Consider the following 1153433-nt stretch of genomic DNA (forward strand, 5'->3'; position numbering starts at 1 on the left):
ACTGGTTGCAGTTCGATACAAGGCGCAGATCGATCTGAGGCCCAGCCTCATCCACTAGGGGACGTGAGAGGCACTTGAGCAACCGCCCTATTGTCCTCACCACTCCCCATACGACTATCACCCTTTAGCCTAATGAAAAAGGACTTGGAAGGTCCAGGATTCCATTCGGACAAGGATGTGCGGCAGAAAGCTACGGAATTCCTCATGCAGCAGTACGCACTGTTTTACCACGATGATATCTTCACCCGGATGCGTCGCTTGGACGAGAGCCTCAATGATGACAGCAACTTTGCCTGATTCGCATACCGAATCTGGACTGTACTGCTTTCGAACACAAACTTTTTGATTACCCTTATATATCTGGATAAGAAACACGCTGCTTAACCTATTATTAACGTACATTTTGCAGTTGTTCAGAAGTGACAAATATTTGCATAACAGAGAAAATATTATTTTTGTTGTATGCCGCCTTCTTGGTATTGCAATTTGCAATGGCTAACAAAAGTATGTAGTGGATGAAACTGCCACGGTGTTATTTTCTAGCAACATGTGGGGGAAACTACTATGGAAAATTGTAAAGAGAAAATTAGGTGGACAAGACATCTATTAACAGATAACAATGCTCGCAAGAAGCTGGTGAAAATGCGACTACGTGTGTGAGAGCGACAGCCCTAGCAAAGCACGGGCCTGGTTTTGAATCATCTGTTTTTATGACAGTTATTACTGTATCTCTCTTCATTTACTCACCCCACATTATATTGTGAATACCCTTTTCGTGTTGCTGAAAGCGTCGAACGGACATTTGTGTTTGGGCTGACTACAGTGTCGCAGCAATTATGTCGCCGCGAACCAAGTAGAGTGATTACCAACGTAAAAGTGCCTCGTTACATATCCGTCACATGTAAGATACTCGATTTTGATCAGAGTCTATAAGTTTAGGAGTTCACAGTTTGAAATTTTTAATTTATAAAAAGGGCGGACAACAGTAAAGAGGCTTCAACATAGCCTCTAGAAACTACAGTGAAAATATTTTTGTAACTGTAGAATATTCAGAAAGATGCAGACGATACCGAGCGGTCTAAGGCGCTGCAGTCATGGACTGTCCTGCTGGTCCCGGTGGAAGTTCGAGTCCTCCTTCGGGCATGGGTGTGTGTGTTTGTCCTTACGATAATTTAGGTTAAGTAGTGTGTAAGCTTAGAGACTGATGACCTTAGTATTTAAGTCCCATAAGATTTCACACACATTTGAACACTTTTTGCAGACGATAACCACAACCACACTATAAAGAAAAAGTTATATCCACAACGTAAAATCAGTTTTATAGTTCCACATAGACATTTTGCTTAGGTCGAGATCAGTAACGTAAATTATTCGTTGTGCGGCTTACATGTTGGGATTGACCAGTACACGTTTATCAGGTAAATAGTTTATATTGCTAACATTCCGCGTGTACCAGATTAAACTTTAGAATCTGGATGACACCCGGAAACTTTTATGCATATGAAGGTTTGGATGTGGCTTAGTACCACATCCTGTCACTAACCAAGTAGGATATTCTCGCTAGATAGAGTAAATATAGCTACAGACCTCGAAAAGATTTCATAAATTGAAGAGGACATCTAAACTCCCCGTGACACTGACGGTTGGTCCATATTGAAGTGTTGAGTGTGGTTCAACAGGAATAGAATATTACAGTGAAGGATATTGTTAAAGCAAAATTCTGTCATTCCTATTTAGAGTTGAGTCCTAAAATACAAATCCACTGCTATTCGGTGTGTAGATCCCAGCACATAATCCTTCACCCAAACATTTCGTCATACATAAGAGTTGTACCGCTATCTTTTAGGGTCTGTGGATTTTTTTTTACCATATATATGAATCATCTGTGTGACAACGTTATTAGTTCTGAGGCTGTTCGCAAACTAGACAATGAAGACAGACATTGTCGTTAGGTAGTTGTGAAATACGTGACTTCTGGAAAACCATCATTCGATAGTGTAAACATTTACAGCTGACTTTCACATAAATAACTGTACTCTAATGAGTGTAACAGCAGTAGTTGCATGGGAAGACTCCATATCCTTTCATTACAATATCTTGACAGATCTTTTAAAATCCGAACTATTATACGAATCTACCTGTGGGGGAAGTTCGGCTCTAGAGATGTTTTATCTGAAGCTTCCCGTGGATTCTTGCCCCACGTAAAAGATTGTCAATGAAACAAATGCTCGATCAGTTGTTGAATGTGTTTTCATCTGCCATTGGTTTGAAGAGATATGGACGTCAACTGGTGTACTAATGTTATGTAGTATAACCGCCTCAGATTTAAATTAAGCCCGAACAGCTACATTTGATGGTGATCGTATATTACTATTGATTTCGGAGCTGCAGTGGCTTCATCAAACTGCTTGCAGACCAGAGAAATATATATCTGTAAGGTCACGAAACGCTATCACGTATAGTTTCATTTTAAGACGTAACATTATATCGTTCCATGATCGTACAGTGGGCAGCAAATTGGTTGTCGCGCTATGTGCCTGACGAAGAAGCCATCAGAGCTCTGAAATCGATCGTGATAAATGAACATCATCAGATACAGCAGTTTGGAATTACTGCAGTTTCAAAATAAATGGAATAAAGAATTAGTCTACACAACAATTCCAGTTGTTGATCATGTCTCAGGAACTCTCTCCCTATTTATTTAAAGGAAGAGATAGAGAAAAATTTAAAGAAGAACTAGGTCTTCGTCATGGGTATGCCGAGGCAAAGAGGATTGTCACAGTAGCGAGTAAAGAAATTCAACAGGAACTGCAATAAAAATGTATTGTGGATCGTGTAGAAATCCGTTCTCTGAGAGTCCACATTTCATTTCACGTCCAGAAACATTTTACTCTCTCGGTTACAGTTCACATAAAGATCAAGAGAGACTAGTTAGAGAAATTTGGGCTCCACATATGCGTATCGGTGATCACTCTTCCCGCGGATCGTCATCGATCAGAACTGAATGCGTGGTAAATAATTGTATGTTTTGTATCCTATCATACACCATAGACTGGCTTGCGAAGTACAAGAGGAAAAAAAGACAGAAAATTAGGGTTTAACGGCCGGTGGACGACGGGTTCATTAAAGGAGGAACGAGGTACGGACTGTGTGATGCCGGACTTCTACAAGCCAGCCATACATTTCTCCACAAGAGACCCAAAACTTCACCGCCCACCAGCGACACTGATGTTCAGTGGACACCCTCGCATTCCTGAACTTCACAACCGCTATTACTGCTTTTGCGATGAGGACACAAGGCGCAGTGGGGTGCTGATCGTCGCTTAGTAAAGTCTGACCGTTCTTCAATGAATCCTACGTTGCCCCACTAGATGAAGTTAACATTTTCTGTGCCAGAATATATATGGTGCTGGACATATAGGATAAAAACCAATTACAGTGGATTTTTAGCTGATAATTAACAAACTTTGGCGGATTAAGAGAGTAGGACGTAAGCCTATTGGGTTAACTCCCAGCATTATCATAGAATGAACAACCACTGGTGCCCCAGAAGGTGCAGAAGGGAGGAGAGTGAAAAAAATTGGCTGCTGATATCTGTATGCCCTTTTGTTAGTAAAGTTATAAACTTACTGAATGGGTCCACTTTCAAAGTAAATTATTTGTGAGTAAAACCGTTTATGTAGCATAACATATGTCGTTGTTTATGACGTCATTTCTGTTACTACCATCATTAGATCTGAATTAGTCTTTGTAAAACAAGATTTTGTGCCAGTATCGATAGACTGACAGTTGAGTAATTTACTACCAGCTGTTTACATCTCAAGAGAGAAGTTTGCGGCAGAGCTAGTGACATGATGTGTTGTACAAATATATACCATGCGCTGTTATTTTTGGAAATTTCATTTAGGCTAATTGTTTCAACGTTTCAGTAACGTCTCCTTGATTCTTCGGCACATTTAATGTCCTGAACATTCGGGTTGTATGTGTACCTAGTACTGGAACTATTGTAGTAACTGGATTCCGAGAAGTCTTTCAGTGTGTAATCTCCGCGAATGTAACAGCTACTGAATCTATGAATCTAGTATACTAAACACATTTTTCAAAAATAACAGCTTATAGTATATATTTTTACAATTTGTCCTGCCGCTCTGCTTCATTTTACATATTTGTATGACAAATTTAAGATTATCTGATGTCGTGGGACCTCATTCCAAGGTCATTCATTCAGAGGCACACAAGATGCTACGTACAAATTTCTTCCGATTAGTCGACGTACTCTGAGATTCCTGACATCAGCTCCTTGCTCTATTAAAAATACGATTTGAGAATGCAGTTGTTTATTTCAGTGTGGCTAGTTTTCTATTAGCCAGTGTTTCACTCATTTGCAATCTTAGCTCAACCATTTACAGGTAAAGAGCACAATCGTGAAATGGGGTGGATATTTTTGCTGTCAGAGTACTGTGTATTTAAGGCAGTTAGCTGTAAATGTCAAAGATATTTAGTGTGGATGAAATAATTAATTTCCTCTATATGTCTCAGAGAACGAAGGCTTTTTTCCTACTTGTAAGTGTGTAACTCCAGTGGCTACTCACAGGGGCTTAATGCATGTTGACCCCCAGGAGATGCCAGCACGTTAACGCAGTGTAAAACGTCACGACGCATTCGTAGGGTGGCGCTAAGCTACAAGAAGACGTGGTATCTTTAGAGTCATGCTCTGTAATGATACCACAGCACGATATGTGTATATGACTGTGTAAGTTAGATATCAGGAAGCAGTTCTGAGGGCGACCGAGGTAATGATGTTCTCGTGTGTGTGTCCGCATGCGACAATCTACCTTAGACGTGGCACCAGATCCGGCGACTGATTAACGCCAGCGTAGTGTGAGCGGAGATAATTGTTTCTGTCGGCACAGGAAATTGCCACCTGAGACGCTAATTCGGCCCGGGCTCGTATTACCTGTTCTCATATTAAGTGCTTCAATCTCCGCGACAGCTTGTGTGACGGTTTCAACTCTGCTCAACTCTCGTTAAGGCTTGCACGCTTGATTAACACAGAGGTGGGAATCTTGTTGGCAGCACTTTAACGCAGTGTCAAACGTCACGACGCATTCGTAGGGTGGCGCAAAAAATTGCGAATTGCTCTATATTGTGATGTTTGTATATAAACCACCTTCTGTGATTGCCATTGGGAGACTATATTCGCAAGCGTATTTTCTTCTAGTAAAGCGAGGAAGATTTGAGTTACAAACACCATAGACGTTTAAGGGGTTCGAAGAGCACTAGCGCAGTTCATTGTAATTGCAGAAGGAAATGGACGGTAAGTAACTATCCAATTATTAACCTATAGTATTTGGAAATCATTACGTTAGATCGTATACCGGTATTTAGATGGAAACCTGAATCTTAGTTTATATACAGCGTGATTCAGCTGCCCCTACCGCTGCAGTTTCATACAGCCAGCAAGGTTTTTTCCGGCCTTCAAAAATCAAGCACGAAACTTTCGTATTCTACCGCTCGCTCACTATGAATACGGTCTTTTCAGAAGGAAATGTAACACAATTAAATTTTGTACTGGGGTGCATTTCGGCTAGAAACCACGTCTTTCGGGTTATTGAAGAAAAACTTACAAAATTAACCTCAAAATACACCTCCTCCCTACAATCGTCCTCACCAGTAAAGACTTCATCCTGGAAGTTCGGTCCGCCCCCTATATCTGAGCGATCAGAGCGACGCAATGTCAATCCTAAGGGCCTGGGTTCGATTCCCAGCTGGGTCGGAGATTTTATACGTTCAGGGACTGGGTGTCGTGTTGTTTTAATAATCATCGTATCATCCCCATCGACGCGCAAGTCGCCGAAATGGCGTCAAATCGAAAGACTTGCACCGGGCGAACGGTCTACCTGAAGGGAGGATCTAGTCACATGACGACAACTGGACGTTCGTAGCATTTCCTCCCAACACTGTACAAAATTTCCGACTGCATGAACTAATCCCTAAATTTGATCTTTTTGCTCTTTATTGACTGGTTTTATTACACCACTGGCTTACTCGCGCACTTACAAATTGTAAAATAGGTGCTTGTGTAAATTTTACCTATCAGTTTTGTGAATGTTAACAACATAAAACAAACATTTACCTCGATGTATTCGTCGGAACTTCTGACTAAGAAATACTGTACTTGTAAGTGTGAATCTCACTTTCAACGTGATTAGTTTCAGTGCAACGTTTACAAAAGTAATTTTTCCTTCATTACATAAAGCGTTTTCTTTTCATTACTCTCAGGGACAAGTTTAAATTAGTGATGTTAACGAAATAGCAGACTTTACTGGTGGTGTAATTGCCCTATCACTAGAGTCAAAGAGAGGTTGAATGCTGGGAACAGTTAGTGCAGTGGAAGGGGCGAATGCCATGCAGAATATACTGTTGGCTGGTACGTTTGACGGTCCGTTTCGTCCGTTTCTCTTGACTAACTCGAAAACTGTGGTCTCCAACAAAACGTATCCAAACATAAAATGTAACTGCGTTACATGTTCAAGAAAAATGATCCTGTCCATTGTTTCTGTAGGACTAATCGTTTGCTCGTAACAGGCGAGAGAGTATGAAAATCTCGATCATTAGTTTTGAAGGACAGATACAACGTTGAGTGACGCATAAAACGACAGCGTTAGGGGGCAGCCGAATCACTCTATATATGTTAAAGACCGACTGTGAACGACACCGACGCTGCTAGGCAGAGCTGGGCTGCCATTGGTCTGGAGAGGCTTCAGCTCTTCGCCGAGTATTGGCTGCAACGTTGTGGTGAGTAGGTAGCAGGTGGTTGGCCAACCAACGTGCAGTTACAGTACGACGAAGATCAATGTCTGCAGTGAACTGGCAGTTTCTCAACACACTTTGATTCCCACCCAGCCCAGCAACGCCAGCAGGGCTCATGATTTTTGGTCGCATAGTGCAGCGCTATTCTGGAGCGAGAAGTACCGTCAAGGCACAGCTAATGGCTGTCTGACGACGGTAACTTTAACGGTACCGTCAACAGCCTGGGCCAGCGACAGATATGTACCATGCGTTGTAGATGAAGGAACACTTATCTCATTATAACGAGATTTAAGTCTATAGATAATGTAATATAAAGGCACACACGTCTGGTGCTAAGCAGTAATTATCTATTGCCAGTTCTGAAAGAGGCATTCATTTTATCTTAAGGTGACTGATAAGGAGTTCTGGTGTCAGGTTCTACATTTGTACTAGTTGTATTCAAGGTCACCCTCCACTCTCCCTCCTGCTCCAACTCTCCACCAGGAAATCACAGTAATTGTGCAAGGTCACCCAGGGGAAACCCTGTCATGCTCACAGACAGTAGGCAATTGGGCTACTAAGATTCAAAAGGACAAGAAGTAGCACGATACCACTAACATGGTCTTATATAAAACTGGTGAGAATCCCTCTCTCCGATCACTCAGCTACGGGAGCGTGTTAATAAGGCGGGAAACCCATCCACTCCTGCTTGGGCAAAAAAGATTCAAACTCTCCCTATCGCTCCTCATCTTTCATACACTCCTGGAAATTGAAATAAGAACACCGTGAATTCATTGTCCCAGGAAGGGGAAACTTTATTGACACATTCATGGGGTCAGATACATCACATGATCACACTGACAGAACCACAGGCACATAGACACGGGCAACAGAGCATGCACAATGTCGGCACTAGTACAGTGTATATCCACCTTTCGCAGCAATGCAGGCTGCTATTCTCCCATGGAGACGATCGTAGGGATGCTGGATGTAGTCCTGTGGAACGGCTTGCCATCCCATTTCCACCTGGCGCCTCAGTTGGACCAGCGTTCGTGCTGGACGTGCAGACCGCGTGAGACGACGCTTCATCCAGTCCCAAACATGCTCAATGGGGGACAGATCCGGAGATCTTGCTGGTCAGGGTAGTTGACTTACACCTTCTAGAGCACGTTGGGTGGCACGGGATACATGAGCACGTGCATTGTCCTGTTGGAACAGCAAGTTCCCTTGCCTGTCTAGGAATGGTAGAACGATGGGTTCGATGACGGTTTGGATGTACCGTGCACTATTCAGTGTCCCCTCGACGATCACCAGAGGTGTACGGCCAGTGAAGGAGATCGCTCCCCACACCATGATGCCGGGTGTTGGCCCTGTGTGCCTCGGTCGTATGCAGTCCTGATTGTGGCGCTCACCTGCACGGCGCCAAACACGCATACGACCATCATTGGCACCAAGGCAGAAGCGACTCCCATCGCTGAAGACGACACGTCTCCATTCGTCCCTCCATTCACGCCTGTCGCGACACCTCTGGAGGCGGGCTGCACGATGTTGGGGAGTGAGCGGAAGACGACTTAACGGTGTGCGGGACCGTAGCCCAGCTTCATGGAGACGGTTGCGAATGGTTCTCGCCGATACCCCAGGAGCAACAGTGTCCCTAATTTTCTAGGAACTGGCGGTGTGGTCCCCTACAGCACTGCGTAGGATCCTACGGTCTTGGCGTGCATCCGTGCGTCGCTGCGGTCCGGTCCCAGGTCGACGGGCACGTGCACCTTCCGCCGACCACTGGCGACAACATCGATGTACTGTGGAGACCTCACGCCCCACGTGTTGAGCAATTCGGCGGTACGTCCACCCGGCCTCCCGCATGCCCACTATACGCCCTCGCTCAAAGTCCGTCAACTGCACATACGGTTCACGTCCACGCTGTCGCGGCATGCTACCAGTGTTAAAGACTGCGATAGAGCTCCGTATACCACGGCAAACTGGCTGACACTGACGGCGGCGGTGCACAAATGCTGCGCAGCTAGCGCCATTCGACGGCCAACACCGCTGTGCCGTGCGTGTGATCATTGCTTGTACAGCCCTCTCGCAGTGTCCGGAGCAAGTATGGTGGGTCTGACACACCGGTGTCAATGTGTTCTTCTTTCCATTTCCAGGAGTGTAGTTATTTTGCTTTCATAGCGCTCTTCATTCGAGGTCTGTGCATCCTGAGGAGAGGTACAGCTAACGTGTAGAGAAATTACTATCGAAAATAATTCTGTTTAGGAGCGGGTTTGCAAATGATAATACTGACGTAACAAATTATCCAACTGTTTATTAATAACAATTTTTTGCAGTACAATTCGTCAACAGTAGTGTTTGATTTTTATTTATAATTTTTGTAGGGTTACGTAAAAAGCAATTTATTTTTTGATGAACAATAGTTTGGAAAGCTATTTCATTTAAATTCTTTCGTCAGTTTGTATACAAAGATACTTGTCTCTTATGAACAATACTTTGCAAAGTCATTTTTCTTGATGCCTTATATACATTTGTTTACTAAAAACGTTACTCTTTTTTGACGAACAATAATTTTTTGGATACGTTATATGCATTGCTTTATTTACAAAATTATCTTCATAGTTTTTCCTGATGACTTATGCACACTACTAATACGAGAGCATACACTAAAAGAAAAGAAGAAGTTAAACACGTTTCTATTTTATCTGTGTCAGATTCTACAAACATTTGTTAGTGTCTTATAGAATATTTACATTTTCATCAATTTCTTTATGGTAGGCTTCATCATTATTTATATTTTAATAATTTCTTTATCACTTTTCCATATATAACGTATGGGAGACGTAGACTAGCAGCAGCAAGTGATGAAAAACGATACGTACACACTAATATACTATACATGTTTTTGATCCACTTAAAGACAGGGGAGGGGGGGGGGTTACTTTAATCCATCGTCTGAGAGATATTGCCGGTAAAAAGGATCTAAACGATCTATTAATTTTCACAATCTAGAGGATGGGGATGAATTATCGGTAGAAGGTACTCTAAAAATGCAGCACTTCCAAGTACTTACAACACATCTAATGCCTTCGGCCATTATACTATCAAATCCGTCTCGTTCCCTAAAAATCTTCATGAACTTCGAATATTCGACCGGCAGAACTCTGATTATCACATTCGCTTTATGGCCTGGATGTTGATGATGACTGTAAACCAGAAGAAGAAGATGATGACTATGAGCACTCGTTTCAGAACGAAGTCAAGCATAAACCAGTTGGACGCCTCTACTGTTCATAATTAGGCGGTCAGTGCTCGAAACGCGTAGATTTGTTGTTACTGTCCAAGGGCGAGAAGCAACACTACATTTTGATGAAATGCGTATAAAAAAAGGTGCAAGGCACATTTGTAGCAGGTGCCTTATACCTTTTCTTAAGAAAGAGTATATAGACATTCACCTGACTGACCGCTCCACACATTGACCAGCACGTGCAGAAATGCCCACTGAGGATAAAAAGTTCTAAAATCTTAAGAACGGCACCGGCCAGGAGTAATGTTGCAGACGCTGACTTTAAATATCTCCTAGCTACTGTGGTGCTAGGTTGAGGGCGTACATTGATTTAAACACAGAAATGAGAGCTCCTGCAGCCTGTGATTTTCGAAAAATGTATATAAATTGACGAAAATCTCACTTTTCCGGAAAACAATGGAAAATGTTGGGGAATACCGCGAAATTAATCTAGTTTATGTTCTGGTTGTGCGTTATTGCATAATAGATTACATCGTCAGGCTGAATTTCAAGTGGGCCACCATCTTCAATCAAGGCTAGTCGCTGCGTGGATGGCTAAGGTTTCTCTGCAGTTCACGAAAGCTCTCGGTATGTTTAGTTGCGAACTCTCGAAACTCCACATGTACTGCTTTCATTACGAGTGAAACTTCGCTGGTCCGAAATTACTTCATATAAATACAGAACGATTAATCTACCGGGTGAAACCCTGCAATACATATGAAGCAATCAGGTACAGACCTGAAGCAAATGACAGAGCTGGATTTGCGATCAATAATCCTAACACCACAACACAAGAAATTTATCGGCTTGATGAAAGACGATGTGAACGGTTCACTTATTGTGGAGTTTGTGTGGCTACAGTGGGTGGGCTAAGGGTGTGCATCATGCGGCCTCAAAGTCTGTTTCGATAGAGGGAAACTGGAGATACTAGGTATAGCGTGTTGGCGCTTGTTCTCTTATCGTGCGCCGCCTTTCTATCATGAGTTCATGAGGTTCATATTACGCTGCTGCTGAAAATACGGCTGTCGCTTCATGACATCAAATGATTCATTGTGGGCACAGTATCAGGACCGTCCCGTAATAACACTGCTTACTGGTTGTGTGGTTGATTAATTCATTAAATTGTTGATATAAGTGCGAAATAGTAGGATAAGCCGCTTGCCATAGTTGTGTGCCAGCCGGTGTAGCCAAGTGGTTCTTCAGTCTGGAACCGAGCGACCGCTACGTCGCAGGTTCCAATGCTGCCTCGGGCATGGATGTGTGTGATGTCCTTAGGTTAGTTGGGTTTAACTAGTTCTAAGTTCTAGGGGACTGATGACCTCTGATGTTAAGTCCCATAGTGCTCAGAGCCATTTGAACCATAGTTGTGTATATAAGAATGAGAATAAGGTAATTATGTACACACAATGCTTGCTTGTAAAGACTGTATATGTACTGACAGAAAACCATCGGAACAACAAGAAGAAGTTATGCGACATAAACGCAAGTTCGTAGGCGTGTATCTACATCTGAACGATTATACCTGTACATGTTTCGCACCAGGTACACTAGAATCATGTCAGTATGAGGATGTAACTCAGTTTTGGTTTAAATGTACGTTGTAGTGCTCGTGAGCATTAGTTGCCTTTGAGCTTGGACGTAGGGAGTTGATGTCAGCCAAGAATACGTTTAAGGTGACAAAGACACAATCATCGACACCTCGGTTTCATCGAGGTCGTGTAATACAGGTGCGAAAAGCTGGATATTCCTTCTGCAGTACTACAAAAATGTGGCAGGATTTTAGCTGCAGTACATGATTGCTGGAAGTGAGAATGTGCAGTTGCAAGATGGCTGGGCTTCGGAAGTGCACAGAATAGCGTGTTCGGTGGATGGCTCTGGCGAAGCGTACTGCGTCTACAGCAACAATTTGAGCAGCAGCTGGATCTCCAGTGACACAACGAACTGTTAAAAATCGGTTGCTTTGAGGGCAGCTCAGAGGCCGACGCCCTATAGCGATTATACCACTGGCCAAAAGCCAACACAATTTCCGACTTCTATGCTGTCAATTGGAAGATTATTAGAGGGCGAGGTGGAGGTCGTGTTTTCTGATGAAAGCTGCTTCTGCCACGATACCTGTGACGAGCGTGTGTTGGCTATCAAGAGGCCAGTTGAGGGCCTGCAGCCAACCTCTGCGCATGGTAGACACATAGAATCTACACCTTGAGTTGTGGTCTGGAATCGCTTTTGTAGGACAACGGGAGCAGTCTCGCGGTTATCCCACGCTCACTGGCTGCAAATTTGTCCGCCAGTCAGGTGGTTCGACTTGTTGCCATGAGCAGAATTCCAGGGGGTGTTTTCCACAGAACAACGCTCACCGAAATACTATTGTTGTAACCTATCATGCTCTACGGATTGTCAACTTGTTGCCTGGGCCTGCTCGATCACCAGATCCGCATCCAACCGTGTGGATGTGAGACACCATCGCAGGACTACTGCAATGTCATCCACAAACAGCATTACGCGTCCCGATCAAGTGCAACAGGCATGGAATTCCAACCCAATAACTGACATCCGGCACCCGTACAACATAATACAGCGAGGGAGGTGACGCGGTAGTTAGCACAATGGACCAGCATTCTGGAGGGCGACGGTTCAGGCTCGCGTCAGGCCATCCTGATTCAGGTTTCCGTAAATCGCTTCAGGTAAATGCCGGGATGATACTTTTGAAAGAGCAAGGTTGATTTCTTTTCCCACCCTTCCATAACCCGAGCTTGTGTTCCGTCTGTAATGACCTAATAGTCGACGGGGCGCCAAACACTAGCCTCCTCCCTACAAAGCAATGCATTCATATTTGCATGCTTGCATTCAACACGGGCGGTTACATCTGCATGGTACCAGCATTTCACATTTGCAATGACGTATCTAGTACGTACATCAGCCTGTGATCTTGGAATGTTAAATATGTAACCTACACAAAACAATTCCCGAAATTTCATTGCTCTACATTAATTCTTGATTGGTGCTGCGACTTTTTTCCGTTAGAGTACATGTGTGTATGTGGGGCTTTCCTTGACCTATTGCTGCTAGTTTCTGAATTCCACTATTGTAAATAGAAAAGTGATCAGAAATAAATTACTGAAGTGTAATTAACGATCAATGCAATCTGAAAAGAAATGATTAAAATGTGAATGAACCGTCGCGGCTAGATCCGGTCGACCTTCGACCGCAAATCTTGATCCATGCTCTTTTCCGTGACTGGTGGAGAGAGTCCTGCAGTGACGTGTGCAGAATGGCATTGGGCTAAGTCAACGGTGAGGTCTTGCATGTGGAGTTGCTCGGCTAGTGATTGGTCCCTTGAGAGGTGTGGTAGCCTCTGTTGACGCTGTCTTCCTGGAGCGAGGCCACCCCATGTCCTGTATTTCAGCTGTACGGTTTCCTCTTGGCAGTCCCGTCGTGTGCGCACTCTGCGCGGGTCCTTGAGACTATGATCCTCCTGTTTTCTGCTAGCTACATTTATGCCCAAGTTAATTTATTGTGTTTCAGTAAGCAATATTTACTACTGCAAATTATATTGCCTTTCCCCTTAGAGACCACTTCGTCTTATTATTCAGCATTTTCACTGTTCCCCCTTTGGTTGAGAGCTGGAAAAGATTTCTGACCAATCGAGCTACAGTATGTCATGACGTTGAATGTAAGTAATCCAATTAACTAATGTACATGGATAGAACTGAGGTTTCTCTGTATGACCTTATACAACGGTCCATGATTCCCTGCGGTGATGGGGGGGGGAGGAGGGGAATGGGGGATTGATCTTATATTCAAGATCCCGTCACAAGAAGTCCTTACCAGTGATCTTGAGATAAAACCGTTATATTTTTCAAAACTGACATTAAATAGCTATTACTGTGCGCTGGAATTGTGTCCCTTTAAATCAAGTTACCTGTCCCTTTAAATTCCTCTAACTTGAAATAAGTAACAGTTTAAAAGTGCGCTACATATCCTCTGCCAGTAAAGTGCCACTATGGGCCGTTAGCTGATTCCTCTTGTTAGAATCTTTCTCCATCTCTACATCGTGCTTTAGCTTATCACATCATCAATTAACAGTCCATTAAGTTCGACTGTCACTGATGATGTTTCGTATCAACGTACCTTTCATGATCAGTAAACTTCTTGTTCATATTTGTAAGATTTAGGATCACACATACAAATCTTTTGCCCAGATTTAAAAATATTTGGTTTATAGTACAAGGATTTTTATATAAGTTTTGCTTAATACCAGTAACATTTGGTTCACAGCTTACAAGGCTGGCTCTAAACGTGCATTCTCGATGGGGTTACTCCTTTGCTCAGACTTGCTGCCCCGCATATATCATGGTGTCTGTTCAAGTTCCATCTCTAACGCATATCCTGGCTTCCTCTCAGAATTATTTACTACTATGTTCTTGTGATCTTCCACAAAGCTCGGTAACAATTCGAGTACGAAACCATTTTGACATTCTAACACTCCTTCCTACATTTTGTTTCTACCCTCACATCATCAATAAATTAAAAAGATACCAAAGCTTTTTCTTTCACCGTAGTCTTTATTTCACGGCTCGCTTTACAAATTCCTTTTCCCACTCAGATTTTTTTGGTACCTTGCACACTGTTCTCCATCACTTTACATACGGCATAAATGTGGTATGTTCTAATGAAAACACTTTGCTTTTTTCCGTAGCTGCTGGTCTCGAAAGTGGAAAAAAGGATATCTGAAAATACGACCATAAGCATATTAACAACGTTCACGTAAAAATTGACCACTATTCTTAAATTTCCCCTAACCAAAAATATGTATTGTTATATGCTGCAGGCCGCATGCACCAAAATTGGAACTTGCATGTCTGTTAAAGTTGCTACTACTATTTGTTGACTGTCACGCGAACGTAGACAGGAAACGAAACAAGTCCTTAGCGCGAACGTCGGCAACTGTTATCGGTTAGTGGTATAATTCCCTAATTATATAATTTTTCAGTTTTATTGATAACATCTGTTGATGTATTTGACCAATTATGATTTTTGAATCTAGGTAGATGATGCTATTAACATCAGCCAACATTGGAGTAGGAGAATCAGTATTATGTCACTTCTTAATAAACTCACTTCACATACAACGAATGTAAAGAGAACTTCATTTCAGTTACATGTAGTACTGATAAATTACGGGACACAAGAATCAAAACGAAAGGGAACGTCTTACGGCTACAGAAATAGAGTGAACGACATAGAATAATCACAAATATTAACTTACCAGGTATAAATGTTAGTACCTGTACCGGAGAGGTTGTTGTTGTTAGCAAAACTGAAGTAAGATAATTGTGGATATGCTGCAGGGAGAAGCACAACTTTTCAAAATGACAAGCCGTGTTGTTTTGAATACGATGGTTAATTGGAACATTTCAGCGTTATCTAAATTTCTGCCACTATTTGAGAGATACCTTACCATTTTGGAAAAACAAAAGAAGTTTTGGACTCGCGAGACTTGAGCACAGTACACAATTACTGCAACGTGAGACGCAGTCACCGGAATTACGATACAGAACCTTCGTAACCCTTTATTTATATTCAGTTAACCACAGAAGGCTTACTTTCAGATGTAAAAAATACAGCGGCTGACATATTACATGCACTGAAGAAATGGATCAAAGAAATTTTACGCTGTCGGCACCCATTCTCTGGCACCAATATTACGCACTGTCAAAGCAGCATTACCGTAAGACAGGCAGATATCACGGTACGGTCGTTGAAGTTCGACGTTTCCAAGTTTATCAACATATTCGCCTTTAAAACGCTATTGATGATCCATAATGGCGAATGTAATAAGAGTTTTAGGTTCTGATACATCAGAATTTGCTGATACGCCGGCGGAGGAAAGAGACACTGTATCAACCGAAAGCTCTTAAGTCACGTTACGGATTTAAAGGTGAAGTAAATGTGTGGTAACAAGCAGATCAGGATCAGAATTCCTCATAGTCTTACGAAAAGAAAAATGGAAAAACTTTATCGTCTCATAGTAATAAAAAATAAACCTTTAACTGAAAATAGTGTACGGCCGTCAGGTCAACATTGTTACATTAATCCAAAAACAAAATGACTTAACGTTTTCAATCACATATGCGGTACATTCAACATGCGGGAGTGTTATCACGTTCTAATACTTTCAGTTATGTTCTCTATGGTGGATTTAAATTGATTTTTAATGTGCGAGAAGAGGAACTTTCTCAGGAATCTCAATGTGGGACACTGTTTTCTTTTGGAGAGACTAGGTCTAGGCAATGCTTTTCACCTAGAAAACTGCCCGTTTAAGAACAAAAAGCTCCCAAATGTGGGAAGAGGTGTAACTTTATAATTAAAAACAGATCATAATGATCACTTTTCCCCAAAATATTTTAATTAGGTTTCGTAGAATAGCCTGTCTGGACAAGAAGAGAACAGCGGCGTTTGAAATGTGATGCTGCAGAACATTGGTAAAGATTAGACGGCTAAACCGAGTTACTAACGTGGAGGTGCAAGAACAGAAATGGCGAGACAAGAAATGTGAGGTACATCTTGACTAACCCAAGGGATCGGTGATTAGGAGACTTTTTGAGACAGCAAGGAATCGCCAGTTAGAGTAGGGTAAAACCGTAGAGGGAGACAATGCGATTTATATATCTCAGAACGATATAGGTTTCAGAGCCTTGCATGCGTCAGAGTAGCATGGAGAGCTGCATCAAACCAGTTTTTCGACTGAAGACAACGACAGCAATAACAAGAACAAAAACAACGTCAGGAATTATTTTCCCATTACCACTTTAAACTCAATTATCATAAACTACCTTTCTTCCTCGAATAGATCATACACTGGCGGAGAAAAAGTCGTAACACCATAAGCAGCTGTGCGACCTTGTCTGAAAGATGAAGGCTATTCAAATTTCGCGTCAGTCGCATGAGAGTGTCACTAGCTGCCACCACTATGAGGATGCAGATACACGCTATAACGGTCGTGAGCTTTACATACCTTTGCGATTGGACGTGGAGAGTTAATATCAGTCAAGAATGCCTTAAGGCGACGAACGCACCGTTATCAGCGCTTCACTGACTTTGACAGAGGTTATGTGACAATGGTACAAGAACCTGCAAGTTCCTACAGCGATACTGGATGTGCCTACTGCGATACTGCAGAGAGACTTGGCCAACGTACTTGATAGCTGGCAGTGGCGGACACGTGAATGTACTGTGGCAAAAAGACCTGGATCCGGACAGCCACGCGGCCCTATACAGAGGGGAGACCATGGTGTTAGGGGTATGGCTCTGGCGCACCGTACTGCTTCTGCAGAAGTAATTTGAGTAACAGTTGACACCACAGTGACACAACGGACTGTTGCAAATCGGTTACTTGAAGGACAGCTCCGAATCAAACGCTCTGTAGAGTACATTCCAGTGACCACAAATCGCCGTTATTTGCGACTTCAGTGGTGCCAAGTGAGAGTTCATTGGACACAGGATGGACTCCTGTTTCCTGAAGAAAGCTAGTTCTGCCTCGGTGCCGGTGATGGGTGTGTATTGGTTAGAAAGAGGACAGTTGAGGGCCTGCACCCAACCTGCCTGCGTGCTACACACACTCGACATACACCTGGGTTCAGGGTCTGGGGTGCGGTATCTTACGACTGCAGGATGACCCTCGTGGTTTCCCACGCACCTTGACAGAAAATTTGTACGTGAAAATGGTGATCTGATCGGTTGTGCTGTCATTCATGTACAATAGTCCAAGGAGTATTTTCGAACAGGAAAACACTGACAAGGAGAAGGGCAGTATGATAAGACATCTGTTGTAACATCAAGGAATGACTTCCATGGTACTGTAGAGGGCAAACACTGTTGAGAAAGGCAGAGATTGGAATATATCCAGAAAATAATTGAGGGCGTAGGTTGCAAGTGCTACTCTCGAGATAAAGAGGCTGTCGCAGGAGAAAGATTCGTTAAGGGCCACATCAGACCAGTCAGGAGACTGATGACTGAAAAAAAATACCAGAAGGAAACTCTCATACACATACCGCTGTTGTAATCCAACACCCTCTACATACCGTGGCCTGCTCGATCAGCTCATCAGACTCCATTCGAGACATTTGGGACAGCATTAGACGACAAATCCAGTGTCGTCCACAACCACCATTAACCGTCCCTGTATTGCCCGACAAGTGCAACAGGCATGGAACTCCATACCACAAACCGCCAACACAGTCTCTTAAGGGAAGACGGGAAGCAATTTTTATCCCTATTCTGCCAATGTTTTTTACCCTTTGAATAGGTACACTTTTCAAAACAACTACAAGTGATAAAACAATGAAACTTTTACTACTTACATATAAAAGATATGCCTCAATTAACAAGTAAAATGAACATAATACTTCTTATGGTTTTGAAGATTTTTTTAAATCTTTCACTAGTAAAATTTAACTTCTTTTGTACTTTAATTAATATAAAACAAATTTAATAAATTTCATCTTCCTAACCCCATTAGTTTATCAAATAATGGTGCCTGAAAGTAAAAAAATGTAGTTTTGAGAAAAATCCATTTAAAGTTTAATATTTCAATCCTAGTATAGTTATAGATGAGAATTACTTATCACTAATATTTTCCTGCACCATACTGCGCATCATCTGAATCATACTACTCATCTTTTCTTCTATTGGCCCCTCTTCTTTCCCGTCTGGCTTCTTTTGTGCATTTTAAATTAGGAATATCTGCAGTGAGGGTTCTGTATCTATTGGCACCAAGGATTTTGCAGTATTTCTACTAGATTTTAAGCCCAACAATTCCAAAACATCCAGTTTCCTAATTACACAATCACTGAAGCATAAAATAGCACCCTAAACACCAAGTCTGAAGGTTTTAAGCAGAACAAATACACTTTTCGGTTACCGTTTCCTAATGAGAGAATCCACACATTCATTTAAATTTTGGGTTTTTCCCACGAAGACATTTCTTCAACAAGCTATCTTTACAAAGGTCTCTAAATAAGGGTTTAATTTCATTCATTAGTGATGCAGATAAAGAATGTTTGGGGTCATATGTGGCACTTCTCCTGCACTTGCAGAAAGTGTCAGGATCATTCAGGCAAAGACTGTGCGTCAGGAAAACCACCATGTCTCACGAAAAAATTGTCGTATTTATATAAAACAAAAACTGTTTCACGCAGGAAAGACCAGGGATTTCAAATACGCTGAAATCTAAAAATCGAATTTTTGAAGCCCACCCTTAAATACATTACGTAAATAAACGAATTCCAGAAACCTCACTACTGTAATTTAATTCTTTATTTGTTTTTGGGGTTGCGACTTTTTTCCGTCAGTGCATTTTAAAACCGTAGAGATCTTGTATTAAACCTTTTTTTTATTTTCCGCATAGTACCTACGTCTGAGTTATGAGCCAACACCTCTTATCCAATGGCAGGGGAAAAGTCTTTTCTCCTGTCAGGCTGTGGAGTGGTCGACATGAATTGTAGAAGATTCTAGAGGCCGAATATTCACTTTGGCCACAGCGCCATTCTAGGCCGCAGCAGAGGGGGGTCCGTGAAAAGGAAGGAACCGACATTAGCGGCAGTGGGTTGGTGAGTGGGAGGGGAGTTAGCGAGGGGGAGGGGCGTTAACTGTGAAAAGGCGCCGCCGCCGGCCACACGTGGGAGCTGGCCACGTGTGCTGCGCTGCCGCAGTGTGCGCTCCCACGGCGAGCATCTGCTGTACCGTCACCACGTGACACTCTGACACGCGACGTGCAGGCGGAAAGGTCCAGCTGCAGTCACGTCAACATCTATACTTTCGAATCACTGTGAAGTGCGTAGCAGTGGGTATGTCTCATTGTACGAGTTATTAGCGCCTTTTCCCGTTCCATTCGCGTATGGAGCGCGGGAAGAACTATTGTTTAAATGCGTGTGTACGTGACAGAAGAAGTCGAGTTTTGTGTCGTCATTTAAGTGGATAATTGAAACTTCGTTAGTAGACTTTCTCGCGATCCTTTACGCCTGTCTTCAAGATTCTGCCAGTTCAATTCATCACGACTGCTGTGACACTCCCCCGTGAAATAAATATAGTATAGCGATTAGTGCTGATATCAATGCCGCATTTTATGTAAACAAAGACATGCACAACGTAAATGAATTTAAAAACCTATTACGACAATTCAACTTTATTTTTACGAACTGCAAACCCACAAGACGGTTTACTTGTCTCGACAACATACTTACAAATGTCAATAGAGAGTTAATGTCTTCAGATGTAGCTGCCTTCGATTTCTCGGACCATGACTCAGTTGGGTAAAACTAGGTAAAGATAGGACTAATATGGACTATAAGGAGTTTAAAAAACATAAAATAGTCATCACAAGACCAATAACGCAAGAAAAATTGTCATGGTCTCACTCAGTAATCATGACTGGTCACATATGTGTAACAATAATGGCCAGGGCTCTGCCAATACATTGTTCGATAGATTTTTCCATTCTTTCTTAAATATATTCGAGACCAACTGCCCTCAATACAAATGTAAAGTTAACCTTAAAAGTAATAGTAATACAAGTAGGGTTAAGAACCTATGGTATACCGCTCAACTATCCAATATGAAAAGGAGGTTGTTGTTGTACTGGGATTCTTACAGACTTCAGAAAAGTGACATAGCTAAACAAAGGTACTCAAGAGCACAAAAGGAATAAAAGTATGCTTTAATTGAGGCCAAAAGAAACAACATAACCTAGTCAGCATTGAGTCATCAAAAAATAAATGCAAAAAAGCATGGACTATAATAAATTCAGTGGTCAAAAGCAAGCAGAAATTTGAGGTTGACATTTCAGCAGATGAATTTAATAACTACTGTAAAAAATCTGTTAACCAAATTAGGGAAAGAATTGGGAGGCCCCAAGAAACTGTAGCTGATCTTATTAAATATTATAATGTAGACTACACCCTGAAAGATAAATTCCTTTTAACAGAGGTCACACCATATGTTGTTTTAACTATTGTAAATAATTTTAGGGCCTCTGATAATGAAGATCTATATGGTATTTCTTGCAATATGTTAAAAAAATAATTGGGCTTGTAGTATATCCTCTCACTAAATGTACAAACAGATGTCTAATTGAAGGAGTATTCCCAGATGTATTAAAATTATCCAGGGTAGTGCCCATTTACAAGAAAGGAGACAAAAACTGCCAATATCTCTGACACCTATTTTATCTAACGTTTTGGAATCTATCATCAACCCCCAATTGTGTGATTATCTGACAAACTAGTTGATTACGGAATCACAAGCAGTGAATTTTACAACATTTGCGAATCTTTCCTCAGCAACCGTAAACAAATTGTTCGTATTGGTAAACAGAGATCACAGCTAGCTGAAGTTAAGTGCAGTGTGCCACAAGGCGCAGTATTAGGACCTCTGCTATTTATCCTAATAACAAACGATCTACCATCTTACATAAATACTCACTCCATTCTCTATGCACATGAGATATGCTCCAAACTTTGGCAAATGACACATTATCACAAGCAACAGTCTGGTTTCTACCTAATGAGATCGTGCTTAATGAGAGTAAAACTCAAATGATTGTATTTAATTTAAGAGATCTGCCAGTAGCAGACTTCATAGATTGTGTTAAGTTCTTAGATATTGTTATAGATAGTAAATTGACTTGAGAGCCACATATTAAGTACATTAGTGTAAGGCTGTCTAGAGAGGTGTATTTGTTAAGGAATTAAAAAAAACCATGTACCTGCGACCTATGTAAGATCGGCCTACTTTGCTTCTTTTCAAAGCATTATATCTTATGGGCTTTTAATATAGGGCAATAGCTCACACATTCAGGATATTTTGGTACTTCAGAAAAAAGTAATTCAAATTATAACAAACAGTGATAAACCGGCCCACTGAAAACCACTGTTTATCAACTTAAAAATATTAACTGTTATAAACATGTATATTTACACTGCCCTACTGCATATAATGTGAAACTTATCAGAATACCAGCGTAGAAGAGATGTACGCTCTCATGGAACCAGAGATAGTAGCCATCTTGATATACCTTACTTCATATTATCCAAGTTACTGAACTGCTATGAAGTGGTGGGTATGAAGATGTTTAACAAACTGCCACTAGAATGGGTAGATGCTCCATTTGATTTATTTAAAGACAAATTATTCAGTTGGTTAGCAGCAAATCCATGCTACTCACTTCAGGAATTTTATGACTCTAAAATATCATAGTAGTACCGGTTTGGAGAGCACAGCATAATTTCTTTAACTGAGTAATTTATGATGCAATGCTTTTCATATTGTTTGATTTTCAGTATTGTATTATATGGAAAACCAATAGTGACATATTGATCTTCAACCCTTGTATATATGCTGTATAACTTGTATTTATGAAACTTTACTTTGTCAATTGCTGTAATAGCTAAACGACAACAAAATTTCATTCAGTTCAATTCAATTCAATCCTGTGACCGTTCGTACTGGCCTTCTCTATATACTCTCAATATGTCTCGCATACACACAATTAACAATCAACGATGTGTCGTATAAGTAATTTGTAAGCAATTTCCATTGTAGAGTGATGATATTTCCCTAGTGTTCTACTAATTAACGGAAGTCTGCTACCTATTTTACCCATGAATGAGTCTATGTCATCGTTCCATTTCAAGCTCGTACAAAGTGTCACATGTAGGTATTTGTATCAGTTTACCAATTCAAGTAATCAATCACAAATATTATATTCATAAGATACAATGTTTCATCGTTTCGTGGAGTGCATAGTTTTACATTTCTGATTTAAAACAAGTTGGTAATCTTATCAAGGTGTGGCTGAATATCTGTGTAGCTTTTTTGTGACTTTAGTTCAATGCACATAACTGCATCATCTGTGAAATGTCTGATGTTACTATTACTGTTGCACGATTATTAATGGGTAACATCAACATCAAGAACCGACCACACTTCCCTGGGTTACGCCAAAAGTTCTTTTTACATCTGTCGATGAATCTCCATTCACGATAACATGCTGTTTCCTCTCTACCAAAAAATCCTCGATATAGTCAAAAATTTCCTGAGATATTCCATATGATCAAACATTTTATAATAAGGTTAAGTGTAGTAGTGAGAGAAATGGTTTTCGTAAATCGAGCAATACTGAAACTACGTGACCGCCATGTCCCATGACTTCAGGATATCATTTGAGAAGAGGGCGAGTTAAGTTTAAACTCATATATGTTTTCTAAATCCGTGGTGGATGGCATCGAGGAGATAGTTCTATTCGAGATATCTCGTTATGTTTGTAATCGAAATGTGCTCTGAAATTCTGTAACAAAATGATGCCCAAGATACTGCAGGGTAGCTTCGTGCATCACTTATGCTACCCTTCTGGTAGACAGGTGTGATCTGCCCTTTCTTGTAACTGATGGGCACGGTTTTTTTGTTCGACTGTTGCATTATACGAATAGGTAACAGAGAGACCAACTGACCCGCAGATTCTGTTGTAAGGTGGCTATAATTCCGCACCCTACTAGCTCTCATCCACATACTTTGCCGTTACCTACAACCACAATTAGGTATCACGTGATAGGGTGTACATCGTATACATGAATATATACTGACATTGTAACGTATGCCTTGTAAATAATTGTTAAGGCTTATTTAATGAAAGGTGATTGGGTGTGTTTATTATCAGAACGGCATAATGAATGATTGCCTATACTAGTATAGGTTGAAACGCCAGTGGAGATGAAACGGCGGGCAGAACTCGAGGCTCACATAGGTGACGCTTCTACTAAATAACAGAAAGTATCTAGATGAACGCCGTGGCACCTGTGCTCTGTAGCAGGGTGACGGCCGACCGCTATTGTAGCAGGACCAGAGGGATAACCGGGAACTCTGCAAATATTGGACGTAGGTGAGAGGAACGAAGAAGCGGCTCCTCGGAAACCAAACAGGCTGGGTTATTTCCACGGATTTTTGCACAGAAGCGTACCATTAAACGAATATAGGTTTGTCCTCGCAAAATTTCCTCGCTGGACGACAAAAGACTAGAATATCGTTGGTCGACGTTAGGAAAAATCTGTAGAGAGTGAGAATATCCGATGATTCGTTTTCGGAACTCGATGGCGAGAAGCTGAGTCGTGCTGTGGATCCAGCAGTGGAGAGATGAGTCCTTCCTTTGTGAGCCCTTGTGTGTGACGGTCGCTCGGTATCAGCTTTCTTAGTACAGACAGACTTGCTGTCTTTGCTCTCAGGAGAGTTTATTGTTAGAACAGTTAAGTACAAATGGTTTAAATGGCACTGAGTACTATGGTACTTCACATCTGAAGTCATCAGTCCCCTAGAACATAAAACTACTTAAACCTAACTAACCTAAGGACATCACACACATCCATGCCCGAGGCAGGATTCGAACTTGCAGCCGTAGCGGTCGCGCGGATCCAGACTGAAGCGCCTGTTACTGTCCGCAAGATTATTAATGGGCAACATCAACATCAAGGACCGACCAAACTTCCCTGGGGTACGACGAAACTTATTTTTAAATCTGTCGATGAATCTCCATTCACGATAACATGCTGCATCCGGGCGGCAGAGCAGCTAGGCACTGTACTCTTGCGAACCTATAAGATTCTGGACTTCACCTCTGTGTAGGAAGTCGTCGTTTACGCAGCGTTTAGTAATTGAGAGCACTTCTTCTGCCTATACTTACGTTGAGACATCTGAACTCCGTCCTTGTGGCTGGGAGCTAGCGTTTCTCGTCTGTAGAACACGGAGAGTAGAAGGCTGACCTAGTGTTTGAATGAGTTTATTTGTGGCTGGAGTTCTCCCATAGTTGCAGACGAGTACGAGAACCATCACTCTGACGCACCGGAAGCAGTACATACGGTGATATCGCCAATTTCTTTAGCTTATTAGGGCTCACGTTAGTTTATTTCCACTGAGGTTGCACACCACCTTTGAAAGTAGTGTCATCTAGTGTTTGGTATGTAGATGATGTCAATCATATCCCGTTAGTGACATTAGACCGCACAGTTATAATAAGGGGGAAAGTTGGGTAACTGATTAATAATTTTAGTTAGGAAATATAGACAGTTGTACCTAATGAGAGATTTTAATCTAAGCCTATATATTGACAACAACGTTTATCATTTAGTAGCATTAGTTGCCGTCATCATTCATTTTTGTTTAAATTGTAATTTACATGTAAAAATGAGCATTAAGAGATCCTAAGACCTGCCACAGGGAGTAATCAGAAAAGGCAAATTTGTAAATTTAGCGTTTATTATTTTTCGTTTCGCCCATTCATTTTTACACCCGCCTGGAGTAGCATCATGGACTTCATGGAATTTGTTACTAATTCCATCGGAACCTGAGGCTAACTTCCGTTTTAAGGAATTCCGTGTTGCTCAACGCCTATGGTAGTAATGTCTATTTCATTGGTCTTTTCAGTGGTACGATGATTAAATTAGGGTGACACTCCTGGGTTTCCCTTTTAAAGGAACGTTTGAAAACAGCGATAAGCAATTCTGCTTTGTCTTTGCTACATTAAGTATTAGATCCTGTAACTCTGATGACAGTAACAGCCTTTACATACCACCAGAAATTCTGTGGGTCTTACAAAAGATTTTTATGCAGTATTCTGCTACATTTGTTACTAAAGGCTTCATGCATTGACGACTTGACAGCCAAATGCATTTCATTCTATTTCATAGCCCTATCCTTTGTTGTACACCTATTATGCAGTAGTCTCCGTTTGTTTAGAAGCTTCTTTATTTGGTTCAAATGGCTTTGAGCACTATGCGACTTAACTTCTGAGGTCACCAGTCACCTAGAACTTAGAACTAATCAAACCTAACTAACCTAAGGACATCACACACATCGATGACCCAGGCAGGATTCGAACCTGCGACCGTAGCGGTCACTCGGTTCCAGACTGCAGCGCCTCGAACCGCACGGCCAGCTTCTTTATAGCTACTGTATACAATGAAGAGACTTTCTCATCACGATGTGATGTAATGGGTAGACAACTATCAATTTAAACTTGAACCATTCTTTTGCTCCACATGTTCGTATCATGAGCTACAAGTTCCAACTTGCTCGATGAGATAGGACACAACGGTTTAATAGGGGCTAGTCTGCTGAACATATCACTCTTCCAGCTTGTTTTAGTTGCCCTTTACACTTCGGTATTCACTGTCGCTGCAGATGTCTCATGGCTACTGAATCCAGTTTCTCTGTGGACATCCTCAGATAGGTCAGATCTGTTAGTTCCTATTAGATTGAACATATTTAAACTGTGTGTGAGGTTCTAAACAATCTGTTCTACGCAATTTTCAGAGAACACATTCATTAATGTATCGCAAGATGTCTTGTCACGCCCACCACAAACAAAACTATATTATTATCCCAGTTGGCTGTTGGATGATCAACGTCTCCTCCTGTGCCTAGAGTATGATGAGAGAACATGTGTAGAAGGAAACAGAGATAGCCTATTATCATTTACGACTACCTTTTATACAGAGCCTTGCCCGAAGACACTTAGAACCTGCTCTAGTTTCAATCTCTCTGAGTCACTTATTTTAGTGATTACAAAATCGACTCACATTTACAAGGGACTTGGCAGCACGAGTCCAGTTAACAGTATGGCGTCGCAATCTCTGTGGCCTGGATGCCTGCACTGACTGATTCGGTTGGGAAGGGCGTTAAGAGGCCGTTGTACCTCTCGTGAGATAATCTGATAAAGAACTGTTGTAATCGTTCTTGATGTCCCGGACACTGGCACTGGGACGTACACTATGTGATAAAAAGTATCCGGTTACCTCCAAAAACATAGGTTTTACATATAAGATGCATTGTACTGCCACGTACTGCCAGGTACTCCATATCAGTGACCTCAGCAGTCATTAAATATCGTGAGAGAGAAGAATAGGGCGAACGGAGGATATCAAGGATTTCAAACATGGTCAGGTGACTGGATGTCACTTGTGTCATACGTCTGTACCCGAGATTTCCACACTCTTAAACATCCCTAGGTCCATTGTTTCCGATGTGATAATGAAGGGGAAACGTGAAGGGACACGTACAGCACGAGAGCGTAAAGGCCGACCTCGTCTGTTGACTGACAATTGAAGAGGGTCGTAATGTGTAATGGACAGATATTTCATAGCGTGTAGGCTTTCACGGCCGGCATCGTCAGTAGTTAAAACTTCCTGGCTGAGAGGCCGTGGTCGAACAGTAGAACTTCTTCTCCCTGACGTTTCGTTGCCAGCTGCGGACAACATCTTCCGAGGCGAGTCTACGACTGGCTACCAAGCCGCGGAGTTCCTGTATATATAGAGCGGGTAGAGGGCACCACCACTCGTCACGTGATGTCAACAGTAAAACTATCTCTGACTGGCGTCATTACTCTCGATCGAAGGTAATCGATTGTCACATCTTTGATGCAAGGTTGATCGCCATATTTTATCTAACTTCAAACCTTCTTCTTTCTTGTTAAAATTATTGTGGTGTTTAAAAATCTCTATCGCCTCTCTATACATACGTGCATGATAATGCGATGTCTTAGCTAGCACGCTTGTCTCGCTACATTTTATCTCATGGTCTCCGTCTTCGAAAACATGTTCTGCTACAGCTGACTTATCCGTGTGTCCCAATCGACAGTTCCTCTTGTGTTCAGTCAGGCGAGTATTGATACTTCTTGTAGTTGTTCCAATGTAAACTTTCCCACAACTACACGGAATTTTGTAAACACCCGGAGTAGCTAAAGGGTGTCGTGCATCCTTCGCTGATCTTAAACATTCACTAATCTTCTTAGTTGGTCTGTAGATTGTTTCAATTCTAAACTTGGCTAGCACTTTTCCGATACGGTCCGTAATATTATGGATGTAAGGAAGAAAAACTTTCCCTGCTGAAGGTTGTTGTTTTTGCATGTTTTCGGACATTTTCTTTCTTGGGTGGAGTGCACGATCTATCTCCTTATCAGTATATCCATTTTTCCGAAAAACTGTCCGCAAATGATTTAGTTAGATAAAATATGGCGATCAACCTTGCATCAAAGATGTGACAATCGATTACCTTCGATCGAGAGTAATGACGCCAGTCAGAGATAGTTTTACTGTTGACATCACGTGACGAGTGGTGGTGCCCTCTACCCGCTCTATGTATACAGGACCTCCGCGGCTTGGTAGCCAGTCGTAGACTCGCCTCGGAAGATGTTGTCCGCAGCTGGCAACGAAACGTCAGGGAGAAGAAGTTCTACTGTTCGACCATGGCCTCTCAGCCTGGAAGTTTTAACTACTGACTATGCCGGCCGTGAAAGCCTACACGCTATGATTCGACGCCTCTACGGGGAGGACATGTCGGTTATGGTACGACGATTGGAGAGTCTACGTAAGAAGAAGGCTCAGCAGCTGTGTTCGCTCACTTTCTTGCTACGTTGCCGTGACACCGGTACAGTTCCGAAGTTTCTGAAGGTGAGAAGATTGTTCCACTTAACGCAAGCTACCCGTATTTATGCACGCATGGAACTGGCATTTCTACGAGAACGGATCCATCAAACACGTCGGGGACTAGCGGTAACCAGCAGTCAATTATTAAATCTACATCTATTTATTAGTAATACGATGCAAGTTTGTGACTGGAATAAGGTGGATGGGCTAACATTTAGATCTATGGAACGTACTGCAGAAGTTTCCTCTAATAGGCAGAAGAAAAAGTTTGATAATCTACAGAGGAATAGACAGGAAACGCCGGTAATAGACAACTCCCGAACGGTTGTAAATTTGTCCGGAAAAGAATTATCGAGGGATGAAATTTCTGTTCTCTCGAAAGGAGGAAACCTTGCAATTACTCCAATGAAGGTTTCAACGGAAGATATTGTAGCTAATATAGAGGCGGGGATTCGGTTGCTACCATCACACACTGCGGATGAAGTTAGGATGGAGACAGCAAGGATATTACGTAAAGCTAAGCCACCTAGCAGTAATTTGTCCCAAGGAGAAAAGAAGGCATTACGGGAGATTAATGAGGACAGGAGTATTATTGTACTTTCCGCTGACAAGGGAAACGCAACAGTGTTGATGAAGAGTGAGGATTACCACAGGAAGATCGACGATCTTTTGGATCCTACCATTTACAGGAAGCTGAACAAAGATCCTACAACAAAAGTGTTGACAGCTACTAACCAACTGATAAAAAAGTCTTCTATTCCTGCAGCAGATAAAAAAGATCTTTGTAAAACGGAAACATTCCCTCCTAGATTATATGGGTTACGTAAGGTACATAAACCAAATGTCCCTCTTAGGCCGATTTTGAATGCTATAGGATCCCCTACTCAAGAGTTGGCTAGATATCTTGCCTCATAGCTACAACCGTTTATCGGAAAGACTGATCATCATATTAAGAACTCCATGCACTTCATCGAAAAACTGAAGGGGATTACTATACGCCCCAGTGATATCCTTGTTAGCTTTGATGTTGTATCTTTGTTTACTATGGTTCCGGTGAACGAAACTCTGGCTTACATATCTGACATATTTCCCACTGATATAGTAGCCTTGTTCCGGCACTGCCTATCTACGACTTATTTCCAGTATAATAATGAGTTCTATGAACAAATTGATGGAGTGGCTATGGGTAGCCCCCTAAGTCCTGTCGCTGCTAATATTTTTATGGAATTTTTTGAGCAACAGGCACTTCAGTCAGCCAGAAAAAGTCCTTTGAAGTGGTATCGGTATGTGGACGATACTTTTGTGATATGGAATGACGGAGAAGAGCAACTGAACGAATTTCTGAAGCATTTGAACAGCATTAATTCAAAAATTCAATTTACCATGGAGACAGAGAGTAATGGACAGATTAATTTTCTGGACGTTTCAGTAATTAAACGAGCAGATGGTACTCTTGGTCACAAAGTATACAGAAAAGATACGCATACCGACCGTTATCTTCATATGAGTTCAAATCATCATCCCAGGCAGAAGAGAGGTGTCATCAAAACACTGGTGGACAGGGCCAATAGAATTTGTGAGCCAGCGTATTTACAAGAGGAACTAAATCATTTGCGGACAGTTTTTCGGAAAAATGGATATACTGATAAGGAGATAGATCGTGCACTCCACCCAAGAAAGAAAATGTCCGAAAACAGGCAAAAACAACAACCTTCAGCAGGGAAAGTTTTTCTTCCTTACATCCATAATATTACGGACCGTATCGGAAAAGTGCTAGCCAAGTTTACAATTGAAACAATCTACAGACCAACTAAGAAGATTAGTGAATGTTTAAGATCGGCGAAGGATGCACGACACCCTTTAGCTACTCCGGGTGTTTACAAAATTCCGTGCAGTTGTGGGAAAGTTTACATTGGAACAACTAAAAGAAGTATCAATACTCGCCTGACTGAACACAAGAGGAACTGCCGATTGGGACACACGGATAAGTCAGCTGTAGCAGAACATGTTTTCGAAGACGGAGACCATGAGATAAAATTTAGCGAGACAAGCGTGCTAGCTAAGACATCGCATTATCATGCACGTATGTATAGAGAGGCGATAGAGATTTTTAAACACCACAATAATTTTAACAAGAAAGAAGAAGGTTTGAAGTTAGATAAAATATGGCGATCAACCTTGCATCAAAGATGTGACAATCGATTACCTTCGATCGAGAGTAATGACGCCAGTCAGAGATAGTTTTACTGTTGACATCACGTGACGAGTGGTGGTGCCCTCTACCCGCTCTATATATACAGGACCTCCGCGGCTTGGTAGCCAGTCGTAGACTCGCCTCGGAAGATGTTGTCTGCAGCTGGCAACGAAACGTCAGGGAGAAGAAGTTCTACTGTTCGACCACGGCCTCTCAGCCCGGAAGTTTTAACTACGGACAGATATTTATCCTGACCGTCACACAGGAATACCAAAATGCATCAGGATCCACTGCAAGTACTATGACAGTTAAAGGTGGGAGGTGAGAAAACTTGGATTTCATGGTCGAGCGGCTGCTCATAAGCCACACATCACGCCAGTAAATGCCAAACTACGACTCGCTTGTTGTAAGAAACGTAACAGTAGGACTATTGAACAGTGGAAAAACATTGTGTGGAGTGACGAATCTCGGTGCACGATGTGCCAATCCGATGGCAGGGTTTGGGTATGACGAATATGGTACACAAGGTGGCGATCCGATGGCAGGCTGCGGGCATGGCGAATGCCCGGTGAACGTCACCTGCCAGCATATGTAGTGCCAACACTACAATTCGGAAGCGGTGGTTTTATGGTGTGTCGTGTTTTCCATGGAGGGGGCTTTCTTGGCACTATCACAGCACAGGCTTACATTGATTTTTTAATCACCTTCTTGCTTCCCACTGTTGAAGAGCAATTTGGGGATAGCGACTGCAGCTGTCAACACTATCGAGCACCTGTTCCTCATATCGGCCTGTGACGGAGAGATTGGACAACGATGACAACTCTGCAATGGACTGGCCTGTCCCGATTCCTCACCTGAATCCAACAGAACACCTTTGGGATATTTTGAACCCCGATTGCGTGCCAGACATGACCAACCGAGGGCGATACATTTCCTCAGTGCAGCACTCCGTGAAGAATGGGCTGCCATTCCACAGTAAACCGTCCAGCACCTGTCTGAACGTAAGCCTGCGAGAGTGGAAGCTGTCATCATGTCTAAGGGTGGGCCAACACCCTACTGAACTACAACTGATGGACAGCGCCCAGAACATCAAAGTCATTTTCATCCAGGTGTCCGAATAGTTTTGATCACATAGTGAAGTTGACTTCCGAGCTGGCCGCACACATGTTCTATCAGAGATGGATCTGGGGATCTTGCTGTGCGCAGGAGTACCTCAAACCACGCAGGCAGTTCATGGTCACAAAAGCGCCATGTTGGTCTGTTGAGAAATGAGACCGCGATACTTTCGCTTGGGATGTACCGCAATAAGACTGGGGATGCCGAGCAGTACCGTTGTGCTACCAGAGTTGCTTCTATCATTACAAGCCGTTACCTGAAGGCATTCCAGACGGCCTCCCACACCATGACGCCAGGACAATCAAAGCTTTGTTCATTCAAAATTTTGGGAGAACGAGACTTCTCCTCAGAACACACAGACGACGTCATTCTGGGTCGTAAGGACCGTGACTCATCGCCGAAAACAATGCGGCGCCATTCATCCTCAATCGACGCGTCCCGGCCATAACAGCACTCCAAATACAGCCAATTTGTTGCAATGTTAACGGCATATTATGGACGGTAAGTTAATTCTACAGCCCAATTTCCGGTTGCTTCCAGTAAACGGTGCGGGATGGCACAGGATGTTGCTGGGAGTCCATTACTTAATCTCGGATGACAGCAATGGATGTGAGAACGTTAAGATGTACTGCAGGGCACTCCACCCTGGTGGTGAACAGGAGTGGGCGACCGAAATCTAGACGATGAGTTTGCCTGCGCTCACGTTCCCATGCAGTCCAACATCGGACCACCGGCACCCGTCATACCCGAATGACCCTCAATCTAGATACGGCGCGATTCAGCCGGATATCCAAATAGAGACCCACAATGGAGCACCCATCAAACTGCCTGGCTCACTCGAGTACGTGGCATCTCCGTTTTCTTGACAGTGATGAATCATCCGTCTCTGTTTAGCCCATTGCATACCTTACCTGATTAGGAAACAACACTAAAAATCAGCAACACTAATGTAGTCTGGTGGTCGGTACTGTAGCCAACCATGCCTCCCGGATCTTTCACTTTTTTGCCAGGCAGTGCAGTTGATGAATTGGTAGAGACTGGTATTATTGAAAGAAAATATTTCATTCAACACTTACTACATAAAGACTCGTAACCAATTCGTCGAAAAGTCGGAAGGTGAAAGATCGGGGCTGTAGGTTGGATGGGGAAGAACAGTCCAACGACGTTTTGTGGGCAGTTTTCTGGTACGCAGACTTCTGTGAGGTCTTGTGTTATCGTGGAGAAAGAGATTTTCGTTCGCATCTTTGTGGCAATGAATACGCTGAAGTTATTTCTCTAGTTTCCTGCAGGTAGTACAACAGTGTGCGGACAGCTGGCACCCCGGAAATCGGACACGTTGGCGCGACCTTCTTGCTAAGACGACAGAAAATTCATCCAACGACTCACCGAGCTTTTGTTCACTGTCAGATCTCTGTAGATATTCTTCAAGTGCCTATGAATATCTGCGATGCTCTGGTTTTCCACCAAAAGAAACTCAGTTACAGCTCTCTGCTTGTAACGTACTTCCGTCACAGACGTTATTTTGAGGGCTGTGTGTAGTGCCGCCACCTACTTGGACTTCATAAAATTGTAGGGGCTGAAGCGAGAATATTTCACGATGTTCCATAAGAAATTCAGCACTTTTCAACCGAAATTGGCCTAGAAAAAAAAGGTTGAATTACTAATCGAAAGCCCTGCATATATTGGATTTTAAATGACTGTGATACATTTCTTTCTAAGCGACAGAAAAAGCACTGTTCTTGCAACCATATAAACTGTAGTAAAGTTATTGACCAAAATCTATGTACCTAAATGGGCTTAAATGAGCAATGTATACTCTCGGATAATAGGCTATTTCGCATCAGGAGAGGTTTAATGTGCTAAAAAAACATACCTGATAGCCAGCGATCATCTGGCTGAAAACCGAGGAAAACTTCCACGAACATCAGCGACGGAAGATCATGAGAAATTGAAACTGTGCTCCTCTCAAAACAATGTTGCTTGAAGTAATCAAAAAGGAAAATGCGCCATTTTCGACGAGCACGCCGATCCCAAAAAGCCGTGCGATATTGCGATGAGCATAGGTGAGAGCTAGAACTCAGACGCGGCGAGACGCTATGCTTGGCCTCCCATACTCTGTGGCCGCCAACCACAACCGTTGGACGTGCTACAGCTTGCAATGCGTAAACACCCGAAAGAAGAAAATTACATTTCCTGCGTGTTCTCTAAGCTTTGTGCAGTGTACATAATATCTACAAACGATGTCCCACAAACCAAACAGTCTGATTCAGCTCTTACATGTCGAGCACATAACGAATGACTGAAACTCTTAACAGTGATCAACATCAGATAGTACGCTTTTTTCGTTGAAGCAAATGAAAGTGCAACGTGCTCGAGGCGTTTGAATGTGATAACTCCTTTACAACCGCTGAAAGCCTGTAATAACGACTGTGAAAGCGGCCCTAAGGTCAGTTCCGCTACTAATTTCGTCCCACTAGGAATTTAGAGTTGCCATTGTTGCTAGCATATATGTAACTGGGAGTACATGCGTGACCTCTGCCCATAGTATTCTTGAGAGTGTGGAGCACATGTAGCTTGCGCGTACGAAGGAATTCAACAGCGTGCAGTTCCTAGCGTTACCACCAATTTGCGTTCAAATAATGCGCTGAATTTCAATCGTGTATTGTGGTTTGGGTGTGTAATAGTTATTGTCAAGGATTTGTCCTATGTTACTGTAGCGGCCAATGTAATAAACCTGGGGATGTTCGTAATTACGTCCCCCATGCCGTTCCTATTTTCGTCCCAGGGACTAAATTATTAAATACAGACGTTGTTTGCTATGTATAAAGATTACTTTTCCTTCTTGATATGGAAACGGGAACGCAAGGGGACGGAAATGGATTCGTTGTAAGAAATGCCTCGTTTATTATCACGAAACATGCTATTTATCCGTACAGACAAGCTAATTGATATGGTACACGTCTGTAGAAAGCTGAACAAAATTTAAAATAGTATTCATTCACGACATTCGAATGATTGATAGTAGTGAAACTGCCTTGAAATGTTAGAAAGGAGGAATAAATTACACTTAAGATACAAAGGAATTATAGACTTGGCTGCGAGCGAACACTGATTGAAATCAGTGAGGGACGTGGAAAATTTATGCCGGACCGGAGGTCGAACCCGGTTCTCCTGCGTACTAGGCACATAAAGAAACTTGATACACATAAATTTCGTAATTTCTAGATTGAAAAGAAAACAATTTTTTTTCTCTATGAAGAACACAATGAGCGAAGGCTCCAGGACAAGGAAAAAAAAAAAAGTTATTCAGTTCCTTGACGATTAAAGACAAGGTGCAAAATATTTGCAAATAAAGGACGATATCTTGGAAGCCTCTGGCACTTCCAATAAGCGTTCACCATATACCGTCGAAAAACAAGGGGGTCGAGACTGTCGTCAGACCCAATTAGTTAATGGATGTAGTGTCCGAGGAACCGTACGAACGAATTAGCCTTTGTCCGAGGGAAGACGGAAAAATACGGACACAGAAGTAGTGCAACCGAGAAAGCAACTTCAGCTGATCCGGTAAGGAAAGCCAGTTGCCGGCGAATCCAGTGCCTGTGTTCTCGTTCGCAAGAGATAAGCTCGTGTTGTAATGCTTCAGGTTGATGACATGTGTCGCAAAGACCTATCAGATTAAGAACAATTCAGTGGAGGCGTTCGTTGATCATGATAAGACTGTCGATGAGGCAACTTCCGTCTGGAGGATAGAAGACTACAGTGAAACCATACTGTCTCCAGGATATCAATGGCGCGGGCGTGTCAGCTGTGGAGGGGAATGATTCTACTCCCCTCCGAGAAAGCAAATGTAGTGGTAAGGTGTTTCATCGATAAAATTTCGGCTCCCAGAAAACATACTATAATATAAAATTTACATACGAGGCGCGGTTTAAGTTGATCAGGCCTACAGCGGCTGGAGCAGCAGTCAGACTGGCCGGACGAAGACACGTAAATAAGCGAGACGTTATAAAATGTGTACCTCGAGTACATGTTAAAACGTTACGCTGAATAAACGGTACTGAAGCCTTCACTTTGGTATTGAGATCTCCCAACTCTTCAACGGGACGGGGCCTCGCTACTACTTCATCCCGAAGTCGAAAAATGTGACTTTTCTAAAGGAAAAGACCGGACAACTGCATCAATTTGCGCGCCATCATCGAGGGGAGCGGAAATATTTGTACAATATAGTACACTTTATTGAAAATGTAGGAATCTAAGATCCAGGCGTTCTTATTCATGAATTTTCCCTTGGATTCAATTCGTCACCTACATCCAACTGAGTGCAGCCGTTTTCATGGGGCAGAGACGCACTATAATACGCAACGACTTGTGGCTAGCAAGTCACTGTTGCCCAAGGAATGACAACGTGCTGAAAACCATGCAATGGTGTACATTTCTGTTCGTTAACGCGGGCCAGAAAGAGAACGAAAGGAATACAATGTGTCCTTGAGCAAGGGTACACCATCGATATGACGTAGCAATACCGTAACATCATCCGTATACGCTCGTTCCGAAAACTTTTCTGCTAATATCTCCCAGCCACATAACTGATCGGCAATATGGCGCAGCAGAGATTCTAAGGACAAAAAGCATCACGGGGACGTGGTTCCCCTGCGGTAAGCGCCGTCGGATGGTAACCTGCGGAGTAAGTTGTCCGTTCACTACGATAGGTGCGTGAAAACTAGTAACAAGATTGTATAATGCCCTGCACGCACTATGCATAAGATCGATCGCCTTGAGCACGTGCATCAAGAAACGGTGACGACCCGGTCAAATGCCTTCCTAAAATCAATAAAATGCAAGACAGAAGTCTCTGTACCCACGAAAGTCAGAATCGGGCGCCAACGGCAGAATTTTCTCTAACGGTATCGACAAACGGCTATTAATTGCACACGCGATAGTTTTGTAATCGAAAATAAGTAGTGCGAACGGCTGGACATCTTGTTATTTTCGGAATTAGAACGATTGTACCAATCTTGAAGGAGACAGAAATAAGCCCTTCCCCCTTCCCCTGCCCACGGACTACCCCATTTACCAGTGAAGTAATGGTATCACCTATAAAAGACCAAAAATTTACCCATCATTCCTTAGGAATACCGTCTAGTCCCGGCGATTTTTGCAATGGTGAACCAGCAATAAGGCTATATATCATCGCGAAGAAAGTCACTTAGAAATTCACCATTTAATGCAAGAGTAACCACTTAATCCAGGAGAGGAGTATACTCGTCGGTGACAGTCGTACCAGTAGCAGGGGCACCATAAATATCTGTAAAGTAATTGAAGATCGATGTGGAAATGTCACGTTGGGATGTCAGTAGGTGATTCAGAGACGTGATACGTGCTCTTTTGCAACGCGTCCGCAACCGGATAAGGTGATATAAAGACTTCGTTCGTCCTGTAGGAAGGAGCGAGATCTTGATCGTATCCAGAGTCCTTGAGTCCTTACATTTGTTGTCTCTTTAAATGAAAAAGCTTCGCCTTAACTTGGCGCACATCTATAATCCGCAAGGGAGTGCGTTTGCCACGTCACAAAGTTGTTGCAAGGCTGAATCATAAAATTCCTGGGACTGACGGAGGTCCCTAGCCCTTTCAGCGCAGTAGCGCAATAACGCTTTCCGGGAAAGGTAAGGCATGCCCTGAACACCATTCCATTAGAGAAGTATTTCGGTCCTGGGAACGCAAGCTACGGGCGCAAACGTTTCGAACAATAATTTCGAGGTAAGGATCCTTTAAGAAGTATGTGTTTAACATTCAGGGGAATCGATACATTCTTCGTGGTTGCGGCACATGATCTGAAGTTATAGCTACTAACAGTGATTAGTAAAACAAGTGGTGCCACGTCTACCGTAATAGCTGTTTACATAAAGAATCAACAGAGAAAAGCGATCGAGTTAGCTGCTGGAAGTACCCGTAAAAGGCTCACAAATGCGAAAGTGGGACAGTGACAAATAGTTCAAACGGCTCTGAGCACTATGGGACTTAACATCTGAGGTTATAAGTCCCCTAAAACTTAGAACTAATTAAACCAAACTAACATAAGGACATCACACAGAAATCCATGCCCGAGGCAGGATTCGAACCTGCGACCATAGCAGTCGCGCGGTTCCCGACTGAAGCGCCTAGAACCGCTCGGTCACCACGCCCGGCGGGACAGTGACACATCCACGCATTGCGTATTTGCGAAGAGTGCACACAATTACGTTGTTTCTTACTGAAATTAAGACAAGGTGCCTGTTCCATAAGACGCAAAACACAATTAAAATCTGCACCTAACAGAAGCTTCTGTGGAGCTTGTCTAATAAATTAATTACTTTCTCTTTACAAAAAGGCGCACGAGGGCCAGATCCTGAAGAAGCTTAAAGAAGAATTAGAGTAAGGTTACAGAAAGTGCAACATGTTTCTCGTCCGTTATCAGAAACTTCGAAACCTGTCTGTGGTAATCACTCTCTGTAAAATAACGCAGTACTAGCAGATAGGCAGGAGCCACATTAAATGAAATAGATAATCTGAGATTAGAAAAATGGTCAACGTCTGCACTTGAATCGTAAGGAAATTTTCATAACGCCCCAAGTCTACGCTCGGAACTAATTCTGTTCACATTCCAGGAGAGAAATGTATGGACCGGCATCTATGTATTACCATAACTATACTTCTAACTACTTGCAAGTGACATTAAAAAGTCACTTGCACGTAATTAGCAGTATAGTTTTGGTAATACATAGATGTAAGTGACTTTTAAAGTCATGTATGACAGTCCATGGCAGAGTCAATAGACGAATCTGAATGTAATTAAGTGGATCCCCACCCTCTGCCACCCTTTTTCTGCTTTTTTTCTGGTCAGTCATGAATTTGTAATGAACTCATCTGGGCGCCGCATGGATTTGTCAAAAATGAAATTGACAGTACCTGTGTGTTTGAAGTTCCTGGGAGCCGTGGACGACATCATGGCGCAAGACAACGCCGCGCCAGAACTGAATGACAAATACGAGCCGCCGAGAGACAAGCGACTACGTAACGTACAGGACGACCCACTTGACGCCGAGGACAAACAAGAAAGCTCTCGCTGAGCTAGAGGAGCGGAACGCCAAAATCTACTCGCCCGGCTTGCGAAGCAGGAATGACCACTGAGCCATGGGACACAGTGGATATTGCAATTACACAGACTATCCTTGCACGAATCCCGTCATACCCAAAAGATCAACTTACTAAATTAGTGCCCATTGCCCATTGTCGTCCTTACTCGCGGTATTTCGTCGATTCCCGTAAGAGTTCTAGCCAGGCGTGCGTTTGCACTGAAGAGACCATTGGCCATCTCGCTTAACTGTGTGTGTATATCGTGTCTGTATACACATTTAAATTAATTGAACTTTAGAGAATTTTTGTGGGGTGCGGAATTACGAACACTCTTTTTGTATTTTTCTTTTTACACTGTTAACAATTATGTTAAATACTGCCATTAGTGTGTTCCAGCAGTTTAATTGTAAACTGCCGTCATTTGGTGCATAAATTAAGAAACATATACACTACTGGCCATTAAAATTCCTACACCACGAAGATGACGTGCTACACACGCGAAATTTAACCGACATAGAGAAGATGATGTGATGTGCAGATGATAAGCTTTTCAGAGCATTCACACAAGGTTGGCGCCGGCGGTGACACCTGCAACGTTCTGACATGAGGAACGTTTCCAACCGATTTCTCATACACCAACAGCAGTTGACCGGCGTTGCCTGGTGAAACGTTGTTGTGATGCCAAGTGTAAGGAGGAGAAAGGCGTACTCTCACGTTTCACACTTTAAAAAGGTAAGATTGTAGCCTATAGCCATTTCGGTTCATCGTATCGCGACATTGCTGTTCGCATTGGTCGAGATCCAATGACTGTTAGCAGAACACGGAATCGGTGGGTTCAGGAGGGTAATACGAAACGCCGTGCTGGATCCCAACGGCCTCGTATCACTAGCAGTCGAGATGACAGGCATCTTATCCGCATGGCTGCAGCGGATCGTGCAGCCACGTCTCGATCCCTGACTCAACAGATGGGGACGTTTGCAAGACATCAACCATCTGCACGAACAGTTCGAAGACTCTTGCAGCAGCATGGAATATCAGCTCGGACACCATGGCTCCGGTTACCCTTGACACTGCATCACAGCAGGAGACCCTGCGATGGTTTACTCAACGACGAACCTGGGTGCACGAATGGCAAAACGACGTTTTCTCTAATGAATCCAGATTCTGTTTACAGCATCATGACGGTTGCAACCGTGATTGGCGACATCGCGATGAACGCACATTGGAAGCGTGTATTCGTCATCGCCATACTTACGTATCACCCGGCGTGATGCTATGGTGTTCCATTGGTTACGGGTATCGGTGACGTCTTCTTCGCATCGACGGCACCTTGAACAGTGGGCGTTACATTTCAGATGTGTTACGACCCGTGGCTCGACCCTTCATTCGATCCCTGCGAAACCCTACATTTCAGCAGGATAATGCACGACCGCATGTTGCAAGTCCTGTACGGGCCTTTCTGGACACAGAAAATGTTCGACTGCTGTCCTGGCCAGCAGATTCTCCAGGTCTCTCACCAATTAAAAACGTCTGGTCAATGGTGGCCGAGTAATTGGCTCGTCACAATACGCCAGTCCTTACTCTTGATGAACTGTGGTATCGTGTTGAAGATGCATGGGCAGCTGTACCTGTACACGCCTTCCAAGCTCTGTTTGACTCAATGCCCAGGCGTATCAAGGCCGTTATTACGCCAGAGGTGGTTGTTCTGAGTACTGCTTCCTCAGGATCTATGCACCAAAATTCGTGAACATGTCAGTTCTAGCAGAATATATTTGACCAATGAATACCCGTTTATCACCTGCATTTCTTCTTGATGTAGCCATTTTAATGGCCGGTAGTGTATATAAAAATATGAAGCTTTTTCGGTAAACTAATGTACCGAGGCGACCCAGTTTGAGTCCTCTATCTTATATCCCTTTGTCTACAATACAGTCACATGCCCAGTAAATGACTAAATGGAACAATAAAGAGTACTGTTCTAAATGGAAGTAACTGCTAGTAAATAAATTATTCTAGTGACAAAAATCATGACTTATCTCGCTCACCGATTCCAACATTAGACATTAGGCTGAACTAGCACCAAATACTTCACTAAACAGGGGACATGAAGGCTGATGGCCAGGACCCAAGTGGATCTCATGTCTCCTAATTTTATTTACAGTGTTATGACGTAGCTTAAAGTAAATGCTAATTAGACGTGCAAATGCACCATAATCAACATATCTCTGCTACAGCCGTCTTATTCCTCTTGTATGCTGTCAATCTTATATGTCTGCATTTCATACTGTATATTAGGACTATTGAATATCACCATAATATGTCACTTAAAGGACTGACATACCATGTTCATACCTGTAGTTCAGCAACTGCAGAATATTTCAATGAAGATATAATAATCAATAGTCAGCTCCAAAATTAATCCTTTATTTGGTTCACTTACACGGTTTCGAAAGCACAATCTCCCATCTTCAGATGTGAAATATCTCAAATCGTTTTTAAGCCAACGTTGTGACTTATGCACCCCATAAACCATAGACCTTTCCGTTGGTGGGGAGGCTTGCGTGCCTCAGCGATACAGATAGCTGTACCGAAGGTGCAACCACAACGGAGGGGTATCTGTTGAGAGGCCAGACAAACGTGTGGTTCCTGAAGAGGGGCAGCAGTCTTTTGAATAGTTGTAGAGGCACCAGTCTTGAGGATTGACTGATCTGGCCTTGTAACGTTAACCAAAGTGGCCTTGCTGTGCTGAAAGCAAGGGGAAGCTATAGTCGCAATTTTAACGGCGACATGCAGGTTTACTATATGGTTAAATGATGATGGCGTCCTCTTGGGTAAAATATTCCAGAGGTAAAACAGTCCCACGTTCAGATCTACGGGAGGGAACTTCTCAGGAGGACGTTGTTATCAGGAGAAAGAAAACTGGCGTTCTACGTATTGGAGCGTGGAATGTCAATGCTCTTAATTGGGCACGTAGGTTAGAAAATTTAAAGAGGGAAATGGATAGGTTTAAGTTAGATATAGTGGGAATTAGTGAAGTTCTGTGACAGGAGGAACAAGACACCTGGTCAGGTGAATACAGGGTAATAAACAAAAAATCAAATAGGGGTACTTCAGGAGTAGGTTTAACAATAAATAAAAAAATAGGAGTGCGGCTAAGCTACTACAAACAGAATAGTGAACGCATTGTTGTGGCCAAGACAGATACGAAGCCCTCGCCCACCACAGCAGTACACGTTTACATGTCAACTAGCTCCGTAGATGACGAAGAAATTGATGAAATGTATGATGAGATAAAAGAAATGATTCCGATTGTGAAAGGAGATGAAAAATTAACAGTCATGGGTGACAGAAATTCGATAATAAGAAAAGGAAGAGAAGGAAAAGCATTAGGTGAACAAGTAGTGGGTGAAACAGGACAATGTACTTGAGCACAATATTGTGGAAATGGAAGAGGACGTAGACGAAGATGAAATAGGAGATATGGAACTGCGTGAAGACGGAGCACTGAAAGACCTAAGTCGAAACAAGGCACCAAGAGTAGACAACATTCCATTAGAACTACTGATAACAATGGGAGAACCAACCTTGACAAAACTCTACCATCAGGTGTGCAAGGTGTATGAGGCAGGCGAAATACCCTCAAAATTTCAATAAGAATAAAATAATTCCAATCCCAATGAAATCAAGTGTTATTAGATGGGAAAATTACCAAATTACCAGTGTAATAAGTCATGGCTGCAAAATACTAGCTCGAATTCTTTATAGACGGATGGAAAAACTGGTAGAAGCCGACCTCGGTGAAGATCAGATTGGATTCCGTAGAGGTGTTAGAGCACGTGACGTAATACTGACCCTACAACTTGCCTCAGAAGAGAGATTAAGGAAAGGGAAACCTAGGTTTCTAGGATTTGTAGATTTAGAGAAAGCTTTTGATAATATTGAAAGAATACTCTCGTTCTAATTTTGAAGGTGGTAGTGGTCAACTACAAGGAGCGAAATCCTAATTACAATTTGTACAGAATGCAGATGTGGTTATAAGAGTCAAGGAGCATTAAAGGGAAGCAGTGCTTGGGAAGGGAGTGAGACAAGATTGTTGCTTATCTCCGATGTTATTCAATCTGTATATTGAGCAAACAGTAAAGGCAACAAAAGAAAAATTTGTAGTAGGATTTCAAATGCATGTAGAAGTAATAAAGAATTTGAGGTTTGCCGATAACATTATAATTCTGTCAGAGACAGCAAAGGACCTGGAAGCGCCGTTGAACGGAATGGACAGTGTTTTGAAAGGAGGATATAAGATGAACATCAACAAAAGCAAAACGAAGAGAATGGAATGTAGTCGAAATTTATCGAGTGATGCTGAGGAAATTACATAAGGAAATGAGACATTGAAAGTAGTAGATGAGTATTTCTATTTGAGCAGCAAAATAACTGACGATGGTCGAAGAAGAGAGGACATAAAATGTAGACTGGCAATGGCAAGGAAAGCGTTACTGAGGAAGACAAATTTGTTAACATCGAGTATAGATTTAAGTGTCAGGAAGTCCTTCCTAAAAGTATTTGTATGGAGTATAGCCATGTATGGAAGTGAAACATAGACGATGAATAGTTTAGACAAGAAGAGAACAGATGTTTTTGAAATGTGGTGCTACAGAAGAATGCTGAAGATTAGATGGGTATATCACATAACTATTGAGGGGGTGTTGAATAGAATTGGGGAGAAGAGGAGTTTGGGAGTCTGTGGCACAACTTCACTAGAAGAAGGGATCGGTTGGTAGGACATGTTCTGAGGCATCAAGAAATCGCCAGTTTAGTATTGGAAGGCACCGCGGAAGGTTAAAATCATAGAGGAAGACCAAGATATGAATACATAAGCAAATTCAGAACATGTAGGTTGCAGTAGATACTGGGAGATGAAGATGCTTGCACAGGTTAGAGTAGCATGGAGAACTGAATCAAACCAGTCTCTGGACAGAAGACCACAACTACAGTGTCCTATGGTTTAGAGTTAATAAAACAAAGTAACGTTTCAAAGAATGTGGTACGTATGATGAGTAGCAAAAACTTAAAAGTCTTATTTCACATCGTCAGTAGTAGTGAGAGACGGAAACCACCAAATCGATCCCTTTGATTCATATGGGCAGTCAGTTATTCAATAGTAGCATGTCTATTCGCCCTACAAATCTCTGCAGCCGTATTTCATACCTACCATCCCTTGAATAGCACCGTTTTCCCATGGACGGTATACTTTAGCCTTGGCGGCACGCGAACTATTTACGAACTTAGTCTTTTCGTAAATGCTTGTACCCGTGGCCCAAATACCAATGATCACGTTGGTAGCTGACCTTTCTGGCACGTACTATGTAAGATGTGAAGTTTAATTACTTTCAGAATGGAAGCGGAGCGAAGTGTGCGCCGATAAGAAAATTCCTGACAGATTAAAACTGTGTGCCATATCGAGACTCGAACTCGGGACATTTACCTTTCGCGGCAAGTGCTCTACCAACTCAGATACCCAAGCACGACTCACGCCCGCTCTTCACAGCTTCAATTCTGCCAGTATCTCGCCTCCTACCTTCCAAACTTCCCAGAGTACTTTATTCCAGGAGTGCTAGTTCTGCAAGGTACGCAGGAGAGCTTCTGTGAAGTTTGGATGGTAAGAGACGAAGTACTGGCAGAACTGAAGTTTTGAGGACGGGGCGTAAGTCCTGCTTGGGGAGCTCAGTTTTTAGAGCATCTGTCCACGAAACGCAAAGGTCCCGAGTTCGAGTCTCCGTCCGGTACACAGTTCTTATCTGCCAGGAAGTTTTAGTTGCTTGCCACTCTTCGCACGTTCGAGATGTCATCAGGTTTTATTGACTCTGTAGTTAAGGACACTACCGTCAGATTCTGAATTAGGCGTTGACTTTCCTATGATTTGAGCCTATTTCAGATCCGAAGATGATAGTTTATACAGTAGAATCCGGTAGAATGGACCAAATAATGGTTTCCTTGTGCAGCTGATGACAGACTTTTTAAATTTGTTGACATATCATTGAGTGTTACCCTGCTATCCACATTCTCCAGATTCTGTTTCACCTTCTGCGGAATGTGTACAGTTCACCAGACTATCAAAATGTCAGGTGCAATAATTTTTATTACTGTCTTTCAGATGAATGACGCAGGAAAACATTTTTTGTACCTGTGTCATATTTGGTGACAGTTCTACATTGCTATAATATAGTAACGAAATGATGCAACGCTTGTAAAAAAAAAGGATAATTGTTTATCCTAATGGTCTGATAGATACGCTGGGCGCCAATATACTTGATTGAATTCAACATCTCCTTCCTGCATCCTGTGGAGCAGTACTATAGATCTCTGCTGGGGGTAATTAGCCTCTCAGCAGTGGACGTTGTCGACGGCTGAGCAACACGGAGTCGGTAGCCGACTATACAGGATGTCACGAAGAAAAAAATGATTCAAATGGCTCTGAGCACTGTGGGACTTAACATCTGAGGTCATCAGTCCCCTAGAACTTAGAATTACGTAAACCGATTGAAGGTAATTTAAAGCTTTGTCCCCAGTGTGGTCCCTTATTGAATACGATGCTATCGCCAGATTACACACAGTTCATTCAGAATGCGTATTCTGTTCTTTATTGACATTCCTCAAATAAGGGACATGATGGACGGCTCTCTCTCAAAACCGTAACTGTACACCGTACAGTCACACTAATGTGGCCCAAGTCAATGGTCAGAATAGCAACCGCGCGGTGAGGCCGAGCGGTTCTAGGCACTTCAGTCTGGAACCGTGCGACAGCTACGGTCACAGGTTCGAATACTGTCTCGGGCATGAATGTGTGTGCTGTCCTTAGGTTGGTTAGGTTCAAGTAGTTCTAAGTTCTAGGGGACTGATGACCTCAGATAATACGTCCCATAGTGCTCACAGCCATCTGAAGAATTTTTAAGAATAGCCAAATTTTGCAGCGCGAAAAGTACACCAAGATAGTCAATGACATTTTGGAATATTTTTAAACTCAAGTAAAACTTTGTCCTTCGCGTTTTCTGATATTTTATTTGTTGGCAGCCGTTTCCGGGCCTTTTCTCAAACCATCTTCAGGCTTTTCATGTCGTGGCAGGTGGCAGCAAACGAAGAGAGATCTGTAAAAGCAAGGTTGTGCAGTGTCAACCTCACTTCTACGGATCTGGCTCCGCCTGCCGCAACCTGCAGCCATAAGGTCGGCGAAAAGCCTGAAGATGGTCTGAAGTAAGGGCTGTAACCGGTTGTTAAAAAATAAAAAAGATCTGGAAACGCGTTCGAGACTTTTTCTTATTTTTAGCATTTTATACCAATCGCTTTCGAAAATTTTTAATTCTGGAAGACATCGAAGAGGATATGGAGCCAAAAACATGGTTCAAATAGCTCTGAGAACTATGGGCTTTAAACATCTGAGGTCATCATTCCCCTTGAACTTAGAACTATCTAAACCTAACTAACCTAAGGACATCACGCACATCCATGCTCGAGGCAGGATTCGAACCTGGGAACATAGCTGTCGCGCGGTTCCACATTGAAGCGCCTAGAACCTCTCGGCCACAGCGGCCAGCTAATATGGAACCATGGAAACTCCAGTGCCTTAGCCAGGTGCGCCAGGCTTCTTGGTTCAGGGTTCATGGCGGGAACAGCCTGATAGAGGTATTCCACTGGATTTCCATTGTGTTTACATCCGCGGATTTGGTAGCCAAGGGAAGATATAATACTCATGCTGGTGCTCTGTGTACACTGAGAGCAGTGTGACTCGTTCCATTGCCCGGTTGGTGGATGCCACCGTCCCCAGGAAAAGCAAATAGACAACATTCCATTAGAACTACCGACGGCCTTGGGCGAACCAGTCCTCACAAAACTCTGCCGTCTGGTGAGTAAGATTTATGAGAGAGACTTCAAGAAGAATATAATAATTCCAATCACAAAGAAAACCGGTGTTGACAGATGTGAAAATTAACGAACTATCAGTTTAAAAACTCACAGCTGCAAAATACTAACGCGTATTCTGTACAGACGAGTGGAAAAACTGGAGCCGACCTCGGGGAACATCAGTTTGGATTCCATACAAATGTTGGAACACGTGAGGCAGTACTGACCTTACGACTTATTTTAGAAGAAAGATTAAGGAAAGACAAACCTACGTTTCTAGCATTTCTAGACTTAGGGAAAACTTTTGACAACGTTGACTAGAATACCCTCTTTCAAATTCTAAAGGTGGTAGGGTAAAATACAGGGAGCGAAAGGCTATTTACAATTTGTACAGAAACCAGATGGCAGTTATAAGAGTCGAGGGGCATGAAAGGGAAGCAGTGTTTGGGAAGGGAGTGAGACAGGGTTGTAGCCCCTCCCCAATGTTATTCAATCTGTATATTGAGCAAGCAGTAAAGGAAACAGAAGAAAAATTTGGAGTAGGTATTAAAATACATGGAGAAGAAATAAAAACTTCGAGGTTCGCCGATGACATTATAATTCTGTCATAGACAGCAAAGGACTTGGAAGAGCAGTTGAACGGAATCGACAGTGTCTTGAAAGATGGATACAAGATTAACATCAACAAAAGCAAAACGAGGATAATGGAATGTAGTCGAATGAAGTCAGGTGATGTTGAGTGAATTAGATTAGGAAATGAGACACTTAAAGTAGTAAAGGAGTTTTGCTATTTGGGGAGCAAAGTAACAGACGAGGAGTAGAGAGGATATAAAGTGTAGACTGGCATTGTCAAGGAAAGCGTTTCTGAAGAAGAGAAATTTGTTAACATCGCGTATAGATTTAAGTGTCAGGAAGTCGTTTCTGAAAGTACTTGTATGGAGTGTAGCCATGTATGGAAGTGTAACATGGAGGACAAATAGTTTGGACAAGAAGACAATAGAATCTTTTGAAATGTGGTGCTACAGAAGAATGCTGAAGATTAGATGGCAGATCACATAACTAATGAGGAGGTAGTGAATAGAATTGGGGAGGAGTTTGTGGCACACCTTGACAAGAAGAAGGGACCCGTTGGTAGGACATGTTCTGAAGCATCAAGAGATCACAAATTTAGCATTGGAGGGGAGCGTGGAGGGTAAAAATCGTAGAGGGAGACCAAGAGATGAATACACTAAGCAGATTCAGAAGAATGTAGATTGCAGTAAGTAATGGGAGATGAAGAAGCTTGCACAGAATAGAGTAGCATGGAGAGCTGCATCAAACCAGTCTCAGGACTGAAGACCACAACAACACCACTCTCTTCGTGTCAGAGTAGCGCCTAAAAACAATGACCTCAATTACTTGTTGCTATTATTGCAATCTTTGAACTCTACAATATCTGTCATGACTGTCACCACCTATGCGATGGAATATTTCATGAAGTCTTAACAGACGTTCTATCGTCCTATCCTTCCTTCCCATTGGGGTTTTGAATATATTCCTTTCCCTGTCGGTGCCGCAGAAAACTCATTTCTCGTCAGTCCACAGCGTCCTTTTCTAAGACCTCATTTCAAATGCTTCGATTATTTCATTTCAGATTTCTCCAGAAGTATAGTAGATTCAGAGAAGCGTCTTCCTCTCCTCTGACACAGACTTCTGTTGTGGTAGGATTCCCACTGTTCGGACCATTAGTTTGCTGCCACTTCCGTATATCTACTGGAGAGTCCCAATCTTCGATTCTAAGATTATCACCAACATAATTTCCACTGCTTCTCAATTTCTTCTTTCTTTTATTTACTCAGAACCCGCACTCAACAATTCCTACAATACTTCTTCACTTTCACAGACAACGGAATTTTATCTACCCTATCATTGAAGTGCCACTTCTGATTCATCCCGTTTCTGCTTCTTCTTGTTTTTTCGATGTATAGATTGGCCTTTATCTGTACCTGAGACGCTTTTATTGGAAATCAGTGGTAAGACCCTATGGGAGCAAACTCCTGAGGTAATCGGCGCCAAAGCTTACACATTAAGCAATCTAACTTAAACTAACTTACGCCAAAGACAACACACACACCCATGCCCGAGAGAGGACTCGAACCTCCCACATGGGGGAGCCGCACAGACCGTGAGAAGACGCCCCAGACAGCGCGGCTACCTCGCACGGCGAGACGCTTTAATCAGTAAAAAGAAGGAAGACTGGAGTTTAACTTCCAGTCGACAGCGAGGTCATTAGAGACGGAGCAAAAGATTAAACTGTGAGAGGATGTCGAAGGAAGTCGGCAGGGAACTTTTCAAAGGATCCACCTCTGCATTTTCGTGGAGCGATTTAGGGAAATCCCGAAATAGCTAAATCAGGATGGCCGTACACGGATTTCAACTGTCGCGCTCCCGAATGAGGATTCAGTGAGCTAATCATTGCGCTACCTGGCTGAGTCTTCTTAGTCAGACTACACCTGTAGTGTGTTCCATTCCTATTATTTCCTCTTGATTATTGTAAATATTCTGATTTACCCGTCTGTCCACATAGTGTGTAACTGCTTCTATGAAAATCTAAAACCTCTTGCAGCAGTTTACGAAGTATAAAATCATTGAGAAAACAGTCTACATCGCAATGGTACTTTATTAAAACGACCGTTTCGGTCTAGGCTTAGGCCATCTTCAGACTGCAGTTTCAGCGACCGAGGTTAACTGACTGTGTTACGCATCGTCAGCTACATCTGATGGTGCTGTCTGAAGATAGAGTGAGCTTAAGCCGAAACCGGCCATCGTGATCTAGATTCTTTTTATCACTGATTTTATACAGATTACCAGATCTCTCCTTCCCGAAAATTTTATCAAAATTTTACTCAGTCGTATATTTCTCTAGTCAGAACAATCCTAAGAAAATGTTGTTTCATTATCATGCGTGATTCTAATATTTTGTCTCTGCTGGTTTATTCTTTAAGAATGCCAAACTGATCTTTATCTACATTTCCTAAGTCTTACCCCATATTCTGCATATTTTTTTAAGTAGCCACTTTCATAATTTTTATGCGATATCGAATTTATCTCTCTTCGCAGACTTCTGTATTGAACGTAACACATTCTTACGAAAGTCCTGTGGTTTATTGTCATTCCCGTAGATTCTACACACAACTCTGAAAAATCGTTTTCCTGTCACTCCCTCCACAGACCTTCAAAATTTGATAGTAATATTATCAATCCATTCTGTCTTGTATGACTGCAAGTCATCCAAAGTTCCGTGAATCCCTGACTCTAATAATGGATTTCCTTTGTCTTCCAAATCAACACACACTTTATCTTCTATCACATTATCTCGTAGATCATCAATGTACTTTTTCCCCTCTCTCTGTCTCTCTCTTCTGTACCTCATGGTTCAAATGGCTCTGAGCACTATGGGACATAACATCTGAGGTCAACAGTTCCCTAGAACTTACAACTACTTAAACCTAACTAACCAAAGGACGTCACACACATCCATGCCCGAGGCAGGATTCGAACCTGGGACCGTAGTGGTCGCGCGGTTCCTGACTGAAGCGCCTAGAACCGTTCAGCCACACCGGCCGGCTGTACTTTACGGCAGACGTCCTTGTACACTGTTAAATTTGACAGTTTTGTTTTCATTCTCCGAAAGCTTCTTAGGGGCGTATCTGCATGATATGTACGACCACTTTCTTTTCGCTTTCTTCAGAAATGATGAGTAACCAGTTCGCTTTAACTTGCAGATTTTCTCTTCTTTCGTTCCAGTGGTCCAGTCCTCATTTTCACCTCAGCATACTCTCTGTTTGTATACCTACTATAGCTATCGCTCGTCACTGATGTCATAGAGGCAGGTTACACAGGCTTTATGTATCTCTCTTCTTACCAGTTTCTCTGTGTTGTTTGGAAATTCTTGTCAATGGGATCTATCCTACGAACAGTATCTCACAAGGTAAGCACGGGCGCCACAGCATGATTAGCTTGAGCGAAAGCGAACTGTACGTTTGCATATAATGCTAGCCTGATAAATTATATAAATTACACCCTGTTGCAAGACTTCAAGTAGAAGTTTTGTAGTATTATGACATGTTTCGAATACAGAAATAGATTTCGGAACATCTAACGAACACAAGCTTTGCCGCATTACATAAAGTTTCTGATTGCACATTGAGCAGAGCTTAGTAAACCGTATCGTGAGAATGTGAAGTTCAATTACTGCTCCCACTGTGCTGGTTTTGTTAATTCCAAGTAATCCCATCAGAAAAAAATTCCTACACAATACTAGAGTGTGGCTTTCACAGTGTCAGGCCCTCGCAAACATGTCTTACTGGAAGCACACGCGTCTTAGAGAATCCGACGATGACGATGGCAAAAATTTCTATGTTGGGCTACGTAGCTATCCGCTCAAAAACAGAGATTCTGTCTGTCCAACATATAACCATGTTCTGAGGTCGAACCTCTGCTAGCACCGACGCAGTGAGTTTTCCTCCAAACATGAAAACTGTTATACGAGGGCTGTTCAGAAAGTAAGTTACGATTGATCGCGAAATGAAAATCACAGTGAAAATCAGAAATGTTTCATTTGTAACAGTAAGCTACACCTTTCATCTACTTCTCTACGTAGTCGCCGTTCTGAGTCAGACATTCGTCGTAGCGTTGTACCAACTTTCCAATACCCTCATCGTAGAAGGCAGCCGCCAGTGCTTTCCGCCAATTCTCTACGCTGGCCTAAAGTTCGTTGTCTGTGCCAAAATGTTGTCTTCATAGCCAGCGGTTCGTTTGAGCAGAGATGAAACTCAGTGGGAGACAATTACAGGCTGTATTGTGGGTAACCAAACATTTCCAATTGATGCGATGCAGGAAAATCTTAATTGCCCTTCAGAATGTGGCTGAGAATTGTCTTGAAGAAGAAACCGCAAGACAGTTATGTAATATTGGTTGCATAACTTCAGAGGAAAATTCTCACGAGGCCCACGTACTTGGCGGGAGACACTATTTTCTATAACATCTTTACGCGCTCACTAAGAGCTCAGGAATGAAAAGAGCGACATAATTCTACCTAGAGTCATACTAGAGACACTGCCCAAAACATCTTTGCAAAGCTTTATCGGATTTTCATGGTCTTTTCCATTTCGCAACCGATCGGAACTTACTTTCTGGACAGCCCTCGTACCTTGTGACTCGGCACGCAATGTCTCGGACATGCTCACTTCAAACTCCTGCACTGCGCCAACTTGCTTCATTCGACCAGTGTAAAGTTTATAAAACGACCCCTTACTCAAATTTAGACAAGAATTACATTATGCTAATTATAATAGCTTTTCTTGGTTTTTTTCAGGCTAATCATTTTATCTTACAGTCTGTTCTATGTGTGCTGTACAGGAAGATAAACACTATCTGTGTCTATTTCAACCAGAAGAATGGCCAGTATATCAATCTATTAAAATCACATCATGCTAAGAAACATATCTGAACATTATTGTGATAATTAATAAGACACGTGATTCGAAGCAGATTTTTACGTACTTCTAAGTGGGAGATATTAAATTTTATGTATTTCGTAACATTTTAAAACTGCAGTCAGTTTTACTAATCTCTGATTCAACTGACTCTTAATTTTACCAATATACCAGTCTTAGGTATATAATACTTCTGTGTAGAAAGATAGGTAATGTGTTTGTCTATTTTGTGCTGTCGTCTTGCTTGGTGTACATGTCTGAATTCCGACGTTCGTCAAAATTGGATAATTACTTGCTACTAATTTGAGTTCTAGAGTATAAGACACTTAAACACTCACCGAGCTATTTGGGTCACATGAAGCAGTTTACAGTGGCTACTACCTAAAGCAATGTACGTCTCTGCAGCTAAATGGATGTAACAGTAGTTAAGCGGTTTTACATTTTCCATCGTACAGACTGCTGGAAAGTGCCGACGAGCTTATTTCAGATGCAAATAATATGTATCTTTAATTTCACCTAGCGTTATTAGATGGTATGCTGCGTTCAGTTTTCAGCCCTTTTAAAAGCTGCAACCTCCAACGGTCAAAGATGTCCATAGGATTTCCAAGGAACTTCCGTACAGTGCTCCTCGTCTTCCTCCCAGGAAGGTCCAACTTGGTACACAAATGTCAGGTACATTCCTCCAGTGCGTTAAACACCTTCTTTGGGTGCGTTGTGCAGTCCATTGACTGTGTTCCAACTCACGATATCCCTGATTTTGGCTGCACTCTGTATCGAAATAAGTTCTGATTGTGACATTCGCGTGCACACTTCAACAACCTTGCTGCCGTTGATTTGATATAGATTCTTATGAATTGCCATCGCTGAACATTCCATGTTAACTAATTCTTTGTCCTGCTTCCAAGTTCACAACGAATCTAACTCAAGTTATATCAGTTTCTGTGCTGTCAGCATTCCTCTAGCTCTATAACTTCATTTGTTGAATTTTGATTCACTACATCCAACCTCAGCCGTGGCATTTACGTTTTCAGATACGATACTTCGTACAACATTTGTCTTCTTTTCACGCGGTATTTTACGGAATATAGAAGGCGCCCTGTGCGGGAATCCTTTTAACGTCACAGTCGATGAGTTTTTTTTCAAGATCTGTTCACTGACGGGGATGGCATGCTAGACTCCAGAGTTTACTTTTGTAGACGAAGACACTAGCCATGAAAGACGAACACGCCTCTAATTTACTGAAAGGAAATTTGGTCACTAAGAATGAAATTAATTGCTAAAAGGTATGAAAAGCATTGGTGAGTGTTGCAGTAACTGACGATAAACGCAGGACGTCAGAAAGTGTAACATACTTTACAAAAACTGTTCAGTTGCTGAGAAACAACTGGAAACATTATGTACAGCAAGATACCTACGCTCAAATATTCCGACTGACCTGAAGTGGGAATACAACGTAGAACAAATTTTAGGAAAAGAAGATGCCAGGCCGACCGATATCCTCGGGAAGAATCTAACTAACCCACGAAAAAAGTGGCTTACAAAACACTTGTTTAAACGATTCTTCACTACTGCTGAAGCATCTGGGACCCTTACAACGTAGCATTAATAGAAGCGATATTGAAGATCGAGCGATGGAGGGCCCGTTCCGTCACAGGATCGTTTAGTCGACACGAATGTGTTAGGAAAGGTTCAGAAACTCCAATGGTAGATTGGTATCGGACCGCGCGGAAGTTGGATGCGCGCCGGAACAAACGGATCTTGAAGGGCGATAGAGGGCAGTGTCGCCGCAGCGTCGCACTCGCCAGGTGAGTGCGCCACTGTCTCGCCACTTGTGTACGGCCAAGTGTCCCTCGCAGCCGGCATACATAGTGCCGCTCATCGACAAATCAATTAGTCGTGTGCTTCGCCTGATAGCGTTCGTTACTATAGTACGTGATAAAAAGTATCCGGACACGCCCCAAAACATACGTTTTTAATATTAGGTGCAGTTTGCTGCCACATAGTGCCAGGTACTTCATATCAGTGACCTCAGTCGTCATTAGACGTGAGGGAGCACAGTGGGGCGCTCCTCAGAACTCACGGACATCATGCGTGGTCAGGTGACTGCGTGTCACTTGTGTCATACATCTATACGCGAGATTTTCACACTCCTAAACATCCCTAGGTCCACTGTTTCCGATGTGACAGTGAAGTGGAAACGGGAAGGGACAAGTACAGCACAAACGCGTACAGGGCGACCTCGTCTGTTGACTGACAGAGACCGTCGACAGTTGAAGAGGGTCGTAATGTGTAATAGGCAGAAAACTATCCAGACCATCTCACAGGAATTCCAGATTGAATCAGGATTCCTGCAAGTACTATGACAATTAGGTGGGAGGTGAGAAAAATTACATTTTATGGTCGAGCGGTTGCTGATAAACCACACATCACCCCAGTAAATGCCAAACGACGCCTCGCTTGCTGTTAGGAGCGTAAACATTGGACGACTGAACTGTACAAAAACGTTGTGTGGAGTGACGAATCACGGTACACAATATGGCGATTCGATGGCAGGGTGTGGATATGGCGAACGCCCGGTGAACGTCATCTGCCAGCGAGTGTAGTTCCAAAAGTAAAATTTAGAGGCAATGGTGTTATGGTATGGTCGTGTTTTTCATGGAGGGGGCTTGCGCCCCGTATGGTTTTACGCGGCATGTCCGAAGAAACAGACACCATATCCATGTAAGTATATAGTTTTGGCAATACAGGCCATGGGTCTTCCTCTTCTGTGCGGATGCACACATATTACCCGAACTCTTATGGGATTTGATAAGAATGCCTTCCACGAATAATGAGTGTTTTGGATAGGGACTCTACGAATGTAGTGTGAGGACGTATAGGATGCGAGGCGTGCGCGAGATAGTTCCTGCAGTCACATTATCCTCTGTGGTCTCGGTGGCTCAGATGGATAGAGCGTCTCCCATGTTAGCAGGAGATCCCGGGTTCGAGCCCCGGTTAGGGCACAACTTTTCACCTGTCCCCGTTGATATATATTAACGCCCGTTAGTAGCTGAAGGTATTAATGTATAATTATAATTTCTCTACATTATCAGCCTTTCCCTATAGCTTACCCCTATTTTTCTCGTAGTTTCTTACGTCTTGTACCACTTTCGGACACTTCTTCCAGGTCGACGAATCCTGTGAACGAGTTTTTATTTGTCTTTAGTTTAGCTTTCATTATCAACCACGTCAGACGTACCCGTCTGATGTCTTTATCTTCCCTAAAGCCAAACTGATTGTCGTCTAACATTTATTGAACTTTCTTTCTGATTTTCTGTACATTACTCTTGTCTGCTTCTTGGACGCATAAGTTTTAAGCTAATTGTGCGATAATTCTCCACTTCTCAGCTGTTGCTGCCTTCGGAATTTTATGAATGATGCTTTTCCGAAAGATTGATGTCATTCCGATGTAATTTTATCCATCCTATCTCCCTTATTTGATCTTAAGTCTTTTAAGGCCTCTTTTAAATTCTGAGTGTAGTGCTGCATTACCTCTCTCTTCGTTATCGACTCCTTTTTCTTGTTCAGTAGCGTCATCAGACTGGTAGGGGCCTTCTTCAATTTACTCTTTCTATCTGTGTCCTCTCTTTCCTCTGCATTTAATAGTGGAGATTCCACTGCACTATTAATGTTACCGGTCCTGCTTTTAATTTCACCGTAGATTGTCTTGATTTTTCTATACGCTGAGTCACTTCTACCGACAGCCGTTTCTTTTTCGATTTCTTCACACTTTTTAAGGGGCTGTTTAGCCTTAGCTTACCTGCTCTTCCGATTTCTTTCATTCCTAAGTGGCTTGTATTTCTGTGTTCCTGAATTTCCTTGAACATTTTCCCACTTCCTTCTCTCGTCGATCAGCTGAAGTATTTCTTCTGTTACCCGTGCTTTCTTCCCAGTTGCCTGTCTTGTACCTTCGTTTTTCGTCCCAGCCTATGTGACAGCTCTGATTAGAGACGTCCATGTCTATTCAGCTGATCTGCCTGTTGAGCTATTCATTATCGCAGTATCTATAGCCTCACCAAATTTCAAGGATGTCTCTTTTTTTCCTTATTATTTCCGTATCCCACTTCTCTGGGCAGTGACTCTTTCTGACTTGTCTCTTAAACTTCGGTCTATTCTTCATCATTAAACTGTGATCAGAATCTATATCCGATCCTGGGTATGCCTTACAATCCAGTATCTGATTTCCGAATTTCTGCCTGACCATAACGTAATGTAAATGAAATTTTCCCCTATCTCCTGGTCTCTACCAAGTATTCCTCGTCTTGTAATTTTTGAACAGAGCATTCTCTTTAACTAGCTGATATTTAAGGCAGAACTCAATTAGTATTTCTCCTCTGTTATTCCTTGTCCCACCCCCGTATTCTCCTGTAACCTTTAGTACTACTCCCTCTCCTACAACTTCATTCCAGTCCCCCATGACTATTAGATTTTCATCACCCTGTACTGAATAACCCCTTCAGTATTCCTGTATACTTTCTCTGTGTCTTCACCTTCTGCTTGTGACATTAGCATGTGTACCTGAACTGCTGTTGCAGGTGTTTGTTTGCTGTCGATTCTGCAGAGAATAACCCCTATCCTGCAGCATTCACAGGAACTCTCTCTTTCTCTTTATACGTTTATATTCATAATGAGCCCAGTAATAAGGAGACAGGGTCATCATCCCAATTTTGATATCAAGTTAAATGCAATTTAATTAACTTGATCAACTAAACACTCCCATCTCCAACCACCCCTGCCCCTGACCAAGTCCTCCTCCACCCCCGACGACGCCCACTCCCGCCCCCACCCCAGCCTGCACGTGGCTTCCAGCCCCCTCCCCCGTCCCCAGCCCTACTCTCCCCCGTCCTATCCTACTGGCGGGAATTTCGTATTTTGGCGTGAATTTAGAATTTTGGCGGCAATTCCGAATCTTCACTGCACAAATCGTTTGTCAGTGCAGAGGACATAATATTAACGGACATTGTTGATGGAAATTGCTTATAAAACGGGGTTAGGTGGTAGAAATCGGAAGAAACAACAATTCAAAGAACAGGAAATCGGAGAGTTATGCTCTGAGAAGAAAATAACCTGCATTTCGTAACACATGAATACTCTTGTTTAACTTTCGATCGCTAATCTCATATATTGTAATCACAAAGTCATTAAGATGCTCTGCGGTGCGCTGCTGGGCTCACTCATTACCGCCATTCGCCTCGCGTTAGAAAGGGGCCATTGTAGCTTCTGCACCACCGCCCCCCCCCCCCCCTTTCCCCTTCCACTGGCAACAGTTAGCAACAGACCCTCGCCGGCCCGGGCGCATTTACGATGGCCGCCTCACGGGACACTGCCGCCTCCTAGCCTGCTGCTGGCCTTTTGACATGAAAGGCGCCGCACCACGTCAGCTCTTACCTCTCAGGCGGACTAATGGCACAACCACGACACATGCTCCACTCATCCACGTGTCCGGCGGTCTACTGATGACCACTTGTCAGCCTCCATAACAGTCCCACCAGCCTTCAACTTCTACGCCACAGGAAGGTGGCAGCCAGCAGCTGGAAATCGGTGTACGATGCCAATCCTAAGGCGCTCTATGTTGGTCATTACCACGAACAATAGACTTGTTTTCGAAGGTTATCGTCTCCTCCCACAGCTCTGTCCTAAGGACAGGGATACGCAGCCGATAATCCTTACAGTATTGTGCCTCAGAACAAGGAGATTGTCGGCTGAATAAAAGATGAGGTGGATCGATTGCCGATTGTGGAGTCTGTGGGTCTAAGCCCCAAAAGTATGCATATCGTACAATAGATGGCGCCAACCAGAGGCAGGCTAAGGGAGTGCGATTTGTGGCATCATGTGCCCTCATTGTCGAAGACTCCTTGCAGTGCCTGTATGATGGCGTTCGTGGAGCTCCACCGCAACCTCCGCATTTGGTTCAGCAAACTAGTATTCTATCATGAGGTCACGAGGTGTTCACCGGGCAGCAATCTAAAGTTTTATTGTTATCTCATGACCATGAAAGAACCATTTGTGATGATGGTATCGAAACCCTCCAGTACTCACACTGTTTACTTGAAGCCCGAGAGGGGTTCGGGGACTCCAATGGTGTGAATGAGAGAGAGTGAATGAGTGAGAGCTTATACCTAATAGTATGGTTCTTTTGTCATCGTTTAAATATTGTATGTGTTATGTATGGCGTGCCTGCATGTGTTAGGGCCTAAATGTGGCTGTACGTAAGCTTGTGAGTGCGTCTGAGTGTGGATGTCCGTGTAAATACGTATGCCTGCGTAAAATGTTATTTTTCTGAAGAAGTATCATAATATCGAGGCACGACTATATAAGCCGTATGTGCTGGGAAGAAAAATATCAAAATAATTGGAAGAAAATTAAAATTGTGCAATATATATAGATATAAATAATTTAAAAAATAGAGCCAGAATCATCAAAAATGTTTGAAAAAATGTAAATGGAGGAAAAATTGTTTACCGTATTTCTCGCTTTTGCACTTAATGTGCGTGTGTGATTCTATGTGTTCATGTGCAAAGAAATTAGTTTTTAAGTTTCATCTACCGCTAGATATCCAAGTCATACCAGTTTTAAGGGTGAGTTCCATCGAGTTCACTTTAGTGCAGCTGTTTGGGATGAACATTTTAGGGCCATCCGCTTCATTGTATTATGAAATTATTTCAGCTGCTTCAAGTGGAAAACGTTTAGAGCTACCCTGTTCATAGTACAAATTAAGTTTTCAAAAATTGTTCAAATGGCTCTGAGCACTATGGGACTTAACTGCTGGGGTCATCAGTCGCTTAGAACTTAGAACTACTTAAACCTAACTAACCTAAGGACATCACACACAGTCATGCCCGCGGCAGGATTCGAACCTGCGTCTGTAGCGGTAGCGCAATTCCAGTCTGAAGCGCCTAGAACCGCTCGGCCACACCAGCTGGCAATGAAGTCTTCAGTTTGGGAGAAATTTCAAAAAATGTTCAAATGTGTGTGAAATCTTAGGGACTTAACTGCTAAGGTCATCAGTCCCCACGCTTACACACTACTTAACCTAAATTATCATAAGGACTAAGACAGACACCCATGCCGGAGGGAGGACTCGAACCTCCACCGGGATCAGCCGCACAGTCCATGACTGCAGCGCCTTAGACTGTTCGGCTAATCACGCACGGCGAGCCGGTCGGTGTGGCCGTGTTGAGGTCATGGCAGCGTCTAAAATTGTAGAAAACATGTCTTCTGCCTGTGAAGTATCGTTGTAATTCTACTGGGCGTTGCAAGTCACCGAATGGGTCGAAATAGTAGACGTACATTGTATTTTTTTAACATATGCTAGTCAGTGAGTTCCAGGTCCTCCTACTACATCCACATTCACTATTCAGCATTCTCCTGATTTCCTCATAGTCTTCGGTAATGTATTCCGCATAAGAACACATCGGAATCTTCGAATGTTGAATTACTTCGTAACAAACTTAAGTAGATCTATTTTTGTAAGCGTCCTGTCTGGTAGGAGTGCTAGGGGGCTTCTTTTTTGTTTATGAAGAGACCTAGTGTTTTCTTGTATGATCTCAACTATAGCCCTTATCCGATTACTGTTGCCTCTAGCATACGGTTATGTCTTCGTGCCTTCTGCAGTTGCTCCTGAGAGTTTTGTGCACTCTTGACTATCCAGGCAGTAGCCGCAGCACCCCCATCCAGTGATCCCATCGCTGAAAGACAGGCTAGGGCACGAATGAGGAAGTGAATAATTCCACCCGACGTCCTGGATATTGGTAGAGCCCTAGGCGGTTTAATCCAATTCTTTTTCTCCCTCCTTTCTGCTTCAGGGCGCTTTTAGCTGCATAGGACACTGTCAGGATACAGTTTTTCTTCGCCGTTTGGTTTTAATCTTCTTCGTTATTAGCACTCTACGTTCAACGCTAATAAATTGGCTGAACTTCTTCACACTCAAGCCCAACTTAACTATACCACGTATAGTTTTTTAATCTGCAAATGCTGCAATGCGTTGACCTATACAAATATCCCTTTGGGCACGTATTGCCTTAGCTTTATCAGCTAAAAATCGATCGGGTGTCTGAAGATCTTTATTTGCTGCGTAAGCGATGTCGTGTTCCATACACGCTTCAGCGAGTAGATTTATCCTTTTATCACCGCATGTCAATCCTTTATCAAGTTTTGTTCAAGGTCCACAGTAGATTGGTACTTTGTCGAGAATATCGCCTCCTCCTCTAATGCGTCTCCTATCACACATGTTATACTACTGAGGTGCCTGTGGTCTACACTCCCTGTTATATAACAAAACGTCAACGTCAACCCAGCTGTTTTGTGATGCCGGAAAACCGAGCCATTCAGTTAATGCTCTATTTTCTCGACACCTTCTTACCCTCTCTACGAGATACACATTTGATTCCAAATTCTTCTGTAACTCTCGTGTGTAAAAGCATCCTGCAATTTCAGTACCATTGCTCTCCTTTAAGAGGTTGTTCTAGGATTCATTTTCTGCACTTTCGAAACTCTGAATATCTAGGTTGGCCATTTTGGCTTGTATCACTTCTAAAATGCTGTCTTGTGTTTTGAAATTCGTACTAAATCACCTACGTTACATTGCTGTTTGCGCGGATCTAACATTTTAAAACGATTGCATACTGTATGTAGAAGTCTGTTATCACGAACATCGATTGGTTAGCGATGTTTGGTTCGATTGTACATTGCAATTATTTGCGGGAGGATATTGATCCACTTGTGTGAGCCACAAGGATTGAATGGCATCCACATTTGGGTTTTCACTGTTCTGTTCAGACGTTCCACGATACTCGCCTTCAGGTGGGTGAACGTCGAGTAGTGACTTATTCCACACCGCTCCATCCGTCTTGAAACATCTGTTGTACAACCCACATCCGCGATTGGTTTGAAGGTTGCCTAGGCTACGATTCGTCCTCGTCTGCAGCAATCCATCAAACACATGCACGACTTCCTTCAGTGTTTTTGCTTTCACAGGTAATTATCAGGAATATTTACAAAAAACATCGTTATTGTTGTTGCGGTCTTCAGTCCTGAGACTGGTTTGATGCAGCTCTCCATGCCACTGAATCCTGTGCAAGCCTCTTCATCCCCCAGTACCTACTGCAACCTACATCCTTTTGAATCTGCTTAGTGTGTTTATCTCTTGGTCTCCCTCTACGATTTTTACTCTCCACGCTGCCCTCCAATACTAAATTGGTGAGCCCATGATGCCTCAGAACATGTCCTACCAACCGATCCCTTCTTCTCGTCAAGTTGAGCCACAGACTTCTCTTCTCCCAATCCTATTCAGTACCTCCTCATTAGTTATGTGATCTACCAATTAATCTTCGGCAATCTTCTGTAGCACCACATTTCGAAAGCTTCTATTCTCTTCTTGCTCAAACTATTTATTGTCTATGTTTCACTTCCATACGTGGCTACACTCCATACGAATACTTTCAGAACTGACTTCTTGACACTTAAATCTTTACTCGATGTTAACAAATTTCTCTTCTTCAGAAACGCTTTCCTTGCCATTGCCAGTCTACGTTTTATATCCTCTCTACTTCGACCATCATCAGTAATTTTGCTGCCCAAATAGCAGAACTCCTTTACTACTTTAAGTGTCTCATTTCCTAATCTAATTCCCTCAGCATCACCAGACTTAACTCTACTTCATTCCATTATCCTCGTTTTGCTTTTGTTGATGTTCATCTTACATCCTCCTTTCAAGACGCTATCCATTCCATTCAACTGCTCTTCCAACTCCTTTGCTGTCTCTGACAGAATTACAATGTCATCGGCGAACCTCAAAGTTTTTATTTCTTCTCCAAGGATATTAATACCTACGCCAAATTTTTATTTTCTTTCCTTTACTGCTTGCTCAATATACAGATTGAATAACATCGGGGAGAGGCTACAACCCTGTCTTGCTCCCTTCCCAACAACTGCTTCCTTTTCATGTCCCTCGACTCTTGTAACTGCCATCTGGTTTCTGTAAAAATTGTAAATAGCCTTTCGCTCCCTGTATTCTACCCCTGCCACCTTTAGAATTCTACCAGTTTTTCCATTCGTCTGTAAAGAATTCGAGATATAATTTTGCAGCTTTGGCTTATTAAACTGATTGTTCGGTAATTTTCACATCTGTCAACACCTGCTTTCTTTGGGATTGGAATTATTATATTCTTCTTGAAGTCTGAGAGTATTTCACCTGTTTCATACATCTTGCTCACCAGATGGTAGAGTTTTGTCAGGACTTGTCCTCCCAAGGCCGTCAGTAGTTCTAATGGAATGTTGTCTACTCCGGGGGCCTTGTTTCGACTCAGGTCTTTCTGGGCTCTGTCAAACTCTTCACGCAGTATCGTACCTCCCATTTCATCTTCATCTACATCCTCTTCCATTTCCATAATATTGTCCTCAAGTACATCGCCCTTGTATAGACCCTCTATATACTCCTTCCACCTTTCTGCTTTTCCTTCTTTGCTTAGAACTGGGTTTCCATTTGAGCTCTTGATGATCATACAAGTGGTTCTCTTATCTCCAAAGGTCTCTTATTTCTCCTGTAGGCAGTATCTATCTTACCCCTAGTGAGATAAGCCTCTACATCCTTACATTTGTCCTCTAGGCATCCCTACTTAGCCATTTTGCACTTCCTGTCGATCTCATTTTTGAGACGTTTGTATTCCTTTTTGTCTGCTTCATTTACTGAATTTTTATATTTTCTCCTTTCATCAATTAAATTCAATATTTCTTCTGTTACCCAAGGATTTCTACTAGCTCTCGTCTTTTTACCTACTTGATCCTGTGCTGCCTTGACTACTTCATCCCACAAAGCTACCCATTATTCTTCTACTGTATTTCTTTCCCCCATTACTGCCAATTGTTCCTTTATGCTCTCCCTGAAACTCTGTACCAACCCTTGATCTTTCAGTTTATCCTGGTCCCATCTCCTTAACTTCACACCTTTTTGCAGTTTCTTCAGTTTTAATCTACAGGTCATAACCAATAGATTGTGGTCAGAGTCCACATCTGCCCCTGGAAATGTCTTGCAATTTAAAACCTGGTTCCTAAATCTCTGTCTTACCATTATGTAATCAATCGGATACCTTTTAGTATCTCCAGGGTTCTTCCATGTATACAACCTTCTTTCATGGTTGTTAAACCAAGTGTTAGCTATGATTAAGTTGTTGTCTGTGTAAAATTCTACCAGGCGGCTTCCTCTTTCATTTCTCTCCTCCAATCCATATTCACCTACTACATTTCCTTCTCTCCGTTTTCCTACTACCGAATTCCAGTCACACATGACTATTAAATTTTCATCACCCTTCACTATCTGAATAATTTCTTTTATTTCATCATACATTTCTTCAATTTCTTCGTCATCTGCAGAGCTAGTTGGCATATAAACTTGTACTACTGTAGTAGGTGTGGGCTTCGTATCTATCTTGGCCACAATAATGCGTTCACTATGCTGTTTGTAGTAGCTTACCCGCCTTCCTATTTTCCTATTCATTATTAAACCTACTCCTATATTTCCCTTATTTGATTGTGTGTTTATAAGTCACCTGAACAGAAGTCTTGTTCCTCCTGCCACCGAACTTCACTTTTTAAATTTTCTAACCTACCTGCCCGATTAAGTGATCTGACATTCCACGCTCCGATCCGTAGTACGCCAGTGTTCTTTCTCCTGATAACGATATCCTCTTGAGTAGTCCCCGCCAGGAGATCCGAATTTTACCTACGGAATATTTTGCCCAAGAGAACGCCATCATCATTTAATCATACAATAAAGCTGCATGCCCTCGGGAAAAATTACGGGCGTAGTTTCCCCTTGCTTTCAGCCGTTCGCAGTACCAGCACAGCAAGGCCGTTTTGGTTAGTGTTACAAGGCCAGGTCAGTCAATCATCCAGACTGTTGCCCTTGCAACTACTGAAAAGGCTGCTGCCCCTCTTCAGGAACCACACGTTTGTCTGGCCTCTCAACAGATACCCCTCGGTTATGGTTGCACCTACGGTAGGGCTATCTGTATCGCTGAGGCACGCAAGCCTCCCCACCAACGGCAAGGTCCATGGTTCATGGAGGGGAGGAGAGGAAAAAAAAACACACCAATCTCTACTAAAAATGTATTTGAACCCGTTATCCTCATGTTGACAAGATCCGCCTGCCACAGGTCGTCCTAACTTTTAATCAGAGCATATCTTCGAGGGTATGTTTTTCGTGCTGGTTTGTTGGTATTTGGGCTGAAACAGTGTTTTTTGACATACACATACGAGGAGCTGCAATAAAGTAATGAGACTGATTTTCTTGGCAAGATGTGGCAACCCTTCAGGCTTTCTTAGGCACAATATCTTTGATCTTGGTCTATAAGCTTCTTGTAGCCCAGGAGGCCCATTGATGCAACTGCCCATTCGTGAGTTGTGCTGTAATAAGTTAACACGTGTTTGTGTCTCTCGTCACGGAAATGGAACCGAATAATATTACGCAAAGGTATGTCATTTCTTTTTGCGTTAAATTGGGTGAAAAGGCGACGACAACTTACGGTAAGCGTTTGGAGAGGAGGTATGTCAAGAGCTCAAGTTTCTCGTTGGCATAAAAAGTTTAGTGAAGGTAGAACGAATGTTGAAGATGAAGACCGCAGTGGACGACCATCAACCTCACGGACGGATGTCAACTTGGCCAGGGTGCGTGAACTCGTACGATCTGATCTAAAATTATCTGTGAAAATGATTGCAGAAGAACTGAACATCAATCGAGAAACGGTTCGTCTAGTAATAACTGAAGATGTTGATATGAGAAAGATTTGTGCAGAAATGGGCCCCTAAAGTCTCACATCACAACAACGAGAAACACGGAAAAATGTGACAGCCGATCTGTTAGAGCTAACGGAAATCAATCCAGAATTGTTGAGCCGTGTTATCACTGGTGATGAAAGTTGTTTTTTTCAGTGCGATCCAGAGACGAAACGCAAATGTTCTCAACGGTGCTCAAAGGGATCACCCAGACCAAAAAAATCTCGCATGTCAAAGTCAAAAGTTAAATGAATGCTTGTGCGCTTCTTTGATTTCAAGGGAATTGTTCACAAAGAGTGGGGGCCTCCTGGACAAACAGATAACCAATATTAGTAGAATGAAATTTGAGAAAGACTTTGTAAAAGAGTTCTTCGTGTCCGTGCCAACATTGCTGATAATTGTATTCTGCATCACGATAATGCGCCAGTAGGATTTTTTTCTATTTCCAAGAGCCAAACGGTGGTCAAGGGTACCATTTTCAAACAACACAAGATATCCAAAAAGCTGTGACGAGGTTCTTGGAGGATAGTACAGAAAGTAAGTTCCAGAAACGTTGCCATCAATGTCAGAAGCGCTGGAAATGTGTGTGCAACCAGAAGGGAAATACTTTGAAGGAGACAACACTAAACTTGAGTAAAACGGTAAGCAACGTCTATCTATACATCATTCTCATTACTTAATTATCGCACCTCATCCATGCTCAAAGCGGACTCCATCCAGATGTGTTAGAAAGGACATTACAACATTTGTTTTGCCGCACTTGGATTGGCCTGCAGTTATCCCACGTATGTTGTTGGGAAGGAGTACGCCATTCTCCTTCTTCCAATCTTCTAGCATACCGTCAGTCTCCAGTCGCTTACATCAAAGTCTTGACGTTTCACCCACCCAGCAATGATACCTACTAAGTCACGTATTTGCGTGCAATGGCTTTTTATAGAAGATAATGAATACTCTGCCCTTTCTAGATACCGACTATTTCAGGTACTGGCGTGCAATTGGCGTTTACGGAGAACTTAGTTCAGTGACATAATACACTCCTGGAAATAGAAAAAAGAACACATTGACACTGGTGTGTCAGACCCACCATACTTGCTCCAGACACTGCGAGAGGGCTGTACAAGCAATGATCACACGCACGGCACAGGGGACACACCAGGAACCGCGGTGTTGGCCGACGAATGGCGCTAGCTTCGCGGCATTTGTGCACCGCCGCCGTCAGTGTCAGCCAGTTTGCCGTGGCATACGGAGCTCCATCGCAGTCTTTAACACTGGTAGCATGCCGCGACAGCGTGGACGTGAACCGTATGTGCAGTTGACGGACATTGAGCGAGGGCGTATAGTGGGCATGCGGGAGGGCGGGTGGACGTACCGCCGAATTGCTCAACACGTGGGGCGTGAGGTCTCCACAGTACATCGATGTTGTCGCCAGTGGTCGGCGGAAGGTGCACGTGCCCGTCGATCTGGGACCGGACGGCAGCGTCGCACGGATGCACGCCAAGACCGTAGGATCCTACGCAGTGCCGTAGGGGACGCACCGCCACTTCCCAGCAAATTAGGGACACTGTTGCTCCTGGGGTATCGGCGAGGACCATTCGCAACCGTCTCCATGCAGCTGGGCTATGGTCCCACACACCGTTAGGCCGTCTTCCGCTCACGCCCCAACATCGTGCAGCCCGCCTCCAGTGGTGTCGCGACAGGCGTGAATGGAGGGACGAATGGAGACGTGTTGTCTTCAGCAATGAGAGTTGCTTCTGCCTTGGTGCCAATGATGGTCGTATGCGTGTTTGGCGCCGTGCAGGTGAGCGCCACAATCAGGACTGCATACGACCGAGGCACACAGGGCCAACACCTGGCATCATGGTGTGGGGAGCGATCTCCTACACTGGCCGTACACCTCTGGTGGTCGTCGAGGGGACACTGAATAGTGCACGGTACATCCAAACCGTCATAGAACTCATCATTCTACCATTCCTAGACTGGCAAGGTAACTTGCTGTTCCAACAGGACAATGCACGTCCGCATGTATCCCGTGTCACCCAACGTGCTCTAGAAGGTGTAAGTCAACTACCCTGGCCAGCAAGATCTCCGGATCTGTCCCCCATTGAGCATGTTTGGGACTGGATGAAGCGTCGTCTCACGCGGTCTGCACGTCCAGCACGAACGCTGGTCCAACTGAGGCGCCAGGTGGAAATGGCATGACAAGCCGTTCCACAGGACTACATCCAGCACCTCTACGATCGTCTCCATGGGAGAATAGCAGCCTGCATTGCTGCGAAAGGTGGATATACACTGTACTAGTGCCGACATTGTGCATGCTCTGTTGCCTGTGTCTATGTGCCTGTGGTTCTGTCAGTGTGATCATGTGATGTATCTGACCCCAGGAATGTGTCAATAAAGTTTCCTCTTGCTGGGACAATGAATTCACGGTGTTCTTATTTCAATTTCCAGGAGTGTATTTTGCTGTTACTTGTTTGTAGGGAAAATACTGCGGCAGTAGCTTTCATACTTGCAAAGTAATAAGAGGTAAGATATAAAAAACACATACATGGTTACATACATTTTTTATTAATCATGCACAGGATAAACTACTACATTACATCAACTGGTTCTTTCATTATCTTAAGGCCAGTACAGAATATACAATGTAAGCAAGAATACAGCATGTATACCTCTCAGACGTATTGACAGTACGTTAGTGTCACCGGTGACATACTAAACACCAGTTAAAAGTCGTCTATAAGCACATTGTTCATATTTAGATACTCTACAATGTCTCTATACACATCTTTAACACAAGGCAGCCATCTGTTCAGTGTTTCCAACACAATGGTTAGCACCATCTGTAGATCGAAAAGGTTTTGAATGGCGGAGAGCACTAGATTAATGGATGTGCCACCTAATTTCACACAGAGTGCAGTGTCATTGTACACTGTTGTAATGGATAGAGTTAGAGCAGCACAGTAAATGTCCAGAGGAGGAAGGCTCGGGCGATACTGGGCGGTCAACTGCTACTTCATTTACGCTTTGCTAGATTGAGTTTATGCCATTCCACCTCCGTAAACGCATTTTAATACTTTTAGGTGCATTCTCGATTCTATCACAATACGCCGCTCTCTATCTGTGGTTGCTTCTATACGAGTAGGTAAGCGTTTCCAACAACTAGCGGCTACATTATTCACTGAAAAGAAGAGTACTGGCACACAGCGCTTAACTGGTGTCTTCTCACCCATTACATCCTCTCTTTGTCCGTGTAGTATCACTGGAATATTCTGCGATGGCGTATATGATGTAGGCCAGTACCAAACTGCGTCATGCTGACTAGGATCCCCAGTGCACTTCAGCCGACAATAACAGCTGACTGTTCTGCTCCACCAAGCTGAACAGGTACGCGACAGTATCCCAGAATGCTGCCGCTGTTGCGGGTCCCTACAGCCTGGGAAACGTGGCTGTTGCAGACCTCAACAGTCTGTAGGAAATCGCCTATGCTGATGGGGAAAGAAGAAAAACCGTTACAAGCGATGATACAACCACAAAGAACCTCACATCGCAGCATATACAGACATTAAGCAGTGGGTACTTACTCTTCCGCAGCGTATTCCAATTCTGTTGCTGCAGAGGCTGGGCAGCGCTGGACGATCTCGACTGGCGCTTCATTCTGAGTGACTGACTACAACTGGGGCTGCAAACTGCTGGGCCCACCTTATATCCCCGTTGTGATTGGATGCTGCTTTCCTATTTGGCTACTGCCAATTTCCAATGCCTATGGTGGCATAATTGTCAGGGGAGTGCAAATGTGCTTTCCTTCAAGAAGGACCTGGGTTCAGGTACCACAAAAGGTACCGATATTTTTTATTTCCCACCAATTCCCGGGTGGAGGGTGGGGTGGGACGTCATTACAGACCTGAGTCATAAAAGTTCCCACCAAAATTCGAAATTTCCACCAATAGGATTGGTTGGGATGAGGAGGGGAAGGGGCTAGGACCCATGTGCAGGGTAAGAAAAGCACGGTACGTACGCTAGGGTTGGGGTGGGCGTGGTCGGAGGCGACGTTGGGCGTCGTCGAGGTGGGTGGGTGATTAATTGATTAATTAATTTGCACATCAATTTTTAAATCAAAATTGAGGTGAGAACCCCATCTGGTTACTAATGAACCCTACACCAGTTAAACCATTTTCAGCCACTGCTGATCCTACCGTATACTCATCTGACCTGAGATCCTCGTCTTCCTTTCCCCCACTACATCTGGAATGTGCTTTAAGACTTTCCTATTCATATTCTGTTTCTTCTTTATCACGTTCAGACCTTTAGCATTCCACGTCCTGTGAAATGAAACATAAGCGATAAATAATCCGATGAAAATTCTAGCCTTAGTGAATGTGAGGAAGAACTACAGGAGATACTGAGTAGAATGAATGGTCTCATGAGCATTCACTCTTGATTTTGAGTACGCCGAAGAGTGAGGAAAGTATGAGGAGTAGCAGAAATGACACTAGCAATAAACTTCATATCAAAACAGAGAACCTGTGGTAGCCGAAGAGATGGAATTTTGCTAGCTTCGAAGCAAAATAACGCGGACGGAAAGAGAAGGACATAAAAGCTTACTAGCGCAGGCCAGGAGGGCAATTCTGTTATCAGACATTAGCCTCAATCGGAGAAACATGTTTCTGAGAATGCACATTTGAAATAGTGAATCGTATGATACTAATGGATTGTTGTAAAACGGAAAAAGGAAGTAAATCGAACAATTAAAATATGGTGCTGTAGAATGATGTATAAAAGTAGGCAAACTAATAATAAATAAGGAGGTTCTGCACAGAATTAGAGAGGAGAGGAACATGGTTAGCGGGTTCGATTCCCGGCGGAGTCAGGGATTTTCTCTGCCTCGTGATGGCTGGGTGTTGTTGTGTGATGTCCTTAGGTTGGTTAGGCTTAAGTAGTTCTAAGTTCTAGGGGACTGATGACCATAGATGTTAAGTCCCATACTGCTCAGAGCCATTTGAACAATTTTTTTGAGGAACATCCGGAAAACGTTCACAAAAAACCAGGGATAGTAGGATAGGACGTGTGTTAAGCCATCAAGGAACAATTTCCGTAGTACAAGACATGGCTGTAGCGCGTGAAAAACAACGGAGGTAAACAGTGATAGGTTTATTCATTTCTTTAGATAGGGCAACCACAGCTATGAGTAGTCTGGATCACTACCGGTTTTGTAGCATTAGAAGTCACATATTCAGGTGAATTAAAAAATTAGAGTGGAAATACTCGAAAACGGCCCGCATCTCGTGATCGTGCGGTAGCGTTCTCGCTTCCCACGCCCGGGTTCCCGGGTTCGATTCCCGGCGGGGTCAGGGATTTTCTCTGCCTCGTGATGGCTGGGTGTTGTGTGATGTCCTTAGGTTAGTTAGGTTTAAGTAGTTCTAAGTTCTAGCGGACTGATGACCTAAGGTGATAAGTCCCATAGTGCTCAGAGCCACTTTTTTGAACTCGAAAACGTTTTTCCCAGCATTTGTCATCTTGCTGAACCAAACACTGCAGAAAGGGGTATGCCATAGAATAAAACAGCCGGATTACAACATGGTAGATAATTCCGCTTCTACAATCTGTACGGTCATGCCCGCGCATCTTCGGCGCATGCGCCAGCCGTCCACAGACAAACTGTTTACTTCAAAGCCGTCAGTACAACAGAGCACGCGGTCACGTCCCCAGTTCGCAATACTGTATAGATCGGAAATATTAGAATTCGGCTGTTTCATTCTATGACATACGCTTTTCAGCCGTGGTTTTTTTCTGACAGACAATGAATGTTGGAGAATAGGGTTCCGAGATTTTCCGCTGTATATCACTAAAGTTTACCTGAAGATGTGGCTTTCAGTGCCACGAAACTGCTATTGATCCAATAATAGAGGACTAATTACAACTGGAGCGGTTTATTAAAAACCAAGATGAAAAACACAGCAGGTAATTGAGGACACTGGGCGGGTGTACTATTGTGAAACGATGTTAGGCACAGGAGAAGTAGTCGTGGTAGGTCGCATAAAAACTGTCAATATGGATTATGTAAAAAACGTATCATTACTGTAATACCTTCTGGTATTGGGGCTGACAACATATTGTAATCCTTCAACTACATTCTGTTTTGGATTTAAAATAGCACCTCTTGACGTCAGAAAATTTTTAATGCATTTCATGTGACAGGAATTTGTATTAAAAACGGGAGGCCTTCGTTTGAGGTACATAAGACTGATACAGTAGCGCACAAGCCAGACGTTTCATTCTCGGAAGATATGTGCGTAGCGAGATGCTTCATTAGCTGTGGATCACCCTTCAGACAGCAGTGGAGCTACTACCCACGTGGATCAAGTATATTACGAAACAAGACATGGAAAGGCGGGGGATTATCGGAGAGAAAGTGTCCACGAACATACATTAAGATATAAGTAAGCTCATTTACGACCGAGCTCCTAAATTACAAATGGAATTAGATTTTAAGACACGAGACGTGCAGAACACAACGCTCAGTAAGGAAAATGCCAGCGTAATTGACTAAGAGAACTTTCAGCAGAACTCATTGATGTTAAAAAGAAGACTGTATGCTTAATAGCTTAGCCGCCATGTACAGAATTAATTTAGAAACTAATATGCAGCTACATACTTTATGGTGTTGCGTTTTTTCGTAAGGGTCAATAAATGTATTTGGAAGCAACCCATATCAGAGACTCAAATAATAGTGGACTGAAAGGAATAGGACTGAAGAATTCACTCATGAATTTGGAATTGAAAAGTAAGACGACTCCGCAAACAGAGGTTAGAAGTTTTAAACGCAGAAATAGAAACTCTGGGAAATACGTTTTTGGGACCTCTGTTTTACCGGTATGCAATGGTGAACATGAAACTTACTGAAAAGCAATGGGAAGCTTAAGTTTTCAGTTGGACTGTATGATCGTAGAATCGATTCGAATGTTCTTTTGTTATTTTCAGATTGACAGTAAGTCGACCTCCACACAGGAAACCTCCTGCAGCGCAATCAGACACAATGCTTTATTACATTTGGTGAAATGTATTTGCGAATTTAACGCACTGCTTTTGCTCTGACACAGTAATTGTGAGCGAAGAAACATCTGATAAGCATTGAAAGAACTATTGCAGATGACTAAGGATTATTAAAAGTGTAGCGCTAAAAGGAATATATGTAACTGAAACGAACTTCAAGCTACAGAATAGATACATGACAATACAAAATGGCTGGGAATACATAAATTAACATAAACTTAATTATGGGAATTGAGAACCTCCCCTCCCCGCCTCCGCTTCCTCGACCAATAGCTTAGGTAAATATAACAACTTTCTTCTTTGTCTCACTGTGCGTACTGAGCCGCTAGTCCTTACAGTAAAAAAAGAAATATAATTTCTCTCTATTTTGCTCTAATTTCTCCAGAAAAGAACTGAAGCTTCGTGAATAAGTAAACAACAGCATTGTCCTTTGGTTCCTAGCAAATCATATAAGGGCAAATGGGAGAAGAACCAATTTTACAGTTCATCCATATCTACACAATTACAGTGCAATTCATCGAACCACATTCAGACTACTTCCGTACCATTCCACTCTCGAACATCGTGCTGGAAAAGAAAAGTTAATTATTTCCGTACAAGTTCAGCATTGTGATGACCATTTCTTCCTTTGAAACAATAAAACACTGTCATATTCACAGAACGAAGATGGTACATTTATGTTCAATGAAAAATCTCGCTGCAGCGAAAAACGCCTTTACTTTAATGATTTCCACTAGAACTCGATTATAACATACCTGACACTCTCTCGTCTATTTCATGTAATACAAAAAAAATCTGCTATTGTTTGGACTTTTCCAGTACTGACCGTCTATCCTATATGGTAATGATCCCCTACCTCACAGCAATACTGTAGCAGAGGACGGTCAAGTATAGTATGGCAGTCTCTTTACTGTGTAGGAAAGAAACTTCCCTACAAAATTATGAATGTGATTCTTCCAATTTAAATTGTTCTTAACTGTAATTCGTAAGCATTTACTTGAATTCAGAGACTTTAGATTTGGGTGGCATATCGTGTAAGCCACATTTAACGGATTCTATTTAGTACTCATGTGGATGGCCACACATTTTTCCTTTTTAAGAGTTAATTGCCAATTTCTGCATCTTAGAGATATCCTCCTAAGTCATTTTTCAACTGATTGTGATCATGTCATGACTTTACTAGAACGTAAATGACAGCATCACCTGCAAACAATCTTATAGGGATACTCAGATTGTCTCCTGAGTTATTGGTATAGATTAGTAACAGCAGAGGGCCTACAATATTTCCTTGGGGAATGATGGAGATTAGTTTTACTCCATGGTTTTCCGTCTGCGATCGCTGAAGTAATAGTTGAAAGGAAATTAAAGGAAATGAGACAGGAATAAGTGAAAAATATCGCATTTATTTAAGTTACCGACAAACTTCATACACTGCACAGTTTATTAATTGTTTCATAAATTAAGTAACGAATTTCATGTTACTTTCTTTCATTATTGCTTCTATTCAATAACTAACATCACTTCACAATATCAACAGTATAAAAGTTCTGACTACTCTTAACATTTTCTACACAAATGCACAACATAACACATGCTACTAATGTTTCTGTGAACATGGCACATGACTCTTCATATATAGTGGCCAAGTGACGTATCTTCCGATATGAAAATGAATTACTACACAAATAAAAGGTGGTAATCAGAGACGTGTGCCTTTCACTTTTTATCTACAACTTTTCTACGTCATTCTGTGCCAACAGACAGGTATTGTAACAAAACACGACCGTCATTACCATTAACATCACTTACATTCTTAGAAAAACAAACGATTCCATGTACTACAACTATGCATAAACAATCGACAGTGCTGGGTACTGCGAAACACTTATTACTCCCTGAGGTTTGTAAACATTTGCCGAGAAAGTTCGTGAAACCTATGCTGGATATGGACTTCAACCACAATTTCAGTTGCAGGTCATTTTGCCTGCAATATAGAAATGTCCGGGAAATTTCATTCGGCATGATTTACTAGCGTGCATCCACCACGAGTTCCAAATAAAGCAACTCATTGTGGTTCTTCTTGTCGTTAAATCGTCATTAAAATGACATCAATAAAAAATTACAGAATAACTGTCTTCCCGATTCAGTAACTGTGATAATGTAGGAGAGACCATACGAAATTAATAAGTAGTTTCCTCTTATTATGGCACAAGATGAACACATTGAAGAAATGGAAAAGATAAGCGTCTATAGGACATCATGCCAGATACTATCGAAAACCATTATTTGACTGTATGTGTGATCGGGTACAATTCCTTAATGCAACTAAATATTTCAAACAACTTTTTATAACAGTTAAAGCAACAGGATTTTGAAATGAATGCGCAACTTTAAAAACCCACCAAGAATCACTGAAAGTGATAAAAGACAGAATAAATTATATGAATACAATAACCTGGAAATTTAATAATTTATAGAAATGTTGTGAAGTTCAGGGTATTGCTACAGCACATTCGGAGATTTTAGCCTAATGAACGAGTAACTTAATTGTATCATTTATAACGAACCATAATGATGCATTGAGCATACCCGGTTCTCTCCAAAGATGTCCAATTACTAATTATATGAGAACCATGACGACATTCAATGACAACATTTTAACGCAGTGGCATTGACATTGTAAATAAAATAAGTGTGTCAAAAGACAATGGCAACCACTTCTCACTTACTAGCAGAACAGTGGAATCTGTTACGAGAAATAAAACTCCAGCATGTATTAACATTGTAATTCTTACAGTAGCTGTACTTATCTGCAGGATGATGCAGAAATTAATGAACATAATAAATGAAACAGCATCATAACTACATATCCTTTAATTAATATGCGGACGGAAAACCGCTTCTACACCGACACACAAAAACACTATGATATTACTATGCATCATACACGTTCATTTCCCACAAAATGTTGTAGAAATACTACTTACACAGCAATATTCCTGATACTTTATTCTTCTTCTGTGTAAGTGAAACAGGAACACCATTAACTGTAGGATCAGTTTCTGTTTTCGTGTATCAGTTTTGTCACATCATTGGCTAAACCATATGTTTTCAAAAGTTAAGCACCACAAACTTGCCTCGATTCTATTTGAAAGAATGTTCGCTCTCATACAGATTTATTATCGGCATCATGTTTTTATTGTTTTCTTTCACATCAGCCTCTGTTCAAACGCCACACACAGAACTAATCGCAAGTAACTGGTATACTAAGTTGTATGCATCTGTGATAATATTATACCGAGATTCCATTGTCAAGCCAACTGTCATGCAAGATTTTCACATCAAAGGTGTGAAGAAACTGCATAGTTAACAACGCCTAACACATCTAGCACCCTTTGGCAGAGAGATGTAATTGTCAATTTATAATGTCCAAGCCCTGAGTTTGCAATTACACATTTGGTACATTCTTTAAGCAGACAGTGCAATGATGAAAAGTTATGCCCGCACTGAGCGTACCAGATGAGTGATACTGGAAGATGCTCTCGAAACATAAGACTGAATTGGCAGCGGATACGAGAATACGTGATTCCGAAGCGGGGAAAGCTTTTACTAAAGGGCGGCGGAAATTAATATGTTTCATTTCTTGCACCGAGCAGAACTACTGCGGCATTTTATTGGTTAAAATTAACAATGCTGGCATAAAAAGAAAGTGTTTCAATAATTTAACATAATAATAGTAAGCGTTCAGTTAATTTTCTCCCTCTCAAGCGTTTAGTAAGACTTGAAAATTGAATAATACGGTTGACTGAAACTCAAGATTAGTTAAATGCGTCGCAAAAAAGTGAAAAGAGTTGAACCAACTACCGATTACAAAGAGGGAAATAATTTACTAAAAAAGTCGACGGGAAACCCGATTCCTATAGATGTTGTGTGACTGATGTCACTGATGTCACTGATCTAGGCTACTAAAATTAGCTGACAGCAAAATACTTGTAATCCAGTAAATCTCTTTGACTACCTTGCTGTAGAGTAAAGGAAACTGTATATATCCCTCACTTTTAATCAAACCAAAAAAATTTTGCCGTGTTTTATAAAAAAGTTATTACATTCGATTAGAAGGTTTACCACGATTTTACCAACGAAACTGTTGACTGTTATCTTGTAAGGGTTTCCAGCTATTAAATAATGCGGTGCTGTTTAGTGTCGCGCCAGATTATCGTCATTTTATGCTTCTATTAAGTTTTCTGATATAACAACATCCAGGGAGTTTACCTGTAAACCAGTGGAAGTCAGGAGGTCGGTCGCATTGGAAAGGACAGTTCCAGGCATTCAGCATTTAGTCTGAAGGTGTTAGGTATGAGATTCGCAATATTTGGCGTAATATGACTTGTCATTACGAATGATCTCTAACATACATAAAAATTCGCTTTGAGTGTTTCAGTTGAGCATCTAGGGATGGACAAGCCATCAAACGTGTTTGTTACATGTCAAAAAAACTACAGTAAAGAAGCTTACAGTAAAAAAGTACCAGGTTTCTCACAGTGACGTTGATGACATCGCTTAGACAGTAACTCACTTTCAAAAGTTCTTTGATCTGTGACAGGGACTGGTTTATAACCACTTGGCTTAATCAGACAGAGAATGTAAACTGTTTTGACTGTGGCAAATTAAAACTGTGTGCCGGATCGGCATTCGAATCCGGATCGTTTGTCTTTCGGCGACTGAGGTATCCAGGAGGGGACACATCGGTTTTTAGAACATTTATTGGAGAAAGGGAAAGGTTCCAGGTTCCAATACCCATTCAGCGATCAATTGCAGTCCACCAGGAAGTGTCTGTACACTAGTTCGGCTGCTCTTAACAGATTAAACAAAAACACGAAATCAGACATGAACCGCGCATTCTCTGAGCCCTCGCCGTTGGTAGAGTGTCATAACAGTTCCTTCATGTGAAGTGAACAACCCCTTCAGCTATCGGTTACACCACAGCAACCAACAAAATGTTATTCCCCACGGTCTCCACGGACGAGAGGTAAACTAAAAGCCAAATACAAATTTTGCAAACGCAGCCACAGTCTGCTGGGGACGCTGAACCATTGTAATTAATGTGCACAACGCAGATGCAGGTCGCTTATTGTTCGATATATATTTAGCAGTTTCGCTCATCAGATGCGGGAGCGCTCCAGCAACACCTTATAAATCAAAAACACAGCCCGATACCATCGTCAATTCAACATTTTCCTTTTAAGTTATAACGTTCTGTCAAAAAGGCAGTGCATATCGACGGATGCTCGCGTCCAGGAGCGAAATCGATAGTAAGAAATCGAGTAACACTCGTCTTCGGATGTGTTCTGTACATCAAATGTGAATTGCAGGGCAGCGAGACTATGAACAGAAGTCACGGAGCTGACGTGCGACGTTTCGGCAGTGAAACACGCATTTATCCGACACAAGTAGCCTAATCGTCTTTGCCTGAAGAGTGCACCGAGATTTAAAAATATTGCGCACTTCCTTGTACCTTCCCGAAAGTGTTGAGCAAATCAGCAAGCACAGTGGAGCAGAGCACAGCGGGGTTAAGAGTTGAGCGAGGTGTTGCCTATGCCGACGGCGCTGCCGGGCAGCTCGCCGCTCTGTATGGAGAAGTGGCGGTAGCTGATGTACTCCTGCGGCAGCTGCGGCTCGCGCTTCGCCTGCTGGCGCTGCTTCTTGATCTTGAGGTAGCCCAGCACCGAGACGAGCGCCACGAAGACGACGCAGCCCATGCAGGAGCCGACGATGAGGCCGAGGCGGCGCGTCAGCACGGAGCCGGCTCCGGCGCCGACGCCGCCCGCGCCCACGGCGCCGCCCCCGACGCCGCCGCCGACGCCCGGCAGCCCGGCGCCGCCCTCCGGCTCGGCCAGCGTGCGCACCTCGGTGCAGCGCGTGCTGGTGGACTCGCGCAACACCGGCAGCGCCGCCGCGTTGGACGAGCCGTTGCCGTTGCCGTTGCCGGCGGCGGCGGCGTCGCCCTCTGCCAGCGTGCCCGTCGCCGACACCTCGCCGTCCGCGCCCGGCGAGCCGGCAGCGCCCCACAGGTCCTCCGCGGACGACTGCCAGTCGCCGAGCGCTGCCACGCAGATGAGGTAGCGGGTGTCCGCCGTGAGGCGCACCAGCCGCGCAGACCTCGCGCCTCGGTCCAGCATCGTGCCGCGAACCTGCCGGCCCGGAAATGTGCCCAAATGAAAACGAACCACTCTCAACGGTGCAAACATATAAAATTACTACGAACATACGAGGTAGCCCGTACTTACGGGGGGTAGGACGTCAAAGGGACAGACTTTGAGCAGGAGAGGCAGCACAGGATATTTTAATTTTCATTGTCTATACTGTTACAAGCTAGAAACTCAGCTACCACCTCTTACTACGGCAACGGTGAACCATCCTTGTCCGTGTGAGAAAGTGTCGTTTATATCTAAATAAAAATTAAGGGAACATCCAAGAAATACACAAGGTCCATCGGCGAGCGCGTGGGCGGCAACACTCTTCACTGGAATGCGATTTTTCTTGTCTCCTGATATAGTAGTAAGTTCAATGTTTTCTATGGTCTTGTAGACCGTTGTGCGGGTGCGACGATACCTCCTATAGGGCATGATGGAGGCGTTCGATGCAGTTGCCTGTGCAGCAGCAAGACACAGACTGATCGTAGCGTGAGAGGGCGCTCGCTAATACACTGTGCGAGGACATTGACCTTAATGATTCAAATGGCTCTGAGAACTAAGGGATTTAACTTCTAAGGACATCAGTCCCCTAGAACGTAGAACTACTTAAACCTAACTAACCTAAGGACATCACACAAGTCCATTCCCGAGGCAGGATTAGAACCTGCGACCGTAGCGGTGGCGCGGTTCCAAACTGTAGCGCCTAGAACCGCTCGGCTGCCATGGCCGGCCATTGACCTTAGATAAGGACTTAGAGTTTTCGCAGTGGCCAGCGGAACGTTATCCCGGACGCGCACACTAGTAGATCTAGGTGTGCTGCACGTCCCCCCTGGCGCGCCGCCAACGCCAAGCGATAAGAGTGTTTACAAAACAGAACTGTTGCATCCTTGAGCCTCGGGTTCTAGATGTACCCTTGTCCGGTTAGTGGCTGACGCTACAGATCTTTATTTATGAAAATATAGAGTACACTCAGTACAGAAGAATGCTAAAAGTTAGATCGGTAGATCACATAACTAAGGTATTGAATAGAATTGGCGAGAAGAGGAATTTTGGGTACAACTTGACAAGAAGAAGGGACCGGTTGGTAGGACATGTTCTGATGCATCATGGGATCACAAATTTAGCACTGGAGGGCAGCGTGGAGGGTAAAAATCGTTGAGGGAGACCAAGAGACGAATACACAAATCAGATTCAGAAGGATGTAGGTTGCAGTAAGTACTGGGAGATGAAGAAGCTTGCACAGGATAGAGTAGCATGGAGAGCTGCGTCAAACCAGTCTCAGGACTGAAGACCACAACAACAACATACTTTTACAAATAAATTTATGAATTTTCCTGGCAGATTAAAACCCTGTGCCGGACCGAGGCTTGAACTCGAGACCTCTGCCTTTCGCTGGCAAGTGCTCTACCATCATCACCCAAGCATGACTCACTGCCAGGAAAGTTTCATAACAGCGCACACTCCGCTGCAGAGTGAAAATCTCATTCTGGAAACATTCCCCAGGCTATGCATAAACCATGTCTCCGCAATATCCTTTCTTCCAGGTGCGCTAGTTCTGCTAGGTTCGCAGGAGAGCTTCTGTGAAGTTTGGAAAGCAGGAGACGGGGTCCTGGAGGAAGAACAGATGTGAGGACGGGCGTGAGTCGTGCTTCGCTAGCTGAGATGGTAGAGCACTTGCCCGCGAAAGGCAAAGTTCCCGATTCCAAGTCTCGGTCCGGCAGTCAGTTTTAATCTGCCAGGAAAGTTTCCTAACAGCGCACACTGCGCTGCAGAGTAAAAATCTCATTGTGAAATTCATAAACCCTTGTGAGCCCGACCAGGAAGGTTTCAGACTTTAAACTCATAGCAGTGAAATTTTCAAAAACGTAGCAAAATACAATTCTCTTACATGTGAAATTTCATCATCCTTCCCCTTACTGTTGGCTGCATTGGTTGCTATAGGTACACTTTCCTTCATAATTAAGAGAGATCCTTCGATGAATTTTGCACAGCATACCAACCATACTTACAGCTGTATGAAAATCTAGAATTTTCCAACGCTATTAAGAGCTCTGGTAAAAATTGAATTAATTAATTAATTAATTAATTAATTAATTAATTAAATGTGAGTTCTTTCGGAGCATGAAGTTTAAAATGAAACAGCTCATTCATTTTTTCGTAAAGTAAACCAATTCTGGAGTGTCATAAACCAGTGAGTAGGCTTTGTATGCTGTGCAAAATTCATCAAAGGATCTCTCTTACTTATGAAGAAAAGTTTACCTATAGCAACAAATGTAGCCAATAGTAAGTGAAAAAAAGACGAAACTTCATACGTAAAACACATTTTATTTTGTTATGTTTTTCTGCTTCCACTGCTATGAGTGTGAAGCCTGAATCCTTCCGGGTCATGCTGACAAAGGTTTATGAATTTATTTGTAAGAGTACAGACAGTGGAAATTAAAATGTCGTGTGGTGCCTCTCCTGCTCCAAGTCGACCCGTTTCACGTCCTGCCCTTGTTAAGTACACTTTAGTCAAAGTACTTCACATAGCCTAAAACATGGCACAGCAAATGTGATGATGCATGCGCATAGCCAAAACGCTCACTATCTAACCAAAAGTATCTTTATGTCTGTTAGTGGACGTTAATTTTGCTTATGGCAGCGTTAATATTCTTTCAAGGCAGCGGTGAACAAGGCCGTTTGTTTGGAGGCTATGCCGTTCCTTTGGTTACGACGTCAATGCCATTTGAAAATTTTTTGAACTATTCAGGCTATTCTTTGTTGGTAATTTATTGTTGAATAAATGTGTGTAATTTATGTATGTAACACTGGGTTTGTGTCCACGCTTCTCTCACGACAGAACTGAGCGTTCTTTAGTACTTTGGCTAGTAGTACGACTATGCTCAAACCTAACCATCAAAAACATTTCCTTAACGTAGCACCACCTCCTCTGTACTTCACTTTTGGCATTAGACTTGATGATAGGTAAAGTGCTCCAGGAATTTGTCAAACCCAAACCCCTTCATCGCGGACTGCCTTAAGATATCTTGATTCTTGATTCAAAATCACTCTTTTCCAGTCATCCACTGTCCAGTGGCACTGCTTAGCACTGACTACAGAAAAATGTGGCTTATGAGGAACTCATAGACCATTTTAAAGCATTCTTTTTAACTGCACACTCATAATCGTTGTGCTAGATGGAATGCTGCTAACTTTTGCCAACTCACAAGTGATTCCTACCCCTGATTTCTTGTCATTTTTACAACGACACATCACAATGACTGACGTTTCCTGTTTGTGAGCACATGGGGTGTGCCTGCTCATAGTTTACCTCATCATTCACGTTTCCACTTCACAGCCACATCACCACCAGTGGCAGCTTTACAACGGTTTACAAGGCACTGGTGGATCCGTTACTCAGATTATATGCACTGAGCAGTCCACTCCCCATATCACTGAGAAATCCTGATCGGCCCATCTTTTTTACTGCTACTCTAGTGACAATGCAATGTGCCAGAGTCTGTGTTCTGTCTCGTGGAACACAACAGGGCTATGCTCGTCTGCCTTCCACCGTGGCTTTAATCATTAATGAAAATGGCGTTATTTTATATGTTAGAATAATAGTGCACATGTTTGGTTGATGTCTGTAACTCGTTATATCTTAAACTGTCTGTAGTGTGTGGATATATTCTGAAGATGCAAAACGTTATGACCACCTGCTTAATCGTATGTATGTCAGTCTTTGGAACGAAATACTGCACTGATTGTGTGTTAGATATCGACGCACAGGTCACGTAATTCGCGTAAATAATGGGCCACTGAGTTGGTAGGCAGTGATGGCACACGATAGCAACCCTCATGGGTTCCGTAGGATCTACATCAGGCCAATTTGGTTGTCGGGACATAAACGTGATGGAATCTTTTGCCATTTCTATTCATAGCAAATCTCAATTTTTACCGTGTGCACTTTTTTTTATTTTTGGTCATCAGTCTACTGACTGGTTCGATGCGGCCCGCCACGAATTCCTTTCCTGTGCTAACCTCTTCATCTCAGAGTAGCACTTGCAACCTACGTCCTCAATTATTTGCTTGACGTATTCCAATCTCTGTCTTCCTCTACCGTTTTTGCCCTCTACAGCTCCCTCTAGTACCATGGAAGTCATTCCCTCATGTCTTAGCAGATGTCCTATCAGCCTGTCCCTTCTCTTTATCAGTGTTTTCCACATATTCCTTTCCTCTCCAATTCTGCGTAGAACCTCCTCATTCCTTACCTTACCAGTCCACCTAATTTTCAACATTCGTCTATAGCACCACATCTCAAATGCTTCGATTCTCTTCTGTTCCGGTTTTCCCACAGTCCATGTTTCACTACCATACAATGCTGTACTCCAGACGTACATCCTAAGCAATTTCTTCCTCAAATTAAGGCCGGTATTTGATATTAGTAGACTTCTCTTGGCCAGAAATGCTTTTTTGCCATAGCGAGTCTGCTTTTGATGTCCTCCTTGCTCCGTCCGTCATTGGTTATTTTACAGCCTAGGTAGAAGAATTCATCTACTTCCTGACCATCAATCCTGATGTTAAGTTTCTCGCTTTTCGAATTTCTACTACTTCTCATTACCTTCGTCTTCCTCCGATTTACTCTCAAACCATACTGTGTAGTCATTAGACTGTTCATTCCGTTCAGCAGATCATTTAATTCTTCTTCACTTTCACTCAGGATAGCAATGTCATCAGCGAATCGTATAATTGATATCCTTTCACCTTGTATTTTAATTCAACTCCTGAACCTTTCTTTTATTTCCATCATTGCTTCCTGGATGTACAGATTGAAGAGTAGGGGCGAAAGGCTATAGCCTTGTCTTACACCCTTCTTAATACGAGCACTTCGTTCTTGATTGTCCCTCTTGGTTGTTGTACATATTGTATATGACTCGTCTGTCCCTATAGCTTACCCCTACTTTTTTTTCAGGATCTCGAACAGCTTGCACCATTTTACATTGTCGAACGCTTTTTCCACTTAAGATGATATTATGAGGGCAGAATGTGGTGATTCCGCAATTTCTCTTCGTGCCAAATTGTAATTTTTACCGTATGTTCTTGAGATGGTATTCTCGGAGAACGTAGAAACTATTTTCGATATCACTATCAGTTAACGAAATCAGAGATTAAAAGTTACCATATTTATGCAGAAAACGGCAAGAACCTGGATTTCAGCCATTTTGCACCATAGGCCTCAATTGTACATATAATCAACCACAGAAACTTTTAACTGCAAATTCTTTAGCCATCTGTCTAGAAACGCCATTTTCCAGTTTTCAAAAATCTTTATTCTTTATCAGGATAACCCAGGGAACGATGGTTTTCGGGTGTCAAAAGCGCCGGTGCGGAATTTCTATGATTTCTGTTCTTGGTACTCTGTTACACGTCTCTAGATATGGAGAACTTATTTCAAGCATTGATTAGCACATGGCGCATTGCTGAAGAAAGGTATACACAAGATCGTGAGTGAGCTGTTGCGATGTACTCCTCTACGTAGTTATAATGACAATGCGTACAGCTGACGTTTTCAGTTTTAAGGATATTGCTGAAACATTGTTGTCAATGTAAGATCTCCAAGTGTAATATGATGAGACTGTCTCATACTCATCCATCTCAAATAGCTACCTAAACTTCATACTCTGAAGTAGAAGAATTGAAAATTTCACAGTATCTAAATATAAAAACCTGGGCTGATATATGGCTTGCAGTACTTCATCTGAAAGGCAAGCCTTGTTTTTCAGTTGCTAAACAATGAGATATGTCGACAATGTTACCGGTTACCATTCATTTCACAACAGCACGGGGAGTCTTTATTGTATTATGATGTCGTACAAGTTAACATTTGTTATGTGGATCCGTATTCTATATATCATATGTAACGGAATCGGGGGAATTATGTTCCAACAATGATAGGCGTGGTTTTAAATTGAATTTTAAGGTTAGAAACTAGTCATACCCAAGAAACTGCACGCAACTGTGACAGAAACCTGAGTAAATTTTGATCTAATTCAAGTTTCTGGTGTCTTATCCAGCAAAATGTTGGAATGACATAAAAATTTCTTATTAGCACCTACAAGCAGTCAGATCCTTGGTAAGGCACCTAGAAAATTCTTAATAAATTATTTATTCTCTTATTCGTTACACTATTTTTTCAGTGATGAGGTGAGCAGCATAGTTTTTCGGTATCAAAACAGCTTCTCAATTTGTGGGATACAAACAATACTTACAAAAAATTAGACAGTATCTAAATATCCTCTCAATATTTAGCAAACAGATAACATTTACCAAAAAGATAATTTTCTCCTAATAAATGTGTGATTTGACTCTTGGAACTTTTAATATTTCTAGTCTTCAAGTACAATATTCATCAACATTTCCCAACATTTCCAATTGCTTATTGGGACATTATAGTTATCACTTTGAATAATGAAGAAAAGAAAGCCATGCTTCTCGAACAAAGATGGAACAGAGAAAAAGAAGTTCTAACTCAGATACTTAGAGACATCAAATTTTTTGAGATCATTACATTTATCTACAAATATATGGTTTCGCACACCATTTCATCTCATCTTTGAAACGTATGTACAAGAAGAAAATCGTTTGTTCATTAATGATAGTGCTACGAAACTGAAATATTTCATAGCTCTTGCGTAATGGAGGCAGTCCGACCTTTCAGCTATGGAAAATTTGTGAAATAATGTATTATGTTTGCGGCAGCAATTTTATATCTGACGGAAGTTCCTCGTCTCTAAACGCTGCGTCTTTCAAGGAGAACTCTTGGCAAATGTGTTGAAGTACTGCGAACGACTTGGAAGGGCAATTAAAAGAAAGAGTAAGCATTTTAATCCTCCCTGAGTGTGGACGAAAGCACTGATGTAAATGGTTTGATAACAAGTATCTATTCGAATGAAACAAAACGTTTACTGTTAACAGTAACTGTTAGGTATTTCCAAAACGCGTGTCGAAGGTTTAAGCCTCTATCAGCAGGTGGATTTAGATGTATTAGTATGACATAAATATATGAGTGTGGTGTGATAATTTTGATGTGACTTGGGGCACTGTCTAGTGGAGAAACTAAAGCACTGTTCCGTAACATGGTTTTGTGGAGGTTTGTGACTCAAAACTAAACGTTCATCTAAAGGTGAAAATGTACAAGTAAGATAGATTATCTTTAGTGGTCAAAGGTTGCTTTGACTAGCGTAACACATTACATGTAAACTGTCATATTTTGTAAACAAAGACGGTATTCGGAAACTAATAGGTGCAACGAACATATAGCAAAACGGAAACATTACCTCAGACTACAAAGACATCATAACGCATAATGATTTTTTAATATGTTTTAAGGAATTGTGGGCATCTTTGTTTGTGTTGCTCAATACTTGCGTTGGAACGAATATTTCGAGGGGCTTACAGAACCATTTTTAATTTCATACATTTTTACAAAAACTAAAATCTCCACAATCGTCTAAAACTTATTCCAAATCAATGGTGTTGTTACGAGGTTTGTCTACTTCGAAATAACATTTCTGTTTTGCTAGATATACTTTGCGCCTAATAGTTCTCAACGCCATCGATGTTCACAAAATATGACAGTTTACGTGTGATGTGTGACGATGGCGAAAGGAGCCTGTGACCACTGTAGACACTCTATTTTACTTGTTTATTTTCACCTATACATATACATTTAGATTTTAGTGAATATCCTCCACAAATCCACGTTCTGGGACTGTATTTTTGCTTCACCATTACACAGTGCCCCGATTTACCCCAACATCGTTACACAACACACACATATGTCATTCTAACGAGTGTAAATCCACCTGGTGATGGAGGTTTAAGCCTTCAAAATGCGCCATGGATATAAATAAAGACTGACTAGTAAGAGTGAGCTTGTTGTACCATTCGATATTAATAACAGTCACTGTAAAGCGTAAACTAAGATTTTCGCATTCAAACCATCTGTTCTTTGTCTGTTAATGTGTGTGTGTGTGTGTGTGTGTGTGTGTGTGTGTGTGTGTGTGTGTGTGTGTGTGTGCGAGCGTGCAATCATAAACAACAAATGTAAAAGAATTGCGTTTTCCAAAATCTAGAACCATCTTTGGATGACCAAATAATTAGTGAATTGCGGTTGAATCCGGTAGTGATATAGAAAGAAATCTTCCTATTCGTTTTTCTATGTTCCCAGATACGTTCACGAAATAAACAAACTCATTCCTGAGTGCACTTACATTTACAAAGCACCCAGTATTACAGGACATACTTCCATTAAATTGTCAAGGAATTTCCAGAACCTTTTATAAAACATGAATATGAATAAAAATGGTGTAGGTGTAGTAACATACGAACCATGTACACATTATGTAGTTCGTCTGCAGCTCTATCTACTACGCTTCGCTGAACTCTTATCTCATATGAATAGGTTTTAAATGCTATAATCGCCAATATGCTATTATCTGACATTTAGTTACAACAAATCGTGCCAAGAGTAATGCGTTTCTGATGAAGCTTCAGTGTGCCGTTGCCTTGAACTGGCATACTTCCGTAACAAATAACTTGTAAAACGAAAAATATTTAACCACCGATATGTCACTTCCCGTCCCTTACTACAACAAAACCTACCAATAACGATACGTTTTCGAGTTATCCTCAATGTGGTGGTGCTCTAAAACGGCAGATGTTAATAGGAGTTAAGTTATAATATGAACCCCACCAAATATGGGCTTCAACTGAAAACAGTTAAATCCCATATGGCGTCTCTCAATGTCTGTTTATGATTTAGAGAGAACGTTCTTGCCTCTTATTGGTTACGCGTTTCTTTGCACGATGCCGAAATATGCCAAAAATTATCACGTGGTAGGTGATTGAAAGTGAGTCACGATTCTCGTACAGCTCCAAGTCCACGTCAGCGTTAATGTCCCGTGAGAGGACGGCTTAAATCTATGGGCTGAAATAGCTATGTTTTCTTCACATGCGACCAGCGAGAAAGGTTCTCCAGCGACGCAGACCAGCTGCGCGCATATTGCGCCCTCACCGTGGCCATACTGTCCGCTGTGCCAGTAACCAAGCAAGTGAGCAGTTCGCGTTTGCAGCCTTGTCTTAAAGAGTTGGGAGTGTGTGAAGATATGAAGTGTACATAAGCGCGAGAACTACTGCAGAACTAGTTTAACAGCTCATTCATCAAAATTGCTGATAATAATTACTAACTGAAGAAAGGAAAAGAAAATTTAGGATATGTTACATGATGATGAGTTTGGTTTGGGATAGGTAAAGGAACCACAGAAGCAGTAGTGAGGTAGCACTTGATAAAGAAAGCTAGACTTTAAAAAATCGAGACAAATTCTTAGGGTTTGTCGTCCTGGATAGAACGTTCGATAACAGTGCAGGACGTTTGGAATTTTCAGAAAAATAGGTATAAACTATATAAGAATATAATATAATATATAATATGTAGAAGAACCAAGCGGGAACAACGAGAAAGAAAGACCAAGGTGGAAGTGCTCTGGTTAAGAAGCATGTAGAACAGCCGCGCAGTATATGATTCCCGCCTGATATTACATGCATGAATCAGAAAGGAGTCGACATGTTCACAAATTATCATCACCCACTACATTAACGTTAATTTATCGATGCAAGGAAGTGAAACACATATTTCTTTCTGTAACTGTCGATTTCTGTAGAGCTGGCATGTTTTAGACATCTGAGTTGAAACACACGGCTTTCTTTGCTTTGTCTGTGAGACGGGAACGTGATGTCGGCTTTCGGTGACCATTTCTCAGGTAAATTCCTTGTGTGAATAGGTACTATAGTCATTCTGGGCAGAAATGAGCACTCAAGAGCGCATTAGATTTCATCACATTCATTATCATTATGTATACCGAAGAAGGCCTTCAACAGATTCCTCGATTTAGCAGGACATTGCAAATATTGCTCTTTTTGGTGATACTAACTAGCATTCAATACAGCACTACAAAAATATATTTTAGCATTCGTTTGGCTCTCACTAGGATATAGATGGATAACTTAAATACAGGAAGCACACTTTTCGCTAAGTGATCTCCTCCACCTATTGGACAAGAACGATTCACTACTAACCCACATAGGTCAATTGGGTTGTATAGAAAGGATAAAGCACATTTTGTTTATGATGACATGTAAGCTTTCATAGCCGCATAAATAACAGATATAAACGTTTTGTAGGCTATTAAGCTATTGTCCAACTGAAGTTTATGGCAAACCTGACAGTATAAGAAATGGTCATGGCTGAAATTTGAACTACTTCCATGGCACTCGGGAGCCAGCCATACTACTGGGTGTCCGGACCCGTTCATAAAAGTAAAACTTAAGAAACGTTGTGTTCTGCTTATGGCAGGTCTTATCATGGGGGAAGCCTCGTCAGAGAAGTCCACCGTATGAGCGTCTAGACAAGTGCTTCTAGAGGTGGTTTCCCGTTGCCTTCTAGTGATGCAATGATAATGAGGACAACACAATACCCAGTCCTCGAGCGGAGAAAATCTAAAATCTCCGACCCAGCTGGAAATCGAATCCGGTCCGTTGGCGTGACAGACAGCTGACCACTCAGCTATCGGGCGGACATAAATGTAAAGAACAGTTGTAATTGTTAGTGTAGTAGAAGGAGTAACATAGCAGAACAAGTAACACCTTTTTTACGCTCCCTCTAAAAACACTCAGGAAATATGAACCGCGTCACTCGTAGCGCTGCAGACCTAGTGAAAATACCTTAATTCGTGATGTGGAGTGAGCGGCGGAAGGAAGTACGAGTCTGTAATAATATACATTCCTAGCTCACTGGCATAATTGGCGGTCTAGTAGGCAACTGCCTGGTAACAAGAACTGGATTGTTTATGCGTTAGTGCACATTCGTTCGCGTTACTCTGTTAATTAGCTTACAGTATAGAAAACACGAAGCGTTATCCTCCGAACCAAGAGACAGAGTAGTATATTTGAACTGAACTGCATTTAGAAAAGGATTTTAACGTGATGTATTGAGAAGTTCGTTAACCTAGACAGTCGTTCTTACACTCCAAAGTTCAGATCCCACATTCCTACTGGAATCTACAGTATCGCGATAACGTTTTATCCATGGACGCGCAATGCCTTCAGGAACGGCATACCGTGCCCCTGCCTCCGACGCCGTCAAGTTCTCTCTTTCCACAAGAGCAAAGCAATGACGAGCTCACGAAAGACTATTGACGGAGCATGAATCACATGACTCGACTAAAATGAATGTGGCGCAGATATTTGAGCTTGGGTGTTTTACAATGAATGGTACTTTTGCAAAACTAATTCGCTGCGACAAACTTTCAATCATTTACCGTATACTGTCAATGAAACAGTATGAATATTTCTCACGTATCACAACAAACAGATACAAAAGAGTTACGCTTTCTACTCCAAGGATGTCATTTTCCACCAGAAGTGACTCTGAATGATTTATAGCCGAAACTCCCGTTGTGTCGTCCGTGGGGAATTAGCTGCACATCATCGAAATGTGATTCATATAATACGATGGAGGTCTTCGTAGACATAATATGCATCTCTTATGGCAAAAAAAAGAAAAGAAAAGAAATTAACGTGGGTTCGAACGTGACACACATTACAGACGAAACCAGAACTTTGTTTATTCACGTACAGGATCCATTTACGAGCTTAAATCTACTCGGATAACATGCACTATGTCTATAGATAATACCAACATTTCTATTAGCAGGAAAAGATTTTTTGGCCTCTTGGAACACATCTGGAATACTGAGAACCACAGTTTCCGATAATGTTTACAGTCTGCATGTTCCCACGGCAAATAGAAAAACACAGTATGCTGACAGTAACGCCAGTACTATATCAGATTTCAACTCTGGCTGCGATTTCCACCGACCGATGTTTGTCTTGTCACAAGTAACTGCCTGCGGAAAACATTTTTAGATGTGGGCAGTGGCATCACTTCAGAACGCACAGTGGTCCTTTGCTTACCTAAGTGATATTTCATAGACTGATCGGCTACTGTATACACGCCCCTTTGTTCCACAGTGACAGATTGGGCATTCCCTTTTCCTTACGAGAACGATACCATGCAGCTTAAAATCTTTCTGTTTCGACTTCAAAATACTGTCGCGTTTGACAATGACGGTTGTCTATCTGTACATCATATGATAGTGCCTAATGGATGATGACATGATCTGACTCTTACAGAATTGAAATGTGAGGTTTCCTGATAACAACAGGTGTTCTTCTACATTCTGCTAGATTTAGTCGTTGCATTTCTCACCCTCAAAAGTTTACTTTGTGCTCCTGTATTCTTTTTTGGACCATTTTCCCAGTAATAACAATGTTCTGCTGGCCGGAAATTTACATTTATTTCTGCTTTCAGCCACCCTTATTGCTTTAGCCAGATGACGTTTCCCTTGGTGTGTTGGTTGCACAGAGTCTACTTATGTTCCCAAACGTAACACGATTATTATAAATGACTGAAACCGTTTCATAAATTCATTTTCGGTGATTGACATGTTGTCACAAATTCAAAAACTTTTTGCAAAAATATCAAAAAGTTCAGTACTGTTGGAGCCGCACTTCAGATTTCTTCCACAAGAGAGCAGCAGCGAGTTACTTATGCAAGATGGCGACAGGGGCCCAAAAACCGTAAGTTGTGCTTGAAATGCATTCACGTCAGTCTCCCGTTAACAATGCAACGACACTTTAGAATGGTGATCAACAAAGATCCGCCAACTGTCAACTCCATTCGACGATGGTATGCGCAACTTAAAGTTTGATAATGCCTTTGCAAGGTGAAATCGGCGGCTCGGCTTGCAGTGTTTGAAGAAATGGCTGTCCGCGTAGGGAACTTCCACACAAAGTCTTCAGAAGTCGACGAACCGATTGCAATTGGTACAAGCCCTGACTCCAAATGACAAATTCAGAGACCTTGAATTTTCGGTACAGTTGCAACAGACTGTGGAAGAGGATAAGTTTTGTGCGAAACTCATCTTCAGTGATAAAGGCTGCTTTTTTTTTGTGGATAGTACGGTGAACAAGCACAATTTCCAAATCTGGGGGATAGAGAATCGTCACGCTATCATGCAGCACATTTCACATTCACCAACTGTTAATGTATTCTGTGCAGTCTCACGATTTAGAGCTGATGGTCCCTTTGTTTCTGCGAAAACGCCAGTACAGGACACTTGTATCTGGCTCATGCCACAACTGGAAACCGAAAGAGCGGATTTCATCTACCAACTTCAAGGGAGAAAGGGAGGTTGAGATTAACGTTCCGTCGACATTGAGGTCATTAGAGATGGAGCACGAGCCCGAATTGTGTCAAGGAAGATATCGGCCGTTCCCTTGCAAAGGAATCTTGAGCAATTTAGAGAAATCACGGAAAACCTAAATCAAGATGGTCGGACGCGGTTGGGAGTCGTTGTTCTCCCGAATGCGAGTCCAGTGTGCTAACCGCAGCCCCACCTCGTTCAGTACCAACAGTATACTGTTCCACCCCACATCCAGCATAAGGTTCGTGAATTCTTAAACAAGAAACAGAGAAACTGATGGAGCGCTTGCGGCGGGATTATGACCACCCGATCTAACCCCATGCGATTTTGTGCGTGGAATTTGTGAAATACGCAGTGTTTTCTCCTCCTCTACCTAGAAACGTACTAGAACGGTGACATCGCATCTACAGTACTTTTAAGGAGATTGGTAGGGACATGCTGCGGGACATGTGTGAAGAAATGGATTATCGAGTTGATATCCTGGGCAAGAGAAGTTTGCTACTATCAATCATTGGCCATAATTTGAGAAATAAATTTCTCAGAATATACTTTTGGAGCATGTACCGTACGGTAGTGAAGCATGGACTACGAAAAAAAGTTTCAGATGTCGTGGTACAGCAGGCCGGGGTGGCCGAGTGGTTCTAGGCGCTACAGTCTGGAACTGCCTGGACCGCTACGGTCGCAGGTTCGAATCCTGCCTCGGGCATGGATGTGTGTGATGTCCTTAGGCTAGTAAGATTTAAGTAGTTCTAAGTTCTAGGGGACTGATGACCTCAGTAGTTAAGTCCCACAGTGCTCAGAGCCATTTGTACCATTTTTGTGGTGCTACAAAAAAAATGATGAAAATTCGATTGACTGATAAAATAAGAAATGAGGAGGTTCTCCGCAGAATCTCCGAGGAAAGGAACATATAGAAAACTCTGACAAGAAGGAGAGGCAGACTGATAGGATATCTCTTAAGATATCAGCGAATATCTTCCGTGGTACTAGAGGGAGCTACAGAGGGTAAAAACTGTAGAGGAGGACAGAGTTTGGGATACATGCAGCAAATTATTGATTACGTACGCTGCAAGTGCTAATCTGAGATTGAGAGCGCATGAGAGGAATAAGTGACTCGAGCACAGGAGAGGATTCGTGGAGAGCCGCAGCAAACTAGTCAGAAGGCAGGTAACTAAAAATAAATAAATAAATGCATAAAACCATATAAAAGCAGAAACAACAGGGAGCACATATGGAGTACTCGTAATAGTTTCTCTCTATGTGGAAAACTCTGTGGCAATATGTGTAACAATATAGTTACAGTTAATCTGTGAAATCGCTTCGATCTTTCACGGAAAAATGTATAAAGTTCTACATGCTGTTTTAATAAATAGAATATCTTAATTAGACACCCCAGGGCATATCCATTGATTTCTTGCTATCAGAATTTTGCTGTAGGTTGTGTGAAGCATGGCAGTAAGTTGGTACTACCAATTTCACAAAATTGTTCAAAAAACACTAGTGTGACAGATAATGAGGAGTGCGTTGAAACTTGGTCATAACGGGGACACTGATACACAGGATTACGAGCACTCACGTTCCTAACAGAGTTACGAAACTTAATGTATTTTTTACGTAAAACTCTCAAATCGTAATGGAAAATGGAAATGAAATCCCATGCTTATTGACAGAGCGTAGGTGAACTATGCGGGAGACCCGCATAGCAGCACTAGTCAAGATAGTAATGAAGTTGGTTTGCCGTTGCTTTCCTCCGACCGTGATGTCGATGAATGGCGATGATGATGAAGACGACACAACAACACCCAGTCATCTCGAGGCAAGTTAAAATCCCTGATTCCCCGGAGAGTCGAACCCGGGACTCCGTGCTCGAAAAGAAAGAACCTACCGCAAGACCACGAGCTGCGGACTCAAATCTTAATACTTAAGGAATCTGGGGGTTTAATCGGAGGTGTCGAAAGTATTTCTCTCCGCTTATCATCTGCCAATGGAATTTAATAAAATTCATGTCACCAACTACTCATAAGCGCCCAGCGCGATTACTGCTAGTCCACATACTGTATTTTCTACCTCTTTCACAAGTTATGTACTATTTACGAATAGAAAAATTGTCCTGTACATCGACAACATGGCATGTTTAAAATTAACTTTCTTGCTATGAAAATCCAGGAGACCCTACAGCGGTCACGAATAAGTGCAATGTCCAAGGAAAATCGGTATCAGCCCAAATATCTACTTCTAACATGAGAGTCGTCAAATTTCTTCATGCACATTTCGTCGAACTCATAAAGAGCTACACTATGTGGTTCAAATTATCCGGACACTTACAAAAAATACGTTTTTCATTGATGCATTGTGCTGCAACCTACCGCGAGGGACGGCCGCTGTGGACGAGCGGTTCAGTCCCGAAATGCGCTGCTGCTACGGTCGCAGGTTCGAATCCTACCTCGGGCATGGATGTGTGTGATGTCCTCAGGGTGGTTAGGATGAAGTAGTTCTAAGTCTAGCGGATTGATGACCTCAGATGTTAAGTCCCATAGTGCTTAGAGCCTACCGCCAGGTACTCCCTATCAGTGACTTTAGTAGTCACTGAGAGAGCAGGATGGGGCGCACCGCGGAACTCACGGACTTCGAACGTGGTCAGATGACTGGGTGTCAGTTGTGTCATACGACTGTATGCGAGACTTCCACACTCCTAAACATCCCTAGGTCGAGGGTTTCCGATGTGATAGTGAAGTGGACATGAGAAGGGACACGTACAGTAGGAAAGCGTACGTCTGTTGACTGACAGAGACCACCGACATTTGAATAGGGTCGTAATGTGTAATAGGCAGACATCTATCCAGACCATCACACAGGATGTCCAAACTGCACCAGGATCTACTGCTAGTACTATGACAGTCAGGCGGGAGGTGACAAAAATTGGATCTCATGGTCGAACAGATGCTCATAAGTCTCACTTCACGCCGATAAATGCCAAACGACGCCTCACTTCGTGTAAGGAGCGTAAACATTGGACGATTGATTAGTGGAAAAACGTTGTGTGGAGTGACGAATCTCGGTGCACCATGCGTGTGGCGATCCGATGGCAGGGCTTGGGTATGACGAACGCCCGATGAACGTCGTCACTGAAGAGCAATTCAGAGATGGTGATGAGCACCTGTTCATAATGGGCGGCCTGTGGTGGAGTGGTTGTACGACATAACTGGCCTGCACAGAGTCCTAATCTGAATCGTATACAACACCTTTGGAATGTTTTGGAACGCCGACTTCGTGCCAGGCCGCACCGACCGACATCGATTCCTCTAGTCAGTGGAGCACTCCGTCAAGAATGGGCTGCCTATCCCCAAGAAACTTTCTAGCACTTAAATGAACGTTTGCCTGCGAGAGTGGAAGCTGTCATCAAGGCTATGCTGGGTCAACACTATATTGAATTCCAAATTCCAGCTTTACTGATGGAAGGTGCCTCGAACTTATAAGTGATTTTTATCTAGGTGTCTGGATACTTTTGGTCACGTAGTGTATGTTGTTCCAAATTTGAAATTTGTTCAAGTCATATTCACCTCGTTCGTCCAGGAGTATTGATTAAATTTTTGTCTAGTAACTTTTATGCTAGTACGGGTAACTGTGGCTGAAGGAAAGGAAAAAGCCACGGTTTCAGAAAGATTCCAACGAGAACGTCAATGTCTCCTTGCGACCACTGACGCCAACTGTTTCTGTATACTATGACTCTGAAGCTGTGTCTATATGTTACTGTGACATACTGTTGTTGAGTCTGGAGGCCACAAACAATGCATCACCAAATATCTGAATAACTCAACGGTCACATATTTTATTTGAAAATATTGAGATTTTTTTTCGCATCGAAGATCATCCCATCGCCAAAATATAGCTGCACATCTTCAAGGGCAGAACCGCGTGACTGCTACGGTCGCAGGTTCGAATCCTGCCTTGGGTATGGATGTGTGCGATGTCCTTAGGTTAGTTAGGTTTAAGTAGTTCTAAGTTCTAGAGGACTGATGACCACAGATGTTATGTCCCATAGTGCTCAGAGCCATTTTTTTTCTTCAAGGGCCACACACAGGGAAATTAAGACAATAGGTGAATGCAGGTCTGTAGTGTACATGGTGACTCGAAAGTACTTTAATGTCACGGAATAATGTAGATAGACAAGTAATAGTTGTTGCAAATGCTTGAAATAGTACTGCGTTTTATAGAAACCAAGAAAATCACATAAAACGAGCAACACATGGTGCTTCATATGACTCAAAAGCAATAACATACCAACTGATCTTTAGATGATGTTCTTTATAAAAACTGCTTAACATGTCTACCGTCATTCATCATCAGTACCAGCAACTGAATGACAATGTTGCGAACAGTACTGTGCAGCATATCAGTAGGCATAATGAGAAATTGCCATCGGATGTTGTAGCATCGCTTATGAAGTCGGGCGATCTCGATAGATTTGCCAGTTCAGGTAATCCAGTGGGAGGCCAACCATGACAAAGTGGAGACTGAGCAAGCGATACTCACAACATGATGTGCGCGAGGTCTCTGACGCGTGAAGCAATTTGAGTTGCTACCCAGTAGATGTTTATCATCCAGGCTAGAGATGACGCGATTCTGTAACACATTTCTCACCCGTCACACTAACAGTTTGACCAGTAGCACCCCACATTTCCTCGAAGAAAAAGGGTCTGACATAACGACTTATGTTATAAATCCACCCCACACTCAAGTACAGATCTGTGTGCACCTGGCATTGGAACGTTTGCTTCTAAAAGTCCTGTGTCATATATTGATATTCACCACATAATCTACACACTGTTTAAGTAATGAGAAATGCAATATTGTGGCTTAAACCATTTTAACCATTATGCGTGAACATGGCCCCTGACTGAAACCAGTAGATGTTTGGGTCTAAAAGAAAAGCAGGTGCTTCTCAATGGCTTTCGAAACTAATATTCTAAACAAGCTTTTGTAATGGTTCCTCCAGCATACGTGTCACTTGTTCTATAAATTAATAATATGTGTGTGTTGGTGTATGTGTGTGTGCGTGTGTGTGTGTGTGTGTGTGTGTGTGTGTGTGAGAGAGAGAGAGAGAGAGAGAGAGAGAGAGAGAGAGAGAGAGAGGCTGTAACGCATTTATATGTAATTAATGCAATAATTTTTCACTTTTGTGATCTAACTTGCGACAACGATTGTTCACTAATGAATATGCCATTTAAGGCTTTTAAGCGCAAATGGCACTTCCAATATTATGTTAAAGTAGAAGTAACATAAAATGAAAATTGAGTAGGTGAAACAAAGCCAACATTCCTTCATTTTCATTACTTGCACTCAAAACCGCATTACATTAGAGTGTGACATCCAACACCTTTCCTGACTACACGTTACAGTGAGGAGACATAAGTCGTGAGATAGCGACATGCAGATGTAAAGATGGCGGCAGTATCGTGTACACGGGGTATAAAAGGCAGTGCATCGGCGGAACTGTCATTTGTACTCACGTGATTCCTGTGGAAAGGTTTCCGATTTGATTACGGCCGCCGACGGGAATTAACATATTATGAACATGGAATGGTAGTTGGAGCTAGACGCTTGGAAGATTCCATTTCGTAAGTCGTTAGGGATTTCAGTATTCTGAAAGCCACAGTGTCAAGAATGGGGCGGTAATGCAAAGTTTCAAGCATTAACTCTCATCACGGACACCTCAGTGGCCGACTGCCTTCGCGTAACGACTGAGAGCAGCGGCGTTCGCATAGAGTTGTCAGTACTAAAAGACAAGCAGCACAGCGTGACATAAACGCAGAAATCGATTTGGGACGTACTACGAACGTATCCGTTAGAACAGTGAGGATAAATATGGCGTTAATGGGCAGACGACCGATGCGAGTCCCTTTGCTAGCGCTAAGACATTGCCTCTAGCCCCTCTTCTTCGCTCATGACCATATCTGTTGGACCTTGCACGACTGGGAAAGCGTGTCCTGGTGATATAAGGCCGATTCAAGTTGGTAAGAGCTGATGGCGGGGTTCGAACGTGGTGCAGGCCCCAAGAAGCCATTGGCCCAAGTTGTCAATAAGGCACAGTGCAACTGGTGGTGGATCAATAATAGTGTGGGCTGTATTTACACCGAATGGACTGGGTTCTCTGGTCCAACCGAACCGATCATTGACTTGAAATGTTTATGTACGGGTCCTTGGAGATCTTTTACAGCCATTCTTGGACTTATGTTCCCAAACAACGATGGAATTTTTATGGCTGCGATTGTTCGCAGTTGGTCTGAATAAAAGTTTCAACTGTTCGAGCGAATGATTCGGCCGCCCAGATCACCCGACATGAATCCCATCCAACGTTTATAGGACATAATCGAGAGTACAGCTCGTGCAAAATTCCTGCGCCGACAACACTACCGCAATTATGGAAGGCTATATAGGCAGCCTGACTCAATAGATCTCCACGGAACTTACAACGGTTTGTTGAGTCCTTGCCTTGTCCAACTGCTGCACTACGCCGGAAAAGGAGGTCCGACTCGATATTAGGGGTTATTCAAATGGAAATTTGTGGTAAGGACTATGGGACCAAACGGCTGAGGTCATCGGTCGCTAGGCTTATACACTAATTAAACTAACTGACGTACGCTAAGGACAACACCTATACCCACGTCCGAGGGATGACTCAAACCTCCGACGGGGGGAGCCGAGCGAACTGTGCAAGACGCCCTAGACTGTACGGGTAACCCGCGAGGCTTAGGAGCTAGTCCACGACTTTTGTCACCTCACTGTATTTCTGCACTTGTGGCTTCGACTGAGGATATAAGGTAGATGTCGATGTTTCTAGCGTGTTCAGGGTTACAACAAAACGCTTTTTTGTTTGCGTCACTAATGACCGGACCCTGATGACCTCAATGTGAAAGACAGCGAAGGAAAAGTAGGTAAAAAACGGCCGTAGTGCTACCAACCATTGTTTGAGGGAATTCTTACACTCTTATTAAGGTTGGAGATAACAAGATATTTCCCAACCTATCCTCTTGACATGGCCCTACAAGAGATAATTTCCCTTCCTGCATCCTCAAATATATGGGACCTGTAAAGGTACGATGTTGACTACTGAGAGTAGAGCTGGTTATACGCTATGTCGAGATTCTGTTGCTATGGATGATTATGAAACTGAACGGAAACACTTAAGATCCATCCGCCATGTGTTCTGCGCAGAGACAGAGGTGGTTTTGGCGTCGCTACATTGTGCTCGCTATTTTTGCCCGCGTCATATGCACCAGCTGTCCTCTTGTTCTCTCTCTGTGCAAATGGCAACACTGAGTAATGCTGAACGCGTGGACACTTTTTCTGCTACAAATTCTCTGTCGGAAAAAATTTTGTGCTCGGAGCTCTACCACTCTCATTCGGTAATATTTGTTATGTTCCCATTATGTCAGCCATAATGAAATCTGCAACGGCAAAACAGCAATCACCACTCTTCCAATAATATAAAACTCAGCTCTAAACATTGAACGCATGGGCGTAAAGCACGCTGAAAATGGATGCGGCAAAATGACGCTATTTCCTGATGCGTCATGCTGTACTCCTCTGCCCTTGGATACGGTGCCTCCCCTACCACACACGGCATCACCTACAACCTTTCTATGAGTTTATGCCAGGAGTGATAATCCCGCCCTTTACAGAGTTTTCCACAATGAAAATCGTACCCGTTATTTCATAAAATATACGATATAGTACTACAATTCAGACGTCTTGCAATCAGTACGACCATAACTCTTTTCCCGATCGCTCAGCCAACAAATACACATCATTGTCTCCGATTTCTCTTCATTACTTCTTTTCTTTTAAAAAATATTTTGGAATTCACAATCTGGAAAAAGGATTCAAGTTTTCAGCTTCTACCGAACTAAAATTCGGCAAATCAAGATAAAATTTGTGGCTAAGGAATAGAATTCAGTTATACTAGGATACTGATTGAAAATCTTCGTACTAGATGTGATTACCTTAAACTGGTGTCTCAGTTTTCACGGGAGTATTTTTCAAAAGTATTCTACGATACACTGTATTTAACTGTTGCGAAAGTCATGGATTATGCCAAAGAATTTTATTTGCTACGTGTTTAATGAGACAATTGTCTTTTATTCATAATCTATTAGAACAGCTTGCTGAAGATAATTCGAGCCACAAGGCAAATTGATAACAATATCTTTCAGAACGCTACTATAGAAGTTGCTGAAATTATTACCTTAAAATTGTTTAAAGAGCAAAATTAGGAAACTACGAGAAAGGAATGATCCAGATTATTATTCGAGGATTCTGATTTACTGTATCTGTAGATATCGATAAATCACTCTGAGAAGATTTACCCGTCAATAGTTAGTGACTTCTTTCATATAACTTATCTACATGCGCTACTGGCATGATTCCAATGACACCAATATCTCCAGATAGATAAACTGCAACCTGCACATCTTTTATCCAGATATACCTTAAGCTTTCTAACGATACTAGACATACCGTAGGTTTCCCGTGGTTTCTCTGAATCGCTTATGGTATATTTCGTATTACTTTATCTAAGGAGAACATGGTCGATTTCTTTCACAATCCCATCGCATTAACAGCTAGTCCTTCGTCAGCAAAGACATCGTCGTCGACCTAGCCTATAAACATCTCCTTCCTCCTTTCCTTCCTCCCTTTATAAACATCATCATTATTAACGTTAGTTATTAATAAAATATTTGCATTAAGAATAGAATGCTGGTTACTTGTACGCAATACTACAGTTTCATCCAAGTCGCTCCATACACCGTCTAGCGCCTCACACACATTGTGAGAATCTGTTTCCATTCAAGGTCCTCTGTCTGCCATGAGTGATGTCTGATACTTGATTTGTGGAAATATTGAATAACTTAATGGCTGCCCGGAGATTGTAAACCAATTCCTCCAGAATGCGACTCGAAGGAGAAAAACGCACAACTTTCACCGACATAAAATTTCTTATAAGAGTACAGTAGATCCACTGGTTGTTGGGTCCGCTATTTGATGATACCCTGGGTGATCCGAAAGTCCGTTGACATTTGAAAATTCAAACTTCCCTGTTTGTTGGTTGGTTGTTTCAAATAGGGGAGGGGGTGGGGTGGATGATGGACCAAACTGGTTGGTCATCAGTTCTACTTCCCGGTATAATGTAGGTAGAGGGGTAAAAGTTGACATACACGCTTGAAGTGGCATGCGTTTTTATCGAAAAAAGAATACAAAATGACTAACAGATGGCGTTTTATATGATACAAAATAAAATAACAATTGATTTTCAGCGAAGAAAATGTTCTTTGTAACATTATGCTCAGCATGTCGGCTGTCATTCATCAACGATACCTGTAGTTGTGGGACAATGATGTGAACAACACTGTGCATCAGTTTTCTTTATCAGTACTTCCGGCATAAGAAGTCAGCCTCATACTGCCAACGGCCTTGTCAAAGAGCGCGGAGGAGCTGATAGAGGTTCAGGGCACTCTCTTGTCCTAGGGGTGGGAAATTTCCCCTAAAGGCAGAAGAATCAGCGATGATCAACGACATGAGGATGCAGACGGCAATGGAAACCACTGCATTAAAGACACGTAACGTGTATCCGCAGGACATGTGGCCTGTAGTTGAAGAAGTGTCATGATGATCTCTCCATTGGCAAATGATTACGGAATAGTCCCCCATTCGGATCTCCGGGAGGGGACGGCCAAGGGGGAGGTTACCATGAGAAAATGATTGAGTAATCAACGAAAAGATAATGTTCCTCGAGTCGGGTCGTGGAATGTCAGAAGCTTGAACGTGGTAGGGAAATTAGAAAATCTGAAAAGGGAAATGCAAAGACTGAATCTAGATATAGTAGGGGTCAGTGAAGTGAAGTGGAAGGGAGACAAGGATTTCTGGTCAGATGAGTATCGGGTAATACCAACAGCAACAGAAAATGGTATAACAGGTGTAGGATTCGTTATGAATAGGAAGGTAGGGCAGAGGGTGTGTTACTGTGAACAGTTCAGTGACCGGATTGTTCTAATCAGAATCGACAGCAGACCAACACCGACAACGATAGTTCAGGTATACATGCCGACGTCGCAAGCTGAAGTTGAACAGATAGAGAAAGTGTATGAGGGTATTGAAAGAGTAATGCAGTATGTAAAGGGGGCCGAAAATCTAATAGTCATGGGCGACTGGAATGCAGTTGTAGGGGAAGGAGTAGAAGAAAAGGTTACAGGAGAATATGGGCTTGGGACAAGGAATGAAAGAGGAGAAAGACTAATTGAGTTCTGTAACAAGTTTTAGCTAGTAATAGCGAATACCCTGTCAAGAATCACAAGAGGAGGAGGTATACTTGGAAAAGGCCGGGAGATGCGGGAACATTTCAATTAGATTACATCATGGTCAGACAGAGATTTCGAAATCAGATATTGGATTGTAAGGCGTACCCAGGAGCAGATATAGACTCAGATCACAATACAGTAGTGATGAAGACCAGGCTGAAGTTCAAGACATTCGTCCGGAAGAATCAATACGCAAAGAAGTGGGATACGGAAGTTCTAAGGAATGACGAGATACAGCAATAAGGAATAGCGCAGCAGGCAGCACAGTTGAAGAGGAATGGACATCTCTAAAATGAGCCATCACAGAAGTTGGGAAGGGAAACATAGGTACAAAGAAGGTAGCTGCGAAGAAACCTTGGGTAACAGAAGAAATACTTCAGTAGATTGATGAAAAAGGAAGTACAAACACGTTCCGGGAAAATCAGGAATACAGAAATACATGTCGCTGAGGAATGAAATAAATAGGAAATGCAGGGAAGCTAAGACGAAATGGCTGCAGGAAAAATGTGAATACATCGAAAAAGATATTATTGTCGTAAGGACAGACTCAGCATACAGGAAAGTCAAAACAACCTTTGGTGACATTAAAAGCAACGGTGGTAACATTAAGAGTGCAACGGGAATTCCACTGTTAAATGCCGAGGAGAGATCAGACAGGTGGAAGGAATACATTGAAAGCCTCTATGAAGGTGAAGATTTGTCTGATGTGATAGAAAAAGATACAGGAGTCGATTTAGAAGAGATAGGGGATCCAGTATTAAAATCGGAATTTAAAAGAGCTTTTTGAGGACTTACGCTCAAATAAGGCAGAAGGGATAGATAACATTCCATCTGAATTTCTAAAATGTTTGGGGGAAGTGGAAACAAAACGACTATTCACGTTGGTGTGTAGAATATATGAGTCTGGCGACATACCATCTGACTTTCGGAAAAGCATCATCCACACAATTCCGAAGACGGCAAGGGCTGACAAGTGCGAGAATTATTGCACAATCAGCTTAACAGCTCATGCATCGAAGCTGCTTACAAGAATAATATACAGAAGAATGGAAAAGAAAAATGAGAATGCACTAGGTGACGATCAGTTTGGCTTAAGGAAAAGTAAAGGCACGAGAGAGGCAATTCTGACGTTACGGGTAATAATGGAAGCAAGGCTGAAGAAAAATCAGGACACGTTCATAGGATTTGTCGAACTGGAAAAAGCGTTCGATAATATAAAATGGTGCAAGCTGTTCGAGATTCTGAAAAAAGTAGGGGTAAGCTATAGGGAGAGACGGGTCATATACAATATGTACAACAACCAAGAGGGAATAATAAGAGTGGACGATCAAGAACGAAGTGCTCGTATTAAGAAGGGAGTAAGACAAGGCTGTAGCCTTTCTATCAAACTCTTCAATCTGTACATCGAGGAAGCAATGATGGAAATAAAAGAAAGGTTCAGGAGTGGAATTACAATACAAGGTGAAAGGACATCAATGATACGATTCGCTGATGACATTGCTATCCTGAGTGAAAGTGAAGAAGAATTAACTGATCTGCTGAACGGAATGAACAGTCTAATGACTACACAGTATGGTTTGAGAGTAAATCGGAGAAAGACGAAGGTAATGAGAAGTAGTAGAAATGAGAACAGCGAGAAACTTAACATCAGGATTGATGGTCACGAAGTCAATGAAGTTAAGGAATTCTGCTACCTAGGCAGTAAAATGACCAATGACGGACGGAGCAAGGAGGACATCGAAAGCAGACTCGCTATGGAAAAAAAGGCATTTGTGGCCAAGAGAAGTCTACTAATATCAAATACCGGCCTTAATTTGAGGAAGAAATTTCTGAGGATGTACGTCTGGAGTACAGCATTGTATGATAGTGAAGCATGGACTGTGGGAAAACCGGAACAGAAGAGAATCGAAGCATTTGAGATGTGGTGCTATAGACGAATGTTGAAAATGCGGTCGACTGATAAGGTAAGGAATGAGGAGGTTCTACGCAGAATCGGAAAGGTAAGAAATATGTGGAAAACACTGATAAGGAGAAGGGACAGGATGATAGGACATCTGCTAAGACATGAGGGAATGACTTCCATGGTACTAGAGGGAACTGTTGAGGACAAAAACTGTAGAGGAAAACAGAGATTGGAATACGTCAAGCAAATAATTGAGGATGTAGGTTGCAAGTGCTACTCTGAGATGAAGAGGTTAGCATAGGAAAGGAATTCGTGGCGGGCCGCCTCAGACCAGTGAGAAATTTGCCGTCGGAAGCTATCTCGAAAGGTTGGACGATCGTGGCAGACACTTACCGTACAACAAATAATCTCACGGCTCTCGGTGAAGTGGGAGCTCAGTCAGCGATCCTCACCAAATGATGTGCGGAAGAAATCTTGGGGTGGAGCGCTAGCCTGCATAAAAGTCTTACTTCCCTGCCGGTGTTTATCAGCCAGGCTAGTTATGAACCCATTCTGTAACTTACCGGTGAAACTCGCTGCTTTCACGCTGACAGTTTGAAGAGTAAGACTCCTCATTTCCTCCAGGGAAAATGGTCCGATCACGACTGATGTGATAAAATGTACACCACACCGTGACTTCCGTCATGCAGTGGGGTTTTGTTTCACACTGCACTCGCTTCTACAAGTTGTTATAATCACATGGATGCGTATGTGTACAAACAGCAACAAGCGTTTATGTAATACGTTTTTCTTCGTAAGGTGCCCCACAGGTCTTAAATATCTATAGAAAGGCGTTTTTGTATGTCGTCAAGAGCTGCAGCTAGGAATCATGCAGTGTTCTCTCCAATAACAGTAGAAATTAAGGAAATGTTTAGTATACAAGGAATAACTCAATTGTATACTTGTATTTTACTACTGACGCCAGTAACTGTAGTGATACAGATTTTTGTACCGTACCGTTGAGGAACTGTATGCCTACGCGACGCATTGCGAAATATGACATTTCGTATATTGTACTTTAATATTAATGATTTTTCATACTAAAAATTAATTAATGCGGAAGTATAAAGTCTTTTCAAGCGTTTCCCTTTGTCGCAAGAACCCTGCGGAGATCGAGGGTGCGCTGACGGCTATTGTTCAGGCGCCGTGAGAAATTCAAGTCATCGGGTTCAAACGTCATCTGATCGACCGCCATCCACTTCAGTAATAAGCATGAGGCTGTTTGAAGTGGAACTAAAAAGTGTTTTTATGCGTCTGCCTTTGTTGCACGAACCCTGCGGGGGATCGAGTGAGCGCTGACGGCTATTGTTCAGGCGGTATGATAAATTGAAGTCACCGGATTCGAACTTAACCTGATCGACGGCCATGCACTTCAGGCGTAAGCAGAATCTCCTGCGGAAGTTATTAGTGAATGTCGTTAATGCAATCAGTTCTTCTTGTGTCCATGACACAGGCTACAACTAAATTCATGACGACCTCAGACAAAATTTTAATCCAAAATATTCACCTTTTTGCGCCTTATCTCGCCTTTACCAGACGAACTGGAATCTAAAGAAGTATTAGTGTACACGTGGCGGTGTGTTTTTATTTAAATCTGTGGCTCTGGATTGTATTATTTGGCGTTCAATTAAAAAAGTGGATAAGATTTTTAAGATAAACTGTTATAACTGAGTTTCACACATTTCCTGAAATACTTATTAGGAAATTTATCCTCATTTGGGTCCTTCATTGAGGTTTAAATCACTTGTTGACTTGCAGTGTATTTAAAATGAAAGTAGTGAATAACATGAGAAATTCCTTTTGGTAAAAGGTCAAAGAAAAGTCGAATTAAGTCAATTAATCACGGCGATCTGACAATAATAATTGCACTACGTATAAAAATAGTGTGTGACACAGTATGATATTTTATAATTGAGTATTTTTTGATAATGCCACAGTAGGAGTGACGCCATATAAGCTGTTGTAAGAGTTTAATTTGCTACATTTCGTACGAACTGATAATAAATAAAACTTTGTCTTCTTAGAAGCCTTTGAAGATAAATAAACGTGTCTCTACGTGTGTCGTTTATACCCGACAACCACATCCAAATAGGCTCATCACTGAAAACAAAACGCACTTCAGTCAGTGTCTTCATGAACGTTGGTTGGTTTGTTACATGTTCCGTAGAATATTTGATCAATTCTTTTATTAAAATTTTGTGTAACGAGTTATTTTACAGTATATGAGTACAAGTTTAGTGTTAAAATGAATGAATAAATTACTTTTTACTCCTACTCATGCAACTACACACTTAAAAATCCCGGCGAATATCATTAGCGCCTATATATATGTTATGGTGGAGCTATTAAACTGCCTCCTTGAAGAGGTAACTATACAGCGATTGCAGGTGAACACTACACATTATTCTTAATCCTCAATTTTGTGCAATCAATACTTTATTTCTAAGTATCGATCTATTCAAGAAATTATTCCGTGAGGCATTTCTGAGCAGAAATGTACAAAGTATTTCATGATGTTGATTAAACAGAGAGCAAAATAGCCGATCTCAGTTGTTTGAGAAGCTCAGTATTATGACTCCACCAGTTCAGGCTTTTATCAATATGTGCACAAAAAAAATTGGAAAATTCTGTTATATATACCCCTGGTCACGTGGCACATCCGTTGTTGGTGTGACTATTTGTTGTACAGAAATAATCACAATGTAATTCCACAAAATTAATGGAGAGTTCATTTTCAGAGAACCGTTTAATAATTCTTCGAGAACCATCGTGAACAATCCCTCCTGTCGCTTTCTCTCTAACGACATTTTTTTGTAAGACTAGTATCATCTATAAGAAGCACAAATTCTGCTCCTTTAAATTTAAGTGGAAAGTCTTTCACATATACAGTGTGTAACGAGTGTAAGTGTCGGTATTTCTGTATGTGGTGCCTTGATGTCTGCACAAATCAGTTTTCTGGTTGTATTTCTCTGTGTTGAACAGTTTTCGCACAAACACATCAAAACCTAACAACCTGATGTTTTTTGCACAGCTGTAACTTCACCACGAACTGGACTATGCCTGTCAGCCGTAGCTACACCACTAACTGGACTATGCCTGTCAGCATAGACTAACCTTTTTGCGTCCACACATCCACACTTCCACACTCAACCTGCTGTCCTGGGGGAAAAAGTATTGCTCTTCCAACATGCTCTTGGAGGTACTAACCAACCTAAAACCATATTACTCCTAATAGCTACTATTATTAGTCTGCAAATGAAGTACGTAGTGATTTAATGTTGATCATTACGCTGTCTTAAGTCACCAATAGAAGTACCTGTACTTATACCAGTTAAATCTTGTATCAGGAACAGGAGCGGACCAAAAATTGAATCATCTGGGATTTCTCACCAGCCAGTAAAATGTGCTACCTTCACGACATTTTCTTCATCAATTCCATAAAGCATAAGGTATTGTAAGAGTTTAATATGATATACAGAATTACATGCCTTCAAAAGATCACATAAATACCAACTTGTGATATTTTGTTACATAAATCTTGTAATAATTCTTGGGTGAATGCATACCACTCAGAAGACATTGTATGTAACTTGGTGCGTTCTAGGCGCGGAGTCCGGAACCGTGCGACTGTTACGGTCGCAGGTTCGAATCCTGCCTCAGGCATGGATGTGTGTGATGTCCTTAGGTTAGTTAGGTTTAAGTAGTTCTAAGTTCTAGGGGACTAATGACCACAGCAGTTGAGTCCCAGAGTGCTCAGAGCCATTTGAACCATTTGTAACTTGGTGCACGTACACACAACTGGCAGATATGAAAATGATTATAACTGCAATTCTTTGACAGGTGGAACGGCCACCACAACGCAGTTGTATGGTTCGTGTTTAGCGTTGTTACCACGAGTGGTTGGAATATACAACGTGATCAAAAAGTCAATATGAATTTGAAAAGTGAATAAATCACAGAATAATGTAGATAGAGGGGTACAAGTTCACACACATGCTTGGAATGACATAGCGTTTTATTAGAACCAAAAAAAAAATACAAAGGTTCAACAAATGTCCGACAGATGGCGCTTCATCTGATCAGAATAGCAATAATTAGCACAACAAAGTAAGACAAATAAAAGATGATGTTCTTTACAGGAAATGCTCAATATGTCCACCATCATTCCTCAACAATAGCTGTAGTCGAAGAATAATGTTGTAAACAACACGGTATAGCATGTCCGGAGTTATGGTGAGGCATTGGCGTCGGATGTTGTCTTTCAGCTACCCTACAGATGTCGGTCGATCTCGATACACTTGCGCCTTCAGGTAACCCCAAAGGACTGAGGTCGGGGGACCTGGGAGCCCAAGCACGACGAAAGTGGCGGCTGAGGAAGAGATCTTTCACGCGTTTAGCAATATGTTTTTTTTTTGTTTGGTCTAATAAAACCCCATGTCATTCCAAGCGTGTGTTTAAATTTTTACCTCTGTCTACATTATTCCGTGGTTTATTAAGTTGTCTAATTTATACAGACTTTTTGATCACCCGGTATAAGAGGATATAACAGCGTCAAACGTTGACTGATTACTGATGAACACGAAGATGCTGTGAGCTTGTATAAGACAGCATTATCTCTAGGACTTGAAAGAGGCTTCTGTTATTTCACTGAAAAAATACGGCAACCAGCCACTTTTTAATGCGTTTTTTTTATTTACGCCAATATGCATTTCGGGTTTGCACCCATCTTCAGCTGGCAAATTACATGGATCTTCAGTTACTACAGTAGTACAATCTCGACAGCAGTTTGGATGCTGCAAACCCGAAATGCATATTGGCGTAAATAAAAAAAACGCATTAAAAAGTGGCTGGTTGCCGTATTTTTTCAGTGAAATATCATTATCCACGGCCACGGAGCTCAACAGTCCAAATAAAATGGACAAATTGTTAGAGGCTTCTGTGTTTCAATGTGGCAAGCTGGTAGAATCGTGCAATACCCAGAGTTATGGTGTATACGAATGTGACAATGGCCCGATGTTCGACTACATGGGAACGTTAGGAGAGGCAAATTCGTCGTCAAGGTTTCAAAGGTCCATCTCCGGCCACCACAAGGGGGCATCGTCATATTGTGTACCAAGCATCATTAGTCGAGCAATCCTTCTGGAATCCAAACTGCGATACCCTAGATAAATCTGTTTCCCATTTCAGTGCACTCTTGAGCACATTAGCTTTTCGAATATTTTGCAAAGATATCTCAGTAATAAAACAGGTCCTTATTTAAGTCTTTCTTGGTTGAAGTAACCATATAGAGGTCCAACCTTATCAGGGAGCAGCATCTTACGTTTTGAAGTGATTGTAATGGAACGTTAAGTATTACAAGACTTGCTATCAACAGCTTTGGTTTTCTTTTAGTTGCTAGTACACTTCCGTGACCTGAGGCGTCGGTCTGGCATTCACACCTCCCCGAACACGTTCTACATCAGATCCAGAGCTCCGCTCTTCCCGCGGAACTCCGCATCACTTTACAGGGGCCCTGAATTTTTAAAGCTCCGTAGGCCTCCAGAGAGTACGAACCTGAGCCAGAAGTCGTAAATCACATTTCAGTGATCCGTCGGCCGCAGCGCCGAGAACCGATATCTCTGCCCGATGTGACGTCCGAGGTGAACCGGAGAAGGCAGTTTCTTGCTGACAGGCCTTCCGCTAACGACCCACCCGCAACGGAAGCGTTGGCCAGCCACGCGGCTGCGTCATGACCACCGGGGAATATGCTGCTTTTTAAGACTCTAAAACCCTGCTGTGTTGAAAATGCGCCGAGCAAATTTTAACCAAGATGACGGCTTTATTTTGGTCGCCATCAAATGGAGGTGCATTTCAAGTCCTTTTATGAGCAATGAAGAACAGCCACTGCTCTATGTGTATGTAAACTATACAACTATGTCCTCATCTGGGATTGTTAGCAATTCCCTCAGCGATTTTAATGCTATTAAGAGCGTCCCGAAATGGAGTCATATAAGATGAAATGTAGAATAAAGTGAGTCGGTTTATAATTCCAAAAGCAGGCACACTTGACATTTATCGATTACAGGAATGTAAACACGAATGTAAACAACAGTTTGAGTAAACTGTAGGTATTTTCATGTAAAATCCTAATATTTAGTAAAACAAATTGGGTTCACACAGGAGGGGTGGTTACCAGGTGCCCGATTGTAGCGCGCACACACAGGCACACACACACACACACACACAGACACACACAAGTTACGCACAAGATGAAAGAAATACCCTATATATATGGGGTATTTGTTTCAAACTGACGCTAGTAAATAACTCGAAAACGATGCATCGTACGAAAAAAAATACGTTCTAGGTGAAAAGTTAATATTAGTAAAGGGGGCATGTGTCTTTGCTACAGCTGGAAACTTCCTAACAACTCCTCCTTCTTGAGCGGTGTAAGTTTTGTATTTTCAAAAGAGAACATATTCGGATTCTGCGCCAGAGAATACATACGGTTTACTCAAACTATTGTCTCCATTCGTGGCAGATGGCGCTGTAATCGACAAATATCACGAGTATCTGACTTTGGAGTTAATAATTTATTCTACCTTTCGTTTACCATTCACATGCAAACCTTTGTGTTCTAAAGGTTGTTACTGGTGTTTAAACGTTACTTGAGTGTTGCGAATGTGATTGTGTAGTACTCATAATACGGCTGAGCATTTCTGGCAAATAAGATACTTGTATGGTAACCTAGTTTTTTCTTTCCTACAAGGTCAATTGTGAGGAGTCCCACACCATCGGAATGCTTGCTTTCGGTAGCCGCATCGAAACCCACCATCAGGTAATTGAATTCGGTGTGTGTCTCTGTCCAACCCTTGTAACTCTGGCAGTGACCGCTAAGTTTCCACCGGCGGAATAGAAACCACATCCACCGTTATTAAGTAAAATGTTCATGAAGCCATAGTGACCTGGGTACGTGCCATGAATAATCACCGAAATCAAGCACTGCAATGGTGAATCAGCCTCCCTATTAGTGAGAGGCAAGGAGACTCAAGGAAATCGGGAACCCCAATGGTGGGAGGCTAGGCTCTCACGAAAATGAAGCATCTCAGTGGGAACAGAAAACTATTACAAAAACGCCGTTGTACCTGGCTAACGTTAAACGTAGTTTCTAATCATAGAATGAAACGGCTAACGTATTGCACTGTACAATCAAATTTGCAACATTCAGGTAAGTTTGGAACATAAATATCAACCATTGGAACAAAAGGATTTAAATTTACATCGTAACTGAAATGTAGAATCAGTTGCATCGGTTCTAATTCCAAAAACAGACACAACTGATATTTGTTGATTACAGCGCCATACACTACTAATGGAAAATAATGGTTTGAGTAAACCACGGCTTCCCAACGTGTGGTCCGGGGACCCCTTAGGGGTCCACCGGCTCTTTCTAGTGGGTCCGCGGCCACCCTTCACCAAATCGTGTAAAATAATGAGTAAAATTACTGAATAAAAATGTGAAAATCAAATTCATCACTATTTTGTGTGTGTGTGTGAAAAAACATGTGTACTTTTACTTCAGGTCGTGTTCCCAAGCAGTTTTTGCAGTTCCTAAGTGGGAACGCATACACAGTTTAGTGGCGGAGAATGCGGCTTCTCTGATCAACTGTTCCGCAACAATACGGGGGTCATTTACGCGCCGGCTCAAGGCGCTTGATGCGCTGAAACCTTTTACGCATGCGCGGAGCGAACTTTGTCGACTAACCACAGCGCTCGCTAGCACGTAAGGGGCCACAGGCATAATTAAATGTTAAACTTGCTTTGTCAGTGCACTACCTATTTCATAAGTCGATTTTTGACCTTCAAGTTGTTTTCATTCATCTCTAAACCAAAGACTATTGACACTTCCGGGGGGGGGGGGGGGGGGGGGGCGTTTGGAACATGAAACTTGCATTAAGAAGCTTTCAGTTCCCATGGGTTTCGCTCTGAAATTTAAAGTTATTGTGCTCTTGACTTACTAGGGGTCCGCCATGGATTTTCGACTGAAGAAAGGTTGAGAATCCCTGGAGTAAACAGTACGTCTTTTTGCGTAGAATCCGAACATGCAATAAAATTGGGGGTTCCCATTTAAAATACAAAACTGACCCCGCCCACGCAGGTGGTGTCCAGGTGTAGCATAGACGGATCAGTAGAGGGTGCAACTTATTTATGACTCTTCCCAACGGAATCAGTGGCTGCGTCCAGGCCAGAGGAGGTGCTCATATAGAAACTGAGTCCTTTGTAAATTTTATCTAGGACACTTTTCTTGTACGATGAGTCCTTTTTCGAGATATGTAGTTGTCTCAAGTTATAACAAATACCCAGTATACACTATCTGCACTCTTCGAACAGTTTCTGCAATCATCAAAAGTTTGCATTATATTTTCACTTACCTATAAAAACTTACGATTACGTGATAGGGGATAGACAAAATAAAACGTGCTGCACTGCTAGCGCACCATACTTCTTTTTTCACATATGCAAAGGCCCTTGACGTAATTGATGATAATCTTCAAGCCTACAGCGTCGACTACTGTGCGTGTTCACGACCACGACAAACGCAGCAAAGCGTCACCAGAAAGGAAAGGGAATATCAGAGGCAACTTCTCCATCATGGACATACTGCATGATCCACTTTCAGTACTGGCATCGAGCACTGCTACCTAAATTCTAATGCTGAATGATTACTGTTGGACTCGGAGGTGCTGTGAGCTCATATAAGACTGCATTATCGGTAGGACTTGAAAGAGACCTCTGTGTTTCCATGTGACAGGCTGGACGAATCGTGCCATACTCAGAGTTATGGTGCATACGGATGTGACGATGGCACGATGTTCGACAACATGGGAACGTTAGGAGAGGCAAATTCGTCGTCAAGGTTTCCAAACGGCCACGTCCTGCCACCACAAGGGTGTATCGTGATATTGTGTACCAAGCATTTTACAACAAGTTCATATCTGCGCCTACCGCTCGATAACAAGTAACAGACTACCCGAAACTTGTAGTGTCGTACCACACACACAGCAGTAAGAGACTAACAACAACTGGACTAGGAAATTATTGTTTATCCTTAAGATGGCGTTAAAACTAGACAAGCGGCTGCGTTAGGTTCAAATGGCTCTGAGCACTGTGGGACTTAACAGCTGAGGTCATCAGTCCCCTAGAACTTAGAACTACTTAAACCTAAATAACTTAAGGATAACACACACATCCATGCCCGAGGCAGGATTCCAACCTGCGACCGTAGCGGTATCGCGGTTCCAGACAGACGCGCCTAGAACTGCACGGCCACACCGGCCGGCGACTGCGTTAGGAGTGGTGCAGTGATGGGAAGCATGACCTGTTGCTGAAAGGCTTCAGAATGCGTTAAGCGATGAATTCCCGCGTTAAGCGATGAATTCCAGTTGTGCACAACCCTAGATAGCAATCCTAGGTGTCTATGGTGGCCATGTGGGTAGATGTCAAAATCTTCCAATGTTCTGCAGAGGTGCAATAGTAGGCCTTCTGACGCCGTTGTGTGGGGCGCCATAGGGCATGACATCACTTCACGGATGATAGAACCCTGATGAAGCACTGGTATTTCATGGGCATTCTGCGCCTTATATGTTGCCTCTGATGCGACAGTATCGTGGTGCCATTTCACAACTGGACGATGAACTTCCACACACTGCGCTGGTATCTATGAACTGTGCGTGCTCAGCAAGCTCATGTGTGAGATCAGCTTGGATATCAACTCCATCCGAGGGCAAATATCCAGGGTATCAAAGCTAGTTACATCAGTTGTGGGCCACTTTGCATCAATAGAGGGTACAACAGCTTTATGACACTCTTTCCAACAGATTCAGTGGTTGCTTTCAGGCCAGAAGAGGTGTAGCTTCACACTGATACATGTGCTCATATATCAGCTCAGTCCATTGTTAATTTGGCTTAGTTTTGTAACCACTGAAACAACACCATAAGCCCTGTGAAGTTTCATTTTGTTTCCTCCGTCTCTCCAGAGTGCTTCACTTTCTAGTGAATATATCCTGGGACCACTCGGAACGTGTGCATAATAATTTATAAAATGAAGGCATGCCAGCATACGAGGTACGACACTATTCATTTATAGGGCAAAGCATTAGGCATTCATTGATTCTTTCTTCATATCAAAGTGAATAGAAGGTACGTACATGATAGAACAGGAGAAACCTCGTATGCTCAATCGAAAACTAGCCAGGGAACACACACACACACACACACACACACACACACACACACACACACACACACACAGCCTGCAGCGTAGTGTGGTGATCGGTGCCCGCTTACGAACATATTGCTTTGGCACAGTGCCCCAGACGACGTTTGCGTCGCACGTGGAACATGGAGTACGTTTCCGATTAGCAGCCATAAAAAAAAAAGAAAAAGAAAAATTGGAAGAACTGAGATCACATGACCTGAGTGGTATTTCAACAATCTTATGGCCTTGAAGTCTACTCCAAACAAATTCTCGTACTGTTCACGAGATGGGGACTAACAAACTGGTACGCTTGACCAGCGCACTTAACGGGGGAACGAGAAAGTCTTAAAGCTCCGAGAGTCCTCATCGTAAGAAAAGTTGAGCTTATACGTCTCACGAAAATCACTCACACTGAGTCTCACCGATAGTCTACTTTCCCACACTCTTCTCTTGAATGGAGCATGACTGGGGCAAATGATTGGGATACCAAAAGTAACCGTCACACACAGAAAAGTGGTTAGCAGAGTATAAATGTAGTGACTTATTCAGACGATGGTGGCTCATATGTCGAGCATCCAATGTCATTTCAAGAATTACTGTTTGTATAATGAAACCATGAATTTTTGATGCATGACAATAAAAAAAAGGTGTCGCGCTACAGATCTGTGTATTTGTCTGCAATAATACAAAGAGAGCACTACTGAATTCAGTGCCTGCAGTAATAAAGGGAGGTCTAGTTCTGCATGAATGTATTGCGCAACATTAAATAACCGTCGTTCTCACCTTTCTCTCTGTCAAAGGCAGACACAAACTGGAACTGTACCAAATCCTGTGAATGTAGCACGGAAACGTTGCACATGAAAGAATACCGTCTATGAAAGAAAAGATGTACAAAGAGGGACACGTTTCAAATGCAGTGACCTATTTTCGTACCGAAGAAATAACTCGATACAACCTCTCCCTTGTAACGTTAACTGCGCAGTTTGTGGACAACATAAAGCTCTTACATAGGACGCATCAAGTATATTATGAAGGGTCGTCATTGTTTAGAGTCGTGGGGAGGAAAAGATTCTCAACACAGCTCTGTAGCTGCACGCAAACGTTTTGTACTTCCCCATGGCCTTGGTGTTCGGAAACAGTGCCATTGGCGAAAGGTGTGTGACAAGCTTTTCTTCTTAACAAGCCTTGGCACAGCATTTCTGTTACATATGTCTGTTAAAACGTTCATTGTCACTGTTTTTATATTTGTGTCTACAAAAAATATTCTGTTGCAATCCCTGCTAGTTAACTTACCACGTACTAAAGTTTACTTGTAGGTCATACTGTCAGTAAAAATAAAAAAGCTAGGAGCATTAAGGAAACTAAACCAAAATTTTAAGTAATCTGATAAACATGCATAAGTAGTGAAGTTCATCGATTTTACTGCTCGTTGAGATCGGTGGCTGTGGGTTATATAAATTTAAGGAAATATAGTATATAGCCAATTTATATGTCTTTTTTATTTTATTTATATCCGTACTCGTTTTGCAGGTTCGAATCCTGCCTGGGGCATGGATGTGTGTGATGTCCTTAGTTTAGTTAGGTTTAAGTAGTTCTAAGTTCTAGTGGACTGATGACCTCAGAAGTTAGGACCCATAGTGCTCATAGCCATTTCGTACTCGTTTCGTCCTTTCGCCAGTCGTCAGTTGGTGTTATACATTTTTAGATCTTCAATAACACATCGTTAAAAACATTGACGGGCATATTGGACACCGCATCAGCCGCGTGCAAAACGACGGTGCTATTTATCTACTACACTTTGCAAGTTATATATTTAACATAGATTTCTCTTTAGATCCAATTTTTATTATTTCATTATTTCTATTGCTCCTGATTTTATAAGAGTTGCATAAAATATTTTTAGCAGTATCATGCAAAAAAATGACGCAGTGTCGGCCATGACACCGACTTTCAGTTTGTTTACATGTGGAAATTATCTGTGCACATAAAAATACATTTTACATAGAGGGAATGGGAGCACTGCTGAAGTCAGCTCGATGTATACATTAAATTTTTTTAATGAAGCTTACGAATGACTAAAACTTGGAACTGCTTAGTATGCAATGTACTAAGAGCGATGGATGGTTATTTATTTAGTTCGGTAGTGATTGGTTAACTCAACCATACGTCATACTACAATAACTATCAAATAACGACTACCCTTTAAATAACAAAGATTGCTTAGCTATGGGCAGCTGTCTCGCCAGTTTAGTTGCTGATGATATCATTACAACTTAGAATGTAAATTCTATAAAGATAGTCCCATATAAATAACAAATGAATACATTATACATAATAAGTTGATGGTACAGCAGAACAAAACGATGATCCGCAAAAGAAATTAACAAAACGCCCCAGAATTTCATCTTCACTGTCGAACAACACACAGTCGAAGGTTTAAATTACCAGTATCTCTCTATAAGTACCTCCAATAACATACACAAATTTCAAGTATTCAGGAAACCAACTCTGTCACAATCAACGAAATCTCATGGCACCCAGAGAAGCACAATACGGTTTCCTACAGTGTAATGATCGATAGAATCCACAATATCCCACTAGGAACAGCTGACGAAACTGGTGAACTAAACGCTATTAAAGTAAGTGCTTACGATAAACCCTACAGTCCAAAATTAATATGTGAGCTAAATATTACAAAAAACTCGCAAATCACCAATTTCAAAGACAATCCAACACTAATTAACACCATATCACAGTTCAAAGCAAAGTTTGTGATCATGCCACTTTTAGAAACACTGCCATACAAAGTATAAAAACTTTTCCCAGGAACAATTATCAGAATAACCTTCTTCAGAAATCACAAACTAAACGACAAAGCGATACATATTGTTAAAAATATACAGTAAGCCTAGCAGTCGATTAGGAATATACAGACCCAACTGGAGTTCATGTACAAAGACATACGTTGGCCAACCAGGTAGAAATTTTAATATGGACTCTCTTCACTTAAAGACTAAATGAATCCACATTTGACTTTCATGTATCTGAATATAAGCACGAAGTAACAGTCATGGCACACAACCTAAGAGTACTTTGTCTGGCCAATTAAGGAAAAGAGAATGAACTTACTCGAAGAAAATGAAATTTATTCTCACAGATGTGCATCTCCAAATGAGGTTCTCGTTCACCAAACACAATTACCAGATGAAATATTCCTAAAATAGTTCCACAATTTACTTGTACGGCCCGACAAACACAGTCCTGAAAAACGTAATATTAACAATAACGAAAAACTATGTATTTCTGAATCGTGCACATTTTCAGCCGATCCAATGTATAAAGTATTTGTGCAACATGTAAATCAGTCATTTGACCTGTATTCATTCGAAATATCACTCCAATTTATTGACTGTGTGTAAAAAAAAATAAAATAAAAAAGATAATATTAAGTGTTTCATATAAAATCTACTGCACATCTTTTTTCATATCCAATGTTGTTGTTGTTGTTGTGGTATTCAGACCAGACACTGGTTTGATGCAGTCATGTTCAATACAGTTTAGTTAAGCAGTCACTGCTGCACTTTCCTTTTTCTACTTGGTTCTAACTTAATACTCGATGAAGGTAATCCGTCATAACTTCTACAAGAATCTACTTTGTATGCCATATTTGTGAGTACGTTTGCGTTATAGTTCGCTACATGTGTGGACATTCCACTGTGCCGCACGTAGCATTTGCCCGGTAGGTCATATCGTCACTGTCGGTTAGACGAGTGTATTCGTTCAGTGGTGTGAAGCGCAATGTTTGTTCTCAGAATTTTTTGATGATCGGGGTAGTTTACGAGAACATAGACGTAATAGGAAAGGGGGCAGAAACTGTTTTGCTTTTTAGTTTGTAAGCGCCTAAGCGTGCTGCAGATTAAAAAAATAGTATCCAGACTCATCCTCAGAAGTGAGTCACTATACATCTATTTATATCATACACAAACACTCTCTCTCTCTCTCTCTCTCTCTATATATATATATATATATATATATATATATATATATATATATATATATATAGTCGAATTAAGTCGGGTGATTCTGAGGGAATTAGATTAGGAAATAAGACACTTAAAGTAGTAAAGGAGTTTTGCTATTTGGGGAGCAAAATAACTGATGAAGGTCGGAGTAGAGAGGATATAAAATGTAGACTGGCAATGGCAAGGAAAGCGTTTCTGAAGAAGAGAAATTAGTTAACATCGAGTATTGATTGATGCAAGTGTCAGGAAATCGTTTCTGAAAGTATTTTTATAGAGTGTACCCATGTATGGAAGTGAAACAGGGACGATAAATAGTTTGAACAAGAAGAGAATAGAAGCTTTTGAAATGTGGTGCTACAGAATAATGCTGAAGATTAGATGGGTAGATCACATAACTAATGAGGAGGTATTGAATAGGATTGGGGAGAAGAGTAAATTTGTGGCACAACTTGACTAGAAGAAGGGATCGGTTGGTAGGACATGTTCTGAGGCATCAACGGATCACCAATTTAATATTGGAGGGCAGCGTGGAATGTAAAAATCGTAGAGGGAGACCAAGAGATGAATACACTAAGCAGATTCAGAAGGATGTAGGTTGCAGTACCTACTGGGAGATGAAGAGGCTTGCACAGGATAGGGTGGCATGGAGAGCTGCATCAAACAAGTCTCAGGACTGAAGACCAAAACAATATATATATATATATATATATATATATATATATATATATATATATATATAGAGAGAGAGAGAGAGAGAGAGAGAGAGAGAGAGAGAGAGAAAGAGCCGCAGAGCCGCGTGGTATTAGCCGAGTGGTCATGGGCGCAGCAGTCATGGACTGTGCTGCTGGTCCTGGCGGAAGTTCGAGTCCTCCCTCGGGCATGGGTGTGTGTGTTTGTCCTTAGGATACTTTAGGTTAAGTAGTGTGTAGGCTTAGGGACTGATGACCTTAGCAGTTAAGTCCCATAAGATTTCACACAGATTTGAACATTTTTTGAAATTTCTCCCAAACTGAAGACTTCAATGCAAGCTGGTGTGGCCCAGCGGTTCTAGGCGCTTCAGACTGGAATTGCGTGACCGCTGCGGACGCAGGTTCGAATCCTGCCGCGGGAATGGCTGTGTGTGATGTCGTTAGGTTAGTTAGGTTTAAGTAGTTCTAAGTTCTAAGGGACTGATGACCCCAGCAGTTAACTCCCATAGTGCTCAGAGCCATTTGAACATAGCCAGAAGGAAAGTATGGGACAGAGATGTGGAAGGGAGGGAAGGAGTGATAGTGAAAAGGATTCGTCGGTGTGGGAAGGGAGCCGGGAGGGGGCGGAATGGAGGAAGTGAGAGAGAGAGAAATATTAACAGTGAACCTCAAACGCGAAGCCGACAGACCATTGTGCTGAAAACGTTGTGACCTGTACGTGACTAACAGGGCAGTAGGGGAGGCTACTGCGTACCGAGTGAGGTGCCTTTTAGCAGTTGACACCTGAGGAAACACACAGAACTGTAGCTCTTAAACTGCGGCTTGTCAGTCTACAATCGATGGTATTAATAGGTTAAGTCAAGGTGACGAATAATTCGACATATATAGTGGCTAATCAATAGTTTATGAGAGAATCCGAAAAAGAAACAGTCCATAAACAAAGGCTCTACCAAAGCATAACAGTTGCGCCCACGCGTTAGCAAAATGAACTTCCACAAAACAGGAAAGACGTAAAGATGTTGTGTAGCGGGCTACTTCGCTTACTAAGGAACTGCAGAAGTTACATAAAGAAAGTTGTAAATTTTCTGGCTTATTTTTGCCTTTCAAAGAAAAGTGATGTAAGACCCGTTTCCATTCGATATGTAATACTTTATAGCTGTATACTGTATATTTTTCAGATGTTTTCAATAATCGATACATTACGCCAGAGTGCTTCTGAGTACAGGCAATGTGATCTTTCGCTGCTAGTAGCATTGTCATCACTGTAGCGTTCTAAGAGACATCAGCTTTCGAGCTCGGCTGTTGGTTATGTTACTGAGAGGTATGGAAATAGCTTGAGAGCACAGAATAAAGATAAAGAGGATGTGAGTTTCAGAATTACTATTTGATAAATATTAATTTGAGAAGTGAAGATATCCAGGAACAGCTTGCTTGCGCGTAATTTATGATCTGTTTGGATATCTGAATTCTGTACTTTGGTTTTTCTTTACCGGTTTGAGTTTGCTAGAGTCATTCTTCAGACGTGACTAAGTAATGTTATCAGTTCACTTTGCTTGCACTCGGAAGTTTACCATAACTTCACCATCTCAGTAGTTAATCTCATGAGACTAATATTTGTTAATAATTATTAATTTTGTTTAGATCGTTGTACACTAAAGTTATAAAAGTCATGGGATAGCGATATCCACATATATAGATGGTGGTAATTTCAAGTGCACAGGGTATAAAAGGGGAATGTATAGGCGAAGCTGCCATTTGTGCTCAGATGAATCATTGGCAAAGGTTTCTGGCATTATTATGGGTAGAATATGGGAATTAACAGACTTCGAAGGCGGAATGGTAGTTGGAACTAGACACATGAGACACTCTATTTCGGAAATTGTATGGGAATTGAATGTTCCGTGACCCACACTGTCTAGAGTGTGCCGAAAATACATTTCAGGCTCTACTTCTCACCACGTATAACGACCGAGAACAGTGGCGTTTGCATATAGTTGTTAGTGCTAACAGCAACACTGGGAGAAATAAAGGGGGAAATCAACGTGGAACATAAGACGGACGTATCCCTTAGGACAGTCTGGCGAAATTTGCATTTATGGGCTCTGACACGCTAGTGCCGTTCCTAACAGCACGAAATCTACCGTAGTGTCTTTCCTGGGCTTGTGATCGTATTGGTTGGACTCTAGACAGCTGGAAAATCGTGGTCTGGTCATGTAAGTCCCGATTTCAGTTGGTAAGAGCTAATGGTAGTCTTCAAGTGTGGCACAGGCCCTGAAAGTACAATGTTTAGGTTTTTATATTGGTAACGCCACGTAGCGCTCTGTATGAAGATCACTGGCTGTGCTGTGTGCAGTCTGTGGCTGGTTGGCATTGTTGTAATACTCGCCATTGTAGTGTTGGGCAGCTGGATGTTAACAGCACATAGCGTTGCGGCAGGTGGAAGTGAGCCGCCAGCGGTGGTGGATGTGGGGAGAGAAAAAAGAATTCAGGGGGGTACACGCTTACTTTGTGTACCATGTGTGTGGCAAGCACAAGGAGCCCTAGCTAATATGGTATTTCCTTATACAGCTTTATACATTGGTACCATATTTCTCTAAAACAGAATTACACAGCTATGTGATCATTTAACTTAGAGACAAACATTTTTTTTATTACGTCAGTGACACATGCTTACGCAATTACACAGTTATATAATTTCACACATAAGAAATTGTATTTGTTCTGTACTTTGTGAAATGTTCATCATTTTTCGGAACCATTGTGATACTATGAGAGCTTTGAATGATGTATTTGGTATGGGATCATGATTTTTAAAGTATGTTTGAGGCAGATGACACTTTTGACATGAGCAGAGATTTTTTTTAGGTTTTATAATTATTGGAGGAAACTACGACGATTTTGAGAGTTGACTGAGGTGTTATGACGTTATTATTACGATGACTATGTGTATTACGCTGTTGCGGTATGTTTATGATCAATAAGCTGGTGCCATATGAGTTATTTGATGATGCTACGTATCTGTTATGATGAAATATTGAAGAAGTGTCGACGAATAAGGTAAGGAATAATGAGTAGTGGTTAGGGACTCTGGTTTGTAAAAAAGGTTGTTGGAAACCAAGCATCGTACTTTAAGAATTATGAAATGTATGTAAAAGCGTGAATGTATAACAATGCCGACGAAAATTTTTTGACACTATTATATCAATACGATTTTGTTTCTACAGACGTGTAACTCAAATTCTTGACCTATGAAATTTTTTATATGAGACTGCCACTGTAGCGGAAACTGGTATCGTAAATATTTCGGTAAGAAAGTTAAGTGACCACCTGCACGTAATGCGTCGTGGGCTCCCAGCCTGGCGACAGCCACCTGGAAACAAGCCATTAGTGTGTGCCTTTCAGAGGCACAAGGGAAAAAAAGAGCCAATTATCCTCGCTATTGACATTCCTTTGTAGAAAGCATCGCAAAAACGACACGCTCATTACTTGGAAAAGATACTTATTTACATCTGCATACCTGACACTGACAAGCGTCTTTTTACGAGAGTTGAGAGAATTTGTACTAACTTATGAAATGTCACATCACTATTGAATTATATTTTTATGCTTTACCTTTCATAGTTGCTTATCTCATTTGATATCTGGTTTCCAGCTGTGTTGCACCATTGGTTTTATAAAATAAAATTAAATGCATTTGCTAATGTGAACACTTTCTGTCAACAGATCTATTAAATAATCATTTTATGATCCACGTTCTTCGAAAAAGGAGCACTTCGAAAGGAAAGAACAATAAGAAGGGATTAATAACAGTCACTGCATACTTAATTTTCTTTTCAACTACTTGGTAATTTTTTGTAGAATTAGCTTTTGTGGTGCACCACTTTAATGACATAGACATTAAGATGTGAATATACATTTCCCTTATCTGCTCTGTTGTCTTTACTGTAATATTTTTTCTGCTTGAGCTTTGTCATGTTTAGATATAAGTTATTGCATTTGCTGCTGCTGTTTGCCAGGCATAGTGCTACTAAATTTCACTTTGTATTCCTCTGTTAAGCTAGTTTTATGACTGATTTATTTTTCTTGTTTGCTGCTCATTGCCTTATATTAGTTGTAATATTGCTGCTTGCTTTGACCACTTACATTTTTTTTATTGCCTTATATTAGTTGTTATATTGCTGCCTGCTTTGACAACTTCCATTTTCTTCATTGCTGTTTGTATTAATTGTTTTGTGCTGCTGCATTGCCTCGTCCCTTAGTTTAGCATCTGAGCTCAGTAGGTTTAAGTTAGCTTAAGAGGAGGAAGACTATATAAGAAACTAACTATGATGAATTGGAAGAATAGCATTGAGAAGCTATAAGAAAATGGTTTGGCCAAAAAACGTAGTGTAAAGTGGAGAAAAACTATTTTTGAAAGAGGATGTGAACAGAAAACAGAAAGCATGCTTGGATAGGATTTTTTTTTGGCTGGAGCAAATGTTGAAATAAGAGGGACAATCTATGGAATGAATTTTTGGGTTGGACTGCAGTACCAAATGTTACACTGAAAACAAACCCTGTCCTTTCCTTTTGTGTTATCCCACTATGTGTTTGTGTACCCTTGTGTATTTGTTTCCTTCCTGTCTCTGTGTACTGTTTGATAGAATTTTTTCTCTTCTAAAATTAAGCTACATTCACTATGATGAGGAATAATGTAATCCTGAAATATAATTTGCATTAATAACATGTTATATACTTCGTAAAGATGTTTACACATTATTTATTCAGTTTTTTTCTAATGCTCATTTGTGAAGTTGATGTTTCAAAAGTTAATCTGATCTTTTATGTATGTACTTATGTCATAATTTGTGTAACACTGATGTATTTGTTATTTCGATTCCTTTGTAAAACCTGCATTATTTCAAATGTTATCTGTACTATTATGTTCTTTAATGATATGTTTTGTACCTTTGTTATTGTATTCTCATGTTATAAATTTGTAATTGACACCAGTTGATCAAATTAAGTAACTTGTAAGTTACATTTCACTGCACATGCTTCTGTTGGTCGTAGTATAAGGACAATATGTGATAAGTAGGGACTGATAGTGTTTGCCCGTGTGCTAATAATTCAGCAAGGGACTGGATAACAGCATTGCTGGTTCTAAGGACAATTAAAAAAAAACCACTTTGTGAGTGCACAAGTGGTGGTTTATGGACTTGCTATATTCTCTGCAAGACTCTTCGATGGTGATTGTGCACCTGCACAGTCGCAACAGTTGGCTGCTAGCCAGCTCTACAAGGACTACATTGGATCTACACCTTTGATGATTCACCAATACCATTATTTCTACAAGGACTGCAGTGGGTCTGCACCTCTAGTGACCCACCAATATCGTAATCTCTACCAGGACTACAATGGGTCTACTCTGTGTTGACCTACCTACCAATATTCTTCAAAACTTCGACTGACTCTGCTGTGGGTTTGCTCTGTTGTGGCCCATTACCTGTCTGCATGTCCGGAGTCAGCACTGTCTTTCCGTTGGAAGGACAACACTAGTTCTTCAAGACTGCATGGAAATCCACTACTTCTGTGTGCATTTTCTTTTACTACTCAGACTTTGAGAACAACACTGCAATTTTACTTTGATGACTGATCAGGACTGTCTTTATGGACTGTGAGAAAATCTTAGCTTTTGACCAACATTGTATCGATAAGTTTGTGCATTTCATTTCCTTGTTATTGTAATTATGAAAGAAATTTTCAAATCTGTATTGGCCACTCACCAAACCAATTTGTAAAATTTTATGTGGGGAGCATGGGGGCTATGTAAGTAGGCTGTTTAGGTTTTTATATTGGTAACGCCACGTAGCGCTCTGTATGAAGATCACTGGCTGTGCTGTGTGCAGTCTGTGGCTGGATGGCATTGTTGTAATACTCGCCATTGTAGTGTTGGGCAGCTGGATGTTAACAGCGCATAGCGTTGCGGCAGTTGGAGGTGAGCCGCCAGCAGTGGTGGACGTGGGGAGAGAGATGGCGGAGTTTTGAAATTTGTAAGACTGGATGTCATGAACTACTATATATATTATGACTATTAAGGTAAATACATTGTTTGTTCTCTATTAAAATCTTTCATTCGCTAACTAAACCTATCAGTAGTTAGTGCCTTCCGTAGTTTGAATCTTTTATTTAGCTGGCAGTAGTGGTGCTCGCTGTATTGCAGTAGTTCGAGTAACAAAGATTTTTGGTGAGGTAAGAGATTTGTGAAAGGTATAGGTAAATGTTAGTCAGGGCCATTCTTTTGTAGGGATTTTTGAAAGTCAGATTGCGTTGCGCTAAAAAAATATTTTGTGTCAGTTTAAGCAGAGTCTTGTACAATTTTTCTAAGGGGACGTTTCAACCCCAAGAAGCTATTTACCCAAGTTGTCAACAATTCACTGCCCAAGTAAGTGTAGGCTCCATAATGGTGTAGGCTGTGTTTACATGGAATTGGCTGAGTCCTCTGGTCCAAGTAAAGCGATCATTCTCTGGAAATGGTTATATCCGGCTACTTGGAGACTATTTGCAGCCATTAATGCATTTCACGTTCCCAAAAAAAGTTGGAGGTTTTATGGATGGCAATGCTCCACGTCACCGGGCTACAACGTTCGCTATTGGTTTGAATAACAGCCTGTAAATTCATGCGAATGATTTGGCCACTAGGCCGCCCGACATGAGTATCATCGAACATGCGTGACACAGAATCGAGAGGTCACTTCCTGTACAAAATACTGTATCGATCACACTTTCGCAATTATGGACGGCTATAGTGGCAGAACGGCTCAGTATTTCTGTAGGGAACTTGATGAGATCCTGACACGTCGAGTTGCTGCACTACGTAGCGCAAAAGATGGTCCGACACGATATTAAGAGGTACCTCATGACGGTTCTTACCTCAAAGTATTTGACAAAAATGAGTTTTTCTTATAACAATACAGTTTCTTTTAAAAGTTAGGTTAATTTCAAATATTTAGCAGGTACAAGTTGCAACACCACCTCCTGACGAAAATTTATTTTATTATTGTGTGTGTCGCCGCATTTGACTGAGCGGATTGCAGTTGCACTCAAGCAGAGTTAAAGCTTAATGTTCTCAGAGTAGTCGCATGTCTTTGCATTACACCGTGCAAGATTTTCCTTCTCTTAGCTAGCTTGCAGCTGCACTGCATTTCTTTAATGTTCATCGCTTCGAATAGTGCCGAGTTTCCATTGTCATTGGACAATTGATACGATTATATTGTTTATTTAAGCTTGCTTTTTCAAAATTATTGCCAATTTCCAGTATGGTAAAGCTCCGTTCAGAATACATTCCTTATCAGACACTACAGAGCAGGGTTACATTAGCCAGGGTATTATCTAATGTTGGAAATTTCCTTTAGTCATAAACATACAGTGCATTTTCACAGAAACTGTTGATTATTTATTCTTCCAAAATTAGTTTAGTCAATTTATGTAATATTTTCTTTCTTTTAACGTCATGTTTTGGAACTGTAAGTCACGTATGGTGGCGTCACACACTGTATAACTGTTCACTGCACTGCACAATACAGTTTCACACGACAGCTTATTTAATACATTGTTTTATGTACATTAATTAACTTGGTGGTAAATTTATACTTTCAGATAGTTTTGACGACCGCTTTATCAGATAGCTTTTCTGTAAGTACACCACTTGCATTGTTCAGTGTTACACACATGAAGTCCCCTGACAACATTTTTGTCATTATTACCAAAACGCACCATTTTCTTCTACTTCTTCCGCTTTTTTTCTGTAGTAGTGGAGCACTGGAAGCTGCGACTCAAGAAAAACAAGAGAGTGATGTTCCTGGCTGCTAACAAATGAAAACACTCAAACCAGAGATATCGTTAGATGTGAGAAGAAATACGAAATGCCATATGAAATGTGTACAAGACATTGTATTATGATATCTAAATATCAGAAACTTTTATTTACTAGAAATGTGTATTAAATCACTACCAAGAAGTATTTACCAATAAATCAAAAGGCATGATGTGAAAAATCATCTCAGTTCTCATTCAGCGTAAGACGAGGAAACCAAAATAATACTTAATACTTGTTATTATTGCTGCCGCTACGTGACATCTACTCTTCTACGCTAAAGTATTTTTCCTCTTTGTAATTGTCTTCTGTTCTTCCAGATGTTGGTTCAAATGGCTCTGAGCTCTATGGGACTTAACTTCCGAGGTCATCCATCTCCTAGAACTTAGAACTACTTAAACGTAAGTAACCTAAGGACACCACACATCTCCATGCCCGAGGCAGGAGTCGAACCTGCGATCGTAGCGGTCGCGCGGTTCCAGGCTGTAGTGCCTAGAACCGCTCGGCCGCTCCGGCCGGCTCTTCCAGATGTTGAAAGTAATTTTGTTTGTAACGTCGCGCACCAGATGACGCTAATAATATTTATTTATTTTGTACATTGCAAATTTAGAGGATAGTTGTCTGATATTTTGAAACAGGTCGTGCATATTATATTCAATTAGTCATCTTTTTTGTAGGTTTGTTTCTTCTGTGTGCGACATTTGAGAAGGAATAAGTACTTTTTAGCATAACAAATCATTTGAGGTAGGAATATAGAGGACATTTTGTTGTTTTAAGGAGAATGCAAAGATATGACAGGACAGAGGACATGTTGTCGTGCCATCACCGATTGTGTCTGACGGTGAAAACCTCGGAAGGGTTTCTTCAAATCGTTGACGGACAGTCAGAAACAAAATAGATTATAGTTAGTAGTACAGTTATGCTGTTGATAAGCCTATGTGTTAACATTAGGCACCCATGTATAACACTGGGTGCTTTCTTGGCTAGATTGGCAGCGCCTTACACTGCATTTACTTTAGTACTCGCTATTGTTGACTATTATTTTATTATAATGCACAATTTGTGACTGTATTTTCGCATGTTATGTCGGATTCTTAATTCTGGGTTTGTTATTTATGGTTACATCTCATTTTCTTCCTCCTCCTCGTCCTCTTCAGTGTCATTGTTGCCCCAGTCACTGTGGGTGTCGCCGTTTACCTCCTACAGACTCTTGTTTTGTTACATGCTGGAGTGTCTGCAGGTACTCTTCATGTATTTTTTATGAAATATTGTCTGTTAATGCATTTCATTATGTCCATTGCTCTTGGTCTCTTATTGCTATGTGTATATGTATTTCTGTTTGTGTGTAGTTAAAATATAGTGTTTCTCTATTACCCGCTTATTGTCTGTAGAAGACCGTGTGTTCTTGAGAACCTTCTTACCACATGTGCATGTAGGTGTCTACCTCAGACTCACGAGATTTCAGTGCGTGGAATAAGGACCGTCCAATTAAGAACTGTATCACTCCACGGCAGGGATCGATATGCTTTACACTCAACCGCCCTCATATATCAGGAAGTCGAACAGTGTACGGCCGCTTTCATTTCCATCCCCCCCATCTTGCTATGTATCCAAAGGCCAATGTTTAAGGTGACCAATCGTCTGTATCGGTACACCAATTACTGTTTGAATCTTGCCTTATCATGTTATTTTTAATCAGAACTTTTTATCTCTTTATTTGATCGCTATACCTATCGGGCGTATTTCAAGCACGAGACGCAGTGCATCCACTGAGGTGGCGCCGAAGGATGCTGACAGCCAGAGTGCGATACACGCTGCCCTCGCCTGACTGATTCCTTCGTTGGTGACCAGGTTGAGTCTGTGCCCCCACTTGCTACCTGCGAAGCTAAGTACTGATTCGAAGATCGCACAATTGTGTCTGAATGACAGGTATACGTAGTGTGTACTGCTTGAAATTTAGCGTCACCAGTTTATGTTTCTAGCACTTTTTCTGCTTTGCCTGTTGTTAACCATATATGTTCGTGCAACCTTAATTTCTCATCTACGTGCACCCCAGGACAGTATTACCAGAGGAAGTAAAAATGTTAAGTTTATTTTGCAATTTCTCCCTGTACGGATTGGTAATACTGCTAATGTCCATTACTGAAGTACTGTCGCCTGCAACAATTCTATACAATGTGCCACTCTTACTCCCGAGTTAGTCATTGTATTATAGCAGACTGTGAAACATGACAGCTGCATAGTAAATCCGCACCAAGGAGGAAATTAGTTCAGTTATTACCTTTTTCTTTGCTGAAGATGTTAGAAGTGCAGAAATTATTCGTCGAATGTTAGCGCAGTCTGGTGACGGTTCTTTAGCGCGAAGAAAGATCAAGGAGTGAATAGAGGGCTTAAAACAGGGAAGAATTTCTCTGTGTGATGAGTAAGATCGGGCAGGCAATAGACGTCATCAACTGAAGACAGTTTGGGAGTCGTTGATGGAAAACAGACGAATCACAGTGGACGAAATCGCCAATACTTCACAGTCATCGTTTAGAGTATTCCATCTCACACGGCAGGCTAAATTTTCCCCGGAAGTGTTTGTGCAACATGAGTGCCGAATGAATTGTCAGTGCAGTATAAGGCGCAGAGGAAAGACATCCCTCGTAAACATTTGGCCAGCTATTATCGAGAGAGAGAGATGGATTTTTACAGCAAATCGTTACTATAGACGTAATGCAGGTACATTTTCATGAACTTGAAAGCAAGACTGCGAGCAAAGTTTGGAAATAGCCATCATCACAAAAAGTTAAAAAATTTGAATTCCAATCATTAGCTGGCAAGATTATCCTATTCTAGAACATGGGAGCCGTACATTTCACCCAATGAGGCGAAACAGTGAAGACTGAGAAATATTGTCATGTGTTCAGAACTAAATTGAAACATGCAATCAGATCCAAACGTCGCGAAGAACTGCGGAAAGGAGTCATCTTGTAGCAAGATAACGCTCGACCACATTCTGCGACACGAATGTCCGAAACAATAAAGGAGTTACGATTTGAACTGCTGGAACACACGCCATACAGTCCAGACCGGGCGTCAATAGATTTCCGTATGTTTGGACCTTTAAAGGAAGCGGTTACGGGATGAAGATTTGCAACCGATGCACAAGTGATTGATGCGGTGCAAAACTGGTTACAGGTGCAACCAAAGAACTTTTTTCTGACGGAATCAAAAAAACGTGAGAAACGCTTAAGGAAGTGCGTCGCACTGCGGGGAGGTTATGTAGAAAAATAATGTTGTTTAAGTTTTCTATCATTAGAATAAATATTGCCTTTCTCAAAAGTACCTTTAGTTTTTGTCTACCCCTCTTACATATGCTCGTTTGATGTTCGATGTTTGCGACGCCACTGAAAGCACCGTCCTCTGTCTTTTTAGTTTTAGAACTGAATATGGGCAGATTCTGCAGAAATCTATAGTAACAGTTGAATAACAACCTGGCCTAGACTGTTTTGTTGGTCTTCACCGACCGCCGTGTCATCCTGCTCCAGGGGTGTCACTGTATGCGAAATGGAGGTACGTGGAGTCAACATACCGCTCCTCCGGCCGTAGCAAGTTTTCGTGATCTGGAGCCGCTACTGTTCGGTCAGGTAGCGCCTCAGTTCGCATCACGAAACAGTGTGCACCCTGTTGCAGCCCCCCCACCAAGGGAAAATCCAGCGTATTACCTTGAGTCAAACCCAGGTCTCCACATGGCCGTCAGCCTCGCTGACGTTTCAGCTGCGGAGGTGGACAGAGTATGAAGTCATGCTCCTTCGTGAGACAGCATGGCGCCCTTCGGTAAGTTCATTTTATTTGTTTCTCGTGGACCGTCGTTCATCTGGAGTTAGAAGAACTACTCAAATAAGCGTCTTTTAACTTTCGACAGTAATGAAAGCTTGGACTAACAACTAAGAGCTACGCACATTGGTCTGCATAGTAGTACGGACAAACAATCTATTAAATGGTCCAATCTTCAAAGAGATGGTGCTGACAGTGCATCTATACGGCGATCGTAAACTCGCTAAATAGCCTTTTCCAAAGGTGTTTCACAGAGGAAGACTGCACTGTAGTTCCTTCTCTACACGGCCGCACACATGAGAAAATGGTACATATGGAGATGACAGAGGGATAAAAAAAATTAAAATCGCTCAAAAGAGGAAATGGCCGCTGCACCACATGGGATACCAGTTCGATTTTACACAGAGTACGCGAAGGAACTTGTCCCCCTTCTTGTAGCGGTGAACCGTAGGTCTCTAGAAGAGGGTAGCGTTCCAAAGGATTCGAAAACGGCACAGGTCATCCTCATTTTCAAAAAGGGACGTCGATCAGTTGTAGAATTTTGCAACACGTATTATGTTCGAGTATAATCACTTTTTCTGGAAACTAGAAATCTACTCTGTAGTAATCAGGACGGGTTTCGAAAAAGACGATTGTGTGAAGCGTAACTCGCGCTATTCATGCACGAGACTGAGAGGACCATAGGCACGGGTTCACAGGTAGATGCCGTGTTTATTGACTTCCGCAAGGCGTTCGATACAGTTCCCCACAGTCGTTTAATGAGCAAAGTAAGAGTATATGGAATATGTGACGTGTGATTGGATTGAAGAGTTTCTATATAAGAGAGAGCAGCATGTCATTCTCTTCCGAAGTAAGAATAATTTCAGGTGTGCCGCAGGGAAGAGTGGTAGGACTGTTGCTATTCACATTATATCTAAACGACTTTGTGGATAACATCGGAAGTTCACTGACGCTTTTTGCGGATGATGCTTTAGTATATCGAGACGGTGTAACAATGGAAAATTGTACTGAAATGCAGAAGGATCTGCAACGAATTGACGCATGGTGCAGGGAATGGCTATTGAATCTCGATGTAGACAAGTGTAATGTGCTGCTAATACACAGAATGATAGATCCTTTATCATTTAGCAATAATATAGCAGTTCAGTAACTGGAAGCAGTTAATTCCATAAATTATCTGGGAGTAGGCATTAGGAGTGATTTATATTGGGATGACCATACAAAATTAATCGTCGGTAAAGCAGATTCAAGACTGAGATTAATTGGAAGATGCCTAAGGAGATGCAATCCGAAAGCCGCGCGGGATTAGCCGAGCGGTCTTATGCGCTGCAGACATGGACTACGCGACTGATCCCGGCGGAGGTTCGAGTCCTTCCTCGGGGATGGGTGTGTGTGCTTGTCCTTAGGATAATTTTGGCTAAGTAGTGTGTAAGCTTAGGGAATGATGACCTTAGCATTTATGTCCCACAAGATTTCACACACATTAGAACATTTTTGCAATCCGAAAACAAAGGAAGTGGGTTACAATACACTTGTTCGCCTACTGCTTGAACACTGCTCACCGGTGTGGGATCCGTACCAGATATTGTTATAGAGAAGATCCAACGGAGAGCACCAGGTTTCGTTAAAGGATCGTTTAGTAATCGCGAAAGCGTTACCGAGATGATAGATAAACTCCAGTGGAAGACTCTGCAGGAGAGACGCACAGTAGCTCGGTACGGGCCTTTGTTGAAGTTTCGAGAACACACCTTCACCGAGGATTGAAGCAATATATTGCTCCCTTCTACGTATATCTCGCGAAGCGACCATGAGGATAAAATCAGAGATTTGAGAGCCCACACAGAGGCATACCGACAATCCTTTCCACGAACAATACGAGACAGCAATAGAAGGGAGAACCGATAGAGGTACTCAAAGGGTTCTTCGCCACACACCGTCAGGTGGTTTGCGGAGCATGGATGTAGATGTAGATGTAGATCTGACCACTGTCAAGTCATGATTAATCCACGTTTTTGTGTAGCGACCATCAAGGGCGCCCATACCCGAGGGCAAGAGTGGACCGCACCCTCCACCCACTGTCTGTCAGGGAAAGGGAAAAGTATAGCCAGGATTTTTTCTCCCAGGGAAATAATTAAAACGTCGGTAGGTTTTTAATAGTGTCGGAACTGCAACCTCTTCACGACTGCCTACAAGTCGTCATTCCTCCCTAAAATTTAAAATACTCCATACCCCTAGGTGTACTCCTGACCCGACAATATACCACATGGGCGGCTTTGGTGTCCATGGAACCCATGATAATACTGCTACAATTCTAATTTTGGTGAAATTTTACATGCATCTTTTGACGTATCGCGTTTGAGTGGTATTACACGATATGGCTACTGAAAATATCTGTACTCGCATGTATCTAACAAGTGCAATCTTTTTAGTAATTATTGTGATATAGAGGAAAAAAATACGGTGGTTTACAGATGAAAGAAGAACACATGAAATCCTATCAGACACATGAATCTGTATTTCCACATTCGTAGCTAGTATAACTCTACTCCTTGAACTTTGTCGTAAAGCATTTGCGCTAACTTATTTGTCAGTCAGTGGATACTAGTAAAGCTCCAACACCGTTTCTTTAAAGAACAGAACTAACATGTGTAGAAGGTCATATCTGTCGAACTGAGGAGTGAACAATGACATAATTTTACAGGTACATTCAGTAGTATGTGTGCATATTATCTTGCAAAACGTGTTGCAAATGAAGTTAGTAGTAATCAAGCAATAAATTCAGACGTCATTCCTCATACTACAGTTTTACTGCATGAAGTAGCGAATATGTATTAAGCAGTATGATGAAAGCAAAAAAGTTTAACGCAACAGGTATACCACTGAATGTATCTGCTAACTTACATCACTGTGTTCTGCGTAGTTCAGCGGATATGGCGTGATAAACATTAACATTAGTGATAAATTAGCTTTTACTTAAACTGGAGCGTAAATTACCAACATTATATTCATCCATTGTATATTCATCGACTCAGTGACAAATAACAAACTTCCAGCACAGTTTCAAATCTTTTCTAAACAGGTACTCTCCTACATCTTCAACGTAAAATATTTAACACATTAAATCGTTTTTAAAGTAATCAGATGTTTGTTATGTACAGGTACAAAGTGGAAACATTTTGAGCGACATTACAACCACCACTCCGGAAGTATAAACATCGAGACAGGAAACTATTAACGAAACTTACATCGGCTAGGGATCTTAATTTATAGCAGAATATCTGCACGTTGGGCGATAGTCAAGCGGACGGAGACGGGAGGCTGGCGGGAGAACGGGAAAGACACAAGCGTGGCAGGCAGGCCTGAGAGCTGAAGACAACAGCGCCCGTAAGCTACTCTGGAGACCCCAGGCGGGTGGACCGCGGCTTAGCGGGAGCCACGTGGACGAGAACAAGGCAAGACACAGGCGCTCGCTCACAAAACGCGTGGCGGCGGGTAGGTGGTTTTCCCAACGGCCGGAGCGGAAGCTTCTGGAACAGTCTGGAAGCTTCTAGAAGCTTCGGTCGCTTGCAAAAATGATATTGGTCGCCGCTCGGAAACGAACGCCTTCCAGCAACATGATTAGCCACAAACATTAAAAGGGTGAAGAAAAAAGAACAGGAGCTACGAAAAAGCGTAGTGACTGAGAAACACTTGTTCCTGGAACGTCGAGGAGAGAGGTTGGTCCTGGCGAGGTGTGGGATCTAGTTACTGGGACAAAGTACTTGTAGCAAGAGCCTGAGGATCGTCTGGTGTTCCACGGCAGCCGTGGAGGTGCCCACGAAAGCTTTTGGTGAAGTAGAATTTGTTATATCTCTGAGCCGAGAACCTTTGCAGCGACAAGCGTTAGATCACTGTAGTGGTCGTGCGAGGGAAGTAAAGTAAATTGCTGATCACGTGTCTTTTTCGTTCTATGCTGAGGCGTCTCGTTGCTAGTCGCGAGTGTAGTTCTAAATATAATTGCAATTGCCATAGCTGATTTCAGTATTCCGCACTTGAATTAACGACCGCGATTATATATCACAGGACAGTGCCAGACAGAGCGATTACCAAATGTGAATAGGCAGAACTATAATGTTGCTCGTACTGTGTAATCTTGAATAGAGTGAATTGCAGAAGAGTAAAGAATTTAACACTGCTGAGTGTATCATTTCATAGCTAGTACTTTCCTTTGTGATTTTATTATGTCCTTATTTGTGTATTTCATGTTTGCAACCACCTGGAGGAGGCAGTGATTGTAGGTCAGCACATCTGAACATTCTAGTGTATCTAAGGATATGGTTAGAAACTAATCAGATTTGCATACGACTAGTTAACGTCAAATACAGAGCAAAGGATAAGCTTACCCTTCTGGAGAGCGTATAAGTGTCAGGTCGATAAATTAGCGTTATAAAATCTGTTGTGCAAAATTTCACTTATACGTTCATTTCTCAGGCTTAACCATCAGCAGAAAAGAGCAAAACAGAAGCGGTAGCTTACACAGGGTGTTGGATTCTGTAAAGAATCAGGGATTTACTCGTATGTTGCTAACGCCAAACACACCGCATCAAATGAAAAAGTAAAATATTATACTCACAACAAAATCAGGAAATGAAAGTAATGGTCCTCAAAGCTACATAGCATAATCTACAAACTATTAGAACACATTACCATCAACAGTATTATCTACAGAACATTGGAATTAGATACACCTGAACAAGCCGTATTCCGAACAAAGAGAAACTGCTCAGACCAGGTTCTCTCTTAAAATACTGGCACTGAAAGTGGATTTAAAATGCAGCTAACTCATCCATAGCAGTTTTCGATTTAACAGCAATATGTTAACTTATTTCCAAGAACGGAACGTTGTGGACGACAAAGAAGAGAATATTCAAAGAGCTCAAACATTTGTTGCTGAACTCGACGCATGTATTATGACAAAAAACATCCAAATCGGCTATGCTGCTTTTTTATACACAGTGTCGTTTTGTGACATAACACAGTTTCAGAAGCCATAATGCGGCAATGGAGCCCCTTATCCCAAAACAAAGAAAAATGCTACGATCTGGATTATGGGACAATTCACGCATTATTTTCCCTAAAAATGTGTGATAAAGTGTATTTCCTGGAATATTTGAGGAATGAACACGATAAGGAACAAAAATGAAGAAATATAGCGACCTTCGCAAATTTCCTGAAAATAACACTACCATATAGTGATATCGGACTATAACTTCTTTGATCCACTTTTTCTGTTATGTAACCTTTTCATTTAATGTGAATTCATTGTCTGTTGTGATGTCTATAGTCCTTATTTACTTTTTTTTTTGCTTTATTTACTGGGATTGTGTTTAGTTATGTCACACTTTATTAGAAGACCTTTGACAGAAAAACAGACGTACGCAACTTGTCTCAAGAGTGTTTTGGACTTGACTGGTGAGGTGCAAATTCCGGTACACGCCCCTTTGTGTGTTGGTCTACTGAATGAAACTGCCTAATACTGGACCTGTAAAGCAGATAAAAGGGACTTCTACTTCGTTTATTTTAGGTACGTTTTATTTCCAAGCAGGATGTGAACTCCGGAGGGAACATTCACTTCGAGTGTCAGAGAGAATGTCTGCTGCCAATTTATATGCTTCCTCATTATATATTTCCGTCAGGATTCTTTTGATTTAGAAGACGATTATTTTGTTTGGCATAGAGGAACGTGTTTGACGAAGTGCTTCGATAACAATTATTATTTTCGTGCAGCGTTCAGTGAATCTCTTATTTTTCTATCTGACAACAAAGTAAAAAGACAGGCTTTAAATTCTTATGACCGACTGTCACTCCGACCATCTGCTAACAATTGTGTTTAGTCTAAGGTCATATTATTTTTAATTCAGAAGAACAGTACGTGAAGATATTCATATATAGATTTGAATTATGAATAAATACACTGTTCTTACTACACATCGCGCAGGTATCAGTTTTAAAAAGTGATTCACGAAACACCACATGGACTCTGAGGATCACCTACAATTTTATTTAACACCAGTTATTTCTTGATTGCTTTCTTTATTGCTTTAAAAATGAGAAGATTATGAATCACCTTTAGTCGGAACAACACCTTTACGTTCAACTAAAGAGTTGTAACTCGCCGACAAAGGCACCTTTAGAAGAGGACGAGGAAATTAGTGTTTAACGTCCAGTCGATAACGAGCACAAGCTCACGTCAAGAAAGGAAGGGGAAGGAAATCGGCGGGGCCCCTTCAAAGGAACCATCCGGAATTTGCCTGAAGCGATTTAGAGAAATCAAGGGAACCCTAAAAGGAACCTTTGTAGAGCGCAAGGAGGGCTATGAAGAGAGAAATGAGGCCCTAAAAAATAATAATAAATACAGAATTGTAAAGGAAAAAATGTGGCTATAGTCAGTTAAACTATGGACCGACGACTGGGAGACTAACTCTGCTTATGACACCAAGAATCAAGTGGGAAGTCTGTACTCCGTTTGTCAGGAAAATAGGAAAACTGTGTCCTCGAAATATCTTCGCAGTGACCAAAGCCTTTGTTCGACGTCAAAGTGCAATAACCACTCGCAGACGGTAGGTGGCAGCACCAGCAGTGAAAGGTATGTAAAAGCATGTTGGTGAAAGGGGGAGGGGGGATGAAGGAGCAGGGGCCCAACACTGCAGTTTCGTAATTCGGAAACGGAGCGATTTTATCTCACGACCCAAAGTGCATGATTATTTGCTTTCGGGACAATGGTGAACGTAATCATGGAACGACTAACTTTGTAAACTGTTCGCGTGCCACAATGGTTAAAATATATCGTGCTTGGCAAAATGGCTCCAAGGAAAGTGTGGTGCCCCAAGGGCCGTAAGTGACAGGGATGGACGACGGAGATGTGCACGTGTGAATAGACGTGCAACTGTTGAGCAACTCACCGCCCAGATAAACGAAGGGGCAACCAATGGTGTCTCCTCAACAATCCTCCGGCGAACGCTACTGCGCATGGGCCTCTTCAGTTTGCACTCATGGTGGCTGCTCTTCTTCGGCGACGAACGCAACTGGATGTAGACATAGGGTGACAGGTGTCCTTTGTGACAGGTGACCTTTTCAGAAGAATCACGTTTTATGCTCCATGCTCCATGCCGTTGGCGTGTATGGCGTGAAACGTATAAAATATGACACTCTACAACAGCCGTCGGAAAGGTCCATGCCGGAGGAGGAAGCGTTATGGTCAGACAAAAGCACAATGGACGTGCTCGACTTCACTACTGAATTTGGTATTGCAGTCTGCTGATGATGAAGATTTTGCTTCTGCAGTGCTATTTCCTCTGAAGCCGCATGTTTGCTGTTATCGGAATACATGAAGGGTTGAATAATTCAACGCTATAATTCAGGAAAACCTCATCAGTTACATCAAGTGGATCTGAACGATGTGACAGTGCAAAGGTAGGATTCAATTAGTGTAGGACCAACTACTAGACCTATATTTTTCTAATGAACCATAAATTTTGATGGATATGTCAACAACATCTTTCCAGGAAACTACGAAGAATCGCAAAGACGTACGTTGTTTCATAAATAAGACATTGTCCGAACATATCACCACCAGTATCTGTATGACGATATTAGTAGAACAGTTCCAATCAACGGAAACACCTCTTGAATTAGGTTTGGGAGCATTGCCCAGAATTACAGATGTATGCCGGTCCGGGATAAGAATCTGGACCTTTTCTTCATCGCAACAGTGCTCTAAGGGGCTGAGATTAGTTTTCGCCCTCTCTTCCCCCCTACTTAGCATGAAGCTTCCGTCAGCCAGTGTCTCCCTAATACTTTCCATAACTTCGAGAAGAATCTCCGCACTACAGTGTTATTTAGTGACCACTAGGGAACGGAAGCATATGCCATTGATGCTACAAACTGTGCACTTGTGAGGTACCACCAGATCCAATTGTTGAGGAGTGTCACGAGACCTAAAGCACTCGGAAAGAGCACCATCTGCTGAAGAGGTTTCCTCTCGCTGCTGCTGCAGCATTCGCAACTTATTATTTCATAATAGTGTGCACTCTACTGGCTGTATGACTAGTGCATGGCACCTGGGTAACACACATGATGCGCTGTTTCCATGGGACATGCAGTTATGTGACACAGGAAAAAATGAAGAAAACAAAACAAGGAAGAGCGAAGTAGGAAGAGAAGAAGAAGAAAAAGTAAATAAGTAGAAGTAGCAGAATTACAAAAAAAAGTAGAACAAGAAGAGTTGGGAAGAATTGGAGGGCATAAAAAGGGGTAGCAGCGGAGTTGTTTGAAAGGAAATCGGAAAGAAGTTATGACTTCACTGTGTAGAGCAACAGCTGCATCACACATTTCTCTGCCTTGTATGGAGACGCTTGTGCCTTGTTTTTGGCTGCTATAGTGCGCTTTAGTAGAATAGACTGCTCCACTCATCAATACAACCACTGTCAGTCTGGCATCTGTGGCAACCGAACTGTCCCTACCTCCTCTGCGTAAAGCATTGTGCGTGCCAGTTCTCAATGAGACGTTGAACTAGGAGACCACTATAATATTTAATTCACGAGCCTTATTATGTGCTATGAAGGTATTCGACACAGTAGGGCAAGGGAGAAAATAAAGACTCATAATACCTCACACTAGGTGCGAGGTATGCACTAACAAAGTATTGCATGTAAAAATATCGTTGATGCATGCAATGAAGCATAAACTCATCCGTTTTGCATTTTGCATTCTACAAATGTTCTACGTCTGCCTCTCTGGTCACACGACACACGTCCAGGTGATAGTTCAGTTCGTTCCACACCTTAGGTGGCAACATTTGTCATTATAGCAACGTTTATGCGTTTTCTGAGCCGTTCCAGTGATCCTGGCAGCAGGAGCATGTAAACACGATGCTTAATGTAACCCCAAAGGAAAAAGTCAAACAAGGAGAGAGGGCTAAGAGAACAGATCCAATACATCGTCATCACTACGCAATGCGGGAGGTAGTCGTTTAGGTAGTGATGAACATCGATGAACCAATGTGGAAATCATTCGCCTTGTTGGAACATGAAATTTTCAGAGTGGAAATAGCAGCAACATTCAGGTTACGAAGTACCTGTCACAGCTTTGTCACAGAAGAAAAACCGCCTAAACAGCTTCGTCTGTGACACTGCATAGGATACATTAACCGTTAGCGAGTCTCGTTCATGTTCTGGAATTCATGATGATTTTCCACATTTCCTTCGGCATTAACGCTGCACTTCGCCAAGAAATAAGCATCTCGCATGTTTCAACACACAAAACCTCTTAACTTTCATTGTTATCATTCTTGACGCCAATTGGTGGCAAAATGCAGACTCGTTAAGTTAATCGTTCTAATCATACAGCAATGATTCCACGTGTAATATTTTGGAAAATATAGATCTTTGAAGATAAGTGAATCAGTTGTAGTAGCCTCGTATTTCAAAAACCCTCCGTTTTCCAAACCACGAATCAAACTCAATACGATATGGAACTTTGGAAAAATCGATTGCTCCGCGAGTTATTTATCAGCCTAAAAAGGTGTCCGTGAATTCTATATTGCTTGAGATTTGGCTGGCACCGGTAAGTTTGAAATTCTGGACGAGAAAGTAGCACGCATTTTAAAAGAACATAGCTCTAGCCCTAATTAACATTGAGGTCATATTTTTGACATACTTGGAGATATTACAAATATCTATACTACACGAAAAATACAGGTTTTTACATGAGTTTGTAGGAAATAGAGACCTTAAAGTGATTTTATATCGCTGCAAACAGCAGGACGCTATGACGACTGCCTGCAGACAGCACTTGTTACCGCAAGAGTAACGTCTTGAGTCAATACGCGACATCTTTATTGTAGTAAGCTACTTTGCAGAACAGCCCGTAGAATTGGAGCCGTTGGCAGTGAAGGAGACAGCCAGTTGTGACTTAGCAAAGACTCATTCGCACCTGTCGCTATGCTAGCCGTGGGAAGCAGTATCTGTGTCACTTCGAACGATTGAATTTTAAAACCCTTAAGAATATAAATAAACTATATTAAATATTATTTAATATTGTTTGAAGCCGATTCATTGCCTTCTGTTATTCAAGAGAATATGGTACAAAAATTTCAGCCTTCAGTCTGTTATACCTACAACACCCCAAGCCGACACTTAGACTAAAAAACTCACATAGGAATAATAACAGTTTGTCCTTCAGTATCATTGGAAATCATTACAGGAATTCACAAAATGTCAGGTAAATTTATTTGGATTTTCACATTAGAAACGTTAAATACGGTACTTTTTATTTTCGTAATATAAAATCCAGAGAAGATTATTATTTAACGTAGAAATTCATTATTGAATATTGTACGAGATGACGTAACGATGTAGTGGGAAAGTTGTGTTGTCCCCACACGGCTGATGACGTATGTCTAAACGTACTTGCTTTCGTAACAAGACAGCCACAGTAGCGGTTTGCAGAGTAACAGTTTTCTAAATAAATTCCCAGATTAGTTTTCTTTTCGTTTGGTTTTGTTAAACATCATTTGAATATCTCCATATTGAAATGATGTGAATGCAACTGGGAATAGTGGTTGGCGTAAAACAGTTTTGGTGCGAGAATGAACTCGAACGATTGTTCTCATTGGTTGGTCATTCTGATCAACCAATCAGAGTTAAACAGTTCACACGCACTGCTAGATAGATATGCTGTGGTAGAAGCAACTTCCAGGGAGTCGCTGGGTAGCTATTGAACGAGCAGGTCCTGTTGAACATGTCCATCTGAATAATGTTTAAATGAAGAAGTTATTGGAGATTCGCGCCCAGATTGTGTTGCCGTAGAAGCAGTTGCATTTACAGAGAGTTTTGTGAAGTTCAGAAGTTCTAGAATTGCTTTGCTGGAAACAACTTTCGGCCTTTGTAAAATTAGGTGTGGCATGTTTCGTATCCGTATATGGAATATTTGGCGAGCAATTTCTTTAACATAAATCCACTGAAGAGGACTGAATGTGAAACTCAGTAGCGGAGTATTGACTGAAATCACATAATTCTTCGGGTTGTACTTAAGTACATTTCTGGCTGCCTTGCATGTGTACTGGGTTGCATGAACTGTGAACTGAGGACAGTGATGTTGTTCACTAATTACATGAGGGCTGATGGCATGTGGTTCTTTTGTTAACTGAAATGGAATAAAAGATTCGTTTCAGAATTTTGACATTTTACTGAGAGAACGAAGCAACCACTTTCGGCCCGAAAAGTATTATAATAGTTGAAAGGATAGCTTGCTATCAGAGTTTACGCGGACTTTGCAACATAAGTATTGACAGCGTTTTCTACAACGCTGCTTTTACGTTGTCAGCGCCGTACACACATATGCAGAGAAACGGGATCGTGATCTGCCGCTGTACTGAGGAAGGTGGAACTTTTGCAGTGAACGGTACGACGAACGAGCAAGCCAACAAACTTTTATAACACGCACCGCTGCACAAGGTCAAAAGTAACGTTAAAGACCAGACGCCAGGTAATTTAAGTCAGATCACAAAAGTATCACACCCTTTATGCCAAGAATAAAGATTACATACTACCTACTCAAAAATATTCTGACATCTATTAGTGGACATTAATATGGGTTGTGTTCACCCAACGCCTTTGTGACGGTCTCAACTCTTCTGAGGCGTTTTCAGGAGCTGTCCGAATATCTGTGGAAGAATGGCAACATTCTTCCTCAGCCGGCCGCGGTGGGCAAGCGGTTCTAGGTGCTTCAGTCCGGAACTGCGCGACTGCTACGGTCGCAGGTTCGAATCCTGCCTCGGGGATGGATGGATGTGATGTCCTTAGGTTAGTTAGGTTTAAGTAGTTCTAAGTTCTAGGGGACTGATGACGTTAGAAGTTAACTCCCATAGTGCTCAGAGCCATTTAAACCATTTGTCCTCTGTACCTTACTGTTGGCACTATGTGTGACAGAAGGAAACGCGTTCCAGGCATCTGCCAATTGCAAGCCTTTCCATCGTATTTCCTTGGTGCATAACGTGATACATTACATTACTCGTTTTCAGCATCCACTGACCAGTATCGTCGCTACATAAATGTGAGGAGGTGGACTACCTTTGTACACCATTCTTGTTCACTGCGTTCACATAGTCCTGGGCTAGGTGGCCTCAACGTAACACTTTGAAACTCAAGAGCGATCCCTTTTTCTGATTTCACACGATGTCTTACAGCCAACATTCGCAGTGTTCGACAACCCACGTCCTTATGCGTATGATATCTGCGTAGCCTGGGTTTCACTGTGGTCGTTCCTTCGCGTTTCCGCTTCACAATCACATCACCAATAGTCGACTTGGGCAGCTTTAGCAGTGTTGAAGTGCTGCTGATGGATTTCTTACTCAGGTGACATCCAGTGACTGTCCCACTGTAGAAGTCGCTGAGCTCTCATCGACCCATTCTGTTAGTACTTCTTATCTACTGACCACAGAATACTCCCTGCCTCCTTTTATACAAGAGGGCCCATCTCTCGTGACATATAGCGGCCAATTCTGCATTGCACAAGAGTGCTCTGATGCTTTTTGACAAGCTAGATAGATTTCGTTTCTTTTTCGGCAAGTTTTGACTTTCCAGTGATCTGAAAAGAAACTGTGCGTGATCTTCCCACATGTTTCAGAATCCCGCTTGGTGTGTACCCACTGCACTGCCATCTCTGTGTTACAGTGGTGACAGGAGTGTCCGAGACAACGTAGCTGTCAGGACGCTGTTCCGTATCTTTCGGCCGCTCTGCGATTCAGGTCGGTATGCGAAACATACCAAGCAGCCTTGTTTCTTGAGAGCCTCCATGTTCAGTACAGTCTATTGCCTTAACCACATTTTTGTATTTTTCATTCCTTTTCCTTTTTTATTTTTCGTTTATTTTATTTTTATTTTGAACCTGCGACCGTAGCGGTCTCGCGGTTCCTTATTGTAGCGCCTAGAACCGCACGGCCACTCTGGCCGGCGTGTTCAGAGCCATTTGAACCACTTTCTATATTGATCTGAACCGGCCGTTGTGACCGAGCGGTTCTAGCCGCTTCACTCTGGAACCGCACGACCGCTACGGTCGCACGTTCGAATTCTGCCTGGGGCATGGATGTGTGTGATATACTTAGGTTAGTTAGGTTTCAGTAGTTATAAGTTCTAGGGGACTTATGACTTCAGATATTAAGTCCCGTAGTGCTCAGAGCCATTTTAACCATTATACTGATCTGAAGAAACGAATAAACAAAGCGACGATGAATATTAAACGAGAAAGGGGTGAGGGGTAGTCTAGTATGTGTGTGTGTGTGTGTGTGTGTGTGTGTGTGTGTGTGTGTGTGTGTGTATAAGTATGCCGGCCGGAGTGGCCGAGCGGTTCTGGGTGCTACAGTCTGCGGTCGCAGGTTCGAAAGCTGCCTCGGGCATGGATGTGTGTGATGTCCTTAGGTTAGTTAGGTTTAAGTAGTTCTAAGTTCTAGGGGACTGATGACCTCAGATGTTAAGTCCCGTAGTGCTCAGAGCCATTTGAACCATTATATTGATCTGAAGAAACGAATAAACAAAGCGGCGACGAATATTAAACGAGAAAGGGGTGAAGTACGCTAGTCTCTCTCTCTCTCTCTTTCTGTGTGTGTGTGTGTGTGTGTGTGTGTGTGTGTGTGTGTCTTTGGGAGGGGTGGGGGGAGGTGGGAAGGGTGCCTTTACGCCACTTCACTTCACTTTAAATCTTTAAAGGGGAAGATCCATTGTGAAAGGAGCGAGTCTTTGTTGAAATAACGTGAAAAATCATAAAACACCACAGTTAAGGAGAATGAATAGCCGTTCTATATTGTTATTTTTCCTTTAATGTGGGAACGCAGAGACTGCCCCAGCTAATGGATGAGAGAGCACAAAGAGTTCTCGCTCGGATCAGTTTGCTTCTGAAAGGGCAGGGTCGGCCGCTCGGTTATACTGCACGGGAGCACGAGCGTGGCACATGGCTCCGTGCTGCCGCTGTTGCTGCGGGCACCTCGGCGCGAAACAAAGGACGGCGGCGCGGATGCGCGCGTCGACTGCAGCCTTTTGTGGTGCCGGCGCCGAGAGGCGGCGGCGGCAGTAGCTGCGGGCTGCCGGCTGCCACTTGCGCACAGGAGGGAGGAGGATTGCGGTTCCGGTGTCCGTGTTGCACCGTCGCTCGGTGTGTCGAAGAAAGGTGAGACAAAGTAATCGGCATCAGTCAGATATTCGGAAAAAAAATAAACAAACCGACTTATTTACAACATTTCGCGTCCCACAGCGTACTTTTAAGGCTTCCTCTTTTCTTTACCTGTCATCTACCTGTGATATTACACTTATTTTACTAGCAAAGTAAAGTGTATACTATGCCTCCCAGTTTTCTGTGTGACTCCGAGATCAGAAAGAGGTGGTATTGCATTTATGTTATCAGTAAATTAAAGTGAGTGGATACCGTGACTCCCAGTTTTCTGTGTGCCCGCACGATGACAAAGAAATGGGAAGTACGTGAAATTATTGCCTCTGCACAGGAGTAGTTTTGGCTCAATTTAATTTTAAAGTAGTACCTTCAAACAGTAATTTTTGGTGGCCGTCAAAAGGGCTGTCACCAGTAGAAGAGCTCTCGGTTTAGAAAAGAACGGCAGCAGTGAAGGGATACATTAATGGGACGTTGTTGCCGGTTGGGACCAGCTGGTTATGGCAGAATAACAAATCTGGAGAATTCCCTCAGAACTATGCTAAGCGTGAAGCGTTCAGTGAATTCGAAAGTAAAACTCTATGTACCGACTTGACATAAAATCCTAGGAAGTTCTGGCCTTACGTTAAATCAGTAAGTGGATCAAAACAGCATATCCAGAAACTCTGGGATAATAATGGCATTGAAACAGAGGATGACACACGTAAAGCTGAAATACTGAACACCTTTTTTTAAAGCTGTTTCACAGAGGAAGACCGCACTGCAGTTCCTTTTCTAAATCCTCCCACGAACGAAAACATGGCTTTCATCGAAATAAGTGTCCAAGGAATAGAGAAGCAACTGAAATCACTCAACAGAGGAAATTCAACTGGACCTGACGAGATACCAATTCGACTCTACACACAGAGTACGCGAAAGAACTTGCCCTCTTCTAACAGCCAGGTACCGCAAGTCTCTAGAGGAACAGAAGGTTCCAAACGATTGGAAAAGAGCACAGGTAGTTCCAGTTTTCAACAAGGGTCGTCGAGCATATGCGTAAAACTATAGGCCTATATCTCTGACATCGATCTGTTCTAGAACTTTAGAACATGTTTTTGCTCGCGTATCGTGTCATTTCTGGAAACCCAGAATCTACTTTGTAGAAATCAACATGGATTCTGGAAACAGCGATCGTGTGAGACCCAACTCGATTTATTTTTTCATGAGACCCAGAAAATATTAGATACAGGCTTGCAGGCAAATGCCATTTTCATTGACTTCCGGAAGGCGTTCGATACATTTTCGCAATGTCGCCTGACAAAGAAAGTAAAAGCCTACGGATTATCGGACCAGTTGTGTGACTGGATTGAAGAGTTTTTAGCAAAGAGAAAACAGCACGTTGTTGTCAATGGGGATACGTCTACAGACTTTTAAGTACCCTCTGGCGTGCCACAGGGGAGTGTTAAGGGACAATTGCTTGTCACAATATATATAAATGATCTAGTAGATAGTGTCGGAAGTTCCATGCGGCTTTTCGCGGATGATGCTGTAGTATACAGAGAAGTAGCAGCATTACAAAATTGCAGCGAAATGCAGGAAGATCTGCAGCAGATAGGCACTTGGTGCAGGGAGTAGCAACTGACCCGTAACATAGACAAATGTAATGTATTGCGAATACATAGAAAGAAGGACCCTTTATTGTATGATTATATGATAGCAGAACCAACACTGGTAGCAGTTACTTCTGTAAAATATCTGGGAGTATGCGTACGAAACGATTTGAAGTGGAATGATCATATCAAATTAATTGTTGGTAAGGCGGGTGCCAGGTTGAGATTCATTGGGAGAGTCCTTAGAAAATGTAGCCCATCAACAAAGGAGGTGGCTTACATAACACTCGTTCGACGTATACTGGTCATCTGTGTGGGATCCGTACCAGGTCGGGTTGACAAAGGAGATAGAGGATATCCGAAGAAGAGCGGCGAGTTTCGTCACAGGGTTATTTGGTAAGCTTGATAGCGTTACGGAGATGTTTAGCAAACTCAAGTGGCAGACTCTGCAAGAGAGGTGCTCCGCATCGCGGTGTAGCTTGCTGTCCAGGTATCGACAGGGTGCGGATCTGGATGAGGTATCGAATATATTGCTTCCCCCTACTTTTACCTCCCGAGGAGATCACGAATGTGAAATTAGAGAGATTCGAGCGCTCACGGAGGCTTTCCGGTAGTCGAACCATACGCGATTGGAACAGGAAAGGGACGTAATGACAGTGGCACGTAAGGTGGCCTCTGCCACTCACCGTTGGGTGACCTGCGGAGTATAAGTGTAGACGTACTCGCTGTTAAGACCCACAGCTTTCTGTACGAACAGCAGTTTAGGTGGCAGTAGAAAATAGTGCCTTGCCTGACAATCTGCTGTTTTTTACCAGGGACTTGGTTTTTAAATAGGACGCAGCAGAGTTGTCGCTTTTCTGGAGAAGTCAACACGTAGTGTCCGTAACGAGCAGAGAGGACATCTCTGACGACTGGCAGACGTCGTAAGCTCAATGCGGCGAAACGATACGGACCACAGGCTCGGTAACAAGTCCTCATTCCCACTCTTGCTCCTCATTCCTAGCGGTTCCTTCTCCCGAAGGTCTCCCAAGGGAACCATTAATTCCACCTCCGTCACCTTGTAAATTGAGGATGCAAAACATATCTCAATTATGGAGTCGGATTTGGGCATTTACCATCCTTATGATTGTGGTACAGCCCTTCTTGTCCCCTTACAGCCCCGTGACAAGTTTCGGTTAATCCGTATCCAAAGTGACTGCTTGATCCACGTCTGCAAAGCAGAATCGAGTCAGACGCTACGACGGCCGCACGTTGTGTCATTGCCTTCATTGGGTACCATTTTTCAGCGGAAGCGCTGGGCAGGCGAGGTGTAATACCACAATCGCACATATTTATAGATCTTTCAGCTTTCTTCTCGCTTTACAAGCACCGTTTCTTCAGCGATATGGTGTAGTGGTTAAGACACTAGGCTTTTATTAGGAAGAAATTGGTAGTATTAACTCCTTAGTACGTGTAAAGCTAAAACGCTAAACGTTTATCAGTTTTCCTTCGCATTGAAGATCTTGAGAAGATCTATTTCCAGTTGACGTTTCACAGTTCAATCCAAGGAGAGAGAAAAAAGCAACTGTTTTCAACCGCCTGACGATCGTTGGTCTCGCAGTAGGTGTGTCGTCTAAGGCTATGAAAGTAACGACCAAATTTTGTACCGGGCGTATTCGATACTCTTGTAAAATAAAATAAAGGTCGTGCGAGTAGGGCCTCCCGTCGGGTATACCGTTCGCCGATTTCAACTCTTTCGATTTGACGCCACGTCGGTGACTTGCACGTCGATGGGGATGAAATAATGGTGATGAGGACAACACAACACCCAGTCTCTGAGCGGAGAAAATCTCCGACCCAGCCGGGAATCAAACTCAGGCGCTTAGAATTGACATTCTGTCGCGCAGACCACTCAGCTACCGGGGGAGGACAATACTCTCGTAACAAACACTTGTTACAAAGCATTCATTACAACAGTGTTGCCAACGATCTGACGATCATTGGTCTCACAGTAGGTGTGTCGTCCAAGGCTTTGAAGTTGCGACTAAATTTTGTTCCGAATGTATTCGATACTCTCGGAACATATACTTGTTACAAAGCATTCGTTACACGCCAATTTCGTTACTGAGAGTCAGTACTGATGTAGCCGTGAAACAACTATTACTTTGCTAACCTGTCAAGTTTTCGGCATAAACATGCTCGTCAATACACCACTTGGTTGGCTTCTATTTACTGAACAGATTTTCCTCTTCCACATATTGCAGACGTAAAGTCCCTAAGCTGTACTACTACCATAAACGGTAAGAGCTGATGTCGCAAGAGTTGAACTCTTTGTCGTATAAAATAATCCGAAATTGTATCGCCACGTCACTGCCCCACGTACGCGACAACAGAGAGACACGGTAATTCTGCCCTACGACGGCCGGCCTCTGCAGAGAGCGAGGCAAGTACACGGTAATTATAAAGTCCATGAAATATTTCAGAAAATCTGTACACAGAACAAAGTAACGAATGCTTCAGTTGTGAAAGATTAACTTTTAAATTATTTTACAGTTTGTATATTCTATGTGTCCATCTTTCGGCACACGGCCCACATCTGATCCATAGCCATATTCTGCCCACACACGATCTAGCATACAGAAGCAACGGTAAGGACAGCTGTTGCGGAGCGGTGTCGCATGTCTTCAACGTTCTGTGGCAAAGGTGAAACGCAAACGCTGTCCTCGATGTAAAAATCGTCCGGCGGCTGCCGTGGCTAATAGAGTAACGACGAGTTAGCAGCCGCAGTTTTCAGAGACTGTCGATGGTTTTCCAAAGTAACATGCTAACATCAAGTTTTAAAAAAAAGATGCTTGAGAGTCTGTCTTTCATGTGCTGTATCATTCGTTACATTGATTTTAGCCACTTACCTTCATAGACTTTTGTATATACATTTCGTAGGTTTTACAATTTCCCTGCAATTGTGTTCCAGCCACTTGCCGGGTCTCTGTGAAAGCCACTGTTTAACACTTTGGGCTGTGAAAAAGCCAGCGATGTGCCTACCGAAGGAAACGGCGTATGATGCGAGGAAATCCGAGTGTTATGAATACTACCAATTCCTCGTTAATCGATCGCAAATTGTAACCAGAAAGGAAACACTGATATTGTTAAAACCTGTTTAGTACTCCGTACTTAGGAAAAGAAATACACTGCTGTACAGCTACACTATTGATGACAAACAACTGGAGACAGCGTCTGCCGTAAAACATCTAGGCGAAATTATCCAGAGCGACCTTAAGTGGAATGGCCATATAAAACAGATAGTGTGAAAAGCAGACAACAGACTCATAGGGATAGTCTTAAGGAAATGTAACTCATCCACGAAGGAAGTGGCTTATAAGGCGTTTGTTCGCCCTATTATTATTGTTCATCTACCTGGGATCCCTATCAGGTAGGACTGATAGAGGAGATAGAGAAGATCCAACGAAGAGCGGAGAATTTCATCACGGGATCGTTAGCTGGCGAGAAAGCATTACGGAGATGCTAAACAAACTCCACTGGCAGACGTTACAAGAGAGGTGTTGTGCACCACGAAGAGATTTACTATTGTAATTCCGGGACACCACATTTCAGAAGGAGTCAGAAAACATATTACTTCCACCCACACACATCTCACTTATTGACCACGAGGAGAAAATTCGAGAAATTAGAGCCAATACTTGGGCTCACAGACACTAATGCTTCCCAAGCACTATTCGCGAGTGGAACAGGGTTTGAGGGATCAGATAGTGGTACCGAAAATATCCTCCGCCACATACCATTACGTGGCTTGCGTAGTATGATGTTGATGTAGTTCGACGATATGCCAGTGGTACTTCTTCCTCATAGTCAGCCACCAGGCAGACGTATTTATACTTCTCAAGACCAGCCAGTCGAGATTGGATAGCTAAGTTATGTACGTTATGACGGCGACTTTGTGCCAGACAGTGCCGTCCCCATGGGCAGCTCGGCCCTGGACCCTCGATCTCTGCCTGACCTCCCAGGCACTTCTGAACCTTACGATCCGCGGACATCTCAAGTCTGCATCACCAGGATCCACCCATCTTTGCATGTTCCAGGGCTCATACTTAGCAAGCCCAGGCCCCAGCCCTCTGCCACTGGAGCCTGACGCAGCCTGCCGAAACGTCTTTTCAATAGCAGCTGCCAACACCACGGTCTGTTGGCTTGTGGGTCGGTTACTGGAGACATCATCAAAGGCCTGACGCTGCAGCGCTGGTACTCGGTAGACGCTACCAATGACGAAGCCAGTGTTGTAACCTCAGTGTCTTTGCACACTCGGTAAGGATCAACACTAGTAGGATCAAGGACTGACTGGACGTAAATGACAAACAATAAATTGCATTTATATCCACGAGCTGCTTTCGTCTGCTGCATCGACACCCACCTCCAGTAGACAATCACTAACTTACACCAAGCCACTAAGAAACCCATTATGGAACTCTGACTTGGCTACTGACGTTGCTCATAATCTAACCAGTGTATTTAATTTTTAGCATCCTCATTTATTATCAAATTACAAACATCTCGATTGTCTTTCCACATACGCAGCAGAGTGTCGCATTTATAATACACTGGATTCGTATTCAGTAGGACCCTTGTTCAAATCTCCATCCTCTCATCAAGATTTAAATTTTCTGTGGTACGTCTAAATCGCTTACGTCGAATGGCATGTTGGTTCCTTCAAAAAGACCCTGATTATTTCCTTTCCTGTCCTTTGGTAATTACTTGTGCTTTATAACCTCCATGTAGTAGGCAGGACTTTACATACTAATCTCACTGTCACTTTCCACGATGTGATAATTCGCTTTATTTAGGACGTTAGACTTCTTTTATGTGACAAGCATCCCAACTTAACAGTTTGCCACCTTAACAGTTTGCAGTCTTTTATCTTGCTAGTATGAATTTCATCAGTCATTGTATCCACAAAAAAAGTCGGGATATCAGTGCAGAACAGCAATGGCCACATTCAAATTAACTTGCCCAAGGCGTAATTATCTGGAGGGCTAGAGCAGAACCCTCATGTTTGATGGCATATGGAGCCCAGGTATTCATTCTGACAGTTCTCTATGAGAAATATAAACAAAACGTGCACTATGTTTATATTGAAGGACAGAAAAATTTCATTTTCATGTGTTCGTGAAAACCCCTTTGATTATGAAACAGTGGAACAAAGAAAAATGCATAATATAGAAATGTATAACACCAGTCTCTCGAATAGTTTCTGTATTCTGGGTGCAGCTGCACGATTTTGTAAACATCTCTATGGCAACGTCTCTTCAAAGCTCTATGGACGTCTACCGTTTCCGACTACAGCCGTTTGCGCTTCGCAGCTGAAAGATATCAAAACCGGTGACAGGTATCGGGAATTTCCGTAATTCTCCGAGTGTCTTATTGTAAAGAACAAATGTATTAAAACTTCATGACTAATGTAGCAAGTTTTCACACAACTCAGTCTTTATACCGTCATATCTCTTGAACTGTTATAGTTAGGTGGTTCTTACTCCCACAGTGATTGCTGATAACAGTAATGGATATGTGTACAAAGTTTGGTTAAAATCCTTCCAGTGGTTTAAGAGGAAGTTCGACAAGTACATACGCACTTGCGTAACAAACAAATATCGTCAGAACAGGCCATGAAGGCCCAAAGATACCGACGGGTGCCGTGTCATCCTCAGCCCTTAGGCGTCACCGAACGGGAAATGGAGGGGCGTGTGGTCAGCACATCGCTCTCCCTGCCGTTGTCAGTTTTCGTGACCGGCGCCGCTACTTCCCCATCAAGTAGCTCCTCAATTGGCCTCGCAAGATCTGAGTGCAACCCGCTTGCCAACAGCTCTCCACGGATCCGGACGGTGAGCCATCCTAGTGCTAGCCAAGCCCACCAGCGCTTAACTTCGGTTACCTTACGGGAATCGGCATTACCACTGCAGCAAGGTCGTTCGCTACGTACGTGTATCACTTTTTACAATATAGATAGATATCAAACTAGTAACAACAGAGTTAGTGCATTACCATTTGTCACACAGCTTTGAAAATATCATTGATACTTTCCATGTAACGGACAGAACTTCTGTTTCTGAATGTAGATATTCTGACAATTTTTGAAACAGTGGCTAATAAAGTGTAATTCACTTTTAGTTTAATATCGATTCCAAATTTTTCTCTTCATATTTGTGTTTGTGTTGAATGGTCAAGGGATGGAGAGAAGGTACTAGAATATGGCCTAATACCTTCGAATAGCAAGCACCTAGGGGATCTCTGACCTTTCAGACCTATATTATGCGTGATTCACCATCACGAGATTCACGAGTGTAAACGCCATGAGTTTGAAATGTAATCCAGGATATATTCGTAAGGTAAGGTGATCAAAAAATTTTGGCCTCCAATTATCTTGGGTAAAGACAAATGCTGACGGCGAAGATTTCTTCCCCCAAAACTATATGCGCGTGCTAACTCTGTTCAGAGCCCCACTGCAAAGCCACTTGCAAGCTACCTGAGCTACTTTTTCTTCGAAAACCGAAGTAAACTTTATCCATTTTCAACTGAAACTAAGGATGTCTTACTGAAGAAAAATCAAGGCACTTCTATATGATTTGTCGACACAAAAAAAGTGTTCGATAGTGTAAAATGACACAAGATGTGGGAAGCTGTGAGAAAAACCGCAGTTAACGATAGGACAAGGCCGGTAATTTGCAATATGCACAAGATCCTAGAGGTAACGATAAGAATGGAAGACCACGAACTTGGGTTAAAATGGAGTAGGACATGGATGTAGTCCTTCACCGTACTGTTCGGTCTTTACATTGCAGAAGCAGTGAGGGAAATAAGAGAATGATCCGAGAGTGGGACTGAAATTCGGGATGAAACTATATTAATAACATTCGCTGTAGACGTTGCTATCCTCAGTGAAGGTGAAGGAGAATAACAGGATTTCTTGAATGGAACGAACAGTCTAATTAGTACATAATATGAACGAAGAGTAAAGCGAAGAAAGCCAAAAGTATTACGAAATAGCAGAAATGAGAATAGTGAGACTTAACATCAAAACTGGTGATCAACGACGATGTTGAGGAATTCTGCTACCCTGGAAGCAAAATAATCAATGATGGACGAAGCGAGGAGGATACATAAGGAAGACTAGCATTGCCGAAAACGTTATTCCTGTCCAAGAGAAATTACTGTCCCAAACATCGGTCTTCATTTGAGGATAAATTGCTGAGATTGTACATTTGGAGTACAGAATTGTACGGTAGTGAAGCATGGTCTGTGGGAAAACCGTAACAAAAGAGAACAGAAGCATTGGAAACGTGGTGCTACAGTAGAATCATGAAAATTATGTGGGCTGAGGAGCTTCAGCGCAGAATCGGAGAGGAAGGAATATGTGGAAAATACAGGGAAGGAGAAGGGACCGGGTGATAGGACATCTGTTCAGACATTAGGGAATGACCTCCATGGTACTAGAGGGAGAATCAGAGGCTGGAAAGTGTAGAAGAAAACCGAGAATAGAATACATACCAGAAATAATTGAGGAAATAGGACGCAAATGCTTGTCTTAGATGTAGAAGCTGACACAGCAAAAGAATTTGTGGCAGGCTGCATCAAACCAGTTAGATGTTTGGAGACTTAAAAAACAGTATTGTTTTCTTAACCATATCTTTTCTTTCTGACGGATTTATAAGATGACACAACAGAAAAAAATATATAAAATTGAAACATTATCTGCTTCTCATTTTCTTCAGATTCATTATACTTCAAAATACAAAGAAAAGTTGAAGTATATACATTTAATTATTGTTTTTCTAAGAACGAAACACCGTAAATGTTGATTTAAATAATGGTGATACGAGATTATTTTGTTTATTCCTTTTCCATTTCCATTAGACTGATGAGTGTCTGATATGTAAACCCTCAAACTTCAGCTTGAGAGAAAATTTGTTGAAATGGCTCTAAGCACTATGCGATTTAACATCTGAGATCATCGGTCCCCTAGACTTAGAACTACTTAAACCTAACTACTTAAGGACATCACACACATCTATGACCGAAACAGGATTCGAATCTGCGACCGTCGGAGCAGCGTGGTTCCGGACTGAAGAGCCTAGAACCGCTGGGTCACAGCGGCCGGCGGCTTGAGAGAAGACAGTAATAACACTTCTCGACGGTATCTCGGTACTCGAAGTGCAGTCCCGTAATGAAGTGTTAACGATGAATTGAGAGATGGATCAAACGATCTTCCATGTCTGAAGTGAAGTGGTAAATACATAACATTCAAAGGGTTCTGCCACCTATAAGTAGATGCAGAGTTTGGCCTTCTGGGAATGACATAATTTCGGCTTTAAAATCTGCAACATTTGAGTTATATGTGGTGCGGTGCCGTTCATGAGCGCCAATTTCTTCTGTGGCCAGTTCCATGACGACTTACCGTTTGCGGAAATACCCGTGTGCTGCTGACTCAGTAACTTCATAGTGATCTCAGAGTTGGTTTGGCGTGAGACTGATCCTCTGTCTTTTCTGTTCCCGTAACTGCTGCATACCATATAGAGCACACAGAAATTGGATGCATCTTGTAACGCAAATTGTCCCAAATCATCGATCAGCCGTGTCACGGAAACTTACACAGGACTGGGTGGACCCGACGTTGTAGAGGCGCGTTTGCCGGCCGCTGCGGCAGATCGGTTCTAGGCTCTTCAGTCCAGAACACCGCGGCTGCTACGGTCCCAAGTTTGAATCCTGCCTCGGGCATTGATGTGTATGGTGTCCATAGGTTAGTTAGGTTTAAGTTGTTTAAGTCTAGGGGACTGATGACATCCGATGTTTAGTCGAATAGTGCTTAGAGCCAGATGAACCATTTTTTAGAAGAGCGTTGTAAACGTGCTGGCAACGAAAGCTGTTTGGCATATCCCACATTTCTTTCCATCGCCCCCAGTGCGCACCTACATCAGTGATGTCTATTCATCAGTGTTTAAAGGATTTAACAGAACCAAAATCACATTTGCCAGCAGTGATGTTACTGACTAGAGCTTCTCGCTGTTTTATAGAAATTTACCAATTTTATCATTCTCTCCTCGTAAGTATTTCTGTACTTACTCGGGGCGCCGCATGAACAAAATGAAATCTATGAGCGTCCTACAAATTTGATTCCCAACTCCAGTAGAGGACAAAGCTGGAAATGCATAGCAGAGGAGGCGCACGGCTGTTGCGAGGTTGCCGCGGCCGTCCCCGGTGATAAATGCGGCGTCCATTTATCTTCCGCTAAGTGGAAACCGATGTGCGGTGGATGCGAAGCAGTTGCCGCGCAATCCTGGTCTCACCTCGGAAACTGGGCGCTCAGCTCAGGGCTTAACTCAGACCTCTGTGTACAGTGCCAACAGCTGGCGCCAACAAGACCGCTCGTGAAACTGTGTGTCTGAGACAAAAGCGATGCCATTCAAGGAACTCGCTTTGTCTCAATGGAAAGTTAAACTTGCTTCATTATACATGGAGATCCTACTGGAATTTAACAAGCGTCGGGAGCCTGTCATTAACCTTTATGGACATAAATGGACATTGCTGAGGACGATTAACAACAACTAGGTTAGCAAATCTGCTTTATTCACCCCTAATGGGTGTGATTTGTTATAACTGGTGTGCAAAACTTAAATGCGACGGAAACTTTCTCATGATGTGCCACTGCCAAGAACCAAAACTCTATCGAACTTGGACCATAAATAGAACTGTTACAGTATAGAGCAGAAGGTAATTGTAAGCCATTCACAACGAGACGAATGGAAATGACACTGTCATACAAAGACATTAATTACACAGAACTCGGTGCGATTAATGATGGTCCTCTGGACATCCCAAAAGGCGCGACATATCTCATAAAAGGCTGTGTGAATACCAAAGATGGTAATGCATATTCTCAAATGTTCAACCATGTTGGCCACAAGGTTGATAAGGGGTTCTTTTTGTACGGAGTTCCATTCCTCCAATAGAGCGGCTGACAACTGCTCGATGGTCCTGAGTAGGAGCTTGTAATATACCACAAAATCGGTTTACTTTCCGATGCAAACGAAAACGTATGAGCTGCTTCAATTAAATCTTAAATTAACACGCAGTACCTCAAGAAAAAGAACTACCAAAGCACACAGATTGCTTGTTTCTCGACCGGCTGCGACTACCTGTTTAGCTGACTAACTCCAACAAGAGGTCACTAGCTTTCAAAACAAACGAACAAATGACTATCGGCACGCGCTACGGAGTTCTAAATTATTAGACATAGTTCCTACGTTTTCCTCCGTGTCTACAATACATTAACACGCAGAGGTTCAAAAGCCGTAGTGCCAAAGTGCTCAGGTGAGACTGAATAATTTGCTCCTGATTAGGAACTTGTAACATGCCGCAAAGGCGGTTTACTTCCCGACGCAAACGAAAAAGCGACAGCTATGTCTTCCAGATATTAAATGAACGCCCAGAATCTCAAGAAACTAAATTGCCAAAACACACAGATGAAGCTATAAGATTTACTCCTAGTTAGGAACTCGTAATATGGCATTTGTTAATATTTTCATTAAAAGCATTAAAAGAGAATGAAGTGAAACATTTGGAATTGAAATAAATTTTCAGGAACTGAAGGTAAGGCATACACGAGAACTGCGTTCGTAAAAACTGATTCTTCTATTATTTTGCAGTTGATGATTTACAAGTACTGGGTAATATTCATCTTAAAAGCAGTGAAACCTATTGTTCGCATGAACCTGCCGAGGGTTGTCCGAAATTCAAAATGAAACTAATGCAATTCGACGATCTACAACCATTAACTGCAATCCGTTTTCGGTAAGCTTTTTACACAGTCCCCGAGGACACTGTATAGTCTTTTTTTTTTTTTTTTTGGAAATTATAAACAATCGTAAATTTAATTTCGCCTTTCCATTTAACGCTTTTTTATGACGATATTAGTAAATTCAATACACTGAGCATGATTTTGGTTTATTGGCTTCTTATGTAACTAAAAAATAGAAAATTCAAAATTGTCCGTAAAGGGACTCAACCCCACAACCCGCGGAATAACATTCTATACTATTTTCGCTGCGCCGTCTGTTGTCTGACAACTCATGACACATGCTACCTGTGCCAAAAATGCTGCTTTCTTCTACATGCTTCTCCATCTGGAGCTCTATTTTCTGTCACTTCTTTTCTGGCCAAGCCCTACATATACTACAAATTTGGACTTCATCTGTGTTCAAGAGAAGGTGTGGTACCTTTGCAAGTCTTTAGAGCCCTGACTTAACACCGATACACAGATACTAACAACTCAAGAGGGATGGTCTCATTCAGAACCAAGGCTGACACATATCGCAACGCGGCGGTCATTTGTGCTCAGTAGTACTAAAGCAAGTGGCATGGGTGATACACCAGTACTCATATCTCCGTTTGGTTTCATGAACCCATTATGGCTCAATTCAGGAATGGTAGGATGGTCTTACTGAAGCTGCAGCTCGCCTGTGGGTTGCAGGCACGAAACTGGATAGCAGTAATCGAACATAACATTCCTGCCCCACTCGACTGTCATATGGAATGCATATTGGGGTCTCCATTTCGTTTCCTGCTGGGCTGGTAACCCACTTCTGCCAATTCGTTGGCGAGAATACGACTTTTCTTAAATAGTGTTCAGCTCCAATGTTTCGTAGATCTCTATACAGGGTGTTACAAAAAGGTACGGCCAAACTTTCAGGAAACATTCCTCACACAGAAAGAAAGAAAAGGTGTTATGTGGACATATGTCCGGAAACGCTTAATTTCCATGTTAGAGCTCATTTTAGTTTGTTCTTCCACCTAAGCTCAATGCAGCACGTTATCATGATTTCATACGGGATAGTCTACCTGCGCCGCTAGAACATGTGCCTTTACAAGTACGACACAACATGTGGTTCATGCACGATGGAGCTCCTGCTGATTTCAGTCGAAGTGTTCGTACGCTTCTCAAAACAGATTCGGTGACCGATGGATTGGTAGAGGCGGACAAATTCCGTGGCCCCCACGCTCTACTGACCTCACCCCTCTTGACTTTCATTTATTGGGGCATTTGAAAGCTCTTGTCTACGCAACCCCGGTACCAAATGTAGAGACTCTTCGTGCTCGTATTGTGGACGGCTGATACAATACGCCATTCTCCATGGCTGCATCAGCGCATCAGGGATTCCATGCGACGGAGGGTGGTTGCATGTATCCTCGCTAACGGAGGACATGTTGAACATTTCCTGTAACAAAGTCTTTGAAGTCACGCGGTACGTTCTGTTGCTGTGTGTTTCCATTCCTTGATTAATGTGATTTGAAGAGAAGTAAGCGTTTCCGAACACATGTCCACATAACATATTTTCTTTCTTTGTGTGTGAGGAATGTTTCCTGAAAGTTTGGCCGTACCTGTTTGCAACACCCTGTATATTCAGGGTGTTTCTAATTTTTATTACGCATTTTGAAGGAAGTGTTATTAGGATTTAACGGCCCGGCGACTAAGTCATCAGAGAAGGAGCACAAGGTCGGACTGGGGATTAGGAGAGGAAGAGAATTCTACCATTCCCTTGAAAATTATGATTTCAGCATTCACATTAAGTGATGTTTGCGAATCAAGGAAAATTAAATCTTGCCAACCGGACGTAGATTTGAAACTTATCCAAATGAATACGAACCCAGTGTCTTACCACTGAAGCACTAGCCAGCTTTCATATTTTGAGATATGTGTTACTTGTAGTGACACATATCGACTGGAGTGTAGTTTGTTCCTATGTCTTCTTGCCGATGAATGGTACTCACAAAAATGTAATTTGTATAAAACGAAAATTACACCATAAAAACCATTTCTAATATAAATGTGCAGACATTGAGCGTTGGTTTTATTTTATGTTATTGAGAATGTGGTTGGCTATTTCGACTGACGACGCGGCTCCAGAACGGGACGGCATTAGCGGTGAGTTTTTTTAGAAGAAGTAGAGGGTGTCCGGGAAGCAGAGATGAAAATTACAGTGCTATGGGGCATACAAAATTTAATGAAAATGTAAGTTTTTTCTTTATAGACACTTCAAGTAACTTTTTCCTATTTATCATTGAAAAATTATATCCTCCATACGACCACCCAAAGCCATAAGACAACGATCATTGCGTTCATTGAAGTTCGTTCACGTACACTTTACATTGCACAAATCACCACAAAAAAGTCACAAGGCGTAAGATCGCATGATCTGGCAGGCCATCGAGGCCATTCCTGACTGCCACCCAAGGAGATAATTTTTTGAGGAAGCTATTCATTCAGCAGAGCTGTCTTTCCACGGGATGTGTGTCGTTTCATACAGTCTTGTTGAAATCAAAAATAGCAATTTTCCTCAATACGAAGGAAAAACCAATCAGGTAGCATGTCTCGGTAATGGTCGCCGTTCAAATGAGGGCATCTCCCTCATCACTTTCAAAAAACCGGCCACTCACTTGTCTTGCCCAGAACCCTCACCACACAGCCATGCGTTGTGATTGCACCTCATCTTCCACAGTCACTCCTTGATTTTCGTTACCCCAATTTGTGCAATTCTGCTTATTGACGTACTCACTGATGTGGAAGTGTGCTTCATGTGAGAAATTTTTTTTGTGAAGTTATCGTTCTCCGCTTGTCAAGACCGCCAAGATCTGCAGACTTCAAATCTTCTGTAAATTGAATTTTGTACGCATGCATTTTGAGGTCTCTTCAAAGCATTTATGCAGTGAAGTTGGTGATAAATTCAGTTGCTGAGGACATTTGCGAACCGATGTTCTGGGGCTTACGGTGACACTGTCACTCACGGCAAAAATGTTTTCTTGTGTTGGAACATAGCGCCGTCATCCTGACAACAATGCTCACCAAACAAATACTAATCAGGCTACTAAAATGAAGGATCGCAGATAACAAACACGATAAAACAATGGCTGCCAACCGTCGTATGAGAAAATGGCGCGAAATTCAAATTTGTCCTTTCTTCCCGGACACCATTTATCTTCACGGATGCGGCACAAAGTGTCACAAGAACCCAAATCCTGCACAGGAGATACACAGATTTCCCAAGAACTGTTATATTAACATTACGTGTTAAAGTGGATGCTGGCCAAAACTTTTGATATTGACATTGATGTTGTATGTGGAAGCATTAACATATCCATTTAATATTGGTGAACTTTGTATCTAAAGTATAAGAAAATACATCGCATGTTAAGTTGTAACTTTATTACAAAAAATGTGATATAAATGAGACAACTTTTGAGGTTTAAAGGAGTCATTAAGGGTTTGGTGACAAAGTCAGTAAGATCACAAAGGGAAATGCACCGTCAAACGACCATGTAAATGAAAGATGTTAGACGGAATATAAAGGGACAGTAAACTAAAGGAGATATTCATAGTCTATTAATATATTTCGGATCGAGGAGAATGAGTAATTCGAGAGATAACTGTTCATTGCTTTGTTTTTTGAAAATTTAAACTTCGCAAGATATTGTGATATAGACCACATAGTGATTAAAAGCGAAGATTATTAAAAGAAAATGAACAAGGAAGAGTGCTGGAAGCGACCATATGGAAAGAAAAACTTGTTTTCACGAAGAGAAATGATAAAAATATTGGTTTGGTTTAATAACCAAAGAAATATCGAATCACAAAAAAGTAGCACATCGTTAAAAAATATAGCGTATAGTAAACTAAGGGCTGAAGCCAATTATAGCAATGAATTTCGTGTCGATGAGCTATAATTACAGACCATATTATCATAGCAAAGCAAGAAGAGTTTCAAAAGATGTCGAAACAGAAGAAAGACGGTGGTGGGCGACTATATGTAACGGGTGGCTGGCGACTACTCAGGAATTTCACGATAGACAGTAGGGCCCCTACTTCGTTGTTTTACCGAGGCTACCGGTGGCGAAGTGCAGCAATCAGTACAACGCGTCTTTTAGTACACCATGAACAACAGAATCTTCTTCTTTTGTTTTTCTACTTCGTTTCATACTGTGATGTAGAATGAATTTTGTTTTAAATACTGACTTTGTAGACATGCATCGCTAAACTGTCATCATTTGGGGAAATGTTGATTACGTAATGTTATTTGCACTGTGCACGAATAATGGTAGAGCATTGCAAGGAATTTTTGAAAAACTTAAGAAAATAGTTTAAAGCACACCAAGGGACGAGATTTACGTGATTAAATGTAGAAATTGGCGATTTAATGGGACCACAACATCAAAACTGAAAGAGGGCGGAGCCTTAGAGGAAACAAGCAATTCAAACGTTGTCAATGCAGTGTCACGCCAAGATGCAGCTCAGGAAAATTAAGGACTATAATAGCTACAGCAAACTGTGTAGGAAGGCGAAGCGTTTAACGAAGTAACTACAAAAATAAGACAAAGTATCACCTAAACAGGGATTTATATAAATAAAATAACAGATTTCAGACAATGACATAAAATTAAATGCTTTAGAACACTGTAAACATCCAAATGAAAAAGCTGTCTCCGTTTACACTATCACAGAGTCGGAGGGACGTATGAATTATTTAACTGAACAAAAAGTTTCGTGAAACACACAATAATTCATTACTACTACTCATTCCTCAAACGACCGAAATGAAACAAGCAGAATTCCAAACCTTTCGAAGGGATTAGAAAAAGACTAAAAAGATGAGACAAGAAATATTTGTAGTGAGTAATTTGTTTGAAACCTGGAACAAACTTAAATAAACAATTCCCAAAATTTAAAACAGAAGGGAATATACACTCAACCTATACAGGGTGAGTCACATAACATTACGGCTGGATATATTTAGTAAACCACATCAAATACTGACGAATCGACTCCACAGACCGAACTTGAGGAGAGGGGCTGGTGTAATTGGTTAATACAAACCATTAAAAAAGCACGGAAGTACGTTTTTTAACACAAACCTATATTTTTTAATGACACCCTGTTAGTTTTGTTAGCACATCTGAACATATAAAAAATACGTATCAAGTGCCGTTTGTTGCATTGTAAAATGTTAATTACGTCCGGAGATATTGTAACCTAAAGTTGACGCTTGAGTACAACTCCTCCACTGTTCGATCGTGTGTATCGGAGAGCACCGAATTACGTAGTGATCCAAAGGGAACGGTGATGGAACTTAGATACAGAAGAGACTGGAACAGCACATTACGTCCACATGCTAACACCTTTTTATTGGTCATTTTCACTGACGCACATGTACATTACCATGAGGGGTGAGGTACACGTACACACGTGGTTTCCGTTTTCAATTACGGAATGGAATAGAGTGTGTCCCGACATGTCAGGCCAATAGATGTTTAATGTGCTGGCCATCATTTGCTGCACACAATTGCAATCTCTGGCGTAATGAATGTCGTACACGCCGCAGTACATCTGGTGTAATGTCGCCGCAGGCCGCCAAAATATGTTGTTTCATATCCTCTGCGGTTGTAGGCACATCACGGTACACATTCTCCTTTAACTTACCCCACAGAAAGAAGTCCAGAGGTGTAAGATCAGGAGAACGAGCTGGCCAATTTATGCGTCCTATGAAACGCGCGTCGAATATCCTGTCAAGGGTCAGCCTAGTGTTAATTGCGGAATGTGCAGGTGCACCATCATGCTGATATCACATACGTCGACGCGTTTCCAGTGGGACACATTCTATTCCACTTCGTAATTGAAAACGGAAACCAAGCGTGTAGGTTTACCTCACCCCTCATGGTAATGTACATATGCATCAGTGAAAAAGGCCAATAAAAAGCTGTTAGCATGTGGACGTAATGTGCTGTTCCAGTCTCTTCTGTACCTAAGGTCCATCACCGTTCCCTTTGGATCCCTACGTAATTCGGTGCTCTCCGATACACACGATCGAACAGCGGAGGAGTGGTACTCAAGCGTCAACTTCAGGTTACAATATCTCCGGAAGTAATTAACATTTTACAATGCAACAAACGGCACTGTTTACGAATTTGTTTATACGTTGAGATGTGCTAACAAAAATAACGGGGTTCCATTTAAAAAACCGTAGGTTTATGTTAAAAAAACATACTTCCGTGCATTTTTTTATGGTTTGTATTAACCAATTACACTAGCCCCTCTCCTCATGTTCGGTCTGTGGAATCTATTCGTCAGTATTTGATGTCGTTTACGAAATATATCTAGCGGTAGCGTTAGGTGACACACCCTGTATTATAGGAGCATTTTCAAAGTCATTACCAAGGCGTTGAGACGACATTTTAAAAAGCTGACTTTCTTCTCTCTTATTTGGAAGGAGATATTGCCGAGTGGTGAAATCCACATTCGAAAGAATCAGTTTCTGGAACGACATTCAAGAAAAGTTTAACAAGAAATGTATGTCACTTCGCATGAAGAAATTAGCTCTCTAATTATTAGATCGTTATTGGTCGAACAGTACTTGGAGCAACTGTAAAAAGTATGCAGGATGGCACCCAACAAGTTCGAAGTGTTCAGACGACACCATAGCGGTAGGTCGCTTGCTAAAAGTGTTAATTAATGATTTACTTTACAAAGTGCGCTAAAAATTGTGTGGTTCTAGTAGATGCATCAACTGGAGAATATAAGAAACTACACAATACTGATACGGTGAGAAGACTAGTATCATGAAGTGAAACCACAGTATGAAACTATCTTCTATCAGCCGATTACTTTCATAGCTCTCGAAAAAGTAGTTGGTTAGTTTTATGCTGATTTATATATGGTAACTATACATTAGTTATTTAAGGAAGAGGCACTTGCACGCATTTCGCATTCGCCATAGGGAATGATGCTTGAAAATGCAGATCATACCCCCTGAGATCTTCCTTCCAAGAGAAGTTACTAAACAAAGAAACAACAATTTAGAAGTCTTATGACGCATAATGTAATTTTTTGGCGTAAGCAGCGTCACTATGACGAGGGAAGAAATGATGAAAGAAACGTCACAGAAGTTCATATGAACCAGTATTATGTGAGGAATCTGTGCCTGTACTAATAACAACACTGTAAAACAGTCAGTCGGTCTGTTTGTTTGCACAATCTAATAGCTCGGGGCAACATCTAGGTTTTATTTCATCAAAATCGGGTGAAAGAAAAAAAGATACCGGAACTTAAAATTTTACGAGTGAGCTAAGCTTTTTCGGTTGTTTATCTTAGTGTCGGCATAGTACACCAAAGAACCAATAGGTGACGCGGTTAGTTTTTTCTTCTGTGGCAGAAATATTTTCGGAATCTCAGTACAGAATGAAGTGCCGCTGTTTTATTTTTACGAATACAAGCTAACGCTGAATTCACTTGGCTATGATATACGGATTTACTGATTCACTTTGTGTATTCAGAAGTTGACAGAATTGCTTTGCATCTTCCGATAAGCGTTATTTGTACTTGACTTCTCGGATTGTAAAAACGAATTTATTGACACAGTGATTGTATAAAGGTTTCGTTTCCATGGATTGAGATACGGGATGATGAAAAGCAGCGGTTGACAATGGCCCTTCTTTAATCTGCGGTGCTAAGCTTGGGCTTATAGGCTGTCTAGGTTTAGTTCCCGTAGGGATTGCGTGGGAAAGATTGGACCAATTAAAGCGAGAACAGAGATGCTTAAAGAGGCATTCTCCACGCTGCTGCTATGATTGGAGCAATGAAAAATATTAACAGGAGATAAAATGAGAGGCACCTTCTTCATACACGTTCTAGCAGTGTGTGTGTATGTAGATGTAGAGGCGGGTCGTGAGCAGTGCCTGGATAGCCAGCGAAGTCACTGCCAATGGAAGGAAAGTTTTCGGGTTCCAGTCCCGATCAGACGCAAAGTTTATATCTACTGCGATGTTTCCGAACGATTCCCAGCCTGCTGAGGAGAGGAAAAACAGTTCAGGAAATCTTTCCAAATTTTCCAGAATTCCTAAGAATCTGGCTTCTGCTTTCTGGCAGTCACATTAAAAATTTACCAATTACTTTACAGACAGTTGGATACGCCTGTAAAAGTAATTCTGTTTCATTTTATAACGTATTATAACTTCCGTTACAAAACTTACCGGCTTTCAGCTATGAAAGCTTTTCGTTGTTATGAAACATATCAGTTTTCTTATGGCTGCATATTTGGACAGTCTAGATCTATGTTGGATCCATCGATTCTAAACTTCTGCCCTCTTGCAAATGAGATTCTTGAATACGTCGACGTCACATCGGAGCAGGTTGCCTTCATGTGCTTCGGCTTTCTCTAGTCGGTGAATTGCACCAGCGGTTGTCGTTCGGCCTGCAGAAAGTTCCCCGAGAGGTAGCGTAGTGGGCAGCGTGGCGTCGTAGCGGCTACAGTGCCAAGAGGACACGCCGCACGCTGGCGTCTCCTGCTTTCGAATGCTCTTTTTGAATATTTACCTGGTTTCCTGAGCAGTGTGATGTTTTACACGCTTACGTCAAGTGGACACTCAGTTGTGTAATTCCAGTACTATTACGGTTTCCGTGACATAACGAGGACATTTACTCTAGTCTTTCAACAGCATCACTGTGAGTTGACAGCCCTAATTTCGAACACATGTCAGTGTACGAACTACATTACGAGTTTTGTGTGAACTTTATATCCTTACAAAACAAGCAGTTCCTTGCTTAACTAAAAACTGCCAGTCACTCGAAACCTACCATCTGTTACAGTTACAGCCGGAGGTACGTAGGCGTTCTACCTCGTATCCCTCAACATGTTTACACCCTAGTCGAAGTGTATAATAATTGATTTCCGTATCTGTATTAAACTGAGTAGCTTCCACTCTTTTATCCAAAATGATATTTTGTTGATATGTAACTGGATTTTACAAAAAAATTTTCTATGATAACTGCATCAACTGCGAAATAATTGCGATAGAAATTATGGTATAAGATGACTGATTAACCTCTAACGTGTACAGTAATTGCTCCATTTTGAGGCACCGCATGTATTACTTCAGTGTCTGTAGATGACTTTATCCACGCTAATGTGCTGTATCTTCCATGTCAAAAAATTGTTATCCGGACGTGAATGCGACATGGAACCACAAAGGCATTTAAGTTCCTCAGGTTTCGACGTTGTATAGAAGCTCCGATCTACCCGGGCACCTCTATCTCTCGCATTAAGGCTATCTAGTATCATGAACCTGGAACGGATTTCTAATGATCAACGTTCCTGGAATCAACGTTGGAAAAGTTTGTTTTCGTTCCTGACTAGTCAATATGTTTGTAACACTATTATGTTGTGAGATTCAGGTAGAGAGAGATGTGAGTACTTACGACGGTAGTTCTGTGGATTAGTTAGAATGTTTTTTTGACAGGTGCGAGCTGACTCTTTTGCTGACAGTTGGGACCATTTCAGTTATCCAGAGATAATATTATCAAAAGTAGAGTTAATTTGCTGGTCAATTCTGCACTGAATTTGGTTCTTTGTCTCTAGAGCCTTACCAACATTTCGTCATTTATATTTCCTTTCTACACCAGTAATTGTGATTACTGCAGAGGTACGATATACAATGACGGGATCTTGCTTTCAAGTGTGTAGGAGCATTTGAAGATATAATTCAGTTTTTCGAAGTTAGACTTTCTCTTTTCTGTTTCGTTTTGACAAGTATCAAGAGGAGAAGTACAAACTGCGGTGCACTTGACCCAACATTACGTGCAGTATTCTGTCTTGATTTATTGAATTACCATTCGACTAGGTTAGAATAAGTGCTTTCAACATCATTGTAAATCAGCAATTGAGAATGTAGTTTATGGATAGACTTAACATGTTACCAATAGTTCCAGAGGTTTTGGGACTTAAGGCTTCAGATATGATGTTCGAGGCAACAGGTTTCAGTAAACATCTGTCTCTCTGCTTATATAATGTCTGTTTTGCATCAATTACCAATTACTCAAAAGGAGTGGTTTGGCTTTCTAATACTGTCTGTATACCAAGGGAGAGTGCCGATCTCCACTGAGACGATGTGTTTGCTGTTTATTTGTGGCTGAACATGTCAATCTGATTTACAAGCAAGTATTTCTCTCTTCCAATATTAGTTTCATACCATTACCGCAACAGACAATGGTATACGGATCTCTTTTGAGAGCAAGTTGCGATCATAATCGTGAAACGTCGGTAAACTGCATTCTCAATTGCTGATTTAAAGTGCTGTCGAAAGCAATTATTCAAACCTAGTCGACAGGTAATTCAATAAATCAAGACAGAATATTGGGCGTAACGTTAGGTCAAGTGCAACGCAGTTTGTACTTCTCCTGAATTCGCTGCCTGACAAAAAACACGCACTAAGAATGTGATTGTGAACCAGTACAAAATTTCTTCTACAATGGAGCCCCTCTACGTCAGCAATAAGTGACAACTCTTCCAGATAATTGTCTTTGGAACAGTCTGGACATTCTGCGCTAAGATCAGCGAACTGTGATGTTCTACTACCACTCCCTATCCATCACGCAACATGTGGTTTCTGGTGTACACAGTAAAGTATGAAAAGGGGAAACTGTCAATGTACTGTGTAGATGGTGAAACTAACCTTTATTGTCCGGAGCAGCAGAAATAGAACGTGGTGCTGGGGGTTATCCCGAAAGGATCACATGCTGGCGGTCCTGGAAAATTCCTAATGGCAAACGCTGATGATCGTTTTGCATCTAAACTTCTGAGCCTGTTTTCAAATTTTGGCATTTCATATATCTGCTCTCTTTTCTTTTTACCCTTATCTTGCTGTAATAGCCCTAAGACAGATCTCTTCTAAGTATGATACAGGCGTTTTCCACAAATAATCTACAGAATTTACGGTTTGACATGAATATGTCTACCCAATCTGTCCAGAAGGTCGTTACTAAGATCTATAAAGTAGATTTATTTTGTTTTCGCTCTTCCCAAATAGTTTGAATTTTGCTTCAAATATTACTTACTTTTAAGCCATTCTAAATATAGCGTGTAATATTGACCAGATTAAGAAAACAATAAAAAACCGTGCTTAGGAAGAATAGAAGCTTTATTGCCCAAGAGTATTTAGTAAGTGGTTACCATCAGAAGCATGATTCTAGAGCAATGTTCCATCAGTTTGCAAAATTCACCTGAGGAAAAGCCACATATAGGTGCCTGTTTATAGCAAAACTAATATTTTATACTTACGTGTTTTACGTTAGATAGCAGTTGCTAAAATTTTCCCGATGAAAGTAAATTTTTTAAAAAAATGGTTCAAATGGCTCTGAGCACAATGGGACTTAACTTCTGAGGTCATCAATCCCCTAGAACTTAGAACTACTTAAACCTAACTACCCTAAGGACATCACACACATCCATGCCCGATGCAGGATTCGAACCTGCGATCGTAGTGGTTGCGCGGTTCCAGACTGTAGCGCCCAGAACCGCTTGGCCACTCCAGCCGGCAAAGTAGATTACTACAAATGGTGTACTAATAAATATATGATACATAATGAATGATAATTGTGATGAATTAGATTTTCAGTAAGCAAAAAGTGTTTCCAAAGTCAACTGTGAATTCATTGTGATATATTCCGAAATTCTTTATGAAGTCTACAGTCTCATTTTTTCAGTGTTTTACACTCTACCAAATACAAATGTTTGAATTCTGATACATACGAACGTAACCCACTAAACATCTTACTTGTCATATGCGTTGTGATAGAGCTAAGGAATTAAATTCAATGTGTGACAAATAACCTAATTTTAAATGTTAGTACACAAAGGATTTGTTCATGCACCATTATAGAATCCTAACGTATTGTTACTAAATCAGAAGTAACTGCTGGAAACGCATTTCCTGATGATTTAAATGCGGGAGAAATAGAAAATTCGTATCAGACAGATAAGTAATTTAACAATTAACAAGATGTTGGTTCCTGTACACACTTTCCTAAATTAGCAACAAGTGACAAGGAGTGAATTAAGTCAAGGATAACGGGTACTGAAGTGAATACCACAGCTTCACCGTATTTTAACTAATCGGAATTACTTGAATTTTCCATTCAATTTACACAGTTAGTTAGCTTTAAGTACCGTTACAGTTAAGAACAAAATGGGGTTCGCTACTAGACTTCTTTAAATAACTATGAACGTGTTATGTCACTGCAAATTACAGCAGAGTACGTGAAGGTTACGTGGGGGAGTACCACACTTACTGCAACTACAGAATACCCATCACACGACTGTCAACTTAGAAATGTTTGCTTTGGTCACACACATTAACTGTCCGCAGACCGCAGTTGTACTACCATGGCCTCGAGATTCGCAAGCAGCAGACTTTACTATACGTGCAGATGTGAAGAGCTTGGTGGACGGGACGTAAACCATGGCTCTGTACAAGATCGGGTGTATGACATTACAGTGTGTCTTATAATTGTCGAGAACATTCCAAGAAGCTTAAATCAAGTTCTATAGTGCCTTCTCAGAAGATATATTTTCTGTTTGCCTGGCGATGGTAGGTCGGTAGAACAGCTACTGTCGGAACAATACGTAAGCAATAAAGAGACATTAATAACGGCAGGTGTAATTTCATTTTCTTCTATCACCTGACCGAAGTTCACTCAAGAAAATGTTTTTAACTTCCAATTATTTCTATATTCTCATCTAAGGTTCTTCGTTACTTCTTCTGTCTGATCCTTCAATGTTTTTCAAAGTAATACTTCCGTTAACGGTACATGTTATTACTGATAGGACTCAAAAATGTTTGAAAAATCAGTATTATTTCAGGCCTTTTCTACTAAAGAAACTGTATGCGTCAATACATGCAAAAAGACTTTATCAGAGTTTAGCTATAAAAGGTTACTCAGCGTAACGTTTTACGCGACTGACTTAAAAATATGAAAACTCTGACGTTAACGAAATTTAGAACAGTTAAGTCCAATGAAATGAAACGCAAACTACATTTGCGACGATTTTTAACTCATCTATAATCCGAAAACACGGCGGTGGACTTAAATAACATCTTCTGTTTATTTTCCCCTGGTAACTGCGTGTTAGTTTTTCAGATTACGACTCCGAGAGGATTAAAACTGACTTCTGTTTGCATAACGAAAGCTAGCTCAGTTCGTGGAGCAATGCGACACATGGAAATTCTGCCCGCACAGAGCCGACGCCGTCTAAATTTACTCCATCGGACTTTCACTGCTCGCTGAAGAAGGCTATAAAATAATTCGAACGTACAGAGGTGACATGCAGTATCGCTAGAAATAATACATCTATCTACTTCTTCTGTAAAAAAAAAAAAACAAAAACAAAAACAAAAAAAACTGCCTTTTCCTGCTGCTAGTTACTTTATTTATCCCATACACGTTTCGCCTTCTCCTGTTCTAAGGCCTCATCAGTGGGATCTATAACGATACAGTTTTGTTAGTTATAGATTATCAAACAGTCCATTTCGCGATTTTTTGTAAAAAAAAGTAATTACGTACGATTTGCTGATCTGCGTTTCCTCACATCTGGTCTGGAGGTCGACTGCCATGAGCATAGCGCCGAACGACTCCAACCACCCGATGTTATTATCAAGTGACGATGGAAGACTCGAAACCCACTCTGATACTTTCCTTAATTTCATACTCTACAATTTCTCTCCTTCACGGTACTCGCGATCCAACTGGAATATATGTTTCAATGAAGTCCCTAATTACTGATTAGCATCAGGAGTATTTTTATACTTTTCTACGACGTCTCTTATTCCGTTTAATAGTCGAGTGCATCTCTGAAAATAGTATTTTCATTTTACACTGTGACATTTCGGCAGTTACAAACTGTTTGCCGATTTCTGTACTTTATGCGCTGTGAGTGAAATGAAAGCACTCAACACCATGTGATCAACACAACACTCCCGGGGTGTATTAGAAACTCACAGATTTACTAGTCCTACCACAGACTTAATTTTAATATGTGGTTGTTGTTGTTGTTGTCTTCAGTCCTGAGACTGGTTTGATGCAGCTCTCCATGCTACTCTATCCTGTGCAAACTTCTTCATCTCCCAGTACCTACTGCAACCTACGTCCTTCTGAATCTGCTTAGTGTACTCATCTCTCGGTCTCCCTCTACGATTTTTACCCTCCACGCTGCCCTCCAATGCTAAATTTGTGATCCCTTGATGTCTCAAAACATGTCCTACCAACCGATCCCTTCTTCTAGTCAAGTTGTGCCACAAACTTCTCTTCTCCCCAATCCTATTCAATAGCTCCTCATCTTCAGCATTCATCTATAGCACCTCATTTCGAAAGCTTCTTGTCCAAACTTTTTATCGTCCATGTTCCACTTCCATACATGGCAACACTCAATGCAAGTACTTTCAGAAACGACTTCCTGACACTTAAATCTATACTCGATGTTAACAAATTTCTCTTCTTCAGAAACGCTTTTCTTGCCATTGCCAGTCTACATTTTATATCCTCTCTACTTCGACCATCATCAGTTATTTTACTTCCTAAGTAGCAAAACTCCTTTACTACTTTAAGTGTCTCATTTCCTATTCTAATTCCCTCACCATCACCCGATTTAATGACTACATTCCATTATCCTCGTTTTGCTTTTGTTGGTGTTCATCTTATATCCTACTTTCAAGACACTGTCCATTCCGTTCATCTGCTCTTCCAAGTCCTTTGCCGTCTCTGACAGAATTACAATGTCATCGGCGAACCTCAAAGTTTTTACTCCTTCTCCATGAATTTTAATACCTACTCCGAATTTTTCTTTTGTTTCCTTTACTGCTTGCTCAATATACAGATTGAATAACATCGGGGAGAGGTTACAATCCTGTCTCACTCCTTTCCCAACCACTGCTTCCCTTTCATGCCCCTCGACTCTTATGACTGCCATCTGGTTTCTGTACAAATTGTAAATAGCCTTTCGCTCCCTATATTTTACCCCTGCCACCTTTAGAATTTGAAAGAGAGTATTCCAGTCAACTTTGTCAAAAGCTTTCTCTAAGTCTACAAATGCTAGAAACGTAGGTTTGCCTTTTCTTTCTTCTAAGATAAGTCGTAAGGTCAGTATTGCCTCACGTGTTCCAATATTTCTACGGAATCCAAACCGATCCTCCCCGAGGTCCGCATCTACCAGTTTTTCCATTCGTCTGTAAAGAATTCGCGTTAGTATTTTGCAGCTGTGACTTATTAAACTGAAAGTTCGGTAATTTTCACATCTGTCAGCACCTGCTTTCTTTGGGATTGGAATTATTATATTCTTCTCGAAATCTGAGGGCATTTCGCCTGTCTCACACATCTTGCTCACCAGCTGGTAGAGTTTTGTCATGACTGGCTCTCCCAAGGCCGTCAGTAGTTCTAATGGAATGTTTTCTACTCCGGGGGCCTTGTTTCGACTCAGGGCTTTCAGTGCTCTGTCAAACTCTTCACGCAGTATAGAAACACTACTTCTCTCTATTATTCTATCTAATTTGCTTCAATTTCCCCTCAGAATAAGAAGGATGTGATTGGATAGTCTTTTTTTGTAGTGAGAACAGGATAATGTTTACGTCTGCTGCGAAAATCGTCCATGGCTGTGCTTAAAATAGGGTTTACAGTCTGTATTGACAAATTAATGCATGGTTTTGAGGCGATAAGCGTTTCAAAGATTCTCGAGCTTCTCGATTCTCGATTCGCTGTATGATCCAAACGATCCTTATATTAACGTTGGTATTTTGAGAATGGTTTACTTTTGAGCAGCATCATGTAAGCAACCGTCTTGCAGGAGTATGTATGCGTGTACATCGTCTTTTCTCGTACACTGGATATCCGAGAGATGCCCGTTCCAGTAAAGGGTACTGAAATAGTAACTCGTCGTCTCCCCAGTTCCATTTTTTAACCATTTCGCTCTTCCTGAGTTTAACAAACTTCACTGCACTGGTTCGGTGAATTGTTTGCTAAAAGTGATAAACTAATCCAGTGGATCATGGAGCACGCGTTAATGTTGCGTCATACTGCGCTTCGAGTTTCGCCGCTTAACGTAGAGTCGCCGAACCCACGAGTTTGCGTAGTTCGTCCTCTCGTGTTCTCGGAGCCGCTCTGACACGCGCTTGTTTATGGCCACGTCTAAACTTGCTGACCTCTTGATGGAGTTCTCTGATGTGAAGTCTGCGGAATACTTTAGCGTAGAGGGGTTGCGTCGAGCTGGAGGCAGTGCACTGATGTGGGCGGTTCTACAGAAGTCAGGGCACGAGGTAGTGAAAACAAAGGAAAAAGATTTTTTTAGAAACTACTTATAATAAAAGTGCACCTACTCACAGACATCCACTGTGGGCTGTAATTAGCGTATGTGTGCGAAACTAGATAGATATGTTAATTCTGTGACGTGGAACCGATTTCTAGCGTAAAATTAAACTTCCAGTTTTGGCAAACAGGTGCAAATCGGGCGCTGTATTCGTACACTTTTTGTATGACTGTATGACATCCATGCTGTCATTTGCCAAGCCATGACTTGACTGAACTGTGCCGAGCGGTCTAAGGCGCTGCAGTCATGGACTGTACGGCCGGTCCCGGAGGAGGTTCGAGTCCTCCCTAGGGCATGATCGTGTGTGTTTGTCCTTAGGATAATTTAGGTTAAGTAGTGTGTAAGCTTACTGACTGATGGCCTTAGCAGTTAAGTCCCATAAGATTTCACACACATTTGAACATTTTGACTGAACTGTATGGCTGTCGAGAAGAGAGACCATGCGCTGTAAGTGAAACTGGATTATGTAAATGACAGCACTTACAGTGCAGCATCGAGAGAGAATCACCGACTAAACGGTATGAGGAAAGGCTTGATGTCATTTCATGGTTCAAAGTAGATGATAATGAAATTATAAATCACTGGTGAAACTTGTGTGGTACCTTGAAGAGGAAGGCGTCCTATCCAAGTGGAAGTTACTGACGAGGTTGCTCTTGTTATAACTATCCATGCAGCAACTGCACTGGGTAGTGCTAATAGTCGTGCAGCGTCACAAGAATTGTTTGTCCCACTGTCAACGTTACGGAATAATTGCTGTCTGTTTTACAGTAGTACCCTTACAAGTTACAGGCGGTGCTGCAGCTGAAACCTCACTATCCGCAGCAATGTTCTGAATTTGCCCTTCGGTTTCTGGAACGGGTCGAAGTTGACGACATGTGCCCAGGAACATACTATGTAGTGATGAGGCACACTTTACATTACAGCATGCAGTGAATACACGGAACTGCAAAATTTGGGAGACTGTTAAACCACGTGCTGTGCGCGAAGAGCCATTGCACTCGCCGTACGTGAATCTTTGGTCTGCATTCACAAACTCCTTTTTTCTCGGTCCGCTCTTCTTTGAGAGGAAGATACCCAGAGGACTGGTCAGACATATTGTGACACCTACACGTTATCAAGATCTCCTTGTACAGCACTTCATTCCAGCTATGTGGAAACCACTGTTTGCATACAAGATGGGACCACACTTCATGTCGTTTTCCCTCTCTCAATGCAACTTTACTCAAATCTCCGGAGATTTTCAAGATGCATGTCCTGCAAGGTCTTCTGATCTGAATCCACATGACTTTTGGCTCTGGGGATATCTAGAAGACGGACCACGTCTTTCAGAATCCACTGGAAGTGGTGCGAAAAACTATCAATCACGTCGACTTACGTACGCAGCATCTTGTCGACATCTCCGCTGTTCACAGTGAACAAAATTTTGTAAGTGAGGATTAACAATAAAACCTACACTAGGCCTATCTTACCTGTTTGACCTTGTCTGGCCACATTCCTTTCCTAATTCATTACACACGGAAACATTTCTATACGTCCTTCTTGCTCTCACAGTGCAAGATTTGCACCTAGTGGGCACAACTGGAATTGATTTTTTTCCATCGTAAAGTAATTCCGCATCAAAGTATCAGCGTAAATGTCCGACTGGATTAGAATTTCTTTTGTTGATGACTACCAGTTTGGATCTGCTTAGGACACCTTCTTCAAGTTTGCACACCGTTTGCCGACAGTGTTACGAATGACATGCGTTAGCATTAGTATCACTGCTGAACATGTTCAGGTTGGCACAGTGGAGTGGAGTTTTTGAACAATGGTGCGAATGTAGTTGGTTTTGCGGCGCTCGTGCCACAATTGGCAAACTACATATTGTGGGTCCATACCTGACAATGATCTGCAGTGCGGATCCACACCAGTGGTCGTAAATAAAAGAAATTGTAGCCCAGACGACCTTCTTTCTTCATTTATCTATATACTTCCCTTTATTTCCAAATAAATCTTATCACTTCTAATCGTTCTGTTTAGCACATAATAGAGCTTGTAAGGTGTCAGGCAAATGTAACACCTTCCATGAAAACCCTGACATGATAAGCAAATCCAGTAGTATGTCACATAGCTCGGAATAAATCGTGACATTAAATTAACCAAAGTAATACGTGTAACGAGTGAGCAAATGGAATACTACAGACTAACACAAGACTGCCTAAATGCATGTCGTACCTTCCCACCGTGAGGCAGACGCAGTTCCGAGGGGAGAAACGAGAACAGAAGCCGAGAGCAGAACCGTGTTAAGCTAGAAGGCCCTACAATAAGGTACGGACTGGACACCCACGTCGCCAGCTAACCACTAGGGCTCACCATCCGAACGTTTTAGCGTGAGAGTTTTTCGCGTCTGTGTTACATCAAGGACCACCCCCAGCCCATGTTAAAAGCTAGAGCCCTCCAGAAAAATAGTATAGATCTTACGATAACACAAAAAGGGCCACTACCACGACCAAATTTTAGCGTGAGCCTTTTGGCGTGTCTGTTACATTAGGATCACTCCCCAACCCATGTTAAAAGATAGAGCCCTCCAGAAGAACAGTATAGATCTTACGATAACGCTAAAAGGACCACACCATCTGCAGGTTTTAGCGTGATACTTTTTAGCATCTCTGTTACGTTTCCAACTTTAAAAACATTGCCCCACCACGAAAAGTACAACGTTTCTCATTGGATAGACAGAATTTTTGTAGGCGGAGCTTAAGGTTAACATTGAGACCCTGATTGGTCAGATGAAAACACAGCCAGATAGGTCTTTTTTAAACCAACTTCAGTAAATTGTAGTAAGGAGAAGTTAGGTAAGAGTTGCTTCCGAGATGGCGAGGTGAGCAGAGCTGTGCTGCCCGCCGCTGCCCTGACGCTGCCTAAACACCGACAAGGTAATGAACGCACGCGATGCCGCAATTTTGAGAGCATAAGGCTTCACTCTGAACTGCAGAAGTCTCATCTGTTACACCCCCTTTTTACGTAATACTAGTGTCGATCGTTAATTAAAACTCATGGTGTTCACATTTGCCACTTGAAGAACAGATCTGAAACGTGATGATTTTTCTTTTGTATAGTTATTGAGAAGTCACATCAGCCACTGTAATTTACGACAAGTTAGATAAATAATTGAAGACAATTGAGGGTCACGATAGATCTTTTGATAGTTTTCTCTTTTGTGAAACTTAAATTAACCTAGATTATAGATGTGAAATGGCATAGGTCATCCTTCGATCGATTGTAGAACTTGGAAACCCATTCAGGGAATATTCGTTCACATTTTTGTTGAACGCAGTTGGTTTTTACCATCCTGTATTAAAACATTTCCTTTTGTTAATAGTGCAATTTATAAACGATGTTTTGTGAGTAGAATAAAAAGTCCAATGGTAATCTTAACTACTTTCTCTACGTTATTTTACCAGCTAACTAAAAATAGGAAAGCCTTGAACCCCTTCCACTAAATTTAGTTAGTATTAAGATTCCTTTGCAGGGAGTGAGTGGAGCTGACGCTGAGATCATTTAGTATTTATTTATTTATTTATTTATTTATTTATTTATTTATTTAACCTGGCAAGATTAGGGCCATCAGGCCCTCTCTTACATCTAACCAGGCATTCTACTTATTTTACAGTCATATGTTTCAGTAGGCATGTTAAACTACATCTAATACAAAAAGTGAGATAAACAATTAGAAAGGTACACCTCGAAAAATGCATTATTGAAGAGAAAGATTTAAGATAGGAGTGCTGGCAGCAGGGAGTATGAGGGAGACTCATGGTGAAGGGAGGAGAAGAATAGAGAGACATGATGAAACATAATTAAGGAAAATATAAAGGAAAAGGAGACTGCGTGGCTAATAGAGATAGATGAAGAGGAAGGCATCTCAGCAGCAAGATACGAGACGCTAGCTTTGCTATTTGACAGATGAGAGGATTGGCCTTGCACATTAATTTTGTGGAGAATTTTATGCGGATGATAGTAGGAAATGCTTCAACTTCTTCTTAAAAGCCACAGGAGATTGAATTTTCCTCAAGGTAAGGGGCAGTTTGTTCCAGAGGCGGACAGCGGCAACTGAGAAGGAGTTTGCAAAAGTTTTTGTTTTGTGAGTGGGCACAGTTAGGATACCAGATAAGAGTGACCTCGTGTTTCGATTATGATGGCATGACAGGTTTTTAATCTCTGAAGCTAGGTACTGGGGTGCTTGCGCGATGAGGAGTCGGTGAAGTAGACATAGAGTGTGGTAGTCACGCAGTTTGTCTGGCCGCAGCCACCCTAGCTCGGAGTATGAAGCACTAACATGATCATATCGGCGAATGTTGCAGGTGTAACGCACACAGGCATTCATGGTTAGCTCTAGCCGTCTTTTGTTTTCACTACTCATGCCTTGTTGAATCACATCACAATAGTGGAGGTTCGGTAGAACGAGTGCTTGCACGAGCTGGCGTTTCAAGTCCTGTGGGAATATGTTCCGAAACTTTTTGAGAGCATAGAGACAAGCAGACGTCTTTCGGCACACTGCGACTGTATTCTCCGCCCAGTTGAGATGCTCGTCCAAAGTTACACCCAAGTTCTTCACTGTTTTCTGATATGGTATTGGAGTACCTTCGAGCAGAATAGGAGGTAGCCGTTGGCGGAAATCTGAACTTATTAATTTCTGATGGGCTATTAAGATTACTTGCGTCTTTTTTGCATTTAATTTAAGCCCCAGATTTTTCGCCCATGTCACTACTGAAGACAGATCATCATTCATCAGAGCGATTGCAGTGTTTACGTCTTCAGGTCTGACGCTTAGGTAGAGCTGGAGGTCGTCGGCATAGAAATGATGTTTACAGGAGGACAAAACCGACGAAATATCGTTGACATATAAAGAAAACAAAAGTTGTCCTAAGACTGATCCTTGTGGCACTCCCGAAGAAACATGTTTCCAGGAAGATTTTTCATTTGCGCAGACAACACATTGTTGTCTGTCTTTTAAGTAGCTTTCAAACCATCTCATTGCACTATCAGAGAAATTAAGCTGTTGCATTTTTCTGAGTAATATGTCAAAGTTAACAGTGTCAAAAGCTTTGCTGAAGTCCAGTAGCGTCAATATTGTTGCCTTTCGATTGTCGATGGCATATTTCAGGTCATCAGTTACTTTAATTAGAGCAGTGTTTGTGCTGTGATGTTTACGGAAACCGGATTGAAATTTGTCATATAGACTGAATTCATGCAAGTGTTCAGTGATTTGGTAATGAACAATATATTCCAGTGCTTTGGAAACAGCAGGCAGTATGCTAATTGGTCGGTAATCAGTAGGCAGTTGCGGGTTTTCGACCTTAGGGATGGGTCGAATTATACTTCTTTTCCATGCAGTGGGGTATATTCCGTTCACGAGGGAAAAATTAAATATGTCAGTTAAGACAGGTACTAAGATATCGGCAACATTCTTAATCATGGCTATACCGATACTGTCGTTGCCTATTGCATCAGAAGAGATTCTCATTATTGCTTTTCTTGCCGTATTTGTTGTTACATGTTTTAGATGGAAGGTATCGTTGTTAGTTATCCTGTTTGGAGATTCTTGTGGACGGTAATTATCAGCCGTGCTGGTATTCAGAGGTGCAGAGAAGAATTCATTTAATTCGTTAGCTGACACATGAAAAGTAGTTTCCGATTTTGCCTTTCCGACCCCCAAGCTACGGAGATTCTTCCATAGAGTCGTGGGTGTCAGATCGCTGCATACAAGGGAGCGAGCGTGCCTGATTTTGGCATTGCGAATGCATTGTTTCACTCTGTTCCGTAGCTTTCTATATTCTTCAAAACTTTCGGGTTTCGGATCTGCCTTGAAACGCCTGTGGGCAGCATCCCTATTAGTCATCATTTGACGTAATTCAGCTGTCAGCCATGGAGCAGGAGATTTTCTTACACGGACTGTGCGCACAGGTGCATGTTTGTCATAGAGGGCAGTGAGTTTATCACCAAGTTCATTAATTTTGCCGTCGATTGTAGGTTCTCTGATTATTTGATGCCTTGAGATTTCTGAGCAATCGGCTGTTAGAGCGTCAAGGTCAATACGTTTCATGTTCCTACAAGTTATGTAACGCGATTTGATCCTTGGGGGCTGCACAGAGTAGGCCAGGAATATTACATCATGTGCTGAGAGGCCAGGGGCCGATGATTGACCAACATCTCTTACTTTGTCAGTCTGTTTCGTTGCTATCACGTCTATAAGAGTATGACTGTGCGCCGTATGGTGTGTAGGTTGCAATGGAAGAATGTTCATGCTATTGCAACTAAACAATCTTCTTAGGTTTATTGCGGAGGGAGTGTCTCTTAGCAGGTCTATGTTCAAGTCACCCATTACGATGACATGTTCGTATTGACACTGAAGTGAATGTAATTCCGACTGGAAGGAACTCATTGAGCTTATTTTTGGCGGCTTGTACACGACGCCAGTCAAGAATTTCCGACTTTGTATATTTATTTCAATGAACATGAATTCAGCCTCTTTTTCTTCAGCAGGATTTGACGTACATAAGACTTTCGCTTTGAGATCTGTTCGTATATATGCGCCGACCCCGCCACCTCGGTTTTTTGATCTGTCTCCCCTGGGAGATGAATAGATGCAGAGGATATGTGTGGTTTCAACCACGTTTCGGATAAGAGGATTACGTGGTAGTTTAGTTGGTGGAAGAGGAGGCTAAGTTCTTCGTAATGCGCAGGTAAAGACTGAATGTTGCAGTGAGCTGCTAAAACCTCGGACGCGTTCCGCTGAGCAGCCTGGAGTAGGGTGGCAGACTGGTTTGTCCCTTTGTTAGGCACTACCTGCCGCGAGGGGCACTGACCGGTGTTTCCGCCAAGTGACATATTACAGGGGTGTCCGAGATTTTGCGCGCCCTGTTTGTGACTCCGCGAGAGCCGAAAGAAAAGCGACTGCAAGAGATTTCCTGAGGTTGCGGGAGTATAGAAAATGGATTAGTGGTATTCGGTGCAGGGAGAATATGACCAAAATGGTGACAGCTGTGTGTCACTGAGTATCCTATGTCGTAAGAGGAAAAATGTAATTAGAGTATTTGAAACAGCTTAGGGTGGAAATAAGGGAAAGAGGAGTGATTTAAGAGGCCGATGCTGCCAGCAGAGAGAAGTAAGCTTAATATTTAATAGAGTATCGTAGGAAGCTAGAATTAAATTGAAATTTGCTAAAGTGATACTGATAGTGATTTTTGTTATGAACAATTTAAACCGAAGAGATGGTTGACTAATGAACTAAAGGAGAGACTAATAATTGCAATAGAACTATTACAGAATGGAAGAGAATAAACTGAGAAAATGAAAAAAGTATTAGCAGTAACTAAAACTAAGCAATGGCTACAGCTAAAGACACAAAAAAATAGTAAAAAGTTAATACAGTTACAAAAACAATTAGTTGAAGGTACAAATAATTAAAAAGTTAATACAGTTACAAGAACAATTAGTTGAAAGTACAAATAATTAAAAAGATAATACAATTACAAGACTATATCTGAGTATAGGACTGTTAAGATTTGCAAATGGTGTTAAGTTTGACTTTTGGCTCGAGTAGGTTCACTTAATACTATTTAGTTCTGTCATGTTTGTGACTGTCTTCTTTCCAGCTGCAGTCTTAATGATTACTCTGCCATCCAGAGTCCACACATTCTGAAGACCGAAATGGGATATGGCACTGTTTAAAATCTTTAGCCGCTCGTGTGTCAGATCTTCCCTTATTGTAATCCCTGTCCTTGCTAACTTCTTCTTCTGGGTAAAGATCTCAGCCCTTTTTCGGTACGACACAAATTTAATTATTATTGGACGAGGTTTGGTAGCACCTGGTAGTTTTCGTCCCACCCGGTGGCTCCTGTCAATGTCTGCCTTGGTCACTTCGACGCCTAATTTTTCACTCGCAACCTGTATAAGCAGGTTGTCCGTGTCTTCTTCTTTAGTTTCTGCTACTCCAAAAAGTCGTAGACTATTTCGCCTTTGGTACTGTTCTAGCTCGTCTGTGGCGGCAGATAGTTTCACTTCCAACTCTCGTGCCTTTTTCTCGTATTCAGACACAGACATTTTTAGTGCTGTAATTTCGGCAGTATTGGCCTCAACAGTTTCACGCATTTTGGCCAATACTGCTGCCGTTACAGTATCTGATATGGTGCCTGCTATCAGATCGAGATTGTTTTTATCGCGAAGCGCAGCGTTTACCTCAGAGCGAACCAGCTCCGCTATACCGGGAGCCGCGGCCGCACCTTCCGCCAGGAGCAGGCCCGCCGCACCTGCTGCTTCCCCGCTGCTGGACGCGCTGCTGTTGATTCTTCTGTTTACCATTTTCTCGCAGATATTGGCGGAGCACAGAAAAAAAATAGCACTACTACACAGAGCACTGTTGTTTACACGATTTCCACTTGTACTAGACAACACCACCTGCGAGAAACACCTTCGAATTCGACTAAATTTCGCGAGCCGAACTTAACACGTGTTACACTGCAGCCGCCATGAGTACACCTTGGTATATCATCGCTAGTTATCATCACTAGTCTCACTGAACTCTTCTGAATTCTACATGTCATGTGTGGTCTGGCGTCTCCTTACCAGCAACAGGTCCCAGGTTCAAACTAGTTAATTCCCTAAAACACACGCTCAGAGCGTCGTTGCGCGAAAGTGGTAGGGAGACACGATATAGAACAAACAGACACCACCATGAATGTTTAGCAGTTGTCCAATCGTTGAATACAACATGGGATATTAGCAGCGATGGCTAACAGCTAACCCCTCATTCCTTTTCCTTGGTCACTTACAGGTCATCAAATCCACTTATACTCCTCTTCACGGACAAAAAAAAGAAGAAATTGCACAGGGATCGGTTATGTGAGTAAGATACATGAGGTGAGAGAAACATGCAGTATGTACGGAAACTTATAACGATTAGACAATTGTGAGAGCAGGAGCATTGTCATGATGGAAAATCCAGTCCCCTATCTTCTACAGGTAGGGCGTTTTCTGTGTATAGCACGGTGTATTCTTGTCAGAACCAAACAGAAAATTTTAGTAACAGTCTGACCTAGTGAAGCCGCCCGGATAGCCGCGCTCGTCAGCACGTCGCTTTCGGGATTCTGGGTGGCGTACCGGCCCCGGACCGAATTCACCCCACGGATTATTGACTAGGCGTGCCGGCGAGCCTGGATGTGGTTATCTGACGGTTTCCCACATCTGACTACGTGGATACCGGGCTGGTACCTCCCCCCCCCCCCCTACAAACATCTCTAAAACGTTCTCAACACTTTGAGGTGGGAAAACGCTAGATGCTGTTACCGTCCGAAGGGGCAGGGAAGGGAGGGGGCGGCGGTGGGGCGGAAGAGTTGGCGACGTTTAGGGCATCTAGACACCGTCCAACACCAACACCAAATGGAGATTAACATGGTCCCGTCGGATCATGGGATGACTCCAAGGGGAGAAAGAGGTGTCGGTCATAGAAAAAGGAATTCTGAAAGCAGTATCCCCGTAAAAATGAGAGAAAGGGACAGATTTTTGAATTCGCTTGGCAAGATGTTTTGAGCGAGTCGTCAATGACGTCTTCCATTAGCCAGATTTTGTCTGATTTCCGAATGTTATGCCTCGCCTCGGTACGTTTAGAGCCGTCTTCCCAGATCACTGCATGCGTCCATTCGATGCTCTACTCACTGGTCATTCAGAATCCACGGCTAAAATTTCGCAGTGATCCGTCCTCTTTGCAAGTGTCCGGTTAGATTTCACCGAACCGTGTTTCAATATAATCCAGTCCGTCGTCGAAACAGAAGTTCACAAATTTTCTTTGCTTTTTTCACCGCTTGGAGTAATGACAGGCTTCCAGAACGAGATTTGTTTTACGGGAGTGCTTTTTCCTTAACTCGTGGTATGTCTTTGAGGTAAGCTTCTTTATAAAGACTTAAAAAGGCGCAAGGATTCTCTAACTAATAGACACATTTACTTTTTTCGCCCAAATTTCAAAAAAATTCATCCGTGTTCTTTTTCATTCAATAACGATTATTCGCTTCGTTAGAGATTTTCGGGAAGTATCGAGATTTTAAACTGCTTGGCTTCATATTTTGATGCTGACTGAAGCAACGGGTGTTCGGAGGTAGTCGATATACACTCCTGGAAATTGAAATAAGGACGCCGTGAATTCATTGTCCCAGGAAGGGGAAAATTTTATTGACACATTCCTGGGGTCAGATACATCACATGATCACACTGATCGAACCACAGGCACATAGACACAGGCAACAGAGCATGCACAATATCGGCACTAGTACAGTGCATATCCACCTTTCGCAGCAATGCAGGCTGCTATTCTCCCATGGAGACGATCGTAGAGATGCTGGATGTAGTCCTGTGGAACAGCTTGCCATGCCATTTCCACCAGGTGCCCCAGTTGGACCAGCGTTCGTGCTGGACGTGCAGACCGCATGAGACGACGCTTCATCCAGTCCCAAACATGCTCAATGGGGGACAGATCCGGAGATCTTGCTGGCCAGGGTAGTTGACTTACACCTTCTAGAGCACGTTGGGTGGCACGGGATATATGCGGACGTGCATTGTCCTGTTGGAACAGCAAATTCTCTTGCCGGTCTAGGAATGGTAGAACGATGGGTTCGATGACGGTTTTGATGTACCGTCCACTATTCAGTGTCCCCTCGACGATCACCAGAGGTGTACGGCCTGTGTAGGTGATCGCTCCCCACACCATGATGCCGGGTGTTGGCCCTGTGTGCCTCGGTCGTATGCAGTCCTGATTGTGGCGCTCACCTGCCAAACACGCATACGACCATCATTGGCACCAAGGCAGAAGCGACTCTCATCGCTGAAGACGACACGTCTCCATTCGTCCCTCCATTCACGCCTGTCGCGACACCACTGGAGGCGGGCTGCACGATATTGGGGCGTGCGCGGAAGACGGCCCAACGGTGTGCGGAACCGTAGCCCAGCTTCATGGAGACGGTTGCGAATGGTCCTCGCCGATACCCCAGGAGCAACAGTGTCCCTAATTTGCTGGAAAGTGGCGGTGCGGTCCCCTACGGCACTGCGTAGGATCCTACGGTCTTGGCGTGCATCCGTGCGTCGCTGCGGTCCGGTCCCAGGTCGACGGGCACGTGCACCTTCCGCCGACCACTGGCGACAACATCGATGTACTGTGGAGACCTCACGCCCCACGTGTTGAGCAATTCGGCGGTACGTCCACCCGGCCACCCGCATGCCTACTATACGCCCTCGCTCAAAGTCCGTCAACTGCACATACGGTTCACGTCCACGCTGTCGCGGCATGCTACCAGTGTTAAAGACTGCGGTTGAGCTCCGTATGCCACGGCAAACTGGCTGACACTGACGGCGGCAGTGCACAAATGCTGCGCAGCTAGCGCCATTCGACGGCCAACACCGCGGTTCCTGGTGTGTCCGCTGGGCCGTGCGTGTGATCATTGCTTGTACAGCCCTCTCACAGTGTCCGGAGCAAGTATGGTGGGTCTGACACACCGGTGTCAATGTGTTCTTTTTTCCATTTCCAGGAGTGTATTTTACTATTAGTAAAAACATGTGTGAGTACTAATAACTTGAACGCAGGAAGAATGTTGCCACTGCCTTGGTTGCAGTTCTTGTAAATAGTCGCTGTGACACAGCACTACTGTTACGAAGCCGTTCTCTAAACTGTACTACGCTACTAAGTTCTGTCCATTTCAAGAAATTCTTCCCAGTTAAAATACGTTACGGTTCAATAAAACTATTCATAATTAAGAATAAAGTTCAAAAGTCTTTCTGTGCTTCTACGTTATTGTTTCGTCTTGCGAGCTGCAACATTTTTCATTTTCTGTAATACCTTCCAGTCAACCGATCTTGTAATTACAGATTTTTTTGTAGCTAACAGCACAGGGGGCGAGGAACGGGGAAACTATACTATACCCAGTGTGTGTGTGTGTGTATCTATGTGTCGTTGGAGTTCAAGGGCGCTTACACGTATTAAAGGAAACCAATAATACAGCAGCCAGCACGCCCGGATAGCCGAGCGATCTAACGTGCTGCTTCCTGGGCGTAAAGGCATGCCGGTCCAGGGCATGAGTCCGCCTGGAGCATTAGTGTCGAGGTACGGTCACAGAGCACAGAAGGATATAGAGCGGCCTTCGGCCGGCGCGCCATGTGCCAGGTAACTCCGCCTCCCTGGGCACCTACCGGGCTGGGGCCTTGCGCTGCCGTTCCCGCCTGGGTACCGTCAATTCCTTCCTTTATGCGAACAGGTATCCAGTCTAGAGCTGTTCGATGTTCAGTCCAGTGTTGGGTGTATCGTCGGATACCAGTTGTTATTGTGTGAGATTTTGCTGTTGTGCGCGAATATTTTCCTGCATTCGAATGGGTATGCATGTGGCGTACGGTTGTAATAACCGTAGCAGCTCATTTGCTTAGCAGGAGTGTGGCAGATGCACTAAAATATTGTAAAATGAAAGGCATTCCAGGCTTCGAAGGCTGTGATAGAACTATAAAATTCGTAAATATTTTTAATGATTTATTTGTTGTACTAAATTCCAGAACTATTAGAGAAAAATATTTAAAACAAGCAATCAATGAAAATAATGAATTTGATGTTTGTCTAACTTTAGAGAGAGACCAGAAACTTACATTCTGCAACTAAAAGAAGAAAACGGCATATTAGTACTAAATGGTCCCCCAAAACTGGTTATATGGCTTTTCTGATATGCATCAACAGCATTTGCAGAATGTGTGTCAGACTTGTAAACGAGCAGAAGTTGCTGAAATATATACTCATGTATAAAATAAGTCAAGACCATTTGGAGAGATTGTTCTGCTATATCAGAAGGAGAGGAGGAACAACGACAACCCAAATGCTTACGAGTTTTGCCACTTGTTCAGGAAAATTATTGTGCGTAAGCAGTTGCATGAAAGTGATGTTAGCAGTGGAAATGTAATAGCACATGAGAAAATTGACTTTTTGGGTCTTGGAATTAGAACTAAATTAAGCAGTGAAGATAAAATAAATGTGTCTACGCCTAAATCAAGCTTGTTGGACGCAGAAGTTTCAAGGGGAAGTGATCAAGAAGATGAACCCTTCTTACCAATGGAGCCAGTTTTTTCCACGTTAAGTATGACTGTCTCCCCCATGAACCATGGAACTTGTCGTTGGTGGCGAGGCTTGCGTGTCTCAGCGATACAGATGGCCGTACCGTAGGTGCAACCACTACGGAGGGGTATCTGTTGAGAGGCAAGACAAACGTGTGGTTCCTGAAGAGGGGCAGCAGCTTTTTCAGTTGTTGCAGGTGCAACAGTCTGGATGATTGACTGATCTGGCCTTGTAACATTAACCAAAACGGCCTTGCTCTGCTGGTACTGCGAACGGCTGAAATCAAGGGGAAACTACAGCCGTAGTTTTTCCCGAGGGCATGCAGCTTTACTGTGTGGTTAAATCATGATGGCGTCCTCTTGGGTAAAATATTCTGGAGGTAAAATAGTCCCCCATTCGGATCACCGGGCGGGGACTACTCAAGAGGACGTCGTTATCAGGAGAAAGAAAACTGGTGTTCTACGGATCGGAGCGTATAATGTCTGATCCCTTAATCGGGCAGGTGGGTTAGAAAATTTAAAAAGGGAAATGGATAGGTTAAAGCTAGATATAGTGGGAATTAGTGAAGTTCGGTGGCAGGAGGGACAAGCCTTTTGGTCAGGTGGATACAGGGTTATAAATACAAAATCACATAGGGGTAATGCAGGAGTAGGTTTAACAATGAATAAAAAAATAGGAGTGCGGGTAAGCTACTACAAACAGCATAGTGAACGCATTATTGTGGCTAAGGTAGATACGAAGCCCATGCCTACCACAATAGTACAAGTTTATATGCCCACTAGCTCTGCTGATGATGAAGAAATTGATGAAACGTATGATGAGATAAAAGAAATTATTCAAGTAGTGAAGGGAGACGAAAATTTAATAGTCGTGGGTGACTGGAATTCGAGGGTAGGGAAGGGAGAGAGGGAAACATAATGGGTGAATATGGATTGGGGGAGAAAAAAGAAAGAGGAAGCTGTCTGGTAGAAGTTTGCACAGAGCATAACTTAATCATATCTAACACTAGGTTCAAGAATCATAAAAGAAGGTTGTATACATGGAAGAATCCTGCAGATACTAGAAGGTATCAGATAGATTATATAGTGGTAAGGCAGAGATTCAGGAACCAGGTTTTAAGTTGTAAGACATTTACAGGGGCAGATCTGGACTCTGACCACAATCTATTGGTTATGGACTGTAGATTAAAACTAAAGAAACTGCAAAAAGGTGGGAATTTAAGGAGATGGGACCTTGATAAACTGACTAAACCAGCGGTTGTACAGAGTTACAGGGAGAGCATAAGGGAACAATTGGCAGGAATGGGGAAAGAAATACAGTAGAAGAAGAATCGGTAGCTCTGAGGGATGAAGTAGTGAAGTCAGCGGAGGATAAAGTAGATAAAAGACGAGCGCTAGTAGAAATCCTCCGGTAACAGAAGAAATATTGAATTTAATTGATGAAAGGAGAAAATATAAAAACGCAGTAAATAAAGCAATAAAGCAATACAAACGTCTCAAATATGAGATGGACAGGAAGTGCAAAATGGCTAAGCAGGGATGGGTAGAGGACAAATGTAAGGACGTAGAGGCTTACCTCACTAGGGGCAAGATAGATACTGCCCACAGGAAAATTAAAGAGACCATTGCAGAAAAGAGAGCCACTTGTATGAATATCAAGACCTCAGATGGAAACCCAGTTCTTAGCAAAGAAGGGAAAGCAGAAAGGTGGAATGATATAGAGGGTCTATACAAGGGCGATGTACTTGAAGACGATATTGTGGAAAAGGAACAGGATGTAGATGAAGATGAAATTGGAGATATGATATTGCGTGAAGCGTTTGACAGAGCTCAGAAGGACCCGAGTCGAAACAAGGCCCCGGGAGTAGACAGCATTTCATTGGGACTACTGACGGCCTTGGGAGAGCAAGTCCTGACAAAACTCTACCATCGGGCGAGCAAAATGTATGAGAGAGGTGAAATATCCTCAGACTTCAAGAATAATATATTAATTCCAATCCCAAAGAAAGCAGGTGTTGACAGATGTGAAAATTACCGAATTGTCAGTTTAATAAGTCGCAGCTGCAAAATGCTAATGCGAATTCTGTACAGACGAATGGAAAAACTAGGAGAAGATCAGTTTGGATTCCGTAGAAATGTTGGAACACGTGAGGCAATACTCATCCTACGACTTATCTTAGAAAATAGATTAAGGTTAGGCAAACCTACGTTTTTAGCATTTGTAGACTTAGAGAAAGCTTTTGACAATGTTGACTGGAATACTCTCCTTCGAATTCTGAAGGTGGCAGCAGTAAAATGCAGGGAGCGATAGGCTATTTACAATTTGTACAGAAACCAGATGGCAGTTATAAGAGTCGAGTGCATGAAAGGGAAGCAGTGGTTGGGAAGGGAGGGAGTCAGGGTTATAGCCTCTCCCCGATGTTATTCAATGTGTATACTCAACAAGTAGTAAAGGAAACAAAAGAAAAATTCGGAGTAGGTATTAAAATCCATGGAGAAGAAATAAAAATTTTGAGGTTCGCCGATGACATTGTAATTCTGTCAGAGACAGCAGACGACTTGGAAGAGCAATTGAACGGAATGGACAATTTCTTCAAAGGAGAATATAAGATGAACAACAAAAGCAAAAGGATAATCGAATGTGGTCGAAGGTGATGCTGAGGGAATTATATTATGAAATGAGACACTTAAAAGTGGTAAAGGAGTTTTGCTATTTGGGGAGCAAAATAACTGATGATGGTCGAAGTAGAGAGGATACAAAATGTAGACCGGCTATGGCAAGGAAAGCGTTTCTGAAAAAGAGAAATTTGTTAACATCGAGTATAGATTTAAGTGTCAGGAAGTCGTTTCTGAAAGTATTTGTGTGGAGTGTTGCCATGTATGGAAGTGGAACATGGACGATAAAAAGTTTGGACAAGAAGCTTTCGAAATGAGGTGCTATAGAAGAATGCTGAAGATTAGATGGGTAGATCACATAACTAATGAGGAGGTATTGAATAGAATTGGGAAGAAGATGTGTTTGTGGCACAAGTTGAAAAGAAGAAGGGACCGGTTGGTAGGACATGTTCTGAGGCATCAAGGGATCACAAATTTAGCATTGGAGGGCAGCGTGGAGGGTAAAAATCGTAGAGGGAGACCAAGAGATGAATACACTAATCAGATTCTGAAGGATGTAGGTTGCAGTAAGTACTGGGAGATGAAGAAACTTACACAGGATAGAGTAGCATGGAGAGCTGCACCAAAACAGTCTCAGGACTGAACACCACAACAACAACAACAAATGTTTTACTAGCTGAGCCGTGCGTGGCTCGTGTTCGTGCCATTTCTTATTTTACATCTTGTTTTTTTATGGTATTGCCACCTCGTTATCTGAATTTTCAGTTACTGGTGTCGCCGAGTATCTGCCTTGCCTGCCCATGAGCGGCAGCAGCAGCGCTTATCGATATCAGCACTCCCGTATTATCTGTGCTGGGCTGCTATTACTTCCCGGTCGTCGTGTGTTGGGAGTTAGTTCGGACCTGGCAGTGTTTGAGTTATCACGTGGCACAACTTCAGTTTGGGCGTTGCAGCAGTGAGGTCCGGACCACCATGACTAGCCCGACGGTTGACGACACACATTGGAGTGGGGACGACTTTGGTTGGTCGTCGGTTAGTCGTCTTGCCGGACGACGTGTATTGACCGGCGATCGCTTATGGGCTGGCTGTGTGTGCCGACGCGTGATTCGTCCCTGTTATTCCACAGTCTCTGCCATTGGCATTGTCTTCTTCTTCGTGCAAGTGTTCGTGAAACTGTGTGTAGTTTGTGTGATTTCCACTGACAAGTTATTTTAAATGTTCTCGCTGTACTGGCTCTGAGCAGTCGGTTGGTTGGCGTGGAGCAGTGAGAAATTCTCGGCGGGGCGTAGTTTGGCCGGGGCCCACTGGCGGTCTCTACGCGACGTCGGAGAGTGTTACGCTGTTCCCTTTGCTACGAGGTCCGTGGTTCACCGACCCTGGACACGAAAGTTGAATTTTGATTTAACGTACCAGCAAGTCAAGACTGTTTACATTGTGCTTTCGTATGTCCATCCTTTTAGCAGGATGTCTCTGGGACGACGGCCGTTTACTATCTTGACAAAAAATATAAACAACTACAGGCGTCCTTATGATTTTATTTTATCTTGTCGCTACCAGTTTCGCCTGAATATGACGCGATGAAGCGTCAAAACTGGTAGCGACAAAATAAGATAAAATCATAAGGACGGCTGTAGGTGTTTTTATTTTTCGTCAAGATGTTCACATTGTGTCTTTTGTAGTTCGTTGTCGGCTGTTAGGATATTCCCGGGAACAACAACGTGGTTTTAAAGTTGGTGGAGTTTCCCTGTATTTGGTTATTTGAATTGAGACGTACCATCGGAATTTTCTGCCTTGTGGCCGTTAACGTTCCGGTTACCTGCCGTGGGCGTTGACGTATATTTCAGGCAGTGTAGTTTCCTCGTCGTGTTGTTGCTGGTCCAGCACGGTGTGTAATTTAACAGCTCCGTCTATGATTAGTTGTGGGCGCCAATATCTTCTACGTTGTTCCGTTGAACTCCCTGTTGTGTGCTGGTCGGGTGAAGTGGAAGTTATCTTGTCGGTGGCAGCACTGACTGTCAGTTGGTCGGGTTGTCGTCGGATCGTGAATGGTTGGCCCGACTGCCTGTCTCACCTAAGCGAGCCTTAGTGTTTGAATTACAGGCCAAGCCTCGAACATCTCGACGACCTTGTGTGTACTGCCTTTTTTAAAAAATATGTTCTTGTTGTTGGTACTTGTAGGGCTTCTAGCCGGTTTTGTGTTTTAAATTAGCGTTGTTTTACTCTTAAGGCCTTCAGCCTAGTTTAAAGCACTGTTTCACGTAAACCCTTTGGCACTAAATTTTTATTTTTTATTTTTAAGTCTTTGGCGTTCAGCCGATTTGAATTTACCTTGTTTACTTGAACCTATTGAATTTTTAAGCCTTCGGCCTTCAGCCGATTTAAATTTAAGTGATTTATTTCACCCTAACTAAAGAACTGTTTTATGATAAGACTTACCTTTAAATTTCTGATCATGCTTGCGTTTTAAGTTATTGGGCTTCAGCCGCTTTAAATAAAGTGGCTTTCAGCCTGTAATTAAATCTCAAAGATTAAAGCTGTGTGGTTAAAAAACTTTCTTGGGCTCCTATAATGTTTTGTGAAACAATAAAGTTGATTGTTCGAGTGTAACTGACAGCCCCTTATTTTGGCCCCTTTCCACGATTTATTCTACCTGTCCTGTCCTGTGGGTAAGCAGGGCATATCACTAGGTAAAATATCCCTTGGTTGCTAGTATTTGTTTACGTATGTGACATATGTTTCATTTCAACTTTTGCCTTTTGAATATGGAAATTGCACCAGATGGGACTCTAATACAGTCTCAAAGGGCAGAATATCTCCCGTGTTAGCAGTGAAACTGCGACTGTGAAGGAGAAGCCTAAAAAAGAAAAAAGCAGCAGGTGAAAACGGCTCGCGGGGAATTTGAGAAATTTCAAACTCATGGAGGGTATGGCAAAAGTTGTTATGAGATGCGACACAACAGGTAGGAGCCTGGGTACTCACTGCGTCGTCGCGGTCGAGCGCGTGGTAGGCGACGCGGTAGCCGAGCAGGCCCGAGTGCTCGCGGCTCTGCCACGAGACGAGCACGCTGAAGGGCTGGATGTCCTGGATGGCCAGCTTGAGCACCAGCGGCGTCGAGCAGAAGCGCGGCGGCTCCAGCTCCATGAAGACGAGCCCGCGCAGCTCGGGCGGCTGCTCGCAGCGCAGCGAGCGCGTCGTCACGCCCACCAGCTTCTGGTGGTCGCGCAGCCACTGCCACATCTCCTGCGACTCGCAGCCGCAGTGCAGCGGGTTCTCTGCGGGCAGACGCGGCGCAGGAGCGTGTAGCAGACAATTTGCAGCAATTCAGTCTTCAAGATTTTTTTTTTGTGGCCTTTAGAGTTAGTACTCCATTTGGCTATGGAGAACATACAGTGTAACTGTTATTGAACTATATGAAATAAAATCGTCATAACGTCTGAACGGTTTGCTTAGAACGTTCAAACTGCACGGTTGGCCGCGGGGCATGATGAAAACTAGTGTCCACATGTATCGTTTGGCTTAGCGACGAAGCCCACATTCATTTGGATGGGTTCGTCAATAAGCAAATTGCCACATTTGGGGGACTGAGAATCCGCATTTCCGGCCGAGAAGTTTGTTCACCCCCAACGGATGACTGGTAGGCAATGTTCAGTCATGGAACAATCAGTGCGATATTCCTTGATGGCACTCTGACTACCGATCGGTACGTGAAGGTATCAGAAGATTCCAGGTTCGAATCCTGGCAGGGTCGCCATATGAAACGTCCCCTTAGAATAATTATATAAGACTGGTCTATATGAAACGTCCCCTTTAGAAAAATTATACACGACTGTGCTTAAACTGACACACAATATTTTTAGCGCAACGCAATCTGACTTTCAATAATCCCTACAAAAGAATGGACCTGACTAACATTAACCTATACCTTTCACAAATCACTTACCTTACAAAAAAATCTTCGTTACTCGAACTACTGCAATACAGCGAGCACCACTACTGCCAGCTAAATAAAAAATTCAAACTACGGAAGGCACTAACTACTGATAGGTATAGTTAGCAAATGAAAGATTTTAATAGAGAACAAACAGTGTATTTACCTTAATAGTCAAAATATATATAATAGTTCACGACATCCAGTCTTACAAATTATAAAACTCCGCCATCTCTCTCCCCACGTCCACCACTGCTGGCGGCTCACCTCCAACTGCGCAACGTTACGCACGGTTAGCATCCAGCTGCCGCTGCCCACACTACAATGGCGAGTATTACGACAATGCCAGCCAGCCACAGACTGCACGCGGCACAGCCAGTGATTTTCATACACGTGGCGGCGGCGTTACCAATAAAAAAAACCTAAACAGCCTACTTAAAGTTTCACCTTCATTATCCAAAGTGACCTTGATTTCGACAAGATGTGGTTCGTACAAGACGGAGTACGATCCGATCGAAGCAGGAGAGTGTCTGATGTCCTGGAGGAGCACTCTGGAGACCGCATTCTGGCTCCACTGGCAGAGCCCTCGATTGGCCAGCATATTCTCCGGATCTGAACACATGCGACCTCCTTTTGTGTGGCGTTATTATAGACGAGGTGTACAGCTTTAATCCCGAAACCATTGGTGACCTGAAAACAGCCATTCAGGGGGTCATCGACAGCATCGATGTTCTGACTCTTTAGTGAGTCATGCAGAATATCGCTACTCGCCTGCGCTACATCACCCCCAATGATAGCAGACATATCGAACCAGTCATAACCTGAATCCTAATATCTGTAGTGACGTTTACATATCGAATAAAGTGTGTGTTAGCCGTAGTTTGTTAATAATTTACGTTTCTGACTCATATCGTTCAATAATTGCCAACCTATATCTCTATACAGAATACATAAATAAGTAAACGCATAATGAGATTTTCACTCTGCAGCGGAGTGTGCGCTGATATGAAACTTCATGGCAGATTAAAACTGTGTGCCCGACCGAGACTCGAACTCGGAACCTTTGCCTTTCGCAGGCAAGTGCTCTACCAACTGAGCTACCGAAGCACGACTCACGTCCGGTACTCACAGCTTTACTTCTGCCTGTATCCGTCTCCTACCTTCCAAACTTTACAGAAGCTCTTCTGCGAAACTTGCAGAACTAGCACTCCTGAAAGAAAGGATACTGCGGAGACATGGCTTAGCCACAGCCTGGGGGATGTTTCCAGAATGAGATTTTCACTCTGCAGCGGAGTAGAGCACTTGCCCGCGGAAGGCAAAGGTTCCGAGTTCGAGTCTCGGTCGGGCACACAGTTTTAATCTGCCAGGAAGTTTCAAGTAAATGCATGTTTACAGAACTCAGAGCTCAATCCGTCATTTCCTTCCACAGCTAATGTTTAATAAACAGAATGATAAGTAAACTCCAGATATTGATGTTACAATTCATACTAATTCTTAAGTTTAATAGTAAGTTATACAGATAAATGAAACTTTGGGTCCTACAGATTTTCTCCTACACTCGTAAAATAACTGACAATCGATTTATACAGGCGAATGTCTTTATAAATCAAAAGAACAGAAGCTGTTAGAGGGAGGAGGTAACCCGTATTCATCAAAGTAGTCATAAATTCCGATCGCTTATTGCCAAATTTGAAACACGAAAACAAGATGTAGTTTACACAGCTTCTGACTCGAATCACACCCACATGCGGATTAATCGTAAATATTGTTTGTAATACAAATGTATAGGAAAAGAGGCATGGCGGTGATGGTAAGTTCCCATGGGAGCTAACTGCTGAAATCATCGGTCCCTAGGTTTACACACTACTTAATGTAACACAAAGTAACTTACGCTAAGGACAGCACCCGCATCCATGACCTAGGGAGGACTTGAAACTGACGGGGTGAGCCGCGCGAACCATGGCAAGGCGCCCTAGTCTACGCTGCTACCCTGCGCGCCAAAAAAAAAAAAAAAAAAAAAATTGGTTCAAATGGCTCTGAGCACTATGGGACTTAACATCTGAGGTCCTCATTCCCCTAGAACTTAGAACTACTTAAACCTAACTAACCTAAGTACATCACACACAGCCGGCCGCGGTGGTCTCGCGGTTCTAGGCGCGCAGTCGGGAACCGTGCGACTGCTACGGTCGCAGTTTCGAATCCTGCCTCGGGCATGGATGTGTGTGATGTCCTTAGGTTAGTTAGGTTTAAGTAGTTCTAAGTTCTAGGGGACTGATGACCACAGCAGTTGAGTCCCATAGTGCTCAGAGCCATTTGAACATCACACACATCCATGTCAGAGGCAGGATTCGAACCTGCGACAGTAGCAGCCGCGTGGTTCCGGACTGAAGCGCCTAGAACCGCTCGGCCACAACGGCCGGCAGGAAAAAGAGGCATGTTTAAGGCGGAGTTGAATGACAGTGGATATCGTAGTTTGGACCAAATCTCAACCTTATAGTAATTTCAAGCTGTAATGCAACATAATATTCATCTTTTGTTTGTTGCAAGATATTGCACGCGTCTTGCAGTTGCTATTCTCTATAGTTTTTGACTTCAAGTAAGTAGCCTGCATCGAGAACAGTTCCTTTATATGGAGCTTGCTTCGCTAGGACATTAACTCCCTAATATACCGTATGCCAGCGTGGAATTGCACCCACATCAAAATTATTGTCTACCCTCTCTGTTTACCGCGAATATATTGAGCATCACATCCTATATATAACATTTGGTTGTTATGTTCCAACTCTGGTGTTGAATACTTTTAAGAACACACTGAGATTTGGGAATGATTAATTTTTTTTAAGAGGAAGTTTAAGATACAAACTTAATTTATTCCAAAATTGCCAGTGTCCGCCGTAAAACCTGAAGCACTTTTGGGCAGATTGTAGGCTTTACTGATTTTGATCTGAGGGCATAGAAAAGCACATTCGGTATACTCCTCCTGTGGAATTTTGGACCCATTAGTATATATACAGATATAACCAGGCCACAGACTTTCACTGAGGCAATTAAATGTCGAATTTACGTTAACATTCAGCAAGCTTGTCATATTATAAGGAACTTGGAAGCTGAGTCCAACAAGATCATATTCAAATAAAGGCAAATATGAGGAACATGACATATAACTTATGACAGGATGCCAAGAGTCAAAGATTGTGCACATGGACGAGCTTTTAATTCTTTTTCAGTAATTGATAAATGCAGTCTATACTCTTATAAGCAGGACTTTCCACGTGGGCTATTTCTTGAATGACAGACAGTATGTGACGTCTAACATGTAGGGTACCTTTCTTGTCTCCACTAAGAGAACGTTTGTAGGCATGGAACCATGAATACAAGGCCGGTACGAATGGCTCTGAACTTATGAGTAATTTGGAGAAGTAAATCTTAGTCGCATTGCGATACACCATACAACAACAGTCCAGACAACATCCAATAATCTATTGGTACATTGTGAGTTAAATACTTTGATGAACTACCCACCACACTTGGTATATCTTCGGTAGCCCTTATAATCTAGAAGGATAAGCTTCGGTTTTACATAGATATTTTTTATCCTCTGCAAGAATGGAAGAATTTTTTATGAACCGATTGGTAGCTCCTAAACTTTCATTGTAGGATCCTTTTGATGCCTTTATGTATAGAATAGCTATGCAGATTCATGTATAGGGAAGCTATAGAGATTCTGAAACACCACAGTAATTTTAACAGAAAAGAGGTAAGCTTGAAGCTGTACAAGATATGGCGGTCGATTTTACACCAATGATGTGATAATCCATTACCTTCAATCAAGAATAATGGAGTTAGTCAGAGATAGACTTACAGCCGGCCCCATGTGACGTATGTTGGTGCCCTCTATGTGCTCTCGCCGGGCAGCCAGTCATCGACTCACCTCGGAAGATGTTGCCCGTAGTTGGCAACGAAACGTCAGGAAGAAGTAGGTTTACAGATCGCCCACTCAGTCCGTAAGTTTTAACTAATGAAGACTCTGGCCGTGAAAGCCTACACGTTATGATTCCAGCAGGTCCTGTTTGATCCAATAATGATAAACAAGATGATATATGATTATGTTTCAGTGGTCACAATATCGAATCAAATTTACAGACAACTTACCAATGGCAGCCCATTTATCATTAGGATATTGCACCCATCGGGCCACGATGCATGCAGAGATTCGTTGTATTCTCTCATGACGCAAGCTGATCCACAACCATTATAACTGGTCTTTGGTATCCTAGATACTGGGACCGGGCCGGAACTGACGTCCGGGCCGGTCTCACAAATGTTCTACCAGGGACAGATGTGGAGATCTTGCTGGCCGTAAGAGTACCTCAGCATCACGCAGACAGTTCTTGGAGACACAAGGAATAGTGGATTGCCATTTTCCTGTTGAAAAATAGCGCCACGGTACTGTCATCTGAGAGTGTTGAGGATGCTGGATGTCCGCGGTGTAACGTTGTGGCGTTAGAGACCCTTCGATCACTACCAGCCCTGAGTTCATACCCTACCCTATAGTTCCCCACAACATGATGTCAGAAATAACGACGCTTAGCCGCTGCAAAACCCTGAAATAATGGGACCTGTGCCAAGGTCGCCGTCATCCTTGTCCCGGGGGAATGTAGAATCGCGATTGATTGCGGAACGCAGTGTGACAGCATTCATCAGCAGTGAACGCTTTTCGGTCACGGAACCACTCAAAACGCAGCCGTTTGTATCTTTGTGTTAACTGCAGCCTGCACGCCAAGCAGTAATTCCGTTTCCCGGCTGCAGCGCAGAATGTAGCATGGAGTCCATTACTTGTTCCCGAATGGCAGGTGCAGATGTCTAGGGGTTACGACATGCAAGTTGCACAGTGCGGCGATTCTCCCAAGTGGCCGTCAGACGTAATACACCAGAACATTGACGACATGTACACCCGCCGTCATATTCCCGAGCAGTCGAACATCGGACGACTGCCACATCCCAATGCATATCTCAAGTTTCGATCAGCCGGAAATATGAAGGGTCACAGTGAATCCCCTTTCAAACTATGTCCCTTGCTGGAAACGCTGCCTCATGCGGTTATTCGGCGTCTCCATGTCGCCCACAGTGATACATATAATCATCGCTGTTGGGACCCCTTGCATATCTTACCAACCCTGTCAACAATGCTAGACGCGGAACACACTAACGCGTTCTGGCGATCGTTCTGCCTGTCACGTAGAATTGCAACTCGAATCACTTACGTTTGAGCGGGTACCAGGTTACAGAGACATCCGATCATGTGTCCTTGTTGCTTCACTTTTCTTCGTCAAGAAGTGAATAACGATATTACTTTAATAAAAGAAAGGAACACTTCAGCAGGCTACATAAAATTTAAATGTGATATCATGTGAACTTCTAGGTCTATGGCCACGTGAGATCACACTAGGCTCCAGCATTTCTATGAAGGTGCGTCAACAATTCCTTTCAATACTGTAGACGTACTACACAACCTTAAATTCTTAAGAGCATTCACTGAAGTAAACTCTATAATTACAACACACAGTAAAAAAGGTTTTGCGTCACCTCGCTTCCGAGACTTCCGGAACCTATATAGAAAATTGGAATTGAGATCAACGTAAACATCATTACCGCCGTTTTTATTGATCATGAAACCATACATTACATGTTGTACCACCATTCAGCGACAACTTCAGAGGTGGTGGTCCAGATTGCTGCACACACCGGTACTTCTATTACCTAGTAGGACGTCCTCTAGCATTTGTGCATGCCTGTTTTCGTCGTGGCATACTGTACACAAGTTCAGCAAGGCACTGTGACTCCAGATTGTCCCACTACTCAACGGCGATTGGGCCTAGATACCTCACAGATATTGGCTGGTCACGTCGTCCATTAACAACACTTTTCAAACAATTCCAGGTATATCGATAGGGTTCAGGCCTGGGGAATATCCTGGCCACTCTACTTGAGCGATGTCGTTATCCTGAAGGAAGTCATTCACAAGATTTTCACGACGAGGGCGCGAATTGTCGTCCACGAAGACGAATGCCTCGCCAGTATGCTGCCGATATAGTTGCACTATCGGTCGGAGGATGGCATTCACGTATCGTACAATCGGCACCTTCCATGAACACCAGCGGCGTACGACGACCGGCCCCAAATAATGCCACCCCTAAGAACCAAAACAGGGAACCTCCATCTTGCTACACTCGTTGGACAGTGTGCCTCAGGCGTTCAGCCTGACTCGGTTGCCTCCAAACACGTCTCCGACGACTGTCTGGTTGAAGGCATATGCGACACTCATCGGTGAAGATAACGTGATGCCAACCCTGAGCCATCCAATCGGCATGTTTTTGGGTCCATCTGTACTGCGCTGCATAGTGTCGTGGCTGGAAAGATGGACCTCGCCGTGGACGTCGTGAGTGAAGTTGCGCATCAAGCACTTCTCGCACACAGTTTGCATTCTAACACGACGCCCTGTGTCTGCGCGAAAAGCATATTTCAACATATTGGCATTGCTATCGGGGTACCTCCGAGCTATATTCCGTAGGTAGCATCATCCACTGCATTAGTAATCCTTGGGCGTCCTAAGTGAGAGATGTCATTGACAGTTCCTGTCTCTCTGTACCTCCTCCATGTCCGAACAACATAACTTTGGTTCAGTCCGAGGCGCCTGGACACTTCCCTTGTTGAGAACACTTCCTGGCACAGAGTAACAATGCTGACGCGATCGATCCGTTGTTGGTTGGTTGTTTTTGGGGAAGGAGACCAGACAGCGAGGTCATTGGTCTCATCGGATTAGGGAAATACAGGGAAGGGTGTCGGCCGTGCCCTTTGAAAGGAACCATCCCGGCATTTACCTGGAGCGATTTAGGGAAATCACGGAAAAAATAAATCAGGATGGCCGGACGCGGGATTGAACCGTCTTGCTCCCAAATGCGAGTCCAGTGTGAACCGTTGTATTGACCGTCTAGGTATGGCTGAACTACAGGCAACACGAGTCGTGTACCTCCTAACTGGTGGAATGACGAACTGATTGGCTGTCGTACCCTCTTCATCTAATAGGCGCTGCCCATGCATGGTATTTTACATCTTTTTGGCGGATTTAGCGACATCTTTGGTCAAAGGGATTGTGAAAATGATTCTACATCCACAGTCAACGTCTGTCTTCAGACGATATGGGAACCGGGGTGGTGAAAAACTTTTTCTAATGTGTTTATTTGTGGTGTCTGTTCTTTAGTGGATTCAAAAGCAATTTTACTCTCTGTCCGTTCATCGTTAAAGAGAAAAAAACCCAGAGGACCTACCACGTATTTCGTAACGTCTGCACGTTATCGAGACCTCGTTGTATTGAATGTGATTCCCGCTATGGAATAGTGCAACTGTTCGTTTTCATGCAACATGAGGCAAAACATCACGTCGCTCACCCAGTGAAAGATATACTTAATGAATCCTTCCTCGAACTTGTTAACTCCAAAGTTGTTCCAAAGGTATGTACTGCAAGATAACCTTATCTGAAAACATGTGACTTTTGGTTCTGGAGATATCTAAAAGAATGCGTAACTGCCGCGAGGAGCTGTTGATCACGTCGCTTTACGGATGCAGTACCTCGTCGGTGTCTCTAGTGTTCTTATTGACCAAATTGTGTAACAGGCTGCTAAAAATAAAACTAACATTAAGCCTTTTTAACTTTTCTGACGTTTTCTGGCCATGTTCTTTTCGTAATGCTCTACATGTGGAAATATTTCTATTAGTTTTCTTGCATTTATAGCGCCAATATTTCACCTGGTGGCCAAAATTTGAACTAATGTTTACCAGCGTCAATTAGTTCGACATTGACACATTAGAATAACTACCGAGTTTCGTTGTCATACTATAATTACAGCCCACAGTGGTACTTTGTGAGTAGCTGCACTTTGATTATAGCCATTGTCAAACAGCAAAACAAATGCCGTCATCTTCTGCCAGCTTCAGATCTTTGTGTTCTCGCCTCATAATCACTTGGCCGGCAGTTGTGGCCGAGCGGTTTCAGGCGCTACAGTCTGGAATCGCGCGACCGCTACGGTCACAGGTTCGAATCCTGCCTCGGGCATAAATGTGTGTGATGTCCTTAGGTTAGTAAGGTTTAAGTAGTTCTACGTTCTAGGGGACTGATGACCTCTGTAGTTAAGTCCCATAGTGCTCAGAGCCATTTGAAACATTTTATAGTCACCTGACATAACGTCCTTTCTCCATGGGTTTCTACCAAGTTTCTCTTTCTTTCCTATCACTTGTCTCACGCTACCAGGGCCATAGCTCAAATTTACCTGACTGTGATTTATGTCTTCTACTCTACTTTACACAAGCGAATATTAACTGTATATTTCCTTCCACAGCTTTTGATGTTTCTACTATTCACCACATAACTATATACAGTTGTCGTTTATGTTAGACGTGACAACTCTGATACAACTGCTGGTAAACATTTCGGGATGTGATGTCGTGATCCAAGAAACTCTTTTCATCCCGACGTTTCGTCCAGGACTGCGCTGGTCATCTTCATCTTCAGAGGCGCTCCAGCTCTGAGTCTGGCCAACTGACTGGTCGGACGTCCGAGAGCGACATATATATACTATAGGAAAGGGGGGCGTGATTAAAGTAACACGTGATGAACAGAGATAATCCATGTCAAAGACAAAACTTAACTATGGATTGTCGTCATGTCAAAGATAAAGTTATCTAGCGATTCTGAAGAGTCACTGTCCACGTGTCACTAACTTTCATTGTCTCCTCTTTTCTATAAAAATTATCCTGATGCTTATAAATTTCAGTGGCCTCTCTGCATAGTCTTGGTTAATAATATGACGTTGTAGATGAAATTTCTGTTTCACAAAACTTCACTTCGTGGTTTCCTGACTGAAGACCATGCTCTGCTACAGCTGATTTCTCTATTGTTCCAAGTCGGCATATACTTTTGTGCTCTTTTAGCCGTGTATTTACGCTCCTCTTGCTAGTCGCAATATAAACTTTACCACACGTACACGGAATTTTGTGTATACCACATGTCGACAGAGGAGGACGTCTATCTTTCAAAGATAGGAGTACTCGACTGATTTTCTTTGTTGGTCTTCAGAGGTGCTCCACGTCTGAGTCTGTCCAACTGACTGGTCGGACGTCCATGTTTCTGTAAAATTTTACCGATCTCATTTGTTACTTTTTTTAAGAAAAAGGAGAGAAACTGTATTTTTCTGTCCTTGTGGTTCATCCTCGTCCTTCGTGCTTCTGTTCCTTGATCGCAAAATTCTCTTTACCTCTTTCCCTGAGTAGCCATTTTTCTCGAAGGCCTGCTTCAAAACTTTTATTTCAGTATCCAGGTCTTCCAATGTACATATCCGCTCAGCACTATCGACATGATTTTTAATGACAGCTCTCTTTTGTTTTGGATAGTTATAGGAGTTTTTATGCAAATACCACTCGGTACGTGTTACTTTCCGAAAATCTTTATGTTCCAAACTTCCGTCGGACCGTCCCAAAACTAAAACATCCAAGAGAGATATTCTATTATCATTTTTCATTTCCATGGTGAACTGGATTTTTGGATTAATTCTATTTAGATGATCACGGAATGCGTCCAAAGCCTTTGTACCATGGGACCAAATCACAAAAGTATCATCTGCAAACTGATAGCAGTGAGATGGTTTCTTAATTGCTTTGCCTAGGACAATTGTTCGAATTTCTCCTTATTGAAATTAGCGATCGCAGGACCTAATGGGTTACACACTGCTACACCGTCAAGTTGCTCATAAAATTCATCGTCCCACTGGAACTGACTCGATGTAATGCTATGTCTAAAAAGAGCAGTCGAATCTCCTGTGAAAATATCCGTTATGGAAATCATAACTTCGTTAACTGGAATCATAGTTAATAAAGACACTATACCAAAATTTACAGTAATAACTTCAGGAGCCAGAATTAGTCCTTCAAGTTTCTCAATAAAATGACGCGAGTCTTTTATATATGCGTCAGTTTCCCAATATATGGTTTTAAACGAGTTGCTAGATATCGCGCTATTTCGTACGTGGGAGAATTGATGGCATTACGTATGGGTCACAAAGTAAAACCTATTCTATGAATTTTGGGTACACCACACAGTCTAGAACATATAGCTTCACTCTTCAACAAAACTCTTTTACCTTCTTTTTGAGTAGAGGTAGATGACTTAATCATATTATTTTTTTTCCTCAGTAACCTGGCTATAGGGTCCATCGTAAGTTTTTGTACTGTCCTGAGGTTAAAAGACTAAAAATTTTGCTTCGATAGCCCTTTGTATTTACAACAACAGTAGTATTTCTTTTACTAGCAGGAATAACCAGTATCTTTTCATCTGCTTTTAAATTTTTGAGAGCCTTCCTCTCATCTTTTGTTAAATTAATTTCCAAAGGTTTACTGTAGCATAAGACACTGGTTGTTTAGATTCGAATTGCTTCTGCAGTTTCCTTGGGGAAATTTGGTATACCTGCTTCATATTATCAATAATATCTTCAACTGGTATTCTGTTATGTGTTATAGCGTAGTTTCCTCCTTTTGCAAGGACGGAAATGTCGTCTTGAGATAACACCCTCTCCGACTTGTTAACAACAGTATCAGACAGCGCCGTATTGCTTGCAACTGTTACATTAGTTTGTGACTTTCCGAACTTTTTTTTGTGTCTAGAGTATTCGTTTCCATCATAGCTTCCATAGATGTAAACGTAGGGTAATCTATTTTATTCCTACCTGTACTTTACATACAAGGAATAAATGCAGTTTCAGTAACGTACGGTCAACAGAATCGATCTCTCGTCTTGTGTAATGTATCCTTTCTCGGAGCAGTGCTCTTTCTGTACAATCATAAATCCGATGCACCCGAGCTGTCAGAAACATCCTCTTCAGCTTTAAAAAGTTCAGTATAGAAGACGAGTCTCTACAACGTAACAAGAAGGTTAAAATACAAATTAAATGTGATCTCATCTTTTGTAAAAATTCCACACGTCTGCCTGATTTCGAGAAATCCCCCCCCCCCTCCATAGATTCTTCTGATCATAGAATGAAGGCTTTCACGACCGGATGACATAACTGCTGGTAAACCAAGAAACCCTTCTGTTCCCGATGTTTCATCCAGGACTGCATTGGACATATTCAGAGGCGCTCCTCCGCTGTCTTGACGACTGACTGGTCGGACGTTCGAGAGCGACATATATACTGTAGGAAAGGGAGCGTGGTCGAAGTAACACGTGATGAGCAGAGATAATCCTTTTCAAAGATAAAACTTAACTATCGATTTTCGGCAACAGAAATTTTATCTACGACGTCAAATTATTATCCACGACTATGCAGAAATGCTATTGAAATTTTTAAAAGCATCAGGATAATTTTTATAGAAATGAAGAGGCAATGAAACTTAGTGACATATGGACAATAGCGCTGCAGAATCGATAGAAATTTTATCTTCGACAAGAAGACAATCGTTAGTTAAGTTTTATTTTTGACAAGGATTATCTCTGCTCTTCACGTGTTACTTCGACCACGCCCCCTTTCCCCCTTTCCTACAGTATATATGTCGCTCTCGGACGCTTGACCAGTCAGTCGGCAAGACTCACCCGAGGAGAGCCTCTGAAGATATCCAACGCAGTCCTGAACGAAAGGTCGGGAACAGAAGAGTTTCTTGGACAACGACCTCACACCCCGAAAGGTTTGACAGCAGTTATGTCATCCGATCGTGAAAGACTTCATTCTATAACCTGTGACACAATCAATGCAGTTTAGTCTTTACGGGTTTCATCCTGCATAAGGTCGCAGTGCGAGCGCGACTTTTCGGAGTGGCTGTTATTTCAGTTACCTACAAAAAAGAGGGCTGACAACAGATAAAACTGCTTTTGAGCCATTCTGCATTCAGTCCACAATTCACAGTCCTGTAACACTGAACAAAAACTCAAGCACTTTCTTTGTCAACGTCATGAATTAGCCGTCAATAATGGAGAAATCAAGTCATTGTCAAAAAATAAAAACACTTGGAGATTGAGATTTTCACTGTGCAGAGGAGTGTGCGCTGATATGAAACTTCCTGGCAGATTAAAACTGTGTGCCCGACCGAGAATCGAACTCGGGACCTTTGTCTTTCGCGGGCAAGTGCTCTACCATCCTTTTTTTTTTTTTTTTTAAATCTCATTTTGTTCGTTTTCGTTCTTTGTATCTGCTCTGGGCGGACGTCGAAAGACACCCGTTTCAGTTCGTTGTTGATCCATTAACTCAGTTTTTTTTATATCAGAGAGCAGCTAGCCCTCTGACCGAACACGCTGAGCTACCGTGCCGGCTAATAACATCGATGGTCATCATTCCCCTAGAACTTAGAACTACTTAAACCTAACTAACCTAAGAACATCACACAACACCCAGCCATCACGAGGCAGAGAAAATCCCTGACCCCACCGGGAATCGAACCCGAGCATCTGAGCTACCGAAACACGACTCAGCCCAGTACTCAGCGCTCTACTTTACAGGAGAGCTTCTGCGAAGTTTGGAAGGTAGGAGACGAGATACTGGCAGAAGTAAAGCTGTGAGTAGCGGGTGTGAGTCGTGCTTCGGTAGCTCAGATGGTAGAGCGCTTGCCCGCGATAGGCAAAGATCCCGAGTTCGTGTATCGGTCGGGCACACAGTCTTAATCTGCCAGGAAGTTTCAACTTGGAAGATGTTTAGAATTATTTAAGAACAAGTGACAATAAATTATTAACAAAATAATACTGGTGGGCAATATTTATGATTCTGCGGAAAGCAAACCATGTTGGTATTTTATTTATGTATATAGGTGGACAATACTGATGGTTGTTTGAACTTTATACACAATATTATTTCACAGCTAAAATGTAATCACTAATAATAATGTTACTGATGTCGTGATGTAATGGTGATGCTGGTGATATATGAAAATAGTCACGCCCATGACGGAGGAGTAATGAGAGTATGACTACGAAACGATTCGGAAACATAGATGGCGACTAAATTCAGTAGGTTGGAGAAAGTGGGAGGAGAGAAATGGGTAATGTCTGGTGGCGCCTGAGATTATTTTGGGGAAAAATGATTTATGTCAGGACGGATTTTACTGCTGGGAAGTGGAAATCGATTGAAATTCTGGCAGGAGGAGATGCATAAAGCTTTGAAGGTGCATGAAAGGATATAGCAGTTCAGCAGAGTACCTGTATTGTTGATTAGTGTTTGCAATGTTGGGAATGGGTACTTGGTTTCGCGATTGATGCATTTCTTCCGAATTAGGTGTAGTAAGAGAGGATTGTGAGGAAAGGGCTTGAGTTGGGATAGCCAGACGATTTCGGAAGGCGAGGCAGAGTGCATGTCTTTCCAGGATCTCAAGGCCTTTGTAGAATTTGGGACTTGGGGGGGGGGGAGTCAGAGATCGAGGCAGTGTGGTGTAGGTGAGGGTGGGATGGAAGAGGGACTTATAGATGAAGATAATCATAGGAGAACCCTGTTGTTTGCTTTAGACGGTTTCGAACTTCGAATACGATGATAATGAGGTGTGCAATCCAAGTTAGTTTTCTCTCGACTGTTAGTCCTAAATCACTTTGTGAGTCGGATGGGTGGGTTGCTTGTAGTTGGAAAGATGGAAATTTGGACGACGCTACCGCCGAGCGGCCGGCGTATCAAGTCCGTCTCCTTATATGCGGTGGATACCGGCAGCGGGCATTTCAGTCTCAAAACGGCCGACCCGCAACATTTTAACAACAGCTGATGTTTTACGTAGCTAGGAACTCGCGTCCGTCGTTCACCACGACTCTAAGTGACGCAAGATGATGCTCTTCCGTCTTATTGCTTCGAGGGCTCGATGCCAAACTGCGCTGAGAGCAAAACCTTATCTTGATACAGATTTGCCGACAGCCTTCTCGCTTGACTGGGACTGCATTATTAAGGAGACAGTTGTGATACGAACGTCGGCGAATGTTCTTAAACAGGATGAGGGTTTGCTCTCAGCGCAGCTTGGCAGCCAGCCTTCGAAGCAATAGGACCGGCCGGCCGTAGTGGACGACCGGTTCTAGGCGCTACAGTCTGGAACAGCGCGACTCCTACGGTCGCAGGTTCGAATCCTGCCTCGGGCATGTATGTGTGTGATGTCCTTAGGTTAGTTAAGTTTAAGTAGTTCTAAGATCTAGGGGACTGATGACGTCAGACGTTAAGACCCATAGTGCTCAGAGCCATTTGAACCTTAGAACGAGAGGGACAGCATTCTGCTGCCAGTAGAGTAGCGCTGAAAAAAAAAAAGGTTCAAATGGCTCTGAGCACTATGGGACTTAACTTCTGAGGTCATCAGTCCCCTAGAACTTAGAACTACTTAAACGTAACTAACCTAAGGACATCACACACACCCATGCCCGAGGCAGTACCTGCGACCGGACCGGTCGCGTGGTTCCAGACTGTAGCACCTAGAACCGATTGGCCACCCCGGCCGACGCAGCGCTGGAAGACGAAGGCGAGTTGCAAGCTACGTTAACAATTAGATGGGCAGGTATTAAACTGAGGTGGGGCGGACATCGTGAGATTTAAATGCTCGCCTCCGTAACGCACCTCGTATAAGACCTCACTGAGGACCTCTACACGCCCATTTGTGTAGGCTATGTGACATTGTGAGTATTATGGTTTTCTTTTAGTGGCATTTGTTCAGTGAGTGTTTGGAAATAAATAGATTCGAATATGTGTAAGAAATAGCAGGTTGTGCTGCTGTTGGCTATAGTGCTAACAAAGCTGAAACAAAACGGACTGGAGAAGGCTCCTCTCGCAATGCAAGGTTTCAAAGGTTTGGGCTGTCGTAATTCATTACAAAAGATGCTGTTAGTGTTGTAAATGCTGTAATACTATCTCGTCATTTCTAAGAAACTAATTTTCCTTTTAATCTGCTACTCTCCCTAAATTTAAAACCGAAGGAGTGCTTAAAACTGATGCTTTACATCGTGCAATTTGCCTTAAGTAGCGTGAGTCATACCACAGCGCATACAACAGAAGATGGGGCGGAATAATACATGTACTTCACCGTCCCCCACCCCCTCCCTCCCAGCACGATATTTTTCAAAAGCAATTTCACTTTTTTTAGTATTATATGCGAAAGAAGACACCGTTGAAAGAATATATCCAATCTTAAGTAATTGCAAAATGGCTTTGAGCACTATGGGACTTAACTGCTGAGGTCATCAGTCCCCTAGAACTTAGAACTACTTAAACCTAACTAACCTAAGGACATCACACACATCCATGCCCAAGGCAGGATTCAAACCGATGACCGTAGCTTTCGCGCGTTTGCAGACTGTAGGCCTAGAACCGCTCGGCCACCCTGGCCGGCAAGTAATAGCACATTCTGAAAGTTATTGTATAACATTAAATGCTTTACGGGATTTACTAAAGTGCCAGAAAATCAAATACTTGTATTATTCAATACAGAGACAATATTCCAATTTTAATGAAAGTGTTTAAGGCAATTCATGAATACTGTCTTTTTTTAAAAAAATGCAAATGAACGATGGTAAGAAAATATTTAATACAAAATGTATTACAGTTTTGACAGTAAAGAAATGTATTTGGATCACTATGTGATGAACTTCGTAAGACGAATTTACTTTATGCTCTTGGCAGCGTATTTAATTATCGCTTCTGACTCTGTGGCAAATTACATTTTTATTCCCAGTTTTCATAATTTTTCGTTTGTGTTTTCAATGTTTTTAAGGTTTGAAAAATAAATTTAATAATAGCGTGTGTTTAATATGCTATTTGTTTACATTTGCAGGATTTAGTTTGGAAAAATTAGGCAGCCTTATCTGCTAGTTAAAGGGCATTTGAAACGACAGTGTCAATATATCAGCTCAGTTATTTTAAACTTAAGACGGATACAAAATAAAAATTACTTTATATAGATCTTATTTTCGAATATAACCTTTCTCACTACCAATTTAGAGAATTATTTACTCGTTTCCAACATTCACTTTGAAAAAAACCTACAAAAAAGGACTATATTATGCGCTTTTAGAGCTTTGTGCTTCTTTCCATTTCATAGTTCTTTGAGGTTCTTTAATTCAACAGTACCTGTTTAAGAGCTGGAAAAAATGCAGAATGTAGCAGAAAGTATCGAACTGTAGAATAATACCGATACGAGTATCATTATTTCACAAAGAACAAAACCATCCCGCAAATAAACGCGTAAATACGCGGCCCACTTGTTGTAGCGCCCTTCCTTCAGTCGGTAGCAACTAAGACCGCTTGTTGACCAACTTTACTGTTTCTACAAATCTCGGTAAGCCAGAAAATGGAAGGAGAGCGTTAGGCTGGAAAAAACCGACGGGAAAGACCAATACCGAAGAACCGATGTTTTTCGATATTGGTATGACAGATTTTATTCGTTTTTTACTAGTAACAGACTTTTCACTAATAACAGACTTACTTTAGTAGCAGTGCAAATATTTTTGGTTTTTAAACAAAACTCTTTTTTATCGAGAAATGTTCACTTTTAAAATTTCCACTGATCTGAAATATTGCTTATAGTAGGAACTGGGAAACTGAATCAGCACTACTTTTATAACAACAGCAACAGTTAGAAACTAACGACAAACACATGACATAAGAATCGCTACTGTATTGCAGAAACAATGGTACACCTGTTGCCGCGTGTGGCATGGACGTACAAGGTGCGGCAGAACCGACTAAACAGTTTCTATCGATTACTGCTGGGGCTGTGGTGGGGGTAGGCAGTTGCACGTGCTCTGTCTTTGTTCAGCCGTTGACCCCATTTCAGTAACCAACATAGTCTGGACCGGTACACATCGTGGTTTTGTCCTTCGCACCTATTATGAAAACAACAGATCTGTGATTGCTACTCAACGAACTTCTCGGTGACAGTTCAACATTACACCTCTGCAACGCAAATTGGATGAGATTGTTGAAGAACATGGATTGGGGGACTTGTGGTTCCAACAAGATGGAGCTACTGCTCACACAGCTCGAATTTCACTTGATGTTTTGAGAGAAATGTTTCCTGGGCACCTCGTCTCTTTGGAGGAGGAACTTAGTGTTTAACGTCCCGTCGACCACGGGGTCATTAGAGACGGAGCCCAATCTCGGGTGAGGGAAGGAAATCGGCCGTGCCCTTTCAAAGGAACCATCCCGGCATTTGCCTGAAGCGATTTAGGGAAATCACGGAAAACCTAAATCAGTATGGCCGGAGACGGGATTGAACCGTCCTCCTCCCGAATGCGAGTCCAGTGTGCTAACCACTGAGCCACCTCGCTCGGTCTTCTCTTTGAGGGGGGATGTGGGGTTGCCTGAGCGGTCACCAGAATTCAGCATTTTTGGCTACTTTTTTGGGGGATATCTGGAGTAAAAAGTTTTCAAAAGTCGTTCTCAGACCCTACCAGATTTAAAAGAGCTGATTATTGACGAATTGAATGCCATACCCCGTTGTATACGTGAAACTACAGGGATCGTCTACAACAATGTATTGATACATCTTGATGACATTAGTTTGAAGACTAAATGAATGTGAAATCGTATATTGTACTAATTTAGAAAATAAAAACATTTTTCACTATACATCCAGATTTACTTTTTGTTGCTCCTTAAAACTGCTTAGTCGGTTCTGCTGCCGCACTTTGTACTTGTGCAAGTGCATAGTGCAAGGCCTGTGCGCCCCCCCCCCCCCCCCGGTCCCCCCTCGCTGGTCCATATGGTGGTGTCCGGTGTAGTCTTGGAACATAAGATGTATTGCACAATGAAACCATCGCTAGTTGGAGTTATTTTACGAAGAGCAGTGAAAAACATGTATTGCGCTCCAATTGGTTGAAAACATTAAAAACAGCAGAAGGCACAAGAAATTTGCAACACCATATGCCGAGAATCATCTAAAATATTTCTAGGAAGAAAGAGGAAATTTAATGGATATACCTATAACTTTAAGGTCGTGCTATAAACTTAGGATAAAAACTGAACTCTTATTTTTGGCTATACTTTAGGGTGAAATACTGATACCATCCAAAGGTGACAATGCAAGAAAGTGATCAACTTGCCATCTTTCGCTCTCGATGTCGCCGCGTCTGTCTCCTTCACCTTCGCAGTTTTTGCTGGTGAAACTGAGACCAATTTCTGCAGTAAACTCAACCCCATATTGATCACATCCACCAGAATTTTTCGATCATTGTTCGAAGTCTACGATTATTACTGGAAATAATAGCAACAAAGCAACCGAAATTTGGCTGTTTTGTTGTTGTTGTTGTGGTCTTCAGTCCTGAGATTGGTTTCATGCAGCTCTCCATGCTAATCTATCCTGTGCAAGCTTCTTCATCTCCCAGTACCAACAGCAACCTACATCCTTCTGAATCTGTTTAGTGTATCCTCTACGATTTTTACCCTCCACGCTGCCCTCCAGTACTAAATTGGTAATTCTTTGATGCCTCAGAATATGTCCTACCAGCCGATCCCTTCTTCTAGTCAAGTTGTGTCACAAATTTCTCTTCTCCCTCATTCTATTCAATACCTCTTCATTAGTTATGTGATCTACCTACCTAATATTCAGCATTCTTCTGTAGCATCACATTTCGAAAGCTTCTTATTCTCTTCTTGTCCAAACTACGTATCGTCCACGTTTCACTTCTATACATGGCTACATTCCATGCAAATATTTTCAGAAACGTCTTCCTAACACTTAAATCTATACCTGAGGTTAACAAATTTCTCTTCTTCAGAAACGCTTTCCTTGTCATTGCCAGTCTACATTTTTTATCCTCTCTGCTTCGACCATGATCAGTTATTTTGCTCCCCAAATAGCAAAACTCATTTACTACTTTAAGCGGTTCATTTCCTAATTTAATTCACTCAGCATCACCCGATTTAATTCGACTGCATTCCACCAAAAACCAATTGTATCAGCAATGACCGCCATGTCTAAGAGAGACTAGCTATTCCAAAAGGTCGTGTCACACTGCAATCTTATGCTGCAAAAAATAATAAATAACTAAATAAATAAATAAAAAACGAAAATTTTCTTAGGTTAACTTAACTATCGTGTTCAGGTGACATATAGACGATGAGTCAATAAGGACTCAACAACTTTGGAGTGATATAGAAATTCATTGAGGTAACTTACAGAATCGGTAGGTGTGTCATTTTGTAGCAGCCAGCCTCAAGTTTGAATCAAACAGTGCACCAGTACCCCTTTTCGTCAGTAGATGTGCCATTTTGTAGCAACAACGTCAATTTTGATTCACATCAGTACCCCACTCCGCCACCAGGAGCGCCAGCGTAGTGCACAATTTGTTCGCATGATCACCTCGTTCCTCGGACTTGACGCCAGTGGATTTATTTCTCTGGGCTTTCATTAAAGACCATGTGTATGGTCCTCTCCTAGCAAACAATTTAGCCGACCAGAAAAATCGTATCTATGCTGCCAGGGCGCAAGTTACGCCAGGTTCGCTACAACGAGTGTGGAAAGAAATTGACTACCGGTGGGATTTTTGCCGAACCACAAATAGTACTCACATCGAACTGGAGTTACACTTGACAATTTTATATAGAACTTGAATCTGTGTGCTCCAAAATGACATGTCTGCCGATTCTGCATGTTTTCTTAATAAAGTTGTGCAGAGTTCCAAATTTGTGAGGTAATTTTTGATGCACACTCTACCGTGGATGTACTGTAAAACATAAGGCTTGCTGGTACGACGTAAAAGAGTTTTTAATAGCCACAGTGTTGACAGGATTGCCATATAAATAATGAGAGAGAAAGACTCTAAGTTTCTGGAAGAGCCAGAATGTTATCGAGCAAAGCAGCAAGAGCAAGAGAAGTGCGTACCCTCGGTCCTGAGGCTGCGTATCTGCGTCTCGAGCGGGCGGAAGGCGCTGAGCGGCAGGTTCTCCAGGTAGTTGCGGCTCAGGTCGAGCAGGCGCAGCTTCTTGAGCGGCCGGAAGGCGTCGCTGGCCACGGCCGAGATCCAGTTGCCGTACAGGTGGAGCTCCGCCAGGTTGGCCAGGTGCCGGAACGTGTGCTTGCCCACGCGCGTCACCTGCCACAGAAGCATCGTCGTGTGGGTGTGTGTGACTCGCAATTCTGAGGCCGGGGAATTACCTTCTGCACAAAGAAGAAAATAAGTTGTCGTGGTACTTTGAGCAATACTGGTGCTTATTTAACGAATTATCAGTGGCTTTCTCTTCACGTAAGTACCGTTTAAAATAAAATGTAAAACAAAAACAATATCACAACTAATTAAACTATATGTTTCCAGAGATTTTTCCGAGTCTCAAAGACGTATGATGTGTAGACTGAAGGGAAAAATGAAGATTTCTATCAAGGCCAGGATTCGAACCCGGATCTCCAACTAACTAGGTAGATGTGCAAACCATTACGACAACATGGCACAGTGGCTTTGCACAAGTGCACAGGCAACCCTAACACGCCTCCCTCCTCAATCCAGTTTGCCAGTCAGGCCTCAGGCCACTTGGTTTTCCCTCTCAGCTTGAACGGCATTGCAAATGATCTCAACAGTACTGGAATGGCACCTCAGTATGGAACGTAGTGGGGGATCCTCCTTGAATCCCAGGTTCAGGTACTGTTATCATATGAAACTATATGGTTCCAGAGACCTTTCCCAGTCTCAAATATCTATGCAGATGTACAGTTTTCTTTAAATAAAGTACGTTTCCCTGCGTTTGAGGCAGGATGCCCCTTTTGATCGATGGTGAGGTGCTTTTAATACATGTGTGCATTCCCTTTACGTGGTTAAGCCAAGTATTAGACATATTTATGCGATCGGGAATGCTCAGTAGCAGCAAGGCTACATGTACATTTGACAATTAAGCATCAGCAAGGAGTATCAGTGATGAAATCATAGGAGGCAATGTTGTGCAACCTTAGTAGGGACAAGATCCGACTATTCGGGAGTATGATCTTACAATCTGAGACGGTGTTCCGAGACAAACTTCCGTCACAATGTCTGCAAACCTGGCGTCAGATCCGCCTAGCAACAGCGATCTGAATGGCCATTAGCTGAAAGTTTGCATATATAGGAAACGAGAGAAGTGTCCTTCATGGCAGAGGGAGAAAGTTGGGGTGGTCTCTGTTGTCATTCGGGAAGGCAGGGCGAGGTAGTCGCGAGGAGCCTCTCAAAACGCACAGTCGAGTAAACGGGGCGGCTCTAAAAGAATGGTCGCGAGCGAATATTTCAGCAGTTAAACAAGCTACAAAGTGAAGTTATTAGTTATCAGAACGCCACGTGTCGTGGGGTCTACGATTATGTAAAGTCAGAAAACGGTGTTAATGTGTGTAAAGGGTCGAATATAACGGGGTAGTCCAGAGCCGCCATATTGCAAACACTGATTCTATGACGGATGTGACAAAGCAATTTCTGCATTAAAACAAGTATTGTACAAACGTTGTTGACAATTAACAACTGCCATTCTTAAACACTCCTCTTCAGTAGGATCACCACTTACTTGAAATCTGGCGACTGAGCGTTACTACTGTGCGACGAGGGACTTACAGCAAGACACCAGGTTAGTGATACCAGCCAGAGAAGTACTTCCCTCTCGCTACAATGCCACAGAGGGTGTTGTACGCAGTTCTAATAGAGATGGACTGCCTCTACAACACTGTTCTCGTTTAGGGTGAAAACTAAAGGGGCTGAGGCGTGAAATGGTGTATGTTTGAGGAGGGAGGTGTGCTAGAGTAGCCCTTACAGTTGTGCAAAGCCACTGTGCAAGGGTGGTGTAGTGGTTAGCGCATCTCCGAGTGAGCAGGGAGGGTTCGAATGTTGCCTTTGCTGCAAATCTTCATTCGTCGCTTCAATATTAAGACAAATTTATGTTTTTATGAAAGCCTGTACTTTAATGTACTTTACAACGTAATTTCCACCCACGTTAATGCACTTATTGTATCGTATGACTCGCTTCTGAAATCGATGCTCACAGAAGTCACAATTTTTTATCAGTACTGTACTGATGTTTTGGTTCTATCATCTTCCTAGTAGAATTGTCCGGAAAGATGTTTCTTTCTCTACAACAAATGGTAGGTAAGGATTATACGGAGATCGACAAAATGGTTCCCCACCTTATTACTGAGATTGATAAAATGGTTCCCCACCCTATTCAGGGTTATACGGACACTGGTAGAACAGTTCCTCACCAAACAATAGGATGAGGTCCTGAGTACGATGAACGACATGTGCACAAGAATTGTGCAGCGATACGATTCCTCTACGGAGCAAGCACATGATTTTTCAGACCGGATCTGTTAGCTGGTACTTCAGTTTCTTTTATGTGCTCAGTTCCTCCATTCCTACGACTGTTATTTTGATTCCGGTGCAGTGCGAACTATCCATCTTGCTTCCATAGAGGCAATTTGGATTAAAAGCTTATTCCATTTCATTCTACACAAAACCTCTAGAGAAAAGTCATTGGATTGGCTAAACGATTGACATTCTGCAACTCAATCAGCATATGTGGAACCCAGTGTGTGCACAGTTTCCGATGGCGCAACCGTTCACGTCTTGAAACCTGAGGGATGGCAGAAAACAATGACAGAATCGTGTAGCGTATGTCTTCACAAATTCTTTTACTGACTTTTTGCTCCAGATTGCCAGTAATGAAGCACGTTTGTGTGGGCATCTTTCAACGCTCTACACGACTTTGTAACCATTCCATATGTTTCGCTAAGACGTTAGTTAATTTCGGTACCTTTCACGTCTCAAGCCTTTAGGGTAGTTGGTTCGTTATATGTTCCATAGATAATTTGAACGATTCTGTTTCTGTGTGAGAGAAAAGCACCAGAGGCATGCAGATAAAGCCGTCGAAGTCTATGGTAAACAATCTGACTAAAATCTGTAACCTAATGCTGCTCTTAAGTTCCCCATCGACACCATTGCGGAGATGCAGAAACTGGGCAGCTACGATTATTTAAGGAAAGTTAATTACGCTGGCGCTAGGATGTAGCACATGGTCGACATCGTCCACAATGTTGTACGCAAAGCTTCTCTCTTCTCTATAGCCACAAAATGACACTGTGATCCAAATTCAATTCCGGACACATGCATATCTCGGCAACAGCTGCAGCTGTCACTTGTCCGCAACCTCGTGTCCAGTGTTCGCGGCCACGCCCCTCATTGTTCATGCTCACCTGAAGAAGGGCTTATGATCACCCGAAACCGGCCGTGATTGAAACAATAAAGCTATTTAAAACTCAAGCGATTTGTTATTATCTGACTCCAGGATTCTCTGTTGCAGATGTTCTCTTCACCAAATTTTACGTCCGACGCAGTATCAACTATGATCCGCATCTAATTTTCCATTGATCCAGTAGTGTCTAATGCCAATCAGATGTGTATTAAGTACCATTATGGCCGGCCGGTGTGGCCAAGCGGTTCTAGGCGCTACAGTCTGGAACCGCGCGACCGCTACGGTCGCAGGTTCGAATCCTGCCTCGGACATGGATGTGTGTGGTGTCCTTAGTGTATTTAGGTTTAAGTAGTTCTAAGTTCTAGGGGACTGATGACCACAGCAGTTAAGTCCCATAGTGCTCAGAGCCATTTGAACCAAGTACCATTATGTTCCTCTATGACTCAGGTAAGTCAGCGTATACGTTATACACACAACACTTATGATAACTTCACCATTTATTAGGACAACCGTGTTTTAGTCCGCTTTGATGTTTATGTAACAGCCTCCCCACTAATTTGATAACCCGTGGGAATCATTATAAAACCGTATGTATATTTTTCATTTTATTTGTTTCAATTTTTTTCAGTATTTTTGTGATGTTATGTTTTGAATACGTGGTTTCAAATCGTTATGTAAATTAATAGTATTACTTTAAATTTTACTAGCATTCTCAGTGTACTTGTGTGTATAGTCTTGTGTGAATGGATGCTGCAGCTCCATAGGGAAAATGATATCTATGTAAAAATTTAACGATAGCGAGAGAGACAATTGATAAGTGACTTGGTTCAAGGAGGGACCCAACAGCGTTAAGATGTTGTGATAAGTTGAATTAGTGATAGAGAAGGCCATTATATTTAGTAAATAGAGGTGTTTCTGTATAGTATTGGCCGGAAGGTAATTCAAAAATGGTTCCAGTTGCTCTAAGCACTATGGAACTTAACATCTGAGGTCATCAGTCACCTAGATTTAGAACTACTTAAACCTAACGACACCACACACATCTATGCCCAAGGCAGGAATCGAACCTGCGACCGTGGCGGCAGCGCGTTTCCGGACTGAAGCGCCTAGAAGCACTCGGCCACAGCGGCCGGCTGGGAAGGTGAATTTTGGAAGATGATAATGTATAGATGTGAGGAATAACGATTGAAAGCGGGTCAGTGGAAATTTTGTCGACCTGTCACGAGCACTGTAGGAAAGTGTTGCTTAGTAGTGTTGAAAGAAAAAAAGGTTTGAGAGAACTCCGAGGTAGAAATTTTGAGACGGGGAATGCCATTGTTTGTGAGAGCACTTGAATCGAACTTCGAATATTCAAGAAGGCTGTTGCACTATTGTTGCTACAATTTGTTAGAACTTCAAAAGAAAAATTTGTTTTGGATCGACCCAGACGAAGAAGCGCAAGTTTACAAGACATCGTCAGAAAAAAGAAGCGATTCGACCAAGTATAGCTTGGAAAATCTTCGATGAAGACGTTGAAAGGGAGAAAAGACACTGAAAATATGTACAACTTCAGCAATCAACAGCAATCAGATTATGATGGCGCTGTTATTTCGTGACATATTCCATGCTTTCAACGAAACTAATTTCCGTGGTTTTTAAGACGAACAAGAGACTGTGAACTTCATTGCTCACGAGAGGAATTTGAATGATCGCATTCCGTACACCTAACTGTGCTTTGCTTTTTTTCAGATCTGAGCTTTAAACTATGTGAGAGACAAGTCATCTCGGTGATTAATTTTGAGGAGAGTAATTAAGTGACGATTTGCTGTTCAAATGCACACTTGAACAGTGGACGTCGTTAGAGGTAAAATTAACCAGACTTACAGTATGCTGCAACTTTTGGTAGCAGTTCAGAGCATTTATTTATAATGTGTTTTGCTACCGCCGGCCGCGGTGGTCTCGCGGTTCTAGGCGCGCAGTCCGGAACCGTGTGACTGCTACGGTCGCAGGTTCGAATCCTGCCTCGGGCATGGATGTGTGTGATGTCCTTAGGTTAGTTAGGTTTAAGTAGTTCTAAGTTCTAGGGGACTGATGGCCACAGCAGTTGAGTTCCATAGTGCTCAGAGCCATTTGAACCATTTTGTTTTGCTACCAAATGATGCACAAGGACAGCGTCAAAATTTAATTTCAAGAAGAGCAGTGTGTCGTCTCCATAGAATCATGTTACAATCATCACGAGGTAGGCTACACATGTGATTCAGTACTCAACAACCCTCCGTCATTTGTGTTACTGTGTCGTACAAAACAAACCTCTAGCTGAACACCATCTTACAGTGCCATACATATAAAGAAGAGTACCAATAATCCTTAAGATGATTACTAACATTATATAAAATTTATCTCGGTCCCAGAGAACTTTGCAGATAATATAAAGTAGCGGTGATGTGATAACATTGTAGTTTACGAAAGATATACTATCACTTTTCTTGACAGCTCCACACGGCAATTTATCAAAGCGTTTTTCGAAGTCTTATATACAACATTGAAGGCGATATTATTTACTTAAAGTTTCAACACAGTGACTGTAGTGAAACATAACGGTAGATTGCATCTAACCGATACAACCTTCAAATTGAGACTTCGTATCGAAGTGTTATTATTATTCTTCGCATTCGAGTACTAATTAGATCTATAAATCATTTACCTCCAGTTATGGTTCACAACGCTCTGCGTTACTCGCCCATACAATAATTAACATCTGGTCAATACGATCGATGTCAACTTTTACTACATGTATCTGTTCACAGAAGTCAGCAAAGTTATTCTCTTCACTTACTCTGTGCATGATCATTCAGGAAAACGAACTTGAGAAACTTGTCCATACTTCAACTTTTATTGAAGTACCCTTAATTGACAGCAGTTAGTACTACAGCAGTATCTATAATAATTTGTCATTTTTGTTTCTTTATGTGTTTCATTTTGTTCATTATTTTGTAAGTGTGACTGTGGGTGCCTCTCTGCGTCGTACTTATCATTTCCGTAGGGTGACAGAACAAAAGTGAGCTCTCAAGTATTACCAAAAGTAAATTAGTCCAGATTGGAAGCTTTCTGCATTACGTTAAATCTTACAAAAAGGGTGAGGCATCTCAGGTTACATTTAGTCAATAATCTGTTGTGTCCATGTTGTATACGCAATCATTACGTATTTACGACAATATAGTATACTCCACCTATCAGAGTTTAGCTGTGCCGCGTAGGGAGGATAGGTATTTATTTTGCTCATACCTGTTAATTATCGTAGAGCTTGCCAAGCATAGTCGACAAGGAGTAAGTTGATCCCTGACAGCTCGCAGCGCTGTTGCCAGATTTCAACTACGAAGCCCTAACGGCTTCAGGTGCAAATAGTAGTCGTCTAAAGAGCTGTAACAACACCGTGGCGTTGCCATAGAGACGCTTAGAAAACATCGTGACGTTACTTGTTTAAATAGGCCCTCGAAGCTGCCGCGCTCGGCCGCTGCCTGTGTCAGGGATCAACTTACACCCGCTCGACTTTAGTTACGAGATCACCTACCAGGTTTGATTCCATGTAGAAACAGATGTCCCTGCGACTGCCTTTACTTCAAGTAGAAAACGGTATAGCAGTTAGTCAGTCGTAAATAATGTTTACTAGAAATCCAAAATTCGGCCACTGTGTGGCCATAGTCAGGGAATAAAGGATATAACTAACCAGTTACTATAAGTAAATATGCATGGCTTATTGTATGCACAGCTGTATAAGTTAAAACGTGAATCAATGATAAATGTATACCAGGAAATGTAGCTTAAAACATTGAAATAGTTTATATATACAAGTAGTGCCTTCTGAACAATTCATGTCAAGGGTTGAGGTCACACTTAGATCATAGTTGACAGTTAAAGCGCAGCAGGTATGCATGTTACATTATTGTAACTCGTTTCCTGTATGTCTCATAGAGCTGAAGATAACCACTCAGTGAAAAAATCAGGATTTTCACTAAACAGCTTGCTGTATCCTTTACTACCTGTCTTAACCTACAGGGAAACAATCGTGGTGCTTAATCAGTCAGAAGGCAGCAAATTTAGGACTATTTAAATGCCGCTTCCCACACGACTTGTTGAGGGTGCACTAAGTGGTCTCGGGCTACATACCAAGAATTTTATGTCTGTAGCTTCGATAGTGCTTGAAATTGTGGTAACTATAGCTGCGAAAGGCAAAGGTCCCGAGTTCCAGTCTCAGTCGGTGCACACAGTTTTAATCTATCTGCCAGGAAGTTTCTTATCAGCGCACACTTACTCATTCTGGTAAGTAAAAGTTATTTACTTAAGTATTCCAGTACTAGTTATTTTGGAATCTTTCAGATTCCTTCAGTCACCCCTCTCTTGCTAGCCTCTGTCATCCATCCCACTGCAAATCCCAGCCGGCCATTGTGGCCGAGCGGTTCTAGGGGCTTCAGTCCGGAACCGGGCGACTGCTACTGTTGCAGGTCCGAATCCTGCGTCGGGCATGACCACTAACAGGAGAAATTTGAGCAATAGTCCTTGTATCACGATTAGCAAAATTTGTGATATCTTTAGATTAGTTAGGCCTAAGTAGTTCTAAGTTATAGGGGACTGCTGATCTTAGCTGTTAAGATCCACTGTGCTCAGAGACATTAGAACCATTTGCAAAACCCAGGGGTACCAATCGAATAGCATCCTGCATCTGTGTGAGGTCATGACATGCTGCCATCGAACTTCACGTCAGAGATCTGTAGCCCTACTTTTTCTGCGCACTCCTTGAGCACTTCGACCTGCCTGATTGCTGTGGTTTCTTTGTCTGCAAGTAGTGACTGATAATCCACGACGGAGCAACAGCCAACTTCCAGTTCATCCTCGGGTCGTTCTAGTCGCACTGGCTTCCAGTCCTCAACGACTCGGTTCATCACTAGGTAGAAGAGGAGTGGTAAGAGACCATCAACTTGACGCATGCTTGTCCTGATCTCAAAGGGGTTCAGAAATTTCCCCCATAAATTTCACTTTTGACGTGGTATTTGTCAGTGTCTTTCTGATCAGTCACAGTGTCTTGTCGTCCAAACCTTGTTCGTATAGGATGTTGAACAATGACTGGCGCTCAGTGGAGTCATACACTTTCTTAAAGACAACGATAGTGCATATGACTGTGAGACGTCCCCTTGGAAAAATTATACAAGACTGTGCTTAAACTGACACACAATATTTTTTAGCGCAACGCAATCTGACTTTTAAAAATCCCTACGAAAGAATGGCCCTGACTAACATTAACCTATACCTTTCACAAGTCACTTACCTCACCAAAAATCTTCGTTACTCGAACTACTGCAATACAGTGAGCGCCACTACTGCCAGCTAAATACAAGATTCAAACTACGGAAGGCACTAACTACTGATAGGTATAGTTAGCAAATGAAAGATTTTACTAGGGAACAAACAATGAATTTACCTTAATAGTCATCAAAAGTCAGAATGTATATAGAAATTCATCACATCCCGTCTTACAAATTTCAAAACTCCGCCATCTCTCTCCCCACATCCACCACTGCTGGCGGCTCACCTCCAACTGCGCATCGCTACGCGTTGTTAACATCCAGCCGCCCAACACTACAACGGCGAGTATTACAACAATGCCAACCAGCCACTGACTCCACACAGCACAGCCAGTGATTATTCATACAGAGCGCTATGTGGCGTTACCAATAAAAAATCCTAAACAGCCTACTTACAACTGTCGTATTTCTGAGGGCTTTGATTTTCAGCCTTTTTTATGAAATGGATAAATCAGTGCGCATTTCCAGTCATCTGGTAGCTTTTCTTATGTCCAGATGTCTGTGATATGTGTCAGTTCTCTAAGTTAGTTTGGTTTGAGGTTTTTCAGTAATCCGGCCCCTATTCCGTCTTAAGCAGATGTTTTTGGGTTCAAGGATGTTTCTGTGGACCTCCTCTTGTGTCGGGGGTAGTGAGTCTGTGTGCTTCTCTGTCGGTTATTCCTCCAGGCATCTCTGATTCGGTTCTGAGCAATACTGAGAAATACTGTGCCAGCACCTTGCAGTTATCCACTTTTTCAGTATGTGTGGATTCTTAATCCCTTGTTCACACAGAACTGCGAACTGCTCAGAGTTGCTATCTACACACATAAAAAAGTTTTGCATCACAGCAGTTCCCATAACTCCAAGATAGACGTTGACTGTGGATATTGTATCACAGACATAGTCCCTTTGACTGTTCAGAGATGTCACTAATTGAGCTCAAGATGTAAACAATTATGTATGAGCAGCGGCCATTAGACGGAGGGGGTCCCAGGAAGACGGTACAAGGCTCGCGTTGTCTGTAGTTCAACGAAGCCTAGACGGCCAATACCGCGGTTCTGTTACTTTATGCCAGGAAGGGTTCTCAACAAGGGAAGTGTCCTGGAGTGATCCAAAGCAATGTTGTTTGGAAATAGACGAGATACAGAGAGATAGTAACTGTCGTAGACATGCCTCGCTCAGGCCGCCCAAGAGCTACTACTGCAGTGGATGACCGCTACCTACGGGTTATAGCTCTGACGAATCCTTGCAGCAACGTCAAAATGTTTCATAATGCTTTTCGTGCAGCCACAGGACGCCATGTTAGTACGCAAACTGTGCACATTAGGCTGCATGACGCCAACTTCGCTTCCGACGTCCATGGCGAGGTCCATCTTTCCAACCACGACACCATACAGCGCGGTACAGATGGGCCCAACAATATGCCGAATCGACTGCTCAGGATTGGCATCACGTAATCTTCGCAGAGGCTTTCGAATGCGCCTTCAACCAGACAATCGTCGGAAACGAGTTTGGAGGCAACCCGGTCAGGATGAACGCCTTAGACTCATTGTCAGGGAGTGTAGCAAAGTGGAGGTTCCCTGCTGTTTTGGGGTGGCATTACGCGGGGCCGTCGTACGCCGCTGGTGGTCATGGAAGGCGCCGTAACGGCTGTGCGATACGTGAATGTCTTCCTCCGACAGATAGTGCAACCGTATCGGCAGCAGATTGGCGAGGCATTCGTCTTCATTGATGACAAATCGAAACCCCATCGTGCATGTCTTGTGAATGACGTCCTTCAGGATAACGACATCGCTTGACTAGAGTGGCCATAATGTTTTCCAGACATGAACCCGATCGAACATACCTGGGATACATTGGAAAGGGCTGTGTATGGACGACGTGACCCACCAACCACCCTGACGGATCTACGCTGAATCGCCGTTGAGGAGTGGGACAATCTTGCCTAACAGTGCCTTGATGAACCTATGGATAGTATGTCACGACGAATACAGGCATGCACCAATGCAAGAGGAAGTGCTACTGGATAATAGAGGTACGGACGTCTACAGCAATCTGGCCCACCACCTCTGAAGGTCTGGCTGTATGGTGGTACCACATGCAATGTGTGGTTTTCATGAGTAATAAAAAGGGCGTAAATGATGTTTATGTTGACCTCAATTCAATTTTCATTACAGGTTCAGGAAGTCTTGGAAGCGAGGTGACGAAAATTTTTTATTTGATGTGTATATTTCCAATCCACGTGGTTCCAGCTGCAGGCCCGGGTATACGGATATCCACAACGAATGTTTTGGCATTTGCCTTGTTGTTAGAGTTGAGTACCAGTGAGAACACTAAATTGACTATAAGGAATATCTGTAATTCTTGATTGGCTAAATCGATTTCGACAATTGTCCCACTCTCCATAGTCGTATGAAACAAGAAGCAATACACAAAAATATTACAGCATTACGTAAACATTTAACTGGACTACATAAATGAAAACTGGATGTACGTTCAACCGACGGCCTTGCCAGTGTGTAATAGGACGCTAGCTGCGTTCGCTGAATACATCGCTGACTTTTCATGCATCCTGGCCATCCCTGAAATAACGTCACCTGTTCACACGCCATTAACTGCGTGCTGTCTCGCATGTGAAGAGGCTGCATAATTAATTAATAATTTTTAAAAGAGCTTTAATAATTATTGGCAGAGTTTTAAAAATATAAAACACTCTTCTGTATTATTTCACCTCTGATTAATTTTAATCACGCATCCAAATTAAATTGCATTACGTTTTACTGTTTAAGTACTTCCACTGTCTTGTCCCGCACATACCTCTGTTGGGAGACGTGGGGAGATGCACGTTTCTATTACGCACTGACGAAGCCATGGAGTTACATGTTGTCGTTTTTAATTTATATTTTGCAGTTAAGTGTTTATTCACTACAGACAAATGCGTTTTTCTGTATTGTTTGTTGTTCCATAGGGCTACTGAAAATAACGTAGCTGTCGAAACCGATTTAGCAATACAATATGCATGTGACCATTGACAGACAGTCTATGTAGAGCACAACAAATACATTCCTAGTGTCTTATGATATACCCTTGCAATTTCAAAATTGACATATTGAAACTCGTCAACAGTACGAGTAATGGGATAGAAAATCTTTATTTTTGCCCATGCTGTCCGTAGCCGCTAAAGCTGTGAGGGCCGGGCGTGAGTCGTGCTTCGGTAGCTCAGATGGTAGGGCACTTGCCCGCGAAAGGGAAAGGTCCCGAGTTCGAGTCTCGGTCGGTGCACACAGTTTTAATCTGCCAGGAAGTTTCAACGTTTACTTAACTTCGTCGTGCTACTGCACTCCAGGAACATAACTAATAACAACTATCTTTCTTGAATACATATGACTCATTAACAAACATTTACTGGATTATAAAACAAGCATGGTAACAAATTCTGGTATTACGTGCTTAATACATGCACGAACTAGAGGCTGCGAACCTAGCGAGCTGAAGGCTATCCTAATCTGACTTCGCACACGACCTGTAGCTGACGTGGCCGGGGCGATTTGCACGTCTCTGTTCGTGCCATACGGCGGTGCTGCTAGCGCCAGCGACTTGAGATAGGTTGCAAATGCTGGACCACTACCGATTATCGCAGCCTCTAGCGTGGTTGACACCACAATTGAGTACCTCTGCACAGAATCAAGCATACTGAATTTAAACACAAAATATGGCAGGGCCAACGGAGCAACACATTTCAAATAACTAGGAGAGGTGGTCGAGCCGACTGGAGTGGGGACATTCATCCATAACACCAAGTTACTGAGGATGATGAGAGCGTTAAACAATTCACAGGATATTTACAACAAATGATGGCCCTCACCGCCGTCAACTTTCGTCACTAGAATGGTTTAATCAAACTTGTGGTGCTATACTCCTGCGAGACACAGATGCTACACACTAACGGCGACCTAGAGAAGATCTACACAGAGGTAAGAAAAATTATCAGGAAAATTATTGGACCAAAACTCACAGACGAAGGATTCAAGATTTCGTCCACAGATGCCACAGAGAATTTGTCCAGCTTCACAGAGGACATCAGAAAAAGGGGACTAAAATTTTACGGCCACATCTGCAGACTCCCACAGACCAGACTCACCAGCAGAATTCTCAGATACATACGGAGGCTCAAAACCACTACACATTGGATGGCACAAATCAAATTTGATCTGGAAAAAACACAGGTAAATTCAGCGGACATCAGCGACAAAAGTGTCCATAGCCACACATTTTGAGAGAAGACAGTACCTAAAGCCCAAAGGCTAAGTAGACCTAAGAAAGGAGGATGGCCTTTAGCGAACGAATGAAATAATACTGGAAGAACCGTAAGAACAAGTAGTCATAAATGCTTCACGTGGTCTGATAAAGGCTGTAACGTGTGTAATAAGTAATAATAATAATGATAATAGGTATTCAGAATGAGATTTTCACTCTGCAGCGCAGTGTGCGCTGATATGAAACTTCCTGGCAGATTAAAACTGTGTGCCGGACCGAGACTCGAACTCGGGACCTTTACCTTTAGCGGGCAAGTGCTCTACCATCCATTTTTTTCCAATATAATTTTGTTCGCTTTTGTTCGGGGCGGACGTCGTAAGAAATCCATTTGTGTTCGTTGTTGATCGATTGACACTTTTTTTTTATTATTACAGAGGGCGCGTAACCCTCTGACTGAACACGCTGAGCTACCGTGCCGGCTCGCCATCTGAGCTACCGAAGCACGACTCACGCCCGGTACTCACAGCTTTACTTATGCCAGTATCTCGTCTCCTACCGTCGAAACTTTACAGAAGTTCTTCTGCGAACCTTGCATTCCTGAAAGAAAGGATACTGCGGAGACATGGAGGAAGTAGAACTGTGAGTACCGGGCGTGAGTCGTGCTTCGGTAGCTCAGATGATTGAGCACTTGCCCGCGAAAGGCAAAGGTCCCGAGTTCGTGTCTTGGTCGGGCACACAGCTTTAATCTGCCAGGAAGTTTCAATAGTAGATATGTATGTATCTGTGTGTGCGTGTGTATTCCATGTTCCTTCTAAACCACTGAATCGATCTCAGCCAACCTTAGTACACATATCGCATCCCGTCTAGCAACAATCACTATCGGGATAAGAACCCTCTACCTGTCTGTTCAGGAGATATGACGTAATAAACAATGAGACAGGTTAAAAACTGCTGCATCATGTATAACGTTTAAAGTAATTACATCCGTGCTACTAACTGTATTCGCAATAAATATTGCATACGTCATCCTCAAATAGTGCTAAATGCACCTGCAAAATTATATCGTGGTACATCACGTACTGCAGGAGATGGTACGTAGTATGCACTGACATGCGTGAAGAACTGCCGCGTTGTGTATGATGTTTAAAAAGCTTTTCTGATAAATCTATTCGAAACACACTTTACAGAGAGTTTCCACATAAGCTGCTGAATGTATCTACATGAATATATTATTGTGCCAGACATCGTTCAAGAGATATGGGCTCATAAACACGCTGATCCGTGAAAAAATTATTCATCGTGCATGAAGTTTTAATACAGTTGTCCTTTACTACTGCTAATAGGCTTGACGCAGTGGCAACACATATTCTCGTCTGATCACCGAAGTTAAGCGTTGTCGGGCGCGGCTAGCACTCGGATGGGTCACCGTCCGTGTCTGCCGAGTACTGTTGCCAAGAACAGTGCACTCAGCCCTTGTGAGGCCAGTGTAGGAGCTACTTGATTGAGAAGTAACAGCACCGGTCACGAAAATTAACAACAGCTGGCTAGAAAGACGCTCCTGCAGTCGAATCAAGTTAAGGAAATACACTGAAAGCTGACAGCGCATTTGACAGCTTTCAAATGCAGAGTGCAGATGGCTATAGACTGAAAGAAATTCGAATTATACACTAATACCTTCAGCTGCTGACTGGCGTTGATATGTATCAACGGGGACAGGTGAAAATGTGTGCCCCAGTCGGGAATCAAAACCGGGATCTCCTGCTTACATGGCAGACGCTCTATCCATGTGACCCACCGACGGAACAGAGGATAGTAAGACTGCAGATATTATCTCGCTCACGCCTCTCGTGAGACACACATTCTTACCATGTATGACCACACACTACATTAGTAGTGTCCCACCCCAACACACTCATTACCCGTGGAAGACATTCTTACCAAGTCCCGTAAGATTTCGGGTAATATGTGTGCATCCGCACGGAAAAGGAAGGTCGTGGCTGGTATTGCCAGAACGCTATAGATATATGGATATGGTGTCTGTTCTTTCGGACATGTCCGAAAAAAAACGAAATTACAATTATATATTAATACCTTCTGCTGCTAACGGGTGTTGATATACATCAGCGGGGACAGATGAAAGTGTGTGCCCCGACCGGGACTCGATCCCGGGATATCCTGCTTACATGACAGACGCTCTATCCATCTGAGCCACCGAGGGCACAGAGGATAATGCAACCGCAGGGACTATCTCGCGCACGCCTCCCGCGACGCCCACATAATGTCCACACACTACATTCGTAGTGTCCCTACCCAACACACTCATTACTCGTGGAAGACACTCTTACCAAGTCCAGTAAGAGTTCGGGTAATATGTGCGTACCAGTACAGAAGTGGAAGGTCATGGCCGGTATTGCCAGAACGATATACTTTCATGAATATGGTGTCTGTTCTTTCGGACATGTCCGAATGAACAGACACCATATCCATATAAATAGACTGAAAGAATTGTCATCTATACAGCTATAGAGAGTCGTTACGGTAGAAACGTTTACAAAATCGCAATGTAGACACGCGAAGGATCTGTGTCCAGAAAACAAAAACTTTCCAGGGAATTACACTACAAACTCAGTTAAATTTTTGGTTTTGTTTGTAATAGTAGCAAAATATGTACCCGAGCAATGTCGGGTTCGTCAGTTAGTAATAAAATAAAAAGTATTTCTTTTCCTGGATGCATTTGTTACCAGTCACGTGTTACCGGGTAGTCCTACGACAGTTAAGTTTGCCATAGCGCTCCGTATAATCGTAGGTCTAGCTCATTCTCTTGAGAGTATCCTATGTACAATCTCACCTTTCTTTCGGGCGAAAGTGAAGTGTTTTTGGTTAAAGAGACAAGGGATACTGCTAGTTCAGTGCTACATTGGAAAAAATCAAGAAATTAATGAAGAGTTTTATTGTCAGGAATACCAAATTTGTAACTAGTGTATGTAAGAAGTAACAGAGTATTGGTAATTATCAACTAGATTCAGTCGAACCATGTTTATTTTAAGGAACAGAAACGAAAATTATGTTACCAAAAACTGAGATCACAAATTCAAATAACTTCCTGTAGAAAACTACCATATCCAGTGATTTATTGGAATTGCTTAATAATTAATTGAATGGGTACCTGATTGAAGGAGAGGTCGAGAATCTGGAGAGACTTGAGATCCTGCGGAAATTCCTCGAGCTCCTTCAACCTGTTGTGGGTGACGTTGAGGAGTCGCAGGTGGTGGAGGCCGGTGAGCCTCTCCTGTGGCAGTAGTTCCAACTCGTTGACGCCGAGGTCCAGCGACAGCAGATTCGAGAGGCTGCGGAAGGCGCCTGGCGAGATGCGCGACAGCCGGTTCTGGTCGAGGAACAGGTGCAGAAGCGTGGGGAACGCCTCGAAGTCCTTGCTGGTCACGATGGTCAGGTTGGTGCCGCTGATGTGCACCTCCTGCAGACTGTTGAAACGTTGTACCGAGGACAGGTCGTGGATGAGGGTCAGAGGATTACCTGTGAGGTTGAGCCAGCCCAGACTGGGCAGGTTCTGGTCGGACAGCGCCACCGTAGGTATCTGCCTGAAGCGGTTATACGACAGGTCGAGCCGGCGCAGCGAGGTCGACAAGTGGAAGAAGTTAGCCGGCAGCGCCGATAAGGAATTGAAGCTCATATCCACCTTCAGAAGGTGCGTGAAGTTCACCGAAGCAAATCCGGAAAGGGATGATACAGCATTATCCCTGAGGTCGATCTCCCGCAATCTGTTAAGAGCACTCAGTTTGCTCATATCTATACTCGTAAGAGAGTTCCCTGAAAGCACGAGCACTTCTATCGTAGAGATGTTCGATATGGCTGCGTACGGAACGTCTGGGAATGAATTGCGGTGTAGCCTGACTTCCCTCAACGTTTTCAAACCGGAGAATGTTTCGCGGCTAAGTTGTTTCAGACGGTTACCACTCATATCTATTCTAATAATGTCTTTATTTTTACTTAGAATATTCTTTGGTAGTCTGACTATTTGAGCATTATCTATCGCAAGAGTCTGTATAGATGGCAGTCCTTCCAGAGCGTTACTCTGTATATCACTAAAATTATTACCAGACACGTACAGTATTCGCAGCCCGGGAATATCTATCTGGCGGAGAGAACTCGCTTTCAGTCGGTTGTTTTGCAGGTTCAGTTCGTTCAAGTTATTGAGGCCTCTGAAAGCACCTTTCTCAATTTTTGTTACTGTACAGTTCTTAAGATTAAGTATTCGGATAGGAAGTCCCTCTTGAAAAATATCGTCATGGAGCACGGCGATACTGTTGGTGGATAAGTCGAGAACCCTAAGTTTCTTCAGCGATGTCAACGCCCTGGGATCGATTTGGAGAATGCCGTTACCAGACAAGTAAAGCTCTTCCAGTTCATGAAGTTCGGCGAATGTGTTGATGGTGATGTGCCTCAAGCTGTTGAGGCTCAAATCCAGGAACTTTAGTGCCTGCATCGGTTCGAAAGCCTTGTCCTCGATGTGCGATATGCTGTTATTAGTGAGATAGACCCTCTGTATCAGCATCAGATCCCGGAATATGGCGCGATCCACCCTGGTGAGACGATTGTGCCCTAGCCACATGATCTGAACACTGGACTGTCCGCGGAGAGAATCGTTGTGCAGGTCAACCAGCGTATTGGAATCGAGCTGTATGGATACGAGGGACGGTGACTCGTGTAAAAAGACGTCACCTAGCTGGGCCAACAGGTTGCCTTGCAGGTTGACGTGCTGGAGGCTCTGTAGACTGCGAAATGCTCCTGACTCGATATTTGTGATGAGGTTGTTTTGCAGATGGAGCTCCAACAGGGACGGAAGAGGGTCGAACACTCCTCTCGTAATTTCGACGATGCGGTTGCTGTGCAACCTCAGCTCCTTCAAGCTTTTCACGGTCTCGAAGGTACCCACTTCCAGCCCTGCTATGTTATTACTGTCGAGACTGAGGGACTGAAGACTCGTCACATTCCGCAGCAGATCCTTTGGAAATACTCGAATGAAGTTGGCGCTTAGGTGGAGCTGCACCAGATTGACTAGCGTATTGAGCGCTGACGCGTCAACTCGTCTAATGGCATTCTGCTGCAAGTAGATAACCGTCAGTTGCGAAGAAGCGGTGAATGCGTCGCTGGGAATTTCTAGTATGTTGTTCTCGGACAGAAACAGTTCCCTGAGTTCCGGCAGGTTGGCGAACACCCCACTGATGTAGTGTATGTGGTTGTGGCTAAGGTCTATAGTTCGCAGTTTCTTGTTCGCCTGGAACGTTACGGCGTCCAGAAAGACGATGTTGTTGTGGCTGAGGTCAATGGACTCAAGGTCAACGAGCGATACGAACGCCTCGGCGTGCACCGACTCGATGGCGTTGTAGTAGAGGGAGAGCGTCCGCACGGAGGGCAGCGGTCGGAAGCAGTCGGCGGGGATGAGCTCGAAGTTGTTGGAGCTCAGGTCGAGGAAGAGCAGCGCACCGAGTCGGGAGTAGCCGTCGTCCGGGATGGCGCCGATCTCGTTCCACGCCATCCGCAGCGAGCGCAGGTTCTCCAGTCGCCGCAGCGCCGGCATCGGGAACATCTGTCGTAAACAGGGAGGAAACTTGGTGTCATTTGCCAGACGTAGAATAGCCCTCATCATCTAGAATTCTTCCTTAGCGTTCTAGAGGTAGTACAAAGTGGGAAACATACAAACACTGTAGCCCTTGAAACACATTTCTTTCAGTAAATATAGTAACCGTTTAAAACCAGACACATTAGAACAAATCTATCTTGAGATTTCCTGTTGCACGAGTTAATTTCACAGGGTTCACTTTCTGATGTGTACGAAAATGAGGACTTTGAATGCAAGCTCTACTCTGAGATGAAGAGATTGGCGCAGGAAGTTAATTCGTAGCGTACCACACGAAACCTCTTACAAGACTCATAAAAGAAACAAAATGAAATTATCGTTAGCAGATAATACAGGAGATCTTAAAACAAAAATAGCTTTACCTTTTGTTGCTCTCGGTCAGTTGTACATTAAATGCGAACATTTTAGGTTAGGCTGTACCATGACTGTTGTTGATATTAAATGTAATGCTGTTGTTTAAACAATAATTGGTGTCTAAGCGTTTGTTTATACGAGGGGTAATAATTAAGCCTTAATTATCACCTCGAAAAGATGTTCTTAACACATTTTTGTCAATTTATTGGTAAGGGGTCCTGTTAGTATGGACAGGCGCATAATATGGACCACTTGGCGTTACTCGGGTTTGCTGCGAAATAGCGAACGCATGCCGTGCTAAGAATAAAGCCTAGTCATCTCACCGACATTTGCTAGAACTGGAGTAATGTAGCTGTTGGATTTGTGTATGGAGTAGCTTTTATTCGTCTTTACGTGTCGAATCTGGTGAACGGTGTAATTTTCTGCATCGGGTTATACTTTTAAAAGTAGAAAGTAGTACATCATACAAGAAATAATATTTAATTATTTTGAAGAAAGTATGTTTGTGCCATCAGCTGTACACTTCTATGTTTATTCTCTATCGGTTTCAATTATTACAATCATCTTCATAGGAAGAAAGCAGTGTACATCACTTGATCAAAAATACATCTTCTCCAAATATCACGCAATGAAATGTAGAACATACATAACTGTAATAATAGCTTGTCTTCACACAGTCCATATAAGCTTTCTGTGCCTTGGCACAATTATGGTAATGTACACTTGGTGGTAACTCCAGACTCAACAATTGACAAGTTATAACGTTAAAAGGTGCAGTTAAGTTTTTATGAACTGTGTTAAGAGAGACTATTAAGACAGTTATGCATGTTTTGCGTTTGGTTCGGTCATATTTTAAATGCGGACATTTTAGGTTAGAATTTACCGTGACCGTTATTGGCATTAAATGAAAACACAAGTTTACTGTTATCAGTCACCGCCTTATTTATTTCCACGACGCGTTTCAAAGGTTTAAACCTCAATCATCAGGCGGATTTACATTAGTTAATATGACATTTGTGTGTGTTTTGCAACGATTTTTTGGAGGGACTTGTGGCACTGCCTAGTGAAGAAACAAGACACTATTGGACGAAAATTTATTTTATATTCGTTCAAGTACACTGTTTTTCTCGTTTGTAGAAGGTTGTAATTGTCGAAGGCGGTAGAGAACACAGTTGTACGGCTGATGGTGCAGACTTCCTTCTTTCAAAATACCTAACAGCTGTAGACAGTCACATACGAAAAGTTCTGATATTTTAGTAGTCTAATGTAGACTTTATCAAAATATTGAAATTCCACCCAATCAAACCGGTTTACGTTTCGCCGTGTTTTAGTAGCAGTGTCGATCGAATAAGACTAAATTTCAAAAACTGTCCTACGAATTGACAGAACATTTTGAACTGCAGCGAAGATTTAACAGAGAAAAGAAATTTCTATCAAAACTTATAAAAAACAGGGTCCATAAATTTAATGTGTCGTGCCAGGTTCAATCTATCGCAGGTTGAAAGTTTTTTAACCTTTCATTCAGTCGATCACAGATCGAGTTTTTTTAACCTTGTATTGTCTTGTACTTCCGATATATAAAGAGATTAACTTCTATGTGAACAATAATATACCTCTTTTATTTGAAATTCTATTTTTTGCTTCATGGCCCATACTACCGAAAAAATTTAACTTCTACAATTGCAAGTCTTCGAAATCTTTTCTTGCTTGTTTTGCGTTAGTTAGAAAACATTTTTTTCATCGTTGACACTAAAGCAAATGTTCAAGCAAAGGTTTCAAGCTATTATATCATATTGAAAAACAAAAAACAAAGTTTTATACCAATTTTGTCCTATGTGATCCACATTCACCTCTCTTCCCCTACACGTCTGCAGTCCTGGACGCCTAGAAAGCCCCGCGACACAGTAATATAGCACGCCTATATGACAGCTAAAAACGTAGTGTATCCGGTTTATAAAGTGGAGCGTTGTTTGTTAATTTGTTTTCGGCAGCAGCGGAAATTGCAGCTGTGATAGACTGAATAATATGACTCATTTAGCCGTTTGGATTGGCGGGACACAGTTGCTACATTTCCACTGCTGCTGAAAGCGAATTACCACACGACATTCCTCTTTAAAAATGGGATGCCTCATTTTGTTTTGTCTCCTCTAGCGAAGTGCTACTGTACTATCGATCGGTGATCTCTGTATGTAGGAGGACTGCAGACGTGTATCTGCAAAAAATAAAAACAAATAAAATTAATTAAATACTTTTATGGTTTTCGATATTAAAATTAAATCAATGTGACTAACTCTGATGGGGACTGTACTGGCGTAAGCCTTCGCCAGCACTCCGGTCGGCACTGGGAAACATTGTACAGCAGTCGCTGAACTACGCGCGCCTATGACAAGAGAAGACCAAACCACGCCCCCAAGGCTAAGAGCCGATAAGGCCGCCTGGGCAGCGTACATATAGGCCGCCGCCGCCGACCTGGCTGTCTCTAGCCCTCAATCTCAGTACCTCAGTATGTTGCACCTCAGCACTTCGCACTGTGCTCTGGTCTTCCACGGCGATAGTCGTCACCTCGCACCTTAGCTAGCTGTGAGAGAACGTTGTGATATGGAGACGGACAAGATTCAAGAATTAAGACATGTTATTTGACTGCTGTTAACCACCCAACTACAGACTGGACATCACTGAAATAAGTACTCAACTGGTTCCCTTAATAAAGTGTATTTTAACCACGTTTAGATTATGAGTTGTAGTGAGAGGAAACTGGCGACCCACCCATCATATCAGCCAGGAACCACAAAACATTACAATATGGCACAGCCACAGCAAGAATGACATTCAGCTATCTCCTGTGACCAAAGATAGCTAATAGGCGGGAGGATGGCTGGGGGGTTGGGGAGGGGGTTGGGCTTAATCGTTATTCGTGTTGGCAGTAGTCATTGGATACATAGAAGTAAAAGTATGCCACATTAGTAATACCACGTTTGGCAAGGAGTTCTCCGTGGCGGGGTCAGAGGAAGTGTGGTCTTTTCACACTTAAGTGTTTCACTCGTTAGTTCAGTGCTCAAATGTTTTGTTTATTTTTCAACCAACGTGTTTCGTGTTCACCAATCAGTTCCATCAAATCGATATAATGTGATTATTTTACTTATGAGTTAGTTTTATATTCTTCGGAACTGATGTTTGTGAGCTGCAGAAAAAAGCGATAGCACTGTAAACATTAGTTTCTCGAAACGTAGCACATAGCATTTCCGTTTCTTTCAGCATTATCTGTAGGTCGTTTTCCTTTGCGTAGACTTCGATAAATCACCCTGTGTAATACTAGAATGTCAACACCACATATCCTTCGCCAAGTCCTTAAAAGTTAGTTGCAAAGCCGATCAAGCATGTCCAATTCTATCGTTTTAAGTTCTTCACATAGCCGCGAGTTTCTCAAGCTGTGAAAAGGTCGCGAATCGAACAGTGATCCAGAAAGTGTAGAATAAATATCTTTTCTCCTGTCGATGGTAATGAACTTGTTACGACTTCAGAGTACCGGTTTCGGTCGGCGATGGCCATCTTCAAATCTGTTTGAAACATGTCCTAATGTAATGGAGCCATCGTTGCATCGTCAAAAGACAAACTCAAAACAGTTGAGGAGATTCCTGTGGCTACGCAGATTTGGTCGTAATGTTGATAGTTAACAGAATTATTAAGGAAACGTAAGAAACGATTACGGCTATCCTGTGTTCTTGCACCGGCAGAGCATACGATTACATATATGGCAGTTGTAGCAAACGTAGTGACTTAGAAAGAAAGGTAGTGCCTGAGGAAACATGATGGGGTGTTAAACTATAGTCTTCCTGTGTTCATTAAAGTAGTACATTTTGCTGAGTAGGTTTTAATGATTTCTACCAAGAAATTCACAGCACGTGGAGCCATACATACAAAAGACTCTTTCAGTGTTCTGAACAATATAATGCTTTTGCAGTGAGCTATTCGACGATTTGACCTAAATCATAATATTTGAAGATCTGGGCTGTGGAAATGGGAACTAACACATAAAATCAATATCAGGGATGGCTAATTGTTACTTTAGACTTGTTGGAAGAGCTCTGGGAAACAATAAACTGTCTACTAAGAAATCACGTACCAGATGTTAGTGTGTTCAATTTTAAAGTGATGTACTTATCAAGTATCCATGACATCGGAAAAATCTCAGAAGCACTGCAAAAATCTAATTAGGTCAGTACAGTCCATAAGGCAGTGCACGAGAAATGCTGAGAGATTTTACCAGGAGTTTTGCTGGTTGCGAACTTGTTGGCTAAATTTAAAGAACCTGTACTCGACGAAGCCAGTGTTACTGTCGTGCTGTCCCTACAATATACTTTTTGTAGTGATTATCGGAATAGAAGACGTATACAATGATTTCTCTCGCAGATTTTGGGGATGGAATATGAAAGGAAACTGCCGAATATTGATACACACTCACAGTTGTGTACTTTATGGTGGTAGTGCCCGAGCGGTTCTAGGCACTTCAGTTTGGAACCGCGCGAAGGATACGGCCGCAGGTTCGAATCGTGCCTCGCGCATGGATGTGTGTGATGTCCTTAGGTTAGTTAGGTTTAAGTAGTTCTAAGTCTAGGGGACTGTTGACCTCAGATGTTAAGTCCCAAAGTTCTCAGAGCCAATTTATGGTGGCAAACTGAGTATATGCTTAGAAGAAGCTGTAGCTATAAATGAAGGTGTTGAAAGGGTACAGTACCGCCCGACATTGAAAATAGGTACAACATTCTTCGTTATTCTTGTCAGAACAAAATACTTTTTGTAGTAATAACTCAATTTCACTTAATACACCGAAGCTGGATACGAGTGTAGGGAAGAATGGAAATTTACCTGAGATTTGAGCGCCTGAAATGTGGCTGACCAATACGGTAGTAGCAAGGTGCTCCCCCACGTCGACAGAGGTGCGAGATAACCTGAAGAACGGCCATGTTTCAGCACTCTAGCTGTGAATCTTTTGTTGGTAAGACCTGTCTTACGTGTTCTCCGTAAAGACCAAAGTGTGGAGAGAATGGTATGCATGTGGAATACTTAAGAGTAGTTTGGAATAATAATTTCTCTATTTCAGGAACTTGGCTTGCATTGCACAGGAAGACGTGCATATATCCTCCAGAGTTCATAGTAGGAAAGAAAAGCTACGAAGTGGGGCAGTGTCGTGTGAAACTAGGATGAATTCTAATTGAAGTGGGAAAACTGAAAGTGATGTGATTACAACGTTGTGACTATTCCTTGTCTTGTATTCCATGTTGCCAGTGTGGTGTATTTCATGTAATTTAAGTATGTGTGGTTTGCATGGGAGAGTAGCAAGATAAGTTGAGAGGTAGTGGGTTATGCATGTTCCTTTTTTACCGCTCGGTCTGGAGGATATTTTCGTGATGATGGGTTTTAGAGTCGAAGTGTGAGATATAGGAAAAGATCCACCATCCTATACAGAAAGTGAACTGTAGTGTTAGATAATTACGAGACCATAAAATAGAGAATTACCAATGTAAAGCCATACCCACTGGGCGGAGTTTCTCATGTGTAATTGTTGTAGAAAATGTAATGGTGTGTTTAGGTTGTAGAATTTATCGGAATGAGAAAGACAGTGAAAAGGAAAAATTGGTGGCCTTTTCCTTCGAATAATATGTTGTCATGATATCCAGAATTTATAATGTGTGCGCCATTCATATTCAGTGAGATGGCCACTTGTTGATCAAAGCCGTTGGGTAAGAAAGAAAATGTGGTATTGCCAGTGCGTAGTGAACAGTCAGAGTTGTGTAAATTACTAATAGTCAGACGTGCGTTATCGGTTTCCGTTGCGTAATGTTCAAACAGGATAATAATTTTGTAACTTAATTGTGAGTACTAGAGCTCTTGTTACTCGATAAATAAGAGTGAATCCGCTCGCTTGGCTCGCTTGCAGGCCTGACGGCTTGATGCCACGTTATGAGCAAGGCATGTGGGTGCCTCTCAGTATAATCTTATTGGCTTCGAATTGTCGCATCTCAAGACTTACAATCATAGATTCGTTTCTGTTAGAACATTTCCCAGTATTAGCAGAAGTACATGAATAGCTCTGTCATAACATCTTTACCCACGTAATGCATGTCCCACTCTAGATCATCGTTTTAATTTTTCATGAAGTTCCAGCACCAGCAACGTAATTCATAAATGTGCAGCAGGTTCGTTGGCTGATAAATAGCGAGGTCATCGGTGATCCTTGGCATCGGATTAGGAAAGGAAGTTGGCTGTGCCTTTTCAAAGGAACCATCTGGCCATTTGTCTGAAGCGATGCAGGGAAATTACGGGATACCTAAATCAGCATGGCCAGACGTCGGTTAGAACCGTCGTCCTCCAGAATGCGAGTCCAGTGTGTTAACCACTGCGCCAACTCGAACGGTAACTGTTCAGCTAAAAATTAAACAACTGATCTGTAGAGCACTTGTAGGCGAAAGGCAAATGGTCCCTAGCTCGAGTCTCGGTCCGGCACACAGTTTTAATCTGCCTGGAGGCTTCAACTGACCTGTAGTTAGCATTTTGCGGTAAGCCACAAGAAGAATGTGCCATGCATCCAGCAGATAGAAAACATAACACTGGTACTTTTTCTCTGAATCTGAATAAGAATTGAAGCTTTGTGAAACTAGGTGGAATGAAATGAAAACCCCTTGATGTGGTTCTGGTAGTGCTTTTACCTCAAATACATCAGTTGCAGACCTTTCCAGATCTACAGAAATGCAAAATTTCTGAGGTTTACAATTCGTTTACCCCCATTGCAGGTTCAGTTCTTTAATACATTCTGAATACACCGTAAATAGTCACCTTGAGCTTGTTCTCGGCGAGGTCGAGCTCGGTGAGCGTGGCTTCGAGTCCGGCGAAAGCGTACTCGGAGATCTTCTCGACGACGTTGCCCTTGAGGTTGAGCTTGACGAGCGACAGCCCGTAGAAGGAGTAGCTGGTTAGGTCGGCCACTTCGTTGGCCTCGAGGTCGAGAGAGCGCAGGCGCGTCAGCCCGGACAGCGCCTTCTGCGGCACCTGCGCCAGCCGGCCCGAGATGACGCTCAGCGACTCCAGGGAGGCGCGCACCGCCGCCAGCGCGTCCTCGCCGATGTCGCGCAGCGCCGACTGCGAGATCTGCAGGTGCCGCACCGACGTGCCCGCCGGGAACAGCTCCGCCGTCAGCTGCAAGGCACACGTACGGCGCGCGCTATTCTCACTACATCAGCCACACCACCGGCTCACGGTTAACTGCAGACATTATTATGCTGATAACCAGCGAACCCGTCGAAGTTTCGCTATTCTTAAATGTGTATGAGAAATGAGACTACCCTAATCTCTTTCAATTCTCTCCCTACGCAAATTTCCTTTCACACCAATCACCCCCCACTCACTCTATTTGACACCTCTTTACCTTTCTATGACCCTGCGGTTTGTTTATCGTTATTGCAAATCAGATTCCATACACTAATTCTAATCATAACTTCCCTGTTCCCTGAGAAAATTGTCAACTACAAAAATACAGGGTGACAATTGGTTGGTTTGTGGGGGTTAAAGGGACCAGACTGCTACGGTCATCGGTCCCTTATTCCAAATACTAAAAACACCCACAGAGATTAAAAACGATCAACAGACGATAAGACAGACGACACAGAACAAGAGAAAGCAGACAAAGACCAGAGAAGATGAACTAAAATCACACAGAGGGAGACGGTGGTTGGCCGACGATACAAACAAAAAGGGAAAAGCCAACCGCCGAGAAACACATGGAAAAAAATCAGACAAATCGTAGGCCATAGGCCAGAATCTACACAAAAACACACACTTACATTAAGCGATAAAATCCCCCTGCCCGAATAAAACGCAAAACCAAGTCCACCATGGCAGAGTCATCTGATAACAGAGCAGAGAGCGTGTCAGGCAGCCCAAAAGTCTGCCTGAGCACGGTTAAAAGAGTGCACTCCGACAAAATATGGACCACCGTCAAGGACGCCCCACAAAGATAAAGAGGGGGATCCTCACGACACAGTAAATAACTGTGAGTCAGTCGGGTGTGGCCAATGCGGAGCCGACAAAGGACGACTGAGTCCCTGCGGTTAGCTCGCATGGATGACCGCCACACAGTCGTCGTCGCCTTGATAAGGTGGAGTTTGTTTGGCACGGGCAGGTTGCGCCAATCAGTGTCCCATAAACCGAAAACTTTGCGGCCTAATAGCGCTCGCAAATCAGTCGCCGGGAGGCCAATCTCCAGAGATGGTGCACTGGTGGCCTCTTTCGCCAGGCGGTCAACAGTTTCATTGCCAGGTATACCAACATGGCCTGGGGTTTCGCTACGGGCGAGAGTATGCAGGGACTCCTGGATAGCCAACACCAGACGAGAACGAGGGAAACACTGGTCGAGAGCTCGTAAACCGCTCAGGGAATCGGTACAGAACGAAGGACTCACCTGAGCAGGAGCGGATATACTCTAGGGCACGAAAGATGGCGACCAGCTCAGCAGTATAAACACTGCAGCCAGCCGGCAACGAACGTTGTTCAGAATGGTCCCCTAGAGTTAGTGCATAACCGACACGACCAGCAACCATCGATCCGTCGGTGTAGACAACGCCAGAGCCCTGATACGTGGCCAGGATGGAATAAAAGCGGCGTCGGAAGGCCTCCGGAGGGACTAAGTCCTTCGGGCATGTGCCAAGTCGAGCCGAAAGCAAGGGCGAGGCACACACCACGGGGGTGTACGCAGAGGGGTCCGGAAAGGAGGTGGAACATTGATATACCCAAGCCAGGAAATATGCTGTTTGACATGTACGGCGATCGGACAACCCAACCGAGGCAGACGTTCTGGCAGATGAACGACTGACTGCGTGAAGAGGACACGATAATTTGGATGCCCGGGCAAGCTAAAGACATGGGCAGCATAAGCAGCCAGTAATTGTTGGCGTCGTAACCGCAGTGGATGGACACCTGCCTCCACAAGTATGCTGTCCACAGGGCTGGTTCGGAAGGCACCAGTGGCAAGGCGTATCCCGCTCTGGAGGATTGGGTCCAGCACCCTAGACGCAGATGGGGAAGCTGAGCCATAAGCCAGACTCCCGCAGTCCAGACACAACTGGATTAACGCCTGGTAAAGCCGTAGGAGAGTAGATCGGTAGTCGCTCCACCTGATGTGGCGCAGGCATCGCAGAGCATTTAGATGCCGCCAACACGCCGGTTTAAGCTGCCGAATATGAGGCAGCCAAGTCAACCGGGCATCAAAAACCACCCCCAAAAACCTGTGTGACTCCACCACTGTAAGAAGCTGGCCGTCGAGATAAAGCCGCGGCTCCGGGTGAACAGTGCGTCGCCGGCAGAAATGCATAACGCAGGTCTAGGCTGCCGAAAACTGAAAACCATGCGCTACAGCCCAAGACTGCGCCTTGCGGATTGAGCCCTGTAGCTGAAGTTAAGCAGCTGCAATGCCAATACAGCGGTAGTAAAGGCAGAAGTCGTCAGCATACAGGGAAACGGAGACAGAATTTCCCACCTCCGCAGCGAGCCCGTTGTTGGCTATTAAAAAGAGACACTTAGAACAGAACCCTGTGTCACACCGTTCTCCTGGACTTGTGAGGAACTATACGAGGCCGCGACGTGCACGCGGAAGGTACTATACGATAGAAAATTGCGGATATAAATCGGCAGAGGGCCCGAAGACCCCATCCATTAAGCGTAGAAAGGATGTGATGACGCAATGTCGTATCATACGCCTTCCGCATGTCGAAAAAGACAGCGACCAGATGCTGACGGCGGGCAAAGCCAGTACGCATGGCCGACTCCAGGCTCACCAGATTGTCGGCGGCGGAGCGGCCTTTATGGAACCCACCCTGAGACGGAGCCAGAAGGCTCCGAGACTCCAGTACCCTATTCAAGCGCCGGCTCACCATCCGTTCAAGCAACTCGCAAAGAACGTTGGTGAGGCTAATGCGACGGTAGCTGTCCGCCTCTAAAGGGTCCTTCCCCGGTTTCAGAATGGGGACAACATGACTTTCCCGCCATGGCGACGGAAACTCACCCTCGACCCAAATGCGGTTCTAAAGGTCGAGGAGGCGTCGCTGGCAGTCCACTGAAAGGTGTTTCAGCATCTGAGAGTGGATGCTATCTGACCCAGGAGCAGTATCAGGACAAGCGAAATTCCCACTCACTCATTGTACAGTTCAGGATGGTGGGTGCGAAAAGAAAGACTCCGACATTCTATCCGCTCTTTAATGGAGCGGAAGCCAAGGGGTAGTTGGCAGAGGCGGAATTCTGGGCAAAGTGCTCTGCCAAGCGGTTAGTAATGACTTCGGAGTCAGTACAAACTGCTACATTCAGTGAGAGCGCAGGGACGCTGACAGGGGTCCGATAGCCATAGAGGCGCCGAATCTTGGCCCAGACCTGCGATGGAGTGACATGGAGGCCAATGGTGGACACATACCGCTCCCAGCACTCCTGCTTGCGTTGGCGGATAATGCGGCGGGCTCGCGCACGTAGCCGTTTGAAGGCGATAAGGTGTGTCATTGACGGATATAGCTTGTGATGCTGGAGCGCCCGCCGGCGAGGTTTAATCGCTTCAGCGATCTCAGGCGACCACCAAGGCACAGTCCGCCGCCGAGGGGACCCAGAAGAACGGGGAATGGCAGATTCGGCGGCAGTAATGACGCCGGTGGTGACCGATTGAACCACTGCATCAATGTCATCGTTAGAGAGAGGCTCAATAGCGGCAGTGGAGGAGAACAAGTCCCAGTCAGCCTTATTCAGAGCCCATCTGCTAGGGGACCCACAAGATTGACGCTGTGGCAGTGACGGAAAGATCGGAAAGTGGTCACTACCACACAGATCGTCATGCACTCTCCATTGGACAGACGGTAAGAGGCTAGGGCTACAGATCGAAAGGTCAATGGCGGAGTATGTGCCATGCGCCACACTGAAGTGTGTGAAGGCACCATCATTTAATATCGAGAGATCGAGCTGCGCCAATAAATGCTCAACGACGGCACCTCGACCTGTTGCCACTGACCCACCCCACAGATGGTTATGGACGATAAAGTCGCCCAGTAACAAGAAAGGCGGCGGCAATTGGGCTAGCAGAGCAGCCAGGACATGCTGCGCGACATCACCATCCGGTGGATGGTAAAGACTGCAGACGGTAACAGCCTGTGGCGTCCACACCCGAACAACGACAGCCTCTAAAAGTGTTTGGAGAGGGACAGACTCGCTGTGAAGAGAGTTCCGGACATATATGCAGACGCCACCATACACCCTTTCATAAGCTGCCCGGTTCTTATAATAACCCCAATAGCCACGGAGGGTGGGGGTTCACATTGCCGGAAACCAAGTTCCCTGCAAAGCAATGCAGAGGAAAGGGTGAAGGCTGATAAGTTGGCGGAGCTCAGCTAGATGGTGGAAGAAACCGCTGCAGTTCCACTGGAGGATGGTGTTGTCCATGGCTGAGAAAGGCGTGACGGGACTGGGAAGGCTGATTACGCTGCTGGGTCACCTGCTGCCTCCGATGGAGCACCTGTGCAAGTGCTATTCATTGAGTCTGAGGGACCGGCGAGATCGAGGTCCTCAGCGGACGCAAGAATCTCCACCTCATCCTCAGACGCAGAGCTTGTAGGTAGCGGTGGAGTAGGAGCCATCGCAGGTGCGTTGGTCTTACGAGGCGACCTGTGGCTTCTTCAGCCACTGGTTGGTGTCTGCTGTGCCGCTGGTAGGAACCTGGGAAGGGAGTGACCCAAGGGATCCCTTCCGAGTAAGAGAAGCCGAAGAAGACTTACGCTTCTCCGGCTTAGAAGTGGGGAGTTGTGTCCCCAGTGGTTTAGTGGGTGCTGCTCCCGAGGTAGATGGTGTGGGAGCAACAGCAAGAGAAGGGGCCCCCATCGTCAAGGGGGCAGGTGAGGTCCTCTGACGCTGAGAGCTGACTGTCGGTGGTGCAGCTAAAGGAGCTGGAGCAAGAGTGACAGTGGAGGCTTAAGATGACATCATGCCCACGGGATGTAGCCGTTCAAATTTCCGCTTAGCCTCTGTGTAAGTCAGTCGGTTCTTTCTGTAAGATCCTGCAGTCTGGCGAGCAAGGTGAATGAGGCTCTCGACAGTTGACACAGATGGGAGGCGGAGCACATGGAGTATCGGTATGAGATGGGCGTCCGCAATCTCGACTTGTGAGGCTGGAAGTACAGCGGGAAGACATATGGCCAAACTTCCAGCACTTAAAGCACCGCATCGGTGGAGGTATATAGCGCTTGACATCACAACGGTAGACCATCACCTTGACCTTCTCCGGTAATGTATCGCCCTCGAAGGCCAAGATGAAGGCACTGGTAGCAACCTGATTGTCCCTCGGATCCCGATTAACGCGCCGGACGAAATGAACACCTCTACTCTCTAAGTTGGCGCGCAGCTCGTCATCAGACTGCATAAGTAGGTCCCTATGGAAAATAACACCCTGGACCATATTTAAACTCTTATGCTGTGTGATGGTAACGTTAACATCCCCCAACTTGTCACAAGCAAGCAACCTGCGTGACTGGGCGGAGGATGCTGTTTTTATCAAAACTGACCCAGAGCGCATTTTAGACAAGCCCTCCACCTCCCCAAACTTGACCTCCAAATGCTATACAAAGAACTGAGGCTTCATGGATACAAAGGATTCCCAATCAGCTCTGATACAGACGAGATACCTGGGTGAATACATGTCACAATCATTCATTGCCTTTCGTTCCTCCCATGGTGTGGCCAGGGATGGGAACGATTTGGGGTCATAAACGGTAGCTTTAAAATGAGCCCTCGAACGCTTAGAGACTACTGGTGGCTGGCCACCAGCAAGAGATGATGTACCACGCTTCATTGCGGGACATCCGCCCTGATGCCACCTACTCCAACCAAGGGCCCTCCCCATGGGCGCCACCCAGCCACAGCAAGAGCCACCTGGCAGGATGGCTATTGCCGGGAGTCCTGATGCCACAGGGAGATGGGCATCTACTCCTTGGCATACATGGGGAGTAAACGGCGCAGGCATCAGCAGAGAGATCTGTATGTTGTCAGGGGGCTACAACCAACAGGGTACATGGCGGCCCCACCACAACGGACTGGCTACCGTGCTGGATCTTAGGTGCAAAAATGTATGAGGTCGTCGTCGCAGCGAAAAGCAACACTGCACAGTGCAGAGTGGTAATCGCACCCAGGTACGTATCCTCGCCCAAGAGATGGAAAACGAGCGGGACACCATTGCAACGACGAGAAAACCGGCTAAAGGTCTCAATGCACGGCAGATACAGTGCACCATGTAAGGCGCCCTTCGCCAATTGGCTCGCTCTTCGGAACAATTTAGAAAGATGGAGGTCAAACCCGAGAGGGGACCATCATATAAAGCCGAAAAGGTTGAGACTCCTTTTAGTCGCCTCTTACGACAGGCAGGAATACCGCGGGTTTATTCTTACCCCCGAACCCGCAGGGGGGAGGGTGACAATTACTGAAATATTGGAAATAATATTGTCATTACTTCTGAACGGTTTCCGGTCAGACGTTCAAACTGCAGGATAGGCAGCGAGGCATGGTGTGAATTAGCATGCGCCGGCCGAGGTGGCCGAGCGGTTCTAGGCGCTACAGTCTCGATTCGCGCGACCGCTACGTTTGCAGGTTCGAATCCTGCCTCGGGCATGGATATGTGTGATGTCCTTAGGTTAGTTAGGTTTAAGTACGTATGTTAGGTTTAAGTAGTTCTATGTTCTAGGGGACTGATGACCTCAGAATTTAAGTCCCGTAGTGCTCAGAGCGTTGAATTAGTATGCGCTGTAAGGTTTGGTCGAACAATGAAGCCCACGTTCATCTCTGCATGAGTTCCTCAGTTCGCAAAATTGGCGCATTTGTGGGACTGAGAATCCGCATTTCGCGATCGAGAAGTATCTTCACACTCAACCGGTGACATGGCTTAAAGTCATAAAATCAGCACTTGATAATGGCCTAAGGCCGAAATTGCAATATTGTAATAAAAATTTATAACAGTCACTGGCTTAAAGATGATGTCCTTCAAAAAGATGTCTTAAGACTGCGAATCCCAGCTACAACAAGTGCATGTGATGTGCAATATACAGTCACAGAATAACTGTTACGATATTCCTCGATGCCACGTTGACTACCGAGTGGTACATGAAAGTTTTGGAAGACGATTTCATCTCCATTATCGAAAGTAACCCTGATTTCGACAAGTTATGTTTCATGCAAGACAGAGTTCGACGAAATCGAAGGAGGAAGGTGTTTGATGTTCCGGAGGAACAATCTGGGGACCGCATCATGGCTCTGAAGTACACAGACACCACTGGCATGGTCCTCGATTGGCCCACATATTCTCCGGATCTGAACACATGCGTCTCCTTTTTGTGGGGCTATATTAAAGACAAGGTGTACAGCAATAGGCCCAAAACCATCGCTGAACTGAAATCAGCTGTTCAGGAGCTTACGACAGCATCGATGTTCCGACACTACAGTCGGTCATACACAACTTCGGTATTCGTCTGCGCCCCATCATGACAAATGATGGCAGGCATAACCTAAATCCTAATGCCTCTGGTGTCGTTTACATTTTGAACAAAGAGTAGTTTGTAACTAATTTACGTTTTCTTCATTTAGTTCCATAATTTTCACTCTGTAAGTGCCAATGTCCGTCCGAAAGTTTGTTATAGAAATTTGTAGAAATTTGAAGTAAATTGGTCGAGAAGATCTCAAGATTTTTCGTAAAAATATTTCCTCATTATATATTATAGATTCATTTAATATTTATAAATATTTAAAAAATTATAGCCCATGGTAATTCGAACTTTTACTACAGCAAAGCACAAAAAAGGATGTAAATTAGTAAAGGGTATATGTGATTTTTTGTAATAACGTTTCCCTTTTAAGAGGGTTGTACATGATCGTGACCGGGCCAAATATCTCATGAAATAAGCGTCAAACGAAAAAAGTACAAAGAACCAAACATGTCTAGCTTGAAGGGACAAACCAGGTGGCGCTATGGTTGGCCCGCTAGATGGTGCTGCCATAGGTCAAACGGATATCAACTGCGTTTTTCAAAATAAGAACCCATATTTTTTGTTACGTATTCGTGTAGTACGTAAAGATATATGCATGTTTTATTTGGACTACTTTTTCGCTTAGTGAAAGATGGCGCTGTAATAGTCACAAACATATTTTAGACGAACAGGTGGTAACAGGTAGGTATTTAAATTAAAATAGCGGGTAGTTCGCACATGCATTGACAATGCACTGACGCATGTTGACAGGCGTTGTCGGTGGATCACGATGTCAAATATCCATCAACTTTCTCCACAGAAAGAAATCTGGAGACATCAGCATACCTTGCAGCATTTAGATTGCCATCAATAAAATGGGGACCAGTTATCCTTCCTCCAACAATGCTGCGCCATTCATTAATCCACCAACGTCGCTTATGTTCCACTTGTCGCAGCCATCGTGGATTTACCCTTGCCCAATAGCGCATATTATGACGGTTTACGTTACCGCTGTTGGTGAATGACGCTTCGTTGCTAAATAGAACGTGTGCAAAAAATCTGTCATCGTCCCGTAATTTCAAATGATTCAAATGGCTCTGAGGACTGTGGGACGTAACATCTGTGGTCATCAGTCCGATAGAACTTAGAACTACTTAAACCTAACCAACCTAAGAACATCACACACATCCATACCCGAGGCAGGATTCGAACCTGCGACCGTAGCGGTCACGCGGTTCCAAACTGAGGCGCCTAGAACCGCACGGCCACACCTGCCGGCTCCCGTAATTTCTCTCTTGCCCAGTGGCAGAACTGTACACGACGTTCATAGTCGTCGCCATGCAACTCCTGGTGCATAGAAATATGGTACGGGTGCAATCGATGTTGATGTAGCATTCTCAACACCGACGTTTTTGAGGTTCCCGATTCTCGCGCAATTTGTCTGCTACTGATGTGCGGCTTAGCTGCGACAGCAGCTGAAACACCTACTTGGGCATCATCATTTGTTGCAGGTCGTGGTTGACGTTTCACATGTGGCTGAACACTTCTTCTTTCCTTAAATAACCTAACTATCCGGCGAACGGTCCGGACACTTGGATGATGTCCAGGATACCGAGCTGCATAGATAGAAAACGCCCGTTGGGCAATTTGATCACATTAGCCATACATGAACACGATATCGACCTTTTCCGCAATTGCTAAACGGTCCATTTGAACACGGGTAATGTATCACGGTGCAAATACAGTCCGCACTGACGGAATGTTACGTGATACCACGTACTTATATGTTTGCGACTATTACAGCGGCATCTACAACAAAGTGAAAAAAGTGGTCCAACTGAAATCTTCTTCTTCCTTTACGTACTACACGAATATGTAATAAAAATGTGGGTTCCTATTTTAAAAAAACGCAGTTGATATCCGTTTAACCTATGGCAGCGCCATCCAGCGGGCCAACCGTAGCGCCATCTGGTTTCCTCCTTCAAGCTGGACGAGTTTCGTTCTTTGTAGTTTTTTCGTTTGGTGCTTATTTCGTGAGATATTTGGCCCGGTGTCATAAATATTTCGCCTCTGCCTGTTGGAATATTCATTAAAGTATCATGTAAAAGCATGTTAAATACGTCTTTATATATTATACACATTAAAAAATAAACCTTGTATCTCTGTCCGAATGGTCATTAGAGTGTCGCATATATACGAGATCTTTTTGAGATTTTTGGTAATAAAATTTACTTTTTATGTCTTACACATATATTTATGTATTATTTTTTTCATTTAATTCCAAGCCATCGAAGAGCTTTCAGAGATTTAAGTTTTGCAACATACGAATATTCACGTTTTTATTCATATGTATTTCATAATGCCACACGAGCTTTGTTTTTATTTTCTGAAACGCATCACCAATGTGGGTTTTATTTACTAAACACTGTACATTCAAATGAGAGTTCTGTAATTTTCTGTCATACGCTGAGATGCCAAAAGTAACGGGATAGCTAAATGCGCGTGTACAGATTGCGGTAGTATGTATTGTGAGAGGGCAGTGCATTGGCGGAGTAGTCATTTAACTCATATGATTCATGCTAAAACGTTTCCGACCTATTATGGCCGTACGAAGGGAATTAACGGGCTTCTAACGCGGTGGAGCTAGACGCATGGGACACTCCAAAAATGGTTCAAGTGGCTCTGAGCACTATGGGAATTAACAGCGGAGGTCATCAGTCCCTTAGAACTTAGAACTACTTAAACGTAACTAAGCTAAGGACATCACACACATCCATGGCCGACGCAGGATTCGAACCTGCGACCGTAGCGGTCGCGCGGTTCCAGACTGAAGCGCCTAGAACCACTCGGCCACTCCAGCCGGTGGGACGTTCCATTCCGGAGATAGTGGTGGAGTTCGATATTCCGATATTTACAGTGTCAAGTGTGTGGCGAGAATACCATATTTCAGGCGCCACCTCTCACCAGAGCGATAGAGATCCCGACGGTCTCCTCTTAACAATTGAGAGCAGCGGCGTTTACGTAGAGCTGTCAGTGGTAACAGACTTCCTTCACCACTGAGAGTAGTGACGTTTGCATACAGTTGTCAGTTAGACAAACAACAGTGCGTGAATAGCCGCAGAAATCAATGTGGGACGTACGAAAAATTTATCCGCTAGGAACTGCGGCGAAATTTGGGATTAATGCGCTATGGCAGGTGACGTCCGATACGACTGCCTTTGCTAACCGCACAACATTGCCTACAACGCCTCTTCTGGGCTCGTGGCTTTATCGGTTGGAAAACTGTGGCCTGACAAGATGAACCCCGGTTTCATTTGCTAAATACTGATAGTAGGCTTAGAGTGTGGCAGCAAGGCACTGTTCAAGCTGATGGTGGCTCCGTAATAGTGTGGGCTGTGTTTACATGAAAAGGAATGCGTCCTCTAGTCCAACTCAACCGATCAATGACTGGAAATGATTATGTTCTTCCACATGGACACTATATACAGACATTCGTGGACTTCATGTTGCCAAACAATGATGGGATTTTTATGGATGACAATATGTCACTTCACCGGGCGATAATCGTTCGCAATTCGTTTGAGGAACATTGTGGACAGTTGGAGCGAAAGATTTGGCCACCCAGATCGCCCGACATGGAACGCTGATGATGAGATGTAATCGAGCCGGCCGGTGTGGCCGAGCAGTTCTAGGGACTTCAGTCTGGAAGAGCGCGACCGCTACTGTCGCAGGTTCGAATCCTGCCTCGGCCGTGGATGTGTGTGATGTCCTGAGGTTATTTAGGTTTAAGTAGTTCTAAGTTGTAGGTGACTTATGACCTGAGATGTTAAGCCCCCTAGTGCTCAGAGCCATTTGAACCATTTAGATGTAATCAAGAGGACAATTCGTGTATAAACTCCACCACACGCACCCTTTTGCAGTTGTGGACGGCTATACAGGCAGCATGGGTCGGTATTTTTACAGGGACTTCCAACGAGTTCTTCAGTCAGTTGCTGTAATGCGCCGGGCAAAAGGAATTTGTCACCTCAGATTAATTACAAAACAGTGTAGATTGCAAAACACGTGTATTATTACATGATAGTTTTAAGACCTTAAACCAAAGCTATGGTCAGTGGGCTGAGGATGTAGTTGGAACCGCTGAATGACGTTAGTCAACGATAGTCAACTGTATACGAGGGCTATCCACAAAGTACATTACGTTTTGGAAATAAAAATGAATAAAGTATTGGAATTTTTTTATTATATACAGATTAAAGCCACACTTAATTTATACTTTTCTAGTCCGCAGCTCGTGGTCGTGCGATAGCGTTCTCAATTCCCACGCCCGGGTTCCCGGGTTTGATTCCCGGCGGGGTCAGGGATTTTCTCTGCCTCGTGATGACTGGGTGTTGTGTGCTGTCCTTAAGTTAGTTAGGTTTTAGTAGTTCTAAGTTCTAGGGGGCTGATGACCACAGATGTTAAGTCCCATAGTGCTCAGAGCCACTACTTTTCTACATAGTTGCCATTTATATTAAGGCACTTATCGTAGCCATGGACGAGCTTGGAAATTCCTTCGTCGTAAAATTCGGCCGCCTGCGCTTTCAACCACGTGGTTACCTCTTCTTGAAGCTGTGCGTCGTCATCAAAACGCTGCATAGCCAACCACTTCTTCATTGCTGTGAATAAGTGGAAGTCGCTCGGTGCCAGGTCGGGACTGTACGGAGGATGAGGAAAAAACTCCCAGTTAAAAGATTCGAGAACTTCACGAGTGGAATTTGCCGTGTGGGCCCGGGCGATGTCGTGAATCAGCAAGATCTTTGAGCCCAACTTTCCCCTGCGGTTGTTTTGTATTGCTCTTATGAGGTTGTGCAGAGTTTTGTAATACATTTGAGAGTTTATTGTAGTACCTCTTTCCAGGAAATCCACAAAAATCACTCCTTTTCTGTCCCGAAAGAGGTAAGCACGTGGTTGAATGGGCAGGCGGCCTAATTTTACGATGAAGGAATTGTCAAGCTCGTCCATAGCTACGATAAGTGCCTTAATTTAAATGGCAACTATGTAGAAAAGTAGTATTTAAGTGTGGCTTTCATCTGTACATAATAAAAAAAAATTACCAATACTTTATTTATTTTTAATTCCAAAACGTGATGTACTTTGTGGATAGCCCTCGTAATTCGTAATTTTTGAACACAGAAAAATTTTCAAAATCGTACTGGATATCGGCGTCAGTGGTTATGTTTTTCAGAGGATTACTCCGGTTTTTTTTTTCTCTTGAGTATTATCGGAACACGTGGGATTTCTTCCTCCCGCCTCTTATTTATTTGCTCGGTGTAACTCAATTGCTGTGTATCTTACGAATGCGTCGAGCAAATTTTTATCTGTATTTCTTTTTTTCTTAAGTAGATATATTTTGCGTTTATATTTGGGGGGTTTGGATTTTGCGGAATTCACGATCACAACAACACCTTCGTTGTCGTTAAATGTCTTTCAATCTCGCGAAGCTGCTTCCGTTTAATTGCGAAATACGATTTTTGAAGGCCTTACTCAATGATCAAACAATGCATACCTAGCACAAAACTTGTAAAAATGATGAAGAACATATTAATAAGTCAATCGTATTAATAAGTTAATCACTAAGACGTAATGCCAAATCAAAAATTCATTTCTGGAAGTCACATTTAGGGCCGATACTAGGACGTAATGCGAAATCAAAAATTAATTTCCCAAATGTGCTATACGCCAACTTGCATGTCAGAAATTCTGCTATGTAGACGATGTAGCCATCGTAATTTATAGATTATCTGTTAACTTGGAAATGGCTCTGAGCACTATGGGACCTAACATCTATGGTCATCAGTCCCCTAGAACTTAGAACTACTTAAACCTAACTAACCTAAGGACATCACACATCACCCAGCCATCACGAGGCAGAGAAAATCCTTAACCCCGCCGGGAATCGAACCCAGGAATCGGGGCGTGGGAAGCGAGAACGCTACTACACGACCACGAGATGCGGGCTTTTAACTTGGAGAACAAATTGTTAAATATACCCAGAAACTGCATTCAGGAACACTACGTCTTCTTGGCTACAGCGAGAACAAGCAGCTTCGCAGAGTGGAAGAAATTTCAGGGCAAAACAGCCAGCAAAATCATCCCCATAGGACTCACAAGATTGGGCTATCGTATTGGACTGCTGTGGGAATGTGACTGCCAATCACAGGCCAATACGTCTTCACGTTCGCCCAAGCACTAGCCTTCATTTGAAAGCTGTGCCATGAATACCTGGACTCCGAAATCCGACTGCTACCAGAAGTAATTGCCGTGGGCCACTTCATAATGATGTCATAGGTGACTGTTGATATCGCAGGTTGGAACTACGAATACGTGGGCCACATTGCAATAGGTAACTCAGCGATTCTATGCTTCTGACAGAAACAGGTGATATGCCATACCATCCTCGGTATGAGGTAGACAGGACACAGACGTAGCTCACAAGTGACATGCCACAGCGCGTCACTTGGGCAAGAAATACTACCAACGGATGTTCAAAATGTCGCAACTGATAAGTCGTGGTACACTTTGCTGTTCGTCTACGGCAGTGTTCGAATAAGCCGAAACACAATTACTCAGCATCTCACTTGTCGTTACGACATGTTCAGCTACATGGTAGAGTTGTTTTCATATGATGCATGTTCAAACGGTTATGGAGTAGGTCTGTTGTAACGTCTAACAAGTTTTCTACAAGTTATCAATGTAACTGTCTATGGTCAGTCACGAATATCTTTTCTTTGCGTACAGCACCCTGCAGAAAGCTATCACTTCCCTAGTCCGGGTGATCAAAAAGTCAGTATAAATTTGAAAACTGAATAAATCACGGTCTAATGTATATAGAGAGGTACAAATTAACACACATGCTAGGAATGACATGGGGTTTTATTAGAACCAAAAAGATACAAACGTTGAAAAAATGTACGACAGATGGCGCTTCATCTGATCAGAATAGCAATAATTAGCATAACAAAGTAAGACAAAGCAAAAATGATGTTCTTTCCAGGATATGCTCTATACGTCCACCATCATTACTCAACAAGAGGTGTAGTCGAGGAACAATGTTGTGAACAGCGCTGTAAAGTATGTCTGGAGTTATGGTGAGGCACTGACGTTGATGCTGTCTTTCAGCATCCCTAGAGGTGTCGGTCGGTCAGGATACACTTGCGACTTCAGATAACCCCAAAGCCAATAATCGCAAGGACTGAGGTCTGGAGACCTGGGAGGCCAAGCATGACGAAAGTGGCAGCTGAGCACACCATAATCACCAAGCGACGCGCGCAAGAGATCTTTCACGCGTCTAGCAATATGGAGTGGAGCGCCAACCTGCATAAACATCGTACGTTCCAGCAGATGTTTATCAGCCACGTTGGGGATGATGCGATTCTGTAACATATCGGCGTAACTCTCACCAGTCACGGTAGCAGTTACAAAACCAGAATCACGCATTTACTTGAAGAAAAAGGGCCCGATAACGGCAGATGTGGTAAATCCAACCCATACCGTGACTTACTCGTCACGCAATTGAGTTTGCATGACAGTTCTAGGATTTTCGGTACCCCAAATTCTGCAGTTGTGGGCATTGACAGACATTCGGAACGTGAAATGAACTTCGTCGGTCCACAACACGTTACTCAACCAGTGGTCATCTTCCGCCATTTTTGAAACGACAACAGCGCAAATGCCCTCCGCTTCACAAAATCGCAAGGTAACAGTTCATGACGCCAATGGATTTTGTACGGATAGCATCGGAGGGTACGCCTAAGTGCCAACCAAATAATAGTGCCTGGAATGCCGGTGTGACGTGCGACTGCACGAGCGCTGACTTCCCCGTGCATAGACGACCCGCTACAGTCTGCATTTCTTCCTGAACTTTCTCTGCAGCATTACGCCTTGTGTTCGGTCGGCCACTACGGGGTCTCTCGTGTAAACAACCCTTGGCTCCGAACTTAGAAATCATTCAGGCCACAGCTGCATTTGTCAACGGACCTTTACCCGTTCGAATCCCCTTCCTATGGCGATAGGATCATAACGCTAAACTAGCATATTCCACATTGTGATAATACAGCTTCACGAAAAGCGCCATTTCAGGTAACGTCAACATGCTGCTACTGCTGGCGCATCTGATTCTCTCTCTCATTAGAACACGATTGTCATGCGGAGTCACTGACGTTTCGCTGTCCAGCGCCAACTGTCGGACATTTTGTGAACTTTTTTTTTGTTCTAATAAAACCCCACGTCATTCCAAACATGCGTGTCAATTTTTACCTCTCTATCTACATTATTCCGTAGTTTACTAAGTTTTCAAATTTATATTGACCTTTTGATCACCCGGTATATTTCAAGGGGCGAGGAATATTCATAAGGAATATTCATAAAATATGAAGGCACTATGACATGATGCATGATGTACCATATCACAGTATGGGCGATAGATTTTGGTCGGCATTTTACTTGCGAGCGCAGTAATGCAGACTCTCGTCAGGCGCGCCTCCGACGGGCAGCTGTGGGCGTGTCAGCGGTCCGCAAAGGCGACGTGACTGGACGGGGTGACAGCGACTGCGGCATGCTCTCCCGTCAAAATTCAAACGAGGCTGGCGTGATGTCGGTTCCATCGCCAACTAGCACGAAGACTTGATTTGTATTTTAATTTCACAATACACAGGAAGTGTGAATAAATCTGCATTCAGTCACAAATTTTTGTTTTTTTATTATATTACACGACACATATCGGACCGTTTGGTTCCATCTTCAGGTGCAAATCGTGTAATACATAACTTTCATTTGTTCTCGAGTGAGATGAAGTGACTATTATAAGAAAGTTAGGTATCAGATTTTGCATTTCGCAAAACAAGTGCTAAAAAATAGGTGATAAACAATGAAAAATTTACCGAACAAACAAGTAAAAACACTTGTAACCTTTTGAGGACAGCATACGCTACTTAATGCGTTCTGCAGTCGCACATCGCTTAAATCAAAGCGAAAATACGTTTATACGTTTTGAAAACTATTCACAGATAAAGTTTAACATGATGTGATCAAAGAAGTAGTTTACCACATAGTGTCAGAGAGGTGGTCAGAGATCTGAGTATAATGAGCTGTCATACGCAAGGAATAAATTTAAAATAAGTCTTTGAAGTTACTAAAATAACTATGACTGACGAAATCTGTCTGCACATCTAACACAGGCCGCGGTTTTATGATTTTTGTGGGCTGTATTTTGTGCTATTCCAACAGATTGAAGGTCTTACCATTTTATTAATTGTGTATTACTAGCAAATTGTTTTCTGGCATATTAAAAACGTATGTCGTTCCTACTATACGCTGTGCAACAGCTGATTTTTCAAAGTGGGCGAGTGTGAGAGCACTTGTTTGTTCTTGGAAACGAGTCTTTTAATTTCTGCCTGTTTTCCATACATAATAAGCAAGACACTGGGGCATGATACATTACGCACTCCACTGCTGTCTTTATGTTGTGGACTAACAAGTGTTCTAACTTATAATTAGTGGAAAATGTTACTGTTAGATTGATTTCTTTGAATAGGTTAACAGTGTTTTGTGACATGGTGCCTAGATATAAGACACTGGCAAATATTTCAGAAACTCACAAGTAATCATGAAGAGTAACTCAAAGCAGTTTATGGAGAGAGAAACCCTATAAACAGAATAAAGGTGAAACACGCAAGTAAACATAAAGAATACCCCAAAGCAGTTTATGATGAGAAGAACCTAGTAAACGGCGTAACCATGAAGGTAAATAATAAAAATGCCACGACTGTGAAATCTGACACAAGTAATTCTGCATTGACTATAAGCAAAGATGAATACATCACTAAGACACTGGCTTTCTTTCCTGAAAACAAAACAATAGAGCTGAAACAAGTTACAACAGTAAAATTCCAAAGCAGAATCTGAATATTGGTAAACAACTGCAACTTACTGTTCACAGAACAACAAGCAAAGACATGCACTCTAATGAATCATACATGCTCTGGGGCTGACAGCTCAACCTAAAACACGTGAACCATGTATTCCAGTGCGGCCTATAGTTAATACTAAAACTACACTTTCATTAAAATCTCTCAATTACTGAATGTAATTTTAAGGCAGTACTATACTTCTGATATGTCATAGTTAACAACTTAAATTAAAGATATAGAAATTCTTGCATATGCTAAGTTTGCTTCTTTTGATGTAAAATATGCAAACTGAAGAAACAATAAAAAAATTACAAACTTAACATAACATAATAATAACTTGTCAATTTCAGAAATATCAGTGGACACTGACTCATTACCACTAATAGTGGCACATGATTATTTTACCTTTAATGGGAATGTGTACAACGAGAAAGAGAGCCTTGCCATATGCAACACTGTATCACGTTTTTTGGCAGATACATTTCTCAATTATCAGGAAAACAATTTCTTTAAAAGAAACATTAGGCTCAAAAGTAAAATTGTATACTAGTGGATATATGTTGATATATTGCTGCTTTAAGATGGCACAGAAGAGGAGATTATGGAACTACTTTCATCATTCAGTTCATTCCCCAAAATATAAAATTCTCAGTATAATATGAAGACAAGAAAATCATATATTTCTCAATTCTCGGATAACTTATTTAAAAAAGAACATATCTTCAGCATATACATGAAACATACAACCACAGGCATAATTATTGATAACTCACCATATCATGCCACTGTGCGCAAAAAGGATGGCATTAGACCCATGGTACACAGAGCACATTCAGTTACTGAGTTGAATAAGAGGGGAACCGCCATGCGTCAGAAATGGACACAGTAATATATTGCCATAAACAGTGGCTACTCTGCCAGAACCATTGATGATTTAGACTCACAAAAATAAGACAACACGTTGCCACCCTAAGAAAGAAAAGAAAACATATGCAGCATCCCACACATTGGTCCCAGATCACAAAAATTTCTAATTATTAAACAACAATGTACCAACTGCAATCTCCACTAATAATAAACTAGGATACCTGATAATCGGCCACATAAAAGCAGACAAACACAAATTCAACAGCAGTGAAGTGTGTGAAGTGTCTCGTACCAGTTGTCCTGCCTACTGTCTTGGGAAAACTGGACGTAATTTCAAAATCTTTTTCCAAGAACGGACAAATGTTTCAGTATTGACCACAATGAAAAATTAGTTATTGTAGAATATGCTAAAACCAAAAAGACTATCGAAAGGGTAGAAAACAATTGTGGTACTACACAATGAAACCATTGGTAAGACCCTGAATCACTTACAACATCTGGAATTATATTTACACAATCAAAAAGCCTTTATCTATTTGAAATGAAAAGACAGACCTCGTTAGCCATAGTTATCTTAGCCGTTTGAAAGCCTTACTTTAAATTTATTCTTTACATATGCCACCTTCTTAATACTCAGATCTCTGACGATGGCTTTGACACTATGTGATAAACTTCATTTTCCATCGTATCATGTTAGTCGTGAAGCTATTATCAAGTAAAATACAATGAACAGCCAAAGAAACTGGTAAAAGTTCCTAATGACGAGTAGGGCCACCGCAAGCACGCAGAAGTGATACAACATGACGTCGCACGGACTCGACTATTGTCTGAAGTATTTCTAGAGGGAACTGACGCCATGAATCCTGCAGAGCTGTCCACAAATCCGTAAGAGTACGAGGGGGTGGAAACCTCTCCTGAACAGCACGTTACGAGGCATCCCAGACATGTGCTATAATGTTCATGTTGAGAGAGTTTGGTGGTCAGCAGAAGCGTTGAACCTCAGAAGTGTGTTCCTGGATCCACTCTGTAGCAATCCTTGACGTGAGGTGTGTCGCATTGTCCTGCTGGAATTTCCCAAGTCTGTCGGAAAGCACAACAATCTTTAATGGATGCAGGTAGTGAGACAGGATGCTTACGAACTGGCACGTATCAGAGTCGTTTCTAGATATGGCACAGGTCCCATATCACTTTAACTGCCACACACCCCATGCCATTACAGGGTCTATACCAGCCTGATTAGTCCCTTGCTGACTGCAGGATCATGGATTTATGAGGTTGTCTCCACACCCTTACACGTCCAGTGGCTCGATACAATTTGAAACGAGATTCGTCCGACCAGGCAACATATTACCAGTCAGCAACCGTCCAGTGTCGGTGTTGACGGATCCAGGAGAAGAGTAAAGCTTTGTGTCGTGCAGTCATCAAGGGTACACGAGTGGGCCTTCGGCTCCGAAAGACCATATCGATGATGTTTCGTTGAATGGTTCCTTCAGTGACACTTGCTGATGGCCCAGCATTGAAATCTGTAGCAATTTGCGGAAGGGTTGCACATCTGTCGCACTGAACGATTCTATTCAGTCGTCGCTGATCCCGTTATTACGGGAGTCCTTTTCCGGCCGCAGCAGTGTTCGAGACTAAGTTTTAGCAGATTCTTGACGTTCATGATACACTCGTGAAATGGTCGTACTGGAAAATCCCCACTTTATCGCTACCTCGGAGATGCTGTGCCCCAACGATCGTAGCCGACAATAACACCACGATCAAACTCGATTAAATTTTTATTACCTGCCATTATAGCAGCAGTAACCGATCTAACAATTGCCCCAGACACATGTTGCCGACCGCAGCGCCGTATTCTGCCTCTTTACGTGTCTCTCTATTTGAATTGGAATGTCTACACCAGTTTCTTTGGCGTTTCAGTGTATATGAAAGTAGCAAACATCACGTACCTTTGCAATATCATGTCAGTACCTGGAACAACTATCTCTCGGTAACATGAACGTATCTAAAAGTTGTATTTGAGTGAAACTTGGCTCACGGCAGCCGAGGGGCTCAGTGAGAAATGTCGCTGACTGGTATATTTTTTAAATAATCTACAAAAGCTGGAGAAGCCGGCATGACAAATATATTTGTTCCGCTTTTGTTGGTTATTAAATGGCTCTGAGCACTATTGGACTTAACTTCTGAGGTCATCAGTCCCCTAGAACTTAGAACTACTTAAACCTAACTAACCTAAGGACATCACACACATCCATGACCGAGGCAGGATTCGAACCTGCGACCGTAGAGGTCGCGGGGTTCTCGACTGGAGCGCCTAGAGCCGCTCGGCCACCTCGGCCGGCGATGATTATTAGCTGCCAAGTTTAGTACCCACTGAAGTTTGGATTAGCTTGTGTGATAACTTTCGCTGTGCAAAAAGTACAATTGCTTTCGCTCGGCAGCCGTTACGTTCCTGCTCCTAACAAAATAGCGAAAATTGGCTTTCCACGCGACTTTTAAATGTCTTCTCTCTTTCCTCCTATTATCAGTTTGATTTTATAGTATTTTCTATATCTCTCACCATAATATTTGGAACAAATCAGGTTTAAATTGGGTTATTAACGATATTACATAAATTACGAAGAAATGACAGTGTTACTATTTCATGTGTTACTTATTGATATTCTTGCTCAGATTTTGTAGATAGTTGCAATCTTTGAATCTATAATTTACAAGAGATTTGTTTCCATTTGAGATTTTTCCGATCTTTTAGGGTAAGCTAGTTGCAATCTTTGATTCCTTTATTTACGAGCGATTTTTATCTTTTTGTTACTTATCCAATCATTCATTATAATCCATTTGGCTACATGCATCTCTAGTTCAACTTGTGGATTTGAACTAATATCTTGTTTAATAAATATTATTTCTCTACAATACGAAGGGCAGTGACAAGCTTAATTCGTTTGCTGTTGTTTCATTAAAAATTTTATCGACTGTCGTCAGCGATTAATGTGTAGTCTGTTGCTGTGACTCATAGCTGGCTATGCCACTCTACTGTCACAGTGACGGCGGTAATTTTAGATTTAGATGGTTGCCTAAATTGCACTCGTCTTAGTGTTCTCTTTTCACAGATTTCTTTTTTTTATATATATTGACCGAACCGCATTCAAGGTATAACACGCAAAGCAGTCGACAGAACAGTCACACTCATTCCATACAGGTTGCTTTACACGCGAAGGGACACAATACATGCTATTAATTGTTTGAATACAAGAGATTGGGCAGTGGAAATCCAATAGTTTAATTGTATACTCTTAATGAAACCTACCAGGACTACGTATGCGGGTTCAGCATCTTCCTTTACCACAGCAGATACAGCTCCTGACCGACACACCAGTACACCCACAAGCATACTAAACGTGAATGGGGATATGACCTTTGTTCGATCAGTTAAACTAAACTGGAATGCAGTGATTAAGATTACTTCCACCATCTGAAAAGGTATTATTGTATAGATCAGAGATTACCAGCCATGCAATATGGTATGAATCATTACAGGAATCTTTACAGCTAGGTACTAGATACGCTAGGGTTTGCTGCAACATATATGTTGCAATTTCAGCAGAAGAAGACTGCAGGTGACCTCCAGTTCCTAACATTGTAGCTAAGTGGTAAATATTTGAGTATATTCGATGCCCGTACCTTCCACAAACAGTTTTCCTTTATGATATGAAACAGCAGTATCTGTGTTTGATAAGGTCAATTTCATGGTCCTTCGGGCAAGCATGTACGTTTGAAGTGCTGTGTACGACATTACACAAAAGAATAAGGAGATGTGGGCTACAGGGTGATGCGGCAACTGTCGTCGTAGAAAAGTAGGACAGGAGCAGAAATGACTTGCGAACGAGTTAGAACTAAGAAACTAAACTACTCCCTAACAGGCCATGAAGGCCCAACGGTACTGACCGGCTGCCGTGTCATACTCAGCTCATAGGTGTCACTGGATGCGGATATGAAGAGGCATGTGATCAGCACACCGCTCTCCCAGCCGTGTGTCACTGTCCGAGACCGGAGGCACTACTTTTCAATCAAGAAGCTCCTCACTTTGCCTCACAAGGGCCGAGTGCACCCCACTTGCCAACAGCGCTCGGTAGACCGGATGGTCACCCACCTAAGTGATAGCCTAGCCCGATAGCCCTTGACTTCGCTGATCTGACAGGAACCGGTTTTACCACTTCGTCAAGGGCATTGGAAAACAAGGTAGCAGAACCAACATAAAATTTGCCTAAGTTCTATTAATCAAAGAGAATTTTTTTTATTACAAATAGGCAGCAAGAAATAAAATTAAGTACAAGCAATAGCCACTAGAAAGAGACTCGCTGTACTGAGCATGAACGTAGGTGTTGTAGCGATGAGGCTCAAAGTGCCAGTGGGCTGAGTGGCTGCCACCGGCCATCCTGTATTGAGCCGAGTCCAGCAGTGTTGGAGGCATGGCTCAGTGGGCAGGCACCACTGGCTCCATCTGATCCCACGCGACTGGTTCGGCGTCTAACTGTGAAATGCCGGTTGAGTACTTTCGAAATGTGATACCACCCGAGGGAACATTTCATTGTACATCTTAAAAACTCAGGCAATGCTATTTAGTATTTATTCCCCAGTGCCAGTCCATATCGAGTCTCCATAAAATGTGTCATTCCTGGACAGGGATATACGTAATATATGAGTACGTGTTGTGACACACTAATGGCGACACATGGACTTTGGGGTTTGGACATGATTCGTGCATCGATAGCTGAAGCGGTTGAGGCAAACACTGGTGTAAAGCGGGAAATCTAGGTTCGAGTCTCGGTAAGGCATAAACTGTCATTGTATTCACTCCAATATGTAGTTGATGGTAGTTCTTATTCGTAATTGCGAATACATTTCTACGGTATTATATATCGATACCACCACATGGGTTTCAAAACAAGCAACGGAATTGAAAGTTTCTGTCGGACGCCAATAGCTGTCGTTAGGGATCCGGCGTACCCATCGGTTTACACCCATTGACTTCACCTTCAGCGGCTGTGGATCACGAACGCCCTCTGCCACCGCAATATGGCGAGGTCAGTGGCGGCCACTCAACCCATTCTCACGTGAAACCACTTCGTTATATCATACAACGCAAAGGCCGCCTATCCGTAGTTCTGACTCCATCGTTCATGCTTTAAAGCAGAGAGCTTCTTCCCTGTTGACACTCACAGCTGGATTCTCTTTCTTCCTATTTTTATTTGTAATGTGTCTTCTTACACTTGGAAAACTAGAAATTAAGTAAATCTTCTGTACTTTGTGTCAACATGTTTGCTGATTACTTGTACTCTTGCCCAGCTTTTCCACAGAGACAGTTGACACACCACACTGCAGCTCACCTCACCTTATCGTTGTATACAAAGTCGTATACAGCGTACCTGCCGATGAGTTGTCGTGCCTGCGTGTGGCAGTCCTCAGGTAGACTTCTTCCTGTTCTGAGATCGTAACACCCATTACTGTCAGGCAGTCGGCTTGCCCTCTTGTTATTCTAAGGAAGGCGTCCGGCAGAACCCAGTTGTACGCCGATTTGGCGTTGGAAACTGTGAATCCTAAAAGAGTCACTGATAGTTATCCCTCGCCAAGCCCTGAACGTCTGATGGATAAACTGGGTGCCAGTCATTACTTTTCCAAAATCGATTCGCGCGAGGCTTACTTGCAGATTCCTCTGGATGAGCAGTGGCAAGAGGTCTTTGTCATTAACAGTCATCTGGGTCTCTTTGAATTTTTGAAATTGTCGTTTGGCAGTGCTTCCGTACCTGCCGTATTTCAGCCCTCTGTCGAGCAGCTGGCAGGAAAAGTTCCTTTTCGGTGAGATTATTTACATCACACTGTCGTCTCAGGCCACAATTTTCAATAACACATCAGCAGTCTTCGCACTCTGTTTCAAGTGTTGTATGCTGTTGGTCTCTAATGTAACTGACTTGAGTACTTAGGACTTGTCTGTAATAGCCAAGGTGTTTACCCACTGCGATCACATTTGCTTGTTATGCGTGACCTTCCATCCCCAACAAGATGTTGACCCATTCCAATCACATGTGTTTGCTATCCGTGACCTTCCACCCCCAACAAAGTGTTCACATATTGCAATCACATTTACTTACTGTGACCTTCCACCACCAAAAAGGTGATAACCCATTGCGATCACATTTGCTTGCTATCCGTGACCTTCCACCACCACCAAGGTGCTGACCCATTGCAATCACATTTGCTTCCTACCTGTGAGCTTCCACCCCCAACACAACAGGTTGTTGACCCACTGCGATCACATTTGCTTGCTATCCGTGACTTTCAACCACCAACAAGGTGTTGACCCATTACAATCAAATACGCTTGCTATCCGTGACCTTCCACTCACACGTAATAGAGGGAGTAGCAGTCTGTGTTACCATAGTTCACGTAATACTTCCGATGTATTATTAACGCTGCTCAGATCACAGCTCCTTTGTACCGTTTGTGAAGGAAAAAAGTTCCTTTTGTTTGGTCGCAAGAGCGCAAATTTGTTTTCTAGAGGGTGAAAAATTTTTTCTCTACTAGAGACTGAGCCAAATCTTTGATCTTGGCTGTGGGTATCAGTGCTGTTTTGCCACATAATTTTTTTTCTTTTGGTAGGCCGACTGTATTTTTTTGGAAACTTTTGAACAAAGCTCAATGTAATTATTTGCAGATTCAAAAGAAGGCTCCCGCCATTGTCGGTGGTGTCTTTAAATTTCACAAGCACTTTTTTGGAAGAGAATTTTACTTGGTGACTGATCATAAATTTCTATAATCTTTGTTTAGCCTCTCAGTTAGTCCCAACTCGCACAACCTAGAAGCTGAACGGTGAGCTCATGTTTTGTCAAATTACCAACATGAGATTCTATAGCAGCCAACTTCTAAGCATGCTAACGGAGATGCTCTTTTTCGCCTCCTTGTTGGCGCAGATGTCGATTTCCACGATCCCTCTGCTTTCTGATGCTACACTGACTAACAAAACGCACATGCTTTGCATAGCTTCCGCTTGCTAACAGTAAAATTGACGAGACCGCAGCAGTGAATCCTGATTTGCAGGTTTTGTTGTAATCCGCACTGGTGGGCCATTGTCAGCTAAGCAGATCCGTATTTCTATGGTTCGCCGATATTTTAGAGGACGATCCGTCCTTGCAGTTCATCAAGGTATCATTCTGCGTCGCACACACATGTATAATGGGCAGTCACTAGTTGTGGATCCCTGTACTCTTGAGCGTGACGTGCTTCGTTCGCTACACCACGGTCAATGGGACGTCGTTGGTACCAAGCAGCTGGCGCAACGTCTCACTACAGCTGGCCACTCTGGTTGCGCAGAAAGAACAGTTGACTCCTCAGTGCCAAGTCCGTGCTGACCGTCAGACACCTCTGTCTGAGCAGTTCTTTGAACGGTTCAAACTTTAATCATCTTATGAACGTTTGCACTTGCATTTTGCGGGTCTTTGCTGGAATACACTTTGGCTCATCGTTGCTGAAGCTTTCACCAAATTTCTCTTCGTAGTTCCTATACACTCTACAACGGCTCTTTCCATAATCCATGCTTCGTAAATTTTTTGCCTCGAGGAATTTTCTGAAGTAATTGTAACTGACAACGGATCTCAGTTTGTAGCCATCAAGGCTAAACAGGTTTACACCGCCTCTGGCATCAACCACATCACGTGCGCATCGTTCCACCCACAATCCAGAGGCGAATCAGAGCTCGTTGCACTGACATTTATGCAACTGATGGACAAATCACGTGCCTCTCCCACATGGGGGCATGCAAGATCTGTTATACGAATCTTCCTATAACTCCCAGCCATCTCCGGCAAAGCTGTTACATGGACGGCGCCACCACACCGTGCTTCAGTTGCTGCACCCGCTATGGCAGGCGTCGCTGGCTCGACCCAAACAGACATTAATGATTCAGTCTTTTGCAGGTTGTATCGTGGACAGAGGCACTGGGAGCGAGGCATCATTATAATTTATGTGTTCTACGTTTATCCTGCTGAGACCAATAGGATTGTAGCAACGCCACCAGAATTCGTCCAAGTGGATTGCGTTGACCTGTCACAGAGTTTTTGCTTTCAGATTCACTACCGTCATGGACGCATCAGCCTTTGGTGCAACCGGCTCCCACGGTACTCTTGCCATCAATGGAGGTCCCAGAGCCATTGGAGGTCGACGCCGTTACGTGGTCGTCGTCATCGTGGTCTTCTTGGTCTCGACAGCCACCGTCGTCTGGGGATGGAGCTGTCTTCCCATTGGGTGACCCACCTACATCATCGCTTCCCTTTGCATCCGTCGAGATGCCTCCGTCTTCGTTTGCTCCGTCCCTGAATGCGGTTGCGTACCATCGTCCAGTTTTGAGGCTGTCTTTTCTTTCCTCAGGGTATATGCCAGTATGTAGGCGGAAGCTCGGAAACAGACTCAGTTGCGACGCCCGCCTCCTCATAGCCACCAGCATCCAGCCCTCCCATCTGTCGTCGTTCGCTCATCTGCACTACACGCCGACTGTGAGGAGGTGGTGAGGGGGAGATGTGATATCATGTATCGACAACGCACAACACGTGGGACTCGCAAGTTGCCGTATGACGCCACTAGCGTTCGTTTGGGACCCAGCGGACCCGATATTGCATGCATGCTGAGACATGGCTCCAGCGGCTGTGGACTGAGAGCGCACTCCGCCGCCGCAATATAAGCTGTCAGTTGCAGCCACTCAGTCCATTAGTGCCTCGTACACTTGGAGAAATACAAGTTAAGTAAATCTTCTGTTTGTTGCGTCAGCTTGTGAGCCAATTACTTCAGCTTCTGCCCAGCTTGTCTGCAATTGCTGTACCACTTTGCAGCCCACCTATCCTTACCATTGTGTTCAAATAATTATCTAGGGGCTGAAGCTCTTTTTTCCGTGTTTGCTTTAACAATAAGTATGTTTCTGGATGACGTCCGCCTTTAGCCAAACACAATTTCGTTTTTTTTCCCTAACATGTTTCACTGCAGTTTCAACATCATCAGTGGGCTTTTATTTTATGGACGTAGAAGATTAAGAGTATTCTTTACCGTTTGAATCTTTAGTTACGATTTAAAAAACTAATATTGACATGTATACAAACAGTGAAGAATATTCTTTATCTTCAATAGCAATAAATTAAAACCCCACTGACGATGCTACAATTGCAGTGGAACATGTTTGCGATAGAAAAAAAAACTGTGTTTTGCTAAAGGCGGACCCCACCCAAAAACATACGTATTGTGTATGAAGTTGTACACAACAGTTTCCTGTAGTTTTCCTTTAACTGTTTCTTCCTAAGCTGTGAGTTAACTTGATGTATCTGATATTTATAATGAGTTAACAAGGAAATGTGGCGGCACCAGCTATATGGGGTGCACTGTGTATAAGGGAAATAAGTGTTGAAGATCGGTAGAAGACAGATGCAGTACTTAGGAAAATATTTCTAAATGGGACTGGATATTCTTCGTTTTGCGGTTAAAATACTTTGAGTGTTGGTACGTGCAGGAAATACCAAATAGGTTTCGTAAGGATTACGTAGTCGTGAAAATACTTTTTCTTGAGTGGTATTTGCGTACGTCACTGCACTTACATTTTCGGTCAAGTTCCGTGTCTCAATGGATTTCCTACTAGATTTGTTAGAAAATGGAAGAACGACATTGACAACACTGCTTTGGAAAAAATATTTAAAAAGTAAGCAGATTTCTTCCCAAGTAACCTGCAGGCGACAAGCTGTCAAAACGGTATGAAAGCATAAAAAATTCGACTTGTAAAATTCAGTTATCCCGAGTAGCACAATTCTACTAGCGCATCGAAAGAAATTAAACAAAACAAAAATTTGATAATTTTTTAGGCCTAAGGTTAAAAAAAGAGCCATGAATTTCGCATGATATTTTACAGATATAAATCGAGACACACAGGAATTGACACACAGGTGTGAAAACTTTCCTGAATAAATAGATGCATCGTATTCTGCATATGGTGGAGTTTTAAAATACTCAAATTAAATGTAAAGCATGTCCGACAAAGGCTTACAAAACAGCAGTTCCAGCGACTCTTCAGTATTCCATAAGTCGTGGATCCTTATCAGGGATTTATGAAAGAGATTGCTCACAGTCAGTGTGCTCCCTGCCGCCGTTGGATAAGCAGCTGCAGCAGCAAGTCGTATAACCCTAGCTTACTTATTTGTTACATAGTTTAATTAATTTCTTTGCGTGTTTTTGGGTACTTGCATTGTTTAATTCGTATATTTCGGGCGTATTATAGTATTTGACAGTTGTAGCATCGCGCTTTAGTGTTTACTTCGTAGATTCTTATTTAAATTGCGTGTGAGTTTCGTATAGGAGGTGCAATTTCGAGTTTTAGTTACTGTAATCGTAAATTCAGCAGATTGTAGCGCAGTCGTTAGGCATTTGTACAGGTTAGTTGATACATTCTTTGCGTGTTCCGCTTGCGTTATCTAGGCACCGACTCGTGTTTCAGTAACTGTTGTTAAACATCGATTAGAATGGACAGGGACTGCGATTGCTGTGTTCGGATGAGGGCTGACTTGGCATCCCTTCGCTCACAGCTGCAATCGGCGCTGACTTCGGTCGCGCAGCTTGAGGCTGTTGCCAATGGGCACCACTGTGGGGAGCCGGACTCGGGTATCACGGGGATGTCAACCTCATCCCGTCTGTCCCCAGATCGGTCTGCCGCTGTGGTTGCCCCGGTTGCTGCCCGCAGTGGGGCTGAGCCCTCGCCTGTGGTTGATTGGGAGGTCGTTCCAAGGCGTGGCAGGCAGCGAAAGGCGTCCCCGGAAGCTGACCAGAAAGCCTCCCCGGTGCGTCTGACAAACCGGTTTCAGGCACTGTCTCTGGCTGAGCCAGATGCAGCTGCCTGCCCTGTTTCAGAGGATCATTCTCAGCCTTCAAGGTCCGGGCAATCGCAGAGGTTGGGCTTACTGGTAGTTGGGAGCTCCAATGTTAGGCGCGTAATGGGGCCCCTTAGGGATATGGCGGCTAAGGAGGGGAAGAAATCCAGTGTGCACTCGGTGTGCATTCCGGGAGGAGTCATTCCTGATGTGGAAAGGGTCCTTCCGGATGCCATGAAGAGCACAGGGTGCAGCCAGCTGCAGGTGGTGGCACATGTCGGCACTAATGACGTGTGTCGCTTTGGATCTGAGGAAATTCTCTCTGGATTCCAGCGGCTATCTGATTTGGTGAAGGCTGCCGGTCTTGCTTACGAGATGAAGGCAGAGCTCACCATCTGCAGCATCGTTGACAGAACCGACTGCGGACCTTTGGTGCAGAGCCGGGTGGAGGGTCTGAATCAGAGGCTCAGACGGTTTTGCGACCGTATTGGCTGCAGATTCCTTGACTTGCGCCATAGGGTGGTCGGGTTTCGGGTTCCGCTGAATAGGTCAGGAGTTCACTAAACTCAGCTGGCGGCTACACGGGTAGCGGAGGCTGTGTGGCGTGGACTGGGCGGTTTTTTAGGTTAGAAGGCCTCGGGAAAGTGCGGGATGGGCTGCAATGTCAAAGGGTGCTTGGCAATTACAGGACGTGCTTGGATCAAGGAACAGTCGGAATTATAGTTGTAAACTGTTGTAGTTGCGCTGGAAAAGTCCCTGAGCTTCAAGCGCTAATAGAAAGCACAGAAGCTGATATCGTTATAGGTACAGAAAGCTGGCTAAAGCCTGAAATAAGTTCTGCAGAAATTTTTACGAAGTCTCAGACGGTGTTCAGGAAAGATAGATTAGGCAGAATCGGTGGTGGAGTGTTGGTGTCTGTCAGTAGTGGTTTATCTTGTAGTGAAGTCGAAGTAGATACTCTGTGCGAATTGGTGTGGGTGGAGGTTATACTTAACAGCCGAATTAAGTTAATAATTGGCTCCTTCTACCGACCCCCAGACTCCGATGATACAGTTGCGGAACAGTTCAGAGAAAGTTTGAGTCTCGTAACAAATAAATACCCCACTCATACAGTTATAGTTGGTGGGGACTTCAACCTACCCTCGGTATGTTGGCAAAAATACTTGTTCAAAACCGGTGGTAGGCACAAAACGTCTTCCGAGATTGTCCTAAATGCATTCTCCGAAAATTATTTAGAGCAGTTAGTCCACGAACCCACGCGAATTGTAAATGGTTGCGAAAACACACTTGACCTCTTGGCCACAAACAATCCAGAGCTGATAGAGAGCATCATGACTGATACAGGGATTAGTGATCACAAGGTCATTGTAGCTAGGCTCAATACCATTTCTTCCAAATCCATCAGAAACAAACGCAAAATAATTTTATTTAAAAAAGCGGATAAAGTACCACTAGAAGCCTTCCTAAAAGACAATTTCCATTCCTTCCGAACTGACTATGCGAATGTAGACGAGATGTGGCTCAAATTCAAAGATATAGTAGCAACAGCAATTGAGATATTCATACCTCATAAATTGGTAAGAGATGGAACGGATCCCCCGTGGTACACAAAAAAGGTCCGAACGCTGTTGCAGAGGCAACGGAAAAAGCATGCGAAGTTCAGAAGAACGCGAAATCCTGAAGATGGGCTAAAATTTACAGACGCGCGAAATTTGGCACGTACTTCGATGCGAGATGCCTTTAATAGGTTCCACAACGAAACATTGTCTCGAAATTTGGTAGAAAATCCGAAGAAATTCTGGTCGTATGTAAAGTACACAAGCGGCAAGACGCAGTCAATACCTTCGCTGCGCAGTGCCAATGGTACTGTTATCGACGACTGCGCCGCTAAAGCGGAGTTATTGAACGCAGTTTTCCGAAATTCCTTCACCAGGGAAGACGAATGGAATATTCCAGAATTTGAAACACGAACATCTGCTAGCATGAGTTTCTTAGAAGTAGATACCTTAGGGGTTGCGAAGCAACTCAAATCGCTTGATACGGGCAAGTCTTCAGGTCCAGATTGTATACCGATTAGGTTCCTTTCAGATTACGCTGATACTATAGCTCCCTACTTAGCACTCATATACAACCGCTCGCTCACCGATAGATCTGTACCTACAGATTGGAAAATTGCGCAGGTCGCACCAGTGTTCAAGAAGGGTAGTAGGAGTAATCCATTTAACTACAGACCTATATCATTGACGTCGGTTTGCAGTAGGGTTTTGGAGCATATACTGTATTCAAACATTATGAATCACCTCGAAGGGAACGATCTATTGACACGTAATCAGCATGGCTTCAGAAAACATCGCTCTTGTGCAACGCAGCTAGCTCTTTATTCGCACGAAGTAATGGCCGCTATCGACAGGGGATCTCAAGTTGATTCCGTATTTCTAGATTTCCGGAAAGCTTTTGACACCGTTCCTCACAAGCGACTTCTAATCAAGCTGCGGAGCTATGGGGTATCGTCTCAGTTGTGCGACTGGATTCGTGATTTCCTGTCAGGAAGGTCGCAGTTCGTAGTAATAGACGGCAAATCATCGAGTAAAACTGAAGTGATATCAGGTGTTCCCCAGGGAAGCGTCCTGGGATCTCTACTGTTCCTGATCTATATAAATGACCTGGGTGACAATCTGAGCAGTTCTCTTAGGTTGTTCGCAGATGATGCTGTAATTTACCGTCTAGTAAGGTCATCCGAAGACCAGTATCAGCTGCAAAGCGATTTAGAAAAGATTGCTGTATGGTGTGTCAGGTGGCAGTTGACGCTAAATAACGAAAAGTGTGAGATGATCCACATGAGTTCCAAAAGAAATCCGTTGGAATTCGATTACTCGATAAATAGTACAATTCTCAAGGCTGTCAATTCAACTAAGTACCTGGGTGTTAAAATTACAAACAACTTCAGTTGGAAGGACCACATAGATAATATTGTCGGGAAGGCGAGCCAAAGGTTGCGTTTCATTGGCAGGACACTTAGAAGATGCAACAAGTCCACTAAAGAGACAGCTTACACTACACTCGTCCATCCTCTGTTAGAATATTGCTGCGCGGTGTGGGATCCTTACCAGGTGGGATTGACGGAGGACATCGAGAGGGTGCAAAGAAGGGCAGCTCGTTTTGTATTATCGCGTTATAGGGGAGAGAGTGTGGCAGATATGATACACGAGTTGGGATGGAAGTCATTACAGCATAGACGTTTTTCGTCGCGGCGAGACCTTTTTACGAAATTTCAGTCACCAACTTTCTCTTCCGAATGCGAAAATATTTTGTTGAGCCCAACCTACATAGGTAGGAATGATCATCAAAATAAAATAAGAGAAATCAGAGCTCGAACAGAAAGGTTTAGGTGTTCGTTTTTCCCGCTCGCTGTTCGGGAGTGGAATAGTAGAGAGATAGTATGATTGTGGTTCGATGAACCCTCTGCCAAGCACTTAAATGTGAATTGCAGAGTAGTCATGTAGATGTAGATGTAGATAATATAGCGAGGAGGGGCGAGCTTTGTCAGCGGCTAGTTCAGTATGCGCGAGAATGTAACTGGGATGCTCAACACACTTCTGCAGTAGATGCATTAAGAAAAGCCGTGCACATATATTAAAGAAATTATTCCGATAGCCTATATTCCAAAAAAGACTCGGGCCACCTATTAATTCTTCCGAAATGCATCTCCCGATATGACCAGGACGAGACAATAAGATAAATTAGATCTCATGCGAAAGTTCATGTTTAGTGGAAGAGTAAAGGGATGAAAACGGTAGTACCCTGCGACACACACCGTAAGATGCCTTAGACTGCGAGGTGCATTCAGTAAATTGTGCAACACATTTTTTCTGAAATCAGGTTGGTTTTATTCAGTATTTCTATACACCAGATTGCACGAAGCGCCAAAGAAACAGATACAGCTATGCCTATTCAAATGCAGAGATATGTAAACAGGCAGAATATGGTGCTGCGGTCGGTGATGTCTATAGAAGACAACAAGTGTCGCACAATTACTAGGTCTGCAAGTAGGCTGTTTAGGTTTTTGTATTGGTAACGCCACTTCGCGCTCTGTATGAAAATCACTGGCTGTGCAGTGTCCAGTCTGTGGCTGGTTTGCATTGTTGTCTGCCATTGTAGTGTTGGGCAGCTGGATGTTAACAGCACGTAGCATTGCGCAGTTGGATGTGAGCCGCCAGCAGTGGTAGATGGGGGGAGAAAGATGGTGGAATTTTGAAAGTGGACGATCTGGACGTGTCCAGCAGAAAGACTAAATTTGTAATATTGGATTCATGGACTGATATATATATATATATTATGACTTTTGAACACTATTAAGGTAAATACATTGTATGTTCTCTACCAAAATCTTTCTTTTGCTAATTGTGCCTATCAGTAGTTAGTGTCTTCAGTAGTTTGAATCTTTTATTTAGCTGGCAGTAGTGGCGCTCGCTGTATTGCAGTAGTTAGAGTAACCAAGATTTTTGTAAGTGATATGTGAAACGTTTAGGTTAATGTTAGTCGGGGCCATTCTTTTGTAGGGATTTTTGAGAATCAGATTGCGTTGCGCTAAAAATATTGTGTGTCAGTTTAAGCACTGTCATCTAGAATTGTTCAATGGGGACGTTTCAGATCGGTTACTGCAGCTACTATTGCAGGTTATCAAGATTATAGTGAGTCTGAACAAGGTGTTATAGTCGGTGCACGAGCGATGTGACACAGCCTGTTCGAGGTAGCGATGAAGGCGGGATTTTCCCATACGACCATTTCACGAGTGTACCGCTAATATCAGGAACCCGGTAGAACACCAAATCTCCGACACCGCTGCAGCAGGAAAAAGACCCTGAATGAACGGGACCAACGGTGGCCGAAGACAATCGTTCAACATGACGAAAGTGCAACTCTTCCACAAACTGCTTGGCCATCAACAAGGGTGAGAGTGCGAATCATTCAACGAAACATCATCGATATTGGCTTTCGGAGCCGAAGGCCCACTCGTGACTCTTGATGGCTGCACGACACAAGGCTTTATGCCTCAGCACCCACATTTCACTGTTTATGACTGGAAACATGTTGCCTGGTGGGAATAGTCCCGTTTCATATTGTATCGAGCGGATGGACGTGTACGGGTTTGTAGTCAACCTCATGAATCTGTGGATTCTGAGTGTCATAAGGGGACTCTTCGAGCTTGTAGTGGTTCTGTAATGGTGTGAGGCGTGCAGTTGGAGTGAAATCGGACCCCCGATACATACAACTTTGACACAAGCACAAAAGCATTCTGTCTCTTCACCTGCAGCCCTTCATATCCATTGTGCATTCCGATAGACTTGCGTGATTCCAGCAGAATAATGTGACACCTCACACTTCCATTATTGTTACAGAGTAGCTCCAGGAACACTCTTCTAAGTTTAAACATTTCCGCTGGCCACCAAACTCCCAAGACATAAATGTTACTGATTATATCTAGGATACCTTGCAACCTGTTGTTCAGAAGAGATCTCCACCCCGTCTTACTCTTATGAATTTACGGACAGCTCTGCAGCATTAACGGTGTCAATTTCCTCCAGTACTACTTCAGTCATTAGTCGAGTCCATATACATAGTTGGCAAAAATATAGCCCTACAAGATATTAGACAGGTGTACCTCTTTCTTTGGCTCTTCAGTGTACTCCCCAATCTTTTGGCTGCAGAATACTATTCTCGCTGTTCGATGGGACAGCCTTACGCCTTATACCCGCACCATAGAACTCTACAGGTCGAAGTCGTAGCCGACGTCTGCTGCTTTAATAACCTTCCTAACATCCACATACTGCTCCTCGCGGAGTTTACCTTGATTGAAGGAAACAGATGGAAGTCTGAACATGCGAAGTCTTGACTGTAGCGTGAAAGAGGAAGACCAGTGTAATGAAGTTTTGTGAGCTCCTCTCGTTTGTGCAGACTTGTGTGTGGCCTAGCATTACCACGGAGTAGGAAATTCGTTTGCAGTTTTCTGGCGAGAAACACGCTGACGTTGTTTCTTCAATTTTCTGGAGGTAGCACCATAAACTTCACATCTGATCGCTACACCGTGATGGAGGGCTAAAAACAGAATTACCACTTCGGAATCTCAGGAGACAATCGCATTGACTTTACCCGCTGAGGGTGCGGCTTTAAACTTTTTTATTTTCCGAAGAGACGTGGTGTGCCGCCGCTCCATGGACTGCCGTTTTGTTTCCCGTTTGAAGACATGAACACATGTTTCATCAGCTATGATGACGTTTTTGCAAAAAATTGTCACGATCAGCCTTAAGGAATTTCTCACAGATTGTCCTCCGTTGCTCTTTACGGTATTCTGTTAAGCGGAGAGAATCCGGGGGCGCATACTTTTGCGTATTTCAATTGGTGCAGAAGCTTACTGGAACTACCAACAGAGACGTTAAGTTTTGGAGTGTGGCGATAGTGTTCCCTTGATCACCTCGAGTGAGAATGCCCGCACGTTCCAAAATTGTGGACCGGCACGCGTGAAATCGGATAGGTTTGCTCGAAATTGCTGTGATTATGAAAGGCGCTCTGTGGTATCAACTTTCGATACCACACTTGCTAGGTGTTGCAGTTATCGCCGCGGTCCGTATTAGTATCGCTGGACCCGCAAGTCGCCGCTACGGCTTGTAACAAGTCTCTAGCGAGCGCTTGTCCACTCTTGCTCGGGTCGTCAAGTAGAAGAGTAGTATAGCCTTCAGCTGATAGGAAGCAACCTCCAACAAGGCGCTTAGTTAATGTATGGCCTATGGGATGCTTCTATAGCTCTCTGTTTGCAATTATATTCCTCCTGATTATGAAGACTCCTGTACCACCAGTTAAGTTCAACCTATTATTTTTACCAGCGACACCTAATGAGTTTAGTCATTGTAGATCCAGACCATACAGCCAGATCCTTATCGACTTCACTGACAAACCTGCTGTATAAGCAAAGAAGAGATTTGTATATATCTAGTTAGCACGGGCCACCAGTCATTCACATTGGCGACGATTCGTTCATCGTCATCCTAACACTCCCTACGACTGATCGTCCTTTCGCTCACTGCCAGGACTCTGTAGACATTCTGCAAGGGTCTAGAAATACCTGCAGTTCTCTTGTTTGACGTCAAAATAAATTCAGTGACAGCTTTCTGGTTGGTACCTTCGACCATAGATATAATAGACTGGTCCTGACGTCATTTTCGTGGCTCCAACATCTCTGGACTAGACACATGCCGGCCGCGGTGGTCTAGCGGTTCTAGGCGCTCAGTCCGGAACCGCGTGACTGCTACGGTCGCAAGTTCGAATCCTGCCTCGGGCATGGATGTTTGTGATGTCCTTAGGTTAGTTAGGTTTAAGTAGTTGTAAGTTCTTGGGGACTGATGATCACAGATGTTCAGTCCCATTGTGCTCAGAGCCATTTGAACCATTTTTTTTTCAAGTCACGTGAATGTTGGAAAAACATGGTTGTTTCGTGTTGCGCTTATGGCTGTACTCAGCGTTTTGTCGGGGAAAATGGCATTCCATTTCACGTGTAAGTGTTTCTATGATAGTGCAGATGCGTTTATTGAAATCTGCTGAAGTGACTTTTATATGTTTTTTTACACTTGAAATAAGAATCACGTAAATTAAAGTGTTGAAAATTATTCCTGTAAAGTCAGACTCATATTACATTTTGGAAAGTACCTGTGATAATTCGGTTACAGAAATAAGTATAAGTAGGCAGTTTGGATACTTGCGCTGAAACGGAAAAAACCTTAAGCCAACTGCACATACGTGCCTTTTAGTATATGCAAGTGAGATTACAATAAGGTAAGAGCACCTATAGTCGACACATGAAGAGAATTTTTTTCTACCTTCTAATACTATTAAATAAATGTAGGCCACAAAATTATTTTCATCTAAAATATCAATTTTTTTAAACTAATAGTTTGAACTTTTGAAAAATTAGTTGGAACTGAACCTTTGACGTGCATCTAAAATTGATACTCCAAAATGGACCTGCTCCTAAAGTTGACATAATTCCCATATCCCATTTTCTTTTATAAGTGACTAGAGCTGCAAACGCCGCGAAACCAATGTTTAAAGTTTTGACACAAGCCCACTCTTACTGTTTAAAAGAATTTTAACGACATTTTACTTTAATTGATAATTTATAGTAATTTCGTCCCGCTGCCCACCAGAGGGGCGTTCGATGTATTTGTTAGATTTTATAAATGGTACTGTGAACAAATCCAGGTCAAATGTAGTTCTGACATAATTCTTCGCAAATAAAAAAGTAATTTTTGTAGCGTTTGACTGTCAATTGAGAAATGCGGGGAAAATACGATATAAACATAGGATGGAAGACCGCTGATTTGAAACCCCGCCACGTTTTTCCAAGAGTCACGTGGTTTATGTTGGAGCGACAACAGCCCTAGAGCTTCTGCACAGCAAGGTCAGTCTACTAGTGTCTATGGTCCAAGGTTGGTACGCACTTGCAGTACAGATGCCATTTTGAAGGCTTCGTATAGCATCGCAATATATCGGATCTTCGTGAAACTATAGAGAGCGAAGAAGTATTATTCCTCGATGTCCCACAATATATTCTGCATATTTTCAACCAAAATTGGCCGAGAAAAAAAGTATTGCAGTACTTAATTGTAGATGTAAACTGTTCAAAGACACATGGTAGCGGAAACTACGAGGGCTATCCACAAAGTACATTACGTTTTAGTTTGTGTCCGTCAGGGGCGGGGCTAGCGCGGCCATCTTGGTGTGAAGGCATTCCGCAGCTCAGTCGGCATCCTGCCGTGGAAGTGAGAGGTTCGAGCTGTACTCCGTTGAGTTACTGGGACAGTTTGAAATGTCAGCGTTAATTGAAAATGCCGCGAAGTGTGAAGTGCGTGCTGTAATAAGGTCCCTGACTGCAAAAAACTGTACACCGACAGAAATCTGTCGGCAGCTTTGTATACTGTATGGGCACAACATGATCACTGAAGGTGGAGTGCGTCAATGGGTCATAAAATTTAAAAATGGCCGAACCAACGTTCACGACGAGGAGCGAAGTGGAAGATCCAGCATAGTGACTGCCGAAATTGTGGAAAAAGTCGATGCCGCGGTCTGTGACAATCGTAATTTCACAATAACGGAACTCACTATGAGTTTTCCACAAATTTCACGAAGTTTGTTGCACGAAATCACTACCGAAAAGCTTGGTTACCACAAACTTTGTGCAAGATGGATACCAAAAATCATGACAGATATTCACAAAAATCAGCAGCGTTAACGTTTCTGGACGCTTACGAGAAAGATGCCGACTCATTACTCGATCACATCGTTACTGGTGACGAAACATGGGTTAAGCATGTAAACTGCGAGACAAAATTGTAGTCAATGAAGTGGGGGCTCACAAATTCCCCTCAAAAGCCCAAGAAATGCATGCAGACAATGTCGGCAAGGAAGGTGATGGCGACTGTCTTTTGGGACAGAAAAGGTGTGATTTTTGTGGATTTCCTGGAAAGAGGCACTACGATAAACTCTCAAAGGTATTGCCAAACTCTGCACAACTTCAATCCGCAGCCCGTGGTCGTGCGGAAGCGTTCTCACTCCGCACGCCTGGGTTCCCGGGTTCGATTCCCGGCGGGGTCAGGGATTTTCTCTGCCTCGTGATGATTGTTTGTTGTGCGATGTCCTTAGGTTAGTTAGGTGTAAGTAGTTCTACGTTCTATGGGACTGATGACCATAGATGTTAAGTCCCATAGTGCTCAGAGCCTTTTGAACCATTTTTTTTGCACAACCTCAGAAGAGCAATACAAAAGAAGCGCAGGGGAAAGTTGGGCTCAAAGATCTTGCCGATTCACGAAAACGGCCGGGCCCACACGCCAAATGCCACTCATGAAGTTCTCGAATCCTTAAAGTGGGAGTTGTTTCCTCATCCGCCGTACAGGTCCGACCTGGCACCGAGCGACTTCCACTTATTCCCAGCAATGAAGAAGTGGTTTGCTATGCAGCGTTTTGATGACGACGCAGAGCTTCAAGAAGAGTTAACCACGTGGTTGAAGGCGCAGGCGGCCGAATTTTACGACGAAGGAATTTCTAAGCTCGTCCATCGCTACGATAAGTGCCTTAATTTAAATGGTAACTATGTAGAAAAGCAGTATTTAAGTGTGCCTTTCATTTGTATATAATAAAAAAATTTACAATACTTTATTTATTTTTAATTCCAAAACGTAATGTACTTTGTGGATAGCCCTCGTAATATCAAATGGAAAGTGAGTTCACTCACGGAAGTAACGGAGCGATCGAGGTCGTAGACGTTGAGCGACTGCACGGGGGCGGCGACGAGCGCGAGCACGTGGCGCAACGAGGTGGCGTTGGCGGCCGGGCACTCCAGGTACAGGCCGTCCTCGAAGTTGTAGCACGAGCAGGAGGAGGTGGCGGCGGCAGGCGGGCACAGCGGCGGCGGCGGCGTCTCCGCCCCCGCGCCGCCCCCGCCGCCGGCGGACAGCAGCGCCAGCGCCAGCGCCAGCGCCACCAGCGGGCGGCCCGCCGCCCCCGTCATCTCGCGGCCGCTGCCGCACAGCCGGCCGCCATCCCGCGCTGCCGGCCCCGACACCGCCTGCAACATCCCACAGTGCCGCTCGGGTCATTCTCTGCAGGTGCCGGTCCTAAGGATATGTTCCACATTCGAATCTTGGCACGGTTGTCAGAAATCGGATTTCCCGAGTGAAACGATGCTATCTTTCAAAATAACTACGCACTCTCCGACTCAGCGATGCAATGCAATATTAATTTCTGGCTGATTTCGTTGTGTAGGGGCTTGAATACGTAGTTGCCGCAATACAGGCCAAATACTCCTGAGTCTACTGTATACGATAAGAATACACACAGGAATCGAATGGTCGAAGGTTCTTATCACTCGAAAATTGCGAATTATGAAAGTAATATCAATTTATAAACGAAGGATTGCAATTAAATAACATCTGCGGGCACTATCTTAACCGCCTGCAACATCCCACAGTGCCGCTCGGGTCATTCTCTGCAGGTGCCGGTCCTAAGGATATGTTCCACATTCGAATCTTGGCACGGTTGTCAGAAATCGGATTTCCCGAGTGAAACGATGCTATCTTTCAAAATAACTACGCACCCTCCGACTCAGCAACGCAATATTAATTTCTGGCTGGTTTCGTTGTCTAGGGGCTGGGATACGTAGTTGCCGCAATACAGGCCAAATACTGCTGAGTCTACAGTATACGACAAGAATACACACAGGAATCGAATGGTCGAAGGTTTTTATCACTCGGGAATTGCGAATTATGAAAGTAATAAAAATTTATAAATCAAAGATTGTGTGTGGTGCGCACTGTAAGACCTTCGGTACACACACAATCAGATTATTTGACTTGTCGCTCTAACGAAGTAGGGGAGTGTCAACAATATGTCTTGTGGTCTTATCGTGGCGTGTTTATCCTCTGCCGTTAGGTCATATGATAGAAATGCGACTTGCGCGCAGAGTATCAGATTGAGGGTGACCAACTTTAAACAGAAATTGATTAAATTTCACACACATTTATTAAAATAATAACAACATAAAATCAATTAACTTGACTTTGGATGCTATTTACAATTGACAATCTGAAGTTCATTGGGGTCTTGGTACGTTAATCTTATTCTCACATATCTGTGATACTTGACAAAGTGTCTATACATTTCTCTTCCTGGCTATGTACAGGAATATGATAATCTTATTAGGCGCAGACTGAAACTTGACTATAGACTGGTACAGACTAATGCAGACTACTGCAGACTGATACAGACTGATGCAGACTGGTACAGACTAGTGCAGACAAACGAAGACTGACTAATCGGAGGTCTGTACACTCGTTATAATACCTCGAGGATTCAGGTATGACCTGCGAGGAGGAAAAGTTCTACGCTAGCAACAATCTCATTGGCTGCGTTACATATTAATACGCGGATCGGCAGAAGGAGAATTTGGTCCGTCTCTTAGGCAGCGCCATCTCGTAGTGCGGGGACGGACGAGGGCTGCACCTGCGCTGTTGTGCTTAGATGGGCGCGCTCTAGTGGGAAACTTGTGTATGCGCTGACTACGAGGAACTATGTACACAACAGATTGCAATTAAATAAAGTCTGCAGGTACAATCTTAACGACTTTAAATGATGAGTAAGATAGTAGAAGTACTTTTGAGAATGTGGTATATTTCTGTAAATCACTTATTGGGGACGATGGTCCAGCAGTTAAATAAAATATAAGTTGAATAACAGGGAAACAATAGATTCCTAACGCACATAATTAGTTATGAACAACAACACAACTCTTGAGATATTCACTTCTCAACACACACTATGTCTTCACTATAGAAGCCACGGAAATCTGACAAGTGCACAAGTCGGCACTCTGAAGTTTTTAAATCTGCCGCGACCCCTCGCAAAACTGCTCCACACTCCCCAAGTCTCTGCCGCGACCGACCGTCGCGCTGTACCGTCCACGTCCATCACTCACTCCCGTGTTCCGTGCCGCAACTTGCTTTCATCTCCCCATTCACGAGCGCTGTGATTGGCTTCAGCGCTCGCGCCACGACTTTAATCCATCGTACACTCACAAACAGATTTAAACACATACGAAATACTGGAGTTACATTTAAATAACTCAAAATTAAATAAATACTCCTACAGCTGGACCATAAACACGCTCTAACACACATTATTAAATACATAAACAATTAAATAAACACATGTCAAAATAAAATTAGCAAAAGGTGGCCCAGGAGCCTAATGTATCTGTGCTTTCTAACACACAGTATACGTTTAACCAATTTCTTCATGAATAGCATATATCGGATATTAACAACGACATGGATGAATCAATATATTTATAAGCACACTGATACCGTTTTTTCGTGTAACTGTGGAGTACTTATTGCCTGCGGGATCGATAGTAATCAGCCACTTTGACCCACAATAACTCATGTACTATTCACGGTACATGCCTGTAATTAATACCAATTTAGGTTTACACTAATAGTTTTCTAAAGACACAGCGATCGACAAAATCGGATGAAGCGTTTATATTTTGGAAACTCGTTGCTGGATGTTACTTGTAAAATTTAGTGTCCGACACTACACTTTAAATTAATAAAGATATAGAAAATCCGATTACACCATTACAATCGTAGTGCAAATAATAGTAGTGTATATGTTTATTTTTGAGGTATCATGGTTCATCTGGCTACTTTTAATTTCTATACGAACTGTGAAATGTCTGCCATTAAGGTTTCACAAAGTCCGCCATCATTGGCACTCCAGGCGTGTCTCCTTCACCGACACAAAACAACGTCCTCGTCACGGCGGAATTCCTAACCACGCGGCTGCACCATGCTCTGGGGCTACCCCTATAGTCCGGCTAACGTTCGCCACCACGTGTTTGCTGGCGGGCCCTGACTTTGACGAGATTCCTGAGCGGCCGCCCCAATTCCGAACATACAATACTTCCAGGGTGCCACAACTCGCCTGTTACCTCACAAGGAATTACGACTATACTGAAGTCACTGATAATGGAGCTTTTGTTTTAGTCTGTCTTGCTTGTCAGTTGCCACCCCCACAGGCAATGAGAGCTAGCAAGTTGTAAACTATAAGATATTGTAGAGAAATGCCTTTAATTCGCGTTACATTTAACCTTTGTCATCGATAACGTTGCCTTGCATAGGAGCCTGAAACGCTAAATGTGAAACACACCGTCTTCTGACATGACTCACTAAAACTAAACTCCACCCCAACAGGCCACGAAGCCTATCTGTACCGACCGGCTGCCATGTCATCTTCAGCTCACAGGCGTCGCTGGATGCGGATGTGGAGGGGCTTGTGGTCAGCACACTGATCTCCCGGCCGTATGTCAGTTTACGAGACAGGAGCCGCTGCTTCTCAATCAAGTAGCTCCCCAGTTTGCCTCACAAGGGCGACATGAGTCACTGGTTGCTGAAAAATATTGTGAAACTCAGTGCCGCCACTTTGAATCCGCAGTTCTGTCCTAGCTGCCTTACGTGAATTACTTATTTAGAAGGAACCTGTTTTTATATAGAAATAAAGTATGGAGAACTTAACGCTATATGCGCAGACCGCGTCTTCATTACGTTCCTTCAGTCCTTGAATTGCAGATCATACGAGAAAAACAATTTAAATGCCAAGTAACAGCATGCTTTTTCAGACAATTTATAGTACACTAAGCATTTCGGTTTTTATGGAAATGCAGTGGCTGGAGGCAATATATGTTCAGAGTAATAAAGGTAGACAAGGGAACCAGCAGCGTTATAATTCATTTCCGAAAATACCTAGTACAGTAACTGTTTGCTGAGTGCCACCAGATAAAATAAAAGGAAATGGTTCAAATGGCTCTGAGGGCTGTGGGACTTAACATCTGAGGTCATCAGAACTACTTAAACCTAACTAACGTAAAGACATCACATACATCCATGCCCGAGGCAGGATTCGAACCTCCGACCGTAGCAGTCGCGCGGTTCCTGGCTGAAGCGCCTAGAACCGCTCGGCCACATGGTCCGGCCCCAGGTACGACAGGCAATTACAATATCTATTATTTCTTCTGCTAAATAAGTACGGACGCTATAAATCTCTGCATCTAATACGTCTTCTCCTGCCACTAATAACACATTTTGTTTCAACATAGTAGCCCACAAGAAATGTATTGCGCTGGTGGATATGTAAAAATAATATTTAGCGAAAGTTAAACTTACTATTCAGATGATTAAGTTGGATGTACTGATTCCAATGAGATACATAGTTTTCATTGATCAACATTGATTAAAATTTCTGTCGAATTGAAAATTCTACGACAGCACATAATAGGAAAACATAGTGAGCTAACATGCGTATTTTGATAATATTATATATACCATGATGAAGATTAGGAACCTCACTTTACAATACCATATTTCATTTTACATGAAATAATTAACGATTCAATTTTTATGCAGTTTCCACGGCAGATTCTGCCTAATGTTTGTTGGATTCTGAACTCCGACACTGTGCGTTTGTTGCTCTAATTTTCCCGAGTCAGATGCCATTCCTCACAAAACAACTAAGCCGATAATTAAGGATTTTGATAATTTACCACAATGAAAAATTATTTTCAGGAGAGATGTCATCATCATATTTAGGGTGTTCGCAATGCAGAGGCGTAAGATGACTGTTCATTTATTTATAATTTTAACATTTTCCATAAACCGGATAACAGGTAAGTCCTACAGTCCATTCAAAAAATAAAATCTAATATCGCCGGCTTTCAAAACAATATTTAATTGGCGAGAGTATCAAATGTCTCTACGCCAGTCTTTAAATAGCCCACCACTCCCTACAACTGCCAGTCGGCGACCGGTGAGCAATGATGTAAAGTTATTATCGGGGTTAGTGTTGAAGTATATGGGGTCAAGTCTTGATGTTTACATATCCGTAAAATTGTGGACTCGTGTAGCTGCCGCTTTACTTATTTGTATCACTCACAGATAACTGCGTTACGTCTATGCATCTTCAAATATCAGGAGTGGTAGTAAACATGTAATATCTAAATTTGACTGTTTCAAGAAACATACTGATTAGAAACATACTGATTGTATATTTTAATGACGTTAACTTTCTACACGACGGTGTCTGTTATGAGCTATTACGACTGTGTCAATAATTGCACAGTGAAGTTTAAAATATATTTGGTCACCGAACTAAAAATGGTTTCTGATATTAGGAATGTGTGGATGAAGGAACAAGTGCGATTCCTATTACCTGTAAAAACTGTGTATTTTACTGTGGAAATGGCCACCAAATTTTCGAAGTCCATATAAAGTAAGAGAGGATCACTGAATTTTAACTACTGCTTGGCATACTTCAGTCGGCAATATCCTTCTTGAAGTCGGTCTCCGGGACGTTACCTCATAAAATTAAGATATGAGACTTCACGGAGTGTAGAATCGAGTGTTGTAAGAGATCAGGAGAACGCCGCAACAAATTTTGAATGTTAACATTTAAGTCCTGTCACGGCTGCCGTAAATGAGATCTCCTGCATGAAAAGGAATTTCGTACTGACGTCGATGTTACTACAAACGGAGAATGATCTTAGCCTTAGTCACAATTAGAATGGGGATTGATTGTGGTCTGTTAAAACAATTGGCGTTGGTTATTACTCAGTATGTCTTAAGGAAGGGATACTGAATAAAATAAGGAAAAATATCATATGTAAGGAGCTACACCCAGCATTATGGAATGACAGCATCTCCACAGTTACAAAGAAACGACTGTGAAAGAGTTTTGTGGAAAGTGCAGTGTCATTTCGTGCAGACGAATGGACACTTAATAAAGAAAGAAAGTGAACGAATGACTCGACAGGATAGAAGTGATGTACTGGAGAAGATTCTACAAGACAGTGATATTGAATGCAGCGAGGAAAGAAGACAGGGTAATGACGCAAACAGATTCATTTTCTACATCGGTTAGAAAATGAACAATTGCCGCGTGAAACAGAACTATATATCGACAAATTTCAGACGTTGTTTAGGAGTAATTTCTAAAATGGTATAAGGGACCCTCGGTGTTCGGTGACTCTAAGCGAGTAATAGTGTATTACTTGTGCATTTGCTACCTTAGTCTCTGTAAAAATACCTTCACAACAATGAGCAAGTCTGTAATACGTAATCAATAAAATGTGCAGCATGAATCACAGAGTAATGCAAAACCCCTCAGATGTAACAGTACGGCGGATCGGTTACTGCAGTCACTGCAGCAACGTTGCACCGTTCTTCCTTTGCATTCTGTGAACCACTTATCCAGATGCATAAAGGTCAACTCTTCAGGAGACTGATCCATACTATCGTGTACAACAGCTAACGTACAATAACATCGAAAAAATATTGAAAATGGTCACATCTGTACTACTGTATAAAGACGAGTCGCTGTTAAACGTTGTTACCAAATATATGGAAACGTAACACCACAATTATTTTCATATTTTTACACGATACTCTAATAAGCATTAGGACTGACATAGGCTACAAATTTTTCGATACACGTAATATATAAATATATACTTAGTATATAAACGGGCCACGTTTTTAGCAAACGACAAGTTTTCATGAATTATTTCAAATGTTTGCACGGTACTCTAATAACCTTATGGACGGACATAGGCTACAGTTTTTTTTAAAATATGTTTGCTACACAAATACTAATTTAAAATCTATAGTACAACACAAAGACAAGTCGACGATTAGCATTGTTACCAAGAATCACGATGAGTTCTAAATCGACTTACTTAAAATTTTTCATGATATTCTAAAAAAACGTTCTGATAGCTACATATTTTTAATATTTAAAGGGGGAACGTTTCTAGAAAAATTCTAGAAAAATTATTAAAACATTTACTTCAGGTTTCTGCTCGATACAGTAACGAAGATTCATATATAGAGAGAAAATGTTGTTAGCAAAAACTTCGAAAATTCCTTGACCGTCTTACTGCCAACTTTCAAACGACACTCTAATAAATATTCAGACGAACACAAGCAATATGGTGAACATTAATAAAACCGACAAACCGCATGGACGGTTTCCTCACAGGAAATGGAGGAGAAAAGGTGCTTTGAAGAGTCCGTAACTGCATCGTTTTCACGGTAGATGGCGCTGGCGAATGAAAATTCCGTATGGTTGGAAACTACTGCGGAACCTATATCGTCCGAAACTTTGTAATTCTACCTGTTTGCAACAGCAGGAGAGATCTCTGATACCATGTATACCAATAATCCCAATCAATTTACACATTTATTTTAAGCGACTTCAATTCCCAATCGAGGTTTCCATGGATGTAACAATAAATAAAGCTCAAGATCAACCAGCTGGGGTAGAGAAGATGGACAGAGAGGGGAGGGGGAAGAAATGGACGTAGAGAGAGGGAAGAAAGAGATGGAGGAAGAGAGGAAGGAGAATGACATGAAGAGAGGGGAGGGGAGGTAGAAGAAGATCACGACGTATATGCCATTCCCGTTGACACTTAGCAATTGCAGAGCACTGCCGGGCACACTAGTATTACATAAAATGGAGAATCGATGTCCTATGGTTCATTCAAATACTTCAAATCCATGTTTGTGTCAACTAACAATGTGTACTGGTATTTATTTTGTGGTATGTGTTTCGTTTCGTTGACTGAAAATGCCTTTAGTGATCTGCCAAACACGTATAGTAAAATAAACACATTTCGTAACTGCTTAGACGGAACTGAAGTAAATTACGTAATTTTACAGCAACTACTGGACCATGCACAAGAGTGAGGTCTTAAATTTATATTAAGAACTTAAAATTTTCGTACTTGGCTCATAATACTGGAATATGTTTTCAAACCACAAAATTGAAGGCGATTATGCGACTTCTTTAGTAAAAGAATTTCCCCATTAGAATTCGCTTTTAAGTAACAAAATAAATATCAGTGTGTTTTCTGAGCATTTGCTTGATAAAAAAAGTAGGTAAATATCAACATATGAAATACATTAATGTGATGTCTGTACTACAAGCTAAATTACAAGCTGTCTAACGCAAATATAATAGTAGAATAGCATATAATTTTACAAACTTGTTTGACTCTGTAATAATCGTTGATCTATGGAAGTCTAAGAAAATTTATTTTTTAATGCTGTATATTCAAATGAGAGGCTATTTCATTGAGTATATGTCGCATAAAATGCAACAGTTTTCAGATGCGAAGCAAATTTCTCGACAGAACATTACCACCCATTCTCATTAACACACACAAAAGAACAGCGACGACAGCAACAACAAACACGGCACCTTTGGTGTACCAAGTGATACAAAATAGTGATTAATAAATCTTAGTTTTCTGAAACTCTAATCCATGGGCATCCGAGTTTGCATACAAAGTTACTGGATTTCAGGAACATCTGTTACGCAAAGAACTAAGAGCACCAAAGGGTATTTGCCCCCGAGTACATTTTCTGATTGTGTCACTAAAATAGACACTGATTTAAATACACTGAAATGCAGCCACATGTTATACTATACGTCTGGTATAGAAGAAACCTATGACATATAGAAAGTGATAAAAGTTGAAAACAAATTATACCCTACATTACAATGGTACATCATTCCACAATTTTAAAGAACTGTACAAAATAGGCAATAGAAACAGACAAATGAATGAAAACACAAACACACGCACGTACACACAAAGAGTGAGAGACAGAAAGTAAATAAAGCTCAAATTAGTTGCCAGACCTAGTACAAAAACAGAAAAACCTCAACGAAGACCGAATACGGAACAGAAACAAACACTGAGATTTGTGATGTTCAAAAGAGTGAAAACTGTTAGGATATTTTCTTCAAAAATCATCTTGTTTGTGGTTTTTATGGGAGTTCAAAAAAGTTTCAAATGTGTGTGAAATCTTACGGGACTTAACTGCTAAGGCCATCAGTCCCTAAGCTTATACACACTACTTAAACTAAATTATCCTAAGGGCAAACACACACATAACCATGCCCGAGGGAGGACTCGAACCTCCGCCGGGAGCAGCCGCACAGTCCATGACTGCAGCGCCCAAGACCTCTCGGCTAATCCCGCTGGGAGTATTTCCACAACAGATGAGTATGAAAATGAAGATAGATCCTACAAAAACAGCTGTGGGTAATCTCGAAATAATGATGCAAATTATTTTTTATAAGAATATTACAGTCGGCTCTCAGCCGTGGCAGCGTGCGGACGGCCCCGCGCGCCGGCCCCGTGCTCCGCTGCAGGTTTGTTTACTTCCGCGTCGTAGCTTTAAGGCTTGTGTCCGTCCACCGCGAGCAACATGTCGAGCGCTTACCGCCGTGTGACCCTTAAAGTTTCCTTCCCAGCTGAACATGCGCGACCTCGTGCACATGAAGTTGAAACGTTCCTACGTGAAGAAGTTCGTTTAGATCCTAACCACGTTATCGGAATCCATTTTTCGATCACGAGTAGTGTCGTTCATATTAAAATGACAAACACCGAGGTGTGTGAAGATGTTATTCGCCGCCATACCAATGGACTTAAGTTCAAATACTCTGATGGTCACGTCGGAGCAGTAACACTTGAACTCGCAGAGTACGGTCAACGCACGATTAGGGTGTTTGAACTACCATTTGAAGTGCCGAAGGACGCAGTTGTCTCTGCGTTACAACCATGCGGTAACGTCACCGGTTACGTAGAGGAAAAATGGCAAACCTTCACGACCTACCATGTCCTTAATGGTGTGCGTCAGGTAAAAATTGAACTAAAAAAACATATACCAGCATACCTGACAATTGGCGATGTGCGAGCCATTGTCATGTACGACGGCCAACCCCGAACATGTGCGGGTTGTGGACAAGAAGGCCACGTCAGATCCGCCTGCATGCGACGCCGCCTGATCCAGACGCCGGTCGGCGATGAAGCGTCCCCAGCGGTGATCACTCAGATCCCTGTCACATATGCCAAGGTTGCGCAGGAAGGTAGCACCTCTACACAGGGTCTTCCTGCTCCGTTGACGTCGTCTGATCAGGCAGATGCAACCACTACTGAGATTCCTTCTGAGGTGCCACAGACGCCAGATCCTGACCTTCCACATCATCGCAGCACTGTGACTGAAAATTCTGCTGAGATGGACGTTGATCCGGGAGTGGTACCTACTTCTGCTTTCCTTCAGACTGGTCCGGAGTCAGACGAAGGCCACCCGCAGACTCGGAACGACCTGTTCGAAAACAAGGGTCGACACGAAAGAGAAAGAAACGTAGCCGTACACCCCCTGATGAATCCATTCTACGGATGGATGCCAGAGATGCAGAACCGAAGATGGACGATAAACCGCTCTATGATGTCCAAACGTCTGATGCGAACGACCCGCCACAGGCGACCACTGGCACCGACCACCCCTCCTTACTGGCGCCGTCGCCCCCACAAGTCGACGTTGAAGAAAGTCTATATGCTGAGCCGAAAAATACGTCTCCTCTCCACATGGATGATGTACACAGTCGGTACCCTACCGCAGTATCAGTCTCCTGGGCAGACGACGTGGAGATCGAAGAAACTGGGGTGGACGGTGCTGATGATGGGGCGCCCCCATCGGTTGCGCCCGCACCCGCAAACTCTCCACAACAGCAACCTCTTCAGCGGACCGGCAAGATCGACGACCTCTCGCTCCTGAAGAAGCAGCCCCACCTGTGCCTGTGGGACTCCAACACCAGCATTACCGTGTCGCAACGATTAACCTCGCGACCATTCGTGCCCCCCACAAACTAGCGCTGCTCCGCGATATGATTTATGATGCGGACATTGATATAGCGCTTTTTCAGGAAGTGCATGTCGCCGATTTTTCATCACCACATGGGTTCACGGCGCATCTTTCTCCGGCTTCGGACACCGGTAGTGGTGTTGCCATCATCTTACGAGAAGGTCTTCCTGCCGAAGATGTCCTATACCTCCCCAACGGCAGAGGTATGGCCCTTACTCTCTTTGGTGTACGCATCGTCAACATTTATGCGCCGTCGGGCTCCAGCTACCGTCGTGAACGCAATGCCTTCTTCGCGGATGAAGTTACACCCCTTTTTATGAGACCACACGATGACTGGGTCATGGGTGGAGACTTCAACTGCACCCAGCGACATCAGGATCAATTGCCGCGTCACTCACCATGCGCAGCTCTGGAAACAGTCGTGACGCGGCTACAATTTGTCAACACTTGCTGCTTTATATTGCAACACGTGGAGACATGTTCACGGTGATCGTTTGGGCTTTACGTACTACACTGCGCACTCCTCTAGCCGACTGGATCGCATCTACATCTCGCGATCCCTAATTCAACACACACGACAGGCTGAAATCTGGCCTGTTGCTTTCTCAGATCATGAGGCTTACTTCTGTGACGTTGTTCTCACAAGACAGGCAGTATGGCACGGACGTGGTTTATGGAAACTGAACACGGCACTTCTTAATTCACCTGACTGTCAACTTCTAATAGAAGACACTTGGATCACATGTAATAGACGCCGTCCCACGTATCCGTCTACCATATCCTGGTGGATCCAGTGTGCAAAACTTGCTCTTCGAAAAACTTTGATCCGTTATGGCAAAGATGTTGTCGCCTGGAGGAAGAGCACTATGGACTTTTACTACATGATCCTACGAAAATGCTCCACGATGCCAGCCTCCCCTGAGCGCCATACAAGGATAAACCATGCTAAGGCCCAAATCTCCAATCTCATGCGAAGGCATTTGGAAGGAGCGATAGTACGATCTCGTACTGCTGATCGCATGCCTCACGAACATCCATCTATGTACCATATCATCCAAGAACGCCAACATCGTCGCCGAAAATTTATTCCCATCCTAACAGACCAAGATGTGCGTCGCTACGTAACCCAATCTGCAATAGGGAATGTGCTTCACGCCCACTACCAGCAGCTCTAAGCCGCAATTCCACATTCCCCAGAGTTGATCGAGGAAGTCTCACAGCTCAACTACGGTGGTCTCCCAGGAGATGCGGCGATTGATTGGTGTCAGAGGTGACTGATGATGAAGTCCGCGATGCGATCCGAGCAGGAACCATCAATAGCTCCCCAGGACCCGACGGTCTTCTCCTCGAATTTTATCGCACCTTCCGTGATTTGTTAGAGTCCACCTTCACCTCCATATGTCGGGAACTGATGTCTCCGGAAGTACCTGTGCCGGACTCTTTCATGGATATGAAAATCTTCACTCGTCTTTTGGCGGCACGACTTAAAACCGTTGCCCGATATGTTGTGTCGCCAGACCAAGCATCTTTGGGAGGGGATAATAATATCCGCACGGCTTTATGCCGCTACAGGGATATGATCGCCGTTATCCAGGCACAACGCCTCTCTGGGGCAATTGTGTCTTTGGACTTTAGTCAAGCTTTTGATAGGGTTGACCATTCGTTCCTTGCGGCCGTTCTCCACCATATGGGTTTCTCAGTCGCCGTTATCACGGTAGTGATGCGCCTTCTGCGGGGTGCCTCTTCCAGGATTATGTACAATGGCAGACTCACTCCTCCGATAAAAATAGGTCGATCTGTACGTCAAGGTTGCCCTCTATCAGCGATTTTGTACGCCTTTTCCTTGGAATCCTTGCTATGTGGGCTCAGACAACGTTTGGTAGGGTTGTCCATAGATCGATACCGATTCTGTTGCACGGCCTATGCTGACGGTGTAGTCATCTGTTTAGGTAATGCCGACGAGGTTCGAGCTTTTTTGACGTGGGTAGCGACTTATGGTGAGGCGTCGGGTAGCTCTTTAAACGTACGTAAGTCACAAGTTATGTTCATTGGCACGGGACTCCCTGTGAAGTGAATTACACCTCTCACCACCGTTGATACGATTCGCTGTTTAGGAATAGACTTTTCATCTGATCTCCGGCGTTCAGCCGCCATCAACTGCAGACGCCTCCTTTTAATGATCAGAGCAGGTCTTACGTACCATCGCCTTCGATCCCTAGATATTCTCCAACGAGCTCGATATATCAATATATATATCGCATCCCGAGTTCCCCATGTAGCACAAGTTCTACCTTTCCCGCTTACTGTGGCACGTCGCATGTTGGCAGCGATGGCATCTTTCGTCAGCTCTGGGCTGTTGTTCAAAGTTAACTATGCAACCCTTACTCTTCCCCGTGAACGAGGTGGGACAGGTCTGTTTCACGTGCCGGATAGAGCTCGCGCCCTATTTGTCAGCTCCCAGATGACGGTATGGACACGATGCCCAACGATCCTCACTGGTCTCCTCCTGACGGCATATACGCCGGTCTCACTGTCAGCCCCAGTGATGATCTCGGACGTTCCGGTCCAGTTACATTATATACGATACTTCTTTCTTGAACTCAGTTATCTACGCCTTACCTTACCAAGACAGCTTTTACTCAAGACAAAGGCAGTATACAATGTCCTCCAATTAGGTCGTCCACCTAACCCGATTGAACAAAAGTTCCCCCAGGTAGACTGGCGTCATGTATGGCGCGCGGTTTTCGCCGTTACCTTGACACGAATGTTCAATCTGTCTGGTACCTAACTGTCAATGGTAAGCAAATCAATCAATCTCGCCTTCATCGTATCCACCTCGCCCAATCACCTCTCTGTTCCACGTGTGGAGTCCCAGACAATGATGAACATCGGTTTAATTGCGGACCGGCGGAGGAGGTTTGGCACTTGATTCGTCTTATTGTCGCTTTTCTAACGCGGGACATTCCGGATCGGATTACTCCCCTTTCATTATTATTTCCGGATCGTGAATATTTTCCTCAGACAAAGACAAATGCTGTGAATTGGATTCGTGGACATGCCATTCACTACCTATTTGGACAAACTGTAGACTCTGTACTCGATTTTTGGACATACCTCAATAATCGTCATTATGTCGTTGTTCGTCACCCAAAATACAGACAATTTTTCTCGAACTTCCTTGGGAGTGCTTTCCACGACCCGCCTCGCAGCTGGAATATGTTAAGCCAAGAGAGAAGAACGTTTCCTGTTTGAACCAATGAACGTTTCTGAACAATTGAACAGAACACATCAATTTCGAGAAGACGTGACTCAACATATTACCAGCGGGGCGCAGAAGGCCTCTGATCAATGACACAACAAAACTAAACAAAAACAAAAAAATAATAACATAACAATAAAAATAAAAATAAAATTCAGAAAAAAGAAGATTTTGTTTTGTTTGTAAAGATAGCCCTAACCTTGATTTCCTATATTTACCCTGGTAGATAGGCAGCTCTCTGGGTAGGTTTAGTCAGGAGCCAACGCCTGAAGTGGAACAGATTTTTTTTCTTTTTTTTACGATGAAAAGTGGCGGTGGCACTTGGTTCTTTTTTAGTTCCATTTTATAAAAGGGTTAACTAATGTAAAAAACTAAAAAAAAAACAAAAAAGAAAAAAAGAAAAATTTAAAAAAGGGGTAGCAAAAAAAGGTAAAAAATAAAAAAAGGGTAGCGTCTTTGATTCATAATCAAAACGTCTTCGGTTCCGGGTTCGATCCCCGCCACTGCCTAAATTTTGATAAATAATCAGCATTGGCGGCCGAAGACTTCCGGCATAAGAAGTCAGCCTCCTTCTGCCAACGGCCTTGTCAAAGAGGGCGGAGGAGCGGATAGAGGTTCAGGGCACTCTCTTGTCCTACGGGTGGGAAATTGCCCCTAAAGGCGGAAGAATCAGCAATGATCAACGACATGAGGATGCAGAAGGCAATGGAAACCAATGCATTAAAGACACGTAACGTGTATCCACAGGACATGTGGCCTGTAGTGTCATGATGATCTCTCAATTGGCCAAACATTCCGGAATAGTCCTCCATTCGGATCTAAGGGAGGGGACTGCCAAGGGGGACGTTACCATGAGAAAAAAATTGAATAATCAACGAAAGGATAATGTTCTACGAGTCGGGGCGTGGAATGTCAGAAGCTTGAACGTGGTAGGGAAACTAGAAAACCTGAAAAGGGAAATGCAAAGGCTCAATCTAGATATAGTAGGTGTCAGTGAAGTGAAGTGGAAGGAAGACAAGGATTTCTAGTCAGATAAGTATCGGGTAAAATCAACAGCAGCAGAAAATGGTATAACAGGTGTACGATTCGTTATGAATATGAAGGTAGAGCGGAGGGTCTGTTACTGTGAACAGTTCAGTGAACGGTTTGTTCTAATCAGAATCGACAGCAGACCAACACCGACAGTTCAGGTATACATGCCGACGTCTCAAGCTGAAGATGAACAGGTAGAGAAAGTGTATGAGGATAGTGAAAAGGGTAATGCAGTATGTAAAGGGGGACGAAAATCTAATAGTCATGGGCGACTGGATTGCAGTTGTAGGGGAAGGAGTAGAAAAAAAGGTTACAGGAGAACATGGGCTTGGGACAAGGAATGAAAGAGGAGAAAGACTAACTGAGTTCTGTAACAAGTTTCAGCTAGTAATAGCGAACACCCAGTTCAAGAATCACAAGAGGAGGAGATATACTTGGAAAAGGCCAGGAGATACGGGAAGATTTCAATTACATTACATCATGGTCAGACAGAGATTCCGAAATCAGATACTGGATTGTAAGGCGTACCCAGGAGCAGATATAGACTCAGATCACAATATAATAGTGATAAAGAGTAGGCTGAAGTTCAAGACATTAGTCAGGAAGAATCAATACGCAAAGAAGTGGGATACGGAAGTTCTAAGGAATGACGAGATACGTTTGAAGTTCTCTAACGCTATAGATACTGAAATAAGGAATAGCGCAGTAGGGAGCACAGTTGAAGAGGAATGAACATCTCTAAAAAGGGCCATCACAGAAGTTGGGAAGGAAGACATAGGTACAAAGAAGGTAGCTGCGAAGCAACCATGGGTAACATAAGAAATACTTCAGTTGATTGATGAAAAGAGGAAGTACAAACATGTTCCGGGAAAATCAGGAATACAGAAACACAGGTCGCTGAGGAATGAAATAAATAGGAAGTGCAGGGACGCTAAGACGAAATGACTGCAGGAAAAATGTGAAGACATCGAAAAAGATATGATTGTCGGAAGGACAGACTCAGCATACAGGAAAGTGACAACAACCTTTGGTGACATTAAAAGCTACGGTGGTAACATTAAGAGTGCAACGGGAATTCCACTGTTAAATGCAGAGGAGAGAGCAGATAGGTGGAAAGAATACATTGAAAGCCTCTACGAGGGTGAAGATTTGTCTGATGTGATAGAAGAAGAAACAGGAGTCGATTTAGAAGAGATTGGGGATCCAGTATTTGAATCGGAATTTAAAAGAGCCTTGGAGGACTTACGGTCACATAAGGCAGAAGGGATAGATAACATTCCATCAGAATTTCTAAAATCATTAGGGGAAGTGGCAACAAAACGACTATTCACGTTGGTGTGTGGAATATATGAGTCTGGCGACATACCATCTGGCTTTCGGAAAAGCATCATCCACACAATTCCGAAGACGGCAAGAGCTGACAAGTGCGAGAATTATCGCACAATCAGCTTAACAGCTCATGCATCGAAGCTGCTTACAAGAATAATATACAGAAGAATGGATAAGAAAATTGATAATGCGCTAGGTGACGATCAATTTGGCTTTAGGAAAAGTAAAGGCACGAGAGAGGCAATTCTGACGTTACGGCTAATAATGGAAGCAAGGCTACAGAAAAATCAAGACACGTTCATAGGATTTGTCGACCTGGAAAAAGCGTTCGACAATATAAAATGGTGCAAGCTGTTCGAGATTCTGAAAAAAGTTGGGATAAACTACAGGGAGAGACGGGTCATATACAATATGTACAACAACCAAGAGGGAATAATAAGAGTGGACGATCAAGAACGAAGTGCTCGTATTAAGAAGGGTGTAAGACAAGGCTGTAGCCTTTCGCCCCTACTCTTCAATCTGTACATCGAGGAAACAATGATGGAAATAAAAGAAAGATTCAGGAGTGGAATTAAAATACAAGGTGAAAGGATATCAATGATATGATTCGCTGATGACATTGCTATCCTCAGTGAAAGTCAAGAAGAATTAAATGATCTGCTGAACGGAATGAACAGTCTAATGAGTACACAGTATGGTTTGAGAGTAAATCGGAAAAAGACGAAGGTAATGAGAAGTAGTAGAAATGAGAACAGCGAGAAACTTAACACCAGAATTGATGGTCACGAAGTCAGTGAAGTTAAGGAATTCTGCTACCTAGGCAGTAAAATAACCAATGACGGACAGAGCAAGGAGGACATCAAAAGCAGACTCGCTATGGCAAAAAAGGCATTTCTGGCCAAGAGAAGTCTACTAATATCAAATACCGGCCTTAATTTGAGAAAGACATTTATGAGGGTGTACGTCTGGAGTACAGCATTGTATGGTAGTGAAACATGGACTGTGGGAAAACCGGAACAGAAGAGAATCGAAGCATTTGAGATGTGGTGCTTTAGACGAATGTTGAAAATTAGGTGGACTGATAAGGTAAGGAATGAGGAGGTTCTACGCAGAATCGGAGAGGAGAGGAATATGTGGAAAACACTGATAAGGAGAAGGGGCAGGATGATAGGACATCTGCTAAGACATGAGGGAATGACTTCCATGGTACTAGAGGGAGCTGTAGAGGGCAAAAACTGTAGAGGAAGACAGAGATTGGAATACGTCAAGCAAATAATTGAGGACGTAGGTTGCAAGTGCTACTCTGAGATGAAGAGGTTAGCACAGGAAAGGAATTCGTGGCGGGCCGCATCAAACCAGTCAGTAGCCTGATTAAAAAAAATGCAATATTAATGTTTACAGGGAAAATGATCAATTCGCCAATCAGATTCATAATGACAGCAATTCCTTGCAGATAGTAAGTTATGCAATAATGTAAAGAAGGTCCGACCGAACCTAACATTCTATAAAATAAGGTAATGACATAACATGTTTGTGGAACTAATTTCAAAATAATTGAATCGGTAGTTTTAGGAATGGAACGAGTCAAAAACTTCTTTTCTAGGAAAACACAAAAACTTTGTACCGTTGTGATGTTTTTATTTTTTCTTTACCAGACTGTTGTATGAGATTCCTTATGTTACCCGCTGTCTCAGGAACTTGAAAATATGGGTTGTCCTGATGGAGTAATCACGATGATAAAATCCGAGGATATGTTCCTTCTTCAATGTTATTATTAATTAGGCATTAAAACTTCTTATTACAACATCAGAAATAGTTACATTTTCTCAGATATTCATAATACGGCTTATACGGAAAACAGCTATACTTTTCACATATTTTGAAAGCATTATATATGATATTTACCCTAAAAAATCAATGCCGTCCTTCACTTTGGTCACATCAAAGCTCATCTTAAAATTGTCTTTAGTCATATGGGATGTATTTAACTATCTCGCTTACATCCTGGAGCTTCTTGTCCTGTATTGGAATTTTTCTATTATACGTTCTTTCTGTTGGAATGCGGGTACGTCTGAATTGTTCTTTTGCAGCAAGAAAGTGATTTTCACTACAACATCAATCAACAGTTACGCTTAAAGAACTTTAGGTAAGAAGTATTACAGCTGCCTACAGTTGCAAATCAGAAATTAGAATCTTCCCAAGAACTCTGTGAATTTTTTGTGTAATTCGGGCCACGGATTCTTGAAACCCAGGGTACTTTACACAGATATTTGAGTAACAATGAATCCAGTCATCACTGAAGATTGAATGAAATCAGTTTATTGTTGTGATGTTGAAATTCTGCCTCAGCTTCTGATTTTCCTTTTCACAGACCCTAAATTTAGTCTCAGTATCCATATTGTTTATTTTCAACAACAGCATGCAACATAATTCATGATGAAACGTAGGCCTACAACAAAAAGCAAGACATCACATTAAATACGTCAAACTAACAGGCTTTTAAACCATCTACGATAGCCATTATATCAATAACCATTATTTATTTACCTTTAATGTAGATTATCTAAACTCAGACGTACAACATTGATCACCAAACAGTACTACTAAACACTGCAAAAAAGAGGTTTTAAGCAACTGAACAGCAGATACGACCACCTGCGCTGCGGGTGAAAGATCTCCAAACTGGGATATGTTCCCTTCTTGAAATTAACTATACCAAACATCGCTGTTGAATGGGACTGAGTGTGCGAAGTGTGTTGTTTATCAAATTTTCGAGGCATTCTCAGACCTCTTCCAGTTTGACGTCGATAAATTTAAGTTTACGAGGGAAAAAAAATTTGATGTGCGTGTGTATGGGAAGTGTGTATCTGTAAAGCGGCACGAGTTCCAGCTCGCAAACGAGGCAAACGCTGTCGTCGGCTGGGCCGTTTCAACAGACGTGGCCTGCAGAGAGGAAGGACGGGCGCACAGTGGCATTGTAGCGCGGCTGGCGGGCATAGGGCGGCACTAGGCGGAGACAATTGGCCGCTTGCGTCATCGGGCGCACGCCCCAGTCAGAGCTGCCACGCCTCCGTAACGTAATTAGCTGCCGGCATTGAGGACGCGGCAAACAGGCGTCCCTGTTGCCTCGTCTTTGCCTCTCTGAGGCGGGTGTCAAGTCGGCGGTGCGGGCGGCAGCCAGATTATGTGCAGACGAGCAATACACCCCGTGCAGCTTTGCGTGCTGTCCCAACCTCAATTACACGCCTCACAGCAGAAAGAGTGTGCCTGTGTGTGTGTGTGCGTGCGTGAGTCTGTGTGTGCGTGAGAGAGAGATAGAGAGAGAGAGAGAGAGAGAGAGAGAGAGAGAGAGAGAGAGGGAGAGGGAGACAAAGGACAGGCAGTCAACGTGAATAGCTACTTTCTCCCACAGAGAGAGAATTTTGGTCCTTTTTAAACCTGATACTTGCTTACTTTTTTAGACTGTCTTAAGACTGGTAGACCTAGATAATGTGTTACACACTCTTTCATGTTTCTAAGATTTTGAAGTTCTCAAAAAAATAGATAGACACTGTCGGGATGGGAAAAGTCTATCGGTATTTGTTTGGTCTCGGTTATAACAAGTGTTTTTATTTTTACTGATAACCGAGTGAAAAGTCGAAATATCAGTTAGCCATAGCAGAATTGACAATTTTTTTCCTTTTTAAACACATCTTTTTTTTAGAAGATAGTAATTTTTATACTTGATTTGCATTGGTTTGAAATAATGCGCTGTCATGGAAAATTTGAAAAGCCATCTGTACTATGTTAATATCAACTCCGACAGAAACAAGTAACAAAGACGTGGCATAAGAATGGATATAGGCCTGCTGAGGCAATAACGTCCCTTTACCGTGCCTGGTATCTTAAGCTACGTGCGTACGTCTGATACGAAAGACTTATTACCCCCACCTGCTCTGTACGATAAATTCTTGCTGGCGTCGCAGGAATATCCATTATACTGCTGAATGGCACCAACCATAGTCTGTACACATTTCTACGTAGTGACGTAGCAAAGAAGTAAAATGCTTAATATGATTTAAAAATTATAGCTGTTTCTCATTGATAAGAATTAATAAGAGACGAAGGATATTATGGTAACAGTAATAAATTAAAAACTTAACAACTGTTCATTCATAGTATATAATATGCTGCTTGTTCCTACTTAATATACCTTTGTCTGGTTTTAGCCACTGAAAACGGGCAAATGAACACGAGAAATAGAGTTTTGAACTTCAGGTTTCACCCTTTAGCACCAACGATTCATAATGCCCCAACACTGTGAAAGGACTTTTGAGCAGAGCTGCAAAAGATATGAATCAATAGGAGAATATTTGTGGCATTATTCAACCGCGTATCACTTATCGAGAGCAACAGTGAACATTGGACGGACTAAGCTTTCTTTTATTTGCCTGTTCAATTTAATACTACCATTGTATGTGTCTTGAAACTGATAACGATTTTTCAGTCTTTGTTCGATTTCTATGTCTGTTACAGGAAGGAGTAGAAATAAGAAACTCGAAAACCTGTTATTTCAGGAAACGGTTCTTTTGGGCAGTTTTAACAGTCAAGTTAAAGTAGCGTGGAAGAAATGCAATACAACATAAAGCCGGTTGTATCAGACATAATAAAATGTCGAGAGACCGGTAGTTTAGACGGCATCATAATGAACAGCGAAAACTGACTAGGGTGCAACTCTACGATAACAGAAGTAAAAACATTGTAGTGAACATTCGTTCGCAAACCAGACATTTACGACGTAATTATGAGTGTGCTTTTACTAGTGGACACTAATTTTCAGTGTAAAATGTGGTTCTAGTTACTGCAGTTGTATCTAAAATGTACACCTTTCATCAAATCGCGGTCTCATTTGGCTCAAATCTGACGTGAAGCTACGTACTGTTCGTGAGTCAAAACATCAGCAAGGTGCAATTAATTTTTTGGCTGTAAAACGTGTTATTCTTTTCCTCCACAGGCTGTAGCTCTCTCTCTGTGTGACTTCAAATTAGTTATCAGCTTAACTCACTTTAATCTTAGTATGTCCTAGGACCAACAGTTTTCCGGCAAATATTCCCTTCTTTCTTCTTTATTTTATTTAGTACTTCGATACTTATTCCAGTACTTCACTATACATAAACTCCATTATTTGAATACTAAACAGTAGACTCTAATATCTGTTTTAATAAGGTTGTGTAGCAGATCACATTTAAAGTCATTTGTAGCGTGGCTTCTAATTCGTGATCCTTGTTTGATTGACATCCTTCCTCAACGTGTCTATTATATAATCGACTGTTTTCACTCTGTTAACTTTCCTGTATTCGGTCGTAAGATATTTCCATGAATTCTGTTTCCTCAAAGAGTACCTGTAGCCTTATCGTCGCGGTTGTTCCCTTGAATGTATTCGATGAATCGACACTACTATTCATGTTTATCTGAAATTGCTAGCTCACCAGTGAAATGAAGGTAATTAAATCGCATATTGCAGTGTGTGTGCAAGTATGAGTTATTTACTGATGCTGTTCTTTCACCCTTGGATTAAACTTTCTGGCACATACTTGATAAGAAAATGTGTAAATAAACTTCCCCATGTATCACTTCTGTTTTTATTTCTGAACTGTTAAATTCTTGACACACAGTCTCGCTATCGACTGAGGTCAGTTTGATGGTGGACGTTGATACCTATCCGAAATATTCCAATCTCTTGCGGGCATGCATCCAGGACAGCCTCCTTCAGGGTGTGCTGGTGCCAGAAATAAAACCACTTGACCGAATGCTGTGAAGTAAATGTGCTTGTTCCAGAGAAACACAAAACACATCGTCCAAGACGTAGTAGTAGCAGCTTTTATTTGAGTTAAAATTTATTTATCATGAGCAAAAGCGTTTTGGACCACAGCTAGAAATAGTTAACAAATTCATGCTTCAAAGTATTTAATATATTTCCGTTACTAAGAAACTCTTTTATTTTTCCTTTCCTTTATTCCCTATTAGTGACTCGTCATGTTTATTTATGGAGTTGGCAATCTGTGTGGTAGAGGATGATAGGATGACATTCCTGTTCCCACTTCCCTTCAAGACAATTATTAATTTGTAAATAACGTTTTAAACACGACGACGAAATAGATGGAAAATTCGTCATAAAATTAATGTTCAAGAATGTGGCTATATACTGATAAAGATTTATCTTTCAGATGGTAATTAGCCACAAATTATTTCGAATTTTTATTTGATTACTCGCCTTGACCGGTTTGAATGTTTTCGGGGTTGTTTTAATACAATTTTCCGTTGAATCGTCGTACCACTGTCCATTTGCGATTTCGTACTAATAGATGGCGACATATGATGTCGTGACATTAACGGACCACACATGAGAAAAAGACGAGTGAAGATAGATTTTTCTTGTCCGAACAAAGCGTATATTTAAAAAGAGTCATCAAATACCTTCTTCCGCTTGCTGGCACTCAGCTGTTATTAATTTACTATCAGATGCTGGGTGCCTCATATGCTTCTCTATGTCGTTTTGGAAGACATTTTGTGTAACGACCCTAGGATAAATTTTGACGTAGATCGGAGCAGAGTCCCATTCCCTCTGCAATTTAGCGGATGCCGATCAGCGTATCACAAAGCGTTGCCAGGGCTCTGGCGCAACGGCAATCGATTGCAGCCCCCCGCCGGCCCTTTCCCGTTCCACAGCTGCAGGTGCAGCGGCGGAATGAGTGCGCTTTACGCGGGACTTGGCCATGTGTGCATTGCGGTGCGGCGAGGCGGTGTTACTGTAATCACGGCTCTGTAGCAGCATGCAGATTCGTTGACAAACGTAGTAGTAAATACCTCGTCACAACAGGCACGCGCGATGTTCGAGACGTCACTCCAGATGAGGGCGCCGGTGTTTAGTTGCCAACTGCAGCATCAATAATTGGCACATGGAAAGGTGGTCGCCTCTTTTATTTATGTTAGTGACTGGAAACCCAAAATCGAACGTGTTCTTCATTTGGATAGGTAGCTAGGTTAGGCTACCAATCTACCTATCTTCAGGTCACAAATACACTACTGGTTATTAAAATTGCTACACCACGAAGATGACGTGCTACAGACGCGAAATTTAAACGACAGGAAGAAGATGCTGTGATATGCAAATGATTAGTTTTTAGAGCATTCACACGAAGTTGGCGCCGGTGGCGACACCTACAACGTGTTGACACGAGGAAATTACCCAACCGATTCCTCATACACAAACAGAAGTTGACCGGCGCTTCCTGGTGAAACGTTGTTTTGATGCCTCGTGTAAGGAGGAGCAATGTGTGCCATCACGTTTCCGACTTTAAGAAAGGTCGGATTGTAGCCTATCGGTATTGCGATTTATCGTATCGCGACATTGCTGCTCCCGTTGGTCGAGATCCAATGACTGTTAGCAGAATATGGAATCGGTGGGTTCAGCAGGGTAATACGAAACGCCGTGCCTGTCGACAGACAGGCATCTTATCCGCATGGCTGTAACGGATCGTGCAGCCATGTCTCGATCCCTGAGTCAACAGATGGGGACGTTTGCAAGTATAAAAAAAAAATGAAAAAAAAGGCTCTGAGCACTATGGAAATGGGACTTAACTGCTGTGGTCATCAGTCCCCTAGAACTTATAACTACTTAAAGCTAACTAACCTAAGGACATCACACACAATTCCCGAGGCAGGATTCGAACCTGCGACCGTAGCGGTCACGCGGTTCCCGACTGTAGTGCCTAGAACCGCACGGCCACTCCAACCGGTTGCAAGACAACAACCATCTGCACGAACAGTTCGTCGACGTTTGCAGTAGCATCGACTATCAGCTCGGAGACCATGGCTGCGGTTACTCTTGACGCTGCATCACAGACAGGAGCGCCTGCGATGGTGTACTCAACGACGAACCAGGGTGCACGAATGGCAAATCGTAATTTTTCCAGCTGAATCCAGGTTCTGTTCACAGCACCATGATGGTCGATTCTTGTGTGGCGACATCGCGGTGATCGCACATTGGAAGCGTGTATTCGTCATCGCCATACTGGGGTATCATCCGGCGTGATAGTATGTGGTGCCATTGGTTACACGTCTCTTGACAGAACTTTGAACAGTGGACGTTACATTTCAGATGTGTTACGACCCGTGGCTCTACCCTTTATTCGATCCCAGCGAAACCCTACATTGCGGCAGGATAATGCACGACCGTATGCTGCCGGTCCCGTACAGAAAATGTTCGACTGCTACCCTGGCCAGCACATTCTCCAGATCTCTCACCAACTGAAAACGTCTGGTTAATGGTGGCAGAACAACTGACTTGTCACAATACGCCAGTCACTACTCTCGATGAACTGTGGTATCGTGTTGAAGGAACATGGGCAGCTGTACCTGTACACGCCATCGAAGCTCTGACTCTATGCGCAGGTGTATCAAGGCCGTTATTACGGCCAGAGGTGGTTGTTCTGATTTCTCTAGAGCTATGCATCCAAATTGCGTGAAAATGTAATCACGTGTCAGTTCTAGTGTAATATATTTGTCCAATGAATACCCGTTTATCATCTGCATTTCTTCTTGGTGGAGCAATTTTAATGGCCACTAGTGTATTCTTCGTTAGTGTTGGTGCCATTACGACTTCAGACATCGTTAAAATCTTTCCTAAAATTACAACGTCCCATGAAATAATTGAAGTCAGCTTTCCATCGTTCGTGTCTAGTGTAATCAAGCGACTTCCATAAAACAAAGGCGTTATGTTTTTGCAACTTAGCAAACGACACAGTCCGTATTTACATCCCGTACCATCACAGTGCCTTTGTTTTATGACCATAGTTCAATTAAACTGGCCACTAATGATGGAAAGCTGTTTTCAGCTATTTCTTGTACGGGTGCTGTCATTTTAAGAAAGATGCAAACGATGAGTGAAGCCGTGATGGCACCAACACTAATCAAAAATGTTTTATGACCTGGAGATAGATAGATTGTTAGCAAAACTAGTAATCTATTCAAACAAAGAAAATTTCACATGCGGTCTTGACTTCCTGAGTTTTCAATCCCTAACATAAATAAAAAAAAATTCTCAACAGATCGCATATCTCCTGGTTGATCGAGTCAACAAACTTGATATAGCAGATTGTTATGAAACACTTCACAAATCGTTGTGGCAAGAGTTGTTCTAGCAGTCGCCAGGAGTTCGTGACATGAAAATATTACTGACGTCCTGTTGGTAATTTCTGTCCGAGTCCACTCAGTCCGCTGTTACAGAATGTGACGTATAAGGAATTTCGCCAACGTAAGCTCCATGGTCGTAGTAAGGAAACCCATAATCCCTAATGGGCCATGACTGTCTCCAATCAGACAGAAATTGTATAGTGCATGGGAGAGAGTAATTCGTACCAATAGTATCGGTTTAATTCCTACTGAGTTCGCATATTTTGTGAGGGAAATATGACTACCTATTACCCTCTATATGTTATTCTGATGAGCCCTATGGGAGATATGTGATGGTGGCAACGCAGTGACAACACTGTTACATGGTTGGACACAAAAATGAAAACACCGGGAAAAACGCATGCTTGAATACAAATGCATATGCTAGTCAAGCCTGCACTTCACGCTGTTGTAATTGAGCGTGTTCAGTATAGTTGTGGGTGTATTACGTCGGACCTAGGTGAATTCGGACATGGTGAAATTGTTTGGGCTCGTATGGTGGGTGTTTCCGTCACCAAGGAGCCTGAAATTTTTGTGTTTCAAGAGGCACCATACAGGGAAAAAATCCGCTAAATTACAAGGTGAACGAATGTGTGTACTGAGAGATCGTGACAGACGGTCAGTGAAAAGAATTGTGACAAAAATAAGAGAACAACAGCTGCAAAGTCGGTGCAGAACTGAATATCGCACTCGCGCCGAACAACACGAACGGTGCTCCATGAGCACGGAATAGAAGAGCTAGCTGGAACCTCAAAACCACTCATTAGTGATACAAATACTCGTAACAGGTAAACGGGGCGCTGAAGCTATATAACTGGACTTCGGAGCGAGTCATTTGGTCGGATAAGTCTTGTTGCCCACTTTTTCCAACTTCTTCCCGAGTTTGTGTTTCAGGAGTGCTATACGGCGGGGTTTCGCTGATGTTTTGGGCAGCCGTATGCTGGTATTCCGTGGGCACCATGGTTACACACAAGGTCGGATTACTGTCAAGGAGTATGAGCTCATTAGGCTGAGTAGGTCCATCCCATGGTACAATGTTTATTCCTCAATGGTGATGTGTGTTTCAAGACGACAGGACCCCGTTCACACCGTATGCAACGTTCAGGACTGTTCCTATGAGCACAGGAAAGAATTGTAATACGCACGCCGCTGCAAAAGTAACTAGATTTCAATATTACTGATCCCTCGTGGTTTACTTTGGATGGAAAGGGTTCATGATCGCTGTCTACCTCCATGACCGTTATGTGATGTCACTATTTTGCAGGGAGAATCGTATAAGATACCCATTAAAACCACACATGACCTGTGTTTCTGGACTCCGAGACGAGCTGAATTTCTTTTGAACCATCGGTTTTCCTAGACTGTATTAGACACTTTCTTTTCATATTTTTTATCGTCCCATACAGATTCTCTAAATTTTCCCCAATCCAGGAGACATGTCTGATTTCGTTCAAAGTCTGTTGCGAATCCTACTTCATAACGGCTCAAAACATTGAAACAATATGCAAGAATTAGTTACATTGGTGTCTCGTATATTTCCAACACAAACATTTTGCATTTTCCTGGAACCCTCCCAACAAATCGAAGTCGTTTTTGCCTTCCATAAGAAGTTTTACGAGGGGATTTCAATAAAAAATTCCACACTTTTTCTTCTGAAAGGCTTTCAAAACACCATACTATTTTGCACTCTTCTAGCTACAAAAAAAAAAATAGTGGATGGGTGTATCATCACTACCAACAGAGAGGTCCAGTTATCCAGCGGGGTGTTCGACTGCCATCCGTCGATCGCCTCTAATGAGAGTGCCAGCCCGTTACAACATTTCAGGAGTCACAGCTCTGTGCAGCCAGCCGGCGCTCGAAAGATCGGACAAGTTTACGCGCGCTTGTTGCGATCAAAACTGACGAATTACCCACGACTCACCATGCTTTTGTTCACAGCCAGATCTCCATAAATATTCTGCCGGCACCTATGATTATCTGGAATGACGTAGTTTTCCCCCTAAAGAAACTCAATTACTACTGTCTTGTTGGAACGCATTTTGAAGACTACGCAGGGCCTATAGCACTGCCACCTATAAGAACGCCATGAAAATATAGGGGCTGCAGAGGGAACATGCTACAGAAAATTCTGCATTTTTCGTACCGAAACTTCCCAAAAAAAAAGCTTGTTGCATTTCTTACTGATTGCTCCTCGTATGTCATCCTTCTCAGTATCATCTCTAAGTGCTAATACAACGCCACGCGCTCGAGTTTTCCCTAGTATTTGGGTCGTTGTATGTCATCGAGTTGTTTCTCTTTGGTATAACAAAATTTAAAAGAAAGCTGACATTCATTATACCAGGCAGAAATGTATTCCAGAACTTTCTGCCTACATCAATGGTCATTCCAAGTCAACGCTATCCTGTAAACAATATCATCAGTGAACCTTACCGTATTGATGACTCTATGCTCGATTATCCATATCCAGAACATCACATTTATGTTATGCTTTCTTCGGGTATACCTGATGTGACTTCGGTTTATGTAGAACTGATGATGATGATGTATGGTTTGTGGGGTGCTCAACTGCGAGGGCATCAGCGCCAGTAATAAGCCCCAATTTTTACACAGTCCACGTTTTTCACAATCCAACCTAGACGCTGTTACAAATGATGAAGGTGATGAAATGATGAGGACAAGACAAACGCCCAATCCGCGGGCAGAGAAAATCCCCAACCCGACCGGGAATCGAGCACGGGACCCCGTGATCCAAAGACAGCAACGCTAGCCGCTAGACCACGACCTGCGGACTTCTGTAGAACTATCGACTTCCACTATAAAGTTGACCCTCTTAGACTTTATTAGTCGAATATTAATCGAGCCCATCACACTGCGAAAATACTCCATATGTGTCTTGGTCAGCAGTCAATGAATATTCTTTGACATAGTGTCTTGATTTTGATTCTGCGTACCAGTTGCGGGGAAATGGAAAGTCCCAACATCACACTAGCGTTCTGCTTCTATTTATAAAACATTTATCAGGCCTCCCATTGGCAGAAATCCATTTTGCTGTTAAATACATTACCGTCTGGCGCTGCCATATGTGGCTTTCTGTTTCGCGGTTAATTTGAGATTTTTTTATGTTACAGTTTTAAGGCCAGGAATGTGGTTAAGGAACTCACGAGAACGTTTTTGTTATTCCTTCCATGACGTCGTCTGGTTAGGTAACCGTACGGAACCTTCTAAAATTGCAGTACACATATTTCTTGAAAACATTACATTCATTACATTTTCGACTGTATAGTTGATACGTGGTACTTATTGGAATTAAGGAAAACGTGGAAGCGGGGACCCGCCAACGGAAATTTCTTTTCACACTGCCTGTTTATTTAACTATATAAAACAATAGATTTTTTCAACAAAATGAACAAATTTGCAAAATTTTCTTAACCTTAAACCTGAAGTTGAATAAGCTTTTGCAAAAGAAATCTGAAGTGCTGTAGTGCGAAACAGCAAACAACACCATAATAATTAGGCCGGACCTGCAGCCCCCTCGTTATCAGGTGAAACAGCGGTGTGTACTACCGCGCTGAACCCTGTCTGTCTTATTAACTGTCCTCCTGCAACACATGAAAACTACATAAACACCATTGATAACAAGAGTGATTCAATTACTCAAAGCATATGACGTAACTTTTAATTTGAAAGCTGTATGTCGAAAGGTTTGGGGTTAAGACGAGCACCTGTGCGTAAGGCATAACAGATTAGGAAACAATACGAAAAAGATAAGGCTTACTTCGAAGCAATCGACCTTTAATTTCAGTCGGCAACCAAGGTGCGACTATATCAAAACACGGGTCTTTTGACAATATTATTTTGACTAAAGCCCTGGTGACAGTTGGCTATTGGCATTTTCGAAGTTAAACAGACCGTCTGTTGTTAAGACCGCTCTGAAAGAACATCTTAAATCATTACCTATGAACACTTATTACAAGAGAACTCACTCGGCGGAACCACAAGATCCAGCTAAAATACACCAATAATGACCCGCTATTCCAAACACAGCAACGAACAGATTACGACAACAGGTCGGGCAGACTATAACATTGACTGAGCAACGTAATAACAATCAAAAAATTGAACAGATTAACATCTACATCTAACCACAAGGTGCCTCTTTTGTTTAACGGTAACCTGTGCCTTGGTACAATTGCTCCGGCTGTACCTAAGATCAAGAGTTGATTCATTACAGCTGGCCGGGGTGGCCGAGCGGTTCTAGGCGCTACAGTCTGGAACCGCGCAACCGCTACGGTTGCAAGTTCGAATCCTGCCTCGGGCATGGATGTGTGTAATGTCCTTAGGTTAATCAGGTTAAAGTAGTTCTGAGAAAGATCTAGGGGACTGATGACCTCAGCAGTTAAGTCCCATAGCGCTCAGAGCCATTTGAACCATTTGATTCATTACATTAATGAAATAGGAAATGCAATATAATAGCAGGACAAATTTTCAGACGACAACTAGTGTCTCAGTACAATACTACTGCCTATATTTACGACCAAAGAGCCGACCGACTAAATTTCTGAAGGTCGGGTACAAACCAGAAAATAAGGAGGAAGGCAGACAATGATACAAATCACCACTAGGATTACAGAATGTTATTCCCCTTGATCAGCAAGCAGTTCCATGCATCCAGCCGTTACTTAGTGGTGTCGATGAAAGCCAGGTAGAAGAGGGCAGCCAGGCCATGAGCGGTCGTCCGACATGAATGTTGCCAACCAACCAACGGGATGTCGGCCTGCTGCTTGTAGCCGATGCTGACCCCAGTGAAGTACTCGGGTATCTTCGCTGTGCGCAGGCCCTCCTTGCGCAGCTCGTGGCTACCGCCTTTCGCACCTCGTGATCACTACTTGTTACAACACTACCGCCAATCCCCAAATATCGTGCCTCCCTCTCGGGCCACCGAATCTCGTATACATACAGGCAATCAAAGACCTTCTATGGACACTACCCACATATACCAATTCTTCCTCATAGATATTGGGGACGCAACAGGGATAGTCAATACTACATCTGAGCCAGTGGTGCCAAACGGGTCTACTCAATAGTCTGAAACATGACTATAGACTGGTACAAACTAACGCAGACTGGTGCAGACAAATGCAGACTGACTAATCGGAGGTCTGTACACTCTTTATAATACCTAGAGCGTTCAGGCATCACTGCGCAAGTATGTTCCGCGAGGAGAAAATGTTCTACGTTAGCAGCAAACTCATTGGCTGCGAGATACATTAATAGGCGGATCGGTGGAAGCCGCATTTGTTCCATCTCTAAGGCAGCGCCATCGCGTAGTGCGGAGATGGACGAGCGCTGCGCCTGCGCTGTTGTCCTTTGCGGGGCACGCTCTAGAGGGAAAGTTGTGTACGCGCTGACTACGCGGAAATATCTACACAACAGTATGACGATGTGACAGGGCCTGATGTCATTTGTATGAGAACGTGAGAGCAGGTTCCCGTCAACTACTTCTGATCACCACGGGGAAGCATCACCGTATTGCACTCCAGGCACATCGTAACCCTTTTACGTCTGCACCTGCCATCTGAGAGCAATAAACGGACTCCTTTCAACATTCTGCGCCACCCGGAACCATTTTTCGATTATTAGCAGCAGTAGAACTAGGGAATTACCGCCTCATGCCTAGGCTTCCAGTAACACTACAACAAGTGTTGCAGTTAGCCCCGCGTGGTAGCTCTCCGACGTCTTGTCACGGTCTGGGCGGCTCGCTCCCTTGGGCATCGGTGTGTGTGCCGTCCTTAGCGTAAGTTAGTTTAAGTTAGATTAAGTAGTGTGTTAGCTTATGGGTCGATTAACTCAGCAGTTTGGTCCCATAAGACCTTAACACTAATTTCCAATTTTTTGTTGCATTTAGGTTGGCATCATCACCGGGAATGCAGATGTTTGGCCTCGTATTGTTTTTAGCAGTGAACAGCTTTTCTGCTCTACCCTTGATAACCAGTGTCGAAGCGATATGAGGCAAAGTTTCAGTCTTCCAGTGCTTTGGAGAGGCATGGTGGAGCTGCTCATGCTGCCATAGTGCGGTAAGCGAACGGGAATGACTGAACGTTACAGCTGGCTGTACGGATATTTGGCGTCCTCACGTGTTACGCCTCATGTGAATGTACCATGGTGCCATTTTCCAACAGGACAATGCTTCCTCACACATGCCACATGCATCTGTGACTTGTGTGTGTGAATTTCCGATACTCCTGTCGCGAGCAAGACACCCAGGTCTGTCCCTAACAGAGCGTGTGCAGTATCAGCTAGGACGTCAATTCTATCCTAGTGCGAGCATCCTGGATGACAAGGAGTAGTCATGACAGTTGAGGCCACCATGCCTCAGCAGAGGACACAAAGGGTTCATTACACCTCTGTCAACCGAATCAGGGGGTCAATTAAAGCGAAAGTGGGGTGCTACATCATACTAATAAGAGGGCTAATACTGCCAAGTTGTTTGTAAATTTCTTTCGATATCGTAATCAAAGAAATAACATCATATGCTCTCTTAGCCAGTGAAGTTTCAATGCGTCAACACCTCTCCTTCTCGGCGATTGGTATATTTTTGTCGGCAGTGTGTTTATTTGCACACTTCTTCCAACTGGAAATAATTTACGTAGGTAAACTAGAAAAGAGAGGCGCCGAGAAAATTACAGTGTACTCAAAAAACCGAACAGTATCTGGTTTCTTTCATGAAATTTAAAAGAAAAACTTTATAACTTCTGAGACCATCGAGCGGCGTATTGCAATTTCCTACTGGGCATGCACTTTATCCAAAATGTGTACACCAAACTAAGTGCGACTCTGGAAAAAGAGAGCAGACATTCACTGAATATTGTATTGGAATGTCCAAGCTGCACACATGTAACCTCTACGTAGAGGAAATTATAAGCAAACACTACTAATGAACACACAGTCACTACAAAGATTTCGCTGAGATAACTGCATAAGAGCCCATCAAGCTGAACAGTAAAGTACGCAGAAGCTATAAGCACCATAGGTTGATTTAGCAATAGGAATACCTTTAGAATCACTCGTGTACTGTGAGGTATAAGCGGGGCAGACATATGTTTTTCTTCCAACAAGGGTTGATTAACAATTAAGATGTGCGTTGGAGCTTGTGTAACATCGGTACTGACCAAAGCGATAATTTGGAAAGACCGATTTGAGTTTCCAGTTTTCACGAACTATGTTTGATGGCTACATCTTCAAATTCTTATGGTTACTAGTATGGCTAATTACAATATAAAGCGTCAACGAGGAAGGGATTTTTATTTTGATTTTAATATTTTATTGATATTTAATGTCCCGTGTAAAGCATATTCAAGGGTTAGGTGTTGGCAGTGGTGTAACAGATCGCTTGTCATTCTATGGCAATAACTACACTCTGCCTACAGGTCTTGTAGACATCGACTTTGTAAATCACCGTAAGCGAGCACAATCAAGAGTACCACTGTTTGAGTAGAAATTGTTTATTTTGTAGTACTGCCTTGTTAATTTCGTGGATAGATAGTCTTATTGTAAAGTTAGATTCGACCATGTGCAGTTCGTGTAATTGTGTGTCCGTGTATCATGAATTAGCAGTTACTGATAATTAGGTTGATAAGGATAACGATGGAATGAAACAAGAGTGAAAGAAAATGAAATCCATCGTTTGTCAGCTGTTGCTGTTGCTGCTGGTTTTGTCTTGACCCTAAGGTGCTGACTATCGGCGCTTGCAGATTTGCATATGACAATGACTCGAACATCAAATTAACAATGTCATTCAACTCTACAACTAAACCATCGTTTGTTCCATCATCTTTCGGGCGTGCACTCGGGACAGCGACAATTCTTCTTGCGATATTTCGGTAAGAAACCTCCCAGCCATCTTCAAGGCGAGTCAGAGACTGAGTTCATAGCATTTGCGCGTGCTTATTTATACGGAGAGTCACGTGATACAAAGCTGCTGAGGACTGAAAGCGCATGCGTCAGAGATATCAAAGTCGCCACTACTGCGCTAGCCATAGATGTATATAGCAAAGATAAACATATAGGCGCAAAGTGCCAACAAAATAGTGCTGCTGCGAATCCACCGTGCTTGTAAATACATAATTAATCTCTAAAAGTGATAACATCTGTCGGAAGTGAAGATGCAGAAATTCTTTCCAAACGTAGGTGTGAAATAAGCGGTTTCCAAGCATTGTCAAGATGAAATCCTTCGTCACGGTTTAGTAGGTTGTCGGCTAGTTGTATTTCAACAGCTTCCTTAACAACTGAGTCCCAGAAAGATGAAGCAGTAGTTAAAATCTTAACATCCTTGTTAATCTTACGGTATGCAGACTCATCCAGTAAGTTGTGCATCTTCTCAATATAGACGTCTCTCTGAAGCAAAGCTGTGGCATTACCCTTGTCTGCAGGAAGGAGCAAAGACTGGGAATCATTTCGGAGATTACGGAGTGCAGCTCTCTCAGCTGAGGATAAGTTGCTTTTTTGTGGACGAGATCTTGTAAGAGTTCGGCACACTTCACGTCACTTCACAAGGTTGAGGGAGTGATATCTACAGCATTTCTCCCATACGTGGGTAACGTTCCTTCTAAAATCGCTAGAATCTTGAAGAAACATAAAATGGATGTGATATTCCGCCCACCAGCTAAGACTGCAGCCTCGTTAAGGATGATCTGCTCTTGCGAAAGGCGGGAGTTTATGAAATCCCTTGTGAGTGTGGCAAACGTTACATAGGGCAAACCACGCCCACTGTACAGGAATGATGCGTCGAACACCAGCGGTACACACGTCTTCTTCAGTCCAACAAATCAGCAGTTGCCGAACATTGAATTTCTACTGGCCATGCCATGGATTACAAAGATGTTAAGATTTTAACTACTGCTTCATGTTTCTGGGAGGTTTCTAGCCGAAATATCGCAAGAAGAATTGTCGCTGTCCCGAGTGCACGCCCGAAGAATCAAACTATCGTTTGTTCGTTGGCGTTCGATTAACTGATTACATAAACAACTGTTCTGTACCTATGTAAAATTCACATTGAGCAAAATCAATCACTCTGTTCAACCAAACATAAATTTATTGATAAAATTAAAATCTAAATTAGGAAACTACTGAAGGATAACTACACACGCGCTTCCATAACACACATAATAAGTATTAACAATTATTCCATCCTATGACTAACGTTAAATTATACACAAAATGTAACTGAATATTTGAATTGAATCGCCGGAACAGCAGACAACAGTCTGGAACCGCGCGACCACTTCGGTCGCCGGTTTGAATCCTGCCTCTGGCATGGATGTGTGTGATGTCCTTAGGTTAGTTACGTTTAAGTAGTTCTAAGTTCTAGGGACTGATGACTTGAGAAGTTAAGTCCCATAGTGCGCAGAGCCATTTGAACCATTTGAACAACTTCAATTTCCCGTTCACGTGTTAATGAAAACGTTTTAAATTTATTTCCTGAGTTGATATAGGAAAAGTTACATTTAACACATAAATTTTCCAAAACATTATTTCTTACATTGCAGATGTGCTAATTTGTTGCGCAAGTCTTCAGGCACTTATTATGATGGATACAATAAGTTTACAAATTACGTCATTGATAATAACTTCTTTCGAACCCATATGAACACAACTGGACATAGGAAAAGGAGCATTCCTTATGCTAGATTTTTATTACCTTCACATATTGACTTATTACAAGAGGCTGATATTGCTATACATTAAATTTAACACTTACAATAGGGCGTCTCGGCCTAGACTATGCACATGACTTAAAAAATACCATGGTTTCTTGGCAGCCTTATTGCGCCTGTACCTGCAAAACCCACAGCCAAAGAAAGTTGCCACACGGTTCACCGGACAGCACCAGTGCAACAACAGCAACCAACCACCACTTCGCTTTCACACTCTTCTCTTTCCGTTCTCACTAATGTTTGGCAGGAATGTCAATACAGCTTTTAATGTAGTTTGTATATCAAAATAGGGCATTAAATAATAAATCATTTGTGACATTTGTAGTCAATGGTAACAGTAATTAACATTGTGACTTGTGTGAAACTTTTTCTTTTGTGGAAATTCTTCTTCAAATATGAATTTAAGTACGTTTATACCTGATTTCCAACTTTCCGTCAGACAGTAACTTACAACACTACATCTCTGATAATAAGAAAAGCTGTATTATACTTCAGGCTCAACTACATATCTTCCCATGAGGAAGACAGCACAGTCTGACTGCAACCCAGCTCGTCCTTCTCAAGAAATTTGGGCCCGTGATGCACAGTAAGTCGTCCGCAAAGGAGTGCTACTACATCGCTTGACTGTTACGCTGGAAGGCCTCCTCCGGTCTCTCATTTGCATCTAAAAAAAGGCTTTCAGTGTTTCAATTGCTCTGCGGCAGTAGAAAAGCCGCAGGAAGGTGGCAATGGTCTCTGAAATCCCAGCAACTAGCGGTATCCCTTCCAACGTTTCTTTTCAGCTTCCGCTATTTCACGCAGTGTTGAACTCTGGAAGTAGCGCGAGTTGTTGGGCTTGTCTCATCCGGATTTGCATCGAAATGGCGAAAGGAGCGGGGTCCATCGTCTGGCTCGTTTCGCCTGCGCAGACCGTTTTTCATGACTCAGTTCACCGGTAGTAGCAGGTGCCCGCCGAATACTCGTTCCGCTTCCTGTTGTGACGCACGGGAAACTGTGTTCCGTTTCGACGGTAAGGAATAATACAGCTTACCGGTACGTCGAGTTACTGAAAGCCGATACAAAATCATATACTTGCCCCAAGAGTAGAAATGACGTTTCTATGCACAACTCATTTTGGTTTTAATGTTGTTCTTTCTTCTAATTTATAGCCTAGCATTTGTTGGCGATTCGCTGTCAGCTGAAGGATTATATCCAGCACAAGAAAAGTTACTAAAACGTAGCTACATACCTCATTAATTTATCGATACTGTATGCACTCGTTGGCAGGGCGTTATCCATGAGTCTTATTTGCTAAAAACAAATTAAATGAAATCTTATTTTCCTTCTGTCGATCACTGATTTTATAATGTCAGACCACTGTCGCTGAATGTATTACAGTGAAGTTACGCCTGGCTATTCTGTACTTGCGAGAAATTACCGGAAGTTGGGTGGCACTGACCGAAACGGGAAAGTGTGAGATTTTCTGTGAAATTCAGCTGCACAGTTCTGGGACTCGGACTTGGAAAGTTTTTTTTTAATTTTATTCATTTATTTAAGTATTTATTATACAGGAAGGCTCTGTCACATAAACTGCATAAACTTTCCCGGCGTAATAAGTCTTCAAAGTCTGTTTGGGTTTGCTGCCGAATACTAAAATCAACTCGGTCCAATATTTCGGCGATCCAACTGTTCGCCACCTTCAGGAGAACGCTGCTTCTGCTGCTGAGTCACACTGATTGCGTATTAAGTTGAAGCCAATATCTGCGAACAGTCGAACACAGTTATTGTGACGAATCGTGTCACAGGACATTGAGGTACTACAGAAACCAGTTTTGCTTCTCTTTTAAAATTGATCACAGAGACGGTAGTATAAGGGCACGGAGTACACACTACGAGCAGCAAGTGTGACTGCGACTATTCTAGCAAATTACAGAGGTAGGGGGCAAAGCCGAGATGATCGCCAACAAGCAAAGTAGAAGTCTTTGATGCAATATCAGCAATTTTCTCTTCGGTTGATGTCGGTGGAATTGCAGTTTAACATGGGCACTGATGACACTATCACTCACAAGCCTGGAGAACATGGGAGATCTGTCCCCGATACCCGATTTGTGCTGTAGTGATTTGCAGCCTACAATATGTATTGTGGATGGGAACTGTGTGCGATCAGAACCTATTTTTCTTTCAAGCGAGAGGTACTGCTTTGCTACATAATCCAGTATACTGTACACGACTTACTCAGGATCCAAAACTTCTCAAAAATAGTTGTCTGAAAAATTCTGATATTGAGACCATATCTTATTTTAAAACACAAGCTGAAAAACTGGAAGTTTAGGAGACTTTTTAAGTAATTATGAAAGCCACAATAAAGCTAAGAAATGCCAAGACAGAGTAGTTTAAAATCATGATAGTAGTAAGAAGGTGATGTTTTGTTTACCACATATATATATAAACTTGATAGTCAAGACACTAGAAGTAGAAAAGGAGAGAGTAGGCAAACCATGCCAGAAGATCAGCCGCAAAAGATTTGTTGATGACGTGACAATGCTTCGAGATAAAATAAAATTTGTCCAAAGAACATTATACAGACTTGAAGGTTGGGAAGAGTACGGAATGAAAATCAACCCAAAGGAAACTAAGGTGATGGGAGTACATGATGAAGAAGATATGAAACTGAAAATAACAGTCAAATTGAACAGGATCCACAGAATAGATATTTGCGGGGCATGGTAGGTGGCTATTGGACGAGTAACGGAGAAATTATATCAAGAATTGCAAAGGCAAATCAAGCTTCACAGAAACATAATTTTTTTTGTTCAGAAAATATGGCAAATTTGGGTTGGAGGTAAGAAGACGGTTGTTTAATTGCTTCGAGTGAAGTGCATTTCTATACATCTGTGAAAACTTGATGTTGAAGAAGAGAGAGAGAGAGACTGAGAGAGAGAGAGAGAGAGAGAGAGAGAGAGAGAGAGAGAGAGAGAGAGCGAGAGAGAGAACTGAAGCATTAAGCATTAGAGATGTTCATTTGGTGGAGAAGTACTCGAAAGGGCAAACCTGGTTAAGAAAAGGAAAGCAGAGTGGTTACTCTGGGATACCCCGCGTATATATCCCACTGGGGTACAAACTGCATGGAGTTAAAAGAGGAAGAGTCTAGACTACAAGACAATTGGCCCGGAACAGGCAGGATTACCTAGAGACAAGAATGGTGTCAGGAAATCACTAATTAAAAAAACACCTTTCGACGATGAATGAAAATTAGTGCTAGCCCGTCTATCGATTCAGAATTTCCTGCTTTGGTCGTGGCATATTCATTATCATGCTGGTTCAAAGTTTCTGACCGGTTTGGGTTTCCAGAATGAGATTTTCAGTCTGCAGCGGAGTGTGCGCTGATCAAACTTCCTGGGAGATTATAACTGTGTGCCAGACTGAGACTCGAATTCGGGACTTTTGCCTTTCGCGGGCAAGTGCTCTTCCAACTGAGCTACCCAAGCACAACTCACGCCCCGTCCTCACAGCTTTACTTCTGCCAGTAGCTCGTCTCCTACCTTCCAAATTTTACAGAAGCTCTTGCTTTACATCATTTCATGTCATTGCATCTTCATGATTTTTCGTTCTGACTCATTTATATCAGAGAGTCTTATTTAGTTGGTAAGACTGTAGACTGACCGACCAAAATTTTTTATTTAGTGGATAACAGAATGAAGCTTAACTGAATTCTGCACAAATGGTAGTGCAGGACTGGAAAGTGGGTTCTACTACACGAGAACGCCAAACCTCATGCTGTGGTATTAGTGCGAAGCGTACTGACATCATCTTCCGCCGTATGGCATGGTCTGGCCTCTTCAGGAATTTCTTGTTCTCTAGACTCATGCTTGTGTCCATAGTGCCACGCGGAATGGCCAGCAGTTTGAGGCGTCATGCCACGGATAGCACGGCCCCTCCCGCCGGAGGTTCGAGTCCTCCCTCGGGCATGGGGGTGTGTGTGTTGTTCTTAGGATAAATTAATATAAGTAGTGTGTTAGTCTAGGGATCGATGACCTAAGCAGTATGGTTCCTTAGGAATTTACATACATTTAAACATTTTTGAGCCCATAGTGAAAGACATCCGAGGTCCAAAGTTGTGTCACGTCACTGGCACCATCTATTTTAGAACCAACCACTGCCAACACTTACTGGCATCTTCCTAATCTTTACCGTAAGTACTGTGGACGGAGGACATTACTTTGAATGATGGTTTGAATCACTAAAGATTATTGACGTTTACGCAATGAATTGTAGCACTTCTCATATTTCTGTACCGAAAAGAATAAAAATGTAAATGTAGTTATGAAATAATATGACGAGTTAAGGATAAAACGAGCGGTTCTAGGCGCTACAGTCTGGAACCGCGCAACCGCTCCGGTCGCAGGTTCGAATCCTTCCTCACTCATGGATGTGTGTGATATCCTTAGGTTAGTTAGGTTTAAGTAGTTCTAAGGTTTAGGGGACTGATGACCTCAGATGTTAAGTCCCATCGTGCTCAGAACCATTTGAGCCATTTTTTAAGGGAAAAAATTAACTACCTCCTACAAGTCACATATACCGCCTGCAAGTGTTACCACCGTATTCATGGTACTGACTTCATTTGTAATGAAACTGCAGTTCATGTGGGAGAAGAAGTGGTATCTTAACAGATCCAAAAGATTGCTCTTTCACTCTAGGTAAATCGTCCCAGTGCAGTAATAGGCGAATATATGCTATTGACTAGGTATTGTTGTTGGGAGTGGATTGCTGCAATGCGTGCCTCGTACATTCACAATTTCACAAAGGATGGAAGGATTTTACGCTACTGATTTTGGTTAAAATGGCAAAACGCGATATCAGAGAGACGTGAAATGACAATGATAGACGATCTGTAGCGCACATGCAGCATAATCATTGTGTGTTACCAGAATATTTCCCATGACTTTCATAACAAGTACCTACTGTACATTGCTCGTAGACTTGGTCCCACACTCGATCACACTGTCTGTTAGAAAGACAAGCACTCCTAATTAGTCACCGCTAGTACAGATCACATTCGGGGGCATAGTTGGTGACAACCCGACGAGGCGCAAAGTGATTCGGCTCATTAACAGTTCTTATGTCTCAAAAGTTATTCTTAGATTGTTTTATCAAGCACATCCTAACGAATTCAACCAAGAGAAACTCTTCATCATTTTACAAAGCCTTACTTGACGCCTTATGTAATTAACGAGCAATATTGAAGCTGAAGGTTTTGGCGTGTAAGCAGTGCCCAGTCGCGAATCAGAGCGTAGCATGCTGCCCTGTTTCAATGTCAGGTAAAGGTCAGAATTAGGTACGGTCTACAAACGTACAATGGCAGATTTCTTCTGTGACCAGACAGAACTACTTTGGTCCAGATAAAACTGTGGGATCTTTGAAATCTCTGGGAGAAGGCTCACCATATTGGAACACATGAGGGTCAAGTTAACTTTTTACGTAAATGAATATTACTCAATTCTGACACTGGTTTTTGCCACAGGATTGCGTGATCAGTTACACCTGTTCGTGACTAGCAAAGCAATTTTAAAAACTATTCTTTTGCAGTAAAATGTACCGCACTTAAATGATAAAGTGCACCAGAAACTTTAACTGTCACTCCGACGCTGACTCCTTCAGATGAGGTCACGAATTCGGGAGAGCTCTTGCTAGCTCGGCACTATATTAACCTCAGAGTAGGGGGCTGCTACGCTGTGAGCAGAGGTGTTGTCTTTAGGCTCTGGCTCTGCGCACTATGGGACTTAACTTCTGAGGTCATCAATCCCCTGGAACTTAGAACTACTTAAACCTTACTAACCTAAGGACATCACACACATCCATGCCCGAGGCAGGATTAGAACCTACGACAGTAGCGGTCAGGCGGTTCCAGACTGTAGCGCCTAGAACCGCTCGGCAACACCGGCCGGCTGTCTTTAGGAGAGCCTTTCGCATATCGTTGGGAAATGCGGTGAATCCTCGCGAATGACTGGCGTATCAGTTCGCGTTGACAACTTGGTTCGGCAACGCGATCTCTGTACGATACCATGCTTTCCTTGGTCGCAAACACCGATCAATATGCTAGTCTGCCGCCAGCTGCCTGCTGTCACAAGTAAGATATTTATGATGTCAAAGCAGCCAAGGCAGAAATAACCCGATATATTACAACAGTCTTTATGATAGTTTTTACCCTACTACGTTGATGAAATATTTTACTGGAGCGGCAGAAGATAACCGCCGCTCAGTGCGAAATACCAGAGGGCTACGGGTGCTGTGTACGAGTAGGGTGTTGACTAGGCGTTCGCTGAGCCCATCTACATCAGAAGGGTGGCGTTGCGGCTGCAGCTGCCGCGGCTCTTAAAAACCCCTCACCACCCACAAGGCCGGGGCTTTTAGCCAGGCTCAAACACGGCGACCCCCGGAACTGCAGATGGAGCGAGCGAGCTCCGCTTTCTCGCATCTAAGCGCTCCCGCAGCTGTTTTCCGTGTCCCACCCGGAATTTGTATCGCCCCCACACGGTCGTTATCCTGGTACAAGGTAGGGTAACATTTATATTCATGGACATATCTCTGTATTTTTACACTGCACTGCATGAGTAACTGATAGATTGGTATCACATTGTGAGGAATCAGTATCGTTCGCGTACTTTCTTTATCTTTTCTTTTATAAGCGTTACCTTGCCGCCTCCCAAATGTCTGTGCTAACAAGCTATGTTCCCCCACACGAAATTCTTAAAACATTTTATTTATAACTTTATATCATTTACTTTTGTCATGTGTCATGGTATGTGGTTAACGTATTTCATCACCGTTATACGCGATTGGCGAAGCTAGTCTGAAAGGAACACTTTCGTGCAGCCTTTTGTCCGCAAAAACAGGAGTTTACACAGGAAGCATGGAGGACAATGTGTTACAGGATGAACAGAGGACAGTGTGCTAGCTCAATGAAATTCATCTAAATTAATATTCCAACTAAAAACAACACTCTCATGTCCCCAGAATATAGTATCTAGTGGACGTAGACCAGCGAAGCTAAAGAAAATGAATAATTTGAAAAGATCTATATGTATTTTTGCCAACTGTTAATGTAGACCGAAATAATGCAAGGAACCCAATTCCATGGTATGACTTTGGTGCAATCTGATAAAGAAGCCATCTGTACAACGCGATTATCTGTATAAATTATATATATCAAGTTGATGCAATTATTTTTTGCTTAAAGATGAGAGAATTAGTGCACTATATTTTCTCTGTGATCGATGCCTACAGCTGTACCTAAATATGTGAATTAGACAACACAAACATTGCTGAGGAGTAACCTAGTTGTCACAGGATGACATACTCGTTCTGGGCAATATTTTGTTTTGCTATTACAGTACACAGTGTAGAAAATTGTGTAGACATATAAGTAAATGTGAAGCTAAACATTATTTTCACTTCAAAGTAGAATGCACTTGTTTCATCATTCTCTTTCAGGCATAATTTCAAGAATCTGTAATAATATCCGCTAGGTACCTGCCAGAATGTAATCAGATAAAGACAGTAATACCTCGTGGCAGGGGACTACCTAGATATACAGTTATCTTTCCTTTCGAAGTGACAACTTTATTAGCAACCAAATAACAGAAAAGAGTTGATTACTTAAAAACGTATTCAATTACCTTTCCACATTTCATCCGAGTGGTACAGGATCGATTTAAAGCCAGTAGGTCTCTTCACTGGCACAGGAGGAAGGTACTTGATCTTTGGTACATTATTTTGCTGTTGTTGGCCATGTATCAAACAAAAATTAATTTATTCATGGACATACATTATTGTTGTTCGACCTTTGCTATTTGTACAGACGCATAAATTTGTATATGCCGTGTTACAACATTATAAGAAATAAAACAGACCCAGTGGCTACAATGAAAGGAAAGGAGCTGCCAGTGAACAGTTACTTGTCGAAAAAAATGGGATGTCAAATTTCTTTGTACTATGAATATCACTAAATTTATGTGGCAGGCTTCAAATTGCTCTATACTACGCTAAAGGTAGCTCGCAATGATCTGACAAATTTCATGATTGTGCTACGTTTTACTATTCTACTCATGGCGAGAAAAGTGAATATTAATACCAGTTTTGGATAAATAAAATCAAAAGCAACAATTCAACAGGAATTTCAACTGAATCGGTGTAGTACAACGTGCACATCGTCGTCATTAAATTGAGATCGTTACGTGACTTATGGACGAACCTTACACCGTTTCATTGATGCAAGGCTTCTAAGATAATACATGTTGGCAACGAAAACACATTTCTGTGCATCTGAATGCTAATTCTGTAGGTATTGCTTCTGTATGTAAATAGTCAAAGAAAATTAAGATAGCCTTCTGCAAAACAGATGGAGGTTTTGTTTGGAAGAGATATATGTATGTACGGTTACCATCTTACACGGAGGAATTTTTTTGTGCAGAGAACTGGATTTTAAAATTATTTTACTGGCTTTAAGAAAGGTTGGGGAAAACATATGTTACCACGTACACTGATGTAATTATGGAATGTGTACAAATACTAACCTACAGACGTCTACATTGAAAATTACACATTAAGCGGAGAGAGAATATTCGTACTGGAAAGCATATAGAAATATTTCTTTAATTTTTTCTTCCGTTCATAACGCTATATTTGCATCTAGTGATCAAAACTGGCCGGCCGCGGTGGCCGAGCGGTTCTAGGAGCTTCAGTCAGGAATCGCCCTACTGCTACGGTCGCTGGTTAGAATCCTGCCTCGGGCATGGATGTGTGGGATGCCCTAAGTTTAGTTAGGGTTAAGTAGTTCTAAGTTCTAGGGACTGATGACCTCAGATGTTAACTCCCATAGTGCTCAGAGCCATTTCGGCTACGCATTAACACATTACAATATCTACCAACCGTCGGTGTCATACAATAATTACAATCAATCCTGGATCTCTGTTAGGGATCTGCACTTTAAATATGACTACCTGGTACATTCCAGCAAACAAAAGGTACTTTTTGTGAAACTGAGTGCTTGTCTCTCAATTAAACCTCAGTAAAAATCAGTTTCCCAATGAGAGTAAAAGTTAAGTAAAATTTGTAACATTGTGAGATATGATTCATACTGTACCGTCCTCTGCTGTCTCCGCTTTGTTGTGCTATCTACAGCAATGAAGTATGGCTTTGGTACAAAATTTTATTCAACAACAGCCCTAAACATAATTGTTGTAGGGAACAGGACCTCAGAACTTCTTTCCGGTATTTTCTAGAATGGTTCAAATGGCTCTGAGCACTATGGGACTTAAAATCGATGGTCATCAGTCCCCTAGAACTTAGAACTACTTAAACCTAACTAACCTAAGGACATCACACAACACCCAGTTATCACGAGGCAGAGAAAATCCCTGACGCCGCTGGGAATCGAACCCGGCAACCCGGGCGTGGGTATTTTATGGAGTGAAGCCTGACTCAAGCTGAGCTTGTATAATTAACAAACAATTCTAAAACGAAGCTTCTAACACGAAACTGGGAAGCTGATTTGTAAAGGTTTTGCACTTACATTTGCTACACAGAAACTAACTGAGAGTGTAGAAATGGTTATCTAATAAGTATCTACTGTCTCTCATTTTTCAAAAGCACAGGATTATTACATAACAAGTACAATTCAAGATAGTTTCTTTTTTTTGTCCCCAGTCACATATTTATTTGTCGCAGAATTTTATTTTTCCGCTGTAGTTGTTCAGACTAACGTTCATACGGATCATTTATTATTCTTGATTCATTTCAGTTCAGTGAAATTCCTATAGTATTATTTCACAGTTCGGTTTCGACTTGTATTAATACAAGGAGATCACTGCAGTAAATTCACTTATTACATACTCGAACTCACCACTTGTACATGGTGGGCAAATAAAAGTGGCACCAAAGAGTGGATGTGAATGGACGGTAATGTGTGCATATAACCACACCTCGCGACGCGCACACCACTTGTTCGCCCGCCACGTGCCATCTTGGAGCTCATTTACACTGTCTTTACACTTGACACAGTTGCAATTAGATGTTCGCCTGGCTACGCCATAGCTGCCCACCTCAGTCACCTGATCTGTCAGTGTGCGACTACTTTGTGTGGGGAGCCCTCAAGTGTAAAGTACATAGCAACAGCCCTCGTAATCTTCAAGAAGTGTAGAAAAACATTTCGGATGACACTGCAGTAATTCCAGCAATAGAGCTTCCATGCCCTTTCAGCTACTTGCTGAGCAGGACCCAAAAGAGCCAAGAGATAAATGGTGGTCTCTTTCAATATCTGCTATAGTCTGGTTAATAATGAATTTCCTTTCCTCTGCTGTGTTTCTTTGTACCCACAAACTCTGTTCTCCGGGCCACTTTTTTACATTGTACCCACTCGTTGTGGGTACAATGTAGAAATTCAACCCTAAGTTTCTTTTCGTCGTTCAACTTTAAAGAAATTACACAGAATATAACGTCTTTCACATATAAACACATACAGTAGTGATCAAAACCAGCGTGAGAGAAGAGGAAAGTGTATGATATAAAATTCTTTCTTCACAGAGTTCGAGGGTTCATTAGTCGAGAAAAAAAGCACCTTGAGCAACAAATTACCTCGAAAAATATTGTAAATCATATTCGACTTAATTGTATTGCGAAACAGGTACCGCAGACCACACTAACGAGTTCCTATTCACTTTGTCCTGGGATTTCGTGTATCAACAACGTAATGTAACCCACAGAAAAGAATCCGCCTTCCGCACAACACAGACCATTGTGTTTTGATTTCCGAAGTACTGCTGCCAGTGTCGATATATAAACATAAGCAGTTTACAAACACACGCCTCAGACACGTTGCAAATGGAAGATATATAATCAACTGAAGAAATCAATTTCAGCAACTAGATCCTTAAAGTAACCACTTTATAATTACCTGTCATGAGTCTATATAGTTTGGACACATTGTATTCCACAAAATACGAATGTATACATACACTCATTAAGAACGATATTACAAATAGCTGCTGTACTAGAAATTGATGTCTTCCGTCGCCGCAGCTACCAGAATAGTTGGGGGTGTCATGTCGTCTGGCCCTCAATCGCCGTAGACGTGGAAGGATGTGCAGGAGGCGCAGTATGAGCGAATATCCTCGTTGGGTGACCGTGCGTGCCCATCACATGTGACTTTCCGGAGCCGTTTGGGCGCTGTATTTTTAACCCTGGAAATCCGGAGTATACACTGATAAGCCAAAACATAACGACCGCTGCGCCCCGCCATCTTGGACACTGCCTGGTGGCGTTGCAGGGACGTAACGACGTAAAAAAAATTTAAGCGGCGCGGACATTAAGCGGAGCCTGGGAACGAACATCTCTAAAACAGCGAAGGTGAACGAATGTTCAAGTGCCACTGTCTAGCGAAAGCAGTAGAAGGACAGTGAAACTACAACCAAACGCTAAATGGTTGGACGTCTACGACTCTTCACAGAACGTTGGGTACGGAGGCTTGTCTATCCTGTAATGTAGGATAGATAGTGGCCTGTACCATCTCTGCCGAAAGACCACAATGCTGGTGCACGCACGAGTGTTTCGGAGCACACTGTTCATCGTACGTTCTTGAATGTGGGGCTCAGCTGCAGACCACTCCAAGGTGTTCACATGTTGACACAATGACATCAACAGTTGCGATTGCAGTGGTCACCGAAGCATGGGATTCGACCGTCGATCAATGGAAACATGTCGACTCTTCGGATCAGTCACATTTTTGCTACGTTCGGTCATTGGTGGTCTCTACAAACACCGTCACTGAGGTGAATGGAGGCTCGAAATGTGCAGGCTGCCACGGACACAGAATTTTTTAGGTTTCCACGATGGAATGTCATCTTTCCACAGGGTCAATTTCTGGGAGCCAGAACTGTTCTACAGTCGATTGCGGAGCGTTATAGGGAACTCACGTTGATGTCTCGGATACCAGATTCACCCGATGCAAGTCCTATGTAACTCATCTGCGTCGCTATCGGGAGCCATTGTCGCGTACGTAATTCAGAAGCCCGTTATTTACACGAATCACGTGACCTGCGCGTAGACATCTAATACCACAAACTGTCTCCACAAACTTACAAAAAACTTAAACTGTTGGATCCGTGATAGTATTGGTGATGCATTTCGTTCCAAAGAGGGACAAACAAGCTATTAAGCAGGTGGTCACAATGTTTTGTCACCTCGTTGTATTGTGAGTACCTCGATCTGAAGAATATCACGTTCCCAGAGACAAGTGCCGTGCGCAACTAACTATCATAGAGAGGAGATAGTAGTAGAATATCGCAGATGTAATAGCTGATAGGCAGATCACTGCCCTACGAATTTTTTGCAAATACTGTTCAGGACAACGAAACCAGTGAACTTCAATATCATCATTTATAATCTCCATCCTACCGCTCTACAAGTCGTCTTCAGTCCACCGTAGTCGACAGAGCGTAGAGAATCGGTAGAGGAAACTGTCATTAAACTCTCAAGGTACGGAAAAAGGTCACGGTAGACATCAGTGCTCGCTAATCGCTGGTTATGAGTACGCTGAAAATCCAGTGGCACGATGCGTCCAAATCGCCAATAACAGGGCACCATTCGGGCAAGGGCATGAAGGTGTTCTAGTGTAGGAAGGGTTACGTAAGGTAAAATGGTGTCCAAAATGCGTTTACCATTGCCTCTCGTCAATGAACTATGCAGAACTTTACTGTTGGCCCACAGGTGACCTGTTCTTTCAGTAAGACAATGCACCATTCCATTGCTACCGAACTAACGGAGTGATTTGAGGGAATCTATGTACCCCTTACCTCCCCTCTCTCCACGAGGTTGCCAATCTTGTCTCAGTCATCGTTGACCTACATGTGTGGCCCTTTGACTAACCTTTGATACTTTCGTTGAATTTTGAGCAGTAACTGATGAGAATGGAATGCAACTCTGTCACATTCTATGACGGATACACTTTAAACACACGTAGAATACTTCTTGATGATTTTACTTTTTATAGAAGGGAAAATTGTAAAAGTGAAAGTGTCTGTAGATAGGAGTTGCACAGAATTCATTCTATCAATCACCACAAGATACTACTATTGATGTTTTCAACAAGAAAAGTCAACGCCCATGTAACTGGTCAAGGTCACATTTCATCTGACGCACTGCGCAGTTCACTGATCAGTAAATGTGTCGTTTTCCCAAGATCAATGACTTTTCATTGTTCAAAATTGTTTTGTTCCTATGCAAGTGTTGTTGAGAGGTTTCATGAGAAATATCCAGATAACGTAGCACGGAACAATTAGCAAAATGAAATTAACTGCACGTTACCGGGAATACGGATCAGTTGTAAAAGAACTCAAAACCACTTGCTGTCTGGAATGTTTCACTGTGTTCGCCTTCAAAAAGTCTGAGACTATTTGGTCTATGCCACATTTCATAGCCGGCCGCAGTGGTCTCGCGGTTCTAGGCACGCAGTCCGGAACCGTGCGACTGCTACGGTCGCAGGTTCGAATCCTGCCTCAGGCATGGGTGTGTGTGATGTCCTTAGTTCTAGGGGACTGATGACCACAGCAGTTGAGTCCCACACTGCTCAGAGCCATTTGAACCATTTGAACCACATTTCATACGTAGTACGCAGAAAGAGACGCGGAAGTTAAAATCATATTCGCAGTACACAGGAATCGAAGTCTTCGAATACATGTTCATGGAATCATTCACTTTAGTGAATATGTGAATACTCAAAACCTAAGTATAAGGGTCAACAGAAAATGCACGTTTATTATGAAAAAACCTTATACAGTTTGAAAATTGAGGTGTGGTGTGTCGTATCGAGCGATATGTACCAAGCTAAGGTTACACAGTTTATTTCACTAGTTAAGGCTGATGTACGTGGCTTTCCTATCACCCTGTATTGATTAGAGCAGCATTTTTATGGCACTACTGCCATTATACGTGTAGAGTTAATTTAGGAAGTACATTAAATCACTGAAATGTGAGGGAGCTAAAGTAATACTCCTTTTTGTGAGCTCGTGGCTCCTTTAGTGGTTTACAGTACTATTCAAAATTGCTTATTAGAGCTTTCGTCATTGATATAAAGTGTTGCCCTATAAAGATTGTTTTCATTAACAGATTTTTTCAAGAACCGATAAAAATTGCAGCAAAAGCAGTGCTTATTTAGTAACCGTACTAGTAACCAAAATGCATTTCCAAATTGGACTAATACACTTGCACGCTTTTGTATTCATTACATTATTTCAGTCTTTACTAAACGAAGTCCATTAACTTAACCACAATTTAGGTAACACATCCACGCCAACATTACTGAAACCTACAAGTAAACACGGCACGTTTAAAACTGAAGCCGTATATCTTGTGGCTCGACATTCCAATAACAAGTATCTGAACTAGGAATATTACTAGTCCATGCCCCTGCCATCAGGAATACTAAGTGGATGTCTTCATTTCTAAAGCAAATGCGTGCATTTCACTCTTTTTGCGTGTAAGGAAGGAGACGTGATACACTTGATTTATCTGCACTGCAGGACGTCCAAGAATAGCTTTTTCTACACGTTGTTTGTGAACCAACGATTATACGTAGATCTCGCTGTTTTTTATCATGTGAGACAATAATTAATGAAAATCATACTCTTGCAGTTTTATGCGCAGAAAATATTTTCATCATATATATAGGAGAATCAATAATGAAATTCTAAATGTACTAAGCCCACTTTTTGAGGAGAGCTGGAGAACTGAGATGATACCAACTGAATGGCAGTCAGCTTTAATCCATCCTCTACACACACAAAAGGGATGAAAAGAATGTCAATAACTATAGTGGCATCTCATTAGTATCTGCTCCATATAACATTCTCTCCAAAGTGATACAGAACAGAATAGAAGGTCACCTTGACCAAATGACTGGGGACTATCAAGCTGGTTCCCGAAAGGGCCTTTCTTGCGCAGAACAGATATTTAACCTGCAGAACATTATCAGGTACAATAAAACTGGAGGATATAACTACGTGGTCGTGTCTGCTGATTTTCATAATGCATATGACTCCATCGACCGCCTGGTATTAGTGAATGTTTGGGAAGAGTTTGGGGTGGATGATGCATCAAGACAGCTCGTCAAACAAACTCTAACACAGTGTCCAAAATAAAATTTATGGATGAGATATCAGAACCCTTAACAATCAGAACGGGCGTAAGACAAGGAGATGGACTATCCACACTCCTTTCAAACGGCGTCTTGGAAACGGTCATTCGAGAGTAGAGAAAGTTGTTAGCCTAAGAAGAAACAAATGAAGAGCTGTTCACACTTGGTCCTAAGAACAAAGGGGTGTACGTTGACTGCTTGGCCTTTGCGGATGACGTGGCCGTTTTTCCTAATAAAATAGAGTCAGTAGCCAATACGATCAATAGGCTTTCAGAAATTGCTGAAAAAGTTGAACTCCAGATCTCTATTCCTAAGACAAAATAAATGACGAACACCTGTGATGGACCTAAATGGATGATCACCAATCTGGGAGAACTTGGACGAGTTACGAATTTCAGGTATCTCGGTGAATTCATCCGGGAGAATGGATTAGAAGAAGAAACCATTAATGTCAGGATGAGGAAGCTCGATCAAGCACACCAACTGAAAGAGAATACCTGTAACAAAAAGTCTATGAGTATAAGGGGCAAGTTCCGACATTATAATACAGTTGTATAACCTAAGGGTTTATATGCGTCAGAGACTTTGACCATGAGTAGACCAGGTCAAGCTGAGCGGCTGGAAAAGTGAGAGCGTAGGATATTAAGGAAAATCCTAGGTAGAAGATGGGTTGATGAAGAATGGCGAATGAGAGCAAATGAGAACTTGTACAGCAAGACAGAACCTATCACTGCCTCCATTACGAAGAGGCGATTATTATTTTACGGTCACCTCATGAAGATGCACGGTGATCGTCTAACAAAAAGGACATGGAGTTTCATCCGATCTAAGAAAACAAGGCCAAGATGGTTCGATGAATGTGAAAAAGATCTAAGACAGAGAAGTTCCTGACAGGAACAAATTTAGAATATTGGTGAACAACTACCAAGATATTAAAATGACATCAACGTCCAAAAGACGGAGAGGACGAATATCTGAAGAGCATAAACAGGCACTTCTTGGTGGGGTCAGAAGATATTGGCAGAAAGTCAAAGCCGGAACAAGAACAAGACCTGGGCACTAGAGTGAAGCTGGTTGTTACCACGCACCCATAGAGACTCAGCTCGAAAAAAAAAAAAATCGTCATAGTCTCTGGTACATCGTAAGTTAGTTTACCAATTACTCCTCTGCAGCGTAGTTTCTGTGTTAACCGTTCTATGTAGGAGAATGGGTCTGTAGCAACAAGCAACAACTCCTTAATTATTATTTAACGTACCTCAAGTAGGAATGTTCTTAGCTTTGTAACAGTGCAATCATCTTCATCCTTGACATGTCATGTTGTATTGCATCAGCTAGGATAATAGTTATATATTTCAAGGAAGTTTACGCCACCGTTTTTCTCATACACAGATACATGCCACATTGGTAAATGAACTACGTCTTCTTAATGCAAGTTAATCCTTTAATACCATACAATACTGTGTACCATAGAGTCAGATCAGATAGTATGTTCGCAAAGTTGAAGGTAGAACAGGCCGTTTAAAACAGTGTGTGTCAGTTTTTGGTATTTATTTCTGATTTAAATACCTTTATTTATTTGAATTTCACACACAACTCCTAGTGGAACGAAAAGAAGAAGGTAACGTTTCAACATGTCGTCCGCTACTTGATACAGTAAGCGTAAGGAAAGGAGGGCCGAGAGTTTTGTGTGTGTGATAATGCGTTCCTTTATTTCGTCTGTAATACGCAGTTGTTTTGTAGGAAATGCGGCAACAACATTTCCAAAGAAAAAATGAGAACTTTCCAATTTATTCTCCCACCGTTTTTTTACAATTATTACTAGGTAGAGGGGTTTTGTGCGACCTTTATCCTGAGCTTCTCTGTACTAGAGTGCTGAAATCTTTCCCGTGCAACATTCGGCAACCTGCTGTGTGGGTCTACATTTATTTTTGCTCGTTCGCGGGACAGACCCCGCTGGTAGGGGAAATTAAACTAGCGCTAACGGCGAACGCTTAATTTTAACGTGGTACATCTAGAAATTCAGAGACAATCCAATATTTCTTTCCATTTTAATGAACTACATGCGCGTAAGGCGTGGATTACATAACGTAAATCTGGGGACAGACTTGGCTATAAACACCACGACAGACGTGCAGCACTGTCCGCCAATGACATCACTCTATTGAAGTCATTGATTCCAAAATAATTTTTCAAGACAATGCTACCTGTGTAAATCTGCAACGCTAAGCGTTTATATTAAACAAATGTGACCAAGTCCAATGTTTATCACAAAAGCTCCAAATTAATTTACATGTTGTTGTTGTTGTCTTCAGTCCTGAGACTGGTTTGATGCAGCTCTCCATGCTACTCTATCCTGTGCAAGCTGCTTCATCTCCCAGTACCTACTGCAACCTACATCCTTCTGAATCTGCTTAGTGTACTCATCTCTCGGTCTCCCTCTACGATTTTTACCCTCCACGCTGCCCTCCAATGCTAAATTTGTGATCCCTTGATGCCTCAAAACATGTCCTACCAACCGATCCCTTCTTCTAGTCAAGTTGTGCCACAAACTTCTCTTCTCCCCAATCCTATTCAATACCTCTTCATTAGTTACGTGATCTATCCACCTTATCTTCAGTATTCTTCTGTAGCACCACATTTCGAAAGCTTCTATTCTCTTCTTGTCCAAACTAGTAATCGTCCATGTTTCACTTCCATACATGGCTACACTCCAAACAAATACTTTCAGAAACGACTTCCTGATACATAAATCTATATTCGATGTTAACAAATTTCTCTTCTTCAGAAACGCTTTCCTTGCCATTGCCAGTCTACATTTTATATCCTCTCTACTTCGACCATCATCAGTTATTTTACTTCCTAAATAGCAAAACTCCTTTACTACTTTAAGTGTCTCATTTCCTAATCTAATTCCCTCAGCATCACCCGATTTAATTTGACTACATTCCATTATCCTTGTTTTGCTTTTGTTAATGTTCATCTTATATCCTCCTTTCAAGACACTGTCCATTCCGTTCAACTGCTCTTCCAAGTCCTTTGCCGTCTCTGACAGAATTACAATGTCATCGGCGAACCTCAAAGTTTTTACTTCGTCTCCATGAATTTTAATACCTACTCCAAATTTTTCTTTTGTTTCCTTTACTGCTTGCTCAATACACAGATTGAATAACATCGGGGAGAGGCTACAACCCTGTCTCACTCCTTTCCCAACCACTGCTTCCCTTTCATGCCCCTCGACTCTTATTACTGCCATCTGGTTTCTGTACAAATTATAAATAGCCTTTCGCTCCCTGTATTTTACCCCTGCCACCTTTAGAATTTGAAAAAGAGTATTCCAGTCAACATTGTCAAAAGCTTTCTCTAAGTCTACAAATGCTAGAAACGTAGGTTTGCCTTTTCTTAATCTTTCTTCTAAGATAAGTCGTAAGGTCAGTATTGCCTCACGTGTTCCAACATTTCGACGGAATCCAAACTGATCCTCCCCGAGGTCTGCATCTACCAGTTTTTCCATTCGTCTGTAAAGAATTCGCGTTAGTATTTTGCAGCCGTGGCTTATTAAACTGATAGTTCGGTAATTTTCACATCTGTCAGCACCTGCTTTCTTTGGGATTGGAATTATTATATTCTTCTTGAAGTCTGAGGGTATTTCGCCTGTCTCATACATCTTGCTCACCAGCTGGTAGAGTTTTGTCATGACTGGCTCTCCCAAGGCCGTCAGTAGTTCTAATGGAATGTTGTCTACTCCGGGGGCCTTGTTTCGACTCAGGTCTTTCAGTGCTCTGTCAAACTCTTCACGCAGTATCGTATCTCCCATTTCGTCTTCATCTACAACCTCTTCTATTTCCATAATATTGTCCTCAAGTACATCGCCCTTGTATAAACCTTCTATATACTCCTTCCACCTTTCTGCCTTCCCTTCTTTGCTTAGAACTGGGCTGCCATCTGAGCTCTTGATATTCATACACGTGGTTCTCTTCTGTCCAAAGGTCTCTTTAATTTTCCTGTAGGCAGTATCTATCTTACCCGTAGTGAGATAAGCTTCTACATCCTTACATTTGTCCTCTAGCCATCCCTGTTTAGCCATTTTGCACTTCCTGTCGATCTCATTTTTGAGACGTTTGTATTCCTTTTTGCCTGCTTCATTTACTGCATTTTTATATTTTCTCTTTTCATCAATTAAATTCAATATTTCTTCTGTTACCCAAGGATTTCTAGCAGCCCTCGTCTTTGTACCTACTTTATCCTCTGCTGCCTTCACTACTACATCCTTCAGAGCTACCCATTCTTCTTCTACTGTATTTCTTTCCCCTATTCCTGTCAATTGTTCCCTTATGCTCTCTCTGAAACTCTGTACAACCTCTGGTTCTTTCAGTTTATCCAGGTCCCATCTCCTTAATTTCTCACATTTTTGCAGTTTCTTCAGTTTTAATCTACAGGTCATAACCAATAGATTGTGGTCAGAGTCCACATCTGCCCCTGGAAATGTCTTACAACTTAAAACCTGGTTCCTAAATCTCTGTCTTACCATTATATAATCTATCTGATACCTTTTAGTATCTCCAGGGTTCTTCCACGTATACAACCTTCTTTCATGATTCTTAAACCAAGTGTTAGCTATGATTAAGTTGTGCTCTGTGCAAAATTCTACTAGGTGGCTTCCTCTTTCATTTCTTAGCCCCAATCCATATTCACCTACTATGTTTCCTTCTCTCCCTTTTCCTACACAAATTTACATAAGAATATTATATTACACATGTGTACTATTTTTCACTAACAGTCTTACTATACAGGGCTAGTCACCTAATGTTACCGCTGGATATATTTCGTAAACCACATCAAATACGGATGAACCGATTCCACAGACCGAACGTGAGGAGAGGGGCTAGTGTAATTGTTTCATACAAACCATAAAAAAATGCACGGAAGTATGTTTTTTAACACAAACCTACGCATTTTTAAATGGAACCACGTTAGTTTTTTTAGCACATCTGAACATATAAACAAATACGTAATCAGTGCCATTTGTTGCATTGTAAAATGTTAATTACATCCGGAGATATTGTAACCTAAAGTTGACGCTTGAGTTCACTTCTCGGCTGTTCGATCGTGTGTATCGGATATCACTGCAACATACATCGCGTTTCTACAAAATGATCTGCCAACGTTGCTCGAAAATGTCCCACTGGAAACGCGTCGACGTATCTCTTATCAGCATGATGGTGCACCTGCACATTCCGCAATTAACACTAGGCTGACCCTTGACAGGATGTTCGACGGGCGTTTCATAGGACGTGGAGGACGCACAAATTGGCCACCTGTTCTCCTGATCTTACACCTCTGGACTTCTATCTGTGGGGCACGTTAAAGGAGAATGTGTACCGTGATGTGCCTACAACCCCAGAGGGTATGAAACAACGCATTGTGGCAGCCTGTGACGACATTACACCAGAAGTGCTGCGGCGTGTACGACATTCATTACGCCAGAGATTTCAATTGTGTGCAGCAAATGATGGCCACCACATTGAACATCAATTGGCCTTACATGTCGGGACACACTCTATTCCACTCCGTAATAGAAAACGGAAACCAGGTGTGTACGTGTACCTCACCCCTCATGGTAATGTACATGTGCGTCAGTGAAAATGACCAATAAAAAGGTGTTAGCATGTGGACGTAATGTGCAGTTCCAGTCTCTTCTGTACCTAAGTTCCATCACCGTTCCCTTTGGATCACTACGTAATTCGGTGCTCTCCGATACACACGATCGAACAGCGGAGGAGTGGTTCTCAAGCGTCAAGGTTACAGTATCTCCGGATGTAATTAACACTTTACAATGGAAGAAAAGGCACTGATTAGGTATTTGTTTATACGTTCAGATGTGCTAACAAAACTAATGGGGTTCCATTTAAAAAAACGTAGGTTTGTGTTAAAAAACATACATCCGTTCATTTTTTCATGGTTTGTATTAACCAATTACATTAGCCCCTCTCCTGAAGTTCGGTCTGTGGAATCGATTCGTCAGTATTTGATGTGGTTTACGAAATATATCCAGCGGTAACGTTAGGTCACTCACCCTGTATAAAATATTACATCATATGAATAAACTAATTATGTAATCATTTTTATTCATTCATACTTTAAAGAGCCAATCTTGTCTGGAACATTTCTTGTAGACAGTACTCGCAGCTTTATTGTAATTAAAGGGATTCTTTTAGGAACACCAATATGCTGCCTCATGAATACAATGTTCCTTTATCACTATACTTAAAAACTAATAAGCCATTTCCGTTGTCTTGATATGTCCTATCTGAGCTATCAGTTATCACTTGGTTCTTCACACTCCTCTACAGTTGCCGTTTCTATGCCCGTCGTTGGACTGGTGACGTGTCTGTATATCTACATCTATATCTATGCTCTGCAAACCAATGCTGGAATGTACCACTAACGAGGAGACTTCAAACTGTAATTTACATTACTACGCCAAGGCTAAGTAACTGCTGCTGAATGCTGCATTGCACTTCATAGTGACACAATTCCATTACAGTGTGATCAACATAGTCACCAAGTCTCACTAAACAACGGTCGGAACACGAAGATAGAAATCCACTCTTTGGTCACGGACAAATTCGAGAACCGCGTGTGAATGACTTTATCACTGAAAAATATCTTCCCCTAAATAATCTTTCAACTTCCCGAATAGGACGTTTGCCGCCGGCCTAAGGCGCTGCAGTCATGGACTGTGGGGCTTGTCCCGGCGGAGATTTGAGTCGTCCCTCGGGCATGGGTTTGTGTGTGTTTGTCCTTAGGATAATTTAATTTAAGTAGTGTGTTAGCTTAGGGACTGATGACCTTAGCAGCTAAGTCCCATAAGGTTTCACACACATTTGAACATTTGGAATAGGTCGTTTATCACATGATGCACAATCTGTACTTAACGATCAGCGTCACCCACGTCTGCACCGCGTTTGGTCAAATTGTTGACACCATTTGACTACACCTGAACTAGACATTGGACTTGATGTCTATGTTATAGTGGAAGTGGAAGTTTCAGGGGAAGCGTACGATCACTGCTGATAGTGTACCTTTACTGGCACATTTAGTGAAAGTGGATTACTGATTCCAGTTCTGTCAAATAATACATATTGACCATGGATAGTGCACTATCACTAGTGAACGTATACCTTTCCTACCAAGAGGTAAGGAATGTGAACCAGGGCTGTGATAACGAAACAGTGGTACTTCGAATGTTGCATTTATCACCTGTAGTTCGAAACCATAGTCATATTACGTAAAATACATTTACTGCAGCAAGGACGTGCACCAGTCCACTTTGAGTTTGGCAACACATTTTTTATTTTGCAAGAGCATCTCACAGTCTGAAATTTTTGCCAGCAGTTGCATTTGAAGAATCCCTGGCCGCTTCCCATCGATTGAGACGTCGTCCTCAAGGCAACAGTTTTCTCTGTTGGAACTTTCTCCTCTGAGACTATTCTTAGAGAGCAAGTACTGAACTGGGACCCGAAAGAAAATGTTGTAGTTGTAGCCGCAGTGGCATATCGCATCATCCCTTCCATAATTATTTAAAAACGAACAATTTACTACCATGCTTGTATTTGGCTCAGCACACCATCTCTCGTCCAGATTCGGTATAAGCCAACGGCCGTTGTCTTGAGAACGGCATCCAAGATAGACCTAGCATTTCCTCTTCTCTATCGATGTCTGGAACTGGAACTCTTACAATACACCCTTTTTCATCTAAGCTTGTACGCCTCAGCTCTGTGTTTCTTAATAGCTCGAGTTGACTAGTGTAAATCACTCATTCAGTACCCTCTATTGTCAGCTATACTTTCGTTATCTCTGTTCTCAATCTCTGTTCCTGTTGGTATGTTATCCTCTTGCAAAGGGGATTTACTGCGATTATTATCGTACAACGTTTCAGTCCCTGTCTCACTGCTAACACTCACTTGATTACTTATATTTTCAAGGTCATCCTCAGAGTGAACTTTCTTCAATGCTTCAGGAGGTGAACTTGTTCAAGACTAACCATGTTTAGGAGGGCAGCCAAACATCGTTTCGTACGGAGATCTTTTAATTCCAAAATGTACAACGCTATTCTTCATTACCTGCACAAATGTTAACGCACGGCTCCCCTCAGCGGTGATGTGCACGTGCACCCATGCAGTTAGCGTATTTTCTGCATCTTTATTTGCTAGTTCTATGGTGCCTTGGCTCTGACTGTGTCTAGGTTTACGGTGGACAGTCTTCCAATTGGGCCATAGTTCAGTTAAGCTGCTCATTATTTTGTTAACGAACCCTCTACCATTGTCGGACTGCAATACTGACGCAATAATGTGCTACTGCGCACTTTCCCTAGACGAGTACAGTGACTGTTCACCTTTTTTGCAGTTTATGATAAGCTCTCACTGATTATTTTAGAGATGGTGTACAGCCACTAGGGAAGGTTTACCTTCCCTATCTTCCACTTCCACTGCAACACACACATCGCCAGAACTTCACTGTATTATGTTTTACCCCAAGAATCATACTGTCTCGGGTACTTGCACTTGGAGTGCGTTTCCAGCTGCTGAGCATTTCAGTCACTGTGGTGCAACCGTTCTCCTTCCGTAGCAGAACTGCGTCTGCATGAAACCCTGAAGATGTACTCTCTTGTGATAACGTGCCGCTGCTGTTACGTAAGGGTCTTAGCGTGAGACAATATGTGTCATTTATTTTCTCTCCCATTCGCGTATGGAAGACCAGGAAGACTGATTACTTGAATGCCCCTCTGCACGCTTGAGTAGTCTAATCCTGGCACTGGACCGCTGAGGGACCCATACATTTTTTGTTTACTCTCGTTCTGTGAAAGAAGTCTAAAACTGTTATTTCACGCTGTGGAACATAGGAGTTGATAGGGTAAATGCGGTGGGGGAATTGTCACATGGTACTCACATCACGTACTTGTTAATTAAGCCTCTGAATAAGGGAGACGACTGGTGTTACGGAACTCAGGTTGGTATTCGTGCTGTCACCCGGCATTAACACGGTTAATTTCGGATGCCACAGAGCCTGCGGGCGGATGGCGCTGCGTACAGATGTGGCTCCCACATCACACATGAGGGGGAGACTCCCTCCACCTCAGAACCGACAAATTCTTACTTACAGGTACTGCACGGAGAAAAACCGAGCGGGGTAGCACACTAGACTAGCATTAGGAAGAACAATCGTTGAAACCTGGGTCTGACCACCTTGATTTAAATTTTCTGTGATTTCACTAAATCGCTTAAGCCAAATGCCGGATAGTGACTTCGAAATGGCACGGCCGCTACTCCTTCATCCTTCCATTAATCTCCTCCTCATAGATGGAGAAAACTATTAGGTTGGCGCATGAGTTGGTAGTTTTTTTGGTTTCCATCATGGTACTCTGTTTGCTAATGGTTTGTTTATGGATTGTTATTTTTTACGTGTAGTCCACTGTTCCTATTTGAATTTGCATACTGTCATTTGGTCCTTTATAGATAGTGACTCGAGCTGTGGACGCTAGAAAATGTACTCCCAAGTGGAGACATCGAATATTTCCGATATCTTCTCCTGTTTAAGATCAGTGCAGGGGTGACAGTAGCTGAGACGGCCAGAAATATTTGCATCCTTTGAGGGGACATTTGTATTGCCCAGAAAGAAATTATTTTCTCGTTTAAAAGGGATCGTTTTAACATTAATGACCTACGAGATCTGAAAGAACTTCGGAGTTTGATGGTGATCGTTGAAATGCACTAATCCACAATGATCCGTGTTACTGGCAAACGAACAAAAATGAAGAGGCGGCCATGTATGCATCTCTGCTTGCTCGTTTTCAATTGACCCGCTAACAACACCGGCCATTCATATCCTGTATCGTTACTTGTGAAGGGAAATTTTGTCTGTATGCTAAGACACGGAAACGAAACGGATCGTTGAGCCCAAACAAAGCAGCAACTCCCCGTACAAAGACCTGCGCGCAGGCACAAAAAAAAGCAGTGTGTTTTGCTAAGAATTAGTTCAAAGAGGTCTTGCCATCACATTTGACGTTAACTGTCTTGAATTTAGAAAGTCTTGCAGACGAAGTGCAACAACTACTTTCAGGAACACTACTTCCACTGATGCTACTCCACGATACCGCACGCCTGCAATCTGCTAGACAATAAACAGTATGAAGTAATTGGTTGGGACGTCATTTGTGGCCAAATTTATTGTCCTGATGTTTTGCCTTCAGATTTTCACCTTTTCCACCCTCTATCGAACAAACATCAAGGAACTTTGCTCCTAACATGGCTCGACGAGTTCTTCGCCACAAAACCACGTGATTTCTACAGCTTCAGAATCGAAAAGTTACTCCAATTTTGGAAAACCATTGTAAATAATGGAGGATAATATGTTATTGATGACTGAAATATCTGTTATGTGCATCTGTTGTGCTTAACAAACTTGTGGAAACTGCTGCAATTTATGCACCAGTCCAATACGTGAGAATGACATTCATCACGACAAAATGTAATCGCATCTCAAATACTGCACAAGTACTCGAAGCACACTTCGGGAAAAGCAATGTGTCTGTCTGACCACGATCTGGGACGAAACAACGAAGGAAACGCTGCTTGCCTGCCTCTCTCTCTCTCTCTCTCTCTCTCTCTCTCTCTCTCTCTGTGTGTGTGTGTCCCACCCTCTCTCTCACGCTCTCTCTCTCTCTCTCTCTCTCTCTCTCTCTCTCTCTCGCACGCACACACACACACACACACACACACACACACACACACACACACACAAATCCTGCCTGTTCGTGTGTGTACTTTGATTAGTATGTGTGCGTAGTCTAAGGCTCGCGTATTCATGTGAAGCAATGGAAGCCATGGTGAATCTATGGTATGCTAAAGAGATATTGACTATTCATATCTTTCCATCCCGCATCTCCCACGTCCGTGCTTGTAAGCAAACTCGCTGGAGTTCATTGTAGTCTTCTCCTTCGTAGTCTGCTCCTATGTAGTCTGCACTGATCGCTTTCGAGCAATGTATGTTGCTTGAAACTGGCATCTAGTGGTCATGTAACCCTTTATTTCTGACTTACAGCGGGTGGACAAAAACATGCAAACGCCAAATATGCATCACATTACCATGCCTAATAATGTACAGGAAAACCACTGACTTTCAAAACAATCTGTTGTTATTTCGGGATGAATAAATAATGGTGCTGTATTGCTTTCAAGGGAATCTTATACCGTTCTTCCAGCAAAATAGAGGCAAGTCTAGGAAACGATGATGGAACTGGACAACAATCACGCTCCAGTCTCTCCGAAGTAGACAACAAAGGTCAAATGATATTGAGATTTGGCGATTGTGTGGGCCAGGGGAAATGTGACATTTCAACATAGTGCTCACAAAACCAGTCCTCGTCGATGCTAGCTGTGTGAACATTGGTCCTGTCGCCTTGGAACACAGAATCATCATTTTGCAAGAATTGGATGTACACGATTAGCCAAAACGATCCCATATTCACGAAACATAAGTTTTAATTTGAAGAAGAAATTTCAGATAATGTATATTTGTATCATAGCATTGTCTGGTAATGAATCATAGACAGCGGGAAAAGCAGAGCAGATAAAGAGTGATAGCACTTGAAATATGGTGCTACAGAAGAATATTGAATATCTGATGGCCTGATAAGATAATGTGGAGATTCTCCATAGAAGCGGCGCAGAAAGGAACATTTGGGAAACCTGAGAAGAAGAAGCGACAAGATGGTAGAACACATATTAAGACGTCAGGGAATAACCTCCATGGTACTAAAAGGAGTTGCAGAGGGTAAAAACTGTAAGGTAAGACCAATATTCCAATACATCTAACCAGTAACTGAGTTCGTCAGGTGCAAGATCTACTCTGACATGAACAGCTTAGAGCAGGAGAGAAATTTGTGGTGGGTTGCATCAAACCAGCCGTTATATATATATATGTGTGTGTGTGTGTGTGTGTGTGTGTGTGTATGTGTGTGTGTGTGTGTGTGTGTGTGTGTGTGTGTGTGTGTGTGTATGTGTGTGTTTGTGTGTTTTCCATATATCCTCCTAAACGACATGAACGATATAAATGAAACTTGGTTTAATGTCAGGCAGCTAGTAAATAAATAAATCCTTTGCTGTAATACGACCTCATTTAGAAACCACGGAACCCATGGAGTACAACAATGTGGCTGCCCAAATCATCATCGAACCCTCGTTATACTTCACTCTTGGGCCATAAGTTAGAAACAGTAGGAAACCAAACCCTACCAAACTTTCTTCCATAGCTCCATAATCCAGGTTTTAAGGATGAAGCACCACGTTTTCGTGTTACGTGCATTTGCATCGCTGATGAGTGTTTTGTAATTCCAGTTCACCCTTCAGTTCCCTGCTTATGGAGATCCCCTCAAGTTGTGATGGTGCTAACAGAATTCGTGAGTGCGACATTAATTTATGCGGCGACTTTTTCGGCTCAGTGTCCTGTCAAGATCACTCATTGCAATTTTATCCGCGTTGTGACGTAGCGGCTGATGTTTTCGCCCTCCTAGAATGCGACACACACGGAAGAACCAAAGAAACTGTTACAGGCAAGGGTATTCAAATACAGAGATATGTAAACAGGCAGCATACGGCGGTGCGATAGGTAAGGCCCATGTAAGACAACAAACATCTGGTGCAGTTGTTAGATCGGTTACTGCTGCTACAATGGCATGTTGTCAAGATTTAAGTGAGTTTGAACGTGGTGTTATAGTCGGCGCAGGAGCAACGGAAAACTTCGTCTCCGAGATAGAGGTGGAGATTTTCCAGTAAGACCATTCTACAAGTGTACCGTGAATATCAGGAATCCGGTAAGTCATCAAGCCTCCGACATCGCTGCCACCGGAGAAATATTCTGCATGAACGGAAACAATAACGACTTAAGAGAATCGTTGAACGTAACGGAAGTGCCACCCTTACACAAATTGCTGCAGATTTTAGTGCTATGCCTTCAAGCGTCAACGTGAGAAGTATTCAATGAAACATCATCGATATGGGCTTTCGGAGCCGAAGGACCACTCGTTTATTAAGTGGTTCAAATGGCTCTGAGCACTATGGGACTTGCCATCTGAGGTCATCAGTCCCCTAGAACATAGAACTGCTTAAACCTAACTAACCTAAGGACATCACACCCATCCATGCCCGAGGCAGGATTCGAACCTGCGACAGTAGCAGTCGCGCGGTTCCGGACTGAAGCGCCTAGAACCGCTCGGCCACCACGGCCGGCCCACTCGTTTACCCTTCATGACTGCACCAGCACAAAGTTTTACGCCTCGCCTGGGTCCGTCAACACTGACATTGGAATGTTGGTTACTGGAAATAAGTTGCCGGCTCGTAGAACGTTGTCCTTTCGTTAGTTATTAAATCTTTTTCTCATGGTCACCGCGCCATTGTCTTTCTGCTCCTGCAGATTATAATGGGAGCTACTCTGGAATCTTTTGCTAATGGATACGTCATCATGACACTTCCTCTCAATTACAGGCCACATGTCGTGTGTATACACATTATGTGTCTTTAATGCAGTGGTTTTCATTTACTTGTGCATCTCCCACCCCATAGAGTGCCACGAACCTCTGTCCGCTCCTTCGCCCCCTTTGACCAGGTCGTTGGCAGAGAGAAGTGACTTCCTATGGCGCCGGTGATGATTTTTATTCAAAATTTATGCCTTTGCAGGGTTCGAACGCGGGACCGAGGACGTTTTGTTTACCAGTCAATGACACTACACCTAGACAGGCCCATATTACGTTATATTCTGTCGACCTTAGCGCATCTAACTCTTTTGGCCTCCCATGAACTCTGCAGTTTCAATACTGCCGCTTCCGAAATAATTCAGCTCCCTCTATTGAATTCACACTCATTATTAATGGGGTGATCGCCAAATTATCGTCATATGGTGTACCTCAACAGGACACAAATATTTAAGTTTTGTCTTAAACAAGTCGCAGTTTGATGCTCTAAATTTGTTGAAGTCCGTTTTACTGCATTTTGAAGCTGCTCCTTTACTGTCATTACTACAAAAAGAATCCTGACCATTAAACTTCCTGTCAGATTAAAACTACGTTACGAAGCTGGACTCGATCTTGGAATGTTGCATTTATGCGCACTTTTACCGACTAAGTTATCGAGGCTAGACTCGCACTCACCATCTCACATTTTTATTAGGGACGTTCAATAGGTAATATGAGACATTTTTTCTGAAAGCAGTTGGGTTTAATTCAAGATTCCAATACACAATATTATTTACCACTCTTTAAGCTACTTTTTAACATAATATCTCTTCAATGTAACTTGCGCCACCTCAGTGGTATTGGCCTGTGTGCCCACACTATAACACTGTACTGGTCAACGTCAGAGACAACAGCCTGCTGCGTCAATAAGATCCGCACTATCTATAGACTGCTTTCCAATTAGTGCAACCTTCATTTCACCTGACAATTGGAAGTCGGAAGGTCGTATTCAGGGCTGTAGGTTGGATAAAGAAGAACAATCCAGTGAAGTTTTGTGAGTTACTCGTGGGTGTGCACGCTTGTGTGAGGCCTTGCATTGTCATGGAGAAGGAGAAGTTCTTTTGCAACTTTATACTGATGAACATGCTGAAGCCGTTTCTTCAGTTTGCGTTGGGTAGTACAACAAATTTCACAGTTATGATTGGAAAATGAGTGTGGACATCAAACATGATGACCTCTACAGGGTTACCGGTGGCCGTAGCCATGACTTTACTGGCGGGAGGGGCAGCTTTGATCCTTTTCAGCCGGCTGAGGTGGCCGAGCGGTTCTAGGCGCTGCATTCTGGAACCGCGCGACCGCTACGTCGCAGGTTCGAATCCTGCCTTGGGCATGGATGTGTGTGATGTCCTTAAGTTAGTTTGGTTTAAGTAGTTCTAGGGGAATGATGACCTCAAAAGTTGAGTCCCATAGTGCCCAGAGCCATTTGATCCTTTTCTTTGGAGGAGAAGTGGTGTAGCACCACTCCATTTGTGCTGGCATAAGCTGGAGCCAGCACTCCAGGCAGCAAAGAGGTTGGGACAAGATCGGTAATAGACGCTGGGGCATGTGAGCCTATCAGGAGAGTGGCCAAAGACAGACTCGTAAGAAAAGCGCCGCCATTGCCCTCTCCACTGTCAATATTTAGATAACCGCTGTGGAACGAACGACCCAGTCAGTCAGTCACCTAGTGAGTCTGTCGCAGGCGCAATCAGGGTCTGAGTCTCAGGCAACACATAGCGACCAGAGTAGTGTACATAGTACTTCACCAGCATTGAGGTTAAAGTGCAGTACTATGAAAGAGGTAGTACCACAACACCTGGACTATGTTAAGTTACGTAATTTCTTTTTCTTATAAACAAAGAACGCTGTTAATACATGCATGCAGTTCGTGTAGGATGCCTACTACCAGACAACATACTCTCCTTGTTTCCCAGAGCACGAACCAACACTGACAACGACACAACACAAAACCATGGACTGCCGTTTTGTTTCCGGTTCGAACTGATGGACCCATGTTTCATCGCCCAGTTATTTGATCGACAAATAATTTTCACAATCACCCTTGTAAAACGCAAGCAATCCTGCTCAGATTATCCTTGACTGCTTTTTACGCTGTTCTGTTAGGTGGTGTAGGACCCAGCGGGCACACACCTTTCAGTACCCAAACTGGTGTACGAGTGTGTCGGCACAACCGACAGAGGCATCGAGGTGACCAGCGAGGTGTTTCTGATCTGCCGATCACCTCGAATGAGTGCAGGAGTCACAACTGTGTGCGACCGGCCGACGTACTAGAGGTCAGACACGTCTGCTCGAGCTTATAGCGATGAAGAGAGTCGCCTCGCCCAACGACTTTTGTGCTTTTGTGTACTGGCAGGTATCCGTAGACATTCTGCAAGCGACTATAAATATCTTAAATGCTCTAGTTGTCCACGAAATGGAACTCTGCCTGGAATGCATCTCAGTTACAGACGCCATCTTGTGGTTTACGTATATCACCGCCAACTGCGAGAACTTCATGAAACAATAGAGCTGAAGCAGAATTAGTTCACGATATTCCGTAACAAATTCCGCACTTTTTCAAACGAAATTGGCAGAGAACAAAAAGTGTGGCATTACTTACCGAACGTGCTTCGTAATTAGACGAGCATCTCCCTCCTACTTTACGAACTTCATAGAATGTTTACTGCATACATTATTTCGAAAGCACTCTTTTAGGCAAGAGCATTCCCCACGATGGGTAACGTTCCAAATTCGAAGACCGGTCCGGAAAACAGTTTTAATCTGCTATGAAGATTCAAAACTTCGCATACTCTTATGTAGAGTGAAACATTATTTCTGGACATCTGACGATGAACTTGAGACAGCTGGGAGTGGTAGTGTGTTGAGTTATCCGGCGCAGCGGCTGCGGTGTCCCAGTAGCCTAACAACCAGCCAAACGTCGAGCGACACGAGATCTGGGAACGACTCGTGTGATGCATTATTGCCACTAATTAGGGTCGTAGCACAGTGCGGCAGCTGCCACAGAAACCCGGCCGTACGGAATGCCGGTAATTAGCTCGCGGTGAGAGTAGCACAGGACAAGGGGAGGCAGTGATGTTGCTGCGTAGGTCTTCGGACAAAAGTAACAGGGGCTAGACACGGTAATACGAACATTCACCTAACGTAACTGACGGCCAAAATGTAGTGTTGCCATTCGGTGTGAGACCCTAACCGTGCTGGATCTGAAGAGGAGAAACAGAATCTTAGAAATGCTGGTACAAGTTTCGTTACATTTTCGTTCAGTCACTGTGGGCTTTTGAATAATGTTCATCTAGCGCTACTATTTCTATACCGTTGGGCAAAACTGAAGTACGAAAGTGACACTGTCAAGTAACATAGCTCCATGAAACTTTGACCATATATAGAACTGCTATAGTCTAACAACGCAACTGAAAGAAATACATAAAGAGGCGAACAGAAATGACACTTTCATTCAAAGACTGTAATTATGCTAAATTCACCGCGATTTACACTGAGGTGACAAGTTATGGAATAGTGTTGTGTATATATGTATATCGATAGTGATAGTATAGCGTACACAAGGTATGAAAGGGAAGTGCATTGGTGGAACTGTCGTTTGTGGGTTCATGTGGAAAAGGTGTACGACGTGATTACAGCCGCACATCGGTAAATAACAGGCTATTTACACGGAAAGGTACTTGAAGCTAGACGCATGGAACATTAGGGAAATCAGTATTACAAGATCCACAGTGTCAAGAGTGTACCGAGAATACCAAATTTCAGACATTACCTCACACGACGGACAACGCAGTTGCAGTTAACGACCAAGAGCACCGGCGTTTCCGAAAGGTATCCGTGGTAACGGACAACAAATACTGCGTGAAATAACAACAAAAATCAATGTGCGACGTGCGAGGAACATTTCCGTTAGCACAGTGTGGCGAAATTTGGATGGGCTATGACAGCAGAAGACCGACGCAAGCGCCTGAAAAAGTGCACGACATAGCGTGCTGAGGCTCTCCTGGGCACATGATCACATCAGTTTGAACCTACATGCTTGAAAAACCGTGGCCTTGTCAAACGGGTCCCGATTTCTGTTTCTAAGAGCTGATGCTATGGTTCGAATGTTGCGCGCACCCCACGACGACATGGACCCAAGTTGTCAACAAGACTCTGTGCAAGCTGTTGGTGACTCCGTAGTGCTATGAGCTGTTCTTCCGTGCAACGGATTGGGTCCTTTGGTCCAATTGAACCGATCATTGACTGGAAATGTTTATCTTCGGCTACTTTGAGACCATTTGCAGCCATTCATGGTCTCCATTTTTCCAAGCATTTGACCGGGTCACAGTGATCGCGATTAGTCTCAAGAACGTTCTGGGCAGTTCGTGCGTATAATTTGGCCACCCAGATCTCTCAACCACATCGAAAATTTGTGCAGCACAATCGAAAGGTTAGTTTGTGCACAAAATTATTCATCGGGAACACTTTCGCAATTATGGACGGTTACAGAGGCAGCTTACCAAATATTCCTGCAGGGCATTTCCAGGGACTTGTTGAGTCCATACCCAGTCATGACGCTGTTACACGCCGGAAAGTAGGTGATGCGGCATGATATTAGAAGGTATCCCATGACGTTTGTTACATCAGTGTATGATTAATTCGTAGACGTTACAAAAAACGGGTACCGCTTCTTAAAAGGGTTTGTGATTACCAAGGACGGCAATGCATACTCCGCAGCGTGCTCAGATCTCGGGCACAAAGTTGGTGTTGCGGACATGTTGGACAACGTTTCCATTGCATTACATGTTCCTAACTCTCGCCATATGAGGGTACGCCAAGATGATCGGTTTGGTGGTCCAGTTGTTAGAGTGTGGGGAAGCATAAGGTCTCATGGGCGTATTGGCTTCCAGATCCTTGAACATCACACACCCACTCGTCAAACGTCAAACGTCAAACTTTATCGTGAAACTTCACTACATTTTTCATGGGTGCATTCTTCATCTACATGGATACTCTGCATTTAAGTGCCTTGCAGAGGGTTCATCGAACCAACTACAAAATTCTCTATTATTCCAATCTCGTATAGCGCGCGGAAAGAATGAAAACCTATATCTTTCCGTACAGGCTCAGATTTCCCTTATATTATTGTGGTGATCGTTTCTACCTATGAAGGTCGGTGTCAACAAAATATTTTCGCATTCGGAGGAGAAAGTTTGTGATTGGAATTTCGTAAGAAGAATCCGTCGCTACGAAAACGCCTTTCTTTTAATGATGTCCAGACCAAATCCTTATCATTTCTGTGACACTCTCTCCCATATTTCGCGATAATACAAAACGTGCGGCCCTTCTTTGACCTTTTTCGATGTACTCCGTCAGTCCTATCAGGTAAGGATCCCACAACGAGGGACGGACTAGCGTAATGTAGGCAGTCTCCTTAGGAGATCTGTTACAATTTCTAAGTGTCCTGCCAATAAAACGCAATCTTTGGTAGCCTTCCCCACAACATTTTCTATGTGTTCCTTCCGGTATAAGTTGTTCGTAATTGTAATTCCTATGTATTTAGTAGGATTTACGGCCTTTAGATTAGACTGATTTATCGTGTAACCGAAGTTCGACGGATTCCTTTTAGCTCTCATGTGGACGACCTCACACTTTTCGTTTTTTAGGGTCAACTGCCAGTTGATACTTTTTCTAAATATTTTTGCAGTTTGTTTTGATATTCTGATGAATTTATTAGTCGATAAACGACAGCGTCGTCTGCAAACAACCTAAGACTACATTGTCTCCCAAATCGTTTATACACATAAGGAACAGCAAAGGGCCCACTACGAATTGTGACCTCTCTGACACGGAGTCACATATCCAGTCACATAATTTAAACTATATTCCGTAACACGCAATTTCACAATAAGCCGCTTGTGTGGTGCAGTGTTAAATCTTTCTCGAAATCCAGAAATACGGTATGGTTCTGAAAGCGCTTGTCAGTGCCATTCAATACTTCATGCGAATAAAGAACTAGTTGTGTTTCACAAGAACGATGTTTTATAAACCATTGACCGTTTTCTTCGAAGTAATTAATAATTGCCGGCCGCTGTGACCGAGCGGTTCTAGGCGATTCAGCCCGGAACCGCATTGCTGCTATGGTCGCAGGTTCGAATCCTACCTCGGGCATGGATGTGTGTGATGTGATTACGTTAGTTAGGTTTAAGTAGTTCTAAGTCTTAGGGACTGATACCCTCAGATGTGAAGTCCCATAGTGCTTAGAGCCTTTGAACCATTTAATTAATAATTTGTGAATACAATATATGTTCCAAAGTCCTGCTCCATATCGATGTTAACGATATAGGCCAGTAATTAAGTGGATTACTCCTACTACCTTCTTTGAATGTTGGTGTGACCTATGCAACTTTCTAGTCTTTGGGTACGAATTTTACGTCGAGCGAACGGTTGTATATGATTGTCAAGTGTGGAGCTAATGCATCAGCATACTAAGAAAGGAACTTAATTATTATACAATCTGGACCAGAAGACTTGCTTTTATTGAGTGCTTTAAGATGCTTCACTACTCCGAGGATATTTAATTCTACGTTACTCACGTTGGCAAATGTTGTCGTTTCGAATTCTGGAATATTTACTTCGTCTTCTTTTGTGAAGGCATTTTGGACGGCTATGTTTAGAACTGTGTTTTGGCAGCATTGTCTGCGATAGTATCCCCATTTCTATAGCTCAGAGAAGGCATTGACTGTTTATTGCCACTAACATACACCATATGATCAAAATTATCCGGACACATGGCTTTAAATGACTTACAAATTCGTGGCTCCATCCATCGGTAATGCTCGAATTCAATACTGTGTTGACCCATCCTTAGCCTTGATGCCTCTCCTAGGCATAGTTCACAATCAGGTGCTGTAAGGTTCATTGGGGAATGGCAGCCAATTCTTCACGGAGTGCTGCATTGAGGAGCGGTATCGACGTCGGTACGTGAGGCCTGGCACGAAGTTGGCGTTCCCAAACAGACCAAAGGTGTACTATAGGATTCAGGTCAGGACTCTGCGCAGGCCAGTCCATTAAAGGAAAGTTACTGTCGTGAAACCACTCCGCCACATGGCGTGCATCATGAACAGGTGCTCGATCGTGTTGAAAGATGCAAGCGCCATCCCAGAATTGCTTTTCAACAGTGGGAAGCAAGAAGGTGCTTAAAACATCAATGTGGTTATGTGCTGTGACAGTGCCACGCTAAACAAGGGGTGCAAGCCCCCTCCGCGAAACACACGACCACATCATAACACCACCGCCTCCGAATTTTTCTGTTGCTACTACATAATGTGGCAGATAACATTCATCGGGCATTTGCTACACCCACATCCTGCCATCGGATCGCCACACTGCGTACCGTGATTCGTCACTCCACACAACATTCTTCCACTGTTCAATCGTCCAATGTTTACGCTCCTTACACCAAGCAAGGCGTCGTCTTGCATTTACCTGGATGATGATTGGCTTATGAGCAGCCGCTCGACCTTGATATCCAAGTTTTCTCACCTCTCACCTTAGTGTCATAGTAATTGCATTGGATCCTTATGCAGTTTGGAGTGCCCGTGTGATGGTCTGGATAGATGTCTACATTTTACACATTATGACCCTCTTCAAATGTAAGCGGTCTCTGTCAGTCAACAGACGTGGTCGGCATGTACGCTTTGGTGCTGTAAGTGTCTCTTCACGTTTCCATTTCACCATCACATTAGAAAAAGTCCACCTAGGGACGGTAAGGAGTGCGGAAACCTCGCATACAGACGTATGACACAAGTCACACCTAATGACCTGACCACGTCCGAAGCCGGTTAGTTCTGTGGAGCGCCCCAATCTGCTTTATCGCCGGCCGCGGTGGTCTCGCGATTTTAGGCGCGCAGTCCGGAACCGTGTGACTGCTAAGGTCGCAGGTTCGAATCCTGCCTCGGGCATGGATGTGTGTGATGTCCTTAGGCTACTTAGGTTTAAGTAGTTCTAAGTTCAAGGGGACTAATGACCACAGCAGTTGAGTCCCATAGTGCTCAGAGCCATTAGAACCATCTGCTTCATCACAATGTCTAATAACTAATGAGGTCGCTGATACGGAATACCTAGCAGTAGGTGGCAGCAAAATGTACCTAATATGAAAAACTTATGTTTTTGGTTGTGGCCGGATACTTTTGATAACATAGTGTACTTCACATACGACCAGAATCTCTGTGGATTTTCTGCCATGTTTCGAGACAAAGTTTGTTGTCGAAAGTGTTATAAGCATCTCTCATTGAAGTCCGCACTAAATTTCGAGCTTCTATAAAAGATCGCCAATCTTGGGGATTTTGCGTCTGTTTAAATTTGGCATGTTTGTTTCGTTGTTTCTGCAACAGTGTTCTGACTCGTTTTGTGTACCAAGGATGATCAGCTCTGTCGTTTGTTAATTTATTTGGTATAAACCTCTCAATTGCTGCCGATACTATTTCTCTGAATTCAAGTCACATCTAGTCTACACTTATATCATTAATTTGAAGGCGTGGCGATCGTCTCTCAGGAAGGCGTCACGTGAATTGTTATCTGCTTTTTTCAATAGGTATATTTTTCGTTTATTTTTCGAGGATTTGGGGGTTACAATATTCAATTTCGCCACGACAACCCTGTGTTCAATAATTCTTGATATTCGTTATTAACTCAGGATTATTTGTTGCTAAAAGGATCCAATTATTATTTCATTCTTGTTGCCAACAATGACCATGCACGTATTCACAGGAACTATCTACTTCAATTTCGCGACAAGGTAAATTATATCGAACATCAACGAACACGCCACCGCCAACGTATTCAGCTTATCCTTTCGGCTGAATTTATCACCGGCGTTAGCCAGCTTTCAGTGCCTGTAACGACTTGAGCATCAGTGCTTTCTATTAGTGCTTGATGTCTGATACTTTCCCAACACGGCTACGACAATTTACAACTGTTATACCGATGGTTCATGTATCGACCTTCTTCTTGTGTTTGGCCTGAACCCTTTGTGACTGAAGCCCTTCTTGTGTTTTCCCGAGAACCTCTAACCTAAAAAAAATTTTAAAAAAATCGCCCAGTCCACGCCACACAGCCCCTGCTACCCGTGTAGCCGGCTCCTGCGTATTGTGGACATGTGACATATTCTTCAGAACCCAGAACCCAACGACCCTTTGCTGCAAGTCGAGGAATTTGCAGCTTACACGGTCGAAGAACCATTTGAGCCTCTGATTCAGACCCACCACTCGGTTCTGTACCAGAGGTCCGCAATCGCTTCCTGTAAACTATGCTGCAACAATCTCACAAACAAGACTGGCAGCCTTTACCACTTCTGTTAGCCGTTAGAACCCAGAGAGAATCTCTTCGGAACCAAAGTGACACACATCATTGCTACCGGCGTGAGCCACCACCTGCAGTTCGCTGCACCCTGTCCTCTTCATGGCATCCGGAATTACCCGTTTCACATCTGGAATGACTCCACCCTGTATGCATACGGAGGGCACAATGGTTTTCTTTCCCTTCTTGGCAGTCATGTCCCTGAGGGGATCTATAACACGCCTAATGTTGGAGCTCCCAACTATCAATAATCCCACCCTCTGTGATTGTCCGGATCTTGCAGGATGAGACGTTTTCTCTGAAACAGGACAGACCCTTACTTCATTTTGGTTGGTGACAATACGTGACGTTATACAACAGCGCAAGTGCTGGAGCACCTGGAACAAGACGATATTTGGCTAAAGGATTTGTCGACCCTTCCCCCGACTTAAATCCGGTCGGGCACGTGTGAGATGTGCTGGAGAGACGCGTTCCAACACATATACATGCACAACGAGCATCCAAGAATTGTAAACCTTGGAGGAACCGATCGTCCTAACATATGAACTCCTTACTAAGATTGTGGACAGCAAGGGAGCAAGTTTCAGAGCATATATTGCCAACCTTGGTGACGGCACACCCTATCAAGAATTGTGCATTTCTTCGTGTAATATCCAGCGACCATCATTAATCGCGGTGCCTTCAGTCTCATTATTGTCTTTGAATAATTTTTTGTGCCTCTCATTCCGTATATCTTTTATTTGCCTTCTGCACTATACAGCAGCAATTCATTTTATTTACGTTCCAAGTTTCAAAAAATGGTTCAAATTCCTCTGAGCACTACGGCGCTTAACATCTGAGGTCATCAGTCCCCTAGAACTTAGAACTACTTAAGCCTAACTAACCGAAGGACATCACACACATCCATGCCTGAGGCAAGATTCGAACCTGCGACCGAAGCAGCCGCGCGGTTCCGGAATGAAGCGCCTAGAACCGCTTGGCCATCACGTCCGGCACGGCTATGTTCCCCTGTGGTGTTGTTACGATGGCTATGCACACGATGCTGGCAGGTTCTCTGCCGAAACTGCTGATCGCAGCTATTTTCTCTGCTTTGCTTCTCCATCTTCCGTCGTCGCAACCTCCCGTAGTGCAGTAGAAGGGGATTAGTTGATTAGATAACGTGCTACTCAAGCCTTTCTTGAAGTAGAGTCAGCAGTGTTGTCCAAAATCTGTTTCGCAACACAGTGTCTACTTGCCATCGAGTCTTCCGTTCGAAACATTTGCTCCAGTTAGTATCAGCCACATCGACACACAGTGGAGATCCCCAGATAGTAGGGTCTCCCGTACCTCCTTCACCACAGGCACGCTTGGCGTTCTGTCTTCTACCCGTTCGTTGTTAGTACGAACTATGACATTCCTCACCGTGGTAACTAGACTTCATCCGGCAACTTCCTGTCTGACGCTTTAACCAGCACTACATTGGTAAATGATGACCACTGATGTCAGGACAGGGTCTAGCTCCTCTACTAAACATAACGTTTTGTCTTCTAAAACAAGCAGTCGATTTTGGTAAGCATTTGTAGAAAGGAAGAAACTCATCTCTTGGATGAGGTTCCTCTCTCCTTGTAATACGTTGTCAGCAATCTTGTCCTGCTTCAGAATTGTTTACAGAGTTCATGACAGAATTCAGAAACTCTTTACTACACCATATTTTGCATTTAATGTATTCCGCAATGCACAGCCTGAACACCTTGCTTGTTTCCTGCGAAAATCGAACACTTTAATTTATTTGATTCTTTCGTTGTTGGGGCTATAATTCCGCTGCAACGCGGGGTCGACCTTGTTACTATTGATTTGGCAGTGTCAGATGCAGAGAAAGACCGCATACCGTTCCTACCAACACCCTGAATCCCCAGCAAGAAATTAGTGTACCCCAACTGTCTGCATCTATTGTATGCTATGGAAGCGTGCGAACGTTTTCAAATGTCTGCGAGTTGTGTAACTGAGGCGGAACGTGGGGACCATCCCGGTATTCACTTAGCGGGATGTGGAAAACCGCCTAAAACCACATCCAGGCTGGTTATCATACTGGCCCTCATCGTTAATCCGTTGGGCATATTCGATCCGGGGCTGGCGCATCTACCCGAGTCCAGGAAGCAGCGCATTAGCGTTCTCGGGTACCCTGCCGGGTCGTTTGCACTTCTTTGATACCGTGTTTGTAAGTGATTGACGTGCTGTAGTAAGTTGTGCATTGCTGAGTAAACGAAGCAGTCAGGTAGAAGTTGAATGGCAAAACAATTATGTACATAACCAACGAAACAGGGTTGGCGAGTGTTAGAGATCTGTTAACTGCACATTCTGGAATGTTTCGGGAGCGGTCTCTGATGGAAATGTCTTGTAGATATGGAGTGCAGTAAAACACATAGGGTTTTTTCGATTTATCGATATTTCCCATGGCAAGCTCAATTGATCGATAAATTCGAGTTAACAAGTGTTGACAGTACATGATAATATCGTCCAGTGGTAACAACTACAATGCCTACGGTGTGATGGCGCCCCACACGGCAGCCACAACCACTGTTCGGCCAAACCGCAGCTGGCCGTGTGCACTGCCACAGAGCGCAACATTGAAATGGCCAGGTTTCATATGAAACTGATTGCTGCTCAGAAGTGAATTTTTATTGGGCATAACATTAAGTGAAAATTGTTGCTGACGCCTCAGTTGCTTGACAAATTTAGAGAACATGGTACCCAGTGATTTAACCCAACTTTCATTATCTTGAAATGGACGGATAATATTAAACCACACACAGTTACCAGTTCAAACTGCCCAACGTTTTCCGATAAGTTTACGTGATTACACGTCCGTTTCTGTGCTTTACCAGCATATCGCAGATTGGATAGTATGTTGTAGATACTAGACGCTTCTCTGAAGCTTTTTCGAGGAGGTACCCCAGAATTATTCTATACTAAAATAACAAAAACTCTAAAATCTGAATGAGGTTTGTTAGAACGTGTATTTGAAATACACGCCTCTAGGAAATTGGGCTGATGACCCTAATCACTATGACCATTTGCTTAAAAGATTGTTTGTTCGTCTCTGGATCGAATTACATCACTGATTTGGAGTATCAGGGATCCGAAACTTTGTTAGGAAGTTTGTGGAGGTATATAGCATTAGATGTCGACACACAGGCCATGTAATTCACATAAATAACGGGGCGCTGATTTGTAAACTTCGAGAAGGCACCCGAAAGCGACCCGGATAGGTTCCATAGGATTTTCATTAAGCTGAGTTCCCTATAAGACTCTCAAAGTACCGTAGCACGGTTCTGGCTCCATGGCGCGGACAGTTACAGCGCTGAGAAACGACATCGGCATCTGGGAAGACACCGTTCACTTCGATGATGGCGCTTATGCAGACGATCAGCGGCATAATGTAGCAGAAATATGATTCACTCGAAGATCGGACAAGTTTTCTTTGATCGACGGTCTCGTGCCCATTGCAATCGTAACTGACGCTGTCATTGGGTCAACATGTGAACACTTAGGAGTGGTCTGCTGCGGAGCTGCAAGTTCAACAATGTACGTAACGGTGTCCACGGAAACACTTGTGCATGTATCAGAGTTGTTGCTCTTTAGACAGTGGTGTCACAGATCACCATCTATCATTCTTTACAAATGAGACAAGCCTCCGAGCCCCATGTTCTGTGAAGAGTCGTGGACGTCAGAACATTTAGCGCCTAGTGGTGGTTTCATTGCCCTTCTACCTCTTTCCGTGGATGCTCACGAAAGTAGCACGTGAACATTCGACCAGTTTTGCAGTGTTTAAGATACTCGCTCACAGACTCTGGTGTAATAATAACCTGCTCTTTGTCAGAGTAGCTTATCTCAATAGAATTCCCCATCTGCAGTAGATATTTCAGTTAGGCTGATCTCCCATACCTGTCTGCTACGGTTACATATTTCTGTTACCGTATCACGTGCCCGCAACACCACCACGTGGCATCCAATGTAGTCATGGACAGTGGACATAATGTTTTGGTTGATCGGTGTGTGTGCGTGTGTGTGTACGCTAATGTCCAAAATGAAAGCAACAAAGCACAATTTCCTCATCCTGTGTCTAATTCACGATATAATCATACAAAGCTCAAACATTATACCTGCACAATTCTGTCCTGCATGGAAGATGGTATTCAGGTCAACGGACAACCACGCTAACGATTACGGGTAGCCCCACATCCACAATCACGGTGTACACAGTCACAGACGATGCAGTATTGCACAGAGAAGACGCAGGGAAGGCTCTCTGCTGTGGAAGGCCATGGAAGAATGGAAGCAGGAGAGTCACAAACTGATGTCGCCCGATGGCTTAATGTGAATCGTTCTGTTGTTTTTCGGATGGGGCGAAACTGCATTCCGTGGACAAGGGCGTGGCAGCCCAAATATAGCATCAGAAAGAGAGAATCGTTGTTTGACCGTAAGCGCACAACGGTACCGTCTTAGTACTACACGGCAACCGGCATCTGACCTCGCAGCATCCACTGGATGTCTTGTATCGAGGTAAACGGTGTACGGAAGGCTTCTGCAGAGTGGCTTTTATTACAGGAAATCTGCTGTCTGTTTACCCCAAAGTGTCTTCCCAGAAGGGATCGTCTAGAGGGGACCTATCAACATGGCACCTGGACGGTCAAACAGTTGGCCAATGTTCTTTTCTCAAATGAATCCCGATTTGGTCTGGACAGTGATTCTCGACGAATTCGCATCTGGAGGGAACGTGGAACACGATTTCGGGACCCAACAATCGTGGAAAGATACTATTACGGTGATCCCTAATGGTTTGGGCAGGGATTATGTTGACCACTCTAACCCCCATGAAATTGTACAGTTCAACTGGCAAGGTTTAACTATTGTCAGGTATCGTGACGAGATCTTGGGACCTCATTTGTAGTTGTCACATTGTGCTGTGGGCTCAGAATGCGTATTGCTCGACCATAACACTCGATCCCATGGAAGACGTGTGGTTGAAGTTTCCTTCGAAATGGAAAATATTACATCCAGAGAGGGCATCTGGGATGCACTAGGGACACGGGATGCATGACGTCAGCATCCACCAACCACACAGAGACTTGCGGGCAGCGCTGCGGGGAGAATGGACGTTATTGCCTCAACATGAGATTGATAGCATTATTCACAGCATGCCTCATTGTTGTCAGGCCTGTACTGCTGCCAGAGATGGTCACATCCCGTACTGAGAGCATTAACCAGTTGTCGGACTGCTTGAGCAAATTCGGTAAGTTGGAAGAAACCGAAGAACATTTTTGTATACCGTTAAGCGTAATGCTACTTATGTGTGTTTATTGACGTAGTATGGAAATCACATCCGTTTCAAACTTCGACGTTCTCCAGCGCCCAAGCCTTACGATTCTGGATACGTGCTACTTCTAGAAACACAGTTGGTGTGCCTTCCCGTACAACAAAATAATTGTTGTCGGTGTTTCTTTGGCGTGTATAAAATCAGTAACTCTTGTCGGCTTTTCTCTGATGTGTATATAATTAGTTTGTTGTACGGGAAGACACACCAGTTGCCTTTCAAGAAGTACCACGTATCCGGAAACGTACGGCTTGGGCTTACCTCAATAAATCCACGTAAGTAGCATTACAAACGGCTTCGAACAACGTGCCTCCTACATCTATACAGAGCCTACATCAGCGGCGCTGAGCCTCGTACATGAGGCAATACGTGAGATTGTCTTTGAAGTATTTCTAGAGCAATAGATGTCTCCCACCGACTCTACAGGTGAACCATACACCATACTCTTCACACTACGCCAAAGGAAATAGTGGAGAGATGTCAGTTGTGGTGACCATGCTCGCATGGAATTGGTCCAACTCTACCAATACAACGTTATGGTTCCACACATCGACATCAAAGGGAGCTCCGTCTTGTTGCAGCCACATGTCCATCCGGACATTTAGAGGCCGTGCCTCCATAGGCTAGGCAAAACATCTCTAACAAAAGTTCTGTGGATCGGTCCTGATAGTCTGTTTTGCAGTAGATACAGCCCAGTAATATGGTCACCAATTATCCCGGCACAAACGGTAATGCTAACTCCGTATCGGAGATTTTGATTTAGGCGCTCAAGCGGATTTTCGTTCTACCAAAAACGAATGTGCCGCAAGGTTAATACGCCGTCTCTAGTATACATTCTTTCATCCACGAATAGCACCAGGCTCGGTCATTGTGGCTGCAGTATGGATTCTTGTAAATACCACTGCGGAAAGTGTTAGCCGTCGAAGTATGTCCTCCTCCTACCGTAATGCCTAGACTTTATGTGAATGGTATGGAAGGAGCGGGCGTTCATTGTCAACACGTCACTCGGCACTTTTACTCGTGTGCAGCTCCTGTGTCATCTGCCGAGTACTGGTGGCTGCCTCCAGTACGAAATTTGTCAGCACGTCCTCCTCAATCTGTTCGAGCATAACGCGGAGGAACCGCGTCACGTTTCGGCATCTACCAGCGGAAAAACGGTAGACTTGGGGCAGTATCAATAAGTATCAAGCACAAAGTGCTACTACTTTATTGTGCAATGAACATACTTCAGGGAGTAAATACCTACCTGCAATCTTCCGGCTTCTCAGAGGCGTCTCTCGACGTTCGCCAACATGGAATGAAGTGGTGTACGTCTGTTTGGAAAATTTTCCCCCATATAGTCTTGCAGAATTTCTTCCACTGCAATCCAATTTGCTGTATGCAAGCAACATGTTGTACATTTCCACTGGTATCAACAACGTAACTGCACTGCCAGACTACACAAGGTTCGCAGTACTACGCGCACAGTGACTGCGCAGAGGAATGTAGCGCATGCGCAGGGATGTTATTAGGCTCATGTCGTCCACCCACAGTGCAAAAGTGGCTAAAGGGTTGCATACCTTCAGTATCCACAAACCAAAACGAGTCGGAACACACCGTCGAAACCGGTCGTTCTCTGGCTTCGGCCTTCCCACACCACACATGTATACACGGTCCGACCTGTTAGCGGAGGATGGGGAACGAACTCGGCCGTGCCCCTTCAAAGGAACCATTCCGACATTTACCTGAAGCAATTTACGGAAATCACGGCAAATCTAATTCAGGATGGGTGGAGGCGGGCTAGAACTGTCATCCTTCGGAATGCGAGTCACGTGTGCTAACGCACTGGGATACCACGCTCTGTATGTATGTGGGTCATTCCAATTTTACGGACGTAGTAACATTTGCACAACAAGCGTTGAAACCTAAATATGAGCAACATTGCGAGATGGTTTTATTGCGCGAGCTGTGTTCATTTGTCACTTATCAAAGGAACAGAGAATACTACAGATGTAACAAAAACCTTCGATTTCGGGAAATGACTCGCAGTAGCCACAGCGAAAGAGAAACCATTATCACTAGTGACTTCACTTACTTCATTAGAAGTTTCCCGTCTCTTCACAGCCACAGATTTTCATTTACGAGATCTCTTTAAAGGGGAGGAACTATTGGCCTTTCAACTTAATTAACTTTCTCATAAAAGTGCTACAAAGACTAAATGCTCTCAGAGTAAAGACGTTAATGAAGTACTGCCGTGCAATATCCATTACGCTTGCTGGAAGGAAGGAACTACTGCGGTGCAGAAAGCTTTAGAGAAAATGTTGTAATTATCGAAGTATCGACATCACGTTGATGAGGAGGGATAAGCATAAAATTCAGTATCGAGCTTATTATCAGGAAATGGGAGCTTGGAAAAGTTTCTTTCGGATAGAATGTGCAATGTTTGGGAGTGAAAGGAGTGTGGCATACATTGGTACAGGTGCAGTGAGGGTTAGTGGATTTGGACGATTGAGGAAGCGATGGGATTTTAGTCTTCGACTTTACGAGATGTTAGGATTAACCAGAGAATACAAGATAAGGAAGGAATATAATAAGGTTGTAGGAGACATACTCTCAACAGTCACTTACCCGAAACGTGAAATATCCGGTATTCAGTCTACTAGAAGAGCTTACACCACGACAAAAGCCGCACGGAATACAGGAGTTGGGCAAAAGTGAGGAAACACCACGAAAAATTCATGCTTGAGGATTAATGGTGATGTTAGTCATGTCTCCGGGTGCACTGTTGTCGGTACCTGTGCTATGTCCTCAGTACGTTGAAAGCGTCAGTCGTGGTCAGAAGAGTGTTCAGTGTAACCGCAGGTGCATTATGTCGGATACAAGTAAATTCGAAAGTGGTGAAATTGTTGGTGCTCGGAAGGCACGTGTCTGTGAGCTCGCATCGTCCAAGACTGGTTTTGTGAGCACGAGGATGGATGGGCGCTTCACCCGAGCCAGCACAGTCACAATATGTCAATATTGTTGAGCCTTTGGGATCTACATTCGAGATGGGATGCCTGATCACTATTCACAGTCATCATCATTACCTGAAATTACCAGTACTTGGTAAGAAAAAGGGTACAACATTCCTTTGAAAACCATTCAGGATCTCTAATTAGCCGTTCTCAGACGACTGGAAGCATTTTGAATCACAACGATTTCCTTACACTCCATTAGGCACGATAATGTAAATTGTTTCATTTTATCTCATACTTGTCCCTCCCTGTGAACCGAAGACATCATGAAGTTTAGTAGCCAAAATACTTTGCTTCATAACGTAAACTACACAATAGCTGAAGACGGATAAAATAACTTAGAATAGGAAATTATATCAAAGTGTTTTCGACACACGAGTATTTACCACAGTGGTAATTTTTGAGATATGTATATTGATAAGGAAAGAAATAATAACTGCAATAATGAAAGATCTCTGGCTGAATTATAGTCGGAGAGACCGAATGTTGCTGTAAGACTTTGTGAAGTTGGTATGAGTTAAGTGTTTTGAGCGATGTCTGAGACTCCCCACGAGGACCGACGATGACGTCCGCGTACAGAGGTAGCCACTGTATAGTAGACGGCGACACAATGATGTCTTGCGGTAGTCAGTGGACGCAGCAGAAATCCACCGAAGTGGTAGTCGTTTATAAGTGTTCATCGAAGGACCTACCCATTCAACAAAGCTTTCCAAGCTCGAGACCTTCACCTAACGTCCTACAACGATCCGGCACATCTAATTAAAATAAGAAAATGAATTCGACAAATACTCGATCAAGCGTTAACTGGGACCATGTTACCTACGAATGTACACAAGTACTGTGCGGCTGAACACGAGCCCTGAGCCTTATGATCATCACTTGTACACTCAAGACCCTCATCAGCCCTACAGTTACCAACTAAAATGTAGATTCTCCTTCCATCTTCTTCGGCCTTGATCGACAGGCATCCCGCCTCGCTTTCCACATCAGCATTCCTTCTCATACTCTTACTCTGTACCACGTAATAAAATTCCCAGGCCTCTTCAAACACTTAAGCCAGCATTGTCGATCCTGTGTTACCGTAAACTTGATACCGAAGACGTATATCCCATCCAATAACAACGTGGTTTGCTGTTGCGCCTCTGTCAGTATAAAGGGTGTTACAAAAAGGTACGGCCAAACTTTCAGAAAACATTCCGCAATCACTTATAAAAAAAGGATGTTTGTGGACATGTGTCCGGAAACGCTTAATTTCCATGTTAGAGCTGAATTTAGTTTCGTCAGTATATACTGTACTTCCTTGATTCACCGTCATGATTTCATACGGGATACTCTACCTGTGCTGCTAGCACACGTGCCTTTACAAGTACGACACAACATGTGGTTCATGCACGATGAAGCTCCTGCACGTTTCAGTCGAAGTGTTCGTACGCTTCTCAGCAACAGATTCGGTGACCGATGGATTGGTAGAGGGGGACCAATTCCATGGCCTCCACGCTCTCCTGACCTCAACCCTCTTGACTCTCATTTATGGGGGCATTTGAAAGCTCTTGTCTACGCAACCCCGGTACCAAATGTAGAGACTCTTCGTGCTCGTATTGCGGACGGCTGTGATACAATATGCCATTCTGCAGGGCTGCATCAGCGCATCAGGGATTCCATGCGACGGAGGGTGGATGCATGTATCCTCGCTAACGGAGGACATTTTGAATATTTCATGTAACAAAGTGTTTAAAGTCACGCTGGTACGTTCTGTTGCTGTGTGTTTTCATTCCATGATTAATGTGATTTGAAGAGAAGTATAAAATGAGCTCTAACATGAAAAGTAAGCGTTTCCGGACACATGTCCACATAACACATTTTCTTTGTGTGTGAGGAATGTTTCCTGAAAGTTTGGCCGTACCTTTTTGTAACACCCTGTATAACACTTTTATCCTCTCTCCGGACATTCCATATACTTTCCCATTCCAAGTATAACAATATCGATCTCCCACATCATGATGTCATCTCTAAGATCTAAGAGATAAATCCAACATCCTATCCTCTGTAACCTACTCCACATATCTAATTAAAATCTTACTCATCAGTTGATTCCTACGTCTCAACTATCACTTCAATCCAATAAGTCCCCTCTCATCTTTTTATAGCACATTGTCTCCAAAATTGCCTAAGTAAATCTTTCTGATGTTCAGTTATCAGCAGCACACAATCATTTACATCGTCAAGGAGGACGTAAAGGCGAAACACCAACATTAGTTTGTGTATATCATCACTGATTGATCATTTTAAAACTTAGTTTTGTTCTCGTTTTATTCGTAAATGATGGAGTGATGAACGGAAACTCAGTCGCGAGCAGATGGCCTACAACCGGCCACACACATGCTATGTACTGGACCTTCTCACGTGCCTCCCGCTCAATGCGGGGTCCATATCAGCGTCACAGTCGCTCTTTATTTCTTAGCTCGTTTAAAACTACTAATACCATGATTCTTTTGTTTCAGTGAGCACCACTAGCGTAATAAAAATCTCAGGTAATTTATACGGAACATATTGGCGGTATTTTAATGAACTAACATAAAAATATTCATTACATCTCTTCACTGTAACAGTCATCGTGCTGTTTTCGTAAGTGTTACTTTCAAGAAATGAGAGGAAATTTAGGATGGGGTCAAACTGACCCTAGAGGTACTGAGTGCTAAAAGACGAACAATTTTTTATGTCTTCTAAATAAAAAACCGAAAAAACATCACTGGATACAATTGACACAGAAGGAGAGGGTGACATGCTTTGAAACTAATGGCTTTGAAGAAAAGAAGATATATAGTTTCAATGTCGTTACGGGATCACAGTGAGCAAGGCTGGCTAGAATGGTGAATAAATTGGTCGCCGGTCGGGACCTACTACTTTTACCACCTTTCATTTACCGTTTACAGAATATAGGGCACACAGCAGTTCTAGCGCTGCTTGAAACGTTATATTTGTCTCTTACACAAGGCAATAACTTTGAGACAGCAAAATTCTCTCTGTAAATAGCGGCATCAGACAGAATTCTCAAGTCTGACATTTAATTCATAGCTACAGCAGTATCAGAGGAAAAACATTAATGTTATGTGAACTGAATATCATTTTACTGAATTTATGGAAGCTGCCAGGGCTCGGATTTCGTGGATAGCAATACCAATTAAAATAATGTATGCAAAAATGCATCATTTCGCATGCGATACTGAGAGAGATAATTTGATTGGAAATATATGAGCACCTGTGAACAAATATAACAACGCAAATAAAGGAAAGGCTTTTGATCGACGAGTTTCCAGATGCAATTTAAAAGTCCATGAACCTCACTATTTTTTTCTGCATCTGGTTGCAACCAAATAATATCTTCTCAGTATTCAAATGAGCTAAGATGAGAATAATGAGGTGATTAATAGTTTTCAGGAATTAGTGATAATTCGTTTAAGACAAACACTAAGTCATCAATAAGTGTTGGAACGATATTTCACAGGTCCAGAGCTCTAGAACGATTGAAAGCGCGGATTTGTCTCATTTATTCGCCTGAAGCAAAATTCGTTAACATAGAATTTTAATCAGACCAGGTAATGAATCACCGATGGGAGGTGTCATGGGTGACTAGAGTCTTCTGCTTATTTAAAACCACTCGGATTTAATGTCACACATGTGGAACCACTGTGCTGCAGCAAACCTATAAGATACCTGAAGGTATTTCGTACTGTCCTGTAGTTTCCTGTATTTTTGTAACCAGCTAACAATGGTGGGCGGTCTGGATTCGTGAAGAAGCTACCAGACATAAATATCAATGCATTAAGGATTTCATAAGTTTCCATGGATCATTGTCATATCTGAGGGAACTAATATTGTTCCTCCTCCCTCACATTTTGATATTATTAAGGCGTTGCCGACGTCTTGATTATGAGAACGAGTGTTCTATCATGCCGTCCGCGCTTAACGCAGCTGCATGACGTCATCTCACAGTCATATTAAAGTAACAACAGCAATTGTTATTATGATACTAGCGAGCCGAGCAATACTTCACAATTACTAAATCTTTGTTTCACATGTCCTCTGTCCCCTCCATTGGTCCATCTCCTGCTGCGCGGTCTGAGGCGTCTTGTCACGGTCCGCGTGGCTCTTCCCCTGTCGGAGGTTCGAGTCCTCCCTCGGGTATGAGTGAGTGTGTCTCGTCGTCCTTAGCGTTAAGTTAGTTTAAGTAGAGAGTAAGCTTAGGGACCGATGACCTCAGCAGTTTGGTCCCATAAGACCTTACCATAAATTTCAAAAAAAATTATCGACCTCCTCTCCCCCTCTTCTTTATCACAGCTCAATTCGTCTCTCTATCCATCTCCTTAGACTTGGCCAATGTTTCTATGTTTCGATACAGTGTATCGATACGTGGAACTGTTTCAGTGTTTCGGAACGCCTGTGGTTCACTGTTTCGAAACAGTGGTGTTTCATTCCGCCCCCGTCTCGGATAAACGGACCAGATTCGGTCTTAAACCAGACACAGAAACTGTGTCGTTGTTTCAAAATAAGGCTGTTTCAGTCCTCCCGTGCTTGCAAAGGACTAATTGTATCGAAACAGTAATGTTTCATTCGGCTCTGTGTCACGTGAGATTCGAGCTCGGCACAGGTACTGAAACACAACATACCACTTTATGAAACAATTTCAAGAGTGTCGAAATCTTTTTGACAAGCAGTACCATGAAGCTTAAGATATCCGAAACTAAGCTTCGTTTCTAGCTGACTGTCCTATTCCGACCGAAATGGCGTAACATCTACTTTATAAACACAAACTAAACAATAAAACAACGCATAATATTCACATTCAAAATAAGAAATGTGTGAAAATCATTCAGTTAAATTACACTTTTTTGTAACATACGGTTCTCTATTCATGTACAGTAATCATATTAAGAAACGCAAGTAACACTGCAACATTTTCAATAAAAAAAGGTGTAGAGTGACATTTATTAGACATATACATATTTTTGATGTAAGTATAATTGCAAGCAATCTGTTTGACAAATCACTGATAGTGTAGTGGTGAACGGGAAGGGTTGGCAAGTATGGTGAATTTATAGTAATGGTTCAAAACACCTTGAAAGACAAAATTTTTTTCTGTTACATTTACTTATATATTCCAATCATTTGACGTTATTTGTGAGTCTATAGTCACTGTGCCTATTATCCACAATGATTCCCTTTGTCTGCATGGAAATTACAGGATGGGTATATTACTCATACTAATAGAATGTGGGAATCCCAGTAGCATATCCGTTGTTTTTGCAATTTGCTCCAACCTCCAGTTCAGTTCGTGCAGGTTCTTCTGTCTTCAGCTATGGCTGTCCTCAGCCAACTGAAAGGTATGAGTCACACGACACGAAAGCAGCGCATTTGCTGCAGGAAATACGAAACTGCCAAGACGCCTAAGGGATAGTTTCATACTTTCTGCGATATGATTAGCGCTCTCGAACCTCATTTGTGTTTATATGGACATACTTATACAGTAGACTTCATGATGACAAAATGTGTAGGTTTATTAGATTACAAAACACAAACTGTTCCACTGTTTCGAAACATTACATTGTACTATTTCATTTGTTTCGAAAGAGTTACGTGTTTCAGATTGCCCATTTCTACATCACCTCTGCCTCTCTCTGTCTCCATATCCGCCTTCCTCTTTCTTTGTCCTTTTCCTCCTCCCTCTCCAAGTCCTCCCTCCACACTCTGGTCATTTAATCTTTTCCCTTCACAATAACATTTGACTTAGTTACTATAGATTTTTTTGTGATATGTTACAGTACAGCATCACCAGTCACTTGCGGTCTGACGTGTGTTGGTGAGGTAGTAAATTTAACCACAGGGATATTGTGTATATGATTTATGTTTAAAATTTTGGGTAATGCGAAAAGAAGGTTGTATACATGGAAGAATCCTGGAGATACTAAAAGGTATCAGATAGATTATATAATGGTAAGACAGAGATTTAGCAACCAGGTTTTAAATTGTAGGACATTTCCAGGGGCAGATGTGGACTCTAAACACAATCTATTGGTTATGAACTTTAGATTAAAACTGAAGAAATTGCAAAAAGGTGGGAATTTAACGAGATGGGACCTGGATAAACTGACTAATCCAGAGGTTTAGACTACGAGTGCTGCAGCATATAATCGATGAGGGCATTCTACCTCAAGGACAACATGGATTCCGCCGACGAGTCTCGGCCAAGCGTGAACTCCTGCGATTATCAGAAGTCGTGGAACCTCAGGACAGGACAGAGTAGGACAGAATATTTTGAGGGTTCTCTTGCTACCAGTTTCTCGAGCATTCGCCTCTGCCCCCTATAAATTCTACACGCTGGGAATCGCCACGTGACATGTACGGCTGCTACACAGCTATCTACAAAGCCGCACGTTCCATGTTGGTGATCGCAGCTTAACAACACGTCAAATCCCGGCTTGCTCCGTGCTTGACCTGAAATTGTACATCTTGGGCACGTCAGACCTACTGCGGACCCCTCGGATGAACATGGCGTTATATCATGACACAGCGCTATTCCCAAAGGGTAGAGCTCTACGTCTGATGCGGCAACGGTTTCAAACCTCAATGAACCTTGAATGAATGGGCAAAGAAATGGACTTGAACTCGCAGAAGACCCAAGCAATCATTATCACTCTTCGATGCGTATCGGAAGGGAACGCCCACCGATTATACTGCGTTGCAGTCCAGTTCCACAGACAGCCAGATATCTAGGAGTCACGCTTGCCAGAAGTTTAACGTGGAGACAGTACATCGAAGAAATTCGATGCAAAGAGAATGAGAAATTTATATCCAGACCTCAAACCAGACTCGTCATTTCTTCCCAATTTGGGAATCACCGTCTATAAATGCCTCGTTCGTCCACTACTTGAATATGCAACAGTGGTCTGGGGTAATGCGCCAGCACCAGCATAAACACACTGCAATTTATAGAGAACAGGGCCCTTCAGGCAGCCTTACACCTTGGCAGAGACTATCTGAGCCGGCAAGTCAATGACTTAGCCAACGTACAACGGCTACAGGAACGCATCCGTGATACAGTAAGAGAATTGCACGGTCCCAGAATGAAAAAATTAAACCATTCTCATCTTGGGGTACAGGCTTCACTGGGGGCAATGTATAAGGTGGCCAGACGTACTGAGGTTGTGATCACGTCAATCGAAATCTGGAGGCATCAGTAACGCTGTTATAAATAGCAACGTATGATGTACCTGTTGAATAAGTAGAACAAAATCCCTTAACTGAAAAGTCAACCAAAACAAGTCGATTAGAAATACACAACACAACCGATCAAGGAGGAGGAGCGGCCAGCTCTGATACATAGAAAACAGGAACACAGGAGTCCTTCCGAAAAAGTGAAGGAGTGTTGGTTACAGTTAGTTGACGTCAACTCCGCGCCTCTCCTCGCCCTGTCCCAATTGTGGCAGCATATTGCTAAGATTACATTGTGAACAGCACGGGACTCTGGTTTTTGAACAATACTGCAGCATAGATGAAATGGTCACTTTGACAGTGTGGTAACGACAGCCCTATATTCCCGGCACTCAGTGTTTGCCATAATTTGATCACGTTCGTACACCTTGTGACGATGACAATCATAGCTATATATTTCATTTGCTTCTTTTTTGTGAACTTCAAGGACACAGATAAATCTCATGATGATTATTACGATTGAATCCAGTTTCTGACGGAAACAAATAATTGCTACCATAGATTGTAGTGGTTTTTATATCGTATTTTAGCGGTTGGGTGAGGCTGTTTGAACTTGATAACTCTTTTCTGTAGTGCTTTCCTTGATAAGTACGCATCCCAAGTGCTGTAGTTTACTTGTACAGAAGTGTTTTCACTGTTATGGAAATAAGATGAAGTCCACTTTAGTGAGAGCGACGTTAATGATTGAACGTTATCGAAGGCGACTAATATGTAACCTTTTACGCGTTATGACATCTGTGATGTTAGCGAAAGCTACAGTGTCGCTGCTAGGAGGGAACCCTTTCTTTTATTTTTATTTCTAGCCAATTGCAGTGAGTATAAGGGATTTCTTCGTCAATGTGACTGATTTGTTTTCAGAATAGGAACAGTTCACTTGGTGAACACAGTTCTTTCTTTCTTGTTACATTACAGGGCAGCTACGACGTAGAAGTTGCAATTTTTAGGCAAGACACATTAAAAGCTAAGGAAGTTCTTTTTTCAGGCATAAATCCCATACGCATGTTTGCACTCTCGATGTCAGGTTGCCCACCAGAGTTCCACCTCAGTATGCTAGGGTAGGCGCAAAACGTTATCGTACTTAGAGTTGTCTGTTCTCGTATAATTTGTGTTCTCGTGGTATGGTTGTGCCCAATGATATTTGTTTGCAAATAAGGCGTGCTCATCGCTTTAACGCACTTGCAGCACTTTGTTGATGATGATCATAATGGCAGGGCTCTTTCCGGTCTCGGCAGCTTAATCACTAGCACACCTACTGACAAATGAGAAGGCAAATATGGCTAACATGATGAGACATTAATAATATCCCCTAAAACAAATACGCATGCCCCAAAACGACCTCTCCCTCCCTCTTTCCCTCGCTCCCTCATTACAAGCCTTTAAGGCTTGCTTAGATTTTAAAACTTTAAATGTGTATGAGAGAGACACGGCAACTACAGAGGAAACCACAATAAGGTGAATATGGCTAGTTTACTATGAATATTTGCGACCTACCGACATAGTACGGCGCTATGTGTCAGAGGACAATGCCCTATTGTAGTTCAGTTCCGCCTTACGTCTTCCCATCTATGTGGCCGAAACTGAGTACAATACGCCCAGATATTTGCTTTCAGCTAGCCGAACGGCTTCAATACTACATTTTCATTTCACCATCAAAATTTTGCCCATACATATGAATTTTACTTTTTCTGCTTTACCTTTTCAACAATTCCGGGGAGGGGTGTGGGGAACAGGGCTATTGAATCTATCACTCATTTCACCGAGAAATTTCTTTAGCTTGAAATGGATTGTACCCATTCGGAACGAATATTTTAGTGTTTCATTACTCACATTAAATAATTTATATCTGTATATTTATATTTTGAGTTAATAGCTCCTGAAATTAAAGTCTATTGTATTCGTGACATGATTTGCGAATATACACAGAAATCAAAGTTAAGAGTGTGGGGCTAGCATTTAAACACATATCCCAAAGACGGTGAGCCCACAATTTCACGACAATGGAAACTGTCACAGTTCAGTTATGATATTTTGAAGGGCCGTACATTTATAAGTCGCAGCTTCAATGTAATTGTACACCTAATACATGAACTGTGAGTATTTCACGTCGCACATTGAGAAAAAACTTATACGAAAATACACTTGAGCTTTATCTAATTTATAAATTTATTTTGCTATTTTGGATTACACACATACATATCGGCGGAAGACGAGTACATTGGTAAAAGGTACCGTATCACCACTCAGCCTCTGAAACGATTTATACTAATAAGTATTACCGGTTCGAAACTAGTCATTTCTCGGCATACATTAAACTATAATGATTCGTAGTCATTTCACGTGTATCTCAGAAAGATAAAATCATTTACGGGCGGTAGAAAAGCGTATTTCAGGTACATTATGATGAACGGGATCGATTTCCATGAAAGAAGAGAAGGACAAATAAAAGATATATCTCTCCCGAACACATCCAGTCCCATTACGGAACCGTTCTGCCTCTCTCACACGTCCCATTTATTTGCTGATAAGCGAGCGAACGGTCCAATATTTTGATAGCGTGTCGCTTATTGTCTTCCCGTTGCTTATTACAAGCGTTATTATCGTCACCGAGCTACTCCAATTTCCCTCCTCTTTTATTTTTAACGCGTGGAGCGCGTGCTCTTTATCCGTTATCACGTGCTGCCCATCACACGTTACAGACACATCAGTGCCAGGGATGTATCCAATCGCGCAGTGACGTGAGCCTTGATTACATTCGAAGCAGCTGGTTGGTAGCCTACGAAGAGCACACGTGTGCGGACGTGAATGAGAAAGTGCCATTCGTATCATAAATCAGGAGAGCTCGGGGGAAAAAGAGTAGAAAAACGTAAAATAACATTGACTCTAATGCGAAACGCCCATTTCAACGCCATACTGTCCTTACCTTCATTTACGTCATTCCATATGACACCATCTCAGCTGTTTACTTGATTTTCTAGTCGCTTTTTGTTTATTAAAGATGTTCTACAGCCCTTCATATTCAAGACAATTAAAGATTTGTCCCAGAAAATGGAACACAGATTTCCTCTTTAGTACAAATAGCTAAAGAGTAGACCGCGGAAGCTATCAGGGAATGAACGATCATAGGGACAAGTCACCAGGATGAGCACAAGAGGCTTTTGAGTGGGAGGGTTAGCCCAGAAGCAACAACATCATTGACAGTTTGCGTGATGAAAATATATTTGTACAAGTTTAACAAGTTAGTGCATGGACCCAATGAAGCCAATTTTAGCTCTATGAAATAATCGAATGAAATGTTGACTGCACAGTAAGCAATTCGTAGTTAATGAAAATGCGTCACAACACTAAGACAGGTGTTAGTAAGATTTTCAGAAATTTTTAGATTTAAGAAAACAAGCACCTGACTGTTACTAAACTGTCTGTCTATAACAATTTATCTTTTCAAGAGTATTTAAGCTAAATCAGCAATTTTGGAAAATTGCGCGCCTGGCGCTTGCTAAACTATCTGTCAATAGCAGCTTACCTATTCAGAACAGTTTGAATAATAATTATAATTTTAGAAAAATACCTGCTGGGCGCCTACCAAACATCGTTAACAACTTTCCAATTAACAGTTGTAATTAAGAAACATGCGCCACAGCGCTCCCTACGTCTTTAACTGACAGCAGTTTAGGTTACAAAATATTTAAAATGAAAACTAGCCACGCCGCTCAACAAATGAGAAATTAAATATAAACATGCCAGTGCGAAGTAAACTCTGAATTAAATGTTAACAGCCATCAGAATAAAGCGAGATGTGTTTAAGAATATAAGATACATAGAATAAATTTATTATTTGCTTAACAGCTCCGGCCTCGAACCGTCAGCAGCCCGACAGATACGGCTTGGTCTTGTCTAACACATGTCAGATGCCTCTTTCTATCAACCTATCTGTCTCACATCGGTTTTCCGCAAGCTCTTGGAATCCATCCTTATCCGGCGCATCCATCACCACCTCCACCAAAACCACCTCCTCCCCATCACCCAATGAGGATTTCAACCTTTATTCTCTGCTGATGACCACCTCCTCCGCCTCACTTATCTCTTCCCCTCCAGTTTAACTCTAGTCGCTCCGCCATTTTTGTCTCCCTCGACATCGAAAAGGCCTAGGACCGTGTCTGGCATCCTGGTCTCCTGTTTCAACTCCAAACCTACGCCCTTCCTGTCAACTACATCCGCCTGATGGCCTCCTTCCTCTCCCGCCGCCCCTCCTATGTTACCATCCGTACTGCCAATTCCCACACCTTCTACCCCTCTGCAGGTGTGTCCCAGGGATCTGTCCTCTCCCCTATCCTCTACCTCCTTGTCACGGCAGATATGCCCCAACCTCCCCCCCCCCCCCCCCCCCAGTACACCTCTTGCAATATGCCGATGACACCACATTCTTTGCTCTCGCTCCTACCCTCCAACGGTCCCAACGCCATCTCCTGAATCACCATGACCTTTTTGCCACATGGTGTAACCAGTGGCTCCTGACAATCAATCCTTCCAAGACCCAGGCAATCATTGTAGGTCATACCACTCGCTCCATTCGGCTCCTGGATTCCTCCCTTACCATCTGCACCCGTCCTGTCCGCCTTTCCCCCACTCTCACCTACCGTGGCCTCACCATTGACCGTCACCTCAACTGGATCCCACATCTCCGCTCCATCCAACACAAAGCCCACAAGCACCTCCGACTCCTCAAATTCCTCTCTGGCCGGACATGGGGTTTGCACCCCTCTACCATCCTCCACACCTACAAATCCTTAATCTGTCCCATCCTCTGTTATACTTGTCCCACCTGGATATCTGCTCCCCCCCCCCCCCCCGTATAAGTCCCTTCAGATCCGTGAGAGTCATGCACTCCGCCTCGCCTTCCATATATGCCTCCCATCCCCCATGTGGATCCTCTATGAGCTCATTCCTTTCGCCCATCTGCTCCTCCTATTCCTCGAAAATATCCGCATACTCTACACCTGCAGCTGCCTTGATCCCTCTCACCCCCTGACTGCTCCTCGCCTCTCCTGTCCCCGCCCTCTGCCACGCCTTAACTTTTGTGTCCCTCCTACCCTCCATCTCTACACCCTTCATCTTCTATCCCAAGGTAGCTTCCATCAACTCCACCTCCCAGATGATGCCCTCTCTTCCTCCAACTATCCCTCCTATCAACTCTGATCCTCACCCCCCCTTCTTTCCTCTGTCCTTTCCCTTGGATTCCTCTTCCCCCGCCTTCCATCATGTTTTCTCCCCACCAAACCTCTCCCCACTTCCGTTCCCCCCTCCCTGAATCCTTTTGTATTCCCCTCCACTGCCTTCCCCACTCCCTGTCGTGTCTGCCCAGCACCCCCCAGCCCTCTTAAAGGTCCTCACCCTCCATCGCCTTCTTTCTCCCTGCCCCTTCGCTTTTCCCCTCCTTCCCCCTTTTTTTTTTTTTGCTTTTCCATCAACTGTCCCGTTTCCCCCCACCTACTTTCGGCTGTTGTATGTCACATCTGCGAAATTTTTAGTGCAGTGTTCCAGTGAATGTTCAATGTTGTTCGTCCTTATAGTGTTGCGAACAGAAACCATGCTGTGGCTGGGTGTGACTTTTATGTATTTTGCGAACAGAAACCACACTGTCGCCTTGACTTTTTATTGTCTGTCTATTATTTTAGCTGTCTGCTTCATACGTAGTTTATTAGCATCATCACCGCTTGGTTCTATGTTTTAAGTTCCACAATTTTTTATTCCTGCTACCATTTAAGTCTCCGATTTTATCGCCTGTTTTTATCATTTATTCTCTCCATCCTATTCAAACCAAGTCTGTTGGCCTAACAGCGGCATACTAAGCTGCTGCCAGCCCGGCCTCTTCGGGGGGAATCGAAATTCAATAAAGGAAAAAAAAATCTAACACCTGTAAGTCGATCGGTCGATAAGAGAGCGGCGCCAGACCCGTGGCAGCGGAAACCTGCCCTAAAGTCTCATCCGTTAAACTGGCGAGATGACGCCGACCGCGGATAGACTAAAGTACAGCACACTAAAATTCTAGATCAACAAATCGTTAAACACAAGAATGAACAATTTCAAGTGAGGAAAAAGTCTATTCCACTGAAGCGCAGTGAGAGATGTTTCTACATTGGTCCGCACTAACGGTGTCTATAAACATCAGTAGTGGCTTTGAATTTAAGGTTCAAGAAACTGGGAACTTACCCACCAGTCAGTCAATTAATACTGTTCTCGGAACATCAATAACAGACAACAAACTGAAAGTAGAATATTAGGATTATGAGGGCACTGCGATTTGTCCCACAGTCATGACTATATACCATTTTTTGAACATCACATTTTATATTGCTTCGGGACATTTCGTCTTACGTGACGACTTATCATGCCTCAACAAATGGTGGAGTTGTTGACCATAAGCTACACTAGAACTTCAAAGCAGCGCAGGACTCTGTCCTTTACATGTGAACAAGAATTAATATGAAACTTCCTAGCATATTAAAACTGTGTGCCGGACCGAGACTCCAACTCGGGACCTTTGCCTTTCTCGGGCAAGTGCTCTACCAACTGCCAGGAAGTTTCATATCAGCGCACACTCCGCTGCAGAGTGAAAATCTCATTGTGGGAACATCCCCTATGCTGTGGCTAAGCCATGTCTCCGCAAATCCTTTCTTTCAGGAGTGCCAGTTCTGCACGTTTCACAGGACAGCTTCTGTAAAGTTGGGAATGTAGGAGACAGGGTACTGGCAGAAGTAAAGCTGTAAGGACGGGGCATGAGCCGTGCTGGGGTAGCTCAGTTGGTAGAGCACTTGAGCGCGGAAGGCAAAAGTCCCGAGTTTGTGTCTCGGTCCGGCACACAGTTTTAATCTGCCACGAAGTTTCATACCAGCGCACCCTCCGCTGCAGAGTGAAAATCTCATTCTGGAAGAATTTATATGATGAAATGTGTCACCAGATTCATAAACTGCAATTGGGCACCTGGGTTCCACAGACGTCCAGGATGTAAATCGGCATCTTAAGGTTGTTGCTGCTCCCAACAGTGATATCACCGTCCAAAGACGACACACGCAGCATCCCCACCGACCACGGCACGGCCCCCCTAGTCGCCTCTCCACGCTCCACTAGCCGCAACCACTACAAGTTCCTAACCGGCTTACTTTTCACCGCGTGGCGCTCGGCTCCCCTCTATATCCCTCGGCCCGCTCGTTGCCGACGTACCACTCTCGACCTCTCTCGGACTTTCCTTACACCACAAACCTGCTAGTTCTGCGTGCCAGGATCGCGAACCAGCCCGCTAGGGATGTACCAAATCGAGCGCCATGGCTCTATCACTGAACTGTTCTGTAAATTTACTATCTTAAGGGATGTTAACTCACGGTGTCCAAGACTCTTGGCTTGCATCTGGTAAATTTGTGCTGTTAAATTAGAAGAATGCTGTTTGAGGTAATTCACTACCCTTTATTTCCAATAGACTGTGCACAGAGAGACCGCTGCATAAGCATTGCTGTAACCCACATGGGTTGCTACGTACCTGCATGCAAGCTCACGCTCAGATCAGAAGGGCAGCGGAATTTTACACTCATCCGTTTCTTGGTACAGGAGTGGCTGCGAACAGGAGTGAAACGGCGCTGGGGGCAAGCTGAGATTTTTTAGTTCTCTGCGACTGCAGGCACATACACTCCTGGAAATGGAAAAAAGAACACATTGACACCGGTGTGTCAGACCCACCATACTTGCTCCGGACACTGCGAGAGGGCTGTACATGCAATGATCACACGCACGGCACAGCGGACACACCAGGAACCGCAGTGTTGGCCGTCGAATGGCGCTAGTCGCGCAGCATTTGTGCACGGCCGCCGTCAGTGTCAGCCAGTTTGCCGTGGCATACGGAGCTCCATCGAAGTCTTTAACACTGGTAGCATGCCGCGACAGCGTGGACGTGAACCGTATGTGCAGTTGACGGACTTTGAGCGAGGGCGTATAGTGGGCATGCGGGAGGCCGGGTGGACGTACCGCCGAATTGCTCAACACGTGGGGCGTGAGGTCTCCACAGTACATCGATGTTGTCGCCAGTGGTCGGCAGAAGGTGCACGTACCCGTCGACCTGGGACCGGATCTCAGCGACGCACGGATGCACGCCAAGACCGTAGGATCCTACGCAGTGCCGTAGGGGACCGCATCGCCACTTCCCAGCAAATTAGGGACACTGTTGCTCCTGTGGTATCGGCAAGGACCATTCGCAACCGTCTCCATGAAGCTGGGCTACAGTCCAGCACACCGTTAGGCCGTCTTCCGCTCACGCACCAACATCGTGCAGCCCGTCTCCGGTGGTGTCGCAACAGGCGTGAATGGAGGGACGAATGGAGACGTGTCGTCTTCAGCGATGAGAGTCGCTTCTGCCTTGGTGCCAATGATGGTCGTATGGGTGTTTGGCGCCGAGCAGGTGAGCGCCACAGTCAGGACTGCATACGACCGAGGCACACGGGGCCAACACCCGGCATCATGATGTGGGGAGCGATCTCCTACACTGGCCGTACACCTCTGGTAATCGTCGAGGGGACACTGAATAGTGCACGGTACATCCAAACCGTCATCGAACCCATCGTTCTACCATTCCTAGACCGGCAAGGGAACTTGCTATTCCAACAGGACAATGCACGTCCGCATGTATCCCGTGCCACCCAACGTGCTCTAGAAGGTGTAAGTCAACTACCCTGGCCAGCAAGATCTCCGGATCTGTCCCCCATTGAGCATGTTTGGGACTGGATGAAGCGTCGTCTCACGCGGTCTGCACGTGCAGCACGAACGCTGGTCCAACTGAGGCGCCAGGTGGAAATGGCATGGCAAGCCGTTCCACAGGACTACATCCAGCATCTCTACGATCGTTTCCATGGGAGAATAGCAGCCTGCATTGCTGCGAAAGGTGGATATACACTGTACTAGTGCCGACATTGTGCATGCTCTGTTGCCTGTGTCTATGTGCCTGTGGTTCTGTCAGTGTGATCATGTGATGTATCTGACCCCAGGAATGTTTCAATAAAGTTTCTCCTTCCTGGGACAATGAATTCACGGTGTTCTTCTTTCAATTTCCAGGAGTGTAGATGTTAGGCTAAGGAGTTACATATGGCTGTGATAGGAAAATGAGGCTCTGGGATGGTTTACTACTCAGATTTTTATTGTTTATTGACGTGTTAGCAATTAACACGCAGAGGAACACGAACATAGATGAGGCTTACTATATTCACCAATCACTTAGCAAAATAAATGGTCTTCCGGCCAGAAACTGTATAATATTCTGGTACGTACAGTTACGTACAATATTACAGACAACGGTCCATGGAAGTGCCTGATTCTATTATTCTAAAGAACTTTAAGAGTCATGTACGGGTAATAATGACAATGACGTACAGAGAAAGCAACATGTTTGGAAATCCACGGTGGGAACAAATAACCCTAATCCAGGGTAAGCTTTGAAAGAACTTCTTAGCATATAAGATTAGTAAAGTTTAATGCCCGCCCTGTCTGTTGTAGTCTCGTTCATCCGAGACTGCTATCGCTGGAACTATCCAACTCGAAATCTACCTCGCTTGGTGTACGAGCGACTCTATATTCGGCACTTGGTGCGGTGACTGAATCCCTTTTTACCTCCGATTCGCAATCAGTGGGAGTGAAATCAGGAGTTTCTCAATGCGTTTAACCTCTTCAAGGACTTCCGAAAGCGGCTCACACTGGTTTGCAGGCAGTGTTCATACTTAGATGATCTTTTCTTTTTTCTGGCATCCTTTCATAATTCGGTAGATGCAGTATCAGCAAAATGAAGCGTAGGTCTAGGTGGTTAAAACAGGCTTTAGGCGACCTATTTTTTGACAGCTGCCGTTGATCAATTAACAGAAATAAAGTACTTAATACGCATGCAGAGCAACGACTGAACGCACGAGGCGAAAACCAATTATGGTAGAGCTACAACCGGTATTTTGTGAGCCCGGCGCCTCTGTGGAATGATCGTCAATACTGTAACAGCTCCTAATGCTACAGCCGTTGACCAGCATTGACTGTAAGCCAAGAATCGCAAGTAAGCTGCTTGCAGTGCGCTACGCAGTAGATGTACATCATAAGACGTACAGTCTTAATAAGTCTTTACAGTCTGCAATTGGACATCACGGTAGTTAATGCTATTCTATGAGTGTACAGATTTAATGATAGCACTTTGAGATCAACGTATCCTTAATCCAGTATTCGCTGTAATGAATAATAGTACCTCATTACAATAATAGCACCTCACTACAATAATAGTACCTCATTACATATGGAATCTCCTCTTTGTCATGCCGCCTCACACACTCTCCGTTTCGTATGGTCTTGAGACTCCAGTCCGCGCTTGTCCTCTGTCCCTAACAAACTAGTCATCGAGGGCACGTTAAAGATCAATTATCTTTTAACTAGATTCGTGTGGATTATATCATTTTCACTTTATATGGTCTACAAAGTAGGTAAAAATACATTTAATGAAAAACAGATTTTTTTTCCTCGTACAGGAAGTATAAGTCCTAACAATGAATTTGTCGTTCAGTATTTTTTACCGCATTTATATGAATTATCAGTTATCTGTTTTAGGGTCATTGTAACCGAAGTAATGAAAATCGTCCACGTCTGCTTAGTTCTTGTGTCTATTCCTTACAAAAATGACACCGAAACTCTTGCTCAAAAAGCTCTTCAATATACAACTGTACTATTTGAGGATTCTCGTGCACAATTTCTCTTTGGATTCATAGGTCCTTGGGTGCAAACGATATTAACCTGGGGCCGCTTAAGATACACAGATCAGAATAGACTTGCAGTTTGCCGTTTGCTGCAGTCTAACTACTGGTATCCTTTCACAAACGCTAAACAAAATAATTTCTCAACCATCTAAGTCATAATTTCTTGCTTCAGTAACTTGCGGTCACCAAGTATCCTAAATCTTTAAACACCGATACTACTGTAGAAGGTGGCCCGATTTTGAAAGTCAGCGGATGAAAGAAGACTCAACGTTAAACATGAAATTCAAAAGTGCTGCAATTAGTGTATCGATACACTTATAAATTTTAAGAACGAGTGTTTCTGAAAATAAAATATACCAAAACTCTACTACTTATTCAATGCTTGCAATGTGATCCATATTTCCTTCTTCAAGTTAGCATGGAAAAGGCGACGGTTGGCTGAGAAACTCTCACTAAATGAGTTTTCCAGTCATGTTTTGCAGGCATCGGTTTTGTAGTAACAGCATCAAATACGGGTACTTTTAAAGGTGGGTGTATTTTGGAGACAGAATGTTTGTATTTTCCACGCAGGCATCAGACATGGAATCATCCTCAGAAGCATTTTGAAGAGATGGACTGTTGAAACATAGATCCCATTATAGTACTCTAAGAAATACTTCAAAACTCTATGTGTGGAAACGATATTAAAAAATTTTAAACTCTTATTCAAGATATAGACGCCAGCGGACACTTACATCAAGCCCCGATTCTTTGATTTTGTTCGATAAACTTTAAAGGTAAGAGAAACCTATATAATCATCCCCGATTTCTATTGTCGAAGCATCATACTGTATAGTATCTCGGTGCTCAGGGAACTATTCATCTATGTACTGCTTCAAAATGATTATGTTCTCTGATCAATTTGTATTAACATCCGTAGAAGACAGTGCAATTTGTGATCTTTGTAACTTCCTTATCATTGTTTATATGACGGCTAATCATCTTATTTGCGTATCAGTATTCATTCAAAACTTTATAAATATCATGTTACAGTTCGTGATACCTCTTGTTTGGCCTTACGAGAAGTGGAAAACCATTTATGGTAACTGTCTCCTGTCACCTTGATCATCTTTGATCCTAATTTGTCTTCTGAATCAAACACGGAGATGGTCAAAGCACTGAATCATAAGAGATAACCATCAGACGAAATTATTTTTAAAAATTCAGTTGGAGTGGAACAAATTCCAGAAACTGTCAATGATACAAATGAATAGTTTAATTTTTGGTAAAATGATACTACGGTTTCACTAGATTTGACGTGAGTGACGAGCTACGAGTTAGAAATCCTTCAAAGCAGCATGAAAATAAATATATTAACATTCCCCGCACGTAATTCCTAAACGGTAAGCTGTCGAAGGAGTAAACTAATTAATTTATAAAAAATCAGAAATAAGGGCAGTTGTCATCTCAAGTTATATCTGGGGAATACCATTAGTTTTCAAGACATAAAAGAGACATTATAAAAAGAGAAAAATTTCTTAGAGCAAATGTTATTTTCTTGTTAATTTTGAGTCAGAATTGTTGTTCATAGGAGCTTTATAGATATTGGACATAAATTAGTAATTAACTTTAAACAGAATTTTCTGATCCATACTTTTAGTACAAAAAGTAAATAAAATTTGTATTTAGTTTTTCATTCCTTTTGTTTTTCATGTGTGTGGTTCCACGAGTACTCCTTCCTTTTTCCCCCTTGAGCCCAAAATACACTGATTTCAAGTGCTGTGGAACCAAATTGGGAATAATACCAAACAAACTCAACCTCAGAAAATAAGAGGTACCCTATTGATGCCTCAAGGTATGCAATTTAACGTTACAACTGTAGGCAATTACATTAGATAATTGTGATTGAAGGTAATGAAAAGCTTAATTTTTTATTCAGAAACATACACTACTAGCACATATACTAGTGAAAAATCTGGCCCGATTGTTATTAATCAGAGGACGAAAGAAGGCTCAAAGTTAAAAACGATATTTAAAACGCTGTAATTTATGTGTTGATCCACTTATAAATTTTACGTGTAAGTGTTTCTGAATATAAAATATACGAAAAATACACTACTCATATAATGCTTGCTGTTCTGGCAGGCTTACCAGCTTCTACAGGTTTTGTTTGAATACGTTTCAATGCAGTGGATAGTGAGTTTCCCAATTTAACCAGCTCCACAACTCCGAGTTTATGGGAGATAGTGCACACATATTTTTGATCCACAAGTGCGACGCTAAATTTATGTCTCATAAGGGAGCAACATAGACTTTTCACACTCTTTATTTCCCAATAAAGTTTCCTCCGCCGCCCGTAATCTTGTTTCGGCAAGTTTCCACTTTTCCACCCCTCGGGAGCAATAGCTTCCACCAAGTGCCATAAAAGACTCTGTTAGAGAGGCACTTGTCTTATGGACTGTTGCCACCAAGCATAACTTTCTTGTTGCGAGTGGGAAGGCAGATCAAAAGAACAGTGCATTACAGTAAACAATGATTCAAATCCGAAATATTCCCATTCGTTTTTAAGACTGGTCTTCTGTTGTCTCCATGAAACAACATACTGTTATTTGCTGTTACATGATTAGCCGCCGTTGCACGGTTGTTTATGTATGAAGAAGGTTTCGCTGAATTGTAATCGTTAATCGCGACGCTACGATGGTATAAATGTTTCACGGATTACCCAGCGTCTCCGAAAGCTACGCATTCGACTATAGTAATAGTCATTTTTTGTTATTGTTACATGTTCCTCTTCGCACCTCAACCCACTCATTACGTGAGAAATGTCATGACAGCCTTTTTTTCTGAAAATTTTCAGTTTCTCGACTGATTTGCTGCTGTATTCCTTCTTTACCTAAATTTTCATTTCTACTAACATTTAAATCTTCCAGTGACAGGTTCACTACTATTCAAAGGCGTAGTAGAAGTTCCACTAACCAGTTCCTCCTTCTGGAGAGGAACTTCATACAGTCCTGTTTCCTCACCAGTTCGTTCTAGTACTGCGTTTGGTGCATTCCCATCCATTGAATTTGTGACATTTTGTAGAGCTGGATTTTGGGTGAGGGGCGGGCAGGCGAGGGCTTAATTCATGAAGTATTTATAAGCACAGAAGTATTTTCAAATAAACAGAGTGACATCAAATAATGTTAGGCAAGTAACAAATCCAAAGTACTCTGCCTAGATCCAATTCTTGTGGAAAAATCAACATAATACAATAAATCACTATGGAAAAAGGCTTTGTAAGTAATCATTATACACGAGTATCTACGAGATGAGTCACGTAAGAGGTATCAACCCTTTTACGTCTTGGTGGGGTTCCAGGCTTCGAACCGAGGCTTTCGACAAATTATAATACGCTGAGAGGCTTTTACTCTGTTATGTGATAATCAGTCGTAACTGTTGTGGCGATTGAGATATTGAAGCACATGTGAATTTTAAATATAATGAAATACATTGTTAAACTGATCCGAAAGCGCCTGAAAAGATGATGACAATGATGTAATGCTTGTTAATATTGAGGCTGAAACTATTGGGAAAACTATCCGCAAAATGAACAAATATTGGAAGACAATGTGGCCAGAGTCAGTTATTGCGTTGTAAAAAATCTCCAAGGCAAGCGCTCATCTTAGGCTCGTTGACATATGCATCAAGTGAGGCCTACACTTCTAAGACAAAATCTTATTTGCTATACGACGTAGATAAAGAGCAGCTATGACTTACGTACATGGAAGTATGACGTGTGATAGGTTCTCGTGCACCAGGTGGGGCTCAGAAAACTATTTCAAATGTGTGTACACTTTCAGCTTTTTGTGGAAACAACTACAGTTTCGCAGGGCAACTTTCCACTTCAGTCCTCCCCGTTGCTATTTACCTGTCGAAGCTAAAACACAGAAGTTAGTTATTCATACTTCAGAGTAATAAACCGTCTTATTCAAGGGGAAAAGTTAACTATTGTATTAAATTCTTAGATTTAAAAAAATTGTTCTGTCGTTGCCGACGCGTGAATACTTGTTAAAGTAAACCATCTGCAGTCGAACAAATGTGTCCGGCTAGGCACTGTAATTGGACGGAATACAACTACAAAGTTTATTCAGAATGACTGACGACATGTCACCTACTAAATAGATACATTTCTTAACGAAATGTAGTTTTACACTTTACTGAAGTAAGTGCTCAGATTGTTTACATTCGACTGCAAGGCACATTTGCAATCAGATAGATGACCAGATGACTCTACATTATTTGAGATGTGATTACATGCTACGACAGTTCAATAGCGCATATCTTCTGGCGTAGCTGACGATTAATTATTGAATGTTTCTTTCACTGCATCCATAGAAAGAAATCCAGAGGAGTCAAGTCAATAGAACCGTACTGCCACTAAACAGCAGCATTCCGTCCTAACTAGAGGTCAGTATTTGGGTTGCAACATCGGAAGGCTTAGTTCGTCAGCCGCCTTGTAGGAACCACATACACTGTCGCTTATCCAGTGATGCATCTTCTACAAGAACAGGTGGAATGTTCGTAAGAAAAAGTGCATACATATTTCGATTTGACATTTATGGAGTAATTGAGGTCCCTCAAAGGAATTTCCTGTGATACCGCACCATGCGTGTATGCTACACGCTTCTCTCCTGACGGTGGCAGAGTGCATTTTCAGCAGCCCAGTAGCGCATGTAACGTAAATTTACATTACCGTGATTCGAAAACGTTGTTTCGTCGGTAAAGAGCAAAGTTTGGAAAAACGACGCGACTTCTCCCAATCGGTGTAGAGAAACAAAAAGAAATTCGGTACCGCTGTCGAAATCACGTCCTACAAGTGCCTGATGTAGCGACAGATAATAAGGGACGAATAACGCTACTCTGGCATTTACCATATTCCTTGCAAATGCGTCTCGTGCTACCATTCACCATATAAAACTGGCATCTCTCCTCATTGGTGTAGATGTCTGCAGGCAAGGAACGCTGAAGCAGGAATGACCTGCATATAGACGACAGAGTTTGTAATAGTTCTACTGTGCAGACAAGTAAACAGTCGAAGGGCCTGATACAAAGTCGCAGTCTGGCATGTGCGTGCTTACAACGCTATAACGTGTCTTCCAATTCTATAATATTACTCGGATTTTTTTCATAGTGTTTCAACTTCAAACCTAACAAGCGTTATACTATTGTACTTGTCTTTTCAAGCGCTATCAGATGCCGTTAAGAAAAGAATATCATTGTCTTTATAACACTTATACCTGCTTCACATACATATAATTCAAACAACTTTCCGCCCCAGTGACATACTTGCGGGCACCAATCAAGTCAATAAACATAAACAAAATATTCATACTCTAATCCATAGCGCGCTGCAATCGGGCAGTAATATAATCACAGTACAAATCATGAATAATGGCGTCGCAGAGTCTAACGCTACTCCCAAAGACATCCACCGGCAACATATACTGCTACGACCAGAAGTTTTGCCGGGGATACCTTGCCCATGAACCATGGACCTTGCCGTTGGTGGGGAGGCTTGCGTGCCTCAGCGATACAGATGGCCGTACCGTAGGTGCAACCACAACGGAGGGGTATCTGTTGAGAGGCCAGACAAACGTGTGGTTCCTGAAGAGGGGCAGCAGCCTTTTCAGTAGTTGCAGGGGCAACAGTCTGGATGATTGACTGATTTGGCCTTGCAACATTAACCAAAACGGCCTTGCTGTGCTGGTACTGCGAACGGCTGAAAGCAAGGGGAAACTACAGCCGTAATTTTTCCCGAGGACATGCAGCTTTACTGTATGATTAACTGATGATGGCATCCTTTTGGGTAAAATATTCCGGAGGTAAAATAGTCCCCCATTCGGATCTCCTGGCGGGGACTACTCAGGAGGATGTCGTTATCAGGAGAAAGAAAACTGGTGTTCTACGGATCGGAGCGTGGAATGTCAGATCCCTTAATCGGGCAGGTAGGTTAGAAAATTTAAAAAGGGAAATGGATAGGTTAAAGTTAGATATAGTGGGAATTAGTGAAGTTCAGTGGCAAAAGGAACAAGACTTCTGGTCAGGTGACTACAGGGTTATAAACACAAAATCAAATAGGGGTAATGCAGGAGTAGGTTTAATAATGAATAGGAAAATAGGAATGCGGGTAAGCTACTACAAACAGCATAGTGAACGCATTATTGTGGCCAAGATAGATACGAAGCCCACACCTACTACAGTAGTACAAGTTTATATGCCAAATAGCTCTGCAGATGATGAAGAAATTGAAGAAAAGTACGATGAAATAAAAGAAATTGTTCAGATAGTGAAGGGAGACGAAAATTTAATAGTAATGGGTGACTGGAATTCGAGTGTAGGAAAAGGGAGAGAAGGAAACATAGTAGGTGAATATGGATTGCGGCTAAGGAATGAAAGAGGAAGCCGCCTGGTAGAATTTTGCACGGAGCACAACTTAATCATAGCTAACACTTGGTTTAAGAATCATGAAAGAAGGTTGTATACGTGGAAGAACCCTGGAGATACTAAAAGGTATGAGATAGATTATATAATGGTAAGACAGAGATTTAGGAACCAGGTTTTAAGTTGTAAGACATTTCCAGGGGCAGATGTGGACTCGGACCACAATCTATTGGTTATGACCTGTAGATTAAAACTGAAGAAACTGCAAAAATGTGGGAAATTAAGGAGATGGGACCTGGATAAACTGAAAGAACCAGAGGTTGTACAGAGTTTCAGGAAGTGCATAAGGGGACAATTGACAGGAATAGGGGAAAGAAATACAGTAGAAGAAGAATGGGTAGCTCTGAGGGATGAAGTAGTGAAGGCAGCAGAGGATAAAGTAGGTAAAAAGACGAGGGCTGCTAGAAATCCTTGGGTAACAGAAGAAATATTGAATTTAATTGATGAAAGGAGAAGATATAAAAATGCAGTAAAAGAAGCAGGCAAAAAGGAATACAGACGTCTCAAAAATGAGATCGACAGGAAGTGCAAAATGGCTAAACAGGGATGGCTAGAGGACAAATGTAAGGATGTAGAAGCTTATCTCACTAGGGGTAAGATAGATACTGCCTACAGGAAAATTAAAGAGACCTTTGGAGATAAGAGAACCACATGTATGAATATCAAGAGCTCAGATGGCAACCCAGTTCTAAGCAAAGAAGGGAAGGCAGAAAAGTGGAAGGAGTATATAGAAGGTTTATACAAGTGTGATGTACTTGAGGACAATATTATGGAAATGGATGAGGATGTAGATGAAGACGAATTGGGAGATACGATACTATGTGATGAGTTTGACAGAGCACTGAAAGACCTGAGTCGAAACAAGGCCCCCAGAGTAGACAACATTCCATTAGAACTACTGACGGCCTTGGGAGAGCCAGTCATGACAAAACTCTACCAGCTGGTGAGCAAGATGTATGAGACAGGCGAAATACCCTCAGACTTCAAGAAGAATATAATAATTCCAATCCCAAAGAAAGCAGGTGCTGACAGATGTGAAAATTACCGAACTATCAGTTTAATAAGTCACAGCTGCAAAATACTAACTCGAATTGTTTACAGAAGAATGGAAAAACTGGTAGATGCGGACCTCGGGGAGGATCAGTTTGGATTCCGTCGAAATGTTGGAACACGTGAGGCAATACTGACCTTACGACTTATCTTAGAAGAAAGATTGTAGACTTAGAGAAAGCTTTTGACAAAGTTGACTGGAATACTGTCTTTCAAATTCTAAAGGTGGCAAGGGTAAAATATAGGGAGCGAAAGGCTATTTACAATTTGTACAGAAACCAGATGGCAGTCATAAGAGTCGAGGGGCATGAAAGGGAAGCAGTGGTTGGGAAAGGAGTGAGACAGGATTGTAACCTCTCCACGATGTTATTCAATCTGTATATTGTGCAAGCAGTAAAGGAAACAAAAGAAAAATTTGGAGTAGGTATTAAAATTCATGGAGAAGGAGTAAAAACTTTGAGGTTCGCCGATGACATTGTAATTCTGTCAGAGACGGCAAAGCACTTGGAAGAGCAGTTGAACGGAATGGACAGTGTCTTGAAAGGAGGATATAAGATGAACATCAACAAAAGCAAAACGAGGATATTGGAATGTAGTCAAATTAAATCGGGTGATGCTGAGGGAATTAGATTAGGAAATGAGACACTTAAAGTAGTAAAGGAGTTTTGCTATTTAGGAAGTAAAATAACTGATGATGATCGAAGTAGAGAGGATATAAAATGTAGACTGGCAATGGCAAGGAAAGCGTTTCTGAAGAAGAGAAATTTGTTAACATCGAATATAGATTTATGTATCAGGAAGTCGTTTCTGAAAGTATTTGTTTGGAGTGTAGCCATGTATGGAAGTGAAACATGGACGATTACTAGTTTGGACAAGAAGAGAATAGAAGCTTTCGAAATATGGTGCTACAGAAGAATACTGAAGATAAGGTGGATAGATCACGTAACTAATGAGGAAGTATTGAATAGGATTGGGGAGAAGAGAAGTTTGTGGCACAACTTGAGTAGAAGAAGGGATCGGTTGGTAGGACATGTTTTGAGGCATCAAGGGATCACAAATTTAGCGTTGGAGGGCAGCGTGGAGGGTAAAAATCGTAGAGAGAGACCGAGAGATGAGTACACTAAGTAGATTCAAAAGGATGTAGGTTGCAGTAGGTACTGGGAGATGAAGCAGCTTGCACAGGATAGAGTAGCATGGAGAGCTGCATCAAACCAGTCTCAGGACTGAAGACAACAAAACAAAACAACCTTGACTAAAACAACTACAGGAACATAACATGCGAAACTTACAGCAATGATCAGTGGTACACACTCCTTCAAACCGAATACAGATTTATTATTTATACAACAGCAGAACCTGCCATCAGCGTCGAGATCAGATACAATATGGAGGACCCTACTGTGCCCCAACGGCCATACTGTGTAATACCAGACAAATAACGAACACTTCATATTCAAAACCATTATACCAGCCACAGGTTGTGTTCACTATGCACAGCGCTCGCCTGATGATATAATCTCACAAGCAATTCCGCCACCCACCAACAAAGCGGCCACTAAGCGACACGGCTAATGCTCTGTGTATTCCAGAAATACCTAGAACACTCTTCTCCGCCAGCAGCGGTGGGCTCGCGGTTCTAGGCGCGCAGTTGGTCGCATGTTCGAATCATGCCTCAGCATGGATGTGTGTGATGTCCTTAGGTTAGTTAGGTTTAAGTAGTTCTAAGTTCTAGGGGACTAATGACCACAGCAGTTGAGTCCCATAGTGCTCAGAGCCATTTGCACCACTCTTCTCCGTATCGAGTTGTGGTGGTCTTCTCTGGCCACCGGAAAAGACACGTTAGCCCTCCAGGTAGGTGACGTCAATAACAGCTTGGCTACACCCTAACATTAACTTCAGAGTGCACAGGGTGGCTCATGAAGGCTGGGTGTTGTGTGATGTACTTAGGTTACTTACGTTTAAGTAGTTCTAAGTTCTAGGGGACTGATGACCATATATGTTTCTAAACATTTATGGTGGTGTCTGTTTGTTCTATGTCGTGTCTCCCTAACACTTTCGCGCAACGACGCTCTGAGCGTGTTTTTTAGGAAATTGACTAGTTTGAACCTGGGACCTGTTGCTGCTAAGGAGACGCAAGACCACACATGACACGTAGAATTCAGAAGAGTTCAGTGAGACTAGCGATGATATAATCAAATGATTATTTCAGCGTCAGCTCCACTGCACTCCCTGTAAAAGAATCTTAATACTAACTAAATTTAGTGGAAGGGGTTCAAGGCTTTCCTATGTTTAATTAGCTGGTAAAATAACGTCGAAAAAGCAGTTAAGTTTACCATTGGAAATTTTATTCTACTCACAAAAGGTTGTTTATAAATTTCACTATTGATAAAAAGAAGTGTTCTAATACAGGATGGTATAAACCAACTGCGTTCAACAAAAATGTGAACGAATATTCCCTGAATGGGTTTCCCAGTTCAACAATGGATCGAAGGATGACCTATGCCATATCACATCTATAATCTAGGTTTAAATTAAGTTTCACAAGGAGAAAACTATCAAAATGGTCTACAGTGACCCTCAATTATCTTTAATTACTTATTTAACTTGTCGTAAATTAGAGTGGATGATGTGGCTTCTCAGTAATTATATAACAGAGAAATCATCGCGTTTCAGATTTTTACTTCAAGTGGCAAATGTGAACACCATGAGATTTAATTGACGATTGACACTAGTATTACGCAAAAAATGGGGGTGTAACAGATGAAACTTCTGCAGTTCTGAGTGAAGCCTTATGCGCTCAAAAATGCGGCATTGCGTGCGTTCATTACCTTGTCGGTGTTTAGGCAGCTTCAGGGCGGCGGCGGCCGGCGCAGCAGCCATCCAGCACACCGTCTCGGAACTAACTATCCTAACTTCTCATTACTACAATTTACTGAAGTTGGTTCAAAAAAACTATCTGGCTGTGTTTTAATCTGACAAATCAGGGTCTTAATGTTAACTTAAGCTCCGCCTACAAAAATTCTGTCTATCCGATGAGAAACGTTATACTTTTCTTGGTGGGGTAATGTTTTTAAAGTTTGAAATGTAACAGACGCTAAAAAGTCTCACGCTAAAACCTACAGCTGGTGTGGTCCTTTTAGCGTTATCGTAAGATCTATACAGTTCTTCTGGAGGGCTCTATCTTTTAACATGGGCTGGGGGGTGGTCCTTGACGTAACAGAGACGCAAAAAAGTCTCACTATAAAACGTGCAGGTGGTAGTCTTAGCGATAGGCTAGCGACGTGGGTGTCCAGTCCGTCCCTTATCGTAGGGCCTTCTAGCTTAACACGGTTCTGCTTTCGGCTTCTGTTCTCGTTTCTCCCCTCAGAACTGCGTCGGTCTCATGGTGGGAACGTACGACATACATTTAGGCATTCTTGTGTTAGTCTGTGGTATTCCATTTGCTCACTCGTTACTAGTATTAATTTGGTTAATTTAATGTCACGATTTATTCGGAGCTATGTGACATACTACTGGATTTGCTTCTCATGTCAGGGTTTTCGTGGAAGGTGTAGGATTTGCCTGACACCTTACATATCCACCACCCTTCGAACTTAATTTTTTACTGAATTTAGGCAATGATTGAATCGTTGTCTAAGTCAATAAAAAAATTTCTAATTTCTCAATTTTGTTTTTTACTGTTCAGCCATATCATTCCGTTCTATGCTAGTTTGTATTATTAATTTATATTTTTATATTCTTCCACATTATAATTAAAAATGACAAGAGAAGAATATTTAATACTATTATTAATTTTTAATTATTTTCTTTCTTTATTTAAGTGTGAAGTTTGTTTTTTAAGAAGTTTGTTATCGAAAGTGACGAGTCTTAGACATCGATTTTCTTAGAAATATTGTTTTTATAAATGTAGTAATTAAGTAAAACCTATTCCTAACACATTTTCTAAATATCCTGTGCAAGTAAAAATGTTTTTGTTTCTAGACACTCATTTCAACATTGTTACACTAACAAATAAGAATTATTTCCAAGAATTGTTTTGACAAAGAAATATACATACACAAGTATTGAGATATTATCCTAATAAATGGTACAAATGTTTAAAAAAAGGGAAAACATGCAACAACATAATTTTTTATTCTTTGTTTTTATAAGGAGAAAATAAGTAAAATATTATTCTTTTATTTTTATGAGGAGAACATAAGTGGCATATTGTTTCTTTATATACTGTCCATTTCAGAACTAATGACTTGTTTTTATCGATAGTCTATTTTTTTCTTAAGTCCATAGTCAATGACTGCTATTTTGTAGTTTATTAGCTGTCTGCTGTGCTGAACTTATTTAGTTTTTCACACGTTTCTTTTGCACAATTCCTACATCACATAATTTGATTTCACACGTTCACACAATCCTATGAATGTTCAAGCATGATATTCGCGAATGTTTTGCATGAACGTGATGGACTTGAGCGAGATGGATGTGGACAAGTAGTTGATGTACAGCTTCGTTTGTCGTTCCTTATTGGCTTTGAAAGTGTGTGTTGCTGTTGTGAAGGTCCCATAATGGAATGGAGCTATGAGTGCAGAATCTCTTGGTTTACTGTCTTTGTATGTGTGAAAGTCATCGTTATGTGTCGCTGAATGCGGTCGTTTTTCATGGTAATACCTCGCAGACGACTAGTTTACAATAGGATAGAGATTTGGGAAGGTATGGCATCTATTCTTCACCCATCTTCTTTCTTGGCCTCAAGCTTGCGAATCTTCAACCTCTGTTCTTCCTGCTTTTTCCCTGTTTCTTACTTGCTTCTTGGTTGTTCTCTGGGCAGGATATAGAAATATTTATTGATAACTAGTCGCTTTGAAGTTCTCCTCCTAGTAACAGTTTGATAAATTGTTTGTGCGCGTCATTTTTACTTTGTGGAAGTTCTTCTTCAGTTTCGTGCATCAGCGTGATGTTTAATAGCAGCAGTGTGACTTTTACACATTTTTTGTTTTTTGCCAACAGTGGCTTACCCAAGCGGTCTTCTCGTCAGGCCGTTTTTTGCTCGTTCCGCTGAGACAGGGGCGCTCCGGGGTTTATGGGCGGCGAAAGTTGGGTGTCTGCTCGTCTGTCCGTGCACCAGTCACTTCTGATGTTCGGCGTCCCGTCGTTCGGCGTCCCGTCGCTGAAGGGCTCCGGCACTCTATGGTTCCGCTTGGCAGATATACAGCATCCCATTTCAGCTACAAGGGCCTTTGTTGGTCTCGCTGTCCTCGTGTGTTGCTAATTACACCCTTTTCTTTCTTGATACTTCTCGCGTTGCAACTTGTGGGTCGTTGCATCTCTTCCTTGCTGGAGTTTTTCAATGGTTCTTACAAAAAATTTTACTTATAATCATCTAACATATGTTTAGTAGGTACGTTGTCTCGCTCCGTTTAAAAAGCTTTACAAATTTCGTCGCCCTTTCCATGTGACAATTCTAAGATATTTGGAGTCTTAACGTCTACTCAGGAGTCCTCAAATTCGTTTTTTATTTTTGTGTAGTGTCATGGTGTATAGCATTTTAGTATTTCATGCTGTTAGACTATCTACGCTTTATCCCTTCAACTTAATCTGTGGTACTATTGGTGTTATTATTGAAACTACTTTCTTTTTCCCACCTTCCTCTCTCTTCATTCTTCTTTCTCCTGACGATCTTATCTGCAACATAATCTTGAAATATTGTGCTGATTATTTACCAGTAATAAAATTAATCTTCAAACATGTACTGAATGTGTTTAATACTGCCAGTCTTAGGTAAATGTACCTCTGCATTATCTCGTTAATTACCCTCTGATTCTCTTTTACTGTATTCCAAAATACCGTTAACTTCTTGCAACTTTTCGTCGATTTCTTTATGGACTTCTAACATGAGTTGAGGCGATTCCTTCTTTTGTGCATACCATTCTAATTCTTCATCCTCTTTATCATGCATTATTCTTTATTGTTTGTTTATAACTGGTATGTATTCTAATTTTAGCTTTTGCTGAAAGAGAAGTGCGACATTCCCGAATGTTACGCTACCTTTCCCCATATCTATTATCGCTCATCTCTCATTTAAAAAATCTGCAACTATAATCAAATCTACAGTTAGTTTAGGTATGATCATGAAGTTGGCTTCGATCTTTAGACCTTGGAACGAAAGAGTTAACCTTGTTTGTCTCGTAACTTCTGCAGCATTGTTTCTAATGGGACCTCTTACTTTAATCTTACGTGTTTTCAGAACTGGCAATTCCTCATTGGCATTACACTGCATGAATAAATTTTCTGAGATCGCAGTCAGTTGACTTCCGCTATCAATTACAATATTGACTGGGATATGCTTTACCATGGCTTTCACAATTGGTTGAATTTGAAAGGGTTGGTTCTTTTCTTCTTCTTCTTGCATCAACGAATCCTCCACTGAATCATACATGAGCCTTTTTAGGAATTTTCCTTGTGAATTCGAACTTTCTATAGGATAAGCTTCGACTGCTATTTCTCTCTCTTTTATTTCCTCTTCTCTATCTCTTCACTCATTTACGCTTTCTTCTACATCGTCTACTTTTTCCTCATCCTCTTCTATCTTCTCCTTCTTCGTCGCTACTTCCTCATAATCGCATCTAAATGCTCTAATTATCGATTCATAACTTCCTTCATTATATACGTTGGGTTGTGTGCCTACTTGTAACTTATTTTCCACTTCTGCGCATTATCCTCAATGAATTCCCTTTCCCTGGTTTCCATCTCAAATAGCTCTGCAATACTCATTACTTTGTCCTTTCCTCCTACATCCGTTGTGCATGCCTCTGGTAATTCATCATCCTCGTCAGTATTCTCCCAACTAATTTCGTCCCAACATGACATTGTTATTTTCTTGTCTTCGTTTTCATCTGGTCCCTGCGGATTTGTTTCTTCCTTCTTCTCTTCTCGTGATAAGAGTTTTACTTCTCTGTTCAAGGTGCTGCAGTTGTCCTGGGTCGGTGCGTCATTCTCTTTGGCATATGCATATAGCTGTCAATTCGAATGTTTATCGGGATTTGATAGTCTCACCTCCACCTCTCCTATCTGTATTCGCTTTTCTTGTTCAGCTTGTTGATAGTGGTTTCTTTGTTGATAATTTGTCGGTCTATTGGTTCTCCAGTACCCGTTCCAGTTGTCGTTATTCCCTCTGTAATAGTTGTTGCTGTTGCTGGGTGAATTATGGTTATCGCCATATTCTCTTCTAAATCCATAACCGGTTCTTTGTTGAAATCTATTGTCATGCTTTGTAATTATTGTTTCTTCGTACTGTGTCTTGTGGACTCCACTGCTTTTTCACGTGCACTTCGTCTTTTTCTTGAGTCATCTTCCGAAAATATGAACTCTAGTTCCCTTAGAATAGCTTTAAATGTTTCGACGTCATTGCCTCCGCAACCTACTAATGATTGCTGGTATTTCAATGGTAGCTTCATAGCGCATAATTTAATCAACTCTCCGTCACTGTATGGTACATCTAAGCATTGATATTTGTTTGCCATTACTACGAAAAATTTCACGGGACTCTTCTCTCCTGAATTTTCAAAATATGGGTTCTGTAATAATTCGTACTTCACTCTGTTCTGTGCTTCGCTGGACCAATATCGTGAGAGAAACTTCTCTCTGAAATCTTCGTACGATCGGTATGTCGCTGCAACGTTCTGCATGGTTTCTGCGACTGTTTCTGACATGTGTGCACATATAAAGTCTAATTTGTGTGCTAGCGTCCAGTGTTCTGGTAATCCTACTCGGAATTGATCAATAAAAGTTCGTGGATGTAATGAGTTTCCTTCTCGAAAGTGTTGAAATTTTCTGACTGTGAGGAAATGATCGTTGTCGTACTTCGTCATAGTTCCATGTAAAATTCGCGATTCATCGCCTCTTTTGTTTCTGATCATTTCTCCTGTCATTCTCTCCGGCCGTGGTAGCTCCATTGGATATTGTCCACTGTAACTTTCGCCTACCCTTGCGTTGTATCGTTGGAGTGATACGCAATAATTTTCTTCCATCGGTTGTGAATGTGTTGCTAAGTGCATTGCACTATACTCTTCGCGAGCTGGCTTTCCATTGTCATTTATTGGTTGGGTATCTTGTCTGGCTAACCTAGCTGTTTCATTGCACGATCCAAACTGTTTTGAAACATACATTTGTGGTTCCACATGTGTTTGTGATGACGTTTGTACATCAAGAACTTCGAAACGTGTTTGTTGCTGTGCAGGCTGTCTGATTTCACGTATGTTACTTTCCGCCTGTGATTGGAATCGCAATTGCGTAATATCTTCGTCAATTGCATGTTTTTCCGGTGCTGTTACAGATACGGATGTGGTTGCTGACTCTGTGCTTGTTTGATCCTGTTCACTACGCTCTTCAATGGTAGTCCTAAGGTAACAGACAGGCAAAAATCTCTCACGCTAAAACCTGCGGGTGGTAGTGGCCCTTTTTGTGTTATTGTGGGATCTATACTGTTTATCTGGAGGGCTCTAGGTTTTAACATGGGCTGGGGGGTGGTCCTTGGCGTAACAGAAACGCGAAAAAGTCTCACGCTAAAACGTGAGGGTGGTGGTCTTAGCGGTAGGCTGGCGACGTCGGTGTCCAGTCCGTCCTTTATCGTAGGGCCTTCTAGCTTAACACGGTTTTGCTCTCGGCTTCTGTTCTCGTTTCTCCCGTCAGAACTGCGTCGGTCTCACGGTGGGAAGGTACGACATGCATTTAGGCATTCTTGTGTTAGTCTGTGGTATTCCATTTACTCACTCATTGCCCGTATTACTTTGGTTAATTTAATGTCACGATTTATTCGGAGCTATGTGACATACTACTGGATTTTCTTATCATGTCAGGGTTTTCATGAAAGGTGTTGGATTTGCCTGACACCTTACATGTTAAGTCCAACAGTGCTCAGAGCCATTTGAACCATTTTTTTGACTGCACAGGCTGCCTGTTTACTTGGCACACCTTATACTCGTGGCTGGTCACCATCCGATTACCTACCAGTTCCCACTGTGGCTCATTGCAACAACTTAGTCCTGGCACTTCATATCTGACATGAGTCGGGCCAGTGCCACACACTAGGATCAGCGCCTCCCTATGACGGCTCACCCTCTAGGTGCCGCGGATTCTGGCACAGGTTGAAGCGGTCGGCACTTCAGGCCGAGCCCGCTTGCATCATCCGTTGAATCCTGCCTTGACGTCAAATATGTGGTTTCCAGGAAGCCTGCCTTCTCGGATCGCTAAACAACGTTCAAACAAATCGTATTGATGAGTTTTATTACCAAATGAACAATGACAATACTTAACTTTAGCAATAACATAGAAGTGTCACAAGCAAACTGCGACATGCAAATAAGAAATCTCTTCAGTATATACAATTGGTAAGTAGCTGGTCTTGAAGTGGTTATCTTAATGCTGCTGTAGAAGTGGGGCCACGACTAGTTGCGAGCGGTGCTCATGTTCTCTTCGTATAGAGGCCGCTACTGTCGCGTTGTCGTCCTAGAGAGGAATCGGTCATCGTGCAGTTGGCTGACGTCTTCTTCACAGCCCTTTCAACTCCCACGTTTCCGACTGGATTTCCGGAGCTTGACTTTACGCCATTAACACAACAATCATGGCTTTCACCCCAAAGCATGACCACCGAAGACGCACAACAGGTTGCTGCGGCGCTGACCTGCAGGAGATGTTGACAGTTCGAAGTGGAGCAGGTGAGTGACCTTTTGCGACTCACGCCAAGCCGCGAGCAGCTCGCCTCATAGCGGCGCCTCTCAGTCAAATTACGCGGCCAACCGCACCAAAACTAAAGTCGTCTGATGTGAGCTACCTCTGCCGTTGAATGGGCAGGAAGAACAACATGGCGTGAATTTCGTCCAAGCCACAACTTATAGCACCAATATTTAAGTCCTTTCAATTTATTCTTTTTTCCGATGCTGAATATTTCATTTCGGCAAAATGAGGCGTTGAGACATATATCTCTGATTTTTCTTGCCATGGTGCTGTGGACATCAGGTGTCGACGGCTCCACGCACTACTTCTATGTTGTGCGGGTTGCATAGACTCAGCCCCTACGATACAGAGGCTGTGGCACTTCCGAACGCTGTAACTCCGCTGCCAGACCAGCAGAGGATGAAACAGCTTTCCGGCCAGTCCAGTAAACAGCGGTCAAAGCGCCAGCAGTGGTTGCTGGTACCACGGACATTTTCTCTACGACAGCCACGTGACAGGGAGCAAGACCGAATGTATGCTGCGCCGAGGGTGGTTGTTAGGCCGGCGCGTAGGACCTGGAGAACGGGTTCGTTCAGAGCAAGCTTCCTGGTCCAGGCGGCGAATGCTTCCACAGTCAGAAGCTCACTCCATGGACGTCACTACGCTGCAATCGCCATCCGAGCCAGCCTCCTCGCTCTGGATCCTGCAGCGGGACCTCGCTAGAGAAGATACGGCTCCGACTACAAGACTTGATTATCAGATTCGTATACTTCTGTGACTGCCTGCAGTTGGGCGCCACTGGACGTCGAAAATTTTTCGCAGGAGCTTTGTCTCTATTCCATACCGGACTTTACTTTTCCGTTGGAGGGGTAAGATTTTCTGATGGACCTTGTCCTTATCCTAACTTCGAAGAACCGTAGTTGTGTCGAAAATGTGTTAAAGGCTAATGATCAAAGCTGTTCTCCATCTTTTAGTTCCAAGACGTGATATAGTAATTACCAGGCAGTGGGACTGTTTTTATGTTCTACTCGGAAGATTTCATTTGAATTTTCCTTTTCCAAAATGGTCCAGGAATTTAAAACATTGTTTTCTCCTTCCAAGGGTACAAGGACGTCTCTGTTTAACACTAGAAGCACCAGACATTACCGTACCCCTGGTTGTACCATGTGGGTCATTTTTTGACCCACAGTGGGAAACTATCATTTTATTGGTTTTTGGATGGTATTTCGGGTTTTGTCATGTAGACATTACATTCAAGAAGTCTCTAACGTGTAAAAAACTTATAAATTATTCGTTAAAATAAACAATACACGGTCAAAAGTAAATTTGTAGGAATAAATTTTACTTTCATTTTAAATTCCTTATGTAAAATAAAGAATTCCTCTGTCTTTCATAAAACTTCTTTAGAACAAATAAAATAATTTTACAACGTTTACTTTTATAAAAAAAATTGAAACAGAGTCAAAACACACAGTTTGACTATTATAGTAATTTTACTTTTACATTCATGGAAGATAAGTATGGTGTATTCGTAGAAATTTCTGAAATGTAACAGTTTTTCTTGCTTATTGAAATCAAGGGACAAAAATATAAGAACAATCAATATCAGTCTATAATTTTAAGTGTTTGGAAATATTTACGAACAAATACTTGGCAGTATTGCATAAACGAATTATAAATGGTTGCGAAAACATACTTGACCTCTTAGTCACAGACAATCCAGAGCTAATAGCGTCATGGATGATACAAGGAGTTGTGATCACAAGGTCGTTGTAGCTAGGCTCAATACCGTTTCTTCCAAATCCACCAGAAACAAACGACAAATAATTTTATTTAAAAAAGCGGATAAAATGTTACTAGAATCCTTCCTAAGAGACAATACCCATTCCTTCCGAACTGACTATGCAAATGTAGACGAGATGTTGCTCAAATTGAAAGATATAGTAGCAACAGCAATTGAGAGATTCATACCTCATAAATTGGTAAGAGATGGAACTGATCCCCCATGGCACCCAAAACAGGTCCGAACGCTGTTGCAAAAGCAACGGAAAAAGCATCGAAGTTCAGAAGAACGCAAAATCCCGAAGATTGGCTAAAATTTACAGACGCGCGAAATTTGGCACGAACATCAATGCGAAATGCCTTTAACAGGTTCCACAACGAAACATTGACTCGAAATTTGGTAGAAAATCCGAAGAGATTCTGGTCGTATGTAAAGTACACAAGCGACAAGACGCAGTCAATACCTGCGCTGCGCAGTGCGGATGGTACTGTTACCGACGACTTTGCCTCTAAATCGGAGTTATTGAACGCAGTTTTCCGAAGTTCCTTCATCAGAGAAAACGAATGGAATATTCCAGAATTTGAAACGAGAACAGCTGCTAGCATGAGTTTCTTAGATGGAGATACCTTAGGGGTTGCGAAGCAACTGAAATCGCTTGATACAGGCAAGTCTTCAGGTCCAGGTTGTATACCGATTGGGTTCCTTTCAGATTACGCTGATACAATAGCTCCCTACTTAGCAATAATATACAACAGTTCGCTTACCCATAGATGTGTACCTACAGATTGGAAAACTGCCTAGGTCGCACCAGTGTTTAAGAAGGTTAGTAGGAGTAATCCATCGAACTACAGACCTATATCATTGACGTCGGTTTGCAGTAGGTTTTTGGAGCATATACTGCATTCAAACATTATGAATCAGCTGGAAGAGAACGAACTTTTGATAGGTAATCAGCATGGTTTCAGAAAACATCGTTCTTGTGCAACGCAGCTAGCTCTTTACTCGCACGAAGTAATGGCCACTGTCGACAGGGGATCTCAAGTTGATTCCTTATTTCAAGAATTTCGGAAAGCTTTTGACACCGTTCCTCACAAGCGACTTCTAATCAAGCTGCGGGCCTATGGGGTATCGTCTCAGTTGTGTGACTGGATTCGTGACTTCCTGTCAGGAAGGTCGCAATTCGTAGTAATAGACGGTAAATCATCGATTAAAAATGAAGTGGTATCAGCTGTTCCCCAGGGAAGCATCCTGGGACCTCTGCTGTTCCTGATCTATATAAATGACCTGGGTGACAATCTGAGCAGTTCTCGTAGGCTGTTCGCAGATGATGCTGTAATATACCGTCTAGTCAGGCCATCTGAAGACCAGTATCAGTTGCAAAGCGATTTAGAAAAGACTGCTGTATGGTGTGGCAGGTAGCAGTTGACGCTAAATAACGAAAAGTGTGAGGTGATCCACATGAGTTCCAAAAGAAATCCGTTGGAATTCGATTGCTCGATAAATACTACAATTCTCAAGGCTGTTGAGTCAACTAAGTACCTGGGTGTTAAAATTACGAACAACTTTAGTTGGGAAGAGCACATAGATAATACTGTGGGGAAGGCGAGACAAAGGTTGTGCTTCATTGGCAGGATACTTAGAAGATGCAACAAGTCGACTAAAGAGACAGCTTACACTGCACTCGTTCGTCCTCTGTTAGAATATTGCCGCGGAGTGTGGGATCCTTACCAGGTGGGATTGACGAAGGACATCGAAAGGGCGCAAAAAAGAGCAGCTCGTTTTGTATTACCACCTAATAGGGGAGAGGGTGTGGTAGATATGATACGTGAGTTGGGATGGAAGTCATTAAAGCAAAGACTTTTTCGTCGCGGCGAGATCTATTTAGGAAATTTCAGTCACCAACTTTCTCTTCCGAATGTGATAATATTTTGTTGAGCCCAACCTACATTGCTAGGAATGATCGTCAAGATAAAATAAGAGGAATCAGAGCTCTAACAGAAAGTTTTAGGTGTTCGTTTTTCCCTCGCGCTGTTCGGGAGTGGAATGGTAGAGAGATAGTTTGATTGTGGTTCGATGAACCCTCTGCCAAGCACTTAAATGTGAATTGCAGAGTAATCATGTAGATGTAGATGTGGAAGCTGGGATGGATTCATGGTTCAGACAAGAGTTTGGCCATGGCAGCCTTTGCACACGTACTTGTTGCCCTTGAACCACACGTTTGATGTTTTATTCCCTCTTTATTGCTTACAGGAAACCAGAATTTTACAGACAATGCCTTCTATTTCCATGTCGGCCAGCACTGGTGCCGACCGCTTGATAGGGGAGACGGGCTCCGCTTTGCACTTCGTAGGGGGCAGCAAGTTCACCTGCTACTCTGAGAATGAATTCCCGCCGTGAATTCTTCTTTGAGGAACATAACTGGGAACATGTATGAGCATCTGTCATTGCAATGTCAAGAATATTGTAAAAGGCAATCACAGTATGTGAGGAGTCCACTTGTATGTGGAGACCGGTTTTGTAATATATTTCATGAAAAATTACATTAAGTGCTTATCACATGCAGAAGAGATCGTATCTTTCACACCACTGAACGTGAGATGTAGCGTGAGTGTCAGAATCAATCATAAGTAGGGCCTCCCGGAGAGCAGTAGCAAATGCCATTGCACTCTGTTAAAGATAGGATGTAAGTCTTCTGCTTCCACGTTCAACAATATTGACATATCTACAGTAATCTAATTCTTGGTGGCTTCACACAGCACACCCTAAAAATTGCCTGGTCCATCGTCTTTCCTTTACAGACAGCTACCTACAACTGTACGCCAAGCGCTTTCTTACTCCAACAAAGCAGTATCTTTGGCTCTGCGGTGGCGCACAGTCAGCGATCCGCATTATCTAGCATATCAGAGACATTCATCGTTTATATTATACTAGTTTCATTTTAATTTATTAATATTCTTAGCTTATTCTGGTGCCGTATACAAGTGTACCCCAGTAGACTTCTTTCAAGTCCATCGGTGGGTATCAGCTCGGAAACTTTTATGTCTTGCCATTCGGTCAGCAAAATCGACTCCACCCTTGGTTTCACCATAAAACGCCATAGTTTCTGGAAGTTTCTTCTCAGTATTGTCATTGACCTGACATCCAGCATGCATGTTACTCAGAATAAGGACATTCTTCCTTTTCCCCTTGGTAAACTGTGAGAAGATTGTCCCCTGACTTATACAAGTGGGTTGCATACATTGCGTCGTCTCCACTTCATGCCTCAGTAGACACCTCTTTGAGTGATCTCCGAAGAGTGCCAACTAAATTTGTTCCATTTTGTTGCAGCTCATTCGCCGGTTTCACGGAAGTGAAGAAAAGGTCAGCCGTGATTAAATTAGAAGGAAGATCAGCGTTGGCCGTAATATTGATGGTTTACTCATGGCATAATCGATTTTCAATCACATAGTTATCATCTTCAGTGCTGTCGTGTACACAGCACTGAAGATGATCACTATGTGGTTGAAAATCGGTTTTGCTATCAATAAACCATCTATATTATGCCCAACGCTGACCTTCCTTATAATTTAACATATATGGTCGTTGTGCAAACAGCACTCCATGGAGTCGCCAATCAATAGTCAGCCGTGATGTTACGACCAAAGTTGGCGAACAGCTGTGCTAGCTTCATCACGACATGGTGACCAAGACCCCGGCTTGGATCATGAGTTTCATGTTTTCCGCTGCATGGGAAACCATTCTGGATGTAGCGCATGTCAGCACCACACCAAAGCCAGTATTTTATGCCATATTTATCAAGCTTACTTGGCATATACTGTATGAATGGGCCCCTGCATTTCCAAGGATACAGCTACTCATCGTCAATCATTTTCTCGCCTGGCTTGTAGCAGGCAATGCAGTTGTCAATAAATAGATTCCATATTTTTGAAGCAAAGGCAAAATTTATCAGTTTCCCGGCGTTATCTCCTTCATGATGTAGAATCAAACCTCAGCTGACAGCATGTTTCTGCAAATCTGTTCCTTGACATCGTGCTTTGAAAAAAAGGAGGTCCCCACATATTGCTCCATTAGTCTTATGAAATATGCCCAGTGCCATATGTTCCACGACCGTAGAATAATCCAATTAAAGAATCTATTTCTTCCTGGTTTAGAGACCACTCATTAATTCCAAGTGTGCTGTGAGCCTTTTCCTGAGTGCCACTTATTTCTCAGTTTCAGTACTGGTTCGCTGACATACAGCCGCAACACAAGGAGTGCTGAGTCATCCGAAACATGTCGTTTTGGTTGTGCTTTTGCACACAGTATCTCTCACAACACATTCTGGGCACTACGCCTACCTGCTCTGTCGCGAGACTCAATCCGTGCCCACTTAATGCCATCAGAATTCTTCACTTCCTCGCTAGGGCGTGGGTACCGCAGAGCGCTTCTTCTTCTCGTCCAAGATGAGTTTCTGAACCACTACTGGCACCCACTGTACCGCGACCGTGTCCAGATCTCACCACTCTGTCAACTGCAACGCCTGCCACGCCATCGCCATCTTGCGAGTAGTCCACAACAACGTTATCACCCGCAGATTGAATCGTCTGTCAAAATTCGTTGTAATTAGTACCGATTTCATCTGGGAACTGACCCATAGCTCCTCCTCCCCGCCGTTCTCGTCCTTGTCGTAGGCCATTTTCTACATTGCACACACATTTGGCTTCTCGTCGTGATTGACAACCACGCCCTTGGGTAAAATCCATAAATTCGACACCTAAAGTATAGAACAAAGAAGGCCATAGAGTGGGCTGCGCGCTTATTGGTTCCAAAACTTAGGTAGAATGGTTGATGCTTACGTTGTGCAAGAGATAATCGTCGTCAGGTATTTCAGATTCTGTCTGCCATTCATTTGATGCCTCTGAATCATTTGACTCTGCAGTTTCCGATGAAACAAAATCGTCGCGCTCATCTGCGCCTGTCTCTGACGGATTCGTCACTCGAATGCGTCGGTGAAACCCTCTCCAGACAATCTCGGCATCCGAATACCGCATCGTCTTGCCATTGTAGCTTCAATGACGCCAAGATTGCTCAGTCGCTGCCACGAGGAACGCCTCACCCCACTGGGTATGACCAAAGACAAAGATACGCAGACAGGAAACTTCTGTAAGGGCGAAGCGCCTGACATCTGGTGTCGTGTCACGGAACCATTACCAGTGGCTCAGACAGGTGTGTGATTGTTGTTTGGCCTCCCAGTGTAACTTCTTACGTCTGCATATCGTCAGTCCACAAAAAATCGAAATCACGCTGATATAAGGTGCGGGTGATCACTACTTTTCTTGTTTTTATTTTGTCGTTCTTTTTAGCCTAAAGTGTCCTACTCAAATCACTCTTGAATAGCGTCGAGGTAATCCCACAAATTATGTCGTGTCTAAAGACAGGTGTTACTGATATCAAATAGTGTTAAACTGAGCATGGGTCAAAAATGACCCACATGGTACTAATGGTACAAGAGATATATTTTTCATAATTCTAGGTTATCTAGGGAGATAATATTTTGGTGAGTTGTACAACTCTATAAGAGTCACGCAAGGATTTGGTCCTGCACTGAATAGGGAGGGGGCTACAGCATTCGAAACACCCCCACGCGGAACTTCTAGTGTTAACCAGATGAGGCTTTTTTCTTTCTTTTTTTTTTTTTTTAATCATGATACCAAAGGTTTGACATTAATAATTTGAAATGTGTATCTCTATATTAAAATAAACCATGTTTGTTTTGTATTCTTGTGGTGTTTATTTGCGTACCGCTAGCGTCGGGCACATAACGTGTTCCATATTTCTGTATCAATATAAGAACTCATTTACTGACGAAAGCTTTCTTCGCTTCTGCTATTATACCGTGTTATCTTCCTTGTTTCGAGCGTCGTGTGTAATCTTACTTGTACGTATGGAAAATTCTTTCACTTGTACCACGACTACCATGTTTCTCAGCTTTTATTTAACTTTACATTGCTTGTTATTAGACTCGTCATTCTTAAATATATCCTTAATATCGCTAAGAACATAATTTTTGGTCAATTTAATTAGGGCTACGTATACAAAATCAGCAATCTCTATGTTTTCACCTGGCGCTGCAGTCCAATTGAGATTAGGAAATGATAACATTTTCTTCGAGTGAGTGCAAGGAGAGTAATGTGAGAGTCATTGCACTATCGAATTCGGCAAATATTCGCTTATCAAGTAGTTTTAAATTGCCTTAGTTGGTTACTTTAAGAAATATCCATTTGATGATTCTGCTGTCTTCTACAACGTTGTGGGATATTTTGGCATATTACAGTTTGGATTATGGCTTGTGCTAAGGCACTTCCTAGCCAGTAGAGAATGGCATGTTTATCGAAATTGATCATGGAATGAACTGGACATGTCGTTATATAGTATTCTAACATTTTAGTTGTATGATATTAATATTTTTGTTACTTTAACAAGCTTCCTATAGTCAGTTGCTTGAGCTGGCTATTAGCCCCATAATCTGCCAAAACGTTTGTACCAAATAATATCGCTCTCCTGTTGCAAGTCACCAAACTTGCCTGCCAACATTGGAATTGTTGTTTAAAGCACTGCACCGGAGAACCCACATACAGTTTCGATTTGGCACTCATTATACCGGACCCCTAATTTTGCCGTTCTCTCCAAACCACAGTCAGATTAAGACAATGAACGACTTCGGAAAATGAATGTTGATGGGCTTTCGTTACAGTCACTGGCATTTGAATCCTTTTGGCCCTCTCTTCTGTAGAATACAGCTAGCTGACGTTTGTAGCCATCTTATCTCCATATCTGGCATCTTGCCAAAGCTGATCACTTATGCAGTCTATGAAATATCATGAAGTACTGCCATATGAACACTAAAATGCTTTTCCATTAGGTAAGCATTCTAGACTTAATAAGGCAACCTAAATGCTCGTGATTGCTTACAAAGGACATCCCAGAAGGCACAAAGGAAGCTGCATACGTCGAGGAAAATACCAAGAAAAAGTCTGTAGCACCTCTTGCCAACAGATGTCTTACGTATCGTGCTTGATATACGTACCTAAAAGTGTAAACCTTATCGTTACAGTACAGCTATAACAAGTACATTGCCACAGTCACGAATAACGTTGCGAAGGTCCCTGATTGCTCGATGGATTTGTTCAGCGTAATTTACGTGCACTGAGCCACTGAATAGATATCTCAGTTCGGTAGCTCTTCAAGATTTTTGTAATACAGGGCATTTTATTTACATGAGACAGCTAAATATCTCGAAAAAGTCGCAGGTGAAAAGTTGATGTTTTGAAAGGTGACAGCTGTCTATGTTACAACTGGCCAACTCCAAACCGAACCTCGTGCATGGGTTTTGTATTTTCAAATGTGAACTCCCGCATTTTACTGCATATTCTGATTCTGCGACATAGTGTTTGATTCGTTGTTGCTGGTGCTGAAATCGGCAAGCATCAACTATGCCTGTTTATGCTTTTAAGAACCGATGCATTTGATTCTACATTCAATTTACGATATAAATGTCGCCGATATTGTTCTAGTGGTTGACATTTATGTTAGAAAAATACGATGTTGCAAATTTAAGTGTAGAGTACAAATAATGCGGCTATACATTGATATGTCTGGCAAATAAGCTACTGTTCCCGTGCGGGTTGGTTATGGTAAGTCCGGTACCATCGGAATACTTGATTTAGGTCGCCGCCCTTGAATCCTACCATCGAAAGCAAAGCACTCCGTCTTCAGGCCACAAGTGGCCCATGAGGACCATCCGACCGCCGTGTCATCCTCAGTGAGGATGTGGATAGGAGGGACGTGTGGTCAGCACACCGCTCTTCAATTGGCACCACAAGGCGGAGTGCACCCCGAAAAAAGGCAACAGCGCATGGCGGCTGAATAGTGATCCATCCAAGTGCCGGCCACGCCCGAAAGTTCTTAACTTCGGTGATCTCACGGGAACCAGTGTATCCACTGCGGCAAGGCCTACCATCGAGGTGACTGATTTTAGTGTGTATTTCCATCCAAGTGTCGTAACTTTTGCACAATCCTTCACTCGGCTACCAGTGGAATACAAACCACAACCACTGAAATAAGGTAAAATGAGCATGAAGTAATAGTGACTTGCTATGGACAGTTACTGACATCAAGCACCCGAACGATGACAGGCAATTTTTTAGGAATTTTGTGGTGAGACCCTATGGGACCAAGCTGCCGAGGTCATCGGTCCCTAAGCTTACACACTATTTAATCTCTCTTAAACTAACTTAGGCTGGTCTGCGGGAAACTGGATCGACGTATGGACGGACTGCAGGACATGTTGTGCACAGGGTATCAGTGGTGTGTCGCTGCTTTCAAATTTGGTGTATGGAACACTGTCACATATATAGACCAGGTTCTGGACATCAGCGTACCACAGAGAAACTCTGAGATTGAAGCTTTGTGGTAGTAGCAGTGGTCGACCAAACATCGTCTGGGGCAAAATCGTGCACATGTAGCACGTGATGTGTAACCAGAGACCAATGGAAACCGTCTTCTGGCAGCAGGACTACGAACAAGTGTGGATCACCTGCGTCTCTGGCCAGGCCACTAAACATGGGTACTCTAGTGTCATGAATAAGTTGAATACAGAGTGAAATGGCGCTTTGTTGTCTTCAGTAACGAGAGTAGGTTCTTTCTGTATGCTACTGATGAACGTACACGAGTAAGGGATGGATCTGGTGAGCTGCCTATTCCAGAGAGCATTCGCCCATGTCACGTCCCATACCAGGATCCATAGTGTGTGTGTGTGTGTGTGTGTGTGTGGGGGGGGGGGGGGGGGGAAGGACGGGGAAGGTTGTTTTCCCAATGTCACTGCCATTTCTTCTACATGCAGGTAATGTGGTTCTTCAGCAGAACTATGCACGACCGCATACAGTTGCTCCGAGGCTACTTGCTGCTAGTGGTGTACAGAAACAGCCCTGACCAGGAAGATCCCAAGACATCCCCACAAGAACTCCTGCCAGTCTAACTCGTAAGACATTATTATACGCGAAGCTATTCTTTTTCCAGAGCCTGCAAGAACCATTGCCAAATAGCAACAAGTAATGCAAGATGTTTAGGACAAGCGTGAATGACGAACTGTCATTTCACTTTTCAATAAAATACTGTGCTTGAGGGCCATGCATTTTTATCGGCAGTGTATATTGCGTATCAAAATAAGCATAGCTTGCCAATAAAACTGACTCCAATCCTACATGTTTGTTCTGATGTGCATGAACTTAGTGTGTACTGTGGAAGCAAAGCTTTTACTCCTTGGTCTGTGGCCGGCCAGTGTGGCCGAGCGGTTCTAGGCGCTTCAGTCTGGAACGGCGCGACCGCTACGGTCGCAGGTTCGAATCCTGCCTCGGACATGGATGTGTGTGATGTCCTTAGGTTATTTAGGTTTAAGTAGTTCTAAGTTCTAGGGGAGTGATGACCTCAGATGCTAAGATCCATAGTGCTCAGGGCCATTTGAACCATTTTTGAACCTTGATCTGTAGTATTTACGTCTTGAACATTAGCATCGTAGCCATAGTTGTTATTCAAAATGTTCAAATGTGTGTGAAATCTTATGGGACTTAACTGCTGAGGTCATCAGTTCCTAAGCTTACACACTACTTAACCTAAATTATCCTAACGAAAAGACACACACACTCAAGCCCGAGGGTGGATTCCAACCTCCGTCGGGACCAGCCGCACAGTCCATGACTGCAGCGCCTTAGACAGCTCGGATAATCCCGCGCGGCAATTGTTGTTATTGATGTCGTTATTTTCAGCTGCCTGTAAAGTATTCCACACGTCCGTTCATTTCTAAGATAACTACATTAATATAATTATTCGTTGAAATCTACGATTGTCTTTTGGCTCAATATTTACCATACGCAATGCTTAAAAAAATGGTTCAAATGGCCCTGAGCATTATGGGACTTAACATCTAAGGTCATCAGTCCCCTAGATCTTGGAACTACTTAAACCTAACCAACCTAAGGACATCACACAACACCCAGCCATCACGAGGCAGAGAAAATCCCAGATCCCGTCGAGAATCGAACCCGGGAACCCGTGCGTGGGAAGCGAGAACGCTACCGCACGACTACGAGATGCGGGCATACGCAATGTTAATGACTTTAGTGCGGTATGACAGATATGACAGAAATGACAGATGCCTTTCCGGGAGCAAACTTACATGCACACACACACACACACACACACACACACACAACGTAAATAATTGGCCATAAGTTTGTAATTCAACGTCAGCGGCTGCATGAAGTGTGCGAGAAAATGTGCCAGGGCGGCATGGCGCCTGTTGTGATGCAAATAACGACCTACTATGTTGGCTCTTCTGCTAGAGTAAAGCACGTACAGCTCGTTGTACTTAAAATAATTGTTAAAGCTTGGGAGCACTAATTAGTGGCCAGCTGGCAAAACACACACACACACACACACACACACACACACACACACACACACACACATTTAGAAGGTGTGTTTGCCTTTTTGCGGAGGTTTGTCCCTGTTTTATTCCAGCTGGACTGCAGGGTGTGCATTTAATTACGCAGTGAAAGTCGCCTTTCCATGGGAGGTGACTGCTGCAGTCGCACTCTGATGCTGTTGGAGTAAATGGGCTGTTAGGCAGCCAACTAGAATTGTGGGCGCGTTGATGTACGTCATTAGTCTTACTTGTAGCGAGTCTGCTGCAGCCGTTGTGGTCTATGGTTCGGTACCTCTGTCGCATTCTACTGGATGGGAGGTTGAAAATTCAATTTTACGGTGCTACCAACAATGTTAGTCCGCCTACACCCCGATAATAACTCGTACGAGCGACCGGTACGAAGCAGACAGAACTATGGAGCCACTGAGACGGATGGACTACACAAATACGCTGTCTAGGAAGGGGTCTCGCCTGCGATATATCGCGTTTGACTGAAGTTACTTTGTTACTTGCTTCGTCGTTCATACGTGGAAAACACGAAAGCTTTTGTCTGGTACTCTCTCGAAGGCATTTTGCGTGAGACAAAATTAGATTCAAATCCGAAGTTAGTTTTTTTAGTAAATGTTACCATGGATAATTTGTCGCACAGAAAGTTGAGTAAAAATATGTACATCTACATCTACATCCATACGTATAAGCAAACGAAACCTGTCGGTGTGGAGTGGAGTGTGCTTCTGCTTCGGCATTTTCTTTCCCTCCTTCACATTCCATTCATGAATGGTGCGTGAAAAGAATTACTGTGAGTTTCGCTCACTATTAGCTCTAATTCACCGGATTTTCTAGTTGTCATCATTTAGAGGCTTGCATGTAGGAGGAAGTAATATATTGCCTGACTCTTTCCGGACCACACTTCTTGGTAATTTCAACAGTAAACTCTTGTCAGCCATTGGTGTTTGTCGAGGATCTCCGTGATGATCTTGGCTGACTGAACATTACTATAACGAAACGCGACGTCCTCTGTTGAATTTTGTGAATCTCTATTACAACTGAATCTTGCAGGGTCGAGGAGTTATGAGAAATGCTGAGGAATCGGTCGAAAGTTTTGTAAGTTACTTTTTTCGTTGACGTTTAAATTTCCTTAAGATTCTTCCAAGCTGCACTGAAAAACAAATGTTTGCAACACAGTCGGTGTAGAAAATAGTACTTTCTGAAAAGATCGATGGAGAATAGGATTAAAAAATGCAGGGTGAGGCAGCGAAGACAAGACATCAAAAGTATATCTAGAATACACACTACTCGCCATTTCATTTGCTAAACCACGAAGATGTGCTACAGACGCGAAATTTAACCGACAAGAGGAAGATGCTGTGATATGCAAATGATTAGCTTTTCAGAGCACTCACACAAGGATGGCGCCGGTGGCGACACCTACAACGTGCTGACATGAGGAAAGTTTCCAACCGATTTATCATACACAAACAGCAGATGACTGGCGTTGCCTGGTGAAACGTTGTTGTGATGCCTCGTGTAAGGAGAAGAAATGCGTACCATCAGGTTTCCGACTTTGATCGCGACTGCAATTTATCGTATCGCAACACTGCTGCTCGCGTTGGTCGATATCCAATGACTGTTAGCAGGTTATGGAATCGGTGAGTTCAGGAAGGTAATAAGGAACGCCGTTCTAGATCCCAACAGCCTCGTATCACTAGCAGTGGAAATGACAGCATCTTAACCGCATGGCTGTAACGAATCGTGCAGCCACGTCTCGATCCCTGAGTCAACAGATGGGGACGTTTGCAAGACAACAACCATCTGCACGAACAGTACGACGACGTTTGCAGCAGCATGGACTATCAGCTCGGAGACCATGGCTGCAGTTACCTTTGACGCTGCATCACAGACAGGAGCGGCTGCGATGGTGTACTGAACGACGAACCTGGGTGCACGAATGGGAAAAGTATTTTTTTTTCGGATGAATCCAGGTTCTGTTTACAGCATCATGATGGTCGCATCCGTGTTTGGCGACATCGTGGTGAACGCACATTGGAAGCGTGTATTCGTCATCGCCATACTGGCGTATCACTAGGCGTGATGGTATGGGGTGCCACTGGTTACACGTCTCGGTCACCTCCTGTTCGCATTGACGGCACTTTGAACGCTGGATCATTCTATCCCTGCGAAACCCTACATTTCAGCAGGATAATGCACGACCTTATGTTGCAGGTCGTATATGGGCCTTTCTGGATACAGAAAATGTTCGACTGCTGCCCTAGACAGCACATTCTCCAGATCTCTCACCAAATGAAAAATGTCTGGTCAAGGTGGCCGAGCAACTGGCTCGTCACAATGCGCCAGTCACTACTCTTGATGAACTGTGATATCGTGTTGAAGCTGCATGGGCAGCTGTATTTTTCCACGCTATGGAAGCCCTGTTTGACCCAATGCCCAGTCGTATCAAAGCCGTTATTACGGCCAGAGGTGGTTGTTCTTGGTACTGATTTCTCAGGACCTATGCACCCAAACTGCGAGAAAATGTAATCACATGTCAGTTGTAGTATAATATATTTGTCCACTGAATACCTCGTTATCATCTGCATTTCTTCTTAGTGTAGCAGTTTTAATGGCCAGCAGTGTATATCAAAGTGCGATTTTCGCTAGGTGTTCTAGGTTGCAACGTATATGCACCCAACAAGTAACATAACGGTGTATGATCTTCATGGAAAATGGACTCGATAAGCAACCTGAGACATCAGTAATCTGAATCTAACCTGTATAACACTGTGTTCATACTGTATGAATGTCAGTTTCACTGTCAGTTTCACATATCGTTACATGAAAAACTTAGAACCGACATATGGATAAGCTATCTGACTGAAAAACGACAGGAATACTGAACCTATGACAAATAACACCTAAGCTACCCGACTGCGTTTCTGAACAAGTAATACAGTATCTTGCTTGTGCAACTGAATTTACTGGATTAGAGTACATGACATGTTGTGGTGTGTCAGTGTCACTGTTTTGGCCATAGGTTTTGCAGTAAAGTCTTTAAATGACATCCTTTTTCATGTGGTTTACAACAATTCGCAGCAGCAGGTGTTAAAGCTTATTGTTACTAAGAATGAATTTAATAAAAATGTGTTTGCATGAGTCTTGCTAGTTACTAAATATCTTGTAAGAGAGAATTTGATAAATTAAGTCTGTTTAAAACTTCTGAATTATCATAAACCATAATCATTAATGGACACTAACAATTCAAATCACATAGGTACCAATTATGGCTGAGTGCCAGATTAATAAACTATTACAGTTTCAAAGTTACATTAATGTTTAGTAACCACGGCATTTACTTAAAATTAGATGTGGAGAATATTAATTATTATTATTTGGAGGACAAGCAAAGCATGGGATTATTGCAAACAAGGACTAACAATCACGAGCCTAGCCCCGCAATTGCTTTTACGCTATGCTTGCGAATTTCGCCTAGAATTCCGTCTTCAAGCGTAGTTAAACCATGTTAAGTTCTCCTGACTATATGAATGAAATCAGTTGTTGAGTGTGGTAAGATACGCCCTCAGCGACGTGAGGGCACCATGAGACGTCTTCTGTCTCCAAACTCTCGACCGACACCACTACTTCCACTCTCGCAGACAGACCTCGTTTCACAACAATGCTTAGAATCGTGATCCTATGTTTCAAAATGGTTAAAATGGCTTTGAGCACTATGGGACTTAACATCTGAGGCCTTGCCAAGACGCTGCTGACATGGTTTCACTATCGGTCGGAGGATGGTATTCATGTATAGTACAGCCGTTCCATGACCACCAGCGGCGTATGTCGGCCCCACATAATGCCACCCCAAAAGAGCAGGAAATCTCCACCTTGCTGCACTCGCTGCACAGTTTGTCTAAGGCGTTCAGGCTGACCGGGCTACCTCCAAACGCGTCTCCGACGATTGTCTGGTCGAACGTATATGCGACACTCATCGGTGAACAGAACATGATGCCAATCCTTAGCGGTAAATTCGGAATGTGGTTGGGCCTATCTGCAACGAGCTGTATTGTGTTGTGGTTGCATAGATGGATCTCGCCATGAACGTCAGGAGTGAAACTGCACATTATGCAGCCTACTGCGCGCATTTGCTCCTGTTTACTCTTGATGGATTTGTGTAGGCCACAGAGTGTCTCATACTACATGTCACTGATAATGGTTTTTCTGTGCTCGAGGATTTCAACTAGTACTGGACCTTGGATGTCAGAAAAGATGGTAAGCATCACGTTGCCTGCTGAGGGCACAGCTTTTAATTTTTTAGGGGGAGGTAAGACGACCTCCTTTGGCTTCACAAAAAGCAATATTCAACATGGTGACGTTGCTGTCAGGGTTCCTCCGAGCCAGAATCCGTAGACAGATTTAATACACTGCAGTGCTAGCCCCTGGGAGGCCTGAGCGAGGCATATCATCAACAGTTCCTGTCCCTATGTGTCTACTCCACCTCCGAACAACATCGCTTTGGTTCACTCCCAGACGCCTGGACACTTCCCTCGTTGAGAGCCCTTCCTGGCGCAAAGTAACAATGCGGAGGCGATCGATCCGCAGTATTGACCGTCTAGGAGTCGTTGATTTACAGACAACACGAGCCATGTAACTCCTTGCACGTACAATGATTGGAAATGTACGGCTTTCGGACCCCTACCGTCTAACAGAAGCTTCTCGAGCGTGGTTGGTTCAAATGGCTCTGATCATTATGGGACTAAACTGCTGAGGTCATCAGTCCCATAGAACTTAGAACTACTTAAACCTAACTAACCTATGGACATCCAACATATCCATGCTCGAGGCTGGATTCGAACCTGCGACCGTAGCGGTTGCGCGGTTCCACACTTTAGCGCCTAGAACCGCTCGGCCACGCTGACCGGCTGTGGGTGGTTATTTACATATTTGGGCGGGTTTAGTGACCACTTTGAAAAGTCATAGCGACTGTGTCTATGGTACAACATCCACAGCCAATGTTTATCTTCAGGAGTTCTGGGAACCGGGGTAATGCTAAACGTTTTTTTATGCATGTATATAAAATTAATTAACAATAAAAGGACCGATACGAATATGAACATCAGGTCATTCCTTGATTGCGTACGAGAAAATCCTAACAGCAATGTAAAAACCCACCAAATGTATCATGTAGGATGTAAGATCCCGTTCGGATGTCGTACGAAGAGATCCTTTGAATCAACCATGATCACATGGGGTAAGTGGGGCCTAACTCAAAAAAACAGGTATGAATCAGAAAATGAATACCCAATGCCTGACTAACGTAACTTACTAACCAACTGAAAACGCCCTGACAAGGAACATAGGTTTAAGAACGTAAAATGAAAGCATGTCAATTTGTAAACCTCAGGAATAGCTTACCGTGTTAGTGCCTAGCCCGCTGCACGTCGTGGACACCCGGAAAGACCGTTCAACCGAATGTAGCGCGAACCGCAATCAGATGCCTCACACTATGTGATAAAAAGTATCCGGAAACCTGGCTGAAAACGACTTACAGGTTCGTGCTGCCCTCCATCGGTAATGCTGGAATTCAACACAGTGTTGACCCACCCTTAGCCTTGATGACAGCTTTCACTGTCACAGGCATACGATCAATCAGGTGCTGGATGGTTTTTTGGGGAATAGTAGCCCATTTTTCACCGAGTGCTGCACAGAGGAGAGATATCGATGTCGGTCGGTGAGGTCATGCACGAATTAGGCGTTCCAAAACATCCCAAAGGTGTTCTATAGAATTCGGGTGAGGACTATGTGCAGGGCAGTCCATTACAGGCATGCTATCGTCGAGTAACCACTCCACCACAGGTGGTGCATTATGAACAGGTGCTCGATCGAGTTGAAACATGCAAGCGCCATCCCCGAATCGCTCTTCAACTGTTGGAAGCAAGAAGGTGCTTAAAACATCAATGTAGGCCTGTGCTGTGATAGTGCCACGCAAAACAACAAGGTGTGCAAACCCCCTCCATGTAAAACGGTACCACCATAACACCACCGCCTCTGAATTTTATTGATGGCACTACATACGCTGGCAGATGACGTTCATGACGGTTACCGGGCATTCACCCCCCCCCCCCCCCCCCCCCCCCCCACCTGTGGCTGTCGTATTGCCGCATTGTGTAGTGTACCGTGATTCGTCACTCATCACGACGCTTTTCCACTGTTCAGTCGTCAAATGTTTACGCTCCTTACACCAAGCGAGGCGTTGTTTGGCATCTACCGGCGTGATGTGTGGCTTATGAGCAGCCGCTCGATCATGAAATCCAAGTTTTCTCACCTCCCGCCTATCATAGTACTTGCAGCAGATCCTGACGCAGTTTTGAATTCCAGTGTGATAGTCTGGATAGATGTCTGCCTATTACACATTACGACCCTGTTCAACTGTCAGCGGTCTCTGCCATTCAACAGAGGAGGCCAGCCTGTACGTCATTGTGCTGTACGTGTCCCTTCACGTTCCCACTTCACTATCACATCTGAAAACAGTGGACCTAGGGGTGTTTAGGAGAGTGGGAATCTAGTTTACAGACTATGACACACCTGACCAAGTCCGAAGTCCCTGAGTTCCGCGAAGCGTCCCATTCTGCTGTCTCACGACAAGTACTGAGGTCTCTGATATCGAGTACCTGGCAGTAGTTGGGAGCACAATGCACCTAAATTGAAAAACGTACGTTTTGGGGGTGTCCGGATACTGTTGGTCACTTAGTATATGTACGTCATAGAGTATCCGTCAGCGGAACTAATACAGTAATACGGTTTTAGTGCTATTTTGTAACGGGTGACGCTTGGGAGTGAGCGTTGGGGTGCGATCGTACTATTAGATACTTCTTCGGTGTTCCTCCCGCCCTCAGTAGCAGTTCTTGCCACTGTGTGACAACATTTATAATGAGCCATCTCGTTTGGCTTCGCGTGGTAGTCTGCTGACAGGTCTTGAGGAGCGTGCACGACATGTGGCGAGCTGGATAATTATGTGGTAAACTATGTTCAAAAATTGGCATTCTACGGTATTTATGCTTTCATTTTATTTTCTCAAGCCTATGCCACACGTTGTGCAGTTCGCAGTTGGTCCGTAGGTTACATTAGTATGGCTAAGAGTGTTTATTTGTTGATTGATTCCTTTTTTTTTCAGTCAGGCATTTTTCCCCGGTGTGTTACTATATGACTAAAAGAATCTTTTAATGCCTGACCGGCAAGGGATTTCGCATGCTACTTGATAAATTGGTTGTTTTTTTTACATGACTGGTACGATTTTCTCGTACAGAATCAGGGTATGAGCTGATGTTTTTCATTTTTATGGGCCCTTTAATGTTAATTAACTTAAAATAGTATCTGTCGTGCTTCCCCTTGTGTTTTGTAGGACATGAAGATGTGTGTAAGATTTTACCCAAGTAATGAATTTGCCAATAACAATTGGAGCACATTATTCATTACAAGGAAAATCTTGTATCATTCTCTGACAATTGCAGTGGCTCTCAGTATCACTGAGATTGGTGTATGGATTAAAGCTGGTAGCTAGTGTCTTGATGTGCAGGGGTGGGCAAAAATATGGAAACGCTGCGAACACAGTGCCTAACACAGTATAGGAAAACACGTTTGTACAGACCTTTTTAATGGTAATTTATTTTAATACCTATGAGATACGAAGGCACAGGCTCGTTGGGTGCGGTAAAAACATTTTTTTTGTATTCACTATGGGATTTAACATCTGAGGTCATCAGTCCCCTAGACGTAGAACTACTTAAACCTAACTAACGTCACATACAGCCATGCCAGAGGCAGGATTCGAACCTGTGAGCGTAGCAGCAGCGCGTTTCGGGACCCAAGCGCGTAGAACCACTAGGCCACAACAACACTTTGGGCGAAAGAAACAACACTGTAGCAGCCTCAATTTAGAAATCGTTATTCACGTGCGTTACAAAAGACCCATATTAGGGAAAAACATAAATGGTTATAGGATTGTTTCAATATGATTCATTTCTTTCGCTTTCATCTGACGGACGGGATTTTTCCCCACATGTGCATTATTGGACAGAAGGTTGAAGCGTAAGGTAGAACCATGTTCTATTTTTCTTTCCAGTGTGGCGCACCGCAGTGGGAGAATGGCACTAGGCGTAAGTAAGACGTCGTAACGAGCCGGAGGAACGAAGGCAGAGGCGGTTGAGGAAACGACGCAAGGAGGCCACCGAAAACGCCGCTTCAGCTGCTCCTCGTGGGCGGGAAGAAAGCAGGCCGTGCGATATTAGTTTATCGCGAGGGCCTCACCGCGTTCTTATCCGACGCCCACCCGAGCGAGGCGCGGCGCGCTATCCCTCCGCATCGCCGCCCACCGTCGTCACACCGCAATTTTATTCCGGAGGGATGGAGGTGAAGAGAGGGTGAGGGGGTGGGGGGGGGGGAGGGGGCGGGAAAGGTGGCAAAAATATGAGCGGCCGCGTCGTTTGCTCTGGCAGCAAATTGAGAGCGAGGGTCGCGATCCCGTGAGCTCGCCCGGTCGCCATCGCCTTGCCTCCCGTTCCTTACCTGGCCGGCAGATCCCCCCACATTCCCGCGAGCCACGTGTAATATTACTTTTCTGGGGATGGAGATAAATTGTCGGCCATATACCGCCGCTTACCGTGCGTCCTGAGACGGGGCAGGCAACGGCTCCGCGGGAACTGTTTCATTATTTATGGGGGGAACAGATTTAGTGGTCGTTATCCCGGCAGCGGCCGTTCCTCGTCCGGATGAAGCGGTAACCTGAGACGCAACGCGCCGAACGGCCGCCTGATGTAGAGCAGTTGTTAACTGAATTTAGGGCGCCGGCTGATCTGGCACTATTATAAAGTCTGCAGGAGCAAACAATAAAGTTGAGGAGGACGCAAAGTATACATCTAATTTTTTCTTAAATACTTAGTGAGCGTCTGCGTTGCATCTGTTGTTGTTTGTGATGCCTTAATCGAACGTCAGCGGTAACAGTGCGCTTGAATGAACCGCTGCTGATCTGATCTTCATTTACGGGTATATACAGGGAGTTGTTTCTTAAATTTGTCAGATACATTTTCCCCTGCGTTTCGATAAATATTTGCTATATCCTGTAGCTGTAGGCAGCCCAAACAAATGCCGTTCATTAGCGGCCCTCAGTGGCGACTGAAAGGGTCGGTTTGCTTCCCGTGACAAAGAAAGTGATTTTTAAAATAGGATTTTACGTGCCGGCTCTATAGAGCGGTCAGAAATTAGTCCATAACGGCATTATATATATTAACAGAGTCAATAAACACCAACACTAACAGGTACTTTAGCAGCGACTATGTAGCGCTACTACTCGGCAGTGGCAGTCCGCGCGTACAAGGGAGTTACTGTCCCTGTTATTATATATCCATAAAACGAATGCAGCATTAGACTAATTAGGAACCAATCTAGCGAAAGGACACGAAAAATTCCTCTTTGAAAGCCGTTTTGGGTCGCAATTAAAAACGCCAATGTTCGTTTGCACTGATTCCAGTTACAAAAGTCTTATGTCTGACGAAACATTAGAGACAGTGCTCCTAATGATCATAGGAGAGACACACAGAATATGTATTTATACAACTCGATACAATAACAAATAAACAACATACAGCAGCTAATTAACTTTGTGAGAATTTAAAAGCTTGGGTGAAAATGAAATACCACAGTTAAACAGAGATGAGAGAGTGGATAGATGCGCAGACAACGTTGTGGGCCTCTGCGAAAAAATGTGAAATTATTGTCCATAAAGGCATTGTTGCTCTGATCCTGAGGTGCCGGGGCTCCACAGTGCAGAGGGTTATATGTCTGCCACACTTACGTGCTCAACACAAAATGATTCAGATGGCTCTGAGAACTATGGGACTTAACATCTGAGTCATGAGTCCCCTAAAGCTTCAATTACTTAAACCTAACTAACTTAAGGACATCACACACATCCATGCCCGAGGTAGGATTCGAAACTGCGACCGTAGGGTTCGCGCGGTTCGAGACTGTAGCACCTAGAACCCCTCGGCCACTCAGGCCGGCTACATGTTTGGTATCTTGTTTCAAAACTGCGAGTCAACGGTTAAATAGTATAGAAGTAATCGGTCATATTGATTATTTATTGGTCCACTGATCTAATTTTTTGTTGGACGAAAGAAAATCGAATTCAAACCTTTTCCTTTACACCTGAGTCTATTTCTTCAAATTGTATCACAATTTAGGAAAATAATTTCTTAAAAAGAACGTGTGTTAACAATAGCTTATTTGATGCCCAAATAAGAAACAAATTATCTCTGCAAAAAATCTAACAAATCATATTACACAGTGGAATGCACTCTCATGTGCGCAAGAGCACTATAAATGATTACCTAAGCGAAGTTCACTTAGGGCACCTTGTTATGCTAATAAATGGTGGATACTAGTAATTGAACAGAAGACTGATACTGACTGGCTTTCCAAACTCAGTTCCGGTCACAAACGCAGACCCGATCCATGATCCAAATAAAACAATGAATAAGCAGTATAAGTTGCGGAATTTACCTCATTAATTGTGGTTTGCTAAGAGCAAAGGAGGACTAGCGCTAAAAAGGGGCTCTCTATCGATGCGACCACACGGCTGTGCATCTCTGCACCATCTCTTCTCAACTCGTGTTCCTCTCTGTTTCCAGAAAACCATGGCTAGAAGGGCAGGCTTCACAACTTCCGCCACAGTGACGATCAAGATATACTCTTATAGGAAGACTGCCAAAATTTCTCTACAGTCACTTTCAGTATGCCCATTAACCGGCTAGGGATTGGTACTCTGTATATGATGTCTAGCTACCTATTGGTTCCAAAGATTCACTGTTCAGGTTCTGTGGCATCATCCTGATGGTTAGATTCCAGATCTTCCCACAGTGGACATGACAGTGTCATGCATTTTTAGCTGCCGCCAGAAATACTCAGAGGACCTGCGGTTGTTCTGCTACAGCTTCCAAGTCCTGTGCCGCCTCGCTAACAACGGAAACTGGCCAGAGTGTGTCCCTAACACTTCCATGAACCAGCAGACGAGCAAGAGCACCTTGAACCGTCCCGTTATCACAGCACTGAGGCCACCCACATCCATCGCTGCACTCTTTTGGACCGGCCACAGCGCAGGGAAAATCACGAATCTTATTCTACAAGCCACTAACTGCGTATTTCTCTCCAGCACGGTTAAGAAAATTAAGCTGGTAATTTTATGTATGATCAAAAAGTGATTTGTGATGGTGCTGTCACAATAGAAACTGTCTGCTGGCGTGATAAAAAAAAGAAATGTGTGTGATATGGAGGATGTACTCGCGTATTAGGTTCACAATTTGAAAAAGACCTTTGAAGGGATGGATAAAATTGCTTCAGATATCTTAAAATTGTCAGGGAGGTGCTAACCAAACAGTTATACAACACTGGAGATAATACTGCATTTTCTGAGCACCATCTTTTCTGTTTTCGCCATATTTATTTCGAAGCATTGTTCGACGTACCAATCTTCCACATAGATTTTTCTTTGTTGTAGCTCTGCAATGTCCTTAAAGCCTATTTCAATATCAACTGAATAAGCGTATTATGTTACACCCTCCCTTAATTTCTTCCTCGGTTCAGTTCAGTTGGAGCATAGGCTCTGATAATGAGAGGTTGCCAGAAATCCTTATTGCGTCCCATCGCAGTATTGCACTCATGATTCGTGTCCATCTGTTGTTCTCGATAAGACCTTCATCTATCTTTTGTTTTTACTAGCTTTCTGCCTATACATTATTGATTAAAAAATCATACAATTCAACAGGTGTTTAAATACATAGGCCAACAGGAACATATTTCAATCGATAAAGTTCGCAATTTTAACACAGACCGGAGATTAATCATTGATGACGATTTGTATCATTGGAGGAGGGATGAGAACTTTGCCTAGCCACGTCAAGTTTTATTCTGCGGCATTCTGTAACTTCTTGTACGATCTTGCATAACATTTATATATACCAGAAGATGCAACTTAAAAGTTGCGGAAAGGGTTGTTTGGGTCTCTAATCGACTTAAATAACTACAGCTACAGCGGATTATTGGACTTTTAATTCAGTTTAGTATTTTAGTAGTTGTAACACCTCTATTTAAACACCTCTTGTGCCATATGAATTGTCTATCAATTATGTATAAACGTTTTAGCTGTGGCTGTCTCACGCTACAGTCTGGATCAGAGCGACGGCTACGGTCACAGTTTCGAGTCCTGCCTCGGGCACGGATGTGTGTGATTTCCTTAGGTTAGTTAGGTTTCATTAGTTCTAAGTTCTAGGGGACTAATGACCTCAGAAGTTAATTCGCATAGTGCTCAGAGCCATTTGAACCATTTGGTGGCTGTCTCACTTTTAAAAATTTCTGTTTATAAAGTCACAGGCTTTTGTGCCGTCAATAAGAATTATATAAAAATTCTATCCCTCTTCAAGGGCTCCCCATACGCTCTGTAACAACTTACATTGCACTCACACTTGATTTTTCTTACCTGAACCTCATTTGCCTTTCGGGGAGGTGTTTGTCGATTGCTTTTTTTTTTTTCTTTCCTTTCGCACACCAGTATGTACTTTGATGGTAAATTAACTTCATACATAAAGACAGAGGCGATTTTATGGGTACACTTTACCTTTTCATAAGATTTTTAATGATGGATTGCACAGAGCTAAAGTAGCTTTATCTTACTGCTCTGAGTCCCAATGGTTCAAACAAGTGCTGAAGAAACGAGTCATTATCTAAATGTGAATGGTAACGAAGAGAGTAAGAAACTAAACGTCGAGCATGTACTCGGCGTTCGGTGTTCAGCACCTCCCACCATCCGGTAATAAATGGTTGTTATATTAGTTTTTCGCTCGCTTCGCACGGGCTCCCACTGAAAACGAGGTGACAAATCGTGAAATGAGGTATTGGTGCAGGCTGAGGCTGCGTCGACGGGCATTTCCTGTCCGACAAGTGCGGGGTGTCTGGGCGTAGCGGGGCAGCGGACGTTCAGGGGCCGTGGGCCGCAGGCGGGAGAATAGCCATTTCCTGCAGCTGCAGGGCAGACTGGCCTGTGGGCGCACACACACACACACACACACACACACACACACACACAGGGAGAGGGAGACAGAGAGAGAGAGAGAGAGAGAGAGAGAGAGAGATAGAGCTGGAACGGGTGCGCGCGTCATTACTCGCTGCTGCCGGCTTTCTGATTTACGCCGGCCATTATTCGCTGCGTTTGCACAACAGCAGCGACCGCTCTGTGCCATGCCCGCTGGTCTGGTGCGGTCTTCGTGGCGACGCCCACCACTCACTGACCAGTGAGGAGCGAGGCCGCGTCCGCAGCAGCGAAATATTTCATACCTGTGGCGCGCCAATCTGCAGCGCCCTTGCACTTGCACGATCACGGTCGTGAACGAGAAAGGGCCTGGATGTGATAGTCTTCCAGGAGCCGACAATATGATACCACCGAAAGAGTTAGAAACGTTAGCAATCACAGGAGCAACACATTTACAGTCCAGTCATAAGTGGAAAACGACGTGAAAGGAAATGGAAATAATATGGGCTTGAGACGGAGCGAAATTTTTGTAAAATATTTGTCATACCCATTATTAATTATACAATTAAGAAATCTCTATTGGCAATGCGAATTGTGTCAGATATTGTGATATAAAAATGAAAAATCTGGCATACTGTGCTTACTTTCATTCCATAATGTCATATGGGATTATTTTTTGGGGCAAAACATCAAGCCAAGCCAAAGTTATCTGGGCACAAAAACGTGCAGTAAGAGTTATATGTGGTGTGAACTCAAGAACATCTTGCAGAAGCCTGTTTAGGGAACTAAGGATACTAACTACTGCTTCCCAATAAATTTATTCCTTAATGAAATTTGTCTTTAATATAACTCACATTTTCAAACCAATAGCTCAATTCATGGAATCAATACTAGAAATAAGAATGATCTTCACAAGGATTTAAAGTCACTTAGTCTTGTACAAAAAGGTGTGCATTATTCAGGAACACGCTTTTTCAATAACTTGCCAGCAGCCATAAAAAGCTTAACAACCAATGAAATTCAGTTTAAGAGAAGCCTAAGGGATTTATTGGTGGATAGCTCCTTCTACTCCACTGATGAATTTATCAGTAGAATTAACTGATTTTTATATATGACTTCAGCACAATTTTAGTGCAGTAATGTGGTCACTGTAAATAAGTGTGTGTGTGTGTGTAAGTACAATCTAACTTTTGCACCAGTTGAGTGCAGCAATGTGTTCATTGTAAATAAGTATTTAGTAGTTGTATTACACGTTTATTACCTTACAAATAAATGCAAAAACCTTTTATTTTAAATTCAGTGCATTAGTATTTGCAAAATGATTAAAAAATTTCGGCCCTGCCACTTGGGACCTGTGGAATGGTACATTATCTTATTTGATTGAGTTGTAAATATTTGTCATGTATTGTCGTTTTTCTGACGTGTTCTACATCCTGGAGGACCTCCTCGCTACGGATCAATTGGAGTGAAAGTAAATCTAATCTAATGTAACAGGAGCTACTCAAACAAGCACGTTAAGACCATTACTGATAAATCATAAGGATGACTTTACCGATATTCTTAGGTACGTGGGCAAAGCTCTCTTCGTCGATGACAACAACACCGTATTTTTGTACGGAAAGCGACTGAAATTCTCGGGAATATTTGAAAATTATAAAAGTAACCAGGCTCAATGAAAATCTGTTTTGTATGTTACGGATTGCAACCACATTCTTAAAGTGCATCTACCAATCCATTATGTTAAGGAAACATTTTTATTTTTCATGCTAACAGCACTGTTCAGGTTCATTGAACAAGAGCTTGTCTGACGTGGACGTAGCGAAAAATTGCAAAACACTGTAAACGATGCTTTATGTGAGGAAACTAAATATAAAACAAATTTCCCAACGTAATGAAAGCTATAAATGAAGAGGCACTTAAGGCATACCTCATAATTACATAGTGTATACTACACAATAAAGAATTGTGTGAACCACAAAACGTACAGGTTGGTAAGAAATATTAGGCTTGGTAAAAACAGTAAAATATAAAAGCTGTGTCATTACACTATATTCCTTCAGAGCATAATGTCTGTTACTCTTAAATTGTAAGATGAGTGTCTGCGACTCAAAAGTTGGTCTCCTTTAATCTTCCTGAGCTCAACACCTTCTTCATCATGGAAGCACACTGTGGTGTGCGTACCTTAAAACCTTCAGTACACACACCATCAGATTATTTGACTTGTCGCTCTAACTAAGTAGGCGAGTGTCAGCAATATGTCTCATGGTCTTATCGTGGCGTGTTTATCTTCTGCCATTAGGTCAGATGATAGAAGTGCCACTTGCACGCTTTGAGTAGCAGATTGAAGGTGACCAACTTTAAACAGAACATTTATTAAAATAATAACAAGCATAAAAATTACTCAACTTGGTTCTGGATGCTATTTACAATTGACAAACTGAGGTTCCTTTGCTATTGGTACGTTAATCTAATTCTCAAATATATCTCTGATACTTGACAAAGGTGTCTATACATTTATCTTCATGGCTATGTACAGGAATATGGTAATCTTACTAGGTGCACACTGAAACTTGACTATAGACTGATACAGACTGGTCCAGAAAAATGCAGACTGACTAATCGGAGGTCCGTACACTCATTATAATACCTGGTACGGTCATGTATCACTGCGTGAGTGTGATCCATGAGGAGAGAAGGTTCTACGTTAGCAGCAATCTCATTGGCTGCATTACATATTAATACGTGGATTGGCGGAAGCAGAATTTGGTCCATCTCTATGGCAGCGCCATCTCGTAGTGCAAAGGTGGATGAGCGCTGCGCCTGCGCTGTTCTGCTTAATGGGGAGCACTCTAGTGGGAAAGGTGTGTACGCGCTGATTACGCAGAACTATGTACACAACACACACTGACACTGAGAAAAAAAATCCAGCGAAGACACTGTGTGTGTAGTGAAGAGGCACTGATAACATTACAGTCCTACTGAAATATAAATATCTGCATAAAATGAGTGCAGGTAGTTCACTTGCAGGTAATTATACACCTGCATGATTATTAGCTGGAGTTATGTTTTATTGTTGTTTCCAGTTACTACCTCTAGTATCTTTGTAAAAGACACTGAGGTGACATAAGTCATGAGATACATCCTCTTATCGTGTCGGACCACCTTTTGCCGGCATAGTACATCAAATCGACGTGTCATGGACTCAACATGTCGTCGGAAGCACCCAGCAGAAATACTGAGCCCTGCTGTCTTTATAGCCATCCGTAATTGGGAAAGTGTTACCACTGCAGGATTTGTGCATGAAGTCACTTCTTGATTAAGTCCCATAACTGTTCGATGGGATCCATGTCAGATGATCTGGGAGGCCAAATCCTTCACTCGAATTACACAAATTGTTCTTCAAAGCAATCGCAAACAATCGTGGCCCGGTGGAATAAAACTGTGGTTTGGGAATATGAAGACTATGAATATGCTGCAAATGGTCTCCAAATAGCCTAACTTAACCATATACAGTCAATGATCGATCCAGTTGAACGAAGGCACCCAGTTCGTTCATTGCCAATACAGCCCACACCACTATGAAGCCACCAGCGGATTGTACAGAGCCTTGTTGACAACTTGGGTACATGGATTCGTTGGGTCTGCGCCACACTCGAACCTTACCATCAGCTGTTGCCAAATGAAATTAGGACTCATCTGGCGAGGCCACCGTATCCCGTCGCCTTGAGTCCAACCGATACGATCACAACCTAGAAGAGGCGCTGTGGACCATTTCGAGCTCTTACCAAAGGCTTCAGTCGTCTGCTCCCACAGCCCATTAAGGCCAAATTTTGCGCCTCTGTCCAAAACGATATGTTTCTGGGTTGTTTCACCCATTATTGCTTGTCTGTTAGCACTGATAAACGTATGCAGGCGATTTTTATAAATAAATAAACATTAGGTCTCATGTATAATATTAATTTTCTTTCGGTTCTTTTTATGATGAAAGATGTCGATCTTATTGTTATCATTTAGGATTTATGTTGTTTATTAAATGTATCTCTAACGAACTTGGATTATTCTGTTCTGATTTCATGTGTGTCTTAAAACGAATCCTAAAGTTCCTCTCAATTTGCCAGATGTACACCACATGACAATTGAAACACTCAGTTTTGTATATTTGTGATGTATTTACTAGTTCCATTGAGTGGATAGTGTGTTTTATAATAGTTTGAATAACTTTGTCGGTGCGGCACCCAATTTCGGTTTTTATGCTTTTAAAAGTTTGCATTAATTTGTTACGCAGTATGTCATCTTGGATGTCATCTCTTCAGTGGCTGAGGTTCATTGTTATTTATTTCTGTAACTTTCAGAATTTGTCATGTTTTTGTCCTACTGTATCAGCGATTCGTCCCAACCACACAGTTGTAGACGGTGCCAATACGCACCTTACGTCCTGGATAGACCCCAGACTCAGACTTGCTGGTTCAGCATTTCAACACATGGATATAAAGTAGCAAAGAGCGGCTTTAAAGCAGAACACACTCACACGTAGAGTTTGCTTACAATAATTCGTCGCCATGTCCATGAAATTCAGTTTTTGAACTTAGTTTCATGAGAGCTGCAACAAATAATTGACTTACTTGCTGTTTATACTACCACTGCAGTGGAGTTCAGGCTCATAAATATTAACAATGCGGTCCTCTGTCTGCCTCCTTTATTGATTTCAGCAAACAATACACCGTTTGCCGAATCAGAGCTCATTACACTCAGCCATATAATCAAACTTATTTGTTCCAATGGAAAGCTTACTGACGAAGCACTACCGGAGCAGCCAACACGCAGGGTACACACAATGTGATGAAAATCTGATTCAGTGCTTCGATAAGCAAACATCGATCATTATGTCCCTTTAACATAGAGATGAAGTTATTTTGTCCACGTAATACGACAATTAAGGTTGCGTTATTTTCTTGTTAGAGGAGGAAGAGGATATTAATGTTTTAGCGTCCCATCGACAACGAGGTCATTAGAGACGGTGCGCAGCTCGGGTGAAGGAAGGATGGGGAAGGAAATCGGCCGTGCCCTTTCAAAGGAACCATCCTGGCATTTGCCTGAAGCGATTTAGGGAAATCACGGAAAACCTAAATCAGGATGGCCGGAGACTTCTTGTTAGAGGGGTTGCTTATTGAAGGCCACAGTTATATACCACAATTGTATCAGGCTAAAGAATCTCTTTTGACTATGGATTTCACAGTAGCCCAAAATTAAACGGAAACATCTATTTACCGACAGAGCGTTATGTATAACTAGACTAACTGCAGAATTGTTACTGCAGACATGTCGGATGTCCTGCAAGGAATGTGCTCTGCCGAAAATAATTAGTTCACCCTTTTAGAGGTTTCTAATCCACCAAGCCTTATTGTTGCAACAGCGCACATGGAGTCCATGAAATGATTACATTTGTAGATCAATAGCACGAACTGTTCTGAGGTATTCGGTATCGAACCGTGCTGCAACACCCATATAAGAATGTTGCGTAACCTCCATGGGCGGAAGTGCAGGCGCTGACTCTGGCATCGACTCAACTGTACAGATGGTGATCACTGCCCTGCGCTATATTATGCCACACCTCTTCGACCTTTTCACACAGCAGAGTTGTTGGTTGACGAGTCGTACGAGCCACTTCGCATCTCAGCATATCTTCACACGTGCTCGATTGGAGACAAGTCCGTAGATCGTGCTGGCCAGGGAAGTTACAACGTGTGTTGCAGAGCACGCTGGATTACACTGGTAATGTGTGGAAGAGCATTATCCTGTTGTAACAAGACGTCATCTTCCTGTTGCAAGAATAGCACATGAATGGGTCCCCTCCAGGGACACCAATGGTGAACGAGAGTTGCAACATATCGCACACTAGACCCAAATCCCTAGGGTTGGATCATCTCCCTTGGCCATGGGTGTGAGTGTTGCCCTTAGCGTAAGTTAGTTTAAGTCCTGTGTAAGCCTAGGGACCGCTGATCTCAGCAGTTTGGTCACATGGAACTTACCACAAATTTACGATGTCCGATTAATACACTGTACGAGATGCTCATGCGATAACCGTTTGCTTGCCTGCCTTCCCACTGCTAATAACCTGTTCGCAAAAGCCATCTGCCACTGCTGCCCTTACAATAGGACGATCATGGCGGGAATCTATACTGCTTGGACGTCCAGAACGTAGTATACAGATGTGAGAGTGTTCACGTAACCACTGATACTAGTATCGTTGCACAATTGATGCAGTAAGTCCAACTTGTGGACCAGTTCTCCGAAAGGACCACCTTGCCACCTGGAAGGCCACAATTTGACCCCATTCAGACTCGCTCATTTGGCTGTAGGAAGCATGAGAGCATCTCCGTGGCATGTTTGCCTACTTGCTTCACACGTTTGCACAACACTGAACCTTCTGGCTGTGAGCTTTCAACATTTGAGAGTAAACACAGATGGCACTCTGATAGACGTGACACTACTCTGTCAGTTGGCAGACTACGCTGAAACCATTATCAGTACATCCACTATCCCGCAGGTGGCATATGCCATCGGATCAAAATCGACGTGTTCTTCTCAGGGGTATAATTATTTCTCCAGTAGTATAACTGATTATAGATAACGTACATTGTGATAAATTCACATGTTAGTCCTACATGTATTTCAATTCAGCTCAACTGCCATACAATAATGTGGGTATTCCGTAAAGACAAACGCAATACGATTTGAAATCGTTAACAGCAGCACTCTGAATAAGATAAAATCAAATACTAGCACATAAATGGGACCTATAAATTAGGCAAATATTTTAACACGTAAATATGCGTAAAGGCCCTACGCGTGCAGTAGTGATGGTAAATAATTCACACCTGGAAAATGTATGGCACAAATAACTGAAAAGCTCCAGTAAATACGGGTCCAAAGTCAACGGTTGTAGAAATACAACATATTTTTCGCTGCCGTTCATAACGTCTAGGAACACAAAATCTCTAAACGTTAAAGTATGTTAATGTAATGCTTCTAGGTTTGAGGCCGCATTGTCAACTATAAAATTCCGACGTTTCGGCGACTGCTACAAGTCGCCTTCCTCAGGGGGTACTGCTAACTGCTGAGCGAGCACTTGTTTGGTTGCTTATATACTATGGTGGTGTGCTGTCATTGGATATGAAGGTGAGGAGGAAGGGTATGAGGTGTTCTTTTATTGGTCACTGCATTGAGTGTTATCACTGGCTGCACTCCGCGACAGTATATAAGCAACCATATAAGTGCTCACTCAGCAGTTGGCCGTGCACCCTGAGGAAGGCGTCTTGTAACAGTCGCCGAAACGTCGGAATTTTATAGCTGACAATGCGACATCAAACCCAGAATAATTTTATTGATCGTGACAACAGTTGCTGAAGCCTACGTTTACAGTTGAATTAGGTGTTAAAAATGTTGCCCTTGAATCTGAATGTAACATTGAACTCGTCTCTGAAATGAGTTGTAAATCCTCTCAGGCAGTCTTGGAGAATTCTGTAAACACGGGAACGTTGCTTCAACCCGCGAGCGTAATTCCTCAAGAGAGTTGACCTTGGTAGCAAAGACCACTCTTCTGACGTGACACCCCCTCCCCCCCCCCCTCCATACACACACACACACAGAAATCCATAAGTTTTAAATCGGGAAACCTTGGAAGCCATGGCACAAGCCCCCCTCCAAGGAGATGGCGCCCTCGTAAATGATAATGTGCTGGAGCACTGTCATGCATGAACCACTTAGTCATGCGTTGGTTCAGTGGGGCATCATCATGTACCTCTGGAAATACAGTCCGCAGAAACCGCATGCACTGCTGTCCGGTTAGTCTCTGTGGTAAGAAGTGGGGTTCAGTTATGCGGTCTTTGGGCAGTCCTCTGCCCATATGTTCAACGAATAACGCAGCTGATGTGATGCGTGTGTTCCATTAGGATTGAAATCAGCTGGCCGCGGTGGTCTCGCGGTTCTAGGCGCGCAGTCCGGAACCGTGCGACTGCTACGGTCGCAGGTTCGAATCCTGCCTCGGGCATGGATGTGTGTGATGTCCTTAGGTTAGTTCTAGGGGACTAATGACCACAGCAGATGAGTCCCATAGTGCTCAGAGCCATTGATTGAAATCAGCCAAAATGTGACAGCTATGGTAGTTAAAAATACCATCATGGGTAAATTCAGCCTCATCCAAGAAAGGAATACGGCTTACGAAGAGGGGATTCAGGGTACAGTGTTGATGCGCTCATTGGCTGAAATTTTCTCTAGGAGGGAGGTCTGCATTGTTGAGGGCTTGCACTAGCTGTAGATGATATGGATAGTCTAAATCTACGTCTACGTGATTACTTCGCTATTCACAATCAAGTGCCTGGCAGAGGGTTCAATGAACCACCTTCAAGCCGTTTCTCTATCGTTCCACTCTCGAACGTCGCACAGAAAAAACAAGAACTTAAATTTTTCTGTGGGAGCCCTTATGTCTTTTATTTTATCGTGATGATCTTTTCTTCCCATGTAGCTGGGCGTCAACAGATTTTTTTCGCTAACGGAGGAGGAAACTGGGGACTGAAATTAAATGAGAAGATCCTGTCTCAAAAAAAAAAGACACCTGTGTTTTAGTGATTGCCACACCAATTCACGTATCACGTCTGTGGATCTGTCTCTCTTACTTCGCGAACATACGAAACGAGTTGCCCTTCTCTGAACTTTCTCGATGTTTTATTTCAGTCCCACCTGATGTGCAACCCACATCGGATAGCAATACTCCAGAGTAGAGCGGACAAGTGTGGTGTACACAGTCTCTTTAGTAGACCTGTGGCACCTTCCAAGTGTTCCGCCAATGAATCGTAGCCTTTGGTTTGCTCCACCCACAACGTTATCTTTCTGACCGTGCCAATTTGCGCTATTTGTAATTGTAATCCCTAAGTATTTAGTTTAATTTTCAGCTTTCAGATTTGTGTGACTTATCATATAATTAAAATTTAACGCATTCCTTTTAGTACTCATGTGAATAACTTCACGCTTTTCTTTGTTCAGGGACAATTTCCACTTTTTGCACCATAGAGACACCTTACATAAATCACTTTGAAATTGGATTGGATCATCTGATGACTTTACAAGACGGTAAATGACGGCATCATCTGCAAACAATCTAGGACGGCTACTGAGACTGTCTCCTATGTCGTTCACATAGACCAGGAACAATAGAAGGCCTATAACACTTCCTTGAGCATCGCCGTATATGGTCATACGTTAACACGGGGTCCGATGTGCACGCTTCAACCGCGGCATCACTGGATTCCAGGCATTTGGATGTTATCGCGTATTTTCGTATCACTGCTTCCTTAATTATAAATTCCCAGAAACTGTTAGTGCGAGTCATGTTGTATGTTTCGGCAACTTTTATGCGGTGTCGATTTTCTAAAGCATGCCCAGCTAATGTAGATTTCTTGGGATAGAGTAGAAGATAAAATCTCTCTTTCTCCTTCCTGTCTTGTTCCACAGAGCGTATTGTTTTTCCGACGTGAGACCGGCCACACTCGCATGGTATCTTGCATACCCCACGTGTTCTAAAACTTGCTGTCTCATTAACTGCTCTCAATAATTGACACATGTTTGTCGGAGGCCGGAAGACCGATTTGATCTTCTGTTTTTCAGCAGTCGGCTTAAGTTGCCCAACACGGCTGCCACAGAACGGCAACGAAGCAACTATCTTTCCGTATTCTTCGTCAGTGGTCTTGTTGTGAGTCTTTCTTTAAATCACTTCATTTATTTGATGTACTTTATAGCCCTTGCTCCTAAAGAAATTGCGTAGATGGCTCAGTTTATGGCGCTGTCATTTTTGCATGATGCACGGCATTAGCCCTCGTCACTCGGTACAAGCACACAGATGTTTAAACATAGGTGCAGTTTCAAAGAAAGTCGCGCAACCTAAGTTCGCTCCCCTAGACAGGATTTCCCGTATCAGGTTGAAAAGCCTAGCAACAAGAGTTTATGGACTATACTAACAATAAGCGCGTCTGTCTTTTCAAACACGCTCATCGCGCCATTGTGCATACGGCCACAGATACACAAAGGTCAGAGGTGATGTTCGGCGGAAAAAATGTTGTATTAATTGACGCTTGATCTATGCTGGGACATCGCTGCATTGTAGCGACGTCTTTGTTAGTTGATCAGGAAGGCGCCACGTTCTCTATTTCATCCACTTTGAAACAGCTACTGCTCAAAGTTCAAAAAACGAACTTTCACGTCCTCTCCCACACCGAGATCCGCAATGACGTAGCCAATGCCCAAGCAGTGCTCTGCTAACAAACAATTTATGGATTTGAAATTGGAATGTAAAAAGACTAATTGAGACACGCAATAAATATCAGTTGTTAAAAGCGAATATTCTATTGAAGTATCACAAGAAGAGGACATATAACTGGACAGGCCGGTAGATACGAGATTTCAGTTAGATTACGTCACGGTCAGGCAGAGATTCCGAAATCAAATATTGGATTGTAAGGCCTACCCAGGAACCGATATAGACTCAGACGGTGACTAGTTAGGAATAAACTGAAGTTTAAGATAGTAGTCAGGAAGAATCCATACGCAAATAAATGGGGTGCGTAAGTACTAAAGAACGAAGAGACACGCTGAGGCTAAATATACCGCAACAATCAACAGCTATGTACAAACTTGAGTTGAAGGGGAATGGAGTTCTCTAGAAACGGCCTTTACAGAAGTTGGAAACAAAATCGTTGACACACGGAAGGTAACTGAGAAGAAACTGTGGGTAACAGAAGAAATGCTTTAGTTCATCGATGAAAGAAGGTAGTACGAAAGTGTTCAGGAAAATTCAGGAATACAGAAATGCAAGTTATTAAGGAATAAAATAAACAGGAAGCGCAGTGAAGCTAAGTCGAAAAGATGAATGAACAATATCAAGAAATCTGAAATGATTGTCGGAAGGACTGACTCAGTATACAGAAAAGTCAAAACAACCTTCGGTGAAATCAAAAGCAGGGGTGATAATATTAAGAGTGCAGTGAGAAATCCACTCATAACTGCAGAGGAAAGAGCGGATAGGTGAAAAGAAAACATGTAAGCCCTCAACGAGGAAGAAGACTTTCTGATAACGTGATAGAAGAAAGAAAAGGAGTCGACATAGACAGAGGGGATCCAGTTGTAAAATCAGAATTAAAGAGAGTTTTGGACGACTTAAGATCAAATAAGGGGGAAAGGATAGCTAACACTTCATCGAAATTAATGAAATCATTATGTGAAGTGACAAGAAAACAACTGTTCACCTTGGTGTGTACAATGTGTTAATACCGGAAAAATACTAGTAAACATTTCGGAAAAACATCATCCAGTCATTCAGACAGTTACACCGATAAGAAGAGCCGCCAAGTGCGACAATCATCACACAATCAATTTAACAGCTCAGGCATCGATATTGCTGACAATAATGATATTCAGAGGAATGGATTTGTTACAGGACAATCAATTTGGCCTTAGGAAAGGTAAACGAACCAGAGAGCCAGTCCGCACGTTCCGGTTTATAATGGATGCGAAACTGATGTACAATCAAGACACGTTCATAGGATCGGTTGACATGGAAAAGCGTTCTACAGAGTAAAATGGGGCAAGATTATCGAAATCCTGAGAAGAATAGGTGTAAATTATAGGGAAAGACGGATGATATTCAGTATTTACAAGAGCCAAGAGGGAAGATTAAGACTAGAAGACCAAGAACAAAGTGCTCGAACTGAAGAACTGAAAGGGTGTAAGTCAGGAGTGAGGCCTTTCTCTTCTACTATTCAATGTGTACATCGAAGAAGCGATGACGCAAATAAAAATTCAAGTTGGAAGAATGTCAGTGATAAGATTCGCTGATAACATTGCTAACCTGAGTAAAAGTAAAGGTGAGTTTTACAGATTCTGCTGAATGTAATGAATAGTCTAATGAGTACACGATGTGAATTGAGAGTAAATCGAAGAAAGACGAAAGTAATACGTAGCAGCAGAAATTAGAACCACGACAAATTTTTCATAATAATTGGGGATCACGCAGCAGACGAAGTTAACGAATCCTGCTACCCAGGAAGCATAATAATCCGTAATAAACTGAGCAAGGACAACGTATAAAGCCGACTAACACTGGAATGTAGGACTTTTCTGGTCACAACGAGTTTGTTTCTATCAAACATTAGTTTTAATTTGAGAAAGACGTTTCAGAGAATGTTGTATTTCATATTAGTTGTATTATGCTTCCACCTACTGGCAGATACTCCATATTAGCTACCTCAGTAGTTATTAGACATAGTGAGAGAGCAGAATGGGGCGCTCCGCGCAACTCACAGTCATCGAACGTGGTCAGGTGGTCGGGTGTCACTTGTGTCACACGTCTGTACGTGAGATTTCTGCACTCCTAAACAGATGTTCCCAATGTGAAGTGGAAGCGTGAAGGACACGCACTCCACAAAAGCGTAAAGTCTGATCTCGTCTGTTGACTCATAGAGGCCGCTAACAGTTGAAGAGGGTCGTAACGTGTAATAGGCAGACATCTGTCCAGACCATCACACAGGAATTCCAAACTGCATCAGGACCCACTGCAAGTACTATGGCAGTTAGGCAGGAGGTCAGAAAACTAGGATTTCAAGGTCGAGCGGCTGCTCATAAGCCACATATCCCGCCAGCATATGCCAAAAGACACCTCGCTTGGTGTAAGAAGCGTTAACATTGGACGAATGAACAGTGGAAAAAAATTGTGTGGAGTGACGAATCACGGTACACAATGTCGCAGTCTGATGGTAAGTTATGGGTATGGCGAATGTCCGGTGAGCATTCTCTGCCAGCGTATGTAGTGCCAACAGTAAAATTCGGAGGCAGTGGTGTTTTGGTGTTGTGTTTTTCATGGAGGGGGCTTACACCCCTTCTTGTTTTGTGTGGCACAGGCCTACATTGAAATTTTAAGCACCTTCTTGCTTCCCACTGTTGAAAAGCAATTCAGAGATGCGATTGCATCTTTCAATATAATCGAGCACTTGTTCATAATTCATGGCCGGTGACGGAGTGGTTACACGACAATAAAATCCCTGTAATGGACTGGCTTGCGTAGAGTCATGACCTGAGTCCAGTAGTACACCTCTGGGATGTTTTGAAACGCCGAACTAGTGCCAGGTCTCACCGACCGACATCGATACCTCTCCTCCGTGCGGCGTCTGTGAGGAATGGTCTGCCATTCCCCATGAAACCTTCCAGCAACTGATTGAAAGTATTCCTGCGAGAGCGGAAGCAGTCATCAAGCCTAAAGGTGGGCCAACACCGTATTGAATTCCAGCATTACCGATGGAGGGTGCTACGAACTTGTAAGTCAGTTTCAGCCAGGTGTTCGTATACTTTTGATCTCATAATGTATGTATTCTTTCTTCTTATGTGCAATTTTAAACAAATATTGTATGCGCAACAAGGAGCCGATTTGTTTCCTTCCTCGCTGTCGGTTTGAAATGAAAACAGCAGAACAGTACTTCTGGCTTAATGGCTTATGTGTAGAACACTAGTACTGAGTCAGATCCGTCGTAATCTTTGTAATACCGTCCTTTCGCAGAATTAAACCATGCGAAGTACTGTCACTGAAGCTACCAATGAAGCAGTTGGAGAGGTCTTTCTCATACCCGTAAACCAGTTATCCCAATCGATTTGCCCATTTATTTAAAGAAATTCCGAAGTAAGGTTACGTTTGCTATAATAATTACAAGCATTAAGGCCATAGAGAGAGGGCACGAGAAGAAGGACGAAGAGGAGGCGGAAGAAATGGACAGAGAGGGGAAATGAGGAAAGAAAGAGGATGGTGGAGGAGATGGACAGGAAAGGACTTAATGGACCGAGGAACGGGGAAGGAGGAGATAGTCAGAAAGGGGGGAGAAGAGATCTGGATGTATATCCATTTTCCATCACCTATTCAGCAACATCGAAGCACTGTCGGGTTCACTAGTACTCCTGGATCCTAGCAAGTCCATATAACATTGTGGGCTCAGACCTTTCTTGGTATCTGCTCTGTAGGTTAGACGTTTGGGGATGTATCAGGATTCTCTCACAGCCATGTTTAAGAGGTCAGTGTTCTCTCGGAACCTCTGAGATACAACCTGTGGATAATGTTCATAGGGCCGAAAGCGGTCGTGGTATTTAAAATAAACATAAAAGGGTAACTAGGGCTGTCAAATTATTCCAACTCTACTTGGCAGAATATTCCTGTAGTCATCTACAGCACGCGTTGGTTTCACCTTTTCCGCTGCTCCTTTAACAGCCATATGACAACCTGGGCGTTGTCTGCTAGAAGGACTGCGGTATCGTTATATTTCCTCTGACAACGCAAATCTTCCCTCACTCTTTTTATAGGCGTTGTTTCTGGCCTTTGACGCTTATTGGAAGAAGAAATATCTTCCATCTGACCTCAACTGCTTAGGAGGTCTCGAAATATTTTTTTTTTTTTTTACTCTGTGCTGATGCTACAATAGGCGGGTGCTGCTGAGACACGGTGATTACTGACGGAACACAAGCTGGCACAGGACATTTCGTGTTTAAGATATCTCAGACTTACTGCAGCCCAGGCTTTGTGACAACAAGTGCATAAACCACGTTTACAACATAATTTTTTTCAGAATACAGTGATGTTGGAGATCAGCAACTAGTGATGATATGTTGTTGTTGTTGTTGTCTTCAGTCCTGAGACTGGTTTGATGCAGCTCTCCATGCTACTCTATCCTGTGCAAGCTGCTTCATCTCCCAGTACGTACTGCAACCTACATCCTTCTGAATCTGCTTAGTGTACTCATCTCTCGGTCTCCCTCTACGATTTTTACCCTCCACGCTGCCCTCCAACGCTAAATTTGTGATCCCTTGATGCCTCAAAACATGTCCTACCAACCGATCCCTTCTTCTAGTCAAGTTGTGCCACAAACTTCTCTTCTCCCCAATCCTATTCAATACCTCCTCATTAGTTACGTGCTCTATCCACCTTATCTTCAGTATTCTTCTGTAGCACCACATTTCGAAAGCTTCTATTCTCTTCTTGTCCAAACTAGTTATCGTCCATGTTTCACTTCCATACATGGCTACACTCCAAACAAACACTTTCAGAAACGACTTCCTGATACATAAATCTATATTCGATGTTAACAAATTTCTCTTCTTCAGAAACGCTTTCTTTGCCATTGCCAGTCTACATTTTATATCCTCTCTACTTCGACCATCATCAGTTATTTTACTTCCTAAATAGCAAAACTCCTTTACTACTTTAAGTGTCTCATTTCCTAATCTAATTCCCTCAGCATCACCCGATTTAATTTGACTACATTCCATTATCCTCGTTTTGCTTTTGTTAATGTTCATCTTATATCCTCCTTTCAAGACACTATCCATTCCGTTCAACTGATCTTCCAAGTCCTTTGCCGTCTCTGACAGAATTACAATGACATCGGCGAACCTCAAAGTTTTTACTTCGTCTCCATGAATTTTAATACCTACTTCAAATTTTTCTTTTGTTTCCTTTACTGCTTGCTCAATATACAGATTGAATAACATCGGGGAGAGGCTACAACCCTGTCTCACTCCTTTCCCAACCACTGCTTCCCTTTCATGCCCCTCGACTCTTACGACTGCCATCTGGTTTCTGTACAAATTATAAATAGCCTTTCGCTCCCTGTATTTTACCCCTGCCACCTTTAGAATTTGAAAAAGAGTATTCCAGTCAACATTGTCAAAAGCTTTCTCTAAGTCTACAAATGCTAGAAACGTAGGTTTGCCTTTTCTTAATCTTTCTTCTAAGATAAGTCGTAAGGTCAGTATTGCCTCACGTGTTCCAACATTTCGACGGAATCCAATCTGATCCTCCCCGAGGTCTGCATCTACCAGTTTTTCCATTCGTCTGTAAAGAATTCGCGTTAGTATTTTGCAGCCGTGGCTTATTAAACTGATAGTTCGGTAATTTTCACATCTGTCAGCACCTGCTTTCTTTGGGATTGGAATCATTATATTCTTCTTGAAGTCTGAGGGTATTTCGCCTGTCTCATACATCTTGCTCACCAGCTGGTAGAGTTTTGTCAGGACTGGTTGTCCCAAGGCCGTCAGTAGTTCTAATGGAATGTTGTCTACTCCGGGGGCCTTGTTTCGACTCAGGTCTTTCAGTGCTCTGTCAAACTCTTCACGCATTATCGTATCTCCCATTTCGTCTTCAACTACATCCTCTTCCATTTCCATAATATTGTCCTCAAGTACATCGCCCTTGTATAAACCTTCTATATACTCCTTCCACCTTTCTGCCTTCCCTTCTTTGCTTAGAACTGGGCTTCCATCTGAGCTCTTGATATTCATACACGTGGTTCTCTTCTCTCCAAAGGTCTCTTTAATTTTCTGTAGGCAGTATCTATCTTACCCCTAGCGAGATAAGCTTCTACATCCTTACATTTGTCCTCTAGCCATCCCTGTTTAGCCATTTTGCACTTCCTGTCGATCTCATTTTTGAGACGTTTGTATTCCTTTTTGCCTGCTGCATTTACTGCATTTTTATATTTTCTCCTTTCATCAATTAAATTCAATATTTCTTCTGTTACCCAAGGATTTCTAGCAGCCCTCGTCTTTGTACCTACTTTATCCTCTGCTGCCTTCACTACTACATCCCTCAGAGCTACCCATTCTTCTTCTACTGTATTTCTTTCCCCTATTCCTGTTAATTGTTCCCTTATGCTCTCCCTGAAACTCTTTACAACCTCTGGTTCTTTCAGTTTATCCAGGTCCCATCTCCTTAATTACCCACATTTTTGCAGTTTCTTCAGTTTTAATCTACAGGTCATAACCAATAGATTGTGGTCAGAGTCCACATCTGCCCCTGGAAATGTCTTACAACTTAAAACCTGGTTCCTAAATCTCTGTCTTACCATTATATAATCTATCTCATACCTTTTAGTATCTCCAGGGTTCTTCCACGTATACAACCTTCTTTCATGATTCTTAAACCAAGTGTTAGCTATGATTAAGTTGTGCTCTGTGCAAAATTCTACTAGGCGGCTTCCTCTTTCATTTCTTAGCCCCAATCCATATTCACCTACTATGTTTCCTTCTCTCCCTTTTCCTACACTCGAATTCCAGTCACCCATTACTATTAAATTTTCGTCTCCCTTCACTATCTGAATAATTTCTTTTATTTCATCGTACATTTCTTCAATTTCTTCATCATCTGCAGAGCTAGTTGGCATATAAACTTGTACTACTGTAGTAGGTGTGGGCTTCGTATCTATCTTGGCCACAATAATGCGTTCACTAGTGATGATATAGTATTGAGATATAAACTCTTCCCGTAATACAAATGCAACTACACGTAATAGCAAGGTTCGAAAATGTACAAAAATAGTAAAAAAGCGAAGATATCAAAACATGCAAGAAATGTACATACCAAACACAGTTAAATAAAGAAAAGGGGCAGCTGTAAATGACGTACATCAAGAAATGCGTATGGTATACCAGGCACAATAACCTTTCACTCGCACAGATAGTCACCAAATGAACCAGGGTCAGAATGTCAGATAACAAGCGCTATGGTTGATTGAGGGCACCTGGGGCTAGTACAATTCATGCAGCGCATCCGCCAGCATCATTAGGAAACTTAATAAGAGCTGTACATTAAGATTACCAAGTAAAGCTGAAAGACAGAAATTGTGTTAGATATGACAGGAACTGTTACAAACGTAAAAATTACTGGATATTAGAAAATTAACTCTAAGCTGCAGCAAACGTCACCGAACAATTTATGTTGTCAATAACGGCCGCAAAGAGCGTACGATTTGTACTCCCAATGTCAAATGGAGAAATTATCGAAGAAGAAAAAATAACCGTCTCTTGTTTCACTGATCTGTTCATTAAGTAATCGGTCATGGAAGCTCCGTGTATGTACGAAAATTTCTGGACCTTTGAATTTAAGCAACCAATCTCCTTAATGCTGAACAAGAACTTCCTATAAACAAGGATTGTAACCTATTTCAGTTGGCTGTAAGGAGTCCATATAAATTTGAAACGACACGATACTTCCGTTTATGCATTTGATAAATACGAGAGTACTACATGTCTACTTTAGAAAGCGAATAAAAAAAAATGGCTCTGAGCACTATGGGACTTAAAAGCTGTGGTCATCAGTCCCCTAGAACTTAGAACTACTTAAACCTAACTACCCTAAGGACATCACACATATCCATGGCCGAGGCAGGATTCGAACCTGCGACCGTAGCACTCGCGCGGTTCCGAACTGAGCGCCTAGAACCGCTAGACCACCGCGGCCGGCAGAAAGCGAATATAAACATGTCTGTCAAGTCAGTTGAATGTCTCCTTTTGTCCAAAATACAACTGCAAATTATGTAATTTCAAGTAATCCGAAATCCATCCATCATGCTAATAAATTGCGAAAGGTACATTGTAGAATACCAAGTTACTGAATGTAACTTGGAACAAAGAGCCTATACCTGTCGGGCTTCACACCGTACAGATTAACTGTCGCGTGAAATTTATTATCCCTTGTGTCCATCTCTTCTCATCCATGCTTTAAGCTTAGCCCAGAGAACTATTCTCGTAAAGTTCACGCGTGCTCCAATGCTCATTACCTCCAGTGAGTTAACGAGAAAAGTTAATGAAGGAGAACCACCTTTAGCATGTATCTCCCAAGCCGTAATTCGCTGCTGCTAAGAAACTCATTGCCATTGCCTGTTTAAGCCATATTTCCACGGAAACAGCTACATATAAGCTTCATTCTTTCTCTGGTACTTTTCTGTTTGGTCTGGCAGCCATAAACAACCAAGCTCAGAAGTGAAGTTAATAGAAAGTTCTCAAAAATATCACACACAACACTAATGGAGATGGTAGCTATTTTCATTAAAACTTAAGAAATTGACATGAATCTTACAAAGTTATTTCCAGAACGCACTAATTATTCAGGTTATTCTTCATACTGGTTTGTTGCCTGCTCATACATGGCTGACGGGGGAAAATAAGTTTAAGCTTTTAAGTCTCATCGGTTATGAAGTTGTTACGTACTGAGCTGAAATACAGACCGGGTAGCAATGAAAGAGGTTACAGAAAGCAACCTCTTCAAAGGATCAGCTCCGACATTCGCCTGAGACAAAATACAGAATCCACATAAACTTATACGAAGATGTCGAGCATTATTTGTATAACAATGATGAATTTTGAGCATGTCCCTAACAAAAGAGACAGTCAAACAACCCTTGTATTTAAATGTCAATTTCTTTTTAATCAACATTAAATTGTGACACCATATAGGGCACAAATAAACTGTTATCGTATTAACAGAGATAAAGAGTTTTGTTCTAGCAGAGGATTTTCGTAACAATATTACAAAAAAATATAACTCATTGCCGTACTCGTAGAAAGATTCTTCTTCATGTAACTGTATCGCCCATCACGCCTACCAACCTTTGAAAATCTTCTTGCTGTAAATCAGGTAACAAGTATTTTTTTAGTGACACGGGAAGCACATAATTGCTTATCAAACTATCAAGTGTTCGTGTTACGGACACTGGTTACCCATTTAATGAAATGACCTATGATCTTTTCAGCTTACAGGAAATGAACAAAGACCATGTAATTTGCATTAATTACCAACCGTCGTAAGTACCGAATGACCGAGCACAAAGTAGCATAGTGAACTATTTATTAACATCTTTTTTAATTAACATCTTTTTTAATTAACGCATGAATTACACTGTAACATCTCACGATATTGGGTTAAAGTATATTTATAATAACATATGAGCCCAAAGTCATAAGTTTCATTATCTATGATCAAGCTCTCGCACTCCATTCGAAACGTCTATGTGAAGCATAATTCTGAATTTCTCTTTCGTATGCCACAGAGGAAGAATATACTCTTGTAATATTTTTGTGTATGTTTCTTTCATAAGTTAATAAACAGCTAGTAGCACTGCGGTATACAGACCAACAAATATTACATTTTTATTATTATATGCAAAAGTTCTTTAATGGTCAAAATGATACCGAGCAAATACTAATCGCTTCAAATAGGTGTGTGCCAGATACAGCGCAGTGTAATGACATATGGATACCTAAAGTTGACAGCGTATTGCCTAAATGCGTCAGATCAATGTTTCAGTTTACAAAAGTGACAGCGTAGATGCATCTGTTTTATACAAATCTAGATATTAATGATCCAATTAATTACGGAAGCCGTAGCCTGCACGAAAAAATAGAATGTTCCGTATTTGGGTTTATTAAATAAATATTATTCTGAACCAGAATGCATTTCGTCAGTCTCCGTAACGTACGCTTAACTGAATATGTAAGTTAACTTATTGACAATACTGCTAAAGTTGCAGTAGGGCTATTCGTAAAGTAAGTACCTATCGGTCGCGAAATGGAAACTACAGGGAAAATTCGATTAATCTTTTCACAGATGTGTTGGGCAGTGTCCCTAGTATCTCCGTCGATGGCGTCAATTCGCACGTTTCAGTTCTGAGTGCCCAGTCTGCTCCAAAAAATGCATAGGAAATAGCGTCTCCCTGCAAGTAAGAGCTCCTGATGTCATGCTGCCCACATGACAAAACTGTCATTTGGTTCCTTGGTTGGTCGACCTGGGAGAGGGTATCAAACAATGAGGTCATCGGTCTCATCGGGTTAGGGAAGGATAGGGAAGGTAGTCGGCCGTACTCTTTCAAATGAACCATTCCAGAATTCGCCTAAAGCGATTTAGGGAAATCACGGAAGACCTAAATCAGGATGGCCGGATGCAGGTTTGAACCGTGGTCCTAATGAATGCGAGTCCATTGTGCTAACCACTGTGCCACCTAGACCGATTTTGTAAATTTGTGGTTAGCTCCTATGGGGACAAACTGCTAAGGTCATCGGTCACTAGGCTTACATAGTACTTAACGTAACTTAAGATAACTTAAGCTAAGGACAACCCACACACCCATGCCCGAGAGAGTACACGAAACCTTCGACAGGGGGAGCCGCTCGAATCGTGGCAAGGAGCCACAGATTGCGCGGCTACACTGCGCGGCATACGGTTTCTTCTTCATTACAATTTGAGCCTCAGTCTGGAGGGCAGTGACTATGCTCCAGCAGCGTTCTTCATGGGATGTGTTTGATCACCCACAATACAGTGCATAAATGGCTGCCCTTTAGTTTCGTCTCTGCTCCCATTAACCGCTGGTAATGAAGACAGCATTTTGGCAGAGACAACGAGCTCTAGACCAGCGTATAGAATTCATGAAAAGCGGACGCTGCTGCCTTCTTTGACGTGGCAGTTATAAGGTATAGCTAACTGTTGTAAATAACACATTTTTGATTTTCACAGTGGTTTCCATTTCGCGAACGATCGGATCTCACATTCCTAAAGGCTTTCGTATTTCCGTTTATCGGAATGAATAAGTATTGACACAGAGTGAAATTGTTCTACGGGTTTCGCGTAGAATAATTCAGATTTCAGACTGTAATTTTCGCTGTCTGATACACTCCGAATAAAACGGTAAAACTGAAACATAACTGACATTCCATCGGAGTGCTCGCAGCTAACATTGACCAAATAACTGCCATTATTGTAGTTTTTACCGCTATATTTCTGCCTACGTGCAAATAAGCTATAGATGTGTCCGAGTGAAGTTAACATACATAATTCAAAATAAGGTCATTCGTAAAATGATTAAACAATACGAAAAATTTTAAATCAGCAAACTACCTTGACGTTTACGTTCGATAAAATTAAGAAGAATCGATGAGCTATGGTTGCACTTTCATATTTAAACGCCTACACCACAACAGTTCTTTTCAAAATATAACGCTTGATAAAGCCTCGCCCGACAAGAAATATACAGAAAAACCTAAAGCAAATCAGAGATCGCGCAGTAACATAAAACAGAAGTCGAGTGTACCTCAACTCGTCCAGTACGATACTCTTCCTTAAGCTGCTTACGCAGGGACAGTGGTGGCAGATAGCCATCTTGCCTGGACAGTAGTTTATGATGACAGTAATAGCATCCAGTTAAACTTTCTAGTGACACCTAATAGATAGTTCGTGCGTGCACGTGGTAAGTGCAAGATTGTTCGAGGACGTATGAGAAGATGGAGGAAACTGATAAAGAGTGCATGGAGATGTTGGTGAGGTTGTGAGTGAAATTATACAATGTTTAAGTTAAGAGCTTCAAGAAATATTAACCAAACATAGGTCGTGCAGGATTAAATACTGGGTATGTCGTAGAGATAAGCTGGGAGCTTCGTCTACAGAACTTCTGGAACTTGCGGAAAAGAGAAGTTAAGAGTGGCCCTGTCTCTGTACATGATTAACATTTCTAAGAAGAGGAGCACATTCTCAGCAATACTGGAGCTTTGAAAGGAAATGAATGCAGAAATGTGCATGTATATTTTGAGGTTATCACGAATAACAATTGTGTCAACCATGACAACCTGAATCTCTCTTTTGTCACCACTGATTGAATCTGGTCCTAGTATGTCAGTCTAATTTTCAGGGGAAGGTCTGCTAACTGCGCTACAACATATTTCTCAAATAAGACAACTTTGTCGGGCTGAAATCTATTTAAAATTGACGGCGATTTTCGGCTATCTTCTATAACTTCACAACGACATTCTCAACTTTTACCAATATGTTTTTACACCAATGTTCTTATTGGATCTTGGAAGAGCAGGCAAGAGTGGCGATTGAGATGAGCCCTTGACTTTCTGTGCTATGCATTTGAGGTCAAATCCGTCGCATCACTGTTAACTGGGGTAGCTGGTGTAACGACTACCAATAATAAACCGCACTCATACCTCTCAAGGTTTGTGCTAATGTGTTTGTATGCATATGCAAATCTTAGTTTGTAACCAACGTTTCTTTTACAGATTCTTGAAACAACGGAGGAACGGGTAGAAAAAAAATTAAAAGAAAATGAAAGTATCGTTTATGCTGTGGTGCAATTGGTGGAAAGCATGTGGCCACAAAGCGTTCGTCTGGGAATTTCTCTCAGTTTTACAATTACAAAGGAGGCTACAGCTTTACACTTTTGGCATTGGTAGGTACTCATTGTAAAACACACATCTGAAAACTGCTTCGTAAACGAGGAAGAAACTGGCTGAGTAGTTCAGCAGTTAAGGACGAGTATTTTGGCAGACGAATGCTGTTGACATGTAATAAGTAGTAAATTCAATTGTACTTAAGCCATAGTTGGTTACTGACGATCTCTGTAAAATAAATTGTTCTGAATATATTACTCGTGTTATTATTCGCTGATCACACAGCTTGTTTAAACGTTAATAGCTGATAACGTTAAACAGAATGCAAAATATTTTGAAACACAATGGCTCGTAGTCGTAGTCGCCCGGTGTAGCCTTATTAAATCATAAATTTTACGAAGTGTTTCCTTTTGAAGTAATTATTATTATACTTTTCCCCTTATGATTACAAATACGTTTATTGCTTTTGTTTCTGTTTTAGTAAGTAATAGAAATTATAAGACCTGTTGTCTAGGAAGGTGGCAATTAATTGAATACCTGTTAACTGATTTACCTGGGCTCACACATAAAGATTGAAAATTAAACTTCCTAAATTCAATGTTGACCTCCTCGTGATGAATACATCTCTCAAGAAACAGTCGGCTCCAGTGAAAACCGGTAGCTTCGGTTCGCAGATGTCGTCAGTGCCCCCTCAGCTTGTCTTTGATGAACTCCCTTTCGAGAGTTCACCTTTGTACGTTGCCTTTATGTGGGCCCTCAAAAAGCACTTGACGGGAAGTGCGACATCCGGTCCCACTAAGTCATTTTTAACGTTCATCATAGAAGTATCGTTCTTCGCCTTGTTGGCGTAATCACAGTGACGTATGTTGTATAATAATTGATAGTTTACTAAAGTTTATAAAATTTTAACTATTTTTTTCTGCACTCCATTTTACAGCGCCATTTGCTTTTGACTGGGCTTCTACAGAGACTGAGGACACTTAGCAAAAGTACACACAACGATAGGTCCACACTCAACACCGTCCAGTGATCTACTTGAGCTCAGTATTTTATAAGTCACGTGCCACTAGATCACGTGACCGTGTTCCTGGCCCTTTGGCGTCCATTAAACTCAAACCTGTTTCAGTTTGCTGGCCTCTCGTAGCCTACTGGACGGTGAAGCGGAAGTACCCCTACACACGGGGACAATTGAGGTTAGCACTAATGGCGGCCACTACGTCCCCCCATGTAGGAGGCTGTAGAACTCGTGCTCTCTGCTACCGAATACTGTGATGATGATGATGTTTGGTTTGTGGGGCGCTCAACTGCTCGGCCATAACGTCAGTACAAAGTTGCAATTTTTACTCAGGCAAATTTTTAACCCAATCCAATCAAGCGACTGTCTTGAATGATGATGATGATGATGACAACACATACACCAAGACCCGGGGAAAGAAAATTCCCCAACCCGGTCGGTAATCGAACGCGGGACCACGGGATCCAGAGGCAGCAATGCTCGCCACTTCTTATATATATATATATACACTCCTGGAAATGGAAAAAAGATCACATTGACACCGGTGTGTCAGACCCACCATACTTGCTCCGGACACTGCGAGAGGGCTGTAGAAGCACGGCACAGCGGCCACACCAGGAACCGCGGTGTTGGCCGTCGAATGGCGCTAGCTGCGCAGCATTTGTGCACCGCCGACGTCAGTGTCAGCCAGTTTGCCGTGGCATACACTGGTAGCATGCCGCGACAGCGGGGACGTGAACCGTATGTGCAGTTGACGGACTTTGAGCGAGGGCGTATAGTGGGCATGCGGGAGGCCGGGTGGACGTACCGCCGAATTGCTCAACACGTGGGGCGTGAGGTCTCCACAGTACATCGATGTTGTCGCCAGTGGTCGGCGGAAGGTGCACGTGCCCGTCGACCTGGGACCGGACCGCAGCGACGCACGGATGCACGCCAAGACCGTAGGATCCTACGCAGTGCCGTAGGGGACCGCACCGCCACTTCCCAGCAAATTAGGGACACTGTTGCTCCTGGGGTATCGGCGAGGACCACTCGCAACCGTCTCCATGAAGCGGGGCTACGGTCCCGCACACCGTTAGGCCGTCTTCCGCTCACGCCCCAACATCGTGCTGCCCGCCTCCAGTGGTGTCGCGACAGGCGTGAATGTAGGGACGAATGGAGACGTGTCGTCTTCAGCGATGAGAGTCGCTTCTGCCTTGGTGCCAATGATGGTCGTATGCGTGTTTGGCGCCGTGCAGGTGAGCGCCACAATCAGGACTCCATCGACCGAGGCACACAGGGCCAACACTCGGCATCATGGTGTGGGGAGCGGTCTCCTACACTGGCCGTACGCCTCTGGTGATCGTCGAGGGGACACTGAATAGTGCACGGCACATCCAAACCGTCATCGAACCCATCGTTCTAACATTCCTAGACCGGCAAGGGAACTTGCTGTTCCAACAGGACAATGCACGTCCGCATGTATCCCGTGCCACCCAACGTGCTCTAGAAGGTGTAAGTCAACTACCCTGGCCAGCAAGATCTCCGGATCTGTCCCCCATTGAGCATGTTTGGGACTGGATGAAGCGTCGTCTCACGCGGTCTGCACGTCCAGCACGAACGCTGGTCCAACTGAGGCGCCAGGTGGAAATGGCATGGCAAGCCGTTCCACAGGACTACATCCAGCATCTCTACCATCGTCTCCATGGGAGAATAGCAGCCTGTATTGCTGCGAGAGGTGGATATACATTGTACTAGTGCCGACATTGTGCATGCTCTGTTGCCTGTGTGTATGTGCCTGTGGTTCTGTCAGTGTGATCATGTGATGTATCTGACCCCAGGAATGTGTCAATAAAGTTTCCCCTTTCTGGGACGATGAATTCACGGTGTTCTTATTTCAATTTCCAGGAGTATATATTCGTTGTGTTTGGTCGTTGTGGACGTCACATGACATCCGATAAAGTTCGTTTAGTTGATCCTTCCACTCAGTTTTTTATTACAGAGGCCAACCAGCTCTCTGACCGAACACGCTGAGCTACCGTGCCACTACACCACGAGCTGCAGGCTCCGAATACTGTGATACAGTTTTGCTATTACACTACTGGCCATTAAAATTGTTACACCAAGAAGAAATGCAGATGATAAACGGGTATTCATTGGACAAATACTAGACAACTACTAGAACTGATATGTGATTACATTTTCACGGTATTTGGGTGTATCGAGCTTGAGAAATCAGTACCCACAACAACCACATCTGGTCTTAATAACGGCCTTGATACGCCTGGGCATTGCGTCAAACAGAGCTCGGATGGTGTGTACAGGTACAGCTGCTCATGCAGCTTCAACACGTTACCACAGTTCATCAAGAGTACTAACTGGCGTATTGTGACGAGCCACTTGCACGGCCATCATTACCAGACGTTTTCAATTGGTGAGAGATCTGGAGAATGTGCTTGCCAGGGTAGCAGTCGAACACTTTGTGTATCCAGAATGTCCAGTACAGGACCTGCAAAGTGCGGTAGTGCATTATCCTGCTGAAATGTAAGGTTTCGCAGGGATCGAATGAAGGGTAGAGCCACGGGTCGTAACACATCTTGTAATATAACTTTCGCTGTTCAAAGTGCCCTCAACGCGAACAAGAGATGACCGAGACGTGTAAGCAATGGCACCCAATAACATCAAGCCGGGTGATACGCCAGTATGGCGATGACGAATACACGCTTCCAATGTGCGTTCAGCGCGATGTCGTGAAACACGAATGCGACCATCATGATGCTGTAAACAGAACCTGGATTCATCCGAAAAAATGACGTTTTGCCATTCGTGCACCAAGTTTCGTTGTTGGGTACACCATCGCAGACGCTCCTGTCTGTCATCCAGGGTCAAGGGTAACCGCAGCCATAGTCTCCGAAGTGATTGTCCATGCTGCTGCAAACGTCGTCGTACTGTTCATGCAGATGATTGTTGTCTTGCAAACGTCCCCATATGGTGACTCAGGGATCGAGCCGTGGCTGCACGATCCGTTACAGCCATGCGGATAAGATGCCTGTCATCTCGACTGCTAGTGATACGAGGCCGTTGGCGTCCAGCTCGGCGTTCCGTATTACCCTCCTAAACCCACCGATTCCATATTCTGCTAACAGTCTTTGGATCTCGACCAACGCTCGATAAACCGCAATCGCGATAGGCTACAATGCTACTTTTAACAAAGTTGGAAACATGATGGTACGCATTTCTCCTCCTTACACGTGGCATCACAACAACGTTTCACCAGGCAACGCCGGTCAACTGCTGTTTGTGTGTGATAATTCGGATGGAATATTTCCTCATGTCAGCACGTTGTAGGTGTCGCCGCCGGCGCCAGCCTTGTGTGAATGCTCTGAAAAGCTAATCATTTGCACATCACAGCTTCTTCTCCCTATCGGTTAAATTTCGCCTCTGTAGAACGTCATCTTCCTGGTGTAGTAATTTTAATGGCCAGTAGTGTAAGTTAACATGTGAGGAAAATTGCTGTTGACTTCAATTCAGCAATGAAGACAATAAGATGTGTCAGATCTGCTCCTTGTCATTACTTACAGCCTCTATTCCACACTGCGCCGCTAGATCTTGGAACACAAGAATGCCTCTCTCAAGGAAAATGAAAAGTTAGTCAAGATCTACCAGCACTTACAATGGACCGGTTAAAAGCAAGGCTGTTACCTTTCTTGCTAGCAGCATCGCTGCAGGCAGTGTATTTCAGCATCAGCAAGAAGTAATCAGAAACATGGAGTAATGTCGCTCATGAGGAATGTTAGTCTCTCATAAGACCTGCCACAAACCAGCCGGCATGAAATTAGTACGGCGTGCTTGGAAAACATTTAGCAGGACTCGTTTACGCCGTGGAATACGTGCAGAAAGTCTCCACCAATCGGAAAACGTTTTACGTTCTCAATGTGACTGTAGTAATGAACATTAGACCACCAAACACATTATAACAAGACGTACCAGACAAGTTTACCCTGGAAATGTGGAAGAGTTATTTTGAAGAGACAGAGGAAGCCCATCAAAGACTGAAAATTTGAATACAAATTTTGTTTAGTTCTCTTTATTTTGTGAAATTATGTAATTCGTGTTTCTTAGTTGCAATTTGTGTTGCCATATGGTAAATAGATAAATCGTTAAATCTAAGTTTGCTACGAAAAGAAAGCAGCGCTACTATGTTCTTTGCAAACATGCCGCGTTTCGAGTGTGAGTTGATTTGGACTGCCGCAAAGTCCGTCTCCACAGCCCATGTCATAGTCGCCCGTCGCTAGGCTACCGGCACGAACGTCTTGTTTACGCCTCGCAGCACAGTACGCTCAGGGAGTTGTATAAGTGATTCTGCCGTCTTAGCGGGCAATATTTTCGTAGAAATGTTGTGGATTATGGTTCAAATGGCTCTGAGCACTATGGGACTAAACTAATGGTTGAAATGGCTCTGAGCACTATGGGATTTAACATCTTAGGTCATCAGTCACATAGAACTACTTAAACCTAACTAACCTAAGGACATCACACACATCCATGCCCGAGGCAGGATTCGAACCCGCGACCGTAGCAGTCCCGCAGTTCCGGACTGAAGCGCCTAGAACCGCACGCCCATCATGGCCGGCGTGGGACTTAACATCTCTAGTCATCAGTCCCCTAGAACTTAGAACTACTTAAATCTAACTAAACTAAAGACACCACACACATCCATGCCCGAGGCAGGATTCAAACCTGCGGCCGTAGCAGTCCCGCGGTTCCGGACTGAAGCGCTTAGAACCGCAAGCCCATCATGGCCGGCGGGGGACTTAACATCTGTAGTCATCAGTCCCCTAACTAACCTAAGGACATCACACACATCCATGCCCGAGGCAGGATTCGAACCTGGGACCATAGCAGTCGCGCGGTTCCGGACTGAGCGCCTAGAACCGCTAGACCACCGCGGCCGGCGGAATGGATTATGCCCACGGAAAATGGACACTGAAGATCAGCTTTTCAACTGACCATGCTCGACCCAAAGCATTTGAAATCGAACGCTTTGTCAAATATTAAATGAAGATTGAGTGCGGCTATCTTGTTGGCGTTCACCTGTCAGAAACCGAGAATTACCAGGATCGTGTAAGTGACGCAAAGGACTAGGTCTCTTTAACTAACATCTTCTACCTTGCCCAACAGCATTTATTTTTATATTTTTTTGGGGGGTAATAACAGGTCGCCTTTGAGAAACAGTTAAGAAAATTGAAGTTTATTTGACATTGCAAAGATGATGGTGTTCTAAATGATAAATAATGCAGCCGTTCAATTACAAAAAAATGGCTCTGAGCACTATGGGACACAACTGCTGTGGTCATTAGTCCCCTAGAACTTAGAACTACTTAAACCTAACTAACCTAAGGACATCACACACATCGATGCCCGAGGCAGGATTCGAACCTGCGACCGTAGCAGTCGCACGGTTCCGGACTGCGCGCCTAGAACCGCGAGACCACCGCTTCCGGCGTTCAATTACAATAGTAATACTGTCAAACCTATAGAAGAAATAAGACCTGACCAATATTAGCCTTTTTAAATTTTTAAATTAAACAATTTTAATTAAATACACCAATTGAAATAACTAAAATAGTTCTAGATAAATCTTTTCAAAACACTAGGCAGTACGGCAAAAGATTAACAGCAAAGAACTTACAATAAATATAAAGCATGTTGGTTGTTGTTGTTGTGGTCTTCAGAATTAAAATGTCTCTGAGCACTATGGGACTTAATATCTGAGGTCATTAGTCCCCTGGACTTAGAACTCCTTAAGCCTAACTAACCTAAGGTCAACACTCATATCCATTGCTGAGGCAGCATTCGAACCTGCGTCCATAGTAGCAGCGCCGTTGCGGTCTGAAGCGCCTAGAACCGCTCGGTCACAACGGCTGTCTGTGGTCTTCAGTCCAGAGACTGGTTTGATGTGGCTCTCCATTCTACTGTATCCTGTGCAAGCTTCTTCATCTCTCAGTACCTACTGCAACCTACTTCCTTCTGAATCTGCTTAGTGTATTCATCTCTTGGTCTCGCTCTACGATTTTTACCCACCACTGTGCCCTCCAATACTAAACTGGTGATCCCTTGATGCCTCAGAACATGTCCTCCCAACCGATCCCTTCTTCTAGTCAAGTTGTGACACAAATTTCTCTTCTCCTCAATTCTATTCAGTACCTCCTCATTAGTTATGGTTACTATATGTATTAAATATTAAGTGGAAAACGTCTTGTGCGACGCCAGTTAATCAAAGTCCTATTGGCCGACAGAAAATTCTGTTTACATTGTGAGCTAGATACCATAAGATGCTCAACTCGAGCACAGACATTCAGGACGCGCGATGCCAAACAAATAGGAAGTTGGGCTGGGAGAAAGCCGTGCACACGGCTGCAAGTAAGCCGGACCCACGCGGAGATAATCCGGCTGCACGGAACGCTCTCCCAGCAACTTAGTAAGTGCTGTTAACTAACAAGAAAGATAAGTGACTGGATTATACTACAATTAAAGTTATGGTTTAACCATGATTGCACCTATAAACGTTTGCAATAAGTTCATACACGCTAGGAATTAAGCTTCACTAACAAAGAACTAAGGAAAGTAAGGTGTGAGTCCTTACAGACAGGAATATAATAAACAACTTGCTTGGGTCTTACCATTAATTATAGCTCACAGCATGATTAAAAGAGTTGAAAAATAGTGACACCGAAACTCATCGGCTTCCAAAACATCGTGAAAATAAATATTAAAACTCGAAAGAGCTGGTCGTCTTCCATAAGAATTTTGAAACCAGCATTTTTTTTTTAAAGAAAAGGAGAAGAAAGAAAGATAAAAAAGAAAACCAGATAAGGTGTACGGCCCTGAAACAACTGTGAGTGACAACTGGGCACATTACATAACCATAGCAACATTAACCAAGGGAAGTTTTTGGAAAGGGAACGCTGGTCGGCAGATTAAGGCAAAATGGTTCAAATGGCTCTAAGTACTATGAGACTTAACACCTGAAGTCATCAGTCCTCTAGAACGTAGAACTAATTAAACCTAACTAACCTAAGGACATCACACAGATCCATACCAGAGCCAGGATTCGAATCTGCGACCGTAGCGGTAGCGCGGTTCCAGACTGAAGCACCTAGAACCGCTCGGTCACTGCGGCCGGTGCAGATTAAGACAAGATACTTCAAAACCACACAGAGCGGAAACGGCAATACATTATCCCTAAAATGGCAGAGACAACAAAAACACGATACAAGGCTTGCATGATGACTCACTACAGACACTGAGCCGGGGCGGCTGATTTCACTATTGATTAACTTTTCCTGGCATCCCACTAGGGATGGAGGTTACTCCCCTGTGCGGTTTTCGGTCCCTCGCCTGGTTTTTCTAAAGCGTCCGGTGAAATCACGTCTATGAAGAGAGAGGACTCCGTAGAACGTGGCGCAGGCAGTAGGCTTGTAGTCATCGCACAGTGTGGAGCCGCGGCAGCGGCAGTGCTTGGAGTAATGGACAGGCGATGAGAATCGGCACGACGTCATTTGTAGGGTCGTCGTTCACTCTTCTTCGCCAGGACTGGGCAGAAGGCAAAGGTCTGTTTCGCCTGTGTTGTCAGCAACAAGTAGTTCAGCTCTGTGCACCGATTTCTCTCTGCGAAAACTGTTGGAACAGATATTCGTGTTTGTGAGCATAAACACGAATATCTGTTATATGAACATAAACACGAATATCTGCTCCAACAGTTCTCACAGGAGGAAATCGATGCACAGAGCTGAACTACTTGTTGTTGACAACATAGGCGAAATAGACCTTTGCCTTCTGCCCAGTCCTGGCGAAGAAGAGCCTGAGCCACGTTCTCCGGAGTCCTCTCTCTTCCTAGACGTGATTGCACCGGTCGATAGAAAAAAAAAAAAAAAAAAACAGGCGAGGGAGCGATAACCGCAGAGGGAAGTAACCTCCATCCCTGGTGGAATGCCATGTAAAAGTTAATTAATAGTGAAATGAGACGCCACGGCTCACTGTCTGTAGCGAGCAGTGTAGTGTACATGAAACTGATCAGTGAACAGGTATCTGAGAGAATTCTACGTGCAACTAGATGTAGTTCCAAATTTCGTTAGTCTTATGAACACATCGGTGACGTAACTGTGGTACATGCGGATTGTGGATCCGTGTATTTGAACCCTTTTCCAGGTGCCTTAAAATGTAAGAGTATCTGCATTCTGCCCGTGTGGTTAGGTGATTCGCCATACAGCTGAAAAGATGGTTGCCGGCCGGGGTGGCTAAGCGGTTCTGTGCGCTGCCGTCTCGAACCGCGCAACCGCCACAGGTCACAGGTTCGAATCCTGCCTCAGACGTGGATCTGTATGATGTCCTTAGCGTAGTTAGGTTTAAGTAGTTCTAAGTTGTACGAGAATGATGACCTCGGAAGTTATGTATCATAGTGCTCAGAGCCATTTAACCAATTAAAAATTTTGGTCCAATTCACTACATACCCGGTTCTCAATGATGTACGACATATTCGCATATAGCCAATATATATGCCGTCTCATTTATACAGGGTGGTCCATTGATCGTGACCGGGCCATATATCTCACGAAATAAGCGCCGAACGAAAAAACTACAAAGAACGAAACTTATATAGCTGGAAGGGGGAAACCAGATGGCGCTATGGCTGGCCCGCTAGATTGTGCTGCCATAGGTCAAACGGATATCAACTGCATTTCTTTCAATAGGAACCCCTTTTTCTTATTACGTTTCCATGTTACGTAAAGAAATGTGAATGTTTTAGTTGGACCACATTTTTGACTTTGTGTCAGATGACGCTGTAACGGTCACAAATATATGGCTCGCAATTTTAGACGAACAGTTGGTAAAAGGTAGGTTTTTTAAATTTAAATACAGAACGTAGGTACGTTTGAACATTTTATTTGTGATACAATGTAGTCCCTTGAAGTTTTCATTCCGTGGTAAATGTGGAGATATTTGGTACAAGAACAGCGCGTGTTTTACTAAATAACAACGAACATCAAGAAACGGATATTTCAAAACTGAATCTTCCACTTTGCAGCATGGCGAGTGCGCTATTGGAGAACTCATCGACAGATTATAAATTCATAGGACCGGACTGTGCCTCGAAAGTGAAGCCCCTACGTTTCATTAGAATTCATGCTGTCCGAAGCGCTAGACATGGAAAGCACAATATTCAGTAAATCTCTCCAACTTCCAAAAACAACGTCGAAGCTCAGCTCCACTCCAACCTTTGCTTGTTTTGCAATCGCCGGTTTACACACAGACGAGGTGCTTCTTGGAGTGTGCCATCAAGAGGAGAGGCGTCGGGGAGAGACGTCGATCCGTGTCTATTTCTACGGTGGGTTATGTCACGCACAAAAAAGGAAAGAATTACACGCAGTTTGAAAGCATGACAGTTAAAATCTCCATCCAGAAACTCTTTCCGTAGCGGAGCGTTTGGTTCATTGTTGAGTGCAGCTGGAAGGCGACTGTTAAGATCGACTGTCGCAACCGTTCTATGGCTGTATTTTGCACCGTAAATGTTTGTGTTCATGGTCAGGATTGGTTTAACGGCCAAGTGGCACAAGCCGACGCTAGGGGCGTTAAGCTTAAGAGACTGCAAGGGCTTCCAAGTACAAGTTCTGTACACTATGCCTGTCACATTCAGTAGCGAAAACTGACATGGGGGAGAATCTGCGCTTAAAATGCACACACAGAGCTGTCCGAACAAAAGCAGGTCCTTCATTCGGTTTTGAGGAATAACAGACCATTCTTCATCAGGTCAAATCAGAGGTAGTGATGTTGGTTGCTGGGGTCTGGGGTCTACAGCGAAATCGACTTTTTAACTCATCCCAAGGGTGTTCCGTTGGGTTCAGTTCAAGGTTCAGGACAGACTACTACCTTCCAGGAATGACTCACAGAAGTTGCTTTATGGCATGGTGCGCTGTAATGCTGATACAGCCAACGTCTGCAAACTGTTCCTGCACTGCGCACACTACACAAAGCTCTAAAATCTGTTCCTATCCATCGGTACTTAGTGTTTTATTAAGCGCTATAAAGTGACCACAACCTAATAACGAAAACACCTTAAATCATAACACCATCGCCTCCGTAGTTCCCTGTTGGGAATACACATGTTGGCAGGTGACGCTCCCCTGGAATTTGCCAAACCGAATGCCTTTCATCGGATTGCCACAGGGTGCGGTGCGATTTTTGCTCCCAGCCACACGTTTCCAGACATCCACTGCCTAATGAGGTCGCCTCACGTGTCGCTTCACACTGGCTGGAGGTATCTGTGGCTCATGAGAAGCTGCCTGACCACTGCACCTCATTCTCTTTACCTCCATATGCACAGTCATTGTGCTCACAGGACTGCTACTGGCACTATGGAGCTCATGAGGGATCCATTCCGCTGATATCATGTGATTTTAGTCTTGGCTTACCTTAACAGTCACATCGTCACAGTCGACTTGGAAGAGCTTTTAGAGTGGTTGAAATATCCCCTATTGCATTACTGGGCTAACATCTATTGACTGGTCTACGTTAGAAATCACTGAGCTCTCCTAACCGACCCATTCTGCTGCTTCTGCTTCTCTGCTGACATCTCAACACTCCCTGCCCCCTTTTATAATGGCGGCTCCACCTATTTTAACATCTAGTGGATAATTCAGCATCGCATAGACAGTCCGTATACATTGGATCAGATATCGCACCTAATTATTCATTGCACAGCTGAGATGCTTTTAGTCCCCTTTACCTCCACAACCAAGCCTCGCGCTGCTTCTCGTCAAACTACGAGTGACGTCCGGTCAATCACGTTCCATTTCAATTAGCAAAGCCGCAAAGACTTTAAAGAATGGCTAACGGAATTTTAGCGGTTACAAGCGGTTTCAGTTTTGCGGGAAGCCCATTTTTCCATCCTGCTGCATAGCCGCAAACAAATAAGACAGCATAATGATCTCAAATTTTCATTTGAAGAATGATTGACAGTTTGGGAATGTATTGTATTTTCGTTAATAAAATTTTTACTAGCTTTGTTGCTATAACCGCTTAGGTACGTTCCATTTCCTTCAAAACATACGTTTGATAACAGGGGCAACAATATGTTATTTATATAATTGTGTTTATCTTTGGGCATGAACCTATGTTTTTTTGTTCTTATGTAGTACACTAAGATTATAATGAGCCGTACCATATACCTTAGTGATTTCAGTTCTTTTCATTATTTTAAATGAATTAAATGATAATTGTATGGTAAAATAACGTTAAACGAGTAGCATGACAGTTGATTGTTATACTGCCACTAACAACCGTCACAATAACTTTGTCAAAAATATTCATTCAGTAACTCGAAAACTATTACTTGGTGAAATCTGACAGAGTCGTCTATGGAACCACTATCGACAGACGAAATTCTGATTATTTGATTTTCTCTTTATGAGACGTTGTGAGGGAACCGTGGTCACCTTTGACTGCTTCCGGACGTTATCAACCAATCAGCGCGTAATTAGAGGAGCCAGTGATGGCTGAAAACTACACCCTGTAATCAAAACTATCCGGACACCCAGAAAACCATACGCTTTTCATATTAGGTGCATTTTGCTGCCACCTACTGCCAGGTACTCCATATCAACGATCTCAGTAGTCATTACACATCGTGAGAGAGCAGAATGGGGCGCTTCGCGGAACTCAAGGCTACGAAGGTGGTCAGGTGCTCGGGTGTCATGTGTGTCATACGTCTGTACGCGAGATATCCACAATACTATACATCCCTATGTCCGCTGTTTCCGATGTGATAGAGAACTGGAAACGTGAAGAGACACGTACTGCAGAGAAGCGTACAGGCTAACCTAGTCTGTTGACCGACAGAGACAGCCGGCAGTTGAAAAGGCTCGTAATCTGTAATAAGCAGACATCTATCCAGACCATCACAGGAATTTCAAACTGCATCAGGACCCCCTGGAAGTAGTATAACAGTTAGGCGGGAGGTGAAGAAACTTGGACTTCGTGGATGAGAGGCTGCTGATAAGCCTCGCATCACGCCGGTAAATGTCAAACGACTTCTCGCTTGTTGTAAGGAGCATAAACATTGGAAGAGTCAACAGTGGAAAAACGTTGTGTGGAGAGACGAATCACAGTACACAATGTGGCGATCCGTTGGCAGGGTGTGGGTATGACGAATGCCCAGTGAACGCCATCTGCAAACGTGTGAGGTGGCATCAGTAAAATTCAGAGGCATGGTGTTATGGTGTGGTCGTGTTTTTCATGGCGGTGTCCAGATACTTTTAATCACACAGTGTAGGTCGTTGTGTTCGGTATTACTTAAAAGGTCATGCGTTTTTAAAACTTCCGAACTGCGCGTTTTTCACATGATTCTGAGGGGTACTGCTGGCAGTTCTTCAATCCTAATGTTTGACTATTGCAACTACAGAGAGCGGTCTTCAACCGCTATTCATAGTGACGGACAATTTGTTTGTCACCCCCAGTCTTAGTAGGAGCTTAGTGATGATTTTCGTATTCTCTCATGCTTGTCATTCATATCTGCGCTATTTGGATTGACCAGCCACAACATTATAACCACCTATCTAATATCCACCTTTGGTACTTGTAACAGTGACGACGCGTCGTGATGCAATGAGGCCTTGATAGATTGCTAGAGAGAGTTGTCGATACATCTGCACACACGAATCACGCAATACCATTAAATTCCGGTGAGACAGGCGATGTGTCGTGACGCCACGTTCAATCACATCCCACTTGTGTTCGATCTGGTTCAGGTCTAGCGAGCTGGGAAGCCAACATATCAAATCGAACTCGCCATTGCAGTCCTCGAACCACTCCGTTACACTCCTGGCCCTTTGACACAGCATTATGATGATGAAAAATGACACTGCCAACGAGAAACATGGTCGTCATGAATGTGTGAACGTGGCCTGTTAGCAGTGTACAATACTCCTTGGCCGTCATGCTGTCTTGCACGGTCTCCACTGGACCCATGGATAACCACGTCAAGGTCCCCCACAGCATAATAGAGCAGCCTACAGCCTGTCTCCGTCCGGCTGAACAGGTGTTACGGAGCTGTCCCGCTGGAAAGCGACGGATTCGCACCTCCTCGTCGACATGATGAAGAATGTATCGAGATTCATCACACTCTGAAGCGTTCTGCCACTGTGCCAATGCCCAATGCTATCTGTAATGAGGAGTGGCCGCTCAACTCCGTTCCCCAAGTGTAGAAGACACTCGCCACAGCACTCCTCGGACACCCATCAGGTCGTGCAGTTTCCTAAATCTCGTGCCGAGCTTGTGGGCCATCAAAATCTGCTCTCGGTCAAACTTAGACTGACTCTGCGCCTTCCCCCATTCTACACACGGACACCACGCTCACTAATACTACATGAAATTTGCGTCTGTAAGACAAGCAGTCATTTCACCCCAGATGACGTTGCTATCACATGTTGTTGTTGTTGTTGTTGTGGTCTTCAGTCCTCAGACTGGTTTGATGCAGCTCTCCATGCTACTCTATCCTGTGCAAGCTTCTTCATCTCCCAGTACCTACTGCAACCTACATCCTTCTGAATCTGCTTATAGTATTCATCTCTTGGTCTCCCTCTACGATTTTTACTCTTCACGCTGCCATCCAATACTAAATTGGTGATCCCTTGATGCCTCAGAATATGTCCTCCCTTTCTTCTAGTCTAGTTGTGCCACAAACTCCTCTCCTCCCCAATTCTATTCAATACCTCCTCATTACTTATGTGATCTACCCATCTAATCTTCGGCATTCTTCTGTAGCACCACATTTCGAAAGTTTCTATTCTCTTCTTGTCCAAACTATTTATCGTCCATGTTTCACTTCCATACATGGCTACACTCCATACAAATACTTTCAGAAATGAATTCCCGACACTTAAATCTATACTCGATGTTATCAAATTTCTCTTCTTCAGAAACGCTTTCTTTGTCATTGCCAATCTTCGTTTTATATCCTCTCTACTTCGACCATGATCAGTTATATTGCTCCCTAAATAGCAAAACTCCTTTACTACATTAAGTTTCTCATTTCCTAATTTAATTCCCTCACCATCACCGGACTCAATTCGACTACATTCCATTATCCTCGTTTTATTTTTGTTGATGTTCATCCTATATCCTCCTTTCAAGACACTGTCCATTCCGTTTAGCTGCTCTTCCAAGTCCTTTGCTGTCTCTGACAGAATTACAATGTCATCGGCGAACCTCAAAGTTTTTATTTCTTCTCCATGGATTTTAATACCTACTCCGAATTTTTCTTTTGTTTCCTTTACTGCTTGCTCAATATATAGATTGAATAGCAACGGGGAGAGGCTACAACCCTGTCTCACTCCCTTCCCAACCACTGCTTCGCTTTCATGTCCCTCGACCCTTATAACTGCCATCTGGTTTCTGTACAAATTTTAAATAGCCTTTCGCTCCCTGTATAGTACCCCTGCACCTTTAGAATTTGAAAGACAGTATTCCAGTCAATATTGTCAAAAGCTTTCTCTAAGTCTACAAATGCTAGAAACTTAGGTTTGCCTTTCCTTAATATTTGTTCTAAGATAAGTCGTAAGGTCAATATTGCCTCACATGTTGCAGTATTTCGACGGAATCCAAATTGATCTTACCCGAGGTCGGCTTCTACCAGTTTTTCCATTCGTCTGTAAAGAATTCGTGTTACTATTATGCAGCTGTAGCTTCTTAAACTTATTGTTCGGTAACTTTCACATCTGTCAACACCTGATTTCTTTGGGATTGCAATTATTATATTCTTCTTGAAGGCTGAGGATATTTCGCCTGTTTCATACATCTTGCCCACCAGATGGTAGAGTTTTGTCAGGACTGGCTCTCCTAAGGCCGTCAGTAGTTCCAATGGAATGTTGTCTATTCCGGCGGCTGGACGGGCTTATATCAGTAGTAGGTCGGTGGTCATTATGTTCCAGCTGATCTCCATATGTAGGTCTGAGCTTCTCATTTCAACTTAGGAAACTGATGGGTCACTAATTTGATTATAACAGGATATAGCTTCAATGAAGCAGGGTCTAATTATTCTGACTTTACTAGCAGTTCTACTGCACAAGAGAGCAGCCGACTTATAAGCACTCCTGTGTGTCGCAGTAAGTTAATGCTAAATCTGACGTCAATGCCCAGCTGAGATTTGAGATAAGTAGGAGGATACTGTTAGGCTTGTGCGAGTGGCGCCTGCGCTGCTGGAATTGGATGGAGGCTGTTTCTTTTGCGCGTCCGCGGACGCCAATTGGCCGTGGCAAGTTGCGCTGGCAGGCCCAGCAGGCACGGCGCCAAGCTGTGGAACTTGATGCCGCTTGCGCTTATCTCCGCGGTGGTTTTGGCTGCGGTTCCACAACGAGTGGGCGGAAAAACGAATGGAATATATTGCCAGCGAGATCGGGCTCGACGAGGGTCTCAAGCGGGGAAGAACCTCAATGGTAGCGGAAGCCGATGTGGTGGATTTTCCCAGTAGCTAAGTAGTTCTGGTGTCAAACGAACGGGAGTAATGCCCGTCCGTCGAACGACACAGTCTCGGGATACTGTTGCTAATTTCCCTGGCGTACAGTAGCCTTAGAATTAGCATACCATATTGTCAAAAGAGGTGGAGAACTGGAGTTATGTTCCTCTCCATTCACAAAAATCGAAACTTGGATTACATACCCAAAACTTCCTGCCTGTTCACAATCGCTTACAGAGGCGGTATTCGCATGTAGCTCATGATACAAGTGGTCGCAGACAGCGACCCGGCAGTCGTACTGTCTAGACTTTCAGGCAAAGGTAACTATTAGCCGTTTTGTCCTGTAACGTTATGATTATATGAACTTCATTCACAGCATTTTAAATAATACCTCACTCACTTAAAAAAAATGTCTATTTTCGGATAGTAGCAGAATACATTAACCGTCATTCGGCTATATTGAACAACATGCTACTTTTACCTATGAACGTGTTTGCAGCGTGCTAAAGTAATATTATATTTGCTTCTTTCTTGCAGCACAAGATAGCAGTGAGAGCCCTGTGTTTCGGCGGAGTACCGGTCACAGTCCTCCGTCCATCGCTCTCTTAGGCGATGCAGACCACTGCTCTTCCCGTCTCATTGCTTCAAAGGCTGGCTGTGATGCTTGCGTTGATGGCAAACAAGATTCAACGACTCTCATATTTCTACTGATTTCTGCTGATCCAAAATATAGAGCCCTGGTTCAGGACATTTATAATAAAGAGTAAAATGTTAATAAAGCTCATCGTTTCTTGAATGTATCCTCCTACTAAGCGACGTAGGCCGCTAAACAAATCAGTCAGGCAAACCGAAAACTTCAAAAGTGTTACAGTTACTCGTTTAAATTAATGCTAGTGACCATCTAACTCTTTTGCTATGCAGTACATTGAAGCCATTTAAATACGCCATTGTGCTTGTTGTCTCTCGAGAAATGAAGCGGTGTTTGTTTTCAGCTACGCCGCTAAGACAAAGTTGGGTTGGATTGTTTGGGGGAAGAGACCAAACAGAGAGGTCATCGGTCTCAACGGATTAGGGAAGGCCGGTGAAGGAAGTCGGCCGTGCCCTTTCAAAGACAGCATCCCGGCATTTGCCTGGAGCGATTTAGGGAAATCACGGAAAACCTAAATTAGGATGGCCGGACGCAGGATTGAACCGTCGTCCTCCCAAATTAAGACAAAGCAAGAGAGGCTTTCTCACATAGTGTGTCCCGGCATTTTCTCTATTTCTACAGTGTGGCATAGTCCTATGGAATATCTCGCCAAATTTTGTTTATCTATAGATCTAATTTTAAAGTACAAAATGTAACCATTTATAAAACAGACAATTCGAGATAATTTATACGTTCCATTCCCGAAATGGCTAGCAACTGTCACATATGTGTTCGTGAAGCTGTTGTAAGAACACGGAATATTGTTTAGAACAGTATTAATTCTACTGAAAAGAAGAGTACCCCGTTACCTGCTAGTCTTACAAACTATAATTTCACATTGTTCGTAATTTTAAAGCTATAATTGCACATTTTTGGTAATTTTAAGGTACAAAATCATAAACATTGCGAGTGTGGCTCCGTGAGAAAACAAAACACTTCTCTCTCTCTCTCTCCCCAAGTATCACACGCGCGCACACACACAAACAGAAGAAAAAGAAAATGCAACAACCAAATTATGTATAGGCACTAGGAGGACATTAACGAGCATGACTGCTTTTCTTGCATGTTTGTTTGCTACGAAAATATGAACAATAGTACCCCCGTTTTTCAATAGAACCCTACATATTTTATTCGCTAATCCAGTCGCTTTCCTCAAGACTTATTGGAAACGTATTACTGTGCGCCATTCACATACAAATGACGTTATTAACAATGTAACGCAAAACTAACCGTGGAACTACATATTAGCAAACAGTGCGGGTACGGGAGTAAGGTGACTTGTCCGCTTCCTGGAGTCGACAGTGAACAGATGCAAACACAACAGAAACGCAGACCGTTCGTTTAGTCAACAGTCTTCAGTTGAAAGTTCGTGCTAGTAAAATGTACTAAATATACTCCAACCAAAGGAAGATAAAAACGCTACTCATATATGGAGGTGTAGCATACCAAAACAGTAATCTCAATAAAGTATTCTTATTTGTAGTGTTGGTACAGTAAGTTCAGTACTGTAGTAGCCAGAATGAAATTTTGACCCTGCAGCGCAGTGTGGGTTGATATGAAAATCCCTCGCAGGTTAAAACCCTGTACCCGACCGAGACTCGTAATCGTGACCTTTGCCTTTTCTTGCGAATGCGCTGTAGACCGAGTAGACCGAGCTACCCAAGCACGACTCAGGACACATTCTTACAGCTCTACTTCCGCAAGTACCTCGTCTTCTACCTTCCAAAGGAGGCGAGGTACTGGTGAAAGTAAAGACGTGAGGATGTGTCCTGAGTCGTACATGGGTAGCTCGTCAATAGGACACTTGCTCGAAAAAGGCAAAGGTCCCGACTTCGAATCTCGGTCCGACACATGGTTTTAATCTATCAGGAAGTTTCTGTACTGCAGCACTTTTAAATAATATGTTGTGTGCACTAAAGGTAGTCCTTGATTAAAATCTACTTCATCACTACTTTTTATTTTAAAAGGGTGTCATTATGTACTCAGGCACACCAACTGTAGTGTGAGCGGTATCTCGATAGTTGACTGAATAAACAGAGTGCATTATCACTTTCGTTTCATTTGTTTACTGTCAGCTCCAGCAGGTGGACGAGTTTCCTTGCTCCTGGTATTTACATGTCTGTTAGTACAGGAATGCAGGAGAGTCGAAGTCAAGTTTGGGTGAAATTTTTACTTAGTCAGTTTTTGCGTGTTTTAGCAGGTCTTTAGGAGAGGAAGTGGATTACAGAATAAAAGATTTAGAGTAATATTTAAAAAAAGACATGGTCTAGAACGATGAAGTTACAAGAAGAGCAGTAACGCTGGTTAATGTCCCCCTGGTTGCTAAATAAAATTTTCTTGTTAATTCTTTGTTATACCTCTGGACAAAAATTCATTCAGAGTGGGGATGACAAACGAGAGACCCTGGCCACAACAAACGGGAGGCCCTGAATACACTCTACATCTACATCTACATGGATACTCTGCAAGTCACATTTAAGTGCATGGCAGAAGGTTCATCGAACCACCTTCCCAATAATTCTATACTATGTTGTAAAAGTCCAAAGCTTCTGATATACCTACCCAGGCGCTGTTTGCACTTGCTAAACTGAACAATTGTCTTAGAGCTTCTTGTCCTGATCGTAATCCATGCATAACATTATGGACCAGTGTGCACCGGCCGCACCGGCCGCCCTGGCGTGCATGCTACATGTACATTTACATCCATACTCCGCAGTCCACCATACGGTGCGTGGCGAAGGGTATCTCGTACCACAAGTAACACCTTCTCTCCCTGTTCCACTCCCAAAGAGAACGAGGGAAAAATGACTGCCTATATGCATCTGTACGAGCCCTAATCTCTCTTATCTTACCTTTGTGGTCTTTTTGCGAAATGTAAGTTGGCGGAAGTAAAACTGTACTGCAGTCAGCCTCAAATGCTGGTTCTCTAAATTGCCTCACTAGCGATTCACGAAGAGAACGCCTCCTTTCCTCTAGAGACTCCCACCGGACTTCCTGAAGCATTTCCGTAACACTCGCGTGATGATCAAACATACCAGTAACAAGTCTCGCAGCCCGCCTCCGATTTTCTTCTATGTCCTCCCTTAATGTGACCTGATATAGATCCCAAACACTCGAGCAGTACTCAAGAATAGGTGGTATTAGCGTTTTATAAGCGGCCTCCTTTACAGATGAACCACATCTTCCCAAAATTCTACCAATGAACCGAAGACGACTATCCGCCTTCCCCACAACTGCCATTACATGCTTGTCCCACTTCATATCGCTCTTCAAAGTTACACCCAAATATTTAATGGACGTCACTGCGCCAAGCGCTACACCACTAATGGAGTATTCAAACATTACAGGATTCTTTTTCCTATTCGTCTGCATTAATTTATATTTATCTATATTTATTTTATATTTACATTTATCTGCCATTAATTACACCAATCACACTTCCTGTCCAAGTCATCTTGTATCCTCCTACAGTCACTCAACGACAACACTTTTCCGTACACCACAGCATCATCAGTAAACAGCCGCACATTGCTACCAACCCTATCCAAAACATCATTTATGTACATAGAAAACAACAGTGAACCTACCACACTTCCTTGGGGCACTCCAGATGATACCCTCACCTCCGATGAACACTCACACCTTCCTGAATGTAAAATGTTACTTAAGCGGACGTTTATCGTGTTTCAAACGACAGGGCAGGTATTTTCTTGCCTATCACCATTCCTCAATGGGATTCAATCAAGGCAGAGTTCAAGACGAGTTATTATGCCGCTCATCCTTAGTGTAGATGTCCTAAGAGCCGTGGCGGCTATTGGCCTGGTTGTCAGCGACTGATGACTTTTACTCAGGCGGTCCCTGATGGACTAGGAGATAATTTATTGGTATTGAACCTTTTCCGATGAGACCTGGACCTGAATGCTGCTGAATGTGAGATCAGATACCTAAGAAGGCGAGGCCACCTGGCCAGCTGATTGGCTCGTCAGCGGAGCCACCCCCCGGTCCCCACCCAGCGACGTTCTAATTGCGAGCACCTCGTTAGCGCTCCACGGCTGATGGCTGTGATCTGCCGCTCCTCTCGCCGTGCCCGCGGCAGTCTTAATACCTTCGCGTCGGCGCCTCCAGCTGCTGCAAAGTAATTAATACCGAGGGGGCGGGACCAGCCCAGTCCAGGATCCCCCACTTCTGCAGACTCTGAGTCCCCTGTATTATGCAGCCAGCCTGGGCACTAGATATTTGCTGCTAGCAGCCTTGAGTTTCACTGGAGGTTGATTAACAGGTGAAAAGTTCGGAAGGAAGCTTCGCTCCTCGATACTTACACAGGCCCAAACTTCTCAAGCGTCTTTAGTATGCACTTAGGGCATTCTTAGCCAAAAGAGCAGTGACTCCTGCGGGATATAATGCCACACTATAACTCGCCACCAAAGTAGGCACGTCAACATCACATTACCTAATCACGTTGTTCTAAATATACGACAATTTAAAATGTTAATGAAAGTTACGAACACAATACAAGGAGCGATAAAAAAATTTCCCTAGTAAGGGCGCGCAGTACAGAATCGCTATGCCAATGAGGCAAAATCGCCATGAGATTTGTACATTCATCCCACCGGCGCACAAGGTTGAAGATACCCGTTTGGTAAAACATTGTGTCCACCTCCGTGAAGAAGACCGTAAGGGGAGAGATCAGGCCGGCCGGTGTGACCGAGCGGTTCTAAGCACTTCAGTCTGGAACCGCGCCACCTCTACGGTCGTAGGTTCGAATCCTGCCTCGCACATTGATGTGTGTGATGTCCTTAGGTCAATTAGGTTTAAGTAGTTCTAAGTTGTAGGGTACTGGTGACCTCAGATTTTATGTCCCATAGCGTTCAGAGCCATTTGAACTATTTGAAGAGACCAGGACCTTAGGACGGGTGCTCGAATGTCTCTCACTTGAGTTCGCATAACTTCTGCGTTACGACATCTGCGAATGGTGACATGAGTTCTCATGAAGTAGCAGCACCCCTTGTCACTCAGCTTTCCACGAAGGTGGTTGTCGACAGACTTGTTGCACCGTACACATTTTCCATACTCCGAACTCTATACCTGGTAGTAAAACTTTGAACATAGCTGCTAAGGTTCAGTGACCCTGTCAGAATTGTGTTAGAACAAATAAGCCCTCGGTCGCAAATATTAAGTCAAAATTGTTTAAAGCAGATAAATATGTAACTTCATCTTATTTTTATTAGTGCTTACGATATGCCTGAATCAGCTTCATTACAATTTCATGTGTCTAATTTTGAATGTAGAGTACCGTAATTGTTTCTGCGGCTACTAGATGGCGCTCGTACCAACTCAATGTTTACTTACGCACACTTTCTAACGTGGGCACCTCTGTTTTGTTGCAACCCGTGTTCACTAAGGTACGAGCAGCCCTTAGCGCCATCTTATTTACACTTTTCATGACGTCACATTTCCAGCTTAAGTCTTTTTTTTTTTTTTTTTTTTTTTTTTTTTTTTACAATGTGACTTGTAAGTACTGAATCTCTTTCCAATCAGTACACACTTTAGTTTATTAAGGTCTTATATACGTACTATGTTTTTAGAACAGTTTAATTCATACTAGCGTCGAAACCTTGTCAATTTTGACTTAATATTTGTGACCGAGGGCTTATTTGTTCTAATACCTAGTAGTGTTTGTCATTCGGCAGTCAAGAAACTAATAACATCACGTTAATCCTGTTTGGACGTATATAGAAACAACGTCGCCAAAGTTCACGTTTCCGCACTTAACGCATGGATGACGCAAATACATGAAACTCACACTAACGGCTTGCTTTCAGCTTTCATGTCGGTGCTTATGTATCCGCATCGGAGTTGCGCTACTTTGCACATATGCTGCAGTAAAGACCTCAAATGAAAACTTTTTTACCACTCCTTATACTACACCAATACTTTTGTCTAAATTATGCTGCACCATACGCCAAAAGGAAATTCCTTACTACTCATCACGAAACAAATATATGAAACAAGCACTTATAATACGAGTAAGCTACAAAAAGAATCCTAATTTCAGCCGGTAGAAAATATGGAACGGCTTATAAATGATTTATAAAAATTCTTGGAACATTCTCGAGGTATACCAATGCTTGCAGAGTATATTTATATGCGAACACTTAAAGTCTTTAAAAATGGAAAGCAAATGCTTTAGTAGGTGTTACATAACTTTGCGTATGTGAAGTCTGAGAATGAATTAACTGCAAGTGAAAGAAATGGTATTGGATTAGAAAATGAGACACTGGTTCATGAGTACTGCTACGTCTGGAACAAAATAACTTCAAATTAAAAGAAAATTGATTTTGAGTAAAATGACCATTTTCAGTTCTAATGGAAATTGAAGTGTTTTGAAGTCGATCCTGAAGGCATTTATCTGGAGTGTAGCCCTGGAAGGGAGTGAAACATTGGGCCATAAACAATACATCGAGACTACCTAGGTCTCTGAATTGGGGTCGAGCAGAAGATTACTGAAAATCAGGTGGGTAGATAGGATACGTAATGAAAAGATACTGCATCGAATTGGGGATACAACAAATTTATGCCACACAAGTGATAAATTGATAAGCACATCCTGAGACATCAATGAATGGCCAATTTGGCAATGAAGGGCAGTGGTTGGGCCTAACAATTGTAGAGGTAGACAAAGGCAATAGTAAGAAGGTTCAACTGGGTGCAGGTTGTAGTAGCCTGTAGGTAAAGAGGCTAGGTAGGATAGACTACCGGGGAGAGATGAACGAAACTTTCTTTCCGACTGAAGATGATAGCAACAAGAACGACGAGTAAGTCGGTGATTAAAAGTGTGCTGTCTGTGTTGTCGTAGATACTTCTATGGAGAAAGTTATTAATACAATTACGAAATACATGTTGGAAACATATGACGCGCAATTATTCCATCGTACCTAATGCCAACGTAATGTATTTCAATGAGATTCGATGCACAGCTGACCATGCGGGTTAGTCTTCCGACGGATGAAGTACATTTTTCCGGTAGCTCACTAAAGAGTGGTGAGATTATTCCATATCTTACAAAAATATTTCATTTGCAATGCTTTCGGTCTCCGCATGCATATAACCATAACCCTTCGTAGGGTTACGTAGTGACAAGGCAACCACAGAAAGACAATATACACTCCTGGAAATGGAAAAAAGAACACATTGACACTGGTGTGTCAGACACACCATACTTGCTCCGGCCACTGCGAGAGGGCTGTACAAGCAATGATCACACGCACGGCACAGCGCCGCGACAGCGTGAACGTGAACCATATGTCCAGTTGACGGACTTTGAGCGAGGGCGTATAGTGGGCATGCGGGAGGCCGGGTGGACGTACCGCCGAATTGCTCAACACGTGGGGCGTGAGGTCTCCGCAGTACATCGACGTTGTCGCCAGTGGTAGGCGGAAGGTGCACGTGCCCGTCGACCTGGGACCGGACCGCAGAGACGCACGGATGCACGCCAAGACCGTAGGATCCTACGCAGTGCCGTAGGGGACCGCACCGCCACTTCCCAGCAAATTAGGGACACTGTTGCTCCTGGGGTATCGGCGAGGACCATTCGCAACCGTCTCCATGAAGCTGGGCTACGGTCCCGCACACCGTTAGGCCGTCTTCCGCTCACGCCCCAACATCGTGCAGCCCGCCTCCAGTGGTGTCGCGACAGGCGTGAATGGAGGGACGAATGGAGACGTGTCGTCTTCAGCGATGAGAGTCGCTTCTGCCTTGGTGCCAATGATGGTCGTATGCGTGTTTGGCGCCGTGCAGGTGAGCGCCACAATCAGGACTGCATACGACCGAGGCACACAGGGCCAACACCCGGCATCATGGTGTGGGGAGCGATCTACTACACTCGCCGTACACCTCTGGTGATCGTCGATGGGACACTGAATAGTGCACGGTACATCCAAACCGTCATCGAGCCCATCGTTCTACCATTCCTAGACCGGCAAGGGAACTTGCTGTTCCAACAGGACAAAGCACGTCCGCATGTATCCCGTGCCACCCAACGCGCTCTAGAAGGTGTAAGTCAACTACCCTGGCCAGCAAGATCTCCGGATCTGTCCCCCATTGAGCATGTTCGGGACTGGATGAAGCGTCGTCTCACGCGGTCTGCACGTCCAGCACGAACGCTGGTCCAACTGAGGCGCCAGGTGGAAATGGCATGGCAAGCCGTTCCACAGGACTACATCCAGCATCTCTACCATCGTCTCCATGGGAGAATAGCAGCCTGCATTGCTGCGAAAGGTGGATATACACTGTACTAGTGCCGACATTGAGCATGCTCTGTTGCCTGTGTCTATGTGCCTGTGGTTCTGTCAGTGTGATCATGTGATGTATCTGACCCCAGGAATGTGTCAATAAAGTTTCCCCTTCCTGGGACAATGAATTCACGGTGTTCTTATTTCAATTTCCAGGAGTGTATAAACTGTAAGGACGCACGTGATTCTTATTACTAGGTAAAAAGGCACGCGTAACTGACGTTGCTCTTCATAATGGGATGGAAATTAAAGAATACACGTTCGTACGATGTGTCGACCTGAAAAAAGCGTTCGACAATGTAAAATGGTGCAACGTGTTCTGAATTCTGAGAAAAATGGAGGTACGCTAAAGGGAGAGACGGGTAATATACATTATGTATAAGAGCCGAGAGGACGATCAAGAATGAAATGCTCGGATTGAAAAGGATGTAAGACGGGGATGAAGTCTACCGCACGTGTTATTTAATCTTTACACCGAGGAAGGACTTATGGAAATAAAAGAAAAGTTCAGGAGAGGATTGGAAATTCAAGGTGAAAGGATATCAATGATGCAATTCGCTTATGACTTTGCAATCCTGAATGAAAGAGAAGAGGGATTACATGATCGGCTGATGATTACACAATAAGGATTGAGAGTAGATCAAAGAAAGGCGAAAGTAATGAGAACTAGCAGAAACGAGAACAGCGAGAAGTGTAACATCTGAATGGTAATCGCGAAGTAGACGTAGTGAAGCAATTATTGTACCTAGGTAGCAAAATTACCCGCCATGGTCATTGCAAGTAGTACATCAAAAACAGACTAGCACCGACAAAAAGAATATTCCTGGCCAAGAGAAGTCTACTAGTATCAAATAAAGGCCCTAATTTGAGGAAGAAATTTCTGAGATTGTACGTCTGGAGCACAGCAGTGTATGGTAACAAAACCTGAACTGTGGTAAAATCGGAACAGAAAAGAATTGAAATATCTGATGTGTGGTGCTACAGACTAATATTGAATATTGAGAGTTAGGTGGCCTGATAAGGTAAGGAATGAAGAGGTTCTGCGTATCGGAGAGGAAAGGGATACGTGGTAAACACTTGCAAGAAGAAAGGACAAAATGACAGGACATCAGTTAAGACATCAGGGAATAATTTCCATGGTAATAGAGAAATCTCTGGAGGGTAAATATTGTAGAGGATTACAGAGAGAGGAATACACCCAGGAAATAATTGAAAGGCTTATTTCAATAATGGTACAAGTCCATTACCTCCACTTTTCTGCCTATAATACTTCTGAAATTAATGATCCAAACAAACAGAAAGAAAGAAACTTCTCTAGCAAGAAGCCACATGCTTAAATATTTGTGGTATTTCAACTGCAGATTTTTCAGCGGTCATTTAACTTAAGAAATCTGTATCTCAAAATTGACTTGTACCATTATTGAAATAAGCCCTTCAATTGATGACGTAGGTCGCAAGTGCTACTCTGAGATGAAGAGGTTGGCTCAGGAGAGGAATTCGTGCGGAGCCGCATAAACAAGTCAAAAGACTGATGACAAAAAAAAGGACAAAAACAAATAGAGAAAGAGATCCGACCGTAGCAGGGACTGACTTTATCAAATGCGTGCTTGTAGGAAGCCACGTTTAAGTAGAGCGCTTTGCTACCAGAACGTGGAAGATGTGTTTGCCATGAGAAGGAAAAAGTAGCGAGCTAGCGAGATGCACATGAAAAATAGTGACCGTATGCGCGAACAAACCCCTGTTTCTCTTTCGGACGCTCTCGGCAATGCACCGGGGGAAAAGCTGAAGACGAATTATACCTAATGCGATTGTTCAAATTGTTCAAATGTGTGTTAAATCTTATGAGACTTAACTGCTAAGGTCATCAGTCCCTAAGCTTACACCTTACTTAACGTAAATTATCCTAAGGACAAACACACACACCCATGCCCGAGGGAGGACTCGAACCTCCGCCGGGACCAGCCGCACAGTCCATGACTGCAGCGCCTCAGAGCGCTCGGCTAATCCCGCGCGGCCCTAATGTGATTACAAGCAGAACAGTTACAGAACTTTGCAAATTACGTGTCACAAATGGTTCAAATAGCTCTGAGTACTTTGGGACTTAACAGCTGAGGTCATCAATCCCCTAGAAATACTTAAACCTAACTAACCTAAGGACATCACACACATCCATGCCCGAGGCGGGATTCTAACCTGCGGCCGTAGCGGTCACGCGGTTCCAGACTGAAGCGCCTAGAACGTCTCGGCCACTCCGGCCGGCTCACATATCACAATGACAACTTTCAGTACTGCTCTTTCTTTTGAATCGCACACATACTGCAAAGACCATTATATGACAAGTGATCCATCACTAAAAGCATCACAGTCTTTGGTGAAGAGAAACGCTTTGGCGAGAGGTAGGTCTTGCCAATGGGAACCGAGTGGGACCGCGTGTTCCGCTGCATAGAGACAGTTTAAACTGGGCAGAAGGCGTCTTGACCATCACGTCGGCATATTATGGGCGATGGTACTTGCATGGATGAGTAACATATTACATTTTCTTAAAGTCGAATTCTTTCTCAAATTATATATTGCAGATGTGTAGTGAGATTCGGACTCACATAATGATAGTTTGACTTAATACTATCTGCAGCATTTTCAGACCTTTAGAGTGCAGTTGCGCATTTACCTATGTTGAAGCTTAGAGTTTATTTTTCGGCAAGGTGGTCAGTTCTTAAGGTGCATGGTACAGAATCGGGTTGCCATTACATCTACATCTACATCTATAATGCACGACCGCGTGTTGCAGCTCCGGTACGGGCCATTCTGGATACAGAAAATATTCGACTGCTGCCCTGGCCAGCATATTCTAGAGATCTCTCAGCAATTGCAAACGTCTGGTCAATGGTGGCCGAGTAACTGGCTCGTCACAATACGCCAGTCACTACTCTTGATGAACTGTGGTATCGTGTTGAAGCTGCATGGGCAGCTGTACCTGTCCACGCAGTCCAAGCTCTATTTGATTCAATGCCCAGGCGTATCAAGGCCGTTATTACGACCAGAAGTGGTTGTTCTGGGTATGATTTCTGAGGATCTATGCACCCAAATTGGGTGAAAATGTAATCACATGTCAGTTCTAGTATAATATATTTGTCAAATGAATACCCGTTTATCATTTGCATTTCTTCTTCGTGTAGCAATTTTAATGGCCAGTAGTGTAGTTGGACGTCACATAATCGCACTCACCCTTTCCCAAGCTTTGCTCGGCGCTGCAGCCTTGGCCGTTCACTTCCCTTCGACAGCCCGCAGCGACCGTGTGTGCCCCCACAGTCCCCGGGCACTACTGCCGCGGCGGGCATTCCGTACACGTAAGCCGCGCGGCCGATGCTGCCTCTCGCAGCCGCGTGGGGTGACGACCGCCTCACGAGCCTAAACGCATTTGTTTCGACAGCGGCTCGCTGCGCCGCGCCCAGAGGAGCCCTGAGAGGGCGCCGCCGACCCGGGCGATTTATAGACCAAGTTGGGGCGGACGTTTCCAATTGGCAGGCGCATTTTTCGCATCGCGCCGTTTCTGGGCCCGCGTGCAGTGTTTGCCGACTGCTCGGCCCTATGATTTATCGGGCGGCTGAGGCGGAACCGGCACCAGCCCCGGCACCAGAAGCCTGGGCAGCGCTCTGCTCCGCTCTCATCTTTATGGATGACGGCCAGGCTGTCGGCCGGGGCGGCCTCTGCCCCCTCCCTAATGAATGGAGGCCCCGGATCAACACAGAGGTCCGGGGGCAGCGCTCCGTCTACCCACAGTGAGCGACCGATAGCGGGGAAAATCTGTGCTCGAAGTACTGGTGTAGGTACCGTAAAAAACCAAATGTACTCTGATTGTTCGTTGCCTCTCAGAGTTTGAGATCCTACCCTCTATCCTAGAGATTGTCACCCTTAATATTGTCGATTTAATAACTTATATATGAGAGGTAGCATCCAAAATTAACCCTTTTCTATTTCATTTCGTGATTGGTACAGCAACCAGTACGTGTGATATGATGAAACAGGCAGTCTTGGTAGCAGTGCTAAAATTTTCTTATTACTTCCCAATGATGCGTTTCAGCTTCATTTGGGCGTCTTCAGACTGGCTGAAATTTGGTAGGAATGAGTACTGGGGTACTGCGAACAAAAATAGCCCAGCAAGGTAAACGTCCCTCGTCGAAACTTAAAGAGAGTGTGCGGTGCCCTCATAACGGCATGTTGCGCAGTTTCGTGCGCCAGTGGCTGTGAGTGCATTGAAATACTGTTAGATCCCTCTGCAAGTATTCTACTTAAATCAAAGTGGCAAGTCTCTGAGTTGAATGTTTTAGCTAGATGTTGATTTCGAATTCTGCAGTTGCTGACGTAAAAGTGCAATGCGTTTGTCCAAATTTTTGTTTTTGTCTTGGGACAAGAGCATCACATGCAGGTCAGAAACACACTTGCAACAGATATAACTGCACAGAAAAGTAAGGGGTAGAAAATCAGAAACTTTTAATAAAACTCATTTCCATTGCCACAGAAAATATCAAGTTAGACATAGACAGAGGCTCAAGCAGAAAGTGTACCGTTATATCTAAAGACGGTCAGGAATTTGACACATTACAACACCTTATGCTGAGTGAGAAATATGCATTCAGAAGACAGAAGACCGCAACAGAAAACCAGGCGAGAGAGACAATCATATTCACTAGCTCATAAGACATGTAGCTAGAAATGGTACCTCTTCCACAACATGTCCGCAGCTCGTGGTCGTGTGGTAGCGTTCTCGCTTCCCGCGCCCGTGTTCCCGGGTTCGATTCCCGACGGGGTCAGGGATTTTCTCTGCCTCGTGAAGAGTGGGTGCTGTGTAATGTTCTTAGGTTAGTTAGGTTTAAGTAGATCTAAGTTCTAGGGGACTGATGACCATACATGTTGAGTCCCATAGTGCTCATAGCCATTTGAACCATTTTTTTCTTCCACCACAATACACAGTGAGTAACATACAGCAGTTGAGAAGCCGTGGTCAATATACATAATAATAAGGCCTCATGCGTCGATTAATGATTGAACTTTTCTAATACTGAAGATTAGATTATATTAGATTACATTAGATTTACTTTCATTCCAATTGATCCGTAGTGAGGAGGTCCTCCAGGGTGTAGAACATGTCAGAAAAACAACAATACTTGACAAATATTTACAACTCAAACAAATAAGCTAATGTACCATTCCACAGGTCTCAAGTGGAATGATCGTCGTTTTTTAATGAACATTATATGAAATAATCATTTTACAAATACTAATGTTGATCCGTAGTGAGGAGGTCCACCAGGATGTAGAACATGTCAGAAAAACAACAATACATGACAAATATTTACAACTCAAACAAATAAGCTAATGTACCATTCCACAGATCTCAAGTGGAATGATCGTCGTTTTTCAATCAACATTATATAAAATAATCATTTTACAAATACTAATGTACTGAATTTTAAATAAAAAAAGTTTTTAAAATTTATTTATAAGGAAATAAAATTGTAATATAACTACTACAATACTTCTTTACAATGAACACATTATTGCACTAAAACGGTGCAGAAATTAGATTGTACTTACACACACACACACACACACACACATACAAACAAACTGGTGTTGAAGTGCTTCACAGGTTCCCAGAAGCCATTCTGACGTCACACATAGGTGGCGTTCCTGCAACGTTTCAAAAACAAGAGAACTTCGAATGATGATGATGATTGTTGTCGTCGGGAGTGAACTGGCAGTAAACAACAAACTGTTAAGAAACTGAGGAGTCTGATTTTGCAAGATCCTACACAGACCGTCCACAATCCATGCAGAATGAAATAAGGAAGAATTATTATGTTTTAACGCCTCTTCGACAACGACGTCATTGGAGACCAAGCACAACCTCAGATTCTTTCAAGGATGGGGAAGGAAATCCGCCTTGCCGTGTCAAAAGAACCCTTACAGCATTTGCCTGGAGCTATTTAGGGAAAGCACTGAAAACACAAGCTTGGATAGCGTGCATGACATTCAACCGTTGTCCTCCTGAAGCAGAGTCTACTACGCTGAACACTGCACCACCTCGCTCTGTAACACCTTGGGAATAGGTTACACATACACGTACTCTGTTAGAACAGGGGAGGATTATGGCAAAGTTTGTGCCTCGTTCAAGATGATCAGCAGCAGTATTGTCGGAAAGTCTGCAGGAAATTTACACAACTGCTCCAAGACGGTCCAAAAGTTTCACTGATGACGAAGGTTGCCTATGCAGCATTGCAACTAAGGAGTAGTCGTCGATGTGCGAGAGTCCTCGTTCACCGCCGGCGAATGTCGACAGGTCCAGAATACTATTAAGTCCTTATTGATTTTTTGTTTATTGGTGAGATTATTCATAAAGAGCTTAGCCGTCCATAAATAATTGTATCACAATGTTTTATGAGTGTAGCAGAAAACGTCAAGAAACGAATGGTACTCTTACATGACAGTGCACAACTGCACTATTCTGGTGTCTCCTTTTTTTTCGGTGGGCACGATTTAAGCGGTAGTATACTCCCTTGGCAAACAGACAGTTACAGGATGCTTTCAAAAATAGATGACGCCTTGGATTAGGGTTGCACGCTTACGAGGAGGCTACGTTGAAGTGACGTTACCCAACAAAGGCGGGAAAATTTTAATTTATTGAGGAAACTTGTGGATACCACGAGAAATGTACGCTATAACGGAAACGCAGGTTGTACTGATGCAATTGGCCGCGAACGGCACCTGTACAATATCTTCAGTACCTTGCAAATGTGAGGCGTGATGGGGGAAGTGTTCTATGTAGTGGTGAGTGCGTTATGTCGGAACAAAGTGAACTCAAATGTAGGCAAATTCTTGAATTTCGCATGGTGGCTGCTTCTGCAACCAAAGTAACCAAAGTGTTCTGTGTTTCTACAGCTACCGTACCGAGGATTGGACCACATACAGGGAAAGCGGAAAAACATCGTCCACTTAGTCAAAACACGTACGGAAATGTATGTTATGTGATCCTGACGAACGGTAATTGGAGAGGAATGTGTCAAAGAGTAAGAGGACTATAGCTTCAAAATTCACTCATGAAACCTGCCTGCATAAAAACAACACAAAGAGCGATCCACTAGATGGGCACTGCAGAGCAAGATGTAATTCCAAAACAGCTCATCAGTGACGCAAAACCCGGTAACGGGAAAACGTGGTGCCGAATCCATAAAACCTGGGCTATGAAGCACTTGAAGAATAGCATTTGGTCAAAGTCGTCTTGTTTCGAAGCTTCCAACTTCTGGCATCTCAAGAGTTAAATATGTCGCGGGTTCGACGATGATTCTGACAGCCATATCGCGGTATTCCATGAGCTCATGGTTACTCTGCAACGTTGCATCACTGCCAAGGATTATGTGACCATTTTGGTTGATCAGGTCGATCCCATGGTTCAATGTACGTTCCCGAATGGTGATGCTGTGTTTCAAGATAGCAGGACCCAGTGTTCAAAGGGCTAGCAACGCCCGTGACTGGTTTTGTGAGCACGAGGATGAATGGTCGCACTTGCCGTCGTAATTAATACAGTCACCAGATCTTAATATTACTGAGGCTTTGTGACGCGCTTCCAAGAGAAGCGTTATCGATATCGAACTCCATCGTCGTTACCGAAACGTGCCAATATTTTTCTGTAAGAAAGGTATAAAATTCCTTCAAAAGTTATGCAGGACTTGTATTTATCCATTCCGGCCCGACTGGAAACTGCTTTGGGTGTCAACGGTTTCCTACTTCGTATTGGTCACGGTAGTGTGTTATGTTTCTGATGTTTCCTTATTTTTGTCCATCCTCTGTATACAGCGTTTCAATTAACTGCACGTTTATATCAAGGTGTTAATTACCCCCAAATTTCGTCACTCCCCTAGAATGTGCAATCATAATACACCGGAACCACCGAATAGGGCATTTCCACAAGGAAACTTCATATAGCTTTCAGAGACAAAAAGGGCCAGGGAATACTTCGTAGCGCCACTAACAATTCTCACTCTTCTCCTTTTGTACGATCCAAGTGCCTGGTCGGAAGGAGAGGTAGTTTATATATGTCGCTCCGGTTTGGCATCACATGCCAGAGTGGCATAGTAGATTAAAGAAGTTTCTTACACCTTACACCAGCAGAGAGCAATGAGCACCTTGAGTTTTCACTGGTTGAAACCTCAGCAACAATAGTGATATTTATAACCGATTTCACCAACAGAACTATATGCAATGATTATTTAGTATTACCTAGAGTTGCGTCTCTTATAGCTAATCATGTATTACGCTCTTACTAATAGTGTTATCTATACTAGATAGCAACCGACCTACAGATCGAGTAGCACGATGGTATGACTGAACATTCGAAGTCCGGTCTTACTGCTACAAGAGGTCTCTCTCCCTCTTGTACAGTTTCTGAAGTACGTGGCACAGGGGACTAAGCGATAGTATGAAGATCGGTTTTCGAGCCCAGAGCCATTTCTTCTGATTCAAGGTAATAATCACTACCCCCTGCAAGGTGAACTAGATGGACTTGTAGTCCTTTCACAAAGAAAACTAAATCCCTGATCACAATGAAGATCACAAAGGTTCTCCATTAAGGAATTATATAAGCCTGCATAAAGTATCCTCATTTTTCTTGTGGCATGAAAGTAGAGCAAAACTCATGTTACTAAAGGCAAACTGTTGTCTCTAACAAGGCGACATTGAGATTATCGTCGAAAGCGTTAATTTTAATCTGATGCGTCAACGTTTCCGAGGTATTTTTGTGTAGGAATGTCGGAGAAAACTTCTTCTCCAAAAAGATGGATTCTCTGCGTTACATGGCGCTTTTCTTTTTACAAAATATTTTGAGGGAAGCCTCGGAGCATTTAGGACGTAGCACATGGATTCTGACTCATACTTAACGATTTAATACATATGTAGGTGGACGATTTCATGAATCCACATTTCAACGGCACTGAATGTAACTATTTTAGCCCGCATCTCGTGGTCGTGCGGTAGCGTTCTCGCTTCCCAGGCCCGGGTTCCCGGATTCGATTCCCGGCGGGGTCAGGGATTTTCTCTGCTTCGTGACGGCTGGGTGTTGTGTGATGTCCTTAGGTTAGTTAGGTTTCACTAGTTATAAGTTCTAGGGAACTGATTACCATAGATGTTAAGTCCCATAGTGCTCAGAGCCATTTGAACTATTTTGAACTATTTTATCTTACTGCTGTTACTGCGAGGTAGAAAGGCTTCAGCGTTGACATTTGACTATCTATACTTTCTACTGAGCGCCCTGTAGGGTTTTGTTATCTTAGCTATACCTGCGAAGAAGTACTCTTGCTCCATCGACTTTCTGCGGTCTGACCTCACTCTCAGTTATATGATACCCTACTAACCACTCGTCGTATACCGCTGTGAATATGACGTCTTTTTCCAGACTCAAGCCAAACAGACAGTTTCCCGTAAGATAATTACACCAAGTAGCATACGTTCGTGCTCGTCGCACGAAGGGATGAACTGCCTGCTTCCTCCGTTACGATGCTCGTTTCCAGAGGTGTCTCAAGTTGCTCCGCTTCGTCGACGTTAACAGCCACTAACGCGGGTTTAATTACGGTAGTCCCTTGGGTAACGTCCTCGTTGTGTAACGTTGTTATAAGAAGCCCTCGCCAGCTTGTGACAAGGAAGATACAGCGTACTATTCGCTTCACAAAAACAATGAATTATATGTTACATAACACTTGCTTTGATACTCTTCATTAACCTATTGCCTGATGCTCTAACAAGAGAATACTCCGGAAATTTGTCGTTAAAAGTTTTAGCAAGTAAGTCCTGCTTTTAGCGATCTACAGCGGAGACAATGACGTACTCAGTTATTACATATGACGGTCGCAAAGCCTCAGGCTTCGCATTTATGCCGCGAGTTAAACTTTTTAGAGCTTTCTCGACATACTGAGTGCTCTTACAGGCGTGTAATCATGATACCAAAGCGACTTTCTAGTAAAATCAGGTAACATACTCCTACGATTGAAATTTCAAATACAGCGAAGTTCTATGGGACATAGGCTTCTTCTTGTTTGTTGGTTAGAAGTATTCCCACTGGTTTGATGCTACCCTCCAAACAGATTTAGGTAGTGCAGTGGTTAAGGAACTAAGTACCCGTTGTGTATTAGTGTGGTGCAAATCAACGGTAGATCATCAGGGTTAGGTTCTCTGTGATTTCTCTAATTCAAATGAATATTTCCTTTAAAAAGTAAGCAGTCAATTACTTTTGGTCTTGCACGTTCCCGTCTTGCGGTCCGTCTATAACAGTGGTACCTACCCCTGAAAGGTAGAATTAAATTTTATGAGGGACAAAAAGAAATGGGTTCAGTTGTGTTTCGTTCACGTTACTTAATTACTTTTTATACTTATTGCTGATATCACCATTTAACAAACCAGTAATACTGATTTCGTAAGTTACCAATAATTATATTTCTTATTCAAATACTAGCATAAACGTGTGACACGGTACAGTGGAAGTTGCAGCTTGTGGAACGAACGTATGCATCACACTTCCTCACATAGTCCAACCAGTACAAATATATTTTTTATCGGGCACCTACGTCTGTAAGACTAACGCATATACTGTACGTCACATATGCTTAAATATCTCCTCAAAATACCTACTCTCCGTTCTAGGTAGTACCTGCAGTAATCCAGAAGAAACGCTTCCTTATGCACTTTGCAAATGATAAAGTAATTGACAGCACAACACAACACTGGTTACGTAATGGCTAGTATCAGAGGTGATGAAAACGTTTTCGTTTGAGGGGGTTATTGCTGCGTATACGAAACGTAGGTCCACTTAGGTGCAAGTATACGAACACCGACATATAGACAAAAGATCAGTGCAGCATCCGTGCCTTTCCGACGTCCGTGCGGTAAATACTTAAATGTGAACTATGGCGCGTTACTACTAAATGGGTCCAAAGAGGATCGACCTGCTGTTTTTCTGTTTTTGGCTGCCGAAGGACAAAAATCCATAGACATCCATCTGAGAATGATAAATGTATGGAGCAGCTTATTTGTCGAATGGATAGTCAAGTTCCGTGCTGGTCGCGACTCCACACAAGACGCCGGTCGATCTGAGACTGCAGCCTCATCCAGATGGGAGACACTCGAGAGGACACCCTATTGTTCTGATCTTTACCCGCGCTATTATCATGCCTTGTGTCCCTTATAAAAGGCCTTCAGGTGCGCACTAATCGTGTCGGACGTGGCTGGGGATCTAGTAGTTACGGACTTTTTCACGCAGCAGAACGTGGTGTTTTACCAAAAGGATTTCTTCAACTCGGTGCGTCGGTAAGATGATTGCCTCAGTGACTGCGGCAATTTTGCATCAGTAGCACACCGATTCTCGACTGTACGGCCTTTGAACGGAAACATTTCGATCATCCCCGATACATTGCTCCAAGGCAAACATGGTATTATCGTTATTGCTGCTACTGTTAGTGGCAGTCATCAGACACAAAGCACCGAAAGCCTGAAATTTTCCAGTTTCTGGTCGGCGACTAAGTGATCTACGTACAGTAAGAATTGTGCACATTTTTTGACTTGGTTGATTTTAAACGGGGGCATAAGTTATTGGTGAAACAATTGCCAGTAGAGACAAGGGTGCTGCAGGGGATGAAATTGTTTCAAGAGGAGTCTGCCCTCATCTGTGTTTTCTAAGATGGAGTTGCATGTAGCACTGGCATTGCACTGAGAATTGCCCCATCATCATATAAAAAAAGGGTTGTTAGAAATAAGAAGTATCCAATGTCTCACGAATTCACAAAAAAAAAAAAAATCCCATCATATATCGTTATTTTGAAAGTAATGTGTTCAAAGAACATTCTTTTTCATTATAAAGTTTAGTCAGGCGCAAATGTCGATGAAGGCGATGAGAAGGGATCGGGTTGTAGCTAATATCTAATTACACTCAGGGGTACTGACCTCAGAACGGCTGGGAATCACTGCTCTACAATGATAATCACGGCACTTTAAATCCTAATCTTTTCTGCTCGCCGTTCAAGTATCGGTGACGGTCTCCAAAAACCTTTATTCCTAAGGAAATCTACTAGTATCGTCTACAGGTGGCCTCCCAGCTGAGTGTTTCAGTCCGTTGATTGTATTACTTAATATTCCATTCGGCTTACCTCAGAGCTTTCGTGGCATCGAGCGAAGTCTATTCCATTTCAGGATCTTGGACTTATGACATGAATCGCACTTATCACATCTGAGTTGAGTGTGAATACAGTAGGCGGCCACTGTGGCCGATCAGTTCTAGGCGCTACTGCGAAGGTCGCAGGTTCCAATCCTGCCTCGGATATGGATGTGTGTAATGTCTTTAGATTAGCTAGGTTTAAGTAGTTCTAAGTCTTTGGGAGTGAAGACCTCAGATGTTAAGTCCCATAGTGCTCAGAGCCATTTACCATTTTTTTTGTTGAGAATACAGTAACAGTAGCAACGGTGTGACGTCATAAGAAGGAGTGAAGTAATAACTGCATATCTTGTTGCCTGGCTACATCCCGGTTAATTACGCCTTCCGTAACCACTTGAATTCAGGCAAGCTGATGTAATAACAAATGGTGAGATTATCCTGTGGACTGTGCGTCAAAACTAATATTTTCGATTATTAATTATTACTAAATTAATGATGGCCAATGAGGCCGAGCGGTTCTAGGCGCTTCTGTCCGGAACCGCGAGCCTGCTACGATCGCAGGTTCGAATCCTGCCTCGGGCTTGGATGTGTATTATGTCCTTAGGTTAGTTATGTTTAAGTAGTTCTAAGCCTAGGGGACTGATGTTAAGTTCTATAGTGCTTAGAGCCATTTGATTTGAAGTAAATTAAAATTCAGATTTTTTTCTTAGCAATACGGGACAATTTATTAATATTGTGTTATCATTACGTAACCAAAACAATTTTATTATCAGTTTTCAGTAGATAACTAAATTACTAGAAAGAGCCGAATCACTTCGTGCGTCATGGGCTACGTTATGGATGAGCCGTTAGCGAATTGGTTTGATTCAAACAGTTCAGTTTCTGTCTCGGGGATGAAATACTCAGTGCCATGTCGGATATGATGTAGTGCGCGTCTCACATTGCTGTATGCCAGAAATGTAGATTATTACTGAACTTAGAGAAGTATAATGTGGATTGCCATATGTTGATATTGTTTGTTACTCGGACTAAAGGTGATACAGCGTTTTGTGTTTACTAATAAGAGTGACTAGCATATTTACGAGTGACCTTTGCCATTATCAGTTGCGCCTACAGAGATCAACACGAGCAGCTGGGTAGTAGGAGCGCGGCTTTTACTCCCCGCTACCGAGAACATAGCAGGAGGTGCTGGTTCAGGCTGAAACTCGTGTTTAATGTATCGTAGCTAATTGGCCGCTTACAAACAGTAAAAAACAAACAACAAAATTACCGCCTCCATATTAACGCACCATCATTACCCGCCAACGCAGCGGATGTGCCTAATTGCCTTGATGCGTAGGCCAGGTTTAACGTATTGCGCGCTAGATTATAAAATGAAGCGTTCTGAAATGGGTTTCATTTAGCGAACGCTTGTGCACCGCAGCTAATTGTCGTACATAAGTGAGGCCATGACCGCCCCCAATTAACGCTGAGCGTGCCTAGCCACACGCGCTCTCATTAAGCTGAATTATGAGCTAGCCGATGTCAGATATTTATGTCGAAAAAGCGGATGGCAACCGAGAGAAATCTCATAAAGCAGCACCATCCAGTTGCAAAATAATCCTCGCCTATATGTCTTAATGTATATGTAGAAACCGAAGTTTCATATTACGAAGTAAAATTTACTTAAGGAAAATGCTCAGTGGTGAGGAATGTCGCCCAGCCTTAGTATGGTTTTTAGGTGGTTTTCCGCTAGTTGAGTCAAGCAGTGAGCTCCTCGGCAAACTCCGTCTCATACGATATGATAAACACGAAACAAAGTTTACGCGATTCCCAGGCTAATGGCGCAGACGACATCGCACTCTTTAGGTTAACTGACGGCTATAATGACAAAAGGTCTATCAGGCCGTATTTTTAAAATAAAAAAGTAGTTCGAAATCCTGAAGTAGCATGTGTACGGGATGTTTGGAGAAGATTATGACACAACCTAACAACTCTGATTTTAACAGTAATATCAACGGATACTACTGCCTCCAGACTTTAAATTATTTTATGCTATTATAGATTGGTATCTGCTAATAAGCTGTGCATTCCATTAAGCAGACACCATTATTGCAGAATATCAAGGATGATTTCGTCACGGGAGAGCTACTACCGACCAAATTTTTGTCCTACGTCAGATAGTAGAAAGAAATTTGGGAGTTTTGCCAAGAACTAAACATGCTATTTGTCGACTTCACAAAAGCATATGACTGCATTCATCGAGAAAGTATACTGAGGTGTCTGGAAGAGTTCTATTTTTTCCAAAAAACTAATAAGCCTCACGAAGGCCTGAGTGATCGATAATACAGCAACGGTGAAAATTGAAAATAAGGTGTCTGAAACACTGAAAATAAAATCTGGGCTACGGCAGGACGATAGATTGTCACCCATTCTTTTCAATCTCGCATTAGCGAAGATAATGCGAGAGATGTCATCTAATGAACTCACAGGAGTCCAGACCGGGGATGTAAACATCAAGTCCCTCGACTATGCCGATGGTATATTGCTACTATCTTTGTCGCAAGAAGAATTAGGGGAAATGGCTGACATTCTGTAAAAACCATCAGCGAGGAAAATTGAACTTCAAAACAATCGCGACAAGAAGGAATACATGGTTCTACACCGTAGACATAATGACACTCAAGAACCACTTCCATCCTTACATACAACTGAAGATTCTTATGGTCAAGTCATATCTGGGCGCAGTATTCAGCGGTGAACCATCCAGTAAAATGGAAGTACATGCAAGGGTACAGGCAGGTAAATGCTGTTACGATGGCATTAATGCTCTCCTCAAAACCAGAAGTTTGTCAAGACATTTCAACATAAACATCTACAAAACACTCCTACAGCCAGTGGTACTATTCGTGTATGGATGTGCGACCTGGAAATCTGAAGACTGACGGTATGGCAGGATGGCAGAAAGGAGCCGAAGACAGTCTGAACTGGAGGCAATCTCTCAAAGCAGCGCGCGGTCCATTTGGCCTGATCGCGTAAAGTAAGTAATCTGTTATGTTATGAGCACGTTGGGAAGGACGTGTGATACCGAGAAAGCAACAGTTGTAATTCAGCCGAAAAATTAAATACATGTTTTGGAATTTTCAGATTCCGTGAGTGAAAACCTACTTCTTCGAAGATGTAAAGAGCGGTAGAGTGATTCCAAGAAAGGCAAAGGTCGTTTTCTAGTTCCGATCATCCTGAACTATTCACTATTTTCCGTCTAATGTGAGAGATTCATGACGTTGTAACAACTATCAGAGAGTATATAACCTGGACCGATAGCGCTTGTAGCAGTGTTCTAGCACCGAATAGTACTTTCGTTCACTTTGTGCTGAAAAGAGAGTTGGAGTCGTACACTCACCTGCTTTGCGAGATTCCGTCATGAAACTTAATATTCCATCAAAAGAAATTCGTTACGGGCTCTCTTATTATTCCCACAAGCTGTAGAATGAATAGATGTTGGCCATCAGTAAGGGGACATCATCACGATCGAAAACCACCATGAATCTGTCATATAAGTTTTCCTTGGTTCGTTCCAACGTCCATTATCATCTGGTAGACACAAATAATAATACATGTATATTGCCTGAAAAAAAAAATCACTCTCGAACATCTATATTCATACTGTCATATCACCAAAGTTAAGCGCTGTCGGGCTGGGCCAGCATTTGGATGGGTGACCGTCAGGTCTGGCGAGCGCTGTTGACAAGCGGAGTGCACTCAGTCCTTGTGAGGCAAACTGAGGAGCTACTTGACTGAGAAGTCGCGGCTCCAGTCTCATAAACTGACATAAGGCCGGGAGAGTGGTGTGCTGACCACATGCCCCTCCATATCAGCATCCAGTGACGCCAGTGGGCTGAGGATGACACGGCGGCTGGTCGGTACCCTTGGGCCTTCCAAGGTCTATTCGGACGGAGGAGTGTTAGTATTCCTTAATCTTGTGCATTCTCTACCCGAGTTGTTATTGCATCTATTTCTGCTGAAACCAACAAATAATTTTGAACGATAATCGTTCTGACTAAACGCGATTCCAAGCACAGAAAAACATATTACGTACTGTAAACTCTTTTTATGAACTTTGAAGAACAACAGACTACGCCAAAACAAAGTACTTCAGATAATAAACAGTGGTGTCTCCAGTGGACGTACGTCGGAGATGAATGACCTTTTGGCTGGACCCAAGATCACGAGACTGGCCACAAACGGCCATTTTCTGCTTGGCTGTGGCGATAATTAGGTGGAATCGAAGAGAACTCGCTTTACATTTTTTCTTAGCTGTCTAGTCCCTGACCAAGGCTGACAGAAACACCTCAACAGCTGAAACTACTACTCTGAACGTCGAAGATGGTTATGTCAACATTTTGCTGTAGTAACAATGTTCAGAAATAGAAAAAATAAGCTCTATGAATCAGGCAGTATTATTTTATTTCCTTATATTTCTCCGATTTGATACTTTTGATGTCACAAGATAAAGCTAGCAGCTCCCCACATTCCTTTTTTTATTTAAAGCAGGTCCCTTTCATGCAGCATCGCATCTCCATATACTTGTAGTTCACGATTTTCCACACCTTACATAACTGGTGGGCTTGACTAGCAGTTATACTCACCCTTTAACAGAGTAAGGCTCTGCGGCCAGAACCAATTAACATAAAAATTTTATAGGTATGATGCCGTGTCCATTTTAAAATATCTACCACTGGAAGAAATCTATTACAGAGGCTTCTTGTAGCTAGACCCATGGCAGAAAAGTAAGTTTTACCCAGAGATAATAATATTGCAATATGATGAGGCGCCATACCGAGAAAAACTTTTTCAGGTAATTCTACTTCCTCCGTTTGAAGAAAGAGGCCCAAAAACTGGCCAATCATTACTATCTGCTGATCAAGAAACAAAAAAAAAAAGTACTGCAAGGGCCATATTTTCTTACTAGTAAAATACGTACCCCCTATAATCATAATACTTTGGATGAATTCTTATATGGCACACTGTTATCGTTGATGTCAAACGTTGAAATAAAAACAAAACAAAAAAATGTGCACGTCTCAGTCTGGTACAGGAATGAGTATACTCGACCCCATTTCAATGGGTCATGGATCAGTGGCACTCCATATTTAAACAAAGACCACAACATTTGTCTGGCTGAAAATGACCGGTTTCCGACATACCTACTCTTAAAAAATCTTGACACCAACAATCGATCACAGGGTCTCTGTGCCAGGTGGAGAGGCCTAAACCACAACGTGAAGCAGGAAATATTGGCGGATATTCATTTTAGGAAAACTTACACTAGTGAGGAAATTTTTATTCCAAGTGACTCTCTCTCTTTGTGACTGAATGATTGCTGGGATACATATCGTTGCAAATTAATTGCTAGAGCTGAAGATGGTAAAATATAGAGAAGGATTTTACCTAGTATTCGTTCCCAGACGGTGTATTGGTACAACAGTGTGAAATCGGTGTCATCGAATGTCACGTAGAGACGTATCTCTTCTCATTCGTAGAAAGTTACAAACGTTAGTACCAGTGTTTCTTGAAACATGGACCAAATATGAAAAATCAGTAGGAGTCACAACTGTTTGTCTCATAATTTGTCTTATTGAGTGCTAAAAGTAGTTTAGCACTGTCCTTGAATGATGAATGGCCTGAAATGTGTGGTATCCACCACTATTAAATTACTGCACCGAGCAGCGGCTCGCCCCGTTGCATGAGACGCACTGCTCCGGGATCGGCGCACTGCTAACTTCGCAGCTCGCCTTCGCACGAGTGCGCTTCGAAACACAGCGACTGCCCACCCATGACACTTAGCGATTGGCCGCCCAGACTGTACAGCGACCGCAACCGCCGGATCCATTAATTGTGGAGCCTTATTTAATGCCGCCCCTGGCGCCTAATAGCCGGTTCTCATCGTGCTGTGTTTCTACTCCACAATTCGGAAGTGCTACGCTGCGATGGACCTGCTGTTAGAGGTTCATTCGGATGCGCTCCCGACTTAGAATTCTAATGCTATACTGCAACTTGGACTTCAACGATCGCTAGGCTTAGTATGTCAACGGACTTGTGATTTACGCCGAAACTCTGCATTTCACTTGCGCTTTCTGGACATTAGTACAACCACGATCAATTTATATAATTTTCGATAAAATGTTCATCTACAATTTAGCGATTGGTAAAAGAATTATTTACATCAGTGTTGCGTCAATGAAGCGTAGAATAGGGTTATTTCTAGTTACATCACACAAAAAAATAAATAGCAACTTATTCATTAGTAGGACGAGAACCAGAAGCTACTACTGAACACCCTACAACCATTTCTTCAAAGCTTACTGCAGACGCAGGCAACACCGCAAGGCCCAGCTTTTCCTTCCTTTGATGAGGGCTTAGAGTATTGGGACGGCTGCGAAACAAGATTACTGGAGCATTTCCAGACATTCAAAGTAACTGACGCCAGCCTCATGAAATTTCTCTTTTGTCATGTCAAAGATAACGAAATTTATCGGCTTCTGTACAAAGTGGCCACCTTATCTAAACCTCCAGAGCTCACCTTTCTCATATTCGCTGACTAAATATTAACCAGGAGAATGGCCATGCTATTTCCTCCCCGGTAGCATTTTAACAGTGCAAGAAACAGCCAAATCAGACTCATATAGAGTGGGCCGCAGAGTTGCAAGGTTTAGGGCGAAAACATGTTTTTACCCCCAAAAGCAAGGAGTCATATGCAGAAGAAATGATCAGGGACATGATCATCCGGGGCACTCCAGACAGGGATTTTCAGCAGGAGGCACTTCATATCGAAGACCCGTCATTAGACAAAGTTTTCTACTTAGAACAAAACTTCGAAGTGACCCGAGCAGCAGGCAAGAAACTGGAGTCGTGGAGAGAGCGCCAATAAACCTTTCGTAGAGGTGATAATTTGAGAGAAAATAGTTCAATTACAAGTACACACCGGCGCAGCCGTGAACATTCTAATTTATGGTACCTGTCCGAAACTTGGAGCTCCTCCTTTCGCAAGAAACGTAGATACGTCTAATGGCGTATAAGCAACATACCATGCCTGCAAGTGGTCAAGTCGAACTGTCAACGACATATCCTAATGTCACCTTCTTAGCCGTTAACAGTGAGTCCGCTGAAACTTGTTTTGACTTGACTCTTTTCAGAAATTTGGATTTTCAATAGACGGTTCTGTGAATTTGGTATTTGAAGATGTTCCGTCCTCGGACCTAGAGACACTTTGCCAGGATAATGAGTACCTATTCACTGCGGAACTCGGCACTACAAAGGATTTTGAAGCGCATATCACACTGAAACGCAATGCACGGCCTCGGTACTTTCTAGCACGCTCCGCTCCGTTAGCCACCGGGGAAAATCATGTACGCCGACTTTAAGGTAACTGTCAACGCCCAATCAGAGTTTGAGACACATCCTATTCCGAATCCGGAAGAATTACTGTCAGAATTAAAAAGTGGGAACTTTTCTAAAGTAGACTTAGAGGATGCATACATCCAACTTTCCTTTTATGCAGAATCTCAACAGTTTCTTACACTTAACACGCCTCGAGGACTTTGTCGTTTGAAACGTTTAATGTTTGGTATAGCAAGTGCTCACTACCATTTTTCAACGGTTTGTGGGAAAATTAGAATTCAGAGTGGATAGACTCATGAAGTATATAGACGGCATCGCTGTAATAGTGAGAACCACGGGGGAACACCTTCGCAATCTGAAATTTTTATTCAGCGTATTAATGGAGGTCGGACTAAAATACGTAAGTGAAAAAAGTTTTTTTTTCAGCTTGAGACTGAGCACCTCGTCCACATCACTTCCAGCTCGCGCATTCATCCTCCCAGACCAACAACGCTTATGCAACTTCGTTCCTTTCTGGTGATGATACCGTATTACCGAAAGTTCTTATCTGCGGTAGCAGACGAAACCATCTCCTTGTCATAGTTACGCAAAACAGAGGTGCCTTCCCAGTGGACAGAGCTTGTGAGCGCGCCTTCCACAGGTTGAAATCCCAGTTGTTGACGTCCCAGGGCGTCGCACCTTTCGATCCACCACAGCAGATAGTTATTGCAAAGGACGCATCTGAGACACGTGGTGGATCGGTCCTGACACATAGGGAGGCGGATGGCTCTGAGCACCCTGTGGCTTACGCACTGAAAACATTGGCTGACACACAATGCAGGTACCCGCTAATAGAAAAGAAGCGCTGTCTCTCATCTCCACACTAAAGAAATTCCACGCTGGTGTTTATAGCATAAAGTTTCACCTCGTCACAAACCGTAAACGGCTGATCTCCTTATTCAATCCAGGAGCGAAGATTCCAGGTAGTACTGTTCACAGTCTCCAGCGGTGCTTTGACTTTGGCGTGCTACCGGTATGAGAATCATTTACGCAAGACGACTAAGCATGCCAAGGCTGATGATGTCTCCCACCTTTCATGGGAACCCAATCCAGACTTCGAAAAAGAAGAAATTTTGTGTTTTCACATCGATGAAGAAGCAGAAGCTGCCGTAGATTATTTGCCCATTACCGGTTCCCGGGTCAGAGAAGCAGCTAGTAGGGACGAGGTACTACAACATGTCGGGAGTCACATACTTCACGGATGGCCCAAACAAGAATCTCCCAAGGCTTCCTTGGCATTCCGTCAGTTATTTAACGTCCGACATCAGCTCATGTTAATCTATGGAGTAGTGCTACTCGTTTTCGACGAGGGACACCTACGAATGGTCATTCCTTATTCTTCTCGTCAGCACGTCCTTCAACTATTGCGCCAAGTCACTGGGGGAATGGGGTTGTACTTTCACTTATTGGTCAGGCATGAACCAGGAGATGGAACGACTCATCCAAACATGGCCAACCTGCCAAAGCCAGCAGGCAGCCCCACGACATACATTTTCTTCTTGGCCACAATGTGTACGCCATTGGGAGGTGGTACACATTGATTTTGTTGGACTAGTGTTAAACCCAATACGAGGAACAGAAAACAAACATAGGATATTATATCTGTATGGTACATGCGCAATGTAATGGCATTTACCTAAACCATATCCAAACAATGAGGACACAAAAGGCAATACAAAAATAATTTTCTGATAACCTTTCAGCCTCTTCCATCCATCGCCAGCTGTAGTAAAATTCGAGGGAGCCAAATCGCGATTATCAATTCCCATGCATGCAGCTTCGGACGCACAGTAATTTTGACAAAATCGTAACATTTTCCTGACTTGCTCGCACAATCAACGCGCAGAGCACTGACTTTGAGGCAGGAAGCTGATCCAGATCCGTTTCGAATACGCGTGGAAGGTTATGACTTGGGATGGCGCGTCGTCCACCCTGAACGTGCTCGTTTAGTCAAAAGTAAACTTGTCCCCAATTTCCACCTCAGAAAATACGACACACAAGCTGTTAAAATACGGTCATATACAGAACAAAACTAAAGCAATTCCAATACTGGTAGCGCACTGTCTTAGAGAACTGACGGTTGCGGCGAAAGAGAGGGCATCCCAAAGAGTTTACTCACAGAAGACCCCGATGGTTACTGTGCTTTATTTTTGGGTGGACAAGGAAATTTAGGGCAATGGTAGTTCAAAATCAGCTGAAGATTTTCCAAAACACACAATAGATTTTCATTATATATACCTGTTTATAACGAAAGTCAACAGACTATATTTCATAATTAACGTCAAACAAACATATGCAGTCGTTCATATTTAGGATAGGGTTATTCTTAAGGAACATTCAAGGCTGCATACCTGCAGGTATATTATATTACAAAAATGTAGCATTGAGATGAATTTACTTTGATTGTAATAATAATAGACATGCAACTACACTCAGGTTTTCATGCGCAGTTTTCTTTCACATTTGAGCGTCTTCACTCTCTGTTTTTTATTTCTAGTGGATTCCACTGTCTTCTTCATATTTTCCTCTGCCCATCACTTTCTTTTCTGCTGGCACATCTCCTGGAAAAGTAGTAATATGCGCCATGTTTAAAGGAGTCGAGCTTTCGTGTGGTCGAAGAGAGGCACTCTAGCACTATCCAAAAGTAGGCACTATAAAACATAGGAAACATCGCTGAACATCGAAAACATATATTCAATTATAGCATTTAAGAATTACTCATCAGTTTTATTGAATACTATATATCACTACTACGAGGGCTATTCGGAAAGTAAGGAACGATAGGTCGCGAAATGAAAACCATAGTGAGAATCAAAACTTCTTTATCTGCAACAGTTAGCTACAACTCCCAGATACTTATCTTCACAGTCGCTGATCCTGCTTAGACGTTTGTTGTAGTGTTGTACCAACTTTCCAATACCATCGTTATAGAAGGCAACCGCCAGTACTTTCCGCCAATTCTCTATGCTGGACTATAACTCGTTGTCTGTTTCAAAATGTTGTCTACATAGCGAGCGGTTCTTGTGAGCAGAGATGATACTCAGAGCGAGACAATTACTGACTGTATTGCGAGTAACCAACATCTCTAATTTAAAACGATGCAGGGGCATCTTCATTGCCCTTGCACAATGCGGCTGAGAATTGTCTTTAAGAAGAAAACGCACGACAACTATGTAAAGTAAGATGCATAGCTTCAGGCGAAATTTCTCAGTAAGCCCTCATACTTGGCGGTAGACAGTATTGTTTTAGGTATATTTATGGGCTCCCTGTGTGCTCAGAACTATAAAGAATGACGTAACTCGATCGACGGGCTTACTAGAAACGATGCCCTACACACTTACGCAAAACTTTCACTGTGATTTACATTTCACGACCGATCTTTCCTTACTTTTCGAATAACCCTCGTGGATAACATTAAAGTATCGAAAGTCTCACCGTGCAGGTGTGGTGCTTACATTGTGTCTACAAAATCATCGCTGAACTACCGATACATGTAATGAATTATAGCAATTAAAGGCTACTCACAAGTTCTATTGAATACGATCCATCACTAATAGCCGGCCGAAGTTGCCGAGCGGCAGGTTCGAATCCTGCCTCGGGCATGCATGTGCGTGATGTCCTTAGATTAGTTAGGTGTAGGTAGTTTTAAGTTCTAGGGGACAGATGATATCAGAAGTTAAGTCACATAGTGCTTAGAGCCATTTGAACCATTTTTGAACATCACTAACAAACAACGCTAAAGTATCGAACGTCTCACCGTGCAGCTGTGTTGCTTACGTTGTCTCCACAAAATATTACATTCAAATGCACGATATTAAGAAAAAATCGACTGCGAATTCAAAACGCGATTAATGAACCTGACGACTAGCACAGCACTAAACCGACGGAAGCATAATGAATTCAGGCAGTTGCCGCATTGGCAACAGTCCAGGAGGCGAATGTCCACCTACCGATATTAGGGCACCGTTCGAAAATAGGGAAATTCACCCTTCTAGAGAGGATTAGCGCTATGAAGGAGGAGAAGAAGAAGAAGAAAAAGAAGAAGAATAACAACAACAAGATGATGAAGAAGATGATGATGATGACGATGACGAAGTAATATTTTATTGACACAAGTGATTGTCATCGTCATGTCGGGAGTTGACTGTGTACCTGTAATCTGTTTTTGTACTTTCCTTGTATTTAATACACGAAAACAGAGACTCCAACAAACTCAGACGTTACTTCTGAAAATGGTTCAAATGGCTCTGAGCACTATGGGACTCAACTGCTGTGATCATCAGTCCCCTAGAACTTAGAACTACTTCAACCTAACTAACCTATGGACATCACACACATACATGCCCGAGGCAGGATTCGAACCTGCGACCGTAGCAGTCGCACTGTTGTTATTTCTGAAGTTTATCGTATCGGCAAAAGCAATTTTTTTTTCGAAAACTTGTGCCGTCACGAGACGCTACACATCCATGGTGGATTAAAATTCTGCGAAATTATATGGCGACGCAATGGCTGTGCAATTGTCTCGCCCTGTGGGGGACCGGACTGCTGTCGGCAACGGCGCAGCGCCAGCGCTATCCAACGAGGACGGCACGCTGTTGAGTGCAAGACCGAATGTTATGGATCAGCCAAAGAGGGCGGAATAGGCAGGGGCTTGGGTAGTCGTTGTCACGTTTGCGGCAGACAGATTGAGTGTACGTTCCCAAAGGATGGAAGCATGGGACGTCTGGTGCTGTTTTGGTGTCCAGAAGTCTGTTTCTTGGTGTTTCTGGAGACCACGCACTGGGTCAGCACCTTAATTTTGGTGTAGGAGTTTTATATAATGCGGCCCCTGGGTGCAGAGAAATTTGTTAAGTATGGCTGACCTGCGGCCAATATTGTAATTACAAATCAGGCAGACATTAGTACTGTGTGGCGTATATTAGCATTCACTCTCTTTGTAAAAGTTGACTGTATGATAATTTGGCTGGTGTTAACTACACTACTGGTCATTAAAATTGCTACACCAAGAAGAACAACCACCTCTGGCCGTAATAACGGCCTTGATACGCCTGGGCATTGAGTCAGAGCTTGGATGGCGTGTACACGTACAGCTGAAATGTAGGGTTTCGCAGGGATCGAAGGAAGGGTAGAGCCACGGGTCGTAACACATCTGAAATGTAACGTCCGCTGTTGAAAGTACCGTCAGTGCGAACAAGAATTGACCGAGACGTATTACCAATGGCACCCCCTACCTTGACGCCGGGCGATACGCCGGTATGGCGATGACGAATACACGCTTCCAATGTGCGTTCACCGCAATGTGGCCTAACACGGATGCGACCATCATGATGCTGTAAACAAAACCTAGATACATCCGCTAAAATGACGTTTTGGCATTAGTGCATCCAGGTTCGTCGTTGAGTACACCATCGCAGGCGCTCCTGTCGGTGATGCAGCGTCAAGGGTAGCCGCAGCCATAGTCTCCGAGCTGATAGTCCATGCTGCGGCAAACGTCGTCGAACTGTTCGTGCAGAATGTTGTTGTCTTGCAAACGTCTCCATCTGTTGACTCAGGGATCGAGACGTGAATGCACGATTCATTATAGCCATGCGGATAAGATGCCTGTCATTTCGACTGCTAGTGATACGGCGCTGTTGGGATCCAGCACGGTGTTCCGTATTATCCTCATGAACCCACCGATTCCATATTCTGCTAACAGTCATTGGATCTCGACCAAGGCGAGCAGTAATGTCGCGATACGAGAAACCGCACTCGTGATAGGCTACAATCCACCATTGTAAAAGTCGGAAACGCGAGGGTACGCATTTCTCCTCCTTACACGAGGTATCACAACAACGTTTCACCAGGCAATGCCGGTCAACTGGTGTTTTTGTATGAGAAATCGGTTGGAAACTTTCCTCATGTCAGCACGTTTTAGGGGTCGCCACCGGCGACAACCTTATGTGAATGCTCTCCTAATCTTTTGCATATCATAGCATCTTCTTCCTGACGGTTAAATTTCGCGTCTGTAGCACGTCATCTTCATGGTGTAGCAATATTAATGGTCAGTAGTAAGTAATTGAACATATCTGGGTAAAGAGGTTAATATCACCTCCGAATCTTCATACAGCAGCATTCAACACCCAAATTGTATTTGTGATTAGTGAGGTTTGTGCTCCTGGGTAATTAAACTTCTCCAGATAAGTTAGGCTTAGTGACTGATTTCTTGTCATTGTGTAATTTAGCAGGCCCTGTGGGGACGTTTCAGTAGAGCAACTTTCATACGTATTTTGTCTCTGTTGGACTGTTTGATTTTATTGAGCACTCTGGTTCCATTTCCTTTGAGCTTACTAAGGATCTTGTTGCTCTTTTGTAACTGAGTTATTCCATGGCTTTGCCGACTGCAAATTAACTGGATCTGTTTTAATATTATGATTACTATCAAAAATGGTTCAAATGGCTCTGAGCACTATGGGAGTTAACATCTATGGTCATCAGTCCCCTAGAACTTAGAACTACTGAAACCTAACTAACCTAAGGACATCACACAATACCCAGCCACCACGAGGCAGAGAAAATCCCTGACCCCGCCGGGAATAGAACCCGGGATCCGGGGCGAGGGAAGCGAGAACGCTACCTCACGACCACGAGATGCGGGCGGTTATTATCACTAGTAGCTTTCTGGGCTTGTTCTACCACTTTGTATTTTAATTATTCTCATAATGGCTTTCGTTTATTCTCGTTATTCAGCATGACTTATTCCATTACTAAATAATTGTTTTTATTTGCTGCTTTGAATGGTAAGTTATGGGTTTCTTATGATGGTTCGAAATTAATTGTAAACTGAACAATCATGCATAGTCTTAAATAAAATGTTACAGTTTATGTCGTCTCATGGCTCAACTCATCACTACCACTTCTCTGGTGGTAGACCATGGTTAGGGCGTAGCAAGCTGTTTGTCATAAGAAGACTAATTTTTTAGGAATTTTCGAAGGCATTAAGCATATCTGTGATGGATTTTTAAGGATTCTTCGTGATTACCCTTCATTAAAGATCATAAAATAACCTCAGGCTTTTCATAACAACAATGAACGACAAGACCATATCAACACATCTGGTGAGGAAAATGAATTGAGTGGCCAATGAGATATGAAACAAGAATTTCGTGAATTAAACCTGTAGCATGGTGACTGTCAAAAACTGTAAACAATTTCAGTTATTCAGCAACCTTCATTGTACTCACCCTACACTAATAGCGATTAATAAAAGATACACAGGTGGGGACTATTTCTAGTGACATCACATCTTGTGCGCCTGATGACTAGCTGCTGAGCTGGCGTTTATTTACATTGTGGCTGAACTTGAGAACCAAGAATAGCATATGAAATGCTACGACTCCTGTAGCACTTGCTAGAGTATATAGTCGTATGGATGGGTATCGAATGTCTGTAAGGGAGATATTAAAACGCACCACCGAAGAACACTCGCCAGGAAGACCGTCAGAAGTAATGAGCTGAACATCTTTATGTGATAGAGGGTTCACAGTTAACCACATCACTTTTCCTGACGTCAAGAAAATTGACGTGGTTCACTGTGAGATACAGGAGAGACTGCCTACACAACTCTTGTCTTTGCTCTCGTGGAGCACTTTTGCACGATCTGCGATTATTCCTCATAGCATTAGCGGAGAACGTCGACAAAGTTCAAAGAGCAGCAAGTTTGGTATTATCACGAAATAGGGAAGAGAGTGTCACTGACGTAATACAGGATCTGGGTTGGACAGCGTTAAGGCAAATACGTTTTCCGTTGCAGATGAATCTTCTCACGAAATTTCAATCACTAGCTTTCTCCTCCAAAGGTGAGAAATATTACCACTGTAAAACTCGAGTAGTGTGTCGGATGATGAGGGCCTTACTGTGGTAAAATTCGTCTGGTGGAAATGAGGCAAAGAACTAATAACGTATACAGCACTCAACTGTCGTTGTTGCGTCGTACCCCCGACGTTATAAATGCTTGACGAATAGAACAAGGAGTCGCTATAATTGGTACGAAGCACTCTCTATCATACACTGTATTGTGTCTTAAGGAGTATATTGGGTGTCCTTAAACTTTAGGGTGTTTGAAGAGGGTACTAAGCTCTTTTAGGTAACGAACCAAGGTGCGAAAAGCAACAAGAGGTGCACTATGTGATCAAAAGTATCAATAAAACACCAAAAACATACGTTTTTTTTTTCATATTACGCGCATTGTGCTGCCACATACTGCAGGATACTCCATTTCAACGACCTCAGTAGTCGTTAGACATCGTGAGAGAGCAGAATGGGATGCTCCGCGCAACCCACGGACTTCGAACGTGGTCAGGTGATAAGGTGTCACTTTTGTCATACGTTTAAACGCAAGATTTCTACATTCCTAAACATCCCTAGCTCCTCGTTTTTCCGATGTGATAGTGAAGAGGAAACGTGAATGGACTCGTACAGCACAAACGTGTACAGGCGGACTTCGTCTATTGACTGACAGAGACCGCCGACAGTCGATGAGGGTCGTAATGTGTAACAGGCAAACATCTATCCAAACCACATCGCACGGGGAATTCCAAACTGCATCAGGCTATACTGTGAGTACTATGACCATTAGGCGGGAGGTGAGAAAGCTATGATTTCGTGGTGGAGCGGCTTCTCATAAGCAACACACGTGAGGGTAAATGCAAAACGGTGCCTGTTTTTGTGTAAGGAGCGTAAACATTGGACGACTGAATAATGGAAAAATGTTGTATGTAGTGACGAATCGGGGTACACAATCTGGTGATCCGATGGTAGCGTATGGGTATGGCGAATTCCCAGCAAACGTTTTCTGTCAGCGTGTGTAGAGCCAACAGTAAAATTCGGAGTAGGTGTTGCTATGTTGTGGTCGTGTTTTTCATGCAGGGGGCTTCCGCACCTTATTGGTTTTCGTGGCGCTATCGCAGCACAGGCCTACACCGATATTTGAAGCTCCTTCTTGGTTCCCAGTGTTGAAGAGCAATTCGGAGGTGGCCATTGGATTTTTAAACACGATCGAGCACCTGTTCACAATGCAAGGCCTGTGGCAGAGTGTTTACACGACAATAACATCCCTGGAATGGAATGGTCTACACAGAATCCTGACCTGAATCGTATATAACACCTATGGGATGTTTTGGAATGCCGACGTCGTGCCAGCCCTCACCGACCAACATCAATCCCTCTCCTCAGTGGAGCACTCCTTGAATAATGGGCTTCCATTCCCGAACAAGCCTTCCAGCACCTGACTGAACATATCCCTGCTAGAGTGGAAGCTGTCATCAAAGCTAAGGGTAGACCAATACCATATTGAATTCCAGCATTACCGATGGAGGTCTGCACGAACTTGTAAGTCACTTTTACCCCTGTGTCCGGATACTTTATATCAAATGGTGTATGTTCAAAATGTGACTCGAATTTTGTACTCGTATTTTTGTGTGTTGTTATTCCGATTAATGCGATTTTATGGTACTTAATTTACAAAGAGTTCTTTTAAGAGTTAGCCATTTTGGATATTTAGTCTGTTGTGAGTTTCGTGGAGATAATAGCGAGGGATGTGGCTCAGTGATTAGCACACTCGGCATGCATTGGAGAGGGTGACGGTTCAAACCCGCGTCCAGTCATCCACATATAGGTTTTCTGCTATTTCCCTCAATCGCTGCATGCCCGGACTGTTCCATTGAAAGGGCATGCTGATTTCCTTCCCCATCCTTCCCTAATACGAGCTCATCCTTTGTCTCTAATGACCTTCTTTCCTTCGAAGAGATTACATGTGCTTTTGTGGTAAAGACGATGATTTATTTTGTATAAAATAGTTAAGATAATTTGTACTAAATTTTGCTTTAAAAAGTGAGTAAAGTGCAGCGTAGTCTTAGAAACGTGAAGTATTACTTTTGGTCAGTCTTCTACGAGCAAAATGAGACCTTACGAGTGGTGAAGTCGTTTCGCAGAAGTCCAGAAATGTGTTGGAGGTGATGAGCACCCTGCACGCCACAGAACATCATCGAAAGGCAAAATCGTGGAAAAAGTGAAAGATATGGCAATGAACGATCGCCGAATAACAGTTAGGGACGTATCTGATGACGCTGACTTGTCAACTGGCTCATGATATGAAATGTTTTCGTACGATTTGTATATGAAACAGGTGTGAGAGCAAAATTTGTTCCAAAATTGTTGAATTAGGAACACGAACATCGGTGAATTCAGAGGGTCACGGGATGAAGGAGATCAACGGTAAAGAAAAACTGAAACGTGGTATGATAAACCGTGGAAAATGAGTTAGCACGTGCGACATTCAAACTAAGGCTCAATGCCCTAGTGGGTATCCTGGAACTCCAAACCCGAAAAGCAATCCGAAAAACCGCCTGGCTTTCTGGAGAAGCATTTCGTGTCTTTTCTACCACAATAACACATCTGCGCACTCTTCGATGTTTCTCCATAAATTCTTAGCCAAATACAATAATATAATAGTGCCCTAGTCTCTATATTGCGCAGGAATTGACCCATGCAAAGCTTTTCCATTGCCCAAAAATTATAAACAAAAAAGCTAAATGTCAGTCGTTTTACGGGGTATATGTTACAAAACCATTGCTGCAACAGTTCCAGAACTGGTTTTTGGAATTAGCAAAAGCGCTGGAATACTTGTGTAATGTCAAGTCGGAATTATTTAGAGACCGGCCGTTGTGTCCGAGCGGTTCTAGAGCTTCAGTCCGGAACCGCACTGCTGTTACGGTCACAGGTTCGAATCCTGCCTCGGGCATGGATGTGTGTGATGTACTTAGGTTAGTCAGGTTTAAGTAATTCTAACTCTACGGGACTCATGACCTCAGATGTTAAGTTCCATAGTGCTCAGAGCCATTTGAACCATTTGAACTATTTTGAAGGGAATAACACTGATGGGGACGAATAAATGTCTTTCCAAACAACAAACTACTTCTGTATCATAATAGCCAACTGTGTTCCATACCGCATTTTAGAAAACTTGCATTTAATGTATTGTGCAACAGGAAATAGTGACCGGAAAGTCGAACGAATGTACAGAGAAAAGTCTATGAACGTCATACTAAATGCAATAAATTCTTAGCCGATGTGAACCTACGTGTAACTAAGTGGTACAAACTTAGGTGAACTGCCTATGATTCTCGAGAATGATCTTCCCGCGCAGTACAATTCGAGGAGGTGGTGTTGAATCGTGCACGAGAAAATTCATCCAATGTAGACTGGCGTCGACTGCTATCACTTAGCCACCAGATTTAGATTTGTGATTTACAAGCTCACCTTCCAAATGACGGAACTGCTTTGGAAATCTCAACCGATATATCTTTCTTGCTTTTGTGTGCTTAATTAACTATTTCGTTTTTGTTTTTTCAATCATTAATAAACTGTAAGGAGATCGTTTGTTACTTGTATCTGACAGCTGCAAAGAATTATATTCCTTTAATTAAACGGATTTTATCCTGACTATCTCGGTACTCTACATGACGGTGAAGTAACGTTTTTCTGAAGTATTGAACTGGTTTTCCACTGATATAACGAAATATCGTCATGGCCCATTGAACCATCGTGTCGTGTTTAATTAAGCTGTATCTTATGGGTGCATAATTGGGTGTGAATGTGCTGTCACAATTGGAGGTGTGTGCCGAATTGCTAATTACCTTTTTCAGCTTGTTTCACCGTCTGTTCCTGGTATCAGCGTTGCCATTCAGCGTTACAGTTGTTTGTTTTTCTGTGTTTGCTAATTACTGCCGCCAAAATGTAGGATAACTTTATTTAAATCTTTCGGAACGCACGGGGGATTAAAGGAGTAATTCAGTGCCCTTTTATTCGATTTTCAAAATTATCTCGCTTAGTTGTGGCTCTCTTTTCGTCAGTTGTTACAAAAAATCCGACTGTCATAATTGTGGATTTTTTTCTGGTTGAAGTCTGAGTTAAATTTTAGTACATAGGCCTACAGTCAGTTCCGTCAAATACAAATTTTGCGATATTGTGCATAGCTGAGTTTCTGTAGGTAGCACACTGTGTAACTGCAAGCTTTTCGCTATAGGCGTTATAGCACCTCTACGACTTGCGAGACAATCCGGCCCGTTAAGTTCTTCGTAAGCTATCTCGTCGCATCATAATAATTACGGGTGCCGTAACTCCACCCACACGTGAAACATGTACAAATACTTAAAAAAATTAAAAGCGTGTTTTTGGTGCAAGGCTTGTGAAAATCACTCTAATCTAAAATATCTATGTGCTCGACACTTCCGTTCTGAATGACGTTTTGTGGATGTAATGCGAACACCATCATACTCCGAGTTATCGTTGACCGTTCTATGAAGCATAATTAAGTTTCTATAATACTTTTTAGTAAATAAAAACAAAAATTATTTTCGTACATCTTTTACGATTCTAGAGGTGTTTAAACCTTTTTACAGGTGACTAATGAAGTTAAATTTGCCGAGGACAAGACGAGTAATGGAATTTTTTCTGCAAAGTGGTTTGTCGCACAGTTGCTAGTTCCTTATTAAATTCGAAAAAAAAAGATCCACATCAAAATACCCTAATTAACGCAACCTACAGATGGTGATTCTGAATAGAGGAACCACATTGATTAAGATACTTTGCACAATTACGTTTGCTTTACAGCTTTGGAGTACTTTATTAAGAGATTGACTGTCAGTAGTCTGAAGCGACATAGCAAGCCGAAAGCATCGCAGTGCCGTCAGTTAGAGGTGCGAATCTGGAGAGAGTCAACGTTTGTCGATGGACAGCCAACGAGAACGAAGCCTACTGCAAGGCTGGTGTGCCAGGCAGCCAGGGCTAAGAGTCCACTAAAGGTCGACCGAAGGCGTGGCCGCAGAGTGTGGACGTTAACAGGCCAGGAGACAAAATTGTGTCTATCCCGGAAGAGAGGACTGACTCCATCGGGCACCTAGGTGTTTCTTTATTACGTGAGCAGCACTGAAAGTGTATTTTAGTGCCCGACAGGGAAATTTGGTTAAATGAGCAGAATGCAACTGTGTTTTTTGGGCAATGAAGGGCACAAGCAGTGCTCACTGAGTGTAAAGATTTGTAAGTGATAGTCCACACAGAAGAATTGAGTACACAGTACGGCGTGTTGATGTTAATGCGTTCGTTTGCACGCCGTGGGTGCGGTTGTTTCCTCTAAACGAGAGCTCTATTAATCTTGTACGATATTACCACGTAGTGACCATATCCAGAATTTTGTATGCTATTTTACATTTCAAATTTTACCAAGGTTCGTTAGTACTGTTGATATTAGTAACTTATGAAGGGAATGGTTAATAGATCAAGTATTTAGTTTAAGTGTAAATGTATGAAAGCGAAGTTAAACCTGAGGTATGAGTTCTGATTTAATATATCTGTTTACAATCTACAAAGACCATTCATGAAGTAACGAAACTCATTTGTTTTTCTGGGCCACTTTTGGTTGATGGCAATGTGGAATATTTCCTGCTTCAGCTCCTACAGTTTCTTGAAGTTCCGATACATGGCGGCGCAATACAAAGGCTTCAAAATTGCCTCTGGACGACAGGTGTGTTCTAAGCAGAGAGCTGTCACTGTGTTCCTAAACGCGGAAAACCAGAGTATCGCAGATATTCATAGGCGCTTTCGGATTGTCTACTGAAACCTGCCAGTGAACAAAAGCACGGCGAGTCGTGGGACGAGGCATATGTTACAAATGCAACGAGTTCGCGCAGATGTCTCCCACCTCCAGATTTCCGGCCGTCCGCACCACAGCTGTGACTCCTACTCCGAGCAGGCCTCTCATTCAAGGTGATCGACGGGTCACAATCAGACACCTCGCTGCACAACCAGACTCTCACAAGTCTGCGCACTGGAGAGGAGCTCACAAAACTTCATTGGACCGTTCTTCCTCATCCAACCTACAGCCCAGATCTCGCGATGCGCTGCCCTGGAAGCAGTACGTGGATGAGGGATAAATTACTGATGGATAAATTACGTTGGCATCGATGTCGACCAGTAGAGTGATATGTCGTCCCAGTAATGTGGCGTAAGGCTGTCGCATTGAAGGGTGATTATGCTGAAATGAAAGAGTTTTGTAGACGAACGAGTGGGAATAACGTGGTGTACTGGAATCCAGCATAAAATAACCCTGCTTTAAGAAAAAGAAGTGTTGTGTTACTTGGTGTACGTCTCTAGTGTTATTATTGTGTGATTATTGTATCCTTCGGAGAAGAGGTCGAATATCGTGAAGTGTCTGTATTTTTGTTATTGCTCCAAAGTCCGCCGATAGCGGAGCGATCAGCGTGACGGATTGCCGTCCTACGGGCATGGGTTCGATTCCCAGATTTTCTCTGCTCGGGGACTGCGTGTTGTGTTGTCTTCATCATCGTTTCATCCCCATCCGTCGAATGTAATGACTTTCACCAAGGCGGCCGGACCTGCCCCGCAAGGGGCCTCCCGGCCGATGACGCCAAAAGCTCGCTTCCATTTCATTGCTCCAAATTTTGATATTACTAGGACAGAGTTAATTTCAAATTGATTTTTTTTATTACACGAAGAAATTGTAGTTCATTTACTGTGGAAGTGTTATTCTAATGCCCATCTGTAGTTCATTTATTCTGTTGCTGTAATTCCCATGTTTGAGGAACTGTAACTGAGCCACAACTTTCAATTCAGTTGAGCAGTTTTCCTTTTAAATGTCAATCAAGTTATTTCAGGAACTTCGTGGCAGATTAAAACTGTGTGCCCGAACGAGAATCGAACTCGGGAACTTTGCCTTTCACGGGCAAGTGCTCTATCAACTGAGCTACCCAGATGTTAGCAGTAAAGCTATGAGGACGGGGCATGAGTCGTGCTTGGGTAGCTCAGTTGGTAGAGCTGTTGCCCGCGAAAGGCAAAGGTCCCGAGCTCGACTCCCGGTCCGGCACACAGTTTTAATCTGCCAGGAAGTTTCATATCAGCGCACACTCCGCTGCAGAGTGAAAATTTCATTCTGGGAAGAGATTTTAGGTTTAATAAACACTGTATATCAAAATTGGGTCCATGCCTGCACACTCTAGCCCGAATCTTCTCCACCCAACTCCACACAGCAGTATGAAAGATGTACGGAGGTTGTCAAATTATACAAAATATTCCCGAAATTTTTCTGCTTCAGACTATCAGTAATACGAACTGTAGGCACAAGGTGTGTATTTGGCTGTTCTATCTGGCGGCAAACGGCAGAGTGGCCGTTCAGTAAACGTTTCGTCTTAAATATATACGTCACTTCCAGTATAACGGCTGTGTGGTAGAAGCTTTACGGGGCCCCGGGATGTCTTTTTTATACATCAGCGGACGCTCTCGGCACCATCGGCACCTCCGCGCTGTCGGAGCCGGCGTTAGAATCGCCTCGTTACGGCTGAGCGGGTCGACTATGGATTTATAGCTCGCGGAGAGGTGGCCCGGCCTCCCCTCCTCTCCTCTCCTGCCTGCCCTTCCCCTCACCAACCTTATCCGCTCCCTTTCCTGCCAGGAACCATTACAATTCACATCCCACGGGTAAAGTGGGAGATGGCGGCGGGCGCCTGCCAAAGAATTCGTAATTCAGCCATTCACATTTCGTTCACGCCCGTGAGTCGCGTGAAGCTGGCCGTGCTGGAACAGCCGGGGGGGGGGGGGGGGGGTGGAGTTTGGGGAAGACGGCTGTAGAGTGCGGCCCGACCTGTCGGAACGAATCTTCTGAATAAATTAGACGTTGACAAAACGGCGCTCCGCCGGCCGTGAGTGCCGGGGCAGGAGGCGCCCCGCGGCGGGAGACCCGCACACCTCGCGTGGCAAATTACGCTAACAACTTCCCTCATCAGCGCAGACCCGCCTCCGCATCGGAGACGCCGCGGCGATGGGCTATGTAAATGCCCCGTCCCCTGCCGAGAGGACTCTCTTCTCTCCGCTGGTTTCATCGGAGATGGAACGTAAGTACACAGGGCGAGGGAAATTGTTCTTCTACTGTGGTAAGAAATTTGGATAGTTCCTTTACTCCTTTTTTACATTATTTCCCTGACTATATACGCTGTATATGAGACTTTTCATTTCCCCTTGCAAAGTGACAAAGCTCTCGAGACACTGGATAATTGCAGTGGAGAGCAAAACTTAAAGAGGAAAGTAATTTTCGTGTGATGTGTTACCGTCAAATACCATGGCTTGATGAAACTTTGACCGTAAATAGTAAGAACTGCTACAGTACAGTACAGGAGACAATTGAGAGAAGAACTGAACGAGACGAACAGAAATGAGAAATTCGTAGAAATAGGATAATTCCACTGATGTCACAGCGATTCATGACGGTTCTTTGGACATTGAATACGGCTAACATGGTTTCTAATCCGATATCCAAAGCCCTGCATCCTCTACAACGTGCTCAGAACTCCTGGAGGTGCCAACATGCTGCGATAGATGATAGCACATAATGCAACCCAGGAAAAATGTCGAACATGGTGGTCCGGGAGTATGGTTTGGAGAGGCATAAAGTTGCGTGGCCATACTGAGCTAACGATCTTTGAAGACCGTACCTTTACTAGTCAAAGCTATTATGACTCTTTACTTCTTCTCCAGGTCTGTATTTTCATTTATACCTTCGACTCTGACCTAATTTTTATAGATGACAGTAGGGTAGGCGGACTCATGTAAGATGCTGTATGCAGAAACAAATTTCTGACAAACGAGGGAAAAATAGAAATATTTAACACGATGGTGCGTCCATTTTCGACATATGCAGGGGAACCTAGAGCACTGAAACTTTCTCCCAGCGCAAAATTACTTTACGTTATATTACCCCAGAAAGATATTGCTCAGTTTATTTCTCAAGGACTCTTAATTTCTTCGATGTAGGCGATGGAAAAATCGAATATCATTAAAAGCAGTGTTGAAATAGTATAAAACTGCTGCGAAATAAGTGAGTTAAGAACGAATATTGACTGTGTCAATCTCATGTAGAATCAGTTGTGTTTTGGTGGTCTATCAGGGTGCAATGGGAGAGGTTGGAGGGCAAAAGCGCGGAATGTGGTAATGCACTTTCCTTCTTAATATGTTTGAAGACAAGTGATGCGCTAACCTATCTACCACACTGCGTCACAAAAAGCAACTAAGGTTGTTTTCACGAAGTTGTGCTGACACTCCCCTGAGTGCGTTATGAATCACCGACGATGCAATGTGCAGACATTTTCCGGGAGTGTTTATTTTTAAAAAATGGAATAATAGACAAAGTAACTTCACTGCGCTCATGTTTATATGTTGGAGCTATTTTCTGAGAACTGAGTGAGTAAATATTTGTAGTTGTTACGTGAGCTTTTATGTGAAATGCCATCCTATAAACAATGGCTGAGATGTGCGTAATTTGTGTGACATCAGTCACTGGTGCCATGTTGGTTGGAAAAGAATTGGTTGGTAACTGTCTCACCTTACTGCTGTCTTTCATAGATAGCGCATAGATGTGAAATTGTGTTGTTGATTGTTAGTGGTGAATAAATTAATGACTTGACAGTCACTGAACTTCCCCCATTATTAAATAACCGCATAAATCTCTTCCATTCAGGAATTGCTGGAGTGGTCTGCACTGAGTAGGGCCACTTAACACACATCCAGAGTTTGTCTTCAAAGTTGGGTGTGAATATGTCTGACGGAAAGAGCCTGAACACGTTCATGTCTAGGACAGTAATCTGCTGCAATATATTGCTGCCTCTGTCTTCAAATATATGAAGTTCCATAATACCTACGTACCTTACTTCTCTTGCAGATGGAGACAATTTTAAGCTGCTGCGTCTCTTCAGATATTGGGAAATCTGAGGCTGGAGTGACCCCTCAATCTGTCAGAAATAATCCAGCCAGGGATAATTGGGATAGTGAAATCTACACTTTCCAATACATACTGACCACATGATGCAGTTGGAAAAGTCTCTTTAGTGTGGCAGACACCTGATAGGTCTGGTTGTTGAATCTTTTTACAGAGTACCTCACTTGGTTTGCCTATACAGTTTTTGCTCCTCAGATTTCTTCCCATTACAGAATTGATGATTCCTTTATGCCTACCAACTGATCGGCTCTTTTAGTCAAGATGTGTCATAAATTTCCTTTTCCCCCCAACTTCATTCAATACTGTCTTAATACTTATTCTATGGGTCTACCCTTCAACATTCTTCTGTACTGTCACATTTCCAAAGCTTGTATTCTCTATCTTTCTGAACTTCTGCACATGGTTAAATTCTAGACAACTTTCAGAAGAGATTTCCTACCACTTTCTCATATATTAGTCACAAACAAATTACTATTTTTCAGAAATGCTTTTCTTGCTGTTGGCAGTCTACATTTTATATGCTCTTTATTTCGGTCATCATCACCTATGTTACTACACAAAAAACAAGGCTCATCTACTACTTTTGCTGCCTCGTTTCCTAAGATAATTCCCTCAGCATCGCCTGCTTAATACGACAGCGTCCCATTACCCTTCTTTTACTTTTCTTCATGTTTATCTTACAACATTTTTTCAAGACTCAACTCATTTTGTTCATCTGGTCTTCCAAGTATTTTACTGTCTCTGACAATATTACAGTCTCGTCGATAGCTCTCGAAGCCTTTATTTCTTCTCCCTGAATGATGCTTCCTTTATTAAATTTCTGCATGATTTTCTTAACTGTTTGCTTAATTAATCGACGAAATAATATTGTGGAAAGGCTACAGGCATGTTTCACTCCATTATCAACGGCTACTTCCTTTTTATTTCCTTCGACTCTTATAAATGCAATGTGGTTTCTATAGAAGTTGTAAATAACATTTCGTTCCCTGCCTTCACAGCCTCTACTCAATATTGTCAAAAGCTTTGTCTACACCTACAAATGCTGTAAACGCAAGTTTCCCTTTCCTTAACATATCTTCTACGATAAGTCGTAATTTCAGTATTGCCTCTCGTGAATCTAAAAGTTTTCGGCCCCAAACTGAAAGACAGCAGACGTTTGAAAAAAGCCGTGTTTAAGAACTACTCAGAGCTTCTGATGAAATAAGCCTTTATTCCTTACGTAGAAATAAATATGATCGGAGGAATGAAGCAACTTAAATCACTTAGCAAAAGCAAGTCTTAGGACACTTTATACCAGTTAAGTTTCTTTCCACAGTTCATTGAATAATCATTGAGTATTAAATGAACTGTGGATAAAGCACGACCAACAGGCATTACATGCATAGAACAAAAATGATACTGCATTGAGAATGGCTAGTTTGTAGCTGCCAATATAAATTTAGAAAGGACGACTGATAGCTGAATATACTATACACAAGTCAATATAACAGTCGCTGCGTGCAACAGCCTTTTCAATGGAACGTAACCTGACGACTATTGGAAACGATTTCCTGGCACTTAAATCTATATTCGATGTTAACAAATTTCTCTTCTTCAGAAATGCTTTCCTCTACTTCGATCATCATGTGTTATTTTGCTTTACAAATAGCAAAACTCGTCTACTACATTGTCACCTTTACTAATCTAATTCCCTGAGCATCACTTGATTTAATCAGACTACGTTCCATTGTTCTCGTTTTGCTTTTGCTGATGTTCATCTTATACACTCATTTCAAGATACTGTCCATTCCGTTCAACTGTTATTCCAAATCCTATGCTATCTCTGGCAGAATTACACTGTCCTCGGCCCACCTCAAAGCTTTTACTCCATGGATTTTAATTCCTACTGCAAATTTTTTTGTTTCCTTTACTGCTTGCTCAATATACTGATTATATAAAATGGGGGGTAGACTGCTACCCTGTCTCAATTCCTTCCTAACCACTGCTTCCCTTTCATGCCCCTCTATTTTTGAATAGCCATCTTGTTTCTGTACAAATTGTAAATAGCCTTTCGCTCCCTGTATTTTACCACTGATACCTTCAGAATTTAAAACAGAGTATTCCCGTCATATTTGACAAAGGCTTTCTCTGAGACGACAAATGCTAGAAACGTCGGTTTCCCTTTCCTTAACCTATCTCGTAAGATAAGTCGTAGCGTCAGTATTGCCTCACGTTTTCCAGCATTTCTACGGAATCCACAATGATCTTCCCCAAGTCTCTACCAGTTATTCTAATCGTCTGCAAGGAATAGGTGTCACGCAGCAGAGACTTATTAAACTGATAGTTTGGTAATTTCCACATCTGTCAAAGCCTGCTTCCTTTGGGACTGGAATTATTATATTCTTCTTGAAATCTGAGAGTATTTCACCTGTCTCACAGATGTAGCTCACCAGATGGTGGAGTTTGGTCGTGGCTGGCTCCCCCAAGGCTATCTGTAGTTCTAATGGAATGTTGTCTACTCCTGGGCCCTGTTTACAGTTACATTATTCAATGCTCTGTCAAATTCTTTAAGTAGTACGATATGTTCCACTTCATCTTCACTTACATCCTCTTGCATTTCAATAATATTGCCCTCAAGTACATCGCTCTTGTATACACCCTTTATATACTACTTCCATCTTTCTGATTTCCCTTCTCTGCTTATAACTGGGTTTCCATCTGATCTCATGATAGTCACTCAAATGGTTCTCTTTTCTCCAAAGGTCTCTAATTTTCCTGTTTTCGGTACCTGTCTTACCTAGTCATATATACCTCTACATCCTTACATTTGTCCTCAAGCCATAACTGCTCAGAAATTTTGCACTTCCTGTCGATCTCATTTTTGAGATGTTTGTATTCTTTTTTGCCTGCTTCATTTACTGAATTTTTATACTTTCTTCCTTCGTCAATTAAATTCAATATCTCTTCTGTTATCCAAGAATTTTACTAGCCCTCGTCTCTTTACCTACATGAACCCATTCTGCCTTCACTATTTCATGTCTCAGAGCTACCCATTCCTTTTCTACTCTATTTCTTTCCCCCATTCCTGTCAATTGTTCCCTAATGCTCTCGCTAAAACTCTCTACAGCCTCTGGTTCTTTGAGTTTATCCTGGTCCCATCTCCTTAAATTCCCACCTTTTTGCAGTTTCTTCACTTTTAATCTACCGTTCATAACGAATAGACTGTGGCCAGAATCCACATCTGCAGCTGGAAATGTGTTAGAATTTAAAAATTGGTTTCTAAATCTCTGTCTTACCATTATATAATCTATCTGAAACCTTCCAGTGTCTCCAGGCCTCTTCCACGCATACGACCTTCTTTTATGATTCTTAAACCAAGGCAGGTGCGTTTCCTAGGTTAAAGCCAAAGTCCAGACACATAACCATCAAGATAAATTGAATGAAAGAAACTTCATGTACACTAAATAGGGGCAAAGCTAAGGGCAGTATCAACTTACTTCATCAAAACATCAGGGAAATAAAAAATAAAGTAGATGAGCTATTAGTGTGTTTAGATGATCTCAGAAATAAAAATGAGATTGATATACTCTATCTGTATGAACACCAGGTAACTCTGGGGATGGATAGTATCGGTATAAACGGGTGTTACTTACCATCTTACACTTGCAGCTCTATGATGGATAAAGGAGGAGTTGCCATTTTCATAAAACAAGGGTATAAATACAAAACTGTAAAAGTAAGCAAATTTTCTGATGATCAGTACTTTGATGTTCGTTGATGTGAACTTCAGGTAGATCATGTAGTATTGATAATAGCAACAGCGTACAGATCCCCATTAGTAGACCCCTATTCATAAAAAGTTTGGCTCCCTATTATGCTGTCTTCAGACAAAAAGAAGAAGTTATTAATCTGTGGTGATTTCAATGAAAACTTACAGGAAAAGTGATCCAGAAGTGTTATTAACAACATATAAATTAGAACAAGCGGTCAATTTCCCTACATGTATAGCTCAAGACTGTAGCACTGTAATTTATAATGTATTTGTACAGAAAGATGATGTAAAACAAACACATGCTATCCCGGTGGTAAACGGATTGTCGGACCTTGATGCACAACTGATTACCTTACAAAACGTAACAGGGTGTACAGATAAGAAAAACATTAAGTAAAATTGTGAAGTTCCTTCACCCAGTATCTATAGAGCACTTCAGAGAAAGTTTAAGAATGGTAATTGGGGAGTTGCATATAATGAGTCAAATACTAATAATATATGAAACATGTTTTTTGATAAATTTATATCCCTTTTAAAAAATTGTTTCCCAAAGAAAATTACTAAATGTAACTTCACACACTTTCCAAAGAAACCTTGGATTAATACAGGTATTAAAGTGCTTTCATTAAGAAAAAGAATACTGTATGAGACAGCAAGAACTAGTAAAGATCCCGAAGGAGTTTTAGACTATAAATATTATTTTAACACAATGACAAAAGTTGTAAGGAAATCAGTAAATATGTATGTTAGAGAATAAATTGACAACTCCAGCAATAACATCAAATCAATATGGAATGTTCAAAGGGAGACAGGAAAAGTAACCATGGGGGTAGGTACTACAAATATTAAAGAGAATGAGACCATCCTACCTAACAGTACACAAGTAGCTAATTTATCTAACAACCATTTCTTAAGTGTAGGAGCAAGAATTGGAGAGAATAATTCCAAAGAAAAAGCCAGGCAGTACATGGAAGAGTCAGTTTTGAAAATTTTTTATCTGATTGATTTTCACCGAACAACCTCTTGTGAAATAACTAAAATTGTTAAATCTTTGAAAAATAAATGTTCTGTTTGAGTAGATGACATTAAAACAATGTGGAGCAATTACAGCTGATGTTCTGTGTCATACGTGTGATGCATCACTAATTCAAGTTATTTTCCCAGACAGGATAAAATACGCCATTTTCAGGCCTGTCTACAAAAAGGGGAACACCACAGGTGTCAATAATTATCGGCCAGTATTCTTGCTTACAGCATTTTCAAAAATCTTCGAGAAAATAATGTACCCATGAGTTGTTAGCCATCTCAACAGTAATGGATATTTAGTAAATCACAGTTAGGATTTCAAAGATGGTGTTTCACTGTGACAGCAATATACAATTTCACTGTCCACATAATAGTCTTTAAACAGTAAAATGATACCAACAGGATTTTTCTGTGACTTGTCCAAAGAATTTGATTCTGTGAACCATGACATTATGTTACGGAAACTACAATTCCATGGTATAAATGGAATAGCAGATTAGTGCTTTAAGTCATACCTACAGAACAAGAAACAAAACGCTTCTTTATATGAGTCAAGTGATTTAAATAAGTTTCCCACTTCATCTAAACGGGATGAAGTTACATTAGGTGTTCCACAAGGTTCAGTCATGAGATCCCATCTGTTCTTGATGTATGTGAACGACCTGGCTTCCTATCTGAAACAAAAAGCTGAACTGACACTGTTTGCTGATGATACAAGCACCATTATCACTCCTATTGAAAATGATACAAATAATGTTTTTGGAAATGTCATTAATTGGCTTCCTGCAAATGGTCTTGCTCGAAACCTTAAAAAAACACAGTACATCCAATTTTCTGCTGCAAAAATTACAGTTCCTTAAAATAAATATAACACACAAACAGAAGTCAGTAGATGGGATGGAGCAAACTAAGTTTATGGGTGTATGTATAGATGGGATTCATAATTGGAAAATTCATATTTTGCATCTTCTAAAGCAACTCGGTAAGGGCAACTTTTGTAATCAGAGTAATTGCCAATTTTGAGGATATAGAAATTAGTAAGCTAATGTACTTTGTATACTTTCTGATGTCATATGGAATAATATTTTGGGGTAACTCAACACTTAGACAAAAAGTATTCACTGCTCAAAAGAAAGTGGTCGTGTGGTAGCGTTCTCGCTTCCCACGCCCGCGTTCCCGGGTTCGATTCCCTGCGGGGTCAGGGATTTTCTCTGCCTCTTGATGACTAGGTGTTGGGTGTGATGTACTTAGGTTAGTTTGGTTTAAGTAGTTCTAAGTTCTAGGGGACGGATGACCATAGAGGTTAAGTCCCATAGTGCTCAGAGCCATTTGGACCAATTTTGAATAACTTGTGGGGTTCATACTCGCATGTATTGTAGGCATGTTTTAAAAACATTGGGAAGTCTTGCAACAACCGCACAGTACATTTACTCATTAATGAAATTTGTTCTTAGCAACATGGGCCACTTTAAAAGCAACAGTGACACTCACAACTATAATACCAGAAATAAGAAACACTTACACTATCCTTTACTCAACATGTCTTTGGCACAGTAAGGGGTAAAATATGCAGCTTTAAAAATTTTTGACAATCAGATGAAACAAAATGTCTGATGTACAGCAGTAATAGCTTCAAAAATAAATTGAATTCAGGTCTCCTTGATAACTCCTTCTATACCATAGATGAAATCAACAAAATGTCTGATGTATAGCAGTAATAGCTTCAAAAATAAATTGAAATCAGGTCTCCTTGACAACTCCTTCTATACCATAGATGAAATCTTGAGTAGGAATAAATAAATCTATAAATGGAGTATATGGTATGCCATTTAAGGAAATGGCGTAAATAATAGAAACATTAATCCTTAAATCCTTAACACTGTATATATATATATATATATATATATATATATATATATATATATATATATATGTGTGTGTGTGTGTGTATTAAAAAATGTACCAACGATCCATTACGTGTAAGTAATTATATGTTACCAGGTGATGATGAAATGTGGTCATGAATAATGTTTCACTTCATCAATTGCTCTTATATTTCTCATATGTGATTTTCTTCGAATGTTTACGAGCTGTGGGGCAGCACCTGAACAAAATACCGACCATTTACATTTGAACAGAAACACACTATCTGACTATAAGTACGGATTACGTGCTGGTGGACGTTAAAATGGGGTATTTGCATCTTTCACCTTGATGACGTATTCAACACTTCTTGCGACACGTTCAGTGAGGTATCTGGATGTCTGTGCAGAAATGTTATTCCTCAAGAGCAGAAACCAGAGATGGTTGTATTGTTAGACGCAGGAATCTGGAGCAAAGTCGACGTTCTAAATCATCCCTATGATGTTTCATTGGTTTCAGATCCGGACAGTGGGCAGGACACAGATCACTGCATCCCAGATACTTTATGACAGGGTGCTTTGTCATGGTAATATAAATAGTCATCGCCTCCGAACTGTGCCTCTGCTGTACGAAGTACACAGTGCTGGAAAATGAGATTATATTCTTCTGCATCTCCTCCGTACTTCGCTGGTAGCACTTGATGATGGTAGATAATGTTTTACTAGTGTCCGACAAACACAAATTCTTCCATCGGACTGGAGATGGCGTCATACATCAATCCAAATAAGACGTATTCAGTCATCCAATGTCCAGTGGATGACTCTTTTCATCTCCTCAAGCGTCACTGACTACAGAAATGTGCAGCTTACAAGGAGCTGCTTAACCTTTGTACGCCATTCTTCTCGACTCCATTAGCAGAGTAGGGCTCCACGACACCTGGTTATTATATGGGTCCTATGAGATATGAAGCAGTGACTAGAACTACTTATTTCGTTGATAGTAGGACCTTACGATGACGCACATGTGGCACTGAAACTACACTCATGCTCATAAAAAGGATAATTGCAGAATATGTTACTACACAACGTGGCACTGCACAAAACTTTCACTAGTAGCATAGGCACATAGGGAACACACGACACATATCAGTAAGCCCACGGTATTGGTGTTAAGTTGAGAAAACTTTTCGGAAACACATGAGCTATAAAAGACCACTGTTTTCTGCGCATGGACCCCAACATCAATAGGGGATATGATGCACACGTACACAGGCCGCACAACGGACTGGCATACTCTGGATTAGGTCGTTGAGCAGCTCCTGGGTTATAGCCTACCATTCTTGCAACAGTGCCTGTCGGAGCTCCTGAAGTGTCACCGGGGTTTGAAAACGTGCAGCGATACGTCGACCAAGAGCATCCCAGACGTGCTCGATAGGGTTTAGGTCTAGAGAACATGCAGGCCACTCCATTCTGTTTCAATGTGCTCCTCCGCGATGGCAATTCGGTGGGGCCGTGCGTTATCATCCATCATGAGGAAGGTGGGACCCGCTGCACCTCTGAAATGGCGGACATACTGGTGCAAAATGCACCTTACCCGTTACAGTTCCTCTGTCAAAGACACGCAGGGATGTACGTGAACCAATCACGATCCCACCCCACACCATCAAACCACGACATCCATACAGGTCCCTTTCAAGAAAATTAAGCTGTCGGTATCTGGTTCCTGGTTCATACCAGATGAAAACCCCTGCGAGAACTGCTGTTCAGACTACACCTGGTCTCGTCCGTGAACATAACATGGGACCACTGTTCCAATGAACATGTACTTTGTTCTTGACACCAGACTTTTAATGCCATCCTGTGACCTGGGGTCACTGCAATGCTCCTTGCAAGTCTCTGGATGAATAAACCACTTCTGCTCAGTCGTCTGTGTGTCTGTAGGCAACTGTTCCAGTGGCTGCGGTAAGGTACCGAGCAAGGCTACCTGCTGTATTCCGTGGCCGTCTGCGCGCACTGATGGCGAGATATCGGTCTTCTTGTGGTGTTATACACTGCGGATGTCCTGTAGTGTAGCGCCTGAACACGTTTCCTGTCTGCTGAAATAGTTGCTGTAATCTTGAGATCACACTTTGTGGCACACGGAGGGCCCATGCTACGACCTACTGTGTTTGACCAGCCTCCAGTCGCCCTAGTATTCTACCCTTCATAACGTCATCAATATGTGTTCTTTGAGCCATTTTCGACACACAGTCACCATTAGCACGTCTGAAAACGTCTGCACACTTACTCACTGCACCGTACTCTGACATGCATCAACACACCTCTGCATATGTGAACTGTACATAGAAAAAGTTCAAAGAAAGAGAGCACGTTTTGTATTATGGCGAAATGTGGGAGAGAGTGTCACAGAAATGATACACGATTTGGGCTGGGAATCAGTAAAAGAAAGGCGTTTTTCGTTGCGACGGAATCTTCTCACGAAGTTCCAAGCACCAAATTTCTGCTCCGAATACGAAAATATTTTGTTGACACCGACATACATAGGGAGGAACGATCACCACGATAACATAAGAGAAATCAGAGCTCGTACGGAAATATATAGGTGTTCAACGCGCTATCAGAGATTGGAATAATAGAGAATTGTAAAGGTGGTTCGATAAACCCTCTGCCAGGCACTTAAATGTAATTTGAAGAGTATCCATGCAGATGTAGATGTAGATGCTGGCTGTGCCACCGTGAGAAGACCTCAGGTCAAATGCACCGCATGGTCATACCCCGAGTCGATTTAAACCCTCAAATTACCCACTAGGGCGTTGTTTCACCATGTATCAGCACTATCCTAAATTTATGAGCATGACTGTACATAGCTTGAAAGGAGCAATAGGTCCGGAACAACTAGAGAAACGCACTGTGGTGGATGACATGGCACAAGACAACGCTGCAACTTAGTGCAAAGTATCGGCACTTATGTGAAATAAAACGGAATGCCCTATTATTCCACACATCTAACGACTGAGAAAAAATAAATCAAAGACATTGATGGACAGCGTGTTAAGTGTCGTTAGAAGCAGCATGTAATCTTGCTAGTCATGAGAAACATCAAATGTGACACCTACTAACAGGACATTACGGCTAGTGCTACGACATATCTGCTAACACTTCTGTATTCTCCCATGCTGTAACTGACTTTTAATTTTAGCATTTTGGTAAGACCGAGTAACATTTTATTGTGTTCTTCTCCGTCACGTGGTAAATTGAGCCTCCTCGAGGAGGCATTCTTCCTTTTCACTGAATCTCTGTAAGCTAAACCGTGCCTACCGCGCTCCTCTAAAGCATAGTGGAACAACGTTTTAAACAATTGACTCGACTTCGAGGGCAACGCTTCAAATCCTCATCTTGCCAACCAGATGTAAGTTTTTTGTGGTTTCCCTAAATCGCTTAAAGTAAATAGCGGGACTGTCTCTTTTGATAAGTGAGGGCCAAATTCCTACCTTCTTCAATCCTCCAACTCTTATTACATCGTCCTTTATGGGGCATTAAACTTTCAGGAGTATATTTTTCCCCGAAAATTCCTGGCAGATTAAAACTGTGTGCTGGAGCGAGACTCGAACTCGGGACCTTTGCCTTTCGCGGGCAAGTGCTCTATCAACTGAGCTACCCAAGCACAGACATGTATCCCCAATATTCTTTCTTTCAGGAGTGCTAGTTCTGCAAGGTTCGCAGGAGAGCTTCTGTAAAGTTTGGAAGGTAGGAGACGAGGTACTGGCAGAAGTAAAGCTGTGAGGACGGGGCGTGAGTGGTGCTTGGGTAGCTCATTTGGTAGAGCACTTGCCCGCGAAAGGCAAAGGTCCCGAGTTCGAGTCTCTGTCCGGCACACAGTTTTAATCTGCCAGACAGTTTCATATCAGTGCACACTCCGCTGTAGAGTGAAAATTTCATTCTGGATATTTTTTCCCGTTCGAACACGTCCCATCGACGGCGTTAAAGGTCTATTCTGGCAATGGTTGTCACCATCCATTCGACGCAAGGCATAGACCCTCTCTCCATGTTGTGGATTACGTGCAGGTGAGTCCTTCATCTTTACCTGAAACCACTTTTTGCACTGCCACAATGAATCTAATATAGGGAGACCAGTCTTGGTAGCAAGAAATTCCGACAATATCTCATTTTACGAAAGAACAGAGTGCTACGTTCCAGTTCCACGGTCAACACGTTTTCCTTGTTTCTCACTCCTCGAATTTGGTTCTCTAATGGGGTGATTAAAATCAAATATGCATGTTTACATCTCTAACTGACCACTTCTCTGCGGTGAGAGAGTAATCAATAAATATACTTGTCCCCTCCTACGACGTTATTGTAGCAGGGGACCTGATACATCAGCTGTCTTCTATTTAACTTTCCAACGATCCATTTGCCTACTTGGTTTTAAGTATTAACATTACGTATAATGAATAAGTGAACAAAAGAACTTTTCCAGTCGACTGATTGTCACTCATAGCAGTCTCAGAGAAAATTTACGTCTAGGCAGAGCCAAGGCTTCCTTTTGCATGTTCATTAATTGCAGAAACTCTCTTCTTGGTTTAAAAATTGTATGTAATTTTTTGTGTTGTATTTACAAACAAGAGGTAAAAAACGGAAAGGCAAATAACTGTAATGATATAAGTAGTCAGTCACTACGGAAGGTGACGCATCGACTAATAATCCACACTTAATGTGAGTGAATAAAGTCATTCACTCATTATATTTATTCTACTGGACTGGCTGAATGTGGATGTAAGTTTCTACCAACAAACAAACAGGTTCAGTGAATAATTATCCATCCACGCAAACAACGATTTACTAGAGACACTGTTATGAAAAATTCTGTTCACTCTAATAGCTTCAGCAATTAAAAAATAGTGGATTATTTGATCGTGCAGTAGAACGCTATGCATTCGCAGCCGAATTCCAAGAAAAAGAGAACGAAACATATGAGGAAGAATTTTAAAATCTCGCAACCAGCCATGCGAATAAACAGCATTTTAACTATGACTCTGTGACTATAATATAGTGTCTTCCGAAATTAATTAAGACGTGACCCCTAATAATCGTCGTTAAAGTGAACACAACGTTGCACATATCCATCTGACTCTTGTTTCCTCGATATACCCAACAACATTTCTGAAAACATTTTTTTGACTATGGCTTTAAACATGACCAACATCAAGTACACTTTCATTTCACACAATACGGTGTCTCCAGCAGCCAATACAGACTGACAGTAGCTCTTCATCGAACAATGCGTCGTTGCAAATACGTCCAATCTCAGCAACCTTCAAACGAATATTTCTGTGGTTTACCACACAATAGCTCACGTCAAACTAGACCCAGAAATAATGTAAAATACTACTGGATTTTACTTATCTCTGGGTTTTACATATCTAGGTTATATTGTTGCTAAATGAGATGAAAATATTGACTATTTTTGATACACCGTTCTCGGTCTGCGAACATTTTGAGCGTGGTACGCTAGTCTGTCCAGTGCAGGGGTCACGACATTTAGAGTTAGTCTAAGGGGGATTCCCTAATCTGTTACAGTAGTCATACACGCGGGACCCGGATGATAAACGTTGTTAGGAGGAGTCATCCCTGTTGGCTTCATAATTTCTTCTCGTTGCATCATTTTCTATGAAGCCACCACCAATGAAAAAAGAATGTGGTGAAAAATTCACATCTCAGTCTTTCACGAAACCCTGTGGTTTACTTGTTGATTAAGGTGAAGTTTCTGATCTGCGTAATCGTGATATAAGGTCTTTGCCCGTAGCTAGCAACTTCGCGTCCCGAAGGAGAAGGTGCGTGCACGCGCGCGCGCGCTTGTGTGTGTGTGTGTGTGTGTGTGTGTGTGTGTGAACTGACGCTCGCGCGTGCGCTCGCGTATGCGTTGCTAAGCTCTCAGTTTACATAAGTGAGAAGCACCTCGGCCTCTGTATTGATTCTGCTGTTTGGTACCTACAGAAGTCTTGGGCCAAGTGAAACAGCAGAGCCATATGGACTTGTTTGCTAAGCAGGTTAGTGTGTAGGTTATACGAATTGGTATTCCGAGCGATCCACTGCGCCTTAGGGTTCTTTGTAGTGTGTGTTTTAGGACTGAGATAATCCCTGAGTTATTTAAAAGGAGTTTACTAATCGCGCTACCTTACATTGGTGAATTTTTCTATCTCATTGTTTTTTCTGTGTATTGGTTTTTTCCGTGTGGTCTCAGGAGTCCTGTGACGGTTCGCAAGGATCCCCCCTTCGGAGGCTCGAGTCATCCATCGGACATGGGTGTGTGTGTTGTCCTTAGAGCAAGTTGAAGTTAGATTAAGTAGTGTATAAGCTTAGGGACCGATGACATATAAAGCTGGGTCCCATAAGACCTTACCGCAAATTTCCAATTTTATGAACTTGGAGCCTTGTTGATACTTTATGAATATTATATGAGTCGCTTATGAAATCTGTATTTCGAGGGCGGCTTGATAAGTCCGGTAAAAAGCAAGAAACGTATTTGTTTTGTAAAAAGCTCAGCTTACTTCTTGACGTCGTCTCCTTTGGGGGATATACACTTGATCCAGCGGTTCTAGGCGCTACAGTCTGGAACCGAGCGACCGCTACGGTCGCAGGTTCGAATCCTGTCTCGGACATGGATGTGTGTGATGTCCTAAAGTTAGTTAGGTTTAATTTGTTCTAAGCTCTAGGCGACTGATGACCTCAGAAGTTAAGTCTCATAGTGCTCAGAGCCATTTGAACCATTTGAAACACTTGATCCAGCGAAATACCAGCTTTTTAATCCCATCAGAAAGATAGGTTCTATCAAACCCTGCAAAATACTCGGTGACTCGAACTGTCATTTCCATATTTAATGAAAATATCTTTCCATCAAGCCAAAGTTTCAAGTTGGGGAACAGACGGCTCTAGGCGCTTCAGTCTAGAACCACGCGACCGCTACGGTCGCAGGTTGGAATCCTGCCTGGGGCATGGATGTGTGTGATGTCCTTAGGTTAGTTAGGCATACGTAGTTCTAAGTTATAGGGTACTGATGACCTCAGATGTTAAGTCCCATAGTTCTCAGAGCCATTGGGGGAACAAGGGATTAAATCTAAGGAGGAGTGGATGAGAAACGAATTCTTTACTTTTTAAGCCCAATTCATGCACCTAATCCATTGTTATTGCTGACATATAGGACTGTGCGTTATCCTGGTGAAAGAGCCTTTTTTGCCTGCAAATCTTGGTCTTTTTTAAACGAGCGTAAGTTTTAAGCTATCCAACAATGAAGCATAATAGGGTCCTGTCACGGTTCTGCTCTTTCCAAGTAATTTGCTAAGATTATTGCTTGCGAATCCCAAAATAATTTGGCCCTCACCCTACCGACTGATTAAATTGTCTTTGTCCCCTGCAGTGCACTTTCACCAACTCTTGTCCATTGCTTTGCCTGCAGTTTTGCCGCTAGTGTATAATGATGGATCCCGGTTTTGGCAAAAAGTCACAGATCGGCGCAAAAAACATGCATTGTACATTGTTAAATCTTTCTGTCTATCGTTGTGACAGGTATCCCTCACTTTTAGGTCCTAGTCCAGCTGTGAATTTATCACCATTATTTGTGGCCTCTTTGGTATTCAGCGATAATCTTAATATCTGTTGCTGAAGGCAGCTGGGTGTTGTTTAAAACTTTTATTGGTACATGTCTTATTGTTGTCGATTCGTTCCACTTTTTTGGGGAATGGAAAGTCGTTTGTTCTAATAACTAGATGTTTATTCGTGTTGGATTTATTACTCTTGGCACACATGTTAACTGAAATGTTTTCCTCAATTTTTTTATTTCCTTCTGTAATTTATCCGGATTATGTAAAATAGAACCACTCGTGTGGGGTGGAAATGAACGATTTGATGTCTCAAGTATTATTATTCAAATTTTAATTCAGACATTGTATTGATCATTTGTCTGCATTCATTTGAGTTTCTCAGTGCTGAAGAAACACATAACTATTTGGAGTACGCTTTCAGAAATCATATTGTCTTTTCTAGTTCAAATATTATGTTTCTTTCTTTTCTTTTTTGTTTTTGTTTTACCATTCACTTTTTACCTTCCAGCTCCTCGTTTGCGATTTTGTTTCACTCTTTGACGATCTCTGTTGTGTCGAGAAACAAACTTTTTAATCTCAAGAGTATATTTATTTCTAATCGCTCCACCATTCAAAAATGACATTTAATTCTTTTCAGACAGTTTGTGGACTTTGAGGATCAGATATGCCCTTACTTTCTGAGCTAATATTGTCTGTTGTGTAGCCATAATGCAGTTACATAACGAGTATGACTCACAAGTTGTACAAATGTGTGTTTTACTTCATTTAAAAATAAAAAATTTTTTAGAATACATGATTCCACTATCAAGTTATTAATTGTCAAGTTTTTGAAAGTATTATGTCTTTAAATGAGATGGGGTCATATCTTCCCGAAACGTGTTGGAACTTCAAACTACATAAATGACACATTCGGCGAACTGGTGCGTCATGATTTCCGTACTGATGCGGTAAGTTTCATTCACCAGTACTGCGGTAACAAATGCTTTCACGAATAAGTTCCATTTCAGCCCGTTTCTATCATAGCGATCAATCAAAGACAACTTTTGCGCTGTAGCACTCACAAAACGACCGTGACCAAGTGCACAACGGTCCTTTCGTGAACTTCAATCTCGTTTCAATTACACGGACATCCAATTCTCAGTTTCCTATTGGCGTTCATAAATCAAGTATCGCGAATGCTGGAAACGAACTGTCACATCAACTTTCAATTTATTCCACCGTTTCTCAATGTTTTAAAACGGTGATCGCTGAAAATTACGTCGTACATCAGAATTTCACATTTCACCATCAAAATGTATACGGAGCGCTATGTGTAGTGCATTAAATTCACATGTGTTCCTTTCTGCGGATGAAAATAATCTTTTGAGTACCATATATTTCTTCTTTTACACCGTATATGGCAGAACTGAAAATAGTGAAACCGACCAGATAATAGTACTGTGAAAGATATGTTAAGGTTTCATATGAGCCTCTGGTTGTGTTATACTTAGCGCAGATTCACAGAAGCACTGCGGAAGAAATTTTTACGTAGGTGTGTACCGGGAGGGAACTGAACCTTTCTTTGGAAGGAAGAGAGAGAACGTCCTATTGGGACGCAGCTATTAAGTATTGAGAATCTTGGGAGATCAAGATCTCGTGTACTTTCTGGGTAGCTGGAAGTTATTTTGCTAGCTGATGGACAAGACGCGATGTTTTGGCTCAACATCCAGTGACTGTCGTGGTACATCGACCGGGTTTCTCAGAGGGATGTCTGTTAAACAGCGTACTGAAGGGCTTGGCAGAAAGCGAATCCATGCTTCTAACAAACAAATTACAGCACCAAGCCTCAATAACGACTCAGAAGTAAACATTTAACTTCATGCATAAATGTTTTTTGTGTCTTCAGTTACTATGGTAGGAGTTATTAAGGAGAGGTAAATTGCCGAGCTAATTTGAATTCAGACGTTCTTTAAAACAAATTTACCAACAAACAATTCTTACCTAACAGTTATTAGAAAATATATTGTGCAACCGCTTTATTTTTTTAAAAAGTTCTATTCCAATGTTTACTCTTACTTAGTAATATTTACACTGATCGAAGAGTAGAATATCGTTGATATAGTAGTGCCAAATGTCAGCGCAAAGCAATTATAGCATCAATTAAAAGTTTGAAGTCGGCTCGATAACTGTTTGTGATAAAAGTTTGAAATGCCCAAGGCACTTTCTAAAATGCACTCAGTAAACGTTAAACAAATTTATGATAACAAACTGAGTGAATTCAAACTTTAAAAAATATTCAGATAATACCAATTTAACATAAGAAATTACTGAGGGATCCCCTTACCACACGTTTTGTACACGCCCATGTCTCTTGTGCCAGAGTTTAAAATTTGCTCATTTACTGGAGAGGAGAACCGAACAACCTCAAACAAGTTTAGGTGCAAACTTCTTCAGAGGAAAGCAAAATTAAGAGGCGTAAACTGTTCAATTGCAAAAGGTAACTACTTCATTCAAGAAAAAAACTACAGCATTAGAATTCACCCGCTGTTACCACAGTGAGTTTACAGAGTAGTAATCTTGTCATCTTATTTTATTTCACCCGTCAGTCTTGTGCCCACTTTCTGGTGATGCGTTACACGCACCACTAGCCTGGCGTGATAAGACCTGAATCATAAATTAGCTACCACTGGTCCCACACATGCATAAAAATAATGAGCCCACCAGGGCAAACTCAGTGACAACCTTGTAACAAGAACACTTAACAACAAACAAAGGACCACTCATGAAATTGTGAAACTAATGGCGCCCCACAAGAGTAGAGTCAATCACAAATTTGCAAGATGAACTACTAGAACACAAAGATGGGCAAGTACACAGTAATAAGGTTACCCAGCTTCGCTTGGGGTTATCCAGTATTCGCGGGTCAAGGCAACCAGGGCTCAGCAACAGCATAGTGACGGCTGTACGGACTAACCGTTGCTTTAACCGCCAATCTGTTTTGGCAAGCACAAGTATTGTGGTCCCGAAGCACTCTTGCACGCAAACTGGCAGCTCCTTACCAAATAACAGCTTCACCACCAATGGGTCTCAACCACAACTACGCCACACTATCACTAAGCTGCGGCAGCGTCGTTTACCTGCGTATATAGAGGTGGACAAAAGTATTCAGACATTGGTCACATGCTTATCTCACGCTCAACTGTGACTGGTGCATACACGGAATGTTAATCTGTGTATGTGCCATAATGTAGGATATACTTCGAAAGACGTCAACTAAGCGAATGTCACCGTATCCTCTAACTAGAACGATTAGTTATGCGTTACCATTAGAGGTGTGTGTTTCACGCGGGACAAAAGTAATCAGACACCGCCCCACTTGACAAGGCAACCGTAGTCTGAAGGCGCATCTCGGCGTCAGCATGTGCAAAAAAAAGTGCCAAAAAAGTGGCATGACAATGGAAGAGCGAAGGCTTATGGTGCTGCTGCATAATGAGGGAAAATTGTATGCAGAAACGGACAAGGTCGTCTCAACCGAAGCCAAAAAACAGTATTTAGTATCGTCCAGAATTGGAAAAAAAAACTCGCGTCAGTCCACCACGACTGGGGCGTCCTCACAAACTCAAGAGCAGAGAACGAGGAAGATAGTTCGAACTGTGGAAAACGACCGGCGGACAAAGGCCTCTGCTATAGCGACAGAACTGGCAGAAGGCGTTGGTACCGATGTTAGAGCAGTGCGCAGATGCCTGAACAGTGATGCGTATAATGACAGAGTGCCAAGGCGCAAACCGATCGTCAGTAAGTATAACGCAAAAAAGCGGATGGTTCTTGCAGAAGAATTTGGCGGCACGAATGCCACCTTTCGGGACAAGATTCTAGCGAGTGATGAATGCAAATTTACTTTGAGCCTTGTGGATGGCTGCAGTTTAGTGTGGCGTCAAGCAAACACAGGGTGGGCGCCCAAAAATATGCAGGCAACCATCAAGCCTGGAGGTGGCATTGTAATTGCGTGGGAATCCATGTCTCCCAGAGGTATTGGCGAGCTTGTATTTATTGAAGGCACTCCGTCGTCAGGCCACCAGTGGCCTACCGGGACCATCCGACCGCCCTGTCGTCCTCAGTTGAGCATGGGGATAGGAGGGTCGTGGGGTCAGCACACCGCTCTCCCGGTCGTTAGGACGGCAACCTTGACCGTAGCCGCTACTATTCGGTCGAGTAGCTCCTCAACTGCCATCACCAGGCTGAGTGAACCACGAAAAATGGCAACAGCATATGGCGGCCTGGATGGTCGCCCTTCCAAGCGCCGACAGCGCTTAACTTCGGTGGTCTCATGGGAACCGTTGTAGCCGTAGCGGCAAGGCCGTTGCCTTATTGAAGGCACTATGGACTATTTTGTCTACCTCGACATACTCAAACAAAATATGACGAAAAGTGCTGCGGAGTTGGAGATGACTTTTATTTCCCGCAAGGGAATGATCATCAGCATACGGCGGAAATAGTCAAACTGTGAGTCAGTACAACACACGTCATCGACTGATTACTCCACCGCAGTCTCCGGACCTCAGTCCCATCGAAAACATCTGGAATCAACTGGATAGACGAAATGTGAGCAGTTTCAGATATTTGCATGCATTGATAGAAGAAGAATGGGTGAATATCGGTTCGGATACAACGAAAAAGGTTGTTTACTTTATGCCACAAAGACTGAGGACTGTGATACAGAGAAAGGGACGCATTACCAAATACTCACTCCTGGATGTCTGAATACATTAGTCCATTGTGGATTTCGATTTTCCTTTTTCCTCTTTTTACTTCTTGTTCTGCATATATTCAGACTGACATCTAAACTACACATTTGTAAACAACAAAATATATGTTTTCAGTTAAAACACATTTACGTCTCTAATTATTCCCAGTGTCTGAGTACTTTTGTCCGCCTCTGTACGTGGACTGCTCCCAGTACAGGGTCCCGCTTGCCACCTTCCTCGTGGTGCAACTAACTCAAGACTCCTTCTGTGCCCAAGCCACGCCGCCTTGTGGACCACATTCGCACCACAAGCCGCTCTGGCAAAGAGACTCTACACTACCAGCTATTCCACCAGAGAGTCAAACAGCCACAAAATAACAAATTTTACAGAAGGTTTAAACGCACGTCACGATTTTTCTGACTGGTTTGATGTGGCTCCTCTCCTGCACCGACCTCCTCATTTCAGGATTGTATTTGCAAGCTAGGACCACAATAATTTGCGAGCAGTCATGGTTAATAAAGTGAAAATCAGCGGCAGTTTCGGTTTAGCTGACATGTATTTCGTTATGCTTTTCAGATTAGGATATTTTGATACCAGCGTGGCTCGTCTTATCGCGTGGACTGCTTGGAAACATACGAGGGTCACTCCAAAGAAATGCACACTATACTTTTCTAAATCAACTTTTATTCTACAACTTTGAAAGTTTTACAGTGTGTAGATACATCATTTAGGAACAATATTATCATTTCTCCACATAATTTCCACCCCTCTCAACTGCCTTACGCCATCTTGGAACCAGCGCCTGTATACTCGCACGGTAAAATTTAGGACCAACCTGTTGGAGCCACTGTTTGGCAGCGAGCACAAGGGAGTCATCATCTTCAGACCTTGTTTCACGAAGAGAGTCTTTCAGTTTCCCAAAGAGATGATGTTTACTTGGAGCCAGGTCAGGACTGTAAGGTGGGTATTGTGCATCAGAGTTTTGTGATCGCTTCCATGGTTTTTTGACTGAAATGTGGCATTGCATTGTCGTGAAACAGCAAAACATCCCGCTTTTGCCGATGTGGTCGAACACGAGACAGTCGAGTTTGAAGTTTCTTCAGTGTCTTCACATATGCATCAGAATTTATGGTGGTTCCACTTGACATGATGTCCACAAGCAAAAGTCCTTCGGAATCGAAAAACACCGTAGTCATAACTTTTCCAGCAGAAAGTGTGGTTTAGAATTTCTTCTTTTCTTGGGTGAATTTGCATGACACCACTCCATTGCCTCCCTCTTCGTCTCTGGTGAACAATTATGGAGCCAGTTTCATCACCTGTCACAATTCTTGCAAAAAATTCATCTCCACCATTCTCGTAATGTTCCAAAAGTTCGCTGCATACTGGTTTTCTTGTTTCTTTGTGAGCCGCTATCAGCATCCTGGGAGCCAACCTGGCACAAACCTTTTTTAACGCCAACACTTTCAGTATTCTGCAAACACTTCCTTCCCCTATCCCGATGCAGCGTGGCAATTCGTTCACTGTCATGCGTCTGTCAGCAGTCACCAATTAGTTAACTCTCTGCACATTGTCTGGAGTGTGTGCAGTACCAGGACTGCCGCTGCGAGGACAATCCTCAATAATGCCGTGCCAGCTTTCATCACGTAACCTGCTTGCCCACCGACTAACTGTACTGCGATTGACCTTTTTCAACCTCTTGTGGATGTTTTCCACTGTCTCGTTTTGGCAGCACAGGAATTCTATGACAGCACGTTGTTTCTGACGAACGTCAAGTGTAGCAGCCACCTTGAAGACATGCTGTGACGGCGCCACTCACGGGAACAGGTTGAACTAAGTTTGAAAACAAGCGGGAAGGATGTATCTACACACAGTAAGACTTTCACACATGTAGAATGAAAAATGTATTTAAGTTAGTTAAGTTTAAGTAGTTCTAAGTTCTAGGGGACCGATGGCCTCAAATGATAAGTACCATAGTGCTCAGAGCCATTTGAACCATTTGAATATCATTATGTGTACAAAGCTGTGGGAAATCAGCAAGCCTCATCCACAAATCTTTATAAGTGGTGGTTCTGAATTACACTGAAAAGATTTTGGGAACCAGGGAAAGTATGAAGTTGAACTGGAACTCACGTCAATAGAAGTGCTTCGCATTGTTAGAGGGAAACAGTTTGTACTAATATCCACTCTTCCGCATGCGTTCTGTCCATGGCGATAGTAATTAACTGACAAATAATGTAATTTCGATATTTGAATGAAACTAACAAATGCGATGGAAAAACGGTTAGCACTTGTGAGTAGTACGTGTAGGTACCGTGAAATCGGTGCTATACACTACTCAATTTTTCTGCATTCTGATATTTAATGATAGCTTAGGACACAGCGCATTTGAAACTGAATGTGCTTATAAACAAAAACCAATTCAGGAAGAATAGTACTACTGTCATAACGGCAATTTCCTCGGCTTTTACGTATGTATTCTCGTTTCGGTGCTTAAATGGAATACAAATGCGTACACACGTACTCTCATGCACACACACACACACACACACACACACACACACACACACACACACACACACACACACAAAACCACACCACACATGTGTAACAATGATCTTCCGGAATATTTCACATTGTTTAAACATTCGAATTCCCATGTATAAAACAGCTTTAAACTTATAATTTTAATTATGTAAGCTAGGAAAAGCTTAGAAAATACTTGAAATCATGTTCAAAGTTTGTTGTAAGTCGCTAAGAGTTCTCATTGCCAAACACTGAATGAGCGTTATCTGGATCGTTCACGTTCCGTTTTACGGAAAGAGAAGTTCTCATTGTTCATCACGTCGTATTTGCTTAACTATGTACCCTACAAAGACAAAGTATTGCAGGTATATTCAATTGCAAGTGTGGATACTGTCTGGAAAGTGTGCTGCTATTACAATTAGCAGTAAAGAAGAAATAAGTTAAAACGATACGCCTGATGCGGGAGTCTTAATGCACGAACAACAAATAATAAGTGATAATCTTTTTATCATTATTCATTCTGTGAGAGGTATCAGCGTGGAAGCGTTTCGTGAAGGTTTGATTTTAGATGGAAAATTAGTTGGAAGTCACTAAGAGCCTCATCATCAAATGAATTTAGTCTGGATGTTTACACGTAGTTGCACTATCTCAAGACATACACAATTTCTAACAGTAATAATTGTCTTAATCTTCTAAAATTGTACGATAATACTACTCTCTTAATGAGTAGATTATGACAGCATTTTAAACTTTTAGAGTCTATCAATAATTGTATGAAATATTGAAAATAAAAACTGTTTGTTCTGAAAGCTGTTAGATAGAAGAAAAAATAAATCAAATTAGATATACCGGTATTTAAATTTTTTTCAATTTTAATCTGATAATTATATATTTATTGCTTTTCATACTAGAATGTCGTGTTCCCAGTTTGGCAGAGCTTTGCTAGAGGAAACACGAAAGAGGTAAGAGACGGCCGTCTTCTGGTCGGCCTCTGATCGTTGTCAGAAGGAGGCTAGTTTTTGATTACGCAAAGGCTTCTATTATTTGGAAAAGAACAACTCGGATTTCTTTACGTAATCAGTATGAATTTTATAATTACGTGAGGGACCTTTAACAATGAACAACAAAAATTGCATTTGCATATTAAATCATTAATAAATGGGGCGACTATGAGTTGTATAGGAAACAAAGAACGGCCTTCTGTCTGCGACCAGGCTGCCGCAGTATTCTCTGCCGTAGTAAAGGCTGTTTGACATTTATAGAAATAATATGACATGAAGGTGAAAAAAGGAAAAGAATAGAATAAGAAATCTGGTAAACACTAAATATATTCAAATAATTCTCACAAGCAATTAGGGCTTATTTATAAACAGTATAAAATACATAAGGAATTTTCTGACTGTTTTGGTGCGATCAGATTTCAGCCTGTCCTGTGCTCACTTCTTGGTTCACGTCTTTGTCACCAATTACACTCATTACTTTTCTCCTTCCTTCCAGACATTTCCTTCACCGTTCAACATCTTCACAACAATAACTAGCTCACTTACAGTATCGAACAGAAATTACTTCAATTCTATTAATTAATGACTGTTGTCTGCACGCTGCCAACACCGCTCACTTTTATGGCTTAAAGACGACCTTCTTTAATCTTTCACATTACAAGTACTATAAAATCTGATGATCTACAGCGGTTTTTACCTACATATTTTTTATTCAGATCGAAGTGGAACGCTCAGTTCAGCTTCTGTTAAAATGTTTCTTTGACAGCGCAATCGATGTATTAGCGTTCGCGCTAGATGCGCATCTTTACAGTTACGTAATTATATAAAACAAATGTCTTCTAAAGAATAGGCCTCATCTCATAAGTTCATCATTTAATACACAGATAGGTGAATGCCTTTCCAAGGGTATTCACATCTTTTATACTACGGAAAGCACAATAATATTACAATACTCGTTCTCCACCTGGGCCAATGTCGGGAACCGGATTAGCCGCGCAGTAATACACAATGTGTTTCGCTGAACTGTGTTACTTCCCAATCTCTTCATTTTCCTTTCTTACAATCAGGGTGAGAAAAATGTAGCACCCCTTATGAATAGAAAACAAGCAACTGGAATTGTGAAATAACTGAACATTTTATTGAAGCTACAGGATTATTTATAAGATTCTTGCTCGAATGTCTTCGTTGATACATTCGTCAGACGACCTGGGAGCTTAAGCTTATTTGTTCACATAATCGTTTTTTAAAATCATTGACTTCAATAGTAACTTTATTCAGTTGTTTGCAATTCTATAGCATACACGTTATCTTTAACATATCGTCGAAAGAAGAAATCCATTGGTCTGGAGTTCGAGGTGGTATTTCTACTCCCCCTCGCCGTCCAATCACTTTCCCACAGAATTCATTGGAATACGGCTTCACAAAGGATCATAATCAAAACACAACAATTCCAGATATGTTTGATTTAATAGCATTGTACTCTAGTGTTTGTGTCTGTAATTATCACAGACAAACAAGATTAACTTAATGGTTTCAACAAATTACGATGGATAGTGACTTTTGACACACCCCGTATGTTGCTGATGATGAGTGTCACCTACCAAGGTGTTCGAAATTTGTGGTACCCAACAAGGTCGTTGTAGATTCGCGTGTTACTGTAGTTGACAAAGGTAGGCTCGCCTGTGAATAGTAAGCTAAAGAAACTTAAAACTGTTTAGAAGTTCATTCTAAATACGAGGTGCACTCAAGTTCTAAGGCCTCCGATTTTTTTTTCTCCGGACTGGAAGGAGATAGAAACATGCGCATTGTTTTAGAATGAGGCCGCGTTCATTGTCAATACGTCCCAGAGATGGTAGCACCGTACGGCAGATGGAATTTTACCGCCAGCGGCGAGAATGAGAACTGTTTTAAGTACTTAAAATGGCGACGTTTTCCTTACTTGAACAGCGTGCAATCATTCGTTTTCTGAATCTGCGTGGTGTGAAACCAATTGAAATTCATCGACAGTTGAAGGAGAAATGTGGTGATGCAGTTATGGATGTGTCGAAAGTGCTTTCGTGGGTGCGACAGTTTAATGAAGGGAGAACATCGTGTGACAACACACCAAAACAACCTCGGGCTCGCACAAGCCGGTCTGACGACATGATCGAGAAAGTGGAAAGAATTGTTTTGGGGGATCGCCAAATGACTGTTGAACAGATCGCCTCCAGAGTAGGCATTTCTGTGGGTTCTGTGCACACAATCCTGCATGTCGACCTGAAAATGCGAAAAGTGTCATCCAGGTGGGTGCCACGAATGCTGACGGACGACCACATGGCTGCCCGTGTGGCATGTTGCCAAGCAATGTTGACGCACAACGACAGCATGAATGGGACTTTCTTTTCGTCGGTTGTTAGAATGGATGGGACGTGGATGCCATTTTTCAATCCAGAAAGAAAGCGCCAGTCAGCTCAATGGAAGAACACAGATTCACCGCAACCAAAAAAATTTCGGGTAACCGCCAGTGCTGAAAAAATGATGGTGTCCATGTTCTGGGACACAGAGGGCGCAATCCTTACCCATTGCGTTCCAAAGGGCACTACGGTAACAGGTGCATCCTACGAAAATGTTTTGAAGAACAAATTCCTTTCTGCACTGCAACAAAAACGACCGGGAAGGGCTGGGCGTGTGCTGTTTCACCAAGACAACGCAACCGCACATCGAGATAACGTTACCCAACAGTTTCTTCGTGATAACAACTTTGAGGTGATTCCTCATGCTCCCTACTCACCTGACCTGGCTCCTAGAGTGACTTTTGGTTTTTCCAACAATGAAAGACACTCTCCGTGGCCGCACATTCACCAGCCGTGCTGCTATTGCCTCAGCGATTTTCCAGTGGTCAAAACAGACTCCTAAAGAAGCCTTCGCGGCTGCCATGGAATCATGGCGTCAGCTTTGTGAAAAATGTGTTCGTCTGCAGGGCGATTACGTCGAGAAGTAACGCCAGTTTCATTGATTTCGGGTGGGTAGTTAATTAGAAAAAAAATCGGAGGCTTTGAAACTTGAATGCACCTCGTACACCTCCATGTTACCGAAAATACGATTGAAACTACTCTTCTGACATATACGTACAATTTTCCCCAAACCTGGAGACGTAATGTAGACCTTTTTTAACTGAAATACACTTACACTTCTTGTTACTAATAAAATATTATACAAGATACTTCGTGGTGCCGATATTTATCTTTACGTGATAGTACCACAAAACACTTGAAATGAATATCCTACTGCGAAGTTTAAGACCTCTAAACAAAACATACCACGTTTTTACTCTCTTACCGACTACTAACATATCATCATTGTAATAATATTCGGCTTAACTTTATTGTCAGTTAGCGGTTGCTTACTGTTGGGAGGACGTCTACATGCACGTTTCTCGTTTTCTTGGAATAACGTAATGTCAGCGAATGTCCACGCTAAAGAGAAAGGAGGCAACAGTCACGTTGCAGAACCTCATTAGGTTACTTCAGGCCGGCAGTGTCTTAATTACTGTCCCAGCTCTACATAATTACGTTACATCCAGCAATAAATTTTGAGTTCTCTGGAGCAGAATACGAAGCACAGTAGTCATAAAATTCAGGGCCGGAAAGAGCACGGCCTTGGGTAATGCCCGCTGCTACTGACAGGTCCTTAATGAGCGACAACCAACGCGAACCAGAGCGTCACTCTCTTCCTCTAATTTTTTTTTCTCGCTCCTCTCTTACTGTCCTCCCCACCCCTCGTTCCCTATATCGCTATTCTACTCTGCTGTCCTAACTCTTAACACGCAACTTTTGATTGAGAAAGTTCCCAGGGAAGAAAGTTGTTTAAGAAGACAAAAATTGTGTTTAAGCTGGGACGGATAGCGGGGGATGAGGAGGCGTGATGGCGCTGGACGAGGAAGAGCACAAAGTGACCCCGACGCGTCCCGAAAAAAGTGCGGCACCCCTCGCAGTTATTAAATTACACGCTGGGGGCGGCCGCATCTCTGACGCGACAACGGAGCAAACATGAGCTGCTGCAGGCACGGTGGCCGTGTGGAGGATTACTGGACGACATTCAGTGAGCGCAGTGTTAATATACGCATTCGGTCTTGCTAAGGTGCTACTTCAGTGGCTTATGCTGTTGTGACCCGTAGGCGCCACTGTAGTGTTACTGTTAATATACAAGCGGCAGGCAAATGAAAAAGAAGGAAACTATACAGCGTGATTCAGCTGCCCCTGCTGATTTTATTTTATACAACCCCAATTCTATGTGTGGCCTTCAAAAACCACGCGTGTGATTTTCATATTCTCTTGCTTCTTACGCGTAAACTATTAGTCACGCAAAATAAACAAATTGCACTTTTGTGCAGGAAATTTAATGAAGTTAAATGTACTTCGATACGTTTTCGCTATATGCCATAGCTTCAGAGTTATTCAAGAAAAACGTACAGTAGTTACCATCAAACACACCTCCACGTTCACCCCTCACTTGTCAGGATTTCTGGTATGCTGTTCGTTGCAATCCTTCCTAGAAGTGTACAAAAATTTTCCGACTAGAGTAACTATATCCTTTTGGTCTCTATTTATTGAGATATTACGCTACCAGCATAGTCAGCTATTTTGTTAACATATTAATTTAAAGGTGCAGTTGAGGGTAGTGAAAAAAATTTCTAAACGTTATGCTCTAAGTTCTATACAGACGTAATCCTTGCCGACTTCGAAGACCGAATCAATAGAGACCGGAAAGCTCTGATATTGCGAAAATTTTCTCCAGTTGCAAAATTGCTAATTTTTTTTACAGTTGTGGGAGGAAGTGCAGCAAACAACCTACTATAAATCCTGACTGCTGAGGATCACTGTTGTGCGTTTTTCTTGAATAACTCGGAAACTTCGACCTCTAGTGAAAAAGTATCGCAATACAACATTTAACTATGTTTAAGTTCCTACACAAAAGTTCTGGCCATTTTTCCTGCATGACTAATAGTTTGCTCGTAAGGAGCGAGTGAATATGAAAATCTCACGCGTGGTTTTTGAAGGTCAGACATAGAATTGTGGGTTGGGTAGAACGACAATGACAGGGGCAGCTGAAACTTTCCCTATAGCGAGCATGGCGAGGACGTTGATAACGCAGTCAGCTGAATATGGCGAAAACAATATGCGACCTGCGCGTGTTTTTCCGTGAAATAAAGATTTCGTGAAGGTGGAGTTCATGGAAAAATAACAGTGGATCAGAGCAGGCAGTGGTTAACTCTGCCGTCGAAAATGACCGTCGGTGGACGTTGGAAGATACTCGATTCGTGTTGTCACGTTACCGCTCACGTCGTCATGAAAGAGCATCTGAATTTCCTGGGAATCTGTACACAGTGGGTTCCCCACAAGCTGATGGAGAGGCAGACGTTGGACAGAATATCGACTGATGCATCTGGAACAGTATCTACATGGCGAATGTCGTTTCCTGTCCCGTACAACATCGTGTCATAATTTTGAGAGCAGCCGTCAGAGCCAACAAAGGAAGCACACAGATCCATAGCCACCGAAAAATTTTAGAGCCGTGCACATCAGTTCCGGAAAAGTCGTGATGACTTTTTTCTTTGACTGCAGGGGCCCGCACAGCTATACGTGGACACTTTACAAAAATTAATGGCGCCAGATGTCCAAATGCCCACGAGTGTTGACGGACGGCACCATCCTACTGGAGGATAATGCACGCCTACATGTTGACAATGTTGTTTCGACTACGCAGGAGACTCCATGCTAGGAAGCCTTTACATATCGGCTATACATTCACAATCTCCCACATCGGATTTTCGTATATTTGGAGTCCTGAAGAAAGACATTCGTGGTCGTCGATTTGCTTCGGATGAAGAAGTGCACGCCTGGATACAATCGTGGTTCAGGCATCCACAAACATTTTACCTAGAGGGAACTGTCCGTCTTGTCTTGCTGGGATAAATGTATTAAAAGTTATGGTTATTATTAATGAAATAATGAACAGCTTACTTACTTTTTCTCTCTCTCTATATATATATATATATTATTTTTAACGTTATAAATCCTGTTAACATCCATCCTTTTGATAAAACAAATTCATATGCAGGTGATTTAAAAAAATAAATTATTGAAATACAATAATTACACATGTGCCCATCTTGAGTCCTACGCCTCTACTTGATCCATTAGAAAGGAGTAATGTCACTTAAAGTACGTGTGATGCAAAGTCTTTGGTTGCTACCAGTGACTCAATACTGGCATTTTCCACTTGCAATATCCCTTAGCAATATCGATGTCTGGTCACCCGGTCGGCGAATTTCGAAACTGAATTGTACATGATGTGTAGCACCCACTTCGTTGCAGTCACTCAACAGATGTGGTACTATGTTAATTGGCGTAACTGGCAGGCCCTAGTGGCCGAGCGGTTCTAGGTGATTAAGTTTGGAACCGTGCTACCGCTACGGTCGCATGTTCGAATCCTGCCTCGGGCATGGATGTGTGTGATGTCCTTAGGTTAGATGGTTTTTAGTTGTTCTAAGTTCTAGGGGACTGATGACCTCAGATGTTAGGTCCCATAGTGTTCAGAGCCATTTGAACCATCTGGGCTAACTGTTGTGCCACATGGTAGTTGCTGGGCATTAAACATGCGGTGGAAACCACAGATAACCATTTAAACGAGAGAGAAGCTTGTTTAATATTCCAATCGTTGTTTTGGTGTTGTGCTTTCCTCCAGCTTATTGCGAGATTCTTCACTATTTCTGCCATTCGTTAAGAATCGTGCTGTTGCATTTCGCTAGAAGATGCTACGCATTAACTTTTATAATTTTGGTTACCTGCTTTAGCAAAGAAATCTGTAATCTCTTTGCCAATATGTTTTTGTGGGCTTTAATCAAGTATAAGCTTTCTCTGCAGGTCTGTCTTTGCCAGTATTTTACGTATGCCATTATCTCTTGAGCTATCGAGTAGTTAGTCTGTCTTCGACAAAACTTCTTATGGAGAAAAGTGCAGGGATTCTACCAGATACAAAAGTTCATTTCGGTGCCACATGACAAACTCAAAGGCTTCCCAAAATTGTCCTACTTTTAACCGTTATTTTGTGGACTAGCTTAGAGTCCGCTGCTTCCCTCGCGTAGTCTGTATGACCTCCAGGAATTCTCTGTGTTTTTATTTAATCGAATTTTTATACTGTTCACTAATTGCAACACCCAAGCTTTTCAAGCTAATTAAGGCCATGTGACGTCACGCCACTGAGTGGAAGCTGGCGGGAACGGTATTCTGTTGTAGTCAGTAGCGAGCCAGGGTGTGAATCGGATATTCAACAAAGCTACGATCCCCCTTGTAAACGTCAGATGAGAAGGAAACGTCAGGTTTGAAAGTGAAGCCGGCTGCTGTGGCAGAGCGGTTCTAAGCGCTTCAGCCAAGGACCGCGCTGCTGCTACGGTCGCAGGTTCGAATCCTGCCTCGGGCATGAATGTGTGTGATGTCCTTAGGTTAGTCCAATTTAAGTAGTTCTAAGTCTAGGGGACTGATGACCTCAGATGTTAAATCCCATTGTGCTTAGAGCCATCTGAAACATTTTTAAAGTGAAATCCTTTCGAACACGACATAACAGCTCGGAATGTTTCATTAACTGTGACAATTCCAGCCGTAAAAGTTTAGACTTTAAACACAACAATATGAACAATATGTTGTTTTGGTTGCTTCCTTGTGGTGTACTGTAAGAGGAAGCAATGAAGTTGTGTTTTTAGCTTACCAGTTTATGGTTAGCATTTTACTACGGAATCGGGATCGTTAGAGACTTTGAAATCCTACCCTTTTGTAGATTGAAACTGTGCGAAATACTGTCATCGAACCCAGTGTCCTGACAAATGAAGCATCAAGACAGGAGGAGATGGACAGAGGAATAAATGCAGGTGAAGAAAGAAAGGAGAAGGGTGCAATAGAGAGAGAGACAGGAAGAGTAGAAGGACAATAGGTGGAAACTGACAATGAGAGGAAGGAGAAGCAGTTTAGGACGTATACCAAATTTCAGCACATACTGGGTGATCAAAAAGTCAGTATAAATTAGAAAACTGTAGAAATCACAGAGATGTAGATAGAGAGGTACAAATTGACACACATGCTTGGAATGATGTGGGGTTTTATTAGAACAAAAAAAAAAAAAAATACAATAGTTCAAAAGACGTCTTACAGGTGGCGCTTCATCAGATCAGAATAGCAATAATTAGCATAAGAAAGTAAAACGAAGCAAAGACGATGTTCTTTACAGGAAATGCTCAATATGTCCACCATTATTCCTCAACAATAGCTGTAGTCGAGGAATAATGTTGTGATCAACACTGTAAAGCACGTCCGCAGTTATGGTGAGGCATTGGCGTCGGATGTTACCTTTCAGCATCCCTAGAGATGTTGACCGATCACGATACACTTGCGACTTCAAGTAACCCCAAAGACGATAATCGCACGGACTGAGGTGCCTTGGAGGCCAAGCGTGACGAAAGTGGTGGCTGAGCACACGATAATCACCAAACGACGCGCGCAAAAGATCTTAGACGCGTCTAGCAATATGGGGTGAAGCGCCATCCTGCATAAACATCGTACGTTCCAGCAGGTGTATATCAGCCGTACTGGGGATGATGCGGTTCAGTAACATATCGGCGTACCTCTCAACCGTCACGGTAGCAGTTACAAAACCAGAATCACGCATTTTCTCGAAGAAAAAAGGCCCGATAACGGTAGACGTGGTAAATCCAACCCATACCGTGACTTTCTCGTCGTGCAATTGAGTTTCCACGACAGTTCTAGGATTTTCGGTAGCCCAAATTCTGCACTTGTGGGCGTTGGCAGACTCTCGGAGCGTGAAATGAGCTTCGTCGGTCCACAATACGTTGCTCATCCAATCGTCATCTTCCGCCATCTTTTGAAACGCCCACACCCCAAATACCCTCCGCTTCACTAAATCGCCAGTTAACATGATGCCGATGGCATCGGAGGGTACGCCTAAGTACCAACCAAACAGTAGTGTATGGAATGCCGGTGCGACGTGCGACTGCACGAGCGCTGACTGCCCCGTGCATAGACGAACCCTCTGCAGTCTCCATTTCTTCCTGAACTGCCTCAACAGCATGACGCCTTGTACTCGGTCGGCCACTACGTGGTCTATCGTCTGAACTACCCACGCCTTCGAACTTCGAAATCTTTCTCGCCACAGCTGCATTTGTCAACGGACCTTTACCCGTTCGAATCCCCTTCCTACGGCGATAGGATCGTAACGTTGAATTAGCACATTCCTCATACAGCTTGACTAAAAGCGCCTTTTCAGGTGACGTTAACATGCTGCGACTGCTGGCGCATCTGATTCTCTCTTTCATTGCAGGTCCTTTTATACACGATTGTCTCGCGCAGTCACAGACGTTTTGCTGTCGAGAGCCATCTGTCGGACATTTTGTGAACTTAATTTTTTTTGTTCTAATAAAAACACCACGTCATTCCAAGCATATGTGTCAATTTTTACCTCTCTATCTACGTTATTCCGTGGTTTATTAAGTTTTCAAATTTATACTGACTTTTTGATCACCCGGCATATAGCAACTGTGAAGCCTCACCGGGTGCGCTCTTGTAACATAATTTGAAACACTTGCTAACTGGTTCAACAAAAGACTCGGATGAAACAAGATATTTTAGATTGTGTCCATTCTGTTCCTGAAACACTTTCACGCTAAGAAGTGAGACCCCACGGAGATTAACTCTGCCAGCCATAATGAACGTGCTAACGTTTTAGATGGTGACGATAGGCTTGCGTGGCAGGGCGAGCTGTAGGGCGGCCTAGTGTCTGGTTCTGGTTCGGTTTATTGACCATGAAAGCGGCGGCGCTCGTAAAGCTAGTGTTACGGCGTAATCTTCAGCCGCATGTAGCGGTAATTAAAGCCGTAAAACTCGTCTGGCCAACAACTTGTTTGCGAGGCCAATCAATCTCAGCAGGCATGCCGGCAATAACGCACAACGTTGAGCGCTCCTGGGCGGCTTGGCGGCTTGTGAGTGGCGCTGGATGACCTGCGCAAGGGCTGAATGCGCAATGGACGCGTGAGAGCAGCTCTTGGAGCCTAAGACAGCGAGCGGCTGCTGAACCAGCTTTCGCATTTCACGTCGTGTGCTCGTATTCGAGTTTAAGCCGTCGTCACCTCATGCTGCGTCGAACGAGGCTATAATCGGGTTTTATGAGACGACATAAAAGCTTTGTTATATATTACCAGAATGAAAAGTGCTCCGCTTGTAGCCCAGAAAAGGCTTTTTTACCTATTAGTAATAGTAGCCATGTCATGTAAAACAATGTATCACGTCAAGTAACACGATATCAGATGCATTGATCGTTGGAATACTTCACAGTAAAGATGCACCCCTACACTTTTTTTTTTATCTTTTTATCTTTTTATTTCGGCTTCTTATTTTTTTCTGTACGCTGGATGCCTAAATTACCTTAGCTAACATAACTAAGAATGAATATTTCTTCTTAATATTTATTAAAGGTGATGAATCTTCCTCTTGCTAATGGAAAGAAAAGTATATTAAAATAAACTGAAACGTGAAGTCTCTCATATTCATAAGGAAAACATAAAATCTTGCATCCCCTTGAAAAAGGTTTTGTAGAACTTAAAACTTCTCTGCGTATGTCATAAGATGATTAAAAAAAATAAAATTCATAAAATTTAATGTCTAATTTCTTCATGAGGATGTAGTCCGGTGCGTCTTGCCACGGACTTCATTTCTTTTCTGTAGTGTCTCGTGAAAGGATCGAAGACAGTTATCTGTAATCGTGCAAGGCTGACATCTCTGAATTCCGTACCAATCTTAATCTGTTATTGTTCTCTGTATAATTTTATTCCATGATTCTGTTTAGGAAGCATGTGTAACTCTTTTTGTAGTCTTTTGTCCGCATGAGATGATTGTGCTAAGTCGTTAGATACACCCAGTAATCTTCTTTGCTTTTATTTTCTGCCTTCAAGATATAGTGCACTGTGTGCCCTTTTAGCCAGTTAACAGCATTTGTTTTCGTGTTACGATATGGCACTGCGTCTGGAGTCAGAAAATCTGCGGCGGTGAAAACGGTTGGAGATGTTCTGCTAACGGTCGCTAATTTCTGCTTAACTAAATGCCATATGTCTCTTACTCTTTCACGCGGATGCTTCCTATTGTTGATGCATCCCACTCTCTACAAACACTAGTTGTCTATTCCTTCCTACACGCCTCACCATATATTTGACAGGGAGTGGGTCTCAGAGAGCTCACTGCACTGGGAAAATAGGGTTAACACGCAAAAAATTGTGAATAAGTTGTTTTGCTGTGAACGTCTTAAAAGCTGCCAGGGAAGTCGAAAGGCTATTTTATATGATTCATTTTAATCCGTTTCCGCGCACTCAATGCAAGTGAAAACGAAGTATGCGTGATGCATTTACTGTAATCAGCCAGAATATCGGGACCACTGACATACTAATGATATAAATCCGTGCAGCCGATAGGCGAGGAGTGACACACACTTGCACGGTGGATGTAGTATCAATGAGAGTGCTGTCCGTCTGTAGAACGGGGAAGGCGCTTGATCTATCTGAGGGCATATTGTGATGGCCTGGCGACTCGACACGAGTATTTCGGAAACTGCACGACTTCTCGGGTGTTCGAAGAACTCCGTGGTGAGTGTCGTCAACACGTGGCGAAACAAAGTCTGGGAAAACTGGTAAAACAGACAGTTGGCAAGCTGTGGCGGAACTAACACCAAACTTTAATGCTGGGCAGAGTACAGGTACATCTGAACGCACAGTGCACTGAACACTACTAACAATGGGACTCCTCATCCGATGAGCCATGCAAGTGCGTACATTAACACCACGACATCGTGGATATGTGATCGCCAGCACTGGACATTGGCGCAATGGAAGAGCGCTGCATGGTCTGATGCATGGTGATACCTTCTTCATCATGCCAATGGGACAGCGCGAATCCGTGATCATCCAGGGGAACAGATCCTTGACAATTGAGGCAGGACGGAAAGAAGCTGGCGGCAACATTCACGTTTGCATCCACAGGTCCAGTGGAGCTCTTGGAAGACACCGTGACGACCAAGGAGTGTCATATACTCGTTGAAGACCACGTACACCCCTTAGTGAAGATCATGTTTACCGACGGCAGTGACTTTTCAGTAGGATAATGTACTATATCACAAGGCCAGGAATTGTTCGAGGAACAGAGAGGTGAGTTATAGTGAATGTAGTGGTTTCCCAATTCGCCATATCGGATCTCGATGGGACACATCTGGGCCACTATTGATCGTGGTGTCAGAGCCCATCGCCCCCCCTCCCCCTCCTTCCACCCCTCCCCAAAATTCACGGAAATTAGGGGACTTGTGTGTGCAAGTGTGTTTCCAACTCCCATCAGAAACCTAGCAAATCCCCACTGCTTCCGTGCCACGACGCGTCGTCGCTGTTATCGAAGCCAAAGGTGGAAATGCCGGCTCTTAAGTAGGTGGTCATATTGTTCTTGCTGATCAGTGTAGCTCGACTTTAAACCATGTAAGAAGGTTATTGGATGAACAAAATTAGTTTTCTCATCCATTTATCAACCTTCGTGCAATGTTTGGAGCAATTCCTATAACCTTAAAGCATAGAATGGTGCGCTTCAAAAACCTCTTTTTTATTTTTTTTAACGGCTAAATCTTATCCTATACCAAGGTCCGTGTACCGGTGAGCCGAATTTCAACCATCATTCTCACTCCAGTCAGGGTTTATTTAAGTGAGGTAAGATTCGAAGAAGCTTGACCATTATTGCATATAAAACCCGAACGGTGAACATACAAATGGTGCCATTACCTGAGGATTTATTTCAGCCCAGCGCGAGCAACAGTTCCTCGTTCAAACAGTTCTGAGAGGATTGTACCATGGCTTCAATAAGACAAATGTTCGAATGGCTGTACAAATGTCCACTGTTCCGGGTTAAACCAAACACTTTTGGATCCTTGTTCCTCGTTCAAATAAGAACCGAGCATTAGACGACCCGCCACGCCCCCTCCCCCACACCCCTTTTCATACATCAAGTTTATATGCTTTGTCGACCAGGAGGCACGCGATCTGTTGTAAATTTGTTATTTATTTTAGGATATGGAAATGCATGAAGTCAAGATTGCACATCAAATCTTCTTTATTTGGACTAATTGCTGGTAGCTGATTTTTAGTCTAAACCAGTAATCAGTCCACATAAAGGATTCGAGTGCGATCTTGACATCATGGCTTTCCCAAACCGAATGAAGAAGAAAGACTTTTCAGCCATGTTTGTTACAGCACCGACTTTTACTCAGTGATGTACTACAGTTTAATGTGACACAGGTACATAACCCCATACTTCAACATAGCCACGAAGTCACTGCAGACAAGAGTGGGAATCTTCTAGCAATCGTTCAGTTCCTCGATGATAGAAATCCACTCCTTGGCCACGGAGCCATTCGAAAACCACTGAATGTATGTCGTCGTCGTTGGGAAACGTATCTCACTCCAGATGTTCCGTTACCTTGAGGAAGTGACGGAGATCCCATTGCACAAAATCATGATCGTTAGCATCTACATCAGAGTCGCCTTTGTCAAACTGTTGACATCATTTCACAACGACTGGACACAACTTTGCCCTTTGTCCCTGAATTGCACGATCAATATGTGTGCCGTTTAGATCTTTTAAACCCAAGAATCGTATGGTTCTAACTGTATCAACTTTGGGAGAACGTGTTCACTTGCCATGCAATTTCAATTGAACAATGTGGCGCATCTGTGGTCCTTTCCGCTGCAGAACTATGTCTTCAGGGAACCCGGAACGTGTACTCTTTTCTGGCCACGCGTCACTCTTGTAGTGCACTGCTTTTAGGTTGAGACAACATATGTATCTTACTTTTGAAGTCCCTGCCGGAACTCCATTGTGAATTCTTCATCAATATGCTGGTCACTAATGTTCGTCAGAACTTAAATTTTGTAACGGGTCAGTATGAAGGGACCCCGAGACCTAGGTAAAGAAATTTTGCTGATGTACTAAGTTTATAGATGAATGTAAATTTCGCATGTGTGTTACGTATCTCGATGAACCTTGGACCATACACAGAAAGAACTGCTACAGTAGGTGCACAGGGTAACTGAAAGTAATACCCAATGAGACTAACAGAAACACTTTTATTCATAGACTAATTACACCATATTCACCGTAGTTCATGGTGGTCCCCTGATATTCCCAAAGTAGGGACATGATTCCTAATAAGCTGTATGATATCCATGGACGGAAACGCAATCTCACAATGACCACAATGTTGGTGAGCAGTTCTTACGGTAGGACGTTGCATTTCTCCACCAGCGCTGTTCACAACTGATGCTTGATCGTTGATGCGCGTGGAACTGCAATAATACGCGTCCACAATGCATCCCACACATTTTCGATGGGATCGCAAACGAAGCAAGTTGCAGGCCAGTACATTCGCTGACAATCCTTCCGTTCCAACAAGTCCTCTGTCTACACTCTTCGATACAATTGTGCATTGTCTTCCGTAAAAATGAAAGCAGAGCTGAACGCATCAATGAAAAGATGCACATGGAGAGGGACTACAGTATCACAATAACGTGACTGGTGAGTGTGCCGTGTTAAAAGATTTGGAGATCACTGCATCTATCCTACATCTTTCCACCTAACACTATAACACCTGCAGCACGAAAACGACAACGCTGGACATACCCTCATATGACGGGGTTGGAACCACGTATTACAACCAGGAACATTGTCTAACGTGTTTGTCCTAGAACCGCTCGGTCACACTGGCCCGCGGTTTGCAGAGTATCCATGTAGATGTAGATGTAGATGTGAAGTAATTTAATGAGCATGATGTAATAAATTTAAATTCATTTTCAGACGATGTTCCGTGATGTATTCCAGTGGTACCTCATTAATAAACTAATGTGTGTACGTGGATTGTTCCACACCACTATCTCACCCACATATTTACTATATACGCTACACATTTTAAAGGTAACCAAATAATTGTTTTCCGATTACATGTGGTCTACGGTTCCACTGCCGGTGGGACAGTGGTTCGGCGGAACAGTGATTTAAAGTGCTATTACCCAGTTATCACAGGACCATTATCCACTTACGTCAGTCGTTGAAGTCCCGTCCGGAGACTGATCATTTAACCAGTAGAAGGCGTAGAATTCAGTTTGAAACGTGTCGGTGTCATAATTCGGGAGCTATAAAAGATAAAATTAACTTCCTTACCTCATAACATTCTACATACTGTGCACTTTAACTCGTTGCAAACACCAGCTCAATATATTTACTCGGTTTGGATACAGTTTTGCAGATTTCTTAGCTGCGTCACCCTGTATTCTCTAGCACGCAACTCGAGGAACACGAACGCCTTAAGGCATACTTCAGGTCAATTTAAAGTGCTGCAAGAATAATTTACAAAAGAATGGAAAATAAAATTACGGATCTATTTAACTACGGCCTGTCCGGCCTTAGTAATCGTGAAGACAATAGACGGTCAGTTATAATCGTAAGATGATAATGGGGGCAAGAACCATGAAAAATCAAGGAAACTCGCTGTCATTTTTAGACCAAGAGAAAATGTTCACGCAACAAAATAGGTGTAATTATAGGAAACGACGGCTATATACGAGACTTGCCCAGAAAGTAATGAACCATTTTTTTTTCTCAGCCGGAAACAATCTACGGATACGAAACGTTACATATGTGTTATTTTAAGCCTCCTGGGTGAGCGCGCAAAGTTTTCGTCACTTCCGACAGATCGCGTAACTGCAGGACAATTTCAAAATGGCGTTGTAGGTTATATATGTTGCAAGCATCGTGCCATCATTGAATGTCTCACCGCAGAGAAAGAAACTGTGGGGAACATTCAGAAACCCTTCTTCAAAGTCTATGGAGCTTCAACTGTCAACAGAAGTACAGTTTCGAGAATGAGATTTTCACTCTGCAGCGGAGTGTGCGCTGATATGAAACTTCCTGTCAGATTAAAACTGTGTGCCACACCGAGACTCGAACTCAGGACCTTTGCCTTTTGCAGGCACGTGCTCTATCAACTGAGCTACCCAAGCACGACTCACGCCCCGTCCCCACAGCTTTACTTCTGCCAGTACCTCGTCTCCTACCATCCAAACTATACAGAAGCTCTCCTGCGAACCTTGGAGAACTTGTTCTCCTGAAAGAAAGCAGTGCTAGTTTTAATCTGCCAGGAAGTTTCAGAAGTACGGTTAGTCGCTGGGCATGGAGGGTGAGGTCATCAGAAGGCGATTTGGCAGCTCCACCATTTGCGGTCATGGAGACCATCCACGGCTCTCACAGCTGACATGTTGCAGCGAGCTGATGTTGTCATTCGCCATTAAAGATGTCATAAGTGGAAGACATTTTGAGGACGATGAGGTGATTCACACAGCAAAGTACTGGCTCCGTCACAGGGACGAGGATTGGTACCGACAGGGCGTAGACGAACTTGTTTCGCGCCGGAGGAAGGCCATAGGACGGGATGGAGGTAAAACACCATTCTTTCCTGAGTGCAGTTCCGATTATGTTCATAAAGAATTGTTGAAGATAAAGAACGAGGTCTATTAATTTCTGGGCAACCCTCGTACAAGACGTAAAATTGCCATCACAGATGATTCAGGGAGTTGTGAAGTGTAAAAACTGAAGAGGGAAACAGTAATTGGAATGTAAGTAATAAATAAATGAGGAAGTTGGCTCTAAGTGCTACACTGAGGTAAGGAGATTGGGAGAGGAGATGAATTCATGGCGAGCTACACCTAATAACTCAGAAGCTTATCGAAAAGAAATAAAGCGGAATAACGTAGAAAGCATGGATTTAAACACTTAATGGACATCATCTAACGCATCAGCAAAAAAATTAAATTAAAATAAAATAAAGTAAAAAGGAGGCTGGTGGAACAGGCACGTCGTCGACAGAGCCCTTATCGCAAAAAAAGAAAGAAAAGAGGAGAGAAGAAAACGATGTGACAATAAAGTTATTAGGGAAATGAATTGCTCTCGTAGCGTTGGGGAAGTTTAAGAAAGACGGACCCAAGACGAAGAGGGAAGCCGCTATGTACGTGGCAAATCTATCGCGAATCACCAATGATCGGATACTGTAGGCGGCTAATTACTGTTATAGAAGTTTACCGTAAAGGTGCGCCTGATGTACCAGACGCGACGCAATATAGTGGTTGTCATTGCCATATGTGTTCTTTAAGGCATGAAACTTAATGTTGCGTAGCTAACAGTGGAAGTTCGAGCCAACAAGGTGGTGCGATATGAGATCTGGTGATATGTAGAACGCTCTGAGAGACAATGGTGTCTGATAGTGCAATTCGTGTCATGTTGGATAGAAACACAAAAACTATCAGGAGCGTCAGCTAACGACGCGCATGAACGCCGATATAAATAATTTAGGAATGCAGACATCAACGTTGTTATAGTTCACCAGGTGTTAACGAACAGTCAACAGAAGTTTACGAAAGTTGACTAACAGTGTACATCGTTAGAACCATTATGAAAAGTGATTTTCCTTTTCGATATCAGAGCCGAATGAAACCCGAAAGACAGGAAACGTACAATGAATCCCATTGAATGGTTTTGGGCTACCGCCGCGCGGCATTAGCCGAGCGGTCAGGCGCTGCAGTCATGGAGTGTGCGGCTGGTCCCGGAGTAGGTTCGAGCCCTCCCTCGGGCATGGTTGTTTGTGTTTGTCCTTAGGATAATTTAGGTTAAGTAGTGTGTAAGCTTAGGGACTGATGATATTAGCAGTTAAGTCCCATAAGATTTCAAACACATATTTTTTGGGTTACCATTTTCAATTTCCGGAAATGTTTAACAATGAGTAAGTGTGTCATAAAATTGTGATTCATGCTCCTGGTTTATTCGACAGACATTACGATCACTATGGAGTGGGTGTGGATATTTCTGAAAGTGTTGAATCGAAGAATTATAGATCTTTCTGTTACTGGTCCTTTCGTTTTTCGTACAATGGTAACTGATGAAAGACGGCTGGAAATGCTGCAAGAAAGTGTGTGGGCGGGCAAGCGTTCAGTTGGTCAACACTAAAATCCTTCATTTTATGAAGGAGCTTGCCATTAACTCTAACCCCAAATAATACGAGCGAGATTAGTACTCAGGCAGATGAAGTGACAGTCTTGTCAAATATTAAAAACCCGCCCTCAGATCAGGTGTATTTGGGAGGGGGAAAAGTCGACATAAACTTGAAACTCTAGTTGAACTGGCAGCAAAAGTTATTTCTGCACACGCAGTGCGACATGTTGAGAGCAGCAGTAGCATTCGCATCGGGTGTCTTAGAACATGCAGTATGAAGACATTAGTGGAAATTTGATGTCAAACACTCACACGGTTCCTTTGTAAAAGAAGGGGTACTTCCAATCTCTTCCTTGTGTACTATGGACCTATGTGACTTAAGGTCCCACCAACAGCACAGTAAACTAATGTTCTTCATTTCGCCTCAAGGCGTAACGTACGAGGGCCATCCCAAAACTAAGGTCTCCTATTTCTTGTAAGTACATAGACCTGTTTATTTCTACAATGGTTTATGTCAGTTTACAGCTTGAACATTTAGCTATGTTTCGACATAATCACCATTCCTGTCGATGAACTTTTGTAGTCGCTGTGGCAGTTTTTGTATGCCCGTCACACTAGTTCGCCGCCATGCTGTTTCCGGACTCAATTGTCACGGGTGACGAAACCTGGGCATACCAATTTACACCTGAGACCAAGCAAGCAACAATCACGCCAGTGGCAGCATCCTTCTACGCGGAAATTCAAACAAACACAGTCTGCCGGTAAAGTCACGACAACCGTGTTTTGGGATCGGAAATTGGTATTGTTGGTCGACTTTATGCCTACTGGAACCACAATTAACGCTAACAGGTACTGTGAGACTCTGAAAAATCTCAAACGAGCAATTCAGAACCGGAGAAGAGAAATATAGAGCAAGGGCGTACACATTTTCCATGACAACGCTCGCCCACACATCGCTCGGCAAACCATTGCTCTCGTGCAACAGTTTCAGTGGAACATAATACCCACCTACCCTATAGTCCTGACTTGGCGCCATGTAACTATCACCTGCTCCCTAAGTTACACGAACATTTGGCAGGAAAGCGTTTCATCTCCGACGACGAGGAGAAAGAAGACGTTCATAACTTTGTGAACAGCATGTCGGCGAGATGTTATGACAAGGGCATACAAAAACTGCCACAGTGTCTACAAAAATGCATCGACAGAAAAGGTGATTATGTCGGAAAATAGCTAAATGTTCAAGCTGTAAACGATGTAAACCATTGTAGAAACAAACAGATCTATATACTTTGGGATTAGCTATGTATAATGAATGACTGATTCATAAAAAGTAAAATTTCATCAAAATAATTAATACAAATGGAAGAGATTAATCAAGCTGTCTGTTCTGCTCCGGTGCTCAAGGACCAGCGTTTGTTCAAGGCTGTGGAAAGATACGTTAGCCAGAAAGTACTGTATAGATTGAGGCAGTAATTACTCTGTCCCTACAATAGGATTCATGTATCTGATCTCCGTAACAAGATACACACACGTAAGGCAGTACACATCTGTCAGCGTTGGACCACTTCGGTTATTAAGGACGCTGACGTGCTCTCGTGACGTTTGAACTGTCGGTGGCTAGGTGATCCGACAACGTGAGGCGCCGGAGCGCAACGACGCGGCAGCAACTGCTCCTCCGGCTGCAGTAATCGGATCGGAGGCGACAGTGCGATTAGTTCAGCTGTTATTAGCGTCACGCCAGCACTCAGCGCTGCTGATGCATTACCCGAGTCTCCTTACCGTAGGCCGGCGCCGGTGGCGTTCAGCGAGCTACTCAGGTAACATTACACGGCGGGGTTTCCCTTATCATCTCGTCTATTAGTCATTAGCTGTATCCGCATATTCAGTGTGTTCGGGCTAGAAGTACTCACAAGCAAATGCTTATAATAAAAGAACTCTACATTTTAACCGGTTGGGTAAATAAGCAGTCAATGGAGGCAGTATCCGATATGTGATGCTCACCATTTCGTGAGCAGCTGTGTGGCGCATGCACACAAATATTTACTGTGCAGCGTGCAGACGTACTCCTCACAGTCAACATGTGGGTGTGTGGACGCCACAACGAAACGAGGATTGTGGGCTGTGTATAGCAGAATTACAATCTGCAACACTTATTCAGCGGCATGCAAGAAGAGAGTGGAATGTCGATCCTCCCTTACATAAATACGTTTATCAGTGGCACAGAACTTTTCGAGCAACGTTAACTTTGATTCCAAATGCTGGAAAACACCCTAAGACGTATTTGAATTTAGAGACAGTAGAAACTGTGCAAGGATTCGCTAGAAGCGGACGTAAATCCATTAGCCAAGCTAGTAGGGAACTAGCCGTCCCCCGTTTGACGATGCAGGACATAGTACACAAATTACTCCGGTTGCTTGCTGAGAAACCGCAACTTTTGAATCATAATAAGCCTGAGGATCACCGCAGATGAAAACGACTACTACCTCAATGCAGTTACGTGCACTGATGAATCTGTCTTAGACGTCTGTAGGAAAGTTAACCGACGTAATTGTCGAATATGTGGAAGTGACCCTCCAGGGGAGATGATTGAGTTCGAAAGGGACACACCAAAAGTTAATATGTGGTTGCTATTACATAAGAATGGTATGATTTTGCCATATCTTATGGAGTCTACACTGACAGAATACACCTGTCTCGACATTTTGGCGACCATATGTCCCCCGAAGTAATTTTTCAGCAGGATGGTACTCCAACCCACTACACTAAGACGTTCCCTGTGTGTTGGACCGCGAAAGGGGCGACAGGGGACTCGTATTGCCTTGACCCCTCGGTCTCCCGATCTGACACCACTGGATTTCAGTGCATGGAGGTTTATCAAGGACATTGTTTACACAACAAAGATTCGAGATATGAGAGATTTCTGTGAATGGATCTACGCTGCAGTAGAGGCCCCGCCACCAGTCACGCTTATCAGCATGCAGCGTGAAGGGAAATACCGTTTCGAAATCTGCCGATGTACGTACGGTGCCCACGCTAAACTACACCACCATGAATAAAAATGTTTGAGCTCCTGTGTAGTGTTGGGCAAATAAAAATATTAAACAGAAATTCAGTATAATTAAATTTTTATGTATAACTCTAGCCTGGATACCCTGCACATTATCGCCTCACCTATTTTTTTCTGATCTCCTCGTAGATGAACCTGTTCCAGTATGTAGCTCCTAACACGTATCTTATGATCTGTTAATGGCGATGCAAATAAAACTGGTAGGCGACATATATGTAACATGAAATAGAAATTACTGTAACCAGTCTTATTAAGATTTCATTCCATTAAACGTGTGTGCGTTCCCAGGATTATACCTCACTCATCAGCAAGAAACACGACAATAAAGGAAGGCTAATGTGTAGACACGACATCTGTATAACCTCTGGTACTATCCTTCAGTGATCACATTCCACTTTTCTAACGCTACTTACATTCACAATGACTGTCAAGAAGCTTAACTAAACAAAGATGGCATATATATCTCTTTTTAATCATGTGACATTACGATGTACATTCATTGTAATAATTAGTTTGAACTCATGATATTGGTAGTGCTCGAAATTATTCTTTATATATCCAGTACGGATCTCATTAAAGGATTTGTCATGTCTGAAATTGGCAACTGCTAGTTGAAACCGTAAAATGAATAATTTGTGTATACGTGAGTCATCATAAAGTAACAATGTATCATACCAGGCTGACGTGTTGGGACCTAAGAAATCCATTTGATAGCCACTAATTCCTGAAGCAGTTAAGTTAGGTGGCGATCCTAAGGAGAATAACTCTCCCACCGATTCAATTACGACAGGGACAACCAGCATTTGCCCGTTAGAGAGGGCCTATTCCTTCGGGATGGAGTGTGTATGGTGGTTTTCCTACGGATTACAACTAGCGGCGGCTTACTGACATTCTAAATGGTCTGTTTGCAGTATTGTATCTTCAGAGGCACAGAAAGGCTACGCGCATGTCCATCACAAGGCAGAGCCCGACGAACAGAGGACATAATACAGCTAAACGAAATCTCTGCCTGTGAGCTGTGCCATAAATAGGCACTGTGAAGAGTTGAAACATTGTGTGCCTTCATCCGATGTTTAACGTAATCCAGTTACTACATACAACTGGACAGCTACTCCGTTGAATAATATAACGATCCCTTTGCCTTTGTTGCATTAACAAATGTATCACGTAGTCAGCAAAATTAATTTCCTTTCGTTTCTAACATGGTTCTTCATAATGAAAGTGACTCCTTTCTTCATATGACTAGTAGCTATTAAGACGCTGAAAAATAGGTTGAAATGATAAATACTGATACTAATGCTCATAAATAATTGTTTAAGAGAGGTCACTGTCCGTTTACAACTCTAATATATTTACTAAGATGTCTGTTATACGTTGGAGGAGGTTGCGAACATTGAAATAAAGATTTACAGTAAGCACCAAACCATTCTTATAATAAATAAAAACAGATTGGTGGATATTTATTTTTTCCTTCACGTCTCAGCTGTATAATGTTTAATCGCTTTTATCAGGAAATATTTATTATTTCCTCTTTGTTTCTCCTTCTTGGTATTATATTTTCAGTTTTAAATGATCTTCTGTCAGTAAGATTCCGCCTCGATACTCGCTACCTCAGGTCGAGCGCTACTAAACTGCTGTACATTAGAAAAACTGGCCACAGAGGTGACTTAGTGTTCACATTATCTCCTGGAAATACCACGTTATCCGCGATGGTAGAGTGTTTTAATGAATAAAACCTTCATAATAGGTAAACGTAGCAATTCACTTAAAGGTAAATACAATAATGTGTTGCAAAGACCAATCAGCCCCAATCGGACAAATTTGTAACTTATTTCGTGCAAGGTTTTAAAACTGTAGCGCCCGCCATAACAAATAAATATTATATTAATGTGTGGTGTTTGTTCATTTGGACATGTCCGAAAGAATAGACACCACGCGGAATCGGCAGATGTGATACATTTCTTATGTAAAGTGAAGGTCAGACAAAAGGGGACAGAAAAGTATTTCTGGTACCAGCTGCATAAGGACAGTACGCGGAATCAGCATCTAGTGAAAATGTGCACCAGGCCGGAATTCGAACCGTTTATCTCATGCTTAACAGGAAGATGCATTAGCCACTGCACCACCCAGCAAACAGTGTTGTTGCAACTATGCAAACTGTGTCGGCGCGCCTTCACAGCCGACCCACAGTACCTCCGAACACCACCTATCCGCAGTTGCTGCCCATTTCCTCCATTGTTGTATCTATGAGATTCCAGTATGAGTACGGACGCACTTATGCAGCCGCACTGAAGAAAGTGGATCTATTACCCACCCACATAAATCAGTTATATGAATGTGTCTTTTCAGACATGTCTGAAAATGTGGTTAACGCAAATGTCTAGTAATCAGGAGATCCTGGGTTCGAATTCCGGTCCAGTACACATTTTCACTCGTCATCGCTGATTTTGTATAATTTCCAAAAGCTGCTGACATCAGTAAACCATTCCCTTTCCTTTCCTCCCGCCCCCCCTTTTTCATCACTTTACATAAAAAATAAACATTAAATGGCGAAGAGTAGAAGTAAAAACGAATCAGTTAGCTTTTCGAAAGATGCATCTCTGGCTCAAGCACTTACGTGAAATGCATTTTTTATTCGGAGCTATGCTGATAGTGAAGTTATTAATTTTTTTGTTGTTGCAGTGGTTTTACTATAAGACGAAACGAGAAAAAAATTGATCAATGAGATACCCCTAATAAATCATCTACACTCATTTGAAGACGCGTCTGATCGTAATCAGTTATGGTAACGAGTTATAAAATAATTTATGCATTTCTTCAGTTTGGCAGCTATTGGCTTCATGACTACATTATCTTTCCGTACAACCGAAATTGCCTTCTGCATGACCAGAAATAGAAAGGACGGTATTTAACCTCCCGTCCACGAGAAGGTCATTAGAGGTGGAAAAAAAGCTTGGGTTGGGAAGTACAAGGAAGGGAATTTGCTGCCTTTTAAGGAAATCGTTCCGACATTTGTTTTAAACGAATCAGGAAAATCATGAAACACCTAAATCTGGATGTCCGGACATGGGTTTGAATCGGGGTCATCTTGAATGCCAGCCCAGTCCCATAACTGCAGCACTATTTACTAACAATAAATGCCCTAGCAATAATAAATACATGCAGCAGATTTTCCGTACCCGCATTAATGTATTTATTTCATTTTTTGCACTGAGATTTCCACTAGTATAATAAAACCTTCCCCCCCCCCCCATGAACCATGGACCTTGCCGTTGGTGGGGAGGCTTGCGTGCCTCAGCGATACAGATGGCCGTACCGTAGGTGCAACCACAACGGAGGGGTATCTGTTGAGAGGCCAGACAAACGTGTGGTTCCTGAAGAGGGGCAGCAGCTTTTTCAGTAGTTTCAGGGGCAACAGTCTGGATGATTGACTGATCTGGCCTTGCAACATTAACCAAAACGGCCTTGCTGTGCTGGTACTGCGAACGGCTGAAAGCAAGGGGAAACTACAGCCGTAATTTTTCCCGAGGACATGCAGCTTTACTGTATGATTAAATGATGATGGCATCCTCTTGGGTGAAATATTCCGGATGTAAAATAGTCCCCCATTCGGATCTCCGGGCGGGGACTACTCAGGAGGATGTCGTTATCAGGAGAAAGAAAACTGGCGTTCTACGGATCGTAGCGTGGAATGTCAGATACCTTAATCGGGCAGGTAGGTTAGAAAATTTAAAAAGGGAAATGGATAGGTTAAAGTTAGATATAGTGGGAATTAGTGAAGTTCGGTGGCAGGAGGAACAAGACTTCTGGTCAGGTGACTACAGGGTTATAAACACAAAATCAAATAGGGGTAATGCAGGAGTAGGTGTAATAATGAATAGGAAAATAGGAATGCGGGTAAGCTACTACAAACAGCATAGTGAACGCATTATTGTGGCCAAGATAGATACGAAGCCCACACCTACTACAGTAGTACAAGTTTATATGCCAACTAGCTCTGCAGATGATGAAGAAATTGAAGAAATGTACGATGAAATAAAAGAAATTATTCAGATAGTGAAGGGAGACGACAATTTAATAGTAATGGGTGACTGGAATTCGAGTGTAGGAAAAGGGAGAGAAGGAAACATAGTAGGTAATATGGATTGGGGCTAAGAAATGAAAGAGGAAGCCGCCTAGTAGAATTTTGCACAGAGCACAACTTAATCATAGCTAACACTTGGTTTAAGAATCATGAAAGAAGGTTGTATACGTGGAAGAACCCTGGAGATACTAAAAGGTATCAGATAGATTATATAATGGTAAGACAGAGATTTAGGAACCAGGTTTTAAGTTGTAAGACTTTTCTAGGGGCAGATGTGGACTCTGACCACAATCTATTGGTTATGACCTGTAGATTAAAACTGAAGAAACTGCAAAAATGTGGGAAATTAAGGAGACGGGACCTGGATAAACTGAAAGAACCAGAGGTTGTACAGAGTTTCAGAGAGAGCATAAGGGAACAATTCACAGGAATAGGGGAAAGAAATACAGTAGAAGAAGAATGGGTAGCTCTGAGGGATGTAGTAGTGAAGGCAGCAGAGGATAAAGTAGGTACAAAGACGAGGGCTGCTAGAAATCCTTGGGTAACAGAAGAAATATTGAATTTAATTGATGAAAGGAGAAAATATAAAAATGCAGTAAATGAAGCAGGCAAAAAGGAATACAAACGTCTCAAAAATGAGATCGACAGGAAGTGCAAAATGGCTAAACAGGGATGGCTAGAGGACAAATGTAAGGATGTAGAAGCTTATCTCACTAGGGGTAAGATAGATACTGCCTACAGGAAAATTAAAGAGACCTTTGGAGAGAAGAGAACCACGTGTATGAATATCAAGAGCTCAGATGGCAGCCCAGTACCAAGCAAAGAAGGGAAGGCAGAAAAGTGGAAGGAGTATATAGAAGGTTTATACAAGGGCGATGTACTTGCGGACAATATTGTGGAAATAGAAGAGGATGTAGATGAAGACGAAATGGGAGATACGATACTGCGTGAAGAGTTTGACAGAGCACTGAAAGACCTGAGTCGAAACAAGGCCCCCGGAGTAGACAACATTCCATTAGAACTACTGACGGCCTTGGGAGAGCCAGTCATGACAAAACTCTACCAGCTGGTGAGCAAGATGTATGAGACAGGTGAAATACCCTCAGACTTCAAGAAGAATATAATAATTCCAATCCCAAAGAAAGCAGGTGCTGACAGATGTGAAAATTACCGAACTATCAGTTTAATAAGCCACGGCTGCAAAATACTAACGCGAATTCTTTACAGACGAATGGAAAAACTGGTAGATGCAGACCTCGGGGAGGATCAGATTGGATTCCGTCGAAATGTTGGAACACGTGAGGCAATACTGACCTTACGACATATCTTAGAAGAAAGATTAAGAAAAGGAAAACCTACGTTTCTAACATTTGTAGACTTAGAGAAAGCTTTTGACAATGTTGACTGGAATACTCTTTTTCAAATTCTAAAGGTGGCAGGGGTAAAATACAGGGAGCGAAAGGCTATTTATAATTTGTACAGAAACCAGATGGCAGTAATAAGAGTCGAGGGGCATGAAAGGGAAGCAGTGGTTGGGAAAGGAGTGAGACAGGGTTGTAGCCTCTCCCCAATGTTATTCAATCTGTATATTGAGCAAGCAGTAAAGGAAACAAAAGAAAAATTTGGAGTAGGTATTAAAATTCATGGAGACGAAGTAAAAACTTTGAGGTTCGCCGATGACATTGTAATTCTGTCAGAGACGGCAAAGGACTTGGAAGAGCAGTTGAACGGAATGGACAGTGTCTTGAAAGGAGGATATAAGATGAACATTAACAAAAGCAAAACGAGGATAATGGAATGTAGTCAAATTAAATCGGGTGATGCTGAGGGAATTAGATTAGGAAATGAGACACTTAAAGTAGTAAAGGAGTTTTGCTATTTAGGAAGTAAAATAACTGATGATGGTCGAAGTAGAGAGGATATAAAATGCAGACTGGCAATGGCAAGGAAAGCGTTTCTGAAGAAGAGAAATTTGTTAACATCGAATATAGATTTATGTATCAGGAAGTCGTTTCTGAAAGTATTTGTTTGGAGTGTAGCCATGTATGGAAGTGAAACATGGACGATAGCTAGTTTGGACAAGAAGAGAATAGAAGCTTTCGAAATGTGGTGCTACAGAAGAATACTGAAGATAAGGTGGATAGATCACGTAATTAATGAGGAGGTATTGAATAGGATTGGGGAGAAGAGAAGTTTTTGGCACAACTTGACTAGAAGAAGGGATCGGTTGGTAGGACATGTTTTGAGGCATCAAGGGATCACAAATTTAGCATTGGAGGGCAGCGTGGAGGGTAAAAATCGTAGAGGGAGACCGAGAGATGAGTACACTAAGCAGATTCAGAAGGCTGTAGGTTGCAGTGGGTACTGGGAGATGAAGCAGGATAGAGTAGCATGGAGAGCTGCATCAAACCAGTCTCAGGACTGAAGACAACAACAACAACAACAACAACAACAACAAAACGTTACATTTAAATACTCAAATACGATAGATGTCTCACCTAAGATAATACGTTCATTATCATAATCGTAGTAGCTTACTCAATTTAATTAATTTTATGAGGGCTACTCCTAGTGACCTCTGTTTAATTTTGCTTTGATAGCCATGTATTGACCTAACCAGAAGTCATGCCAACGCACTTCACTAATTCCGGCAACGTCCAATTTCAACGTGTCCATTCCCCTTTTTTAAATTGTGTAACCTAACTACCCTATTAAGAGATCTATTAGTTCAGGCCTCGATCATAGTTTTTAACACTGTAAGGCAGAATTTTACTCGGAAAATAGAACGGGTTCTGTTCCAAGTGTTTTCGCAGCGAATACAGTTAGTAAAGAGGAACACAAATCAAAAGTCGGTAGTCTGGACGTAGGGTAATGACAATTAGAAGTCAATCTATTCCTAGTTTCTTTGCTGCGAATCTCTTAATGAAAGAGAAACACACAAAACGGTCATATAAACGCTAGGTAAGGCAGGTCTGACGGAAGATATTCTACAAATTGGAGAATCATATATAGATCCTCAACATCTGTGATGCTTTTTTCCAGGGAATTTGTGTGATAAACTACTGAATTTTATAAATAGTATACTTTTGCAACCTAATTTTGCCGAAGAGGACTGTGCGGCTGGTCCCGGCGGAGGTTCGAGTCCTCCCTCTGGCATGGGTGGGTGTTTTTGTCCTTAGGATAATTTAGGTTAAGTAATGTGTAAGCTTAGGGACTGATGACCTTAGCAGTTAAGTCCCATAAGATTTCACAGACTTTTTTAGCCGAAGAATTCTGGTATATAACAACTGTTTTAGTTCAATACTGTAGAGAACGATAGACTTTAATGTTATCAGTAAAATTCACCATAACTGTCAGTTTAAAAGTATCTCTCGATACGAGAGACGCACGAAGAGCCGTATTTAATTTGTTGGTATTCGGAGTGATCTTTAACCTAAACTAACGACCTTCCTCTTCACCGCCCTTTCACCATGTCAAACACGTAATTGAATTTCACATCTCCTACATATCGGAGCGAAGTAAGCTTTCGATTAAAATGACACATTTTCAGTAACATATTTAAACAGATGTAACGGAAAAATGTAGCCACAGAATTTCATGTGAAATGGAAAATAAGAGACATGTGTGTTTGAAAGGAAGGAGATATAGCGCAGCCAGCACAGCGGTGACTGACATGTTTTATACACACGCACGGCGTTTCGAAAGGGTTAAAAATGTTAAAACGTTCCGTCATAGCAGCGCTGAGTGACCGCGCTGTTTGAGGCACGATGTCACGGATTGCGCGGCCCCTCCTCCCGAAGGTTTGAGTCCTTCCTCGGGCTTGGGTGTGTGTGTTGTTCATAGCATAAGTTAGTTTAAGTAGTGTGTAAGTTTAGGGACCGATGACCTAATCAGTTTGGTCCCTTAGGAATTCACACATATTTCAACATTCTACATTTTGTTTCGTCATAACTTCGCTGATTTGCGTTCTTTAGACCGTGTAGTAGTGACAGCTGATAAGGTGTAGCAGTTTGTTCTCGTATTCGTCACATTGTTGGATTCCCAGGTTTTCTAAACACGTGTTAATTGTTCTTTACTTTCAGGAAGAACTTCTGTTCTCGTCAGTGAAGGCCACTGGAAACTTATAACAAGGCCTAATATGTTGGCGTCAGTCTGTAGAACTCTTTTTGGAAACAGATACGGTTAAAATATTCCGTTCTTTGGTGTGTTTTGTTCGCTCTTATCCAAGCTCAACCAACGTCTGAAAATTGTGTACGTGTCACTTCATACTTCTCCCTAACGAAAGATACCTCATAGTTTCCGTAGGTTAACGTTGCGTTAACTTTACGTCATCACGACAACTTCAGATAGATATCAAACTGAGTGTTTTTGTGGTAGGACGACAGGAGCGAGCGTAGAGGTTCCAGGATGTGCTGTTCATCTTACGAGATTCTGTTGAACATCTGGTTTAAATATTGCTAGAGAACGTGTGCAAGGCTTGAGTGATACCATTGCGCTGTCGAAAGTAGTAATTAGATATACAGTGCGCATTACCTGTATTGTGATGCTACTCGAACTGCGAAAATTATCGCTCACGATTTTAAACCATGGCGCGCACAGTAGAGTTATCAAGCCAGGTGCAGCCTTCTCCTCCCTACAAGAGACGTAGCTGCCAAATGGGAGATAGGAACTTCTCTCAAACCCCGTACTGGAACTCTGTACATCTGCAAATGCTACACATGACATTAAAAGGCCGATTTGTAAAGCGAAGACAACATCAGTAAAACCTCGTGACATATAATAGCTACATAGGAGAACAACCTTGATACCTCGACCTCTCACTACCGCCCTGTTACTCCATTAACTGAATTTCATAGAGTTAATAGTGTTTAGTGCGTAATTAGGAGATCTATGCTTCACCTTTAATCGTTGTAACACAGCTGCTGACACTATTAGAGAAAATTAATGTAGTCAGGAACGATATTGCCCTCAATATGTGTTTTAACAAAACGAAATACGTGATTATGAGCAGACCTCCGTAGATCTCATCAGGAATTACTAGTAACCACATGCCCATTAAAGTATATAGGTATTTAACGTTTTGAATCAACAATAAACCCGACCACACCCAGAAAATCAATGGTAGGAATTGAATAACTTAGAGCTGTAATTTTCTAAACATGAGGTCGTTTTTTGCCAATTGTAATATAAACTTGAAACTAAGACTCTGAATGATTAAATAATATGTAATCTTAGTAATGTTCCAGAATGGAGGGGTGGAGACGTAAGAAGGTAGCAATAAAGAAGATAGAAATTTGGCTTTGTGAGGAAGTGTTAAAATATACTGGAGACAAAGAAATGCAAGTGAAAACATTGTGAAAGAAATAAATCAGGGGAATAGATTGGAGACCACAAAACCAGATAATTATAGTATGTTGGTCACGTCATCAGGAGCTGATACTAGGGAGCAAAACACAATAATAATAAAAACAACAAAAAGTAATGTAACTGCTACGTTTCATTAATATTTCGCATCATCACAAGATGATAGTCAATTATTTCCCTGAAATATTGTGTAATTTGGACAGCACTGTCGGACACAGCGTACAAAATGGCTCTGAGCACTATGCGACTTAACTTCTGAGGTCATCAGTCGCCTGGAACAAAGAACTAATTAAACCTAACTAACCTGAGGACATCACACACATCCATGCCCGAGGCAGGATTCGAACCTGCGACTGTAGCGGTCACGCGGTTCCAGACTGTAGCGCCTAGAACCACTCGGCCTCTCCGGTCGGCTAAGTTTAGGTAATGTTGTCCCTCAGTTATATCCTTGTGACCTTGAAAATATCTCTTTCTTCTGCTGGACAATTTTTAATCACTCGTCTACCGTACATTCTTGGATCACAGAGTTAAATCAAATGCAACCAAATGGAAAGAGCACTGTGCCAGCACGTAGCCAGCGAAACCACTGCAGTTTTGTGATTACAGAGAACGGGGAAAAAGGGAAATTACTGTACCAGTGCCTGAACCGATACCAGCCCTTGCACATGTATAGAATTCCAACGATGTTTCCCTTCGTCGCTCAACTACATCTCGCTACTGTTGCTTTTTTGGATTGGAAATTAGTTTATAATGAAGCATCTTATTACTCGTCCTTCTGCAGTCGCTACCTTTATCGCACCTTTGTTCTCCAGTAGCTGGACCTTTGTAGAAGGAACACAAGGGTGGATGTAATAGAACAAAGTTAGTTTACATAATGCGTGGCAACATGTAGCAATAAATCTTAATGTTCTCGTCGACACGGGATATCTGGCGCAAAAAAGGGCAGCACGAATATCACCGGAGATATAAATATGCGAGGCAGCCGTAATTTTCTGCGTGGCCTTATACTGTCACCGGCAGTGAAACATTGGCCGTGACGCCGCAATAAACGGAATATGTTCTTGGCCATCCGTCTCACAGCGCAGCAAGATAAACTGCTGGCGCGAGCGTCAGTCCGGGACCGGACTGTGCTCCGGCTGGGCCAAGGGCGAGCGCTTACTGTGGATTCAATGGACGACGATGCACATTATCTGATCTAAATGGCAATACATTGTGTTACCGCCACATTAAAGAGGAAGTCTGAAATTTGGCACTGGGTTGTCACCTACTGGTTAGCGTACACAGTTCATTCACTTTCTCGTGACGCTCGTATCCATGAATGAGATTTTCACTCTGCAGCGGTGTGTGCGCTGATATGAACCTTCCTGGCAGAATAAAACTGTGTGCCCGACGGAGACTCGAACTCGGGTCCTTTGCCTTTCGCGGGCAAGTGCTCTTCCATCTGAGCTACCGAAGCACGACTCACGCCCGGTCCTCACAGCTTTACTTCTGCCAGAATCTTGTCACTCACCTTCCAAACTATGAAATATGACCTATAGGCATCGTGCACAGATGACAAAATTGTGCCACTTTTGAGATTTTATATTTTATAGCCCCAAACAGTAAGTTACAAAATTATTTAAACAATACTTTCCTGAACTGCAGGAAGTTATTCTTACATTATCTTTAATTCGGAGTCATATAAATACAATACGCTCAATTTCTTAAATATCTGCAAGCTGTACATATAAAAATATGGTTTTTTAAATTTTTACCGTTGGGTACATAGGTCACACCACCCTCATAAACATTTTGCCTAAGCCTGAAGGATATGAACAAGTCTAAGCTTAAGGAAATATTCCACTCTTTACTTCACTATTTTCCGGCATTGCTACCTAACTTTTTCACTTTTCCTACACCCCCGTCCGCAGCTCTTGGTCGAGCGGTAGCGTTCTCGCTTCCCGCGCCCGGGTTCGATTCCCGGCGGGATCAGTGATTTTTCTCTGCCTCGTGTTGACTGGGTATTGTGTGATGTCTTTAGGTTAGTTAGGTTTAAGTAGTTCTATGATCTAGGGGACTGATGACCATAACTGTTAAGTCCCATAGTGCTCAGAAGCATTTGAACCATTTTTTCTACACCCCCTGAATATTTTGCTTGAGTGCGCATTTGCATATAATGTATTTGATCATTTCTTACATTCGTTATTCCTCGCACAACTCACCATACCATTTCTATGTCTTACGATTGTTCTCGTGTGGACTTCCCCGTTATATATATGACCTGTTCGTCACAAGGTCCTTGGCTAGGTCTTGAAGTTTTGTAGTATCTTTCATTATTTCCCTGTGCGTTCAAATTATGGAGCAATCATTTTCGCCGTGCAGTACCGAATGCAAGTTTTTTTATGTCCAACATGCTTATGAGGAACATCATTTCTTCAAGTGTAAGAATTTGCTCTTCCATCGTGTTTTAACTTAATTGAAAAACACTTTACTGTAGTCAAAAAGACTGGTTACGCTTGTGGCATTTTACTTTCAATCTTCAACTTGTGCGTATTCTATAAAGACGGCTATTTTACAAGTCGTACTGTATCAGCTCTTTTTAAGGCAGGCTAAGGAACAACTGACAATCCTTGTTACCGTTGCACATATTAGTCTCCCTGTAACATCTGCTGTAGAATTGCATACAATGGGCATTTATGCTATTTTTTCTTATGCAACCGACCATTTCCTCCTTTATTACCGCTATTACGAGGTGATGGTGTACAATGTGAGTCGGTTTCAATGAAGCGTACAACTACATACTGTCATAGCCCTGTTGGAGGCTAATGATGATGTTTTTCAGTGCTTATATAGCTCATTTTTATAATTTCAATAATCTGAAGATGGTTGTTGAAAGCAGTCGAAACTAGTCATCGTGTTTTAATTGTATGATGAAAACTGCAGTCGACGTAGTAAGAGTATTTTTACGTAGAAAACTTTTTTATTCAATAAAAAAATTATATGCCTATTTGCGTTTTGGTTTTTATTTCCAGCTCGCATCTGAACTATCGACATTTTGTGCTGATGCACATTAATTTAATCTCTAATACCCATTGAGATATGCTCTTACACATAAATGCGATTCACGTGTGCTCCACTTTCTGTAACTCCTTTCTCTTACCATAGGTATAAAAACATTTTAGTATTTTATCCATCGTCAGCAATTGTATTTGTATATACCGAAATAATCATCAACCAGTGGCATACCATAAATTTAATGCCCTTCTTCAGAAGGGAATCATTCGAAAAAAGGGCACTCCCCTCTTAGGGAAGAGCGAGTATTACGATGAGATAGATGATTTTGAGAACAGTGGGCGAAGAACAGGGACTGGCGATGGCATAAACCACGCTATAGTAACGTGAATTCTGTAAGAGAGTTACTTTAAGATTTCATTTACACCATGCGATAGCCCTCAAAACAAACGACCATCATGCCGGATTACAGATCTCCCAACACTTTCGACAAATAAGATCTGATTCAGGAATCAAGAATAGATTTGGAAATTTGTATCATAGGTTCCAGTCATTATGTAACACCTCTCCCTGTGAATCGATGCAAATTCTGTTAGAAAGAAGTCATCCCCCACAGAGAACCATCCCCCCACATAGTTTACGTATTTTCGTGTTCTTTGACGGAAGATCCATGCGAAAATTCGTCGAAATGGCTTTGTACCTCGATTAAATCTCACAGATAGCACCTCAAAAACATTACTGAGGCAATAATGCTTACTTTTCAATCTATGAATAAGCAGGTTTTATTCTATTAAAAAAGTTTGAGGCATTTTCAGAAGGGTATTAATACTTATTTCTTTATATTTTACGTTAGTGGTATTTCTCTCGCTTCGTTAACAGCCTGTTGGTATCTTAATTTTTTTTTTTTGTTTCCCCTACCAGAGCTTGCACGTTAACAAATATCTGGATCATTAGATAATCAACAGCTGTTATACATTTCATTTCGCACTATTTCTTTTTCCAAGCATACTCTCTCTTCCTTTCGTGCTGATTAGTGATCATCCTTTGTATTCGATAATGCATTTAATTCAAAATGGTTCAAATGGCTCTGAGCACTATGGGACTTAACATCTATGGTCATCAGTCCCCTAGAACTTAGAACTACTTAAACCTAACTAACCTAAGGACAGCACACAACACCCAGCCATCACGAGGCAAAGAAAATCCCTAACCCCGCCAGGAATCAAACCCGGGAACCCGTGCGTGGGAAGCGAGAACGCTACCGCACGACCACGAGTGCATTTAATTCACTGACGACTATTCTTCCTAATGGAAATGAGTATTTTGATACTGCAATGAATGCGTGTCTGTCACTTTTAAATCGTTAAATTCATATACACGGTTTTTATACCGCAACAGTTCGCATATCGGTGGAGAAATTGAGAACCAATCCGGCATGTGGAAAACAACATGACGAACGCTTGCAAAGCAACCAGGGTATTAAGTAAAACGCTCTTATAAACCACATAAAGTGTTTGTTTATAATCAAAGATCCAGATAATCCGTCAATGTCTTTACCTTGGAATGGCTCTCAAGCTTGTAATCCTACGCAACGAAGGGTGCGCTGTGTAAACTGACCCCAAGCCATATTTGCAAGGGTGTATCACCTCTTCGGTACCCCGACGTTACAGTAATATACCATATTACCACTATATTACTTCTGATAAATGGTTGAGCATTATTAGGTGGAACAATTTTGGAAAGAGGTGAGGGAGAATGAGAAGGAAAAGGAAAGCGCGCGCGCGCGCGCGCGCGAGAGAGAGAGAGAGAGAGAGAGAGAGAGAGAGAGGAGAGAGAATGGTGTAAAGGCAAAATAAAAGACTGGATTGTGGAAATTTGTACGCAACACGAATAAAACAACACTGTAGGTTATTCGAGAAGAATGCAGGAAGGGAAGTAGGAGCAGTTGGTCACAAGAAACAGAGAGAGAACAAGAAGGGACGTCATCCTTCCTGAAGTGTGGACCCCGCCGGATGTACCGAAGAAAAAGGCTGTCGTTGTTGTCGTCAACCTCCGGTCGACCCTTCGCCTGCCTCCGGAAGGCATTGAGCCAAAGAGTCACAGGAACGGTGGAGCAGTTGGGCGCTAGCACTCTGTATTCTTGACGCTGCTCCTTTTGTGACGACAAAGGCTCTCTTCCAAGAGAGTAGATTAGGAAGTAGAGCTTTCTTCGGGCTTCTTTAAATAGTTACGGCCAGCGCGCGCGAACAAAACGTGTGCTGCGCGAGAATTGCAGGGCCAACGGGACTCTTGGAGCGGGCAAAGTTCGTTCTGAGTGGCTAGTTTTACCATTGCAGTTACTATTTGTACCGCTTTAATAACATATAAGGTGGACAGACATCTTCAAATTCCCCAGTTCTTACTTTTCCATTTTACGATAATAATGTAGCTTAAGCCTTTACATACGCACTTCATACGTACGTCTGTTACTTGCATGGACATTTCGAGAGGAAAACCGTATTGAAACATGCAGTTGTATCGTAAGATCAGGTATTCAACATGTAAGAAACTGGGAACCCATGTCGATTCAAAAGAAAATTTTTCCAAAGAAGACCTAAATACACTGAATGGTGGAAGTTCCTCAGAACTGCTGAGTAAATGACAGCGTAGCATTATTCAGTGTAATGCTGTATGCTATGTAGCGTTTACGTAACCAATTTGTTTCAAAGATACCATTATAATCAAATAATTGCTTAACTCCCAAGATAAACATGGCTGAGAAGGCGGTAATTTTTTAAAGTAACGGTTCTTCTCTCAGTTTCCTGCGTTAAATTTAGCTGGCGTAAGCACAATTGGCATCAAGCAGTATAGTGAAAAATTTTTAGTTAACACAGTACACTAAGCTTTTACAAGTTACTTGTCTTCTGTCGGTGTAAATTTTGACTCAGTTCCACCCCGTAAGTTTTCCCTCATCGACAAAATCTGCGCAACACAATGAATGAATCAATGGTGATTAATGAGACCAAAACCGGTCATCAGCATACAGAAAAACAAGTGATCTAGGAAACTGAAATAGCACTAAAACTCGAATAAATATACTTTCCTCTCATTTCGACTTAAATTGAGCATTTAAACCACGTTGTTCGGAAGAAAATGCTTCTTGCTGTTATTCATTACCGTGCACTTACTTTTTCCTGTGTGACTCTATACATAGTGTTCCATATCAATTAGGCTGAATTTACACCGAATGTAGGACAAGAAACTATAATGGCAGTGCCAGTGGCTTTGCTCTTGCGACTCCACAAACTATAGACTACATTCATTATCTAAGACATACAAGTGTAAATTTCAGTCGTGATAGATGTTGTATCTCTAGCCATACGCTAAATAAATAAATAAATACACTCATGAAGAAGTATACTAAACTTTAAGATAAAACGTAGCTGCCAGAAATGAATTTTATACGTTTTTGTACATACGAACTGAAGTAACAAAATGTGTAGATACTCCTCAATACTACTGCTAGTTTCCCAGCGTACATTACAACATAATTCACTGACGAAACATTCGGTATTATTTACTTGTACGTGTCGTTTTAGATATCCCTGTAGTAACTGCTCCATCAGCAAGTTGAGCAGAGTTTCCTCCAAATTACGCCTCTCGTTTGGACGGTACTTAATGATGAATTTTCTCCCACTCTCTATAAGATCGTCTTCTCAAATACAACTGAAAAGCATGACCAAGCTCTCTGTGGTTTTAAACATGAAGTTTCACGTGCATTTCCATCAAAGGCGATTTACATCTTCCACGTGGAATTCATCTTCTTATAAAAATTATTTCCGTATACATCCGTTCGGTTTTCCCGTGAGTACACCCCTAATGAACCATAAATTAAATGCACGTCAGCAAATTCTTGTAAACTGTAAGTCTCCGTTTTCGAGAACCACTCACGAACAGCTAACAGTTTCAACTCTGCCACCTCACATGCTCAGCTCATTCAAGATCTCGTACTGACTGAAATATTAATATCGAACTATTCTCGAATAGCTTAAAATATTCAGTTTAAGATGTTGTGGAAGGCCCTGTACAGCGAAAAAAGCTACCAGCTCAGTATAGACAAAGGCGCTACGCTGAGACCACTGCGCCGTAGCTTACAACATACTGAACCAACTCGTACCAGTTTCTGTCTTTCCTTTTTACGGAACTCGATTTAACCATGCTAGTATATGGAAGATGGAACTGTGAATGATGTGGAAGAGTATTTACAGTACTAGCTTTACCTACCAACAAGGACGTTTCCGAAAAGCATTTGTCAAAAAAAATGCGATTTTGAGAATGCTGAAGCAGTGTCAGTGATAGCAAATATAAAGAGGTAAAATTATAGTTTTATAGATGAAGACAGCTACTAAAAGGTGCGTAGTCCATACATTTGAACTGCAAAGATAATAACATACTAGATATTGAAGGTGAATGGAATATTTTCTAGAGAAAACTTAATTTATCGATTCTTCAATTAAATTATAAGAGTTACCTCTGTTGCCAATTTTGACGTGATTACACTTTTATTCGCCAACGTTGAGGAAAATTTAAGAGACCTTTGGAGAAAAATGAACCACCTGTATGAATATCAAAAGCTCAGATGGAAAACCAGTTCTAAGCAAAGAAGGGAAAGCAGAAGGATGGAAGGAGTATATGGAGGGCTTCTACAAGGGCGACTTACTTGAGGGAAATATTATGGAAATGTAAGAGGACGTTGATGAAGATGAGATGGGAGATACAAGGTGACAATTATAAAACTATATGAGAAAAAAGGTAAATCAGTTACAAACTACGGAAGACACATCCTCTATTCAACATGCAAACGTCACTATAAATACATGAATTTAGGTTATTGCATGTTCCAAATTCCTGCTATCTTTCGTTATGATGAGAGACAGGCGAATAGCAAAATTCTGCACACCACAGAGCCACCCGTTGAGGGAGAAGACGCTTCTAGACCGCGAAATGCGGATTGTCAGTCCCCCAAAGGCACCAATTTTGTTTGTTGACGAACCCATCCAAATGAGAGTGGGCTTCGTTGCTAAACTATGGATGCGCATACTAATTCCCGTCATGCACCTCGTCCAACAGTGCAGTTTGAACGTCGTAACGCCAACCATTCAGAAGTTATGACGATTTTATTTCATATAGTTCAATAATTGTCACCCTGTATCAATACTATGCGAAGAATTTGACAGAGGACTGGAAGACCTAAGCCTAAACAAAGGCTCCTGAAGTAGACAACATCCTGTTAGAACTTCTGATAGGTTTGGGAGAGTCGGTCCTGACAAAACTATACCATCTAGTGAGTAAGATGTGTGCGAAAGGTGAAATACCCTAAGGCTTGAAGAAGAAAGTAATAATTCCATTTCCGAGTAAAGCAGCTGCTGTCAGGTATGAAAGTTACCGAGCTCTCAGTTTAACAAGTCACGACTGCAAAATACTAATTCCCTACGCACGAATGGAAAAACTAATAGATGCTGACCTCGGGGGAGGTAAATTAAGAAAAGTAAACCTACTTTTACAGCGTTTCTAAACTTAGAGATATCATTTGACAATGTTGACCGGAATACTCTCTTTCAGAGTCTGAAGGTGGCAGGGGTAAATTACAGGGAGGGGTAGGCTATTTACAATTTCTACAGAAACCAGATGGCGGTTATAAAGAGTCGAAGGGCACGACGGGGAAGTAGTGGCCGAGGTGGGAGTGAGGCTGCGTTGTAACGTATCCTCGATGCTACTCAGTCTCTATACTGATCAAGCAGTAAAGGGAAAAGGAAAATTTGGAATGGGAATTGAAATCCAAGGAGAAGAAGTGAAAACAATGAGGTTCCCGATGACAATGTAGTTCGGCCAGAGACAGGGAAGGACTGGCCGCACGTAGTGGCTCCGTGGTTAGAGGCACAATGTATCGAACTTGTGCGGCTCCTCCCGCCTCGGTGGCGCGCGCGCGCGCCCGTGCGTGTGTGTGTGTGTGTGTGTGTGTGTGTGTGTGTGAGTGTGTTCCTTAGTGTAAGTTAGTTTAAGTAGTGTGTAAGACTAGGGACCGATGACCTCAGCAGTTTGGTCTCTTATGAATTCACACACACAGGAAAGGGCTTCGAAGGTGCTGTTGAACGGAATGGACAGTGTCTTGAGGATGTAAGAAAATTATCAACAAAATCAAGACGAGGCTAATGGAGTGTACTCGAATTAAATCGGGTGACGCTGAAGGAATTCGATTAGGAAATGAGGCACATAAAGTAGTAGTTGAGTTTTGCTATTTGGGCCGCAAAAAACTGGTGATGGTCGAAGTACGGAGGATACAAAATGTAGACTGGCGATGGCAAGAAAAGTATCACAACAATATATGGAAGCATAAGTGCCCAAAGACCCTACTAGCTAGGGCATAACCTCCTTATAGTAGGCTAACATACCCACAAGCGAAAACGCCGGGAAGCCCCTGGTTATAAGCAACACCTGCCATTAAAGCCGACATTGTGGACAGTTCAAGCAAATGGTTTGGCCACCCATGTCTTCCGACATTAATTCCATAGAACATTAGTGGGACAAAGTGAGTTATCAGTTCGTGCACAAAATCCTGCAGCAGAAACACTTTTGCAATTGCGGCCGGCTATAGAGGCAACATGGCTCAATATTTTTGCAGGGTTCTTCCATAGACTTGTTGAGCTCGTACCACGTGCGTTCCTGCACTATATTGGGCAAAAGGAGGTCCGCCAGGATAACATTAGTTATCCAAGGATTTTTGTCACCTCAATGAACTGCACAGTTTACAGTTATGGTCCTGTAACTTCTAAGATTCTAAGATGCTTCTCAGCCGGCTAAATATTTGCTAGAATATGTACCATTGAATCACAGAACCATGCTGAAACTGATTTTGTAAGTTCGTCAGTGTACTCAAGGCAGCTTAGCTGAACTGCAACGTCTTCGTCAAAGCAATTTTCGTTTATTACCTACCACGGTCGGTCGAGTAATTAGCAACTAACTGGATATTAATGCGACGTGTCATAGAAGGAACCGAAGTAACATCTTCCTTTTGCGGAAATATTGCGGCCCTCTCTGTACCGTTCTAACCTTCACAATAATAACTAAACGACTGTAACACTTATTCACCGACTTAGGATATTTCGTTAGATCGGTAGACAAGCTATTATTTTAGAAGTCGCGTAATGGTTCTAGGATTGCTTTCCTTGCTATAGTTTTGATATCGTTGGCCTCTTCTCATCCAAGTATTAGCTCCTTCTAAGTTTGCGCCGCTTTTTAATTTTGCAGCACCTTGCTAACTCCCCTACTGAAACGTGGCAGGGGTTCTCTGGCCACAGGCCCTTGCCCCGCACATCTCCGTCCAAAGCAGCTACTGTAACTATCATGAATTTTAACTAATCACTGTTACATTATTGACTGCGGAAGAAAATGTCCTCAATATCGAACTACACATCTATGCATAATTGTCAGACGCAGTATTTTCTGAGAGAAATCAAAATATTGTTTTAATGCTAGTGAAAAATTACACAAGTATCTTTTGCAACCTTAACCAGTTTCTGTTGCGCTGTTACTTCTCCGTTAGTATGAATCACCTATTCCATTTATAAATAAATTCCTTCTGGATCTGTGAGAGAGTAATAAAGTAACACGGCTACGGACGTTTTGGTTACAATTGTAGAAGATCATTATTGCTGCTTTGAACAGTCGATAAAACCTACACATTTCCATTTTTGTCGTTTTATTATTCCTTTCATACAGCCACTATGTAAATCTTTATCGTTTCCGTTAATTCAAAGAACAAAAGTCACTGTTCAGTAACATTGTGAGGGAAAGCAGAGTAGCTCATTTGGTCGCAGAAGGTTTACTGTGAGCCATAAATAAATACAAACGATTTCGAAAGGCTTCAACGGCGCTTGTCTAAGTAAATAGGAATGAAACAATGTACACGCGTTCATGATAATATTCACTAAGCAAATACCATTTCTAATGTGGTAATGTGTATATCTCAATCTAGACGATTGTCTGTAGGATCAGCTACCGAGGGGCATGTATCTAGTAAAGAGCTTTACGTCACATTTTTCTCGAACTCTTTGCATAAAATAAAGTGACCAACTTTTGGCGGTGAAAGCGAGTTAAATTCACAGGAGTATTCAGACTACGAATAATATAAACACAGTACTGCCGAGACTTCCATTGTTTACTTTTTGAACTGAGAGAAATTTCATTTAAATGGAGCTACGTCATTGCGGTAGTCTGGCAACAAATATTTCGCAGCTGTGAAATGCTGAACACACGAGGGAAAAAATTTTGTTACCCAAAAACGTCAAATAAAAGTACGGTCGTGGGTAGTGTGATTTTGCATAATACAACACAAACGTCTGCTTTTGTTTTACAACGATCTCTCGAACCGGAATATCTATACTGAACACCCTATAATACAAACTGTGGCTTCATCGTAAATCCGAAACAATCAGCAGGAAATGAACAGTCTTTTTATAAAGTAAATGACAGTGCAATAAATCAAGGAAGTGTCACATGACTCGTTCGCAGTTGTCCTCTTCGGTTCTACCAGTTTCGTTAGAGAGACGAGACAACATTCCATACAAAGAGATGCAGCATTTAATAAAGACACCCCCTATGTGCCATAGTTAAAGTTAGACATAACACTGCAGGAAGAAAAGTAAAATATAAATTTCTGGTTTGCCCTCCGAAGAGTACTTGGCTCTAGTAACTTAATACTTCTCCGGAAATTCTGCAACTTTACGTTATGCGAAACATACAGATACGATGAAAGTGGCAGCATAAAACCTGTACTTCTCAGTATTGAGTCACAAGGAATGTACATTCCGAATAAAAAATTAGCCGTTTCGTTATGATTGTATGGAATACGTGGTTTTTATAATTATTGTCTGCAGCTGACATGTGGTCTGTGTCGTCGTTTACTTCGAGAAACGAAATTTTATACACAGAATAATATTTCTGAAACTTTCTACGCTTGCCTGTAGGTTCATGGGACAACAAGTGTGTAGTTTTCACATAATTGTTTATAACCTTGTACTGTTTGTGTTATATCACAAATTGCCTATTTCCGACTTTACCCCTCTCATCAACGAAATATTAATTTAGGTTTACTTTGAAATTTCTGCTTTTGAATACAACCTCAGATCTTACTCTCTTTGACATCATATTCCTGTTTCCGTGATTCGTATATCTCCCTCTTCTTTTGCTTTACTGTCCTGGATGCGCGTTTCACTTTGTTCTCCAATGACACTAATTTTTCCTCCCAATCATCATCAGTATACGAGTACTAACAATGCTAACAGCATGCCGTAACACATCTCCACTTAAACGAAGCATGTTGCCTGGATCGGTAGTTGACCCGCAGCAATACATACGCAACTTGTTGAGTATAAAGAGCTGAAGAACCCAATAAAGTACGATTACCTACTGTCGAACAACCTCTGAAAGCAGTGAAATTAATGAAATTTCTGTTTTCGAGAGACTGTCAGCAGAGCGCCAGTTTCTGCAATTTTATTGTAACTCGTCGGAGGCAATATGAACATGTTTATAGACTAAGCCTTTCGACTGGCGAAGCCTGTTTTACGAAGAAGGACTCGAGTCCCAGGGCACCAAGTAAAGTGTTATGTCAGAAACTGGTGTGACATTATTCGATCATTGCTCCGTAGGCCACGAGTGCTAGGTCCAGATCTGACCGAATAGTCATATATGAGTTTCCTGATTTGCTAGCTCCGAGGATATCGATCAGAATTATTAGAAGAAGTTAGTCTCGCCGATCGAGTGTGTTCATGCATGATGGAGCAACAGCTCGCTTCTGAGCCACAACGTGACGCCACATGAAGAGTTACTTTCCTCCCAAAAGCATTATTCGTGGATGGCCTGTAATTCGGCCATCTATCTCGCCAGTTCTTAATTACACTTAATTAGATTTATAGAGTCATCTGAAATCCATCTTTTACCGTGGAAAGATTTCTGGTATTCGTTTCCTGCAACACAACATTGAAATATAGCACGGTTCTGTCAGTATGTCGATAGACGGAAATATGATGGACCATCTTCAGCAATCCTTTGCGCGAAGAGGAGAATTAAGACATACACAAAATGGCCTTAACATCGATTACTGCTTACGAATGGCAAGAGCAGCTTCAGGTCTTGCCCTGCTACGTTATTTCAGACTGTCGTAAGTGTGTTGCAATGTTGCAGACTTTATCTTCTTCATTACATTTCAAAGATTTTTGTATTTGTGGGACCATAGCTGAAAAAGTATTTATTTCAGTAATAGGCGTTCCAAAACAAAACAAAAAAAGACCTTGAAGTCAGTGCATGAATTAGGTATTGTGACCCTCTGTTCGTGTTCTCAAAACCTAACCATACAATAAGAAAATAATAGTTACTTTTTAGCACCGCGTTCCAGTAAGAACTGACCGCGATGCGAAGAAGCAAGAGAAAAAATATACATAAAAAAGAAAAAGAAGTGAATGATACCCTTTCTCCCAGTCAGTATAAATTTGAAAACTGAATAAATCACGGAATAATGTAGATAGAGAGGTACAAATTGACACACATGTTTGGAATTACATGGGGTTTTATTAGAACCAAAAAAAAAAAAAAAAAAATACAAACGTTCAAAAAATGTCAGACAGACGGCGCTTCAACTGAGCAGAATAGCAATAATTAACATAACAAAGTAAGACAAAGCAAAGATGTTCTTTACGTGATATGCTCAATATGTCCACCATCATTCGACAACAATAGCTGTAGTTGAGGAATAATGTTGTGAACAGCACTGTAAAGCATGTCCGGAGTTATGGTGAGGCATTGGCGTCGGATGTTATCTTTCAGCATCCCTAGAGATGTCGGTCGATCACGATACACTTTCGACTTTAGGTGACCCCAAAGCAATAATCGCACGGACTGAGGGTTGGGGGCTTGGGAAGCCAAGCTTGACGAAAGTGGCAGCTGAGCCCACGATCTACTCCAAACGACGCGCGCAAGAGGTCTTTCACGCGTCTAGCAATATGGAATGGAGCGCCATCCCGCATAAACATCGTACGTTCCAGCAGGTGTCTATCGGCCAGGCGTACCGTCACGGTAGCAGTTTTGCTGTCAAGCGCCATCTGTCGGACATTTTGTGAACTTCTTTTTTTTTAGTTCTTATAAAACCCCATGTCATTCCAAGCATGCGTGCCAGTTTTTACCTCTTTATCTACATTATTCCGTGGTTTATTAAGTTTTAAAATTTATACTGACTTTTTGATCACCCTGTACATTCCCCTGTATTCTCCGGCAGCGACTGCAACAGCGCCCACAACTCGTGCAGTCTTTCTGCTTTTCTGTACTAACTTCTACCGACGAGAAAGGTCCCTCCACATTTATAAATTTTTAGGAAGTCCTGTTCCATAACTACTTCTAATCTTAGGATCATGGGCAAAACTAATTTCGATTTTACAGCGCAATGTGCGAATTATCCACGATAAGTTTTTCTTCACTGATGATTGGCCATTCACAAATGTTTTAGTTTAATTTATGGCTGTTTATTATGTTCCAAAGATTTGTGTGTCCTCTTTCCTTTAGTTGCTGCCACAGTTAACGACTCATGTTGCTTTTAAATATGCAGTAGAACAATGCCTTCATGATACGAATAAATATCATGTGCTTCATACCGTTGACACTACTGCTGTAGTCGCACACAAGACTCTCATGGGCCTAACTTAAGGAAAGGGAGAAGAAGAGCGAGGGGGAACTCATGTTAGTTTTGTGATGAGTGACGTAATACTGAGATTTCGTGATAAATGGCTCTAGGTTTACTTGCCGCTTGTCAGTGGGCAATATGAAATGTGGCTCTCTTCAGACTGGTACTGAAATAACAAGTCTGTCTCGGTGGCGGTGCAGCTTACGTGCTTCCGTGTTTGGTTTGTGGAGTCTTTACTAGGTTTTCTACTTTACCTTACTTTCATTGCAAATATACCGAAGTAATGCTGTATGTATTGTATTTACTAATATTTTCTGAAAAGGCGTGAAAAAGAAAGACGAAGAAAATTTGGAATTACAAATAAATTTCCAGCAAGGGATTGTACACAAGAACTTCAAAGACTAAACTATATATTTTCTTTAGTATACATTTAATGATTTACATGTGCAGTGGTGAAGTTCAGGGTGTAAAAACAGGGGAAGTTGTAATCGCCTGGCATCTTCCATACATTATAAGCGCCACATTTTTACAATTATATGGTTGTTTTAAAGTTTCTATAGAAATACGAACCTACTTTAAATTGATAAAAGGTTCTCTCTCACAGCACAGTTCAGCATCAATCCACGCGTTACGCATCATTTCGCCAAATGTTGCCAAGAACTGCTGTGCACTCTTCTTGGCACGTGATTTCCGTTTCTCTCTCGGCGAGCAGATTTTGCTTGATCCGGGAACCCATGATTCACATGCAGCTGCCGAGGGCAGCTAGAAGTCAAAATGAAGCTAAGCGAGCACCAAATCTCGTATGCTTTAATTGGAATCTCTTCTTGGAAAGTTATTTGAAATCGCGGATTTTCCTCGGAAAGCATTTGAAGAAAATATTAATAAATACAATATATTGAGAGCTGTGTCGGTTTATTCGCAGTGAAATTAACGTAAAAATAAAAATAAAAACAATTTAAAAAGTTTCTGCATAGGCATTCGACCCCATGACTCTCGAATTACTAATCTCTCAGTTTTTCGACCGCATGACTCTCTAAATACTGATCTCTAGTTTTTCCACTGCGTCAACCACTTTATGGAAACTTCGCTGACATAAACTGCTCATACGTCGGCTGTGTTGCCCCTCGTCAAAAATACCACTTTTTCTAAACGTTTATTTCTGCCCAAGAGCGCAATACACTATAAAGTGTTCAAATGTGTGTGAGATCTTATGGGACTTAAATGCTAAGGTCATCAGTCCCTAAGCTTACACAATACTTAACCTAAATTATCGTAAGGACAAACACACACACCCATGCCCGAGGGAGGACTCGAACCTCAGCCGAAACCAGTCGCAATATACTATAAATTTGTGCGAAATCGATGATGATGATGAGTTGGGGTAGTCCTATAGTAAGGATAGGTCCTGGAAAGGTATTGACATTTGTTGAGCTGGAGTTACGATTTTATGAAAGTGATAGTGGTGGAGTCTGAAATATTTACTACTACGTTGAAATTCTTACAGCAAGAGGACTCATTTCTAACTATCTCCCATAAATTTGGCTGGAGACTGTACTCGGAAGCGGGACTCGGTTACCGTATAAAAGAAAGAAAAAAAATGGGGCAGCGGGATAACGCGTGGGAGAGATAACACATAAAAAGTCCCATTATTCCGCTAATCCAGCTTATGAGTCCATCAGCCGGTGGAATTCAATTACCTGCGTGGAAGGAGTGAGGGCTTTGTCCGCCCTTCTCCGCCCACTGAGCCGATGAGAGCTTTTTAACGCCAAAAGCCCTTTACACAGCGCAGGAGGTGCGGCGTGTAAAATTTCGCGTGCTTGTTGCGGAAACTTCCAGCCTGTGTCGCGTCCTTTAATCCTCCACCACCTCCACCGGCGGGGTTAGACACAAACTGTGTTGTACGTTTCGAGATGATTTTTTTGGCGTACTGCCGGTATCAGCTATTTAATTACAAACGGATATCCACGTTACCCATGTCATTTCCCCAGACTAAAAACCAATGTTAACGTGTGGGTTAAGACTACGAACAATAATTTAAGTTACATAGACACAGAATGAAAACACTCGCTATCGGCATCTACGTAATTACTGTGCACATGTCGCACGAATCAATCGCTTTGTACAGTATACACATAAATAAATACACTTTCCATTCACGAGAATCTGAAACGTTTTTGTCTGGGACGTATTGCCGCAGAAAAAAATTGATATATTTGTCATCCTTCGCTTCAGGCGGAAGATGTCGGTAGGATTTCCTGTTTGTAAAGCAATTGTAGGAAATTGATGTCCTCTCCCACCTATTCCCAGTAGGGAATGCGACGCCCTTGACCTTAAGAACGAAAACTAGAGAAAGAAGTTGTACTCTCTAGATAGAAAATGGAAAAGATATACTTCACGCGTTTTGATGAAATACATTGAAATACTTACACAACAAGTCATCAGGTTCTTTTCTTGTGCTCACATAAACACACACACACACAACCTTTTCGAGAGCTTCCTAGTTGTTGCGCAAATCAAGACAACGATTTTGCAACATGGGACTGGTCTTTGTGTGTATATTTCACTTGTGTGAGATTTAATACACTTGACATCGAGAGTGACGAGAATAATTCCCTTACATAAATTTACATGTTTAAGATAGGTAAAAACAGGGTGGAGGCATCACTGGAGGGGAAGCCAGTATTAGTTAGCCACGCTGAGACACAATGGCCTGCAGGGCCGCAGCCTGGTCAAGGCCAAGCGCAGGTTGTGGGCACGGCAGAGAACTGGGCTCAAAAATGGCTCTGAGCACTATGGAACTTAACAGCTGTGGTCATCAGTCCCCTAGAACTTAGAACTACTTAAACCTAACTAACCTAAGACATCACACACATCCATGCCCGAGGCAGGATTCGAACCTGCGACCGTATCAGTCGCACGGTTCTGGACTGCGCGCCTAGAACCGCGAGACCACCGCGGCCGGCGCAGAGAACTGGGGGAAGAACGTAATTACGTGAGCGACACTTGAGGACTAACTTACGTTTCCTGCCTATGATGGAGTGTTAGTAAGGGGGTAACAGACCAGGCTCTTCACTTGAAAGCCAGCCAGTTAGACACTGTACTTGTTAAGCTATTTGCTGATTGGGCACCCATGAAAGAGCGACTGCCATTGGCTGTTCCATCCAGCGTCCAACCCCACTGTTGAGGGAAGTGAAGCTAGGCTGAGGAGACGTGCAGCTGCCCAGCGCGACAGGCAATTTCTCTTGAGATGTCGTCGAATGTGGTCAGGAGGGACGTGACGACACGGAAAGGAGATATTTTGATGTGAACACTTTGCTCACCCGGATCCAAAATTCAGTCTAGAGCTGGATTAATTTTTTTCGTAAATTCCCTAAGCGGAGAACGGATAACCACGCTACCCACGTCATTTCCCCAGATTTCAACCAATGTCGACAGTTCTTTCGAGAATAGCGAGGGCAGAGTAACGCGCAGCGCGCCACCCTTGCGCTTGTACTTAGCCATTAAAAGCAGACTAGGGTGACTTAAACGTTTATCGCTTCTCGAAAACGTAGGGCACGTTTGGTGATATATAATCAACCAGGCTCATTATAGTATTTTGATAGATTTACAGACCCGACGACACATGGCAGCAGCCAAGCCGACGATGCTCAGTCCGGAACCGCGCGACTGCTACGGTCGCAGGTTCGAATCCTGCCTCGGGCATGGATGTGTGTGATGTCCTTAGGTTAGTTAAGTTTAAGTAGTTCCAAGTTCTAGGGGACTGATGACCACAGATGTTAAGTCCCATAGTGCTCAGAGCCATTTGAACCGACGACGCTGTGCAACACAAGGAAACGAGCGCACCGCGCCATTAAATGTAAATGTTGTGTCACAATCCAGATTTTAATCCAGTGATACGAAACTCAATGCACGAAGACCTGCCCTCCTTATAGTATTTACCAAAATTAAAGTATATCCTTCATGTGCTCGACGGCCTCGTTTGGTTAACACTTGTGAGGAAAAAATAAAATTTGTTACAGCTGGTAACATTGTTCAGTTTGACATTAGGATAGTATTCCATTAGAGAGTCTTTCTCTCCGTTACAATAATTAACTGTCCTGTACCTTGTGATGATATTCATCTTTCATATTTTATGTTATCGCCTGAACAGGCAATATCTGAGATTGCTCTTGTGCATTGCAATAACCCAACATGTGCAAAAGTGATGCCGATAAGTACAATTACAGGGAATAGTTGTTGTCTATTATATGAGAAAGGTCCCCTTCCATCTGAAGTCCAAACCCTTGGCGAGTAATAGCACGTTTTCTTTCAGTTTGGGCTTAAATTGCGTTACGTTATACACGCTAATCGTGTACACAATGCTAACATAGCATTCACTGATTACCCACAAGAGGCATGTTTACGTCTTCGCATCTCCATTTCGTGTATCTTCTTGGGAATCGCCCTGTTTTCCTTTCCAATCTCTTTATGTGCCCACACCATCTTAGCCTTGATATTTATCTGCTCTGCAAGAGTTTCTTTTTCACTAATTCCCTTATCCTTTCATTTCTCATCCTGTCTCACTTGTTACTGCTATCCTACATCTGAGAAACTTCATTTCACATACCTGTAATCTGCTTTTTTTTGTACCAATTATTAAGATCAATATTGGGATGTAGTAACTTCTATATAACACTTCTTTGCTGTTTTGTAGGACATCTTTGTTCCAGAACAAGCTCCTAACGCTACACAGGAATGCTTCTGCATGTCTGTCACGTTTACTAATCTCTTTCTCATTTCCTTCATTTTTCTCACTCAAACTTCCCAAGTACTTAACATTTTCAACCTTCTTCAAATGTTTGCCTCAACTACATGGTCTACCTTTCTTTATAGGTATAATCAGGATCTCACATTTGTTTACATTAAATTTCCTTCCTTAATGACCCAAAGTTTATTTCCCAGAATCCAGCCGTTTCTGAAACTCTTACTCCCCATTTCTCCAAATAGTCAAATAGCCTGTTAACATAATTGATTCCATCTTATCTTCTCCACTTATTTTCTGCCACCTTAGCCATTATCTCATACAGACCAGAATGAAGAGGATAAATGACAATGCACTGCCCTGCTTCACACCATTTGTTTGCTGGAACCCATCCGTCCTTTTATTTCCCACTTCCTTACAACTCAGACTTCTACAGTACAGCCCTTCATCTCTGTACAATGTCTCTTTTTCCACCCCTTTCTTTTCTAGTGCGTCCCAGTCCTTCCTTCTACAGATGTTATCAAATGTCTTTTCTGTATCGAGAAAGGACATCACAGTGTCTTTGCCAAATTTGTATATGTGCTCCTGGAGCAGCCTCACGTCAAATATGAGGTGAAGAGTTGACCTCCTAGGTCCACTTCGATGCAGTACATCTTTAATTTGTTCTTGATCCTTGCTCAGATTCTGCTCTCCGGTATATTTTCATATACCTTGGCACAGTGTAGTATCAGTGTAACTCCACTGTAGTTTTTACAATCTTTGGTACTCCCTTCTTGAATACAGGGACAATCCTCAAAATACTCCTTCCACACTATCTTCAATGTCTCTTTCTTCTTAAAACTGATTCCAATTTCTATGTATCATTGATGCATCCTCTCTCAAATATCTCCTGTTACTTTTGACCATTCCGTATGGTAGAGGAAAAGGTATAAATGTGGAATGCAGTTAGTAATAGGGAGTACTATGGTTTCTCGCCAGTAAGTGCTGTACTTCCGCGAGGTGCTTGAAAACTACTTCACCAACTGCTTTGGGATGTATTCATACCACAGTTGGGAACCTCTGACAGCGAGTGAATCTGTTTTAGCGAATGCAATAGAAGTAATAACTGTTGCAGTTTACTGGTTGTCCGTTTGTCTTGTTATAATACATGCATTTTTAATATATTTCGTAAACAGACGTTCAGCTAAAACATTGAGCCGTAAAACTGCGCGTTTGTTACCTATGTAAATTTAGTTATAGATTTTATTTTATTTTCTGAATTTCAAGACGGCTGTGTCATTAATACGGAATACTAGTATTCCATATTGGTACCTTAGTTTCAAAACCTGTTTTACTTATAGAAATTACTTCAAAAATGATATCACTAGCTCTAAAGCAGTGGGATGATCCTGTTATACAAATACCAATTAAAAATATATAGAGGAAGAAAATGGTACACTGCAGAAATCTGAATGTCATATATATGGCAAGCAAAACAATGTCAACGTCGTGTGTCTCCTTCTCATGCTTCTACAAGATGCCACCACACGATAGAACTTAAAGCGTCCTTTGGAAACATGTTATTCTGAGCAGGGAAGCGTATGAATGCGGGAAAGTGCACTTCCAGTAACAAACATGGACATCACCGAACTGAATGTGAATGCCTACCTCACGTGCCAGCCAGGGGAGGTAGCGGTCAACGGGCTTTGGGTGACAGGAATATATCTGTTAAACCCTCATATTTCACAGATACAGATTTTATTGCCAGCAATGAAGAAATAATTGAAGATTTACCCAATGATCCAGTCAATCAGCCATCTGCTGGAGCTATCGTTTCTAGAAGTGGAAAGGCTAGCACTAAAGTCGAGGGAGGAACACGTGCCACCACATCTGAAATTATACCTTGGCAAAACTAACCCGTTGCACAAATAATGAAGAGGCCAGGCACAAGGGTAAGAAAAGTAGGCCCTTCAACAGTCCTAAAGTAGTCTCCATAGACGAGAACTCTTGATGTGTCGGTGATAGCAATAAACGAACCAGAGTCAAGGAAGCATACGCCAGCATAGCTTAGGAACCAAGAACATTTTTATTCTGAGGATGATGTTTTTAGTGCGAGAGATGATTGTCCACCATCACTAGCGTTCTGCACAACAGGTACCCACTAGTGAATATGGGAATTGTGTATTTTGCTCAGGTAAATTTACGCAAAACGGAGAATGGGCAATGTGACTAATGTGCGAAATGTGGGCGCACACTGGTTGTGCAGGTTATGGCAAAGGTTAATATGTGTGAGATATCTGCAAGTGAAATTACTTACAGTAAGGAATTTATTAACTGAAATTGGTATATTTCGTTTGTTTTTTTATTGTGTTATTTTGTTATTGATAATGAATTATTAGATTTTTCACTACTTATTTTAACTTTAACAAACTTGAAACGAATTGGTCTATTCCATAATTGTACCCTATAGTCTGAAATGCAAAAAATGGCAAACATTGTGTGAAGCCTAATTTAGTAATTTTCCTAACGTAGTATGTATTCGAAAATATAGGATGGATTAAAATATATCCCAAACTATGTGCTACAGATATTTTGTTTGCTTAATGTGGAGAACTGATAAATTTATGAACGAAAATCAAAATGGTGTTCCGTATATGTACCACTTCTTCTGCTTTGTTGCTGCCTCTGCCATCTTCCTCCATCACCTTTGTCCATTCTTCCATCCACTTTACTTGGCTCTTTCGTGTAGCGGTATGTGTTCTTAATCCATTTTCTACCAAAATTGTATCTGTGTGTGATGACTTCGCACATTTTTGGAAAGAGGATCTCCTGCTACGTTAATGATCCATAACGTTATGGGCGTCCTTCTCAGAGCTTTGCCGTGGACATCTTCTGGCTTGCGTGTGGCACGTCTCTCCGCCTACTCCAGGGTTACGCATCTTACTTCCACTGACACCATTATGACTACTGTCTCCCGGGGAACCAGGCGGTCTGCTGTGCACCCCTCTGAGTTTTGGTGTCTGGCGTATTGTCTTCATTTAATTAGGATGATACATGCTTCATTCAATACCAAACTTATTGCACGTCCGGGTCAGAATGATATCACCTTTGATGTAGAAGTATTGAAAAAAATAGTATTTATTTTAAATAAAGGTTAATACTTATTTAGCTATTAAATTTAACGAAATTGTGGCTACGACAACTTTAATATATGGAAGCTATTCGTTGACACTTGCCAAGAAAAACAAAAGAATAATACAGTGGCCTGGAATTAAAATTTTAGAGGAAGGTAAGGGATATAGCCATAGAGAACAAATGAAAAACACAATATTGTGACAGATTAACGTCACATATCTATGCTAATATGTAAAAGTGGACCGTGGTTAAGAAAAATCTCAAAAAATTCTTGACCAATTGACTCAAATCAGACACAGACGTATATTTTTATGAACAACAGTGTACAGGTTGTCTGTTGAAACCAGCTTCGAATAAGAAACGAAAATGTTCTGCTGTGCTATGAAAATGTAGGCTTTCGATTTCTTCCTTGCAATAGGTTCTAACTACGATTCCAGGGCATTTAAACAATTAGACAAATGGTTGGTCCCAAATGTATTGTTTCGTTGTACACACAGAGTCTCTGGAGGAGTTTTCAATATTCAGGGGTATCAAGGCTTGATCATTCGAAAGAAAAAGTCAAGTAAACATGGACTCTAAAACGCATGCCTTAAGAGCAAATCGCCACTTCTTGATCTTCGATAGTGTGAAAGAAATCTTCTCTACTGAAAAGTTTTTGCCTTCCATATTTTGGGAAGTTGTAATATGGATCAAAACGAGAAAAAAATATTCAGTGAACATGTGCTGTAAAATGCATACCTAAGAAACCATGAGCACTTTTTCGGTAGAAGAGTTGTGTTTCAAAGCAGCGAAGTTGTACCAGTGGCCACAGTTCTCAACGTATGCATTTTAAAGCCCTTGTTTCCCAGACACTTTACTCTTGTTGTGGTCCATACTTCCACCTATCAAAATATGAAACACAATGAGCTTCAAGAAGAATACTTTTGTTTCGCAGTATCGAAGATCAGTAAATACTCATAGCTGTCAAGATACGCGTTTTAGAGCCCAAGTTTACTTGACCTCTCGATTCGAATGATCGTTCCGGTAATATTAACAAATATTTACCATTGCTCCTGTCGAAACCCGTGTAATACTAAATGAAAATTGTTTACTCAGCAATATGCTGCTCAGTTTTCCTCATCGTAGACGGTTTTAACAGAAAATCTGTGTATTGGGTAAGATGTATTTACGAAGAGAGTAATATTAGGCATAGTGAATCACCCGAAAATTAGTAATACTACACGTACCCAAATTAAAACTCTGCGAAATAATGTCACTGGAGTTATTATGCTCATAAACCCAGTAGATAGGGAGGTATGTGTCATAACCCTATGAGCATTCAGTTTTAGCTATTCACGATGCAGTAACGGCAAAGAGGGCTCAGGGTCGGAAAATTAAACTGTTTTCAGCGCAGTCGTATGCGAACATTCACCGACAGTTTAAAGCAGAGTTTCCCATAATATGTTGCACAGAACACTCGTGTTCCGGAATAAGTAAATAAGAACTCCACGAAGAAGTATTAATGACCTATTTTATGTTTCGGCATTTTGGAGATGCTAATTATTTCGAGAAATTCTTATGATTTCTTTGTTATTACTTATGATTTAAATCTGGTATCACCACTGAATAAAACAGTTATTTCTCTTTAGTGGAACTGTATTAACCTTCAAAATTAACATGGTGTCCCATTACAGTCCCAGAACTCTCAAAGTGCTCCGTTAGAAACAAATTTTGGGAACCCCTGGTTTAGAAAGCCAGTTCAAAAGCCAGTTCACTCATATCATACTATACGCAAAACACGAAAAATGTAGATTCACAAATTTTATAGTTTGTATTGTGTAAAAACAAGAATAAATCTTGAAAACATGAAGAACCAATAAGGCAAACGATGGGTCTTTTTTATTCGTATTCACTTGCAAAGTGCTTGAAGTCTCTATGAAGAAAAAAAATTTGCGCCATGACAAAATTACCATACATGTTTAGCAATTGCGAAGCACTGATGGGTTCGCTAGCACTGTATAAATAAAAAAGTAAAGCAAGGATACATAAACATCATATCCACAGAACGGAGTAACAAAAATTGGTTTTGGAAGTAATCAGATGTTAAACAATAGGGAAGAGTCATTTAGGACAACCGAGGAACTTACAGCTTTACTGATGAATGAACTGGTTGTACTCCTAGCCACCGAAGGAAAGAAGTAAAAAGAAGAAAAGGAGATGCACAAGATTTAAAGTCATGCAGTGTGCGGTAAACATTGCGGTGTGGGAACGGTAGTCCTTTTCATGTAAATAAACTAGATGCCACCTTTCAGTTTTGGCATTGCTGTGCGAAAAAGGCACCCAACAGAAGACTATGAAGAGCGGGGAAGGCTCTGTTTAATGTCTGAGGTATTTGTCTGCTCCTAGCTGTGCGATATTGCGCCTGTAGAGCCTACTGCGACCGGTGAAGTCGTGAGTGAGAGTACAGAACGCCAACTGGCAATGTCCGCATTGTCCACTGGCAGCAGGTGTGAAAACGTCACTGTCGCATTGTTCTCTCGGTCTGACGGGGTTCATCCGCTATCGAGCGCACGGCTCGGCACTCCGGTGGCGTCCAAGTGTGAAGGAGGGTCGGCGTGGCGCCGGCTACTGTCACAGCTCCAGCGTCGGCCAGCCAGCAATAGAGCCCCCCCCCCCCCCTTCCAACCCGTAGCGTTACATCGATCTCCGCGACGCAACCTCCCCCCTGCCCCCCTCTGGGCCATTTGCCTGTCGCGGCCCCAAATATTGGAGTCCGCCGGCCACCTCCTGCTGGGCGTGTTACCGCGCGCGTGAGGCTTCCGTGTACAAGGGAGGCGTCCGCTGGTGCGGCGCAATCCGATCCCTCCCTGTAGCAATTGTCTCCGCCGTCCCGTTCTCTCCACCAGCGCAGTGTCTCGCACACACTAGAAACGTGCTGTTCCGGGAAGGCATGGCCTGATGAATGGACTGCAGGCGGCTCATATGTTCATAGCGTCTGACACAATTACAGGGCAAAATAAAGGCGTCTTAGTAAAAGTCATAAAATAAATAATTTCTAAAATAATTAATTCTAAACTCTCATAGTTCTTTCTAGGGTTCAGTGCCTCAAATATATAAAACCAACAATTATACGATCGCTTAGTTGTCCGCCTGTCCGTCGTTCTACGGAGCGCATAGTCAGTCGTACCGCGCTCAGTTTTATATCACATACTAAAGTCCGTCATCCCTTGGAGATGCCAAACATTTAATCTTCTAAATAAGTGAAATCAAAAGTTATGTGAGCCGTGGGTGCCTCCTGTTCCCACCATCATGTATTTTACAGCTAGTTTTTAACGTACTTCCACCTCACTATGTTAATTTAAATTACCACACTCACTGAGATGCTGCTTTGCCTGACCGAGAACGGCGTTAGCAGTGCGTATCGATATTTCCCCTCTCGCAGTACCTTTGCTCGACTGCTATTACTTCCCGGTCTTTGTCTGTCGTGAGGCAGTTTGGGTCGCGAGTTCGGGCTGCCACTCAGTTGTAACGCGTCTGGAGCGCAGTCCGGACCTGCCAGTCGCGGAGTTGCAATGTAGCACTAGTGCAGTCGGGTTGGAACAGCAGTGAGGTCTGCGTCGAAATGGCTCGCCCGACCATTGCCGTCACGCATCACTTGAGCTGGGCCACGGCCTTGGTGGATAGTCGGTCGGTCGTCCAACTGCACGACGCGCTTTGGCTCTCCGACCGTTCATGAGTCCGCTGTGTGTGTGTGTGTGTGTGTGTTTATCGACTCCCGATTTATATTTGTGCGTGCTTAGTTACTGTTGCGTACCGTTCAGGTCTGCGTGCAGTGTTTCTCAGGTTGTGTGTGTACCTGGCGTCATTTCCACTCACGACTATTTTAGATGTTTTCGGCATTCTACGCGCAGTCGGTCGGTAGCTGCTCGCCAGGGAAGTTATTTCCGCGTGGTGCTGTAGGCTGGCTCCACTGGCGGTCCCTGCAGTTTCGGAGCGTGTGTGGAGCTCTACGATCGCAATGAGCTTCGTGGTTCACTGACCCAGGACGTCGAAGTTTCGTAGTGGCTTCAAGTACCCAAGCCACGTCCATTCATGTCCTGTGGTTCGTTTCGGTGGTTCGCTGTTGGGGAGGTATTCCTGTGAGCAACACAGAGTGTTTATATTGCTGATATAAACAGCCATGCGTTGGAATTTTCTGCCTTGTGGCCGTTACTGTTCCAGTTAACTGCCCAGGCCACTAACGTAAGCCGGCCGCGGTAGTCTCGCGGTTCTAGGCGCGTAGTCAGGAACCGTGCGACTGCTACGGTCGCAGGTTCGAATCCTGCCTCGGGCATGGATGTGTGTGATGTCCTTAGGTTAGTTAGGTTCAAGTAGTTCTAAGTTCTAGGGGACTGATGACCACAGCAGTTGAGTCCCAAGTGCTCAGACCCATTTGAACCATTTTTTAACCACTAACGTAATTTCAGGCAGTGTCCTTTCCGCACCTGTTGTCATTGTCCAAGACAGTAAGTAGTTTTGACAGCTTGATACATATACATATTTGATTGTGGATAATCACACCCATAACAATTTGTTTTTGAATTCTCATGTACCGATTGGTCGCAAGCAAGTCGTTTGTCGGTCGGTCCGTGGCTGTCCCTTGGCTGGGTTCCGACTGTCTCACCTAAGTGAACGGCGGCAGATCGTCCCCCTGGAGGCTTCTGAGTGTTGTTTTCCTTGCTGTCTTTCTTCCCGGTGTTTAATTGTCTGTTTGTAATCTATCATAGCCAATGATAAAAAAAATCTTGGTTTTACTGTGTTTTATGGAAGTAAGTTTGAATTCCAGCCAGTGGATATTGGCTGAAAGGTTATTGCCATTATGTTTACTTTTAGACCAGTTTCAGCTACTTAAAACTTAAGGCTTATGGTTATACGTTTTTAAAATTTTCGGAAATTAATTGTGGGCCGTCAGCCTTGGAAAATTATTTCTAAGATTACCTTTCAATCTTGAACATTACAGCCTTCTGCCTTTGAAAGGTTATGGTAATTTATTTTAAAATCTAGAAAACTTTATTTTGGGCTTTCAGCCGTTTTTCTTGCGTCTTGTTTATGTTTGTCTATCCACTATTGCCTTGAGGCTTTCAGCCTAGCTGTCATCTCTATATATTTTAATTATTTTACTTGTAATTGTAACTGTGTGTTTTCAGCCACTTGAAATTTATCTTGTTAGTTTTTAAGATTTCTCGTTTTGAGGCCTTCAGCCGTGAAAGATTTGGAGTTTGAAACTCATAGTTGTAAAAGTTCGGCTATTTGCTTCTTTGGTTTTATATGTATTATTAAATTACAATAAATCTAAATTTTAAGGTGAAACTGACCACACCCTTATTTGGCGATTTCCACAATCCTAATCACCCGTTCTGCCCATCGGGTTTAGTTGGCATCTAATTATGGTCGTCTGCGTCACATACGCTGAAGAGCCAAAGAAACTGGTACACCTGCCTGAAATCGTGTAGGGCACCTGCGAGCACGCGGAAGTGCCGCAACACCGTGGTCCAACTAATGTCCGACATAGTGCTGGAGGGAATAGACACCAAGAATTCGTAAGAATACCAGGGGCTCAGATCTCTTCTGAACAGTACGTTGCAAGGCATCCGAGATTAACTCAATAACGGTCACGCCTAAGGCGTTTGGTGGCCAGGGGAAGTTTTTAATCTCAGAAGAGTGTTCCTGGAGCCACTTTGTAGCAATTCTGGACGGTGATTTGTCCCATTGTCCTGGTGGAATTGCCCAGGTTCTTTGGAATACACAATGGACATGAATGGATGCAGGTTATCAGAGAGGACGCTTACGTACGTGTCGCCTTTCTGAGTCGTATCTAGACGTATCGCGGGTCCCCATAACACTCCAACTGCACACACCATCATTACAGAGCCCCCACCAGCTTGAGTGCAGAGTCCACTGACTCATGAGGTTGTCTCCATACCCATACAGGTCCATCCGCTCGATACACTTTGAAACAAGGCTCGTCCGACTAGGCAACATGTTTCGAGTCACCAAAAGTCCAGTGATTGTGTTGACGGAGCAAGGGGAGGCGTAATCCTTTGTGCTGTGCAGTCATCAAGAATACGCGGGTGGGCCTTCGACACCGAAAGCCCATGTCGATGTTGTTTCGTTGAATGCTTCGCACTCTTCACTAATTGATGCCCCAACACTGAAATCTGCAGAAATTTGCGGAAGGGTTGCATGTCTGTCACGTTGAACGGTTCTCTTCAGTCGTCGTTGGTCCCGTTCTTGCAGCATCTTTTTCCGGAGATTTGATATCTAACCGAGTTCCTGACATTAACGGTGTAACACCACAAATATAGAACCCATAACAACGACCCTTTTGTTGCAAAAGAAATAGCAGAATTAGTCAGCCTGTCAGTGGCGGCAGCTACTGACAGCAAAATGTACACTCTTTGTCAGTTTTATTAACAGAAATGTTATATAACTACTAATGCTTATCATAAATAAAGGACTGAATGAAAGAATACCATGTGATACAAAACAGAAACTTTAAACAAAGAATTCAAAAATTATAATTTACGAATGTTAAAGCCCAGACCATAAATCGACCAAAGATAACATTTATCCCAGATGAGAGACGTATCCGCATCGAGCTGTAAGTTCGCTGTGACTAAAACGTAACTCGGCAATGGAGATTTAACTTTACTTCTCCCTTGTACTCGGGCAACAGTGGTACGCATATCGAACACTGCTGGATTGTTTTAAACTGACTTGAAGTTTATAGTTTTACGATATAGACTGGAAATATTAGTCAGAAGTTGGACTTAAGTAGGATCATCTTTACCGCTAGACAAATTACGGGGTATTGATGTATGTGACTGAAAAGTGAATCACGTGATGACTTATTTCTCTTGGGACTTAGCCTTCGTGATATTTAATAGTCACGAACATCAAAGGACACAGAAAGAGACTGATCGCCGACATAAACTCGATTATTAGACTTGAGTAGGCCGCAACTACAGTCACTCACGAAGAGATTACAATTTCGACGTGTTGTCAGAAGTTAACGTCAAGGTCAGAATTACTGATGTTAAGATACATAATTCCCTGAATGACATACCGCTGTGCGTGCTCAGCATAGGGACAAACAATAATTACGAAAGGCAATAGCGACAAACAATAATTACGAAAGGCAATAAACATTAAGTCAGCTTTAATTATTCGTGTCGCCTACATCATTTAATGGACATTTAAAGACTATTTGTGCAATTCACTGAGTCTTCGTATAACATTAAAGTGTCAAGTGGATTAGTGATAATTCAAACGTGAACAGCAACAACTTTACACCAAAATTACGACGCATTCTGAACACTGCTCAAGTGTATGTTATCTCTCGAGTTACGTCATGTAGTTGTTGAATACGGGACGGACGTGGAGACGCGTTGACGATGGAATAATAATTAACATCTTAATATCCTCGTAAAATTCATAATGTGGCCTCGGCGTGGGTGATGGAATGATTATTCAAGATACTATTTTTTAACTTTTGAATAACCATTCTCAAAAGGGGCATAAGAACTATAGTCAGCAAGTTCGTGAACACGCAAGGAACTTTTGGTTATTTCAGGTCATTGGAGGCATCGCGTTATCGAGTGGTGCAGTCGCTACACTTGTAAGTAAAGAAGATCGATAGACAACTAACACAACTGCTTTCATTACAAGCAAGAGCGACGTACACACTCCGGCGTGCTGATCCATCAAGATATTGACACCAGTTTCGAGATACAGTATCTGAAAGTAACCATATCACGCGAAGAGTTCTTTTTTTCTAAGTTACAGATTGGCGGACGCCGTTCCACGTAATCTCGACTAGGACACACATCACCATCGAGCTAGAGAGAACAGCGCCACAACGGTACACTAGTGAAAGTCCCCACTGAAACGCTACCTCGGAGATGCTGTGTCCCATCGCCAACTGCAACACCTCTGTTATTTTGTATGGACACAAATGCAAATTAGTTTTTAACATTTACTGTACAGACCGTCAAAAGATCGCAAGGTGTGGTGCTGTTTCCCTTGTTTATTATCCAGGGCTCTTCAGTGCCTCTGCTCTGAAAGCCTCGACATCCTGCGGAAAACGAATATTGGCGCACCCTTCACGCTTCCTCTCTAGCACTGGACCATCGTTATCAAATGTTTGCAAAATGATCGAGTTTTAAAACGTGAATGAAACCGTCTCTGTGAAAGCACAAAACGTTTCATTTCATGAAAAAATAACGCCATGTTATCGCGCTGTTCATCAGTCAGTTTTCCTTTGGCAGAAATTTTAGAACGATACACAAACAGTGCTCTAAGAAATAAATGAAACTAATCTTCATGGAATACTCTCACTTCAGCCAATATAGCACAATAACAATTGATAAGCTCAAAAATTAATGCCAAAACGAGTGTTGATCTATTCGCGTGCCATTCTGCAAACTTCCTTTGAGTCTGGAATGTCCCCCTGGACTATGGCAGTCTGCTTTTTACGTCCTTATTTCGTCTGTCACCTTGCTTATAAGGTAGCAAAATTACTTCATCTAAGTCTCCTGTGTTGTGACGTTCACCACAAATCTCATTTCGGTTACTCCTTATTACTTTTAACTTCAATTGGTTTACTATCAGTCCATATACTGCACACAGTAGATTGTTCAAACTCACTTTATGAAACATCCACTTTCAAAAATTAATGAATTACCGTGCTGGTAAACCTCTTACGGTATTGGATTTTCAAACAGATGAGCAAAACTGAACGTACTTAGACACTTCTCTCTTTACTTATTCTGATCAAAACTACACTGACACACAATATTTTTAGCGCAACGCAATCTGACTTTCAATAATCCGTACCAAAGAATGGCACTGACCAATAATAACCTATACCTTTCATGAATCACTTACCTCACAAAAATCTTCGTTACTGGAACTACTGCAATACAGCGAGCGCCAATACTGCCAGCTAAATAAAAAATTCTAGTTACTGAAGGCACTAACTACTGATAGGCATGGTTAGCAAGTGAAAGATTTTGACAGAGAACAAAGTGAAAGATTTTGATAGAGAAAAAACAATGTATTTACCTCAATAATGTTCCAAAGTATATATATATATATATATATATATATCAGTTCATGATATCCAGTATTACAAATTTACTCTTTCTGATGGACTCACGTCCGTATCGTCCGCCCTCAAAATTCTGCCATCTCTCCCCCCACATCCCCCACTGCAGGCGGCTCACCTCCAACTGTGCAGCGCTACGCGCTGTTGACATCCAACTGCCCAACACTACAGGAGCAAATATTCCAATAATGCAAACCAGCCACAGACTGCACACAGCACAGTCAGTAGTTTTCATACAGAGCGCTATGTGGCGTTACCAACATAAAAACCTAAACAGCCTACTTACAACTTAAATCTTGATAACCTGAAATTGTATCAGTAGTAACATCTACGCGAGATACTTGTTGTCTTTATAGGCGTTGCCGACCGCAGCGCGTCTTCTGCCTGTTTACGTACCTCTGTATTTGAATACGTATGCCTATACCAGTTTCTTTGCGGCATCAGTGTATTTTGATAATCGAAAATACACTCATCGAAACCCATAACAAGCTTCATGAAATTTGTCAACTAGCAAGAAAAGGAAAAATTCCGAAAATTTTATTTTTGCAATAATATAACACGAAAAACCTCGAACCTGTTATGCTGTCGTAACAGGCAGACAGGTGGTACTCCGACGTAGCGCGTCCCCTTATTGATGATAAGGGGGGGGGGGGGGGGAGGAGGGTCCTCACTGGCTTGCCAGCAGCCTTGAGCGAAATAAAGAATAAAGTAGCTCTCGCGGACCAAACACAAATCCTATGGACTAACACTCCAGTGGTATCTCGGGCAATCTTCGGAAAGCTCCACCACTCCAGTGTTACAAATTTTATCTATTATGTGTGGAAAAGAAACCAAATTACCCCAGGGAGTAAAATCTCTTTACGTTATGTCGCAAGGAGGCATTTCGGATTCAGGGGAGCCGGCACTTTCTGCTCTTGGTTTATCGAAAGAACCTGAAACTCAAATTCAAGAATAAAAATAATATAAGAACACTGAACATTAACTCACCGATCAAAACCGAAGAACATGAAGAACTGACTCACGCACTTGATCAACATAATATTCGAATTCGGTCACTACATGAAACTCGCTATACTGATGAAAATTCTTTAGAACCGGGCAATTACAGAACTTATAAAGGGAAACCAGCAGAATATATCTTCGGAAAATGCCCTCTATTGGGTACAGTCTTTATCGTTAGAAGAAGTGTAACGGAGCCCGTAAAAACTTCAACTCTTCGTCGAACAGGCTCTCAACATTGACGATCAAATGTAAAAACAAAATGCATACGCTAGTGAATGCTCAGGCTCCAACCAATATTTACAATAAAAAAAAATCCGAATAAAGTACAGACTTTCTGGGAAGAACTAGAAGACAGGATTCCGAAGATTCCGAAGGAAAATGGCATCATTCTGCTCGGGGATTTTAATGCACAGCTCGGCAAGGAGAAGAAATACAAAAACTTAATTGCAGAATACCCAGCGCATAAGAGGACAAACAACAATGGAATAAGACTTATGGATCTCTGACAAACCTTCAACCTCAAAATTATGACTGAACACTCCATGAAACATCCAAAGAAGATGAAGACTTGGAAAGCACCACATTAACTCCTTCGAGACTTCCAAATTGACCACATAGCCATTTCTAGAAGAGATTTAAGACAATTAAAAATATTAAGATACAGAAAGGAGCCAAAATAGGTGCCGATCACTGCCTTGTTAAATCTAAAATTAAATTAATCCCAAATTCAGGAATAAATAATAATAAACCTATAAGAAAACATTTTTATACCAGGAATATTAGGGCACATACTCAAAATTATTTCAAATCAAAATTGCAAGGTGAGACACGGGGCGAAATGAAGTCTCAAATAATTAAAGCGGCAGAAGAATCTCTTCCAACCGAAACTAAACACAAGAATATCCCATGGAATGAAAAGTGCTATGAAGCTTTGGGAAATAGACAAAAGTTACGGCAAAAATTTAAATCCAATCCGACACAAAACAACCTGGAAAGGTTCAGAGAAGGTAGAAAAATAGCCTCCTAAACAATCACAAACAAAAATAGACTGTATGAAAGACTACCCTTCAACAAATACAGGTATACTTCACTCAAAATAAATCCACAGACTATTAACAATCTTTCAAGAGACACTTGGAAGGTAAGAGGCACCCAGTTTAAATTTTCGTGACAAGTCAGGGAAATCAGGTACAAATGAGCAAGAACACTGCAAAATTTTAGCATACTATTTCGGAGACCTTCTCAACTATAAAGAGTCTCCAGAGAAACCAGAATTCAAAATTCCGGAAGAAATAGCTACATTATCACATCCACCAACTCTAAATGAAGTCCGGCAAGCTATAGAACCCCTGAAGAACAACAAATCTTCTGGTGAAGATGGAATCACAGCTGAACTTTTGAAATTAGGTGAGGGAAAAGCAGCAATACATATCGGTACAGTTATTAAGCCAATTTGGAGAACCGAGAAGGTCTCAGAAGATTGGAGGACGGCACTTATACATCCACTTCACAAAAAGGGTGACAGATCAGATGTGAACAATTACAGGCGGTTTCCCTTCTATTCGTTTCATACAAGATCCTTTCCAAGATATTACTAAATAGGATTAAACCAGTTCTTAATGCACAGATACGAGAACACCAAGTTGGATTTATAAAATGGAGGAGCTGTTCGGAGCAAATTATTAGCCTTAAAAACATAATTCTAGCCCATGCTGGCCAACTACATGTTACGACGTTTATTGGTTTTATAAAAGCTTATGACTCCATTGACAGATAAAGGCTCATTAGAACGCTGGAGGAATTTGGAATTGACAGAAAAACTAGAGACATAATAAAGCAAACACTGACACATACCAAGTGCAAAGTCAAATTTCGAGGCAAGACTTTTGAACATTTTAAAATCCAAATGGGTTTGAGACAAGGGGATGGGCTTTCCCCAGTTCTATTCAACACCAGTCTGGAAAAGATTATGAGGGAGTCATTCGAGGAATACACGCAACAAAAAGTAAAGGGAATTTCGTTTGGAGGATCAGTTAAAGGCCTTACAGTACAAGCACTAGCTTTTGCAGATAATATTACTCTCCTATCCACAAATATAGCAGATACAATTAAACAAATATAAATCTTAGCAAAACAAGCAGCTAAATATAGTTTACAGATATCACAAGAAAAAAACTGAATTCATGTCTGATAAATATAAGGAAATCTAAGAATTCCACACAATGGTTGGATGTATCGAAAGAGTGAAATACTTTAAACATTCGGGAGAAACAATACCGGATATCGGCATAGAAAAAGAGGCTGACAGACTTCGAGTAGCTGAACTTAAGAGGGAACACATTTTAACATAGAATTTGTAAAACAAAAAATGCTTATCTCGAAATGCAAAGTTATTACGCAACAATACAGGTACGAGAGCAGAAGTTCAATATGCAGCAGAAACACACTCCCTCAAGAACAAAGGACTAATAGATGATCTCGAGAAGAAGGAAAGAGTAATTCTGAGAAGATTCTTGGTGGGCACAAAATAATTGGTGAAAAATGGGTAAATATGAGCAATGAGAAGGTCTACCAATTAATTAAATGAGAAAGAGAAGGATGATGTTCTTTGCTCATCTAGTGAGAATGGTTGATGGAAGATTCATGAAGAAAATCTTCATTATAATTCGAAGGAAACACCGAACTCTTGGTTGCAAGGAATAAAGGAAGACCTTGGTGAGCTTGGACTTACAGAAATGGACGCAATGAATAGGGACAAATACAGAAAAGCAATAAATGAATTCGAGGTTCTTCAGGAGGCTCCAAAACCGGATACCAACAGGAAACTAACAGCTGAACATGTGGAAAAAATGGCAGCAGGCAGAAGAGCAGTCCGAGAGAAGATAAAGAGAAAAGTGGACATGAAATAAAATTTGTAACGCGGTCCTTAGTTGGCCAATTCGTGTAAATGAGTAAATAAATAATAACACAAAAAAAGGATATAATTTCTTATCTGTCTGTATGTCTCCGTGGTAGATTTGTTTGGATTCACAAGGAATGTAAGAACTCGGGAAGCACTAATGGTTCAACAACTGATCTTAGAACACTGTTTGAAAAAGGCAGACAGATGTTTAAGGCATTTGTATGTTTAGAGAAAGCTTTTGCCAACGCTGACTGCAATAGATTCTTTGAAATTCTGAAGGTAGCAAGCATAAAATTCAAGAAGCGAATGGTTACTTACAAGTGTTACAACAAACCGACTGCTTTTATGAGAATCGAAGGACATGAAAGAGAGATAACTTTGTAGCATTTTCTCGATGTTATTCAATCTGTATATTCTACAATACATAAAACCAAGGATAAAGTTTTGAGAGGGAGTTATAGTTCAGGTAAGAGAATGAGAACGTTGATGTTTGCCGCCGAACCGTAAATCTGTCAGAGATAGTGGAGACCTTGGATGAGCAACTGAATCGAATGGGTAGGGCAATGAAAAAATATTATAAGATGGGCAATAACAAGAGCAAAACTGGGGCAGTTAACTGTAGTCCAGGTAAATCAGGTAATGATGAAGAACTTACATTAGGGAGGGAGATGCTAAAAGAAGTAAATGAGTTTTGCTCTTTGGGCAACAAAATAAGTGGTGAAGGCCGAAGTAGAGAGGATATCAAACGTAGATTGGTTGTAGCATGAGAAGCATTTCTGAAAAACAATTTTTTTAAATTTAAAATAAATTTAAATATTATGAAGTCTCTTTTGGCAGTATTTTATGGTGTGTAATCTTATACGAAAATGGAGCGTTGATAATAAGCGTTTGACACAAGAAAAGAATAGAAGCTTCTAAAATGTTGTGCTGCAGAGTTATAATAAGGAGATACTACATCTACTTGAGGAAAAAGAGAGATTTATTGAACAATTTGACTAAAATAAGGGATCGGTTGACAGGGTACATCTTGAGACATGATCGGTTGGTGAGTTTCGTAATAGAGAGAAGTTTGTGGAGTAAAAATTATACAGAGAGACTAAGGGATGAATACAGCAAGCAGATTCAGAATGATGCAGTTTACAATATTTACTCGTAAGTGAAGAGGCTACCACAGAATAGAGTGCCACGAACAACAGCATAAATGTCTTCGGGCAAAAGATCTCAAGAACAACAACAGTTAACATTGAGACCTGGACGGTAACTTTATAAATATGTATTCAAATGTCCTTCGTATTAATGGATTACCTAGAATGTAGAATGTAGCAATTAAGTCATGGTCTTTCCATGTCACTCACATTTACTCACTCATTTATTAGAACCGTTTTCGCAATCTTCGTTGCTACTGACAGAGCAGAAATTTAGTTACGCAGTGATTATTATTTCTTCTCCCTACTCACTTTCAGTAGAACAACAGAGTATAAAACTGGAAAATATTTAAACAGCCAGGAAAAGGATATTAATTAAATCGTACTCGAAAATAATTACAACCTGGAAACAGCAATTAACTGACGTAGAAATAAAGGTTTATATTCGTGTTCACGATTTATCTGTACATGAGTTATTCATGTTTAAAATTAATGAGCTCTTCTCTTTGGTAAACGATGCGATTAAAATGCGACTGCAATCTCTATAATTAGGAACACTGGAAAAAAATTAAAAAAACAGATTTCAAATTACTAAATATTTTCAGTTCCATATTTTTTCTAGTTTTTCTCTTACATTTAAGATTAACTACTCATCTGCTGATGACGTTCCTCAACAGTTCCGTGTTTGAGAAAAGTGACGGAATAGTTGTAAGTAAAAATCGTAATTATTAGCGTTGCTCTCCGTCTTGGATATGGCTTAAAGATTTAAGATGGTAAAGGGTTCCATTCTGTACAATCCTATGTAGCGTCGTCGTTCAGCATTATTACTTACCACATTTTACCTCCTTCAAGATTGTTGAATGCCACATAACAACTAAGAGAGGAAAGGATCTTAATGTTTTCTGTCCCTTTCCGATATCTCAAATTCTTCGTTGACTGTTAATATTAATTCCCACTTTTCGATTGCAAGTTCGTCGTTGCATATGGAGAAAAAAGATAATAAAAACCAGAATGAAGATCACTGTTTAATATATCGTCGACAACGAGGTTCTTTGGACTGGAGCGCAAGGCCAAAATAAGGAAAGATGAAGAAAGAAGTCGGCCCTATTCTTTACAAGACAACCATTCCGGGATTAGTGATTTGGAGAAAAAAATGGAGAAACTAAATCTGAGTCGTTGAACGTGGATTTGAACGGTCGTCGTTCCAATTGCGAGTTCCGTGTACTAACCTCTGCACCACCTCACTCAGTGAAAATAGAACTGGATACATACAGCGGATGTACCAGCAAAAGGGCTGAAAGTATGGGAAACTCCCAACTGGATTTCATTATGATCAGACAGAGATTCCGGAACCAGGTTGACAGATGTCCCCTGGAGCAAATGTATTTTTGGATCTCAATGACGAAGAGTAGACTGAAGTTCAAGAGTATCAACTAGATGAACCTGTATTCAAAGAAGTGGAACTCTGAAGTACCGCCTGCTGGAGTGGCCGAGCGGTTCTAGGCGCTACAGTCTGTAACCGCGCGACCGCTACGGTCGCAGGTTCAAATACTGCCTCGGGCATGGATGTGTGTGATGTCCTTAGGTTATTTAGGTTTAAGTAGTTCTAGGGGACTGATGACCACAGCAGTTAAGTCCCATAGTGCTCAGAGCCATTTGAACCATTTGAATTGAAGTACCGAGGTACGATACGATTCGTTTGAAGTTCTCTGAGACTGCAGATACTGCGATAATAAACATCACAGGAAGTTATGCAACTGAAGAGGAATGGACTCACTAAAGTAAGGGAGACAAACGTGGAAAGAGTACCTTGAAAGCCTCTGCAAGATAAAGGATTTGTCTCAAGACGTAGCTGAGTAAGGAATTGATCTATATAAAGCATAGGGAATCTAGCATTGGCGTCAGCGTTCAGCAGATCTCTAGAAAAAATTCAGTCAAAAATCGCTGAAGGGATACATAATATATCCTCAGAATGTTTGTACGCTTTTTGGAAGGATTTAACCAAGCTGCTATTCAAGTTGGTGTAGAATCTACGAGATGAAGACGTGCTATCTGACATCCGGAAAAATATCACCCATACAATCTCGAAGATAGGTAGGGCTGACAACTACCGCACAATCAGTTTAACCGCTCATACAACCAAGAAGCTGACAGGAATAACATAAAGAAGAATGGAAAAGAAATCTGAACATCTGCTATGACACGGACACTTTGAATTTCGGAAAGGTTTTGCCACCAGGGAGGCAGTGCTGACGTTGCGGTTGATAATGGAAGCAAGAATCTATAGGGCATAATACTGGGATGCAGTCTTTTTTACGCTGCTGAAGGAAATAAAAGCAGTATTCGAGAGTGGTATTAAAAACTCAGGATATAATGATATCAAAGATAATATTCGCTGACACATTATCGACTTAAGCGAAACTGAAGGAGAACTACGGGATTTGTCGGATGGAATAAAAGTTCTAACGAATATAAAATCATTAAATACAAACGGAAGAAATATGAAAGTAACGGGAAACAGCAGAACTGAGGTTAGCGAGAAGCTTAACATCAAACTGATGATCACGAAAGAGACAAAGCTGAGGAATTCTTCTACCCTCGATACAAAATAGCTTATGATGGACGAAGCAGGGATGACATGAAAATCAGGATAGCACGGCAAGGAATGCACTCGTTGCCAAAAGAAGCCTACTGCGGTCAACATAGCCTTCAATTTAAGGAAGAAACCTCTGTGAATGTACGTTCGGAACACATCATTCTGTTGTAGTATATCACTGACGAAGGGGAGAAACAGAAAAGATGAGAACTGAAGCGGGAACATGCGAGGATAAAATGAAACAGAGCAGTGATGACTGTGACGAAATTTTTCATGTATCTGTCGTCCACAGCATTGATTCTAAATTTAAAAAAAAATACCTCCATGTATTTCAATAATTCACCAACCTTTTGTTGTACGTCCGATAAACTTCTCTCGAGGATCCAGCGTCAATGAAAATAGAAACACAGTCCTCCGAAAAACTAATTTTCGTTTCTTCGATGAAATTCAATAGATTCTAATCCAGAGCAACTATCTGTTTACCTTCCAGTTACCAGTAATCATTTATTGATGTTGCAATCTTTGCGTACTAAAATGAACAAAAAAAGTCTGGTAAATTCAAGCTCATTCCACGAGCATAAAGTTACGAATGTCGATGAAAGTCTCACGGAAACAAGGGAGATTGTGTGAGCGGTGCCTTCAGGAACTACGCCTTAAGGCTTGTGACTAAATATCATAATTCGACAGAGCTGCCCGTCATCGGAGCTGTCATGCATTCTGTCCTTGATCAGCCAGTACAAGAACCGAAAAAAGTCAATATCCTTAGCAAACATAACAGATATGTATGTTAACATGTAATATAACTTGTAACACGACTTGTAAATTCAACAAAATTGGCTAAAAACTGTCTTGATCGCATAAATATTTTATTTAAAGTGGTGACAGGTTCCCGTCTACTCAGATCACCATCAGACCTTGCACTCAGCAGAGAGAGTAGTAAATCAATGCAGAGGTAACAAATTCATGTAATACACACATCAAAAAAAGTTTTGTATCACCTCGATTCAGAAATCTCGGGAACCTGTACAGAAATTTGAAATAGAGATCAACATGAACATCATTTTCGCCCTTTCTATTGGTCATAAAAGCCACACATTGCATGTTGCACCACCATACAGCAAGGCATTTAGAGGAGGTGGTCCAGACTGCTGTACACATCGGTACCCTTAATACCCAGTAGCATGTCGTCTCGCATTGATGCATGCCTCTATTCGTCGAGGCATACGATACGTAAGTTCATAAAGGCACTGTTGGTCCAGACTGTCCCACTCCTCAACGGCGATTCGGCGTCGATCCCTCAGAGTGGATGGTGGGTCACGTCGTCCATAAACCGCCCTTTTCAATACATCCCAGGCACGCTGGATAGGGTTCATGTCTGTAGAACATGCTTGCCACTCCAGTCGATTGAAAGGAATTTGGCAAAAACTGTCTGACGATCATCTACAACCACATCAACGAGAATACTCTGGAAATTACGTGTAAGTACCTGGCGAAGGGTCATCGAACCACCTTCATACTCGTTATTATTCCACTCTCGAACAGAGCGCGGTAAAAAAATAACGTCTTTATCTTTTCGTGCGAGTTCTGATTTCCCTTATTTTATTGTGATGATCTTTTCTCCCTACGTAGGTGTGCGTGAACAAAATATTTCTCCATCCGGAGGAGTAAGCTGGTGATTGAAATTTCGTGAGAAGATTCCTCCGAAACGAAAACCGACTTCATGATTTCCAACCAAAATCCTGTGTCATGTCCGTGACACTCTCTCCTGTTTCTCGATAACACAAAATACGCTGCCATTCTTTGAACTTTCTCGATGTACTCCGTTAATCTTATTTGATAAGGATCCCACACTGCCCAGTAAGACCCCCGAAGAGGACGGACAAGCGTGGTGCAAACCTCGTACGTGTTCTGCCAATAAAACTCAGTCTTTGATTCGCCTTCCGTACAAAGTATTCTGCGTGTTCTTCGTAGTTGTAATTCCAAGGTAATGTGTTGAATGTACGGCTTTTAGACGTGACTGATTTATCATGTAATCGAAGTTTAGCGGATTCCATTTACCATTCATGTGGATGACCTCGCACTTTTCATTTTTAAAGTCAGCTACCAATGTTTGGGCAATACATAAATCTTATCTATACCGTTTTGCAATTGGTTTTTATCTTCTGAAGAATTTACTAGGCCATAAACGCCTGCATCATATGTAAACAACATAAGACGGAAGATCAGATTGTCTCCTACATCGTTTTTAAAGTTAAGGAAGAACAAAGGGCCTATGACACTACCTTGGAGATTTCTAGAAATCACTTCTGTTTCCTGGATGACTTTCCGTCAGTTTCTACGAACTGTGTCCTTCCCAACAGGAAATCACGAACCCAGTCGCATAACTGAAAAGATATTCCGTAAGCGTGCAATTTGATTACAAGCCGCTTGGAGGTGCGGTCTCAAAAGCCTTCTGTAAATCTAGAAATACGGAATCAATTTGAAATATCTTGTATAGATGGCATTGAATACTTCGGGTAATTGATTTTACAAGATCGATGTTTTCTAAATCCCTGTTGACTATACGTTAATCGACCGTTCTCTTTGAGGTAATTCATAATATTCGAACACAATATTTGTTCCAAAATCCTGCTACATGTCGTCGTTAGTGACATGGTCCCATAATTAAATTCATTACGCCTAGGGCCTTTCTTGAGTATTGGTGTCACCTGGGCACTCTTCCAGTCTATGTGTACGGACCTTTCGTCGGGGGAGTTCTTGTATGTGATTGTTAAGTATGGAGGTGCTGCATCAGCATATTCTGAAAGGAATCTAAATGGTATACTATGTGGCCCGGAGGACTTGCCTTTTTTAAGTGATTTAAGTTGCTTCACTACTCCGAGGATATCAATAGTACTTCTGCGTCACTCACGTTGGTAGTTGGTTTTGACTCCAATTCTGAAATATTTACTTCGTCTTCTTGGTGAAGGAATCTCGGAGGTGTATGTTTAGTAACTGTGCTGTAGCAGCGCTTTCATGGATAGTATTCCCATTGGTATCACGCAAAGAAGGCATTGACTGTGTATTGCCACTAGCATATTTCTTTTGATTTTCTGCCAGAGTTAGAGACAAAGTTCCGTTATGAATATTATTTATACTGCTGAATTCAGTGCGAAATTAGATGCCGAATACCACACCTTTCTCAATTTTTAATATGAATTAACATAAATAACAACAGTCTACAGCGCTAAATGGGCTTAAACCCTTCCATACCATAGGACGGATTAAGTTTGACTGACACTGCAATATTTGTTCTATTGTGATTCTGGACGTTTTGTTTTTTACCTTGATCCTTGTGCCACCAGATCCTTATATATCATACTAAGGTTGAATTACGGAATTATGTGAATTAGAGATAATGGCACAGTAGACCAATAGTTGCTTATGTAGCGTATTATGATCAAACTGATTCGATTAGCCTAAATAATAGATCTAAGTAACAGCCAGTCGTTATAAGACGAGCTGTTAAACACGTCAGCCAAAACATCGTTGTGTAATTTTCCGTAGCAATTTAAATATAATTAAAATACACCGAAAGTGTCTACAGTAACCAAAGCTGGTTGGTAGCAGACGTCACTGGTATCATTGCCAAGAAAACACACTTACACGAAACTGAGACTTAAGGATTCAGAACGACAATAATCTAGAACAGTTCTGGCGAACGATTTACTTAGTATACTAGTATCTGAGTTTCCAATCCTCGTTAAAGCTGCCGAAAGGCTTTTTTTCTCTCCATCCATCTTCTCCACACACATCGATCGTCTCCGTCCTCACCACCTCACCACCTTAGCACACTAAACAGCGCTGCGCAGTTGATGTCCGTATCGGGTAGATCGTTCTCGTCGACCAGTCTAATCGACCTGAGAGCCTCTTACGCAAGTGACCTCGAACGTGCGACCTGGGGGACGCGCGTCAACATGGAGCTATACCTGGTCGAAGACACGTATATCTTTCCATATAAAGGTCGAATCAGGGTATTGTTTGTGAATAATTACTTATTATCGCGTTACTTTTAACAACATTTGTTTTATTTATTTACTGTTATTTCGTCTTGAGATTTTATTGAGAGTCGTATGACATATGAGTGGTCAAGTTACAATCGATTATTGTCAAATCACAGTCACAAAGTTATTTGTCGAAAAACAGGATGTTTGACAAACCACGAAATGACAAGAAATAAATGGTAATGAACGTACCACTAACGAAAAATATATTCATGTACTTCTCTTTCGGTGCTATTCTACACACATTCACGGTTTCACGACTATCTCGGAAGGACTTAGAATCTTCCAGTTCCTGGTCGTTCATTCTAAGAACACTAACTAATCTACTCGGTACCAACCGGTTGTTGCATGTCTCTACACTGACAAAGGCCTCTCAAGTCGGTGAATGTTACCAGTATTTCTGTTTTTATTGTGACATATACACACTATACACAAAACACTCTTCAAAACAGGCAATTACGTTCTGGTGACCTTGACATACGAGTTAAATATATCGCTGGAAAGAGGTGTGGCAGGCTATTTAGAGTGGTCTAGTTTTTAAACTCTGTGTGTAGCAGTGTCCACCGATGAACACAGTCCTCACACTCTTATGAGATTGTTCAACTTTCCAGAATAAACTTACTGCCTTACATGTGTCATAAGTGAACTAACTACGTGCAGTGTAGTCACATATTTATGTATGTCGTTTACCAATATTAAACTATTATTTCGAACACTGCAGATGAGCACTAGTAATCTATACCATTCACGCACTTGGAATAGAGTGTGGGAACCATATGCTATCCCTGATGTAGGGTAATGTGCAATGAACGCTTCACGCTTTGGTGAGTTTTCCTCATCAACGCTCCCAACTCGGCAAATTTTTCTCGTAGAAAGCCATGTAAAATATACGTTTTATTAGGACAGTTATCAGCTTGTAAACGATTTATAAATCGCATGACACACAAATTCCGACTTTATTTATATTCTACTCCGATAGGTTTCGGTCATAAAGCATGCTCACCATCTTCGAGAACTTCACCTGCAGCCAAATTACACATCAAAACCACAAATATTGTTCATTTCGAATATTACAAGTGTGTTGTCTGTGCGAAGAGTTTGTGCTCTTCAGATAGTTGCTCTCCACATACATTAATAATAGTTGTAATGTTCCAAGTAAACAATATTTTTAATTTAGGTGTGTAAAGTTGGCTGCAGAATAATCCTCCGACGACCGTGAGCGTGGTTTACGACCAAAACCGAGAGGAATAAAATATAAATGAAGTTTGGTTTTGTGTGTCATGCATTTCATAAAGTATTAAATAGACAGCCGATGTCTTCTTCGCAATATTAAAAAATTCGTTGTCAGTTAGTCTTAGCAGGTTTTTTCGACTAGATCAAGATTCTTCAACGGGTTTCTATTTTATCCTGAGACGAAATTGACTATATGTTGCGTTTGACCATGGATTTTATCTCTAAGCAGCTGGAAGAACTCTGTAGGAGTATTACCTATTTTGTGATGAATCAGTCTGCAGAAATGGGTTTAGGTCATGTACAAAAATAATTACCAAAATTATGAAAAGAATCCCTTAGACTAAACGATACCCTTTGCAACAAACATCCTAAGCTCCTTGAAATTTTGGTCCTCTCTGACACGAAACAAATTCGTCTAACTATCCTCTTCCCCTCCCCTCCTCTGCCTGCTCTCGCCCCCCCCCCCCCCCTTTCACGTTCCCTCATCACACCCAAAGCAGGTCTTTGCGTCTGGTTTGTTGTTGGAATATCTTTAGTGTATTTAGAAGCACTTTCTCACATCCCAAACCTCTGTCGAAGCGTTTCTTGAAGTCTCTCACACTCATAGAATTGTAGCCCCTATAATGAGACCTAAACTCACAAAGTTTGTTTCAAATCGCTCCATACGATAATTAGCTACTTCCACATATAACATTTCTTCCTCCTCCACTCCCAGTCACAGTGTTAATATGTATTCAAAGCTACGTAGAGTCTCTAAACAGTGTTCCAGAAATAGGATGAAATCCGTTAACACCATTTTCGTAATTGTATATATCATGACGTGATAAGCAGATAACAAGGCTTCTGGCTTCTAAGTGTTACTGCCTGACGTGCTCGTAGGAGTCACAGAATCTGATGCACGCAGTTTGAACTACAGGTAGCACGGTTAAACGTAATTACGAACAGACAGTTCAGAAACAACAACTATAGCATGACACTAATTACATACACACCCATTAATACCTCTGGGAATCCTGTTGATAACTAGTCTTTAGTCGAATCAGTCACGTTAATAGAGCGTCACGGTACTGACGCAGGAGCTGTTATTTGGTCGCAATAAACGTCGACAGCGTCTGTACTCTAAGTGGGCCGAAATACTACAAACAAGATTGACATTTATGTGTATTTCAGTTTACTGAAGTAAAGTACTAATGTAAAAGAAATACATGACGAAAAACTGTTCCTCTTAGTGAATACAAAATTGTAAAGGAAAATTACAGTCGAGATCGATGACTTGGGAGCGCATGGACAGCTTACGCGTCGGTGTCGTGTGATTTTATTCTAAGCAGGTGAATGACACCGCGCATCACCACCGTATGTCAAAACTGGTTGTAATACACAGTGATATTCGATCCATATGGACGTTTTGCATCATAAAGCATAAGAAATCTGTACTGGCTAAAAAGATGGAGAGTCAGAGCTAGAATCTGTGCTTTGTTTGTGCGCCAAGTATACTGACTTGTAGAAATAACAAACTACTACTCTCCTGGTGAAGTGAATTACCTTGTCGTCTAAGTGTTAATTTCTCATCATACACTGATGAACCAAAACATTATGAACACGTGCTTGCCGGCCTTGTGGCCGAGCGGTTCTAGGCACTTCAGTCTGGAACCGTGCTATCGCTACGGTCTCAAGTTCGAATCCTGCCTCGGGCATAGATTGTGTGATGTCCTTAGGTTAGTTAGGTTTAAGAACTTCTTATATGTTCTAGGGGACTGATGACCCCAGATGTTAAGTCACACAGTGGTCAGAGCCATTTGAACCATCTGAACACCTGCTTAACAGATAGTATGTCCGTCTTTGGAACGAAATACATCATAGATTCTGCGTATCAGGAATCTGATAGTTTGTTGGGACGTTTTTGGAACATTAAGAAATTAGATGTCGACGCACAGGTCATATAATTCTCATAAATAACGGTGCGCTGATTTGCGTACGCGGTGATGACCCTCGATAGCGGCCCAGATACATTTATTAGGATTTACATGAGGCGAATTTAGTCGTCGAGATATCAACATGAGTTCACCATAATGCTTATCAAACCACTGTAGCACCATTCTGGCGCGGAAACATTGACCATTATACTCCCGAATGACGATATCGCTGTCGGGGAACAGCCAAGCAAAAAGAGATGCAGGTGGTTCGCAGCTATTAGCATGTCTTAGATTAGTACTACAGGTCACATGCAACTGTTGAAGAATGTGTCCAATAACATAATACTGCTCTCACCAGCTTCCGCCAGTGTCACGCAGCAACTCTCGAGCCGCCGTTCACCTCTATGACGGCGTTTGTTGAGTCCACCATCGACCCAGTGTAGCAAAAATGTGATTCACCAGAAGAGTCGACACGTTTCCATTGATCGGTGGTCGAGTCCCGAAGGACCCCTGCAATCGTAACTGACGAGGTCGCTGGGTCAACATGAGAACACGTAGGGGTGGTCTGGTGCGGATCTCCATTTTCAACAATGTACGAAGAACGGTGTGGTCGGAATCACTTGGGCGTGCCCCAGAACTGTTGTCTTTCGGCAGATATGCTACACAGATCATCATCTATCCTGCTTCGCAGAGCAGACAAACCTCCAAACCACATGTTCGCTGATGAGTCATAGACGTCCAACCATTTAGCACGTAGTGGTAGTTTCTCTGTCCTTCTACCTCTTTCCGTAGATTCTCATAGCAATAGCACGTGAACATCCGACCAACTTCCCCGTTTTTGAGACACATGCTCACAGGCTCTTCGTATAATAAGCTGCTCTTTGTTAAAGCCGCTTATCTTAATGGATTTCCTCATTTTTTGGCCATATCACAGCTAGGGTGATATCCCGTCCGCGTCAGCTCGGCTTACATTTTTTTGTTGCAGAGTCAGGGATCGCTAGGGAGCTAGGCGACATCCAATGCCATGGTAGGCAGTGGTCATAATGATTTAGCTTATCAGTGTATACTATTTGTCTGATCACTTTCTTTAAATATATTTTATATCAATGGCTGAGGTGCTATGAGCTTCTATTCATCTCCGATGTTGAGGACATCATATCGCTTCAAACGTAGTAATCAGAATTTTTATTGGAAACAATTTTTGCATTTTTCACTTCACTTAACAGAATATAATATTGCACAGAAGTAAAATAAAAGTTGTTGTCCTCCTCCTTATTCACTGAACCACTTAAAAGTTCGTAAAATGTGTTCCGCAGAACATCACTCATTCTGATGGAAAGCTGCAGAAGAAACAACATTAAAACGAGTCGCAAAGATGACCGCACACACGATGTTCGACACTGACTGAAACTATGCAGCGGTGAGCGGACTGAGAACTCACAATTATCAATAAAGAAACTTATCCGAACGCAAAGTCTTCGAGCTAGCTTTTACCAGTTTGCGTTGGTAAATCCTAAGATATAGCATCGTGTCTTGGTAAAGTTCGAAATATAATGAGAAATTTCGGACTTTTACCACACTGCGATGGTGTATCTCAGGTTTTACTGGATAATTATAGGGTTTAACAATGATCTTGCCGTTGCAGTAACATATTCAAGTGTCGGCGTTGGTGGTCCAGGTGTTATGGTGTGGTGAGGAGTAATGCTGCAAAGTCGTGCTGACCTCCAAATCGGTGGAAACGGTACATTCGCCTGTCACCGTTATTTTGTCGTTGAACTCCTTCGTCATACTCCTCTTTTTAGGGATCCATACGGCACTGACTTCATTTTATGAATAACAATGCGCATAGGATCGAACAGCTCAGGTGGATGAATCCTTAGAACGACCGGATGTTCGGCTGTTGGCCTCCTTTGCCATACTCCAGCTTAAATCCTGCCGGGCAGACATGGTATACGTTCGGTAGACATACTGCGGTACGTCCACATTCACCAACGATCATCCAGTAATTACCGACCAGGCTGGTAGAGCAATGGAAACCTATTTACTAATCTTATGGGCCGGCCGGAGTGGCCGAGTGGTTCTAGGCACTACAGTCTGGAACAGCGCGACCGTTACGGCCGCTGATTCGAATCCTGCCTCGGGCATAGATGTGTGTGATCTCCTCAGGTTAATTAGGTTTAAGTAGTTCTAAGTTCTAGGGGACTGATGACCTCAGAAGTCCCATAGTCCTCAGAGCCATTTGAACCAGTAATCTTGTGGCCATCACGGGAGGAATTTGCAGAGTAAGCACTGCTGTAGTAAATGATCACAAACCATAACAAGAACGATGTTTCGCCTTTTGTAGTATCCAGGGCAAATCATAAGTCACGGTGACTTCAGTGTAATTATTGTCTTTCAATAAAACTGTCATTTTTGTTTGACACACTGTGGGTTTCACTTACGGTCCGCACTAGAAGTTAGCAGTTCTTTCTATGTGTGGTCCAAGTTTTATCGACCTATGTTACTATGTACTGGCATATTATACGAAAATTACTTTCGTCATTAAGTTTTGCACTACAGTATAGCGAACACGTCACCACAGGTCGAATATTTCCAAAGTATGCTGAAGTCAACAAACAATAGTAAAAATTCTTTACGAGTACTCTATAGGTAGTTTGTTAAAATCTGTTTCATACTAAATGGTCGAGTTGTCAGACAGCGCAACAGTCCCCTGATACAGAGGGAAGGAAGGAAATACATTGAAGATAACTCTTAGGGATATATTTGATTTTGGTTAAGTTTTCAGTAATGTGAAATTGTTTCTTCTTACAAAGCACTCAATGTGTACTTTCCGCTGCGTACATATAAGCTTAAGCAAAACGTTCTTATACAGGCTATTAAACTTTTTCCTTGTTAGCTCTTTTTTCAAATTTTACCTGAATATCAAATACAGTGACATGAAGGTCGGACGTTAAACAGTTCATGTAAATGTAGTTGATTCATCGACAAAAATATAACCTCATTAAAATGTTAGCTTCTTTGTACAGACTGAGGTCTTCCTGAAGAGTCATTATGGTTCAAATGGCTCTGAGCACTACGGGACTTAACTTCTGAGGTCATCAGTCCCCTACAACTTAGAACTACTTAAACCTAACTAACCTAAGGACATCACACATTCATGCTCGAGGCAGGATTCGAAACTGCGACCGTAGCGGTCGCGGAGTTCCAGACTGCAGCGCCTAGAACCGCGCGGACACTCCAGCCGCAAGTGTCATTACCTTCACTAAGCGTCGTCTATTTCTATGCACAGAGATATGGTTATACGTAGCGTTTTTGGATCATCTATATATTCTTGAAAAAGGTATTAGGTACAACGTACCAAAAAACATTTCTTCCTTCCGTAGGTTGCAATGTTATTTTGCTTTCCGTAGCAAATATTTTTTCTAATGATAGTAAGAGGTTATAAGCACATCGGATGTCACGACCACAATGCAGTGATAAACGATACGACAAAATGAAAACAAACTAATCACTCATTCATTGTCAGTGGAAACGAAATATCCTAACTTCTCTGGCAATTGCCCAGAGAGATATGCATTGTGAATTACCCCCAAGTGACGTCAATTCACCAACAAACTCAAATCTATCCGTGCTTTATTAAATGTGCTGGATGTAGCATTGCCTTCAGAAGGTAAATTTTTGAAAAATGTGTTTCCAATACGAAAGGGGGAAATAGGTCAGAACGGCTGATAAAGATCCGTCGCCCTTCTGCAAAACTTTTTGAAATATATTCTCCAATTTGTCCCGTTGCGCCGTTCGTGAAAATGAAAAATTCTTTATAAATGGAGTTCGCTTCCCTTTCTCAATCTAATCTGACAATTAGGCTCCCAGGAATTTATAGGCACCGAGGAGGACGGCAAGAGAGATTTGCTTATCGACCGGACGCTTTGAAAGCCTTGCATGAGGAGCGATCTCCGATAATGGAATGTGCCGGCCTCACATGAATCTTCCAAATGCAGTGGCTCCTTCGCAGACTGAAGTACTAGCAGCTCTGCGACTAGGAAAAGGGGAGGGGAGGAGAATGGAGAGGGGATACAATTTCTCCACATAGATCGACAGATATCTTTTGACTTTTCTAAAGAATTTCCATTCACGATGTTGCGATGGTAAATTAGTATTAAACGACCGAAATCCTGATTAGTGGTGGTGCTACTGAAGATTTCGAAACTTACTACTCTGCATATCTACAATGACAAGTGTTTATACCAAATCTGCTAAGTAGCTTTGAGATGGAATAGGTTAATTTATTGCCCATGAAACGGAATCGACCAGAAGCAAATTATTTCTCTAATTAGTTGAAATAAACTACCACGGCACGAAAATAATTCTAAAAATTATTCTTACGTTTATTTTTGAGTTACCAGCCTTTTGACTGGTTTGATGCGGCCCGCCACGAATTCGTCTCCTTTGCCAATCTCTTTACCTCAGAGCAGCACTCGCAACCTACGTCCTCAATTATTTGCTGAATGTATTCCATCTCTGTCTTCTTCTGTCGTTTTTATCTTCTACAGATCCCTCTAGAACCATGGAATTTTTTCCGTGATATAATAACAGATGTCCTATCATCCTGTCGCTTCTTCTTGTCACTGTTTTCCATATATTCCTTTCCTCTTCGATTGTACAGAGAACTTCCTCCTGTCTTATCTTATGAGTCCACTTAATTTTCAACCTTCTTCTGTAACCCCATGTCTCATAGGCTTCAATTTTCTTCTGTCCTGGTTTTCTCAAAGCACGCGTTTCACTCTCATACAATACTGCACACCAAACGTGCATTTACAGAAATTTCCTTCTGAAATTAAGTCCCATACAATACTGTACTCCAAACGTGCATTTACAGAAATTTCCTCCTGAAATTATGTCCCATATTTAATACAAATCCACTTATCTTGGCCAGGAAGTCCTTTTTGGCAAAGTCAGTCTGCTTTTACGTCCTCCTTGCTCCTGCCGTCATGGACTAGTTTGCTCTATAAGTAGCAGAACTCCTTCACTACATTTACTTTCTAACCATTCGTTTTGATTTTAAGATTCTAGTTGTTCTCATTTCTACTACTTATCATGCTTTTGATTTTCTTCTGCTTAGTGTCAGTCCATATACCGTACTCAGAGTGTTCATTCCATTCAGCAGATCGAGCAATTATTCACTTTCACTAACGATAGCAATGTCATCAACGAATTATATCAATGATATCCTTTCAGTTTGAATTTTAATTCCACTCCTGAACCTTTCTTCTATTTCCGTCAGTGCTTCTTCGATGTATGGATTGAACTGTAGATACGAAAGACTACATTCCAGTCTTATACCCGTTTTAATCCGAGCGACTCGTTCTTGGTCTTTCAGTCGTATTGTTACCTCTTGGTTATTGTACGTAACATATTTCACCTGTCTTTCTCGATAGACTGCCACCTATTTTTTTTTCAGAATTGGAACATACTGTACCATTTTACACTGTCGGATTTTTCTTCAGTCTTGCTTCCATTATCAACTGCAATGCCGCAGTGAAGGGATGACGAAATAATTCTTCCTCGAATTCCCTTTCTCCAAGGTGCGCTGTTTCGGTATGGTTGGATGAAAAGCGTCTGTCGAATTTAGAAGACGAGCAATTTCCCTCACTAACAACTTGTACTACTAGTACACCAAGCAGACCTCTGTAGCCCTACAGATACTGACTGTGTTTAGATGCTGTTTAAGAATTCATAAAACAGGTTCCTGGAAATTATACAGGAGACTTAGTAGACAATGTTTTGACCAGAACCAAAATCTTGAATTTTACCTTCGAATGTAAAGTAAGTTTAAAGATCGGACCATTTTCAGGCCTTTCGCTGCACTGTAAGAACACAGTCTGAGGAGAGGGCGCCGCCACTGGTCCCTGTTACCATTATGACATCTCACACCATTTTCGTCTCACTGCAAAAATGGCTATGAGAAGATGGTATGTCTGCTATTGGGAGGGTTGAGTGTGGTGTTCCAAGTACGCTCGGCATTCTCGAGTTGGAACAGGAAGTCTTTCGTCAATGTCCTTCCTCAAGTAGGACACGACGACGAATATTCGAAACACTGCCTATACCGTGGGATCCTGTAGAGCACACAAGTTCCCCTTGTGAAACCAGAACAAAAGCATGTAAATTTTCGCAGTGTTCGGAACATAGTCATCGTAGCTAAGCTGCAATTGTTGAGATGTTCTGAGGACAATTAGTATGTATTATTCATCTTACCTGTTAAATGCAGTTTAACAAAATATGCTTCGTCCTGACATACACAATTAACAACTTCCATGTGGCACCCGATTCCTGTCAACGTGGGCGTGCGCTGTAGTCGGAACGGAGACGACTGTAGTCTCCACGAGACGATCACGAAGTTCAGCCACACATCAAATATTATTACTGAGTGTATATTTTCTGTTGCTTTAATATTTAACACGACAGTACCCCGTCCATAGATGCTCAGGGCCTTCAAAATAATCCCAGCGTGAGTAATCGTTAAGTTCCACACTACGGCACACGTACTGGAAAGCTGATACTGTTTACGTAACACGATGTCTTATGCAGCAAGTGGAATGGCATAGGTTCCCGCAAGAGCTGTAAGTACATTATTTGTGTAATATTAACATAAAGAATATCAAAGCTGCAACAGCATTCACATATAAAATCTGCTGCAACGAGTCCGAAGCATTTTATATGTGCAAAAAAAGGTACAAGAGCGAAAACAAGATACAATGAACACACACAAACAGGAAGAAGAATCTCATTCTGGAAACATCCCCCAGGCTGTGGCTAAGCCATGTCTCCACAGTATCCTTTCTTTCAGGAGTGCTAGTTCTGCATGTTTCGCAGAAGAGCTTTTGTAAAGTTTGGAAGGTAGGAGACGGATACTGGCAGAAGTAAAGCTGTGAGTACCGGGCGTGAGTCGTGCTTCGGTAGCTTAGTTGGTAGAGCACTTGCCCGCGAAAGGCAAAGGTCCCGAGTTCGAGTCTCGGTCGGGCACACAGTTTTAATCTGCCAGGAAGTTTCAGGAAGAAGAAGATGCAGAAGATAAATCCACCAATTGTTGTCACGTAATCGCAGAAGGACTCATCGTTACCAATATTGACAATAATCTATTATTTTTCACAAAAAGGGGAAGAGTACTCACACGGATATCCCATAGGAGAGAGAAATTTATAACCTAGTGCACCACAATAAGTACTAAATTCTTAAGAAAGAGATAAACTTACGAAACATTGCTGTACTTGATACCTTTCTGAGTACGTTCGGTATGTTACAGTGTAAAGGAGACAAGAGACTACACACAGTACTGCTTCACTTATTGTTAACAACATACCATGCTTGTTACCTCAGTCTCCATGTCTTGTAAACATTTTGTGTGCATTCACAGATGCATTTGCTCATTCCACTTCTTTACCATTGCCGCTTTATCTCGAAAATTCTTTCGTCTTACGGTTTCTGAGTATCGTCTGTTGTCTTTACTTCTTTCAGTATTATTACTTTTTACGAGGCTTTCAGTTAAGTGTTGAGGTAACATTTTTAACTGAGATGTTTATCTGCATTGTGTTTTTCATGTAATGCAGTGTACTTATGTCATGATTATTTGCTTCTCCCTATCCACCTTCCCTGTCTTCCAAAGGCCCTTCCTCTCACTCTCCTCCCCGTCACCACTCTTACCACAATTTAAGCACCCACTCTCCACATGTCTCACCAGTCTGAGTGCCACCACGTTGATGGAGTCATTAAGTTCGTGTTATGAATTTTACTTTCATACATTGTGGACGACTTGCTGTACAACATTATTTACTTTACTATTGTGTTTTCACGATGTTTGTGGTCGAGTATTTATACAACATTTTTTCTTCTAGTGCCCTTCTTTCGACGACGTCCTGTTACTTTCTTTTTCATATACCTTATTCTACTGTAACTTGTTTTTTAATACTTTTCAGAAACCCTCCGGAAAATGACATTAGTGGCCGGAATTTGCGATGCTGATGAAACTATAAGTGGAATTGTTGTTGTTACTTGATTCCAAATACCTTATGTTGCTGTTCACCTACTTAATTAACCTACGCGACATCTTAATGTAATATACACTCCTGCAAATGTAAAAAAGAACACATTGACACCGGTGTGTCAGACCCACCATACTTGCTCCGGACACTGCGAGAGGGCTGTACAAGCAATGATCACACGTACGGCATAGCGGACACACCAGGAACCGCGGTGTTGGCCGTCGAATGGTGCTAGCTGCGCAGCATTTGTGCACCGCCGCCGTCAGTGTCAGCCAGTTTGCCGCGGCATATGGAGCTCCATCGCAGTCTTTAACACTGGTAGCATGCCGCGACAGCGTGGACGTGAACCGTATGTGCAGTTGACGGACTTTGAGCGAGGGCGTATAGTGGGCATGCGGGCGGCCGGGTGGACGTACCGTCGAATTGCTCAACACGTGGGGCTTGAGGTCTCCACAGTACATCGATGTTGTCGCCAGTGGTCGGAAGAAGGTGCACGTGCCCGTCGACCTGGGACCGGACCGCAGCGACGCACGGATGCACGCCTACGCAGATCCGTAGGGGACCGCACCGCCACTTCCCAGCAAATTAGGGACACTGTTGCTCCTGGGGTATCGTCGAGGACCATTCGCAACCGTCTCCATGAAGCTGGGCTACGGTCCCGTTAGGACGTCTTCCGCTCACGCTCCAACATCGTGCAGCCCGGCTCCAGTGGTGTCGCGACAGGCGTGAATGGAGGGACGAATGGAGACGTGTCGTCTTCAGCGATGAGAGTCGCTTCTGCCTTGGTGCCAATGATGGTCGTATGCGTGTTTGGCGCCGTGCAGGTGAGCGCCACAATCAGGACTGCATACGACCGAGGCACACAGGGCCAACACCCGGCATCATGGTGTGGAGAGCGATCCCCTACACTGGCCGTACACCTCTGGTGATCGTCGAGGGGACACTGAATAGTGCACGGTACATCCAAACCGTCATCGAACCCATCGTTCTACCATTCCTAGACCGGCAAGGGAACTTGCTGTTCCAACAGGACAATGCACGTCCGCATGTATCCCGTGCCACCCAACGTGCTCTAGAAGGTGTAAGTCAACTACCCTGGCCAGCAAGATCTCCGGATCTGTCCCCCATTGAGCATGTTTGGGACTGGATGAAGCGTCGTCTCACGCGGTCTGCACGTCCAGCACGAACGCTGGTCCAACTGAGGCGCCAGGTGGAAATGGCACGGCCAGCCGTTCCACAGGACTACATCCAGCATCTCTACGATCGTCTCCATGGGAAAATAGCAGCCTGCATTGCTACGAAAGTTGGATATACACTGTACTAGTGCCGACATTGTGCATGCTCTGTTGCCTGTGTCTATGTGCCTGTGGTTCTGTCAGTGTGATCATGTGATGTATCTGACCCCAGGAATGTCTTAATAAAGTTTATCCTTCCTGGGACAATGAATTTACGGTGTTCTTATTTCAATTTCCAGCAGTGTAGTTTAGTATGATAGTGACCGTTTGGAAATATCATTACTGTTTATGAAACACAACCCATTAACACGTTTGATAACGAGTACGCCTCAACCCTCACTACTGTTTAACAGTCACTGCTACATACAACAGTTACGGTCACGCTTTCAGAGGGAGCACGTTATTGACATCAACAGTAGGGACCGATACGACTGCGGCGTATAGCCGTACTCACTTAGAATGCGAAAGCTGATACGGACATGGAGCTGTACGAGTTTAGTGACGTCAGTTCCTGTTTTCGGACGCTGAGGTAGCATTGCACTGAGTGAAACACAAAATAAGTCCTGCGATATCTCTGCAACGTGTAACGAAACGTTTTACCAATAAGAGACAAGAATGCTCTGTACGTGACAAGCAGAATTTGCGAGACGCCGCATTGGAATTAGTCGTTGGCAGACGATATTCGTAGTCGGTGGTTGTTACATTGTACCTTCACGTCCTATGAAAATATATCGCTTCAGAATTGCAGTACATTGAGGATCTCTGGGAAACGCCTCATTATCGGGAAGATTTGTTGTAACAAAATAACGGAAAACATTATGTTAGTGCTTAATGAAATATGACTTGCGTGCTAAGAAAGTATACTATTTAAAGGCATTACTACTTTGAAGATTCAGCACAAACGTGTTACTCTTGGAGCGATTTGCTGCAATTAAATTAATAGCGTATCCGGAGATCAGAACACAAAATGTTTGGGCGTATGTTAAATACGCCTAGTGCTTCGACGGGATACTGGTGCAGAGATTTGAAGGAATGTGTACGTAGGTAGTTCGCGTTCGGCTATTTCTGAAAATTTTTTAATTCAACTTCGTGTTTTCTGAAAGGTTCCTGGATGTTCTTACGAATGTAATAGAAGTATGTAATATTAAATGCTCTGTGAATGTGTTTTATCTCTCAGGTGTAAGTTTGTTCGATTCTATGACACATACCAAGTAAGGTGGACAAATGAATAGCGAGAATGTTATCTACGTCACTGCCTGATTCGAGTGCAGTTTGGTATTTATTTATTCACCGAAAAAGCGTTCTAGGTTTTGGCATACAAACACACACACACACACACACACACACACACACACACACACACACACACACATACAGGGTGGTCCATTATTAGTGACCGGGCCAAATATCTGACGAAATAAGCTTCAAACGAAAAAACTACAATGAACGAAACTCGTTTAGCTTGAATGGGGAAACCAGATGGCGCTATGGTTGGGCAGCTAGATGGCGCTGCCATAGGTCAAACGGATATCAACTGTGTTTCATTTTAAACGGGAACCCCCATTTTTTATTACATTTGCGTGTAGTACGTTAAGAGGTGTGGATGTTTTAGTTGGACCACTTTTTTCGCTTTGTGATAAATGGCGCTGTAACACTCACAAACGTATAAGTACGTGGTATCACGTAACATTCCATCACGGCGAACGGTATTTGCTTCGTGATACATTACTCGTGTTAAAATGGACCGTTTACCAATTGCGGAAAAGGTCGATATCGTGTTGATGTATGGCTATTGTAATCAAAATTCCCAACGGGCGTGTGCTTTGTATGCTGCTCGGTATCCTGGACGACATCATGCAAGTGTCAGGACCGATCGCCGTATAGTTATGTTATTTAAGGAAACAGGAATGGTTCAGCCACATGTGAAACGTCAACCACGACCTGCAACAAATGATGATGCCCAAGTAAGTGTTATAGCTGCTGGCGCGGCTAATCCGCATATCAGTATCAGACAAATTGAGCGAGAATCGTGAATCTCAAATACGTCGGTGTTGAGAATGCTACATCAACATCGATTGCACCCGTACCATATTTTCATGCACCAGGAATGGCGACGACTTTGAACGTCGTGTACAGTTCTGCCACTCGGAACAAGAGGAATTACGGGACGATGACAGATTTTTGGCACGCGTTCTATTATGGACGAAGCGTCATTCGTCAACAACGGTAACGTAAACCGGCATAATATGCACTATTGGGCAACGGAAAATCCACGATGGCTACACCAAGCGGAACATCAGCAATCTCGGCGGGTTAATGTATGGTGAGGCAATGTGGGAGGAATGATAATCGGGCCCCAATTTATCGATGGCAATCTAAATGGTGCAGTGTATTCTGATTTCCCACGTAATTTTCTACCAATGTTACTACAAGATGTTTCACTGCATGACAGAATGGCGACGTACATCCAACATGACGGATATCCAGCACATAGCTCGCGTTTGGTTGAAGCGATATTGAATAACATATTTAATGACAAGTGGATTGGTCGTCGAAGCGCCATACCATGGCCCGCACGTTCACCGGAACTTACGTCCCTGGATTTCTTTCTGTGGCAAAAGTTGAACGATATTTGCCATCGTGATCGACCGACAACTCCTGACAACATGCGTTAGCGCATTGTCAATGCATGTGCGAACATTACGGAAGGCTAACTACTTGCTGTTGAGAGGAATGTCGTTACACGTATTGCCAAATGCATTGAAGTCGCCGGACATCATTTTGAGCACTTATTGCATTAATGTAGTATCTACAGTTAATCACGCTGTAACAGCATGCGTTCTCAGATATGATAAGTTCACAAAGGCACATGTATTAGATTGGAACAACCGAAATAAAATGTTCAAAAGTACCTATGTTCCGTATTTTAATTTAGAAAAGCTACCCGTTACCAACTTTTCGTCTCAAATTGTGAGCCATATGTTTGCGATAACACAGCGCCATCTATCACAAAGCGATAAAAGTGGGCCAACTAAAACAGTCATATTTCTTTGCGTACTACACGAATATGTAATAAAAATGGGGGTTCCTATTTTAAAAAATCGGAGTTGACACCCGTTTGACCAATGGCAGCGCCATCTAGCGGGCCAACGACAGCGCTATCAGGTTTCCCCCTCCAAGCTAGACAAGTTTCGTTCTTTGTATTTTTTCTCATTTGACGCTTATATCGCGAGATATTTGGCTCTGTCACGATCAGTGGACCACCCTGTACACACACACACACACACACACACACACACACACACACACACACACACCAATTGCAGTAAGATATTTTGTACATTTTATTTCAAGTCTCGTATTTCACATGTTATAAACATTCTGCTACTGAATACAAACTCCATCAAGTAAAAGTTATTTGAGAATATTAATAAAAATTACAAAATCAGGAAATAAGGCTATTGTGAAACTGTATCACACTGTTTGTAATGATATTCTATAAGCTGATGTCTTTACAGACTACACTTACATTTACTTTTCGTTTGACAAAATGTTCATGGATATCTATGTGAACGACAGACCTAACAACATGTCTGACATGTGGACAAGGGAGGAAATGTGTGTTTCTAAACAGATAACGTAGGGATTTTCAGATTTTGACAAACAATCTGTGTGATTTGCAAGCCAGATATAGCCGCCAACTGACGCTTCAAATGCTGTAGTCGCAAATCACCCTAACCAGCGCGACACACGTAATGCCGGCGGTGTCTCTTGTGCGGATGGCTTTCGCGGCCACGTCGACGTCAGCTGCCTAGTTCCGTTACAGTAAGAGTCCTGCCACTGGAACACTAGTTTATGTTAAGTCACGGTGGCTGCACCGTGTGGTACGTGACGAAAAATATGACCACCGTTTTACGCTGTTGTTTCTCTCAGTCACGTATGATTTTATAAGTGGTGTCCTGACTGTAACCGTCATAAGCTTCCGCTTCTGTTGCCGTATACTGCCATTAGTTCGGCACTATCAGGTCTATATTACCTTTCAAGGGTTCTGCAATTGCTATTCACTTAATTTTCTTTAAATGCTACAAAAAATAGTAAGGTGTTGTATGAATTTTAGAGGTACATCAGTAGTAAATTATGTCACACAACAAGTCTGTGTGTATGAATATGTTCTCTCAACAGCACTCGCATTGTCAGAAGACGAACAGGTGGTGCGGGAGATTCTCAGGTGTTAGTCACCTCCCCTTTAGCCGTTGTATCTGAAGAGGAATGAAATCCAACAATAGTGCACAACGCCGTATTGTGAAGGTCGCACAGCGGGACACAGACCTCACCGTCAGAGCGTGGCTTAATACCGCGTAGGCAGTGCGCCGCCATTGTCTGCTATTTTGGGCAGCCGACCTCGCCTGCTAGCGCATATTAGCGAACAAAAACGTCTCCGGAGCTGTGCCAGCAGAATTATGGAGCCCACAATTTGGCACCGGCCGGAGAGATGAAGCGAAATCCGTTTAGGCGGTCTCTGAAGATATCAGGAGGAATACGGCGAGGAGACAAAGTTTCGCAACGGAGGCAGAAACTGTGGCACGATCCGTCATGTTGCTCTTACGGAATCAACACTAGAATTTTCTTGTACGGCGCGTTGATTGCATTGACGAAGATTTTGAAATGCTTGATGTGACGGCAAGAGTTAGAAAAGGCAATGGTCTATTTGCAGTCTTGTTGAACTGTGTACTTAAGAAAGTAATCAAAGAATGGAGGATGAAAGTGGCAATATTTAACATAAGAAGGGGAATACAAGTTGGTTGGAAAAATGGATAATTTCAAAATAGATTATTTAGCCTTTGCAGATGGTTGTATTTTTGCCCGACAGTGTAGAATGTAGAGGTTCAATAATAGCTGATTCTCTGTGCAGTCACGTTTAATGTGACTACTTGTCAAAAGCCTGAGCAACCGCCTCTCGCAGTATGAGATGCGGAGGAAGAGTGTCAATGAAGTTTTTCGAAGGTACCGACAGTGATGTTAAGCCAGCCATACCACCTCCAGCGCCTTGGCCATCTGTGCTAGGTTTCTCGATTGAGGATGCATGGTGCGAACAGCCCGATCTAGATGGTCGCAAAGGTACTCGATTGGGTTTAAATCCAGAAAGATTGATGGTCAGGGGAGCGTGGTAAGCTTATGCTGCTGCTCTTCAGACGACGCAGTACATTGCGAAGCTGTGTGATATGCTACATTACCCTACTGGCTGATGACATCGTCCCGAAGGAAAACAAACTGCATATACGTGTGGATACCATCCCCAAGGACAAATGCATACTTTTTGTGGTCCATCGTGCCTTCTGGAATTACAAGACTACCCAGGAAATGCTACGAAAATATTCCACTGACCATAATACTACCTCCTGGTTGCAGGATGTTTGCTCTCAGATTTTTCAAGCCATACACGCCAACGGCAATCTGTGCGATGGAGTATGAAACGTGTTACATATGAAAATGTCAGCTGGCGCCACTTAGTGGATGTCCAATTTGGAAAACGGCTTCCAAATTCCAGCCACCGTCACCCATGAACAGCAGTCAGCGTGGGTGCATGAAACAGGGGTTTGTTGCATGGTCCTACAAGCAGCATTGTTCACTCAACGGTTGACGAGGAGACACTGTTGTAGCCACTTTGTTCGTACTTGCAGTCATTTGCTCAACAGATAAACTTCACCTTTTCACGACTCCGCAGCCGTCATTCACCACTGTCTTCTACTCGCGTGGTGAACCTCAGTTGCCTCGGCGCCGGTTTGGGATATAGCGCCGGTTTGCCAAGCGTGGTATACTGTAACCACGTCGGCATCTGTGCAGTTTACAGACTTCGTTTTTGGAAATGCTTCCACCCCTGATCCGAAAGTCAATGATGAGCCTCTTTTGAACATCAGATAAATACTTGTGTCTCCTAATTACAACAATGACTGCACTCTTTTCTGCGTCACCCGAGAAGATTTATATACCCTCCACTCTTAGTGGGTGACTGGAACTCGTACAAATACTTAAACAGGATAAACAGAACTGCTGACGTCGATCGAGGTAATGACAGACAACAAGGCTGAGCCTTCATCCCGACGTAGACTGAAAACAGAGCAAGCGAGGAGAAATTTGGAGACGAAATTAAAGATCAGGGACAAGGTACTATTACTTCATTGTTAAATCAGGGATGGAAAAAACTGCAACCAACCACATGTTTTGATTAATGCTTTATATCGCCGTATTTAATTTCGGACTTGAGATTATCGTCAGGCGACAGCCAGAATTTCTTGTAGATATTTCATATTACATTGCTCCTACAATATGAAAGAACATGAAGAGCTCTGTGCCGGCCAGACTTGCCGAGCGGATCTGTGCGCTACAGTCTGGAACCGAGCGACCGCTACGGTCGCAGGTTCGAATCCTGCCTCAGGCATGGATTTGTGTGACGTCCTTACGTTAGTTAGGTTTAACTAGTTCTAGGCGACTGGTGACCTCAGAACTTAAGTCGCATAGTGCTCAGAGCCATTTTATCCATTTTTTGAATATTCACGAATTTTTTAAATACAATTTTTTTGTACATTTAACTCACTTAAGGAAAACACATGCGACCTGCTTGACTAAAAAGAAGATGATGGATACGTGTGCTTACATCTAACGTCACGTTAGTAGGTGATTTAAATGGTTATACCAAACTCTGATATCATGCATAAATTGCTTACTTCTACGGCTATGATGTACACAGAAGCACAAAAGAAACTGGTATAGGCACGCGTATTCAAATAGAGAGGTATGCAAATAGGCGGAACACGGGCCTTCGGTCGGCAATGCCTATATATGACATTAAGTGTCTGGCGCAGTTGTTCGATCTGTTAACTGCTGCTACAATGGTAGGTTATCAAGATTTAAGTGAGTTGGAACATGGTTCGGCGCACGAGCGATGGGACACACCATTTACGCGGTAGCGATGAAGTGGGTACTCTCCCGTACGACCATCTCACTAGTGTACCGTGAATATCAGGAATCCGGTAAAACATCAGATCTCAGACATCGATGGCACCACAAAAAGATCCTGCAATAATGGGACCAACAACGATTGAAGAGAATCGTCCAACGTTACAGAAGTGCAGCCCTTCAGCTAATTGTTGCAGATTTCAGTGCTGGGGCATCAAAAAGCGTCAGCTTGCTAACCGTTCAACGGAACACCATCGATTTGGCCTTTCGGAGCCGAAGGCCCACTCAGGCACCCTCGATAACAGCACAACGCAAACTTTCACATCTGGCCTGGGCTCGTCAACACTGACATTGGAGGTTGATGACTGAGTCCCGTTTCAAATTGTATCGAGTTGTCGGGCGTGAACGGGTACGGAGACCACCTCATGAATCCATGCAATTTGCTTCATGTCAGCAGGGGTCTGTTCAAGCTGGTGGAGGCTCCGCAACGGTGTGGGACGTGTGTAGTTGGAGTGATATGGGACCCCTGATACACCTAGATACGACTCTGATGGGTGACACGTACTTAAGCACCCTGACTGATCACCTGCCATGTCCATTGTGCATTCCTATGGACTTGGAAAATTCCAGCAGGACAATGCGACAGCCCATTCGTCCTGAACTGCTACTGAGTGGCTCCAGGAACACTCCTCTGAGTTCAAAAACTTTCGCTGCCCACAAAACTCCTCAGACTGAACATTATTGAGCATATCTGTGATGTCTTCCAACGTCCTGTTCAGAAGAGATCTCCACCCCTTCGTAGTCTTACGGATTTATGGACAGCCCTGCAGGTTTCATGGTGTCAGTTCCCTCCAGCACTACTTCCGACATTAGTCGAGTCCATGCCCCGTCGTGTTGCGGCACTTCTGAGTGCTCGCGATGCCCTACACGATACTAGGCGGGTGTACCTTTGGCTCTTCAGTGTATATATGTTGCAAAGATTCTATTTTTTAGGCGGGATCTGGATGAACGCTACACATTTAACTTTTTAAAAATAAATGAATATAGAAACAGAAAGTTGTTATGTGAAGATTTTTGTTTTTCGTTTTTTGTTAAATATGGCATTCTACACTTTCCCCCTGTGCAGCTTCACAGACGCTGGATGAAATTTTATAACTTCTTTCCCCTTCTTAAATGCACATTTGTTCGAATCATGATACAGTTCCATGTATTGTGAAGCTAGCTTCATATTTATTTCTTCCGACAAATTCATCTGTACTTTCTCACCAAAATGTAATTCTAAGTTTTCTAGAATGCTATTCTGTCTGTCTCTACGTTGGGCCTTGCATGCAACGAAAGCAGATTTACATGAGTTTTTAGGTTGAGTGTATCCAAGTGTTTTCTGTGTTTCCTACCAGTTTGACGAATATGAGATTTATGGCGCACAGAGCAATTCAAGTTTTTGAACACAAGCTTTGTTGAGTCGTTTTTGAAATTTGTATTGTCAGTTAAGTTCATCCTACAATTTATTGTTTCTGGAGAAAATAAGAAAAACTTACCTGCATCCCTTTTTTTGTTGAGCTTTGCCGCTTCCTGTTGCTCGGGATTACTTCAATTGCTATTTATTGTAACATCCGTTGTAACTGGTTTTCTGCGTGTAATTATTTATATTTGCCGTCGTATTTGGTAATAGTTGTTGCAAGGAATTTTATGGCGTTGTCAGTTTCATGTTCTGATGTGAATTTTATATTGTACAGTACCTTTTGAAAAACAATATATTTCCCCTTTTGTTCCATCTAACGAGGTGGGCATATAATCTACATATCGCTTATAATATTAATTACCTAATGCATAATTACCGAAGGAGTTGCATACTCTTAAATGCCTTCTAAGGATAACTTGAAGAGAGGCATCAAATCTGTCCTTCGAAAAAATACAATAACAACAACAACAAATGTATGACTCTCTTCTTTTTCTATACCCTCCTCCCCAACCCATCTCCCGTCCCACTCTCTCTCTTTCGCTCTCTCTCTCTCTCTCTCTCTCTCTCTCTCTCTCTCTCTCTCTGTCGCGCGCGCGCATGTGTGTGTGTGTGTGTGTGTGTGTGTGTGAGAGAGAGAGAGAGAGAGAGAGATAATGCATCGGTTTTACATTTCAATTGTTGTTCAAGTTTTGTTGTTCCTAGTAATTCTGTATGCTTTAGTAGCTCTTGTCATTCAATGTAAAACCTTTAAGGTTGTTAAGGCACTTAATTCTACTCTTCTATTTCTTATGACACAATCTGCATTTCGACCCCTCTTCTGGGATCTTCTTCAGGACCTTCTGGTGTCCCCAGTTATCTCAAAACTTTCCCATTATTCTGTCATTCACGTATTCTTATAGAAGGAGCTTAAAACCTTGCTATCGTGCTCCCTAACTCAACCGCTACCATTAGCAATTGGACTCAATATTTGTGCAGCTTTTATCAGTATGTAATTTATGCATAACTGAATAATGTGGAAAACGGCTGAGGTTTCTGTTAATATTGTGTGGAACGTCATTAATAAGCAGCACGTACATGAATGGTCCAAACATATATCCCTGGGGCACGGCTGAAGTTACGTCAACACTTGTGTCACTATTTTGAGAAAGCGACCTATTTGCAGTTTTCAAAATTCGTTGAAAAATCTTTGTTGCACCGAGCTCTATTAAGCAATTTATTACACGACCAGTTGCAGTCATTAGCTGACGATCTTCATGTCTACACACAATATACAGTGCTCAACAAAAGTCTGTAATATTATCGTTGCATGTAGTCTACGATACTAGCGGTGTCACTGACCTAAGCAGTTCATGCATTATACAGTTACACCCAATACACTAGACCCTGTATGCCGCAGCGGCACACCGCAAGCATTCCAAAATCAGCATCAGCTACATTCAGTTTCTGTTCAGCACTGCAGTGTTGAATCCCTAGTAGAGGATTACAACACTTTGATAGAGTCAGGGTAGAGGCCTTACTTTCAGCATGTCATATACAGTAAGAAGTTGAAGATCGGTTACATGTCACTCAAAGTGGTGTATCTAAGGTGTGGAGAAGGTAGAGGAGACAGGAAATCTGACCAATATGCCCCGCAGTAATAGCTCTGGTACGACAACATGATCGTTTCCTCCAAGTGTAGGCTCGCAGCAGATATATTCTGCCAGATATATTGGAAATGACTTCTCTTGGGCAACAGACCTATAAGTGTGCACAAGATTGCATCAGGGTGGTCTTCATTCCAGAAGACCAATGAGAAATTTTTGCTCTGAGCACTATGAGACTTAACTTCTGAGGTCATCAGTCCCCTAGAACTTAGAACTATTTAAACCTAACTAACCTAAGGACAACAGACACATCCACGACCGAGGCAGTGTTCGAACCGGCGACCTTAGCAGTCACGCGGTTCCGGACTGTAGGGGGTAGAACCGCTAGGTCACTCCTGCCGGCTGAGAAATTTTGCCGGCGGAGGGTGGCCGAGTGGTTCTAGGCGCTACAGTCTGGAACTGCGCGACCGCTACGGTCGCGGGTCCGAATCCTGCCTCGGGCATGGATGTGTGTGATGTCCTCAGGTTAGTTAGGTGTAAGTAGTTCTAACTTCTAGGGGACGGATGACCTCAGAAGTAAAGTCCTATAGTGCTCAGAGCCATTTGAGAAATTTTGCACTGAACCAACGAAACCGACGCAATAGAAGGACCAGGGCTCTTGCACACGTGTAATTATTTGCAGAAGATCTAGATGACACAAAAAACACCGTTATGTTCAGGACGTTTATCCGTTTTCAGGTGATAGTATAATACGCTGGGTAGCAAGAATGATGGGACGGCGGTTCTCTCTAATTACCATCTAAGGCGATTACAACCAACAGATCCTAAAAAAACTGTATGACCCTACATAAGTGAAGTTTGAGACAACTTTATTCAAGTCGATGACAATGCAAGACCTCACCGTAATCTAGCAGTTGCTCGGTATCTTCAAAGATGCAACATCATCCGAACTCATTGACCAGACAGTCCCCATACTTGAGTGTAATTGGTCAATTGATCATGCATGCGTCGTGTTGACATGCCCATTGCACAAGATCCGAACCCCCTCTCAATGTTCAGCGCGTCACTGAAGCTGCCTTTGAGCAGTTGGACATGATATCCCAAACAAATTTGATGGTCATATACAAATCAAGTCTCTTGGAGTGGATGATCTCATCCATGTGCGGCATGACGAGAAACTGCTACTACTGAAGACTGATAATTCTCATCACGAGAGAAAGGTTTCCACTGTTTTTGTTTTCAAGATGTATACTTTTGTGAGAGCATGCTTCGTTTAAGAATGAAATTTTGTAAGTAACCAAAATCGTTTATGTTTTCTGAAGGAAATGTGTTTATTTTGTTAATAAGATGTTCTACAGACCTCAATGAGTTCTATAAGAAGGCACTGTATTAAACTCTCTGACATTCCAAACTTTTTGAGATTAGTATAAGGCACTATGAGTCATTATAAAACGATCGTAAATACAATATTCATAATTTATAACCTACTGAGACACTGTGAAATCGTAATGGGATGTCGGTCGATTCACACTCACAATCCGTCATTATGGCACAGGCCAACATCTTCATTTAACTAAATAGGGAGCTACGTAGCGTCTAGTAATTCTGTGGCGAAGCAGTCTGTAGTATTAGTATTGAATACAGTGTCAAAGATTTCAGACTGATGCAAAGAGCGCTATATACTTTTAAATCGCATGTAGCACTCGACCTAAGCGTTTTGTTAATATCATTGCCTCAACAACAAGGTAAAGAGGAAATTGTAAAACATGAACTACTTAGCATTTTATCTATGGTTACTAACTAAAGGATATCACTACGTTGTCAAGATGGTATGTTCAGTTTTCCTGAATATTATGTTGAATACATTGCAGTGATAATAGGTCGAATGAAAAATATATTTAAGTTTTTGACATCGTAGCATGTTTAACCGTTGTGCTTGTGTACTGATGACTTTTTTTTCCATTTACTCCTTTTATATATACGTGTGACGAAGTAAGACACTGTGATGCATTGTAAGCTTTCTTTACGAAAGGTTGTTACTTTGATGTCTAGATGTTTTGTTCATTCTCCTTGACCATTGTACGTTGTACAGTATTTCTAGAGCATTATAACATTATGTGTAGTACAGTGTTGTAATGTACTATAGGTCATAGGATAAATACTTCTTTCTTTTGTCACAGAGTCAACGATAATAATGTACGACATATCAAGTAGGAGCTGTGATTTACAATTATAGAGTGCTATTCAGAGTTATGTTGTATTTCTTCCTACCCGTCTAACATATTTGATGTTGTAGTCACTAGTGAGGAGCGTGTGTTACGTTAGGTTTGCGAAGCGCATCTCTACAGAATTGTGAGTTGCTGTATAGCCAATTTATAATTAAAAGCATCGGTCTTTTTTAAAAGGGTGTAAGCCACTTCTTCGGTTACGTTGTTTTATAGTTCTTCATATGTTTTGTGTTTTAAAGGGCGTCTGTAGCATGCTCGGTTGGCCTTTGACGTGGAACTGAAAATTACATTTTGTTTTAATTGGACTTAACGTCACAGACATGTATCATGTTAAAACTGAAAATGGTCCGGTGACTACAAAGATACAGTACGTAAATAAGCTGTCAAGCATTTCGTATGTTAGGCATGAAGGTACCAGTGGGAAGTGTGCCAATGAAGTCTGCTCCTTTCTATTTGATCATCTAAATTCTATTCCCGAAAATATCAGATAGTTTCTACGATTCAGCTATAACTGCACGGGACAGAACTAAAACCAAACACTGTCTACATTTCTACTCTCACTGACAGGTTCTCGATATTTCAAACTTATTCAACAGTATTTCCCAATATAACAACACAGCTTTTTACCGTGCGATAGACACTTCAGTATCCTTTCAAAGAACCTTCGACAGTATGACAGGACAATCACTCTTAATCAAATAAGACAGCGCATTCTACAAAGTAGACAAAACAGAAAATTTCTACTTATAGAAGTTGATTTTCTAACGTTCTGGACTTTACGAGCTCGCGGACAAAATGTTATAAGAAGACGACAGTTCCTGACGAAAGAAGGAACAATGCAAGATGTAACAAATATAGCTCTGCAATGAGTAGTTTCTTTAACTGTGTGTTCTGGACTGCCAGAGTTGTGTTCAGCAATGATTCGACGTGTATCAATGGGTTAGCCAGTCACACATTCTTCATGGCACATCAGCGAGGATCTTTTCTTTCCACCAAATAACTCCGCCTACCCAACAGGGCGGGTTCCAGTAAAGGTATAAAAACTAGAGACAGAAAAAAATACAACCGTACATTCCAAGTGAATATATGGAACTCTACGAGAAAGTTTTGAGCAGGACTATTGACAGTAGTGGAGTATATGATGATGAATAACGGTTCATCACAAGTCAAAAGACTTGAGTTTTGTGTACCTTTTCCAGTATTTCGATACGTTCCTTTTGCAAGTTTAAAATGATTATGTTCATTTTCTGCAACTTTAAGTAGTTTTTTCAAACAGGTTTCACTAATGTGTCCAAATATCTTCTTTTTGTTCTGTGTCTTCTTCGTATGAAATCAATATTTTTTAAAGGGGTGGGTGTTTTCATATTTTAAATGGCCGTAATATTTTATGCATGTGTATTCAAGTAAGAGGTAATGTGTACAACAGTCAAACAGCTCATAAACTACTTGTTCGCATGAGCAGATTTTCTTATTTCCCTAATGAAAGAGGTGGCGCATGGTTCGCACAGTGGTCTTCCAGTCGGGAAGATGGCGTTTTAAACATTCGCCCGACCATCCTGAATTAAGTTTTCCGTGATTTTCTTAAATCACTTAATGCAATGCTTGAATGGTTCCTTCGAAGGGACAGAGCAGACTTCCATTTCCATTCTTCCTCAATCCGAGCTCGTGTTCATCTATAATGACCTCGTTGTCGAGGGGACGTTAAACACTAATCGCCTCCCCCTCTTGCTCCTCCTCCTCCTCCTCTTATTTGCTGATATTTTTTCTTATAAAACAGTTCTTTTAATTTTCCCATCAAGTAGATTTTCTTGACTCACTCCGCCTACAAAAGACCATGTGGAGGATGGGTTGGCTTGTGCCACGATGTTTGATATTGTGAGATTCTTATATCTGAATACGATTCTACAATGTAAGTTCTCAATGCGTTATAAATGTTGAGTACTATATTTACGAATGTTATTGGTAATGACACTGAGCCGTGTTAAAATTTGCTATACTGAAGAGCGTTGTGTGAAGCAGTCGCCCTCCGTTTCTGGCGGTGGCGCCGCTGTGGCAATCGCACCTATGGCGTCTCCCTCTGGTGGGAGAGGGGAGAAGTTGCCTGTTCACGTGCATTCAAGGGGCGCTATGAGCTCTGAGAGTCAGTCAGTCGGAGGTAGGAGGTCAGTTTGTTAGTCTCGGCAAGTCTAGTCAGTTGGTCACCCGGGTCAGTGTGGAGCAGTGAGTGTCTGTCTGTCGTCAGGAGTGTTACTATGTGTTAGGCCGCCAGTCTACTCGACTCGCGCTCTGAGACACGAGATGACTTGTCCGCCTTGAGCGTCGGCGCATATGAGGTTGCCACGTAAGTCCAGTTAGCCGCGCCGTATTGCGAGGGACAGTGGCTTCGGGGCCGACACGAGAGCAACAGGAGTGAACCAACGTCGGTCTGGCCGGGGCGAGCTGCGACGCCGTGAGACGGGAGATCGGCGCGCCTTCCTACGTCCGTTGAAGCGGCTGGCAGCGGGCGGTTCGGGAGAGCGATTTGGGGGTGCTGCGCCAGGTATTCTCCAGAAATCGCAGTTTATAATAAGTTAAATGATTGGTGATATGTTGTTTCATTTACTTCTTAAATTCTACTTGTCTTCTTTGTCAGTATCTCGTTCCCAGCTTGTTCGTTTGTCTCTCGTCCGCGTTTGTTAGGCAGTTAGTGTCTGTCTGTCGGTCGGTCTGCCGTGCGTTAATAGCTGCCTCCGTCATGTTTGTCGGATTCTATGTTAACAAATTTATTGCTTAAGGTGTAAAGGCCGAATTCTTGGAATATGTTTTTATTTTGCATATCATCTTGAGAGGCGGTATATGTGTAATGTAGAGCATGTTTGTACATGTTGTGTAAGGCCGCATTTCATAGGTTTTATTTAAATGGTCATTTTAGCATATAAACTTGCCACATTTCTAAAGTAAGAGTTCTTTTAAAAACAAGTTGCACTTTCTGTGGCAAATAATTTTTTTTTTATGTGAGTGTTTTGCACCATCTCCATCCCTCTTACGGCGTGCATAGTTTATTTGTTTGTGTGAGTTGTTCAAAAATGGTTCAAATGGCTCTGAGCACTATGGGACTCAACTTCTAAGGTCATTAGTCCCCTAGAACGTAACTAGTTGAACCTAACTAACCTAAGGACATCACACACATCCATCGAACCTGCGACCGTAGCGGTCTCGCGGTTCCAGTGTGAGTTGCTAAAATTTTTTGTTTAATGTAATGTGGTGTGTTGCAGATTTGCGCTAGTGTATTCTTTCATAGTTATGAGCAGTCGGGATTATGGCCGTGTTAAGAGGGAGCGGCAAGGTTCTCAGCCTGAAAGCTCATACTATCAAAAGAAAAAAAAATAGTTATTTCGGCCTCTAAATAAATTGTAACTTGATATTTACAGGGTGGTTTCTGATTCTAATTTTAAATCTGTTTCAAAAAAGAAAAAAGCTTTAAGGAATAAAATTTCCATTTATTAAAAAAAAATATTTAAATTATTTCATCAGTTACCATTTGGCAACTACTTCCACGCTCAGATAGTGTGTTTAAATGTGTTAATGTTCTCGATGAATCACTAGTATATAAAGTAAATTCTTAACGAAAAGGGTTTTGAAAGTAAATTCACCGTTTGGCCTCACTGTGATTTATCTTGGTCTTTTTATGTGTATAGACTTCTGAAGATGTCAGTGATTGAAACTAGTTGTGTGAAATATTTATTAATAAAGCATTGTGCAACTATGATTTTTCGTTAGCCACTAAATGTACGGATGATTCTCTATCCAAGATAACTTGCAAAGCCGTCTCTACCAAACATTTCTCAGTCTAGTGGGAAATTTCGCTTGATATCCTGTATGAAAGTAATGTGTTTAAGAAGCACTGGTCCGCGACCACGTCGGCGCTGAAGGAACTACCTTCCGGGAGCAGGCACGTAGCTTTAGCGATACTTTTGAAGTCGACGGGGGCAGGCCTGCCGCACCTGGGGGCGGCTTCCAGCAATTTGCCGGCGCGCACGCACCGCCGCGTTACGTCACGTCCGCGCGTATGCAAGCGCGCGAGCGGCCGAGCCGTTCGTTCGGCCGCGGGCGATATTCAATTAGGCCCCCCAGAACCGGCCTCAGCCCCGGCCGGTGTCAGGGATTGGGGGCGGCCAGTGGGTGGGCGCGCAGGTCGATATCTGCGCCCCCGGACAGTTCCGGCAGCGGCGCCGCCTGCCGGATCGCCTGTGTCGCGTATTTAATTGGCGGCTTCGTTACCGGCCGCCGACGTGACGCGCGCGCGCTAGCAGCTCGGCCCACCAGAGGGCGCGCTGTTAACATGCGCCCCACGCTGCTAGCGTTGGCTCTGCTCGTCAACACGTAAGGATGTACTGTGGAGCCACTCAATGAGCCTGTTACGCTAATCATCTTCCGATAAGCCGGTCACAACTTTGGGCTCCCTTCCGCAGGATACCGTCACTTGCGTAAATTGAAGGGAGGGTGGGTGAGAGAAAGGAAAATAAACGGAAGGAGCTAATGATGTCATCAGCTCCATCGATACTTTGTGCGGAATCAGGAGGGAGCTGGATGGGCGGTGAACATGTATGTCCGTCAGGGATGCGAAAGCAGGCTCTCGTGCTTAATTGGCATATGCGTTAAAAACTGCTGGGCACTTTTTTCGCAACTCAGCGCTATCTTCCTCCCACTTGACTTTGAACGAGCCTATGACCGCGTGTGGCGTTCCGGTCTCCTTCAAGCTCCAAAGATTCGCCCTTCCTGTTACCTACGTCCGTCTGATCGGCTCCTTTCTTTCCCACGTCACCATCCATAACATGGATACCTACACTTTTTTTCCCTCCGCCGGTGTGCCCCAAGGTTCCGTCCTCTCCCCTCTTTTATACCTTAAGTATACGGCGGACATGCCGCCGCCTTCACCCCCCATCCACCTTCTCCAGTACGCCGATGACACCGTCTTCCTTATCCTTGCCCCCACACTTCACCGCTTCCAACACCTTCTCCGATCCCATCTTGACTGGTTCACCACTTTGTGCAGCCAGTGGTTGCTTAAGGTGAATCCTTCCAAAACCCAGGCGATCATTGTAGGCAAACCCACCCCTTCCTTCCGCTTCCTCGATTTCTATATCACCGTCTATGGCCGTCCTATCTTCCTCACCCCCACCCTTAAGTACCTTGGCGTCACCCTCGACCGTCGCCTCTCCTGGACACCCCCCCTCCCCATATCCGGACAATCGAAGCCAAGGCACGCTCCCGGCTTCGTCTCCTCAAGCTCCTTTCTGGCCTTATATGTGGTCTGGACCCCTCCACCACCCTCCACACCTATAAACTCCTCCCACCCTATCCTCTGCTACGCCCATCCTGCCTGGATCTCCGTACCTCCTACCTTTTACTAATCCCTTCAAATCCTTGAAGGCCATTCTCTCCACCTCGCCTATCGTACCTGTCTCACCTCCCCCAAGCAGATCCTGCACAATCTTATTCCGTTCCCCCACCTGCTCCTCTTCCTCGAACAGATACGGATCCTATACACCTCTCGTAAACTAGATCACCCTCACCTGCTTGCCTCTCACATCCTCTCTCAACCAAGTCCGCTGCCGCAACTGTATTTCCACATCCCAGCTCCTCTCCATCTCTCCACCCTCCTTACCAAGGTGGCTTCCGCCAGCTCCCCGTCCTTGATGATGCCCACCTCCCCTCCATCTACCCCTCCTATCAACTTTGATCCTCCCCTCCCACTTCCTGTGTTTTTTCCTTAAGGCAACCTCTCTGCCTTCTTTCCCCCCTCCCCCTTTCCTCCCCCTCCTCCCCCGGGCTTCCCCTACCTCATCTTCCCTTCATTTATCCCCCATCCCCCCCTGCCATTGGCATCCCTGCTCACTCCTCTACCATCCCCACCATCTTCCTCCCCTCCTGGCAGGTCCCCGGACTTGCACATGCTGACATTCACGCGCTGGAGATCATCGCCATCAGTTTAGTCTCTGTGCTGTCGTGATTGAAATTTAGTGTTTTTCGCAGTCACGCTCCTCGTTCACTTGTACCGTCTCATTCGTCAGTTTTTGTATACAGTGCCGACAGTATTTCGTGTGTTTTCGTCGAGTGCGAACGGCTTCATCTATTTTATATATTGTATCCCCTGTTTTTTAACCACCGATTTGTTAATTTTTCGTCTCCTTTTTCTCTGTTATTGTAATGCTTATGGCTGAAGAGCGGAGTAAGATATATCCGCTGCAAGCCCGACTTTGTATAAGGTGAACAAATGACAATAAAGAAAACAAAATCGCAACTCAGCGGACTATCAGAGCCATATACCAACCTAGATTCACCTTGTCACCGTCTCCCTCCAATTTCCTTTACACTCAATAGTTTTAGATTCCTACTGGAGGCCGAAGAAAACACAACATGCATTCATATACACACATCAAAAAATGTTTTGCACCACCCCTGTTGCCAGAACTCCTAATGATAGACGACTGTGGATATTGTATCACAGACACAGTCCTTTTGACTGTTCAGAGGCCTCACTAAACCCGCCCAAAGATGTAAACAACCATGCATGAGAACTGCCTATTAGACGGAGGAGATACAGAGAGACAGGAACTGTTGATCACATGCCTCACTCAGGCCGCCCAAGGGCTACTACTGCAGTGGATGACAGCTAACTACGGATTATGTCTCGGGGGAACGCTGAAAGCAACGTTTCTCCATCCTGTTGAATAATGTTTTCGTGCAGTGACAAAATGTCGTGTTACGACTCAGAGTTTACACAATAGGCTACATGATGCCCAACTTCAACTCGACGTCCATGGCGAAGTCTATCTTTGCAACCACTACACCATGCAGGTGGTACAGATGGACCTAACAACATGCCGAATGGACCGCTCAGGGTTGGCATCACGTTCCCTTCACCGAAGAGTGCCGCATATGACTTCAACCAATCGTTGGAGAAGTGTCTGGATGCAACCCTGTAGGTTTGAACGCCTTCGACACACTGTCCAGCGAGTGCAGCAAGGTGGAGTTTCCCTGGCAATTTGGGGTAGCATTATGTGGGCCGAGGTACGTCGCTGGGTGGAATTGATGTTTATGGTGATCTCTATTTCAATTGTCTGTATAGGTTCCGGAACTCTCGGAACCGAGGTGATGCAAAACTTTTTCGATGTGGGTATTGTTGGTTCGCCTCGATGCGCAATGAATCCACAAGCTTTAGTGCGGTTACATATTTACGGTCGACCACTAGATGAAATCTAAAATAAGTGTACATGGAGGACATGGACGGGAACTGCAGCAAGATGGCGCTAGGTGGGAACGTGGGTCGGCCGTGAGGCGTGCCGAAATAAAACTTCAGGAAGATTACAACTTTGTGCCCGACCAACACTTGAACTCGGGACCTTTGCCTTTCGTTGGCAAGGTTCGCAGAAGAGCTTCTGTGAGCCTGGGAGGTAGCAGACAATCTACTTGCAAAAATGGAACTCTGAGAACGGGTCGTGAGTTGTGCTTGGCTACCTCAGCTGGTACAGCACTTGCCCGCGAAAGGAAAAGGTCCCGAATTCGAGTCTCGGTCCGGCACACAGTTATAATCTACCAGAAAAGTTTCACAGCTGAGGAACCTACGTGGTGTCTGTTCTTTCAGACACGTCCGAAACAACAGCAACCACACATTCACGTAACAATCACTTTTTTATGACCAGTTGCTAGTCGTATGAATATGACACAGTGTATCGCACATACTTAAGTCATACGAACCGAATATGACTAAAGAGCCAAGCAGTGTGCACGCTTGTGTCGTAGCACTAGACGCTGGGGTAGCCGGACAGAATCTCATTCTGGGGAGAAATTTTCACCTTCAGTACTGGGTTATTCACAAACAACTACGTGGCTTCAAAAGACGAATGCGCGTAAGCGACAAGACGCCCGCAAAAATGAGGTAGAGACAAAGCATTTTTTCCAAGTTCTTATCTCATATTACAGGTGCTCGATATGGACATGGTTTGTGACGCGACAAATGTCATATTTTGTGCAACGCATTGCACTTGATTGAAGTCAGCAAGGGGCAACGACAGCAGTCTAGGTTGTAAAGCTTCTTGCTGTGTTGCCTGTATGCATGTGCTAACTAATTCGATGCGACAATACAGAACGTGTAATTTTTCTACACGCCTGCCTGTTAGTGGCCCGGTACGAAACCACGTCACGGTATTTGTTACGAAGAGAAACGTGGAGAAATGCTCTTTCCGGAGCTATGGGTCAGATTTCTGTGTGTTCTTAGTTTTCATGGATTCTGCTTCTGAAACCCTAGAGTTTGAATAAGCCTGTATTTTACCGGCAAGGTAGAGACAGTAACGAAGTTTCATGATTACCAGATCTTGAACAGTTTACCACGACTAAATTTGAGTCTTTTCCAAAGCGTCTCACATAGCACGAGAGACTGGTTAGAGTGTAGGTTATACGCATCAAGTTGTGCTTACCTTTTAAGATACGCCAATGACAGTGGAAACTTTTGTGTCAACCATAGCACATGGTAATATTTCGTGATACTTTGAAAATTTGACTTGAAAACAGACATCAGCTAAGATTCTTGTTCTATAGGACATAAAGTAGGTCTATTTTATTGGTTACCTCATGAGGCTTTCTACAAAACATACCATGTACGATTTGGCCACTCAACAAGAAGCCCGTGTATAATTGTGGCAATCAGCTGGGGTAATTTAGTCTGACACAAAAGTACATATTAAACTGAATGAGAAAATTATCTTAATCATGCCACCATCTCCCTATCCAGTGAATGGAAATTTCCTTTGTGGCGTTGTGGCAGTTTGAATCACGGTGGCCCCCTGGATGAGCTAAGCACCATATTTCGTTTCATCACAGCCAGGAAGCTACAAATTCAAACAATCATTAAGGTGGTGGTGGTGTTTAGTGTTTAACGTCCCATCGACAACGAGGTCATTAGAGACGGAGCGCAAGCTCGGGTTAGGGAAGGATTGGGAAGGAAATCGGCCGTGCCTTTTCAAAGGAACCATCCCGGCATTTGCCTGAAACGATTTAGGGAAATCACGGAAAACCTAAACCAGGATGGCCGGAGACGGGATTGAACCGTCGTCCTCCCGAATGCGAGTCCAGTGTGCTAACCACTGCAATCATTAAAGTACTGCGTTTATGATCTAATGGTGAAAATGCACTGCAACAGTTCGTCGATCACATGAACGGTGTCCATCCCACCATTGTAATCCCAGGGATTTAACTCTGTCAATCTGTTATATCTGCTTTTCTTCATAATTTATGCACATGATGGGTGGAAACCTCTTATAGGTTCTGAATTGCAAATAGTGAGTCTTTTCGAAGTTTAATGTCAGTGATTTGGCTTTAAACCATTTATTAATATCCATGAACATATTATTAGCAGATCTTTCTAGAACTACACTCAACATAATATTTATTGAAATACTTGTGTCATCTGCAAACAAAACGAACTCTGCTTCTGGCAGTGTAGCTGATGAGAGATGATTAATGTACACAAGAAAAAGCAATGGCCCTAAGATGGATCCTTGTGGGACACCACAGGTAATTTCTTCCCATTCGGACGATGACTGATGACTTAATTCACTAATCCCTTGCACTGACACCCTTTGTTTCCTGTTAGTGAGGTATGACTTGAACCATTTTGCTGCACTGCCCGTGACACCATAGAATTCTAATTTATTTAAAAGGATTTTGTGGTTCACACAATCAAATGCCTTTTACAAATCACAGAAAATACCTGCTCCTTGTAATTTTTTATTTAATGAATTAAGTACATTTTAGCTGTAGGTGTAAATAGCCTTCTCGATATCGGAACTCTTCCGAAATCCAAACTGTGATCTTGATAATATGTTATTTGTGGTCAGATGGTTGAGAAGCTTCCACGGTGTATGGGACCACGCCATCTTCATAAAAGAAACGATTAGAATAAATAGTAACGATTTTAACGGAAATCATTGGTACACACTTAGTAGGGCATGGGTAGGTTCTGGACATTGAACTAAAACAAGGGCGTTTTCAAACGTGGCGCTAGCCTCGTGCTCCATCTGACGAGAGTCTGTCCCGCGGCGGGAAGGAGCTGCTAGGAGCTGCCCAGCTTGCTACCTCTGGAAGGTTCCAAATGATGCCATCTATGTAAGGGGAACACTGTGCCAGCCCCGGCAGTCGTGCTTTTAACTCCTGAAAACAACGGCAGAGAGAGATATCGAAAAATCGAGTATTTTATTCGAAGTGACATGGCTTGTGCCGTGGACTCATGTTTACTGGAACCTTTTGCTTTCTCTGTGCAGTAAGATGTCAGCTCTCACTGTTAACTTTTGTATAAAGTATCAAACGCATAGTTACAATGAACTAAAAGTTCATTCACTGGTCCATCATAAATTGAATTACAGAGACGTTTATGTTATCAGTTAAATCTGAAAATAGATATTACCATTAAATAATTAGAAATAGAACATAAACTGACAACAGACGGCTTTAGCAGAAGGAAAACGTATTTAAATCTATCTCTTGGGAGAGAGAGGGAGGGAGGGAGGAGGGGGGAGAGGGAGGGAGAGAGAAGTGAGAGGGGGAGGGACAGGGAGACGGAGAGGGACCGAAAGTAAACTTCCTTGAGAACTATGGGATACAAACTAGAAATGGACACACACTTGAAAGTTTAAAATGTGTTTCTGCTAAATGATGATCATGAATTACAAATGTTAAAACATGGGAACTATTTGTGGTTTCCAACAACTCATGAGAACGCTAGTGAAGCAGGATTTGCTAACGGAAAGCGTGATTAACAGCAAAATGGTCGCGAATTATCTTGACACTACGAAATTAAGTTTATATTCAAATTGATTGGTTAACAAGCCAACAAAATTTACATTAATATCATTGTTCCAGACAACAAGTTATTTAGGCCTGATAAAGCACAGAGGGTCCTACGTAACTGTGTAATGTAAAATTAAGGGAATGTCAACAACACACAAACACTGTCCTTAAGTGTCATCTTTGTGCACTAGTTGTTACTGAAAATATGAGCACATCTCCTAGATTTAACTAAAGAGAACCCTGTATTGATGGCGCAAGAATGCTGAAAAACGTCTGGGTCATACGAAAAGAACAGTGTTTTGCATGACAGTAGGACCCTATATCTAATAACTATAAGTGGACACACGGCAAATGCAAGAGCCACAAACCGCATTAATGGAAAGTATTAGGAAATATTAACAGTTTCTAACTTCCGTCTTGGATATTTAAATGGTCGTTCGCCTACACGCTCGACGTACGTTTGTGATGAAGATAGTGCTATATTGTATCTACGTGCACAAAATTGCAAGAGTTAGAACAGGAATGCTGATACTGGAAAAAAGAGAGATTGGAAACACCAAATCGACTCCGGATGGCATCTCCTCCGATATCCACCATATCATCGTTCCATAATCGTCCGATGAGGAAACAAGAATAACTGCTCGATGAGAGCTGTAAGCAGCTCAACAAGATAACCAAGCAATATCTTTTCCAGGCATTAAGCAAGTCTTTTTTTCGATCTATTACTTACGTTAGTTGGTGTCGGGATTCATTATCGTCCGCACGCTGTAGTATGCTCCTAAGGTGTATGGCAGGAATCTAGAAGACAGAAAGAACATATGTTGTACATATGGAAACTCACTCTTCTCGTAACTGCTTCACCTAGTGGGTTCGTTGTGTGAGCTTAGGGAAAACAGTAAAGAAAATCATATACAGAAAAACACCAATCCAAGGAAAAGAATCTGCATCCAAGAGAAATACCTACTGTTTACCCCATTATAATTTAAAGCTGTGATGTATTGTAATACGAATATCTAATATAGTTTTAAATTACATTATAGATCACTATCATGCCCCTACCTCTTACAAACAGTAGACAGAAATTGACACAAATTTAACTCCATAAATTATTAATTAAATTGTTTTCCATAATTCTTAATGGTAACTCTGAGACCAAATGGTTTTAATTGTATAGAAATAATTCATCGCATGGTTCCTTCTACACTAACCTGTTATATCGACAACAGATTTGTCCCATTTGTACCGACATTTCTGCTTATTCTACTTATATGAGTTAGCAAGTAATATGAACTGACTGAAGAAGAAGCTATGATCACTAACAGCTCAACTAAATGTGACAAATATATGTTCTGTTTCATCAGAGTGCCCGATCAGAGCCTTTACAATGCACCAGTATAACTAATTCCGCTATTTTAGCATATCATATATGGATCTCTCACTGATGTTGTTTGCTGAACAGACCGTCACCAGTAAGCACTTAGATTGGATTATAATCTTAATAGCTAACAAATAAGTACAAAATAAATGAGCCCAGCGTTTTCCTAGACAGTGCCTGCTTGTAGAAGACATGTACCTCTATAACCGTATACACATTTTACAGTGAAAGGTGTAGACATGCATACAATGGAAGTGATGCCATATAAAATGTTTCATTGATTTAATTCTTTATTGCCAGAATCAACAGCAACAGAATTTTGCTTTAAATTTATGTGTAATAAAATATTTCCCGATCTATTTCACCGTGTAGCCTCTAGAGAGAATATAAACACCAAGCAGAAAATAAAGGATAAACACTGATACTATCACATTATTCTGTAGTAGCTAACGTTGAACATAATATAATATATATTCGTGAGTTATTTCTACATATTTCAAAATCACGCAACATCTTATTTCTTGGGCACTGGGGTGTCTGAAAATATCCCTTGGCAGTACCTTTCTCGATGCAGGATTTACAGCAGAAGGAAATTGAAACGGACTTTTTTAAACAACAATTACTATCGCAGTATTATTGCATTTTATTAGCATAACGAAATTACAAAATTTACGAAAATCACTTGTTCTTTTATTTCAGTGAAAGCTTCTCTGTTGAGTAAGTGGTTACAGCAACTAGAATTTCGAGCAACGTTTTCTAAGTGTAAAACGTTCTGGCAGATTAAAACTGTGTGTCGGTCCGAGACTCGAAATCGGGACCTTTGCCTTTCATGGGCAAGTGCTCCACCAACAGAGCTATCCAAGCACGGCTCACGCCCCGTCCTCACAGCTTTACTTCTGCCAGTACCTCGTCTCCTACCTTTCAAACTTTACTTGCGCTTCAGTTGTTTCTTGGTCAAGCCAATCATTCTGTGTCTACAGCCAACACGAATTCCTTCTCCTCGTAGGCTCACGCAATTTCCATGAGTCAATGAAACCAGCTCTCCAACATTCTGGCCAATGATATTACAGCTAACAAGTCAACAGTCTCTCCTGCTATTTATTTAAATAGCTCCAATGAGGAGCCCTCTCACAACTTTTAAACATAACGTTGTTCACACCGCAAAAGGGGGCGCCTGAAAGTTGGGTGTCAGGCAAATCCAACACATTCCATGAAAACCCTGACATGATAAGCAAATCCAGTAGTGTGTCACATAGCTCCGAATAAATCGTGACATTAAATTAACCAAAGTAATACGAGTAACGAGTGAGCAAATGGAATACCACAGACTAACACAAGAATGCCTAAATGCATGTCATACCTTCCCACCGTGAGACACAAACAGTTCCGAGGGGAGAAACGACAACATAAAGCCGAGAGCAGAACCGTGTTAAGCTAGAAGGCCGTACGATAAGGGACGGATTGGACACCCACGTTGCCAGCTAACCACTAGGGCCACATCACCCGAACGTTTTAGCGTGAGACTTTTTCGCGTCTCTGTTACGTCAAGGACCACCCTCCAGCCCATGTTAAAAGATAGGGCCCTCCCGAAGAACAGTATAGATCTTACGATAACGCTAAAGGGACCACACCAGCTGTAGGTTTTAGCGTGAGACTTCTTCGCGTCTCTGATACGTTGCAAATTTTAAAAACATTGCCCCACCACGAAAAGTATTACGTTTCTCATTGGATGGACATAATGTTTGTAGGCGGAGCTTAAGGTTAACATTGAGACCCTGATTGGTCAGATGAAAACATAGCCAGATAGCTTTTTTAAACCAACTTCGTTAAATTGTAGTAATGAGAAGTTAGGAGGAGAGAGTTAGTTCCGAGACGGCGAGCTGGATGGCTGCTGCGCCTGCCGCTGCCGCTCTGACGCTGCCTAAATACCGACAAGATAATGAACGCATGCGATGCCGCACTTTTGAGCACATAAGGCTTCACTCAGAACTGCAGAAGTCTCATCTGTTACACCCCCTTTTTTTGCGTAATACTAGTGTCGATCGTAAATTAGAGCACATGGGGTTCACATTTGCAACTTGAAGTAAAAATCTGAAACGAGATGATTTCTCTGTTATATAATTATTGAGAAGCCACGTCAGCCACTGTAATTTACGACAAGTTAGATAAGTAGTTAAAGATAATTGAGGGTCACTGTAGACCATTCTGATGGTTTTCACTTTTTTGAAACTTAATTTAAACCTAGATTATAGATGCGATATGGCATAGGTCATCCTTCGATCCATTGTAGAACTTGGAAACCCACTCAGAGAATATTCGTTCACATTCTTGTTGAACGCAGTTGGTTTTTGCCATCCTGTATTAAAACACTTCCTTTTATCAATAGTGCAATTTATAAACAATGTTTTGTGAGTAGAATAAAATTTCCAATAGTGAACTTCACTGCTTTTTCGACGTTATTTTACCAGCTAACTAAAAATAGGAAAGCCTTGAACCCCTTCTACTAAATTTAATTTGTATTAAGATTCTTTTACAGGTAGTGCAGTGGAGCAGACGCTGAGATCATTAGGTATTTGATTATATCATCGCTAGTCTCACTAAACTCTTCTGAATTCTACATGTCATGTGTGGTCTGGCATCTCCTTACCAGCAACAGGTCCCAGGTTCAAACTAGTCAATTCCCTAAAAAACACGCTCAGAGCGTCTTTGAGCTAAAGTGGTAGGGAGACACGATATAGAACAAACGGACACCACCATGAATGATTAGAAAAAGAAAAGAATTACTGTCCACAAGGCAGTTCCTTATCTTCTTGAGAAATGCAGAAATCTCGTGTCACTTGCTACTCCCTGTACAGAGTTCTCGCAAGACGACCCGTCGACACAAGGAAAGGTTATTTTGAAATGTGCTTTAGCCACTGCTTGTAAAATCTTAGAGTCTGTGTGAGCGCAGGTGGTCATCCCACTACATTATACGACTATTGTGAATGTAGACCTGGGGCCCATATTGCGCAGGATGCATAATGAGTCCAGAAACCTGGAACAATGCTTGGTTTGCAGCCTGGCCCTGCCACAAGCAGACGCTTTGCCTCATTCCATTTCCTTTCTCATCTGAAGCCCTAGCCAAATCTTCCAGGGGGCCGAACTAGGTACGAAGTCACTGACTGGGTCTCTCTCCAGACCCTGGCTCATCATCGACCCTGCTAAACTAAAGATAAAACACGCAAAAAGCCACTAATACAGAGAAGTAATTAATGTAATAGGAGATGTCTTAACACTAGCATCATTGACATTACACATGAAAATGAACCGGTTTGTTTGTTCCTCTAATAATGTGCACATACTGGATAATAACGTGAAAATGTAAATTATCGGAACTGAAACGATAGCCTACTTGCACTATATAGTCTTCTTTTCTCGGGTTATAGATTTTATGTTTGGCTTTCGGCAGTGACCTTGCTGTCATATGGATATCTTGAGCACAACTGAATGTGGTACTCTGTGATTAGAACATCTGTTTTATTTTATACAAGCACAGCAGCGTTTCCAATACACAATTGCTGCAGAAATACCATTGCGCCATACTGAGCATCTCCATAATTACAAGAGAACTATCAAAGTTGAAAAATGTTATTGTGAAACTTAACACAACATTGGAACTTCGAAACTAAAATTACAAACGACGAACAAATCCGCAGAAATAGAGTACTAACATGTGAAACGAAATTTTATATGAATGTAACCAGTTGTGTCTCTTTAGACCAAATGTAATGTGAAATGTTTTATTCGAGTTAGTGGATACTATCATAACCTAAAATATCTACTTCTCGCGAAGCAACTGTGTTTATAAAACGAATCATTTAACTGTATATATAAAGCAGTCTACTAAAGGGTTATAATGACAGTCGTGATAAATAACATTACCAACCATATTCCTGTATGGAGTGATACCTGTCATCAACTGACATATTTACAAAACAGGAAGTGGGAACAGATATATTCTCTGGTCTCATACGTCGAAAACACTTTGATGATGACATTTACAATATGAAGGAGACACATTAACAAGCAGTATATCTCGGTGTATCAACAGCTCAATTTTTTAAACACGACCACAGAGGAAATACCACAAGCTATAGGGGAGAATCCGGTCGCACATACGAAACAAAATCAGTTTCTCATATCATGGAAAACAGCAAATCCCATATGACGAACTAAACCCTTGGAAATATGGAGGGAAAACACTTCTTAAAATGCGTCCACAATCGTTTAGTAATTTCTGGAAATTGAGTGAACTACTCCATTTGAAAAGTCGTTTTCCTATAAAAAGAAGACACATACGCGTTGCCTCAGTGTAACACTGAGATCAAAGTATCTCAGGCGAGGTTCCATGAAATAAAAATTTGTCTTGTACTTTGCATAAACGTGCTTTACTAGCGACCGTTTTAAAAATAAATCATCCCGTCTTCGAGAGGTAAACAAACTCAACGAAGTTTGGGGAAACTTGGTCCACTCGCTGAAATGCGTAATGTGAGCTCAAGGCGGGCACAAAGTTCTCTGAGAAAACTCAAATTAGCAACAACGGTTGCACAAGGAAACTTGAGCTTCCTCCGAAAACAGGACGGAAGCAGTAGCGGCTTCAAAACTGGGTAAAGAACGATTTCATCGCTTGAGACGTACTTAGTTAAGTTACATGTGTTCGAAAGCCTCCTGTGTAACAAAGAGTAAGTCGTAAATAAGTGAAACAAAACTTGCCTTTGCTTATTTGATAATAGAGACACTTAAGGTAAGAATATAACTGTTAAAAATTGAAATGAAGCCACATGTCTTACAATATGTTTCACAACATCTTAACTATCATGACTTACTTTTAGGATCACAAATATATTTGCTAGCATTACTGTTTGATATATGTGATTTATGTCTTCTGGTGCTCTATTTAACAGTGAGGCGACAACTACGAAAACAATGAAGTGCTAATTCCGAACACATCAATCTCCTGACTATTCCTTGATACAAATGCTGCTGTAACCTCCTTACCAGCTTGTATTGTAATTGGTAGTTATCGGAAGTGGTGGAGTATGTTTAACATAGAGAACAGCAAAATAAATTTGACTCTGTTGCCTTATACGAAAACGTGTCTCCTTACATCAAAGTTACCCATGATTTTATATGGAAAAATGTTGCTTCGAAAGGATGACTGCAGAGATCATTTTACTTCCTTGATTGACTTTTTGGTAGTAATTCACTTCCTAGCAGTGCCTAGACCCAACCGACCCTGTGTCAACGGTGAAATGTATTCTACTTTCACACTGATGTTTGCTATTGTTTTATTTTTTCGCGGATCAGTCTTTCATTATAACAGTCCACAGTAAGCTTTCTATAACTGTTGAAATAATGGTGTATTGCTCCCACAGAAGGTACTGACTAAGAACGATGGTACTGTTTCATCCGTTGATTTCACTTTCCACGAGTGAACGGAATCATTCCTCACAACTGTATGTAATATAGTTAGTAATATATATATATATGGTAAATTGGTGAGAAGACGATCATTCAATTCGCATTGTATTAGCTAAACAACGTTGCGATTTAGTCAGACTATTCAGCAGGCCACCTGTCATTTGAGCAATAATTTCTGGTGCTGAGTTCCTTTTTGATGTCCTTTTCTGATCTCTGTTATTTAGATGCCTTGTACGAAATTTCTTGCTATACTGTTGTGAAGATGAAGAACCTGTTCAAGTATTTATTTATTATCTGTTTCTGTTTGAATCTGATATTTTCCTTAAGAGGATAGTTTCATTACTTTCTAATAATTTCTTTACGATTTATTTTTTACATATTCTGCCACGAAGTGAATTATTTTTTTCAAAAAATTCGTTATTGGGTCCTTCCGCTTTGTCCACCAATAGCTTGACAGTCTCCACATTTAAGAAAGAGATGAAAATAGTGTCTACAGCTCAGAATATACACAAAAAATTTCGCTTTCCGTCCGTGTAATGCATCCTCCAGGTACGTCTTAGAAAGTGTGGATGGCACACAACACAGTTTTGTAATTCCCCTTGTTTGTCAATACTGTCTGTCAATTTTCTGCTTAATTCTATAGCAATTGGCGTATCTTTCTTCTCAGATTGTATACCAACTATAATGGCGGCCTCTTATTTCCGTTAAACTCCAAATGTGTTTTCTATTAAAATCTGAACTTTTATTGAGTTTAGATTCGCTGAATATCTTTAGTAAATTCATATCGCTTTGTAATAATTTATTTTAATACAAATATAGCACCTCTATTTCTAATCCACTTCGAAGACTTTTGACAACTTTTAAGCCCATTATTCCATTTCTTAATACATTAAGAAACTGCTTATATCAGCTGGAAAATTTTTGCACGTACGCTATTCAGTACACTATGTTTGCTCCTTCCAGAAGGCAATGCCAAAACGTGACCGATCGAAGAAATGCACAATCGCCCCCGTCTGACCCTCAGTGGCATATTTCTGCAGTATCTGGAAGTTTTCAAAAAAAAATTTTTATTGCGTAGCTGAACAGACAGTTGAACAACATGATCCACGCAAGTTGTTCTTATGCAGCGAAAAACCATGGAATCTGCTTGTTCTGTGAACAATACCGTACAACCCAGTCATAATCAGACACAGTTACTACAGACAATTATGGTTAACGCGTATGACAGAGACAGTAATTGTTGAGGTTCACCTTATAGTACATTTTATTTCTCTGAGAAACCTGTTTGTTTCGCATTACATGAAGTTTGAAGCTAGCAACAGCGGCGCGCAGGAAAATCGTAAGGCTATTATTACACTAAGAAGCGAACCCGGCACCGCAATGAAACAGAGGGAGCTTGAACGTTGTCAGTATACAACGGCACAGGTCTTGCTGTCCATTCATATTACGCTCGCTGTTAACGGTCACAGCAATTTCGTACCATTTCATGTCATACTTTACTTAACAGTCAGTTCTTTCGTTATTAGAAACCATCTATAGTTTCCACAACCGGGTCAGTTACTCGTTTCTACAAAGTCACACATTGGTAGTATTCGCAGACCTGTATCTGACTGAAGGAGTATATAGCAGAAACACCAATTCCTTATCAAAGATTGTTATTCTTGTACTAGCAAATGTAGTTGTGGAGTGGCAACAGTGATGGAGAACTATAAGCGTCGTGACTCCAAGGAATCTGTAAGGCTAGCTGCCACAGGCAAAGCGACAATCTTGCCCTGCGATGCCTTCCTTCGAGTAGTGTTGGAAACAATGAGTCTTCGTACGGATGTAAATATGGATAGTTAGTGTCATTAACAGATACCTCGAAAAGATGCAGTTCTATACAACTTCTTGTACGTGTTTCAACTAATAAACTTTGAATCTAGCTTAAATGGCCGCAGCAGCAAATGCATCCTTTGTTAATGAACAGGAGTTTTGGAAACGCGTGTTGAGGTAACTGGCACACATGAATACCCCCCGGACCTCCGATTGGCCTTAATCACGTCAGAGTCTTAATAATCATTCGTACCTCATATGCTACTATTACAATACCAGTGCAATATGTCTGTCTAACAAAGTTACTTCCAGCGGGGGTACTAAAGAGGTTAAAAGCAACTTTGGTGATAGCGTAATACAGCTGTTCCCTTCCCTAGGGACAGCAATTTTTTCTGTTGTTTTGCTCAGCTCCAATTTAAACTGACTGTTGAAACCACTCAAAAATACAGGTTTCTATAATAACTGATATTCGGTTTTTGTTTCTGTTATTTCCAGTAATAAATGGAGACATCGAACAAAGATTAAAAGATTCTAAATCTCATTCAGACTTTTGCATTGTACATTTCAAGATCCCTGTGATCAAAGTATCAAATAAAACAGCCAAATGAAAGGAAAGTAGTCGCTGTTTTTCTCGAAAAATCACGAGGAGTTAAATACTACAGAAAATCACCAGTGTTCTCCTACTAATTCTAAATTTCTGAAACTCTGCTCCGAGGGTCATAGAACTAATACGACATTTCGAATAGTTAGCGCTGGAGGGTGAAAACTGAAGTTGGGAAATACTTTCCGTGTCATGTTGTCCGTTTGCAGGGGCTACAAACAGATAAGAGCATAGTATGTAGACATGTGCTTTCTATTTTATCATACACACGGAATGAGTTGTTACGTTTTAAATGTATTACTGTTACTTTAATTTATTTTTTATTTTCTTTTGTTATTTCATAGAACTAGCAGACAAATTGCGTCAAATTTGTATGTATCGTTCTTCTGCTTTAATTATTTCGAATGAGAAACACATTTTTATGTTAAATACAGTTATTTACTTTTAAATGGAACTGGAATGGGATTGTTTTTCAATGACAAAACTACAAATGGTCTTTCTAATAACTATATTGAAAAACTTAGATGGCAGGCATACAGAACATTTACCAGAAACCATTATTAGACCATTTCAGTGACGAATTAACTCATTGGCAAATATTTACTGTCCAATAAATTCATAATTGCCCTTTCTATAATGCGTTTATCTGTTAATTTTCTACTCTCATCAGAAAAATACCAATACTTCAAAAGCCACAGAACTACCAAAGGTAAATAATTTTTGGCCACGAATGTCAAGACTGGCACACTCCCTCTAATCTGCTCCCAAGAAATGAAAGGATCACTGCTCCAGGATAGGAAAGGACAACAGGTGCATTTTGTCTCAGCAATGCTGTACTGATTCTTAAGCCATGTGTTAGTTGTTCGTTTCCAGATGTCGGTGTTTTTTATTAAAATAGAGCTGATCGCTTTTTCCATTTTCTACAATAACTCAGTGTTTCTAACAAAAGGAAATTTTTCGAATAAACAGTACTTATATTTAAAAAGTCTTAGTCAAAACCAAAAAAATTTAGCACCGCTGTTATGGTGACTTGATATAGCCCTACCGGCTTCTTATCTTGTTATAACTAAAAAAGTAAAAATAGGACTGTTATAACCAAGACCGAATAAATGCATCGGCTTTAATTGGTCGGTTTTTTGTCATCTCTACTTTCCACTAGCTTTATTTTTGTCAGTATAGGCAATCGATCTACTTCGAAACTTCTCCTAACCTTCATCAAGCTTAAAGATGGTATTCTCACTTGCTTTTGTAGTGTTTCTCTTATTAATTCGCATTAAAGCCTAGTTAGTTATCACTACGTAGTATAAAGGGTGTATTTATATCTTTCCATTTACTGCAATTTTTGAGGCATTACAAAATAGAATCTTTTTTGGGCTTATTTTCTTATCGTCAGATCAACATATGAATTATATTTCTTACATGTGTTTATTTTTCTGCGCGTAAGGGAGTATTTTTAATTTAGACCAATCACGTATTTCTTTCGCAATTAGCTAATTTCGTCCCCATTACACACACACACACACACACACACACACACACACACACACACACACACACACACACACACAAGCGTTTTTCAAGGATACTGGATATTTTCTGGTTTTACTGTTCACGGACATAAAAAATTAAATACTTATTACAGACAAACAATAACATACGTTCAAAGGGATGTCACTGGTGTGGCAGCGGATGCTTGTTGACGTTTTTGGCATAATGTTGCTCTATATTTCCAAACTAAGCAAAATTATCTGTTTAAGAATGGAATGAATAATTTTGTTTGAAATAAACATACAGTCTCATGCGAGAAATATGACTGTGCACGATATTTGTATAATAGTTTTAAGCGTTTCTAGTTTTCCTTGCACCCATTTTCCTTCACATCAAATGTCTCGCTATCATTCATTACAGAAAAGAAAATAGACACATGATGTTGAGTATTTAAGTTTTAGTACATGTTACCATTTTACGCCCTTTTTTATCAGTATCCTTCTGAATGATTTCATGCGGCCAGCCACGGATTCCACTCCTATGCCAACCTTTTCATCGGAGAGTAGCACCTGCTCCCTAGGTCTTTAATTATTTGTTGGATATTTTCCAAACTCTGTTTTCCCCTATTCGTCTTTTTCTCTAGAGTTCTCTCAAATATCACAGAAGTCATTCGCTAGTGTCCTAACGGATGTTCTTGTCATGTTCTCCTCGCCGATTCTGCAGAGAACCTCCATTCTTATTTTATTATCAGTCAACATAATTTTCAACATATTTCTATAACACTAATTTTCAGGCGCTTCGATACTCTTCTTTTTCTGTTTTTTCACAGTTCATGATTCATATCCCTACTATGCCATAAACATAAATCTTCAGAAATTTCTTCTATAAATCATGGCCAATATTTGGTAATGGTGGCCTGCTTTTGGTCAGGAATGCCTTCTTTTCTTGTGCCGCTCAGCTTTTTATGTCGACCTTGCTTCGTCTCTCATCTGTTGTTTTGCTTTCAACGTAGCAGAGCACAGCAGACAGTTCACCCACCATGCCAGTTCGGATTGGGCGACTGCTGTCTACAAGGAAGTACGAGGAGCAATTTATAACCGTGCGACATACAATCACATCGTCTTCAACCCCTTATTGCCGGTAGGCCAATCCTGATGATGCCGCTACACGTTTACTCGAGCAAGTCTCCATTCGACCGCATACGGACTGAGTGCACCCTGTGCCAGACACCCCTACGTCCTCAATTATTTGCTTGACGTATTCCAATCTCTATCTTCCTCTACAGTTTTTGCCCTCTACAGCTCCCTCTAATACCATGGAAGTCATTCCCTCATGTCTTAGCAGATGTCGTATCATCCTGTCCCTTCTCCTTATCAGTGTTTTCCACATATTCCTTTCCTCTCCGATTCTGCGTAGAACCTCCTCATTCCTTACCTTAGCTTATCAGTCCACCTAATTTTCAGCATTCGTCTATAGCACCACATCTCAAATGCTTCGATTCTCTTCTGTTCCGGTTTTCCCACAGTCCATGTTTCACTACCATACAATGCTGTACTCCAGACGTACATCCTCAGAAATTTCTTCCTCAAATTAAGTACGGTATTTGATACTAGTAGGCTTCTCTTGGTCAGAAATGCCTTTTTTGCCATAGCGAGTCTGCTTTTGATGTCCTCCTTGATCTGTCCGTCATTGGTTATTTTACTGCCTAGGTAGCAGAATTCCTTAACTTCATTGACTTCGTGACCATCAATACTGATGTTAAGTTTCTCGCTGTTCTCATTTCTACTACTTCTCATTACCTTCGTCTTTCTCCGATTTACTCTCAAAACATACTGTGCACTCATTAGACTGTTCATTCCGTTCAGCAGATCATTTAATTCTTCTTCACTTTCATTCAGGATAGCAATGTCATCAGCGAATCGTATCATTGATATCCTTTCACCATGTATTTTAATTCCACTCTTGAACCTTTCTTTTATTTCCATCATTGCTTCCTCGATGTACAGATTGTAGAGTAGGGGCGTAAGGCTACAGCCTTGTCTTACTCCCTTCTTAATACGAGCACTTCGTTCTTGATCGTCCACCCTTATTATTCCCTCTTGGTTGTTGTACATATTGTATATGACCCGTCTCTCCCTATAGCTTACCCCTACTTTTCTCAGAATCTTGAACAGCTCGCACCATTTTATATTGTCGAACGCTCTTTCCCGGTCGACAAATCCTATGAACTTGTCTTGATTTTTCTTTAGCCTTGCTTCCATTATTAGCCGTAACGTCAGAATTGGCTCTCTCGTGCCTTTACTTTTCCTAAAGCCAAATTGATCGTCACCTAGCGCATTTTCAATTTTCTTTTCCATTCTTCTGTATATTATTCTTGTTAGAAGCTTCGATGCATGAGCTGTTAAGCTGATTGTGCGATAATTCTCGCACTTGTCAGCTCTTGCCGTCTTCGGAATTGTGTGGATGACGCTTTTCCGGAAGTCAGATGGTATGTCGCCAGACTCATAGATTCTACACATCAACGTGAATAGTCGTTTTGTTGCCACTTCCACTAATGATTTTAGAAATTCTGATGGAATGTTATCTATCCCTTCTGCCTTATTTGACCGTAAGTCCTCCAAAGCTCTTTTAAATTCCGATTCCAATACTGGATCCCTTATCTCTTCTAAATGGACTCCTATTTTTTCTTCTATCACATCAGACAAATCATGTTTTCTTTCCACCTATCTGCTCTCTCCTCTGCATTTAACAGCGGAATTCCCGTTGTACTCTTAATGTTACCACCGTTGCTTTTAATGTCACCAAATGTTGTTTTGACATTCCTGTATGCTGAGTCTGTCCTTCCGACAATCATATATTTTTCGATGTCTTCACATTTTTCCTGCAGCCATTTCGTCTTAGCTTCCCAGCACTTCCTATTTATTTCATTCCTCAGCGACTTGTATTTCTGTATTCCTGATTCGCACGGAACATGTTTGTACTTCCTCCTTTCATCAATCAACTGATTTCTTCTGTTACCCATGGTTTCTTCGCAGCTACCTTCTTTGTACCTATGTTTTCCTTCCCAACTTCTGTGATGGCCCTTTTTAGAGACGTCCACTCCCCTTCAACTAAGTTGTCTACTGCGCTATTCCTTATTGCTGTACCTATAGCGTTAGAGAACTTCAAAAGTATCTCGTCATTCCTTAGACCTTCCGTATCCCACTTCTTTGCGTATTGATTCTTCCTGACTAATGACTTGAACTTCAGCCTACTCTTCATCACTACTATATTGTGATCTGAGTCTATATCTGCTCCTGGGTACGCCTTACAATCCAGTATCTGATTTCGGAATCTGTCTGACCATGATGTAATCTAATTGAAACCTTCCCGTATCTGCCGGCCTTTTCCAAGTATACCTCCTCCTTTTGTGATTCTTGAACAGGGTATTCACTATTATTAACTGAAACTTGTTACAGAACTCAATTAGTCTTTCTCTTCTTTCATTCCTTGTCCCACGTCCATATTCTCCTATAACCTTTTCTTCTACTCCTTCCCCTACAACTGCATTCCAATCGCCCATGACTATTAGATTTTCGTCCCCCTTTACATACTGCATTACCCTTTCAATATCCTCATATACTTTCTCTATCTGTTCATCTGCAGCTTGCGACGTCGGCATGTATACCTGAACTATCGTTGTCGGTGATGGTCTGCTGTCGATTCGTATTAGAACAACCCGGTCACTGAACTGTTCACACTAACACACCCTCTGCCCTACCTTCCTATTCATAACGAATCGTACACCTGCTATACCATTTTCAGCTGCTGTTGATATTACCCGATACTCATCTGACTAGAAATCCTTGTCTTCCTTCCACTTCACTTAACTGACCCCTACTATATCTAGATAGAGCCTTTGCATTTCTCTTTTCAGATTTTCTAGTTTCCCTACCACGTTCAAGCTTCTGACATTCCACGCCCCGACTCGGAGAACATTATCCTTTCGATAATTATTCAACCTTTTTCTCATAGTACCTCCCCCTTGGCATTCCCCTCCCGGAGATCCGAATGGGGGACTATTCCGGAATCTTTTGCCAATGGAGAGATCATCATGACACTTCTTCAACTGCAGGCCACATGTCCTGCGGATACACGTTACGTGTCTTTAATGCAGTGGTTTCCATTGCCTTCTGCATCCTCATGTCGTTGATCATTGCTGATTCTTCCGCCTTTAGGGGCAATTTCCCATCCCTAGGACAAGAGAGTGCCCTGAACCTCTATTCTCTCCTCCGCCCTCTTTGACAAGGCCGTTGGCAGAATGAGGCTGACTTCTTATGCCGGAAGTCTTCGGCCGCCAATGCTGATTATTTATCGAAATTTAAGCAGTGGCCGGTATCGAACCAGGGACCGATGACGTTTTGATTATGAATCAAAGCCGCTACCCCTAGACCACGATTACCCTACAGACCTCCCGAAGTTAGAAAAAATCTGAGAGGGTACCAGGATTTAGCTCGGACCTTTCCGCACCAAATGGTAGTGACAATAAAAATTCATTTTTCTTTTTCTTTCTTATCTTTGTAGCGTTTCTAAACATTTTTACGGAAGTATGTTCTCTGCATTTTCCCACTATAAGACAATTTGTGCAAGCACAGCTACCTCATCTAAAAGTATTAGATGGGAAGGAAAAACCTATATAAAACTTAGAGGTTCAAAGTTGAACACTGAATATGTCATTTGCGCTTCCAATTTATACTTTTAATTCTGTTTGATAATTATTGATGTTATAGTCTGCTCGGTCTGTTTCACACTCATGTATAGTTTATCACGTTTCAAGTATCCGTTAATGTATATTGTAGAAATTGTTGCTACAGCACATATTAGCGCGATAAAGTTCCCCCGGCTGCTTCACTGCCGTATATGTAAAATCTGCTGTTAATCATTTCACCGATGGGTTTTGGTCTTTATCGGTGCTGCAGTCTATTCTGTCTGCCATAGATGTATATGTAATTTCCAGCCATCTGCTGATGTGTATTACAGAAATTGTCGTTTGAGAAACACTTTATTAAATAAGGATGTGAACAAATTCTTTTCTTTATTTCATAAATTACAAACTGGTTCAAAATGGCTCTGCGCACTATGGGACTTATCATCTGAGGTCATCGGTCCCCTAGAACTCAGAATTACTTAAACTTAACTACGTAAGGGAATCACACACATCCATGCCCGAGGCAGGATTCGAACCTGCGACCGTAGCGGTCGCGCGGTTCCAGGCTGAAGCCCCTAGAACCTCTCGGCCACACCGGCCGGCTTAAAAACCGGCATCGGTGGTTTGTAAACAAATAATTTTCATCCAAACATTATTTTACTCTAGCTCAGCAATTTACTGCTACCAAATCATAGTTCCCTATCAGTTCAATGTTATCGAAGAAGTGGCGAAAAAAGGAGTATATGAATAATCCTGACGAGGAGAACGGACAGGATGACATGACGTTTGTTAAGATATAGCGAATAACTTCTGCTGCAGAAGGAAAAAACTGCAGGAGAAGAGATTGGAAAACATCCAGTAAGTAAATGGGTATATAGGATGCGAGAGTTTTTCTGAGATTAATCGCGTCGCACAGGAGAGGAATTCCTGCCGGTTAGAAGACAGATGAAGCAAAATAACAGTAATGGTGAAGTGCCATAAATCTTCCTCGCTTTCACTCGTGTTGAAATGCCATCAGCGAATCTTATTGATACCCTCTAGAAAGACATTTGCAAAGTTAGCAAGCCTTTACTATTATGAATAGAACACATCCATGTATAATAGTGAGATACAGGGACAACGATTCGAGCGCACAATTCAACCACTTTGCTGATCCGCGTTCATTGTAAACAGTGGAAAGTGATCGTATGGAGAGTGAAACGACCCCTCAGGCTCATTTTACTAGCCTTATAGGAGGTCATTAGAAGTGAAATACCCATACCTATGCCCCCCCATCCACCCCCCCCCCCCCCCCAAAAAAAAAAATTGCTACAGGGAAATAAACAAAATTTCAAGGCGTAGTCTTTAGACTTATACCTACTTGAAGAACATCTGTCGGTATCAACAGCTCTAAAACGTAGACTACCTTCGTTTTAAGCTGTGTGAAAAATATAATAATTGAAATTACGTAATACATTATTGAAAGATATTTTGGGACGACTGCGTCCCTAAGCCTTTGACTACGAGACGCGTCTGTAATTGGCTGTACCCCCCAGGGGGCTCGCGGTCCTTTCGTGAGTACGTGCGTGGCGAGCACGGGGCCCCGAGCTATTGCAGCCTTCCTTCTTTTTCTGGGCTGCATTTCCTTTCCCTTCCCCTCCTTTCCTGTCCTTCATCCTTCCCTCCGACCTCTCCTCTCCCTCTCTTGGTGTCCCTACTTATGGTGTCCTTCCTTATGTTGGCCCTGCTATTCTCCTGGTTCTGTTGACCTTGCAATTCGGCCTTGTTCTGTAATTCCTTCATCCTTTTGGTATTCTCTGGTCCCCTCTGGGGTTTGACCTCCATCACTAAATTTTCTTCCGTAGTGTGAGCCATTTGGGGAAGAGCACCTTACCTAGTGTCTCCGGCGTGTGCCATCATCATTGATTCCATCGTTTCCTTTACGTCGTTGTTTGACGCTAGGGTCCATAGCCAGCACGGTAGCCAGCCCGTGTGGTGGGGTCGCTATGTACCCTTTTGGTTGAGCCCCCTGAAAACACAGGGATCACACGTCTGATACCTGAGCTGTGACCTCCTCATGTAAGCCTAGGAGTGGTTGCTTGTCGTCCTGGAGCATCGGAACTCTCAGCAATGGCCGCCGTGCCAGACGGCCCTTGCTGTGGCTGGGTGGCGCCCATGAGGAGAGCCCCTGATCGGAGTGGGTGGTATCAGGGCGGACACTATGCTCATGAAACGCATAAGAGTCCACAACTCTGGCCGTTCTCCGGCCGTCTCTTTGACTGGAAAAGATTCTTCACGTGCTGCTTCCTCTGCCCCTTCCGCCTTCCCTTCCGTGGCTACCCCCTGGGAGGAGGGCCAGGCTCGTCGGCTGGGGGCGAAACCTTTCCCTCGCTATCTGGTTTGCGCCAGAACTGATGGGGATACTTTTACTCATACGAAACCTATGTTTTTTGTTGAACACATCGAAGACAAGTTTGGCGAGGTGGACTCTATCAGCAAGATGCGGTCTGGGTCGCTGTTGATTAAAACCGCTTCAGCTACCCAGTCTGCAGCTCTTCGTGCCTGTACCCATCTTGGTACGATTCCTGTGTCAATTACCCCACACCAGTCCTTGAACATGGTGCAAGGTGTAATTTTCCATAGAGACCTCCTCCTTCAATCTGATGAGGAACTTCGGGACAATCTCAGCCGGCGGGGTGTTCACTTTGTTCGGCGGGTTCAGAGGGGTCCGAAGGACAACCGCGTTGACACTGGTGCCTTTATCTTGGCCTTTGAAGGGGACACCCTCCCTGAGAAGGTCAAGATTATGGTCTATCGGTGTGACGTGAAGCCATACATCCCACCACCTATGCGATGTTTCAAGTGTTTGCGTTTTGGCCACATGTCTTCGCGCTGTTCGCAGGCCCCCCTCTGTGGTGACTGTGGACATCCGTTCCATGAGGGAAGTTCCTGTGTTCCCCCTCCTGTGTGCGTAAATTGTCGTGGAAATCATTCTTCACGGTCACTGGATTGCCCAGTGTATCAGAAAGAGAAAAAGATACAGGAGTATAAGACTCTTGATCGTCTCACCTATACCGAGGCCCGTAAAAAGTATACACGCCTTCATCCAGTGACCCTGACAACTAGTTATGCTTCAGCAGTATCTTCACCCCCTCCTCCTCATTCCTTACCCCAGTCCCGAACCCCTTTCCTCCCCCCTCCCCCTGCGGTTCCCACACCATCCCCCCCGGGCACCGCTTCCTCTCCCCGGCTGGAGAAGTGTCCTGCTTCTTCGGCGTCTGCCGGTCATGGGCGCCCCTCGCGGGATCCCCCTTCCCGGCACCTTCCAGGCCAAAGGTCTGCTGCCACGCGGCCACCACGAGAACCACGGTCTGCGGGCCCTCAGATCGCCCGCTCTCTTTCTGTTCCCGATCTTGCTGTGGCTGGCTCCATTTTGTTGCACAGCCCTCCTCGATCCCAAACAGGAAGAAAGAAGAAGCACAAGTCCCGGGACAAGGAGTCTCTGGTATCGCCAGAGGTCTCGTCCCCATCTTCACAACCTAACTCTGACCTGTTATTCATGGATGTCGCCCCCTCCTTGTCGGTGACGGGTGGTGACCCACCGGCATGACTGACATTAGCCTGTTCACCCCCCAATTGACTCATCATTCTTTGGCTATCCAATGGAACTGTAATGGCTATTACCGTCACCTACCGGAGTTGCAATCCCTTCTTTCGTTTTACTCTGCGGCTTGTGTGGTTCTACAAGAAACTCATTTTACTGGTGGTCACTCACCAACCCTCCGTGGCTTCCGTGCTTTCTGTCGAAATCGGGTCGGCCCCCTACGGGCGTCTGGCGGAGTTTGCACATTGGTCCGAATGGACATTGCCAGCACGTGGATTCCTCTCCAAACTACATTGGAAGCAGTTGCTGTTAGGATCCACCTGGACTCTGGAGTCACAATTAGCAATCTGTATCTCCCTCCTGACAGAACTCCTACACCTGGCTCCTTAAGTGCCCTCCTTCAGCAACTTCCTCCTCCCTTCCTTATACTTGGCGATTTTAATGCACATCATCCCTTGTGGGGCAGTGCATTTCCATCTAGTCGGGGTCATCTCATTGACCAGTTTATTACCGACCACGACTTGTGCCTTCTTAACGATGGCTCCCCTACCCATTTCAGTGCCGGTCATGGTAGCTTTTCTGCCATTGATCTTTCTCTCTCTTCTCCCTCCCTCCTCCCTTCCCTAAAATGGTCACCGCACGACGACCTTTGCGATAGTGACCACTTCCCGTTGATTCTCTCGCTCCCTTCCCGCTCCCCCATGGACAGATCACCTCGTTGGTCCTTCCAACGTGCCAATTGGCCTCTGTATACTGCACAGGTCGTTTTTTCTCCCTCATTGTCGGATGGTATTGATGATGTCATACGTGACATGTCTGACGCGATTGTTCACGCTGCTAGCCTTGCTATCCCGCGCTCATCTGGACCATTTCGCCGCCGGCAGGTCCCTTGGTGGAGTTCGGACATTGCCGTTGCCATCCGTGATCGCCGTCGAGCTTTGCAACACCTTAAGAGGCATCCATCCGTTGCCAATCTTATTACCTTTAAACGCCTTCGCGCAAAAGCCCGTTACTTAATCAAACGGAGCAAATGGATGTGTTGGGAACGCTTTGTTTCTTCCCTCGGTTCTGCTGTCCCTCTGTCGCGGGTATGGGCTACACTTCGCTCTCTCCAAGGTTGCCATCGGCAGTCTACCCTCCCGGGTCTTCACCTCCCGGATGGCCTTTGCACGGACCCGTTGATTCTCGCGGAACACCTTGCGACCCATTTTGCAACAGCGTCGGCATCAGCCTCCTATCCGGCTGCTTTCCTTCCCCAGAAACAGCGGGCCGAAGCTTCCGCCTTATGTTTTACCCCCAGCCAGTCAGAATCATACAACGACGCTTTTACTGAATGGGAACTTCTTTCCGCACTCTCCTCTTCTCATGATACGGCCCCTGGCCCAGACTTCATTCATAACCAACTGCTTCAACATCTCAGTGCTCCACAACAGCGACATCTTCTCCGGGTATTTAACCGTATTTGGCTCCAGGGTGACTTCCCTTCTCAATGGAGGGATAGCATCGTGGTTCCCGTCATTAAGCCCGGTAAGAACCCCCTGTTCGTCGACAGCTATCGGCCAATTAGTCTGACGAACGTTGTTTGTAAGTTACTTGAACGGATGGTAGCCCGTCGGCTCACTTGGGTCCTCGAATCTCGGCGTCTGTTGTCCCCTTACCAGTGTGGCTTCCGAGAGGGACGGTCTCCGATCGATCATTTACTTCGCTTGGAATCCGCAGTTCGGCAGGCCTTTTCCCAGCGCCGCCATTTGGTTGCTGTATTTTTCGACCTTCGCAAGGCCTATGATACGGCTTGGCGCCATCATATCTTACTTACACTTCATGAGTGGGGTCTTCGGGGCCCACTCCCGATTTTTATCCGCCAGTTCTTGTTTCATCGTTCGTTTAGGGTTAGGGTTGGTACAGTTTTAAGTTCTCCGCGAACCCAGGAGAATGGCATCCCTCAGGGTTCCGTATTGAGTACTTCTGTTCCTCATTGCTATAGATGGACTTGTGGCCTCCGTCGGTCCTTTGGTCACTCCTGCTCTGTATGTGGATGATTTCTGCATTTGGGTTAGTTCCTCTTCGATGGCCGCTGCAGAGCGTCAGCTCCAGGGTGCTATACGGCGTGCCTCTGCATGGACCATCTCACACGGATTTCAGTTTTCTCCTTTAAAATCGCGAGTGGTCCACTTTTGTCGCCGTGTGACAGTCCACCCCAATCCAGAGCTCTATCTCAATGCACAACGATTACCTGTGGTCCCACAGTTTCGTTTCCTTGGCCTTCTTTTCGACAACAAGCTCACTTGGCTGCCTCATATCAGACGCCTGAAGATAGGATGTTTCCGTAAACTAAACGTCCTTCGCTTCCTTGCCCACACCTCTTGGGGTGCTGACCGTTCCACTCTCCTCCACCTTTATCGGGCCTTAGTGTTGTCTCGCTTGGACTATGGTTGTCAAGTTTACGGTTCAGCTGCCCCTTCTACATTGCACCTCTTGGATCCGGTCCACCATCGTGGTATCCGTTTGGCCATCGGTGCCTTCCCGACTAGCCCTGTAGATAGTCTCCTGGTTGAGGCTGGGATCCCCCCCCTTTCCGTTCGGCGCTCCCAGCTTCTGGTTTCGTATGCAATCGCTGTCCGTTCCTCTCCCACTCATCCTTCCTATTCTATCCTGTTCCCTGCCCAAGGAAGTCGCCCACCTGACTCCCGCCCTCGGGCGGGTTTACCGGTTGGGCTCCGCCTAGCGTCTCTTCGCCGTGACTTTCAGCTTCCTTCCTTTTCCTGTATCCCACGTTCCCTCCCCAACACACCTCCTTGGTTAGTTCCTCGGCCCCGAGTTCGGATGGATCTCTGCCGAGGTCCGAAAGATTCCGTTCCCCCGATGGTGTTCCGTTGTTTTTTCCGCCGCATTTTATCTGAGTTTCGGGATGCTGTTGTGTTTTACACTGATGGCTCTAAATCTGCTGATCGTGTGGGCTATGCCTTCACCTCCTCTGTAGGCATGGAAAATCATCTCCTGCCAAATGCATGTGGGGTGTTCACTGCGGAATTGATGGCGGTCTCCCGGGCCCTGGCCTTTATTAAACAGTCCAAGCTCAATCGCGTTTTGTTATGTACAGACTCAATGAGTGGCCTTCAGGCACTTGACCAGTGTTTCTCCCGTCATCCCTTGGTCTCCTCCATCCATGACCATCTCGCTGATCTCCACCATGCTGCTTGTTCTGTTAGCTTCCTTTGGGTCCCTGGCCATGTGGGCATCCAAGGAAATGAGCTTGCTGATCGTTTGGCTGGGGGAGCAGTCACTTACCCCCCATTCCCTGTCACCCCTCCTGTGGCGGATTTACGGCTTCATCTCAAACCCCACTTTGTGCAATCATGGGCCACATCCTGGGAGGCTACCTCCTTGTCTAATAAACTTCGTGCGATTAAGGTGACACCTGTCCCATGGCGTTCTTCCTTACGCCTCTCGCGAAAGGACTCAACCACCCTCTGTCGTCTTCGCATCGGCCATACCAGGCTGACCCATGGTTTTCTTTTGCGTGGTGAGCCACCCCCACTTTGTGGTTGTGGAGCTTTCCAGTCAGTGGCCCACATTTTGGTGGAATGCCCCCTTCTTTTAGCTCTGCGTACTAAGTACAGACTTCCCTGCACTTTACCCTTAATATTAGCAGACGATTCCCGGATGGTTGAACTGGTTCTCAGTTTCCTCCGTGAAAGTGGTTTTTATTCTCAGTTTTAAGGATTTTCATCTCCCTCTGGAGTAGGGGCAGGGCGGTGAGGGTTGGGATGTCTCCCACTGTAGGCTGTGCTTGGAGATTCCTGACTCCCCTCCCTGGCCATGTTCCTTCTTTTTTCCCTTTTACTGTTTTTATCGCCTTTTAGGTTTGTTTAATCCCTTTTACAATCCGCCCTTTTACACTCTGGCGGTTGAACGCTTTTAAATAGCATGTGGTCTTGCATGTACTGCTTCACAGGTGGGATATTTCCTCTCTTGAGTTTGCCCATTTACTGACTTCCCTCCTTGTGTTTTTATCATTGACGACACAACTGCACTTTTTTTTTTAGCCTTTTACCTTTTACCTTTATCGTTTTTGACTCTTCTGAGCTGTCCCTCTGTCGGAACTTACCGTCTTTGTAACAAGGGACTGATGACCTTGCTGTTTGGTCCCTTCAACCCCAATCAACCAACCAACCAACCGTAATTGGCTGTACGGTGGAGATGCGTAATCTACCAGAAAACACACTGAGTAACAGGTATTCGTAGTAGACTGTGTTCTGGAAGTCAATTTAGGTACTTCCTTCGCCGAAACAGCTTCGGTGTATGCAGGCGAAAGTGGGGCGAGACGCCACCAACAAACCCGCAGCCAACGCCCAGCCTCCCCCCCCCCCCCCACCCCCCCTCCCACCACACCATGTGACCTGTTTTCTTCGCGGCCTGTCTGTGGAGGCAGGGGAGAGGACCACACAGGCTAAGAAAAACAGGCCTGCACCCCAAGATAAACATTTGATATACGCTGCGCGGCGCAGCGTGGTAGCTTTCTGTTGCCACGGGGCACAAAGGGGGCGCCAGCGGAACACAAACGGAAGCCGGAAACATTAATGAAAAGCCGGCTGCGACCGCGCTCGCCCTGTCTGGCGCACACACAGACTGCGCGCTTCGCCCGCGTTTGCTCTGCTTAGCGGAAGTGAGTTCCATCGAGGTACGTGAGAGTCGCAGAAGACCAGCTGTCTGGTTGCGGCAGAGGTTTCTAGCACTCCCGGAGGCTAATGGGCCAGCCGTGCGCAAATGCAACAGCAGTGGTTTAGATCGGATAAGCTCCGTACTTGTTCCTCAAAGAGGCAAACTGGCCAAAAGCTAGTATACATGAGCTAAGTCACTCTTTAGCGCTCATCCTGGGATTATTTTTTGCTCAGATTCAGGATCTCCAACGACATCAACAGAAACCTGATTCTGTGATGTGGACATTGCTTCTACTACTCAAGTAATCAGGATTGCAACTGTCATATTCACTATTCCAGCCGTTTCATTATATGCAGTGACACTAAGTAAAACATGCTCCCAGTAAAGCACGGTCCCAGAATCGGAAATGAAGCTATCCGCATACACATACACATGCATTTATGTTCCAAAAATGTTTTTTTCTTGGACCGAATGAGGTTGCGCAGTGGTTAGCATACAGATAATGATAATGTTTGGATTGTAGGGCGCTCAACTGCGCGGTCATCAGCGCCCGTACGAAGTCACAGGTTAGCATATGGGATTCCCATTCGGCTTAAACCCACGTCCGGCCGTCCTGATTAAGGTATTCTGTGATTTTCCTGAACCTCTTCAGGCAAATGCCCGATCCTTTCAAAGGGTATGGCCGTCTTCCTCACCAACTCTTCCCTCATCCGATGGGAACAATGACCTTCTCCAAATCAAGCGACCCATGATTTTTTGCGCTGTTGCAATATTTTTGCCCACCCCCTGTGGTTCTAATGTATTCTTCTCGGGGCACCTACGAGCCACCGTTTCTAAGTAGTGGTGATATAGCGACCACAAAGAGGTAATTCTGAAATGTTTGTGCATCACGAAAGCAACTGAATGTTCGAGTGACACCACCGTGGTGTACACAAATATAGCCGTCAATATACTGTACTAAATGTTCAAATTTGTGTGAGTTCCTAAGGGACCATACTGTTGAGGTCAAACTAAGTTACGGTAAACACAACAGACACACCCATGCCCTATACCGTACTGGCAACCCTTCTGGTGGAGAAGTGACATTGGGCTTGTGCTCAATCCTCCAAATGGTTCTTGGCGGTATGTCAACAGGCTGAACTGTGTAGATGGGCCATATTGTGCCTTTCAGGATTGGAGATGCATTTTACTCTGCCGAACTGCACTGTCAATGCAGTTTCATTTTCATCTTCAATAGATAGGTGGAATGACATAGCAATTTATTTTTATCAGAACATAAGTTAAAACGAGATATCCTACGAAAAACCACCAGCTACGGAAGTGAAGAGCAAGTTGATAAACTGTTTTAAGGAATTTTTAAGTGTGATTGAAAAATTCAGTATAGTGTAGGAATGTAAGAACTGTACATTCCCTGAAAGGAACATATAATTTCGTTGATTATGTCGTTCTATGCTACCACATAGTTTAGGTCAGCAATCAGAAACTGCTTTCAGTGACCAGAATGGCATATGGATAAAATTTCCATGTAGCGCACACTTTACGAAGAGATAAAAGATGGAAAACAGAAGAAAGGTTAAGACTGAGTACCCGCTGACTTAAGGGTAATAACGGAATGACCACGAATTCCAGTTTTGCAGGGATGGGCCCTTGCCCTAGTGGATGCTGCGAAAGTAAGGAAAACCGAAATCTTGAGCGATCAGACCGGAATATGAACTGAGCTGTTCTTGATTGCGATGTGACTAATTTGACTACTGCGTCACTTGGCTCGGTCTTGAGGACGTTACCCCAGCCAAACGAAAGGGAAGTGACTAATAGAAAGAAACCTAGCTAGGCCGAATTAGGACGTACCATGTAAAATCTACAATTACGGAATATCAATATTTGACAGTATAGAAAAGTCACTTTCTATAACAGGACTAACTGTCAAGTCGCGCGAGGTACCCACAGGTTAGCACAGGAAAGGAATTCGTGGCGGGCCGCATCAAACCAGTCTGTAGACTGACGACAAAAAAAAAAAAGCTTAAGAACCGATGACCCCAGCAATTTGGTCCCAAAGACCAGACCACAAATATCCAAAAAACTCTAATTGTGAAAGCTGCCTGTTAAACGGCCAATTTCAGTTCCTCAGTATTGATTTGAGAACCTCGAGAACTTGTCTTTGCTTATACTTTGCCAAGAGGTTTCAATAACAAGTATTGATACTGCAGCGTAGATTCTTAAGGTTCTCCCTCTGATATGGTGGGAAAAAGCTATCAGTCACGAATTTCTGGCTGATTGGCCGGTGGTTGAGAGACCTGGTTTGTTAATAACTTTGAAATACACACTCGTTCGGGACAATTTCTATAGCTGGAAGGTATAGCTAGCATTATATGTGGTGGCCGAGTGTCCATGGTATCGATGAGAAGGTTGCCTTTATTTATTGCTGTTCCAAAAGTAATTCAGTTGTCAGATATTTTCCACTACTTACAAAACTACATTATATTTTCAGCAATTAAAGTAGGTCTTAGCTGCGGTTTCTGGGTGAAGATATTATGTGGTGGACGCTGTGAAGTGAATAATTCTAAGCTTTCCGTACACCGAATGAGATTTTATACCCAAGTGTGGCTGTCCTTTAATTGCAACGCTATGTAATGAGGGCGATACCCCCGCTGCCAACGCAATTAAAGCCATGTTAGTGGCTGTTAACGTCAACGAAGCGCAGCAGCTGAAGCCATCTTGGAAACCAAGCGAAACAGCTGAGGCGTTATATCTCCCTACCACTGCGGCAAACGCTCATTTGCTACAAAGACGCGCTACGTGGTTCAGGGTTGTGACGGAAACAATATGTTTGACGCAACACACAGAAGAAGGTTTCCAGAAAGTTCGCAGACGTTTCGCGTCGAGCGTAAATGTAACCGTTATCGAGCTGCATATGTCCCGAATTAAAAGTTTTCATCGTGGAATTGTGAGATGCAGTGAGCGTTGTCTGATGGAAGTAATTACCTTCAAGGACTCAATGATTGCATCGCTTTTGTCTCTCAAGAATGATGCACAAGAATTAAAATTAAAGCACACTTCATATCGACCTGTCCATCGGATAGGAAACTGGGATGTCTAACAGGAACAAAGCAGGCAGAACGAAACCTCTGTCATATTTCTTAACTGTTGAATTCATCTGTTGACGTAAATATCATACTAAATTTATGCTGCTGATGTGCGTGATTATACAGGATATCCCAGGAAGACTGGTCACTTTTCACTGATAAGACAGGTATGATCATTGGAAGCAAAAATGTCTATTAAATGCGAACCTGAAGAGCTAGGAACTGTAGTTTACTTTCGATGATGTTGTTTTAGAGACCATGTTTAACAGACAATTTTTTCTTGTTTTGTCCGCAAAACCTCCTACCAAAATATGAAAATCAAAGAGCTTGCAGTGTAAGAGTTTTGTATCACAATGTCATTTATGTGAAACAGTAGACACATATTTTGTCTTGTGAACAAGAATATTTGTTGCTCACAGTTTTATTTTCTTGTACAAAGCTATTCGTGCCTTTTGGCGCCGTGTTTATGACTATTTACGGTTAGAAACAAGGAGTGTGGTTTCAGAATGGGTGACTCGGCACGAAATCGGTAACAAATGCAGCAAAAAATTGTATACTCTTGCAACTGAGACTGTCAAAGTTAAAATATATTAAATTTTCGTCAACATGAAATTTGTCGTTATCTTGCAGTTAAAAGTGATACTTGTAACTTCTCAGGCTAACATATGAAGAGCTTATTTCAATAGTGGTACAAGTCCATTACCTCCACTTTTCTGCCTATCATGCTTCTGAAATTAATGATCCAAACAAACAGAAAGGTAGGTTAGCAAGAAGCCATATTAGTGAATATTTATGGTACCTCAACTGCAGATTTTTGAGCACTCATTTAACTTTAAGACTCTGTATCTACAGATGAGCCAAAATGGACTTGTACCACTATTGAAATAAGCCCTTCATATATGCCTGTAATTTAAAAATATGTTGTAACTCACAGATGACTAACATGCGAATAATTATTACACAGAAAAAAGCGTCCTAAAAAGTTAGACGGCCACTTGTAATAATGAAGGTTCGTACCTCACCTTTTTCGAGTCATCAGTCTTCAGACTGGTTCGACGGAGTTTATCAAGAATTATTCTCATCCATCAACCTCTTGATCTCAAAGTAACACACTCAGCGTCATAAATTTTTCGCAGGCATTTTTCAATGTCTGTCGTCCCAATTTCTATCCTCTACAGGCTACTCTCTGATTTCTTAACAAACACTCTGTCCCTTCTTCTTAATGTTATCTATATGTCCCTTGACTGGCCGAATCTCTGCAGGGCCTCCACAATTTTTATCTTATCAGTCCAGCTAATTTTCAATATTACTCTGCAGCACCACATATCAATCGCTTGGATCTTGTTCCTTTCAGGTTATCCCGTAGTCCACTACTCACTACCACACAATGCTGTCCTTCTGAACGTACATTCTCAGAAATTCTTTCCTCAAATTAACGAATCCTTTTGATACCTGTGGACTTATCTTGCTGAGGAATGCCTTTTTTGCCCCGTGCTGGTCCTTACTTCGTTAGTCATACGTAGTTTTGCTTCCAAGGTCGCAGAATTGCTTCATTTCATCCTTGTTCGGACTTTTAATCAATATTCAGCACCATTGGACTGTTCATTCCACTTAAGAGGTCCTGTACTACTTCTTTACTTCCACTGAAGACAGCAATGTAATCAGTGAATATTGCCGTTGATGACCTCTGTCTCTCAAATTTAATCTCACTGCTTAGCATTTCTTTTATTTCTGTCATTGCTCCTTCGATATATACATTGAGGAGCAGAGACGAAGAATGCAGCGCTGTGTAACACCACATTTAATCGAAGCGCTTCGCTCTTGGTCTTAGATTCGTATTTCGTCATGGTCATTCTACATATCGTATACTACCCATCTTCCCCAATAGCTTACTCCCGTTTTTTCTCAGTTTCGAATATCTTGCACCATTTTATATTGCCCAGAGCCTTTTTCTAGATCGACGAATCCTATGAATGTATCTTATTCTTCTGCAATCTTACTTCCAGTGCCACGCACAACATCAAGCCTACTTCTCTGGTGCCTTTGCTTTTCAGGAAACCAAACAGATCGACATCTAAAGCATCTTGAATTTTTCCTCTCCTCTTGTGACGCTTCACAACTTTATGAAAGTTAATGCTGTCATTTAGGAAGGTGTGAGTGAGCAACTTGGATGCATGAGTTGTTAAGCTGATTGTGCCGTAGTTCTTGCACCTAAGTGTTCTTGGTGTCTGAGGTATTGGGTGGATAGTATTTTTCCAAATGCGAAATGATGTCTCAAATCTAATAGATTACGCATACATTTTAGAATAACCGTTTGGTTGTCACTTGCTCCCAATGTTATCTGCATCTACATCTACATCTATACTCCGCAAGGCACACAACGGTGTGTGACGGAGGGCACTTTACGTGCCACTGTCTTTACCTCCCTTTCCGGTTCCAGTCGCATATGGTTCGCGGGAAGAACGACTGTCTAAAAGCCTCCGTGTGCGCTCTAATCTCTCTAATTTTAGATTCGTGATCTCCACGGGAGGTATAAGTAGGGGGAAGCAATATATTCGATACCTCATCCAGAAACACACCCTCTCGAAACCTGGCGAGCAAGCTACACCGCGATACAGAGCGCCTCTGTTGCAGAGTCTGCCACTTGAGTTTGTTAAACATCTCCGTAACGCTATCACGGTTACCAAATACCCCGTGACGAAACGCGCCGCTCTTCTTTCGATCTTCTCTATCTCCTCCGTCAACTCGATCTGGTACGGATCCCACACTGATGAGCAATACTCAAGTATAGGTCGAACGAGTGTTTTGTAAGCCACTGCCTTGGTTGATGGACTACATTTACTAAGGACTCTCCCAATGAATCTCAACCTGGTACCCGCCTTACCAACATTTAATTTGATATGATAATTCCACTTCAAATCGTTCCGCACGCATATTCCCGGATATTTTACAGGAGTAACTGCTACCCTTTGTTGTTCCTCTATCATATAGTCATACAATAAAGGATCCTTCTTTCTATCTGTTGTTGTTTCCTCATATGATGGACAGTTTTATATAGCTCTGTTAAGCTGTAGTACTGGATTTTTTTGTGTCTTCCATATTGATCGCGTCATCATACAAATCCTCTCCCCACCACTTTACCTCGTAGAGACCCTTTGCGAGCATTTCCATCTACCCGCCCTCTCTTCTGCTTTTAATTGTGGATTTCTCATTGCAAACGTATTGCTGATTGCCTTGCTTCTAACTTCACCGATGCTTGTTTCGACTTTTGCGTTTAATTTCATCACTGTTTGTTTTGGATTCTCTAAATGCTTAATCCGCTTTGCCGACAACTATCTGATTTCCAATCCTTCACAATCCCAGTCCACCCAATTCACCTTGGTTTCTCTGTACTTCCTTCTTACTTCGTCTGTAAGTGACATATTACTGTACTGCAGTCTTTACCTGAACTTTTTGGACTTTCTTCTTCCATAGGTCGATTGCAGTATTTCTGAACCTACCCCAAGTTATTTGTTATACATATTTTTCTCCATACGACTTTTGTGATTGAACTTCATATAATAACACATTATTCAACTGATCTGCTTACTTGGATGTGTTCAGAATAGCAGTACCTACAGCCTTAAGACAGTTTAAAAATTCATCATATTTCCTCAATACGTCGGCTTTTCACTTCGTCCCATATTCTTTCTTCTGGACGATCCTCTTCATCATTATTAAATTGTCAAGTGAGTGTATATCTGCCCCTGGATACGTCCTATAATCCTACATCCGACTTCGGGATATCTGTCTCACCTTGTAATCCATGGAATCTTACCCCGTCTCCGTTCTTTGCGAAGTGTACCTCTTTCCCTTGTTATTTCGGAACTATGTATTCACTATAACTAGCTTGAATTTGCTACAGAACTGAATTATTCAGCATCTCCGTTGTTCATACCGAGCACATACTAACCCATCAATCCGTATTCTATTACTTCCCCTATTACGGCGTTCCAATCTTCCTTGGCCCTAATTACCCGCTCAATGTCGTCATATACTTTCTCTACCTCGTCATCATTTGCGTATTAAATTAGCATGTATACTTGAATAATTTTTGTTGTTTTATTGTTGGTTGGTTGTCGATTCTGATGAGAACGACCATGTCAGTGAAATGTTCGCCGTAACGCACACTCTTCCCTACCCTCCTACTCATAACGAATTCTGATGTCTTTATGCCACTTTCTACTGATGTTGGCATCGCCGAACATTCGGCTGACCACAATTCCTTATCTGCTTTTCCGCTTCACTTCATTTCACTGGCTCCCACTATATCTAGAAGGCACCCTTGCATTTCCCTTTTCAGATTTTCTAGCTTCTCTACCACATTCAGACATTCGACGCTCCAGTTCACAAACTTTTAAGAATGTGTTGGTCATTAAGTCTTTCTCTTATGGCCACCTCCCTATGGCAGAGTGCAACTACAACACATGTGGCATATAACTGCAGAAAAGTATCATTATGAGATATCCATTGACACAGAAGTCCCGATTGGTTCCTCATCGCTTCTTCAGTTCCGAAATCACAAGGGAAAGAGGTACACTTGGTCAAAGAACGGAGACGGGGGAAGATTCCATGGATTACAAGGTCAGACAGATATCCCGAAGTCGGATGTAGGATTACAGGACGTATCCAGGCGCAGATATACACTCACTTGACAATTTAGTTGCACATTGTGTATATTTAGTTCAGTGGTTTCCTTTGTCTTCTGTATCCTAATGCCGTTAATCACTGTTGAGTCACTCGTGTATTAATGGTAGTTTTTCAGTACAAAGGCAAGATGATGCCCCGAACTATTTAAATTCCTCCTCCCTCTTCGACACGGCTTCAGCGGACCGAAGGTGATTTCGTATACTGAAAGTCTTCGTTAGCCTCTGCTAATCATTTATTCAAAATTAAAGTGGTGGCTGTGGGGGAACCATGACACTGCCGAACCCACGAAATTGCCAGTCAGAAACTCTACCCATATACCAACCGTGTAGTTTCGTACTTCATACTCAGAAAAACTTCGATCATCATATACTTACTCGTTTATTCAGAATTAGGTTATAAAAACATCTAAGCGCAGTTGGTTATAGCACGACTGTATCATGCGCTTCTGCTCCTCGCACATCCGTCTTGCCTACCCACCCACCAAACTGTTTCCCCTAAAACAACCGGACACGGCTGAGTCCAGTCGTCTCCATACTAGCAAGGGAGCCTAAACCTCATCACTGATTTTGTCAACATTTGTGGTATGCGCAGGGCTTGTCCAGAAAAGAAAGGTACAGAACTGCGAACTCCAGATGAGCAGACGTTTAGAAAGAAATAGCATACATGTCGTGGGTCTGCAGAGGAATGAATCATTTAGTTTCCAACACCCCTGTTCATGGCGCGAGAAGCACACAGAACGATATTCCGAGGATCGTGAGAACGAACTTCTATAAGGAAGCTTTACGTTATTTACAGTTTTTGCATTAATTACAGTGCAAACAACCCGAGATAATGCTCAATATATTGTCTGTGATACGACACAACATTGGCTTCGTGCAGTTAAAGTGATTATTCTCCCTACCTCCCCCATTCCTACCAACAGCACTCCGCTAGTGACCCCCCCCCCTCTCCCCCCCCCCCCCCGGCCAAACCCAGCGAAGTCCAATTTTATCGTAAGCTAAAGAATATGATAAAAAAAGCTTCAATAATGCTCTCATCTCGTCGGAAAAACAAATGAAATCAAATCCCGAGAAGATTGCATCAAAATACGAGTATATTCCATTGTACATAACAAGCTATCTTCGTCAATATTTGGTGAAATGAGGCATTATGTGTTTATTCTGTCAAACTGTGCGATGAGAGAGAGCCTTTTATGAATGTAAACAAAGTTGTCTCGTATATAACATTCAAAACAATTGTGCAGTTGAAAAAATGTGGTATTGATAAAGTGGGCCAGATGCCATTAAAATTACTTCTTTCATTGTTTTTACTATGAATACTGCTCTAGCATGTGAAAATCACTAACTGCTAAATATTAAAATTATCTAATTCTAAATATTAACTGGTCATGTACGTCTTACAATCTGAAATTTTCCTTAGCTCTTACTTTTATAACAAAGGTAAATAAAAATATACAGTATACTGAGTGTTATTTCAGTTTATCTGAAATGTAGTTAACGTAAAAATTAAAAGTAAATGATGTTTCCGCATAAGACTCGTTCCGCGATAACCGTTCTACGTATTTCCGCTGCGCCAACCACTACATGTTAATTACGCTAACACAAACTGAAACGACAAAGAAACTAGTATAGTCACGTGTATTCAAATACAGAGATATGTAAACAGGCAGAATATGGCGCTGCGGTCGGCAACGCCTATATAAGGCAAAAAAGTGTCTGGCCCAATTGTCAGATCGGTTACTGCTGCTACAATGGCAGGTTGTCAAGTATTCAGTGAGTTTGAACGTAACGTTATAGTCGACGCCTTAGCGATGGGACACAGCATCTCCGAAGTAGCGATGAAGTGGGGATTTTCCATTACGATCATTTCACGATTGTACCGGGAATATCAGGAGACTGGTAAAACATTAAAACTTCGACATCGTTGCGGCCGGAAAAAGATCCTGCATGAACGGGACCAATGACGACTGAAGAAGTGCGACCCTTCCGCAAATTTCTGGAGATTTCAATGCTGGGCCAACAACACATGTCAGCGCGCGAACTTTTCAACGAAACATAATCGATATACGCTTTCGGAGTTGAAGGTCCTCTCCTGTATCCTTGATGACGGCAGGACACGAAGCTTTACGCCTTGCTGTATCCGTCAACACCGACATTGGACTGTTGATGAATGAAAACGTGTCGCCTGGCCGAACGAGTTTCGTTTCAAATTGTATCTCGCAGATGGACGTGTACGAGTATGGAGACAGCCTCACGAATCCATAGACACTGCAACGGACTGTTCAAGCTGGTGGAGGACCTGTAATGGTTGGAGGCGCGTGCAGCTGGGAATGATAGGTTGGTTCAAATGGCTCTGAGCACTATGGGAACATCTATGGTCATCAGTCCCCTATAACTTAGAACTACTTAAACGTAACTAACCTAAGGACATCACAAAACACCCAGCCATCACGAGGCATAGAAAATACCTGACCCCGCCGGGAATCGAACCCGGGCGTGGGAAGCGAGAACGCCACCGCACGACCACGCGATGCGGGCGGAATGATAGGGACACCTGATACGTTTAGATACGATTCTGACAGGTGACATGTACGTAAGCATTCTGTCTGGTCACCTGATTACATTCATGTCCATTTTGCATTTATACGGACTTGGGCATTTTCAGCAGGACAATGCGACAGCCCAAACGTCCAGAATTGCTACAGAGTCGCTCCAGAAACACTCTTCTGAATTTAGAGACTTTTGCTAGCCACCAAACTCCCATGACATGAACATTATTGAGCATATCTGTGATGTCTTGCAACGTCTTGTTCAGAAAAGATCTTCATCCCGTCATACGGATTTATGGACATCCCTACAGGATTCATGATGTCTATTCCCTCCAGCGCTACTTCAGACATTAGTCGAATCCATGCCACGTCATGTTGCGACTTTTCTGCGTTTTCGCGGGTGTCCTTCACAATATTAGGCAGGTGTACCTGTTTCTTTGGTTCTTCAGTGGAAATGACTCTTGCCTCCCATCTGGGATTCCCACATTTGCTTGCCCATCTGGAGCTCCCACTTCAGCCACTTTCATTTCTGGCCAAGCCCATAATACCCCACAAATGAGGACGAATCAGTGATGAACAGTAGGCGCGGTCCCCTTGAAATATGTAATTGATTTCACGGTTGCAATCAGCTGACGGCACTTACATTTACGTTTTGTGAAGCTAATAACAGCCTTCGAATTTATCATAACTGTCATTAGTTTACGACTAAGTCAACTGCTACTACCTCCAACTCCCGAGCTGTTATTAAATGTAGCCGATGTTCAATACTTATATGAAATGTCAAGATCTACAGGGTAGTCCGTCGATGTTAGGTTTGTGTGGCGCTCTACGACGCGGTTATTAGTCCGGTAGCCCGGCAGAGTTACCAATGGTTGAAATGGCTCTGAGCACTATGGGACTTAACTTCTAAGGTTATCAGTCCCCTAGATCTTAGAACTACTTCAACCTAACTAACCTAAGGACATCACACATATCCATGCCCGAGGCAGAATTCGAACCTGCGACCGTAACGGTCGCGCAGTTCCAGACTGTAGCGCCTAGAACCGCTCGGCCACTCCGGCCGGCAATTAGAGTTATCATTTGATGACGAATCTCAAAAGAAAGTAATCGCTGACGAATTTCCCGTTTCGGGCATTAAAAGTAGGTGGTCGTAATATATTGGACATAGGGGCGCCCAGCTCTCAGCCCAAATACAAAGCCAGCTGCCGCCAGAGCAACAGGCGCCTTTTTCAGCTTGGTACCGGAGGCCGCGAGATGCCAGAGGGCGCTCTTCCATCCTTTGCTCTGTGTCCTAGGCATCAGCCCAGAAGGTGAGCAGGGAATTCGACGAATGCCTTCAAGAGAATTGGCTTCTGAGTGCCACTGCCGGTAATGCCGAATATCAATCACTGGCCAAACTCGTTCATACACTCTAACGATGCGCCATGTTGGTAATTGGGCGGAAATCGTTTGCTGTGACGTACATGTTCAGGCAAACAAAAAATAATTATAATTTCAGAAAAGCTGGATTATTTATTCAAGACAAAGAGCTTCCAGATTGAGCAAGTCAATAACGCATTGATCCACCTCTTATCCTTATGTAAGCAGTTATTCGGCTTGGCAATGTTTGACGGGGCCGTTGGTTGTGCTCCTGACGGCTAACGTTCCAAATTTTGTCCAATTGGCAAGTTACATTGTCGTACTCCCGGTCTCGTCGTAGGGTCCTACCCATAATGCCTCCAAATTTCTCAACTGTTGAGAGATCCGGCGACTTCGGTGAACACGAAGAAACGCAGTTGAAACTATCGCAGTGTGCAGAAGGACATTATCTTACTGAAAGGTAAGTCCAGGATGACTTGGCATAAAATTCTACAAAACGGGGCATCTCCAGACCCATCTTCACTGGTTGGTTAGTTGAAAAGAGGGGGAGCGACCAAACTGCTAGGTCATCGGTCCCTCGTTCCGATTAAAATAATTCCACAAGTGTGGAAGTAAAATATTCGAGACATACAAAGCACAGCTGGAAGAAAGGAGAAAACTAGAAAAATAGCAGAAGAGCAACAATCACTAAAGGGAACAAAACCCGACAAGACAACCACAGACAGACGTTCCACAATAAAATGTTTCACTGACAAGAAACATTTTTCACCAACTCTCGTACATACGGGGTACCAGGGTGACTAAGCTTCATTGCCATTCTTAGCTGTTGTTGTTCCCATGGTGAGGCTAGGGGGAGAACGATTTGGGGTCGTATTTGTTAGCATCGAAATTAGACCTTGACAGTTTAGGACTGCTGGTGTTTGACCTCCAACAAGAGATGACGTACTATGCTTGACGGCATGTCATCTGCCATGACATCACCCACTCCGACCAGGGGTCCTCCCCACAGGCGCCACCTAGCCGCAGTAAAGGCCACCTGGCGGGATAGCTATTGCTGGGAGTCCCGATGCCACAGGGTGACAGGCATCTACTCCTTGGCATACGTGAGGAGTATATGGCGCAGTCAACATCAGAGTGATCACTTTGTGGTCAGGGCTGCCCTACTCCAGAGGACTGGCTACCTATAAGCCGGCCGCGGTGGTCGTGCGGTTCTTGGCGCTGCAGTCCGGAACCGCGGGACTGCTACGATCGCATGTTCGAATCCTGCCTCGGGCATGGATGTGTGTGATGTCCTTAGTTTGGTTAGGTTCAAGTAGTTCTAAGTTCTAGGGGACTGATGACCTCAGAAGTCAAGTCCCATAGTGGCCAGAGCCATTTGAACCATTTTTGACTGGCTACCTTTGTCGGATATCTGGCGCAAACGAGCTAAGAATTCCAATATTGCAGACGCAGTAAACGATGCTGCAAAGTGGATGGAGGAAAACGAACCCAGGAGGGTGCCCTCGCCCAACAGCTGGAGAATAAGCGTAAGTGCAGGTCCACGTCGATGAAGGAAGCGAAAGGTCTCAGTGCAAGATGGACACTTTGCATCACGTAAGGCGTCGTTCCTCATTTGGCTCGCCCTTCGCGAAAATTTGGAAAAATGGTCAAATCCTGCAGGACGCCATCAAATAAAGGCCGAAACGTATGAGATTCCTTTTAGTCACCTCTTACGACAGGCAGCAATACCTCAGGACTATTTTAACCCCAGGATCCACAGGAGGGCATCTTCGCTGGTCATCAGTGTTCAGTTCCAGTTGGGACTCATCGCTGAAGGCAGTTCTGCTCCAATCAATGAAATTCTGGCCCGCACATGGCACGAGTTTCTACTGCTTGTCTTCATGCTTGTCAAAACCTACATCGGCCAGTAAATTCATTGGAAATGTATCCAGTTGCGAACTCTTCGAGCGTTATCGGTAGCGCCCCCCAAACAGCTCGAGGATTTTGATGATGTAACGCGCCATTTGGACAGAATTTGGTAAGATATCTCACAGGATTATATCTGAAACTCTATCAATCAATGCCGAGAAGAATAAATGGCGTCATAAGGGCCAGAGATGGACTAACGCATTACTGACTCACTAAATTTTGTGAAGCTCTTTCTTCTAAGTAAATCACCCACTTTTTATGATATTGCAATTATTTGTTTGTACATGTATATGGTCCAAATGGCTCTGAGCACTATGGGACTCAACTTCTGAGGTCATTAGTCACCTACAACTTCGAACTAGTTAAACCTAACTAACCTAAGGACATAACACACTTCCATGCCCGAGGCAGGATTCGAACCTGCGACCGCAGCGGTCTGGCGGTTCCAGGCTGGAGGGCCTAGAACCGCACGGCCACTACGGCCGGCTTATATGTATATCACATCTACGAACTTCAGTTCCATTCTGATAATTCCCTTCTTGATACGGCTTCCTTTTTATCTGATAATGTATATTAAGATACGAAGCACTAGAAAAACGGCTTCTCAAATATCCCTTGTGGAAACGGTAATTACATTAATCTTCGCAGCACTTCAAGATCGATAAGTAGGGAGCTATAGTAATTCCTAGATTCTTCACTTCACAACGATGCTCCAAACGTCAAGTACTCTGTAGAGAAATAATTGCTTGTAATAGGAAGCATCTTCCGACTCACATTTCTGCTATTCATAACTCTTATGATGAAACAAACACGTAGCGATTAGTGTTTCTGACTTGGCAAGTACAGTGTACTCGACAATGGAGTGAAATAATAAAAGTTGCACAGCACACAGCAAAATACCTTAATATTCTCAGGTAAGTGTACTCTATATCGTCTTGAAATCCAAATCTAGATTTTGCATAGGAAATATGCAGAAATGTACAGTCAAATGGCTATAGAATGTAAAAAAATATCATTGTAGCTGTCAGTGTCTGTTGACAACCTTATTTCCTGTTGATCCCACACACTTGAGCTATATTCTAAGATGAGTCACGTGAGTGTTATGTACGTAATCTCGTTTGTAGACTGATTGCGTTTTCCCAGTATCCTACCAAGTAAATCACCATACTCCGACAATTCTGTTAAGAGAACTAAAAATTACGATTTTAAATAGGTACTCGTTTCAAGTACTTAAATTTATGTGGGACCAGGAGCCAAAAGTCACCAGAACCGCTTCGTGATGGATAGCATTAGGTGGAATGATTTTTGGAATTAAGTTCCTCTGCTTCACGTATTTTCTCGTTTATTGATTTATTTTTTTTTTTTCATTAGAATACCAGCACGGAAAACTTCAATTGACAGATGCAATAGGTGACGTACATGTGGGTAAAAACTGACGAAATGTTTACCTCGGCGTAAGTAGGTATACGTTAGCAGACGTGGGTCAGATCGTCATATCTGCTGTGCTCTGTTTGAATAACATTTAAAGTAAACTGTAAAATTTATTACGACATTCGTAAATGTCTGAAAAATGCTCTGGATGACTTCTGAGCAGTTGTGAGATGTGGTGAAAACATGTGTAGTATTGACGCTTTGCATTCATAAACTGCTTCCCTATCTCTTCTTCTTCCTTGTTCTCTATAACCACAACCTTGGTGTGTACGAATGACAATTATCGTCGTCATACGATGCATACAACAGTTTTTTCTTCGCACACTGTCAAAAAAAATGGTTCAAATGGCTCTGAGCACTATAGGACTCAACTGCTGTGGTCATTAGTCCCCTAGAACGTAGAACTACTTAAACGTAACTAACCTAAGGACATCACACACATCCATGCCCGAGGCAGGATTCGAACATGCGTCCGTAGCAGTCGCACGGTTCCGGACTGCGCGCCTAGAACCGCGAGACCACCGCGGCCGGCCGCACACTCATTACTAAACTAGCGAGGCGGACAGCTGCAGGCAACGAGGCTCCCAGTTAAAAGCGAGATGCCTGCACGACCATCGATGCGCCTGCAGCGAGGCTGCAGCGTAAATACAAGATTGCTCTACCGCTCCAGAAGGGCAGCGAGATGTGATGTGCCAGCGGCCATCAGCGAGCTGCCAGCGGCTAGGCTCCAGCATAAATGAACCTATAATGTGCTTTCAACCGCGCCGTCAGCGGCCAAACCACTCTCCGGGAAATGACTTGCACCACACACTCCTGCGAAAGTCAGCCTGCCATTTCCGTTTGTCTCTTAGCAAATACCATTAAAAATATTGATAACGATTCTGACAACCTTTTTATTGTTGATAAGCACACTGTCATTTTATTTCGTTAGTGGTTATGGAAAGATAATAGTGGTTCGTAAAGACTTCAGTTATAGCCAGGGTCTAAAACATTTTTCTTTAAACTTTGGCCTTTATGTAAGAGGAACATTGCGACTCAGATGAAGAATGGCTTCTTGAAATTCCTGCCACCAGTCACATTTTGTTTCGTTCTTCAATTTTTTTATGTTATTCTATTGCCGATTTAGAAGCTTCTAGTGATTCATCGTCTGATGATATATAGTTATCAGTTGCCTGCAGCAGTGTGGAAGTCGTGTAGAGTGATGATCACCCGTTGTTTGGATGCTGGTGTACACAGTATTCTAGAAAACATAATGAATGTTTCCCAGTAACGTTAAATTCACTGCACTCTACACACTAGCCACAGTTAATATATTAAAAAACTAAAAACCCGTCTCGATTGCGAAAAGAAGCACCTACTGTTAAGTGTTAGCCCAGGTTTCAGCGTAGATAACTACACCTTCTTCAGAACAACAATAAAACCCACAAGTGCCTAAGAAGACCTTTGTCAATGATTAAAAGAACACCACAGCAATATATTTATAAACGCAAAAGAAAAGGAAAACACAAACAGTACATATGTACAAATTCAAAACCACTACTTAATTTAACTGTGTGCGCTCCACCTCACACCGGGCTATGTTCGATGGGCTAACACTTAACATTATATGCTTTTTTCGCAATCGAGGCCGGTTTTTAGTTTTGTAATATATTAACCAACGATTGCTGATGTGCTGTGATGTTGAAGGTTCTTAAAGCTGCAGGAAACACATTCCATACACTTTACAAAAATGTAATAAGTTATTTAAGTTTTTAAAGGATGTACAACGTGTTAACTTTGACTAAATGTCAAACGATTTTGTCTGGAAGTAACATGAATTAACGGAACTATTAACTAGCGTTGCAACCACTATACCTTTTGACTTACAGACAGGATACAAGAGTGCATGTTGCTTGTTGTTTGGATTTGATTCCTTTGTTGTGAAATATTTCAATCGAGATTTTGGGTCTATGGGTGCTCTATGTCATTTGCGTTGTCTCGGTGCTGCACACCATCATAGCGTTCATTTTTTTTCCTTTTAGTGGGAAATTAGGAAGAATACTGTTACCTCTTACAGATTAAACGAAAGACCGAGTTAAGGACTTGTAGAAATATGTAAGGCTTCCCCAGGAACAGATATTAAGTATGATGAGAGATTGTAAGTGATGAGTAAGCTAAGGACCCTTGTCTCGAATAATCAACTTGCAGAGAATTGCTGTACTGAAGTGCGGTGGAAAGATAGGTTTGAAGTTCTCTGATGATAATATTGTAAAATTGGACAGAATGTTAGTAATTCTAAGAAAAGTGCGAGTAATCTACACGGAAGAGTGTTAATATACAATAGGTACAAGTATCAAGAGGAAAAAAAATAGGAATAGGGCGAAAGGCTCGGATTGAAAGCGGTGTACGAGAGTGATATAGGCTTTCAGCCCTAGTGCTCAATACATACATCGAAGACGGGCATGATGAAAATAAGAGAGAAGTTCAGGAGTAGGATAAAAATGATTAGTGAAAGGATATAAATAAGAAGATTGATTGATTTTCCTTCCTGCACGAAACTGAAGAAAAATTACGTACTGTGTTGAATGGAATGTACAGTCTAATATGTACAGGATATGGATTGAGAGTAAACAGAAGAAAAACGTAAGTAGTGAGGAGTAGTAGAAATGATATACAATCAGTATGAAAAAATAGACGAATTTATGGAATCTAGCTAACTTGGAAACAATGTATCACATGAGGAACAAAGCAAAAAGGACATACAAAACAGACAGTGTTCCTAGACAAGAGAAGTGTTAAACATCGAAGTAAGTGTGTATGGTGGTGAATCATGAACTGTGCTAAAGCCAGTGATGAAAGAATAGAAGCGTTTCAAATGTGGTGCTACAGAAGAATGTAGGAAGTTAGGATGAAAGGCAATGATCATATGGCATCGTTGGCGGGGATGTGCCATTCGGGTTCGGCCGCCAAGTGCAAGTCTTATTTCAGTCGCCACCATATTGGACGACTTGCGGCCGATGATGAGGACAACACAACCCAGTCCACGAGCGGCGTGTAACAATACACTCACAAAACAAAATGACACATACTCATCTACAATAACAAAACTGTTCACAGAGGAGGCAAGATATTGAAGAAACAGGGACTTCAGATAGGATACAGGACAGAGCACACAGCATAGAAAAAACTCAGAACAAAGGGACCACCCTCAGACAAAAACAACAGATCAGGAAAATATGAACTCATCTCCAAAACTTACCAATGAATGTACATATGACAATCATTCAGGAACATTCAAACAAAGTACTCAGAAAACTGCAAAGTCCTAAAAAGCAACAGCTCACATAGCACAATTGCGGACCCCTAATAGCCCATGACCACCGCCCAACTACAATAGGAACAGATTTAAAAGTACTGAAATGAAGCCGTAGTCTATACCAGAAACTGACCATAGAAGAGAACTTCCACATACAGAGTGTAATAGCAGAAGACAAACAAGTTTTAGATGAAAACACAACACTCTGTGAAGGCACATTATTTAACACATTAAAGGAGTTAAAGGAACGTTACATAAAAGGCAACACAAAGAGCTAAAGGAGCTTACACACACACACACACACACACACACACACACACACACACACACTCACACACACACAGAGAGAGAGAGAGAGAGAGAGAGAGAGAGAGAGAGAGAGAGAGAGCAAGAGAGCAAAAGTTAACAATTTCAAATTCGGCACCTAACCCTCTTCAGAGAAATGAAAGCCGACGGGGTCAGGAAACAAAACAACATAGTATTCACCGCATTTTCGGAAGTGAAAAGGCGTTTGCAAAAACGCAATTACACTAACTACGTTAATAGTGTGTGCAGTGCTCTCAGAAAACAAAAGCAAATATAAATGCAAAACACTTTTCTGTAACAAAATCTTGTTTTTTTTTACAAATCCATTGATTTGTGTTAACTCGCCAACAAAATTCACATGTACATCGTTTGGTTTGTAGATGACAAGCTATCAGTGTAGAACACCCTACAGATGGTCTTGCAAAACCAAATAATGTAAAATCACGGTAAGGAGAAAAGGAACGAAAGCTCTCTTTAGGCTTCACTTCGTTCCCTTACGACCTAACATATGATCACTTTTTACAGTTTTCAGGAAGAAACACACACTGATGATGGCACAGAGGTGTCTAAGAATGTTGGTGTAACAATAAAAACGCTGTTTTTGCATTAAAGGCGGAAAATATATCCAGTAATTACGTGTTCTCTGTAACATCGGACACTAGTTTCACTTGACAAAGTGGGTTTACGTAGGTGTCTGAGTAAACAAGTTACACCTTTTTTCACACGCTAAGACGACTGATCAGCGTTAATGGCGCATTGTGCGATGAGAACTCATGTCCCTTGTCTCCTGCAGATACAGTTCTGCTGCAGTATGCTTAAAACGTGAATCGTAGTGTGGAAAAGACGTGACGCGGTAACTGGAAAAGCACTCAAAACTACGCTTGACAATACGATTATTGTGAACAAAACGTCTAAACTGCATATACTTTGGCAGTGAGATTCTGTCACTATATGGACCAAATGCGATGTCGCATCCAGCCGTTGTGAAATGATGCTAATGTCGCACGTATCTCGGTGATGCTGTTCGGGGAGGAAGTCCGTCGGCATTGACTGCAGAGGACAATATTGAGACACTCAAGGCAGAGGGAGAGAGATTTTCCAACGATGTGGGCGTTCGCACAGCGGTACTCGAATGGCTCCGTTCGCAAGGAGTCGATCTGAGGATCGACTAATATAACGTTCCGGTAGTTGTTTAAACACACTTCATGACTATGTTGAAAACTAAGGCATTGTATCTGCGTTATTTTGTCAGCCACGATGACGTTTAACTTCATTTTCAAAGTCCCCTAGTATCAGTGTCTTAAGGACACAAGGAATATTTGTATTTTGCCGCATCTATTCATTACTTAAGAATGCTAGTATTAGGCCTCTATCAATTTTCTTAATGTACCTTCCGTCGAAAACGTTCCGAGTCTGATTTTATTCTTGGAGTATAAGTGAGGACTGCGCAGCAGACCAGTAACATGTATGGAAGCAGTGTGCCGTGCGGCCGTAATGTGTAAGCGCTGTTGTAATTGCAAAATGTGAACTTCGTGGCCAGACAGAAATATCGCAATTAATGAAATATTCCTTGCTACTATAACACGGTCGATTGGCTTTCACATTTAAACCGGATGTTGAAGAAGAGTAAACTTTGTGAAAAGTTTGTCCGGCACACTTTGACTCCTGACCGAGAAAGAGAGAGAGAGAGAGAGAGAGAGAGAGAGAGAGAGAGAGAGAGAGAGAAATGCCGCTTGGATGACGTGATTGAAATGTAAGAGGAAGACAATTTTTTCCAGTAAGAAAATCATCCAGTGACTTGGTGTTATCGATATGAGCGTACCACAAAACGACAAAGCAGAAATTGAAGTGAAAGATCGAGGCTTTGACTCACATACGAGCGAGCTGAACAACATTCAAAAAACACTTGAATCATTAAAACTACCTTCTTAACGTTTCTCCATTTTAATTAATCCAGTCTCGAAAACTTTTGACTGGGACATAGCTTACATATGCTCATGACCTCTTCGGCTAATTAACTATTTGCCAAAGTTCTTAACAATTTCTAGTTCGCGTTGCCAGCGACTATTCAACTATTTGCCATAAGCTCTTAATAATTTCTAGTTCGCGTTGCCAGGGCCCCTTAAGGGGCACTAATAGGATTTATTGTTATAGTAAGGTGATGAAACAAAGGACTCGATAATGTAGTAAGCTCGTAATCGCTATTGTAGTTGCCTATTATTTCATTCAAACTTTAAAAAACAGATAGATCAGACACATTTCCCCCACCCCCCCCCCCACCCCCATACCTCCCGCTCCCGGTATGATAATGTTTATAGCTTCCTTTCTCTAAAGTCTGACGAGCTATCAGTCGTAGACCACCTGATACGTTCTTATACATTATTCCGAACAAAGAATCGATACAAGCAAAGCATGTGAATTAAATACAACGCTTCGTTTTTAACACATGAATAATTCACTAGTGGAGACTGAATTACAAATGAAGTTGCAAAGTAAACTAAGTGATTCAGTTTACATCAGAGTCTTCCATTATTCACCCCAGGCGGATGAAGCTGCAATGCATTAGCGTAATTACGCTCCAGTTGCAAGACGCTCGTGTTTCCGACGCCGCTGATCACTCCTTTGTCTAGAAGGAAGTCGTGTTACACGACGTTAAGACGGAAGTGTACTTATGTTGAGAAAACCGTCTGTGTGTTTTCCCTCGGCATGTTCGTTAAAATCTAATTACAGAGATAAACGTCGCCTTCGTACATGAGGACGTACTCTGTGATGATTCGTCTTCCTTATTCAGTAATATAAGCATCAATCCTGCACAGATTAAATGTACTCTGCTCATCATTCCAGAGAAGGATAGTGATGTAAGCACAAGTAAATGTTTCCAAAGTTAAATTACTTGTGAATGATAGCGACTGATAGATTTAAACATCACAGATATTGTCTGACCATGACACTGAACACTGAGTCTGACTGGACGATAGATGGTCAAGTGGTTGAGAAAGTCAACAGTTTTCGTTATTTGGGGAGGATATAACTGTTGGCATGCAGAGTAACAGTAGTGCAGTAGACAGGGAACATCTATGGCAGAATCTTCGCTAGCCGGTGAAAACAACATATGGCAAGAAAAAACTGACACGGAATGCCAAATTGTGAGATTACACAACAACTATAAGAAATGCTTCTCTGTATGCATGAAAAACGATCACACTCGGCAAGAGAATTTGTATACAGTTCGTGAATTAGGCGCAGAAAGTTTTGAAAGACATATGGGCTACCAAAAAAATGAGGATATCTGGATACACACAAAACGACAGGAACTGTATAAAAGTATTGAACACATATCGAGCAAGGTACGGAAGAGAAGTTTACGATTTGTTGGTTGACTAAGAAGATACGGATGCAACATGTCATAAGGGAAACAACTGACTGAAGGAAGTCAGAGATTACTGGAAGGCTGTAGGAACAAAAGAGAAAGGAATCTGCTGGCAGTAATACAGGACAGGGAGAAGTATAAAAGATTGGTGGACGATCACAGGTAGTTGGATACAAAAGTCAAAGCTGTCTTAACAGAAGAAGAAAGAAACAGAAGAAGCGAGAGAATGAAGAGGTATTGGGAAAAAAGAAGACGTGCAAAACAAGCCACGTGTGATCCTGAAGGTTCCTGACGAAGCTGAAGAAGAAGAAGACTGATACTGTCTGGATATAAAATTGTTCCACCAATATATTTCAATTTCATTACAGCATTGAGACGCAAATAACAGCTCGATTTCGTTGCTCCTGTAACAGTTGACAACGTTGACAAATGTTTGGTACAATACCCCCATAGTGACAAAGCTTACGACTGATACCTAGAGAGGACCAGAAAACTGTAGCACAGAATTTGTATCTTTATTTGGAACATACGTCATTGAAAATATTTATACCCTAAATTTACCATGACATTATGATATGACTAAGATATAGCACTCAATGTGATATTTAAATGAAGGTTGTCGGACAAAGATCTGTAACTAACTCGAATGCCATGCTGCACCTAGTTCACTGGTAACTGTAGCAATGAGTGTACAATGTACATAGAGCATAAACACCATCCCGCATAACAATTCCGTTATATCTTGTCGTTAATGAGAAAATAAATGCTAATTTCCGATCTCATTAAGTGGTTTAAATTCCAGGCAAATTTTCATCAAGTAATTTATAAAGGTGTAAAGTAGAAGATAAACTGAAACGAAACAATTTCTTCTAGAAGTATCATTCTCCTCTCACGCGGAGGTTTGCTTATGGGTTAAAGTTACCGTTTTGTTGAAAACAGAAGGTTCTGAACGACATTTACGTTTTATTTACTCTCCAAAAGCCACCTTACAGTGATTGGTGGAGGTACATGTACCACTGTCACTTTCCTGTTACATTCGCGAAGCCTGTGCGGGAGAAACGACTACCTACAAACCTCCGTATGAAAAATTTCTCATCGTGTTATGTATACACCATGAAGTGAAGTATTGCCTCACCATTCTTTGTATGTAAGTCATCTCGGGATGCACAATTACTCTCTTTCAGAGGTTACCACTGGAGTTTCACGTACATCTTTCAGTATATTTAGCGCTTACTAAGTTAATCCGTTAAAAAAAAAGTGCCTTTCTCAGTTCCATCGGCTCTATTTCCTCTGCTAGTAGTATTATGTAAGGGTCTTGGACTACAATAGGAATCAGTAACAAGGAGCGATTATTTCTTCTGTCCCCACACTCAGTAAATTCTCATAACCAAAGAAGAGATACTCTATAATGAAACCGTCTGTTAGCATATCTTGGACGCCAACAGAATGATGGATTTGTTTCCCATCCAACCAAATGCGACTATGATATATTTTCTACTCACACATCTGACGTCAGTATTCAAACATTAAAATGGTTGCTTTAAACACTTGGTGGACGACGTCAAGAAACTGGGGAACTCTACAAATATGTATGTGAAATTATGAAGAAGTCAAAAGAGGCAGCATTTTCGCGCAGAAAATACTAAAGGCTTTATGGTAGAGGAATATGGTCACATTTGCCAATTTCATATAATTGTACTTCAGTTTGGAATTTACAAATCAACGGTAAACTGAAGAGATGGTGCGCGAGCTGCAGTAAGATGTACATTACAATAATCCATTTTCACAGAATACTGAGCCTGGGCCAAACCATTGAATTCAGTTGTTCTCTGCGCAAGACTATAGCCAAAAAATAATGTCATTTCATCACAACCATTATAAATAAAAATAAAAGAGTACGACATGTGATCAGAAAGTAACGGAATTTTTGTTATTCTTAAAGAATTTCTTTATTAATCAACATCAGCTTTGTCAAAAAGTAATCCCCCTTAGATATAATCCAATTCTACCAGCTCTTTTTCCTGCACTGAAAGCACTTCTGGAACTCACTTTTCGTTTTGGTTTTCAGTTACTTTAGGGACTGTTTTTATCTCATCAGTGGTGGCAAAAGGACGTCGTTTCATGGTGCTCTTCAGCCTCTGGAATAGAAGGATGTTGTAGGCAGCATTGTCTGGCAGAGGCAACATCCCCCGTCCTGTTTATTTGCTAAAAAATCACCTACAAATATTGAGGAGCGAGTGAGAGAATTATTGTGACGCAATTTCCACACGTTGTTTTGCCAAAATTCTGGTCGTTTCCTTCAGATACCTCCACGCAAACGGCGCTTAACTTCCAGGTATTAATCGTTATTGACAGTAGAACCAGAAGGCAACAATTCCTGGTGCACTATCCCATTGCAATCGAAGAAAGCGGTGAGAAGAACCTACACATGTGATTGAACTTGGCGAGTTTTTTCGGTCGTGGCTTTTCTGGAGGTTTCCCTTGGGACGACTGGGTATTTTTGTTTCAACGTAATGCACGTACATCCATGTTTCGCCACTGATCAAAACCTTCCTTAGAAGTTCTGGATAGTTGTCGACATTATATACCATTTCCTGAGCGATATCAACACATATTTTATATAATCGTATGACCGTCGGGCAGACCGTTCGCCGGGTGCCGGTCTTTCAATTAGACGCCACTTCGGCGACCTGCATTCGATTAGGATAATAATCATGATGATGAGGACAGCACAACACCCAGTCCGTGGGTGGAGCAAATGATCCACCCGGGAAACGAACCCGGGCCCAGAGGATTGACAATCCGTCACGCTGACCATTCAGCTACCGGGGGCGGAAGATATCTTACACTGTTCGAGCGTAACATGAAGTGCTGGCTCTTCGGCCTAGAACGTTAGGCTGACTAGGACGATACCCTGATAGGAGTGACGTCTACTGGAAGAGAATATAAGCGCCGATCTGCCTAGCCGCGGGAAATGGACTGGAATACGAGACATCATACAATCGCTTTAGCTGTGATTTAGACCTCGTTTGTTTTGCTTGAATTGAAATTGTGTGCACTCAAAAACCTTGATTATTGGCCTGTCGCCATTTGCTTGCGACTCACCGTTGTTAATGAGCAAAGTCAAATATTGTCAGTTGAACCTACTGTAATAAGCTCCATTAATACGATTTGTTTGAATTGTGGTTTAGCGGTCGGAGAAAATAGCTTCCTAGGCACCCTACAGTAGACGTCATTTTTGGTCGAAATTCAACAATTTCGGAACAAGTTTTTCCTGCGATCCGTTTCGGGCCCATAGCTTCCGAAAAACTGGTTGAAATGAGGCAAAGGATATGTCATCATCACCAACATCTCTCATAGTGAGTCGGCGATGTTCCACTATCATTTTCTTTACTTCTTCTAAATTGTCATCATTAATTGACGTGCTGTGTGTCCAGGGCGGTCGTCGTCTTCAACGTCTTCTCGGCCCTCTTTCAAACTCTATACTACTCGTTAAGTCCTGTCTTACTCATAGCAGATTCATCAAAACCCACAACCAACATTTCTAACGCGGTGCTGCACTTTATTCCATTTTTCAAGCCAAATTTAATGCAAATTCTTTGATTTATCTTTTTCGAAAGTAAAAATTCGATGAACACCCGAAAACACGTACGACATTTTCGACTGTCAAATATAGATTAAATATTCAAAACTGCTGAAAGTGCCGACATACACTAGGAACGTGTGTACCAACAAGATAAAGAAATTTGAAAATCGGATGCACACAGCTCGCGAAGTTAAAAAAAAAATCCAGGTACTTTTTGACCACACCTCGTACGCATGCCTCTTTCATTAATGAAATCCTCACAGGGTCTGTTTCCATGACTTTGTGAAGTACTTACAGAATGGACGAAAAAGATCATTAGTAGTGGGGTATGGATGGAGTGTTGAAGTACATGTCATTACCCAGCAGTGTGGCTGAGTGTGCGCGGTAGTCAGTTGGTGTTCGCCTTTCTCTCTCTCTCTCTCTCTCTCTCTCTCTCTCTCTCTCTCTCTCTCTCTCATCTTTCCCAACATCCAGCCCACCCCCTTCTCATTCTCCCTCCATCAAGCCCCCCCCCCTTCCCTACTGCCCCCTCCACTTCTCCGTTGGACTGCTGCATAGAGCTGGTGGGCAATATTTATCATGTGGCAGTGGCCAGAACTGGAAGGCGGAAGCTGCCTGTCTGTTGATGTATTATTCACACTAGTCATCAGTGCATTTCTAACAGAAGTGCAGAGTGAAACTGTACTGAAATAACCCTCCCCTGTTGCTCTGCAAAATCTTCAGAGAGTGTCTGTATATCCAACTGCCTATACCGTTCCCCTCTTCTCACCAACCGAATTACTGAACAACTTTTGTAACTGTTCTGTAATACCGTCTATCCCCACACTTAAATAAAATGTAAATGTCGCGTGACTAGGGCCTCCCATCGGGCAGACCGTTCACCGAGTCTTTCGATCTGACGCTATTTCGGTGACTTGCGCATCGACGGCGATGAAATGATGATGATTAGGACAACACAACACGCAGTCCCACAGCGGAGAAAATCTCCGACCTAGCCGGGAATCGAACCCGGGCACTTAGGATGGACATTGTCCCACTGACCACTCACTTCCCGGGGGAGGGGAGGGGGGGGGGTGGACATCCCCAAATTTAAAAAATCTCTCTCACACACACACACACACACACACCCTCTAAGAAACGTTTTCCCTTTAAGCAATCCTAGGTTTCGTCCAATTTGCAATACTTGCAAATGCTATGTCCAGTGTACTTGTCTCCTAAGCTCCATCTTCCAGAAACGCCACTACTCTGAAAATTATCTGCAACCATACTGCCAGAAAAAAATGTTGTCTTCGTGTGCAACTGACCCAGTTAGGCAACAATCCAAGTATGGCAGTCCAGTTCCAGTATGCATACAGCTCCCACCTGTCAGGACGTATCTGTCTTGTTGTTGTAACACTTAAAGCTTCCTTCTTCTTTTTGTAGGAACTTTGACTCAACACTGAAAATAAAGAAGCAGCTGCTGGATAGTACTTTCCACACATTTATTTAATGAAAAATACAGTTTTCAAGCCTCGTAATTGACAGTTTTATTACAATTTTTTCTGTTTTCATCACAAACAGCAGCCATGGTACAACTAGAATTTGACATGCCACTTCATTTATGTTTCACGGTTTGTAAATATCGTAAACTTGTATGCAATTATGTGATATTTTATTAATCGCTATTATTATTGGTTAATGTATCGTTAGTGATACCGATGTTGTTCAATATCTATCCTTCATATGTTTTTTTAAACGTATGTTTGTAGCTGCAACAACTGGATTGTGCACATCACATCTCTCCCACACAGGGGTTCCAATTATCAGCAATCTCGCGTAATCCTCGTCATTTTTCGTACACTTTATTGGCACTATACAAATGTATGGACTGATGTTTTTAGTTTAATAAAGGGAACTAACTACATATTTCCCACGAATCTACTACGCTACCGTGGAAGGCGGCGGGGTGCACTCTAACGTGAAACGTGCCAGGTGTCGGATAAGGGAGAAGCCATTACTGGCTTGTTGGCGGACATGAGAGAAACAAAATAGCTCTCACGGACCAACCACAAAACAGCCTCTACGGTTATCAACCGTGGCTTCCTCCATGCAAGTATTTCAAATTCAAACATGAAAGGAAATGTTTTAAAGAAAGATCCACCGCTTGGCACTGGCCAAGGGAGACTACAATCGGAAACATTAGTAAGTCACTTGAAAGATAATCTATATGAGTCGGAGCCTCTGAAAATACCCAAGACTGACAAAAGATCAAAATTCAGACTAAAGACAGGAGAGACGAGCTACCCAAAAACACACAACTTAAACTGCATGATACACCAAGGGACATCTAACATTTTGACAGAATAAATAAGTTCTAGTAAATAAACTTGAAGAACTGAACGTTAATCCGGAACAGAATCAAAAGAATGTAGAATTTATAATGGAATACCAGGAAAAAGAGGAATAAAGCAATGTCTACCATTCGGAACAGGATTTGTGGTCAATCTCAAAATGACTGAATCGGTAATAGGATTCAAATCACTGTCTCCCAGGCTATCAATGCTAACTATAAAAACTGCAACAATATGCATACAATAATAAATTCCCAAGCCGTAACCAGTGATGATGAGACTGGTGGAATTCTGCAACCTCAAAGTCAACATACACCAAGAGAAGGCCAAATAAGCTCAAAAGTTTGGAATGGGGTCGGCCGGACAGTGTGCTCAGGTAGCCTAATTTGTTACAGCGATTGCTCGCATAAGGCGGCAAATTCGGTTCGAGTCCTGGTCTGGCACTAATTTTCACTTGTCGCCACTGAATTTATTTCAGTGCGCAGTTGACGGCGATATCAGAATTACCATTTCATTGTGTACACGTAAGGGTGCAGGATCAAGAATGGTGGCTGTTCTTTCTGAAAAGTTCGAAATATCAGGCACCATAAACTATTTTGAATCATGCTGTCGGTACGTAATTAGCATCAGACAGATTTTTGATGGTAAAGGATTGAAAGGATTTCGTTTTTAAAAACCATCTTATTGACATTTTTCGTACAGAAATGGTTATTGTATATCGATATCTCTTCTCAGAACAATGTTTACATACGATCAACGGCGGAAAATAAAAACCTTTCTTATGTGGAAGATCATTACTTTCTTCAACAGCGACGGTTTTCGTTTATTAAAAAACTAAAAGTTCAATTTCTTGAGGGTATATTTGTTCAGTAGTTACAACTAAGGGTGATTTTTTTCACCATTTTCTTCTTTTTTTCCACCAGAAGCGTTTCACTTTATTGAGGTAAACATCATCAGTGGTCTGTAATTAAGTTATTTACTTTGGATTTGCTTTTAGATCGAAAAACAGTTCGTTAGGAATAAGCTGATTTGAACTTACGGTGATTTTCGGTTGATTTGTCGCTTACATAAGGAAATGCCGTCTGCTAGCACATAGTAGTTTTTCTGTTTTAGAGACTGATAATTTTGGTCTAATTTTTAGTTGTTCTGCAGCACTATGAGGAACAAGAGTACCCTCAAGAATTGTAAAACAACTACGGACACAATGGCCGCATAAATGAAGAATTTAATGGTTCACTATTTGGCAGTATACCAATAGAGTTTAGAGCAAATATACACTTTATAAGCAATGAGTTACAGGCCTTTGCCGTTAGGAATCGCAGGTAATCCAAGCATGAAAATTATACTTCCATTCCATTATTTTCTATTTCCATTCCAACCACGCAGGTGGACATTTGCATTTTTATACAATGAGCAGTATATAGCTGTCTTTTTCTGCAATGAATGCTTCTCTATACCGTTTTGGAGAAAATACTATTATTAAAAGATAGAAATTGGAGAGAGAGAGAGAGAGAGAGAGAGAGAGAGAGAGAGAGAGAGAGAGAGAGAGAGCGTATGGGTGACCGGAGCGGGCGAGGGGGGAATCTGACTGCAGATAGTCCATTGCGAAATCAACATTGGCTCCGAAATACTTTACGAACGACCAGGAGTTTTGCTCATTGTCAATCATTTATCAAAAGTTCAACCACAGCAACAAACTTAATACAAGCAGTCGTTAGCATAGCAGGCAACTGCCTGAAAACGATACGCCCCAGCCTGAGCTAATCCTTGGGAAATCGCAAATTCTCAGTCTTGCTTAAAATATGAAAATTTTTCAGGTCGATTCAGCTTAAACATGTATACTACGTTTTATTAGTGAAGACACAAACGTGCATCTCCAGCCCCTCAACTCTTTTGCAGTCGTTTCTCTATCTGCCAACTGAAGGATAGCCGCTTCTGTGGCCCTGGTTACGCACACTTATAAGACTGTTTCCAATCTTCATCCTACCAACCACTGTTTGTGGTCTGTGGTTCCCCGATATCATTCTCTGAAAGCGGCGGGACGGTTCCTTATATAACACGACTTTCGTCAAAGTAGTTTAAATAAAGCTAGTTATTGGTCTCTACTGACATCGTTGTCAAGAAGAAACTGAAATCCTCCATTTTATTTGCAACATGTTGCAGTTCACATATTCCAGCTAAGGTTCGTCTTCTTGTTTCGTTTCGAGCCAACTAAGAACCACACTGTATGTACTAAGTTCCCTTTACTCTTTTTGAAGTACTCCAGCTGTTCTAAGTTCTGTTTCTTTTATTCCGTTGTCCAGTTGCTTAGGAGCCTTCTTGAAACCGTTTAAGTTTGGAAATATACTAAATTTCGTCTATAAATTTTCGTGTCTTCAACTACTTCCTTATTTATCCCGACTCCTTCTAGATATCTTTGCCTTTTCTTAACCAATTTTGATCTTATGATTCATTATGTAACTACAAATTTTACTAAATGTGTTTATATTTGATACATTAATATTTGAAGGTTCGATCATGTTAATCAGCAAATTGTCTTATAATCTCACTCAGGCGTTAGAGAGAGATGCTTTTTACAAAATACTGTTTCCGTTTTTTTTCTGGTAAAATCACAGATACTATCAATAAAACCATGTAAGGTATGCAATGTTTCCGAACTCCCTGCGGTATGGTGCGGCATAAGCAGGAGGTTTTCATTACTCATAATAGTATTTTTAGGCGGAAGCAGAGCTATATAGAAGAACATTTCGTCGTGATCTTCTTTGCACACTAAAATATCCTTGAATACCATAAGATATTATGAATAACATGTTGCGAGCTAACATCCCTGAGATGTTCGGCATCACATGCCGTCTCTCTTCGTCGAAATATCTTAGAGCAAACCGTACGTGTCCCATTAACCACCCTAAATTAGACACTTGTGACCCTTTGGTTAAATTGTCTGGCTGATGGCAAGTTTGCTAAATACAAAGCTAATGTAACATATAATATCAGTAATACTAATATTGGGAACTGAATTAACGACCCATAATTGATGCAGGTCACGCATCTACAGCTACATGACTACTCTGCAATTCACATTTAAGTGCTTGGCAGAGGGTTCATCGAACCACAATCATACTATCTCTCTACTATTCCACTTCCGAACAGCGAGCGGGAAAAACGAACACCTAAACCTTTCTGTTCGAGCTCTGATTTCTCTTATTTTGTTTTGATGATCATTCCTACCTATGTAGGTTGGGCTCAACAAAATATTTTCGCATTCGGAAGAGAAAGTTGGTGACTGAAATTTCGTAAAAAGGTCTCGCCGCGACGAAAAACGTCTATGCTGTAATGACTTCCATCCCAACTCGTGTATCATATCTGCCACACTCTCTCCCCTATAACGCGATAATACAAAACGAGCTGCCCTTCTTTGCACCCTCTCGATGTCCTCCGTCAATCCCACCTGGTAAGGATCCCACACCGCGCAGCAATATTCTAACAGAGGACGAACGAGTGTAGTGTAAGCTGTCTCTATAGTGGACTTGTTGCATCTTGTAAGTGTCCTGCCAATGAAACGCAACCTTTGGCTCGTCTTCCCGACAATATTATCTATGTGGTCCTTCCAACTGAAGTTGTTCGTAATTTTAACACCCAGGTACTTAGTTGAATTGACAGCCTTGAGAATTGTACTATTTATCGAGTAATCGATTTCCAACGGATTTCTTTTGGAACTCATGTGGATCATCTCACACTTTTCGTTATTTAGCGTCAACTGCCACCTGCCACACCATACAGCAATCTTTTCTAAATCGCTTTGCAGCTGATACTGGTCTTCGGATGACCTTACTAGACGGTAAATTACAGCATCATCTGCGAACAGTCTAAGAGAACTGCTCAGATTGTCACCCAGGTCATTTATATAGATCAGGAACAGTAGAGGTCCCAGGACGCTTCCCTGGGGAACACCTGCGATTTGGTTAGAATGTTCAGAATGCAAACTGATAGCGAAAGTGGTCGTATTTTGAGTTACACTCGAGCGCGTATCCATTTGACACAGTTCGGTCATTCACAATCTCATCGCGAAATGCAAGTATCTACACGAAAAGTTAAGAATTCCCACCAGGCGTGCGGCTGCTCACCGCTCAGAGATTGAGTCCCGCGAGACCACACAACGCGAAATTTTCTAACTCGTATCACTTCGTAGCTGCCTAAAGACCGACTATCCGCTTTCGAACTGTACCCTTTGGTGTCTGCAGCCTAACTGTCCGCTTTCGCGTATCCATCCGAACTGTCTCAGCCCGTCCCGGCCGCGTTTGCGGTGTGCCGAGCATCGTCGTTCAACTGACTAGGGCAGTTCCCATTCCTGAAGCCGTCCATCTGACTGGCTACAGCTTTTTCTACATTATTTTACATTTTAATATATTTAAATATTCAAAGCTTGACCACTTTCACGTTCTAAATAAAGTAACAATAATATCCATTACATAATAAACGTCAAATTCTTTTACATAAAGGCAATACAATTTCCTTCTTAGCTTTGAAGTAGCCAGTAGCCTTGGACCAGTGTGCATTCTCATAAATAAATAAAGAACAAAAGTAACTATTACCCACTAAACTATACAACAAATGCTTTATTACCTAATGATTCAATAAGTGGTCATGCTGTCATCATTCAATGTGTTTTGTGTGGGGGAAATGATGATATGATGCATAACTGAAAATACTGATAATTTAAATATAGTATATCTTTAAAAAAATAAAGTTAGAGTTGATATTTATAACGTTTTAATGATGCGCTTCTATACGAAATGTCGATCATTAAAATCGACCAACGCGTTCAGATTTTAACATTCAGGTCCTTGTTAGAAAACGTGTTAAATTCACTTTAACAGTAAATCCTAAATTGTTATAGATATGATCAATATTCAAGTTTTATTACGATCAGTATCTTAGGTCCGACATATTTAACACTGTTACGACTCCTTGGCCACAAAAGCCTTCTACTGGGTTTCCTGATGACGTAGGTTGACGTATGTCTCACTCGCACACTGTAGCACTTAGGCTCAAAAATGGTTCAAATGGCTCTGAGCACTATGGGACTTAACTTCGAAGGTCATCAGTCCCCTAGAACTTAGAACTACTTAAATCTAACTAACCTAACAACATCACACACATCCATGCCCGAGGCAGGATTCGAAATAGCCACCGTAGTGGTCTCGCGGTTCCAGACAGTTGCGCCTAGAACCGCTCGGCCACTCCAGCGAGCTAGCACTTAGGCCTCTATAGACAATAGACTCCTGTGAGTTTCCCCATGTCGTGGTGTATCTGCCCCTTTGTGATACGCTGTCCTGGACGACAGGGTTCGTTTCACAATTCCTGTAGGCTGACTATTTCAGTCATATACTTAAATGAGAGCTCAGTGCTCGTTAACTCACAATGGTACGTAAGTTCTTGTGTCAAGTGAACCTTGTTTGTTCCCAATGACCTTCATTATGTCCTGGTTTCAATGTGCTCACAATTTCATGTCTCAGTTTCTGATGTAATTTCAACATAACAGGCGTGCCCTGTAAGGTACACAACGTACGACGGCGTGCTGAAAAGCAGTGCTTCCGAATTTTTTATCTTAAAATTCCTGAAGCTCATTAAATAAAACAAACTTTATCAACGTGCAACATCTTTATTCTTCGCGTCCATATATTCTCAGCATAGTCACCGTGGCGACGAAAACATTTCTTCCAACGAGAGACCAGTTTGTAGATACAGTCACAGTTGAAAATTTGACTCTGTTGACGAAACCAGAACGTCACCTCTGCTTACACGTTTTCATCACTATCAGAATGAAGAACTCGAAAGTGTTCTTTAAGTTTTGGTAACAGATGTGAATCGGGTAGGACAAAGTTGGGACTGTATGGAGATAGATCGGTGACAGGGCGTCCCATTGTTAGAGAGTTAGCAGCGCTCGGTTGCAGTCTATCATTGTCATGCTGAAAGAATGCGATCCATGTGCGTACCAACTTTTTTACGGTTAGAAACTCGATTACAGCATGCTGTCTCTGACGCACCGACCCAGTAATGACATGTAATACCTCAACTTATATTTAAAACTGAATAAAAAATTCAGAGGCGTCAGTTTTCAGCACGGTCCCGAATATAAATGACTTACTACATAACGCCGGAATCTGCATGACGCTTATTACAGGTGATGCTGTTGTGTACACAGAAGTCGCGACGCAAAGTGCACGAAGATCTGCAGAGAATCGCAGCTTGGTGCAGGAAAACAGTATTGTCCTCACAATAAGCAAATGAAACGTATTGCGACAACACAGACAGAAACAGTCTTTAATGAATGACCACACAAGTGCAGTATAGTCACTTAAAGCACTTACTTTCATAAATATTATGAAATAGACGAATGGAGCGATATGAAATGAAACAACAACATAAAATAAATGACAGAATGAGATATATTGGAAGAATCTTCAAGAAATACAGTCCATCAAGAAAAGAAATGATTTACAAAACATTCGTTCGATCAATCCATGAGTACTGGTTGTAGCTGTGGGATCCGTGTCATACAACACTACTACTGGAAATGGAGAAGTTCCGAGGAAAACCAGCAAGTTTTGTTACAGATCCATTTAGTAAGCGCCAGATTGCCGCTAAGCCAACTCCCACAGCAAACGCTGCAGAAGACGATTTTTGCATGAACGTGTGGTCTCCTGTTAAAAATTTCGAGAGCTTACGTTCCTAGAAGATTCAACCAATATATTTATTCCTCCCACGTGTATGCCGTGATAAAAATTAGACAGATTATAGACCATATGTGGACTAACAAGCAGTCTTTTTTGATGCGAAGCTTACACGACTGGAACAAGAAAACGGAAAGTGAGGTTGGTACAAAAAGGTACCCTTAACCACACACCGTAAGGTGGATTGCAGATTATAACTATAGAAGTAGATGTAGTATGAAACAGACACGGCAAGACATACTGCCTTGCAGCTGCTTCAGAGTTGAGCTTGGATGCATTAGCTAATAATTAATTAGGTGTTTATATTCGTTTTAGATAAGTCGGGTCGTTGTCTGCAAATGGTAACTGCAATTCCCGTACGTTCTTCGGGACAACGTGAGCTCTAAGCCCGGAACTGCACGGTGTACTGCAAATTTCTTTAATTACGCTTGAATGTGAATGTCTCGGAGTGGTATTAGCGTTGGAAATATTAGCGCGAAGATTGTGAACTTTGGCTCCACTCCCAAGTGAAATACTCTCCTTGGCTATAGCTGCGTAATTTGTGAGAAATTTCTGGGGATGTTTCTTGCCGAAGGCGAATTTCATTACAACGGCAGACAGCGCCCCTCATTACCTAACAAGCGAGCGATCTCGCTGCTCGGAGCAGAGGGTGACGTGTAGCCGAGGCCGTAGGAGGAGAGGTGAAGACGTGTTTAATGTACAAACTTGTGGGTCACGGAGGAGATTGGCCACGGGCTGAGGGAGGGTTGCGGGAGGAATTCAGGTGTGGTGTCGCCCGGCAGTGGCAGCGCTCTGGCGTGGGGATTATTAGAGGCCCGCTTGAGCCAAGTTAAACAGTGCCGCCAACTTCTGCGTGGAGAGGATATCCGGCGCCCGTACCCGCTTCCGGCAAACTACTCTCCCTGCCGCTGCAGTGCCATCCTTTCGCTCTGAAGCATTATGGCAGCACAACCAGAAAGGGGGAAGTGCTTCCTTGTTTGCATTTTGTGCTCTCTAACAAATTTCCGTTCCGCCCACATCTTTCTTGTCCTTCCTGCCGCTTCTTTATTCCTCTTCCACCCCCTCCCCCCCCTCCGCTTGTCGGAGAAAATGAGCCTTTCAGAAAAGGAGGGCGGTAAGGGGAGGGAGAGGGAAAAAAGAGCTGGAGGGAGATTAAAAAAGAAAGGAACGTTATTTGCCGAGCCGTTTCGCCGGCGGTGGCCCGTACTCCCGGCAGATAAGCGACAGAGCTTATAAAGCTGCGTGTAATTGTTTGGAGACGGCTGTGTTCGCCGCGGGTGCGGGCTCCGACGGGATGTGCGGCAGGGAGGCCGTAGTAACGATTGCCGAGCCTCCCAACCCCAGCAGTCGCTCGCGCCGTTTAGGTGGCACGACTGTCGGAGGCGCCGCAGGGGGTTCCCCGGAGCCTGGTCGTAAGCGTTAACGACTGCACGGGGCTTCCCCGCTGCGTCGCCGCTGCGGACAGTGCAGATATAAAAAGGCAATGTGGGGGAGTATGGCTACTACGGAAGGGATCGATAGTTTTGAGGAACGAGTAAGCGCTTGGTGGGCAATGAAAAATAACTAACAAAGAAATGAGAACAAATTTGTGATATGGTGCAGCAGTAGTCCTGACGTAGCCTTCTAGCTGCCTCTTAAAACACGAGTTACTTGTCGCATGTCTCGATAAGTAATCAAACCGTATTCCTTATGAGCTCGATGCAACGTCACCTTATTCATACACATGCTACTCGCTTTCCACTATAAGCTAGTTACACGCTCTTTTTTACTATTTCAGTATACAAACAGAATATCGTTGTTCTCCATTCAGCTATGATGTGTACTGGGCATTAATATACAGGGTGATCCAAGAGGATGTGCAAATATTTTAATATGTTATTGTGCAAGTAAACCTAAAGAAAAAAGTTCATATAGACATAGTTCCACAAATGTCACGGCTATTAAATGATTTTGCCTGAAATTCAGCAACTTCGCTAATATGAAGTCATCGCAAAGATATACGAGCTTAAAATAAAGCACGATTTCAATTTATTTCGTTGCTATGAATCTAATAAAATATGTCCCAGACGTGCATCTGCAGTAGTTTTCCAGAATATCCATATTATGAACGCTAGGTAGAGAACCTGTCTCGCGTAACATTCGAAATACTCCACTAATGGTTCGTGCATTCGGGATCCTCCGAGTTGGATGACGTACGCGGTAATCGTTACCTGCGGTCGTAGCATTACGATCACATTTGCCATAAACAAACACCATATCAGCGTATTCTTCTATCGTATATTGGAAAGGCTTCTGTATATCATAAATAATCTGCAAACTACAACATTTACTGTGTGGTTTCACTTAAATACACTGTTGTTATTATGTTCTTTTCACTGAACAATGTAGAAAACTGATGTCGTTTCAAGGATAACAAACGACTGAAACAACTCACTGATGGATGCCAACAATGACATAAAAGTTTCTACATTCTTAATGGAGAGTAAGCAAATCTACTTGTATAATCATCTTTCCTTCTCTGGATGTTCTGGAAAAGTATTGGAGATACACGTCTGAGACATGTTTTATTAGATTCACCAAACAAGTAACAACAAAACAAGTGAAAATCTTGCTTTGCTTTAAGTTCGTGAGTTTTGCGATGGCTTCATATTATCGAAGTTGCTAAATTTTAAACAGCATCTTTTATTAGCCATAACACTGTAACTAAACATTTGCGGACCTGCATTTATCTGAACTTTTTCTTGTAGAATAACATATTAAATTATTTGTATATTTTAGTGAGTCATACTGTATATTGCTTGAGACATACAAGTATGTCAGCGGAAAAAAAGGAAGAAAACTGACTGCCACTTTTTCATGTCTACTTGATGAAATACCAATTTAATTTACAGTTATTATGTCTTCCACTACGTTTGTTGCCAACTAACGTGGAAAATTTGTCAACTCCCTATCTAACAGAGAATCGAGACTATCGGTGTTAAATAAAAAACATGCATAAAGTGAGGTGTCGATGTATACATATTGTGTATTGCTTGGAAGTATGCTTTACCATATTGGTTTGTTGCTTACAGGCGTAGTGCATTACTCTCGCTTTTACATCCAGAAAATATAGGAGAACAGGCCTGATTGTTTTAGATATTTGCTCTTTTAGTTCAGAAAAACATTATCTACAGACGTGGTTTCCGACGTGCTTTTATCCTGCCGACCTCTGAGTGTCCCAGGTGCTTGAGAGGACATTTTCAGAAGATCCTATGTAAAGACTGTGATGTAGATAGCCCCACTACTTTTAGTTCACCAACATTTCATGGTGTTTAGACAATATTAGCAACAAATGATTGTTAAAAAATGTAATTTTGTGGCTATTGATACTCTTAAAGTTTATATTTATCGAAATAACGTAGCAATTATGTGTTTTCAATGGGATCTACGTAACATATATTGATTGCATTTGGTGGCGTCCTGTAGAATTTAATTGTATTTTTTTGTACATTATTATTGTAATTATCATATTTTTTTATTGATGACTTGGTATCTGACAGGTTTTCTGGGCTAGTCGCATCCTGGAGCTTCCTTATACTCCTCTTTCCATTACTGTGAAGCTCACCGATGCCTGTCTCCATATTGTGGCCTCCCGGGGCAATTTCCAGAAAAATGTGGAAGGGAATAGATAGACATCTGCATGGATAGGGATATGCCATTTGCGTATGCAAGTCTGATATCCTCACACGAATCCACGTCTCAGGTCTTTTATCCGCTTCTGTATCTGCTCCTGCGGACACTGAAATTTAGTACAAGACATCACTTTTACCCTTTATGTACGCCAGGACCCTAGCGGCATTTTGTGGTTTGCCTGAAGTTTTGCCTCCTCGAGCTGACCACGTAATTTAGCTAACATGGATTTTGTAAAATTTCATTCAGAACGTTTCCGCAAAAAATGAGATATCAAATGAAATTATGTTAAATGTTGTCGTCACACTGGAAAACCTTTACACTAAATAATGGTAATTTCCAATTATAAGTAAATTTGGAAGTCCCGGTGGTAGATTCATTGAAGTAATATCGAACATGTTTTGTGTTATATGTGACACAAGAACTAGTGTCAGACTATGAACAATTGTAAAGGATACATGGACTATCGCAGAAAGAGTCCATGTTGTTTTATTGTAGTTTTGGATAGGCTCTGTCACTGCAAACGATATATTTACTAACTGCCCGGAACGTTAGTTATTATTTCGGTGCGCGTCATTTTCAAAACATGTATGCCTGCATTTAAATCCAGCTGCTCATTGTTAACTTCTTCATATGAAAGATCTGATTTCGACTTATGATGAATTTTCGTTGGCTCTCTTGAACAAACAATTGGTGGTGGATCATATTTCCATTAAACACACTTAACTTTATCAAACAGGCAATTAAACAATCTGCAACAGATCAATATGACAGTTAATTTAAGTTATTGTGACAAGCAGAAAACTTACGTTTCTTCTACCGTAAGCCGTGAGACAAGTCTTTCACACTTATTGTGTCCTCCGCAGGTGGGAATGGACGGTTGTGTCTCTCAAAGAAATATACTCTAACAGGCATAATAAGTCTGTTGATAAATATATTCCAGTTGAAGTTTAAATTCAAAGACCAGTCGGCAGATTCTTAATAAACGATGCACCTTCACGTAAATATAAAAGTCTGCACTAAATAAGATAAATACAATACTGGCCATTAAAATTGCAGATGATAAACGGGTATTCATTGGACAAATATATTATACTAGAATTTCCATGTGATTACATTTTCACGCAATTTGGGTGCATACGTCCTGAGAAATATGTACCCAGAACAACCGCCTCTGGTCGCAATAACGGCCTTGATACGCCTGGGCTTGAGTCAAACAGATGTTGGATGGCGTGTACAGGTACATGCAACTTCAACACGACGCCACAGTTCATCAAGAGTAGTGACTGGCGTATTGTGACGAGCCAGTGGCTTGGCCACCATTGGCCAGACGTTTTCAATTGATGAGAGATCTGGAGAATGTGCTGGCCATGGCAGCAGTCGAACATTTTCTTTATCCAGAAATGTCCTTACAGGACCTGCAACATGCGGTCGTGCATTATCCTGCTGATATGTATCGTTTTGCAGAGATCGAATAAAGGGTAGAGCCATGGGTCGTAACACATCTGAAATGTAACGTCCACTGTTCAAAGTGCGGTCAATGCGAACAAGAGGTGACCGAGACGTGTAACTAATGGCACCCCATACAATCACGCCGGATGATACGCCAGTATGGAGGTGACGAATACACGCTTCCAATGTGCGTTCACCACGATGTCACCAAACACGGACGCGACCATCATGACGCTGTAAACAGAACCAGGCTTCATCCGAAAAACTGACGTTCTACCATTCGTGCATCCAGATTCGTCGTTGAGTACACCATCGCAGGCGCTCCTGTCAAGGGTAACCGCAGCCATGGTCTCCGAGCTGATAGTCCATACTGCTGCAAACGTCCTCGAACTATTCGTGCAGATGGTTGTTGTCTTGCAAACGTCCCCATCTGTGGACTCAGTTATCGAGACGTGACTGCACGATCCGTTACAGGTATGCGGATAAGATGCCTGTCATCTCGACTGCTAGTGATACGAAGCCGTTGGGATCCAACACAGATTTCCGTATTACCCCCCCTGAACCCACCGATTCCATATTCTACTAACAGTCATTGGATCTCGACCAACGTGAAGAGTAATTTCGCGATACGATATACCGCAATAACGATAGACTACAATCCGACCTTTATCAAAGTCGGAAAGGTGATGATATGCAGTTGTCCTCCTTACACGAGGCATCGCAACAACGTTTCACCATGAATCGCCAGTCAACTACTGTTTGTGTATGAGAATTCGGTTGGAAACATTCCTAATGTCAGCACGTTGTATTTGTCGCCACCGGCGCCAACCTCTTGTGAATGCTCTGAATTGCTGATGATTTGCAGATCTCAGCATCTTCTTCCTGTCAGTTAAATTTCGCGTCTGTAGCACGTCAACTTCGTGGTGTAGTAATTTTAATGGCCAGTAGTGTAACTATTATTACAATGTAGTGTGAACAGTCCCACTTGTTTTCTGTAACGCGGTCTCTTTAACCGCTCACACTCCGATTATCGCACCGCGGCGAGCAGTGGTGTACTGCTCCTGGAGACCGCAGTTTTTCCGGCAGTGGTCGTTCTTGGCATTGCCAACAGAAAGGTGGGGAGTGACTGAGAGCTGAAGTAGCTACAGGTTTTCAGCTCTGGCGCAAGATCACTCGTGTGCTTCTTCTGCATAACAAGCTATAAACGTTAACAAAATAGTGGAGGGTGAAACTGCAAGTACTGTACATGGTCCAATCACTTTACTGTCAACACCGCCTAAGTTCGACGACGTGCTATAACCGTTGGCAGCACTAGCGGTATGAAACTTGTCGAGGAACCCGGAAAACAGCGCAGTCGTGGTCGTTATGTGGAAATGCCAGCGATTTATCTTAAGTCCACAGGGGCATGATCGTTGGCTTTCGGCCCAATGGTGGAAGCATTCCCCCAGCGGCCAAGTTTGTAAGCCGTTCGAGTGCCGTCGTTGTTAACGTACACCGTGTATGGCAAAATGGCGCAGATTACAGAGGTGAACTAAGGCTGCGGGGACATGTACGGGCGAATAGAGTTACAGCTGTTGAGCAACTGACGGTGTAGGTGAACCAACAGGCCATCAATAGTCTCTCCTCGACGACCGTTCATCGAAAGTTGCTGCGTATGGGCCTTTGCAGCAAGCGCCTGGTTCATGCGACCATGCTAGCTGCTGCTCTTCGGCGTCTAAATCTGGAATTTTCACGGCAATACCACAACAAATCGTTCAGTGAGAGAGAGGTGGTCTTTTCAGTTGAATCACGTTCCATCACGCTCCATCAGACAGACGATCGCTGGCGTGTACGGCGTGAAATGTCTGAAAGCAAAAACCATGCATACATTTGGTCTGGGGAATGGGTTCGTGGCATTCCCTGAGTGATCTCGTCATTCTGGAAGGCACTCATTGACTCTCACCCTGCATGTCATGCAGTTCATTTTTGGGACACAACCTACTTACAGCATAAAGATAGAAGTGATGACACTTTCTGCAGCCCTGACCATCATTTTGCAGGACATTGCTGAAACACGTTCAGTGCTAGCTGTTACTGATTTGTTTCATTGATGGGGCTGCTAAGTGCTTCATCACCTACTGTACTACTCTGACTCTCGCGCGTTCAACTCGATTTCTAAACTGAAGGAAACACTTCATGGCATTAGCTTCAGAACTGCTACAAACTCGTAGAGTAATAGACCGCGCCGCTCGAATTGTCAACACAACTGGCACTGCTAAGAGTATCCTGAGACTTCCACGTCGTTGGCAACGGGTTATACACAATGCTGGTGACTACTCTGAACGTGAGTAAAACTTTGAAACACGTATCTATTTTGTACGAACTGTAAATAAATAGTTGCCACTATTATAGTTCCAACCCTCTTAATTTTGTCCCTAGCTGCATTATATTCCTCTTCGTGATCATCCTGTCTCGACACCAACCACAATATTGAACTCTGTAATAGGTGGTAACTGTGTAACGTATATTATCCTGGTATGCCATACCAGGCCTGCTAGCATTTTCAGAACGTGATCTTTTCCTTCGCGCAGTCTTCATAACCCGCTTCCTTAACATCGCTGCCAATACACGATCATACTAAGATTCAACAGAAGTACTTAAGAACAGACGCCTGCTTGGGGTCAAAAATCCCTGAATGCATATCTTAGAGGGTTCTGTATGGCCTACGAGGCATAGTAGGAGTTGCCCTCCTGAACCACGCCGTCAGCGCCCTCACGTTCTCTTTGACACTCTTGTACGATATACCTTTACTTTTATTACTTTGAGCGAGCAACGTTGCAGCTGTGTATTTAATCTTCAAGTCTTGCAATCTGAACAGCAGGATTGTGCATTCTGTAGCTCATTGTGAGGAAAGAGCAAGAGGTCGTACTGATTACATGCTGTTGTCCACCATGCACAGTCATCAGCTGTACTATACGATACCTTCGACACATAAATTCCTAAATAACCAATGGCGACTTTCTCCTTCACATCTTTAGTGTATGACAGACCAACGTAGTTCCGAATCTAGCGGACGTACATTACGGCAGCTCATAAGAACTGGCTACCTTCACACTTTTGATATGAAGACTTCGACATCAACATCTACTTCAACACGTAGTAAACGGCGGTGAAATGCACAGTAGAGGGTATTTCTCGCTATACCACATGAAGGAGTCCCGATTCTCATACGCCGAGCAGTAAGGGTACTTTCTTAGAGGCTCGACAGCACACGATAATCAGTCTCTCTGTTCTCGCAAATAATGCGTCTGACTATACGCATGACGGAAAGTTATATAATTTGAAAGTAGTAAAACATCTCCACAAGTATTTCCTCAACAAACAGGAAGGTTTAGCGACTCATTGGCACATCACAATGTCTGAAGTTAGGAACATACATCAAAAAGTGTGAGTGAAATTAAGCCTCTATCTTCTGGTAATGTATTCATCTCCTTAACAATAATCCCTATAAATTCGGTATTTTGCTTGTGCATTGGTGGGAAAGAAAGCATTACCGCCAGGAACTGTGTTCAGTATCGCCTGGGTGAAATACTCGTATGTGCATACTAACGGAATGTAGATTTAGTGATTCATTTATAACGCTTTTAGCAATCAGATGGTATTCAGACGGCCCATCCGTGCGCCCAGTGATGTTATTCTGCAAGCGGGAACTGTGCTTCAAGTAGAGATGAAAAGTGTTCCCAATATTCCAACTAGAGTACGACCAGGCCAAACCGACGAGTACGTACTACTACTGAACCACTTCAGCCATTTGAACGAGGTACCATTGTGAACCTTCTGGAAGCTGTACAGGCGTGTTGACGGATTTCTGCACATGTTGAGCACAAAGTGTCGATTGTGAGTCACTGCTTTCAATACTGTGGAATATCCCCAAACGTGTAGTCTAGATTCTGGACGTCAGCACTGTACAGGACCACGTGAAGATGGAAGCACTGTGTGATAAGCGGTTGCCAATTGACATCTTTCAGGGACTAAATTCGGGCTCCTGTTGCACCTAGTGTGTCATCAGTGAGCACTTGGAACCGACTACTTGCAGCAGGGTTAACACAGGGTGTGTACGCGGAGAAGAAAAAAGTTCTCGGGTTTTTTCCCTATTTTCCAGTTAAAAATACACATTTTCAGCGTCAAATGACAGGATACTTTCTCTCAGAGTAGAAAACTTACAAATCTTTTGAAGGGTTAAGAATTCATGCACCGGCTTGAAATTCCATGCATATTAGTAAACGACCGCGAGCGGGGGAAAAAATTATATGCAGCCACAAGTGCGCTGCATATTTTCATATTATAAAAATATAAATACGAATTCCACCAAACTCAGCACGTTCGTTTCCGATACATTGAAATCGAGAATGCGATACGCTTTTGTAAGTCAAACATAGCTCAAGACAAGTGATCTCGCCAGCCAATGAAAGCAGATATTGAGAAGATAGAACACGTGATGTAGTCAGTCAACAGCAACATCACTGTTAAGTAGCACGAAACACGAGTAGGTAAAGTTAATGGGGTTGGGTTGAATTAGGGGGAAGAGACCAAACAGCGAGGTCATCGGTCTCATCGAATTGGGGAAGGATGAGGAAGGAAGTCGGCAGTGCCCTGTCAAAGTAACCCTCCCGGCATTTGCCTCAAGCGGTTTAGGGAAATCACGGAAAACCAAAATCAGGACGGCCGAACGCGGTATTGAACCGTCGTTCTCCCGTATGCGAGTCCAGTGTGCTAAACACTGCGCCACCTCGCTTGGTGGAAAAATTAATCATTTAAATTAATATATGAGTGTGGCTGCAAGGGAACCTACGCTTTCACATATAATACTGGTTCGAAGATCAACTAATCACCAGAAAAGCTAAGGTTTCACGTGTAAATTGGTCTTTTTTTTTACGTGCGTTACACTTCAAGATACATCACACAAATGCGCCAGTAAAATTGTAAGTTTTAAACTAGAGTCAAACGCTCTATCATTTAAGAAATTCTTGACACATTTTCATACGCAACGTAATTCACCTAGCGTAAAAGGATATTTATACTGACAGTGACGCTTTTCAAACCACCATTCCCAATATTTTCCCGCGAGATATTAGAAACAAGTTCGCTTCATCAGTTGCCATTGACGGCCAGAAAACAGTTGTTACTGCCCGTGCGCAACATGTATGTTCGTACTTTTAAAGCATTTAAGAGAACTTACATAACGCAATAATGGGAACAGGACATTAGTTGATAATCCAAGAGCATTGAAATTTCGTAAACGATATTAAAATACCCAATTCCGCTTAAAGTGTACATTCGTATGTCCAGATTCATAATGATGTAGGCCCCAACTTGAAATTAAGCTTTTCACTGTGTTTTTCGGGATGTAAATTTTCTTGGGGTGCCAATACTGCATTATCTCGTGTTGGTTCTGAATAATCGTGGCGTAAAATTAAATAAATACTTGCACCTGGCGGCCGAACCTTCTCGGAGCCTCCCGGCCAACGATTCCATACGCTCATTTCATTTTATCGATAATGCCGCACGTGCCAGAAGACGAAAATGTGCACTTGAAATCCAGTAAGCAATTGAAACTAGCCAATAATATGGAACGAAACACTTCGATTCAAATAAACTGACTGCCTCAGCGGAAAAGATTAAAGACAACCAAATTTCCGTAGGAAACCGACAATAATAACTTCACCGTTCTGCAAGGCGATTAATGCTTGACTGTTAAAAACTTGGAAATAAAATAAAAAACTGAAATGAATAACTTATTTTAGCTTTCCATAACTATGTGAATCTATTTTATCTATGAATCTATGAAATCTACGAATTGATGGCTCCCGGCCACAGATACCCGTTTTGTTTTCAAATGACGTGAGATCTGTAAACGATGAGGAAACAGGTAAATAACTAAATGTAAACACTGCGTGCCAGAAAATATTTTCCTGTTGGCATCTGGCCGCGTGCTACAGCCACACTTCAAGTAGCCAGAAGAGGGAGATGTACTATTCATAAGCAGCTGGCATCTAATCTAACGAAGCTAACGTAAACAACTGTGACGTCACGCTCATAGAAAGCAGTTTGCCTGTATGAAGTATTGCATAGTCTTTGGTTCTAACGTTTTTAACACGTTTTGCTGTTGGCGTGTGCAGTTTTTTGGTTGTAAATGGCGCATTTCCTTTGCAACTTAAGTTTTACTTATTTTTTTCCCTCTCGCTTGTGTTTTATTGTTGCAATAAAATTCTGCAGTAGCGAGGTAGAGTAATAGTTGTCAGCAATCTAAATCACAAAAATTTAACTCAAACTCTGAAAAATTCCCGGAGTTCTAAAAAATTTTCGTGTTTTTACCGGTTTACTCCCGGATGAAAAAATTCCCTGGTATTTCCCTGATCTCCCGGTTGTCCCGAGGCGTAGACACCCTCTAACAAACAGTCTCAGTTGATCCATTGTGGACGCGGAACAGCGGCTGGTCAAATATTTAACGAATAAATTCGCCAAACTGCCAGTAAAATTGAGAAATTCTTTTATTTTATTTTCGCCACCACTTTCTCCAATGCACCTCTCAAAATCGATTATTTTTGTAGAGGTGCCTAAAGATAGCACAATGAATTGCCAAAAGTAACTTATCAATTTACACGACTGTTGGTGAATTTCATTGTTAAACAAGATAATATTCGTCGTTGGGCACGGTAAAAGTGATAGGACGACACCCCAAGCATGGCTAGTATGGTGTCGTGAAAGGGTTGCCTGGAGGGTGGAATGGAGCTCTGTTCACTGCTGTCTGTATGCGAGTGATGGATAGGCATTTATATGGAGTAGTCCTAGTGAGTTGCTACTCCAGGATGCATTCGCCTAAATTACAACTGGCGCTGACATTAGGTTTTTGTACAACATTGCATAGGCTGATATCCCCGTACTACTGCTCTATCTTTTACAGGAAGGCGTTGTGCTATTTCAGCAGAACACTGCACGCCCACATAAGGCTCTCGTTACGCATCGAGTTCTTCGTGGTGTACAACTGCTCTGGCCAGAAGGATCACCACATACCCCGGCAAACGAACACGTGTAAGACATGGTAGAGTGGTAACTTACTCAATCTGCAGGACCTACAAGAATTATTGGGTAACTGGAACAAAAGGTGCAAGATACTTTAGACAGTGTGTCACAGGATACCTTTCGGCACCTTTATTATTGTCTCCATTCTAGACCACACATCTGCATTGCCGCCAGAGGGGAAAGCGGTGGGAGGGGGGGGGGGGGGAGAGGGGTTTACTGTGTACGGATACGACTGAGTACAGTCTACAGTGACATGTGTGTTTTAATAGATCTGTATTTGTTGCCGTGTATCCTACGCCGATGAACTACCTTTCACCTTACTTTGCATTAAGTTAACGTTTTCCTTGAGGGATCTGCATTTTTTTTTTCTGGCAGCGTACCATCCTATAATAGATTTGTTCCCTTATTATGGCAACGACTATCAAATGTTACTGCGTTCGTGCAGTCAGAACCACACCCGTATAAATTTTTTGTTGAATGCAGAAGCCACTCAATGCGTAGTGAGCTGCTTCCCCAATGTAATCAGGGCCACGGACCATTGTAATAGAATCTGCGAGTCCAGTGCTGCAACAGCTGGCCTTCGCTGTGAGGTTTACTCATATAATACAGACGCCCGCCGGCTGTTATGTGAACTTCAATTTAGTTGATGGCCAGAGGATTACGTCACACGAGAGGGGGAGAACCTCCCAAAACGAGGCGGAGGCGTCACGAATCAGTACCGGTGAATTATTGTCGGATTAACTGCACTTTCAAAGAGAGCGACAGTTACTGACCAGCATTTATCATTCTTGCGGTCATTGTTTTCTCATTCAGATAGTCGCTCTTAATCATACACTAGTTTACAAGCCTTTTTCAGGTTTAGACGAGAAAATCGCATTGAATTAGTAAGTGGCTGCTTGCTCAGTTTAGGCGGTATTCTATAACACATTTAAGATATCGTGGGTAATCTATAGAATTTATAGCAAACTGACGCAAATTATACAAGGTACAGAGGATAACTATAATAGTAACCAGATAGCATGGATATCTTTTCAGTAACATAGATACGTATTGGTGATATTCTAATTGGAGGAAAAACGATTAACCATCAATAATGTAGTGGAAAATATCGATTACTTCTTGATGACCACTACCGACTAGCGAGATCTGGTGAAGAGCTATAGATGTACTTAAACAGTACTGACCGTAATGCAGAAACGCATAGAGAGAGACAGAGAGACAGAGAGACAGAGAGAGAGAGAGAGAGAGAGAGAGCGTGAGCTGAGGGGGTGGGGAGGGTAAGAGAAACAGAGAAAACATTCATTACGTGTCATCACCATTTCCTATCTAAATAAATTACTACTGCAATTACGTGTTGTAAAAATTCAACGTTAATGGTGAACAGAAAAGCTAGGAATATCTGTCTACAACGCTAAACTCCGTTTCCATATGCGTAGAAAGACTCGTAAGAGTCTTACGCAACCTGTAAGGTTATTATTCCGAAAATCGTAAACTGTAGTGTATCATGCAGCACTTAAGAAATAATATGATCGTGGTAATACACAAATCGTTAAAATCAGTTAATAACAAAATTGGTTTTTGTTGTTGTCTTGTTAGCACTATACAGTTTCTACATTGGAATGGCAACGATACTTTCGACAATAATAGACTGTATTAAACATTAATGATTAAACATTACTAATGTCATACTGTGACACTATGTCCTTAATTCAGACTTGTTGATTTCTTCAAGGCAATTTGTATGGTTTCTAGCTTTTTTTTATAAAGGTATTCAGTGAAAACGATGTGACATCTATTTTTGTTCGATATATAGTACTTCAGATTTGTGCTCTGGATAATTTTCAAGCACACGTCTTCAAGAGTCGATACGCCACAGAGGTTCTGAGTACAAGCAATGTCGTATTTGGTTGTCAGTAGCATTGCCGTTGCCACTGAGCAATCTTTGAAAAGTACGTGAAAGAGTCGAGGTATTGATTACGCCGCTGGCTGGTCTGGATATAGGTACCAGAGCACAGAGATACAAATGTACATCATATTGAATTTTGGAAATTGTATTCGGCAAAGGCTGATTTGAGAAAAGAGAAAATTTTCGGATGATGTTGTCGCTGCATTCCTAGTTCGCGCGTAAGTTATGATGCGTTGATGAAAGGCATATTTTCAGTGATTTTTTTCTTCATTAGGATAAGCCAGGTAGTCTGATTGTCTAGACGAGATCAAGTGAAATTATCTAAATGGCACTGAGCACTATGGGACTCAACTGCTGTGGTCATTAGTCCCCTAGACTACTTAAACCTAACTAACCTAGGGACATCACACACATCCATGCCCGAGGCAGGATTCGAACCTGCGACCGTAGAAGTCGCACGGTTTGAAATTACCTGTTGTCATGCGTGCACTCAGAGTTGTAGATCCATTACTCTTTTACCACAGTATTAACCAATTTCATGGCATAGTATATATGTATACAGTGAGTGATATTTCTGAAGATAGTTGCAATTATTAAGGAATTATAATTTGAATACAGCTTTTGAATGCAAGGCTCTTTTCAATTACCAAGTATATGCCATATCGTCCACCGCATCTTCACTAAATTTTTGTTTTGTAATATTGTGTGTCACTGCGTTACAGTTTGCGGACGAAAGTGGCTAGAACTGTAGCATGGTCCTTATAGAAGAGCTTCATGCCTCTGCTGCGCATTGCACAAGCCGTCCTTTTTTTTAGCTGTATTTCAATTTTCACCACTTCTGAGTAGTACCAAATTTCAATTGCCACACGCAAGTCGTAAAAATATATTAGGACTGGTTTACCTTCAGTTACAACTTACACCATTCACAGTTAAACATTCCAATTCAGAATATTTATCAAATTCAGTTTAGATAGCGTCTAGTTCAGATTTCACTTGTTTGTCAAACATTCTTATTCGTGCACTACAGTGTTACATTCACGTGTGTATCATGTTACGTTTCGAAGATTATTAAGTGAGTTTTGATACGTAAATTTACAGTATATTTTCGCTCTAGAAATTTGGAGAGTTATTCTTTCAAAATTCTATTTGTGATTTTATGTAGAATTTTTATTCAGTAAGTTTCGTGGGAGACACGCAGTATGACGTCATACACTTGGGCACAGTCCACTGCACTGCGCAATACAGAATTTCAAATGACACTTTCTTTATGTTACAGTTTACGTTTTCTAAAATGTAATGCAGATACAGTTTTAAGATTTCAGTTGGATCTGGCGATTCTTTTTATCAGATAGCGCTCACGTAATCATACCTCTTTAAACGAAGACACACGTGAAGGTTTCACGAACAGGAAACCAGCTTTGACAAAACAGAACACGTAAAAACTGTTAAAGCTTTTACAACTCTTGTCTTGCCCACATACTGCTACTTCCATTGCTTCCTTCTTTCATTATTTATTTCAATCTATATCGTCGTAAAATTACATTGATATCAGTCCTACAATGGCCCGTCTGACTTACAAACCATGCCAGTTTCCGCCATACATAAATGACTAAAGCAATTGCACGACACCGATGAATAAGAATTTACAGTACACCACTGTTTGAATAATTTTCTTATGAAGTGACGACCAAGCAGTTGCACTCGTTCGTGAAGTAAAATGGTTCTCACCCTCTTACAAGGGAAAGTCGCCATCGCATCCGCCTCTTCTTGTGCTTAGGCCATTCACTGTTTCTATTCTGCTTTTTTGACCAGTACACCTCCTACCCGTTTTCTCGCTTGATTTGTGTTCATAGGATCTACATACAAACGGAAGGAGTCGTTTGGTTGTCACGTCCACGTTGTTGTTGTTGTGGTCCTCAGTCCTGAGACTGGTTTGATGCAGCTCTCCATGCTACTCTATCCTGTGCAAGATTCTTCATCTCCCAGTACCTACTGCAACCTACATCCTTCTGAATGTGCTTAGTGTAGTGATCTCTAGGTCTCTCTCTACGATTTTTACCCTCCACGCTGCCCTCCAATACCAAATTGATGCCTCAGAACATGTCCTACCAACCGATCCCTTCTTCTGGTCAAGTTGTGCCACAAACTTCTCTTCTCCCAATCCATTCAATACTTCCTGATTAGTTATGTGATCTACCCATCTAATCTTAAGCATTCTTCTGTAGCACCACATTTCGAAAGCTTCTATTCTCTTCTTGTCCAAACTATTTGTCGCCCATGATTCACTTCCATACATGCCTACACTCCATACACATACTTTCAGAAATGACTTCCTGACACTTAAATCTATACTCGATGTTAACAAATTTCTCTTCTTCAGAAACGCTTTCCTTCCCATTGCCAGTCTACATTTTATATCCTCTCTACTTCGAACGTCATCAGTTATTTTGCTCCCCAAATAGCAAAACTCCCTTACTACTATAAGTGTCTCACTTCATAATCTAATTCCCTCAGCATCACCCGACTTAATTCGACTACATTCCATTATCCTCGTTTTGCTTTTGTTGATGTTCATCTTATATCCTCCTTTCAAGACACTATCCATTCCGTTCAACTGCTCTTCCAAGTCCTTTGCTGTCTCTTACAGAATTACGATGTCATCAGCGATCCTCAAAGTTTTTATTCCTTCTCCATGGACTTTAATACCTACTCCGAATTTTTCTTTTGTTTCCTTCACTGCTTGCTCAATATACAGATTGAATAACACCGGGGAGAGACTACAGCCCTGTCTCACTCACTTGCCAACCACTGCTTCCCTTTCATGTCCCTCGACTCTTAAAACTGCCATCTGGTTTCTGTACAAATTGTAAATAGCCTTTCACTCCCTGTATTTTACCCCTGCCCCCTTCAGAATTTGAAAGAGAGTATTCCAGTCAACATTGTTAAAAGCTTTCTCTAAGTCTACAAATGCTAGAAACGTAGGTTTGTCCTTCCTTAATCTAGCTTCTAAGATAAGTCTTAGGGTCAGTATTGCCTCACGTGTTCCAACATTTCTACGGAATCAAACTTGATCTTCCCCGAGGCCGGCTTCTACTAGTTTTTCCATTCGTCTGTATAGAATTCGCGTAAGTATTTTGCAGCTGTGCCCTATTAAACTGACAAACGTCCACGTATGATTTTAGAAATTCCGAAGGAATGTTACCCAACCCCTCTTCCTTAATTAATCGGAAGCCTTCCAAAGCTCTGTTAAATTCTGACTTTAATGCTAGCTACCGTACGACTTCCACGTAGACACATTTCTTCTGTCACCTCATCTGACAAACCGTCGGCCTAAGAGACGCCCTCCGTCTACTCCCTCTGCCTACCCGCTCTCTCTTCTGCGTTTAACAGTGGAATTCCTATTACAATTTTAATATTGCTGCCCCTACTTGTAGTTTCACCGAAGGTTGTTTTGATTTCTCCATAAGTGGAGTCAGTCATTCCTATCACCTCTTTTTTTTTTGGAGTTCTTCATATCTTTTCTGCAGCTATTTCGCCTTGGCTTCCCGCACGTCCTACTTGTTTCATTCCTCAGTGACGCTCACTTTAAGTAATTCTTCAGTTACCCAAGGTTTCGTCGCAGTTACCTTTCTTGTACCTCTTTACGTATGCCCAACATCTAACCTTATCACCAACTGAAGGCTGCCTTGTCGCAGTTTTCACATAGACACCGTGAGACGCTTCTCATCATTATTCAGTACTTCTTTGCAGATTAACTCTTCTGGGTAAGTCTCTTAAAGTTCAGTCTATTCTTCATAGTTACTAAATTGTGATCTGCGTTTATATCGGGGGGGGGCACGCCTTTCAATCCAACAGCTGATTACGGAATTTCTGACTGACTATGATTTCATCCAGCTGGAACCAATGGGTGCCTTTTTGTCTTTTCGAAGAGTACCTCATCCTTTTGTGCTTCTTGAAAATAGTACTCGCTACTATCACCTGAAATTTAACGTAAAACTTCTTTTGTCTTTCTCCTTTCTCATTCCCACTACCAAACCCATATTCTTCCTTCCGTCTGTTCCTTCGACTACTGCCTTCTCATCCCCCATGATAATTAGGTTATCATCTTTTCATACTGAATTACTAGATCAGTATCCACATATTAACCATGAAATTTAATTGAATTAATACGGTTTCTTATTAACAACCTTACTTGCTTGTCACTTAGTTACTATGTAGAAACACAAAGAGTGATACTGATACTACACATTTCAGCCCACTACCTTTCATTCCACTGTCCTCTGTTTCATATCCATTCTGACGAAAACAAGATGTTCTTCTAGAATTAAATTCAATAAAATGTGTCAAAAACATCAATTGAAATAAAGTAAATACTGCCCCAGTATCATATATTTTCTAATGCACTAATCAGAGTAAGCAAAGCATCATCGTCTTTCTGATAGGTAGAAGTATGATGAAATAATTAATAATTAATCGTTTGAGTAAACAACTATATTTCATGTAGAGCAATGTCTTTCCGTAGCCTGTAAATTTTGACCGTGATTTCTTCTTATTAGAAACTAGAACCTTTCTGATGATTGTTGGAAGAGTTTTGTGCCCATCAATGTTGTGTACAAATTGTTGTGTTGGCAGAAGAGCCAACACCGTGTTACTAGTGGAGGCCTAAATGCACGCGTTTTAGCTCACGCAGGCTGACGTGAGGAGGGAAGGACTATACTGACGAGAGGTATGGAACATGACAAGGAATTGGAATTCAGAAAGCGGACGCAATTAGTTTGATATTTAACTTTAATCCATTAATTATGAACGTCGTTCTTGACGGTACATAAGTCACAATATTATCTGTTCGGTAGACATAGTAGCTGAATACGGCGCCTTGCTAGGTCGTAGCAAATGACGTAGCTGAAGGCTATGCTGAACTGTCGTCTCTGCAAATGAGAGCGTGTGTATGCAGTGAACCATAGCTAGCAAAGTCGGCTGTACCACTGGGGCGAGTGCTAGGGGTCTCTGTAGACTAGACCTGCCGTGCGGCGGCTCTCGGTCTGCAATCAATGATAGTTGCGACACGCGGGTCCGACGTATACTAACGGACCGCGGCCGATTTAAAGGCTGCCACGTAGGAAGTGTGGTGTCTGGTGGTGACACCGCACAGACACTGTAAATTACAGTTTATTTTATGTGAAGTTTTAATTTCTCTAATTCTTGTGTATTTACACCATAATATAGTAAATACATACTACTAATAAGGAAGTGAAAGTAAAATGCAAGTTATATCACAGAAAACCACTAGTTAAAAGCTCAAGATACGACATTTCTTGCAATGATTATGATAAAAAAAACTGTGTATATTTCGTTGTGTGCTTGGTTGTGAACATAGAGTGTTACCACAGTAGCATCTTTTGGGGTGGTTCCAACTGCTTCCCGACAATAGCTCTGTAGACTTAAACGGCGAACTATAAATAAGTACTTATGAAATGAAACAGAGTGCGACGGGCATTCAACTTTATCAACGATACTGTTCTAGCATGATTTCACACGAGTTGTTATCCTAAGTTCTGACAGGAATATCTTTTGAATTTGATGGATGATCTGTAGTGGTAGTTCAGTTAAGTATTACAGTCATTTATTAATAGAAAAACGCTATTTCCTGCTACTTCCATCACAAGTATTGAACTTTCACTACTTTATGTATTAACCATAATTGCTACAGATACTACAAACAACCGTTCAAAATTATTCGCTGAAAGGGAATTTCACATCACCTGTATGGGTTTAGATGTGCTACCAAAATGTGGCATATGCAAATTTGTGCCGGATTGGAACTAGAGCCCAGATTTCCTGCTTATCGCTACTTTTTCCCTAACCTCTTAATTTTCGCAAAAAGGATTTTATGGCTGAAAACGCTCAATAGTTTCATACATTATGGGTAATTATTACCAAAATAACAAACAATTAAGATCAAGTTTGACGCCATCCAGGCGAAAAATAATGATGTGCAACTAGAATCAGTAACACACAAAACATAAATGAGTTAAAAACGCTCTCCTGGCGAAACACACAAAATGACATTCGCATGCCCCCAGCGTATGAGTAAATGCACTCAGAATCACAAGTGAATCAGGCATGTTCCGGCCACGTCTTCTCGAAGAATATTCCATTTTGTCAGTACACTGAACCGAGACCTAATGTTACACACTCACATTGAAAACTCCTTCTCATATCGGGGACAGACCAGCAGCAGGGTGTTGGTATTTCATGAAGGCACTACCCAAGAAGTCAGCATTAGATTAATGCTACCTGGAATCTCCAAAAATCAATAACATTTTCTTCTCATTCACGAAACCAATAACAGACCGATAGGCGTATTATCCAGTTCACCACGTTCGTGGGAAATAAGTCTCTTCTGGTAGCAGAAATTTCTTCACTGCAATGTTGTGGATAGACGTACGTAGAAGAAATGCATGCATTTCCTGAATCAGCTGCCACACCTCTGCAGAAGTGCTACACATCAATCAGTGTCAAGCATGTGACGGCGAAGCAACGCGGTGATTCTGTCATGTTAGTGACATTTATACGAAGTTGTGTCACATTTTTCCCATCTACATCTACATGACTACTCTGCAATTCACATTTAAGTGCTTGGCAGAGGGTTCATCGAACCACAATCATACTATCTCTCTACTATTCGACTCCCGAACAGCGAGCGGGAAAAACGAACACCTAAACCTTTCTGTTCGGGCTCTGATTTCTCTTATTTTATTTTGATGATCATTCCTACCTATGTAGGTTGGGCTCAACAAAATATTTTCGAATTCGGAAGAGAAAGTTGGTGACTGAAATTTCGTAAAAAGGTCTCGCCGCGACGAAAAACGTCTATGCTGTAATGACTTCCATCCCAACTCGTGTATCATATCTGCCACACTCTCTCCCCTATAACGCGATAATACAAAATGAGCTGCCCTTATTTGCACCCTTTCGATGTCCTCCGTCAATCCCACCTGGTAAGGATCCCACACCGTGCAGCAATATTCTAACAGAGGACGAACGAGTATAGTGTAAGCTCTCTCTGTCCCATTAACAACAAGATGACAGTTCGCTCGAGCGTTCATGTCGAAGAGAACGTGGTGCTCAGAACGACAGACCATGGATCTTTCGACCGTAGCATTTCCACCACATACTATGATCTGTCATCATTAGGCCATAAATATGACATGCTGCAGGGTTTCTGATACAGGGGAAGTCTATATGGACGTAACTGTATTCGATGACGAAGGTCCTGTCAAGTGAGAGGAAGGTAGAAACTTGTGCTACTGCAACGGACGCCGCTCGAGAGAGAGGAGCCAGATCATCAATCAGGTTCCACCTGGTGGGTCCCCGATGTAAACATCATTCTTACAAAAAGGGCGCCTGCTTTTGCATGGATGTTGACAAGAAAGAGGCCACAGTCCCATGGAGGAAGAGTCACCGCGTCGTAGTCGACTTTCGTGAAAAGACCTGCACTTACGAAGTAGTAGTCTGTATGCTATTAGCATTGGCAACGGTAAAATCTGTCCCAAGTAGTCGTGAATCCAGATGAGTGGCACAATAGGTGGATTTTGTTAACAATCACGCTCGCAGGTGGTTGTTATGGACTTTCGTGCTGACCACTTCAAAGGGGCGTTTATAGTTAAGTAAGGCCATTCGCTGTATTTCACGTATGAAGGTGATCCCCAAACATTTGAGCTTGCTAAGTAATGGGAATGGCGCCACACTTCCTGCTGGGTGACCTCTCCCAGTTAACATAGCACCAGACTTCGTCAGATTCATACGGCATCCCATACAGTCCCATACTGGTTAAGCCATTCCACTGCCCCTCGCACATCCTACCCCGACAGAACAAAGAACACGAGGTCATATGCGTTTTCACGGAAGATGAAAACATGCCTTCTCATTGTGATCCCAGTCTACAGACAACGCAAATGGTGTAGCATTGGCTCAAGGGCAATGGCATAAAGAGATATCGACAGTGGTCATCCCTGGCGGACCGACCGCATGACAGTAACAGGGCACGCTGCCATTGACCAGCACTTGCAACGAGGCCCATCGGAGGAATCGCAAGATGAAATGTATAAAGTGCGGGGAAGGGCATCCGACCCAGCACCTTCGCCAGAAATCATGATTCACTCTATCAAAGGGTTGGTCGATGTCCGCTGTCACTAAGGCAGGTCGCTGCCACAGCCATGAGGTCACGATACTCACTGGGTGCCGTCTGAATGTCACTGTCACCACAGAGGTGACTTTAGGAGCACCCGTCGAAGGCTGACGGCAAGAATCCTGGTAAAAATCTTATAGTCATAATTCAACACGACCAACTGCCGATAATCTCCAACTTCCTGACAAACAGACGGCTTGGGACCAGGATAACCTGGCCTACGAATTCAAGTGGGAGTGGTAGGTAAGTGTTCGTCAGCTGTTGATACATCGCAGTCCAGCAAGAAGCCATGATGTCGGTGGAATGCGCGGTAAAATTGCAGCGGAAAGCCATCAGCACCAGGAGTTTCGTTTGCCGAACTCTTATGAAGAGCATCGTCTACATCATCAGCCTTAAGTTATGAGAATTTCCAAAGCAGCCCTGCCAAGGGTTCCTGTCAACGAGTGGAGTACATAATTCATATGTAAGATGGCAAGAACTATGCCCCTTACATGAAGTTATTAAAGATCACCTAACTCACGTTGAGCGAACAGTAGGGCTGAAAAAAAATGACTGACGAGGCACAATGCATCTTGTAGAGATTATAGTATGGACGTATTGGAATAATTAATGTCGGGTGATGGTTTTAAAGTAATTCACACGACACGAAAACTTTGTGGAAATGCGTCAATTTACTGGAGGCTAGTTTATCCCAGAGAAGTATTCGAGTTGACCACTATGGCTAGTGGGGGAGCGGCGAAGGGAAGTGACAATAGGCAGCTTAGGGCGACTCAAGCTCCGAGAAAGTGGTAATGGGGTGCAACCTCCAACTGCCTTAAGATGAGTTACAGTGAGTGGGTGGTTGACCCTATGCTGGTGTACAGGGAAGCAGACGGAGAACTTGTATGCCTGTTGATAAATGTCTGTCGTCCCGTTTTCAGTGAAATATGCGAGAAAGCCGCGCAAAGCTACAGTGGAGCGGTCAACAGAGGTCAAAATGTGTGTTCATGACTACAGCAACTTCATGCTGAATTCACGGTCCACAGAGTCTGCAGTAAATCAGGTGAAGACCGACAGAATGAAATATGCCAGCCTCTGGTGGGAACGTAGGACCAAGAAATTTGAAGTACTCTCCTATGAGTCAGAATTTCGGAATAATTGGTGTTTGTGCAGACGCTAAACTTGATGGGTGGCCTGGGAAGAGCTAAATAGCAGAAGTTGAGAGGAAGGGAAATTTTGTGGAAATTTGTTCACTTCCCAGAGCAGGCATTGGTCGGCGCTGGGAAGCGACGCATAATTAACTCGACGTGCGCTGCAATTGGCGTAAATGAATTTGCTGGAGGGGAAACCGAGGCGAAGAGCGGACTGGCAGAAGTCTCCATAGAAGTCTTCTTTTCCCAGCTTGTCTATAGTGTGGACGTGGCGTTCTTCACTCAGCTTGCCTGAGAAAGAGTGAGCATCTCTGCAGTTTAGGACTTAGCAAATGGAACGATTGAACTTGGACATAGGAAGTTCATCTATGTACTGAGCAAGCTAGGAGTGGATAGACGAGCACAGTCTTGCACCACCACGAGCTCGGCCGATGTCCACACAACGACGCCGCCCCGCCACGCTTTATTCGGTGATATTGCGCCCGCTCTGGCCATTGATTAATTTGTTGGATCACGTGGGCAAAGTTTCCACGGAGGTTTCATGGAGCATGTATTGTAGAATTCTTCTCGCACTTCGCATTACGCCTGGGTCAGTCGATAGAAATTACTTTTGAGTTATCTCACTTTACTCCATGCAAATGCAATTTATTACCACTGCCTAGTAGGAGAGCCATGTAATATGATGACTGATGGTCGTGAGTTTGTGCTAATCGACTGCATCTGTTTTCAACCAAGTTGTTGAAATCTCAAGTCATTTTCTTAATTAATGTTTTGTTCAACTTTTCATCTGGTGTACAATAACTGAATATAACATCAATGTGCACCCCTTTTTAATTAGAAGTGATCATTTCTGAATAAATTGATGCCAACACTGCCACCGCAGTTCAATCAGGAGTCACAGGACCTTAATACTTTCCTTGCGATATCCGATATTGTGGCAGTTTTGCACTCTCTGTTGATCTGTTAGTCAATTAGCTGGGGTGAACACCCACCAAAACCAGATAAGTGACGGGTGGGGTATTACACATCAATGTAGTGTTCTGGTCCTCGGGTGTATGGGATGTTTGTAGTGGTCTATAAAGGTGCCTGCGATATCATTCTGAGACGTCAATTGTTGATTATATGGCACGTCGAGGGCATGGACCAACGTTCCCCAACACTGCTGCCGCTCTCGGATACCACGATGCATGGAAGAGGGTTCTCCTTGTACCCAGTCTTGACGTCTCACACGTACTGTTGTTCCTTCAAGGTAACGAAGCATAGTCGAAATCATCTTCGTCTTAATCTGTTAAATTTAAGCCTGTTTTCAACAGAGGGAACATGGCCTGATAGTTCGTCGAGAATTGTGCAATAATATTGTGATGGTATGTCGTTGTCACAGCGCTATATTGCGAACGTAGTTCATCATCGAATGACGTAAAGCAAGTTTGGTGCACCATCGCAGGTGAAGGGTGTGCTGGAGGACGACTCACACAGTCTTGCACGTCGTCTCTATGGCCTGCCTGTAGTCCTCCTTGGCCACATCCCGAGCGGCCAGCCGATGTGGCAGAGCGGTTCTAGGCGCTTCAGTCTGGAATCGCGCGACCGCTACGGTCGCAGGTTCGAATCCTGCCTTAGTCATAGATGTGTGTGATGTCCATAGGTTAGTTAGGTTTAAGTAGTTGTAAGTTCTAGTGGACTGATGACCTCAGATGTTAATTCCCATAGTGCTCAGAGCCGATTGAACCACATTTCGAGTACGTGTTTGGCTGGCCCATACAAATGATCATGGCACGGCATTCGCCAATATACGTATAAGCCGGATGGTTAGCTCTACGCAAATCTGCCGTACCCCAATGAGAACCAGCTATGTGGCAAATTCAGCCTACTTGTCAGCTGTATGGCTAATCTAATCCCCATACGGGTAGAACACACATACCACCTTCTCTGAAGGCACCTCAAAAGGGAATTCAAATGCACGGATCGTCCATAGTCCAAATCCCCCGTTTTCCACAGATACGTCATCGATGAGTCCACTAGAGTAACGGAATTTAAGACCACTTATAGCTGCAAGTAGAATTCTATCTCATAATTATTCATTAATCAGCTTCACGTACACCACACTACTCACTACACACTCATGGATGCCTACAAGATCGTTACAATAAATCTTCATATCTGATTTCATCTCTGTTCGAATTCAAGTGCTTTCAGCCGAGCATATTAAGTCAAAAAACCCATCTTCAGTGTCGGTTTTTTGTGGGTGTAAGGAAATGTAGCTCACTGAGACGGCAGAACCCCTTAAACAACTATGTGCGTGAGCTACGCGGCGGAGACGTTAACAAGACATTCGTGTCGCTAGCATGCCAAAGGGCGACAGCAAATTCGGATATCCATGCACTCCCTCCCTAACCCCCCCCCCCCCCCTCCCCAGTGAGATCTCGTATGTCCACCCCCTTTTATTAGGTAGTAGTATTATGTACAAGTCCCTGTAAGCTCGCAACATTACTAAAATTCTGCACAGGGGCACTGACGTCATCACAAGGCATCGAGACAATTTTTATCGTAAGCCCCATTTGGCTTGTGGTAGTTACATGTAACTGGGGCGTGATCGGGTAGCTGAAGTGTCTGAAGTGACCGCTCGTAATTAGCGGGAAATCATCACAAATTATCGAATGTCATAAGTGGGTAATACAGATAAACACATTGCAGCTGGTGTCATTAAATTCGCATTCAGAGTTGGGATAGTATTTCATGCAGCTGCTGATCGTCAAAAGATATGCAAGTATTACTAAATAGTTATACAGTTCCATGGAACAATAGAAATTCATTGGTATCAAAAAAGAGTACATTCTGTGGCAATTGATAACTGTACCGATTACACATGCTTGGGTTTTAATGAGGTCCAGAAAGAACGTGTGAAGTGTCTGCTTTCCTGTGTCCTACTTAAAAACAATAGAGTGTCGAAAGTGAAATCATTGTTGCGACCAATCTTCTTCAGTGAGCCCTGAAGGAGCCGCGGTGATGGTAAATTGTTAGGGTCTCTCTGCTTCTTATCTCCCATTTAACATTGCAGGTGCATCACTTCAAATGAATGAAGGCTCTCTCCCATATCAAAACAAGTCGCTGCTTGGAGATAGTTGGTACTCAATAACCATAACATGGTTATTGCGTCTGAAACTTAAAGAAAGTCAATATCTTAGTTCGAAGAATTAATAACTAACAGTTTTTGGTATTAATATTCGACTTAGCATTAGTCGATTCTAAAATATACATATGATATTGTCACATGATGTGGCTATGGAATGATACGATTACTGCTAAAAAGACAAAATAAAAGGCTCTCATATATTCAGTTATTTAAGTGGAATACCTAACTATGAATTACTCACTCGATGTAAAATGTCTAATCCTAAAACATACTAGTTATTGTGTAACAAATTTTGGATTCAGACTACGTGCTTAATAACGTACAGTTAACTTCCTGTGCGTTCTTGTACACGTTCTTTCGATTCTGGACTACTGCCGCAGAAATCTGCATACGTTACATTCTAATAAATCAACTCCAGGCAGTGGTGACCGACATCGAATGCATTGGGTGAATATTCATTGCGGGACAGGCTGTGTGTTTATTATGCGGCTCTGAACATCCACAGCAAGGGGAGACGTATGAATTGACGTGGATGTGTGTACAGGAAACATAACGAACAAGCGAGCTTATTTTTCTGTACACTGCCGTCTACCATTGTCAGGAATGCGGATAACAAAATCAAGATCTACCTATTCGTTACACTTAAACCTAATAAATAATAAAGATTTGAATATCGTATGGCTACCATATTCCCCAGGGACTCAGTCGTCTATATCGCTTTCTTTATTTGCATTAGGAGGACTCCTCCTTTTTTCTTAGTGTAGCCTAAGTGTCAAATCTTAATTGTGAGAATGTAGGTGAGTGCAAGTGCAGAGAGGTATTGCGAGGTTGGTGATTAAGAGAAAGGAAAGCTTAATCTCGGTGCCGGTGCGTAGCCTATTCTCTGTAGTACTTCAAGACGGCCGTCAGGAAAATACGTACTCCTCTATCAAGGGACTATCAACGATAACTTCCCACAGGGTGGAATCGAGAGAGGTGGCGCAGTTGTTAGCACACTGGACTCGCATTCGGGAGGACGACGGTTCGAACCCGCGTCCGGATATCCTGATTTAGGTTTTCCATGATTTCCCTAAATCGCTTCAGGCAAATGTCGGGATGGTTCCTTTGAAAGGGCACATCCGATTTCCTTCCCGTCCATTCACTAATCTCAGATTGTGCTCCGTCTCTAAGGACCTTGTTGTCGACGGGCCATTAAACACTCATCTCGTCCTCCTTCCACAGGGTGATACCGCAGGTGTGGAACTGTCTAGCATGTGAAACTTCCTGCCAGATCAAAGCTGTGTGCCGGACTGAGAGACGAACTCGGGAAATTTGCCTTTCGCGAACAAGTACTTGTCAACTGAGTTACCCAAGCACGACTCACGCCCCTTTCTCACAGCTTTAATTCCGCCAGTACTTCGTCTCCTACCTTCCAAATTTCAAGAAGCTCTCCTGCGAACCTTGCAGTACTAGCACTCCCGGAAGAAAGGATAATCGCCGGAAAGCTACTTACACCTAACTAACCTAAGGACATCACACAGGACAGGATTCGAACCTGCGACCGTAGCGGTCGTGCGGTTCCAAACTGAAGCACCTAGAACTGCTCGGCCACTCCAGCCGGCATTTCATGCTAGATGACTAGCATGTGGTACAATATTACTTAGATTAAATCTCTTTAAGAGTATACTAATGGCGTGAGCCGTTGTTGGGTAGCTCAGTTGGTAGAGAACTTGCCCGCGAAAGGCAAAGGTTTCGAGTTCGAGTCTCGGTCAGACACACAGTTTTAATCTACCAGGAAGTTTCACATCAGCGCACTCTCCGCTGTAGAGTGAAAATTTCATTCTAAAAAATGGTTAAAAGGGCTCTAAGCACTATAGAACTTAACTTCTAAGGTCGTCAGTCCCCTAGAACTTAGAGCTACTTACACCAAATTAACCTAAGGACATCTCACACATCAATGCCCGAGACAGGATTCGCAACTGCGACCGTAGCGGTCGTGCGGTTCCAGACTGAAGCGCCTAGAACCACTCGGCCACTCCGGCCGGCATTTCATTCTAGATGACTAGCATGTGGTACAATATTACTTAGATTAAATCTCTTTAAGAGTATACTAACTTCCTATCTGCGACCTCTCATTTTATTACTTCAATACGGAAGATTTAAGGTATTGTCGCGTCAGCTCATATCTGTAACGCAATACGAGGGCCTTCAATCAGTAATTCAACACTTTTTTCTTGGACAGTATTGGCTGAACACAGTTGGAATTTGTTTTCGGCCATTGTGGAATGTCCCAGGTTCAGTCTGCACAGTTCGATAGTTGGCGGCGCTATAAGTAGCCTACAAAATGGCGTCTGTAAGGTACATGCGTTCCAAGCTGAGAGATGTCATTGAGTTTCTTCTAGCAGAAAACTAGGGCATGGCAGATGTTTATGGTCGCTTTAATGACGTCTATGGAGAAATGGCAGTGAATAAAAGTACAGTGAGTCGTTGGACGAGGCGTCTGTCATCATCGCAACAAGGACGCGCAAACCGATCTCTCATGTGCTGGCTGGCCGCGCACAGATGCGAGTCCTGCAGTGTTGGAACGTATGGACACTCTCATTAAAAGTGATCGGCAGATCACAATCAAACATCTTGCTGCTTAACTGGACGTCTTTGTTGTTCGTGCTGACACACTCGTCGACCAGTTGTCGTATCGAAGGTGTTCCTTCTAGGTTTCTCACCACCTATCAGAAGACCGTGAAAAGGAACAAGGGACTAACTTTGCGGAATATCTTGTGAGGTATGAGGCCCTGATACTGACAATTTGTTGTCGAATATCGTCACAGGCAATAACGATATCATCACTTCCAACCGGAAACAATACGACAATGTTGTAGGGCTCTGCAGGGGTATTGCAAATATCAAATCTGAGTTGTATTGTGCTATTCTCAGGGAACTTTAGAAATAACTTCAGCGGTAAGTTGCCACATAAATGGAAACGAGCTTCTCTTTCTCCACCACTTTAGAAACCACTTCAGTGGGAAAGTCGCCACATAAATGGAAACGAGCTTCTCTTTCTCCACCACAGAGCAAGTCCTTACATAAGACTGTGCATCCAAGAGGAGCTCACAAAACTTCCTCATCCATGTTACAGCCCCGATTCCGCACGTCGCGACTTCCATCTGTTTGGTCCAGTGAATGATGCGCTCTCTGGGAAGCAGTACTGGATGACGGGGAGGTTAGTGATGGGACAAGATACTTGCTTCGATGTCGACCATGCAGGCATACAGGTCTTCTCAGTAAGGTGGCGTATGGCTGTCGCATTGTAACAGCACAGAATAGTAAAGGGTAGAAATTACAAAAAAATATATATTAAAACACTCAATTTGCCTCTGGCAAATAAAAGTCAGGCCAGATACAGGAGTGTAAGCAGGAAGCGAGCTATTTCGCCGCAGTTCGTTCAGGTCGTTAAAACTGTCTGTCGAGTAAGGAATAAGCACTCAGCAAAAAAGAGAGCAGAAGACTAAAGGAAACTAAACAATATGGTAGCTAAGATCTTTCTATGTAGAAAAGTGAATATGGGCTATGAAATGTATGCGTGAAGCGCTATGTGCACTTCCACATCTTCGGTACCTTGAAACAAATCTCTTTGACTGTAAGCTCTTGGCTTTCTGTATTTTGAGAGGTGGTAATAAGGATAAAAAGAAGAAAAAAAGAATGTCCAACAGACCTGGGCCTTAAATTGCATAACTAAGGAGATATGAACACTTAATGATAATCACTACTGTGTAAAACATATCTCCTGTTGAACAAATGTTCAGAGCTCTTAACGTATGCATCATAGATCTTTTTTGTGGGTTGTCAGTCTTACGTCTCGGTTGATGCGACCCGCCACGAATTCTTCTTCGGTGCTAACCTATTCATCTCAGAGTAGCACTTGCAACCTACGTCCTCAATTATTTACTGCACGTATTCCAATCTCTGTCCTCCTCTACAGCTTTTGCCTCCTACAGCTCCCTCTAATAACTTGGAGGTCAGCCCCTGATGTCTTAGTAGATGTCCTTTCATCCAGTCCCTTCTCTTTGTCATTGTTTTCCATACATTCCTTTCCTCTCCGATTCTGCACTGAACTTCCTCATTCGTTACCTTATCCGTACACCTTAGTCCCAACATGCACCTACACTACCACATATAAAATGCTTCAATTGTCTTCTGCTCGAGGGTTTTCCTTAGCCCTTGTTTCACAACCATACAATGCTCTGCTCCAAAAGTACATCCTCTGACGTTTCTTTCTCAAATTAATGCGTATGTTAATATTAGTAGACTTATTTTGGCCTGGAATGCTCTTTCTGCCAGTGCTAGTCTGCTTTTGATAACCCAAGGACATCACACACATCCATGCCCGAGGCAGAATTCGAACCTGCGACCGTAGCAGGCGCACGGTTCCGCACTGCGCGCCTAGAACTGCGAGACCACCGCGGCCGGCGATCATGTAATTTTTCTTTGCTTTCACTCAGGACAGAATTGTCATCAGCGACTAGTATTAGTGATATCTTTTCACCCTGAATTGTAGTTCCCCTCCTGAACCTATTTCCATCATTTCTTCTTCGATGTACAGATTGAACAGTAAGGAGGAAAGACCACCCTTTTTAATCCGAGCACTTCTTCTTCGGTCTTTCACTCTTTTTATTCCCTCTTGGCTCTTGTACATATTGTATATTACTCGTCTCCCCCTACTTCTTACCACTATTTTTCTCAGAATTTTGAACAACTTGCAACATTTTACATGGTCGAACGCTTTTTCTAGGTCGACAAATGCTATCATCGTGTCGTGGCTTTTCTGTAGTCTTGCTTCCGTTATCAACCTCAGCATCAGAATTGCCCCTGTGGTTCCTTTATTCTTTCTGAAGCCAAACTAATCGTCATCTAGGACATCCTCAATTTTTTCCATTCTTCTGTGTATTATTCTAGTCATGGACTTTGATGCATGAGCTGTTAAGCTGATTGTGAAATAATTCTCGCATTTTTCAGCTTTTTAGTCTTCGGAATTGTGTATATGATATTTTTCCAGAAGTCAGATGGTACGTCAACAGATTCACACAATCTACACACCAATGTGGTAATTTTATTGCCAATCATCCCAATGATTTTGGAAGTTCTGATGGAATTCTATGTATCTCTTCCACCTTATTCGATTTTACATCTTCCGAAACTCTATTAAATTCTTAGTACATGATCCCAATCACTTCTATATCGTCTCCTGTTTCTTTTTCTATCACACCAGACAAATGTTCCCTCTCATAGGGACCTTCAATGTATCCTTTCCACCAATCCGCTCTCTCCTCTGCAGTTAACTGTGCAATTCTCGTTGCACTCTTAATGTTACCACCCTTGCTTTTAAAGTAACCGAAGGCCGATTCTATTTTTCTATGTGCTGAGTCAGTTTTTCCGACAATCATTTCTTTTTCAATTTCTTCGGGTTTTTCATGTAGCTATTTCGTCTTAGCTTCCCTGCTCTTCCTATTTATTTCATCCAATCAGGGACTTGTATTCTGCATTCCGGGATTTCCCTAAACATTTTTTACTTCCTTCTTTCCTCTATCAACTGAAGTATTTCTCCTGTTACTTATGGTTTCTTCGCAGTTACCTTCTTTGTACCTGTGTTTCTCTTTCTACTTATGTGATTGTCCTTTTCAGAGATGTCCACTCCTCTTCAACTGCGCTGCGCACTAAACTAGCCCTTATTGCTGTATCTGTATCTGCAGAGAACTTCAAGCATGCTTCGTCATCCCTTAGTATTTAACCTCTGTTTACTAAGTAATATTATCTTTCTTTGTTAGACACGATCTCGTCTCTAAGTATGAAAAGCAAGGAGCTTGCAGTAGAAGAGATTTTCTTGACGGTGACGAAGAAGTGCTCATAGCTTTTAAGATAGCCATTTCAGAGCCCATGTTTACTGGACTTTTTGCTTTGAATGGTCGTTCCTGTATACCCATGAATGCTAATCGTTCCTCAGTGAATAAAGTGTACGAAAATTAGATAGAAAGCTGATTGGTTTAAAAATCCGGTAACGTTTATGTGTACCCTCTTCACCTAATAACAGATTTCAAAATATAGTATTGAAATAGATTATGAATTAAACATTCCACAGTAGTTGGTTAAGAAATTAGAAACGTTGACACAACGGTTTGTGTGGGGCTCGTCGCCGTAATAGCTGTGTTTGCAATAACCGGTGGGCACAGTATTTCGCCCCCGGCTGTCCCAGTACACATTCACTACAAGTGATCATTCGGTCAGTGACCAACAGTATTACAAAAACCTGGGAAGCTTTGGCGTCATTGCGGCAGGTGTTGTACGTTGCATGTTTCCCAAAGCTCTGCAGCTCTGGTGGCATCTGCAATGGTGATAGTTATGACAGAGTGGATGACATCCGCAGCTCGTGGTCTAGTGATTAGCGTTGCTGCCTCTGGATGATGGAATCCTGGGTTCGATTCCCGGACGTATTGGGGATTTTCTTTGCCCGAGGACTGTGTGTTTGTGCCGACCTCATCATTTCATCACCATCATCTTCATCATTCATGACAGTGGATCAATTGGACTGTGTTAAAATTGGGACTTCGTACGGGGGCTGATCACTGCGCTTGACCACCAATCATCGTCATCATGACGTGGAAGATGTCTACTGCGAGCATATTCACGTCGTGTTCAGAGTCACGAGTAGTCGTCTCGATTTATGTTACACTGATTGAAAAATGTCCATTTAAAGTCGGAACTGCTTCCATTCCTTCACAGTTTGACCCTTGACCCGTTGACTGTGAAAGTTCGTTTGAGGCAGCCGCAGTTAAAAAAAATGAATGAGATAGCGTTGTGCAATCTCGGTAACGGTAGTGGCGTCTTTCCACAGACACGACAGTCTTAATAGACAGCCATACAAGTTGCTGCACTGAACTATCAGGGTCAACAGCAGGCAACAACTGAATCAGTGAACCAGCGTATGGCGGACATGTAATCTTTACGTGGCGTTCCGTGGTCACTGAGAATCCATTCAATGTGACAAGGGCCATTGATTCCCCGATAGTATTAAATATATGTTTTTGCTTTTGTTGTGATCTTCATTCCGAAGACTGGTTTCTTGCAGCACTGCATGTTAGTCGTACCTGTGCTAGCCTCTTCATCTACACATAATTACCGCAACCTGCATCCATCTGTAGCTGTTTTATTTATTCTCTCCTTGATCTCCCTCTACAAGTCTTGCCGACCCACTCCCCCACACACACTTCCTTTCATTACGAAACTGAAATTCTTCATGCCTCAGACTGTGTCCTATCACCTGATCCATTCATTTTAGTCATGTTCTGTTGCAAATTTCTTTTTTATTCCATTCGATTCAGTAACTTCTCATTAGTTATTCGATCTACTCATCTAAACCACAACTTTGTTCTATAGCACTATATTTCAAAATCATCTATTCTCTTCTTGTCTAAACTGTTCATGATCCACATTTCACTTCCATGCATGGTTATACTCCAGACAAATACCTTCAGAAAAGAATTCCTACTTGTATTAAATGTTAACAATTTTCTCTTTTCCATGAGTCATTTTCCTGCTATTGTTAAGCTTCATTTTATATTGACTCTACTGCAGTCATCGTCAGTTATTTTACTACCGAACCTTATCCACTAACTTTAGTATCGTATTTCCTAATCTAATTCCCTAGGCATTGCCTGATTTACTTAGATCAGATTTCAATACCCTTGTTTTACTTTTATTGTCTTTCATTCCATAATCTCTCTACAATGCGTTACGCAATCCGTTCTACTGCTCTTCTGCCTCTGTCAGAATTACGAGGATATGCTGAAAAGTAATGCGTCAGAATTTTTTTATATGTAAACCTTTAAAGCTTTTCAAATAATGGAAACATTATCAACGTTCTACATATTTAATTTTCGTGTCCCCATATTTGTAGCCCTCTGCCGATAGTGCTCGGAATTGTATCGTGTAGCATGGCTGCGTGTAACATGGCTGCGTGTAACGTAACTATGACGCTGCGTAGGAGCATCGCACTCTAATCGAATTTTTTACCGCAGAAAACTTCATCCACAAATGGAGCACTCTCTAATTCAGTGAGACAATGCCAAACCACACTAGCGCAGCAACAATCTGTCGCCTTGGGTTCACTGTCAGCGATCATCCATGAAGTCCCGTCATGGCCCCATCCTATTTTCATCTGTTTCCAAAACTTAATGAAGACCTTCGAAGATTTCACTGTAATAGTGGTGAAGCGGTACAGACAGTGGTAAGGTTGTGGCTCCATCAACACACATTCCACAGTGACGGTATCAATAAAATGATCTCTCGTTGGCAAAAATGTGGTCGTTTTCAGGGAGACTATGTTGAGAAATAAATATGTATATATGATGAATAAAGATCACATAAAGAATTCGGAGATTTTACTTTTTAGCAGGCCCTCGTAAAATGTAATCGGAAAATCTCAAACCGTTTATTTGTCCCCCCGAAATTTAATATTCTTTCCTAAATGACAGTGGTTCATTTTACGACTTGCGCATTGTACATTTCATTAACTACGGTTTCCGTTTCATGGTCTTGGACTATTATAATTCCAGTCTGGTATTTGTAGAAGTAACCTTTCGCTCCCTATATTTTACCTCTGGTACATCCGATATTTTAACGTGTGTAGTGAAAAAAAATCTAGAATCTAGATCTACAAATTCTATATACGTAGGATTGCCTTTGTTCAACATATCTTTCACGATAAGACGCAGGGTCAGTACTGCCTCCCGTCTGTCTTCTATAATGTCAACAGCCTGTAATTTACGGTCGACTCGAAAACATATTCTGTTAGGTGCTAAATATCGTGAAAATGCCGAGTTTTCACGACAATGACTAATTTCTGTAGAGTTGTGAATTGATATAAAGTCGTTTCAGTGAGTGAACAGTGTAAAAATGTTTCGAATCGTAACGTAATTTGTCTAATTGATGCCCAGCTGCTCGGTTAATTTAGCCAACTGACGTTTCTGACGCCTCCCGCAACGGCTATGTCGATGTTGTTGCTGGTCAACGGGCGGTGTGTGTGTGTGTGTGTGTGTGTGAGCATTCAAACAGGAGCATGGCGTACTAGCCATCGCACACTGGTAATCAGAGACGCGGCCATTAACACGCCCACCAATTAGAACAGACCGCATACAGCGCCCAACATGCCACGAGCACCCTTGCGGTTTGGCGGTGGTATACAAACATTCAGCATGCACACACGGAAGTCAGACACAGAGAGGGAGGGAGAGAGAGAGAGAGAGAGAGAGATAAACGGAGCAGCGAAGTCTCGACATACTTTACACTGAACGCTGTGCACCCTCCATTACCGGTGCTCTGAGAATCTGCAACTAAAAACAAATAAACAGGAAACAAGTTTAACAAAGTAACGAAATAAAAACAGTTTATCTTGCATCACGGCGCGCTAATCCTCTCAAAGAAGTAATGTTAAAGAAAGCTGCGGCGACATAAACACGCGGCGGAGTGCAATATTGCTACTCACGCGGCGGGCATTGGAGGCAGCGTTCTTTATTGTGCTTCATCTTTGCCTTTTTTTTTTTTAAAAGTTCTCTCTTGGTGTTAGCGGTGTGGAGCCTCGTCAGCTTGCGGAGATTAAGATGCGGCTATTCCCGGCCTCTCTATTCTTTCGAGCGCACGGACTGGAGTGCTAATTACGTTACGGCCTTAAAGCCTGTTACCGCCCCCGCACCCAGTCCGCTCTTTAGGTAATACGCCTGGGAGTTTTCCGGCTAATTGAATTAGTGAAATTGGACGTATGCTCTCAGACGGCTGCCGGGTCGCTACCGAACACGGGGCTTCGCTTTAGAACTGGCCACTCTCGCAATTTGCCTAAAGACACTTTATTCGCCTCCCTTGATGCCACTAATCCAAGTTTTTAATTTGCCTTTAACAAAGAATCTTCGCAGCGGAAGGGAGAAACAAAAGTAAATAGAATAATGGAACCGTGTGTTCTCCACCATGTTAGTACTTAGCTGTGATATACGGTTAACAAAGCATCGTAGCAACAGGGAAATTCACAGAAAGGAACGAAATATACTGACGTAAATAAGAAGCGTTAGACGCCGAAGAACCTCGACGAACCCAACCAAGCCGAGACTAAAATATCTCTATGCCTGTGGCATATGTTGATTAAAATTTCATCGTTAAGCCAGTTTATTTTCAGTATTTTCAAAACGGACAAGAACCATTTCTATAGGTGAATAATTAGATGAATACATGATGGTAACTGGTTGTATATTATGTTTCAGCAACTTTGCCGGTTGACTGCTAACAATGAATGCCCGGACGACGTGCACGTGGAACCTATTGAGTCATACCGACAGACTGTACAGACGGAGCAATGTACAGAACAAGAGATGACGACATGGGCTCAGGCCAACAGTGTACAAGAGGAGTCAGCATGGGTTCTTCCCAAAGGATGATAGCTCGGCAGGATCGTAGGTTTTCTAGACTTGCTCTGACGAACGGACGGATGACAATCAGCTGAAATCCTGGTAGAGGTTACAGATGGAGTACATACCGATCCTAGGCTGATGCTCTGCGACCAGTACTGAAGCTATCGATGCTAGATTTCTAGAGTGATGATTACGGTCCCCTTTTTAAAAAATATTTACGTGTCTTTTGGTTTTGGCAGTAGAGCCCATTACTTCTGCCTGACTATCGGTTCACTTGTACGTTAGTTTTTTTTAGGAATATGTGGATATTTTAGGATGTTCAGAAGGTGTAAATATAATAGCACGGAGAAAAGTAGTCAGTCAAGTACTCTGCATTTTATTTAAAAGGAATCTGAATAAAAACAATTGAATAAATTAGCACAAATTATATTTTGAAATAACATATAAGTTTCTACCTCCTGGTAAAGAAAAATGCTTATCATAAAAAAAAGGTTCAAATGGCTCTGAGCACTATGGTCCTCAACTGCTGTGGTCATCAGTCCCCTAGAACTTAGAACTACTTAAACGTGACTAACCTAAGGACATCACACACATCCATGTACGAGGCAGGATTCGAACCTGCGACCGTAGCAGTCGCACGGTTCCGGACTGCGCTCCTAGAACCGCGAGACCACCGCGGCCGGCGCTTATCATAGTTTATAGTTTCATACCAATGTAACTTCTTTGAAACCTATCTTTGGCACACGTTAGCGTGCTTGTAACTCGTGACTAGTTGATAACTGACTGTGGAAAGTTGTTGGTTACTTAGATTATATATTTATTTCACTGTTATGATGTTTTGCCAAAAGCACAAGACGAGATTTTTTCCTAAATTGAATAAACAGTCAAATAGGAAGTTTGCGTTTTATTCAAGCAAGTGATGAGAAACTCAACCATTATTAACAGGAGGGCAACAGACAAAGTGGTTCTCAACACAGTGCTACTGATGTTGAGTATCTGATATCATTAACTGAACGTGCTCCTCTGAAAATTAGTTTGAACTGCAATGTAGCAGCTTTCTACTCTAGAATGCCTCCAGTAATTAACTGTTCTCGATAACATCGCCGTGGGAGCAGGGTGCATTTCAAGTTTCACCATGAACATTCAGGAAAAGATTGCTTGAGGCCATTATCCCTCCAACTCCTGGATTTCTGTCAGGAGCTACTGAATGCACCAACGTTACTGATTGGGTAACTGGTGAAGTGAGGCTGAAAATTTCGCCACTATGTTATAAGAAGGTATACACTATTATCATACATAGCACATTGTTTATTTCGGAAGGGTAAAGCAGAAACCCAAATTATAGTTCTCCTTAAGAAGATCTTCAGGAAGCTATAGAACTCTGACTCGCCTCCCGGTTCACTTTTTTTATCACCCTGGATCACGTCTAGAATACGATGGGAAGGCACAGAGATCAGAGATTGACACTAATGTTGAGGTTTGCATACGCCAGAAATCAAGGCGCCGCTGTGACGGTAGTGGCTGTTTCGTGAGTACGGCGACTCTGGGAACAGTTGCTCTGCCGTCGATTCCTACACGTTGACTCGCTCTCTCTTGCTGAAAGCGTGTAGTGGTGTTGGGCAAATCGTGACTTTGTACGTAGGTTGAGTGCACGATCTTGATACCGTGATGTATCACCGACATGGTGAAATGACCAGTTGTCAGCATCAGATAACCTCTAACGATGCTGTGCTTAGTCAAGCTGTGGATGGTGCTAGGCCGGCCGGAGTGGCCGTGCGGTTCTAGGCGCTACAGTCTGGAACCGAGAGACCGTTCCGGTCGCAGGTTTGAATCCTGCCTCGGGAATGAATGTGTGCGATGTCCTTAGGTTAGTTAGGTTTAATTAGTTCTAAGTTCTAGGCGACTGATGACCTCAGAAGTTAATTTGCATAGTGCTCAAAGCCATTTGAACCATTTGATAGTGCTAGATGAAAGCTAACATACGCACTCTATGCAACTACAAATGAGCTTCTTCAGAGGAACAGTGATGTCTGCAAATGTTCGATGCTGTAGTTCACCCTTTACACGAAAAACACACGAATTTCGTTCACTGCAAGAAAAGGAAAGGTTGCATTATTGTTTGCTCCTCCTACAACCCGAGACAACCGATGTGCTCCGTCAAACGAACACGGGCAACAGAACACCACAGTTACGTCCCTGCCACCAAAAAGTGCGCTACTTGTTCAGTATCTTAGTTACGGCAATTTGCATATATGGGCTAAGAGCGAGTTGTGTAGCTGATCACTTGTGCAACTCTTTCAGAGGCTGTTGTTAATTTCTTTTAATAATTAATCATTATGTACAATTCGTCCTCATGTTAGTGTAATGGTTAGACGGTCCCTGAAAAGTGCTTAAATATTTAAAAAAAATTTATAGCAGTACACAAAAAGCTTTATACACATATATTACACATATGTTTTAACATAACAGTAACTGCTTACCCGTCATTGTACTAGTACACACTGAGGTGACGGAAGTAATGGGACAAGGAAATGCACAAATACAGTCCCTGACGTCATTCGTGCTGAGGACTGTCATTTGTACTGAGGCGATTCATGTGGAAAGGTTTCTGACTTGATTATGGCTGCGCGACTGAGATTAACAGACTTGTAGGGTGGAATGGTAGACGTATTGGACATTCCGTTTCACAGATCGTTAGGGAATTCAGTGTTCAGAGATCCACAGTGTCAAGAGTGTGCCGAAATTACCAGATGTCAGGCATTACCTCTCACCACGGACAACGCAGTGGCCGGCGGCCTCTACTTAATGATCGATACGGGCGGAGTTTGCGTGCTAATGGACAAGCTACCACAACGTGAAATAACCGCAGCAATCAACGTGGGACGTACAACGACGTATCCGTTAGGACAGTCCGGCTAAATTTGGTGTTAATGAGCTGTGGCAGCAGACGACCGATTCGAGTGCCTTTGCTAACATCATGACATCGCCTGCAGAGACTCTTTTGGGTTTGTGGTCATATAGGTTGGACCCTAGACGAGTAGAAAATCGTATCCTGGTCGGGTGAGTTCCGATTTCAATTGGTAAGAGCTGATGATAGGTTCGGAATATGGCGCAGACCACACAAAGCCATGGGCCCAAGTTGTCATCAAGACACTGCATAGGCTGTTGGTGGTTCGTCAATGAGGTAGGCTGCGTGCACGTGAAAAGGACTGGGTCCCCTTGATCACTGACAGCGGATGGTTATATTTGGTTAGCCCTTTCAACCGTTCATGGGAATCGCGTTCCTGAACAACGATGAAATATTTATCGATGACAATGTGTCATGTCATAATGCCACAAGTGTTCGCAACCAGTTTGAAGAACATTGTAGACAATTCGAGGGAATTATTTGGTCCGACACGAATCCCATACAACCTTTACGGGCCATAATCGAGAGTTCGAATCGTGCGCCGGGGTGACCGATTGGTTCTAGGCGCTACAGTCTGGAACCGGGCGAACGCTACGATCGCTGGTTCGAATCCTGCCTCTGGCATGGATGTGTGTGATGTCCTTAGGCTAGTTATATTTAAGTAGTTCTAGGGGACTGATGAACTCAGAAGTTAAGCCCCATAGTGCTAAGTGCCATTTGAAACATTTGAATCAAATCGTGCACGCTGCCCTGCAACAGCAACGCTTTCCCAATTATGGAAGGTCAAAGAGGCAGCATGGCTCAATATTTCTGTAGGGGACTTCCAACGACTTTTTGAGTCCATGCCACATCAAGCTACTGCACTGTGGCAAGCAAAAGGAGGTTCGTCGTTGTATTGGGTGGTATCCCGTGACTTCTTGGCACCTCAGTGTATAATAATTGCCTTGCCCAACGAAGCAGTAATGCCGTGCGTCCCCGCCTATACTCACGAAAACGTCTAGCACTCGCCCACCTTTCTACACTGGTAGAGCTCATATGTATCTGGCAAGACTCAACGGACGAGTCCGTGATCAAAAATGGGTGGTGGCAGCGACCCTCGAGTCGCGTCTCAGAGCGTGCGGAGAAGGCTAGTTCGAAGATATCATAGGATCCGTTGACGGGTTTAAAGCGAGTATACATAGCTCTTTTCTGATCTCTAATACCTATATACTGAGATCCAGCGAATATGTTCATGAACCGACACAGCGCGTGTCTGAAGTTTGTCAAGAAATTCCTCAAGTCGTTCTGAAGCTGTCTGATTACAAGTCATAGTGAGTGTAATCTTGCCCACAGGGATCCCACGTCAAAATTATGCTAATCATGGACATCAGTTCCACATTAAATTACAATCATGTGTTTTTCGTAATGTGACGAGCATCTCAGCATTTTTTGCCAACTATCGGTTTGGTGCTTCATAGTCTAACATTTTCCGTCAAGGTAATGTATTCTCAGATGACGATAAATGACTTATAATTGGCTTATCGCTCCAGATGTCTAAAATTGATAATGGTCTTCCACTAATTCTCCTCAATTACGACCCTGTAATGCATACGTCTGAATTACGTCATGTCTAGAATTGTCTGAAAGTGCATAGTAGGTTCTGACCATTGATCGGAGGAGAGGGTATGTAGATTTTAGTTAATTACATAGAGTGGAACTTAAATCGTCGGAACACTGCTGTGGAGATACCGTGCAATGGAATCTTCTGTTGTCGCTGTTAGCACATATTGTTGACATACCTAACTTACGTCCGAGCAAATGGACTCGCCCGTCCCACGTCACCGGCGTGCGTACAATCGAGGGAAAAACAGTCACTTGTGAGCGAACTGTCTAACGTAACGGTGTCACTATGTTTTCGAAACAGGAACAGTGGAACACGGCAGACCGTCAATGCACAGTATTACTGTTCGTTTTTGGAGCATCACCTGCGACCAGCTTTGGTGGGTTCCGCAGAAAGTCAGACCGGCAGACCGTCAATGCACAGTATTACTGTTCGTTTTTGGAGCATCATCTGCGACCAGCTTTGGTGGGTTGCGCAGAAAGTGTCGACGCTTCTTTCACAATCACTTTGCACGACAATGCACGGACGCATACAGCGCTAGCTGTGGCTGTTCTGTTAGATCGATGGGACTGGGAAGTACTGTACCATCCACCATACTCCCCGGACTGAAGTCCTCGTGTTTGTGATTTGATTCCGAACCCATGAAGGAACTACTTTGTGGCATGCGCTTCAGAACTGTTCGAGAGATTCGACAGGTAGCAGACCGCTCCATTCGCACCATCAACAGAACTGGCTATGCTAACGGCATACTACGCCTTAGACATCACTGACAATGTGTTCTACACAACGCTCGTGACTCTTTGAAGGACAGTAAATGGTGCAAACATGTAACTCTTTTGCATCGGTTGTGAGTAAATAGTTGCCACTATATAAGTTCCAACTCTCGTATTTTCCTCTATTTCTTTGAGATACCTTCTTCAAAATAATCTGCGTGGTATTCATAATAGCTTACGCTAAGTTTGATGAGAACTGAAGGTGTGAGGGTGGGTCGTGAGCCATGTTGCAGGGCTCAGTCAGAAAAAATGATTCAGTGCTCGAGTCCCGGTTCTGCACACTGTTTTACTCTGTCAGAAAAATTTGAAATAGCATACACTCCACGGCTGAACGATAGATTACCACTGCGAATTTTTCATATCCCATACATCAAAATGTTTACAAAAATATTTAGGTTTTTCGGGATTGTAAGCTTTCTTGACGAATTTCATTGATAAAATCTTGTCAGACTGTCAGCCGAATCGAGGGGTCGTGTTGTCGCAACGCTTGGACGAATTTCCTACTGAACATTCGCGAAGGTGACGTAGAGAAAACTCGTCCAATAGTTGCGACGTCACGACGTGTCATGCTGCCACCGCTGTTCAAAATTGTCATATTTCTTCTGGTTTCATCGGAAATAAGACATTAGTAGCAGGCTCAACCGCTGTATCATACCAGTGATGGCCGGCCGCGGTGGCTAAGCGATTCTAGGCGCGGCAGTCCGGAACCGCGCTGCTGCTACGGTCGCAGGTTCGAATCCTACCTCGGGCATGGATGTGGGTGAAGTCTTTAGGTTAACGTAGTTCTAAGTCTAGAGGACTGATGACCTAAGATGTTGAATCCCATAGTACTCAGAGCCATTTGAACCATACCAGTGATGGATCAACAATTATTGTGGCAACATTACGTACTTCCCTTTCATGTTCAGTCCCTCGAAGTGCACGAACGTGAAATTACCTCAAGTTGTCTTGTTACAAATACGTTTTTTAATGTCGTTGAATTGTTTTAATATCTCACACTAACCTAGCCTAAAATCAAAGTCACTTCGTTACCTGAGGTGTACTCTTTCACCTCTGGCGTGAGTACCTTTAGACGAAAGCATTATCTGAAACACCATTAGCCTCTGTGACTTCGTAGGCTTTCCCGGCGTAATAAGTCTAGAAAATCTCTTCGGGTTTGCTGCCGGATCCTAAAATCAACGTGACTCGATATTTCGGCGATCCAACTGGTCGCCATCTTCAGGAGAATGCTGCTTGCTGATTAGTCCCGCTGAGAACTAACGCCTGGCTGCAAAACGACGTCCTATATAGCCCACCGTGCAGTACACGGCGCGTGCGCCGCCCGTCACAGTTGCTGCCCTCCAAGACAGGGAAGGGGCGCCGCCCCTGGTAGAACTTTGCGGCAACGATATATCGCACTCATGGTCGCACCGAAGAACGTTCAATTTTGATGCGGAATAGTACCGGAGTCCACGTCCTGCTAAGAGGAAACCCATTGTCTCTTTTGATTAAATTATCCGCCAACCTAATTTCAATCGCCTCTTTATAAACACTATTCCAAAAACTGGAAATGTTGTCAACTACCACCGTTTCGTCATATTTCATGCCGTGTCCCTCATTTAAACAGTGTTCTGCTACTGCCGATTTTTCCGGCTGTTGTAGCCTCGTATGGCGTCGGTGTTCCACACACCTGTCATGAACTGTACGAATCGAACGACCAATGTAAGTTTTCCCACACTGACACGGAATTTTGTATACACCGGGTTTCCTAAGCCCCAGATCATCTTTTACAGAGCCAAGTAGTGCCCTAATCTTAGAAAGCGGTCGGAACACACTTTTGATGTTAAAATTCCTTAAAATTCGTCCAATCTTAAACGATATACCTCCTGCATACTGAAGAAAGGCCACCGATCCATGTTCCTCTTCATGCACCTCCAGAGATGGTCCAAACTCCATAGCCCGACGAATCTGCTTCTCGGAGTATCCATTATCCTTAAAAACAGCCATCAAATGCGCAAGTTCTTGGGTTAAGCTGTCCGCGTCGGAAATGGCATATGCTCTCCGTACCAAAGTCCTGAAGACGCCACTGCGTTGGTAGGGTGGATGACAACTTGTACAATGCAGATACCGATCTGTGTTCGTCGGCTTTCGGTGAACACTGTGTCCAAAGTACCATCTGGTTTTTTATAAACCATAACGTCTAAAAATGGAAGCATCCCATCACTTTCGACCTCCATGGTAAATTTGATGCGGGGTTCCTCTACGCCCAATTGTTAGTAATTTGGGTGCACCCACTTATAACCTGGCGAAGTATTTATCATCTGTTCTCCGTCCATATGTTGGCAAGTGTGAACACCATATTTCCAATTCGGTGGATTTTATTAGTCGATTGAAATCTTTGAAGTTGAGTCCTTCAGATCTATTAGTGAGTTTTGAGTTGGTATCTCTGTTTACGCAAGTTCCTCTAGAAGAGTCGCTTAATTTGATTAGTGAAAAACTGGATGAAGAGTTGGTGAAGCTTTGTCGTCATGTGCTGACATCCACATATTTTTTATTCAACGGCAAGTTTTTGAACAGAATGACGGAGTTGCTATGGGTAGTGCTTTATCACCTATAGTCGCCAATTTATTTATGGAGGACTTCGAGGATATGGCAGTAAAGACTTCAGCTTTGCAACCAACGTGCTTCTGGAGATACGTGGATGATACATTTTTCGTTTGGCCGCATGGACGTGACTCTCTTAATAGATTTTTCGACCATTTCAACTGTTTTCATCCCCGCATCAAATTTACCATGGAGGTCGAAAGTAATGGGATGCTTCCATTTTTAGACGTTATGGTTTATAAAAAACCAGATGGTACTTTGGGGCACAGTGTTCACCGAAAGCCGACGCACACAGATCGGTATCTGCATTGTACAAGTTGTCATCCACCCTACCAACGCAGTGGCGTCCTCAGGACTTTGGTACGGAGAGCATATGCCATTTCCGACGCGGACAGCTTAACCCAAGAACTTGCGCATTTGATGGCTGTTTTTAAGGATAATGGATACTCCGAGAAGCAGATTCGTCGGGCTATGGAGTTTGGACCATCTCTGGAGGTGCATGAAGCGGAACATGGGTCGGTGGCCTTTCTTCCCTATTCAGGAGGTATATCGTTTAAGATTGGACGAATTTTAAGGAATTTTAACATCAAAAGTGTGTTCCGACCGATTTCTAAGATTAGGGCACTACTTGGCTCTGTAAAAGATGATCTGGGGCTTAGGAAACCCGGTGTATACAAAATTCCGTGTCAGTGTGGGAAAACTTACATTGGTCGTTCGATTCGCACAGTTCATGACAGGTGTGTGGAACACCGACGCCATACGAGGCTACAACAGCCGGAAAAATCGGCAGTAGCAGAACACTGTTTAAATGAGGGACACGGCATGAAATATGACGAAACGGTGGTAGTTGACAACATTTCCAGTTTTTGGAATAGTGTTTATAAAGAGGCGATTGAAATTAGGTTGGCGGATAATTTAATCAAAAGAGACAATGGGTTTCCTCTTAGCAGGACGTGGACTCCGGTACTATCCCGCATCAAAATTGAACGTCCTTCGGTGCGACCATGAGTGCGATATATCGTTGCCGCAAAGTTCTACCAGGGGCGGCGCCCCTTCCCTGTCTTGGGGGGCAGCAACTGTGACGGGCGGCGCACGCGCCGTGTACTGCACGGTGGGCTATATAGGACGTCGTTTTGCAGCCAGGCGTTAGTTCTCAGCGGGACTCATCAGCAAGCAGCATTCTCCTGAAGATGGCGACCAGTTGGATCGCCGAAATGTCGAGTCAAATTGATTTTAGGATCCGGCAGCAAACCCGAAGAGATTTTCAAGACCATTAGCCTCTACTCTCTCCAAAACGTTTACGAGTAGTTTCACTTCAGTCGTCATCTGAACGCATGCACCGTGCTTTCACGCATCTGCACACATAACCTTTCCCTCCGCTCCACCCTCACCTACACCCATAGCACATTACTTTCTCATCCTTTCTCCTCCCCCATGTCCGCACCTGGTAGCTGAGTGGTCAGCGCGTCGGAATGTCATACCTAACGGCCAGGATTCGATTCCCGGCTAGGTCGGATATTTTCTCCGCTCAGGGTCTGGGTGTTGTGTTGTCCTTATCATCATCATTTCATCCCCATCGACATGAAAGTTGCCGAAATGGCGTCAATTCGAAAAACTTGTGCCAGGCGAACAGTCTACACGACGGGAGGCCGTAGCCACACGGCGTTTCCCGTTTCCTCCCCCATTACACACAATACAAAAACTGGCAACAAACATTCAAAATCAGCGCCACATTGTACAGAAACGAAACTATGAATACTTAAGCGGTGACAATAATTCTACACGAGTATGGCGATACAAGTTTATTCGCAGATCTTGTATCTAAACGGGTAGTACCAGGTGAGAATGGATTGTAAAAGGTTCGAAAACAGTACAGGCCCATGCAGTCACAACCGAAACACGACGCACGTCTAATATAACCGACAGGACTGTAAAGGTAAGAACAGGACATACACCACTACTACTATCGCAAAATTTCACAATTAATTACTATTTAATCAAAGTCTTAGGATTAATTCGCAGATGACACAGCGCCAAACTACAAGAGGCTTAAATGTAAGCCGACCTTTACAAATCCATTTTCACAAATCGGCTGGTCCCGGGGGAGGTTCGAGTCCTCCCTTGGGCATGGATGTGTGTGTTTGTCCTTAGGATAATGTAGGTTAAGTAGTGAGTAGGCTTAGAGACTGCTGACCTTAGCAGTTGGGTCCCTTAACATTTCACACACATTTGAACATTTTTGAACAGTTAATTTCATTTTAGTGGAGGCATCAGAACAAAGTAAGAAAAACTTCCAGCGCTCCACGGACGCTGGCTGATAGGAGCAGTATTACGGTTCTCCTACGCTTGCACAGGACCTGTGGTAGTAATCGAAGACACGGTGACAGCTGTGAACCCCATGCATCCCTTCATGCTCGATGTCTTCCCCGACAGCTGTATAACTCTCTGTGTGTGTGGTACAATGCTTTGAGTAACATTATAGTGAACTCAATTTGATGCCTCAGCGAGCAAATTCGCCTGATAGAAATCCTGTGATATCTATCTATGCTGCTGTTGGGCGCCATAACCGAGTACGTAAATCAGCGGCCCATTATTTACGTGAATTACATGACCTATTCGAAGACATCTAATGCCACATACTGAAAGGTGGCTGCACTTAGTCAAAGCGCCAGAGATTGCGCCAAAGAGAATTATTCCGCCGCCTCCACTGGTAGTTGTTGTTCGAAGAATGTCGAGGGCAGTTGTAGTTCAGAGGTTGTCGTGGTAAGTGCTTGTTCAGTGGATGTCGAGAGCAGTACTAGTTGAGAACTTGTCGTGTGCAGTTCTTGTTCTGTTGAGCAAGAGAGTAGATGCTGTTCCATTGGTGTAATGTGTAGATGGAAGATCTTGCAATGATCAGTGTATTTTTCGTCAATATATATGAAGGTAACAAAAAAAATTATTTCAAATTTCCTTAATAACAATGCCTCTAGGTCACAGGTTCAGTCAACAAAGCATCTGGCTCGCATTCATGTATTACACTTATAATTCTGGTTTTTATGTGCAATTATCATATTTCTGGTTTTTCAATTAGTTCATTGTCAATGGTGTTTAAAATTCCTTGTCATATTGAGGAAGAACCATGCGAGATACGTGTATGTTGAATCACACTTCCACACACAGAACAATTACACTTGTGCTTTGTTGTTTCATAGCTTTTATAGTTGCAGGGGACTTAATTAATCAATTGCATTAATAGAAATCTCCATTCATTCTTTATTGTTATTTTATGCAGTCAGATAGCATACTAATACTACTCAGGGCCAACTGGTTACGAGACTTCATTGTTAATAATTAAGCCCCCATGCACGTGGCGACCCTGCCAGGATCGTCCCTTCGAATTCTTTTGATAGTAGAAATGACAGACAGTAGTATTGTTGTAGTAATTTGTAGTTTAGTAATTGTAGTCTCTATTGCATGTGTAGATTTGGTAATTTGTAGTTGTTTTGTCATTCTTCTAATGGTATTTTTGCGGAATTTAATTTTTGATGTCTCGTGTACGGGTTTGACAATTTGGTACAATTGTGATGGTTTTAATTGTTTCTTTACGTGTGTTTTCTGGAAGCATTTCGTGTGAATGGTATTGTTGGTGATAAAGTGTTATATTGCGTGTAATTTTCGTATAATGACGAGTTTTGTGTATTTTGTAAATGATTACGCGATTGATGAAAAAGGCAAAAATGATGGATAGTCAGAATAACGAAATTGTTACGATGGCGAACTCGCCAGCACAGGAGAACAGTAGGATGAATAATGAAGTAGAAAACAATTTAATACGCCGGGAAAATAGTCCGGAACCTGTTCAAAATTTGTCACAATAAAAAAATTTTCAGAATACGAAACAAGATTCTGAAATAATATCGAACACAATAGCTTTACAGCTATGACGAAGGAAGTTGGTTTTACGGGAAATGTTAGGGGCGATAAGAATTTTGAACCAGTTAATATGGAGCAGTTGATGGGTGCAAATATTAAATTACGGATCACAGATGGGAACAATGGAAACACGGTTAGACTCACTGGGATCACAGTTAGGATCTGAATTAAAGACAGTGGCAACACGGTTAGGAACTGATATGGGAACGATGCAAATACGGTTAGACTCACGAATAGGGACATGTTTTAAAAACATGTAAGATGAATTAAAGAAAGAAATTAGAGAAGAAGTGCAACCGATTTAGAATGCTCACAATAATAGAATAATTTCAATAGAAATTAGACAAAAGGAACAGGATAGATAACAGGAAGAAAGAGATCACGCGACAGTACAAAAATTTTCACAGTTAAATCTTCAACGTGCACACCGATAAGGAAGAAATATTTGAATGAATCAGGGAATCCGTGCCAAATGAAAGAACAAATAACCTAACACAACAATATGATCAGTTAACTACTAAATGTGTCAATACTGAAACCCGAGTCGTGACACTTACGGAGGATGTAAATAAACAGAAAGAAAAAATAAGTGACTTATCGGAAAGGGTTAAGGAGATATCACATAAATTGACAAGTCTTAGTTTAAATGGGGACAGAGATTCAGACGATACAGCTCCATTGCCATTTGCAGAAACCGAAGAGTACCAGAACATAAACATGTTGAAAAAAAAGGAAAATTTAATGAACGTGTTAAAAGGGAATTTGAGGAGAGTCAAACTAATTGAAAGCGAAATCGTAGGAAAAGGCAGTAGAAGAAATTTAGAATCACAGACAGCAGAGGCTTTTGTAGAAAATAATTTATTTCATTTACGAGATGGAACAAGAGAGCGCCAGGCGCGCGAACTTGACAATAATCGACCTTCGGACTGGGACAGACGCCGTAGGTGTTTGTCGCCACGAGGCGAAAACTTTGACTATAAACACTTTTTAACTGTTCGGAAATTTAAGATCTATCGCAGTTCTAAGAATGACATACATCCATGTTCAATTCATGTACGCACTTCCACCAAATTGGCCACTAAGTCACAAACTGGAATTTAAGTGTGGCTATTTAGGTCCTCAGGGGATTCACTACACTAAGTGAATATGAGCCGTAGCGTGCACAGGGCCACGAGCTGTAGTGCTATTTGCCTTTTAGTTTTCTGCACTGCTGCCTACTCTTTTACTATTCTTCGAATCTATAAAAACAACTCTTCAACTATCAATGTATCTAGATAAGGAGTCGGTAAAGAATAATAGGATATGACTATTTATCCAAAAGTTATTTCGGAAATTAGCGTTTGGACTTAATGCATCTTCAGCAGCATTGATTCATAGTTTAAACGAAATTTTACCTGGTTATCTTCGTAACAATATTACTTCATATGTTGACGATATTCTTATTGCTAAACGTTCTTGGAGTGAGCATATCAAATTTTGGATTCATTATTACGTATTTTTGCAAGAGTTGGCATTACAGTGAACTTGAAAAAATTTTAATTTAGTCGTTCTCAGGTGAAATTTCTTGGTCATATTATTTGTACAGAAGGTATTCTTCCTGATCCAAAGAAACTAGACGCTATTAGTAATTATGTTGTTCCTACCACAAAACGTGATGTTAGTAGTTTCCTTGGTGTCTGTAATTTTCTTAGACGCTTTGTTAGATTGAACAATTTGGCCACACCTCGTTTATGTGAACTATCTGGAAGGAAATGTAACTGGTGTTGGGATGAGGAAGCTCAATCGGAATTTGAACAACTTCGTGATGCTTTAGTTGTTGCTCCACTTCTTTCACAACCGGATTTATCTAAAGAATTTTGTTTGGCAATGGACTCAACATACAAAGGCCTAGGTGCACATTTATTTCAAGAGGTAGAAGAAAACTGCGTTGTAGTACAGAAAACTATTGCATTTGGAAGTCGTGTTCTCTCTAAATCAGAAAAGAATTATTCGATTACGGAACTTGCAGCTTTGGCTGTTGTATGGGCTTTCACAAAATTTTGCATCTTTTTGTATGGCAGACATACTAACGTTTACACCGATCATAGAGCTCTGGAAATTCTTCAGTCAACAAAATTTACACATGCAAGAGTGTCACGATGGGCGCAGTATCTACAGGAGTTTGATTTTAGTATTGTTTACATACAGGGTTCTTCAAATATTTGCTGATGCTTTATAACATTCACCTATTGGTTTAAAACAAAGTGCTGAGGAGGACTGCAAAGAAAACAATTACTGTTTGATGTATATTGAAGGTGTTGCGTTTGAAAATTTTATTTCGTCTTCGTTCCAGGACATCGCTAAGGAGCAAAACAAGGTGTAAGTAGGCTGTTCAGGTTTTTTATTGGTAACGCCGCCGCCACGTAGTGCTCTGTATGAAAATCACTGGCTGTGCCGTGTGCAGTCTGTGGCTGGTTTGCATTGTTGTCTGCCATTGTAGTGTTGGGCAGCTGGATGTTAACAGCGCGTAGCGTTGCTCAGTTGGAGGTGAGCCGCCAGCAGTGGTGGACGCGGGGAGAGAAATGGCAGAGTTTTGAAATTTGTAAGACTGGATGTCACGAACTGATTATATATATATATATATGACTATTAAGGTAAATACATTGTTATCTATCAAAATCTTTCATTTGCTAACTATGCCTATCAGTAGTTAGTGCCTTCAGTAGTTTGAATCTTTTATTTAGTTGGTAGTAGTGGCCCTCGCTGTATTGCAGTAGTTCGAGTAACGAAGATTTTTGGTGAGGTAAGTGATTTGTGAAAGGTATAGGATAATGTTAGCCAGGGCCATTCTTTTGTAGGGATTATTAAAAAGTCAGATTGCGTTGCGCTAAAAAATATTGTGTGCCTGTTTAAGCACAGTTATGTATAATTTTTCTAAGGGGACGATTCAAAGGATCCAATCTGGAAGTACATCAAGGAGAAGTGGAGGATAAAGGAAAGCGTAGCGATTACACAGAATTCTTAATTCGCAATGATATTCTTTTTAAACGAAAATCGGTCGACAACTAAGTTTGGGTTAGATTGCATTCCTGACGAGTGGGTTAATAAATTGATTTGGTATACACGTTTCAGTTATGCACACTTTGGTCCCAGAAAAAGCTTTCATAAATTACGAGAAAATTGTTACTTCAGTAATATGGAAAAACTTATTCGATCTGTTCTTGCCAAATGCAAATTATGTCAAAAGGCTACGCCGCCAACTATTTCTCACACAGCACCGTTGTTTCCTATCATTCCAGCGAAATTAAAGGAGGTGGCTGCAGTCGATTAGTTCGGTCCAGTGGTTCGTTCTACTAATGGTTTTGCGTACATTTTGGTAGCAGTGGAATTGACATCAAAACATGCGTGTTTTACACCGTTACGCAAAGCAACAGCTCATTCAGTATCAATGCTTTCTTCAAACATTTTCTTAAAGAACTGGGTAATGTTGATAAGGTTATATCAGATAATGGATTACAGTTTCGCTCTAAAATTTGGTTTCGTGCTCTACGGCGTCGTAAGATTAAACCAATTTTCATTTCACATTTTCGCCCTCAATCTAACGCTTCAGTGAGATGGATGAAGGAATTCGTTGAACTGTGTCGACTTTATTGTCATCAGAATCACTGAACGTGGGATCAGTATCTTCATATTTTTCAAAACATTATGAATGAACTCGCTAATGATTCAACTTTTTTACCGCCTATATTGATATTAAAAAATAAAGCACTGACAAATCGCATTTCTCAGATCGTTCCTTTTTCGCCTACATGGAAACTGCGGCATACTGAAGTTGTCAACCTGGCTCTACAAAATATTGCATCTGCGGATGCTTGAAGAGAGAAATCAGCTAAACATCCTGGTCGTTTAAAAACCTTGTCAGTTGGTCAAAAGGTGTTGATTCTCATCGTTTGTCTCACAAAGGAAAGGGCTTGTGTCGCAAATTTTTTCTACTTTATAATGGTCCATATAGAGCTCGCAAAATTATTCATGATAACACTGTCGAAGTAGACACTCTTAAACCTCGGCGCTCAAGGGAATATATCATACATCGAACGTTAAAATTGTTGCGGAATGTCATGCTTTTGAGATACTAACAGTTACACGTAAACGCGCAGAGAATACAAAGATACCGCTCCGTATTCTGGCGGCGGCACATACTCAAAGCAACAGTCAAGTCTGCGCGCCGCACAAGGCAGTCGTTGACCGTAAACAATTACTTCCTACGTCACGCGTACCTACACCTGACCGAGCGCTCAGTACGAATGCACTGACAGCCGTAAACAAATACACAGTCTAATTTCTCCGAATGAATTGAGTAAAAAGCTATAGTGACTTGATAAATTATGTTGTTAACTTTCAGTTTTTTTTTCGTGATACAGTTGTATAAAATATTTTAAGAACTTCAGGTAAATTCTATGTGTGTCGACGTTTTGAGGTCTTGCTATCGAGAAAATTTCAAGAAGAATGTAATTTCGAAGAAGAAAGTAATAAACTAAAAGCTAATTATTAATTGAGTATATTTTTCAGGTAACGTATTTCCACTTAGGTACGTATTTTATACGTAATTTGCTGCTCGTGATTACATGATTTATACTGTGTGTTAACTGTTTTTGACAGTGACTGATTAATGAAGAGTAATGTTACTTATACGTATTAGGCATCGCTTGGCTGCTCTGCCTTTTCACTGGTGTCATATTTTTTTTATTGTGTGCCTACTGTGCTTATTTATTTAATTTATAATGGTCACCTGATTAGTTCTGTTGATATGGTTATGTATGTAAGTAATACTTTGTGATTTATCTGCTTGCACCTTGATGTTTACTTATTAAGATTACATATGAACATTTATTTGTTTATGCTGATATGATGCTAATGACCTGTTTATTATGTAAGATATATATTTGCTGCTTTGCATATGGATTGCATATTTACACATTTTTGTTTTGTTGTCATAACTACTCTTTAATTTGGTATATAGAAATGCTGATATACTGTGCACGAACGTGGAGTTTAGGTCACACTATGGTATTAATTATAGATTGTTCGCTTGGCAGATCCTCGTTGTAGGGATTGTGCTGCATCCATTTGTTGACATTCTGTTCTCTACTGGTATATTTACTGGCTATTGCATGTTTTCCTTACACTCAGTGCTTTATATTTTAAGATAAGAAAATGACTGCTATAACCCTTCAAACGACATTGGTACAAGAAACTTTATCGAAGTCACATGAGCTGGAGGTTTTATGGAAGCAGTGTAAATTTATGCTAATAGAAACGAAGCTAACGACACGACATACAATCACCAGGTTTAGACCATTGACAGTTATTACACTGCATTCTTCGTAAGCAATTGAAAAAGAAAGTGACACTTGACACAAGAAATACTCCACATGTTTGCTTCTGTTTTGCCATGATTCTTGAAGTGGTGTACACATTGTGAAATATTACGATCATTCACACTCCGTACTCGTACTTACTTACTGAATGTTATTCAAACTAAACGCTGTTAGAGGTCATGTATGCATTTCTTTTGTTTAATGATGTACAAGGTAACGAAAATGTATTTTATAATTCATAATGAGTAGAAGATTTGGCTCAGGTGGATTACACAGAGGTTGTGTGTGGACATTGTGTTTTCGGATTGTAGAAGATGATGAACTGAAATTTGCACTAGGATTTTATCTGTACTTGTTCAAGGAGACTGACTAGAGGAAAGAGTTGTTATGGAAGTGAAATGATATTGCTGATAAGGTTTATATGTATCGACGTATTGAAAAGGTATTATTGAGGTATTGAGATTGTGTGAAGTTGATGATTATTGGAGTTTTGGTGGACAAGAGGTAAGGTAAATGATATTGATGATAAGGTTTATATGTATTGCCGTTAGAGTTATTATTGAAGTATTAAGCTTATGTGATGCTGATGATTATTGGAGTTTTGTTGGGTAAGAGGTAAAGTAAGTGAAGAGCATATTTTTTTTGTTGTTTTATATGGAACAAGGAGGATGAAGATGGCAGACTAGAACATGCAACTGGAAGGAAAATTGTCTACACACACACTTTGTTAAATCAATAAGCAGTATATAATTTTTTTTTTTTTGCAGAGAGGAAGTATTTGCATATCTTGACACACTGACAGTTGTTCAGAAACCGCACACTTTGATTTGACTTGGCAAACATTGGTCTTGCCATGATGACTATGACGTTGACTAACTATTATTGACTGTTATACACTGTTACCACTACTACTTGATACACATGTTGAACATCAAATTTTGACAGAATTGCAATTACACAGTTAACACTATTAAATTATACAATAGTACTTAAATGTGGATGAAAGATGAATGAGTGTGTTTTGTGTGTTTTCCATTTCTAATTCCAAATAATTGCTACAGACCTCTCCCCTAAATATTATTTTACTTTTTTGTTGTGGCTTGCACTGACCCCCACAAATATTATAGGTTTACTGATATTTGTGTATTTGTATTAGTTAATATGACAATTATCTGATATCATTTGTGTGTTTGTTATAATTTGTATGTTTAGTGTAAGAACGTTGATAATAATTTTGTAAAAGCAATTGTGTGTGCATTCAAACTGTTCTTCGTACTTACACGTATTTAAATTGGTGGGTGCCACTTGGAAATGTTTAATTACTGCTGATGAACTCTGATGACCTGTTTAATTATTGATATTGTGGACTGTTACCTGCACTTTTTCAACATTGATGGGTGCCACTTGGAAATGTTTATTTTCTGCTGATGAACTCTTATGAATTGTCTAATTCGTTATAGTGAATATTGTGGACTATTGCCTGCACTTGTTCAACATTAGTGGGTGCCATTGGTGGAACTGCTTCTCCTAAAATGAAGTCACTTGTTGCTGTCTGCACCTTTTCAACATTGCTGGGTGCCACTGATGGAACTGCTGCTACTGAGATAATGTCACTTGTCGGTGTCTGCGACTGCTCGCCATTGCTGGGTGGCACTGTTGGAGTTGTATAAATACTGCTGATGAAATGTTATGGGACTGCTATTTGCACCTGTTGACAATTGCTGTGTGCTACTGTCGGAAGTGTCAACTACTCTGAGGAGTGCTACTTGTTTATTGAACAACTGAAAAGATTTTATGTGAATATTTGTATAGACAGATTTTTGGTGTATTTAATGTTTATGCAATGTTAGGAGACTCCTACCTGTACCTACTCATCACTGCTGACGCTACTGATTCAATTGTTTTACCTCATTGTTTAACAAATGATACTTGTGTAAACTATTATGTAAAATCACATGTACGAAAGAATTCGTATTCCTTACTGTATTTTATACATTAGGTTAATGAAGGGTCAGTGCAAAGCCCAAATTGATTTAGTTATGTGATACTTAATTATTAATATCATCTTTTATTTTCGGCTGTATTTTTTTTGACGAATTTGGTGGTATTTTCACCACCAATGCTGGCAAAAATACCATCAAATTCTGTCCCGTGGAGGAGGGGCATATGAAAGGCAGCTACACTGAGTCACAGCGCCAGAGATTGCGCCAAAGAGTATTATTCCGACGCCTCCACTGGCAGTTGTTGATCGGAGAATGTCGAGAGCAGTTGTAGTTCAGATGTTGTCGTGGTAAGTGCTTGTTGAGAGGATGTCGAGAGCAGTATTATGTGAGACCTTGTCGTGTGCAGTCATTGTTCTGTTGGGCGAGAGAGTAGATGCTGTTCAGTTGGTGTAATGTATAGATGGAAGATGTTGCAATGATCACAGTGTATTTTTCGTCAATAGATATGAAGGTAACAAAAAAAATTATTACTTCAAATTTCCTAATTGTTAATTCCTCTAGGTCACAGGTTCAGTCAACAAAGTATCTGGCTCGTGTTCATGTATTAGACTTGTAATTCTGGTTTTTATGTGCAGTTATCGTATTTCTGGTTTTTCAATTAGTACATTGTCAATGGTGTTTAAAATTTCTTGCCGTATTGAGGAAGAATCGTGCCAGATACGTGTACGTTGAATCACACATTCACACACAGAACAGTTACACTTGTGCTTTGTTGTTTCGTAGCTTTTATAGATGCAGGGGACTTAATTAATCAATTGTGTTAACGGAAATTTCCTTTCATTCTTTATTGTTATTTTATGCAGTCAGACTGCGTACTAACACTACTCAGGGCCAACCGCTTACGAGACTACGTAACTGGACACACAGCTACTAAAATTATTTTCATTTTTAATAATTAAGCCCCTGGGCAAACCTCCACAATCCCAATAACAAACTGCCGATTCCATGATACGCAGAATCATTGATGTATTTCGGTTCAAAGAACGACACGCAACTATTGAATAGGTGGTAATAATGTTTTGACTCATCAGTGTGCGTCGTAGGAAAAACGTGTAATGTAAATCTATACAAGAACCAACAAGGAGCAACAAAAGTGGATGAACTACCGAAGAATACGCGGACTAAAAAGAACCTAACGCATGTATGAAATTGTTCTCTTCCAATGTTGATCTTGCTATCGAGGAAGCAAAGAAGGAAACAAAAGGAATGTTATCGTTCACGGTGAAAGGATGTCGATGACAAGATTCACTGATCACACGGCCATCCTCAGTGAAACTGAGTAGCCTGCCAGATAATAAGAACTGTCTATCAAGCACAGAATACGCACTAAGAGTGAACCCAAGAAAGTCGAAAGTATTAAGAAGCACCAGAAATAAGATTTACAACAGAATTACTTCACAAATGGCTACCATGTAGTAGACGAAGTGAAGGGAATCTGCTAACTTGGTGGTGAAATAACACATGACGGACGAAGCAAGGACGATACGAGAAACAGAGTACATCTTACCAAAAAGATCTGAAATATTAGAAATAGGTTCCGACTAGGAAAAGAAAGTTCTGAAAATATAGTCCGAGGCACACCACCGTATGAAAGTGAATTGTGAATTGTGTGACAATCACCTAATAACTTCTACATGTCTAAATGGGTGTTATTGACGGATGCTAAAATGTATAACATAAAAATGAGGAATATCTGCAGAGAATATACGATTAAGGGAAGTGTGAAAAAAGGCAGAAGCTGGTGCAAGCTGATAGGACATGTACAACGACACCAGGGAGTGCGTTCTGCGTTACTTTGGCGAAGTGGATCGGGAGTGGGGAATGGCAGTTCAAGTGAAAAAAATTAGGGATTAGAATATATAAAATATGTCACTGATATTGGATTAGGAGCTGATCTGACATGTAGACATTATAGACATTAGCGAAGGAAACGAAATCACTTCAGGCTGCACCAAGCTAGTGTGAATAAAACGCCCATTTTCAGTAGGTGCCGTTTTGCGTTTTACCTAGTACAATGGCTGCTTTCACATTTAATTTAAAAGGTAATGAAATTTCTATTGGTTAACGCTATAGGGCTTTAATATTCGTGTTAACAATGATTGTTGTGCTACAGGCAGGTCCAATTTGTTACCATTCATCTTTAAGCTTATTTTTCATTTCATCTGATTACAGTTGTCGTAATGCCCTATGGAATAGGGAGCTTGGATCTACTATCTTGAAGAAACTGTATGTGGGCCTATTATACTACTGTGCAAATATTGCTTCTGGATGTTGACATATTCGTTCTTCTTTATCAATCTGTCTACGGATGTAACGTCTGGAGTACCAGATGAGAAATTAAAGCCACATGCAAGCGCTTTCAAAACGTTTTGCACAGCTGCACATTGTCTCTATCTTTTCTTTATTTTTTGCAGGAGGAGAATGAAATTTTTTGTGAACATACTTGGAACATTTAGTTATAAGTTGGCGTATAAAAGTATTTCCTTTTATTTACAGGTGAGCCATAATGAACCGTGAAGCAGATATCAGGTTTCGACAATGGTCGGTGATGGAGTTCCCCTTCAAGACCGGCGATGACTCTGCCACATCGATTTATAGGAAGCTGCTTCCTGTTTATGGGAGAACACAGTGGATCCCTACTGGACAATCCACTATGCGGTAGACCATCGACGGCAGTGAGTGATGTGAATAAGAAGACCATTGATAAAATCACCCAAAAAGACGGATTTCTGACGATACGACAGCTTGCTGAAATGGCTCGTTTGCCATTGGGTAGTGTGGTATCACTGGTACAGTCACTAAGGTACAGAAAAAATCTGTGCACGTTTGGTTCGTAGATTATTGACAGAAGGAATGAAAACGATGAAGAGGAATGTATGCGGCGGCCTCATGAAGACCTTTAATGAAGAGAGGAAACAATGTTTTGACGGCATCATTACCCAGGATGAAACATGATTGGCTTTGTCCGAGCCTGAGAGCAAAGCCCAATCCATGGAGTGTCGTCAACGTGTTCCCCTCTGAAGAAGAAACCACGACTTCCACGAGCAGCTGGCCGAAAGGAGATGACCTCCTCCTTCTGCTGCAGTGTGGTGTCATTTTTGTTGACTTTTTGGTACCTGGCTACACAAATAACCAGGACCGTTGTTATTTGTCATTGTACAAGCTGCGACGTGCCAGCTTCAGGGTCATCAGACTACACCATGACAATGCCAAACCCCTTACAGCTATCATGACGCAGGAGAAAATCAGGAAAAAGGGTTGGAAAATTGTTCCTAATCCTCCCTACAGTCCGGACTTGACTCCATCTGATTTTTACCTCTTTGGTCGTCTGAAGGCCCACCTGCGCAGTAAAACATCTGGTAGTGAGAAAGACCTTATATCGTGTGTCAAGCAGTGGTGTGAAAGTCAATCAAATGACTCTGAGCACTATGGGGCTTAACATCGGAGATTATCAGTACCCTAGAACTTAGTACTACTCAAACCTAACTAACCTAAGGAAATCACACATATAAATGCCCGAAGAAGGATTCAAACTTCCGACCGTAACGGTGCCTTGAACCACTCGGTCACAGCGGCCGGTGAATGTCAATACCCAGTGTTTTACCAAAAGGCATTTACATCATGAAAAGAATGTTGGTCCAGACGCGTCACAGCTGATGGAGGCTACACTTTTAAGGTGTTAGGCAAATCCAACACCATCCATGAAAACCCTGACGTGATACGCAAATCCAGTAGTATGTCACATAACTCCGAATAAATCGTGACATTAAATTAACAAAAGAAATACGATTAACGAGTGAGCAACTGGAATACCACAGGCTAACACGAGAATGCCTAAATGCATGTCATACCTTCCCACCATGAGACAGGCGCAGTTCCGAGGGGAGAAACGAGAACAGAAGCCGAGAGGAGAACCGTGTTAAGCTAGAAGGCCCTATGATAAGGGACGAACCGGACACCCACGTATCCAGCTAACCATTAGGACGACACCACCCGCAAGTTTTAGCGTGAGACTTTTTCGCGTCTCTGCTACATTAGGACCACCCCCCAGCCCATGTTAAAAGCTAGAGCCCTCCAGAAAAACAGTATAGATGTTACGATAACGCTAAAAGGACTACACCAGCTGCAGATTTTAGCGTGAGACTTTTTCGTGTCGCTGTTATGTTGCAAACTTTAAAAACATTGCCCCACCACGAAAAGTGTAACGTTTCTCATTGGATAGACAGAATTTTTGTAGGCGGAGCCTAAGGTTAACATTGAGACCCTGATTGGTCAGATGAAAACACAGCCAGATGGTTTTTTTAAACCAACTTCGGTAAATGGTAGTAAGGAGAAGTTAGGAAGGTTGTTGCTTCCGAGATGGCGAGGTGAGCGGAGCTGTGCTTCCCGCTGCCACCATGACGCTGCCTAAACACCGACAAGGTAATGAACGCACGTGATGCCGCATGTTTGAGCGCATAAGGCTTCACTCAGAACTGCAGAAGTCTCATCTGTTACACCCCCTTTTTTGCGTAATACTAGTGTCGATCGTCAATTAAAGCTCATGGTGTTCAGATTTGCCACTTGAAGTAAAAATCTGAAACGCGATGATTTTTCTGTTATATAGTTATTGAGAAGCCACATCAGCCACTGTAATTTACGACAATTTAGATAAGTAATTAAAGATAATTGAGGTTCATTGTAGACCATTTTGATAATTTGCTCTTTTGTGAAACTTCATTTAAACCTAGATTATAGATGTGATATGGCACAGGTCATCCTTCGATCCATTGTAGAACTTGGAAACCCACTCAGGGAATATTCGTTCACATCCTTGTTGAACGCAGTTGGTTTTTGCCATCCTGTATTAAAACACTTCCTTTTATCAATAGTAATATTTATAAACAATGTTTTGTGAGTAGAATAAAATTTCCAATAGTGAACTTCACTATATTTTCGACGTTATTTTACCAGCTAACTAAAAATAGGAAATCCTTGAACCCCTTCCACTAAATTTAGTTAGTATTAAGATTCTTTTACAGGGAAGGCAGTGGAGCTAACGCTGAAATCATTAAGTATTTGGTTATATCATCGCTAGTCTCACTGAACTCTTCTCAATTATACATGTCATGTGTGGTCTGGCGTTTCCTTACCAGCAACAGGTCCCTGGTTCAAACTAGTCAATTCCCAAAAAAACACGCTCAGAGCGTCGTTGAGTGAAAGTAGTAAGGAGACACGATATAGAACAAACAGACACCACCATTAATGTTTAGACACTGAGTAGGCTCAGTATATAGCTCTATGTTCCAAATATGTTCACAGAAAATTTCATTCTCCTCCTGCAAAAAATAAAAAAAAAATTAGAGACGACTGTGCACTACTTTTCGAACACCCAATGATGTGTTTTACAGAAGGTTTTTAAATGTTTAGCCTGCTGCTGGTCATGGACTTTGGCCACATCACAGGTACGTCCGTCAAGAAGATGATGATTTTCGCCCGATCAGCAAATATAACATCATTCCACCATTCTTATCATTTGTAGACTTGATCTTCATAGAAAGAACCTTTTGTCCCGGGCCACTACGTCCACTTACGGCCTTTCCCCTAGTGATTCTTCTGTTGTACAATTCTTCTCTGATAACCCACCCGACGGTTTCTACATACTTCTGGCAGCTCGATTGCTTTTTCAGGCGCTCTTAATTAACGACTGCGCTTTGTTCCTTTTCCGTTAAGATTCCTACTCTGCCCTTTTATCACGATAGATTCTGTGCGATCCTCCTGTTTAAATCGTCTTACGGTGTCCCTAGTTGTAGTTCTGCTTGCATCGATCCTACTAGGAGTATCTCTGAGATTGCAAAACTTTACATGGTGAAAGATGACAAGATGTCACTGCTGGAATGTCGTGTTAGATCCTTTCTCGTTCTGTTCTGACCCTATGGAACACGTGGCAGAACGGAACAATAACATATATCAGATTGAAACAGGCCAGATCGTATCACAGCCAAAGTGCATTTATACATGGAAACACAAATCATGCCATTAAGCGACCAAATATGAAAGATTCATCTCTGCCACATTAATTTTCTTTTAAAACGAGTTCATAACATTTTACAGTGATTGAATGATGCTTTCTAATTTAACAGCTGTCTTTCACATGACACGGAGCATTGTTGTGCACGTTTGACATGTAAGGACACAAGTAACAAATTTTTTTTTACGTACAGTGCCTCGGCGATTACTGAACGTGCAAGACTGAAACGTCCCCTTAGAAAATTAAGAATGACTTTGCTGGTAAACTTCTACGTTATTTGATTTTCAAGCAGCTGAGCAAAACAACGTGCACAAACATTTCTCTATATATATATTCTGATCATCACTAAACAGACACACAATTTTTTAGAGCAACGCAATGTGACTTTCAATAATCCCTACAAAAGAATGGCCCTGAGTAAGTATAACATCCACCTTTCATGAAGCACTTACCTCAAAAAAACCTTCGTTACTCGAGCTACTGCAACACAGCGAGCGCCAATACTGCCAGATAAATATAAGACTCTAATTACTGAAGCCACTAACTACTGACAGTCATAGTCAGCAAATTAAAGCTTTTGATAGAGAACAAACAATGTATTTACCTTCAGAGCGTTCAAAAGTCATTATACTTCAGTTCATGACATCCAGTCTTACAAATTTCCTTTTTCTGACGGAAACACGTGAAGATCGTCCGCTCTCAAAACTCTGGCATATCCACCACTGCTGGCGGTTCATCTCCAACTGCACAAAACTACGCGCTGTTCACGTCCAACTGCACAAGCTGATATTCCAACAACGAGTCCAACCAGCCACAGACTGCACACAGCGCAGTCACTGATTTTCATACAGAGCACTACGTGGGGTTACCAACATAAAACCCTGAACAGCCTACTTACATAGCCTACTTACAAGGTAAGCAGCGTTTGAAACACAACTGCCGATGAAGTGTTTGCGTTGGAATTGTAAAGTGCTTAAATATTACAGTGAGTTGACAGAAGTCATGAGAGTGATATGTACGTATGCAGATGGCGACAGTATCGGATACGGAAGGCATAAAAAGGCAGTGCATTCAAGAACCTGTAATTTATACTCAGATGATTCATATGAAAAGGTTTCCGAAGTTATTATGCTCTGACGACGGGAATTATCAGACTTAGAACGCTAAACGGTAGTTTGAGCTGGACGCATGTGACATTACACATCAGAAATCGTTAGAGAGTTCAGCGTTCTGAGATCCACAGTGTCAAGAGTGGACCGAGAATAAAAGATTTCAAGCATTACCTCTTACAGCGGACAGCGCAGTGGCCGATGACGATCAAGAGCAGCAGCGTGTGTGTATAGTTGACATTATTAAGGAAACCCACTACAGCGTTGAATAACCGTAGAAATCAATGTGGGATGTACGACTAACATATCCGTTAGGATAGGGAGGCGATATTTGGTGTTAACGAGCTATGGAAGCAGACGACCGATGTAAGGGCCTTTAGTAATGAAAGACATCGCCTGCTGAGCCTCTCCTCGGACGTGACCATGTCTGTTGGACTCTAGACGACTGGAAAACCGTGGTAGATTCCGAGTGTGGCGGAAGCACCATGACGCCATGGACCCAAGTTGTCATCTAGGTAATTTGTAGGCTGGTGGTGGCTCCATAACGGTGTGGGCTCGTCTGGAAATGGTCATGTTTGGGTTCGGCTACTTGGAGACCATTTGCATTCATGCACTTCATTTTTTCACACAATTATATCACAGGACAATAATTGTTGGAAAATGATTGAAATGACATTCTGGCCAGTCCCAGAGAATGATTTGGCTACGCACATCGCTCGATATAAATTCCACCGAACCTTTAGAGGACGTAATGGAGAGGTCAGTTCGTGCAGATCATTTTGTGCCGGAAACACTTCAGCAATTATGGATGGCTATAGAAGCGTCACGGAAAAAATTGGAAATTAGTGATAAAATCTTATAGGACCTAACTGCTGAGGTCATCGGTCCCTAAGCTTACACACTACTTAATCTAACTTAAACTAACTTACGCTAAGGACAACACACACACACACACACACACACACACACACGCCTGAGCGAGTACACGAACATCCGACGGGGAAAGCCGCTCGAACCGTGACAAGACGCCTCAAATCGCGCGGCTACCACACGTGTCGAGGCAGCATGGTTCAGTAGTTCTGCAGGGGGCTTCTTACGACGTATCTAGCCCCTGCCAAGCCGACGTACTGGATTGTGAGCGCTAAAAAAAGTCAGTTGTATATTGACGTGCCTCCAAATATCGTGTCTGAGTCGTACCTATTCAATAAATATAAGTAATTGAGGAAGGCCGGCCGCTGTGGCCAGGCGGTTCTATGTGCTTCACTCCGGAACCGCGCTGCTGCGGCCGTTCGAATACTGCCTCAGACATGGATGTGTGTGATGTCCTTAGGTTAGTTAGGTTTAAGTAGTTCTATGTTCTAGGGGAGTGATGACCTCAGATGTTAAGTCTCATAGTGCTTTGAGCGATTTTAACCATTTTTCTAATTGAGGAAGCTGCTAAGAGATTAAAAGAATGGGCTAGGAGGTGAACTCGTGGTGGGTCGCATTAGGTTAACCACAACGAAATGCCCACATTCAGTAGGATCGTTTCGCTTTTCGCGGCCGCAGAGTATGGTTTTTGTAACCAAAAAAGTAACGAAAACTATAAATTTAAGTGTGTGACATTTCTAACTCTTAGGATACAATAAGTAATATACGAAACACAGTTATAACTGAAGAATTTCTCCTCAAATTAACTTCATAATGGAGTGTGATCATCTTTCTTAACTCACAGCACGCACCGAGAGGTTGGAAGTGTTTATGATGATACCATGAGCTCCAGTGGACTTTAATGGTATTCCCCTAGGGAAAAATTGTTCAGTCGAGGAGTTAGGCTGAAGACGGCGGGAAGATAACATACCTTCTCTAGACATGACAAAATTTTTATCCACTTCGTCTATCCACGTATGCCTCCAGCATGAATCCAAACCTCAAACTGTGACACCGATCTAAATATCTTCGAGGCCTCCATGGATAGCCGAAGCGATTAACGTAAATGCTCGCAATAAGCAGGAAATCTGGGTTCTAGTTCTTGTCCAGCACAGGTTTTACTGTATCACAAATAAACAGCACAGTCAATGAAATTCAAAATTTGCAAACAATATTTCGTTTTATTTAAACAACAGCTATAAATCGTCAGTAGTGTCTGTTCCTACTGACATACGTGAATTTCTGAAGAAATATTGAGTAATATGAATTGTAAACTCAGCCACTGTACAACAAAATAATAAGAATATTTCTCTACAGCTTCCAGTACATGTTCTAATGGACTGAGACTCGTCATGCCGGTGGATGGGGCTGCCCAAGCACTGAATGTTTTTATTGTTGAAAATGTTCGTCCGCATTAAGAGTCCTGTGTGAACAAATGCTGTAATCGTGCAGATCGAAATCATCAAATATCACATTGGCTATGGAGGAACACGTATTGATATATGTAGATAAAGTTCCACGCGGATCTCTGGAGCTCTGTACCTCCATGTAAATATACAACACACGAAGTGCTGCCTATTCTGATACCATCCCTTTTGTGGATATGTGATATATGTAAACAACGTCCCACCAAATCAAGTGAGCTGTCAATTTGCAAGCTAAACCTGAACTAATGAGTGACGAGTACGGTGTGCGATCGATATGATGTCTAGTGTAAATTTTGGCATGCCGAAAGCGGAAGCTCCACCCTGTAGCAACCAGCCAGTGATGCTAATATAACAAGTGTTTTGCATACGTAATAAATTAACGAGATGTCCTTCATAGACTGAAGGACGATACGGTTGCGGTGCATACTCTCAACTGGCTCAAACCAATGTCTAGCTCCCGGCCGAAGGTAATAAAGCGAGAATCGTTGAGAGAAAAAACTTCTTGTGTAAACTGAAAAGGGATTTATGATAGAATGTGTAGAAATACTGCTGTCAACCATCGCCAGTATCGTGTATTTATTACGGGGATAACGAGATGTCCTGTACGGAGATATATCTCTTCAGTCCTTCTTCGCACTACAGAAAGTAAAAAAAAAATTGCTAATATTGGTAGAAAATACCCATCAGCGTTGCACAGTGGACAGGGGAATATATAACTAGGAGCGGAGTTACGTATCTGCAATTCGCACATGCACTAAGAACATGTTGTCAACTTGAACAGTATTGAAAGTAAATAAGTGGTCCCGACTTTGAATTTACACAAAAATGACATTTCTGTGATGGTTGCACATTCAGTATTTGTTCATTTACTTGACGTTTCTATGATGATTGCGCCTTTCATAATTTGTTCATTTACCTGTTTCGAATTTACGTATGTACATCAACAAAGAATGTGAGTGTGAAACAGATTTTGTATTCTTATAGGTCGGTTCACTGTTCTTTTATTGAAAGTCGGATTTCCTTGAAAGGACGGACGCACACAAATATATGCGCCTTGACGGCAAATAATGATACATTCAGTACGGATGCATTCTTCGTTCGACCGCTTGCGAGAATCAGTGTGCGAGATACGGCAGTTTCTGTTGCACAGGAAGCGTGCTCGGATAGCCCGAAGTTGTTAAGGCAAAAACTCGCAATAAACAGGAAATCCGAGTTCGAATCCCACTGAGACACAATTTTTTACTAATCTTCATTGGATTTATTTCAATTCCCAACTACAGCTGATGTCCGTATTTCTCTTTAGTCACGTATGTTTTATTTATTTGGTTCTTTGTTCATTATGTGAGTACTCATTGAGGGGGAGTCACTGTTCTACTAAGAGTTAAAACATAATCTGTGTCTGGAAAGAAAGTCGTGTACACTTTTGCGTAGCAAACATGGGTATTGATAGCGTTTTGTGAAACATGTGATTTAAAAATTAAATTTTATGTTTCAAAAAATTGTGACAATACTTGTAAATATTACCAATGTTTAGCTCGTTGTAGATTTCCGGTAGGAATCAAAGTCTTCATTTATTACAGGTTCGGAGGAACGAGTTACTGGATCCAGAATGAAATTATCACTTTGCTACGGAATGTGTGCTGATATGCTGGACAGAGACTCGAACACGGGGCCTTTTCCGTTGACGGGCAAGTGGTGAACCAACTGAGCTACGCAAGCACGACTCACAACCCGTCCTCACAGCAACAATTCCGCCAGTACCTCGTATCCTACCTTCCAAAGTTCAAAGAACCTTGCAGGACTAGCACACCGAAAAGAAAGGATATTGCGGAGATATGGCTTAGCCGCTGCCTGGGGGATGTTTCCAGAAATGAATGTTCGTGGTAATACTAATCTGAATCGGTGGGATGGCGAATGAAGTATTCAAGCCAAGATATAAGTAAGCCACAACTACACAGCGAGTTGCAGCGGAGGTAAGAACGTAGAAAATGTTTTCAACTAGTGCATCCGTCCAGCAAAAAAGCTAGAAGTGCTAATTGCTTGCCGTCGCTGGATCTCTGCACTCAAGCAGATGTAATGTGGCCCAGTTTTACGCCGAAAGAACAGAGATGAAGAAAACAGGGAGACTGGAGGGAAGAGCACAGCGTACTCCACTCAGTGGTCGGTGCATTTTTGTTGGTGGGCAGACGGCTTCTGGATGGAAGTACTCACGACTTGTGATATACGTGATTCACTGACACATCCGCTGTTACTGAAGAGCACTATTGAGAGTATTTTACTTAGGGTTTTCTTTGGAAGTAAGCACACTGGTCAATAGTATCTCACCCCAAGGAGTCACCATGCTAAAGTTGTGTAACACCGCCAGCAGCAGAAGCCATTCAATCACGATTACAAGCTATAGCACTTCCCAACTGCTCGGAAGTTCATTGCTACGATTCGCTCACTGATCCAGATACTTCCATACACGTTCTGTGTGGTTTAGATCGGTTAATTTAGGCATTCGTTTGACCAGGAACATATGGTTGCGCTATATGAAAACGGTTTTGTCATTGTTAAAGACGTCAGTGTCCACGACATATTCATTATGAGATGTAGAAGAGAGGCCAACACATGGTCACCGAGAATGTTGAACAAAAGATCCCAATTATTTTCACACTATCCAGCACCAGTAAGTGAAAAAAAGGTTCAAATGGCTCTGATCACTATGGGACTTAACATCTGACGTCTTCAGTCCCCTATAACTTAGATCAACTGAAACTTAACTAACCCAAGGACATTACTCACATCCATGCCAGAGGCAGGATTCGAACCTGCGACCGTAGCGGTTGCGAGGTTCCAGACCGAAGCGCCTACAGCCGCTCGGCCAAACTGGTCGGCAGTTGGTGCAAGTCATGGGACGAATAACATTACCAAAAATTTCTGAACCACTTCCGCCCTGAACTGTACCCTCCAGGCACTGCGCGTTACATGAATCATTGGGTTGTTGGTGCACTCAGTCCCTTGCATCATTTGAAGTGAGAAAAATTCGTGACCCGTCGGACCATATTATATGCTCTAGTTACCTACTGCCAAGTATCTATGTTGTTTGGTCCACTGAATACTAGTAGACATGTTGGTCAGTCCATGTCAATACATTAACAAATGGGCAATGTAATTCACGGTGTTGTTGTGGAGACGTCGGAGTATCTATGTTGTTTGGTCCACTGAAGACTTGTAGACATGTTGGGCAGTCCTTGTTAATACATTAACAAACGGGCAACGTTATTCACAGTGTTGTCGTGGAGACGTCCGAACACGATAGCTCCATCCAGCCTATCCATTACGTCTACATTTCCAACGCCAGGCAGTTGCCTTACACGTACAAACCACTACCTGCAATGAACAGGCCTTTGTCTGTACAGATCACCAGCCTCTGTGATTCTATTGATACTACGAACGTTTGCTATGATTTACGACAACGACCAAGATTGGTATCAGCGTCTGATACCAGTCTTACAGCTATCGAAAGCTGTCTGCGTGACTAGCACATTGCCTGGTGAGCTTAATTTAAAAAGAAACCGATACTGGATATAGCAGGTGAGGTATAAATTAAGGGGAAATCCAGGAATTATATAATGGAGATATGAGGGTCAGTGAAAGGGAAATCGAACACCTGTCAAAAGGAGCTTCAAGACATTTATCCCTCTGGGAGACGAGACGATCAATTCCTCTTTCCTAGTCCGAGGTCGCATAACCCCACCCACTTTTACACTTTCTCATCAGTGAAACTGTTACGTCGTAAAGTCAGCGCCGACACGCCAGTCGGGAACGACAGGGAAGAGACGGGTATTAGAAGAGGTCAGACCTTCCTTCCAGGACGACAACGCGACAGCAGCGCCCCTCATGTTGAGGGGTTATAAGGGCTGCGTCCGACTGTTGCGGGCCACTTGGGTAGCGGTGTCAACGTTAGGCACATCGATGGCAGTTCAGGAAAGACTTTTGTTTGCTAGAGATCAGCAGACACCGCAAAAACTGATTATTATGTATGTCACCCTTTGCTTGCGACACATCTATGTATTTCAAATGGTTCAAGTGGCTCTGAGCGCTACGGGACTTTACATCTGAGGTCATCAGTCCCGTACTTAAACCTAACTAAGGACATCACACACATCCGTGCCCGAGGAAGCATTCGAACGTGCGACCGTAGCGGTCGCGCGGTTCCAGACTGAAGCGCACACAACCGCTCGGCCACATCGGCCGGCATCTGTGTAATTGCCAAAGTATATCTAATTTTGTTACTGCAACAAAACTCAGTAATACGATTTGTTTGTTTGTTTGTTTGTTTGTTTGTTTGTTTGTCTAGCCAACAGAGTAGGCAGAATTCCCAGACACAACAAGATTGGCGACGAGGTGTAAGCATCCCATAGCGACAACCTGTTAACAGAGCACCCAGCTGCCACTGATTTTGTTTCGTCCTGGCTTTTGTGTTTTGGTGGTACCTTAATTCTACCTTATCTCCTCTTTGCAGGAGTGTATTTAAGTGTTTTAACAGTATCTCTTGTATTGTTTTTGTATTCAGTGTTTTCACGATCGGTATCGCTGAAATTTTCTTTGTTTGGGTGCATGTTTTTCTTGCTTGCATTGTCTGTTTATTGCTTTTACTTATTCCAAAATGAGAAACCCACCTCTCACACCCCCTGTTCAGGCGCCTCAGCTGCAAGCGATAGATGCAACGCAGTTAACAGAGATGTTTCAGTTTCAGACAGAAGATTGCAATCCTACCGAACACAGTACAGCAGGTACTCACAAACTAACCGACCAACGCAGCACTACATGCAAGAACTGTAGCTCCGAGTTCCATACCGGCTTTGCTAGTTTAACGAGAAACAAGAGGAATGACTCGAATGATTGCAACTGTATGAAGCACACATCATTGCTAACAAAGTATCAACTACTGTGATACTACAATCCTTTTTGTCAACACTAGGAAGTGCACTTTTTCATCTCATTCAGAAATTGTCCCTTACGCCACTCCGAGTTAACTCTCCTACGATCATTTTCTAGGTTCTCTAACTGACCGTTGTGACCAACAAGTGAATGTTGTGGCAGCTAGGTACCAATTCTTTCTTTGCAAGAAAAGGTCAGAACAAACATCGCGTGTGGGTAACAGATTTGGGGGTGGGGGGGGGGGGGTATGACGAGGAAATGCAAATTCAGATCTGCTTGTGGTGGTTTATATTCAGAGGTTATGTTGCATGATGCGATCGTGTACAATGTTACTGATGTCAAACATAGAGAAAAGATTTTCAAACAGTCAAATCCATCATTTCATCACGTAGTGCAAATTTTGGATTAGTATGATTCACATTCCTTCGCAGCCAATAAAATTGGGAAGAAACCAATTTGTCGGGTTAAGTCATTCGTTGCCCACGACCGAACCAGTAGGCAGCTTCAGCACACAAGCACCAGGCAGCGTAAAACAGTTCTCTACACAGGCAGCTACAACAGTGAACAGAATTTAGTGGTGCCCTCACTGCTGTTTACGGCACAGACGCCAAGGCGCCTGTCCACACAAGATCAGTGTTACACAAGTGGCAAAAAACTTCTCGTACAATCCATATACCTGCAACAGAACAAAAATAAGAATTCAGCCCACTCACAAAAATATAGTCACAAGCCCCGTGTAAATAATGCAGTACATTCCTAGCCTGCTGCAGGCATTAGAAAAACTCGCAGGCAAACAATTTGTTCAGTGCTACACCAGTCCAGCATCGTGGTGCAAAACGTGTGAAATTTCAATTGGACACAGCTGCCTCTGCTACATTGCTGAATGATAACACATTTGAACCGTTAGGCTCCCCATGCCTGTCCAAAAGTAGCACACACCAGACAGCTTATAATGATCAAGACATTCCCGTTCTCACAAAATGTACTTTGCCTGCCATGTATCGTTCGCTTGCGCAAACTGTAACTTTTGCTGTACTACAATCATGGAATTTTGAGAATTTAGTTGGCTTTGATTGGTTTGATTTCCTTGCCTTTCAAATTCAGACAATGCATTCAGTGTCAAGACAGTGTAGCTACCTTCCTGAAAGAATTCCTTGAACCCTTTTCTGAAGGTCTAGGCAATGCTAACAATTTTGTAGCACCTATTAATATGAAAAACAATGTTCAGCCGAAATTTTGAAGGCTAGAACTTCTTCAATTGCATTATGGGACACAGTGGCTATTGAACGTAAAGAATTGCAAGATAACTGTGCTATTGCACCCATAAAACCAAGTTAGTGGGCAAGTCCACTGGTTTTCCTCCCAAAACCTTCAGGTTGCGTTCGCCTCTGTGTTGACTTTAGGACTAGAGTCGACCCACAAACTGTGATTGATGTCATGGACAGTTTGGCGCTGGTCGCTACTTTTCAAAAATTGATTTCTGCGACGCATATTTTCAAATACCACTATATGAAGAAACAGAAACCGTGTTTGTTGCGAACACTCATTTGGGCCTGTTTAAATATTTGTGTTCGTCTTTTGACAGTACTTCTACATCATCCATTAATCAACAGTATCTGGGTGAGCTGAATCTTCAAACACCAAACTCTGTTCAAACTATTTGGATGATATTGTCGTAGCAGGTGTTGTGTCAGAAATAGTCAATGTGTACATTTGTTAGCTATACGTCATCTGCCAGTTCTCCGCAATGTCATAGAAGTGTAGTCAGTCTTAGAGAAAATGATCTATTGCGTTCTGTTCATACCGAATGCTGCACAAATCGCAGCTCCATTGCATTGCTTGCGTCGCTAGAACGTCCCCTTTGTTTGGACAGACGAGTGCCAAGAAGCTTTTCAAAACTTAAACATGCATTACTCAGTAATCGATGCTTGGATCACTCTAAACCTGACAAACCAGTTTTGTTGCAAGTTGACGCTTCCTCTTACGGAATCGGTGCAGTGCTTTCGCCCAGATTCGGTGATGAAGATAGCTGTTGATGCGAAAGCAATACGCCTCAGTGTAGCTATTCACAAATAGGGAAAGAGGTACTGATTATTGTGTATGGTGTTACCAAATTCCACCACAATTTTATGGCAGAATGTTTTACTTAATAAAGGACCACAAACCGTTGCAGTTGTTGTTTCATCCGACGAAGCCTGTTCCTGTGATAACTGCCCAAAAACTGCAAATATGTACTTTTTTGTTGTCTCAATATCAGTATGAAATTGTGTATCGTGCGACAGCTCAACATGGTAATGCGGACTTTGACGCTTCTGCTGCATCTTGTTGTCACATCGATTCTCACGATTCTGAATTGCTTTACACCATCCCTATGAAATATCGGAAAATTTCACAGGCCGCGGAAGCTGATTCAGAGTTGAACCTTTTGCTAACATACCTTCGCACATCTTGGCCTCACTCCTTGCATATCATAAAGAATTCTTCTGTGCGCCGATTCTTTGCATGTCGGCATAGCCTCGCTATACAGTAAGGTGTGATTCTTTTTCAGACTGACACTGGACTGTCACGTGTGTTGATCCCCAAAGCTTTGCAAAAAGAAGTGTTGCAGTCCCTTCACCGGGGACACGGGGGGATTGTTCGTCCGAAACAGCGCGTCGACACTAATTGGCAGGGTGAGCACAGCCAAAGACAACCGATGACACAACTTCGCCTCCTCCGTGTCCTGTCGTCCTACCGATGGAGCTGGAACCACCCACGTCTGGGCAACGTTTCCACCAGAGCGAAGATCGGATGGCGGGGTACAACCGGAAGTCTGACGTCTGCTCCAGCCACAGTTTCCGATCCATCAGAGCGTCCACGCTCTTGGCTCCCCTCCCGCTGTCGGGCTCCATATACGACTACGGTCATTCGCTCTGTGGGGAAGGAATGTTACGGTGTGAAGTCAGCGCCGTCAAGCCTGTTGGGGACGACAGAGAAGGCTATGAGAAGAGGTCAGCAAATGGCACCCTGACCGACCTCCCTTCCAGGACGATAACGTGGCAGCAGCGCCCGAATGATGACGGCCACTTGGATAGCATCGTCTACGTTAGGCACTTCAATAGGAGTTCATGAAAGACTTTTGTCAGTTAGAGATGAGCCGTCATCGCAAAGACTAGTTATTTAGTATGTCGCCCTCTGCTTGCGACACATCTGTGTAATTGCCAAAGTTGAGAATCTGTAATTTTGTTATTGTAATTCGTTCATATGAGTTGTTTGTTTATCTGGGTAGTGAACCGTGTAGGAAGGATTCATAGACACAAACAGACGTCCACGCGTGTTTTCCTTAATGTCGCAAAATACGCGAAAATTAATACACCCAGGCCTTACGGAGGATGTTACAGTGTTTACTGATAAAATAGCTGAAGCCTAGCCTGCGTCCAAATTTCAGTGTTGGGGCGGGTGTTATTTTACAAAAGGATGCCTCCGTCCGACAGCACTCGTTATTCGGAGATCCACAGTTTCAGCAGTGTACCAAGAATACTAAAGTGGAGAAAGTCACCAGGCACCTATATGCACATATACAGATGGCGACAGTACACAATGTATAAAGATGCAGTCATTTGTGCTCAGGTGATTAATGTGGAAGGGTTTCCGTCTTAATTGTGGCTGTACAACGGAAATTAAAAGACTTTGAAACTGGGATAGTCGTTGGACCTCGCCGCATGAGACATTCAGTTTCGGAAATTGTTAGGAAATTCGATATTCCGAGATCCATAGTGTCAAGAGTGTGCTGAGAATACCACGTGTGAAGTATTTTCTCTCACCACGGTCAATACGGTGGTCGATGGCCTCCATTTAACGACCGAGAGCACTAGCATTTACGTACAGTTGTCAGTACTAACAGACAAGCAAAAGTGCGTGAAATTATGGCAGAAATCAATGTGGGACGTGTCGGTTAGGACAGTCAGGCGAAATCTGGCGTTAATGGGCTGTGATCGCAGACGATCGATGCGAGTATCCTTGCTAACAGCATCACACCATTTGCAGCGCTTCTCCTGGGCCTTGACCGTTTATACGGACAGCACACAGTTCTGTTTGATGCCATAAGAAGCCACCGCGGCGTAGCTCCCGATTTCTCTCTCTCTCTCTCTCTCTCTCTCTCCTTTTTTTTTTAAAAAAAAGTGAATGGAGACACTCTGCTATATATCCCCATGTTGAACACGTGCCACTGGTGTCATGGCAACTTTTAAACTGGCTGGCAGATCCAGCCTTGAATTCATCACAATGAGTTTATGTATCGAACTCCATTAAATTCGAGTCATGTTTCTGTATGTTTGACGATATTAACTGTGTCAGTGGTTCGAGCAGCAAACAACTTCGCTACAGTACGCGCTGAAGGGAACGATGAACGGAATATGAGAAGTCTAACAACTATGATATCCCGAAAAATCAGCCCTGTCTGAAAACGCTTCAGAAATGTGACACGGAATTTTGTTCGAAGAAACATTTGTCATCATCAGGACGAAGGGATTGAGAAATATCATCATAAAAGAAGTTGTAGAAATTAAAAAAAAAGATGTTAAAGCACGACCAACAAGGACTGCAGCTGTAGCACAGCACAGCCTTATAGGTGGAAGAGGGCGCGATGTATGCGGGACAAAAACATAACGCAACTTTCATGGAAGAGCGCTCCATTGCCGTCGTAACTAGTAGAGCCGCTATGTAACGTGAAGGCCTTAGCGATGCGGCAATCATTTACCACTTGACAATGGTCGGGGTCAGCTCGGACGAAAGCTTGAGGATTGTAGCCACCTGACGTGGCTGGAAGGTCAAGGAGATTTTATTTACCTCCCCAGTTATTTATTCCAATCCCTCCCTCCCTCCCTCTACAGCTTTTACCCTCTACTGCTCCCTCTAGTACCTTAGAACTAATTCCCTGTTTCCTAACATACCTAAGTCCTGCCACCCTGTACTATTTTCTTGTTAGTGTTTTCCATGTATTTATTTACTCTCCAATTCTGCGGACAACCTCCTAATTTCTCAAGTTATCAATCCACCTAATTTTCAAAGTTCTCCAGTAGCAGCAAATATTTTATGCTTTTATTCTCTTCTGTTATAGTTTTCTCATAGTACTTGTTTCATTATCATACAGTGTTGTACTCCAAATGTGCACAGAAATATATTCCTCAAATTAAGACCTGCGTTCGTTGTTGCTACACTTCTCTTGGTCAGGTATTTCCGCTTTGGGAGTATCAGTCCGCTTTTTATGTCTGCATTGCTCTGTCCATCATGCGTTATTTTGCTCTCATATTGCAGAATTCCTTAACTTCGTGGTCCCCAAAACTGATGTTACGTTTCTCGCTGTTTTCATTTCTGCTTCATTTCATTACTCTCTATCCATGTTCTGTACTTATTACAGTGTTCATTCCATTCAACAGATCCTGTAATTCTTCTTCACTTTCACTAAGGATAGCAGTTCCATCAGCGAATCTTGTCATTGATATCTTTCACACTGAATTTTAAGCCCGATCTTGAAACCTTCATTTATTTACGACATTGCTTCTTTGATGTTTAGACTGAACAGTTGGGGGCGAACAATTACATCCCTGTCTTACACTCTCTAATTCGAGCTCCTCAATCTTCGTCTTCCACTCTAATTGAAGACATACGCGGAAAGACGAGCTAATGCTGAAATGGAAAAGCTTAAAGGTAAGTGTTGCCATATGTTGCTGGGTGCAGGAACTATCAAAATTGACATTTGTCTCACCCCTACGTGATCTTTAGGAGTGAGATCAGTGTCAATTTTGATAGTTCTCGTACCCAGAGAGACATGGAAACCCTATCTCTAAGATTTTACATTAAAGGGTCAGCACGTTCTTCCGCGCATGGCTTCAATTGTTGTTCCTACTAAATATTGTATATTATCCTCCTTTACGCAGCTCAGAATTTCTAACCACTTGCAAGTTTGTACATTTTCCAGCCTGAGAAATTCTATGAAAATGTTGATTTCTCTTCAGTCTTGCTTCCATTACCAACCACAGCGTCAGAAGTGCCTCCGTCTTTCCTTAAAACCAAACTGATCGTCGTATAAAGGATTCGCAGTTTTCTTCTCCAATATTTTGTATATAATTCCTGTCAGAACCATGAATGCATGTGCTGTTCAGCTGATTGTGCGATTTTTTTCGCACTTCTCTGCTCTTGTTACCTTCAGAACTGTGTGGAAGATGGATTCCGGAACGTCTATTGGTGTACTACCAGTCCCATAAAAATTCTACTAGCTAACAAGAACAGTCTTTTTGCTTTCTACTTGTTGTCTATCCCTTTAGCCTTATTTGATATTAAGTCATCCTAAGCTCTCTTAAATTCTTATTATAATTCTGGATCCCCCTATCTCTTTCCAATCGATTTCTGGTTCGTCACCAAGTACGTGATCTGAAAAGGCGTCTTCCCCTCTTTTCCCCTTCCCTCGCCCCCCTTAATTTCAATTCTTCCACGTATCCGGCGTCTCCTCTTCATTTAAGAGCGTAGTTCTTATTGCTTTTAATTTCACTGAACGCTATTTTAACTTTCCTATAAAAGCTCAATCAATCCCATCGTCAGTCACTTCTTTTTTGTTTCTTCATATTCTTCTTGTAGTCATTTAACCTTAACTTACCTGCACATGACGTTTATTTCTCACTTCAGTGACTTGTATTTCTGTATTCCTCAATTTTCTTCAACATTTTTGCACTTCCTTCCTTCGTCGATCAACTGAAATATTCCTTCGACTACCCATGGTTTCTCTGTAGTTGCCCTCCTTGTACCTATATTTTTCGCCTCAACATCTGTGACTGCCATTTTAAAGCTGCCCATTCCTCTTAAACTGAACTCGCTAAAGAGCTATTCATTACCGCAGTATCTACACCATTAGATAAAATCAAGAGTACCTCTTCTGTCCTTAGTACTTCACAGTCCCATTTCTTGGTGCAATGATTCTTCCTTACTAGTATCTTGAACCTACTCTTTATCACTACTAAACTATATTTGCTTCTGCATATGCCTTAATATCCAGTATATGATTCCGGAATCACCGACTGCCATTGATGTAATCTAACTGAAACTTTCCTATTTCCCCTCCTTTTCCAAGTACATGATCTCTTGTGATTCTTGAACAGAGTATTCGTCATTACGTGCTGAAATGTATTGGAAAACTCAAATACCTTTCTCCTCTCTCATATTTACTATCAAGCCCTTATTCTCTTGTAACACTTTTTTGTACCCCCTTTCCCAAAACCACATTCCTATCCCCCATGACTATTAGATTTTCATCTGTCTATACGTACTGAATGGCCCGTTCACCATCCTCTTATACGTTCGGCCTGTTACTATCTATTTCCGCCGTCACATGTGTACCTAAACTATTGCTGGTGTTGGTTTCATGTGTGATTCCGATGAGAACAACCCTATAATTTCACTGTGACTCACCCTCTGAATAGCCCGTTCACCATCCTCATATACGTTCGGCCTGTTACTATCTACTTCCGCCGTCACATGTGTACCTAAACTATTGCTGGTGTTGGTGTCATGTGTGATTCCGATGAGAACAACCCTATAATTTCACTGTGACTCACCCTCTGCCCCACTCTCCTATCCGTAAGGAATTCTTCTCCCAATTTCTGCTTCTTATTACCTTACACCCCTCAGTAATAGTTGTCTTCTTTGCATTTCACTTCATATACGTGTCCTATATCTAGATTCAGGCTCTGCGATACCTTCTCAGGTTTCCTACCTTCCGCGCCACGTTCATCTTCTGCCATTCTACGCCCCAACTCGTAGAACGTTATCCTTTCTTTGACTATTCTATCGTTTCCATATCGTCACCTCTGCATTGGCAGTCCCCTCTCGGAGATTCGAAAGGGGAACTAGCCGGGAACCTTTTGCCAATGGAAGGATCATCATGATATCTTTTAATTATAGGCGTCGAGTCCTGTTCACACACATTACGTGTCTTTAAGGCAGTGGTTTCCATTGCCTTCTGCATCCTTATGCCGCTGAGCACTGCTCACTCCTGCAACTTTTCAAGTGCAAGAGAGGGTCCCGAAACGGTGTCCGCTCCTGCGCTATCATTGAGAGGTCGGTGGCAGAACGAGGGTAACGTCTTATACCGGAAGTGTTTGTCCGCCAGTGCTGATGATTTTTATTCAAAATTGAAGCATTGGCGAGGCTCTAACCTGGAACCAGGATGTTTACATTACTAGTCAAGGACACTACCCATAAATCTATGGACTTTCGACGCTGATAAAATTCTCCTTCAAAATACGTTGCAATTTCATTGATGACATCCTGTACAACGATTAATAGCCTCACGTTCCGTATGAAGCATCCCATTACGTGGTCCTGTTCTATTTTAATGTCTCATCTGAACGTCTTCTACCCGTAACTATATCTCATTATCTGATAGCATTAGTTTCGGCGAGGCATTATTTCACATTCAGTTCATACTTATAAAGTTATAGCTGTATATTCATACACTTGTCAACAATACAATGTGGTCGACGTGGTTCTATGGCGTTCCTGAATGTTTCGCACAGGCGGACTTCACTTGACGTTCTTCGCCGCTTTATGTCTTTGACATGAAGCCCCATCTAAGTCTGGCGTCCTGCACGAACTGTATTCTCATGCGACAAGGAAATGGTTGCTTCCAAGAGCGCTATCTGATCATTCTACCTAACACCACTTCATGACACATTAGAAATGAAAAGAACTAGTAACTAACATTTTCTTAAAAACAGGAGTAGTGTTTTTTTTTTACTCCGGAAAAGTTGATCTTTTTACGACAAGGTCAATGATTAACTGTTAAGGAGCGAAGTAGATTGATAATTGGGATACTATGGCGTTCTGGTGGCCGTCTGAATGGCGCCATTCTCCACAGATAAAAACGTTGCCTATGCGTATTATATGTAATGTTTACGCCAATATCAACGGAAATTTCCGGGCGCCATGTCATTGAGACGGACGCAGCAACAGTACGAAAATCACCGTATTATTGTAATTATTTTACTGCAAAATTTCTTGTCAGACAAGAAAAAAAAAAAGAACAAATCAGTTCGCTGTTAGAACCTAATCTAGTGATTCTATTGAGTAACTAGTGGATATCAATCAAGATCTCCAAATGTATTTTGAAAATTATTGGCATGTGTACCCTCGGATTTATCATTTGTTTCCACGTTGCTTATACAAGAACTACTCAGAAATTAAGTTGCGACTGCCTGTTAAAATTAAACATGTGGTTGTAGCTTCATGACGCTTCCGTGGCTGCTGAATGACACTTTGAGAAGTTGAATTCTCCCGGTAGTTGTCAGATACGTTCTGCCATTCGCTTCCTGCCAGCAGAAGAAATCGCTGCCACCGATTTTCAGCATCGACTGTGTCGGATGACTGTGGGGGTGGTGTTATGGGGTATTTTTTTTAAGGGAGTGTTGCAAAAACTTTAAAATTTGGCCGTACAGTTCTGCATGATGAAAGTGGTCGGGAAAGACTCTCAGACGTGACTCTGCTACATGGTGACAAAATTGTGAGTGCGAGACGTCGGTTGACAACTTCTGTACTTATTGAAGGTTTACTTCAAGTTTCGAGGACAATCCTCTTCAGCAATGCCACAGAAAGGTTACGTTGCCACTAATTTCGTGCACGGTGGGTACCAAAATGCTTATGTTCACAGTATCACAGTACTGATAGGATGGATTCGCCCTTGACATACCTTCAGCACTACCATGTAAGAGGAAGGTGGCGTGTGAAGGAGATTTATCTGAATATAATTGTGACTGGGGCGAGATATGTGTACAGTATATCAGTTCTGAAGCTAATGAACAATCCAAACAGTCGATGCATACTCATTTTCACAATAATGCAATGTAATTCGACTGGAAAACGATGGTTTTTGTTTTTAGGATTGCAAAGGAATTAGGACAACAGATTTGGTGGAAGTAACGCTTGAGAGTACTGCGAAATCACACATTTCTTGTGAGACTCTTATGGAACACCAAAGGCGTCCAAAAATTGCCGAGGAAACCATTCTTGTGCATGGTAGTGTGCGACCCCATACTGCGAATCGAAGAAAAACTGAGACTTTTTACCTGGGAGATGTTTCGACAACCTCCCGACAGCCAGTGTCCTGAATGTGTACCAAATGACTTTTTCATTACTCAACATGGTCTTGCTGGTTACTCAGCAGTTAACGATTGATGATGGGCTTAAGGACGCTGTCAACAACTGCCTGAAGCATCAGGCCGCACCAGTATTTGAAAAGGTACAAAATCTGGTACACAATACAATAAAATTGTTTGTAAAGTTTTATCTTGTAAGTAGGCTGTTTAGGTTTTCCTATCGGTAACGCCATGTAGCGCTCTGTATGAAAATCACTGGCTGTGCTGTGTGCAGTCTGTGGCTAGTTTGCATTGTTGTCTGCCATTGTAGTGTTGGGCAGCTGGATGTTAACAGCGCGTAGCGTTGCACAGTTGGAGGTGAGCCGACAGCAGTGGTGGATGTGGGGAGAGAGATGGCGGAGTTTTGAAATTTGTAAGACTGGATGTCATGAACTTCAATATACATTATGGCCTTTGAACACTATTGAGGTAAATACATTGTCTGTTCTGTATTAAAATCTTTCATTTGCTAACTGTGCCTATCAGTAGTTAGTGCCTTCAGTAGTTTGAATCTTTTATTTAGCTGGCAGTAGTGGCACTCGCTGTATTGCAGTAGTTCGAGTAACCAAGATTTTTGTGAGGTAAGTGATATGTGAAACGTATAGGTTAATGTTAGTCAAGGCCATTCTTTTGTAGGGATTTTTGAAAGGCAGATTGCGTTGCGCTAAAAAAAATTGTGTGTTAGTTTAAGCAGTCATGTATAATTATTCTAAGGGGACGTTTCATATGTCGATCCTTAGCCGAGGAATCTTCTGATTTTTTCATGAAGTTTTAGTGTAGCTTTTGTTTATTGCTAGCACGTAATTGTAGAGAGAATTTAATTTGTAGTTGCAGTCTTTCATTGTTGTACAGTAAAACAGTTGTGGCATGCATGTAGATTTGCACCAAGTATTTCGCAGCTGCGCTTGCAATTAACGAGATGTTATTTTCAATCATATGTTAATGTTTTTTCTTATTTTGCCCTTAAAATTGTGCTTTTCTTTGCTGTCGTGTGAAATATTGTGACAATAATGGCGTGTGGAAGAAGTAATACTACGCACGAAAGTAAACAGAGAAATGACAGTGGAGACGAAAGCAGTGTGTTAGCGCCGCCGAGTAATGAATTAACGAATATCCAACGTGGTAATTTGGTAATTCTGCATAGAGAAATGGAGAGAGTTGCGAATAATGATGTAGGCGGTGAAAAAATTAGTGAACAGGGAAGCATTATCGATCGATCGGTGGGCAACAGCTTGCCTCAGGATTCCGAAATGGCAGGACACAACCTTGCAAATACTGTAGATTCAGGTTTTGCGTCCTCGCCGTTTTCGCAAATAAGTCAAAACACATTTCCTGCTTTTCAAAATGCGAATATTGCCGGTTTAAATGCATTGTCGAATAGCATTCAGGAACATGTTTCAGACACCGATGCATTGTTAGTACAATTAATGCAACAAATGGGACAAAAGCTTCAAAAGTTAGACACAATGGAACAAAATCAGAGATAAACACAGCAAAAGCTTCAAACGTTAGACAGAATGGAACAAAATCTTCGGAAGTTAGACACCACACATCAACAAACACGTGAAGTTTTAACTACTGAGTTACATAACATTGAATCGAAATGTCAAAAAGTCTGTAATGACGTAAAAACACAAATTTGTGAGCATTTTCAACCTATTTCTTCGCGGCATGAAAATGCATTACACAATCACAAAGCAGCCGTAAAAGAACTGCAAACCATTGTTCATGAAAATCATGAGACCTTGTGGGCTAAAATTTACTCAGTTGCATCTACCGATTCGGTTACGCTACTTGCAAAAACTCAAGAAAACTTAAAGGACACATTAAATACGATTTCAACACAAATGGACACACTGAAATTTGGTTCAGAAAAACACACTGAGGAAATAAGTACACTAATGGAGAAAGTAGCCAAACTTTCGGATCAGTTCACTTACTTATCTGCAAAGGTAGATGATGATCTGAATGACACAAGACCTGTAGCCATCACTGACACAGAAGAGTATGAACGAATTAAGAAATTCAAACAATATCATAATCAAATTAATACGTAATACAAAAGAGAAATCCGGGAAATACAAGATCAGTTGGCACAAGTAATACAAAAATTACATGTTTCAGAGGACACTCGCGGTTCAACACGGGAAGAGGGACTTAGAAATACGGAAAAGCCACAAAATAATAACACAGGGAATTTCGGAAATTATGAAAGAAATTGGGAAGGTAAACCGAATTTTGAGATGGAACCGCCGACACGACGTAACAATGACCGATATGATACTCGCCGACACGATGATTTTGACTATAAGCTGTTCATTATTACACGTAAATTCAAAACATTTAACAATTCTGGCAACGACATTCATTCACAATCGTGGCTTCATCAATTCTCTCATTGTTTTCCTCCCAACTAGTCATTAGAGCACCGATTAGAATTTATGTGTGGCTACAGTAAAAGCCCCCCATGAACCATGGACCTTGCCGCTAGTGGGGAGGCTTGCGTGCCTCAGCGATACAGATAGCCCTACCGTAGGTGCAACCACAACGGAGGGGTATCTGTTGACAGGCCAGAGAAACGTGTGGTTCCTGAAGAGGGTCGGCAGCCCTTTAAGTATTTGCAGGGGCAACAGTCTGGATGATTGACTGATCTGGCGTTGTAACAATAACCAAAACGGCCTTGCTGTGCTGGTACTGCGAACGGCTGAAAACAAGGGGAAACTACGGCCGTAATTTTTCCCCAGGGCATGCAGCTTTACTGTATGATTAAATGATGATGGCGTCCTCTTGGGTAAAATATTCCGGAGGTAAAATAGTCCCCCATTCGGATCTCCGGGCGGGGATTACTCAAGAGGATGTCGTTATCAGGAGAAAGAAAACTGGCGTTCTACGAATCGGAGCGTGGAATGTCTGATCTCTTAATCGGGCAGGTAGGTTAGAAAATTTAAAAAAGGAAATGGATAGGTTAAAGTTAGATATTGTGGGAATTAGTGAAGTTCGGTGGCAGGAGGAACAAGACTTTTGGTCAGGTGACTACAGGGCTATAAACACAAAATCAAATAGGGGTAATGCAGGAGTAGGTTTAATAATGAATAGGAATATAGGAATGCGGGTAAGCTACTACAAACAGCATAGTGAACGCATTATTGTGGCCAAGATAGATACGAAGCCCACACCTACTACAGTAGTACAAGTTTATATGCCAACTAGCTCTGCAGATGACGAAGAAATGATGAAATGTGTGATCAAATAAAACAAATTGTTCAGATAGTGAAGGGAGACGAATATTTTAAAGTCATGAGTGACTGGAATTCGGTAGTAGGAAAAGGGAGAGAAGGCAATACAGTAGGTGAATATGGACTGGGGCAAAGAAATTAAAGAGGAAGCCACCTGGTAGAATTTTGCACAGAGCACAACTTAATCATAGCTAACACTTGGTTTCAGAATCATGAAAGAAGGTTGTATACATGGAAGAACCTTGGAGATACTAAAAGGTATCGGATAGATTATATAATGGTAAGACAGAGATTTAGGAATCACGTTTCAAATTATAAGACATTTCCAGGGGCAGATGTGGACTCGGACCACAATCTATTGGTTATGACCTGTAGATTAAAACTAAAGAAACTGCAAAAAGGTGGGAATTTAAGGAGATGGGACCTGGATAAAATGAAAGAACCAGAGGTTGTACAGAGTTTCAGGGAGAGCATAAGGAAGCAATTGACAGGAATGGAGGAAAGAAATACGGTGGAAGAAGAATGGTTAGCTTTGAGGGATGAAGTAGTGAAGGCAGCAGAGGATCAAGTAGGTAAAAAGACGAGGGCTAGTAGAAATCCTTGGGTAACAGAAGAAATATTGAATTTAATTGATGAAAGGAGAAAATATAAAAATGCAGTAAATGAAGCAGGCAAAAAGGAATACAGACGTCTCAAAAATGAGATCGACAGGAAGTGCAAAATGGCTAAGCAGGGATGGCTAGAGGGCAAATGTAAGGATGTAGAGGCTTATCTCACTAGGGGTAAGGTAGATACTGAATACAGGAAAATTAAAGAGACCTTTGGAGATAAGAGAACCACTTGTATGAACATCAAGGGCTCAGATGGAAACCCAGTTCTAAGCAAAGAAGGGAAAGCAGAAAGGTGGAAGAAGTATATAGAAGGTTTATACAAGGGTGATGTACTTGAGGACAATATAATGGAAATGGAAGAGGATGTAGATGAAGACGAAATGGGAGATACGATACTGCGTGAAGAGTTTGACAGAGCACTGAAAGACCTGAGTCTAAACAAGGCCCCCGTAGTAGACAACATTCCATTGGAACTACTGAAGGCCTTGGGAGAGCCAGTCTTGACAAAACTCTACCATCTGGTGAGCAAGATGTAGGAGGTAGGCGAAATACCCTCATACTTCAAGAGGAATATAATAATTCCAATCCCAAAGAAAGTAGGTGTTGACAGATGTGAAAATTACCGAACTATCAGTTTAATAAGTCACAGCTGCAAAATCCTAATGCGAATTCTTTACAGACGAATGGAAAAACTAGTAGAAGCCGAACTCGGGGAAAATCAGTTTGGATTTCGTAGAAATGTTGGAACACGTGAAGCAATACTGACCCTACGACTTATCTTAGAAGCTAGATTAAGGAAGGGCAAACCTACGTTTCTAGCATTTGTACACTTAGAGAAAGGTTTTGACAATGTTGATTAGAATGCTCTCTTTCAATTTCTGAAGGCAGCAGGGGTAAAATACAGGGAGCGAGAGGCTATTTACAATTTCTACAGAAATCAGACGGCAGTTATAAGAGTCGAGGGACATGAAAAGGAAGCAGTGGTTGGGAAGGAAGTGAGACAGGGTTGTAGTCTCTCCCCGATGTTATTCAATCTGCATATTGAGCAAGCAGTGAAGGACACAAAAGAAAAATTCGGAGTAGGTATTAAAATTCATGGAGAAGAAATCCAAATGTTGAGGTTCGCCGATGACATCGTAATTCTGTCAGAGGCAGCAAAGGACTTGGAAGAGCAGTTGAACGGAATGGAAAGTGTCTTGAAAGGAGGATATAAGATGAACATCAACAAAAGCAAAACGAGGATAATGGAATGTAGTCGAATTAAATTGTGTGATGCTGAGAGTATTAGATTAGGAAATGACACACATAAGCAGTAAAGGAGTTTTGTTATTTGAGAAGCAAAATAACTGATGATGGTCGAAGTAGAGAGGATATAAAAACTGTAGACTGGCAATGGGAAGGAAAGCGTTTCTGAAGAATAGAAATTTGTTAACATCGAGACTAGATTTAAGGGTCGGAAGTCATTTCTGAAAGTATTTGTATGGAAGTGAAACATGGACGATAAATAGTTTGGACAAGAAGAGAGTAGAAGCTTTCGAAATGTGGTGCTACAGATAAATGCTGAAGATTAAATGGGTAGATCACATAACTAATGAGGAAGTATTGAACAGGATTGGGGAGAAGAGAAGTTTGTGGCACAACTTGACAAGAAGAAGGGATCGGTTGGTAGGACATGTTCTGAGGCATCAAGGGATCACCAATTTAGTATTGGAGGGCAGCATGGAGGAAGAAATCGTAGAGGGAGACCAAGAGATGTCTACACTAAGCAGATTCAAAAGGATGTAGGTTGCAGTAGGTACTGGGAGATGAAGAAGCTTGCACAAGTTAGAGTAGCATGGAGAACTGCATCAGACCAGTCTCAGGACTGAAGACCACAACAACAACAACAACAACAGTAAAAGACCTTGGAATAATCTTGGATGAACACCTAAACCGGGAAGAACAAACAGTCACAGCTTGCCGGAAATCGCTCTCCTCCCTACATGCAATTCAAAAATATAGAAAAATATTCCCAACCCATGTTAAACAAAAATTAGTCCAAACACTAGTCTTGCCTAATCTTTACTACTGTGATGTAGTTCAACTCGGCACAAATAGTGAAAATTCTATACGCCTCGAGCTAGTGATGAATGCTTCCGTTAGATACATGTGCAATATTCGGTTGTATGATCATATCAGTCCTTCATACTCCCAGCTAGGTTGGAAACGCCCACATAAGGCACGCGATCTTCACACGATGTGCTTACTTCATCAATTTCTTAGCCACTGGTGCCCCCAATACTTATCTTCTCACATTAAACACCTATCATCATTCCACAATCGCAATACCAGATTGGATACGTCTAGCATCTTGGCCGTACCTTTACATAACACAAAATCTTTCTCCATGTCATTCTCCATCTCAGCCATACGACTATGGAACGTGCTCCCGTGTGATCTGCGTGTTATCTCGAACTACTCAACATTCAAGAGGGAACTCAAAACTTAATATTAGGGACGGTATAGCCACCATTGTTGTGCCCCTCTCATCTCTTTCTTTCTCCTCTCCATCACAGGTTCGAATTTTCCCATTCTATTTCTCTTCCTCTAACCTATCTACCTCTTATATATCTCTTTTACCTCATTCTATGGTCTTATGTCTGTGCTCCATGAGAATAACTCAGAAGCTGCAAGAACATAACGAGAAAATTCCCAACTGACAATAGGACTGACATTCACAAAAGAAAAGTATGTATATTTTCATATACATAGTTATCACTATTATTATTATTATCATTATTATTCTTGATTGTTATAATTATTTTTTGTTGTTATAGTTATCATTGTACTACTGTTATAATCTCTATTTTTTTCTTTAACATCAATACTGCATAATACATTATATGTCCTTAATGTTCTGTAGAAACTGTAACTCGTTCAATCTGAGTATGCCTGATTAGGTGTAAGAGAGGGCCTGAAGGCCCTAATCTTGCCAGGTAAAATAAATGCAAAAATAAATATTTAGAGAATGATCCAGCTGTAAGAATGCGATCGGTCATTCACGATTGCCACAGTGAAGGAGAATTTTACCTAGCCTTCCTCTCAGCATATTGGTCTCAAGCTACACAGGGCCGAGTAAAACGTAGCATCATTATGATGAAACATTTCGAACAATCTGAATTTTCCAGTCTTGTGAAATATTTTGAGGACATGTTGCACAAGAATCAGTACCTGTCAAACCCATACAGCCCCTCAGAACACATCTGGATTTGCTTAATGAAATTACATGAACATTTGCGACGCATTAGTTTGGCAGGACGTTTCAAAGACGACATTGAAGCTTTTCAGGGACTCTTACAAGAATCAGAAATTGACACTGAAAATCGCGGAACGCGAAAAAAAGAACACAACAATTACAGGTCACATCCGTCATAATTCCGCGATGACAGAAATAACATATGGACACGACAAGGCTATTCTTACAACGTAAATCGTGACAAAAACAGACACCACCCGTATGACAACCGTTGGCAGAATAATAGTTACAGAGAAAGATCGCATTTCCGTAGTAATGAATATCACAGAGACAATCAGAGAAATAAACAATATGGGAACCAGAACTATTATTATCACGGGAGACACAATAACTTCAGACGCAACGGTCCACCGTGCAGTGATAATTCAGGGGAAATTCTCCACCACTTAACCGACAAGAAAGAAACTACAGGAACTACCGACATGACGGCAGACGATATAATCATAACGACAGACGTGAATACTGGCGGGATTCTAACAGGGCTGGGCCCTCTCGGCAAGTCGAATTTGAGGAAGTTAGGTCTCCTAATCCCAGTAACGACGCGCGCCAACAAAGAAACAGACAATGACTCGCACCGCAGGCAGCCACGTGCGCCCGCTGGCGCAGGGAAAAATTACATAGACGCTAACCTCGAGAAAAATTCCAGTACTCTTTACCGACGTATATCACATGATAATTTTTCACTTTAGATTACTAGTATGCTTTGTCAGACTTAGAATCTGTAAACATGTTTAAGGTTAAATATCCAGTCAAGAACCAAGAGCACTTATGTAAACAGAAATTACGAATGCATTGTAATAGTGAACAGAGGACACGGTGTTATTGTCTATGTACATCCTTGTTCGTTAATTGCACGATTACATAACGACTATCAGGCTTACATACTTAGGACATATATTGGCCCTGCTAATGAGATTTTAATGCAACATTTTGGTTTACTTGAAAATACATTCTGGATTTAAAGTACTTTCTGTGAGATACCAGATGACACAGTGGTTAGTTTATGTAACAGCTACACGATTTTATCACGACGCTACTAGTGAGTGACCATTTGCATTGTTGCTTTTGAGGTGTTTCTGTTTTGCATCTGCACAGTTTTTCTGAATTCTTCTGGAAAGTAAAACATGTTTTAGTAGTAACTTTTGTGGTATAGCTACAATGAGGCAGCCTTTTTTGTAGCACTACAATACATCACATTATAGTATTTTCTTGATCACGGTAAGGTGCGTAATAACTACGATATCTATACGCAAAGCATTTCACTTTCGTTTATGATGAGGTAAGTACATTGACTTCAGCAGAGCTTTGCTTACAGAGGACGATAACTACGACACTTCCACAGAATTATCTTAAAACAAAACGCACATTTACCGCTACAGGACACGCATTTGAGTGATTAATTTTGTACTTAAACCATTTATTTTTCAAGATTTTTGAATTACAAAGAAAGTTTTCCATAATACATTTTAATCCATTGCTGTACTCTGTAACACCTGAGGGTATAATTACATTAATCCTCACAGGGGTACATGCTTACTTTGTGTACCATGTGTGTGGCAAGCACAAGGAGCCCTAGCTAATATGGTATTTGCTTGTACAACTGTAGACATCGGTACCATATTTCTTCCACACAGAATTACACAGTTATCTGGTGATTTTACAGAGAAACAAACATTTTTTTTTACATCAGTGACATATGTTTACACAATTACACAGTTGGATAACTTCACACTTATGAAACTGTATTTCGTCTGTACTGTGTGAACTGTTCATATTTTTTCAGAACCATTGTGATACTATGAGAGCTTTGAATTATGTATTTGGTATGAGATCATGAATTTTAAAGTACGTTTGAGGTACATGACACTATTGAAATGAGCAGAGAATTATTTTCAGGTTTTAAATTATTGCAGAAAGCTACGACGTTTTTGAGATTTGTTTGAGGTGTTATGACGTTATTTTTACGACGACAATGTGTATTATGCTGTTGAGGTATGTTTATGATCAATAATATAATGCAATATGAGGAATTTGATTATGCTATATATTTATTATGATGAAATATTAAAAAAGTGTTGACGAATATGTATATGTGTAAGATTGTAAGGAATAAGGAGTAGTGGTTAGGGACTCTGATTTATGAAAAGGATGTTGGAAACCAAGAATCGTACTTTAAGAATTATGAAATGTGTGTATATGCGTGAATGTATCACAATGCCGGGGAAAATTTTTTGGACACTGTTATATTTACAGGATTTTGTTTCTACACATTTGTAACGCAAATTTTCGACCTGTAATATTTTTATATGAGACTGTCACTGTAGCGGAATCTGCTGTAAATATTTCGGTAAGAAAGTTAAGTGACCCTGACGTAATGCGTTGTGAGCGGCCAGGTGTGCCAGCCACCTTGAGAAAAAGCCATTAGGCGGAGAAGAAAGAGGCCATTATCCTCGCTATTGACATTATTTTGTAGAAAGCATGGCAAATATGACACGCTCAAACTTGACAACATGATTAAACTGTAGGGTTCTTAATTTATGATATTTACTGAAATGAAATGATGAGAAACATTTCACATCTATTGTCTTGCTAGTTGAAAGATGGTTTACCGTATTATGAAATGCCATATGGCTAGTGAATGACGTTTCACGCCTTGCTTAGCCTATTTTGTTTAATATCTAGCTTCTAGCTGCACTGCAACATTGGTTAAAATAAAATTTTATACATGTACTAATATAGATATTTTCTGTGTACAGATCCAGTAATAATAATTTTGTGATATACTTCCAAAAAAATGAGGAGGCACAAAAATATATTTCCCTTCACAGGAACTGCATACATAATTTTCTTTTCAAGTAGTTGGTAATTTATTTCATAGAATAAGTTTTTGTGATGCACCACTTTAATTATATAGACATTAAGATGTGAATATACATTTCCCTTATCTGCATTGTTGTCCTTAGTGTAATATTTTTTCTGCTTGAACTTTGCCATGTTTAGGTATAAGTTATAGCATTTGCTGCTGCTGTTTGCCAGGGATAGTGCTACTGAATTTCAATTTATATTACTCTGTTAAGCCAGTTTTACTACTGATTTTTTTTTTTGTTGCTGCACATTAGGTCATATTAGTTGTAATGTTGCGTTTGCTCTGCTGCTTGCTTTGCTAATTTGCACTTTTGTCATTGCTCTTTGTGTTAATTGTTTTGTACTGTTGCATTGCCTCGCCCCTTAGTATATATATCTGAGCTCAGTAGATTTAAGTTAGCTTAAGAGGGATTAGACTATATAAGAAACTGACTATGGAGAATAGGGAAGAAATGCATTGAGAAGTTATATGAAAAAGATTTGGGCCAAAATGAGTATTGAACAACGAGAAATAATTATTTAGAAAGAAATATGAATAGAATACAGAAAGGAGGTATAGATAGGACATTTTGGGAATAATGAAGAATGAAAGTTTTGTTTGCAAAATACTGCAGTAAAACAAACCCTGTCCTTTCCTTGAGTTATCCCACTACGTGTTTGTGTACCCTTGTGTTGTCTTTTTCCTATCTTTATGTGTTTAGAATGATGAGAGTTATGTTGTAGAATTTTTCTAATACTATGTTATTTACTTTGTAAAGATGTTTAGACATTATTTATCTGTTCTGTTTTGTTGCTCATGTGTGACGTTGATGTTTCAAATGCTATTTTGATGTTTTATCTATGTACTTATATCATAATTCCTGTAACACTGATGTATATATTATTTGGATTCTTTTGTAAAGCCTGTATTACTACAAATGCTACCTGTATTATGTTCTTTAATGATATATTTTGTACCATTGTTATTGTATTCTCATGTTATGAAATTGTAATTGACACCAGTTCATTAAATTAAGTAACTTGTAAGTTACACTTCACTGCACACATTTCTGTAGGTCATAGTATAAGGACAATATGTGACCAGTAGGGACTGATAGTGTTTGCACGTGTGTTAATAATTCAGCAAGAGACTGGATAACAGCATTGCTGGTTCTAAGGACAATAAAAAAAAGTTTGTGAGTGCACAAGTGGTGGTTTATGGACTTGCATTGTCCGCAAGACTCTTCAATGGTGATTGTGCACCTGCACAGTTGCAACAGATGGCTGCTGCCCGTCTCTACAAGGACTACAGTGGGTCTGCTCTGTGATGACCTATCTACCAATTTTCTTCAAAACTTCGACCATTACCTGTCTGCATGTCAAGAGTCAGCACTGTCTTTCCATTGGAAGGACAACACTACTTCTTCAAGACTGCATGGAAACCCACTACTTCTGTGTGCATTGTTTTTACTGCTCAGACTTTGAGAAAAACACTGCTATTTTACTGTAATGAACGATCAGGACTGTTTTTAGGGACTGTGAGAAAATTTTAGCATTGTATCAATAAGTGTGTGCATTTGATTTCTTTGTGATAGTAATTGTGAAAAAATTTTAATAAATATATATTGGCCAGTGCCCAAAACAATTTATAAAATTTTTTGTGGGGAGTGTTGGGGCTATGTAAGTAGGCTGCTTAGGTTTTCTTATTGGTAACGCCATGTAGCGCTCTGTATGAAAATCACTGGCTGTGCTGTGTGCAGTCTATGGTTAGTTTGCATTGTTGTCTGCCATTGTAGTGTTGGGCAGCTGGATGTTAGCCCGTAGCGTTGCACAGTTGGAGGTGAGCCGCCAGCAGTGATGGATGTGGCGAAAGAGATCGCGGAGTTTTGAAATTTGTAAGACTGGATGTCATGAACTGCTATACACATTATGACTTTTAATCACTGTTGAGGTAAATACATTGTTTGTTCTCTATTAAAATCTTTCATTTGCTAACTATACCTATCAGTAGTTAGTGCCTTCCGTAGTTTGAAACTTTTATTTAGCTGGCAGTAGTGGCGCTCGCTGTATTGCAGTAGTTCGAGTAACCAAGATTTTGTGAGGTAAGTGATTTGTGAAACGTATAGGTTAACGTTAGTCAGGGCAATTCTTTGTAGGGATTTTTGAAAGTCACATTGCGTTGCGCTAAAAAATATTGTGTGTCAGTTTAAGCACACTCGTGTATTATTGGCCAAAGGGGACGTTTCAATCTATTTTTTTAACAGCTTACCGGAGATTGACTTACGAGAAGCCCTCGTATTTCTGAATGAAAGTAGTGCTTTAAGATACAGATGTTAGACGCTAAGAGTTGAATACACATTTCACCAGTTTGTGTGATGACTGAACTCCAAAGTGATCAATAGTTTTACCATGGTTTCTCTACTTAATTTGTATTTTACGAAGGCCAACGCAACCAAGCTGAAGGTATTCTTTTTGTACGATTCTCAGTACTCCTTTTAGTTCCAATCTTCAAATCGAAACAATCAGCTGAATGACATAACCTTGCATGAATAATATTTATGTTCATTAGTATTTTAAGTTTGAATGAGATTCACTATGAGTGACAAATATGATTAAGACCGCGTGATTATTTATTAATTTATAAATTGAAAATGAATCCACATTTTCACCAGTGTAATCGTTCTAAACTTACTGGAATTTTAACAACTAACACCAATAGCCCGTTTACCACTAAGAAATTTGAATAACGTCTGTCAACGACGTGCAATGAAACATAACTGATAAAGCGATTACGGCTGTTTTGTGCAAATATTTGTACCGTTTGCAGAATGTGGTAATGGAGAGAGTGTATAATTTGGAACACGGAGAGCTGTTGTACGCATGTAATCGGAAGCGTGTGAGTACAGCTCATGCATGTTAATACGTTTGGCTGTCATACAGTGGAACATCATGCATGTCATATCAGTGAACAGCATGTACTCTGGCAACACATGGTAACATTGTCCTATAGCTACGCAACTGCTTGTCAGAGACCACTGCTTCTCGCGCGTATCCGTCCGCAACAACAGCAACAGCAATAGAGTTACCGAGACGAGCTGTTCCCGAGGCATGTGGAGGGTACTAATAGGATAATCTTTTGTACTGTATTAAAGGAATTTAGAGGTCTCATACTGAAATCAGAACTTTAATATTTCCGTAGTATGTCGTACCACAGCTCGGGTTCTGAGCTGGCTTGATTGAATTTTGTACGCAATTTCTGGATTTTTATTGTTTTTCTCAATTTTATTTCATATCGCTAAGAGTAATTATTCCTCTGAAGAGTAATTTTATTGAAGTTTAACAAATGCATGTTTCGTAAATATTGATGACCGGTGAAGAAGAAAGAAAGAATATTTTGGAGTGCTTGTTCTGCAAGTTTCGCAGGAGATCTTATGTGAAGTTTAGAAGATAGGAGACGAGGTAGTGGGGCCGTGAGTCGCGCTTGTGTAGCTCAGAGCACTTGCCCCTGAAAGGCAAAGGTTTCGAGTTCGAGTCTCGGTCTGGCACACAGTTTTAATCTGTTAGGAGGCTTCATGCATGAAATTTGTCTTCTTTCTTTTTAAAAAAAATAAAAATGTAGAAAGGAACACGGAAGGCAATCATTGTTTAAAATTGTTACCAAAAATGTCGGAATGAATGACTTCAGATTTTTACATAATATTCAATAAACATCCGGACGGACAGAGGCTATATATTCTTTTAATATATATCTAGGGGGGAGAGGTTTTTAGAAAAAATCTTGAAAAGTTGAAGACAGATTTTTCTGAAATTTTTACATAATACTCCAACAAGCTTTTGGACAGAGATAGTACTTCATAAACGGGAAAAGTTGTTAGAATCTCGAAAATTTCTTTAACAATTTACTTCATATTTTTACATGACAATTTAAGAAACATTCAGACAGACATCCACTACTTTATATACTATGTAAAGGGGCAACGTTGTTGGAAAATAGACATCCGACCGGATATGGGCTATGTATTTTCTAAACAACCGATAAAGAAAATCGTGTGATGTACTCAGTTGTGAAAATGTGTGATTTTATTTTCATTCTCGTAGTCAGACAAAGTGTTTCTCCCATATATGTATGTTCCTCCCCATTATATGTATTTTTGAAATTTGTATGCATTGGATTGCACAGTTTCCTTTTCATGCTCGCAGACGGCTTTGGCAGGCAAAAGAAAAGAAAAGCAGTGTATATATAGCTTATTGGTTTATGATTATAATTGTACTAAGGAATACGGATAAGCAAGATCAATAAACGAGGCTCTATGTCAGAGAATGAAGGAGAGATGGACAGAAAGCGGGGTGGTCAGTCGAGAGGGGAGTGGAACATTGACAAACAGGTAGGCAGAGGGGGAAGGAGGAGATAGACAAAGAGAGGTGATACGAGGAGGAGATACAGGGTGAAGGAGGAGATGGACAGAGGGAAAGGGAATGAGGAGATTAGGATTTATATCCGATTTTCATACATGTCTACCACTTGCCTGGTTTGGAAGTAGCTCATAAAAACAGGAAAGTAAAGGATACGATTCGTCGAAATCAGTGCCCTTGCCCACTCAATTTTCTCCAGATATCTAGCTTTTGAAAATGAACATGTCACCACAATTGATGCAGGAACTGGAATATGCTTCTGTTAATATCTTCTACTGTCTTTCTGAATGACGAGCTTTCGACACAATGGAATTTAAATACCCTCTTAATTTGTACATATTCCTTCACAGTTTCGAAATGAGTGCATATAACCCATGCAGTTATGGTAAAATATAGGAAGTGGCCGGGATTTATGTTTAAAGACGTGACAGAATTCTCGAACGCTGGAGACATGATCTAATATACACTGATGTTAAAAAAAAAAAAGAAAAAAAGGACACAACACCTTGAACGGCTAGAGATACGAAGTTCATATTCACAGCACATTTAGATTAGCTTGTTCTGTTGAAATGATATCATTCACTTAGTTCACACTCGTCACAGTGCCCTGTACACGTACCAACTTAATTGTGGTGTACCCAACAGCACCGCACACGATAAGGTCTCAAGTTGGCGTCCTACGACTTGTGCGAATACAGCCACTATGAATCCGCTCCCCATGTCTGCGGCGAGCCAGAATGTGGCCATAATTGTCAAATAAACGGAGCCTGGATTCTTCCAGAGACGTCATTCCGCACACCATTGCCGTCTAGCAAGATTCCGCTCATTCGTCAAAGGTAGGCGGAGATGTGCACGACGCACACGTAAAAAATAATGGCTCTGAGCACTATGGGACTTAACTGCTGTGGTCATCAGTCCCCTAGAACTTAGAACTACTTAAACCTAAGTAACCTAAGGACATCACACACATCCATGCCCGAGGCAGGATTCGAACCTGCGACCGCAGCAGTCGCGCCGTTCCGGACTGAGCGCCTTAACCGCTAGACCACCGCGGCCGCACACGTAACCCATGCCGTAATAAACGACGATGGACTGTCACCACTAATGTGTTATTCTGTTCCACTGTTGTCCAAGAGCCGAGGATGATGCAGATCTATCCTGTAACGCCATTTGGAGGAGGCGTCGACATTCTCGGGGTGAGGGAGGGGGGGGGGGGGGGGGGGGCGTCATATTCTACGGCCTTCCGTGAACCATTCTGCACACTGCAGTTACACTATCGAAACACTTTTCCCACACGAGGCAGCTATTTTGCAGATGGATATATTACATCTCTCATACGAATAACGCGTCATCTTTCAAACTCACTAATTTGACAGTACAGTTTTTTCACATATCTGCGAGCCGTTCTGCACGTATGCTCAAGAAACACTGATCCGTTACCTACCGTTTATCGTGAGAACGAGAGCCGCAGGCACATTTTAGCGGTAGGTGGTGTTGCGCCGTTGTATCGAAATGGTTCAAATGGCTCTGAGCACTATGGGACTTAACATCTGAGGTCATCAGTCACCTAGAACGTCGAACTACTTAAACCTAACTAACCTAAGGACATCACACACATCCATGCTCGAGGCTGGATTCGAACCTGCGACCGTAGCGGTCGCGCAGTTCCAGATTGAAGCGCCTAGAACCGCTCGGCTAACAGCGGCCGGCGCCGTGGTATCGATGCTGACCTAGAGCCTGCCGGCCGCCATGCTTCGAATGCTAATGATTTCTGCAGAACATGGTAATGTACGTGTCCTGTGAATGTGAACATCTTCTCTCTAGTCTTTCAAGGTGTTCTGGTTTCTCTGAACATGAGTGTAACTGAATACACCGTTCTCATCGAGGAATTGGTGCCCGTGGTAGTTTTGTAATACCTCCACTGTTCGCAATACACGTAAAAAGATATGGCAGACAACGGCAGGTTCTTCCATAACTTGCGGAGAATGTAAATATTCGGGAATGTGATCATAGAAAAGTTAAACAACGATGAATGAATATTCATCATAAGAGGAATAAAACTATGGACATAAAAAAGGAATAGGAACTAAAAGTTTCTCTAAATCTGAAATTAATCACCAAACGGTAATGTAGAAGACCTACGTAAGACGTATAGTATAACTGTGATGAATGTTCAGCCCATTTTTCTAGCTATACATGTTTGCATATTAATAATACAATTCTCCGCTCCAATTTCTAGTAGAATTTATACTGAGTACTCTATGGTACTAACCCGTTACCGAGGTCATATGTGTCGAGATTTTCTCTCGTAGAAATACCATTCGAATCAAAAACACATACTTTTTGTATATGTGTGAAACTGTAAAAACGGTGATTGTGATTCGTAACTAATTTATTGTGAGAAATATAAAATATAAGTAAAACATCAATTTATTTCATTTGAAAGCTCCTTTAGCTTACTAAGAGGCTGACCATTAATCCGACACATTAATTTTCTTCTGAAGCACTTGAGCTGCCCTGAGATATTACATACATATATTCTCTTTGAAAGAGTAAAGGATAACAGCGATCAGAATTTATTGATGAGATTGAAATATTTGACAATGTGTGTGTGTGTGTGTGTGTGTGTGTGTGTGTGTGTGTGTGTGTGTGTGTGTTTTTATACTTCCTGCCACCTGCTATCTTGAATTTTGAAATTTAGCACCAGCCTCTATATTATATTATTTTAAAATTTCCTCCCAGTTTGATGAAGTAATTCATTAAGATCACTAAGGATGTCATTACCTCTAGCATGAAGGTAACCGACACTGACAACTGCACTTTTAGCAGTGAAACGATCACCATATTTGATTGTGACATTAGGGGTATTACATTCTAAAATATCACATTTAAGTGCAAAGAAGGCTAATATCCTCGTTGCTATACCACTTACGAGGACTGAGTTAGGAACAGTAAGTCCCTAAGATGGCACTGCTATTTATATGATCGTTGCTTGTTGATTGTAAGGGAATATGGAACTTAGAAGAGAATGGGAGCAATCATTAAATGTAGATAAATGCGAGGTTATTCGCTGCTAGCTCCTTCGAATACCATGAGATTATCAAAATTAACAACGTAAGGCACTTGTGGAGTCGTACAGTACATTCTTCAAATGTTTCATTCATTACTGGTAGAAAAAAAGGGTAGTTTACATGTGTGTGAACTGCCCTTGCTCATGTGCTCTGCAGCATCTCGTGGAGCGAGAACTTAGCTGTACAAACGTGCAGTGCTAGCTAACTGTTAGCAAAGAAATAACAACTGCATTAAATGACTTAGAAGCACAAGCTACATATTGAATACGATACTTCGAAACTTACGATGACGTTCAATGCTTAGTCATGCACGTATTGGAAAAATTACAAAAACCAGATTTTTATTCATTTTAGATAAAATATCAGATATTTCTGCAAGATAATGAAGAGGGGAGCTTTTCCCACATAACGAGACCAGTATAATTTCTGTGAGGGGTAATTTTGACGTGTTTTGTGTGATACCACTCTTGTTTACAGCTTTTACTGCTGACAAAGAATATTGTTCTCTTTAAAGGGGAGCACCGCATGGCGGCAACAAGAGGGGCGCCCTTGTTTGTTTACCCTCATGTGGGCAGGCAGCGCTTCTTCACGTGCATGACACGTGCGATTGCGCCCGCTGTCGCACCGCCTCTTCCCACAACAGCCTGTGTCCCTTGTTCCCTCGAATAAATATATTCTGTTTGACCGCACGTGCAGCACGTACGCAACCTCGCACCACTTCGACACGTGTCGACACATGTAACTTCGGTTTATACCTGGCTCATCACGTCTAACGTTACCTGACCTAGTGCGATGAATATCTACATCTACATCTACATGACTACTCTGCAATTCACATTTAAGTGCTTGGCAGAGGGTTCATCGAACCACAATCATACTATCTCTCTACTATTCCACTCCCGAACAGCGGGCGGGAAAAACGAACACCTAAACCTTTCTGTTCGAGCTCTGATTTCTCTTATTTTATTTTGATGATCATTCCTACCTATGTAGGTTGGGCTCAACAAAATATTTTCGCATTCGAAAGAGAAAGTTGGTGACTGAAATTTCGTAAAAAGGTCTCGCCGTGACGAATAACGTCTATGCTGTAATGACTTCCATCCCAACTCGTGTATCATATCTGCCACACTCTCTCCCCTATAACGTGATAATACAAAACGAGCTGCCCTTTTTTGCACCCTTTCGATATCCTCCGTCAATCCCACCTGATAAGGATCCCACACCGCGCAGCAATATTCTAACAGAGGACGAACGAGTGTAGCGTAAGCTGTCTCTTTAGTGGACTTGTTGCATCTTCTAAGTGTCCTGCCAATGAAACGCAACCTTTGGCTCGCCTTCCCGACAATATTATCTATGTGGTCCTTCCAACTGAAGTTGTTCGTAATTTCAACACCCAGGTACTTAGTTGAATTGACAGCCTTGAGAATTGTACTATTTATCGAGTAATTGAATTCCAACGGATTTCTTTTGGAACTCATGTGGATCATCTCACACTTTTCGTTATTTAGCGTCAACTGCCACCTGACACACCATACAGCAATCTTTTCTAAATCGCTTTGCAACTGATACTGGTCTTTGGATGACCTTACTAGACGGTAAATTACAGCATCATCTGCGAACAGTCTAAGAGAACTGCTCAGATTGTCACCCAGGTCATTTATATAGATCAGGGACAGTAGAGGTCCCAGGACGCTTCCCTGGGGAACACCTAATATCACTTCAGTTTTACTCGACAAGTTAATCCCTACAATCAAACAATGCGGAGAAATTCTCATTATAAATTGAATTATTGTAAATATCTATCGGCTAAAAGTCGTCTTGATGTTGTTTTAGTATTCTGGGAACGAAATTAATCATCTTTTGAACGACAGTAAATAGATAACATAATTTTACCTACGTTATAAGCTCTATGAGAAATCTTCAAGGTACCGTACTTTATCGTCTTCGTGAATTATTGAGAAAGTATCATTAACTCAACTTTAGCGTAAAGACAGTTTTATTCGTGTGATGGATGTGTGTGATGTCCTTAGGTTAGTTAGGTTTAAGTAGTTCGAAGTTCTAGGGGACTGATGACCATAGATGTTAAGTCCCATAATGCTCAGAGCCATTTGAACCATTTTTTTGTCTGTGTGTGTGTGTGTGTGTGTGTGTGTGTGTGTGTGTGTGTGTGTGTGTGTGTGTGTGAGAGAGAGAGAGAGAGAGAGAGAGAGAGAGAGAGAGAGAGAGAGACTGCACGCTTGTATGTCTGCCTAAAATTCTTCTAGTTATTTGGGAAGACGATTGTAATTTGTGAGCTATGAGTTACTTCTTTCATAAATTCACACAAGTCCATTATTCATAAACATAAATTGGTCATTGAAGTTTTTTTTCACAATTTGATTAGAGACGCTAATATTCATGTTGATCGCGCATTGGATGATACTGTTGAATTTTTAATACTTTTGTCTGACACCTGAAAACTATTTTGAATGACAAAAAATTGTCTAACAAGAGCACGTGTTAGCCATGATTTAAGTGTTCAGTTTCCCTTGACTGTTACGAGGGTAATCCCAAAAGTAAAGTCTCATATTTTTTTATAAGTACAGAACTCTAATTGTGTGGCAATTGGTCTCTGATATGAAGAGTGCTTCATGCTCTGTGTGTAAACATGAACACGCCGCGCTAAGGTGCTCAGTCTTGGCTTGGCAACCTTTGAGAATGAAGCTCCCGTTGGATGTTACCGCAAGTGCGAACTGCGCGCAGTTATTTGGTTTTTGAACGCAAAGGGCATTGCGCCGATGGAAATCCATCGAAAATTGACGAAAGTGTACGGTAAGTCGTGCATGCATGTCAAAAATGTTCGTAAGTGGTGTAGAGAGTTTGCAGCTGGTAGGATCGAAATTCACGACGAGCAAAGGAGTGGCAGACCGTCAATTTCTGAGGAGACAGTGTTGAACGTTGAGCAAAGCATGCGTGAAGATCGACGGATCACTCTGGATGATCTCTGCAAGTTGTTTTCTGAGGTTTCCCGAAGCATCGGTCAAAGACTTTTAACGGAAACATTGAACAGGACAACTTTCCGGACTCAGTTGTCAACGGTGGCGAAAACTGGGCATACCACTTTAATACTGAGACCAAGCAACAATCACGCCAGTGGCGGCATCCTTCTTCGCCAAAGCCGTGGAAAATCAAACATTCACAGTCTGCCGGTAAAATCGTGACAACCGTTTTTTGAGATCGAAAAGGGTTATTGTTGGTCTACCTATTGATGTAAATGTAGACTTTATGCCCTCTGGGACCACAATTAACGTTGACAGGTATTGTGAGACACTGAAAAAACTCAACGGGCAATTCAGAAACGGAGAAAAGGAATGTGGAGCAAAGGCATACATATTCTCCATGACAACGCTCGCCCACACATCACTCGGCAAACCGTTGCTCTCCTGCAACCGTTTTAGTTGATCATAATCACCCACCCACCCTACAGTCTTGACTTGGCGCCCAGTGACTTTCATCTGTTCCCTAAGTTAAAAGAACATTTTACCTGAAAGCGATTCAGCTCTGACGACGAGGTAAAAGAAGAATTTCATAACTTTCTGAGCAGCATAGCGGCGAATTGGTATGACTTTGGCACACAAAAACTGCGTCAGTGTCTACAAAAATGCATAGACAGAAATGGTGATTATGTTTAAAACTAGTTAAATGTTGAAACTGTAAACTGATGTAAACCACTTTAGAAATAAACAGGTCTATGTAGTTATAAAAAATAGGAGAATTTATTTTTGGGATTAATTTCGTGCATATACAGCTAAAATAAGGTATAAGACTTCCAGGTTCTACAGAAAACTAACAAAAATAGGGATTTTATGACCTACACTGTAATCCATAGTCGTTCTTCATTCCAATAAAAAAATTACATTTAAGAAACGACAGCTAGTATAGAATACATTACTTAGGCCTGACAAAGAAACGGCAAGTAGAAATATATTGCTGAAAGTGAACAAAGAGTAACAGCCAAATGCGCAATTTTTTTTTCTTGTTTAGTTGTAGGACCCTTGCTATCTGTGGTAGTGGACTCAATCGTTCTGCTGATTTTATGGCTTGACAGCTGTTCCTTCGATGTCCTGGAGGAGCATTATGGGGACTGCATTCTGTCTGGGATACAAAGAGGCCACTGGCTTGGTCGCTGGGACTGGGAAGGCGCATTTCGCGATCGAGAAGTCTTTTTACCCTCAACACTGTGTGGTGTGCAAAGTCCAGTCACGGAATAATGGGTGCGATATTTCTTGATGGTACGGTGACTGCCGAACGGTATGTGAAGGATTTGAAAGGTGATTTCATCTCCACCATGAAAAGTAAACTTGATTTCGACAAGATGTGGTTCATTCAAGACGGAGCTCAACCCCATAGAAGGAGGAGAGTGTTTGATGTCCTGGAGGAGCATTTAGGGGACTGCATTCTGTCTCTGGAATACAAAGAGGCCACTGGCTTGGTCGCTATATTCTCCGGATCTGAACACATGTGACTCCTTTATGTGGGGTTGTATTAAAGACAAGGCGTACAGCAATGACCCTAGAACCATTGCAGAGCTGAAAGCTACCATTCAAGAGGTCATTGACAGCATCGATGTTCCGACACTTAGCGGGTCATGTAGAATTTCGCTATTCGTCTGAGCCACATAATCACCAATAATCGCAGCCATATCGAATAAGACATAGTTTAGATCCGAATATCTGTAATGACGATTACATGTTGAATAAAGCGTGTGCACTATGTATTTTGTAACTAATATACTTTTTTTCTCATATGGTTCAATAATTGTCATCATGTATCTGTTATTTACTATATCCCATTTTGACTTGTGTTAGAGACAGCATTGCTTATTTTTTCTCCGCTTTTGTACTCAGATGTATATTTGAGGCTGCAGCTATAAACTGCGAAACCAGGTCGTTTCAATAAAGGAAAATTTAACAGCTGTTGCGGGTTTTTATTTACGAAGATTTTTTAGACTTTCAAGTATGTACATTACAACATGACTTTCTAAGTTTCATATACACATTACACAATTACTCCGGCAAAACGTGCGACATCACATCCATATACATCAGATATTCCAGAGAGGCTTTTATAAAAATCAGGACTTCTGCATTAAAGTTTACAGCATGAATATAAAATTGAGTCGACATTACAATTATACGACAATAGATGCCCATCCTCTGCCGTCAAGAGTAACTGCTTCAGTAACTACAGCAAACTTAATCTATCTCAGGCAAGTACCGAAATATACTTGATGACATGAGAGTTTGATTAAGTGCGAAAATAGTGGAATAAAAATTTAGATCACTGGAAGTCTGTGACTATTTAATCCTGACGCTAAGTCATTGTTGGGTATTGGACAACTTTTTTAGAAACGGTAAATATACTGTAATATACGTTGATTTAAAGTATTGACAATGTACTTATACAGAACACGTATTCATAATATATAGATACCGAGTGAGCTGGCGCAGTGGTTAGCACAATGGACGGTTCAATCCCGCGTCTGGCCATCTTGATCTACGTTTTCCGTGATTTCCCTACATCGCTCCAGGTAAATTCCGGGATGATTCCTTTGAAAGGGCACGGTGGACTTCTTTCCCTAATCCGATGAGACCGATGACCTCGCAGTTTGGTCTCCTCCCCCAAATCAATCCCACCCATAATATATATGAACACATACATCCCTTGTCGTACAAGTGAACTTTCTAATGAAAATAATATACTTCGAAATCGGCTGAGCTCTACAGAAATTATTTCTAGATGTTCAATATTTTTTCCATTGCGGACTGCGGTCTTCCCTTTCATCGAATTGGAAAACTTTTAAGGGCTGTGGTGAATCATCCTTTTCAAACAGGTGTGCTAATGGCACATAAAATTAAAAGAGCATCTGAATAGCGTCACGAATTTGCTACCGATCATCGATATTAAAATGGCGTCAGACATGTATTCTTTCAAGTTACCATTTTTCTTCTGAAAGTGTGATTAACAAACTGCGCAGAAACACAAACACTTTGTCGAAATACTGCAGCGCAATTTTCTGCAAGTGTCTGGCGAATGTTTTAAAAAGAAACATTTTTCAGTTGATACTTTGTAAAATGGCTCTTTTGATAGTTACTAACTACTGTACATGTGTATATGTCTAAACTTGTCAATGTGTATAATAATGTTGAAAACAAATAGCAGTGCACACCATTCGTAACAGAACCTATGTTCATACGAGAATTCTTTCATGCAATGATCGTATCATTTTCCTAAATATTGACCATTCCTCCTGGGCGGCCTGTATATGTGTGATGAACGAATATTTCACTGTTAATTTAATTTTCTCTGCTAAAACACTGATCTCTAAGTTATATGACGGCACGAATTTCAAACTTTTAATACCAAGATAAATATCCGTCTGGTTTCAAGAACCGTGAGATAACTCTACGCAGAGACCATTCAGCTAATAGTCATCCAGCTTTAGCTTTATCCACGGGAATATTCATAAGCGTTAGCCCACCAACTTCCGGCCATAAAATCGCCGTCCGCCTCCGCCGTCGTTGCTGATTGCATTCTGTCCGATAACTGCTGTCCTCTCGAATGCACGGGTATTTTTTTCCTGGCTATTATTCGCAGGCAAACAGCAAACAGCGGACCTGATTTGCATCCATCGGCTTGCCCAAATTGGAATGCAAATGTAGGTCCTGCAATAAACGGCACGCTGAGAGAAATTTGGCGGCGACGGCTGACTCAACGCCGGAGGAGTAAGTGAAACCACGCAACGAAACGTTCCAGAAAGGTATTTAAGGGCGAAAACAGTTTTCAGGCTCTGATTATCGTTGTGCTACTGATTTCGAAATTCGAACACGCGTAGCGGTTTCATTGATTGTTGACAGGAAGCGGGAAATTTTATCGGATACTGAACTTAAAGAACCACATACAACAAGGAAATTCTCTCTATATTTTCAATGCCAGTGCTTTACTTTACGTTAGGTTAATTAAGTGTTGGTGTTTGGATCTGTTTTTGTCCTGAGAACGTCACTTACCTTAGCGTAAGTTCAGGTACTAACCCTGCCTCAGGATATTGTAAATCTCTGTTACCAAACCGCTGTCCCGGAATCCGGTACCATTTGTAGGTAGCCCATCTCGCGGCTTCCAAGGGCAACAAAAATTTGTTTCTTAATTTTTAGCGTAGTTATTGACCGAATAAAAAATTTAAAATGCTACAATAATCTTCGCAAAAAGAGCGACAATCTTACGTTGAAAGTTTAACAAAATTAACAATTTTACATTCTAAACTGTGTGTTTACAATGGACGGCAAGCAAATACCAGGACATGGTTCAACCAGTACTTCAGAATTAGAGCACTTAGCGATTTCCAACAAACCTTACACATAATATGAACACTTCACAAATTTTTTTTCAAGCAGATACCATCTGCAGAATGATGAAGGGAAAGATGTTTTCTGCCACAGGTTTGCTGTTGACGCCGAAAAACCGTAGCATCAGGCATCAAGTTTTAATTTATTGCTTCTTTACTGGTGACTCTTTTCGTAACACTGTCTGCAGACAGTATCCACATATACCACTGAACCTACATGCAGAATTATGCCATTGTACAAGACATAGTTCAGGAGATATAACATGATGAACATTTAAATGCGTGACATGATAGGTTTTGCTTGAAATGGTGCAGTATAAAATTTTGATATCAGGCGTGACGTTTTAATTTACAATTTCTTTATTACTAACTCCGTTCGAAACGCAAATAGAAGATTATATATAATCAGCGAATGTACGTGCAAAATTATATCAGTTTCAGGAGATATGTTGACATAAATGTTGAGATGCATCAAAAAACTTTTCCTTAAAACGGGGAGATAATTACCCGGAGTATCCAGTATTTGATAATGAGAGCACTTACAGACTCCCAATAAATTGGGGCTATGATTGAACTTTGGCTGCGTTATGCCTTGGTGGAAACAATAATTTGTGCCATGCTGGGACTCAAATCCGCATCTTCCGCTCTTGACGTGAGCAGTTGCCTTGACCGCCACGGCCACCTGAGAAAACTCTCAGGACCGACGTAGACTTGCCTAAGTCATCGCTTTCGCCTACATCATATACTCCGAGATATGAGCATAGTTGAAGGTTTACACCCGGGACAAGACTATGAGCTATACCCAGCCAGTATTGTGATGATAATGGACGTAATTCGGCGAGAAAGTGTCTCCACAAGTTTTTATAGGTGTGTCACATTCAGATGAAGTGACTCACTAATGATCAGATCACAGAGAGCCTAAAAACTGCGTTGAAGTTGATGCGTTTCACCCGCTGTTCCTAAGTACCACTTATTTTCTATAGGACTGATAAACATGTGTTTAATAATGTCAGTCTAGATGCGATACGATGTCTGCACGTTCATAAAACCAGGAAGGTCCACAGTCTACTCATCATTAAGATGTAGATGGAAAGGCACCAATTGCTGGCCGAGAATGTTGAAATAAGCATACTGGTTCACATTATCGGCATTCTGGATGGGTGGTCAAAAGTTATGATAAGGAAAACCTGTCCGAAACACCACAGAACCACATCCAGCCTGAACTCAACCCTTGATACAATGCTGGTTTGTGCCTCATTGGCCCGAAAGTTGCATTCGTAGTCTTCTATCAGTTAAAAAGACACTAAATGGAGACTCGATGGACCACACTGCGCTACTCACCAGTTACTTACTGTATGTTGGGTGTTTCGCCCAACGAAGACCTGCAGTCTTATGTGCCGCTGTGACCATTGCCATCTGGCGAGGTACCAGCCTCCAAATATCCAGTCCCAGCAGTTTCCTTGTGAATGTAGCCTGGAAAGCTGTTCGAGTAGAACCTGTGTTCCTTGATGAAAGCATTTCCTGTCCAAGTTGTAACAGACTGTCACTGACAAGTAGAGACAACCGTCTCCAGTCATTGTCGGTAAGGATCTTTTTACGATCACTGTCTACGCGACGTGTCGATGGTTGCGAGTGGACACGTCAGAAAGTCCAGTTTTTTACGCCACCAAGTTGGGCAACTTCATTCGAGTTTGCTCACTAAAAATGGTTCAAATGGCTCTGGGCAGTATGGGACTTAAGGTCTGAGATCACCAGTCCACTAGAACTCAGAACTACTTAAACCTAACTAACCTAAGGACATCACACACATCCATGCCCGAGGCAGGATTCAAACCTGCCACCGTAGCGGTCGCGCGGTTCCAGACAGCAGTGCCTAGAACCGCTCGGCTACTTCAACCGGCGTTTGCTCACTATACGAAGTTATAGTTAGCCCCAGGAAGAGCACCCTGGTCAATATAGAGTAGCTGCAAGTGCCATATCTTTCTGACGCATCCCCCATGTTACTGCACTGATTCCATCCACCCTGCAGACAAATAGGCAGTGCTTCACTGCATGGTACCAGTTCTACACTTTTTACAGCGCTCTATATTGACGAGTGTGCTCTTTCAGGGGCTCATTATCACTTCGTATAGTGTGCAAGTTCGGTTGCCATGCTAAAGAAGAAAAAAAAAAAAAAAAGGAAGCTGGGAATTCAGCATATCACCAACGACGAAGTCTCAATAGGTGGAACGAAAGATCGGGTTAAACAACAAACTCAGCATCCGGCCCATTCGATTTAAAGAACGAACGAAATCTCCTAATCTCTATGGCTGCTCATCATGAATGTGAGTCATTTCCTGCCACACCTTGTACAGCGTAAAATTGAGGCGACAAATGTCATGGGACAGTATATACACACAGATCGCGGTAGTATATAGCGTAGACATGTAAAAGGCCTCTGCATTGGCGGAGCTGTTATTTGTACTCAAGCGCTTCGTGTGAAAAGGGTTCAGAAGTGATTATGGCCACACGACAGGAGTTAACAGATTCTGAACGTCCAATGGTAGTTGCAACTAGATGTATGGCACATTACACGTCGTATATCGTTAGGGGACTCAATACTTGGAGATCTACAGTGTCAAGAGTGTACCGAGAATAGCAAATTTCGGGTTAACGCAGCGGCCGACACCCTTCACTTACGGACCGAGTGCAACAGACAAGCAACACTCCGTAAAATGAGCGTGTAACCTCTCCACAATAAAATAATATCAATAATATTCACATTTAGTGTAACCTCAAAACAGAAAAATTTCTAAACCGCTCAACAGTAAAAAAATATAATTATGTCGTTCACATTCAGTATAATCCACCAACAGGAAAATTGGGTATCCTGTCAGTAATAAAACGTGACTAATCTCTCAATAATCAAAAATGTGACTCACTTATAACTTTTCAATAATTGACTGTCAATTTAACCTGGTAAATTTTGGACGTCAGCAGTGCTGCGTCATGGCCCTGAAAGATTATACTGAATAAATTGAAAATTGTTACCTCAGTCTAGTCGCCGGATAACGCATATATATCTGCTCCTATATAAAACTAAACTTCTCTGGCACAGCCCAGTGCAATGCTGGCAGATAGATTTGTCATGTATAAAAAGAAAGAACTGATTTTTTTTCTTTACAATATTCAGGATGACAAAGGATTGGAGAAATTAGTGAAATCTTTAAACTGAGATGAAAGTCAAAAGTTACTTTTTATGAGAAAGATTATTATTAACAGATTTTTTCAAACATTTAGATTAGGCTTGATATAACAATACTACACGTGCGCGACGCTGCTTTTACCTTATACTACAACGCTCAGGCTCCGCCATCGCTCCACACGACCGGCCTAGCCGACTTCACACTCCAGAGTGCTCGCTAGCAACTACTTACTCCTACTGCTACACAGTTCCTACTGCAGTCAACACTGCTCTTTTGTCTCAGATTCTCTTATAGCTTACATATCGCAGCGCGTGAGCAATCCTTCGAATTACATCTGCTCGAGTGCGATAACAACAAATTCCTTAATCATGGACCTCTTACAAGCGCAAAAATCGATGTGGAACGTACAACGAAAGTATCCGTTTGGACAACGCAGCGAAATTTTTGCGCCAAAGGAGTATGGAAGCAGACGACAGAAACAAGTGATTCTGCTAACAGCACGACATCGCCTGCTGATCCACTTCTGGGCCAGTAACCATATCTGTCGGACTCTAGACGACTGGAAGGCCGTGGCGTCGTCAGATGAGTCGCGATTTCAGTTGGTTAGAGCTGAAGCAGTATTCGAGGGTGGCGCACACCCCTTGTAGCCATGGACCCAAGTTGTCAACAAGGCACCGTGCTAGATGGCGGTGACTCCATAATGGTGTGGACTGTGTTTACGTGGAATGGTCCAACAGAACCGAGACTGGAAATTATGTTCGGCTACTTGGAGACCATTTTAAGCCATTCATTGAGTTCATGTACCCAAACATCGATGGAATTTTCATGGATGATAACGCATCATGCCACCGGGTCCCAATTGTTAGCGACTTGTTTGAAGATCACTCTGGACAATTCGAGAGAATAATATCGCCTCTCAGGTCGTCAGTTCGTGCAAAACTTTTTGCACAGGAAACATTTTCGCAAGGGAATGCTGTAGTGAAACAGCGGCTCAGTATTCTTGCAGGGGACTTCTAGTGATTTGTTGAGTCTATGACATGTCGAGTTGCTACATTACGCCGGAAAAAAGAGCGTCTGACACGATATTAGGAGATATCACATGGCTTTTTGCCACTGCGGTGCACAATGAGATGAATATCTGGAAAGTGTGTAGACAGTAATAACTTCGAAAAAGAACATCGAAACAATTCAACATTGAATAACCACTGTAATCGTTAAAATATGTAAGAGCTTTCACTTATTTCTGACATTCAATAAAAGGGATGTGAGCTCACCTTTCATTCGATGTGTCGTACTTCATATTTGTGCATTCGATACTTTTCAAACATACGCCCAGTAGTCCATTTGTTACGTCATAGAGGCTCTGAGCACAAGCAATGTGATCTTTGTTTTTTGATAGTATTGCGGTTGCCATTGTAGCAGCGTTCAGTGGACGTGTGTGGGGTATTGCCGTTGAGTTGTCTGGAAATAATTAGCAGAACACAGAGCTTGAAAAACAGCGGTAATCGCTCTTTGGAAATACGATATTTGAGAAGTGTGACGCGATTCAGGTAATGTTGTCGTTACTTTGCTTGCTCCCACGTAATTAATCATGAGTTTGAGAAAGGCAAATACTTAGCACGATTATTTATTTATTTGTTCGAATCATTTAGTCTGATTGTCGGGTTGTAATTTCAGTGTTGTCTGTACATCTAGCTTGGACTCATAGATTCGTGACTCGCCCACCATTTCGTTAACTGACTTCACAGAAGTGTCATAATCTTTTAAGAAGTTATTTTTGTAACGATTGCTGTAATTATTAAGTTATGGATTCGTAATATACTTCTGAATGCTGCTCTCTCTTCAATCATTGAGTAAATTTGACCTCTTCTATTGTCTCCTCAAGAAAATTTAGTTTTTTAGTTGTTTGTCGCCGCGCTGCACTGAGCAGAACACAGTTACTCAGAGCAAAGCACGATGCGATTAGCATTGCTGTTTTTCCGTGGCAAGGTTTTTCTTTAGGTGATTTTGCTGCGACATTGTATTTTGATACTCATCACTTTCGAGCATTAACGAGTTTCCGTTGTCACAAGGTAAGACATGAACGTTTGTTAGGGCCAGTCAGGACATACTAAAATCGTTCATAGTCAAGCTTTGCATTTCAAAATATGTATTAGATTCACTTCAGTAAAGTTCAGTTAAGGTCTCTTTCCTTATGCAGCCTTCTTTGCTCCTATACTGTGGTGGTACATTCAACTATATATCTGTTAGTTTTTGAAATTTTATTTAGTCATATTGCTAACATATATTTCCAAGGATTTTTCATTTTCACTGAACTGCGCAGTACAGAATTTACAGGACAGCCTCTTTAGGATAAGGTTTTACGTTATTTGCTTATTTTTAGTAAAAGTTAATTGCAAGTCAGTTACAGAGTTTCAGATGGATTTGGTCATTCGTTTCACCAGGTAGCGCTTACGTAACCACACCAACTGCACTGTTCAGTTTCACTTTACAACACATACACACATATGAAAGTTTAGGAATAGGAAACCCTTAGTTTACACGCAACAGCAGCAAACAACGTAATGAAATAAAACTGTTACAAATAATAGCAATAATCAATAAAATGACAACAGAGATTTATAGGCGATCCACGGTCAAGAGCGTTTAAAAGGGACTTAGACAAAGACAGAACGAGATGGCGCAGTGATTAGCACACTGGACTCGCATTTGGAAGGACGACGGTTCAAACGTGCGTCCGGCCATCCTGATTTAGGTTCTCCGTGATTTTCCTAAATAACTTCAGACCAGTGCGGGGATGGTTCCTGTGAAACGGCAAGACCGATTTCCTAGTCCGTCCCTCCCTAATCCAAGCTTGTGCTCTGTCACTAAGACCTCGTTGCCGGCGGGACGTTAGACACTCATCTGCTTCTCCTCCTCAGTCTGACAAATCCCCTATTTCATAGCATAGACAAGTTGCTCATGAGCCCCAAATATTGGGTATTGGGTTACTGAAGGCTTTGGACGCGTCATTCTCGGTTTCTAATATTTCCCTCTCTATATATTTTTCAATGATGATATCGTTGTTGCTCCGTGTGTACTACTGGCATCCACATTTGCTGACTTACTGAGATGGATGTTTACACTATCAGCCGTCTTTCCTGTGGGTCTTCGTTCGTTTGTCTTGTGAGAAGCAGGTAATTGAAGACACAGCATTTCTTACTGACCTTACCTGTGTGAGTCAGAATGGACACATCAAATCTGACATTTCATTTTTTACTGTCAAGGTGAAGGATGTTGCAAATTCAGAAGGCTCTAATTGCCTGTACGCAGTTTTTGCCTGAAGACATTCGTTTCTTAATTAAGATTTCCTGCGCCATTTTTCTTCGAGTAGCACAAGGTACCCACATCATGACATAGCGATCCCTTAAAAAAACGACACTAGTGAACTCTTGATTCATGATACATATTCTCTTTCTGAAGCTATCTCTCTTCTCTCTTTATCACTAGATCATATTTTTATATAAATGTATTGAGCCGTGCTTCGGGTCGCCTACGTCTCATTTACAGGTTGGCGTCGTCCATTGGGAATGTCACCTCCGTTTGATCAGTCTGTTCACTGCCGCCACTACGTTTGCTCGCTTTCCCTGTACGTGAGTGGCAACAGCGACGTTTATCGATAGCGAGTGTTGTGGTACTATCTTTGGAGCGACCTCTACTTTTCCGTGTCGTGGTGTGTCAGGGCAGTTCAGTGGGGACGGAGCAGCAGTGAGGTCCGACAGCGTCAGTACTCGCCAAAGGAGCTGGTGATATATCCACTGCCCTATGGAAGGATGTGGTCGTGAGAGTGCACGACCACGTCGAGGTCTGAATTTAGCGAGTCTAGGTTTAATGGCTCGTTATATTCGAGTAGTGCAACTTTCACTTGTGTGTGTGTGTGTGTGTGTGTGTGTGTGTATGTGTGTGTGTGTGTGTGTGTGTGTGTGTGTGTCCGTCGAATTGACCTCTTGCCATCGAGCTGTCAGTTGGCGGTTTTATACTCAGGCGATTCCCTTGCCTGACTTGGTTGGTCTTTTGGTCGGTCGTCTCAGGGGATGACGTGTATTGGGCCTTTCGACCGATTCTGTGTTCAAATGGCTCTGTGCACTATGGGACTTAACTTCTGAGGTCATCAGTCCCCTAGAACTTAGAACTACTTAAACCTAACGAAGCTAAGAACATCACACACATCCATGCCCGAGGCCGGATTCGAACCTGCGAACGTAGCAGTCGTGCAGTTCCAGACTGAAGCGCCTAGAACTTCTCGGCCAACCCGGCCGGCGTTACTGTGTTCTTAGCGTTCATGTCTACGTGTAATTCGTCTTGTTGCTGTATAGTTTTAGCATTGTTTTAGTTGTTTGTGGAACTTTCTTTTGCGGTTTCATGTGCATTCTAGTCATATTTTTAATAGGCAGTTTGGTCTTAATCCTGTCTGAGTACTAGGATTTGGTGGAGCCAACTTGTTTGATTAAATGCTTGTCATTTGACGATGTTAACTGTTATTCTATCATGGTATTGGTTATCGCATCTTAGGTGGATCTTGCGAGTGTGCTGGTCCGCGTTTAAGCTGTCCCTAGTTTGATTTGCCATCCTGTTAAGTCAGTACAACTTTTGGCTGCCTGTCTCGCCGCTTACGCAGCTGTAGGGACTCATCTCGACCTCAGGTCGATCACTGGAGCCCTAGCTGTGGATCACTCCCTTCCTTATTTGCTCCGATTGTGTCATTTGTTTAAAAATAATATTTTGTTTAAAGTATTCCTATTTTTTGTGGCCTTCAGCCCATAAATAATTTTAATTCTTCTTAATAAAGCCTTCAGCCGTCAGTCTAGCTTGTGTTTCAGTTCATTTTTTAAAATGATTGTTTTAAAGATTTATTTTGCTATTTTTAACGTGTAATTGTCTTTCTCATTTGTAATTCAGGCCTTCAGCCGCTGATTGTTCTAAAGTATTGCTTGTGGCCTTCAGCCAACAAATATTTTTGAATTTCTTCGTAATAAGGCCTTCGGCCTTCAGAGTAGGTTGTGTTACTCATTTTTTCAAAACGATTGTTTTAAAAAAAATATTTCCTTAAATAAAGTGTACGTGTTTACTGTGTGACCAACGGTAACTGGTTAGGTCCCGACCACATATTTCCCTGCTTTCTCTAAGTCCCGGGTTTCATTTATGTTTCTTTACGCATATTAGGAACTTTCTTGTCAAGTTGATTGTGAGCGTTGATTAATTGTAACTTCTGTCTGCTTGTATTATCGTTTACAGAGAGAGGCGTCTCCACTGATGCCCCAAGGGTACCCATGGTATTAACAATTGTTTCAGGCAGCCCGTATAGCCTCGGAAAACTTTATAAATCAATGGTGCGACATCTGTTCGCCTCAGCAGACATCTACGGTTCTGGATGAAGCGTATGTTGACGTCTGGTATTCATAGACGTGTGTATCACCCTTGCAATTTGAACAGTTAAGTAAAATTTACCACTGCTTCCAGTTTACAATGTTTCACTATGGCACAGCCTGGTGGTTAGTCAAGCATGCAAGGCGCCTAGGGCTGCAGAGGATTGGTGACGCTAATGACCAGCCCGTATACCTCTATTTGCCACATTCATAGCCACCGAATGATGTCCATGTTCCTAGAAGTGCTCACCATTTAATAAGGCCTAGGAGCTACATGCAGCTATCAATGCGACAGATACGGTTAGCATTTCTCCTTACAGAATTCATTTAAAGCGAACTTAGAAGATGAAAGTGTTTCGTTTGTAAACAGTAGAAGTCTTCCTCTTCGTGCCAGAATGAAATAACCAGGATGTATTTCACTCTATACAATTATATGTATAGGGGATGATCAGTTCTGTTTCAGCTATGAATGAGTACAAAAACAATATAAATGTTTTTGTATTCCACGAGGTAATGGGTTATTCAGCCTGAGAACTGTCGGAGACCGCTGATGTACGATCCTATGATAAATGCAGGAAAGGAACTAAGCTCTCGGGCGGAAACTTCTGAACATCTCGCTCATAAATACATCGACAGGTGACAGACTACAAAACTTTCGAGAGAGTCAAGCGCCCCAGAGTCATAAAGAAGTTGGGACAAGTTTTACTGCAGATACGAAATTAAAGTTACTACCTCTACCGTCCTTTATGGTCCCTCTAGTGTTTTCACGCACTGGACCACAAAACTGCCGCAGTACTTACTTTGCGGCCTGCGTTTACGATTGACGCTTTGCAGCAAAATGGTGTTACACAAGTAGTATGTCTTCTTTATAAGTCAATGTATTGGTTTTCAGAAAGACTTTTCAACAGAAAATGCTATATACGCTTTCACTGATCAAATATTAAATGCTCTGAATAACCGGACATCACCCATTGGTATTTTTTGTGATCTCTCAAAGGCCTTTGACTGTGTAAATCATTGAATTCTTTTAGATAAGCTAAATCATTATGGTTTGAGGGGGGCAGTGTACAAATGGTTTAATTCATACTTAACTGGAAGAATGCAGAAAGTTGAAATAAGTGGTTAATGTAATGTTAATACAACAGATGATTCTTCAAACTGAGGGGCTATCAAGCACGGGGTCCCACAGGGTTTGGTCTTAAGTCCTTTACTGTTCTTGATATACATTAATGACTTACCATTCCATATTGATGAAGATGCAAAGTTAGTTCTTTTTGCTGATGATACAAGTATAGTAATAACATCCAAAAACCAAGAACTAAGTGATGTAATTGTAAATGGTGTTTTCCACAAAATTATTAAGTGGTTCTCAGCAAACGGACTCTATTTAAATTTTGATAAAACACAGTATATACAGTTCTGTACAGTAAATGTCACAACTCCAGTAATAAATACAGACTTTAAACAGAAGTCTGTAGCTAAGGTAGAATTTTAAAAATTTTTAGATGTGTCCATTGATGAGAGGGTAAACTGGAAGCAACACACTGATGATCTGCTGAAACGTCTGAGTTCGGCTACGTATGCTATTAGGGTTATTGCAAATTTTGGTGGTAAGAATCTCAGTAAATTAGCTTACTATGCCTACTTTCTTTCACTGCTTTCGTATGGTATCATATTCTGGGGTAATTCATCATTGAGTAGAAAAGTATTCATTGCTCAAAAACGTGTAATCAGAAATATTGCTGGAGCCCACCCACGGTCATCTTGCAGACTTCTATTTAAGGATCTAGGGATCCTCACAGTAACCTCACAGTAGATATATTCACTTATGAAATTTGCTGTTAATAATCCAGCCCAGTTCAAAAGTAATAGCAGTGTGCATAGCTATAACACCAGGAGAAAGGATGATCTTCACTATGCAGGGTTAAATCTGACTTTGGCACAGAAGGGGGTAAATTATGCTGCCACAAAATTCTTTGGTCATCTGCCAAACAGCATCGAAAGCCTGACAGATAGTTAACCAACATTTAAAAATAAATGAAAAGAATTTCTAGATGACAACTCCTTCTACTCATTGGCTGAATTTTTAGATATAAATTAAGGGAGGGAAAAAACTAACTTACGCATTAGTGTCATGCAATATTTTGTGTAATGTAATATCTCGTACAGACATCTTTCATTAACATGACACGTTCCACATCATTACGAAGTGTCGTATTCATGATCTATGGAACAAGTATTAATCTGATCTAATCTAATCTAGTAACCTCTTGCAGTTTAGTGTATCATAGTGTCCTACAACTACATTTATACTTCGCAAGCAACTTTTTAGTGTTTGGCGTCTGGTATGTTAGTCCAGGTAGGGAAGAACGGTTGTTGATCAACCCCGCAGGAGCTTTTTACTTTTAGCTTCGTGGTTTTCTCGCGGAATGTAATTTTAAAATTGAACAACACAGTGATGCTGAGCACCTCACTAGCAGCTTGTGTCACTGTAGATGGCATAGCATCTTCGTGACACTTCAGCACTTAGTAAATGAATCTGTAACGAACCGCTTTCTTTTTATTTCCTCTATCAATCCTCTCTTGTAGAGATTTCAAACCGACGAGCAATTTTCAAGTATTGATCGATCGAGGGTTTTGAATTTCATCTCCTCCTTCCAATGAACCTAACTCTGGCATCTACCTTCCTTGCGTTGAGTGTTACGCTATCGTTCCAGTTCAGAATGCTCCGTTCAAAACCTCCTAGTTAGTTTGTGAAGGTAACTGATCCCAGTGACTGTTTTGCAATCTCATAATCACATACTAACTGGTATTTCTCCATACTTCATTTCAATAAATTACGATCGAGTAGAGAGTGATTTACACGGAATTGCTGTTCTGCAGGTCTTCCTGTCTTTACCGAGTTCTTTATATCGAACAGAATCATCGGTGTAAAGCGTATTGTAAAAAGTGAAATTCATACAAGAGTCCTTAGGAATGCACTCCAGTTACATACCATGTCTGAAGAATTCTCTTTGTTGAGAATTAGGTTTTTCCTGTATTCTGGAAAAACTTCGGTCCAGTCTCGCAGATTATTTGACATTCCGCATCCCCATACGTTGTTCATCACGCAGCAGTGTCAGCGAACAATTGTGGCCCAGTAATATGGTAAATTGTCATCAAAAAACGTTACATCGTTGTACGGGAACATGAAGCCCATGAATGGCGGAAAGTGCTATTCGAACATAACTTACTGTCAGTGATCCATGGCACTCAGTCCATACCATGTAAACATTACCTACATCATTGGTCAGCCACCACCAGCTTGCGCATTGCCTTGATGGCATCTTGGTTGCATGGCGTGAGAGGTCTGCGCCGCACTCTAAGCCTATCGGTAGTATTCACCAACTGAAATCGTGGCTTATCTGCAGTTTTCCTGCTGTTATAATCCAATCGACATGGTCACGATCTCAGACGGAGCACAGCAAGCGACGTCGTGCTGTTAACAGAGGCACTCTCGTCGGCGTCTGCTGCCATAGCCCATTAACGCCAAATTTCGGCGCACTAACCGAAGGGATACGTTCATCGTACGTCCGACAATGACGCGAGCACAAACCATGTTCGAAAATTCTACAACAGATCTATATTGGCCTAAAGGTTTGCTCGTCTGTTCGACTGCCCTTCTTGAGAATGAGAATCAATTGCTGTTTTTTTCCGGTCACAAGGCACCTTTCGTTCTTCCAATGGTCTATGTTCTATGTTGTACTGCTGCTCGGAGATGAGGAAGTACTCCCGCGTACTCTACGTGGAATAGTACTGGTATCCTATTGGTTCCACAGGACTTTTCTTTGTTGAGCGATTTCACTTAAGTTTCTATTGAAAGGCAATTCATTTTGTTAGAACCACTAATATTGAGGTTGCCTTACGCCGTGCATGTGATACGTAATTACGTGTGGGCTATGTGTAGGCAGATTATTATAGTTGGAGCCTCATGATATCTTTCCCAGCTAGCTCCAGAGCGTTCAGTGTTTACCACCCTGGACGTCGGTTTCGGTAGAATGGGGTTCGTATCCTCCTCCTGTTCATATTCAAATCTTCTAAAAAAACAAAATCGTTGATAGACTGTCCGACTGTTCTGTGTTATGAATACATTAATTATTGCTCTGTATTGTAGACCTGTACCTTTGTTTAGCATTAATAACCACCCAGTCGGTACATCTGACACTATCCTGTGCTTCCTTGACTGACCAGGCACGAATTAAGTCATTGCTTCTCAGCCGTGCGGCCCCGCCTTGTGCGCTGTAGAAAAATCCCTCCGTCTTCCATGCGAGGCGACTGCTTGTCTGCCCGTCTGACATTCGCTGGCGACTGTTAGCGCGAGCTCACGCGTGCAGGGGGCCTGGGAGGGAGGCCATGTCTCGCGAAACGTGCTTCGGTACGGATTTAGCTGGTAGTCTTTGCCACCTCGTGCGGCCCGATCTCGTTTTCCTCTTTGTGTCGCCGATGCAGTAGTGCTGTATTTAACTGCCCACGTGACAGGAATTGTATAACGTCTTATGGTCATTGTAGTGAATTTGTGTACGTTTAGTATTCCTCTTAGTAGCTACGCCCAGCTAACTGTTTAGTTCTCCAGTCATGCTTCTGACTTTTCGGTGTTTGAAGTGGTCGGTTGGAATTTTCTTGTCTGTTTCTACTAGCAGTTCTTAGAGTTCGTCTATTCCAGAAAGTCATGCATCAACGCCACAGTAAGCAGTTGAAAGCGGAAGTGATTTTGAATTGTTGTGTAAGCTGTCACATTATTTATGGACTTAATCTAAAATGTGGAAGTACTGTGAAGCCTCGGTTAGTTTCTACCAGTAACAGATTACAGTTTTGCGGGTGGCTGGCAACTCGCATGCAATTGTCAGTGTGCTTTTCTGCTTTTCGAGGAAGGGTAAAGGCGCTGTGTGTTCCTATAGTACTTTGCGTCGAGCGTTCGCGAATTGAGTGTAGCTCAATGAGAAGTGTTACTGGTGTGACATGCGAGGACGGATTAGTTACACATTTGGTGTACGTTGGTAATCCAACGATTGGAATGCTTTCTGTGGTCAGCACTCACAAACTGTTGTCATAGCCGATTTCTAGTGACATTGGTTTGTGTGTTTTTGTTGGAACCACAAGTTCGGGAGTCGGTTGTAGCTCCACCGAGAGAGGTTTCATTGTGTCGCGTGATGGATAATGAGGCACATACAGAGTGTTTAACTAATAATGTTTGCCTCTATAAGTTACAAAGTAATAGGCGAGGAAATATTTGTTGCGGTAGGACACACTGTCTCTGGAGCTATGAACATAGTTTATTGCGTTATTATCCAAGGAGTTACAGCAAAAAGATTTTTTAAATGGAAGAATAGTTGTTTCTGTCATACACTGGAATCAGCCACACCAGCAGTGTATACATCAGTTTAAATTACATTCTTATCACCTTTAGTTTGGGAGCTACAACCCTTCAAAGTGTCAGAACAAGATACCACACACGCTGAGCACAACGCAATGCGCCTTCTAAATGTGGTGCTGCCGGGTTGTTACGTCGCCGGTGTCACGGAGCGAGAAGCTTCCTCGATGCACTGTTAGACTGCCGACTGTCGCCTTATACCCGACAGTTCGAGCCTCACAAAGAAACGGGGCTCAATATACCACAGTTACTGACATCGGATAGAGACGGCATACACGAACCACGAGTACGTTGACAAGTTGCTGATGCTCGGCGAGTGCCGACACGATGCCACTGAAGCTGTCATGGCGTAGGCCGTGAGATATTGTAGGCGAAGAGCTGCGACAGCCATTACGTTCTTACGTGGCGAACGACGACTTCGGAAACAGGCAGCTTGGTAATGCGCCGCTGTAACAAACGAAGTTATGCAAGAAGTGAGGAGACGGAGGCATTTGTTTTCGCTGCACTACACCACGATCCTCATGTCAGCTTACGAGCCGTTGCTGGAGATACTGGTGTCAGTCTCACATCTGTGTGGCGTATAGTACACAGTCACAAATTTCACCCGTACGGCCTATCACTAACCAAGGAGCTACATGGGCGCGATTTCCATGCGAGAGTTACATTCTATGAATAGGTCATGCGTAATTTCACGCTGGAGTCTTTAAAAGGTGTTCTCTGATGCGTTGACTTTCACAAATTATGGTGCAGTGAATCGCCATGAAGTGCATTACTGGGCCGCAGAAAATCCTCGGACGGTACAACCTGTCGACCGTCAACGTAGGTGGTCTATTAATGTATGGTGTGGAATCCTTGCATATGAAATCATCGGTCCACACTACTTCACAGGTACCTTGACAGGTGAGTTATATCGCGCGTTTATAGTCGACAGTTTGGGGTGGTCTCCTTGAACATTTGTGTCTACACACCGAGTCCATATGCGGAAGCAGCACGATGGTCACCTAGCCCATTCTGCGCGTGCTGTTGTGGAAGAACTAAGCACCAGATATGCAGGAAGTCCTCATTCATGCCGCCCCCCCCCCCCCCCCCAACGTCGCCCTCTTTAACAACATTAGATTTCATTTTGTGGGGATATCTGAAGGATCGTGTTTGTGTCACTGAGCCCACATCCCCAGATGATTGCTCCATGACGCCGGCGATGTTACATCCCCTCCGGAAATCCTTTAGAAGGCGCATTTCATTGTGCATTCAGGGACATGGACTCACATTTGAACTTCTCATTTAAATCAACTTTCCACCGCCAGAACATCCAACACCCACCACACAGCAATGTATTATGTACAGCGTGTGGTATCTGCCCATGAAACTTAGAAGGGTTATAGCTCCCAAACTAAAAGTGATATGAATGTAATTTAAATTGATGTATAGACAGCTGGTGTTCCTAATTCCAGTGCATGATAGAAATAACTATTGTTAAATTTAAAAAATAGTATCTTTCTGCTGTAACTCTTTGGATAATAGCACAATAAAGTATGTTCATAGCTCCGCAGACAGTGTAACGTTTCTCATGGTGACCTACTGCATAAATATTTCCGTCGCCTATTACTTCGTAACTTACAGAGGCAAACACATTTAGTGAGACACTCTGTATGTCATGTGTGTTTGCTAGCTCACCCATGTTAAACATAGTGCCTTACAATTGGCTCTCTGTTGTGTTGAATTAGCTTGCATTAAACCATGGAGCTGCTGTTTGAAATCTGGCTGATTCAGTGACTTAGTGACGAGGAAATAATTAGCACGTTCCCGAGACTATGACTGGAAAATGTCGCCTGTGTTTGGATAGCGCAACACCAGGCTCTAAATTGAGACTAGAGGTACTACTTTTCATTGGATATCCTCACAGTGGCGTGGTCTTTGAAAATGTTGATTGTGAGCGTTTCCTGACACAATATTCTATTTGTTTGGCTGGATTTCATTTCGCTATGATCTCGTTGTTCCTATCTATAAGTATGACGATGTCGACTTCGTGTTTCTTTTATGGTATCGTGTTTTACACGTTGTAAATTAGGGATGACGTGTCTCTGATTAACGTGTGGTGTCAGAACTCTTGTCGTGAATTTTGACTGCTTTTAAAAATGCGAGGACTCTGTGGTTCGTTCTTTGAACAAGTTGTACTTTTTGAACTGTTCATATTTTTACGGAACCATTGTGATACTATGAGAGCTTTGATTGACATATGTGGTATGGGATCATGATTTTTAAAGTACGTTTGAGGTAGATGTCACTTTTGAAATGAGCAGAGAATTGGTTTTAGGTTTTAAAATAATCAGAAATCTACCACGATTTTGACATGTGATTGATCTGTTATGATGTTATTATTACGACGATGAAGTGTATTGTGCTGTTGAGGTATGTTTATGATCAGTGAGATGACGCTATATGAGGAATCTGATTAAGTTATGCATTTATTATGATGAAATATAGAAGACGTGCTGATTAATATGTATGTGTGTAATCAGGTAAGGAATAAAGAGTAGTGGTTAGGGACTCTGACTTGTGAAAAAGGATGATGGAAACCAATAATCGTAATTTAAAGAGTTATGAAATGTGTGTTAATGTGTGAATGTATCACAATGCCGACGAAAATTTTTTGGACGCTATTATATTTAAAGGATTTTGTTTCTACACACTTGTAACGCAAATTCTCGACATGTGGAATTTTATATGAGACTGACACTGTAGTGCAAACTAGTGTCGTAAATACTTCAGCAAGAAAGTTAAGTGACCACCTTCACGTAATGCGTTGTGGGCACCCAGTTGCGCGACAGTCGCCTGGAAAAAAGACATTAGTGTGTGCCTTTCAGAGGCACAGGCGGAGAAAAAACGAGGCCATTATCCTCGCTATTGACATTTATTTGTAGAAAGCATCGCAAATACGACACGCTCAAACTTGAAAACATATGATTACGCTGTGGAACTCGTAATTTATGATATTTACTGAAATGCCTAATAAAATGATGAGAAACGTTTCACATCTATTGTCTTGCTAGTTGGAAGATTGTTTACTGCATTACGAAATGCCATACAGCTAGTGAATGATGTTTCACGCCTTGCTTTGCCTATTTTGTTTAATATCTAGCTTCTATCTGCACTGCAGCATTGGTTAAAATAAAATGTTATAGATGTACTAATATAGATATTTTCTGTCTACAGATCCAGTAAATAATAATTTTGTGATATACTTCCAAAAAAATGAGGGAGCAAAAAAGACATTTCCCTTCACAGGAACTGCTTACATAATTTTCTTTTCAAGTATTTGGTAATTTATTTTATAGAAAAAGATTTTGTGGTGTACCACTTTAATGACAGATATTAAGATGCGAACACACCTTTCCCTTACCTGCATTGTTATCTTTAGTGTACTATTTCTGCTGCTTGATCTTTTTCATATTTTGGTATAAGTTATTGAATTTGATGCTGCTGTTTGCCAGGCATAGTGCTACTAAATTTTACTTTGTATTACTCTGTGAAGTAAGTTTTACTACTGATTTATTTTTCTTTTTGCTGCACATTGGCTCATATTAGTGATAATGTTGCGCTTGTTCCTCAAGTCTAGATTAACTGCTGTTAGCTTTGCCAATTTGCCAATTTGCATTTTTTTGTCATTGCTGTTTGTGTTAATTGTTTCGTGATGCATTATTGCCTCGTCCCTTAGTATATATATATATATCTCTCTGAGCTCAGTAGATTTAAGTTAGCTTAAGATGGGGTCGGCTATATATGAGAACGAGTTGTGATGAATTGGAGAAATGCATTGAGAAGCTATAAGAAAATGGTTTGGTCAAAAAAAGGATTTTGAAAGAGGATATGAACAAATATTAGGGTTTAGGGACAATAGGTTTAGGTAGGATTTTCTTGGAAATAAATTATGAGGTAAGATAATGGAAATTAAATAATGAGGTAAGAAATATGTGAACATATAAATACAGAAATAATGCTTGGATAGGATTTTTTGGTGGAAACAAATGTTGAAATGAGACGAAAGGTCTATGTAATGAAGTTTCGGGTTGGACTGCAGTACCAGACGTCTCACTGAAAACAAACCCTGCCCGTTCCTTTTCTGTTATTCTGCTATGTGTTTGTGTGCTCTTGTATATTTGTGTTCTTCCTGTCTTTATGTGTTTAGCTAACACGATTTTGTTTTAGAATTTATCTAGTATTAAGGTACATTCACTATGATGAGGAATACTGTTATCCTCAAATACAATTTGCATTATTAATATGATATTCACTTTGTAAAGATGTTTACACATTATTAATTCTGTTCTGTTTCAATGCTCAAGTGTGAAATTAATGTTTCGAAAACTATTCACATAATTTTATATATTTATGTATGTCATATTTCCTGTAACACTGATGTGCATGTTTATTTCTATTCTTTTGTAAAGCCTGTTTTACTACAAATGTTATCTGTATTGTTACGTTCTTTAATGATGTATTTTGTACCTTTGTTATTGTATTCTTGTGTTATAAAATTGTAATTGACACTATTTCATCAAATTATATAACTTGTAAGTTACATTTCACTGCACACGTTTCTGTTGGTCATAGTATATGGGCATTATGTGAGAAGTAGGAACTCATAGTGTTTGTACGTGTGTTAATAAAATAATTCAGCAAGGGACTGGTTAACAGCATTGCTGGTTCTAAGCACAATTAAAAAAAAACTTTGTGAGTGCACAAGTGGTGGTTTATGGACTTGCTATGTAGTACAAGACTCTTTGATGGTGATTGTGCACCTGCACAGTCGCAACAGATGGCTGCTAGCCATCTCTGCAAGGACTACAATGGGCCTACACCTTTGATCACTCACCAACGATATTATTTCTACAAGGACTGCAGTGGGTCTGCACCTATGGTGGCCCACCAATACCGTAATCTCTAACAAGACTACAGTGGTCTGTTCTGTGATGACCTACCTACAAATATTCTTCAAAACTTCGATTGACGCTGCTGTGGGTTTTCTCTGTTGTGACCCATTACCTGTCTGCATGTCAAGAGTGAGCACTGTCTTTCCATTGGAAGGACAACACTACTTCTTCAAGACTGCATGGAAATCCACTACTTCTGTGTGCATTTTCTTTTACTGCACGGACTTTGAGAAAAAGAAAATCCAATTTTACTGTGATGAACGATCAGGACTGTCTTTATGGAGCATGAGAAAATTTTAGATTTTGACCAACATTTTATCAATAAGTCTGTGCATTTGATATATTTTTTTATTGTAATTATGAAAAAAATTTCCAAATCTGTATTGGTCACTGCCCCAATCAATTTGTAAACTTTTTTGTGGGGAGCATGGGGGTTATGTAAGTAGGCTGTTTAGGTTTTTATATCGGTAACGCCACGTAGCGCTCTGTATGAAAATCACTGGCTGTGCTGTGTGCAGTCTGTGGCTGGTTTGCATTGTTGTTGACCATTGTAGTGTTGGGCTGTTGGCTGTTAACAGCGCGTAGCGTTGCGCAGTTGGAGCTGAGCCGCCAGTAGTGGTGGATGTGGGGAGAGAAATGGCGGAGGTTTTAAATTTGTAAGACTGGATGTCATGAACTGCTACATGTATTATGACTTTTGAACACTATTAAGGTAAATACATTGTTTGTCCTCTATCAAAATCTTTCATTTGCTAACTTTGCCTATCAGTAGTTAGTGCCTTCAGTAGCTTGAATATTTTATTTAGCTGGCAGTAGTGGCGCTCGCTGTATTGCAGTAGTTCGGGTAACGAAGATTTTTGGCGAGGTAAGTGATGTGTGAAAGGTATAGGTTAATGTTAGTCAGGGCCATTCTTTTGTAGGGATTTTTGAAAGTCAAATTGCGTTGCGGTAAAAATATTGTGTGTCAGTTTAGTTTTGATCAGAATAGGTAAAGAGTGAAATGTCTGAGTGCGTTCAGTTCTGCTCAGCTGTTTGAAAATCAAATAATGTAAGAGGTTTATCAGCACAGTAATTAATTAATTTTTCTTAGGGGACGTTTCAAAGTTTTACCCATGTCCATGTTGTGTCTTATAGGTGTCTTCCCCAGGTATTTAGCTGACCTCGTGTTGTACTAAAGAATAGTTGTTGTGTGTTTGGTGCTGCCGTCGTCCTATTCTCTCAGTGGCGGCCCTTACGTTTCTTTTTTTGGAGTCCTACACGAAGAATTACACTCACTTGGTTGTGCTGAGTAGCCTATCGTGCTTTTTCCTATTTAGTGTATTTGATGTTAAGTTTGACTGGTGTCTGTTTAGTTTTAAACGGGTTAAGTTTGCACACAGAACAGAAGTCCATTTTAAGTTTTACATAGTGCCTGTAAGAGCAGACATGGTTTGCTATGAGGGCCTAGTCGTAAGTGCTGCCAAGCCATCTGAAGTACTCATAATGAGTTCAACACTTTGAGTAACCTTGTTTTTGACTTACAGCAGCTGCCGTTTGTTATGTCGAAATTTGCGCCGTATCTAGCATACTTATGGGCTTTTAAGAAAAAAAGAATTAAAGGTAAGGAAAAAGAAATTTACAATAACAATTAGTGTCATCCCTGAACGTCCTCATTCGTTAACACCCAGGTCTCCACACCCTCTTTCTCATGCTCTCTGCACGTTTCAGTTTTCGTGAACCGCTTACGAAGGCTGCGAAGGATGACACTTAGAAAACGAACAAACGTATTTGGAAACTATTCACAGTCGAGCTAAAACGCCATCTCCGTGGGACTCTTGGACCCAAATTCTTATTTAAGCCTAGGAGAACCCACAGCACGAGCCCACACTTACGACGGCGATGACCAGTGCGGCTGTGTCAACTCAGTGATATATGTATCCGAGCTGTGTCTGTTATGTTGGATGGCGAAGTGAAGGATGGATGAGAATCTTGTGACTTCCAGACGCTCAGAGCACTGTGGTAACGCAGTGGTGAAAACTGAATATTTGTGCCAACCCAGATGCTCCACTTCCCTAGAAGATTGTCTGAACCACTTCGGCCATCCGAACACGCATTCCATCCGGCCCAAATCTGTACTCATCCATTAATATACACCGAGAGAGTTGGCGCAGTGGTTAGCACACTGGACTCGCATTCGGGGGGACGACGGTTAAATCCCGTTTCCGGACATCCTGATTGAGGTTTTCTGTGATTTCCCTAAATCGTTTCAGGCAAATGCCGGGATGGTTCCTTTGTGAGGGCACCGCCGCTTTCCTTCCCAATCCTTCCGTAACCCGAGCTTGCGCTCCGTCTCTAATGACCTCGTTGTCGACGGGACGTTAAACACTAACCACCACCACCACCACCACCACCACCACCACTACCACCACTATGTATTACACAGACCCTCCGGAAGCTACGGTACGGCGCGTGGCGCAGAGCACCCTGTACCACTAGTAACAGTTACGAACGAACGGCTGCCTAAACGCCTCTGTATGAATCCTACTTGATCTTTGTTTACCTTAGGCGCAAATTGTTCGGCAGTCAGCTTACAAAGTCTGCGTTTTCTCAACAGTGTTTCTCGAAAAGAACGCCGCCTCCCTCTGCAGGGATTGTCATTCGAGTTCCCAAAGCGTCTCCGTAACACTCCGTGTCGTTCGAAACTAACAGTAACAAACTTAGCAGCCCACCTCTGAATTGCTTCGATATGTACCTTCAGTCCGAATTAATAGGGACCCCAAACAGCATACAACAATAGGTCACACCATGGTCCTATATGCGGCAATTTTACAGATAAACCATACTTCCTAAAATTTTCCCAATAAACCGAGGTTGATCGTTCCCATTCCCTACCACTGCCCACACTTGGTCCTTACATTTCATATCGCTTTGCAACATTACGCCCAGATATTCAAACGACGTGAGTGTGTCATGCAGGACACTACTAATGCTGTATCCAATCATAACAGGTTTGTTCTTCCCAGTTATCAAAGTGAACTTACATTTTTCCACATTCAGAGCTAGCTGTCATTCATCACACAGCTGGAAATTTTGTCTAAATCGCCTTATGACTTTCTACTGTGACTCAACATCAACGTCTTGCCGTACACCACAGCAACATCAGCAAACGACCGCAGACTGCTGTCCAGTCTGTCAGCCAAATCATTTATGTACACAGATAAAGCTTCCTTGGAGCACTCCTAACGATGCCCTTGTCTCTGATGAACAATCGACGTCGAGGATAACATACTGGGTTTTATTACGTTAGAAGCCATCGAGCCTCTCACGTCTCTGTGATTTTATTCCAAACGCTAGAACCTTCTTTAACAGCCTACCATGGGGCACCGTGACACTTGCTTCCCGTAAATCTAGAAATATGGAATCTGCCTATTGCACTTCATTCATGGTTCACAGTGTATCATGTGAGACAAGGGCAAGCTAAGTTTCGCACGAGCGACACTTGATAAGATCATGCTGATTCGTGAGCGTAAGCTTCACAATCTCAGGACAGTTTATTATATTCGAACTGAGAATATGTTCAAGGATTATCCACCTACTGGCAAGTTCATCCCCGCAGGAGTTCGGACGAACAGCCTTCTTCTGTCGACGGGACAGACGCCACTGATATTTCTGTAAGGGCGTGACGTCTCCTTGGCATTCGTTTCATTGGGGATACATTAGTATCGTCAAAACTTCTCAGGAATCAATAGTTTTCGAGTAGGGCGTTAGTGGGTGATCGTTGCACATGCGATAAATTGAGAATTTAAGTCGGACAGAAAGTGTGTCCTCATGGTCGCAGCAACCGTTCTAGAGGAGAAGAGAACATCCGGGTTCGAGACACACTTACACATAAAATTACAACTTTCGCCATTACATTATCACGCTACCCCATCCATCTTTCCCCTTAACTTTCCCACCCTTATTTCACAGCCATATATGTAGATTCAATTAAAGACTATGGCTCACTTTAGTCATATATTGACACTGTAATGACATATACTTTGTAAAGTTTATGGGTTCTGGAAGCCAGCAAGATAGGAAATCAGAGGAACAATGCTGATAGCAGGTAAAAGTGGTATCATTTACGTTCCCAGAGTGAATCTGTAACTACTGAGCTCTGCGAACAGCATGCTCTCCCGGCAGCTGTCCCAGGGGAGAAGCTTCACTTGAGAGAATTAAATGATACCTCCATCCCCTGTCTAGAAGTTGTAAGCCGTCACAGAGGTTTAGTTGTTTCGGGGGAAGACACCAAAGAGCGAGGTCATCGGTCTCATCGGATTAGGGAAGGATGGGAAAGAAAGTCGACCGTGCTCTTTCAAAAGAACCATACCGGCATTTTCCTGGCGTGATATAAGGAAATCACGGAAAAGCTAAATCAGGATGGCCGTACGCGGGATCGAACCGTCGTCCTCCCGAATGCGAGTCCAGTGTGCTAACCACTGCGCCACCTCGTTCGGTGCCACAGTAGAAGATAATCACAAAAAGGTACGCTTTAGTAGAGGCAAGAAACCTCATACCTGTGCCTGATAACGGCAGCGTCAATGAGTTTACACACATTAGTACTTAATCAGCGGTCCCTACACACGTGAAGCCTCTGGGCGGGGCCAAGTGACGTAAGACGCTGTCTTAATAGCCATAATAGGAAGGGGACGAGTTTCATCTTTCAGTTGAATGCTGCTGCTTCCAAACTTGAACTTTAAATTAATAATGCCCACCAACATCCCTAACTATAAGGTAGGAGAAGGGGAGTTATATGAATGTGGCTAGTCGGAGGTATAATGGAAATTCAGAGCCACTCGTCAGGTTGGCCGAAGTGTGTCAAGTGCCGGTGGATTTGCGGCACGATTATAGGAAGGCAGAAATAATGCGCCGCCAAAATCCTTTAAACACCCATCTCTCTTCGTTCAGAAAAACTTCTCAGTTAAATCGTAGGAGTGCCTAGTCGGCGTCGTCGCTCGTTGCCAGCCTCTCTAGGCACAGAAAACTCTGTTTTTCTCGCTTGGAGCGCTGCACTCATAAAGTTTGTACTTCGCTACTTCTGTTAGCGCTAACCACACTGTTTAAAGCACAACTTCTGCTGCACAACCAGTTGCCTCCTTTGCTTTTTCTGATGTTTTAAATAAGGCTTCAGTCCAGCAGACTGCTAATAAATGATGTTAAGTCAGACTGATGAGTTCCATTCCTGCGCGCATTCTATCGAGTCACAAAATCCGAGCCTCTCGCAGGTTCCCTGTGACAATGTTTGGAGGATGCATTTGACGACCGTCCTGAACCCTGTGTATCGGACTGTATTAACAATTTACTGAAGACTGCCGAGGGTGACGTGAAATCAAAAATGGCTCCAAGCACTATGGCACATAACATCTGAGATCCCCTAGCTTTAGAATTACTAAAACCTAACTAACCTATGGACATCACACACATTCTTGCCCAAGGCAGGATTCGAACCTACGACCGTAGCAGTACCGCGGATCCGGACTGAAGCTCTGAGAACCGCTCGGCCACAGCGGCCGGCTGACGTGAAATACTGTGACTTCAGCAGTCACAATACATCTTGGATGTTTTTGGTTGTGAAGCTGTTCACGGGACATTATACAGTTTTCCGTTGCAGCAATGGTTTTGGCGCTGTAATGCACTCCAGGTCGAAGCGAACCTTTACATAACATAGCCGGGAAAGCGCCCTCAATCTTATCTTTCTTATGACATTACCTCCTAACGCTCTTATTGAGCTGCAGAAGGGGACCGGTTGAACACCCTGACTTGTGTACCCACAGCACAATATAAACATGGAGGCAGAGTTCGTACTTTAAAGAACAGAAATTACAAGGCATGAAAATAATGTAAGAAGATCAATAAAGTCTCCCTACATTGTTGTTTAAGTAAAATGTTGTAGATGGCATGATAGGTGGATACGTCTTTCCTAAAGATAACTGTCTATGTCACAAGTTCGAGGAGTCTCGTCACTTATGTTTATTGATACACAACCAGATTTTCTCGAAGTTCTTTGCTTCACCTTTTAATATGTAATTTCAACTTAATTTTATGGTAGTATTAATAAATATTTATTGTAATTATTTTCTACTTTTATTTCGTAACTAGTTAGAAAATGCGGGTTTAATAACATGAAGACGTAATCTGAGACCGTTGAATAGAAAAGGCGACATCTTTATTCATATTAATAAAAGATGTACTTACTATACACTGTTGGAAATATCGTTATTATTTTGATGTCATAGTAATTTACCTTAAAAATACTGAACAGGTATCATTCGTTTTACACACCAGTTTTGTGCTCTTGTTATCAGATTTGGTTCTTGGGATGCAACACGTTTACAAACTCAGGTACCTGTTATTTCAAATATCGACAATTTTGGAATCTTTCGCAATATTGGCCAAATTTCTGCGGACCCCCACGCGATAGTGGCACCGGAATTAACATTAAAACTCTTTTTAACCATTCTCAGATAATCAGTAGGAATAATTAAGCTTGGCTTTGTTGTCATAAATGTCACGTTACTAGCTTAAAGACGTGACTTGATTATATCACAAGCTGCTGCGTCTTTGACTGCGCTTGTTTGTACTGACAATTTACATAAATAAATCGTTCAGTCACAGCTTTCGGTCACCAGCTCTTCAAATGAAACCTTTATCGTAAATTCAACATCCCAGATCCCTGTTGTATCAGTTGAAGAGAATGCGACTGAACTTGCTTGGCACCCATTGAAAGTCTGAATGCATCGTCGGAGGATTCTCCTCACACACCGAAGGAGCTAGAACTCATTGTCGCCTTTGCGTAGGACAGGTCTGAGCAACAATGTGTCGGCCACCTTGTGGATACCTTTACAAGGAGGATCCAAGGTCTTTATTGTGTATGGGGAGAAGCAGCACGGTGTTGATAGTCACCCAGCACTGATTTTGATTTCACAGATCTGCTATGATGTTCACTTTCCAACAGACGTTTTTCTATAGCATTTTTTAAAAATTTTATTTCATATTGAATCAATGTTTGTGGTTTTGATAAGGCTAAGTAGTTTTATCATTCCCAGATTTCCTTCAGTGTAATCCCGTAATTGTTTTCAGATACACAGTGCCTCAGAATAGGTTTTCCAGCACTTTACTTTTATGACGCTACCTTTCGCTTGACTTTTAGAAGATCAGACCGGGATCCCGGGTTTGATTCCCGGCGGGGTCAGGGATTTTCTCTGCCTCGTGATGGCTGGGTGTTGTGTGATGTCCTTACGTTAGTTAGATTTAAGTAGTTCTAAGTTCTAGGGGACTGATGACCATGGATGTTGAGTCCCATAGTGCTCAAAGCCATTTGAACCATTTTTAGAAGATCAGAGGGTGGTTCAGCTAATGCGAGGTGGCCCGAGATATGAACGTCCTCCAGAATATCATTTCATAGTCACAGGGGTAGGATAAAGATGTGACAACACCGGTTGAAGTGCTTGCTTCAACGTAAATGCTGACGCTAGCCAAACTTTCAGGTTGCTATGCTGTGTTTGACCAAGAACGGCCTACACATGTTGGAAATTTGAATGAAAAGGAAATCTCCTCAAGGACGTATTTCGTCAAACATGAAATACTGCTAGGTTTATAGTAACTATAGCTGGAAATATCCTCAATCTGCCTTAAAAAGCAGATAAAGCAGATTACCTCGGGAAAAGACGAGTTACGCTCTAGAGACATCTAGGGAGAATGAAAGAAGCCAAATTAACAAAGATGCACACATTCGCTCAAAACAGCAAAACACAAAGAAGGAGGCAGGACAGGAAAGGACTTAAAAGAAATGCAGGCCGAACCGGACCTATGCAACAAAGACATATTCAGCCTCGAAGAAATTCAAGGTATTCAGGGCTATAGAACAAACAGAGAAACAACTGGAGTCAGATGATCAGATGAGAAAAAATAAGCTCTTTCTGAGAAAATGGATGAGCACTGGAGAAGGTTGAAGGAGAAGAGAAATAAATAATTGTTTTCACGTGGTCGTTAGGCGTCCTGAAACGAAATAATATTTCATTACATACGTTGAAAAGTACTACCAAATTAGTTTAAGGGATAACAGCCATTTAATTTTTTTCTCTACACGATGTATCAGCAACTTCCTTCAGTGGGACTTCACTGCTCGCAGATTGGACTCCAACAAAACTGTCGTAGTGTGATTTAACGTTCTGAAATGAATTATTTTCGGACAAATAGTTGAGGTAATCTGATAGTTTCGTTGTGTGTGTCAGTGAAACCAATCTGCGTTAAAGAGAAGTGACCTATTTGTACGCAAGTTCAAGAATATTTTGATTGTGCTCTGCTTATGACGATACCTTTGCCCTCCACAACTACTCCCCGCTGACTGCAGGGCGTGGTTTTTTAGAAACAGCCGTCATTCATCCTATCAATGCGGCGTAATTGCAGGCTCTTAAGGTACGTCAACATATGTTTGCTTTTTGTGGATGTTTTATTACGAGCTTGTTTTGTGGCATTTCCGCCTCATCGTCGCGCTTTTGAATAATTCCACCACACGATCACACAATTTATCTTCTGCATATTTTATAAGCTCTGCTTCCATGTTAACACATCCCTGTACTCTTCCATTATTTAGTGATTAATGCCTGAATGCTGCAACAGGTATGATCCTTTTATATGGACTACGGAATTATGCGACGAAACTCATTTTTAGCGGTTTAGTGATGGACGCTGAGCAAACGTGGCCTTGTTAAAAAGTGGTACGCTACAAAGAGACACGAAACGAATCTAAATGCTTGTTATCACCTTTAGCAGCCACGTACTACATGGATCTGATTAGCAGAGTCTGTATTTTCTGCTTTTCTATTATTTCAATTATCATTTGCTACAAACTGCGCATGTTGTTAAATAATTTGGCTTCTGTAAAGTCACACGATAGTAACAAAACATTTATCTTGTGTGTACATTAGCTCCATTTCGTACGTAACATTTGTTTATACTTTGCATTTTCACAGACGAATAATACGTTATTGTTGATGTTGTCATCGCTTCGAAACGTGGTTTGGCGCATCTCTCCACATTAGTGTATTCTATACAAATCTCCATCTCTACATAACCAACACGAAAAATATTCATTTGGAGCCCCTTACGGTAATCATACCACGGTTTCCCTCAACAAGTTCTACCTCCAGCACCTCTCTGTATCACCATATTGCTGCTCTGTTTATGCCTCAGGATGGGTCCTATTAACAGAACCTTTCTTTTAGTCAAGATCTGCCACAAATTTCTTTTATTCTCAGTTAGATGCTTTAGTTATCAAATTATCACCAGGAGTCTTCCATAGCAATACGCTTCAAAAGGTATTCTTGTCGAACTTCTTTATAGTCCACTATTCACTTCGATGTAAGGCTACATCCCAAATAAATTACTTCAGAAAAGGCTTCCTAACACTTAAATTATATTCTGTGTTAACAGATTTCTGAATTTTTAAAAATGTTTTCTTCCTGTACTTTTTACATCTTCTCTATCGAAGCATTTATAAGTTGTTTTGCAGCTGCCCAAAACTAAAACTCATTTAGTTCTTTCAATGTCTCATTTCCTGATTCCCTCAGTATCGGCTCACTTATTCTATAACAACCCGTTACCGTTGTTGCACTTCTTTGGCATTTATCTTACACCCTTTTTTCAATACACAACCCATCCCATTCCGCTTTACCCTCTCTGGTCACCGTGTCAGCAGGAAGTCATTAAGTTTTAGGTTTTTGTTCGTGAACTATAGTCTCTTTTCCTAATTTACTGCTGGTTTCCTTTACTTCTTGCTCACTGTGCACAATGGGTAACGTATAAAAGGAGGACAACAGTTTCTTACTCCATTATCAACTACTGCCTATTTTTAACGTCCTGTTTTTTATTCAGATTCTTCGTAATATTTATACCCAGTATTTAATCCCCACCAACTTCAGAATATCAGAGAATGTAGTCCATCCAACAGCTTTCTTTAAATCCGGAAATATTATAAACGTAGGTTTGCCGTTCACAACATATTATATAACAAGCCGTAGAGTCATTATTGCCTCGTGCGCTGCTGTATGTCTACATAACCCATACTGATCTTCCTCGAGGTCATTTCCTGTGTGTCAGTAATACAGTCTGAGTGAGTTCACTCGTATTTCAGAGAGACGAGGGCAGAAAGGCAGGAACTTTGAGGTAAGACTGATCACCAGCAAATAAGTAGTAACAAACTCTTTTTGGGGTGCATTTGTAGATAAATACTTGATAGTCACATCTGAAGACCTCAAGGCAGCATTATATAGACCTTTGCTATTGACTCGAAGACAGTGAGATTTGTATTTGGAGAAATTCTTATTACCTCAGTAATCTGCTTTTAGAGAATTAAGTTTTAGTGACAAGTTTCGGCAGGAAGTACCATTTTCAAGTTGACCTATAAAACAGAGAGAGTACCACAAGAAAAATGGACGCGTACAATTATTTGTAATGAAATGAAAATCATGACAGTAATGTGCAGGAACCGTGAACAGTTGTCAAGTAAAAATACATAATAACAGCGACTTAGTAGGGTACGTTAGTACGTAAAGCATCATATACATGTCAAAAGCTGTCTTTGGCAATAACATTTACGTATGTGTTCTTTCGGGCATGTCCGAAAGAACAGGTACCATGCACTTATATATCTGTTTCACCTTGATAGGGAATGAATCAACCACTTTCACTGAAGATGCACAATTCCGTTCGACCTCTTCCGGGAATCTCAAGGAAATGAGCATGGAGGACATGGACGGGGACTACGGATAGGAGATGCTAGGTGGGAATGTGCATCATACGGGTGGCTTCCCGAGATGTACCGTGCAATTGAGATGAACACTGAGTCCGGATAGCGCGTTTTTAACGCAAATGCCTAGTAAGCACGAGATCCCACGTTCGAATCCCAGATCGGCACATATTTTCACCCGTCGCTACTGGTTCGACATGAAATCTTTATCCAGTTGACATCTTCCTTCTCCTTCTCTCCTTTCTCCCTGCTCCCTCCACCTTCAGGTTACATAATGAGAAGATTTATATCAGAAACTGACTGAAAACACAGTTCGGCTGTCAGCAAGCGTGTGCACTACACCACATAAGCATGCAAAAAGAAACCAAATTTAATCAATAGTCTAGCGGTGTATCATCTATAACAGTAAATGAATGTAAAGGAAAGATTCAGCTAAAAATCTGATCTTTGCACAGCAGATACCTTACATCTACATCTACATGACTACTCTGCAATTCACATTTAAGTGCTTGGCAGAGGGTTCATCGAACCACAATCATACTATCTCTATACTATTCCACTCCCGAACAGCGAGCGGGAAAAACGAACACCTAAACCTTTCTGTTCGAGCTCTGATTTCTCTTATTTTATTTAGATGATCATTCCTACCTCTGTAGGTTGGGCTCAACAAAATATTTTAGCATTCGGAAGAGAAAGTTGGTGACTGAAATTTCGTAAAAAGTTCTCGCCGCGACGAAAAACGTCTATGCTGTAATGACTTCCATCCCAACTCGTGTATCATATCTGCCACACTCTCTCCCCTATAACGTGATAATACAAAACGAGCTGCCCTTTTTTGCACCCTTTCGATGTCCTCCGTCAATCCCACCTGGTAAGGATCCCACACCGCACGCAATATTCTAACAGAGGACGAACGAGTGTAGTGTAAGCTGTCTCTTTAGTGGACTTGTTGCATCTTCTAAGTGTCCTGCCAATGAACGCAACCTTTGGCTCGCCTTCCTGACAATATTATCTATGTGGTCCTTCCAACTGAAGTTTTTCGTAATTTTAACACCCAGGTACTTAGTTGAACTGACAGCCTTGAGAATTGTACTATTTATCGAGTAATCGAATTCCAACGGATTTCTTTTGGAACTCATGTGGATCAACTCACACTTTTCGTTATTTAGCGTCAACTGACACCTGACATACCATACAGCAATCTTTTCTAAATCGCTTTGCAACTGATACTGGTCTTCGGATGACCATACTAGACGGTAAATTACAGCGTCATCTGCGAACAATCAAAGAGAACTGCTCAGATTGTCACCCAGGTCAATTATATAGATCAGGAACAGCAGAGGTCCAAGGACGCTTGCCTGGGGAACACCTGATAGCACTTCAGTTTTACTCGATGATTTGCCGTCTATTACTACGAACTGCGACCTTCCTGACAGGAAATCACGAATCCAGTCGCACGACTGAGACGAGACCCCATAGCTCCGCAGCTTGATTAGAAGTCGCTTGTGAGGAACGGTGTCAAAAGCTTTCAGGAAATCTAGAAATACGGAATCAACTTGAGATCCCCTGTCGATAGCGGCCATTACTTCATGCGAATAAAGAGCTAGCTGCGTTGCACAAGAGCGATGTTTTCTGAAGCCATGCAGATTACGTGTCAATAGATCGTTCCCTTCGAGGTGATTCATAATGTTTGAATACAGTATATGCTCCAAAACCCTACTGCAAACCGACGTCAATGATATAGGTCTGTAGTTAAATGGATTACTCCTACTACCCTTCTTGACCACTGGTGCGACCTGCGCAATTTTCCAATCTGTAGGTACAGATCTATCGGTGAGCGAGCGGTTGTATATGAGTGCTAAGTAGGGAGCTATAGTATCAGCGTAATCTGAAAGGAACCTAATCGGTATACAATCTGGACCTGAAGACTTGCCTGTATCAAGCGATTTTAGTTGCTTCGCAACCCCTAAGGTATCTACTTCTAAGAAACTCATGCTAGCAGATGTTCGTGTTTCAAATTCTGGAATATTCCATTCGTCTTCCCTGGTGAATGAATTTCGGAAAATCTGCGTTCAATAACTCCGCTTTAACGGCACAGTCGTCGATAACAGTACCATCGGCACTGCGCAGCGAAGGTATTGACTGCGTCTTGCCGCTTGTGTACTTTACATACGACCAGAATTTCTTCGGATTTTCTACCAAATTTCGAGACAATGTTTCGTTGTGGAACCTATTAAAGGCATCTCGCATCGAAGTACGTGCCAAATTTCGTGCGTCTGTAAATTGTAGCCCATCTTCGGGATTTCGCGTTCTTCTGAACTTCGCATGCTTTTTCCGTTGCCTCTGCAACAGCGTTCGGACCTTTTTTGTGTACCACGGGGGATCCATTCCATCTCTTACCAATTTATGAGGTATGAATATCTCAATTGCTGTTGCTACTATATCTTTGAATTTGAGCCACATCTCGTCTACATTCGCATAGTCAGTTCGGAAGGAATGGAAATTGTCTTTTAGGAAGGCTTCTAGTGACACTTTATCCGCTTTTTTAAATAAAATTATTTTGCGTTGGTTTCTGATGGATTTGGAAGAAATGGTATTGAGCCTAGCTACAACGACCTTGTGATCACTAATCCCTGTATCAGTCATGATGCTCTCTATCAGTTCTGGATTGTTTGTGGCTAAGAGGTCATGTGTGTTTTCGCAACCATTTACAGTTCGCGTGGGTTCGTGGACTAACTGCTCGAAATAATTTTCGGAGAAAGCATTTAGGACAATCTCGGAAGACGTTTCCTGCCTACCACCGGTTTTGAAGAAGTATTTTTGCCAACATACCGAGGGTAGGTTGAAGTCCCCACCAACTATAACCGTATTTGTATAGAGTTATAAAATACTTGCTGTACTGCTGGTTTCTGGTCATCTTCAAACTAATATCACACACCAGTTTGTTAAGAAACCACTGTGTTGATAGTTATCTGAGGGTCTCTTTGTTCGGTGTTTGTTACTGCTGTGAAACAAACAGAAGAATGGCAGGTGTGCATTTTATTTGATGACTTGGTGCATTTCGTTACGAAGTGGTGTGTGGATCGCCCGTTGTCAACAAGGATTCGTTATGTTTTAAAATGGTAGCCAGGCTTTGTTGGCTGAGGAGGTGTGGTGGATTAATCTGGGCCAGGCATTAAGTGCCAGTGACTGACCATAGCCTGTGCTTACTCTCAGAACAAGTCTCGTGTAGCTTCGCAGCAGTGTCATGAAGTACCTCACTGTAGGCCTATAAGCAAAATGGGGCACAGTAGCAGTGCCTCTCTGTCTACCAATTTCTTAAATTCTGAGCATTCGGACCACAAATCGTTAGGAACATATGATATTTTAGCACGACGTACTCTTTGCCACCGAAAGAAATACAAGGTGGTTCAAAAACGCATGTTTCTAGTAACAATTCTTCATAACTACTGATCTGGTGATATAACACAGTGTCCTGGGGTATCGCAAAAAGTTTCTTTGAATCGTCTATTGTGCATTAAAATAGAAAAAGCTCAGCTCCTTCTGGACGTACAGTGGCACTTGAGCCCTCGTAGAACGTCACTGTCTGACGAACTGCTTTCATGTCTTCAGGCCTGACACGCAGAGACTCACAACATCATCTTACTCTGGTCAGTCTTCTGACATCTGATCCCTCATACGGTTTTTCTCATTGGTCACTCTTTCTCCACAGGTCACTTCAATCGAATGCTAAGATATATGCCCAGTCAGGTCGCATAGATAACATCGAAATCGATACTCAGTAAAAGGCCCACGAAACGGTAATGCCTAATCCTCCTCTTACCTCTTATTCCTCGCAAAAAATTGTCTCCTACTAAGCAATCACAACAAAGACAGAAAAAACTAGGAGGAGAAAGCAAATAAAATCCGTAACACTCAAATGTCAAGAAAATATTTTAATTCACAAAATCAGACACAGAAGTGCGGAAAGATACATCTAGAAAATCAAAACGTCCTACCGTGTGTCCACGATAAGCTAAGAGAATGAAATGTTTTGAGTTACTGAACGCACACATTTGTCTTTGACAGCATTGCTCGCACTGTAAAAAGCCCTCATACGTATCTAGGTGCAGTGAACGTCGCAGATATTGGCTTGTTAACATCATAAAGTGCCTTTCTACAATGTATTTGTTACTTATCGACGGATTGTTAGCTGTTGCGGAATGTCTTGAGTAGGATTCGGATTCGAGTCCCGGTTCAACAATCTATTTTAGTCTGTTAAGATGTTTCACTACAGCTCTCATTTTGCAGCGGAACGAAAACATTTATTCTGAGATTATTAGTTCACACTCAGAGAAATAATAACGAAAACCTTAAAGAAGAACACTACTTATGACTGCTAGAAAAAATGAAACCAAGTCAGTTCTAGACGAATTTCCTATGTCATAGAGCATACTTAGTGCTAGAACTCGTTTGTCTGATGAAGGAAGACGCATTTCCAGCGCTGTGGTTTGTCTAACACAAAACATTTGTATGTAAGGCTTAATACCATACCTGAACACGCTACATCTTCAAAGAAGAAACGGTAGTACGTTTCAGCATAGGAGTGGTCGGGCACGCACCTGAAACAGCAATGAGGAACCATATGTAGAGAACAAAGACATGAACTGCAAGCACCGATTTGTGAAAAAAGAAGTGACAAAAGCAAAGGACAGGCTTAAACCAGCAGTTGACAATTGTATTGGTCAATTGTTATCGAAACCATATATTTAAAAGCGGTAGAAAATACCTAAATTCTGATTAATTTGTGCTTAAAAGGTGCAATTTGTTGACCATCAGTGCTGGGAATTTTTAGTGTGTGATAAAGGTTTGCAATGGTACGGAGTCTTAAAGCGGCAGCTGCTGGAGACCCAGTGTCACAGGAGAGCATAGATTTAGTAGCTGTGGTGTGCCCACGTCCCAGTCTTGACACTACGCTAGAAATTCCAGTGAACTGCAAGTCACTAACCTGTGCCATTTCCGGAACGTCCTTCTGATAACGCGCTTTTTCTCATTGCCAAGCTTCCGTAGACAATCGGAAAGCTGCTATGAATATCTGCGATCCCCTGAGTTTTCGCCTGTAGAAAATCGCTGAGAGCTCTCTGAGCAGAACGTACCTCCGTTACAGACGCCATTTTGAATGGTGCACTCGGCAAGACTCAGTGGATGAGCGCCTCTGAGGATGTTCAACGCAGTCCTGGACGAAGCGTCAGGAGAAGAAGAGTTTCTTGGACCACGACCTTACATCCCGAAAGGTTTACCAGAGTCTACACTGCAACTACGAATATCTACACAATATACGCATAAAAAGACAAGCTAAGGGACTGTATACACAGGAAAGGGACTCTCAGCTACGCGGTATCTACTTAAGCTACGCTACTATACACATAGTATCTGAAAGTCCATGCACTAGTTATACCCAATAGATGAGAAAAGTCTTGTTGCGGGTAAACAAGCGAGTAGAGTGTAAGTGGCAAACTGAATAAGAGGTCGCACCACATCTCTAACAACACCTTGTCTTTCAGATTTACAACGTAAGTAAAGGCGCACACATGACACGAATTAAGTTTTGTGATAACACGACTTCACACGGAAGTGAATGAATAGATTTTTTAATACATGAATAGGGTATTAGTAGCTATGGAGCCACTATGTGCTTATCTATGAACATTTAGTTTTAAATTAGTATTAAGTTTTTTCTTCCACGAAACGATTCATTGACACGCCCTAAAGTGAAAAAAGATAGATGCTTGTAGAGCAGGTAACTTATAAACATAAGGAAGAGGCACAACGCAAGTAAATATAGTTGGAAATTCATACCTATGAATGTGGTAGTGTAAAAGTATGTGAAGAAGAAAACAGTTGCAGTACGTCACATATGACTATGCTGAACTACGGTTCAGTACTACCAAATTATCAAGGGGTCGAAACTTAACTACTGTGAACGTCGACTACCGATGAAAGCGTCAAACATCTGAATTACTTTGAAACACTTATGCACGTTTGCAGCCTATGTGAACATTGATTCAAACTCATTATGCGTAACATATCCAATTGATGCTACAGCTCTGTGAACCACAGCACATGAAATTGTTATCCTCTGTACAGTGAAGATGACAAGTAAATACTGAGCTGCATTTTTAAACACTGAACAAGTACACTAGTGGCCATTAAAATTGCTACACCAAGAAGAGAAGCAGATGATAAACGAATATTCATTGGACAAATATATTATACTAGAACTGACATGTAATTACATTTTCGCGCAATTTGGGTGCATACATCCTGAGAAAACAGTACCCCGAACAACCACCTCTGGCCCTAATAACGGCGTTGATACGCATGGGCATTGAGTCAAACTGAGCTTGGATGGCGTATACATGTTCAGCGGTCCTTGCAGCTTCAACACGATATCGCGGTTCATCAAGAGTAGTAACTGGCATATTGTGACGAGCCAATTGCTCGGCCGCCATTCGCCAGGCTTTTTCAATTGTTGAGAGATCTGGAGAATGTGCTGGCCAGGGCAGCAGTCGAACATTTTCTGTATCCAGAAAGGCACATACAGGACCTGCAATTTGGGGTCGTGCACTATCGTGCTGAAATGTAGGGTTTCGCAGGGATCTAATGAAGGTTAGAGCCACCGGTCGTAACATATCTGAAATATAACGTCCACTGCACTGTTCAAAGTACCGTCAATGTGAACAAGAGGTGTCCGAGACATGTAACCAATGGCACCCCATACCATCACGCCGGGTGAGACGCCAGTATGGCGATGACGAATACACGCCAAACACAGATGCGACCATCATGATGCTGTAAACAGAACATGGATTCATCGAAAAAAATGACGTTCTGCCATTCGTGCACCCAGGTTGGTCGTTGAGTACACCATTGCAGGTGCAACTGTTTGTGATGCAGCGACAAGGGTAACCGCAGCAATGGTGTCCGAGCTGATAGTCCATGCTGCTGTAAACGTCGTCGAACTGTTCGTGCAGATAGTTGTCTTGAAAACGTCCTCATCTGTTGACTTAGGGATCGAGACGTGGCTGAACGATCCCTTACAGCCATGCGGATAAGATTCCTGTGATCTCGACTGCTAGTGATACAAGGCCGAAGGGATCCGGTACGGCGTTCCATATTACCATCCTGAACCCACTGATTTTCACATTCTGCTAAGAGTTATTGGATCTCGACCAACGCGAGCAGCAATGTCGCGAAACGATAAACCGCAATCACGATAGGCTACAATCCGACCATTATCAAATTCGGAAACGTGATAGTACGCATTTCTCCTTCTTACACTAGGCATTACAACAACGTTTCACGAGGAAACACCTGTCAACTGCTGTTTGTGTATGAGAAATCGGTTGTAAACGTTCCTCATGTCAGCAGGTTGTAGGTGTCGCCACCGGCGCCAACCCTATGTGAATGCTCTGATAAGGTAATAATTTACCTATCGCAGCATCTTCTACCTGTGGGGTAAATTACACGTCTGTAGCACGTCATCTTCGTGGTGTAGTAATTTTAGTGGCCAGTAGTGTGATACGATTGGTATCGTCAGATTTGAGTTGTGCTTAGAAACAACCAACTATATTGTCTTTTTGGATTGCAGTTAAATATACTAACGAGATGTAACTGACCATATAAATACCTTTCCGTGGAATTTCCGGAACCCTGTAGTATGCAGATCCTTCGTGGAGAATGCTAGAGGGGCGAGGCCATGCGTAGGTATCTGTGCAGCGTATAGTATCAATTGTAGTGACAATTGTTTACTTCTTTGATTACTTTTGAATTGATAAATACGTTCCAACAAGAAGTCATTTTAAATAGAAATGACATGTATGTCAGTCCGCAGCTCGTCGTCGTGCGGTAGCGTTCTCGCTTCCCACGCCCGGGTTCCCGGATTCGATTCCCGGCGGGGTCAGGGATTTTCTCTGCCTCGTGATGACTGGTTGTTGTGTGATGTCCTTAGGGTAGTTAGGTTTAAGTAGTTCTAAGTACTAGGGGACTGATGACCATAGTTTGTTAAATCCCATAGTGCTCAGAGCCATTTGAACCATTTTTGACATGTATGTCAATTTATGCTATAAATGAAAACAGAATCTGATATTTTATGAATGATATATGAAGCGTGTTTTACCAAACGAGAGTAAAATGTGTACTCAAATAATAGGACTCGAATAATGTAACGAAAATTAAATCTAAAATTGTACTAATGTACTAAAACCATATGACTAGTAATGACCCCATATATAAAAAGGGGAGGAAATATGTTAAAGACTGTAATGTGTATGAGCGACGATAATGGTTTGTGATCAAATGAACAGGATAAGTGTGTTTTGTAATTGTAACTCTATTTGTATTTTATTATGTTTTGTGTACAATATGTGGAAAGGACACTACAGGAACTTTATGTTATGCTACTATATGAATGACGCTTAAAAACCAAGCGAAAGAACATACGAAACCTGTACGTGTGTTAAAGCAATACGAGGGCGTGAGCGTGATAAACTGAAAGTGGCAATACTTCGTGTAATATGAAATTTCTGTGATCGAAAAAGTCGAAAAAGCCGCACGGAACTTACGTTGTCGACGGATGTACGGTTGGTGTCCCCCCTGAATAAGTGAGAGCGACGAGGTGGAATAAATTTCTCGAGCCGGTGATATAGAAACCAGTTGTCACCACATCGAAGAGTTCACAAAGGATCACGCCGCTGAACACGGACTTCACGTACTTGTGTAGTGAAAGCCACTTTAAAAGTACGACACGGACTCTCTGGCCTCTTTCTGAACTGTGACGATAACTGACGTTGGACTGCACGTGCGGACTTCCCAAGCTTAACACTGTGCAGATGCTGACTGACAACAATGAGACTATGTGCTTACAGCACGCACTTTGTTAGGACAGGAAACTTATATATGTGTGTGTTAAAAGAAGCTGACATGCCCATATAAATTGATAACCATTCAGGACAACTCCGATGGCCGAAAACTAAGGCTATGCACATACTGGCCAGGATTATCAAACTTCAAAAAGGTATATAAGCTCAGATACTGTCCACCTCCATATGATGTCTGTGCATAGTGGGCGGCAATTGTATTATTTCTTCGTTAATTTCTTATATATAAGCTATATGTAAAATGAATGACTTACAGGCAGCGCCGAAGGTAAATTAAAGAGGTTTTTGTGGCATAGATGAAGTTTTGATACATCGTTAAATATCTGTATGAAACAAAGTAAGAAATACGCTCTTCAGTTTATTAATTCAAGTATCTTCAACCTTTTGTCTCGACAAGTGGTTGCGCAATGACATATGCTAGGATCCGTCGAACCGGAATTGTAAGAAGTGCGTATTTCAACCGTTCCTTAAAAGTATTATAAGGAGTAATTAAAAATGAATCATTTATTTATACGGTTAAGATGTCAACTCCCTTCTATTCACCATTTCACTCGCCGCCTAAATTCTGCATCGGGAGGTTCGGGGCATACAAAACGAATTTGCGCAGTATATGGAGGAGCGTTCCTGCATCGAAATTGTCACAATCAAGACTAAAGACAGTGGAATTAATGTGAAGCAGTACATAATGCAAATTATATTTATTGATTTAGGCTATATTGATATTAAAGGTTGATATTGGTATCAGTTAAAGTCCACACAGGATTGTGCATGGATTCATAAATTACCCTCAAAATTACTTTCAACTATTCTCTCCAATCAATTTTTCCAATTATTCAAGCAATTATTAAACCGTTTCCATTGCAACAAATACATATTCAGTTTGGTATAGAAAAATAGTGTACACCACATCTTCATAATATAATGTTTATATAGTTCAGTGAAGGCGAACCTGTTGTAAAGGACGAAATTATCTTCCCCAGAACAAAGCTCTCGCCGTCATTGCACTAAGCAGATATATAAAATATTCCTGGCGGGAAGGCGTGCCGGTCCCCGGCATGAATCCGCCCGGCGGATTAGTGTCGGGGTGCGGTGTGCCGACCTGTCTGTGGATGGTTTTTAAGACGGTTTTACATCTGCCTCGGTGAATGCGGGGTGAGGTCGTTGTCCAAGAAAGTTTCTCTCACATCCCGAAAGGTTTACCAGCAGCTATGTCATCCGGTCGTTAAAGCCTTGATTCTATGAATGCGGTCTTGTTCCCCTTATTCCGCCCCAGTTGCATTATGTCGGCGTTACTGCGCAAACACTGTCTCCACTTACGTGTACACCGTTTGGGACTGTACTCGTCTGGTATGACGCGTTCCTGGGGGAGGCGGTCTACTGGGGGCCGAGCCGCACAATAACCCTGCTTGGGTTCGGTGTGGGGCGACGATGGGTTGAGTGGACTACTGTAGCGTGTTGTGGGGTTGTGAACCACTGAAGGCTACCGTGAGTACGAATCGTCTCCGTTGTTTCTAGGTCCCCATTTCAATGCAATACAATACAGTATAGCATATTACAAAGCATTTTAAAAATAATTAAGTCTGTCAGACGAAGACGTACAGTCGAAACTAGCTCCAGTAGAAAACATATTTTAGCATCTTTATGGTGGTGTGGTAAATGTCGTGTGACTAGGGACTCCCGTCGGGTAGACCGTTCACCGGGAGAAAGTCTTTCGATTTGACGTCACTTCGGCGACTTGCGCGTGATGGGGATGGAATTATGACGATTAGGACAACACAAAACCCAGGCCCTGAACAGAGAAAATCTCCGACCCAGCCAGGAATCGAACCCGGGCCCTTAGGATTGACATTCTGTCGCGTTGACCACTCAGCTACCGGGTGTGGACTTTATGGTGGTTATAGACTGAATAACCAGTATATTAAAATCGCGGTCCAAAGCGATTCTGAGTGCCACCTGGTGGCGTCGGGAACATCGGAGGCCATAAAGATAGTATACTTAGTGAGCAGAGTCTAATGAGGAATCACTGTAGTGACAAAACTGACTGCAAATGTTGAAATGGACTACGTCAGTGTTTTCTACTTGTACATAGGGTAAACTGTTACAACCCAGTGCCTGCGAACGAACATCTCGGAAGTGGCTAACACGTCCGGCTGTTTGCATGCTACTGTCGCGAATACGTGTGGAAAGTGATTGAAGGACTGTGAAGCCACTATAACGGAGTGTAGGTACAAAGGGGGCAGCGCAGCGTCTCCTGCGCAGAGAGAGAGAGAGAGAGACAGAATACTCAGCGGCGGCTCCGGTGTTCTCTCTCTCTCTCTGTCTCTGTCCCACTCCTCGGTCTCGAGCCTCTGCTCTGGCCTGCCCTGGTAACTGGAAACACAGAGATGAGAGCTACACCTGCCCACTCCACACTACATTCTATGGTGGCTAAGTAAACTCACCGTATCCAAACTAAAATGAAAATCAACGCTAAATGTTCTACGAGCATCCCGAGCGAATGCTTAAGGCAGTGGCGGCAGACTGACGCTTTTGGCTGGAATATCATGAGTACACTGCTTCTTGCTACTGGAACCAGCTCCACCATTCGTGTTCTTATGTGCACACCACTGCAAACCGTCCTCCTTCACCAAGCGAGAACTCTTACGCCTCGACCTCAGCGCGTAATTTAGAGGTAGGGAGGCTTGTCCCCCACTTTTAAGTTCCGGGTAACAGTGAAGCGGAGTGACAACGCAGAGCGGAGCTGTGTTTTTGGGCAGTTGCCACACGGCTGCTTCACGCACAGTTATGTAATGGGACAGGCAGGGGTGTGACATCCGGTACGCTCGCTTCACGAAGTGGATGGCAAACGATCTGCAGTCTCTCTCAAACGATTTTAAAGCGATTAGTGTGTAAAAAAATTTGATTCTCATGCGTCTCATAGATTTAGTGGTCAGCTTTATGATGAACTGCCTAGCATTTCGTTAATGGTCATAGTAATGGTGATATTTCGAAATTAATTCACGTACTGCAAGAATTTCGAAAAGTTTGCTTTGGAAAATAGGTCTCGCTATGAACTTGCCTTTAGCGCATGATGGCGCATATGTTTATTTTTTTCCTTGTGAAATGTAGCTATCATAGTGAATTAGTCTTTAAAGATAGATGGGTATCGCTATCATCACCAATCTGAAGAAAACAGATTATATGTAAAGTGCTTAGTCCAGAACTTACACGACGGCGTAAAAGCCAGAATGAAATATTTATAACATTCGTCTTATAAACTGTTAGAGATATCGAAACTAGATTTTGACAAATGATAGTACACAAAGAGGAGGATAGTTTTGCACATGCTTAATAGATGAAAATTCCATATCTAATTGATATTCAAGCTACTACAGATTTTCCCAATGAAATATCTTTTTAAGGGCCATATATAGAAGATATGTATGGTGTTGCAGGTTCCTACAAACCAGAAGAAGTTTTCGGATCATGTGCCTGACATTCCTAACAGGATTCACAACCGTTGTAACTATTGTGGAACCAACTACCAAAATGTTGCGGGGTTGCCTCCAGCCACACAACATACAAGTGTGTTTTTCTAAATACTGTAAATGATTTATATAACATACAGATAATCCCAACTGCAGTCGGTGATGTTCACAGAAAACAGTTTCGTCTAAAATGCCCAGAATATTCTGGTAAAACTCTTTATAGCTAAAAAAATTTTCATTCAGTCTTACTACACGCAGTTGCAGATCCCCAGGAGAAATATGCTGTAATCGATCTTGGGGGATATGGAAAGGTAAGGGAATGTGGTAGATTTTGTTGTTCTACTGTATTTTGATTTTAGAATAAAGGAGAGCAATTTATGTAATATGACATTCAATGCGTTTTAGTTCAATGGAATCAATATTTCAACAAACTCTTTTCTAGACCACAGCGATTAACAAAATGTGCTTTCGGAATATTAAGCGCTGAGCCCACTGAATTTAGGAAGCAAACTGAAACTTCGCTAGAATTTGCTAGCAATATTGTGAGATGTGCATTTTCTCTACATCACTGTCATTGATCTTCAAGAATCCCTGAGTTTCGATGAGCAGCATACAGTGGACATCGAGCGGTCTATGCAGGGCACTTACCAGACAGAGAGGAAATGCTTTTGAAAATTTCTTCTCATATAAAAAAACAAGATTTTCAAATCCTTCTCACCTGTGCCACTTCAGCTTCATTAGCATTTCCCATTTTAAGACAATGGAAAATATCTGAGATCAATCAAATGCATTCTATACTTACGATCTGTAATTCTGCTACCACATAATCAGTTGTGATGATAGTTGTTTCAGTGGTCCCATAATGGACGGCAAGTAGATAACAGTTGCTATCGAAGCTTTCACTGATACCGTTTTCTCAGCAGTACCACCAGCCCCTGATCTACATTTCCGAACCGGTACAAAAGCACGATATTGGGGCTCTCCCTCCACCCACTCGAGCTTGACACAGGATGTCAAAAAATTAAAACAAAAAATGATTTTTGTGAAATATTTTTTATTTTTAGCGCACATCTTTCTGAAAAGTATGATGTATGAAACATATACGTTCGAGGAAATATAAGAGATGTTACTCGGTTTTAAGTGTGCTGAAGTGCAGTGCCACGCTTCTTCACACTGTGTTATTCTCTTGCACGTCTCTGTATTTTGCTCTGTGGAGTTCTAACGTGTATGCTTTGTAATAGAAACCATCATACCTGTATTCAGGACAGTGGAAATTAAAATGTCCTGCGTTGCCTCGCGTGCTCCCAGTAGGACGGTTTGACATGCTGTAAATAGGCTGTTTAGGTTTTTATGTTGGTAACGCCATTTAGCGCTCTGTATGAATATCATTGACTGTTGTGTGCAGTCTGTGGCTGGTTTGCATTGTTCGAATTTTTGCTATTGTGGTGTTGGGCAGTTGGATATGAATAGCGCATAGCGTTGCGTAGTAGGAGGTGAGCCGCCAACAGTGGTGGATGTCGGGAGTGAGATGGCGGAGTTTTGAGAACGGATGGTCTGGACGTGTGTCCTCCAGAAAGAGTAAATTTGTAAGACATCATGTCATGAACAGATATATATATATATATATATATATATATATATATATATATATATATATATATATATATATATATATATATATATATATATATAATGACTTTAGAACACTATTAAGGTAAATACATTGTTTGTCCTTTATCAAAATCTTTCATTTGCTAACTCTGCCTATAAGTAGTTAGTTCCTTCAGTAGTTGGAATCTTTTATTTAGGTGGCAGTATTGGCGCTCGCTGTCTTGCAGTAGTTTGAGTAAAGAAGATTTTTCTGAGGTAAGTGATTCATGTAAAGTATAGGTTAGTGTTAACCAGGGCCATTCTTTTGTAAGGATTATTGAAAGTCAAATTGCGTTGCCCTAAAAAAAAATATATTGTGTGTCAGGTTAGAGTCGATCAGAATAAGTAAAGAGAGAAATGTCTGAGTACGTTCTGTTTTGCTCAGCTGTTTGAATATCAAATAACGTAGAGGTTTTCCAGCACTGTTATTTATAAATTGTACTAAGGGGATGTTTCAATCCTATCCCCTCAAAAAATTCACGATTTATACTGGGTGGGGTTATTTATGATCCGGAGAATAAGAACTTTCCAAAAATTTTCACTCATTATTGCCTACCAGCATTTCAGAATTTCTCTTTCATGTGACCTGAAATTAAATATGGGAAACATAAACCCAGTACAGACAACTGACAAGCAAGACAGTACACATTTGGCTCTTAGCACTATGCGACTTAACTTCTGAGGACATCAGTCGCCTAGAACTCAGAACTAATTAAACCTAACTAACCTAAGGACATCACACACATCCATGCCCGAGGCAGGATTCGAACATTCGACCTTAGCGGTCGCTCGGCTCCAGACTGTAGCGCCCAGAACCGCACGGCTACACCGGCCGGCTACAGTACACATTTCTTTAATCCTTAGGTCCAAGAGTGTTTTTCTGTCTCTCTATTCTTGCTACAGCTTTGTATGGCGTCTTTTCCTTTCTGCGAAAGGATATATTACCCCATCAAAGTTCGTCAAACATTTTGTTCCTTGACAAATCAAAATGTTGTCTAATTCTGAAAAAGAGAATGGTATACAAGAGTTGTGTGATTTCTAGATTTCATTACATCAATTTTGTCACTATCTGTTAGATAAAACGAAATAAACCTTTCACCACGGCTAAGGCAGTGGCCCACTGCTTTACTTAACAACCGAGAGCAGCGGTGTTTCCACTGAGTCCTCAGTACTAACAGACAAGCAACACTGCGTGAAATAAGTGGAGAAATCGATGTGGACGAACGATCGGTTAGGACAGACGGGTGAAACTGGGCGGCAGGCGACTGACGCCAGCGCTTTCGCAGTAAGTATGAAATCACGTGCATCGCCTCTCCTGCCCTTCTGGCCATATTGGTTGGATCGTAGACGACTCAAAGATCTTGGCCTTTCAGATTAGTCCCGATATCCGATTGTAAGAGCTGATGGTAGGGTTCGAGTGAGGTGCAGAGACCGTGAAGCCATAGACCCAAGTTGTCAACAAGGCACTGTGCAAGCTGGTGGTGGCTTCATAATGATGTGGCCGTGTTTACGTGGTCCAACCGAACAGATCATTGACTGCAAATTGTTGTGTACGGCTTTGTGAAGACCATTTCCAGCCTATCAGGGACTTCATGTTCCCAAAAAACAATGAGCAAAGAGGAAACCGACATCGTCAATTGCACTTTCAGTGGTGTTACAATCACCAAGATTGGAGTTTGTATTAATGGAAACATGTTGGATGAATCATGCTTCATTTTTATCTAAGTCGATGGTCGTGTTTAGATCCGTCATTCTCAGCGAAATAGATGCTCGAAACATGCAACATTCCACAGATGCAATACAGTCAAGCAGTATTAAGCACTGAGGAACATTCACCTTGGATTCCATGGGTCCTGTGTTAGTAATCAAAGACATCGTCACACCGATGGCTTTCGTGAACTACACTGCATATCACCTGTGTCCCTGTGTCGACATCTAACCTGAACGCGGCGGCATCTTCCATAAGGTTATTTGTCCATTTTACGAGGACAGGATTTTGTTACAGTGTTCTAAGGAGCGTAATATTGAACTGACGTTGATGACTTGGCCATGTTATTCGCCTATTCGGAAGCAGAGGAAACCTATCTGTGAGCCCGTCGGCAACAGCTCGGCATTCAAGAAGCACTGGCCCATAATTTACGAGAAGTCTGTGATTGTGCACAGTCATTTGGTGTCACACATGTTCGTTCCTCGTAGCTCGTGAGTTAGCGATAGCGTTTTTGATTAGTAACCAATACGTCCTTGGTTCCGGGTTCGAAACCCACCACCAATTATTTTTGATTAATTGTCAGTATTGGTGCCGAACACTTCTGGTACATGACGTCACCCTTATTCTACCAACGACATTATCAAGGAGGGTGAAGGAACGGACAGAAGTCCAAGGCCTTCCTAGTCCTTTGGTAGGAAACTGCTCCTAAAGAAGGCAGAACCAGCATGATGATGTAAAAGGAAATGGAAACCACTGCATTAAAGGCACGTAACATGTATCCATAGGACATCTGGCGTGTAATCGGAAAACTGTCATTATGATCTCTCCATTGGTAAAAATTTCCAGAATAGTCCCCCATTCGGATCTCCGCGAAGGGCCTGACAAGGGAGAGGTGAACATGAGAAAAAGATCCAGTAACTAACGAAAGGATAACGTTCTACGAGTCGGAGTGTCGAATGTCAGAAGCTTGAACGCGCTAGGAAAGCTATAAACTCTGAAAATTGAAATGCAAAGGCTCAAAATCTCAATCTAGATATAGTAATTGTCAGTGAAGTGAAATGGAAAGAATACAAAGATTTCTGGACAGATTAGTACAGGGTAATAGCAACGGAAACATAAAATGGTGTAACGGCAGAATTAGTTATGAATAGGAAGGTAGAGCGTAGAGTGCGTTGCTGTGAACATTTCAGTGATAGCGTTATTCTCATCATAATCGACAACAAACCAACCCCCACAACGATAGTTTAGGTATACACGTCGACGTCGCAAGCTGAAGATGAAGTATAGAGAGGTACTGAAATGTAATACAGCACGCAAAGGGAGATGAAAATCTCATAGTCAGGGAGGACGGGAATCCAGTTGTAGAGGAAGGAATAGAAGCGAAGGTTACGGGTGAATATGAGTTTGGGACAAAGAATGAGATAGGAGAAAGACTAATTTAGTTCTGTAATAAATTTCAGCTAACAATAGCGAATAAATTGTTCAAGAATCACAAGAGGAAGAGGTGTACTCGGGTAAAGCCGGGTGACACGGGAGGATTTCATCACGATCAGACATAGATTCCGAAAACGGAAAGTGGATTGTAAGGCGTACCCAGGAAAAGATATAGACTCAAATTACAATGTAGTAGTGATGAAGAGAACGCGGAAGAGATTAATCAGGAAGTATCAATACTCAAACAAGTAGGACACAGAGGTACTAAGGAATGATGACACACTAAGTTCTCTAATGCTACAGATACAGCAATAAGCAATAGCTCAATAGGCAACACAGTTGCAGCGGAATGGGCATCTCTAATAAGGGCAGCCTCAGAAGTTGAAAAAGAAAACACAGGTCAAAGAAGGTTAGATGTGAAGAACCCAAGCGTAACAGAAGAAATACTTCAGTTGATAGATGAAAGAGGGAAGTACAAAAACGTTCAAGGAAATTCAGAAACACAGATGTACTGGTCGCTGATGACTGAAATAAAACACTAGTGCAGGGAAACTAAGACTAAATTTCCGCATGAATAATATGAAGAAATCGAAAAAGAATAATCGTCGGAAGGACTGAATCAGCATATGGGAAAGTCAAAACAATTAAAAGCAAGGGTGGTAACATTAAGATGGCAACGATCATTCCACAGTTAAATGCAGAGGAGGGAGCGGATGGTTGTAAAGAGTACATTGAAGGCCTGTATGAGGGGGAAATATTTGTTTGATGTGATAAAAGAAGAAACATTAGTCTAATTAGAAGAGATAGGGGATCCAGTACTAGAATCAGAATTTAAAAGAGCTTTGGGCAGAAGGTATGCATAACTTTCCATCAGAATTTCTAAAATCATTAGGGGAAGTGGCAACAATATAACTCCTGAAGTTGGTATTTAGAATCTATGAGTCTGGCGACTTATCACATAACTTTTGGAAACATATGATCCACTCAATTCCGAAGACTGACAGAGCAGAAAAGTGCGAGAATTATCGGACAATAAGTTTAAGAGCTCGTGAATTCAAGTTGGTTACTTGCAAAATATAGAGAAGAATTGAAAAAAATATATTGATTATGTGTTAGATGGCCATCGGTTTGGCTTTCTGGAGGGTAAAGGCAACGGAGAGGCAATTTTGACGTTGGGGCTGATAACGGAACACTAAAGAAAAATCAAGACACGTTCATAGGATTTGTCGACATGGAAAAAGAGTTAGACCATCTAAAATGGAACAAGATGTTTTAAAGTATGAGGAAAATAGAGGTAAGCTATAGGGAGAGGTGGGAATATACAAGCATGTACAAGAGCAAAGAGGAAATAATAAGAGTGAAAGACCAAGAACGAAGTGCTCGGTGTAAAATGTGTGTAAGACGGGGATATAATCTTTCGCCCCTACTGTTCGTCTTAGATATCGAAGAACAACGATGGAAATAAAAGAAAGGTTTGGGAGTGAAATTTAAATTCAGTGAAAGATGCCAATGATACGATTATCTGATGACATTGCCACCCTGAGAGAAACTGAAGAAGAATTTAATGATGTGATAAATGTAATGAACGCTCTAATGAGTACTGAATACTGATTCTGAATAAATCTAAGAAAGAAATGAGAACACTGAAGTGGTCACGAGGTACGTGAAGTTAAGAAGTTATACTATCTAGCCAGCAAAGTAAACACTGACGGACGGAGCAAGGACATCAAAAGCAAGAAGGGCGTTCGTGGCCAAGCCAAACCTACGAGAATCAAACTTAGGCAATAATATCAGGGACACATTTCTGAGAGCGTACGTTTTGAGCGCAGCACTGTATTGTAGCGAAGCATGCACTGTGATAAATCGGAACAGATGAGAGTAGAAGTATTTGAGTTGGTACAGATGAATGTTGAAAATGAGGAAGATTGATAAGGTAAGGAATGAGGAGCTCTGCGCACAATCGGACATAATTGAGGACGTAGGTTGCAAAGTCCAACCTGAGATTAAGAGGTCGACACAGAAGAGGAATTCGAGGTGGACCGCATCAAACCAGTCATAAAACTGTTGACAAAGGAAAAAAATACCCTCTTTGGAAACTTACCAAGGTCTTGTTTACACCATCTCACGCAGAAGCTATTTTGGTCCAAAAGTGTATCAACATGCTATTAAGCAGCGCACACAATAATTTAATTAAAATAAAATGTTACGGGGCGCAACTTTAAAAGAGGCCCTAATTTTGGAGTATCAAACTAGTGAAAACTCTGTTTAGTCTTTAACTAGAGCAGAAGGTATGAGGCAACTTGTGCAACTATTTCTAGAAAGTCCGAAACTTTGAGCGGCTCGCCAGCAGACTGTACGGACTGAGATGACAGATCGCCGCGCCCGCAGCCGCTAACATCAGACTGCAGAAAAGCCAAAGTTTATGAGCACAAAGCCGGCAGCGTCGCCCAGTTCATATACAAAACAGCGGCCGCTACAAAAGGCGCTCGCAACTCGTCGCCTATTCTGTGCAAGCGGCTTTCTGCAGCGCGCCGCGCCGTAAATTCGCCGCCCAGCTACGTGCTACGGGTTACTCCCGGCACTCTACAGAGTGCGTCACGTGACTGCGGCTCTCTGCTCTGCAGTGCACAGTAGACGGAGCTGTTGACGTTTGGTCAGCATGTATAGCTGAGCAGGCAGCTAGGAAGAATGCCTGTGTGGGATGAGGAAGGGGTTTGGAGAGGGGGGGGGGGGGGGACAACGTCGATTATACGACTATGGCGTTTCCGAAGCTTTTCTTCGTGTCGCAACCAGTTTTGCACCGTGATATTTCCGACCAGAACCTTCCCTTCTTTTGTAGCTTCCTTTGATTTGGCTACAGGGTGTTACGCCGTTACACGCGCAGAAATTTATGTTGTGTTCCTAACTAGCCACTCAGTCTAAAATCGCAATATATTCGCTAAAAAGTCCAGAATACAGATGACAGTGCTGCTCGTTTCTAAAGCGGGAGCTTAATCTTTTGTTATTTGATCAGGCTATAATTAATAATAAAACTAAAATTAAAGTAACCACTCCATCTGTAATCGTAATATATTCACTAAAAAGTCCAGAATACAAATGTCAGTGCTGCTCCTTTCAAACGCGGCAGTTTAATCTTTTGTTATTTGACCAGACTAGAATTAATAATAAAACTAAAATTGAAGTAATCAGTAAGAAATACAAAAAGACTAAAAAACCTTTAAAGGTGCCTATGTTGGAACACGTGAGGCAATACTGACCCTACGACGTATCTTAGAAAATAGACTAAGGAAAGGCAAACCTACGTTTCTAACATTTGTAGACTTAGATAAAGCTTTTTGACAATGTTGACTGGAATATTCTCTTTCAAAATCTAAAGATGGCAGGGGTAAAATACAGGTAGCGAAAGGCTATTTACAATTTGTACAGAAACCAGATGGCAGTTATAAGAGTCGAGGGGCATGAAAGGGAAGTAGCGGTTGCGAAGGGAGTGAGACAGGGTTGTAGCCTGTCCTCGATGTTATTAAATCTGTACATTGAGCAAGCAGTAAAGGAAACAAAAGAAAAGTTCGGAGTAGGTATTAAAATTCAAGGAGAAGAAATAAAAACTTTGAGGTTTGCCGATGACATTGTAATTCTGTCAGAGACGGCCAAGGACCTGGAAGGGCAGCTGAATGGAATGGACAGTGTCTTGAAAGGAGGATATAAGATGAGCATCGACAAAAGCAAAACGAGGATAATGGAATGTAGTCGAATTAATTCGGGTGATGCTGAGGGAATTAGATTAGCGAATGAGACACAAAGTAGTAAGGAATTTTGCTATTTGGGGTGCAAAATAACTGATGGTAGTAGAAGTAGAGAGGATATAAAATGTAGACTGGCAATGGTAAGGAAAGCGTTTCTGAAGAAGAGAAATTTGTTAACATCGAGTATAGATTTAAGTGTCAGGAAGTCGTTTCTGAAAGTATTTGTATGGAGTGTAGCCATGTATGGAAGTGAAACATGGACGATAAATAGTTTGGACAAGAAGAGAATAGAAGGTTTTGTAAATTGGTGCTACAGAAGAACGCTGAAGATTAGATGGATAGATCACATAATTAATGAGGAGGATTTGAATAGAATTGGGGAGAAGAGGAGTTTGTGACACAACCTGACAAGAAGAAGGGACCGGTTGGTAGGACATGTTCTGAGGCATGAAGGGATCACAAATTCAGCATTGGAGGGCAGAGTGAAGGGTAAAAATCGTAGAGGGAGACCAAGAGATAAATACAATAAGCAGATTCAGAAGGTTGCAGGTTGCAGTAGGTACTGGGAGATGAACAAAAGTAGCATGGATAGCTGAATCAAACCAGCCTCAGGACTGAAGACGACAACAACAACAACAACAACAACAACAACATGCACTATGAGCATAGTATGCGAATAGCCGCTCCTAAGCCTGGATTATACATCGATGGATTTTCTCATAACAAAATTGTGAGAAAAACTACGGCAAACACCAGTTTCTCACCGCGTTATTTACGACCAGGGCCTCCGCACTGTCATATCACGGATGGGAAAGCCACGGCTAAATTATCTCTGGTCGGAAACATGACGTTGATGTCATGGGTCGCAAAGTCCTCGGTCGGAAAATCCACGACAACCGCTACTTGCTGTTAGGGCGATAACTGTTAACGTCAGCCAGATAAATGCGATGCGCAGTTCTATGGTGATGCAAGAAATAGGGGAAGTGTTAGAGGAGATGGAACAACAAATAATATGTGTACAGAATATAAATTCCGGGAATAAGCAAGGCATTACTCCACATGCCACTTACAGCACAGATCATAAAGCCAAGGCACTATCCTGAGAATTTTGTTCTGGTGCCAGATAAAGACATAACAGTGACGCAGATATTTCAAACGCGTGTCTGACGCGCCGAGACAATAGATATACTGACTGCCTGAGAAAAATTTTTCGTAACTAATAAATATTTTCAATACAGTCAGGAGATACTACCACACAACGAAATGTTGAAACCACCAGCAATACCGTGTCTACACGACAGATACATTATCGTCAACATTGTGACAGCGCAGAGTAACTGATGAAAGAGAACTACGCCTCTAGGACGCTATAAAAGAACGTGGCCTTCAAGTCATGACTAGGTATCTCAACCCGCTTTGACAGGTGTGGCAATAAATATAGATATCACAGTCGCAAACTCGAACTTCAGTGACCCCCTGAGGGAGTTAACAACAGGTGATCATAATCTCAATTATTTCACACTGACTTCAAAATAATGACTCAGACGCTAACATCCAGCGACTCTAAAATCTGACCACAGGGAAATGGGAACTTTGAGTGGCATAATTCAAGATACAGCCCCTTTAAGGAAGTGAATTTGATGTGTCGCCAAAGCCGACGAACTGGTGCGAGCGTTGCAGATTGTGCAGCAGAGGGCGATCCCAACATTCGTTGGGACGCCAAAGGGTTTGAAATTCCCTGGAGCCCCGCCCTGCAGTCTATAAGACAAAGAACGAGGAAGAGGAGAAAATAGTACCAGACATCCTTAGGAGGAACAGAACGGAAAATATGTCAGTTTCAAACAACAATATAAAGAACATTAGATAAAACAAGAGCAGAAAAACGCGAGGCATACGTCAAAGACTAAATGGTAACAATTGTTTCGGGTTTTCCGTATAAACTTAGCAACAAACATGATTCGATTCCCCCAGTGTATTATCAACTCTGAGATGATCCGATGGCACAATGACGACCAACTGGGAGACAGTGCACTACCTATCCAGAACTCTGCTGCCGAACGATATAACGATGGAAGATACATAGTATTAGCAGCATCTAAGGTCTGAATTTCTAGGGCACCATGTGAATAATAGTGCTGTGAATACATTTTCTCAGGAGTAAGTTAAAGAACGAGAGACCACCAGGTCGTGATAGAAATTTGGTGGAAGTGTTGCAACAACTACTTCATCAAATTGTACCATATATAACTCTGTTATTAAAAGAATGCATTTTTCAGGGACAGTTGCCCAGTAACTAATTCGATTATACCAAGAAAAAAGGAGGGGGAGAGGCAAAGGCCCAAGAGAACCAAAAATCTTCGTTTGGTGAACACACGTGTCAAAGTACATGAAAATATTCTGTACTCCCGCTGAGAGACGAGACAGGTAATGGGATACTTTCAGTAAGTGTAAAATAGACCGAGAATGCGATGAATCACTCATTGAATATTGTGAACACCTCAAGCGACGTCATAGACATAATGATTAATATAGCTGGGGCGTTCGACAATTATGGTGATTTGTCCTATTGAAAAGAATGAAGCTCTCTGTATAACAGCCTACGAGGTTATTGAAGACACAGGCAGGTGCAACTAGGATGCCCCAGGAGGAAAATGGTGGAAAACTTAATAAAGGACTGCCAAAAGTGCTCTGTTTGTGATCCTGAGCTCTGGGATGTTGGCGTAACACCGTTAGTGAACCAACTTCACAGTATAATAAACACTAGCGTCGGCAACGCCTACGCAGACGATCTGGTAAATATAGTATCTGCCAATACAAGGAAGACTGCAAGGTAGTTCTTGAAAGAGTATGCAACTTGTGCGTAGAAAACTAACGATAGGGTCACTCAAAACAGTTTATACACTCCTGGAAATTGAAATAAGAACATCGTGAATTCATTGTCCCAGGAAGGGGAAACTTTATTGACACATTCCTGGGGTCAGATACATCACAAGATCACACTGACAAAACCACAGGCACATAGACACAGGCAACAGAGCATGCACAATGTCGGCACTAGTACAGTGTATATCCACCTTTCGCAGCGATGCAGGCTGCTATTCTCCCATGGAGACGATCGTAGAGATGCTGGATGTAGTCCTGTGGAACGGCTTGCCATGCCATTTCCACCTGGCGCCTCAGTTGGACCAGCGTTAGTGCTGGACGTGCAGACCGCGTGAGACGACGCTTCATCCAGTCCCAAACATGCTCAATGGGGGACATATCCGGAGATCTTGCTGGCCAGGGTAGTTGACTTACACCTTCTAGAGCACGTTGGGTGGCACGGGATACATGCAGACGTGCATTGTCCTGTTGGAACAGCAAGTTCCCTTGCCGGTCTAGGAATGGTAGAACGATGGGTTCGATGACGGTTTGGATGTACCGTGCACTATTCAATGTCCCCCCGACGAACACCAGAGGTGTACGGCCAGTGTAGGAGATCGCTCCCCACACCATGATGCCGGGTGTTGGCCCTGTGTGCCTCGGTCGTATGCAGTCCTGATTGTGGCGCTCACCTGCACGGCGCCAAATACGCATACGACCATCATTGGCACCAAGGCAGAAGCGACTCTCATCGCTGAAGACGACACGTCTCCATTCGTCCCTCCATTCACGCCTGTCGCGACACCACTGGAGGCGGGCTGCACGATGTTGGGGCGTGAGCGGAAGACGGCCTAACGGTGTGCATGACCGTAGCCCACCTTCATGGAGACGGTTGCGAATGGTCATCGCCGATACCCCAGGAGCAACAGTGTCCCTAATTTGCTGGGAAGTGGCAGTGCGGTCCCCTACGGCACTGCGTAGGATCCTACGGTCTTGGCGTGCATCCGTGCGTCGCTGCGGTCCGGTCCCAGGTCGACGGGCACGTGCACCTTCCGCCGACCACTGGCGACAACATCGATGTACTGTGATACCTCACGCCCCACGTGCTGAGCAATTCGGCGGTACGTCCACCCGGCCTCCCGCATGCCCACTATACGCCCTCGCTCAAAGTCCGTCAATTGCACATACGGTTCACGCCCGCGCTGTCACGGCATGCTACGAGTGTTAAAGACTGCGATGGAGCTCCGTATGCCACGGCAAACTGGCTGACACTGACGGCGGCGGTGCACAAATGCTGCGCAGCTAGCGCCATTCGACGGCCAACACCGCGGTTCCTGGTGTGTCCGCTGTGCCGTGCGTGTGATCATTGCTTGTACAGCCCTCTCGCAGTGTCCGGAGCAAGTATGGTGGGTCTGACACACCGGTGTCAATGTGTTCTTTTTTCCATTTCCAGGAGTGTATGATACTAAAAGGAATATTATCAAGAACTATCAGAGTAAATGACAAGCCTGTGAAAAGAAAATAAATATTATACAGTTATCCTAGAATTAACATTGACGAGAAGCCGAAGTTTCATCACATGCAGAAATCCTCTGCCAGTGAGGAAAAGAAATCCAAAAAAATATTGCAACACTTGATCACAGAAGTTTCCAGCTGCCACTAAGTGAAATAATAACGTGCAACAAAGTGGTTGTAATCGCTGTTATGGGCTACGTTCGAGAATTTGAACGCATAGAGCCAGGAAGTTAAGGACAGAGCGGACTCTACGGCGAGTACGAAGAACTGCACTACGCCTGACAGGCGCATACAGTACAATACTGAGGAGCTGCTGGTGATACTAGGCCGGCTACATCGGAACTGGCGGTACGAAAGCAACGTGTACAATATTGGCTCGAAAAGGGCGAATATGATAAGGTTAAAGACATATTGTGGACAAGAGCTACATCGAAAGAATACACATTACAAAAATGTGTGTGTGTGTGTGTGTGTGTGTGTGTGTGTGTGTGGGTGTGTGTGTGTGGGTGTGTGTGTGTGGGTGTTCGACTTGATACACAAATCACTTTCTGTCTGGAAATCATCTCTGTGTGGGTAAGAACAGCCTATCTGTCAAAGTACTGGGGTTGGCATGAAAAACTAGTGGAACTCACAACACGAGAATACCCAAAAAATTTTCAAACAGTATTCGAGAATTAGAGCCCTTACAGACTTCCAGCAAGCCTTTCACTCAATTCCTGACCTTGGCGAAACTTTTTCTTGCTGACAAAATGATGAAAGTTTGTTGCTTACTACATTTTCGCTTTCATTTAGGAAAAGTGCTACATGAAGCATGACGTTTTATATTATTACTTCTCTACTACTAACTGTATTCGCGAAGGAATTTTCAGATATTATTCTCATATATCACTAAATGCAGCTTATATCATTGCATGACACACAGTTCAGGAGATCTGATGTCTAACACTGAGACGTGAGAAAAACTGCCGCATCATCTATGACGTTTTAATTTATTACGCCTTTAATAGTAACTTTATTCGCAAATCATTTTTCGTACAGTATACCACTAAACCACTGAATACACCAGCAAAGTTTCACTGAAGAGCTAAAGAAATGGGTACACCTGCCTACTATGGTGTAGGACCCCCGAGAGCGCGCATTAATGGCGCAAAAATACGTGGCATGGACTCAACTAATGTCTCTAATAGTGCTGGAGGGAACGGATACCATGAGTCATTGAAGGCTGCTCATAAAACAGTAGGAGAACAAGGGGGTGCAGGCCCCTCTGAAAAGAATGTCGCAAGACATCCTAGATATACTGAACAATGTTCATGTCTGGGGAGTTTGGTGGTAAGAGGTACTGTTTAAACTCAGAACAGTGTTCCTGGAGCCACTCTGTAGCAGTTCTGGACGTGTGGAGTGTCGCACTCTCCTGTTGTGATTTCCCAAGTCCCTCGGAACGCACAATGGACATTAATGGATGCAGGTAATCCGACAGAATGCTTACGTACGTGTCACCTATCAGAGTCGTTAGAGGCATCACACTAACTGCACAAGCCCTACAGCAGTGCAGAACCACCACCAGCTTGAACAGTCCCCTGCTGACATGCAGGGTCCGTGGATTCATAAGGTTGTCTCCATACCCGTATACCTCCATCTGTTCGATTCAAACTGAAACGAGACTCGCCCTAGTCGTCATCAACAGCCCAATCTCGCAGCTGACGGGCCTAGGCGGGATGTAAAGCTCTGTGCCGTCAAGAGAATACGAGTGGCCCTTTGGCTCCTAAAGCCCATATCGATGATGTATCGTTGAACGGTTCGCCCGCTGTCATTATTGATGGCCGAGCATTGAAATCGGCAGCAATTTGCGGAATAATTGCACTTTGTCACGTTGAACGATTCTCTTCAATCGTCGTTGGTCCCGTTGTTGCAGGATATTTTTCTGGCCACAGCGATGTTTGAGATTTGATGTTTTACTGAATTCCTGATATTCAGGGTAGACTCGTGAAATCGTCGTACGGGAAGATTCACACATCATCTCTACCTCGGAGACGCTGTGTCCCATCGATTATGTGCCGACTATAACACCACGTTCAAACTGACTTAAATCTTGATAAACTGCCATTGGCGCAGTTGTTGGGGCGGTTATTGTTGCTACAAACACTTTTTGTCTTATATAGGCGTTGCCGACCACAGCACCATATTCTGCATGTTTACATATCTCTATATTTGAATTCGCATACCTGCCGGAGTGGCGGAGTGGTTCTAGGCGCTTCAGTCTGGAACGCGCGACCGCTACGGTCGCAGGTTCGAATCCTGCCTCAGACATGGATGTGTGTGATGTCCTTAGGTTAGTTAGATTTAAGTAGTTTTAAGTTCTAGGGGACTGATAACCTCAGCTGGTAAGTATCATAGTTCTCAGAGTCATTTGATCCATTTTTGAATTCGCATGCATATACCAGTTTGCCCGCATCTCGTAGCCGTGCGGTAGCGTTCTCGCTTCCCACGCCCTTGTTCCCGGGTTCGATTCCCTGCGGGGTTAGGGATTTTCTCTGCCTCGTGATGGCTGGGTGTTGTGTGATGTCCTTAGGTTAGTTAGGTTTAAGTAGTTCTAAGTTCTGGGGGACTGATGACCATAGATGTTAAGTCCCATAGTGCTCAGAGCCAACCATACCAGTTTCTTTCTCGCTTTAGTGTATACTGTTATACAGCACGTAATTCAGGAAATATGGCGTCGTAAATATTAAGCTGTATGAAAACGAAGTGCAGAGATAGAAGCGAAAAATGTGTACAAATACACGTTACATTTACGCAGGCAAAGCCACGAGTAAGAACTTCATCCTGAAATACGGAAACGACATAACTGAAATTTGGTACACATTTTCATGTTTAGCACGAGCCTCTTAATCCGAGAGTACCACTTGCAACCTAGGACCTCAACTACTTGCTGGATGTATTTCTAGTCTTCGCCTTCCTCAACTGTTTTTACCCGCTACGTCTCCTTCTAGTACCATGGAAGTTATTCCATGATGCCTTAAACGACATCCTATCATTCTGTCCCTTCTTCTTCTCGAACTTCTCCACATATTCCTTTCCTTTTGATTCTGCGAAGAACCACCTCATTTCTTACCTTACCAGAACACTTAATTTTCAAAATTTTTCTGTAGCACCACATCTCAAAAGCTCCGATTCTCTTCTTTACCATTTTCCCCTCAGTCCATGTTTTACTACCATACAGTGCTCCAAACATACATTATCAGATATTTACTCTTCAAATTAAGTCCTGTGATTGATACTATTACACTTCTTTTCGCCAGGATTGTCCTTTTTTCTAGTGCTAGCCTGCCTTTGCTGACATCGATCCATCTGTCGTGGTTTATTTTGCTGCCCATGGAGCAGATTACCTTAATCTCAGCTACATCGTGATCACCAATCCTGATCTCCAGTTCGTCGCTGTTCTAATTTCAGCTACTTCTCGTAACTGTGGTCTTTCTTCGATTTACTCTCAAACCATAATATGTACTCATTAGACTGTTCATACCATTCAACAGATTCTGTAATTCTTCTTCACTTTTACTGGGGGTAGCAATCTCGTCAGCGAATCTTATCTTCTGATATCTTTTACTTTGAATTTTAAATCCACTCGCTAGCTTTTCTTCCAATTACATTATGGCTTCCAATGTGTAGTTCCAAGAGTAGGATCGTATCACTGTCTTACACGCTTCTAAATCCGGGCACTTCGTCATTGGTTTTCTACTCTTATTGTTCCACCTCGGCTGGCTCTGCTCAACACTTGCAGTCATCGGAACTGCGTGGATGACATTTTTCCTAAAGTCAGATCGTATTCGCCAGATTCAAACATTGTACACGCCAATGTGAACAATCGTTTGTTGCCACTTCCTTCAATGTTTTTGAAATTCTTCTGTTATGTGTCCTTCATTATTCGATCTTCAGCCTTCCAAAGCTCTTAAAAATTCTCATACTATTACTGAATCCCCCTCTCTCTTCTAAATAGACTCCTGGTGCTTCTTCTATCACGTCATCAGACCAGTCTTCCCCCTCACATACGCCTTCTGTCTACTCTTTACATCAGTCCGCCCTCTATTCTGGAATTTAACAGTGGAATTCTCCTTGCACTCTTTATGTTACCAGCCTTGTTTTTAATTTCATAGAAAGCTAATTTGACCTTCCCATTTGATGAGCCAGTCTTTCCGACAATCTATTCATTTTCGGTTTCTTCACATTTTTCCTGCTGCCATTTCGCCTTGACTTTCCTGCACTTTTTATATACACAGAACAGTAATGCTGACAATCAAAGTAGAACAGCTATAATTCCAGAATTACTGAGTCCCTGCCTTCGACAAGCTATCCACTTTAAAACCACGTTGCTGTGTTTTCCTAAACCTCTCCTGCCACATATCAGCTATATCAGTTCATCTAAAGGAAGCAGGTCACCATTTTCAAACATAAAAAAGTATTTACCTGTTACATTTAAGTAAACAAAAGCAAACGTTGGAAATACACTCCTGGAAATGGAAAAAAGAACACATTGACACCGGTGTGTCAGACCCACCATACTTGCTCCGGACACTGCGAGAGGGCTGTACAAGCAATGATCACACGCACGGCACAGCGGACACACCAGGAACCGCGGTGTTGGCCGTCGAATGGCGCTAGCTGCGCAGCATTTGTGCACCGCCGCCGTCAGTGTCAGACAGTTTGCCGTGGCATACGGAGCTCCATCGCAGTCTTTAACACTCGTAGCATACCGCGACGGCGTGGACGTGAACCGTATGTGCAGTTGACGGACTTTGAGCGAGGGCGTATAGTGGGCATACGGGAGGCCGGGTTGACGTACCGCCGAATTGCTCAACACGTGGGGCGTGAGGTCTCCACAGTACATCGATGTTGTCGCCAGTGGTCGGCGGAAGGTGCACGTGCCCGTCGATCTGGGACCGGACAGCAGCGACGCACGGATGCACGCCAAGACCGTAGGATCCTACGCAGTGCCGTAGGGGACCGCACTGCCACTTCCCAGCAAATTAGGGACACTGTTGCTCCTGGGGTATCGGCGATGACCATTCGCAACAGTCTCCATGAAGGTGGGCTACGGTCATGCACACCGTTAGGCCGTCTTCCGCTCACGCCCCAACATCGTGCAGCCCGCCTCCAGTGGTGTCGCGACAGGCGTGAATGGAGGGACGAATGGAGACGTGTCGTCTTCAGCGATGAGAGTCGCTTCTGCCTTGGTGCCAATGATGGTCGTATGCGTGTTTGGCGCCGTGCAGGTGAGCGCCACAATCAGGACTGCATACGACCGGGGCACACAGGGCCAACGCCCGGCTTCATGTTGTGGGGAGCGATCTCCTATACTGGCCGTACACCTCTCATGATCGTCGAGGGGACACTGAATAATGCACGGTACATCCAAACCGTCATCGAACCCATCGTTCTACCATTCCTAGACCGGCAAGGGAACTTGCTGTTCCAACAGGACAATGCACGTCCGCATGTAGCCCGTGCCACCCAACGTGCTCTAGAAGGTGTAAGTCAACTACCCTGGCCAGCAAGATCTCCAGATCTGCCCCCCATTGAGCATGTTTGGGACTGGATGAAGCGTCGTCTCACGCGGTCTGCACGTCCAGCACGATCGCTGGTCCAACTGAGGCGCCAGGTGGAAATGGCATGGCAAGCCGTTCCACAGGACTACATCCAGCATCTCTACGATCGTCTCCATGGGAGAATAGCAGCCTGCATTGCTGCGAAAGGTGGATATACACTGTACTAGTGCCGACATTGTGCATGCTCTGTTGCCTGTGTCTATGTGCCTGTGGTTCTGTCAGTGTGATCATGTGATGTATCTGACCCCAGGAATGTGTCAATAAAGTTTCCCCTTCCTGGGACAATGAATACACGGTGTTCTTATTTCAATTTCCAGGAGTGTATTTCATTCCTAAGCAACTTGTAATTGTCTATTCCTGAATTTCCCGAAACATTTTTGCCTATCATTCTTTCGACGATCAGCTGAAGTATTCCTTCTGTTAAGCAAGGTTTCTTTGCAGTTTTTTCCTTGTTTCTATGTTTTTCTCCCCAGCTTCTGTTATTGCTCTTTCTAGAGATGCCCATTCCTCTTCAATTGAACGGCCTTATGAGCTCTTCCTTATCGTAGTACACACAACCTTAGAGAACTTCAGGCGTATCACTTCACTCGTCTGTACTTCACTACCCCACTTTGCCATTATTCTTTATATTGTCTTAACCTTTAGCCTACTCTTCATTGCTACTAAATTGCGATCTGAGTCGATACCCACTCCTGGGTACCCCTTACAATCCGTATTTGATTTCAGAGTCTGTCTGACCATGATGTAATCTAACTGAAATATGATCGTATCTCCCGCCCTATTTCAAAGTATGTGCCGCCTATTGTGATTGTTGAATAGAGTATTTGCTATTCCAAACTGAAATTTATTGAAGAAGTCAATTAGTCTTTCTTCACTGTCATTCCTTGTCCGAATCCCGCATTCTCCTGTAAATATTTCTTCTGCTCCTACCTATGCACCCGCATTCCACACACACAACCCCCCCCCCCCCCCTCCATGACCATTAGATTTACATCTCCCTTTACGTACTGAGTTGCAGTTCAATTTCGTTATATACCTTCTCTCTGTCCTCATCTGTAGCCTTTAATGTTGTCAAGTATACGTTAACTATCGTTAGCTATGTTGGTATTCTGTAGATTCTGGTGAGAAGCGGCCTATCACTTAACTACTCACAATAACACACTCTCTGTCCTTCCCTCCTGTTCATAATGAAACCTACTCCCGTTATACTGTTTTCTGGTGCTGTTAATATTACCCTTATATTCGTCTGACCAGAAATTCTTGCCTTCTTTCAGTTTCACTTCAATGACCCGAACAATATCGAGACTGAGTCTTTGGGTATACCATTTCCAGATATTCTAACTTCCCTACCTCGTTCAAAATTCTGATAGTCCACGCCCCGACTCGTAGAATGGAAATCGGTTGGCTTAATATCTTAGGTCATCAGTCCCCTAGAACTTAGAACTACTTAAACCTAACAACGTAAGGACATAACACACAAAAATGCCCGAGGCAGGATTCGAACCTGCGACCGTAGCGGTCTCGCGGTTCCACACTGAATCGCCTATAACCGCTCGGCCACACCGGCCGGCAGAATGGAAATCGTTCTTTGCTTAAAAAAATCTTTTTCTCGTGGTACCTCCCGCTTAACAGTTCCCTCACGGAGATGCGAATGAGCGACTGTTCTTGAATCTTTTGCCAGTGAAGAGATCATCAAAACACTTTTTCAACTTCAGCTCACTTGTCCGGTGGAAACACATTACGTGATTTTACTGCAGTGATTTCCACTGCCTTCGGCATCCTCGCGCCGTTCATCGTTGCCTATTCTTCCGCCTTCAGAGACTGTTTCCACCCGAAGGACAAGAGAGCGCCCTGGACCTCTGCCCTCTTTATAAGGTAGTTTGCAGAATGAAGGTGACTCCTTGTGGTTAGAATCTTTCGCCACATTTGCTGATGATTTTTATTCAAAACTGAAGACATGGTGCGATCTGAACCTGGGCCCGAGCATGATTTGATAACTGATCAAAGCCTCTACCCCTAGACCGTTGGTGGTCCAAATATTAATTGGAATCTGGAAAGAAATGCTTTGGGGGTAACAACCACCAGCCTTCTATAGTGAGTGTGATGAGATGGACCGGGAGAGAGGCAATGAGAAATGGACAGAGATAAAGGGAAGTCGAGGAGATAGAGAACGCGGAGAAAAGACGAGGATGAGGACGAAATGAATAGAGAACGGCGTGAGGGTGAGGTGGACAGAGAGAACAGAGAAGGGGAGACAGAAATGCAAGTGATGGAGACGAGCAGGGGGAGGGGCAGAAGGAGACAGACAGATTAAGAGAGGAGGAGGAGCCAGATAGAGAGAGGGGTAGGAGAAAATGAACAGACACTGGGTGCTAGAGGCGCTGTAGAGAGGGAAGGGATGATGGAAGGGACTGACTGAGGGGACGTAGGAGACGAATATTAAAAGACTGGAGTCATACATATCCATAACGATTATTTCTCAGCTAGTACGGAAATAAATGCATGTATTGATAAAGAATGGCAAGAAATTCGGGACAGGGCAAAAGCAGGGGGGAAAACTTACTAGTCCCTCTCTAATAAAAACGAGAGATTCAGAATTTCAGAATTCCATTCAACTAGCGGCGAATACATAACGCTATGCACAAACTGTCGGGACAAGGTCCGTATCCCAGCGAATTAGTGAAAATACGATGACGCCTCATTGACATTTGTGAGTATGGAGAAATCATCTGGGATTGTGCTATTAGACCAAGATATTGTCTTTGCCACTACAACAGTCTACAACATAAAATGGAATGAGGAACTGTGGAACATGTTGAACTCGTGACAGATAAAATATCAGCTTGTGAACTGCAGTCATATGTAGGTGAGAGAAAAAACTAGACGGGACCACAGATCATGGCAACGAGATGCACCACGACTGAAGATGTACCTATAACAAGTTTCCAGAAGCAGTGAGGAGATGAGCCTCGAGGAGGACAAGGAAGGATTTCCTTGAGACCCTGACAGCATCTCCTGATCTCTAAACTTTAGGTGGCACAACAGTACAGTCACTGTGAATCCTGAGTTGAGCCTTACCGCGCCGAATCTTATTACGGAGATAAATGAGAAACCTAGGTTGGTCCTTATATGAAGCACCGAGTGTAGTGTAATGTAGTGCTGTGCTGTGCAGTGTTACGTAGTATACCAGTGTAGAATTATAAAGTCTGCGATCCAGCAACGCAGCATCGCATAATAGAACAACGGCGTTTGCCTACTGGACTCAGGATGAATATGTGTCTGCCTACCATACGGCCAAAGGGTGTCATGAACATTTGCTATTTTTTTATTTTAAAATTATTGACTTTTCTTTTCATTATGTACTTTCACCCTTCCTCAAAGAGCGTAAAGCTTAATTATACCAGTATATCTGAAATTATGTAATACATTATGTGCTACTTGAATAAGTCAAGACTAATATTTCGTATGTTATTGTGTTTAGACAACAAAGGAAAACGCAAATAAATAAGTAAATAAATAAATATTTGAGGTCGATAATCCGGACACGGGCTTGACCCGCAGACATAGGGAAAATTCTTTCCTCTCACCGTCTTGGGCTCCGCGGCTGCCAAAGTCCTCTTAAAGGCTTGAAACATGGAGGTCAGTGAACCGAAATATAAAAACGAAAAGGATTTCAGGTAAGATGAGTATAGGGCAACAATAATAGTAGCACAAAGTAGTTTAATGGGAGAAGGCTTCGTTGTGAATAGTCACTGTGAAGTGTTCACTGACAGGATTGTTCACGTCAGAATCGATAGCAAATCCAAACCAACAAAGATAGTAAAGGTGTGCATGCCGAAGATGAAGAGATAAAGTATATGAGTATACTGAACGTGTAATTACATACATAAAGGGTGATGAAAATCTAATCGTCATGGGGACTAGAATGTAATTGTAGGGAAAGGACTAGTACAGAGAGTTACGGCAGAATATGGGGGCGGTACCAGGAATGAGACAGAGGGGAAGGACTAATTGAGTCCCGCAATTAATATCAACAAGTAACAGCGAGCACACTGTTCAATAATAAGAAAAGGCGGAGACTTACTTGGAAAAGGCCGGGACATACGTGAAGACTTCAGTTAGATCACGTCATGCTCATGCAAAGATTCCAAAATCAGATATTGCATTTCAAAGCGTTCCAAGGAGCAGATATAGACACAGATCACAATTTATTAATGAATTCTAGGCTGAAGTTGAAGAGAATTTTTAGGAAGAATAAATGCGGAAAGAAGTGGGATACGGAAGTACTTACGAGTAAACAGTTGCTGGCCAGTGTGGCCAAGCAGTTCTAGGCGCTTCAGTCTGGAACCGCGCGACCGCTACGGTCGCAGGTTCGAATCATACCTCGGGAACGGATGTGTGTGATGTCCTTACATTGGTTAGGTTTAAGTAGTTCTAAGTTCTAGGGGACTGATGACCTCAGATGTCAAGTCCCATAGTGCTCAGAGCCATTTGAACCATAGTAAATAGTTACGCATCAAGGAAGGGATAGCTCAGTAGGCAGTTCAGTTGAAGAGGAATGGACGTCTCTCAAAATGGCAATCACAAACGTTGGAGAGAGAAACATAGGTAAAAAGAAGGTAACTGCCAAGAAACTATGGGCCACAGTGGATGTACTTCATTATGGTATTACAAGAATGTTACTGGACATTCAGGAACACATAAAGAGAAGTCAAACAGGAATGAAATAAATGGGTAGTGCAGGGAAGCTTAGGCCAATATAGTAAAAGAACAAGTGATAAAATCGAAAACAAAATGATGGTCGCAAAGACTGACACAGCATATAGAAAAATAAAAAAATATAACAAAGGTGTTATCACTAAGAGAACTCCACTGTTAAATGCCGAGGATTGAGTGGATAAGTGGAAAGAGCACGCTGAAGGCCTCAATGAGGGTGGAAGTCTTGACTGATGAGATGACAGAGTAAGAAACAGCATTCGATATAAACACATCAAAAGAAATTTTGCTTCACCCCGGTTCCCATAACTCCTGAAGATAGATGTTGACTGTGGACATTGTATCCGAGACACAGTCGCTTTGACTGTTCAGAGATGTCACTAAATCCGCCCAAAGATGTAAACAATCATGGATAAGAAGCGCCTGTTAGACTGTAGGCATCAGTCATTCCACAGGAAGGAGCTAAACGGCTCGTGTTATTTGTAGTTCAACCATGACTAGACGGTCAATACCGCAGTTCGATTGCGTCCACATTGTTAATTTGTGCCAGGAAGGGTTCGCAACAAGAGAAGTGTCCAGGTGTCTCGGAGTGAGCCAAAGCGATGTTGTTCAGACATGGAGGAGATACAGAGAGACAGGAATTGTCGATGACATGCCTCACTCAGGCCGCCCAAGGGCTACTACTGCAGTGGTTTACCGCTACCTACCGATTATGACTCGGAGGAACCCTGACAGCAATGCCACCATGTTGAATAATGCAGCGACAGGACGTCGATTTCCGACTGAAGCTGTGCGCATTAGGCTGCATGATGCGCAACTTACTCCCGACGTCCATGGCGAGGTCCATCATTGCAACCACGACACCATGCAGCACGGTACAGATGGGCCCAGTAAAATGCTGAATGGACCGCTCAGAATTGGCATCACGTTCTCTTCACCGATGAGTGTCGTATATGCCTTCCACCAGACAATCGTCGGAGACGTGTTTGTAGATAAGCCAGTCTTGCCGAACACCTTAGACACACTGCCCCGGGAGTGCAGCAAGGTGGAGACTCCCTGTTGTTTTGGGTTGACATTACGTGGGGTCGACGTAATCCGCTGGTGGTCATGGAAGGTGCTGTAAAGGCTGTACGATTAATGAATGCCATCCTCCGAGCGACGGTGTAGCCATGTCTGCAGGATAATGGCGAGGAATTCGTCTTCGTGGACAACAATTCGCTCACCCATCGTGCAAATCTTGTGAATGACTTCCTTCAGGATAACGACATCCGCATGTTCTCCAGACATGAACCCTATCAAACATCCCTAGGATAGATTGAAAAGGACTGTCTATGGACGACGTGAACCACCAACCGCTCTGAGGGATTTACGCCGAATCGTCGTTGAGGAGTGGGACAGTCTGAACCAACAGAGCCTGATGAACTTGTTGATAGTATCCCACGACGAATACAGGCATGCATCAATGCATGTGGACGTGCTACTGGGTATTAGAGGTACCTGAGTGTACAACAATTTGGACCATCACCTCTGAAGGTATCCCTGTATGGAAATACAAAATGCAATGTTTGGTTTTCATGAGCAATAAAAAAAAGCGGAAACGATGTTTACGTTGATCTCTATTTCAATTTTCTGTACAGGTTCTGGAAATCTCGGTAGCATGGGGAAGCAAAATGATTTTTGATGTGTGTAGAAGAAATAGGGAATCCAGTATTGGAATTAGAATTTAAAAGAGCTTTGGAAGAAATAAGTTCAAATAAGCCAGAATGGGTAGATAGCACTCCGCCAGAAAATTGAAAATCACTAGGGGAAGTGGCAATAAAACCATTACTCACGTTGGTGTATAAGATGTATGAGCCTGGCGATATAGTATCTGATCTTTCGGAAAAATATCATCCACGCAGTTCGTAAAACTGCAATAACTGACAAATGTGAGAATTATCGTTAACTAGCGTTACAGATCATCCATCCAAGTTGCTGACGAGGACAATACACAGAAGAATAGAGAAGAAACCTGAGGGTCTGTTAGCTGACAATTAGTTTGGCTTCAGGAAAGGTAAAGGAACAAGAGCGGCAGTTCTGACGTAGCAGCTGAAAATGGGAGCAAGACTAAATAATAATAAAGAAAAATGCATAGGATTTGTCGACCTGGATAAGTAGTCAACAATATGAAATGTATCAAGATATTCGAAAATCTGAGGAAAATAGCGGTAAGATGTAGTGAGAGACCGGTAATATACAATATGTACGAGAGCCAATAGCAATAGTAAGTATGGACCAGCAAGAAATGAGTGCAGGACAGTTATGTAGTCTTTCGCACCCACTGTTCAGGCTATATTGCAGAGCAGCACTTAAGGAATTAAAAGATAGGTTCACTTATGGAATTAAAATTCAATGTGAATATATATGAATGGTAAGATTCTTTGATGACGTTGCCGTTCTCAGTGAACGCGGATAAGAATTAAAGGATTGTTGAATGAAATGAACAGTCTGACGAGTACAGAATACTGACTCACAAGGGGAGGCCGCCAATTCAGATTCGATTCATACTGCGCATAATAAAAGCTTACGGCCAGAGGTGTAATGTGAAAAGCACCAAGATGCACTTCTCAATCGTTGTCGAGAAAATCGACAGTTAAAAGAAAACGTTGCGGTGAAATACACTCTATGATTAATAATTTTCTGCAGTGTCGTGGCGCAGTGGTAAGCGTTCGGAATCGTAATCCGAAGGTCGCTGGATCGAATCTCGCATCAGGCAACTTTTTTTTTTAGTATTTGTTTTCTTTTTAAATTCATATATATTGCATAATTGTTGCAACTGATTGCCGGATTATGCAAATAATAAGTTGCTGAAAGTCGGTTGTCGTGGAAAAACTGGCGACTTCGAAAATCATTATGTTTTCCGCAAACAAAGTTGTATTTCACAAATGTTATTAATTGTCTTCATAATGTTAACGATGTATAGTTAAAGGAAGACGTAGAAACGATATTCCGAAACGAATACGTACAGCATAAGTCAAACGTTCGAATTAGAATACAGACCCCAAGAACACAAATTTGCTGTGGCAGGTATCAAATATAAACTCCGTTACTCGCTCGTTACACTTTAAGGACAGATGTTGAATGGGACGAAACGAGCCGCCGCATAACAGCGTAGTGTCCTGCTAACTTAGAAAGAAGGTGGATGCGGTCCCTAGCGCAACTTATAACATTGTCGAAAATCAGTGCGGACGTAAGAGCTTTGGTAAACCCTGATAAACAAACGAAAAAATGGAGGGTGTAGAATTGCAGATCGGTCCGCCTTCACCAACATGCATAAGCAATTCATTGATATATATATATATATATATATATATATATATATATATATATATATATATATATTACAAAATAATAATAAAAAAAAGTTGCATGGCTCGAAGATTCGATCCGTGGACCTTCGGGTTACGAAACCGAACGCTTACCGCTGCGCCACGACGCTGCAGAAAATTATTAATCGTAGAGAGTATTTCACCGCAACGGTTTCTTTTAGCTGTCGATTTTCTCGACAACGGCTGAGAAGTGCCTCTTGGTGCTTTGCCACATTACACCTCTGGCCATGAGCTTTTATTATGCGCAGTATGGATCGAATCTGAATTTCACAATGGGCGGCCTCCCCTTGTCAGAGTAATCCGAAAGAAATAGAAGTAATGCTATACAGGAGAAATGAGAACAGCGATTAACTGAGATCAGGACTGATAGTCACGAAGTAGATGAAGATTTCTAAATAAACTGAAAAATACCAATGACGGATGGAGCAAGGAGTAGCAGATTTGCGTTGTCAAAAAGAGCATTCCGGGGTAATAGAAGTCTACTAGTACCAAACATGAGCCTTAATGTGCAAATATACCTGAGAATGTTTTTTTTTTTTTTTTTTTGCACAGCGTTTCATGATAGTGACACATGGGCTGTGGAAAAGCTGCTGCACAATAATGTTCAAAATTAGGTGGACTGATAAGGAAAGGAAAGAGGAAGTCCTGCGCACAATCGTCGAGGAAAGTGTTTGGTAACACTGGCAGCAACAAGGAACAACGTGATACAATATCTGTTAAGAGGTCAGGGAATAATTTCTATGGTACTAGAGGTATCTGTGGAGAGCAAAAACTGTCGTGAGAAACAGAGATTGGAACTCATCCAGCAAATAATGGAAGTCGTAGGTGGCAGGTGCTACTCTGCGAGAAACAGATAGAACAAAAGAGGAAATCGTGGCGAGCTGCATCAAACCAGGCAGAAGAGTGATGACTGAAAAAGAAAATCTGTCATTCCAAATCACGATTACACGGTCCCCAAACTGTGATCTTCTACAACAAGCTTCTGAATTAATTAGAGAGAGTGTATAAGACATTGTGTCACTGTGTAGACGCGTAAACGTGTCGTTTTTACGTCAACAGTATATTTGGCAGGTTTCCAATAATTATTTTCTGAGAAAGGCTTACTCAGCTGTCACTCGCCACTAAATGACCGAAGATGGCTACATGGTTGAAATCCCCACATCCACAAATCCAAGGAACGGTCCTCATGCAGGATCACGGCGGTTTACTTGCCCAGTGCCTATTGTATTCAACGTCGACGAAAGAAAAACTTTCGGAATGCTTTGACGTCGTCACTCGTGTCCACACCTCTTCACGTACACGTTGATGTTATTTAATTAAATTGTTGAGAAATTTGCAGCCTGGGTCATATTTGATTTGCACTGATAAGCATTTAGCGACAAAGCAACATTTTTTCACTGAAAATATGAAAAGATTTTCATACTCGATGATATATCCTTTTCATTTCGGTACTGTCATTGGGGCAGCCATGATAGCGCTTCCAGTTTTATTGTGTGTGCGTGTGTGTGTGTGTGTGAGCGCGCGCGCGCGCGCGCACGCGCTGGAAGAGAGATAGATAGATAGATAGAGAGAGAGAGAGAGAGAGAGAGAGAGAGAGAGAGAGAGAGTGGAGAGCGAGTGGGTGGGGGGGTGCAGAGAGGGTGCGAGAAATTTGTAACTGCGTGATAACGAAATATATTAGAGAGTCTATAAATCTCTCGTTAGCTACGAAAAGATGAGAGGAATTAAGATAATGAACGCCAACTGCATGCATAAAGTGTGTAAGTGAGCACACATTATTAAAATGAGACGCCCTTAATAACGCACAAGTCGCTAGTTTCAGCTGCAATTAAATTTTATGAACAATCACTCTAGCAAGCACTACTGGACGATAAATAGGCTAGTCCTTACGTCAAACCTACTGACGCAACTACCTCAACGCTAGTGTTTCTAGTTAAACAATATAATGCCGTTCTGATTATGCAGATGGGTTAACCAACATCTAGAAAAAAGGAATTTGTGTTATGTTGCTGCGCTCTTGCGCCGTTGTAGATGCACCACGTTCTCTTCCTTACAGAGACATTTCTGAAAGCATTTCATCGCTAATCTGTTTACTGTACTCCACTTCCGATAAACCCCACCTCAGAGAACTTCGGACATTCTTAAGTTCGTACACTGAATCGAAAATCTTGCATTCTCCAAAACTAGTTGATTTTTAACTAAACCTATCTGTCCATTGTTTTCAGTCTAAGAGATTTAATTACACCAAACTATCCCTACGCATTACTGTCGAATCATTTTACTACTCAAAGAATAAAAACTTACCTAGTCACATTTACCCAAACACAAAACTACATACATCTTTTTTTGATGGTCAGTGCTGGAAATTAATGCGCTTCAGTTTTTTTTTTTTTTCAAAACGTAACTCAGAAACAAACGCCGCGCTCTCAGGAAAACTGCTCTAAGTTTCTGTTTCTTAACAAGATTGATTTTGTATGGTTGAACTACAGTACACCTGCCGAATATCCACCATTACAGTCGCCAGTATTGTGTCGTATTACGTTTCTTACTTACCTCACAGTTTTCGTTATTTATTTAACGTCGACAGAATTCTGGTAACAATGGATTCTTCCCTGTAATTAAAATGATTAAACTGGCTTCAGTTGTGCGAGAGACACTTGTTAATTACGGAGCAGTCAACCACGACTAACGCAGACGTTGGTCTCTGTTACAGTTTGGTCCGTTAACACAACCCTTATTTCGTATTTAAATTCGTTGGATCGCCAACTCACAACTAAGCCGTTATCCTTCAGTGTGGACATCGTTGCACGCGACTCTCCACAACTAAAAAAGTTGATTCGGGGGGGGGGGGGGGGGAGGGGGGGTAAGGGGGGGGGGCGGGGATAGCACGAATTAAACTGCAGACAGAACCTCAGGATGACCAGAAGGAATCCGATACATTTTGCCTCTTGCTTCCACCGTAGAAAAAGGATCGATTTAAGGGTGTGCCACTTTGTTTCGATGTGTGAAGCAGACTAACTAGGTATCTCTCTCTCTCTGTCTCTCTCCCTCCCTTTTTTTTTTCACCCGTCCAATCACACTGCTCTCTCTCTCTTTCCTCGAATCAAATCGTGTTTTCATTTTTATCATTTGAATTTAGGAATTATTATTTTGCGTAGTTAAGAGTATCTCGTAAGACTAAGTGGCAATCGACGCACACTGTTTGTCTGCGAGCCTTGCAAATTTTATTCTAAGAGGATTTTCCTGTGTATTAACTGTTCGTACGTTTTTTTTTTTTTTTCACGAGAATGTTGGAGATCCTGTCTGGTATTTCCCTGGAAAAGTAACACTTTGACCATCGGTTACCTACAACACTTACAGGTTTTTTGCAGTCTGCTTCATCTCTCCGTTTAGAAACGTGCAAAAAGCACACGTCTGACAAAAGAGCATCGACAGCGCAATGCGTATTTCATAAATGTTGACAATTCATTATTTCTGCTACGTAATTCTTTCCTCGGTATTTTACTGTGTGTTTGCCGACGGAGTGTGCAAAACGTAGCGGGTTGTTTGCATATAACGCTCGCAACAGCAATATCCACCCGGTTCACCGAGCTACGGATCCAGTAAACGCGCCGCTGTGTAACAGTTGGCCACCGCCTTGGGGCTTACTCAGCGTTGATAAACAACTACCGGCTGTGTGCTCCCTTCCATCGCTCTGATGGCACGAGGATTGTTACACATGCGAAAGGGTGCGCAAGAGGGGAGTTCGCTTCGAGGTATAGCATGAAAACCCAGGATCAATAGCGCTGCCTGTCGATGCACGTAACCGGAACCACCACTGAATAAGATTTACATCTATACACTTTTTTTAAGTTTATGGCTTCGTACACAAGTACAAATGCCGGGAATGCCTGTCTCATGTTTGCGTACTGTTGCTGGGATCTCAGCAAGGGTTGTACAACGTTTTGCTGGGATTTATTATTATTATTTTTATTATTTAAAGTTGTGTGTATTATAGAAGGTATCACACATCATGTGCAAACTCTAATACGCGCGCTGGACAAAGAATTTCCGTGTAACAGCGTCTACAGCCGTGATAATGGCCTCAATTCATCTTTTGAGTCACAATTTTCTATAGGTACGCCACAGCCAGCTGAAGAACCTCACCGCTACTTACGTTCCGCTGGCCCAGTGGCCGAGCGGTTCTAGGCGCTACAGTCTGAAACCGCGCGACCGCTACGCTGGCAGGTTCGAGTCCTGTCTCAGGCATGGATGTGTCTAATGTCCTTACGTTAGTTAGGTTTAAGTAGTTCTAAGTTCTAGGGGACTGATGACTTCAGAAGTTAAGTCCATAGTGCTCAGATCAATTAGAACCATTTGATCTTACGTCCTCTAAAGCCATCGAAGTGAGGGAACGTTAACTTCTATGTTTCCAAACAAACATAACCAAGAATAAATTTTCACGCTGCAGCGGAGTGTGTGGTGATTCAAACTTTCTGGCAAATTAAAACTTTGAGCGAGGCTGGGTCTCTAACCTGCGACCTTTCCTTTCGTGGACTCGTGCTCTAGCAGCTGCTTCATTTCCCTTTTTTTCCATTTCATTCGTCATTGTTCTTGCAATGTGGTCCGAGTGAACGTCATGAAAATTCATTCAAGCTTATCATTAGATACTTCACCCAGTCTTTCTTCCTCTCTCCCTCTGTCCATTTTTCAGTCAACCATCTGGCCAAACACGGTGAGCTACCGCGCCGGCACGACTGCTGATTGAATTATCAAAACACGACTCGCGACCCGCGATCACAATTTCACTTTCTTCAGGAAATGTACAATTGGAAGTGAGGCTGTGAGGGTGGCTCATGAGTCGTGGTTGAATTGCTCAGTCTGTACATTCGTTGCCTATGAAGGGCAACGGTTCCAGTAACGAGTCCGACACACAGTTTTGATCTTTTAGGAAGTTCCAGTCGCTACCAATTTAAAATCTGATTATTTGGTCTTGATTTTGAGGTGCGATTGGGTGATGTGAGACAAACAACGCAGACGTGCAGACTTGTGAACACAGCTGTTGTCACCTTGCAGGAAAAATGACCACTGTTGGTAGCTTGTGCAACATGTTTCTTTCTGTTAAGGTTGGTCTGTTTCCTTTCCCAAGTGTGAATGTAAAGCACAAAGCCTGGAACTTTTACAGTAGATTAACAGTTTCCTAGTTATGACTCAGTATTGACTTTAACGCTTTCGTGTGTACTGTATCTATGGGACATTATTTTATGAGGGATTCATAACTGTAGATTGCAATTGTGTGCTTCTCATTAACAATTTCGTACACTAGAAATGTTTTTACTGGTCTTCTATAAGTACAGGAATATTTCTTCAGAGATATTTTCTCTTTGGTTTTTAATATCGTTTTTCTAGGCTGCGCTACAATCGTGCAGTTTCAGTTATAGTACGTTTCTAGTGTTTTCACTAGTTCATGTTGCCTTGACATATTCACTTCTTCACCTTCATTTTCCGATGTGTAACCATGATGGTTGCTACACTACATTCGTTGCTGTTATGGAGTTAACGTTGTGAGACTTTCCCTATTCACATTCTTTGGATGCTACAAGACGGACGTTCGTCTTCACGCGTCTGCAACTTTTATTGATTGATATGGGTATGTTGCTCGGATGGCATGCCTGTACCTGTAATGCTTTGGTGGTAACCGACATAGTATTCTGGTAAATTCCTTGATATCCATATTCTCACTTAACCACCTACTCACGAAGGTACCAGCTGACATATTACACATTGCATAGTATACACTGACACTTGTTTTCAGGTTGTTTTTCTGTCGTAGTTCATACTTTCCTTTGCGTTCCCTACTTAAGAGCAACGTAACATATAGAGATACGTGTCTTTGGTTGTCTGGACTGAAATAAATGTCTTTCTAACATGCTGCATTTCTGTTACAGTACTTTTCCTTAGACTTATTTCACAGTTTATTTCGTATATCACGCAGCCACATTCTCCGAATTTCGAAAATACTGAATCATTTGATACTGGCGATCGCTTTTTCAAGGTCGACTAATCCTATGAAATTTTCTTGATTTATCTTCAGTCTCGCTTTTATTATCAACAGAGAATCAGAACTGCCTCTCTGGGGCTTTTAAATTTCCTAAAGCCAAGCTCATCGTCATGTAATATAACCTCATGAACTGTGAAGCTGATTGCGCGATATTTCACGTACTTTTCAGTCTTAGGACTTGTGTGGCGAAGGTTTCTTCCAAAAGTCGAATGGGGTAGCGCCAAACTCATACATTCTACTCACCATATTGAATAGTTGTTTTGTTGCCACTTCCTGCAACGATTTTAGAAATTCTGATGGAATGTTATCGATCCCTTTAGCCTGATTTGATCTTAAATCCTCCAAAGCTCTTTTATATTCTGATTCTAGTAATGGTTTCCCCATCCCTTTTATATCGACTCATGCTTCTTCTCTTACAACAGTGGCAGACTAGACTTTCCCCTCAAAGAGAGCTGTAATGTACTCTTTCCATCACTCTCCTCTCTCTGTCTCGTTTAAAACTAGGGTTTCATCTGAACTCTTAATATTACTGCCCTTACTTTTAATTTCATCGAACTTTGTTTTGACTTCTCTATATGCTGCGTGAGAATACTACGTTACATCCTAAGTAAAATCACGTAAGGCCGGGCGAATTTTTTACCTTACATATGAACCCCAAACTGACCGTGGAGTGTGCGAACCAAAACCCCAAGTTGTGTCAGTGTCAGTAACCAAATAAATGGACACAGCAGCGGTGATCTTTACCGCGAAGATAAATGTGACGGAAACCCTTCGTAACTACTGGAAGTGGCACAGACGAGCCATCCCGCACAGAGCGAGAACACTGCAGGCACCATCTAAGCAGCCAAAGGATTAGCGCCTACGTTATTCGCTAAAACACCCGTTTGCTGGGTTAGGTTTATAATTAGTTCCAAAGCAAAACTGATAACTAAATACAAGATGTAATTATGTGTTAGTCTTCTACCCCTTGACCAATACATATCTGAAAGCTTCGTATCGAAACTATTTTAATTCTGGACCCTATCTCTTATGTAATCCCTTCCCTCAGAAGGGCTCCGCTGTGACCCCCTCACGTGTAAATATGTTTGGTGTCGAAATGCGCTATATGCGTCCCATTTTTAACAGTTTTAGTTGTAGATTGTCTGTTACTAATATAATATTTAACCTCTGCACTGTGGTTAACAATAACAACACTCAACGCTGAAAAATAACTCAAATAATCGTACAAATTATAACAATTAAGAATTCAAGAATGATGAGGTATTTCCAAAAGCTGCCAAAGTGTATAAAGGTGCTTTATTCGTATCTATCGGTTTCTCTTCGGTTTAGACGCATGTTCAGATACATTCATCAAGAACACAAATCACTGTGCGAAATTTTTGAAAAAGTAGAAATACAGAACATTAATGCTGACCTTCAAAGTAGAACAGCTATAATTCCACAATTACTGAGTCCCTGCCTTCGACAAGCTACCCACTCTAAAACAACGTTGCTGTGTTTTCCTAAACCTCCCCTGCCACATATCAGCTATATCAGTTCATCTAAAAGAAGCAAGTCACTATTTTTCAACATAAAAAAGAATTTATCTGTTACATTTAAATAAACAAAGGCAAACGTTGGAAATATTTTGGAAGAAATTCATATCAGGAAGGCAATAAAGGAAGCTTCAGGTTCGTTTTCGAATAATCAGATTTCATTGAGGCACTGTAATATCACATCGAATTTTGAATGTCTGAATTGTCGCCGATAGCCACTAGGATCATTTTACGTTAATCTAGCAACTGTTTAACACTGAAATAGTACTCCTTTGTGAATTTTACTATACTGAAGTACTGGTGTAAAACAGACTATGTTTTGATTTTCTTACATACAATAAACTACGAATCTCTTAAAGTTATGTAATTTAGCTCCCAGTCTTCGGTTGTGTCCCTAGTTATGAGTTCCTCCTTGCAATTGTTCTTGTGTTCACTTAGTTTTCCTCTTTGGCACGCCTTCGTCCATCTATTCTACTGGTGGGCTCCATGGGCTGCTTACACCACATCGCCCTTTCAGCAATACGGCAGATGTATGTACATCACACGAAGTTTTAACTTTTGCTTACATTGATTTTATATAGCTGGTAACTACCGTATCTTATAATATGTCCTACTGAGTGTTATCCGGCACGCTATTTCTCAGATTTTTCTTCTTTCTCAACGTTTCAGTTAAATACTATATGTAGTGTCACCGCCAGACACCACACTTGCTAGGCGGTCGCCTTTAAATCGGCCGCGGTCCGGTAGTATACTTCGGACCCGCTTGTCGCCATTAGCAGTGATTGCAGACCGGTTGCCGGCACACGGCAGGTCTAGAGAGACTTCCTAGCACTCGCCCCAGTTCTACAGCCGACTTTGCTAGTGATGGTTCACTGACTTCTACGCTCTCATTCGCCGAGACGATAGTTAGCGTAGCCTTCAGCTACGTTATTTGCTACGACCTAGCAAGGCGCCAGTATCCGTACTATTGATGCAGTGAATCATGTAATGTCAAGAGCGACGTTCGTTATTAATGGATTAAAGTTAGGTATTCCCCCAGCTACGTCCGTTTTTCTCAATTCTAATTCCCTTGCCATGTTCCAGACCTCACGCCAGCCTGCGTGAGCTAAAACGCGTGCATTTCGGCCTCATTTAGTACCAAGGTCTTGGCTCTCCTGCGAACCACAACACTATAGAATTATTTTTAGTTGATGTTTCTGTTTCTCGTGTACTTGTAGTACTTTCCCCAGACATTACTTAAGTTTAAGGCACTTTAACCACGTTCACACTAATGCCTCATTTATTGTTTAGATTTCCCGCACTTCTTATCTAGAGCTGGCTCATTCAGCAGTCATGCTCTTTAAACTTTGACAAGTTTCTTTTGGGTGTACTCAATTTTGTTATGACAACCCACCAATGCGGTTTAACAGATAACGTGGATAACTTTACGAAAGTTGGGACTCCATAATTTCCATGTATGAGTACATTATGGAAAAATAGCCATTGTGGGTACTCGTCGTTGTTTCTTTATTGAGTGCCAACACTATGATTCTGTGTTTTTAACACTTCCAAAACTTCACATAGTGATACGTATTCTTGACAGATCAACCTAATGATGCGTCCATACAGACGTGAAAACGGTAGTTGCGGATAAACTACCGTCACACAGCCATGCGGCTTTCGGAAACAACTCATCATTCTTCACTTTTTAATTGTTGTAATTTTGGTGATTATCTGAATGTCTGTTGAGTGTTGAATGATAGTATTGTTATTCTTAATGTATCTGACTTTTAGTTACTCTGTACAGAAAGTTGTTTGTAATCTCTGCATGTTCTGTGTTTAGACAGCTTACTCCCTGATGGTGGTGTAGCCTGTTACCGAGAAGTCATTTATTGAGGGTATCGGGTCCCCTTGCGGTAAGCAACTGCCACTTCTGGAGCGGGGTTTGCTGACGGGTAACACGCAGGCAATTTGGGGGACGGTGAACACGGCTCCCATCTAGCACGTCCCCCGTGGTGCTCGCCTATCGATATAGCTAGGTCGACGGCGCTGGCATCGCCGCTTGGCCAATCGGCAAGCCAAGCAGTTTCGAACGAGACCGTGTAAGGCGATGCCGAGTTACACAATCTCTGCAGTCGGCGTCTTACACAGCAATCACATATTACACCTGACCAAGGAGGTGATACCACCATCACCTACTGAACACCATGCATTTGGTTAACGTGACTGCATACCAGGAAAATAATAAATATACAGGGTGTTACAAAAAGGTACGGCCAAACATTCAGGAAACATTCCTCACACACAAGGAAAGAAAATATGTTATGTGGACATGTGTCCGTAAACGCTTACTTTCCATTTTAGAGCTCATTTTATTACTTCTCTTCAAATCACATTAATCGTGGAATGGAAACACACAGCAACAGAACGTACCAGCGTGACTTCAAACACTTTGTTACAGGAAATGTTAAAACTGACCTCCGTTAGCGAGGATACATGCATCCACCCTCCGTAGCATGGAATCCCTGATGCGCTGACGAAGCTAGAGAATGGCGTATTGTATCACAGCCGTCCACTGTACGAGCACGAAGAGTCTCTACATTTGGTACCGGGGTTGCGTAGACAAGAGCTTTCAAATGCCCCCATAAATGAAAGTCAAGAGGGTTGACGTCAGGAGAGCGTGGAGACCATGGAATTGGTTTGCCTCTACCAATGCATCGGTCACCGAATCTGTTGTTGAGAAGCGTACGAACACTTCGACTGAAATGTGCAGGAGCTCCATCGTGCATGAACCACATGTTGTGTCGTACTTATAAAGGCACATGTTCTAGCAACACAGGTTGAGCACCCCGTATGAAATCATGATAACGTGCTTCATTGAGCGTAGGTGGAAGAAACTAAAATCAGCTCTAACATGGAAATTAAGCCTTTCCGGACACATGTCCACACCACACCTTTTCTTTCTTTGTGTGTGAGGAATGTTTCCTTAAAGTTTGGCCGTACCTTTTTGTAACACCCTGTATAACAGGCATGATAATTTTATATAACATTTCCGGAGAACAGCGATCTTATTGTTATAAAATTATTTAAATATCGTCTTCAATACAGCCGAGTTTAACTTCTAACCGATTTATGCCTTTTAATCACGGACTGATGATGACCCATAATTAAAGTCCGAAACGGGTCGGATGCTATCATCGGCTGCGATCAACACTGCTTTTAAATAATTATATACCAGCTATAATTCCCTATAAATAACTAATTCTGTCAATTAGGTTGGTGCCAAAAGAGGGTAGGGTCTATCACAGTACAGTTTCAGCAGCATGAGAGATACAGAAACACCATACCTAAGGTCTTTGAACATACAGAAGCGCGCTGACCGACCAGGTGCCTCTTCATTTCTTTCTTTTCTTCTTTCTCTCTCTCTCTCTCTCTCTCTCTCTCTCTCTCTCTCTCTAACATATCCCTTCAGTCCACAAGCTTTCGAGAGTTCATTTTATCAAACATATGAAAAGCTGATGGTGTTTTTAATGCTTAGTCTTCCCACACGTTACTTCAACGCATACGACATCAATACAACCACGCTAAACTGCCAGAAAAATCGTTCTTTGGAACGCTGTTCACGTCGTATTGACTCGATGTCGGTTCATCAAATATTAACACTTCACTTGAATCGCTGCACACTGTTGATTTGAGGGAGTCCCCAATGAATGATTGTTTTTCAGGAAAGCATTCCCCTTTTTTTGTATTTCAGTCAAGCTGCTACAGGCATCAAGGCATCTGTGTGTTTCTTTAAGGAGTCAAGGTGTCCAGGACAAACTTCTCGCACACTTTCGTCTTCTTCAAAACAGTCTAGAGTATATTTTGAACACTTGGTTCAGATATGTTGGTCCACTGCGATTTGTGAAACTACTTAGCTCTGCGTACTTGCAAGTGACTGGTTGGATGCACATCTGTTGTTTATAGTTGATAGTTCAAGCTGTGGTTACCGCACTAGCCTCGCTTATAAGCCTGGAATAAAATCAGTCTCGGAAATTTTTGGACCGTCGGTGGGCGTATAGTGGGTGAAGCCGAATTCTACTGAAAAGTTTCTGATGTTATTCAGAGATATATTACCAATATTTTGGCAAATTATCTTTAATCGTGGCCTCCGCTGTCATTATAATTTACTTTCCTTTCTGTGAAAATATCTTCACAATACTGATAAAGCCAGTAAAATTCAGTAACCATCACGGGGGATATTCCAGTTTACTGTCGATATCAAAGCGCAATTGAATGACTGAGGTGTTAGCAATCAGTGCAGGAACAGCTGAACGTAGCGTCCATGTGCCACTGCATCCAATGAACTCAAATATGTGATGCGTATCGGCCTGCTTTGTATCAGTCTTGACGTATAGAGAACCCTACCGCAAAAACTACACACACACACACACACACACACACACACACACACACACACACACACACACACACGTTAAGATACATATGAACAGGACCCTGAAGGCTCAATTGTACCAACCGACTTCCGCATCACCCTAGGCCATTAGGCGTCCCAGTATACAGGTATGGAGCGACGTGTGGTCGGCACATCACTCTCGTGGATGATGTCAGCTTCTGTAACGAGACGCGCTGCTTCTCAGTCAAGCAGCTCTCAACTGGTCTCACAAGGGCTGAGTACACCCCACTTTCCAACAGCGGTTGGCTGACCCAGATGGTCACCCATCCAAGTGTTAGCCAACGACAATAGGGCACAACATCGGTGATCCAATGGAAAGTGGTGTTATCACTGGGGCACGGCCATTGGCCAATCATGTATAACAACGACAAGCCAAAATATTATGATAGCGCCCAATACGAGATTGACTGACACGTGGTGGTGTTGGCACTTGTTGTGGTACAAGCATATAAGAGGAGAACGAGGAAAGTGCTTTCAGCGGTGATACATACCGTAAGTGGAAAAATCCACTGATATCAGCGACTTTGTCAGAGTGCAGATAGTTCCTGTGAATGACCGTCTCTGAAATGATAAAAGAGGTTGGCTGTTCACATGGTACAGTTGTGAACTATTGTGCAGATGTGGTCAAAGGACAGTTAAACCGCTAGTAGGTGAGAACACGGTGGACGTCCACGTCTCATCACTGAATGTGGAGTTTGGAGGCTTGCCTGCCCTGTAAAGTAGGATAGACGGCGATACGTGGGTGATCCGATGGCACAATACAATGCTGGTGGAGGCACGTTTCAGAGCACACATTCCATCGCATATTTTTGATCATGGGACTTTGTACAAGACGAGCACTAGCTATTCCCAGACATCTGCGTATGCGATTGCAGTAGGCACGAGATAATCAAGACTGCACTGTAGATCAATGAAAACATATCGCTTGGTCAGATGAACACATTTCTTGTTACACTGGGAGTTGTCTGTTCGCAATCAGCATGAAGACGAGTCATCATGGAGACGTGACGCAATGAGAGAAAAGCACTATCGTGTTTGGGCGTGACCACAGCGCGAACTAAATTTTTGATTTGTTAGTATTTAAATGTGGTGTATTCAGCGTGTCAGCAATGAACATTTATGGTCGAGAGGACCAAGAAAACATTATTCACAGTGATAGATTTGTCGATTCAAGACATAGTATTGTCTTCCTAGTGCACTGGCAGCTCAGTCGGTCCAGCGGGTTGTGGGCTCCATAAACAGCAGCAGCCGTCTACATGACAGTACTGGTGGACAGAGAACGGATCATGTGACGTGAGGCACAAGAGCAAGAGTGGTCGTGGCACAAATGTCACATCATGTGCTACTGCAGGTCTTACGGGTACCAGAAGATGGTAGGGATCGAGTTTAACGATTCTTAACGACACTTTTAAATGAAGACAGGCTGTCGATAGCACGTGACTAAGTTAAAAGCTTTTGTAATCACCATTTCATTGACATATTGATTTCCTGTGGGTTCTGTACGGATCCAAGTATTCGAGAAGTGTGGCGAACAAGGCGATTAATGTGACATCAGAAGTTCGTTGTGGTCCCGGTGTGACAGACGTAGCGTCACACCTGATCTGTATCCTTAGGAGGACGGCGATATGTTGCAGCTCTGACAGCTGATCTCCAAAGCGCTCTCGTTGGCACTGAAAACAGGCGCCCTGAATCACTTATTGTCATGTAGAAGTAGACCCACAGCTTACAGTTAGAGGCCGGCAGCATCAGTGTCCGCTGCAGGAAGAACACAAGCAGCACCTGTGGCACCCCCTCACGATGGCAGATCATGAACAGCTTCCTGACCGGTCTGATGAAGCCTCTGAAGCCTCTAGTAGGCCACGAAGGTTTTGGCGGTCATTGCGCTCTCTCACTGATGACCCTGTTAGCAGTGGCAGAGCCTCTCCAGCGAGACTTGCGGCTCCGTAGAAGATCGTAGATGATTAGTTCCTCAGAGGGTCAATTGACAGGCTCCTCCAATATCACAGGATGGGTGGAACTGCTATCGGTCTTGAATGTGGTCATCTCCAAAGTGGCTTCCAAAAGACGTAACTTCCTCTTTCAGATGCCTTTTTCCACTGCATCAATGGCTGAATATTTACTACTGTTTTGTGACTGGGCTTCCTTGTGACACACAGCTCTGTCACCAGTATGACCAATACCGACCGAAAGGAACGCCTCGGCGCTTGATGGTGACGTCACGTCAGCTGGGCGCGGCGAACGCCAGGTCTGCTGGGCGTGCTTATCACTATAAATCTCTTGTTTTTGGGCAAAATGTTTGGTATTGTTTTGGATTCTGCAGTTTTATTTAGATGAAAGATTTTCTTACTATCGTAAAGCGGCAAATGAAGATCATAGTTCTGTATTACTGAATCCTGTAAAAAAACGTAGATCAATATGAGAAGATGCTTTACCCCATTGCAAGCTTCGGAAATTTCACATTCAAGTAACTATATTTACTTGATCCATCTTTTTAATGAAACTTACCCTAACCCCCTTACAATGAACTCGTTTCTTTTATTTATTTATTTTCGTTTGACATCGTCACTGGAAATGTGAACTATTTTACATGTGTAAATGTCCAACTGTTGCCAGTCATTCGATTACAGTCGTTTTCAACGAAAGGAATTCTAAGCAGGAAACAAAATAGTTTCATACATCGAAAATACTGCTGAGCTTAAACTTTTTTAAACATGCACATTAGAAAAGATAAATATGCCCCTCTTGCAACTGTAAGGACAAACTTTATAAGATAAAGAACATTCATTTGATAAAACAAGTCTCTCTCTCTTGCCTTTTCTTCTGTCCCCCACTCCCTCCCCCAACGTGTACAATGGTAAGATATTTTAACATTCAGTGCTCCTCAGCTCATAAGCAACCAAGATACCTAAAGAAGAGCACCAATATGGTCACAGTTTCTTGTAAAGGCAAACCAGTACAAACGTAACTTCTTCAGATTTGCAAATAAGGTAAAGAAGTACGAATTCTGTTGCTTCTGAGCCATAAAGTTTTTTTTGTATGTCAATTCTTAAAACAGGTGGAAATTTAAGTTCAGAAGTATACTATTTGTTGAGAAGTGTGATGAATTGCACAATTAATTGATTGCAGAAATCTCTCAGAACAATGCGTGTTGGTCAACTACCGCCAATAGTTTCACATTTTCCTGTGTCAGAGAGGGAGACACCACCATTATGAGTATGCCTGCAACAGACCTGGCGTTCGCCGTGCCTAGCTGACGTGAAGTCACGAACAAGCGCCGAGGCCTTCCTTTGAGTCGGTGTTGGTATGATGGCATCTGACTGTTCCCCATAGTGCTTGATCGGGTTCCACTTGTCGCAGTCACCCCCGTGTTCACCTCCTCTTGCACAGCATTTCCACCTAGCTGGTGGTTTACCAATCACTGACTCATGCGGCTTGACTTCTGACGTCGCCAGCGAGTAACTTCAACACATTATTAGTGCTCGCCTGTGATACTATTCTGGGGTGTACCAGATCGTTATCAGGAGAAAGAAAACTGGTGTTCTACGGATCGGAGCGTGGTATGTCAGATCCCTTAATCGGGCAGGTCGGTTAGAAAATTTAAAAAGGGAGATGGATAGGTTAAAGTTAGATATAGTGGGAATTAGTGAAGTTCGGTGGCAGGAGGAACAAGACATTTGGTCAGGTGAATACAGGGTTATAAATACCAAATCAAATAGGGGTAATGCAGGAGTAGGTTTAATAATGAATAAAAAAATAGGGGTGCGGGTAAGCTACTACAAACAGCATAGTGAACGCATTATTGTGGCCAAGATAGACACAAAGCCCACGCCTACTACAATAGTACAAGTTTATATGCCAACTAGCTCTGCAGATGACGAAGAAAATGAGGAAATGTATGATGAGATAAAAGAAATTATTCAGGTAGTGAAGGGAGACGCAAATTTAATAGTCATGGGTGACTGGAATTCGTCAGTAGGAAAAGGGAGAGAAGGAAACATAGCAGGTGAATATGGATTGGGGGGGAAGAAATTAAAGAGGAAGCCATCTGGTGGAATTTTGCACAGAGCATAACTTAATCATAGCTAATACTTGGTTCAAGAATCATAAAAGAAGGTTGTATACATGGAAGAATGCTGGAGATTCTAAAAGGTATGAGATAGATTATATAATGGTAAGACAGAGATTTAAGAATCAGGTTTTAAATTGTAACACATTTCCATGGGCAGATGTGGACTCTGACCACAATCTATTGGTTATGAACTGTAGATTAAAACTGAAGAAACTACAAAAAGGTGCTAATTTAAGGAGATGGGACCTGGATAAACTGAAAGAACCAGAGGTTGTAGAGAGTTTCAGGGAGAGCATAAGGGAACAATTGACAGGAATGGAGGAAAGAAATACAGTAGAAGAAGAATGGGTAGCTCTGAGGAATGAAGTTGTGAAGGCAGCAGAAGATAAAGTAGGTAAAAAGACGAAGGCTAATAGAAATCCGGGGGTAACAGAAGAAATATTGAATTAAATTGATGAAAGGAGAAAATATAAAAATGCAGTAAATGAAGCAGGCAAAAAGGAATACAAACGTCTCAAAAATGAGATCGACAGGAAGTGCAAAATGGCTAAGCAGGCATGGCTAGAGGACAAATGTAAGGATGTAGAGGCTTATCTCACTAGGGGTAAGATAGATACTGCCTACAGGAAAATTAAAGAGACCTTTGGAGAAACGAGAGCCACTTGTATGACTATCAAGAGCTCAGATGGAAACCCAGTTCTAAGCAAAGAAGGGAAGGCGGAAAGGTGGAAGGAGTATATAGAAGGTTTATACAAGGGCGATGTACTGGAAATGGAAGAGGATGCAGATGAAGATGAAATGGGAGATACGATACTGCGGGGAGAGTTTGACAGAGCACTGAAAGACCTGAGTCGAAACAAGGCCCCAGGAGTAGACAACATTCCATTAGAATTACTGATGGCCTTGGGAGAGCCATTCACGACACAACTGTACCATCTGGTGAGCAGGATGTGTGAGACAGGCGAAATACCCTCAGACTTCAAGAAGAATATAATAATTCCAATTCCAAAGAAAGCAGGTGTTGACAGATGTGAAAATTACCAAACTATCAGTTTAGTAAGTCACAGCTGAAAAATACTAACGCGAATTCTTTACAGACGAATGGAAAAACTGGTAGAAGCGGACCTTGGGGAAGATCAGTTTGGATTCCGCAGAAGTGTTGGAACACGTGAGGCCATAGTAACCTTACGACTTATCTTAGAAGAAAGATTACGAAAAGGCAAACCTACGTTTCTAGCATTTGTAGACTTATAGAAAGCTTTTGCCAATGTTGTCTGGAATACTCTCTTTCAAATTCTAAAGGTGGCAGGGGTAAAATACAGGGAGCGTAATGCTGTTTACAATTTGTACAGAAACCAGATGGCAATTATAAGAGTCGAGAGGCATGAAAGGGAAGCAGTGGTTGGAGAGGGAGTGAGACAGGGTTGTAGCCTCTCCCCGATGTTATTCAATCTGTATATTGAGCAGGCAGTAATGGAAACAAAAGAAAAAATTGGAGTAGGTATTAAAATCCATGGAGAAGAAATAAAAACTTTGAGGTAGTAATTCTGTCAGAGACAGCAAAGGACTTGGAAGAGCAGTTGAACCGAAGGGACAATGTCTTGAAAGGAGGATATAAGATGAACATCAACAAAAGCAAAACGAGGATAATGGAATGTAGTCAAATTAAATCTGGTGATGCTGAGGGAATTAGATTACGAAATGAGACAGTTAAAGTAGTAAAGGAGTTTTGCTTTTTAGGAAGTAAAATAACTGATGATGGTCGAAGTAGAGAGGATATAAAATGTAGACTGGCTATGGCAAGGAAAGCGTTTCTGAAGAAGAGAAATTTGTTAACATCGAGTATAGATTTAAGTGGCAGGAAGTCGTTTCGGAAAGTATTTGTATGGAGTGTAGCCATGTATGGAAGTGAAACATGGACGAAAACTAGTTTGGACAAGAAGAGAATAAAAGCTTTCGAAATGAGGTGCTACAGAAGAATGCTGAAAATTAGATGGGTAGATCACATAAGTAATGAGGAGGTATTGAATAGAATTGGGGAGAAGAGGAGTTTGTGGCACAACTAGACTAGAAGAAAGGGAGGACATGTTCTGAGGCATCAAGGGATCTCCAATGTAGTATTGGAAGGCAGCGTGGAGGGTAAAACTCGTAGAGGGAGACCAAGAGATGAATACACTAAGCAGATTCAGAAGGATGTAGGTTGCAGTAAGTACTAGGAGATGAAGAAGCTTGCTCAGGATAGAGTAGCATGGAGAGCTGCATCAAACCAGTCTGAGGACTGAAGACCATAACAACAACAACCAGATCCAATGCGATAGAGATGGGGACTATTGTCACGCATTGTCAGTGACAATCGGTTCTAAACCTCACACAAGTTGCTGCCGTTAGAGAACGCAGGTGAACCTCAATCTGTTTCTGAACGAATATTGCAAAGCGAACTGGACGTAATTCGCATAGGTGCCTTGTTCCTCGCAATAGGTTATCGCACACTGTGATAGATGTAGCTGCAAGATTTCAGTGGGCCAAGAGACCTAAAATTGTATAGTAACTCAAAACGCCAAATTTATTCCAAGGAGCTGCCGTTTTGCATCTTCAAAATGACGAAAGGCACTGAGTGCACACATGGCCCAATGAGATGTTTTAGTGTTAAACCACCATACAGACTAGTTACACATCTTCACAAATGTAGAATTAAAATCATGACAAATACGCGCACAGAGTCAAAGCGTGCTATAACATCATAGACGGCGATCAATATGTTTCGGCGAGACGGGGCTGTGTTGCCCTTTGGAAACATGAGGCGGCTAGGGTGGCGCGCTAGCCCTCAGGGAGAAAACCGGAGGTAATTTTCCTTCTTTTGAGAAATTTCTCGTGCAAAGCGAAGAGATGGAGTGCCAGGGGACTACAAAGGGAAGAAGCCCACACCGGAACGAAAATTAGCGTCCGAGGGGGGAACTCCTGCACGGGTAAACGTTTCCCGAGTTTCATGCCCTCGCTCGTCGCATTCTCTCCCCCTCGCTTTTAGCGGAGAAATTTCTTTACCGTCATCTGTTACATAAAATTTTCATTTTACGTTAACGTGACCGAACTCATTAATAAAAACCACAAGGGAGAAAGAGAACTATTGAATTCAATGCCAAGCAAAACACAGGAGGAATAAATATGTGAAAGAGGGGAAAATTGGATTAGTCGTGTGGAATCACTCCATTTTGTCAGAAACAACAGTTTGACTTTCATGTCAAAAAGGTCACAGTTCGTAGTAATAGACGGCAAGTCATCGTGTAAAACAGAAGTAATATCCGGCGTTCCCCGAGAAAGTGTTATAGGCCCTCTGTTGTTCCTGATCTATATTAACCACATGGGAGACAATCTGAGCCGCCGTCTTGGATTGTTTGCTGATGATGATGTCCTTTACCGCCTTTTAATGTCATCAGATGATCAAAACGACTTGCAAACTGACTTAGATGACATATATGTTCGGTGCGATAAGTAGCAAGTGACCCAGAATAAGGAAAAGTGTGAAGTTATTCACATGGGTACTAAAAGAAACCAGCCAAATTTCGATTACGCCGTAAGTCACACAAATCTGTAGGCTATAAATTCAACTATATACTTAGGGATTACAATTAAAAATAACCTAAATTGGAACGATGACAAAGAAAGTATTGTGGGTAGAGAAAACCAAAGACTGCGATTCATTGGCAAAACAATTAGAAGGTGCAACAGGTCTACTAAAGAGACTGCTTACACCACGCTTGTCCGCCCTATTCTGGAGTATTGCTGTGCGGTGTGGGATCCGTATCAGGTGGGAGTGACGGATGACATCGAAAAAGTACAAAGAAGGGTAGCTCGTTTTGTATTATCAGGAAATAGGGGAGATAGTGCCACAGACATGATACGAGAATTGGAGTGGCAATCATTAAAACCAAGGCGTTTATCGTTGCGGCGGGATCTTCTCATGAAATTTCAATCACCAGTTTTCTCCTCCGATTGCGAAAACTTTCTGTTGGAACCCAACTACATAGGGAGAAATGATCATCAGGATAACATAAGAGAAATCAAGGATTGCACAGAGAAATTTAAGTGCTCGTTTATCCCAAGTGACGTTCGAGAGTGAAATGGTAGAGAGACAGCTTCAAGGTGGTTCATTGAACCCTCTGCCAGGCACTTTATTGTGAATAGCAGAGTAATCACGTAGATGTAGATATAGGAAACGTGTAATAGTAACTACGAGAGCAATTTGGTAAGGGATTTCTAATTGATACTCCGTTTTTGTGATTGTCTTAGTTTGTCATTCTACACAGGTAAAGCTCAGTCTCTTCAAATGGCACTCTTAACTAACGCATGGAAACGATCGTTAGGGACTCACGGCGTTGTTCCCACTGTTTCTGAGTAGGACCTTCTCATTTGTTACGATATCACTCTACATACTCGACACGTGTTTAGACCTCAGGGAATGACTTTCATAATACTAGTGGGAGATGCAGAGGATAATAACTGCTAAGGAAAACAGAGGTTGGAATATTTCCAACAAATATTTGAAGACGTTGGGTGTGAGTGTTCCTCTGCGGTGGTTGCCTCAGGAATGGAAGCCGTGGCGGTCCGCATAAAACCAGACAGTAAGTGATGGAAACAAAAGCAGTCAACATGAATAACAGCATTCTCTTGTACTAATACATGTATAATACTCCGATTCCATTTTCTTACGGGTTTATTACAGCCTACGTTTGAATTGCAGAAAATGGTGCGCTCCAGAATCATATGGTGACAAACTTCGCCTTCAAATTTATTCTTATGTTTAACGAGGAACCTGTTCTCTACTTGTGCTGGTTTCTTCTTACAGCCCGTTCGCTTCAACCGTCATGCTCCTAAAGAAGTCCCTAGTTTTGATGTTAAGTTTATCGTTTATCGTCAGCTACTCCTAATACAACCTTTCTCTGTTTTCAGGTAACTGTCAATTCATGTTCTGGAGATCTTAGGCCATTCCAATCAACGCGCTTTGTACTACGTCTTGACTTCCACTGAGTGTAGCAGACACATGAGTGAAACTTTTTACTGGTATCTCTTCACCCTTAAATTTTTATTGGATTCCTCAACCTTATGTTCATTTCTGTCGTTGCTGTTAAGATGTAGAGGTCGGACAGTATCTTCATTAAAGCAATCGAAGGTGATTAAACTTTCATTATTAACCTCACCAATTTTCCATTCTGCTACATTGTGTGAGGATCGTTAGATGTCCTCGATATCTTACGTACCGCAGGGTAAATAAGCCACTATTTGGAAGATAAATAGGTGTGATTCGCCGACAGGAGAAATCGTTATAAAATTTGCTACGAAAAACACACAATCTCCATTGAGAAACGTTACTGGAAATGGTTTGTGCTTCTCGTAAGGACTTACCGTTTTAATTAAAAGAAGGTGTATGCCAGCACGCATAAGTTCATTTGTCAACAACCTCTAATAGTTTTGTAATGATAAAACGCTAAAAACTTAAGGTTGCTTGGAGGTAAAGCGTAAATTCCCAAGCATCATCTACGAACAGTGTAGCAAGAGAATAAAATGGTCGCCAGAAATGGTAGTGACTGAGCAACGATTCTACGAATCAGTTGATCGAAATTTTCAAGTGCTGATGAGACTGGAGAAAGCAGTTATAGTCAGGGGAAAAATAGGAAGACGTAAGGTACTATAAGCTCCTCGAGCCAACTTTTTTTTTCCTTCAGTCGTCGTACTGGTTTGAAGCACCCCGCCACGAATTCCTGTCCTCTCAAAATAGCGTTGCTACCTACGTCCTAAATTGTTTGCTGAATGTATTCCAATCTCCGTCTTCCTCTACTGTTTTCCCCCTACAGCTCCTTCTAATACAATGTAAGTAATTCCTGTTGTCTTAACAGATGTCTCATTATCCTCTCCCTTCTTCTTGTCAGTGTTTTCCACGTATTCCTTTCCTCACCGTTTCTGCACAGAACCGCCTCATTCCTTACCTTATCACACGATATAATTTTCAACATCCGTCTGCAACACTTCATTTCAGTTACTTTCATTTTCTTCTGTTCCGGTTTTTCCACACTCCATGTTTCACTCTCATACAATATTGTGCTCCAAACGTACCTTCTCAGCTATCTCTTCCTCAAATCAAGGCCTATGTGTGATATTAGTGGACTGCTCTTGGCCAGAAATGCCATTTTTGCCAGTGCTAGTCTGCTTTTTACGTCTTTCTTGCTCCGTACGTCATTGATTAATTTGGTGCGTACGTAGCAGAATTGCTTAACTTCGCAACTTCATGATAATCAACCCTGGTGTAAAATTTCTCCCTGTTCTCATTTCTACTGTATCTCATTACTTTCGTTTCTCTTCAGTTTACTCTCAGTCAATATTATGTACTCATTACACTGTACATTCTATTCAGCAGGTTATGTAATTATTCTCCACTTTCACTAAGGATAACAACTTCATCGGCGAATCGTATAATTTCTATCCTGACTCCTTAAATTTTTATTCTACTCCTAAGCCTCTGTTTTATTACCATCATTGCTTCTTCGATGTATACACTGAACAACAGGAGCGAAAGACCACACGCTGCCCTTATGACGCCTTGAATTCTGATGGTGTCGCTCAGTTAGATATCTGAATATTTCCGAAGGAAAACGACCACGAATATAACAGAAATTGAGACCGTTTTAATCCGAGCAATTGGTTTCTGGTCGTTCACTCGTATTATACCCCCGTGACCTATTCACATTTTCTGTATTACCCATCTCTCCCTATAGCTTACCCTTATTCTACTCACAATTGAGAACATCTTACAACATTTTACATTTTCGAACGCTTTTCCTGGCCGACAAATCCAATGAACGTATCTTGATTTTTCTTAAGTTTTGCCTCCACCATCAACCGCACCATCAGAATTGCCACTCATGTGCCTCTTCTTTTTCTAAAGCCAAACTGACTTATCTAACGAAGCCTAAATTTTCTTTCCAGTTCCTCTGTATATTATTGTTGTAAGCAAGTTGGATGAATGAAATGATATACTGATTGTGCAATATTTCTCGCACTTGTCACCAATTACAGTCTTCGAAATTGTGTCAATGATATTTTTCCGAAATTGAGATGGTATGTCGCCAGACTCCTACTTTCTACACACCAACGTGAAGAGTTGTTTTGTTGCCACTTCCAACAATGACTGCCGAAACTGTGTTGAAATGCTGCCTATCCCTTTTGCCTTACGTTACCTTAAGCCTTCCATAGCTCTCGTAAATTCTGATTCTAATACTGGATCCTCTATCTCTTCTAAATCATTTCCTGTCTCTTCCGGCTCATAGAGGCTTTTAGTATACTCTTTCCACCAATTCGCTCTCTCTTCTGCATTTAACAGTGGAATTCCCATTGCACTCCTAATTCTGCCACCATTGCTTTTAATTTCACCAAATTCACCGAATATTGTTTTGACTTTCCTCTATGCTTATTCAGTCGTTCCGGAAATCATCTTTCTCGAAAAAATGTTCAAATGTATGTGAAAACTTATGGGACTTAACTGCTAAGGTCATCAGTCCCTCCGCCATCCACCACACGGTGGCTTGCTCAGTACATATGTAGATGCAGAATGGCAGACCAATCTTCCTCAAGAGGCGAAATCTAAGAACGTAGTGGTGTTGGACGCTGGGGTCTGCAGAGAATACGACGTTCTCACTCAGTCCAAGGATGTTCCATTGCGTTGAGGTTATGCTCACACACTACTGCCTCACACATGCCGCTTACCATTGCCTCACACATGCTGCTATAAATGGTTCAAACGGCTCTGAGCACTATTGGACTCAACTGCTGTGGTCATCAGTCCCCTAGAACTTAGAACTACTTAAACCTAACCAACCTAAGGACATCACACGCACCCATGCCTTAGGCAGGATTCGAACCTGCGACCGTAGCAGCAGCGCGGCTCCGGACTGGAGCGCCTAGAACAGCACGGCCACCGCGGCCGGCTGCTGCTAAATGATAAGGTTCACAGTCATGCCAATACACTGTCCTGTTGATACACTGTCATGCCGATTCAATCATCGTCTCCGAACTGTTCTTCTACTGTACGCTGTACACAGTGACGTATAATGCATTCATTGCTTTTCGCGCTTACTGTTTGCTGAAGGGCAGAAACAGCCCCCTCCCCCATATCGTAATGCCAGCATAGCAAGATTCATCTCTCCAAATTATTCGCTTCCAGTAGCCCACTGGACAATGGCGTCGTTCTTTATGTCTCTCAAGCGTAGCTTAACACTGACAGGAGAAATTTGTGGCAAATGAGTAGCTGCTCTACCACTGACCCATTTCTTTTAAACACCCTAAGCAGTGTTTGTGCCAAAGGCCTTGCCGCAGTGTTAACAGCGGTTCCCGTCAGATCGCCCAAGTTAAGCGCTGTCGGGCCGTGCTAGCACTTGGCTGGATGACCATTCGGTCTGCCGAGCGCAGTTGGCATGCGGGGTGCACTCAGCTCTTGTGAGGCAAACTCAGGAACTACTTGATGGAGAAGTAGCGGCTCCGTTGTCGGAAACTGACATAAGGCTGGGAGAGCAGTGTGCTGACCACATGCCCCTCCATATCCGCATCCAGTGTCGCCTGTGGGCTGAGGATGACACGGCGGCCGGTCGGTACTGTTGGGACTTTATGGCCTGTTCGGGAGGAGGAGGAGGAGGGAAGCAGTGTTTTTGCTAGCCAGAGTGCGGCAGCACCTTGGAACTTATTAGTGACTTCTTCTGCTGACTTCACGCAGTTTGTTCCATCAACCAGCGCAGTGATGGACGGAAACTGTTCCTTCCCGTTTACACTTCACTGTCTCTTCATCAACAGCAGACTTTTGCAGGTTAAGAAATGAAATGTCCCTGATGAATTAGGTACTCACATGACATCGGATAACCATTTCATTTTCGAAATAACTGAGCTCCTCCGACCTATTCTTCTCTTGCTGTTCGTCTAGCGACAATGCACGCCTTGTCGTTGGAGTATTTCGCACCGGCGTGTTTAAATAAAACGTTCACCGTTTCCAAGGTGCGTCCATTCGAATAGAATCTGATGTAAATGAAGCAGCGACGAGTGCTTGATGCTTGTAGAGAGGCACGTGTGGCACCTTCAGACGTAGTCCCGACCCTCGCGCCACCTGAAGTCGCGGAGGGCCGGAGCTGCCATGAGCTGCCCAACTCACCTTCGACGCAAACGTTGTTTCGGCACTCTGTGATGAGTGTCAGGGGCTATACAAGACGGAAAATGTGCCTACCCTTGCACTCAGTCACTTTAATCCTGACGACGATGGTGGAGGTAGCCGTAGAAAGCTCGTGAATTTCATTTCAATTGACGCGACTTGAAAATCGACAAGATCTTTTTCCATACACAACGTCCTCTTTTATACTGGCCACCTCTCGTGACATGTACTGGTCAATTTCGCAATACATGGCGGTATCAGGATACTTCTGACCAGTCAGTGCAAACACCACGCACACTCATTCAGCACATTTAACGGTTGCGCTGAATGATTAAAACTGTTCTAATCCAAGATGCGCTACAATATTTGGTATCGACTGTAATATCTGAAACTTTTCCTAACCTTCATAATATCGGAGTAATGGTAACGATGCAGACGTATTTTTAACTAGTTGGTTAACACAACTGAAACGTGCGTATAAACCAAGTTAAATATCAAAATCAATTAAAATCTATAAATTGAAGGAAAAATAAAGCCGTGAAGCAAATATTGTAATACACACATGTGTCGTTATCGCAAGGAGAGCTACTTTCTTAGGACAAAGAAATGAATACTGTAACCACTTTCTGGTACATTGAGTTAACTTTAGCGGGAAAAGTCGATTTTTCCTTTACATGACTGTGGGTCTAGATTTGGAAGAAACACGCTTACAAGACGATGGACTTGCATATTGGATCGAACACTTCTTCCAGTTCGTATAATCCACGGAAGATGAAAATGTCATACCATTCCTGTAGTGGTTTGGTTTGCACAGGGTTCACTCTATTTGCTAAGTGGAAAATGGCAGTTATAAATCATCGTCCCTTTTGTTTGTTTGGGAATTCGTATGGTCATTTGCTGTATCTGAAAAAAAAATCTTATTTCCGTTTCAGAGCAGTAGAATAAATATTGCAACAAGACTTTTTATTTGCTAATGACTGACCTTGTACCCGTAAATATAGTGTGAAAATGCACAATGCTGACCCATAAATTTGAAACACCAAGAAGCGCAGCAAATAACGAAATAATACTTATTTTGTATATACAGTATAGCAGGGAGAATACATGATGAAATTTCCAGGTGGCTTGTACACAAAGATGTCACCCCTAGGAAGAACAAGGTATTCATCCAGATGGGCCCTGAGTTAAAAATAAGCTTCGATAACAGATGCAGGTAAGTCATTCCATGCAGCGTGAATTCTATGCCAGGGTTTATCAAAAGTACAGGCTGGGGAGTGGACATGCCTTTCCCTCAGCTAGTTGATGAGAGATCTGGAAAACGTGATGGTGTGGGCGTGAATTGAAGAGCTTTGGAAGTAGATCAGGACAGAAAGGGTAACGTGTGGTCTCACACTACACTGTTGAAAAAAATGACAGAGACATGAAAGATAAGGCACAGACGCCAGTCTTTATACTTCAGAACTGTAACCTGCGCTGTTCACATTTCCAGCTGTAACTGTCAATGGTAATCGTGTTGAGTAGCCAGTGGCACACTGGACCAGCACGTCAGGTACTGGGATTGTATGACAATGACGAATACAATCAGGTAACGTTCGTCCTCCCCAGAAACTCAAAACACGGACGACACAATCGTGATTTTGCATACAGATCTGGGACTCTTCCGAAAGGACAACGCGGCGCCACTCTAGTGTCGTAGGTGGCACTACACTGTCGGCACACTACGCTCTGTTGCCAGGTTGAGAGAAACCACAACAATGGTCACCGTGGTGACAGTCTATGGTGCTCTAGAAGTCATGGTATTGTCCACGGAGGTAGTTATCTTGATGCAAACAAGCCCTTCACCTGACTAGATGTATGTGACATGGACTTACGACTCTGCCGTACTGAAAGAACTATACAACTGTCCCCTCAGGCGATAGTAGCAGCGGACCATTGAGATCCTACACTGCAATGCCAAATGATGAATCGAAGCAATAAGCCACGATCCTGTGACCATAAAACTCCGTTACGTGCTAGTGGATGTTTCATCTTCTTACAATGACGTATGACACGATCTTCTCAGAAAAAGTAAAATTCAAATGCGATTTCTCAACGCATGCTACCGGCCTTGGTTTCGTACAAGTAGCATTACTTATGGGGAGAGACTTGTCATCTAGACACAAAGCTTATTCTTAAACCATTCCATATGTTACTGAAAATCGTACCAAATTACCTGCAGTTACTCCTGACATTCCCCTCACAGAAAAGGAGAGCAGGCGACACTAACGTGTAATATGTTTGGATATAAACAATCTTTCCTCATGATAAGGCCTCTTAGGAAAGCCGTAAAAAACTTCTACAGTAGTTCTTAAGATTATCTTCGTATACAGAAACAAAACGCACGGGGGACTCATAGTATACATAGATTTACAGTGATTGGAAAAAAATATAAAAACACTGGGGAAATGTAAGCTTGTACATCAATTCAGACGCTGCCGAAACCAACAGGTGAGTGTGTTCAAATGGCTCTGAGCACTATGGGACTTAACTGCTGAGGTCATCAGTCCCCTAGTACTTAGAACTACTTAAACCTAACTACCCTAATGACATCACACGCATCCATGCCCGAGGCAGGATTCGAGCCTGCGCCCGTAGCGGTCGCGCGGTTCCAGACTGTGGCGCCTAGAACCGTTCGGCCACCCCGGCCGGCGGTGGGTGGTTATATTTCACAAAAAACGGAACCAATGCAATAACCATACGTGAGCATGTGACTCGTCGTCTGAATAGTGGCCTGTGTTCTTTTGAGTGTATTATGTCTGAGCTAAGCGTGACTAAACGTCGGAAAATTGTAGGTGCTCGTGCACTGTGTGCTTTAGTAACCAGGTAGCTGAAATATTTGGTGCTTGACGAGACACCGTGTAGCGTATTTATACCGTATACTGGGAAACAGAGAAAAAGTCATCAGCTAAGTCATAGCGCCGTCTTGTGTGTTGAGCGATCGTGAAAGACGGACATTGAAGATTGTGGCGGAAAATAAAAGGACGGCAGCTGCAATAGTCACTGCAGAACTGAATGACCTACTCGCGATTTCTGTTAGATTCTAAACAACATGGAGGGATCTCCGTAAGCTGGGAATGGCAGGGCGATCTGAAATTTCGAAATGACAGGAACAGGAAAATGTAGTGCCGAAGCTATTAAACCTGGACTGTGGAACAATGGAAGAATATCGGTTGGTCGGATCAATGTTGCCTCAGACTATTTCCAACTGCTGGCTGAGTTCAAGACCCAAAACTGAAACGTGGCTCGGTTTCGGTGATAATTTGGGAAGGCGTATGATGATATTCCATGGCCCCATGGCTACTCTGCAAGGTCTTATTACGGCGAAGGATTATGTGAGCACTTAGTCTGTTCAGGTACGTCCTATAGTGCAACGTTCGCTCCTCAATGGTGACGCTGTGGTCTAAGGAGACACGTCCTCGGTTTACACAGCTCACATACACGAGGACTGATTTTGTGAACGCGACGATGAATTGTCACATCTGTCCTGGTCGCCATAGTCACCAGATCTCGATACAGTTGAGCCTCTGAGGTCGACTATGGAGTGAAGGATGCGTGATTGCTATCCATCTCCTTGATCTCCTTGTATCTTTGATAGTTATGAAGCCACATTTACCAACCATGGCTAACTTGACCACTGAAACATGTAAAATTAGTCTGTTGACAATCCTTGTTGACTTTGTCAGGTGGAACGTCAGCGTCCATGTAGTGCAAAAGGGTAGAGTGGGAGAGTGAATCATCAGCTCGTAGGCCCATGTTTCCTAGACTGAACACCGAACATGGGCAAGTATCGCAGCCTCCGAACACTCCTTCTTCCCCGGATACTGCAGGACGTACCTCTGCAGACAAGGAGGAACCCCTGACACCAACGTGATGGCTATCGAGCACATAGTGCATGAGGTCTTGTCATGTCTTCACAAAATAATACCAAAACTTTGGTTTGGACGCAGAGGACCTGTAATTAGCTGGCCCGTTCCTCGTTCGCCTGTAGACTTCTTCCATCGGGGAACGCCGACAGACGATGTCTACGAGGACATACTAACGATGTCTACGAGGACATACTAACTACATTCTATGATATGCAACGACGTAACAGTTCTAAGGCAGAACAGAGGAAAAGGTGTAATCCCTGGAAACGATGAAGATGATCAGGATGGTTCTTTTACACCTCGCCGTTTGTTATATGACGGAAACTTTAAAAACGGCGCGCACTCCAATGTAGAGTAAATGCAACGAACTGTAAATATTCATTTTTACGTGACATCGCCTCACCTGTCGTTACGAGTACGGCGTGCACAACTCTGCGGATGGAACAGTGTTACAAATTTACCCTCTTCCTCCCTTCTCTGCCAATTTTAAAAAGGAGAGTAGCACATTCTTTCGGCCTCAACGAAGCCACCATCTAGCTACTGGCAGCATGGCCTCTGCAGACAGCGCTCACTCCTCTGGCGGGGACCCCACAGGGCGTCTTCTTGGTCGGGAGGGCGTATTCTGCCCGCGGCACGTGTAACGGGACCGCCTCTTATCTGGGAGCCGGTGGAATCACTCAGCGTGTTAGCGGCGCTGCGGGGCGGGCGTCGCGGCGCGCAGCGGCGTCGTCACACGGCTGGATGAGAGCGGGATCAGCGCCGCTTTACGGCCGCGCCGGGATTTAATGCAGCCATCAGCGTCGCGGCGGAGCGCTTAGCCAGCGGGGATCAGAGCTTCCGCAGCAGCAGGCTGCGCCACGGTCGCCTCGGCACATAGGCGGGCCGAGGTGCCGCACCGCGCACTAGACTGCCTCAGCTCTGCTCCCCGGCTCTGCAAATAACGACCAGCTGTCTGATATTTAGGTGGGTATATGGCGAACGATTACGTCACATTTGCATGTCGAATTCAGAACACTGTTACGGTTTGACGTTCTCTGCCTTTTAACAAGCGATTATAATATGAGACCTCAACTTTTCCCGGCAAATTAAATATTCAAATAACTTACGGGTTTGCTGCCGGGTGACGTCGTCGACCATCGCCGATATTTCAACAGGAGCACAACCTGCCGTTCTCAAGGTGCAAATGCAAGGAGGAAGCAATGTGCAAGGGAATGTAATACCTCTGTTTGTTGTTTGGCCTCGTGGTAGTGAGGATTTAAACCGGTTTTTGGAACACCCGTATTCAGTCGACCCCGCTATTCAGTTCACTACAGAGCTGGGAATTAATGGATGCCTTCCATTCCTTGATGCGTCGGTCGAAAGGAAGACTGATGGAACGCCGGGACAAAGAAAAAAATGGCTCTGAGAACTATGGGACTTAACACCTGAGGTCATCAGTCCCCTAGAACTTAGAACTACTTAAATCTAACTAACCTAAGGACATCACACACATTCATGCCCGAGGCAGGATTCGAACCTGCGACCGTAGCGGTCGCGGGGTTCCAGACTGAAGCGTCTAGAACCGCTCTGCCGGCATGTTGGGACATTCTGTTTATAGGAAGCCTACTCACACTGACTTATATCTGCGAGCTGACAGTTGTCACCAACCAGCTCAGCGTAAAAGAGTACTTCGTGCCATGTTCACAGGTCCCACGTTATCTCAGACCCTGAAAGTTTGGCAGCTGAGCTATCACATCTAGTCAAAAAAAAAAATGGTTCAATTGGCTCTTAGCACTATGGGATTTAAAATCTGATGTCATCAGTCCCCTGGAGAACTACTTAAACCTAACTAACCTAAGGACAGCACACACATCCATGCCCGAGGCAGGATTCGAACCTGCGACTATAGCACTCCCGCGGTTCCGGACTGAAGCGCCTAGAACCGCTCGGCCACCGCGGCCGGCTCTCGAAGTCGCCTTTCGTCAGAATGGTTATAGTGAGAGGCAGATCAAAAGTGCGCTGCGCTATCAGTTTTCTGTGCAACGGGTGAGTGTCGATAGCAGCGAAGTGGCACCTAAGTCTACGACCTTTTTGACTTACGCAGGAAGCATTTCCTACAGGATTGGCCGTATTTTGCGGAAGTATGATGAGAAATGTGTTTGTCGACCACCTTCTAAGATTAAGGCTCAAATGGGTCTGAGCACTATGGGACTTAACATCTATGGTCATCAGTCCCCTAGAACTTAGAACTACTTAAACCTAATTAACCTAAGGACATCACGCAACACCCAGCCATCACGAGGGTGAGAAAATCCCTGACCCCGCCGGGAATCGAACCCGGAAACCCGGGCGTGGGGAGCGAGAACGCTACCGCACGACCACGAGATGCGGGCTAAGATTAAGGCCCTGTTGGAGTCCGTAAAAGATGATCTTAGTTTGCGTAAGGCTGGTGTCTATCGTATTCCTTGCAGTTGGGGCATGGCATATATTGGTCAGACAATCAGGACTGGGCAAGACCGGTGTATTGAATATAACCGTCACACACGCTTACAACAGCCGAGCAAATCCGCTATTGCAGAACATTGCCTTGACACCGGTCATCCTATGGAATACAACAACACGAAGATTCTGGTTTACACGTCCAGCCATTGGGATAGTGTTATTAAGGAAGCTGTTAAAATCAAACTATCAAGCAACCTTATAAACAGAGATGGTGGATTTTGTTTAAATGTTGCTTGGTATCCGGCTCTATCTCTCATAAAAAAACAGAGGGATAGAATTAGTGCTACCCCACCTGTTGATTAATTGTCACCATCGATATTTCTGATGTTGGCTATCTTTGGTGCTAACTTGTTCTGGGTATGGTATTTTCCTTGCTTCTCCTTTGTGAACCGAGGTATTAAATTCCATTGCACATTGCTTCCTCCTTGCATTTGTGCCTTGACAATGGCAGGGTGTGCTCCTGTCGAAGTATCGGCTGTGGTCGACGACGTCACCCGGCAGCAAACCCGTGAGTTATTAGAACAAGCGATTGTATTTTCGCTCTGCGAGCACACTGGATATATAACCGTCCGATTTTCCACTTTGTTCCATCTGGTGTTCAAGATATATACCACCGAAAACAGACAGAAAATGCAACACCCTCAAGTTTAACGTCATTTTATTGACAAATGATATCACACTTAGTCCACCAGCGTAGAATTATATGATAACACATTCACACGACATCAGACATATGCAATGAAGTGACAAAATTTTTGAAATACATCATAACACAGTATCAGACCTCCTTTTTGTCCAGCGTAGAGAGGCAGTTCGATGTGGCATGGACTGAAGACGTTGTTGGAAGTCCTTTGCGGATGTATTGAGATATGCTCCCTCTATAGCCGCCCGTAACTGCGAATGCTTTGTCGGTGCAGGATTTTGTGCTCGAACCGATCTCTCGATTATATCCCATATATGTTTGGCGAGATTCTTGTTGGGCGATCTGAGTGGCCCGATCCTACTCTCCTTTTAAATTTCAAAAAAAAAAGTGTAAAACGAGTTCTGACCCCAATGAGTTTAACGGCAACAGTGAAAGTTTTTGTTGTGTGTTGTGCGTTAATTAATTTAGCCGTTGTAAGTAGATGGTTAAGTCCTCTTGAATTATCGCGGATGGCATGGGGTGGTGACTGGCTGAAACTCTGTCAAATACGACAATAACCATAGTTCATCTTAGCAATGAATGGTCTTGGGAATGTAAATATCTGACGTGAAAGTACTACGTAATGATGATCTATCTATTGCTCTGCTCTTTGTGCCAGGCAAATTCTTTGCTAAAACTGTATGTAAATAAGTTAATGAACGGTTCACTTAAGATAAACACCATAAAAATATCTTTCTGTACAGGGCTAAATTTAGGTAGATAATCTCACTGCAACACACGACAAGTAATCATCATCATATTTTGGATTAACATACAGGTGTTCGGAAATTCCCGTTACAAAGTTCGAGATCGTGTAGAGAGGAGTGATTACATAATGTTTTGAGCAGGAACACATGTCTGGAACTGTCATCCAACGACGCTACAGAACGTCCAAGTTGCAGTCGCCGGCACCTGTAAATGTGCGTGTATACTGGATGGTTCAAATGGTTCAAGTGGCTCTGAGCACTATAGGACTTAACATCTAGTCCCCTAGAACTAAGAACAACTTAAACCTAACCAACCTAAGGACATCACACACATCCATGCCCAAGGCAGGATTCGAACCTGCGACAGTAGCGGTCACGCGGTTCCAGACTGAAACGCCTAGAACCACTCGGCCACCTCGGCCGGCGTGTATAGGGGATGATTGTGAAGGATAAAGGTATGTTACTGACAAGGCTCAATGGTTCGGAAACGAACGAGTCGAAAGTTACACGTGAAAATAATTTTCATACCTCTGGCCGTGGAATACATGTACCGAAACTGTTGTTGCTAAGAATACACCACAGGGTATGTAACATTCAGAGATGATAGTATGGACTAAAATAAGGAAAAACTGGGTTGTTAAGGGACTCTAAAATGCATACCTGAGATGCTTTGAGCACTGGTCCATCTTCGCTAGTGTGACTCTACTGAACAATTGTCACAGCTCTTCAGTTATGAGCTTTAGAGAAACAGCAGTACCGGTACTTATCTTCCACTGCCAGAAGTATCAGAAGGGCTTCGCTTGTAACTTTCGAGTTGTTGGTTTCTGGATCACAATCCCGTACCTCAGAATGATAGATTTATCTTTCTCCATAATTCTTGAAAGTTTGTTCATCACGGAAACATCCTGTATATCCATATATTACCATGCATTGGCGACTGTAATTGCGACGCTCTCTGGCGTCGTTGGGTAATGTTACCGGACATAAGCTCGTATTCAGATTATTATGCTCTCACTCCACTCCGCATGTCATTGAAGTTTGTAACGCGAATTTCCAAACACGGTGTACACATAAGTGTAATACACCTGATGGCGGCGGCATGCTGCAGACATGCGTAGAGCTGACAAATACAGTGCTGACCATTAAAATTGCTACACCAAGAAGAAAGGCAGATGATAAGCGGGTATTCGTTTGACAAATATATTATAGTAGAAATGACATGTGATTACATTTTCACGCAATTTGGGTGCATAGATTCTAAGAAAACAGTACCCAGAACAACGTCCTCTGGCCGTAATAACGGCCTTGATACGCATGGGCATAGAGTCAGACAGAGCTTGGATCACGTGTACAGTACAGCTGCCCATGCACCTGCAACACGATACCACAGTTCATCAAGAGTAGTGACCGGCGTATTGTGACGAGCTAGTTTCTCGGCCACCATTGACCAGACGTTTCTAGTTGGCTAGAGATCTCTGTAAGTAGGCTGTTTACGTTTTCTTATTGGTAACGCCACATAGCGCTCGGTATGAAAAATCACTGGCTGTGCTGTGCACAGTCTGTGTTTAGTTTGCATTGTTGTCTGCCATTGTAGTGTTGGGCAGCGGCAGCTGGATGCTAACAGCGCGTAGCGTTGCGCAGTTGGAGGTGAGCCGCCAGCAGTGGTGGACGTGGGGAGAGAGATGGCGGAGTTTTGAAATTTGTAAGAATTGGTGTCATGAGCTGCTATATATATTATGACTAGTGAGGTAAATACATTGTTTGTTCTCTATTAAAATCTTTCATTTGCTAACTATGCCTATCAGTAGTTAGTGCCTTCAGTAGTTTGAATCTTTTATTTAGCTGGCAGTAGTGGCGCTCGCTGTATTGCAGTAGCTTGAGTAACGAAGATTTTTGTGAGGTAAGTGGTTTGTGAAACGTATAGGTTAATGTTAGTCAGGGCCATTCTTTCGTAGGGATTTTTGGAAGTCAGATTGCGTTGCGCTAAAAATATTGTGTGTCACTTTAAGTACAGTCGTGTATAAATGTTCAAAGAGGACGTTTCACATAGACCGATCTTATATAATTGTTCTAAGGGGACGTTTCATATGTCGACCCTTAGCCAAGGATGCCTCACTGGAATCTTCTGATTTTTTCTTGTAGTTTGTGTAGTTAGTGTAGCCTTTGTTTATTGCTAGCGCGTTATCATAGAGAGAATTTCCTTTGTAGTTGCAGCCTTTCATTGTTGTACAGTAAAACAGTTGTGGCATCCATGTAGATTTGCACCAAGTATTTCGCAGCTTCGCTTGCAATTAACTAGATATTATTTTCAGTGCTATGTTAATTTGTTCTCTTATTTTTGCTCTTCAAATTGTGCTTTTATGTGTTGTCGTGTGAAATATTGTGACAATAATGGCGTGTGAAAAACGTAACACTAGGCTCCAAAGTAAACTGAGAAATAATAGTGACGACGAGCGTCGCTTATCAGCACCACTATGTAGTGAATTAACAGACATTCGAAGTAGTAATTTGGTAATTGTGCATAGGGAAATGGAGCGGGCGGCAAACAATGGTGTAGACAATGAAACAAGTAGTGAACAGGGAACAATTATCGATCGATCAGTCGGCAACAGCTCGCCTCAGGAATCCGAAATGACAGAACACAATATTGCAAATACTGTAGACTTAGGTTATGGGTCCTCACCGTTTTCTCAAATGAGTCAAGACACATTTTCTGCCTGTCAAAATGTAAATGTTGCCGGTGAAAATGCACTGCCAAAAAGCATAGAAAAACAGATTCCAGACACTAATACACTATTATTGCAATTAATACAACAAATGGAACAAAATCAGAGACAAGCACAGCAAAAGCTTCAAAAGTTAGACACAGTGGAACATATGCTTGAACAAACACGTGAAGATTTAACTATTGAATTACATAAAATCGAATAGAAACGTCAAAAAGTCTGTAATGACATAAAACACAAATTTGTGAGCATTTCCAACCTATTTTTTCGCGGCATGAAAATGCATTACAGAATCACGAAGCAGCCATAAAAGAACTGCAAACAATTGTTCATGAAAATCATGAGACCTTGCAAGCTAAAATTGACTCAGTTGCATCTACCGATTCGGTTACACAACTTGCAAAAACTCAAGAAAACTTAAAGGACACAGTAGATACTCTGAAAATTGGTTCAGAAAGACACATGGAGGACATTAGTTCATTATCAGAGAAAGTAGCTGAACTTTCGGATCAGCTAAATAATTTATCTACGAAGGTAGATGATAATCTGAATGACACAAAACCGGTAGTCTTTAATGACACAGAAGAGTTCGAACAAATTAGGAAATTCAAACAAAATCAAAATCAAATTAATACGCAACACCAAAGAGAAATCCGGGAAGTACAAGATCAGCTGACACAGGTAATACAAGAATTACGTATTTCAGAGGACTCTCGCACACCAATACAGGAAGAGGGACTTAAAAAGCGGAACTGACACAAAATAATAACACAGGGCACTTTGGAGATTATGAAAGAAATTGGCAAAGTACACCGAATTTTGAGATGGAACCGCCGAAACGACGTAACAATGACCGACATGCGACCCGCCGACATGATGATTTTGACTATAAGCTGTTCATTACTACACGCAAATTCAAAACATTTAAGAAATCTGGCAACGACATTCATCCACAAGCGTGGCTCCATCAATTCTCTCATTGTTTTCCTCCCAACTGGTCACTAGAGCACAGATTAGAATTTATGTGTGGCTACTTAGAGAATGAACCAGCTGTAAGAATGCGATCGGTCATTCACGATTGCCACAGTGAAGGAGAATTTCACCATGCCTTCCTCTCAGCATATTGGTCCCAAGCCACACAAGACCGAGTAAAACATGGCATCATGATGATGAAACATTTCGAACAATCTGAATTTTCCAGTCTTGTCAAATATTTTGAAGACATGTTACATAAGAATCAGTATCTTTCAAACCCATACAGCCCCTCAGAACTCATCCGCATTTGCTTAATCAAATTACCTGAACATTTACGACAGATTATTTTAGCAGGACGATGCAAAGACGACATTGAAGCTTTTCAGGGACTCTTACAAGAATTAGAAATTGACACTGATAATCGCGGAACGCGAAAACAGGAACACAACAATTACAGGTCACATCCGTCGCAATTCCGCGATGAAAGAAATAATAACTGGGCACGACAAGGCTATTCTCACAATACAAATCGTGACCAAAACAGACACCTCCCATATGACAACCACTGGCAGAGTAATAGTTGCAGACAAAGATCGCATTTCCGTAGTAATGAATATCACAGACACAATCAGAGAAACAGACAATACGGGAACCAAAATAATTATTATCAAGGGAGACGGAATAACTGCAGACGCAACGGTCCAGCGCACAGTTACGATTCAGGTAGAAATTCTCCACCACATGACCGACAAGAAATTAATTACAGAAATTACCGACATGACGACAGACGATATGATCGTAACGACAGACCTGAATTGCATCAGAACTGGCGGGATTCAAACAGAGCAGTGCCCTCTCGGCAAGGTGAATTTGTAGAAGTTAGGTCTCCTAATCCCATTAACGGCGCGCGCCAACAAAGAGACAGACAATGACTCGCACCGCAGGCAGCCACGTGCGCCGGCTGGCTCAGAGAAAAATAACATAGGCGCTAACCTTGAGAAAAACTCCAGTATTCTTTACAGACGTTTACCGCATGATAATTGCGTTCAAGATGAATCTCTGTGTACTATGAAGAGTAAACGATTACACCATATTTCACATGTAAAACCGTTTATTGAGAAATAATTTGCTTTTTAACTTAGTCTTTGCTATAAAATTTTTCACTTCACGTTACCAGTATGCTTTGTCAGACTTAGAATCTGTTAACATGCAACAATGTTTGAAGTTAAATATCCAGTCAAGAACCAAGAGAACTTATTTAAACAGAAATTACGAATGCATTGTTATAGTGAACAGACGTCACAGTGTTATTGTGCGTGTACATTCTTGCTTGTTAGTTGCACGATTACGTAACGACCATAAGGTTCACATACTTAGAACATTTACCAGTATTGCTAATGGGATTTTAATGCAACATTTTGGTTTACTTGAAAATACATTCTGGATTTAAAGTACTTTCTGTGAGTTACCAGATGATACAGTGGTTAGTTTATGTGACAGCTACACGATTTTATCACGACGCTACTAATGAGTGACAATTTACAACGTTGCTTTTGCAGTTTATCTGTTTTATATCTGCACAGTTTTTCTGAATTTTTCTGGAAAGTAAAACATGTTTTAGTAGTAACGTTTGTGGTATAGCTACAATGAGACAGCCTTTTCTGTAGCACAACAATACGTACAGTACAGTACTTACTTCATCACGGCAATAAGCGTAATAACTAAGATATCTATACGCAAAGCATTTCAATTTCGTTTATCATGAGGTAAGTACATTGACTTCTGCAGAACTTAGCTATCGGAGGACGATAACTACGACACTTCCACAGAGATTGTCTTACAGCAAGACGCACATTTAGCGCTACAGGACACGCATTAAACTATTTATTTTTCAACATATTTGAATTACAAAGAAAGTTTTCCGTGATACATTTCATTCCATTGCTGTAATCTGTAACACCTGAGGATATAATTCCATTATTCCTCAGGGGGGTACACGCTTACTTTGTGTACCATGTGTTTGGCAAGCACAAGGAGCCCTAGCTAATATGGTATTTGTTTATACAACTTTACACATCGGTACCATATTTCTCTAACACATAAATTTCACAGCTATCTGATCATTTAACTGAGAGAGACAAACATTTACTTTACTACATCAGTGACAGATGTTTACGTAATTACACCATTGGATAACTTCACACTTACGAAGTTGTATTTTGTCTGTACTTTGTGAACTGTTCATATTTTTTCGGAACCATCGTGATACTATGAGAGCTTTGAATGACATATTTGGTATGGGATCACGATTTTTAAAGTACGTTTGAGGCAGATGACACTTTTGACATGAGCAGAGAATTTTTTTTTTTTAGGTTTTGAAATTATTGGAGGAAGCTACGGAGATTTTGAGAATTTGACTGAGGTGTTATGATGTTATTATTACGACGACAATGTGAATTATACTGCTGAGGTATGTTTAAGCTGATGCTATTTGAGGAATTTGATTATGCTACTTATTTATTATGATGAAATATTGAAGAAGTGTCGACGAATAAGGTAAGGAATAAAGAGTAGTGGTTAGGGACTCTGATTTGTGAGAAAGGATGTTGAAAACCGAGAATCGTACTTTAAGAGTTATGAAATGAGTGTATATGCGTGAATGTATCACTATGTGGCGAAAATTATTTGGACACTATTCTATTTAAAGGATTTTGTTTCTACATATTTGTAACGCAAATTCTTGACCTGTGAATTTTTTTATATGAGACTGCCACTGTAGGGGAAACTGGTGTCGTAAATATTTCGATAAGACAGTTAAGTGACCACCTGCATGTAATGCGTCCTGGGCACCCAGCTGCGCGACAACCACCTGACAAAAGAAAGCCATTAGTGTGTGCCTGTCAGAGGCACAGGTGGAGAAAAAAAAAAGATGCCGTTATCCTCGCTATTGACATTCCTTTGTAGAAAGCACCGCAAATACGACACGCTCATTTCTCGGAAACATTCTTACATCTGCACACCTGATTATAACAAGTGTCTTTCTACGAGAGTTGAGAGAACTTCTTCTGACTTATGAAATGCGAAATAGCTATTGAATGATGTTTTTATTCTTTACTTTGCATTATTGCTTATTTCAGTTGATATCTGTTTTCCAGCTGTGTTACAACATTGGTTTTATAAAATAAAAGTAAATGCATTTGCTAATGTGAAAACTTTCTGTCAACAGATCTGTTAAATAATAAAATAATAATTTAATGATCCACATTCCTCAAAAAAAAAAAAAAAAAAAAAAAAAGGAGCACTTGGAAAGGAAAGAACAATAAGAAGGAACTAGTAACAAGAACTGCATACATAATTTTCTTTTCAAGTACTTGGTAATTTATTTCATGGAATAAGTTGTGGTGCACCACTTTAATTACATAGCCATTAAGATGTGATTATATCTTTCCCTTATCTGCATTGTTGTCTTTAGTGTACTATTTTTTTCTGTTTGTAGCTTTGTCATGTTTAGGTATAAGTTATAGCATTTGCTGCAGCTGTTTGCCATTCATAGTGCTACTGAATGTCACTTTGTATTACTAGGATAAGCCAATTTTATTACTGATTTATTTTTCTTGTTTGCTGCGCATTGCCTTATATTAGTTGTAATATTGCTGCCTTTTTTGCCAATTTCCATTTTTTTTTATCATTGCTGTTTGTGTAAATTGTTTTGTGCTGCTGCATTGCCTCGTCCCTTAGTTAAGCATCTGAGCTCTGAGCTCAGTAGATTTAAGTTAGCTTAAGAGGGGGTAACCTATATAAGAGAATGAGTTGCGATGAATTTGAAGAAATGCACTGAGAGGTTATATGAGAAAAGTACAGAAAGCAGGTATAGATAGGACTTTTTGGAAATAATGAAGAACGAAGGGAGATCTCCGAGAAGTAAAGAAAGTTATGTTGGCAAAATACTGCAGTAAAGCAAACCCTGTCCTTTCCTTGTGTTATCCCACTATGTGTTTGTGTACCCTTGTGTATTTATGTTCTTCCTGTCTTTATATGTTTATCTGATAAGACTTATGTTGCAGAATTTTTGTAATACTAAGCTAAATTCACTATGATGAGGAGTACCGTTATCCTCAAATATAATTTGCATTAATAACATGTTATTTACTTTGTAAAGACTGTTTTGTTCTAATGCTCATGTGTGAAGTTGATGTTTCAAAAGTTATTCTGATCTTTTATGTATGTACTTATGTCATAATTTTTGTAACACTCATGTATTTTCTATTTCGATTCTTTTGTACAGCCTGTACTGCTGCAAATGTTATCTGTATTGTTATGTTCTTTAAAGATGTATTTTGTACCTATGTTATTGCATTCTTATGTTAAAAAATTGTAATTGACACCAGTTCATCAAATTAAGTAAATTGTAAATTACATTTCTCTGCACACATTTCTGTTGGTCATAGTATATGGAAAATATGTGAGAAGTAGGGGCTGATAGTGTTTGCACGTGTGTTAATAATTCAGTAAGGGACTGGATAACAGCATTGCTGATTGTAAGAACATTTCAAAAACAATTTTTGTGAGTGCACAAGTGGTGGTTGTGGACTTGTTATATTATCCGCAAGACTCTTCGATGATGATTGTGCACCTGCATGGTTGCAACAGATGGCTGCTGGCCGTCTCTACAGGGACTACAGTGGGTCTACACCTTTGATGACCCACCAATACCATTATTTCTACAAGGACTGCAATGGGTCTGCACCTCTGGTGGCCCACCAATACCGTAATCTCTACCAGGACTACAGTGGGTCTGCTCTGTGATGACCTACCTACCGATAGTCTTCAATGTCGACTGACTCTGCTGTGGCCCATTACCTGTCTGCATGTCAAGAGTCAGCACTGCCTTTCTGTTGGAAGGACAACACTTCCTCAAGACTGCATGGAAATCCACTACTTCCGTGTGCATTTTCTTTTACTGCTCAGACTTTGAGAAAAACACTGCAATTTTACTTTGATAAATGATCAGGACTGTCTTTATGGACTGTGAGAAAATTTTAGCTTTTGACCAACATTGTATCGATAAGTGTGTGCATTTCATTTCTTTGTTATTGTAATTATGAAAAAATTTTTCAAACCTGTATTGGCCACTGCCCAAAACAATTTGTAAATTTTTTTGTGGGGAGCATGGGGGCTATGTAAGTAGGCTGTTTACGTTTTCTTATTGGTAACGCCACATAGCGCTTGGTATGAAAAATCACTGGCTGTGCTGTGCACAGTCTGTGTTTAGTTTGCATTGTTGTCTGCCATTGTAGTGTTGGGCAGCGGCAGCTGGATGCTAACAGCGCGTAGCGTTGCGCAGTTGGAGGTGAGCCGCCAGCAGTGGTGGACGTGGGGAGAGAGATGGCGGAGTTTTGAAATTTGTAAGAATTGGTGTCATGAGCTGCTATATATATTATGACTAGTGAGGTAAATACATTGTTTGTTCTCTATTAAAATCTTTCATTTGCTAACTATGCCTATCAGTAGTTAGTGCCTTCAGTAGTTTGAATCTTTTATTTAGCTGGCAGTAGTGGCGCTCGCTGTATTGCAGTAGCTTGAGTAACGAAGATTTTTGTGAGGTAAGTGGTTTGTGAAACGTATAGGTTAATGTTAGTCAGGGCCATTCTTTCGTAGGGATTTTTGGAAGTCAGATTGCGTTGCGCTAAAAATATTGTGTGTCAGTTTAAGTACAGTCGTGTATAATTGTTCAAAGAGGACGTTTCACATAGACCGATCTCATATAATTGTTCTAAGGGGACGTTTCATCTGGAGAATGTGCTGCCCAGGGCAGAAGTCAAAGATTTCCTGTATCCAGAAAGGCCCGTACAGGACCTGCAACAGGCGGTCGTGCATTATCGTGCTGAAATGATTTCGGAGGGATCGAATGAAGGGTAGAGCCACGGGTCGTAACACATCTGAAATGTAACGTCCATTGTTCAAAATGCCATCAGTGCGAACAAGAGGTGACCGAGACGTGTAACCAAAGGCACCCCATACCAGCACGCCGGGCTATACGTCATTATGGCGATGACGAATACACGCTTCCAATGTGCATTCACCGCGATGTCGGCAAACACGGATGCGACCATCATGATGCTGTAAACAGAACCTGGATTCATCCGAATAAATGGCGTTCTGCCATCCGTGCACCCAGGTACGTCGTTGAGTACACCATCGCAGACGCTCCTGTCTGTGATGCAGTGTCAAGGGTAACCGCAGCCATGGTCGCCGAGCTGATAGTCCATGCTGCTGCAAACGTCGTTGATCTGTTCGTGCAGATGGTTGTTGTCTTGTAAACGTCCCCACCTGTTGACTCAGCGATCGAGACGTGGCTGTACGATCCATTACAGCCATGCGGATAAGGTGCCTGCCATCTCGGCTGCTAGTGATACGAGGCCGTTGGGATCCAGCGCGGCGTTCCGTGTTACCCTCCTGAACCCACCGATTCCATATTCGGCTAACCGTTATTTGATCTCGACCAACGCGAGCAGCAGTATCGTCATACGATATACCGCAATAGCAATAGGCTACAGTCGGACCTTTATCAAAGTCTGAAACGTGATGGTACGCATTTCTCCTCCTTACACGAGGCATCACGTCAGCACGTTGTAGGTGTCGCCACCGGCGCCAACCTTGTGTGAATGCTCTGAAAAGATAATCATTTGCATGTCACAGAATCTTCTTCCTGTCGGTTAAATTTCACATCTGTAACACGTCATCTTCGTGGTGTAGCAATTTTAAAGGCCAGTAGTGTATTAGCAAAAATTAAATATTTTTTCTCGAGTAGATAGGAATGCAGAGATGCCGTGCAGCGATCCCTGACCACGTATGGTTCGGTTGCGGAGGTGGTCTTTTTTTGAGCTATTTTGCTTCCGCTTCCAAAGCTACCGTCCTATATCAGCTGGGGCCGGCGTCTGGCATGTGTCCCAGACGTCTGGCTGAGTTGTGCACGCCCTTCCGCCGCAATTTCTCGTGCAGTTAGTGGAGGGCACTTCTCGACGCAAAAGCAGGAGGGGCCGGACTGGGGTCACGAGAGCGGCCTCACAGCCAGCCGGCCGCCTGCCCTCTCTCGGCAAGTGGCGTCCCGTCCAGCGCCGGTCCCGTGGCGCAGCGTAAGGCCGCGGCAACCCGGGGCTCACCGCTATCGGAATCAGATAATCGCGCGCCCCGGGCGGGGGCAGTTTGCCAGAGAGCGCGCCTTGTTTCGCAGCAGCCAGCGACCGGAAAACTGCCTCCGCCAGACGGCCGCGCCGCTTCGCCCGGGGACTTACACCGCCGCAGCGTCAAGGGATGTACAGGTGGAAGCGCCCGTTAGCCCCATTTCGTGGACGACAGCTACGTGCTCTAGCTTACAGCCCTGCAGGGTCTTTCGCTCTACGTACGTATCTGAAGCAAACGACTAACTAATTCTAAGCGAATTCAGGTTTTATCGTAATCCACATTAGTAAATGGCTAACTGTCGTGCGACGCGAAATTTAAGCGTCACTCATCCACCAGTGTCAGCCCAGTTTGCAGGTGATTATAAGTTTAATTTAGTGTTTTGTTTATGTATTTTGTAATATTTGTAATTTTTGTGAATTATCTAAAGTTTTGTATTTATTTTTATGTTTCATGTACGGAGACGGCGGCGCAACGAACGGGGACAGCACCTTCACTGCCGGGACCAGAGAGAAAATTACTGGCCACTATAGGCCGCGAGTCGACAGCCAAAGAGCAACAGAAGATCCTGAAACCGAGTTGTTGCACCGTGCTTCTAAACACGGAAAAAAATAAGAATTTGTAATGTTTCTACAACAATGACGGGTACAAAGTTTAATCATGTTGTGAATATTCAGTCGTATATGGGCAAGGCTCATGTTCACGTCTATATGTAGCATATATAAAGTTAATAAACTAGTGTATACTACAAAAGTTTATATACGTGTTCCGAGAATTTATTTATGAAGAATTATATTAAGGAAGAAGTATTTCTGATTTATTTGACAAGATTATTAATTTTTGACAACGTTCATCGCGAGTTAGAGTCTTAAATGTTTATTCGATGTGGTTTTAATGTTTAATAAAGCAGATAACTTGCATTCATATAATTTCTGAGAAGAAACAAATGATATCTAAATTGAAAAAAGTTTGCGCAAAACAATTGGACTGAGTGACGTAATTCTGCGCATACGACACAAATGATGATGTTTTAATTATAGTTTCGTTCAAGAACCATTCAGAGACAACTTTAAAAAGAATTTAAATAATTTTGAAGTGTTTTGTAACTGACGTAGGTGACGAAGTCTGCACATGGTCATATGTAAAAATAAAATCATTTATACAAAACTTACATCGCTACATTACATAACCCGCAGCAGAATGCCGATTGAAAGTTGCGTATCTAACGGCTTTCAGAAGTAACAAAATCTTCATTTTCAGTACCCATAAAAATTACATGTACGTATTGTAAGTAGGCTGTTTAGGTTTTTATGTTGGTAACGCCACGTAGCGCTCTGTATGAAAATCAATGACTGTGCTGTGTGCAGTCTGTGGCTGGTTGGCATTGTTGGAATATTCGCTATTGTAGTGTTGGGCAGTTGGATGCGAACAGCGCATAGGGTTGCTCAGTTGGAGGTGAGCCGCCAGCACTTCTGGATGTGGAGAGAGAGAGAGAGAGAGAGAGAGAGAGAGAGAGAGAGAGAGACAGATAAGCCAGAGTTTGATAGGTTGCTATAACCGAAAGACCAGGACTTGTGTCCGCCAGAGAGAGGAAATTTGTAAAGATGGAGGTCATTAATTATATATAACTTTTGAACATTATTAAGGTAAATACATTGTTTGTTCTCTATCAAAGTATTTCATTTGCTAACTATGCTTATCAGTAGTAAGCGCCTTCAATAGTTATAATCTTTCATTCAGCTGCCTTGCAGGATTTGCCTTGCTTTCTAAGGCGCTGCAGCCATGGACTGTGCGGCTGGTCCCGGCGGAGGTTCGAGTCCTCTCTCGTGCATGGGTGTGTGTGTGTTTGTCCTTAGGATAATTGAGGTTAAGTAGTGTGTAAGCTTAGGGACTGCTGGCCTTAGCAGTTAGGTCGCATAAGATTTCACATACATTTGACCTTTCTTTTTTATTCAGCTGTCAGTACTGGCGCTCGCTCTATTGCAGTAGTTCCAGAAACGAAGATTTTTATGAGGTAAGTGATACATGAAAGGTATAGGTTATTGTTAGTCAGGGCCATAGTTTTGTAGGTATTACTGAAAGTCAGATTACGTTGCGCTAAAAAAATACAGTGTGTCAGTTTATTGATGATCAGAATTAGTAAAGAGAGAAATGTCTGAGTACGTTCAGTTTTGGTCAGATGTTTGAAAATCCAATAACGTAGATGTTAACCAGCACAGTTATTAATAATTTTTGAAAGGGGACCTTTCAGTATGTGTGTATGTTCCACACTTGACTGATTACGACCAAGCTTGGTGCTTACATAAGTCACTATCTAGGAAAGACTCACCGAAGGACAAGAAACACCGACCTGGTGGGGGTGTAAAAGTAGAGTAGAATTTGCTTACTTGAAGTTAAACAGTATTTGAGAACGAGACCATTTACGGACTTGCCACAAATTTACACATAATTTAAAACCCTTACGAAACTTTTTCTCCGTGACGATTCCCACAAAATGATGAAAGGAAAAACGTTTGGCGCTTACTAAATTCTCTTTTAATTTATTTCTTCTTTAGGTACTGGTAACAAATTTTGCTGCAGTATTTTCAAACACAACTGAAAGTACCAGACCAATTGCATCGTTACACTAGTCATTTCAGAAGATACGCCGCCACAAACATTGAATGCGTGAAAAACTACCGCATTAGGGGAAATGTTTAAATTAGTTCTTTCGTTGTTACTAACACTATTCGCAACACTTTTCGCAGACAGTATCGACATTTGTCGCCGAATGTAGCTACACAAATATATCATTGTACGGTACATAGTACAGGGGACATGACGTCAGATCCTGAGATGCGAGGATCAGTGTGTCATGACTACCAGGCTTTTTGCTTTCTCTGATCCACAACCAAACTGACACATTCCAGTCTGTCCCGCACGTCCTCTGAATATGGTCAAGTCAGTCTGAAAATCAAAGTAAATTATTATAAAAAGTTACTGGTTACAGTTTTTTTTCAAACTTTCAACAAATATTAACATTTTGTGTCGTTGATTAGAACACGCTGCACTACACTGGTAAACAGGAAACACATTTTAAGTGCAACACACGGCGGAAAAAAATCTCCGACTCGGGCGGAAAACAATTCGGGCCTCTTCACATTACAACCTGCCACGCTGAACGTGCTCCTATGAGGCAATCGAAACAAATGTATTGTTTACCTGTATGCTACCGACGAAAAGCAGCTGCTCGCAACATTTGCCTCAGACTCTACGGAAATCGTTTTCCACCGAAGTCTCACTCCGCGCTAGTGTTCCCACCACGAATAATATCTAGCATTTATAAGCCATGGCAAATAGATCCTTAGTACTTCGAGTCTTGTTTCCAGATACGTTGCGTAAGCTCTAAGAGTTGGTCGGCACAAATACTGATATTTAAGAAGTGAGTGAATAAATTTCCTTTGGTGATGTTTACTGAGATGTGTCGTAGCATGATATGAATTCGTTGACAGCTGATATTTTATGTCCGACGTTGTGACGTTGTCACGACAAGTCCTGTCTATAAGAAGCCTCCGGCCAGAGTGGCCGAGCGGTTCTAGGCGCTTCAGTCTGGAACCGCGCGACTGCTACGGTCGCAGGTTCGAATCCTGCCTCGGGCATGGATGTGTGTGATGTCCGTAGGTTAGTTAGGTTTAAGTAGTTTTAAGTTCTAGGGGCCTGATGAACTCAGATGTGAAGTCCCATAGTGCTCAGAGTCATTTGAACCATCTAAGAAGCCTAACAGTGCTTTGCTCTCTGCAGCGAAATGACACTGCTTTTAAGTCTACTTCCTAAAAATATCGCAGCATTGAGATCTGTACTACAAGGGAATTGCATGTCTTTTAGAATCTCTAAGCATGTTAAAATTTATTCTTAGTATTTTAATTAAAGCTGGACATATGATACTGAAATTTTTGCTCCTAGGAACATCTTGAAAGCTATGACGTTGTATCGCGAAAACTATAGAACTGAATGAAATCCTTTTCTGATTCAATACCACAATACGGGACTCGACAACAGGTCTTTTCAAGGTTGCACACTGTGTTGCGTTTAGGTGGAAAGACCTGTAGCCGAGAGAGGTATTCCGGTATTGAATAAGAAAAAAGGATTTGATTCACTTCAACAGTTTCCGATATACGACGTCGTAATTTTCGAGACGTTCCTGGGAGCAAAGATTTTAGTAACGTAACTGCAGCCATAATTAGAAACAAGAATAAATTTCAGAGACGGGAAAGAACGCATGTAATTCATGTATGGTATAAATCATTATAAATCGATTTTTGTAGGAGATACAGAAGACTTTAACGCTCATATATGCTCATGCTTTGTTTCGCTAATACCTCCTAAGAAATATAAAGTTTAATGTCTGTATATCAGACAAAAATAACGCAAATTTTCTGAAATTGATGTACGACGTATTAATCTATAGTGTCTCCCCTACTGCTCTCTTTCGAGTACTTACTTCACTTAGCGTCCTGAAACCGCTCACTGAGAACTACCAGTTTTAAGCAGCGGAATTGGTAATAGAGGGAGAGTCAGCAATGTCACATTGTTAGGACCAGTTTAAGTCGATCTACGTGTTACCATATTTTCACTTCCTTATGTATGTTAGTTCGCTAAGGAAATATCCTTGTATCACAAAGTTTAAGTTTTCGATCCTGAAACTGTTGTTGATGGAAAGAAAGATAACATCAAAGTAAGTGGAAGTATCTAGAAACTTCATCAATAATGTAGAAGCCCCTGTAGTTACGATGTATATACACACTTTACAGTGCGCTGTACTTTTAATGTATACACACTTTCCTCTCTAGGGGATACCGCGTAGCACTGACCGAGCGGGTGGTGAGGTTTGCGTGTAGCCTGCTTTTGGCAGGATCTCCCAGGCCGGTCAGGTCGCACCGATTGAAACTGACGAAAAGTGTCGCACAACGCCCAACCTCTTCCCACATCCTTTTGCACAGTTCTTTTACTCAGCACCCCAGGACCCAGCGATGAGGGGGATAGACGAGGAAAATTTCACATCTATAATTTCCATCATGCCAATGGACCATGATGAATGCTTACGGAATTGTAACGAGTTGGTTACTTCTTTGCAAGTTGTTATTCACCATTTACAAAACCACGCGAATGGTAGTTTCTCCTGACACTTTCCTTTTGTGGTGGGATAAGGACAGTGGTAGCAGGCGTGAGTGAGCCTGGTAGCTACTGGTATGACCTACGCACCGGCAGCTGCAAATGCATATGCTACTACACAGCACCATTTAGGACAACGCTGTATGGGAAAGACCATAGAGAGAGGCAGACTAAACAGAGCTAGTCACACTGGCACTTGCCTGGAAATAAGGAGCGATAAACTCACACTTTATCTCCTAATAAAATTAGGAATGAACAATAATGATTCAGGGGATCCGAGAAAGACGACTTAATTACAAAAATGGGCTCGAAACATCGGTGACTTCTGTACAGATTAAAAACTGCTAGCCTGCGATCCGAGGGTACCTGTACATAGTAAGCCAAGGTTCTGCTGAAACCCCTCCTGGAGATCGTACTCTCTTGCAAGAGACCCTTTCGGACATACTTAGCAAAGAGCCAGCTGACTCAACGAATGTTGAACAGGAACGGATCGCTTTAAGAAATTCTATCAAAAAGACTGAAGAGGAGGTCATTGGTTTCGACATAAAGAAGAATAATGATTAATTGAGGGCAATAATGAAGTGATCAACTAATAAGAGTAAAGCGGGACACACACCCATTTATTGCTTACGACCATACTCTACGGGAAAGACAATACGTTTAGAAGAGCTCTTACAGAAACGTCAGAATGAAATAAGGACAATCAAGAACATTTGGCGGCAACAACAAGCTAAGGAACTCGAAGGTCTGTCACATGCCAGGCACATGGGAAGTTTCTTTTCCCTGAAATGAAAAGGATGTACGGATTTGTCTTCTCCTCATAAGGGAACCTGAAAGCAGCCGATTGTACGATCACTCACATTCACAGGAATACTTGAGCAGCTAAAAAGCGTACTTCAGGTCACTCCGTAGTTCCAATGCTGCTGACGACTGCCTATAACGTGACCCACAATATATAGCACAACCTTGGATGGTAGTCCCATTGATATTTTTACATCTGCGTATATACTCTGGTATAAAACGTAAAGTATTTGGCGGAGGGTACCCTGCACCACTACTAATGATTTTCTTTCCTGTTCCTCTTTCAAAGAGAATGTGGGAAAAACACCTAAGCCTCCGTACAAGCACTGATTTCTCTTCTCTTTGTCCTCGCGGACCTTAGGGATATGTACGTTGGCGGAGGTAGAATCGTTGTCTTGTCAGCTTGAGATGCCTGTTGTCTAAACAGGGATGTAGTCTTTCTCCCCTACTGTGCAGTCTACACATAGAAGGAGCAATGTCGGAAATAAAAGAAATGATCAAAAGAGGATTAAAAATTCAAGGTAGAAGGATATCCATGATAAGATTCTCTCATGAAATTGATGTCTTCAGTTAAAGAAAAGAAGAATAACGGAATCTGTTGAATGGAATGAACAGTTTAATGAGTACAGAATATGGATTCCAAATGAATCGAAGAGAGACGAAAGTGATGAGAAAGTTAACATCAGGATTACGTATCAAAGAGTAGATAATACACTCCTGGAAATGGAAAAAAGAACACATTGACACCGGTGTGTCAGACCCACCATACTTGCTCCGGACACTGCGAGACGGCTGTACAAGCAATGATCACACGCACGGCACAGCGGACACACCAGGAACCGCGGTGTTGGCCGTCGAATGGCGCTAGCTGCGCAGCATTTGTGCACCGCCGCCGTCAGTGTCAGCCAGTTTGCCGTGGCATACGGAGCTCCATCGCAGTCTTTAACACTGGTAGCATGCCGCGACAGCGCGGACGTGAACCGTATGTGCACTTGACGGACTTTGAGCGAGGGCGTATAGTGGGCATGCGGGAGGCCGGGTGGACGTACCGCCGAATTGCTCAACACGTGGGGCGTGAGGTCTCCACAGTACATCGATGTGGTCGCCAGTGGACGGCGGAAGGTGCACGTGCCCGTCGACCTGGGACCGGACCGCAGCGACGCACGGATGCACGCCAAGACCGTAGGATCCAACGCAGTGCCGTAGGGGACCGCACCGCCACTTCCCAGCAAATCAGTGACACTGTTGCTCCTGGGGTATCGGCGAGGACCATTCGCAACCGTCTCCATGAAGCTGGGCTACGGTCCCGCACACCGTTAGGGCGTCTTCCGCTCACGCCCCAACATCGTGCACCTCGCCTCCAGTGGTGTCGCGACAGGCGTGAATGGAGGGACGAATGGAGACGTGTCGTCTTCAGCGATGAGAGTCGCTTCTGCCTTGGTGCCAATGATGGTCGTATGCGTGTTTGGCGCCGTGCAGGTGAGCGCCACAATCAGGACTGCATACGACCGAGGCACACAGGGCCAACACCCGGCATCATGGTGTGGGGAGCGATCTCCTACACTGGCCGTACACCTCTGGTGATCGTCGAGGGGACACTGAATAGTGCACGGTACATCCGAACCGTCATCGAACCCATCGTTCTACCATTCCTAGACCGGCAAGGTAACTTTCTGTTCCAACAGGACAATGCACGTCCGCATGTATCCCGTGCCACCCAACGTGCTCTAGAAGGTGTAAGTCAACTACCCTGGCCAGCAAGATCTCCGGATCTGTCCCCCATTGAGCATGTTTGGGACTGGATGAAGCGTCGTCTCACGCGGTCTGCACGTCCAGCACGAACGCTGGTCCAACTGAGGTGCCAGGTGGAAATGGCATGGCAAGCCGTTCCACACGACTACATCCAGCATCTCTACGATCGTCTCCATGGGAAAATAGCAGCCTGCATTGCTGCGAACGGTGGATATACACTGTACTAATGCCGACATTGTGCATACTCTGTTGCCTGTGTCTATGTGTCTGTGGTTCTGTGAGTGTGATCATGTGATGTAAATGACCCCAGGAATGTGTCAATAAAGTTTGATTCCGCACCATACATTTACAGTCCACGGTCGCTGTCGCTCTACCCGTCTGAGCCAGCGAGGATTGTCCATGGACCAGTAATGCATGTTCCGTAGATTCACTGTCTCGTGGTTTGTGAAACCCGCTTCATCGGTAAACAGGTAGAACTGCAACGCATCCTCTGTTAAAGCCCATTGACAGAATTGCACTCGATGATTAAAGTCATCTCCATGTAATTGCTGATGTAGCGACACATGAAACGGGTGAAAGCGGTGACGATGCAGTATGTGCATGACACTACTTTGACTCAGTCCACCGGCTCTCGCAATGTCCCGTGTACTCATGTGTGGGTTCATGGCAACAGCAGCTAACAAACTGCACCCGCTTCTCCTGTGACGGGCCTGTTACGGACTCGTTTGCGTGTTACGACCATACCTGTTGCATACAGTTGGCGGTAGATGTTTTTCAATGTGTGGCACGTTGGATGCTCTATGTCCGGGTACCGTTCTGCATACACCCTGCAGGCTTCAGCTGCATTCGTCGACACTCGCCATAGATGAGTATCATCTCCGCCTTTTCAGAGTTCGAATACATTATGGTCACACTTCCTACAACACTACACTATCACAGACGCCTGGTAAACGGTGTACTACAGTTGGTCTGTGTGCCGAGACGAATGCAGAATAACAATAGCAGCAAGCGCTTCATGCGGACACTGCGACAGCTAGACCAAAGCACAACAGTGCTCTACAGCCACACTCGTAAACACGGTCGTCATCGTAAACATGTCCCTACAGATGCTGCTCGCCGACCGTGGCCCGTGTTTGTTACAACACGCAACTGAACGTCGGAGGTTTCAAGCGTCATCTTTAGGTTACAATATCTCCGGATGTAATTAACATTTTACAATGCAACAAACGGCACTAATTACGTATTTGTTTATATGTTCAGATGTGCTAGCAAAACTAGCGGGGTTCCATTTAAAAAAAACATAGGTTTGTGTTAAAAAACATACTTCCGTGCATTTATGTATAGTTTGTATTAAACAGTTACACTAGCCCCTCTCCTCACGTTCGGTCTGTGGAATCGGTTCGTCAGTATTTGATGTGGTTTACGAAATATGTCCAGCGGTAACGTTAGGTGACTCACCCTGTATTTCCTGTGGGCTTGCGCTGTGGAACTACTTGCGCAAGACAGTTTTGGGAAAACATATTCAGACGGACACCTCTAATATCTACCTGAAGACATTAAAAGTGGCGGCTTTCCACGACAAAACAAACTCTTCTCCCAGTGCCTTCTAGTGTGGAAACGCATATGGCACCGCACGATGTAAAGAACTTCTGAGTTGTCACCATCTTTTAAAAACGCAACCCAAGCATTTTTTTAGTCATGAGTCTTCTGACTGGTTTGAAGTGGCCTGTCACGAATTCCTCTCCTTTGTCCTAGTTTTCATCTCAGAGAAACAACTGCAACCTATGTTCTCAGTTATTTGCTGGATGTATTCCAATAACAGTCTTTCTGCATAATTTTTACCCTCTAGAGCTCCCTCTAGTACCACAGAAGTTTTCCCCCGTTTTCCATATCTTCATTTCCTTGATGATCGTGCAGACAGCTTCCTCATACCTCGCCTTCTCATTCCGTCTATTTTTCAACGTTCTTCTGTAGCACCTCATCTCAAATGCTCCCATTCTCTTGTCTTCCGTGCTATACTGAAGTCCTTCGCATAAGCGATCGTAAACCCTTCGGCCAATTCCAGCACGCGTGCAGCCTACATGCCCCTGCATGCCTCATAGCAGCGAACTCGCCCCGTTACTGTAACGGACGGACAATGCTAACAGTGGCTGTCACTTCCTAGGAATCTATTCCAGTTTGCCACACACGTGACCAGAAAATAGTGTCGTGAATGTTTCACCGCCGGTCGCTGTACAGGTCGGTGCCAGAGCTGCACATGTCAGTTTCTCGGGCTTCGAGCCTCTCCTAGCTTCTGGATGGGTGCTACTCATCCCGTTGTCCTATTTCGTTACTTTGTCAGACTCTGAAATCACCACACTGTCAAGTCTTCATACCTTTAGGGTACTATAGTTGTGAACGTGTTATTACTGTCGAAGCAGACATTTTTTCCTTGCTCATAAACCTTTCTACTCTTTGGTCATTGTTTTCCCGGTGTCGATGTGAGCGACACATTTTCTGTTTTCCCACAGTCCATGTTTCAATACCACACGATGCTGTGCTAGACCAGTACGTTCTTGGAACAGTTTTTCCTCAAATTAAGGCCCTTATTTGATACGAGTAGACTTCTCTTGGCTGGGAATCCATTTTCGTCAATGACAGTTTGCTTTCCCTTCCCTCCTTGCTCCGTCGATCATAGATTGTTTTGGTGTCTGGGTAGCAGAAATTCTGAACTTCACGTACTTAGTGTTAAACTTCTCGCTATTCTCATTTTTGCTACTTTTCATTACTTTCTTCTCTCTTAGATTTACTCTCTATCCATTTTGTGTACTTACTAGATGGTCCTTCTATTCAGCGTATCCTACAATTCTTCTTCAGTTTCTTCAAGGAATCTTTTCATTGATAGCATTTGACATTTAATTTTAATTCCACTCTTGACTCTTTCTTTTATTTCCGTCATTGTTTCGTCGATGTGTGTCTTGCATCGCTGATATATTTTTGCCAGAATTCCCTTATATCATCTACGGATTGTCTATGAGACTGAACATCCTGAATCTCAGTTCGGATTTCGTCTCTCCGGAGGTAGTTTTGATAAGATCTTCTGTGCGTGACTGCTGCAAGATAAGTGCAGGGAACTACACAGGGTCGCCAATTGGCAAGTACTTGGAGGACAGCAGCAGGAACGGAAAACGGAGCACGAATGCGGCCTGCAAGAAGGCACGACAGCTAGCGACTAGAGGGCACCCAGCTGGTCCAGAAGTTGATGCAGCGAAGAATCGGTAGGCTGGTGGAATCTGTGGTAGCTTAGTGTCAACACGGGGCATCAGTTCCGGTCTGCCCGAGCGGACAGTGCTTTGTCTACATGACTCGAACGAACGTGGTGCTGTCGAAGCAGATGCTGTTATCAGCCGCAGTGTGTGTCCGTCTAGGACAGTGAAAGGAGGCTGCGAAGGTCGTATTCAGTGCAAACCTTTGTCGTTGAGACGACTGTGCTTAGCTTGGTAAATTTAAAATGCGCGGGAGATCGTATTGCGTGTACGGAGGGATCGCTGTAAGGCATAGCGTGTTCCAGCCAGAAAAATCAGCGTTTTATCGCTTAGTGTGTTCTATAAATTTTACCGCTGGCGTTGGCTGAGTTGATATCTCATTCAAAAATGTTCAAATGTGTATGAATTCTTAAAGGACCAAACTGCTAATGTCATCGGTCCCTAGCCTTACACACCAATGGAACTAACAGTCATGGCCGAGGGAGGACTCGAACCTCCGACGCGAGGGGTCGCGCAATCCGTGACAAGGCACCTCTAACTGTGCGGCTACTCCGCGCTGCGATATCTCATTCATTGCACTTTGACATACGAATGGATCAGTTAGTAGGAGTTTTTTATCAATGTGTTCCGCTGTCTTGTTAATTAAGTGTTTTGCTTCACGGTGCCGGATTTTGGAGGTGTACATTTTGAGGTATTATGTTAGGGGTTAAGATTAGATTACTAGGTTTATTCTTGTGTCCTTCCATAGTTACTCTATTACGATGTACTTTTTGTACCCTCGTATTGCAACAATGATTATCTTCTGAGGAGGAGATGACTGTCATAGTTGTGCCTCACTGTCAGCTGGTATTTTGTAAATTGAGAGCTGGGTTATTTTCATGAGATCAGCTTGTTCACGCGCTCGAATTTGTTGACTTCGATTAATAAATGCATGTAAAACCTGTTCAGGATTTAGGCCTACGCAATCACTAGCCGCATTTCACCCACATCGATTCCTGTGTAGAAATGTAACTATCAGTGTTCCATGACGTAGAAATGACGTGATATGGTGTCCAGAGAAGCTATGCGGAAAGTCTTGAGATTTTTCGCAAACCCTGAGTACTTTGCTGGATTCAAGATCTCCTCATGTCATCTCCAGGCAGAGTGAAGCATCTGACAAATTCCCATTTATTAATAAACTCAACGACGAATGTCAGCATTGTTTGCCCTGAAACATTCAGCCATGATACATCGCCTGCAAACAGCGCAGATGTAGATTTCGAATAATAGTCAGTATGTCATTTAATCAGTGCTGGCTCCATTACAAAAGGTCCAAAAATGCCACATACGTAACTAAACTAGAATAAGGAACCGACAATGCTTCTCCGCCTCATACACCCGGGGAGATTCAAATGTCTGTAACTTGTTTCAGTTGTGCGTATGAATAATTTGGCCTGAGGATCAACATCTCAAAAACTAAAGCACTCGCACAGTCAGCTCCTTGAATCGCTTTCCCGGATTTCAGCACGCCTTTGGAAAAAGTTAATCACTTCTTCTATTTAGGAAATATATTATCCACTAATCTCTCACCTGAAAAGACGTATGGTAAGGAATATATATGACCATATTGCTTTTGAACTTCTCATACATTGGTCATTGGTGAGTAAAATATGACAATTGTTTCTAATCTGCTCTAAGGTTGCGAACCCTGGATGCTGTATCACCGTGATCCTAAGAAACTAAAACGATTCAGCCAACGGAAGCTTAGATATATTATGAAACTTCAAATGGGATGACTTCAGATCACACAAAACTGTTCTTGAGAAGGTAAAGACGCACAGTGTAGAAAGTACCGTCGTTGGTCACCGACTCAGATGGATCGGGAATCTCGCCCGCTTGAGCATCGACCGCCTTGAACAAATTTTGTATAGTGAAGTGAGCACAGAGCTAACGGTCTTGACTCAAAGGTAACACAGGTTCCCGTCACAACACCGAAGTTACGCGCTGTCGGCGTTGACTAGGACTTGCATAGGCACCGTCCGTTTCTACCGAGTGCTGTCGGCAAGCGGGATGTACGCAGCCCTTATGAGGACAACTGAGGAGATACTTCACTGGGAAATAATGGCTTCGGTCACGAAAGCTGACAACGACTTCGGAGAGCGATGTACTGACCACATGACCTCCGTATGAGCGTTCGGTGATACGTGTCTGCCAAGTTTGACACGGCGGTAGGTCGGTACCTTTAAGGCTTCCAACGAAGCCTGTTAGGACGGAGAAGTGACCACAGGTACCTGGGGGTGCTCCTCTAAAAGGCTGTTAGGTATCAATTCAAGGTGAACGCGTAGCCTGCAAACGCTGAGCCGAGTAATTTTTGCACCACATCAGATGATTGTAATCTTGGCTCACAACTGTTGCAGCTGCTTTTTTTTCACATTTTGAGCAGGAAAACGGGGAACTGGAAAATTAGAAACGCGAAGGTGCAAACTTTGCCAGCCCCAGACATGCCCATCTGTATTACATGTATTGAAAGTGGCCGCATGCTACAGCAGTTGTCTGTTAAGCCATCAAAGGAATTTCGGCACTTCATATGCGATGCAATAAAGGAGAAAAATGAAAACTCGGGTACGAGTATCAGCCGACGATGACGACGATACGTAATTTCAAACACAAGAGACAGTTAGCAAAGCCGGTGAATCGTAACTCCCGCAGGTACTAATTATAAAGCAATTTTCTAAACAGCTCTCTCTAAGTGGAAAAAGAGATCATTAAGCGGATTATTAAGCGGAGAGAAAACAAAATTTTTCCGCCACGCGGCTGCTCCATTGCGCCGCAGCGGATTAAGACATGGACGAGATAAAAGCTAGCTGGCCGCCCGCTCCGTGTGTATTAAGGCGCGCACCATTAACGGAACGGATAAATCCGGACATCAGAGATAGCAGAAAATGCATGGCCGGAAGATAAACCGGTCCCGGATACTTCTGCAGACAAAAGGCACCGTTGTTCTCGCGGCTGGGACCGGCCGCCACTGCATTGGACAGAGTTATGGAGCCATCAATATACGGAGCAAGACGAGAGAGAAATTCGAGCTCATTAGGCGCCTAACCACGCGTGCCAAGAGCGCTATAGGGGGGTAGGAGGAGGGTGGAGGTAGCCGTTCTTTGCGGGCGCTCCCCAAGTTTAAACGTTTTATCGCCTCATCTCCAGCGCTCTCCTGCGAAGTTAATGTTTATGACGGTGGACCGGGCCCTACGCCCGGGGCTTTACACTCCATCCGATCGCGTGAGTTGGACGCAGTTTCCGGCGTCATCTCTATAGGTAATGACCGACGCCGAAACTGAGACGCGAACCTAGTGTTCACTCATCTGTCCCTCACTTTCGTCCACCCTCTTTATGTATCCCCCTCTCCCTCTAATACATACACCAACCACACACGCACACACGAACCATGCACACACACACACACACACACACACACACACACACACACACACACACTATGAAGTAATAGAATGGGAGAAGAGGTACCAGATGGCCACCCTCACTTTGTTATCTCCGAATGAAATTTTTTTCCCTCATTCCTTTAACGACTCTTGGAACAGATCCTGCACAAATAGCATGCAATAAAGCTTCACACTAACGGCGCAGTTAGTTCACTGAATTCACGGCTAATCTTCTTGCTGTTGTGATTATAGCTCTATCCATTTTGCACCTGAACGGGGATCAGAATATAACTGGTGGCACCGAGCGAAAACGCTTACTGAACGACACTGGCTCATATTCGAGAGACAGAGATTGCTCGAATCCCCTCTGAGATATAGTCATTCCTGCTTTCCTTACATCGCTTATGGCAAATGCCTCGTCGGCTAGACAGAAAACGACAAGGCTGGTGACCTTCATAGTTAGCCAAAGTTCAGCTCCGTTTCTAACAACCTCGCTGTTGACAAGACAGCTCCCTTCCTTGTAGCTGATGAGACAGAATTATGAAATATTCATATATGAGAAAGCCGCTGAAAAACATTTCCCATGTCCCCATACATTCGCTGAAACGAGACATAATTATACGCAAATTGACACCTTATGGCCTCATGTTTTTACATCTCAAAACAACATTAATTGTAAGGAGCACGCAATGGAGCTTGTACGGAAGGCGAGTTGTCCACTTCGGTTTATTGGGAGAACTTCCGGAAAGTTCAGCTTATCTATAATGGAGATAATTCACACACACTGGTAAAATCCATTCTTGAATATTGCTGGGGTGTTGCGGGTCCCCCAATTGGTAGGATAACCCGTCTATTACTGATGTATACATCGGTGCAAAGAGGTCGTGATTCCAGTGCTAGCGACGTACTCAGGGTAGATCGTTTTAATCCATAATGATGGAAAATTCGGCGTAGTGATGAGTTACAGCAAAATGTTTTAGGTAAATGTTGTAGATGGCAATGAGGGTCTCGCACAGTCAATAACGGCTGTCCCCTCGAAAGTGATTTTTAAGGTAATTTGGAGATGAAAGTGATTTTTTTTTACTTTGAACCCTGATATTAAAGATTTGAAAAGTGTGGCCAATTTTACTTACAATGTCAAACATTATTCAAGGACATGGCATGGTTCAATGAAGGTCAAATAAGGAAATACGTTTTTAGTTATAGTGGGGATTAACTTAGAATAGGAGTGGAATACGACAAAATACAATGTCAGATACAAATTGGAAGAAGCATTCCAAGAAATGAGAGGTTAGGGGACTAAAGCATTTCGGTGGTTCTTTGGGAGACCCTGTATATATTTCGAAATGTTATTGGAAAATGCACTCTGTAAAGTCCTCGCCGTTATGTGGACATTCATACACAATTCTATATCTCTTACGCTACTTGCACGAAAGAACAAATGCAGTAGATGGCAGATCGCATGAAGAGGAAAGTCACGCCAAAAGCGGGTGCCAAACTGCATAGAGGAGAGGTAGAATTTAGGTAAACAGGCTATGATAGTTTAAAGTGACATAACAGAAGAGTCACACGGTACATATGTTGATGATATGCTTTGCTGTTGAAATCAGCTGCGGAAACATAGCACCGAGCTAATATCGAAAAATTTAAATCATATGTGTGTTCGATTACGGGTCTATGGGTGCTACGGACAAATGTGACATGACACTTAAGTGAATATGTTCGCTAAAAACTGGCATGGTACAAAATGGCTGTTTTCAGTCCTTAGACATATGCGTATTAAATTCCCATTCAATTTACAGGAATCATACTCATTTCAGTCACCAGAATTCACGTCAGCCACGTTCACGAGATTTTGAAGACATGCCGCCATAAGAAGAAAAGCATCATGAGGTCATCCAACCACAAAATAAGGATACTCATTTCTGGCTTCGAGAAAGACTCCTTCCAAACACCGCTGAACCGTCAGTGAAAACGACAAGGACATCTAAGGAGATGTATCACAGAGAGCAAGATTGAAAAGGGAAAGATATCGTGTTATTGCCAATATGAATGTGATGTAGGACTTTGTCGTGTGCCTGTTTGGAAATATAGCACACAAAACATTTTATGAAATGTACGAGGGTCAGTCAAAAAGTAATGCCTCCTTTTTTTTTTTTCTACGTTTAATTGTCAGGAAATTTAAATGCAATTACATAGGTTGAAAACCACAACATTGAGGATCATTTTGTCATTTTTCAATGTAATCTCCGCCCATCTCTACAGTTTTGGTCCATCTTTGAACAAGGGCATGTATCCCAGCACGGTAAAAATCACAGCTCTGCTTCCTAAGCCACTGAGGCACGGATGTTTTGAAGGCCTCCTCATCTTCAAAATGAATCCCACGATGAGCTTCCTTTAGTGGCCCGAACAGATGGAAGTCTGATGGTGCCAGGTCAGGGCTGTATGGGGGATGAGGCAAAACTTCCCATCCAATTTTGACAATCTCGTCAGAGGTGTGACGACTGGTGTGTGGTCTTGCATTGTCATGCAAAAGAAGAACATCTGCCATTGATTTTGTTGGGCGAACTCGCTGAAGACGTGCTTTAAGTTTTTTGAGGGCTGTGACGTATTGAACAGAATTTATTGTGCATCCCTGCTCCAAAAAATCAACCAGAATCACACCCTCTGTATCCCAGAAAACTGTTGCCATAACTTTCCCTGCCGATCGCACAGTTTTGAATTTTTTCTTCCTCGGCGAGCTTGTGTGACGCCACTCCATTGACTGCCTCTTTGATTCGGGTTCAAAAAAATGCACCCATGTTTCGTCGCCGGTCACAATTTTTTTCAGAAACTCATCTCCCTCCAAACGGAAGCGCTGAAAATGTTGGGAGGCTATTGTTTTCCTTGCCTCTTTATTCTGATCGGTTAACATTCTTGGAACCCACCGTGCACAAACTTTTGAGTACCCCAATTGTTTAATAATCGTGATCACAATGCCTTTACTAAGAGAAATAATGCGACACACTTCATCTGCAGTCACCCGACGGTCACCACGAATGATGTCATCAACTTGCTGAATGTTGTGTGGAGTCACTGCACTCACCGGCCTGCCGCTCCGCTTTTCGTCAGTCAACGGTGTTTGCCCTTCAGCTTCCATACAACGACGAACCCATCGTCTAACAGTGCTGACATCCACTGTCACAACACCATACACTTTCTTCAGTCTTTCATGAATGCGTATGGGCGTTTCACCTTCTGCATTCAAGAATTCAATCACACAACGCTGTCTCAAACGAACATCGATGTCGGCCATCTTACAAACTTCTGCTGTGCTGCCACCTGTCGACACAGAAAGTTACTAGTGCAGTGGATTGCAGAAGAAGGTTTGAGGAATGGCGCCAAATTCAAATTTTTCACTTAACTTAATTTTTTTAAGTAGAAAAAAAATGGGAGGCATTACTTTTTGACCGACCCTCGTACTTCTATGTACTGTGGTCTACATTTTGGAACTTTGGCAATAAAGCATAAAGTACAATTTATTTTAAGAACTTACTGGGGACAACAGATACAGGAGAGTCTACGATGATAACGATTCAGCAAAGCAGGCATCATACCATGCCCGTCACAGAGGGTGCTATCCTGTGGGGCGCCCCAACCGCACACGGATGTGTGCACTGTTATGGCGCACTCAGCAGTGTAAGTGCCAAATGAAGACCTCGAAGCAATTCAGAGATGAGCTGCTAGATCTGTTACTCCAGGAATCCCAGGAGGGAAAAGACTGCACAGAAATTTTCTGCCAATAGCTTACACCTCCTGGAAGGTCTGCGAAGTCTGTGTGAGAGCTGTCATGGCTCTTACGGAAGTTTGTAGCAGTTTATCCCTCACTCCATTTGCTTCTGGAACACGGAGAGGAGCAAGTAGCAGCGATGTCGGGTACCCTCTGCCACCCACACTATACTGCCTTACGAGGTATGTATGTAGTTCAATATGTACCGCAATTTGTTAGTTACTACTAATATTATTTGTTCCTTCCGTTTCTGCCAACTGGAAACCATGCGAAAATTTCAATTCCTTCTGATTTCCTCTTTTCTTTTTCTCCAGTACTCTTCCATTATTTTTTTCAATCATGTCTGTTTTTATTTCTTCAGTTCACTTCGCTGCTGTCCTCCTGCCATTACTATTTTGGAATTCTTATAGTATTAAAACTTTCCTTCTGAAACTATCTGTTAATGCGAGATTAAAAAACACAGAACATAATTGCAGCAGCAGCATTCAGTTTCTTGTTAATGCCTTCTACGGTAGATACTCGTTCTTGAGCAACTGTCAACCTACTGACAACGACACGTAAGTGGTATATTTCTCAGCAGTGAAGCGTCGTTCTGATGTGGTGTCCTGGATGTTGAGCTAGCGCGTTTGCCATTCGGTTGACAACACGCTGTGGTTATAGAATAACGCGTAACACTAACTAGATATGTACCAGAGATCATATAAAGATGGAAATGGGACTCTCGGTATCGATAATGTCATAAAAAGGTTATAAAACCATACTTCAGCCTGAGGCAATTTAATTTATTGTTTCTAATCACATACGGCTGTGTTCCCGCCATCCCAGTCAAATTATTCTGTTGATTGGTACTTAAACCCAATTAGTGTGCTAATGAAAAGAAAATTTGGAGGAAGATCGAAAGACTAAACTAAATTTAAATTATTTCTTCACGAAGTGTTGCAACTTATTCCATTTTATTCTTGGCTACTGACTGTTGTTGTTGTTGTGGTCTTCATTCCTGAGACTGGTTTGATGCAGCTCTCCATGCTACTCTATCCTGTTCAAGCTTCTTCATCTCCCAGTACCTATTGCAACCTACATCCTTCTGTATCTGTTTAGTGTATTCATCTCTTGGTCTCCCTCTACGATTTTTACCCTCCACGCTGCTCTCCAATACTAAATTGGTGATCCCTTGATGCCTCAGAACATGTCCTACCAACCGATCCCTTCTTCTAGTCACGTTGTGATACAAACTTGTCTTTTCCCCAATCCAATACCTCCTCATTAGTTTATAATCTACCCAGCTAATCTTCAACATTCTTCTGTAGCCCCACATTTCAAAAGCTTATATTCTCTTCTTGTCCAAGCTAGTTATCGTCCATGTTTCACTTCCATACACGGCTACACCCTTACAAATAATTTCAGAAACGACTTCCTGACATTTAAATCTATACTCGATGTTAACAAATTTCTCTTCCTCAGAAACGCTTTCCTTGCCATTGCCACTCTACATTTTATATCCTCTCTACTTCGACCATCATCAGTTATTTTTCTCCATAAATAGCAAAACTGCTTTACCAATTTAAGTGTCTCATTTCCTAATTTAATTCCCTTAGCATCACCCGATTTTATTCGATTACATTCCATTATCCTTGTTTTGCTTTTGTTGATGTTCATCTTATATCCTCCTTTCAAGACACTATCCATTTAGTTCAACTGCTCTTCCAAGCTACTGGTTATAATGCGACGACTAACAATACGGCTCAGCCTTGTAGCACTAATTGTTGAACGACTCGGTTGGCCTAGAGGTAATAAATTATGTACATAGACCTTCATCGTAAATCAGTCTGTTAAATTAGGTAGAATAACGATCAAAAACAACATTATCCTCGAGGCGCTTATGAAGTTAAGATTCATGGCGGGCTTTCTCGCTGCCTGGCGAGCTGCTGTCGCTCCAGCCGTTAGGCGTCAACGGTTTTCACAGCAGTAAGCGTCGTGTAGTGCACATTCACTCCCAGACAAAAAAGAGACGCGCCACAAAAGAATTCCGAATGGGAAGGAAATCGCTAGACGTCATGTGCATGTGCAGACAAAGAATTACAATTACATGAAAGTTGGATGATATAGTCAAGAGAAAGAGCTTCAGAAAAAGATCAAGTAAGTAACGCGTAAGTTCATATCTGCCCCTTGCTCAGACAGTTAGTCGGTTTGCCATTCGTTGACAGAGCTGTTGGAAGGGCCGCTGAGGGATATCGTGCCAAATTCTCTCCATTCGGCGAGATAGATCGTCAAAATGCGGAGCTAGGTCGACTGCCCCCTCTATAATGCTCAAAATTTTCTCATTTGGGGAGGGATCGGGCGAGTTGCTGCCAGAGACAGGGTTTGGCAAGCACGAGGACAAGCTGTAGAGGCGCTTGTCCTGTGCGGACGGGTTTTATCATTCTGAAAAGAGATTCCAGAATGGCTTGAGATGAAAGGCAACAAAAGGAAGCGTAGGATATCGTCACATACCGCCATGGCTGTGAGGATGCCGCTGATGCACCTTTGAAGCAGTCGTGCTATGACAATAAACGGCATCCCCTACCATCACTCATGATTGTCAGGCGTTATAACGGGGACAGGCAGGCTGGTATCCCACCACAGTCCGGGGTGTCTTCATACACGTTTTCAGTCTAGAATGTCAGTGACTGGGGAATATTTTTCTTCCGTACAGAGTCCCGCTTCTAACTGATGTCTGATGACCAACGAAGAAGATTCTGGAGACGCCCCAGACAGCGGTGGAATACCAACCTGACTGTCGCCCGCAATACAGCCCGGCAACCAGGTGTGATGGGCACTTCATAGCAGAATCCCTTTCGTTGTCATACGTAGCACCCTTACAGCACAGAGGTACGTAGACGATATTCTACACCCATCTATGTTGCCCTTTACGGCAAATCATCCTCGGCTTACCTTTTTAGCAAGCTAATGCCTGCCAGCCCAAGGCGAGAGTTTAAATTGCTTGTCATCGAGCTTTCCAAACCCTACCTTGGCCAGATACGTCGCCGTATCTCTCCCCAGTTGACAATGTTTTGAACATTATGGGCAGGATCCCACAACCAGCACGGGACTTGATGTAACACGCAAATTAGACGGAATTTGGCATGGTATCTCTCAGGAAATGCAACACCTCTATCAATCAATGCGAACCGAACTAATGGGGAATTTAATTCCTCAATTTTTAAAGCTCTTTCTCTTGAGTAAGTCATCGTACTTTTTCTGAAATTGTAATTATTTCTTTGCGTGTACATCTACCGATTTCAGTCCCATTCAGATACTTTCTTCATGGTAGGGTATTTTGGCTTATAATGTATTTTCTGAGCGAGCTTTATTATGCCTACCCCTATATGTTCTTGCCAGGAATCACCACAGCAGGTTATTTTCGGTGTTGCAAATATTTTTACGGTTGCGCGTCGCGCCAACTGTGATGTTACCTTGCCAACGGTGTGTGTAGCGATACTAATTACAATACTTACGGAAATTAAAATCAAACTAGCACAACCTATCTTCTCATTTGTACGAATAACCGTTAGTCATAGCTCCCTACGGCAGGAAGTAGGACACAAGATGAATAAGAATATACCATCTCTGATTTTGGTGTATTGGTACTTTATATTTCCAGTCGCTCTTTTGTATACCTATATTAAGGCAGGCTTTAGTCCTTTGTGTTCTAGAATATGTTCATGCCACTTAACATTTTGGCTCCCAACGGGACCTGAGTGTCCCATGGCAGGTTTTCAGAGAATCAGTCGGAATTTCCTGTGTTGTGTTCTGCACACTCGCCTAATGTAGAGTTAATAGAAAACAATCTCGTATCGCTAGACAACAGTTCAAGCGAAGAGTATTGATGAAGTTTATTACAGTAAGATGAAGGATGCTACTTTGCGGATTCACAAAGGTATGTCGCCATCAAATGGCGACATGCAAATAATTGAAGTCCTTCAATATACAGGGTGTTACAAAAATGTACGGCCAAACTTTCAGGAAACATTTCTCACACAAATAAAGAAAAGATGTTGTGTGGACATGTGTCCGGAAAGGCTTAATTTCCATGTTAGAGCTCATTTTACTTTCTTCCACCTACGCTCAATGAAGCACGTTATCATGATTTCATACGGGGTGCTCTATCTGTGCTGCTAGAACATGTGCCTTTACAAGTATAACATGTGGTTCATGCACGATGGAGCTCCTGCTCATTTCTGTCGAAGTGTTCGTACGCTGCTCAGCAGCAGATTCGGTGGCCGATGGATTGGTAGAGACGACCCATTCCCTGGCCTCCACGCTCTCCTGACCTCAACCCACTTGCCTTTCGTTTATGTTGGGCATTTGAAAGCTCATGTCAACGCAACCCCGGTACCAAATGTAGAGACTCTTCCTGCTCGTATTGTGGACGGCTGTGATACAATACGCCATTGTCCTGGGCTGCATCAGCTCATCAGGGATTCCATGCGACGGATGGTGGATGCAAGTATCCTCGCTAACGGAGGACGTTTTGAACATTTCCTGTAACAAAGTGTTTGTAGTCACGCTGGTACTTTCTGTTGCTGTGTGTTTCCATTCCATGATTAATGTGATTTGAAGAGAAGTAATAAAATGAGCTCTAACATGGAGAATAAGCGTTTCCGGACACATGTGTACATAACATATTTTCTTTCTTTGTGTGTGAGGAATGTTTGCTGAAAGTTTGACCGTACCTTTTTGTAACACCCTGTATATAATTCCAATGCAAGCGAAACAGTACAGTTCACAAGTCCCTGCTGTAGCGGTCGCAGGACGGCTCGTCTTCAACTCGAGCCGCTTAAGTGCTCTTCGTCTAGATGGCGCTACCGTCACGATGTCGTTCTAGAGAGGGGTCTGTCAGCTAACTATTGGCTGACCCCGCCTCACTGCCCTCTCTGCTGTGCCGTTCCTGGACGTCGCGCCGGCGCTTGACATTACGCCGGAGCATCCTGAATTTTATTGCTGAGTGTAAGTATCCCTCTAGGAAAGGGGGGACTACAATTGGTTACCGGAATTCTTACGGACTACACATGTAAACTGTGATGTCCTCAAATTGCATTGTTAACCATCGTTTCCGTATGGTCACTTCGAATTAGTTCGCACCTGAAAATACGTAACCCAAATACCATATTCGGAAAGTGGGCTACCTTCGTGCCTCCCCGGACACATCGTGCCACCGACTTGCATCCACGGATTGGCGCTTTACGAATCAAAAGTGAGGTGCATATTGACCACCGGCAGCATGAGTTACAAACTTGGAGACACACTCTGCCCACTAATGCATGTCTCTTTTTAGTATGTTTCGTCATTTTTGCTCATCGTCTTCTGATACCATTGAGGTACTAACGAATAATCTTATACAGGGTGTTACAAAAAGGTACGGCCAAACATTCAGGAAACATTATTCACATATAAAGAAAGAAAATATGTTATGTGGACATGTGTCCGGAAACGCTTACTTTCCATCTTAGAGCTCATTTTATTACTTCTCTTCAAATCGCATTAAGCATGGAATGGAAACATACAGCAACAGAACGTACCAGCGTGACTTCAAACACTTCGTTACAGAAAATGTTCAAAACGTCCTCCGTTAGCGAGGATACATGCATCCACCCTCCGTCGCATAGAATCCCTGATGAGCTGATGCAGCCCTGGAGAATGGCGTATTGTAACACAGCCGTCCACAATACTAGCAGGAAGAGTCTCTACATTTGGTACTGGGGTTGCGTAGACAAGAGCTTTCAAATGCCCAACATAAACGAAAGGGAAGCGGGTTCAGAACAGGAGAGCGTGGAGGCCAGGGAATTGGTGCGCCTCTACCAATCCATCGGTCACCGAATCTGTTGTTGAGAAGCGTACGAACACTTCGACTGAAATGTGCTGGAGCTCCATCGTGCATGAACCGCATGTTGTGTCGAACTTGTAAAGGCCCATATTCTAGCAGCACAGGTAGAGTATCCCGTATGAAATCATGGCGGTGAATCGAGGAAGTACAGTACATGCTGACGAAACTAAAATGAGCTCTAACATTAAAAGTAAGCGTTTCCGGACACATGTCCACATAACATCTTTTCTTTATTTGTGTGTGAGGATTGTTTCCTGAATGTTTGGCCGTACCTTCTTGTAACACCCTGTTTGCTAACGTGACAAAACTCATGGGGGTAACATCTAATGTCTTGTCGAACATTCTCTTACCTGGCGTAACGAGCAATTCTACGAAGCATAAGTAAAATTCGTTTGAAGACTCCTGCAAATATACTGAGCCGAGCTGCCTCTATAGATGTCCATAATTGCGAAACTCTTGCCGGTGCCTGATGTTGTGCACGAGCTCACCTTTTGAGTGTGTTCCATAAATGTGGCCAAATCTTTCTCTCGAATAGGCTCAAACGGCTCTAAGCACAATGGGACTTAACATCTGAGGTCATCAGTTCGTTTGACTTAGAACTAGTTGGACCTAACTAACCTAACGACATCTCACACATCAACGCCCGAGTCAGGATTCGAACCTGCTACCGTATAAGGTGCGCGGTTCCGTACTGAAGCGCCCAGGACCGCTCGATCACAGCTACCGGCTCTCTCGAATTGTCCAGGATGTTCTACAAAATAACCGCAAACAAACTGTCACAGTGATAAGGCACATTGTCATCCACTGAAGTTCCATAGATATTTGGGAACATTAAGTCCGTGAATGGCGAAAATGGTAACTGAAAGGTGCAGCTGGACTGTAGGACCCAGTTCATTCCTTGTACACACAGCCCACAGCAAACTGGAGCCACCACCATCCTATACAGTGCCTTTTTGACCACTTGGGTCCACGGCACACTGGGGTCTGCGCCACACTCGACCCCTACCATTAGCTCCAACCAAGTCAAATCTGGACTCATATGACCAGACTACGGTATTGAGAAATATAGGAGACAACTCATATGTTTATGACCCCAGGAGATCGCTTCATGAGATAGCGTTCTGTTTCCAAAGCCACTTAATCGGTCTTCTGCTGCCATACCCCATTGGCGTCAGATTCTGCCGCGCTATCCTAATGGATAGGTTCGTCGTACGTACCACATTCCTTTCTGGGGATATTACACACGGTGTTACTTTTCTGTTAGCACTGATTAAGTGAATACCAGAGGCCGTCGGTCAATGTTTTATGCATGGTGAGAGGTAATGCCTGAAATTTTATATTCTCGGCACACTGTTGTCAGTATGGATTTTGGAATATTTAATTCTCTAACGATTTCCGAAACTGAACGTCCCATGGGTTAGGTGCAACTACCATTCCGGGTTCAAAGTTTTTTCACAAGATTTGTCCTTTTATACCTTTTGTAAGCGATACTACCACCTGCTGTATATGAAGGTTTCGCTTTCCTACGATTTTCTGTTACGTTGAATTCATGACCTATGCCCCACTCTCACCAAGCGATGTAGAAAATTAAACTGCGAGAAATATTCTTTTCGTGGAGCTACTTCTGACCAAGACATTATTTAAAATAATCATACATTAATGTTATTGAAACTAATTTGCTAATCAAAGAGTTAAGGCTTATTTACCGTCTGGCGGTGATGTGTAAATGTGAAAAGTTGCAGCGAGTATCGAAGTCCACGTAGCTGGGTATGTCACATCGCAGATTGCTTGAGGGGTGGAGCGTCCTACCTCCAGTAGGTTGACTACAGCTTCACTTACTAACTGGCGAGCGTCAACTTTTCATCTTCTCACATGAAGAACCGATCGTATTCAAAGGTCTTATGATATAATGCACTTCATACTTGATAACGAAACGAATGTTCACAGACGGCTGAAGGCTGATTCAAAACCGTTCTGGGAAGTAAAAGATTTGTTTAGCTTTTGGTTATGACTACGGTAACGTTTCAAACACAAAGAACATCTGACGAGAAGATTGTACAGAAAATTATGGCACTGACATTCAAAACCTGTGTTCATCATACATATTTTCCTGCATATGAGAAGCCTTTGGGAAACATAATTTTAACAATAGTGCACATTCTTCTGTGCATCGATTAATGGAGTAATAAGCCCAAGGAAATTGTTTTAAATTTTAGCTGTTGGTATCCACTGGATAAAAGTTGTAGTTTCTTCTAAATGAATGCCTATTAAAAACGAGCGCCATAGCAATTGTTACATTTTCAACAGCTGCGTTCAATAAGTTAACGAACTGATAATGGTGAGTACGACTTCTTAGGCAATGCTAGGAGAAGGTGGGCTACAGACTGGTGTGGCGACAGCTGTCGTATGAAAGCTGGGCAGAAGCAGAAATGATCAGCGAACAGAGTAACCTAGTGAACAAGTGATGTGTATTGTGTACTGAAATCGGGGACCTAGAAACAATGGAGAGGCAGATGGAAAACCGCCTTAAAACATCCACAGGCTGGGCGGCGCACCGGACCTCGACACTAATTCTCGAGGACGTCTACTGGAATTTCAATGAAACGCCAAACGTGCACAATTATTTTCTAGAAAATGTCGTCACACGTATTGAGACAGTACAAATCTGCCACAAAAGGACAAAATGGAAAATTCCACATGAAGGGTCAACGCTTTGACGTCATAAACGTCATTGAACCAGTATGATGCATGACTGCTAGACATCTGTTTCTGGCAAGTCATCGACCAACCGCAGTCCCAGTCTTTCGTTCATAGAAGGTGGAATTACAGGAACTCTAAACTTCTTGGACTGACAGGATACGCGTTCTCACATGCCTGCCATCTTTTCGTGCGCTCTACAGCAATGCCAAAGTGGATTTTACTAACTGAAACTTGGAGTGACTCTATGAGTAATTTTAAGGAGTTTCAGTTTTCACGCTGTTGTCAACCGAAGACACGGAAGTACGAGGGTCGTTCAATAAGTAACGTCCCACCTTTTTTTTCTCAGAACGTATATATTGTTGAGTCAGACTTTGATCACAATATACATCAACATGTCTTGTCCATGTCCTATTTTTCTAAGTAGTCTCCATCACGCTATTCGCCCGTACGACAGGGCTATGGAAGAGAATGTATTCCCTGCTGGTAGAAGCCCTTGTCCTGTAGGCGTAGCCATGTTTACACTGCATGACTGACACTCTCGTCATCTTCAAAGTGCACTCCCCGCAGATAATCTTTAATCGGCGCGAATAATGGCACCCGCACAATTCAGCATGTCTGGAGGTGTGGCTGTGACAGGACGTCCGGTGGCTGATCAAAAAAATGGCTCTGAATACTATCGGACTTAGCTCCTAAGGTCATCAGTCCCCTAGAACTTAGAACTACTTAAACCTAACTAACCTAAGGACATCACACACATCCATGCCCGAGGCAGGATTTGAACCTGCGACCGTAGTGGTCGCACGGTTGCAGACTGGAGCGCCTAGAACCGCTCGGCCACCTCGGCCGGCGGTGGCTGATCATGGAGCTCTGATTCTGCATTCCCTGAGGGTGTAACTTTCTTCACCCGTCACCCTGCTGTACTCCTATCAACTGCAGCATCGCCACACACTGCATACAAATGTTTATGGACGTTCACATGGTTTCTTTTTCTGCACACAAGAATTCAATAACAGCACGCTGCTTCTTACGTGAGTCGTATGTAGACACTATTTTGACACTGTACTACGGCTCTGCCATCTGCCATAACGGTTCGAAACTTCATCGGCACACAGAACGAACATCAATTGCGAAGCACCAACAAGGACGTATGTTTATGTATATTAATGGTTTTCTAAGGAAATGTGGGGTTTACTTATTGAACAACACACGTATTTATAATACCTGTATTTATCGTTCTCATAGATGACTCTGAACTTGGCCCGATTTGAATTTCATTAGTGCAATACGTAAAATTTCTGATAAAATAACATTTGTCTCGCTAAGTCAGATCTTGTGACTAAGGAATTCATTCATCACAGCTCTGGATAGTCAGTAACCAAGTACTTAGTTTCAGCCACTGTGCAACATCTAGAAATCTAGAAAAAATGTAGATTAGAAGTAACGAAATTGTATCAAAATAAATGTAACAATCGAAATCAATGTAGTATAAGTACAAAATAACTCCAGCATGCTTGGTTAAATAGTCAGATCATTACACCTCCTATTATAACAGCACAAGGGAAAAACATTTAGTTAGAATTGTAAACAGTCAATTGGTAAGGTACAGCGGTAAAGAGCTACTATTCTCTTGTGGGCATGAGTTGAAACATTTAAAAGATTTCACTGGAAAATTTTAATAAGAAATACAGTTACATTTTCAATGTTTTGCGTCGTACTAAGAATGTATGATTATTTATTAACATGACAACACACAGAACATATTATGAGATCGGATTTCACACGAAAAAATGTTACAATACGTGATGTATACGGTACATATCGTTAACCTGCTAAACAAAGTACAATACATAAATGCCAGAACTAGTATAATGTGCTTAATTTTACGCAAGAATTGTTTGTCTTAATTTTTTAGTCATATTGATTCAATGTCGGCAACATGATGTCCCTTATAACGCGATTTTATACTGTATGAAGTGTTTTTAATGTTTGTTGAATGCTACCAATTTTTACTGGCGAAGTATAAATACCGCTACCTCGCATCTCAACAAATATTACAGAGGTTAACAAACCAACTCACACTTTCCACGTAGAAGGAAAGAGAGCGGGCGAGGCAAGTGGGGAGCATCTACTAACAGGTATTTCAAAGAATCTGGTTAATAGCCAATAACGAAAGAATTCAGCTTTGGATCAATAGCATGTATTCCAGCACTACCACTAATGCAACAGAAGATGTTTTACCAGCTGAATCAGCCTCCATAATACTGCTAATTCAACAACTCTCATTACAAGCAGCAATATAATCTCTGTCACGATAGTCTACGTTGCACAATAACAGCAGGAAAAAAGCGCGAATTTAGCTGTGCTGATTCCACCCAAAATAAAGTCTTTCTGGATCGGGCTTTAGTTGAATCTCATAATCAACCCAGTACTCTTCACTGGCTTTTGAAAGAGATGTCAAATCTTACATTTACTATTAATTAGGTCTGATGTTCAGCAGAACCAATTCACTCTAATTGCTTGGTGACAATCCTCAATGGTGTACACACACACACACACACACACACACACACACAGAGAGAGAGAGAGAGAGAGAGAGAGAGAGAGAGAGAGAGAGAGAGAGAGAGACAGACAGACAGACGTACCGAATTTGGAAGCGAGGAGGGAGGGAGGGAGACGAATATTCGTTTCAAGCAGCAGAGAGACAAGGCCATGTGTGGCATCCAACGTAATTAATAAAAGCTGGAGTGTCCAGTAAGCCGCTGGCAGCAATATGCTCCCCTACGCAGCCACACTCCACCACCGACCTCACATCGCTGCCAGCGGGCTGCCAACGAACAAACGACCACAGAATATTCTGACTTGCGCAAGGTATTTCGGGCCTAAATAAAAACACGGCGTCCCCTCCCAATATGCTGTGTTGCGTATGCGTGCTTGTACGTGTGTGTGTATGTGTATATGAAAGAGACAGAGACAGAGAGAGAGAGAGAGAGAGAGAGAGAGAGAGGCAGGCCCTCTCATACGAACACACAATTGTGGACTGAGCGCGCTATGGATTTAGGCCCATCATTCCACAGCCTCCTCTGATACCCAAAAGTGAATTCCGTTATTACAGCTCTTTCCATTTGCCTTCGACATTTCTTTCGTGTCCCTGTTCAGTTGGATCATACGTTCCTGGCCTAAGGACCAGAAAACAAATCACACAAACTTCATATTAATTATTATGTCTTTCTGTTATACGTTTTAGGGCTTGCTTCAGCAATTTACATAAACGTAGGAAAACTGCCATTGATTATCTAGAGGGAGGTGGTACCAAGCGTCGTCAAAGCTGTTGCCTTTGTCTCGGTATTCGTTCTTTTATCATTCACGCTACCAGCTTTGGCATCCCATCAGAAAAATTGGTTCTATAAAATTTTAAAATACTCGTAGACGGCAGCTATCACTTCCTCATTTGATGAAACTTTCTTCCCAGCACGTTGCGGTGAAATCTCTAGGACAAATTGATGTTAGAGAACAGGTGAAAGTCACTTGGAGCTAAGGCTGATGGCTGAGGTGGATGAGGAACCAACTCAAAGCCCAATTCATGCACTTTCGTTATTGTTATCACTGATGTGTGGAAAGATACATTATCCTGGTGAAAGGGTACTCTTTTGTGTGCCAACATTGGTTCTTTTCCAACCAATGCAAGTTTCTAACGATTTAACAATGGATCATAATAGGGCCCAGTTACCGTCCTGCCTTTTACCGAGTGATAATCTATGACGATTATTCTGTGATAATCCCAAAACAGTGGCCATCACCTTACCGGCTGACAAAATGGTCGTTTCCTTCTTCGGTGCTCTTCACCAGCCTTTCCCTTGTGGACTGCGGTTAAACATCGTCAGATATGATGTCGAATTATTGTGCGAGTTGCGTTTTTGGTCGAGTGCTAGCAATGGCGGCATTCACCTCGTAGACGGCTTTAGAGACAATTCTTCGATCAGGATACTATCAGCTCGCTGAGATGCGTAACCTCAGCTACATAATGAATATTTATTTGGCGTTCTCGCATTACATATACACTTCGTCAATGGTTTCTTCTGTGGTAATGTCAGTTGCATGGGTGGAGTAGTTTTTATCTGCTTGTCGACCACGATAAATTATTTAATGTGGAAGTAAATGGAGTTCAGTAATAGAGCAGAGTGCGTGTGAACCTCATGAGTTCTGTTTTCATTTGTGTGCCAGCCCAACCCTTCAAATGGAAATGTTTCGCTAAAATTCGAGGCTTGGTTTTCTCCATTTCCGATAGCAGGTGAGATACTGCCTAACTGAGACGCCTGTCAACGCTGTAAATTGTTGAAATCCTTTATACGATACATGGAATAATCAAACTTACCAACCATGAGGGCACAACAAAAATGTTCCATTCTTTCATGGAAATTTACCAGACTTATCAAACCACTCTGCAATATATGAAAACATGGCACAGACATGAATCCAGAAACGATTAATTTTCACATTAAAACTTATGCAGGTTACTTAGTTGTGATGGCAGATTCGATTGAAAGTTTGCAAAGTAATATTTCAGAGCTAGATCAGAAATGTAAGAACTATGGTATGATGATCAGCATCTCCAAAACGAAAGTAATGTCAGTGGGAAAGAATTATAAACGAATTGAGTGCCAAATAGGAGGAACAAAGTTAGAACAGGTGGACGGTTTCAAGTACTTAGGATGCATTTTCCCACAGGATGGCAACATAGTGAAAGAACTGGAAGCGAGGTGTAGCAAAGCTAATGCAGTGAGCGCTCGGCTACGATCTACTCTCTTCTGCAAGAATGAAGTCAGTACCAAGACTAAGTTATCTGTGCACCGTTGAATCTTTCGACCAGCTTTGTTGTATGGGAGCGAAAGCTGGGTGGATTCAGGTTACCTTATCAACAAGGTTGAGGTTACGGATATGAAAGTAGCTAGGATGATTGCAGGTACTAGTAGATGGGAACAATGGCAGGAGGGTGTCCACAACGAGGAAATCAAAGGAAAACTGGGAATGAACTCTATAGATGTAGAAGTCAGGGCGAACAGGCTTAGATGGTGGGGTCATGTTACACGCATGGGAGAAGCAAGGTTACGCAAGAGACTCATGGGTTCAGCAGTAGAGGGTATGAGGAGTCGGGGCAGACAAAGGAGAAGGTATCTGGATTCGGTTAAGAATGATTTTGAAGTAATAGGTTTAACTCAGAAGAGGCACCAATGTTAGCATTGAATAGGGGATCATGGAGGAATTTTATAAGGGGCAATGCTCCAGACCGAACGCTGAAAGGCATAATCAGTCTTAAATAATGATAATGATGATGATGATTAAAACTTATGTCATTCTACTCTTCAGTTACACTCATTTACAAAAGACCATGCTCCAATGCTTTTTTTAGACACTAATAGATCAGCCAGAAAGGTGACGATGCTTGCACATCATACACAACTGGACTAGTACTCGTTTCAGTGTTTTTAGCGGCCACATTCTAAATAACAGGTTTCACGAACATTGTATCGACGATTCAGAGAGACAGCAGATCAACACTAGTTCAAGAAATTTTGTGGCGTGTTCGGCGGATCCAGCCCTTACGATGGACTATCGATAGCAGATAGGCGCTTCTTACACTGGACAAGGCAGGGATCGGGCAGCTGGTTGCGGATACACGCCTCTCACCGGTAACCAGCCACAAGCATCCACCCGCGATTTTCTGCACTGCTGCAACCTTTGTCAGGCCGTTCTGGTCTCGCCCGTATGCCTTAAATTTCATCTGCCTTCAGCGATCGATCTTGGAAACTGCCGTACTGTGATTACGGACTTCTGCCTCAGACTCCTATTTGGACTTGCTTCGCCGTCAGTTGACGTCGTTGCTTGTTATTTGCCCGTTATCAATAGAACAGGGTAATTCTGTTCAGTTCCCTGACGGGACTAGGCCAGTGCATTATTATTCAGCACTTACAGAGTTCAAAAATTCTGTCTACACGGACATAACACTCTGCGCGTTTCGTGCATAAGCAAACATTTCTTGTGGCATGCTGCTAGGTCCTGTTCTTGTGTTTCCTTATAGTACTATGACAAGGAGGACTGTAGAAATTAATTTCTTGGACAGAAATAAGGAATTTTAGAATCCATGTCCACGTGAGATATTCAGTCCAAAGATTTTGAACATGGTTTGCAGCTGCGTTCGCAAGAGCTTCAATGGACTGGAAATAACAGCCAACCAGTTGCAAAATACAGGTTTATTAAATGTGCACCATTGTTTAGACTGTTCTAAGACTGTCTTCATCAAAGTGTATTAAATCTATTAACACACATTACGTTATTGTGCATGTAACAATAGTGATACCATTGCAACAAAGAAAATTACAGAGACTGTTTATGAATAATAATTGTAGTGAAACATCCTAACATAGAATCACATATTATCTACAGCGAATGTGGGAGTCGTTTAGTCTGTCTGGTACTGTACGCCTCATCCGCTTAATCAGTATTTAAAAAGCAGAATTTTAAAGTAGTAGCTATCTACTGTAGAGCATTGTGTTAAATCTTTTATAATGGCACACATTTGACAATCGACCCAACAACGTGTAGTGTGCCACGTGAAAGATTTGTATACGTATGACATTTAAATATAAAACGTGGCATCGGATCCTACTGAGCATAAGTATGCCACGAACAGAGTCAGTGATATGCGCTGGAAAAATGTTCAAATGTTCGTGATATCTTATGGGCATTGCTAAGGTCATCAGTCCCTAAGCTTACACACAACTTAACCTAAATTATCCTAAGGACAAACACACACATCCATGCCGAAGGGAGGACTTGACCCTCCGCCGGGACTAACAGCACAGTCCATGACTGCAGCCCTGAGAGCGCTCGGCATATCCCGCGCGGCGGTGCTCTGGGTGGCTGAAGAGTAGAGGCACTAATCTAAGGTCTCCACTGTAAGGTGGCGCTCCTGCGTCTCTTGTATGCATTTAGCTACAATGACCAGTGTTTGTGACTTCCTAATTAGATACTCATAAGTACATACTCGTTTACCAGAATTAACGTATTTATTGAGAAGCTAGAAAGGGGAATACATAACCGTAAGAAGCACGAGTGTCAGTGTAGAAAAGCTTCAAGGAAATATTTTCATTGTATAAGAGGCCTAATATTGGAATTGTTAAGTAGACTGTTGAATGAATCATATAAATATACTTCGCTGTGTTTTCTAATTGAAGTGTGAGCGACGCCTCAGATGTGGTCCCAATATGTTTTACGATGAAAAAGCTAAGGAAGATAGAAAACTCTCAACAGAGTAAAACCAACTGATCCTGACAGATAACCAACTCAGTTCTACATAGGGTATGTGAAAGAACTTGCCCGTCTTATAGCAGTGGTGTACTGTGGAGCTTCGGATGACAGGCACAAAAAACTATGTGTCTAAACCCGAAATATCTGTCTGATGTCGAATTTGGAAACGTGATTTTTCCTCGTATATCACGAAATTTTGGGAAACTGAAAATCTCGTCTTAAAGAAGTAACTTGTGTTCAGAGCCAACGATCTTGTGAAACACAGCTCACTCCATTCGTCCGAGACTCCCAGAAAGCAGTAGAATGAGCCACCCTGTTACACGCCGTGTTCCTTGACTATCAGAAGCCGTTCGATACAGTTCCACACGGTACCTAATGAATAAAATAGGAAAGTGCGGATTATCAAATGGTTCAAATGGCTCTGACTACTATGGGACTTAACTGCTGTGGTCATCAGTCCCATAGAACTTAAAACTACTTAAACGTAACCTAACCTAAAGACATCACACACATCCATGCCCGAGGCAGGATTCGAACCTGTGACCGAAGCAGTAGCGCGGTTCCAGTCTGTAGCGCCTAGAACCGCTCGGCCACTTCGACTGCCTGAGGAATACCATATGAGAACAACTGTGTGATTGGACTGAAGAGTTTATAGAAAACGGTGACAGGTCTTCAGACGTAAAAATAATTTCTGGCGTGCCCCAAGGAGTATTATAGAACCATAACGTCAGAAGTTCCATGATTCTTTTCGCCCATAACGTAGTTGCATACAGAGTATTCAAAACTCTAGGAAATTATAGCTACATGACTACACGATTGCACAACAATCAATGGAAACAGTTACTTCCAAAAAATACGTATGCGTACGGAGCGATTTGAACTGGAGCACTACAGAAAATTAATCACGGGTAACGCAGATGGAAGACAGATTCAATGAAAAAAACGTTAGCAAATGTAGTCAATCATGAAGTAACTTAGAAAACACTCGTTCTACCAATATATGATTATTGGTTGATAGAGGAAAGAGAGAAGATAGAAAGAACGGCTGCGCATTCATTACGAGTTCATTAGGTGAGGGCGAAAGAGTCAAAGAGATTCTCAGTTAGCTCCATTGGCTGACGCTTCAACAAAAGCGATCTCCATCACTGTCTGGTCTACTCCTAAACTTCCGAGAGCGTACTTTCCTAGAACAGTTATCACTATATTGCATCCCCCTGCGTAAGCCTTGCGGAAAGAACACGAAGAAATATTCAGTGGGATTCGAGCCGACACAGAGCCTTACCAGCAACCGTTCTTCTCTCGAACCATCGTGACTGCAATAGGAAAAGTGGGAAGTAACAATATTATAAGTGTAGAACAGATGTTTCCTATGTCATTCACCTTAATTTAAATTAATATTTGATAGTTAAGTATGGTAGAAGGTTTAGTTCATGATATTAAGAAGCTCTAGCTAAGAAGAGTTGGGCTAACGTTTCTTCTAACGTATTGCATTCTTGGGGGTGATGCATTACAGCTCCGTAAGAAACTATCTGGTTGTGCCCTCTTGGTGAGAGAATGACTGCGAACTTAGCCCTGAAGGATCCTTTTCGGAGAAGAGGACGTGTGGGCCAGCTAAGACTGTCGAACTGCGCTCGTTAAATCGCTGCGGGTAATCCAATCACGGCTGGCGAAGGCTGCCGGCGGTGCGTGCAGACACAGGGTGGCCGTAATTGCTCCATGCATAAGAGATGAGTGCGCAGACGTCGCGGCTGCAGAATGTAGATTGTTACACCGGAGGAGCGGCTGCTGAAATATTCATCCTTTCGGCAGCTCTGCGGCGTGGGGCGTGCAGGGGTGGGCGTGGCTGACCCCCCCCCCCCCCCCCCCCCCCCGCCCCCTGGGGCCTGTCACAACACGCGTGAATGTACCCTGTCTGTCCGTCTCCCTCCACCCACTATTCAAGGAGACCTCGAGCAGTTACATGTGCGGCGCCGAACGTCGCAAAGCGGACTGCCGTAAGTCTGGCGGGACGCGACATTTCCGAAGGGGTACGTTTATGGTTTCATGTTATTACTGAAATGCAATCGACAACTCGCAGGTCAAAAAGCCAGGACCAATTTACCAACCAATCGGAGTCTCAACGCGAGCGATAACCAGTTGTTTTAACAATCAGCTGAAGGGGTGGTGACGATAGGGCACTTAGGATATATGCGCTACATCGGTTGCTACCAACCCTCATGGTCTCCTACGCTCGTAAGACAAGCGTTATTCAATACCGCGAGACATTTTTTTTTCTTTTTCGTTACTAAATCAAGATTAGAGTCACTAGGTTCTATCTTACATGTAACTGGGCATTGCACACATATTTACGTTAAATTCATTACGATAAATCTGTTACGTGAAGAAGTTTTTTAGAAAGTTTGAATGCTGTAAATTAAATGTCATACACTATTTCTAGAAGTATCCAAAATATTCGATGATCTGCAGCCATAATTGCCTAGAATTTGGTTTTGTTTTTTATTTGCCCGTAGTCTGTTTTGAAACACAAGGTGAAATAAATAGTGAAATATGTGTTGTAGTACCTTTTACAACAAGTTCACCTGTCGTAATTAATAACACAGTGCTTCATTCTACCCTATGAATTAACAATTTGAAAATGTAAGTGCTTAAACCCGTTTTGGCATTAAGTCAACGCTTTTTTGTTTCACACAAAATCAATGGTTTAGCTCTCTTCTGCAGGTCTTTGTTTACACATTTCGTCATCCACATTTTTAATCATTTTGCTGATTACCATCTCACGTTTATAGTACAACAGACGAGTATCATTTAGCCACTCGCTTCACAATGCTTTACCAACAGCTTATAAACGTCAGTTTCTAGAACGAGACTGCCACTTGGCAATATTAGATTTGGGTTCATAGAAGCCCATTTTTTGTATTTCTTTCAGATATGCCTGTTGAGGTTATTACCTTATTTCGCCTGGACTACGTTGTGTAGCAGTTCACGTGCTCTCTATTTGGCTGTCAACACACTCGATATTCAGAACCACAGCTCACAGATGACCAACTGACGCTTGGTGTAACGCCGTGCAAGCAAGGAAGCCCCGTTTTGTGATAATTAAGCCAGTCCGTCCTTGAACTGACTTAGCGATACTTTGCATAGGAATTGCAGGAATCCATTCCACCTGTCGTAGTTTTATATCCACTTACAGAGCTGTAGCAGAGCCGTCGGATTCTGAAATTGTAATACGGCTGTCTATGTTTTGTGTAATGAAGCGGGAAGAAAATATTTATCCAAATTTACACGGGGTGCCAGTATGGTGCGTTTCTTAAGACACCGCGTAAAATGAACTTGTTCACACTCATTATAAGCTAACTATTAACGGTACGAGAGCATCGTATACCGCATGAGTACATCGAAAGGCATCCTATCGAAGATTCCCGACTATTGCGCACAGTCTGTAACTTCAGCGTACAATCATCATAACATCGTGCATCTTCTGTTATGCCCAAGTTTTTTATTTATTTGTTATTATCAAAGTTTCCTGGGATTGTAAAATTACTGAAAGATTGTATTTATGATTAATAAACTCCTCCTAACGTTTGAGTGGCGAGAAGCAACTTTTGTTAGTATATACTAATTAATAACTATGACCTGATTCGCGCCAGAATAAACGTACCTGCCCACTTGCCCTACGTACCTTTTTGCTTAAGTCATGAGCGAATTCAGCATCGGAAACCATTTATACTCTCTATGAAAGCTTCAGATGGCCAACCGCCTGCGCTAGCCTGCGTGGTAACCTATTGCTCGCTCCTTACTCCATACGTACTGCAGCGCTTGATACTTTCTCTTCACGTATGTGAAATAGCAGAAATGGAAACAAAGTACAATGCGCTGTGGTCCGCAAGTAAGGGGTACCTTATAAGCACCATAGTTGGATATAGACATCACTGCAGATGAATGCTACCAGTGCGATACGGTGACCAAACGAAAATCGGTGGTGTTCATCATCTTCCACGCTAGCCTCTGTTAGTAATTATGATGGATCAAACTTTCGCTCTAGCTAAAGGCGGTTGCTTTAATTTTGTTAGCGGTCTTTTCTCAGCAAGCGTGGAAGACGATGGACTCCATGCCACTGACTGGGTTTCCGGACCGTATTGGTGGTCTTATCTCGTGTAATGATGTGAATATCCAGCAATATGATTCCACATGAAGGGTTTGCCGACTGTTTTCAATAGCTATACACAATCGATATCAGAAGTATGTTGCAGCTAATGGTGATTACTTTAAAGGCCAGTAAAGAATATCTTGTTAGTAACTCCTGTTTTCTTTATCTTCTGATACCATCCAGCGAACTTTACAAACCAGCATGTATGAATACAAGTGGCACACCATTGTTTGTAGACACACAGTCCTCGTACACACACACACACACACACACACACACACACACACACACACACACACACACACAATCGGACAAATTCATTCGTATGTGGCTGTGGGAAGGTCTATAAGCAAGACGAAATAGTATTCATTTGTACACTAGCAACCGATTTTAGAGGGTACTTTACTTACAAGCACTAGCATAGGCTTCAATGAGAATAAGAACTTCAGACATCAGTTGACTCACTTGCATGCAGGGTTCTGAGACTACAGCTTCTTAACGTCATTGGCTCACTTCTTTCATCCGCGAGTCCCAGAAAGCAGTAGAATGAGGCACCCTGTTACACGCCGTGTTCCTTGACTATCAGACCTAATGAATAAAATACGAAAGTGCGGCATTTCAAATGGTTCAAATAGCTCTGAGTACTATGGAACTTAACTGCAGTGGTCATCAGTCCCCTAGAACTTCGAACTACTTAAACCTAACTAACCTAAGGACATCACACACATCCATGCCAGAGGCTGGATTCGAACCTGCGACCGTAGCGGTCGCGCGGTTCCAGACCGTAGCGCCTAGAACCTCTTGGCCACTCCGGCCGGCTCTTAATGTTTTTCACTGATCTCTTGCCAGTGATTTATGTTAGTTTGTATTACCTGCTATGAGAACGTACGTTGTTGTTCTTTAGAAATGTGATAACTAGTATACAGAATCTGGAAGTAGAATATAGGCAACTTACCCACAGTTACGTATACTCGATCAATATTGCTGAGTGTTATACCCAGAGGATGGTTTACCTAAGGAAAAAGGTGTTTCTTTGGTAGATACGTCAGTGTAGTGATATTTTAGAATCAAATAAAGCAATGTGCATTGGACAACATCATATACTATTCCTTCTTATTTTTAAACATGAAATTGTGTTTTGTGAAGCGTTTGTACATTTTTCGTGTGCTACATATTTAAGTACTGTACAATAAAGATACACTGATGAGAGAAAACGTTATGACCATGTACTTAATATCTCGTTTATCCATCTTTCGAAGTATATAAATAACTGATTCTCCTTATCAGGGCTCCGACAAGTTGTTGGTAGGTTTGTGGTGGTATATGGCATTAAAAGTCTACGCACAGGTTATGTAACTCGCGTAAATAACGGGCCCTGATTTGCGTATGCGGAGATAGCGCCCGATAACGGCACACATGGGTTCCGTAGGATTTACATCCGGCGAATTTGATTTCTGGGACCTCACATGAGTTCGCTATAATACTTCTCAAAATACTGAAGCACGGACAGTTGTACTGCTGGAAGGTGACATCACTGACGGGGAAAACATCAAGCATGGAGGGACGCAAGTGTTTCGTAGCTGTCAGCGTGGTTTCGATTACTACCACAGGTTCCATACAACCGCTGAGGAATATCTCCCACAACATGATACTGCTCCGACCAGCATGTGGTCCCGTGCCTCCTGCAATCGTAATCGATGATATCATTGGATCAAAATGTGAACATGTAGGGGTGATTTTGTACGGAGCCTCGGTTTAATGGTACGCTCTGAAACACTTGTGCACACACCAACACTGTGTTCTTTCGGCAGAGGTGCCACTGCTCACCATCTATCCTACTTTACGGAGCAATGAAGCTTCCGAACCCCAGGTCCAGTAAATAGTCTCGGACGTGCAACCATTTAGCGCATAGTGATAGTTTCACCGTCCTTCTATCTCTTTCCGTAGATGCTCACGAGAACAGTACGTGATCATTTGACCAGCTTCGCCGTTTTCGAGTTACATGTTCACTGCCACGGAAGCATTCGGCTATTTGGAGGAAGAGTCGTGAAATTACCCAAAAGGTTTTTCAAAAATTATCAGAGGTGACTAAATTTGGTGCTGCGTTTACAATCCGGAAGCAAAGTAACAGTTAAGCCAGTGGAAGACTCCAAGTTCAACCTGCTCCAAGGAAATTCGTAAAGTGAAATCAAACATTAGAACAGTACAGATTTGTTTTTTCAATGTGAGAATGGTCGTCTATTCAGAGTTTGCTTCGCATGGTCAGACAGTTAACCAGGCTTCTTACATGGAATGTTTGAAAAGATTGCTAAACAGTGTGCGGCGGAAGTGGTCTGACTTGTGACTGTCAGTTCGTGACCAAAAGCGGTATGATTCTGTGTTCGTCAACCATAATCCCCCCCTGCCATACTCACATGACATTTCCCCATGCGACTTTGTTTTGTTTCCTAAAGTGAAATGACACACGAAAGGAAAGTGTTTTGCGATGTTGCTGAAGTGAAATAAAAGACAACGGAGATGCTATCAAGCATCCCGAAAGACGAGGTTAAACAATGTTTTTAAAAACTGAATGAAAGATTAGAAAATTTTATTAGTGCAAGTTGAGAGCCTTTGAAAGAGACGGAAGTTTTGCGCTTAAAATGTGAATAAATAAGTTGAAAAATGAGAAGTTCCGTTTCTTTTGGATACCCTCTCGTAAGAGATCGTGAGTGATTTGATTGTTTGCAGTGTAGAACTGCAAATGGCGTAAAATCTTTCGGGAACTTTAGAATCACCTGTACTCAGTTAGCTGGTAAGAGATCATGCGAAGTTTGTACCAGAAATCTTGAAGTCGTGTCTATACCCAAAACCAGTTGCAGAGGAACAAAATATTTAATCAAAAATATCGTTGCTAGTTGCAGTTTTTGTTTCTCACTAATAATAAATGAGTTAAAATTTATTTTAAGCAAAATTTATGCGTATCAATTGCTATTGAGGTATAAAAGGTGATTTTATATCTACTAATTCATTTTAACAGCAACTGCAACAAAAGAAACGTGAAACAGGAAACCTAGAACGCAAGTGTTTCTTGCATTTTCTATGCAGACAGGCATACAAACTAATTGATACTGAAGCACGCATGTAGTGTGATTCCATAGAGGGGTGTCCCTTTCTATGTCTTTATTCCCTTAAAGATAACGTTTCTTGCAAGACAGGTGACGTAAGCGGGAGAATAGGGCTCTTTGTCATGACGTTGAGAGGCCAGGGCAGAAAGGGAAAGACAGGGACGTGAGCTCCGTCCTGGGTGTAGGATGTCTCTGAGAGACATTGTGTGCGGCTGCTGCTGACAGTCCCAGCAGAGAGACGACCGTCACAGAGGCCACTCACCCCACTTTCAAAGCTGGTCTACGCATAGTACCTACCTTCCAAGAGGTATAAGATAAATAGCTACTTAAAATTTCTCGGCATTTCAAACGTCTGCAGTCTCTTTTATATTCTGTGAATTATTATTCTTAGAGAATCTGGACTTCACAACGAGTTGAATGAACTTACGTAGTTTGTCATGGCTGAAAGATTATTCGAAGCATTTTTCATTTCTGTTGCTGTTGTGAATAGCGATTAGCTGAAAATTGGTACTTTTCCAGACTGAATAGACTGTAGAACGAACTGGTTCTCTATCTATACAAAAATCAAAACAGAAATTGATACAAATGTAACTTAAAACGAGGCTGAAACACTGAGAGGTATTCGATATTTAATTTATTTATAAACAGTATATTTAGAAGATTGGAAAACACAACCAAAGGCATTGAAACAATATTCACATAAATATATTAGATTTGCTGATATTTCACCGATTTTCTGATATTTTAGTCTTAACAGATTCTGGAAAGTACTTGAACAACATGATAAATCCCATAAAGCGTACGTGATATGCTTGAGTATCCGTATTTCAGTATTCGTCCTCTGTATTTCACAACAGGAATCTGTATGAACAGATACGGACAGGCGAACATACGCACTTTGAGCACAGGACACAATATCGAGGTGGTCGCACATGACGTGATGTAGTAATGATTCGGTGCTATGAGACGCTGTTTTAGTAGGGCTGTGTGACTATTTTACGAAACTTATTGGCTAAACAAATGGTATTCATTGTTTTTAAACGTATCTATGTAGACTTTTGGAAGACAACCATCTGTACGTAAAACGCAAATTTAGTAATGGAGCAACAAATGCTATTTGTTTCTTTGTACTTTACATTACATGTGACTTGTTAACAAAGGCGGTGCGATGATCCGTTTTGTAATTCAATGCCTCTATTGGCTGCGGACGCGCACTTCAACGTGAAATGCTTGTCTTCTGTTCCACTATGTTACGGGCACACGTCACACTAGTATCTGTATTAGTGTAATACATGTACAGTGTTGCTGTCATTCGCTGTACTATTGCCAGGTTTAATAACGTTGCTTTGGCGCATCCCCATTTGAAAACGCGATACGCCCATTGACTGGGGACTTGAGCTTGTACGCGAGTCACGACGCTAGCGCCATCGAATGTTTCCTGGCGCTGTTAGCAATGTTGAGTTGCGTTTTCATTTTAATTTGGTAACAGGTATGTGTTGACTATGGCATTCATCCTGCTAACATTTATAGAATATGTATTGCCACTAAGTATTATTTAGATCAGGCACTGTCAGTGCGCGTATATATTCAAATAATTAATTTCGGTTACATTGGAACTTTTTATTATAATACAACTTTTGTATCCACTGTTCACCGAAAACTATGTACTGCTTTTCCAGCCTCAGTAATCCAGGCTTCAAAAAGAACATGTAAGGGTTCCAAACTGGTCGCCTAATAAATACTGCTGCTGTTGACACTACCATTAATGAACCCTTTAAGGAATTTAAAGAAAGTAGCCGCATTCTGTCAACAAAATGTTGAAACTGAAGAAGCATGTTAAATATTATATCTGATTTCTTGAAATAGAAGTATATACCGATGCAGATAAATTAACAGGACCGTCAAAAAGATCAAATACTAAGATTACGTAACATAATTTCGCTACTTTGAGACGACAATAGCTCACGACAACATAAATACAATGGATAATAAAAACTATAATAATCATACAAGCTGAGACCTGTTGGTAGTCAAGGGAAGGCAGGATTCGGTTACGATTGTGAACGGGGCCGTAATCTGTTACTATTGGTTGCCTTTTACAATTCTACACAATTCGTTTAAAACCAGTAATTCGAGGCTCAACAATAATTAAAAATACCACACATTATTAATGAAGGAATAGACAACATTGAAATTAATAGTGATTTCAGTGGCTTACAATTTAACAAACCACCATTAAATACAGAGACAATAGATGTCTTGAAAGAAAGTCACTGTCATCTGGGCAGAAGGTCTGACACTCCAGGAACGGCAATAAACTAAGAATTGCTTAAGAACTCGCTGCAATTTACAACTTACAGGTATTGATATATTAAGGTAAGTCGCCATGAACACAGCAGAAGGCATCAGATGCCAGGAATGGCAGTAAATAATGTTTTAAGGCTTAATGGTAAAATACAAACACCAAATTAGAGTTTTAAGGCAAAAGACCACAATCACAGCTGAAGGCCTTACACGCCAGGAACGGCAATAATATAAACGTTTAGAAATCTGCTGTAAAACAGCAAATATAATAGCAAATGTTAATTGAAAAACCGAATCAACTGATCACCAAACGGGTGAAATAAGATGTTGGTAAACTTTGTAAAACAAGGGACCACAGACGGTGCTCCAGGAATCGACCTCTGAAAAGGTCCAGCTACAAACATTTTCGCGAACGATGAAATAGGCAGCCAAGAGTTGCATTCACTTCACAAGATGTAAGACTAGTGGCACTCTAACGAATGACTAATGATAATCTTGCTGAAGCTACCTGACGTCCGATGAACCAAATACAACGACGGAACACTACGCCAAAGCCGGAACGGTTTGCACTACTTCCCCAGAATACTCTGTTTAGAGCGCCCAGAACGAAGAAGGAACTACTGCCACCAGAGTATAAAGCACTCCACTCGCTGCTCTTCGCCTCAGCGACACTACGAGCAGCTACACGAACCCAAGACACGGAACAATCGTGATATGTCACAATGGTGGAGATTTCTGTACTTGGATTAAAATTCTCTCATCTTAAGGCTTGCTGGATCTGGTTTACGACGAGGTCGTACAGCCACGTGACCACAGCCCTTCCACCCGGCAGTGCATGCGTGTCGCCAGCTGTCTCGGTGTGTCCTCGCACTGTGCGGACCTGGCTCCTCCTGAGTCCCCAATTGAACTGACCCACTCACACGACGTGGAAAAACAACTTATTGGAATTCAGTTGGTGTTTGATTCCTGCTCTATATATAGTTCTGAAGGGTGGACTCTGGGGAAGAGGGGGGAAAAGTCTAGCTTCAGTAGATGTGAAGAAGAATCACAAAAACATTTTCGGCGGAAGGAAAATTCCCTTAGAAAATACCAGAAGAAATAAAAAGGAAGAAAATATTGAAAGAATTGATACAGTGAATCGAAACGAAAATAACTAGGCACTTATTTTAGCACAGAGCTTTCATAAAAGGAATCCTGGGAAAAGCCGCAAGAGATAGCCCAGGATATCTTTATTGCAAAGACTTACCAATTAAGTGAAATGCAAAATGTGCAAACAGCTGGTAGAAATAGCGAGAGAGGAGAATGGCTACATCAAGAAGGCGTGGTGTCTGGTGGAGGTACAAATATTTCGTGTATTGGTCCTTGCGAGCGCTGTATTGTCATGAAGACAGAAGTACCATACTACATTTCATGACACGATGCATCTACAAATGGTTAATACTTTAGCGAGATTTCGAAACTGAATTGCACTGCAACGACTATGACATTTAAGGTAACGCACATAGGTTATGATTCTCGGCAGCTATCGAATTTCACGGGACAAATATTTCAACACCGAACTCTATAAGAAAACAATCTATTGGAACGCATTTAATGCAGTTTCATTTCTGAAATTCATGTAGGCAACTTATAATGAATCGTAGTGATGGTTACGAATTAAATTTCAACACAAAAGCACTTGCCAAAACACTTTTCTTGATGCTACGTTATTTTGCAGCGGAGCAATTAAAGCGCGAAAGAAATATCCTTCAAATCGCAAATTAAAGTGAAATTGCTATTCTTATTTGCATACAACACACAATAAAGTAATTATTGAATGATAATATCAGTGTCTGGGCGCACAGTATCTGTGTGACAAGTGCTTTGCACAATTTGTGAAAAAAATGCAGAGCAATGCAGATGATATGAGGTGCACACAATTCCGTTTGTGTCACACAGCAGCAATCATAAAACTAGCAGATTTTTATGTGATAGTGTTAATATTCCGAAAACTTTAACAAACTGTTTAAATAAAAGGACACATGGTTCTACAAAACACTATTGATGTGACTTAGAGAGAGAATGCTTTTTCCTTTCTGGATACTCTTTGTGATATGATATGAGAACACTAGTATTTAAGTTTATTCGATCATTAAGTCATTTGTAGTCGGGGCATAATAAGTTCAAGTGGTTTCGGGAATTGGAATACCAATAATAGTGTCGTTTTCAAAAGAATCACCCAGACGGTTTCCTCAAGCGACACAGGGGAACCACAGGGCACCTCACTATTGATGGCCACACGATGACTTGATTCTAACTTGAGTCTACCTGCTAAAAATGCTTCTTTAAATATCTGCCAGTAAGAACAAAAATTATTACGGTTTTTTATCCAGTCGGAGTTTTGGGGAGAGGAGGAGAAACAATTTTCGGTGCGTTTTCCTGAGGAATCATCCCCGTGTTTAGGGAATCCACGAAAACCTTAAATTGGGATTTTCGAGTAGAGATCTGAACCCCAGATGTTTCGAATCCGACTGTAGCGTCTCATCCTTTGTACTAACTCACGATATGGGTCTCGTCAGTAACAAATAAGAGTCCACTTCGTTAATCCCAGTGGTAACTATATCGACGGGAATTATCACAGGAATATAAAAAGACAACGATACAAAGTGTGAAAGGTGAAAAAAACGATAGCTTCTACTATGGGTATCTTCAAACGAATGCGGGGATGTTGCCATAAACAGAGCCAAGGCTTGGTCGACACGAATAGTGCTCCATCCGAATGACCATCATATCGACAAATGGTTTATCCCTTCCCATCACGCTCTTTGTGCCAAGAATTCTTACAGCATGAGAGTAATTTGAGGAGTTCCTTCCCTTAATTTGATTCAAAATGAGTGAAGTGATATACCAACAACGGTGACAGCTTTAAAAAGTTTGCTCTTGCTTATATAATGGCAGATGACTTTGCGGGTGTCTTTTGTAGCATCCCATAGTGATTTATTGTAACGACACTGGCGAGGAGAAAATGGAAGCGAGAGTTCATTAATCGCCTTGGAAATCTGAACAGCATCATTTGAACACAATTAGATTTTCAATGTTCTCTATAAAGGATACTCGCAACAGGTTAACAAGTTTTATTGCCTCGGAGTAATGTTTGAAACAGTTCAAACCGCTCTGAGCACTATGGGATTTAACTGCTGAGGTCATCAGTCCCCTAGAACTTAGAACTACTTAAACATAACTAACCTAGGGACACCATACACATCCATGCCCGAGGCAGGATTCGAACCTGCGACCGTAGCGGTCACGCGATTCCAGACTGCTGCTCCTAGAACCGCTCGGCCACGCCTCACAGTAATATTTTCGGGGCTTTCATATTTATTCTTATGTTGCAAGAGCGTTCACGGTCGTTCACACATTATATTAATGATGACATGTTACCGCAATGGTTTCAATTTCATGAAATAAAAATTTCCTCCATTTTATTCCCATCACTGTATCACTTCTCCTTGGCGTACAGCCCACTAGTTTGAATGTTCATGCTTGTGTCACAGAGAGAGAACTTAAAGGTCTGTGAAGTCTTTCAACGTCTTCTACTTTCGGTGGTAATAACACATGTGTGAGATGATGTCTCTTGGGATCCAAGTACAGTCAGACAGGTTGCAGTTACATATACATTTAAAAATAGTTTCACGGCCAAGACTGAAAGTTAACGGAAACAAAATAAACGGTACTTTTACGTCACATAATGAAGTAAAATGTAACGATTTAGGCGGATTTCCTGATGTTCCACAAAGCAGGAATGTGCATCTCGAGGAGACTCGTTATGCAGAGCAGAGATGGAAAGACCAGCACATTGTAACTCGAAAAGGATACAATTGCTTTTTTCTAGTGAATATACAGGGGATGAACAAAAATGTGGAAATGCGGAATACGTAACTGCTTGAACTGCGGCCCTATCGTCTTAGAACATAGCATTACAACTGAGGAACAAATACTGTACACACGATACGGACTTGATCAGCCGAAATGGTAACATAATCCTCGGCAGTAATGTGACGTTGTAGAATAGCCAAGGGAACACATGGAGCACCACGCGATATGGCTGTCCAAATCATCACACACTCCTCACCATGTTTGACTCCTGGTTGTTAGCAACCTGCATCGCAGAGGTAGAAGAAGGGCCTGCGCCATCCGTAAACTCAACAAGAAGTTGTTAACAGTGTGAAACAAGATTAAGTTAACCAAATATCTTTCTTCCATTGTCCTATCCCTGAGGCGTCATGGTTTCACCACCACGTTTCGCTGTTACGGGCGTTTTAATTACGGATGAGTGCAGAATGAGATTTTCACTCTGCGGCGGAGTGTGCACTGATATGTAACTTCGTGGCAGAATAAAGCTGTGTGCCGGACCGAGACTCGAGCTCAGCACTTTTGCCTTTCGGGGGCAAGTGCTGTACCAACTGAGCTACCCAAGCACGATTCACGCCCCGTCCTCACAGCATTACTTCCGCCAGTACAGTTTTAATCCGCCAGGAAGTTTCTTATCAGCGCACACTCCGCTGCAGAGTGAAAATATCGTTCATCAATAACTTCGGCTATCTTGGCTACGGAAGACCCACTATATGAGGACCACATATTTGCCCACTTTCGGATTCACTTTGCTCCGACATAATACCTATTCAAATTACACAGAACAATGTTCCGAATTCGACTGACACAAGCAACGTATTGAGGACATCGCACATATGCAGTCAGTGGTAAACTACAACAGCGTGATATGTAGGCTCGACTACCATCTTGCATTTATTTTTCTCACGGTGTTTCCCCATTTTTATCCACATCCTGTGTGTGTGTGTGTGTGTGTGTGTGTGTGTGTGTGTGTGTGTGTGTGTATGCGCGCGCGAGTGGCAGAGACCTTTTGCGGGAGATGCTGTATTTCATACAGACTTTCTGATTATACATGTCGTTCCCAGTCCCAAACTGTTAGCAGGTTTTCAGTAACATATAATAAAACTAGTAATATCACTAAAGTTTATTGGAAAAACTGAAGTGCCCAAGAAACGTATCGACTGCGATTTCAATGAATACGAGAACTCCGCTGCAGACGATCGGAAATGTAATTACGAGGGCAGCTGATTGCTTTGCCGCTCCACTGGATCTTCCTAGCGTCCCACGGCAGACGAGCACACACACGCGCACGCGCACACACACACACACACACACACACACACACACACACACACACACACATAAGGCTGCACGCACGCGCACACACGCACGCGCGTATGGGGACTTCGACGGCGCTGTCTCCCCCTATATCGGTTCGGAATTCAGGTCTTGGCCGACGTCCAATTCTCCCTACAAATGCTATTCCCGCAGACCAGACGCATTCTGCAATAGCAGGACGAACCGGCAACTCACTTGCGAATGAAATTAAGAGACTTCTGCGAGAAGTGCGCTGCTCGTCTGTTCGCGGGAGATACTTAGGCTCCCCCGATGACTCTCCGCCTTAATTAAAGCCACTTCTGCGAGCTCTTTAAGGGTTGGCCTCTTAGCAGTAGCCAACTCCACTTTCTTCATTAAACTAATTCCACATTTTTCCGCGCTCGGCCATTTAGCTGAGAGTGTATCACTCCGCCATTCGTAAGATGCTGGGCTGGCGTTCAGACATGCTGTTATTTAGAGGAAAGTACATAGGAGGACGGCTGCCGCCTCAGAGTGACACTATGACGAAAGTACGTGTAAGTTACTGCAAGATATAACGGAGACCACGTCGAACGAAACAATAAAATCTCGTACGTCGCCATACTAAATTTAGGCTAATACTTACGATCTAATCTTATGACATGTGAGCATCCCTATCTTCTACGTCTGACTCTTTGGGGCGAATTTAAATACATTTAATGAAAAAGGGAAACTGGTATGATGAGAGTTACTTCTTAGGGCTGCAACTGTCTAACGACACTTATTGTTGTTTTGTCCCTCAAATTTAAGGATGTTATTAAAGCTTCTGAGAGTACAGCGGTTGTTTGTGATTTACGTACTGACATCGTTTCCAACCATGTGGATATGCCAAATACACTCCTGGAAATGGAAAAAAGAACACATTGACACCGGTGTGTCAAACCACCATACTTGCTCCGGACACTGCGAGAGGGCTGTACAAGCAATGATCACACACACGGCACAGCGGACACACCAGGAACCGCGGTGTTGGCCGTCGAATGGTGCTAGCTGCGCAGCATTTGTGCACCGCCGCCGTCAGTGTCAGCCAATTTGCCGTGGCATACGGAGCTCCATCGCAGTCTTTAACACTGGTAACATGCCGCGACAGCGTGGACGTGAACCGTATGTGCAGTTGACGGAATTCGAGCGAGGGCGTATAGTGGGCATGCGGGAGGCCGGGTGGACGTACCGCCGAATTGCTCAACACGTGGGGCGTGAGGTCTCCACAGTACATCGATGTTGTCGCCAGTGGTCGGCGGAAGGTGCACGTGCCCGTCGACCTGGGAGCGGACCGCAGCGACGCACGGATGCACGCCAAGACCGTAGGATCCTACGCAGTGCCGTAGGGGACCGCACCGCCACTTCCCAGCAAATTAGGGCACTGTTGCTCCTGGGGTATCGGCGAGGACCATTCGCAACCGTCTCCATGAAACTGATCTACGGTCCCGCACACCGTTAGCCGTCTTCCGCTCACGCCCTAACATCGTGCAGCCCGCCTCCAGTGATGTCGCGACAGGCGTGAATGGAGGGACAAATGGAGACGTGTCGTCTTCAGCGATGAGAGTCGCTTCTGCCTTGGTGCCAATGATGGTCGTATGCGTGTTTGGCGCCGTGCAGGTGAGCGCCACAATCAGGACTGCATACGACTGAGGCACACAGGGCAAACACCCGGCATCATGGTGTGGGGAGCGATCTCCTACACTGGCCGTACACCTCTGGTGATCGTCGAGGGGACACTGAATAGTGCACGGTACATCCAAACCGTCATCGAACCCATCGTTCTACCATCCTAGACCGGCAAGGGAACTTGCTGTTCCAACAGGACGCTGCACGTCCGCATGTATCCCGTGCCACCCAACGTGATCTAGAAGGTTTAAGTCAACTACCCTGACCAGCAAGATCTCCGGATCTGTCCCCCATTGAGCATGTTTGGGACTGGATGAAGCGTCGTCTCACGCGGTCTGCACGTCCAGCACGAACGCTGGTCCAACTAAGGCGCCAGGTGGAAATGGCATGGCAAGCCATTCCACAGGACTACATCTAGCATCTCTACGATCGTCTCCATGGGAGAATAGCAGCCTGCATTGCTGCGAAAGGTGGATATACACTGTACTAGTGCCGACATTGTGCATGCTCTGTTGCCTGTGTCTATGTGCCTGTGGTTCTGTCAGTGTGATCATGTGATGTATCTGACCTCAGGAATGTGTCAATAAAGTTTCCCCTTCCTGGGACAATGAATTCACGGTGTTCTTATTTCAATTTCCAGGAGTGTAATTTTAGATAGTTCCGAAATGCAAATTACGCGAAATGAACTACTAAAGTATTCTAACAACATAAGATCTGTGACATATGCAAAGTCATAGCAAAATCCACGCTCAAGCACAACTAAGAACTGAGAGGGTATTGAATGCGCAAGATTCCGAGAAATTTGCGATAAAGACTAATTAAAAGTTGTTTGACAAACAAGAGCGTACGTGAATTCTTGACTTCAAAATACACACATAAAAGAAGTAAATTAATTCCACAGCAACAAAAAGGTAACAGGCGATAGTACTTCATGTATGTGCCACGTAACATGACAGCGACTCTGGATACTCTCTGAATTGGTAAAACAACCGTATGTGTTCTATGTTCAATTTTTGTGGAACCTTGTGTGGCCTCTGGAACAGTCACTGATGGCTGCAAACGACCGGAGATTCGTATGGTCAATGAATTCCAGGTTTTTATCTACGATTTTTATTAGTTATCATTCCCTGTCCCTGGAGGAGACTCGAACAATTACTCATTGCAGCGTAGTGAGATTGAGGGAGTCAAAATTGGAATATTTGCCATAGGATTCCTGTTCTAGCAATTGCCTTAAAACTAAGGGATACCTCACAAAAACCTTGGCCAGAACGAGGGGACGTGAAATATGTTTAAATCTGGTTTGGTATGTCCCACGTCAATAACAGGTCTCGTGTATGCGAACTTGTATAGTGGATCAGGCAGATGACTTGCTCGAAGCTTAAAGTGTACGTGACGAAGCGATCAACCGTAAGTGTGTTTTTAGGTGGGAATATTCAGCCGCCAAATGATTGTTAAAATTCATGGTGGACCTTGTGGTCATTCGCTAGGTAGTTATGGCCAAATCATCGTTATCAAGCATGATGTGCACAAAGGAGCACATTACACTTCTTAAGGTATAACTTGGCAGCCGTTGGTGCCATCATATGCTTTATACCGGTCGTTAGACCGAAACTATAAGGGAAACGAATTGTGCAAAGTGATGTATAGCTGAAGGTTTACCATGAATTTTAAGAATTAGCTGTAATATTTAGATCTCGAGATTTCACAGACCACTACGAGTAGTTTATCATCGAGAGCAGTTTGATACACTCTGTCATTTTCGACCACAAAGGAAAGGTTTAAAGCAAGTAAACCTCACAAAAACAGACACGTAAATACAATGTCTCACCTGCGTAGCTCTGCGTGTTGGCAGTATTCTTTCAACCACTAGAGAAACACTGTCCGAACGCATGCCCAACTTGAGGTGTCTTCACACTACGAATCCACCATCAATGAAGTAGTGTCTTTCCACGACTTCCTGTGAGTTTAAGGGTTACCACTAATCCTCCAGATGGATGTACGACTATATCATTCCACAAACTGAAGGAGGATTTGTTAGTGAAGATCCCTTCTCTCATTAACACGAAGTCCGATGGTTATGTTGACTCCCCGCTGTGCACTACCCTGAGCGGATCATGTACTTACGGACGTCTGGCCCAGACATCATCCACATCTCGACTCCAATACACAAATTCTGAAGACCTGCAAGCAACAAAGTGGCTGAAAGTACTACAGAAAGCTGTTGTGGAGACATCGTACTCTTCATCGAAGGAGTGATTATTCTTGGTTGACCTTGTACTGACGTAGGACGATTACTTCGTGTGTCTCCAGATTGTCACCTAAATCTTGAAATCACATTTTGCCACACCCTCCCTGACGCTTAGTCAGCAGTTTACGTATGATTGCTTCTAAACGGCGTCTGTTAGCGTAAGGGAATGATACCACTGGTCCAGTTAGTTTCAAATACTGTCTGCTTAGTCAAAGATTGTACACCTAATGTTTTTCATATCAGATTCCTTTTTTCCAGATTATGATTAATTTATGAACATTACTACATCTTTTTTCAGTCTGAATCTTTGATTTTGTAGCGTATTGTGCGACGAAGTCATAGCTCTACAAAATCATTACTTCCAATCGTGCTACTCTCGCTAGGAAGTTTTAAGAAGATAACTTTGTTTCACAGTGTATTACAACAAAGATACTTTTCTTACTCCCCTTAAGAGACCAAAAACTCTTTATCGCCTTGTGTTAGATTTGAGTATACGGAAAAATACTTGCACCTCCCAAGACATTAAGGCCATTAGTTTCACTAGCTAAGTCACAGAAAACACGGAAATTCTTTCATTAAGAATGTTTCATCTCGTCACTACCAAAACAAAAGAGAAACAATAACTAGTATTGTATATCAAGAAGACGTTTAGAAAAAGAAATAGAGAATGAAGAAAAAGATTGGGAATGAGAGTCTAAAACATTGAGATGTGACGGTAAAAGTGAAGAAAACACAAAAACTTCTCGTAAGTGCGTCAGTACCTACGAGAGGTTTTTGTGTTGTCTTGAATTTTATTGATTCGCTTCAACATATCCCTGTGAATTGCTTTTTATTTACTAGTTGGCAGCTATGTTACACTAAAACATGGCTCATGGAACTTTACTGCAACAAATTCTAAAAGATCTAGTGGTTTTAATTATTATGAAACGAGACACCCGAAATCGATGGGTAGCGTCTTTGATTTTATTAAAAGCGACATTGGTCCTGGATTCGAAACACACCATCTCTTAAATTTAAATTAATAACCGGCTTTGCCAGCCGAAGACATTCAGCATGATAACAGTCATTCTGAAAACGGCCTGGTCAGCGAGGGCGGAGGAGCAGACAGATTCAGGGCAGTCCCTTGTCTTTTGGGTGGAAAACTGTCTCTAAAGGCGGAAGTATCAGCAATGATCATAGGTACGAGGAAGCAGAAGGGAATGGACACCACTGCATTATAGACGCACAACGTGTATCCGCCAACCTGAACTGGAAAATGTGTCATGATGATCTCCCCATTGGCAAAAGATTCCGGAATAGTTCACCATTCGGATCTCTGGGAGGGAACTGCCAAAGAGGAGGTGCACGTGAGAGAAAGATTCAAAAGCAAATGAAAGGATAAAGTTCTACGAGTGTGGATGTCAGAAGCTTGATCATGACAGGAAAATGCTAAAGCTCAATCTACTGGGTGATCAAAAAGGTAGTATAAATTTGAAAACTGAATAAATCATGGTATAATGTAGATAGAGAGGTACAAATTGACACACATTCTTGGAATGACATAGGTTCTTACTAGAACCAAAAAAATAGAAAAGTTCAAAAATGTCCGACAGATGGCGCTTCATCTGATCAGAGTAGCAATAATTAGCATAACAAAAGTAAAGCAAAGCAAAGATGATATTATTTACAGGAAATGCTCAATGTGTCCATCATCATTCCCCAACAATAGATATAGTCGAGGGATAATGTCGTGAACAGCACTGTAAACGCATGTCCGGAGTTATGGTGAGGCACTGGCGTCGGATGTTGTCTTTCATCATCCCTAGATATGTCCGTCGATTACGATACGCTTGCAACTTCAGGTAACCCCAAAGCCAATAATCGCACGGACTGAGGTCTGGGGACCTGGGAGGCCAAGCATAACGAAAGTGGCGGCTGAGCACACGGTCATCACCAAGCGACGAGACCAAGATGTGTTTCACGAGTCTAACAATATGGGTTGGAGCTCGGTCCTGCATAAACATCGTACGTTGCAGCAGGTGTTTTCAGCCAGGCTGGGGATGACACGATTCTGTAACATATCGGCGTACCTCTCGCCCGTCACGGTAGCAGTTACTAATGTTTTGCTGTCCAGCGCCATCTGTCCGACCTTTGTGAATTTTTTCTGTTCGAATAAAACCGAATGTCATTCCAAGCATGTGTGTTAATTTTTACCTCTCTATCTACATTATTCCGTGTTTTATTAAGTTTTCAAATTCATACTGACTTTTTGATCACCCGGTAGATATAGTAGGGGTTAGTGGAGTGAAATGGAAAGAAGACAAAGATTTCAGCTCAGATAAATGTAGCGTAATTTCAACAGCAGCAGAAAAAGGTGTAACGGCAGTAAGATTCGTTATGAATAGAAAAGGTAGGGCAGAGAGTATGTTAGTATGAACAGTCCAGCAAATTGACACCGACAGTTATACTTAGTATAGGCATACATACCGATTTCGCAAGCTGAAGACGAAGAGATAGAGAAAGTATATGAGGATATTGGAAGTGTAATACAGTACTTCCAGGAAGATGAAAATCTAAAAATGGGAGACTGGAATGCAGTTGCAGAAGAAGGAGTAGAAGAAAAGGTTACAGGGGAATGTGGGCTTGATTGAAAGAATGAGAGAGGAGAAAGTTTGAGTTCTGTAACAAATTTCAGCTAGTAATAGTGGAACAATCAGTTCAAGAATCACAAGAGGAGGGCGTATAATGGGTAAAGAACGGGTGATATGGGAAGGCATTCGTCATCATGGCCGACAATTTATGCACCCGTCGTGCACATCTTGTGAATAACTTCCCTCTGGATAATGATATCGCTTGACTAGAGTGGCCAGCATGTTCTTCAAGCACCAACCCTATAGATCATGCCGGGGGAGGTTGAAAAAGGCTGTTCATGGACGACGTGACCAATCAACCACTCTGAGGCATCTACGCCGAATCACCGTTGAGCTGTCGGACAGTGTGGACCAAAAGTGCCTTGATGAACTTGAGGATTGTATGCCACGGCGAATATAGGCAAGCATCAATGCAAGAAGACGTGCTATTGGGAGTCTACAGCAATCTGGACCACCATCTCTGAAGGTCTCGCTGTATGGTGGTACAACATGCAATGTGTGGCTCATGAGCAATAAAAAGGGCGGAAATGATGTTTATTTGGATATCTATTCCAGTTTTCTGTACATGTTCCGGAACTCTCGGAAACGAGATGGTGCACAACGTTTCTTGGTGTGTGTATATTTACAAACTGCGGAAGTTTCACGTTAGATTTAACACCATAAAATTATACAGGTTTTTCGGAAATTACCGCTGCCAACTTCTAGTGCCTGTCGAGGGAGATGAGCATATAATATTTTGAATAGAAACCAATTTCCGGAAAAGTACCATTTCTCTTCTACGACAGTTTCAATTCAGACACTAGAAAATGAGGAGGCACAAGGTGGGATGGAAAGTGTGTACCAGGACATGCATCGTAGAGACAATGTTTGTAACAACGTTGGTGATTACCACTGTTGTAATGCACCAGCGCTGTTCGGTACATACTGTATCCTGAGTTCTTTTTTGTTCTGGAAGAATGTAAAAATGTAATTTTTAAGTGTTGATAAAACGAATGTGTGTAAGTGATAAATGGATGTTTCGTTATGTATCCCTTCGAATATTTAGCTAATAATTCTACTGCGTCACGTTTAATTCAGTTTCTCGAGCAGAAGTGGATGTGTTAAACATGTGAATTAAAACCGTTGTAGAACGGAAAAGGTGTGTTTACAACAATGGGTTAATATTCAAAATATTAATTCCCTCTACAAGTCACGAGTAGCGGGAATTTTCAAACACGCTGTACTAATATTCTGTGTCAAATATATTGAATAACGCACAGCTTGGATTCAGGTCTTACTAAAAAAGACAGAAAATATTTACTTAGTACATGTTCCGTAGAAAAATGCACCCGTCATCACTAAACATTTAGTCGATACATTATATGACACCTGGAAGCCCAGCTTACCAAAATAACCAATGGTCAAATATTGTAAAGTAATGTGAAATATGAGCTTCAGAAAAAAGATTACTTGAACTCCTCAAGATGAATCCAAGTGACTGAAGCTAGTGCTATAAAATGATGTAAAAACAAAACACTCGGAAGTCTTCAAATTCATCACATGGGAGTAGAATTAATCCACGACACAGAAATAAATTACAAATGACAGTACAAGTACGAAGCACGTACAGTAAGTAATGCAACATACCTTTCACTGAAATCAAGTTGGCTTTATTCAAGAGCCGGCCGGGGTGGCCGAGCGGTTCTAGGCGCGACAGTCTGGAACCGCCCGACTGCTACGGTCGCAGATTCGAATCCTCCCTCGGGCATGGATGTGTGTGATATCCTTAGGTTAGTTAGGTTTAATTAGTTTTAAGTTCTAGGGGACTGATGACCTTAGAAGTTAAGTCCAATAGAGCTCAGAGCCATTTTTTTAATTCAAGATTCCAATACATTATATTATTCCTTACTGTTTTAGCTACAAAAGCATAATTTAACAAAATAATCGCCAATCAATGCGAATGTCTTACGCCACCTTAATGAGAGGGCCTCTCCGCTCACATGGTAACTTTCTACTGGTCGACGTCGCAGCCAACATCTAGCTGCATCAGTGATTCCCCGACATCCACATACTGCTTCTCACAGAGTACATACTTTAGTGGAAGAAACAGATAGAAGCTCTTAATGGTTTTCTGTTTGCCAGCGAGGAACTCAGTGTGGACATAACTATGAAAGTCCAACTGGTGGACCAGTGTGTCAGCCTCCCCTAAAGACATATCCAGCTGAGCAGCGAGATAATCGACACACCACAATCAGAGTGTCCGCAGATTCCTACATCTCAGAAGTTGCAGCTGTGTGTGATCGGCGGAATGCGGAAAATCTGACAGGTTTGCGCGACCTTGTTGCGATGAGGACTGACTCATCGCCCACCGACCGAGCTACATGGCACCGTGCTTAGCATACTGGAGTCGCATTCGGGAGGACGGAGGTTCATACCTGCGTCCGGGCATCCAGGCTTTCCGTGATTTCCCTAAATCGCCTCAGGCAAATGCTGGGATTGGTTCTTTGAAAGGACACGGCCGTTTTCCTTCCCTTTCTTCCCCTAACCCTATGGGACCGATGACCTCGCTTTTGGGTCGTCTAACCCAAATCAACCAGCCCACATCGCCAACCGACTTATCGTGCTTTTGTTCACTGCGGCTTCGAAGACATTCTGCAAACACTTATGAATATGTGCGATTCTCTGGTTTTCCGCCAAAATGAACTCAACGACAGCTGTCTGCTTCGAACACATCTCCGTTGCAAACGCCACTTTGAAGGGGTACGTATAGCGCTGCCATTTATAGTGTTTCATAAAACTACAGGGGCTGAAGCGGGAATATTCCAAGATGTCCTACAGCAAGTTCTGTATTTTTTCAACTGAAACTAAACGAGAACTAATGTTAAAAACCGTTTAACAGCTACGATCGCATTAAATATTCTTTTATTTAGGACAAATGATTTCAACAGACTATGCTGTCATATTCAGACCTTAATTTTTTTTATTGTAAAACATCATTGACGCTGACCTCACACAGAAGATGTCACGTGGATAAAAACAGCACGCCTTGAGCAAGACGACGGCGTAAAAGGAACATGTTTTACAACAAAAGGATTTTCAGACCTGAAGATGACAGCATTGTTTGTTGAAACCGGCTGCCTTCAATAAATAAATATTTTATGCGATCTTGGCTGTTTAATAGTTTTTAACAATTAAACATAAAGCGCGTCACGTCTTTCAAAATGAGAAAATCCGATCGAGAAAAAATGTTTGATAGTACTCACTAAACGTCAGTCACAGTAATAATTAATTATAAACCATGTTTGAACTCCCTAAGTGGGATCCAAATGACATAAGTTGGTGTTATAAAATAATGTACAAACATTAACGCAAGCGAGGCTACAACTAACTCAGCAAGCACTGAAATGAATCCTATGATCAAAAATAAACTACGCAAGTGAGTGCAACTAATACTCTTTAATTACAAACTGGGATCACGTCCAATGGAAGGAAATTACTGTGACATGAACAGACAGAAATATTTAGCTACGTAACTTAGCCAAATCGGAAGCGGTAAACTCTTACTGTAAAATGTTGCTTATGTCAAATGTAAAACATGTAATATAAAGAACCCTGCAGAATGGAGTATTCTCCAAATCTTGTTCACACTTTATACGCACTATGTGCTTACCAAAAAATGCCGACCATCGCCGATGAGCACGGCTCAATAATCTCGCTTTACCAGTGAATGCAGTAGCAACTGAATGTAGAACGAGTTCCAGGTAAGTCTTCCATCTAATCCAAGTGACGTGCTTCTCCAGCATGTAAGCTGCTGTAATGGGCACCCCCTACAGCTACTCAGAATTTTATTCAATCTTGGAAAACGCTCACAGCGTCCCAAACATCCGCCAGAACTTCCTCGGATGCCATCCATCTAGTAATAGTAGTGAAGGATTAAGCGCTGGCTCACGCATATCTCCGTTACGTAGGCGTGGCAGAGAGCCGCTTGCCCCCTGGCGGGAAGGGAAGAAGACAGTAGCTTGGCTACACGGGCAAAGAGATTACATCGTGCTTTTGATACTAAACAAAGGGAAAATAATCGCAACGCCAAGGAGTTGTGAGAAATGAACGAAATTTGATAGGCGTTGTTCTACAGCGATGTCCATTCAAATTTTGCACTTAGCGCCACTAAGAAGAGACAAATCATGTTTCCTTCAAATAAGCTCTATAACGGGCGTCAGTTAGTTATGTTTGAGATTGGAATTGGTGAGTTGATGTTAGTCAAAAATGCCTGTAAGGCGACAAAGATTATCAACAGCTCGCTGGGTTTGAACGAGGTCGTGTAATAGGGCTACGAGAATCTACACGTTCTTTCTGTGATACGGCGGAAAGACTTGGCAGGAATATCGCCACTGGACATGATTGCTGGCAGAGATGATCATGAGAACGTAAGGTCGCAAGAAGACTGGGTCCCTGCCGGCCAAGTGGCACTAACAAGAGGGAAGGCCAGCGTAAAGTTTTAAACATATCTGATTTTTTCATTGGCCGTTTATAAATTATAATCGAAGCAAATGAGCCCCCGCTCAAAACTTTTAGTGTCATTAACTAGGTTTCAACACTACTAAGAGTGCCTTCCTCAGAATTGAAACGTTTGAAGTGGCCCATAAAATAATTAGAATTTTATGAGAAAACAAATTTTTTAAATAAAAGTGTAAGTACTGACTAACAATACAGGATAGAGACAGTACTTACATGTCACGTATAAAATAAATAACACGTCAAAAGATCTTTAGTCACAATTTTTTTTAAAAAAAAAGAATGTATGCTGCTCATACCTGTGTACACAGGTTGCAACGGACTGAGGCGCCCGCGTTAACAGGTGCGGGTAGAATGAGATTTTCATTCTGCAGCGGAGTGTGCGCTGATATGAAACTCCCTGGCAGATTAAAACTATGTGCCGGACCGAGACTCGAACTCGGGAACTGTGCCTTTCCCGGGCTAGTGCTCTACCGCGACATGCAAAGGTCCCGAGTTCGAGTCTCGGTCCGGAACACAGTTTTAGTCTGCTAGGAAGTTTCAGGTGCGGGCAGGTGGACCTGAGATTGCATCGAGTGTGCCCGCTAGTAGCCGCAAGTACAACTTTTCTACTTAACATGTAAGTGTAGACAGACGAAAATTATAATGAATATTATTCCGTACACAATGTAAAAGGCAAAATTTTGTTTAACAGTGACAGATAAAGTAACATTGCGTCTGCATCAGAACTTACAAGCAGCTGCCCATTGAGAATGAGGCTATCATTTCGAGAAAGATATTTGAAAATCTCTAATTCTTCCAGACTATCTAATCTACCCCCTTTATTCTCCGTATGCAAAATGTTGATATCGTAAATAGCTTTAGGCGCGTGACTGTAATCAGAAGGTGGTCGGCAAAAGACGAATTTTGGGGGCTAGTGCCATTTTTTGGTAAAAGATATTCTCTACATCGGGTTGTAAAGGCTACGTCACTGGCTCAAGTATTAAGTTACCATTACCTAGGTGGTCCTACACGCAAAACTACCTATCAGGAAGGTGTCCCAGCGTCTTTCTTCAAGTTAAGGAATCCCTTTGACTGTCATCACCAGTTTTCTGAAGGCGCCTCACTGAAGGCCATCGACATCTTGGTCAACACCCATTGAAGTTTGAAAGGCGTGGACGTAATATTAACTTGGCCCAAAATGGCTCCTGCACAGGAGGATTTGTAGTATGTAATGTTCGCCTCTCTCTCGTCTCGGTATTCTTAGAAGATCGAGAGGCAAGGCTTTTTATGTTAATTTATACCTTAATTCACTAACGGCATAAATGTATCACACTTCGTCCTGAAATGGCACTCCATCAGGACAGCCGCATATGTCCTTTCCAGAAAATGCAGCAACCTCAAAGAGTGCATAATTAAATGTGACTCGCGATTCATTTCTTTTTCACTTGAATGTGATGTGGTCCTCAATATCTAAACCTGCATATCTTGGTCTAGTGGGGTAGGATGAATTCCAATTCTGTTTTTGTTTTTTGTGTAGGAAGTTGCAAGGACTCAAAAAGTGTATATAGTAAAATAAAATTAAAAAAACGGCCAGTACCATGTGAGGGACCAGCACAGTGACAGGTGGGGAGTTCAGTGCTCAGGATTCGACCGCTGCTCATCTTCTCTCCACTCAGCCTGAAAGTAACTGCGTCTGGTCTTTTCTGCCAGTACAAGCGTTTTCTGTGTCATAAAAAAATCATTCAAGTCATTTCACTACTGAACGAGTTCCAATATTGTTGGTGGCGTCTTTCATTCGACACATTTCCCATGAAACAAATGAAAAACGTTTTTTGCGTCGCTATTCATTCAGAATAGACCTGGGTTCGATTCCCGATACCTCCTGAGATTTTTTCTTAGGTAGGGACATCTTGAAGGGGAAATAATGAAAAAATCGAGAAATAATAAAAACAGTGGTTAGTGTCTATGTTTCTCCGTTGCGGTGTACTGCGATTCCCGGCCAGGTCAGAGATTTTGTTCACCCAGGGATTGGATGTTTCTGTTGGCCAATTCATTTCGTGTCATCTTCATCGACGACCAAGTCGACAAAGTAGCGTGAAAAAGGACAAAGAAGCACGGATGAGGTCTCACGAATAATAATGCCAAACGATCAGTTTAATTCCATCAGTGTATACCATTTCAGAAACTGGGTACGATACGATGAAATCTACTTTGTGATATTAGTCTGATTATATTTTATGCTTTATTCAGAAGATGTTTCATTCTGGTGCTCTTACATATTTGGGACAGGTTTCACGTTCTGCCACAGGAATTTCGGCGTACCGAAACAGTACCTCTTAAACGAATGGAGTCGGGACGCTTAATTTCAGAGCAATAACTATTTGTAGTTACTCCATGTCAACCGTAAAAATCAATACCCATACGACTGTGTATCATTAAAGCATGAACAGCATCAGAAACATGCAAAAAAATTGATATTGAAAATTGCCATAGAGATGAAGTAAAAAAACGTCCGCTGCCTATCAATACGCGTACAAATAGAGAAGCACAAGGTGGACGAATGAATAAACCGAATGTGAAAATACCCCTTTCCGTCAAATCCTAAAGGCAACATCGCGTGGTCGAGTGCTGCTGAATAATAACAAAAGAGCTGCGGATTTTCCTGTCGTACCTATCCGTGGCGAAATGATGGGTTGCTTTGTGCCCAGCGAGCGGTCGCTCAAAAACCGTCGATGAACCTGGCTGCAGGAGCAATGCACTGGAGCGAAAGATTTCCGTTCTGCGGCAAACGCTGAAGCACTATTTTACTAGCATGGAATTAGTGTTTCTGAGTAGCAAAGCACGATTTTGAATCATTAACTGCTGAGTAGTTACGCTCTGGGGTGAACGGCAGCAATTCAGAAGGCACCTGTATCTACATTTACATGTACATGATTACTCTGCAGTTCACAATTAAATGCCTGGTAGAGAAATCATCGAACCTCATTCAAGCTATTATTTTAACTTTTCAATCTCTACCAACCCGTTGGGAAAATGAACAGTTAATCTTTGTGTAAAATCTGTGATTTCTCTTGTTTTATTGTGGTGATTTTTTCTCCCTATGTTAGTGGACGCCAACAAAATATTTTCACACTTTGAGGAGAAAGTTGGTTATTGAAATCTCATGAGATGACACTGTCGCAACGAAAACGCATTGTTTTGATTACTGCCATGCCAATTTGCTTATCATATATGTGGCACACTCTCTCCTTTTTTCGTGATAATAGACAACGATCTTCCCTTCTTTTCACTTTCTCGCTGAAACTACCCATTACCATCAATTCCCAAAGGCAATGTCGGGGGAGGGGCTCAAACAGCGAAATCATCGGTTCAATAGGATGAGGGAAGGATGGGGATGGAGACCTGCCGTGCCCTTTCAAAGGAATTATACCGGCATTTGCCTGAAGCGATTTTCGAAAATCATGGAAAACTTAAATCAGGATGGCCGAACGCTGGTCTGAAACGTCGTCCTCCCGTATGCGAGTCCAGTGTGCTAAACAACGCCACTGGGTTCCAGAAGAAGGCAGACAGGAGTAGCGTAAGCAGCCTCTTTAGCAATCCTGTGGTGTAATGTAAGTGTTTCGCCAAACAGAAGTTTTTAATCATAACGTGTAGGCATTCACCCTCAGCGTCTTCATTAGTTAAAACTTCCGGGCTGAGAGGCTGTGGTCGATCTGTAAAACTACTTCTTCCTGACGTTTCGTTGCCAACTGCGGACAACATCTTCGACGTGAGTCAATGACACTCTAATTTGCTTCCCTCACAATATTTTCTATCTGATCATTACAGTTTAAGTTATTCGAAATTGTTATCCCTTAATACTTAGTTGTATTGACAGCCTTTAGATATTTGTGATTTACGTGCAACCGAAATTTAGCGGATTCCTTTTAACACCCATGTCGATGACTTCAATTGGCTCTTTCCCACCTTACAGTTATGTTGTCTAAATCGTTTTGCAGTTTGTTTGGATTATCTTTTGACTAAATGACAGTATCATCTGCAAACAATTGAAGAGGGCTGCTCATATTGCCTCCTAAATCATTTATATAGATTAGGAACAGCACATGGCCTATAACATTTGCTTGGGGAACGCTAGATGTTACTTCAATTTTACTCACTAACTTAGCCTAAATTACTGAAACTGTGACCTTTCTGACAGGAAATCTCGAATCTAGTCCCACAACTGAGCCGGTACTTTGAATGCATGCAATTTGATTGGAAGTCGCTGGTGGGGAACACTGTCAAAAGCCTTCTGAAATTGTAAAAATATGGAACAATCTGACATTCCCTGTCGATGCAGTCATTACTTTGTCGGATTTCTTTCATTTCACGGACAGAAGAAGTCCTATGACTGGTTTATTTATGTGGCAGTCCTTAGCATAATAAGAGAGTTCGACGTTCTGAGCTCTACGACAATTAGCAAACCCGGCGTTCTTCTCTCTAGAACTTTCCCATGAGCACTATCAATCTAATACTTGTGTATAGCAATATGTAACACAGCTGCAATATGAAGAAATGTCTTATCGCTGTGTATTCATAAAGTGGTGCCTACAGTTCGTACATATTAGAGGAATATCATGATTTACCGCCGAAACCCACTAACAAAATTTCTTCATAGAGCAGCCAGTTCCTGTCGACATACCGTCATCAGGTTTATAAAAACATTTATAACTTCGTACCAGGTGATGTAAAATCAATGGCGTTAGACAATGAAATCCATGAATTTGTCACTGTTGTCACACTATAATACAAAGTACATCGTCAGTTACTGTATGTGCCAGACAAGCACTCGTTCATATTACACTGCTCAAAAGAATAATCGAAGTGTGACTTTGGAAGTGTGCAATCGAAGTGTGACTTTGGAAGTGTGCCATGAGCAATAACAAAGGACTCTTTCTGTTAACAAATTATACATTTTCTTTTACAAGTTAAGCACACAAAAATATCTTTACATTCTATTTTGTTTCCATAATAATAACTGAAATGGCTGACAAATGTCGAAAACATAATGGAAAGAAATATTCATCCCTTCGTCTTGGGTGGTCTTCAATGGAGTTTGGAGAGCTTCAGTAACGTATATGCCCTCCGTCAGCGTTTATAGCCACGTGACACAGACGTGGTATGTTCCATCTACAGACACCATACTGTAGTATTCGTTCCCCAGGCAAGTTCCAAACATCCTCGATGGGCTTCAGACCTGGACTCACCACTGGTCATTTCCTTACTTCGATATTCAAGTTTCGTTAGACATCCCTGGTAGCTCCCGCCAAATGGCCCCCGGCGTTACCGTGCCTGAGAAGGAATTCAGGGCCATCACTGTGCTCAGCAGCCTCAACATGGTCTAACAGGATCTTTTCGATGTACTACTCAGCCGTAAGGTGACCATGGACGTTGACAAAATCTGTACGGCGGTCAACACGGATGTCTCCCCACACTACAACAGAACCTTGAAAGTATCTGTTGATTTCCTGGATGATATTTGGTAGGTGCCACTGAGCATGGCGTATTCGCGTAAGAACTCGGCAATCATGATGCGTCATAGAAAATTGGGAATCGTTTGTGTATAACACGTACCGTCAGTGACGAAGTTACCATCTGATGTGAGACTGCCGGGACGGAAGGCGACCGGTGTACTCTGAGTGGATGTCTGCATCATAAGGTCCGTTTCGTAACCAGATACTTGCACTTTGATAGTATACAGTGGCTGCAGTGGCCCTTCTGGGTTCAGTCGTACAAAGCCACAACGCAGAGACGGCCGATATTGGACTCTGTGTGCGGTTGTAAAGTGTCGGCGACGTTGTACAACTCGCCTAGTCTCTTGACCTGTCTCCCTGTATCAAGTCCACAATCTATGGATGGAAGACGTAGTGACACCTGCACCAACACGACGGCAAGTCCATCCTTTTTGGGATCAAACAGGTGCTCTAGCAACTTACAATGCTTTAAGATGTATCATTTCTTCATTGGTTGAATACAACGCCCACTCATGACAACTGCCGTTTACATCGCTGGGGAAAACTGGCACATATGTGTTCATATCCGTCAGCGGAGTCACCTGATAGAGTAATGAATAGCACAGATCACAGATGGTGAATGACGTAGGCGTAGATAAGCGAAGATTTCAAGCTATGCAACAACAACACATGTATGACCTGTATTAAAATATATTTGACATACCCGGCTCTGATACACGTGATCCCTTAAGTTTTTTGAGGAGCATACATAGAAAGTAAAGGCTTATCTCACGAGGGGTAAGATAGATACTGCCTACAGGAATATTAAAGAGACCTTTGGAGAAAAGAGAACCACTTGCATGAATATCTAGAGTTCAGATGGAAACCCAAATCTAAGCAAAGAAGGGAAAGCAGAAAGGTGTATATACAGGGTCTATACAGGGGTGATCTTCTTGATGGCAGTATTATGGAAATGGGAGAGGATGAAGATGAAGATGAAATGGGAAATATGATACTGCATGAGGAGTTTGACAGAGCACTGAAAGACCTAAGTCGAAACAAGGCCCTGGGAGTAGACAACATTCCATTAGAAATACTGACAGCCTTGGGAGAGCCAGTCCTGAAAAAACTCTACCATCTGGTGAGCAAGATGTATGAGACAGGCGAAATACCCTCAGACTTCAAGGAGAACATAACAATTACAATCCCAAAGAAAGCAGGTGTTGACAGATGTGAAAAATATCGAACTATCAGTTTAATAAGTCACAGCTGCAAATTACTAACACGAATTCTTTACAGACGAATGGAAAACCTGGTACAAGCCGACCTCGGGGAAGATCAGTTTGGATTCCGTAGAAATGTTGGAACATGTGAGGCAATACTGACCCTATGACTTACCTTAGAAGAAAGATTAAGGAAAGGCAAACCTACATTTCTAGTATTTGTAGACTTAGAGAAAGCCTTTGACAATGTTGACTGGAATACTCTCTTTCAAATTCTGAAGGTGGCAGGGGTAAAATAGAATGACCGAAAGGTTATTTACAATTTGTACAGAAACCAGATGGCAGTTTTAAGAGGGGAGGAGCATGAAAGAGAAGCAGTGGTTGGGAAGGGACTGAGACAGGGTTGTAGCCCCTCCCCGACGCTATTCAATCTGTATATTGAGCAAGCAGTAAAGGAAACAAAAGAAAAGTTCGGTATAGGTATTAAAATCCATGGAGAAGAAATAAAAACTTTGAGGTTCGCCAATGACATTGCAATTCTGTCAGAGACAGCAATGGACCTGGAAGAGCAGTTGAACGGAATGGACAGTGTCTTGAAAGGAGGATATAAGATGAACATCAACAAAAGCAAAACGAGGATAATGGAATGCAGTCAAATTAAATCAGGTGATGCTGAGGGAATTAGATTAGGAAATGAGACACTTAAAGTAGTAAAGGAGTTCTGCTATTTGGGGAGCAAAATAACTGAAGAAGGACATAAAACGTTGACTGGCAATGGCAAGAAAAGCGTTTCTGAAGAAGAGACATTTGTTAACATCGAGTATTGATTTAAGTGTCAGGAAGTCGTTTGTGAAAGTATTTGCATGGAGTGTAGACATGAATTGATGGACGATAAATACACTCCTGGAAATTGAAATAAGAACTCCGTGAATTCATTGTCCCAGGAAGGAGAAACTTTATTCACACATTCCTGGGGTCAGATACATCACATGATCACACTGAGAGAACCACAGGCACAAAGACACAGGCAACAGAGCATGCACAATGTCGGCACTAGTACAGTGTATATCCACCTTTCGCAGCAATGCATGCTGCTATTCTCCCATGGAGACGATCGTAGAGATGCTGGATGTAGTCCTGTGGAACGGCTTGCCATGCCATTTGCACCTGGCGCCTCAGTTGGACCAGCGTTCGTGCTGGATGTGCAGACCGCGTGAGACGACGCTTCATCCAGTCCCAAACATGCTTAATGGGGGACAGATCCGGAGATCTTGCTGGCCAGGGTACTTGACTTAGACCTTCTGGAGCACGTTGGGTGGCACGGGATACATGCGGACGTGCATTGTCCTGTTGGAACAGCAAGTTCCCTTGCCGGTCTAGGAATGGTAGAACGATGGGTTCGATGACGGTTTGGATGTACCGTGCACTATTCAGTGTCCCCTCGACGATCACCAGAGGTGTACGGCCAGTGTAGGAGATCGCTCCCCACACCATGATGCCGGGTGTTGGCCCTGTGTGCCTCGGTCGTATGCAGTCCTGATTCTGGCGCTCAACTGCAGGGCGCCAAACACGCATACGATCATCATTGGCACCAAGGCAGAAGCGACTCTCATCGCTGAAGACGACACGTCTCCATTCGTCCCTCCATTCACGCCTGTCGCGACACCACTGGAGGCGTACTGCACGATGTTGGGGTGTGAGCGGAAGACAGGCTAACGGTGTGCGGGACCGTAGCCCAGCTTCATGGAGACGGTTGCGAATGGTCCTCGCCGATACCCCAGGAGCAACAGTGTCCCTAATTTGCTGGGAAGTGGCGGTGCGGTCCCCTACGGCACTGCGTAGGATCCTACGGTCTTGGCGTGCATCCGTGCGTCGCTGAGGTCCGGTCCCAGGTCGACGGGCACGTGCACCTTCCGCCGACCACTGGCGACCACATCGATGTACTGTGGAGACCTCACGCCCCACGTGTTGAGCAATTCGGCGGTACGTCCACCCGGCCTCCCGCATGCCCACTATACGCCCTCGCTCAAAGTCCGTCAACTGCACATACGGTTCACGTCCACGCTGTCGCGGCATGCTACCAGTGTTAAAGACTGCGATGGAGCTCCGTATGCGACGGCAAACTGGCTGACACTGACGGCGGCGGTGCACAAATGCTGCGCAGCTAGCGCCATTCGACGGCCAACACCGCGGTTCCTGGTGTGTCCGCTGTGCCGTGCGTGTGATCATTTCTTTTACAGCCCTCTCGCAGTGTCCGGAGCAAGTATGGTGGGTCTGAAACACCGGTGTCAATGTGTTCTTTTTTCCATTTCCAGGAGTGTAGTTTAAACAGGATGATAATAGAAGCTTAGGAAATGTGGTACTACAGAAGAATGCTGAAGATTAGATGGGTGGACCACATGACTAATGAGGAGGTATTGAATGGAATTGGGGAGAAGAGGAGTTTGTGGCACAATTTGACTAAAAGAAGGGATCGGTTGGTAGTACATGTCCTGAGGCTTGAAGGGATCACCAGTTTATACTAAAGGGCAGGTTGGAAGGCAAAAATCGTAGAGGGAGAAAAAGAGATGAATACACTAATCAGATTCAGAAGGATGTAGGTTGTAGTAAGTACTCTGAGATGAAGAAGCTTGCTTAGGATATTGTAGCATGGAGAGATGCATCAAACTAGTCTCAGGACTGAAGACCATAACAACAACAACAACATAGATAGTCAGCATTAATGCTTAGAAAGGCGGCTAGAGGGTGCCTCTGTTTCTAGCAACTGTTTTTTGTTTTATCGGAATGTACATTTCTTGTGACCGCCTTATTAGAAATGATGCATTCTATTGCTCTTCCGCCACCTCTTATACCTGTGGCTCACGCAGTTTATATTGTTTTGTTCCATTCGCATGCGGCATCGTACTAGACTGCATACTCATGTGATTCAAATATCACAACTATGAATCTGATTTCGGGGATTATCCTGCCGTTTGGTTCCTAAATGAGCTTGAAAAACTCTCATGGGATGTTGATATGCTCTACAGCATCTTCCCATGACCGATTAGGAGAAGGATAAAACATTATACATTCCTTTCCATCTGAAGACCTTTGAGAAGTGTCAAAACATCGGAAGTAATATTAATCAGTCGTTTACTTTTCACAGTTACCATATTACCTTTCCTCGCCAACTGAATGAATTTTTTACGGTACCGGCATATGCAGCTGTGGCAATCTCCACTATCAGCTCAGTCCACACAAGCTGCATTCATAGCTTCTAATTTCGACCTGCTTCCTTATGAGATGAAGTCTCCTTCCGCATCCCACAGGCTCCACACTAATCAAGAACCCCTGTGAGTAGAAATACTGCCAACGTCTTACACGGGCTTAGACTAAATTAGTTGTGAATTTTTAAACCTCTGCTGCCTGTTGATTTTCGCCGTACCTGCGAACTGGCGCAAGTTGCTTTCGTACCAGCCACGCGGGATGGGAATGCAGTTAACGGCCGACGAGGGAAGCAGCACAAACTCTTCTCAAAAACACAGCCCAGGTACTCCTAGTCGGGACTGCCGTAAGTGACAAACAGCTCGCCTCGTAAACAGTACTGGCGATATTCCACTTTCAGGGTGCCTTAAGGCTGTCAGTTCTCAATCATTGACGGACTTCCAGCACACAGGAGCAACTTGTGTTTATCAGTAGAACGAAACACCAGCCTATGTTGCAAATGTTTTCTTTTTCATTCGATGACTAATTTCAGACCGAGATCCATGTTCAAATGAACATGAGTCGAAAATGGGATTTCCGAAGAAGTCGAGAAACGAATTATGTACACTACTGGCCATTACAATTGCTACACCAAGAAGAAATGCAGATGATAAACGGCTGTTCATTGGACGAATGTATTATATTAGAACTGACGTGTGATTACATTTTCACGCAAGTTGGTTGCATAGATTATGAGAAATCAGTACCCAGAACTACCATTTCTGGCAGTAATAATGCCCTTGATACGCCTAGACATTGTGTTGAACAGAGCTTGGTTGGCGTGTACAGGTACAGCTGCCCATGCAACTTCAACACGATACCACAGTTCATCAAGAGTAGTAACTGGCGTATTGTGACAACTCTGTTCCTCGGCCAGCATTGACTCGACGTTTTCAATTGGTGAGAGATGTGGAGAATGTGCTGTCCAGGGCAGCAGTCGAACACTTTCTGCACCCAGAAAGGCCCGTACAGGACCTGCTACATGCGGTAGTGCATTATCCTGCTGAAATTTAGGATTTCGCAGGGATCGAATGAAGGGTAGAGCCATGGGTCGTAATCCACCTGAAATGTAACGTCCACTGTTCAAAGTGCCGTCAGTGCGAACAAGAGGTGACCGAGACGTGTAACCAATGATACCCCATACCATCACGCCGGGTGATACGCCAGTATGGCGATGACGAATACACGCTTCCAATGTGCGTTCACCGCGATGGCGCCAAACACGGATGCGACCATCATCATGCTGTAAACAGAACGTGGATTCATCCGAAAAAATGACGTTTTGCCATTCGAGCACCCAGGTTGGTCGTTGAGTACACCATCGCAGGCGCTCCTGTCTGTGATGCAGCGTCAAGGGTAACCGCAGCTAAGGTCTCCGAGTTGGTAGTCCATGGTGCTGCAAACGTCGTCGAACTGTTCGTGCAGATGGTTGTTGTCTTGCAAACGTCCCCATCTGTTGACTCAGCGATGGAGACGTGGCTGAACGATCCGTTACAGCCATGCGGATAAGATGCCTGTCATCTCGACTGCTAGTGATAACAGGCCGTTAGGATCCAGCACGGCGTTCCGTATTACCCTCCTGAACCCACCGATTCCATATTCTGCTAACAGTCATTGGATTTCGTCCGACGCGACCAGCAATGTCACGATACGATAACCCTCAATCGCGATAGGCTAGAATCAGACCTTTATCAAAGACGGGAATGTGATGGTACGCATTTCCCCTCGTTACCCGAGGCATCACAACAACGTTTCAGCAGGCAACGCCGATCAACTGCTGTTTGTGTTTGAGAAATCAGCTGGAAACTTTCCTCATATCATCACGTTGTAGGCGTCGCCACCGGCGCCAACCTTCTGTGAATATTCTGAAAAGCTAATCATTTGCATATCACAGGAGCTTCTTCCTGTCGGTTAAATTTCGCGTCTGTGGCACGTCATCTTCGTGGTGTAGCAATTTTAATGGCCAGTAGTGTACATTACAGTACATATACCAGGTGATTATAATTGAACTATCCTTGCTTAACACATTATAACACAGAAACGAATTACCGTAAGTGTACAAAACTTGGTAGCATTAATGTCAAAGACATGAGGAAGAGAAATAATGCAGAATCAATTCAATTGAAGCAATTTTAAGGTACTGCGACGGGACATCATACCATTACATACCGGTACCATTACGGCTACAAAATGGCCTCAATTTGGCACCCAACAGTGTATAGAAGATTCTGAAAGAGTACACCAGATCGAAGCATGTCCTTAGGTATGCTGACTACGTCTTGATAAACTGCGCCTCAGATCATCAGTGTGTGAATGTTCCCCTAGTAAACCCTGTCATTCAGGTAGCCCCGCAACCATACATCACAGTGAGTGAGGTGATCGTGCCCTCCAAACACTTGGAAACGATGGGGAGATAATTCGATCGTTTCCAAATGTGTTTCGGAGAAGCGGGCGAACTTCACGAGCGATGTGCGGTGGGACAATGTTTTGCATGAAAATTGTTCTGTTCAATGCGTCTCTCTACTGTAGGGCTGGTATGCTGTCGAAGCATATCACAGTAACGCTGGCCAGACACACAGCACGTCTTTGGTTTTTGAGCGCCAAACTTGCCCAAAACAGCATGATGTCCAATGAAGAACTTAGCCTTGTAGCCACACCATACGGTGACACGTTCACCGTACAGAGGATCCTAGTGCACAGTGCCTGCACGTGGGGATTCCCAAATTCGTCAATTCTTTGTGTTCACCTCAAAGGAAAATGAGTATCGTCTCTCCATTGGATGTTCCAGGGCCAACCCTCCTTGGGGTAAAGTAGAGATCGAAGTCAACAGGCCGTTGTGCGTCCTGTGGTACAAGCTGCGTTACGATATGGCTATTGTACCGATATTATTTGAGAATGGTTCGAAGCACCTTCCGTACGGTGGACCACGGGACGTTCAAGAGTCATGACACAGCACGCGTACTGCCTGACGATCGGGAATTGTGCGCAGCGTTGTCTGCCATAGCAACAGCGGTTTAATCAACTACCTGTGCTGCAGCAGGTCGTCGGCCTCTTCCTGGAGCGACGCCCAGTTCTCAAGTTGATTCACACTACTCCATCATGGTCCGCACAGGAGGTGATAAAGAGCATTCTTCCGTGATCCTTTCAACCACTGATATTCTCGAACTGCAGCTGGAGTATCACTTTTGTTTTGATAATAGAGCTTCACCAGTAACGCCCTGCTCCTTTTGTCAAAACTCATGTTGACTCCTCAACAAGTGCACTGCGACTGGTGATGAGTGTTAGACTATGAAACACGATGACTGATCACGGAACCTGGTGGCGCTGTGACGCATGGAACTTATGCACCCCATACCATGGACAATAATGCTAATAAGTTTGATACTCGTATGTTAATTAGTTTCCATGTTATAATGTGTTAAACAGGGAAAGGTTAATTATAACCACCAGATAGTTGTCAGTAAGCAGTGTAAGCCCGTCCGGTTGGCCGTGCGTTCTAACGCACGGCTTTCCGGGCTGCAAGGAGCGTCTGGTCCCCGACACGGATCCGCTCGGCGGACTTGTGTCGAGGTCCGGTGAACCGGCGAGTCTGTGGATGGTTTTTAGGTGGTTTTCCATCTGCCTCGGGGAATGCGGGCTGGTTCCAGTTATTCCTTCTCAGTTACAGTATGTCGGCGATTGCTGCGCAAACAAGTTCTCCACGTACGCGTACACTACCATTACTCTACCACGCAAACACAGGAGTTACACTCGTCTGGTGTGAGACTTTCCCTATGGGGAACCGCACCGTAACCCTGGGTTCAGTGGGGAGTGGCGGAGGGGTGAAGTGGACTTCGGTAGTCGTCGTGGGGTTGTGGACCACTGCGGCTGTGGTGGGAATCTCTCCGTCGTTTCTAGGTCCCCGGTTACCATACAATACAATACAAGCACTGTAATGTACATTACACGTTTTTCGACATTTTAAGAAACGCCATTTTTGACTTTGTTATGCTGATCTGATAATGGGTCTCTGCCCGAAACTAGTCATCGAATGAAAAATATAATACTTGTAACTTGGACTCGTTTTTCCTTCTATCTCAATCATTTGTTGACTCTTATCGGATTTCTAATCCAAATGATCTATTCTCAAACGTGAAAGTAGGGGAGTGCTACGCGGCAATAGGCTTCCCGGTTGCGTATTTGCACCTCGAGGCTAGGAGGCTTAACTGAGTATGTTACGCCGGCTGCGGTGGACGAGCGGTTCTAGGCGCTTCAGTCCGGATCCGCGCGACTTCTACGGTCGCATGTTCGAATCCTGCCTCGGGCATGGATGTTTGTGATGTCCTTAGGTTAATTACGTTTTCGTAGTTTTAAGTTTTAGGAGACTGATGACCTCTGATGTTAAACCATAGTGATCAGAGCTATTGGAACCATTTGAGTATGTTGCAGAACAAAATTTTTGGTTCATGTGGGTCCAAGCCACTCCTGTTCAGAGTCTCCAGCACTGATGCCGAATTACATTGTTATAAGGAAAAATTTAGTAATTCCACTCACTACACTAGGCTGTTCCATCAGATGCCCCGCGGGATGGAGCATGCACAGCGTCGGATCGGAGTGGCGTCATTTGCACTTGTATTTTGTACGCACAAGGAACGAGGTGAACCATCTCATTAATTCTTGTGGATTTGTGGTTGGTACAGCAAGATAAATGTGAAGTCGTGGAAGACCGCTGCCTACTTTATTACAAGATACGTATCCCTGTAGTGTCAGAGACAGACGTCCACAGTGGTGTGCCACAAAACGCTTTGTTCCTGCAAAGAAAAAACAATTTATTATACCCTTCACACAACAGATGGCAATCGAATGGAAGAGAATGCTCCAAGGGACTAGATTTCGAAGTTAACGGAAAATACACAGTTACAGAAAGATGTACATTTAAAAAAAATTGTGATTGAGGACTTTTTAGGACCGTAAGAATCTTTTGTACTACTGCTGTACATTTATTAATTTCAAATGAACGCAGACGAAGAAAACCTAAATGAAGTAGTTATTCATTCAATTTACAAAGTAGGTCATTCGTAGGTCTGACTGTCGAACTATTCTCTTTGGGTCCTATCGTTAAATCCCACTATGTGTCGAGTCTGCTCATACTTTGCTGGAGCATCATCAAACTGTCACTTTATAGTGATGGTTCCCGACGACTCAGCTCCTCCCTGGTCATAAACTTAACTATGAATGTCTCCCCGTCTCACAGCTTAACTCATCTGATGCTCCTGAGATTGCCTCTGACTGTTTTTTCATGGTTTTGGGAGAGTTTCCCCTGGCAGTGTACCTTTCCCTGCAACCATGTAAGGTGCTTTTAGTGACGGAATTCTTTCAGGAAGCTTGTCAGACCTCAGTGTACGAACGCCTCTCCTCGGCCAGCACTTCCTTGTTTTGACCTCATACAGCTGGCCATGGCTATTTCCATTGCTAGTTGCTCAAGCAGTTAGTGTGACTGAGGCAGTCTACCACTATTTCCAGGAGTGTGCTAACTGTTGCACTTTGTTTCTTTACTTCGTGCTGGTCATATAAAATACAGTAGAAGAAAGGCATTGGCAGGTTATGGTTCAAGATCGGAGATATTGTCCACAAAATGTGAATGTCTCAGATTCGAAGGAAGGAAGAAGGCAGAGTATTGTTCAATTTCCCAATGACAAGCACGACATTAGCGCCAGAACACAGGGTCGAATTGAAGAATGATGGAAAGAAAATTGACTACGCCTTTTTGAAGGAAATATCCTGGCATTTGCCTAAATCGATTTAGGGAAATCATGGAAACCTTAATCTGGCTGACTGAATGGCTGATTTGAATCATGACCCTCAGGAATAGGAGCCCATTGTACTAACTAGTGTAATACCTTGCTCGGAATCAACTTCAAGCTCCAATCTGGCATACAGTTTTAATTTGAGAGAATACCCTAAGCAGCAGACTGAAAACTCATCTCGGGGTGAAAATAATAGTTCCCAGAAAATACAAACTGTAAGGGCTATAAAGGCGTGTAAGTGAACGACCTTTTATACTTTTCCGCGCTGATCGAACCGTTGGAAAAGTTTTCATCTTTTAATAAAGTTGTCATGTCAGACCTGTTATGAAAACTTTAAGGAAAGTGTCACAAAAATTTTCAGTTATTTTATGTATGGAGAGTATTTAGGGGGCTCTACCAGCCTACCTCACTATTGCACAAATCCGAGCAGTTATAGCAACTTTCTGTTATTGTTGTATAAAGCTTACGTTATTTTTTATTCTTAATCTGGCTCCGTATGTCATAGAACCACTACGAATTATTTCAAAAAATTGAATTTTCTGCCAGATGATAGTAGTGAGGGGAAAATACATCTCATTCTGATATCATGTTCTGTAACTGCTGGAAGTAGATTGATATTTATAAAAACAATAGAAGCAAATGAGGGTTTACTCTCGAATGGGTATTCCTAATAGTATGATGTTGAAATAATTCTGGCGCACCCGATGTCTCCTTGCAATACCGACTCAGCTGTGATCTGACAATAGAGCGGTATTACACACCTTCTCTCGCTCAACCGCAGCGACAGTTAATCAACATTTCAATTACGAATCCAGTCGCGCCCTCCCGCCTCACGATATCCTGCCGATTAAAACGGGAATCAAATGACGCGGGCGTTAAACTGGGAGGCAGATTTGGGTTTCGGGGCTTTGATTAGAGCGCAGTAATTTTCGATCAGTGGGCTCGTCAGCGTAGACGCCGAGCATGGCGTCTGTCAACAGCTAACCATACGAAATTCGATTCCGCCATCATCGTTCCAGTTCCACGGCAAGATTAACACAGAGCACTACGGCGGGAAGGAGCAAATTGGAACACACACAGTGTCTAACGTGGTCACTGTCCTCGTACGGGTGAGAGGAGACACACACACACACACACACACACACACACACACACACACACACACACACACACACACACACACACAGAGAGAGAGAGAGAGAGAGAGAGAGAGAGAGAGAGAGGGGTGACTTTATTCTGTGTTCGTTTATATCAACGTTATCTTTTCACCCAAATTCGGTTTTCGTGGCTTTTGAGCGGTCGTCAGAGTCAGAGTTGAGAGAGAGACCACGTTTACGAAGTTATTTAACAGTAAATTGCCTGATACTAGCGTCTGTTTCAGCATATGTATAGTACCTGTTCCTTCACTAACGAAAATGTATCTAAAATGAATTACTATTTGATAAAATGGTTCAAATGGCTCTGAGCACTATGGGACTTAACAGCTGAGGTCATCAGTCCCCTAGAACTTTGTACTACTTAAACCTAACTGACCTAAAGACATCACATACACACACACACACACACACACACACACACACACACAGCCATGCCCGAGGCAGGACTCGAACCAGCGACTGTAGCGTTCGCGCGGTTCCAGACTGAAGTGCCTAGAACCACTCGGCCACAAGGCCGGCAACTACTATTTGAAATAACAAATTTTGTGTTCATATTTTGATGATATACCCAAGCTTAACTTTTACTTACATATTCCTTCGTCGGAATTTTGTTTCCCTCTCACTTTAAAACAAAAATATTACATTGGTGTCGAAGACCTTAGGAGGAAAGTAGCTTTCGTATCGTATAACATTGTAAAGTAACACGGCTTTATGAAATTTAGACCGCACATAGGATAAACTGCTACACTACCGGTACAGTGTAAAAGGTACGAGGGCCGTTCAATAAAGAACGATCATAATTATTTTTCACAACATACCTTTACTCATCCTCATAATTTTGATGGTCCTTCTCAAAGTAGTCTCCCATGAATGCGATACACTTGTCCCTGCGCCTCTGCCAGTCTTCAAATACATGTCGGAAACTATTTCTTGAGAGGTCCTTCAAAATCGCCTCCGCAGTCTTCACCACTGCTTCTGATAATTGGTAATGCCCTCCCACGACGGTGTTTCGTCATGTTAGGGAACAGGAAAAAGTCGAATGGGGCTAAATCCGGATTATAGGGAGGGTGAGGGATGCACCTTACGTTGATGTTTGCAAGATATTCAGCAACAACATTGGCAACACGCGGTCAGCATTATCGTGGTTCACCATCCAGCTTGCTTCACGGAAAATTTGTCTTTTGTGCCTGATATGGACTTGCATGTTTTCAGTCCTGTAGTATAGTCCAGATACTGATGTGTGTGCGGGTACAACACGCTGATAAACCATTCCATGAATATCAAAGAACGAGATGACGATAACTTTCTCAGCAGGAGCAACCACTTTCGCATTTTTGGGGGTTGCTGATGAAGAGAATTCCACACTGAGTCTTGCTGTTTGATTTCAGGATCAAAATCATGTAGCCTAGTTTCATCAGCAGTTATTAAATTTGAAAGACACTCTCTGTCTTCCTGTAACATCAACTTTAACTGCATGCAAACCTGCACGCGAGTGTACTTTTGTTCGGGAATCAACATTTTTGGAACCCATCGGGCACAAACACTTGTCATGTGTAATTATTCTGTCACTAATGTGTGGGTAGCACCCAATGAAATGTTCAGTATTTCAGAGAGTGATCTTAAGGTAATTCGTCGATCCTCTCTCACAATGACAGCAGCAGTGTTGACGTTTTCTTCCTAAGAGCACCAACATTTTATACCACCTTTTAGCTGTGCTGTAGTGAAGAACAGACTCTCCATTCGTCTTCTGTAAGACTGTACAGGCCTCAGCTGAAGATTTGGTGAGACGAAAGCAGAATTTCAAAGCCGCATATTGTTCCTCGCGTGTTACCTCCACTGTAGCGGTAGGCGATACTGAACATGTCTGATCTTGCCTGCCTCTCACAGGTGGGAACCAGGAATTCCAACAATGAAACTACTACAGCGTGTTTGTTGCACATTAAGGTAACAGAATATCATATGATTAAATATTAGCGCGAGAAATTTCGGCCATAAAAAATTATGATCAATCTTTGTTGAAGAGCCCTCGTAACTGAAAGAAATACATAATGAGACGAACGGAAATTACACTTTTGTTCCAAGGCAATAATTTAACTGAAGCCACCGCCAATGATGATGGTCCCCTGGACGTTACGAAAGGATGGACATGGTTCTTTATAGGGTGTATGACCACCATGAGAGCAGTGCGTGCTCTGTAACGTGCTCCCGTGGTGAGCAGAAGGTTGGGAAAGTTGTTGTAGTAGTTCGTTCGCATCCTCCACCACGCTGGTTGAAAACTGTTGGATTGTCGCTGGTGCAAGTTCGAAGTCACTTAGCTCCCACATAATACACTCACAACTACACAGGACACTGTGCTGACCGCCACTGACGGATTGAGGTCATTGCAGGGATGCCATTCGTGTTCAGATACAAAGAGGCACCAAGATGACTTCGCTAGCACCTGTATTTATGTTCGACCACTCTCTCACTGTGTTTCCATATTTTTGTCTTACCATTGTAAGCACTCATAGTTGGCACACATGGTCGAGAGCGAAGCGACATATCGTCTACGAAGTGGTGAAAGAGCTGCTCGGACAATCGTCCCCATTTTCCTAGAAACAATTATGCACTTTAGATAAAAAGGAAGAAACAATGTAACGTGTCGTTGACGATGTGGGTCATAGCGACGTAAAATAAGGCTATATTTGAGATGGCTTGGGGAGAAATTCAGCTCCACCGTTCCAAAGACACCGTCCCAGAAATCGCTTTAAGCACTCAACAGAAAGCACGAAAAATAAATCTGACTGGCGTTCAGATACAGCGCCATCTTCATGAATTTTCGTGTCCTGTGTCTTAGCATTGCACAGCCTCTCCCTGAGTTCTAGCCTGGCTTATTGTATTAGGTCGATGGCCATTCGCTGCGTAAGATCATCTATTAGAATAGCTCGGTGTACCAACTACACCTTTAATAAGTTGTTGATGATGCTGTAACTTCCAACCTCCTTTATGGCAGTATTCTTCACACCTCCATTGTGAGGCCCCACAACATCAGGACACCATGACCAAACGTGTCTGTATACAACAGCGCCCATACCTATGGAAAGGGGGGCCACCTTCCTAGGGATCGATGTCTTAAGCAGTTTTCTCCATTAAGATTTCAAACACATTTGTCTACGAGAGCCAGAAATCAATAAATACCGGCAACCACTTTTATATTCTTGACTTTCGGATGGAGCTCCATGCAGCTCCACACAGAATATAATACCTGGGTTGTAATTTGACTGGAAAGTTCCTAATACACAGGAAAATTTTATTTCTAGCAGAGAGAAATACTCAGCTGTGAGACCTGGAATCTTATTGATCGGAATTGGATTATCTTCAGCGATGAGTTCCCCTTCGAAGTGAACTCCGCCTGGAGATGGCGTGGACAGCAGTCCGATACCAAACGCACCAGTTGGACAGAATTTAACACCATATCCCTTAGGAGGTCACGGAAACTCACAAAGGCCGTGAGAGCAGTGTGCTGACCACATACCGCTTCGTATCCGCATCCGCTGAAGCCTAAGGGCTGAGAATGACATGGGTGCAACGATTGGTATCTAGGGCATTCAAGGCCTGTTTCAACGGTGAATTTCTTTCTTTTTCTTTTTTCTTTTTTTTATCGCCCCGGGGGACTATTAACAACTTTATCAAACAATGGCAAGTCGAATAACTGCTTGCATAATGGCCAGAGGTGAACCAACGTGTTACTGACCTACTAAATTTATGAAGCACTTTCTCTTGAATAAATCGTTCAGTTGTTCTGAAAATGTAGTAATTTGTTTAATTGTACACGTACATCACATCTACTGACGTCCGTCTCATCGGGTAACATCTTCGCGGTGCGTATTCATTTTTATTTTTTATTTTATTTATTTTGTCGTGTGTGCAAGTAGGTGCAAGGTGCGGTTAAAAGTGATAATTCACGGAAGTGACCGTCGTACAAGCAGCGCACTCCACAACAGCCGACAGGATTGATTACGAAGCATAAATACAGATATATAGGTAAGTTGTTTCACTTTAGCGGTCATAATATCACTGACAGTAGTCAAGGGGCATGAAAGGGAAGTAGTCATTTAGAAAGGATAGGGTTGTAGTCTTTCCCCTATCGTATTCAGCCTGTACACTGAGTAAGCGGTAACGGAAACCAAAGAAAGTTTTGGAGTAGGAATTGAAGCTCAGGGAGAGCAAATAAAATGTTCGATGTTTGTCGATGATATTGTCGTGTTTAGCAATTCTGTCAGAGACAGCAAAGAAATTGCCAGAACAGTTGAACAGAATGGACAGTGGAGGAGGTAAGGTGAACATCAACAAGAGCAAAACAGGGTAAATGGAATGTAGTCGAATTAAATCAATTGATGCCAAGGAAATTAGCTTAGGGAACAAGACACTTAAAGCAGTACATGAGCTCCGTTACTTGGGCAGCAAAGTAACTGATGACGGCCAAAGCAGAGGGGACATAAAATGAACGCTCGCAATCGCAGGAAAGGTGTTTCTGAAGAAGTGAAATTTGTTAACATCAAATGAAGACTAAATTTTAGGAAGACTTTCCTGAATTTATTTGTCTGGAGTGTAGCCACGTGCGGACGATAAACGATTTAGGAAGGAAAGTAATTTGTGGCACAACTTGGCTAAAAGAAAGGATCGGATGATAGGATGTATTCTGAAACATTAAGGTATCACCGGTTTACTATTTGAGGAAAGATTGAGGGTTAAAAAGCGTATAGGGAGACCAATAACTGAATACAGTGTACAGATTCAGAAGAATGTAGGTTGCATTAGTTATTCGGAGGTGAAGAGGCTTGCACAGGATAGAGTAGGAGGGAGACCTGCATCAAACCAGCCTCCGGACTAAAGGCCACAACAACAACAACAACAACAACAACAGTAACAACATCCGTATTCCTTCCCGTCTCATGTGCGGTGAAGCGGATTCCGTCTTTGCAGTAAGCAGTCTTTCCCCTCCTTCATGCTTCTATGTGACTAATACTAATCTCATATTTAAGTGGCATTTTGTCACTGTTAAGCATCTAGCGAATAGACCGTTGATAGTTGTTGTTGTTGTTGTCTTCAGTCCTGAGACTGGTTTGATGCAGCTCTCCATGCTACTCTATCCTGTGCAAGCTGCTCCATCTCCCAGTACCTACTGCAACCTACATCCTTCTGAATCTGCTTAGTGTACTCATCTCTCGGTCTCCCTCTACGATTTTTACCCTCCACGCTGCCCTCCAATGCTAAATTTGTGATCCCTTGATGCCTCAAAACATGTCCTACCAACTGATCCCTTCTTCTAGTCAAGTTGTGCCACAAACTTCTCTTCTCCCCAACCCTATTCAATACCTCCTCATTAGTTACGTGATCTATCCACCTTATCTTCAGTATTCTTCTGTAGCACCACATTTCGAAAGCTTCTATTCTCTTCTTGTCCAAACTAGTTATCGTCCATGTTTCACTTCCATACATGGCTACACTCCAAACAAATACTTTCAGAAACGACTTCCTGATACATAAATCTATATTCGATGTTAACAAATTTCTCTTCTTCAGAAACGCTTTCCTTGCCATTGCCAGTCTACATTTTATAATAGGCGAGAGTATTTGAAACTACTAAGACTGCCGTAAGTTTCGCAGAATACTATCTTGAAAAAATAGTGGGAATTAGTCCTTAAGTCTGATCTGGTCTCGAGTTGGTTTACAAATGAGTGGCGTGGTACCTGCTTCTCCGAACCTTCCACAAGATCTTGAACTGAGTTGTGTGACATTCAAGACATCTATGGTTTCACGTGCATGCGTTCGTGTGTGTGTGTGTGTGTGTGTGTGTGTGTGTGTGTGTGTGTGCACGCGAGCGCCTTTTTTTTAGCTATTTGCCTATGAGAACGAGAGTACGACAGTGAAAGAAAAAGTAAAAAAAACTGAAACGTATTCATGGCTGCCCTATGTAAGTTTCACTCCCGACAACGGAATTCCATACATGAGAGACAATAGTAATTACTTTGAAATGCGAAGTTAGATGCAGCAAAGAATACTCTTTCTCTTACAGGAGACACTATTCCTTCGGGAATTCTTGACGCTGACTTACAGTGACTGTTTTTTTCTTTTTTTTGCTCTTTCCACTTACTATTACGAAAACAACAAAAAACTGATATCATCTATCTAAAGTATCTATAAAGAGGTACTATCTGAAAACAGATATGGATAGGATTTCGAAGTGGTGTGAAGACTGGCAACTTGCTTAAAAGTTCAGAAACAGAGAATGATTCACTTCACAAAACGCCGAAAAATCATTTCTGACTACAGTATCAATGAGTCAGGTGGAAGACTTCTGTACATAGGTCTGATAATGCGAGAATTCAGACAGTCTACAAAGGAGATTGATTACAAAACACTCGTGCTACCCATTCCAGAATATTGCTCAAGTGTGCGGGATCAAGAAAACTGAGGCAGAAGAAAGTGAATTAAGAAGTGCTACCAATTACAGGTAACTGATCGTTGGCAGTTTTCGCAGCAAAGGCAACTAATACGTAAGAAGACTTTTCCATGGAGAACCACAATGAACAGATCCATTTAGAGAGTGCGTATGTTATGTACGGGGGATGTTCAAAGGAAAACGTACAAGCAACATTTTGGGTAAAACTGAAGTCTCTATACAAAAGTAATCAGCAGAGACCTGAATAAACATATCCCACTGTTTCACGAGCAGAAGGATTCGCTCCCTGTTACCAGAATTCCGATGGCTGTGACAGGACCCAGCCCTCCACCGAGTTAGTTGATTGTCCGACTGAAGCGCATTACTATGGGCTTGTTCATTTCTTCTTCTTTTTCGGCGAAGCACATGGAACACACAGAGCGACACGTCCAGGTCATAGGGCGGATGCTCAGTCTGCCATCAGCTGACATTGGCCGTTACATTTTGTGTGACCTTGGAGTGGTGTTGAGGCGCGTTAACGCGGAACGTAAGCTCTTCCACCTGATGCAGCCCAGACCACTTCCTCTTGATGGACTTGCGTGGATTATGGGGTGTTTCAGAATAAAGGGCATTGTCAACGGTTTTTCTGTGCTCGAGGAATTCAAAGAGTCTCGGACCTCGTACGTCGAGAAAGATGGTGAGCGTCAACATACCTGCTGAGGGCACAGCTTTCAATTTTTTAGGGGGAAGTGGCGACACTACATTATCATCCCTCGATGTCTGACTAAGGTATCCCAAAGCGTAGTAGTCACAACCGGTTTGGTTATTACGACATTTTGTATGTTTTAATTTCAGCACTCCTCATACAAGATCTTAAGTGGATTTAACACTACACGTTCTGTCTCAGAGAGGTGACGCTGAAAACTTAGCTGGCGAGAATCGTTGCTTCTCTTGTAGCCTGAAAAATATGCGCTCTTAAGAAGCGAACGAAGTTAATGGAAGACGCCTACGAAGGCGTTTCGGCAAAGCGGTTTCTTAACTTGGGACACGCCTTAGAAGTAACAGCCTGGGATGATACCAAAAGGCCTTAGAATTAAGAGAAAGGGTCGCCCTCAAGAAACTCAATAAAGCGACACACAAAGCAACAACTTAACACAATGGAGCACTTCTGGGATGTTACTCGGAAATTCTTCAGGGAGTTTCATTAGATTCACTCTTTTTTCTTTCCTTTTGGGTGGTATATAATACAGTGTGGTAGAAATGTGTGAGTAACTGCTACAATTGCTGTTCTTATAGAGAACAGCCTTGTGAACAATGTTCATTGTCTTTGTACTTTTGACATAACTCGCTGCAAATTGTTTATTAATTTTTGATTATGTGAGTTTATGATCAGCCTTTTGTGCTCAATCGTTTTCTTTTCTATTTTCTCAGTAAAGTATCCAGATAATTTAACACGATAAATAAAAAAACAATAGGCACCATTAAGATCGCATATCTACATAATGGACAGTATCTCTGGCAAAAAAAGTGTCTTAGTGTTTAAGATATATGTTACTTGTAAACATACAACGTCATTGGAACAATCCTTCATGGTACAACCGTAAAAGAACAACATGAATCTAAATACGTGATCTGTGTTAACAACGTAACTATAAAATAACTTACGTTCTAAGATGATTTATTGACTTAATTTAGATGTCCGTATAATGAAAGATAAAAATCTTAATAGAGGCCTACTGTTCCACTGGCAGTGGAACGATCAGTCGTAACTGTGAAAAACGTTTGTGAACCTTCACCGTTATTCTTCTATAGAAAAAAAAAAAAAATACGTGACCTATGTTAACGACATAAAAGATCTTTAGCTCCACAATAATTTATGGACGTCACTCCATCTAGACGTAAGTATAACATAATATCTCAAAGTACTATTTCATATACGTAGAATGAAATGGCATACAGAAGTAAAGTCAACAGGAACAAATGATAATGGCCATATGCTCACTGGAGAGCTGCATCAAACCAGTCTCAGGACTGAAGACAACAACAACAACAACATATGCTCACAAAGCCGAAACAAGCTTGTTATAGCTTTTATGGCCAGCACCAAATAAACAATTTGCAGCTAATTTTGTCAAAATTATTAAATAGTACCTAATTTACTACTATCGTTACAGAATCAATTATTCAAACGATAACGTCCTGTTCATTTCAAATAGTAACAAGGGAGACGCAAGGTCTGAAGTTGTTATATGACGCCGGCCAATATAGCCGAGCGGTTCTAGGTGCCTCAGTCTGGAACCGCGTTGCTGCTACGGTCGAAAGTTCGAATCCTGCCTCGGGCATGGATGTGTGTGATGTCCTTAGGATAGTTAGGTTTAGGTAGTTCTAAGTCTAGGTGACTGATGACCTCAGACGTCAAGTCCCATACGGCTTTGAACCATTTTTTATACGATTCGTATAATGAGCGGTTGTTTGTTTAATCAACTTATGTACTTACTTCACCTGGCCTTCGTGCCCTTTCTGAAGTCTAACCAATCAATCTTAAAAAGTATGTCTCTTCTGGTATTAAGTTCTACAGAAAATGATTAGAATTTCCATCATGCTTGATACTCTCTCAGCAAGAAGCGAATTACTTCCGTTTAAAGATATTGGACGACACATGAGAGACTACTAAAAGAGTGCTTCGTGATCTACTATTTGACATTTCTACATTTTATACCGGCATAGGGAAGTGCATAAGAAATGTGGATGTCTCGATTCCTTACCAAACGACGTAGAAGTCTGTGTGTCCAACCAAAATATAAAATTCCCAGAAGTACACTGCCTCATCGGAAGCCATCCCTATATAGGACTATTCACTGATGATAATCATTGAGTTCAGCCGGGTTACATGACACGCAGTCGGGTGTGGGATCTTTTAAATAGCGTTGAGATGACCAATGCAACCTGACACTGGATGCAATAAAAATAATTAATACATTTGCGTCTTCAAAACGAAATTCAATTCTTGTTTGTAGATACTGTCTCTTAAAAATATTCTCTCTGCAGTCACATTACAACCGACGCTCGGGATGTCCGTGATTATGCTTTCCAGAGGTATTTCCTATCCACAATTATTGATAAAATCATATAGTTTTACTTTATTTACACGTCATCATATGCTAGTAATGACAGAAATCAAGGGAAAAAGTTGAACTGACCTAAAGTATACTTCATGCTTGTATATGAAAACGTTATTCAATACAGCATAACCGCAATAGGTAAGTGGGCGTAATGCACTGTTCATTAGGTGTATAAAGTAGGATTATACAGAGAGGTTCTCTTTCAGAAATCAGATCTGAAGATTGATTATTTGCTAGAAGATCGTATTATGATTGGTATAAAAAGGAGAGGTGGCCATGAGCACTTATCTGCATTCCTTTATTCGAGAGCGTCACGATCGTGAACTACGGAAATGGTTTATACAGTGAAAAGCGAAAGAAACTGATACACCTGCCTAATATAATGTAGGGCTCCCGCGAGCACGCAGAAGTGCCTCAACGCGACGTGGCATGGACTAGACTAGCGTCGGAAGTAGTGCTGGAGGGAACTGAAATCATGAATCCTGAAGGGCTGTCCATAAATCCGTAAGAGTACGAGGGATTGAAATTTATTCTGAACAATGCGCTGCAAGGCATCCCAGATATGAAAGTTCCTGCAAGGTTAAAGCCTCCTTGCTCGACTTAGGTGTTCATATGAATGTGAATGCAATCATTCCTAAGGAAATGATGAAAAGATTATAGTTTGTCATATAAGCTGCAACAAGTGAACGCAACAGTTTCGCAATCACACAGTTTTCCCCGTGATCTATTAAAACCTGTGTTTTTAAGGTTTCTGAAGTAGCGATCCATTTTAAAAGTTTAGAGTCTTGAGTTCCTTTGTAGAATCATTGTTCACACCCACTTATTTGTTATTTTCATTTGCCTCAGATGTCTATGGGGTACCTCGCCTGCTCTCACTATTAATCACATTTGCTTGCTTAACAATTGCCATGACTACAGAAAGAGAACAAACTCTTCAGTTACTGGACAGACAGTTGATACGTTTGTGAAAAAGAAAATAAAAAACTGGGTATGAGGGAATTTTGAACACTGCTCATCAGCTTGGCAGTCAAACATCGTGACCACTTAATGACGATGCCGTGGCTGATTACATACGCTCAATGTATTTCTTGTTATGCTTGGACCGTTCCCTGTTCAAATCATGCTTTTTGTCACAGTTTAATACACCTTCTTCCTGTTTTCGCGGTTGATCTATGTTCAGGTTTTGACGAGCTGATCACTGAACCATCTTACCACTAAATATGAGGGGGTTGTGATGAAGAGTTTGCCTTGTCAGTACCGGAAATGGATTACTTTAAAATAAACTCCACAGCTTAATACACTGTAACTCAATCAGAAACCCAGAAATAGGTTTACTGTCAAAACAAATTTAACACATAAGGGCGTAAAAAAATGGCTCTAAGCACTATGGGACTTAACATCGGAGGTCATCAGTCCCCAAAATTAAGGTTAGTTAGATTTAAGTAGATCTAAGGACATCATACACATCCATGCCTGAGGCAGGATTCGAACCTCCGACCGTAGCAGCACCGCGGTTCCGGACTGGAGCGCCTAGAACCGCTAGGCCACAGCTTCCGGCATACTGACGTCAGATTTTATTTTACCATGATGTACAGTGAGTGAATTAGCATACCTCAGGATATTGGCCGAGTTAATGGGGATGAATGGCAGCCACAGTATGCCACCACCCACGGCACTGACATAAATTTCGAGTTGAGTGGTAAGGACCGGCTGTACACAGCGTGAACTGTGCAAATTTTTTATCAAATCCATAAGTATTTGGCCAACAAGACAGTTACATTACAAGAGCTGCGCATGCGCAAAAGCACCTTCATACGTGTACCACTGTAGGTGTGCTCATGGCCCTAATGCCAATACTGCATTTAAGTATTATGTGGATTTCGATTTAGTCTCATATTACACAACGATGCTCTTCATTCTGACCAGGGAATTCTTTTAGTTACTGTCAGTAGACGGTCAAGGGAGGCATCACCCACCTTTCCATTGCTGGTAAATTTACTGAAGATGGAGGCCATAGATGTGGCAATGTTGCATTGACATCATGGCGGGAAGTTCCGATTTAGGCAGGAAAATAGGTTAACTGAACTGCCTGTACTAATCTTGCACCCTCCCATCGACACCACCCCTCATGCCCCCCTCCCCCCTCCCAACCCCCATCTGGTAACTGGCAGGCAAAGCACTCAGTCAGCGCTGAGCTGCCAGGACAGATATAAGACTTTATTTTGCATGCATTACTCCCCTATCCTCCCCTCCCTGACCCCATTAGAAAATTGGCAGGAAAAAGATATTTTTCTGTGCTGGGCTGCTGGAGAAAATGGACATAAGTCTTTATTTTGTATCCACTGTTTATTTAAACAATTCAGTTGTCATAGACAGTAACTCCATCCAGTGTGTTCACCATGTTGTCTGGAGTCTGAGTGACCTAGTTCACAGTTCCTCCACCAGAAGATGCTTACATCTCTCCACCTCATCCCCCCCCCCGCCCCCACGCCGCCAGTGACGTAATTCAAGATGACGGTCTGGGAAAATGGGCGGGAAAAGGATTGTGTCTGTGTCTATATACTGAACTGGGGAGACGGATGTAATTGTTTACTGTGTTCAGTGGACGAGATGTCTCTGCTATAGGAGGAGGAGTATATTACCATTCGAGGACTCTGTCGATAACATTGATACTTGGTGATGACGAATACGCTTCATGAAATAGTGAGAGTGTGATAAATAACACTTCACAAATCATACTGATAAATGCATGTACTGTAAATGTATATCATTCGATAGAAGACCAGTCAGTCAGTCTTTCGAACTGTACAAAGGAAGACATTCACCTACTGTGGCTCTCGGCTCTTCCAATTGACCCAGAGAATCGGACAGCCAATGCGACGGCCGATGTGGCCGAGCGGTTGTAGGCGCTACAGCTTGGAACCGCGCGACCGCTACGAATGCAGGTTCGAATCCTGCCTCGTGCATGTATGTGTGTGTTGTCCTTAGGTTAGTTAGGTTTAAGTAGTTCTAAGTCTAGGGGACTGATGACCACAGATGTTAACCATTTTTGAACAGGCAATGTGCCAGGCCCCCAGGACCAAGCCACCGTGCCGGCTCATGCCAGGGATAGGGAGCGCACTGGTTTACGGCACAGTCCCGATTTAGCCACCAAGCACTTCCTGCCACATTGGAAACACCTACGGCCTGCTCCCTTCCCGTCCCTATCACATCGATAGCCTTTGTCGAGAAAGAACTGCTTCAGGACTTATTAGTTGCGGAATATTACCACATACATAACTTGACGACATTACAAGAACTAAATGTACCACAGCACGAAGAGAGAGAGAGAGAGAGAGAGAGAGAGAGAGAGGGGGGAGAGAGAGAGAGAGAGAGAGAGAGAGAGAGAGAGAGAGAGAGAGAGGAAGAGAGAGAGAGATATTTGCAGATGACGCAATAATATTTAAAGGTACAGGTTTTATATCAGAGAATACCCAACCGCCACACTTGAACACCGACACTAAAAGAGAAAGATTGGAGCACACGACGAAACCACTCCAGAGAGACTTCTCGCACTTTTGTGGGAAATACACGTGTCTTTCTGCAAGGGCTGCTTCAGTAATTTCTAAATCTAACTGAATAAGTCTATAAATATGCCTTCAAAAAAGACTACTGCACAGCGGTTTACATCACTTTTTCGATATATACAGCCACACTCAACACGGACTGTAAAAAGATCAGTTCATACTCGTGAAACCTCCGTGGGACACTTAACAGCCATTTGTGGGAAACAGATCGCAAAACCGATATCTGATTTTACACTCCAGAACGGTTACCTATGGAAGTTCAAATAAATATCTCTGTAATTCCTGTAATTCCAAACAGCACGCTCACCTCTTCGCAAGCTTTGGCTGGTCATTTGAAGGCACTACCAGAGAGACAGACAGAGAGAGGGAGAGAGAGAGAGAGAGAGAGAGAGAGAGACAGAGAGAAAACTTTCAGAGTCCAACAGCTACTGTGTTGTTCATCACTTTCCTGAAACTATGAGTAGGCTTTTATATTTCTACTGCAGGAGTGAAGAACTCCTCGAAGCACTGTCAAATCAGGGACGAGAAAACCAGAACAACAGAACAAGAGAAGGGGAAACCAAACAGAATTCGAAACACTGTCCTACAAATGAGAAAAGAAGTCGGGAATTTTCGGTGAATTTTCCATATCCTACAGCTGCTGGTCTGGAGATGCTCTAAAGCCAGAAGTTGATGGTCTGCTTTGATAAGTCGCTGAACCCTCGACCAAAAATGACCTAACATTACCCTCAGATATCACAGAAATTTCCGTTGATTCCCTGCCCCCGTCTTCTTCGTACAGTCTATACAGGGTGTTACAAAAAGGTACGGCCAAACTTTCCTGAAACATTCCTCACACACAAAAAAATAAAAGATGTTATGTGGATATGAGTCCGGAAACGCTTAATTTCCATGTTAGAGCTCATTTTAGTTTCGTCAGTATATTCTTCCACCTACGCTCAATGGAGCACGTTATCATGATTTCATGCGGGATACTCTACCTGTGCTGCTAGAACATGTGCCTTTACAAGTACGACACAACATGTGGTTCATGCACGTTGGAGCTCCTGCACATTTCAGTCGAAGTGTTCGTACGCTTCTCAATAAAAGATTCGGTGACCGATAGATTGGTGGAGGCGGACCAATTCCATGGCCTCCACGCTCTCCTGACCTCAATCCACTTGACTTTCATTTATGGGGGCACTTGAAAGCTCTTGTCTACGCAACCCCGGTACCAAATGTAGAGACTTTCATGCTCGTATTGTGGACGGCTGTGATGCAATACCCCATTCTTCAGGGCTGCATTAGCGCATCAGGGATTCCATGCGATGGAGGGTGGATGCAAGTATCCTCGCTAACGGAGGACACTTTGAACAATTCCTGTAACAAAGTGTTTGAAGTCACACTTGTACGTTCTGTTGCTGTGTATTTCCATTCCATGATTAATGTGATTTGAAGAGAAGTAATAAAATGAGCTCAAACATGGAAGGTAAGCGTTTTCAGACACATGTCCACATAACATATTTTCTTTCTTTGTGTGTGAGGAATGTTTCCTGAAAGTTTGGCCGTACCCTTTTGTAACACCCTGTAGAGCCTCCTATGCTCCACAAAAGAAGTGAGTTTTACTGAATTTACCTACCACACTGCTGCCGCTACCGGTATAAGAGGACTGTCCACCATTTTCTGCAGACGAGACATTCAGTGCGTAACTATTTTGTACAGATCGAAAAGAAAAAGCATACAGCAGCCGTAGTGCAGTGACAGTAAAACTCAGCGTAAGTGCTCTACAGACCAATAAATACGGAGAGACGCTCCCTCAATTACGCCGCGCCGCTTCAATTTTTCGGTGTGAAACCACCAAATTGCTGCTAGTGACGGTGTGGGAGCACTGTGCGCCATATTTTTCTGCAGCGGACCAATTATGAGACTTTCAGAATGAACAGTACTTTGTAAATATCGAATAAAAAGATGTAATAGTCATATTGCACTGACAAAGCCTGCAAAATGCTTTACTGTTTCACAGCCCTGACCTAATCGCTTGCTTGTTTACAGCCATGCTTTCCACACCCACGCCCATACTCAGGGGTTACAAAAACACTCGTATTTTCATATGGTTTGCCAGAATATCATATAGTAAAAGCTGTAATTCTCGATATCAAGCTCATAGCAACATCGCTTGCACTGTATAATTCCGAAGGTAAAGAGTGGAAATTATCGCGGTGCTTCACCCACAGTTCACTGAGAGTTAATTAACTGTGGGAAAACCCGATCAACAGGGATTTACGTACACTGAGCGAAAATAATAGTGCATTGAGAATGGCTAGCTTCTAGCCGAAATCTAGATCTGCACAGTAAAATTTAAAATAGGACGACTGATTGCTTCAATATATAATTTACCAGTCAACATAACAGTCACTGAGTGCAACAGCTTTCTGAATGGTTCAAATGGCTCTAAGCACTATGGGACTTAACAAATGAGGTCATCAGTCCTCTAAGCTTTGAACTACTTAAACCTAACTAACCTAAGAACATCACACACATCCATGCCTCAGGCAGGATTCGAATCTGCGACCGTAGCAGCAGCACGGTTCCCGACTGAAGTGCCTAGAAACGCGCGGCCACAGCGGCTTGCCTTTCTGAATGGGAGATAACCTAATGAAGATATTAAAGTTTGTAATGTAATAGAAGATGGTTAAGAAAGAGAAGAAATGGGTGGTTTTTATGCATGGTGGAGCTCTAGATAGATTTAGTTTGAAGCATTTTAGGTAAACCAACTGTGCTATCAATTATAAAGTATTTTTCTAGTGTCTATGTTCTTTCTTACCAATACCTACTTGGTACTGATCCTAAACACATATACTAATCAAGCTGCGGAGCTATGGGGTATCGTCTCAGTTGTGCGACTGGATTCGTGATTTCCTGTTAGGAAGGTCGCAGTTCGTAGTAATAGACGGCAAATCATCGAGTAAAACTGAAGTGATATCAGGTGTTTCCCAGGGAAGCGTCCTGGGACCTCTACTGTTCCTGATCTTTATAAATGACCTGGGTGACAATCTGAGCAGTTCTCTTAGATTGTTCGCAGATGATGCTTTAATTTACCGTCTAGTAAGGTCATCCGAAGACCAGTATCAGCTGCAAAGCGATTTAGAAAAGATTTCTGTATGGTGTGCCAGGTGGCAGTTGACGCTAAATAACGAAAAGTGTGAGATGATCCACACGAGTTCCAAAAGAAATCCATTAGAATTCGATTACTCGATAAATAGTACAATTCTCAAGGCTGTCAATTCAACTAAGTACCTGGGTGTTAAAATTACGAACAACTTCAGTTGGAAGGACCACATAGATAATATTGTCGGGAAGGCGAGCCAAAGGTTGCGTTTCATTGGCAGGACACTTAGAAGATGCAACAAGTCCACTAAAGAGACAGCTTACGCTACACTCGTTCGTCCTCTGTTAGAATATTGCTGCGCGGTGTGGGATCCTTATCAGGTGGGATTGACGGAGGATATCGAAAGGGTGCAAAAAAGGGCAGCTCGTTTTGTATTATCGCGTTATAGGGGAGAGAGTGTGGCAGATATGATACACGAGTTGGGATGGAAGTCATTACAGCATAGACGTTTTTCTTCGCGGCGAGACCTTTTTACGAAATTTCAGTCACCAACTTTCTCTTCCTAATGCGAAAATATTTTGTTGAGCCCAACCTACATAGGTAGGAATGATCATCAAAATAAAATAAGAGAAATCAGAGCTCGAACGGAAAGGTTTAGGTGTTCGATTTTCCCGCTCGCTGTTCGGGAGTGAAATAGTAGAGAAATAGTATGATTGTGGTTCGATGAACCCTCTGCCAAGCACTTAAATGTGAATTGCAGAGTAGTCATGTAGATGTACTAAGGTTACACGCTATAATGTTAGAGCAGTGCGGTACCTAACCTATTAGTCATGTGTAATGTAATGCTGTTAATATCCCAATGTAAGAAAAATGTTTTCAGCCCAAGATGTGCATTCGCCTTACACGTTTCTCTACCAATACGCTGACCAACTGGAAAATGAAAAAAAAACTCGTTGCTCAAAACATCGGTTCTTTGTGATACATGCACACTATAGCTTAGCAGAGGTATTCACATCCGATCCCCGTTCAGAAATTATACTGTGCTCGCATCATTCCTATATAATGATCGTTAGTAACGCAGAAAGTCTCTTACAAGGAAACAAACAAACACATATCAATGGCGTTTCACATGTGAAAATACACATCATGCCCTCACTTGCTCCATAAACAGGACTTTTGTCAAGCAGATGTACACACAACACCTGTCGCTACCTTAGAATCACGGTAGTTATGAAACTGAAAACTCGATTTTAAACCCAAGATACAGCGGGGAAATGTAGCATGTTGCACAAATCTTGGTCCTTCTAAAGTGCCGAAACAGGAAGGACACGTTTCATCACCATCATCATAACACAAGAAATAAAAGTCCTCTGATGACCGTGAGGCTTGCTGTTAGTGATCGCGAGTAGATGGTGCTCTAAGTCGCACACAGAACACGCAGCTGTGCACGAGGCGAACGCAGATAGTGCGACACAACAGATGCACCCCGACAGAACAACGGAAAAACATGTTTAAATGACCTGCAGCAAAATATTCCGCTCTCTTTACAATGCATCATCAGTATACCATTAAATTATACCTCGTTACAACTCCGTCTTTCGCGATCACTCCAACTTTCTGTCGTCCCTCAATGCAGATGCAAGAAAGTTTTGAGGAAGATGATTCGCTTTAGTCAAGGATAGTTCAAAGACAGCAGTCAAATCGAGTGTATCACTATTACCTCAACAGCAACACAGCAGAATTTTGCCATACAGTAACTGTTTGCTACATAAAAACCGCAACGTTGTGATTGGCGGAGAGTATGGAGAACCACATTGTAAATACTGTTTGCTGAGGTTTATTAAGCCTGAACAGGGTCAAAAACGCGATACATTCTGTAGCTGCATATTGCAGTCAACCCAGCTCGTAGCTGAGGACACATAGCGTCCCATTGTCTGCCGGCCTGTAACAAGCATCGGTTGCCGAGCACCGCGAAACCGGTCAGGGCGCAGCCTTGGGCGGGCGATATTCATAAATATACTTCCGGTCTCTCGAGAACTACCTCTGCTTTTCTTCTTTTGTGACCACGTGAAGCTGGCAGCTGATCTGAGACCACTGCCTTTCTCCCTGAACCATCGGTGACAGGTGACACACACACACACACACACACACACACACACACACACACACACACACACACACAGAAGCGGAGCAAATGCGCTGCAACTACGTTCGAATACAGTGCTACACATTACTGTTTGACCAGAAAAATAGTTCATTTGAGATAAGTGTTGACGACTGTACTACCGCTTTCACAAACGATTTTAGAGTACGCGGTGCGAAGTGATGTCATGATGGTGCCGGCATAAGTGACACTAAATTAAGAAAAAAATTTACGAAAAAATTACTCTTAAACTGACGGAGAAATTCGCCGAAATGTGAGAGTACGTGTATGTCCTCATATGGCTCCCACATCTAAAAATTGTCCTGCAGCAAGCAGAAGACATGTGTGGCATTTTAGTGTAGCACATAGGTCCAGAAAGGATGAATCCGTTCGAGATATGACAGTACCATGAATATGATTCACTAGGCGGCTGTAATCATTAGAAGTCATCTCCATAGTATCCAACGCAGGTATGTGACTGAAACGGAAGTTGCGATTCCAAATCGCTGACAGCACTTCTACCGGAAAGCGTAGCACTATAGATCTGAAGAGCCAGTGTATTTCGCTCATTTCTTAAGATTCAATCTAGCATTGCATTTTTAAAGTGATTTGTCGCATAGCACACCATCTACAGTATGTGATCATTCTCAACTTACGATCCCCTAAAACGCTGTGAATATATTGCAGTACCTCTGACATGGCATCGAGATAGAATGACATACAAGTACTGAAGAAATATCTAGTGGCGGCATGAGGGAGTTGCAAATACCAGCGCGTACTACGTTCTTTAGCCAAAACTCTTCCTAAATTTGGTGATTTTAATACGAGCTTACACCACTGGTGACATGTACCTGCACTTTTGGTCTGTTAATACACACCCCGCTGACCACCTCCTATATGCAGTGTCACATTATTTGTATATAAAACCACTTCATTCGGAAGTAATGCCATAGCTCGATCTATAAGGTTTGTATAGTTTTTAACTGAATATCGTTAGCGATACTTGTGCAATTCTGTACAACCAAGACGGCTTGTGACAGTAACATAACTGCTCTGTATCATTTGGTATCGCCAGCATTCAGTTATTGGCGAAGTATTAAACTTAGTTGTAGGGGATGCGTGATAGTTTCTCTGTGATGAGGGGGTTATAAAGTTTGTGTGTGTTCCGACATATGCAAATATAATGGATTTGGGCTGCCGTAAGGGAAGGTATGGATTTGACGAGGAAAACTGCGATAGCCGCGACAGGAGTTAACGATGCTTTTTACATGGAAAATATGTACCCGATATGCAACCGATTTTGATATTTCCAGAGCCGCCATCATCAGGATGGGTGGGGGGAGGGGGTATTCCCGATACTATGCAGATAGTTGAATGTCGTCAGATAGAGGCTGTAATCATAATATTTAACATATATGTGGTTGGTTTCCTAGGGCGATTCTGTCTGAGGTGCGGGCATCAAGGTGGCAGTGTCCTGTCGCCGGAACGACTAACGTTCCCCCCAAGTGATGGAAGCCACCCCGACAGGAGAACTGGAGAACTGGAATGGTGCCGACCTAACCCCGTCGCCCTCGAGGCGCGTGAAGAGCGAACTAATACTCAGTATGTGTTCGGCAGCTTTCGTTATCGTGTGTATTCACCATGAAATTTTGAGAAGATTCAACATTGGCCTGTGTTTCGGCTGCATAGTTATTCCCTCCCATGAAAATTGTCCGGTTGACTTCTTCTGCATATACTCTGTCATCATTTGCGTGAGACAAAATCGATTGTGGTGTGTGTTTTGGGCTTCTAGATAATGAAAGAAAGTGGGACCAGATGTTTGCTGGTTCTGTAGACGTGAGAAACATCTTAGTTGACTTTGTAAACCGAAAGAATGATTTGTAATCTGTTATATTGGTGAAATTGGTATTCCTCAGTGGAACTACCAGTTTATTCTATTTTTTTCTAGTTTTCACGTAAAGATCTTCGCAGATACGGTAAGTTTACGGTAAGTTTAAAGTTACTCAGTAGTTTAGATAGCGATCCATCTCGCTGCACCTGAGGAAGTTTCGGGTTTCTAGAGAGCTAATTTCCACTCGTGATCTTCGGAATTTTACTGTGCAAGCGATACTGCGATCCAAACGATGTTGCTATGTGCTTGATATCGAAAACTATATCTTAAATGGTATGATATTCTGGCAAACCATGGGGAAATACGTGTGTTTTTGTAATCCCTGAGTATGCACGTGGGTGTGGAAAGTATGGCAGTAAGCAAGCAAGCGAACAGCTAAGGGCTGCGGAATAGTGATGTCTTTGTACCGAGGGGAACCAGCGCGGCCTTTGTACAGATGTTCATTTTCACGGTAAAGTATAGAACCTTCCCACGACAGTAGCAGAGAACCGTAATTGAGAAAGTGTCACTAGTGGTCGTTTCGGTAATTCAATATGCGTAAATCACTTTTGCAGGCTTTTAATGTCAGTGCAGTATGACCATTGCATCTTTTTATTCTACATTGACGAATTATTTTTGCTGCTGAAAGTCTCGTAATAGGTCCACTGCAGAAAAATATGGCGCACAGTTCTCCCACGCCGTCAGTAGCAGCAATTGGATTGGGGGTGGGGGGGGGGGGGGAAGTTCACACAAAAAATTCAAATAGCGCGTTGTAATTGAGGGAGCGCCTCTCCGTATTTCATGGTCTGTAGAACCCTTCTGTTGAGTTTAACTGTCACTGCACTACGACTGCTGTATGCTTTTTTTCTTTTTCATCTGTACAAAATAGTTTTTCCACTGAAAGTCTAGTCTGCAGATAATGGTGGACAGTCCTCCTATACCGGCAGCAGTTTGGTAGGTAAATTCAGTAAAACCCATTTCCTGTGTGGAGCATAGGAGCCACTACAGACTGGTTCAACCAAGACAGAGGTAGGGTATGAATGGAAATTTCTGTGATGTCCGACAGTAACGTTAGGTCATTTATGGTCGAGTGTCCTGTGACTCATCCAAGCAGACCATCTACCTCTGGCTTTAGAGCATCTCCAGACCAGCAGCTGTAGGACATCGAAAACTCACTGAAACTTCCAGGCATTTTTTTTCTCATATTTTAGAACAGTGCTTAGAATTATGTTTAAGTAATTGTTCTGATTGTTCGGTCTGTGCTTTGTCAGTGCTTCGAGAAGTGAGCTAACTAAAGTTACTCACTCCTGCAATAGCAAGTATAAATGCCTACTCACAGTTTCAGAAAAGTGATGAACACCATACCAGCTGTAGAACTCAGGAAATTTTCTCTCTCTCTCTCTCTCTCTCTCTCTCTCTCTCTCTCTCTCTCTCTCTCTCTCTCTCTCTATTTCTCTATCTCACTGGCAGTGCCTTCAAACAACCAGTCAAAACATGAGAAGTGGTGAGCGCCCTGTTTGGAATTACAAGGATATTTATTTGGACTTCCAAAGTTTATTGTTTTCGTGTGTATAATCAGATACTGCAAGTGATATTGGTTTTGCGATCTGTTTCCCATAGATGGTTCAAATGGCTGTGAGCGCTATGGGACTTAACTACTGAGGTCATCAGTCCCCTAGAACTTAGAACTACTTAAACCTAACTAACCTAAGGACATCACACATATCCATGCCCGAGGCAGGATTCAAACCTGCGAACGTAACGGTGGCGTGGTTAAAGACTGTAGCGCCTAGGACCGCTCGGTCACTTCGGCTGGGTTCCACAGATGCCTGTGAAGTGTCTCACGCATGTTTCACGTTTGAACCGACCTCTCAAAGGCCGACGTTCATTGTGGCTGTGTACATCGCAAAACAGACGTAAACTGCTGTGCAGCAGTCTCTTTTTTTGAAGGTGTATTTAGAGATTTATTCAGTTTGATTTAGTAATTCCTGAAGGAGCCGTTGCACAAAGACAAGGGTTGTTGTTGTTGTCATCAGCCCTGAGACTGGTTTGATGCAGCTCTCCATGCTACTCTATCCTGTTCAAGCTGCTTCATCTCCCAGTACCTACTGCAACCTACATCCTTCTGAATCTGCTTAGTGTACTCATCTCTCGGTCTCCCTCTACGATTTTTACCCTCCACGCTGCCCTCCAATGCTAAATTTGTGATCCCTTGATGCCTCAAAACATGTCCTACCAACCGATCCCTTCTTCTAGTCAAGTTGTGCCACAAACTTCTCTTCTCCCCAATCCTATTCAATACCTCCTCATTAGTTACGTGATCTATCCACCTTATCTTCAGTATTCTTCTGTAGCACCACATTTCGAAAGCTTCTATTCTCTTCTTGTCCAAACTAGTTATCGTCCATGTTTCACTTCCATACATGGCTACACTCCAAACAAATACTTTCAGAAACGACTTCCTGATACATAAATCTATATTCGATGTTAACAAATTTCTCTTCTTCAGAAACGCTTTCCTTGCCATTGCCAGTCTACATTTTATATCCTCTCTACTTCGACCATCATCAGTTATTTTACTTCCTAAATAGCAAAACTCCTTTACTACTTTAAGTGTGTCATTTCCTAATCTAATTCCTAATCTAAGACAAGGGTATTTAATATAAAAGCGCGAAAGATGTCTCTGGGATTGTTTCTCAACAGTGATGCCCACTTTTTTCTTTTAGAGTCAGTGTTCAAGCGTGGTGGTGCGGTTCCCTTGAAATAAGACATTAAACTGTTTAAATATTCTTGCGCGATCTGCAAAGCTCTCCCTCTCCCCCCCTCCCTCTCTTCCCCTCCCTCCCTCCTCTCCCTCTGTCCCCCTCCCTCTCTCTCACTCTCCCTGCCTCTGTCCCCTCTCCCTCTCTCCCCCTCCCTCTGTACAGTTGTACATTTAGTTCCTCTAATATCCTCAAGTTATGTACGGGACCCGCAACTCTAGATGTTGTAACTCGTGAAGCAGTCATCTTCTACAACCTAGGGTATCCCTGCGCTGAGGATGCGGTAGGGTAGAGGCCATGTATCCAACGAAATTGCTTATCGGCTACGTGACCGAGTTGTAAGCCGGCGAGCTCCCTGCGCATGGCCTGAAATGGCGCCAAGTCTTGGGGTAGAAAGCCTCGCGTGTTGCTTACCCTAGTCCCTGAGCCTGTTGGAAGAGGCCGCGAGTCGAACTGAGTAAACGTCTTGTCTCTTGCGCTTCGGAGGATTGACTGACTTCCTGGACTTTTATGGAATGATCTATGTGCAAGCACACCTTTTAACAGTACGAGTTTCAAAGTGTAACCTAGCCTACATTCACTATTTAATGTAGCATATTCATCTTCAAATATCAATGCTATCGACACGGTCCTCAGATGCTAATATACTTCTTCTTCAGCAGCACATCTGCACACAATAAACAATGACGTCTGTCCTCCCAATCCAGCAGACAGTCACAGATTGAGTCCTTTACCTGCCATTTTCCCCCTAAACCCCATGTCTAGGTGTACTGAAACAGCCTGTGAAGTGATATAACTAGTAGCCGTGGGCTTGGCCAATAGCGACAGTTTTATTAAATGTGATGCCCAGAATGTAAATTTGTATTTAGTTTTTTCTTGAAGGCGATTACACAGTCTTAACGTCTACCGCTCTCATTTTATACACGTATGTAGTCTGCAGTGTCACGAGTGTATATAAAAATGAATACTTATAGAAATGATTCAGCGGGATGTTGCAGTTTTCTTTTATTTCACGTGTAAACTCATTACCAGTGCAAATAGCTCTGCACTTACGTTAGATCTGTCGCCGGTGAGTCATTTCGTACTCTTCTCTAATAACCGTCTGAACAACTAAAAGCAAATTGTGTAACCGCAATCGCCAGAGGCGATATACTTGATGCATGCGCCGCTCGGTGCAATACCGTCGCTAACCTGTTCATTATTCCTAGCTTTTGGATAACCACTAAATGCAATAAGACGCACAAGGATCGGCTCTGCCTTTAATCGCTGGAGTATTTATCGTTAATTGTCGGGTGCCATCTTAGACACATAAGAAATATTCAATGTTTGAAGTTAAATGGAAATGAGATAATGATGTCAAATGTGTGGAGAGTGTGTTGTAAGAAGATTACACAGCACATGTATGAACTCAAGGTGCGTCTTCAGAATTAATTTTTGACTTATCCAGAACCGTTATCATTTAACTACTGCCGCATATCACTCAATTTGGTTGAAAAATCTGCAAATTCTGTACGGTCGTAATATTCCTCTTGTCATCACTGGTGCATTCACCATGCAAATCGCATTCGCTCCTCTCCAAGAACTCCTACTTCCTATATGTGATAATTCATAACTGCACTCAGGTGAACCCGTGATCTATCTGCACTGCGTAGAATCTATTTCTGTGTGAGTCATAGTAATGAGTTTCAGAGGTCTCACAACTTCTAGAAATGAACGTAAAAGGCAAATGATCTGCATCAGAGAGAGAAAACAGAGTGTGTGGTTTGGGTCATCATGAGTTAATACTATATAGACGGACTATGCAGTTGAATAACTCTTTTCCTCAGAGCTATCTCGACGGAGTATGCAGTTGAACAATTCTTTCGCTCAGTGCTGAAGATCGATAACTGCATCTTTACATCAGCTCAGAATTTCGTCTTTGGACATTCATTGTAGTTATTCATGATTCATGGCAATAACTGCTATCACTTAAAAGTCAACGGCATACTCAAGAGCTGCTTTGAAGGTAAAAATCTGTTAACGAGCTGTACCAGTTAGTGAAATATTGATTCAAGAGCTGAATTACTCAGCTCCTTCGAAGTTTATAATTTTCTCAGCATTAAATGGTGTGATCTTTGTGGTGTGTGCAGTGTACCCTGGACTCTTCGGATTACAACACTTGCTATCCGAACCACTTGGCCTTACCCATCACATGTACTTTGTTGTAGATGTACACAGTTCAGTCGCCTTATAACGAACCAACCGCCGGCCGTGGTGGCCGAGCAAGTTCTAGGCGCTTCAGTCTGGAACAGCGTGACCGCTACGGTCGCAGGCTCGAATCCTGCCTCCGGCATGGATGTGTGTGATGCCCTTAGTTTAGTTAGGTTTAAGTAGTTATGAGTTCTAGAGGACTGATGACCTAAGCTGTTAAGTCTCTTAGTACTCAGAGCCAATTGATTTTAATAAATCAACAGACGCATACATCCACACGTGTTTCGGTATAGAGACAAGTAACGTAGGATTTATAAGAACATTTCATCTACGTGAATGCAGACGAATACTTGGGCTTAATTTAACTTAAACTTCGAAGGCAACAATTTTAGAAAGGGGGCGCAAGGTTCACGCATTGCGCCATTTACCTCCTAGCTAGCCTAATTTCCTGATGTGACTTATAATTGCCGTGGTGGTTTATGACAGATTCCTATGTATCTCCCCTTCCAACAACTGTGGGTAAACTGAGACGCCGCATAGCAACAACGGTAACTCCTGTCATGCTCGCAGAAGTATGTGACCTGTGTGACTATCTTCTCGATATTTGTCACGCGTCCGATGGAGTGGAGATCGAATATTTCTGGAAGGACATGAAAACTTTGATCGTAAACATAATAGTAGAAAATACTTCAACGTCATAAGTACATCCATATAAAAGATACACCCCTTGAGACTCGGATGGTTCTTTGCTAATAAAAACTTCTTAGTCCTACGAGTAAGTTAAAATTCATCCCAAGCTCTCAACTCCATTCAACGAAAGAACAGAGTATATCTTGGGGATGAATTTTTGAAACACTCGGTATGTATGAAATGCAAAAACACTGCCTTTAGGTTCTTAACGGTTTCAGCTAGACGGCAGCTGCGCCGCCCGTGACTTGTTTCTCGATGCCACTGTGTATTGCAAATGAGATAGCTGAATTCCGGAGTTGTATGCGGTGGAGGAGACAGCCTACGCGTAGCAGAGATTTCGCGGTATGACACCGAAGCGACACTGACTAATTAGCAGTGTATAATTGAAGTTTCCAGGTTCTCGCAGCAGTATCGATTTGTAGAGTTCGTCCTCGTGTCAAGCCGCTCCAATGCTCGCGCGCAACTTGGGCGCCTAGCTGCGCGTCAGCTGCAGGCAGAGTTTCGGACTGATAGAAGCCACACCAAGCTGCCACCGTGTGGCTGTCTCTTAGCAGCATCTGCAGTGGGAGCACTTACCTCGTTTCTGTGCTGAAACGAGAGAGAAGTCGTGCATTGGTGGCCGTGACGACAGAATTACGTTTTATCTTCGGAGATGTTCTATCTGTTCTACGAGAGGTGGCAGCTTACAACTTTCTATATCGTGACAGTAAGACAAAACAAACAAGCTGCATTCATAGTACATTCTGGAGAACGTAACATACACTATGTGATCAAAAGTATCCGGACATCCACAAAACATACGTTTCTCATATTAGGCGCATTGTGCTGCCACCTACTGCCAGGTACTCCATATCGGCGACCACACTAGTCATTAGACATCGTGAGAGAGCAGAATGGGGCCGTCGACCAGTGTGGTCAAGTGGTTCTAGGCGCTACAGTCCGGAACCGCGCGACCGCTACGGTCGCAGGTTCGAATCCTGCCTGGGGCATGGATGTGTGTGATGTCCTTAGGTAAGTTAAGTTAGTTAGGTTTAAATTTTTCTAAGTTCTAGGGACTGATGACTACAGCAGTTAACTCCCATAGTGCTCAGAGCCATTTGAGCCAGGATGGAGCGCTCTGCGGAACTCACGGACTTCGAACGTGGTCAGGTAACTGTGTATCGCTTGTGTCGTACGTCTGTACACGAGATTTCCTGACTCCTACATGTCCCTAGGTCCACTGTTTCCGATGTGATAGTGAAGTGCAAACGTGAAGGGACACGTATAGCATAAAAGCGTACAGACCGATCTCGTCTGTTGAATCACACAGACCGCCGAGAGTTGAAGAGGGTCGTAATGTGTAATAGGCAGACCTGTATCCATATCATCACACAGGAATTCCAAAATACGTCAGGATCCAGAAAACTTCCTGAGTCCCTTTACACATTATATTTAATTCGTACAGGGCAGTTGTAAACCTCTAAGAGTTCATGTTACATTGATTACCCAATTAGCATCGTAATTTAAGTTATCCTAGAGCAAACGTTATTCCCTGGATGTACGACTCAGTGTGACAATTTATATGAGACAAAATATACCACAGTATTGTTTCACAACCTTTTATGTAATTCAGGTGCGTTGCGCAAAGACTACATGTGTTACAGGAGATTCAACTGTGGACTAAATTATAGGAAATGTATCTGAGATGGTATACATTACTCAGAATAGGACAATGTCCTGTCTGGCGTGATTCCATTCTGCAGTGAGGGAATCCACTGGTATACAGTACTTGTACGCCATACTTTGTGGGTATGCACCTTAATTAATAACGGGAAATGATTCCATACTGTTGCATACACTTTGACCATTTTAACAGATGGCTGAAAAAATGTTGATAATTTTCTCAAACTTCCCATAGAGGATTTGTGGCGAACACCTAAGTCGACTAGTTTCAATCGTCGAATTCCTTCTCTTCTGAACTTCCCTACAGTTTTCGCGGTAAATTTGCCCTCTGTAAATTACCGTCAATTTACTACGTTGGGCGGTAATGATCCGGCTGTTCTGCTCCACTAAACCTAGCTCCAACAACGTAGCACAGTTATTGACACTCCATAGCTAATTAAAGCTGTGTGTACACTGCGACTTGAACCCTGGCCTTTGCCTTATGCTGATGATACTCCCACCGATTTATCTTGCTATGGATAATCATCACTCTCAAATCTTTATTTTTGGCCTTAGCTTTCGCCTAAGACCTTAGCTCCACAGACGCTTTCTTGCATACCTTGCTGGATTAAATCTTCGTTGGTGATCTCCATTATCTCCTTTTTTCAGCGGGGCAGTTTCCGCGAGATACTGAAGGTAGCTGTTTAGGAACTCAGGTATTGGCTGAATTACAGTCTGTCATCTCATGTTAGTACACATCTGGTAACGCTCTTGACCTTGTGCTACAATTGCAATGGTATTTCTGAAGACAGAAAGAATTAGAAACGCGTCCTGCGTACTTTACTTTCTGCATGAAGTTTTTGCGACCTAACTAGCTTAACTACAGGTGTACGCATAATTAAAGCTAGTTATTATTCACAGAAAATAGGAAATATCTAGAGGAATGCCTCTCGAATACAGAGTCAGCTCAGTACTCACTATACCAGTTCGATCGTCTTTGTTGTGCTTGACAGGGAAGTGCTGCATCAACGATCTTTACGCTTTAGGAGCAGTTATATTCTGGACATTTCTCATATATGCAGCATGTGTGTCATAATTAATTGCGAAAAATGAACCTGCTCAAAATATACGACATGAGAAGACTAGTAACTTGTTTCCACAGTTGACCCAAGTGCGAGATAATTGCAAATGTGTGTTAATGACATGCCAATGACTTCAGTATTAAATGTCTTCCTAGTTAATATTGTAAGGTGGGCATATCATTGTACTTTTTTTTATCCATGTGCACGTCAGAGAGAGCAGGTTAAGTTACAATCTTTGGTTTTCTTGTGGCACAGTCTTTGCCTCTAGACAGTCTGATACATTCTTAGATGAAACGACGTATTCAGTAGTGCTGTGTTGACTTATGATTGTAATTATCAGATGAAGAAAAATGTGTTATAAAGTGTAGCAAGAATGAATATGAAGTATATACTGAAAAGTGAAAATAATATAAATTTTGAATTCTTTTTTAAGAGAAGAAATTTGAGGTAAGACTGCAACGCAGACCAACTAGTTAGCTTTGTTCACATGCTCAGATCTGAGAGAGAGTCCATCACACTTCCCTTAGTCATGCATTAACATATCAACTGATAAGTTTGATTGGTTTCCATAGAAATTTGCCGTTAACATGATACCCTTCTTAAATAACTGTTAACGTTGTTAAGTATAGTATTATTAACACTAATGTTACTCCATGTTTTAGTTTGTCTTGTTGAATACATACTTCCTTCTAAAATCGTAGTCTTGGAATATCATTTCATAGGAATAGCTGTTCTCTCCAACCTAAAGTTTAAGGAAGTATCATCATTACGTATTACCATAGTGCACCATGTGGTATGAAATAGTTTGAATATTGTTTGGAAACTTATATTTAAAAATAGAAATCTCGCTTAGCGGCTGCCTGTTTGCTGTTGCCCTTTCGAGAAATCTGCAACAACGTTCTCAAGACGTGAGGTAAATGGAAATTTCGATTAGTACTAGATAACTGCTTTCCTTCATTTGCGCATTTAATATAAAGACAAGCCGTATTCAGAACAGTTACAATTCAGTTCAAATTAGATTCTGTTCAATCAAACGTTATCATATGATTTTAAGTTGGATAACAGTTTGTGGGTACATAGTTTTGATAATACGTAGACTTTTTATAGACCTGGAGGTACATTTTGGCTACATTTCATACAGAAACACATAGTGGGGAACTTAATTGTATATGTGTTTGGGAATTACATTTTTCTGTGGAATTTTTCCTCTTAATTGGGCTAAAATTACACCCATGCCGACCTTAACAGAAATGCAATGCAGGGTAACAAGTATCTCCATCGTTTCAGATGACAACTGCTCCCAAACGTCTAGACATACAGAAACTAGACACCTCTCTGTGAATACTGGGTATCTCCAGTTTTTTAAATCACTTTACAGGCGCTCAGCGAGGGATATTTTTGTGACACTGTAAGCGTCAGTACGTTTGAAAATTATAAGCTTGCAATTCGATGAAGTGTCGGAAATGCGTAACGACACGTAGTTCTAGTTGAAAACGCAGTACGTTCAATGCAATCCCCGGTTACAATTCCATGCGGCAGTGCGATACTTTATGTTCTGTCATGCCTGTCCTTAGTAATGTGCTCTGCAACTATACCAATCGGAGAAGTACTCTGTGCACTGAGATGTGCGAGTTTTCTGTTTATCTGGGAGTTTTCGTGGAGTCCTCTTCTGAAACCCCGAAGGTACTTTTCAAAAGTCCTGCACTGCATCAGCACATTCTATGTTACATTCTACTGTATAGGTAAATGTTAAAGAAGGCATAGCATGTGGTGTCCTCCTATTTGGATACGATATTTCTCGCATTCTGATACAGTATACGATTTGTTGTTGAGTTACGAATCCTTTCTAATACATCTCGTAAATCTTGACATTACAATTTTCTGCTCCATTTTTTCATTTGTATCAATGGCTATGTTGTACTTTCACTTCTGGGATAATCCCTAACAAGAATCGAAAGGATTTCCCGGCGACGAAGCTAGACCCCTGTTGTATTCAACCATCTTGGATAATATTGGTGCATTAGCTGTCATTTCACAGCCAGCAGAAAAATGTTATGGTATCCCATGGGTACAATTTGAGCCACTATTAGGTGAGGACAAATCAACGTGTTTAGATTACAAATATGTTAGTACCAGTAAGGTCAATATTCACAATAAAGTCAGTGGTGACTCGCAGCTATACCGTGGCAAGTTTGTCTCAACCGAACCATTTCCAGACGCATTTGTAGTGGAACGTTATTGTTTTACTCATAATGTGCTATCACACTTATCAGTTTTCGCTGTTAACTATGATAACATTTTTACTACAAGTAGATTCGCAAAAGAAATTTCATAAAGGACGATATCGTCTGGTGGAGTGACACTATGACTTATTATCACCCGCTTAGTAAAATGAATTCCCCTTCATAATATTCTCTCATATTCATCAAAGAATGAAGTACCCTCTGCATATCATTTGTTCCAGGGGCCTGTTCCACAAGGTATGGAGGAAAACCTCTGAGAAGTTTGGAAGATAGGAGATGCGGTACTGGCTGTGAGAGCGAGTCGTGAATCGTCCTTGGATAGTTCCGTAGACGGCTCACTTGCCCACGAAAGGCAAGGGTCCCAGTTTCCAATCCCAGACTAACACACAGTCTGAATCTGTCACAAAGTTTAAAATGAGCACTCTGCTGCAGAGTGGAAATCCCAAGACTGCGGATCGGCAACGTCTCCGCAATAAACTTACTTCCTGGAGTGTTAGTACACAAAGATACTCAGGAAGACCTCAGTTATGTCTGCAAGGTAGGAGATGAGATACTGTTGAAACAGGAGGGCAGATCGTGAGTCGTACTTCAGTAGCACGATGGGCGAAGTACTAGCCTTCGAAAGGCAAATTGTCCCACGTTAGAATTCTGGTCTGGCACACATTTTTATTACACCTGTAATTTTCAACACAAAAGTTCTTTTACTGTTCAACCCTGTCAACACAGGATCCAATTATGTGGAAAACAGACAAAAGCGTTATTTTGTTTTCCCTATAGTTTACCATCAGACAAACCATCACTAACTCTTCTACTTTACCACCATGTTACTCTTATGTGCAGTTATGGGAAAAAAAGAGTTACAGTCTACCCTCAACCAAACGATCCCTCATCTTTTACTTTACAGCTACATTCTGTGTAGATATGCAGCTACGTAAAGAAGACACAAGAGCGATATTTAGTACAGTCTACCCTCACAAAAACAATCCTTCACGCTTCTAATTCAACCACAGATTGTGTGTAGAATTGCAGTTACACACAAACACGTAAAAACGTTATTTGTTATTCACTACAGTCTGCCCTCACACAATCCATTCCTCACTCTTCTACTTCATCCTCACGTTCTGTGTAGATATGTAGTTGCACGCAGACATGTGAAAGCGTTATTTGGAATTCCCTACAGTCTACCCTCACATAAACCAAACCTTGCTCATCTACTTCAGCCGCGTATTCTGTGTACATATGTTGTGATGCAAAAACAGACAAACCATTATATAGTATTCACTTCAGTCTACTCTCACTCAAACCAACCTTCTCTCTTCTACTTCACCTCCATATTCTGTGTAGGTTGCCGTTCTGTGAAAAACACACAAAAGCGTTATTTGGTATTCACTAGAGTCTACCCTCACCCAAACTACCCCCTCCCTTTCATCCACATATTCTGTGTAGTATGCAGTTATGCAAATAAAAGAGCCACTACGACAAAAGTCTTCCATCTGGTGTGCAGGTTGGGGGAGATGACAGGAAAAATTCCAATTCCAAGAAAAAGGCTGTGGCAAGTATGAAAATTACTTAAGGATTGCTACCTACTAACATGAATAACTTACAGAAGAAAGGAGAAACTGCTAGAAGCCGACCTTGAGTAAGATCAGTTAGGATTCCGGAGAGATGTAGTAACATACGAGGCAATACCTAACCATACAATGTACTCAGAAGGGAGTTTAAGCAAATGAAAAACCTTCGTCTATAAAATTTGCAGACTTAGTGAAATCTTCTGACAAAGTTGACTGGAATACTCTCTTTTATAATTGTGAAGGTAGCAGGGTTACAATATAGGGAGCGAAAAGATATTTACAACTTGCACCGAAACCAGACGGCAGTTGTAAGAGCGGTGGCTCTTGAAAGTGAAGTAGCGGTTGAGAAGGGAAAAGAGACACGTTTGTAGCCTATCTCTGATGTTATTGAAACTGCACACTGTAAATCAATAAAGGCAACCAAACAAAGATTTGGTGAAGGAATTAAATTTCAGGGAGAAGAGAGAAAAACTTCTGATTAGCCTATGACATTGTACACCGAAGAGACAAAAAACTGGTACACCTGCCTAACATCGTGGAAGGCCCCCGCCAGCAGGGAAAAGCGCCGCAGCGCAGCTTGGCATGCACTCGATTTATGTCTCAAGTATTGCACGAGTGAATTGACACGATGAATCCTGCAGCGACGGTGTGCAGATCTCTCCTGAACAACACGTTGCAAGGCATCCCACAGACGCTCAATAATGTTCATGTCTGGGGAGTTTGGTGGCCAGCGGAAGTGTTTAAACTCAGAAGAGTGTTCCTGGAGCCACCCTGTAGCAATTCTGGAAGTGTGTCACACTTTTGTGCTGGAATTTCCCAAGTCCATCGGAATGCACAATGGGCGTGAATGGACGCAGGTGATCAGATAGGATGCTTACGTACGTATCACCTGTCAGAGTCGTATCTAGACGTATCAGGGGTCCCGTATCACTCCAACTGCTCACACGCACATATCACTACAAGTGCACACACCCCACACCATTACAGAGCCTCCATCAGCTTGAACATTCCCCTCCTGACGTGCAGGTTCCAAGGATTCATGAGGTTGTCTCATTACCCGTACTCGTCCATCCTCTCGCTACAATTTGAAACGAGACTCGTTCGACCACGCAACCTGTTTCCAGTTATCAACAGTCCAATGTCTGCGTTGACAGGCCAAGGTGAGGCGTGAAGCTTCTAGCAGTGGGCCCATAGAGATGACACGAGTGGGCCTTCGGCTCTGTAAGCCCATGTCGATAATGTTTCGTTGACTGGTTCACACTCTGAAACTTTTTCATGGCCCACAATTGAAATCTGCTGATATGTGAAGGGTTGCACTTCTGCCACGTTGAACGATTCTCCACGGTTGGTCCCGTTCCTGAAGGATCTTTCTCCGGCTGCAGCGACGTCGGAGATTTAATGTTTTACCGGATTCCTGATATTCACGATACGATCGTGAGATGATCGTATGGGAAAATTCCCTCTTCATCGCTAACTCCGAGGTGCTGTGTCACATCTCTCGTGCGCGACTCTAACACCAAGTTCAAATTCACTTAAATCTTGATAACGTGCCATTGCAGCAGCAGTAACCGATCCAACAACTCGCTAGGCACTTGCTGTCCTACATAAGCAATGTCGACAGCAGCGCCGTATTTTATCCGTTTATATATCTATGGTTCAAATGGCTCTGATCACTTTGGGACTTAACGTCTGAGGTCATCAGTCCCCTAGAACTACTTAAACCTAACTAACCTAAGGACATCACACACATCCATGCCCGAGGCAGGATTAGAACCTGCGACCGTAGTGGTCGCGTGGTTCCAGACTGTAGCACCCAGAACCGCGCGGCCACTCCACCTGGCATTATATCTATGTATTTGAATACTAGTGCTAATACCAGTTTCTTTAGCGCTTCAGAGACAGCAAAGTACTTTGAAGTGCAGCTGAACCAAATGTACAGTGGCTACAATGGAGGATATCAGAGAAGCAAAATAAGGGAAACGGAATGTTGTCGAATTAGATAAGGAGATGCTGAGGAAATTAAATTTGGTGATGAGGCACTTAAAGTAGTTTTGGTAATTAGACAACCAAGTAACAAGTAATGGCCGAAGTAGGGAGGATGTAAAATGTAGACTGGTAATGGTGGGAGAAGTATTTCTGAAGAACAGAAATTTGTTGACATCGAATATAGCTGTAAGTGTCAAGTTTCTGGAAGTAGTTGTATGGAGTGTAGCTATGAATCTAAATGAAACAGGGACGATAAACAGTGTAGACAAAAGCATGATAGATGTTTTTGGGATGTGGTACTACAGAAGAGTGCTGAAGATTAGTTGGGGAGATCATGTAACGTATGAGGAGGTGCTGAATTGAACAGGGGAGAAACGAAAGTTGTTGCACAACCCGTTTAGAAGAAGGTATCGGTTAATAGGACACATTCTGAGACATCAAAGGGTAATTAGCTCAGTTCTGGAGGGAAAAGTCCGTTGTAAAAATCAAAAGAGAGATGAAAAAATGAAATCAGTAAAGAGATTTAGAAGGATGTAAGGTGCAGCAATAATTTGGAGGAGAAAAGTCTTCCACCGCATAGAGTAGCTAGGAGAGCTAAATCAAAGCATTCCTCCGTCTGAAGAACACAACAACATCATGTGGACTCATTTCCGAGGAAAACTGTGACCATTATCAAGGGTATAAATCAGTTTTAGTGTTATGTCTTCTGCGGGTGTCTAAAGTTTTGTATTTCTATTTTACCCTTACGTTCACATCTGATCAAAGACGTTAACAGCTAGTTTATGAAGCCATGGTACAGTTTTTACCATGCGCTGAAGAAAGAAATTAAACTGAATGAGACGTTCGCGGCGGCCGTTGTGACCGAGCGGCTCTAGACGCTACAGTGTGGAACCGCGCGACCGCTACGGTCGTAGGTTCGAATCCTGCCTTGGCCATGGATGTGTGTGATGTCCTTAGGTTAGTTAGGTTTAATTAGTTCTAAGATCTAGGCGATTAATGACCTCAGAAGTTAAGTCCCATAGGACTCAGAGCCATTTTGAAGTCGTTCGCCGATAATGATATTGATGTATACACCTTTCCTAAACTCTTCATACCTCCCGCATTATGGACAACAATATTCCGATTAGAAGGCCCATCCCACGGAGTCCAGGACCTGAATCAGATTTTCCACTTTTGTGGATCCAGTTTAATTGACACTGTGTGAAACATCGAAGTTGCATTACTGTTCCATCCGGTCGACAGAGGATGCAAGTTTAGCGAAAAAAAACCAAAAACCGTTATACGATATTGGCTATGCCCTCATCCCAACATGCTCACTCCCCCCTTCCCCCCCAGAAAAATCTCCCTCGCGCTCTCTCTCTCTCTCTCTCTCTCTCTCTCTCTCTCTCTCTCTCTCTTCCCCCCTCTGTTACTCCTCCTCCCCACTCCAAAAATCTATACAGTTTCGACCTGTCTCTCTCGTTTCATGACAGCGCGTGCGCACAATCACTTTTGTGTGTGTGTGTGTGTGTGTGTGTGTGTGTGTGTGTGTGTGTGTGTGATGGCGCTCGCGTGGTCTCAGTGATCGGCGTTTGTTTTTCTAGCCGACCGCGCAGCATAAATGGACCGCTGGCGGGCAGGCGACGGCCAATTGTGGTGCCGGGCGCAGCATTTCGCGCTCCCATTAACATTATTCATGAACGGACGGCCGGGGACAGCCAGTGGCGGTGGCAGTGGGGGGCGACTTAATGTGATTGCTCCCGCGCATGTCAATGCGGCGCCGAAGCACGGCGGCGCGCGCGCTGCAGTCGCGGTCCGCCGGCGCCGCCTGTGCGCCACCCGGGGTCGTGTTTACATTCAAGTCGCCGGCGCGTCCTACGCCCGTCGGACGCGCATTTGCGCGCAAATTGAGCGCCACAATTGCGGCCCGAGAGGGGCCCGACGCGAAACAGCGGCCCCGGGCGAGGCCGTGCCAGGCGAAGCGAGGGTCAATTGCTCCATCAGCGGAGCGAATTACTCGCGGCCGGCATGCCGGGTCATCGGCGAAAGTGTGATGAGCGGCGGGCGCCCTGTCCGCCCGCTGAGTGCTGATTTGGAGCGACACGGGACGCCTGTCTCGCCTATTACAACACGTAGAGGCCGGACCGTTTAGCTTCTCTAGCGATTCCCCATGCCGCGTGTAATTAGCGCCAGCTAAGTGTAAACGTTCGCTCAGACTTAAAGAAGAATATAGTAATTCCAAACCCAAAGAAATCAGGTGTTGACAGATTATCGAACTATCAGTTTAATAAGTCACAGCTGCAAAATTCTAACGCGAATTGAAAAACTGGTAGAGCTGAGCTCGGGGAAGTTCATTTTGGATTCCGTAGAAATGCTGGAACACGTGAGGCAATATTGACCCTACGACGTATCTTAGAAGAAAGATGTGGGATCCTTACCAGGTGGGATTGACGGATGACATCGAGAGGGTGCAAAGAAGGGCAGCTCGTTTTGTATTATCGCGTTATAGAGGAGAGAGTGTGGCAGATATGATACACGAGTTGGGATGGAAGTCATTACAGCATAGACGTTTTTCGTCGCGGCGAGACTTTTTTACGAAATTTCAGTCACCAACTTTCTCTTCCGAATGCGAAAATATTTTGTTGAGCCCAACCTACATAGGTAGGAATGATCATCAAAATAAAATAAGAGAAATCAGAGCTCGAACAGAAAGGTTTAGGTGTTCGTTTTTCCCGCTCGCTGTTCGGGAGTGGAATAGTAGAGAGATAGTATGATTGTGGTTCGATGAACCCTCTGCCAAGCACTTAAATGTGAATTGCAGAGTAGTCATGTAGATGTAGATGTATATGAAAGATTAAGGAAAGGCAAACCTATATTTCTAGCATTTGTAGACTTAGAGAAAGAAAGCTTTTGACAATGTTGACTGGAATACCCTCCTTAAACTCTGAAGGTGGCAGGGGTAAAATACAGCGAGCGTAAGGCTATTTAAAATTTGTACAAAACCATATGACAGTTATAAGAGTCGAGGGGAATGAAAAGGAAGCAGTGGCTGGGAAGGGAGTGAGAAATGGTTGTAGCCTCTCCCATGTGCTATTCAATCTATATATTGAGCAAGCAGTAAAGGAAACAAAAGAAAAGTAGGTATTAAAATCCATGCAGAAGAAATAAAAACTTTGAGGTTCACCGACGACATTGTAATTCTGTCACGGACAGCAAAGGACTTCGAAGAGCAGTTGAACGGGTTGGACAGTGTCTTGCATGGAGGGTATAAGATGAACATCAACAAAAGCAGACCGAGGATAATGAAATGTAGTCGAATTAAGTCATGTGATGCTGAGGGAATTAGATTAGGAAATGAGAAACGTAAAGTAGTAAAAGAGTTTTGCTATTTGGGGAGCAAAATAACTCATGATGGTCGAAGTAGAGAGGATATAAAATGTAGGCTGGCAATGGCAATGAAAGCGTTCTTCAGAAGAGAAATTTGTTAACATCGAGTGTTGATTTAAGTGCCAGGTAGTCGTTTCTGAAAGTATTTGTATGGAGTGTAACCATGTATGGAAGTGAAACATGGACGATAAATAGTTTAGACAAGAAGAGAATAGTAACTTTCGAAATGTTGTGCTACAGGATAATGCTGAAGATTAGATGGGTAGATCATATAACTAATGAGGAGGTTTTGAATAGAATTGGAGACAAGAGGAGTTTGTGGCACAACTTGACTAGAAGATGCGATCCATTGGTAGGACATGTTTTGAGGCATCAATGGATCACCAATTTGGTACTGGATGGCAGCGTGGAGGGTACAAATCGTATAGGGACACCATGAGATGAATACACTAAGAAGATTCAGGAGATGTAGGCTGCAGTAGGTACTGGGAGATGAAGTTTGCCCAGGATAGAGTAGCATGCGGAGCTGCATCAAACCAGTCTCAGGACTGAAGACCACATCAATAACAACAAGTGTAAACGCATCCCCCTACTAGCGATAAGCGCAACTTCTGGAAAAAACAACAAATTAAAAAAATGGCCCGGTGCGAGTAGGACTCACTCTCAGAGGGTTCTGTACAAACTTAAGTACACCGGGTGACCGAAAAGTCAGTATAAATCTGAAAACTGAATAAATCACGGAATATTGTGGATAGAGAGGTACAAATTGACACACATGCTTGGAATGACATGGGGTTTTCTTAGAACCAAAAAATACAAACGTTAAAAAAATGTCCGACTAATGGCGCTTCATCTGCTCAGAATAGCAATAATTACCATAACAAAGTAAGACAGAGCGAAGACGATGTTCTTCACAGGAAATGCTCAATATGTCTACCATCATTCCTCAACAACAGCTGCAGTCGAGGAATAATTTTGTGAACAGCACTCTAAAGCCTGTCCGGAGTTATGGTGAGGCATTGGAGTCGGATGTTGTCTTTCAGCATCCCTAGAGATGTCAGTCGATCACGATACACTTGCGACTTCAGGTAACCCCAAAGTTAATAATCGCACGGAATGAGGTCTGGGGACCTGGGAGGCCAAGCATGACGAAAGTGGCGGCAGAGCACACAATCATCATCAAACGACGCGCGCAAGAGGTCTTTCACGTGTCTAGCAATAAAGGTTGGAGCGCCATCCTGCATGAACATCGTACGTTTCAGCAGGTGTTTATCAGCCAGGCTGGGGACGATGCTATTCTGTAACATATCGGCGTACTTCTCACCCCTAACGGTAGCCGTTACAGACTTTTGCAGTCCAGCGCCATCTTTCGGACATTTTGTGAACTTTTTTTTTAATGGAACCCCCTGTCAATCTAAGCATCTCTGTCAATTTTTACCTCTCTATCTACATTATTCCGTTGTTTATTAAGTTTCCAAATTTATACTGACTTTTTGATCACCTGGTACACGAACTTGTCACCGTATGCGTGAACAACACAGACTCCGCAGTATCGAAGGAAACATTTTATTGACATATAGTCAGCACGGATTCATAAAACATCGTTCTGGTGAAACACAGTTAGCTCTTTATACTCATTAAGTAATAAGTGCTATCGACAGGGGATGTCAAATTGATTCCATATTTTTAGATTTCCAGAGGGCTTTCGACATCGTTCCTCACAAGAGTCTCTTAATGGAACTGCGTGCCTACGGAGTATCGCCTCAGTTGTGCGACTGGATTCGTGATTTCCTGTCACAGTTCGTAGTCATAGACGGAAAGTCATCGAGTAAAACAGAAGTAATATCCGGCGTTCCCCAAGGGAGTGTTATACACCTTCTATTGTTCCTGGTCTATATTAACGACATAGGAGACAATCTGAGTAGCCGTCTTAGATTGTTTTCACATGATTCTGTCATTTACCGTCTTTTAAAGTCATCAGATGATCAAAACGACTTGCAAAATGATTTAGATAATATACGAGTATGTGTATGTTGCGAAAAGTCGCCATTGACTGAGTAATGAAAAGTGCGAAGTTAGTCACATGAGTACTAAAAGAAATCGCCGCGCGGGATTAGCCGAGCGATGTAAGGGGCTGAAGTCATAGACTGTACGGCTGGTCCCGGCGGAGGTTCGAGTCCTGCCTCGGGCATGGGTGTGTGTGTTCGTCCTTAGGGTAATTTATGTTAAGTAGTGTGTAAGCTTAGGAACTAATGACCTTAGCAGTGAAGTCCCATACACACATACACACACACACACACACACACACACACACACACACACACACACACACACACACACACACACTAAAAGAAATCAGTTAAATTTCGATTACGCCATAAGTCACACAAATCTGAGGGCTGTAAATTCAACTAAATACAATTACAAATAACCTAAATTGGAACTATCACATGATAAAATTGTGGATAGAGCAAACCAAAGACTGCGATTCACTGGCAGAACACTTAAAAGGTGCAACAGGTCTTGCAAAGTGACTGCTTACACTACGCTTGTCCGCCCTATTCTGGAGTACTGCTGTGCGGTGTGGGATCCGCATCAGGTGCGACTGACGGATGACATCGAAAAAGTACAAAGAAGGGTAGCTCGTTTTGTATTTTCGTGAAATAGGGCGCATCGTCTGTACATTATACGTCAATTGGAGAGGCTATTATTAAAACAAAGGCGTTTTTCGTTACGACGGGATCTTCTCATGAAATTTCAATCACCAGTTTCCTCCTCTGATTGCGAAAACATTCTGTTGGCACCCACCTCATAGAGAGAAATGATCATCACGATAAAATAAATCACGGCTCGCACGGAAAAATTTAAGTGCTCGTTTTTCCCGTGTGCCGTTCGAGAGTGGAACGGTAGAGAGACAGCATGAAGGTGGTTCATTGAACCCTCTGCCAGACACTTTATTGTGAATAGCAGAGTAATCACGTAAATGTAGACGTAGATGTAGGTCGTATTTATCGACCGGCATCGGGCAAGCTAATTTCAATTAAGAAATAGGATTTAAAAAGTAAGAAGTGTATCCCATTAGTAGGATAAAAACTGTAATGTTTTCATTAATAGTCTTAATTAATAATCATATACACATATCTGGAAAACCAATTCGTTCCACGTCGTTCGATACCTGCGCTGTATGAAGTAAATATTCCAGAATTCGAATCTAGAGCAGTGGCCAACATGAGTATCTAAGAACCACACATTCTCATAGTAGTCTTGCAACTAAAAGTATTTAATAAAAGCAAATCTTCGCTTCCATACATTTGGCAATATTCTAATTGGTCATTGGTATGCTGATGCAATAGCTCCATACTTAACAATCACATGCAAGCGCTCTCTCGGCGGAAGATCTGTACCGAAAGACTGGAAAGATGCACTGGTCACACCAATATTCAAGAACGTTAATAGGAGTAATCCATGCAATTTCAGTTCATTATCATTAGCGTCGATATGCAGCAGAATTTTGGAACATATATTGTGTTCAGACATTATGAATTATCTCTAAGAGAATGGTAAATTGACACACAGCCAACACGGATTTAGAATAAATCATTCTTGTGAAGCACAACGAACTCTTTACACACACGAAGTGTTGAGTGCTATTGACGAGGGATTTTAATTAAATATACAGAAGGAATTTGACACTGTGGTCCGCAAGTGGCTAGTAGTGAAATTGCGTTCTTACGGCACATCGTCTCAGTTATGTGACTGGATTCGCGATTTCCTGTCGGAGAAATAACAGTTTGTAGTAATTGACGGAAAGTCATCGAGTAAAAGTGATTTCTGGCGTTCTCAAAGGTTGGTTTATAGGTCTTCTGCTGTTCCTAATCTATATAAACGATTTACGCGACAATCTGAGCACTTATCTTAGCTATTTTGCAGTTGATGCTGTCGTTTATCGTCTAGTAAAGTCATCAGAAGTTCAAAACCTATTTAAAATCTATTTTGAAATGATATCTGTAATGGTGTAACACTTGGAAATTCAAAAGTCGACATGTTGCTCTCAACATGGTGTGGTATTTTATGAGACTGGTTTCACAGATGTGACAAGCTCTTGATTAGAGGCCTTAACTTTTTCGAAGTGCCGTGCAGACGGTTGCCGACACATTCATGTGGAGATAGCTTTCCTAACTGCGTGCTAATGTGAAGTTTGTTTCCTGTCCTTCTGAAGAAGACGGGTCTAAATCCTTTGAAACAATGTAAGGGTTAACGCAAAACCACCATTTATTGCAACTGGTTGGCTCGCAGGTTCGAATCCTGCCTCGGTCATGGATGTGTGTGATGTCCTTAGCTTAGTTAGGTTTCAGTAGTTCTAGGGGACCGATGACCTCAGATGTTAAGTCCCATAGTGCTCAGAGCCATTTGAACCATTTTCTTCTATAACTGTTGCTGTAGTTCAGTCACGTCCAAAATATTGATCAATTCATTCATCTTCGGTAGAAAAAAAAATGGTTCAAATGACTCTGAGCACTATGGGACTCAACTGCTGTGGTCATCAGTCCCCTAGAACATAGAACTACTTAAACCTAACTAGCCTAAGGACATCACACACATCCATGCCCGGGGCAGGATTCGAACCTGCGACCGTAGCAGTCGCACGGTTCCTTAGTGCGCGCCTAGAACCGCGAGACCACCGCGGCCGGCTCCATCTTCGGTAGAGCGAGCGGTCGTACATGATTTGTATGTATGGAGCTACTGCATCAGCGGATTCTGAAGGGAATCTAATTGTTATACAGTCCGTAACGAAATATATGCTTATAGTAAGTGATTTAAGTTGTAATTTAATCAGTATATGCGACATTGGTGCTGATACCACATTCACGTCTTTTGTGACTTTTCTGTTACGTAAATGCTTGTCAGAACATGTGTTTTCATATTTATACAGTTAATGAATACGGTATGAACACCTCACGTTTTGTCACACTTGTATAGTTATTTAATGAACAGTTTAGTATTTAACCAGTAAAATTTATTTTAATGTTGATTGCAAGTGCTATTAAAAACTGGGCTAGATTGAAAGAGGTCAACCGCATGTACTGGCGGCTATTGCAATTGAAAAGAGAATCAAAAGACGTTTTTTGTCAAGAAGGCACTAATAGTTGTTTAAACAATATTTGACAAAGTTCATTGTCACTTAATTTAAGCACACCGGCACAAAAATACCAGTTTGTTTATTTATGGACCAACCTCTACTTTTAATCATTGTAAGTGGTCTGAGTGTGACCGAATGTTTTGTGAAACATATTTTATTTAAATATTGTTGCAATATATTAGTATACTGTGGGAAAGTTGTCAAGATGAGTGAGATCATGTCTTTAGCTCATAGCTACGTATTTTTGGTTGGGAAATCATATTGTAGCTGAACAATGTGGGAGTCAACTGGAGACGGACATTTCGAGTGAAGAGAGCAGGGGACGCTTTATGTTGAGAGCTGGAAGAAGGCATGCCTGCCTATGTTGACATGCGTGATTCAGTGGTATAGTTGGCTAATTCTGGGCGGTGAACGGCCACTACACTAATTTAACTTTTGAAGTTCTTCCATATTACGAGAGTTCTGGACGTGCTCCGGAGTAGGTCTCTAACTTTTCCCATTTGATTTACAGAACTGAGAATAGATGGGCTATGAGTTTCTATTCTTTGTATCACGTGTGATACTCTATAAATCATAGTGTCGATCTCTAAACTGTCTTGAGCTGGAAAATACTTGGTGTTCCGTGGTAACGAAATTGACTTCGTTTTCGCGTGTCATTGATGACTATTTAGTTTGAGGATTTTGCGACCATTCTCGTAACGCTCTCAACCTATTTTTACTGCATTTAATCAGTGTGATTTCTGTCGGCATTTTAACTAAATACTGTAGTACTTCTTCCCGTTAATGTCAGATATCCGTTCCTGAATTATCATTTTTAACATAATTTACTGACTTCTACATCAACCAGAGACGATAGAATATGTCCCTTATTATTAAATTATTCATTTAACTTTTACTTCGTATTGCTGTGTATTTAATTAACTCACATTTCTAGACAATGCAAGGACTACAGATTAGCTCTGCATGAAAGCAGAGGAGCGCGGCTCGCTTTAGAAATACATTGAGCACCTAAAGTACGAGTAAATCACAGTTACAGATATAACTGGTTTACTCATTGCTGTTTGGAAGAGCAACTACTCTAGCAGTAACCGGTTAGGAAACGTCGCAATATCTCCTGGAACTTTTGAATTTATATGCTATAGTAAAGTTTCGGCTTGTATGATAAAATACCATTCGTTGCTTGTTAACGCATCTATCGTCTGGAATGACGAATGTTTCCATACATTCTCAAGTCCTTACGGCAATATTTGTCATCGTGGAATTTCCATTGTTGTACAATTAACGAATGATATTTGAAAACAGATTGACGCAGAAATTGCACAGTAATGCATGTGTGAAGTAAAATGAGACATTCGGGTCATTTAAGTAGTTGGTGGCGGCTACACCCGACTTCAAGGAAAACCAGTGGTAGAGGGAAAGGGGACAGGGGGAGAGAGAGAGAGAGAGAGAGAGAGAGAGAGAGAGAGAGAGAGAGAGAGTGAGAGAGTGAGAGGGGGGGCGGAGGGAGGAATAAGAACGCAGTCCCAACGGAGCAGGAAACTCTGCTGATATCTAAGTATTTGTACGTTTTTTATGTGAGAACTTTCCGTTGCAACTCTTTCCTGGTTTAGATTTTGAAGGGCTGCAAGCTGCAGAAAGACATGGTTTTATCTGTTATGATGAGTACGTCATCTTAAGTTGACGAAATCTGCAGGTATGAATGTAGCGTCAGGAAGTAGTGGAAATGGTCTTTAGCTTACCTTTCGATATATATATATATATATATATATATATATATATATATATATATATATATATATATATATATAGTACCAGGCAATAAATTGAAAGAAATGGATACTACCATACACTCCATAAGTTTACTGTACGATATAGAGAAGTTAGAAATTGCATTTTCGGGTTCCGTATAATTTTAACAACAGAAATAAAATTCTTTCGTGTAGTTATACATAGAGAAAATTTGTTTACTCATGGATCTAACACTGATAATAGTTATCAGTTTGATTATTTTTCAAAAAGCTTAACTGTTTCTCGTATATTACACATATTTCGAAGTTATTTCGGGTATTATGGGACTGTTACTGCTCACTGCAAGCGAGTGATATGGTAACTGACGTATGAAGCTCCGTGGAACTCTCTGCGGTTGGTACCGCTTAATGCAAGAATGCAACAACGCCAGAAACCTGTAGCGACATGCTGGAAGAGGCCAAGGATATTAGCTGTTGATTTTCATCCTAAAATAATAGGACATATTATGCATAAATAAGTTGAATTATTCATTACTTCTCTCTGTGTTATTTGTAATGAATTACTGGAAACCATAATAACCGTAGAATACCGAACAATGTATTTGGACGGCGACCAGAAGTGGAGACAGCACAGAAAGGTAATTGTAGAAAAAAACAGATACCTAATCGTGATTCATTGGTGGAATTGTTAGGATATGTAACTCATCGTTCGATCGGTTCATGAGAAATAGTCACCAGTTTCGGACTTCCATCTGGTAAGATTTAGAGTGGAAATAGAGAGAATACAAACACGAGTTGCTTGTTTCGTCGCGGAGCCATTTAGGAGGTTAGAGAGCTTTATGGAGGTGCTCATTAAACTCTTTTAGCAGGCACAATGGGATACGCATTTGAGTGATTTACCGTTAAAATTCCCAGAGGCTGCATTCCAAGAAGAGAAAGGAGAAATAAAACATGTATCTAGCGAAACGACCGTGACGGGTAATTACGTGAATTATCATAGGAAAGTGGGGAAGCAGGAACGTGCGGGAGCAGGGAAGCGGGGAAGTATGGAAGCAGAGAAGTGATAGTGTTACCGTAATAACTTCTGTACAAATGAAAGCTACGTTGCGGAGTATAGATTTAGGGACACAAGACACAACTCTGTGCGACTGTTAGCAAATGGTTATATCAACATGTTCACACATGTTGCTCGCACCCAACCGTTTCAATGCGGTACGAAGGTGCTTCAGCGTCCAGTACCTGCATCGTAACTGCTGCATACCTTTTCGCTATTTCTGAAACGTACGTCATCTCACCTAATGACCTTGAGCACTGTTTACAGGCGTGAAAAAGGATTCGAATTTGAAAAACTTAAAGGTAAAAGAATTCTTGGTACTTGCGTCAGCGTAGACAAACAGAAGGGATTGCTGCTACGAAACTATTTTACAGGCTTACAATAAAATGTGAGTCCATGAAGGTCAGGTGTCATAAGAACGAATCACGGTATAGTCACTATGAACAGGAAACCCATATTCCGGATGACAATGTTTGAGTTAGGCACTCGGCAGTTGGCTTAGGCAATATATGGAGGTTTAACGCATGCGCAGCCGCGGCTAAGCTCTCCCAGGCTTTGGAGAGTACTGCGGCTTTCCTCGCTTTTCGTCGGAAAACCTATCCTGCGGCACAGCGAAAGCCGCCCGTGGGGCATTACGGGATGAAAGGGTAGGGCGAAGCGAAGCAGCTCTTCCAGTTATGCCTGCCTGAAAGGGGATAAAAGGCGGGTATATCTTGCTTTGCAGCCCCTCTAAGGAAGCAGCCGAGTGCGCGGCATCATATGAAGTAATGGCAGTGTAAGTGAAAGGTGCACAATTCCTCCTCTGGGATAGTGATGCGCAAGATGGACGTGCACTGCTTCACAGACCGCACCGACACTCAGCAGAGATCTACGCTCAGATACTTCCCGTCTCTTCCTGGGCTGTGCTTACATTAATATTTACTTTCATTTCTTCTTCGTTTCTTATTGTAAAACCAAAGATATTAACAAGAATTATTCGTAATATAAAAACATTAATCTCCCAACCTAATCTGATTTTTGCTGTGAATGTAAGACGTTATTCGTCGCTATACGTATAAGCTATGTTGACCCTGTTTCACAGATCAGTGTTACATACAGAAAGAATTTTCATAATAAATTCTCGGTCTCAACTATATGTAATGGCAGAAAATATTCCGAGCAAGCATGCTTGTGCTGTGGAGAGCTATAGTGCAGATCAATAGAATACTGATTGTGTTAGCTGAATACGTAACTTATAAGGAAACAGAAGTTGCTTTTGTATAGTAAGATACAGCCACTGTTTGGACGACAGTTCTTACTACCAGACCAGAATGAAGACGAAACGCAAGACGGCGAACATTCCAGCAACTTCTGGCATTTCTGGCTTTTGAGCCATAAGGTCCTTCTTCAAGATTCACCCCATGGTTTGGCTGAGATTACAGCAGATGAGGCGTGACGGAAGAGACGGGGTGAGAAGAAGACAATTTCGTAAGAAACTGCGCCAGATTAGTAGGAAGATAATGTCATTAGCTGCCGACACATGATCCAGCATGCCAAATATGTTATATTGACGTATTAATATTTGATAAAGTATAGCTCTGGTTTTATTCTCTGTCAGGTTGAATATACTCTCAATTGCAAGGTTTAATCTAGTCATTTCTGAACTCAAGTTTATAACATTTTTCATTAACCTCATAATAATGGTATTTAGCCGAAGCGCATAGTGCAGCTATTTTGGCTGCGATGAATTGATATTATAATAAATAGACACATACCGACTGCAAGAATCGGACGTTCTGTGCTACGAACGCATCTCTGTGTCTTACAGAAACAAAGATTTTGATTTTGGATCTGTCTGTGGAGAAAATGGAGAGATCGGATACCTTCAGCAAATAATAAAGAATACCTTCAGCAAATAATAAAGGACGTAGTTTTTAAGTGCTACCCTGAAAATAAAAATTCGGCACAAAAGACGAATTCTTGGCGGGTCGCAATAAACCAGTCAGATGATTGATGACTCAGAAAGATATGAGTTTGCTATCGTTAGTGAAAGTGAGGAAAAATAGTTGGTCCTGTTGAATGGCATGAACTGTCTAATGAGCACACTCTGTGGACTGAGAGTAAACCGAATAAAGGCGAAAGTGATGAGGAAATGCCAGAAACGGGATTAGCAAATAAACTTATCAATAATTGACACCGCAAATAAACTAAGAGAAGAACTCTGCTGTCTTGGAAGTAACACATATGTAGTAAGCAAGGAGGACACAAATGCAACCTATCAACGTCAAAGGAGGCATATTCAGCCAAATGAAGGCTAACAGCATCAATCATTAGCCTTAATTTGAGGAAGAAGTTTTTGAGAATGTACATTTATACCACAGCATGGTTTGGTAGTGAATTGTGAACAGTGGGAAAACAGTAAAGATGAGAATGGAAGCCTTTCAGGTATGGTGCTGTAAAAGATGTGGAAACTAGGTGGATTGACGAGTTAAGAAATGGGGATGTATTTCGCAGAACCAGCGGGGAGATAAACGTGTGGAAAAAACTGACTAGAAGAAGGGAATAACTTCCATGGTATTTGTGGAAGCCGTTGAGAGTGGATACCGTGGAGAAAAGAGGGGTAGGATTATATCGAACAAATAATGCAGCATATTTGTGGTAGGGAAGCTAAATGGTCGACTTCGGTTCATAGGGAAAATTTTAGAAAAGAGTGATTCACCTGTAAAGGAGACCGCATATAGGACGCTGGTGCGACCAATTCTTGAGTACTGCTTGAGTGTTTGGGATCCTTATAGAAGCAGTTTAGAAGCGGGCTTTTAGATTTGTTGCTGGTAAGTTCCAACAACACAGAAGTGATACGGAGATGAGTCGGAAACTCAAATGGGTATTTTCGGGAAATATTGTTAAGGAAATTTAGAGAAACGGTGTTTGACTCTGACTGCCAAACGTTTCTATTGCCGCCAATATAAACTGCACGTATGCAACACGAACATAACACACGAGCAATTTGGGCTCATACGGTGGCGCACAGACAGTCGTTTTTTCCTTGTTCTATTTCTGAGTTGAAGGAGAGGATATGGCAAGTAGTAGTGTAGGGGTACAGGGTACCCTGCGCCACGCATCATACGGTGGTTGCGGAGTGTCGATGTAGATGTAGAAGAAGAGGTCTGCGCTGGCGAGGAATTGGTCGAGATCGAACCAGATCAAATCAGGACTGATGACCCAAGAGGAATTTTCACATAAGTATGTTATTCGTTAATTACGTGATGAAACAAAGGTAAAATATTTGGTGGCTATAGACCATCTGATGAAACAGTACACGGTGCGAGGTGAAAATGAGAGCTACTGCAACTTAGTTGTAAAAGGAGCAGTGTGGATTTCAGAAAATGAGGTTAATTTAAGTAATGAACGTGAGTATCTTCATAGCAATGCTTCATAATGCTATAAGACCGCGAGAGGGCGGATGGGAGTCAAGTTCTGTAACTCCAGAGTTAAATGAAGTGGCAGCTCACTGCTCACTCCCCCGGCGGTTATGCTCGACAGAAGCAGAGCGAGGCGAAGGGAGTTACCCAGCTGTTTCCTTACTGGAAAAATCTGCCACCCGTTCGTGATCATCTCTCCTTCCGAAGAGCGGTGGCGGTTCTGATCTATCGGCGTAAAAATTAAGGGGAAATCACCAAAATATTAAGTTTTCACTTACACATCGAATACTGCAACCAGCAATGAAATGAATTATTTGTTTACCTTCAATAATTCTTCTAGGTTTGATATGAAATTTTTTGACTAAAAAATGCCAGTAACCACAGCGCCAGATACGTACCTTGACCGTGAAGCCCAAAAATGCGGTTAGATTAGTATGATACAGGTCTCCAATATTTTTCCCACCGTTTTTAATTATGGGTGACGTACTTTCACCTTTATGGCATCTACGCTAATCTCAAATAATTTCTTTCTTATGTGAGTGATATGGTAAGTTATATGGCTCAGACTGAAGTGTGTACTTTTGTAAGTGTATTTTTGTTAATTTGTGGCATAAAGTCTGGCGTTGTCCTACATTTTGACTCTGTTGCACTGCTGTGTATCTAAGCCTACATTTCAAAATGGCTTCACAACCAAAATAGTACAGAAATTGAAATAAAACGAAATCAAGTTTTACCTCATAAAACGGCAGTCAGTGCGGTAAAGTGTTATAATTCTGAATTCCAAACGGAATTAAAACGAAGTCATAGGTTCCAGTACACAATAACAGAGTTGTACACAAAATGTGTCGATGTAAACCAGAAAATAGAAAACATTAAAAGTATCTTAGAGAGAATAGCAGGATTTGTTTTAAAATACGGGAAATACACTGAGTGAAAATCTTTAAAACGTGTAATAGAAGTTTCTAATTAGGACTTTCTAAACCTAATGTGATAGAAAATTTAACTCTTTACAGGTACTTAAATTATGGAAAATTTGTACTTGAGGTGACAGTAAACCACTTCTGAACTGCAGTTAAGAGTCAGTACGAAAACACGTAAAAACGGGATAGGTCATACTCATCATGTAAGATATCAAGAAGATGTATCAAAGGTACCTATTTTACGATCAGGGTTAATCTACAAGGGAACTATGTATAAAAACACGATCAGTCGCTAATTTGTTTGTTTTACCGAATAATAAGATGCATTAAGGGTACTCTGTTTGGTTGAGTGGATCATGTTAGAAGGTCATAAAGAAATTAAAAAATAATAAAGAAACACGTATGATGTATGTAGATGAGTAGAACTTGGCGGCCTTATTATTCTACAGCGTAGTCCACACTGACTCATTGTTCACACCCATTGCTATACTGTCTTGTCAAGAAACCTCTGTGGCATAGTTCATCGCCGTATCACGGAAAGAATCGTATTCGCATCTACTTTGTTTAAAAGGAAAGCGGAGATTTGGAAGTTCATTCATCTGCCACGCCGCTGAAAAACTTTCTTTATATAAACGAAAGCAAGTCTGTTTTCCATGCTGAAATAGTTTTCTGGAAACGCCTATTTTTTCCACAAAAAATTGACAACCTTAGGTTTTGATTCGCATGTTTCTTTTCGTTACGGAATTGTTCTGAAACTATTGCAATCAACTGATCGTCACTTCAGTGAATTGCGTGTCCTTAAGCTACCCCAGTTATCCGACTGGGGAAAGGGATATACATTGAAAGGTAGAATCCGTTTCGTTTCTGGAGAATTGCAACGCCATTGGACAGTTGAAAAACGGGAGTGAAAAGAAATGGTGCCTCCGAGATGCGATTATGGAACCTTTTAGTTTCCATCCAAGTGCGTTACCACTTACCTGGTTTTCTGTCATTTTTCGTCGGCAGCTGTGTGCGAATGTCGCATGATACCGATGAATATTTCACTCAGATTCTTATAACGCCGATTGGCCCGTACACTACCGCATCAGCACCAGGCCAGCCACTGATATAAGTGAATCTGTACGGTTCTCCCGATTTGCAGCGGATGTATTGCTACGTGGTAATGGCGTATTTTGCCCTGTTGCCAAGGATTATATGTCTTCATTTCACGAAATATTTATAAACACTGTCGAAAAAAGTCGCAGAATCAAAAAATAATTAATGCAGAAATTTGAATTTAAGGGAATGCATTTGTCTAGGTAACACATTTATGGGATAAATGTTGCAGTATCATGGGTTAATGTAAGGGCGTGATAACCCATTGCAAACGTGAATGCTGATACGTTAACCGCCAGAATATTGAACGTAAGCAGGTAAATGTGCATCCATTGTGTTATACAGGTGCCAGATGTAAGTTTGTGGAATGGAATTCCATGACTGTTGCACTTGGTCTTTCAGTAAAGGAAGGTTTAATACCGTTTCTCAATGATTCTGCAATTGTCGTCCGATGATGTCCCACATGTACTCGGTTGGAGACAGGCAGATCTGGTGAACGTGAAGGCCAATGCAACATGACAACACACTGTAGAGCATGATGGAGTAGAACAGTGATATATGGGAGAATGTTATCCTGTTGAAAAACACCCTCTGGATTACTGTTCATGAATGGTAGCACATCACGGAGACTCAGCAAACATACGTGAAAATGCGCTGTCAGGGTGCGTAGGATGACCAATAGAGTACTCCTGATGGCATTAGAAATCACTTCCCCTCTCACCCCCCCCCCCCCCCCCGCCCACACACACACCACGTATCCAGGTGTCTAACACGCAGACGGGTTCGTTGCAGGTCCACAACTGCTATCCTGATCAACAAAAGGCCAACATTGGTACCAAGGAAGAACCATCTTTTATCAGCAAACACAACAGACCTCCTTCCTGTGCTCCAATATGCTCTAGCTTGACAGAACTGAAGTCGCAAATGTCGATGGTTGTGGTCTGCTGAACGCACACTAGAGTGTGTCTCTCTCGGAGCTGTCTTTGAACTAAATGATTTGTAACCGCCGTATCACTGTGATACGAACAGCTACTCAAGATGCTGCTGCAGATGCAGTATGACACGCCAGAGCCGTACGTTGAACACAATGGTTTTCCCTCTGGGTAGCACCACATGGCCCTCAGAATCCCGGTCTCCTTGAGATCGTACATTCTCGTGATAACCGCTGCCAGCAATCATGTACAGCGGCTACATTCCTACCAAGTCTTTCTCGAATATCACTGAAGGAACATATAACTTCTCGCGTTTAAAGTCAGTGAGAGCGTTTGTCAACTTAAATGTGTTCATGACTAACATCAACTCACCCCGACCATTCGCAAAGGTATCTACCGATCACGGCCGTTACACAAAGCATTTAAAGAAAACCTTTGTTTCATCCCCATAATAGTGCTACTAGTGCCGCACTTGTGTGACAGACGCGATATTAGAATACACATCGTCACAAACAGAACACAGCATGTTGTTATCAATGGAGAGAAGTCTTCAGACGTTAAAGTAAACTCTGGCGTGCCACAGGGGAGTGTTATGGGACCCTTGCATTTCACAATATATATAAATGACCTAGTTGATAGTGTCGGAAGTTCCATGCGGCTTTTCGCGGATGATGCTGTAGTATACAGAGAAGTTGCAGCCTCCTTTCAGATTACGCTGATACTATAGCTCCCTACTTAGCACTCTTATACAACCGCTCGCTCACCGATAGATCTGTACCTACAGATTGGAAAATTGCGCAGGTCGCACCAGTGTTTAAGAAGGGTAGTAGGAGTAATCCATTTAACTACAGATCTATATCATTGACGTCGATTTGCAGTAGGGTTTTGGAGCATATACTGTATTCAAACATTATGAATCACTTCGAAGGGAACGATCTATGACACGTAATCAGCATGGCTTCAGAAAACATCGCTCTTGTGCAACGCAGCTACCTCTTTATTCGCACGAAGTAATGGCCGCTATCGACAGGGGATCTCAAATTGATTCCGTATTTCTAGATTTCCGGAAAGCGTTTGACACCGTTCCTCACAAGCGACTTCTAATCAAGCTGCGGGCTTAGGGGGTATCGTCTCGGCACTGCTACTGGATTCGTGATTTCCTGTCAGGAAGGTTTGTAGTAATAGACGGCAAATCATCAAGTAAAACTGAAGTGATATCAGGTGTTCCCCAGGGAAACGTCCTGGGACCTCTGCTGTTCCTGATCTATATAAATGACCTGGGTGACAATCTGAGCAGTTCTCTTAGATTGTTCGCAGCTGATGCTGTAATTTACCGTCTAGTAAGGTCATCTGAAGACCAGCATCAGTTGCAAAGCGATTTAGAAAAGATTGCTGTATGGTGTGGCAAGTGGCAGTTGACGCTAAATAACGAAAAGTGTGAGATGATCCACATGAGTTCCACAAGAAATCCGTTAGAATTCGATTACTCGATAAATAGTACAATTCTCAAGGCTGTCAATTCAACTAAATACCTGGGTGTTAAAATTACGATCAACTTCAGTTGAAAGGACCACATAGATAATATTGTGGAGAAGGCGAGCCAAAGGTTGCGTTTCATTGGCATGACACTTAGAAGTTGCAACAAGTCCGCTAAAGAGACAGCTTACACTACACTCGTTCGTCCTCTGTTAGAATATTGCTGCGCGGTGTGGGATCCTTACCACGTGGGATTGACGGGGGACATCGAAAGGGTGCAAAAAAGAGCAGCTCGTTTAGTATTATCACGTAATAGGGGAGAGAGTGTGGCAGATATGATACACGAGTTGGGATGGAAGTCATTACAGCATAGACGTTTTTCGTCGCGGCGAGACTTTTTTACGAAATTTCAGTCACCAACTTTCTCTTCAGAATGCGAAAATATTTTGTTGAGCCCCACCTACATAGGTAGGAATGATCATCAAAATAAAATAAGAGAAATCAGAGTTCCAACGGAAAGGTTTAGGTGTTAGTTTTTCCTGCGCGCTGTTCGGGAGTGGAATAGTAGAGAGATAGTATGATTGTGGTTCGATGAACCCTCTGCCAAGCACTTAATTGTGAATTGCAGAGTAGTCATGTAGATGTAGATGTAGAAAATTGTAGCGAAATGCAGAAAGATCTGCAGCGGATAGGCACTTGGTGCAGGGAGTGGCAACTGACCTTTAACATAGACAAATGTAATGTATTGCGAATACATAGAAAGGAGGATCCTTTATTGTATGATTATATGATAGCGGAACAAATACTGGTAGCAGTTACTTCTGTAGGATATCTGGGAGTATGCGTGCGGAACTATTTGAAGTAGAATGATCATATAAAATTAACTGTTGGTAAGGCGGGTACCAGGTTGAGATTGATTGGGTGAGACCTTAGAAAATGTAGCCCATCAACAAAGGAGTTGGCTTACAAAACACTCGTTCGACCTATACTTCAGTATTGCTCATCAGTGTGGGATCCGTACCAGGTCTGGCTGACGGAGGAGATAGAGAAGATCCGAAGAAGAACGGCGCGTTTCGCCACAGGGTTATTTGGTAACCGTGATAGCGTTACGGAGATGTTTAGCAAACTCAAGTAGCACACTATGCAAGAGAGGCGCTCTGAACCGCGGTGTAGTTTGCTCGCCAGATTTTAAGAGGGTGCGATTCTGGATGAGGTATCGAATATATACTCTCCCCTACTTATACCTCCCGAGGAGGTCACGAATGTAAAATTAGAGAGATTCGAGCGGGTACGGAGGCTTTCAGACAGTCGTTCTTCCCGCGAACCATTCGCAACTGGAACAGAAAAGGGAGGTAATGACAGTGGCACGTAAAATGCCCTCCGTGACACACCGTTGGGTGGCTTGCGGAGTATAAATGTAGCTGTAGATATCTTTCGGATGTAGAAAGAAGCCTACCAAATTTCGTTTATATCGCACATTTGCATTTTTGTGCTGTGATTTTTTTCCGTGAATGTATATAACCCTCCGTCGTGAATCAGTGTATCCTTTAGTCAAAACCGTATCATAATCCCTACATTGGTTTCTCAGATTAGGCCGAACACACGTACAAAAGGGTGGTATGGGACTGTATCTTACATATGAATATAACGGGAGATAAGTCGATAGATATATACATAGGACGTAGAAGGTAGATACAGCGTAATAGACCAGTTCCAAGTCATCAATAAAATTTTTCAATGAAACACACTCATTCAATCGTTATGTGGCCAACTGCGCGTAGAAATAAGGGTCCCGTACCAAGTTAATTATGTATATACATATTTATTCCATCCTGGGAATCAGAAACAAAACGATTTTTGCATGTTATTGATATCGATACCGCATCAAAATCTCTACAATATTTCCTAGCCAGGACACACAAAAAGAAGCAAGCAGGCGACTTCAGTTTATGTATGTAGAGAGAAGAGTCAATAAAACATGTTTATTCGCTTATTAAAACAGTACGTACCTACGTATTTTTTGCATGCAGTAATGGTCGTATTATATTATGCTTTTGACGGATGAAGAATGGAGTGTACGTTCAAATGGCGAAACATAGTTTTTATGTGCTACAATTACAATTCCAAAAATTTCAGATTCTTTTAATTTACTTGTCCTGTGAAATATTGGTTCTTGTCGAATTTCATGATTCTAGGTCAACTCTAAGCACTCCAGAGGACTTGATAAGTGGGTTTGCAAGCGCCAAAATGTTGCACACAAATGGCTGCAGCTTATGATTGAAATGAGTAGAAAGCTTAAAATTTATATGTCAACATGATTCGGTGGACTATATTATTTGACACAGTTTTGAAACTGATACGCCTACCCGTTCCTGACAAAAAGTGTTCCTAACAGTCGCACTGACACAAAGCCAGACGCCTAGATAGGCAGACAGACAGCTGAGCTATACCTACATGACTTTTGTATTTAGAAAAAGAGGCACCGAATCCTAAAAATGAGACAGCTCAATATGAATAAGAAAGGGAAGTCATGCGAACAGATTCCATACCATGAAAGCTGTTCTAATTATTCCTACGGAATGTTTTCAGTCCCTGAAATGGAAACAAAAGCCAACAGCCCTTTCATTTTGTTCGTGACGTTGTACTGCTAAGCGTAGGTGCAAATAAACGTCAATAAGGTGTGGACGAACTTGATAGAGCAGTACAGTTATTGTTTCTGTAATTGATTTAAGATAGAACTTATAATTGTCAAAGTCGGAAACATGATAGTAGGCATTTCTCCTCCTTACACGAGGCATCACAACAACGTTTCACCAGGCAATGCCGATAAACTGCTGTTTATGTACAAGAAATCGTTTTGAAACTTCCCTCGTGTCAGCACGTTGTAGGTGTCGCCACCGGCGCCAACCTTGTGTGAAAGGTCTTAAAAGTTATTAATTTACATATGGCAGCATCTCATTCCTGTCGGTTAAATTTCCCGTCTGTAGCGCGTCATATTCGTGGTGTAGCAATTGTAATGGCCAGTAGTGTATATACTACTAGCACACCGTAAAGTTTGACCATGAATTCATGTTGATGCTATTATCACGTTACAGTATATTTTTAAAATGATATCAGAAGAAACACACATCCTAACCGAGGAGGGAGTTGGGAGGGAGGCTCCCTGAATAAGGCTGTATGTTTCGCCATTATTATGGGTAGAACTGCTGCTGGTATGTCATACCGAGTCATGGTTTTTCTTGACAGTGATGATGAAATTACATGTGGAGGACGGAACTTAATAGTGAGACATGCTAAATTATACACTGGAAGATACAGAGTAATGCTACGAAAGGTCACAGCAGTAAGGACAGCTCTCACGTATTAACTTATTCTGGTGTAGCTGCGAGGCAGAACATTAACAAAAGGTTCCGTCCCGTGCATTGTTTCCACAAGAGAACAGCTCTCTGCGATTAAACAACAACAAACAGTGCTCGGAATTCCAATCTGGTTCCATTCCACCAGAATTTTGGGTCGAGTGCTGATAACGGATCCACGCAAACCGGATTTCCTCGCGAATACTATAGACATCGGGGCATTATTTTTACAGTTAAGCGCGCCGTTTTTAGCAAAATAGCATTCCCGAACAGGACTTTATGGGAGCAACGGAAAAAAACGTAAACTAAGAGTGAAGATTCGCGTCGTACCAGTTGCTGGCTGTGGCGGGTAACAGCGGTTTCGTGACTGAATAGCATCGTGGGGGGCCAAGTCAGCGCACGAGAGGACTACAGCCATCAATTTATTAGCAGACACACCGCACCTGTTGCGCACCGGTAACTCCAGAACGGAACAAGAAGTGAAATTCTGGCTGCTACCATTTGGGGTGTCACGGCAGCTCAGCAGATAATAACCTGACAGTGTGCTGTGACGTCACGTGGATGTTTCAGATGAGCAGGTGCCAGGAAAAGTAATGTCGCATTCACTTTTCCGGAACCACATGCAGAATGGCTAATGGATCCGTATTGTGACATAAATACCAAAAAGCTCCGTATTTAAGCCAAAACCGTAAAAATTATTTAAAAAATATCTATTGCACCTTTACGCAGAATCTCAAAATGACTGTGGGAGACCGCACAATATTTGTCCAATCATTGTAATTCATGGTACACAAGCTTTTCCTTCATTACGATAGATCATTGGTTTCCTTCATATCGGCAATTACGCCATTGAAGGATAATTTTCTGAGGGGTAAAAATAAAACGGTTCACTATTGTGTTTCGGTCACGGTATCAAATAATTTTTAGAAGAACATTACTTCGTACGACTGGAATACTAATTACGTAAGTTACCTATAGTTACATTTTTCTTTCGAAAACTAATATAAACGAGAGGCACTATGTGTTGGAATTTACAGCTGTAACCCTTCTATAAAAATGGGCTGTATATTAGACAACTGAATATATAGATTTAAAAAATTTTCACCTCATGTAACGTGTACCTTAGGTATCGTATTCAACTGATGAGCAAACGACTATTGGTTGGCCCTTTGTTGCGCATGTGAAATAAAACTTTAAACATTATGAAACTAAAATTCAAAAAAAAAAAGTCCAATTAAATGTCAAGAATCTGTGTGCTCAATGGAACCTATATAACTAAAATTCAGTATCGAAGTATATTATGAACGCTGCGTGATATGAAGTGCATTTTTCGATTTGGAATGTCCTACTAATTAAAAAACTAAAAACCCGCCTCGATTGCGAAGAAAAGCACCTAGTGTTAAGTGTTAACCCAGGTTTCGGCGTAGATAACTATACCTTCTTCAGAACAACAATTAAACCCACAGGTGCCTAAGAAGACCTTTGTCAATAATTAAAAGAACACCATAGCTGTACATTTATGAACGAAAAGGGAAGAGAAAACACAAACAGTATATACGTACAAAGTCAAAACCACTACTCAGCTTAATGGTGTACGCCCCACCTCACACCAGCCTATGTTCGATGGGCCATGACCCGCCATAAACTGCAGAAACGAACAGGCCTGTAAGTGAGCGACACAAGGTGCTTTTTTCGCAATCGAGGCGGGCTTTTAGTTTTTAATATATTAACCAACGATTGCTGATTCGCTGCGATGTGGAAGGTTCTTATATCCTACCAAACTTAACTCCGTCCGAACAGGTCTAGGAAAGCCCAACGGTACCGACCACAAAATTAAAATACTGCTCTACTAAGAAGAAAATAACTGTTTGAAATAACCAATACTTTTCACTGAAAATTAATCTGCTTGCTAGCAAAACCCCGGACAATCCCGACTACACGCTGTTTGGAGAAAACTGCCGTGCGATAAAAGTGACTTGCGTGTTGATCAGCATGCTGTTTTTGTGTCTGGAGGACTGACGTTTTCGAAAGCACATATATATCAGCAGATGCTGCACGCAAACAAAAACAATCTAATTTTTTGCTTGTCAGAAACAATCTGTGTCTTCGTGTAGCGATGAACACACGACAAAACATTCAAAACTTTACAATGTATCATGGAAGTGGTTCTACTTTAAAGAAATATCTTTCTTGAGAGATCAAACTCAGATTATTAAGAAAAAGAAAGCACAATATAAGAACACACTAACCATTATAAATTTCTCTCACTACAAAATTTAGAGACGCCTCGGACAGTTGAGTAATTTTGGATCTTATGAAAATGAAGACATCAAATAAACAAAATTCATCAAAGGTGTTCGTTATCTGAGGGACAAAGGTACCTACAATGAATAGTTGTGACCAACATTCAATTCTTGCACAAGCCTCCGTTGCCTTTAAAACTTCTCCAAAATCTTCTCCATCAAGATAAATAACGATAAATGAATTTTCATCTCCGTAATAAAGAATTCCATATAACGTCTCCCAGAAAAGAATAAGAAACAGATCTCATACCCTCAAAAACTGAACTGTTCGCCACAAAGCCTGAGAAAGGATGCCCGAGTGCTGTGCAACTCAATGGCAAGCAACGGAACCACAGATAAAAATTAACACAGAGTCAAGGATCTTAATTACCACTGATGCCGAGCGCTCATTCATGTTTGTTTCAGTACACAAATGCTGAATTGATAACAATAGCAGAAAACAAATGAGATCCTTACACAGATTATGAAGCGAACGTATGAACATCTTGTTCAGATATTCCACCCACTGCACACATACTTTGTACCATGCATCTATGGCACAAAAATGGAGATATATATAACATAAGCATAAATATCTCATGAAAATGGCTTCCATGAGTAATATATAGCCCCACAACACTGAATTTCGCAACAACAAACAAATTGACACCATAACACGATGGTAACTATGTAATGGCTACTATGCTACATGGGGCCTATACAGTGTTATTATTATTATTATTATTATTTATTGTTATTAGTGAGAGTGGTGAGACACATAATCTGTTCGATGACTGAGGGTAAATCCTACCTGAGGGCGTCTTCCAATTTCTCCCATTTTAGAAGTAAAGTGACCAGCAGTCAAGTGATTTACAAAGTGGAAGGTAAGTGCACATATTTTAACTTTGCTTGTTCTAAATAGGAGCGCAGGCTGTGGTTGAAGCAATTGTCGCTAGGAAGTTGGGTGGTGTCGAGAAAGCATGTTCTGTAACATTAGTCTGCTCTTAGTGGGAGCAGTCAAATTTCATTCCTGCGGAGGAGTTTTATATAGTACTAGTGATACGCTGAGAATTGCTTCATCTTTCTGTATAAAAAAAGGTTGGCTCTAAACACTATGGGACTTAACTTCTGAGGTTATCAGTCAGAAAAAGGGTTGTTAGAAATAAACAGCACCAGTTGTTTCATTACTCATTAATTAGTTCGCAGTTTGTTGAAACACTTCCAAACACTAAACATCATAGATATTTCATCAACTGAAAAGTAAAACCGTTCAAAAAAAATTCTTTTTCAATTTAAAGTTTTATCAGCCTTAATTTTGCTTATGAGGGTGTGATTATATATGCTAACTAATATATGATGGCAATCTGGGATAATGGTCACAAAAAGATTGGAAACCACTCCGTTAGATGAATCGTAACATTGGTTCCTTCAACAGTGGTCACTTGTATCTCGACACAGCAGATTAAGCAGCATTCACAGCCTCCTTTATGATTCAATTAGCTTTCAGCGGCCGAGAATTCTTCCGGATTTTATGGCCGTGGTCCATGGAACTCTCCTATCCCTGGACGTTCCGTTGAAAACTATGTTGGAAATCTTTTAACGTACTCCAGGCTGTGCTGAGTCTTACCGACTCTGAAAGACTCAGCACAACCAGAAGCACCTCCGAAGATGTCCAACGTAGCTTTGGACGAATCGTCAAGAATATAAGAGTTCCATGGACCACGGCCATAAAATCCGGAAGAATTCTCGGCCGGTGAAACATCCGGTCGTGAAAGCCTTCACCGTATCAAGTAGCTTTATTTGATGTAGAAAAAATGCATCACAGGGTACGTACTGCTCGTATTTCCTGTTGGCTTCTGTCTCAGATGTTCGGCCGATGTTTAACAAATTCTCTGACGTTCGTCAGCTCGAAATGTCGACTTTTTTTTGCCCACTGTTCGCTGATTTCAGTGTCTTTGTTGGACTATCCTCCGAATGACGTAGCTTTCTGATTCATGTTCCGAGATATTTATGGCGAGAAGATTACTTTTAGCACACAACTCCACGCTATGCGTCGAAATCAATCCAAATAACAGCTGTTAGAACGTACGCTATTGCCACGTTTACAGGCTACAAAGACGTCTCTGTACTCCCTGATTATGTAATATTGTTAACGAATGACAGTGCTACTAATGGGTACAATATTAAGCTCTCCCTCTACAATAATAATAACATAATTATGTCTCTGCTTTAAACTCTTCCATACTAATTCCAATTTACATAAGCCACTGCTTTGCAAATACATTAAGACAGTTGGCTAAAATGGCTCTGATCACTATGCGACTTAACTTCTGAGGAGGTCATCAGTCGCCGAGAACTAAGAACTAATTAAACCTAACTAACATAAGGACATAACAAACATCCATACCCGAGGCAGGATTCGAACCTGCGACCGTAGCGTTCTCTCGGTTCCAGACTGCAACGCTTAGAACCGCACGGCCACTCCAGCCGGCTAACACAGTTCCAACACTCCGGCTCCGACAACAAAAATCGGGGGGGTTTCCCTTGATTCTTAAGCGAATGACGCAACAGGAAATCCCCCCTGAAATGCTCCCAGTTGTGGATTCCTTTCTTCTACTCCCATCTTACTAAAGTATTAGGTTGGAAAGAATAAAATTCGTTCAATCGTTCTACAAAACGACTCTCAGAATTATGGAATTAAGCATGTGGAAAAAAAGGCTTCCGAAAAGAACAAAACATACCGCTACATAAGTGACCAAGCATTAATGCAAAGAAAGAAAATAGTTTTGTAGATGGTACTCGGAGCATGCACAGGAGCGTAGACAAAACATGATTTACGCTATTACAAACGAAACATTAGTCGAAATTTAAAATTATCTAAGTACCAAACCTGAAAAACGATGTATCTCTGTTTGTGCACATCTCATTTATATCCAGAAAACTTAGAAAATATTCTGTTAACATAGAATTGTGCTGCTTACAACATCACTGCAAAAATACAGTATAACGGTTAAAAAAATAAATACTTTATTAAGAACATTCTAAGTCCCATACAAGGTACTAAGGGGCAATTACAATAATTTTACGAACTGACTCGAGTCATGAATAAAACAGCGAACAACCATCGTTAATTTTACTTATTCACACAAATAACGACGTTACGGGTCTCGTACTGACAGATTTTTCTTCATTCATTGTTCAGATTTACATTATATTTATTGTTTACATTGGTTTCTGACTGTTTCTTCAAGCAACTAAGGCAAATAACAAAAAATTGAATTTAAAAGTCAACAGTAATCTAAAGAGGAACCTTTCGGTTCAAAACTTGTGCCAGCGCTATTTTTGTTAATAATTAGCAGCATTAATAGTGGCTCCTTGTTATTTTCTTCTTTGCAAGTACAGTTTTTTTTCCTTTTTTGTACACAGCTATTGTATTAAAATGTTAATTTTCGAGGAAATAATAGCAAGACAGGTTTGGTTTCATGTACCATTAAAACTGAGGCACAACGTTTTATTCGTGGTAATACAAGCCCACAAATACAGCATTAGATTTTTAATTGGTAGAAATGTAAACAAAAGCAACTTTCCTTATGTTTGGAACTACAAAGGGACGCACAGGTTGGCACAAAGCTCATCCGCCATCTACGAACGTGGTTGGAGAGACTCTCTCCACTCCACAGTTTGGCACTTGAAACAACCCTAGAGACATGCAACAGAATACAGAACATGGTAGCACTGAAAACGCGTTTTTGTCAAAAATGTTTCCTTTGCCACTCTTCAAATATTAGCATATAATCAGTAACAATATTTACTCCTTTATAATTCTATATTCATAAATTTCCGTCCCATTCCCCGTTAACGAGGGCTAGAGCTGTATCTCCAATGACTCCTTTGTAGAGGAAACATTACGCCCTATTCGTGCTTCCATAACTAACACTGGCCCGCATCTCGTGGTCGAGCGGTAGCGTTCTCGCTTCCCACGCCCGTGTTCCCGGGTTCGATTCCCGGCGGGGTCAGGAATTTTCTCCGCCTCGTGATGGCTGCGTGTTGTGTGATGCCCTTAGGTTAGTTAGGTTTAAGTAGTTCTAAGTTCTTGGGGACTGATGACCATAGATGTTAAGTCCCATAGTGGTCAGAGCCATTTGAACCATTTGAACTAACAACACCAGATTACTGTCTTTCTCTTTGAACCATTTAGTTCCATAAAAAGGTAGCGAAGGAAGGAAAATCAAATCAATAAATTAAAATTCGGTAGTTTGATAGATTCACAACTTTTCCGTGCTGTAATTGCCAATGACAGAGTTGTGTAGAATTGGTGATACGTGTGTATAGCTGATGGGTTAGAAGTTAATGATAGGCGTATTGCTCAACAAATCGAGTCATAGACTCGATCACAACGGGAACTAACTTGGGCACCTGACTATGAGGTGTAATAGAAGGAAAATACGACTGACTATCGACCAAATATTTCATTGTATTTTTTTTCCAAACACAGTATTATAGCCCTTCAAATAATAGTTATACGCCAGTTGTGTCGTTGTTCCCTGTCTTGGTAGCAGCATCGAAAGGCTTCAACTGGTAGGGAGTTTAAAGTGTCTGTTACATTCTTTTGGATGTTCTCCAGAGTCTCAAAATGATGTCCTTTATAAGACATTTTTCAATTTTGGGAAAAAAGTCGCTCGGCCTCAGATTAGGTCATTAGGTGGTGGGGCCCCCTGCGGAACAACAGGAATGCTTCTTGACATAAAAAATTTCGTGATGGAAGTGCCTGCATGACATGGGACGTTGTCATGATGCAGCAACCACTTGTCTGCAATATTTAATCTTACTCTATTTTTTTCTTTTTTTTGAGCCCTTCAAGGACATCTTTGTAAAATACTTGGTTGACAGTTTGTCCTGAAGGAAGAAATTGTTTATGCCCGATACCCTACTCAGCATTGTTCTGAGCTTTCCACCTTTCTTTCGTTGGGGAGATGTCGCAGTGTACCACTTCTCATTTTGTCGCTGTATCTCAGGATCATGCTCAAAAATCCTTGATTCATTACCTGTGATCACACAGTCTTCTCAGGAAGATCTACATTCATGTTTCTTCGATTGCCATTTTTCTCAGTTGTGCGGTTATTTGGCACCACTTTCGTGCAAACCTTTTGTATGTGCAAAACTTTGGTCAAAATTTGATGTGACGTGAAAGTGTTTGACAGGTCATCCATCATCCTTGTTGTTGAACGTTGGTCTGATCTCACAAGAACACAGCACACATTCGACGTCTTCGAGGGTTTTTAAAGTTGAAAGTCTCTCTGAGCGAAGTTCAACGTGTTCTGGGCCTTCCATAAATGATATGTGTCAGCCAAAAACTTGTGCTCAGCATAGGCTTGTTCCAGCTTTTCTAAAGTCACACTCACAGATTCCGTGACTTTAACACTAAACTTGATGTCATAACTTTGCTGTAAATTCTGCTGTTCCATTTTCCTAACACACAATAAAAATACTGCTTCACTGACGATACTCTCAAAAATAACGTGATGGCTTTACGGAGGAGATAGTCTGACAGCCTTTGCAAGGGATGAACACACCGGCGTACACGAGGAGAGCAACACAGCATTGCCCAATCGCTCGCACTGTTGTTTTCACACAGGCACAACCAAATTCGAGTTCAGAGTAGTGTGCTTCGTTACCTCACACTGTTAAAAGGCAGCTGTAACGGCTTACTTTTAATGTTGTTATACTTATTGGTGATACGAAGATGAAAGCAGTTACAGCGCCGAGGGGCGAGGTAATGGAAAATGTAAGCAAAATATTGAAACTGACTCACTGTGCTCTAGGGATAGCGTCTTTCACTACCAATCAAATCATCCTGGCACTAGAGTTCAAATCCACAAAATTTTTAGATTTACAGTTATAAAATCATCAGTAAAGGTGACTATAGACTTGCAGTCGAGTGACCTTCTTTCTATCAGTTACCTTGGCAGGGACGGGTAAAGAGTGAATAGATTTTCAGGGCACTATTTTGTCCATATGGTAGGAATTGGATAAGAGTTTCAAAGAGGTTGCTATCAAAAATAGCTGAAGAAATAGATAACATTTTTATATTTAAAGGGGAAAATGACCATCAAAGTCTACTCAAGTTACTTTGTGTAATATCAAGCATACACATAATTGCAAGGATGGTAAAGCAAAACAGATGCAACATAACGCACAATCAGCTTACAGCATACACCTGTTGTGCAAGAATGGGTGATGAACAGTTTCATTGTGTGAAAAGTGAAGGAAGCTCTTTGTAATGGAAGCTAGACTTTAAGAAAGCAGTTCGGGATTTGTCGGCTTGGAAGAAACGGCCGACACTACAAAACAGTTCAAAATTTAATATTTTATCCATCTTGAGCAACTGTAGTTGTGTATACCGAAATAATCAGCAACCAGCTGTATAAAGGAAGTTTAACCTCTTAACCTTTTTCTGGCAATGAGTGCACTTCTTCAGAAGCTTATATCTATCGCATAATTCGCTCGTGATTACAATAAGGTGCATGTAGGCACCATGAACCAAATGACATCAGCAACATGTTGCATGTATCTTATTGTTGACAGTCGCAAGTAAAGAGATAGTTACAAACTTCGGAAGAAAGGTAAATTTCTTTTATGCAACTAGTTGCTGTTATTTCGATATGAACGGTCCAAAATGTTCGAAATAGAAAAAAAATGTAATCTATACAGAAAATCTTAAATATATTCAATCTGCAAGGTCAATATGGAGGAATGGTACAAGCTCTGATGTGTGATAGTATTGGTGATTCAGAACAAAACACTTCAAATGAACGTATCTCTTCTCTTAACCGTTTCCGACATGCAACTATTGGAAAATCGCAAGCGTCAGTCGCATGTCCCTCTTAATCAGCACTTACACGCGAATACGACCAACGCGGCATTAGGCTACATTGTGCTGTCCTTACTGACCATTTCAGTGTGCACTTCACTTGTGTCTGGTGGAGTGACAAGTCCTGCAAGCGAACACATAGTTTATCTCACTTTTAAGCACTCAGTGGTTGCACCAGCGTTCTGCGGTGTTGTTACGAGTACAGTCAAAACAGTTCAGGCGGACCTTTTGTGAAGAAATCTACAGAATTAAAGAAAACATTAGGTCATAATGTTTCAGTTACTATCACCTGCATTTTCCTGCTACCCATTTTTCCATTAGATTCCGTGGAAACTGTGAAGAAACTGTCAGGAAGTTTCATATCAGCACACACTCCGCTGCAGAGTGAAAATCTCATTCTGGAAACACCCCCCAGGCTGTGGCTAAGCCATGTCTCCGCAATATCCTTTCTACCAGGAATGCTATTTCTGCAAGGTTCGCAGAAGAGCTTCTGTGAAGTGTGGAAAGTAGAGACGATGTACTAGCAGAACTAAAGCTGGGAAGACAGGTCGCGAGTCGTGCTCAGGTAGCTCAGATCGTAGAGCACTTGCTCACTAAAGGCTAAGGTCCCAAGTTCGAGTCTCTGTCTGGCACACAGATTCATTCTGCCAGTAAGTTTCAATCTATAAATTATCCTTCCTGTTCTTTCTAAACGTTTATCTACCTAACTGTAGGCCAGAGAACTTGTATTATACATAGCCCTATCAACATCTCTCAAAGCGTCTTGCATTTCGATGAAGTATAACAGAAAATATTTTGTTGAATTTAAATATTATCATTGGGTATTTTACAATGGCAACAGAAAGTGACGCAATGCTTGTACCAATTTATCGTTAATAGAAATTTAAATTCAAATACCCGACCGAAATTCGTTACCGTGGACAAGTGATACCACGTATTTGTGTCACTAGGTAATCTGGGAACAACATTTAAAAGTCCCTTTCATGAAGTTATGGAATGCGTTTATGCGGTTTTTCTGTCGTACAGGACGTCTGATTACCGAGTCGCTTATGCAAGAACTCGAAATTCATAACGGAGGGGGAGGAGCTTCTGGAATGAAGGGGGATTGTCGGCGCGGAGGTAGGAAACCCTGCGAATATCACCGTGACGGGTGTAAGAGGGAAGGAAAGAGGAACGGTATTTAATGTTTGAGGAGCTTACCGTGAATTTGCATTTAAATTGCGTTACATCCGCTTTGCACGCGGTCGAAGTTCATCTTCAGCATCGCCATCCCTTTAGAGGGCCTTGTTATTCTTTGTTTCCTTTCTTCGCGTCCTCGTGTTTATGGCAGTATTTTGACAAGATAAGGCGCAAGAGGTGTCGAGGGGAACTTGCTGCTAATGTAAACCTTCAGGAGGCCGTTAATAATAAGTCAGGCTCTTAAAGTAAACACCCGGCGTCGTTCTAATTTAGTACATAGAACTGGAGGCCCTTTACAGTTTTAAGCATTTACCGCTTTTCGCTTAGCAGCTATGTGGATGGGTCGCTGTACTCCTTGATTGAACTTTCTAGTACGCAGTCCTTCTGTGGGTTGCAAATAAAATACATCATTTTTTCAACTGAAACCAGTTTCTGATCAAGGGTACACCGCTTACCTGAATTAATTTTGTAGGGGCGATCCAGACACTTCATTCGGGTTACTTATTCACTTGACGGAGGGAGGGAGGAGAAGGATGTGGGGTAGGAGGTTTGGGACAAGCTGATAGACATAAAGTGGAAAGGAAACGAATTCAAGTTGATATTTCTAGTTCAGTGCATTTGCAGTGTGTAGTATGCAAAGGGGGTCACCGTAATAAAAGGGTCGTTTAGGGGATGGATAAATGTTTTCAGAGGTGGAGGTGTAAATAATATGGTACTAATAGCCCGTTAGGAACTGGACATGTGAAGGAAATCAATACTTGTGTGAGCTGTACGGTGCTGCCATTACAGCACAGCTATTCCTGATGGAAGACCACTATCAAGGGCCACATTCATCCACACCTCCTATCTACCTAGAACTACTCAAAGAAAATTCCAGGAAGCTTCCCTTGAAAAAAGTCAAGACGAATTTCCTTCCTCACTTTGCCCCTAAAGGGAGCATGTCAACAATCAACACGCTTTTTCACTTAATCCACAGAATATTTAATTTCTATGTACACCAGAACCATTGCGTTACATCAGATAACTGCTCCGCAAAGAGTAAGTGGCTCTCATTTTGGTGATCAGAGTTTCTATCGACAGGGATCTAATTTTTCGAGTTCTCCGTCGCGCCACCTGCAGCTAGAAATATGAATCCCAATTAAATAACTATATTACTAATTTTGACGTACCGCAAACGTTGTTTCGGATCTACATTTACTTTGCTTAAAATAAAGAAACTGACTGGTGTCTCGTTTATCTGTCCACCTGAGGACAATACGTCCTCAACACCTTGCATCAATTTGCGCTAGAAGCTCTTTTGTTTGTTACTAAAACTGATATTGTAAACGAGTCGTCAATTTATATCCTGTACGGATTCATCACAATCGCCGAAGTGACGATACTGATTTTGAAGCTTTTACATCCCATCGGCAAAACAGAAACATTTGTAGAATCAGTTTGTTGTCTGCTTGTCCGACTGTTATGAGCTATATTTCTAAGATGTATCAAGTTGAAATTTACGTCACTTAATAAAGTCTACCTCCTATTGGAGGTTTAAAAGAATTAAGCTTCTAAGTCAATGCCATTGGAAGATTAAGCCTACTCGCAAACTCACTTGTCAACACCTACATGGTACCCCCCATTGACAAAGAGTCAAGAAATCTGGTATTTCAGAGTATAATAAAAGAAAAAATTCCTAAACTGTTAATCTGAAGCATCTCAGACAAAACTAATTTTTCCGCCGTCATTAACTTGCACTGTACTCTTAATCCGTGAAAAATGTCAGGAAATACTGTAATGGCTTTTATCTAGTTTTCAAGGCCGCCCAATAAAAGTCGCAGGTCCTTTCCAGACTGCTCATTCTACATGCAAACATTCCCTGACACTCTATGCCTAAGACACATATAGCATTTGTAATGTTTCAGAACAAAATACTGGTGACTGGGGCACGTTTGTATTTCCATTGGTTGGGATGAGGCTTCACCATCCCATATAGCACCAGTTCAACAATTCTACATTTGCGTAACAACAATAGCCCTATGGCTGGCCGTACCGTCTACTTCACTGGAGACTTTCACCAAATCTTACAAGCAATCACGACAGGTATGGCAGCAGAAACATCTGCAATTTCCAATTAGCATAGAGTAGCTGCAAAATTTATAAGGTGAATGAAAATTATAATAGCGAATACAAGATCGCACGAAAAGTTTAACTTAAAATCTAAGAGAAGTCTCGAAAGCTGTCTGGGCAGTATCGATAACGACAACACGCCAAAATAGTAGAAATTGTAGATTATCAGGATAGATGAACTATCTATTTATATAATTAAGCTTGTACAAAACTGCCGGAGTGCGTGTCCTACTCACAGTGTTCCGGCTTTTTCACTGTATGGTTACACTAACATCCGTACGTCACCTTGTAGTAACTCGGTTTGGGGGCAATGTGTGTACAGTAGATATTATGGGGGATGAATATTTACTGTACTGTACTGCCGAGATTGAAAACTTGCTGCAAGGAAAAGGAATTTGACAAAACTGTAACGGTCTACGTAATTGTGGTCGTCATATGGCATGGCAGTATCCATATGATGGAATGCATGTCACATATGTTGGACATGTTATTAATTACATGTTAACTCAAAGCATGACGCGTTGGTCGACAACAGTAAACTACTAATGATAAACACGACACATTGAACTGTAATTGATTTACTTACTGACAAATCGCTTCATAATGGGCTTTCGTCAGGAGGAAACCGATCGGATTTTTTAAAAAATAAATCAACTGCAACTAGTACTGTCGCGTTCGTCAATAAGCACTTGATGCAAAATTTGTTTTTTATATAGTTCGTAGTGTAGAAAATGTAGTGTTACACGTTCTTGTGCCTCAGGAAATGAGAGAATTTCTCTCACGTCGACTCTGTTATAAGTCCGTGTGAGAGAGTTTATCACGTCCTATTAGGCAAATTTGGAAGCCCCACAACTTTGGTTTATTTTTGATATCATGTCAAATATACGTTTGCGGTTACTGATGAGTCGCCATCCGTTCCAGGATAGTATACATGTACGGAGTCGAAAATGTTGGCTACATGTTGTCCCTCACTTCAATATGTACTTCACACATTACGATTTCATGACCTACCTTGCGGGTAGAAGTAATATTAAAATCTTAGGCTTGGTATCGCGCTGAATTCGTCAAAGCGATGCCACGACGTTTGATACACCGACAGTCCACTTAAAATGCTCCGATAATGTTAAGAGATTCAGTATGTTCACCAATTAGTATGTGTTCTTGGCAAACTGATGCAGCAGCATCTACAGTTGGTGGTTGCAGGGAAATGGTGTACAATGCCCGTTAAATTAGAGGATGGTTCAAATGGCTGTGAGCACTATGGGACTTGACATCTGAGGTCATCAGTCCCCTTGAACTCAGAACTACTTAAAGCTCACTAACCTGAGGACATCACACACATCCACGTCCGAGGCAGGATTCGAGCCTGCGACCGAAACGGTCATGCGGTTCCAGATTGAAGCGCCTATAACCGCTCGGCCACAACGGCCAGCAAATTAGAGGAATTGTCATAGATCAGCTGATAGCTTTATCTCAATTGATATTCCAGATACTTCTATCCTTATCTTAAAGTGGACCTAAATAACACTAAACAATCTATTAATTCTTGTCTCCTGATCTGGCGGAAAGTAGGTGAAACTTTTAATTACAAGTAGTAAGTAGAAAGCTGCCTTTCAGTTGGTCTTCCATTTCCTCGCATAGCATTTCACTTGGTTTAGCGATTTTTAATTTTTGTTTTACTACTGTCTTTGACACCTTGTTCCAAAATAGACACTACTGGCCATTAAAATTGCTACACAAAGAACATATGCAGATGGTAAACGGGTGTTCATTGGACAAATCTATTATACTAGAACTGACATGTGATTACATTTTTATGCAATTTGCTTGCCTAGATCCTGAGAAATCAGTACACAGAACAACCACCTATGGCCGTAATAGCGGCCTTGTTACGCCTGGGCATTCCGTCCAAGAGAGCTTGAATAGTATGTACAGATACAGCTGCCCATGCAGCTTCTACACGATACGACAGTTCATCAAGAGTAGTGGCTGGCGTATTGCGACAAGGCAGTTGCTTGGCCACCATTGGCCACACGTTTTCAGATGGCGAGAGATGTGGAGAATGTGCTGTCCAGGGCAGCAGTCGAACACATTCTGCATCCAAAAAGGCCCGTACAGGACCTGCCACATGCGGTCGTGCATTATCCTGCTGAGATTTGGGATTTCGCAGGGATCGAATGAAGGGTAGAGCCATGGGTCGTAATCCATCTGAAATGTAACGTCCACTGTTCAAAGTGCCGTCAATGCGAACAAGAGGTGACCGAGACGTGTAACCAATGGTACCCCATACCATCACGCCGGGTGATATGCCAGTATGGCGATGACGAATACACGCTTCCAATGTTCGTTCACCGCGGTGGCGTCAAACACGGATGCGACCATCATGATGCTGTAAACAGAACCTGGGTTCATCCGAAAAATTCACTTTTTGCCATTCGTGCACCCAGTTTCGTCGTTGAGTATACCATCGCAGGCGCTCCTGTCTGTGATGCAGCGTCAAGAGTAACCGCAGCCAAGGTCTCCGAGCTGATAGTTCATGCTGCTGCAAACGTAGTCGAACTGTTCGTGCAGATGGTTAATGTCTTGCAAACGTCCCCATGCGTTGATTCAGGGATCGAGACGTGGTTGCACGATCCGTTACAGACATGCGGATAAGATGCCTGTCATCTCGACTGCTAGTGATACGAGGCCGTTGGGATCCAGCACGGCGTTCCCGTACTACCCTCCTGAACCCACCGATTCCATATTCTGCTAAGAGTCATTGTATCTCGACCAACGCGAGCAGTCATATCGCGATACGATAAACCGCAATCGTGATGGGCTACAAGCCGACCTTCATAAAAGTCGGAAACGTGATGGTACGCATTTCTCCTCTTTACACGCGGCATCAAAACAACATTCCACCCGGTAACGGCGGTCAACTGCTGTTTGTGTATGAGAAATCGGTTGGAAACTTTCCTCATGTCAACACGTTGTAGGGGTCGCCACCGGCTCCAACCTTGTGTGAATGCTCTGAAAAGCTAATCATTTGCGCATCATAGCATCTTCTTCCTGTCGGTTAAATTTCGTGTCTGTAGCACGTCATCTTCGTGGTGTAGTAATTTTAATGGCCAGTAGTGTAACTATTCAGTTACTTTCGCCAACACTTTGCTAAACCACTGCTTTGGCAGTCAGTTTCTGGCCAGATGGTGGACCATTAGTTGGAAGTTATCAAGCCATGTGTTTATCGAAGGAAGTCGGCCATTATGTTATTTACTTGGTTACACTGTTGTACAGTACTTCGAAATATTAAGACGTGTTTGGTTGGGAGCTATATTTGAGGATGCATGCTGCTCTGATAGTCACTTTTGTTCGATGCAGAGCGACTTAAATGAACAGTCTCTGCTCCATGGATCATGTCGGGTGAGATTAATCAAATTTTTATACTGTGCTGAAGTACAATTTATGGTGTGAGGTTAGCCACGCTTGTTTATTGCTACTGTTCACTGCACTGGTATCCTTCTACAAAATAACAAGACGTGGAAATAGTCTCGTAGATGCTACGTATTATCAAGTCCTTGTAGGCAAATTACGAAATCATTCCTAACTTCGTTTCATTCGATAAAATCTTTAATTCTTACACGTTAATTTTGAATTGTGTGTAACGTTTCTTACAACCGGATTTTTCCAGATTATCTTTCTCAAGATGGTACCTAGGTTATATTATAAGAAATGTGGGTTGGGCTATTTCCATGGAGCTGTAATCTGTATGACCTGCTCTTCATTAATAATACGTTAACAATGAAATATTTTCCTGTACATACTTTATTTAAATGTGCCACAGCACTGAGCCGCCATCTTGGGTTGTGATGATATTCGAGTATGTCATTCTTAGTCAGTTTCAACAATGAACATTCAAATGCAGAGTGGGTAATGACTTATCAGTAATTACAATCTCTGTGCATGCTAACTAGTTTACAGTAATTGTGTAAAGGCAGTCATTAAACAGCTGATATTATTTCATTTTTCAGGAAGTTAACTATTTTATGCGTGTGATATATGTGTACACAACTGGGAAAACTTTTATTGCACTGCTCCACGCTAAACGCGACAGGCTAACACATACTCATACAACCCGGTACTTCCATGAACCGAACTTCCATTCTTGCGTTCCTTTCCTATTTAAGAAAAGAAAACCCTTTATTCCTTGCCGTTGAGCACAATTAATGTAAGTGTGTGCTATGTGGTTACTTCATAGATGTTTTCCGAATCAGATGAGGCTACAAACTACTTCTATGGACAACACATATTTCATTCCACATACCACTAAAACACAACGGCTCGCTTATTTCTGCCTATGAGAGTAATCTAACCTTTTTCTAACACGTACACAAATTTCATCACAGCAGTTTCAACCTGTTTTAGTATCTTAGGAACCAATTGTTATTCTTAGGTTCAACGTAGGCCTTGCAGTGCACATAAACTACTGAAGCTGTTATGGTTCCAATGGCTCTAAGCAATGTGGGACTTAACATCTGAGTTCATCAGTCCCCTAGACTTGGAACTACTTAAACCTAACTAACCTAAGGACACCACACACATCCATGCCCGAGGCAGAATTGGAACGTGCGACCTTAGCAGCAACGCGGTTCCGGACTGAAGTGTCTAGAAGCGCTCGGCCACAGCGGCCGGTCCAGCGAAGCTGTTTACATTAGTTTAACAATGTTTCCTGGATATCTCTGTAAAGTTACTCTACTACACTTTCATTTAACACACCACATTTGAATTATACATCGAACACGACTATGGTAACGAACGTAGTGGTACGGCGAAATGAAGCTACTCTCATGTTGGAACGGCAATATAATGATTACGCACTCAAGAGTCCGATCTTACCAATTATCATCGAAGGAATGAAGTTGTTCCAGATCCGAGCTTTAGTGTGCTCTGGTGGAGCAATTATTAAGTCACAACCCCAGTGCGAAATCAAAGACGTAGGAGACTTGCGAATAACCTCAGTCCATGGGGGACTTATTAGGGAGCCAAAAGCGCAGCGCGGAAAGCATCTGATGGATTATACCCTGCGCCCAAGGGCTGTATGAAATGGCTACGCGATGAAACTCTCGACTATTTCACTCAAAAAGCGTGGCTAGTACTGATTTGATGCAATTACCTTCATTTTAACAGTAAAGAGAACAACACTATATAAATTCTGATTACTTTTCTTATTACTGTCGTAAAAGGGAAAAGTGAATATTCCTTTTTTTGCTGGTGAATCGTGCTCTATCAAAAATTTAATACCTAGGAGTTGGTCAGCAGTAGTGTCTGGGGAGCTAGTCCCAGTGTCAGACAAACCGAGAGCCCGATGTTTAGTTTACTAACTTGTATTATACAAGGCAGAAGTTGACTTTTCCAGTCGTTGAGAAACGCACATACGTGTCGTTTCTCACACTACTTTCATATAATCCTCGTCAGTAGTGAAAGTCCTACAAAACACATACAAAAAAAGTTCTGCAGCGCCTCGGCTCCGAGAGTCCCGGAACCTATTCAGAAAATTGGAATAGAGATCCACATAAACATCATTTCCGCCCTTTTTCTCATAAAAATCACAAGTTGCATGTTGCACCACCATATAGCGAGACCTTCAGTGGTGGTGGTCAAGACTGCTGTACACACCGGTACCTCTAATACCGAGTAGAAGTAGTCTTGCATTGATGCATGCCTGTATTCTTTGTGGTATACTATCCACAACTTCCCCAAGCCACTGTTGTTCGAGATTGTCCCACTCCTCAACGAAGATTCGGCGAAGATCCCTGAGAGTAGTTGGTCGGACACGTCGTCCATAAACAGTCCTTTCCAATCTATCCCAGGCATGTTCGATAGGGTTCATGTCTGGAGAATATGCTGGCCACTCTAGTCGAGCGATGTCGTTATCCTGAAGGAAGACATTCACAATCTGTGCACGATGAGGGAGCGAATTGTTGTCCATGATGACGAATGCCTCACCAATATGCTGCCTCCGAGCCGTATTCCACAGGCAGTGGTCATTCATACTACTACTACTACTACTACTACTACTACTACTACCACTACTGAGTAGGCTTTGGGCGTCCTGAGCGAGGCATGTCATCGACAGTTCCTGTCTCTCTGTATCTCCTCCATGTCCGAAAAACATCGCTTTGGTTCACACCGAAACGCCTGGACACTTCCCTTGTTGACACAAAGTAACAATGCGAACGCGATCGAATGGAGGTATTGACCATCTTGGCAAGGTGGAACTACAGACAACACTAGCCGTGTGCCTCCTTCTTGGCGGAATGACTGCAACTGATCGGCTTAGTGACCCCCTCCGTCTAATAGTCGCTGCTCATGGATGGCTGTTTACATCCATGGTCGGGTTTATTGATATCTCTGAACAGTCAAAGGGATTGTGTGTGCGATACAATATCCACAGTCTACGTCTATCTTCAGGAGTTCTGGCAATCAGAGTGATGCTAATCTTATTTTGATGTGTGTATTTTACCTATACAGACCCCTTAACAATTCCTAGAAGCAGGTAACCGGAATTGTAAAACAAATTCTATAGCTCAAATTTCCTGGCATCTCTGCCACCTGAGCTACGTAAGAACGACTTGGGACCCGTTTCCTACAGCTTCATTTCCGCAAGTGCCTCCACTCTTACCTTCCAAGTTTCGTAGAAGTTCAGCAGCGTACCTTGCGGGGCTAGCAGTCCAGGAAACTGAACGAAGTGGTTAGGACAATGTACTCGCATTCTGGAGGACGACGGTTCAAACTCACGTCCGGGCATCCTGATTCACATCTTCCGTTTCAGGCAAAACTCTGGTATGGTTTCTTCGAAAAACCACGGTTGACCTCCTCCTCCATAATAAAATAGTCCGATGGGACCAATGACCTCGCTGTTTGGTCCATCCCCCCCCCCCCCCATCTCCACTCTCCTCTCCCTCCGCCCCCCCCCCCATAATCAATCAACCAACCAGCCACTCGTGGAATAATGTACATTCGGAAGATACGGCTTACCCACAGCCTTGGGGAGGGAAGGTGGCTGTTGTTTTTTTGTTTCCAGGATGAATTTTCACTCTGCAGTGGAGCGTGTGCTGATATGAAACTTCATGACAAGTAGCGCTTTGAGGATGGCTCTGGTGTCGTGCTTGGGCAGCTCAAATGGTCGAGTACTTGCCTGCAGTAGGTACATTTCCTGCACGCTGTTTTAATCTGCGAGGAAGTTTCGTATCAGCAAACACCCTGCTGCGCCATGAAAAGTTCAGTGTGGGAAGAACCCACCAGGCTGTTCTGAAGCTGTGTGTCCTTAATGTAGTTTCTTCCTGTAGAACTAGTCCTGCAGGATATGTAGGCGATTTTCTATGAAGTTTGGAACATAAGATTTGCTATACTCTCGGAAGTACGTCTAACAGATCTGGTCGTGAGTCATATTTGCGCAGCTCAGTTGGTAGGGTACTCACTTGTAAAAGGCAAAAATACCGGGTTCGATTCCCGATCCGGCACACAGTTTTAATAACCATCAGCGCACACACTGCTGCAGTGTGAAATGTTCATTCTTTAGTCTCTCTATATGATGAATTGGATGATTCTGAAACGTGTCATCAGTGGCTGGTTACCAAATAACTTCGTGTTAACATAAAAACTCTTTGGGCCTGTAACGTATGAGAAACTTTTCAGTTGACTATTCATTACCCGCTCAGTAACTATACTTCATGAAAAATATAGTGAGAATTTAAAAAAGCACAATTGCATTGAAATAACCTCAAACATACAGTACTGAACATGTATTTCAGAACTATAGTAAACATAAGGACAATCTGTGGGATCGCCTATGTATCCCATTACCTCTTTCTTCAGTATTTTCTATGCGCCACTTTCTGAACATTACTCATCCTTCGACGTACCGGCAAGGAGGAATGCAGCATGGGCCTTGAAAGGAGGAAAAAGAGAACACCGCAAAACCGTTTTTCGGCCTGGGAGCAAAGGCCGCTGATCCTCAGTGATGTATGATGCTCACTGTCCTGTAAAGAAAGCAGTCGGTGATAAATCACAGGATCGGCAACTCAGCTCTGATCGCATGGGTTAGGGACTAACGCTTATGGCGGCGTATTCTAGGTCTCTGACCTTACATTCGGCCAAGAGAAATGGTTTGGTCCTCAGAGAATTGCAATAACAGTCGGACAATCTTGCAGTCATTATTACGTGAACACTTTTCCAAATTGATTAACAACTGTACAGTAGTGTTCGCTCACACCATGAGCTGGAGACAGTTTTCTATAATATCTGCAATCCAAACTAAAAATATTTAACTTTATCATCTGCAAATACACTAACTGCTTTGCAGTTTTTATCATTAGTCAAAATGCTTTCGATCGTGTTTGCTTGGACGTAGTTGCGCAGTGATGGTTCGGTTATAACCGATACTATATTTTTTTATTTATATTGTTCTTCTGAACCGATGCTTTTTCACAGCCAACAGGACGTTAGGAACGCGTGTCATCAATTATGTCAATCATCCGAAAGTGTGGGTCCGTTATAATACGACATACCGTTGGGAGTGGAATCCCAAGTGAGGATTACCTATATGTCCTACACAGACACATGATAGAAGGCTGGAAACGGAAATGGGAGGAAACAGGAAGACACAAAGGCGAGAAGCAGGCAACAATTCACACGTTCGTAACCTATTACAGGAAACTTATGAATTCAATGCGTATGCACCTCGCCTCTCTAATACCCACACTCAGATGTACCCACGGTTATTTCTGCACACATTTGCACTGGCTGCACATCTTAGCTACAACTTTCTGCTCTTGTAGAGAAAGGGATGCAGATCGCCTTTTCCTTGGGTTTCCCAACTATATGGAAGTACTCCAAGTCTTAAGAACTTTTGCAGCTCCGTCGTACGTTGCTAGGCTCCGTGACGGCTTCACTGGTAACAGCAGACCACAAATTCTTCATTGCAGGTCGCAGATATTAACATCTAAGACCAATATAATACCGAGAGCGGACTGTACGAAACAGTTCTATAATAAGTGGTCTGTAACTACGTATGTTCCGTCCACAACTCGCATGTGCGTGCAAACAAATGAATATTCCAGCACTCTGTAATAATATGTATTATGTAAACGTATAGTTTGTGTAAATGTGAGCTGGCTTAACGATGTTAGCTAAAGACTAATAAATTCCATGAAAAAACAAGAACAAAAAAGTTGAGAAAATATTTCATCAAATCATGTATTACCTCTTTACTGGGTGACTTGTTCAGATTTTGTTTCTAACAAAGGGGTCTCCCCATCGCGCCACTCTCACATGTAATGGTACAATAGCCTAGTGGATATCCCGTCAAAAACTGAACATAGATTAAGTATGAAAACAGGAAGAATGTGTATTGAACTATGAAGAAAGCATCAAAATATAAACAGGCTAAGCTCCACTCTCAAGGTATGACACATCGAGCAAATTGCAAGAACTGCGCCCTCATGCATCTGTGGTAATGGTATTGGACTACAAAAGCCGGAAATCCGTCTTCAGCTCTGCCTCCTACCCAATATTTTTTCTTTTTTTTTCACAGAATTATTACGTTCTGTCCGGCCATAGATTTCTCTGTTCCCCTTTTGTGGTCTTGGCCATTGTCATACTCTACGCTGGGCTTAGAATATGAATCATTAGATACGAATATGTTACCGCCACAAATAAATATGATGAACAGTGAGAGCAGGCGAGATGGCGGATAGACATGCCACAGAAATGAAAACAACAAATAAAACGGTGTGAACTATGCAACAACAAAGAAATTCAACAGTCAAAACTTCCAAAATGGAATGCAATATTCATAATACGTGGTACTTGTTTATAACACAGGAGGTACATACTTTTGGAGATCCCTTCCATAGACCAGGCTGCTGCAAAACGACATTACACAACGACACGGACACAAATTTAAATATGGCAAATAGCAACGTCGATGATGGGATGGACAGTTCATAATTTTGCGAAAAAAGGTTGGGTATGAGAGAGATTTGAAGATGGTTTTCCCCTTCCGAGTTTCTCATCGACACCACACAACCTCGACGCCGCGGTAGTAAAAATATACTCGATGCTACACATCTTGTCTTGGACCGCCCACTGTTTCTATTTTTTTTTTCTGTTTTCACGCTGTTTCACGCTTGATCAGTGTTTAACTTCTGATTGGCTGTCCACTGGGCCACTTTACCACTAAATCTGCAGTGGGTGTAATGGGGAGTTTCCCTTGTAAGTCTATTGTTTCCAAGAACAGTACAATCTTAACATCTGTCGTGTCACATTCCCAAGTCATTACTTTTTCTCGAATCTGTGAGCTTTTATGTAGACCTGCCAATACTTTGTTTACAGATAACAGTCCGCCTTTGACTTTATGGAAACGTGTTTTCGTTTTCATGAATGAGGACTGGTGACTCAAATGATGATGATGAAACTGTAACATGAAATACGTACATTTAAATGAAACCAGCACGATGGGTGTCAAGCTCAACTCTAGTAAGTGGCTACAAAGCGCTCATCAAGGTCTTCCCTGGTTTCTGGACGTGATACGAGGATGTTACCAGTAATACGGCACGATCACATGATTTTAGAAAAGATGACATCTATTCGTAAGTAGATATGGGCAAAACTGTTCTTTTCAGAGATCGGATCAGAACTGCTCGCTCCCTGAAATGAACTAGCTCTTTTTCATGACTCACCACTCATTCACAATAGAAAATAAATGGAAGGCATAGTGCCCTTCAAACTTGGTTTATTCCAGTACTATACATGTATTTTGATCTTATTTGATCCTATTTTGAAGTAACACAGATAATGAGTAAGAATTTTGTATTGTTTTAGAAATTTCCATGATATGACAAAGTTTTTGATTATTGATTTATTTTGCACTATCGTGGTTTTTTGGGTAATCAGCAAATGTTATAACTTGAGATTTACATTACCAATATATTTGGCTATAATGTATTAAAATTTCATTAACCTTGTACCAATACATCACAAGCCATATATTTTTAAAGTGAATGTTTCCTTCCGAAGACGCCTAAAATCGCAAAATCCTTACTACAATAAGAAAAAAAATATATAAATGAAACTGTAAGACCAAAGTGCTGCATATAGCATTCCGCATAATAAAACAAGGAAAATATTGGCGTATCACATTTTGCTATACGTTTATCAGTTCACTTGTAATTAAGGTGTAAATTCGAGTGTTCATAATAAAAAATCCTATAGTAAGAGGAGCCGTCAGGAACCTAATCTGATCAGTTTAAACAAATAAAAAATCTAAAAACAAATGATGTATACCATAACATAAGTATGTAATATACCTAAAGGTATTACTACAAAAAACAATATCCAGTAGAGACGAACTCAGATGCAAAGGCGCTGAGTCAAGCAGATCGAGCCGCGAGCTGTATTACTGCGTGAGCTAAGACCAAAGAGACCAGAGTGACACCTGAGTTGCTTTGCTCAACGCTCTGGCTAGAGTCGAAAACGGTGGGGTGAGCGTTGAGCGGGCGAGTTTCGAGGGTGAAGGGAGCGGTGAACGGCCACCAGTCACCCGCTCCGAGACAAATCGTTCGTTCTCTTGCGAGCAGGTTGTTGCAAGTAGTTCGTATGTTCTCCGCTAGGAGGCTCTCTGTCCTGATGCTAGCATGAACTGCCCAGAGGGCAGGACGTGCGACTGAAACGATCGCCGACGGAGTGGGATGCTAAGTGCGCCAGACACTGCACGTGGCAGAGGAAGCACAGAGACGGCACAGCATATGTGAAACACAAAATGCAGGCAGCCAAGGCAGAAGCAGGCCAGAGGCCGGCGCTGGCTATGTTGTGTGGCGAGCAGTGTGCTCTGTCTAGCAGAGGCCCTACTGATCTGCTCCGACTCTCTCTCTCTCTCTCTCTCTCTCTCTCTTCCTCTCTCTCTCTCTCTCTCTCTCTCTCTGCTGTGGGAAACGTTTGGAGCTACCGTTCTTTTTTTCTGAATCACTGATTTTTCACTCCTTTGATAGATTCAACTCTATGAATTACTTCAGGAGCGGATCCCCCATCTCTGTTCGTAAGTGTCGAGGATCCAAGAGGATTCAAAACATCAGATTGTTGCAGCATGTACCATTCTATCTAAGGAATCTTTTCAGATCAGCCAGAAGTCTACTAAATTGCTGTTCTCGTGTTCTAATGTACTTTGCAATTTCTTTCAGACATTCATGGCTTCTCGTATTTCTTACGGCTGTCGATCGCTGCAGTGCCTGTGACATGAATGCATGTCTGAAGAGCATTGGTAGAGTCGTTACAGCAGCAAAGGCATTGAAATTTGGTGTTTCATGCCTAATAACTGTAGCTCGACTTTAAACATACGTCTCTTCCTGTAAGGGGACTCAGTGTCTCTGCGAGTATAGGACCTAAACTAAAACGGTGGTGTATGGAAGTCTGGGTCGGCCTGGGTAGCACGCCCTGGTGGCCGAGGCGGTCAAGGTGGCAGTTCGGGTCAAGTGGAAGATCTGGGTTCGAGTTCCGAACCGCCACAACGTTTCATTGTCACCAATGCGCATTGTAGCCGAAGTTTAAACTTATACACAAACGCAAATATGATTCCTGTAAGTTCATAAGTCCTTCCACCAGCGACTACAAACGCCTACTGCAGTAGACGGTGGGGATTTCGAAGATTTTTTATGTAATTGAATTTTAAGGAGGTTTTCGTGACCACATTCCTTTATGGTTTCCTATTTGTTGCTGTTATTGATATAGTTTAGCAGTGTAAGTGTCTTTCATGATACTAAACACATGACGCAATTAACGATCTTAATACTCCCATTGCCTGGTTCTGCCCGATTCTAAAATCTATAAATCTATTAAGTTTTTTTGTGTTTTCCTGTCTTCCAAAGCTGTGGGAGAAACAAGACCAGAACAGTTACCATAATTGTGAAGCATTCTTGGATCCCATGTCCTTTGCCTTTCAGTTGGAATTTTAGTTCGACCACATGTAGTCTAGTGTGACTGGTATCACTTTTAAAATGAACTTTTCTCCACTCTTCCGCCTTTACAAGTGGACCATTTCAGCTGACTCAAGCTGGAGCACCAGTCAGTCTGACACAACAGTTCCGTACAACATACGAACATCCACACTTATGACTGCAACCTGTTTCATGTTAAAAACAGGTTACTACGAAGATCTAAATATCGGATCGTTAAGAGCGGCCGGCCGGAGTGGCCGTGTGGTTATCCGCCCTACAGTCTGGAACCGTGTGACAGCTACCGTCGCAGGTTCGAATCCTGCCTAGGGCATGGATGTGTGTGATGTCCTTAGGTTAGTTAGGTTTAAGTAGTTATAAGTTCTAGGGACAGAAACCAGATGGCAGTTATAAGAGTCGGGGGACATGAAAAGGAAGCAGTGGTTGGGAAGAGAGTGAGACAGGGTTGTATCCTCTCCCCGAAGTTATTCAATCTGTATATTGAGCAAGCAGTAAAGGAAACAAAAGAAAAATTCAGAGTAGGTATTAAAATCTATGGAGAAGAAATAAAAACTTTGAGGTTCGCCGATGACATTGTAATTCTGTGAGAGACAGCAAATGACTTGGAAGTGGAGTTGAACGGAATGGACATTGTCTTGAAAGGAGGATATAAGATGAACATCAACAAAAGGAAAACGAGAGTAATGGAATGTAGTCGAATTAAGTCGGGTGATGCTCAGGGAATTAGATTAGGGAATGAGACACTTAGCGCAGTAAAGAAGTTTTGCTATTTGGGGAGCAAAATAACTGATGATGGTCGAAGTAGAGAGGATATAAAATGTAGACTGGCAATGGCAAGTAAAGCGTTTCTGAAGAAGAGAAATTTGTTTACATCGAGTATAGATTTAAGTGTCAGGAAGTCGTCTCTGAAAGTATATGTATGGAGTGTAGCCATGTATGGAAGTGAAACATGGACGATAAATAGTTTGGACAAGAGGGGAATGGAAGCTTTTGAAATGTAGTGCTACAGAAGAATGCTGAAGATTAGATGGGTAGATCACACAACGAGTGAGGAGGTACTGAATGGGATTGGGGAGAAGAGGAGTTTGTGGCAAAAACTTGACTAGATGAAGGGATCGGTTGGTAGGACATGTTCTGAGGCATCAAGGGATCACAAATTTAGTATTGGAGGGCAGCGTGGAGGGTAAAAGTCGTAGAGGGAGACCAAGAGATTAATTCACTAAGCAGATTCAGAAGAATGTAGGCTGCAGTACGTACTGGGAGATGAACAGGCTTGCACAGGATAGAGTAGCGTGGGGAGCTGCATCAAACCAATCTCAGGACTGAAGACCAAAACAACAACAACAATGTTATAGGGGAGTGATGACCTCAGAAGTTAGGTCCCATAGTGTTCAGAACCATTTTGAAGAGTGAAAGGCTGTATTAGTAGCACAAAATATCCATTTCTAATGGCGAAGTTGTCAGTAATTAATATAAGTTTTATTATACTTCATTTGGTGATGGATTTTTTTCTTTTTGGTGGAGAAAGAATTAATGTTAATTGCTCAAGAAATATTTATGAGGAAGAGGTTAGCTACGTATCGTGGATAAGACAAACAGCACCAACTGTATGTAAAGTTGAGGCTGTCTGTTGTTGAGCTGAATATGAAGTAAAACTCCACTATTATTGTAAGTATCATGCCACCAGAGGTACAAAACATGACGAGACACCACGCATTCTCTCCCGACACAGATATATACATTACAATACAAAACTAAAAAGCTCTAATCTCATACACACACACACACACACACACACACACACACACACACACACACACACACACACACACGTACGTGTGCGAGCGCACGCACAAGTATTCACTTTTTGAACTAAAACATAGCTTAACAAAGGAATCATTTTATGACAAGATACCCGACACTACTGAAAAAGAGCTTGGTACGTAAAACACTCCCCCTCCCGCGGATGTCACAAGATGCATACTGGGCTGAAAGAAAGGCCAGTGAGGACATGAGAAAGATACTATGCCCACCCGTAAGGCTGGGTAGAGTCCTATTCAATATAATATTCCCTTGCATTCCTCGGCATTTGCAGGTCACTTCGCTGGTCACTTGTAATTATGGGTAAACAGGTAAAAATGAATATTGAATAACGATTCAAATATTTATTTTCCGCGTATGGAAACCATTGCCAGAGGAAAATGAAGTGGTGTGCTTTGTATTGAAGGCTCTTGCGGCCTTCATGTAGTTGCTAAACGGCATTACTTATACATCACTCCGCAAGCCACCCAACGGTGTGTGGCGGAGGGCACCTTACGTGCCACTGTCACTACCTCCCTCTCCTGTTCCAGTCGCGTATGGTTCCCGGGAAGAACGACTGTCTGAAAGCCTCCGTAGCCGCTCGAATCTCTCTAATTTTACATTCGTGATCTCCTCTGGAGGTATAAATAGGGGGAAGCAATAAATTCGATACCTCATCCAGAAACGCCCCCTCTCGAAACCTGACGAGCAAGCTACACCGCGATACAGAGCGCCTCTCTTGCAGAGTCTGCCACTTGTGTTTACTAAACATCTCCGAAACGTTATCACGGTACCAAATAACACTGTGACGAAACGCGCCGCTCTTCTTTGGATCTTCTCCATCTCCTCCGTCAACCCAATCTGGTACGGATCCCACGCTGAAGAGCAATACTCAAGTATATGTCGAACGAGTGTTTTGTAACACACCTCCTTTGTTGATATACTATATTTTCTAAGGACTCTCCCAATGAATCTCAACCTGGTACGCGCCGTACCAATAATTAATTTTATATGATCATTCCACTTCAAATCGTTCCGCACGCATTCTCCCAGATATTTTACAGAAGTAAATGCTACCAGTGTTTGTTCCGCTATCGTATGATCATACAATAAAGGATCCTTCTTTCTATGTATTCTCAACACGATACATTTGTCTGTGTTAAGGGTCAGTTGCCACTCCCTGCACCAAGTGCCTATCCGCTCCAGATCTTCCTGCATTTCACTACAATTTTGTAATGCTGCAACTTCTCTGTATACGACAGTATCATCGGCGAAAAGCCGCATGGAACTTCCGGCACTATCTACTAGGTCATTTATATACATTGTGAAAAGCAAGACCAGAGGTTACTTTAACGTCTGTAGACGTCTCTCCATTGATAACATAGTGCTGTGTTCTGTTTGCTAAAAACTCTTCAATCCAGCCACACGGCTGGTCTGATATTCTGTAGGCTCTTACTTTGTTTATCTAGCAACAGTGCGGATCTGTATCGAACGCCTTCCGGAAGTCAAGGGAAATAGTATCTACCTTGGAGCCTGTATCTAATATCTTCTGGGTCTCATGAACAAATAAAGCGAGTTGGGTCTCACACGATCGCTGTTTTCGGAATCAATGCTGATTCCTATAGAGTAGATACCGGGTTTCCAAAAACAACATGATACTCGAACAAAAAACATGTTCTAGAATTCTACAACAGATCGACGTCAGAGATATGTGTCTATAGTTTTGCGCATCTGCTCGACGGCCCTTCTTGAAGACTGGGACTACCTGTGCTCTTTTCCAATCACTTGGAACCTTCCGTTCCTCTAGAGACTTGCGGTACACGGCTGTTAGTAGGGAGGCAGTTCTTTCGCGTAGTCTGTGTAAAATCAAATTGGTATCCCGTCAGGTCCAGTGGATTTTTCTCTGTTGAGTGATTCCAGTTGCTTTTCTATTCCTTGGACACTTATTTCGATGTCAGCCATTTTGTCGTTTGTGTGAGGATTTAGAGAAGGAACTGCAGTGCGGTCTTCCTCTGTGAAACAGCTTTGGAAAAAGGTGTTTAGTATTTCAGCTTTACGCGTGTCATCGTCTGATTTAATGTCATCATCATCCCGGAGTGTCTGGATATGCTGTTTAGAGCCACTTACTGATTTACCGTAAGACCAGAACTTCCTAGGATTTTGTCAAGTCGGTACATAGAATTTTACTTTCGAATCCACTGAACGCTTCACGCATAGCCCTTCTTACGCTGACTGACATCGTTTAGCTTCTGTTTGTCTGAGAGGTTTTGGCTGCCTTTAAACATGGAGTGACGCTCTCTTTGCTTTCGCAGTAGTTTCATAATTTTGTTGTTGCACCACAGTGGGTTTTTCCCGTCCCTCACAGTTTTTGCACGTACCTGTCTAAAACGCATTTTACGATTGCCTTGAACTTTTTCATAAACACTCAACATTATCAGTGTCGGAACATATATTTTCGTTTTGATTTGTTAGGTAGTCGGAAATCTGACTTCTATTACTCTTGCTAAACAGAAAAACCTTCCTCCCTTTTTTTTAATATTCCTATTAACTTCCATATTCAGGGATGCTGCAACAGCCTTATGATCACTGATTCCCTGGTCTGCACTTACAGAATCGAAAAGTTCGGGTCTGTTTGTTATCAGTAGAACCAAGATGTTATCTCCACGAGACGGTTCTCTGTTTAATTGCTCGAGGTAATTTTCGGATAGTGCACTCAGCATAATGTCACTCGATGCTCTGTCCCTACCATCCGTCCTAAACATGTGAGTGTCCCAGTCTATATCTGGTAAATTGAAATCTCCACCTAAGACTATAACATGATGAGAAAATTTATGTGAAATATATTCCAAATTTTCTCTCAGTTGTTCTGCCACTAATGCTGCTGAGTCTGGAGGTCGGTAAAAGGAACCAATTATTAACCTAGCTCGGTTGTTGAGTCTAACCTCCATCCATAACAATTCACAGGAACTATCCACTTCTTCTTCACTACAGGATAAACTACTACTAAGAGCGACGAACACTTCACCACCGGTTGCATGCAATCCACCCTTTCTAAACACCGTCTGTGCCTTTGTAAAAATTTCGGCAGAATTTATCTCTGGCTTGAGCCAGCTTTCCTGTACCTATAACGATTTCAGCTTCTGTGCTTTCTACCAGCGCTTGAAGTTCCGGTACTTTACCAATGCACCTTCGACAGTTTACAATTACAATACGGATTGCTGCTTGGTACCCGCATGTCCTGACTACCCCGCACCCTTTGAGACTGTTGCCCTTTCTGTCCTTGCCCGAGGCCATTTAACCTAAAAAACCGCCCAGCCCACGCCACGCAACCCCTGCTACCCGTGAAGCCGCTTGCTGCGTGTAGCAGTGGACCCCTGACCTATCTAGCGGAACCCGAAACCCCACCACCGTATGGCGCAAGTACATTTAGACAAGTACAAGGCTGCTGCCTTTTTATATTTTTATTCCAATGGATCCATATCGCCCTAAACGCTCATCGTTGGTGGCATTTTGTTTCGTTTTTGTGACTTCATAATTTATTAATACGTATCTGGAGGCGTTGTTTTTTAGACACTCAGCCACCAAATGTACATGTACTGTACGACATCAGTGGTTAATGTGGTATCAAAGTTCGATACCACATTTGTTATGGGTTTCATTATCGACCGCGATCCATACTAGTATCTATCACTGGACCCACGAGTCACGAGTAGCGCTGCTCCGTGGCTTGTCACCAGCCTCTCTCTCTAGCGCTCGGCCATTCTTGCTCGGGACGTCAAGTAGGAAAGTAGTACTGCCTTCCGCTGATAGGAAGCAACCTTTAACAAGGCGCTTAATTAAAAGTATTGCCCATGTGATGCCTCTATAGCACTCTGTTTGTAATTATACTCCTCCTGACTATGAAGACTCCTGTACCACTAGTTAAGTGCAATATATTATTTTTTTACGAACGACTTCTAATTATTTTAGTCGTCGTAGACCCAGACTATGCAGCCATCTCGTTATCGACTTCACTGACAAACCTGGTGCATATCCAAAGAAGAGATTTGTAGGTTTCTAATTAACACTGGGCACCAGTCATTCACATTGGCGACGATTCGTTCGCCGTCGTCCTTAGAAAATGTCTTTGCCTCAAACACAAAAAATATATACAGAAGAGCTGCACTATTAAGCATGTACCGCACGGTACGAAACCGTGCTTTTGGTATTGACAATAACCTGAAGTAATTAGAAACCAGGAGAAATTTCATCACAAATGTGTTTTTCATTGGGACGACACCAGTTAATCAAACACCTCAATGTAGAGGAAGGTACTGAGCATTCTGCAACTGTCAGTGATGAGATAATTTTCTACTAATACCAATCATTGCTACTACCATTACTCAGAAAACGCAACGAGTTTGTGATTATTGCTTTGGACGCGTAATTCAGGGAAAACTGTGGTAAACCTAACTCGAGGTGAGCAGACACTGATTAGATAACGGCTATATCTCTATACTTGTGCTGTTCTACCTTAGTTCACGAACGAACAGAGCCAACACTAAATGAATATCAACTTAAACAAGACTGAAATCAGTCTGATTTTCTAAAGTATCTGCTTCAGTGTATGGACAGTATTGTCGTAAGGTGTCGTGTAATCGACAGCAACCTCTTCTTAGGTTACCTCTGATCTGAAGTTTTTGATTCAGAACTTGGTTTGCGAGAGACATAGAGGTAATCAGCGAGTATCTACACATGATGGAAAAGAAGCAAAACCACTCTTCTGTAGAATTATGTAACCATCATCAAGGTATTCCAAAGAGCTTAAATTACGCTCGGCAGGTTGTGATGCTTCCAGTAAGACGGAGGGGATCAATTTGAAACGATGCATTAGAGAAACGGTTCTTATGCGGGCGATGGTTCTTTACCCCTGAGGGTAGAAACGTTTCGAGACTTCCCTGCAGGCTTACTAATGCATGTCGTTACACCGCTTACCTCTTCACATAATATTGCCTGCATTGCTAAGTACGGAGCTATTTAAATTGTAAATAACTTCTGCTAACTATTAAACGTTCATCTGCATTCCAAAAGAAATGTCCGCATACATTTATGTAAGGAGTAGCGTAGATGGCACAGAGAAGCGCTGTTGTCTGCAGCCAGCATCCCGCCTGACGGAAACGTTATGCATAAACTCTGCTGGGACATGAAAGGTGTATTTTACATACTATTACGCGACTCGGATTTCTCAGAGACGGAAGGATGCTAATGTCGCTGGAATGATAATTAGGCAGTGGTAACGACTCAGCCATCCTCTACGCTTACTTATGTGTGGAACTTTTAATGGGAAAATTTTTGAGACAGCACAGTCTCTATAAAATGGTAGGATGTAATAGTTTAGGACGCTGTAATTTTCAAGTACAGCAAAAAAAAATTCGTCTAAACTAAGGCCGTGGTAATTGGGAATTTGGTGAACTAGATGCAGCACTTAATAAGAATTTGTCTCTCTTATGTCAGCTGTATCCTAAATTCAGTGTGACAGCTATACAGTTCTATTTCCTAGACCACGAACAGTTGTTATCCGAAACTAATTGCACAGAACTAAAAAGTGTATTTCAATCAGTTCTAAGAAAATTATTTCGTTGCTACGCTGGTTACGACTGTACAGTCATAATCAATAGCCCATAACTAATCGGCTATTGATGTTGTCTATACTGCCGAAACCGGTCTAGCCACCAAATAATGGCGTGCAAATTGATTGAAACTTTCTTTCTCGTGCCAACAATGTGCTGTCTGATACTAACGCCAATAAAATGGCAAATATGAACGAATGGTATATCGTAATGAATCCGATGACACAAAATTATAAAATTGAATATCTTTAGGAAAGCAGACTGTATTTGCCTATTATCAGGCATGTTTGGCATGTTGGTAAGACCGGAGTAGACACTAGGAAGAAAATGAAACATTGTTTCCAAACATAGTACTTAGTATCAATATATATTTTTAAGGTGTACGAGAGAGGAGGTTATTGGCTGGTAATTTCTATGCAGAATTTGGGCTGTTGCTGTAACGCATAGCATTTGATGGAGGTTCATTAATCGTGTGCCATGTTTCGCAAATGAAATTTTTTTTCGCTTGACAATTTTTGTCTCGTTAAGGCAGTTTGTGATAGAGTTGCATCTATATCTACAACCATACTCGGCAAGCCACCTGACGGTGTGTGGCGGAGGGTACCCTGAGTACCTCTATCGGTTCTCCCTTCTATTCCAGTCTCGTGCTGTTCGTGTAACGAAAGATTGTCGGTATGCCTCTGTGTGAGCTCCAGTCTCTCATTTTATCCTCATGATCTCTTCGTGAGATATACGGAGGAGAGAGCAATACACTGCTTGACTCCTCGGTGAAAGTATGTTCTCGAAACTTCAACAAAAGCCCATACCGAGATACTGAGCGTCTCTCTTGCAGAGTCTTCCACTGGAGTTTTATCATCTCTGTAACGCTTCCGCGATTACTAAATGATCCTGTATCGAAGCGCGCTGCTCTCCGTTGGATCTTCTCTATCTCTTCTATCAACCCTATCTGGTACGGATCCCACACCGGTGAACAGTATTCAAGCAGTGGGCGAACAAGTGTACTGTAACCTACTGCCTTTCTTTTCAGACTGTATTTCCTTAGGATTCTTCGAATGAATCACAGTCTGGCGTCTGCTTAATTTTATATGGTCAGTCCATTTTGAATCACTCCTAATGCCTACTCCCAGATAGTTTATGGAATTAATTGATTCCAGTCGCTGACCTGCTATATTATAGCTAAATGATAAGGGATCTTTCTTTCTGTGTATTCGCAGCACATTACACTTGTCTACATTGAGATTCAATTGCATTCCCTGCCCCTGCAACATGCGTCAATTCGTCGCAGGTCCTCCTCAGCAACATCCCCAAAAAGCCTCAGTGAACTTTCCATATTATCCACAAGGTAGTTTATATATGTATTGTGAATATCAACGGTCCTACAACAATCCCCTGCAGCACACCTGAAATCACTCTTACTTACCTTTTCTGTGGTAGTTTTCATGACGTCATAAATTGGAAACTACAAAGTATTTCACGTATCTCACAAGACCTGGTGTTCCATGTAACTAGACTGAGATGTGGGACCTCCACAGTGGCGGGTAAATCTGTCTGTGTTAGACCACGATGTAGAGATGATCACTTTCCAGGATTTGATCACGGTGGTATGGCAGCAGATGTCAGCCAATGATCCTTAATGGAAACAATACTGGGTGTAGAGGTCTGTTATTCCACAACAATTACAGCGGTGGAGATGGAGCTTCAAAGAAGGTCAGTGAGCAGCCATGGTCGACGAAGCACATGGAACTCAGCAAAGGCCTGTAAGAAGGATGATGTACGGTGTCCGCACTTGGGCGAGGGCTGCCCTCAACATGCAGCAGTAAGGGCTTACGCAGGGTCGGCGTCGGGTGGTTCATGGTAGACATATGACGAGTGGCCTAGCCCCACTGTTCAACTCTGCCTTTACCAGGTGCGATCAAATTGCCACACCAGCATGGATGGTGTCAGTGTCGGGTGCCTGCGCAGGCCATATGGGCAGCAATAGTGGGTACCCAGATGGATCGATGAGCACTGCCAGTGGCCTGCAACAATTGACGGCAGTGTTGATGTGACCATTGTGTCTGCTCATCTTGGGTGCCAGTCAGAAGCGTACGTTTCCACTTCACCACCGGTCAGTGATGACTGCATTACTGAGACTGAAACTCAAAATTAGGCAGCAAATATACAAGCCAGGAAGGCTACTATTTCTCAAATGGGAGCACACCTGGCCTGCCTGAGCTGCTGGGTTTAATCATGACATAATTTTTCCTCGCTTTGCTGTCTCGTCAGCGCCCCCTGAAGAAATCAAGTTTAGCACAACTTTTATACCAGTGTCAACTTTTGTTTCTTTTCTTTCTGTTTCTGTCGGTGCATACGAAAACAGATATGTATCGTAAGTTCAGATATTAATTCCCACTGAATGTTTTGTTGTTATATGTACGTGGTAAGTATATACAATCTTATAGGAGTGTTTCAGCTCTACAAAGATTAAATTTTTTTTTATTTTCTCTGTAATGTCAAGTCTATAACATTAACGTTTACTTGTCACTGAAGACTGTAAATAACTTTTTCCTATGTAATTTACCCACAGCTCACACACTTCTTATGAGATTAAGGCGTACATCATTTCTTCCTTTCCCTTCCATGTCCATCCATTACTAGTATTTATTCCCTGGAGAGGTGTTTATCGTTTTCCTATGGCTGTCTGTTGCCTTAAGTTTTCTTTTTGATTGATAGTGAACTCATTTCCGTAGGATGAGTCGGCAGACTTAAGCATGGGGGTGTACGTACGAAATTACGGTCGCACATCATGCAGGTACCTATCGTAATTTGGCATAGTATAGTCTGCCTGTAAAACAATGAAGTGACGTACGTGGATAGATAATAAATCTGTGGCCACTGTTTTTTTTTAACACGTTCAGGCACAATGCTTTCATAGAACAATTTTGTGTAGGAATCACGTTCAAGAACACAAGTAAATCGTATGAATTCAGTTTTAATTTTAGTGTTTCAGCATATGATTCGCATGCTAACATTGTGAAATTTGTACTACAATGTGATTTAATGTGTTCATCATGACCGCAACTTATTGTTATATATTGGGATCAGATCTCTTCATAAGAACTCCACTGTGCCGTCGCAGATCACTGCACAAGTGGTGAATTCTAATTTTGGACTGTAACTGAGACTGAAGCATTAATTACTTTCACTTTCTTGAAAGAGATTTTGCACTAAGAGATCTTCGCTGTCAGTGCGGTCAAGAGGCCATTGGTCGACTTGTTTGTTAACCATTCAATATCCGGAAATCAAATCTCAATCCGAAAATTTAAGGACTAGAGATTCACTGAATGAGAATGGAGTATATTCAGAACTAATTCATCCTTTATCATTTTCAAATGTTTGAAACTATATGGTGATTGGTCAATGTCTTACAATCGAGCTTTCTGGATGACTAAAGATTTCCGAGATACCTCCTAGAAGGAATGTTGCTCTGCATATCTAGCGCCATTCCTGAGTTCACCTTTGTGAACCTTAAAACTTCACCATAACCATTCACCTTTCCGTCTACATAAGACTGGCTACATCACTATACAAATCTACAACAGAAATTAGCTTCATAAAGTGAGCCACAGTGATGAAAGATTTTTCTGCACCAAATTGTAAATCTTATGTTATGGAAATGACCAAGCTGTCTATTAACATTCAACAACACACTTGCCTATTACACATATTTATCTAAGAACCTCAATTCTGAAAGAGACATTTAACATTTCATCAACTTTATTAAACAATGATAATCCACGCAATAAAACAACATTAAAAATCTGTTGTGGTGAACTGAGAATTTTTCTCTGCTGGCTGACATGAAATGACGAGTAAATCACTAATGAGACTGCTCCACTCCAGGATCCATAAATTAACTGATACACATAATTAAAAGAAATCAAAATATTTAGAGCTAAAGGATTTGATGTATGAATGGAATAGATCGCTTACATGATTAAAACATGAAAATAAATGTATTTATTTCAGTATCGTTTACAGAAACCAAAACAAAATTACAAATCTTAGTGCCGATTTGACTGGGCAGGGACAGGACTTAGTTATTAAGGGGAACGAATGGGGCACGAATAGTCTCATTGTTATTCATCATCATTCGTCGTCTAATATCGTCGACGGCAGGCGCTGCGTCGGTACGGCGCGTCGCCTCGGAGCTTTACGGCGCGAGTCGGCTGCCCTCATCAGCAATCGTCGGTGTGCACGTCATCTGTCAAAACGGATATCGAGCTGTCGGAAGGAGGATATTAGCGATAGGTGGAAGAGACCTCATGTCATCTCGCTTCCGCGCTGTCTCACAGACTCCCCTCCTCGCTCCATATCCATCACTCACCTCCTCTTCCAAATTTTCTTCATTGCGGTGTTGTCATTGGAGGGGTTGCGGGGGAGGGGGGGGGGGGGAACAAATTTTCAATGCAGGCCAGTGACAGATCGCCGTTTCGTGGCCGTGCATCTCCATGCACCGTGTAAATTTCCTATCCGGCGAGGGCTGGCGTTTCCCTCGGAAACTGGAATATGTTTCACGATTTTAAATTCTTACGATGTTTTTCTGCATTCCGAAGTTGTTGTGAGAGCAGTTACACAACACTTCCTTGCAACCGCTTTTACTGATCCCTCCTGACTGGTATCTTTAACTTCAGTCTACTCTTAATCATTACCAGATTGTCATCTGAGCCCATATCTGCCCCTTCTTCCCCAGGGCAGCCAATATCTGATAACGGAATCTGTGCCTCACCATAATGCAATGTAAATGAAATCTTATTGTATGTCTACCGAGTCCATACTCTCTCTTAACCTGTTCTTTACTCCCTCCACTACAACTGCATTTCAGTCTCCACTCCTATTAGACTTTCAGCTCCCTTCACGCAGTGAATTACCGATGCCATATCCTCATATACTTCCTCTTACTTCATCTTCTGCTTGCGACTCGGCATGTATACGTGAACTTTTGTTGTTGATGTCGGTTTGCTGTTGATTCCGTTAAGAACAGCTCTACCACGAACTACTCTCAATAACTTACTCCCTGCCGGCCGATGTGGCCGAGCGGTTCTAGGCGCTTCAGTCCGGAACCGCGCTGCTGCTACGGTCGCAGGTTCGAATCCTGCCTCTGGAATGGATGTGTGTGATGTACGTTCTAAGTCTAGGGGACTGATGACCTCAGATGTTATGTCACATATTGCTGGGAGCCATTGCAAACATTTTTTTAACTCGCTCTTACCTTCCTACTCGTAACGAATCTCATTCCCGTCATATCGTTTTAAGCTGCTGTTTACATACTCAACTAACCAAAAATCCTTGTCTTCTTTCCATTTCATTATACTAACGCCCACGATATCTAGCCTGAGTCTTAGCATTTCTTTTTTCAGATTTTCTAGCTTCTCTACCACGGAGAAACTTCTAACATTACAAGCCCCGTCTTGATGATCGTTATTCTTTTGCTGGTAATTCAGTCTGTTCCTCATGGCCAGCTCTCCCTTGGCACTCTCCTCCTGGAGATCCCAATGGGTGACTGTTACGGAATCATTTGCCAATGCAGAGGCAATCATGACACTTTTCCCATTACAGGCCACGTGTCCTGTGAATACAAGTTCGGTGTCTTCAGAGCAGTCGTTTCTGTTGCCTCTTGCATCCTCACGACATTGATCATCGCTGATTCTTCCTCCTTTTAGAGAGGTTTCTCACTTCAAGGTAAGAGTGGCCTGAATCTCTATCCACTTCTACGCCCGCTTTGACAAGGCCGTTGACACAATGAGTCTCATTTCTTATGCAGGAAGTCTTCTGCCGCCATTGATGATAACTTTTATTCGAAATTTAAGTAGTAGCGGTGTTTGAATCTGGGACAGCGGACGCTTTGATTAGCAATCAAAGACGCTAACCCTAAGCTGGTTACAGAACCATGGTGGTCACCTGGTGACACAAAGTGTAACTATTATTTTTCCAGCACAAACCGCTAGTGCACCAATTAATGAACATACCTACAATGTTTCAGCGTTCTGTGATACAGGCACCCCGCACTGCTGCCCTCGGAACACAGTTTTATTAAAACTATGTGGTGTATTGAAAACCTTAGAGGTCCCATTAAACTTCCTTGGAGTTCACCTGATGTTAATTTAATTTTTATGGAACATTCGCCGTCCAGTGTAACGTAAGTGGTACTGCTAGTGGAATACTCCTCGAGACCACCAAATATTTGCCAAGTTACTCCGTATGATATCTTCGCTAGTATGTATGTATCACAATAGCTCCGTATTCGCAATGTAGACTATAACGCCTATCTTCTTCGTTTAAACTCTTCGGGAAGTTCTGTCTGTAAACAAACCTTAAAAATTAGGACGTCCAGCTGGTGCTAAGAGTGCTGTTTCAAGCACTGTGCACTTGAGTTTAGCAGCTGCGCCGCTAGCGGCCATTTCTCGGGCGACAAACTTTTTCCCCGCCGCAAGCCGCTTAAGCGTGAAATCTGCACGGCCGCGGCGCTCGTGGCCGCTTAAAGTGGGTGGTCTGCAGACGGCCCGGCGGTGCTACAACGCCGCAATCCTCTTTGCGCAAACACACAATGCGGCCGGGAGCCGGGAGCGGTGCCGGCTGCACTCTCCACCAGCTCGCGGACCCCTCGGCCGAGTTATTTCCCCCGAGACGTTTGCGCAGCCACCGGGACGAGGTTTGCCGCGCTGCGCCGCGCTTCTGAAAAACTGTGCGTCTCACTCAAGAAGTCTCTATCGTTTGTTGAACCCACCGCTTTCCTAAACCCTTCTCTCAGAATCTCTTCTCGGAAGGTCGCCGTCCCTCACTGACCCTCAGATAAAATTCCACGAAACACTACCCTACATGCATTTAATCACATAGCACACCAATGGTCTACATTTTAATAACATTAGGTAAGAACTAGAGAAGCACTGCATAATGTATCGAACGCTTCCGGTTGAATTATACATCATTTAGATTTTGTATGTGGAAGGGGTTGTGGGTACTGATGAGAGGTGACTTACATTTTCACTTAGCTTTGGTTTAAGTCAAGTGCTAGTCTGAAACGTCCCCTTAGAAAAATTATACAAGACTGTGCTTAAACTGACACACAATATTTTTTAGCGCAACACAATCTGACTTTCAAAAATCGCTACAAAAGAATGGCCCTGACTAACATTAATCTATATACGTTTCACATATCACTTACCTCACAAAAATCTTGGTTACTCGAACTACTGCAATACAGCGAGCACCACTACTGCCAGCTAAATAAAGGATTCAAACTACGGAAGGCACTAACTACTAATAGGTATAGTTAGCAAATGAAAGATTTTAATAGAGAACAAACAATGTATTTACCTTAATAGACATAATATAAATACCTGTTCATGACATCCAGTCTTACAAATTTCAAAACTCCGCCATCTCTCTCCCCACGTCCACCGCTAACAGCCAACTGCCCAAGGCTACAATGGCGAGTATTACAACAATGCTAACCAGCCACAGACTGCACACAGCACAGCCAGTGATTTTCATACAGAACGCTACGTGGCGGCCGCGTTACCAATAAAAAAACCTGAACAGCCTACTTACAAGTCATACTCTCAAGAAGTAATTCGAGTATTCTTAATGTAGTCTGATTTTTCAAGCAGTGAAGCCATCCTCTGAGTGGTTACGAACAATCTTGTGTCTATATCACTGCTTTGCATCTGTCACTAGTAAGTGGGACAGCAGTTTCTTACTTCACCTCAGATTGTTGACTGACACATAGCGCCAGAATGAATCGTTTATGCGAGTGTTTGGTACTTGCAATTAACATGAGTGCCAGCTGTGGAGTCTGACATACTGCACAAAGAAACAACTTGTCACTGGTGGTAGTATTATGTCTCTCTCTCTCTCTCTCTCTCACTCTCTCTCTCTTCTCTCTCTCTCTCTCTCTCTCTCTCTCTCTCTCTCTCTCTCTCTCTCCTCCACATGGTTACTGTCTTCGACAGCCGTTGATAGAAGCGTCTTTTGTCCGCATTGTGGGATGAATGGCGAAAGTGTTAAAATATGATAGTTGATTTCTGGATGGGGATAATGGAAGTTTGCTACTAAGAAAACCCCATGTGGGAACAAGGTCACTGTGCAAAATTAAGCCGGCCGCGGTTGCCATGCGGTTCCAGGTGCTGTAGTCCGGAACCGCGCGACTGCTACGGTCACAGGTTCGAATCCTGCCTTGGGCATGGATGTGTGTGATGTACTTAAGTTAGTTAGGTTTAAGTAGTTCTGAGTTCTAGGGGACTGATGACCACAGATGTTAAGTCCCATAGTGCTCAGAGCTTTTTTTTTTTTTTTTTTGTAAAATTAAAGTCGTGTTTCTACGTTCTGATAGCCACAGTGCCAAAACGCGTGTCATTTCATTATTTGTTCGTTCAGTTCATGGAAGTCCACAGAAGACAGCATGTACGATAAAAAACTAACTCTCCTAAAATTTGCTAGTTGTTGACCATATTTTTATCTTGCATTTAGTGTTTGTCCTTCGGTAATGAGGTAAATTTTGGTGATGTGTGTTTGACGCAATTTGTTCTTGTCAAACAAAAAAGACGCTTACATTTTGGCAGGGACCATTATATGAAGAAGCACACTTCTATAATAGATAAATCCTTCCTGAGGGGCATCTGCACCATGACAAAATGGTTCAAATGGCTCTGAGCACTATGGGACTTAACTACTCTGGTCATCAGTCCCCTAGAACTTAGAACTACTTAAACCTAACTAACCTAAGGACATCACACACATCCATGCCCGAGGCAGGATTCGAACCTGCGACCGTAGCAGTCGCGCGGTTCCGGACTGCGTGCCTAGTACCGCTAGACCACCGCGGCCGGCGCACCATGACAGCTTGCCAAAATAACAATTTTCCACACACAAATAATAAATAAAATTTTACTTACAGATGAAAGGAGCGATTTCTCAGATGGGAGTAAACAAAGGGAATTCTCCTAGAAAAATTTCTCACTTATTAACTGAGTGTGAGCCTGTCTGTCGGTGATCAGGAACAAAGCGAATATGAGTATAAAATTGCCTGCTGTGTACTTCATAAATGAAGGCTCCGCTGTGGCATCAGTGCTAAGGAGCTTTATTCAAAGCTTCCTCGAATATGACGAGTCAATGGTCTGTGGCGCTGCAGTCGCTTTATACTCTTCGACTCGTTGTCTTTCACTGAAGCATGTGGGAGTGCAGGGCTAGTCGTGACTGTTATTATGGAAGATGAGAGCACGACCTGCTGTCGTAAAGCAACACTGACAAGTGAAATTATCCACTGTCAGGATCAGTTAGACTTTGGAGGGAGCGAGATAAAAATTAACTAATACAAAGTCACAACTGTAAATGTGTTTCATTATAGGAAGATATCTGGAATACGTTTCAGAAGAAAAACACAAATTTGGTCACGTGGAAACAAACTGGGTGTATTCTCGTTTATTCCATCTCCTCAAGGAGAAAATATATGTGCTGCGTTGAAATAAAACTATTCACAGAGCAATGTCACTGTTATAAGGGAAGGAACAAAGGGAGATTGTTTTTAACGTTCTGTCGATATCGATGTCATTGAAGACGGAGCAAAAACTCAGACTGCGTCAAGCATGGGGAAGGAAATCGGCCGTACCCTTGCAAAGGAACCATACCGGCAGCCGGCCTGAGTATCCGTGCGGTTCTAGACGCTACGGTCGCAGGTTCGAATCCTACCTCGGGCATGGATGTGTGTCATGTCCTTAGGTTGGTTAGGTTTAATTAGTTCTAAGTTCTAGGCGACTGATGACCTCAGAAGTTAAGTCGCATCTTGCTCACAGCCATTTGAACCATTTTGAGCCATTCCGGCATTTGCCTGGAGCGATTTAGGGAAATGGTGAAAGACTTAAATCTCGAAGGCAGAACGTGAATTTGAACAGTCGTCCTCTCGAATGCGAGTCCAGTGTGCTAATGGCTGCGGCACATCGCTCAGTTCATTATATCGCTGCGACAAGGATCAGCCCCAATTCTGTATTTGTTTGGACTTGTCAACTTGCGTTTATGAGCTAACAACGAGTTGTATAGGTTATTATTGATTATAATTATTATTTATTGTAATAATTATTTATTGGAATATGTATTTATTTTAATAATTATTTATTTCAATAATAACTAATAATAATTTGTTTTAATAATTAATCTCTGGTTAGAGATTGCACTTCATCGTCATATCAGTTTTTCTGCTACTGTCGTTACACAGTCGTAACGCGACGTAAGCATTTATACAGGTACGTTAACGCAACTGTTAGACATCCTCGGAATAGTTACAGCTATTAAAATAAATTTACAGCAACCTTCGAAAAAGTTTTGTTTGAATAAAAGTATATAAACCAGAAAAGTATCCACTGCTGTTGAATCAGTTGTATTGGTTTGTAACTTGCTTCCGCCAGTTAGGGAGACTGGAGATTTTGTGACATTTCATCTTGCACTTGAGAATGGCTATAAAGCCGAAATCACGATTGTGTGATATAAATCAATAGTAATTTACAGTTTAATGGTGTAAGCTTCTTTCAAACCTGTTGCGTTTGTAGCGGTAATACAGCGTGTCCTCAGTTATATTTGCAAACTCATGTACTCTCTCTTCTTCCTGAGCGAGTCAGGTCCGCTTGTGCCCGGCAACAGAATCAGTTGACGAATGGGCAGCGGCAGAGACTGCCGAGTTCGGATATGTCACAGCACTCGCTGGGGAGTTCAAAGCGAGTGTACGAAGCTGATTTCCGAAGGCTACTGTATGTGCCAAATTGTCCGATTGTGCCTACCGCAGTAGGATTGGTGGCACGTAAGACACTATGTCACCTTTCAAATGCCGTAAATTACACAGAGTATGGACTAATACAAAAGAGTAAATAAAAATCAGACAATTAATTTTTGGTTGGGACAACAGATAACATATTTCTAGATATAAATTAAAACATTTCCTATCACTTGGTTCCGATCTAGATGTTTGGGCGGTTTTAAAGTGATTCCTCGAACAAGAAATCTCCACTGTGATAGTCCCTTTTGGCATTCCCTCTGCCCAGTTCCCGGCCGCCTGCACCTACTATGAGCATCAAAATATATGTAGAGTGTTCATAAAGCCATCCTTGGTGTTGTAGGTGGTATATTATATTATCGGACGAACTGCGTTGTTGTTGAGATCGCAATGAGGCAGTCGGCATTAAGAAATGTAGTGTACTATAACTATGAGTGATGTTATCGGTCTCCTTCGTATACTACTGCCGATATCTACCTATACAGATCGAGAGCAGACAAATGCAAGACATCAACCTACCTACGGGCAGCTCGTATTTTAGCTGGCACGACAACACTTAATGTGCAAAACCTGCTATACTCGTATTCTTAAGGACGTCGGTTGTAATCTCCTTCCAGCCATTTACACTCAAGTTTGCTTTGGTTTTCCTAAATCTCTTACGGTGAATGCTGGAACGATTTCTCTGAAATGGTATGGGCTCCCCAAACGTAATTCGCCTTTGTTCCTAATTACTGTGCCACTGTGGGACGTTAAAACCTAATCATTCATTACTCCTTTTTGTAGCGATGACCTTTATATTTTTCTTGTAACTACAGCTTCCTTAAAAGAACTGCATCTACAGCATCCCTGTAACGGCCTCGGAAGTGTAGACTTTAATTGGCGGAGCTACAACTGTGTTAGGTGAGCAGAGAAAATTACATAGTTCAACAGGTCTTAATTTGAAGGGTGCCCAGTTACATGGAGTGAAAAGAGGTGGCATGAAGTCGCTGTTCTAGTTCTGCCCGTGGTTGATGAATGTCGCGAATTCTTGCACATAACATTTGAAAATGTAGAATACTATATTTCTCATGGGATGTCCGGGGCGCTTATGTTATAGGAATTTTGGACATTGCTTGAGCGATTGCATTAAAGGGTATGTCGCACCATTAGACTGAGCAGTGGGGACAGGGAAATTAGGAAAATGGTATATGTACATCATAGTAGAACTGTGTCCCATTACATTCATTCCTTTATGCGAACAGTATTAACTGTGCTACTAAACAACGGCGCTAAGCAGCTTCAGGTTGGGCCAGCACCTCCATAATCTACAATGGATTAACGCAACACCTAGTATGACTGCTGTGCGGTTGGGAACACCGACCGTTACATATTATCGGCTTCCTATTGAGGTACCAAGAAACATTCAGTTGATTTAATGCTTACTGTTTTTCAGGTATCTACTTACTTTTAGGACACAGTTCAGATCGACATAACATGAAACCAATTCTTTCTGGTGAGTGAGAGGGAACTATTAGAATATAACCCAAACAAGTACTCACAGAAGCTGTTACGCAAAGCGAACAGATAAAGTTCTAAGTTTATTTTAATAAATTCCATCCCAGCTTCAGTGTCATCATCGTAATTACCAGCTCTGTCGTCCCCGTCTGCGGTGGCCGTGCGGTTCTGGCGCTGCAGTCCGGAACCGCGGGTCTGCTACGGTCGCAGGTTCGAATCCTGCCTCGGGTATGGGTGGGTGTGATGTCCTTAGGTTAGTTAGGTTTAAGTAGGTCTAAATTTTAGGGGACTTATGACCTAAGATGTTGAGTCCCATAGTGCTCCGAGCCATTTGAACCATTTTTTAGCTCTGTCGTCACCATTGCCATCGGCATCACTGTTGTCAACGCTGTCGCCACCATCACTGTTGTCGTCATTGTCATCACCGTCACCAACATTGTCACCATTATCACTGTCATCAGTGTCACCATCACTAGCATTACCGTCATTATGGTCACCGTCACCACCACCACCACAACCACCACCACCACCACCACGATGGCTGAATTCATGATGTCGAGAGGTCACAAAAATATTAGTACTAATACGAGTATTGTACAAGTGCATTTTCCGAACACTTATTCTCAATATTGCTGGAGCCAGCTACACACACACACACACACACACACACATACAGATATATTCGTCTTCATCAAATACTGACTCATCAGCTGTGTCAAAGAATGTATACATAGAATACAATACCTTGACTGACTGACTCATCACCACCCAGCGCAGACCAATAACTTTAATGTTGGTGGAGTATTATTCTTACACTGCAGGAATTTTTCAAAATTCCAGTAGTACGGGGGTGAGACAGGCGACGAAAGGTTTTTGAAAACATGTAACTATTAAAGCAATTTTGAAGTTATACCTGAAAAAATTTGTATTTGGTTTCTCGGGTATTAAATAAGAATCACATGTTCCAGCTTTTTGGGAATGGGGGTGAAATAGTGGGTGGAATGTCATTTAGAGAATCAATGACTATTAATGAACTACTGAAATACTTTTGAAGCTAAATCTAAATAATATTGGTATTTGGCTTCTCGATTAGAAATAAAAAGAACCACATGTTTCACTGTTTTTGGAAAGTCAGCCTCTAAGGGGGTAATATAGTTCCAAATTGATTCACTGACTCATCGTAGCCCAGACCAAACAATAGAGGATATCAACTTGAAATATGGAAAGTGTGTGGGTTTTATACTCATATTGTAGGCACATTTTAACAGGGAAATGTTCGAAATTCCACTCCTTAGGGTGTAAAATAGAGGGCGAAAAGCTCTTTGAAAAATATGTCGCTGTTAAGACAATTCTGAATCTAGAGCTGCGAAAATTGGTATTCTGTTTCTCGGGCAGAAATTAAATATATATGCGTCAGCATTGCTGTAAATTCACTCTCTAACGGGGTGAAATAGTGGATGAAGTTCTTTTATTATAAATCGTTACTACGCAACTGCCAAAGCATTTTTAAAGCCACAACGTGAAAGTTGGTATTTGACTTCACGGCCATAAATAAAAGAAATACGTATTTAAGAGGTTTTGTAAATTCAATCCCAAGGAGGTTAAGCAGGGGATGAAAATTTTTGCGAAAATAGGCAAGGTTAACAAAATCCTACCATTCCAGCTGCCAGACTCACTTATTAGGCAGTACTACATTGGGAATCGACTATGCTTCTATGGCCTTAATTAGATGGTACAGTCTGTATGGGGGAAGCAGTGAGCCCAAAGCTGACAAATATATCCGCTTACTTTTTAAATCCGACGAAAATAGCGCTTTTCAAAGCTTGTTTAGAAACACCATTTTTTTCATAATACAACGTACATGGACAACCTAAGAAGGGACATTGAATCACTTCTACGAAGCACACCAAAAAAATATGCCAAAGTAACAATAATATTCATACAAAGTCAGTGAGTTTAATACTACTTTAAACGGTGAGAACAGTGTTGGCTTGTTATTAAGCAATTGCGGTAGAACACGCACTAGCTGCCTACAGCATTTGCAATTACAACGGAGCCCTGCCAAGCGGAAACGTAGCACGCCATTAATCTCAGAACACGTAACTGAATATAAACGGAGACGCTAATAGTGTCTCGACTAATCCAATGGTTTAATGCTAAACTCTAATTGTGGCAAAGTCTGTTGTGCTGGCCACTGAATAGCCCTCACACGCCGCGATGGATTCACCACCGCCAAGCATTAAGTCGGAACAAAACAGCAACGCTTGCGCGCAGGTGAACTCGGTATTAATTTACGATGCAAGACGCACGCAACGGACACTTAACAATAAATTCGCGCCGGCCTCCGTGTGACAATAATTTCTGGCGATAAGGAGAGCGTGTTGCAGCGGCGGCCAGCGCTTTGAGAGGTCGCGTTTAGTCAGCAGTCGAGCCCGGCCGGCCGAGTTATTCGCATTAATATTTCAGCGGCGCCGTGGGAGGGGAGCCCGCATTAGAGGCCCGCTGAGGGATTTGGCCTGAGGTGCGACAGCGGCAGAGGCGCGCGGCTCTTAATACATAGTTAATTGCCCGGCCACAAATCCCAATTACTTAGGTCGCCCACGCCGGCCTAATTCCGCTTCCGCGCAGGGCCTTACCACGCCAGGTGGTAACTCACCTGCCTCTACAAATAGTGGAATTCGCCGTACCCTCGTAGGTGTACTCAAGACGCCGAAAAAAATGGTTCAAATGGCTCGGAGTACTATGGGACTTAACATCTATGGTCATCAGTCCCCTAGAACTTAGAACTACTTAAACCTAACTAACCTAAGGACATCACATAACACCCAGCCATCACGAGGCAGAGAAAAATCCCTGACCCCGCCGGGAATCGAACCCGGGAACCCGGGCGTGGGAAGCGAGAACGCTACCGCACGACCACGAGATGCGGGCGCCGAATAAAAGTAGTGCTCCGACACTCTGGCGAAATGACGTATGGATATGCAGTTGACAATGTGTGTTTCTTTACTTCTCGGTTCCCGCTTCATATCAGCTGATTACTCACAGCGCTGCCTGCATATGTAGGATTACCTGAAATACACTGTCAGAAAAGCGAAACAGTATACCAGAAAGACGACGGCATACGCCACCAGGGGGCAGTAGATGTACTGATAATGATTTCAACGTTGCGCGCCAACAGAGAGCATAGTATCACCGCTACCAGTTTGCCATCTGCGTCCACACTTCTGAAAGGAATGCTCACCGCCAGATGGCTCAGTGTCCTGCAACGAGAGAAGCAAGCAGGCAACCATGTAACAGAGACGCACTCGTACTTGCTACAAACAACTGAGTGAATTTGTAAATGGGCAAATTATGGTCGTCCGGTTGGCAGGATGATCTTTCCGCAGGATTGCCACACAAGTTATACGAGCTGTGTTAGTTGCGCAGTGATGATTAGCGTCAGTGGTCACGTGAAACTTCTCACACTCATATACGAGGTTTCCGGTCATCCACATTGCGCACACGCCTACCGCGATTGTTGTATTGTAAGGGCAGCACTGGCAAATCGTGCAACTCGCACAGCACAGTTAAAAGGTATTGTGAGCCCAGACAACGCTAACCATTGAGAACCGGTCAATAGCAATGTCACTATGGGCAGGCACAACTCTAGCCCCTCTCGCGTCAGAGCATCGACTTGTACTGCTCGACTGGTGCTGCCACGGAGTCAATTGGAATGGCGATGAAAGCAGATTCTGCCTGAACTCAAGTGATGGTGCTTTGCGCGTACTACGTAGACTCTCGTTCATATTTTATGTTTCTGGTAGGAGTGCTATATAGCGCACGGCACGTGGAGAATTTTTTTTTTTTTTTTAAGCCTTCTGTTTCCGTTCTCGCAACGCAACTGGAAGGTAATGTGTTGTTCCAACAGAGTAATGCTCGTCCACACTCTGCCCGTGAAAGTCAACGTGCTCTGCAAGACGTGGAGCTACTTCCTTGACCAGCACTAACTCCAGACTAGTCTTCAGTCGGACACATGTGGGATATGACGGGAGGTGAAGTGACTCGTGCAAGTCGTCCACCAACAACTCTTTCAGATCTACGTTGTAAGACGTCGTGGTCTCCTGACCTTCATTGCTTACATATTCCGCCCTCACAATCATATTCTGCACATCAAGACGCTTCATTCGAACCCGAACTCGATAAGATAAAGTCAATGTTGTACGAATTCATGAAAAAAGATACACAAATAACAAATGTTCACCGGGGTTGAAATACTCGAGGATGGCGTACACACATACATTCCAGACACGACGGCCACAGGAGATTTTAGTTCGAGAGAGGCAGGCCACACACCGGGAGGCCGGTCCCTTCAGAGGACGAGTCAACCTCAGTCGCCCGTGGAGCAGACAGCGTGTACCCGAGTGAAAGGGGGAACGACCCCGTGTTTGGGTTAAAAGCAAATTCCACAACATTGTGTGGGAGCATCCAACCTACGCATTCTTTACATGTAGCATGCAGTTTCAGAGATTTTGAAAGGGAGACAGCAGGCGCCAAACGCCGATACTACAGATTTCTGGATTGGTTGCCTTAAACGAAATATCATTCTCCTGTTTTATAAAAGCAATGCTGATTGGCAGACGATATTTCCGACGCCTTTAGCTGAAGGAGTAATGGAAGAGACCGAAAGATATACCCCTTCATGTCTGGCGTGGAGAGGCACCGTTCCCTTGCCGCCCTTGGAGCGAGGAACAAGTCCATCCTCAGTACTTTACTGGGAGAGCACCTCTGTCGAGAGCGAATCGCAGTGCGAATCTATATTGAGTCTTTGTGATTAAACGTTGATCACTGTGTTAACCAACACACTTATTATGCAGTATGAACGGACAGAGTTATAGGTAAACGCCTGCGAACGAATTTTTGAGTGGCATTGTGGTGGACTGGTTACATGATCAGTGTACCACGCCGTTAGTTAGACTAGGGGTGATTAAGAATCCTTGACTTCATCAAGGTGTAGAGAGAGTTTCATTGGCCAATTTCAATCCAGATGGAACAAGAGTTATCTTATTTGTCAGTAGCGAGCAGCACAGGCAGCAGTCATTGCAGCTTACGGTAGCTATAGCGAGCCCCATATTTCCTCCACAACAGTACACTTCACCGCATTTCACATGCGACAGCCTGGACCATAACTAACAACATTCTAAAGGATAATTATTCAAGTTGAGTAGGTGTGCCTCTCAGCCATTCTGCCAAGTCAATAACAATCTTAAACTTTGCATAGAAATTTCACTAGCGAATCGTATACTTGAGAGGTAACTTAACATCCCGAGAAGAACCATGATTTAACTTGTTCAATTCATAGCTAAAAGTGCCATTGTGATTTCTCAGAGTTTTTGCAAAATAAATAATAACTTTCGTTAGTTTCATGTTTTGCTTACACTAACGAGCACTACTCCAGTACCCAAGTATCCCATTAGTTACGTAAGAAATTTTGTGAATTTTTGTGTCATTTACTTACAGCGGACGACTCCAGAAGATTATTATTGCTGAAAGTTTTTCAGGCATTTCTCTTTAGAACGTTATGAGCCTCTGTCTGACTTCTGTAGTAGTGTGGGGTCGGAAATTGCAACTTGCAGGAGCCACAGGATAAAGAGTACATCTCAGATTAATCCGTTGCGCAGAATAACAGAAATGCAGATCAACCCCACGCTCACAACGTGAACAGGTCGAGGAGGCGTAGCACAATGCGTCCCAGGTACGTATTCGCTATCTTTACGATCGAATGGATCCCAGATTCAGCGCCTGGATTGCCGCCCGTTAAAGCTGCATCAGATATTAAAGTGGTGCCTAATAACCCCTTGTTCTGTTGTTATTTCGATGTAATCATTTCACTTACTTCATTTGCACTGTTGCAACAACAAATCTGGACTGAATCTGAAGTCCCACTCTGTATTTAGTTACTGTCATGCTCGACATACCGACCTCGTCGTGCTGGAAGCAGTGCTGGAGGTCTTCATCTGTGAGCTCCTTCATGACTCGTGCCGCTTTTTCTTTCATTGCTTCAACGGACTGAAATATTGTTCATTTTAATTCAGACGTGACCTTGGGGAATAGGTAAAAGTCACAGGTTATTTGAATAAGGTTGGTGGTCTAACATTGGGATGCTGCACTTCTCTAGAAACCTCTTAATAGACAATGTGGTATGACATCTTGAATAATAACCCCTTCGATGCTGTTGCGAATAATTTATTTAAGGACCGGTTTCGTAGCACAGAATCATCAGATTAGATATAAGGTATGAATCGGTGGTTGTATTGGTGTTAAACCTGTAGTTTTTCCTAAAGTTTATGTCGTTCTTTGCTTATTTTCTAAGACAGTTCACCAGGAACCTCAACATAGTAATGCTGATTAATAATTAGAATTTCAGGACTCCAGTGGAAACAGACTCTACCCTGATTATCGAAGGAAAAAATCATTATGGCTTTGAATCTGTCTTGGCTCGTTCTACCATTTTTCGCTCTCTGTAAGGTTGGTCCTTCCAGTGCATGGAATGGCCATTAGTTTCTGGATCGTAAACGAAAAACCAGTATTCGTGACGGGTTATCATTCTATCTACGATGTTAGGATCATTTTACATGGTATTCAAAGGGTCAGACAAACATTTTCATGAGGTGCTTTTTGTTCAATGGTGAGAACCTTCGGGACCGGTTTTGCACATACGTTTCTCATGTTAAATTGATGCTGTAATATTTGCTTTAACCAATCATTATCAATTCCTACAGTTTCAGAAATCGATTGAATGCTTAACTGACGGTCAGATCGAATTAGGCTAACGCTTTTTTGATACTTCCATTAGTTTTTCATTTCGAAGGGCGTCCTGTGAGTGAGTCATCTTCAGCGTCTTGGAAACGATTGAACCGCTCAAAAGCTCGTGATAAATACTCTTCACTATAAACTGCTTTCAGTAACTAGTAGGTTTCAGTACCAGACATCCCAAGTTTCCTGCGAAACTTCACCATAAGTCGTTGTACTATTATTACCTTTATAATTTTTCTAGCTGAACTAAATAGCGGTTCTTACACAATCAAAGGCCGCGGACACTATGATTTGTCTACATACACCAGATATTTTGGATTCTACTGAAAACGCTTCACGCTTCACAGCTCTTGATCTTCAATCTCTGACATATATTTACTTACTCTGGAAGAGCATCAGTCCCGTTATTTTATGGCCATACCTCGTATGGCTAGGTGAAATAATCAAATAAAATATCGAGGCCAGATTAACTGAACTCTGCGAGTCCTCTAAAAGAAAACTGCTCACATCACTCGAAAAAGAAACACTCGGGATCAAAGGACATTGGTACGATCCTAATTTCAGGGTTGCATAATCGTATTGTGACCGTGAGTCCATTCCAGAGCTGCCAAATGAGTGTGGGTAGTAAAAGGGAAGTCTATTGTTTGGGCTGGTCATGTAAAGGAATCTTACAAACACAGAAAACCTGACTGAAATTGCATGTGTGAGTGTAATGTGCGTCAGTGCACTAGTTATAGTGATAACACGCAAAGAAATCAGACGAGGGCTGGCAAAAATGTGAACAACTGCACCAGGTTTTGGTGGACACGAACAGTGTATGTGCACAGAGAGAGCGATTAAGTCCGTATAAAGTTCAGTTTGAAGTTCCCGTCGCATCGTAGTTCCACCGGAGGTCGCGATCGGCGTTTTTTAAAAGCCCAGGCAACTAGTGGACAGGGGTAACCTCAAAATGTCTGAGAAGTCACAGACAAGAGCGGAGTACCGCCGAAGAGCCGCGATTAACGAAAGTCTTCGAGCAGAACGTTCCTTCACGGAAATAATGCGATTTTTCAAGTACCCGAGATCAACGGTTTACAATATTGTGGTCAATTATAACTTTTCGGAGATGTTTGGGAAAGGTCCTAGGTGTTGTGTCCAGTGAGGGTGATATGATGCCGCCATTTTTCTTTGAAAAGGGACAAACTGTCATCAAAGAAGTTTATCTGGAAGTTGTTACGAACGCCGTGAAACAGTGGGTTGTGATTGTGGCATCGGGGATATAATATCTTTCAACATGACGGTGCACAGGCTCATACGAGCCATTTACTACGAAACTGGCTCCCGGACAACTTTGGCATGTTCTGGTCGAAGAACGTCTGGTCCCCGAACAGCTCGGATTTGAACCCCCTCGATTACTATATTTGGAGCGTCATCGAAAGGGTTACCAGTAAGGCGAAGTACACTTATGTCGTATTTCTACGCACCACTACCGAAGCAACAGTCGCGAATGTGAACAGCACTGTTTTAATGAGTGCGTGCGATCACTTCGGGACAAGATTGGCGTAGGTCATTACTGCTTAAGGGGGGTTATATCGAGAAATGTAACTCTTGAAAGGTAACACTACTTGTATGCAACATAATTTTTATTTTCATTTGTATTTTGTTTTAACAAATTTGCTTTTTTAAAAAGAGGTTCATTTGTCGTTATTTGAGCACAGAACCTTGTGTACTGAGACGATAGTGATCTAAATGGCACACAGACCCAGCTCATGGAGCACGCATAAAACCTTCATGGTGACGATTGCACGGTAAATTGTCTATGGATGTTTTTTTGGGGGGGGGGGGGGTTGTGGAGGGGGGTTTGGGGCGCAAAACGTAAGGTCATAAATGTCCAGTATAGAACCATATAACGCTGGGACCGCGAGGGTAAAAAACCGTTTCGAGATCCAATACAGAAAGTAAGAAAACACAAATCTAAACTGTCAAGACGTTACGGGAGAGTATCTAAAAGACGTCGACAAGACATAGAAGTCACCAGGTAGAAATCAAATCTCTTTGGTCATATTACTGATTTTTTAAAAAACTTCAAACGTGAGCTACAGCTCGCACGTCATCCGCTAGAATGTCCGACAAGGCGGGTAGCAGCCCGACCCTGAGACGCAAGTGGCTAAAATAGGGGCAGAGAAATGCCTGACTGATAATAGCTGGCTACAGAAAGGACAGCTGGGTGCAGGGTCGCCACTCAACAAGTGGAGATGACTAAAGCGGCAGTGCCCTATTAGCAACCGAGCTAACATTACTTCTTCACGGCGAGACGGCCGGTAGGAAGTCGACCAGGCTGTTGGGAGAGGTTTCACCTTTCTGAGTTTTTTCCCATGAAGGGAGCAGCAATGACCATGCCGAAATGACGTGATACGCCGATAGAGAAAATTTTGAATATCTTAAGAGACAACAGAGTAAGAGGCGGGTCGACCGAGATGGCCTACGGCCTTATATCTACGAATGAGTTCTTATACTATCTCGAAAATCGCTGGACATTCTCCAGTGGCTTCAGGAGGCTCTTGTACTGGCTCCTCCCATGTTATCAACCCAGTTGCTCTCACGAAAGGAAAGACACGAGAATTTTTCTGATGAATTTGCTGGTAATGTCTATTTGGTAAGAGTCATGTGACTGACAATATCTTCTGCACCCAACTACAACTTAACGATTGAGCTGACACTCCCTGGCCAAAGAAGCGGTCATAGCATAACATTCCCCCTAGAACAAACGTGAGTCATGAGTCACAAAAAGTAACCCTCACGGCCCTCATATCACACGTCCAGTAGTTACGAATGAGAATATTCGTGTCGTTACGTGTCGATTAATGCAGTCCGCACACGGTTTGACTCTCACTCTGCGTGGAAGCGACTCGTTCTCGACGCGATTATTTCTCCACTGGACTGCCCAAGTAAATTAATGGATGGCCGCCAAGGGGTCGGCTTGCAGACGTAATCGTCTTCAAGTCGTGGCGAGCGACGGTCGGCTCTAGTGTCCTGCTGTGCACGGGAAATTTCCACCGTGACGAGCGGATTGCACGTTATAGGTATAATTTACCTAGTATTTGCCTTTTTTTTCTTGAGTGCATGGAATAATTTTGAGCCCAAGAGATCTATGTGCCGTACCTTAAACGAACGATTAGTAAATACATACATAACATATTATGTGATCAGGTAAATGGACAAATTTTTGATAGTCTCCTTCAGAATCAACAAGCAGTAGTTTCACAGAGCGCATGCCAACGAAGTCAGATTCCACTGTGAATAACAGCGATTCATCAACTATCTTCAAGGTTTTCTACGGACTGTTTCAGTACCGCGGAATAATAAGGTCAGTGACTATCCAAAATAATTATTTCGTGAGCTACAAGATTATGCTCTCCAAGAATATTCAAAGAAGGATTTTACGTTTAAAGAGTCGAATAAGATTGCCACAGAAGCAAATTCATCAGGTATTCATAATCAGTTTCTTTCTATACATATTCCACATTACAATGGATTACTAAATACAAACAAAGCATATAAATACTGCTACTATTTAAAACTGCCGGTAACCGCAGCCAAAGTTCTACATTTGATGAAATGGTCCGCAGTGGCTGTAAAATACTTTTAGCAAAAGTCATGACCATGTACTGTAGCAAATCATCCGACTTATAATTGCCGCAACAACACTGACGTTGAATTTGCGCTGAATGACCAAACCAGGGACTATCAGCAAATTAAACGATTCGTCGTTCACGTATATTGACAAAGTAAGAAGGAACTGTCACGCGTCCTTGGTGGAAGGGTGGCGGACGGAGGAAGGGAGGAGGGTATTGCACTCTATTTTACTATCGTTTATCTATATTATTCGCCATATTGCATAACGCACTACTACAGATCGGTTGAGATGGCACACTCGTTAGCACAATAGGCCCGGATTCGGGAGCACAACGGTTCCAATGCGCGGCTGTATATCCAGAATTTTGTTTTCCGTGATTTATCTAAATCACTCCAAGCTAATTTTGGGGCAGTTCCTTTGAGAAAACCTGCCAATTTCCTTCGCCATCCTTCCATAATCCGATCTCGCCTTCAATCTCCAGTGACCGTACAGTCGACTGGAAGTTGTACTTCCATCCTTACTTTATGTAGCGTAATGGAACCTATTAGTTACATCTTCATCTACATGATCACATACTTGCAGTAATAGTCCGTAAGACTTTAGCGCCTTTCAGGGATCTAGGAAGGAATAGCGTATCTCTTCCCCTACATCTACCGACTGCAAGATCTCTTCCACAAACAAACCAAGCTGTGTTTCAGACGAGTTGTATTCCCTCTAATGAAATATCAGAGACAAACGGATGCAATTTGAGCGTCCGCAGTACGCAATATGGCTTATTATTTTGCCCAGGCTTAAGCGAAACACAACGCTGAAACAAAGAATTCTGTAGAATATTGTCTAAAATATGGCGAGATGTAGGTCACTGGTGAAAACAGCACTTAAATGCGTGATGTCAGGCTTTTCTGGCATAGGATGATTAAAGAGGCAACCGATTATGTGACGTCACCGGGGGCGTCAGGGTGCTGTCAATGCAGAGGGGTCACTTCCATGTCGAATTATCTACAGTTGGCGTGTCTTTGAGCTTTGAATACATTCCAAGTCTCAGAGCGACTTTCAGCTAATCAATGCTTGGGATCCAGCTTTGAGCATGCTCAAAGCATTAACATTTCAGGCCACGCCAAGTGAAGAGCTTAGATTACACCTGTTAGCAGTGCCTCCACCGTTTCAACGGCGTCTTGAATACGGCGGCTGTGGTACAGAGACTCAGGACTGACAAGGAGAACACCGCACGTACCGTGACTCGATTTCCCAGAAATTAAGCTCAGCAGAAGAGGGGCCAAAATAAGCGAACACGTGTCTCCGCTTATACATAGACACAATGTCGTTTCCAAGGAAACGACGCTCAGAGTTATCGAGGAATTTCATGTGCCTTTGAGGAGGTAAGGTGTTCAGCCGAAGCAGTGGCGCAGTAGTTAGCATCGCGGCTACACACTTGTGCTCCTCATGTTCGAACGCCAATGATTATTATTATTATTATTATTATTTTTAGTTTCGTTTCTAGTTTATCTACCGATATTCGTATAAGACTACTGATAGTACATCTGGTGAATTGATTAAAAAGAAAACAATAAACGAACGAAACTATTATTTGAAATTGTTTAGGGTGAAATTCCTGTAGTGTATCTTGATTCGTAATCAATTACTAGCGACAGTTTTCGGAAATGTGATCCACTATGCACGGTGTGCTGTGACCTCACAGGCAACGCGTGGGATCTCAGTAACGATGACTTTAACATTTCTTTCCAGAGTGAGATCTATAAGAAGAAACATCGCTGCGGAAAACCTGCCATCGCGCGATGCTAGCGATTTCCAAATGTCTGTGACCGAACGTTTCCACGATCAGTAAAATCCAAGAGAATGCACGAAGCCTTCCTCAACAATAAGGACTATGATGTAAGATTTAAGAACTGATGTAGGGGTTAAATACAAATACATGAGAATTTATAAAAGATTGTAGCCCTACGTATGAGAAATACATGACAGTTACGGGGAAACCCAACTGTAATTTTACAATTAATGTAACATATATGCATCCTTTACTTGATAAGCAATATTCATAGAGTAACATGAGCAATGACAAATGAAATTAAATAAACAAAGCAATCACTAGGTTTCGAACACAGGGCAGGCCGGTGTGGCCGAGCGGAACTAGGCGCTACAGTCTGGAACCGCGCGATCGCTACGGTCGCAGGTTCGAATCCTGCCTCGGGCATGGGTGTGTGATGTCCTTAGGTTAGTTAGGTTTAAGTAGTTATAAGTTCTAGGGGACTGATGACCTCAGAAGTTAAGTCCCATAGTGCTCAGAGCCATTTATTTTTTCGAACACAGGACACTAAAATCAGAGCCGTAATTGTAATGTTAACCACTCTGCCACTAGTTGCGCTGAGTTTATCGAACACTAAAAAGACATCTGAAGTACATCGAAAACCTTGACAGTCGTTTTCTAATAAACGGTACAGTATCTACAGGTAATCCGAAACACTAGCTCGCTTAATTTAGCTCCTGTTCCACTGAACGAAGTTTCTGGGAAATAGGGTTATGGCACTTGCCATGTTCTCCTCGTGAGACTTGTATCCCGGCAACGCACTTCCTCCTCTAACTCGTGAGCGATCCAACCCAAGACTGCTACAGACCAGGGAGGGAAGCGAGAGGTAGGGCCTGCATTTCACAGCGACAAGCACGAAAGAGTCACCAGCACCACATGAAAATGGCAACAAGTCAGCCGAAACATCACAGCATTGGGTGATAATACCCGGGTTTATACCAGAGAACATTAAAAAAGTACTTTTAATGCTCGAAGTGCAAAGGTCAGCAGCCTGTCTGTGGCCCAAATATGTTATTGCAATACTGCAAGTATGAAAATGCAAAGGAAAGGAAAACACCTGAAGAATATTTTTAATTGAAGACTCGCTGAGAACGCACAACTCGTTTCTACTATTGTGATCAGTGGTCATGGTATCTCTCTTCAGGCCATTTATAATCTGCTGTAAACGGTACGGCGAATAACAGTGTAACATCTCACTTTATAATAATCATTTATTTTTGTATCACCAGCCTTCTGACTGGTATGAGATTTAGATGTTGGCTCAAGAGAGAAACTGTTGGTGGGTAGCCACGCAGTAGCGCTGGCGTATTATGCCCTCAATTTTTATTGCGTGTACTCCATTTTCTGTTTTCCGATTCAGCTGTCAACCTCTACAGCTCTCTGTGGCACCATGGAAGTTGTTCTCTGATGTCTCAACAAATCTTTCATCGTGTCCCTTCTTGTTTCTAGTGTTATTCGCTTGTTCCTTTGTTCTCAGACCATTCGGTTCACTGTTTCCTTTCAGTCAGTGATCCACTACCATAAAATGCCGTACTCCAAATACATATTCTGAGAATTTTCTTCTTGCAACTAAACCAGATGTTTGATATTTGTATTTACTTCTTTAGGCCAGGAACGTCATCTTTACCATCGCTAGCCTGCTTTTTACGTCTTTCTTGCTTCGTTCTACACGTATTATTTTACTTCCAAGGTGGCAGAGTTCTTTAACTTTGTCTACTTCCTACTTACGGATTCTATTAATAAGCTTATCGTTGCTCTCATTTCTGCTACTCCTCATTCCTCGATTTACTATCGGTCCACATTTAGCCTTTCTTACATAGCTCATTTGATTCATTACCTCACCAGATACTTTTTCACTTTCACTGAGGATGGAAATGTCGTCAATGAATCTTGATATCCTTTCATTCAGAATTTTTATCTTTTTTTCAATTACCGTGATTACTTCTTGGATGTGCTCGTATTATTGACCAATATGGGCAAAAGACTGCATCCGTTTCATCCTTTTTCATAGGAGCACTTCATTTTTGGCCTTCCATCTTCTTTGTTGCACATATTGTGTACTATCTGTGATTTTTCTATTGCACCATTTTAATTTGTCTGCCGCCTATTGTAGATCGACTAATCGTGTGAACGTGTCGTAATTTTTCTTCTGTTTTGCTTCCATTACCAATGAAAAGTTCTAACTGTCTCTCTGGTGCCTTTATTTTCCATAAGCTAAAGTGATAATCACATGACAGATCGTCAGTTGTTTCTTTTCTTGTGTATATCTATCCTATCAGTAACCTGGAAACATGAGCAGTTCTGCTGAATGTGGTATAGTTTTCGCACTTACGACCCCCTCCTCCCCCCCCCCCCCCCCCCCCCCCGTCGCCATCTTATCAGTTGCGGGGGCGACATTAACCGATTTCTCAGTTCCATAGATTCAGAAATACCAACTTGAATATTTGATTGGTTTCCAATTCCCCAACGGTCTTAGAAATTTTGAATACATCTTCTTTATCGTTTCTGTCTTGCTTGATCTCAACTCTTCCGAAGCTCTATTACTTTCTAAAATTGGATCCCCTGTAACTTTGATATCGACCCCAATTTCATTTTCTGTCACGTCGTTCCCACCACTCCTAAGGGCCTCTTTCTAACCATCTGCTCAAATCTATACGTTCAACAGCAGAATTTGCAATGAGTTCGTAATTTTGACATTCTTGTTTAATTCCTCCTAAGATGGTTTCGACTTCGTTAATGTTAATCAGTCATTCCGTCGAGAATTTCTTTTTCGATTTCTTCAAATTTTTTCCTCCAGAGATTTTGATATAGTTTTCCCGGCCTTCCTATTTGTGTCATTCCTGCCTTATATTGCTGTATTTCCATGGTTTCCTAAAAAAATTATTTATCCTTCTTTCGTCAATTAACTTCAGTATTTCTAGTTTTACGTAAGGTTTTTCGCAGTTATCTTCCCTGCACATATGGGAATTGGAGACACCGGAAGAGAACACCGAGAGAACAACTAGAGAAACACATGCTTGAACAGAAATTCAGATGCTAGCCTAGCCTGCAGGTTGCAACGTTCTATGTGACTCCGAACACGATCTGTGCAGTGTCCTCAGTAGATTGCAATTGTAAGTCGTGGTCAGAACGGTGATCTGTATAGTAGTAAGTGTATTATTGCACGTCAATGTGAATTCGACAGTGGGAAAAGTGTTGGTGATATTATAGTGGATGCTTCCGTAACCAAGTCAGCCAAAGTGTTTGGTGTTTCAAGAGTCTCTGTATCTAAAATTTACACAGCATACACAAAAAGCGTAAAAGTATCATGAGCTAAATCATAACGTGGACGTAAGGATGTGTTCTGTGATCGCGATGAATTTTTTGTCGCAGTCCTCTTCAACAACCATCCAAGGAGAACAGCTGCAGAAGTTACGGCAGAACCGATTGTAGCACTGGCGAATCCTGTCAGCACCGAAACAACACAATGGGAGCTCTGTAACCAGGAAATTGTAGCAGGGCTAGACGCAATTCCAGAAACCCACATCAGATAGTCGCAATGCCTGTAACAGGAAAACGTGATGCTGAAGTCCTAAAACCCTGAAAACGGAGCAACGTGGTCGGTTGAGTCTTTTTCCACCTTCTGGTCGAGTTTACATCTCAACGACGAAACACTGGGGGGTGGGGATTGGTGATGATTTGGGAAGACATATTGTGGAATGGTAACTCTGTAAGGTCACATTACAGCCAATCAATATCTCATCATTTTGGGTGATTAGGTCTATCAAAAATGGTTCAAATGGCTCTGAGCACTATGGGACGTAAAATCAGAGATCATTATTGCCATGTAACTTCGAACTACTTAAACCTAACTAACCTAAGGGTCACACACATATCCATGCCCGAGGCAGAATCCAAACTTGTGACCGTAGCGATCGCGTAGTTCCATACTGAAGTGCCTAGAACCGCTCGGCCTGGCCGGCCGGCGATTAGGTCTACCCGCAGGAGCAACATTTGTTCCCCAATGATGATACTGTGTTCCATAATGGCAGGTTGCTGTTCGCAGGGCTCACGTCGTTAAGAGACAATTTTGCGAGCACGAAGATTAGTTGTCCCATCTCCCCTGGCCACTTCAGTCACTTTTCAGTATTACTGAGCCTTTGTGGTCTACTTTGCAGAGGGATCACTATCCACATCCACCATCGTTACGTGCCGTGCCACTCTTTTGCAGGAAGATTATCTTGAAAACCATGGAGGACCCGTATTTATCAGTTCGGAGATGACTGGAAGATGTTTTAGGTGCCAGCAATTTTCCTAGGCCATATTAGGCATGTAAATATGTTTTTGGTGTTTCCATATTTCTCTCCAGCCGATGTAAGTTATTAAGCGTCTGTACTGAAAGCCGGTCACAGTTGCAGGTTGCCTATGTACCAACTTCCAGGGACAACAAAATTCGATTTTAAATATTATGCATAATTATTGACCTAATTTAAAAATTTAAAAGGGTTTCATAATCTACTTATCGACAAGTGTAAATATATGTTAAAATTATAAGGCAGTAAGACAAGCGTTACAGCTAGAAACAGTGTATTTGTGATGAGGCATGGGAACTGATGACGCTCCAATATACAAATTTTATTGACCTTGTATTTCAGACTGAGAGCACTTAGTGACTCCCAACAAACTTTACACGTAACAGGAAACCCCTATGAAACGTTTTCCCAATGACACCACTCCCCTGTCCCCCTACAGAATAGCAGGAGGAAAAACGCTTTTCGCTTAGTACAATAAAACCTCACCATGAGATTTTACATTTTGATTGTTTACTTCTTTACTGTCACCTATATTGCAATACACTTTACAGACAGTATATATATAAAATCACTGAATGTACTTACAAAGATATATCATTATACCTTACTTAGTTCAGGAAATATCACATCATAAACATTAAGACGCGAGCAAGACTTATCCAAACTAAATTCATACAGGGTTTAACAAAGAGAACACTTAGCGACTTCCAACGAGCTTTAAACAAAATTTCAAGACATTTCTACGTTTGTTGTTGCTTATAGGCTTAAAGTAATTTGTTCTACACATTAACTCATTTGGAAAGTGGTCCGACATTTAAAGCTGTCTTATACGTCGTTGTTCGATTCTTTCAGAAATCGGGGATTTACTGGTGAACAATATTTATTGTGTGGATAATTGACAGCCTCAACCCGCACTGAAAAGATGTTAACCGCAATTCAATCATAAGTGTTGACGATAATCGTCATTGTGTTAAGGTAATCACAATTCCACAACTAACACTAACTCGAAAATTAAGAATTAAAATGGAAGTCGTGACATGACTAGGATATCACCGCTGCTAACTGGCAGTTACAATTATGCCCGCAATAAACTAAAACAATACAAGACTCGAAATTAATTTACTATGACTGTTTACTAACACTCTTTAACTCTCTTGTCAGAAATAAGACAAATAAATTATTTTCAAAAGTGGCTATTCTTGGTTGGCTTTGTACTGGCCTAAGATAAAAGTGTTCTCTGGCAGAAAGATCGTTGAAGGGTTCATACTGCAGAGTATTTGAAATTTACCATTTCTGTACGAGCTACTTCGAGGATCCCCACGATTTTACACTGGGAATAAAGGGTCAAAAGAAATCTGTATCACCTTACATCTACATCAGCGCAGTGCTCCGCCAATCATTGTGACATTCATTGCATTGGATGCATCTCATTGCACTTTTTACCATAGCTCCTCTGGTTCCATTTGCGTATGAGGGCGCGGAAAGAACATTTGTTAAACCCCTGTGTGATCTGTAATTAGTCTAACCTTATCTTAGATCTACCAATGGCAGCGACACTTAGGCGATAGTAGGATATTCCTAATCTCTTCCCTATAGCAGATTCTTGAAACATTGTAAGCAGGCGGCGTTTCCCTTCAAGCAGCAACTGTTAGATGCAGATTTTTTGTATATTTGGAAGTCCTTATAAGGGTCGAACAATTAAGTGACATTCTTGTTTTCTACACGTGTTTTCAGTGTCCTCTGTCACATAAACCTGCGCAGTATCGTAGGCTGGCTCGCTCGAATATTTCGTAAGGAATCTCCATTGTAGACTGATAGTATTTTGCAGATATTCTACCAATAAACGGAAGCCTACCAATTTCTACACCCATGAATGTGTCTAAGTGATTATGAAATTTCATACACCTGAAACTTAGGTTTTTCTTTTATTGGGTCATGAGTCTTGACTGGTTCGATGCGGCCCGCCACGAATTCTTCTCCTGTCGCAACCTCTTCCCCTCAGAGAAGCACTTACAACCTACGTCCTCAATTATTTTCTGGATGTATTCCAAATCTCTGTCTTCCTCTACAGTTTTTGCCCTCTACAGCTCCCTCTAGTACCATGGAAGTAATTGTCTCGATAATTAACAGATGTCCTATCATCCCGTCCCTTCCCCTTATCAATGTTTTCCATATATTCCTTTCCTCTCTGATCCTGCACAGAACTTCCTCCTCCCTAACTTTATCAGCCCACTTAGTTTTCAACATTCGTCTGTAGCACTATATCTGAAAGGCTTGGATTCTCCTCTGTTCCGCTTTTCCCAGTCTATGTTGAACTACCACACAATGCCTTACTCCAGACGCACATTATCAGAAATTTCTTCCTTCAATAAAGGCCTATGATTGTTACTAGTAGATTTTTGTCAGCCAGCGATGCGAATTTTCCCATTGCTAGACTGATTTTGATGTCCTCCTTACTCTGTCCGTCACTGGTTATTTTTCTGCCTATGTAGGAAAATTCCTTAACTTCATTTGCTCCGTGACTATCAATATGATGTTCAGTTTCTCCTTGATCTCATTTCTGATACTTCTCATTATTTTCGTCTTTCTCCAATTTACTCTCAGTTCATACTCTGTACTCATTAGACGGTTCAGTCCATTCAGTAGATCCTGTAATTCTTCTTCACCTTCATTCAGGATAGCAAAACCATCAGCAAATCCTATCATTGATATCCATTCGCCTTACATTTTAATTACAAACTTAAACATTTCCATCATTGCTCCTTCGATATGCAGATTGAACAGTAGAGTCGAAAGACTAAATAAATCAAAGTCTTACTCCATTTTCAATCAAAGCTGTTCATTCTTGGACGTCCACCATTATTATTCTCTCATGGCTCTTGCACATATTGTGTATTACCCGTCTCTTCCCATAGATTAGCAATATTTTTCTCATAATGTCGATCATCTTGCTCCATTTTATAACGTCGAATGCTTTTCACAGGTCGACAAATCCTATGAACGTGTCTTGATTTTTCTTTCATCTTGCTTGTATTATCAACCGCAAAGTCAGAATTGCCTCTCCCGTGTCCTTTACCTCTTCTAACGCCACACCCCAGTTTTCTTTCCCATTATTTGGTATATTATTCTTGTCAGCAACTTGGATGCATTAGCTGTTAACCTGATTTTGAGATAATTCTCGCTCATTTCCTGTCTTGCAGTCTTCGGAATTGAGTGCATGATATTTTACCGAAAGTCAGATAGTATGTCGCCAGACTCATATATTCTACACATCCACGTGAATAGCCTTTCTTTTTTTGCCATTTCCCCTAATTATTTCAGATATTGTAATGGTATGTTATCAATCCCTTTTATCGTATTTGAACTTAAGTCCTCCCAAGTTCTTTAAATTCTGGTTATAATACTCTGTCCCCTGTCTCTTCTAAATCGGCCTGCTGTTTCTTCTTGTTGCAAACCAGACAAATCTTCACCCTCATAGCTTTCAAAGTATTCTCTCCACCTGTCCTCTCTCTCCTCTACATGTAACAGTGGAATTCCCGTTGCACTCTTAATGTTACTACACTTGCTTTTAATGACACCTAAGGCTTTTACACTTTCCTGTATGCGGAGTCGGTCCTTCCGACTATCATTTCTTTTTCGATTTTTCAACATTTTTCATGAAGCCATTTCGTCTTAGACTCCCTGCGCCTCCTATTTGTTTCTCTATTCCTTAGTTTCACGGAACATTGTGGTACTTCCTGCTTTAATCTATCAACTTAAGTATTTATTCTTTTACCTATAATTTGTTAGCAGCTACCTTCTTTGTAACTATGTTTTTCTTTCCAACTTCTGTGATGGCCCTTTTTAGAGATGTCCACTCGTCTTTAATTGTACTGCCTACTGAGCTATTCCTTACTACTGTGTCCATAGCGTTAGAGAACTTCAAGAGTATCTCGTCATTTCTTACTACTTCTGTACCCTACTTTATTGCGATTGACTCTTCCTGACTAACGTCTTAAATGTCAGCCTGCTCTTAATCACTACTGTATTGTGATCGAGTCTATATCGACTCCTGGGTAGGCCTTACAACCCAGTATCTGCTTTCGGAATCTCTATCTGACCATCATGTAATCTAAATGAAATCCTCCCGAATCATCCCGTCTTTTCCAAGTATACCTCCTCCCCTTTGATTCTTGAACAGGGTATTCGCTATTACTAGCTGAAATGCATTACATAAATTAATTATTCTTTCTCCTTGCTCATTCTTTGCTCCAAGCCGATATTCTGCTGTAACTTTTTCGTTTACTCCTTCCCCTACAACTGCATTGCCGTCCCCCATGAGTATTAGATTTTCATCTCCCTTTATGTACTGTTATCCTTTCAATGTCCTCATTTACTTTCTCCATCTCTTCATCTTGAGGTTGCGAGATCTGCTAGTATACTTCATGATGATGATGATCTATATCTACATCTACATCTACATTCATACTCCGCAAGCCACCCAACGGTGTGTGGCGGAGGGCACTTTACGTGCCACTGTCATTACCTCCCTTTTCTGTTCCAGACGCGTATGGTTCGCGGCAAGAACGACTGTCTGAAAGCCTCCATGCGCGCTCGAATCCCTCTAATTTTACATTTGTGATCTCCACGGGAGGTATAAGTAGGAGGAAGCAGTATATTCGATACCTAATCCAGAAACGCACCCTCTCGAAACCTGGCGAGCAAGCTACACCGCGATGCAGAGCGCCTCTCTTGCAGAGTCTGCCACTTGAGTTTGCTAAACATCTCCGTGACGCTATCACATTTACCAAATAACCCTGTGACAAAATGCGCCGCTCTTCTTTGGATCTTCTCTATCTCCTCCGTCAATCCAATCTGGTACGGATCCCACACTGATGAGCAATACTCAAGTATAGGTCGAACGAGTGTTTCGTAAACCACCTCCTTTGTTAATGGACTACATTTTCTAAGGACTCTCCCAATGAATCTCAACCTGGTACCCGCCTTACCAACAATTAATTTTATATGATCATTCCATTTCAAATCGTTCCGCACGCATACTCCCAGATATTTAACAGAAATAACTGCTACCAGTGTTTGTTCCGCTATCATATAATAATACAATAAAGGATCCTTCTTTCTATGTATTCGCAATACATTACATTTGTCTATGTTAAGGGTCAGTTGCCATTCCCTACACCAAGTGCCTATCCGTCGCAGATCTTCCTGCATTTCGCTACAATTTTCTAATGCTGCAACTTGTCTGTATACTACAGCATCATCCGCGAAAAGCCGCATGGAACTTCCGGCACTATCTACTAGGTCATTTATATATATTGTGAAAAGCAAGACCAGAGGTTACTTTAACGTCTGTAGACGTCTCTCCATTGATAACATAGTGCTGTGTTCTGTTTGCTAAAAACTCTTCAATCCAGCCACACAGCTGGTCTGATATTCCGTAGGTTCTTACTTTGTTTATCAGGCGACAATGCGGAACTGTATCGAACGCCTTCCGGAAGTCTAGGAAAACAGCATCTACCTGGGAGCCTGTATCTAATATTTTCTGGGTCTCATTAACAAATAAACCGAGTTAGGTCTCACACGATCGCTGTTTCCGGAATCCATGCTGATTCCTACAGAGTAGATTCTGGGTTTCCATAAACGACATGATACTCGAGCAAAAATCATGTTCTAAAATTTAACAACAGATCGACGTCAGAGACATAGGTCTATAGTTTTGCGCATCTGCTCGACGACCCTTTTTTAAGACTGGGTCTATCTATGCTCTCTTCCAATCATTTGGAACCTACCGTTCCTCTAGAGACTTGCGGTACACGGCTGTTAGAAGGGGGGCCAGTTCTTTCGCGTACTCTGTGTAGAATCGAATTGGTATTCCGCCAGGTCCAGTGGACTTTCCTCTGTTGAGTGATTTCAGTTGCTTTTCTATTCCTTGGACACTTATTTCAATGTCAGCCACTTTTTCATTTGTGCGAGGATTTAGAGAAGGAACTGCAGTGTGGTCTTCCTCTGTGAATCAGATGATGATGATGATTCGTTTCTGGATCGCTCAACTGCGCGGTTATCAGCGCCCGTACAAATTCGCAAACTTTGCTCAGTCCAATTTCGCCAATTTCATGAATGATTATGAAATGATGAAGGCAACACGAACACCCAGTCATCTCGAGGCATATTTATATACTTGAGCTGTCGTTGTTGGTGTTTGTTTGCTGTCGCTTCTGATACGAACAACCCTATCACTTAACTGTTCACAGTAACACACTGTCGGCGCTACGTTTCTGTTCGTAGCTAATTCTACTCCATTATAGCATATTCTGCTGCTGTTGATATTATCCTATACTCCTCTGACAATAAATCATTGTCTGCTTTCCATTACACTTCACTGACCCCTACTATATCTTGATTGAACCTTTGCATTTTCCTTTTCAGATTTTCTAGTTTCGTTATCAGCTGAAGCTTCTAGCATTACACGCGCCATTTCGAAGGTTATCATTTCGTTGAGTATTCAGTCTTTAGCTCATGGTTACCTTCCCATACACATCCCAATGATGGCTATTCCGGAATCTTTTGTCAATGGAGGGATAATCATGACACTTTTACAATTACAATGTAGTGGTTTTCATTGCCTTCCGCATCCTCATGACATTGCTGATTCTTCCGCCGTTTCCCACCCCTAGGACAATGGAGTGCCCTGAACCCCTGTCCTCTCCTTGGCCCTCTTGACAATTCTTTTGGCAGAATGAGATTGACTTCTTATCCGGAAGTGTTCGGCTGCCGATGCTGATCAGTAATCAAAATTTAAGCAGTGGCTGGATCGAAACTGGGACCGAGGACGTTTTGATTAATAATCAAAGACAGTACCCGTGGACCATGGGTGCAAAGAAAAAGTTCAAATGTATGTGAAACCTTATCGGATTTAACTGCTTAGGTCATGAGTCCCTAAGCTTACACACTACTTAACCTAAATTATCCTAAGGACAAACACACACACCCATGCCCAAGGGAGGACTCGAACCTCCGCCGGGACCAGCCGCACAGTCCATGACTGCAGTGCCTGAGACCGCTCGGCTAATCCCGCGCGGCCCATGGGTGCAAGCTACGTTTTATATACCTGCATTTGTAGGAGTTAGCTGGTTTCATTTGTAGCTTGTTGATATTATTATCATAGGTTAATACATTTTAGTAATTTCTGAATTCCATGCTTTTATATTTCTGAACATACATAGCAACCTGACAACCAATACGCTACATATAAATCTTTTCAAGATCTGACTGAATATTAATGCAGCTTTGTTATGCATGACATTGAAACCTTTCTATGATGTGACCGTTTACTTATGCAGCTGAGTTATGGATCACACTTAAATTTTTTGAATCTCTGTCTAACTATACAGTTTTTGTTTTGTTGGCAGTACTTCAATACGTGTATACAACTGCATAAATGGCGAAACGGCTGTCGTTACTATTAATATTGTGTGCTATGTCATTTACACAAGTTAAGGACAGCAGTGTTACCGGTTGATTAAGTAACTTACGAAACTGATCAACCAACTCCAGTGGGAGTCGCTTCAAGAGTGGCTTCCTGTTTTATGGTGTGGCTTACTCTTAAAATACTGAGAGCGAACGTTTCTGGAAAAGTCAAAAAAATATATTTCACGAAAAGAGCATCAAACTGAAGCCCACAGGGAGTGTTACCAGGAATCGTTCTTCCTGCGAACCATTCGGGACTGTATCAAGAAAAGAGGGAAGGACAGTGCTACACAAAGTACCCTCCGCCACATAGATGTAAGTAAATCAATAGTCTCTCCATGTAAACATATCGATTTCCTACTTCCAGTGAAAATATAGAATTTTTTATTTATTTTTTTATTTTCTGTTAGTTAAACTTACTATCGTAGGTTAGATAGCATGTGAATACGTGACAACACATTACAAGTGATCGCCATCTAAAATATAAACATTCCGCTAAATACTGACCTTGCCGCCTGTAATGATAGATATATATTAACGTCTACCTTTCATCCCATTATCTTTAATTAACAATGAATCTGCATTTATTAATGAACTGGAAACAGAATACGTTAAATCACGACTGAGAAGCGTTTAACATCAACATGCAGTGAAACATAGTAGCTCTTCACTGAAATTCTACTTGCTGTGCTGCATTTTGAGTATTTCACCTTGTAAGGCGGACTGACAAAGCCTTACCGCTTGGATTTAATTAAACAGATGCCGACTGGGGAACCCAACTTTTTTCGTTGTGGGCTGATGATTAAAGCATTCGATAAAACATTTCTTTCTCCGTTCCTCTCATTTTCCAACGTTGCCCAATACGATGTTATTCTGCCTAAATTTCGTCTAACGTCGTGCAGTGTAACATTAACGTTCTACATTTTAGTGCCCCCACATGGGATACGGCAGAAGCACTTCCGTCTTTTATGGCCCGTAATACCTTATGTCTTTATGACCCATAAAGCTCGTATACCGCATTAACAAAATTTCATGTAGCAAAATGCGTGCACGCAAGTAGCTAATGTAGAATTTGTTTCAGAACACTACTCGAGTACTGTCTCTCTCACGAGGAGAGCTACCGACGTTCTAGGATATCATTGAAATGAGGCACCCGACAACGCTACCCTAGCCTGCCAATTTGGCGATACTCGCGAGAAGGGCTGTTTTTTTACAGGGGACTCTGTAATATCTCTCTACTCACGAATGCTCCGAAATGTCAGAGGCTGACATCTACACTACCTCGTCGCTCTGACAATGAGGGATATGGACATGTAAAGGTTAACCTGCTATACTCTATAGAGGATGATCTGAAATAAATCTTTTAAACAATCTGAAATAAGTGATCGACGAAATATGTGAGTTTGTGATTATGACAGATATGAAGTATTCCGTAGAAACCAGTACAATTTCTGCTTTTACTCATTAAAATAAGAAATGATTTGTTGAGAGATCGGCTCTTTTTCTGAGCGAGAGCAGTGGATGGTGAAAGTATGATGATGAAAGTATGACTGACCGAAATGTTATTTTTGAACTCTCTCTTTTGTTATACAAATGTTTCTAAAAGATGTGAGAAGCTTGTTTTTGAAAAGTCATAATCTAAAGTACAGGATAACAAGATATTTCTTCTCTAGGGGTCTACATGCTGAAGTAGTACAAAAGGCTGAAAATTTAACATCAGCGTACTACTACTGACTTAATTTTCGTAACTGCTACCTCAGACTTCTATGCGCTTTCTAACTCTCTTGACGTCTCGTGTTGTTTATCTGAGGACGTCTTGTTGTTGCTCTGATGGGGCAGCACTATTAGTAATCAAAAGCATCGTTTTGTCTCTTGCGTTTAATGTTTAGTCGAGAACTTCGCTTTCCAACCTTCCACACAGCAAAAATCGAAGCTTGGTGGCCAAGAAACTTTACCATTTCGGGCCAAAGCATCTTTCACGGAGGGTGAGGTCTAGATGACGTGTTACCCACTAGATCGTCTAACTCTCCCCACCCCCCCTCCCCCTTACGCTGAAAGAAAGTACTAATCCTTGCAGTCAAAGAAATCTCTTTCAAGGCAATTGTCAGGTGCCCCATAGGGCACACAACGATTGCGCACATCGGATCCTGGCGACACCAAGGATCTTTCTGTGACTGAAATTGGTTACCAGAAAAAGAAACGCCATTTTGATTCTAGGTGTATTGTTAGGTTTCCGTAAACTAATGGGTCAAAACGGGAGCCTTATAAGAATGCTTTTTTGTCCGTCTCTCTGTCTGTCTGACTGTTCAAAACCGTTTTTCTCATGAACGGATAAACGTATCAATTCAAAATTTGTGTTGTATGTTAAAGTCTGTGGTCCCTTGTAGGTAAAACAGACGTTAGCTTCGAAGTCAATACGTCACAAGATATGACCATTTATGTCCCATGTTCTAATACTCGCAAACTTGTTTACCTTGATGTTTAATCACGAATTTTGGCCTGAAGAATAAGTAAAGGAAAAGTGCCAGGAAACTGTTGATTTGTAACTGTTTTACACGAAACATTTTTCTTTTGTCACCTGTTATCCGATGTCAAGGTTGAAATTAGAACATTCTCTTTATTCTTGAAATCCCTGGGACCGATATATTACCAGTATCAATGTTGATAACAGGCATAAGTTTTCGAAATCCTTGATTCCTGGAATGAATGGACTGCCTACGCACATGACGAAATTAGTACGGACCCCTGAGTGTGCAAGTTCTGTTAGCACTCGGCCATTTATTTTTGTGTCAATCCTAGTTCCATTTCTCTGTTATTATACTCGAGAAGGACCTGTCGTACCTAAAGAAAAATTCCTTGTATGTTTCTGACATTTGTCCTACGAGAGACTGCATTGTCTCCACATTTCTGATACACGCTAAATTCTTCACACTATAACGACACAGGCTAAACGTGCTCGGATTAAAAATAAATACTGTGGACCTCCAGCCCGTGCTTTGGGTTCTCTCTGTGTGTGCCATACAGGGCGAGAACCGCCAGAAAGCGGGTCCCGTCCGCGTAAGTCAGAGGACACCGTGCATCGTCTCGGAAACCGTCGCCCGGAAGGCCAGATCGTTGGCGCTGAAAGGCTTCGACGAACGCGAAGGACAATTAACGAAGCTCCTTGAGGTACCCAGCCTCAAGTGCTCACCAAACACCGCACCACACAATCAGAAAAGAGAATCAATATATTGGCACATGATTTCCCAAGAGTAGGTGTCGTAGAAGCAACCTGTATTACTCATTCCGAATATGACCGGGTGATCAAAAAGTCAGTATAAATTTGAATACTGAATAAATCGCGGAATAATGTAGACAGAGTGATACAAATTGACACACATGCTTGGAATGACATGGGATTGTATTAGAACCGAATAAAGAAAAAGTTAAGAATTCCGACAGATGGCGCTTCATCTGATCATAGCAATAATTAGCATAACAAAGTAAGACAAAGGGAAGATGATGTTCTTTACAGGAAATGCTCAATATGTCTATCATCATTCCTCGACAATAGCTGTAGTCGAGGAAGAATGTTGTGAACAGTACTGTAAAGCATGTCTGGAGTTATGGTGAGGCATTGGCGTCGGATGTTGTCTTTCAGCATCCGTAGGGATGTCGGTCGATCACGATACACTTGCGCCTTCAGGTAACTCAAAGCCAATAATCGCACGGCGAGAGATCTGGAGACCTGGGAGGCCGAGCATGACGAAAGTGGCGTTCCAGCAGGTGTTTATCAGCCACGTTGGGGATGAAGCGATTCTGTAACATATCAGCGTACCTCTCACCCGTCACGGTAGCAGTTACAAAACCTGAATAACGCATTTCCTCTAAGAAAAAAAGGCCCTATGACGGTAGATGAGGTAAATCCAACCCATACCGTGACTTTCTCGTCGTGCAATGGAGTTTCCATGATAGTTCTAGGATTTTCGGTAGCTCAAATTCTGCAGTTGTGTGCGTTGACAGACCCTCGGAGCGTGAAATGAGCTTCGTCGGTCCACAACACGTTACTCAACCAATCGTCATCTTCCCCCATCTTTTGAAATGCCCACATCGCAAATGCCCTCCGCTTCACTAAATCTCCATGTAACAGTTCATGATGCCGATGGATTTTGTACATATAGCATCGGAAGGTACGTCGCAGTGCCTACCAAACTGTAGTGTATGGAATGCCGGTACAAGGTGCGACTGCACGAGTGCTGACTTCTCCGTGCATAGACGAACCCGCTACAGTCTCCATTTCTTCCTGAACTGTCTCAGCAGCATTGCGCCTTGTGCTCGGTCGGACACTATGTGGTCTGTTGTCTAAGCAATCCACGGCTTCTAACTTCGAAATCATTCTCGTCACAGCCGCATTTGTCAACGGACCTTTACCCGTTCGAATCCTCTTTCTATGGCGATAGGATTGTAACGCTGAACTATCACATTCCCCATTCTGATAATACAGCTTCACTGAAAGCGCCTTTTCAGGTAACGTCAACATGCTGCGACTGCTGGCTCATCTGAATCTCTCTCTTATTACAGCTCCTTTTATACACGATTGTAGTGTTCAGTCACTGACATTTTGATCTCCAGCGCCATCTGTTCGACATTTTGTGAACATTGTTTTCTTTTTTGTTCTAATAAAACCCCACGTCATTCCAAGAATGTGTGTCTATTTTTACCTCTCTATCTACAATATTCCGTAGTTTATTTTCTAATTTATACTGACTTTTTGATCACCTGGTGCTTTAATTTGATCTTATCACGACAGGATTTTTCACAAAATAAGATCGTAGTTTTCAGATTAAAATAATTAAGGCCAAATATTGAATTTAAATTTCAATCAAACTCCATATATTTTATAGTGGTTTCATTTTTGTAGTGAAGTCATATAATAAAATTTCTATAACCAGTTCTATTACCAACATTATGAGTAATGTGTTACATGTAATTCTCAACTTTATCTTTTTCTTAATTTCCTCGTTTTGTTGTTCTTGTTCAACGTTCAGTGACAGTCATCATCTCATTTTCATTTCAACTTCTTGCTAACTCTTAATAGTCTCCTAAATATCATGGTGGAATTTTTGTTCTTTCTTTTGACTATAATGTCAGACTTACAGGAAAGTACACTATGTAGACTTCCCACTAATGTTACAAATGAACCTCTTGAAACTTTCTTATGTTGTTTTGACAATGTTCTTATAGTTTGGATATTCTTAATTCCCTAGGGTTTCGTAATGGACTTGTAGACGGCTCATGCAGCTTTTCCTCTAACATTCACGGAATTCTCTAATTTTTTATCCTTCATCAGTCTGTGAATTTGCGAGCCAAAAGAACTAGATTTCACTTTTTTCTGGATTGATGAAGGGTATTTCATTGAAAGCTTCTTGAAGCTGGATCTATCTTGTGGAAGAGCCTTTACAAACCACTTTATCAAGTCCACTTTGCCAGGTAATGGTGGAGGCAACTGACTACAACGGTTCGCACTACATTTTCTCATTACCATGCACAAATGTATCCGATCTGGTCAAATCTTCACATGCTAATCCTTTTGCTCTGGCCACTATCGCTTCAGGAAAATAATATTCGTGTACCTACCTTGTCGCCGCAATAAAATAATTACTACTGTAAATCACTTGAACTTTCTTCCATTACACAAAACCTGATAAATGAAACTTGGAACAATTTTAATCTCGGTATAGAAAAGTTAATTAACAACACACATCTATTTTCAGTCATACCATATCATGTAGACAGGTGTAATTAGCGCCAGACACAGACGATTATAATTAAATTTTGTAAGAGAGGAATAGAACCTCAACAACGAGGCAAGGCGGACCGACACAGGAAAGCAGTAACTTAATATTTCCATATAGTTGATCGTAACACCAAGCGTAGAAAGTATGTGGGTTATGGGATCCCTGTATCTGCTTGGCACTTCCCAAAAGGTGCTCAGCTACGAGGACATGCTCTCTGCCCGTGATGATTTAGTCCCATACAAACAAGTGACAAAAACATCGCTTGTTACGTAATTTTCGTGGGGTGTAGTGGCACTGGAGACTTGTTGACCGGCGCATGAGAGGAAGGTGGAATCGAAACGCTGTTGAAACTCTTTTCTGCCCACTAAGTTTCATATCCCATATGAATTTCACAGCGATTTCTGCATTGGTTTTCCACGAGACATATGTACTGTTAACTGTAACATAGATTATAGTGCTGCCAACAGGTTGTAGTCTCTTGTGTTTAGTGTTTCTTTGTAGGATTCGCCTTACAACCATCTAAATCCTAGATCCGGGGACATTGTTGGCCTGGGAACGCAACCTCTTCTGGCTGATACATCTTGTGGTACGTATAAGGTTTAGAGGATGTGTTACCTGAAAACCAGGACGTGCAGGCCCCTTGTCATGAGTAAAGAACATACCCATCCTTGTAGTCATAGGAACCTCTACTATGACAGTTGATTTCAAGTACCTCTCATGAGGAGATCACGTAAAATGCCACAATCTGAATTCCCAGAAATATTGCTCCGTGAAAGAGCATGTCTCGGCTTATCCATAGATAATCGACCTTTTCTGATAAGGCAATGGTCAAAATTTTCGAGGTAATCTATGTACCTTTTAGCGATTAAACATTCAACCGAAGCGGTGGCACGGTGGCTATTGTCACGGCTTCACACTTTTACGTCCCGTGTTCGAAAACCGATTTTACTTTTATTGTTGTTTTTCCATTTATCTAGTCACTTATCGAGGCATAAAAGTCGTCAGAAATCCCACTTTTCAGATGTCCACGTGAACTATAAATGGTTGCAGAAGCATACTTGACCTCTTATCAAAAATAATTCTGAGCGAACAAGTAGCGTCATGACGGAAACAGGCATTAGTGACCACAAGGTTGTTGTAGCAGTACTGAATACCGCAACATCCAAATACACTAAAAACTAACGCAAAATACATTTAAAAAAGCAGATTAAGGAACTAACACCAGATTCCTCTTGTTGCGTGTCGGATGTTGCGTACAGGGGTCAACCTATGGTTACAACAATTTATCTATAAAAAAATTGAGTAAGTTTGAAACTGCGGCGAGCACACATTTTATTCTACATGCAAACGTCACTACAGACATTTTGATTTAGGTTACAACATGTTGGATATGCCTGACATCATTTGCGATGATGTGGTGCAGACTAATAGTGAAATTCTGCATGTACCGCTGAAGTGTCGGAACATCGACGCTGTTAATTACCGGAACCGTGCGACTTCTACAGTCGCAGGTTCGAATCCTGTCTCGGGCATGTCTGTGTGTGATGTCCTTAGGTTAGTTAGGTTTAAGTAGTTCCATAGTGATCAGAGCCATTTGAACCATCCTAACGCAAACCGTTCAGAAGTAACGACTGTCTTATTTCATACTGTTCAATAATTGTCTCCTTGTATAGCGTCCCATATGTGCTAAGGCAGCAGACGGTTCTGGGTGATTCTTTGTGGTTTATAAGATGGTGCAATAGGAAAACTGCCCACTGGCTTCAAAGCTCTTCATTAGGGTGTCACAAGCTGTCAAGAACTTCAGTCTTTCCAGGTGTAACTAACAGCTTTCAGCACATGCTTCTGGAATAATGGACATTTTTAGACCGCTTTCATTCTTAGACTGTAACGTCGTTTTCCCGCTTCCTGTCCTTTCATAGCCGATGCTGTAATTCCACTCGTGCATAAGTCCTAAAACTACGTTCAGCGCGGGGTTAGTTATGGCACGGCGTTTCTGTGTTCTGGCAGTAAGTTGCATGACGTACGGTTCAGCTCCGGCTCGGCACATAGGCGCACTTCGCTTAATAGAATTGCAGTCCTGCGCCGTGTCACAGCGGGGGTTCCGACCTTCTCCCTGCTGGTGAATTAAACACAGGGGTGCGCCGTCCCCAGGGAGGAATCTTGTTAGCATCCGTTAGTTAGCAGACTCTGGGACGCCGGGATGGTGAGGGCAAAGCGTGGGGTCCGCTGTAGCCAGAGGGTGAAAAAGTTGGCGGAAGCTTTGGCGGTATGAGTAGCCACCAACGCAAGCTCGATTATGAACTGATGCCATTTTACTTGAGACATAATTTAGCCAAGAGAGAATTAATTGTTTATGCCATACTGAACATGTGTTACAACTCCTTTCCGCTGTTGGTCTGAAGATCAAAGTAACATATCGTGTATCTTTGCATTTCTTGCGATTAATGCTACGACAGATGCATTTGTAGCTGCTGGAGTGTTTTGGAAATAATATCTTAGAGTGCGAAAGACGCCAATTAAATTTTGAGGATTGCTTACGGACAGCGTTCTCGTGCGCCCCATCCAGCTCTACCTGTTATTTTCCTTAATTTATTTATCTTCTCTTCTTCAGATTATTTTTGAGGTCGCACTCCCTTTCTTGATCAAACATTCATTCCGCCAGGAAAGCTGCTGCGCTGCGATCCCCCACCACCACTGCTCATATTGGAACTCTGGCTGCGAAAAGAAGTGATAGCAGGGTACTAGGTCTGATAGCATATCTGTTGGCAAGAATGACTGCTGAACATTGGTTATGGCCATTTATGATGCTGCCGATAGGACGAATAAATGCATGAGATTGGGGCTGCGAGACAATTAATGTAAAAAGAAAATGTACTAGTGGAAAGTCTATTTCCAAAACAAGTAACTGAGCATGTACGATGGCATGCTATAAGATAATGCCTCCAAATTTTTGGTGTCAAGACTCTTGAAGTTTTTTAAATAAAACGAAAGTTACCAAATTATACGTCTTTATATATTTGCAGCTCTCTGTCGCTAGAGGTCTCCGAATTGTATTGTGTAACATTGCTGTATGTAACTGTGTCGATGGTTGAGAAATAGCATGTTGCAACAGACTTTCAAATTCGAAGATTTCGTACAAACATGGAGTAACGTCTCCTACAGCACGGCTACCCTCCCCTTCGGTATGACAGTGCGATGCCACACACGCTACAATAATGTGATGCCTTGGATTGCCTGTCATCGATCCACACAGTCCCGGCTTCAGTCTCTCCTATTTTCCAACATTTAATTAACTCATTTGAGGACATCAGTTGTATAGTGGTGAAGCGGTGCAACGGAACGTGATGTTGTGCTTCCGACAATGAATTGGAACGTTCTACAGCGACGGTGTCAACAGTCTCGTCTCTCTCTGGGAGAAATATGTTGACAGTGTTGAGAAATAAATATGGAGACATGAAAATCAAGATGTAGAATGTTAATGACGTTTGTCTTATTTAAAGAGCTTCAAGAGTTTTTACGTAAAGAATTTGGAGGTATCACTTTTGAGCACACCCTCGTAGTTATAAAGGGCCTCTTTTTAAGGCTCTAATCTCATGCAGAAACAATTTAAAAGTTTATATTTTTTACGATAGTATACTTGACAGAGAAACGTGCGAGCTCTCAACAGACTATCAGACTCCTATGCATGATGAGTATTATTGCATCTCACTTGGCGCACCCTCCGGTATGACTCTTCAAACACGAATGTTTAAATACTGCATGTTTCATCTGAAAGTAAGTCTGACTAGGCTCGTAAACTCATCAAAATAAATAATTTTCATGTGACTGGTAGCAGTCATCTGTGTTCGTAATTGTATTAATACGCTCTCAAAGTGTAAATTTCCTGCTTGGTTTTACAAACGATTACCTATACAAGGTAAGGCCTCCCATACACGATGTTTAACCCCATAAATCAAACAGTAAGGAGCATTCAAAAAGCAACGATCCAGGGACTCTAAAACAAAAGTCGCTGCCTTCGGGAAAAGGTGTGGTCCCTGTAAGAGCTCTGAGACCAGAACTCGCGGCATCAACTTGGCAAGCGAGCACTTCCACGCGTTGACCGTCCACTGATCTCTGTAGTGCTGAATGCTGAAAACAGATAAATAGAGGCTTCAAATCAAGAGCAAAAAGTGTAGTCCGTTTCTTTATAGTCGAAGGAGTGCAGGGAACAGAAATTCATCGAAGACTAGCAGAAGTTTACGTAGAGCACTGCATGTCCATTGGAATTCCGACGCTCAGTCTTATCTTTGTGGCTACCGTTGGCTACCGGAACTCGTCGGTGTTCAATAAAGAGGGTTTCCCCCTACTGGACAAAGGTATCGGTAGTGCCGTGTGGCGTCCCATATCGTGCGTGATCGGCCAGTGACATCCATCATTCCTTAAATCCCTTCTCCCACGCCTTGACCCTTGCCACCGACCAACGGACGTGCACAGTTCTTCAAACACTGTACCATTCATCAATGAATTTCCATACCCCCATTCCTTCGGCTATAAGGAAAGGCTCTAAGCCAATTTGTTCTTCTCTTGAAACATCTGTTTCTGTGTTAAGGAGTAACAAGCAAGAGTAGGTAGATCTCAACCCCAGTAATCCAGTGAGAACATTTGAGCTATAAATCTAAGTGAACATTTATGACTTTCTGAAAGTACAGATTTTATATTGACGCTCGCATCTGATGTTTATCACTCGCTCCGCCACACTGTAAACAGGATGTACTTTCTGATCGTGTGAAACGGTGTGCTGTTGAATGTGGCTGTTTTCATACATTCTCAATGTGTGTGTGTGTGTGTGTGTGTTTGTGCGAAAGCAGCAATGGTTTGTATGACCCAGATACTTTATTAAAACACATCTCTTCTCGTACGACGACTCTGGGCGAAAGATGGCATTTTTTAATTATTAAATTTGGGAAGAGCCACGATGGCTTTCAGAGAATTATCTGGCTCAAATATTGAACGTTGCGGCAGAGTGGATCTCGAGAATACGATTCAGTGGGGCTGTTAACTGTAGTTATCTAATGATTAGGATTAGCAAGTCGGTTTTCGATTCGCCAAATAGGTGGTGTGTGTTACATGATGTTTCAGTATTTGTTGAAAAACGGAGCTTTTGTATGAGTGTACTAAAGGCGGCACGTAGTTCTTTATGAAGACTTGCATTAATGTTTTATGCGAAAGTAAACTAGATAATTCCGTGGCTAATTCAATTAAAGTTTCAGTCAGAATCACCTTTACTCATAACTAATATTCGGAAGCTAATATTATTAAGCTTCTTCCAGGTCACGGAAGGTCAGTGTGCCTCGAGATAATCGAAGAGGCACATAATCATATTCCAATTATATGTTTGTAATACGATGGCATGACAAGGTTACTATTACAAAGCATAATTTACATCTTCACCTACCTGCAACTTATAATTAAGTGCATAGCAGAGGATTCATCAAACTAGCTTCAACCTATTTCTCTATCGTTCCATTCTCGAATATCTTGTGGAAAAATCAGACACTTCAGTCCGTCCATCTGAGCTCTGATTTCTCTTGTTTCATTATGGTTTGCGGGATTGCCAAGAAAATATTTTCACATTCTGAGGATAAAATTGGTGAGTGAAATTTCATGAGAAGACCTAGCCTTAATGAAAACGCCTTTGTTTTAATGATTGTCATTCCAAATGGTTTAAATGGCTCTGAGCACTATGGGATTTAACTTCTGAGGTCAGTCCACTAGAACTTGGAGCTACTTAAACCTAACTAACCTAAGGACATCACACACATCCATGCCCGAGGCAGGATTCGAACTTGCGACCGCAGCGGTCGTGCGGTTCTAGACTGTAGCGCCTAGAACCGCACGGCCACTCCGGCCGGCTTGCCTTTCCAATTCGCTTATCATATCCGTAGCACTCTCTCCTCTATTTCGCGTCAAACGAGCTGCTCTTCTTTGAGCTTCTCCGATGTGCCTGGTTAATCCTATTTGATGCGTATCCGACATTGCGCTGCAGTACTAACAGGACTAACAAGTTTGATGCTGATAATCTCATTATTAGACCTGTTGCGTTTTCTAACTGTTCTGCTTCGTTCGCATCCGCACATTTTCTATGTGATCTTTCCAATCATAATTATTATTTCTGAAGTTAACATCACTTTTCCTCAAAACATACAAATCGTACAAGGACAAACGAGGTACGGTTACAACGATTTTTCAACGGTATTATAGGATTGCAAAATTAACTATTAGTGTAAAAATTTAATTATCATAAGGAACAGGGCATCGTTCCCAGCTTCATACCTACATTTTACTAATGTAACTTATTAATCACAAATGAGAGACTCCGTTCTCATTTTATCTCATAGCGCCGGCCACGGTAGTCTCGCTGATTTGCCGGCAGCGGTGGCCGTGCGGTTCTGGAGCTGCAATCCGGAACCGCGGGGCTGCTACGGTCGCAGGTTCGCATCCTGCCTCGGGCATGGATGTGTGTGATGTCCTTATGTTAGTTAGGTTTAAGTAGTTCTAAGTTCTAGGGGAGTAATGACCACAGCAGTTAAGTCCCATAGTGCTCAGAGCCATTTGAACCTTATTTATCTCATTGTAAATACCAGTTTATTAGTTTTAAGGTACTTATTAACTGAATAATTTGTATGCAGTATTGTCAGAGACAAAAACCGTGACCACTGCTGTAGTCCATTGTTTCTGTACGTCGTACAAATTCACTTTTTTAAACGAATATACCTTCCGAGGCGACAAGTGTATTGGTCACTGTCACCTTAAATTGTGATTTACCTATTTCTACTACTGCCTAACGTGCTTACTGTAACTGAAAATGCTTGTTCAGTTAAAGTTACACGTTCTGTGGCTCTACTGACCCTGTGATCTCTGCCCATTGTACAAAAGAGGATAAACTTTCTGAACGTAGAACAAAGTTTCTGAAGGTAGAACAAACTTTCTGAACGTAGAACAAACTTTCTGAACGTAGAACAAACTTTCTGAACGTAGAACAAAGTTTCTGAACACAGAACAAACTTTGGGACCCCTATAAATGTGTGTGCACATTTTTTTCGTTTTGAGTCATCAGTCTTGTGACTGGTTTGATGCGACCCGCTACGAATTTCTCTCCTGTGTCAATCCATTCATCTCAGAAAAGTACTTGCAACCTACGTCCTGAAGTTCTTGCTGGATGTATTCAAGTCTCTGTCTTCCTCTACAGTTTTTGCCCACTACACCTCCCTCTAGTACCATGGAAGCTATTCAGTGATGCCTTAACAGATGTCCTATCTTCCAGTCCCTTCTGCTTCTCAACCATTTTTCACACATTATATCCTGTTTTCAAAGGTTTCACAAGGACTAAATTTTCTGAATCCGTGTCAGCTATTTGTTCGAACACATTGTATGTTCCAAAATCTCACTGAAAATCAATGTTGTGTAATGGTTCTGTAATTTCTTCCTTTAGTGTTGGTGTAACCGTTGCAACTCTGTCTTTAGCTACAGATCTTTCAACCAGCGCATGGTTGTATGTAATTGATAATATATAATATTATACCAGCGTACTCCGAAAGGAACCTAACTCGTGTGCAGTCTGGATTGGAGGCTTTACATGGGTTAAGTGGATTCAGCTGTTTCGCAACAGCGACGACAGATACCGTCTGAGTTAGTCTTGTCGGCAGTTCTTGTAGTCTTGTCGGCAGTTCTTGATTCGGATTATGGGATATTTACTTCGTCTCCTTTGGTGAAAAAATTTCGGAAAACCGTGTTTTATATCTCTGCTTTAGAGCACTGTCATCAGTAACACTACCATTGCTATCACGCATAGTAGGCACTGATTGTGTCTTGCCGCTAGTGCATTTGTCATGTGGCCAGAATGTCCTCGGATTTTCCGCAACATTTCGAAAGAGTGTTTCGTTCTGGGAGTTTTTCTGAGTTCTTTTAGATTTGGCATCCTCTTTGCTTTTTCTCAACAGTTTTCTGACCTTTCCTGCATGCTATAGGGGCCCAGTACCATTTCTTATTAGTTTGTTTGGTGTAAATCTCTCAATTGCCGACTCGTATATGGTGAGCTTGAGAAGAATGGAGTCGGTCTCTTAGGAAACCTTCAAGCGATTTTTTTCCTTTAAAAATATGTTTTGCGTTTATTTTTGGTGCATTTGGATGCTTTGGTGTCCTCTCTTGTTACAAAGTACTTGTGGACAAAAAATCCCTGTATCTATGAGGATACTCAAGAATATTTATTGCTAAGAAGTCAAGAATGATTTCGGAACCATTTACATGCCAAATGGACTCTTACACTAAGTGTTAAAAATAATTTTCGGAGACAGTATTCTGTACGATTTCGGAAGAGGTTTTATGCCTACCAAAGACTTAAAACGTGTATTTTTACAACATATAGAGGGTAGACTGAAGTAGTTGTGTTGGCAGAAGAGGCAACACCGTGTTACTAGTGGAGGCCGAAATGCACTCGTTCTAGCTCACGCAGGCTGGCGCGAGGAGGGAAGAACTATACTGACGTGAGGTCTGGAACTTCACAAGGAATTAGAATTCAGAAAGCGGACGTAATTAGTTTGATATTTTAATCAATTAATGATGAACGTCACTTTGACGGTGCATGATTCACAATATTATCTTGTTTAGAATACATTCATAGTAACTGAATTGGCGCCTTGCTAGTTCGTAGCAAATGACGTAGCTGAAGGCTATGCTGAAGTGTCGCCTCTGCAAATGAGAGCGTATGTAGACAGTAAACCATCGCTAGCAAAGTCGACTGAACAACTGGGGCGAGTGCTCGGGAGTCTCTCTAGGCTAGACCTGCCGTGCGGCGGCGCTCGGTCTGTAATCATAGTGGCGACACGCGGGTCCGACGTATACTAACGGACCGCTGCCGACTTAAATGCTACCACCTAGGAGGTGTGGTGTCTGTCGGTGACACCACCGAAGTCACCGCCAATTGTATGATTGGGGTGCCCATCAGAAATGAGACTCAGTTTTTCTTGGAACTATTCAGCATGTGCATCGGGGAGTCGGTAAGGAGCACAGTATTAATGTATCCGGTTTTCAAATGTAACCTCTATACTAACACATAGGAGCTATCTATTTCAGTTTCACTGCAAGGTAAACTACTTCTGACAGCAGCTGCATTTAATCATTTTTTACTCAACATGGCTAGGTCCTTCGTAATAATTTAGGCTCAACTTTTCTCTTGTTTCATGCAGCTTTCTGTACCTACAGCGATGTAAACTACTTCTGACAGCAGCTGCATTTAATCTGTTTTTACTCAACATGGCTAGGTCCTTCGTAATAATTTAGGCTCAACTTTTCTCTTGTTTCATGCAGCTTTCTGTACCTACAGCGATGTAAACTACTTCTGACAGCAGCTGCATTTAATCTGTTTTTACTCAACATGGCTAGGTCCTTCGTAATAATTTAGGCTCAACTTTTCTCTTGTTTCATGCAGCTTTCTGTACCTACAGCGATGTAAACTACTTCTGACAGCAGCTGCATTTAATCTGTTTTTACTCAACATGGCTAGGTCCTTCGTAATAATTTAGGCTCAACTTTTCTCTTGTTTCATGCAGCTTTCTGTACCTACAGCGATGATAAATTCAGTGATTTCGATTAGTGCTTGGAACTGTGGTTATTTATCAACACAGTTAAAACAATTTACAACTATAATGCCGATTGTTGTTAGGTGTACTCACATCTTTTGTTCGCACTGCATCTCTTAGACGTCCTTACTGTAGTTTCCGAAGACCCTCTAACCTAAAAAAATTCGCACAGCCCCCGGTACACGTGTAGCCGCTTCCTGTATATAGTCGACGTCTGAGCTTTTAAATGGAATCAGCAAACCCATTACCCCATGGCGCAAGTAAAGAAGTCTGCAGCCTACAAGATCGCAGAACTATCCGAGACTAGTTTAGTCGCTTCATCCGGCTCTGTACGAGAGGTCTGCAGTCGTTCCTGTCGACGATGTTACAGATGGTGAGCTCCGCTTTCGTCTGGCTATCTAGTCTAGCAAACACTTTAGTTAATTGCCCGCAACTAGAGAGAATCTCTTCCGATCCAAAGGGACACACATCCTTAGTACTGACATGTGCCAACACCTGCAATTGGCTACGACCTGTGTTCTCCATGGCAACACAACAACGCAGACTTGTGCCCTATAAATACAAAAATTTTACGAGATTTAGGAGTTTAAACTACAAAGCACAGAGAAAATTAAAAATAAGTCGCTTTTTATTAAAAGCTGTGTAAATTCACAAACGAAAGGGTGTATTTCGCTGTACCGCTGCAGTTCAAATGAAGATATTAACAATTGTACATGGCTCTTCAAACAAGAACAAATGCCTGTCGCGACGCCAACAATAGTATTATGCACTATACAATTAACAAAACGCAGAACTGTGCCTGACAAATACACAGAAACCTACGAAATTTAGGATTTTAAATAAAAGAGAACAAAGGAACTTCTAAATAAGTTACTTCTTACGGGAAGCTGGATTAACTTATTTACTTAATGGTGAACTTCGATGTGCTGCTGCAGTAACGAAAACTAAGAATCCGTTTGTATAGGCTTGAGTCTGTATCTTGCTGATTAAAGGAAAACTAAATGTTGTTAGGAAGATTCAGTAAAGGGAAAGCAAACAGTGAGCAACGTTAAGTTATTACAGGTATTATGTGTAAGGCACGTTGCACTACTTCAAGTACGTTTGTCTGAAGACTCTTAACTGAGAGCACTCAGGTTGATATATTTTAATCGTAGCTTAATCATTTTTGGAAAGGATTACCTTATGTGGGACTTATTAACTACGAAGTTTTTCACTTTATGATACAAGCAAAAAGTTCATTATGTTATTTAACCGCTTGCTTTCTTCTCTATCTGAACATATCTTCATAAAACTGCCTACCAAAACCTCTCAAAAATTATTTCCAAACAAACGAATTCCTAAATTAAATTCGTGTATGGTGCAAGACTGTTGACTATACTGAATTGCATAAAGACTTAACATGATTTGCTTATAACCGTCTACAATTTAAAACTAACTATTTCTACAAAAATTGGATGTTAAACTCAATGTAACATGATTTCTGAAACAAATGCGTAACTGATCTTTCAAAGAAAATCCTGGTTCAAAACTGTACCTCACCTACCTCGTGTCTTGACAAAAAATTTTGCGGGAGTCTCGAAAGCAACACACAGTATACAGCAGCAAAGCAACATTAAAAAAAAAAGACTGAAAAATCTGTATCATAAAGTGTATGTGCATATGTGCGTAAGAAACTGAATGAAGATTGTGAATATTAAGTGGCAAGAAATGACTTCTGGAAAAATTCATATCAGTCTCTATATTCAAAAGCAATGCTTTAAAAATCAGCTGAATGTTCACAATAGTACTTACTTAACGTGGTTTTAAGAAATTGCTTTAAGCCTGTAAGCAAGGGCAATCTGATCTTCCTATCAGAGAAATCCATATAACAATCCTACTATGTGATCTTCGTTACAATAATCTCAATAACACGAAACAATGCTAAGCACCTGCCTGTTTACTTCAGATTGCCAACGATTCAGATGAACGCGCCAAATAGGTGCTCTCTCCAAAGATATATCAAAAATATTTATTTTCCAAATCCATCAATCTCATATCAAACTTATAAAGAAAATTTATTCAAAATACGTTAGCTGCACAACACAGCTCAGAATACGTGTAACTTTGCTAGCAATGTCAATCAGAGGCGTGGTAGCAACACGAAGATATTGTAGCAATAGTCAACGATTATTTACGTACATAGTTCTGCTGTGTGTGAGCCTTGCATATGGAAATTTTCGTAACAAACAGTGTTTAAAAAAATGGCTCAGAGCACTAAGGGGCTTAACATCTGAGGTCATTAGTCCCCTAGAACTTAGAATTACTTAAACCTAGCTAACCTAAGGACATCACACACATCCACGCCCGAGGCAGGATTCGAACCTGCGACCGTAGTAGTCGCACGGTTCCAGACACACAGTGTTTACAGAATGATCAAAATAATATGCATACCCAGCTAAGTAACGTTTGGGATCCGACCATGAGTGGGCTTGAAGCACAACGGCACTGTGTGAAAAGATCCGTTCAAGCCACACCAGCCAAAGAGCTTAGACCGCAGCACGCAGACGTAGCTCGTCCGCATCAGCACATTCCCATCCCCGCAAAGGTGACACACAGATGAGGTCCGTCGATTGTGTGCCGGAAGCACCCTTGCATCTCCGCCTCGGCAACAGAGCCGCCGCCAAAGGGTATCGAGGACCAAACCACGACAACGACATCTGGACATGGCAATAAATCAGCTTGCTGAGATATTTTGGCTATTAGGACGATACCACCGGGCTTAGTGCCTGAGAACATTTCAAAACACCACCATAACTGAATTTCACTGTCGCAACTTGATTTTCACCTGGTGATGATTAAAATATTTGCAGGTATTCCTAGTACAGACATTCCGTCACAGGATCCTTCTGTGATGCCATTTGCTTTTGAAAGATCGGTATAATGCGCAGATGTTGTAGGGGAATCGTTATAGGATGACGAGCATCCCAATCAAGTGCTAATCGAACTGTATCTGACACATCAAATGCTACAGGGTGTGTGATTTGATACACGTCTGCCTCACTCATCTGGGTGTGCAGTTACCGAGAGGGCCGGTCCTCCTGAGGTCCCTTCTGCTGGGCGCAGTGGCAGACAATGCATCGCAGGTGTGAGGGCGGCACTGAGGACACAGGAGCCGCGTGTCGCGTTCCCACTCGCAGCGTCGAGGAGGCCACCTGGGAGCCTGGGCGCAGTCATCAGGCCGGCTAGAGCGCCCTCGAAGCCCCGCCTGCTCGTCCGCTACCCTCGCATTGTCCGCTTCTCGGCGGCCTCTGAGCCCAGCCGCTCTCTGCGACACGAAGAGGAGAGACGCGTGCCGCTGGCAGCTAGCGGAGCACAGATGTCAAGTTCTCTGCAGGTCCGAGCAGTTAATGGACTGACAGTGCCCTAGAGGCTCGGTTCTACCTGCATGTTCTCCATCACGAGGAAGGTAGCTAAGATTCTTATAGAAAGTGAATGCCCCATACTGCAACATCCTCATACAGCACCACTCATTATTTGCATTGAACCATGTTATCTGGTATCTAAAATACGAACACTAACTACACTTCAAAATGTGGTAACAATAAGTCATGTGATAGCGATATGCACATGTACAGATGGTTATAGTATCTCGTCCACAAGGTACACAAAGACAGTGCATCGGCGGGGCTGTCGTTTTTACTCAAGCGATTCAACTTACTGCAACATCCTCATACAGCATTACTCATTATTTGCATTGAACCATGTTATCTGGTATCTAAAATACGAACACTAACTACACTTCAAAATGTGGTGACAATAAGTCATGTGATAGCGATATGCACATGTACAGATGGTAATAGTATCTCGTCCACAAGGTACACAAAGACAGTGCATCGGCGGGGCTGTCGTTTTTACTCAAGCGATTCAACTGGAAAGGTTCTCGAAGTGATTACGGGTGCACAAGGGGAAATAACACAGAATGCATGCGGAATGTTAGTGGGAACCAGACGCAGGGGACGTTCCATTTCTGATATTTCGAGATCCACAGTGTCAAAAGTGTGCCGAGAATATTAAATATACCTCTCACCAAGGAGAATGCAGTGGCCAACGGCCTTCACTTAAACACCAAGACCAATATCGTTTGCGTAGGGTTCTGATTGCTAACAGACAAGCAACGCTACCTGAAATAACCGCGAAATCAATGTGGGAAGTACGACGAACGTATCTGTTAAGACACGGCGGCGAAATGTGTTCATGTGTGATGGCAGCAGACGACTGACGCGAGTGCCTTTGCTAAGAGCAGGACGTCGCCTTCAGTACCTCTCTTGACCTGGTGACCATATTGGTTGGACCTTAGATGACTGGAAAACCGTGGTCTGGTCAGATGAGTCCTGAATTCAGTAGGTAGAAGTATATATTACGGTTCGAGTGTGGTCCACATGCCCCCGAAGCCCAGGACCAAAGTTGTCAACAGGACACAATTTATACTGGCAGTGGCTCCATAATGCTGTTGGCTGTGTTTACACGGAATGGACTAGATCCTCTAGTACAACTAAATGCCGGGATGGTTCCTTTGAAAGGGCACGGCCGATTTCCTTCACCATCCTTCCCTTACCCGAGCTTGCGCTCCCTCTCTAATGACCTCGTTGCCGACGGGACGTTAAACACAAATCTCCTCCTCTAGTCCAACTAAACCGCTCAGTCACTGGATACGTTTATAATTCGTCTACCAGAAGACGACTGCTGCCATTCATGGACTTCAAGATTCCCAACAATAACGGAATTTTTATTGATGACTATGTGCCATGTCACGGGGCCTTTTAAAGAACATTTTGGACAACTCGAGAAAATGATTTGGTCACCCGATTGTCTGACACGAATCACTTGGAACATTTATGGGAGATAATCGAGAGGTTAGTTCATGCACAAATTTCCTGTACCGCCAACACTTTAGCAATTATGGACAGCAATACAGGCAGCAGCACTCAACATTTCTGCAAGGGATTTCCAGCTACTTGTTAAATCCACGCCAAGTCAAGTTGCTGTAATACGGAAGGCAAAAGACGTCCAACGGCATATCAGAAGGTATTCCAAAACTGTTTTGACCTCAGTGTATATCCCTAAAAATAGATTTACATATACTTAAAGAGATAATCAAATAAAAATGTAAATGTTCGTTCTTTCACAATGTGTATCCCCGAAAGTTGTTCACCGATTGCTTTGAAATTTTGACACAACGTTGCATTCGAATATGCGTATATTTTTATACACGCAGTTTTAATATATTTAATCCAGTAGTACTATGTAACATATAAATTAGTAACGTTATTACCAAATATCTCGAAAACCTCTCTAGTAATATACTTCAAAATTTTACTCACTAGTCTAACATCATTCGGGCGGGCGTAGGCTACATGCTTCCATTATATGTAATACATTAATTTATATGTAATATATGAAGGAAAACATTATTAACACTGTTACCAAAAAGTGAACACATTTCGGCTAACTTAGGTCAAATTTTTCCACATTACTATAATATTAATAGGCATTATATTTTTAACATCTGTACCGTGCAATAGTATAACTTCGTTAGCTATCAGGAAAATTGTATTTATGGATTATGAGTCGACTACTACTACCGACTCTAAATTTGCAATAACAATAAACAAGGCTGAGGTATAGAGAATGCGGAGGAAGAAGTGTTCGAAGGGGTGAGAAGGAATTCACATAGAAAGCGGAAAGGAGGAGCGGACATAGAGAGGGGTAGAGGAAAAACACAAGTGAAGATGGAGAGAGGGATAGTAGATGTCGAAAACAGAGAGGTCGGAGAGGGCGATGAACAGAAAGAGAACGGAGGAAGCAGATTCGGAAGTATATCCAAATCCCATACATAGTGGAAACATGTGCTTCATCTTTTCTTTCATATCGATTTAAGAAGACAGCCTTGGCAACACATGGTCAGCCAAGTTAGTACAGCGTAGGGCAAATAAACGTGGCCTCAATGAATGGACACTATTGGACGTGAATTGTGGCAGAGTAACGGAGGAGGAAGAAACCTACAGTTACTTCCTACAGGATGGAGCAGCTGCCCATACAGCCTTCCGAACCTTGGAGTACGATTAGACGATCTTCACACCTGACGAAGTGGTTAGCAGTGGTCAGTCTAGTAGCGGCCCTAGACGACCGCCCGGGTCAATTGATCTATCAATGTGCGATTACTTTGTGAGAGGAGCCCTCAAGTCTAAGGTGCATCGCAGCAACCCTCATAGTATTCGGGAACTACACTGGAACATTTGGTATGAAGCTCCAGCAGTGCAGCTTCGATCCGCCTTCAACAACTTGCTCAGCAGGACCCAAAAGTGACAGGAGTTGAGTTATGGTCACTTTGAACATGTGCTATAGTCAGCAAAGGAAAGGAAAACCGAACTAAGCTGTGGTTCTTTGTACCCTGTAACTCTTTTCTCCGGGATACTTTTGTTTGCTCCACCTTGTATGCAAAATAAATCGAAAAATTTTATTTTCGTTTCATCAAAGTATCTTTCCGTAGATTTAATGAATGCCTCACAAAGTCGAGGCGTAAGGGCAATAAGCTTTAGTAGGTTCTGCGAGGCAACATGACCCCACACATCATTAGCAATATTCCAGAGATCTTTCTTGCTTGTTGTGTCAACTTCCTGCATACGTCTGTACATTTCATGTCAAATCATTAAACAAGATTACAGTCACGGTTTTGGGACGCCACGCCATAGCTATGAGTACCTTTGGATTTTACTTTGATGCCATGTACTTCTTACAGAACGCCAACCGGTGTTTTGAATCATTAAGCTGTTGTGATGTGAACCCTTTTCCTACTAAGCACAATTCACATGGTATCATGTAATACTGACGTTTGCGGTGGTAGTGCGTCTCGTCCGTACACACCTTTACTTTCCCAGTGTCGCCAACTTTATCTTCTGTAAAAGACTCCAAACCATAACAGAACCACCACCAAGCTTAACTACAGCCAGAATGCACTGCCGAATCAGCATTTCTCCCTAAAATCTACGAACAAATGTCCTCCCTCTAGTACCAAAAATCTCGAATTTCGGCTGGTCTTTCAATAAAACCTCCTTTCACTCTCCATGTGTCCACCTACTAACATATCCCATACCTTCATTTTGTTTATGGGCTTCAGAAGCGATTTCCTTGCTGACAAACGTCCATTCAAGTCGGGATCAATCGGTCTCCTGTTTATTGTTACTACAAACAAGTTTTTCTTGTTCGTTTTCACTAATTATGCTGTTGATAGTTGCAAACAGGTATGTTTCACTGTCTCATTTTTATCAATTTGGCTACAATCTGTACTGATCTTTTTAACCTACCGCCCTTACTAGTAATTTTGATGAATTTTTCGCCCCTTTTAGCTGCTTTACGAGGTCGCCCAGATCGTGGCAGGTCCTCATTGCTACCTATTGTCTACTGGCTGTGAAGGGTGTGCTATTGTCACCCACAGAGAAGCTACATTGTTTCATGATGAGGCATAGGTAATCCTGCTTTCCAGAGTGCCACAATTGCAACACATCAATCTATGAACAAATCTACTCTTAGAGCCGTAATAAGACTGTGTCCACTGTCAACTGTCACTAAGGAACTGAAGTGCAGCAACCATGTAGTATGTACCGTACCACTGCGTACATCACAACACTAAGAGGAACCAGAGGGCATTACGATATGGGCATTCCTTTGTCACACAGGTAAACAAACACACCAATTCTTTCCAACTATTTCGTACGTATACAAAAGTCTGCTGGATAATACCACATGCAGTTGAAAACAAGCACATAATCCTGAGTATTTCATTTGTTTACTCATTCGTAGCCATTGTATTATATGGTATCTACAGGGAACGAGATATCAGTTATTAACTTTATTTAGATTTATGCAACGCAGTATCTACGTCACGAACTTGTCCTTCATTCGAAGGTGGGTGGTGACGGTTCATCGAAGAGAGAAGGCTAGCTTCCACCACCAGGTGGAGTCGTATTAACAACTAAACGGCTGCACCTGGTGATGGGAGCCTACCTTCCGAAAGTAACTGTGATCTGAGCTAGTTACACTGCAACAGCAGATGTTGATGGTTCGTGGCAGATAGAAGATTAGCTTCCACCACCAGGTGCAGTCGTGGTAATTACTAAACGGCTGCACCTGGTGATGGGAGCCTGCCTTCCGAAACTAACTATGACTTGAATACGTTGCACTACAGCACTAATGTTGACGGTTCGTCGCAGAGAGAAGGCTAGCTTCCACCATCAGGTGCAGTCGTATTTATATCCAAACGACTGCGCCTGATGATGGGAGCCTACCTTCCAAAACTTTCCGTTACCTAAATAAGATACACTTCATCAGCGGAGGTTGATCATTTTCTTCTTTCTCACGTATGTAATACTTACGCTTAACGTTTTGTTTACCAGTTATAAAATCTTTGCTAAATTTATTGTTCAGTTAAAATAAATCTAAGAACACGTAATGTAAGAAAAAAGTCTAACAGATATTTTTGTTAATATTGGCATCACACTGAAATAAAAACAGAAATGAGAATCTCATTAGATGACAGCATAAATAATTGAATGTCCATTCTTCAGAAATAATATTTCGTACAGAATTCATAAAAAAAGGAAAATATCCTTCATGACATCAAATCAGAAGGACAGTATTCCCACTAATGCATAACTTACCATACAAATTTAGGATATCAATATAGTTGTTGTTGTTGTTGTTGTTGTTGTTGTTGTCTTCAGTCCTGAGACTGGTTTGATGCAGCTCTCCATGCTACTCTATCCTGTGCAAGTTTCTTCATCTCCCAGTACCTACTGCAACCTACATCCTTCTGAATCTGCTTAGTGTATTCATCTCTTGGTCTCCCTCTACGATTTTTACCCTCCACGCTGCCCTCCAATGCTAAATTTGTGATCCCTTGATGCCTCAAAACATGTCCTGCCAACCGATCCCTTCTTCTAGTAAAGTTGTGACACAAACTTCTCTTCTCCCCAATCCTATTGAATACCTCCTCATTAGTTACGTGATCTATCCACCTTATCTTGAGCATTCTTCTGTAGCACCACATTTCGAAAGCTTATATTCTCTTCTTGTCCAAAATAGTTATCGTCCATGTTTCACTTCCATACATGGCTACACTCCATACAAATACTTTCAGAAACGACTTCCTGATACATAAATCTATATTCGATGTTAACAAATTTCTCTTCTTCAGAAACGCTTTCCTTGCCATTACCAGTCTACATTTTATATCCTCTCTACTTCGACCATCATCACTTATTTTACGTCCTAAATAGCAAAACTCCTTTACTACTTTAAGTGTCTCATTTCCTATTCCAATTCCCTCCCCATCACCCGACTCAATTCGACTACATTCCATTATCCTCGTTTTGCTTTCGTTGTTGTTCATCTTATATCCTCCTTTCAAGACACTGTCCATTCCGTTCAACTGCTCTTCCAAGTCCTTTGCCGTCTCTGACAGAATTATAATGTCATCGGCGAACCTAGATGTTTTTATTTCTTCTCCATGGATTTTAATACCTACCCTGCATTTTTCTTTTGTTACCTTTACTGCTTGCTCAATATACCGATTGAATAACATCGGGGAGAGGCTGCAACCCTGTCTCACTCCTTTCCCAACCACTGCGTCCCTTTCATGCCCCTCGACTCTTATGACTGCCATCTTGTTTCTGTACAAATTGCAAATAGCCTTTCGCTCCCTATATTTTACCTCTGCCACCTACAGAATTTGAAGGAGAGTATTCCAGTCAACATTGTCAAAAGCTTTCTCTAAGTCTACAACTGCTAGAAACGTAGGTTTGCCTTTTCTTAATCTTTCTTCTAAGATAAGTCGTAAGGTCAGTATTGCCTCATGTGTTCCAACATTTCTACGGAATCCCAACTGATCTTCCCCGAGGTCGGCTTCTACAAGTTTTTCCATTCGTCTGTAAAGAATTCGCGTTAGCATTTTGCAGCTGTGACTTATTAAACAGATGGTTCGGTAATTTTCACATCTGTCAGCACCTGCTTTCTTTGGGATTGGAATTATTATATTCTTCTTGAAGTCTGAGGGTATTTCGCCTGTGTCATACGTCTTTCTCACCAGCTGGTAGAGTTTTGTCATGACTGACTCTCCCAAGGGCGTCAGTAGTTCTAATGGAATGTTGTCTACTCTGGGGGCCTTGTTTCGACTCAGGTCCTTCAGGGCTCTGTCAAACTCTTCACGCAGTATCTTATCTCCCATTTCGTCCTCTAGCCATCCCTGCTTAGCCATTTTGCACTTCCTGTCTATCTCATTTTTGAGACGTTTGTATTCCTTTTTGCCTCCTTCATTTACTGCATGTTTATATTTTCTCCTTTCATCAGTTAAATTCAATATTTCTTCTGTTACCCAAGGATTTCTAGCAGCCCTCGCCTTTTTATCTACTTTATCCTCTGCTGCCTTCACTACTTCATCCCTCAGAGCTACCCATTCTTCTTCTACTGTATTTCTTTCCACCATTCCTGTCAATTGCTCCCTTATGCTCTCCCTGAAACTCTGTACAACCTCTGGTTCTTTCAGTTTATCGAGGTCCCATCTCCTTATTTTCCCACCTTTTTGCCCTTTCTTCAGTTTTAATCTACATGTCATAACCTATAGATTGTGGTCAGAGTACACATCTGCTCCTGGAAATGTTTTACAATTTAAAACGTGGTTCCTAAATCTCTGTCTTACCATTATATAATCTATCTGATACCTTTTAGTATCTCTAGGATTCTTCCATGTATACAACCTTCTTTTATGATTCTTGAACCAAGTGTTAGCTATGATTAAGTTATGCTCTGTGCAAAATTCTACCAGACGGCTTCCTCTTTCATTTCTTAGCCCCAATCCATAATCACCTACTATGTTTCCTTCTCTCCCGTTTCCTACTGACGAATTCCAGTCACCTATGACTATTAAATTTTCGTCTCCCTTCACTACCTGAATAATTTCTTTTATCTCATCATACATTTCATCAATTTCTTCATCATCTGCAGAGCTAGTTGGCATATAAACTTGTACTATCAATATTAATAACATTAATTATTGAAACACACATTTACACATATGGTCGCGCGCACACACTCGCAAGCATGCCAGTCTCTCCCTGAAACACTCCAAATCACTCAACCTCTGCAGATCCCATTGTCCCTCAGTCAGTCCTACAACGCGTGAGCAAGATTATGTAAAGAAATTTATATGTGTGACTACCTATCCGAATCCTATATTTTTTGCATACAGAACTTTCTGAAGCTCATGTGGATACACGAAAAGAATACAAGAACGAATGAAAGTGATTAACCAAAAACAAATATTAGTAAACAGTAAGGTAATGTAAATGAGTTACAAAGAATCACTGCAGATATCCTATCAAAAGATGTCTAAAGAGATACTCTCCCGCACTTCGTAACGGAAATTAAGAAGGCTTTTTACGGTTTCGTACCTCAGCTGGTAAAAACGGAGCCCTTATAGGATAATTTCGTCTACCAACTCGTTTTTTCAGAGCCAAGAAGAGAAATATAAGTAAAACCTATCAAAACAAGTAAAATAGGTTCTTTACATTTTTAGTATACAAAACGAAAATTGTAAATCAACATATCAAATGGCTGTGAGCACTATGGGACTCAACATCTTAGGTCATAAGTCCCCTAGAACTTAGAACTACTTAAACCTAACTAACCTAAGGACATCACACACACCCATGCCCGAGGCAGGATTCGAACCTGCGACCGTAGCAGCCCCGCGGTTCCGGACTGCTGCGCCAGAACCGCACGGCCACCGCGGCCGGCAAATCAGCATATCCTTCCCAAGCTAACATAATATTAATATGTATTCGTAAACATAAGATTACTGCTCTAAATTGTGTAACTGACGTATACATCCGAAAATACTTCCATCACAGAGGTAAAGAAGTTAATAGCGCCATCTGTTGCTTCCTTAGTGTACTACGAAAATAACAGTGGCATCTCTTGTGGTTTTAATTTACTACACATTTGAATTCATATGCTGAGCAGATTCCTACAACTTTAGATTATGATATTTTTTTGGTGATAGGGTTTTTAAGAAAAAGAGCCTATATATTATCCTAACCTACGCTCAGGGCATCTGCTGAGAATCCACGAAAATTCATCTTCTATATTTGGAGATTAGCCTGTTGAAACAGACAAATGGGCAGGAATGACGGTTTAATGGTTTAATTATTATTATAGATTTAATTATTTTCTTTACATTACAGTCTAGCTTGAATATGCAAAACATGTTTGGTAAGCATAGATTAAACATTCAGTTGCAATAGATAGAAGTTTTATTTTGTACATAATAATCATAATGAAGTTTTGTGTGTATGGTTTTTCACAGAAAAACCACTGGAACTATAACCTAAATAAATTACAACAGAAGACGTTGACGGTCCGTCGCAGAGAGAAGGCTAGCTTCCACCATCAGGTGCAGTCGTATTAACAACTGAGCGACTGCACCTGATGATGGGAGCCTGCCTTCTGAAACTTTCCGTGACATAACTAGATAACAGTGTAACCACAGAGGTTTATAATTTTCTTCTTTCTTACGTGTGCAGTACCCACTCTTAACGTGTTTCCTACCAGAAATTAACCATCGGAAGATAATTACTTCTGATTACTTTAATTCACCTAGTAACTGATGAAATATGTAGCTGGTCAGATCATAGAAACACCATTTATCCTTTAACATAGATCTACTGCACTTTTTAGATGTGGTACGCACATTCAGTACTCTTTGTTAACTCAATTTATTTAATAATAAATAAACATTTTAAACCTTATAATAATAAACACACACTTTAAACGTTAAAATGCACAATATTACTCTGCGAATTTCTATCGCATGCAAAGCAGAAACAGTCCAAGAGAAAAAGTGAATAGGATCTTCCTTCCACAAAATTTTATGTGCTTACATTTTGTACTGAGAAACATACTCGCTAGAAGCTGCGGTTACTTAAGGAAACCACACAAGAGCGAACTTTTAATACTCTCCCCATCCCAACGCTCACATTCCACCAGTCAAGATTTTAGGAAGTCGTTCCTGGCATTCCACCCTACCAATTTACGAAAATTTGCGACTACACAGCTTTCTTCCCCTAATCGAACATTTTTGCTATTCGTTGATACGGTTGATTCACTTCCGACATCAATTTCGAGCTATTGAAATATGATTGAAAGATCCTTAAAATCAAGTACATGCGTGCAGTTACGTTCTGTTGGGAAAGGAAAAATCGTACAGAAGTGTGGAGAAAAGCTAAACTAATCTCACTTTGCAGGAAAGGTAATAGAAGCTCTTTACTTAGCTGTCGTCCGCCCCCGGTAGCTGAGTGGTCAGCGCGACAGAATGTCAATCCTAAGGGCCCGGGTTCAATTCCCGGCTGGGTCAGAGACTTTCTCCGCTCAGGGACTGGTTGTTGTGTTTTCCTGATCATCATCATTTCATCCCCATTGCTGTGCAAGTCACCGAAGTGGCGTCAAATAGAAAGACTTGACATGGTGAACGGTCTACCCGACGGCAGGCCCTAGTCACACGACTAAGCTATAGTGTATAAGACTGCTAAATGTTGGCTATTCAGTGTATATTACAGTAGTAAACAGTAGGCGTAATTTCATACTGCACTCTTTTATTTTTAGCACAAAGTGGATTCGAAAAAGGAGATATTACGCAGATAATGTATTTCGCTTGAAGCACATTTGCATTGGTGAACACAATTTAACTTAAAAACCTACATCGCCTTCGCTGTTGATGAAAAAAAATTTGATAAGGTAAGAGGGAGCAGTTACTCAGCGTACTGAAAACTGAAGAACACCCCAAACACCTGACTCAAGTTGTCCAGGGCTGTATGAAAACAAAAAAATTGTTTGGGTTCTAGAAGTGCGCCAATGTTCTTCAGTGTAAACTGATAGCAATAGGCAGACATACAAAATGGCAGCACTATCGCGCACACAGGTTATAAAAGGACATTGCATTGGAGGAGCTGATCCGCCGGTGTGCCCCAAGGCTCCGTCCTCTCCGCCCTTCTGTACCTTTTGTATATGGCGGACATGCCGCCACCGTCACCCCCCGTCCACCTTCTCCAGTTTGCCGGTGACACCGCCTTTCTTGCCCTCGCCCCCACCCTGCAGCGCTTGCAACATCTTCTCCGATCCCATCTTGACCGGTTCACCACTTGGTGCAACCAATGGTTGCTCAAGGTCAATCCCTCCAAAACCTAGGCGATCATTGTAGGCAAAACCACCCCTTCCTTCCGCCTACTCGATATCTATCTAACCATGTATGGCCGTCCTATCGCCATTACCCCCACCCTTAAGTACCTTGGCGTCGCCCTTTTCCATAGCCTCTCCTGGACCCCCCATCTCCAGACAATCCAAGCCAAGGCACACTCCCGTCTCCTCAAGTTCCTTTCCAGCCGAACGTGGGGTCTGGATCCATCCACCATACTCCACACATATAAATCCCTCATCCGCCCTATCCTTTGTTACGCCCATCCGGCCTGGATCTCCACCCCCCCCCCCCTACCTTTTACAAATCCCTTCAGATCCTAGAACGCCATGCTCTCCATCTCGCCTAATGCATCCGACTCCCCTCCACCACATGGCTCCTGTACGACCTAATTCCGTTCCCCTACCTCCTCCTTTTCCTTAAAAGGATACGGATCCTGTACACCTCCTGTAAACTCGATCCTCCTCACCCGGCTTGTCTCACCCATCCTCTCCCACCCCCACCCACTGCCACGCCTGTATTCCTACGTCCCACCTGGTCTCCATCTCTCCACCCTCCTTACCCTCTCCCAAGGTGGCTTCCCGTGGCTTCCGCCAGCTCCCCCTCCATGATGATGTCCTCCTCCCCTCCATCTACCCCTCCCTCTTCTTGTGTTTTCTTCCTTTGGGCACCCTCCCTCCCTTCTCTCGCCCTTCCCTCCTCCTCCCTTTCCCCCCACTCCTCCCTCGGGCTTCCCCTCCAGCCCTTCCTCCATCTTTTACCTCCATCTCCTCCACCATTGGCATCCTTGCTTACCCCTCTCCCTCCCACTCCCCGTTCTTCCACCTTGGCAGGTCACTGGACACGTACACGATCTGTGGACTTTCGCACTCCAGAGATCATAGCCATCAGTTTCACGTGTATGTGCCATCGTTTTGTGTTTTTAGTGTCCACTGGCACCCTCATACGTTCACTTGTGCCGCCCGATTCATCAGTGTTATGTGCGCCCTATCAACGTGTTTTCAGTGTCGTTATCGTCGAGTGTGAACGACTCAATGTTTTTTGTATATCTGTGACCACTATTTTTTGCCCGTCACTATGTTCATTCTGGTTCTCCATTCTTTGTTCTGTCATTGTCAACTCTATGGCTGAAGAGCGGCGTAGCATGCCGCTGATAGCCTACCTGATTGTATAGGTATGAAAATAACAATAAATAAGAAAAAAAGAGGTGCTGCCTTTTGTAATCAGGTACGACAAGAGCTAACAGACTTGGTAGTGGGATCGTAGTTGGAGATAGACACATGGGACATTCCATTTCGAAAATCGTTAGGGAGTTCAATATTCCGAGATCCACAGTGTCAAGATTGTTCAGAGAAATAAAAATTTCAGCAATAACCTTCCACGACAGACAACACTGTGGCCGACGGTCTTTACGTAACGACCGAGAGCATCAGCGTTCGCGTAGAGTTGTCAGTGCTAACAGACAGGTAACCATAGAAATCAATGTGTAACGTAATATCAACATATCCGTTAGGACAGTGCGGCGAAAGAACCGGAGAAGAGGTATGTTGAGCAAGGGCGTACACATTCTCGATGACAACGCTCGCCCACACATCGCTCGGCAAACCGTTGCTCTCCTGCAACAGTTTCAGTGGAACATGATCACCCACCCACCCTATAGTCCTGACTTGGCGCCCAGTGACTATCACCTGTTCCCTAGGTTAAAAGAACATTTGGCCGGAAACCGATTCAGCTCCGCGACGAGGTGAAAGAAAAGGTTCATAACTTTCTGAACTGCATGGCGGCGAACTGGTATGACATGGGCATACAAAAACTGCCACAGTGTCTACAAAAATGCACTGACAGAAATGATTATGTCGAAAAATAGCTAAATGTTCAAGTTCTATATTGATGTAAACCATAGTAGAAATGCACTTATAAAAAAAATAGGAAACCTTACTTTTGGGATTACCCTCGGCACTTCAGCCCTTTTTTACCGTCAACATAAGCGTCTTCGTCGGAGTGGTATCTTCGTTATTATTATTCCTATTTCTGTAACACAAGTATAAAGTAATTAAGTGATCTCTTAATGAAAGAAGTATGGAACGAAAAGTAACCGCGTACTACATGAGTAACATGTTGCTGGCATAATGATAAAGCAAATAACAATATCTAATTTTTGGAAGTACAAGACACTGTCCATCATAAAATACAAACGTTTCTTGAAAATATAAGTAAGTACACATTTTCAATAACATTTCGGCGACTTGAGTGGCCCTTACCTAGGCTAGGTATCCATCCGGGCCTCCAGTTGAACGTGGACTCCTGACATCGTTGAGAGGTAAAGGCTAGGTTAAAAGTAAGCCTCAAAAACCGGTGATCCGACGGAGAATCGGCTGTCGGTGTCCAAGAATGCACTTTACCAATCTTTTACCTTCTTTTTGTTCGTTATTGCTTTCGGTATTTAGTCTGGGTGGACGTCACTTGCCACCCCTCTAAGTTTATAGCTGAATACTTCAGTGTTTTCTTTTTATTTTGTTTTATTTCCTGTGGAACACGCTGAGACACCGTGCCACCGCTACTAAACCACAAGGACCAAGATGGTTATACGTTCTTCATCTATAAGGTTTGATGAGCGGTTTTATAAGTATCAAAAAATGTGACATGTATGGGCGTATCTTGGGACTGCATTTACCTTGGCTAGAAGCATCAATTACTTACACCCCCAAGGGAACGTAGACCCTGACATTGAACATAAATTTGAATTTCATACGTCCATCTTTTATCGAGAGAAAGAGATCTTTGCAGAAAGCCCTATCTTTTGATTGCATGGAATTAGAACTTTAATTTTTTTAAGCCTCCAAGGGAACATCTCGTAGACATTAGTATTTGACATGAATTTTAATTCGGTACCTCTACCCATTATTGGCCTTAAAAAAGTGAAACAGTGGGGCATGCCAGTGTCTCCTCAACATACAACTTCATGCATCTAGTGGCACAAAGAAGATGTTTAGCGCTAGTAACTGCACCCCAGAGGTGTGTCAATCGCAGCTGGCATCTGTTTCAGCAACTGAGGAGCCTTGCGGTCGCAACGTACGAAAAGCGAACAAGAAAACTGCAAGTAGCGCTGTTACTGAACTTGACGCTCAACAACATTCTACTGTTTACATAAAAGAACCAATCGAGGAGCTTGGCTGGAAACCAATCACTATTGTACTCCATCTGCTTTAGCGCCTTCAAACTTTTACGATTTTTTCTCCTTGTCGTATAACTATCAAGAAAATCCACTTTAAACTTGAATGGACGTCATCTTTATCTCTAAAGCCGTAGCTTTCCAGATGCGTTGAACTGACAACAGCCTAATCATCGTCAGACTGTTAGTTGATAGGTGGAGGCTGGATGATATATTGTTGATAGTTAATATCTTCATTATATTTTTATTATATTGAAGAGATCAACAAGAAACACTATAAAATGTGAGCCGTTACAATACAAATGGAATCCAGAGGTCTAATTTAACTGAACAGATACTATCTGTAGCATATCACGCGTTAGCAAGACGTTACACACTTTTAAGCCTAATCGTATCTGTGTCTAGTGAAGTACTATGTCTTACCCACGAAGCATTTCGTGATTACTACGATATTATGTAAACCCAAAAGTAATACAATTAAGAAATTATTCCGTGACACACAATCTACTGAAGTGTGTATCCATAAAAATATAAGATGTTTCAGGCCAAGCAAAAATAATATAGTTTTAAAGAAAGATGCAAGGTCAAAATTTCTTTAATTTTTTTACCTTTAGGTCTAGGGCGTTCTAAATCGTGTGAAGAGACTTAAGATGATGAAGTTAATATTTCTTTTACGGTTTCGATGCCAAAGCTAACGGCTCAGTAAGAGAAGAAAGCGGACCAAGTCTTTAGGACTCTAGCTAGGTAAGAACCCAGAACTAATGCAGCGTTCCCTGAATGGAGCAACCACATAACAACGTAGCTAGCAAGTTGGTCACACGAAGAGTATGCTCCTACTGTGGTACTGGTGACTAGCAGAGATAATTAGTAATGTTATATATGAGATTAATTACAGATTATATGTGCAATAAGCTTCCTGGAATCAAATAAAAACATGACACCCCAGTGTTATAGCGAGAATCATTCAGTTTACGTATCGGAAATGAGAAGGAAATACAATTAGAAGGTAATCCTGAACCACACCAGGAAGTACATCGATGGTTACGTAGTTGTCGTACAATTCTACAATGTTGTCAATTCTCCATTAGACTCGTGGCAGGATTGATACGTTCGCTCAGTCAATATGTCTTGGTAGCTAGCAGTTGTGAATCTCGGTTTCTAAGACGCGGCGAAGCCTGCTGCTACCACACTGACTGGCAGCCAAAATATCTGAAGCGTACCTCAATGAGTTTTACATGCATTTCTGTGAATATGATTTTGACCTAAGGCATCGTTAGAAATAATGATCTGGGTGGCTCTAATCTTCAGCAGATACTGTAACTATTTTTTGTTTTTGTATCTTAAGTGTACTGCAGCCTTGAATCTCATTTAGCAGAAGTGCTTCACTTTTTTAGAATCACTTGACACAATTAACATTATAAAAAAGGAATTATTTTTAATATTATTCGATAAAAGTAATTTTACTTTAAAATGATTTCATTGGCACCACCTGTAACTTATAATAACACAGAGGGAAAGATAACACTCATTACAAAACACGAACATCCAAAAAGTTATTAGATAAGCTGCAAATAACACACAGCATCAATGCAGAAAAGTGAACTGTGCAATGAAATCTTTCGCAATGACCAAAAATTAGGATTTTAAAAGCTGTGAAGAAAATGAAACATGGATATGAATGCAGTACAAGTTAGATAAGATTAAGTAATGTGGGAGCCAACATATTTTTTATCTGCTGCGACCAATAAACTAACGAAAAAACGCTTTAAAGTGTTCACTATACTAATAGCAACTAATTGCAACTGAACAAGTTAACTCCTATAACAGAAGTCCTCTTTAATGAAACAAAGTACCCATGAAACGAACGTTCCAAAATTGTCTCGAATAAGGAAGATATGATGCACTTTTAACATAAAAATGTCTGTGATTACCTGCAGCCCATAGCCATGCCGAAGTAGCGTTACAGATGGTAGTATGGAAACGTAGCCGTGGACACAACGATATCAAGCCAACAAACTATAAAGCACTCCAATTAAATAATTACGTTTGTTTAATTTATCCTAGCAGGAGCAGTAAAAGCAGTAATAACAAGCGTGTCAAACGGCAAGTTTTTCACTTTTAGATCAACGAAATATTCAATTTAGTCAGCAAAAAATCTAATGAGGGAGACATTTTCTAAAGATTTCTGTCCGACAGTAATTTTATCACAGAAGAACTAAAAATCTTGTCTCCAGCGAGATTTCAACCGACAGTTACCACAGTTTTCCCTTTGCAGGTGAACAATTAACCTCTGAACCAGCAGAGAAATGTCCCATGCAACTCTCCCTTTGCCCTAGTGATGGACAAGATGGATAGTTCGCTATGTAAAATACGAGAGTAATTGTAGTTTCAACTTGAAACGAGCGTCCTGGATTCAGAACCGTAACCTTACTAACTATATGTCAGCCCATAATTGGGAAACACTCAGAATATTAAATAAAAATGACCAGAAAACATCAAGCCAATGCAGAAGGACGATTCTCTTCCCATCCAA

At 42.4% G+C, this 1153433-nt stretch overlaps 1 protein-coding gene across 1 annotated transcript; it reads right to left on the reverse strand.

Moving 5' to 3' along the window:
* Positions 1–77771: 77771 nt before the first annotated feature.
* On the reverse strand, positions 77772–591673 carry LOC126278882 (protein artichoke). Its single transcript, XM_049979157.1, has 7 exons — positions 591622–591673; positions 278566–278898; positions 238884–239243; positions 229203–231644; positions 213148–213358; positions 192327–192619; positions 77772–78392 (listed from the first exon to the last, which is right to left on the reverse strand). The coding sequence occupies exons 2-7, from the start codon at positions 278839–278841 to the stop codon at positions 77772–77774; spliced, it is 4203 nt and encodes a 1400-aa protein (XP_049835114.1). The 5' UTR covers positions 278842–278898; positions 591622–591673.
* Positions 591674–1153433: the final 561760 nt, after the last annotated feature.

The sequence above is a fragment of the Schistocerca gregaria genome, chromosome 6 (assembly GCF_023897955.1).
Source record: "Schistocerca gregaria isolate iqSchGreg1 chromosome 6, iqSchGreg1.2, whole genome shotgun sequence".
Lineage (NCBI taxonomy): Eukaryota > Metazoa > Arthropoda > Insecta > Orthoptera > Acrididae > Schistocerca > Schistocerca gregaria.

Coding starts and splice junctions, on each gene's coding strand:
- LOC126278882 (XM_049979157.1), bottom strand. CDS start 278,841: ATGACGGGGGCGGCGGGCCGCCCGCTGGTGGCGCTGGCGCTGGCGCTG. Junction 239,244..278,565: donor TCGATCGCTCCGTTACTTCC/GTGAGTGAACTC, acceptor TGTGCCTTGCAG/CTGACGGCGGAGCTGTTCCC. Junction 192,620..213,147: donor ACGCAGCCTCAGGACCGAGG/GTACGCACTTCT, acceptor GTCTGCCCGCAG/AGAACCCGCTGCACTGCGGC.